The sequence below is a fragment of the Muscardinus avellanarius genome, assembly GCF_963383645.1.
Source record: "Muscardinus avellanarius genome assembly, chromosome: 9".
In the NCBI taxonomy this organism is placed as follows: domain Eukaryota; kingdom Metazoa; phylum Chordata; class Mammalia; order Rodentia; family Gliridae; genus Muscardinus; species Muscardinus avellanarius.
The window spans coordinates 60,130,019-61,283,451 of NC_137795.1; the positions used below are offsets into that span (position 1 = coordinate 60,130,019).

The 1,153,433-nt window shown below is 35.4% G+C and overlaps 2 protein-coding genes across 2 annotated transcripts; one reads left to right on the top strand and one right to left on the bottom strand.

Annotated features, from left to right (window-relative positions):
- Positions 1–64,087: 64,087 nt before the first annotated feature.
- ZNF804B (zinc finger protein 804B) lies at positions 64,088–643,644 on the top strand (the record flags this gene model as incomplete). Its single annotated transcript, XM_080701193.1, has 4 exons — positions 64,088–64,195; positions 523,022–523,165; positions 633,544–633,674; positions 639,981–643,644. The coding sequence occupies 4 exons, from the start codon at positions 64,088–64,090 to the stop codon at positions 643,642–643,644; spliced, it is 4,047 nt and encodes a 1,348-aa protein (XP_080557319.1).
- Positions 105,733–106,494, bottom strand: TEX47 (testis expressed 47; the record flags this gene model as incomplete). Its single annotated transcript, XM_080700831.1, has 1 exon — positions 105,733–106,494. One exon carries the CDS (start codon positions 106,492–106,494, stop codon positions 105,733–105,735), a length of 762 nt encoding a protein of 253 aa, XP_080556957.1.
- Positions 643,645–1,153,433: the final 509,789 nt, after the last annotated feature.

Consider the following 1,153,433-nt stretch of genomic DNA (forward strand, 5'->3'; position numbering starts at 1 on the left):
TGGTTCCTTTTAACCAAGAATAGCATTAGAAACTAAAGTATGGACACTGGATATAAAAAGATGTTTTTTTTAATATGGGAGTTATATATGCATGTTTGGTTGAGTAAGAAAGTTTAAATAGAAGAAAGATAAAAATAATAAAAGAGAATGTTAAGACGGAGTAAGTAAATAGCTTAATAGCACAAATGTTAGGAATGATAAAAAACAGGAAAATCGTTTCTGATATTTGAGATAAAAATGAGATAAAAAAAATAGACACAGTTTGAAATCGAGCTGATGACAATAAAGAAAGCATATGTTAGCTCCCCTTTTAAATAGGAATTGTGATCACCATCCAAAGCCAGTGATGTTGGCTATGGGGTTGGAGGTTCAACTCAAGTGGAAAAAGATTTGAAGTTCATTAAATCCACTTGAGGATCAATCACAGATAAGTAAAATGGTGCTGCCTAGCACAAGGGTCTAAGCAAAGTTAGAAAACACTAGTAATTGGCCACTCCCAAGACTAGGGGTGGATTCATCCACATATTTGTTCCTCAAGAGCAGGTGATGAGGGTGCGGGATAGCTAGCTTGGAAGTACAGGTGTGGTCTCAGGGACCAGACTTGAGCTGGTGCACAGAGTTCCACTAAGAAGGGCCTGTGTGGCTGGCTTAATGTTTTATCATTGCCATCTTGAAACTTCTTTTGAAACATTATTTTATACCTTTTTTTGTGTGTGTGGTATAAGGGATTGAACCTAGGGTCATTTCGCCTCTTAGCTACACCCCATTCGTATTTTATTATTTTCTGTTTTGAAGCAGGGTCTTACTAAGCTGTGGAGGGCATATAATCCTCCTGTCTCAGTCTCCCAAGTACTGGAATTACAGGTGTGTGCTACAGTGCCCTAATAAAACATTATTTTTAATTGGTAAGTAATACTTTTGTTAATGGGGTAAAATATGTTCATATATATTTATATGTATATAAATATAAAATTTCACTTCATTGACAACATATGAAATTCATTTCTTTAGCAATTTTGAACTGTTATACTGATTATAGTCACAGGGTTGTACTATAATAGATTACTAGAATTTATTCTAACTAAAACTTTGTACCATTTGACTAACTTCCCTTTTTCTGTTCATCTCCTTTCAGCTTTTAATAACTGCTCTTTTAATAACTCAACCTTATTTAAAATTTTTATTCTTTTAAAAACATTCATAGATAAAAATCATGCAACTTTATGGGTACATTGTGATATTTTGGCACATTTAAACATGATATAATGATCAAACACCAAGTATATCATCTTAAATATTTTTCCTATCTTTGTAACTACAATATTCAAAGTCTTCTACTTATTTTGAATTACATGATACAGTATTATTGATTATAGTTACCATCCTGTGTAGTAGAATACCAAATGTTATTCTTTGGATCTAGCTGTGGCTTTATACTCCTCAGCCAATCACAATACTCCTCAGCATTCAGTAATTGGTATTCAGATCACTACTTCTATGAGTCCAACTTCTTTTAGATTCTGCATATGAGGAAAATGATGTGGTATTTTATTTGTTTCGGCTATTTCACTTAATTTTATAATCTACAGATCCATCTGTTGCTGTAAATAACCAAATTTTGTTCTTTTTAATGCCTAAATAACATTCCATGTGCATACAAACCCTATTTTCTTAATCCATTAATCTATTGATGGACACTTAGGCTGACTCCATATTTGACTGTTGTGAATAGTGTGACAATAAATATGAGAATGCAGATATATTTTTATATACTGATTTCATGTCTTTTTGATATATACCTATTAGTATAATTAGTGAATTATAAATCTATATTAAATTTTTTGAGGAACTTCTAAACCGTTTTTCAGAGCAGTTATATTAATTTGAATTTCTACCAATGGTATAAAAATGGTTCTTTTTCCCTACATTTTTGCTAGAATTTATCTTTTATATTTTTGATCATAACATTTTGAGTGAAGCTTTATCTCATTGTGATTTTAATTTTCATTTAACTGATAATTACTGATAATGAACAGTGTCTTTCATTTACTTCTTGGCTATTTGTATACCTCCCTTTGAGGGATTTCTATTCTGTTTTTGCCTATTTTTAATCTTTTTTCTTTTCTTTTGCTTTTTTTGCATTGAACATTGAATTTTCTGTATTTTCTGAATATTAACTTTTTTTTTGTGGGTCTGGGGATGGAATCCAGGGGCATTTGACCTCCAAGCTACACCCCCTGCCCTATTATTTATTCTTTATTTTGAAACAGGGTCTCACTAATTTGCAGAGAGCCTCACTCAGTAGCTGAGGCTGTCTGCGAACCGCGATCCTTTGTCTCAGCTTCCTGAATGCTGGGATTACAAGTGTGCGCCACTATGCCCAGCTATTAACTTCTTATACAATAGATACTTTGTAAATATTTCCTCCTATTCTCTAGTTTTTTTCATTTTGTGGATTATTTCCTTTGTGTGCTATTTGATATTAATATCAAATTTGTTTGGTATTTCATCTACTTTTTCTTTTGTTGCCTATACAAGTTCTGTATTTTTATTTTTAATAATATTATCTCTGAATTTGTGATTTGTAAAATAATAATAATGAGACCGTGAAGCACCTATGTGAACAGAGGAAACACATATCATATAGCATGGCCAGTGTTCCTTGCTGCTCCATTCATTAATAGCATTTACTGTGCTCAATATGTAGATTTCCAGCAGAAAAATGAGTGGGACCTTAGAACACAAAGGAAGCACAAGGCAAGCATGTTACATATGTAATTGAGCGAGTGGGTTTCTTATAACCCTGAGAGGCCACACATTCTATTTGGACTGTGGCTTATCTGATATTATGCTAAATTAATATCACCTTTAAATTTTATATTATTGATTGTATTTAATATTTATTTTTAACTTTGGATACCTGGTTGGCTATACTGTATAATTTTTGTATGTGAGTATTATACTAGTAATTGAACCCAGAGTTTAGTGTATACTAGGCAAGTATGAGATTTATTAACCAACTAGATCCTTGAATTTTAGAATTTAAATATTTTTCAACCAAAAACCCAATAGAATATAACTCAAAATATAATTAATGGTTAATAAAAAACTAAGTTATTTGCTTAAATTTATATCTATCATTAGCAATAGTCCTGCAAGTAACACATTAGACAAAAATTCAATGCTGTCTTAGATTTGAATCTCAAGATAAACCTAGTTAGGGTTGATTCGTTTGTTTTCAAGGTTCATGTTTAAGTCCTAACCCCCATACCTCAGAATATGAACTTATTTGGAAATAGGGTATTTGAAAATGTAAGTAATTATGTTTGGATAAGGATATTTTAAGGTTAGGTGGCCTCCTTATCCAACGTGACCATTAATCTTATAAAAACTGGGAGTTGGGATAAAGATAAGCACAGAAGAGAGTGGCATGTGAAGAAGACAGAGAGTAAGAATGTTAAAGATTGCCAGTGACCCCCCAGAAATTCCAAGAAGGATTAACTCTGATATAGCTAAGGATTAACCATAATACTGATCTCAGACATTTACTTCTCAAAATTGTGAAACAGTAATATTTTCCTAAGTGAGCCCATGTTCAATTCGTGGTATTTTGTAATGGTAGCCCTAGAAAATTAATATGACCATTTTAGAAGGCATGTTTTTTTTTCTCAGATAAATATACAAAAAGAAATACAAAATTCTTTGAAGTTCTTAGTGAAAAAACACATTTCCAATTTCTAAAGACTTTTCTAGTGATATCTAATACCTAAAACTGATGGCAAACATAATTCTTTGTAGTTCAGCTTTTCTAAAGATATATTTTATTCTTTAATTCACTGTTTTTCTTTATGCTCGTTTAGCTTTTATTTCTCTACGTTTCAGGTGCCTGGTGAGACAGTATTCTTAATTTTTTTTCTAAAATCTCAATGGGAATCCTTCAAAGCTGGGCATGGTGGCGCACACTTGTAATCCCAGCGTTCAGGAGGCTGAGACAGGAGGATTGCAGTTCACAGACAGCCTCAGCTACTAGTGAGGCCCTTTGCATTTCAGTAAGACCCTGTTTCAAAATAAAGAATAAAAAATAGGGCTGGGGGTGTAGCTCGGAGGTAGAATGCATTTGGGTTACATCCCCAGTACTGGAAAGAAAAAGAAAGAAAGAAAGAAAGAAAGAAAGAAAGAAAGAAAGAAAGAAAGAAAGAAAGAAAGAAAGAAAGAAAGAAAGAAAGAAAGGAAGGAAGGAAGGAAGAGAAAGAAACTCTTCATTTGTTAATATGCTTTGGGAAAGTATATATTACATGGATGTTTAATTGTATTTTCTCTCTCAAAATTCAGGATCATAAATATTTTTAGCACTTTTTGGAAAGGGAAACTTCATTTAAAGAATGTAGATTCATGTTGTGTTGAAGAAGTTAATAAAAGAAGAAAATTTGGCATCAGGATATTCTAAGATTCTAGAATCACATATAGATAATTTGCAACTCTGTAATAAACATTTAGACATTGATAAGGATACAAGAACTGTTGTTCCAGAAGGGTAATGGACATTATATATTTTCTTTATTGTTCTCAGTGTCTGGTTCCATTTGTCTATGAATCTTTTCTTGCATACATGCATTTTAAAAAATATCCCCAACCGATCTTGATTATTACAGTGTTTCCATAATATATAAATTTATTAGATTATATCTTTGAATGAAGAGAAACTCATAATCTAAACTCTAATGGGATACTTAGTTCTTCCTAGTATTGCTAGATGAAAATGCTAACAAGAAATCTTCATATTATTTTTAGATTAAAGTAACCACCTCCATTCTCAGAGACTCATGGCATTTTCTTAGAAATTAAGCTATTTCTAATAGTGCCACATATTTTAAGGTAAATATTATGTAAAAACTAACCCGTAAAAAGTACTTTGCAATTTTTTCACAATGCCTGATTTATAACAGCTAAAACAGCTGGAAAGCAAAGATAAAGAGAAAATACTAAAGGCAGCCAGAGAAAAAGACCCTTTACATAGAGAGGATAAAAGATAAGTATTATGGCAGAGTTCTTGTCAAAAACTGCAATTCAGAAAGGTAATAGAATGACATCTTTGAAGAGCTAAAATTAAAATAGCCAATCTAGGATGTTTTCCACAGTAAAAATCTTTCAAAAATGAATACAAAATAAAAAAATATTTAAGAAAAAATAAGTTAAGTGGATTTATTGCCAGAAAAAAATTGCTAGTGTTACAAAATATGATAAAGATAATTCTTTAGGCAAACAAATTATGAGACCAGATAGAAACTTGGGTCTACCCAAGCACATCTTTAAACTAGGAATCCTGTAAAAATATAAAACACAACCACCAATTAAATAAATAAATAAATAAATAAATAAACAAAAAGACAAAAATAACAGATTCACACTGAGCTTCTGGAAGAAATCAGAAAAGAAAATTTAGCATAACAGTTGAGAAAATTTTCCCCAAATAACTATGAACCAGAAGAAAACTCTAAGACAACAACTGCGAATGAAATTAAATATTCTTAAATAAGTGAGAATATGGAAAAGCAACTGAATCAGAAATTTAAAACTGGCCCATAGAATTCTGTAACCATCAGACCTTTTTGAGGAATCTAATAAAATATAAACTTACTATTCTTTAATAAAACTATTTTAAAACTGCCTGGCACCATTCTTTGGAAATTGTTTCTAATTAGAACTTTGCAACCTTTTTGAAGTACTATAATACTCATTTTATAAGAACTTTATACAGCAATATGTGTGGCTGTACTTGAGGATAATAACACAATAAATTTATTATTTTCTTCTTCTCAAGACTGAAATGGAAGTAAATGCTTTCTGAGAACTTAAGAGGATTTGAAGTCTTAGGAGGGAAATGGACAAAATATCTTGGAAATAAGGTAGAAAAGGGAAGGTTTTTTTTTTTTTTTTTTGGTGGTGGTACTGGGGTTCCTGGAAACCCATCTACCTCCAGGTTACACTCTCAGACCTATTTTTACACTTTTTAAAAATTTGGAAACAGGATCTCTTAAACTAGAAAGGCTGGCTTCGAACCTGCGTGATCCTCCTGTCTCTGCCTCCCTAGCGCAGGGATTAAGAGCGTGCTCCACCACACCCCGCAAAAGGGAAGTTTTGAGTCACAAAATTTCTGTCTTCAACAGTCAGAACTTTAATCAGATGACTAAAAAGTTTTAAGAAATTTCCTTACATAGAAAGTAAGGTCTTGGCCTTGAATAAGTAGTAAGGTCAATGTATATTTAGAAGAGACCTATACATAGTAAACAAAAACCCTTCAATAGTAATGGTGCCTCTAAAAGAAAAAAAACAAAAGACAATATTCAGACCAAACTAGATTTGTTGTTGAAAGATTGAAGTTTGTAAAGAAGATCTGTGCCTGATGTCACCTCGCATTTGCAACCAGGCAGCACCATAAACACTACTGACTCAGTAGCATTAAAACCTTTCCATCGAGTGATGGCAGGATCCCAGACCCTAACGAGTAAAGGCACAAAGAGCCTTGTCCTCATTAATGCTCTTATTAACCCAGGCACACTGGCACGAGGATTTCAATTCTGAATTAGACTTCCTTAAATCTCTAGTATGTTATAGTTCATTCATCTGTTGGTTTTAGTTTTCAGTTTCAGTCAGTGCTATTGTTCCACTAAAGGCAATTTTACTTTCCGGTATGTAATTCATTTTATTCTTTCCCTATTAAAAATTTTGCAGTTTATTGAACATTCGAGCCAATTAAGCTATTGAGTTTTAAAAAAATAGATCTAAAATACAATGCAATTATTGTATTTTGCTCTTTAAGTTAGATTATTGGGGGACACGGGGCATTGAACCCAGGTGCTTTTCTCCAGTCTTTTTTATTTTTTGTTTTGGGACAGGGTTTCACTAAATTGACCAGGCTTGCCTCAAATTTGCAATCCACCTGCCACAGCCTCCCAAGTCTCTGGGATTACAGGTGTGCACCACTGTGTCCTACCACAAACATTTTTTAATTATCCTCTGAAATGGCAATACTTTTTCCATAATTGAATACATTTCTGTGTGTTTACTGAATTAAAAAATCAATTAGATGCTGGTATTTCCCACTCCTATTGCTAATACTTTTTCATTAAGGAGAAATAATTCACCTTTTCCCTACCTTAGCAGCTTGCAATTCCTCAGGGAACCACTTGTGAATATTTTTTTTTCCTGTCTTTCACCTTCTATATTCATGGCTGAAGTTAAAAATCCCAAGTGAACTTATGTCCCAACACACTGCTGACATATCTACTTCAGCCCAACACAGTGACAACTCCTATTGCCCCATGTCTCTGGCTTCACTTTAGACATTTTCATAATCAGGGTATGTGGGAGGCATGGCTTGAAGAAGATAGGGAACAACATTTATTGTCCCTGGGTCAGGCGCTGGGATGGACATTCCTGGCTTCTCAGTTCTTCTCCATCAACCCATTATTTCACAGAAAAGAACACTGCGTCTCAGAAAGGCTAAGTAAGTTTTCTGAGATCAAACTGAAGCGTATTCTATTCAAAGCCAAAAGGTGTAAGGGTTTTGAATGAAGAAAAGCAAGAGAATTCTGAGCATTTATCTGAAGCAATTTTTTAAATTGGTCAATCCAGACTGTCTTATTTTTATGTTTTGACACCAGAGACTTTGAGAGAGTGTAGAGGGTAGCGCTTGTAGCTATGGAATAGTCAGTTCCGTTTGGGGGAATTTTAAAATAACATGATAATTATATAGTGAATACTAATTTTATTCACTAATTGTACTAGTAATATATAATACTAATTACATAGTGATAAAGAAAGAGTCTTTGTGAACACTCATTCCTCTTTCAGAAAAGTCTCCCACCCACTTTTAGTTCTCTCTTCCTACCCAAATCTAGCAACTATTATCTGTACTAAAAGTTTTTTCATTAGCCTAGTTCAGGTATGTATTTGTCTTATCTTACTAGAAAAAGTATCAGTTATTTTTAAGGCAGTAGTCTTGCTATATACATATACAGCCCCCCATATATGCATATATATATAATATATATATATATATTATATATATATATATAATTTACCATGAGTGTATTTTATATATAATCTCTTGAGGTTATTAGGTGTAGGAGTAACTAAATTGAATTGAGTTTTTTTGAGTTAGTAAATTGTCCCAAGTTTCAACCTTTTTTTTGATTTTCATCTGCCTCTACATTGTGTAGTGTGGTCTGCAGCAACATTTTATAGAATTATTCCTTTGCTGAGCTCTTGTTTTCTTGTTTTGCTGTAATGTCCACAGGGATAAGGTGCCACTTTCCTGCAGTTTTTGGAAGGGTGAACACAGCTCAAAAGAAAACATTTTAAAATTAAAATGTTCGGCTTGTTGGTGAAAATTCTTCATGTATGACTTTGATTGCAAACCATGAAGCTTCTGAAATATTATCCCTCTCATTCATGTGTGTCTGTCTGTCTATCATCTATTTGAATATTGCAGAGTCAAGGCAGATCAGGGAAAGAATTCTGTATTAATATTAACAACCCACATGAAGAACATTGTTAGACTTGTAGGTAATCTGGTGAGCTGTCCTGAAAAATTTTCAAGGCAAGTGGTGAGTTTCATCAGTACACAAGAGATGAAAACATAATAATGGCTTTGTCAGCTGTTCCTCTTCCTTTTGAAAGGAGAAAAAAATACCTTTGTTCTTTTGAAATGTGAAATAAAGTATCCTTCATTCTTACTCACTGTTGAAATGTAAATAAGCTTTCCAACAAACAAGTAACTTCTGGTGTCTACAACTTCTATGGTCTAAAGATTTGTCCAAGGCTTGGACTTCATTCTTGTTGAAATATAAATGCCTGATAAGGAGACGGTCTTCTTGGCATCTTTGCTGCTTAACTTATGGGATTAATCTTAAGTGCTGACCATTTGTTCTCAGGAGAGACAAGAGAAGAATTACACTTTTGAATCAGTGTGGTAAGCTAATCAAATCACTACAGACCTACTCTTCACAGAATGTGGATAGGAACGTGTTTGTAGAAGGAGTAATAACAATTATTATCTTTCTGTTGTGTATATTTCCATGTCTCAGGAGGCTGGAGCTTAAATGGAACACTGATAAGTATTAGAAACTTTCACTTCCCCACATGCTGTCACTGTTCTCCAATATTTTCATTCAGACTTTCTCTTCACATAGGACATATTTTGTCAGTGGACTTGGTCCATGTATCCTTTTGAGCTAGTTGGGTATTTATCTTAGAAATTTTCAAACCTGCAGCTTTGTTTATGATATTTCTTTTAGCCGAATACATTTCTCTGCTCCATATTCTATAGATGCTTCAAAACACAACTCGAATTTTTTCCCCCAAAGGAATATTACAGGTCCTTCAGCTGGTCATCTTCTCTAACTACCATCTCATACTCTGGCCATTTTTATGCAATTTAATAATAGTCTATAGTATTGCTATTTAGAGATCAGTCACTTTTTCTTATAGACTCTATATTTGTTTGAAGAAAAGTTTATGATTCAGATTTAAAGTATTACTGAATTCTCTCAGTTAAAGATATTCAGTTTTTTTCAGTTAAAGATGTTTAGTTTACTTACTTATTTTTCTGTACATAGGATTTTGCTCTTAGCATGGCAGGAAACTGCTTTTTTTACTGCAATGAAAAATAAATTCATTTGGGAAGATGTGTAAATTCTTATTTATCAAAGACTAATAGCTAAACTTTATAGAAGTACATACCATCTATATTCATAGAGTGGTGGCATTTACCACTATCACACATGTACTTCTAACTAGATATCTTATGCTAAAAGTCTTTTGAGACCATATTAGAGATATTGATGTCATTGATGTCCCACATATAATTAAATTGATTGATGTGATTATATTAAAACATTTAATATAATCAGTGATATTGAATTGTGGCTCAAAATCATTAAATAAAAATGAAATTTGATAAATACCAATATATCTTTTGAGCCACTTGTAAAAATATCATCAATCATTCAGGGGGAGAACTAAGCATTTTGAGGGTTTCAAATAAGTGTAAGATAATAAGATTAAAGATTTGGAAAAAATTCTGCATTATTTTGATTTTTTGTTTGAGTTTTGCAAAGTTATTTGGCTGATATTAATAGCCAATGTTTAATTTCATAAAAAAAAATGTGGCAAACTTCTACTTGCTGGTGTCTCATCACTACTAGACTTCTCATTTGACCTGACTTATTTATTTATTTATTTATTTGGTGGTACTGGGGTTCCTGGAAACCCTTCTACTTCCGGGCTACACTCCCAGACCATTTTTATTTTTTTTATTTGGAAACAGGGTCTCTTAAGCCAGCACGGCTGGCTTTGAACCTGTGAGATCCTCCTGTCTCTGCCTCCCAAGTGTGGGGATTACAAGCGTGCACCACCACGCCCGGTTTAGCCTGACTTTTGAAGGAGAATTAGGAGTGAGTCCCAGTCTATCTGTTGCTATTGGTATTTGACTCTTTGCTCTAATTTCATTTTGGTCTTACTATTATTTACTCCTAAAGTTTTAACTTATAGACTATTCAGAAAATATGAAATTGGAACTTCTAGGAAGAACACATACCTTTCTTGCTGATACTCTGTCTCTGTTTCTGTGAACACAGTGTTCTATAAAAGAAAGAAGCAATCATAAATTTTAAAAGAGTATGACAAGTGAAAGAGGCAGAAAAAAGGTAGAAGGCTGATTAGAGAGAAGAAAAAAAAAACAATGGCTGTGGCTACAGGCATCAGGGTGGTGGTGGCACTCAAAACCAAATCAAGAAAATTATACACCATGACCAAGTTGGGTTTATCTCAAGGATGCAAGGCTGGTTCAATCCATATAATTCATCACATAGATAGAACCAAAGACAAAAATCACTTGATCATTTCAATAGATGCTGAAAAAGCATTTGACAAAATCCTACATCCATTTATGTTAAAAGCACTACAGAGAATCAGAATAGAAGGAACATACCTCAACATCATAAAGGCAATCTACAATAGGCCCACAGCCAATATCATATTAAATTGGGGAAAAACTGTAAAAATTCCCCCTAAAAACAGGAACAAGACAAGGATGTTCATTATCACCACTTCTTATCAACATACTACTTTAGACTGTAGCTAGAGCAATAGGGCAAGAGAAGGAAATCAAAAGAGTACAAATTGATGCCAGGCTTGGTGGCACATGCTTCTAATCTTTACACTTAGGAGGCAGAGACAGGAGGATCACGCAGGTTTCAAGCCAGCCTTGCTGGCTTAAAAGACCCTGTTTCCAAATAAAATATTAAATAGGTCTGAGAGTATAGCCAGGGTTCCATCCCCAGTACCACCAAAAAAATAATAATAATAAAAATAAGAGTACAAATAGGAAAAAAGAATTAAAACTATAACTATTTACAGATGACAAGATTCTATACTTAAAAGACCCAACAAACTCAACTAAAAGGCTTAGAGAGCTGATCAACAAATTCAGCCAAGTGTCAGGATACAAAATCAATCTTAAAAAATCAGAACCTTCCCTGCTGCCAATCATAAATCCACTGAAAAAGAAATCCAGAAAATATTTTCACTCAGGATATCCCACACAAAAAAATAAAATACTTAGGAATAAACCTAACCAAGGAGGTAAAAGACCTCTACAAAGAAAATTATAAAATAGTGAAAAAAGATATAGAAAAATACCTTAGGAGATGGAAATTTCTTCTATGTTCTTGGATAGACAGAATAAATATTATGAAAATGACCATTCTTAAAAAAGTGATCTACAGATTCAATGTAATATCCATTAAATTATGAAGGTAATTCCTCAAATACATTGAAAACTCAGTCCTTAAATTCATTTGGAATAACAAAAAACCAGAATAGCCAAAGTAGTTCTCAGCAATAAAAACCATGCAAGTGGAATCACAGTACTTGACTTCAAACTATTACTAAAAAGCCATAGTAATAAAATCAGCATGGGACTGACACAAAAACAGATATATAGACCAATGGAGCTAAATAGAAGACTCAAACAAATCTGCACCCTTACAGCCAAATTGATTTTTGACAACGGGGCCAAAGTATGCATTGAAAGAAAAAGCCTCTTCAACAAATGGTATTGGCAAAACTGGTTAACCATATGCAGAAAATGGAAATAAATGCCACTTTTTCACCCTGCACAAGAGTCAATTCAAGATGGATCAAAAATTGCAAAGATTATTGGAAATCAGACTAGACACCTTGCAGTTCCTTGAAGAGGACATAGTTCAACTAAATCTGTAGACACAGGTAAAAGTTTTTTCAACAAGACCCCAAAGGCACAAGAAACTAAAGGCAAATGAATAAGTGGGATTGCATTAAAATGAAGAGCTTTTGTAAAGCAAACTATTAAGAACCTCAAGAGAGAGCCTACAGAATGGGAGAAAACATTCAACTTTTCTGTCAACTATTCCTCAAATATAGTACTAATATCTGGAATATACAGAGAACTCAAGAAACTCAGTACTAAGAAAACAATCAAATATTGAGCAAGTGAACTAAATAGACACTTCACAAGAGAAGAAATTCAAATGGCCAATAAATGTGTGAAAAAATGTTCAACATCATTAGCAGAGAGATGTAGATCAAAACTACCCTGAGATTTCACAAATAACAACAAATGCTTGTGAAAATTTGTAGAAGTGAAAACTTTAATACATTTTTGGTGGGATTGCAAATTAGTGCAACCACTTTGGAAAACTGTATGGAAGACCCTCAGAAAAATGAGAATGAACCTACCATATGATCCACCAATACAACTTCTGGATATCTACCCAGAAGAATGAAAATCAGACTACCAAACTAATGCATGCACATCTATGTTCATAGTTGCATAATTCACAATTGCCAAACTATGGAACTAACCAAGATGTCCATCAACAGATGAATGGATTTCAAAACTATGGGATATATACACAGTGGAATTTTACTCAGCCATAAAGAAGAACAAAATTACATTATTTACAGGAAAATGGATGGAACTGAAGAACACTATGCTAAGCGAGATTAATCAGTCACAAAAAGTAAGAAATCAGATGCTCTCCCTAATATGTGCACAGTATGGAGAAAATGGGTCATAGGAGAAACTCTAGACAAAGAAGAAACCATAGATGAGCAAATTAGATGATCTAACTGAGGAAGATGGGAGGGGGAATAGGGAAATTCCCTAATGAACATGATGAACATTCACAAACATATCAATTAGGGAGGGGGGAAGGAAATGGGTTGGGAATTAGGAAAGCGCTAGTTGGGTGATATATGAATGTGTGCTTCTACCATTGTACCACATTAAGATATATGGCTATAATTCACAATAAAAAATAAAAAAGAAAAACAAAAAAATAAAATATAAAACTATTTCTAATTATGACACAATAAGAAAACACTATTCTTTGGAAAAACTGTGTGTGTTTTCATGAAAGTAACCCTGTGACTGTGTGATTGTAGTTTCTGACTCTTTGGGTCATCACTTTTATACTAAATCTGTAGTATTGGACAAATTATTTTTCTGATAAAACTTTCACACATAAAGCTTCAAGTCCAAACACATGACTATTTTGGAGATTTTTGAAAAGGATTTTGTCCCCCTCTGAGTTATAGTAAAAAAAAAAAAATTGTGCCAATGAAATCAGGTAGAGTTAAAAAATTTGAGCTAGGTATTTTTTTTTTTAGAATTTTTTTAAATTTATAAGTGGAACATATTGAAAATGGTATACATTTAGACTGTGCTTCATGCCCTTTCATCACCCCATTTCCCTCCCCCCTCCCAATAAAGAGTGTCCAGGTTAACCATGTTATATTTATACTATTATACATATTCGTATATAGCTCCTCCATTGAACAACCTCAGCTTTCTTCCTCTCCTATCCTTCCATTCAAGCTTTGCTGAGATTTCCCCTCCATCATCTGGAGTCCCTCTGGTATTACCACTACTCCCTGGCTTTAATTGCATAAAAAAAAACATGATTATGTTTCCTTTGAAATAAATGAGTTTGAATGTTATAGAAGAAACACTGCCTATAAATTTGTTGTGTGATATGCCAAAACCATCAAATGTTTGAAAATATGACTGTACTTGTCTCCTGAATCCTAAATTATTCAAACATATTGATAAGGCTGATTATGGATAAAATACATTTTACAACTTATTTTTATTGTAGATTTCCCAAACTATGAAGTCTAAAAAAATCACATGGCATCATTTGAAAAACGTCAACACCTCCATGTGCTTATGAGAGGTATTCATTAGTTATATAAACAAACTGTGAATTTGCGTTCAGTTCTTTTTATTCCATTGTTGGTTCAGGCATTAGCAATTATACTGATAGAGCAAAAATAAAAATGATATATGTGTTAGAAGAGAAAATCTCTTGTGGTTTTCCATTAGTTGACTATGTTTAATTATATTGTATTTATATTCAGGAGGAGGGAGTATTTGGAAGGGTTCTAATGTGTTGGAGAAACAATCGTATGCAAAACTTACCCTATGACTCTCAAACACTTCCACGTATGCTTTCAGTTTTAGAAATCCTCTTAGAGACAATGTGACTCTTCATTCTCTAGCAAATATTTACCTTAAATTATTATTAAATTTTATTTGTGGAAAAAAAGCAAAAACAGCACCACCTAGGGAACAAACTGAAGACTTAGGCTGATCCAGAAAAGTAACACTTGATAGTAAAACTTTATATGACAAGCCAACTGAACAGGTCTCTCAAGAAACCAAACCTCCCTAACACATTGATCTTGGTCTTGAACCCTCTAAGACTAGGGGGAAATTAATTTCTGTTGTTTAGATTACCTAGTCTGTGACATTTTGTTGTGACAGCCCTAACAAACTAATATAAAAGGCTCATTCATTTTGGGACAGGAAACCCTATTCTGGCTCTACTTCTGAGAATAGAGTATTTCTAATATATATTTATTTATATCAATATAGGTTTATTTATAATAATAAAGATTTATGTTCTCATGAATATGACTTACCATTTGGACCCATAAAGTCTGAACTATTCACAATTTAGCTCTTTCATGAGTACGGATGCCATTTTTATTACTCATACTACTCCTATTTAATGATTCCTTCCATGGCTGTGGAGTAACTGCTGGGTTATATATGATAAAATAGCCTGGTTGTCAATGCTCTATTAGACATATTAGGTAGTGTTTTGTTTTTATTAAATTAAGAGCACTTTATATAAAATAAACCCTCTTAACAACTGTTTAAGTGTATAATACATTATTGTTGATTTTAAGTACAATGTTGTACAATATTTCTCTGGACCTCATTAATCTTGTTTGACCAAAACTTCCTATCTGCTGAGGAGTAACTCCTCATTTTCATTTCTCACAGCCTCTGGTAGCCACCATTTCCTCTTCTAGTCTATGTTTGAGAATTTTAGATAACTCCTATAAGCAGAATCATGCAATGTTTGTTTGTGCTGAATTTTTTTAAACTCATCATAATGTCCTCAAGGGTATGACCTAAATATTTTTTGATAGATGAGTGGATAAAGAAAGTGTAGTATATACATACAGCACAATACTATTTAGCCTGATATAGGAAATTCTGCAATATGTAACAACATGGCATTTTATTTTAACATAACTTTACATTTTCAAATTGAAGAGAGTGAGTAAAAAAGGTTTGTTGATTTGCCTAAGTCACTTGATGGAATTTGCTATTATATTTTAGAATTAGTTTTTAGGATTTAACTATTTTTCTAGCAGCAAGGCATAATGACACTGGTAATATTAGCTAACATTTATTGAACAATAATGAACCAGGCACTAAGCTGACTTTTACATATATTATATCACTTAATCCTCTCAACAGGGTGTGAGGCAGATGCTATTCTCACCCTATTTTAAATATGAGAAAACTGAAGAATAAGGGATTAAGGAACTAGCCCAAACTCACATAATTAGTAACTCTGAAGCCAGGATTGGAACATTGGTGGTCTGACTCCACCTTCTTAGACAAGGCTTCATATTGGAGAAGTAGAGATTAGACAGAAAACTGAAATGATAAAGCATGTCGGGCAGAAGAAAGGGAATGGACGAAAATGAGTTGCATTTCAAGCACTGATCCTCTCGTCCCATGTGCACTAATGTATCCTCAGTATCTGGCATACTACCCGAGTAGGTATGTAATAAATATTTATGGATTTAATGAATGAGAAGCCTAGACTTAGAGTGCACAAAACTGCTAGCAGATTGGCATATGCATAACTGAAAATATGTTTGAAAAAAGAGCAAAAGGTCAGTATATGATATTAAGTGGGTAAAAATTTTTTAGATGAAATAGTGTATGAAGGAAGTTTATTCAATCATTAATTCAGTTACACATTCTTTAAAGATTTATTGACCATCTGCCTTATACAAAATGTTATGGAATCAGAATTATATAAATAAAACTAGAGTCCCTGCCTTGGAGGGATATACTTTAAATATTTTAAACAAGAGTTTTGAAGAAGATAGTTATGGAAATCATTGCTTTTATAACAGTTCTTCTAAAAAATAGAGACTAATAAGCTGATACCTAGATAATAAAAACAAGCAATTATCTCTGTTGACATACTATTAGCATTAAAAATGAAGGCATTTTAATGTCTTTGAAACCCAAAACTCCACCATTATTTATTGTGATATTTTCAGGCCAGAAATCCTTATGTTTTTAACAAGATAGGTAAGCATAGCTCACTATAATTTTGAAAGTAAGTTATATATATGTAAAAATTAATAGAAATGCATTTTTGTCTAGTCTAGTCAGAAATAATATCTTTCCCTGATGAAAGAACTGATGACATTTAAGTGTATGTAAATTATAAAAGAAATCACAGAGCAACAAACCACTGATACTATTTCTGTGTCTGTGTAAGTGCCATTAAATCTCATGTTCAGGGATAGATATTAAGTAGAAAGCAATCATCCTTAGCAAAAATACAAAAATAAAAGTAACAAAAATGGAATAAAATAAAGAGAAACTGATGTCAATGAGCAGTGAAAGCAAATTCTGTTCCCACATGGATTCTGTGTTACTGGTTAATTTGTGAGTTGTGCATTACATCGAATTAACTATCCTTGCCAGTTTTCTAGCACTGAAACTTAAATTCTTCTATGTAATACCCGGAAGAAATGTCTGTTTTAGGGTGGGCTTCCTGAGTTACAGATACTGAGACAACGCTTTGTACATAGGCTTAGTACTGAGTTGCCTTGGGGAGAAATAGGAAGAAAGAAGCTAAGATGCAGGCCCAAAGGCAACAAGAGCTGACCCTGAGGGATGCTCATGAGCTAGAATGACTTCTGAGAGTGGCTGTCCTCTTGTTGGGCTGAGATGGCCAAGTCCAAGTTCAGCAGCAGTCATTAAGTGTGGGCTTCTTGGGGAGGAGCATTACTGAGGCAATCACCAACAGCCAAAGTCAGTCTGTAAACATCACTAGAAGTAGCCGGGGTTGAGAGAGGGGGAATCTGTCACCGAAGGGGCCACAGATTAGTTTCCACCATAGTGACTTGTCACATTGCACATAGAACATTTCTTGAAAGGAACAGTCTCTTTTCCACCCCTCCTTATATAATCATACCTCAGTTACATTAGACCCAGCCCATTTATTCTATGCTTTCTGTTTTGATATATACTAGGGGTTACTTTCAAAGCTTTACATCATATTGTTTTACTTTTTTCTTTATGCTGAGTCAGATTCCATGCTTATTAGCATGGCCTTGAATTAGAGGAATAGGACTTTGCCAAGAAATTAAAATAATAAAATAGTCTAAACAGAGGAGCGAGGATGCATTTGAGCATATTTCCCTCTTCCTCTCTGCGCATCATTGGACCCTTGTCGTCCCAATAGTGCCCAGCACAGAGGAGGTATTTACAAAGCAGGTGTGGACTTCTCTAACAGATGAAGACTTGACTCGCATTTCCTTCTACCCCTCTCAAATATTTATAGCTTAATTACTATTTTAAATTTGGCCACTGGTGTCTTCTGAAGTCCCAGTGCTGTGTTTACAATTCTACTACTTTAACCAAGGTGCTCTTCACACTGTCAGCATCTCTGAGTTCCCCATTAGTGAGACGTAGGCTCACCTGCCCCTACCCTTTCTCTTTTGCCTGATATCTCCTTCCTAAAACTACTTACTTTAGTGTGACTTTTGTATTTTTAACTTTGTTGACATTTATACATTTTTCTGAAATTGCTACCATGCCGTTTATGCCTTCTTTCCCTTGCTTGACTTTCAGGGATCAGACATGATAATAACTACATGCTGCTTCAAATAAAGCTCTGCAAAACCATTGGTTGAAGACCATTAACTGAGTGCTTCTGTCAGCTGAATGTCTTCTACTGAGTTGCTGGCTGGGTCCTGTGGCTGAACTCATCCTGTAGTTCTATTTTATATAGCCTAGGTAATATATTATGCATTTGAGCCAAACATTTAAAAAGTTGCATGATTTCATGTTGACTCTAAAAGTGAGAAGCCACGAACAGCATTTAAATTATGTTAATTGCCAAATGATGTACCAGGAATAGTTTCATTTTTATAGGGACAATGTCTCCATTCCTAGGTTGCTTCTAGAAATGTTTCTGGAATCCTGAGTTTTACACTCTGAGGATCTTGATCCTCCTGCTCCAGACAGAATGCTGTGTGTGCTGCATCTGAGTGTCTTCCTTTTTAATGGAACTACTGTTGTTTGGATACCTATCTCCTGCAGTATCCACTGTCTGCTTCTTTTTGTTCATATATTTCATCCATATATTATTCTCTCTATATTAGGATATTGTATCACTTTTTTATTTTGAAAATATTAATACAAAACTTTAAGATGTTTTCTCATTCTCTTGTTGACATTTTTCTCAAGAGTCAGCTTTTTTTTAAGTCTAGAGAGATTAAACAAATCAGAGAATCATGTTAGAGGTTTTTTTTTTTCTGCATCCAGATTGATTTGTTTTTGTTTCTGATGATAATATGACTATTATTTTCTTTCACATAAAGCTTCTCCTCTTATGCCTAAGGATTTTTGGTTATCTCTAACAATAATTACATGAGTTATTAGGTGAAGGAATAAGTAGTTAGGGTTTTCTTTCTATTAGTAAATAGACCGTTTTCCCCTTAAGGATTCTCTATTTTTTTTTTTTTTTTTTTTTTTTTTTTTGGTGGTACTGAGGGTGGAACCCAGAGGCTTTCTACCTCCGGGCTATGCACCCAGACCTATTTTATATTTTATTTGGAAACAGGGTCTCACTAAGTTGCTGAGAGCCTCACTAAGTAGCTGAGGCTGGCTTCAAACCTGCACGATCCTCCAGTCTCAGCCTCCCAAGGGCTGGGATTACAAGTGTGCGCCACCACGCCCGGCTGAGGATTCTCTATTTTGATTGGTATTCAGACTGGGAGATCTCTATGGGATGAGGAATGGAGTCCCAATATGTTAGGATTTTCCTTGGTGGGGGTGAGTTTGGTGGATGTATAGGCTAGTTGCTTTCAGCATCTGATGCTACTTTCTTTGAAAGTGCCTTATTTGATCATCTATCATCATCATCTTTGTATGTATGTATGTATGTATGTATGTGTTTACTTATTTGTACTGGCTGGAAATATGGAAACTATGTATTTCTTAGAATCTGTAATAGCCACAATTCTGGGAGTAATGTAGTTTCTGCATGTTAGATAAAATTGAATGAAATTGGTAAAGTAGGGCAGTATGCTAAATGAGATTAGTCAGTCACAAAAAGTGAAAGATCAGATGATCTTCCTCATATGCAGAAGCTAGGAAGCAACTGGGACACAAGAGGGACTCCAAACAAAGGAGGAGAAACCTTAGTTGAGTGAAGAAGGTGACCTAACTGAGGAAGATTAGAAGGGGAAAGAGGGAAATGCTTCAATGGTCACAATGCACATACACACACTTATCAAAGCCAATCACTGGTGAGCAAGGGAAGGGTAGGAGGAGGGAATAGAGAAGGAACTGAGGCAGGGCTCAATGAGTACTGTGCAAATATATGCATCTATCATCCTGAAATTCAACAGGATATACAAACACAATGTAATAATAATGATAACAACAACAACAACAACAACAACAACAATAATTTGGTAAAGTAGAAGAGAGCAGAATCATCATCCTGTTGCATTTTGGCACTTTTTTCACAAGCAATAACAGTGTTGAAGATGCATTTCTGAAGGAATGTCCCAGTCTCCAGCCTTTACTTCTCTGGTTGACAGGATGGAGGCAGCAGTCCTTACCCAAGCCCTGTTTCCTTTTTCTGAACCATATGTGTAACATCTTAGCACTTTTTACAGTTTTATTTGTTGCAGATGTAGCACCTTTCTTATGGGTCAGTTCTGGAAGTCACTGCTTTGTATTTTTATTTTTTTTATTTGTTCATAATAGTCTCACATCATAATGTGGATCATGTTGACAATGGCATATATTCACACAGTACTTGGTGCTCTACCCCTACCCCTGCTTCTCCTTTTCCCTCCGTTCCAATACTGAGTGTCCAGGTTAACAATGTTATATTCACATGTATACACATATTCGAATGTAGTTTTTCCATTAATTAACCTCAGCCTTCTCCCTCTCCTACCCTTTCTGGCTTTGCTGAAGTTTCCCCTCTATTTTCTGTAGTTCCTCCGTTATTCGTAATACTTCCTAGCTTGAGCATATTAGAGAAAACATATGTCCCTTCTTTTTTCTGTGCTTGGATGATCTCATTTAACATAATGCTTTCCAGGTCTTTCCATCTTCTTACGAATGACATGATTTTGCTTTTCTTTATTTCTTTTTTTGGTGGTACTGGGGGTCCTGGAAACAGTTCTACCTCCGGGCTACCCAGGATACCCAGGAGTGGTATAGCCAGATCATAGGGTGGATCTATTCCCAGTTTTCTAAAGAATCTCCACATGGATCTCCATAGTGGCTGGACATAGTTTGTACTCTCACCAACAGTGAAAAAGAATTTCTATTTCCCCCCATCCTTACCAGCGTTTGTTGTTATTTGACTTCTTTATGCTTGCCATTCTGATTGGGGTTAGATGAAATATCAGTGTGGTTTTGATTTGCATCTTCCTGATGGCTAATGATGTTGAAAATTTTTTCATACATCTATTGGTCATTTGTATCTCTTCTTTTGTGAAGTGTCTATTCAATTCAGTTTTCCATAACTTTTATTTGGTTGTTTTGCTAGTGTAGAGTCTTTTGAGCTCTTTGTATATTCTGGAATTTAGCACTCTATCAGAGTGGTAGCTGGTAAAGATCTTCTCCATTCTGTAGACTTTCTCTTTTGATTCTTGATGGTTTCCTTTGATGAGCAGAAATGTTTAGTTTGATGCCATCCCATTTATTAATGGGATTATTGATTTAATTTCCTGCACTTTGGCAGTCTTGTTGAGGAAGTTTCCTACCTGTGCCTATATATTGAAGTGTTGAACCTATGCCCTCCTCTAATAGCTTCACAGTCTGTGGTCTGATTTCCAGGTCTTGGACCCATCTCGAGTTGAATCCTGTGCATGTTGAGAGGTAAGAATTTAGTTCCATTTTTCTATAAATGGATAGCCAGTTATCCAGCATCATTTGTTGAAAAGGCTCTCTTTTCTCCAACGTATGAATTTGGCCCCTTTGTCAAAGATCAATTGACTATACATGTGTGGGTTTGGTTCTGTATCTTAATTTTCTTCCATTGGTCTATGTGTCTTTTATTGTCCTAATATCATGCTGTTTTAACTACTATTACTTTGTAGTATAATTTGAAGTCAGGGATTGTGATGCCTCCTGCATGGTTCTTATTGCTGGAGATTGCTTTGGCTATTCTGGGTCTTTTCTTTCTCCATATAAAATTTATGACTGGTTTTTCTAGGTCTATAAAGAATGTCATTGGTATTTTGATAGGAATGCATTGAATCTGTAGTTAACTTTTGGCAGAATGGCCATTTTGATAATACTTATTCTGCCTATCAATAAGCAAGGGAGATCTTTTTATCTTCCAATGTCTTCTTTAATTTCTTTTTTTAATATTTTTATAATTTTCATTATAGAGGTCTGTTCCATCTTTGATTAGGATTAATAATAGATGTTTTATTGGTTTTGAGGTTATTTTGAATAGAATTGTTTTCTGTATTTCTTTTTTTGTGGATTTATGGTTGACATATACAAAGCTACTGATTTATTTAGTTTGATTTTGTATCCCACTACATTAGTTAATCAGCTCCAATAGTCTTTTGGTTGAGTCCTTTGGGTCTTCTAGATATAGGATCATGTCATTTGCAAACAAAGATAATTTTAATTCTTCTTTTTCTCACTGAATTCTTTTGATATCCTTCTCTTGCCTTATTGCTTTGGCAAGAGTAATGATAGCTATATCAAAAAGGAGTAGTGATAGTGCACATCCTTGTCTAGTTCCTGATTTTAGATGCAATTCTTGCAGTTTTCCCCCATTCAATATGATGTTGACTTGGGGTTTATTAGATATTGTCTTAAAGATGTTGAGAAACATTTCTTCTATTCCAATTTTTGCAATGTTTTTTAACATGAATGGATATTGGATTTTGTCAAATGCTTTTTCAGCATTTATTGATATGATCATGTGACTTTTATGGTCACTTGTATTTATGTGGTGAATAACATATATTGATTTATATATGTTTAACCGGCCTTGCTTTCATGGGATGAAACCAACTTGGTCATGGTGTACAATTCTCTTGATATGGTTTTGAATGTGTATAACTAGTATTTTGTTTAAACTTTTTGCATCTATATTCGTCAAAGATATTGGTCTATAATTTTCTTTTCTTGAGGTATCTTTGTTTAGTTTTGTAGAAGGAATTTGAAAGAATTTCATCTCTTTCAATTTCCCCGAACAAATTGTGAAGTACTGGGATTATTTCTTCTCTGAAAATTTTGTAGAATTCATCTGGAAAACCATCTGGTCCTGGGTTTCTCTTTGATGACAAAATTTTTATTGTTGTTTCTATTTCTTTGGTTGCAATTGGTTGGTTTAGGCTATGTCCTCTTGGTTAAATTTAGGTAGGTTAAAAAACTGATGTGCTTAGAAACCATCAATTTCTTCTATGTTTTCCAGTCTATTGGAGTACAAATTTTCAAAATAGTTTCTGATGATCCTTTGAATTTCCCCACTGTCTGTGGTAATGTCTCCTTTTTCATTTCTAATTTTGATGATTTGAGTTTGTTCTATCTTTCTTTTGGTTTGGTTGGCCAGGGGTTTGTCGATTTTATTAATCTTTTCAAAGAACTAGCTTTTTGTTTTATTGATACTTTGTATTTTTATTCTCTATTTATTTTATTTTATTTATTTCTGCTCTGATTTTAATTATTTTCTGCCTTCTGCTTCATTAGGTTGTTTACTTGATGACTTTCTCTTCTTCTTATGTGAGCACTCAATACTATAAACTTTTCTCTTAACACTGCCTTCAAAGTGTCCCATAGATTTTGGCATGTTGTGTCTTCATTAAATTCCAGAAATTTTTATTTCTCCTCTTATTTCTTATCTTACTCACTCCTCATTCAGTAGTGTGTCATTCAATCTCCATGTATTTAGTTTCTTTTGTTCTTTCTGTTGTTTCTACTTTCCATTATGATCTGAAAAGGTGCAGGAAATTATATTACATCTTTTGAATTTGCTGGTGCTTGCTTTGTGGCCCAGCTCTGTGCTTTCTGGGCTTGGTCTCTGAGCTTTCAGCCCTCAGCTTTCCATTTTCCTGTCCTGCGTTCTGCACTTTCTGGCCCTTGGCTCTGCGTCTGCCAGCCCTGGCCTTCACCTCCCTACCTGCACCAGTGAAAGATGTTCAGTGCAATCTGGGAGTGACCTTCTATGACCCTTTGCAGGTGCTGTGCCCTGGGTTCTGTGGGCCTTTCCTATGTCTCTGTAGGTTCTAACCTGACCACCTCAGGGATGGTCCATCAGATCTTAGCCCGCCAGGGTCCTTGCAGCTGCTCTGGATGGTTGTCTGGTGAGAAATGAGGTTACCTTACTGTCCTGGGGCTTGGGTCTCTGCGAGGCACAGTGAGCCACTGTGGGTGCTGGATTCTGTTGAGCCCATGACCTTTTGGATCTTTTTCTTTGTCCCTGAAGCATGGTGTTGGTTGCTTAAGATGTTGGAGCTCTGCCCCCACTTTCTGTACTTCAAGTCCTTGGTTTACTTGCCAGAATTTCTTGGGGTTGTGGAGTTGGCAGTCACAGTCTGGGCCAGTGGTCCGAGATGCTCCAGACACCACACCGGGTTAGTCGCATGCTTGGGCTCTTTGCTGTGGATCTCGCATCTTGAGTTTTGGATTTTCTCCCACCATGGTTCCCGTTTTTGTGTTTTTGTTCAAAAATATTTTCGTTGCTTTGTTTTTCTTATCGAGGAGCTGCCTTCTTGGTAGTTGATTTTTGTTTGTTACAGCTACTGAGATATACTGTATCCCACGGTCGCCATTTTCTTCCTCTGGAAATCACTTCTGAAATACCATCCTTGGACTCAGTTCTGGGGATCCCTGTGTAAATCTGTTGATTCTTCATCTCTGTTGGTTTTATAATCACCTAAATACCTTCACCTAATTTTGTGCTGCTTAAAGGTCCAGAGTGGTTTCTCTTTCAATACTTACACCGAAAAGAATAAGCAACTGAGGAATGGAGGGTCAGGTTGAAGACCCCTAAGTGTCAGAATGGGAAAAATATCTCACTGGGTAACTAAAAGCTATGCTAGCATTCCTAACAATTTCTCTAGAGAGGAGCCTGTTAGGATTGGGATGAAGCTAGGGTCAATGCCTAATGCTTCATATATGGTTGGAAGAAAGAATGGGGGACATCTGACCTGGTTGTTTTGTATGTAGGTCTTCAGGCAATTTCACTGTTTTAAAACACATATCTCACTCCTACCTTCTATAATACCTGGTGCCTTTGGGTACGAATGGATAGATAGATAACTATGTTACTGTGCTTCATATGTGGTATTTTTTCTGTTGTTTTTAATAGAAAGATGCTCCAATTTGCTTTCCATCTCCCAGAAATATGTCAAACTTATTGATCTACTGGAGACATCCCACTTCCATATCATTATTATTATTATTATTATTATTATTATTATTATTATTATGGGGTTTTTTTGTGGTTCTTGTGATCGAACCCAGGGGCATTTTACCTCTGAGATACAACCCTAGACCTGTTTTTATTCTTTATTTTGAAACAGGGTCTCAATAAGTTGCAGAGGGCCTCACCAAGTAGCTAAGGCTGGCTGCGAACCCATGATCCTCCTGTCTCAGCCTCCCAAATACTGGGATTACAAACATATGCCACCACACCTGGCTACCACTCCCATATCTTGATGATTACTTCTTTTATACTTTTATTTCATTAATTCCACGGAGACAAATCCTTATTCTTCTTCTAGGTATTTAATCACAGGCCGGTTTTTTTTTTTCTCTACTGGGGATTGAACCTAGGGGCATTGTACCTCCAAACTATACCTCCAACTCTATTTCTTACACTCTTATTTTTTTGAAACAGGGTATCAGTAACCTGTGGAGGGCCTCACTAAGTAGCTGAGGCTGGCTGTGAACCTGTTATCTTCCCGTCTGGGCTTCTGAAGTAGTGGGATTACAAGCATGTGCCACCACCCCAGCTGGCTCACAGGCAGATCTGAGTTACCTGTTCCACCAGTTTCAGAATCAGTAGCTGAAACAGAAATACTTCCTATCACAGAAGTGATACAGTTGGCTATTTACTCTCATTACTAGCTTCTTTATTTTCATAACTAAATATTTGTTGTGTGATACTAGGGATTGAATTCAGCAGTATTCTACCACTGAATTCCATACCCAATCCTTTTTTAATTCTTATTTTGAAATGGGGTCTTTTGAAGTTACTGTGTCTTGGCTTTGAACTTCAGATCCTCTTGTCTCAACCTCCTAAGTATTGGGATTTTAGACGTGTACCACTATGCCTGGCTAAATTGTAAAAATTTTAAAAGCAATTTTTCAAAGCTTATATTTTCTTTCCTCCTTAGAGGAAAATGTTTTAAATCCTTGAATGTTTTATTCCTGGCAGGAAAGGAAATGTCATCATACTCTATTTAAAACTACTTATCAAAACTGGAAAAACATAAGAATTTGAGTTAGAAGAAACCTTGTATATAAATTTTGGGGTTGCCACATAACTTTTCAAGGTGAAGCAAGTTACTTAACATCTCTTAGCATTGTTTTTAGAAAAATTTAAATGTGGATAACAATACTACACAGTACTCAAGTAAGAATTAGATATCATGAGGTAGCTACCATAGTGTCTAGTACATAATTCTTTCTTTTAAGACTTAAAGGAGTTTATTAAAAAGATAGAAATAAAGAAGATAGTTACAGCCCCATGCTAAAGCATGAGGGGGTGCTTCGAAAGAAATCACCCATAATTCTTATTCAATTAAAAAAGTCTCCTTTAGGTAACAACAAAGCGAATTCTTCAATTTGTCTCATGATCATAAAGTTTTCAGTACAGCATAAAGAACAGTAGGTACATAGAATATTTTGCTCAACAGTAAAGAGATCAGAATTCACCGTTCTACCCCTCCTCTCACAAAGGAATCAGACATCATCATAATATATATAGAAGATAATATGATTGATTTTTGTTTTAATTTTGCAAAGTAATCTGGGTGTGGTAGTGCACTCTTGTAAGATCAGTTCTTGGGAGGCTGAAACAGAGGATTGCAGCATCACGAGCAACCTTTGCCACTTAGTAAGACCCTGTTTAAAAATAATAGAATAAAATAGGGCTGAAGGTATAGTTCAGAGATAGAATGCCCCTGGCTTATTGGATTAAGAATTTTATTTACATTTTCAAACGTCTTCTCTAAAAATATTTAAAGAAAATTATCAGCCAAGCTGATAGAATACATTTAATCTCAAAGAGATGTCTAACTGATTTTTAAATTTATTGCCCTGAGTATTTATCAAATTCTTGTAGCATCTGAAACCTTGTATAAAATCGATAACTTTAGAGGTATAATAGAAGGGTGGTATAAACAAATATCTTAGATAAAAATCTAGTTGATCATTTTAATTTCACTCTATTTCTCTAAAGACCTTTGGAATATTGCTCTTTGGGAAAATGGGGGCAGAGACATTCTGAGCATTTCATCTCTATAATGAATACCTTAGATTTAAATTTTTATTGGTGACCATAACCTGTCCACTTATATATTAGTTTTATTTATATTTTAATATCTTTAAGCATAATGATCTCTTCATACTCAAACAGACCTTCTGAATGGATTTTAGGATAAAGTAAACAAATGGTGATGAAGTTTCTGCCATGGTTACAGTCTAGTGGGAGATGGATAAAACAAATAAGGCCCTGGTTTTATGTTGAAAATTGGTACAAAGACTACCGATAGCCCAAACCAGGGAGTACTGCTTTACTTCTTTGTTTTTTAATGAAATGTTTAAATAATTCATTCATTTGGTGTTTCTTTTTAAGTATGTAAGTAATTTGATAGGGCTGAAATGGGTAATCCATGGGCCACAGAACATGTAACATACTGAAAACTACAAGACTGGATGTCTCTGTGAGGATGAAATTATTAGGATTCCTGATGTTTGGGGATATGTTGAATGAATGTTTACATAACAAGAGTACTATGTACAAGTGCATAAAATTGATGCTTTATAAAATAATATTTTGTGTAAGAAAGGAAAAGTAACGGTCTAGCATGGTGATGCATGCTTTTAACCGCAGCATTTGGGAGACTGATACAGGAGGATCCGGGGTTGCAGCCAGTCTCAGCTACTTAGTGAGGCCCTTTACAACTCAGTGAGACCCTGTTTCAAAATAAAGAATAAAAAATAAGGCTGGGGATATAGATTGGAGGTAGAATGCCCCTGGGTTCCATTGCTAGTACCAAAGGAAAAGAAAGGAAAAGTAAGTATAGTATACTACATGGGTCTGTCCTAAGCATTTTGCTAATAATGTGTGTAATGCTGAACATATTTAATTTTCTATGAAAAATGAAGTTTGCATTGGGAATTATACATTATTTTAAAAATATAAGCATGAATTTTATAGAGAAAGTAATAACAAAACTTTTAAGAGTCTGTTACATATTTCTCCTAAATTATAATTTTGTATATACTTATATACATATGTATATAACTTCTAGCTATTGGAAAATATATTTGAGTGAATATTCATAAATACAAAAATATTATATATGCATATATATATATATATATATTTTTTTTTTTTTTTGGTAGTACTGGAGATGGAACCCTTCTACCTCCAGGCTACACTCCCAGACCTATTTTTATATTTGTTATTTGAAAACAGGGTCTCTTAAGCCAGTGAGGCTGGCTTCGAACCTGTACGATCCTCCTGTCTCTGCCTACCAAGCACGGGGATTACAAGCGTGTACCACCACACCTGGTAAAAATATTATATTTTTATGATGGACATTTATCAAAAATTTTCTTTGAAAAAATCATTGGATTTCTATTTTACCTTAAGAAAATCCATTTGCTATATAATTTTCACCAAGAATCTAGTACCAGGAGGAAGTACTCTAATGAGTTGCTATACTGAATGCAAAATTCAAGGACAATTATACTTATGATTGGTGAATGGAGGCTAATGTGGACATAGTCTCTTTTGTATGCTTATAATGATCTAATCATTCTACTATGATAAAAAAATGTTAGCTAGGAGTGGTGGCACATGCTTGTAATCCAAGCACTTGGGAGGTTGAGACAGGAGGATTGCACAGGTTTGAAGCCAGCCTCAGCTACTTAGTGAGGGTCTCAACAACTTAGTGAGTTTCCAGGTAAAATATAAAATAGGTCTGGGAGTATATCCAGGAGGTAGAAAGCCCCTGGGTTCCATCCCTAGTACCACAAAAAATGTTATTTTTTCTATTTCTTCACCAAATTTCTTTTGAGTGCCATTCTTTAAAATGCAGTAAATTGGATAAATATAAACAAGTGATATTATAGTGTCAGAATATCAGAATTCAGTTCTACATCTAAGTGGTTTGACCATTTTTACTATAGGCAAAATACCATATTGGTTGACTTGCTAAAAAAATTTTTATTTTTGAAATATAAAAGCTATGGGACCAACCTAGGTCTCCATTAACAGATGAATGGATTGAAAAATTATGGGAAATACACACAATGGAATTCTACTCAGCAATAAAGAAGAACAAAATCATGGCATTTGCAAGAAGATGGAAAGACCTGGAGAACATTATATTAAGTGAGATCAGCCAAGCACAGAAAGAGAAGGGATATGTATTTTCTCTAATATGGTCAAGCTAGGGAGTATTAGGGATTCCATAGGGACTCCAGAAAATGGAGAGGAAACTTTAGCAAAGCCAGAAAGGAAGGGTAGGGGAGGAAGAAGGCTGAGGTTTATTAATGAAAAAGCTACATTGCAATATGTGTATACATGTGACTATAACATCAGTACTGGGAGGAAGGGGAAAAGGGAAAGTGGGGGAAGGGGAGGGCATCAAGTACTGTGTGAAAATTTGCATTGTCAACATGATCCACATTATGTTGTGAGACTATAGTGCACCAATAAAAAAGAAAAAAATAAATAAAATGCAGTAAATTGGATCAATATAAACAAAGTGATCTCATTGTGTCAGAGTATCATAATTCAGTTCTGCATCTAAGTGATTTGATCATTTTCATTATAGGCAAAATACCATATTGGTTGACTTACTAAAAAGTAATTTCATTTTTGAAATATAAAAGCTATATAGAGCTTCCTTCAGGCAATATTAAGAAAGCATTTACCGGAGAATGTGCAAAAGCAGTATATTTTTGAGTAATTATATACCCAATGCCACTTGAACTAATGCTCAAAAAATAAAATGTGTGCATTTCCCTTCATTTAAGGACTCATCTATGGTAAAAGTGTGGCTTTTTCAAAACAAAAACAGTGGGAATATGGGAGGAAAGTGCCATGTTTACTGCTGACATACACATTTGCAGTAGTTGTGCTCTTAAGAAAATCCAAAGACTGTAATGCATTTGATGTGTTTTTATTTAACTATCCTACAATAAGAACAAAATGGCAGCTCAGCATGAAGCAACAATTATATACCACATCAGATATATTTCAGATATTTGAAAGCTGTAAAATGTTCTCTTTAGTGGGTTATAGTTTCCACTTTATAACTGCCTAGTTATATGTGAAATTGGACAGGTATTTAAGTCTTCTTCACATTTTTCCTCCAACTTATAAAGAACAATTATAAAATGCTATAGTGTTTTATCTATGCAGATACTGTGCTATTCCACACAAAAAACATACTCCTGCTGATTGTACTTCCTGTAGGTTTGTTTCAAATGCTCAGTTAATGATCTACACTTTAGCCCATGGCTTAGTGTCTTTACTTTTACTAATAGAATCCCTAATTAACATGGTCCTGGCTCTGTTTTCAGATTGCCTGATATTTACACTTAAACATAGCTACATATCTATAATGTGAACTCTTGGTGTTACATATATGAAATTTCTTGTAGGTATGTTAGTTAAATAAAACAATTTTGTGGTCTCTTAAGCTCAAGCAAAAAGTAAATTTTTCTCTTATTGACTGTATTTATTAAGATCCTCTTTAATTTATACCCAGCATGTGAGTGGCATAATATAAAAATCTTTTTGCCAGGCTTGATGGTATATGTTTGTAATCCCAGCATTTAGGAGGCTGAGACAGGAAGATTGCAGTTTGTGGCCAGCCTCAGCAACTATTTAGTGAGGCCCTTTGCAACTCAATGAGACCCTGTTTCAAAATAAAAAATGAAAAATAGGGCTGGGGGTGTAGCTCAAAAAATGCCCCTGGGTTACATCACCATTACTGCAAAAAATAAAACTTTTTGCCTTCCATTAATATCTTTAAGTAATATTTTGTAATTTGGGACCTATATTTGATAGAGAACATCATGATAGCCTATATAAACATTTTAGATGGAAATCCACTGATAGTTTTCAAAGACATTATTTTTTTCTGTACTGAGGATGGAACCTAGGGGCATTCTACATCTGAGCTACACCCTCAGCTTTATTTTCTATTCTTTATTTTTTGAAACAGAGTTTTACTGAATTGCAAAGGGCTTCACTAAGTAGCTGAGACTGGCACAAACTGCAATCCTCTTGTCTCAGCCTCCCAAATGCTGGGATTACAAGCATGTGCCACCACATCCGGCTTCAAAGACAATTTTTAAGTTGCTGACATAGGATAAATCTGCTATGGACCTGAGTGACAGAGCTGTATTATTTTGCTTTAACTAGTCACTTAAATCTATATTTTCTAACCAGCAGGAAACCAGTTATTTATAGTAGTGTGTGTGTGTGTGTGTGTGTGTGTGTGTGTGTGATAAAACCTTTATGGTAAAATTATAATTTCCCCATTTAAAAAGTAATTCATATTCATGAAGACATTGGTATGGGCTTGGGCTTGATTTTGATTTCCTGCAAAGTTATAGAGTCTGAGACATTTCTGAGGCTAATATTATTTTATACCTATATAGCAAATGGCAATATGATCAGCACTTTATAAAATATTGGGGATAAAGTTTGACTTATCAAGAAATCAAAATGTGACAGGTTGATGTATATGTTTTTCTTCGGTTCTTTCAGAGGTTGCCTGTTTGCAATGTAATTATCCTTTTCATAGCAAAATCGAGATTGTCTCATACACTTAAATTTTTAGAAGCATCAGAAAATTTTGGTTCATATGTAAGTCTTAGTGTCTTGTCATTAATGTTACATGTTTATAATTTTACTCAGGTAGGAGGCATCAGGCCTGACTCTAAAATAGGAGCATCATATCATCCTTTAAAAAATTTCGCTTTTGGTAAATGTAAGTTGCCATATGTAGCACCTGCAGAAAGAAAGAAGCATTATAAAAGTGTTTTGTTCTGTCTTTCCCTTTTTCCATTCTAGGTTCTAGGTTTTTAACAAAATCAGATATACAGATATCTATAAGAGGCAGGATTTTCTGTTTTAGGAATTTTCTAAGAGAACAGGAATAGTATTGTGAGTACAAACATTATTTAGGAATAAAACATATCATATATTTTTTTCCTATTCATTGATACTCATGTCAGCATATGAAACAATGAATGGCATAGAGTGCGTTCGGGGATCAGAACTGTTACTTTCCTAATTTACAAATATGATAACTTCAAAGTCGATAACCTACTTTTTCAGGTAGCACTTGTCCTTGTATTATTTTGTCCTTCTCAACCCACTTATATGAATTCCATGTCATACTTATACAACATTTTGATACTGTGTTGGTCATTATTTACATTATTAGCTTTCCCAAATTCTTTTTGCATCAAATAGTAATCAGAGTTGACTCTAATACAATAACAGATAAATAGATAAATATTAGTAATTTGGCTTCCTGTTAATGTGTTCTGCAAAGTGCTGACTGCCCAATATGTGGATTAACCTCAGAACTGGCTTCAGTTTATCTGTCAAACCCTGAAGATTTTTTTTTTTTTTTTCAGTACTAGGGATAGAACCCAGGGGCATTCTACCTCCGAGCAACATCCCCAGCCCTATTTTCTTATTCTTTATGTTGAAACAGAGTCTCACTAAGTTGCATAAGGCCTCATTAAGTAGCTGAGGCAGTCCGTGAACCACCATACTTCTGTGTCTAAACCTCCCAAATGCTGGGATTACAAGTGTGTGCCACCATTCCCAACAACACTGAAGTTTTCAATGAATGTGTGTTTTTATTTTGGTTTCTGGTACACAGATATGACCAGGAAGCTTTTTTTACTTAGAGTTTATTTTTTAGTTGGGATCTTACCTGAGGAATAGATGTAAAAGGCGGTGTTGCTTCCTTAATAATATTATTAGAGACCCAAAGAGATGCAAATCAAAACTATTCTAAAATTTCACCTAACACCAATTAGAATAGCAATAATTAAAAACACCACCAACAACAAGTGTTGGTGAGGATGTGAAGTAGCAACTGTGATACACTACTGATGGGACTGCAAATTAGTGCAATCACTTTGGAAAACAGTATGGAGGATACTCAGACAAATGGGAATAAACTAACCATATGAGCCAGCAACACCACTTCTAGAAATCTATCTAGAAGAATAGAAACAAAACCACCAGACTAATGCATGTGTGTCTGTGTTTATAGCCACACAATTCACAATTGATAAACTATGGAACCACCCAAGATGTCCATCAACAAATGAATGGATTATAGAACTATGGGAATATGTACACAATGGAATTTTACTCAGTCATAAAGAACAACAAAATTACATCATTGGCAGAGAAATGGATGGAACAAGAGAGCATTATAAGTGAAGTGAGTCAGTCACAAAAAGTGAAAAGTCAGGTGTTCTCCCTAATATGCAAATGCTAGGGAGAAAATGGGACATAGGAGGGACTCCAGACAAAGAAGGCAAAACCTGTGAAATAGGTGACCTAACTGAGGGAGATGGGACAGGGGAAGAGAAACACCCTAATGCACATGATGTACATTTTCAGACTTATCAAGATCAATCACTATGCTGAATGCAAAAAGGAGGGAAGATGGAGAAAACCGGGTGGGAATTGGGAAGGATTAAATGAGTGAGGTGTGCACGTGTGCCTCTACCACTCCACCTCATCAAGATGTCTGATTACAATGCACAAGTTAAACTAGAAAGACCTTGTACCTTCACTATTTAGCATGACAGTGTTATGAGGTATTTATTTCTCCTACATTTAGGCACTGGTGAAAATAGAAAAGAATTCTCATTTAAGTTATGTAAAAAATACTTCTTAAGTTTCAGTTGCATATGGACACTAATTTAGATGGTTTACTTTCGTCATATTCCAATCCTCAAAACAAACCTGGGTGATTATGGGTATTGCTATCTCTATGATCAATAAATTACTTCTTAGAGAGATAGCATGAGCTCCCCTCAGTCAATCAGCTGTAAAATGACTGAATTCAGGTGTCCTCACCTTTGCATTGATGGCCCATCATTTTGCAAAATTTGAGACCTGTTGTATGACACAGAATATGATCCATTTCAATGAATATTGCATTTTCACTTGAAAGATTGAGTGTTTTTTGTGTAAGGTGCAGTAATCCATAAATAACAATCAGGTTAAAGTGGTCAATAGTGTTTTTGTCGGACTATCTATAAATTTAGTTTTATTATGCCATCAATTTCTCAGAGAGGGTTGGTAAAATTTTCTGCTATGATTTTGGAATTACAGATGACTTCCTTCAATTTTATTTTATATTTTGGATTCATGTATTTTGAAGCTCTGTTATTTGGCACATATGTATTTATAATTGCTTTGTCTTTTTAGTGCATTGATCATCCTATTGTTATGAAATGTCTCTTTATTTCTAGTAATACTCTTTAGCTCCTAGTCCATTTTTTTCTTGATATTAGCCTAGCTATACCAACTATTTTAGGTTTAATATTTGCATTGTGTCCTTTTTTTCTTTTTATCTTTGTTTCATGTTTATATTAAAATGTGTCTCTTACAGATAGCATATACTTAAGTTTTTCTCTTTCAACTCATTCAAAAATATCTGCCTTTTAATTGTCATGTGCAGCCTATTAGCATTTAATAATTTCTTGCCGATAGAATAGACTTTCACCTTATCTATTACTGCATTATTTGATTTGGTTTATCTAGCTTTTGTTTCACAGGTCTTTATTATTTGCTTTCTCTCTGATTACTTTAATAATTATTGCATATTATTTTAAGCTATGTGCTAATAACTCATATTTATCAAATAATATAACATATAGTAAATTTGTGATTATATTTTATTCTTTGTCTCTTTATTTTTTCTATGGTATGGCTATTATGTTTGCTAAATTTACGTGCATGATAACAACATAAGACTACTACAGTATATGCTTCAAACTGCCTTATGGATTTTAATGACTTGAAATAAAAAACCCATCTGAGAATTTGTTCCAGGACCACTGAGGATACCAAAATCTGAGATACTCAGTCCTCACATAAAATTGTGCAGTGTTTGTGTCATCTTTCCTTATACTTTAAATCCTCTTTTCTGCCAGGTGTGGTGGCGCACGCTTGTAATCCCCGTGCTTGGGAGGCTGAGACAGGAGGATCGCGCAGGTTCGAAGCCAGCTGCGCTGGCTTAAGAGACCCTGTTTACAAATGAAAAAAATATATAAAATAGGTCTGGGAGTGTAGCCCGAAGGTAGAAGGGCTTCCAGGAACCCCAGCACCACACACACAAAAAAAGTCCTCATTTATTCTGAATATTTTAAATCTGAGATTGATTGAGTCAGCAGATATAGAATAAGATATGAAATGTTCACTCTATATAACTTTCTATATTCTTCTGCCTGCTTTTTCTTTTTAACCACTTTCAGGATTTTCATTCATTCCTAAAACTAAGTTTTACGTGGTATCATTTCCCTTGAGCATGGGGGGGGGGTGTTCTTAACATTTTTTTTTTGTGGGGGTGGGTGGTAATGGGGGTGGAACCCAGAGGCTTTCTACTTTCAGGTTATACTCCCAGACCTATTTTATATTTTATTTGGAAACAGGGTCTCAGTAAGTTGCAGAGAGCCTCACCAAGTAGCTGAGGCTGGCTTCAAACCTGCACAATCTTTCTGTCTCAGCCTCCCAAGCGTGGGGATTACAAGCATGTGCCACTACGCCCAGCTTGTGTTAACATTTATGATGGCAATGAATCTTCCTAATACTACTTTATTTAAAAACAAGATACCTTCAAGCCTGATGTGGTGGCGCACGCTTGTAATCACAGCATTTGGGAGGCTGAGACAGGAGGATTGTGGTTGGCAGACAGCCTCAGCTACTTAGTAATGCCCTCCACAACTTAGTGAGACTCTGTTTCAAAATAAAGAATAAAAATTATTTTTATTAATTTGTATTAACTTGAAGGGGGTGTAACTTGAAGGTTAAATGTCCCTGAGTTTCATTCCTAGACCTGCAAAATATATAAAGATACTTTAATTTTTTTGCTTTTATTCTTGAAAGATATTTTCATTGAATATAGAATTTGGGATTAATAGTTTTTTTTTTTCTTTTAGTACTTTAGCAATGATTTTCTACTGATTTTGGCCCCAGCATTTTCTGATGAAGAGTCATTGACGATTCATGGTGTTCTCCTAGCATCTTTCTCTGGATATGTTTTGCTTTTCTAATTCAAAGGATTTAGAGGATTTTTCATCTGTGCTTGGACATGATTATCTTTATATCTATCCTGCTATAAGTTCACTGAGGTTTTTAAATCTCTAAATTTATCTTTTGCCAAATTTAGGGAAAAAAAAAACTTTTACTCATCATTTCTTCTTAATTTTTCTGCTTCATTTTTTCCCACTTTATATAGAAGTGCAATTACAAGTATTTTAGACTTTTTGCTTTTGTCTAAAAGTTTTTTGAGTTACCTTTCAATTTATTTATTTTTTGTTGTGGTAGTGGTGATTGAACCCAGAGACATTCTACCACTGAGCTATAGAGCTACATCCCTGGTTCTTTTACAGTTTCTTAAGTTTTGAAATAGGGTCCTGTATATTATCTTGCATTGGCCTTGAATCTAAAATACTACTGTCTCAGGCTCCCAAGTCCTTGGATTATAGGTGTGTGACACCATGGCCAGCTCTGTTCATCTTATTTTAATAATTTTTCTTTTGTTCTTCATGTTAAAGAATATGTACATATGTACATATGTAAATAATATTTATATGTAAATTAGTAATTCATTAATTTTCCTGTCATTTTCACTCTGTATAAGTAAATTCAGTTACATAAAACCTCAGATACTGTGTATTTTTAGTTTTAGAATTTGCATTTGGTTCTTTTTTATAGCTTTTTATTTATTCTTGAAGATATTCCTTCTTTTCTCATTGTAATAATATTTTAATGAAGGTAGTTAAAGCAGCTGTTTTAAAATTCTTTCCAAATTCCTAGTTCTTTTTGAGATGGCTACCAATTGAATGTCTTTTCTCTTGATCTTGGTTACACATTGCTCATTCTTCTTGTATCAAGTCATTTTGAATTGTTTCATTTGCATTGTGAATATAATGTTATGGAGACTTTGGATTTTGTTATATATCTCTGCAGTATGCTGATGATTTTTCTTACAAGGTGATTTCATTTTGTTGGAGTCAAATTACAAACTTTTCCTTTGGACTGACAACTCAAATTTCAATTCAGGTTTTGCATCTTTACCTGTGCTGCTTTGAGTTGGTCCAGTGCATGTATAATTTCAGAGGCCAACCAAATATATAGATTAGGGCTTAAGAGTTTGGAGATCACGTTTCTGGGTTTCCTATTTCTTGATTTTTCCCTTCTGTAATTCATTGAACTTTTCTCTGATTGGCTAGATAGAGAGGCTATGAGTTTTCTATTGAAATGTTAGCAACTTTAATTTTGTCAACTTCAATCTGATTTTAGGATAAAGGCCATAAAAACTATAAATATATCCCCTTCTAGTCCTTTCTGAATGTGGAGGATCTGAGCCCAACTGGAAGACTTCTTTTGCAATATTTTCTAAAAATGTATGAACTTTACCAACATTATAATATCACAATGCAGAATTTTATAGTATCACATTTTTACTTCTTATTCAAATGTGAAATATTTTATGATTCAAATGCAGAACTTTTTATAATCATTATTAGATTAAATCTAATATTTCCTAAAATCCCTTCAGATATGTGCTAAAATTGAAATTTTCAAAATTATAGTGTGATATTGATGGGTTGATATTACAAGTATCAAAACAATATTTTTCACTGGATATTTAAATTAACCAAGTATATTATGAAAATTTTCTAGAGTACTAAACATTACAAAGCAAAATAAAAGTTTGTAATGTAGGCATTTTGAGATTCAGGTTTCAATGGACATCTGTGTCTTGGTCAAGACATCTGATTTGTGGTCTATGTTGGTGGTGACCTTAGAAGAAATATCAAGGGAATAAATAATTGTGTCAAAATTACCTTTATAGGCAATGTTTTTTTTTTTTATGTCATAGGGCAATCTCTGCTTCCCCTTTTTTATAATTGTCTCAGTTTCTTATTGTTAAAGAATTCCTCAACCTAAGCTACTCTATTATTTCTGGAATTTATAGAAAGGTCAGTGAATCTCAGGAGTTGTGATTACTTTTTCTAGCTGACATTTATTGATCTCATTACCTTCATGCTCATATTTCAAAAACTTTTTTCATTCTGTTACCATTTCAAAGATGACAGAAATGCTGCAGTGCTCACTGTATTAGAACTGTATGTAATTAAAATTTGTACACTGTGTTTCATCACAATTTCACTGTCAGAACCACAGCATGTATTGTTTATAAATTAGATTGTTATAATTAGAACACACATTGTGCATAAAACTGAGCCTGAGTTTATTTTTGAACATATATTTTATATCTTTTCATAAAAGCAAATGTTGTAGAATCTTTGCGCATAAAACATTTTGCTAGCACTGAATGGCTCACTTGATTCTCACCGTTGTAAATGCTTGGTTTCAAATGACTGCTTCTGAAAAGATAACAGTTTTGAAAAATCAGTTGATTCTTATAAAAAGTCTAAAGACAATAAAAAGATGTGAATAAACATGATTAAATAAAATTACACATAAACATCTTTCAAATCTCTTTAGTAAGACTGAATCATAGCTAGACAGGTTTATAAAAATGGATGTATCCATTTCTAAACATCTAACTCCATAGTTATAGCCCAGCTTCACTTGTCTACATTAAAAGAAAAAAGTTTAAAAGGATGGTCAATTTTTTAAAAGATATATATGCATTAAGGAAGATATAAGAGCAGTCTTGTCTTTTATCTGTTTAAGCCAAAATTATTCATAGTAAATCTGTTCTTTCTATTTGCCAAGAGACCATCCAGCCAGAAAGATTTAAAAATTTTCACTATGAGAGTTAAGAATAGACACAAGACATACAACTGTCATGATGAATCAAAAATCTAAACCATAAGCCATTTTCTGGCAGTTATATTTTAGATGGACTGATTTATAGAAGACCCTAATTTATAGAGGTAATAAACTATAGTTGATAGCTATGACCAAAACCATTATTGGATAGGTCGGCCACTCTTTATGCTTATAATATTAGTTTTATGAATTCATTTCTTATGAGTGTTAATTTCTTTCATCTTCTAATGTGAAGGATAAAATCCAGAGAAGCATGATATGCCTCTTACCACCAGTTTGTAAGTTTTAAGGGCCTACTAAAACCCCAGGCCAAAATGTATTTATATTTCTGATAAAATTGAAATCTACTGCTTTGTTCATATTTATTTAAATATTGCTGCCACAAAACATTCGACATCTCAGCCAAATTCTAACTTTATTGCCAAAAAAAATATATGTTGATCATTTTGACTTCTCCAATAGGTAGAAATATTCGCGAGTAAAATACTCCATTAGCCGGGTGTAGTGGCGCACGCTTGTAATCCCTGCGCTTGGGAGGCGGAGACAGGAGGATCGCGCTGGTTCGAAGCCAGCCGCGCGGGCTGGCTTAGGAGACCCTGTTTCCAAATTAAAAAAAAAAAAAAAAAAAAAAAAAAAAAAAAAAAAAACATAAAATAGGTCTGGGAGTGTAGCCCAGAGGTAGAAGGGCTTCCAGGAACCCCAGTACCACTAAAACAAAACAAAACAAAAAAACCCCTCCATTAATCATAATAGAATGTGATATTCCCAGAAAGAAAAGTATATCCACCTATCATTTTATAAGGTCAGCTTGGTACTTCCTGAAGAAAGAAACTTCATATTTTTTTTATAAAATGTGAACTTTATTTTTAATGACATATATCACATGGATAAATATATGAAGTTCAGAAATTTTAAATTTATGTAAGTGGGAAATAAATTGTTTTTTTTAACTAAAAAGCAGTATATATTAATGGCGTCCATATTTTTAGATATTAGTCAGAGACCAGATTTCTCCTTGTCATCTGAAGAAGCATTTTTTGCAAATATTATTATAGATAAAGCTAATTATTTAAAATTGAGTCAACAAATTTACAGAGTGACATTTTATGTTACCCACCCTGCTAGCTCTCAGTAAAAGAAATGAAGAAGGCACTGTTACTAAGTACTGGGTAAGTCAGTTAGAGATGTATTGTTTCCAACAATGTTGAGATATTAGTCCCATTTTATACCTAATGAAATAGGCTTTTGGTTAATAAGTAGTAAGAAAATTATTAGATACCAGGAAATCCAAAATTCAAAGTCACTTGGTCTATGATAATTTCTTCAAGCTTCTTTTTTATTTTTATTGGTGAGTTGTAATCATACATCATGGTGAAGTTCAGTGATAGAAGCATACGTGCACACAGCACTTGGAGAGTGAGCTCTCCCACAGTAGTGGAACTCTCCCATAGTAGTGATTGAAAAAACTGGATACTATTATCCATCACTACTGTGATGAAGAAAAAAAAAAACTGGTATCCATTTTTTTCCATCACTACTTTAGCCATAGATAATAAAATTTTGAACATTTTACATATATTGGCATTTAAAAATTTATCTCCAAATTGCTATCTTTGAAGTGTCTGATTAAATCTTTGATGTTCAACATCATTCATTTTTTATTATTTATTTTTATTCATTTTAACTTAGATATTTATGTCATGGAAGTGAATGGCGGTTGGTTGCAGTTTGTGTCAGTCAAGGTTTGTCAGATCATCAAGAGACTATAAATATAAATTATATGTGTAAAATATAAGTTACATATAAAATGTTGAATCTCTCACTCTCCAAAAGTGAGCACTAAAAGATTTATGACAGAAATTGGTTTACATAATTACAGAAGTCCTACAATATGCTAACTGTATGCAAGAAGACTCAGAAAGTCAGTGGTGCAGGTCAGTCTGAGGAGAATAAGGTAGAGGGTGGTGATAGTATAAGTCCTGAAAACTAGGAGCTCTGAAGTCCAAGATCAGGAGAAAATGGGTGTTTCCACTCAAGTAGAGATATCAGTTTTTCCCCTCCACCATTTTGGATTCAGGTCCTTAGCACCTGGGAGCCTGACATCCCTAGTGAAGCCAAACTCCTTTACTTAGTCTACAAATTAAAATGCTAATCTCTTCTAGAAACACCCTCATAGATATACACCCCAAATAACCTTTTACCAGAGCTATTTGGATATTTCTTACTGCAGGTATTTTGAAATATTGTAGATTAGGACTCTTTATATATTATGTATTGATATATTTGCTTATAAGTCAATATAAACAATCTTCTTGTCTCTATAAATTTTCCCAATCTACTGTTAATGTTGATACTTCTATTTTTTATGTTTGTTTTTCTTTGGCAAACTTATTTATTCACATATTTTTAATATTTCTGTAGCATTTTGTTTTTGATTTATCTCTTTGAGGCAGAATATATTTCTTTAATCATTAAATCAAATCAGACAAATCCATTTCTGTTTCTGAATGAATTTAAATGAATTATACAGATTGATATAATGAGATGGCTGTTGCATGAGTTTTCTATCACAAAATAACAAATTACTACAAGTGCGATGTTTTAAGACAACACCAATTTATGATCTCTCAGTTCTGTGTGTCAAAAATTTAGGTACAGAGTGATTGAATTCTGTGTTCATCTGGTTACCTAGGTTTTTATCTGAGATTTAGGGTGTTTCTCCAAACTGTTTCAATTTGGTGACAGACTCAGTTATTTGATGGGCATCTTCCAGGGTCACTCTCATCTCCTAAAGAGTGATTTCAGATCATCATCACATAGTTCCCTACTTTTTAAAAGCCAGTAATGCAAATCCCTGCAAGTCAAATACCGATTCTCAGATCAGGCATGGGGATACACACTTCTAATCCTAGCACTTGGGAGGCTGAGACAAGAGGATCGTAGGTTTGTGGCCACCCTCAGCTATTTAGTGAGGCTTTCTACAACTAAATGAGACTCTTCCAAAATAAAAAAGAGGGCTCAGATATAGCTTGCAGGTAGAATGTCCATGTTCAGTCTCTAGTACTGCAATAAATAAATCATAAATGAATACTCATTCTCAAGTTTGAACCTTTTCTCATAGAAGAGTCACTTGATTAGGTCAGGACAACTGAGGATAATCTAACTTTCTTAATCACAGTAGTGACAATCTCTTTGTAATCACAGAGTCTGCCGCATGCTCAAGAGGAGTTTATACAGAGAGGTTTGCATAGGAGGAGGTGAAAATTACAAGACCATTTTAGGACCAAGTCTAGTATGTGTCTTTATTTTTATGCCATTTTAAGATTTATTAGGTCCTCATGATATTTTTTTTCTCTAAGGGAATTGTATTTGATGAAATAATCAAGTAAAATTTAACTTCTTATGAAGGCCTTACATTTGTGTGTGTGTGTGTGTGTGTGGTACTGGGGTTTCTGTAAGCCCTTCTACCTCTGGGCTACACTCCCAGACCTATTTTATATATTTTTTTTATTTGGAAAGAGGGTCTCTTAAGCCAGCGAGGCTGGCTCCGAACCAGTGCAATCCTCCTGACTCCACCTCCCAAGCACAGGGATTACAAGCGTGGCTACCACGCCCGGCGGAGGCCTTACCCTTTAAAGATAGTTTAAGCAGTGGTTAAGAAGAGTTCTGGAGACATCATTTAAGAGTCAAAACACAGCTCTTACCACTTATGTGATTTAAAGCAAGTTACTACGCTTTGCCTCAGTGTCTCATCTATAAAATGAGAATAATAATAGCTACTCACTAAAGCTACTAATGACACAGTGAATCGATATATTCCAAGAGACCAGAATTTAGTAAATATTTGATGTTTGTGTTTGTCTTTCACAGTTATTTAGAAGATACTTATTCTGGTTTGGAAACTACTAGAGTTCAATTATACACTGAAGCTATGTTTATCTATCACCCATACATACTAATAATAAACTTAGTGTGCATTTATTTTTATCTCAGTACTCTTCTTTATCATGTTCTATACTATTAATGTTAACATAATTCATTAATATTAATATCAATATTATCTTACATCAGGCCTCAATTGACAAAAAGTTACATAAAGTAGGAGCCTGCGAAGTTGATGTATGTGGAAAGGAGAGGCAAAAGAACCCAAACTCCAGACAGAAGAAAAAGCAGGTATGTTTGCCGGGCGTGGTGGCGCACACTTGTAATCCCATTTGGGAGGCTGAAACAGGAGGATCGTGCAGGTTCAAAGCCAGCCTCAGCTACTTAGTGAGGCTCTCAGCAACTTAGTGAGACCCTGTTTCCAAACAGGTCTGGGAGTATATCCCGGAGGTAGAAAGCCCCTGGGTTCTACCCCTAGTACCACCAAAAACAAAAACAAAAACAAAAACACCAAAAAACCCAGCAGTTATGTTCTAGAAAAGAAGAAAACATGTCAGTGTGAGCAGAAGTGAACAGGGAAGGAGAGAGGAGATGAGATCAGAGAGAAACTTTCTTGGGCTTAATCTTGGTGATAATATTGGTTTTCATTCAGAGGACAATAAAAATCCATTGTAGGTTTAAAAGCAGATTTTTATTAAAGAAACAAAAACTATAGCTACTGAATCTACCTGTATTGAAACAAAGGTAGAAGGAGCAAGTCCATAATAGTTGAAGTGGGTCCCATTAGTGGCTTAGACAGGATGTCAGTTTCAGAGACAATTATAATTAGATTATATACAACTATTGGATTCTAGGGATTGAACCCAGGGACATTCTAACTCTGAGCTATGCCTCCAGATATATATAATTTATATTTATATATTTATATATAAATATATTTATATATAAATGTATTTATATAAATATATTTTTATGTAAATATATTTATATATAATATATCTAAATAATATATAATATATAAATGTATTTATATAAAAAAATATAAATATGTTTATATTTATATAAAAATATATATTTTTGGTGGTACTGGGGATGGAACCCTTCTACCTCTGGGCTACACTCCCAGACCTATTTTATATTTTATTTGGAAACAGGGTCTCTTAAACCAGAGAGGCTGGCTTCGGACCTGCATGATCCTCCTTTTTCAACCTCCCAAGTGCGGGGATTACAAGCATGTGCCACCACGCCTGGCCTCCTGCCCTATTTTTAATTCTTTGTTCTGAAACAAGGTCTCATTATATTGTGGAGGACCCAAGTAGCTGAGGCTGGCCACGAACCTGCGATCCTACTGTCTCAGCCTCCCAAGTACCGGAATTACAAGCATGGACCACCATGCCCAGCTTCTGGATATGTTTAAAGAGAAATCTCTGAGTATTATAGTTAGTTGTATCTAGTTATGAGTTAAAGAGAACATTGAGTTTTGTCCTCAAACATTTTGATCTGAACAACTAGAAAAAGTGAAATTGCCATTTACTGAGCTTTGGACCATGAGAGAAAAAGATAAAGTGTGGGGGGTATAAAATTAAATTTTCAGTATATTAAATTAAAAATGCCCTTCAGTTATCTAGCTAGAGATATTAGGAAGTGATTTGAATGTTTTGCTTTAGAGTTCAGGCATAGGGTGTGGCCTGGAGATGTGAAGTAGGAACTTTTCGTGCAATTGTTAATATTTGATGTCATGAGTTTTAGAAGATCCATTAGAGAGTGGACAGTAGATCCAGTAGAAGCCCAGAGGTTAGGGCATGTTGAAATTGCATACACTGATTCAATAGAGAATGAAAGGATCATCTGCAAGAGTCCTGTCTTTGAGCAGACAATAGTGGAGGGTAAGCCGGGCGTGGTGGCGCACGCTTGTAATCCCAGCATTTTGGGAGGCTGAGACAGGAAGATCTTGGTTTGCTGATGGCCTCGGCTACTACTTAGACCCTTTGCAACTCAGTGAGACTCTGTCTCAAAATAAAAAAATATTAAAACATAAAGCTGGGGGTGTAGCTTGGAGATGTGCCAGGTTCCATCCCCAGTATCTCTCTCTCTCTCTCTCTCTCTCTCTCTCTCTCTCTCTCTCTCTCTCTCTCTCTCACACACACACACACACACACACACACACACACACACACACACACACTCAATAGTGGAGGGTGTCCACTGAATGAGTGGAACACCTGAGTTTAAATAAGAGATGGCGGTTGGTTCATTCCAACAGGGGAGGAGATGGAGTATAATATTTGAGTATAGGAATTTTGTCTGGGTTAGTGTATTATAGCCAGAGAAAATTTTTTTCTACAGTAAAACTTTTTTTCTTTTTTGATGTAGTAGTCAGCATAACAATTACTATTGGGCCTAATTTATTTCAGTGGAATTGAAATGAATAAAGAGCAAAAGACTGTATTTTTGAATGCAAAGGGTTCAGTGGTGGTTAGAGACTAATACACAGGGTCCCAGAGAAAGAAAACAGGGTGAGAGCTGTAAAATTGACATAAAATAGGATGGCTGGGTGCAAATGTCTTTTAAAAATAATACTATAATTTTTTTCATATTTTAAATTTTGTATTTTATTATTTTTATTATGTCAGATTGAAAATATTTTTTAACAATTTTTTTATTGAACATAAATAGTATACATTTAAACTATATTTGGTGCCCTCTACCTCCCGCCCCCATTTTCCCTTCCCCCCTCCCACCAATGGTTGTCCAGGTTAACCATGTCTTATTCATAATTTTACACATGTTCAGATGTAGACCCTCATTAATCAAGATCAGCCTTCCTAAATTTTTAAAAACGCCTAAAGATTTTCTTCATAAAATTAAACATTCCACATGCTGTCCAGATTGTTAGACTGTCATGTATTTGCTCAAGTTTTTCACCTCAGAACAAACATATTCTTCTTATGGAAAAATGTAGTATATATTTAAAGAGTTTGGCAGATATTTAATTGTATAATACTATGTAATAAGTTAGAAATCTATCGATGAATTGAACAAAGGTGTGTATGTGAGAAAAATGTCAGTTTGAAGTAAGATTAGAAACTGTTAACTTTTTTATTAAGTACTATAAGCAATTGTGGAATAACCTATTCCACACTCACTACCAGGTTAAAAAACAGAAATATTGTTTCCAAGGGAAAAAAAAAATCAGCCTTTGGAGAATATCACACTCAAATTACAGTGAAATGGTTGACACTCCCATCAAACAGATGAGCATAGTACATTTTCTTTTTCCATTCATTGACCAATGGCCATTTGTGTTATCTCCTTCTCTTGACTATTGTGATGAATGATACAGTGAGTATGGGGTTCAGGTATCTTCTCAAGATCCTGATTTTACATTAAGATTACAAGTAATATTGAGTGCTGTTAAGGATGTGGGGGGAGAGGAAGAACACTTTTACACTGTTGGTAGGATAGTAAATTAGTATTACCACTATGGCCATCGAATTGGAGGATTATCGAAAGACTCGAAATGGAATCACCATAATTCAACTATGCCACTCACTGGTATGTCTCCCAAGGAATTAATCAGCATATAATGGTGATACATGCATACCCATGTTTATAGCAGCACAATTCACAAGTTATGAAACCAACCTATGTGTCAATTAGCAGGATAAAGAAATGTGACTCATATCATATAAAGAAAATGACTAATATCTAGAATATACAGAGAACTCAAGAAACTCACTGCTAAAAGAAAAATCCAATTTTAAAAATGATCAAGTGAACTAAATAGACTCTTCAGAAAAGAAGAAATTCAAATGTCCAATAAATGTACAAAAATATGATCAACATTATTAGCAATCAGAGAGATGCAAATCAAAACTACCCTGAGATTTCACCTAACTCCAACTAGAATGACAATCATTCAAAACACAAAGCACAACAAATGCTGGTGAGGATGTGAAGTGGGAACTCTAATACATTATTGATGGGATTGCAAATTAGTGTAACCATTTTGGAAAACAGTATGGAGGATCTTCAGAAAAATGGGAACAAACTTATCATATGGTCCAGCAGCACCACTTCTGGGTATATACCCAAAAGAATGGAAGCCAAACTATCAAACTAATGCATGCATATCTATGTTCGTAGCTACACAATTCACAATTTCCAAACTATGAAACCAGCCAATATGTCCATCAACAAATGAATGGATTACAAAACTATGTGAAATGTACACAATGAAATTTTACTCAGGCATAAGGAAGAACAAAATTACATCATTTTCTGGGAAATAGATGAAACTGGAGATCATTATGCTAAGTGAGATTAGCCAGTCACAAAAAGTAAGAAATCGGATGCTCTTTCCTGTGGAAGCTAGGGAGAAAAAGATTCAAAGGAGGAACTGTAGACAAGGAAGAAGAAACCACAGATGAGAAAATAAGGTTACTCGAGGTGATAAGAGGGGGGAAGAGGGAAATTCTCTAATATACATGATGTAAATTTATAAACATCAATCAGTAAACCAAATATGAGAAGGAGGAAGGGGAGGAAACAGGGTAGGAATTGGGGAAGGGCTAAATGAGTGACATGTGCATGTATGCCTGTATTATCTTGTACTCCATTAAGATGTATGACTACAATGAACCAATAAAAAATAAAAAGGAATCTATGGTATATATACACAATGGACTTTTATTCAGCCATAAAGAAGACTGAACTTATGTCATTTGCAGAAAAAGGAATGGGACTGAAGAGCATCATGTGGACCAAAATAAAGTGAGACAAGAGGGGGTAACCTCATGAAAATAAATAAATATAAGTGATGCCAGAAGAGTCGGGGAAGGGCATCAGTGGGAGAGAGGAATAAAGGAGAGATACTGGGGAATCAAATTGAGCAAGTTATATTATATCTATGTATGAATATGTCACATGGAATTCTAATATTATGTATAATCATAGTGCACCAAAAAGATTCTGATTTCAATTTTTGGAGGATTGCTAGATCATATCATATTTTTAAAATAAACCTATATATTGAGTACATTAAAGTGTACATTATTAAAGTGTTTGTTTAACAGAATGAAGGGAGGAAAGTGCCAGAGTAGAAGGGAATAGGAGGTCGTTGTTTGCAGCATGTTCTCAGAGAAGAACAGGTCTCTGAAGTTTTGCCAAACGTTTTCTGAAGCTTGGCCTGGCCATTTCTGATCTGCTTTAACCACAGGGAGACTAGTAGTGTCTTTATTAAATCATGTAAATGACACATTATAAAACTGGTCACTTTTTCCTTTTAAAGTTATTGTCCTACATTGATTAATTTATTTTATAATTAACTACTGAGACAGTAGGCACAAAGTTCTTTTTCTAATCACAGAGGGATAGTAAATTAGACAAAAGCTTAGTCCCCAGAGGATCTTATGTTTTGCATTCGAATGTCTTGTGTCTTCAAATTTCACAGCTATTAAATTAAAACATTTGCTATGGGATTCTGGAATAGATGACAGCCTGAATTACCAACTTTTCATCTCCCAATTATTTTGGGAGGCAACAGCAGGTGTATTTTGTGATTCTCAGAGGGGCATAGCTCTTGCATACCTGGGATTTCCCTTGAGGAAAAATCATGCTTACCTACTTATACAGTGTCTTGGAATAGTTGACTATGTCTTGCTAGACCTTGAGGATATGTGAGAAAGTTTGAAGCTGAAGGAAGACTGCCTTCAGTTTCAGAAGATCTGAACAGTTTCAGAAGATCTGGACAGTTTCAGAAGATCTGGACATACCTGGGTAGCTGACATCTGGTATGTAGTTTTATTTTATAAGCAAGTTAAATATGTTTCAAAATTACATACCCCAGTAAAATATGTATGGAAAAATGGAAAAAGAATGATGACATCAGGAGCAAGATAAATCATTTATAATGCAGTCGTCATACATATGCAAGATACCATCATAAAGAGCACACGTAGAAAAATAAATCAACAGATTCATGGTGTCACTGTAAGAAATTTGGTATAGAATAATCAGGCATATGTACAACTGGAGAAAGAATATTGGAAAAGTAATTGACTCTGAATGTGATTTAGGGAGTGCAATTTAATGAAGAATTGTGTTTAGCTGAACAGAACCTCAAAATGAAAATAATATGGAGTCAAATTAAATTCCATCATGAAAGTTCAGAGCTTTATGCAAGTATCTTAAACCTGGACAAAGTTATACTGTCAGAATTAACCAAAAACACTTCTATTTTGGTTTAAGATATTACCAATACTTTTGCTTCATTCTTAATATTTGATTCAAGTAATGCTTTTCATACTTTTTTATATTACCAAACCAACTAAAAGCACATTTCATGCTTATAAATCACATATCCATATGTATAGTGATAATTCTGCATAGAATCTAAATAAAAATTATATTTCCTTATGCATTCATAAAATAAGAAGTTTTGATCATTGTCTTGGAAATGTCTACCAGATAATAAAACTTCCTCTGGGGATTTTAGAAATAGGACATTCTAATGAAAAAGAAAAGACACATTGAAATGCAGAACATGTTCTTCTTGAAAAGATTGATGTATTAAATATTTATGCAAACACATTAAATTGGCAAGTGTATGAAAACATTATTACATATTCATCACCTTCACATTTCATCTTTTTGTGAAGAACTTCTCTCCTATAAAACTAAAATGGATGACTATAAGTTTTCCAAAGTCACATTTTTCAAATTTCATAACATTGAATAGTTTGTCTTCAGAGTTTATATTAATTCACATAAATAACAAAAATTAATGTTGAAACTGTAAAAGACTAATAATTTATTCAAAACAGAAGCACTAAAATGCTGTTTCATCATAGGCCTTTCTATACAAAACCTAAACTGGAGTCTCTGAATATGAAAGATGCTCCCTAAGCAGGAATGTTCACTTTAGGGAATAAATGAGCTCTTTTAGATCATGAAGGTATTTAGCAAACAATTGATTTTGTAATGAAAGCCAAATGTCATAAGAAAATTAATGCATTTCCAAAAAACCTAACTTCTCCTAAAATATAATAAATCCTGATTGACTCCATAATTTTATGGTCTTTGGAAAGCTTTGCTTGAATTAAAATTTAAATTGACTACATCACTCACTAAAAGCCAGAAAAGTGAAATTATTTTATATATTTTCTAAAAATATTCAGGTTTACTATAAACTGTCTTATGTTGATATGATGTTCTGCATTCATTTTTCTTTCTTCTCCACTTTTTTATATTAAACTCATTTCTTATTCCTTCCAGTTTTTCCATATATCATTTATTTGATTTTTATCACTTTCATCACTGTTTTATTCCCTTATATCCCTTATATGTATCTGGCTTTACCCTCATCCCATTCTTCACAAGCATGTCTTATGTTCCTACTGTATCGTTTTTCTTTTCTCAACCTGTTTGAGGTTTTAAATATTATTGCTTTTAATTGATTTATTTTATTTGAGTCCTCATGGTATCTACTTTAAACTTTGTTCTTAGTATTAATCCCTTGTTAGAAGGAGTAGCAAGTCTTTAGTAGTGACTCTATTTAATTTTTTTATCCTTTGATTGGTGTGTTGTAATTATACATCATAGTGAGGTTAAAAGTGATACAAACATACATGAACACAGCACTTGATATATTTTCCTCCAAATCTCACCCTGCTCCCCATTCTCCCTCTTCCTACAGGTTAGTGAGATTGGTGGTTATACCTGCATATATGGACATAGCATTATTTAATCCATTTCCTTCCTAGATCCTCTTTCTTTCCACTTCTCATCTCTTTATCCCAATCCCCTTCCACTATTCTACTGATCTTTTTCCTCATTTTTCTGAAGTCCCTTTCGTTTTCTGTTTTCTTTCTAGCTTCTCCATGTGTAATAGTTTGAATTTAGAAAGCCCCTATAGCATTCATGGAAACAAGGTACCAATGTTTAAAGAGGAGCTTGGTTGCTAAAGAGGAGTTCTGACAGGTGTGGCCTTGGGGATTACATGGCTCCTCCTCTTTCTGTTCTCTCTGCTTTCAACCTCAGCGATGTGAAAGCAGAGCCCTTTTCCATCTCTCCTCTTCCCACCTCTTTTCTCTGAACACTGCAGACCCAACCTCATATTGACTAAACCTCTGAATTTCTAAAAACTGTGAGCCAAATATTCTGTATTCAGTAATTTATTATGGGGAGCAATTTATTTCATTTTCTATAGCCACTTTGTCTTAGTTTCCCATGGCTACCCTAACAATCTATCTAAACTAGATATCAAAGTCAATCACTAAGCCAAACATGAGAAGGAGGGAGGGGGGAGAGAATAAAGTAGGAAGTAGGGAAGGGCTAAATGAGTGATGTCTGCAGGTATGCCTCTACCATCTTGCACCCAATTAAAAGTATGACTACAATGCACCAATACAATAAAAAGGGCAGAGATTTATTCTTCACAGTTTTGGAGGTCAAAAATCTGAAATTATGGTGTCAACAAGACCACAGTCCTCTCTGAGGCTCTAGGAAATACTCTTTCCTGTGCTTTTGCTCAATTTTTATGGTCCCAGACACTGCTTGAAGTCCTTGGTCTGTGTGTCACTTTGATTTCTGCCTTTGTCTTCATATGACCTCCACTTCTTGTCTTCTCTTCTGTATCTTACAAAGAAATTTATGACATTTGGGGCTCACTCAAGTAATCCAAGAGAACCTCATCTGAAGACCTGCAATTTAATTAAGTTTGTAAAGCCCACTTCCACCAAGTAAGGTAACATTGATAGGATCCAGGAATTAACATTTAGGCAAGTCTTGTGGGGACCAGCATTCAAACCACTGTACAATTTCAGTTGACTCAAGATTTTTCAAGCTTCATAAGGGACAGTGTAATGGGTAGAATGGATTGTCAACTTGATTGTATCATGGAATTCATCAGATTATGCAATTTTGGGTATATTGGTGAAATGAGTGGTTTATGTAATTAAAGATTAAAGGAGAAGTCCTGCCCCAAATGTAGGAAGCACTATCCTGATAGGCACAAGACCTGGATAAAAGAAGGAGAAAGCTGCATGAAGGCATGTGTGATTCTTCCTGAAGAAAGTATATCTGCTCTCATCTGAGATATCAGTCGTCAGTTCTTCAAACTGGACCTTCACCATCATTTCTCTGAAGTTTCCTGGCCTTTATATCTTGGACTGAGACTAAATTAGTGGTCACTATGATTCTGAGACTCCAGCTCTTGAACTACCCGGCCTGCTGCTGGTTGCAATTCAGTAACTTGGAACTACAATGCTTCAGATCATAAGCTGATTTGATAAATTTACTTTTACCATATATATGCCCTGAGAGTTCTGTTACTCTAGAGAACCCTGACCAATACAAATTTTGGTACTGAAAGTGGTTCTGGAGAGACAGAATTTCAAAGATGCATTTCCTTAGTTGGTTTTGGGGTTTCTGGATCTGGCTTTCTATTTTGGTTAGGCTTAAAGTTGGTAAAGACCCTGCTTCTGTTAGAATGGCTAACAGAAGGATTATCATAAGTGCTGGTAATCCATAATGTGAACTGTTTAAATCTATATAAAAAGTGGATCCTTTCAGTGCTCCTAATTTGCCCATTGTGAGAAGCAAGAGGTTTAGTGACTCTTTATAAAATACGTTTGAACATTTCTGGATAACTAAGGAATATAGTGATGTTGGCTAGTTGCTTCTGGAATCACGGGACAAATTAAGGCAGGAGAATGATAAACACGAGAAGCACATAGCTGGCCTAACAGTGTGCTTTGAAGGAGAATTTTGTCTCTTGTAGTTGTAGGACTGAAATTGTCAAAAACCAAACACAGACCCTCATCCTAAGACTGGCTGACTTACAATGTAAGGTCTATTCTCAGCCCCCAAAGGTGTCTGAAAGTAAGGTGAGGTACTGCTGGGAAAATAATGGAATACTAAAAAATGAAATGGTTATGTATGGGGGGATGCTGAAGAGGCTGGAGAAGTTGAATCCCTACATTCTGATCTTTTCATCCTGCCAGAAGACAAGGCCTCCCCACCCTCTATAGAATTGGCTTCTCTGCCTTTCCCTGAGGGAACTAATCCTGTATTGTTTGTGGAAATAGAGAAAGCTAATACTGATACCCCTCAGGACCCACCCTCATGACCCACTTGGCTCTAGGTCTATAACTACAAGCAAGTCTGAGAACTCTCCTAGAGGTGGGATAAAGTATGTACCCTATGAGTAAGTATATTATATTCCAAAGGAACTTCTTGAGTTTTCTAATTCATACAATCAGAGATCTGGGAAATATATGTAGGAATAGATTTTATGTGTGACATAATGGTGGAAATAACATAGTTAGAGCAGGCTGAATTTATTGAGATGGGCCTATTAAGCAGAGATTCTAGATTTAATGCAGCAGTTCACAAAATTAAAAAGCTTATTATAAACTATATATAACTATATGTAAGTATACATATAAGCTATAATAAAAGTTCATTAAATTTTTTTTTTTTTTTTTTGGTTGGCTGAGGTATAGACCAAAAGATGGCTTACTGAGAATGAATTGGAAAAGCCTGTCCTCTCTTGGTTTTCTGTGAATGGGGGATTCAAAGGGTCAGAGATCTTGGAATGCTAGAGTGGACTTTCCATATAAGACCTTCTCCTCTATGGTGGACATGTCCAAAGGACATGCCCTCACCTGTACTTTAAGAAAAAATTGTGAGGGGAGCATTATTATCCTTGAAGGGCTCTGCCATTGCTATTCTTGTCTACCAGAACTTACAATGGGAGACTCAATCACTTGGTAGATTTAAATGTGATGGGTATTATTGGATCCCAGAATAGTAGGAATTAAGTGGCGGCTCAACATCCAGAGGCAAAGTGTTCATACTTAGCATAGTGAGTAGCAGGGGAGAAGGAATGAACAGAATGATTTTACTTGTGAACATCTATGGCATTGGCTGATTAGTTGTGGTAGTCTCAGAAGTAAAGTAGACAGAAAATCCATCCAATTCTTATTTGATTTATATAAGCAGAAAAATTCCAGGATAAGTGTGCCACAGTGTGGCATAAATCATAACAGAAGGGAATCACAGCCAATTGCAACCAGTTCCCAGACATAAGCCAATTTACAGACCAGAACCCTTCGACTAAAAATGAGGCCATATTCCCTTGAGGACTCTAGTATAGAACCCAAAATTCTTACCATTAACCTTTTTCCTATCCTTCTCCAAAGGAACCTATGGACTTTTTACCATGATAACTGTACACTGGGAAAAGGGAAATGATAAGACCTCTGGGTAACTAGTGGTTACCTTTGGGTAACACTGGCTCTGAACTGACATTGATTCCAGGAAATCCTAAAGGTCTATTTTTTGTTGTTGTTGTTCTTTATTTTTTAAACAGGGTCTCACTAAGTTGCAAAAGGCCTAAGTAGTAGCTGAGGCTGTCTGCAAGCTGTGATCCTCCTCTCTCAGCCTCCAGAATGCTGGGATTACAAGTGTGTGCCACCATGACCAGCTTCAATATTTATTTCTTTTAGAATAATTATATAGCCTTTTAGGGCTTATATCACATTTAGATTTAAAAGAACATTTTTCATCTCATTAAAAACCTCACTTTAAAATTACTAGAATAACATAATATTTTAAAATATAGAAATTCATTGATATCAGCAAAAACTTACAACTGTGCATTTATACAAACTGACTTACAGTTTTTGCGCATGTATCTGTATGTATATATGTGTATGTATAAATACATAATTGTAACCATGGCCAATTTACAACTATATATTGTGCTTGATTTTAACATTCTATTATAAGCTTTTTCAGTTTTTAACATGTTTTAATTCATCATTTTTATTCTTTAGTTATTTAGGAGATGATTAGTCATTATAGGAATTATAAATAAAAATAAAATTAATTATCTTAAATTTTTTCACAAAAATAACCAATGTGGGGCCACATAAATTCTTATTTGTTATGCAATTATACTTGTTTGTAACAATTGAAACATCTAGCTTCATCTACAGTTTTTATACTTTTAATTATAATGCTATCTCAAAAGTTGTTTATTAAAGAATAAGCTCCTATTGCTTATAGATCATTATATATTTTGTGATCTTTTAAAAATTATTGCTTTGGGCCTGCAAAGCATCTACTCTACCACTTTATATACAGTCAGCCCTATATTGTAAACTTAGATCTCTCAAAGTCTAAGCTGTTACATTTCTTGATCCTATTCTGTCAGAATAGCCCTGCGGCTTCTTAACCAAGATTATAATGATGCTCAAAGAGTCAAATATTTACTAATAATTTGATTATTTATTAGAAAAAGCCTGACAACACTTTCTAGATATTCTACATTTATTATTCAAGATGAACTTTATAAACATGTTAATTTTCCTAAAACATTTTAAAGGATATTTTATAGGCTGAATAGATGCAAAATTATTAATTTAATTATTATTCTATAACTAAACTTTATATATACTTCATTTATTGTATCGTTACTATGTTATATGTTACTATATGTTTTATATAAATGAATTTCGCTGAAGCTAAATTATTTCCTTACATGAATTTCCTAAATGTGGGTATTCATATAAACGCTACAAATAAATCTACAGTTCTTCATAAAGACTTAGTTTATCTTTTATAAGGGTTAGATGAGACAGTTCCACCAGAATATGAATAACTTGGTTTGATCTCAAATACATTGCATTATTTTGATATCAAATTTTAACATAAAGAAAATAAAATAATACCTCAAGATTAATTACATTCCTCTATCAAAATCAAATTTTATATGAGTTTCTAAATGTGTTTAAAGTTTAAATTCTTTTAGTGTAAATTACTGATATTTGTTCACTTTTAGAAAGACCAGATTTAAGTAAATTGTGATCTATATTTAATTAAAATTCTTATGATGCATTTTGTTTAATTCAGCAATCTGTCAGGAAGTCAGATTGACTTAGGTATAGGACTTCTATATCTAAATTAATTTTTCTACAAATTGCCATTTATTAATATTTGTTAACTTCAGATATCACTTATGTCAAATAAAAATTGTAAAGTTTTGCTCAGGCATTTTCAGTTTATTTTATTCACCATTATTTATTTTTGTGCTAGTGCCATACTGCTTTGATTATAGCTGTTTCAAAACTTGACATGATACCTGGCAAAGTCAGCAGCCCTGGGTCATGGTTTTTGTATTAAAATTATTTTTGATAATCTCCTCTATTATATTTTACAGGTTAAGTAAAGTTTTTTTTTTTTAATTTGCAAGAAAAGTACGGGGGTTATTTGGACATTTCACCAAATCTACAAAACAACTTATATCTAAAGTAACTTTAAAAAAATAATCAATATTTTAATCTTTTATTTTTATTATAGAAAAATCTCCAAGTGTTCAAAGAGTATTTTTTATTTTAAAACTAGTATTTTAAAATGAGAACTAAAATACATAATTATTGCTTAAAATAAAAGTACGGTATGAGGGGCTATTCTTTGTTTTTAAATTCAAATATACTGATATTCTGTAGGAATTTTTCCATATTCTAAATGTCACAAGATGTAAGTCCATCAACTTTGGGTTTGTTATTGTATTGATTTTATTTTCTGCTTTTTGTTTAACATGGAAGTGTAGAAACCTTGAAGACTAGATATAATACCTTACAAAGCTCAACAGTTAATAGGAAATGTTCTATATTGCAAGAAGCCAGGAAATTCAGTTTTGTTTTAGAGGAATGGAACTATATCTGGAAGGTAATTAGATATGCCCTAGATCAACAGAGTCTAGTTCATAAGAAAAATATTTTATTAAACAATTTAAATTTTCATTAGAATTTTTGTGTTTGCATTTGCCTGTACAGTTGATTTGCATGAAGTGTGATTAATGGTAACTAAGGAAGTTGTAGTCTTACCAGATAGGAGATGAAAAAGTATCCTTATAAAGAACATTTCATAGGATAAACATTTCAATATAAAAAAAATTCATTGAGATTTTGTGACATAAAACAACTGTGAGATGAAATAACTTTTTAGATGCCTCTTTATAATCAAAAGTATAAGAAACTTGAATCATGTGATATTAATAACTCACAAGTTTATATTTAGAATACAAAAGATACTACAAGCACTATTAATGCAAAATTTACTGAAATTATGGAACTTATATGTGAAATGGATGAATTGCAGGATCCATTTATTTTAGCTTTGGTTCTTGACACAGGTACAGTGGTTCAATACAGCTTTTATTTTGGTTGAGTGACTATGGATTTTTTATAATTACGGGTAGAGAGCTGTGCAGCATATTCAGCATTTTTGCTTATAATAAGGGCAGGCTTTCATGGTCATGCAACCAATGTGGTTGTGAAGGGACCTGAACTGTGAAGGGACCCACATTTTGGTTAATGTTCTGCTATCATTTTGAGAGGAAGACAGAAAAAGAAGTTTTCTTTATGTTGATCTTAAGAATTTCTGTGTCTTGTATTATCTCCAAAGTAACGACTAAAGATTTTATTATTCTTGAAGTATACTTAGATTCATTATTTCATTTAAAGAACATAGTCAACAGAATTATATTTTTAAAGTGTGGCATCTGGAAATCAGAAATAGCAATTTTGGAATAGACACTTTGGCTTTAAGTGAATGGTCTCTGCCTTTGAATGTGATGTGGTTAAGTGCCAGGAGGAGCAGAAGAGGGTCCAAGCCACAGTGGATTATATTACTATAATGATTTATGTATAACATGTCCCCTGGAGCAGTTCATGGATTGACAATGCAAAATGTTCACAGGTGATGTAATTGAATCCTGAGGGTTCTGATCTCATCAGTGGATAAATCCATTGATGGATTAATGGATTTATTGGCAGAGTGTATCTGGAGAAGGTCGGCCACTAGAGTTGTGGCCTTGGTGACTATATATAAATATATCTATGTCCCTGGTCCCTTTCCTGCTATCTGTTTCCTGCCACCATGCCCTGAGCTTGGCTGACATGACTCAGCCTAACATGGACTAAAACCTCTTCCTGCTTCCTCTAAGTCCCTCATTTCCCTTTCTCCCTCCCTCCCTCCCATCCATCCATCCATCCATCCATCCATCCATCCATCCATCCATCCTTTTGGTCACAACATGAAAATGCTGACTAAAACAATAGCACCCTTCCAGCCTCTGCAGGTCTCCTGTGAGCAGCAAGCCAACAGTGTGGTGGCCACATTCCTTTGTGTGTTACTGGCAGCAAGGCTATCTCCTCTCCCCCCAGTTTTGTCAATCCCAAACCATAATTTTGAAAATGGTGACATGAGACAAAAATACAGTGAAAAACAGAGGCTCTTGTTTTTCTTTCTTTATGATTTTTGTCAGGTGAAGTCTCTCTCCTCTCTTGTGGTTCTGGAACTCATCTTTGATAAGATCAAAGAGTGTGGCATGGAACTGGGTACTCCATGCCTGGAGATTATTTGGTTAGTTTATTATGAAAATTTGTATCTTTCTCTTGATAACTCAGGCAGATTTAGTCAATATCAAATAGTTCCCAAAATTTTATTCTCTTCTTCACCCTTCTCTTCCTCTTTTTCTTCCTGTATTTTATTTATTAAGACATGGCATGGAGAATACTTTTATTAGAATTTATTATTATTATTATTATTATTAATTATTATTATTATTTACTTTTTTGTGGTGCTGGGATGGAACCCTGGGGCATTCTACCTCTGAGCTATGCCTCCAGCCCTATTTTTCATTCTTTATTTTGAAACAGGGTCTCACTAAGTTGCGGCAGGCCTCCTTAATTAGCTGAGGCTGTCCTCGAACCTGCAATTCTCCTGTCTCAGCTTCCCAAGTACTGGGATTACAGGCATGTACCACCATGCCCAGCTCTTGGAGAATACTTTTAAATAAACATATGCAGTCAATTTGATTGCATATTATTTTCTTCTATCATCCTACAAGTTTAGTTGCTGACTTGCTAGTTTCTTTTTGCAAAATTGATTATTAAATCTCTTAGGGAACCTTTTCCTCATATTTTCTTTGACTTTGATGAAATCATCATGCCTGTCTTTGTTTGATCTGCTAGGTGGCAGTATTCAAAATATTACATATTTTTTCTTAGGAACCCCCTTTTAGGCACTCTTATTAGACTTTTTTAAATCTATGGGGTTCACTTCAGGAGAAAATATTAGTATCTTAAGGATTTAAAAAATGTTGCTGGAAGTAGATTACTAATACAAAGTTAAAACTAAGTGAAAAAATAATTATGCTAGTCTTTAAAAATGTTTTGAGTTATAAAACCAGTTAGAATGTTTATATCAGAAAGTATTATATATAAATTGATCAAGCCTATGAAAAATAAACTGATTATTCTGCATATAAAAACAAATGCTGCTAGAACCATAATCTCTTTCTCTTTTCTCCTCTATTATCTCTCTCCCCTCTCTCCCTTTTCCTATTTGTTTTTGGGTTTACCACTCTAAAAATTCCAAAGATCTTATTCTTTTTACCAAGACTTTCTATGCCTCAGCTGGTAAAAATACCTTTATAAAATGGCTTGAAATAGTAGATACCTGTAGTAGAGAGAAAAATTTGACTCACAGGGAAGCCTTGGAAGAAAAGATTGATAAATAGGTCCATGAAGCTGTGCAATTTGAAATGAAACCCACAGTACCTCACAAACTTCTCATTTGAGCCTCCTACCACTTCTTCAGTGAGCACAGCCCTGGCCATAGGCTGGGTAATCTCTGGTAGTTGCAGTTTAAGTTAGAATCGGGTGCTAATTAGGGGCAAACACAAAGAAAACATATTTGGAGATTTAAACTGAACTAGATATTAGACAGTTACAAAACTTTTTTTCTTAAAAATGTAAACCTTGATTATAGTAAAAAGGAACAGATCTATAAAACAGAAACAAAACAAAAGGCCAATGTGAGAAAAGAGATGCAAACAGCTAAACCAATAAGACAATTTAGAATGAAATAAATTAGAAGGGTTTGGGAAATAACTTTATTAAAATAAGTAGATTCTGGATACTTTCTCAGAAAACTTCTTGTTGGAATATATATATACATATATACATATACAAGCACACATGTATATATGAACTCAGGGACATTCTGGTGGATGCTCCCATTGGGAGCTGCAGAGGGGAGCATTTCTACTAGGTGTAAGTGGAACAAAGAATTACAGTGACAACAAACAATGCGCTGAGGAGCACCAGGGGGCAGGGCAGAGAGAAGAAGGCAGGCAGGAATGATCAAGCAAGTGTTTTTTATTTTTTAAATCACTATAATCTGGATTTTATTCTGAATATGATAATAAGTCATTAGATTGTTTAAAGGAATATACTGGGATATAAGCTGTGTTTTTCAAATTATCATTCGGGCTTTTGAACATCGAAAAAATTGTATTTACGAACAATACCAGAATTAGATAAACCTGTGAAGAGGAGCTTTCAGTGGTTCAAGGAAGAGATGATAGCCTGGTGTAATGGTACATACCTGCGATCCCAGTACTTGGAAGGCTGAGATAGGAGGATGGTGATAATTTAGCGAAACCCTGCTTCAAAATAAAAAGGGTTGGGGGTTTAGCTCAGAGATACAATGCCCCTGGCTTCAATCCCCAGTACCACACCACACCCCCCCCACACACACACACACTCACGGTTTTGACTAAGGTGGATATAGAAAATATGGAGATAAGAAGATATGGAGTGTATTGGGATATCTTGATATCGGTAATAGGAGATAGGACTTCTTACTAAGTTAATTATTCTAAGTACATAAAAATGTCAACTTGGTAGCAGAGTGAGGTCCATGGTCTTTGCTGTTTACATCTCTTTCTAGGAAATAAAAACTCATCAAACATTGCTTTAAATAAATAGGCCTTAAAATTGCACCTACATTTTCTTTTTACAATGCTTATTGTAATTAATTTTTTTTTTTGTTGGTGGTGGTACTGGGGTTTCTGGAAACCCTTCTACCTCCGGGCTACACTCCCAGACCTATTTTATATTTTTTATTTGGAAACAGGGTCTCTAAAGCCAGCGAGGCTGGCTTCGAACCAGCACGATCCTCCTGTCTCTGCCTCCCAAGCACGGGGATTACAAGTGTGCGCCACCACGCCCGGCTATTGTAATGAATTTTGACTCACGTTTAGGATTCATAGTACAGGAATATTTTAAAGAGTTTAACTTTCTTTGACAAATTTCAGTTATTGGATTTGAAAAAAAAAAAAAGCTCCTTTAGTAAAATGGGACACTAATACAACTGAGCAACTTAGTGTCTATGTCAACCATGCAAATTAATGTCTCTCTACTCCATATATCTCTCTACTATATATATTTGGCAAACACCATATAATGTATAGGCCAGGAATGATAGGGAGTCATTGAATATGGTGATACCATGTTGATAGATAATTGATCATAATCTGTTGAGGAAAGAAAAGGAAATTTGTTTTTTAAAACTAAACTACTTAACACATTGGCCAAGTGTAACATAAATGTGCCAGTTTTTAGCTCAATATTTTAAGATGAATAATACAAAATTCAAAATCGAAGAAAAGAGCAGCCACACTGACTTAAAATATGGCAAATTAACAAAATTTTTTTATTTTTATATTTATTTATTTATTTATTTATTTATTTATTTATTTTGGTGGTACTGGGGTTCCTGGAAGCCCTTTTACCTCCGGGCTACACTCCCAGACCTATTTTTACATTTTTATTTGGAAACAGGGTCTCCTAAGCCAGCGCGCGCGCAGCTGGCTTCAAACCTGCGCGATCCTCCTGTCTCTGCCTCCCAAGCGCGGGGATTACAAGCGTGCGCCACCACGCCTGGCTCAAATTAACAAAATTTGTCTCAACCATTTCCAAAGGAGAAAGCCCTCTCAAACTTAACAGTTTTTAAGAAATTTAGCAAAATTACCATAGTCTTTGGCACATTGCTTTATAAAGGGAATACTTAGTTTCCTCTAGAAAAAAAAATCACATGTTCGTAGGATAATGTTCTAACAAATGTCAGAAAAGCCTTAGCCTATTTTTGTCATTTTACTCTTTGCAAATATATTGTTTTCTATAAACAGAATATATCTAATGTCTATATACGAGGGATATAGACATTAGACATTTTCAGGGCTAAGTTGAATAAACACTACCGTGTGTGTGTGTGTGTGTGTGTGTGTGTGTGTGTGTATTCTTAAACACCACTGGTGTGATGTTAAACACATTGACAGAAAGGAGATGGATGGATGTGTTGCATCTGTTGTTACTGCGCCATAAATTCATTTTTATTTCAAAAGTTCCTACCAACAAGATAATTAAAAGATAATTCAACACTTTCTACAAGGCTTACTATCTCAGCTTTAGAAAATTTCCACTGGAGGTTTTACAAGAAATTGACATCTCCCTCCCCCTTTACTTATTACCTTATATTCTTAGGAGCTTTCTAGACACTTTTTAAAATATTATCTAAAATCTTTAACATGAGAAGTACATATCTGGGTTTCTTAATAAAATGTTAAAAGTATTAAGCCAGATTAATAATATCAACAAAAATTGAAGCTTTTACTGCCTAGTTACAGAAGTTATAGTCAGATTTTTTTCCTTCACGGTTTTATGAGTTGTCTGAATAGGAAAAATTAAATCACTGCTTTATCTGTTTCTGTCCTGCGTGAGAGGACCTTAGTGCCATCCAGGATGTGAGGGGGGCGAGGTGGACAGGCGAGTAGGAGAAAGCTCTGGGGCGGGCTAGGTAGTGGACAGTAGCAGAAACCTTTCAATTCATTCTGGTGCTGGAGCAAAAGAGGGATCTGAGGGCACCTTCGGCTTCTCCCCAGCCCTGGCTGGCGAGGTGGGGCTGGAATGGAAGCCAGAACTCCCTTAGGCCAGCCTGGAGCGGAGGGACAGACACTATCTCCAGCTCAGGACCTAGTCTCTGCAGAGCACCTTTTTTTCATGGGTCTTTTATTTTCAGTGCAGCTCGCTCCCTGGTGGCTTAATTTACAGTAAACGAGATAACATCTGTTAAAGACCATTTTTTTTTTGAGAGCGTGATAGTTGGCGGTGTGAAGACTGAGAGATCTTATAAGGACCCCAGAATATCTTGCCTCTTTATTTATGGATACAGAAAGGCTTGCCAGTGACTCTTTATACCTCTAGGTGTATGCTTATATTTTTGCACATATATCTATGGACGTCTGATTTCTATACCTGGTGTATTTTTACCGCCGAAAACTTCACTTCCTCTGCTTGCATTAACTACCATAGCGCATCTAATCCGTCTGCCCTGTTTGGAGCTGAATGGCTCCTGCTTACAGCCGGCTGGGGAGCTGTTGCTTCTGCCAATGTCGCCGTCAGCCGGGGCGAGGAAGAAACGCAGAAGGTGAGCAGGCAGCCAAAGAGTAAAGCAAATGCTCTCTTCCTGCCCTTCACCTCCACCGTGTTAGTCACCCAAGGTGCCCACCCCCGAACACCATAGAAAGTTGGCCCAGGGACTGGACAGCGGGCCGGGCTGGGGCTCAGGAGTCCAGGTGTGCATCTCCAGGCTGAGGCTGTCGCGGAGGCTGTCACCTCCTCGCCTCCCCACCCTGAGCACCCGGAGCCTCCAGGGTGACCCCAAGCCCTCAGCTCCCAGCCGACACACTAACTGCCCCGCGCCCAAGTCCCTAACTCCTTGTCCTCACCCCAGACCGCCGGGCACCTCCTGGGTCCTTTCCCCGCCACTGCAGCGGAGCCAGCGAGTTGGAGATTCCAAGGACTCCCACCACTCTCCTCGCACAAGCTGCTGCTGCCGAATCCCGAAGCTGCAGCGCTCGGCCGGAGGATGGGGACCCATGTCCGAGCATCCCTGGGCGTGCGCTAGGATGGGGACCCACGCCCGAGCATCCCTGGGCGTGCACTAGGTGCAAAGGCAGGGGGCGGAGGCAGGGGGCGGGGGTCCTCGTTCCCTGGTGGAGCCAGGAAGTTGTCCTTTAAAAAAAAAAGAAAGAAAAAAGAAAAATCGCCGGCCCGTGGCTGAGCAGCCCCTTCGTCAGAGCAGCATGTGGACTGGCTCGCCGGATCCCCTAAGTGTTCTGTGGCTGCTGCTGCCGCCACCGCCGCCTCAGCGTGAGCAGCTGCTGCCCGCCAGGAGCAGGGACGCGCAGCCCCGGCTGACTGCCGGCCGCTTCTTCTTCTCGGGAGGTGGCAGGCACCGTCGCTGCTGAGAAACCAGCCCACGTTTCTACGCCGGTAGCCTGGAGAGGAGTTGAGACTGAGCCTCCCGCCTGGCCCCACATGGCTTGTTATCTGGTCATCAGTTCGAGACATCTCAGCAATGGGCACTACCGGGGCATTAAAGGAGTCTTCAGAGGGCCCCTCCGCAAGAACGGATCTCCCTCACCGGTAATGTGCGAACACACACACACACACACACACACACACACACACACACACACACATCAAAACCAACATAAACAAAAAGAGATACTGAGATGCTGTCCTGATAAAGAGAATGAATGGGTCATAAGTCTTACCCATAGGTCTTAGTCTGTGTATATAATTTATTGATGATTATGCAGAAGTGGGTGCATGTTTACCTGTGTTTTCAAATCATTAGGATCTATAGTGCTACGGGTGCAAATATTTACTGAATGCAGTTAACTGCAGGGCTGTGAAGGCAGCTCAGGTGTGCTGTCAACTTAGGAATCTGCTGATTTGGGCATTGTAGAAAGTTTGAGTGCCACTTTATAATGTGCTTTTGTGAAGTCATCGGCTGAGATTAGTTTGATAATGCCACTGTTACAAGAGAATATATTCCCTAAAGATTTTGTACCATATCATTGACAGAAGAAAATGGGATGGTTGTCAAAACTTGATTAAATCTAATGCTCAGCTGTGTATGTTCTTTAAAGGGATGCAAATGAGTTCTTTTAAGATAACCATTGAGAGGCTGAGGCAGGATTGCAGGCTCACAGCCAGCTTCAGCTCCTCAGTGAGGCCCTCCACAACTTAGTGAGGTTCTGTTTCAAAATAAAGAATATAAAATAGGTTTGGAGGTGTAGTTCAGCGGTAGAATGTCCCTGGGTTCCATCCCCAGTACTGGAAAAAAAAAAAAAAGAAAAGAAAGAAAGAAAAAGAAAACCAAATTGAACAGTTTGTTGTATTACATACAAATATTTCAGCATGCAATCTGAATGATTTGTATTTAACTTTAGTATTCAGTCTAGTTACCATGTGGTTTATTTACATACTTTTTATAAAATGCTTTTTCTCCAGAATATGACTTAAATATATTGTTAATTTATTCCATGCTACTATAAGCTACTGTTTTAAGGATTCAAATGTGTTTCAAGCATAAAAGTATACATACACACATACACAGATGTTTTGGACTATGAATAAGTGAATATCTAAACTTAATAACAAATGAGCAACTTTTCTAGTCTAATATAAAAAGCAATATTTTAATCTATATAATATAAAAAGTAAAAGCTTAATTTGCCTGATTTTATAAGTATTCGGTATTTCCCATCACAGGTTAGTGCTTCATTAATGTAGATTATTAGAAACTGCACTGTAAAAATCTTTCATCAAGTGGTATATATGAATGTCATGAGAGATCTAAAATCAGAAGATATAAGTACTCAGAGATAGCAATATGATTCCTTATGAAAATCTATACCCTCAGTTTTATATATTGTAAAATGGGAGGTTGGTGTTGTTGCAAACCTCCCACCACCACTAAATGGCACTGAATCAGAAATGTTACCTGGAAAGTAACTGTTTATATTAGAACTTATGATTAAACTTATAGGGTTGGAAATTACTTGGGAAGTTCTTTGAATAAAGCCCACATTCAATCAGTCCTGCTGAGTAGCAGGTCTGAATCTTTCCTACTTGTTACAGATTCCCAGGATTGGAGTTTCCACAGTCTCAGCAAATCACTTTAATGTTTTAACAACCCACAGCATCAGGAGCTTCTTCCTTACAGCAAACTGAAATCCTTAAATTCCTCCTTAAGCTCATTTTGTCTTGTAAACCTAGAATGTTCCAATTTTCTCACGTGTATTATTTTCTAATGCATTGATAATCTCTGTGGCTATCGCCATAACCTGCCCTGAGGTTATGGAAATCTGAATTGGATTCAGTGCATTGCTGTGTATACATGTCCTAATGATTTCCAGACAAAGAGAGAAATACTTCATAATTCCTACACTGTTTAATTCTATTTAAATTCATTAGGATATGGTGTTACTCTTTCAAAACCTCTGGAGTTTGTAGAGGAAATTTCTGTTACTTGATCAAAATGTGCCCTCCTTCCCTTCTTCTGGTCACTCATCTTCCAGAAGCCTGATTGACTTCATTGAAAGGTGAGTGTCAATGTGAGAAGACAGTCATCATCCATGTCTGTATGGCTGTGCTGGATGACCAGGACACCAAGCACCCCATGCCTACGGACACTGTTTTATTTACTATTGGGCTGGTGTCTTCCTAACCTACTAATTGATTTGCTTTATAATAAAGTCTCTACACTTTTACTCCCTGGATGCTTCTCTTCAATATTCACACATCAAAGTGTGCCTAAACTATATGTAAACATTCTAAAGGTGCCTAAATTAGCTTGTATATGCACTTCCCAAATGTAGTTTTATTTTGTCTTCTCTTACTTTTTACTATGGAATGTACACGGCCTTTTCTTTTTTGCAGTAATGGGGATGAAACCCAAGGGCATTATACCTCTAAGCTACACCCCCAGCTCTATTTTCCAGTCTTTTGAAAAAAAAAATTTAAAACAGGATCTCACTGAGTGGCAAAGGGCCTTGCTAAGTAGCTGAGGCTGTCTGCAAACCACAATTCTCCAGTCTCAACCTCCCAAATGCTAGGATTACAAGCGTGCGTAATCCACCACTCCTGTCTTGCATGGCCTTTTCAAGATCTGATCTGGGCCATGTGTGAAAACCTGCTCATTTGTTCTCTGTCATTAAGAGGTTGCTGAAATGAGTTTCCTAACAAGTTGAGAGTCTCTTCCCATTGTGAAACAGCCTTTCTCCCTAAGTTAAAGTGGGTCACTACCTTCTGGACCCTGGGTGCTTACATATTTGGATAGCTTCTTGATCCGGATGAGGATGATTCTATCTTGTTTCTTAATGACTTGTGAAGTATGAAACTTCCAAAAACAAAAACTATGATGGATACTCACAAACATTCAACAATAACCTCCAGTTATATTCAGGTTGACATAAATTTATTGATTTTCTCTTTGGTACATGTCTTAAATTTACAGATCATATAATTAAACTCAGTTTTTTTTTCTTAAAACTCAATAGCTACTCTAACAATATCTTTCCAAATTTAGTGCCAGAATGTTCTAAAATTTGTCTCTACCTCAGTGACTTTATTTCTATTCACTAAGACCTCAGTGACTGTTATTTCTGTTCACTAAGACTTTGTCAATTTAGAACTATAGATTGGGACATCATTAGTTTATTTAACTTACTTGAACTAAGTTTTTTAATACTTCAACTTTGGTCTTTACTCTTTTAATCTGAGTATCTGTCTTTTCTGTTTCATTCCATATATTTCTATTTTGATAAAGCTGTTTAAAAATAGTCTGTGGTTTTAATATTTTATAAAACACAATAATTTAATGAGACTATTTTGTATTCTATTATAGATGAGAAAGGCCTATCATTAGGCCGTTTTGAAGGCCTATGTCAAAAAACTAATTTTTTTCTTTTTTGGTTATACTGGGGTACCTGGAAATCCTTCTACCTCCGGGTTACACTCCAAGACCTATTTTTTATATATATATTTTTTGGAAACAGGGTCTCCTAAGCCAGTGTGGCTGGCTTTGGACCTGCGTGATCCTCCTGTCTCCACCTCCCAAGTTCAGGAATTACAAGCATGAGCCACCACACCCGGATAAAAAACTACCTTTTGACATAATTAGTTAGTTCTTTTGTAGCTATTATATACATACACAGGAGTAATACGAATTTGAAATTTTACAGCCTTATTTGAAGTATTGTATACTTTTCATGTTCAAGTCATATTATCTATATAATCTGAACAAGTGATATTAAACTAATAGTAGAAAACAGAATGAGTACATTTATATATTTTATTCAAATGATTTCATTTAGAAAATATATGAAATCTTTATACAGAGTTCTTATAATAAATACTTAATGGGACACTTCAGAAATAAAGCACTGTACTCCCAAACGACATTAATATATTAGTAAACTGAAAATCCTAGAGCAAAATTCTATCTTTAAAGTAATCATGGAAATATTGCATCTTCTTTTTGGAAACTGTATGAAAATAATATGTTGTATATTCATCTTAATTAGGATGTGAATATTGATATCTTGTTACTCTAAATCCAGGGAAGGAATCAGACAAATGAAAGAGAAATAAGAGTATTCCATTAATGCTTAATGGCAAAAGGATTTTTTTTAAATAAAGGTGCATTCTACTACATTTTAAGATATCTGTCCTCAAAACTTCCTAAACTTAAAATATTATGGCTGAATAATGACTTTAAAATTTAATTACTATGAGATACAAATACATGAATATACATACATGTGATAGACATACATTGTTATCTATGCTCAAGCATGTTTTCTATCTATCTATTTATAGATAGATAGATAGATAGATAGTATTCATTAAAAATGATCTATAAATTCATTCATTTTTGTGAATTTAAAATTCTTTTTGCCTTTTATGAATTCAGTAAAACAAATAATATCTCCTTATATAACATTAAATATATATTAGAATTGATTCTTAGTTGTTTTGTGTAACCTAAAACATCTCAAGTTTGGATTCATTTGAATATGCTTTTTTTATAGTTTACTTAATCTGTTTGTGGTTAATAGTAAGACTAATATTCAAGAGATTTATTGATGAAATGCTTACAATAATCATAGCTGTTTATTTTATCTCTGGTTCACATTTAACTTATCATCATCATTTTTTGTAGATAAGATGAGATGGTATTTCTTAAGAAGTGTTTATTCCTGAGAGCACCATTGTTAGACATCCAGGATATCTCTTCATGAGAATGCTTGTCTTATTTATTTATTTATTTATTGATTGATTGATTGATTGATTGCAATACTGGGGATTGAACTCAGGAACATTCCACCTCCAATATACATGCCCAGAAACAGGGTCTTACAAGGTTGCCAAGGGCCTAAGTAGCTGAGGCTTGCCATGAATCTGTGATCCTCCTGTCTCAGCCTCCCAAGTACTGAGATGAAAGTGTGTACCACCACACTTGGTTGCCATTTTCCCCTAAAAAAATGGATATGTAGGAAATTCTTGGGATTGTCATCAGAGTAATCTTATTAGAGTTTTTGGATTTTTATTTTTTAACATACCTAAGCTATGTATTTGGTTAAATTGCCTAATAGAAGGAGGTAGCATATAAGTAAACATAGTATTTAATATAGACCAAAGACCCTATACCATTACTTTTTTAAAATTACAGATGTTTATCCGTAAATGTAAAAAATTATAGGAAAGATCAATTACCCATCCTGAGAACATCTCAAATCAGGAAATGAGTGCAATTACACCCTTATTTTTCTAGTGCCTATAACATTCAATTGTGTGTATTTTCATTATGCTTAATAAGTACATGTTAAACACATTAAAATGCTCTAAAACTGATGCACTTTTCATGTGCCAGATATAATTATGAAGACATGCCCTCCTGTGGAGAAGTCACCTGCCTCTTCTTCCGGAATTCATGAATACAAAATATTGCCTTTCTTATTGAAACTCTCAGATATTCTCAATAAAGAAATCTCAGTTCAAATTCTAATATATAATTACTTTTTATGTCAAATATCACACTAAACACCCACCTTTCTTTTCATAGCTATTTCAGTCCTTTATTCTCTTCCTCACATAACTGATTTCAGAAACTCTAGTTAGCATCTATGTACCTAGAAAGTGTCAACTTTCTAGGATATAAGGCAAATTTGTGTTTATTTTACTTCGGAAAATTTCTTCAATGAGAATTAAATAAATATTTGAATGTTATACTTATGTTAGATAACATATTTGTCTCATAATTAAATTTGATGTTGATGGATTATATTCCTCCATTTGTTTCTTTTAGACACAAAATTAAGGTAAATTTTAAGTTTCTGCTCTATAATTTAGAAGTAAAATAAACAAAAACATGTTGGCATCATGTGTCACTTAAATGGGCATGGTATTTGACATAAAATTTAACTGTTTGTGGTTTCAAAATTAGTGTTAGTTGAAACTAAGATATTTATTATATAATATATATGCACTATAGAATACTTTCCATATTTTATGTATTAATACAGACTTAAATATCAGTAAGTTTAAGGCTATATTAGGACCAAGGAGCAAGAAGAGTAGAATATAGGTCAAATAGCTCTGTTAAGTGCTTCTAAGTGTGAAGTTGGCTTGATCAGAGCACAATTGGCATAGTAACTTTTTTAGTATAGATGTATATATTTTGAAGAAAATAATTTGAATTAAATAAAAATGGTATTTTATTGAAACTATCTTTTGGCGATAACAAATGCATAACAGATACAGTTTTTTTTTGGGGGGGAAGGGGATTGCATTTTTACCGAACATACACAATTTTTTTTTCTTACCGTTCTTCCCTGAACGACACAGTATAACATTTACATAGTATTTATATCACATTAGGTACTATAAGTCATCTGAAGATTAAAGTATATAAATATGCATTGAATGTAGGCAAGCACTACACCATTTATATACAAATATAAATTTTAATTGAAATTTACCTAATCCTTGTAAAATGACTAATGATATCCTTTTCTGCATACATTTTACAAATCAGGCTTACTTAGTGGATTAGGTCTGGAGAAAGAAATTAAGTACTTGATAAGTTTTATTTTAAAAAGTATAATTATGGTGATAATAGGGATATACCAACCCTCCAAAGCTACAGTCTCTCTTGCATTGGAAGAATTTACTGAACTTTATATGAAATTTTGTAAAGATACATTGCTTCTTATTCTCGATGACATCCTGAGTTGCAACTAAGATATTCTAAGCCTATTGCAAACAAAACATTCAAGAGAATATTATTTAGTATTTAAAATGGAATATACTTTATTACATTCAAATTTGATATATAAAGTCTAAATACATATGTCTAAAGAACTGTTATGTTTTTAAAAGAAAAGAATTCTAAGGTAAACCCTTTTTCTCTTTCTATGACTGACAGAAAGTAGAGACAAATTTGTGGCTTCAAAAAAATAATGATTGCTGTTCCCTTCATAGCCATGTGGTATTCAGGCCTCTGCTTATCTTCAATCCTGGTCTAGCATTATTGTATATCCTGTGGCACTTGTTCTTCTTAAATTTATATTTTGTTGTTTTTTTAAGTTTCTTTCAGGTGACGTAGGTCTGTGGTCAAAGCAAATCAAGTTATAAATAAGTAATGAAATATAGAATGTGTAGCTATGGGGATACCACTCAGGAATTTGTACTGGGCAGCTTTGAGAATGATTCATAGAGAGTATTCATTTTGTTCATTTCTTGCAAGTATAATTAAGGCTGCCAATTTTTGGCTTTGACAATTGGCATATTCCTTTTGGCAAATTTTATTTCACTTCTCTGTGGGTGCAAGAGGCAGGATATAGTTTATTTTGAAACATGAGCTGCCAGTTTGCTTTTTCTAAACAATATTATCTCTCCTTGTTGAACTGATTACCATGAATCCTTTCTTCATTTACATGATCATTGTTTTTTCAATATCTTTTTAAAATTTACATACAACTGTGGGCATAGCACTTTACCTTCAGAGGCAATATCCTTTGAAAATGATGAGAACCACCCTATTCTGGCTGCTCCTCCATTCAACCACACACGTTTCTTCTCTGTTCATCATTCAGACATGACTTTCATCTCTAGCTCGGATTTTATAGCTTCTCCCAATCTCCATTCAGAATCCACCTACCACTGCCCTTCTTCCCACAGCTGTTTCTCGGCACTTCCCTTGTCCTCAGCACCTCCTCAGCACCAGAAAAGCAATCGGTTCCCATCTTCTCCCTCCACACGTGCCCTTTCCAGATTTCCGTTTTGCTATGAATAATTATCTAACATTTTCTACAGCAAGCAAAGGCTATATGCATATTCTTTTTGGTAATGAAATAGATGCCACGTTCTAAACACAAAGTGACCAGGGGGACTCTTTTCTGAATGATGAAGAAAATGGGCTCCTCACTTATATCGGATACCCCTCATGGAGTCTTAGGCGTGAAGAGGCTTAGAGGTCACCATAACACTTGCTTTTACATTGTAAACTCATTCCGAATTTCTGGATGGTATTTAAGGCTCTTCGTGACCCAGTCTCCACCTACATCTTCACTCTTTTTCTACTTATTCTTCCATGTGATTCTCTACTCTAGTTACACTGAACAACTGGGGATCCTTGACTATGACATGTGTTTATACACCTCTCTACCTTTGTACATGTTGTTCCTTACAAAAAAGAATAATCTTCTATATTTCTTTGTTTACACCATATCTTCCATATTCTTACAGTCTTAACTAAGAAGTTCAGTTCTCTTCTGACTCTGTGCTCACTTCCTGTCAGGAGTCTAAAGATTCCCTTACATATTACCATTATATTCATTGCTCTCCTGGATTATCACTGAATTGAGTTTGTTTATAGGTCTCCATTTCACCACAGGATGGGAAATCCTTGGAGTAGGTCTTGTGACACCCTTATATTCTCAAAGTTGAGCAAAGCCTCTGGTTTATTATACTCAAATCAGTATTTGTTGAATAAATGAATGATGTTGGACAATGCAGTATTAGATTTTCTCTTATTTAGGATACTGCTGCTGACACGTTTAACACAATAGTGTAGCTGATATGGGAATTTCTATCTAGTCATGATCATTGGCCTTAGTGTTTATGTTATATATTTAATAGCTATTTGGATGTAATGAGTTACACTGAGTACCTTGTATATAATTTTGCTGCAAAAAAATTTGAAAATTGGGGATAGCTCTTTAGCTTTGCTATATATTTATTTTGAAGTTAGTAAAAATTTAAAAACCTAAGTATGTGTTTAGAGATTAAGAGCATTAGCTTATATGAATATTGATTTTCTTGTTTCTCTTCAATCTTGTTACCACTGTGGGCCATTAATAGAGGAGATTATAAAAGGATCAGAATGAAGGTTCTGGAGTTAATTTCAAAATCTGTTTTGGTTTTAGCTACCAATTTTATAACTTTACTTAGCTTCTACTTCTTCACATTGGGGAAGGATCATTCCTGGTATGGTCTTTTGAACTTAATACCTGATATTCACTGAGTTTTCAGTAAATACCAGCAATTTATATTATGCAGATTATGAATGTTATGTGCACATGCACATCTGATGTTGAAGTGGGTAAAAACTTTGAACAATTCTTACAAAACTGCAATTGAGACAATTTTTCTTGTGATTAATATACTGATGTCAATAGAAAACAAATAGATTTCAGTACAAATTTATTTGGTGTATGTATATTCCCTCTGGTCCTAGTGGTAGCTCTAGGAAAAAAAAAATTCCATAGAACTTTTATCTGATTGGTCAGAATCTTTTAGACTGCAGAAGTTTCTACTGATGGAATAAGTGGTCACTGTTTTCATGGTAAATTTCCTATTTAATATCTGCTAAGATCATTTGGCCGATTGCTTCAAGAATAATTTCATACTTCCATTTAATCCAAAGTGCAGAATGCTTTATTCCATGCAACCATTTCAGAACATCTTTTGCAGAAAGCAAGAGACCAAAGATTGGCTATATATGGACAGATGAAATTCAGACATGAGTTTAGTATGTTTTTTCTTTGTCATGGTTTAATAGCTTTTGAGAAATGAATTGCAAGTTACAAACTTGATCATCCCCTTCTATAGGAATGTGTGAGTGAATAGTGACTATTTAGAGGAAAACTATAGTGATACATATATTTTTTCCTTTTTTCTTTTTCTGATGAAGGAGAGGTGATAATTCCCTGGCCTGTAGTACTATAGCCCTTGAGAAAGTGACATCCACGAGCAGCTACAGGGTGGCTATTGCATAATTGTCAACACTCTCCACTTGCGGCAAAAGAGTCTCATACTTTCCAAAGAGATTTTGGCAGTACTTGTCCTTTCTTGCATCAGTCAAAAAGTGGTCACTGTCCACGAGAGAAGCTTGGACTTTTCCTTATCAATGAATTAAGCCAAGCATTGTGACACGTGCCTGTAATCCCAATGCTTTTGAGGCTGAGACAGGGGAATTGCAGGTTCAAGACCAGCTCTGCGATTTAGGGAGACCCTCAGTAACCTAGTGGCACCCTGTGTCAAAATAAAAAAATAAATAGGGTTGAGGGTGTAGCTCAGAGGTAGAATTCCTGGGTTCAGTACTCAGTGCTACCAAACAAACAAACAATAAATTATATCTAGGATGTACAGTCTTCTAGTTTAAATATGTAGAGAGATAGTAATACCCTCAGAAGTGGAATGGTTCTTACGGTCAGTTTCTGAAAACAAATAAACTTTTATGTTAACATATATCCTATTTATTTGACATATTTATAGAATCTAAATATTAGAAAACAATCTAGAACCAGGCATGGTGGTGCATGCTTGTAATCCCAGCATGTGGGAGGTGGAGACAGGATGATTCCAGTTCAAGGACAGCCTCAGCTACTATTTAGTGAGGCCCTTTGCAACTCAGTGAGACCCTGTTAAAAAAAAAATAGGACCTGGAGTGTATTTTGGAGGTAGAATATCCCTCGGTTCCATCCCCAGTACAGAGAGAGAGAGAGAGAGAGAGAGAGAGAGAGAGAGAGAGAGAGAGAGAGAGAAATAGCAATCTATTAGCCTCACACTATATATATTTAACATGTGAGCATGATACCATGATAGGCACAATATTACACACCCTAAAATGTCCACATTCTAATCTCCAAACCTGTGGATCTTATGCATAAATGGAAAAAAGAACTTTGGAGATGTGAATGTAATTTAGATGTTGAGAAGATTATCATGGATCATGCAGTGGGCCCATTGTTATCACAGGGGTCCTGGAAGGGGTCCTTGTCAGAGTTGGTAAGAGAGTTTCTTAAAGATGCCTTGCTGATAGCTTTGAAGTTAGAGGAATAGGTCATAGGCCAAAGAATACAGGTAACCTATTGAAACTGGAAAAGACAAGTAAATAGATTCTCTCATAGAGCATAAAACAAACAAACAAACAAACATACAAACCAAAAAAAAAAAAAACTACAGCCCTACAAAAATCTTGTTTATAGCACAGTAAGGCTTCTGACTGAAAGGCATCTAAGGCGATCTGTTCCCTTTGTTGTAAGCTAATACATTTGTGGTGATTTGTTAGAGCAGCAATCGGAAGCTAATGCAGCCAGCCTTGATACCGGATAACATTTCCAGTCATAGGGGGCTCTCTGCATATCAGGATGACTTATTGTTTTGTCTTCACCCAAATGTGTCTGCCTCCTTCTTCCTTTCTCTCGCTGGTCCTCCATGAGCCCTTTTGAAGCCAAAGAGTAGGAAAGCAAGACGAGCTCTCTTCAACGAATATATTTTTGAATATTCAGAGATAGCCGGTAATTTTTAGTTATTAATTCATCTAAATGACCAAACACTTCTAAGAACAGAGATCATTCCATGGCAGGTACATCACTTGCATTTTTGTTATTATAAAAATTAAAATTTCTCTCACTCAAAATGCTTTTATGTACTTTTTAATGTAATACAAAATTTGAAATATACCTGAGTCTTATGTTTTTATAAGATGATAAAACTCCGCAAAACATGACAAAACAATTAGAAAAATACCATTCACATTTTCAAGTACTGTTTGCTTTTTTCAGATGTTCTTATAAAAATATTTATATCCCATTATCTAGAGGGTAAACTTAAGAACATAAAAATGAGATCATGTTAAAAGCACACCTGGAGGCTACCTTTTTAGTCTTCAATTTAAACACATGCAAATTCTTTAGGGGAAGAAAACTTAATTTTAAATAAAAGTGATGCTATCAATAAAAAATAATTATAATTGTACAACATCCCCAACTTTGCCCATGCTAGATATAGTGGTATCCTAAATGAAATGCTTTTAACTTTTGTACTGAGGAGTAACATAAGATATAGGTTGCCTCAAATCATAGGTATGCAGATTTTTTAATGTCCCAGATGTTCTAAATCATTTTAGGACCCTGGAAGCTACAGGTGCATTTTGAGGTGGGACCAACATTCATGCAACCACTGTCCTCTCACCATAGGTTATAAACTGCCTTATTAAAATACTAAAGTAAGTTTTAGTAAACAATGCATATGTTCAACTTCACTAAAGGCCAACTATTGAATAAAAGTTTTGAGTTTTGGGTGGGAAGGTAACTGGACAGTGTTTCAGTAGCTTCTGCTTCACTTTGACTGACTGAAGAAAACTTGATAACTATTTGAAACAAAATGAATAAAATAATACTGATCACATAAAACACACAGATCCTATCCAGGGTGACAGCTGTGAAATATTTCATTATCTTTTGCTTCATAGTACATGTTAAAATTCAATGGGCTGACCATCATGAAGGTTTAAAATTTCTTGCAAATGGTTAGGAGTGGCTCTGTTGAGTTTTCATTATTTGAGAAGAGATGTGAATTATGTACTTAGTGGCAAGATAAAAATAGGGATTAAAAGAGAGAAGCCTGTATCTTGGACTTTCATGAAAATCAAATTTATGTGCAAATGATATGTAAACTTTATTAGAAAAGTTGTTATAATTCCGCAAGCATGCATAGGTAAAATATAATTTTTGTTACTATGGAAACAATTATTTCTAAGATTATAAAGACCTAATAATGCTTATATTAATAAATTCTAACTATATATGTACCTATATATTTTTAAGGAACTGTTCATATTTTCTGTAGTTTAAAAGTGGTTTGTCTCTTCAAAAACTAGAGTTGAAGTTTGATTGCCATTATACAGTGTTGGGAGGTGCTTATGTTTCTAATGCCTTTAGCAGGTGATTATGTTGTTAAGAAGGATTAATACCCTTCTCAAGAGAGTGCATTCTTCTTGTTGGACTGGATGAGTTACCTGAAGAATGGGTTGATATAAGCAAGGCCACCCGCTGTGGTTTTCTTCCTCCACATCTGTCTGCTTACCTTTCTGCTTTCTGCCAGGAGTTGAGGTAGCACAGAGTCCTTATCACAAGCCAGTCACACACTGGCAAGATGCTCCTGGAGTTTCTGCCTGTAGAACTGTGAACCAAAAATAAACCTCTCTTCTCTATACATCACCCAATCTCAGCTATTCTGTTATAGGGATAGTAAATTTAATACTCCTCTTTCAACCTCCATAAGCTACATAGTATTTGTTCAAGAATTCTAGATGTTATTGTTGGGGGAATCACTGGTGACAATTGCTGATGATTTGTTTTTTTTTTATCATCACAGAGGGAAGATTTGTGAAATTGTGTTATAAAGGAAAAGTAATAAAAAAAAATAATAGGCTTTACCTATTTGCTCCTTCCAATAGTAGGTCACTTGTCTGTGAATTCGCTTTTTTCAAAAATCACACTGCGCGGGGTGTGGTGGCGCATGCTTGTAATCCCCGCACTTGGGAGGCGGGGATTACAAACCTGCGCCACCACGCTGGGAGGATCGAGCAGGTTCGAAGCCAGCCGCGCTGGCTTATGAGACCCTGTTTCTAAATATAAAATAGATCTGGGAATGTAGCCCGGAGGTAGAAGGGCTTCCAGGAACCCCAGTACCACCAAAAAAAAAAAAAAAAAAAAAAATCACACTCCATTTTATTCTCTGTGATCGTCAAGGTGCACTATGTACCTGAAAGTGATAGAGGAAACCAGCTCTCCATAGGGTGGATGAGTGAAAAAAGCATGGTGAGACAGAGATGGTGATTGGAATAAAGATATTTATAGGGAGTGATCTTGGATGGATTTAGATTGGATAGTTTATAAGTATCACTTAATCTGAAGGTCCTAGACTGAATGCAGAGTAACTGGTGCAACATGTGATTTGACCGTATGACCACAAATTCAATACATGAAGTTTTAAATAATTCATCAAATCCAGAGTATAAAGCTAGCCCAAGGATTCAGCTTCTGATCTTGATGAGTGTTGTTTGATGAGGTGTGACAATCAACTGTCTGACTAGTGTTTTCAGTTTTCTTTTTTTAAATTTATTTTTATTGGTGACTGTAATCATATATCACATTGGAACACAAGACTTGAGAGGATATACAAGCACACATCATCCAATTAGCTCTCATCCACTCCCCATCCCATTCCCTCCCCCTCCCTCGATCTCATGCTTGTTTGGTGATTAACTTTGATACATCTGTTTATGTACCTCCTGCGTTTTAAAGAGGCTCCATCCTCCCCTATTCCATACCCTCTGATTGGTCACCTTAATTGCTTCACTATAGGGCCTTTTCTATAATTCGACCTCTTCCTGTTGCCCCTTTCCTCCTAGTTATTGCTGATTAGGGGAAGCATCTGGTTTTTATTTTCTGCGATATTTCTCTGTGCATGCCGCATTGCAAGTATCGATCCCACTCTTGATGGCCCCAGTTGTGGCCAGGCTACCTGGTGGACTGATCCAGACCTTGCTGGCTAAAGCAGTGGCCTTGCCTCATGGGAGGCCCTTTTAAGCTCTATATCTTTTTTTTTTTTTTAATTCCCAAGCCGAGCATGGCGGCACATGCTTGTAATACCAGTACTTGGGAGGCTGAGACAGGAGGATCACGGTTTGCAGCCAACCTCAGCTACTCAAGGAAGCCCCCCACAACTTAGTGAGACCTTGTTTTAAAATAAAGAATAAAGAACAGGCCTGAGGGTATAGCTCAAAGGTAGAATGCCCCTGGGTTCCATCTCCAGTACTGAAAATAAATAAATTAAATTTAAAAAAAATTTCCTGGGGTCAGGCAAACTAGACATAAGCAGAACAACTCTGTCAAAAGGTGGAAGAAAAGTCTTGAATGGTGAATGGTCCTCCTGTTGCTGTGTTTGTGAGGGACTGTGCATTTGGCATAAGCTCTAGAGGTTCTGATTTGAAGACCACTTAGAATATGAGAAGTAAGCTGTTTCCAAAACATAATTAAAATGCATGCATCTTACCTAGAGTAACTCAATTAGTGATCTGACACACTGCCAGTTAATTCCATCATTGGGCATTGATTATATATTAGTTTCACTCTATGTTTGCAGTTTTTATAGAAATTGTCAAGGTGACTTTCAGAGCTCAGCTGTCAGGAGCACCTGAGAAGTTGAGCTCAAAGAAACATGAGTAATTTCCCCTTGAGATAAGTGTCCAAATTGGGCAGCCACACTTTAAACTGAGTCTAGTGGGAATTAGCGGGACAGTGGGGCAAAAACTGGATATAGAGGGCTGGACAGGAGGAAAACAATCTTTCTAGAACTGAAAACAAAAGAACATTTTAGTTTAGCAAAGTCATTTAGTCAATCATATATTTATATGTTTGCTAAAGGTCTACTAGGTGCCAGTTAATTGCTGGCCTTCTCGCAAAACAGAAAGATAAACCCCATGAGAAGACAATTTCTCATGAACCAAATAATCCCAAGGAGTAATACTACCTACAAACTTCAGTTAAGTGACCAAACTCTTTTGGGTAAAACAAAATGGAACAAAACAAAAAGCAAAAACAAGAAGAGGTGGTGGTAGGCACATAGGAAATGATGCACTGAGGTGGCTATCCTTGGTTTCGTTGTTCATTTGGTCCATGGCATTAAGCACTTAGCTCTGAGTTTAAAATTAATTTAGATATAGATACTTCTAAACTTCTTTTTTTTTTTTTGGTGGTGGTACTGGGGTTTCTGGAAGCCCTTCTACCTCCAGTACACACTCCCACGGGCTACACTCCCAGACCTATTTTTTTAACATTTTTATGTGGAAACAGAGTCTCTTAAGCCAGTGAGGCTGGCTCTGAACCAGCGCGATCCTCCTGTCTCCACCTCCCAAGTGCGGGGATTACAAGCGTGCGCCACCACGCTGGGCAACTTCTAAACTTTTATATGTAGACTTTTCAATGTTGTGATTTTTTTTCCTTATCTGGATGCTTTTAGATTTTTTTCTTACTTCATTTGTTTGCATGAAACTAAAGGGTTGATAACAGTCAAAGGCAGTGTATCCATAATCCTATTGGTCTCTCTGGGGTGCCCCTACAGGCCAGCACCAAAAGTATGCTCTGCTGTAGCCTGAGGATGGCGTAGATGCTGAACCTAGAAAGTATTAGAGAACTTGACTGGGTTTTATGTGGTTTGATGGCCTCCTGTCCCCTTTTCCTTAGGGATTTGTGGGAGGGGAGACAAAAACAGTTTGCCGCCCTCCATAGAGAGAATCTTATCTCTGTTCTGTGGAGAATCTTCCATGTCTGGTGGTCAGTGCCAGATGTTTCATAGAAGGAACTCTAGAGGATGAAGGAGATTCTATAGATGAGCAAATAAGGTGACCTGAGGGGATGGAAGGGGAAGAGGGAAATTCCCTAATTCACATGATGTACTTTAACAAACATATCAAAGTCAATCACTAAGCTAAGCATGAGAAGGAGGGAGGGGGAGGGAACTGGGCAGGAATTGGGTAAGGGCTAATTGGGTGATGTGTGCATGTATGTCTCCACCAGCTTGTATGACTACAATGCACCAATAAAAAATTTTAAAAAATTGAAATATATATATATATATTTCATATATATATGATTTATATATATACATATATACACATATATACATATATATATACACACACACATATATATATATATGTATATATATGATTTGTAGAGCTATACACAGCTGCATTGTAATCTTATGGAGCCATCATACATGTGGTCCATTAACGGAAACATCATTCTTCAGCACGTGACGCTATTTTGCCTTATTTTATGCATTTACCCCCATGCCTGTTCTTCCAGTTTTACAGTGGGAGTATAACACTTTTCCTTTCTCATGGTAAGTACTTAGAAGTGCGTGAGGGCACTGATTTCAGAATTGAGCTAAACTGATTGAGCCTTCCACAGCAGCTCTAACCAGCTGTGTGAAGGCTGCACATTTTTGAGCCTCGGGCTGCACACTTGGGATCTTCCTTGTCTTAAGGGGCCATTGTAAGAACCAAGTGAGTTAATGAGTTTTCAATGCTTGGCACAGTGCCTGGCACAGAGTTATTATACAACGAAAGGTAGCCAGTGGTTACTTCTGTCAGTTGGTAAGTTCTCTTGAAAGCATGTTTCTAGCACCCCTTAAAATGTCCTCCGCACTGACTGAGAACTTGATGCTCTTCTATCAAGTGGTCTAAATCTCTGCTCTTTTGGATGGTCCTACAAAGCTGCTCTTTCCTGTGCTGTGTTTTCTTGGGAGGAGAGGAGCCGACATGGGGGCCAGTTAGCATTCTGTTTAACACACTGTTGTAAATAGCAGCCCAGAGCTTTCACAACTTTCATTATGAAAATGCTCCCTGTGCCCCATTTTTCCGATACAGCTTTAATTCAAGGCAATGATATATTTGAAGTGGCTTTTCTATTTTTCTTGGTGTTTTCAGCAGAGCAGATTGAGTGAAGTAGATGAGTTGTTTTTATGATCTTGCTGCCATGAGAAAGGATTTCCCCCACTCTTTTCAATAGGGATAGATTTTTAATCTAAAAGTACTGTCTCTGTGCTGCTAAGCATCCAGCCTCATTACTGTGTCTAAATGTCTTCCACTGTCTGTGGAAATTCTAATCAACAATCAGTACCCCCTACCACCACCATTCACTTTCTTTCCCCAACTAAAACCTATTTACACAGTAAATTACTTGAAATGAGAAATCCTATATGACTAAGAGCTGTGTATGTTATACATATATATGAGCAAATATTAATTTGATGTGTAGAAATGGTCATATATATATATATATATATATATATATATATATATGTTGTTCTTACCAGATAAGAAGGCATTCAATCAATGTATATCACTTGCCACTGCATGTTGCAAAAACATTTGGATTGGTGTCTACTTAGGATAACAAAACAATTCTCAGGCTTCCAGATTACATAGGTGTCCAAAAACCTGAGGAAAATATAAAGGGAAGGGGCTATTTAACCAGAGATTACTGACCGCTGGGAAGTCACTACAGCCCCATGGCTGAAGGAAGGAAGAGGAACTGGTATCATCTGGACCCACCGAGCATACATATAATAGTGGTGGTGGTGGTGTGATGGTGGTGGTGGTACCCCAGCCCCAGGAACTCCCTTGCTACTGTTCTGCAGGCAGGCAAGAGCTTGCAGTCCATGCGAGAGCTCATGATTCCGCCTGTGCTGCCTGGCTATTGGTGCCTCCAGTTGCCAGCCTCAGCCACATTGCACTGCAACAGCAGAGGCCACTTCCTGCACCCATGAGTTGTAAGTTCCTAAAGCAGATTGGCCAGAAGGAGAAGCAAGGAAATCATAGCTCTTTCCCTTCCTCTCATTTCCATTCCTCTCTAAAAGTTTCTTTTGGCAGGCCTAACCAGAGACCAGCTGGCAAGGGGCTTGGGAGATGCGCTTTATAGGCTCCCTGCGGGAGTTCACAGGCTTTCAGTCCCAGAGGAGAGTGAGAAGGGTGAGGATAGAACTGATTACCAACAGACAAATACTCGGCACTGCATTTATACCATCTACTGTAAGACTGCAGGAACTCAGATTGATGGGATTAAGTAATGGAGGAAATTATTTTATATACTCTGTGTGTGTGTGTGTGTGTGTAATAGTACTAGTAATCGTAGTAGTAGTAGTATATTTATAAATGCCTGTATCTATACTGTATCTATAGAAAGCTAATCTGTGGGAAGAAACATTTTTATTCGATCCAGACCTGATATATTTTTTTCCCTATTTTCTAGGAACAAATCACCACAAATGAGTAACTTAAGTTGAGACATATTAGCTGGGTGTGGTCATTCTAGTACTTGGGAGGCTGAGATGGCAGGATCACAGGTTCACAGTCAGCCTCAGCAACTTACTAAGGCCTCTAAAATAAAAACCTAAAATAGCTCAGAGGTAGAGTGCCCCAGAGTGGCTCAATCCCCAGTAAAAACACACACACACACACACACACACACACACACACACACACACACACACACACGATATATATAGCAGCCCGGAGCTTTCACAACTTTCATATTGAAAAACAAATATCATCTTTCAGTTCTGCAGGCCAGATGTTCTCCAGAGGGTCTCACTGGGCCAAAGCATCAGTAGGTCTGCCTTTCTCTCTGGAGGTTGCTTTGCACATTCTACCTTCTAGAAATTCCTGCATTCCTTGGCTCATGGACACCCATGTCTACCTTCAAAGCCTGCCAGCTCTCCTCATGCCGCCATTTCTGTGACTCTCTGCTGCTGGAAACATTTCTTTGCTTTAAAGGCCTCAGTGATGAGATTGGGCCACCTGAATAATCTGGGATAATGTCCTCATTTTAAGATTCTTAGTTTAACTCATCTGTGTTCTTTTTTTCTTTTTTTATTCTTTGGTAGTAGGTATTTAACTCATGCAAATTCTACCTCTGAGCTAAACCCCCAGGTCTATTTTATTTTTTTATTTTGAAACAGGGTCTCACTGTGTTTTTCATGTGAGTCTCTAACCTGCGATCCTCCTGTCTCAGCCTCCCAAGTACTGATATTACAAGCATGTGCAACTACATCTGGCAGTAAAGTCCCTCTTAATATGGAAGAGAGCATTTATAACTTCTGAGAATTAGACCATGGACATCTATGGATACCATTATTCTGATTAGTTATTTCACAGTTTTTCATTCATAAGCATGTGTAATTATCCACTGGTCATTATTTCTCACAGACATCTCACTTGTGATCTCCAAAAATAAATTATTCTTCCATCAAATATACTTCTTTCTTGGCTGGGCATATCATCTTCATGCAATAACCTAAGATTGAAGCTTAAGAATATTCTGTAACCCCTTGTCAGATTAGTAAATCTGCTAATTTTTATTCTTAAATATGTCCCTAAACTATCCTTGCTCCCCCTCTTACTATTCTTATCTCCAACCAAAGAATGTTGACCTCTTCCTGAAAGGAAGAATCCTTTGATCTTTGACACCACACAGTGCTAGCTGGCAGAGCTAATGATGTGTATGAGGTACCCATGCTTTCTGTTCCCATATGATTTATGTGCTCATTAGACAAACACATACGTGTGGCAAATGTCCATTTCTGATCTTTCAGTCAATCACTGGCATGGCTTTCAAAAAAAAACAACAACAATTGAATCTTAAAACTTTGTGAATATTCTAAACTAGATGGAGTGGTACGTGCTTATAATCCCAGTACTTGGGAGGCTGAGACAGGAGGATCACAGGTTCGAGGCCAGCTTCAGCAACTTAGTCTTTCAGCAACTTGGCAAGATCCTGTTCCGAAATAAAAGTAAAATATGTCTGGAGGTGTAGCTCAGAGGCAGAATGCCTGAGTTCAATCTCCAGCACCACACGTACACACACAGAAAAAATTGAATATTCTAGAGAGAGGAAAATTGGCTGATTTAAGTAAAAAGTGAATAGTTTCTTTGCATGTTACTTTTTTCTAAATCTCATATATGAAGATAGATAATGAGTCTGCTAAATTACATGACAGATATGGCAAATTTTATTAAATTAAGCTAGCCTAGTTTTCAGCACTTTTCCATCTGTTGTTTTTTTTTTTTTTGTCAAATGTGATTACACTGCAGATTTCAGGTCTCTGCACTAGACTTAGTGAGTAGAATGCCTGAGGTGGGGCCTGAGACATACATTTTAAACAAGAAGCAATGAGTTGGTTGTGGACGTTAACACTGTGAAATTACTGAGTGTTAACTCACCAATACTCCCTTGCTTTATGATACTGAGACCAGAATCCGAGGAAGGTTTTGTGACTTGCTCAGTCTCTTTGCTCCTTTCTATCAGGAACTCCTTGGTGACTAAATACCTCCCCAACGCCCAGTTTCCAGCCATATTAACAAGTAGAAAGTGCTGTACTCTGACATACGTATCCTGGAACTAGACATACTGTGCTAAAACTAGCCTTTCACATGCTGTATAGTAGGCCCTCTATAAAACTGTAAATTTGACCATTCATTCATTCATTCATTCACCAATCTTAGCTGCAAATACCCAAGTAAACTAAAACTTGTATACCCACACATTCAACAAAATTAAAAGACAAAAGTTCAGAGAAATATTCATTTGTATAGCAGTTGATATGTTGGTATAATCAACTAATGTTCGGATCTTTTCCTTAGGAAGAAAACAATGATAAAGACCCATATTATTAGCAATTGCACAAAAATATGGACATTCTGAGGATCCAAAGACACTAAAAATCCATAACAATAAAAAATGAAGTAAACACTTTACAGAAATTTTCTCTCACATAAAATACAAATAATGTTATAATTTGAAAAACCCAGATGATCTCTCTTCATAGGAAGGCATTATTTTATACTTTCTGTTTTCCTCCTAATTATATACTTTTTCTTATTTTGTCATATACTAAATATGTGCATAGCCTTGAGTATTAAAAATCAATTTATGTATTTCAGGTGACAAGAAACAGTGGTATTACTACTTCATTCCATTAAGTACATATAATTAAGCAACCAATTTCTTGTTAGAGACATATAATAGGAAAAAAACTATAAAACCAACATAAGTCTATTTTCATCTTCTGAGAATTTGAGTTCTTTGAAATAATAAAATTTCTTCTCAAGTATACTAAACCATTTAATTACAATGGTAGAATAATTTTCTAATATTCACATTATTATTGAAGAATATAAGTAGAGCATTCATAATGCATACTAATAAAGTTAATTAACTGACCAGGGTCCAGTTGTCTGAATTAATATTTAGGTATTTATCAAAGGATAGCTCAGATTCTTCCAGAGGATATTAAGAGCAGCAGAAAAAGCTGGCTTAAGGAGTTACCCTGTGCTTCCTCTTGCTGGGAGATACTCTAGAATGTCTTTGGCCTCCTGTATGGTTACTGTAGAACTATGATGTTTCATAGCTTGGCTAATTGGCTTAACATTCCTGAAGTCTCTCTGGGAGGCTGGTTAATATCTAAACCAATGTTCTAGTCACAAAGCTGATAGTCTTAACTATATCAGAGATATTACAAACCAGCAGACCATACTCCAAATTCAGTTTAACTAAAAAAATATTCAGAGAATGTCTGAAAGTTTTCATTTGTGGTTTATCTCAATTAATATTTGGGTGTTTGTTCAATTTACATGTGACATAAGTGTGGCCTAGGTATTAAACAACTTTCTCAAGGTCACAGTTAATCACCAGAAAATCTGAGATATGAACATGAATTTTCTAATATGAAACATTCTTTCTACTATGTGTGAGAAGATTGCATAGGAAAATATCAGGCTATTTAGTAATTATTTGCCTCAAGAGAACACACACATACACACACACACACACACACACACACACACACACACACACACACACACCACTTACGTGAATAAGAATTGATTGGAAGGATTCAGGGGTAGAAAATGGTACCAGTCCTCAACCAAGGATCGGAAATAGAATCAGGAGCTGAAATGATGATGTTTCTTTGCTGTTTCAAGATAACTCTTCTCTGTTTCTTACTTTAGCTTCATAATTTGTTGTCTTACAAATAGGCTCTCTCCACTCCTGGCAAATAACAACTATTACTGCCTATTACTGAGAATGTGTGTAGCAGTAGTAATAGCCGTAGTGCAGGAGGGGAGAGAAAAGGAGATTGGGGAAGAAATGACAGGTCACACAATTTGTGGCCTGCACAGGGACATATGGAAAGGTACACTCTCAGAAAGGTTCATGGGAAGCTTCTGTCAGAGGGCTTCAGAATAAAAGTGGGGAATATATGATTGATGGAAAAGTGGTCTGCATTACTTATACAAAGGTTTGCTTGTACTTTACTGTTAAACTTTGATAGTTAAATCCCTTGTTCTCCCACTTGGCCAGGAAAAGTTAAATGAATCTTAATTGGTTTCTTTACATTGGATTAAAATTTTTGCATGTGAAACTTAGATGCTGTTTCAAAATTTAAAAAAAAAATTCTAAAAGGGTCTAGAGGTATAACTCAGAGGTAGAATATCCCTGGGTTCAATTCACAGAACCAAAAAAAAAAAAAAGAAAGAAAATATTGTTATATAGACATTAGTACATACACCATATATGTACTTGTATACATATGTACACTAATACTGATATTCATCTATAATTTTATTCTGAATATGCACATGTAATTCTATTTATGCAAACATTTTATTCCTGTTAATCAAGTGGAAGTCTTTGTCATCAAGGAGATATTTTAGTGCCTTTTCTATAATACAAAAGGGAAAACATTGTCATATTGTCTTCTGTAAACTAATTATTTGTGCTTATTCAACTGTCATTTCGTTAATATTAGCAGAAATAACCAGAAATTTCCAGATCTAAGAAAAGATGTCTTTTTTAGTAGACTGCGTCTACCTGTAAGCTGTGGGTTTCCAACTCTTCTGATATAGTAAATCTCTTTAGCAACAGGCATGGTTGAGTGGTCCTCCAAAGAATTATTCAACAAAACAGTGTTTAGGTACAAGAGAACTCTTGGGGAAAACATCACAATCATTTCAAATCAATACTAAGTGAAAGTCCTAAACCTTTTTTAGTTACAGAAACAATTACTACTTGCATGAAAAGGCCCAAAGTGTAAGTGGCAAATTGATAATTACCTCTCCTTTATATTGATAAAAGGAATACAGGAGCTGTAAAAATAATTCTGTAAAAATGGTACTGAGTATATTGGGTGATACATATGTATAATGCTCTGGTAAATAAATTTAAAAGTAAGAACTCCATGTGTGTGTGTGTGCATGTGTGTGTCCATGCGTGTGTGTGTGTGTGTGTGTGTGTGTGTGTGTGTGTGTGTCTTATACCTCATTACTCAGCTTCTCCATCCCTAAAAGCTGAACCCAAAAATTATGTGGTTAATGTGCCAGCTTTTAAAAACTTTAGGGAGCCAGGTGTGGTGGTGCATGCTTGTAATCCGAGTACTTGGGATGCCAGCCTCAGCTACTTAGTGAGGCCCTCTGCAACTTTTAGACCCTGTTTCAAAATAAAGAGCCGGGCATGGTGGTGCACGCTTGTAATCCCCGCGCTTGGGAGGCTGAGACAGGAGGATCACACGGGTTCAAAGCCAGCCTCAGCTACTTAGTGAGGCTCTCAGCAACTTAGTGAGACCCTGTTTCCAAATAAAATATAAAAAAGGTCTGAGAGTATAGCCTGGAGGTAGAAAGCCTCTGGGTTCCACCCCCAGTACCACCAATAAATAAATAAAAAAAATAAAGAATAAGAAATAGGGCTGGGTGTATAAGGTGGGAGGTAGAATCTCCTGAGTTCAATCCCCAGCACAGTAAAATAAATAAATATATATATATATATATCTTTAGGTATCTGCATGTTATTTGTGTTCAGTAAGACTGTAGAAAGTAACTAGTAATAGGCATATTTTTGACAAATTCTGTACTAAGAATAAGGCAGTGAGAGTTCTGATTTCACCAGAGAAAATAAGAAAGAGGTAAGCTGTAGATAACTCTTGCCTTCCTATCAATTATTAGTGATTTTGGAAAAGTCTCTGCCTGTTTTCACTTTTCTCACTGAGTTATTAGGCTGGAATAGCAATATTGAAAGCACCTCTAGTTCTAATATCTGTGTGCTTTGTTAGTATCTTTGAGAGATGATAATTATTTCTTTACCATCAGTAAACCTGAAAACAGATATTGATCATTGTTCAATGTGGGTGATGGATAAATGGGTTCCTTCACTGTACTCTGCTTTTTTAATGAAGATTTTTAGAAAAACAGAAACATGGCTAAAAAGAGACCTTAGAAAAATAAGGAAATGCTCTTAGAAGTGGATGAACCAGTTACTTATATCTTGTTAGTTCATTTTAAGGAGTGAACTCCACATATAAGGTGATATAAACAATCAAATGTAATAGAATGCAGAAATAAAGAAGTTAGAATACTTTCCAAGTCCCCTTGATTTATTTCAGTGAAATGTTATATCATTTTGTTATAAGTGCCATATAAGATGTACTTAAAGTCAAGTTTAATGAATATACATTGCAGAAATAAATGACTCATGGATTCACCATCATTTTGGATTATGCATTATTGCTCTCTGAAGTCATTAGTTTGGAAAATTGAGATTTGATTATAATATGCAATTTACTAGCATGCCATGACTGAGTAAAGAAAGAAGTGACCTGGATAAGGGCCAGATTTCTGGGCAAAATTTCCAAACACAATGTGGTTGATCTATGCATTATATAAAGCACATGACATTGTCTGCAATTGACTATAACTGTTTGACCATGGAAATACCAACGGAATAATCTGAGACATATAGTAAACTTATTATCTGTAGAGTTAGATTTCTTTTAGAGATTGGTGTAATTACTTATCTAAACAAATGCTTATGAGAAGCCACTCACTTCCAGAGCTATAAACATAGTCACTTGAAGATCTTTAAAGAAGACTCTTAGAGAATATCATTTGAAACAGGATAGTATTGGTGGTCTTCTCTTCAGTAGAATATTTAAAATCTTAAAAGGATATCAACATTCCTAAATGGATGCTGCAAATTCACTGCCAAGAACCAAGCTGTTAGAAACACTGTCAACACTTGTCCCATTTTCTCCCTGCACCTTTGCATCTCATCTTACTGCTTCCTGCTCCTAAAACCCTCCGCTAACATTGCATGGCTCAGGTCTTCCCAAGTCACCAATGACCTTGCTGTCCTTAAACATATTTAATTTCATTTTTACTTGACTTTGAGGTAACAGTTGATGCTGTTGAGCTCTCTCTTCTTTAGGAAACCTTCTTTCCCTGTGTCTTTCCTAGATCACCTACCTCTCTGCTTTGCTTCGCAGCTTCTGAGCAGTGTACATTGAATATTGTTTTCCTAGATTTCTTTCAGGGCTCCTCTCTTGCCGTTGGCCTTTCTTGGGGGTTTGAGCTGTTTTGTTTTTTAAATTTTTTTGTCTGCTCATTCTCATTTCCTTTTATGCAGAGTGACAGCTCCACTCCTGAATCCCATTCATCCAATGGATCCCAGTCATCATCCATAAGCTGATTTTCAGATCTTCATTTCTAGGTCAGATCTGTCTCTTCAGCTTCAGGGAAATATATATGGAGCATTCTTTTGAGTAGTTTCACATTGATGATTCCCAGACACCTAAAATTCAGCAAGTTCTCATTATTTTCTGCACAATCTAAACTGCAGCTCTTCTGGACCCTACCTCAGGGAATGCACCTTCACCCACAGGGTGTCATTCTCTTCTTCACACCCTCTGCTTTCAGTCCAGAGCCAAGATATCTGACATCAATTTTGCTCACCTACTTTTTGTTTCTACTGTCATAAGACATTGTAGGATTCTGTCTCAGTACAGACTTCAATAATTTCTTTCACCAATTGCTGTAATACTTTCTTAACTGTGATACCTCTCCAGTCTAATTGCTTATTTCTTCCAATTTCTTCTTCCCAATTCAAAGTGGTCTTTCTATAATGCATATCAAAGCATGACATTCCTCTGATTAAAGCAACTGTGTTTCATTTTTTCAGATAAATTCATGATACATATGTGGCTTTAAATGGCTGTATAATCTGGCCCCATGATATCAAGTCTCATCTTCCTTGATTCCCCTTTCTACTTCAGGTTCTGAATTCTTTTAGTCTCTCCAACACAATATGATTCTTTGTCTTTATATTTTAAAACATCTCTGACTTAGAATATAGGTATATTCTTGTATCTTTCTCCCCTTAGAGGAATACCCTGATTCTTGGAACTCTAATTAGGAAAATATTACAACTTGCATATCCCCTATGACATTTTCTTTGTTTGTTTAATTTCCTTTTATGTATCTGGGGTGGAAGAAAAAGAGACTACATGCTATCTAAGGTAGACATTATGCTTCTTTTTTGTGACTGTATTCTCCCATGCTTGACAAAGTGTCTGACAGTCATACATTTGGAGTAACTGAACAATGACAGAGAATAATAGTAAATGTCATGTTCTACTACTACCCATTGAGAGAAGCAGTGGGCAACCCATTGCAGTACAGTAGCAAAGCCCACTTTTTCAACAACTTTTCCTTACCTCTAGAATAGATGATAGAGAAATGAATCTGGGGAATGAGTTTTTATATGCTTATCTCTTCTATGGTTTTAAACACATGACTATGACTATTCCAGGTAATCAGTAAACAATTCTTGAATTAATGTTTTGATTGACTTTTATTTGACTAAGAGAATAAATCAGACTGAATAAGCACTACTGATTTTATCTGTGGCTCCAATGATGGGGTGATGTGGTAGTAGATATGTTTCATTCAGAATAATCTTTAGGACAACTTTTCATTTAGCTTTATTTTTTCTAACTTACCAAATTGTTTTTTAAAAGGTTTGTGAATTATAGTTATATATCATAGTAAAATTCAGAGCATATCACACTGGGAGTATCATCCCATCTCAAAATGCTACTCATACCTCTCTGTACAAGTTAGTGAAATTTATAGTGATACCTTCATTTATGGACAGAACACTATCTGTAATGTTCTCTTCACCAGCTCTCCTTTCTCTTTTCCCTTCCCAAATACCCTTTCATTATTCTACTGCTGTCTCTCCTCATTTATCAAAAGTCCCTTTTCTTTCTTATTTTGTTCATTATTTTCCACATATGAGAGAAAATGTAAAACTCTTGAGTTCTAAGACTGGACGATTTCACTTAGCATACGCTATTATCTTCTCATTTTCCTGAAAATAGCATAATTTTGTACTTTTTATGGCTGAGTAGAATCCCATTTTATGTATATACCAGCTTTTCTTTATTTATCTGTTGATGGATACATAGGTTGGCTCCATAACTTGCCTATTGTGAATTGTGCTGCTATAAACATGGGTATGCATGTATCAATATAACAATCTGACAGTAATTCTCTTAGAAAGATACTGAGGAATGATATAGCTGGGTCATATGGTGGTTCCATTCCTCCTCTTTTGGAGAAGCCTCATGCTGACTGCCATAATGGTTATACTGATTTAAAATCCCATTTAGCATAATGTTCTCCAGGTCTTTCCATCTTTCAAATGATATGATTTTGTTCTTCTTCATTACCGAGTAGAATTCCATTGTGTGTATTTTCCATAGTTTTGCAATCCATTGATCTGTTGATGGAGACCTACCTTGGTTCCATACTTTGGCTATTACACATTATGCTGCTATGAACATGGGTATGCATATGTTACTGTAGATCTCTGGTTTCAACTCCTTTGGAAAGATACCCAGGAGTGGTATAGCCTGATCATATGGTGGATCCATTCCCAGTTTTCTAAGGAATCTTCACACTGATCTCTATAGCAGTTGAATGAGTTTAAACTCCCACCAACAGTGAAAAAGAGTTTCTATTTCCCTACCTCCTCACCAGATTTGATGTTATTTGACTTCTTTATGCTTACCACTCTGATTGGGGTTAGATGGAATCTCAGTGTAGTTTTTTGTTATTTATTTATTTATTTATTTATTTATTTATTTATTTATTTATTGTGGTACTAAGGATAGAACCCAGGGGCATTCTACCTCAGAGCTCCATCCTCAGCTCTATTTTTTATTCTTTTGAAACAGGGTCTCACTGAGTTGCAAAGGGCTTCACTAAGTAGCTGAGGCTGTCTGCGAACTGTGATCCTTCAGACTCCGTCTTCTAAATGCTGGGATTACAAGCGTGCACCACTGTCCCCGGCTCTCAGAGCAGCTTTGATTTGCATCTCCCTGATGGCTAATGATGTTAGCCAAGCACAGAAAGAGAAGGGACATAATGTTTTCTCTAATATGCTCAAGCTAGGGAGTATTATTAGGGATACCCGAGGACTCCAGATAATGAAGGGGCAACCTCAGCAAAACCAGAAAGAAGGAAAGAGGAGGAAGAAGGCTGAGGTTAATTAATGAAAAAGCTACATTTGAATATGTGTATACATTTGAATATAACATTGCTAACCTGGACACTCAGTCTTGAGAGGGAGGGAAAAGGGGAAGTGAGAAGGGGAGGGCACCAAGTAGTGTGTGAATATATGCCATTGTCAACATGATCCACATTATGATGTGAGACTATAGTGCACCAATAAAATAAAAAAAGAAAAAAGTCTCACTAGTTTACAATCCTATCAGGAGCGTAGGAGATCCTATTTCTTCACATTCTTGCCAGCATTTATTATTGCTTGTATTCTTGATGATTGGCATTCTAATGGGAGTTAGATGAAATCTCAATGTAGATTTGATTTGTATTTCTTGAATGCTAATGTTTTTTAACACTTTTTTATTTTTTGACCATTTGAATTTCTTCTTTTGAGAAGTATCAATTCAGTTCAGTTGTCTTTGTTTTGATTGAGTTATTTTTAAGTGATCATTTTTTAAGTTCTTTATGTAGTATAGATGTTAGTTATCAAATTGTTTTAATTAAGTTTATTTGCTAGGAGTTGATTACTTATATCAGAAATAAATATTAATACCTAGTCATTTCAGCAAAGAATGTTCTCATTTATGTAGGTAATCTATACTTTATCTAAGGGTATGAATAATGAGAATATTATGCTTTAATTAATGACATACTACACATATATGTAGGTATATAGAGATTTCAATGATAGAAATACCAAACAAAAATTATTCCAATAAATTCAGTACTCCTTATGTTTTCTATCTCAGTTTCCTATCTCAAGAATGGTACTATCATGTTGAATGTTAAATAAGATATCTCTCATTTATTCAACAAGTTGTATTTTTACATATGTTGAGATATTTAACATATGTTTATTTACCTCCCAATTATGTCTAAGACTGGTATCATTATATCAACATCCATGGTTATTAGTGTAGTTAAGTATTTTCTGTTAAAAGACTTTTAACAGTTTTTCAAGTAAACTCGCTGTTCCAAGGTCTTCCCTGCCAGTCAGTTTTCCACTTAGTTCCAAAGTAAGTCATATTATTCCCTGAATCTTATCTTCAGTGATCTCCCATTGACCTTAAAAATGCCTCATTTTTCACTATTTCTTTTGACTCCATAATACTCCAAAATTTACTATTTAGGTATCCTAACAATATGTAGAGTTTTGCCATTTCATTTTCCTACCCATATTTGTACTAAAATAGATACAAACAGAATGAATTTTTTATTGTATAAAAAGTGTTGTTATTGCCCACACGCAGTCTCTGATATGGTCAGTTAGTCATTTAATATAGATATTAGGATTTTAACTTTATTTTTGGCCGGCACAGAGAATTGAAATCTGGGGCATTCTACCTCTGAATTACACCCAAGCCTTATTTTTTATTCTTTATTTTTGAAACAGAGTCTCACTAAGCTGTGGAGGCCCTCACTAAGAAGCTAAGGCTGGCTGAGAACCTGTGATCCTCCTGTCTCAGCCTTCCCAGTACTGGGATTACAAGCATGCATCACCACGCGTGGCTTAGGATTCTAAATTTTAGTAGAAATACTTTGGTCCTATCCATCATTGACTTGATTATCTAAACCTACAGAGTGTTTCCTTACAGACTCAGTTCTGGTTTACAGTTCAGTGGCTTCATGGACTTCATTATGATGCCCATTGATTCTCCAATGTAGATAAGCAGAGGCCACAGAAGAAATAAATTATTGTTCAAGGGCACATAATGACTTACAGTATACAGTAAGGTACATTCATCTCACTTAAATTTTTTTATCTTTTACTTTTAATTTTGGCTGAAACAAAGTATGTAGTCAACAAATGTTCCTTGCACAGGATAAAAAGTGAAGAATCAAAAAAGTAAAATATACCAAGATAGTAATTTTTATCATTTTTAAAAGAAACATTATAGTCTCTCTCTTTATATATATGTATGTAATTACATATATATACCAATATATTTATATATAAATTATATATTTATTTATATATTATCTAAAGGTTTAAATGAGAATAATAATAATATTATTATTATTATTATTATTTTCTAATTGGTACTGGGGATGGAACCCTTCTACCTCTGGGCTACAGTCCCAGACCTATTTTATATTTTATTTGGAAATGGTCTCTTAAGCCAGTGAGGCTGGCTACAAACCTGCATGATCCTTCTGTCTCAGCCTCCTAAGTGCGGGGATTACAAACGTGTGCCACCATGCCCAACATAATATCATTATGTAATTAATGATATAGTACACATATATGTAGGCATATATATAGATTTTAATAATAGAATTATCAAATATAAAATAAAATATAAAAATATATATCTGAGATGTCTATATATATGGAGATATATATTTTATATAGAGATTTATATATAGGCCTATTTATATATATAGGCATATATATATGTCTTTCTTCTTTAGGAGGTCATTACACTAGAGTGCATTTTAGTGAAATGCAAATATATTTTAATGCTCAGAAATTTTTTTCTTTCATAAATCAATGTTTTACATTTAGTATAATTTTTAAATAGTGTTCTTTAAAATAAATAAATACTTTAAAATTAATCAGTGATGCAATTTATTTATTTATTTATGGTACTAGGTATTGAACCCAGGGTATTCTATCTCTGAGTTCAATACACAGCTCACTTTTAAAATGTTTTTGTTTGAAAATAGGGTCTTGCTAGGTTTCTGAGAATTTCACTATGTTGCTGAGCCTGTCCTTGAACCTGCAATTCTCCCATCTCTGCCTCCCAAGCACTGGGATTACATGTGTGCCACAATGCCCAATTTGAACTGTATTATTTAAATGACATCATATTTATACTTTTAAAAGATAATAGGAAGATATATTTATCTTATCACATAAACATTAGTCCTATCAAGCACATATCTTAAAAGTAGACAAGCATGATTAGTGAAACCAGGAATTGAAGGATGTAAAGAAGGCATCTTTAAAGACAGGTTGTGTGCTCCTGTGATCCCAGTACTTGGAATACTAAGGCAGGAGGATTGCAGGTTTGAGGGCAGCCTCAGCAATTTAGTGAGACCCTCAGCAACTTAGCAAGATCCTGCTTAAAAAAAAAAAAAAAAAAAAGCTAGGGTGTGGCTTAGAGGTAGAATGTCCCTGGGTTCAATCCTCACTACCAAAATACAAAAAAGAAAAAAAGGCCTTTAATAAGGAATATTTTGTGCCCTACTACTTTCTTCTAGTAGTTTATTCAGATACTCTAAAAGGAAATAATACTTTGACTCAATGAAATTGAAATGAGTTCCTGTCCTTGGCTTTTGGTTCTGTGAATAGTGATATGTTAATATAAAGTTCAACAGAATCTCTTCCACATATATTCTTGCTATTCCTTCAAATGATGTCCATCAACAGATGAATGGATTACAAAACTGTGGGATATGTACACAATGGAATTTTACTCAGCCATCAAAAAAAACTCAATTACATCATTTCCAGGGAAATGGATGGAACTGGAGGACATTTTGCTAAGTGAGATTAGTCAGTCAAAAAAAATAAGAAATCAGATGCTTTCCCTAATATGTGAGAGTTAGGGAGAAAAGAGGAGCAAACAAGATAACCTAAAGGAAGAGAAAGGAGGGGGAAGAGAAAAATCTCTAAAGCACACAATGTACTTAAACATATCGAAGTCAATCACTAAGCCAAGCAAGGAAGGGAGGGACGGGGAGGGAATAGGGTGGTATTTGGGTAGGGGTTAAATCAGCGATGAGTACATGTTTGTACACACAAGTTTTTTACCCCAATAAGTTGTATGAATATAATGCACCAATAAAAAAAAACAAAAAAAAAAAACAGAGTAGAAGTTATGAGGTGGATAAAACTGGAGATTTTAGCTTTTTTTTGTGTGTGTGTGCAGGTCTGGGGATGGAACCCAGAGGCATTTGACCTCTGAGCTACACCCCCTGCCCAATTATATTTTATTCTTTATTTTGAATCAGGGTCTCATTGAGTTGCGGAGGGCCTCACTAAGTAGCTGAGGCTGTCCGCGAACCACGATCCTTTGGTCTCAGCCTCCCAAATGCTGGGATTACAAGCATGCGCCACCACGCCTGGCTGAGATTTTAGATTTTTTTTTTTTTTTTTTTTTTTTTTGTGGTACTGGGGTTCCTGGAAGCCCTTCTACCTACGGGCTACACTCCCAGACCTATTTTATATTTTTATTTGGAAACAGGGTCTCTTAAGCCAGAGAGGCTGGCTTCGAACTTGCGCGATCCTCCTGTCTCACGTCCCAAACGCCAGGATTGCAAGCGTGCGCCACCACGCCCGGCTATATGAGAGATTCCTGTGGCTATGCAGTAGAACTTTCCTTGAGGGTCCTTCATAAAAATGAAAGCACAAGATGGGTCTGCTGTAGTAATGAGGAAAAGACTTAGAATTAAATCCAGACCTTAACTAAATCATAAATCCCTGCATTTTGTATCGCTGACCACCCTCTCCAACCATGTTCTCCTCTTTATTAATCCAGCAAACGCATGTCCTTTTTATTTTCCATAAACATTGTAAGGTTGCTCCTGTCCCAGGGATTTTGCATTTGCTGTCCTCTTTTCTAGAGTGTTCTGATCTTTAACGTACCATCTTGACCTGGATGGCTCTTCTAGTTCAGCTCTCAGTTTCAAAACTTCTTGCTTTCCTTGATCTTCTCTGACCACCAAATGTAACTGGACCCATTGACAATGTTGATACTTGTTTCCCCAAAGCACATAAAACTATATGAAATATTCTTTCTTCCTTTCTTTCTTTTTATCCTTTTTTCCTCTTCCTCCTCTTCCCTCTTTTTCTCTCTTTTCTCTTCTCTCTTTTCTCTCCCCCTCCCTTGATTCTTTCTTTTTTAGTTTCTTCTTGTAGAAGACACACTCATTGGAAACATGAGCCTTGTCTTTTTGACCATGGCATTCAGGGCATAAACAGTGATGAAAGCAAAATAGTTGTAAAATAGACATTTGTTAAACAAATAAATGAAGCTGTAGACATGCATTGAAGTCTTTAGCTCGTAGGTTGGAATTGAGGTAGTGGAATAGAGAAGCATACTACTGTAGTGAGCAGGAATAGGAAAGAATGACTTGAAAACACAATTACTCTCTTTCTTCTCCTTTATGGATGTAAATAAATGATCCTTTTTTTTTACAAATGAAAATTACAAGTGAACTAATTCTGCAAATACTCCCAATTCAGTTAAAAAGGTTTCCTTTATTCCCCTAAATTTGTAGCTACTTGTGATTAAATAAAATGTATTTTGTCTAAATTATAAGAACTTTTATTAAGTCTATAACTGTATAGGAGTATTCTGTGAAGAGTACTTAGAATGAATCTAGACTCCAAACACTGTTACAAAATAAAAATAAAAATATTGATTTTAGTCTTTGAAAAAAAGAGAAAATACAGAGAATAGTGATAAAGGTTAGTTTTTTATCCAGCAACCTGACATTGGACAAGTCTAAATAAATGTTTTCTCGGATATTAATAAATTACAGGATGAAAAACTCTAAAATAATGAGAAAAGTGATATAACAGGAATAATTTTCTTTAAATAGCTTATTATTTATCAAGAAATCAATTTTTGTAAAATTGATATAATGAGCCGGGCGTGGTAGCCCAGGTGTGTAATCCCCGTGCTTGGGAGGCAGAGACAGGAGGATCGCGCAGGTTCGAATCCAGCCGTGCACTGGTTTAGGAGACCCTGTTTCCAAATAAAAATGTAAAAATAGGTCTGGGAGTGTAGCCCGGAGGTAGAAGGGCTTCTAGGAACCCCAGTACCACCAAAAAAAAAAAAAAAAATTTTGATATAATGAAGTGAGACAGGGACTATTGCTATCAACATTTGCTTTTGACAGAACGCTTAAATATCTTTAGGCCTCAGACTCTTTTATCTGTGGGACATGGGAGCAGCTTAGATAGCTAAAGATACTTTATCTGTTCTTTCTGTAATCTTTTAATATCTATGCACTATATTTTTATATAGATGCTATTGGCAGGTAATATGGAAATTTCAGTAATGACCACAAGGGGGAGAACTCTAATTCTACATTAAATCATTTAATACAATATGAAATATAATCTAAAACTATGCTATATAAAGTAGGTGAAATGCTGTCTCAGTCTTATTTCCTCCAATAAGCTGTGAGTAGTCTACTGCTAGAGGTAGGTTTAACTTAATTAAAATGTGGCTTTTTATTGCTAAAAATTATATTAAATGGTTATTATACTCCATATGGATTATATAATAATACTCCATGAAGAAATTCAGATGTTTCTTCTATTAAATGAAGATAGCAGAATTTTAGAATTCACCATTGGTAGTTTTTCTTTTCAAATATTATTTTATTTATTCTTCAAGAAGCCCATCATTTTTCTGAAAGTCATCAGTCAACTCTGAAGCAGGCATAGATTATCAACAGGGCAGTTTAATATAAAGTATACACAAAAACTCAAACGATTAGACTGCTGCTGGCCATACTATGAATGTTATATACTCATAAATTTATATATGAATATATGTTATATGTTTACTGTTATGTGAATATGATATGTTATATGGTTATATGTTAAGTACTTGTATTGTGATTGGGTTAACTTCTGTATTCTTGCCTTACTTAATGTTTTGTTCTAAGAGAAGCACAACTTTATTGAGTTAAAATTACCTTATGAGTTTTTCTAAGGCTTAATAATTCACATTTTGGGGCTTTATCAATCTAAACTATATTTGCAAGGTCTGTATAGAATATTCTGGATTTCATCAAATATACTCGCAATTTACCCAATTAAATGAATCTCCTTTACACATTTTATTAGTAAGCTACACACTTAACTTAATAATTCATATGCTACTGATAACAATCTGTGCTTCACCTTTGAGGCAGTACGTTATGGTGTCAACCTGAAATGTCCCTTAAGGCCTCCAAAGACCAAAGCATTGGCTCCCAAACAGCAATGTTCAGAGGCAGTGCTTGTAGGAAACTATTGGATCAAGAGACTCTCACCTCATCTGCTTATTAATCCACTTGATGGAATAAAATTTAGGATGGGTTATTGGAAGGTGGTAGAAACCACAGGAGGTAGAGCCTCATTGAAGGAAGCAGGCCACCAGACACATATCCTAGAGAGGTGTCCTTTATCCCAGTCCCTTTGTACATTCAGTCTCTCTCTTTCCCTGCAACATGAGTGGAGCATCTGTTTTCCACCACACCTTTTATCTATGATGTTCTGCCTCACCTCAGGCCCAAAGCAATGGAGTCAGCATACCATGGACTGAATTTCTGTGAACATGAGCCAAAATAAATCGTTTCATTTTGGTCACAGCAATGGAAGCTAACAAAGTGTGTGCTATTCTTTTCAATATGTTAGTGACAGTAAATCTTTTGAAAGTAAGCTTTATGTTTAAAAACAATTATTTCTACAAATGAAGATTGAATGTTAATGTTTCTAATCAAGTTGGAGTTTGTATTATTTGATGATCAAAGGTTAGATGTAACTAAAATATTTAAGCTCCTTTTCATTATAATCTTCCTTCATTCAGTTACTTTAAAAGAGTTATAAAATGTTTCACCAAGGGTTTGATTATGGTATAAGAATAAATCTTTCTAAAGTGATCTTAAAATAATTTATTGGTGTATTATAATTATATATCATAATGTGATATAAAGTGATAGGAACATATATGCACATTACACTTGGTCAAGGAAATTTTCACTTGAAAAAATCATTTTATTGTGTATACTAAAACAAGTAAATAACTAAGTAAGTAACTTTGTTTATAGTCACTATGTGTTTATTTTCTAGTTATTTTCAGAGTTGGGACTTCATGAATTCTTTAAAAATTACAGCATGATAAGCAAATCAGCAATCTTATCATTTAGATATATTCCATAGCTTCCTCCGAAATGGTTGATTGGTAATGGTTTTCTTTGGACTAATAAAATATTATTCTATATGTATTTCTAGTAGAAAAATATAGATCAATAAAGGATCTATGCTAGGCAATGCGGTAGGCCAATCACTGTGCTGGTACTGGATTTGCAAAGCAGTAAGTGTTTACTAGTGTATGTCCAATAAATAAATGAATAATAATACATGATGAAAATAGTATACATACATATGTACATAGTACACACACACACACACACACACACACACACACACACACACACACACACATATATATGTACACACACATAATTCTTCCAGGCTGTTGCATAATAATCCACCCAAAACTAAGTAGCTTAAATCAACAGTGGTTACTTCTGTTGTCCACATACCAGTTATTTGAGCAGGACTCAGTGGGAAGAGTTCAGCTCTATTCCACACAGTGTCAGCTGTGCTGACTTGAAATCCAGGGTTACTTGGAAAGCTAGAGTCTGAAATCATCTGAAGTCTTACTTACCTGTCTACTGGGTGATACCAGTTGTTGCCTATGAATGCCATTTGAAAACTGCTTAGGTTGCTCATAGCATAGAGTTTGGGTTCTGGGAGACTGCATTCAAGTGAGCAAAGGGCACGGTATTTTTATGACTCAGCCTTGGAGGTCACATGGAATTGCTCCTGCTATACTCTGTTGGCCAAGGCAATAAATGGTCTACCCAGTGTTCAAGAGTAGGGATTTAGAAGCCTCCACATAAAAAGAAAATGGGAGAAATGTGAAGTTTACATTGTAGAAAGAGCATGTAGGATTGGATATATTGGTGTCACCTGATTGGATATATTGAAGTAGCTATAAAAATAGTATGTATGATTGGACATATTGGAGTAGGCATTTTTGGAAAATAAAATGTACTATGATTTGGTATGTCCTATATAATTTTCATCCATAAACTTCACTTCTATCAAGTAGCTAACTTTAGAAAATGTTTCCAAACAAAATTCACCATTCTTAAGAGATTCTATCTGATTCAATACACATTTAGTCATTTTCTATAAAAAAATGCTTGATAAAAAATAGAGAAAATAACCAATTTGGTTGTCTTATGTGGAATAATTTAGAAATAACTTTTACAGTGGGGAGGAAGTTTTACACTGGGGATATGGCAGGATTCTGAGTATCCTGCCATATCCCCAGTGCTTGGCAATTGTCTGTCATAAAAGGGTGTTCAATAAATAATGTTGCATGAAAGTATATGATACCATCCTGTAAGGTATTTTCTAGTCGTTTCAAAAAGACGTTGTTTTCCTTAGCTTTATAATGGTTCCATTATTCTTGGTTATATAGGCCAGAGTATGTAAGTTTTAGAACTATTTTCAAAGATTAGTCTTTGTTTTTTGAATGCTGGCATGGTACAGTGTTTCCTCTCTCACTTGTTCTCTAAGACTGCTTTCTAGTGAAATCATATTACATTATATCATTCTATTTTTTGTCTTTTTAAAATTTTTATTGGTGCACTGTAGTCATTGGTGCATTCTTAATGGGATATAAGATGGTAGAGACATACATACACACATCACCCAATTACCCCTTACCTAATTCTCACCCCATTTCCTCCCCCTCCCTTCTTCTCATGTTTGGCTTAGAGATTGACTTTGATGTGTTTGTTAAAGTACATCATCTACATTAGAGAGTTTCCCTCTTCCCCCCTCCCATCCCCTCAGGTCACATTATTTGCTTATCTATAGAATCTCCTTCTTCCTCTAGAGTTCCTTCTATGGCCCATTTCTCCCTACCTTTCACATACTAGAGAGAGCACCCGATTTCTTATTTCTGTGACAGACTAAACTCATTTAGCATAATGTCCTTCAGTGCCATCCATTTCCCTGTATATGATTTAATTGTGTTTTTTTATGGCTGAGCAAAATTCCATTGTATACATATCCCACAGTTTTGTAATCCATTTGTCTGTTGATGGACATCTTGGCTGGTTCCATAGTTTGGCAATGCTGAATTGTGCAGCTATGAACATAGATACACATGCATTAGTTTGGTAGCTTGGTTTCCTTTCTTTTGGATAGATATTCAGAAGTGGCATTGATGAGTCATATGGTAAGTTTGTTCCCATTCTTCTGAGGATCCTCCATACTGTTCACAAAAGTGGTTGCACTAATTTGCATATCCACAAACAATGTTTTATCATGCATCATAATGAGTTTTACAAATGCTTGCTTCTAGTGTTAGGTTGGATTGTCTTCATAAGTGTTTCACCCCCAGAACACTATACTTCGGCTACGTTATGAAGGATGCTCACTACGCAGAGGGAATGAGAATCTGAGTTTTTCCTTTTTAATCATTAATTTCTACTAAAAATTTAAATAGTTTCATGAAATTGATGGAACTTATGAACTTATCAAACATAGCCACATTAACATATTTAATTTACTATCAGAAAAAATATAATTTTTATATTTAGCTCAACTTACTCTAGGTAATTTACTCAATAGATGAATTATGAAACAATGGCAAATGCATTCAATGGAGTTTTACTCAACCATACTCAGAAAAACCTTATGTTATTTGCAGAAAATTGGATAGAACTAGAGAATATTAAACTAAGTGATATTAGTCTCAGAAAGTAAAGGGTCATTTGTTTTTTGTCATTTGTGAAGGTCGGAGATAATTTGAGAAACAAAAGGAACTTTTTAACTTTTTTTGTGGTGCTGGAGATTGAACCCAAGGGACATTATACCTTTGATCTACCCCTAGCCCTATTTTCTTAAAATTTGTATTTGCTAAGAGGATCTTGCTAAGTTGCCAACACAACAGCCTCATTAAGTTATTGAGGCTGGCTCTGAACCTGTGATCCTCCTCTCTCAGCCTCCTAGGATTATAGGTATGCACCACCAGGCCCAGCTACAAAAAGGACTTTATATTAGTGAGGAGACATGCCAGTAGAATAATAGAAGGGCACAAAAGCAGACACATAGACCAATGGAGCAAATAGAAAACTCAGAAACAAATCTGCATACTTACAGCCAATTGATTTTTGATAGAGAGGCCAAAGCATACAATGGACAAAAGATAGCCTCTTCAACATATGGTGTTAGCAAAACTGGTTAACCATATGCAGAAAAATGGAAATAAGCCCCGCTTTCTCACCCTGTGCAAGAGTCAATTCAAGATGGATCCAAGACTTGAAAATCAGACCAGAGACCTTGAAGTTCATTGAAGAGGACATAGGTACAACACTTCAACACATAGGCACAGATAAAATCTTTCTCAACAAGATCCTCAAAGCACAAGAAATTAAGAGGAGGAACCATACATGGGATTGCATTAAATTGAAGAGCTTCTGTACAGCAAAAGAAACTATCAAAAACCTCAATAGAGAGCCAACAAAATGGGAAAATTTTTTGCCAAATACTCTTCAGATAGAGGACTAATATATAAACAGAGACCTCAAGAAACTTACTGCTAAGAAAACAAAAAATCCCATCAAAGCATGTATGTCTCCACCATCTTTTATCCCATTAAGATGAATGACTAAAATGTACCCATAAAATTTAAAAAATGGGCAAGTGAACTAAATAGACACTTCACAAAAGAAGAAATTCAAATTGCCAATAAATGTATGAAAAAATGTTCAACATCATTAGCAGAGAGATGCAAATCAAAACTATCCTGAGATTTCACCTAACTCCAACTAGAATGGCAACCATTCAAAACATAAACAACAACAAATGCTGATGAGATTTGGAGAAGTGGGAACTCTAATATATTGTCAGTGGGATTGAAGATTAGTGAAATCACTTTGAAAAACAGTATGGAGCATCCTCAGAAGAATGGGAACAAATCTACTATATGATCCAGCAATACCACTTCTGGGTATCTACCCAAAAGAAAGGAAACCAAACTACCAAACTAATGCATGTGTATCTATGTTCATAGCTGCACAATTCAGCATTGCCAAACTATGGAGCCAGCCAAGATGTCTATCAACAGATGAATGGATTACAAAACTGTGGGATATGTATACAATGGAATTTTGCTCAGCCATAAACAAAAACAAAATTACTTCATTTGTGGGGAAATTGATAGAACTGGAGAACATTATGCTAAGTGAGATTAATCTGTCACAAAAAGTAGAAATTTAAATGTTCTCCCTAATATACAGAAGCTAGGGGGGAAAGTGGTCATAGGAGAAATTCTAGATGAGGAAGGAGAAACCATAGATGAGCAAATGGGGCAACCTAACTGAAGGGGGGAAGAGGGAGAAGAGGGAAATTCTCTAATGTACATGAAATACATTCATAAACATATCAATAATTAGGCCAAACATGAGAAAACAGGGAGGAGGAGGAAATGGAATGGAGGTTGAGGAAGGGCTAATTAAGTGATGTGTGCATGTATGCCTCAACCATCTTGTACCCCATTAAGATGTATGACTATAATGCACCAACAAAAAATATTTTAAAAAAGAAAAAAAAAAGCAAAGCAGCCAAAAAAATAATGAAAGGGGATTTAGGGAGAGAAGTGAGGATGGGAAAAGGAGACTTGAAGAAGAAATAATGTCAAATAATGCTGTGTACACATATGAAGTTATCATTAAAATAATATGTACTGGGAGCAGGATGGGATATGGAGGGAGACATACCAAGTGCTGTGTGCATGTATGTTTCTAAACTCTGAGCCTCATTATGAGGCATAATTACAATGAACCAAAAAATATATTAAAAAGAGATGAGGCATCTAATACCTTCAATTCATGTGAAGGTAAGAAAAAGAAAACATTTATTTTAAATACTATTGATTAGAAGAAAATGCCAGTAAATCCTTACCTATTATATAGAAAAAAATATTCACATGCTATGTGCATATTGTGCTATTGTTTCTTTAAAAACAAGCCAGAAAAAAAGTAAATTTAGAAATAATTTATTTTAGGTAGCACAAATTCCTTAAGAGTCTGACTACCATTTCTTTCAGTTTTAGAAATAGGAAGGAGCAGGCCATACTATTTCAGAATCCAAAGTGATATGGATGGGTTTATTATACATACTTATGAAAGTGTTTGGGTCCATTAATTCTTCAGATTTGACCAAATACTTTATGATTTGTTCTGGGAGGAGTAGGTCAGGTGCAACTTGGTGCAAGTTATCACCTGGTCCTTTAGTGCCTACCTTAACTGTCCTAAAAAAATGGAGTGCCAATTTATGAGTCTGAGTGAGAAAATCAGTGATGACCTCTTTTAGGGATTGTGATTGTGTCACATCATCGAGGTACATAACTGGCACTTTTATTACTGAAACGTGCCATTGCATAAACATCCTCATTGGGATGTTATGAGAAATGACTATAATTTTCAGGTTTTGGATCAAAAATTCCTCGTCATTTCTTTCATGTTCAAGATAGTCTAGAAGAATCTGGAAGAGCGTTCCATTGGAGGACTCAAGGATGTGCAGCATGGAAGTGGGGTAAATGAGCAACAGTCCTGTCACTGCTTCCCCCAGGTGGTGTTTCAAAATGGACTGGAATGTCTGCTCATAATATTCAGCGATTTCTTTTTTCTCTATGTTTGCTTGTATGGTGGCCACTAGAAACATCCTATGAAGAAGGAACTTCTTTAGCTGTATTCTTTGCTTTTCTTCCTGGAGGTATAAAAAGTTGCCACGGGGAACTTGTGGCATTAGAAGAGATTCCAGTGGAAAAGGCTTTTTGTTGCCCTTCTGATGATGGCCACTGATGGACATGATGAGTCTTATTTTGTTTTCTAGATGATTCCAATTTTTGGCATACCACAATAATTACATTATCCGGATACTTCTTTAGCGATGAACTCTTATTTTGAAATTTCTTCTGACAAAAAGAAGAGTAAACAGTTTGCCAAATATTACTGAATATCAAGATCTCTTCCCAGTGATACCAATGAATAATGTCTTAGAAATGAAATTGAATGTCACATACAAATTCCAACTGTAAAAATACTTTTTTTTTTTTTTTGGTGGTACTGGGGTTCCTGGAAACCTCTGGGCTACACTCCCAGAACTATATTATACTTTTATTTGTAAACAGGGTTTCTTAAGCCAGTGAGGCTGGCTTCGAACCTGTGTGATTCTCCTGTCTCTGCCTCCCAAGCATGGGGATTACAAGTGTGCGCCACCACTCCAGGCCTGAGATACTTTTTAAGTTTACAATGAAGCAATTATCATATCCAAGGGAGGAAAAATCTCTCCAAATGTAATGATGATTACAGATTATCCTTTGTTATTTATTTTTTTTTTTGTTTTATTTATTTTGGAGTACTGGGGATTGAACCTGGGCTTTCTAACTCTGAATTATTTCCCATTCCTGGTTTTTATTCTTTATTTTGAAAAAGGGTCTCACTAGGTTGGGAAGGGCTAAGTAAGTTGCAGAGGCTGGACACAAACCTATATCCTCTTGTCTCAGCTTCCCAACTGCTGGGATTGCAAGCCTCTACCACGACACCTGGCAAAAAAATCTTTTAATGGAATTTTTATGATAATTCCTCCAACTTATAAGTTTAGTTGGACTATAGAAAATTTAAAAATCAAAGAGTGCACTGTGTTCTAATTAACTGATTTAACCTATACTTTGGACACTAAAAGTTAATAAAGTTACTTCGATAAAGGTAAACTTTCAAGAAACAAATTTGTTTTTTGAGTTTTTTCCTCTTATAAGTAAAATTTTAAAGGTTTTAGTAAAAATATCCTATGACTATAATTTAATCTTCCTTAAAAGTGCCAATCCACCCTGCTGTTCCCTAAGAAACTATTTCTTTCGTTCTTCAAGTGGTCAGCCACTTACCTGTGTTAAGGCCAGGCTGGTTTGTCCTCCATCTTGCTTCCAACTGCCAGCTCCCCTCCCCTCTCTTCTCTTCTCTCAGCTCCTGGGTTCCAACTTCCACAAGGTGTTAATGAGCCCAGAGGTCAGTGACATTAAAGGGCCAGTATACACAAGCAACTTCCATCTCCTAATTGAACAAAGGTATATCAGTGTATACATCAACACTGCTTTAGAGGAAATGAGGACTTCTTTGCCTGAATGGCTTTTTGTTAGTGAGGTACATTTGTAAGTCAGACAGCTGGTAGATCTGGGTATTTTTTTTTTCATTTTGGTAACTAAAAAAGATCATTGTTGAGCTTAAAGAGTTGCAGTAAAGAGTCTTAAGAACACATAACTGAATTTGTGTAATGATGAATATATTTTAAGAAAGTTCTACAATAGGATTTGGGGTACTTAAGTGAGTTTAAGTTATTTTAGAAAAGAATAAATATCTCTTAACATTTTATTTATTTATTTATATATTTATTTATTTTTGTGGTACTGGGGATTGAACCCAGGAACATTCTACCTCCAAGATACACCCCCAGCCCTAGTTTTGATTCTTTACTTTTTTTTTTTGGTACTGGGGTTCCTGGAAGCCTTGCTACTTCCGGGCTACACTCCCAGACCTATATATTTGTACTTTTTAAATTTGGAAACAGGGTCTCTTAAGCCAGTGTGGCTGTCTTCGAACCTGTGCAATCCTCCTGTCTCTGCCTCCCAAGCACCGGGATTACAAGCGTGCATATGCCACCACGTCCAGAGATTCTTTACTTTTTGAGACAGGGTCTCACTGACTTGCAGGTGGCCTCACTAAGTAGCTAAGGCTGTCTGTGAACTGCGATCCTCCTGTCTCAGCCTCCCAAAAGCTGGGATTACAAGCATGCGCCACCATGCCCGGCTTGAAAATAATTAATTTAAAAAATTAAACTAAAATTATTTTTTTCTCATGAGTTTGCATTATTCAAACTAATGACCTGATTTTAATAATATACAGTGATAAATTATCCTAGAAAGTGGAGGCTGAGAGGTGATTTAATAATTCTTTAATTGTGTGATGAAATTGACTATAATTCCTTACTGTGATTTACTTCATAACTTCCTAAAATATCATGATCCTTCCCTAGGTATTAACCTTGTCATCCGTAGTCTCAGGGTTGTTCTCATTCTTATGCTTAAGGCTTTTCAGAATGAACCCATGTTGACCACAAACCTTATTATGGCATTCTCTCCTCTTCTGGTTCCTATAGTACAGTACTTCACTGAATTGCTTTCCAAGTTCTATTTGTGGCCTAGCCCAATTCCTTTCCACCTTAGGTCTAGGCCATGCTGAGTCTTTGTGCTCATATAGCTCTCCCACTGTACTTTCTTGCCTTGTAGCTCCACACCATTTATATTTCTCTGTTTGAGACCATGTGGGTAGTCCTTGATGCTACTTTGCCTGTAGATTGCATGGTTAACACTGTAGATCAACTACAGAGATTTCCTGGAGAGGCCAGCTGTCTCAAACTAAAGGTTCAAGGCAGGCAAAACTAGTTGGTTGGGGTTGACAAAGATGAAAAAAAAAAAGTGAGCCTATTCCAGAATTTTATCTTCAAAGAAGACTCCTAAGTTCTTATGTCTAGTCACTTATTTACAAGACTTCTTTCCTTAAATGAAACTCCAATTCCATTCTTACTTATTTTATTCACTTTGAAATGAATTTTGAATTCTTGATTTTCAATATTTTCTTCACAGTCCTCACTCTTTACTTGGATCATAATAAAAGTCTTCAACCCTGAATATTGCTCTAGATTTCTCTACCCTCCAAATTCAGCTAAGAGTATGCAACAGTAAGCCTTTGTGATGCATCTGATTCAAAAAGTTGAAAATAATACTGATTTTTTCAACTTCTTGCTTGCTGCTTTCCTTTCATCGTGCACCACCAGGAGAGGGAGTGTCTGCCTTTACCAGATCCAGAGTGATTTCTGGTGCTTATTCCTAATTCCTAGTAATAGATTAGACCAGAGAGAATCTGAAGACATGTGATAAAATGGTTTGCTACTAAATAGTAATATTGACTAAGTATTTAAAAGCATTTGCATGGCATTGCTACCAAGAAACCCTTTCTGAATGCATGAACTTGAGTTAACTTTTTGTCTACAGGTAAGATTCTTCCTTTTCATAAGACCATTGATTACACAGCACAGTGTTCTTCCAAACTCAGCCAGGCACTATCATTCAAGGTAAAATTAACTGCAGAATATATTGTCTTGGCTCAGATTCTTATTAACTATATATGTCTATGTATATTTATATTCTAATTATAATTATATTTCTCCAAAATATAACTGAGAGTGGATAATGTACAATAGAGTTTTGAGCAACATTTTTTTGTGTGGTACTCCAGGGGAACTCTACATCTGACCTATATTCACAGCCCTATTTTTAATTCTTTATTTTGTAACAAGGTCTCACTTAGTTGCAGAGGCTGGCTGCAAACCACCATCCTCCTGCCTAAGACTCCCAAATTCTGGGATTACAAGCATGTGCTACCATGCTGGGCTTTGAACAAGATTTTTAACTAATCTGTCATAGTCCAACTGTTTTCTTGAGTTCCCTAGTCTTGAGATAAATAATCAAAACTATTTAATGGTTCTTTTCTTTTCTCTTACTTTTGCCCTCTCTCCTCAAGTTCTGGCTAACCTGTCTTGCTTCTTCAAATTTGCTTTTTAAGATTTCAATTTCTACTGTCAATGCAGTGTTGCTGCCTTCCTCCTCCTCCTAAATCGTAGCTTCCTTCTGTGATCAATGCATCATCTCCCTGCTGCTTACATGTTTCTTTCTGGATTCTTGCTCCTATTAAAAGGACTTTAAGGCTGACGTTTCTCCATCACATGTGCCTTTTGTTTTTCTTTTCTTTCACACATCTTGTTTCTTTAAATATAAACCTAATATAAGAATGATATCCCAAAACTATAAAAATATTAAAGATACAATGTAAACTAAGCCAATCCTTTTTAAGTTAATAATTTCTTAACAAGCCTAATTGGTGTTAGATTATAAAATACATGGATTGTCATTCCTATAAATTAGTAATGGTCAGATTATAGTAATTTTGTGTGGCTCAACCTAATGCATTCAGAAACAATAGTTCTATCATAATAGTTTTTTTATCAATATCTTTATCCTATTTTCTTGATCTACTTTTGTATTTCTCAGTGGAGTTTTTGTTGTTGGGTTGTTTCCTCCAAATTTTAGTTTCATGACTCTCTGAAAGGTTGAAGGGGCACTTACATTGTATTATTGCCTTTCATTAATCATACTAAGTGTCAAGAGTAAAGTTCTGACCAGTTAGGAATAGAACTAACATGTGGTTTGGACAGTTTTTGATTGATTGGTATATGCAATTACAATTGAACACTATTGTTTCAAAGACACTCAGAATTTGAGTTCCCAGGTGCCACAGTGTTTGTGTTCCATCTATTGAGGTCCATTTATTTACCCTCAGATGGTGACTCAGACAGAAACTTCTGTCTATTGATCTGAATAAAGGGCATTCATATTTCACCCAGAGATATTTGTTAAGAGTAGCTATTCAAGTTTTAAGTTCATGCCACCTATAAGTCACAAACCTGAATAGAGACTTATGATACACATGCTTTTTCAATTGTTCTACCTATCCACACTTGTCATCCAACTTGTTTCACATAAATACAGATCATATACTTGTAACTCATTCCAAACAGTATACCTTATTATTTTCTATCTACTTTACACTCTGATTTTGTTGTCCAGAACCAAATGTATCTGCATAATTAAACTTCCAAAGTCCTTTTGACTTTGTAAGATAGATAGGACAGCTAGAAAGAATTAAAATATTTTAATATAATGAGAATTTACCACATATAATACACAAGATACGTTTACATGCATTTATTTAATCTTTGTAATAACTCTATAAGCTAGACAGATATTTGTTCACAATTTATAGAGTATAAAACTAGGTATGCAGTAGTTAAGTATTTTGTATACTATTCAAATTTTCTCTTATCAGCCTCTCTCTTTTGTCTACCTACAGTAAAAATGGGGTGCAGGATCCTATCTCCCTACCAGTTATTACAGGGCTACTCATCCCTCATTTATGGCATAATCACTTTTCTGGAAATGAGGATACTTATGGTTTGGATAAAGAAAACTTAGGGAAATTTTCTACTTTATATTCGTGATTCAACAAAATTCTATCTTCTGTCATTAACTACTCATTTACCTCAGACTTATTGACACTTTTTTTGTGCCAGGTAATATTATAGACTCCTGAAAATATAAACATATTAATAATGGCCCCTAATTTCAGGAATTGGGAGTTGAATGGGGTTGATGAAATCTTCGTAAATCTGAGATGTTCTTAAAACAGGGAAGAAAAAAATATAAAAACTATGAAAATGATTTCTGGTGCTTCAGAAACATCACGTTTCAGAAACATCACTGAGTTTCGTGTGTGTGTGTGTGTGTGTGTGTGTGTTACTGGGAATTAAACCCAGGAGCATTCTAGCTCAGAATTACATTCCCAGCCCTTTTTTATTTTTTGAAGCAGAGTCTTGCTAGATTGTTGAGAGTCTTGCTAAGTTGCTGAGGCTGTCCTACAAATTGTGATCCTCCTGTCTCAGTCTCCCAAGTACTGGGATTGTAGTCATGTTCTATTGCCTGGCTGGAAACTGGGTTTTTTGGGGAAGCTTGGTGAAGAGTTCTCATTTGAGCATGGCCTTCAAAGGAATGATATTTGGAACTGGATTTCTGAATATTTATTGAATTCATTCCTTTAGAAATAGAGGATTGTGTTACTAAATTATTTTCTATCTATAATATGGCATCCTCTTTAACCTTTTACTTGTGATTTTATACTAGAGAAACAAACTCTCTGAATCACTTCCTTTAATTTTAATTGTATTTCAACATAGTTAAATCATAAGCCTAAGAGAAAATGGCCAATAACTTGGGTAGAATCTTTTCTAGGAAGACATACAATAAACTACTAAAAAGACAAACTATATTTGAGTTAGCAAAGCACACCGAAAAAAATCAGTTACTAAAGGTAAGAGGTAGGGTCTACATGGAGTTTATGGTAATTGCAGACAGGCCATTGAAGGGGATACTGGGGCCCCTGTCTCTCCTTGTCCTGTCTCTTTGTTTACTGGCTGCCATGAGGTAAGCAGCTTGCTCTACCACATACACCTGGAGTGCTGCCTTCTCACAGGCCACAAGCAACTTGGCTGACTCACTATAGATTGAAGCCTCCAAAACTGTGAGACAAAATAACCTTCTCTATTTACAAGTTGTGAAGGCTTCTCCTGGTAATTCTAAGTGTAGTCAGAAGTAGAATTGCTGTCCTAGGTGTTGGATAAGAAGAAGGGAGGAGTGGGAAAGGAGAAGAAATCAAGTTAGGAGCAGTTTGTGGAGGACTCAAATGACATACTCAGAGCTTTGAATTATACTCTCTGGATAGTAGAGAAACACTAGAATTTTTTGAGTGCCTGTAATCAGTATTGTGATTTAGGAAGTTACCTTTGAAGAGCAAGGGGATTGGAAATAAAAAAAAAAAAAGAAGTACCCAGAATCTTTTTAAGAATTTCACTCCTGACAAATGAGTGTTTTTATGTTCTGCTATTTGGAAAGCAAACTGACTCAACTTTTTTGGAAAGTAATTTGACAGTATGAATAGTGAGCTTAACATTTTTCTACTCTTTAACTATGTAACACTTCATCAGGGTACCTATGATAAAGAAATAAAATTACTGAGAAACATTAGAATGTAAAGATGATTATTGTAGGAATTATAGGATTTTTGAAAAATTATTACATAAATTAATTATATTATATTATGATGTTTCCTGAAATTGTTTTTGAAGACTAGTTTAGAAGCATGGACAAAGTTATTACGTAAAACAAATAATGTACAAAATTATATATAGCATGTGATTAAATTTTATTTAACAAGGGCATAGAAACTAGAATAAAAGAAAATCTAGACAAATGCTAATATTATTGTAATTTGAAAATGATATTTGTTTTGTTGTATTTTCTAAAATTTCCAAGTGTATATATTCTACTTAGAAAAAAAATGAGGTTAAACAAGGTATAACTATTGTGTTGGTTTGTTAAAAGTGATCCACGTGTCATTAATTCTATTTGTGTCTGGCATAGTATAGCTTCAGAGCCCCTTAATGGGGAGATTTTGCAAAATGATGGATCATGTACTAGACTGAAAGAGAAAAATAACTCAATGAAATCCAGGTTTACTAACTAAAAAGCAAGACAGGAAGCACTCAGAAATGGGAGGTCCAACACTTACCAGAACACAGTCCAGGGAATCTCATAAGCTTCTGAATACTACTGAGAGAAAGATGAGCCTTTAGAGATTTAGTCCAGTTGTGCAGTTTAAGTCTGAACTAAGACAGTGGCAAGGACTGAAAGAGATATACAGCTATCATGAAGGCATACAAAGTTGATCAACAGGATGTGAGTGGTGAGGTATGCAAGAACTTAGAGATGACTCTGAGGATTTGTTCATCATTAGCAGAACTAAGATTGTTTTTTAAAAAAATGGAGACTATAGGAAAAGGACCAGATTTAGAGAAAAAATAGTTTGTACAAATTATGTTGGAGTTGTCATGGAAACATCCAGGTATAAATGCAACTGAGAATCTGGAGATCTGAAGTCTAGACTTGTGATGCAAATCTAATCGTTGTATTGAAGGAGGAACTGAAACCATGGGAACCAATGTGGTCGTGAGATAGCAAAAGAAAGGATGGGGGTGGAGAAGTGTGTCTTGTGAAACACCTAATTTTAGGAAGCAGGCCAATATGAGGTAGTAAAAAAGATAGCCACGCATTAGGGACAGCCAGGGAATTAAGGAAACAGATTCATGAAGGTCAATACAGAAGAGAGAAGAGAGGTTTCAAAGCGGTTGGTTGTGGTCATATTGTAAAGGAAGGGTCAAAAAGCTGAAGGATTGGGGTGACCTTGCATTAGTGTCAATTTCAAGCTTCTAGGGTAACTTAAAAAAAGGACATTCAAAAAATGGTTATAACTTAAGTGAGTTGATGTAGAAAAAGTGGCCAGGGAGTAGACCACTTTTCCCAAACACTCTGTAGTAAGAAATATAAAAGCATTCTGATAGTAAATTGTAAGAGGAGGAAGATTACAGGTAATTATGCCCCAGTGATCCTAGCTTTTTCTCTATTAAAAACTAGCATGCTTGAGGTTTATCTAAATGATTACTTTGTCTAGCCAGAATGGTGTCAGAAAATAGAATGCTGTATTGTATAGTTTAAAAATACTTCAAGACCATCACTATTATATAGAGATTTTGGAGACTACAAATATCACTACTCTAGACTGTATTACTTTTTTCCTTTCTTACCTTTTTGTTTTTCTGCTTCTGTGGCAGACAGAAGCTCTGTAAAGAGACAAGACTTACTAACATACTCATGCACATTAAATCAGGTGCATAAACACAATAAATCTTAATTTAGATTTTCATGACCTGAAATCTTTGAGTAATAGCAAAGTTAATTTACATATACAAAGGTGATTATGTTGGAGTAATGTCTTTGCAACTTCAATACAAGTATCTACTCTGGTCTAAATAATTTATTCTAAAATGCGTTGATAAATTAATATCTATTTTGGTGCTTCCTTTTGACTTAACATCCATTAATTGTTGTACATAATGGAGGAAATTGAACTACTATTAGTTTAGATTTGGAAGGAAACGTAGCAGCTCCCCCATGCCCCTGCAACGAAACATAACCCCTTGGCAGCTAAGGGAAATGACACAAAGAGACTCAGGGATATCACTGTCCTCAAGTTTCTTAGCTTAGAGCAAAGTTGACAAAAACATATGTAAGTGAAATACCAAAACAGAAATGATAACCTCTCAGAAGAGTACTTTTCAGGATATATGATAGATGTTTTAGTAACTAAAGTGGTACCAGAGCTATTAAAAAATCAGTTAAAGGAATTCGATTGTATAATGCTCAATAGAGAACCATTCAGTGTTTTCAGCAAAAGCAATATATGAGGGGTCTTTGGTTAATGGTGAGTAGGTTAATAACTATATTCAGAACCTTTGGGAAGGCAAAAATCCTACAGTCAGAAATGCCTGCTAAAATACTATTATATTCTGAATGCACAATGAGAATTTGGACTAGAATTTAGAACTATAAAATGTACTTTTTTTTTTCAAAGTAAGAGTGACACCAATCAAAATTTAAGTATCCAGACCAATTTATCCCATTCAGCTAGAGCAGCACACTTATGACAAACATCAGTGAAATCTTTTTTAAAGATTGGCTGTGTCTGCCGGGCGTGATGGCGCACGCTTGTAATCCCTGCGCTTGGGAGGCAGAAACAGGAGGATCGCACAGGTAGGTTCGAAGCCAGCCCCGCGTGCTGGCTTAGGAGACCCTGTTTCCAAATAAAAATGTAAAAATAGGTCTGGGAGTGTAGCCCGGAGGTAGAAGGGCTTCCAGGAACCCCAGTACCACCACCAAAAAAAAAAAAAAAAAAAAAAAAAGATTGGCTGTGTCTTAGACAATGAAAGATTTTTAAAATAATTTATCCAACAAACCTTCATCATTCTATACCTATTCCAGTCTACATAAAATTTAAAGCCCTCTTGCATATTCTAATGCAGCCAATTCCATATTTCTTTAGAAACCATACCTACCAACATTAGTAGTTGTGGACAGGTAAGAGCCTTGTGAGAGACCAAATCTCACTCTTGGAATATTTGTAATGATAAGGTACGCTCTTTTTTGTGTAGTACAAATGAAACCATAAGCTGGTTATATTGTTTATGGTAGTGACTGCTTCATGAGGTAGATGTTTTCCCAGGGGTGTAAGAGACATCACCCTGGAGGAGTGTGGGCATCTGTCCTTTATTCTCATGTTTCAGCGCCGGCTCCTGCCAAGGATGCATGAACATCTACCTGGCCCATGACTCATCTGTCACTCTCGTTCCTTTTCTCAATAACAGGCTCTTCTCATAGAAACCAATGCAATTTTAATACATGTTCTAGGAGAAGGAGAATTCTAGGAAAGATATCTTGGCCTGCTTTGTGTGCTGAAATGTAGATAATCACTTTGTGATTCTTTTAACCATGAGGGGTTTTAAGTGTCATACTTTATAAGACAGTGCCTAAACTAACTAAAAGATCTTAACATCTAACTCAATGATTTAGTTGATAAAATTAATTATAATTTCTAGCCGGGCATGGTGGCGCACGCTTGTAATCCCTGGGCTTGGGAGGCGGAGACAGGAGGATCGCGCAGGTTCGAAGCCAGCCGCGCTGGCTGAAGAGACCCTGTTTCCAAATTTAAAAAGTATTAAAAAAAATAGGTCTGGGAGTGTAGCCCAGAGGTAGATGGGTTTCCAGGAACCCCAGTACCACCACCAAAAAAAATTATGATTTCTATGCAGATATATTTTTGCTGAACTTTTAAATTTTCAATTAGCTATATCACTTTTGCTGTTCAGTTATGGTATGTCTAGAGAAGTATAACTATTAATCATATATGTGAATAAAAACATAACCATTAAATCAAAATACGCAAAATAATGTTTAATGGGTTTCAAAGTCAAATATTAAGATCATCCTGATCACCCATTCCTTAAAATTGTCAACTCATTCAACCAAACAACTTGTGATTTTATGTATTATTATAATTTATATTAAGGCTTCTTTGAGAGAGTTCATACATTTTGGTTATAGTTTGATGGAAGGGCAGAGTAACAGTTCTTATCATAAGCAAAGCTGAAGATAGAAGGTAGCTTTTAGCTGGTGTGGTGGCACCCACTTGTAACCCTAGTACTTAAAAGGCTGAGTGAGGAGTATCATAGGTTCAAAAGCAGTTTCAGCTACTCAGTGAGGTTCTCATCAACTTAGGGAGACCCAGTTTAAAAAAATAGGACTAGAGATGTACCTTGGAGATAAAATGCCCTTGGGTTGAATTCCCAGCATCACACACACACACATACACACACACACACACACACACACACACACACACACACACGTTTTCCTACCTGGGAGTTTTATGGAACCCTTTAAATGGTACAAAAAACAGCCTGGCTTGGAGGGTTAAATCTCTCATCTATTCCTCAAAATATTTTACCCAATATTTAATTTGTGTGTGTGTGTGTGTGTGTGTGTGTGTGTGTGTGTGTGTGATTATACTTGAGATTTTTTAATAGTGAGTCGATACCATAGTAAGAAAACAAACTTTTAAGCTTTGACTCTTGACCAACGTCTATTTTGGATTCCCAGGCTCAGTTGTGAATGGTGATATTTAAGGCCTTTGTAGATATTGAGACCAAAGTTGTATACTGTGCTCAGTGACTCATCCTTAGTTGGTAGAAATTTGCTTCCAGTGATCTATTTTAGAAACAGGTTAATTTTACATGTTTTTAAAATAAGGTCATTCTCTACGTCCTAGGCCTCATAAAAAAAGATAAATTTTTCTTTGTCATGTTATTATATCAGGATGCAAGTGCAAGTCTCTGGCCTAGTGTATATCTTCTCTACTTTCAAAAATCTATTTGTGACTTAAAGAATAGTCAATATTTTGTGACTTAAAAAGCAATCAATATTTTTTTGACTGAAGACAACTTTTAAACTTTACTTTTAAAAAACTAACCATTACAAAAAAGTAGACTTTTCGGGGAAAACTAAAGCATAGTTGTGTTCTACAAATTTTGAAAAAACATATGACTATGATTGTGACTTTCTATTTTGACTTACTGATTTAAGTGGAATAATTTTACTGTCATAGTTTATAGGTAGGCGATTTTCTTCTAATGAAGTATATAAATAAGGAGTAAAAGCAGAAAAAATTGTTATAAAAATAAAATTAAAAAGGAAGAATTTTGTATTGGTAGGGTGATGATAAACTGAAATAAAATTTGAGCAGCCAATACAGAAGAGCTAGATTAAATCTTGACTGCTTTGTGTCACTGGAGTGAAAAGAATAATCCCTTTGAATACTCTATACCCTCCAAATCCAGGGAGTGCTGCTGCAGCAGTATCTGAAAAATCCAATCAGTGTGTTGGAAACAGCATCTGTTTATCTTAAATTAATCATTTTTCTCAGTAGGTAGATGATAATCTTGGTGTTGGATGTCAGTGTCTTTTTATTCATAGCACTGATAAAACAGCAGCTTTGTTATATTGGAGAGAGCTATACAATATGAAGGATCTCGAGGTGCAACTCATTTGTAAGAGTATGGACTGCTTTGCAGATTTTTCAATGTTATTTTGGGATAGAGAGTCAGCAAATAATTGTCTCCAAAGCAAATTCTTGAGCAGTTTAAAACCTATTCTATCTTTCTCTTCAGGAGGGTATAAACAAAATATTTTAAATATAAGGTAGAAGTTTTAACTCTATTGGTCAATAGAGTTCCTACCACTGAGATTCAAAGGCTCCAACAAGCTGCCACTTGCCTGGGCTTCAGGTGCCTGCTGTAGTGTGGCCCAGGGGTGGCAGGCCCACTGCTGCCAGGCACCAACACAGCACCAATCAGGGCCAGGCAGCTGCGCGGGCTCTTAGATGTATGATCTCTTCCTTCCCCTCTCCTGGAAAGTGGATTGAAAAAGTGGTCTGGAAGGAAGGAAAGAAGAGAGAGGGAGGAAGAAAGTGGGGAGAGAAGGAGAAAGGAAGAAGAGAGGAAGGGTAGAACTTATTATCTCTTAAGCTTTATTATTGTTACCAAGTTGGGGTATAGGAGGGGTAGCTAGAAAGTGAGATTTCCTTATCTCCAAACTGAAGGGTTTATTATGGTTTGTTTAACTATCGTCTCTTTCCCATGTTATGTCTAACAAATATACACGTGCACATGATTATTCCTCAGTAGAAGTATTATGGACATTGTTACTATAATCTGTGAAAGATATCTAAAATTCAAGTAGTCCTATCAAAACATACATAGAGAATTGTATATAGAATACTCAGTATATAATATAGAATATGTAGATTACAAAGTATTCAAAATATATTATTATATATAATATATGGAAATATATATTTGTAGTCCTAATGGAAAGAAAAAACGTAAAAGGGGTTAAAATTGAATGAAGCTGCAGCTCAACATACTGGGTTCAATTAAATGCTACAGGAGCTGGCAAGATAAAAATTAGCCTTAGTTAAGTTAGGGCCAGGTGCGGTGGCACATGCCCATACCCTGTACTTGGAAGGCTGAGACAGATCACAGGTTCAAGGACAAGCCTCAGCAACTTAGCAAGAACCTTTAAAAAAAAAAAAAGGCCAGGGTGTAGCTCAGAGGTAGAATGTGCCTGGGTTCAATCCTCAGGATCAAAAACAAAGAAATAAGTAAACTTGGGTAAGGCTATAATAAGTAAAACTGGAATAGGGGCTGTGTGGTTTCTAAGTTATAAACTCAGTCCTTGGTAATTCTTGAAGTTCCTTTTATAGAGGTTGGGCTTGAGGTTGAAACAGACTGCTTTTAAAATTAAAGGCTCCAAATTGTTTTAACTTCTTAACTTCCTCATGCAGAGAATAAAAACTTTCCCCTGCCTTAGCCAGACACACAGGGGCAGGTTTCTTCTTTGTCTAGCACAGTCTGACTAAATCTACATATGTATATTTCCTGCCTTTTGTCCTACTCTGCCTTCTCTTATAAAAGCTTTCCTTGCCCACAAGCCTCCCTAAGATGGAAATTTCAGACAAAAAAGTCTCTTCTATCTTCCTTCAAAGCTGGCTTCCCATAAACCTATTTTTCTGCCAACTGGACTCAGGGATATTTATGGAGCATGACCAGCCATGAAGCCACTTCTCTGAAACAAGGTGACTCTAACTGGCGCTGACAACAACCCAGTCAGCAATCCAGCTGAAATCCTGGCACCTACAGCTTGAGTTGGCTAAGATGGCGACCTTAAAACCTGTAGTGACATCACTCTTTCCTGTTTGGATAAAGGTCTTTTGGCCCCGGAAGATGTGTAATTTGCAAGTAGAATTTTTTTAGAAGAACTATATTTTGGCAGCAGTATTTTTTTTGTATTAAGGAGAGATCTGTGTATATTTGGCATTTTAAGGACTTCTAATGTATGAGAAAACTCTGCCATTTAATTCCATCTTAAAATGTGCAACTCAGTAATTGATTTTGATCTGTTAAATTGAATTATTACAAGTTTTATGGTATTGAAACATTTTGTATTTATGGATAAACATATAATTGGCTATTGTCTATTTCCCTACCTATCGAATCTAGTTGACTTGTCAGGCAATTAGTAAAAAAAAAAGAAAGAAAGAAAAACACACAAAAATAATACCTATGAATTTTTAAAATACGGGCTAATAGTAAACCAAAATCCTTTTCTAAGAAACTATTAAAATAGGTTATTAAAATAGGTTGTGAAGGCACTAAAACCTTAAGGGCAAGTTACATTTTAGAATTTGCAGCTTAAAGAAATTTAATATTAAGCCTTAAAACCAATGTAAACCTTTGTATGAATGGCCTTTTCTATGCATTATGGCTTCTCTGAAGGACACAGAAACACCTTTTTATCGACAGTATTGATTTGCCTTCCCCCTTATCAGAATGTGGGGAGACAGCAGTCAGCGCTGAGTTAGTTTATCATGAATGCCTCCTGCTGCTTGTTCTCTGCCAGTGGAAGGTGGCAATTTTCAAACGCAGTGATCCACAGTGATCATTAGGTCCCTATAAGACCAAGGCTCCACAGCTGTAGCAGTGGACTGCCTAAGAAGTGGCTTCCACATATTCCTGACATCTTTTACTCCTTTATTATTTTCTAAGACATTGGCTATAGAGTTTCTTATGGAAAATCTAGAAAACAAAAATAAACAATCACATTGGCTTCAGTCTCTTAATCCAGATAAATTATTTGCTACTTCTGACTTACAGTTGTGTATGGATATGTGTTGTTTTACATGTAATGAATTCTAGTAAACATATATCACTGATGCTGTTCTACACACAGATATTCTTTTTATCTTTACCTTGTGCTATTATTATTGCTTGTGTTTTGCTTATACCACTTAGTAATATGTTACATGTGCTTTTAGTATTAATAAAATATAAACAAATATTATAAGTACATAAAGTATATTGAAAAGATTGTATAAAGTATATAAAGAGCATAAAAAGTGTTAATAAAGCATAAACCATAAAACAATAACATTACATTTAACAGCTACATAGATTTTAATGTACCAAAGAACCTTAGTTTATTAACCAAACTTTTACTCTTTAGGCATTTTGAATTGCCCATTTTTTTATTAAAATAAGCAGCACTCTATAAAACACTTGGATCTTAATTTGTTAATGCATTTCACAATTTAATTAAGATAATTCCAGATGTGAAAAATCTGGAAAAATGAGCATGTGTTGTATATATTTTTTTACACATATTGTTATTATTCTACAGGAAGATGAAACAGTTTATGACCAGGACTTCCTTTGTAATTAGATTCTAAATTTATGAAGCTCCAAACTAAGTAACAAAAAGAAATTATTAACCCCTGATAGAATAAAGTGAGAAACCTATTCAAATTGGAATGACTCAGAAGGTTTTAAAAATCATTTTCAAGCCGGGCATGGTGGGTGCACCCCTATAACTTTAGTACATGGGAGGCTGAGACAGGGAGAGCGCAGGTTTGAGGTCAGCCTCAGCATCTTAGTGATACCCTGCTTCACAGTAGAAGATTAGAAGGGAGGAGGCTGGGAGTAGAGCTTGGATATAGAATGCCCCTGGGTTCTATCCCCATTACTGAAAAAAATATATATTTCAATTAAGGTCTTTGAAAATAAGTATTCTCCATTATTCTTATCATGTAGAATTTTTAAATGTGTTTATTTCTTCATGTAAAGTGTTACGTATTTTAATAAATTATCTTATTTATTATATTACTTTATCTAGACTAAATAAAATGCCTCAATATAGCGACTTTTATACAAGGTCAATTTCTTTTTTTTTTTAATTGTACTGGGGATTGAATTCAGGGACATTTTATCTCAGAGTTACACCCTTAACCCTATTTTATTTTTATTTTTGAAACAAGGTCTCACTAAATTGTGGAGGACTTGATATGCTGCTGAGGCTAGAGATGAACCTCTGATCCTACTGTTTCATCCTCCCAAATACTAGAACTTCAAGTGTTCATCACCGTACCTGGCTCTCTTCATGTTTTTTGACATAAACATTTCACTTTGCCAGTCTATGCTACCCATCTTTTTCGGCAAAGTTTCAGTATAACAAAATACATGCATTAAATATTATCTGGTATAAATTTTCAAGTGGTATTTTATTTTTAGAATGTTGAAAATATTCTCAAGATCCCCATAAAGTTATGTACTTTTTTCTATGAGATATTTTATTAAGGGTGCTAAATGAGTTATTTAGTTGTAAGTACATATGCTCCAAGACTCAACAAGAATCTTACATGGATAATTATTGGAATTTTTAAAGGCTAAAGAGAAATAGTGAATTTACACTCACAAGGCTTTGTACTGAAATATGACATGCATAGCAAATGTGCTCTCAGGCTAAACAGTATTCAGGAATAAACAAAAAAATGTTTCTGGAAATGTGAAGATTCGGTTTTGAGGGAAAGATAGACAAAACTAGTTCTTATAATACTTGCTACCTGGATATAATATTTTATATAGCCTTCTCTTAGATATTAACTATCATGTTATAAAATGTAACTGAGAAACCTCTTGTCCAATTTGTTGGAATTTTATATTTCTGTTAAAAAATTAAGGTTCGTGTTTTTATATGATTCAACTGCTTTAAATAGGTATAGATAGGGTCAGATTAAATAATACATGAAAGAATATAGACTCCTTGGAATAATGTATTATTTTATTTCTTCTAAAAACAAAAAGGTTTTCTTATATAAAGATATATTTCTAAGTTACAAAGAAAAAAAATCTACTTATATTCTGATATTTGCTGTGTAACCTATTTGCTTATACCAACATGTAAACCTGTCTCTGTCTCTCTTAAATACACACACACACACACACACACACACACACACACACACACACACAAACACACACACACGCTAATGCTGATGGCACTTGCTGAAGGACCATGGCATAGATTTCATGTAAAGACAATTTAAGGTTCAAATCTAACATCTATATTTTAATACAGTTGGATTCCTCTACTATAAATGAAATATCTTAGCCAACTTTCTAATGTTTAAAATAAGAATACATGTCATACCTAGAATTTTTGTATGAAACAAAATGTGTTAATAAATATTAGGTCCTTAGTGCAATGTCTGGCTTTGATAGTAACAGTTAGTTTCTTATTTTTCATTTCCTATTGGGAGAGTTGCATTTTTTACTTTTGTTTTTCCCCTGTCACAAAAGAGACTGTCAGGCTCTTGAATGAAGAAAGATAAGAAAAGGTCTGAATAGAACTTCCTTTTTATTCTGAGCTTTAAGTGAAATGGTTTCTGGTTATCCAGGTGGGAATTAAACTTTCCCTGAAAATTTCTTAGTTAAAAAATAAATATAGAGGCTGGAAGGACTAGCTCAGTGCAAAATGCTTGCCTGACATATAAGAAGCCCTGGGTTCTATACTCAGAGACACAAATGCATATTTAATAGGTATTAATATATTACTTGTTATATTAATGCATATTTAATATATATGTAAACATTAGAATGCTTTAACATTTAAAATGATATTTTACTATTTTATTGCAGTACTTTATCCTATTTATATTATTTTGTGGAAATTCAGTATAACAAAATATAACATGGAAAAAAAATCTAGATGCAGGAAAAAAACCTTCTCTAGTAAATAATAGAAATCCAGTTTTGTTTTTCAAATAAAAATCTTTTTCAGGATATATATTAGAAATATTGCCAGAATATGTTATTGTCTTTAGAGTTTAACACGAATCATTGTAGTTTAGATATACTATCAGGAAATAAACCTAAAGAAAATTCCTCTAGCCCTCTGGTTAATTTCTGGGCACAAGGGCCACTATATCTCGTAACAATAAGCCAAGTTCTTTTCACATTTGAATTCTCCCTAGTTTCCTCACTCACATAATCCAGAATAATCTTTCTTCTTTTTAAGATCAGTTGATAAGTAAACTGAATTACATCTGAAAAGTCTCCTTGCCACATAATACAATATATTCACAAAGATGACCTTAGACACAGGCCATGGTCATTTGAAAGGGCTTTGGTTAGGGGAATGCTCTGCCTCCCTCAAGAGGTACTTTAAAACTATGTAACTGTCTCATTCTTCATCACACTTCACTTTATTCATTTATATCACTAGGGACTCATGGATTACTTTTATTGTCATTACTATTTTATGATTCATAGCTACCCTTTTATTTTGAGACTCAAAATGTACTGTGTTTTTTTTTTTTTTCCACAGAACCCTTTTCAAGCTGTGTCCTGTATTCTTTGACATGGACTCATCCTTCTTTTAATACTTTCCTTCAACTTGGCACAGCAGATATTTCAGTTTAATCTTTTGCTTTCCCTGACCTGGCTCTGTTGTCAGCTATTTCTCCAAAGAGTCCTAGTTTCTTTTAGTTAGAATGATGCTCAGAAGCTAATATCTGGGCACTAGTTGCTGTTTTGATGAGACTCCCTTTTGGTTTCTCAGTTGAGAGTTCACACACATGAACTCATATTGATGTTTTTATATGTACCTTGAAGCCATCATTTGCTCTGATACCTCCAATAAGTGCGTTCTAGTTTTCTCTTTTCATTTTATATGTCCTTTAAATATGAAACAAATGAAGCAAAATGTGTTATTATTCTTCATATATTTTCTTAGTTTGACAGTCCAATATAATAAACCTCAAATTATATCGATCCCTTCTAAGGGGAGCCCTCATAGGTACCTTCCTCTACCTGGTCATGCTCTGACATCTCATGCCGGATAGCCCTTCTTTGCTTATATCTTCCCTTATCTTCTCAGGCACTGATACCTGCTCTGGGCAATTCCACTCTGCCCGATTCCACTCACTGGATGATCCCCTTGTCACCTGCTTAGGTCCCCACATATTGTGTTCATCTTTCTTCTTTTACATATGTGTCCGTTCCCCAGCATCCCAACCCACTGAGGCCAGGCGGCCTCCTCCTGCTGCCTGGTCTCCTTCTTTAAATTGCTCTGCTATTTTAGTCCACCCTAAGACACTGCTGCTTGCAGCCCTCTTTATCCATCTCTGGCTCTGAAATCCCATGTCAGCCGCTACTTCTCAGAGTGTGAATATGCTTTCCACCCTCTTGGGTCTCTGTCATTTCTTCCTTGTCCTCTCACCTGTGAATGCCCTTTCCTCCTGCCCTCTGATGCTTCACACCATGACCTCCTCCCTCTTAGCATGAATGCCCTCTTCTCTCAGTTCCAACAATCCCGCATTAATCTGCTCTTGCATGGATGCTCTCTTGACTTCCCTCCTGGCTCCCACGCCATGCTGCCCCACAGGCAGAGCCCTCCTCGCCCCAGTGCTTGGCATTCTCACTGTGTGGCAGCCTCATTGACATGGTGTCAGTCCCCACCATCCCTTCCTATGCCACTCTCTGCAGAGGCAGAAGTGTGCCACCGATGGCTCTGTGACTGGATCCTCCAGCAAAGGGAAATGAGGAAAAGGTAAAGGAAAGTCATCAGTGGCTTGTTTTTGTTTAACATACTTTTATTATAACTGTGTATTAAAAGTCAACCTTTTATTTTTTATTTTTATTTTTTTGATGGTACTGGGGGTAGAACCCAGGGGCTTTTTACCTCCAGGCTATACTCCCAGACCTATCTGATATTTTTTATTTGGAAACAGGGTCTCACAAAGTTGCTGAGAGCCTCACTAAGAAGCTGAGTCTGGCTTCGAACCTGTGCGATCACCACACCCGGCTTTTATTTTATTTTTTAAACATTTTATTAGTGCATTGTAGTCATACATCTTGATGGAGTACAAGATGGTAGAGGCATACATGCACACATCACTCATTTAGCCCTTCCCCAATTCTCCCCTTATTTTCTTCCCTTCCCTCCTTCTCATGTTTGATTTAGTGATTGACTTTGTGAATTTATATCATGTATGTTAGGGACTTTCCTTCTTCCCCTTCTCAGTTAGGCCTCCTTATTTGCTCATTTATGGTTTCTCCTTCTTTATCTAGAGTTTTTCCTATGACTCATTTTCTCCATAACTTCTACATATTAGGGAGAGCATCCATATTTTTACTTTTTGTGATTAATTTCACTTACCATAGTATTCTCCAGTTCTATCCATTTCCCTGAAAATGATGTAATTTTGTTCTTTCTATGGCTGAGTAAAATTCCATTGTGTACATATCTTATAGATTTGTAATCCATTCATCTGTTAATGGACATCTTGGCTGGTTCCATAATTTGGCAATGGTGAATTGTGCAGCTATGAATATAGATACACATGCATTAGTTTGGCAGTTTTGTTTCTTTTCTTTTGGGTAGTTACCCAGAAGTGGTTTTGTTGGATAACATGGTAGGTTCATTCCCATTCTTCTGAGGATTCTCCATACTGTTTTCCAAAGTGGTTGCACTAATTTGCAATCCCACCAAAATATATATTAGAGTTTCTATTTCTCCACATCCTTGTCAACATTTGTTGTTGTTTGTGTTTTGAATGATTGCCATTCTAATTGGAGTTAGGTTAAATCTCAAGGTGGTTTTGATTTTCATCTTTCTGATTGAAAATGATGTTGAATATTTTTTCATACATCTATTTGCCATTTGAATTTCTTCTTTTGTGAAGTGTCTATTTAGTTCACTTTACCATTCTTTGAATGGATTATTTGTTTTCTGAGCAGTGAGTTTTTTAAATTATCTGTTTATTTTAGGTAAAATATTTTATTTTAGAAGAATAGTATTAGGCTTATAGAAATTTTTAAAGATAGTACAGAGATTTGGTCTACCTGTACCCAGCTTACCTATTTTTCAAATCTTATATTAGCATGGTATATTTGGCATAACAAATGAATGTACATTCATTCATTTTTATCAAAGAAAATTTTATTTGATTGAAGTTTATGTTAACATTTTTAAAGGGAAGAATTTTTCCTGTATTTTTCCAGTTTGTTCTTTATCTTCACTACGATTTCTCCCTCTGGACTCAATTGTTATTCATATTCAGGAACACTAAAATTGCGTGTGTTAGGAATTCCCTAGGAGATCATTTTTATTTATAGGTTTTCTGAAGTTTTGCTATGGTAACCTATTATCTGTAGCCAGCCACACTTTTTTCTTTTGTTTTAACTAGACAGATGATCTTACGAAACAAATTCTGTAAAGTACCTGGCACTGTACTTAGGCCATTGTGTTTTTCAGGCACCAAAGAAGAGGGAAAAAAATTTGAGATCAGGATAGAATCATTCCCTGGGTATAATGAAAAGAAAATGTCAACATTTAGATGAATAAATGTTTTATTAAATGTCTATGAAGCATGACATTCTGCCAACTTCATGAGCTGTTAAATTTAGTATTCACAAAATATCATATTTGAAAACAATCTGTACATTATTTTATTCCTCCTAAAAATACTATGTTGGAACAAAATAGTGGTTGAGAAATCAGAGCTTATTTTAATGAAATGAGTAACATATAACCAACAATTTCAAAAGCAAAGAAATAACAGTAATTATGTTTATTTTCCTTCAGAATATAATTGTCCTAAATTGAGTGAATTTTAATTAAATTTTTAGAAAAAATATAAAATTGGTAAAAAATTTCACACCTAGTATGAGTAGGTGACATTAAGTGTCTTTTCTACTCTTTCTATTTGAACAAATAGTTTTTATCATGTGGAATAATGAATTGCTAGTGTATAAAATATACTTATTAGCAGATTCCAACATTTGATTATTTTAGTTCATTTTCAGAAGCTTCTGCTTTATAGAGTACTATTAGAACCAAACTAGACTTGTAGTCAAAAGTCTTGGGTGACTACTCTGCCACTTAAATGCCCATCTCTTCATCTATGAAATGAGAATAGCAATTATATCTGTGCAAATACATTGAAGTAATGTATGTGGAAGTTCTATCAAAATGTTATATGAAATTGCTGATCATAATTCTCATTACTGGTACCAGTATTCTTTTCTTTAGATAGAGGTCATAGACAATGAAGTTGACATGTTTAGTACATGTTAGGTTCTTCACATAGTTGTTAATGTCAACCTTCACAAAAGTACAAGTTACTTAAGAAAATAGGATCAGGAAATACTGTAATACTTGTCTGTATTCTTTCTACTGCCCATTATGACATCCTATGAAAGTGCATTTTCAATGTCTCCTTGATTTATTGTTGATTTCATTGAAGAGTAGGGCACCTGCGCATTTTAGGGCAGACACTTTCTGTATATAGATACCACCAACTTCTGCCTGTTCTCTTAGAAGATACTCATCTTACAGACTTTCTTATTACTGACTAGTTATCTTTTTCGTCACTGTGACCAAAATACCTGACAAGCACAAGTTAGGGGAAAAATGTGTATATGGCTCACAGTTATAGAGTTTCAGTCCATAGCCTACCAGATCCAAGCCAGAAACTATGTCTGCAAGACAAAGCAGAAGAATGCTACTCAAATCTTGGCTGAAGGAAACAGAGAAAGGGAGAAGAGTGGACCAGGGACAGGTGCAGTCCCCAAGGCTACACTTGCCCTGCTCTAAATCTGGATGCATTATGTAACATATGAGCTCTTCTGGGGGACAACCTATATCTGGACCACAACTCTTATTTTTCCTAGAGATGTTAAAGTGCTAAAGCTACATACTTTCTTCTAAGTTTTAAAAATATACAAAGCCAGGAAAAAAAATCAATGAAAAAAATTTTCCTTCAACAATTATATGAAAATCATGAGTTTCTAGAAAGTTATTATAAAAATCCATAAATAAAAAGCCCCAATAAGCTTAGCAAAACTATCCACGAGATTAGAAGAAATAATGATTTTATTGCCTAATTGAAAATCTGACATTTATTGAAGATTCTTCAAAATAATTGATCCACATCTTTTGGCGAGGACAAGAAACTGATTAAAGTTTTGCTCAGGAAATATAGCTTGTCCTGTAACTCTTTTGAAAGGAGAGTTGTGAATATACTGTAGATATTTTAAATCAATTTGCTGAACTTAGTGTCATTTAGGTTGTAATAAAAACTCTACTTAAATTTTGTCCTGGAAGGACAAATAAATAAATAAATAAATAAATAATATTTTACCACTTTTCCAACAGTATAGAAATATTAAATACAAAATACATGTATTGCTTAAATTGCAGGATATTTTGTTAATTACAAAATGGAGGCTGTACAGATTTATTACTGATGGTATATTTTGCAGGATAGAGGCAGCCTATACTTTATTGTATAACACATTCCCAAAATATGTTTGAAAAATCAAATATCTGATAAAAATAGAATTAATGATTTTTATGGTATAGATCTGATGTCCCATTTTTGGAAATCTTTCAATTAGTACTTTATTGTTAATTATCATTCATACCAGCATTCTCTATATTTCCTACTTAGGGTTCATAATTATCATTCTTACCAGCATTGCTTATATTTTCTACTGAGGGTTCAGGCATTCCAGTAGGTGAGTTCAAGCTTCCACATGTACTAGGAGAGCCAATTGCAGCATAAAATCCTGCCAGTTCTCTCTCGGAAGGACAGAGAATTCAAACCACGAGCCTCCCTTTCTCATAGAAACATTGCCTTTGTCTAATCTATCTCACAGGAACTTTATATAATGTTGGGTGGCTTGCATTCTTAAATTTTCCCCATTAGATCCCTATAATGTTCTGAAGCGTCAATAAAGAGAATGTGGAGTGTGGTAGGTAACCCAGGTTTGTGTATATGACTGCATGATTGAAGAGACTCTCCAGTTGACTTCCACATTTGGCTGTAGGTTGCTTCTCATCATCATTCCCATCTCCAGGATCTGAATGAGGATCGATAACAGAGAAAGAGTTTGAAAAGAAAGAGGAGACTGAGTTGGATAAAGGGGCACTCATTGGGTGGTGATGATGCATGAACTGACAACTTGAGGTGTCTTGAAGTCCTAGGAATCTGCATAGGACCTCTCAACATGAAAGGGAGAGAGTAGAAGAAAAGCATTGTAGATATGCTGTGGTGGGAATGATCAGAACACATTTCATTTTTTACTTGGCTGGTGCTGTTACAAACAATCATCTACAAATGTCACAGCTACACCATGAAGACTGACATCTTTGCCCTTGCCCAAACCTCCATGGGTCTCTCTAAATCACTCTCAATTCTGGCATGAAATTCAGCGCTTGGCCTCTACAAGCTTGATTTTCAGTACATGAAAGTAGCTGTTGTATAAATGTCAAGAATCACCTTTGTAATGTGAGTTTATAAATCAACTATAAAAAAAAAACATAATTCCCTGGTCACAGGCACTCTTGGCCAAATCACCCCCAAATTTAATGTGAGCATGTTAATAAGTGCTCACATTAATTCCCAAAGTGTCCTTTATATTTCTTGAAATCTTAATTTAAATAAAAGAATTACTTAAAGGAATAATTTGGATTTAAAGTGTCTACATGTGACTACACCCAATATTTTCACTTATTTATATTTATTTCTGTCTTTAATAGCCACAAATGGTGTTCATAAGTCTTAAGCATTTCGAACACAGATTTACTTAAAATTTTAAAATGGGCCCCTTGTATGTGCAGCATTATAGAAATGAGGGGTACCTAATATTGAATATAGTAGTGTGTGTGCATGTGTGTGCACGTGCATGCATATGTGTGTGTGTGTATGTGTGTGTGTGGTACTCAGGGCCATTCTCTGAGCTATACACTCAGCCCTTTTTGGTTTTTGTTTTTGAAGTGGGGCCTTGCTATGTTGCTGAGAGTCTCACTATATTGCTGAGGCTGTTGTTGAGCCTTTGGTCCTCTAGTTTTAGCCTCCCAAATACTGGGATTACAGGCCTGATCCCCTATGCCTGGCTTAAACATAGTATTTCTAAATAATACCCTTTAGTCACATGCAAGGTTATTATTAACTTGAAGAGATGGTAGAATTATAGCCTCATAATAATCTCCTTATAGGCACTTCTGAAGAGGAAATACCAAAGTCAACATACTTTCAGGAAAATACTGGTTTCTTTCCAAATTTTACTTCAAGAATGTTTTTATAATGAAAATATGATAAAAACAGTAATTCTTAAGGTAAATATCTATTTGGGCCAGTTGAGGAAATTGAGTTGATATTACTTAATTTAAATAGTGTAATTAATTGTATTATATATGTAGCATTTAGATTACAGTTCTGCCTAATCTGCCACTACTTACAATATTTTTGCTTTATTTTAAACTCTTTTTATATGAAGAGATGCTGAGGTATCATTGGGTTTGGGAAACATGTAGACATTTTGATTATATTCTGCTATGATAATGCAATAATTTAAAGTGGAACTAGACACTGTTCTGTATGATATGTAGCCAGTATGAATCATCATGGATTCATATCCAAATAAAGCTATAATGCATTTTAGGATGATCATGGGAGTATAGGACTAATGGAATTATATTTATCCACTGTCTTTTACAATAATGTTATTCTAATCAGAGTCCTCAAGGCAACACAACTGTACAGAAAAGGTGTTTTTTAGTGCTGTTTGAAGCTTTTGAAAATGCCTCTGTTTGATGAAGAAATTTTTAAGTGAAAGAACAAAAGCAAACCATTTTCCTGAGAACAAAAGGAAAGGATACTGATAACTTATCCATAACTTATCTGGATTTCTTGTTTATCTAGTCATCCTCTATGCTTAAAGTTTATTAGCATTATTCCTAAACCTGTTAATAGTTTTCACTAAATATATAGCCCATGTGTCAGATAGAGCTGAATGAAAAGGCCTTTATACAAAAAGTTTAATTACCTCTTTCAGTTTGGAAAAATGTGGGTGAAAAGATAGTGAGCATTAGCATAAGAACAACTGAACAAAGTTCTATTTAGTCTGATGCTTTCCCTCAATTGTAAAATTGATTCCTTCAATCAATACTCTAGAGAGAAAAAGAGATAATCTTGTAGAGATGTGTGATGGAAAATGATACAATTCAATAGGCCTTGACAGCAACACCAACATTTCCAAGTAACAGATTCAAGAATAGCTCTGCTCATGGCCACTTTTAAATACCAATTAAATAAGCAAATACAACTTCAAAGATTTTCTATTTTGATTTAGTTTTATCATTGATTCTGTCCATTATCTTAAATAATCAGTGTTATCAAGCATTTACTTGGTATAATTGTGCAAGAGATGGCAAGGTACATTGTAAGGATGATCTCTGTGAGTCAGTTTATAAGAATATTCAGTACTGATAGTGCATCTACACCCTGGAGTTGGCATCAGAGTGCAAAATGGTAGAAATCAAAGTTCTGTTTCCATGCAGGTTATTGCACAGTTACAACACCCCTGGCTATTGATCCTTTCTGGGGATGCAAGAATAGGAAGTCTCTCAGCACTTGGAATTCAGATGCATATTGAAGGATGCCTGTCACCTTTATAGGTGGGGCATAGAACTTCCTAAGAGAAAAAGGTTATCGAGAGAAAAGGTTAGAAGTTTAGCAGAGGACACTAGCTTTAGGATCAGGGCTTAAATAGTGTGCAGAAAGAGAGTGCATGTGGGGGCTTCTGGTGGGGATTGACAGTGGTTTCTAGCACAGTGAGCTGGATTACACTTGGCCACCAACCTTCCCTCCCCCCCCCATTGAAACTATCTGGCCAAGGATTATTTCTTTTACTGGGCCCTAGGGATGCATTTGCTGGCAGCTGGAAACTAGAAAAGGAAGGCATTTGCTAACTGGTTTGAGCCAAAGGTGAAAAGAAAAGTTCTGTAGATAAGAAAAACCCTGGTGAAGGCATAAGATCCCCTGAGGCAAGGGAAAGCAAGAGTTCCCACAGTGGCTGCCCTGCAGGAAAGAGTAGCAGTGTTAGTGCCCTGATGGGAAAGGAGAGCAAGACCCCTGCAGCAGGAGACCGCTGCTTTGATTCTGTGGTTTGGTTTAATCTTTTCTTTAAACTCCAGTATTTGAAAAGACAAAGAAAGGTAGAAATGCTGGTATGTGAAGGTTACTTCCTTATTGCCTGACTGCCTGTCCTGCTTTCTTTTTCTTTTCTTTTCTTTTTCCTTTCTTTCTTTCTTTCTTTCTTTCTTTCTTTCTTTCTTTCTTTCTTGTATTGTGGATTGAATCCAGGGACATGTTACCTCCTAGCTATATCCCCATTTCACTTTTTTTTTTTTTATCTTTTTGTGGTACTGGGGATAGAACCCAGGGACATTTTACCTCCAAACTACACCTCCAGTCCTATTTTTTATTCTTTATTTTGAAACAGGGTCTCACTAAGTTGTGGAGGTCCTCACTAAGTAGCTGAGGCTGGTCACGAACCCAGAGTCTCAGACTCTCAAATGCTGGGATTACACATGTGTGCCACCATGCCCTGCTTTATTTTTACTTTTTATTTTGAAACAAGATCTCCCTAAATTGCAGAGGGTCTTGCTAAATTTGTAGAGTCTGGCATTGAACCTGCAATCCTCTTATCTCAGTCTCCCAAGCACTCCCAAGTTCTTTACTATGCCTGGCCTTGGTATATAGAGACTTCTTCCAATTGATATTGCTTAAAATTAGTTCTTGAGCTGGGCATGGTGGTGCACACTTGTAATCCAAGTACTTGGGAGGCTGAGACAGGAGGATCACAGGTTCATAGCCGACCTCAGTTACTTAGGGAGGCCCTCTGCAATTTAGTGAGACCCTACTTCAAAATAAAGAATAGAAAATAAGGCTAAAGGTATAGCTCGGAGGTAGATGCCTCTGGGCTCCATCCCTAGTTCTGAAAAAAAAAAAAAATCACTTCTTATCCTTTTCCTGGTCCCTTGCTTCATCTTTTACCTATTTCTTTGCAATTTCCACAGACTTGATTTAGACTACAGCTCATTCTGCAATATCCATCCTTGACTTTTAGATTGCATCCCAGACATTGTAGAGCCTGGTACCCTACCCCACAACTCAAATTAAGTTTATCTTTATCTCAGACTTTAGAAGAATGGATTAGACAAAGTAACATGAGCCAGAGAATTATAATTAGCAGTAATGATGGAATAGGTCCAAAAGGGAAGTTAAGGGCAAATGGCTAGTAGATTATAATTATAATTCTCAGAGGAAATTGTAATGGTTTATGATAATTTTAGAGAAGATTAATCATGTCCCATTAGTGAGGGAAAATCCAATAGTCCTGGCTTCGACAAGGGCCTTAGAAACTTCCCAGACTGAAAGGCAAGACCATTTTAAGGTTTTTAAAATATTGTTTTATTCTCTTGCAGTATGTCCAAGAAGGGACTGTTTGAAAAGCATAAATGGAAAGACTAGATTGGGAAGTATGGGATGAGCTGAATTGGGATCTTGTGTGAGATGGTCATGTAAAAAGAAGAAATAACTCTAATTTATAGGGTTCAAAGACACTAGCCTCTGAGTATCTGGCATAAGTAGAATGAGAGGTACCAACCGAACATTGTGAGACCTGAGGGGTACCCTGGGATGTCAGTCCAAACGCTCTTTGTCCAGTTACTTTTCCTATGAATTCTCCAAACGTGCTACAACCTGCAAATAACTGTGTCCTCTAGTTTCTAAGAACTTCATTAGGACCCAGGACACGGGGACCCTGGTACTGACTTATACACTGATCAGACAATGCCCAAGTAGGTCACTTTTTCTCTCTAGCCCTCAGTCCTCAGATTTTTTAGAAGAGGTTACATCTAGATGATTTCTCTAATCTCTCCCACACTGTATCTCTGAATATTTGAGCCTTGGGAAATTGTCCTTCATTCATCTCTGTACCTGTATGGTGATTCCTCTCTTTTCTGTGAGGAAGCAAAGTACTTAGGAATGAATGATACAGTATCATCAGAAATACCTCATGCTTAAATCTAACAAGCAGGTCTACTTTCTCTTTATATTTTCTATATTTGATGTGGAAATACTGTGCCACATTTTAAAACCTTTGATTTATACATTTTAAGTATTGATAACAATCCTAATTTTAAAAAGTGCTTCTACTGCAGCCATTTAGCCTCTCTGGACCCTCTTTTTCTCATCTGTAAATTGAAGAGGTTGAAATAGCTAATCTCTAAGGTGTCTTCCAGCCTGGAAATGTTATGATTCGATGTTGCTCCTCATTTATTGCACACACACAGCGAGAAGAACTATTTTAGCAAGCGGGCACAATAGAAAACCTAATGATAATAGCATTAACTGGGGTCTAATTAGGGCTTTTAGATATAACTTCAATTTATGCTAAGTTCTTTCTCGTGGGCCTTGGTTGGATTGTGGCTTTAAGAATATTACCAGGCTTGGGTCAATTCCAAAATAGCTTTACTTTATAGTTTCAGCTTTTTCCGCTTTCCAATAAAGTCATATTAACTTATAACTTCTTAGTGTAGAAGGACTTTGGTAATGAGGACATTTTAAAAAGGGAACATGGTGATTGTATTTTGTATTGTGTCATGTAATTTTACAGGCAGAAAAGATCCTGGAAATTTTATGCAGGCTTATGAATGTAGGAATAATATTAAAACAAGGCATTGTGTGGACCTGATTCACTGACTGGAAGTTATGTATGGAGAATTACCTAGCAAGTGGAAATGTTTGGGGATTAAGTAATAAACATAAATTTATTTCTGAGATTAAAGTGCCATAATTTCTGTCAGATGTCTTATGAATAAATAAGCAATAAAACAGAAAACAATTCTGAAAATTAGGTAGATTAAAACATTTTATATTATGTTTTATGAATATAAAGACCACAAAAACTCATTGCTCACAAATGTGCATTGTGGTAAATTAAATTTAGAAAACAGTTGCTTAACAACAAAGTCAAGTCATATTTTGACCATAAAATTTTTAGGGGTCTTAATGTTCTAGTGTATGATGTTTACTAATAGGATCCATAAAAGGAATATAGCATATTTTGTTTGTTTGCTTTTTGTTTGGTAAATAAACACATTAACTAGGGAACTTTGAAGAATTTTGAAGCAAATTAAAATTCAATCTATTTATTATGAAGAGAGAAAATTATTATAAATTTTAAATTTTGGTCTATGCTATAATAAAAACATTCAGTATAAAATTTATTTATTTTTATTTAATTTTTTTTGTGGTACCGGGGGTGGAACCCAGGGGCTTTCTACCTCTGTGCTATACTCCCAGACCTATTTTATTCTTTTTTTAGAAACAGGTACTCACTAAGTTGCTGAGAGCTTCACTAAGCAGCTGAGGCTGGCTCGAATCTGTGTGATCCTCCTGTCTCAGCCTCCAAGCATGAGGATTACAGGCATGTGCCATCACACCTGGCTTAAAAGTTATGTTTTTAGTGACTTTTGCAACTATATATGTATATTTGTGTATACATACATGTGTGTGCTTACATATTAACTAAACAATTACTTGGGTAAATATTTAGCTGGACTTTTATAATATTGCCTTTATGGTGTCCCAGGCTGCCTCCCAGAGCAATATTTTCAGGTCTGGTCTCTAGGTGTACTTTTTTTTGGGTGGAGGGTCCGGGGATGGAACCCAGGGGCATTCTACCTCCCAGCTACACCCCTGGCCCTATTTTTTATTCTATATTTTGTAACAGGGTCTCACTAAGTTGCTGAGGGCCTCACTAAGGAGTTGAGGCTGTCCGCGAACCATGATCCTCCAGTCTCAGCCTCCCAAATGCTGGGATTACAAGCGTGCACCACCACCACGCCCGGCTTTCTAGGTGTACATTTTAACTGCATACTTCTGAACTTCACTATCTTACTTTACTCTCTCACTATCTAAAAGTGAATCTGATCCAACATAAATTCTTCATCCACTGATCATGTTCCTCCCCCCGTCCCACTCACAAAACTTCCAAGACCTAAGTTGGCTTCTTCTGCCTCTTATGCTGTCTCTAAAAATAGCATAGCAGAGCACTTGTCATTGATGTCAAAACCTGAGGCCATTCTTGAAGACTTGCTTTACACAATGACTGTTGCCAAATAACTACTGTCACTGATTGTACTTTTTAATTATTTATTGAATCCAAAAGTGGTGTTAGGAATATTTAATATCCACATCTAAAAATGTTGTAGCTTTATTTTACAACTTACACAACAATCACTCATTCTTTTTATTTCTATGGCAAGAAGTTTGGATTAAGTTAGTGACCTACTTTTATTGCACAATGTAATAACCTCCTAATTATCTCCAACAAACTTTTCCAGGCTGCTTTTCTTACTATCACATCAGTAAATATTCAAACCAAATGCAATCATACTTTTCAAAATTCTCTCATAGCTTTATTTTAGAGGAAAATGCCCCACCCTTAATATGGTCTATAAGACTTTTAGTGACATTTAGCATTCTAGTCTTTCCCTGTTATACATTCTATCTTCATTTTTAGAACAATTTTATTGAGGTATAATGAATATATAATAAAAATTCAACCATTTTAAATGTACATTTTGCTAAGTTTTGTTTTTTTTTTTTTTTGGTGGTACTGGGGTTCCTGGAGACCCTTCTACCTCCGGGCTACACTACCACGCCCAACATTTTGCTAAGTTTTAACAAATTTGGAGGCTTATATAATCAGAACAGAATATTTGTATTTACCCTGAAGTTCCCTTCCACTTTATCCTAGCTAACCTCAAGTTCTACCGATGCCCTTTTTATTTCCAAGATTTTTTGTTGCTGTTAGTTCAAATAAAACATTCCTAATCTATGTGGAAACAAGATTTATTTCTTTAGGTATTTAGAAGTAAATCCTAGCCACATATAAAGATAATATATGCATTATGTATCAGCAGGGAGATGTTCTGAGAAATGCACCATTAGATTTTATTGTACAAACATTGTAGAGTGTCACACACTGAGATGGTTGTGATGTCACTAGATGATCTAATCTTATGGAACCACTGTTGTATATGTGATCAGTCGCTGACCGAAATATTATAAGGTGGTACAAATTGTACTTGTTATTATTTTCATAAATTATAAATTGATAAGAGTAAGATTTATTCATAAGACAAATCACAGAAATATGGAAGATATTCCTGGCAACTTTAAAGAATGTTTTCTCTGCACCTGTGAAGATGATCATAGGATTTCAAAAGAGAGACATTTTTGACTGCATTGTTCATTCTAATTTTTTTCTGAAACAAGAATAGCTCTTTGCTTTTAATTAGTTTACTGTCAGCCAATGAATTTTTAATGATGCCATCAAAAGGTTTAAAAATAATTAGATCATCTTATATACAAACTATTTTATTCTTCTAGAGTGTTCTAACTCTGTGTTCTTATACTGCCTGATCAAATAAGGCTGTATCTTTAGCCTACTACTAAACTGTTATATGGGTACAGAGAAGAGAAAGAAGTAATTGCATTGCTGGGGCTTATCCATTCTCTTTTATCTATGATCATGTATCTATTATTAAGATGCCTTAAAAATGATCTATGATATCAGTGTGAAAGCAGTGTTGACCAGACAATAGATCTACATCCATTTTGCCAGATTCACAAAGACCTGGGCTTGTTCTCTAATTAAATGCCAATCATTATTTTAGGAACACTTTCTAGGGAGACAGTTCTTCTGATGGTAATGAATCAGAGGCTTAAAGAAGACAGTTGTAATAGCTGCTAAACCAATGTGGTTCTATTAAAAGGAAAGTTAGAAAAGTCATCTTAGCCAGAATTTGAGATTAAACTTTGCAACTGATAAAAAAATAATACTTTTCTTCTTTAAGAAAACCTAAAAAAATCCACAATAAAATTGAATCTGATTTTACAATTTATTCTAAGAGAAAAAAATAAAGAAGTTGAAATTATATTAATGACTTACTTGATTTCTAGTAATGCCTTTATCAAAGACCTTGTGTGCTCTGTAATTAGTTTGCTAAAAGTTTAGAATTAGAGACATTTATTGTTTATATAAAATCCTCTTTGAGATAAAAATTACAAAATACATTATTTTAATCATAAATTGACCTATAATGTTTTATTCTGAGTATATGTTATTGCACTCATGATTATAATGGGATCATCAATTATGTTCTTGGTTATAATTACCTATTTGACCTTGCAACTTTCAAGGACTTAATAAATCAAATACATTTCTAAACCATTTATTTCATTGGCTTGAAGAAAGTTAAACAACTGGTTTAGACTTTTAATTTTATAATGTTTCCATCTTTTAAAGAATCTCTTGTATTTCCATAGGCATTTTGCTCCAATTCCTATCCCTGTAAGTATTTGTTTAATAAATGTACTCAAATCTTGCTCAGAGGGAAGACAAAAATGCTGCAGATATTTCTGGAAAATTTCTTAGCAACCAAATTATACTTGATTATGAAAAAGAATTAGACTGAGGCTTCTTTTGCCAAAGGACATTACGGAACTCAAATTATGTAATTAAGGTGTTTATGCTTATCAAATTAACCAGAGAACAAAGTGATCCATCGTAGAGATGAAAAGTTATTCAAGTTCATTAAAAGTTATTCATATGTTCAAAATAAAAATGTTAGAAGGTAGAAAATACCCTTGACACACAAATCATTTAATAATCTATACTTAAAGACAGTAACACTTTTTATCCTATCCCTTGTATTTTACATGAAGTCTCTGCTATTTATTCAACATATTGGGATCTTAGGTGCATGATATTTTGCAACTTTGCTTTAAAATTAGAAACACACCCTTACATTAAAATAAAAGGAGGGGAAAGCAGGGCATAGTGGCACATGCTTGTAATCCCAGGACTTGAGAGGCTGAGACAGGAGAATCACAGGTTCTTAGCCAGCCTCAGTTACTTAGTGAGACCCTCTGCAATTTAGTGAGACTGTTTCTCCAGTATCATACACACACACACACTTATCATACATGGATGTTGGATTTTATCAAATGCTTTTTCAGTGTCTATTGAAATTATCATGTGATTTTTGGCTTTGGTTCTGTTTATATGATTCATTACATGGATTGATTTTCGTATGTTGAACCAGCCTTGCATCCCCGGGATGAACACTACCTGGTCGTGATGTATGATTTTCTTTACATGTTTTTTAATGCATGTTGCTAGTATTTTGTTTAGCAGTTTTGCATCCAAATTCATCAAAGATATAGGCCTGTAGTTATCTTTCCTTGAACTGTCTTTGTTTCCAAGATGTCCATCAACAGATGAATGGATTACAAAACTGTGGGATATGTACACAATGGAATTTTTACTCAGCCATAAAAAAATTACAATTGCAGTATTTTCAGGGAAATGGATGGATCTTGAGGACATTATGCTAAGTGAGATTAGTCAGTCACAAAAAGTAAGGAATCAGATGCTTTCCCTAATATGTGAAAGCTAGGGTGAATGGGGTCATAGGAGGAACTCCAAGTAAAAAAAGAGATCCTATAGAGGAGCAAATAAGGCACCCTAACTGTGGGGATGGGAGGTGGGGAGAGAGAAACGCTTTAAAGCACATGATGTACTTATTCATATCGAAGTCAACCACTAAACCAAGCATGGGAGGGAGGGATGGGGAAGGAGTGAGGTGGGGACTGGGTGGGGGCTGGCTGGGTGATGTGTGCATTTATGCCTACAAGTTTTTTACCCCATTATGATGTATAAATACAATGCACCAATAAAAAATTAAATAATAAAAATATATACATATTTAACCATATTTGTTGGTATATTATGCTCTAATCTTTAAAAGTAACTATTCATGCACCTATAGATACATATTATATATATTCATTAATGTGTGGTATATATTGGCATGTTTGAATATTAAATGGAAATCTGTGTATCTTCAGTTAACCAAACCTGACATATGCATTCTAAAGAAGACAATGGTGATGACTTTTTGCAGTAATATGAAGTATTTCTGCTTAGAAAGAATTTAAGTGAAAACTGTTGACTTCTCTTTCATCCCATAAATACAGAAATTTATCAAATGCATTTACTTCTGCTTAACATTATTAAAGCATTGAACAACGAATCATTTACTAATTTAGGATATGACACATTAACCATTAATTTAATTTAACTTCATTTACCTTAGTACACACACAAAATTATTTTAAATTTTCATAAAAACAGCCTATCTCTCCAACCAAATTAATTGCAATTTAAAATGGATTTAAATATATAGTTGGAGGGAAAGCGTAACTTGTTCTTAAGATCTTGAGTTCTAGGGAAAAATCAAAGACTGGGTATGCACAATATATTCTTCTGGAGCCAAGAAAACAGCAAGAGCTGGGTTGTATTTGTTTTTTTTCTTTCTATTGGGTCTATAATTAGACTACAAATAGACAATATAATTATGTTTACAAAGAGACCACAAAAATGTCAATTTACATTGTAGTAGAATTATTAATAAAAATAGATTCAACTGTCTGAAGTATTTTCTGAGTTAGAATCAAATCATTTGGCCAAAGTTGTGTTTGATCACATTTTTAAGTGTCACTCACTTTAGTCAATGCTATCGGAAATGTCCCATAGGTTGGCTCTAGCCTAGCTCCTTTCTTTGTACTTTTATCCTGTGGAGAAAGCAAAGCATAACGATAATGGCACAGAAACCAGCCTTTTACCACAGAGTCTTTAGGACCAGACCTGAGAGCTAGACTGACCAGACAATAGCTGTTCTGTTTGGTTCAACCATTTCTTGAGCCATTAACTCAGAAGTTGGACTGACTTTTCAGTTAAGCATGTATCAGCTTATTACTGGAGTGAGGCCAGGGCAATTTGAATGGTCTATTAAATTTTAAACTCTGATTGGTTTTATTAAATACTTTTATTTTTTAACTTGCAAGTTCATGCCAGGGTAATGCGAATTTGCAAATTTTAAACTTATATTTTCTTTTAAGATTTTCTTTCTGACTTTTTGCTTTCCTTTCTTTAAAAATTAGTGAATATAAATAATCTATTTCAAAGATCCTGAGGAAAAATTGTTTGCCTGTTTTTTTTTTTCCTCTGGAGTTCCTGGAAGCCCTTCTACCTCCGGGCTACACTCACAGATCTATTTAAAATTTTTGAAACAGGGTCTCTTATGCCAGCTCGACTGGCTTCGAACCTGCGCTATCCTCCTGTCTCTGCCTCCCAAGCGCGGGGATTACAAACGTGCGCCACCACACCTGGCCAATTGTTTGCCTGTTTACCTCAAGTTATCTACCTTTTCTAACTTTATAATAATTGAGGATGCAATCTTAACTCTTTATTTACTAACTGTAGGATTTTAAAAAATTACTTATCCTTTCTGTTCTTATTTTTCTAATCAATGAAATGAGTTGAAAAAAAATTAAGGTGGGAATGAGGATTAGCTAAAGCACTTCAGATAGGGGCAAAGTTCCTACCATTATAGAGAATATTTGGCAGATTCAGAATTCATCTTTTTCGCTTTTTCTTATAGACTCTGATTACACACACACACACACACACACACACACACACACACACACACACTATGCGAGCTACAAGGAAGATAGGAACCAGAAAAATTTAGGACAATTAAAGGATAAAGAGATTTCTAATTTGGGGTCATGAAAAAGACTGTTTCTAGAAGATTATTTTAGTGTCAATTTCAATTGAATGATGTGTGCATATATGCCACTACAATCTTGTACTCCATTAAGATGTATAAATACAATGCACCAATAAGAAATTAAAAAATAATGTCAATTTCATTATTTATACTGATATAATGGACAAATCAATTTCATTATAGTCAAATTAGAATACTTGTTTCATTATTAACTTAATGGAGAGCTTTAATGCTATTGACCTTGTATGAGAAAACCAAGCTTCTCAAATAGTCTGTGTTATCTATAAAATAATCATACCCAGAAAGTCTAAGAGTCATTGATTCCATGTTCATTTCACCAGAAATCTTCTCAGAAATCTCTGAGAAACAGAAACTTGAGATGACTTTCTTGAGGCTTTAATGACAGGATGGAACTAGATTCAAGATCCTAGATGGTTATGTACAGTAATGCATTTCAACACTTATACTAAAGTTTAGTATAAGTATTTTTCTAGTTTTAGTATTACTACTTTTTAATAAAAAATCAGAATTGTTTTTGTAGAAACCAGACTAACTAGATATTCTAAGAAGGACAATAATTTTTATAAAAATTATAAAGAACTCTAATTCTTAGCATCCATTTTTTAACACACATACCAGTGAACTCTAGCCTGCTGTTATTTGAAGTATGCTTATTTAATAGAAATCTATACTTAGAAAGGATTAAAACTCTAGAAATTAAAGTTATCTTGTACATAGCAGTTCTTTGTGAATAAAAAAGAGTTCTTGTTAAAAAAAGAATGCCCAAAAAGGATCATTGTAGATCACTACTATTTTAACCAAATGCAATTGTAATAACACATAAGTGATATACAAAAATGCAGGCTATATTATGAAGTATTTTTGAATAATGACTATTACAGATATTATAGCTCAAGGATAAAGACCTAGAATTATATATTCAGACTATAAAATGCATATTACTTGGTACTTTAGAATTCCAATATGGTCTATTTGAGGAAGATGAACTAGTTTTTTTCAAATTAGTTAAAAGACAAGGATTTACAACCATCATATGAATACAAGTACATGACAATTCAGTTAAAATGAGAAGTTATTAAACGAACTTATGATCCCCTGTGACACTTATTTTTATAATAGTTGATAGATTCTCTTGATTAGGGTAGTAATTTTATGAGTTTTTATATTTATCATAATTTATTCAACTATACACTAAAAATGTTATTTTTTAAAAAAACCACATATACCCTGTGAAGCTGATTGAACAAAGCAGCAGGTCAAGTTAAAACTTGACACTAGACAGATGCTCTCTTTTCCATCCTGTCTTTCCTCATTCAGTCTCCTGTTCCTTAGTTACTAGAAATGCAGCTCTAGGAAAATAAATAAAAGCAATAAATTCTTAATAATAGAATAATAAAATATTTACTTGAAAAATGTCTATAATAATATGACAGATTTCTAATATTTACGGAAGGTACCAGCTCTCTGTGGAGTTCAGCATTTTGTGAATAATCCACATATTAAAAAATAGCACTGGACATTCAATATACAATTACTCAAGGACAGAATCCACAGTACTCACATTTTAATCAACTGGACTTTATCCTATTTTTATGTTATTTTAAAATTAGAGCTTATACATTTAGAATGGTTGGCAATTTTAATGATAATAAGGTAACATGCTGCAAGAGAAGCAGGATACAGTGGCACACTGCTTTAATTTTGGGAAATAAATATGAACCCATGACCATAAAAAGGGGTAACTTTTATGTCAACTTTTCTGAAAACTTTGCACAATGTCAACCCAAGATGCTCGGTATTCACCCCACAGGTGCTCACATGTCACGCCTGCATGCCTAGATTTTGATTTTTTTATTTCAGTCACTAGGAAGGGAACCAGATCCTCTGAGAATATATCTGACTCTGTTCTTAAAGTGGTGAAAATTCAGAATAGGTATGCAATTATCTATTGTTGCACAAAAGCACGAAGACTTACAAAAAAATTAAGCACCAGCTGTGGTAGTGCATGCCTACAGTCACAGTACTTGAAAGGATCTCGGAATCCAGTCCAGTGTGTAGTAACTTAGTGAGATTCTGTTTCAAAATAGAAAATAAAAACACCCTTGGGGTGTAGAGGGGTATTCCAGTGGTAGAATGCTCCTGAATTCATTTCCCACTACCAGATAAATATGTGTGTGTGAGTGTGTGTGTGTGTGTGTGTGTGTGTGTGTGTGTATCCCCTGTGTGTGTGTGTGTGTGTGTGTGTGTGTATATATATATATATAATGTGTGTATACATATATATATATATCGAGAGATTTGCATCTACATCTATTTGTATCAATATATCAAGCATATTTCTCAATAGACAAAGAACTTAGTTGAAGAAAAATATCACTGCCCAAGAGATGAGACTATAATCTTGAGATGGCAAATAATTGAAATAACAATGTTCTAAAAGGCCATGAGTTCAAAATAAAACTTAAGAACAAAAGTAAAAATAAGATGTCCAGTGAGGTAACAAAAGTAGAAATAAAATGTCTAGTGAGGTAGCTATATTGTCAAAAAATGGTATCCTTAATAGTACTTGTCTGTTTTTAACTGAGAAGAAAATAGAATGCATGTCTACAAAATATATATATATATATATATATATATATACATTTTTTGTTTCAACATTAAAAAATTATTATATGTATAGTTATTTCTGATAAACAAGAAGAAAGCATGTGCCTAACAGCTGTGTGTGTGTGTGTGTGTGTGTGTGTGTGTGTGTTTGTGTGTGTATGTAATCAGCATCTATAAGAAAAAGTGAAGAAGATTAATTCTGTGTCAGCCAAACATTCTCTATAATGATAGGAACTTTTCCCAGGAAAGGACATTGTGATAGATTCTTACTTAGCAAACCATCCTATAACATGATTACCAGGGAAAAAAAGTGATCAATCTACTAATCACCTTTGATGGTAATATATAGTAACTAATTAACATCATGGTTTAGACCATTTACTAATTTAAACTTTCATATTTTAGTAAATAAGATAATTGAAAGACTATACTAATAGTTTAAAGTTACAGAAATTTTTAGTCATGATAAAACACTTGAGAACTATGTGAGGCTTTTTAGTTAAGTCATTTGTGCCATTTTGAAAGTTCTGAAGGCATCTGTTTTGAAAATGATGTAAAAGGACCTTTGTTAAAAGTCAAATTGTGCAACACACCAGATTACCCTGTACTATGCAGTCACCTGGTTAAGTCAGATCCAGCAATGACATCATTTGTTTTGAGGTAGGGTTTTTCTATTTTTAGTCCAGGCAAAATGATTGTCATGCTAGGAAGTTGCTAAAGTAAATATCTACTGAAAACACTCACCCTCAAGTAAGTATAAGACTAGGAATAATAGATGAATGCATACATAAATTATTAATCTATACCCTACTGAATACTTGACTGGGGTCCTTGCATATTTCCTGAGCTTGCTTTCTCTCTGCAGCAGCTTCTTTCCCATAACTCTGCCCTGCGAATCCTTGGTCGTTTGTATTCTCAGCTTCTTAGCTTACAGTCCATTAATCCATTCCTTAATTCATTCTTTGTTCCACACCCTGGCTGCACTTTCCAAGGGGTGTGCTGGAGGTAGCTGCAGGTGTCCCTTCAATTATTATCTGGCTGAGATGATCTCTACTCTTTGTTGGCTGATGTCCAGTGTTTTGAAAATTTTAATTAATAGATTTTGCCTGATTGTTTTAGGTGGGAGGTTAAAGCCAGTTCCAGTTAGTCTTTCTTGTCACAGCAAGAAGGAACATGCCTAGTTGATAGTTTGTGAGATAAAATGGAAACTATGCATAAAGCTTTTCAATATAATAGTTATCCCAAGAAAAAAAGTCACTTAATTGTTTGAATTGATAGCTAACTGACCTCCTTTTATCATGGATCACAATTTTTATTTGAAAGAATTACTGATAAACTATGACTGTTCATATTTGGCAAACATTTACTTTCTTTTTTATTTATTTTTTACATTAACATGGCACTTCACGAGAAAAAGATGGACAGTATTTGTGGCAAATGAGAAAATTGACTTTCAAGTATAAATTAGAACTTTAAAAATGTGTAACATATACTGTGAGTCGAGAGTTTCCCAATACTTTTAGTTTGTTCTGGCAAAAATTGTGGTGAAAATAGCCAATGTATTTTATATTATTTAATGAAAAACTTTAATATTGATGGAAATGAATAACTCAGTGAACCTCATTTTTTTGGTAGTACTGGGGTTCCTGGAAGCCCTCCTACCTCCGGGCTACACTCCCAGACCTATTTTTATATTTTTATTTGGAAACGGGTCTCATAAGCCAGCACAGCTGGCTTCCCACCAGTGCTATCCTCCTGTCTCCGCCTCCCAAGTTACAAGCGTGCGCCACCACGCCCAGTATTGTGAACCTCATTTTTAATGATCACTGTTAATCAAATGGAAGAAAAAGACCAAAGAATAAAAGATGCCATTCAATTCAACAATATAATGCAACAGCCTTTAACGATGGTTTTTGCTTTGATTTGAGATTGTACATTTGCAATGAAACATTAATGAATGACCAGTTGTCGAGTTTTGGTATACTCCCAAGGAATCCACAATTATTTGGAATGTCTACTAAAATATTACTCTTCACTTATAATTACTTCTCTATGTGATGCTTCATTTTCTTTATATACTTATATATACTTATATACTTATATATTTTCTTTATATACTTATATATTCTTTATATACTTATATATATATATTTATATATGATATATAAATCATTCAGCCCTTCCCCAATTCCCTCCCCATTACCTCTCCCCTCTCTCCTTCTCATGTTTGGCTTAGTGATAGACTTTGATATGTCTGTGAATGTACATCATGTACATTAGGGAGTTTCCCTCTTCTCCCTCCCACCACCCTCAGGTCACCTTAATTGCTAATCTTTAATTTTTCCTTCTTTGTCTAGAGTTCTTCATTTGACCCTTTCTCTCCCAAGCTTCCACATATTAGGGAGAGCATTTGAATTTTCACTTTTTGTGACTGAATAATCTCACTTAGCATAATGTTCTCAGTTCTATTCATTTTCCCACAAATGACATAATTTTACTTTCAAACTTTTTCTAAAAAATATTGGCCAATGCAACTTTTAATAAAAGATCTTTGATATTTCAATATATTTTGGAGTTATAAAAGGAATGTGACCAAAATTTTTAAATTAATCACAGTGATATATCTAATAATCAATTAGATTATACCTAATTATTGTAATATTATATACAAGTAGAGCCAACAATTTTGAGTACTTAGTACATGCTTGTCAAAACTCTGTTAATATATTTTCAACTCATTTGTTTCTTGGAATAATAATTGTAATAGCAATAAGACAAATACTCTTAGACATCTAATTCTCTTCTTATAGAGGTGGAAAAATGAAGCATAATTCCTCAAATTACCAGCTAGTAAATAGAAAAAAATCAGAATTTGGACATAGGCAATCCATCCCAATAGTTTGATTACTTAAATGCTATTCTATATTTTTCTGCTAAATGTTTTATTACATCTTATGTCGATTTCAATATTTAAGAGACTTATTAGCTGGACACTGTGGCACATGCCTGTAATACTTGAACTTGGGAAGCAAAGAGAGGAGAATTGCAGGTTTGAGATCAACCTTGGTAACTTAGGGAGATTATCAGAAATCTAGTGAAACCTTGTTTTCAAAACAAAGAAATAAAAAAAAACCTAGGCACATAGCTCAGAAGTAAAATGCCTTTGAGTTCCATCCCCAAGAGTACACACAAGAAATTACTAGAGATATTTTCATCAAACATTTACTATTGTTTTATTTCCTAATCAATTTTTGAATACTGGGTCAAATTTGATTTGTATTATTCACAAGTCTTAATTATTTTTTGTGTACAAAATGCATAAGCATTAAAAATATTGATTTTTTAAATATTTAATGGAATGTTAAAGATTTATGGGAGTTGTAAATTTAATTATGTTGAACATTAAACAAGTAGAGGGACAGAACTTTGACTACATATGATAGTTGAAGTGCTGAGTATGAAGGTCACATGGATGCCACACATAACTGCATAATGATGGTGACTCTCCTAAGTGTCGGGAGCTGAACTTGAATTCAGCAGATACAAACTTTGTAATTTGCATTTCTTCATTTATCTGGGAAAGTTGATATACTGGACCATAATAAGAGAGTGACAGATATTTTCTCAAGGGCACACAAGGGTCACTCTATACTTTTTTAATGTAAGATGTTGAAGCCTTTGGTATCTCTTGATTTAGACTCATGTAGAACTAAAATACCAAGAAATCAGATTAAAAGTATTTTCAGTAAAGCACCAAGTAAATTCTTTATCCTCATGGGATTCATAAGAAAAAAGTTTATATTCCATGATGTCTATGATTTTATTTATTTTTTTGGTGGTACTGGGGTTCCTGGAAGCCCTTCTACCTCCGGGCTACATTCCCAGACCTATTTTTACATTTTTATTTGGAAACAGGGTCTCCTAAGCCAGCGTGTGCAGCTGGCTTTGAACCTGCGCGATCCTCCTGTCTCTGCCTCCCAAGTGTGGGGATTACAAGCGTCCACCACCATGCCTGGTCTTATGATTTGATTTTAAATGGTAGAATAAATCAAACAAAAAACACCATACCATACACCACCACATGCTAAGTACATAATAGAGAATAAAAAATGTATATATGGTTAAATACTACAATTACTGAACCTCTGTGGAGAATGTATAGATGTTTATCATACTATCATCTCAACTTTTCAGTAGCTATGAAATTTTTTTTGTAGATATGAAAGCTTGTAGCTGGGGCAGAAGCCCCTAAGTGAAAAATGAGATTAAACAAAAAAGCAGATGTAGATTTAAAATTTCACCTGTTTTCTAACCGTATTTGAAAATGTACTGTGATGCAAGGGACCTCCTTGTTAGAGTGTTTTTTGCAGCTTTTAAAAATTTATTTGGAAGACAGATGTGTGCATGTATATTACAAGCACTCTATATCTCAGTATGATGTATAATTACAATGCACCGATAAAATAAAAAATCTTTGTCAAGGTCAAATAAATCTATTTGGAATATAAGTAAATACTTATAGAAGCTAGGTGTGGTGATACACATTGTAATTTTAATATTTGGGAGGCTGAGACAGGAGAAACATAGGTTCAAGAAAAGCTTCAGAAACTTAGTGAGACCCTGCTTCAAAAAGAAATAAAATAGGGCTGCAGGAATATCTCAGAGGGAGAATGTCCCTGGATTCAATTTCCAGTACAAAAAAACACGCTCATAGGGATTCATTACTCGTATTAAGTAGCTGTTAACATTCTTGATGTCTTGCACATTTTTTTCAGCCACTCTTAATTTGCAGAGTTGAGACTAATATAAAGTGGGCTCTGAATCCTTTACCTCTCACGTTGTCAACTTAACCTGGGGCAGGTTCTTCAACTCTTGGGCACCTCATACTCACCTCTAGAAACAAAAAATAGACATACTGATACCCACCTTTTAGAAAAGCAGGAGAAATAAATCAAAGAGTCATAATATAAATTAAGTTTCAACATGTAACACCTCACCCCTCATTAAGTGGGACTATTTTTTATTTGGCTTCTGTTAACCATGTTTTAGCAGGAAAAAAAGTCTCAAAACAGCCATTTGATGAAGAAAATAGATCAAGTAAGGCTATGTTCCTCTAGATTTCTGGGAACTGTGGTTCTCATGTTGGCCCCTTCATGGAAGATGGCAAAGCATTTTAGATGATTCCATAGAGAAGTGCAGTGCAAACTGACAACCACGTCAGAGGTACATTTCATAGAAAAGATTCAAGGCCAGGACAAAGCTCTGGCACAGAAGCAAAGAATCCCTGCAGCCCTCCACAGACACTGGCCTCTTTTTCAGCCACGCTCATTGAAAGCTCTGCTCTCGTTCCATATCCGGCAGTCATCAGCTCATCTAAAGTTTTTTCTTTGTAATGACCATTGTCATTAGGGTAATTTGCTTGATTGGCAGCTTACTCTTTCCTATTACTGAAGCGTCGGCTAATGAGTACTTCCCATCTGGACAAGTATATTCTAAATGAAAGTTCTCTTGGAAGAGTAATAATATCCAGTTTTGTTTCTGCAGCAATTATTTATAAAATGGGAATGCCTTTCATTTTATTTATTTCATAGTGGCACCAGATTATCTTGTTTTAAGAATTTTTAGGCCCTTTTTTGTAATTCTTACAGGTGGTGATATTAGTAACCATGTGCTAGGACTGGTCAGAAACAATAGCCAAGATTCCTAAAATATTCAACTCATTTCCATCTGATGGACATTAACTCTTTGCCATCAGATTAAATTCAGTTCTCAGGGATAGTTTTGAATTGAAAAGAGACTGAACTGAATAAATTAACTGAAAAGTACTGGATTACAGAGGGGAGAACTAAGAATTGGCATCATTGTATTTGTGTTTGGGAACACAGGAGAAAGTGGAAAGGGGTATAATGAAATCTTTCTTAATGAATCAGAAAATAGCTCATGGTACACATGGATCTATAAACAAAATTGACTATAAAATAAAATGACTTTAAAATTAAAACTTTAATATGTCTCAAGAATGAAAATTTTAGACTGAAAACTGCATAAATAAAATACTCATTGACTTCTAGGGAATAGAATATTTATTAGTGAATGATTATACTATCTTACTTAAAGTAATCACATGGGTAAAACTAGAGATATTATAGTGAGCTTAACTCATATGTCTTTAACTACACGTGTAGTTGTAAAATAGTTATAACATTCATTGTGTAGTAAAGATTTTGGCCTTTTTAAAATAAAGACCTAGCTTTTGTCCTGAACTTCTAGCGGTTAATTTACATTATACATTGCAGTAATGTCTTTGCTTAAGGTGAGGCTGGCTATACTAGATAATCTTAGAGTAGGGCTATCCATTGTCCTAAAACCAAGAATGTGATTTAGGGGGGGACATTGGGTGACAGGGTATTAATTGACCTGGAGACTGAGTTCAATCACATAGGTAATTAATGAAGCATGCCTTTATAATAAAGCCCCAATAAAACCTCTAGACACAGAAGCCTGGGTGAGCTTCCTTGGTTGGTAGTATTCTATGCATATTGTTATACAACACAACTGTAAAGGTAATGTGTCCTGACTTAATGGGCAGAAGATAGTGAAACATTCATGTTTAGGACCCTCCTAGACTGGCTTATGTATCTCTTTTTTGGCTGATTGTAATTTTTATTCTTTCCGAGTAGTACACAGTAAGCATAAGTACGAAAACTGTCAGGGAGCTCTGTTAATCCCTCTAGCACATGATTCAATATAAAATGGCCTGAGAGTCTCCCCACTGAACTTCTAGTCAGTATTAGGAATGAGGACAGTCTTGGGAACAGTGGTCTGAAAGCTCACAGTTAGACTAAATCTAGGAATTTATACTAAACATTATAAGCATCATTAAATCCTGAATTGCCTTCTGAACTTTCCCAGCCTGAAATATATTCCACAGGATTTTACTGTTATTTTGAGTATGTTCTATTTCTTAGAAAGAGATAATCAAATATTCAAGTAATACATTGTATATTATACATGTCTAAGTGACACATTATTTTATTAGCCTATATCATATAGTATCAATGACTTATACTCTAGTAATGTTTTAATAGAAATATGTCATAATTTCAACTATGCTCTATATTCTAATAAATAGTAATCTCACATAAATATTTTTTTTCATTAAGAGTAATGATACAAATTTGGGTAGAATATACTACTCAAAATCCATCTCAATGCATATATATTTAGTATGGAATCAAATACAAGTATAGAATCTTTTCCTGTCTAGTTATCTATAAGATTGTCTTAATGACCTGTAAGTAGCAAGACTAATTATTTTGTTATGTCCTCATCAATTGGACCAATGGAAACCAGCCCAATAAGTTGGTTTCATTTGATTAGCTCCCACTCACTCAGCTCCAGCTGTTGTCATTTGTAGGGAAGTGAGATTGCAGAAACCAGCTGTCCCATGAAGTAGAACATGGCCAACTCTTTTGGGGGAACACAAATTCTATCACACTAATACCTCAAATCCATTAAGAAAAACCATGCACTGTGGGCTTCAGCCTGCAACAGACACTTATGAGCAGGTCAGAAAATGCAAAGTGTAAATTAAAACACTGGGTCTTTAATTACAGCTGCACAAATAGTAGCACCATCATTACAGGATTGTTAGAAATCAATTAAGAAAGGTTGCCACCTGATCTCCCTGCACATAATCTGTTTAATTAGTTCATCTGTTTCTGAAATCAAATGTTTCTGAAAACTGAAACTTTTAACAGCATTTTGTTTTCCTCAACAGGAATAATCCAGAGATTTCTTACCCTGCTGTGTCACAGAAACATATATAAGAAATAATTATCCTGCTTTGCACAAACTATATAGTAGTCCTTCCTTACACACAGGGATATGTTCTAAAACACTCAGTTGATGCTTATAAGTTTGGATGATACTGAACTCTTTGTGTACTATGTGTTTTCCTATAAAAACCATGCCTATTATACAGTTTAATTTATAAAATTAGGTATAGTAAGAGATTAACAACAATAACTTACAACCTTAACATACAACTGATCATAGCAACCTCAACATACAACTTCTTCTCTCTATTAAGTAAATACTTTCACCTTTTCATTTAAAGCCTTATGGCTTCTTATCAGCAGGTCTGAAATGTCAGCCTCAATACCCTTTGCACCTTGAAGCCATTATTAAGATCAGAGCTAATTTATGTACAAATGATGTGATATTGTGATTGTTTGATAATCAAGATGTTTACTAAGTGACTAAGGGGGAAATTGTGTGTATAATGTGGCTATGATGGACAAGTGGAATGATTCTGTTCTGGGTGAAAATGAAAAGGAAGATATGAGATTTTTTTTAAGAATTGTGTGCAATGTGAAATTTACAAGTTGTTTATTTACAGAATTTTATGTTATAAAATTTATATCCTTTAGTATTTTCAGAGGTTGACCGCAGGTGGGTGAAACCATGGAAAGTAAAATCAGGATAAAGGGAAAGAATGTATCTTTAGCCCAGGCCTACTGTGGAAACAGGCCTGGCTTTTCTACGATGTGAGGCTTTCTTATGTTATCCCTAAAAATTCTTGAGTATTTTATAATTTTTATTTACATGCTCACTAAATAAAATAACATTAATTATCCTGGAATACAGAAAATAAATTCTCATTGAAATGCATCTGTACTCATAATTTTCATAATCTTCAAATTATAGGGAGACTTTAGGATTTTGAATCTATACATTTAAAAAATATACTTTTATTGGTACATTGTAGTCTCCAATCATACTATAGTTCACGGTGATAGTGACATATAGTAATACAGCAGATGGTGAGCTTACCCTATGCCATCTCCTTAAGATATTTTCTTCCCCACACATGATATTGAGATTGGCATTAGTCTTCTCACATATGTATATAATGTGTTTTCTGTATTAATTCTCCCTCCAATGAGTCTATATTTTAAGTAATAGCTGATGTAGCATATGTAACAAAATTATTATGATTCTTCAAACAGGACAACTATTATAAACAAAGGCTGGAAAATTTTAGGAAGCAGAGAGCATCTTTTGGAAAATACTCTAGAATGGGATGTTTTATGACTGTATTACTGGTGTTACTGGCAACACTATAATAGTTCCATCATACACTTATTTATTATTAAATTTTTAAGCACCTTTCTCTTGTTAGCTCATTTATTCATCATGTTATTATGAGGAATTTATTAGTATTTTTAATTTTAGGTAACTAAATTGAAAATCAGATAGTTTTGGTAATCTAAGTAAATATATCTATAGGGCATTCAATTTAAAAATTCAGTGACTCACTGAGAATATCTAGTTTTTCCTTGTGATGGCACTCTAAATAATTTTTGAGCCAGGCGTGGTGGCGTACGCTTATAATCCCCGCTATTGGGAGGCTGAGACAGGAGGATTGTGCAGGTTCGAAGCCAGCCACTGGCTTAAGAGAGAGACCCTGTTTCCAAATAAAAAAATATTAAAAAATAGGTCTGGGAGTGTATCCCAGATGTAGAAGGCCCCTAAGGTTCATCCCCAGTACCACCAAAAAATAAAAATTAAAAATAAATAAATAAATAATTTTTAGAAGAATAAATGAATAGAAATGAAGTCAGTGTCAAATTATTTGTATATAACATCTAAATAAGAATGAAAATTTCAAATTTTTAGCTACTTTATAAACATTTTTTTAAAAAGAAAATCCCTATCAGTGTCATTCATCTATCTAGAAAGAAAAAAATGCAAGAAAAAACTATTTTAAACAACACTTAGTAAACATCACCTAAGTAATCTTATACTTTTAATGGCACTAATCTTTAAAATGTTTCTATTTTTAGGTGAGCATGGTGTCACACTCTTGTAATCCCACAATTTGGGAGTCTGAGAAAGGAGGATCACAGGTTCAAGGCCAGCCTCATCTACTTACTAAGGCTCTCCACAACTTAGTGAGACCCTGTATCAAAATAAAGAATAAAAAGTAGGGCTGGGGATGTAGTTTGGAGGTAGAATGCCCTTGGGTTCAATTCCAAGTACTGCAAAAAAAAAAAAAAACCTCTTATTTTATGGTCATTTTCAAGTACAAGGAAATTACAGATCATAATATGACTCCTATATACCCATTACATAGGTTTAGCAAATTTTAACTTTTAGCCCCATTTACTTTTATGAATTTTCTGCTAAATTATTTTAAATAATGACAGATAGGGTATCTCATATCTAAAGATTTTGGTGTCAACTCTAAAATTTAACATTTTTATCATTGCAATACAAAATAGCATCATTATTGTGCCTCCTAAATCAATAAAATATCCTTGGTACTATCTAATATCCTTTGTATTTCTAAATTTCTCCAGTTTTATCCAGAAATATCTTTTAAAGTTAATATATTTCACTGGGTGTGGTGGCACATGCTTGTAATCCCCGCGCTTGGGAGGTGGAGACAGGAGGATCGCGCAGGTTCGAAGCCAGCCGCGCTGGCTTAAGAGACCCTGTTTCCAAATAAAAAAGTATAAAAATAAGTCTGGGAGTGTAGCCTGGAGGTAGAAGGGTTTCCAGGAACCTCAGTACCACACACACACACACACACACACACACACACACACACACACAAACACACAAAGATTAATAATAATAAAAAAATAAAGTTAATTTATTTGATACATAGATCCATTTAGTAGGGTATAACTCTTAGTTGATCTGCTTATTTGGTCTCTTTAGTCTTTGATCCTCTCCTTTCACCCCTTTTTTTATGACACTGAATTGTTGAAGAGAAGGTCCCACTTGTTTATCTAATCTCTTCATCTGCCTTGTATTATTTTCTTCCTAGACCTCTTTCCTGTATAATTCATTAAATTTAATATCTTGGCTAGATCTAGCCTGATGGTTAAATTTATGTTAAGGATCTTGAAAAGAATCTCTCATAAGTGATATTGTAGACTTGGTGCTTCCCAGAGCAGATGGTGTCCAATTGTCCATTAACAAGAGTGACTAATGGATTCAGGGCCTATGGCCTGATTTCTTCAAGTCAGATTTATACTTTTTGGCTTCCCTACCTGTATGTTGGTGGAAAATGCAACTGGTATCTGCACATATGGGCCACATTCCTATTTTTTATTTATTTATATTTTTGGTGGTACTGGGGTTCCTGGAAGCCCTTCTACCTCCGGGCTACACTCCTAGACCTATTTTATACTTTTTTATTTTTGGAAACTGGGTCTCAAGCCAGCAGGGCTGGCTTTGAACCAGCCCGATCCTCCTGTCTCCACCTCCCAAGCGCGGGGATTACAAACCTGCGTCACCATGCCTGGCACCACATTCCTATTTTAAAAGACCTTAAACAAATGAAAGAAAACAAACAAACAAACAAAAACGCTTGTGATACTCCTGGTTCTGAAAGTTAGAAGTTCCCTTGGTAAAGTAAAACCCTCACTGAAATGTTTTTTGTATTTGTATTTTTTGTTTTTGTACTTTATTGGTGCAATGCAATTATACTTCATAGTGAGATACAAAGTGATACATATATACACACTCAATTTTATTTTTTTAATGACCTTAGTTTCAGGTGTCTTTAATCCCACAGAGCAGGCAGAGCCTGGTTTTCTTCTGGAAAGCTTACATGGGAAGACAGTGCTTCATGAGGCAAATGGTAGCTCAGTGGAAAAGCATCTCACAATAGCTCTTATCTCAGCCAGATCGGCTCTATTTTCACCTATTGCATGTCAGACTTTTGATCCTATGTAAAATTTTGTTTAATAGGTGGAAAGTTATAAACGGAACAATAAAGGCGCCCATGTGGTAACAACACTCTCTTCACCAATGTGCGTCTGCTTGTCCACCTGGGTGTGAGCCCGTGGCATAGGGGCTGAGGGACACTGAATGGCATCACCCTGGGCAACAAAGCTGGTGATCTAACCACCTGTAACCCCTCTCAAGGAGAGGGAAACAGACTTCCCTGTGGTTTGCTGGTGTAATCCACAGGCAGTTTTCTAAAGTGTTTCTATCAGCTTTGACATGGAACTGGCTATATCAAGCCGCTGACTATATAGCTCAGGCTTTTTTCTCTCTCTGTACTTTTCTTGCCTCCCCCTTTTTTTCTAATAGGAAAAAAATCTTAATTATCTTTCAAAGAAAAGAACACAAATCATTTCAATTCTAAAAACCTTCTCTTCTTCCTTCTGATGACAAAACATATCAGTTTGCAATTGATTGCTGGTGTGATTGATTCCCCCTCTGCCTGAGCAGTCCTCAAGGATGAATACCCTGTCTTTTTTTTGTCTCTGTTAGTTCCTAGAATAGTACAAGCAGTAAATATTTGTGTGAGGCATACATCAAAAATCTTGTAAGCTTTCTGAAAAACTGGAAAAGAGGAAAAGTGAGAAATAATAGAAAAGAGAGAAATAATACAGAGGTCTGACAGTTCACACCTCTGACTTTGGAATATCACCAACTATAATAAGGCATTGGTAGACAAAGTTATACTGACAATAACATCATATTTTGCATTTAGTTGAAAGTTTAATTTATCTACTCTTTTTTTTTTATTGAGGACGGTCTGAGGATAGAACCCAGGGACATTCGACCTCCGAGCTATAGCCCCTGCCCTATTTTTTTATTTTAATTCTTTAATTTGAAACAGAGTCTCACAGAGTTGTGGAGGACCTCACTAAATAGCTGAGGTTCTCTGTGAACTGTGATCATCTGGTTGGTCTCAGCCTCTTGAATGCTGTGATTACAAGTGTGCGTCACCACTCCCGGCAATTTACCTACTCTTGAGATTAACTTAGTGTTCATTACTCCTCGTGTGTGTGTGTGTGTGTGTGTGTGTGTGTGTGTGTGTGTGTGTGTTACTGGGGATGGAACCTAGGGCTTTCTACTTCCGGGCTACACTCCCAGACCTATTTTTATATTTTATTTGGAAACAGAGTCTAAGTTCCTGAGAGCCTCACTAATAAACTGAGGCTGGCTTCGAACCTGTGCAATGTTCCTGTCTCAGCCTCCCAAGTACTGGGATTGCAATCAAGCGCCACCACGCTCGGCTGTGTCCATTACCCTTGGTGTTAAAACAAAAACAAAACAAAAAAAACCCTTGTTTTAAATTCTCAGGTGAGCATCCTTTGGCATATGATATGCTGGAGCTGAGTCTAATGCATTTTGTATTTGCAAAACTTCCCACAGAGCCACTAACTAGTAGGTGCCAGATATGCTTATTGAACTGGGCAGAAATAACTGCCAGAAAAGAAAGTTCACAAAAGAATAACCTGAAGGAGAGACCAGAGAGTAGAGAGTATCCCACCTTCTGGAAATTTATGAGGCCAAGGGGAACCAAAAGTAAAAATAACAAGCTCCAAAAGAAAAAAATTTATCTGGTAGCTCTTCATTGTCCCCAGAGAAATGCTAGTCAGTGTCTATAAGGAGACATTTAAACACACTCTTTGTGGATGCCCTGAGGTTTGGCATAGTCGGACAATGACTGGGTCAGGATAACCTGGATTGAAGTTAACTGCATGCAACTCTTCTTTCCCAAGACTCAAGGAGGGAAAAAAAAATGTAGGTTTGTCTTTACACTCCTTTCCACCTTTTAGTGGTTAAAAATAGAGAGTACATGTTTTATTATATATATATATATATATATATATATATATATGTGTGTGTGTGTGTGTGTGTGTGTGTGTGTGTGTGTGTGTGACTATACTAGAAATTGTAATTGTTAAGGAATATTCGGCCAGAAAGTAATTGCCTCAGAAACTAAAAAGAAAATAGAAAATGGCAGAAAAATATTGGAAACACCATTTTTTTGGGCAAAAATTACATACAACAAAAATAGTATTTTTAACCTGACGATCTGGAGTACTTGAAAATGCTTTTAACCTGAAATGAAACTGATTAAATTTAGAAAAATATCCTGTCATTTAGAAGATAAATAAAATAATCTGGATATATAAATAAAGTGAAAAAAAAGGAAAATCACAGAAAACTCGGCAGCAAAATTATCTTTATTCTGATATTACTCAGACTTATTCTTGTCAGCATAACATTTTTTTCTCAGTATGTTACTATAAAATCAAAACATATTTGTTAAACAAAAACTTTATTTCCAAGGCTGTGTTAAGAAATAATGATTAATTCCTCTAATTTTATTTTTAGAAAAGGTAGTTTTTGAAGCTTACTTTAAAATTATTTCTTTAAATTCTGATTTCTCAAAAAATTTTTATATCCTCTATGATGTTAAAATATTAAGTACATGAGGGCTTTAATAAGGTTGGAATAATATGTGCACAGATTGTTTGATTGGGAGAATCCCTGTCATTCGTTATAGTAAGTGCTTTTTCCAAACAGCTATGTAATGCCAAGTGCCAGGCGTAGGGCCATAAGGATGGTTTAGATTCACTTTATTTTCACAATGCTTCCATTCCAATAAATAATATGGGTATTAACAAAACAAGTTATGATGAAGTATGATGCATGCACCAGTGGGAAAATGCACAAGATCCAAATGTTTAATGTCATGGGGATAGGGGGAGTAGATCTGGTCTAGAGGAGCAGTTGTGCTTCCTTGAAAATGGTGACACCTAAACATCGCAGTTATTGTTGCTGTATTTGTTTTTATGATGGTTGTGTTGTTTCTCTTTTGCTTTGTTTTCTCAGTATCAATGTAAGTTAATGTATAATCAGTACATATATGATCAACATATATAAGTTCTTTTAGTTTTCCTATATAGGAAGAATATAAAAGGAAAGGACTATGCTAAGAAAGTCAAAAGTACACAAATCAACATAAGTGTTTGGGGAATTATCACTAATTTGGTATGGCTAAAGCAATATTTTCAAATAAGAAGCCATTTTTGCCCCAAGGGTCAGCTGGCAGTGGCTGCAGGTATTGTTGGGTCTCTGCAGGTAGAGGTGGGGAGGGGCACTACTGTAGGTACTAGGGAGTAAATATTCTATAATACAACAAAGACTTACCTCTTCCCAAATGTCAGTAATGCCAAGGCTGAGAAGCCCAGGGTTATAGCAGAAAGTTCAGATAAAGAAAGGAGTAGAAAGAGAGAAAGTTGCACAGGCTGAGAGTGTCTACACTACTAGGGTGAGTGGAGGGATGAGGGGTACTTCTGAACACCAATTTTAGGAATAAATGAGTAGCATAAATTTTCTCAGTGATGAAGAAGTATAAGGAAGGATTTAGTTCCAAGCACACGAGTCCTCAGAGTCCTCAGTGTGCAAGGCAGGAGACTAGGGAATCTGTTTAATGTAGATTGCAGTGCACACTCAATGGCACTGCTCATTTGTGGGTATAAAATTTGAAAAAGATGTGAAAGATAAACTGGATTTGAGAGAGTTTTTTATTTAAATAATATTTAATATGAAAAATGTTTTAAAACAAGAAAGTGTGTGTAATTTTAGAGATTAATAGCACAATTATCTGAAAGGATTAAGCGGGAAATATAGATGAATTAAATAATAGGGAAAAGTCCTGGGGACAAGAGACGTCAAGAATTGTGTCAGGGGAAGGTCTGTCAGGGAGGAAGGGGTTGATGGAGGACACTGAGCTCTGAGGTAGAGAGGAGTAACATTATCTGGTGAAGGCCTTTGGGTCATAGAGGTTGGAAGTTTAGATTTTGATGCAGTGGGTTAGAAAGTGTCTTTGCAATTTCCAAATAGCAGAGATGAATGAAAATGGCCTTTGTATAATGTTGTTTTTTTCCAGCCATAGGTTAGATAGATCATAGCGTGAAGAAAATGAGGCCTGTGACAGGCGATCAGCAAGGTCACTGTTAAAGTTCTGCCCTCAATTTACAAACAAAATAGGTGCTCATTGCCACCCATGAAATATTCTCTCATATACATGAAACGTGCTATTAGGTTTCTTTTCAATTTTCTTGGGTATGTACACCTAGTCCTTTAGCTTCTTCCCATCAGGCACATTTTCAAACACTTCACAGATTTATTTTGCTCCTCCCTCTCTGCTGGCTCTAATTTTGTTTTTCCACCTCTCATTTCATTTACCATGATTCAAATTGAACTCGGTATTCTACTAAAGTTCAGGTCAAAGGGGAGCAGAGGAGAAAGGCTCTTGTCCATTCAAAAGAGAACACCCAATTTTTAATTTTTAAATTAAATATTAAGGAATATAAGGAGGGTTGGTTTAATTAAAATTTTTTTTATTTTGGTTATCAACATTGAAGGAGTGACAAGATGCGAATAATCGATTTACAGACATGAGAGCCAAGGAAAGTACTACAGTAAATTTATTTCCTACAATATAGGCTTATACTTTTTTTTCTTTGTTCTTGGGATTGACCTCAGGGACATTTTACCTCTGAGCTACACTTCCAGCCCTTTTGAAAAATATTTTATTTTGAAACAAGGTCTTGAAATGTTGGTAAGGCTGGCCTTGAACCTTCAATCCTCCTGTCCTAGTCTCCCAAGTAGGATAACAGGCACATGCAACTGTGTCCAGCTAAAACGTCAGCTTATTTTTAATGTGTATTGAAAGATATTTCAATGCAGACATCACTTTAGAAAAATATTGTAAAATAATAATTGCAGTTAAGTAAGAGTATTTTACCCTCATAGAGATAAATTCTCCTCATACTGATGTTTAGTGAAAAGAATCTAACTTCCTCCTGCCTTTCATAATTAATATAATAAAAATGCACCAGTAAAATACCAGAGTGCAAATCAGTTTTTCTTCCAAGACAAAATTAAATGGTTAAAAACGAAGATATTCCACATCAGGCAATAGATTGATTTTACCTTTCCATATGAAGAAAGTTTAAAAGCAATAGTCAAATACATGATACAATAACTCCCCAAACATATTACGTGAGATAATGAAAACAGAGACCCCCTAAGAGGTAATAAACACATAAAGTGGGCCATATGCCATGTGAATGCTCTAATTTATTAGTGAAAGCACAGGATCAACTAAGCCAGGTAGAATCTGAGTGGTTTACACAGAGAAGATATACTTAGTGTCAGGGAATCCAAGCTGCCTAAAGTTTTCAGGACAGCATATCAGAGAAAGAAAACAGGGAAAATTCTGGAGAGGTGCACAGTTTTCTAAGATCATTCAGTGAGTTCTGATCCAATTATGTATATAATGTGTGGGAATTATCTGAAAGCATAACCAGAAAGGGAATGATCTCCTGTGATCATTCTTGTGTGAGTCCTGGATTGAACATCATCTGCCATGAAAGACCTCAGAGATACAAAGGTCTGTTCTAAATACAGAAATATCTTTTGTTTTCTACTGATAGCTTTTTTGAGTCATTGACATGTGATGTAGGGGGAAGGGAGGGAAGATCAGGGAGTTTGATCATGTCAGATACCATAAAATACTGAGGCCCAAAATAAAAAGAAGATTTGGAAAAACTGTCTTTAAGAGAGAATACAAAAGTCAAAAGACTAAATCAGCATCTGGTTCAGCATTCCCACAGGTCAAAGCTTAGCACTGCTCCCCTCTCTCCCCCAGAGCATGCACAATGATGCAAAATCTGGGGACCAGTAAGACAGTGTTTGATCTCTATCTTTCCAATGACTACAGTATCTTTCTTGCTTTCAGTGTAGAATATATTTTGCACTGTGAGTCATGGTCAAAGAAGTTTGCCATTGCTCTGAGAAGTTATTTTGATTTAATCTACAAAAATAAACTGATAACATGCCTTTGGCAGTATAGCAATTTCAATTTGGTCAACCAAACTCTGTAAAAATAAGAATGTGATTAACTTTTATATTTTTTTAAAAATAATTAATTTATTTCCTGGGTAAGCAGCAAATTCCCAAGGTTTGAAACTTAGGGTTTCAAAGGGAATACAAGAAAAGTATTTCAATCCATCTCTCACCCTTACATTTTATTTTTACTTTCAAAAGGAGCTAATGGACATTTTTTTGTGTATGTATTCTTTCAAAGAGATTTGTACTCATTATCCATGTGGTTACAGACAATTTGAAGAAAACCTTTGCCTAGATCGATGAAGCCCTTAGAAGACAAAATACCTTTATTTTGCTCATATGCCCTAACCCATAAATACTTGACTCACACTGTAGTTTTGCTATCCAAACATTTATAACCTGGCCATACCAAATAAAACTCATGTTAATTATGTCTGACACTATTAGGAAAAAGCACCCATTGGCTGACTCTCTAAGATACATATTTTATTTCTGCTGTCCTTGACGGAATCTAAAGAAAACTTCTGGTCAGAATGAGTAACACTTAAGTAGCACTCAGTTTGTTCTATCCTGATTTTAAGCAGATATATATTATATACTATGATTTTATCCAGACATGATTTTAAAACATGAGAGGCCACAATGGATTATAGTTATATAAAATTAAGATTAATAAAGTGTCCTTTGAAAAGCTTTTAGACACATTGTAATAGAAAAACACACCCATGTTACAATGCATCTGAATGAAACTATATATGTAGTATATATTATATATTAAGCAGATATATAGTAAATCAAATACTATATTATTATTTTATTAAATAAAAAGATAACTGCATTAAATATATTATGCTTTAAGTATATATGCATATATATACATATATATGTTTGTATTTATATGATGTTATAGAGCCTGGCATGGTGGCGCATGCTTATAATCCCAGTAGTTGGGAGGCTGAGACAGTAGGATCACTGTTCTCAGACAGTCCCAGCTACTTAGTGAAGTCCTCTGCAACTTGGTGAGACCAACTCATGACTGTCATCAAACTAGTTTTTCTCTCCTGCAATCCTTTTTTGTACCATAGGAGTAATATATGTACCCTGCTGGAGTGATAATAGGCTATACCCCTGCACTTCTTTCTACTAGACTCTCAGGAGAAATAAAAGACCATGTTAGAGGAGTGTGTGTGCATGCACATTTTAGCCATATTCTGTGACTCCGTGTCTCTGGAAAGACCTAATCATCTGGAGGAATGCTAACTTGCTTTGCTTTCTTGTAAAACTGGTTTTTCATCACATTCTGGGACAAGGTGACACATTGCCCCTTTGTCTGATTTGACTCCCTCAGGTAATGGAAGGGTGAATAAGAAAGACTGAAATTAGAATCAGACCTAATGGTGTTGGCAGATGAGAAATGGGTAAAATTTATTTAGTTTTGTGTTTAAAGTTGTATGACATCAAGTCTCTAACATCTTGAGTAAAACTTTTCTCAGTAAAGTGGATTTATGCTGGGAAATGCAGAGATACCAATTTCAAAGAATTGGTTTCTGAGAAATATCTGGATTACAAAATATTAGTTTTACGTTCTATCTAAATACTTGCTCTGCTAAAAAAGAAAAGTTGATATATAGGGGCCGGGATGTAGCTCAGTGGCAAAGCCCCTGCTTTGCAGGTGTGGCGCTCTAGGTTCAATCCCTGGTTCCAAAAAGACAACAACAACAACAACAACAACAAACCCTTTAAAAAAAGTTGATATCTATACCTAAAATGCTTCATTTAAAATATAAGATTAGTAATATTATATCACATTAAAATGAAATAACCCAGAAAATATGCCATGATAATCCTTTCAAATATTTTATAAAAGGGTATATATATATATATATATATATATATATATATAATCATTGAAATACCAATAATTCAGGTGTTTCCCAATATAATATATAATTCTTAGCAAAAAATGACCAGCAAATACTAATCCTCATAATGATAAATATGCAAAAACCCAAATATATTATGATGGTATGAACACCAAGAAAATATATTGTACTTATTTAATTCTAACAGAGTTTAAATTCACATGAGAACGTAAATGTTTTCATTGATAAAAGTGATAAGATTAAAATATTGTAAAGGCTGTTAAATTAGAGTTAGAAAACACACACACACACACACACACACACACACACACACACACATATATATATATTTATTTTGATGGTACTGGGGATGGAACCCAGGGGGCCTTCTACCTCCAGGCTATACTCCCAGACATATTTCATATTTTATTTGGAAACAGAGTCTCTTAAGCCAGCATGGCTGGCTTCAAACCTGCGCGAGCCTCCTGTCTTCACCTCCCAAGCGCGGGGGGGATTACAAGCGTGCACCACCACGCCCGGCTAGAACATATTTTTAAAAAGCATGAAATTACATGTAAAAATATTTAGGACACTTAACTATACTTTTTGTTTCATTCAATTGTTTATTTTTAAACTAAATGTGTATTTAACTTTTGAGTATATTGGTAAGCTTTGCAAGTCCCAAATGTCAGAGTACTATAACACATGCTATTCTTAATAAGAGCAGCTAAAACTTTAAAAGAAAAAAATCCTAAAATTATACAGACTGATGCTACAATAAATCTATGATTTTCATAATTCATGGAACCTCCAGCCTAAAAATAGCAAGAGCTAACATTTATCTATTTTCTGTAACCCAGGTATTGTGTTAGGCACTTAATGAACATTATCTTACTTAAAACTTAAATAACTATGATAAATTAAATATTTTATCTCTATTTTATATGTGAAAAACAGAGGCTTCATCTTGTCCAGTTTCTCTTAGAAAATAATGGAAGCTAGACAAAAAATTGGAAAATTTGATCTTACAGATGGCTCTTAAGGACTGTATTGATTTATTGATTTCTCCTGACACACATTTTCTCTAATTTATAAGTAGTAAGGAGATATAGATATTTTTTCTTCCCACCTTGGATTAGCCTCTGACTCTTCCCAGATAGGAATAACCCACACAATTTTCCCTCCTCAAGGTTCTTTCTCATGTATACAGCCTTTTCTGGCAGTAGGAATTCAATGTGATAAATTCTCTGTCCTCACTTACAAGAGATAGAAACTAATTTTAGCTTAAAAAAAGAGAAAACACTTACGTAACTTAAAGCCAAAGGTAAAGATGGGATTATGATTCCTACTGTGAAAGTAAAAATGTCTGCTTTTTATGCAGTTGGTAATAGGATGAGGGCACAGAGTATGTTACATGCAACCAAATTTGGTGAATATTTTATATTCGATGAAAATATAGAAAATAGTTAATATATGCTGCCAGAAGTTGTGTTCAAGTATGATCCCTGAAATTCTAAGGCAAAAGGCATGCAGTGAAATAGGTCCAGACATGATTTTAAAACATGAGAGAGGCCACAATGGATTATAGTTATATAAAATTAAGATTAATAAAGTATCCTTTGAAAAGCTTTTACACATTGTAACATAGAAAAACACAGCCATGTTACAATACATAATGAATCTGAATGAGACTACTAACAATTACGCATTTGAGAAAACACAATGATAACAAGGGTGGACTCAATGATTGTGGTATTTTCTGGCTCTTTTATTCTTCTGGTTTTATAGCTGTAAAGTGAACATGTTTTCAATAGTTATTTCAGGAAGTAAAACAGCTTGAGAAAGAGCATTATTAATGAGGAGGCTTATAACCATTTCCTTAATGTCCAGGAGTAATACAATGGATATATAAATGAACAGCATTATGAAGCATTAAATATTAATAAAGTCATTAAGGTGTATATTTTGCTTATCAGTGGGCCTCTTTGTCCAATAAGCAGGTTTTATTGGGTTTATTTTTAGACAACAGAATGTTGAAATGCTTTATTCAGAAGTGATGTGGGAGGCTTGTTGGAGGTTGATTCTAGATGGGTCATATTTTGGAGAAGTGCTTCATCTGTAAATATTTATAAAATAATTTGACTTAATATTTTAGCAAAATCAATGAGTTACCGTGATAATTGTATCAAGGCATTTTTCATTTGTTTAGCATGTTATAGGTCACAATTTAATTAAAAGGTACAATTTTTTCTCTAAATTGTAATTTTATCAGGAATTTTAAAATGATAGCTGTGCAAGTATATTTTCATGTGTTCAGATGTGATCTAGCAAAAAAAAAATTCTTTAAGGCTGTACTGCAGATTGAACCTGAGGCCTCCCACATGCTAAGTACGTGCTCTATCACTGAGCTATGTCTACAAGCTTTATTTCTTCTTTTTTTTACTGGGGATTGACCCAAGGAGTGTTTTACCTCTGAGCTATACCCTCAGTCAGTCCTTTTTATTTTTTATTTTAAAACAAGATCTCGCCCACTGCTCTCAAAAACTGTGATCTTCCTACCTTAGCCTCCCAAATCCTAGGATTATAGGCATTCATTACACTGCCCATTCCCAGCCCTAAGTTTTTATTTTGATGTAAGGTCTTCCTAAGTTGCTCAATCTGTCCTGTAACTTGTGATCCTCCTGTCTGAGCATCCGAAGTAGCTGGAATTACAGGCATGCACCACCATGCCTGGCTGGCTTAATAAAATGTTTCAAAATAAAAAAATCATAATTCTCTTCATGCTAATGCTCTCTCTCTCTCATTAGTTTGAATAGCACCATAGCATGACAATTTACAGAAATATAGTGTATTTTGGTTTAGAGTTGGATATTTGATTTGAAAACTGGTAAAATAAATTGTAAATCATTAGGTCTACCAGAACAGCATTACTTTCCATAGTAACTATGTACAACTAAGATCCCAAGGAAAACTTTGCAAATGCACACACAGGCAAACACAGTTTTATTTAGATATAAACTCATCTAATATGCAAACTAATATCATACTAGTTTATTATTATAGAACTGAGTATATAAATTTATCTCTGAAAAAACAATACCTTGTATAATTATTTTAAAATTATATTAAAATAAAATTGATTTTTAATGTTTTAAATCCAAATTCTCTAAATTATAATGTCCTCTTTGGTCCATATTTTACCACCTATATTCTGATGAAATTATTAATTCTACTAATTATTTAGATAATCAGAGTTAAGCTGACAGAAAATTCTCTTGCTCAGGGACATGTGATTTTATTTTTTAATTATTTGTACATTGCAATTGTACATCAGAGTCAGGTTCAATATGATAAATCATGCATGCACACAGTTCTTTGTGTACTTCTCCCCACACCTCATCCTGCTCCCCTGTCCCTCCACACAAAAGCTAGTGAAAGAAGTAGTAATACTTTCACAGATTGCCATAGTATTATTTAAGCCATTTCCTTCTTCAATCTTTCTTTATATTATTGCAATATAAATTATTGTAGTGGACTATGTTTTTTTGAACAATAAAAAATGAATGCAGGACTGTGCTTACAGTTTGTATATGTGCCATTTAGCAGATTTAATGTTTTAAAATTTTAATTGTTTGCTTAACATTGGGGTATACTTCTACTTATTTTGAAGCATCACAAATAACATATTTATTCTTGCTATAAAATATGAAAAGTGGGATTTATTTCAATATTTTAATGCATACTGTAATGGGTAGCAAAATTATGTTTGAAAATCTCTTGAGTTCAGTAAAAATTTTACTCTTCAAATTCAGAAAAAATTAATGTCTTAATTATTGTCCAAAGCAAGTTGTCCAAGGTTCACAAACTCTTTAGGAGGCTATTATAAGAAACTCAGTTACATATTTATATGCGTATGTCTAAAATATTTGGAATATTTTAGTAAAGATTTGTGTTAGTATAAGTAAAATGAAAATTAGAAAGAAACTTGATGTATATAGTAGATGTATATAGACTATTTACAATAAAAAATTTTAACAAACATGAGGTTAAAAGAAATAGGTGTACTTAATTTCTTTAAAATAATGTGCTTTCAAAATTTTTGATCCTCTAACCTAGTGTCATTTCAGGGTTTTGATCTTCAAATTACAACTTAAAAATAGCACTAAAATATTTGTTAAGTAACATTTTTAAAGATGACATTCTCTTATGCTTTTTGTTTCATGTCCAAAGTAAATTATTCCCAGTAGAAATAAATATTTGGATAAGCCCATCACAAAATACTAGAAGCCTGCTAGGTTTGTGTCCAGGATGCTGACTACCTTCATGTGTGAGTCTTTCATTTACATTTAGTTTTTTCCCCTCAGTAATATATATCAATCTAGTAGCTCATTGTAGATATTATTTTAGGTGCTAGCGTATACCAAGATGGGTGAGATGTGGTCCTTGCTCTCTTGGAGATTCCAGTCTACTGAAGGAGAAATGATACTATAAATTAAAATCAATAAATTGCTAACTTTAATAGCTACCATCTAAGTAGTAGTCATGTAGCAGACACTATGAAATGTTCTTGTCAACTCCCCCAATGTTTCAATGAAATGAAAGAAAATGGGGAGCCAGGAGGCTTCATAAGGAAGAGAAGAGCCTCCAGAGATGAGAGGTCTTTGACAGAAGGCTATTGAGGAAAGACACTTAAGTCAGTTAGTGGAAGAGCATGGAGACTAGAACTAGAAAATTGCTCATAGCAGTTAATGCCTAATTGTAAATTATTTTGTGTCTGTTTGAAGGATTTCAGATTTTTGTCATCAGTATAAATGGGAAGATATTGCATGTTTTCTTTTTATGGGTTTTATTATCTCCTCAAGTTTTCTATTGTGGTTTCTAAAATGTTTGATACCCACAATAGGTTTGATCTCACAGTTTTTTTTAATATATTTTGAGTTTGCATTTCTTCTTTACATTTCAGTGAACTTTCAGACTTTATCACCAGTATAAGTGTGAAGATATTGCATGCTTTCTTTGTCTAGGTTTTATTAATCTTTTAGGTATATCTGCCTATGTTTTCAACTGTGGTTCCTAAAATGTTCAATATCCACAATATGTTTAATACTCACAAATTGATTTTATATTTTGAGTTTGCATTTCTTCTTTACATTTCAGTGAGCTTTTAAATTAAAAAAAAATTATTTTTTCCAGAATCTGAAGTATACAGAATATAATTTGTTTAACCAGTTTTGAAAAGGAATAATAGAAAGGCAGAGTGTTCCAGCAGCCAACATAGTATATCTTGCTTATTTATCAGTAGCACAAGACTAGAGTTACAAGGACACAAAGATATGATGCAAACTGGGATGAGGGCAGGAGAAGTCAGTTAAGTCAGTGAGTTACAATTGCCTTTCATCTGACAACTCTATCAACAACATCACTTCTCTAGAAAACTACTATCTGGCATATTTGGGGAGTTGAATATTTCACCAAATCAAATATTCCGTTTAATAGAACCATTAGATTTAAGTATATGCTTTCAAATAAGTGGGTTAAATAAGTACAATGTAAGATAATGCAGCCCATATTTTAAGCTTTCTTTGATCATTGAAAATTGACTTAAATGTTATTCAGTACCTCTGGACTTGCATAAGTTTGGGAACAATCAAATTTTATAGATTGAAGGCACCATGTCAGAAATTTAAAGATAAAATGCTTTAGGAAGCTTATCACTTGACCAGTGATGCAGTAATTCCACTGATTAGATAGCATCTAATTATCCATGACAAGGTGAATGACAGTTCTAAAAATAATGATGGAGCACAAGAAAGGACAGAAGGAAAAATTAAATCCAATCTACATGGAACACAACTTATGTGCTATAGCTTCCACTATAGAAAAATAGAGACTAAGCCCGGCGTGGTGGCACAGGCTTGTAATTCCAGTATATTAGAGGCTGAGACAGGATCACAGTTTGTGGACAGTCTCAGACACTTAGTAAGGCCCTTTGCAACTCAGTGAGACCCTGTTTCAAAATAAAGAATAAATTAAAAAATAGGGCTTGGGGTATATCTCAGAGGTAGAAGGCCCCTGCGTTCCATACCCAGTACCAAAAAAAAAAAAAAAAAAAAAAAAAAGAAAAGAAAAAGAAAAATAGAGACTGAAAATAATTCAGCTTTCTGGTTAATAATTTTCTTAATGGGCCAAAAATTATTCTTTCATATATAACATAATTTTACTTGTATTATTTTTATGAAATATAGTCAGTCTTCTATACCCATGAATTTTATCTCTGTAAATTTAATCAGCTGTAGATAGAAAAGACTTTTTAAAAATGTTATGTTGTTGCTAATGTGTGTTATATAGTTAGGTCTACTGTGGATGTATCTGTACTGAACCTATATATACAAACATTTTTCTCGTTATTATTCCCCAAATAACACAGTCTATCAGACACACACACACACACACACACACACACACACACACACATATATAATTTATTAGATATTAGGTGTGATCTAAAGGTGAGTTAAAATATACAAGACATTGTGAGTAGGTTATATGCAATTACCATGCAATTTCATGTAAAGGACTTGAACATCCATGGGTTTTGGTATTTGGAAAATGTGAGAGAACCAATCCCATACAGATACGGGACATTATGTGACCACACATCACTTTATATGACATCGACTAGGACAAGATAGCAGTTTTACCGTTAGATATTCTTACTGTTGTATACTGGCCTAACCCACCTCTTTGTACTCAATGTGTGCCAACTATGAACCAGGTTTTGTTGTTCTAATATTTGGACATTTATCATGTCCTCTTTCCAGCCTCTCCTCCTTCACACTGCTAATTGTACCTTCAGCAGCCCCCACACTCTACAGATTAGTGAAAGGTGGCACTCATCGCAGCACCTCTTTGCAGCGATGAATCTGATCTCGCTACACCCCTTGGAACACCTGCCAATGCCTCTCCTCCTAGGATAAGAACTTAGGGCGCGAGTAGAAGGTCCAAGGGCAGCTGGGTCTGTGGGGCTCTCTCCAGCTTCAGCTCTACTTCCTCCCCTTGCGCATGCACCTCCTCTCTCCGGCTTTCAAGTCCTGGACTGCTGCGTCCTGCCTCATGGCCTTTTGTGTGTGAGCTTTCTCCCTCTGGAATGCCCCTTCCCCTCTGCTCTGAAACTCCTGGCTTCCTTAATATTTGAAGCCAGTTTAAAATATTGATTCCTTTTCAAGAGCTCTTTACTTATTTATTTATTTATTTTTTTGGTGGTACTGGGGGTGGAACTCAGAGGCTTTCTACCTCCAGGCTACACTTCCAGACCTATTTTCTATTTTATTTGGAAACAGGGTCTCACTAAGTTGCTGAGAGCCTCACTAAGTAGCTGAGGCTGGCTTCGAACCTGTGCGATCCTCCTGTCTCAGCCTCCCAAGCGCGGGTATTACAAGTGTGTGCCACCACACCCGGCTAGAGCTCTTTACTTATGTTTTAGAAAAAAAAAATAATAAAGCTGGTTGTCACTGTCATTTGTGCCGTAACCATTTTTAGCTTGAGTTTCAATTTGTAGTTTTTATTCTCTTTGAAACACTATAATGCATTAATTCAGAAGCATTTACTCTATACCAGGCACTTTCTTTTTTCACAGAACTTACATTTTAATAGTCAAGTATAGAATATACATCAAATTGTAATTTTAAAAATTTCACAAAGTCATAGTTTTTTTTAATTTATTGGTGCATTGTAGACATACATTTTGATGAGGTACAGGATGGTGAAGGCATACATGCACACATCACTCATTTAGCCCTTCCCCACTTCCTACCCCATTCCGTCCCCCTCCCTCCTTCTTGAATTAAGTACAGTGATTGACTTTGATAAGTTTGTGAATGTACATCACAAAATCATAGTTTATATACATGAAATAAACCAAGGCAAGTTGGTGGAAAGTGACAGGAGGTAGATGAGAGATGAGTGGGTTATTTAGTTAGTTGTTGTAGAAGGCTTCATAAGGACATGACATTTCAGGTGTGATTTTATTGCTAAGAGAAAGCCAATCATATAGGGATCAGGCTGCAAGCTGGATGTAGTAGTGTTCACCTGTAATCTCAGCACGTGTGAGGCTGAGATAGGAGGAACACATGTTGGAGGCCAGTGTATGGTAATTTACCAGCTCTGTTTTAAATTTAAAAAATGAAAAGGATTGGGGTGAATTTTGGTGGTAGAACACTCTTGAGTTCAATCTCCAGTAGTGCTTGCCCATGTACACACACACACACACACACACACACACACACACACACACACACACGAGAATCAGGCTACAAAACTTCCAAAGAGAAGTAAAGGTCAATGTCTGGAAGCAAGGTCAGGCTTACGGGTACAAAGATAAAGACCAACATAGCAGATGTAATTAAAATTGGCTATCATCTGCCTGTCTCTTTTAATAGCCCTAATGTTTCTGGAGAACAGGGCTCTATGGTAGAACAAATAGGCAACAGCTGGAGGTAGCAGGCCAAGTGAGATGTTCTGAGAAAACACATAAGAAATTGTATATTTAGTGTCTCCTGTTTTGCATTTTGCACACTGAACCACGCAGAACTGGAACGCGCGGGGACTCAGAGCCCTGCATGAGCTGTGTTCTTAGGTGGGTCTGCTGTCACTGTGCTGGGAGAAGCTTGTTCTTCTTTCTGTGTGTCTTGTTTCGCATGGCATCTGTGCTGAAAAATCTTTGCTGATCGTTTTCTCCGCTCAGCTGAGTGGTGCGCCTTTCTTCTTAGTTATCCTGTCATCCTGCCTTGCTTAGAATCTTAATACTTACTACATTGACCTAATATCACCTAATATTTAAAATAATATAAGATTTAATTTTCTAACTGCTCCTCATTCATGTATGTATATCATCTATTTAGTTGCCTCAATATCTGGTCCATAATGAATAGTAAATAAATATTGGTTATAAAACTATACTAGTTGGGCAATGGGATAGGAAATAGGGAACAACATAGATCTTTTCATCATTTCTACTTTTAACCAGGGGCATAAACCTAGAAACCTATGTATATAATTTTACTTATAACTAATAAAGTCAATTCTGAATGATTTTTTGTTAAATCTATATTCTAGCCAGGTATGGTGGCACATGCCTATATTCCCAGTACTTGGGATACTGAGACAGGAGAAGTACAGGTTCCAGGCCAGCCTTAGACACTGAGACCCTATTTCAGCATAAAAAAATAGTAATGGTCGGTGGTGTAGCTTGAAGGTAGAATTCCTCTCATTTTAATGCCCAGAACAATTATCATCATCATTTAATTATTTAACCACATATTAAAATAATGGTTATCTGTGATCAGATCTTTGAAGGTGATCATGATTAGTTATCACTCTTCCCATGTCAGTATGTTGCTTTCTCATCAGGAGGTGGTGTCTAGCTTTCTTCTTGTGAAATCAGGCTATACTTATAACTTGTCTTGGTCAAGGAAGTGTGGAGGAAGTGCCTGAAAGGAGATTGAAATCTTTCACTTTCACTTTGGGGCTCCAGCTGCCAATAGGTGGTCTATCTACCAAATACCATATGCATTGTGGATGTACAAGCTAGTCATATGGAGAGAAAGAGGCTTGGGAAAACAGCAAGGTGCCAAACCTGGAGTGAAGACTGTACTTTTTGACCCAGCCCTGCAGGTGGGTGAAATGCACCCAAGTGGGTGATCTTAGCCATTGCCACCTGAAGCGGAGTGGCTGCTGGGCTGTGCTCGCCCAGCCCAAGGACCATGGGAGATAACAAGCCATCGCTTTAATCTGCAAAGGTTTGGAAGGTTTGTTGCATATTAGTAGGCAACTGAAATTCCATATTTAGCTTTTCATTTCCCTACACCAATAAGACTTGCTTCAGATAAGAGGCCCCTAGCATTGATTACACTCAAGCATGGTTATTCAGTTCTCAAGAGTCGGCTGAGTATTTCTGTAAGAAAAATGTTATAGCATGCATCATGAGGTGGGCACCACAGGAGTGTGTGCACTGTCCAATTCTGACTTAGCACAGTAGCCCCTTGTTAGTTGAATAAATACAGAAGACACGTGAGAGGAGCATAGCTGTTTCGAGAAACTGTAAGCAAGAAAGGCAGCCTCAAAATTAAGGATGAACTCACTAACTTACAATCATGCAAGCAAGGACCTAACAATTTGTTTCATATAATGATAATAATGACAATAAGAATAATAAAGCAAGCCGGGCGTGGTGGCGCACGCTTGTAATCCCCGCGCTTGGGAGGCAGAGACAGGAGGATCGCACAGGTTCAAAGCCAGCCGCGCGTGCTGGTTTAGGAGACCCTGTTTCCAAATAAAAATGTAAAAATAGGTCTGGAAGTGTAGCCCGGAGGTAGAAGGGCTTCCAGGAATTCCAGTACCACCAAAAAAAAAAAAAAAAGAATAATAAAGCACAATTTTCCCCAGAGCGGTGGTGCATGCCTGTACTATAATCCCAGTACTTAGGAGGCTGAAATAGAAGGATCTCAGCAAGTAGTGATATTCTTATCAATCTAGAGAGACTGTTTCAAAATAAAAATAAAATAGGGCTGGAGGTGTAGGTCAGAGGTAGCATGCCCCTGAATTTAATCCCTAGTACCACAAACAAAACAAACAAAATGTTATGTGTCCCTGTATGCACCAAGCAAATTACATCTCACTTAATTCAATAGTCTCCCCTTAGCCAGGGTTGGATTTGTTTCCATGATTTTAGTTATCCACAATCTCAGCCCTAAAATATTAAATGGAAAATTCCAGAAATAAGCACATCACAGCTTTCAAATTGTACAGTATTGTGGGTAGCAAGATGAAACCTTGTACTTTTCCCCTTCATCCTGCCCAGTATGTTAACTATCCCTTTGTTCAGCATGTCTGTGTTGTATGAGCTACCTACCCATCATGACTTACTAGCTGCCCTTTAGACTGTCATGCTACATCAGTGGTTTTGTGAGAAAATACATCATATATTTTTATTACACTGTGTTCTTCTAATCCTATTATTACTTATTGTTGATAGCTTCACAAATATGTATAGAATTGTTTGAACTTTCTTTCATCAGGTCTCCCCATTCCCTTTGCTACCCCCCAAAAAAAAACTCCTTTCACTCTTTTGGTGGCATATCTCCTCATTTATTTAGTCTCATTTTATTTTCCAAGTTTCTTTCTAGCTTCCACATGTGAGAGAAATCATATAACCTTTGAGTTTCTGAGACTGGCTGATCACACTTAGCCTAATATTCTCTAGTTCCATTCATTTTTCTGCAAGTGACATAATTTGGTTCTTTTTATGGCAAGTACTATGTTTTTAAATGTTGAAAGTAGCAATTAGCCTTGGTAAATGACATGCCTTTAATGGTAGCTTATTATATCTACATTTTGTCTCTCTCCATTCCTTGTCTGGATATTCTAATTAGAATTACTTTCTCCAGTCCCCTCCCCAGCACTGCTCATTGATAGAGTAAGCATGTAATATTAGGTAGAAAAGATGTTTTAAGTATAGTACTACTAGTTATTTGCTCATGGCTACTACCCCAATTATTAATTTCTATCCCTCAGTGTTCCAAGTAGGAATTATTTTTACTTCCTTTGTAATCATTTTGAAAAGGCATGGGGGATTATAAAGAGAGGTTGTAGACTTGTAGACGTAGGTTTGAAATGCCTGGGCACACGCTCCCTTACACACACATCAAACACCGTTCCACCTGTCAGCTTGATGCTGTTGCCATTTTATTTGACTCACACCATGAGCAACCACTGCCAGTTTCAATTGGCTGGATACCTTTATGGCACTTTTAGACCTAAGACCTTTTTATTCATGTTTTCTATTAATCTCAGATGCTTTATAGCATATCTAAAGACAGGAAAACATGTTGGGTCAAATTTAGAGCTGCCTTTGAACTCAGTGGTTGAATCTGCTAAGCCAAATCTAGATTTCAGGGAGGAAAGTGTCTTTGAAATGCTGGTTTGAAAAAGACTCAAAAGATTTCTTGGGTGTTAGTTCCTTGCAGAAGGAATTTTTTTAAAAAGTTATCTCATTTTGATGATTGTGGTCTAGGTATGTCACGTGTGTAACATAATTTTATTTTTCTTAGCAAAGTTAGAAGAATTACTGATTGAAGATGTTTTCGATGCTTTCAACTAAGATAGATGCCTTAGTCTGTTTTTGTCAAGTTTACCACCATGACATACTATAGAAGCAGAATATTTTTAAAAGCACATGCTTTTATCTCTGTGTTACAGTAGCTCTTAATCAGAATTATAAAAGTCATATGAAGGTGTTCATACCTAGCTTATAAAGATATTAAAAACATTTCACCACGATTCCTTTGAGAATAGGAGTGGTATTAGCCATGACTATAAGACAGACACAACATTTATTTTTAACACTCTTTCACTTTCTTTCATCCACTTTTATTCACCACGAGTCATACATATCCTGGGATCTAGTCCTCTAGCTATACACAATTCTCATCACTTTTTAAATGGAATTTCACCTGAGAAAAATTAATAAGTACTAATAAGTTCTCTTATATTACTTATGACACTTTTCAACATTCTTCAACCCTGATGACTTCCTCTTCCTTTAAGAAAGTGCTAGAAATCCTCTTCTTATTAAAATACTTCTGCCCCATAAGACAAGTAAAACAAAAACCCAATAACACTCATTTACTTTTTCCATTGCTTGATCATAACACAAAACCAATAGCCTTTACTGTTAGTACTAAGTTCTAATTGTGATATAAGGTTCCAGCTTCATTTATTTACACACACATATATACACATACAAAACATACACACATATATATACATGTATATACACATAAATTATACATATGTAATACATATATACATATCTAGTATCAATTTATGTATATGAATTGATGTAAGACCTCTGGAATTTTGTGCTTATCCGAGGACACGTCTGCAGGCATTATTGACTTTAAGACTGGGGAAGTATTATTTTGAAGGGAAAATTTCCCCATGCCCTCCTGAGGAAAACAAGCAGGTGGCAGGCCAGCCAACATTTGTAGTGTTGCCTTGAAGAAGGGAATACATCAGCTAGACTTCACCTATAGATAAATGAAACCAGTGTATACCAATTTTAGGAAGAGATAGAGAATAAAACGGTCACTGCTAGACAAGGTGGAGGGGAGGGAATGAAGAGATATAGATCAAAGGATGTGAAGTAGCAGAGAGGTGAGATGATCCAGTCACAGATCTGATTTACTACATGAGGACTGTGCTTGATAATAGTGTGTCTTATCTGGTATTTTTTGCTAAGTGAGTAGATTGCAACGTGTTTTTGGCATATTCACAAGAAAATCAACTATGCGAGATAATAGGTATGCTAACTGGCTTCACTATTCTGACCATATGTGTCTCATTTATACTATGTTTTTTATCCTAAATAATGTAATAAAGACTTATTAAAAAAGTTGGGCATGGTGGTGCATGCTTGTATTCCCTGCATTCAGGAGGCTGAGACAGGAGGATTGAACAGGTTTGAAGACAGCCTCAGCTACTTAGTGAGGCACTTTGCTACTCAGCGAGACCCTGTTTCAAAATAAAGAATAAAAAAAGAAATAGGGCTGGGGGTGTAGCTCAGAGGTAGAATGCCCCTGGGTTCCGTTCTCAGTACTACACACACACACAAAAAAAAAATTAAAGATAAAAAATAAAATAATGAAGAATTTTTAAAAAATGCTTTAAATATAGGAAAAATGCACAACTATAAAATAATCGGTGTTTTAAAGGACTGAGTTCTGTATTGGCTGCTATTACAAGTGCTATAAAATCTATGATCTTTTTTTTCCATCACGATGTTTGCTAATTAGTTTTAGGAGGAATTGGTTTGTATGTTGACTAATGAAAATAATTTCTCCTCATTATTTCTCTCAAGTCTTTTTTTTTCTTCTTTCTTTGTCTAACAAGACAGACCAGGTTCGCTTTCCATAGCAGCCTCTTTGACTCAAGATCTGCTCACTCTCTTCAAGCTTTGCAGGACTGTCAGGTCAGAGTATTTTTCAGAACATGTCCCTTGAGTGACTCCGAGCACATAAGATTTAAACTGTCTTTCCAAACTCTCTGTTATTTGGATGCATCTAATTTGTTGAATTTATTTCCAATACTCTTCCTCAGTGCACGCCATTACCTCTGATGAGCAAAGGCTTCTTGGATTCAGATGAGTAAGTGATGCCTTTTCCAGGATTTGTGCCTTGATTTACTATTACTCACTGGCCCAAGATGTCTGCCTCTTCACCATTTAGTGTGTTGCCAAATTTTGGAGTCTTGTTTAAATGCTGGGCCAGCTTACTTTCTCTATAGATGAGTTGTCTGATCATCATGTGTAAAATAAGCTGTTGGCTTCTTCACTTTACTCTCATTGCATTTAGCAGTATTCTTTTATATTGCTTAAGTTCATGTGTTTTAATCATCCATCTTGCAAGAAGTTATAGCTTCTAAACTCCTTGAAAATATGAATCATTTTTTCTTCTTAATTATAAGCAATATCTAGCACATAAAACAATTTCAGAAGATGTCAATATGGTATTTTAGTTCATTTATTAATAAAATCATTGAAACAAAATATAAATAATCTATGAATGTTTGTAAAACCAGATCATTTAAAATGTTTTAAATATGCTGTGGGATAGATGTTCATAAAGTGAACTGTTAGAGATATAAACACTGAATTTCATCTTAAAAATATCATCTGTGGTTTTACAGGCAATTATATAAAGGGTACTTTAGAAAATACAATATTTAAACTAAAGTAAAATGATAATGAAATTTTGTATAGATATTGGATACTAAGAACTAGAAAGAAAAGTACTTTCATTTCTCAATTTTTTTCAGCATCAGAACACTGAGGTCAAAGTTAGTTAAGACATGAACGTAGAAGAATATAAAGGGCAATTCAGAATCAACAAATTGTTAAAGAATTTATTTATTTGGATAAAAATAAATAAAATTTGTCTATTAGAATAAGTTTATTGCCAGACGTGGTGGCGGACGCTTGTAATCTCCGCACTTGGGAGGCAGAGACAGGAGGATGGAGCAGGTTTGAAGTCAAGTCAGCCGCGCTGGCTTAAGAGACCCTGTTTCCAAATAAAAAAAAGTATAAAATAGGTCTGGGAGTGTATCCCGGAGGTAGAAGGGCTTCCAGAAACCCCAGTACCACCAAATAAATAAATTAATGAATTAATTAATTTAAATAAAATAAATAAATTTATTTATTTATTACAGGATATTTTATCTTGATTTACAAGCAACAAATTGTTTTTTTGTTATTGGTTTATATATTTTTATTTTTTAAATTTATTTTTATTGGTGCATTGTAATCACATATCACATTGAAATATAAGACTTGAGAGGATATACAAGTGCACATCATCCAATTAGCCCTCATCCAGTCCCCATCCCAATCCCTCCCCCTCCCTCGATCCCATGCTTGTTTGGTGATTAACTTTGATACATATATTTATGTACCTCCTGCTTTTTAAAGAGGCTCCATTCTCCCCTATTCCATACCCTCTGATTGGTCACCTTAATTGCTTCATTATAGGGCCCTTTCTATATCTCGACTACTTCCAGTTGCCCCTTTCCTCCTAGTTATTGCTGATTAGGGGAAGCATCTGGTTTTTATTTTCTGTGATATTTCTCTGTTCATGCCGCGTTGCAAATACCGATCCCACTCTTGACGGCCCCAGTTGTGGCCTGGCTACCCGGTGGACTGATCCAGACCTCGCTGGCTCAAGTTGCGGCCTTGCCTCATGGGAGGCCCCGATTCTGGTCTCACTGGCCCCGACACTGGCCTAACCCCTCAGCTGACTCCGATCCCGGCCTCGGAGGCCCCAGCACCAGCCTTGTCTCACTGCATGCTCCAATGCCGGCCTGGCTAGCTCCAGCACCAGCCTAACCCCTCGGCAGGCTCCGATCCCAGCATCGGAGGCCTCAATAGCGGCTTTGCCTCATGGAAGGCTCCGATGCTGGCTGCTGGCCCCGGCACCGGCCTAACCCCTCAGCAGGCTCTGATCCTGGCCTCGAAGGCCCCAGCACCGGCCTTGCCTCACAGCAGGCTCTGATCCCGGCCATGCTGGCCCTGGCACCAGCCTGACCCCTCGGCAGGCTCTGATCCCGGCCTCGGAGGCCCCAGCACTGGCCTAACCACTTGACAGGCTCCGATCCCAGCCTCGGAGGCCTCAATAATGGCCTTGCCTCATGGAAGGCTCCGATGCCGGCCGCTGGACCCGGCACTGGCCTAACCCCTCAGCAGGCTCTGATCCCGGCCTTAGAGGCCCCAGCACTGGCCTTGCCTCACGGCAGGCTCCGGTCCTGACCATGCTGGCCCTGGCACCGGCCTCACCCCTAGGCAGGCTACAAGCAACAAATTGTTAAAGAATTTATTTAGTTTAAAAAATAAAATCTGTAGTATATATCTATTAGAGAGCATTTTATTTTGAAATACAAGCCTTATTTTAGGGGCTAAACTGACATCAAGAAAATGTGAAATAGTGGTTAAAAGCTCAGTCTTTATGGTTGGATGTATCTGAGGTAAAATTTTGACTCTTTTAATTAGGACATGACCTTAAATGAATTCCGTAGTTTCTCTCTCCTCAGTTTCCTTCTTTATAAAATATTCATTATGATAGTGCCTATTTCATGGTGTGGTTAGAAGATTAAATTACATAGCCAGCTTATAGCAGGGGCAAAGTGCATGGCATTTGAGAATATTAAATAAATATTTAATATTATTATAATAAAATAGTACCTTTTTCATTATTTTATAACAGAGCTAAAATTTTTTATAAATGTTATTACTTTAGTCCAAAACAACAAATTGTGAGATAATTTGCATTTCTTCAATAAATAAGGATGTATGTTTCTTTCTTATGAAAATAGAGCACTTATTATATTCTTAATTATTTGAAAAGTGAAAAGAACAGTATGACAAAAATATTAAAAAATATTATTCTGAGGATGGTGAGATTAAACTAAACAGCCTCTAGACATTATAGCTATAATTTTAGGATTAACTATATTTTAAAATTAGTAAATATGGTACATTTTAGTTATAATAAGTAAGTCATTTAGGTAATAGTTTTAACATTAGATGATTTAAACTTATTTTAATTTAGATTTTTTTTTTTTTTTTTTGGTGGTACTGGGGTTCCTGGAAACTCTTCTACCTCTGGGCTACACTCCCAGACCTATTCTATACTTTTTTAAAATTTGGAAACAGGGTATCTTAAGCCAGTGTGGCTGCTTCGAACCTGTGCGATCCTCCTGTCTCTGCCTCGGGGATTAGGAGTGTGCACCTCCACGCCCGGCTACATTTAGAATTCTTATAGTAAGGGTACTTTGAATTGGGATATAATCTCACCTATATATTTTTTTAAATTTTTTTTATTAATTTATTTTTTAAATTGGTGCATTGTAGTCATATATCAATCACATTGGAGTACAAGACTTGAGAGGATATACAAGCACACATCATCCAATTAGCCCTCCTCCAGCCCCCATCCCATTCCCTCTCCCTCCCTCCATCCCACGCTTCTTTGGTGATTTACTTTGATACATTTGTTTATGTACCTCCTGCGTTTTAAAGAGGCTCCGTCCTCCAGTATTACATACCCTCTGATTGGTCACATTAGTTGCTTCACTATAGGGCCTTTTCTATAGCTCAACCTCTTCCTGTTGCCCTTTTCCTCCTAGTTATTGCTAATTAAGAGAAGCATCTGATTTATATTTTCTGCGATATTTCTCTGTGCATGCTGCGTTGCAAGTACCGATCCCACTCTTGATGGTCCCAGTAGTGGCCTGGCTACTCAGTGGACTGATCCAGACCTCGCTGGCTCAAGCAGCGGCCTTGCCTCATGGGAGGCTCCAGTTCTGGTCTCGCTGGCCCCTGAACCGGTCTAACCCCTAAGCTGGCTTTGGTCCCGTCCTTGGAGGCCGCAGGAGTGAACTTGCCTCACGCCAGGCTCCAATGCTGGCCATTTGCCCCTGCACCGGCCTAACCCCTTGGCAGGATTCCAATCCCGGCCTCGGAGGCCCCAGCACCGGCCTAGCCTCACGGCAGGCTCCAATGCCAGCCTCGTTGGCCCCAGCACCGGCCTAACCCCTCGGCAGGTTCCGTTCCCGGGTTAGGAGGCCCCAGCACTGGCCATGTCTCACGGCAGGCTCCGATGCTGGCCTCGCCTCACGGCAGGCTCCGATGCTGGCCTCGCTGGCACCATCACCGGTCTAACCCCTCGGCAGGCTCTTATCCTGGCCTCGGAGGCCCCAGTACCGGCCTTGCCTCAAGGCAGGCTCCGATGCCGGCCTCACTGGCCCCAGCACCGGCCTAACCCCTCGGCAGGCTCTGATCCCGGCCTTGGAGGCCCCAGCACTGGTCATGCCTCACAGCAGGCTCCGATGCCGGCCTCGCTGGCCCCAGCACCAGCCTAACCCCTCGGCAGGCTCTTATCCTGGCCTAGGAGGCCCCAGTACCGGCATTGCCTCACGGCAGGCTCCGATGCCGGCCTCGCTGGCCCCAGCACCGGCCTAACCGCTCGGCAGGCTTTTATCCTGGCCTCAGAGGCCCCAGTACCGGCCTTGCCTCAAGGCAGTCTCCGATGCCGGCCTCGCTGGCCCCAACCTCGGCCTAACCCCTCGGCAGGCTCCAATCCCGGCCTTGGAGGCCCCAGCACTGGTCATGCCTCATGGCAGGCTCCGATGCTGGCCTCGCTGGCCCCAGCCCCGGCCTAACCCCTCGGCAGGCTCTTATCCTGGCCTCGGAGGCCCCAGTACCGGCCTTGCCTCAGGGTAGGCTCCAATCCCGGCCTCGGAGGCCCCAGCACCGGCCTTGCCTCACAGCAGGCTCCGATGCCGGCCTCGCTGGCCCCAGCACCGGCCTAACCCCTCGGCAGGTTCTTATCCCGGCCTCGGAGGCCCCAGCACCAGCCTTGCCTCACGGCAGGCTCCGATGCCGGCCACACTGGCCCCAGCACCAGCCTAACCCCTGGGCAGGCTCTTATCCTGACCTCGGAGGCCCCAGTACCGGCCTTGCCTCATGGCAGGCTCTGATGCCAGGCTCGCTGGCCCCAGCACCAGCCTAACCCCTCAGCAGGCTCCGGTCCCGTCTTCGGGGGCCCCAGCACTGGCCTTGCCTCACGGCAGGCTCCGATGCCGGCCTCGCTGACCCCAGCACTGGCCTAACCCCTCAGCAAGTTCCAGACCCGACCTCGGAGGCCCTAGCACAAGCCTTGCCTCATGGCAGGCTCCAATGCCGGCCTCTTTGGCCCCAGCATCGGTCTAACCCCTCTGCAGGTTCCAATCCCGGCCACGGAGGCCTCAGTAGTGGCCTTGCCTCACAGCAAGCTCCAATGTCGGCCACTGGCCCCGGTGCCCGCCTAACCCCTCCGCAGGTTCCGATCACTGTCTCTGTGGTTATTATTTCAAAGGTTCCATGTGTAATGTATCAGATCTCTGCCTCTCCTGAGTATTGGCCACTGGCATTGCCACTGCCTCCACCGTTTCAAATCCTTCCCAGGCTCTTTTTCCACTCTGAATGTTGTCCAGTGTTCCTAAGCATGCGTGATGGTAGCATTCGACATTTGGTGTAATTTCTCCAAAAAAATAAAGTTGGTAAGATCCGGTTTCTGCTTCTCCTGAATACAAGTCTCCACCACCATTGCGGAGAACTCTTTCAACACCGCATTTCTCCTTGGTCTCCGCTAAACTCTCTCCTTATATGTGATGTCTGAGATTCTTAACAATATAGAGAAATAGCAGTCCTCTTTCACGGCGAATTTTTCCATAAGTTCCAGTGCATTTAGATAAGTTTTGTCTGCATCTCCAGTGTCCTGGCATCCATAACGGCTTTCTTACCTCCTCTCCGATATTTTTCTTTATCTTTTTCTGTTCTGGGCCCGGTTTCTCCAGGGGTCTGGCGTGTTACTCGCAGTTCGGCCCGGGGCCCAGAGTCCCGCGACCCGGGCCCCAGCTGGCGCGCACCCCCGCCCAGAACCCAGCATCTTACTGGGCCTGGTTTCTCCAGGGGTCTGGCGTGCTATGTGCAGTTCGGCCGGGGGCCCAGAGTCCCGCGACCCGGGCCCCAGCTGGCGTGCCCCACGCGCGACCCCCGCCCAGAACCCAGCATCTTACTGGGCCTGGTTTCTCCAGGGGTCTGGCGTGCTACTCGCAGTTCGGCCTGGGGCCCAGAGTCCCGCAACAAGGGCCCCATCTGGCGTGCCCCGCGCGCGATCCCCCCCCCCCCCCAGAACCCAGTGTCTTACTGGGCCCGGTTTCTCCAGGGGTCTGGCGTGCTACGCGCAGTTCGGCCCGGGGCCCTGGTCACCTATATTATTTATACATCTTGAGGATTTTAGTTTCTTCTGCTAAAATCCAACTGACATTTAAGACCTGTTCTCATTTTCTCAATTATATGTAGCTGGAAATAATTATATTTCCATTTTTTTTATTTATTTATTTATTTATTTATTTATTTATTTTATTTAATTTTATTTTTTTTAGTGGTACTGGGATTCCTGGAAGCCCTTCTACCTCCGGGATACACTCCCAGACCTATTTTATATTTTTGAAACAGGGTCTCTTACGTCAGCGTGGCTGGCATCGAACCTGAGCGATCCTCCTGTCTCTGCCTCTCAAGCGCAAGGATTACAAGCGTGCGCCACCACGCCCGGTGTTATATTTCCATTTTAAATTTATCATTTTATAACACAATTAAAACAGTAACGACCATAAAGTTTAGGCAATTTCATCTTCAAAAAACTCAGTTTTAGGTTTATTAAAGATGGATTACTTCTCTCATGTGTAAAATGGATATAATAAAGGTACCTACCTAATGACAACGTTATAAGAATCAAGAGTCTATACTTATAAAGTGCTTAGAAGAGGAATTGGCATAAAATAAAACTAAATTGCCAAATAATAATTAAAATTTATTTGCGTTTCACTATGTCATATTATTATACTTAAAATGTGTGTCAGACAATAAAAGCAAAATAAGAATATACTATTAAAGAATTTGGTTATGTTAGATAGGTGCTTTTATTTTTGTTGAGATTTTAACCAATATAAATACATATAATGTGAGTAAATTGGTAAAATCTCAGTGAAATGACTAAATCTGTTTGCATTTGTAAAATTGAAATAGATATGTGTACTAACTTAATTTACTGACTAAATTAATGTTATCTATATCATCTTCTAAATATACTATATATATTTTTATTCTTTTTTTTGTGGTACTAGGGGTGGAAACTAGGGGCTTTTCTACCTCCAGGCTATACTCCCAGACCTATTTTTTACCTTATTTGGAAACAGGATCTCAATAAATTGCTGAGAGCCTCACTATAGCTGAGGCTGGCTTCGAACCTGTGGGATCCTCTTGTCTCAGCCTCCCAAGTGCTGGGATTACAAGTGTGAGCCACCACGCCTGGATCTATATTTCTATTCTTGAATCTTATTATAATCACTGGTACATATATACCTTTCCCTTCCTGTCTATTTGTACTAATATATAAATATAAATATATATTCATATATGTAAATATATATAAATATATAAATATATATATATAAAATTCATGTGGGGAGGTGTAGACAAATATACCTACTTAAGGAGATTCAAAGTACAAAGAGAAAATTGAAACCTTGTGCATAGAGATGTTTATGAAGGCCAGTGAATACCAACTTGGGCTTTACATTAAGATTAATAGAGGTTTAAAATCTTCCTAGACCCCATCATATTGAAATACAAATTTTCAAGCTTTCTTACTTAAATCTAAAGCATAGCTAGAGTTAAAAGCTAATCATCAACAGATGAATAGATTTTAAAGCTACAGAATATGTACACAATGAAATTTTACTCAGGCATAAAGAAGAACAAAATTATATCATTTGCAGGAAAATAGACGGAACTGGAGAACATTATGCTAAGTGAGATTGGTCAGTCACAAAAGGTAAAAAATTGGATTTTCTCCCTAATATGCAGAAGATAGAACAAAGGTCATAGGGGGAACTCTAGACAAAGAAGGAGAAACTACAGCTCAACAAATAAGGCGACCTAACTGAAGGGGATGGGCAGGAGAGGGAAATTCCCTAATGTACATGATGTACATGCACAAACATAGCACAGTCGGTTCCTAAGCCAAACATGAGAAGGAGGGAGGGGGAGGGAATGGGGAGGGAATTGGGGAAGGGCTAAGTAAGTGATGTATGCATGTATATGCCTCTACCATCTTGTACCCCATTAGGATGTATGACTACAATGCACCAATTTTAAAAAGCCAATGATAATGATGAGAGGAGTATATAATGAATAAAAGATCTGTTAGCCAGGCGTGGTGGCCTACACTTGTAATCCCAGCACTTGGAAGGCTGAGAGAGGAGGATTGAACAGATTCTAAGCCAGCCTCAGATACTTAGTGAGACTCTCAGCAACTTAGTGAGACCCTGTTTCCGAGCCCCCGGATTCCACCCTCAGTACCACACACGCACACAAAAAGATACGTGACTGTCTTATAAAATTAGTTTTCAAAGGGACTCATATAGAATAATTTGGAACATCAGAGAGTTTGGTGATTAGTAAATCAAGAGAAGGAAAAGTATCATAAAAAGAACCTGAGTTATACAGTTTCTGATAATGCTGATAATTGAAGGATGACATAAGAATGTTTAATGGATATAATAAAGTAGAAGTTCTTAAAATTATTTTTAATAAAGAAATGGGAAGTTGAAAACAAATTAGAATGTGCTGAGGGCGGTTGCACTTAGAAACTGTTGAAAATAAATGTAGACAATGCCTGTGGTTGTAATGTAATAAATTTTAAGAAATTTAAGGTCACTGCCTAGTTTTAAATTGTACCATACAAATGTCTCTTTCCCTCTTCTGTTACATCATCTTGTCCCAGATCTTATCTTGATAGAGCACTAGGATTAAAAATGGCAGAATAGAGGAAGACTGCATTTTTATTGTCTCAAGACTCAGAACTCAATCAGCAGAAAAGCTGCTTCTTGGCAAGAGAAGAAAAGCAGTCAGATCTCAGCAACAACAACAACAACAACAACAACAACAACAACAACAATCTTCCACATGGTGAAATTGGACATATCACAGAGACCAGAAGACTGAAAAGAGCCCCAAGTGTTTCATTTGGTGATGGAGAGCCAAGGCAGGCACTATCTTGGTGCACTTACTTGGCTGGGAGCTGCCAGGACCAAGAGTCTTTCAGAAATCTATTCCAGCAAAGATAAAGCAATCTCATTATAGCAGTGATTACAGAAAACCTTCATAAAAAACAATTGCATTCTTGTCTCCAAGCTCAAATACCTCAAGACTCTTACTCCCCAGAATACCCAGCCAAACTGTCTAGCAGCCTCCTACAGCAACAGCTAAACTCTTCCCATACTGTAGGAGCCAGAGGGGGTGCTTGCCAAGACAATGAGTTTACAAACTGTCCAAACTAGAGCCTTTACAGCTACAGGTACTAGTGTAGCAACAGATCTATGGGGTCTGTGAGTTTGTGCCTGGTGTGTATGCCAGCCAGTACTGACAGGGCTCCATGTGATTAAAACCAGCAGACATGTGGTGGTGTACCTGGGCCATCAAAGCTCAGCCATCTGAGACACAAACTCAGAACATAGTAATTTCTGACCCTATTGAACTTCAGCCCAGTGATTTCCGAGGCCAGAGGTACGTGCTCTGTAAGGTGTCACAGGTTCACAAGTAGCAGAACAGTGTTGGTGTCTGCGGGGCATTAAATCTGAACCAGCAGATCACAATTTCAGAAAGGAACATCGTTGTCTCCGATCCTGCTGAGTTTGGGCCTGGATTGTATGGTGGCCTACAGTCAATCAGAGATTCCTGTTCGCCTTCACTGAAAAAACAATTTTTATCTTATTAAAGAAGTTCTTGGGAATAAACTCAAAAGTCTGTTATATGAGACAGATTTGTTGAGGCAAATATATCCCCAGCATAGGCCTTATTATAAAGGAATAACAAATAGGCATAAGACTCTCATGCAAAGAAGAGGTTGGCAGGACAACAGAAATACAAACCTGAGAACTCTGACAACAGAGAATGAAGACCAATGAAGAAGCAATAAATTTCCACAACACAAGAGGAAGGGAGATCACAAAAGAACAGGTAATATTCAGGGGCAAAAATCCACTCCAAACACTGAAAGAAAACAATTTCCAATCAAGACAGGTATATCTAGCAAAGATATCACTAAAATGATGGAGATATAAAAATCTGCCAAGATAAGAAGAAACTAAAAAAATTCATCACTACAAAGTGAGCACTAGAGTAAACACACACACACACACACACACACACACACACACACACACGAATAGAGGAAGAAATACCAGAAACAGAGAAGGGGACAAATTCTACTAGATAAGTAACTAAACAAAGGAGAAATAGCATTATATTAAATAGAAAATATATCTCAAATGACAAGAACAAAAAATCATTTCTCAATAATGACACTGAATGTCAAAGGTCTAAAGTCCACAATTAAAAGTCATAGCCTGAAAATGTGGATTAAAAACATAATCCAAATATATGCTACTTTCAAAAAAACTCATCTTAATAGCCAAATATAATAGGCTAAAGATAAAATGATGGAAAAAGATGTCATGTAAATAGAGATGAATAAGTGGGTTTGTTTCTGATCATATCCAATAGAGCAGGCATTAAACTAAAACTTATCAGAAAGGACAAAGTGGGTCACTTCTTACTAATAAATGAAACAATCTAATAAGATATAATCATTAAAATATACTCATGCCCCAAATATGGGCATACTCACTTTTATAAAACAAACTCTTCAGGACCTCAGGTCTCAAAAAGACCTAAACACAATAATTTGGATGACTTCAACCCACCACTCATACTACTAGATCAATCTTCCAGGCAAAAGATAAGTAAAGACTACTTCCACTTAAAGAACACTATAAATAAAATGTATATAATAGACATATACAAAATATTACAACCAATAACAGCTGAATATATATTCTTCTCAGCTACTCATGGAACCATCTGCAAAAGAGCATATTCTGGGCCATAAAGCAAATACTAGTAAATTCAAAAAAATGTAATATAATTCCTTGTATCTTTTCAGATCATAATGGAATAATGGTAGATATCAGCAACAGGAAGAATAAGATAAATTACATAAATGCATGGAGACTGAATGATATGCTTTTGAATGAGAAGTGAATCATAGAAGAAATAAGATGAGAAATAAAACTAGAATTAAATGAAATTAGAGACAAAACGTACCAAAATCTGTGGGGCACTTTAAAGCCAGTTGCAAGAGAAAAGTTTATAGTACTGATTATCCACATGAGAAAAACAAAAAGTCACCAAATAAACAACTTAATGACACACCTCAAAACCCTCAAAAAACAGGAATATACTAATCCCAAATCCAATAGAAGGCGGAAGATAATTAAAATCAGAGCATAAATCAATGAAATAGAGAACAAAAAGAACATACAAAAAGATCAACAAAACAAAAATCTGCTTCTTTGAAAAGATTAACAAGATTGATAAAACTTTAGTCAATCTAGCCAAAACAATAAAAGAATCAACTCAAATAATTAGAATCAGAAATTAAAACGGAGACATTGCTGCAAACAATGGGGACATCCAGAGAATCATCTGAAAGTTTTGAAAATCTATATTCTAAACTGGAAAATATAGAATTGACAGATTTCTAGACATAAACAACCTATCTAAATTTAGCTAAGAGGACATAGAGAACCCCAACCAGCAAATACAAGCAAAGAGACAGAAACAGCAATAAAAAATGTCTCTATCAAAAAAAAAAAAAAAAAGTCCAGGTCCAGATGGATTCCCAGCTGAATTCTACAAATCTTTTATAGAAGAATTAAACCCGATACTTCGCCAATTATTCCATGAAATAGAGATGGAAAACTTTTAAACTCCTTTAATGAAGTTAATATCTTAATAATAAAACCAAATAACTATCTCTCAAGAAAAAAATATAGACCAATATCCTTGATAAATATAGATGCAAAGATTCTAAGAAAAAGATGAGATACATGCATTCCAAATCATATCAAGAAATTCATATAATATGATCAAGTTTGTTTCATTCCAAAGATACAAGTCTGGTACAACATATGCAAATCAATACGTATCACTCACCACACAAATAGAACTAAGAACAAAAATCGCATAATCATCTCAAAAGATAACAAAAAAGCATTTGACAAAATCCAATATCCATTCATGTTTAAAAAAATGCTAGAAAATTGGAATAGAAAAAACTTACATAGAAAATTACTCCAAGATTTACATCTTTATTTTCACTACCTTTACATCCTCTGCTCCTAAGACATGTTAATCCCTGTGCTTCCCAACACACTCCTTTTCCAAAGTCCTACATTTTCTGACATTTTGTCTATAGGGCCCATCAGGAAGTCAGTCATTCTCTCTGATTCATTTCTGTGTTTCTGGTCATGTCAGTCTTTCAGTAAATGGGCCAGCCTATGGCATATTACTGAATTATCAAATCTTAGTAATGGTCAACATATTTAAGTAAAGGAAGTTTTTCTTGTGTTTGTTTTTTTAAATTTTTTTACTGGTGCCTTGTAGTCTTTTTTTTTTTTTTTTTTTGGTGGTATTGGAGATGGAACCCTTCTCCGGGCTACACTCCCAGACCTATTTTATATTTTTATTTGGAAACAGGGTCTCTTAAGCCAAAAGAGCTGGCTTCAAATCTGCATGATTCTCCTGTCTCCACCTCCCAAGCATGGGGATTACAAGCGTCCGCCACCACGCCTGGTGGTAGTCATATATCTTAATGGGGTACAAGATGGTAGAGACATACATGCACACATCACTCATTTAGCCCTTCCCCAATTCTCACCACATTTCCTCCCCACTCCCTCCTTTTCATGATTGGCTTAGTGACAGACTTTGATATGTTTGTGAATGTACATCATGTACATTTGGAATTTCCTTCTTCTCCCTTCTCATTCCCCTCAGGCAAGGTCACCCCATTTGCTCATCTATGATTTTTTCTTCTTCATCTAGGAAGAGGGAGAAATCACATTAGGGAGAACATCTGATTTTTTACTTCTTATGACTGACTAATTTCATTTAGCATAATGTTCTTCAGTTCCATCCATTTCTCCATAAATGAAATAATTTTGTTGTTCTTTATGGCTGAGTAAAAATTCCATTGTGTACATATTCCATAGTTTTGTAATCCATTCATCTGTTGATGCACATCTTGGCTGCTTCCAGAGTTTAGCAATTGTGAACTGTGTGGGTAGAATATAGATACTCATGCATAGTTTGCTAGTTTGGTTTCTATTGTTTTGGGTAGAAAACCAGAAGTGGTATTGCTGGATCATATGGTAGGTTCATTCCCATTCTTCTGAGGATCCTCCATACTGTTTTCCAAAGTAGTTGCACTAATTTGCAATCCAACCAAAAAATGTATTTGAGTTCCCACTTTCTGCACATCCTCAACAGCATTTGTTGTTGTTTGTGTTTTGTTATGTGTGTGTGTGTGTGTGTGTGTGTGTGTGTGTGTGTGTGTGTTACTGGGAATGGAACTCAGGGGCATTCTGCCTCCAAGCTACACTCCGAGTCCTAATTTTTATTCTTTTTTTGGAAACAGGATCTCTTAAGCCAGTGAGGCTGGCTGCGAACCTGTGCGATCCTCCGCCTCCCAAGCGCGAGGATTACAAGCTTTTTTTTTTTTTTTTTTTAAACAGGGTTTCACTGAGTTAAAACGGGCCTCACTAAGTAGTAGCTAAAGCTGTCCACTAACTGTGATCCTCCTATCTCAACATCCCAAATGATGCTTGGATTACAAGTGTGTGCCACCATGCCAGCTCTTTGTTATTTGTGTTTTTTAATGATTGCCATTATAGTTGGAATTAGGTAAAATCTCAAAGTAGTTTTGATTTGCATCTGTCTGATTGCTAATGATGTTGAGCATTTTTAATAAATTTATTGGCTATTCAAATTTCTTCTTTGGTGAGGTGTCTACTTAGTTCACTTGCCCATTTTTTGACTGGGTTATTTGGTTTTTAGCCTTGAGTTTTTTTTTAGTTCTCTGTATATTTTTTTTCAGAAATTTCTTTTTTTTAATTTATTTTTTTTATTGGTGCACTGTATTCATACATCATAGTGGGATACAAACTTTTGTAGACATATATGCAAACATCGCCCAGTCAGCCCCCACCCGATCCCCACCCCATTCTCTCCCCATCCCTCCCTCCCATGCTTGGCTTAGTGGTTGACATCTAGTATTATAGCAATTTATCCAAAATTAAAAATGATAATCTCACATAACAGTTTCATTTGTCTGATACCAAGCTTTTGATGACTTAAAGATAACATTTCAATATTTCTTTTTACTTTCTTTCTTACCAGAGAATATTTTTTTCTATTTTTTTAGGTGAAACTATCATATATTTATATACTTATTTATCAGAAAAAAACTATCCTAATATGGAATATGGACTCTAGATACCCAAACGATCTTGAAAAAGAACAAAGCTAGAAGATATATATTTTCTGATTTCAAACCATATAAAGCTATAATGATTGAAACATTGTAATACTATTCTAAAGGCAGATATATAAACCATTGGAGTTAAATAAAAGCCTAGAGCTAAATTCTTCCCTATATTGTCAAGTTATTTTTGACAAGGTTTCCACGAACATTTGGTGGTGGAAAAAATAATTTTTTAACTAAATATTGTTGAAAAATAATAATTACATGGAAAAGAATAAAATTGGACCCTTACCTAATCCCATATACAAATATTAACTCAAAATAGATAAAAGACCTAAATATAAATCTTAAGACTATAGACTTTTAGGAGAAAATCTGGGTCATAAAACCTCACAACACTGAAATTGGCAGTGATTTCTTGGATATGATTTCAATGGCACAGGCAACAGAAGAGTATACAAACTCCCTAAAAAATGAAAAAAAAATTGTATATCCAAAGACAATGTAAACAGAGTTAACAGTTACTAATAGAATGGGATAAAATATTTCCAAATGCTATATCTGAAGGTATATTAATATTCCAACTAGAAATCCTAAAAATTAACAACAATAAAGGCAAACAATACAATTTAGAGATAGGTAAAAGACTAACATAAATAATGAATCTCCACAGATAACCAATCTTAGTTGTCTGTTGGATGGAAAATCTTGTTTCTCTAGTTCTGGAGTGTGTTACCTATTTCTTCTTTGTAGTTAATCTCTTTGAGTATTTTCTCTAGTGCTGGTTTTGAAGACATAAATTCCTTCAGTTTCTGTTTGTCATGGAAGCTTCTTATTTCTCCATCTAATTTGATAGAAGGTTTTGCTGGGTAGGAAATTTTTGGCTGGAAGTTGTTTTCTTTCAGAGTTTGGAATATGTTACTCCAAGCGCTTCTGGCTCTCATGACTTGGTTTGGGAAGTCTGGAGTGATTCTAATCGGTTTGCCTCTGAATGTCACTTGGCCCTTTGTTTTTGTTGTCTTTAAGATTCTCTGCTTGGCTTCCACAGTGGTCATTTTGACAATTATGTGGCGTGGGGATCCTCTTCTCCGATCCTGTCTAAAGGGAGTTCTATAAGTTTCCTGGACCTGCGTATCAACCTCTTGCTCTATGTTTGGAAAATTTTCTGCTATTACTTCCTTGAAGAGATTGTTGATCCCTTTGGTTTCACTTTCTTTTCCCTCCTCTATTCCAATTATTCTTAGGTTAGCTCTCTTAAAATGGGCCCATATTTCTTCAATATCAGATTCCTGCTCTCGGATATTTGTTCCTAGATTAGAAACTATGCGTTCATTTTTGGACTACTCCTTTACTGGGTTATATCACAGAGTCTCCGACCCAGAGAGTCGATAGAGGTTGCTTTATACTGTGGGGGGTGCCAGGTTGCACATTCTCCTATGGTGTGATATCTCTGCCACCGCCCCTCCCCCACTGGGTCAAGTCCCAGGGAGTACAGTACTGGGATTTCTCCTCTGTGGCCCGCAATTTGACTCACTGTTCTTGAGTACGCAGATGTAGCTGTACTGGACTCGGTGAATTCGCTGCTGCTGCCGCCAGTGGCAATATGGCACTGCTGCTACGCCCTCGGCTGTGAGGCTGGCGTATTTCTTCTTGGTTTTGATTTCCACTCTGAATCCCTGCAGCATGTGCTGAGCTCAGCCACTGGGAGCTTTAGATGCTCCCTGCGCCAAGAACTTTCGCCTGGCTGTTCCACAGCGGCTCACCTCTGCTTGCTGTAGCCATCTGGTGAACTCGCCGCTGCCGCCGGCAGTATGGCACTGCTGCGGCGTCCTCGGGCGTGAGGCCGGTGTATCTCCTCTGTGGCTCTGAGCTCTGTTCTCAGTCCGCTTTCTCTCTGGAGCCTGGTGATTTTTTTGTTTCTCTGGTGATGGTGTTTTCTGGCTATGAAAGGCACTGATTTTGTGGTAATGGAGACTGGTTGTTAGCGGGGCTCTTAAGCCCCGCTTTTCTCAGTTGCCATCTTCCCGGAAGTCCTCTCTGTATATTTTTAATACTGGTTTTTATTGGAGGAATAGTTGGCAAAAATTTTCTCCCATTTTGTAAGCTCTCTGTTGAGTTTCTTTTGCTGTACAGAAACTCTTCAGTTAAATACCATGTACTGATCCCTTTTTAATTTATTGTGCCCTTGGGGTCTTGTTGAGAAATTTTTCACCTGTGCCTATGTGTTGAAGTGTTGGACAAATGCCCTCTTCCTCACCCTATACAAGAGTCAATTCAAGATGGATCAAAGACTTGGAAATCATACCAGAGAACTTGCAGCTCATGTTTAAAAGTATACTTTCCTGAACTATTTCCACTTATCACAAAAATCTCTCCACTCATAAGGAGGTAAAATCACATTACATGTTGCTAAAATTTCATGGGACTCATAAGTTTTATCTACTTAAGAGCATGACCTCAACCCTATGTATATCTTAGTGACAGAGTTTTTCCTTTAGGAGGATAAAACAAAGGCATGATAGAAACAACAACAACAACAAATCCTTTCTCACACCCATTTTCAGAAAGTTATTTGAAAAAGTACCCTGGCAGAATAAGTAAAGAAAGAATGAAATACAAGAGAGAGAGAGAGAGAGAGAGAGAGAGAGAGAGAGATTGATTGATTTGAGATTTATAGGACATCCTTACATAAGTCATGGCCTTATAACTAAGCTGTAGCCAATGTAATATGTGTAGAAGGCAATTGTCTTTACTCATAAAGCGCTGACCCACACATTTGCCTGAGCTCTTTCCCCCTCTTAGGCTAGCTTATCTGTAGGTGACCACCATGCTGAACTTGAAACTCAGTAAGAATGTGTAGGAGCGAACATTCTTACTTAAGCAAATAGTTCTTCCCAACTTCAGTGTACCCACACTTCATCTGTGAACATATTAAACCGACAATCTTCCAATCCCATTAACAAGGACATTGATATGTCAGTTCTAGAAGAAGCTCTCAGGACTCTTCATTTTTAAGTATCAGGAGGCCGGACGTGGTGGCGCATGCTTGTAATCCCAGCATTTGGGAGGTTGAGACAGGAGGATTGCGGTTCGAGTACAGCCTCTGCTACTTAGCGAGGCCCTTTGCAACTCAGGGAGATCCTGTTTTAAAATAAAGAATAAAAAATAGGGCTGGGGATGTCACTCAGAGGTAGAATATCCCTGGTTCTATCTCCAGTAGCACACACACACAAAAAGATTATCAGGATATTTTGAATTTTCTTATTTTGAGTCTACATTTTGAGAAATACTGTGTATGTATATGCATATGCATGTTTATATAATAGTCAATGTTCTTAATCCTGATGTTTGCTATCAATTGTGTATTGCCTATCAAATGATCTACATATGTTTATATATGTGTGTGCTTATTTTAGAAGAACATAACATCATACTTTACAGAATAAGAAATTGTGTCTCAACAAATCATCCAATTCATTTTAAATCTTAATGAAGACAAATGTGTAATCTCATTCTTTCTTAGTCACTTTATCAAACTAAATAATACCACTCCTGCTATTCCTTTAGGGTATTGTTTTATTTCTTTAATATCTCGGTAATAATTTCTTATTTTTTTCGGAGACCTCTCCATATTGTTTATCTCCTTTAATAAGTGAAAAAATGCAACATAAAACACCCTGATAAATGTTACTAATGCAGAATACTACAGGAAATCCATTCTTGGCTTTTAAATGAATATCTTTTACTTGTACTATACATATTTTAAACACAGAGAACCTAAGTGAGTATTTCAGAGGGTTCAAATTAAAAAGTGCAAGTACTTAGAACTTTTTTATGCCTGCACTAACCAAATTATTTTGTATGCTTTTAATATAGACACATTTTTAGCTTTTTCCTTTAAAATTAAAAGAGAATCTATGACATTATGTATTTTCCCCATGGTTTTCTAATCACATGTTGAGGAATTATTGTATTTTAAGCAAACAGCTTGGCATTTCATATAACTTTTATATTCAGTAGAGCCATTTTTATTGCACGCCATATGACAGATGGCAAAACAAAGTTCAGATGTAATAATGTGCTTTCCCTGTATCATTTACCTTGTACAATTTAACATTCTGTTGTCTATCAAATTTTAAAGCTTGTGAGAAAATCCTTTTCAATGAATACCCATTTATAGATATTTCTAATTTTGTTATGAAATAAATTTTTGTGAGAATGCTATTGCCACTAAAGAGGAAGTTGCTGTAGTGGCAGTCTACAATTATGTTTATTAGTCTTATTTATTGAATCAATCTGTACACATTTCCATCCTAGAAGGATACTCCTAATAATTTTCTCTTAATGCTTTCCTCTTGGGCTCAAAGTGCTCCTGAATATGTTGCTACACTAAATTTCCCCATCAAGCAATGTAAAAGAAAAAGCATTTCAATGCATATATAATTAGTATCCCACTTGAAATTCAGCACTAGATTTTTAGTCATCCCATATTTGGTAAATCTTATTTTTTATTAAAATCTAGTTTATGTTTATGTGCTAAGAATCTTATCATCAACATGAAAATAGTTGAAAATCGTATTACATTATCTGCTATCTTTCTCTGGGAAGAAATTTTTTATTTTGATGAAAGCTATATTTTGTTTTTCTTCCAGAGGGTATTGAAATGTTCAAGGTTTAGAGTCCAAATCACTAAATGAGATCTCTAGTTTGCATTTGCTATGCTAATTCATCTTTTCTTATAAAACAATACAAGTTTTTCCTCTGTGGCTACTGTCTTTTCAGTGAGGTATTGATATGATTTGGGTTGAACAATACAATAATGATAAAACCTTGTTAAATAGAGAACCAGATCAGATAATTCAGTACAACTGTATGCCATTTCCTATTAGAGAGTTTGTGTTTCTCCTTTGAATAGTCTGTTATTCCTAGTTACAGTATATTAAAAATGAAGATTTTTTTGTTTTGATTTTTTTATTGGTGCTTTATAGTCTCACATCATAATGTAAATTATTTTGACAATAACATACATGCACACAGCTCTTGGTGCCAAAAATGCAGATTTATAAACAACAAATATAGACAATTGTATAACACACATATATGGTTAGTCTATTGAAAAATTAAGTCTACTAGAAATTATCTTCTGTCTGACTCTTACATAGATTTCTACTTTTCATAAACTTTGTTATGATAACTCACCAGAATACCTAAATTAATTTTCATAGTTTAATCTGTAACATGGAAAAGCCATTTAACATGTATCTGTTTACACCTGATGAAACATTATAATTAAATTGGAAATTAATCTCATTATATTGTGTGCAATAAAATGATGCATTATTAATTATATTAGCACACAGGTCACTAAAATGGTCTTTATTGAATTTTGAAGTGAATTTTTTGTTCTGAAATTTATTACTGGGGAAAATATTTATATGGAAAGTGAATTTAATGATCTTACATCTATGCTATCTTTTCAGAAATTTGAGGCACTTTGTTAATTTTAATTATATATATTCTTAAAATATTTTTAAAATATACATATTTTATGAGTATAACATATTTATTTATTTATTTATTTTTATTTTTGGGGGTACTGGGGTTCCTGGAAGCCCTTCTACCTCCGGGGTACCCTCCCACGGGCTACACTCCCACACCTATTTTTTTACTTTTTTATGTGGAAACAGGGTCTCTTAAGCCAGCGAGGCTGGCTTCCAACCTGCACGATCCTCCTGTCTCCGCCTCCCAAGCGCGGGGATTACAAGCGTGCGCCACCACGCCTGGCCAGTGTATAACATATTTAAATAAAATATTAAAAATAATTTAGAGTGTTGGTTAGTCCAAAACAATAGAAAATATACTCATAGGATTGTTAACACAGATATAGGACTAGTTATAACATGAGTTTATTCCAAAAGTCTCTAAAACTTTGTATGCTTTCTGCTGCATGTGGATGGATCAGGTTGATATTTTTCACATGGAGTTTCCCTGCTCTGAGGAAAAGGATGTTTAAGTGTAGATAGGTGTTAATATTAGTTGGAGACACTTCTTACTAACAGACACTGAGTATGCTGGGTCATTTATTAACCTAGGTAGTAGCCATTGTGCTTCCTGTGAAAATCCAGATGTTAATGGAAGTTCTCTTTATTTATATTTGAATAAATTTGAGCTGAAACTACATCCAATGGGGATTCCACATTATTCTTCTAATGTCTCAAAGAAAGGTCTCAAGAATCTTAATTTGTTCTGGTCCTCTGTGACTGGGACTTACCTCCTTGTACCTATCTCACTTACCATGATGGTTAATCTTATGTGCCAATTTTACAACCTAAGGGACAAATACATAGTTGGTGAAACATTATTTCTGGGTGTATCTGTGAGGGTGTTTCTGGAAGAGATTAGCCTTTGAATCAGTATGACTAAATAAAGAAGATCTATCTTCACCAATGTGGGTGGGCACCATCTAATCCATCTATTAAGAGTCCAAATAGAACAAAAAGGCAGAAGAAAGATGTTTCTCTCTCTTTCTTCTTGAGCTGGGACATTCATCTTCTGCTTCTGGTGGATGTCAGAACTCTAGGTTTCTGGGTCTTCAGATTCTGGAACTTAACTAATGGTTCCTGGGTTTTCAGGCCTTTGGACTCAGACTGAATTGCACCACAGCTGTCCTTTTCTCTAGCTCACAAATGGCCTATTGTGAGACTGATCCTCCAGAATCTCATGATTTAATTCCCATGCTAAATCCATATATATATATATATATATATATATATATATATATATATATATAATTTTGGTGGTACTGGGGTTCCTGGAAGCCCTTCTACCTCTGGGCTACACTCCCAGACCTATTTTTATATTTTTATTTAGAAACAGGGTCTCCTAAGCCAGCGTGCACGGCTGGCTTCAAACCTGCGCGATCCTGCTGTCTCCGCCTCCCAAGCGCGGGGATTACAAGCGTGCGCCACCACGCCCGGCTAGATATTTTTATATATCTTAGTGGTTTTGTTCCTCTGGAGAACCTTGACTGATATAATTATCCTTGCCTTTAGTGACTCCTTTAACTTAGTACCTTGTAAATTCAAACAAGGAATATTACTGCTTTATTTAGACTAACTCCATCTACTCACACAAGGAATTGTTTTTGTATGCCAGTCTTAGAAAATATTCTTATTTTCAGAGTTTGCAGCTGCCACAATTTTCTCACTGACATTTTTCTTTAGTGTTAATTATTGGTGCTTTCTCTCCTTCCTTCACAGTCCTTCTTAAATTGACATTCTTACCTACCTGCACTTCCCTAACCTACACAACCGCTGATTGTAATCAGAGTGTTTGGCTTTCACCTTATTGTTTTTTTTCCACACCATTTCCCATGAGTGAGAAGTTTTGATATCAATTTAAAATTGGTTTGCCAAACAAGAGTCACTTGCTGCTCTGGAACAAATCATGGCCTATCTCTTAGAGCAACAAGTCATTTAAATTTGTTGTCTTAACTGACCAGTAGGCAAAGCATTTGGGTGTGACTCTCAGCTATACTTCTGTAAAGTAGGTATTATATCATTATAGCTGCTCTTAGGAATTGGTAGTGCGTGCCAGTTAAGTGAGCATGTACTTAGCCAGCCTAGCACAATCACTGGCATATAAGCATTCCTCAATGAATGTTTCTCCCCCTTCCTTTTTTGTTTATGTGGAGTATTCCTTCTCTGTTTCCTTCTCCTGTCTTCCATCTTTATGAGTCTTGACTCTACTGCTAAGTAAAAGTTCCCATGAGGCCCTCTGCCATATGAAAGTACAGAGGTCTGCGATTTCCTGTCAATACAGAGTCTAGATTTCTTAGGGTAAAATAATCTAAAAATCTCTCATTCCTCAATACCATTTCCTATTTCCCTTCACACAACTTACTGTGCAGCCACCAGGCACCAGCTCTTCCCAGGATACATCTCACTTCAGTCTTCTTGCTGTTGTTTATGCTATTGCTGCCTTTTCTGTCACCTGCTCATCACATACTATAACACCTCCCACCTTAGCTTCCCCTGAAATCCAGGAGTGTATTAAATGCTGCTTTATCTAATTATAGAAAAAACTTTTTATTTATAGAACTTATTATATTGGGTTAATATTTACTCACTGTCTCTTTCTATACTATGTACTTTCTTTGTCATTTATATTAAGCCGGGCGTGGTGGCGCACGCTTGTAATCCCTGCGCTTGGTAGGCTGAGATAGGAGGATTGCAGATGTTTGAAGTCAGCCTCAGCTGGCTTAAGAGACCTTGTTTCCAAATAAAATATAAAATAGGTCTGGGAGTGTAGCGTAGAGGTAGAAGGCTCCTGAGTTCCATCCCCAGTACCACCCCCCCAAAAAAAAATATATATTAAAAGTGTGAAATATATTTTAGTTATCCTTGTAGCTCAACATTGAACCACATAGCATTATATGCTGCTATCATTATTATTTTTATTATTGTAGCCTTGGGATAGATAGTAAACCATGATTTAACAATGTTCCTGACAGGCATTCCCATGTGGTAGTAATGATTCCCTCTGTATCACAGAGGTGAATTATAATCCTATTTCTGGTGATCCTACTTACTTCTGTTATATCTTTCAAATATTAGGCAGTAGTGAAAGCACCCACTCTTCTGAGGACACCAGGGAAACGAAATATCCTTTGTATCCAACACAGTGGGAAGGACTCGAGTATTATGTAATTGCATCCCTTGTAATTCAGTGACCAAACTATCCACAGCACTCTGTAGGTGACTTTAATCACCCTTCAAGCTTATCTCTGTATCTCAAAATTATTTGGTTGGTTTTAAATTATAATGTCACAATATGTAAAGATTACAACACTAGATAAAATAGGTAAACTATGACAATTCTATTTTCTTTTCCACCTGGACATTGAATCAAAGCAAGTGAAAAGGTTAACACCTGCACCAATCAGTCAGACATCCCATTCGGGTAACTTTGCTTCCAGATGAACATGCTCCTCAGCAGCTCCCACCACGCTGAGCTGCTATTCCCTGGAATCCCTGGAGGTTGTTTCTTGCTCACGGCATGCAGCAACACTATTCCATCACTTCTTAAGAAACATGACTACATTCTACGTACCCCATTGTGAACACTGACCATAGTCACATTATATCCACTTTATGCCTTAAAGGGTATTAAACTCTGTGCGAGCTCCCTGTTTAGAAAAACACAGATTTGTATTCACTGCTCACACTTCCTCCCACACCTTCTCCTCACTCCTACAGCACTGTTCAGAGTCCACAAACATATGCGGATATGCCATGGGTGCAAGGTTTGGCACATATATGTACGCATAGTCTTTTAAAAATGCAGTTATACATGTATGTAGGCATGAGATTTGCTATTTTAACCAATAATGCATTATGGGAAATTTCAGTAATACTACATATATTTTGTAACATTTACTTTACTGACTCTAGTCACTTAGACAAATCTGTTTTAATAGTTTTCTATTAATAAACATCATTATATCTAAAGGATATTTGAAATAGTCATGATAACTCATTAATTAATAAAATGATTTAGTATTTTCAATTATTCATGTTAGTAATACTTTTAAACTTTTATGTTGTATATTTATAGAGTGTAACCATAATTTATCTCTGAAAGACAATGTCAGACACTGTGGAACAACTAACACACTTATATTATTTCACATAGAAAAATATAAAATTATTTACCTTTTATACATACCATATGTAAAAACTGACATATTTTTTATTTCTTGGCTATGTGACTTTTTATTTATTTATTTAGTCATAATACACTATTTTACTTAATGTATTATAATGTAAAGAGATTAGGTATGTAGTATAGTATGTAGCATCATAACAAGGTGAACTATTGTTGTCTGGCCCTATTTTAATTTGAGAGAGAAAGAGCTACTGAAAATTTAATGAAAGCTACTTATTGTAACTAACTATTAGAAACTTATAAAGAAGTACAAACATACTAAGTTATTTTTCTAATACATTTTTGGATTAGGACTAATTTTGATAAAGAATATGAAGGCAATAAAAATCTATATATTTATATAAAACTGTTGATAATAGAACTTCCACACAGGTATATAGGTAATCATTACAAAAAATTACTATATTTTTGTTTCAATAATTTTAGTATTATTTTCTAAATTGTGATGCAGAATTTTCAAATTATTGGTCTGTATAATAGTAAATAACAGGTTTAAATGAAATGTTTTAGCAGGAAAGCTACTATAGGTATTTTCCTGCAGGTCTTCTGTAAAAATAAATTTTCAGATTAGGTAAATACCTAGGAACATGATAGCAGGATCTTATTGTGAGACCAGGTTCAAGCTCGTAAGAAATTACCAACTGTTTTACAAAGTGGCTGTACCTCTTGGATTCTCACACCCACGACTGAGAGCTCTTGTTGCTCCACATTCTCACCAGCAATTGTTATTGTCAGATGTTTGGATTTCAGTCATTCATACTGCAGTGTAGTAGATTTATGTGCAGTTTTGCCGCATAGGATGTGCCATTAGTAGTTTATTGTTTAGTTGTTTTTCATCAAGATTTTATAAATGGAAGCATGTTGCTTGGTGACATTTTTTGCTTAAAGCATTTTGTGAAGTCATATTGGTTGATGTATAGAATTATAGACCCTTGATTTCTACTTCTCCATATTATCCCACTGCATAAATCACCTGACATTTTAACTATTCCTTTTATTATAAAGAACATTTAAGTGTGCGCAGATTTCTAAGTATTCACAATTAAAATACAGTGACTCTTTTCTCTTTCTTTCTTTCTTTCTTTCTTTCTTTCTTTCTTTCTTTCTTTCTTTCTTTCTTTCTTTCTTTGTGGTACTGGGGATAAAACCCAGGAGCATTGTACCTCAGAGCTACACTCCCAGCCCTATTTTTTGGTCTTTTTATTTTTGCAAAAGGGTCTCACTGAGTTGCAAAGGCCTCACTAGGTAGCTGAGGCTGTCTGCAAACCACGATCCTCTAGTCTCTTATTGCTAGTAGTAACTTTAAAAAATTTTACCATTTAAGCCAGGCGTGGTGGCACATGCTTGTATTCCCAGTACTTAGGAGGCTGAGACAGGAGGAGCACAGATTGGAGGCTAACCTCACCTACTTAGTGAGGCCCTCTGTTTAGACCCTGTTTCAAAATAAAGAATAAAAAATAGGGCTGTGTTTGTAGCTCAGAAGTAGAAAGCCCTTGGGTTCAGTACTGGAAAAAAATTACCAATTTTTGCCAATTAAGAAACATTTATCTTGTTGTATTTTGTAGCCCCTCAATAGAATATATAGAATGCAATTTTCTTGAAAACAGGGATTGTTCTTTATGTCATTCACTATTATATCCCTAGCACCCAAAATAGTACCTAGCACGTGTGAGATCCTCAATAAATATTGAAGTGAACGTTTATTTTTTTATTATTTATTTATTTATTTATTTATTGGTGGTACTGGGGCTGGAACCCTTCTACCTCTGGGCTACACTCACAGACCTATTTTATATTTTTATTTGGAAACAGGGTCTCTTAAGCCAGCACAGCTGGCTTCCCCTGCGCTATCCTCCTGTCCCCACCTCCCAAGTGCAGGGATTACAAGTGTGTGCCACCACGCCCAGCAGAAGTGAATGTCTATATAGAAAAATAATTGGCTTTTCATGGTATCTCTCTCCATATATAGGATATGTATAGGATATATACATCCTTGATTACTTTTTAAAATTCTCTTCTATTTTTGCTTTAAGTATGCTGAGGCTTTTTTAAAATTAGGGCACATGTATTTGGTAATCTCTCTTTGCAATGAACTGAAATTTTAATCACTATATATCTATTCCTAATAAGGATTTTAATGAAAGTGTATTTTGCCTGGTAATAATAGCTACACTCATTTTATTTTGGTTTGACTATTATATCACTTTCTATCCTTTTATTCAAACTTTACATGTCCTGAAACATTATATGCATATTATCTCACCCAACTTTTAAAAAAAATTTAATCTCATAACTTCTTTTTCCTAAATAATTTATTGGCTTTACCTTTACTGAGATCATAGATTTAGTTGAATGGAATTCTCACATCTTATTTTTTATTTTATCTTTGTCCTGTTTTTAAGTGTTTTTTTATTTAATTTCTGGCTTTCTTTGGGCTAGTTGAGACTTTAATCCCCCTTCTTGTTCCATTTTTTCTATCTACTAGTTATTCAGCCATTTTATGTTTTTAGTGTTTACTTCAGTTATTTTAATATGCAAATTTAAGTATAAACCATGTCTGTCAATTTTTTTATCATCAGAAGATCTTTAGCATGTGCTATCTCCAATTATTCCACTGCTAACTTAAATCACTTTATTGACCAGAAACATATTTATATATTAATTTGATACCACAGTTAAACACTGTTGTTATTGTTTGAAACAGTGAATATTTCTATATATCTACCTAATTTTCTAATTTCTATGTTTTCTAACATCTTCCTTCTAAGATAATCTTCTTTGTTCTTAAATTATATGTTTATGTTGTGTTTTAGGAAATATAAAATTTTTATAATTTATTTATGAACAGTTTGTGCCTGCTTGAAACTGTCATAATTTTTCTCTTGATTATAATAATTTGTGTTCTTGGGAGCATATTCCTAGCTTAATATCAGGTTTTCTTTATTTGCATTCTCTTGTCTTCTGGCTCGCCTGGAAGTCATTGTCACTGAAGTGTTAGTCACTTCAGTGATGTCTTTTCTCTCTGGTCCCTCTAGAAGCTTGCAGTTTTCACTACCATTGTTTAATTATAGGACTTTTGTAAATTAGCCCTCTTGGTGTTCATTTGGCTTCTTTCAAAGGTAAAATCATACCATTTAAGAATTCCAGAGAAGTCCCAGGCATTCATTCAATATTAATTTTTTTCATCCTCCTCTGAAATGTTCTTTCTCTACTTATTTTCTAAACTTCTATACCCTCTACCTCTTTGTCACTTTGTTCCTGGAAACACCTTAGTGTAAATACTAAATTGGGATCAGTTAAGAGGCAATTTCAGATTGTTATTTGAACTATATTGAGTTTATTACTTAGAGCTCCTAATTTGCTTAAGTAGAGGACTCTGAGAAAATTTTTAGAGAAAATTTTACTTACTCATTATCTATCTTATTAATGTAATTTTTAACCTGAATTATTTATGTTGGAGTGTTACCCTTTATGGGTTTATATAGGGTTTTGATGGTGGTTTCAAATTTGACCTATGTGCTGAGGTCCCAGCACATAAGGGACCTCATGTCCCTTAAATACTTTGGTCATTATATTTCAGAATCTAGGTCAACAGCTATCAAAAGATACCTTCAGGGCAAATGCCAGTTCCGGCATTTTTTATCATATAGATTATTATTTAATTATTATTTCTGATCTCTGACAAACATAGTTGTTTTCTCATTACTTAAGCTAAGAATAAAAAGGGTCATTTCAAAAACATATTAGCTATTTGGAATATGTTCATCTGAGCACTTTTTCATATTACTTCATACTATGTGAGTTTTATTTTGACATATAAATTCATTATTTTATAGAAACCTTTTAAAATGAAATGGTTGTAAAAAACAGATGTATTTGTTAAGTGCATCCATCTCTAATTTTCAAATAAAGTATGGATAAAATATTAAAACATATAGTAGGAAGTTGATTATCATATAGAAATTGACACAAAGAATTTAAGTATGTTGAATTTAATACAATCCAACTTAAAAGTGTGGCTGCCACAGAGTAATTGACATAAAGAAACATGACAAGGGAAAATACTCAAACATAAATTCTTTCTGGCATTTAGCCTGAATGCTGTGTGTCACATGGACATTTATATGATGCGACACTTTGAAGACTATAACAAATAATTGCTTTCCATAACCTTATAAAATTCCATAAATAGTAATTGCATGCCTATTGCTAACTTTCCTTCTCAATGTCCATCTTATAATTTGAAATCAACATCCATTGTAGGCATCTTAATATGCAGTTAATGTGGAAAAGGCATGGGACATCCTAATATTTTCTTTAAGGGAACAGAATGGAAAATTAGATAAATTTATTATATTGTGTCTGTGAAATAAGCAGTGCACTCCAATCTGTATGTTCTCCAAATAGACCTTTTACAGTTAATCTTAGGAAAAAAGTTAATCTTAGATTAAGCATTACAGTGATTTGCTCAATTATGAGCTTAAGTAAGTCAAATGGAAAAACTCAACAATCACATATTATTAATGTCATTATTTCAGTTGGAAAAGCATATGAAAAGTATCTTCAGCTGACAATTTTATTCATAAAAAATGGAGGCAACAAATACATCTCTCAATAAGTAAATAGATATACAAACTCTGATAAAGCTATAAAATGGAATATTATTTGGCAAACATGAGAATTGACCTACCAAACTATAAAAGACATGAAGGAAATTTAAATGCTAAGTGAAAGAAGTTAGTCTTAATAAGAAACTATGTACCATATTATTCTAACTACGTGACATTCCAGACAAAGCAAGCTTTAGGGATAGAGAATTGAACAGTGGCCTGTCAAAGATTTAGGTGAAGGGAAAGTTTGAACAGGCTGAGCACAGCAAAACTTTTCGAGGTATTGAGTCTATCTGTATAATAGTGAACTGGTGGATAAATGACATCATAGTTTCCAAAATTTTTAGAGCTTTAGAACACAAAGAGTGAACTTTAGTGTATATAATTAAACTATCAGGAGGTCAAATGTTCAAAGAATTTAACTGTATTAAGATATATAAAATAACCTCACTGTAGCAATATAAAATTTTATTTGTGTGTATGTAAAATTTGAATTAAAATTTTTTTAATCTCTTTATTTTTTTGTGGCACTAGAGGTTAAACCCAGATACATTCTAACTCTGAGCTAAATCCCCAGACTGATTTTTTAAATTTCTTATTTGTAAACAGTGTCTCACTAAGTTGCAGAGGGCTTCAAGTTGTCCAGGCTGGCTTCAAACCTGTAATCCTTCTGTCTCAGCCTCACAAGTACTGGGATTACAAGGATATGCCACCACATCTGGAAAACTTTGCATTTGTAATTTGGGAAATAAATGGACACTGTAAGACTACAGACAAAAGGAATTATACATACTTTCTATACTCTTAATTGGTCCTTTCAAGAATGTGGCTTGTAGTTGGGAGTGATGGTGCATTCCTGTAATCCAAGTACTTGGAGGCTGAGACAGACTCTCAGCAACCTAGTAAGACCCTTTTTTAAAACTGAAAAGAAAAAATAAAAAGGTTGAGGGGTATAGCTCAGATGTAGAATACCCTGCCTTCAATCTTCAGTAACACACACACACACACACACACACACACACACACACACACACTAAATTGTAACTTCTCACACCTTATATGTGGACTACAAGTAGTGAATTAAAGGTTTGAGGATAATTGCTTTATAGAGAAACCTCACAAACTTTCCCTTAGCCAGGTGACTGATGACAAATCATGTTGCTAGCATATATACTCAATATGATATGCTGATAATGGAACTTTTTGTCTCTGGCCTACTAACCAGTTTATCCATGAAAAAATATCAGAAGAAATTCAAATAAAATATGGTATCTAGTTAAACATAATATGTCAAGGTTGATTTGACTCACCAATTGAGTCAAATGTGTCATACTAATATTATATGCTGTAGTTTCATAATGGTGAGGGCTACACAAAGATTCACTGGACTCTGCAGCTGTTCTGCAAATGTAAACTATCCTAAGGTGAAAAACTTATTAAAGCTGCACAGAAAAATGAGGAAAAAATGAAATCACACTTCAGCCAAATGATTATATCCAGCTGGGGGAGGAGAAGAAATGAAGCAATGCAGATTTCAAAACAATTAGTAATATTAAGTGTGTGATGTTTCCCTTTTTATTAATTCTTATTTTCCATTTTTGTATATTTTACATAGCCTGTGTATGCTTCACAAATGTTTAGAAAGTAGTCATTTCCTTCAGAATAAATGACATAGAGGTGGAAAATTTATAAGAGGTAGGTTTATCACAGAGAGTTTTCTAGGAGGTAAGACTTATTTATTTTGCCAATGAAATAATTGGAATGCTATAGCTCTAATTTGATTTGGAATTGAAGACAGAGTATGAAACCGCAATTATGTGTTGTGCCCAGTGTTTCTATAAGAGGAAAGTTAGAAAGGTCATCTTTCAGAAGTGAGAAATTTATTTGGCAGGGCATTTGGAAGGGTACACTCTGAGAATAATGCATATTAATTTCCTCCCTAAAAGATAATAATAATGCTTATAGTGATAATAATAGTAACAATTATTTATGCCTATTCTGAGTCAATCACAAGTTGACTGCTTCCCAAGTCTTCTCAATGGTGGTGCATAGAGAACTGATAATCAAGAGAAATGTTCAATATATCTTCCTTGCTATTGTTATTATTCATATTATCATTGCTCTTACTGTACATTCAGGGCAGTGGGATGAATAATATCGCTTGGAAAAATATCCATGCAGTAATCCCCAAAGGTATAACCATATTACTTTTCTTGGCATAATGAAGTTTGAAGATGCAATAAAGGATATTTAAATGGGCAAACTCTCCTGCATTACCTATGTGTGCACATATAATCAGAAGTTCTACATAAGAGAGTTGCAGGAGAATGAACATTAGCCAAAAGTTTCTCATGTATCCAGAAGTTTAAGGGATGTGTTTTGAAGACAGAGGGGATGACCAGGAACAGAAGTATGCAAGAAAGCTGCCACAAGCTAAAAAAAAAGCATTAGATTCTTTCCCTTAAGCTTTCAGAAGGAACATAGCCTTACAGATGATAACTTGATGTCAGACTTCTAACTCTTAGAAATGTAAAAAAAGAGAGATGCTATTTTACATGTGTAAATGTGTGGCGATTTGAGTGGCAATGGGAAACCTATACATTGTGTCATGGAACCCCACTAAAACTCTTTACTTTGAAACACAGAGTCTTAATTTTATGGATAAAGTACTAGAGTCTAAGTCAGAAGAATATGTTCAGTTTCTCTTGGCTTGAGAGTAGCAGAGCTGAGGTTTGAACACAAGTTTCTTTTCCTCTGAAGTGCACAATTTTTTTTCCAGCTTTATCAACCCCTAGCTTAGAGCAGTGGTCCTGAAGCTAAGCTGCCTCTATTGGAATCCTTCTCTACCACTTGTTGGGCAGAGTTACCTAACAGCATGTGAGAGAAAGAAAACTGCTTTTGCCTCAAATTGCTATCAAAAAATAGGTACAGTAGCAGCACATAGCATACATTGTTGTCATGGGTAGTAAATGAAATAATCTAAACTGTTAGCAAAATATTTTCATATTCCCTGAGGGACTTTGAAATCCAAAATATCCAAAATTGAATTTATTGCCTAGACTGTCAAATCTGTCCTACCTCTTATATTACTCTTGGTTCTTAGTGTTTCATCATCTGCTTCAGAATCTCCACACTTCATTTTCTCTTCCAATCTCCCTCCAGAAACCTTCTTCTTTTGTTTTTTCGTATCATTAATAATCTAGTTTTTATACTTTTCATTGATACATTATAAGTACATATCATAGTGAGACTCAAAGTGATACAAACATACATGCCCATCCTTTGGTGTATTTCCCTTTGGAAATCTAACTGTTCTCATGTAAAATTATTGCCTTGAAATCCTAATATAGTCATCCCATCTCATGTATATGCTCACCTCCCTTCCTCACCAACCCAGAGCCCTCTTTTGCTAATGGTAATATTTTCAATAACTCCCTCTCCTGGGATTACTTTTCCCCTAGAAATTGTTGAGGAATTTCTAAGAATTGACGCACTTTAAGGTAATTCAATTTTGTTTCTCCATTCTACATGTGGCGTCTCTCTGCCCTCCGTGCTGTTTCTGGAGAGGCCTGTATGGCTGTGCACACTGTAGGTATGCCTTTTCTGGTCTAGGTCCAAGCAGGGGTGATGTGGGTGTGGAATCCTGCAACATAGTTATAGTGCCACTGCTTCACATCACCATACTTTGCTGCTATTACTTAGAACTGTGTACATAAAAAACAGTGGTGGTCCCCAATGCCTACAATCTTAACCGTAGTCTTTTCCAGAACCAACCCTTAAGTTACAATACTTAGTTCAAGTCAACAGCTTAGATATACAACTCCACACCTCAAGTTATGATGAGATCCACTTTGGGCCCTTTTCTTCAGATATCAACCTCTTCCACAATGGCGTTGTTTCTAACATTTGAGCAATGTGACATTAATATTTATTCTATTTTTCTGTGGGTCTGGGAATGGAACCCAGGGGGATTCGACCTCCAAGCTACCCCCTGCCCTATATTTTATTCTTTATTTTGAAACAGAGTCTCACTAAGTTATGGAAAACCTTACTAAGTAGCTGAGGCTGTCTGCAAACCACCATCCTCTTGTCTCAGCCTTTGGAATGCTGGGATTACAAGCGTGTACCACCATGCCTGGCTAATATTCATTCTTAAGGTACTAAAAAATTTATTCCCAGAAAATCTGGATTCATTAGATGGTATCTTAAATTTTTCCCTCATATCCCCATGCACACCAAAACATATTAACAAAGAACAGATAAGCCAAGTAAATTGTCCCATTGAAATTTTCTCAGGATAATGGTAACACATTCCCCTTAGACAACCTTTCAAGATAAGAAAAAGCTGCTACAAGATTTTATTTCCATATATGGATAAGAAAGAGTTGACAGGACTTTTAAAGCCATGCTTCACTGGGCAAGCTGTTTTACCTTGTTACTTCATTATGTAGCTCTGATGTCTCTCCCGAAGCTGACTTCCTCTCATCCTCTTCTCTGTTACACTTTTCATTCAGAACTATACCACATTCTGCCTTGACTCAAGTGCCCAGCCAACCTACCTGCCTCAAACTCTCTGTTTTTATTCTGTTTACTACATTGTAGTTCTTGTCAAAACAAACATAATAGATTACTTGCTTTTATGCATAGCTCTTTTTATTTCTGATTACCAATGGGATCAATTTCAACCTGTTTCCTAATTCAGTATGAGGTCCTCTGGAAATGTGTTGTGAAATAACTTAGTAGTCTCAGTTCCCATCTGACATTACCAAATTTATTTCTGGTTGCATAACACACATTTGTCCAAGATATGTAAGTTCTAATAATGATCTGTTTTTTCTAAAAAGGAGAAAAAATGGTAGCTCCCACTTCTGCATTAAGTATTTTATGAGCTATAATTAGCATGTGGCTTTCATGTGTAGATTAAATTTACTCAGGGTAAAACATTGAGTTTAATGTGATGGAGGATATTATAAACTGGCTTTTCTCAAAATCATATTTCATCAATAGCCTAAGAAATAATTAACTTGTATTCAAAGGCTGTATCTAACACTATAGGTCAAAGGTCCAATTTCTTTTTTGAGATCAAACATAGATACAGGTTTATAAAAAGTTAAATTACAGCAACACTTATAATCCTAGTACTTGGGAGAATGAGATAGGAGGATCACAGGTTCACAGATAGCCTCAGCTCCTTATTGAGGCCCTTCACAACTTAGTGAGACCCTGTTTCAAAATAAAGAATAAAAGCTGGGCATGGTGGCACATGCTTGTAAGCCCCACACTTGGGAGGCAGAGACAGGAGGAAGGTTTGAAGCCGGCCTCACTGGCTTAAGAGACCCTGTTTCCAAATAAAAATATAAAAATAGGTGTCTGGGAGTGTAGCCCGGAGGTAGAAGGGTTTCCAGGAACCCCAGTACCACAAAAAAAAAAAAAAGAAAAGAATAAAAAAATCAGGGCTGAGGGTATAGTTCAGAGGTAGAATACCTCTGGATTCAATTCCCAGTGCCCCTCCCGCAAAAAAGAATAGATTTACTAATATGCTTGGTTTACAGATAAAAGTTTGAATTGTTTTCAATATCTATAATACAGCATGAAGATAGTCTGTGAGTGAACAAAGAAGGTAGTTTAGGAAATAAAGCACCTTCCCTGTAGAGCCATTAATTAACCCAAGTAATGATATGGAGATTTAAAAGTAACTGGCTGTTATATATATCACAGTAAAGAAATTAATCCAAATTAATTCATTAAAAATAAGAAAATAAAGAAAACATATCCTCAGAGCAAATGTGCCACTGATTAATCAAGTTTTGTATCTCTTATGAAATATTTATGTCTCATTATAAACTCTAAAAATCTCAGGCAGACAATTTTATTTTCCTATAAAATATAAGCTATTTAAATATTAGTAACTTGAATAGGATTGATAAATTCATGCTAAGATTAGTGAATGTATAGTAAAATTTAAAAATGTATTACATGATTCCATGTCTAGGTGGCTTACTTGGGACCATAAATGTCAAGATACAAATACTGATATTTTCTTTGCCTACAGGAATCAAATAATATATTATACTTTAATGGCAATTTCAGACATGCCAAAACTCTGTTTTAACTTTAACTTCCAGTCATTTCCTCCCCACTGGGAATTTTAACTAAAAAACAAATAAGTAGTAAGTTATATAACTACAAGTAACAAATTATTTAGTTTCGCTGTTTATAATGCTTTGCTTACTTGGTGTTGATTAGTTTTCAAACATTAAAAAAATGACCAAATGACAAAAGCTAGAAGCAACAAAGTTCACCAAGTAAGTTGTATGACTACCCTGAACTCAAATCAGAATGGAATAAAGTAAAACAAAAATATAAATAAAATTGTAAGAAATATGTAGTTTTTAAATTTCATTTCTATTTAAGTAAAATAGCTAGAAAAAAAGTACACTTAACTAAAAATGTTATTTGGTTAGTTCAAATAATTTTCCTTGAAAATAGAACCAGTAGTGTAGACATTGTGGTTCCTGATTTTTTCAGGCTACTGACATGTGTTTTGAGGGAAGTTCTGCCTTTTATCTTCTCTGATCATGTTGGTCTAATCCTACGCATACATTACTGAAATACCAGCCCTCCTTTTCCAATGAAACTTTCTTTGAATTTTTCAAGTGCAGATGTTATCCCATTGTCTGTATTATAACACTTCATATTGCAATTGTGAGCTCTTCTTTTTTCATTTGTATGGTTTGGTCAATTTACCCTTTCAAGAACAACAACATAAAATTGGCCAGGTGTTGTTGACACATGCTTGTAATCCCAGTACTTGAGAGGCTGAGACAAGAGGACTGCAGGTTCACAGCCAGCCTCAGCTACTTAGTGAGGCCCTCCATAACTTAGTGAGACCTTGTTTCAAGATAAAGAATAAAAAGGCTGGGGGTGTAGCTCAGAGGTAGAATGCCTCTGGGTTCCATTCCCAGTACCAGAAAAAAAAAAAAAAAAAAGGAAAAAGAAAAAAGAAAAAATTAAGTACACATTGAAGCAAGGCATGCAAAATTAATATTTCTGTAGTGAAAAATCTGTGCTCTTGATGACACTATAAAATGGACACAAGACAGCATCATAGACATAGGAATGCAATGTTTGACTCTGTATCTTTCATTGTGGATGAGCTGGTTAGTCAGTCTTAGGTAGTAACAGGAAGTAGAGTAACAGACCTATTTTATATGTTTTATTTGAAAACAGGGTCTCTTAAGCCAGGGCAGCTGGCTTTGAACCTGCATGATCCTCCTGTCTCTGCCTCCCAAGCTTGGGGATTACAAACGTTTGCCACCATGCCAGGCTTCTATATGAAATTTATAACTTTTTCTAGGTTTATACAAATGTCATTTTGTTTGAAGTAGTGTTATTTATTCTTGCTTAATAGACCCGCTGACCTAAATCCTCTCTTCTCTGGTTCTTAAATTTGCTTCTTTATTCTTTCTTATGATTTATTTCTTTAAGTATTTTTTCTAGTGTTGGCTTAGTATTCATGAATTTTTTGAGATTCTGCTTATCTTGAAATATTTTATTTCTCCATCAATTTTAGCTAATAACATTGCTAGATATAGAAGTTTTGATTGGAAGTTGTTTTCTTTCATGGCTTGGATTACATTAACCAATCTTTCCTGGCATGTAATGTTTGGTGTGATTTTTATTGTTTTGTCACTGAATGTCATCTGTCTTTTTGTTCTCACTGCTTTTAAGATTCTTTTCTTAGTGTTTATGTTGGTCATTTTGATTATTACATGGCATGAGGAGGTCCTTCTTTGATCTTGTTTGAATAATGTTCTCCATGAATCCTGTACATGGGTGTCCAAGTCTCTTTCCATGTTTGGAAAATCCTCTGAAATTTTTTTCTGAAGAAATTATGGATACCCTTTGTCTGTGCCTTTATCCCTTCTTCAATGCCTTTCATCCATGAATTAGGATGTTTCATATTGTTTCATAGTTGTTGGATGTTCAGGTTCTGTTGTTGTAATGTTTTGTTTATACTGTTTTCTATGCTTTTGGTTTTGAATGAACTGTATTCTAACAGTGATATTCTGTTTTCCATTTTATCAAATCTTTCAGAATTTTTTCTATTGCTGTCCTTATTTTATTGACTGATTCTTTTATATCATTCCACACCTCTTTATGATACTTCTTAATGTTTCAATTTCCTATTTCATTTTCTGTACACTTACTGAGGCCTTTTATCATACTGATGATCAGGATTTAGAATTCTCCTTCTTGCATTTCTTGTAGGTAAGTATTTGTAATTTCCATTATTTCCTCACTGTTCCTTGTTCTCATATCTTCAGAATTCTCAAGTTTGTGTTTCTATCGTCTTTTCATTTTCTTTCTTTTTGTTTGTGAGTCATTGTTGATAGGTCGTATGTCCGATTGCTGTTAGGAGAGTTGCTCTTGGGTTTCTTCTCCTTGTTTCTATGGTGGTGTTGATGGGTTTCAGGTATTTAGATCAGGTATTCTGTGTGCCACAACCTTTATAAAGAGTTAGCTCAGCAGTGTAGGCAGAATAGTTTGTGACCTATGTGTTTTTTAAACCTTAACATGCAGTTTGTTGAGTATTTTCTTTTATCAGCTGAGGTCACTTTATCTTAATTGGCTGATTGTCCTTTCTTGTGGATCACTTCTCTTATCCAATCTTAGCCATTGGTATTTAGAGGTGACAGCAGGTTCAAGCATGGGTATGTAGTGTTGTTTTCAATGGTGAGGGTTAGGTGAGGGGTACGTAGCCAGTGTAATGGGTAGAGGAATAGGGTAAAGTAGAGAATATGATCAAGTTCAGTAAGAGTTTAAGTATAATAAGGTAGTATCTGGTTGAGATGAGAGATACTGAATATATAGTAGATTCTTGTAATCATTGTATTTAGGTAGAGAGACATGAAACAGTTTGAATATAGAGCAAGTAGATACCAAAAAAGAAAAAAAAGTTTTGAGAGAAAAGAAGAGATAGGATAGAAGAGAAGCCTGGTAAAAGGAATGGGGAAGGGGCTAACAAACATGCAGAAGATAACTAAACAAAAAACCCCACCAAATTAACAATAACTATGGCAAACCAATGACAAAAGTCAACAACAACAAAAAAACTAATGACAGTGAAAGAAGAGAAAAAAATAACTTGTGCACATTTACACATTCAGGGCCCACTTGATGTCTGCAGCAATACTTTCAGCTTTTTTATTTCTGTTTACTAGAGTAGGTTCTGGAGCATGTTCCAATATCTCATTTACTCAGTAACCTATTATCAGTTTTTGGAACCACTTTTTTTTATTTTTTTGCCCCTCTCTGGCCTCTCACCACTTTGTGCTTATGTCTCAGGACAAAAGGATTCACTGTAAATGGGTTCTGTGAATGCACAGGTCTCTGCACTCTTGCTCTGACCTCTGCCCTTTTTGGGCCTGGGTTTTGCGCTTCCAAGGTCTGGGCTCTGCACTTTCCAGGTATGGGTTCTGTACTTTCTGGCACTGGGCCTGTTCCTCCCTACCCACACTGGCAGAGGGTGTTTAGAGTAGTACTTTTGGAGCCACCCCCTGTGACCCTGTATGGATTCTGGGTCCCGGGCATTATGCGCCTTTCCTGTGTCTCTGTAGGTTATAACCCGAACTCCTCAAGGGTGGGCTTCCAGATCTTAGCCCACCAGGGTCCCTGGGGCTGCTCTAGGTGATTGTCCTCTGAGAAATGCAGTTAACTTACTGTCCTGCAGGCCCAGATATCTGGATGGTACAGTGTGCTGCTGTGGGTGCCGGCTTTTGGTGAGCACATGGGCTTTTGTATCTTTTTCCCCGTCCCTGAATATAGTGCTGGTCACTTAAGATGTTGGAGTTCTGCCGCCGCTTACTGCACCTCCAGTATTTGGTTTTCGTACTGGGATTCTTTGGGGTTGTGGAGCCAGCAGCAGTTATGATTCAGGCTGGTGGCCCAAGATGGCGCTGGCCACCACACCAGGTCAGTTGCATGCTTGGGCTCTTGGCTATGAGTCTCATGGTCTGACTACTGAATTTCATTCGATCGTGGTTCCTTTTTTGTGTTTTTGTTCATATGTATCTTTGCTGCTTTGTTTTTTTTTTTTTTTTTTTTTTTTGTCGAAGGGTTGCCTTCTTGGTAGTTGATTTTTGTTTGTTACAGCTACTGAGATGTGCTGCGTCCCACAGTTGTCATTTTTTCCCCTCTCAAACACAATAAACTTTCTTGAAATGATGGAGATCATGCTTCAGTTGTTTCCCATGACCTAAGTCTGCTCAGAACATGAATCTACCCAATTTATGCCAGCTCAAGAAGACTAGTATTGTTCTTAAAATGGCCAAGCATTCACCACTGTCCATCAGCCTGTGCTGACTATAGTTTCTCCCTTTTCACACAGAGCAGACCAACAGCTTGAGACCAATTTAAGTAAATTCAATTTATATATATAAAAACAAATGTAATTCAACAGTAATTAAATAACTATTACCTAAATTCTAAAATAAGAGAGATACAATTATTTTGTTTTATCATTAAAGACCTTGATATAAAAAATTCTGAGTCAAGAAAACTAAATTTAATAAGACTATAAAAATTAGCATTCAAGGTGAGACTTGAAAAAAATTAACATTCTTATACTACAACTACAATGTATGAGCTCTCTTTCTGTGCTGTTTGTATAGTCTCTCCAGATGGAAGCAGATTGATCCTTTAAAAATGAGCGTCAAATCATGTCTCTCCTTGATGGTTTCCCATTTTTCTGGGAGTAAACACATATACCATCTTGGCAGCCTAGCTTAGTCTGGCTCTGCTGACATAATTTTCTCTCCCTGCCTTTCTTCCTTCTGCTCTGTCTTGCTGACTATTTTGAAGTTCTTGAAACATTCCAAGTCCAGTCTGCCTCCTACAGTCTCCTCTGCCTGAAATTAACTGTCCTCATGTGTCTCATCTCCTTCCACAACACAGTGAAAAACAGGAAACTCCTTTGCTACATTTGTTTTCCAAAACATTTAGCACTCCCTGATATACTAAGATTCCTTCCTGTCTACCATTACCAGAACATAAATTCTAAGTATACTCTGTTTTATTAATTAGTTTATGTCTGTCATCTTGAATAGGTTTGGCACACAGTGAGAGTTCTACAGATATTTGTTAAAATGGAATAAGTGAAAAAATGAACTTGATATTCGAGATGTCTTATTCTCTACTAATATTCAATCTTTTTAATACATAAGGCCATCCATATCTTATAAATATTTATGTCCATCTAGTCATCATGAGTGTATAAACTTGTAACACACAGAACAATATATGTAAAGCCTGAATATAGGCAAAAGTCTTTTACTGATATTAAATCAATGTGTTTAGTAATAACTCAAAAACATGTGCCAAAATGATCTATTATATAGTGCAAGAGCATTACAGGGGCAGGTAATGACAGCTTTCCTTACCATTAGTTTGTTGCACATTTTTCTTTAGATTGCTTTACTTGATTCTTCAGTTAAAAATTCAGCAGTCGTTACACATGATGAACCATTCAGTGATCTTAAAAACATATTTAGATGGAAATGAATAAAAATATGGATATTGCATCTTTTAGATTGACTCATTTTTAAAGAGGATATAGATAGAATTACATTCAAAGATTTAAGTAAGTTAAAACTTAAGAAATAATGTGAAATTAAAGTCTATTCCAAATGGAAGTTATTTTCCATTTGGTTCTGTTATGCTTTCAATAATAAATTTTGATTAAGTTATTCATTCCTAAAGCATGTATTAAATCTGTGCCAGGCTTGTGTTAAATGTTGGAGAAAAGGAGGAAGAAAACCCCCTTGCTACTGAGGATTATGCATACTCCTATGTGGGTTTAGAGAGACATACAGACCAACATTTATAACATGAACTAATAATTACTATAATTGTATTATTGTATTCATGCAGTGGATTTTTGTATTTTAGATAGTCATCAGATTTTCTTTCATCTTTATTAAATTAATAGTAATAATTTTTATTGCTAAAGAAATTGTGTTATCAGATTGACCAGTAGAAGAAAAACATAGAATTGTGCTACTTTCTATTTATGACCAAAAAAACAGAGGTAAAAATAGAAATTGTTTATAGTCATTCTGCAAGATTGCTCAAAATTATGAGAAGTTTGGTGGTAAGCATTAATACAAATGAGTGATCTCCTATTTTAATGTGTCATTTGTATAATGTTTTTTAATTTGCTTTTTCAAGTTATTTGTGGGTTTTTCAGCCATTATTCAAACTGATCTCTTGGTACCTGAAAGGTATAATTGCATTGAGTTAATGAATTTTTTTCTTCAACAGAGAAATAGGAAATTTTTTTGTGTAAGTTATCTTTTAATATAGTTTATTAGGATTAGAGCTCAACAGTTTTCAAATTTAACATTTCAATCTAAAATAAAAGACAAAAAATGTAGGACTGAGTACATTAATTCCACTTGGTAGTCTGAAATCTAGTTATTTAAACTCAAGTCTTTAAAAGATTATTTTCCATTTAGTATATTAAAAATTCACTTTCTTGTTTAAATAATGACAGACTTCCAAGTTTGTGTGTTTGTGTGTGTGTGTGTATGTGTGTGTGTGTGTGTGTGGTACTGGGAATAAAACCCAGGGGCATTCTACCTCTGAGCTACACCCCCAGCCTTATTTTTTATTCTTTTATTTTGAAACAGTGTCTCACTGAGTTGCCAAGAACCTCACTAAGTAGCTGAGGCTGTCCTCGAACTGTGATCCTGTCGCAGCCTCCTAAATGCTGGGATTACAAGCGTGCGCCACCACGCCCAGACTTCCAGGATTTTTAATAATGCTCCTAAAACACTTACCAAATCATGAGATTAATGTTTGTTTCTTATTCTATAAGATGTCCATCCATTATAAGCCTGAATTACTCCTGCCAATCAGAAATAGCAAAAATAATTATTTGCACTCCATGTTCCTTATTCATTGTTTTAGGCTTAATTCAGAGAAGGTTGCAAAATATTTGGTCTGAAAGTAGTTATATAGACCGCAGAAGGATTAAAAGAAAAGAGAAAAACTCTTCTGGGTTAGATTTGGTCCAAAGACAGATTTTCAGGATAGAAAGTTAGAAGCTGTATACCTTGAGTAAATTAGCCAGCCACTCAGTACCTTTTTTTTAAAGTTAGACGTGGAAAGATCTAAACTTTAAAGTCACATGATCTATCTGATACTTATTTTGGTATTGGAGATTGGAAATAGGGGCATCCCATCTCTGAGTTACACCTCTGTTCTTTTTAAACAGGGCCTTACTAGGTTGCTGATAGTCTTGCTATGTTGCTGAGGCATTCCTCACACCTAAGATGTTCCTGTCACAGCCTCACAAATACTGGGATTACAGGCTTGTGTCACTATGCCCAACTATATATTTTACACTGATAGGTTAAGATTAATGAATTCTTAGAGATGTTTCAATTTGTTAAGGTATTATCATTTATCCCAAATAATGCTGACCTTATAAGATACTAAAGCCTGAAATAATCTACTTTAAGCCTATGTCTTTATTGCAGTTTTTAGAGGTAACCTCTTATAAAACATGAGAGCAGACTCATTTAGCTAATCTGACAAAGCCACCCAAAGTAGAGATTAAAAAAAAGTGCATATCTTAGATGTTATAACTTTAATCATGATTAAATGGATATTTCTACACTTACATTCTTTTGATTTGGGTCTAAGATTTTTTTATTTTTCTAATGGGAATTGAACCTAAGAGCATTCTACTTCTGAGATTTACCCTAGCCTTATTTTTTTTTTTTTGAAACAAGTTCTCATTAGGTTGATGAGAGTTTCACTATTTGCTGAACCTGTCCTTGAAATTTGTGATCCTCCTTCCTCAGCCTCCCAAGTATTGGGATTATATGCATGAGCCACCACACACGGTTCTAAAACCATTTCTACTTCATTTGAGAGGTCCAATAGACTTTTTGTTTAAGTTATATCTCTTATACATCATATACAAGTGTTTTTATTTTGGATTTCTTCAAGAGATAAATAGCTTTGAGAAGTACTCGTAAGACTTAATTCTCAGTATTATTTCCTAATAATAAACATTTTATAGTTGTCTCAGCCCCATCTGTTTTGATAAAAAAAATTTACCAGTTCACATTTGTAGTCTAAATTAGTACCGTGGACCTATAACTCTCTTTTTCAATAAAAAAGATAATGGGTAAATTAGTTGGGAAAACAAAAGCTTCTATCTGTAGATGAGTATCTCCCAGGGGCAGACGTGAGGGGCATTAGTCCATGTAAAATAACATTTTTGTGTTTCCTTAAAAATTAAAAAGAATATTTCTGAGAGTTATTATTTTGTCAAAAGCCTAAATTTTTAAAATCTTTATCAGGGGAATAATAATTTCCTACTTCTTTCCATTTTGAGTATTATCAGTTCTGGGAGTATATGTACTTAGATACTTTTTATATTTGGAGATTAGTTTATTTAAAACAAATTTTTATCAGTAAATTGTAGCCATACATCTTAATAGAATACAAGATGGTAGCAATATACATGTGTACATCACTCATTTCTCTCTTACCCAATTTTCACCCCACTAAATTAAATGCAAACAAGTATACCTATATTCTTTGAAAATATGGCATGTACTTATTTCTGAGTTTCAATCAAAACAAGAAATAGTAAATTCCAAGATGACATTTGCTACTTTTTGGCACAGATAAAACAATGTGAATTTCTGATTCAAATGTGAAATGCCAGTTTGTGATTTTAATACTAATTTATTTTCACTTATTAATAAACTTACATTAGTACTACCTCTCCTAAGAAGAGTAAAAGCAAAAGATGAGTCTGTAGCATTATTATATACCAGTAATTCTCTTACTTCTTAAAATAACTTTACAAGTAAGAAATTATGACTATGCCATTTTACAATTTATGAAAGTGAGGCTCAGACAGATTAATTAACTAGACCAGAATTATAAGGCCTTTAACTTTGTGTTCTCTTTGGCTCCAATGTTCTAAATTACCATCTATACCATTTTAGGTATAAAACATCAAACTTAATACCAAATGCTTGAATTTTAGCTCCATTTCTTGCTTGCCAACTCCTGATATTCACTAAAAATTTAATCACCTAATAAATGCATGCTAACTCACTTAATGTATTCAGTCAGAAAAATCATTGTGCTCAGTCGAAGAGGTAGTTTTTTTTTTTTTTTAGGTGTATTGACCATTTGATTGAATTGGCTGGGGATACATGCAAAAACAGCCTTGTTGTGAATTAGAAACTTGGGAACAGACATTCTTGCTGAGATTCCTGTTAGTCAGTTAATCAATAACATTTACTGAAAGATCTCTGAGGGGTTGGGAAGGTAAAAAGATACACAAGACATTTGGTCTCAGATGCTAAAGTAATTACAATCTAGTCAGACACTTGTATTATTCATCTCCATCTCCAAACATTTGCAATTGATACTTGCTGGGTGATGTTACTCTGAGATCTAAAATACAGTGTGCAGGCTGTATTTAAAGATCTTTTTTCTACTTGAAATGTAATTGGCATTCATGTTATATTTTGGTTATTTTTCATAGTGTCTGGTCCTATTTTATTTATGAATTCATAGTTATTTAAAGAAAAGTAATTGATATTTGTATGTTATAAATTTTAAAATGTACAAGTCACAGATTTTATTTTATAGAAGTCTAAAAACAATATTAAACTTTGGCAAGCACATCTTTTATTATAAATAAATGTTGAGAATATGTTTCAAACTGACCCAAAACACTATTATCTGAAATATTTGTTGAGGTATATACAACTGTAGGTATGGGCAATTCAAAGATTTAAGAAGTTATTATTTGAAACAAATTGAGTGTAGTGGCAAATGCCTGTAAATCCAGTACTTGGAAGTCTCAGACAGTTGGAAAGCAGGTTTGAGGCTAGCAGAATGCAGTAATTTAGTGAGACCCTGCTTTAAAATACAAAAGAAATAAATAGGGCTGGAGTGTAGCTCAGAGAATACACTCAGATTAATCTCAATATCACCTAATACCACACATACATACATGCGTGCGCGCGCGCACACACACACATACACACACACACACACACACACACACACACACACACACACTCATGCATAGTCAGTTGTTGGCTAAGCCTATGTCAGTTACTGGTTGCAAATCAAAGCCAAGCATTCCCAGAACAGAGACCCCCAATCCAGTTTGTTCCCTCTCTGTCTCTTCTTCATTAGCAGTTTTAGCAGTTAGTTTAGGAAGATGTCCACTATTTAACACATGTTCACCGAATGAAAAAGTATTTTCTTCCCCTACATGAGAAGATTAATGAGGATGGAAATAGTGTTTGAGTCTTGTGGGTGATTATATTCAAATTGCTAATGACTTTCAAAGCTTAATGAGGAAAGACCGTGATGGAAGAGCTGGGTTTCCAGAATGTGTTCTATTTTGTTCCAAGAAGCTCTGGAAAAGCAGAAAAAGGCAAGGAAACCCATTAAGTAGGTAATTTTCTTTGCCATCATCTCCCTCCTGAAATTACAAAGCAGACTTTATTTTCTGTCCTAGTGAATATTCCTATGCCAGGGTTAGCTCATGTTATGTTATCAACTTAAGTCATTCACCAATTTGCTTGTTCAACTTTCTCCAATTCAGGAGCTTTTCTGTTGCACAGGCTTGAAGTTTTCTTGATTGCCTTGTTAATGCTCTTATTCCCTAGCAATCAATTTAGTTTGATTGATATTTGTTATGCAGCCTGGTAAGTTCCCCTCACTTGAATTTCATTTACAGGTTTTTTTTTTTTTTTTTTTTTTTTTTTTTTTTTTTTTTTTTTTACTTTCTTTACTTCCACAGCAATCAATTTGACTTGATTGCTATTTACTTCCTGACCAGTTGATATCACAAGACTGCTTAAGTGTGTTAATTACTTTCAAGTCCTCATGCAAATTTTTACCTACTTTTTAATTTTTCTATTATTAAATGTCTTTATATAAATAATTGCCCCTGTAATTCAGTTTTATGTCTTTGCAGTCAAGGTAAAGAATAGTTTAAAGTTATATTTACTGATTTCCAACTTGGGGTGTAAGTAATTAATGAAATTATTATCAAAAGATACATTAAGCTATTATAAAAAAATTCTCACTAGATTAAAAAACAGAGGCAGGAAAAAGAATAAGTTGGTAGAAACAGATAGACTGGGGAGACAGCCTCGGGCTCTCTTAGAACACAGCAGGCTTAACCTGCACATCAGGTTTATCTCTTACCATTGTGAATTTTTAAAAATAAACTAGGTCACTGGAAAATGTTCTCTGTTTCTGAAAGTAATTTCAAACAGCACTGATAAACTGAATAATCTTCTCAGTATTGCAGAGAGTCTGAAGCAAAGGTCTCTCAATTTAAATCGTTTCAAGGTGAAGTAGAAACTTTGTGGAATGCCATATTTCTAATAGTTCTCAGCAATGTGACTGGACGTCTGTCTATTAGATTAGAAAAAAAAATCTTTGCTTAATTCCATGAACAATAAGACTCACTTTAATAGTTATTTGAAGACTGAAAGAACACTGAATGTCTTAAGAACATGGAAAATTAATTCTCTAGAGAACCTATTAAGTGACTCGCAGATAGTAGATGCTCATTCAATGTAGATAAACTATTCTTGTATATATCTTACAATTTAAGAGACTCAAGCTGTGAATATTTGCACTTTCCTTCTCCATATTTGAGGTGAGAATATGCTTCATCTGCTTTTCACCTTAAGCAGACTGTTGGATAAATTCTCCCTTCTGCTCTATTTTTATGAAGACTCGCTCTAATACGAATGTGGTGGAAGAATCATAATGAAAGAGGTTCTACAAAATAAAAGCAGTATCTATATCTGGTAATACTATCAGCAGTTGAGAAAACAGCATTTTCCCAGCAAGCCTATCTGCATACCCGAGTGTACAGGTGGCATTACAGAGTTAACAAGTTATAAATAAAGAACAGTAAGCCAGGCGTAGTGGCGCATGCATGTAATCCCAGCATCGGAGAGGCTGAGACAGGAGGATCGCAGTTCGCAGACAGCCTCACTATTTAGTGAGGGCCTTTGCAACTCAGTGAGACCCTGTTTGAAAAATAAAGAATAAAAAAAAAGGGCTAGGAGTATACCTCAGAGGTAGAATGCCCTTGGTTTCCATCCCTAGCACCACACACACACACACACACACACACACACACATGAATTAAAAAATAGGACTGGGGGTGTAGAGCTTGGAGGTAGAATGCCCCTGGATTTCTGCCCCAGTATCACAAAAATAAATAAATAAATAAATTAATTAATTAATTAATTAATTAATTGTAGGTGTGTGTGTGCATGTGTATGTGTGTGTGTGTGTGTGTGTGTTAACGGTGATTGAATCCCAGGTGCACTCTACTACTGAGCTGCATTTGGAGCCCTTAGTATCTATCATCTATCTATCTATCACCTATATATTATCTATCTGTTTATCTGTCATCTATCTAATTTTGAGACAGAGTCTCAAGATTGAGATAGCCTGGCCTCGAATTTGTGATCCTCCTACCTCAGCTTCCTGTGTAGCTGGTTAATAAAGATGTGTGCCACTGTACCTGGCTTAAAAGATTAAAATCTTGTATCCTTGAAAAAAAAATTTGAAATAGAGGAATAGGTTAGCCTGCATTTGCATTTTGAAATAAGACAGTGGTTAGATGATCATGATAATTTATAGGAGATAATTTATGGTTTTAATGTAGGCCTTGAGGAAATTCGTGGATCCTTTGGTATGAGAGAAAGAAACAGCAAAACAAAGGGAAAATTCTAACTGGAAACAGACTCACATCAGCACAAAGGCCTTAGAGGAATTCAGAAAGGTATAAAAGGACATTATCAAAAAGGTCCCAATCCAGAGCTTAAGTAGAACTTTATCTTTGTAGAAAATGAGAGGATCCTTTGCCTCTCTTTTGACTTGTTAAGTTTCCGAGTATATGAATATTTTTTTTACCTCACTTACTCCTTTGTAGGCCTTTTACCTATATTCTTTTATTCTGTTTTTCTTTAAACCTACTGCAAATATACATTGTAATATATTTATGATATTTTATCTCATTGTATATAATACATTTATATATAATTATACATAATATATTTTACTTTCTTCTGCTTAATATAAGAATATGACACCAACTCATAGTGGTAGCTGTCTTCTGGTTCATTCAGAAAAATAAAAGAAAACATGCTAAATGTTTAGTTTTATGAGTTTTGATGATTATATACACTGGCACACCCACATTTAGACTAAGATGAAAAGTTTTCTATCACCCAAGAATGTTCTTTTGCACCCTTTTCAAGTTAACCCTTGGTTTCCTTTCTGAATTCTATTGTTCTATTTTCTGCTTAAGTTATTTATATGTATGGGATTACTCTGTGTGTATTTTGTGTGTGTATGTGTGCGTCTGGTTTCTTTTGAACAACATAATGATTTTGAGGTTCATTCCTGTTGTGTCTTTTAGTTAGTTCCTTAGTATTCCAAAGATAATTTACTTACCCATTTGCCTGTGACACATTTGTTCTGTTTCCAATTAGAATATAATTGGAAACTTTATAAGATCAATAAAACAGTGCTCCAAAGTGATTACACTCTTTTCCTCTCCCATCAGAAATATGAGAGTTTCTGTTGATCCATATCCTTGCTAACACTTACTGTTGCTGTTCATTTTTAAGCCTTATTCTATTTATTATTGTACTTTCAATTTGCATTTCTCTGATGACTACAGGTTACTTTCACTTGTGCTTTTAAGGTATTGGTATATCTTTTGTGAAGTGTCTGTTCTCAAGTTTTTGGTCTATTTATAATTGGATTGATTATCTCTTCATTGTTGAATTTTGAGTTCTTCATAAATTCTGGATATACTTCTGTGTTATATATATGCATATATTTATTTATGTGTGTATAATATACGTGTATAAATATAATACTTTTTTCCAATCTGCTGCATGCCTATTTATTTTCTTATTTCTTAATGTTTCTTATTGAAAGAAATAATTTTAATGCTATAAAATTTATCAATATTATTCCTTTTAGGCTATCATTTTTATAGGCCATTTTAGGGTCCTTATTGACGACAAAGGCAAAAGTATATTCTCCTATGCACTTTTCTGGAAGTTTTTTTTTTTTTTTTTTTTTTTTTTTTTTGTGTGTGTGTGTGTGTATGGTACTGGTGATTCAACCCAGGAGTGTTATACTTCTAAGATATATTCCCGACCCTATTTTATGTTTTATTTTAAAATAGGGGCTTGCGCACCGGGCGTGGTGGCGCACGTTTGTATTCCCTGCGCTAGGGAGGCGGAGACAGGAGGATCGCGCTGGTTCGAAGCCAGCAGCGCTGGCTTAAGAGACTCTGTTTCTAAATAAAAATATAAAAATAGGTCTGGGAGCATAGCCCAGAGGTAGAAGGGCTTCCAGGAACCCCAGTACCACCAAATAACAAACAAACGAACAAATAAGTAAATAAATAAATTAAATTAAATTAAATAGGGGCTTGCAAAGTTACCATCTTCTGCTGGTCTGAAACCTGTGATCCTTCTGTCTCAGGCCTCCCAAATACATGCTGGTATTACAGGCATAGCCACCACACCTGGCAAATTCTGTAGTTTTGAATTTCACGTTTTGTCTATGTAGGTCTCATAAGAATTCTTGGGTTGGAAGCATGTAAAAGTCAAAGTATGTTTTTCTCAAAGTTTATCACCATTAAACTTTGTGAGTTATTTTTAAAAGAAATTTAGTAATCAGCCTTTTAGTCATTGTGTTATTCAGCTTTCTTTAATTTTTCCCAATAAAGCCTTATTGTTTCAATATGGGTGTAAAGATGTAAGAGTAAGGTTTTTTTATTTTTTTATTTTGTTTTAATCCATGTAAAGGTGTATAGATGTATGTATGTATGTATGTATGTATGTATGTATGTATGTATTTATTGGTGGTACTGGGGTTCCTGGAAACCCCTCTACCTCCGGGATACACTCCCAGACCTATTTTATATTTTTATTTGGAAACAGGGTCTCTTAAGCCAGTGAGGAGCTTCGAACCTGCATGATCCTCCTGTCTCTGCCTCCCAAGTGCAGGGATTACAAGCATACGCCACTATGCCCGGCAAGGTGTATATATTTAAATAGGAGAGTTTTGTCTTTTTAAGGAAAATTGTATTTGCAATGATGATTTCAATATTGTGTTCATTAATTGTGTTCATTAATGTGTAGTATTAATACTGTTGAGCTTAATTAGGCTTAATAGGCTCCATGTAGCTAATTTTGCTTACCTAGATATTTATTAAGTGAATTGTAATTTCTAATAAAGTTATAGATGGAACAAATGGAAATAGCCTCAAAAAAGAAGGAAATTATTTACTAAAAACTTTCTCTTAAAAGGAATCTTTTGGATTAGTCAATCTTGATACTTTCAAAACATTACATAAGTTTTCTTGGAATATCAATGACATAGGTAACCGTGGCTAATAATGACAGCATTACTTTGTCATTTACACACACAAGTAAAGAAGATTCTTAGGCTGGCAAACAGTGGTATCTTGTAGAGTTATTTTAGTATCTTGATTGCAAGTAGTGTTTATTTAACTTTAATTTTGCTGTATGTTTTCTTGGAGCTGAGAGAACTATTGAAAACATTGAAATATCTGAAAGTATACCATATCTCTATGCATATACACACATGCATACACGCATATATACACACACAGATATAATGAATTTATTGTTTCAATTGATCACTTTGGAAGGGACACAAAAAATATCATTTCTATTATTATGGCATTTCTGAACATTTTTAAGCATCACCTGCACTTTTGGTGAGCTGTCCTCTTGTCTACCTGACACAAATGGATTTGCTGATGAAATCATTTAGCTGTCAGAATGGTAATTATTTCTAGCAAAAATAGTAAAAGATAACCTGCTTTCCAAGAAGCCCAACTTTAGTCACTGCCTTAGGGTTGCTAAGAGGCATTTGCATTAAAGTATTGCCAAAGCCTGGGCTCTAAATAGAGCTGGACTAGCAGAGCCACCATGGGACACTTACAGACTTTTCCAAAAAGGAAAACTAAACCAAAGACGCTGATGTGGTCGAGGTCTGTATTTTCAGCAAAAGTCTTCCTTACTCTTGCTGAGTGTGCCGAAAGGGGTACTGTGAGGGAGGTGGGTTTGCAGGTAGATGATCTGCTCATTTATCATTTTACACCTTCCCTTACATTCAGTTCCCTTTACATTCAAGATATCAGGTGACAAATGGAGCTGAAGTTTGAAAACACAAGTGCATTTCCTCTCATGAAAAGATTGTCTTGGATTTGTCTATTCAAAGACATTCTAAAATGACTTAAGGAGATGACTACATAGGATCTTTTTAGTTACTGGAAGGGTCCATGTTTATTATTCTGTCTCCTTTCTCTTCTATTCTTTTCTCTGTCTCACTTATCCTGGATAACATTCTTTCTAGTTATACATAAGGAATGTGGCTTGAGAGCTTTCCTTTTCTGAGGACAAATGGCCATCACTGGGAATGGAACACCAGCCTTTCAACCCTTTTTAAGGGCCTGATTATTCACTCAAATGTTGGTGTCTCCTCTGTGACTGCTGAAACAACAACATAGTAACTAATAGAATCTTTCATGTAAATAATGATCAGAAAATGTGTCTTTTTCATGACTTTATATAATTCACTAATGCAGTATATGTTTTAATTATTATGTTTTGCATTAGAGTTATATAAAAACTTCTGAGAATCATTGATAAGTAAATAAAAAGTAAAAGCCATTCATTTTTTAAGTTAAATATATGAGTTTATTTTTCAGTGGCATTGTTGAAATGTAGGTTACATCTTAAATATTATATTTATTTTATAGTTTTTGGCTTGTTTTTCAAGCAATTTAAGTTGAGGAAGAAACTAAGTCTAGAGATTTAGTAGAATACAATATTATATTGTTATACTAAAATGCTTTGCCACAAGATTTAACTTTATATATATTTTTTGTGAGTCTGGGGATATAATACAGGGGCATTTGACCTCCGTGCTACACCTCTGCCCTATTTTTTTTCTTTATTTTGAAACAGGGTCTCGCTAAGTATGTAGGGCCTCCCTAAAGGGCTGAGGCTGTCCGAGAACTGTGATCTTCCAGTCTCAGGCTCCCAAATGCTGGTATTACAAGTGTGTGCCACCACACCCACAAGATTTAATTTTAAATGTTTCCAATTAGAAATTTCATTTTTGAGTTGTATTTGAGTTCAATTTTTAACCCAATCTATTTTTTAAAAATTGAAGAAGCATGCAGAACATTTTCCCCGCCCTGTTTTATCAAGTAGTTATTATATATTAATCTATGAGTGATAATTTTATTAGAACTAATATACCAAACTAGAAATACTACATGTCTACTTTTAAGTAATGACATCCTTTCAATTATATCAATAAAAAATAAGAGAAAATAGTTTTCTTTAATGGGAGTTTCTTCTCAAGCCAATATATTTTTGGGGGGTAGGTCTGGGGATGGAACCCAGGGACATTTGACCTCCAAGATACACCCCTGCCCTATTTTTGATTCTTTATTTTGAAACAGGGTCTCACTAAGTTGCAGAGGGCTTCAACTAAATAGCCGAGGCTGTCCGTGAACTGTGATCCTCCCGTCTCAGCCTCCCAAATGCTGGATTACACACATCTGGGCAATATTTTTTAACAGTATAATTTCTAGATACACGTACCTATATTAAACACTACTAATAACTTTTGCCTTCTATAATTAGTAGCTATAATTCTAAATTTACAAGATATATACTGTTCAAAACAGAATCAGTGACTTATTAAAACTCTCTGGGGTTTTGAACGGAATGCTGTTGGAAAAATGTTTCCAGTAGATACTGTTCTATCTTAACCAGAAAATTAAATATGAATACACGTTATAAACAAATTACATAGCTGAACTTAATGGATGAGATGGTTGATGCCTATATAAATAAAAGGAAGAGGAATGAGAGAAAATTATAATACATTTCTATGTAGAAATTAATTTTTAGAAACATTTTTTTTTACTTCTTACTTAGCTTTTACATTTCAGACCTTGCCAAAATTGTAACCTAAAGTGTAGGTTAATGGACATTGAATTTTTTTCAATAAATATAACTTTGCAATTTGATTTAGAAAAAATTCTATGAGAATTCAAATATAGTGTTATATTGGACATATAAAGGTATTGAAAGAATAGGATACAGTTATTTTTAAAGATTATTATATAAATATATTTAAAAGCAAGCATATAATGCAGAAATATGTGCCTTATTCTACTCAAATTTTCCCCAATACTTCTTTATTAAGGTTGACCAATTTTTTATTTATGTATTAAAATAAATTTTCATTAATATTGAGAAAAATAATTATTATTCATAGTTAATAAATCATTTTAAAGAAAATATTTATTTTGGGGACACAGAGAGACCCAAGTAAATTTTGCAAATGTTATAGATATTTTCAAATCACACCTAACTTCTTTCCCAAACTGCAACCACTTCTTCAGTTTTTAATGACAGTAAAGATAAAAACCAAACTGCTTAAACATATATGTGTTATATTCTGGGAACTTAGAAATCCCCGGAAGAGCAATAAACTGTGATTATTGAAAAGCTCAGAACACTGGATTAATTGCAAAGTATTTAACAGAAGGCCACAGATGTTCTTTTCCTGTGAGGCGCTGAAAACTACAGGTGTCAAGAATAATGCTCTGATGTGCCATTGCCTAGGGCATGTGCCACACAGAACTCAAGTCCCCACCTCTGGATGAATTAGATTCCTTTTTTCCACAAGTTGTTGGTCTCTGTTATGACCAACCAGTAGACTGGCTCCAAATGGGTACCCCAGAAACAGTGATCTAGCCAAGTTATTAAATTCTCCACAGAAAGCAATCCAACTTTTTTTTTGCCTACTCATCTAGTTTTATGCAAACCAAGAAAAAAACATTGCTTTCAAATTAGCAAACATCTAACCTGAGATGACTTTATGAAATTAAAAAACATCAGTGTCCTACACTGATGATATTAACTTTTTCTAGAGTTTTTGGAGTAGCTTATACTGGTCTGAATAAAAGCTGATATTTTGAATCCTGGGACACATACACAAAACCCCTCAAGTACGGCCTCGGTTTATAAGCCATGGTCAGAAACTTGTCCTCTGCTGGAATTATCATTGCACAAGTGTCAGCGGAGATGAAAGACGTACTTGCAGCTGTGCCATAGGGCCTATTGAACCAAACTTTAGTTTGGCCATTTACTCTAACGAGGGAAGACAGATGCCATTCTCTTTGGTAATGGTGTCAGTGTCCTGTCACGGTACTTTGAGAAGTACAACATCAGAAAGGAGTCCTCCCTGTTCCTTCTTAGCCACACTGAGAGAATGCAGCACAGGTTCAACCTGTTCCACAGAGAAACAGCTAAGGCAGCAGCTGTTTGGCATTCAGAGTGGTCCACAATATCACCGGTGGAGATCATGGCCACTCCCACAATATCACAGCGGAGATCATGGCCACTCCCAGAGCATAGAGCATCCGTGACAGGAAATTCAATCTGGATTTAGAGAGTAAAGACTGTCACTGGCACAGATTTTGGTTTTATTTAGGTCAAGCATCATCTTCCTTGAATGTGGAATAGGAACATTGGATACTAACTTGCTATCAACCATGGCCAGGTCACACTGGCTAGGAGCACTCAGGCCCAAAGCCATAAGCCATGGTGATAGCATGAGCAGAAGTTTTGCCAAAGAAGCCAGCTACAAGGATAGCCTCTCTAGGCACTTTGGCTGTTTTCACTTCCTGAATAACTGTGCTAAACGTGATGTAATCAATAACTCTGTTATACACTGGTCTGACGTAGCAGAGCTGAAAGTGTTGCTCTAAACAAATCATGTGGCATCAGGTCTTCTTGTGAAGTGTGGGGCAGCAGGATGGAATGTAAACACTATCTCCCACCACAGTATTGCTTACATTGGATGGGCTTGGCTAAAGTCTCCTTCTATATTTAGTCTGGACAGCTAGGACAGATCGTAGCCAGGAGCATCAGCATAGGAAACTTACAGGTAGTCTGAAGGCTCTTTTTTTTTTTTTTTTTTTTTTTTTTTTTTTTGCGGGTCTGGGGATGGAACTCAGGGGCATTCAACCTCTGAGCTACACCCCCTGCCCTATTTTTATTTTTTATTTTGAAACAGGGTCTCACTAAGTTGCTGGGTGGGGGCTTACTAAGTAGCTGAGGCTGGCTGTGAACTGTGATCCTCTGGTCTCAGCCTCTCAAATGCTAGAATTATAAGTGTACACCACCACGTCTGGCTGAAGGCTCATTTTGATGATGTTAAGATGATGTCATTCTAAAACTTAGTTTATATTTGCCCAGGCTCTTGTTTCTGGCAAGGTTCCATCCTAGCCTGTAAACTTTGGTGGGATCAAGGGGCTGGTTCTCTATAAAAGGTTTATTTAATAACTAATTTAAAAATAATTCAAATAGTTACTATGGCACACATTTAGAATGAGCACATTTAAAATTATGTATTGCCGGGCATGGTGGCGCACGCTTGTAATCCCCGCGCTTGGGAGGCAGAGACAGGAGGATCGCGCAGGTTCGAAGCCAGCCACACGTGCTGGCTTAGGAGACCCTGTTTCCAAATAAAAATGTAAAAATAGGTCTGGGAGTGTAGCCCAGAGATAGAAGGGCTTCCAGAAACCCCAGTACCAAAAAAAATTATGTATTGTTTTAAACCTTTATTATAAATATAAAACTATTGTTGTAAACTTTAAAAAAATTGTATTGATCATTCACAATGAAAGGTTTTTGTGGAAAGTTCCTGAAATATACTGGCTTCAATTCCCTTTTGACTTTGGGAGAAAGAATATGAAAGGCTATTGAGTTTGTGTGTTCTATTACTTATTTAAAATTAATATGTAGAATTAGGTTCCATGTTTTATGTATAGACCATATCATGCATTGAATCAATATAGAAAGAACTCACAAAAAATATATAAAGTTAAATCATGAAGCAAAGCATTTTAGTATAACAATATAATATTGTATTCTACTAAATCTCTAGACTTAGTTTCTTCCTCAACTTAAATTGCTTGAAAAACAAGCAAAAACTATAAAATAAATATAATATTTAAGATATAACCTACATTTCAACAATGCCACTGAAAAATAAACTCATATATTTAACTTAAAAAATGAATGGCTTTTACTTTTTATTTACTTATCAATGATTCTCAGAAGTTTTTATATAACTCTAATGCAAAACATAATAATTAAAACATATACTGCATTAGTGAATTACATAAAGTCATGAAAAAGACACATTTTCTGATCATTATTTGCATGAAAGATTCTATTAGTTACTATGTTTTACTACAAACAAGCAGGAAATGTGCAGTTCACCGCCACATGCTTTTAGTGGTATTGCTCCTAAAACCCAGTGCCACCGTTTCCAGTTTTTTTTTTTTTTTAGAAGAAAAATGTGAGCAAATTGAAGCCAGCCACACTGGCTTAAGAGACCCTGTTTCCAAGTAAAAATATAAAAATAGGTCTGGGAGTGTAGCCCGAAGGTAGAGGGGCTTCCAGTAACCCCAGTACCACCAAAAAAAAAAGAGTTAAAATTGATGATTGTTCATATTATGCACATAGAGAGATCAGGAAATAAATAATTTAAATTTTGTAAATGAAATATCTGAAAGAGAGGAAAAGACTAAGAAAATAACTTATTTAGATGTATCTAGATATAATAAAAGTAAATTAGGATAAGAAACATGTGGACATTATTATTAACAAAAACTACCTTTGTAATAAAACTTGAGCAATAAAGAAGAATAATCTCTCATGGAAAGATAATAAAATTTCTCATCATTTAGAGCATTTGAAACTCATCAAGATTATCTGCAGAATTGCTAATGAGTTGCAGAAAGGACAGGATAAGCACTTGGTGGATCTTTGTTCAGTTTTTCATAGTTCAAGAAATTTTTTAAAAGAGACATAAGAATCCATTGACATATGCTTTTAAATAAGTATAATATATTTGAATTATTGCTGCTTTTGGAATTATATAAGCTATTTGTAATTTTTGGTTCAGTTATAATTAGGAGATATGTGATCTGTTGTTATCAAGTAAAAATTCAATAACATTACTGGCTGGCTTACTTAAGGGACATCTGTTATATTAGGTTTCATAATTTTTTGCGTGAGTATTGCTCTGTATATTGAACATAGCTGAGAAATAAGAATGTCTTATTTCACTTGAATCTTACTTTAATCTTAAACATTTGCAGAAAAATTGTATATTATAATAAATTTGTAGAGTATGGTTTAAAATTTTATGATTCCATTAAATTGCATATTATCACTCATGTCTCCACATGTTCAAGTTAATATAAATAATGGTGTCATTTCTCAAATGTTGTTGTTTCTAGAATACGACGTAGACATGTTGTGCATATATTGGTAAATCAAGATGAATTATTTCAGTAAAATTCTTCAAGGCCCCCCAAAATTTCTGAATCTAAAATGAAATAATATTTCCAGTGAACTTGGATATATGCACATTGTAGTGAATTTTCTGAATATATTTTTATATGCAAAGTGAAAAGCAATTGAAACACATCAAAGTAATATTTGGGCCTCATCAGCAAAATGCAAATGGAAAGCATGACTCGATACAGGAAAATTAAATTACCCACAGTAGTACTTTATTGGGTGTTTTTCAGCCTTTGAACTCCAATCATATTATTTATAATTTCTGGATATGTTATGTTTAGAGCTAAATATCTAATTAAGGAGACATCATCATGTGCTATATTTCTAGGTTCTTCTTTATGTGCAGGGGTATCTTGGATAAAACTAAAGTGTATTCTTACAAACTATTAATTATTTGAATCATATTTGTTTACCAAAAATTATAGTGAGAATAAAATCTCCTCAAGCAATGGGGATTTAATTATTGGGTAATATGAAACATATAATTTATTAGAATAGAAACATAAAGACATTAAATAAGAGAAAATGAAGGTCAGGTTCAGTTCAATTGTTATCCAGGAGAGGATGTTGTACTCTAAAATAAAGTACTATCTGGATATGCTGGCAACATGCCTATAATCCCACAGGATTGAGATTATAATTGAGAGGCTGAGACAGGAGGATCTCAGGTTCACCACCAGCCTCAATAATTTAGGCTCTTTGCAACTTAGTGAGACCCTGTTTCAAAATGAAAAGTAAAACAGTGACAGGGCCATATCTCAGAAGTAGAATGCCTTTGGATTCAATCTCTGGTAAAGCGCGTGCATGCACGGGGACACACACACACACACACACACACACACACACACACACACGAGTACTTGGTAGCCTATATATTGAGAGAAATAGTCTCCTTAAAGCAAGACATTTTTTTTAACATTCATTGGGGCCCTTCCAAGGAAATAACTCTTCAATAAAACACAATTTAGGGTTACTTTAAATATATACATAGGAAAATAACAAGTTGCTTTATGCATATATCATACTGGCTCACTAGTAGTTTTATTTTTTATTTATGAGATTTCAAATTTATAAACTGATTTTTAGTAACTTTAATCTTTTTTCTGTGGTCACATAGATCTGGCCCTAACTGACTCAGAATCTATGATCCAGATACATATCTACTGTAGCATAAAGTAAATTGCAAAGGTATCAGATTTCCCTAGTGTAATAATTCTGATTAACAGCCTAAGTTCTGAGACAGGCCTGATTCTCAATGTCAGTCATGACCTCCTCTATCCTAATCATTACACAGTTCAGTAGAGAAGAAAAGTAGTTGAATTTTTACTCAGACATGTGTTAAGTACAGAGCCCACCAGAGGTGAAGGTCTATCCTTCAAAGGAGTTCAAAAGAGAAAACACCCAAGAGCTGTAAGCCTGAGTGTTATGAGGAAGACTTGACAGATATGGAAAGAACAACTTTCGATGTATATAATTCAATCATAAGAAAGGTAACATTAATTCTCAGCACTGAAAGGCAACAACCTACATCTTGGAATGTAGGACAGAATGTTAAAAAATCTCTCTAAAATATAAAATTATTTTAAATTTAATCATAAATTGGGATCCATCCTTAATAAGTTCCTGAACATTTCGACTCTATAATCTATAAAACTCTAGTGTTACTAAAAGGAAATTGGCCCCTGATTTATGGTATTATTTTTACAAAACTGGAATCACATTAGAGAGTATGTTAAAATAAGCACTACTAACATTCACTGTAAAATTTTCAAGATACATGCAGTATCTTGCCATCTACAACCTTTTTATCTGCTGGGGAAGGGCAGTGTTCTTGTGTGGCTTAGTAATAAATAAACTAGACTGCAGCTTTTTTTTGACAACTGAACCAAACCTTTATTTTCAGGTATGGTATCCAATAGTCTAGTAATAAATGAGTTATGTGATGATTGCATTTATCTCTCCACTCTTCTAAAATACATTCAAGACAGTTATAAAATATTTCAGCTAACTAAGAAAATGTAAGTACATGAAGAATTATAGGGAGGGTGGAAATGAGTTACTATTAAAATTTAGCAAGGAGTAAAGTTAGCAAAGCAAATGCATGTGGCAAGAGCAGGTACTTTTGCTGGAGATGAGGCTTAAACTTGACTCTCAGTTTTTCTGGAAAAAAATGTGAATAAGCACAGTTCATTTCTCTTACTCCACTCGTTAGATGCGAATAAGACAGTTGTCTTGAAATTGTATTGAAAATGAGAAATATTTCTTTTAGGGGCCTAATAAAAAGGAATGTATAATTTTAATAAAATTTCAGCAATATTCTTACGGGATATATACTCCTTATGTTCCGATATGTTGGAGATTAAATGTCTCCCAGCCCTACAGCAAATTAACTGAAAGGAGAAAGATGTGTAGCCTGAACTGTAGAAAAATTTACTCCTTCCTATCAATATTATAAATATTTATGTTACATTTTTTGCTATAATTTTTTCTCTTCCCACTTCTCTGGCATCCCCCTTGCTTGCTATAAATTTCAAAGCAAATATATTATACAAAGATGGTGTTTTAAAGCTTATTTTCTATTAAACATGAGCATCTTAAGGTATTTAATAATTAAATTTGTTTATACTGGTTTATCTAAAAGATCTTCATGAGTAAAGTATATTTTATAAATACTTATAAAGGAAAATAAGCCCCAATATTAGTGTTTGATTCCCCCAGTAAGTGCTAGAAAATTTTTAAAGTTAGATTTTGGAAAGAGATTACTGAATCTTCTCTATTTTCTTTTGAACCTTATTCATTATTACAATATATTCGAGTGTTATAGAAAAGGAGAATTCCAGGTTTTACCCAAAATCTATCAAATCTAAATCTATTTAGAAGAGGTGAAAGTGGGTGTTCATGCAGTAGAAGTTTGTTGGAAAGAAAAAGTTAGAAAACTGAAATTTAAAAGAATTAATTAGAGATTTAGATGTTTTTAAAATATAGACCACCTCGTAGTATAAAGCTTATTTTATACAGAGATTATTACCTTTTCTATAGCATATCTAACCTCTGTACCCTTAGCCACTCTGACTTTCTGGGTAATTTTAACATAGGACAAGCTACTGCAGTGACAGAGCCACTCCACCTGGAAAATTCTCCCACAAGAGGTTCACATGACTCATTCTTTTCATTCAGGACTTCAGAAACACAGCTGAAATATTATCTCCTCATTCAGCTTTATTTCCATTCATAGAAAGTATTTCTCATTGTGTATTATGTGTCCGCCATATTCTTACTACCTCCTGTTATACAGCCATCTCCATGAGAACAGGGATGTCTGGGTGTTTTGTGTTTTTTTTTTTTTTGACTCCTGTATCTCAGCTTTAAAACTCTCCCTAGTATACCATAAATACTGAATTCGATTTGATAATAAATTTTCTTTTTTGATGTTGACCAAAATTAAAGAAAAAATCTATTAAGTCTGGAATTTAATTTCCATCAAAGTTTCTTACCTAGGATTATATGTGTTCTGAGTATATACATTTGATTAAGGCATGCTCTTTCTCAAGTCCTTGTGTATAATAATAAAGGCACCACTTGTTATTAATTCTTAATGATCTGTCAATGGTTTACTGAGTACTACGCCCATCTCATATTAAGGGTTTTAGTAATAATTAGGTGTTAGAGCTAACATGAGTACTCCAGTCACTGTTCTATTCTTAGACCTTCAGCACTTATATGGGGATTATTCTTGTTCTGGGATCTCTTGCCAGGGATGAGGCAGCTATAGCTTCCTACTTGTTGTGGTCTGAATCATGTTCCTTCAAAATTCATAGCTGAAATCTTTAGTAAGAATGAAACCCTGTTTGGGGATAAGTACTGTAAAGCAATGATCAAGTTAAAATTAAGGCTGGGCATGGTGGCACACACCTTAATCCCAGTTCTTGGAAGGCAGAGACAGGAGGATTGCAGATTTGATATTCTCATCAATTTAGTCAACTTAGTGAGACTTTGTTTCAAAATAAAATTCATGTGCACAGAGGAAATTCCATCTATTATCCATGAAGAAAGGATTTAGGAGAAAATAAACCCACCAACACCTGGGTTTTCAACTTCTGACCTCTAAATTGTAAGAAAACAAATTTCATTTTTTTCAAGCCATTCAATCAGTGTTATTTGTTATGGCAGCCCTCACTGACTCATACACCACTATACTTCTGCTATTTCACTGGAAATAAATCATATCCCTGGAATTATATGTAAGCTCTGTTCTCCATGACTCTGATGTATCTGTGACAACTCCTTTCACTGGCTCTTCACCATTACAGGGCACTGGTAGCACTAGAGGCTAGTATAAGCTCCTAGCAAACATGAATAAAATGCTCAATTTATGGTTGGTTTAGACACTAGTGATGCAGTCAGAATCTTTTTCAATAATACCTTTCTATCTACAGTTTGATTGGCACAGTAGTTAAGTAGTTTGGTAAATTCATGTAACATCATGACTAAAGATTTGTCTCTGAGGTAGAAATACATTCCAAAAGGACCTTTCTAAAAAGAACTTCTATGTGAATCTATGATTACCTCTTTGGACTTCTATTTTATTGTAATTTGGGATGGCTTACATATGGATAGTAGAATCTTAAAGCCAAGAATGATAGCAAAGACAAAAAGTCATTGCCTCTTTTTTAAGCTGAGGAAATCAATTTGGCTGCATTAGCTGGTCCTGCAGGAGTAGCTGTGCCATTAAATGTGCAGAATAAGAAGGATGGGGTTCTTTGGTAAGTACAGTCAGGTGCCAGAGGCAGAGATTCTGAGTCAGTAAGCACGGCGAAGCATGACAGACTAGAAGTCCTTGAAATAAGAAAGTCTAAAATCAGAGTAAATGGCAAGGGTAGATGCTAGGTGGTACTCATAACCACGGCATGACCTCCAGGAGATATAGGGCAGGATGATAGAAGCCTGCCTTAGAGACTGAGGCAGGACACCAGAATTGAATTTTCTAGGAAAAATACTTAAAACTTACATATCATGTTATCAAGGCAGGTGACCAATATGAGACCATTTAGAATTCATTACAGTTTTTCAAAAATTCAACCAAAGAGCCTGGTAAAACCTAATAAAGGTACAGCTTGAGGGAAAAGTGGAGCCATTTGTGATTTCAGTCCTGGAGATCTGGGAACCTGGAGCAGACATGTTTAACTCTATCTTTCCAGAAGGGACTGAAATCAGAATATTACACTAATATATACATATCTATAACAGCATAATTAAGAATAGCCACATTAAGGAACCGACCTAGGTGTTCATCAACAGATGAATAAATTACAAAATTATGGGATATATATGCAATGAAATTCTACTCAGCAAGAAAAAAAAGAACAAAATTATGCAATTTGCAGGAAAATGGATGTACCTGGAGAATATTAACTGAGATTATCCAGGCACAGTAAATAAAGAATTATGTTTTTCTCATATGCAGAAGCTAGAAAGTAGTTGGTATACCAGAGGGACTTTAGATAATAGAGAAAAATTTCCAGTGGAGACAGAAAGGTGGTTTAGGGGAAAAGGAAGGGGGAGAGGGAGAATCAATAAAGGAATTGCTACCACTGACATTAGGTACATATGCGAGATACCAATGTCAGTCTCACTATCATGTATGCAGAAGGCTAGGCTCACCAAGTGCTGTGTGCTTATATGTCCCTATCATTAAGAACTACATCATGTTGTGAGTCTATTATGCACTAATAAAAGTATAAAAATAAAATGAATTTAAATAAACTTTCCACATCATGTGATTTTTCTATAAACCCTCAAACAGAGGTGGGCAGGGAGTAATACCATACCCCCCCTTTTTTTTCAGTACTGGGGATGGAACCTTGGGGCATTTGACCTCCAAGTTACACACCCAGATCTATTTTTTTTTAATTTTTTATTTTGAAAAAGAGTCTCACTAATTTGCGGAGGGCCTCACTAAGTAGCTGAGGCTGTCCGCGAACCGCGATCCTTCTATCTCAGCCACCGTGCCCGGCTCATACCTCACTCTTGTTGGGAAGCATTTCCTAATCCTTATTCTTCCATATGACATTGACATATTTATATGATAGCAGCTTCTGGGTGATTTTGTTAATTCCTGCATCAGATTTACCTATAACATCAATCTAAGCTACCACCAGTTTGCATTTGCATAGATATTTTTTCTAATTTTTTTGTATTTGATCTTCCTTTTAAAAATGATGCTGCTTTATTCTTATGTCTTAAGTTTTACTGAATTAAAGATCACAGCTAGATGTCTACCAGGAAATGAAAGAAAGAAAGAAAGAAAGAAAGAAAGAAAGAAAGAAAGAAAGAGAGAAAGAAAAAAGAAAGGAAGAGAGAGCTACTTTGCAGTTTGTTGCACAAGTACAGGGATATTCCAAAGAATGAGAAAGTGAGTGGCAGCTCATACATTCTGGAGGCTTAGTGAAGAGGAACTGGGTCCTTCAAGATCTCGTCGGAAATGTTCCTGTATTCACAGGTGTGTCTCCTCATGAAAGCAGTGCTAAAATTGATGGATTTGTATTGTTCGAGTTTTTAAAATTTATAATCTGGATATGGCAAGTCATAGAGCAGACTTTCACACTGCCCTACTGAAAACAGTCATTGGAACAACATTTTAGGAGAAAATGCTATTAGCTACTTGATTAAATTAGATACAGAATTGAAAAAAGAATATCAGAAAACTGGACTTATTTCTGAGAAAAACAAACTCAGTGAAAGAACAAATGACTAGCACTTGAAATAGAAAACAATATTGTGTTTTAAACTGAGAGGCATTTCCATTTAGTACTTTCTCCGTTGTAATTCGAGCATGCGCAGAGAGCTATTTGGTTCCTCTGCACTATTTATTTCTCATTTTAAAGGCAGCTAAAATGTGTTTATCCCTGTCCTTGAGACAAGTCCACTCAGAGACCTACATCATGTCCTGTGTAGAATTTCTCTCTCTCTCCGCTTTCTCTGACCTAGTTAATACAGTTTACAATCATTGACTATTTCTAATATTTTCCCCAACTTGTTACCACCGTTCTTCTAGCCACCTGTGTTTCTTGTGAACCTTTGTCTGCTTTTCTATTTTCAGTCATATCCTTGTTACTTAGTCACCTATGGTGATAGACTCTAGACTTCGACCTTGTCTTTAAATTACTATGCATTTGAGAAAGTCTTTGCTATATATAATTAATTATTCTCATAAATAAATTATCTTGTGGACCAGCCTGAATTTTCTATTCTGTGCCTCAGTTTACCCAGATGTCTTACCTCAGTTTACCTCAATACCTTCAACCTAACCTTATCAGTGTGTCAGTCACTTTCTATCTGTACATCCCCAATTTGCTTGGTCCAATTTGGCTGTGAAGGTTTAGTCATCAGAATTATTTTGAAGATTTAGCTAATATAGTCCCATCTGTCTTTTCTTTCTTATAGGATGGCCTTAACTTTTGGTACCTTCTGTTAGATTTGCAGAGTCCCTCGTTCATCCTCAAATAACTGACCCCTGACTTACTGTTTAGCACATGGACTTCTTGCCCCGACCTTTTCCACTCTGAGCCATCTTGTGTCCACCTGAGCTCTAATTATAAAAATGTTTCTGAATAAGTGATGGGAGAACAATCTCTAACTTACAGAATAACATTATACAGTGTAAGTATTTTTAGCTACCAGCTGTGCAAGCAATAAGTAAGAGACTTTGAAGCACTAAAAATATTTGGGATATGTCAAGTGGGAGTTGGCAAATACCCCGGGGTGAGAAAAGCCCTAGATATAATACATCTGGCACACATTTTTAGGATTTTCTATATTTAGTTTATATTCTGATTTATAAAGCAATCCTGGGGTGTTTCCCTTTGAAAGATTATAAAAATGACAGAAGTGCTAAAGGCACTCTCTGAAATTTTCCTTTCTCCCTTCCCTTTGCCCTTCAAATTAAAATTGTCATGATGCCTAGGTTAATTCTTGAATTATAATTTACCTTAAATGCTTTGGAAGAGAAATGTTATGTGATATCCAATTATGAATGAAAATGCACTGTCTGTAACATTAACGTGTTTTGGCCTTTGGTTACAGCTCTGGTCTTTTGATATAAAAGACAAGTGATGATGATGATGATGATGATGATGATGATGATGATGATGATTTGGGGTGTTTGGGATTGAATTCAGAGGCATGCCACCTTTGGTTACAGCTCTGGGTGTTAGCACTGCCCATATTGGTTGCCTAGTGGATATTGCCTGACTTTTAGTCTCAACTTGAATGCAGCATTGAGCTCTTGGATAATGTTCCTTAGTCATATGCACAGTTCATGCTAAATATTTTTTATGTTGCCATCAGCAGAAATTAAACTCCCAAGCCACCTTACAGGTATTGAAAATAGGCTTAGGACTAGGGATGAGTTAGAATGTGCTCATGTACAGAGGAGGGTTAAGAAGGGAGAGAGAGCGAGAGTGAGAGAGAGCAAGAGAGGGAGGCTGTCATGAAATTTTAGTAAATTCCAGTTTTCTACTATATATCTAAGATCCTGAAAAAAAAGAAAATGATTAACTCATGGGTTAAGAAATGTCTAAAACTGACAGACTTACCATAATGGTTTGTTAAATAATAATAGTTTTTTGACTTACCATAATGGTTTGTTAAATAATAATAGTTTTTGATATAAAAGACAAGTGATGATGATGATGATGATGATGATGATGATGATGATGATGATGATGATGATTTTGGGTGCTTGGGATTGAATTCAGAGGCATGCCACCTTTGAGCAATAGCACCATCTCTTTTTAATTGTGTTTTGTTTTTGAAATAGGATCTTAAGTTGCTGAGAGTCTAAATTGATGATGCTGGTCTCGAACCTACAATCCTCCTGTTTTAGCCCTCTAAGTATTAGGATTACAAGTGTGTTCCACTGTGCCTGGATCAGTAGATCTTTGTACAGTTAGTTACCTCCTATGACCTCCAGTTGGGCTATATTAAACCACTGCTTTCTGTTCAGCTGTATTTCTCATCTTTTTTCAGCTATGTAATGACACTTGATGTCTAGTTCTTTCTCAAGAAATCTGCCACTTTCTTCCCATCTACTTGAAATTCTCACTTTGCACTTATGATATTATGGATTGCTGCAAACATGTCCTGATTCTATGTGACAAGAGTATATTTTTTGTGTTTTGTTTGTTTCTAGCACTGGGAATTGAATGGTGGGGCTCGCGCATGCTAGACAAACACCTTAACACTGAGCTACCTTCCCTGCCCCAAAGTGTTCTTTTTGAACAAATGAAGAAAAAAAATCACTATTTTTGGAAATAATCTGAGAGATCCTCTTGTGAGTCTATCATAAATAAGATAATGATTTAAAACATATTTTAAGACATTAAAATTTTAATTTATCTTTTATTTTATTAGTGCATGGCAATTATGCATCATAATGAGGCTCAGAGTGTGTTGTTGTGTGTTCCCCCCGAGGTCCTACCCACTCTTTCCCCTTTCTCATATATATTAACCTTGATATTGAAAAATGCACATATGAAGACAGGATTGTTTGATGGTAGAAGTAGATTTGGAAAGGGAGGTTGAGAGGAACAAGGTGATTTATCTTTCCTTAATCATTTATTAACCAAAAATTTCACCATTCATATATATCTTAAATCCATATTTAACTCCAAAATTATTTCAATTTTTTATAAGACAAGAATTTTTCCCTCTAAAAATTATTTTCCTCCAATTTTCAAAAAGGCATCTCAAAGTTGAAGCATGGTGGCACATGTTTGTAATCCCAGCATTTGGGATGCTGAGATCAGAGGATTGCACTTCGCAGACAGCCTCAGCTACTACTTAGTGAGGCCCTTTGCAACTCAGTGAGACCCTGTTTCAAAATAAAGAATAAAAAATAGGGCTGGGTGTAGCTCAGAGGTAGAATACTCCTGGGTTCCATCCCAAGTACCAAAGCTGTGTGTGTGTGTGTGTGTGTAATATTTAAAGAAATATTAATTAGAAAATGTATATTTATATTATATTCAGTATACATGTAGAATATAAACATGAAAACTTATAGAAATCTTAAATTTATGTATTATTCTCTAAAGTATTTATTGGAGGTTTTATAAAACAAAGGCTAAGATTCAGAAATCTACTGGAAGAAGAATTATAGTTGTAGCAACCTTTAGGATTATATTCTTTAAACTCTGATTTTGATATTGTGTTATAAGTATGTCATCTTAAATCACTTTTAATAATTCAATTTAAATATAAATTTATTGGATTGTTTTCTGAGTTACAGTCTCAACAATTAGACTCCACAATAAATTAAAAATCTTAACAATTTTGACATTTAGGCAGTGACCAGTAGCATGGCAGAAAGAAATGTACATCTTTAAAAATCATCAATATTGTCTAATTAAACATGCATCTGAATGTAAATGTAAATGTAGGCTCATGTTCCAGACAATATCTCAGACTACATCTAAAGCATGTTTCAATCCATGCAACTTTGAATTATTTTAATAATTCATGTGTTAAACTTTCATTACTGTTAAAGAGAATTATCAAATGTGCATGCACAGGTGAATTAAAACACCATGTTTTGTGACAGTTGATAAGAGCTGAGAGATGGTCTAAAATGGTGACCTTTTATGGATTGTTCAAGAGAGCATTCACTAGGAATAGAAAAACTTTTGAGGCTTCAGGCATTAATTATTCATCAAACAAATTAGGGATTATAAAATCTTCTAACCAGAATGATAATTCCAGAATTACAGAAGTGTTTCCTCATTTTATAGCTACCTGAAAGGCAAGTGCTGAGAAAATATATAGTTGCCAAATGTATTTCACTTTTTCTGGAATCTAGCAAGCATTCAAAAAATTGTTGAATAAATTAGTGACTGAATAAAAGGAAAAGTAGTACAATATTTTAAAAACTTCAAAATACATGACCACATGTGATGCATTGAAAGAGTTTAAGAAACAATAGATGGTGATAAAATTTATTTCCAAAATTGGTATCTTCTGCATGTACTCTTTTAAATTATCTGCTACTTGAGAAAAGCATAAAAATAACCAATATAGGTTTTCCATGATATGGAAGATTTTTCTTAAAAAAGGAATAATTAAAGAAATGGTTGAACCTGAGTGTTTTGAATTAGGTTTGATGAAAATTGGAAAAATCATAAAAATGTGATAGTGCAAAAAAGTGAACTAAGAGTAGTAAATTAAGAGAACCTTATTCATGTTTATTCATTCATATTTCTTTCTGTGTCTTTTTATTTCTGGAGAAAAGACCATTGTTTTCCTCCAGGAATGGGAGGGAACCTCTTACTGGAGGGTTCTTATGACCTACTTAAAGGAAAGGCAGAGACCTCGTACATCTCCTATTTCTCAAATTATTTCATATTCAATAGGCTAAGTTGCTATTTAAGAACATTATTTAGGCAACCATATACTTGAGTATTTGGAATATTTGGGGAACTCTGTCATGGGAAATATTAAATTTGTATACAGTCATTATAACTCTTCATTTTTAAAAGGTATAACATTTTGTGACAATTATTTAAAATATGTTCTTTTCATCTGTTTGAAAATTATTTCAATAATATTTGTAAAACTTTAATCATCCTAAGGCTTAGGATGCTTAAACAACCTTCCTTCCCTTTCTTTCTTTCCCGTTTTTCTTTCTTTCTTTCTTTCTCTTTCTCTTTCTTTCTTTCTTTCTTTCTTTCTTTCTTTCTTTCTTTCTTTCTTTCTTCTTTTTTCCTCCCTGCCTGACTCCCTCCCTTTTTTCATTTTTGCATATTTTCTAACATTTCCTGTAGACCTTAAACACTATTACTGAAAAGACCTTGGAAAGCAATCAGCTTGGTTTAAGGATGAAGAAGAGCAACAATATTCCCAGAACTGTGCTATCATTTTAGTGGCAGAATAAACACTTAGAAAATAGCTAATATTTCTAATTTAAAGCTACAGTCATTACATTTAAGTTAGACTGGGAAATAAAACCACAAATTGTTAGTGAAGAAGACAGAAGTAATGAGATGAATACATTTAAGCACACAGGAAGATATATTGGAGGTACTAGGAGAATTCTTGTAAAATAGCATATTAAGTTGATGTAGACAAGGCTTCTTTCCACAAACACATAAAAATCCTGGAAATAGTATAACAACAACAACAAAATAATATTTTGTCTACATAGCTGTATCTGAAATATCAGATTCCCCAGTCAAGAACAGAGTTAAAAGAGGATGAGATTGGGAATCCCAATATGTGATTGTCCACTAGAGTTCTGGCCTTGGATGTAGGCAATAAGGACTGAAAGACTAATGTCCATTTTTATTATCAAATATTAATTGTAGAAACTATTGGATTTGATTGTGAAAATTTTGTACTTGCATTTACTGTGCTTGAGTACATCCACCTCTCTTACACACCTCCTCCCCACTTGTCTCCTTCTTCTTCCCTAATATTCTCCCTTCTATATTCATGTCTGACCTGGCTTTTCCTTTCTTTAGAAGTGCCTCATTTTAAACAGTGGTCTAGAATCCAGGACTACATCAAATAAAGAACCTGAACTGTTAGGGGAAGGGGCTTTGTATTATCACCAGGCAGAGAGCTCCTAGTCAAAGAGCTGCTGTCTGTGACCTTGTTTTGTTTACACCGATTGGCATCCTTGGATTGGCACTTGGTTCAGATTCAAATCTGAGATACATGAAGTAAAAATAAATCCCAGGTGATTCATACTCATGTCATATCCCTGAGTACTGAAAATCCTGGTCAGTCTCTTTTTTACCTTTACCGACACAATCATATATATTTTACACACACACACACACACACACACACATATGTATATATACATATTTATGAGACTATAATATCCATATATAATCTCATCTTCATGGTTATGGCAGCATAATTTACAATAGCAAAATTATAAAAATTAACCTGGATATCAATAAGCAAATAAATGAATAGAGCAAATATAGTGTGTATAAACATCCCCTCCCACACAGTGGGGTTTTACTCAGCAATAAAGAAGGACAAAATCATGTCGTTTTCAGAAAAATGGACAGATCATAATTTTGAGAAAAATTAGACTTGGAGAGAAAATTAATCTATGTTTTCTTACATATGTAGAAGGTAGATGGTTAAACACATAAATAAAAAGAGTGCAATGAAAGTAGAAGGAAAACTGTTAAGGCAGAGAAAAGGGAAGAGAGGATGAGAAGGCAGGAAATATTAAGAGTGAAACCAATTAAATTATGTTTTTATATAAGTACTACTACACCACAATAAAATCCACCATTCTATATAATTAGTATGCACCAAAAATCTTGAGAAAAATAGTAACATTTGTTAACTTTGAGTAGTGTAGATTTCAGAGTTTGACATATGTTCAAAAATTTTAATAAACACAGCATATGTTTGCTCCAGTACATACACATGCCTTCAAATTTATTGTGCAATAGTAGTAGTTAAAGTATTGTTAAAACAAAACCTCACAGCTTCTAAATTTTATTTATAGGTAAATTGTTCACAGTGACAATCATGGAATCAAACTTAATATTTGACTAAATTTTACTTTTTTATCTTTCATCCTGGACTTCTATAGCCCTCTGTGAATTTCTGTATTTTTATGTTAACATTTTGTAATGATCTATGTGTTTCTTCTTCTGTATTAGATTTTACTCATCTTATTTTTCACTGTACCACCACAGGTAACCGTTTGCCTGTTAAACAGTTAGTGCTCAGTGAATCATGACACAAATTGTCCAGCAGTGTTCTAATATTCTTCCTAATAAATAGGAGATCATTGAAGAGTTTCCTTTAAAAGTAGTAACTTGATTTTATTCTGGAATTTGTGGGAATGAAATATAGATTCATGTAGAATGAAGTAAAGTGTGAATAGACTGAAGAGAGATTGTGTTTGACATTGTGTGTACATCTTATTTTGCCATTTTTCTATATTTTCATGAATTATTTTAAGATCTTTGTATTCACTGCTGTATTTTTTCATCAAAGAAATTTCACTGCAGATACTAGGTGTTTGATTGATAATATTGAATGAATGCATGAGTAAAAATAAATTGCATTATCTTTCTTTTAGGCCAGCCTAGTAGTACCATCAAGGGAAAATATAAGGTTTCTTTTTCTAGTCTTGAGTTACTAGTATTATATGTGTTGGTTCTTTTTGGTATTTATTTCTTAAACCTTTTTCCTACTTTTTGCTCTACTTTGTTTTATATATAATTTTATTGGTGCATTGTAAATATGCCGCATAGAGAGATTCAAATGATGTCTTTACATATGCACTCATCACTTGGTTTATTTTCTTCCAGATCCCACCCAGCTTTTCTCTCTTCCCTCCCTGCACATGTTAGTGAGATCGGTAGTGAAGCTGTCACAAATGAACATAACATTATTTTATCTATTTCCTTCCTCAATCCCCTCCCTTTACCTCTCCTCTTCTTCACCCATTCCCTCCCACTATTATATCGGTCTTCTCTTTTATCTGCAGTCCCTTTTCTTTCTTTCTTTTACCTCTAGCATCCATATGAGAGAAAACATAAGTCCTTTGCTGTAAGATTGGCTGATCTTACTTAGCATAATATTCTCAAGATCCATCCATTTTCCCACAACTGACTTAATTTTGTTCTTCTTTATTGCACAGTAAAACTCCATTGTGTGTATGTACCACATTTTTATCCAATAACCTTTTGACTGACACCTAATTTGTTTCCATAATTTGGTTATTGTGATTCTACTTTAAGAGTGCCTATTGCTGGCTTTTTAATATTCACTTCTTAGTATCATATGGCACTGAATATAGCAGAACTCATTTATGAGAATAATATTAACCAACACTGATTTGCAGTCATGTAAGTTGTAAATGTGATGAGGTTAATTAATGGTATTATTTCCCAAAGACCAGAATGACAGTTGCATATGAAAGTGTGCAGGTGTGACTTATCATGCATTTGGATACATTCTACAATTGTTATTTGTTGCCAATTGCAAACAACAGCAGAGTATCTCGGTCATTCAAATAAAGCAAATGTAAAAGAAAGAAAATATGTCCTTTTTTACAAATATTAAATAACCAAAATACATTTTTAGGATTAAATACATTTTGTTTGTTCATAAAAGGTATTTTTCATGTAATTGAGGTTGGAAACTATTTCTCTTGGTGATCATTACCCAGTAGCAGCCCCATCTATCTTTCTCTAGGCTCAGAAAGCAGTGCTACAGGAGTGTGATTATCAGAATAGGTATTAAGAGAACAAGAAATAATGACATTTTCTTCAGAGAACATGTCCCTTTTCCCTGACCCTGGTAAACTCATTTTTTTTCCTAAAGGGCTCTGAGAATGCACAGCCAGATTACACAGCAGCAAACATGTTTTAGAAAAGTGGCAAAGAAAATGCATCATATGCCACAATATATTTTAATACAATTTTATGTCAGTGATTGGTTAGTTTTCATATTTATAGAACTTTTATTCATATGCAAATCAGTCAATATTTACTGTGCTTCACGGTATCATAAGGGACAGGAAAAATAGGACATATTGTTCCTACCACTTTGAATGCTACAAGTTCTTGCTATTAATAATATATGTTCTTGATGATTCTTTATTTATAAGCTACAATCTGACATCTTGAGTACATTTCTTTAAAAGGAAAACTTAAAAGGTCTTAGCATTAGAAGACAGACTTAAAAGACGCATGATTTAGCCACTGTCTAGAACACCACCTTTGCACACCATGGTAGTATCAAAGCCCTTTTGCAGTGTTCCATGGTGCACATATAAAAGGTTCCACAATCATTCAGAAGGAAAATATCTGCTTAATATTTCTTAATCCAAGATTTCTCAATATTTATTTACCATAGGATTTTTAACTTACAGCTATTAAAATATGATTTAAGGAATACACAATGCCATCTTTCCTATGCAATTCACTTCATTTTGACTAATATATTAAGATATTTCTGTATGTAATTTCCAACTATATAAAATCCAAATACGTACTATAACAAATTTAGTTTGTTCTAAAAAGTTTTTAGCTTTAATGTCTCCCACATGGTATCTTCATTTTTATAAGGAATTCAAAGCATAGCTTTTTGTTGGCATGCTTAGTCCAACTTACTGAATTAAAATAAAGTAAAATTCAGCCTTTGTAGGCACATTTCAATGAATTTTTAAAATGTAAATATATAATCACAACCATATTCAAGTTATAAAATATCCCAGTATGGTACATGGCACACACCTGTGATGCCAGTACTTGGGAGGCTGAGACAGGAGGATTGTGGGTTTGAGGCCAGCCTCAGAAACTTAGAAATTATTTAAATTTTTTCTTAAAGAGCAAAGGTGTATTCAAGGTAGAAAGTCTTTGGGTTCTATCCCCAGTACCGAATAAGTAAAAAAAAAAAAAAAAAAAAAAAAAATTTACCTTCCCTACCCTACACCCCGTGCCCTATTTTTTATTCTTTATTTTGAAAGAGGGTCTCGCTGAGTTGCAGAGGGCCTCACTAAGTAGCTGAGGCTGTCTGTGAACCACTATCCTCCTGAATGCTGGGATTGCAAGCACACATCACCATGCTCAGCTCTACTGATTTTAAAAACTCAGATACTTTTGGTTTCATGGATTTTTTTTTGTTCTTATTTTATGGATTCCTACCATTATCCTTATTATTACTTTCCTTCTTATTGACTGGAATTTAATTTGTACTTCCTTTTCTGGAATTTTTTAAGTAGAATCTTGACTATTAAATGTAATAATTTTATATATATATATATATATATATATGTGTGTGTGTGTGTGTGTGTGTGTGTGTGTGTGTTACTGGGGTTCCTGGAAACCCTTCTACCTCTGGGCTACACTCCCAGACCTATTTTATATTTTTATTTGGAAACAGGGTCTCTTAGGCCAGCAAGGCTGGCTTTGAACCTTCGTGATCCTCCTGTCTCCGCCTCCCAAGCGCGGGGATTGCAAGTGTGCCCCACCACGCCCGTTAATAATTTGATATTTTTAAAGGCAAAAATAATGACCCTAAAAACTACTCTAGAAATTTTGAATATGTTTTATTTTAGCTTCTATTCAATTATACATATTTAATTTTATTTTAGACCCATTCATAGCTTGTAGTGTGTTATTGATATCTACCAGTTTATTTTTAATAGGAGAAAAATATTTTGTATTATATATATTATCGTTCTCAATTTTCTCTTGGAATTAAATAAAAATTAGCATTTTGCAAATTGCTAACATCAATCTTATTGTTTGTGCACAAATACTATTCTTTAAGAACTTTGTAAATCTTAAGCACAAGCTGAACTACCCATAAAGAGCTTCTACAAAATTCTAATAATGGAATACATAGATATGGCAAAAACTGTTATTGGATAGGAAGTACCTATCACCACATATAAAAAAGTTGATTTGGATAGGTGATGCTTCCTTTCTGTGCTAGAGCTAAGTCTTTCCTTTTACAGATCTGATCCTTCCCTTACGTCTTCATGAACAGTTTTAATAGAAAGTTAAGGAAAAAAACTGACACGTATACACTCATGTGCACTGTGTTTAAATATTTTACATTAACATGGAATATTTAGTCAATCTCATGCTAATTTGCTTTGAAACAGAAAGTAAATTTTAATCGTACCCATTGCCATTACATTACTCCTCCAAATGGCAATCAATTTTGCATACATTCAACACACATATGCATACACACATGTGTAGATATGTCTTTGTATACATGTGTATGTGCATAAGTATATGTATATATGTATAATGTCTGTTGTTAATCTTTTGTCATTGATCCTCTCATAATAACAATGACTTTAATTTGATCCTTTCTTAAAAATATTTGAAAGTTCTAAGCTGCTTTTCCTTTCTGTGATCAAAATTATTTCTCTACTCCTGAAACACAGCTTATTTTAGATGAAATTTCTATGGAAATATAAAATTAGATATACATGGACACAGGAGATTGGCCTGTGAAGATAAGCACGATGACCATCAGGCACTCATCAAATACATTGAACTCAAGTCTCATTAGTTAATACAAATGTAGGCAAGACCTGTATTCTTTAACATATTTCTGAATAAAATCTAAAAAGGACAATTTTTGAAGAAAACCAAATGATAAATCTTTAAGTTTAAAATACATAAACACTAAAAAATTGATTTCTTATCCATGGGTAAATTTCTCTTTATTTTTATCTGCATCCAGCTGGCAGTAGGTGGTATCTCATTCCTGGAAATTTATGTCTTGAAAAGCAAATGCTTAAGAGAATATTCATTTAGCTACAAAGCAATGATGTTTCCAGCTCTGAAATGTCATTTGTAGGCAGTGGGTAGGAAAGTGGCTGTGCTTGGCAGACTGTTAGGCTCACATCTCAATTGATAGGTCCTGTAAAGTCCTGATGCCTGTGTGGCCCAGGCTCTGCACAGCAGAATGATTTGACCGGACCTGTGCCATATCCACACTGGTAGAAAGATTGTCATTAGTATCAATACATTGCACGCATTTTCTTGTTCTGTGGATCTGTTTGGAGTTTTTGAAGGAGCAGACTACTGACAAGGCTTCAAGCTCATGACCATGTTAATTTATATTTTTTAAATTAAAGAAATAAATTTATTAGTAGCTATGCATGGGACCAAATTGGACAGGTAGGAAATGCTTATTAATATGCTATAGTTCAGAACAAAATCGATTTGGTTATTGTCTGTGAAATTTTGGTTTGTAATATTCTTCGCTCATTTGTTAATGAGCTCTTTCGCTCATTTGTTTTGGTGTTTTGATATAGCTGATTATAATGATATGCTCAGGCTTTTGTGTACTGAATATTAGCCCAGGTTAACAAAGAAGAAGATGGCTCCCTTTTATTGATTTTATTGATTAATTTTAAACAAATTTTAAGATAGTTACCTAAAGAAATCATTGTCATGCCAGAAAACTTGAAAAATACTGGAGCAAGAAACTCCAAACACAAAATATTTATAGTCTATAATTCATACAGATATTTTTGATATTTTACCTGTTTTTTCATTCTGAGCCTAGGGACCAATGTGGCGATATGCTAGGTCTCTAAACTTGAGAACATTAACTCTTTACCTCAGTTGTTGGTCTGAGACCTCACACACTGGGTTCAACTAAAGAGTACCAGATACAATAGAAATAGCATGCATAGTGTTCCTGATTGGGTTACTTGAGTATAGGCAATGGGAGGAATCCTGCTAATCTGTGTAGTTCATCCTGCACAGATATCTCATTCCTGGGTTCAGCTCTTAAATGTGTCCTCTTGTCTGTGCAGATTTCTCATGCATCCAGCAACACTTAAGCACCACTCTTCTAGTCTAAGCACTTTCTAATGCTACAGACTTACTTTAAATTGGTGTCAGGATTAGTTACTTGCCCAGCCCCCCAGACTTAGAACGTTTTTGCTATTTTCTTCTCTATTTTTGTTCTTTTCTTAAACTTTACAGTAAACTACACTGTTCTACATTATTTGACTTTGGACTTCCACTCCAAATTTATATTGTTTCATTGTCCAGTTTGCTTAATCAGGGCCTAACATTCTTTTACTTTTATTTTTCTTTTCTTCTTCCCCCTTCCCATTTGAAAATGTCAAGCCGGTTCTAGACTCTGGGATCTTGAGGTGTATTAACACAATTCTTTAGCACCAAAGTCACCTTAGATAGACTTTTTTTTTTGATGATCCTAAGTAATCTTACAATCACCTCTCTCATTGATCTCATTTTTAAAAAAGAACTTTTTGGTTCTTATGTTCATATTTATTGTCTGTCTTGAATCTCTGCCACTACCCCTCCATCATGGAAGCATTTGCATTTCAGCTATATGTAACAGGGTGCTTATTTGTTTTGTTATTCTGTATCTTCACTGTTCAGATAAGTCTAGCACCAAGAAAGTACCCAATAAATAAATACTGAATAAATGTTGAATAATGAAGCTTGGTTATCCATTGGGATGCTTATTAGAAAAGTTATAGATCATAAAGTTGCAAGAATCCTTCTATACTCCTTGAGACAAAAAGGAAATAACGTATGTAAACAAAAAGGTTGTATCTCTTCTCCAGAAAATAATAGGGGTAATGTTTATTCTTTTTAAATATAACTATATTATACTACCACATTTTTATACTTGTATTGGTATATTCAAATTATGCATTATAGTAAGATTCAAATTGATACAAACATATATGCACCCATTATTTGGAATATTTTATTCTGTGTCCCACCCCATGGCCCCCTCCTCTTTCCCAATATAATGTTAGTGAGATTGGTAGTGATACCTTCATATATGGAAATAATATTATTTGAACTATTTTCTTCTTCAATCCTCCATTTTCCTTTCTCCATCTCCCGCCATTTCTGTATACTATACTCTTTGCTCTCTTCATTTATCTGAAGTGCTTTTATTTTCTATTTTCTCTCTAGCTTCTACATATGAGAGAAAACACATGTCTCTTGACTTTCAAAGACTGGCTTATCCCACAAAGCATAATATTCTCTAGTTCTATCCATTTTCCTGAAAGTGACATTTATTTTGTTCTTTATGGCTGTGGAAGATTCTATGGCCTGTGCATACCATATTTACTTTATCGATTTATTTGTTGACAGATACCTATGTTGTTTCCATAATTTGGCTATTGTGAATTGTGTTGCAATAAACATGGGTGTGAATGTGTCACTGTAGTATTCTAATGTTAATTAGTTTTGAAAGATGAGGCGTGGAGAATATGTGTCATATGGTGGTTCCATAGTCTTTTGATGAACTTTCCTATTTATCTCCATACTGGTTGTACTGATATACAAATCCACCAGTAGTGTAATAAGAGTTCCTATTTCCCTTCTTCATCACCAGAATTTACTATTCTTTGTATTCTCAATGATTACCTTTCTGAGTGGAGTTACATGGAGTCTCAGTGTGGTTTTGATTTGCACATTTCTGATTGCTAATGATATACAACATGATTTTTAATAATAATATTATATTGATAGAACATTTTTATCACTAACCTTTTGTTGCTAATAATTTGTTTTCCCCCAATTGTTTTATATTATTAATGTCATCTCAGGATACTTTCAGAGGACATATCTCGAGTTCATCCTTGATTATTTCCTTAGGCTATCTTCCTTGAAATGAAATAGCTCTATTAAAGCATATGTTCCTTTTAAAATATTTTTATACTATTATTTAAAAGTCTGTCTGCCAAAATTTATGTTTAGGTACTTATGAGAAGACTATTTTCAGTAGAGTTAAGAATACTTGGATCTACTTATTTAAACTTAATTTTAATTTTAACTTATATGCACTATTAAAATAAATAAAGATTGACTTCTTTTTTCAATAGAGTCAGAGAAATGTATTTTATCAGTTTTACTACATAGGCATTTCAGCCAAAATAGAAATGGTGTATTTTTTAAAGTTGTCACTCTGTTTTACCATTTTTAACTGTTCCTCTTAAAATAATTTTGATTCAGCAAAACCTCAGGTTGAAACGCACCAGAAAAGAATTATATTTATATTATTTATAGTTTTGATAAAGTCTCTTAAGCTTAGAGAGATATATATATTTTATTCTAAAAGGTAAATTTTATATTTTCTCTCAAAAGGATTAAAATTATCATGTGATAGAGGAAACATTTTCTAAAAAATGTGAGTTTTCCCCCACCTATTGGCATGAACAAACATACTCAAGGCACCTACTGCCTTTTGAAAATATCAGTTACATTGGCTTAGGGTTGAGGTTCATAGAAAGGTCACTTGGGAAATGACTATTTTGAAATATCTGAATGAAAAGAATGAAGCAAGACTTAAAATGTGTGGTTTTTGAGCTTATCTGACAAGGAAGATAAGCTTTGCTTTCTCAAGAACAATTTTCCTTCACTATAAAGTTTTAACTGTACTATTAGTAAGATTTACTTAGCAAAATGATAGAGTTCAAGACAGGCAAGGTGGTACAGGTGTCTAATCCCAGAACTTGGGAGGATGAGACAGGATTGCAGGTTCGTAGCCAGCCTCAGCAATTTAGGGAGGCTCTGTTTCAAAGTAAAATAAAATAGGAAAAAAAGATGAAATTTAAATTTTCAACAGTAGATAGTTGACATTCCTGTTCTTTGGTTTTTTAACTTACAATTTGGGCATATTTAAGAAAATAATTTTAATTGTTTTGATAGGGTAATTCTCTGAGATTAAAATTGGGATTTCAATTGGAATTATTACATATAATGAGTAAAGTTAAGGAACAAAAGTATTTTGAATATATCTTTGAAAGTAAAATTTTCTTATTTAATATTTTAAGTAATTTTTAATGTTTCTAATTATTGTTTATTGTTTTTAGGATTTTTTTCTGCTCTGTTGCTCAATATTGTCCTGATGCAATATATTGTCATTTAGGTACTTCAAAATTCTGAATCCTCAATAGAAAAGACATTTCTAAATGGCATTACTTATATAAAATAGCAATTGTCTTTTACTGTAAAGAGAGTAGCAAAATTCTTACCTTAAGAAAAAAAGTAGCATATTATACTATCTACAGGAAAGCTTTTAAATCATTTTCTGAGATGAAACATATCTAAAATCCCTCCAATTCACAGAAGAAAAATGAAAAGAAATTTAAGAATTTTATCTAGCAAGCCATTAGCCTAGGGACATCTATAGTTTTACTTTCATATTCATAACTCTTCTGTAACCCAAATTCTAACTTATTAAGTTGTTCACTCTAGCTTTTGAAATTTGCTTTTCCCTTACAATTTTTTGGGGGATTACAAGGATGTGCCACCATACCCAACTCCTTACTAAATTTTAAAGTCCACTCAATTCTAACTAAAAATCTCTCTTTTGAGTATTAATATAGTAACAGTTATAACTGAGTTCAATCTTCTTTATTTGAAATGCTAGAGAATGATTTCTGATTTCAGTCTATCAAGGAAAAAAAACTTGGAAATAATCACTTGTTTCCACAAGAAAAATCTAGACAACCTGGACCTAGGTGGCTTTTCTTAGATCCATTAGGGAACTATGGTCACAAAATAATTTGCTATCCTTAAAGCTAGAGACATATAAATATAGAAAATTATAGCCAAGACCAGCTTACTGGAAGAAGCTGCTGGAGCCAGTAACTATCCCTGTTAACAGAAACATCCTGCCCAGATTTCAACAAAAAATTACATAAAAAGCTTTAAAAAATTCAGAATAAGCACAGGAAGTAACAGAGGCAGACTTAGACATGATGAGATCAAATGGGAAATTGAAAATGCCTCTGATTAAATATACTGAACACTCTAATGAATAAATATGTAAGAACTGAAGCAATGAAAAGAGAGATTGAATGCTAAGAAAGAATCAAAATGAAAGGTGAGAAGTTTATAAACAACAGCACTGTAACAGGAATGAAGAATACCATTAGCCGGGCGTGGTGGCGCACGCTTGTAATCCTCATGAGGTTTGAAGCCAGCTGCGCCCGCGCTGGCTTAGGCAACCCTGTTTCCAAATTTAAAAAAATATATATAAAATAGGTCTGGGAGTGTAGCCCGGAGGTAGAAGGTCTTCCAGGAACCCCAGTACCACCAAAAAAAAAAAAAAAAAAAATACCATTAATGGTCTTATCACTAGAATGAACCTGCCAAGAAATCAGCAATTTTAAAGATCAAAGATCTATGGCTAGAAATTTCGCACTTAGTCATTCCCCTGGAGTCTCTGCTCATTTATCTGATGTTGCCCTTATTTCTGAATATCTCTTTTGTTTCCACATACAGAATCATAAAGAATGCAATAGTTGAAATAATGTGATGAAAATGAATGCATACAAAATTACAATTCCAATCTCAAAGACATATGGGGAAATGATTAGGAAGGGAGTATAGTGGAGAGGGTACCAAGAGTTATGAAAATGTATTTTTCTGACACTCTGTACCCCAATATGATGTAAAACAATGCATCAAGAAATAGAAAAAAAAGCTTTCCACCTGAAATGCAAAAAGAAAAATGAAACAGATTGTTCTAAACTAAGTTGATTTCAAAATATATAATTTATATGTGTGTTTGTGTGTGTGGGGGGTATAGTGGTTATATCAGAAGAAGACAGATTGAGAGTTTACCAAATTTATTGACAGACACCCCAACAATATATATTGAAAAATATCAGAAAATCAAGCTGGATAGACACTTAAATATATACTCCAAAGCATTCCATATTCAGTATGAGGCAAATCAAAATCAAAGAGGAATTTTTGAAAGAAGTGAGGGATATTATAAATGCTTGGCTTATTGAGGAATGGAGACAAGAATTATATAAGGTCCATCTCAAACTGTGGTAGTAAGAAAAAGAGTATTTCATGTTGAAAGAAATAAAAATATGCCAGCCTAAACTTCCATGTCATATAAATTAACCTTAAAGACTAAAAGAGAAAGAAATAATTTTCCAGATCAATGAAAACTGGTGTATTTTGTCTTAACTAGATGATATTACAAAAAATTTTGAAAAAAGTTCTTCAAATAGAAGGTTGTTCAGAGAAGTACTAAATATAAGTAAGTTTTCTCATACTTGATTATGTAATAGCTATTTGTGCAAAATAATAATAAATTGAGTGATTATAGCATATAAATAATTTAAATAACTGACAGTAATGTTATATGGGGAAGATTGGAACTACTGTAATACAAGGCATCTACACTATCCATGAATGTTACTTAGAAGTGGACATAGGATTGCTTATAAATATATATTACATGCATTTATCTAACCGTAAACAACCGTAGAAAATTCAAAAACATAACAACATTCTAAGAGGAGGAAATGGATTTATATAAAAGGTTAAGTTAAAACTATAGAAAGCCAAAATAGAAAATATTAAAGAAAAAGAAATAAAAAACAAATGAGAGCCGGGCATGGTGGCGCACGCTTGTAATTCCCGCGCTTGGGAGGCGGAGACAGGATTGCGCAGGTTCGAAGCCAGCCATGCTGGCTTAAGAGACCCTGTTTCCAAATAAAAAAATATAAAATAGGTCTGGGAGTGTCGCCCGGAGGTAGAAGGGCTTCCAGAAACCCCAGTACCACCCCCCCCCAAAAAAATAATAATAAATAAATAAAAATAAAAAAACAAAAAATAAAAAATAAAAAATGAATGTGTGAACAGAGAGAAGGCACAGTGAATAATCACACATTATAAGCACAGTAGTTATTAATGCAGCTATACCAGTCATAAAAATGGGTCTAAATACAATGATTACAACACAAGAACTGTCAGAGTGGATTAAAAACAGCAACAGAAATAAAACCCAATAAAAATATATGATTTGTTAAAATAACTGAATGGAGAAAGCCATTCCATTTTAATATTACTGAAGATAAATCTGGGGTAATTGTATTGATTTCAGACAATGTAGATATCTGAGCAAGGAAAATTATGGATAAAAAGGAGTATTACATAAAGATATAGAGGTCAATTCTTGAAGAAGACAGAACAATCTTCAAAGTTATATATACCTAAAAACAAATCACCAAACTATGAAAGGCGAACACTAATAGACATTCAATGAGCAATAGATCCACTGTTTTATTTGGATGTTTCAGCACACTGTATTAGTAACTGACAGATACAGATCATAGAAATCAGTAAATATCCAGTTGAAATCAGCATCATCTATTAAGTTGATCTAATTGGCAATTATAGAATACCTTCATGCAGTTCAAATGGGATATGAATTCTTGCCATGCTTATGCAGTACATTCCCCTTAGCAAGCAGATCGATGGAATAGGATAGAGAGCTCAGAAATAGACTTACTTAAGTAGAGTGGTCTCACTACATTTGAAAAGAGTAAAGACCACTTAATGGAGAAAAATAGCCTTGTCAACAAATACTGCTAGAAAATTAGACATCCATATTTAAAAGAAAAATAGAAAACGAAAAGGTTGGAGGAGAAGAAAAGTCTAGCCATAGTATTTGGAGATTTCAAAAATTAAATCAAAATGGATGATAGATATGAACTCTAAGACTCTTGATTATAGCATACGAGAATAATCTTGTGTTTGGGAACAAGTTTTCAGACAAGAAAATAAAAACTTCTGCTCTGAGAAAGGCCATTAACAATTACTAAGAGAATGTATGATAATTCACAGTGTGGAAGAAAATACTGGAAAAACATATATCTGATAAACATGTTTTCAATATATACAAAGACCACATGAAAGTTCACAATAAAAATAAAACAAGTGGATTAAATATGCAAAAAATTAAGAAAAAACATCTCACCAGAAATGATACACAGATGCCAACAAAGTATATGGAAGATGCTCACTCTCATTGGCCATTAGGGAATTTCAAATCAACAAGATACCACTACATGCTTGCTAGAATGGCATAAACCCAAACAATTGACACTACCAATTGCTCAAGAATTGAACCACAGGAATGCTCAGTTCTTGCTATGAGTATGGAAAATGATATAGCCTCTATGGAAGACAGTTTGATAGTTCACTTTGAAGCTAAACACTGTCTTTTTGTACAATACAGCAACCCAACCTTTAATTATTTACCCAGTGGAATCGAGAACATGTCCACATGGAAACCTGCTCAGGAATATTTATATGGGCATTAATAGAAACTGTCAACATTTGGAAGCAATAAAGATATCCTTCAGTATGTGAATAGATAAACTGTAGTAAAATTATATGATAGAATATTACTCACTGATAAAAAGAAATGAGCTACAAAGCTACCAAGAGGCATGAAGAATATATAAATTACTACTTTAAATTACCATACATATTACCAAGTGAAAGAAGTCATTCTTAAAAGCTTCCTACTGAATAACCCCAAATACATTACCTTTCGGAAAAGACACAGGTATAGAGGATATAGTTCTATCTTCAACATGGCAGAGCATGTTGAGGTTACTGAGACCCTTTGTCCTAGGATATTGCATCATCTATATCATTTAAAGAGCTTATTTTAAAGGAAAAAATAGTAGGAACCTTCATAAGTCTATTTTCTAAGTATCTTTCACATAAACTGAATTATGTCATTGGCCTTGTTGTTAGCATCTTGCCCATAAAGCTAAAATAATGTAGCCATAATTGTTTTCATGGTAAAACATTTCCACATTATAAGAACTTGAATTTTCTACTTAAAAGGAGAGAAAAATATATTTTAAATTTTAGAGAAATTTCTATCTATAATCTCTAAATCCAAAGCCAAATATCTCTGAAAGCAGAGAAAATAGACTTCAAATACACTATCTGTAACTTTGCTATAGTATGTTTTTTGGGGGGAGGGTAGAAGAAAATTATTTAGGAAAGAGAAGGACCATATAGAAAAGGACGTGAAGGGAGGGAAAGGTCACATTCCAATGGGAAAAACATCTAGAATGGGCTATTCCAGGGAATAGAAAGTGGTCTGAGGCATAGGTGTTAAGCTCCAAAGAAGGGATCTGAAGTGGTCTGCTTTTAGGCGTGGAAAGTGACCTGGGGCAAGAGTTTATGCTCCAGATGCAGGATCTGGAGCAGTCCGTTTTTTATGAAGTAAAGCAGCATGGTGTGTCCCATGTGTAAAGTTTTTATAGTCCCTCCAGATAAATTCTTTATACTATTACATTTTGGGGCAGTTGATTGCCCTATTCCTATCATACTTTAGTGACCCTGCATTGTCTCTCTGTCCCCTCCCTGTAGTAAGAGAGCAGTCCAAACCCATCTCCCCCTCTTCCCCGTGGAGGAGGTGGTCAAAATGAGCAACGCTCTGGAGGTAAATTTCTGGTCTGTCCCAGTTAAACCCAAGTGCTAATGTCTAGCTAGCTACTTAACATTTCCCCTCCTCAAGAACTTGTCGTCCTGAAATCTTTCAGGGCATAAGTCCATCTTCTGTAGCCTCTTCAAGCTAATTTGGGATGTTGCTAGGTGAGGTCCACTCACTCTAGCCTTTTAATATGGAGCTTGTTGGGACTTCACATGCTTCAGAAGGGCAGGTTGGTCCAGAGGACGCCTTTCTTTTTAATATGCTGACTCTGGAGAGGTGTTGATAATTTGACTTCTTAGTTGATGGCCTGGAGCTGGGAGAAAAACAATTCCCAGCAGCAAGTTTAGGAGACTAGGGCCAAAAGGAAGAGAAGGAGGTCTGTGAGAGAATGGTTAGTTTATCCAAAATTAAAGTGAGATCTAGTTTTGAAGTAGGTGGCCAGAACTAGGAATTTGTGAAAATATTACCTATCTGCTTCCCTTCTAAAAATTTCTCTTAAATGTGGATAGATATCATTCAATTAAAACAGCATAAAACTAGTGCTCCTTTATAAAATGTTAGCTCACACTATGGAAATCTTATAGGTAAGCCTCCCTGTGCCATCCTGTGCTTCTTCCAATTTCTGCCTAAACGCTGGCCACGCTGTGTTTCACTGTCACACATTTTTTTTCCCCATGCTCTGGAGGGTGAATTTTAGATGGAGCAAACTCAGCTGCATTGTCTTAATCATGCTGCATTAATTAGAACAACTCATTTTCTTTCTTAGTAAATGAATGTTGCTTTAAAAAACAAGAGTTCTGAACACCTCTTTCTCATATTGATGAAAAACTTCCTCTGATGCACTTTGACTTACAAATAAATGAAAACCCAGTAATAATTCTTTAAACATGTCACCTTAGCTGTCCTCTTGTGACTAAGCACTAATATTTCTTGCTTATGAAAGGAAGGCTAGTTGAAGTAGGGACTTTCTGGTCCATTCAGTTCCTTATATTTCCTTTGTCTTTAATACGATTAGTGCTTGTTCAGGAGATTATGGTACAATAAAAGCCATATTCAAAACTTTTGTTTACTGGACCATCCTAAACCTTGTTTTCTTTCTAATTTGATAATTAAGAAACCTTGAATTTAAAACCACTACTTTATAATTTTCCATGGGAACAATTGGAATCAATGTGTACTTATTTCTAGGCAGAAGTGGCTAAAATATATTTATGTACATAACGCACTATGCCCTAATACAACATTTTGTGTGCATATTATCCAAAGAATAATGTGTGATGTATGTGTCTTTGGGAAGAAGTTATCAAACATATCAGTTAGGCAGAGAAATATTCAAAATCTATAGAAGTTAGATTAAAAATATTATCTGGAATTCTCACATTGCTTGTGAAAGAATTATGGACATAGTTTTCAAAAATTTTAGACCATTCTTGATATTAATATGAGAAAAATTGGCATTTAGAGAGATAGGACTTTGAGGCAAAAACTTATTTGAACTGCAATTTTTATTAACATGATATAGATGATAAAATTCAAATGTATATTATTATTTTGGGTTATTTAATTGCTTCCTTTCCTTCTCTGGGTCCCTAGATTTTCACCTTGAGATGAATACTTTTGCCAATTTGGTAGCCCATAGTCTTAGGATTCATTCTTCTTTTATTTTTTTTGTGGTGGGTCTAGGGATGGAACCCAGGGACATTCAAACTCTAAGCTACACCCTCTGCCCTTCTCACTAGGTTGCGAAGGGCCTCAGTAAGTAGCTAAGGCTGTCTGTGAACTGTGATCCTCCTGTCTCAGCCTCCCGAATGCTGGGATTACAAATGTGTGCCACCATGCCCAGCTTAGGATTCATTCTTTAAAAAATTCTTTATGAACCTAAGTATGTATGAAAAAAACAATAATTGATAAATTAATTTTAGCCTCTGTATTCATATAATACATACATGAATGTGTGCATATGTATGTATAATATACACACAGAGAGTGACACTTGTATAGTAACAAATTTACTCAGCATAAAATGGAAAAAACAGCTTATAACATTTTCTTATATGCAGATTACATCCAGCAGCAGCGAGTCTGCCATCAGATGACTGCATTCTAGATTTCTGAGTAGCAAAACTCAAATGCAGGGACCATCAGTATTTATCATGGGAGGCAACAGCTAAACAACTAAAACCCATTTGCATCTAGAATTGTCCATAAGAACTCAATTGATAATGGCAATTGGTAATTTGCCCTTATATGTTTTTATTTCTCTTATCTGAATGTTTTATTCTATATATTTAATAGATAACACCACACAAAAGTTGATAAAAATTTTATTATCCTATAATTTTTATAAAAATAGGCATTCCATCACACATATGACAAAAATTCACAATTTAGTGATATTTCAAATGCTCATGTATTTTATTAAAAGACCAAACCGTTGCATCTATCTTATTGTTTACATAACTAGTATGTGACTTCTTTTAAGAGGTAATATCTGGATGTGAAGTACACAGAGCCAGCCAGATGTCACCATGACATATTACTACCTTCATAGCATTTTCTCTACACAGCTCTCTCTAATCATTATAAAGTGTGTATAGCAGTTAACATAGGTGGCCCTCTTGTAGCTTACAATATGTCTGACTGTAATATTGTTGAATTTTAATTGAGGTTAGAGCCAAACAGTATGTCCTTAAATTCACCTCTGGAAACTTTCATTTTTAATGTCACATTTAATAGTCACAGTTGGCATTTCAGATGCTGAATCTCATAACATAGGCTGTTTATCTTATCCACTACCTTTCACTTGCCCAAGACAAATACAAACTTATCCTAGTGCTGGTAGAGATACTATGGCACCCCTTTGAGAATACATCAGTCTGGAGGATGGAGACATGGACATAATCTTTCTTTTGTATTGTCTTCCCACAGAAGCAGTATGATTCAAACTAAATTCCTGAAACTAGAATCTTGGTTCCTAGCTAGAGATTTGATATGCTCTCAGGGTTTACTACATCTCTGATTGAGCAAAGTTCAATCTCTGTTGAGGTGTTTGGCCAACCTGCCTGATATATTCAGCTCCATTGATTGTTTTTTGAGCTCTGTCACTAGAGATTGTATGACTCCTGACTTCTCACTGGCATACCAAAAATCATCCTTCTCAAGTGTTTTTCTTCAATCTGAGTAAGATTTATTGACTTTGTTTTAACCTTGTACCTGGTTTTATATATTATCACAGTGTTACTACAAGTTTACCTTCACATATGATTATTGAAAAGAGGACCAGTAACGCTTGTTTTACAACCTGTAATCTTATTGGTACATTTTATATATCACCTTAACTTTTAGTTTCAGAAATACGTGGGTTTGGATCCTTTGGAGAATGATTTGCTTTGATGTAGTCTTCATGACATTCAACTTGTTTTTTATTCTGGAATCTTTGGTGGCCATGAGGACATTCCAACTTTCTGAATAGAACCTTTTATGCTTTGTATGACATATTAGTGCGGACTTGCTTTCCCAAATCTTCTAGCCTCCTAGAGTTTTTATAGCCAAACAAAATAACTAGAGGTTTCATTCATGTGAGGATATTCTCAGAACCGTCATTATGATTCTCTGAGAGCTGACATTTCAGTTCCTCAACTCTTCCTCTGACATACATTTTCTGCCAGTACCTTCATGCAGTATCCTCTGCAGATGCATTCCTCATAGACTTATCCCACTGTGACACACTTCTGGACTCCTTAGTCACCACGTACTCTCCAGTGACACAAATTATTGATAACTGTATGAAGCCAAAGCTTTACTGAATATGTGCAGTAATAAAGATTGTTTAGAGCAGTCTACAGCATAGACGGCAACTTAAAGTTTAATATTAGTTGTCACCAAAACCAACTCATCTCTTCTATACAAGAATAAACCTCTAACGGTCATTCTTCCTCTCTGGGTCCAATTCAGTGCTATCATCTGAACCTCTTCAGGGTTTTGTTCCTTCTCAACTTCCAAGTTCTGACATTAAAGTTCTTGGTAGCAACTTCTACACAAAACTTAGCTTTCTTACTCTTATCCAGTGAAAACTTTAGACTTTATTTGCTGAAAATAAAACAAACAAAAAAGCATTTTTTCTTAAGTAAAGACCATAAGTCTCTTTTTTAATAAAATGTGTCTTTTGTGCAAAATACTATAAAATTTCTTTTTAATCTTTGTTACACATTATTATTAATATTTGTTCATTTATCAATTATTAAAATACGTACTTGCTAGATGTCCCTGTATAACGATTATGAGCTAGGATCTGTGCTAGGTTTTTATTCAGAAATAAGGCTCGTCGTTTGAGCTTTATTTCTTTCCCTCAAATTGCCCGGTCTTCTGAGGCTGGCAGGTGGTGAGTATAAAACAGATTATGTTGTTATGAGACTTGAGCTACAGCAAAGGTAGTATGGGAACACCAGTGGTGTGTCTTCCCTGAAAAGGAAGTGTGTGTGTGTGTGTGTGTGTGTGTGTGTGTGTGTGTGTGTGCATGCGTGTGTGTGTGTGTGTGCGCATGCGTGTGTGTGTGTGTGTGTGTGTGTGTGTGTGTGTGTGTACGCTCACATAAAGCTTCTGAGAGAAGGAGATATCTGATATATTTGGCCATGAGAGGGAAGGAGAATAAGAGAAAACCACAAGAGAAAAATATAGCACCATGAAGGAGTAAAGAAAAATAAGGCTACATACTCCTGTATATACTCCTGTAGGTGACTTTTAGGTGAGGTCTAGTTCAAAAAATATGCATAGAATATTAGAAGTCATTTTTTTCAGTATTAAGGATAGGACCCAGGGGCATTCCACCTCTGAGCTACATTCCCAGCCCTATCCTTCCTTCCTTCCTTCCTTTCTTTCTCTTTCTTTCTTTCTTTCTTTCTTTCTTTCTTTCTTTCTTTCTTTCTTTCTTTCTTATTTATTTTTTATGGGTCTGGGGATGGAACCCAGGGGCATTCGACCTCCAAGCTACACTCCCTGTCCTATTTTTTTATTCTTTATTTTGAAACAGGGTCTCACTAAGTTACAGAGGGCCTCACTAAGTAGCTGAGGCTGCCCTTGAACTGCTCCTGTCTCAGCCTCCCAAATGCGGGAATTACAAGTGTGTGCCACCAAGCCTGGCTAGAGACCATTTTATTTAACATAATCTTTGTGGTTTTTTAAAAGTTAATAGTCTTTAAAATTTATTCCCATGAGATAAAGTTATCTTTTTTTTTCTGAAATGTGATTCCTAATTCCATGAGTTTTCTGAAAGTATATGAGGTTGAAATATTATCTACATAATTAAATTTGTGTACATAAGTAGAATTTTGTCTTCTTCAGACAAGGTAAATTTGATGGTTAACAAGAATGAATCAACAGTGAGCAAAAGAAAATATTCAGTTAGCTGTGGGCTTTCTGTCTGGACAAAAACAAAAATAAAGTTTAATATTTATTTTTTTCTTCTACCAACGATTTTGTCACAGCCGTGGAGGAATAAGATTTACTCCAGTTTATACCTCTAAATAGCCATTTCAGAGATTTTTAATCTGAAAATTGTATTTTAGACATGATACAATTGAGTCAAAATCCCCTGCTGTGTCACAGGTACACTAAAGCTCACTGAAATAATAAGAAAAGGCATAGATCTGTTCCAGAAAAGCTTTGGGTATGAAAGTGAACATGCCTGCTACAGTGTAAAAGAAAGTTATAAATAAGTAATAATTATATTTAAATATTTTAACAATATATTTAAAGATTAGTATTAGAATGCTTAGTGTCTCATGATTTTAAAAGGGAACCATACATCTTCTCTGGTGATATGGGACCATCCACTGATTTTTAAGGTGAGTGTTTGCTAGTCTTCTACTGAGTTTCACAGATTGTACAATTTATGAATGCTTACATGCTAGATGAAGATTTATCATTGTTCTGAACTTGACTTTGAGGTACCTATAAGGGTAGCATCTTCAAGATTTTTTTCCCTACATGTCTATTCTATTTTTGAAGTTTTCAACAATTTGTAGCCCTGAATGTAGCAGTGACCTCTTTATAGCCTTTAAAATGAAAAAATAATAATTCAAGCACTGGTTTGTAATGTATCTAGCTGAAATGAAATTTTTAGAGATGGGCTTGTGTATTCGGTTTATCCCATATCTCCTCACAGAATTTGCCCTTGTGGGCATGAGGTAAAAAAGTGGATTTCAGTGGTTCATAATTAATGTCAGGAACTATGATCCCAGCATGACACAAACTATATCACCAAAAGCAAAAGATAAAGAAAAATGATGATTGCTCAGCAATTTACAACAGAGGATGAAAAGAAGAAGCATCTTAAATTAATGGCCCCCAAATCTTGATCCTGCCTCGTCACATTTCATCAATCTTTTCTGAGCTGTATCTCCCATGAGAGAGGGACTTCACAGTCACTTAGGGAATACCAAACAGTACCTTTAAAAAAAAAAAATCATCTTTCAGATTCCACTTCCGAAATTTCCTTATAGTACCTAAGAGTTTAGTGTGGTATTTGATTTAAAAAAAAAAACACTCTGCTGCCAAGAAAATCCCCTTGTAAATATCTATCTAGTTTTATTGTCAAACTGGTCTCAACTGCAAAATCTTTAATTGCATTGAAGAAAGTTCTACTTAGGATTCATTGTGCTGAGCTTTTTTCTAGACTTGAATTAATTTTGCACTGAGTTCCTTAAGGGCCAGGAAGTTGCTTTACAGAAGTTCTGTAGAACATTGCGCGTACTGGCAAAGCGTGGTCCTCTCTACTCACTCAGCATCTCTAAGGGCTCTTCTCTCCACTCAATGTACCAACTAAATGCTTCAGTTTATGTGGCAAGTAGACGGCCAGATGAGGATGTGGAGTTATATCCAATAAAAAGCTACTCAGATTCCTAAGAAAGAGTATTAATGTGGGCTGTGGGGGTGATTTGAATGTTCTCCTCATTTAACTCAATTATTTTTCAATTTATTTATTTATTATATTTTCTTTTTTAATATACTATTTGTGGTACTAGGGATGGAACCCAGGGGCATTGTACCTCTGAGCTACACCCTCAGCCCTATTTTTTAGTTTATTTACTTATTTATTTCTTTGTTTGTTTATTTGTTTGTTTATTGGTACTGGAGATGCAACCCAGGGGCATTCTACCTCTGAGCTGCACTCCCAGCCCTATTTTTTATTCTTTATTTTGAAACAAGGTCTCAACTGAATTGCAAAGGGCCTCACTAAGTAGCTGAGGCTGTCCATGAACTGTGATCCTCCTGTCTTAGTCTCCCAAATGCTGGGATTACAAGCCTGGGCCACCACTCCTGGCTTAGTCTTTTCATTTTTTGAAATAGGGTCTCACTGAGTTGTGAAGGGCCTCGCTAAGTAGCTGAGACTGTTTGCGAACCACGATCTTCCTGTCTCCGCCTTCTGAATGTTGGATTAAAAGCATGCACCACCACTCCTGGCTTTTTTAAAATATACTTTTATTGGTATATTGTAATCATACATCATAAGGAGGTTAAGTGTGATAGAAACACAGTGCACATAGCACTTGGTGTGTTTCCTTCCAGATCCCATCTCACCCCCTGCCCTTCTCTGTACACATTATTGAGATTGGTTTTCATAATTTTGTATATGTACATAGGATTGTTTGTCATGAACTGATATTTACAAGGAACCATGCTCTATGTATGCCCTGCTTTAAAGACTTTATTTAAGAATTTAGATTTGATCGTATAAAACGTGCTTTTTTATACCTTTATCCAGTTAGTAAAGTATCTCTGTGGCATTGTATTCTTTTCACAGAAATCTTTTAAATGTTCTTAGAATTATATGTATATATATATAATGTATGCTTATATAGTTTCATGCACAATGTATTTGCACATGTGAATTTGTATGGATAGGTACAAAAACAGAGTTCAGCTTGTATTCATTATGTACCAAATTTTATTTGTATAATATGGCATAGTTTATTGTATATATTAACTTCCCAATATTTTATTTTTTATTTTTTCCATATTTTATTTTATTTATAAGTGGAACATATTGAAAATGTTTCCCAAAATTTTAAGTAGAGAGAAAGCATTCTATATGAACATAACCTTAGTAGTTTTCTTTGGTATCAAGAAATCTATACAATGCTAAATATGGAGGTATTTATTCAACAGTTACTGCTACTTACATGGCAATTTTCATGTCACACACACAAAAAAAAACAAAATCAGAAAATTACCATGTTGAGCTTCAGAAATTACACGAATACAGCTCCAATAAAAAGTTATTGTTTGAGATGGTCTCAGATTCAAGAAGAAAGGAGAACTGCGCCTAATATTGCATGTCTATAATCCCAGTATATGGGAAGCCGAGAAAAGAGGGTCACAGGTTAGAGGCCAGCCTCAGTAAATTAGTGAGGACTTCAAGAACTTAGTGAGACCCTGTATAAAAAAACAATAAGTAAAATTAGGTTGGGGGTATAGGAGTGTAACTTGGAGGTAGAATGTCCCCAGGTTCAGTTCTCAGTCACACATATACACACACGCACATGCACACAAACACACATACACACACATACAAACACACACATGTACACACACACACACACACACACACATGACAAGACATGCCAAATTCATAGAACAGAAGCATTTTTAGGATGTCAGTGGACCCCAAAATATTTTGCAGTTTCAATATAATTCTCATTAAATTCTCATTTATTTTCAGAAATAGAAAAAAAAATCATATGTAATCTGAAAGGGGGCATAACTAGCTAAAACAATCTTAAAAAAGAACAAAATTGGAGGTCTCACTTCCTGATTTCAAAATCTGTTTCAAAGGTACAGTGTTCCAAACAGTGTAATACTGACATAGAGATAGATATAAGTAAATATTTATATTTATTTATAAGTAAATATTTATTTATAAATAAATGATAGAGCTCCAAATAAACTCTCATTGGTATGGTCAAATGATTTTAATAAAAATACTGGGAGTATTCAATGTGTAAAAGTCAGTGTTTTAAATAAATAATTCTGGGGAAAAAAATGACTACCCAGATAAAAATAATGAAGTTAAACTCTTAACTAACATCAGATCCACAAATTAACTCAAAGTTAGTGAAAGACCCAAACATTAGAGTGAAAACTTAAGAGATGTAGAAGAATGTATGAGGTCAGAGCTTTGTAACATTGGATTTGCTAGTGATTTCTTATGGATCATACCAGAAGCATACCAAAGGGAATTTTTAAAAAAGCATATATGCCACCTAAAGTATTGGAAATGGCATTTGAAATTATCTGTAATATATATGACTTGTATGTCATAATCAGAAAATATTTTTAAAACTTCTACAACTTAAACCAAAAAAGAAAAAAAAAAACAACTAAATTTAAAAACTTGTAAAAGACTTTAGTAGATTTCTCTACAAAGCACACAAATAACCAGCAAACATATGCAAGGATAAGCAGTAACTATTAGGAAGACACAATTCAAAACCACTATGAAATACTACCTTACACTTATTAGGATGATTATTAATTTTAAAAAGAGAAAATCTACAGAATGGGAGAAGATCTTTACCAGGCATTCCTGAAAGAGGACTAATATCGAAAATATACAAAGAACTTAAAAGACTTTACACTAGAAAAACAAATAAACCAATCAGGAAATGGGCAACTGAATTGAATAGACATTTCACAAAAGAAGAAATACAAAAGCCAGTGAATAAATGAACAAATATTCACTATCATTAGCAATCAGAGATATGCATATCAAAACTACACTGAGATTCAATCTACCCTAATCAGAATGACAAGCATAAAGAAGCCAAAAAGCAATAAATGTTGGCAAATATGTGGGGAAATAGGAACTCTTCTACATTGTTGGTGGGATTTCAAACGAGTTCAGCCACTATGGAGATCAGTGTGGAGATTCCTTTGAAAACTGGAAATGAATCCACCATATGATCTGCCTATATGGGCTCTGGTTATCTTTCCAAATGGGTTGAAACCAGAGAACTACAGTAATACATGCATGGCCATGTTCATAGTAGCACAATTCACAATAGCAAAACTGTAGAGCCTATCTACGTATCCATCAACAGATCAATGAATTATAAAATTATAGGACATACATACACACAATGGAATTCTATTCAATAAAAAGGACAAAATTATGTCTTTGTAAGAAGACGGAAGGAACTGGAGAACATTACGTTAAATGATATTAGCCAAGCACAGAAAGTTAAGGAGCATATGTTTCCTCTAATATGTAAAAGCTAAGAGGTATTTGGAATAGTGGAAGGACTCCAGATAATGGAGGAGATCCTCAGTGGAGATAAGGAGGACAGATAGGAAAGGAGGAAGATTGAAGTTCATTAATAGAAATACTACCATCGACTATTTGTATCCATGTGAATATATCAATGTCAATCTCAGCACTGTGTGTTGAGATGGAGGAAAATGGGGACCTGACGGGGCACCAAGTACTGTGTGTCTGCATATCATTGTCAACAGGATTTACAGTATGATGTGAGATGATACTGCACCAACAAAAGCACATTAAAAAAAAACTATAAAAAAGTAACAGAAGATAAGTACTGTTGAAAGTGAAAATAAATTGGGTTCCTTGTGCACTCTTGTTGGGAATGTAAAATGGTATCATTGCTGTGGAATAGTGCAAAGAATTGAAAGATAGGAATACCATATTATATACCAATTCCATTTTTCTAGGTTTATACCCAGATGAATTGCATCTGAAACTTGAGCAAATATTTGTATACCAATATTCATAGCCATATGGTTTACAATAGCCAAAGGTGGAAATTATTCAAATGTCCATCAACAGATGAAGGAATAAAAAATTTAGTAGTTATTAAATATATTCATCCATACAGTGGAGTGCTGATTTATATTATAACACAGATGGACCTTGACTACATTTTACTAATTGAAATAAGCCAGACATAGAATGATAAATAATGTATCCTAACTAAAAAGGTAGCTATAATGTCAAATTTAAAAAAAGAGAAAGCAGAATAGTGGGTACCAAGATGTGATCAAGAAGATGGAGAGTCGCCGGGCGTGGTGGCGCACGCTTGTAATCCCCGCGCTTGGGAGGCAGAGACAGGAGGATCGCGCAGGTTCGAAGCCAGCCACGTGCGCTGGCTTAGGAGACCCTGTTTCCAATAAAAATGTAAAAATAGGTCTGGGAATATAGCCCGGAGGTAGAAGGGCTTCTAAGAACCCCAGTGCCACCAAAAAAAAAAAAAAAAAGAAGATGGAGAGTAATAATCAGATAAATATTTGACTTTCAAACATCACTTCCAATTCTAGATTCCACATGTAGCATTTTTGTGTTTTTGGTAGTGTTATTTGAAGTGAAAAATGTTTAGTCTAGAACAATGAAAAACTGGAGATGGATAGTGGTGATGGTTGTAAAAACTTGTGAATGTATTTAATGTTACTAAATTTTATACTTCAAATGGCTAAATGGTAATTTTTATATTGTAGGGAGTTATCAAAAATATAAATAAAAACAAGAAGATTTAGAGACAACTCCTCTGATATTAACTCAACAAGTATTTTGACCTCTGTTTTTGTTTTTCTTGTACTACTGTGTGGTCAATAAAGGCTCTCAGAAGCTTTTTTTTTTTTAATTGAAGTGAGCTGAACTCTATAGACATAAGCAGTTTTGCATATAGAACAGACAGAGGTATAAAGCTTTAAAAAGAATCTATCCTCAAGTTTATTTTTCATTTTTATTGGTGCATTGCAAAGGTACATCATGATGAAGTTCAGAATAACAGGAACAGGAATGCGCACAGCACTTGGTGTGCTTCCCTTTGGCTCCCGTGTCTTTCTCTCCCCTTTCCTGTGCATGATAATGAGATTGGAATTGATAATTTTGAATATATGTTTGGTGTCAATTGAGGTGCTTCCTTCACCAGATCTCCCTCCCCCTCCCACCTCTGTTCCTAGAACCCCTCCGTCACTCTTCTGAGGTTTCTCTTCTTTTGTTGGAGACCGTTTTTATTCTGATTTCTCCGTAGCTTCCACATATGAGGGAAATCACATAACCTTTCATTATTTTGTGACTAGTGGATCTCACTCAGCATAATATTCTCAGGTTCTGTCCATTTTCCTGCAAATGAAATAATTTTGTTCAAGTTTTGCTAAAGTTTAGAGAGAACTCTTGGGGGAGATTTTACTGTTTGAGAAATTAAGTATATAGGATATGAAGATTTATAACATGAAAGATGTCAATAACTAAATAGAATCTTGAGTTTTTGTTTTGGTATAGGGGATTGAACCTCAGGACATTTTATCTCTGATCTATATTCTCCAGGCATTTATTTATTTATTTACTTATTTATTACTGAGTGCCTGACTAAATTATTGCTGAGGATGGTTTCAAAACTGCAATGCTCCTTTTCAACTTCCCAAGCACCGGGATTGCAGTACACACACACACACACACACACACACACACACACACACACACACACTAAAAAGTAGAAACCAAAGACTAAGAGGTGATTTTCCTGATGAGAACATATTTTAATATTCTTCATCAAAGTATAATTACAATTTTTGTCTTGACCTTATTTTAAGTATAACTTTCAAAATATCCTATAATGGACTGAAATCATATGCTCAGAAGACTTGAAGACATTATAGATAAAGGAAACTCTATCGCTTCTCTAACTGCTGTGGAAGTTGGACTCATGGAATTTCTCAATTTTGTTAAGCAAAAATAGGCCTGCATGAATCTTTTCAACTTCACATGTAGAATAGATGCATGGATAGAAGCCATTTTCTGCTCTCAGAAGGCTGAGTCCTCATATGCAAGAAAGTTTAACCTCATAAAGGAGGCAATAAGAGATGGCAGGGCTTGCTATTTTCCCCTTTATGTTTGGCTATCACATATTTGAGCTAAAAAGAGATGAAAAACTTGAAAACAGATGGCCCATCTGTTTCTGCCTATATGAATTGTGGAGCAATGTCAATCATGTAAATTGAAATCTAAGAACACTCTACAGTTCTATAAGTTTTGTTTTTATAAGCCAATTATGACTCACACCCGTATCTATTTTTATTGCAGTAAAGTGATAATATTCGCTACTCATTAGAATTATTTTGTTATCCAATATAGTATGTCATTTATCTCTAGTAATAAAGAAATAGAGGTTGAGATGGGCAATCAATCAGAGTCATTTTACCTTTCTCAATATTCTTTAAAAGTGCATAACCATGAGTGGAGAACAGCTGTGAGGTAGGAGGTCGAAGTGGGCAAGATCAGAAGCTTTGGAGGCATACTTCTGAGTTTAAACAAACAAATAAACTAACTTAGTTTACTATCTGTGCTACCTTCTAACTGATAATTGCAGAATTATTCTTCCATAGCATAATCCTCTTCCACAAAGAAGATAAATAAAAGCTTTCATAATTATTTTGCATGCCATACACTGAACACTGATCACAGCTATGTGTTTCCCCTTCTCTCCACCATGCTTTTGGTGAGAGGTTCCTGTTAATATCATAAAATAGTAGCTAGTCTCATACCTATATTTGTGTGCAGATACTTTATATATACTTATATGTATATAAATGTGTATTTTTGTATATACTTTCTATCATATTAATGCACATGCAGTTAGAATTCTGTTGTTTCTAATGGTGATCAGAGAGAACAAGGAACTCAAAGGATTCTAAAATTTTTATAGTAACCCATAGAAAAAATACATTAAAACTCAAAGTTGTGGACCAAGCACCACTTGAAACTGGTTGGATAGGTTTGGGGTGATGCTAGGCATAATGTTTTTTATTTACTTACTTACTTAATTAATTCTTTAGTGTTGTAAACTAAACCTGAGGCCTTGAAGATGCTAAGCATGCACTCTACTACTAAAGTTTGCTCTCATCCTCCATCTATATTCTTATAATAAATCCTTCTGGAAATTCTCAGTGTACTTTCTAGTTAATATTTATTAGTAAAGATTGATACCTTGGTATTTCTTAATTAGATAATTATAACCTAACATTTCTGTTATTATTGTAGCCTGTAGGTAAAATAAGTGAGACAGAATGGGTTTATTTTTCTTTCTGTAACCTTCTGAATTCATTTTTAAGACTAGCCTCTTAAAAATTAGTCATGGAGTACTCTCCATGACTTTTAGAGTCATCCTCAAATGAGAAAATGCATCTGGTTCCGTACACACTCCCACATCTGGGGAATGTGGAGAAATACAGAGAACATTCTCAGTTAGATTATTACTATTCCAGAACATGTAATTTTGCAAATATCTCTGGGCCTCCTCTATCCCCAGTACAGGTTTAATGATACCACTGTTGCCTGCTGCACACAAGAGAAGCCTTTGTCTAGAAACTCAGCATTCTAGATTTCCCCAGGCATGAGTCAGACTCTGGTCTGCTTTGACCTACACACTCTTGAAGGTACTTTAAGATTTAAGTGGTTTAACTTGCAGTCCCTTCAACTTAGCTGCTATACAACATAAAATATAAAATAAATAAATACTAGCACAATGAATTTTATATTTATTATATAATAAAATATAAAACTTTCAGTTTTAGATGTAAAAGGAAAGAAGACAGCTATAGTAGATTTTGGGGTGGATAACCAAGGAGATGATGGACAAAGAAATCACTCCTTTTACTGGGCCTGGTGGCTCACGCTTGTAATCCCCACGCTTGGGAGGCAGAGCCAGGAGGATCGTGCTGGTTCGAAGCTGGCCTTGCTGGCCTTGCTCCTGTTTCCAAATAAAAATATAAAATAGGTCTGGGAATGTAGCCTGGAGGTAGAAGGGTTTCCAGGAACCCCAGTACCACTAAGAAAAAAAAAAAGACCCCCTTATGTTAACATCTAAGATTGAAGAAATAAGAAATATAATTTAAATGTCAAAGGTAACCAATAGTATTATTAATAGAAGGATAAGAGATCATTGTGCAGATTTAAGAAAGAGAAACTGGTAAGTAATATAAGTCAACAAATTCTTATCTTTGAGGGTAAAGAGTCTTAAATTATCATGAGAATTGATAAATCAAGAAAAATCAAGATAAGACTATTTTTAAGAAAGCTAAAATCAGGAGCTGTAAAATACTTTTCTAGAACTAGAGAAAGGGGTGACATAATACTGCATCCCTCCTTCACTAGAAAGTTTATTAAAGTATATAAAAGCATCTAAAAATAACATTGTGACTCTATGCTAACAATATTTTTTGTGAACTTTTCTAGGGATGCTAAATTTTAATAATAAATGGACTCAACATTAACTTTTTCTTTTTTAAATATATATTTACTGATGCTTTGTAATCTCACATCATATTGAAGTTCAGTGTGATAGCAACATACTTGCACACAGTATTAGTGGGCTTGCTCCTACCCTACTCCCTCCCTTTCCCCAAACATGATATTGATATTAGCATTGATAATTTCATATATTTCCATCAAGTCTACCCCTCTTCTCCTAAATGCCCTCTATCACTATTTTGGGGTTTCTCTTCCTTTATCTGGAATTCCTTTTATATCCTCATTTCTCCCTAACTTTTACCTGTGAGAGAAAATAAATGACCCCTCACTTTCTATGACTGGATATTCTCACTTAGCATAATTTTCCCTATATCCATCTATTTTCCTGCAAATGACATAATTTTGTTCTCTTTTATGGCTGAGTAGAAAGTTCCATTGTGTGTATATCTCATAATTTTGTAATACATTTACATGTCAATGGACATGTAGGCTGCTTCCATGAGTTGGCTATTTTGAATTGTACTGCTAAAAAAAGATATGCTTGTATCAGTATAATATTATTATTTGAATTCATTTGAGCCTGGAGTGGTATAGCTGAATTGTATGGTGATTCCCTTTCCAGTCTTCTGAGGAACCTCCACTCTGATCTCCATAGCAGATGCACTAATTCCCAATCCCACCAAGAGTGTACGAGAGTTCCTATTTCCTCACATCCTTCTCAGAATTTATTATTATTTATATTAACTTTATTTTTCAACTCTAATAACTACAAATAGGGGTACTAAATAAATATCATGAAAATTATATAAAGCAATAATTAAGTTGCTATGGACCTTATATTATGTTAATATTTACAATTACCATTATCATTTTCCAAGCAATACTGTTTGTTAAAGCAGGATGAAATACTGGTTTCAAATTGTGCACTGCTTGTACCTTTTATAATGTAAAAATCCCTGATTGTCTCCTTTTTTGACTATATCATGTTCTTCCTGGTTACTTATTTGTATCTTCTTTTTCTTCCAGTAAATATAAATACTTTCCAACTACTATTCTCAGCTCTTTGTTCTTTTATTATCTGGATGTACCCATATACTTTCACAGGTTTATATACTTTGATTTGTTATTGTTTCTTGTCTACCAACAAGATTGTTTTTAGACAGGTATACTATGTACCTTGAACATGGTGGTCTGAAGCAGTGGGTTTCAGATGGACTCAGTTATAACTGACGAATGAAAAAATAAATACATTTATTAAAGTAATATGTCTACCTTGCTTTAAAATTTAAAGAAAAATTTTCAAATTGGAAACTTTGCTCCAAAACCTAAACCATTGGGTTTGGTCTGGTGAGGACTAAACTTTTCCTTATCAAGGAACATGATTAGAAGAAGCACTAACACCTCAGGTAGTTGACAAGATTTTGTATACCTCAGTTTATATTAGATTTTATTAGATTTTATTTCCAAGTATACACAATTTTTCTTGAGCATTTGTATTTTTAATATACATATTAATTATTAATATTCATCTTATATTTTTTATAATTACATTGTCCTACATTCACTGGCTTTATATTACTTCATTATCAAGTAAAGTATTTACTTTTTCATGGATAATTAAAACTGAGCTGTGTTAAAGCAGTTAATATTTCTCTAATTTTCTTTAGCTAGGTTAAAAAGTGCCTGTCTCTTGGTTTTACAGATTGAAGAACCCATAATACCATCAAAATAAAACCTTTTACTGCTAATTACATTTAGTATATAGTGACATGAAATTCATTTTCCGTGAGGACTCTATTACTGAGGCTTCATTTAGTTACTAGTAATGAAGACTCTGGAAGACTTGGTCATCCTCTACTTATTATAGTAATGTGTAGCTTTTAAAAGTGAATAGCCTGATGTTCAATTTAATTTGATAAAACATCAAGGTGCATTTACTTTGCCCTGTATAAGAAACTGATGAGTATGCAGGATGAGGTTAATGCAATGGGTAAAATAAATCACTTCCATGTTTCCACTAATAGCATTAATAGGGTAGCAAACCACATAAAAGTTTGGTTCTAAATGGGCATTTAGGCTAATTTGACAGCATGCTTGTCATTAGGCAACAATTACTGTCCTTAGAGTGACGTTTTTTCTTCTGTCTCCAGTCAAGTCTGGAAAGGCAAGCAAGAGGAAGAAAGAAGAGTAAACTGTTTACTTCTAACATTGGATTGTGGTTCCTGGGAGTCAAACTCATTGTGCTTATGAGCCAGAGCCACCAATAAATTGTAGCAGACAGGCCATCCCACCTGAAACTTTTATATTTGTTAGTTAATATTATTTACCATATATGTGGCTTCTTAAGGAGGGGAAATTTTATTTTCTAAAGGTTTGTTTTATATTATGGCAGTAGACAGTTTCTTTCAATTCTTGAAACAAGTTAAAACTCTACAAATTGCATAAATATTGAGGTTATACATTTTTTAATGTTGTATTGTAATACAAGATAAAATAGAGCTATTTCAAAACACATGATTTTAGACAGGCAAACACACCTAAATGCAGATATAGATCTGAAGAGGTGACACTTAACTGATCTCATCATTTTCATCTTTCCTCCCTCTACTTTCTTTCCTGTTCTTTCTCTGATTGTTTTTCTCCTTCTATCTTTCTTCCATAAAGCAGTAATAATGCAAAACTCAGGCTATTTTCAGTGAGAAGAGACTTTTAAGTAACATGATTCAGTGCTTATGTTGTATAATTTTATTTATAAATGACATGGGGGAGAATCTATACTGAATATACTTTATAATGAGCAAACTATTCAAAAGTTTAATAAACTTTGTTGGTCTAACCTTAATTTTGCTTTTTTAAAATCAAAGTAAATTTTACTGATAAAATGTAAGTGCTTGAAAATTTCATTTCTTAAATCTTTAAAATACTATACAAATTGAGAAATTATATAAAATAAGAAAATTATAAACCATAGGCTAAATTCTATCCATTGCCTGTTTAACAAAGTTTTATGGGACCATACCTCTATTCCTCCTGCTTCTGGCTGCTTTTATATCACGATATCAGGGTTGTGTAGATGCAAGATGATAGTCTGTCCTAAAAGTTTGAAATATTTACTCTTTAGGTCTTTACAACACAATATTACTATTCTAGCAAAGATTTTACCATGCTACCAAACTAACCCATATTTGCTTGATATTTTATCTATTATTGGTTATACTGTTATTACCTCACCATTTCTGACACCACTTAGTCATTTATTTGTGTATTTAACCTTATTAAATGTTACTCATGCCCTAGGCAATTTTCCAGTTGGTGTGAAGGTAAAATCTGATAAGAAAGCTCTGGATGTTAAAAAAAAAACTTATAGATAAAAAATAACTTGACGAAACTCTGATAAAGATCAAATCATTCTGTCACTGTTACACAGTTCATAAGGTATACTGTGGGAATTAGGCAGGTCGTGTTCTCCACTCTGCTCCCAGTTCTCCAAATAAATTATCTGAAGAATAAAGCAGTAGCCTTTAACTTCTGAAATTATTGCTCTTTAAAATGTTTTAAACTAGGGGGAGGAATGTCATAGCTAATGGGCCACATAGCTATAACCTAAGATGGAAATTGTATTATTCTTTTTTCTGTTATAATTACTCTCATTCTTACTTTCTTCCTTTGCCTGTATTCTACTTACACATGTTTTTAGAATTTATCTCAAGATACATGTTTTTTACCTTACCCTTTTATTATACCTTATACAGAAATTGTATTGTACTCTAGTTTTCTTCTAGTAGCATGTGTGTTGAGAATGTGAGGGCACACTCAGTGTTTATTCATTAAGTAAAGGACTGGCGATGATTAGTGGGATTCTTTTTACTCTCATTTGGTTTATCTTTTACAGTTTCTCAGAGTTGCTTAGAGCTTCAGGTTTTTCTAGAGAAAGGCAAATTGGATAAGAATAGGATGAGGCATCAGTATTTCCTCTACTACTTCCTCTGGAATCATCCAATGATAGCCATTTATTGAAAAAGATTTACATGTTCAGCACTATGCTAAGTGATGAAACTGAGCCTTCAATAAAAATAGAATTTGAACTGGTTATTTTATCTTTATCATTCAATGATTTTCTACTACAAATGTTCTATAATATGCTTGTTCTGCTTCTTTTCTCATCTGCTAAAATGTCTTCTGAATTAAAACTTTTCTCAATTTTGGCAGGCATTGAGAACCAACCTCTGTTTTAAAATAACCTATTATTCATATCTTGATAGTAATATCTAGCTTTTTTTATTATAAATCATGAATTTTCATGTCAGGATTTCTTCCTAAATTGTCAGCTTTCAAAAGTCAGGGAACTGTTTCATTCATTTATTTCTTTTCTACCTTCACTATAGTGTCTGCCTGCCAGCTGCCTAGTGAATATTAGTAAAAAAAAAAATGTGATTGAAAAAATTCTGTTTATGATCAGTTTTTGTATATGCACATATAACTAAAAGTATAACATTCTTTTGAGAAATTGAGGAAGAAATTAGTCTGAGAAGATACTCGTTGATAAAAACTCTAATCATCTTTGAAATGTATTGTTATTTAAAAATATTTGGTTAGGATTTATAATCTCAATAATATTTGAAAGTTGCTGAATATTACGAAAAGAATTTGAGGTCTCATAATTCTTACTATGGTTCATCTGAGTTTAAATTAAAATGAGAAGTTATGTTGGCAAAAAAAAAGAAAGGGCAAATATTTAATTTAGCATATAACTGTGAATGATGATTAGACTTTAAAATTGAATTTGTACAAACTATATTTTTTGGCTCTATTATAGGGTTTTAGACTTTGTTACTCTTTTTATTTTATAATTCATAGAGTTAAGTACTCATATTTTTCCAAACAATTTCTGACACCCAGATATTTTCCCATAAGAGATTATTAATATAAATTATTAATTGAATATTGAAATAACTGTGCCTTTCTTCTCTAGAAAATTCTGCTACTTTTCTTACTGCCATAACACTCCTTTTTGTATGATGTCTATTTTAAGTATTCAGGGTTGTCTATATATATTGTAACCTATCATATTCTTCCAGTGATATAAAGCTATTTTCTCTGGGATGAGTCTTTGTATTCTTGTGAATAAGGTTTAGTGCTTGACAGAAAACAACATCAGATTGCTCCAGAGCTTGCAAGACAGAATAATAAAAACCAAAAGCAACAAGAAATATGTTGGGAAACAGGTCAATCCTGGGTATTTATCTGTAAGTCATCTTTTTTTTAAAGCTTGGAGGATGATGTGTATTTTTATCAAAGATCAACATTAACAATAAAACCTAGAAATCTACTTAATTGTGCTTTTTAATTTCCTAGCAGACAATGTTCTTTCTTAGAGTAGTTTCAAATGGAATTTTTTTAAATACAAATGTTATTGATTCAAAGATACAAAATCCAGATATGCTATTAACAGGAAACTTCAAAGAAAATTATTTACACAGGCTTTTAAGTATTAGTGACCTACTCTCCTGATCTTTGGTGAAAATGCATATTTTGTTGACTATACCTGATACCATGATAGAGTTCATTGTGACTTCCAAGATTCACCTTTTATTTTTAATTAATGATCAGTGGTTTCTTTTTATCATCTAGCATTTTGCTTATTTTAGGGAGAAAAATGAGAAGAAAGTGTATAGAGCATTTTATATAGTGCATAATCTTTACATTGATAGAAGACTCTTCTAACTAGGCTTAAGCCTTTAATCTGACTGCTTTGGAAGATTGAGGCAGGATGATCACAAGTTCAAAGCCAGCTTCAACAATAGTGATGAAACCTTGTTTCAAAATTTTTTTAAAAAAGTACTAGGGATGTACCTCAATAGTAGGACATTCCTGGGTTCAATTCCTAATGCTGAAAAATAAAACAAAAAAGCCTTCTATATCTCCATCATTTAAAAACTGCAATTGTTCATTGCATTTCCATTTTTCTACATAAAAGATAATTTTGAGAATATGTTCATATTTCTAAGAACGAATAGGCATGCAGTATAAGTGGTTTGCCCTGAACTTAACCTTATGTGAAAATGGTTTTAAATTAAGCAAAGAATCCCTATACTTTCATCCAATGTTCTCTTGACTTTTGTGATGAGTATCTAAAGTTTAAGTGTGATATGTCCTGTACTTTATAGTAATTGTTTGTAGGTATATTAACTAATACAGCAACAAATTTCCAGAAGATATTGAAAATTGAATTTTTTAATTACCATGTAAGATGAGTAATCATTTGTGTTTGTTTAACCAAAAAGTCCATTATTTTTGTCATTTATGAAGAAAAATATTGTAAGCATTAAGTATTAGAAGGATAATCTGAGAATAAAACTCAATTTTGAAAATAAAAATTTTTTGTTACGGATTGTGAGAATATGTCGCAGTGTGGGAATGTTATGGTTTTGGGGAAACTGTCCCCAGGAACCCCTGTTAGGTCATGGTCACCTGATTTCTGAGAAACTGATATAGAGGAAGAATCTTAAAATGGATAAGCTTATGCCAACATTTTCCCCTTTTGTGTTTAATGATTGGCCTTTTGGGGTGGGAGGAAGGGCAAAGGACATTTTTATTATAGATGCTTACTGTTAGTAGGGGGTATAGTAGTCTCACAATATGCTGTCTGTTATGGTTTGGAAGAATATGGTTGTGGGGAAACTGTTCCCGGGAACTCCTGGACACAATTTCCCTCAAACCACAACAAAACCCAAAACAACCAAAAACAGAAAAACCAGGGGTTCTTGCCCTGAGCTAAGGATAAGTATACATAGCTCAGATACTTGCTGAAAATTTAAAGAAGTTTATTAAAAAGAGAGAAATACAGAAGTTAGTTACAGCCCCATGCAAATGGCATGGGGGGTGGTTCGAGCCAATTCACCACCCAAAGATACAGCATGTGGACCGGACTTTTTATACCCATGACCTGCATCTTGTTTACCTAATTCCGATGTAGCAAACATCCCTGTAAGGTACCTCCCCCAGCAAGGTGTGGCAAGGTGTCTCCTTTCAAGAAGGGCAAAGGTCAACCCTCTTCTCTGATCCTCCCTAGATGATCATGTAGATCTGTCTTTAGAAAGAGTAAGCCCTAGCTCCCCTGTCCTATTGACTTGCTAATTACATTTACCTAAGTTAATTTACATTGAAATAATTGCCTGCTTCTTTTGGCAGAAACCAAGTCCTTTCTTTCCCCAGGTCTGCCACCATTTTGACACAATTATTTTTAAAATATATCTATTAATAATCAGAGCTTTCTCAAATCTTCCTAGGCCATTCCCAATACTGGTACACTTTTATTTAAAAATTCAAGACACTACCACGATCAATATCATTTTCTCACGGGTTCTGTAGATTAGCAGTTTGTGCACTAGTAGGAGAGAGCTGCAAGTAGGAGGTGCAGGGTCACAGTGTCAAGGGCAGGAAGGGGACCGAGCAAACTCTCCTACTTTCCACATGTTAGCAGGCATCTGTTTGCAACACAGAAGAGAAGCTCTTTCATAGTCAGTTCATGTAAATGAGCTAGGTACCCTTACATCTTGGGCTCTGTAAGACTGCCAGTAAAGGTAAAAGAAGAGGGCACAATACTTCAAGTTCAACAAATATTAGATTTTCCTTCAAAGAAAAGATGTGAGTCAATATTGAAAGGGATGGGAGCTCAGGACATATCACATAAACACAGCAAGACAAAAGAGCAGCAGCCGGGTCCTGTGGTGATACAGGTCTTATACTGCTTCAGGCAGGGAATTATTTTAGGGGTGGGGTTTGACACTTATAGAGCTATATTCTGCTTAGTCATGGTCACCTGATTTCTGAGAAACTGATGTAGGGGAAGAATCTTAAAATGGATAAGCTTATGCCAACATTTTCCCCTTTTGTGTTTAATGATTGGCCTTTTGGGGTGGGAGGAAGGGCAAAGGACATTTTTATTATAGATGCTTACTGTTAGTAGGGGGTATAGTAGTCTCACAATATGCTGTCTGTTATGGTTTGGGAGAATATGGTTGTGGGGAAACTGTTCCCGGGAACTCCTGCTAGGGTCCCGGACATACTTTCCCTCAAACCACAACAGAATCCAAAATGACCAAAAACAGAAGAAAAACGTGCATTCTTGTCCTAAGCTAAGAATAAATATGCATAGTTTGGAGAGTTGCTGAGGATTTAAAGAAGTTTATTTAAAAGATAGAAATACAGGAGATAGTCACAGCCCTGTGACTAGGTGGCAATTGGAATGAATATACCAAAGAACTCCAGTTTACTGAGTATTTTTAGACTGATCAAGTCTGTGGCAGGTCCTAGAGCCCTATCTCTAGCCCAGTTTTCTGCTATCTCCAGATGGATTTGGGGCAGCCCTGTCTCCAAACACAGCCCTCTCCACCTTTGTTCTACCCCCAAGATGTGTTAAATTGCTTCTTGGGGACCTGGGATTTCCTCCAATCCCTTAGGCCATTTGTCTCTCTTTAGAAATGTAAATTACAAGTCCCTCCTTCCTGCCAGTCCTAGCTTCTTTTTAGTACAAACAACATATTTTCAAAATTGGAAATCTTTCCCAATACTGATACATTAATACATTTTAAAACCTCTTCCCAATACTAGTACACTGTCTGGGTCTTGTACAAGGGCAGGCTGCTAGCAGGCTTTCATAGGCTGGGAAGGTGCCATCCATTGCTAGAAGGAGAGAAAGACTCACCAGTGAGGAACCCAGTGGCACACTTACCTGAGTAAATTGGTGGGCTGGTGTTTGGCTGTAGGGAACACTTGGTGAAAGAAAAAGCTTTCTTCTAGTGGCAGTCCTGGGCCTGAGAGCCAGGGTTCTGAAGCATCTCAGATCCCCAGAGGGAGAACAAGGTTGATCAGAGAGCCTGGACCTGATCATAGTACCAATGAAAAGGGTAGGTGCTCAGGACATAATACACATACATACATAATACTGGAAGAAAGATATTATTTTAATGTCAGGCATACCTGACAGGACCTCCAGCAAGACCACAGAGCAGCAGACCAGTCCTTTGGTGATAATGTCTTATAGGGCCCCAGGATGGGAAAGAAACAGCTTTGGGACAATTCATTAGGGGTGGGACTGACATTTACAGAGCTATTTTCTGCTAAGTCATGGTCTCCTGATTTCTGAGAAACTAACATGGGAGAAGAGTCTAAAAAATAGCTGTGTTTATGTCAATAAATATGCCTTATATATTGGATAAGGTCCAAGTATAATAAAAGATGTATATATATATATATTTATTTAAAAAAAATATATATATGTATATATATATATATTTTTTTTTTTGGTGATACTAGGGCTCCTGGAAAACCTTCTACCTCCAGGCTACACTCCCAGACCTATTTTTTTTTTTTTTTAAACAGGGCCTCTTAAGCCAGTGAGGCTGGTTTTGAACCTATGCAATCCTCCTCCGTCTCTGCCTCCCAAGTGCAGGGATTACAACCATGCGCCACCATGCCTGGCTATAGTAAAAGATTTTAACAGGTACCTTAAGAAGATTTTAATGGACATTCAGGGACTTGACCATTTGGAAGGAGGAAAATATTCAATGCCCATCAATGTCCACCATTGGTGATCTACCAACCCTACCTCATTGATAAACTTGTTGTGTACTTGTCAACATTAATAGAATAAAAACAAAAGTAATTCAGATTTAGACAATGTTATGGAACAATATACTTTCTTTCCATAGGGATAAATAAACTTATTATTCCTTCAAAATGATGCATCCTGTGCCTCAAATATATTCACATAACTTAAAATACAAATTTTATTAATTTTTGGTGCTCAAGATTGAACCCAGGGGCATTCTACCGCTGAGCTATATCCCAGCCTTTTTTATAATTTTTTAAAATTCTTATTTAGTTGCTAAGGGTGTAATAAATTACTAAAGCTGGAATCAATCTTACTGTCTCACCCTCCCAAGTATTTGAATTACAAGCATGCAACACCACAACCAGCAATTCAATAAAATTATTTTTTTTTCGATGAACTCTCCATTTTTAAAGTTTTAGCAGGAAATATTCAAGTCCTGGCAAGCATAAAAGCTTTGATGATTATAAAATGCATTAATATAATATTCAAGCAACAGAGCCAAAATAGACAAATTGTCTAAATTCCTTCTGCTTTCCTCTATTTCTTTGCCAACAATAACTATTTCCAACATAATTTATTTCTTCTCATAGTTTCAAGATCTTCAGAGACAGATAGAGCTAGTAATGGTTGTTGATTTGTGGTTCACCTTATTTTTAGTCATTATGGAACTTACTTCCTCCTCCCAGCATAGAATATTCCAGTGTACTTTCTTGCTTTTGCCATGTTTCTTTTTCTATCTAGAAAAGTAAAACCATATCCTCCTAACATGCATCAAATTCACGACCAACACAAATGCCAGACATTGCACCATTCCTAATACACTGATGAACCGTGGATCCAGCAGAAATAAAGTGCAGGGATCCCAACACATGGGAAAGTCCAGCTTGCTCTCACCTTGCCACCCCCACCCTAGCCTCTAGCTGGCTTGCATCTCTGTGGATAGCATCTTGCAATGCTTGCTTTTGTTTTACCCTCACACCTAGATTCCCTTCGACTTGATGGACCTTCGCTGTCACTCAACTTTGACTCACCTGAGAGGCAAATCTGCATTTTCTCTCATCCCCATCTATTTCTGGATTTTTTATATATTTCTCAACTTCTACACCTGAACCTGGTCCTGGGCCTGGGAACGCTACTTCGGGGCCTATTTTACTTTACAAAGGAAAAGTGGGGCTAAAGCTTAAAAAAGTTGAACACTTAAACTTTTTCTTAGTTCAGCTCATTTCCAAGTGACTCAAATTTTGAATTAAGGATGATAATTTCTTCTCTTGAGACAATTTGAGATATTTCTTTCCTTGAAGTCTAATTTTCAAAATCCTCTATTAAAGATCTCCTATTATATAGTCTGTTTTCTTCATGATTTTCTCCTAAGGTTGTGTTTCTGGAGAGTAATTCCTTATATTACCAGGTGATAAGCCCTTCCTAGATTCTTGCTTCTTCCTAGAAAAAAATTTCAAATGGAAAGCACAGATAGGGTGCTATAAAAGGTTTATTTAGGGAAGTAGAGAAACAGTATAAAAGAAGATCATGATAAAGAGGGTTATGTTCCAAAGAAAAAGGATCTGAGGGGGCTGCTTTCTGGAGTGCAAAATAGCTTGGGGCTTTTTACATGGAAAGCCTTATAGTCCCACCTGGGCACCTCCCTCCTCATGAATATTTATTTGGGGGTGGTTGATTATTCTTTTCTAGCTACATCTTAAATGTTTCTGTATCTACCCTGTTTTTGCCATGTTTCCATATTGGAAACTTTCTCATAAGTGTATAGATGAAGCCTGCAGCTTTCTGATTTCCCTGCTGGTTTCTAACCCTGGTTCTCTAACCACATCTAGGTGGGAATTGCCTATTTCCATTTCTGAGGGCCTGATTAACTCTCCCTCAAGTTCCTCAGGTCTGTCCCACGTTTTCCCATTCCTATCAGGCTCCCTAACTGTTGGTTACATACTTGCCCTTCAGCTGCTTGACCTATTTCAGTTGTCTGACATTTTCTTCCTCATTCAGCTCTCTTCCGGCTCCCTTCATCAATCAAGCATACAGTGACCAAACAGGCTTAACCTACTTCAGAGGATATGCTTGAAAGCTTTATTTGTACAAAATTTATAACATTATATTATTCTGAAAAGAATTTTCAAATTTAAGATTAATCTCCTGAACTAGATTCCAAACACTGTAAAGAAATCAAATATGCCCCTTTGTTTTGTGTGACTTAAAAACTGAACACACTTCTTTATCACCTCTGATATAAGAAACATTGACAGGGTGGCTTTGTGAAGAATCATTACTCTCCCTTCTCATACTTAAGTTTTATTATTAGAAAACATCGCTTATGAATGCATCAAAAATTTTGTTTTTGTCTGAAAAGGAAGAACAAACTAAAAAAATCTTACTAGCAATAAAAAAAAAGCTCTCTATCATGAGAGGGTGGATTCAAATACAAACAAACGAGGTGTCAAGTGAAAATAAAATATCACCAGGGATAGATCAAAGCTCTATTATTTTCTTTTGAAAATGTAGAGACTAGATTGTTTAAAGTTATCATCTGGAATTCTTTGTCAACAAGATAGAGATTTGCTGCTCTGTTTTGCATATAATGACACTTGATATGGGAGTAGATAGTTTATACACCATTGTCAAATACACAAAGAGCATTCTGTATTCACTGATGTGTATTCAGCATCAATACTTAATTATAACAACAGTTACAGCAAAGTTTCATAGAATAACAAAAGGAGCACAGTTCAGACAAGGAGACTAGATAGTCCACAACTAATCTTTTAAGAGGAATTGTGTCTAACACAAGGAATTATTTCATTATGACTTCCAGTATTCTGAAAAAAAATAAAAAAAGATGTAGAGATTTAGAGATTGCTTGTTTACCTGCTTGCTTGGTTAAATCTCATTGAAAATGTGAATTGTGAAGCTACAGAAAATAGGAATGGCCTAAGATAAAAGAGTTTATAAGAATAAGGAAAGTTGATTTAAGAGTAAGCCTAAGGACAACTTGGAGAAGACAAAGAAGAAGCTTTTCAAAACCAGTGTATGCCACAAGGATTTACACTGCCTGCTCACTGTACACAAAACTAGACCTCCCACTAAATCCGTGGTTCCTATCCTTCACAACACATGACATTAACCTGAACTTTCTTTTACAAAATACTTAGATCGCACTGTGAGATATTCTGATTCAATAAAAGAGTTTCCCATTTTAATGTGTCCAGGGTCTTCAATCACTGCAATAGTAATTTCAAAAGAAGCCACTTTAGCCGGGCTTGTTGGCACACGCTTGTAATCCCCAGGTTTGGGAGGCGGAGACAGGAGGATCGCGCAGGTTAATAGCCACGCTGGCTTAAGAGACCTTGTTTCTAAATAAAAAAGTATAAAATAGGCCTGAGAGTGTAGCCTGGAGGTAGAAGGGCTTCCAGGAACCCCAGTATCACCAAAAAACAAAACAAAACAAAAAAACAAAATAAACAAACAAAAAAACAAAGGAAGCCACTTTGTTCATGTCAAGCGTGAATAAACCTCAGCCTTCATTCCCAGGAATAAGATATGTAAAAGCTTGGTTCATCTTAGCCTCTTTATGTTAGAGTATGTGTCCATTTGAGACACAGAATAACTAAAAATTCTCCCCCAAATAAATTGCTATTCCTCTCAAAATATAGTTGGAACAACACCTCAGGTTTCTCTAACCAAGGGCCAAAGTATGCTTAGGATTATAGAATCCATACAAAAACTCTTCTGGCCCCTAATAATTTTAGAACATGACCAACAGTCATACTTAGAGGCTTCTAGTGGTCATTTTTCTAGTGATACCTAGTGATATCTAGAGATAACCTAAATTTTGCAATTTTGTGAGGAGAAGACTAAGTAGTATCAACATGAGTTATTGCTGGGGTGAAAACTCTACTAAATTATGTCCTGGAGTCTAGGTAGTATTTTTTTCCATTTTGATATCCATATCATTTTTGATATGTACCAGTCAGTCCTCAATTGTTGAATGCTATTATACCATTCAATTAAGCCATGGCTGATTCTTCTTCATTTCCTAATATTCTTTCTGAGAGATGATGAGTTTATATTCTTTCCTTCCTTTCTTCTTTTTTTTTCCTATTTATCATCAATCTCTACTATCTATAATTCTTAATTTTGAAGAAATAAGTTTATAAGTACAAATTTGGAAAATTGAAAGCCGGGAGTGGTTGCACATGCTTATAATCCCTGCCCTTGGGAGGTGGAGACAGGAGGATAGCACAGGTTGAAAGCCAGCCCTGCTGACTTAAGAGACCCTGTTTCTAAATAAAATTATATTAAAAAATAGGTCTGGGAGTATATCCTGGAGGTAGAAGGGTTTCCAGGAACCGCAGTACCATCAAATTTGGAAAATTGAGAAAATCAAAATATGAATCATCAATAATGGTTCCAGTCAATGATAATAATACTTAGTTGTCCACATTTCTAGCTGGGCTGTTAACTCTACCTTAACTTGAGACAATTTGAGGTGGAAATTTTTAAGACTTGAAGATAGAACTAACATGACGGAAAAGGGGAAATCCATGATGGAACATCATGATAATTCTTAGGTACCTTGGTAAACGATGGTGAAAGATAAGGACTATTAAGAAGTAGAGTGTGGCAGTGTGTGAAAAATACATTTTGGATCACATTGTACTTGAGATACATTCAAGAACTGAATGGAAATTACATGACTCAAATCTACAAGAGATTTTAGAGACTTATAGGGTATTCAGAGTCATTTTCATACAGACTGTGACCAAGTGATTGTATTAAGAAGAGAATTATAATGTGAAGAGAAAGGAGAATCTGGACTATGTCCATATGTGTTGCCACATAAATATGTGTGTGTATTTTCACTATTTTTTTTTGTGGTACTGGGGTTCCTGGAAACCCTTTTATCTCCGGGATATACTCCCAGACCTATTTTATATTTTTATTTGGAAACAGAGTCTCTAAAGCCAGTGAGGCATCCTCCTGTCTCCGCCTCTGAAGCGTGAGGATTACAAGCGTGTGCCACCATGCCTGGTGCCTAGTTTTAAACTGTTTGTACAGATTATTTTACCTAATTCTCACAAATAATTATTTGAGATAAGCATTATTTTAATTGATAGAGAAAATAATTGAGGGCCAGATTAAATGAATTTATAAATATCAGGTTTCTCTGATTCTAAATCCAAAATACTTCCACTAGTGTACCACATTGCTTCCCAGATATTACAATCAAGGCTATTTGATTTTAAAATATTCAGCAGTTTTATACAAACACAGGATAATAAAAGTGAAGAATTTTCTGATTATTCCTATGCACATCATCTAAATTCTACTATTAATATTTTAATACATCAGCCTTATCACATATATATCATTTTTTGTCTTGATATCCATATCATTTTGATGCATATCAGTCAGTTCTCAATTGTTGAATGCTTTTATACCATTCAATTAAGAAATGGCTATAAAATGTATATCTAAAATTATTTTGAATTATTATCACATATCAGTGATTTTGTAACAGTAGAATAAGTAAGAAACACTAGAGTAGGTAATGCGAATATTTGCACTTTCCCAAAAAGCCAATGTGTTAAATGCTTGGGCCTCAGCTGTTGGTGCTATGAATATAGATGGTAGAACCTTTAAGGAGTATAGCTTAGTTGAAAGTTTTACCTTTTTAAAAAATTTTTATTGGTGCATTTTAGTTATACATCTTAATGGGATAACATGTTGGAGACATACATGCACACATCACCAAATTAGCTGTTACCCAATTCTGCCCCATTCCCTTCTCACCCTATCCATGCTTGGCTTAGTGATTGACTTTGTTATGTTTGCTTAAGTACATCATGTGCATTAGAGAATTTACCTCTTCCCCATCTCATCCCCTCAGGTCACCTTATTTGCTCATCTATAGAATCTCCTTCTTTATCTAGAGCTTCTCCTGTTACCCATTTCTCTCTAGCTTTGGAATATTAGAGAAAGCATCTGATTTCTTATTTTTCTGGACTGACTAATGTTACTTAGCATAATGTCCTCCAGTTCTATCCATTTCCCTGTAAATTATGTAATGGTGTTTTTCTTTATGGTTGAGTAAAATTCCATGTGTACATGTCCCACAGTTTTGTAATCCATTCATCTGTTGTTGGCTGGTTTCATAGTTTGGCAATGGTGAATTGTGCAGCTATGAGCATAGAAACATATGCATTAGTTTGGTTGTTTGGTTTCCTTTCTTTTGGGTAGATACCCAGAAGTGGTATTGCTGAATCAAGTGTTAAATTCATTCCCATTCTTTTGAGAATACTCCATAATGTTTTTCAAAGTGGTTGCGCTAATTTGCAATCCCACCAACAATGTTTTAGAGTTCCCACTGCTCCACATCCTCACCAGCATTTGTTGTTGTTTGTATTTTGAATAATTACCATTCTAGTTGGAGTTAGATGAAATCTCATGGTAGTTTTGATTTGCATTTCTCTGATTGCTAATGATGTTGAACAGTTTTTCATGCATTTATTGGCCATTTGAATTTCTTCCTTTGTGAAGTGTCTATTTAATTCACTTGCCCATTTTTTGATTGGGTTATTTGTTTTCTTGGTGCTGATTTTCTTGTGTTCTCTGTATATTTTAGATTTTAGTCCTCTATCAGAGGAATGGTTGGCAAAAATCTCCCATTCTGTCGACTTTCAGTTTAGGTTCTTGATAGTTTTCTTTGCTGAACAGAAGCTCTTCAGTCTCATGCAATCTCACATATTGATTCACCTTTTAGTTTCTTGTGCCTTTGGGGTCTTGTTGAGAAAGTTGTTATCTGTGCCTATTTGTTGCAATGTTGGACCTATGCCCTGTTTAAGGAACCTCAAGGTCTCTGGTATAATTTTTAAGTTTTGGATCCATCTTGAATTGACTCTTGTGCAGGGTGAGAAAGTGGGATTTATTTCCATTTTTCTGCATATGATTAACGAATTTTGCCAACACCATTTGTTGAACAGGCTATTTTCAAGTGTATGTTTTTGGCCCCTTTGTCAAAAATCAATTGGCTGTATGTGTGTGGATTTATTTCTGAGTCTTCTAGTCTGTTCCATTGGTCTATGTGTTTGTTTTTGTACCAGTACCATGCTGTTTTTATTGCTATGGCTTGAATCAAAATGGAACATACCTCAACATCATAAAGACAATCTATAATAAGCCCACAGACAACATCATTTTAAATGGTAAAAACTTTGAGAATTTCCCCCCAAAATAAGAACAAGACAAGGATGCCCATTATCACTACTTCTCTTCAATATAGTACTTGAGACTCTAGCCAGAGCAGTAAAACAAGAAAAGTAAATCAAAGGAGTACAAATAGGAAAAGAAGAACTAAAAATTTCACTATTTGCAGATGACATGCTACTATACTTAGAAGACCCAACAAACTCAACCAAAAGACATATAGAACTGATCGACAAATTCAGCAAAGTGTCCAGATACAAAATAAATCTTAAAAAACCAGAAGCACTTCTGTATACTAACCATAAATTTACTGAAAAAGAAATCCAGAAAATGCTTCCACTAAGGATTTCCCACACAAAAAAAATATAATACTTAGGAATATACTTAACCAAGGAGGTAAAAGACCTCTACAAAAAACCCTATAAAACATTGAAAATAGAAATTGAAGAAGACCTCAGAAGATAGAAAGATCTACCATGTTCATGGATAGGCAGAATAAATATCATCAAAATGCCCAAACTTCCAAAAGTGATCTACAGATTCAACGCTATTGTGTTGACTACATTACCAACATCATTCCTCACAGACATAGAAAAATCAGTCCTTAAATTCATTTGGAACAACAAAAAAACCAAAAAAGCCAAAGTTGTTCTCAGCAACAAAGGAATCGCAATACCTGTTCTCTCTTATCTTGAAGGGGATATTGAGACCTTGGCTTCTCCTTTCCCTCTCCTATTCTGCTTCCTGGCCACCAGGAGATGAGAACCTTTTGTGCCATATGGTCCCACCATGTTGTGCTGCCTTGCCAAAGGCCAACCAGCTATGGACTAAAAGCTCAAAAATCTGAGCCAAAATAAACCTTTCCTCTATATAATTTGACTATCTCAGATATTTGTGACAGTAACAGAAAACTGACTGATATAATTTTTTTTTTAAAAAAATAGGGTTGAGAATTTATTCATTCTACAATTTTGTGATGCAGAAGAAATAACAATTTTAGGATGCTGATTTATCATTGATTTGTTAGAACCCAGAAGTCATAAGGGTAAATCCTGGTTCTTATGATTGTTTGTATGTATTCAGAATTATTTCTTCCTGATTTTTATTTTCATTTGTCATAAAATTGTTACAATGAAAGATCTACCACACTTGTAATCTCAGTACTTGGGAGGCTGGGGCAGGAAGGTCACAGGTCAAAAGCCAGCCTTGGCATCCTGGAAACTTAGCAAGGCCTTTTGCAACTTAATGAGACCCTGTTTCCAAATAGGAAATAAAAACACAGAATGGTTGTATGAAAAACACACCATGAATGTGGTCCCTTGTACAGTATATACTCACTGCAACTATCTTCAAAGATCCTTTAAGTGGCTCCTGGTGCTAACTGAATAGATACTGTAGATACCCCATGGGACTGATTCTGATTCTGTAGAGGGAATCCATCCATGACTTTACAGTTTTGGTTCTTAACCCTGCTCCAGCAGCCCCTCTGGAAAACCTGTTAGCTGTGTTACTGAGCAAGATTCTCAGATTTATTGGCTCATTCCAAGGAGCAAATTATTAGGGCCATTTGCTTCAATATTATATACTGTCAGGCTCACATATGCTATGACCACAACTTATGAAGGCCTTTCATTCACAATCTAAAATATAGAATTGCAAAGAATGCCTTCAGGTGATGTTTCTACAATGAGAAAGATAATTATACTGGTATTTTTCTTTCTCTACTTTTATTTAGTTCCTCCTCTGACATCATTTTCTACCATCCTTAGTTTCTAAAGCCAGGCATGGTGGCACGTGCCTGTAATCCCAGTACTTGGGAGGCTTAAACATTGTAGGTTCAGAGGCAGTCTCAGTAACTTAATGAGGCTGTCAGGAACTTAGCATGACTCTGTTCCCAAATTGAAAAAAATAGGGCTGGGGATGTAGCTCAGAGGTAGAATTCCCCTGGATTCAAAACCCAGCATTTCAAATAATAATAATTAATAATGATGATAACAATAACAGTGCTGTTCTGGCTATTATTTTTTATCCCCTATATAATTCTCTCCACCTTTTCTGACAACAATCTCAGGGTTAAGCTTGAGATAGGACAGTATGAGGTTAAAAATCTCTAACTAGCGATTGATGTTTTTAGTAATGCTGAAAGATGTCAGAACATCCTCAATTTCTTTCTCTTAGGAAAGGTTGGGTTTTAAACTGATTATATTGCTTGAAATTTTTATTTAAATACCTTTATTAAACATTAACTCCTGTTTTCTCTTCACAATAATCTGTAACAGTCCTAATTGTTTCTGTCAAGTCCTCCTACTCATCTCTCCTTATACCAAGGACTAGGGGGAGAATCATGTGTTCCTTTGAGTTTTTATGCAGATTTTTAAAAAAACGGGTACATCTATATTACTTTCCTATAATTACTTGAAAAATGTTCAAGAGTTTATTCACTTAAAACAGTTATTATCTCATAGTACTATAGATCAGATAACAGGATAGACTCAACTGAATTCTCTACTAAGGGTCTCACAGGTGTCAGCCTGGCTGTACTCTTATTTAGAGTGTCTGGGAATGAGTTCCCTTCCAATGAAAGTGTTTTTAAGTGGATTATGTGATTAGATTAAGCCTACCTGAATAATGCCCCTTTTCAATGAGTCAAAGGCAACTGATTACTAATTGTAATTTTATCTTTAAGAAAAATCTTGCCCATAAGGTAACAAAATCAATGTGTTGGCCAGCTTTTTGTCACAATAACAAATACTTTAGATAATAAACTTAACTATTTTGGCCCACAGTTTTTGGGTCCTTGGCAGGTGATCAGCAGGACCTTTTGTACTGGTCCTGTGGTGCTATGCCATGGTGAGAATATATGGGAGAGAAAAAGAATTCACCTCATGGCTAGGACATAAAAAAGAGAGAGAGAGGAAGAAACTAGGATACTACTATCTCCTTCAAGGGCACCCTCCCAACTACCTAAGACCTAGTAGACACCACTTCTCAATGGTTCCATAATCTCTCAAAAATGCCAAGCTGGGGGTCTAATGGATTAAAACCTGGACCTCTTGATGTCATTCTAGATCCAAACTGTAGGAACTAAGATGTATTATCTTATAATATTCACAGACAGACCTAGGGATTAGGACACAGAGTCTTGATGGGATAGCTTTAAAGTTCTTTCTAAAATAACTTCTTCTTTTAAATTAGAAAACTAACCTAAGGGCTTATATCTCTTTTATTTAAAAAATAATAGACAATAATACTTCTCAAAGTTCACAGAAACTTCTCAGGCGATTATTGTAGTGATAACATTAGCTTTTTGACTTCAAAAATCTTTTATTTTGAAAATAAGGTTATATATTTTTGTCAGTGCTATAAAATTAAATTTTGCTATTATAAAAAAGACAGCACAGTATAAGAAAATACCTAAACTATTTATAAAATGATAGTTTATAAATATTTACTGGTTTGGTACTCTTTATATATGTGCTTTTTCCATTATAAAATCTGGCATTTAATTCCTATGCTTTCAAAGTTCACGAATCTTAATTCTTTCCCTTTTTCTTAAATGTTTTTATAACCATTAGAAAAAAGTATGTATGAAGTGAGATTATTTGCATGTATAATTTTTTTTTAATTTGGAAACAGGGTCTCTTAAGCCAGCCCAGCTGACTTCGAACCTGTGAGATCCTCCTGTCTCCACCTCCCAAGCACGGGGATTACAAGTGTGCGCCACCACACCCGGAGTATAAATTTATTTATTGTTCTAAATACCATTTGGATTATCTTTTCCTAAGAATGTTGGAGTTGAATATTTTTAATTAAATTAGTTTTACGTCTTACAGAATCATTAGGAGCAGATTAGCATTTTTTAAAGTGAAGTTGAGACTAGATAGACATTTGATAACAACAACAACAACAACAACAACAGCAAAAAGTTATGGAGGAAAAAAGAATAATAAATTTAGAACCAGAGTAGTCAAATTATATTGAATAGTTACTTAGTCTGAATAATTTACTAAATAAGAAAAAGTTCAGTGATCCAAAGAGTTGCCTCTAATTACACTAAAGATGTGACAGAATTGTAATCTCTCAGTTATTTCTACAAAACTTACTACCCCACTCCCACAAAATGTGCAAACTAATAAAGCAAGCAGAAATAATCATTTTCTTATTCTACATGTGTAAATTATATACATGTCAGAACAGTTATATGTTAACATAAATACAGGGTCCCACTAGAGGGCTTTGAGAAAAGTAATGACATTATTGGAGCAACACTATTAATTTTAAAGACATTTATTTGTTTTTCTCCATACTATGAAATTGATTAGTGTTTATCAATAGAAACAAGTGAAAACATACAAGTTTTCTTCCAAAAGCCTTCACGGCCAATATAATATTGAATGCACTTATACTAGATTGACTTTCTAAAGCATATTTTATAGTTTTGATTACATATATGCTAATTTATCCAATTAAGATTATAACAAATATTTTTCTGTTTTTACAATTTCTTCATAAAATCAGTTTTGCTTCATTGAGTTTTCATCTTACAAGAACCTTATCATAAATAATATTATCTTACACTTAATTTTTTATACAATTGAATTAATGTCTTCATGTCTGAGTGGCTTAATTTTTATCATAAGCTAACTCTTCCTCTATTAATTTTTCTATTTAACCATCTCCTTGATAATGTACTCAGTTCTAGAGGTTTTTAAAATATGGGATGGCACAGGGTATGTGGTAAAATTTAGTGACAATAGTATAATAAAGGTTTCTTCCCATTTCTTTTTTTTTAGTTTTTTTTATGGTGCATTGTAGTCGTACATCTTAATGAGATGCAAGATGGTAGAAGCATACATGCACACAGGACTCATTTATCTCTTCTCCACTTTCATCCTCCTCTCTCCTTCTCTTGCAAGGAATGGATGGAACTAGGGAACCTTATGCTAAGTGAGATTGCTCAGTCACAAAAAGAAAAAAATCATATGCTTCCCTAATATGTGGAAGCAAGGGAAATTGGTCATAGGAGGAATTCTAGATGATGAAGGAGATCCTTAGATGAGTAAAGAAGGTGACCTAACTGAAGGAGATGGAAGGAACAAAAGGGAAAGTCCAAAATGCATAAGATGTACATTCACACACTGATCAAAATTGTCCTCCTATGTTTATAGACACTTTGTCAGAGTCATGCAGAAATGATGGGTAAGCATTTATTTTATATACATTTTACATATTAAAAATAAGTGAAATTGTCATTCAATTATTTCATGACATTTGCAATTAAATTGATGCTAGCGAATTAGCCAAATTTTAGAGAAAATTTGTTATTGATTATTAGAAATAAAAAGTTTAGCTGGGTGTGATGGCGCATGCTTGTAATCCCAGCTCTTTGGAGGCTGAGACAGGAGGATCACACAGGTTTGAAGCCAACCTCAGCTACTTAGTGAGGCTCTCAGCAACTTAGTGAGACACTGTTTCAAAATAAAAATATAGAATAGGTCTGAAAGTATAGCCCGGAGGTAGAAAAGACCCTGGGTTCCACCCCCAGTACCACACACACACACACACACACACACACACACACACACACAAAGTTTAAATAGGTCAAAATGTTCATAGACTTTTTATTTTCCCCCCCAAAATAGTCACTACATACTTATTTTATTGATGTTATATAACATTTCAAATTAGAATATAAATTTAAATTAATTATTTGCAACAGGAGCAAAAATGTAATCATCCTACTATTACATATGGCCTGATACAAGGCTTCAATTCCAAAGATAATATGCCAACAAGAATTCCAAAATCTTTTAAAATAAACTTTATTTTTTTTCCTGAAGTTGTGAAACAGGGCATTCCCCCACATTGTACACAACTACACTTTTCAAAAACACTCACAATTTTGTACCAGTTTTTTCTTTATCTAGGTGGCTATCCAGTGTTCTCTTTCAGTGTAAACATGTTTTCCAGATTTCTCAAATTATCTAGTTAATTTTCTGTTTCTAGAAACATTATTATGCCCCGTCTCATATGATTCAATCTCTTTTTTCCCCATGCTACCTCATTCTCTAAGCTAACTTCTAATCAACTCAAGAAAACCTTAGTTGCAAAAACATGAAAAGAGTTTTTCTCCTTGCAGGCAGAAAATTAAGCATATTTGTCCTTAGGTATATATGTTATGGTCAAATATAGAATTTCCTCTGAAGAGCTCAGGGTTGACATCCTTAAGTCACTAGGGGTGTCACCTCAACAGTAGCTAAATCATTGTAATAACCTAGTCTGTTAGGGTGTAGCTGGAGAAGGTGGGTCCCTGATCCCTGGGGGAGTAACCTTTGGGATTGTGCTTGTGTCTTTGAGTTTCTCTCTCTCTCTCTCTCTCTCTCTCTCTCTCTCTCTCTCTCTCTCTCTCTCTCTCTCTCTCTTTTTCTCTCTGTCTGTGTCTCTGTCTCTCTGTCTCTCTTTCGCTTCCTACTACCATGACCTGAGATCCATAGACCCTAGACCCCAGACTTCACATGGACTGAACTTAGAATCTCCAAGAAACTGTAAGCAAATAAATCTTCCTTCCTCTATGCTGAGTGGTCAGTGGTCAGTTCTTTGAGATTATGGGACTAAGAATGTAGACTGAGACAGTGTAGTAGTAAAGTGAGATCTTTTCATTTTCATAGTGTGTCTCCTTTTACACACACACACACTCTTCGTAGCAAATATAGATGGTATATTGCCTTTTGCTAATAAATACAGAGACATGTTTAATTTTTTGATGAACAGGGATATTTGCTATAAAAATACAACAAAGATTCAAATTTATCCTGACCTATGCTAGAATGAGAACTAAGTCTCATCCCAGATAGTCTTTTGAGAGTAAATTGGGCAAACCTTTATCAGGACCCTAAATTGCTATGTGAAGATCTAAAACTGCACCTGTGCTGATTACTCAGAAAGCAAGTAGGTTTTATATCTCTGATGCCTCTATTTTTGGGGGGATTTGCTTTATAGCTTGATAAATATCAAGGCATCAACACACGAGACATTGAAGAGAACACTAGTTAGATTCAGTTCAGTGGAAGAACAATTTATTTATTCATTCAACAAATATTTATTGAACTCCTATTTTCTAAGTACCCTTTTAAATACCAGAAATGCTACAACAAAAATACAGATGAAACTCCTTATTCCTGAGGAGCATACATTATAGTAGGAAGAGGAAAAAAATAAATATCTTACCTGGTAGTATATTAATCTGAAGAGATGGTTATAAGGTTCAAGGCTTGCCATAATTCCAGCCATAATGGTATAGGAAAATTCTACTACAAATATTTATATATATACAAACTTGTTCAATAATAACTTACCCACATTTATGGTAGGAAAACTGAGATACAGATAGTTTGATTAACTTGCTCAAATTTATTGATGGAAAAAAAGGTAGAGCTAAAGTTGAGATCTGGGAAATCTGTTTTTAGGAAACATCCCTGAAAGCATCTTGATATTGAAAGGCAACATTCTCCAAACTTTACATCTTTACTATTGGTACATTATCTTAACATCATATTGGGTGGGGGCTTATATGCCTTTTTCATCCTAAAGTCATCATTTCTAAAGGTTGTCTATATATCTGTGCTGTTGGATGGAAAAATATGGCAAGATGAACAAATGAAAGACAAGTAAAAATGTTTCTAAAATCTAGATTATAGTAACTCTTTTAAAAGTATTTTTGTTGGCACATTGTAGTCATACATCTTAATGGGGTACATGATAGCATATATGCACACATCACCTGATTGGCCTTTATCCAATTCCTGCCCCATTCCCTCCCTTTCCCTCCTTCTCATGTTTGGCTTAGTAATTGATATGCTTGTTAATGTACATCATTAGCATTAGAGAATTTGCCTCTTGCCCTCTCCCATCCCCTCAGTTAGTTCTCCTTATTTGCTCCTCTATAGTATCTTCTTCATCTAGAGTTCCTCCTATAACCCATTTTTCCCCTAGCTTCCACATATTGGGGAGGGCATCCTATTTCTTATTTTTTGTTACTGACTAATCTCACTTAGCATAATGTTTTCCATTTCAATTCATTTCCCTGTAAATGGATTAATTGTGTTTTTCTTTATAGCTGAGTAAAGTTCCATGTGTATATATCCCATAGTTTTGTAATCCATTCATCTGTTGATGGACATCTTGACTGGTTCCATAGTTTGGCAATGGTGAATTGTGCAGCTATGGACATAGATATGCATTAGTTTGGTAGTTTGGTTTCCTTTCTTTTGGGTAGATACCCAGAAGTGGTATTGCTGGATCAAATGGTAGATTTGTTCCCATTCTTCTGAGGATTCTCCATACTGTTTTCCAAAGTGGTTGCACTACTTTGCAATCTCACCAACAATGTTTCAGAGTTTCCACTTCCCCACATCCTTGCTAGCATTTGTTGTTTTTTGTGTTTTGAATGATTGCTATCCTAGTTAAAGTTAAGTGAAATCTCGGGTAGCTTTGATTTGCATCTCTCTGATTGCTAATGATGTTGAATAATTTTTCATGCATTTATTGGCCATTTGAATTTCTTTTTTTGTGAAGTGTCTATTTCTCTCTTTAAAAATCTGTTAGGAATTATATGTATATTTTTATATACCTACTTTTGAAAAATATGAGTCTTGTGGCCCATGAATTTTCAAATTTTTTTTATTGTGGTTCTAATAATTCACCCCAGGAGAATTCTACCTCCAAGGTACACCTCTAGTTCTCTTTTAATTTTGTTTTGATACAGGGTCTCCGTGGTTGATGAGTGTCTCACTCCTTGCTGAGGCTGTCCTTGAACCTGTGATCTTACTGTCTCAGGCTCCCAATTACTGGGCTTACAAGTGTGTGCCATCATGCTTGGCACAATTTCGATTTTTAACCATAGAAATATTTTTCAGCCAAAATAATAAGCAGAGGCCTGTATGTGAAATTCAATAAAAAAAAACAACAATGAAAGTGCTGCATGTACTGCAGCAAGGACAGCATGTGGAGCTAAGTTGGCCCGTCAGTGTCTGCCCTTCAGTGCACTTGAAACTTCAACAACTTTTATTTTCTTTGGCAGCATCTGAGAGGCTGCTTGTCAACAAAGTATTAGAGTCTTTCGAAGTAGGCAATGCTTTTCTTTCTGTTTAAGTTCATTAGTCTGACATAAGCTTCAACAGGTAAATGTAAGCAATTTATACCTGAAGAGGTAGGCCCCCAGCAATTTCTAACAGTGTAGATTCTTCTTATTGGTCCAGTTTCAGGGTGTTTGGTCATTAGCTTTAGTTGTAGAATTTCTATATTTTCTTTTCCCTTTGCTTTTATCTATATTTAATGTAATTCTTTATACTCCTTACAGAGTTTCCCTACAAAAAATAAAAGATCATTCTGTGAAATAATTAATTTACTCCCTCAAGACAGAAAATAAAATTGTAATTTGGTGGTCAAGATCTTGCATAATCCATTCCCAATACTTAAGTGTTTTTATTTGTTTTAGTATTTCTAGTTTCATTCTCTGCCACTTTATCTCGATCATGTTCCATGCATGGACTTCACTACTTTTCTCATGATTTCCACCCATACCAAAGTCTTGCCGGGATCTAAACCATCATTCATCCTCAGAGTTATATCTAGAATCTCTGTCTTTGTTTTTCTGAAAACTCCCATTTACCCTGTAATAATTATATTCAAGGAAATACTTCTAATTTTCTCAGGACCTTAAGATAGGGAAGGTTCATAATTTTTCCATAGTGCTACTAACACTAAGCACTTTGCATTGCCCCTTATCTGTGTTCACATTTGTCTCTTCCAGCAGACCTTTCACTTGTTTTTCTTATCTATTTAATGTTTCAGTTTCTATTACAGGTTAGGAGCTCATTAAACTTTGAATAAATTAAAGAATTGGTGCATATTTCATAATTGTTTCTATTTGTTTGACTGTATTTATATAGCTTCAAGAGTATTTGAATAAAAAGTTTTGATTTAAAAAGTGGAAAAAATTAACTGACATGGAAATTTCCAAATGATAAACTCAATGTCAAGCTTTTCCCTTGGATATTTTTAGTTTTATCAATGTAGCCTTTGGCTGCATAAGTCACTTGTCATTAGTTAGAATCTTCAGTTAACATAATGATATTACATTTATTCAGACTGTATCTCACACAAATCTGCACTCCATGTGCCTTCCATAAAAGCGTGCTTGTCTTAACATCATCCTTTACGAATAGCGATTAAATTTAGAGATTTTCTCTAATTTGTTTGCTCATTACACATTTTTTGGTATGTTTTTTTTCAAAAGTACATCATATTGTTTTTGCTTTGTTTTAATCACATTCATTTCTAATAATATTCATTAGTTTTATCAGGTCACATTTGCCTTCAAGATTATCATTTATATTAGCAGAAACAACCACATAAAGAAATATAAGGATCACCTATTAAAAATGTTATGTATACATTGTGAAGGTTTGCTTTTAATTTACCATTTGTTCACAGATTGGTTCATTCAGCCATTGATTATTATTTTTTTGCCATGACATATTCCTCTCCCATCACATCTCTCAAACATCGATCTATTTTCAAAATTCAGTATAAATGCATCTGCCATCATTCAGTTGATCCCAAACATTTAGGATGTCTTTCACTTCAGAAGGCAAGTAACTGTTTTTCACTTTTTTAAGATTCTATGTCAGATGCCTTTCAACATTCCAGCCTGTCATCTGTGGCAAGAGCTATCTGCTCTTAATGTTCCTTTCCTGCCCCCAGCCTGGGGCACTGCTGTCTGCTCGAGGTCACTGACCACAACCTTATGCTTCTCTCTGTTTTTGTTTGTCCTACTTATTCCCCTGCTCTGTCCTGTCTTTCTTTTGAGCCACGTTCATTTCTACCCTTCCTACTTTGAGCATCTATTATTTTAAATAGGCTTCCTACCCTCGTAACACTATTTTAGTTCTCTATTCGGTTCTTATTTACAAACCTCATCATTTTGAAAAAGAAAAAATCCTTAAACCTAGAGGATTTGGAACAAAGTAGGGGAAAAGATTTGTCCTAAAGAGAGCAAGAATATGCATACTAGCCCCAAGTGTATATCAGTAGGAAGAAAGAGATTAGATAGAAATGACTGAAAGATTATTCCTGGCATTGGGAGCACAGTGAAGTGGGAAATCACCCTCAAGACACGAGAAAAGCCTAGACGTTATTTCCAAATGTATTTCATCCTAAGAGGTGCCTTCCTGATTGGGTGAAATGTAGATTTCTGTAACCCATCCTAACAGTAAATTATAATTCATGGAGGAAGGTGTCCACATTCTAATTTTAAGAAGCTTCCCAATGATTCTTTATGATATTAAAGTCTACATATTTGATTGTAATGTCACGGCAACAGAAAATATCAAGGGAGCCAGACATGGGGTGAGTGTGGGAGTTAGACAATGTCTTTTCTCGTGTTACAGTGTGGGATAATTGGGCTAAAAGGGTGCAGAGAAGTCCTAATGCATAGAGTGCTTTGGCCTCCTTAATGAGTTGCATTAACTCTGCAGGCTAAAAATGTTTTCCCGCAAAACAGGGGGGAAAGGCTTTCACAATAAGATGACCAAGATTTTGTTAAATGTGTTTGAACATTAAACAAAAATATGGAACAAAAATGTGGGGACCTGAGTTATTTTCTTCTGAAGCAATCATTCCCTATTAGTACTTAGCCATTAACTTACCTTATTAGCTTTTATGTTCTTAGTTTCTTCAACCAAGCACAGAGGACTTGAAAACATTATTGGAATAACATGATATGGAGAAATCACAAGATTTCAGTCCATTTCACAACAAAGCTAAAAGTTATGCTTTAGGGACTGAGAAGTTATTTTTAGAGAATAATATTAGACTGTTTCTTTCTGATGGAAAAATTAGATGCAGCACAATTTAAATAAAAATTCTTATGAAAGCTATACTTCGTACTGTTAATATTAAAATGTTACTTACCAACAATATTAAAGATTATGTCCTTGTTTAAACCAAAATACTAATGTGAATGTTAAAATTTAAGAGAATAACATTTTTTATTCACAACTTTTTCTGTGTGGTACTGGGGCTGAAATCCAGAGGCATTCTACCTCTCATCTACACCCCTAACTCTAGTTTTTATTCTTTATTTTGAAACAGGGTCTCTCTGAGTTGCAGAGGGCCTGAGTAAGTAGCCTAGGCTGTCCGTGATGTGAAATTCTCCTGTCTCAGCCTCCCAAATGCTGGGATTACAAGCATGTGCCACCACTCCCCGCTTTATTCACAAATCGTATTAATTGCTTTCAATTCGATTTATAAACTAGACTATTGAAAAAATGTGCATACAAACAGATTTATGTTTAAAGGAATCTTTTCATAAAGTATTTTGTAATCTTACTGCTTAATTATTTCCTCCAAAGAGAAATTTCTTCATTCAGTGCACACAAAGATAAATTGTAATCAGCATTTTTATTGCCTTATGCCTCATATAGTTTTTTTCTTAAATAAAAATAAATATTTATTTGAAATTATAGATAACATTTTAGGAGAAGAGGGAATGAATAAGTGTAGCAGAATATTGTTCTTTCATATAAAAGGTTATTTAATTTTTAACATTCAATTCAAAAATATATAAAGGGATAAATGAAAGAAAAGTTTGGCTGTGTATATTCTGACAAGTCACTTACTAAATAAAACATCTATTTCCAGATTTTTTGAGGCACATATTAATATTCTACTTAGCCTGGTCCCTTTGAAAATTTGTTAACAAGTAGATTCTTTGTTTCATGTCCCAGTGATATATAACAGTAACATATCTTTTTCAATGAATGCATAAATGAGAAATCCCTTGTTTATTCAATATTCTCATCATCTCCTTGAGTCAGAATGAGAAGTACATTATTTACTAAGAAAGAATCAAAAGTTCCAGAAGGCTCTGCAAATGACATTGACTATTTAATGCAATCTAGTTGTTTCGGGAGGAGACCCACGGGGCATGAGGGTCTGCAGCAAGAGTTCCCAAATACCCCTTCACTGATTTTGTTTTAATTCAAAATATTTTTAGCTATATATGATGGAAAAAGTATATAACCTTTATGGGAAGTGCTTCAAGTTATCTGAACTCAAAACATTCTTTACTTGTCTTCATAAATAGTTTTATACATTACAATACATAGCCACATACAGCATACATATACAGCATAGCCACATGTAATTGTGATTACTTTGCACTTTATCCACAATCACAGTAAATCATTAACCAATGGGTTGTGGAATATAATATGAAAGTATCTTGGCTATTTGCATGGGTCAGATTTACTTGTTTTAATCACTCATCTTTATTGAGAGATAATTGACAAATAAAACTGTATGATCTTAAGGCTGCAAATGGCAAGATTTTCTGCTTTTAAATGGCAGGATAATATACCAATGTGTAGTGTGTGTGTGTGTGTGTGTGTGTGTGTGTGTGTGTGTGTGTATAGTGATCTTGATAATAGTTTCCAATTTTCCCATTGAAGTTCAAAATGAAACAAAACCCTCACAAAAAGAAATCTACCCAAATAACTTTACTGGTCTCCCCTCCCTCGGTGGACAGATATTTTGCCAAAAAATGTTATAGTTCCTTACTTGTCTTAATCAGTTCTCTTTCACAACTCAATCCACCACTGAGCTGAGACAGGTTTTGGAAATAACACAATTTAGCTTCTAATTTGTGAAGCCCAATAGAATCTTGGCTGTCTCATCCTCCGCACCCTGCAGCATTACCACAGTTGACACAGGCTGCTTCTTGAAATGTTCTCTTTCTCTGTGTACACGATATTAGGATTTACCACCGCTCTGTTTTGTCTTCTTGATTCTCTTCTGGTTACAATATCTATATCCAGGCTTTCCTCTCTCCTCTTTTGGTATTTATAAGTATCTTTACAATAATACATGGTCACAGCCTATATACCAGTGGTTCCTAAAACCAGGCTTCAAATCTTCCCCATATTTCAGAAACATCATCTCCACCCAGTTCCTGAATGTTCCCCAGGTATTTCAAAACATGATGATCCAAAACAAATTTAATATTATATAATATATATGCACATTTGTTCTATTTATATATGTGCATATATATGGTTTTTATTTATATATGTATATATGCATAATACACACACACATACACACAAACACACACACACATATATATATGCATGTTCTGTTTCTGAAAATTCCCCATCTCTTTAACAACATGTCTATTCACAAAAGTTCCCAAGGATTTTAGGATGTTCCTTCATGGATTCCCTCTCCTCCCTGCCACCACATTAGCTCAACCCAAGTCCTATCAATTTTCATTCTAAAATATCTTAAGTAAAGGTAGAGTTAAGAGTCTAATTAAGAGTAAAATTTCTGAGCCATTATAATAATGGTAAAAAAGGAAAAGAAGAGAGAGGAGGCACAATTCTCCTGTCCCAGACCATTGTCCTCATTACTTACAAGCGATGCATGTCTTCATCTTTCTTATATGATAAAATTCAGAACTACTAACAAAACACGATGTTATCCTCAGCCCTTTTTCTAATACTCAGTGCTTTTCTATGTCATGTGACTATTAATTCTTGAGTATGTCATCCATGTCTTTATTAATTCCACTTTTGTTCTCTGCCATGTTCTTTTTCTAAAAAAAAAAAAAAAAAGAAAAAGAAAAAAGAAAAACTCTTTTTTAGTTTCTGGAGCCACTATGACAACTCACAGATAAAACTATCATTTTTGTGTTTCTAGAATTTGTAGTTTTTTCATCTCCAGGATCCTCTTCCATACTACACACCATTTGCTTCCAACTGTACATCTACTAGTCTGTGAGCTCCTAAGAAATGGCAACTGTTGAAAACTGATGTTGAAAAAATTTTCTAAGTAAATAAAAATTATTTCTTAAAAAATATACTACTTGGATATTGGATAATTATGGAAGTTAGTTCATTCTCCAAATTCTTTCTTTCTTTCTTTCTTTCTTTCTTTCTTTCTTTCTTTCTTTCTTTCTTTCTTTCTTTCTTTCTTTCTTATGTGATTCTGGGGTGGAACCCAGAGAAATTCTACCACTGAGCTACATCTTCGTTTCTTTTTATTTTGAAACAAGGTTTTGCTAAGTTACCACCTGCTGGCCACAAACCTGTGATCCTCTTGTTTTAGCCTCCCAAGCACTAGGGATAGTGGTATGTACCACTGTGCCTAGCTTCTCAAAATTGCCTTTATATCAATAATGACCACATAACATTATATTATTTTAAACTCACCATTACTGAGCTGGGCATGGTGGCATTCACCTCTAATCCCAATACTTGAGAAGCTGAGATTGGAGAATTGAGGGTTCAAAGCCAACCTTAGCAACTCAGTGAGGCTTTGTTTACAAGTAAAAAAAATATATGCTGGATATGTAGCCCAGAATTAGAATGATCCTGCACTTTATTCCCAGAACCACAATAAATAAATAAATAAAATCATAGTTATCAATTTTTCTACTTGTTATAACATTAAGTATAGCATTTGGTGTCTCATTAGTTTCATACATTAAAACAAATATTAAATGCTTGATAAAAGACACACATAAAGAACAGAAAAACACTTGTGTGGATATGTGGTTGATGTCATAGGAAGAACACAAGTTTCTGTCTAGTATAGGTTAGTAGTTCTATAATACCAGCAGTTCAAAACCACTTGATAAATCTTTAGGCAATCATTTATTGAGGACCTGAAAGAGCTATGGTATGGATCATACAAATGAAGATGGATAAAAATCATATGCTCTGTTACAGACCTTTGCTCATTTTAAGTTGTTATGGACAGGTTTTAATCATCTATTGCTAAATAGGCTGTAGTGGAAAGCAAGACTCTATAGTTCTTTGCTCCTAGAGCATGTTAAGCAACTCTGTTTCATTTCTGTTCTCTTTTGGTCCTCCAAAGATCTTCTCTGTAAACCATCTGCTTAAATCTCACTACTACCCCAAGTAAGGAAGGAGAAATAGGAGAGAAGCACTTTCAGGAAGAACCTCATACATCCTAGAGATACCCAAGGCTGTAAAGAAGGGAGAGAGTTACCAACTTCCCTATTCTGCTTGGTTCTTACTTGGGAGAAAGAGCATCATTAAAACTTCACATTCTGTGAGGATGAATCACTTTCCACTTTTTTTGTAAATATGAAGGAAGCCATAAGAGGCTGATGTAATGAGGGTAGCTTAGTCAATGACCCAGCTGATCTAAATTCTGCTGTAGCTCACAGTGGCTTCTCATCCTGTCTTTATGTAATGGTATAGTACAAATGTCTCCCCAAAGCCTACCATTATTCTAATGAATTTCTTTTTCAGATAGTTTAGGGAAGATTAGTAGTAACCTGAAGCATCAGAAGTCTCTCTCTCCTCTCCTCTCCTCTCCTCTCCTCTCCTCTCCTCTCTTCTTCTCTTCTCTTCTCTTCTCTTCTCTCTCTCTCTCTCTCTCTCTCTTTCTTTTTTTGAGGTACTGGGAATGGAACACAGGGACATTCTAACTTCGAGCTCCCCCCCAGCCCTATTTTTTTATTCTCTATTTTGAAACAGGGTCTCACTGAGTTGCAAAGGGCCTAAGTAGCTGAGGCTGGCCATGAATCATGATCCTCCTGTCTTAGTCTCTGGAATGCTGGGATCACAAGTATGTGCCACCATGCCTGGCTTCATTTTCTATTTTTAGTGATGAAAAGCAAGACAGTAACTTTAATCATTACTGCCATGTTTGGAAGGCAAGGTGAGATACAGCATGCCAGCTCTCTTTCTGGTGCTTATATGAGCTGTAGGTATAACTAAAGAAATAATTGGGGCAGAGGGAGAGAGCTATGAATGATTAAACAGTCTTGGTAAAACATATGATTTTTTATTGGTAAATTGTAATTGTACACCATAGTTAGGTTCAGAGTGACAAATACCTATCTGTATGCACCATTCTTTGTCCATTTTCCTCTAGTTCTCACCCCACTCCTTCACCCCTTCCTATAGTCTTTACATTGATACAAGTAACTTGATTTTGAGTAGACTATTATGGAGTAGTTAACATCATCAGATTTCCCCTCTGTCCTCCACACCCCTCTTAGAGGTAACTTATCTCTGGATCCCCCCTTTCTCATTCCACTAGTGTCTCCCCTCATTTATACGAGGTCTTCTTGTTTCCCAGTTTCTCTCTAGCTTTCACATATGAGTGAAAACATATGGCCTTTCACTTTCTGTCACTGACTAATCTCACTAAACATAATATTCTCAAGTTCCATTCATTTTCCTGAAGATGACATAATTGTGCAACTTTTTAAAGGCTGAGTAGTCCATTATGTGTATATATCACATAATTTTGTAATACATTCGTCTGTTCATGGACACCTAGGATTATTCCATAGTTTGACTTTTGCGAATTGAGCTGATATCAGCATAGAAATGCATGTATTCCTCTGGTAATCTGAATTCAATTCCTTTGGAAAGATCCTCAAAAGTAATATGACCGGATCTTATGGTGGCTCCATTCCAAGACTTTTTCAGGAGATGCTTTTTATACTGACACAAAGAACCAGTACTTGGGAAATAAGCCATTGCATTTGTAGATAAAGGAAACATGAAAAAATATTTTCATTCAAAAGCACTGGTACAAACTGTTGTTCTATGGATAACAAGGTTGTCATATCACCAGGAACAACAGATGACAATTTTTACTTCAAACTAGATTTTAAAAATGTGAATATATACTTTCTGTATATGACCCCAGAAGCACAGGCAACAAAAGCAAACATTGAGTAACAGGATTATATCACAATAAAATCCTTCTGCACGGAAAAGGAAATAGTCAACACAATGACGAAACAACCTACAGAATGGGAGAAAACATTTTTAAACTTTTTATCTGCTAAAAAGTTAATACCCAAAATATGTAAGGAACTAAAATAACTCAATAGTAAGAAAATAAATAACACAATTTAAAGTGGGCAAGGGACATTTTTCCAAAGAAGACACTGGGCTAGGGACATGTTTTAAACGGTAGAGCACTTGCCTAGCATAGGCAAGGCCCTGGGTTTGATCCCTAGCTCAGCCAAAAAGCAAAACAAAACAAGACATGTAAATGGCTAATAGATAAATGAAAAATATGTTCAGCATTAATAATAATCAGGACAATATAAATAAAAACCACAATGAGTTAAACATCAGAACTGTTAGAGAATATTATCAGAAAAATGAAACTTAAGTATTGGTGAGAATGTGGAAAACAGAGAACCCTTGTATACTGTTGTTGTTAATACAAATTAGCACAATCATTATGGAAAAAAGTATGGAGAGTTTAAAACTTAAAAATAGAACTACCATATAATTATGTTTTAATTCCATCACTGGCTATATATTTTTAAAAAAGCAAATTTTATGTGGAAGAGATGTCTGAATGTTTATTGCGATGTTAATAGCAGTAGTCAAGATAGTAAATCAACCTAACTGACCATCAATGGATAAAAAAATTATGTACATGTGCATGTACATATGTGAAATAGAATCTCATGAAATGTTATTCAGCCATCTAGAGAAGAAAATTCTGTCATTTGCCACAATGCAAGTGAAACTTGAGAATATCATGGTGTGTGAAATAAAACAGACACAGAAAGACAAATACCATACTTCATAATGTCATTCCTATGTGAAATCTGAAAACATTGAATATATAGAATTAGAGAAGAGAACAGTAATTACCAGAACTGGGGTGACTGGAATGTTGGGTTTGGTGAGACTTTGGTCAAAGGATACAGAGTTTCAGTTAAATGAAAGGAATATATTGGAGAAAACATATGTTCCTTCTCTTTCTGTGCTTGTCTAATCTCAGTATAATGTTCCCCAGGTCTTTCCGTCTTTTGCAAATGACATGATTTTGTTTTTCATTGCCGAGTAGAATTCCACTGTGTATTTCCCATAATTTTGCAATCCATTCATCTGTTGATGGAGACTAGCTTGGTTTCTTATTTTGGCTATTGCGAATTGTGCTACTAAGAATATGGGTATGAATATGTTACTATAGTACTCTAATTTTAACCCCTTTGGAAAGATACTCAGTAGTGGTATAGCAGTATCACATCGTGGATTTATTCCCAGTTTTCTAAGGAATCTCCATACTGATCTCCATAATGTCTAAACTAGTTTGCACTCCCACCAACAGTGTAATAAAGTTTCTACTTCCCCACATTTGTTATTTGACTTCTTTATGCTTGCCACTCTGATTGGGGTTAAATGGAATCTCAGTGTAGTTTTGATTTGTATCTCCCTGATTGCTATTGACGTTTTCTCTAATATGCTCAAGCTAGGGAGTATTAGGGATACCAAAGAGACTCCAGATAGTGGAGGGGAAACCTCAGCAAATCCAGAAAGGAAGGGTAGGAGATGAAGGAGGCTGAGATTTATTAATGAAAAAGCTACATTTGACTGTGTGTATACATGTGAATGTAAGATTGTTAACCTGGACACTCAGTATTGGGAGGAAGGGAAAGGGAAAGTGGTTGAGGGAGGGCACCAAGTGCGGTGTGAATATATGCCAATGTCAACATGATCTACACTATGATGTGAGACTAGAGTGAACCAATAAAAATAAATTAAAAATAAAAGCAGTAAGTTCAGAGTTCTATTAGGAAACATGGTACCATAGTCATAGTCTTGTAAAATGCTTAGAAAATGGATATAAAGTACCCTTATAAGAAAAGTGGTAGCTCTGAAGTAATGCATATATTAATTATGTAGTTTTAGTAATTCCACACAAAATTGTGTTTTACACAATAAATACATACATTGTTATCTGTCAATTAAAATTAAATTAAAAAACTCCAAGTGATATCTAAATGTTGAAATAATAAAACAAAAGTACCTTTTATACAAATTTAGCTTTTATCCTTTATTATAAAATTTTAGATATATAATTGGCCGGGCGTGGTGGTGCACACTTGTAATCCACGTGCTTGGGAGGCAGAGACAGGAGGATCACGCAGATTCGGAGTCAGCCGCGCTGGCTTAAGAGACCCTGTTTCCAATTATAAAAAAGTATAAAATAGGTCTGAGAGTGTAGCCTGGAGGTAGAAGGGCTTCCAGGAACCCCAGTACCACCACCACCAAAAAAAAAATGACTATTATTACTTCTGTGGTTCTACTATTTAGATAAAACATTATTGTGAACACTAATAGAAAAAATGAAAATGTACAAAATATAATATATTTATTGCTGTAATGTGTTAAGCATTATATGCTAGTAGAATCTAGTTTTGGTTTTGGGTAGAAAGTATTCTTTTAAGTTTCCATTTTGAATGTGTTTGGACTAAACAAACAATAAACTACTGATGTCTGCAAAAAAAATATATATATAATATATTTAAATTAATTTTAGTGTAATTTATACATAGGGCTATAATGTTCCAGTTTTATGTTCAATTAAGATGAAAATAGATTTAGTGTGATTAATTTAGAACAAGATTTATAAGTATTATTACAGAAGTTAATATATAAATGTTAACATTTTATAACATATTTTCCCACAGTAATGTTCTTATGTGTTTTTCTTTTCTGATTATTGAGCACTTACTGTGTCTTCATTTTATTTGAAGCACTTTACATGATTATGCATGATCTCATTTATTTATCACATGAACAAATTGAGTACAGGTAAGTTTTACATAAACTTTTTGTAGACTATAAAGGTGATAGTACAAAGGATAACATCTCTTGTTTGAACTGTTGCTGTTAATTACCTCCAGGTACCATGTTCGTAGCCTCTCTTTGATACTATCTTTTATAGACGTCTAGGCCCTAGTATGTTATTCATCAACCCAAATTAGCTCGGACTTCTTGTCCTGTGTTAAAGGATATCTTTAATTTGGTTCTGTGAACAATAAGTTTTCAATGAGAAAAAAAAGGACCGTGAACCAAATATGTTATTGGAGTCAGCATGATTAAAAGAGATAAAGGTGAATGGATGTAATAACTTAATAAATCAATTGTTGAAACTACTTTCTATACAGGCACAGTTTGGATCTATGTTAATATAAAAGTTAACTCGGTCCTTGAATGTGAATTTTATACAATTTATTATTATTATTGTTATTAGTAGTAGTAGTAGTACACTGATATACCACTAGAAGCATTTGAATTTCATTTGCAGTTTAACAGTTTAACAGTGACTATTTACTGTCTGGAAAAGTTTTCTGGGACTATGATAACATATGTGTAGTTTTGTGTGATTTATTCAGAGTTTCATCAGCTACCTTAGGATGTAACAATATAAGTACCATGGTACTTCAGAGGGAAAAAGAGTCAAAGTAGAATATGGAAATAAGGAACTACTGGAGACTAAGCTCCAATATTTGACTGTGGAAAGCCAAATAGTAACTTTTCCTGTTTTGCTTGACAACATTGTATTTTGTAAGAAGATGATTCTTTTTGCTAGGTTCAGAATACCCAGTGAGAGAGTTTATGATCTGGATCTTTCCCAAAGTATTTAAAACCTGGGGTGAATTGTCAGTGAGGATAAATTGGCAAACCTTTTACATGCAGTTCCTAGAAACTGGAAAGCTATGTGACCAGTGTATAGAATTACTTTCAATCATGATGTTTTAGTATAGAAATTAGGCAGCATCAACCCTTTACATTTATTGATGAAGAAACGAAGGCTCAAAGAAGTTAAGTGACTTTCTGGAAATCAAATAGATTCCCAAATCAGAATAAAATCGAAGTGCTCAGATTCAAAGCCAAGGGCTCTTGGAAAGCCTCATGCTGCCTCTTGCGTTAGATTGCCTGTTACATATAGATTTATAGTTCAATTGCTCCTGTTATAGTTTTCCATTTCCATAGTCAAAATGTCAATCATGTGGGTAAAATCCCATCTCTTTATGAGACCCATTTATTTAGTGAGTTGTGTTTAAACATGGGGTAGAGTTCACCTGACTATCTTGGAGTTCCAGTCTCAGAAAGAGCAATACTGTGAGGCCATTTAAAAAATTATGAATAATATTTTAATGGCACTATAATAAGCAACTAACAAGATAGAAGTTTTATAGTATAATATTAAAATATAATACTAAATAAAAATATATGATGAAATTTTATACTTTTATTGATGCAGTATGCTCTCACATCATGATGCAATTCAGACTTATAATGGCATACATGCACACAGCACTCGGTGGGCTTTTCCTACTCCCTCTCCATTCTTCCCCCTTCCCCATACAAAATATTGAGTTTGGCACTAGTATTCTCAAATTTGTATACGATGTCAGTGAAAGTGTTTTCTTCATTACTTTTCCCTCTTGAGATTTTAAAATGTACCACATTAGAAAAAGTAAATCAGTGAAAATTATATGATTTATAAATAAACTTTTCCCATCATAGTTGAAATAGTCAATATTAGAACTGACTCATTTAGGAAAGGATGAATTTTGTTTCCTTTCTTTTCTATATTCGGCTATATATATTTTCAGAAAAACATAAGCTTTGAAATTCCATGAATAACTTAGTTATTATTTATATGAATTGTTACAAAATTAAAGGGAATATATACAGAAAATGGAATTATCACACAGGGAATGTGAATTTATATTATGAAGCTGTGGGTCTCGTTGATTTAAATAGTTTCTGAATATTTTTGTGTCTTTGTTGCAAGACTGTGTTGTATTCTGTTTGGCTGTAATTGTGCTATTCATAGGCATGAATTGTATAATCATAGTGTGATGATGGCTTGCAGGTAACCATGACTACTACTATTGTTCCATCAATTTTTGCTTCTTTGTACAATGGTGAATATTTTCAGTGGTTATATTATTTGCTCTTTTAAAACTGGAAACCTAAATCACAAGTCATTTCTATTTAAACAAAGTCTTGCATGACTTTACACAGCTTCCTCCTTTTATATGCTTAAATATAAAATACCCAAAAGGAAACTTGGCGTAAAATATCTCCTAACTTAAACAAAAATAACTATCAGTGAGGCCCTGCATTTTTTCATTTCCTAAAATGTAATGTTTACATTATTTAAAATTTTTTTCTACACTTTTTTCTCTGTTATGAGTTCCTTTCTATTCTTTATGCACCAGATTTCTGAAAAGTTCTCCTACACGAGAGTGAACTCTATTATTGTTCAGTCCTTCACCACTCATATCTGAATTATTAAAATAGCCTTCTGCCTGGCCTTCACGCCAACCTTAACATTACCCTTGATTTCACTTCTTACCAACTCTCTTTCTTAATGCCACTGTGAGGTAGTATTCTTTCCAACACACACACACACACACACACACACACACACACACACACACACACACCTGTTTTGAATATATGCATTTTTCCTATCAAAGATTGCAAAACTCAAAGTGAATATCCAACTATTTTTTTGTTAAGCAGGAAGCCTTATTTGCTTCACAGAGACTCCCACTGGTTGGGTACAAAGCTCTGAGTGGGAGACTGCTGGGAGGCTTTGTAGCATATATCCCAGTGTGTTTCACAGTGAACATTAAAGACATTTCTCCATTGATAGTTATGAAGTCGACTAAAAGCAAAATTACATGGCCAAGGTCAAAGGTGATAGTACATTATAAGTACTTGTGGTTATGTGTATTGAAGTACAAATAAGTTCATGCTCTTAACTGAGGCGAGCTGATTCCTTATTCTCAGGTAACACTAGCAATATACTCAAAGCAGTGTAACTCTTTAGTATTACTATTATTATTATTGAGACTTTCTATTGAGGTAAAGTTATCTAGTTACTGCAGACATAAACTACTCCACTCCTTATGTGAAAATTGCTTTGATAAATCTTAGATCCACTGATCCAACCTGAAAGCAGTGCTATAAAATCTAATAGTCAAAAGTTACCAATGACATCCAAGAATTACAAATTATAATAAGTACTTCAAAGTCTCCTCTTGCATGTCTTACATGAAGTGTTTTCAAACACATTAATATAATAATTCTTCCTTCTCCCTACCTTCATTATGCTGCAAACCTGCAGTACTCCTTAGAATCTTCTTCCTCTACCAGCTCTGGGTTTCACTTTGGAGAAATGAGAGTGAACAAGTAGTAATAATTTCTAGTTAATTATTTTTTATGAAAAAAGTGACTATGATCTGGGTATGGTGCATACACCTATAACCAATACTTGAGAGGCTGAGACAGGAGGATTGCAGGTTTGAAGCCAGACTTAGCAATTTAGCAAGAATCTCAGCAATTTAGTGAGACTCTACTTACAAAATTAAAAATAAAAACAGCTGGGATATAGTTCAAAGGTGTCATGCCCTTGGGTTCAATTCCCACTACCAAAATGATTATATTAATAATAATAATAATAATAATAATAATAATAATGCACCTATATCTCTAATTAGATTTTTGAAAAAAGATAAATTTATAAATATATATTTTTATGTATAATATTATGTGTGTGTGTGTGTGTGTGTGTGTGTGTGTGTGTGTGTGTGATACATGAATAACACATTGCATTAGAATCTGGTAACAAAGCTTTTGGTTTTAAAGGGATTTTGAATTAATACCATTTTGTTATAGATAACATAAATGACTTTTTAATACACAGTCTTTTTTTTTTTTTGGTGGTGGTACTGGGAGTAGAACCCAGGGGCCTTCTACCTCTGGGCTACATTTCCAGACCTATTTTATATTTTATTTGGAAAAAGGGTCTCACTGAGAGCCTCACTAAGTAGCTGAGGCTGGCTTCGAATCTGTGCGATCCTCCTGTCTCAGCCACCCAAGCGCGGGGATTACAAGCGTGTGCCACCATGCCTGGCCACAGTCATTTTTTATTAGATTTTAATTAAGCCACATTTTTTTCTTTTTTATATTAGACCAATATTTACCCTCTGTTTAATTGTCTATGCTTGAGATGTACAGGCAATACTATGCCTTTTATCATGAATAGGAGAATCCATCAGTACATTTTTCTGATGCCTCCAATGTCATCTGAGGTGTACACAGGAAGGTGTACAGAGGAAGAAGTAAGGACTTGATACACATTGGGTGTGAATCCTCACACATCTCTTGCACTGTGAAGGGTGGTGTTTACTGTTTTCTTTCTAATCATCTTACCTCCCATGAGATAAGAATGAGAGGAGAGATCACAGAGTTTCAAGTTGCAGTTCTCTGACCAGCAAACACTGTTAATGGAGGTTCCAAAGGGAGGCATCACTTCCTGAGAGGTCTTTCAAAGCTCCTCTGCTTATCTGAGCTCCACAAATGTAGGTTGTTTGACACCTTTTTTTACAGACCATATGTATTATTTGGGGGAAGGGCACTAACAGTGCTACCACAAGCCATGAAGCACTTCTGTATACACTGATGGAAGGCGCCCCTTCTTCATAAGCCCTGCCCCAAGGTTCTTCTGCTTGACTGCATCTAAGTATGGCACAGCCTTCAGTTCTATATGGAGCAGCTGTCTCATCTGTGCATCTTTCTGACTCCATTCCATTCTTTTTAAGATACATTTATATCATTACATTGTAATTATAAAGTATACTGAAGTATAGAGTGATAAGAATATACAGGCACACAACACTTGGTGTCTTTCCCTTCATTTTAGTTTCCAAGCTCCATTGATACATTCTTAACCTGCACTGAAGGGAGAGGTAAAGTTGTCAGTCTTTGGGAAGAAGGAGTTGCTTTAAATGGATGGAGAATGATTTTTGAAATGGATGATTTTATATACAACCTAGAAGAGGCAACTCTTAGCTCATTACCTATGATAAATGATTCTCCATTTCTTACAGTTTACAAAATAGAAAAGGTATTTTACGAAGTGTCTCTTATTGTTAATCTAATTTATTATATTCATTTAAGCTCATAAAATTGGAGTGGGTACAAGATGGGCATCTCTGGTTCCTTTATAAAAGGAAGTCAGTCTTTTTTTAACAATTTTTTTTAATGAACATAAATAGTATACATTTACACTATATTTGGTGCCCTCTCCCCCCGCCCCTGTTTTCCCTTCCCCCCTCCCACCAATGGTTGTCCAGGTTAACCATGTCTTATTCATAATTTTACACATGTTCAGGTGTAGACCCTCATTAATCAAGATCGGCCTTCCTCCTCTCCTATCTTACCATCCAAACTTAGCTAGTATTTCCCCTTCAATATCTGGAGTCCCACTGGTATCCTTTGTGTTTCTAGTTTGGGCATATTAGAGGAAACATATGTATCTTCTCCTTCTGTGCTTGGCTGATCTCACTTAACATAATGTTCTCCAGGACTTTCCATCTTCTTGCAAATGATATAATTTTGTTCTTCTTTATGGCTGAATAGAATTCCATTGTGTGTATTTCCCACAGTTTTGCTATCCATTCATCTGTTGATGGTGATCTGGGTTGGTTCCATATTTCGGCTATTACATATTGTGCTGCTATGAACATAGGTATGCATATGTTGCTGTATTTCTCTGAATTCAACCCCTTTGGAAAGATACCCAGGAGTGGTATAGCTGGATCATATGGTGGATCTATTCCCACCTTTCTTAGGAATCTCCACAAAGATCTCCATAGTAGCTGAACTAGTTTGCACTCCCACCAACAGTGTAAAAGAGTTCCTCTTTCCCCACATCCTCGCCAGCATTTGTTGTTGTTTGATTTCTTTATGCTTGCTACTCTGACTGGGGTTAGATGGAATCTCAGTGTAGTTTTGATTTGCATCTCCCTGATGGCCAGTGATGAAGAACATCTTTTCATGTATCTATTAGCCCTTTGTATCTCTTCTTTTGTGAAGTGTCTATTTAGTTCCCTTGCCCGTTTCAGTCTTGAATAGTTCTTGAAAGCCATCCATGAAAATATACTTCCACATATGAATGTAAAATATAAAATCTCCCTGTAACTTGAAAATATTTTTTAAAAGTAGGTATACCAAAGCAAACTGTACTCACTTTTTTGTTCAAAAGTTGATAGTGCAGGAAAAAGGCAAAATTATGACTCTCGTGAAACTATAAAATAAATATTGTCAAATATCAATTTCCCCCAGCCAGTCAATACCTTTGTTGAAATCATGACATCCAAGATGATGACATTAAGAGGTTGGGCTTTTGAGAGATAATTAGTCTTAAGAATGGAGGCTTTTTGAATGGGATTAGTGTCTTTTAAAAGAGTCCTCATAAAGGTCTCTCTCACGTCCACCATGTGCAGGTAGAGTTAGAAGGCTCTCTCTTTGGACCAGAAAGTGGGCTCTCACCAAACACCAAGAGTACTGGCACCCTAATCTGAAATTTCCCAGCCTCCAGAAATATAAGAAATAAGTTTAAAAGTTTTCACTACTTAAAAGCGGCAATGTTATACTAATTTATGGTACTCTGTTAAGAAGTCTCAAAGGATGATATTAACAAAGCACCGGGCGTGGTGACGCACGCTTGTAATCCCCGCGCTTGGGAAGCAAAGACAGGAGGATCGCGCAGGTTCGAAGCCAGCCACGCTGGCTTAAGAGACTCTGTTTCCAAATAAAACCTATAAAATAGGTCTGGGAGTATAGCCCGGAGGTAGACGGGCTTCCAGGAACCCCAGTACCACCAAACACACACACACACACACACACACACACACACACACACACACACACACAAGAACAAAACAAAAAACAAAAAACAAAGCTTTTCATATCTCATGGGGAAGAGTTTTAAAAAAAAAAAAACATGCCCTGCATACAACTGTTACTGAAATCCATTTCCCAATTATATTGTCAGCTTCAAATCCATTACCAAATTCTTAGGTTATGACAATATCAATTATTTTTCATTTCTGTTGTATGTCTTCATATTTTCCTTTCTGTCTACATTGTAAGGTAACTAAACAAAAGGGATGGATCTCTTATTTTCCTTGGTGTTTGGAGCAACTCGTGATACCCTGTTTCAAAATAAAAAAAAATAAAAACGAGGGCTGGGGGTGTAGCTGGGAGGTAGAATGCCACTGGGTTTCATCCCAGTGCTGCAAAAAAGCTATAAATTTTATATGACCTTTTAACGGTCATAGATTTTGGTTTGAAACACAGTAATTTTTTCTCCGTAATGGCATACTAGAAATGCAGCCCTTAAAAAAAGAGAGCACTATAACATCTAACCCTTTACAGCAAAACTATCTACTTTTACAGTTTGAGGTGAAGAATTAAATACAATAACACTAAGAAAAAAATTTAATATTTTTTAGCAGCATTGAAAAATGACTTATAAATGCCTTTGTGGAAATTCTATCTTCAGTGATCAATTGTTTCCCAGTTAGTATGGAAGCAGAGGGCCTCACTAAGTACCTGAGGCTGGCCAAGAACCAGGATTCTCCTGTCTCAGCCTCCCAAATGCTGAGATTACAAGCATGCACCACCACGCCTGAATACATTTACAGATTTTATTTATTTTTTTTATTTATTTTTTTTTTTTGGTGGTACTGGGGTTCCTGGAAGCCCTTCTACCTCTGGGCTACACTCCCAGACCTATTTTTATATTTTTATTTAGAAACAGGGTCTCCTAAGCCAGCCCGCGTGGCTGGCTTCGAACCTGCGCGATCCTCCTGTCTCCGCCTCCCAAGCGCGGGGATTACAAGCGTGCGCCACCACGCCCGGCGAAATTTACAGATTTTAAAATCTCACTTTGGAGCATGTTTCTTCTATAAAATGCTAGTTTTTGACTGTTCTGCTTCTTCCTTAGGAAAAGTTCGTGATGTTATTTGTTCAGAGATAATTCATGATTGGGTAAAAGTTTTTTTTACATAGTCAAAATATAGCTATTTTAGTATTTTTGTCCTGAAAGTAATACAATTGTATCAGAGAAAGATATTTTAAATTAACTATGATCTTGAGAGCAATTAAGAGAGAACAAACATGGGAATTAGAAAGATGGTAATTACCAAAAATCTAGCTGTTGAGTAGTTAATTTAAAAGGATTTATTGAATGAACAGCATAATTTTCAATGTCCTCATGTTGGTAGACAGCTATTAATCTATATATGATGAGAGCCCTATTTATGTGGAACATGCCTTCCCTTTGGCAATTAAACTATAATATCTGAGATTATCATTTGTCAGGCTATATTTTAGTTTTTATTACTATTGATTTGCTTTGCTTTAGTTAATATTTTTAAGCCAGATATAGTGGCACAAGCCTGTACTCACAGTGCTTTGGAGGGTGAAATAGGATGATTACAGGTTCAAAGCCAGCCTCAGCAGTTTAACAAGGCTCTCAGCAATTTAGCAAAACCTTGTTTCAAAATTTAAAAAAAAAAATGAATCTGGGGGTGCAGTTCAGAAGTACAATGCCCCTGACTTAATCCCTAGGAATAGAAACACACAAATACCTATACTTAAAAAATCTAAGACTTTTATGAAAATCTAATTTAAATATGTGAGCTTTGCTCTGAAAAGTTACTAAAAGATGTATAGGTCTATAGGGCAGAAATTTCTGTAAACTTCTGAAAAGAAGATTCCTTCATCAGCAATCTCTCCAAGAAAGAAAGCTTTTGTAATTCTGAGATAAGGACCAAACAACACAGAGATACCTGGTATTAACATCTACTTTTTGGTTATCAGTGAAAGAGAACATGGGATAGTACAGATGTGTGAAGAAAGACAAAGATAAGTAGAAAAAAAAGATAAGTACCTAACAGTGGTTAGGTAGGTAATGAAACTAGAAGGGAGAATGAAGAAAGGTAACCAGGTATTTTAAATAATAATGCATCTAATCCATGTTGATCCATAATAAAAAGCTCATGTTCTTTCAGAGAAAAAATATTAACTAGACAAACACATATACACTTCAAAAACAATCAACTTCTGCAGGATTTTATGGTTTTACACTTTTGACTCTTTTTTTTTTTTTTTTTTTTTTTTTTTGCGATACTAGGGCTGAAACCCAGGGACATTCTACCTCTGAGCTACACCCCCAGCACATTTTTTTTTTTCATTCTTTATTTCGAAACAGGATCTCACTGAGTTGCAAAGGGCCTCACTAAGTAGCTGAGGCTGTCCTCCAGTGTGATTCTCCCAAATGCTTGGATTACAAGCATGTGCCACCACACTCAGCTCACACTTTTGACCTTTAAATCCATGAATTCCAAATGCTAATCAAAGTGAAATACTTTAATAGAAATAGTTGGTCCTTTCTGTGTGATTGACACAGATGTATCATTTCCCACTTCTGGGGGATATACCTGAAAATCCCTGCTCTATTGATGGGACACAAATAAAATAGGATCATACATGAAAATCTGATAGACTACAGTGACACTTTGGTCTTTATACTGATTAATCTCTATTAATCATTTTTATATATTTGAATATTTTACTTAGATTTTAGTTCTACTAGGTCTGTAGCCTTCTGCAAGTCTCAGTCAGTCTCTCCAAATCACAGGAGAAAAAAAGTTCACTTTTTACATCAAGAAGTTTCAGCATTCTCATTGATTTGTATGCAAAACCCAGGAAATCTAAGGAAAGGTTAGGGTATAATACTTTTGTGTTAACTCTCCCTTCCTTCCTTCCTTCCTTCCTTCCTTCCTTCCTTCCTTCCTTCCTTCCTTTCATCTGCCCTTCCTTCCTTCCTTTCATCTGCCCTTGCTTCCTTCCTTCCATCCTTCCTTCCTCCCTCCCTCCCTCTCCCTCCTTCCTTCTTTCCTTTTGAGCTGGAGTCTCCCTATGTTGCTCAGGTGCCCATGCTGGCCTCAGACTTGGGATCCCATCTCAGTTCATACTTGATTCCTATTTTAGTTTTTCTTTCTTTCCGCACCTGAGCTCTGGTACCTAGGCTTTTCTTGGCTGTAGCACAGCATCACTCTTGCCTCATTTTTCATGTCAGATTTTCTTTCCACCAAATAGGGAGTTTAAAACTGATAATAAATTACAGTTAAAACAAGATGACATAGGATCCTAACTTTGCCAAATTGTGGGCAGCACCCTGCCAGTGGAAGGTGCCTTGAGCTCTGCAGTGACCAGCACCATATGTTCTTTTGTACCCCATGGCTGTAGTTTTCAATGCTCCACATTTTACATTAAAATAGTGAGAACTCCTTTGCTAAGCAGCTGTGAATTTGCAATGCTCTCATGTCTAATAATATCCCATTGACTAGATGAGATGCAACTTAGACCCCATGAAACTGGGCTATGAATAACCACTTATGTGTGGCTCAAAGAAAGCGTGTGTGTTCTTTGCTACTGGTGAAATCTACCCTGTAGTTTCCCTTACAATGTTAGATAGCCACTTATTTTTCAGGCTAATATTTAGAGTGGAGAGAAATGGTTTCATTGCTTAGCTCTTACCAATTTATTATTATACTTTTCCTTTTTCTATTAAATTAACAATTTTAGCTTACTAAATGAATGTTTTTCTCCTTTTTATACACTATAACACACACACACTTGATATCCATTTGGCACATTGGGATAAAAATGTTACTATCTCCAAGGATCTGTTTATCACCAATTCTAGATAATTAGGATCTTAACACACACACTTAGCATTTTTTTGTAACCAGTGATATATCTGTTAAGAGATCCTATGACTATTTTTTTAATGGCAGAGAAAGCTTTTACTTTCTTTATCAAATGTTCCCAGTTTACCCAGAAATAAGAGTATCATTTTTTATTTAAGATTATCATTTTAAAAAATGTACATTGTTAAACTAGGAGAGTGTTTAATCTCTTAAGTTTTAAAGTCCTTACTGATTACTTTTTTATGAATAAAGAGAAATATATTTAGCTCACAGTTTTGGAAGCTAAAACTGGATGGCCCTATCAATTTAGTCTCTAGTGAGGGCCCTTTTCATGCTCACATTTTGGTGGATGATATAATAGTGGGAACTCATGTGAGAGAAAGAGAGAGAGAGAGAAACCACACTGTGAGACAGTGAGGTAAAGAGAGGTATTTAGGGGCCAGGCCAACTCTTTTATAGCAATCTACTTTTCTAGAAATAAGTGAGTTTCTGTGAGAACTACATTAAGCCCTTCTGAGAGCAGCATCCTTCAAACCCAGTCACCTTACCTTATAAAGTTTGTAATACCTCAAAATATCATGTCACTGGGGACCAAACTTTCAACACATGGACATTTAGGGAACAAACCATGTCCAAACCATAGCAACGGTGTTATTGAAGATTCCCACATGTTAATTTTTATGGAGAATAATCCCTAGGACTTCTGTTCTACCTCAATTATAATTGTCCCAGAATAGAAATGAAGCAATGATGACAAACAGTGAATAGGAGAAGGACTGACCCTATAGGATTCTTCTTTTTTCCTTTTTCTTTTTTAAACCAACTATTCTATCAAGTTTATACCAGGAATCAAGAGATATTTTTGCTAGGAGCACCATACTGTCCTTTTGCTAACAGTTTTCAAGGTGACAGCATGGCCAACTGAAGTTAGATAAAACACAGAATGTTTATTCCCAGAAAATGTGACTCTTTCAGCCTCAAATTTCTTCTCAGTTTTTGCTTCCCAAGTATGCAATATTTGGTATTTTCCTAAGAGACAATTAGAAAGAACTATTAGCTCATTGTTAGCATTGCATTCTAGTTATTATCAACCTTAAACACAGAGACAAAAACATACTGTGTTATACCTGAAGTTATTACTGATTTCTCTAATGCAAATTGAAAACTAATCACAAAGAATGTTTGAGGAACTTGGGACTTGCTGATAGGCAGTAATAATCTAATAGTAATTATAGTTATGTAGCCCTAGGCATAATTTTGGAAACACTACATTTGCCTTAATTTTAATCTCCAAATGTCTGCTAATCTCAGGTTTCTTTGGCCTCTGCACTATTTGATCAATTTAGAGTAGTCTTTCCAAGAAAGCTCTAAAGGTTTGATGGTAGAAGAAGTTGGGACAATTTCTGAGTCCTGAGTTGTCTCTTAGTGGGGAGAAAGGGGAGTCAAACCATTCTTTCAAATATTTATACCATATCCAAATATTAATACTCAAAGATTAATGCTAACAGGATAAAAAGTACATATTAACCCTAAAAATTAAGAAGTGCATCCTAGCAGAAGTATCATATGGGCCTCATGTCTAGTCAATAGGAACAAGAGAGTCAAAAGCTAGATATAATCATATCTATCAAAGATGCAGCCACACATAGCTCAGATAAAGGGAATGTGATTTTCTCACTTAATACTGCTGCTCTTCCCAATTTCTTTCAATTTTCTCCTCAATTTTAACTATATAACTTAAAGCAGTGAACTAGTGATTAGTCTTTAGCATTTTCTTGACATTTAAGCCCTTATAAACTGAATTTGAACTAACAGAACTTAGTGGATTTAAGGGGGTGAATATTATACTTGCTAAATAACACAGGCCTTGTTATTTATAATTAGTTAAAATTTAAATATAAAATTAAGCATGTTACAGTTTGAGTCTGTTGCTTGTCATTTGGTATGAAACAATTATCTACCTTGTGCTGACAGTTTACAGAGTAATTATGGCACCTTCTCCATTAACTAAATTAAGCTATTATTTGGACTTTCAAAGTGCCATATTTGGGAGGCCAGAATTAAATATGATTTCTTTTCATTAATTAATGATACATAAAACCAAATTACATTGAGATTATTCATATGTTATTAAGACAAATTGTATAAAACAAAACAAAAAAAGCACGTATTCTTTCTTGGAGTACTTTTGAGCAACTGTTGCAAAGGCAGGCATCATATAGATTGTTCTGTTTTCTCATAGTTGGCCAAAATGAAACTTGTATTTTGTTTTATCTTCCAAAAGCAGTTATACATGTTCACCCAATGGTACATCAAGCAAACATCTTATTTGATATTATATATTTCCCAGGCAAACTTGGTTTTAAAAAGGAATTTATTGTGTTTTATCTGCCCTTGCCCATTTCCCTGATCCTCACTCTTAGCTATTGGCACTGTCAGTACAGGTTCTTTTAAATGTCTGTTTCAGGTTTCCCTTTCTCCCTCTTTCTTAAGATTCAAATATTTCTTAAGTTTTGTATATCCTGTGTTTTCATATCATTTTGATCCTTCTCATTATCTAACTTCTTCTGTTTTTATATTACTTCAGTCCTTTTACTTTCTAAATCATTGTAATTAACTTGGGTTCCAAAATATTTTTCACTCTGCTAAAGGTGTAGCACAGTGAAAAAAAGTAAAAAAGTAAAAGTTAATTATATTCCAAAAAGTAAAGCTAATTATATTACATACTAGCTTAAAGTCATCAATGATTTTGCTTCTGTCTTAGCCCTGGGGCCCCAAGCCACAACTGCCTTTTCTTTATTACATTGCTTACATCTAATTGTACCAGCCATAGAAGCAATTAGATTCATCATAGATGATCAGTATGGATAATTTACTCATGCAAAAAGGTACATTATTTTCCCATTATGTGTGAGGTCTTGTGTTAAGTATTAGAGATTTAATAGCAGTGAAATATATCCTCATGATGTTCTGGATATTCATATAAGAAATAGATAATGTCAATATAACAAATGATATGAAGTACTTGGAAGTAATATTCAGGAATAAGGATAATGAAGAAGATGAGCCAGGCTTGTTCATGTATTGGTACAACTTCTCACACCTTTGTAATGATTTTTACATGAGAAACAGCATAGAATGTGCAAAACCCCAGATTTATGGTTGAGCTGAAGCACAGAGTCATATGGAGGAAGAAGAATATGATGAAGTTGCCTAATATATTAATTCCAATTTTAAATGATTTATTTGGTCCCATAAAGAATGGATTGAAAAAATACCCACATGCAAGAAGATAAGATAGGGTTTATTCTAATATTTTGTTTTAAAGATAATGGTAGCCTGACCTAAGAATGTAACTGAGGATGGAGAGAAGAAAAATTTGACCAGTACTTCAGTGATACAAATGACAGCACTTGATGCCTGGAATAATCTTGGGATGAAGAGTACAATAAATAGGAAGATTATCTCCCAGTTTGTAACTCACCAAGTAGATTTTCTGATGATTATGTGATGAACATGTAGTGAAAGATAGAATTTCCCATTAGGTGTGGTGATTTTAAGATTTGGTAGGACATCCAGTGCGTACAGGGGTCTGGTTATTAGGAAAGAAGTCTAAAGTACTGATTCAAATTGAGGAACCTTTGACATAAATATATCCTATGAAAGTAAATAGGATTATCCAAAAATAAGTTAAATGGTGGGAAGAAAGTACGTATAAAATTGCTGAATAATATCAGTATTTGGAACATCAATAATAAAGAGTTCATTGATTAGATGAAGAAAGGGGGTAGGAAGAAAATGATAAGAAATTAAAAAATCCATGACACAAAGAGATTCAAAGAAGTTAGACTAAATAAAATGTCTATTGTCATTGACTGAAAAATATCTATGGAATTGTATAGAAATCAAAACACGATTTGCTTGCACAATAATGATAGAGTTGAGAATGTTTAAGTGTTGAAGAAAAAAGCCAAAAGAGAGGTGATATCAGAAGATACCAGGAATAGAAAGAAGTATCTTTTGAAGTAGCACTCTGAGAATCTTGGACAGAACATGATTCTGTACAAAAGTAGGACTGACCTTAAAATAGGAGAGGGGTATTTCTTTCCATTGCAACAGAACAAAGAATAAACAAAGGTGCAGTTGAAGTTGTATATTTAGTGCTTAAAGTATACAAAAGAATAACCTTAGATTACTTAGCATTTATTCCACATGAAGTTAATTAAATTTTGTTAATTAAATTTTGTACTTTTGACATCCAATTACTAAATTACTAAAACTATACATCCTTTTATGAGTATATAGTGGCCAAGATAGGAAATATATGTGGCTTTTTTTTGAATGCTCTCTCTTGCTCTCCTTTTCTCTCTCTTTCTCCTCCTCCTCCTCATGGTTTTCTCCCTCTTTTCCTCAATCTCTATGTTAGGTATAGAAAGACAGGGTGCTGTATATGAAGAATGAGATACTATAGATAAGCAAATAAGGCAACCTAACTAAGGTGATGGGAGAGAGAAAGAGGGAAGTTCCCTAATGTTCATGATGTACATTAACAACCATATCAAAGTCAATCACTAAGACAAACATGAGAAGGAGGAGGGTTTGGGAATTTAAAAAATAATAAAAAAAGAAATAGAGGATGCCTCCAAGATGGGTTTTCACTGATGTGTATGGACATTCAATGTGGAAACAGAATGCCAGGGGAAAAACTTTTTAAAAAAAAAAAAAAAAAAGAGAGACCCCTGGAGAAACCAGGCCAAGTAAGACGCTGGGTTCTGGGCTGGGGTCGCGGGCTGGGCACGCCAGATGGGGCCCGGGTCGCGGGACTCTGGGCCCCAGGCAGAACTGCGAGTAGCACGCCAGACCCCTGGAGAAACCAGGCCCAGTAAGACGCTGGGTTCTGGGCAGGGGTCGCGCGCGGCGCACAAAAGCCGGGGCCTGGGTTGCGGGACCCTGGGCCCCGGGCCGAACTGCGCGTAGCACACCAGACCCCTGGAGAAACCAGGCCCAGTAAGACGCTGGGTTCTGGGCGGGGGTCGCGGGCGGGGCACGCCTAATGGGGCCCGGGTCGCGGGACTCTGGGCCCCTGCCGAACTGCGCGTAGCACGCCAGACCCCTGGAGAAACCGGACCCAGTAAGACGCTGGGTTCTGGGCGGGGGTCGCGGGCTGGTCACGCCAGATGGGGCCCGGGTCGTGGGACTCTGGGCCCCTGCCGAACTGCGCGTAGCACGCCAGACCCCTGGAGAAACCAGACCCAGTAAGACGCTGGGTTCTGGGCAGGGGTCGCGGGCTGGGCACGCCAGATGGGGCCCGGGTCGCGGGACTCTGGGCCCCAGGCCGAACTGCGAGTAGCACGCCAGACCCCTGGAGAAACAAGGCCCAGTAAGACGCTGGGTTCTGGGCGGGGGTCGAGCACAGGGCACGCCAGCTGGGGCCCGGATCGCGGGACTCTGGGTCCAGGCCGAACTGTGAGTAGCACGCCAGACCCCTGGAGAAACCGGGCCCAGAACAGAAAAAGATAAAGAAAAATATCGGAGAGGTGGTAAGAAAGCCGTTATGGATGCCAGGACACTGGAGATGCAGACAAAACTTATCTAAATGCACTGGAACTTATGGAAAAATTCGCCGTGAAAGAGGACTGCTATTTCTCTATATTGTTAAGAATCTCAGACATCACATATAAGGAGAGAGTTTAGCAGAGACCAAGGAGAAATGCGGTGTTGAAAGAGTTCTTCGCGATGGTGGTAGAGACTTGTATTCAGGAGAAGCAGAAACCGGATCTTACCAACTTTATTTTTTTGGAGAAATTACACCAAATGTCGAATGCTACCATCACGCATGCTTAGAAACACTGGACAACATTCAGAGTGGAAAAAGAGCCTGGGAAGGATTTGAAACGGTGGAGGCAGTGGCAATGCCAGTGGCCAATATTCGGGGGAGGCAGAGATCTGATACATTACAACTGGAACCTTTGAAATACTAACCACAGAGACAGTGATCGGAACCTGCTGAGGGGTTAGGCGGGCGCCGGGGCCAGTGGCCGACATCGGAGCTTGCTGTGAGGCAGGGCCACTACTGAGGCCTCCGTGGCCGGGATTGGAACCTGCAGAGGGGTTAGACCGATGCTGGGGCCAGCGAGGCCGGCATTGGAGCCTTCCATGATGCAAGGCTTGTGCTAGGGCCTCCGAGGTCGGGTCCGGAAATTGCCGAGGGGTTAGGCCGGTACTGGGGTCAGCGAGGCCGGCATCAGAGCCTGCCATGAGGCAAGGCCGGTACTTGGGCCTCCGAGGCCAGGATAAGAGCCTGCCGAGGGGTTAGGCCGGTGCTGGGGCCTCCGAGGCCAGGATAAGAGCCTGCTGAGGGGTTAGGCCGGTGTTGGGGCCAGCGAGGCCGGCATCGGAGCCTGCCTTGAGGCAAGGCCGGTACTGGGGCCTCCGAGGCCAGGACAAGAGCCTGCCGAGGGGTTAGGCCGGTGCTGGGGCCAGCGAGGCCGGCATCGGAGCCTGCCTTGAGGCATGACCAGTGCTGGGGCCTCCGAGGCCGGGATCGGAGCCTGCCGAGGGGTTAGGCCGCTGCTGGGGCCAGCGAGGCCGGCATCGGAGCCTGCCTTGAGGCAAGGCCGGTACTGGGGCCTCTGAGGCCAGGATCGGAGCCTGCCGAGGGGTTAGGCCGGTGCTGGGGCCAGCGAGGCCGGCATCGGAGCCTGCCTTGAGGCAAGGCCGGTACTGGGGCCTCGAGGCCAGGATAAGAGCCTGCCGAGGGGTTAGGCCGGTGCTGGGGCCAGCGAGGCCGGCATCGGAGCCTGCCGTGAGGCAAGGCCAGTACTGGGGCCTCCGAGGCCAGGATAAGAGCTTGCTGAGGGGTTAGGCCGGTGCTGGGGCCAACGAGGCCGGCAGCGCAGCCTGCCGTGAGGCATGACCAGTGCTGGGGCCTCCGAGGCCGGGATCGGAGCATGCCGAGGGGTTAGGCCGGTGCTGGGGCCAGCGAGGCCGGCATCGGAGCCTGCCGTGAGGCAAGGCCGGTACTGGGGCCTCCGAGGCCAGGATAAGAGCCTGCCAAGGGGCTAGGCCGGTGCTTGGGCCAGCGAGGCCGGCATCGGAGCCTGCCTTGAGGCATGACCAGTGCTGGGGCCTCCGAGGCTGGGATCGGAGCCTGCCGAGGGGTTAGGCCGCTGCTGGGGCCAGCGAGGCCGGCATCGGAGCCTGCCGTGAGGCAAGGCCGGTACTGGGGCCTCCGAGGCCAGGATAAGAGCCTGCCGAGGGGTTAGGCCAGTGCTGGGGCCAGTGAGGCCGGCATCGGAGCCTGCCTTGAGGCAAGGCCGGTACTGGGGCCTCTAGGCCAGGATAAGAGCCTGCTGAGGGGTTAGGCCGGTGCTGGGGCCAGCGAGGCCGGCATCGGAGCCTGCCGTGAGGCAAGGCCGGTACTGGGGCCTCCGAGGCCAGGATAAGGGCTTGCCGAGGGGTTAGGCCGGTGCTGGGGCCAGCGAGGCCGGCAGCGCAGCCTGCCGTGAGGCATGACCAGTGCTGGGGCCTCCGAGGCCGGGATTGGAGCATGCCGAGGGGTTAGGCCGGTGCTGGGGCCAGCGAGGCCGGCATCGGAGCCTGCCGTGAGGCAAGGCCAGTACTGGGGCCTCCGAGGCCAGGATAAGAGCCTGCCAAGGGGTTAGGCCGGTGCTGGGGCCAGCGAGGCCGGCATCGGAGCCTGCCTTGAGGCATGACCAGTGCTGGGGCCTCCGAGGCCGGGATCGGAGCCTGCCGAGGGGTTAGGGCGCTGCTGGGGCCAGCGAGGCCGGCATCGGAGCCTGCCGTGAGGCAAGGCCGGTACTGGGGCCTCTGGGCCAGGACAAAAGCCTGCCGAGGGGTTAGGCCGGTGCTGGGGCCAGCGAGGCCGGCATCGGAGCCTGCCGTGAGGCAAGGCCGGTACTGGGGCCTCCGAGGCCAGGACAAGAGCCTGCTGAGGGGTTAGGCCGGTGCTGGGGCCAGCGAGGCCGGCATCGGAGCCTGCCTTGAGGCATGACCAGTGCTGGGGACTCCGAGGCCGGGATCAGAGCCTGCCGAGGGGTTAGGCCGCTGCTGGGGCCAGCGAGGCAGGCATCGGAGCCTGCCTTGAGGCAAGGCCGGTACTGGGGCCTCTGAGGCCGGGATCGGAGCCTGCCGAGGGGTTAGGCCGCTGCTGGGGCCAGTGAGGCCGGCATCGGAGCCTGCCGTGAGGCAAGGCCGGTACTGGGGCCTCCGAGGCCAGGATAAGAGCCTGCTGAGGGGTTAGGCCGGTGCTGGGGCCAGCGAGGCCGGCATCGGAGCCTGCCGTGAGGCAAGGCCAGTACTGGGGCCTCCGAGGCCAGGATAAGAGCTTGCTGAGGGGTTAGGCCGGTGCTGGGGCCAACGAGGCCGGCAGCGGAGCCTGCCGTGAGGCATGACCAGTGCTGGGGCCTCCGAGGCCGGGATCGGAGCATGCCGAGGGGTTAGGCCGGTGCTGGGGCCAGCGAGGCCGGCATCGGAGCCTGCCGTGAGGCAAGGCCGGTACTGGGGCCTCCGAGGCCAGGATAAGAGCCTGCCAAGGGGCTAGGCCGGTGCTTGGGCCAGCGAGGCCGGCATCGGAGCCTGCCTTGAGGCATGACCAGTGCTGGGGCCTCCGAGGCTGGGATCGGAGCCTGCCGAGGGGTTAGGCCGCTGCTGGGGCCAGCGAGGCCGGCATCGGAGCCTGCCGTGAGGCAAGGCCGGTACTGGGGCCTCCGAGGCCAGGATAAGAGCCTGCCGAGGGGTTAGGCCAGTGCTGGGGCCAGTGAGGCCGGCATCGGAGCCTGCCTTGAGGCAAGGCCGGTACTGGGGCCTCTAGGCCAGGATAAGAGCCTGCTGAGGGGTTAGGCCGGTGCTGGGGCCAGCGAGGCCGGCATCGGAGCCTGCCGTGAGGCAAGGCCGGTACTGGGGCCTCCGAGGCCAGGATAAGAGCTTGCCGAGGGGTTAGGCCGGTGCTGGGGCCAACGAGGCCGGCAGCGCAGCCTGCCGTGAGGCATGACCAGTGCTGGGGCCTCCGAGGCCGGGATCGGAGCATGCCGAGGGGTTAGGCCGGTGCTGGGGCCAGCGAGGCCGGCATCGGAGCCTGCCGTGAGGCAAGGCCAGTACTGGGGCCTCCGAGGCCAGGATAAGAGCCTGCCAAGGGGTTAGGCCGGTGCTGGGGCCAGCAAGGCCGGCATCGGAGCCTGCCTTGAGGCATGACCAGTGCTGGGGCCTCCGAGGCCGGGATCGGAGCCTGCCGAGGGGTTAGGCCGCTGCTGGGGCCAGCGAGGCCGGCATCGGAGCCTGCCGTGAGGCAAGGCCGGACTGGGGCCTCCGAGGCCAGGACAAGAGCCTGCCGAGGGGTTAGGCCGGTGCTGGGGCCAGCGAGGCCGGCATCGGAGCCTGCCGTGAGGCAAGGCCGGTACTGGGGCCTCTAGGCCAGGATAAGAGCCTGCTGAGGGGTTAGGCCGGTGCTGGGGCCAGCGAGGCCGGCATCGGAGCCTGCTGTGAGGCAAGGCCGGTACTGGGGCCTCCGAGGCCAGGATAAGAGCTTGCCGAGGGGTTAGGCCGGTGCTGGGGCCAGCGAGGCCGGCAGCGCAGCCTGCCGTGAGGCATGACCAGTGCTGGGGCCTCCGAGGCCGGGATCGGAGCATGCCGAGGGGTTAGGCCGGTGCTGGGGCCAGCGAGGCCGGCATCGGAGCCTGCCGTGAGGCAAGGCCGGTACTGGGGCCTCCGAGGCCAGGATAAGAGCTTGCCGAGGGGTTAGGCCGGTGCTGGGGCCAGCGAGGCTGGCAGCGCAGCCTGCCGTGAGGCATGACCAGTGCTGGGGCCTCCGAGGCCGGGATCGGAGCATGCCGAGGGGTTAGGCCGGTGCTGGGGCCAGCGAGGCCGGCATCGGAGCCTGCCATGAGGCAAGGCCAGTACTGGGGCCTCTGAGGCCAGGATAAGAGCCTGCCAAGGGGTTAGGCCGGTGCTGGGGCCAGCGAGGCCGGCATCGGAGCCTGCCTTGAGGCATGACCAGTGCTGGGGCCTCCGAGGCCGGGATCGGAGCCTGCCGAGGGTTAGGCCGCTGCTGGGGCCAGCGAGGCCGGCATCGGAGCCTGCCGTGAGGCAAGGCCGGTACTGGGGCCTCCGAGGCCAGGACAAGAGCCTGCCGAGGGGTTAGGCCGGTGCTGGGGCCAGCGAGGCCGGCATCGGAGCCTGCCATGAGGCAAGGCCGGTACTGGGGCCTCCGAGGCCAGGATAAGAGCTTGCTGAGGGGTTAGGCCGGTGCTGGGGCCAACGAGGCCGGCAGCGGAGCCTGCCGTGAGGCATGACCAGTGCTGGGGCCTCCGAGGCCGGGATCGGAGCATGCCGAGGGGTTAGGCCGGTGCTGGGGCCAGCGAGGCCGGCATCGGAGGCTGCCGTGAAGCAAGGCCAGTACTGGGGCTTCCGAGGCCAGGATAAGAGCCTGCCAAGGGGTTAGGCCGGTGCTGGGGCCAGCGAGGCCGGCATCGGAGCCTGCCGTGAGGCAAGGCCGGTACTGGGGCCTCTGAGGCCAGGATAAGAGCCTGTCAAGGGGTTAGGCCGGTGCTGGGGCCAGTGAGGCCGGCATCGGAGCCTACCGTGAGGCATTACCAGTGTTGGGGCCTCCGAGGCCGGGATTGGAATCCTGCCAAGGGGTTAGACCGGTGCAGGGGCCAATGGCCAGCATCGGAGCCTGGCTTGAGGCTAGTTCACTCCTGCGGCCTCCAAGGTCGGGACCAAAGCCAGCTTAGGGGTTTGACCGGTTCAGGGGCCAGCGAGACCAGAACTGGGTCCTCCCATGAGGCAAGGCCGCTGCGTGAGCCAGCGAAGTCTGGATCAGTCCACTGAGTAGCCAGGCCACTACTGGGACCATCAAGAGTGGGATTGGTACTTGCAACGCAGCATGCACAGAGAAATATCGCAGAAAATATAAATCAGACGCTTCTCTTAATCAGCAATAACTAGGAGGAAAAGGGCAACAGGAAGACTTTGAGCTATAGAAAGGGCCCTATAGTGAAGCAACTAATGTGATCAATCAGAGGGTATGTAATACTGGAGGACGGAGCCTCTTTAAAATGCAGGAGGTACATAAACAAATGTATCAAAGTAAATCACCAAAGAAGTGTGGGATGGAGGGAGGGGGAGGGAATGGGACGGGGGCTGGAGGAGGGCTGATTGGATGATGTGTGCTTGTATATCCTCTCAAGTCTTGTACTCCAATGTGATTGATATATGACTACAATGCACCAATATAAAAAATAAATTAATTAAAAAAAAAAAAAAAAAAACTCTGGTACAGCCAGGCGTAGTGGTGCATGCTTGTAATCTCCGTGCTTCGGAGGTGGAGACAGGAGGATCGCGCAGGTTCTAAGTCAGCTGCGCTGGCTTAAGAGACCCTGTTTCCAAATAAAAAAATCTAAAATAGGTCTGGGAATGTAGCCTGAAGGTGGAAGGGTTTCCAGGAACCCCAGTACCACCAAAAAACAAAAACAAACAAAATAAAAACCAACCAAACAAAACAAAACAAAACCCTCCGGTACCTAAAAAAGCCTTTATAGGGAAACTTTTGCTTAAATCTATGAAAGTCATTATCAACTGTTCATCCAATTACAGAGATTATTTATGCCATCTTGAAATGCATTAAAAGGAATAAAGTCATTTATACATTTAAAAAAAAAAAGATACTTTTTGGGTGTCAAGATACCAAAAAAAAAAAAAAAAAGATGTACATTTTGGTCCTATCTCTGGAAGGGTCAGACAACTCTTCAGCCCAGTGGCCCTTGTGTTACTTGGCACAGTGGTGATGCTTGTCAGTGGGTAGACCCACCAGTCCAGCAGCTTCCTCTTTGTCTTGTTTCTGTAGACACAGAGGGTTGCCTGGGAATAATCAATTTGTGACTGCTTTGACCTTTTGCCTCTGGAATTTGTTTGTTCTTGTTTGTCTAACAAATCTCTTTCTTTGCACATTTACTCAATGTACAATTCCCGACCTTATCCTGTTTGGCCAGCAAGTGACCTTTGGAACATTTAGGTGGCACATGATTATACAATAGTTTGTTATGATAGTAATTTTTTTTAAAGAAACCAACATATAACACAAACAGTACAGGTAGGAGGAATACTATAATGTATTTTCAACAATCTTAATCCACATATTGGCAGGAACTTGAGGCAGTTTTAAACAACAGTTTGATTAGCTTCTGTGAAATAGAATGAAAATTTGTGTAGTAAGTGAGAGCAAAGAAATGGTAGATTTGAGGTTTCAGGATGATGAGAAAGTATGAAAATAACATTAAGGGGAAAGCACTAACAAGGGAAACAGGATTTCTGAACACCTTCAAAAGTTTTTTGAGGTTGGGAACCATGAAGATATAGTTTACCTCATCGACTGTGCAATCCTCAAATACCAGTGTTTTTGGTTCATCTGTAGAACTGTCCTTGTGGTGTTGTATGCCTTTTATGGTGTTCTTTGTGCTTCAGGTTCTTTATATGTCAAACATGGATAATAATAATGCCAATGCCATAGGGTTTCCTTTTGGATTGAGTGAGTCCATCCATATACATTACCTAAAGCAGTTCTTACCAAACTCCAAGGGCTCCACTTTCTGTTTTACTCTCATTTGTCTCTTTCTTCTCTCTCTGTATCAGTCCTGTGCTCTATGATTCTAATCTGGAAAATATATCTCATTTGGTACAGCCTCATCAGAATTGCTATTACCAGTACTATTGTTATAATTATTATATTTAATTGTATTCCCATCAACTATTTAATTAAATCAATTCTCTTCTAGCCTGTATATTACTTATGAAGATTATTTTAATAGTTTTTATAAAATATAAGGTTTAATATGGTTTTAAAATAGAAACAGCACACCTACATGTTTCTTGAGCATATCCATAGGTAATATAATAGATGAATCAATTTGAAAAGCTAATATTAACAGAGAAAATTTTTCCTGGGCTAAAATATGGGGTTGAAGAAAAATATATCCAACACATGTATTTGGAATCAGACTGAGCAACTACTTGGGTCATTTGCTTAGTGTATTTAATATCAAGTTGTACTGAGTATCAAGTTGTTCATCTGTAAAATTAATAAAACGAGTACTGGAATCATGGAGTTGCAGTGATGATCAAATATCTCTTGTACTAAAGAAGTAGATATTACTACCACTGGCTTCAGCAAAGGGGCCATTATTATCATTCTCATGATCATCCTTTGATTGTTTTACTTAAAATAATAAAACAAGTCATTCAAGTTACAGTGCATTTTCTGCTTTCTAAATACAATTACTATTTTGATTAATCAGAAATACAAACAATAATAAATGCTGGTGAGGATATGGGGAAATAGTAACTCTTATAAACTGTTGGTGGGAATAAAAATTAGTAGACACACTATAGAGATTAGTATGCAGTTTCCTCAAAAGAAAAGGAATGGAGCTAAACATGGTGGCACATGCTTTTAATTCTAGTATTTTGGAGACTGAAACAGAAAAATCACAGTTTCAAGGACAGCCTCAGCAGATAATGAGACATTCATCAACCTATTAAGACCCTGTTTCAAAAAAAAAAAAAAGAAAAGGATACCAAAAAGAAAAAAATAACAACAACAACAACAAGCTGTCCTCTGACCCAGCTATATGACTCCTTGGTAGTTTTTCCAAAAGAATTAAATTCCAAATACTATAGTGTTACAGAATAATGTAGTGATACTGGCATATTCATTTTTATAGTAGCACAATTCACAATGGCCAAATTATGGAACCAACCTATATGTTCATCAACAGATGAATAGATAATGTAAATGTGGTATATACAAACAATGGAATTGTATTCGGTCATAAAGAAGAATAAAATTATATCATTTGGAGAAAATTGATGGAGGTAGATGATATTATGCTATGTGAGATTAGCCAGTCTCAGAAAGTCAAGGCTCCTATGTTTCCTCCAATATTTGGAAGCAAGAGAGAATGTAGGAAACATAAAGGACTTCAGATGCATAAGGAAAGTGAACAGTAGAATAGTGTAAGTGTAAGAGGACTGTGAGAGGGAAGTAGGGAGAGGGAAAATAGAGGGTTAAAGAAAGAAGCATCCAGATAGTCATTCGTGTATGTTTGAAGGTATCATTACCAATATCACTAAACATGTATGGTGGGGTAGGTGTGGGATCCAGAGGGAAACCATACTGAGTGCTTATGAATGCACATTTTTATCACATTGAATCTCACTATAATACATAATTATGATGCACTAATAAAATAATAAGAGGAACTCTAGACAAAGATGAGCAAATAAGACGACCTAACTGAGGAACATGGGAGGAAGGAAGAGGGGAATTTTCTAATGTACTGATGTACACTTACAATATATCAATGTCAATCACTAAGCCAAACATGAGAAGGAGGGAGGAGGGAAGGAATGGGATGGGAAGTGGGAAGGGACAAATAGGTGATGTGTGTATGTAAGCCTCTACCCTCTTGTACCCTGTTATGATGTATGACTACAATGCAAAAATTTTAAAGAAAGAAAAAAAACTACAAAAAGGTAAAAAAAAATAAATGTGACATCTTAGTGGAAAAAATATTTTCCATCCACTACTGTAACTATTTTGAGTGGTAGAGGTTAGAATGGTACTGTGTTAGTGAATCCTGATTTTTGCCTCTGTAACAGGAGCAGCAAATTCCATACAAAAAGACAAGGTTCTATTTTGATACAAAACTCTGATATAAAAAGAGACTTATTTTAGGAACAGAACAACTAAAATTATCACAGTTGTGCTTAACAGCTGCAAGCATTAGTCATGACTGTGCTATAAAAGAGTTAATGAGTTTCTTTGGGTGAAGGAAGTGCAGAAGTCCAACACAGCCTTCTGATGCGTTGAGTCACTGTGATCATATTAGGAAAAATCAAGAAGGATTAACAAAAGTTTTGGATACTAGATTGGTGCAATTTTGCAAAATCAGTCTCTGTAAAAAGCCACTGAAAAAGAAGTACAAAAATAGTTTAAAATGTTATATGAAGGAAGCCTCATTAATCCAGAAGTAGTTTGAATTTGCCTATTCAATATTTAAGCATATTTTTCAAGGACCAGGTGAAAATAAACTATTGGACTTACGGCATTCTTGGTGATGGAGAGTGGAGGTTGGGTACAGTGAGTAATTTTTCTCTATCCTCAATCACTATGTTAGATCAGAGGGCATAATAATTTATTAATTACATAGCATGTATGTCTGATTATGACAAAGAAAACAGAATAAAAACTAAATCCCATTAAGAATTCTGTTGGCCTCATAGTTTTCTGTTTTGCTATCATTTGTCTCCTGCTTCTTTCCCACATCATCCTTATGTCCTATGATTCTAATTTTCTAAGTATCCTACAACATTTGGTTCAATCTCATATCTCACATTTAAAGAAACAAGTGATTTTTATTCCCCCCTGTACTTGTTTTTGGTTATTTTTTATCATATATGAAAATATTATTCTCAACCCCAAAACAGTTATATCGCTCTTGTGCAGCTTCTTCATCGGCTCCCAGGTTCATTTAGTGTGTAATAAAGGTACGCTTGTGGTCTCGATTTCCTCCAGTCTTCTTGAAGTGTGGTTCCTCGCTGTCTTGTTGCTAGACCTATAGTTGTAGCTGCTAAGTGTAACACTCAGCTTCGTATTGATGCTCAGGTTCTTTTCCCCAGAATGCATTTCCTCTGGCCTTCATTACTGGTCAAATGCTGGTTTTTCTTTCACAACTGTGTTCTGACATTTCTGCTACCATTCGACTTTCCCTGATTCTTATGCACCCTCATCCCTCTCTCACCATACACAATATTCTGCTATTGGAGCTTTTACACTCTCTTAGGGTTTCATGTTTTTATAGCAGCTTTCACCAGTAGACCCTGAGCTATTTACAAGAAGGACACATTTTATTCTCTCTTTAATCCCCAAAAGACTTGTCAAAGGGTAGAAAATGAATAAAATTTTGTCAAACTTAAATTATAAATTATAAAATATGGACAATTAAAATACTACAATAAATAGACTCAATGGTAATGAAAACATACATTATTTTCCTTGCTCTACCAGTAATTTTTAAATTTTTATTTATTTATGTTGTGTAGTACTGGGAATTGAATCCAGAGATATTCTACTTCTGAAACACATTCCCAGCCCTTTTGTTTGATTTTTTTTTAATTATTGAAATAAGGACTCACTAAGCTCCTGAGGGTCTCACTAAGTTGTTGGTTGTGGTCTTGAACCTGAGATTCTCATGTCTCAGGATCCTAAGTACTATGATTACAAGCATATGCCACTTAGCCCAGATAGATTAAAATATATGGTATGTGAATTAAGCAAATATCCTCGAAGTGATTCTGTTTTTCACAAATTTACAATGAAATAATTGATAGATAATAGCCAAGTCTTTTTTGTAAAAAATGTATGGTAAATTTAATTCCATAATAAAACCACTGGATTAAACTGATTGACATACATGACTTTTAAAGATGCAGCATAAGGTCCTATCTTTTATCTAATTATATCATGGCATGCAACTTTATATTCCAGATCTTAGTTAGCTATTCTCTAAGAAGGGCTATTGTAGGTGAATTTGTTTCTTTAAGTGACAGGCAACCTTTTCAAATATCAGTGTTTTTCCAAGGCTCAGGTACATAAAGAGAATGAGATTATCTGGTATAGCTAGATGACATTTTATAGGGGCAAATGCTTATAATATCTCTACAATATCTTTTTCCCCCTGATACAACTTTTCAAAGGCTTGGATGCAAATAATGTGTGGCCTCACTTATTTTCAAGCTTTTTTTTTATTTTTGTAGTATGAATAATATATTAGATAGGTTTAAGGCCAAAATCACACATCCGTTTTATTGTGACTTGAAATAAAACCCAAACTTCTGGATATGATAGAACTGCATCATCTTTTGGAATACTTTCAGGAGGCTGATTTTTTTTTTTTACTCGTTTTATGTCATAGGAATATTCATATTTCAAAGGCTAGTTGTGATTTAAATGTTGAAGTCTTCAGGTATGGGAGATGTATGCTGATAGTTCATAAAATACTTCAGGGACCTGAAGTCCTGAAGTGTGTGTGTGTGTGTGTGTGTGTGTGTGTGTGTGTGTGTGTGTGTGTTCTGCTTGTGCATGTGTGTATGTGTGTGTGTGTGTGTGTGTGTGTGAGAGAGAGAGAGAGAGAGAGAGAGAGAGAGAGAGAGAGAGAGAGAGAGAAAGAGAAAAGCAGGACTCAGACTAAGTAGATAATTAAATATTTCTATTAAAAAAAAACTTACCAGAATTTTTTTTTCAGCACTGGGGATGGAACGCAGGGGCATTGTACCTCTGAGGTACATCCACAGCCTTAAGTTTTAGTCTTTTTACTTTTGATACAGGGTCTCATTGAGTTGCAAAGGGCCTCCCTAATTCTCTAGTCTCAACCTCCTGAATACTGGGATTACAAACTTGCACCACCATTTCTGGCGCTGACCAAATCTTAAAGAATAATTAATCTTTCACTTTCTCATGATGGATAATATAGCTTTGTTTGCTTTCTTTAGCTTAAGAATGTTTTCAAAATCATGAGATCATTTACTTCAGTAAAGACGTTCAATTATGGTCAGAGGAGGGCTTGAGGATGTCACAAAGCAGCCAGTCTTGAGGGTGAACTTAAGTTTTAAAATAGGGAGGATGTTACTGAGTAGAATGCATTTGTAAAGTTGTTGAAATTTCCAAACACAATACAACTAGAAATGTTGAAACTATTGTTATTATTAATATTATTATTATTATTATTATTATTAGTAGTAGTAGTAGTAGTAGTAGTGGTGGTGGTGGTGGTGGTGTAGTAATAGTGGCAGTAGGGATAAAACTTAGGAAGGTTCTCTTTCTGGGCTCTACCCCTAGCCCTATTTCATTTTTATTTTTTAACTTTGAATAGGGTCTCACTGAGTTCCTGTTCACTGCTGTTCCTGTTCATTGATCCTCCTTTCTGAGCTTCCTAAATACTGGGAATAAAAATGTGTGCCACTGTGCCTAGCCAGAATCATTTTTTAAAATTTTCTAATTTTTTTATTTTAATTATAAATTTATAAATTATACTTTTATACATTTATGAGGTACAGAGTAATATTATCATTGCTGAATATAACATGAACTAATTAAATCATTCTAATGAATATATGTATCATCATAAATACAAACCATTTTTCATGGTGAAAAACTTGAAATTTATTTCCTTAGTGAATCTGACATGTACAAGAAATAATTATTTACTCTGTTCTCCATCTGGGCAATATAACTCAAAGAAAAAAGCAAAACATTCTACATGTCTAATTGAGGCTCTGTACCCTTTGACCATTATCTTCCAAGCTCAGATCCTGGTAAGCACCTTTCCTTTTTTTTTTCTGCTACATTCTTTTTTTTATCAGGTACCCTATTTCTGGGAGGCCTAAACACAGGCTTGGTCTAATGGATTCACAGAAACATAAATTCATATATTAGAAGAAAACTAAACAAAAATCTAATGTTAATGAACCATATGACTTACTTTGGCACTAGCAAGGGACCTTTAAAGCCCTGATTAATTTCCTCCTCCTCCTCCTCCTCCTCCTCCTCCTCCTCCTCCTCCTCCTCCTCCTCCTCCTCCTCCTCCTCCTTCTTCTTCTTCTTCTTCTTCTTCTTCTTCTTCTTCTTCTTAATTGGTGCACTGTAGTCATACATCTCAATGGAGTACAAGATGGTTCAGGCATACATGCATGCACCTCTCATTTAGCCCTTCCCCACTTCCTAACCAATTCCCTCACCCTCCCTCCTTCTCATGTCTGGCTTAGTGATAGACTTTGATGTTTGTGAATAAACACTTTCTACTTTTTGTTACTTTGAGTTGTATTGTTTTAGATGTCACTTAACATAATTCTATTTATGTCACAAATGGAAAAATTTCTTTGTCTTTACATCTAAATAGTAATGAATGATATGTATTTTACATATTTTTATTATCTCTTTATCTGTGTATGGACTCAAGTTGATTCCATAACTTGGTTATTGTGATAAGTGTTACAATAAGAATTGGAAAGCCAACATAATTATCATTTTAAGTTTCTGATCTTGGATCTTATGTGCAAACACACAGAAGTAGGATTTTTGGATCATATGGTCTTTTTTTTTTTTTTTTTGGTTTGGGGATCAACATTAGGGCATTGCATATGCTAAGCAAGCACTTTACCACTGAACATTCTTCCTAGCCTCTATTTTCATTTTTTTGAGAAATCGTCATACTATTTTACATAATGGCTTTACTAATTTACATTTCAACCTACGTATACAAGGAGAATTATTTATATTAGTAGAAGACCAATATTATTTTTGACAATTAGTATAAAATTTAAGACAAATTTATGAAAAATATATTTTAATATGTCAATGAAAGAAAAATAAATTTCAGGAAGAATGACATAAAGAAGTGTATATATAGAAAATATGTTCTTAAAAGTAGAATTAAGTTTAATAATCTAAAGATGGAAATAAGAAAATTATTAATAAACAGGTGAGAGATCCTTCTGTCTTGAATCTTTATTATTTCAATATTTTAGTTATGCCATTTATGAAATGAGTAATTTGCAGGTTAAGAAATTAATCATAATCACTCCATCTTTTCTATATTATATATCATTATAATTTATAAATACATGTTTTATTATTTTAAAAAATACATTAAAAACAAGACAAGCATGGTGACACATACTTATAATCCCAGTACTTGGGAAGCTGAGACAGGAGGATTGCGCAGGTTCAAAGTTAGCCTCAGCTACTTAGTAAGGGAGGCTCTCAGCAATGTAATAAGACCCCGTTTACAAATAAAATATAAAATAGGTCTGGAAGTATAGCCCGGAGGTAGAAAGCCAGCCCCTGGGTTCCACTCCCAGTACTACAAAAATAAAAATAAATAAACAAAAATACATTAAAAATAAAAATATTTTTGTGCTTTGGTTGGTATATTTAATCTCACATGATGATGTAAATCATGTTGACAATAACATACATACACACAGTTTTTGGTACCCCTTGCCCACCCACTTTCTTCCCTCCCAATGCAGAGTTCCCAGATGATGTTGGTATATATTCGCGTGTATACACACATAGTCGATTATAGTATTTCCATTAATTAACCTCAGTCTATTTCTCCTCTCCTACCCTTATATCTCTTCCCTGGCTCCACTGAGGTTTATCCTCTATTATCTGGATTCTCTCTTGTATACCAATTATTTTCTGTTCTGCACATATTGAAGAAAATATATGACTCCTCATTCTCTGTGATTGGCTAATATCACTTAATATAATGTTCTCCAGGTCCTCCCATTTTCTTGAAAATGATATAATTTCTTTTATTGCTGAGTAGAACTCTGTTGTTTTTACTTTCCATAGTTTTGTAATTTATTCATCTGTTGATGGACACCTAGAGTGGTTCCATAATTTGGCTATTGTGAACTGTGCTGCTATGAACATGAGTATGTTTATATTGCTATAGTTCTCTGGTTTCTACCTCTTTGGAAATATACCCAGTAGTGTAACATCTTTTAATTTTTTCTTGTATATTCCAGATATTATACCTCTGTCAAAGGGATAGCTGTTAGAGATCTTCTCCCATTCTGTAGCATTTCTCTTTAGAGTCTTGGTGATTTCCTTTGATGAAAAGAAACCTTTTAGTTTGATCCCATCCCATTTATTAATTATTGTTTTAATTTCCTGAGCTTTGTGGATCAGAAAAATTGGTCATAAATTTCTTATGAAGAAACAAAACACCCAGAATAGTTAAAGCAATTCTCAGCAACAAGAACCATACAGGAGGCATCACAATTTCTGACTTCAAGTTATACTATGGAGCTATAATAATTAAAACAGTATGGTACTGACACAAAACAGGCACACAGACCAATGGAACAGAATAGAAGATACAGAAACTAATACACACACCTATAGTCAATTGATCTTTGGGGAGCCAAGTACATATGCTAGAAAAAAGACATCCTTTTCAACAAATGGTGGTGGGAGAACTGACTACCCATTTGTAGAAAAATGGCACTAAATCCTTACCTCTCATCCTGCACAGGAATCAACTTGAGATAGATCAAAGTCCTGGAAGTTAGATCCGAGTCTATGAACTGTTAGAGGAGGGAGTATAGGTCCAACACTCCAATTTTTAGGCACAAGTGAAAATATGTTAAATAAATATTTTTTATTTTAAAACTAATTTTTATTTTACTATTATTTTGAATTTATTTGGTGAAATGTAATTATACATTGTATCTTACTATATCACCTCTTGGTATTTACCCAAAAGAATCAAAGTGAACATATTTTATAAATACATACATAACCACATTTTTCACAATGATAAAAACATGGACTCAATTTAAGTGTCTGTCAACAGATTAATGAATAAAGAAAAATGTGTTTTCTTTATTGTGTGTGTTTTCTTCATACACAATGAAGCTTTCTCAGCTATAAAGAAGAACAAAATTGTGTGCCTGAAGGAAAATGGATAAGACTGGAGAGAATCACGGTAAGTGAAATAAGCCAAACATGCAACCATATTGTTTTCTTTCATATGTAAAACCTGGAGGGATAAAAAGAAAAACAAGAATATCATAAAGCAGAAGAGAAATAATTAGAATGGAAGCAGTGAAACAGAGGAGGAGATGAAAGGAGGAAGTCTTAAATTTTATTTATATCTATAGGGGAGCTCTCTAGGTGAAAATTGATGTAAATATTCTTGCTGTATTAAGCCCTCATCCCTTGGGACAACTTATGGATGGTGTGCTACTGAATCTATGCTGGCATCCCACCCAAAACAACCCTTTCTGTTTACCTATTCTACTGTTTAGAAATGATCACTTTATTTACTTGTAATTATATAAAATATTGAGAAGCTTTGATGCTGACATATGAGACACACATTTATTTTTATATGACATAAAACTTTTTTATTTTTTTAAATTTTTTTAATTTTTTTTATTGAAAGTAAATTTTATACATTTAATCTGTATTTGGTGTCCTCCCACCCCCCTTGTTTTCCCTTCCCCCCTCCCGACAATTAATACCCAGGTTAACCTTGCTATATTCGTACTTTTACACCTATTTGGAAGTAGACCCTCATCAATCAAGTTCAGCTTCCTTGCTCTCTTAGCTTTCCCTTCATACTTTGCTGAGATTTTCCTTCCATTATCTGGAGTCCCTCTGGTATCCCCAATGCTCACTCGTTTGGGCATATTAGAGGAAACATATGTTCCTTCTCTTTCTGTGTTTGGCTGATCTCACTTAACATAATGCTTTCCAGCCCTTTCCATCTTCTTACAAAATGACATGATTTTGTTCTTCTTTATAGCTGAATAGAATTCCATTGTGTGTATTTCGCATAACTTTGCAAACCATTCATCTGTTGATGGGGGCCTAGATTGTCTCCAAATTTTGGCTATCACAAATTGTGCTGCTATGAACATGGGTATGCATATGTTACTGTAGTTCTCTGATGTCAACCTCTTTGGCCAAATACCCAGGAGTAGTATAGCTGGATTATATGGTAGATCTATTCCCAGTTTTCTAAGAAATCTTCACACTATCTCCATAGCGGCTGAACTAGTTTGCACTCCCACCAACAGTGTAAAAGAGTTCCTCTTTCCCCACATCCTCGCCAGCATTTGTTGTTTGATTTTTTTATGCTTGCCAATCTGACTGGGGTTAGATGGAATCTCAGCATAGTTTTGATTTGCATCTCCCTGATGGCTAATGATGAAGAACATATTTTTATGCATCTATTGGCCATTTGTATCTCTTCTTTTGTAAAGTGTCTATTCATTTCAGTTGCCCATTTCTTGATTGGGTTGTTTGTTTTGCTAGTGCAGAGTCTTTTGAGCTCTTTGTATATTCTGGATATTAGCCCCCTATCGGAGTGGTGACTGATAAAGATCTTCTCCCATTCTGTAGGCTTCCTCTTTAGGTTCTTGATGGTTTCCTTTGACGAGAAGAAGTTTTTTAGTTTGATGCTATCCCACTTATTGATTATTGCTTTAATTTCCTGAGCTTTGGAGGTTTTGTTGAGAAAGTTACTGCCTGTGCCTATATGTGGTAGTGATGAGCCTATGTTCTCCTATAATAACTTCACAGTCTCTGGTCTAATTTTTAAGTCTTTGATCCATCTCGAGTTGATTCCTGTGCATGGTGAGATATAGGGGTTTAGTTCCACCTTTCTACAAATGGATAGCCAGTTCTCCCAGCACCATTTGTTGAAGAGGCTGTCTTTTCTCCAGCCTATGAGTTTGGCCCCTTTGTCAAAGATTAATTGACTGTAGGTGTGTGGATTTGTTTCTGTATCTTTTATTCTGTTCCACTGGTCAGTGTACCTGTTATTGTGCCAGTACCATGCTGTTTTTACTACTATTGATCTATAGTATAGTTTGAAGTCTGGGATTGTGATGCCTCCTGCGTGATTCTTATTGCTGAGAATTGCTTTGGCTATTCTGGGTCTTTTCTTTCTCCATATAAAGTTCATGATTGCTTTTTCTAGGTATGTGAAGAATTGAATCTATAGATCAGTTTTGGCAGAATGGCCATTTTGATGATATTTATTTTGCCTATCCATGAGCACGGGAGGTCCTTCCATCTTCCAAGGTCTTCTTCAATTTCTTTCTTTAAGGTTTTATAGTTTTTGTTGTAGAGGTCTTTTATATCTTTGGTTAGGTTTATTCCTAGGTATTTTATTGGTTTTGAGGTTATAGTGAATGGAATTGATTGTTTTATTTCTTTCATTGTGGATTCATTGTTGGTGTAAAGAAAAGCTACTGATTTCTTTAGGTTGATTTTGTATCCTGCGACTTTGCTGAATTTGTCAATCAGCTCTAGAAGTCTTTTGGTTGAGTTCTTAGGGTCTTCTAGGTAAAGGATTATGTCATCTGCAAATAAGGATAATTTTAATTCCTCTCTTCCTATTTAAATTCCTTTGACTTCCTTCTCTTGTCTTATTGCTGTGGCAAGAGTCTCAAGGACTATATTGAAGAGGAGTGGTGATAGTGGACATCCTTGTCTTGCTTCCAATTTTAGGGGAAATTCTTGCTCTTTTTCCCCATTCGGTATAATGTTGGCTTTGGGTTTGTTGTATATTGCCTTAATGATGTTGAGGTATGTTCCTTTTATTCCAATTTTCTGTAGTGTTTTTAACATGAATGGGTATTGGATTTTGTTGAAAGCTTTTTCAGCATCTATTGCTATGATGATGTGGTTTTTATTCTTGATTCTATTTATGTGTTGGATGACATGTATTGATTTGCATACATTGAACCAACCTTGTTTTTCTGGGATGAAACCAACTTGATTGTGGCGTATTATTCTCTTGATATGGTTTTGAATGCGTATGGCTAATATTTTGTTTAGAATTTTTGCATCTATGTTGATTAAAGATTTTGTCTGTAGTTTTCCTTTCTTGAGGTATCTTTATTTGGTTTGGGAATTAATGTGATACTGGCCTCATAGAAGGAATTTGGGAGAGTTCCATCTCTTTCAATTTCCTGGAATGTTATGCAGTATTGGTATTAGTTCTTTACTGAAGGTTTTGTAGAATTCAGCTGAAAACCCATCTGGGCCTGGGCTTTTCTTTGATGGAAGAATTTTTATTGCCATTTCTATTTCATTGTTTGCTATTGGTTGGTTTAGGCTTGCTATGTCCTCTTAGTTCAGTTTAGGAAGGTTAACTGTGTTTAGGAATCTATCAATTTCTCCCATGTTTTCTTGTCTATTGGAGTATAAATTTTTAAAGTAGTTTCTGATAATCCTTTGAATGTCTTCACTATATGTGGTGATATCTCCTTTTACATTTCTGATTTTAGTAATTTGCATTGATTCTCTTTTTCTTTTGGTTAGGTTGGCCAAGGGTTTATCAATTCTATTAACCTTTTCAAAGAACCAGCTTTTTGTTTTGTTGAATTGTTTTTTTGTTCTCTATTTCATTTATTTCTGCTTGAATTTTAATAATTTCCTGTCTTCTGCTGGCTTTGGGATTGGACTGTTGCAGTCTTTCTACATCCTTGAGTTGTGGCAATAGGATCTGAATTTAGTGATTCTGAGTCCTTTTTATGTGGGTACTCAATGCTATAAACTTTCCTCTTAATACTGTTTTCATAGTGTCCCATAGATTTTGTTAAGTTGTGTCTCTGTTTTCATTTATTTCCAAAAATTTCTTTATTTCTTTCCTAATTTCTGATCTTACCCATTCATATTTCAATAGTGTATCATTCAGTCTCCATGTATTTGCATAGTTTCTTTTGAGTTTCCTGTTGTTGATTTGTACTTTAATTCCATTATGGTCTGAAAGGATGCAAGGAATTATATTACATCTTTTGAATTTTCTGGTGCTTTCCTGGTGTACCAGAATGTGATCTATTTTGGAGAAGGTTCCATGGGCTGATGAGAAGAATGTATATTCTGTAGTTTCTGGATGAAATATTCTGTATATGTCTATTAGGTTCATTTAGTTTATAGTTTTCTTTAGTTCTAAAGAGTCTTTACTCATCTTTTGCCTTGAAGATCGATCCAGTGGTGTGAGAGTTGTATTGAAGTCTCCCAGAATTATTGTATTTGGGTCTATTTGAGATCTGATGTCCCAAAGGGTTTGTTTTACAAACGGGGTTCCATTCACATTTAGAGCATAAGCATTTACTATCAATTATATCATCTTGGTGTATTGTTCCTTTTATTAAAATGAAGTGCCCTGACTTGTCTCTTCTGATGTGTCTTAGTTTAAAGTCTGTTTTGTTGGATATCAGGATTGCTACCCCTGCCCATTTTTGTTCTCCAGTAGCATGGTATATCTCTTTCCATCCTTTCACTTTCAGTCTGTGAGTGTCTTTGGCTGTTAGGTGAGTTTCTTGCAAACAGCATATAGTTGGGTTATGTTTTTTGATCCACATTGCCAGTCTATGTCTTTTGATGGGTGAGTTAAGTCCTCTGACGTTGAGTTATTACTGAAATATGATTTTTGTTTTCTGTCCTTTTGTATTCTGTCATCTGTTTGGTAGCTTTTTCTTTCTTCCTTACTTAGAAGCCCCTCTGATCACTATCCTCTCTTCTCTGGTTCTGAAGTCTTTTTTTTTTTTTTTTTCTATATGGTTTATTTCTTTAAGTATTTTCTCTAGTGTTGGCTTTGAATTAATAAATTTTTTGAGATTTTTTTAATCTTGAAACACTTTTATTTTTCCTACAACTTTGAATAGTAGTTTTGCTGGATAGAGCAACTTCGGTTGGAAGTTATTTTCTTCCAAGGTCTGGATCACATCATACCAGTCTCTCCTGGCATTCATGACCTGGTTGTAGAGTCTTCAGTGATTCTTATTGTTTTGCCTCTGTATGTCACCCGACCTTTTGTTCTCACTGATTTTAAGATCTTTTCCTTGGCCTCTATGTTAGTCATTTTGACTATTATGTTGCGTGGGGAGGTCCTTCTTTGAACTTGTCTTAATGGTGTTCTGTATTTCTCCTGAACCTGAAGATCTATCTCTTGTTCCCTGTTTGGGAAATTCTCTGAAATTATTTCTGTGAAGAGATTATGGATGCCCCTGGTCTGTACCTCTATTCCTTCTTCAATGCTTTTTATCTGTAAGTTAGGGCATTTCATGTTTTCCCAAATTTGCTGTATGTTTAGGTTTTGTTGCTGTAATGCCTTCTGTATATTATTGACTGTGTTTTTGGTATTGGATGAACTGTCTTCTAACAGTGATATTTTACTTTCCATTTCCTCTAATCTTCCATATTTTTTTTCTATTGCTGACTTCATTTCATTTATTGACTTTCATTTCATTCCAAGCCTCTTTCTGATTCTTTCTTAGTTTTTCTAACTCATCTTTCATCTCCTCTAAACTTGTTTTAAATCCTTTCATCATATTGTAGATCAAGATTCGGAACTCCCCTTCTTGCATTTCTTGTAGGTCAGTATTCCTGACTTCTGTCATTTCTCCATTATTCCTGGTTCTCATATTTTCAAAGTTCTCAGGATTGCTTTACTGCTGTCTTCCCATCATTAGTGGGTATTGTTTTTAGCCCAGTCTTTGTATTAGGACTTTAGAAAAGTGAGCCGGTAAGCAAAACTTTTTTGAGTGGTGAGGGTTGGGTGATGGTGGAGTAGCTAGGGAGTTGGGTACAGGATTAGGTAAGGTAGAAAATATGATTAGGTTGTGGAAGAATTTACATATAATAAGGTTGTATACAGTTGAGAATGGGAGAAGTTTAGATGGTAAAGTTGTTGTAATTATTGGAATATATAAGTATGGAGATGTGAGAAATTTTTTGTATTAAACACAGAGATACATTTAGGGGACAGATAGAAAGTTTTGATGGGAGATAGTATATAGCCTAAACTTTGTAGCTGGGGTGGGAGAAAGGAGCAAAGTCAAACAAATAAAGAAACAAAATAAGGTACAAAGGCTAACTTTTATACATTGTATATAGACAGCAACTTCGTCAAAGGAAAGATACCACCCAGAGAGAACAGAAAAGATTAAGAGAATAAACAGGATGAGAATAAACTAAAATAAAACAAAACTCTAACCGCCATATATAGAAGTAAAAAAAAGAAGGAGCCAAAAACTTATCCCCCCAGAAAACCAAAAACCAAAACAAACCTAAAGACCCAAAAAGTAAAACAAACAATACCAAACCGCAATAATAAAACATAAAATATTAAAGGATAGAAAAATAATTTAAAAAAATGAAAGAGATAACAGTCCTACTATATCACTGATATATGGTGAATGCGCCACTGTCTTGTATTTGCTTGGAGTGACTCCTTGTGGTCCCGTGCAGGTATCACACCTTAAGTACCCTTCTGTGATACTGGATTTTGAGGTGGCCCATTCTGTGCACACTGGCACTCACAGTTTTCGCACTCACTGTGTGCTCGCCGGGTCTGTGGCTCCTCTAAATTCACACTGGCAGTCCAATCTGTGGCTCTGAAGTTCTGGCAGCTCTTCCATATCCCGCTGACTTTCCACTCACACGGTGAGCAGGTCCACTTCCTGGTCCCTGCAGATCTCTGGGCATGTGTGCGGGGCCACCTTTGGTGGGTGAACAGTGCCGCTCAGTTGCTCCAGGTAGCTCGCCTCTTCAGGTATTGGAGCTCTCTGGACACTTTCAGACTTTAGAGTCTCTTTGGGAATGTTAAGGACTCAAAAGTCCGGTCTCGGCCAGCGGCCCTGTGGCTGCCTGTGCCTGCGTCTGCGCCTGTGCCTGCATCTGCACTCCGCTGGGCACTGTGTCTTCAGCTCACTTTCTGCTTCCTTTGTGTGTTGTGGTGAATCTTGCAGCTCAGTTGTTGGATTTCTTCCGTCATACTCCCCAAGTCTGTTTTGGATTGCACGTTTAATTTATTCTTTATTAAGACGCTTCTGTCTCAGTAGTTTAATTTGCTTCAGCTAGTAAGGAACACTGTGTCTCTCCGTCGCCATCTTGGAAACTCTCTTAAATAAATAATTTAGAGGAATGATTTCTTATTACATACTTACTTGAATCCCAACCAGTCAAATAATTTTAATGCTATTTTATTTTTAATACACTAAATAAAGATTTATTGAATATTGCACACTATTGTGCTTGAGTTGAAGACTGAAGATAACATTATCACAGTCTCTGTTATATAATAAGAAAGAAAAAGGGCTTGGGAAGTAGCTCAGGGGTAGAGTGCTTGCTTAGCATTCATGAAGACCTGAGCTCAATCCCTAGCACCACACACACACCACAAAAATTATAAAATGTCAAGTATGTCAAATACAATCCTCTTAACCTGATGTAGCATACTCAAATATATCTTCTCTTATTTTGCTTTATGTCATTTATTAGAAAAATAAAACTAAAAAGTTCTTCCATAATTTATTGATCATTCACCCATGTGCTTGTCTTCACTATATGTAAATGACTGAAGTAATAGTTTGTTACTTTCTAAAAGTACTAACGTACTAACTTTCTATACCTGTCCATTTGATATTTACTTCTTGACAGAGATAATTACATTTGAGAAGATAAAATTATATGTGCATGGACATTTTTAAAAATATGGTGATGAAAACAATATTTTAGTTGAGAGGATTTTATCAAATTCTCAATAAGTGTTCTAAATCAGATGTCAATTATTTTTTATTACACAATCTATTTGAAAAAGACCCACCTGATAAAAAATAAAGAACAAACAACAAGAGTACTCCTATAATTATCTATTCACAAGGGTTGTTATGTGTGTAGGAGTATCACAGGCAATTCAATAAAAAAAACCCTCTTTTGATAGGTTCTGTCACTAGCAGTGAAAAGACTAATTTCATCATTATAGTTTAAAAGCTTCCTCAGGGTATAATTCTGATTTCTTTTCATGGGAGCCATTGTATCATTAAAATAACAAGATGGTGTATTTTTAAGATGTGCCATTATTCTTTTAATGGAGAAATAGTGTGTGTATGTTTCACACATCATGGGAGAGATGAGCTGAGTGAGACATATATCTTCAGAGTTAAAGCCTGGAAGCAAAGTGTATATTCTGGGCAGGGCTTTAAGTAAAAAGCTTTTGATTAGTGTTTTTTTTTTTTTTTATCCTGAAGTAATTTCTCGATCAATTCACAATGAATTAGACTCACAGACATTGCTTAGCTGGCATGGTCCTATTTTAAAAAATGTATTGAACTACAAGAAGTTTTAAGAGATTCTAGAATCTATGAATATACCAATTTAAGGACACTGAATGTATTCAAACACTGAACTTTTGTTAATGACAGAACCTAACAAAAGTTTGTTTTTTATTATCATATTGAATTGCTTGTGATATTCCTACACATGTAACAACACTTTTGAATAGATAATTTTCAAAAATAATATTGTTTGTTAGTGCACTGAACCAAGCATATGGAAAAAAACAATATATAGGAATTGTTGCAGTCATTCAAAAGATATATGTCTAATTTTTTAATTTCTAATTTGAAGCTCCTTTACTGTTTACATTTTTAATGTGGATTATAGAGCTAGATATAAAAATTTAGCTAAGAGAAAGAAAAAATAACAGTTTGGGGTGCCTACAAAGCTCATTAAAATTGAACACTCAATATTAATTCTCAATTTATAGAAAACTAAATCAAAATGGGCCATATTTGAGGATATATAATTCTTAGACTGCCTGACTTAAATTCTGACTTATCCATTTAATAGCTGTGGAAAAATAATTTATTTTGCCTATTTTTTCTAGACTTCATTCATTAAAAATGAAAAATAATACTACCCACTTCATGAGCTATTATGAAAATTACAGATATTACTATATACAAGACACCAAAAACTGCTGTGCACCTACCAGATACTCAGTATAAGCTTAGTGATATTAGTATGAATAATAATAATATGAATATGATTACAATAAATGAAACCATGATAATTTATATGGAGTCTTTTTTCCCTGTCCCTCCCCCCAAGCAACCAATTTATTTTTTTTTTTGTATTAAAAACTTAAAACTTTATTCATGTTAAAAGAAGTGTCAGATTAAGAGGATATATTTACAAGTGAAAGAGGATAAATATCCATAAGCTATTGAAAGTTCCTTCAAATAAATAATAAAAAGACACAAGCATTCAACTTTGATTGAGTCAAAGTTCAAATAAGAAAGTCACAAAAGAAATATTAGAAATAATCTATAAACTTGTAAAAGCATTCTCAACCCTTTTGTGATCAAATAAGTATTTATCAACATGATCTTTTCCCCATAGGACTGGAAACAGATTAGCAAGGATGTGGTAACACAGTACTTTTCTCATTTATAGTAGAAGTTTAAACAAATACAACCTTTTTGAATGGCAATTAGCTAATATTTATTGAAGAGTATAGTTAGTCCTTACCCTGTGTTCTACTTCTAGGAATATCTCTAGGAAGTGATGTCCATAACATGAATATATACTGCCTAACACTTTCAACTGGGAGTCAAGACCAGGCTTTTCTACATAGCCACTTTCACACCACACGTGTGTCTTCTTTCTTCCACGGTTCTCAAGTCTCATAATATGATAAAATTTGAATTTACCATAATTATTCATTTGCTTTACCACATGTTACATACATAATAATTTCAGACTAATACTCCATCAAAATAGGATGACTAAAAGTCAAAAGGTATTGTGTTTGTATTTGATTATCTTATGCCCACCCTTTTTTTTTTTTCTTTTTAGAGTTGTTCTGTACTGTCATGGTAAAGCACAACTCATAAGAGCATTTCATTGCTTCACAGTAGTACACTGTCAGAGCATTTAGGAATTAATTCACTCTATTCTTGCTCCTTTTTTTTTTGCTGTTAGTTCTGCAAATAATCGTGTATAGCATGCTTACTATGAGTTCTTATGTTCATGTCTTTGTAGTTGTCTGAGTTTTCTGAAGCTCATTTCCAGTATATTCCTCTTCCAAGTCTCAAGCAAAACATTCCCTGAGTTCTTGCCTACAAACAAGTTTGTTCTTTATATACCTGAATATCAGTGTCGCGGAACATAAAATTCTTGGCCAACGCATTCTTTCCTCGAGTACATTAAATATGTCACTCTGTTTTCTCCTGGAATGAAGCCCCACTTTCTAAAGTTCTCTGAGTGATCTAATTCTATTTTCCTTTTAAAATCACTAGCTCTATGGACCTAGAAAACCAAAGGATTTTTTTTTTCTTTATTAGCCAGTTATTTTACTATACTATGTCTTAGAGTTGGTTGTTTGGTGCCAGTGTTTTGGGGTCTAGAGTGTGCCAAGCAACCAATTTAAAAAAAAATATTAATGGCTGAGCAAAACTGAAAGATAATTGGTTAATATACTGTGATCCTGACTTAAATGTGATTTGCAAAACAAACACATGAATTTATTTCATAAAAGTATTCCTCCAATAAAAGTTTCATAAAAGTTTCTCCAATCACCAGGAGTAGAAAACAGCCAATGCTTGGTTGAAGTCACTTCCAAGCTTGAATTCTCTTATGTGAAGGACTGATATTATGGCTGGTGATTATTGTGAGATCCATGTGTTTAAATTATTGGGCACTGGAAGTCAGAAGTGATTCTAATTTGTTTGCCTCTGAATGTCACTTGGCCTTTTGTTTTTGTTGCCTTTAATATTGTCTGCTTGGCTTCTATATTGGTCATTTGACAATTGTGTGGTGCGAGGAACCTTTTCTCTGATCCTGTCTAAAGGGAGTTCTATAAGTTTCCTGGACCTGTGTATCAACCTCTTGCTCTATGTTTGGAAAATTTTCTGCTATTACTTCTTTGAAGAGATTATTGATCCCTTTGGTTTCACCTTCTTTTCCCTCCTCTATTCCAATTATTCTTAGGTTAGCTCTCTTAAAATGGCCCATATTTCTTCAGTGTCAAATTCCTGCTGTCAAATTGTTTTTTCTAAGTTATAAATTATGTGTTTGTTTTTGGAGTGAACCTCTTCTAGGAGCGAGATTGTATTCTGCATGTGGTCTAATCAATTGTTTATAGTTTGAATTGATGCCTTTACTTCAATGATTGCATCCATTATTTCTTTTAGACTCTAAAATCTTTTTGAAGGTCCTGTATTATTTCTACAGTTATATTCCTGATTTGATCTTCTGGAGATCTGTGAATTTCTGTGTTATCAGGTTCTGATATTGTGGGGTTATGGGCATTCATTGCTCTATTGTTTTACCTCTTTCCCATGATTTCAGAAGTTTGTGCCTTCTCTGGGTTCTTCCCCAGGTCACCACGACTTCACTTAGGGTACTCTGGATCTCGAGTTTGTGGTAATCTCAGCCACCACTACTACTTTACTGAGTTATATCACAAAGTCTCAGACACATGGAGTTAATCGAGGTTGTGCAAGACAGTAGGGGTGCTGGGCTGGGCGTTTTCCCATAGGGAGCTGCAATTAGGGTGTGGTGTCTTTGCCACCACTACTCCTTCACTAGGTTGGACAGCAAAATCTCAGACCCAGGGAGATTATCAAAGCTGCGCAAGTCCCTGGTTGTGCAGTGCTGGGAATTTTCCTTTAGGGGCTGCAATTTCACTTACGGTTATTGTGTGTGCTGATCTGGAGCTGTCGTGGGCATGGTGAACTCGCCTCCACTGCTAGCAATATGGTGCCACTGCCATGTCCTCGGCCTTGAGCCTGGCATATTTCTTTTCTGGTTTTGAGCTCTGTTCTGAGTCCCTGGAAGGTGTGATGAGCTTGGCCACTGGGAGTTTTAGACGTTCTTTGCACTGAAAGAACTGCTGAATTACACTCGAATGATCTGCAGCTGCTCACTTCAGCTCCTTTTTACCTTTCCTCTCTGGAGCCTGGTACTGTGAGGCAAATTGGTGCCTGTGTAGCTTTGCTGCTGAGATGTGGGATGGTTTCTTTTCTGCTCTCTGGTTGTTCTTCTAGTCTTCTTTTTCTCTGTTGAGCCAGAGTCTGAAGAGTCAACTTGACTTTAGGGAAGGGCTGGCACTTTAGCTCATGGAAACAGGTGCAGTTCTTAGTCTGTGGGGGCCAGCTGGTGCTAAGACCCAATACAGTGGGCCTGGTACCTGCATTGGTAGTAACTGTCCTGGTGTCTCTATCTGTGGGACAGACATGATGCCTGATGTCTTAGGGGTTGTCCTGATACTGGGACAGGCCTTGAACTTGGGCATATGGGAGATGGCCAGGGGGCTAAGTCTGTGAGAGGAAGCCTTGTCTGAAATTGGGCTTCACTGGGAGAGAGGGTCTTGTGACAAAGTCTCCTACAATGTCAGGTGTTCATTACCATTTCTTTCCACTATGTGGACAATATCTCTCTCCATGCTGTGCTTCCTAGTCTTGAGAGAGAGTTCATATGTAATATGGACTGTGTGTCCTATCCTCTTCAATGCATCTTTTTTTATTTCTGTGCTTCATCAGGTTCTATAATTTGCAACCTGGCTTTCTTAGTTCTTATGAAAGCATTTGTATGCATAGATGTCCAAATTGATGTTTCTTTAAGAAAATAAGGGTTGAAAAGTTTTACTTAGTCATCCTTGTTGATGTAACTACTATTAGAATTTTGAACTTAAGGATTCAAAGTTATTTGTTAAATAAACTGATACCACAGCAAAGTCAAATTTAATAAAAGATCAAGAAAGGATGTGTGATGTGTTACTCTTTGCCAACTCAGCTCAAGTATAAATTGACCAAGTACTGGTAAAGAAAACAAATTTCTGCCTCTGGAATTATACAGAGAAGAAGTTGGAAGTTATAAGGCCCACCTTTAGCATTTACTTGCTGAATACTTTGGACAAGTTGCACAATCTCCATAAACTTCAATATCACATAATATTAATATGGAGAATGATAATATAAGAATGTTCTAGATATGTTCTAGATAACAATGTGATAATATTTAAAGCAATTTTGTTTGAAGTCTAGCTTTTGGATGTGAAAAAAACTTTTTTAAGGTACTTTATTTTTCATAGAGAATCTTGTCATAGAGGATGAATCCCTTGGGATATCATGTGAGACACCCCTATTTGCTATTGGTTCAAATAGTGAGAATGATTTGGCTTAAGATGCTTACCAAATCTGAAACTTTACATTGAAGAAATTGAGTTATATGTAAACATTTTAAATCTTAATTTCTAAAATTTATTTTCTGACATAATGAAGCTATAACATATCTGAATAGATCTTAGAGGAAAAAAGCTTCCAATGTAAAACAATCTTTTTTCAGTACTGGGGATTGAGTCCAGGGGCATTCTAACTCTAAGCTATACCACTAGCCCTATTTTTATTCTTTATTTTGAAACAGAGTCTCACTAAGTTGCAGAGGACCTCACTAAGTAGCTGAGGCTGGCTGTGAACCTGCAGTCTTCCTGTCTCAGGCTCCCAAATATTGCTATTAAAAGTGTACACCACCACATCTGGCTTAGAATAATCTTTAATTTCAGCTATAATGAGTTGGGACCAGAGCAGGGTTGGCCCTGCTCTGAGGGATAGGATAGAAATGAGTTCTGTTCATTGAGTTCTTCATCCCTCCCAGATTCCTACAGTTAATCAATGATAACACTGAATTATAGAGAACTCAAATAAGTTTTATCTTCTCTGTATTTTTAGGTAGAAATAATTTAAAATGTTTTTATTCATAAACCAGAATATAGCATATTTTAATGTAGATTTTAGATGGGAGTAAGTTTTTAAATCAAGTCTACTAATAAGATAATGTGCATATTATATGTACAAGCTAATTGTAACAGGCAATTCTATATTTTATTTTATTTTTGTTTTTTAAATTTCATTTTATTCTTTTTTGCAGTGCTGAGGATGGAACCCAGGGGCATTTTACCTCTGAGCCACACCACTAGCCCTATTTTTTATTTTTTGTTTTGAAACAAGTTCTCACTAAGTTGCAGAGGGCCTCTCTAAGTAGCTGAGGCTATCTGCAAACCTGCAGTCCTCTTGTCTCAGCCTCCCAGGTACTGGGATAGCAAGCATGTACCATCACGCCTGGCAGAAATTCTATATTTTAAAGAAGATGACAGCATATTCATAATATATATATATATATATATATATATATATATATATATATATATTATTTTATAAAATGTGCCCTTTTATTTACTTATATGCATAGGAATTGTATGTGTAGAACTAATATGAAAATCAAGGACAGCTATAAAATAAACTCAATGTTTAAAGAAGAAACTTGAGATGCTCCTTTAAAAATATGAAATGACTTTTAAATCAACTCATGGTTGTCTGACATTTCTCCTGATTAATGCTAGGGTTTTTTGAAGCATACTAATAGGATAAATAAGGAAAAATTGAATTTCTTGACATATGATAAGGGTCAGTTTAAAGAATGCATGTCCTAGCTATATTACTTAATCATGAATGTTTATAGCCTAAAGCAGAAATTCTTCAGTGTAAATTTTCTACAGTTAAGCACAACAGCCTTTATATCACTGCAAACATCAACCTTCATTGCATCAAACACTGCAAAATAAAACCAATTCATAGTTGTAATTACAAACATCCAATTATTGTTAGTTTTAACTAAATAGAATATTTTCCAAGTGGGTTATAGAGTACATTTAAATACAAAAATGGCTAGAACAATGTTATTGAGAAACATAATAAAATGTTAGCTATAAAGTGTCATGGTTGATAAGAAACTCACTGAAAGACATTCAAAGCACTTCAATATTTACTTTTGCAAATTCACATTTTGAATTCATAAATCTTTATGAGAACATATTTTAACAAATATACTGGGGCTTATATTTAAAAGTACCATGCCATTTATAGTTAAAAGCAATTATGATTCACTCTATTTGCTGTGCTGGCTAAAGGAAAGGTATTCACTGAACACAGAAACTACAACATTTAGAAATAATAAGTACTGTGCTTTAAATTCAGAGCCTCAGCCACTAACCAAGCCAGGTCTAGGGCCTCCTGGTAATGAGACCAGCTTCATTTCATACATATATTAAGGTATATCAGAAACTAAATTAAATTAATAAAAAATATCAAAAAAGCATATTCCGTATCCTTCAGGATATTGTCACAGGTTCTTCAGAATTAGAAAATATGCATTATATCACCTTCTTTCCAATCTTCCATATGCTGTTTCTTTCAGAGCTCTTGTCACCCTATAACCAGATACTATGCTAGAGACCTCACATGTACCGCAAGTCCTCAACTGGACCTTTTCTCATATCCAGCCAAACCATACCTTGAATTCCTTGAATTCCTTTTGTAAGTTTTCTTTCACTAACTCTGTCTCTTTTTGGATTCTCTTGTCTTTATCTCTGAATCACTTCAATCTACCCTATACACTAGGGTCAGAGTAAACTTTAGAAACCCAGATTCAAATTAGTCCCCTTATATCAAAGGAATTCAAATAGGAAAAGAAAAATTAAAATTATCTTTGTTTTCAGATGACATGATCCTATATCTAGAAGACCCAAAAAGCTCAATAAAAAGACTACAAGAGCTGATTAATCAATTCAGCAAACTAGCAGAATACAAAGGAACTTAAAGAAATTAGTAGCTTTTCTATTTGTTAACCATGAAACCACAAAGAAATAAATATAGAAAACAATCCCATTCACAATAACCTAAAAACCAGTAAGGTACCTAGGAATAAACTTAACCAAAACAATAAAAGACATCTACAGTAATTTTTTCTTTTTTCTTTTTTTTTTGGTGGTACTGGGGTTTCTGAAAACCCTTCTACCTCCAGGATACACTCCAAGACCTATTTTATATTTTTATTTGGAAAGAGGCTCTCTTAGGCCAGCACGGCTGGCTTCAAACTTGCGCGATCCTCCTGTCTCTGCCTCCCAAGTGCGGGGATTACAAGTGTGCATCACCATGCCTGGCTACAATAAAAATTATAAAATGGTAAAGAAAGAAATTGAAGAAGCCCTTGGAAGATGGAAAGATCTCCCTTGTTCTTGAAAAAGCAGAATAAATATGAACAAAATGGCCATTCTACCAAAGGTGATCTACAAAATCAGTGCAATCCCTATCAAAATACCAATGTCATTCTTCATAGACCTAGAAAAATTATCATAAATTTATATAGAGAAACAAAAGGCCCAGAATAGCAAAAGCAATTCTCAGTAAGAAGAACCATGCAGAATGCATCACAATTCCTGACTTCAAATTATACTTCAGAGTTATAGTAATTAAAACAGCATGGTAATGGCACAAAAACAGGCATCCAGGGAATGGAACAGAATAGAAGATACAAAAACTTTTAACTAAATATTGTTGAAAAATAATGATTACATGGAAAAGAATAAAATTGGACCTTTACCTAATCCCATATACAAGTATTAACTCAAAATAGATAAAAGACCTAAATATAAATCTTAAGACTCTAAACTTTTAGGAGAAAATCTGGGTCATAAAACCTCACAACATTGAAATTGGCAGTGATTTCTCGGATATGATTTCAATGGCACAGGCAACAGAAGAATATACAAACTCCCTAAAAAATAAAAGAAAATATTGTATATCCAAAGACAATTTTAAACAGAGTTAAAAGTTACTAACAGAATTGGATAAAATATTTCCAAATGCTATATCTGAAGGTATATTAATATTCCAACTAGAAATCCTAAAAATTAACAACAATAAAGGCAAACAATACAACTTAGAGATAGGTAAAAGACTAACATAAATAATGAATCTCCACAGATAACCAATCTTAGTTGTCTGTTGGATGGAAACCCTTGTTTCTCTGGTTCTGGTGAGTGTTACCTATTTCTTCTTTGTAGTTAATATTTAGTTAAAAGATTATTATTTCCACCACCAAATGTTCGTGGAAACCTTGTCAAAAATAACTTGACAATATAGGGAAGAATTTAGCTCTAGGCTTGTATTTAACTCCAATGGTCTATATATCTGCCTTTAGAACAGTACTACACTGTTTCAATTATTGTAGCTTTATATGGTTTGAAATCAGAAAATATATATCTGCTAGCTTTGTTCTTTTTCAAGATCGTTTTGGGTATCTAGAATTCATATTCCATATTAGATTTTTTTCTGAAAAATAAATATATAAATATATGATAGTTTCACCTAAAAAAACAGAAAAAAATATGCTCTAGTAAGAAAGAAAGCAAAAAGAAATATTGAAATGCTATCTTTAAATCATCAAACGCTTGGTATCAGACAAATGAAACTGTTATGTGAGATTATCATTTTTAATTTTGGATAAATTGCTATAATACTAGATGTCAACCACTAAGCCAAGCATGGGAAGGAGGGATGGGGAGAGAATGGGGTGGGGATCGGGTGGGGGCTGACTGGGCGATGTGTGCATGTATGTCTACAAAAGTTTGTATCCCACTATGATGTATGAATACAGTGCACCAATAAAATAAAATTTAAAAAAAAAGAAGATATAAAAACTAACCCAGAAACTTATAGTTAATTGATCTTCAAAAAAGTAGCCAAATACATATGCTGGAGAAAAAAAGAAAGCCTTTTTAATAAATGGTTCTGGGAAAACTGGCTATCCATTTTTAGAAAACTGGAACTAAATCCTCACCTTTCACTGTGCACAGAAATCAACCTGAGATGGATTGAAGATCTGAAAGTTAGACCAGAGTCTATGAAGCTATTAGAGGAGGGAATAGGTTCAATATTTCAACATATAGGCACAGGTAGAAACTTCCTGAACAAGACCCCCAAAGCTTAAAAATTAAAACAAAAATTAGTAAGTGTGATGGTATCAAACTGAAAAGTTTCTGTTCATCAAAGGAAATTATTAGGAATCCAAAGAGAAATCCTACAGAGTGGGAGAAGATCTTTACCAGCTATTTCTCTGACAGAGGTCTAATATTTAAAATATACAAAGAACTTAAAAAATTTTACACTAGAAAAAACAAATAACCTAATTAAAATACAGGCATTAGTTTGGTAGTTCACAATTTCCAAACTATGGAACCAGCCAAGATATCCATTAACAGATTAATAAATTACAAAGCTATGGAACATGTACACAATAGAATTTTACTCAGCCATAAGGAAGAACAAAATTATGTCATTTAAAGGAAAATGGATAGAACTGGAGAACATTATGCTAAGTGAGATGAGTCAATCACAAAAAGTAAGAAATCAGATATTCTCCCTAATATGCAGAAACTAGGGAGAAAAACAGTCATAGGAAGAACTCTAGATGAAGGAAGAGAAATCATAGGTGGGCAAATAAGGAGGCCTCACTGAAGGTGATGGGAGGGGTAGGAGGGAAATTCCCTAAGGTCCATGATGTACATCCACAGACATTTCAAAGTCTTTCACAAAGCCAAGCATGATAAGGGGGGAGGTGAGAGTGAATGGGTGAGAACTGGGGAAGGCCTAAATGAGTGATGTGTGCATGTATGCCTCTATCATCTTGTACTCCATTAAGAAGTATGACTACAGCCAGGTGTGGTGATGTGTGCTTGTAATCCCAACACTTGGGAGGCAGAGACTGGAGGATCAGGGTTTGATGACGGCCTCAGCTACTTAGTGAGGCCCTCTGCAACTCAGTGAGACCCTGTTTCAAAATAAAGAATTTAGCCGGGCATGGTGGCTCACGCTTGTAATTCCAGCATTCGGGAGGCTGAGATCGGAGGATGGTGGTTCGCGAGCAGCCTCAGCTACTTAGTGAGGCCCTCTGCAACTCAGTGAGACCCAGTTTCAAAATAAATAATAAAAAATAGGGCATGGGCTGTAGCTCAGAGGTCGAATGCCCCTAGGTTCCATCCCCAGACCCGCAAAAATAAAAATAAATAAATAAATAAATAAATAAATAAATAAATAAAATTTTAAAAATATAGGGCTGGGGATATAGCTCAGAAGTAGAATGCACCTGGATTTCATTCCCAGTACCACAAACACACACACACACACACACACACACACACTCCAAGATGTATGAGACTACAGTGCACCAATAAAAATTTTTAAAAATGAGAAAACTAAATTAAATAGACACTTCACAAAAGAGGAGATATATATGGCCAATAGTGACATAAAAAATGTTCAAAATCAAGAGCAATAAGGAAGATGCAAATCAAAACTACACTGAGAGCCCATCTAGACCCAATCAGAATAGCAATCATAAAGAAGTCAAATAGCAATAAATGTTGGTGAGACATTTACATCTTCTACATTGTTGGTCAGATTTCAAACTAGTCCAGACAGGATGGAAATTAGTGTGGAGATTCCTTAGAAAACTGAGAATGGAACCACCTTATGATCTGGCCAAAGCTCTGCTGGGTATCTTTTCAAATGGATTAAAACCAGAGAACTACAGTAATATATGCATACCCATGTTCATACAAGCACAATTCATAGTAGCCAAACTATGGAACCAAACTAGGTGTCCAACAAAAGATTAATACATTACAAAAATTATGGAAATACACAATGGAAATATACTCTACAATAAATAAAAATAAAATTACATCATTGGAAAGAAAATGGAAGAATCTGGAGAACATTATATTAAGTGAGATTAACCAATCACAGAGATTGAAGAGTCATAAGTGTTCTTCAGTATGTACAGGATAGGGAGGAATTGGGATATAAGAGAAACTTCAGATGATGAGGAGAAACCTCAGGAGAACCAGGAAGGAATTATAATAGTAAGGGTGGAGGAAGACTTAGGTTCATTAATAGAAATACTACCATAAACTATGTGTATAATGTGAATATATACCAGTGTCAATCTGGGTACTCTGTATTGGGAGGGAGAGAAAGGAGGAGGAGGATACACCAAGAGCATGTGCAGGTATGTAATTGTCAACATGATTTAAATTATGATGTGAGACTATAATGCACCAATAAAATCACAAAAAATCAAACAGGCCCTATTTAATGAAAAATAATCTCCTTAAACATTTGATTATTTTTTCATTCCACAGAATTAAGACCAAGTTTCTTAGAACAGTGCTTGACTTCTTTCAGATCTTTACACACACTGAATGACTAACCCAGTTTTGATGCCTCATAAAATATCCATTATTTAAATTATTTCAAAATTGTTCTTCTCAATTACAGTTCCTTAAAAGTTACTTGATTTCTTCTTTGTGTATTTTATAGCTTCTTTTATATGAGAGCTCTGTATCCTTACCCCATGAATTTATCATTTATTGATTGGACTTTTGAATTTCCTATATCCAAACAAAGTATATATCTTACTCAGCTTTGTATTTCAGAGGCTAACTCAGATTTTCCTGGCTTAACCCTTATTTGTTGAGTGAAAAATTAACAGAAAATTAGGAAGACTTGGTTGTTATTCTGAGTTCAAGTTGATCTAAACAGGGCACTAATTTTTTTCAGAGTGTCACAATGAGATGACAAAACTAGATGTTCTCAAAACTTACTAATTCTTCAGTCTTTTTCAAGTTTGCACAAAAAGAGAATGAAGCAAACATTCACAGGTAATGGCACAAATATAGGTTATCAATTAAGTTGGTTTATAAGCACCATAATCTATTTTCTTAAGATATCTAGGTCAATCAAAGACAACTATGAATAATCTTGAGCTATGCTATTTTTAGATAAATAATTAGAAATAATTAAGATATTTATGATATTGCACATATTCGTATATAGCTCCTCCATTGAACAACCTCAGCTTTCTTCCTCTCCTATCTTTCCGTTCAAGCTTTGCTGAGATTTCCCCTCCATCATCTGGAATCCCTCTCGTATTACCACTACTCCCTAGCTTGAACATATTAGAGAAAACATATGTTCCTTCTCTTTCTGTGCTTGACTAATCTCACTTAACATAAGTTCTCTAGTTACTTCCATATTCTTGCAAATGCTATTATTTTATTTTTATTTATAGCTGAATAGAATTCCATTGTGTGTATTTCCCATAATTTTGCAATCCACTCATCTGTTGATGGATATCTAGGTTGGTTCCATATTTTGGCTATTACAAACTGTGCTGCTATGAACATGGGTATGCATATGTTAACATAGTTCTCTGATTTCAACCCCTTTGGAAAGATACCCATGAGTGGTATAGCTGGATCAAATGGTGGATCTATTCTCAGTTTTCTAAGGAATCTCTATACTGATCTCCATAGTGACTGAACTACTTTGCATTCCCACCAACAGTGTAAAAGAGTTCCTTTTTCCCCACATCCTCACCAGCAATTGTTGTTCTTTGATTTCTTTATGTTTGCCACTCTGATTGGGGTTAAATGGAATCTCAGCATAGTTTTGATTTGCATCTCCCTGATGGCTAGTGATGTTGAACATCTTTTCATGTATCTATTGGCCATTTGTATCTCTTCTTTTGTGAAATGTCTATTCATTTCAGTTGCCCATATCTTTATTGGGTTGTTTGTTTTGCTAGTGTAGAGTCTTTTGAGCTCTTTGTATATTCTAGATATTAGCCCCCTATCAGAGTGGTGGCTGGTAAAGATCTTCTCCCATTCTGTAGGCTTCCTCTACTGTGGGGGGAAGGGAAAGGGAGGGGGAAGAGCATGAAGCACAATGTAAATGTACACCACTCTCAATATGTTCCACTTATAAAAAAATAAAAATTAAATTAAAAAAAGAAATAATTAAGATAATTTTTGATAGTGGAAAGAAACTTGGACATCCATGTAGAGGTGACATAAAGAACACTGTTAAGATAATATTAAAAAAGGACTTCCCCACACTATGTAATAATCAAAATGACTAAAATAAAGGCTAAGAAAAGAATCTTAAAAGCAGTGAGGAAAAAAGAATGGGTGACATTCAGGGGCAAAAATAAATAAATAATAAATCACTTCAGACTTTATTTATTCATGTTATGAAAGCCAGGAGAGACTAGTATGATATAATCCAGACCTTGGAAAAAACAACCTCTAACCAAAACTGCTATATCCAGCAAGGTTATTATTCAAAATTATTTCTGTGAAGAGATTACAAATACCGTTAGTCTGTGCCTCTATCCCTTCTTCAATGCCCTTTATCTATGTTAGGACATTTTATATTGTACATTGTTGTTGGATATTTAGGTTCTGTTATTATAATGTCTTCTATATACTGTTGACTGTGCTTTTGGTTTTGAATAAACTGTCTTATAACAGTGATATTCTGTTTTCTATTTCATCTAATCTTCCAGAATTTCTTTCTATTGCTGTCTTCTTTTGGTTTATTGACTTTTTCATTTCATTTCAGGCCTTTCTGATTCTTTCTTAATGTCTCAATTTCCGCTTTCATTTTCTGTATACTTACTGTGAGGCCTTTCATCATATTGAAGATCAGGATTTGGAATTTTCCTTCTTGCATTTCTTGTAGGTCAATATTCATGATTTTTCTTATTTCCTCAGTTTCTTATTTTCATATTTTCATAATTCTTGAGTTTGTGTTTCTATTGCTTTGTTATCTTCTTTCTTCTTGCATATGAGTGTGGATAACATGACTGGTCTAATCTTAGCATTAGGGATTTAGAGGTGTCAGCAGGTTAATGCATGGTTAAGTAGTGTTTTTTCAATGGTGAGGGTTAGGTGAGGGGAGAGGAGCTGGAGTGATGGTTATAGGAGTAGGTTAAAGTAGAGGGTATGATTAAGTTGAATAAGAATTTAAGTATAATAAGGTAGTGTCTGGATGAGAATGAGAGATGGTGATATAATAGGGTTTTTGTAGTTAATATAGAGTATTTATGTATGGATATATGAAATAGCTTGAGTATAAAACAAGGAGATACAGGAAGGGAAAAAAATTTTGAAAGAAGAGAGTAGATAGGATAGAGGGAGGAAGCTTGTTAAAGGAATGGGGAGGGAGCAAACAAGCATGCATAAAACAACAAAACAAGCAACAAAATCTAACAATTTTAAGAGTAAATCAAACACAAAAAACAACTCCCCCAAAATTAGTGACAGTGAGAAAGAAAGAAAAAAAAGCAGTACTGCTAATTTATACATATGGGGCATGTATAATGTCTGTTCGCTATAGTAGATTTTGGAGTATGTTTCAATATCTCTTATTTGCTCTGTAACCTATTTTCAGCATTTGGACTCACTTTGTGAGTGTTTGTGCCCCTCTCACCTCTGACTGCTTCATGCTCAGGTGTCAGGACAGTGTGTGTCATTGTAAATGAGTTCCATCTATGCCCAGGGTTCTGCATTTTCCCGCCCTGGGCTCTGTGCTCTTTGACTCTGGGTTCTGTACTTTCAGGCCCTCAACTCTGTGCATTCCAGTTGTGGGTTCTGTGCTTTCTGGGCCGATTCTGCACTCTCATGCCCTTGGCTCTGCACCTTCTGGCTCTGGGTGCTGTGCCTTCTGGCTCAGGGCCTCCGCCTTCCTACCCTCACTGGTGGAGGGTGTCCAGTGTAATCTCAGAGAGACCATCTGTAACCCCTTGCAGGTACTGTGCCCTGGGCACTATGGGCCTTTCCTGTGTCTCTTTGGTTCTATCCTGACCACCTCAGGGGTGGACTACCAGATCTTTGCCCATGACATCCCTGGGGCTGCTCTGGGTTAGGTGAGGGGGGAGGAGCTGGAGTGATGGGTACAAGAGTAGGGTAAAATAGAGGGTATGATTAAGTTGAGCAAGAATTTAAGTATAATAAGAATGTAATATGTAATTAAATATATATAATATATATACCAATAATATAATATATAAAAATAATATAATAAGAATTTAAGTATAATATAGCATCCCTGGTGATGCACTGGGCAGTGGTTACCTTACTGTCCTGTGGGTCCACATCTTTGGAGGGCACAATGCTCTGCTGCAAATGTTGGTTTCTGGTGAGCGCATGGGCTTTTAGATCTTTTTCTCTATTCCTAATGTATGGTTGCTTAAGATACTGGAGCTCTGCCACCTCTTTCTGCACTCAAGTCCTTGGTTTACTTGCCAGAATTTTGGGGGGCTGCAGACCTGGCAGTTGTGATTCCAGCCAAGTGGCTCAAGATGGCGTCAACTGCCACACCAGTTTGCTCACGTGCTTGGGTTCCTTGCTATGGATCTCACATTTTCAGTATTGCATATTTTTCTGCTGTGGTTACCTTTTTGTGTTTTTATTGTGCTTTGTTTTTCTTATCAAGGAGCTGCCTTGTCAACAGTTGATTTTTGTTTGTTACAGCTACTGAGATGTGCTGTGTCCCATAGTCGCCATTTTCTTCCTCCTTTATGGATTTTTAATTAATTTTGACTTTTGCCCAGAAAAACATGAATATGAAGTAGAAATTCTACTTGAGTAATATGGATAGTTTTTCCAGTGGCAATTCCTAGAAGCTCTGAGGAATTTTCATCAGAGCAGCGGTCTTCCTTTGTCACTATAAAATGTTCAAAAGTGCTATTTGTAAAAAAAAGGACCAAATATATCATTATAAGAATACATACAAATAAAAATTTAAAACTACATGGAAAATTTAAGGTTAGGAACTAAGTGAAGTTAAAAAATATTATAAAATGATGGAAAAATGGGTATAAATCATTGGTTCCTAAGCTTTCTTGGTTCATAGTATACTAGTACTATGCTTTGAATGTGGTTTGAATATCCTGGAAAGGTCTATTATGATGCCATTCCTGTCTCCAGTGTAGCGGAATTGAGGTAAGGTGTAGACAGTTAAGAGGTAGGGCTTAGTGGAAACTTTATCTACTAGTACTCATATTACACCAGCATGGATATAACTCTACAGATATCTATTGAGAGAATGGCTGCTTTGAACTGATAACTTTGTAAGATATTGGGAATATAATAGTGCACAAATTAGATCCAGTCTCTTATATCTTGAGATGCAGTGTTTTGTGAGGCCCAGACATAAATCAAATAACCATATAAGAAAACATAAAATTATACATGCTATTGCCACTTAGAAGGTAAAGGACTTGGCACTGTGGAATTTGAAAGCAGAATGACTTGATGTCTACTGTAAATTAAAATTTTTTCTTCAAGTATTATCAATTCAACTAAAGTAAAGAATGACTGGCAAATAGTTAAGTGAAAACATGAAAAGAACGTCTTCAGAAGGAGGAGATATTTCATGAAAGAGATGTGTATTTGGAGGCAAACAATAAATTTAAGGGCTTTCAAAGAGTCTAGTGAGGTGAAATACATTGAAGAGAGGTGGGGGATTAAACTAAAAAAGCTGATAGAAGCTATACCAGGTAGACTTTTGGGTATCATTTAAAATGTTTTGTATTTATCTTAAAAGTAATGGGAAAATACTAAACATACAGAGATGGTATGATCAAGGTTTTTTGTTTGCTTATTTAAATTTTTTTGCAGTACTGGGCTTAAATCCAGGGGCATTCTACCTCTGAGCTACACCACTAGCATGATTTTTTATTCTATATTTTAAACAGAGTCTTTATAATTTGTGGAGGGCCTCACTAAGTAGCTAAGACTAGCTGCAAACTTGTGATCCTCCTGTCTCAGCCTCCCAAGTACTGGGATTACAAATGTTTGCGATCATGCTTGGCTTCAAAGTTACCTAATTAATTTATTAATTTATTAATTTATTTATGTAATTGTGGTCCTGGGGATGGAACCCAGGGGCATTTTACCTCCAAGCTACACCCCAACCCTATTTTTTTATTCTTTTTTATTTTGAAACAGGATCTCACTAAGTTGCAGAGGGCCTCACTAAGTAGCTAAGGCTCACCTCGAACCTGCCAACCTTCTGTCTCAGCCTCCCAAATACAGAGATTACAAGAATGAGCCACTATGCTCAGCTACAAAGCTACATTTTAAAAAGGCGATGGGTTGGAATTTGTTTGCAAGTCCTGGCTACTATTTTCTCTCTCTCTCTCTCTCTCTCTCTCTCTCTCTCTCTCTCTCTCTTCCTTTCTTTCTTCCTTTTTAGGAACTTTGATAGTTAAAAAAAATATTTGGTAGCTTGGAATTGTCCACATATGAGTACTTACATCACATACGTTGGAAGATGCTTCTGTTCCTCTATTCTCCCTAAATTTTGTTGCTAAACACATTAAAATTTTTGATTTACTTCTACAACTTTAGCACTCAACATAAGTTAATGTTACCTGACCCTAAATTTAATCACTGTAGCATAGACAGACACCAGGAGCCAATTAAGAAAATCTGGCTTCTGCTTAATGTAGCTACTGCTAGAAGCAACTGGAGTCCTGACCCCCTGGGTTTGAATCATATGATTCCACTTATATGCAGATTTTTTTTGGGGGGGAGACTTGTAACAATTTAAAAAAAACTCAAACTAGGTCAGCTAGAAATATGGAAAAGGTTAAGGAAAAGTTAGACATGCCACAAATACATAAATATATGTAGATGCCAGTCTAATTTATCATCCTCTACCATAAAAAATCCACAAATTTATTATAAAAAGCAAAGAACTTTTGTCAAGCCTTACACAATCAATGGTGTCAAACTGCCTCCATTCAAACTCCGGCTCCCAAGTCTCTCAGCTCTTTGGCTTTTGAAAAATGTCTTGGCCTGTCAGTGGTTTATTTTCCTCATTCATTCAATAAAAAGCATATCAAACACCTGCCTCGCCAAGTTAACTTGAGGGTGAAGAGTAGGCTGTACATTCTTCAACTATTTCCCGCCATGACTTTGAGATATTTTATCTTACTGACTTAAAGGGTTTTATTGTTTTTAATATATCTACTTTGCTTTATGGATTATTTTAATTCAGTTAAATATCTTTCCTACTCCTAAATTTTTATTTATTAAAATCTTTCTACATTCAGTTTTGTAATTTTTTTCATATTTTTATAACCTTGCAATGTTTTTCCTAAATTTTAAATAGCTAATAAATTACAGGATAACCAAGGTATATGTGCAATTATTGCTGGTGCTAGAATTATAATGCTGTTATTTAACTGTATATATGAAATATCTCTAAAAGCAGGAGTGAGTAAAATGCTAAATAATTTTTATAATTATAGAATGTGAAATTAACTTGAAAATTAATGTCCTGAACATTACAATATAAAATACAAATCAAAGAAAAATTATTTCGTCTTACTGTGTGCTTATTTTCACTCTCATTCAATTAGCAACCTCTATGGAGCACAAAAGCACTGAGTGACCTAGAGATTCTGATTCTTGATTACACAGGAAGCACAGTCACAAGGGACCTGTCCTGCTGTGGCTTTCGTATCCAGGTATTGTGTCAACAACAACAAAAAAGACATTCAAATGTGGCTCAATTCATGCTTTTCCAGGCATGCAGAATGATGATTTTCAGCTTTTCCAAGAGAACTTAAATTTCCCAAACTCATTATTTGACACAGCACTCTAAAAGAGCATAAGAAGGTTGCCAACTTCTCAGTTATTCATGTTTAAAAGATACATTTGAACTTTCACATTTCTTTTGTAATCTAAGGTTCCTAAGAACCTTCCATGTTACTTTTGTTTAGTTAAAAATCGCTTTACTTAACAATGGTTGGCCTTTTCCATAGCATTAAATCATATTCAAATACTGTTGCCAAAATTCTGTTTTTACAAACCATAACTTTGTACATAACATTTTACTGTCTTTCATTTTCGTAAAATTGAATAGAATATGTGTCTTAGAGAATTCAGTAAAAACATTCTGGTTGCAATTTCTGCAATGCATGCTATCAGAAAACTATCCCATCCAATGAGGTGATAAGGGACATTATTTTAGACTATATTATTCCCTTACTGCATTTATGTCCTCATTGTATTTAGAACATCTAGACATAATTTCTCATTTGACAGACACTTGGAATCTTGTTGTTGAACTGAGCAGTGTTGCTTATTTTTTCTTTACCTTAGATTCTCTCATTTCTGTGTTCTACTACATCATCTAGAAAATCATATGTAATGGGAACTTACCCTGAACAACAAAAAATTGGCTGAATTGGTTGAATTTTTTTGAGACATTCATTTTCAATCTGTTCAAACCATTATTAAGAATAATATTAACATTGAAAGTAAACTAGTTTGCATTTGAACTTTGAAGCAGGGATCAAAGAAGAATTTTGCATAAATTTTTTAACTGCTACTGTATAACTTTTTCTATTTTTTGCCATATTATTATTTTTTTGTCACAGAAATCAGTCTCTTTCTTTCTTGTTTCCCTTTCTCCTTTTCTTCCACTGCTTTTTTTTCTCTTCTCTCTTTCTCTCTCTAGCTGATTATAACAAATTGGTTACTCTTGTTGACTCAGAAAAAAAATCCTAAAACCTGTGAATTGAACCTCTTATATGGAAGATAGTAATATGAGAATTGAAGGTAGAAATTGAAGACCCAACATAATTTGATGTTGGCCAGTGGCTGGGCCACTCTTGATAGCACTGTCATAGACAGAGAGAAGGTAATAGGTTCTGTATATATTGAAGGCTTATTTGCCACTTGCTGTCCAATTTCAGTACTCATATGTGGCCTTAACTGCTTTTTATATTGTACAGTTATATTTTCACCACCATAGCTTTAACACCATTTAAAATGTGATTGTTTGTCCTAAAACTGCTATCTACCCACAGAGTTTCATGCGGATTCCTGAGCCACATCTGCTGGCAGATGAGACTCATTTGCTAGGTAAAGACGTTTTTAGAAAGTAGTCCATATAATCTTGGTCCTCTCCCTTCATAATTCCCCTGGTGTTCCCTTTGTCTTTCAGGAAATTGATTGCTGTCTTATGTATGCTTACAGTGTAAGAATACAATCATGTGGATTCTCTGTGGACAAAAATAATCAGTTTCTAGTATGGTCTCTGACATGTAGAGCATGTTTGATAAATATTTATTGATCAGTGAAGGCACAGATTAGGGCACATTGGCTGTTCCATTTTGAAGATTAGCTTTTCAGAAAGATTCTAAGACTCTAGTACTGCTAGGGGAATGGTTGCAATATAGAAAGGAAATAGAAGAAAGAACTGTGTAGTAGGAAGCAGGATTGTAGCCACAAAGGCCATCTGCTTTGCAGTTTGCTGCCCTGTAGAGAAAGGAAATGGAAACAGGACACCTAGAGGCAGGAGAGCAAAAGGGGTATTGGGTTAGAATCCATCATAAGCGGCCCAAATTATTCTAATGGCTGGGGCAAGAGAATAAAGAGAAGATCCTGCTTGTCCCTTCTTCCTTTCCAATTCTAGGAAGAGCTTCATGCATCCAGAGAATATACCAGCCAGCTGAGCAGGATAGTCCTCATCCCTCATATCCATAAAGTGGCATAGAGATGAGGTTATGGACTCTCATAGGGTGTGAACACTTGGTCCAAAAATTTCTTCTCACTTCAGGCAATGTAAAGCAAAAGTTGAAGAAGATTGTGCCCAGTAAAGATGGAAGCAGGGGCCCTGGTTGCTCTGCTATGAGGGAAATTCTATTGCTGATAACATCAAACATGGAGTTGAATAGAAAGGTATGACCCATGTTTGGAAGTAAAATCAGTGTAATTGAGAGATTGTCTTTGATAAAAATAAATGAGATGTGTCTTATTTGGGATTTATGATATGGCAGTAAAAGTGGATGTAAGATCAAAGGAAACTATGCTAAAATTAACAGCTCCTAATGCAGCAAATAAGAAGTTTTGCTGTTTTGAGCATGGCCAGTCTTTAAGATGACATTGAAATAGAACTATACAAGAAAATCATCCTACCCACCAAATTTCAGAGAAATAGTTAATAAAGTACTTTACCTTAAGTGAAATAGAGTGAAAGTTTTTTAAGAGGTCAAAACATGGTTAAAGCTAACCAGGTATATGTAATTTCTGAAACTAGCAAAAGCTTTAAGACAGCAATGTGGGAAAGACTAAAAAGACAGGCCAGAAACCAGGTTGCACAGACCTAGCCAATAACTGGAGTTCAGAGAAAGGGATAGAGTTTCTTTAAGCACTAGGAAAGCAAGGCAGACTTCTCTTTATTAAAAAAGAGAGAAAAAATTTAATTTATACTTAATTGTACATATTTATGGAGTACAGTGTGGTATGTCATAACAAAAATACAATGTGCAAAGATCAAGTTAAAGTAAAAAGCATATATATCACTATAAACATTTTTTCATTTAAGTTGGAAACATAGTATAGCTGTTTTTAAATATGCAATAAATTATTCCTAATTATAGTCACTTTACTATGCTATAGTAAACTACAGTGACATGCAATGTTTTTTTTAAAAAAGTATTAATTAATGAATCAAAATATTCCATGCCAGGCACACTACTGGACACAGAGAGGTATATATGGAACTTGTCTTCTTTTTGCCGTTATGAACTTTCAGTTTAATAATAGCACATTGAGAGAGGGGGTGGGTATGGAGAACACCAGAGCAGGAAGAGCTAGGAAGGAGAACATGATAAAGAGCCCTTGAAGCAAAGGCTCAGTGCTTGTCTATGGAATGGGGCTGGATTAGAAGCAGGTGTTGATTTTTTTCAAACAAATGAATGAAATACTGATTCTGAGGCTTTATCCTATGCTGTTAAATTATATATCAAAACCTTCTTGATTACCTTCCTAGACTGAGAAGTATATTGCCTCCATTTGAGAGAGAAAATTTTACTTGGAGAATTGGGTCAAGGCATACTAATTTGGGACATAAAGAAGTACAGAGGAAGGTTTAAAAATGTGTCAGTAAAAAGATAAGTTACACACTAGATAGTGACACACAGTAAGAGTACAAATGAAAAGAGCAATTGAGGCATTTATCAACAGACCATTGCTGTCTCTGGATGAAGTCAGTTTTTAGGTTAGTGTTTTAATAACATCAAAACATTAATATAGCATCCCATTACACTGACTTTGATTACCTTCTTCTGGATGTTTCTCTGCCCTTATTGGCTGGTAGTAAGATATTTTCTCTATGTTTATTTGGAAAGCAAACTTTATATTAAAGATCTGCAAATAAAATTGTGTGTTGAAATATGGGGATTTTTTGAAATAGCTTAGATATGGTAGAGGTTAATGATTTCAGTTACACTTTCATAATTACTGTCATCATGTTTCTACCTTCATGGGTTTTTAATTGTTTAAAGATCATAGTACAGAAAATTTAGCACAAGCTTGAGAAAGATCTTTTATGACATAACATAATTCTATAGTGATAACATTATTATAAAAGTTTAGTAAAAAAGAAACCTAATGGAATTTACTTTCCACATCTTTGATTGTTATTTCAGCTGTAATCTACTGTACACTCTGTAGCATCTTGTGATATTTTTGTTAACTGATTTTTTTACTGAAGTCAAGCATTTTAAAGTTTTCATTTTTATGAGGCTTAATTTAATACAAAACAAGAAACAGATCTGGGAGTAAAGCAAGATACAAAGAAAGGTTAAATTTCTCTAGTAGTAAAATTTACCCCCTGGATTTATTGTAGTGGATAGTTCTTTTCATGAAACAATTCTTATCTGGCCAAATTAATTTGCTTCCCTGAGCATAAACTTAGAAAACCGTGTGTGTGTGTGTGTGTGTGTGTGTGTGTGTGTGTGTGTGTGTGTGTGTGTCTGTGTTTCAGTGTGTGTACCTGACCACATGGGCATGCTGGTATCAGGGGAAAAGACATATCAGAGGGTAAGTTTAAGCTTTTCTGAGTTCAATAATTCAGCTGCTAAAGACTCTGTGTCATCCTCCGAGACCCACCTGCATTTCTAGGAGACAGTGCTATTGTAAATAAGAGCAGAAACTTTGGACCAAGATAGTTCTAGCCATGCCACATACCAGGTGTGCAAACTTGTGCAAATTAACATAAGTGACACTGTGTGCTTTGTTCAGTTTCTTTTCATAAAGTTATATAAGAATGGAAACAGTTAATGACATGTTGAGAATGATGCCTGATAATGCCATATAACTGCCATATAACTTGTTTAATAGATCATTAGTAATATCATATCTTACTGCATATGTATACATCTCATATATCATGTTTTACTGCCTCTCTACACACACACACACACACACACACACACACATCCATTAGAATGTCTCAAAAATACTGCATCTCTGTATGTCCACTGGTTAACTCATTATCTCTTCACTCTCTCCCTCCCAACCCTCCAAATTTCCTTTTCTGTATGCTACACATTGACACTGACACAAATCAGTTATTTTGGTTTTCTACCAACATCCACCCCATCCAGTTCCTTGAAGGTCCAGACATAGTACCGCCTATACTTATCAAAGCACCATGCTTGTTTTTGCAGCTGCCTCTGTAAAAGCCAGACTCCTACTGTCCTGGCTGGACCATCTTAGCATACTCCTCCTGGTCTTTGCTTCAGGCTGCACTTTATTGCACTTTACAGATAGTGTATTTCTTACAATTGAAGGCTTGTGGTATCTCTGTGCCAAGCACATCTATTGGTGCCTCTTTTACAACAGCAGGTGCTCGCTTCATGTTTCTGCATGACATTTTGGTAATACAGTATTTCAAACTTTGAAAGTATTAATATATCTGTTATAGCGATGTGTGGTTAGTGTGATCAGTGAACTTCGGTATTACTACAGTAATTATTTTGGACCACCACGGACAGCTCCCACATTAAATAAAACTTAATAGATGAATGTTGAGTGTGTTTTACTTCATCAACTCGCCATTCCTCTGCCTGTCTCCCTATCCTCAGGCCTTCCCACTCCCTGAGATACAATAGCAAAATTATTAATAACCCTTTATTTGCCTTAAGTGTTCAAGTGAAAGAATTTCACATCTCCTGCTTTGATCATTAGTGAGGAAGGCATATGCAAAGCCAAGATAGGCTGCAAACTTGGCCTCTTGTGTCAAATAGTTGCCAAGCTTTGCACAGAAAGGAAAGACTTGGGAAAGAAGTTAGAAGTGATAACCCAGTGACCACATGAAAAAGAAAGCAGCCAGACCAGGCACTGTGGTACATGCCTGCAATCAGGAGTCTAAGGCAAGAAGGTCACAAGTTCAAGACCATCCTGGATAACATAGTAAGACCCTGTTTCAAAACGCCTTGAGGTGTGACTTAGTGGTAGAGCATTTGCCTACCATTAATGAGGTTCTGGGTTCATATTTCAGCACTGCCAAAAAATAGATAAAGTAAATAAAGGAAAATAGAATTAATTCTGATATTAGAGAAAGTTTTTTTTTGTGGTACTGGGGTTCCTAGAAACCCTCCTACCTCCGTGATACACTCTCAGACCAATTTTTTATAATTTTATTTGGAAACAGGGTCTCTTAAGCCAGCAAGGCTGGCTTCAAACCTGTGTGATCCTCCTGTCTCCGCCTTCCAAGCGTGGAGATTACAAGCATGTGCCACCACGCCTGGCTAGAGAAAGTTTTAACTAGCCAAATTAAATATCAAGTCAGTCATAACACTCTCTTAGGGTAAAGCTTTATCTAGATCTAGGCCTTTACTCTGCTTTAAGGAAAGTTTCCATCTCTATAACTTAAAAGTGCAAGGCAAAGCAGCAAGTGCTAATGTAGATGTAGCAGCTAGTTATCCAGAAGATCTGGATAAGATCACTGATAAAGGTGGCTTAGCTAAACAACAGATTTTCAGTTTATGTGAAGAAGATTCCCTCTAGAACTTTCATTGCTAGAAAGAAAAAGACAACCCCTGGCATTGGGGTTTCCAGGATGGGCTGACTCTCAGGTAGGGTGAAATGCAGCTGGTGACTTAGTTAAAGCTAATGCTCCTTGAGCATTCTGAAAATTCTAGGTTCCTTAGGAATTATAATAAATTTCATCTGCCTTTGCTCTATAAATGGAACAATAATGTCTGGCTGACAGCACATCTGTTTACAACATGACTTACTGAATATTTTAAGCCCACTATTGAGACTCAGAAAAATAGATTTATTTCAAAATACTATTGCTTATTGATAATTCACCTGGCTACCCAGGAGCTCTGATGAAGATGTACAATAAGATTAATGTTGTTTTCATGCCTGATACTCTAATATCCATTCTGCAGCTCATAGATCAAGGAGTAATTTTGACTTCTATGTCTTTTTTACATTTTAAAGTTATAATGGCCAGAGACTGTAATTCCTCTGATGAATCTGGGCAAAGTAAATGAAAAGCTTTTTGGAAATGATTAATCATTTTCCATGCTATGAAAAACATTCGGAATTCATGGGAGATCAAAATACCAACATTAATAGGAATTTGGAAAAAGTCGATCCTGACCTTCCCTCCTGGATGACTGTGAAAAGTTGAATACTTCAATGAAGAAAGTAACTCCAAATGTGTTGGAGTGACATGAGAAATTAAATTATAAGTATAATCTAAATATGTTATTAATTGCTATAATCTCATGAAAAATTCAATGGATGTGATGTTGCTTTTTATAGATGAGCAAAGAATATGATATTTTTGTTGTTGTTGGGTTTTTGATACTAGGAATTGAACCCAGAATTACTCTACCTTCAAACTACATCCCCACCTTTTTAACTTTTTTTTTGAAACAGACCCTCACTAGGTAGCTGATAATCCTGTTACTGCTACACTGTTGAGGCTGTCCTTAAATCCGTAATCCTTTTCTATCAGCCTTCAAGTACTAGATTTATAGGCATGTAACAGCACACAAAACAAATGTGGTGTTTTGAGATACAGGCTATTTCTGGTAAAGATGCTATGAACATTGTTGAGGTGACAAAAATGATTTAAAATATTATAAAAACTTAGTTGACAGGCAGTGGCAAGGTTGTTCTCTGTGTGTGGTATGCGTGCGTGCGAACCTGGAGATTGAACCCAGAGATTTTCCACCTTTAAGCTGTAACCCTGGTCCTGTGGTATTTTTTATTTTGTAATAAGATCTTGTTAAGTTTGTGCATCTTGGCCTCAAACTTTTCTCCAACTCCCAAGTACAATGATTATACTTCTATACCATCATACCCAGATGGATTGCTCCAATTTTGAAAGAAGTTCTGCTGTGGGTAAAATGTTGTGTGTTGCAGAGAAATCTTTCAATAAAGGGAAAGTCAATCAATGTGGAAAACTAGGGTTTTCCTATTTAAAGAATTTCTGTACCCACCCCAACCTTAGCAACTAATACCCCAATCAAAGCTGTAAACACCAAGGCAAGACCTTATACCAGCTACAAGAGTAGAATGTACTAGATTTTCTTATCATCATTAACATTTCTTAGCAATACATTATTTTGCTTAAGGTATACAAATTGATTTCTAGACTTACTGCTTTTGTGCACTTAATAAATAGTATGGTATATAAATATATACAATATGTTTACTATAGATGAGCAAATAAGGCAACCTGAGAGAATGGGGAGGGGAAGAGGGAAATTCTCTAATGTATATGATGTACATGATTATATCATGTACATCATGTGCATTAACAAACATATCAAATTCGATCACTAGGATAAACATGAGAAGGAAGCGGGGGAGGGAATGGGGTGGGAATTGGGGAAGGGATAATTAGGTGATGTGTGCATGTATGTCTCTACCATCTTGTACCCCATTACGATGTATGACAAAATGAACCAATAAAAATTAAAAAAATAACTTTTGTACTCACTGGAAAGCCAAACATTCCATGTTATTCACTTTATTGTGACATTTTATTTGATCTGGAACTTAAACAGCAGTACCTCTGAGGTATGACTGCACTACCAAAAAGAAACCTTGAGTTTTTTTGTAAAGAGTTATTTTTACGTATCTCTAAGTGGTGTCTCATGTAAGGCATCTATTGTACTCTAAATAAGAAATAGCTGAGTAAAGTACTAGAAAAGAAAGAAATACTGTCATGGATAATCTCTTCTATATTATCGTAGTATAATAGATCTGTAGAAATCTTAAAAATTTTGATTTACCATTTAGAAATCTGCATAGTGAATGAAAATCACCATAACAAATGCATATAAATTGATAAATTCTAAAGCTATCCAGAATGTATGATTAAGGCTACCAGGTGTAATGGTGTATGTTTGTAATCCCAGCATTTAGGAGGCTGAGACAGGAGGATCACAGTTCTCAGACAGCCTCAGCTACTACTCAGCAAAGGGTGAGGCTCTTTGCAACTCAGTAAGACTTTTTTTTCAAAATAAAAAATAAAAGAAGGGCTGAGGTATAACTCAGAGGTAGAATGCCTCTAGGTTCCATCCCCAGTACCTAAAAAAAATAATAAAAAATAAAAACAAAGAAAAGAAGAGAAAAGAGCCAATGTAGTGACAGACTAGCCTAGAAAATCTGACCATGAAGAACAAAACACCAGAGACACATAGAAAAATGCAGATGTATCTTCTTAAATCTGTTTTGAAAACAGGCTTCAAGTCTGGAGGCTGAGCTCATCTGGTGCCCCAGAGGAAGAAGCCAGTACTCTGAAAAACTAGGGTAAGCTCTGTGCTCAGGAACAGTGCCTGGAATTCATCAGGCATGAATTGTGATTGGACAACTGAGAGGATGGGCAGGTACTTTTTACATCACCAAAAACACAACCCAAAACAGTAACCCTTAGGTAAAAGACAAAAGAGGGCAAGTCTCCAGGATTGGCCTCCTTTATTAATAACATGTCTGTGCTTGTGAAAAGAGAAAAGTCGCAAGGTATGCCTGCCATAACTACTGTGGCCAAATGACAAGAGAAATCCTTTATGCCTTTTTACCTAGGAGGGCTCAGTTAAATAGAATTTGATGAGGTAAAAGGCTTAAAGGTCAAGGCTTCCTCCTGGGAGGAAAACTGATGTATCATTAAAATCTAAATGTCTCAAATGAGACTTTGTATGTGAAATGAAAAATCATACTGTTACAGAAGTATTATGAGCTTATTAAGGATAATTAGGCAATTTTTAAAAAGAGTAAACGATTATCAAGCACAGTACAGACATCCAAACATAATCACTATTTGATTCATTCTCCTCCATGTTTTTAATGCATAATATCTTTTCCACTTTTGTAATTGCATTACATATAACATTTTGTACCTTTAAAACTGTAACATAAAATAAGCATTTTGAGTATCATCCTATGATATTTATGAATATTATTTCAATGGCCAAACAAGGTTCCATTTGGGATGATGTTATATTGGAATCTGTGTGATTTGGTCTATGTTTACATTAGAGAAAATAATCGGTTATATAACTTTTAATAGCTTTTTTTTTTTTTTTTTTTTTGGTGGTACTGGGGTTCCTGGAAGCCCTTCTACCTCTGAGCTATACTCCCAGACCTATTTTATGTTTTATTTGGAAACAGGGTCTCCTAAGCCAGCGTGGCTGGCTTTGAACCTGCGTGATCTTCCTGTCTCCGCCTCCCAAGCTGGGGGGATTACAAGCGAGCGCTACCACGCCCGGCTCTAATAGCATTTTTTAGTATTGAGCACTATGCTTAAAAATGCAGATGCAATAATTGGACCAAAAAAAAAAAAAAAAAAACCTCTGAACCACTTAATATTTGAATTTTTTTCAATATTTACATATCATTATCTTAAAACTAAGATGTTAATTCCACTAATATAATTGGAATGAGAGTTAAATAAGATATACATAAAATAGTTATTAAAATACTTGCCATAACTGCAGTCCTTGATTAAAGTTAACTATTATTATCATTTACTATTATGTTTATTTACCTAGAATAGAAGCAAAATTATGTCTCAAACATGTGCATAGTTTGTGATTCTTGATACCTACTGACAAAATATATTTCTAGACCATGAATAGCAAACAAATGCATAGATAATATTTTTTTAGATTATGTTCTCTTTAAGAAAAAAATGTGGTAAAGTACACTATAAAGTAACCTTACTAGTGAAAAATGGGATTGTGGTGCAGATAGAAGTTATTTTAGGTACCATTCTCTCAGACATTCAGGAAATTTTGTTGTTGCTTAAGAAAAAGATGATCAAGTTAAAGAAACATAAAACTGAGTCATATGGCTAGGATATATTCAAAAGGCGCTTGTAGGGAACCAATCCAGACCTGGCAGGGCTCATATGTCAAGATCAGAGCTTCAAATTTGGTTTCCAGCTCACTGTTTACTTCTGGATATGAGTTAAATGTTAGACTCAGACTGCTGTTTGCTACATGCATCTTTATTACTTCTTAGTTTTGCAAACTGAGGGCAAGTCAGCTAAGTGTTCTAAATTACAGTTTCTTCTTCTGTAAATGGATGATAATAGAATCTACCCACTTAGCTGGTTATGAAAACAAAATGAGATTCAACTTGTGCTAATTTTTTTTACAACTGAGCCTAGCTTATACAAAAAAATTTTAATAAGACTTAGCCTGTATGAATACTTGCAGGTATAACTTTTATAAAGTCAAATAGACCTTGAATTTCCCCCTCAAACTAAAGGTGATTATCCCTCAAAATGGGTATTCAAGTCTCTATTGTAGAGGAAGAGAACTGCTTGCTATCTTAGAATGACATTCTCCATATTCCTAGTTATCAAGATGTCAAAATACTGTGAAGACTAGATTAATCAGGAAAGTTCATTTTATAAAAGATGCTTTGATAAAAGCATTAAGTTATGTCTCTGTCTTGAATTTGTTTTTAATCTTATTTCATGTGATTGAGAGGTAAAAGACTCACACAAAAGCATGATTAACTGAGAAAAATATAAATGAAAGTGGGGTATTGGAAACTAGTACTTTGCACAGAACAATTAGTCACAGTAATAATCAGTAAATGGACAATCAACCATTAGCTTGTAGTGTGTTTTCTGACTCATTAGATCACAGTGGTCTCATTTACACATTCTGTTCCATTTTGATACAGTTCCAATTTAGAATATTTCATATTTTCACAATTTAACAAAAACAAATATGATTCTCTATAAGCAGAAGTATTTTCAATTATTACTTTAAGTAGATATGTCAAATATGTAATAGATATTTGAGTGTCCACATACACACAACAAATAATTTGTCTTCTAAGAACATAACATAGCATCCTACTATGAAATACTTCTTTTTCCAATCCTAATTGTGAATCTTTATTGTTATTGGTGCAATTTTTTTACAAACCCTACTTGTTCTGACAAATTTGTCTGGGTTGAGCCTGTCCCAAGCGGAGTCAAAAGCCATAATTCCTTTGATTATAATGGGTAAAAGGAACTGACCTAAGCTATGTCGGTAGAGGCTGGTCTAGAGAGTTTGGCTTTAGAACAGAGGGAGTGAGTTTTAGGCACTTTCTCTAGGTGGATATGAAATCACCAAGAGTGACTTATGTGATCCAGTCTTTGAAAGAATTCAGTCTGAAATATAAAGAATGAGGTCACTCAGCAAAAGAGCGATGCCCATAGACATGACAGGAAAACACTGGCATCCTTCATGATCTTAATTCCAAGTTTTTTCTAAAATTTTAACCCTGTACTTTACCATGGTTATAATAAATTGATATATGCAATGTGGAATTTTAGGAGCCAAGAATAGTAGAAATTTCTGTTATGTTTTATCATCCTTTTGTAATTTTACTACCCAGAAGATTGTATGACTACTCCAAAAGGGCCTTTGTAACTGTAGAATGCATTCTGAACTACACTTGAAACAAAACATTAGGGTATCAGATATAGACAGAACTTGACTTAACTCATCCAGCATGAGCTTCTCTATGAGAATCTTCAAATCCGGGGCTAGTAGCAGAGAGTATCAGGATAATGATATTAAAATATCAGCATGAATAACTATCTTAAACAAAATGAGAAGGGAACCTCTAAATATGAATGAACTTTAGAAGAATGTAATATGATTCTGAATACAGTTAGGAAGATAATACAGAATAAGCTTTCATAAGAATTCAAGGTAGGGTGTGTGCACACTCACTTGTAATCACAGCATTCGGGAAGCTGAGACCGGAGGATCACGGTTCTCAGACAGCCTCAGCTACTTAGTGAACTCCTTTGCAACTCAGTGAGATTCTGTTTCAAAATAAAAAATAAAAAAATAGGGCTGGAAGTGGGGTAGCTCGGAGGTAGAATACCCCTGGGTTCCATCCCCAATACCTAAAAAAAAAAAAAAAAAAGAGTTCCAGTAGTATTTTTATACCATTTTAAAATTTTTGAATTTCAAATTACTCAGAGAATAAAAACACACAAGGAAGATATAGTACACTGCTTGGCAACTACAAATGCAGGATCTTCAATTTTCATTGTCTCACAATTTATATAATAAGAAAAAACAAAACCTCAGAAATATACTTGGGCTATAATATATTAAGTTCTAGAAATAAACGCAGGTCAGTGTGTTTTAAAAATTGTCTAGTTAGTCTTCAATCAGATATTATAGAGAAACAGTTTAAGTGATGATGATTGACCCATTCTTACAAATTTATAACAAAATTCAGAAGTATTTCAAGTAAGTTTTGTTAATACATATTAAGGAAGGTTTTAAATGATTGGCTGTTAATCCTAAATCAATTAGTGAGCCCTAGAAGTCAGCATGATTATCCAAGAGCCTTTTTTTTTTTTTTTTTGAGTCTGGTAATGGAACCCAGGGGCATTTGACCTCCAATCTACATCCCCTGCCCTATTTTTTTATTCTTTATTTTGAAACCGGATGTCACTGAGCTGCAGAGGGCCTCAGTAAGTAGCTGAGGCTGTCTACGAACCGCAATCCTCCGGTCTCAGCCTCCCAAATGCTGGGATTACAAGCAGGTGCCACCACTGCCAGTTCAAGAGCCCTTTTGATTGAGTTCTTCATTGATTTGTAGAAACTGGCTTTATATTTTGATTATAGCACTTAGTAAGTACAGTTCAGGAAGTAAATATTGGGGTTGGTTCTAGAGGAGGTCTGAATTCATAAGATGATTCATTTTCTAGAGAGAATAAGGATGTTCAAATGTAATAAATGAACAAAAAAAATCTATTTCTATTCCATTGGAAGTTTTTTTGGTTATAAATGGATTAATTATTTTTTATCTAATTGTATTTTTTAAGTTACAGATGTAATTACATAATTATTCCTTTATTTTCTAGCTTTTGTACATCAGGCAATTCTTGTATTTTTTATTTTATGTCCTGTTAGATTCCAAATATTTAAAACTTTTGCTATTTTTAAAATAACATTGGGTTGTTTTGTTTTATATCACCATTTTCATTTTATTATTATAATAAAGTCAATATTTGATAGCATCATAATTATATCTTCGTAGATATTATGTAGAAGTTATTTGCAAAATGCCTTTGCCTATAGATCTATAACTATTTTTTATATATTTATATTTAATTTCCAGTCATTTAACTATTACACTAATTCCACCTGACCTGCAGAGGACTTGTTTCAAGATACCCAGTGGATGTCTGAAGCCATAAGTAGAACCAGAATTTATATATACTATATTTTTATAATAAGTATATGCTGATGATAAATTTTACTTTACTAATTAAGCATAATATATTGATATCAATAGTAGTAATAAAATATAAAACTTAAAAATTAATACAATTTACTGTAATAAAATTGCCAACACCACCAATCTTGCATTCTGAGGTCACTATTGAAAAAATAAGGGTTACCTGAACACAAGTACTGCAATACCAAGGTAGCTAATCTGACAACTGACCAATTTAACTATTTAACGAATGGGCAGGTAGCATCTACAGAATGAATATACTGGAAAAAAGTATGGCTTATGTCCCAACAAGACAATGAAGAATGGTATAGGGTTTTATCATGCTATTCAGAAATAATATGCAATATAAAACTTGTGAATTGTTTACTTCTGGAAAATCCCACTTAACATTTTGAATCATGATTGAACATAAGTAACTAAAATTTACAAAGCAAAATTGCAGATAAGTGTAGACTACTATATTAAAAAATATTTCTTTTATATTTTTAACTTTGTTGACTTTCACATAATAATCATGATGGTGCCAACTTTAGAATTCCCTCCCTCATGTAACAGAGATGGATTCTGAGGTGATCCCATAATCCAAGTCAGAGATTAGACTTTACCCTAAAATTTTGTTAGTATTAAATGGAATATTCAATTTATAGGATGACCAAGGCCCATCACAAGAGAAATGCCAGTTGTATGGGTTAAAAATGAAAAACAATAGTGAAGAAAACATGAGACAGGAGGCTAGAGTATTGATATTAATTATCTGAATACAGCCTTTCCTGAAATGCAATTACTTTTTAGATTGTTGATTTATGTGAACCAATCTGAATTGATATTGAATCATCAAAAGAGTGTGATTAAAACAATGTTCACTTCCTCTCCAAAAGGAAAAAATATAATATATACTAGAGGCAAATGAAATATCAGTTTAAGGAGCCTTCCTTATCTGCACCAAAAAAATACTGTTGAGTAATACAATCAGACCTAAATAACTTGAAAATATGAGTGTGATGTTTAATAAAACTGTTATTGAATTACTTAAGAGAGATTTTTATAAAATAAATTATAATGGCTAAACAGGGTGATGTCATATCCAAACCACTGTTAAAAATGGTAGGGGCTTAAGCATTTTGTAAATTTACAGGGGAATGGAATTGAAAACTAATGTATAAAGGAGAAGAAAAAGAATGGAGTCATAGGCTTCAAAGAATGGGGATGGATTGAAAGTTAATACACTGCTAGAAGGATGAGCCACCAAAAAATTGGAAGAAGAGCACAGAGTGTCCCACATTGATGTGTGTGAGTAGTATTCTGTCAGTGAAAAGGGATCTGCATAATGGTTTCAACTTATCTATAAGATATTAGAGAAGTGAATCAGCGTTGCCAGAGAATATACACAGGGACTGCAGTTGGGATGGAAATAGTGGATACTTGATATATTGACAGCAGAGACCTATCTAATACAGCCAGTGGCTTATGCACCGTTGTTGGTGCTTTCTTAGTCATTGTCAATAGTCAATCCTATTCTGTGAATTTCTTCAAAAGATTAGCTGCTACAGGCAGGTAACTAGTAGGCTCTTGGAATCATCTAGAGATACAGAAGTTCAGATATGGAGGGGAAGAATAAAAGCATAGAGGTAAAGGATTATAGACTTTTTTTAATCAGGAGAGTTATTGATTCAAGTAATGGATTGTGGGATCTTAGCAAATGAGGAGAAAAAATAAAGAAGGTTGGTAATGAAAATGTAGATGTTTCTAAGGTATAAAGTCACTTATACAAATTATACTTTTAACAGCTGTAATTAAGAATTTAAGTTAGAAGAGCTTGTGTTTTTCTTGGGCATTGTTTTGAAAGAAAACATTAATCAAATAGATTATTGCTGAATAAGACTTTTGAAAATAACAGAAAGGAAGCAAGGCAATCTTGTGGTACACCTTCTCCTCATGTTAAAAAAAATAACTTTAAAAACTTATAACTTTGAGCCGGGCATGGTGGCGCACGCTTGTAATCCCAGCATTCGGGAGGCTGAGACCTGGAGGATCGCGGTTCGCGGACAGCCTCAGCTACTTAGTGAGGCCCTCTGCAACTCAGTGAGGCCCTGTTTCAAAATAAAGAATAAAACTTATAACTTTGAAAATGAGATTTCATGCTGCTTATGTATTTTTACAATTATAGTAGAAACATTGCTTTTTTATAACTATATCTTCTAAACAGTAAATGTTATATTGACTTCCTTCAAAGTTTTTCATTTCTTAAGAAAATCAAGAAGAGTCAAGTGAAATAAAATAAATAAATAATGAAAACAAGTTAACTATGCTACTATAAATATTCTTAAGAAAGTCACAGTAGAAACTTTATTTGAACTATTATTATTGAACTTATTTATTATTGAACTATTATTATTCTCATAATTATTCAGGTTAATCAGTTGAACATTCTTTTAGAACTGAATTAAACTGAATCAAAACAGTTTCCATAATAAATGTATAAGGTTAACAAGAGCAGTTTTCAGAAGACATTATTATAATTGAAACTTTCCATGGCTATTGAGAGTCAGGAGGATATGATTTTATCAGCTGCTATTAAGTTTAAAAACATAGTTATAGGAGAATGACTAAGAGTTCCTTCAGTTTCTAAATAATTTCCTATTAGTAAAATGGATCTTACAATTAAGGTAAACTAACTTTTGCAGACTACTTATTGCTTTGATGACTTGAACACTAAGGGGAATCAAGTTTAATCAGTGCATTTTGTACCAGAAAAAAAAGAATTCCAACGTTTATCTTCCTTTAATGTAGCAGGTGAGTACTGGAAATATACAATTAAGAATTTGGGAAATTGTTGGTAATACTTCTAATATGCTGTATTCTCTAAAGATAATTATGACATAGTCTTAGGAATAAATATATTGTTGAGAAAAATTCAGTCTTACTTAATTTTGTCTAGAAAACATACCGTTTTCTTACCATTTGAATTATCCAAACACCCACAGGCTTTCATGACAGTTTTTTAATCAAAGAAGGATATTAGCTGTAACAGAGAAAACTGACAATCTTAATTTCACTACAATCTTATCTAAATATATATATTTATATATATTGCAGTACTAGGATTTGAAATAAGGGGCATTCCACCTCTGAGCTACAACCCCAGCTCTCTCTTTCTTATTCTTTTATTTTTTTAAACAGAGTCTCACTAAGTCATAGAGGGCCTCACTAAGTCATAGAGGGTCTCACTAAGTAGCTGAGGCTGGCCACAAACCTGTGATCCTCTGTTTCAGTTTCCAAAGTCCTGGGGATTACAAGCATGCACCACCACACTGGGCTCTAAATATTTTTCAATTCAATAAATAAAATGGAAGGGGGATAAGACAATATTAAAAATATTTTAATTAGGCTAAAACAGCCAGGTAGGTGGTGCACACCTTTAATCCCAGTATTTTGGAAGCTAAGTAAGGAAGATTGCCAGTTATAGGCCAGCATATGTGGTAATTATGTTGACACTATTTCAAAATAAAAATTGAAATAGGGCTTGGGGTGTGAATCAAAGGTAAAATATTCTTGGTACCAAACATATACTTAACACACACAATGGCTAAAACTGTTTTTCTTTAAGCTTTATCACTTCTCTTACTGTCTTTCTAATTACAACTTTTGGTTGCTTCCAACAGCATCTCCAGTAGTATTTGCCTTAACTCTAGAGGACTAAAATAATAATTGAAGAAGAAAGGATTAGAGAGAGAGAGACAAATTTAATGCTTAGCAACTTCCTTTCTTTTCTACCAATATTTTAAGTTTTAAGAAAACTGCCATTACATTAGCATTATTATTTTACCAAGTAGATCCTTATTTTACCAGATAGATGTTGTTGAGAAAAATAGAATCCTTATATATTTTTATTTACTTAGAAGATAAGTGTACTCATTCAGAAAAGGAGATGGAGTGTGGGGTCAACAGCTTATTATGGTGATTTTCTAGTATTTGCTGTGATTTTTTTTCCTTTTTATTCTTAAATTTGTATTACCTTTATTTTCATTTGTTTTATGCTAATTTTTTCCCCATTCCATACATTTTTGTTTCTTCAATTTTGGGGGAAGTATCTTTTTCTTTTGTGCAACCTCCTCCTCTGGCTTAGGAACAATCTGCTCCTTCTCAGTGAGGATCATTTTAGTGTGGTAGGGGGATCTCATATGTGGTTAATTGGACCATGAGCTCTGTCTATCTGGATATGTTCAATGACCAAAGAATGGACATCTAAACTCTTAAGTTCAGCATTACTTTCTGCATTTTTAAGCATGTGAAACAATTGAGCATACTTCTTCCATTCTTTAGGATCTCTCTTTAGACATGTTATGTTTTACTTTGATGAACAGAGACTTTTTAGTTTAATGCAATTCCAATTATTAGTCTTCGTTTTAATTTCTTATGCCTTGGGCGTCTTATTGTGGTAATGTCTACCTGTCTCTATATGTTGGAGTGTTGGGCCTATGCCCTCCTTTTAGAAACTTAAAATTCTCTGGTCTAATTTCCAGGACTATTATCTAGAATATACAAAGTACTTAAAAGACTTAACACTAAAAAAAAAAAATCAAGAAATAGACAACTGAACTAAATAGATACTTCTCAAAAGAAGAAATACAAATAGTCAATAAATATGCGAGAAAAATATTCAACCTCTTTAGCCATCATGAAAATGCATATCCAAACTACACTGAGATTACATCTAACCCTAATTAGAATGACAATCATCAAAAAGTCAAATAACAAGCTGGGCATGGTGGCTTACACTTGTAATCCCATCATTTGGGAGGCTGAGACCAGATGATTGTGGTTCACGGACAGCCTCAGCTACTTAGTGAGGCACTTCACTAACTTAGTGAGACCCTGTTTCAAATTTTAAAAAGAATAAAAAATAGGGCACGGGGTATAGCTCAAAAGTTGAATGGCCCTGGGTTCCATCCCCAGACCCACAAAGAAAAAAAAACTTTAAAAATGTCAAATAATAAAAAATTATGGCAAATTTGTAGGGAGGTAGGAACTCTTCTACACCATTGATGAGACTGCAAATTATTACAGCCACTATGGAGATCAGTGTGAGTATTTCTCAGAAAATAAGAATGAATTCCCCATATGATTCAGCTATACCACTCATAGGTTTCTTTCCAAGGGGACTGAAATCAAAATATTATAGTAATTCATATATACCCATGTTTATTAATAGTGCAATTCATAATAGCCAAAACATAGAATGAACCTAGGTGTCCACCAATAAATGAATGGACTACAAAAAAGTATGGGTATGCATGAAATGGAATTCTACTCAGCAATCAAGAACAAAATTATGTCATTTGCAAGAAAATGGATGGGCCTGGAGAACATTAAGTGAGATTAGCCAGTTAAGGAAAGTGAAGGGTCATATGTTTCCTGTCTTATGTAGAAGCTAGGGAGTAATTGTGAATCAAGAGGGACTTTAGATAACGGAGGAGAAAATCTAGGGGAGTGAGGTAGTTGATCCAGGGTGAATGAGAGGAAGAATTAATGAGGGAATCACTTCCTGTTACATTAGGTACAAATGTGAGAAAAACCAATGCAGATTTCAATATACAGTATGGGGAAAAGAGGGAGCGAGAAGGGAGCCAGAGGAAGCTCACCAAATGCTGTGTGCGTGTATGTCACAATCAGTGTGAACTACATTATGATGTGAGACTATAATGCACCAATAAATGTATAAAATAAAAAATAACACTTTGTGGGCCACCAACCCTGTGTCCTGCCCCACTGCACACATTGATTATTTTAAAGTGGCATCTTTCAGATACTTGGTGGCTTTTGGGGTATGCATGGCCTTGATGGCCTATGTAGTTTTATGGGTGTTCTTAAAATAAACATGGAGATTTAAACCTCTCCATAGGCATGATTTTGTGAGATTTTCTGGGTCATAAGAGTAGTGAACTATTTTCATAGATCACCTCAGGCTGCTTGCAAGAAAAAGACTATTTTTAATTTTTTTAAAATAAACTCAACTTTCAAATCTTCATTAATGTGTCAAACTATACATATTCATTTCACAAATACACATTTTCTTAGAGGCACAACATATGGAGATACCATGTTGGAATGAGGGATAGGTACAATTTCTGGCAGTGGTTCTAGAATACCACTGTTAGACATTCCAGCTGGAGCTGGAGAACTAAGTCTTGTCTTATCATTTCTCTGCCCAAAGCTGGGATCTAGGGCAAATGTTTTATAGTTGATTGTTCTCTTTGCAGTTCTGTTAAAAAGTGACAAAGAAATTAGCAAAGTAATATACCATAAAATAAAAAATAGTTGATTTGATTACAGTTTCTTTCACTCAGGATTATTATAATCAGTAAATTTCTCAATGTTTCATAGCTTCACTCATGTGTGTGTGTGTGTGGGGGGGTACTGGGTTAGAACCCAGGGGCATTCTACCTCTGAGCTATACCCCAGCCCCATATTTTATTCTTTATTTTAAAACAGGGTTTCACTGAGTTGTGAAGGGTCTTGCTAAGTAGCTGAGGCTGCCCATGAATCACGATCCTCTGGCCTCAGCCTCCCAAATGCTGGAATTACAAGCATGCACCACACGCCCAGCTCGTTTCACTCATTTATTCAACAAATATTAATCAATTCTATCTGCCAAATATCCATATGGTTGCTTTGGATACTGTGGCAAAGGAATCTAATAAATATCCTGCCCTTATAAGACTTATATTCTACTTGGAGCAGAGAGTAAAGGATTTGAGCATGGGCATAGCATAATTTAACTTAATTTTTTTCACTGGCTCACTCTGGCTTCTGGGTCAAGAATCAACTAAAAGTAGTCCAGTACAGAAGCTGGAAAACTGGTTAGGAAGACTTGTAATAATCAAAGAGAAAATGGTGAGAAAGACAGTGCTTTGATCTGGGCAGGGATAGTAGTGAGAAGAACCATCCATATGTATCCAAAGTTTGGATATATTTTGAAAAAGCATCAACCAAATCCTATTGAGATTAAATAAATTAGCAACAACAACAACAACAATAACAACAACAACAACAACACTGTTGTACTTTAAAGAATCGCAAAGATTCCATCTAATTGTCCTGAGATTAGCATGTGAGTTGCTCAATGGCCTTGTAAAATTTTTGTAGAAAATATAGTAAAGTTAAATGGTAGCTATATTATCTGGGCCATTTGTAATAGATATAAATGGACCAATATTGAATATGGTAGATTGCAACATATTTTTAGGAAGTAACAATTCCTGTTTGATTGTAGAAGAAATTATAATAATTTTCTTAAGTCCTAAGAGTATGTGTTCTTCAAACTTGTTAGGATTGTGATTATAAGAATAATGGTCTATAGAGCTCCAAATGATTATTCATAACTAATTTATGTCATTTATCCATCTTCCAGTTGGTTGTGTATCCTGGAGAATATTCCTTTTCCTTAATAAACCCATTCAATTCTACCTCAGTATCTCAATCTAGAAGTTCCCAGAAATGGGAGATGAGATTTCCAATAAAGTGCTATCTTCTCCTAACACAGATTAAGGGCACTTTTTAACAAGTCAAAGAACAATTTTTTATTGTTAATAATAAAAAATTCTTCCACATATTCGATGATTTTGGAGAAAAGAATCTAAATCTTAAACCCATACTACAGTTATCCACAGAAATTGATCAGCAAAATAATGAACCGATAATTTTCTTTACACTTAAATATAAAAAAATTAATGCATCCTACTTGACATGTAAAATGTAATTACTCTATTTATGGTTGCTATAACAAAGCTAGACTTTCAGACACAGGGAACAGTAAACCAGGGATATTAAGAAACAAGAGAGATGAGCTGGGTTTTGCTACTGTGTGTCAAGTAGACCCCAGGGTATAAAAATTTGATACCTTTATTCATTGAGTAATTGTCAGATTAGCATTTCCAAGGTCCAAAGTTCCTTAGAGTTCTTTGTGTTTGCGACCTTTAAATATATGATATATGGTTTTCAACTATAGTCACCCTACTATGCTAAAGAACACTATAACTTAATTCTCTTATCTAGCTATGGAATATTATTCGTTATCCAATCTCTCATTATTCCTTTGCCTTCTTACACATCTAACATCTAGTAACCAGTATTGTTCTCTCTTCTTCTATGAGATCAACTTATTAGGTTTTCATGTGTGAATGAGGACATTCAGTATTTGTCTTTCTGTGCCTGACATTAGCCAGTTTACCTTAGCCAAATGTTCTCAACTTCTATTCATGCAAATGACATAATTTCATGGCTAAAACTATTTCTTTTGTTGTGCAGCCTTTATTTTCTTTACTAAATTATACATCAGTAGACACTTAGATTGGCTCCATATCTTAAGTATTATGAATATGGAAGTACAGACAGGTGTCTCTTCAACATATGAATTTCATGCCTTTGGAAATGAAATAAACCCAGTAGTGGGATTACTTGGTCATATGGTAGTTTTATTTTTAGCCTTTTTTTTTGAGGAACTTCCCTACTGTTTTCCATAAAGCATATATTAATTTACATTCCAGATAACAGTGCATAAGAGTCTTCCTTTCTCCAGTCTCACCAGCATTTTTTTAAATTTTGTCTTTATGATAATAGTCTTGTATCTTGGATGATATGTCAATGTGGTTTTAGTGTGCATTTCCCTGATGACTAATGATATTCAGCATTTTATATACCTGTTGAACTAATGTATATGTTCTATTGATAAATGTCTATTCAGATCTTTGCCCATTTTAATTTTATGATTTGGGGTTTTTTGTTATTTGGTAGAATTCTATATGTCTTATGGATATAAATCATTTATTGAATGAATATTTTGAAAGTTTTATTTTCCCATTCAGTATGTTGTTGTCTCTTCAATTTGTTAACTATTTCTTTGCTATGGAAAAAGATTCTTGGTTTGATATAACTCTATTTGTCTATTTTTTACTTTTATTGCCTGTGCTTCAGGGGTCTTATAAAATATTTGTCAATAAAACATGTTAAAGTATCTTCACTATTTTTTCTTCCAGTAGTTTCACATTTTAAAGGTCTTACATTTAGGTCTGATTCATCTAGAGTGATATGTTGACACATACATATCTATATATGTTGATAGATAGCTATAGATATAGATATAGATAGATATAGATATATGCCAGGCTCTACCTTCGTTCATCTGCATGTACATAACATTTTCCCAACATTATATTTTTTGATATTGGTGATTTAACCCAGAGGAATTCTACTCTGAGCTCCACTCTCAGTCCTATTTTATTTTTTATTTTTTAACAGGTTCTCACTAAGTTGCAGAGGCTGGTATTGAAACTGTGATCTTCCTATCTCCAGCACCATTTTTTTGTTTGTTTGTTTGTTTGTTTTTTTGGGTTTTTTTGGTGGTACTGGGGTTCCTGGAAGCCCTTCTTCCTCCGGGCTACACTCCCAGACCTATTTTATATTTTTGAAACAGGGTCTCCTACGCCAGCGCGGCTGGCTTCCAACCTGCGCGATCCTCCTGTCTCCGCCTCCCAAGCGCGGGGATTAAAAGCGTGCGCCACCACGCCCGGCAAGCACCATATTTTTTAAAGAGACTGTTCTCCAATAAATGTTCCTAGCGAATATACCAAAATCAGTTTGTTTTAATTATTTATACATGGCGTTAATGCTGGGTTTTCTATTCTGGTCCTTTGGTGTTTGCATTTATGTCAGTTCCTTGTTTTATGGTTACTATACCTTCTTTGTATGTTTTGAAGCCAATTGTTGTTTTCTCTTCAGCAGTGCTTGTTTTGTTGTTTCCTTCAGAAATTCTTTTTCTTTCACGGTCTTTTGTAGTTTCATGCAGATTATAGGACTATTGTTTTTTATTTCTGTAAAAAAATGTTCTTAGTATTTTGATAGGGGTTGCATTGAATCTATAGATTGCTTTGGATAATGTGAGTATGTTAATAGTAGTAATTCTTCTGAGCCATGAACTAATGAGAAATGCATTTTCATTCTTTTGCATAGGCTTCATTTTCTTTAATTAGTGTATTCTAATTTTCATTGTGGATATCTTTTACTGTCTTGATTAAATGTATTCCTAGATTTTGGAGAGTGACTTCTTATAAATGTGTTTGCTTTCTTGTATTTTTTTAAGAAAGTTAATTATTGATGTATAAAAAACACTACTATTTTGTGTATTGACTTCCTTTCAACAAATTTCAATTTTTTTGGTAGAGTCCTTAGGTTTTTCTACATGTAAATTTATATCATCTGCAAAAAGGGATAATTTTACTTTTTCCTTTCAACTTTGGATCCCCTTTATTCTTTCTCTTCTCTGTTTATTCTCACTAGGACTTCTAGCAATGTTAAACAAGAGTGGTGAGAGTAGACATCCCTGTTTTGTTCCAAGTTTTCAAGAAAACACCTTGTGCCTTATTCATTCTGTTTGATGTGGGCTATGTGTGTGTCACTTATAAGTTTAATCATGTTTAAGTACATTCCTACCATATCTGATTTATTGAGCATTTTTAACCAGGAAGGAATGGCGAAGGATATAAAATATTCTCTGTATCTACTGAGCTGACAATATGACTTTTATCTTTCATTTAATTAATGTTATGTTTTATACTTATTGATTTTTATATGTTGAACCATCCTTGAATCTTTAAGATAAATTCTACTTTATGGTGTTCTTGAATCTTTTGATATGCTGATGGAGTCAAAGTGCTTATAGTTTTTAAGACATTTTGCATCTAGTCATCACTTATTTAGTTTTTGGTGTGTTGGTGTCTCTGCCTGGTTTTGAAATCAGTAATGCAAGGCTCATAGGATGAGTTTGAAAAAATTCTCTTTTTAATTTATTAAAATAGTTTGAGAATAATTGGCATTAGTTCTTTAAAATTTTGGTAAAATTCAGCAGAAAAGACATCCAGTCCTGGGCTATCCCTTGTTGAAAAATTTTTATTATTGACTCAATGTCATTGCATGTTATTGGTCTGTTGGAGTTTTCTATTTTTTCTTGATTTAATAGAGGAGATTTTGTGTCCAGAAATGTATACCTTCAGTTAAGACTTCCAGTTTGGTGATGTTTAGGGCTGCTTTTTTTCACCATTATGAAGTAACAATAATCACAGCATATTTTATATATATATATATATTTTTTTTTCAATCCATAGTTGAAAGAAGTGTGAAAAATAATCAAAAAATAGGCAACCAAAAGTTAAGCAAGGTGGCTGGATGTGGGGATGCATGTCTGTAATCACCACATCTCAGCCTTGGGTGAATGAGACAGGAAGACTGTTAGCTTGAGGACAGCCTCAGCAACTTAGCAAGGTCCTTAGTTATGTAGTGGAAATTTCTTTCAAAATAAAATGTAAAAATAGGGCTGGGTTTGTAATTCAGAGATTCAACCCCCAGTACCGAAAAGAAGTTAAGCAAGGAAAATAAAGATAATTCAGAGGTATAGCTGGGGACTTATGGGATCTCTCAAATAGTTTTCTTTGGGAAGTGGGTTTTTCTAATATATTTTTACTTTGTTAAAAATATAGCAGCATTATTTTTTCTCACTTTCCAATTTCTGTTGAGCAAATCATTCATCTTTCTCTATTTGTGTGTTGTAGATAATTTTGTTGAACGCCTATATTTCAAGCTAATATACTTTAGCTTCTTTTTTAAAACATCTATTCTTGAAAATATTGCTCTTCAAATTTGAAGAAACATCTTTAATTTTTTTACATTCCATAATTAACTAAATCATCTCTCAGCTTCTTTAAAATTCTATTATACACCAATTCCAAGAAATATTTCTTTTTTATTTTTTTTATTGGTGCATTGTAGTCATACATTTTTTTTTTTTTTTTTTTTTTTGGTGGTACTGGGGTTCCTGGAAGCCCTTCTACCTCCGGGCTACACTCCCAGACCTATTTTTACATTTTTTTTTAATTTGGAAACAGGGTCTTCTAAGCCAGCGCGTGCGGCTGGCTTCGAACCTGCGCGATCCTCCTGTCTCCGCCTCCCAAGCGCGGGGATTACAAGCGTGCGCCACCACGCCCGGCTGTAGTCATACATTTTAATGGGATAAAAAACTTGTGGAGACATACATGCACACATCACTCAATTTGCCTTCACCTGATCCCTACCCCATTCCCTCTCCATCCCTCCTTCCCATGCTTGGCTTAGTGATTGACTTTAATATGTTTGTATAAGTACCTCATGTGCTTTAGATAAAGTAAATTTTAATGTAATTCTCTGCTTGTGAGTTTTACAACCTAAATTAATTTTAAGGTATTTATAGCAATTATCTCTATGAGCAATCAAAATATTACACAAAACACTTGTGGGGTTATATTGATAAATCTACTGTGCAGATTATTAATAAATACTAATTAATAAAAATAGCAAAATTGGTAAAATAAAACAAGTGAAAAAGTCATAGTCATTCTAAATAATTTTAAATTTTGAACATAAATATATGCTCAAATATAAAAAAGACATTTGAAATAATTGAGAACAAGATCAGAGAGCCTCTATATTTTTCTACATGTATTTGTGGATTAAGCTTTCTTGAAGTCAAAATTATAAGGTAGGTACATTGGTCCTAATAATTCTTTACCTCATACATATTTTCATCACTTCTCTTTTTTTCTATGCACTTACCTTCCTAATTTTTTATAGTTTTCATTTTAAATCCAAAGTCCAAAATATAATATTAATGTTTTAAGAATACAATATTTATCATATAATTGGTTTTATGGCCTACATGAAGTAAAATAAAAACAAAACTCATCATTTGAAATGACATTAATCACCAAGTTGCAGAGATGACTGGAGATGGAGGTGGTGGGGGGATTATTCCCAATTCTGAAATTTTACCATTATTTTCCTCTTTAATGAAACTGAATTGTAGGGTCAAATTCAATGGTTATAAGTCATATCTAGGTCTCAGGTGGTAAAAACATATTGCCCAGGGATATCACTTTATTCAATGGAAAATACTTATAGTGACTTCAATATATATGAAATGGAAATTATATGGGGACATAATGGAATTGAACATTCTAAAGATAAATTTCTCTGTTCATCTAAACTAACTGTACATGGCAATTTCCTTAGTATTCAATTTGGAAGTAATTGTATTTATTGACAATGTTAGGACTGATGTCTACTGTTATCAAAAAAGTATTTTAATAATAACCTGTAGTTTGTTCTATGCAATGCTATTTGAATTTAAGAATTTTCAAGGAATTTTATTATGGTAAACTTTTGAAACAAAACTCCTCTTTACAATAAAGAAAAATTTAAAGAGAATTTTAACCTATCACATCATATAATATTCTGCTGATTAGAGTAGCAATGATAGATGTGAAAGTATAGTATAGAGTTTATTGTAAATACATATATACATGAAATAAGTATAATAGAACACATTTTTTTTTGGTGGTACTGGGGTTCCTGGAAACCCTTCTACCTCCGGGTTACACGCCCAGACCTATTTTTATTTGGAAACAGGGTCTCTCAAGCCAGCATGGCTGGCTTTGAACCTGTGCGATCCTCCTGTCTCCTCCTCCCAAGTGTGGGGATTACAAGCGTGTGCCACTACGTCTGGCCACGAGCACATTTTTTCTGAATGAATTAGGCAAATATTTATACTTTCTCAAAGGTAGTGAGCACTATGTGATACTGTGTTTATAGTCAAATATGTTATTAGTTTCAGTTTATTGATGACTTCTGCTTTTCTGAGTGTATTCTCTTGGTTCTAAGTATGCAATTATATGAAAGAAATTCAACATGTTAGCTGCTCAGCAGAAATAAATAAAGAACTGAAGCAACAATGAATGACGTTGTTATCATACACTCCAGACAGACTTATTTTCTACTTCTTTTCAAATGGTTATTGAATTGTATATTCAGAAACCTATGTATTTGAGAATGTGTGTCTAATTTTATATGGCTCTGTAAGACTTACTCATGCTCAGAGAGTATTTAAAGCTTAGAAATATCAATATAATTTTAAAATAATGAAAATAATATAAACACAAAGTCTACTGTAATTTAATCTAAGGATAGTAATAAAAATGATGCATATTGAGACATTTAACCTTTGAAGGCAGTTTTGTTTTCAGTAATTAAAAGCAGCAACCTATGAATCAAGTTCTTACCTAAAAAGGAACTGACTTCTTCAATTTGTCTTTGTGTGAAATCCCAGAAGATGGGATGCTATGACATTTAAATCACTCCAAATGTGCTTCAGACATGAGTAGGTTCTATGATGCTGCCTACCGCCAAGGGAATATATACCACAATTTTAGTCACATTATTAAGTGTTCAGTGGGTTCCATTATAAAGCCTTGTGAGAACATTTAGGATAAATGGCAGAAGATAGGGATAAAAGAAAAGACTTATATAACTTGACAAAGGATAGGCTTGGATGGCTATGGTGAGCTACCCAGCTTTTCAGATCCCAAAGATGCTTGATCTATATGTAGAAAATAACAGAGTAGTCCAACTGTAGCAATGCCCTGACTATGTGAGTAGAAGGTCTGAAGGAGATATGCATAGACAGTGACTATTTTGTTGCCAGTTTCAGGGAGTGTGTGTGTGTGTGTGTGTGTGTGTGTGTGCATGCTAAGCATGATTGGGAATGTGAGAAAGAATGATAGAATTCAAATAAGCTGATTTGATTTTGAGAGAAAGTTTGAATCCCAAGAGGGCCAACTGCAATGAAATTGGTATGAAATAAGGTAGACTGGCTGCTACAATAGAAACCAGTAACAGGTTTAAACAGAAATTTTCATATCAGAATTCTCACCTAGGTACACTGGATATTAGGCTAAGACAGATCTCCTGCATGAAGGCTACTAATATCTCCCATTGTGCCAAGAGCTTAACACTGCTATGCATAAGAAGCTTGTCTCATTGATACCCACAGATAAGCTTAATAGTGGAACTCCCATCATGTATTTTAGTATTTCTGTATCTAAAATATTTTTGTAGTAAAAAGGTTAAGTAAGCAGGATACATTCAGACACTGATTATAAAATGTCTATAATACTTTCACTTCAATGTTTAGATGATAGAAAATTGTGAGATTTAACAAAGTGTTTTCTTTATTTAAATGACTTCTCTGGAATAATACTAATTACTTATTTACTTGATTTTCATTTTACATATTTAGAATATTCTTTTTAGATATGATTTTAATACTTCAATAAAATATTTATTAGTTGTTTCTAATAAATAGAATTATCATGGTGAAAATTTGGAGTGTGGAAATTACTGTAAATAACCATTTATGGCATGATTTTATTGTAATAAAAGACAAATATGGACTTTGAAAGATATATTTTAGCTACTTTCATTTCAAGGAGATGAATTGATTTAGCACACAATTTCATTTTCCTTGAATTCTGCTTAGATTAATCTTCCCAAATCAAGTAACCCTGTTCAGCACTCATTCTGTAAATTTAGAATATGCTTGTCAAAATTAAAGCTCTCTTAAAAAATCAATGCTGCCTTTGTTGGTGAACATTTCTAAATTGAGATGTTTTATGTTTGAAAAGTTCCACGTTTTTCCTTTTCTGTCCACACACTTCAAAATTTATAATAGATTGCTAGAAGAAATTATTGAATTTTTATTTTTATTGACCTCCAAGTAGGAAATTTAATTTGCTGCTCTTCTTGGATACATTTTTAAAGTATCTGAATTGTTTGTGGTAGGATTTTCCTTCATTCTCCCTACCTTAAGTAAAGCCTTTTTAATTGTTAGAAAATGTTCTTGGAGTTAATGAATTGAAATACAATTATTTTTTGACTTTTAGTTACTTTCCCAATCTGCTATGTTCACAGTGCAAAGGTATGAGGTATCCCACTGAAGCATAGATTATTGTGGGTTTTGAACGTTCATTGTGTTTGGATGCTTCTCTTGGAATCAAGACTACTCTAGGTGCCACTCAAATGACCCTGTTCCATATGCCTAGCAAGTGACATGAGGCTGGATCTTTTGTCTTTGTGCAATATAGGCACACAACTGTCAATTGACAAGATAAGTAATCATCTTTTAATTACAGTATTTAAAGGCTGATCCCTGATAGATTTTACTTGTCACTTTTAATTCTTTTTAATCTTTGTCTACATTTCACTAGAATGGCCTTATCATTTGGATTACTCTCCTGTTGGCTATTCTGATAGATCTAATGGGTTTTCCTCAAACTACGGAAATTCCTCAGAAATAGAATAGAGTGAGTTTTAGATTCTTTAGGGACTTCTTAAACATGATTGTTTTTCCAATCCATTTTTCCTCTCTTACACTTTACATTTTTGCAAATCAAGTATTTTGCATTTTCTACATGCCCTGAGCAAGCTTCTGCTTTAATCTTCCATGACTTAATCTACTGACTAAATATGAGATGGCTGGTGAGGCAGTTAGGAAATAGTCTGTTATCATTTCCTGTTCTGCTCACTTGCTGTGATTTGATTTTTCTTTTTAATTTACAGGCAATAGGCTTTCATGGTGCTGTTTCCTAAGAGATAATTCAGGTGCTGACAAAAATATTTGTAAGCCTTTTTAGGGTCTGGTGACAGCCTGAGAGGGAGTTTGTAAAAATGGTTTATTATACATTTCATGATGCAGGGATTTAATTTTTAGCCATCATTTATTCTATAAGAGAGCATTTTAGATCTTATACATGCTCCCCTACATATGTTTATGATAATTTAGTTACAAATGAATACCTTGAGATCATATCTTACTCTTGTATGGTGAGCGCAAGCAACTCTTTTTTAGGGTATGCTACAAATACTGCATTATGTCAATCAAGGTGTCTGATTGGAAGGAATGATTTATTGATGTAATGATAAGTATTAAAATGTGAAAATGCAAAAATTTGTGAGGAAAGAAAAGAGAACGCATAGCCTTTTTATGTTTATAAATCTGCATAAATTTGCCCTACTTTAGTTGCAAATACAATTGAGTCATTTAACAATCATATGTGGCAAAGGTTATATGATGCTGAATCATGTAGCAGATGGTGGAATTACAGGATGCAAAATTTTTATGGGATGCTTTTTCAAAGTTTGCTAAAGTGAGATCTAGTACATGGCTTTTATAACAAGTTAATTCTGCCTGGAAGCTTGCATATAAGCAATTTGGCAATAAAGTTATAATGGAAATTGTTCTTTGTATAAAATCAAATTCATGCCAAATTATTCTTTTTAGTGTTCACAGCATAGATTTTCAAAAATGAAAGGAAGCACAATTTTCAAAGAACTCAGTGCATTTATTGATTTTTAGAATGTATCAGTGAAGTGGTGAGCCAAAATTGATGTATGCTTGAAAATTTAAAAAGATTTCATTTTTGGCAATATAACTAAAAGTTTTAAAGAAGTATGAAAATGGACAAGGCCAACAGTGATCATTTTCAATTCTTGATTTTCCCTTATTTAAATTTCAGTTGCACCAAATGGTATTGTGGCACTAACCTCAGCTATTGTGCGATTTTCTGACAATAAATACATAGGTCCAAATTTTAAGTAGTAATGTAGTAAGTGTGTTATATATGACATTATATATAATATATATGTAATATATATATATATGTAATACATATATGTAAATATATAATATTTTATCTGGATTTTTCTATGACAGAAAATAATGTCTCAAAACTTTCCTAGCCAGCTTTCTCTATAAAGTGGGATTGAGTGGTAATCTAAACAAAATACTTTTAGTTTTTTTTTTTTTAATGCTTCATGAGGAGTAGGGAAACCCTTTTATTTTTTGTACATACATATATCCTAATACACATACACATGCACACACACACATACACACACACACACACACACTCAGCTCAGTCATCACAAAGCAGAAGTTTGACCAAACAAATATCTAAATGTGTTATAATCTAAATATTCAAATGTAATTAAAATGGAATTCAATTCATTCTCAGGTCAATGTTATTTCAATTTAATACTACTTGCAAATGTGCAGGTGGCAAGTGAATACTCAAGATGCAGATGCTTTATTTTATGCTAACTTTATACAGATATTTAATGTACTGATTTTTATAGAAAATTATACTAAATAATTCTTAGCTAGATAATACTGGCTTGTATGATTTAAAATACAAGGCAATAAATCTTTCAGAGATCTATGTATTTGTATTATTTAAAAACAAGTTGGGAAGGCCAAGTTTTTTTCTTAGATTTGAAAAGAAGTTACTAAATTTGAGAAAATAAACAAATGGATTTAGACATTACAACTGTAAAGTGCAATAAAAAGTTACACACAACAGCTATAATTTAAAAAAAATGTATGGGTGCATTGTAGTCATACATCTTAATGGAGTACAAGATGGTAGAGGCATACATGCACATATCACCAAATTAGCCCTTCCCCAATTCCTGCCCCATTCCTTCCCCCTCCCTCCTTCTCATGTTTGGCTTAGTGACTGATTTGTTTGTGAATGTACATCATGTACATTAGAGAATTTCCCTTTTTCTCCCTTCCATCACCCCCAATTAGGCCTCCTTATTTGCTCATCTATGGTTTCTCCTCCTTCCTCTAGAGTTCCTTCTATCACCCCTTTTTTCCTTAGCTTTTATGTATTAGGGAGAGCATCTGACTTCTTATATTTTGTGATGACTAATCTCATTTAGCATAACATTCTCCAGTTCCATTCATTTCCCTGTAAATGACATAATTTTGTTCGTCTTTGTGGCTGAGCAATATTCTATTGTATATATCCCATAGATTTGTAATCCATTCATCTTGATGGACATTTTGGCTGGTTCCAGAGTTTGGCAATTGTGAATTGTGCAGGTATAACCATAAATATGTATGCATTAGTATTGTAGTTTGGTTTCCATTCTTTTGATCGAGTGGTATTGCTGGATCATATGGTAGGATCATTCCCATTCTTCTGAGGATCCTCCATACTGTTTTCCAAAGTGGTTGCACTAAATTGCAACCCCATCATACAACAGCTATTTTTAATTTTATGCATCTAGCAGGCAAATGAATTTTCCCTTCTCATTATCCTTCAGTACTAGATGAGTGATTGCATTTATCCTGCCTGTTCACTTGACTCATTGTGTCTGTGGGTTCAACATCTATACATTTAACCAAATGTGGGTCAAAATATTCATAAAATAGTATTTATACTGAACATGGACAAACTTTGGTTTTCTTATCCATATTCCCTAAATAACACAGTAAAGTCATTATTTACATGGGATTTACATCGTATTAGGTTAACTATTGATGATTTAAAGTACACAGAAAGATGTACATAAATTATATATGAATGATATGCCAATTTACAGAAAGGACTTAAATATATACAGATTTTAATACTTGTTAGGGTCCTGGAACCAGTGTCCTATAAATACCAAATAATGACTATACTGAAATATTCTCATGAAAATTTCTACATTTAGTTTGCAAATTAGTGCAACCACTTTGGAAAACAGTATGGAGGAGCCTTAGAAAAGTCAGAACAAACCTACCATATGATCCAGCAATACCACTTCTGGGTATCTACCCAAAAGAATAAAAACCAAAGTACCAAACTAATGTATGCATACCTATGTTCATTGCCGCACAATTTATAATTACCAAACTCTGGAACCAGCCACAATGTTCATCAACAGATAAATGGATTACAAAACTATGGGCTATGTATACAATGGAATTTTACTCAGCCATAAAGAAGGACAAAATTACATCACTTACAGGTAAATGGATGGAACTGGAGAACAATATGCTAAGTGAGATTAGTCAGTCAAAAAAAAAATAAGAAATTGGATGCTCTTCCTCACACGCGGAAGCTGAGGAGAAAATGGGTCATAGGAGGAACTCTAGACAAAGAAGGAGAAACTATAGATGAGTAAATAAGGCAACCTAACTGAGGGGACGGGAGGGGGGAAGAGGAAAATTCTCTAAGATACATCAAGTATACTCAGAAACATATCAAAGTCAGTCACTAAGCCAAACATGAGAAGGAGGGAGGGAAGAGGTAGTGGGTGGAAACTGGGGAAAGGCTAACTGGGTGATGTGTGTATGTATGCCTCTATCTTGTATTCCATTAAGATACATGACTACAATGTACCAGTAAAATTAAAATAAAATAAAAACAAAATAAAATATAAAGCTGGGCATGGTAGCGTTCACTTGTAATCCCAGCACTGGAGAGGCTGAGACCAGAGGATTGCGGTTCACGGACAGTCTCAGCTACCTAGTGAGGCCTTTTGGAAGTCATTGAGACCCTGTTTTAAAAATAAAAAAGACAAAAAAAAAAAATAGGGCTGGGAGGGTAGCTCAGAGATAGAATGGCCCTGGGTTCCATCCCTAGCACTGCAAAAATAAATAAATAAATAAATAAATAAATAACTTCTACATTTATATAAAAAATGAATCAAAATCTCCATGGAGACCGAATACTTGTTTTGTTCATTGCTGCATCTGTAGTTCATACAGGGGTTCCTGGTACGTGGTACATGTTCAACAAGTATTGTGGCCTTGAATAAACATCAAAATATTTAAATATTAGGAAGAGTGTAGGAAGAGGTGAAAAGCATCAGAGTAGAATGCCATGAAACTGATTTTCAGGTTATGATTAATTTCTTTATATTTAATTTAAAACATTGTTTATATGTATAGTCTTCATTTCTTAACTTTTTTGAATATTTAGTAGCCTCAATGTGATAATTAGAATGCAAAGGTGAGAAAAATATGTAACTCTACATTGGTATCTATTATATAAGTATTTATTATATTTAAAAAGAATTATCTGACTAGTAATTTGAGTGCATTAGGCTCTCTAATATCCAGTAGTATAAATAAACAGTTTTTGAAAGGTTATACTTCTGTTCCCCTTCAAAATATTCAAAGATATTTGTTATCTTTAAGGATTTGGTAATTTTTTGCCAGACTGTCTCTCTCTCTCTCTCTCTCTCTCTCTCTCTCTCTCTCTCTCTCTCTCTCTCTCTCTCTCTCTCTCTTAAAAATCTGTGGCACACACTTGTAATCCCCACACTTGGGAGGCTGAGACAGGAGGATCACAAAGGTTTGAAGCCAGCCTCAGCTGGCTTAAGAGACCCTGTTTCCAATAGGTCTGGGAGTGTATCCCAGAGGTAGAAGGCCCCTGGGTTCCATCCCCAGAAAAAAAGAAAAAAACACTGAAGAAAATAAAAGCAATTAATAAACAAAGACAGAATGATACAGACTTACTCCACAAAATGCAAAGTATTAGTGATCATACATGTAAATCAGAGTAAAAGCAAGATTAGGATTGGGTAGCAAGTCACAGATTTTGCGGGAAGTCTGGACAGTATTCAATATGAGGAAGAGCTGACTATACTGCTTTGTCTACATTTCATTATCCTTTTCATTTTCTTCTTTTTCTTTTGGAATTTAGTTTATTTTTATCTGAACAATTTAATGATAGCTTTTATCAGTGGATAATATAAAACATTGGCTTTAGCAATCTGCAGCATGCCTAGAAATTCGTGAATTTGGGGATGCTAATCACCTCGGGATAATGCTATCTAGAAAACAAAGTAGTTAAAGTCTTTCAAATTAAGTGACTTAGATGTAAATTAGATGTAAATCTCACATCATTTTAAAGAGAGACAATTTCTTCTCATAGATGGTGAGACCTAGTCAAATAGCAAGAGAAACAAATGTGTAATAACAGATGTTTTGTACTGACAAAGAATTTATCATTTATTCCTCTATGAGATTTGCCTCAGTTCCTCAGATTGAGCATTTTCAGAGCTTTGAGTTAATACCAGAATTCAAATGACTTTTCCCACTAGAAACAGAGAGCATATAACTAGCCTCAGACAAACTAAAAGTCTGTACAAAGCAGAATGAAATCTAAAGACAATAACTAAGAATTTGATTCCTGGAGATTCTGAATTTAGTTTTCAGAGATGAAACAAACCTGGCATGGATATGAAGGGTTTATCTCTTCACTTCCTCACTGGCACCTCATTTTCCTTCTCACCATCTGCTGAATTCACTGACGTCCTGTGGGTGGCACTCTTTCCTCTGGGATTACTCTCTAGGGCTCCCTCTAGTAAATGAGAGAAGAGGTGAGTTTCAGGTATTTTCTCTTTTTTGTTATTTTTATTGGTACATTGTAATCATACATCTTAATGGAGTACAAGATGGTAGAGGCATACATACACACATCACTTATTTAGCCCTTCCCCAATTCCTACCCCATTTCTTACCCACCCCCCTTCATGTTTGGCTTAGTGATTGACTTTGATATGTTTGTGAGTGTTCATCATGTACATTAGGAAATTTCCCTCCCCTCCCATATCCCCCAGTTAGTTTACCTTATTTGCACATCTATAGTATCTCTTTCTTTGTCTAGAGTTCCTCCTATGACCCATTTTCTCCCTAGCTTTTGCATATTATGGAGAATATCCAATTTCTTACTTTTTTTGACTGGCTAATCTCACTTAGCACAATGTCCTCCAGCTCCATCCATTTCCCGGTAAATGATGTAATTATGTTTTTCTTTATGGCTGAGTAAAATTTCATTGTGTACATATTCCATAATTTTGTAATGCATTCATCTGTGAATGGGCATTTTTTCCCTTCTTCCCCACTACAAAGTACCTATGCAGAGCCTTATGCTCCACCCCCTTAACAGGCAGTATTTTACATAAATTACGTAGAATTCTTATACACAGGAGATTGATTCTCCTCCTTAATTTATACAATCATTTATTTGCATCTCATAAATACAGATCATGGTTTCACAGTCCATGTGGCCCCTATGCCAAAATGCTAGAAAGTAGGTGGCTTACAAACAACAAATATGTATCTTTCACTCTTCTGGAGTAGGGAAGTCTAAGATTCAAGGTGCCATCAGATTTGGTGTCTGGTGAGGACCTCTTTCCTGGTTCAGAGATGCTGCTGTGCAGCTGTGTCCTAATATCCTGGGATGAGCATGGGATCTTTCTGAGGTTTCTTTTATATAGTCACTAATTCCAATCATGAAGCTCCACTCTCATGACTTAATGACTTCCCAAAATGCCTGCTTCCTAGCCGGACGTGGTGGCACACGCTTGTAATACCGGCATTCAGGAGGCTGAGACAGGAGGATCGTGGTTCACGGCCAGCCTCAGCTACTTAATGAGGCCCTCTGCAACTCAGTGAGACCCTGTTTCAAAAATAAAGAATAAAAAATTGGGCAGGGGTTGTAGCTCAGACCTGAAAAAAAAAAAGCCTGCTTCCTAATACCATCATCCTAGGCTCAGAATTTCAACATATGAATGAGGAAGAGGAGAGAGGGCAGTTTTCAGACCATAGTATCATGGGTATTTATTTTTACTTTGAAGTATACTCTAATATTTATTTATTCCATTGCTCAAACTGTTCTAGCTGGCTATTGGGAGGGCTTTCAGTTGGCCTCTGGATTCCTGTGACATATTTCTATCATTGACATTATTGTTACTATTTGAGAACTTCCTTATTTACTCACAATACAAGATAGTTCTGCTCATCTTGTATATTTTCAAAGAGCCCTGGTTCATTTTCTTGCAGAATTACATTAGAAATTAGTATCTATTGACAATGGCATACATGCACACAGCACTTGATGCTTCCTCCTCCCACCTCCCCATTTTCCTACCTCCCAAAACCAAGTGCCCACATCAACAGTGGTATATTTACATGCATAAACATGCAACAATAAAAGCAAATAAATAAACAAAAATAATAAGTGGCACAGATAAAAAGAAACTAATATCTGGGTAGTCCATATACTCACAGTTACTAAGTTGCCATTGATTCTAGGACATCCCTGAAAGAACAAGGGAATATATATGCATATCCATATGCATATATCTATAAGTCCTTCTATTGTAGCCATCTGTCTCTATATTAAAATACATATAATTTATTTCTATTCATTTAAATCTTTCTCTGTAAGCCATCACCATATGGATTATTTTAGCTGTTTCATCTCAATTATCTGAATTCTCCTACTTCATCTCTCAGAAATTTTGCTATAACCATCTTCCTTCTATCTACTTAAATTTTCAATCCTAGTATGAATAAACACCAGTTTCAAAACTGTTGCTCCTTTGTGGGAAACACCTTCATCAGCTGGAACACAGTGGTATGTGTATGTCTTGTGTCTTTAGTCTTAATGAACCCTGAGTTTTAAAGTTACTTAGATCAGCACCCTTTAATCCCTTCCTTTTGTATGAAGTTGTTTTTTAATTTTTAACACAGAGAGATTTTTTTGTGCTGTAGTTCCATTCTGTGATTTTACCAAGTTTCTTAATGAGTTTTTAAAATTAATATCAAGTTTATTTCTTGTGCCTTATAGTCCTATGGGTATGGACAAATGTACAGTTTCATATTTTGACCACCAGAGTGTCAAACAAACTTGTTCTCCTACCCTCAGATTATCTTGTTTGTATGTTTGTATTAGGGATTAGCGCTTATTAACTTGACTCTCCCTTTGGCAGAGAAAATGGTCCTTCTTGAGGTATAATAGGGGAAATTTAACCTATGAATTTATACACATAGGAGTATGTGTGTCTGAGAAAGCCCTGGGTTGTTTGCTGTTCTCCTGAGCCTTTTGCTCCTCTACTATATCTAGCAAGGTCCACATTGTCCACGGTTGGTCAAGTAGTACTTTATAGGAATTAAAGCATGTTTTAGCCCAGGACTTAGCTATTCTCAGTTTGTCAGAAAATGAGCTAAAGCTTTGAGAAAATGGACAAATAGTTGTTGGATCGTTCTCACTATTGATTGGAAGACTTAGTCATAGGGCTAAGAAATCTACTATGATAGATCTTATTGTTTGGGCTAAGTGTACCCCAAAGCTAGTTTTGAAAGCATGTTCATAATGTAGCAAGGTTCAGAGGATGGACACGGCTGGAGGGGGTCATGCCCTCGGGGGCCAACCTTAGAGACTACATATATCCATGCTGGGGGGCTTCTCTCACTTTCTGCCTCTGGCTGTTGCTATGACTGAGAACAGTGTACCTCTGTTATACCTTGCTACTACAGTTTCTGCCTTGGAACAAGCTGATTATGTACCAAAACCACTGAACTTCTAAAATAATCAATCACATAAACCTTTCCTCTTAGCTGTGTTTGTAGGGTATTTTGGTCACAGCAATGAAAAGGCTGCCTAAAATTATAAGTGACCTAGTTCAGCAAATATCTTTAGATAGTAATTCCATAAATATGTAGGCAGATGTTAATCAAGGACATTATAAGCATTCTGTGACACTATAAAACACATTTGAAAGGACAAAAAATTGAACCAGTATCATCATTCATATAAAAATATTCATTTTCTTATTTTCTTTTGAAACAATACTTTCTTTTGTGACTTTTTCTATTTTCCACTCTTTATTTAACCTATTTTCAAACATATATCTGTCTTTAATCCATGTTACAACCATAAAAGTTCCCAGCTTTGCTACTGCCAGAAGCCAATAAATTCAAGAATTAGAGTGGTAGGGGAGAAAAAAGCTTTGTAAGCAATAATCCAGCAAGTTGGAGAATGAGCACTCTTGTTCTGAAAAAAAGAAAAAAAAGTCATCTTGCTTAGAGGTTGTAGGCTCTGAGTTTATATAAAGATTTGGGTGAGACACATTAGATAGATGGGAGATAGGTTAGTTGTCAGTTTCATAGCGATGTTCTTTCCTGATGTACAGACTGCTCCTCTCTGAAGGTCAGCAGATACAAAGGGTTCTATGAATCCAAAGAAATCTACTGATTAGAAAGTCTTCTGACTCATTTCTTTTCAGGACCTTTTCTCAGGAATAGGTAACCTTTGCTGTTAATCATTAAGATACAGAGCAGGGGCATAAAGCAAAAAAAAAATTGTGCTGGAGAGCAGTTTTAACCCATTAAATAGCTTCAATCTAATGTGTCATTTGCAGCAAAATTAGCAGAAACCTAGTATGTTGCTCAACTACATGTTCTCCAAGATTATTGGTTTTTATGGATATATATTAGTAGGGGGAATAGCACCCGGGAGCATTTTACTTCTGAACTATACTTCCAGCCTAATTTTTATTTTGAAACAGAGTCTCACTAAGATACAGAGTATCATTGGCCTCAAACCTGTGCTCCCCTTACCTCAGCCATCCAAGTGTTGGCATCACAGATAGGTGAGAATATATCAGGCTCAGAAGTAGTGATTTTTAAAATTAACCAAAAGTAAATGAGTCTGCAGGGTTTATTTAGGTTTTTCTTTGGTTGCAATGCTATCCTAATATTTCTTTCCAATAGGCTTTTCAAAGTTTTCTTTTTTTTTTAACTTATTGATGCATTGTAATCTTACATTTTGGTGAGGTTCAAAGTTGTAGAGACATACATGCATCAACACTAATTTAGCCCTTCATCAATTTCAATCCCATTCCCTTTCCCTCCCTCCTTCTTATGCTCAGCAGAGTAATTGATTTGAATATGTTTGTGTATGCACATCAGATCCACTAAGGTGTTTCCCTCTGCCCTCCTCATCTCCCTTAATTAGGTTACCTTCTTCACTCATGTAAGGTTTTTTTTCTTTGTCTGGAATCCCTCCTATGTCCCATTTTCTTTCTAGCTTCCACATATTAGGGAGAACATCTGGCTTTTCACTTTTTGTGACTGGCTAATCTCACTTAGCATAATGTTATCCCATTCCATCCATTTCCCTGCAAATGGAATAATTTTGTTCTTCTTTATGACTAAGTAAATTTCTATTGTGTACATATCACATAATTTTGTAATTCGTTCATCTGTCGATGGACATCTTGGCTGGTTCCATAGTTTGGCAATTGTGAATTGTGCCGCTATAAACATAAATGTGCATACTCTGGTAGTTTGGTTTCCAACAAACTCAACCAAAAGGCTTATAGAACAGATAAACTCAGCAAAGTGTCTGGATAACAAATCAGCCTTAAAAAATTAAAAGCTTTCCTGTATGCCAACCATAAATACACCAAGAAGGAAATCCAGAACACATTTCCACTCATGATATCACACAAAACAATAAAATATTTAAGAATAAACCTAACCAAGGAAGTTAAAGACTTCTACAAAAAAAATATAAAACACTGAAAAAATAATTGAAGAGCTTAAAGATGGAAAGGCCTCCTCCCATGCTCCTGAATAGGAAGAATGAATATCATCAAAATGGCCATTCTTCCGAAAGTGATCTGCAGATTCAGTGCAATACCCATTGAATTGCCAAGATCATTCTTTATAAACACAGAAAAATCAGTTCCTAAATTTATTTGGAACAACAAAAACTCCAGAATAGCAAAAGTAGTTCTCAGCAGTAAGAACCATGCAGGAGACATCCTAACACCTGACTTCAAACTATACTACAAAACCATAGTAAGAAAAACAGCATTGTATTGGCACAAAAACAGACACATAGACCAGTGAAGCAGAATAGAAAACTCAGAAACAATTCTACACATTTACAGCCAATTGATTTTTTTTTACAAGGGGTCAAAAACATACAATGAAAAAAGATAACATCTTCAACAAATTGTGTTAGCAAAACTGGTTAACTATATACAGAAAACTGGAAATAAACCCCACCTCCTCACCCTGCACAAGTCAATTCAAGATGGATCAAAGACCGGGAAATTAAACCAGAGATCTTGCAGTTATTTGAAGAGGTCATAGGTTCAACACTTCAACACATAGGCACAGATACAAACTTTCTCAACAAGATCCTAAAGGCTCAAGAAATTAATATTAGGATCAATACATGCGATTGTATCAAACTGATGAGCTTCTTGTGCAGCAAAGGAAACTATTAAGAACATCAACAGAAGATTTTTGCCAGCTATTCCTCTGAAAGAGGAATAAAATCTAGCATATACAGAGAACTCAAGAAACTCAAATTAAAAAAATATAATCCAGTCAGAATTGGGCAAGTGAACTAAATAGACACTTCACAAAAGAAGTAAAAATGGCCAATAAATCTAAAAAAAATAGCTTAACATAATTGGCCATCATAGAGATGTAAATCAAAACTACCCTGAGATTTTATCTAACCTGAATTAAATAACAATCATTAAAATACAATGTGGTTTATTAAGATATAATGTGGTTCTGACTGATACAAAAACTTATTTATACAATTTAAGTTATGTATTTTCCAATACATAAATGATCAGTACACTCATATTAGTTTAAATATCAGTTAAATCCTTTTTAAAATAATTTCTTGTGCCACTTTAAAACTGTCTTTTCATATGGCAGTACACCTAGACAGAATTGTTGGTCTTGCCATCTAAGAATAGAATTCAATTAAAACAAATTTCAAGGCTCTAAAGGGTAGCAGGCGAAAATATTTATTTCAAAGTTAGATCCCTAGCAATATCTGTTAAAGCATTTATTTCCCTCAAAAAATACAAAAGTTAAAATATAAGAGAATCCTGCAAAATATGAACATGAAAAGTCTTCTAATGTGTTGTTATGATGATACAGTGTGTTTTTCATGTTTGCATCTTTTGGTCACCTAATTCATTTTGAAATTTAAGCGCTAAAGCAAAAATATTGTAAGCTGTGGCCTGTGGAAAGTGATTAAGGGTTGAGGACCTGCTATCGTGAATGATATGAGGCACTGTGTAAGGACGAGGTGGAGGGAGCTCTCCCCTACTGCTTACTCTGCCATGTCCTCCTCTGTGTACATGTGTGTTGGGAGGAGGAGGCAAGGTGACATCTTAGATGCAGAGAGCCACCCTCAACAGACATCAAACGGCCTGCCCCTTGATCTTAGATTTCACAGCTTGCAAAACTATGAGGAATAAGTTTCTTTTGTTCATAAATAACCCAGTCTCTGGTATTCTGTTTTAGCAACACAAACATATTTAAATACTGCTCTATTTTACATAACTATACAAGAGAGAAGACACCAAAATGATACTGTGTTGAAGAGATAGGTCTGAACTTCACATGAGATTCAAATTAATTATTATATAAACATGCACAGGTCTGAAATAAAGCAATAATTACTATAACTCACCAATATTCTTAATGATAAATTAGTGGAAAGCTAAATAGATACAATGGAGAAACAGGAAATTTTTTGTTTCAAGTTTAGCATGAAAATAAATTATCAGAAAATTAGAAGCTAGTGAATGAGAATTACAACATTTTAAAATTTGGCATACAAACAATTTGTACTTACCTTGCTTTTCTCTCAAGTTTTTAAACTTTTTAAAATAGATAAAAATTAGCCGGGCGTGGTCACGCAAGTTTGTAATTCCAGCGCTTGGGAGGCTGAGACAGGAGGATCACACAGGTTCTAAACCAGCCTCAGCTACTGAGTGAGGCTCTCAGCAATTTAGTGAGACCCTGTTTCCAAATAAAAATATAAAATAGGTCTGGGAGTATATCCCAGATGTAGAAAAGCCCTTGGGTTTCACCCACAGTACCGTACACACACGATAAAATTAGCTAGTCATCCCATCATCCAGCATTTGTGAGGCTAAGATAGGAGGATTGCAGGTTTTAGGCCAGCCTTGACAAATTAGCAAAGCCCTTAGCAATTTACTGAGATCCTGTTGCAAAATAAAAACAGTCCTAGGGGGTGTAGCTCAAAGGTTCAACACTGCTGGGTTCAGTCCCCAGTAACACACACACACACACACACACACACACACACACACACACACACACCAGAAATATTTTTTAGTTAAACCTTTGAACCTTCCCTAGAATCTCTATGTAGTATTCATCAATAATTCATCTCTATAGAACCCAGTTTGAAAATTAATACTGCAGCAAATAAAAAATGCATTAATGTAAGATTTGACCAGTCAAATAAGATAAAAACTGAACAGTGGAATGAAGTATGGCAGATCTGGTGATACAAGTAGGAACAGAATGCAAGTGGGGAAATACAGAGTCACAAGAGAAACATGGGAGAGAGGCTGATTGTTAGAGTATCACCATGAAGGTAACGATGGTCCAAGGGTTAAAAGTATAAGGGGAAGAGTTGATCCTGAGGCAGGTGGGACACCACGTGTTCCTTTTTTGCTTCTCTTGCTCTAGAAATATATCTACTTTGTGTTCTAGTTGCTTTTGTGTAATATAATCAATGCTTTAATCATTTGTAGTTTGCGAGGTCATGTATTTGTAGTCACTATGTCCAAAATGTTTCTTGGATGAGTGTTTTTCTTAATTCCTGATTTTGAGATAATTCAGTACAAAGATGTAAGTGTAGAAATTCAGAATAATGAACCTTATTCTCTTCTGTATTATTTAAAACATGAGATTGTCTATCCCTTTGATATATTTTAAACAAAGACTTTCTATTACATTCATTAATAGTAATTTTCATTATAGGTTTGCTTCTTCTAATTTTATTTACTTTTTATTATAAGTGGCGGTTACCTTTTCCTAGGGAACTTCTTCAATATAAAATCAAGTAAAGTTGAAATTATGCAATGAAACTGGCACTTTGGCCAACTCTAGAACTTTCACAGACCATCCTCATGCCTGTAATACTGAATTATTCTCTTAGATTTTATCTCTGGCATTGCTTATATTTAATCCCTGCATGTCATGAAAGTCATTTCAGTTGCAGGACTAATTTCTGAATGCTTCACAGATTGCTTCAGGCTAAATCCTGTATGCAGGTTCATGCTGAGTCCCCAGCTGACATAGATAGGAAATGTACAGTAGCATCTCTAGGCAGATCTCACCTTCCTTTGCATCCAACAGTCCTTCTGTCTTGCCTTTTAATCTCTCTAAAGGCTGCTGTGATAACTTCAGAACAGATCACACTCTGTTTTTGTGACTATCTTGCTGGCTTATTTCACTTGAAGGCTGAATTCTCTTGTTCCTGGGTCACAGATCAATTTTAGCACCATGGATGTGTCTGATATATACAGATGAGTTGTACGAAGGCATTCAAACAAAATTTCTGAGTCTGCAAATTAAGCTGAAAGGGGAAGTAGAGAAAATAATGGAGGGCAAAGAAACCTAATTCAAGAAAAGAAAGGTTGTGTCAGAATGCCAACAAGTACCACATGAGCTTAAATACAAGCATAAATAACTTAAGGTCAAGGAACTAACCTTGAGAGTATCTGTTAAATAGAATCATGTATCTTCAGGGTTTGAAAGTTATTGTGGAAAGATCAAAAATCTATCAACTCAAAATCTAACAAAAAATTAATAGAAGTACAAAAAGGGTTTGTATATGAAAGAGATAGGACAACTACAAAACATTAAAAAATAACAGACATTGCTCAAAAAATATTCTCATTTCTTAAATGTATAAGACACTTTACTGAATTGGAAATACCACAAAGATATAACCTTTGATTTATGATGACTTCTTTCAGGAAAATTCATATTGCTATAAATATACCAATCCCTTTTTAATGTAAACTGCTCATGCTGATATAATTAGTTGCTTTGATAAGTTGTGTTTACTTCATCATATCATTAAGGTATTATTTACTTAGCATTTAAAAGACACATTCAGAAGCTATATGATAATGTAATAAGTTTAATAGTTACAGTGAGCTTCTTTGGACAAAGACCTAAGTACTTTACATATTTTACTTTTCTTTAATCATTTGCAAAAATATTATGAATTTATTTTTTGTATTTCAATATGGTGAGATTACAGAGTTTTTGTCTTTCTGTATGTGGTTTATTTCACTTAGCATCATGGTCTCTAATTTCATCTATGTTGTCACAAATGACAGAGCTCCATTCTTTTTTATGGCTGAATAGTATTTCGTTGTATATCTGTACTACATTTAAAAAAATCTATTCATCAATTGATAGACACTTAAGTTATTTCCATTTCTTGGTTATTATGAACAGTGCTACAATAAGCATGGAAGAACAAATGTCTTTTACACATACTGATTTCAGAAACCATGTTAACCTTAAAAACTCTGTGCAGAGTTAAAATATTATTGTAAATTTTACTAATGGAGAGACAGAAGATAAAGAATAGTTTAAAATAACTGCTAAAGTTATTCAATTATTAAATGACTTTGGATCAAAATTTTAGTCTAACTTTACACTTTTTTACCTTCTTACATGACATATACCCCATGTTATCTAAAAACTCATAATTTTCCCTTTCTGTCCAAACTGGTATGAAGTAAGCAAACAATAAGTCTAAGGTATAAACTGACACAATAAAGAATTTAATATGCAGCCAGGGATGGTGGGGCACGCTTGTGATCCTAGCATTCGGGAGGCTGAGACCGGAGGATCAAGGTTCGCGGACAGCTTCAGCTACTTAGTGAGGCCCTCTGCAACTCAGTGAGACCCGGTTTCAAAAATAAAGAATAAAAGACAGGGCAGGGGGTGTAGCTTGGTGGTCGAATGCCTCTGAATTCCATCCCCAGACCTGAAAAAAAAAGAATTTAATATGCTTTCGTTTATTAGTTCAGATACCAGCCCATACTGGTAAGTTTGTATTTTTAACTTTGTATTTTTATAATGGGTCATAATAAAAATTGAAAAGCCAGTCCCCTCAAAAGCTGTTATCATAAATCTGTAAATTCACTTTTTCTTTGAGTAGAATAGTGGATGCAGCTGACATGCTCACAACTGAGATACCTTAATTACATCAGCATATTCAGGAACATATGTGAAGACGGTGGCTAAGATATTCTTTAATACACATCCTGTGTTGTCATGAAAATCTTTTAAAACTGACTACTTTGTTTATAAATACACTAAGAACCACACAGTAGACTGTGACTCTGATTCTATGAATGAAGACTCCATACTAAATTTAACCTGTGATGGTTTAACAAGCAAACTAAATTGTCACTAAAAAGTAGAGTCCAATAGTTAATTATGAATGAATAAAAAAATATATCCACTTATATATTGAAGATATTATATATGGACCTTTTCATGGTGACATAGGAGATGCTGTTTAAGAAAAATTAAGACGTTTATTTTAAAAAGTTCAATTTGGCTATGATAGCCCATACTTATACTTCTAGGGATACCCCTGGAATATAAGATTATAAATTTATATATAACACTCCTAATCTATTACTATCTCACATTGAAACCTCTAACACTTACTTTGAAAGGCTGATATAAAGATGGCTATCTAATGAATATAGTTAAGGAGGAAAACAAAAGAATACAAAGTAAAATTATTTTCCAAAAATATTCAAATAGAAGACTACATGTCTTAAAGTTTGAAGACAGGGTTTAAAATCGATCCATACAGCCGGGTGTGGTGGCACATGCTTGTAATCCCCGTGCTTGGGAGGCTGAGACAGGAGGATCGCACAGGTTCAAAGCCAGCCTCAGCTACTTAGTGAGGCTCTCAGCAACTTAGTGAGACCCTGTTTCCAAATAAAATAGAAAATAGGTCTGGGAGTGTAGCCCGAAGGTAAAAGGCCTCTGGGTTCCATCCCCAGCACCACACACAAAAATAAAATAAATAAATAAAATAAAATCTATCCACACAGCAGCCACTAGAATATAGACCAGACTATAGAGAAAAGGTCCAGTGGAGTAAAACAAAAGTGGTATCCAACCAGAGGAGCTGGCAGTTCAGGCAGACAAGTGGGATTCATGGTTAGCAAACCCTCAGGATGGAAATGGTGGAACTAATGGATTGGCATGGTGATCAAGAGTTCAAAAGTCATGTCCATGATTTGAGATTGAAATATCTCCATATGTGGAAAATCATTCAGTAAATGCTAGACTGAAGTTTCAAGGTAAAACATTTTTGTCACTCAGATGAACTCTCAAAAATGATGCAAAATCCTAGCTTTAGAAGTATTAGAAAAGCCAGGTGTGGTGGCACATGCTTGTAATTCCAGTACTTGGGAGCCTGAGACTGGAGGATTGTGGTTTGCCGACAGCCTCAGTTACTTAGGCCCTCTGCAACCTAATGAGGCCCTGTTTCAAATTAAAGAATAAAAAAATAGGGCGGGGGTATAGCTCAGAGGTAGAATGCCCCTGGGTTCCATCCCCAACCCGCAAAAAAAAAAAAAAAAAAAAAAAAGTATTAGAATAGTGATAAACAGTCAGGCTCAAACGTATAATGTATCTCAAAGAGCCAGTGAGGGATGGACTATTCTAAGAGTTAATATGCTTAACTTCAGAGTGGTAAAAAAAGGACCTTTATTCACTTTGTTCTGGGAAAGTATTGTATTATATGGCTCATCTGAAAAAAGAGATGAGTCCTTAAGGTTAGATTCCAGGCAAAGTTAAAGTGGATTTAAATAACCTCACATTAATTAAATCAGTGTTTCACACACATTTTTTTTATTAGTAGATCCTCTCTTAGTAAAAATGACAATATAATACCAGAATACCAAGTTAATTTTAAGGCTCTATTCTCTCTCTCTCTCTCTCTCTCTCTATATATATATATATATATATATATATATATATATATATATGGAAAAATCAAATGTGATTTATATAAAACCATCCACAGAAAGAAATATATTTTATTTTAATAATTTTCTTCAAACTAATAGTCATTAATGGAATACAAAAAGCAATGCAATTTCAGAATGAAATCCTTTAATATAGAAGTTTAATGCACACAAAGCAATTCAAAATGTTTTATTTCCTTAGAGTCACTGTAGCACAACTAAATAATCTGTATTCATTATACATAGCACTACTGATCAAGCATTCTTACTTTGAGCTATTTGCATGGTGTGCATATCATCAATTTGGCAAGGTTGGCATTCAAACAGAGTTATCAGAAATGAATTTTTGCTTATTTATCAGCCATATTCATTTATAACAATATTGCTATTTTACAAAACTCTCAAAGTAGTATTTTCTATTTGATAATCATTGTATAATATAGCAAACATAATTACCCACTTCCTTCTAAAATATAAAAGTATATATGTTTATAGTAAATTATTTTTCACTTTTAAAGCTATAAGGAAGTCCAACTCACAATAAGAGTGAGTGAAAAATACAGTTTCCCATTTTATATATAAAATCAGAAGTAATTGATTTTAAGTAACATATGTAAAGGCAAATGAAAATTACTTTTCTTTTCAAGCTTAATTTGTATATAATGTTAGGCAAGTTTAAAACCAATTTTAAGCAAAAATGTAAGTTTCACACAGACAGGAATGGTGCCATTTTTGTTCCCTGTTTTACAACTAGTGCCTAGCATGGAGCCCGGCATGTGGAAGCATTCAAGAAAATCTTGTTAGATATAAAAAATTAAAGTAAATTTCATATATTTATAACATGTAACTTAATGTTATATTTTTGTTTCTTAGTCAACAGATGCTAAAAGCATAGCTTTTAACTGGAGGTGCTCTATGAAACTAGAAGAGTTATTTATACTTGTAAAAAGGGAGCCACTGTTTATACTACAGAATTAGTAGTAACTTAATATTTTAAGTTTTTAATATTTAGGTAGGTCTTCAGGGTCTTACATTGTATAATACAGTGAGATAGACATAATTTATGGACTCTATAGTACTCAATGTGCATTTAGAAATCAGAGAAGTGGTATATAGTCTTTAAAAGTACATAGGAGTATATAAGAAAAGAATGAGAAAAACAAAGAAGATGTATTTAAAACAAGATCAGTAACATAAGCTTAAAGGAGAATGGGGACATGGTCACGGATGATTTTAGAAACTAACCCAAGGCGCATGCTTCGTAGAGAAATTGTGGAGTTAGATTAAAAAAAAAAAATGATCCTCATTGATTTATCAGACATCCAGGTGAGAAATTACAAATTTGATTAAAAATATTTTCAATCCAAGTTATGTCAAATAAAAATTTAAAAAGTAATACTTTAAGTAAGCCTGTTACTTCTACCAAGAGTGACTAGAAGGTAGAAAGACAAGGTAGCAAGTTATTTTAAGAATATTACCCTCAAGTGTCATAAGTCTGGACTAGAATGATATTTAGAGTTACCAGAAAGTGAAAAGACAACTAAGTGATGTGCCTTATAAGATGACCATTAGGACAGCTGAACATAGAAGATGGACTGTGACAAAAAGCATATACCAGGCTTTTAAGTAAAAAAAAAAAAAAAAAAGAAAGAAAAAGAAAAGAAAAAAAAAACAGGTGATTCATTGATTATTATGACGACACTAAGATTTTGGAAGAAGTGCAATGATCAATTTATTTGGGGGACTGTGTGGATTTACAGCTTTGGGACCCATGGAAATGTCCAGGGGAAGTTGTAAATAACTACTGAAACTCAGGTGAAGAACCGATGTGTAGATGAGCCAAACTGTTAAAGGCGTAGTTATGAAAGGGAAAGCACAAAGAAAAGGACACGTTTTTCTAAACTATATTCCAAGGATAAATCACCCTGGTAGTTTTAAATATGTTAACAAGTAAAATATTTTTTATTTATAATCAATGTCACAAGATTTTTCATTCTCTAGTGCAGTGGTTTACAATCCTTTTGCTATTGAGAATGACTTTTTAACACCATGCATTATGCTAGCTTCTCTAGTGTGTGTTGATTTGAGAGTTTTATAATGAACTGTGAATTCAGTGATTCTTTTACATTAATTTATTTTACATTAGACACTGTTGCTGGATACATTTGTAAATAGTTTGCACATGTGTGGGCATCTATGATGGACTGATAATGTGAAATATAAATTGAGTTTTTTTCTAAACTTCCATTTCAGTCATTGAAATTCTTCTTTTAGTATTTCTTTGGAAAATCTCCTGGTCTTTTAGGAACTACCCATAGCCAAGGGTGATAGCTTTACATCTTTATGATTCTATGTTTAAATGGAAAGAGTTATGAATTGAGGAAATATACATGAGTAGGCAAAACTAGTGTTTCTTTCTGTGAGACAAACTATATAACCCTCTGAACTGGAGAGAAGTAATGGGTGGGGGCACATAGTTTGGGAGAAAGGGCTATAGCATGTAAGCATGTGCACTTGATTCCTCAGCCCATGGAATTCAGTGGGCAGAGCATGTTCAAAATCCTGTGGAAGTATGAGGAACAGCAGAATAGAATCTTAGGTCTTATTCATGATCTATACAAACAGGACGGCTGAGAGGGCCGGAGACAGACTGCTGAAGCGCCCACTCTTACCACGTGGCATGAGGAGGACTCTGTATACTTGTCATGGGCTCTATGTGGGTTGGGGATTTAATGTAAGAGAAAGAGTGGGTCCTTTCCCTAAGGTCTCTTGAATACAGTGAGGAGATCAACATCAAAATGTCGTCACTTGGTGAGACTATGCTGTCTCTGAAGACCATGGGTTTTATGTTTTTCCTCATGTGGAAGATAAAGAAAAAATAGGAAATATATAAAATTTGAATAATAATGGAGTCAGACCTTTAGAGTAGTGGGAGGAGTTTGGGGAAGGGAGTGAAGATTAAAGAGGACTGAGGAAGGAAGCAGTTCAAATAATACTGTGGCAAAATGTGAAGGTATTAATGCTAATATCTTTAACATATGCTAACATGTGAGAGAGAGGAATAAAGAGCAAGGTCCAAGAGCTGCATGCATGTAATTTTCATCACTATTTCATCAAACCTTTCTATTATATATAAGTGCAATGCACTAACAAATTATTTTTGAAAAGTTGTTATATGAGTCACAAGCCTGGTGCTAGCGAAGGAAGAAGTAGCTCAAACTCTTAAGACTGCCCCAGCCTGGAAGTCAGTGAAGGGCTGAGCCAGCAGAGGGGAGAGAAGATAATCATGAGATATCAGAACTAATAAAAATAGTTAATAATAATTCAATGAGAAACAGGAAATACACCTGTAAGCAATTTAAGATGAAAGAGTCTAAGATTCTCCTTCCACCTGTCTGTGAGTATTAGTTGGGATGTTGTAAAATTAGGTGTTATTTATTTATTTATTTATTTATTTTTGTGTTTTATTCCAGCTTCTAGAGTACTAGGATGGGTGGTTTGTATCTCAGGCAGAAGGTAGAGAGAAAGCACAGATTAATGATCCTTTATTCAAGGATACTTTATCCTTCAGGGAATTTCTAGTTAGGAGAAGAAGAATAAAAAAGAGTGTTGGAAACAGTTGTTTCCAAAGAAGGACCAGCTGTGACAGATCATTCTCATACATGATAAGGGAAGGGATAATTTTAAGAAAGAAGTATCTTAAGTACTTTAATGCCATAGAATAGTTCTCAGAACCTGGCTCAAAAAGACTTCACTTTTAGAAATATTTTTCTGTTCTAAGTTGGGCGTGGTGGCCCATACTTGTAATCCCAGTACTTGTGTGGCTGAGACAGGAGGATCACAGGTCCCTGGCCAGCCTCAGCAACTTGTGAGGCCCTCCACAACTTAGTGATGCCCTGTTTCAAAATAATGAATAATATAGGGCTGAGGATGTAGCTTGGATGTAGAATGGTCTTGGGTTCAATCCCCAGTAATGAAAAAAAAAAAGAAAGAAAGAAACATTTCCCTGTTCTAAAATAATTTCACTCTCTTTATGCAATCTTACAGTCATGTCTGGAAAGATGTCACAGGCACTTTTGAGGTCTATCTAGAGCCACAGAAGGTAAAGGAGACTGAGTCTGTAGGATGTGGCAAGATTCAAGTCACTGGTGACCTTTTAGAGAAACATTTCTGTAAGAAGAACTGGCAGAAGACAAATTGAAAAAGGCTAAGTAAGAAATAAATGAGAAGAGAAAGGCAGGCATGGCTGAAGATGAAAAAGTATGCCCACAAAAGCAGAGTCAGGAAAAGGGCACAAAAAGTTAGAAAGGTTAACTTATGTAAGATGCAGACTGAAAAGGCAAAACATGTTGCTTGAAAATAATAGAATAAGAGGAGAAATTTAGTTCAGGAATTGCTGTTAAGTTTAAGCTGCAAATGTATTTAGTAAATAAAGGCTTTAATTCAGAGTAGAGTCATTATTGTTGGTGAAAAATGTCCAACTAATAGCTCTAATCTATTCATAAGCATGAAGTAAATCATGTTTGGGTATAATTAGTAAGAGAGCATCAATGAAGGAGAAAAACATTTTAATCTACTAATAGAACTGGAATATATCATGTATTCAGTGTAATTACTAGAAAAATGCTTGGATCACTGCAAATTATTCAGCAACATGTTTCCATTAAATATACCTAGCTATTTTAAATGAAAAAATGATACTCATGAATCATCTTATTATGTATTTATTATGCCAGGATATTGAGATAAAGATGATAATATCATATGAGAGTAAAGAACCACCTGTTCACTTGAGGAGTTGAGAGAATAACCACAATGTCCCAACTTCACATTATTTTTTCTTTCATGATATTACCTTATTTTAAATTAAATTTGTCTCTCTAATGGAAATGAGTTTCTCTGCCAGTGTTTCTGTCTGTTGATAAATGTACCAATGCTAGCAGGCTGTTTATCTTTCATGCAAAATTGGGCCACAACACAATGTCTTGCACCCAATCACCATTGAATTTTGTCAGTCTTTTGTCATTTAATACTATTTTCAGGATCACTTTCCTCCCATAGTTACTTACTGCCACATTTTTTTCTTTGCATTACTGTTGAAGAAATCAGTCTCCTGTCCTGACTTTCTTTTATTCTTTTACTCAAGTGCCTAATTAATCATTGTAAAACACATCTTTAATCATTTTTCTCCCATTTTCAAAATGCATTAGCATCTTTCAACTTCTCCTTTGTTAGCTGTTGGTTTAATTTTTTTTACTTTTATCTTCTAGCAGATGAAATATTGTATTTTACCACTTTGCCTCTAAGGACAAAATTTCTCTCTCCTACCATTTCATAGGTCATTTGTTTAACCTGATACACATTTAACTAATTTATATTTTGAAATTAAATCTATTTTATGATAATTTGTATCAAATTCTTATGCATCCTAATGATACAAAGAGAGATAGGAAACTGGAGAATAAAGACAAAACTCTGACATTTTCCTTTAAGGAACCCATCAGGTTGGTGTGGCAAGCAGATGAGAAAACCAATTATTCCAACATAGAATTCAGAAAAAAATTGAGAAAACAGAAAAAATAAAGTAACATTTTACAAAAATTTAAATGGTATGTTGGGCTGAGTAGAGATAACTAGTCAACCGGTGTTAGGATGGATGGAGTCAAAAGGACACAGTGAAAAGACAGCTTAGTGTTTTTTCTATAAATTAATAGACTTCATATTTTAGAGTAACTTTATGTTTAAAAAATTGAGCAAAGAGTGCAAAGAGATCCATATATACTTTTTCAGCTACCATCTAGTTTTCCTATTATTTACATCTAGATTTAATAGAACACACTTGTTACAGTTGATAAACTAAAATTGATATATACTGACAATAGTTGATATTATGGTTCACTTTGTGTTGTATCATTTTAAGATATGTAGAGCAAAAGGAAAGTAGAGTGTAAATGTACCTATCATTACAGCATCATACAAAGTATTTCCCTTTATCCTAAATATCTACTATGGTTCACTCATTCAGCCCTGTCTTTTTATCTTCCCACAACAAATCCTAGACAACTACTGATCTTTTTACTGATTCTATGGTTTTGCCTTTTCCAGACTGTCATATACTTGGAATCATACAGTATGTAGTTTTGTCAACTTGTCTTCCTTCTCTTTGTAATATGCTTTTGAGATTCCTCCAAATCTTTTCATGACATAATTTCTCACTTTTTTTTTATTGGTATATAGCATTCTGTGGTCTAGATATACCAGTTTGTTTGTTCACCGATTGAGGAATATCTTTGTTGCTTCCAACTTTAGGCAATTATAAATATATCTGCTGGAAACATTTCTGCGGAGGATTTTCTGTGTTGGCATAGTTTTTTTTTTAATCAGTTGGGACAATACCAGGGAACATGATTTGTGATTGATTTGTTAAGCGCACATTTAGCATATAAGAAGTTGTCCGACTGTCTTTCAAAGTGGTGGTATCATCTTCCATTCGCATCATCAGTGCCTGAGAGTTCCTGTTGCTCCACAGCCTGATAACATTTTGTGGAGTCAGTGTTCTGGGTCTCAACTATTCTTATAGGTGTGGAGTATTGTCTCCTTGTTTTAGTGTCTCCTTGTTTTAATGTGAAAATCTCCTGCTGACATATGATGTTAGAAATCTTTGCATATGCTTATTTTCTGTATTATTATCTTCTTTGGGGAGTTTTCTGTTTAGAGTTATGTTCACATTTTATCTGGATTGTTTTCTTCTTGTTGAGTTTTTAGCAGTTAATTTTATATTTTATATACAGATAGTTTCATCAAATAGGTGTTTTGAAATTTTTTCTTCAAGTCTATAGTTTCTTTCATCCTTTCATCAATTTTTTCTGAGTAAAGGTTTTTAATTTTAAGAGAATCATTAATAATTTTTATGAACTGTGCTTATAATATTTTATCTAAAACTCACTGCCAACACAATAATGACTGCAAATAATGACACTAAAGTGTGTATTTAAAACCATTATTATGATTTCATATTGTATACATTTTTCCAGCAGACACAAAAACTCATTACTAAATTAAACACTACCCACCTATATTTTCCTCATGTTATCTTTATAATTTTGCATCTTAAATTTTGGTGTATCATTTATTTCAAAGTGATTTTTGTGAAGGGTATGAAATTAGTGGTTAGTTCTTTTTTTAAACATGCATATCTAATTGTTACAATACTATTTGTAGAAAATGCTATCCTTTCTCCATTAAAATGTCTTTGTTCCTCTAAAAACATCTATTGGCTATATTTGTATGTGCATATAACTGGGTTCAATTGATCTATTTGCTGCATAGCCAACCCAATGCACTGTTCTTCTGATTAATGTAGGAATATAGTAATACTACTCTGTCCTCAAGAAATAGCTCTGTAGTAAATTTTGAAGTTGGGTAGTCTGAATCCTCCAATTTTGATAATTTTTTTTAAATTTTGCTATTATAGGGTTTTACTGGTCCATACAAACTTTATAACAAGTTTGTCAATATACACAATGTAAATTTCTGGGATTTTTATTGAGATTGTTTTAAATCTACATTTCAAGCTAGGAAAAAGTGACATTTTAACAATATTGCATCTATTTAATCCTTTTTTAAGTGAAAGCAAAGTTAGAAATATCAGGGACTATTTCTACAGCTCTGATTAGGACAAACCAATGAGTCTTGTCTCTGAGTTGGGCATAAAGGGAATTATAGCTTTTAAAGAGATGATAGTGAGTATTTAGAATTTGAATTACTACAAGTAAATATCATGCTCAACATGCATAAAATTTAATTACTGGGCATATATAATATTGCCTTGGGAAAACATGGATCTGAAGAGAAAGATGTAGGATCATATTAGAGAATATAAAAATTTAAGGATGAATATAGGAAAAGTTAACTCAGGAAGAAACTATAGTCAAAATGTCAGAAATGAAATGAAATAAAACAATACCTAACAGAAAATATTGTTTTAGAAGCCACAAAAGAAAGCAATTCCAAAAGAAACTTGTCAGTATGCCTGATTGAAATAACATAAAAAGTGAAAGTGCAGCCAGGCAAACGCCTGTAATCCCTGCTCTTGGGAGGCGGAGACAGGAGGGTTGCGCAGGTTCAATGAAGTCAGCCCCTCTGGCTTAAGAGACCCTGTTACCAAATAAAATATATATATAAAAATAAGTCTGGGAGTGTAGCCCGGAGGTAGAAGGGTTTCCCCCAGTACCACCGAAAAAAAAAAAAAAAAAAGTGAATGTGCAATGTGCACCAGATTTCATCAAGACACAAATGTGGTCAACTGCTGTTTAAAAATACTTGAGAGGGAATAATATAATAAAAAAGAAAGGATGAAGAGACTAAAAAGGCCATTTAAAAACCACTGTCATTATGGTTATCACCACTCTCATCACCATTGTATTTTCACCATCATTATTTCATTATTTAGATGAAATATATATATTTGGTGGTACTGGGGCTCCTGGAAACCCTTCTACCTCCGGGCTACACTCACAGACCCATATTTTATATTTTTATTTGGAAACAGGTCTCTTAAGCCAGCAAGGAATGCTGGCTTTAAACCAGCACAATCCTCCTGCCTCCGCCTCCCGAGCGCAGGGATTACAAGCGTGCGCCACCAGGCCAGGCATAGATGGAATATCTTGTAGCATATGTACCTACTGAGAAAAAAGAACTAGTTCAAGGTTATAAAAGGTGATAAAGGAGACACATTTTCCCAAAGTAATGAAAAATAGTTTACTTCCAAGAAGGAGAAACAATGAACTATAAACTAGACAAAAGACAGTTTTCCGTAAGGCAATTTAAAAATAGAGATGTGGCAGAAGAATGACAAGTACACTTGATGTTTGTGTTCTAGTTTAAGAAATGGATATAAATTCTAATATACGATAGGCATTTACTAAATTTAATAAAAGTATGTCTCCTCTATTCCTGAATAAATACTCAAGAAAAAATTAAACTAACTTATCTCCATTATGTCTTACTATTGACCAATAGGTGGTAATGTATGGGAATTTTCAACTTTCTCCATAAAAGCATGGAAAGTATGCAGATGAAATTGAAATATGGCTCATTTAAGCAACTTTGTAGGTTCCTCCTCATTGCAGAAAATAATGGCTATCTAGAGCTGTCAGATATAGCAAGTTAATATTTCCAAGCAAGCTTTTCATATTTTAGATATTTGGATGAGGAAGGCGTTGCATTTGGATGAGAGTTTGTTCTTTGAATGAAATCCTATGTGACCAGTTTCAATATTTTTATTGATGCTCTCCGCTCTACTCTCTATTTTTCAGGATCCAGTCAGGAAATTTAATACAGAGAATTTATTATACAGATGTGAAATGGAGTGAAAATGTAGGAGTCAGAACAGAGAAATAATTCAAACTTTAACTACAAGAATGAGCAATCATCCCTAATATTGGTGAAAGAATAGTATAAAACAGGTTCAATAATGCTCAGAACCATGAAAGGCCTCCTGGAGTCAGGCTGTAGCCAGACAAAGTCATGAAGTATTGGGAACTTTGAGAGAGGATGAGCCTGGTAGTTGTGTCAATAAAGGAGTGTGTGCATTAGTTACAAGAACTGTAAAAAAGTAATTGGACATTTACTTTACCATGACTACAGTGACTAGAAAGAGACTTTTCTGAATTTATTTAATAAACAGAAATTAATTCAAAGCCAGTTGACTAAGGAATTTGGCAGATGTTGTTTACAAGACCCCAAATTCCTTAAAATGCAACCTAGAGCCTTGGATGGGAAGGATGGAGTAGTTAGGATGGAAAAGAGAACCAAGGACAAATACATTTATGATTGGAAAAAATAACACCCCCACTAGGAGCATTCTTTGACAAGATTCCCAGTTGGAAGAGTGCTTTAATTTTATTATTGTTTTATTTAATTTATGATTTAAATTTTTTATTTAAAATAAAAAATTCCATCATTCCTGCCATCCACTCAACACTATTGAGATATTCAAGTATTTTATATGTAGACCAAAGATCTAATTTCTAATGCCAGCTTTATCTTCAACAGGAAGATAATGATAGCACCTACAATAACCTTATGATTTCAGGTAGACTAGTGGAGATTAAATCTTTAAATTTACTGATTGTCTGATGTCCTAGAAGTTTTTGGTGTCCTGGAGGTTTCTTGAAATTCAGGACATGTACTATAGAATATAAGAATGAGGTGAGATTAAATCTACATTGTATATAATTGGAGGGAGGCTAATTTAGAAGAAGAGCAAAATGTCTTGACTCAGATATAATCCTGAACCTCTTAGTAAGTCTTTTTATAATTCTGTAAGTATGCAAGCCAAAATAGAAAAAATAGTAATATTTCTACAACAAGAATTTATTATTTTACTCCAGAGCATTCATACAGTTTTAATTCTACATAGCATGGCAGAAAGCGAGTGGGAAGTAGTTAGATTAGCATGCTGTCATAAATGGCTTTCGAAACAAAGTGAGTAAGGAAGTCAAAATTTATTTTCAAATACAGTGTGAAAGAAAAAAAAGAAAAAGAAGAAACCTTATTTTCTGTAATGGTTTAAACTTGTTTTATACTCTCCTCTGCACAAGTAACATATACTCACATCAGGTCTGGGTCAAGAAATGAAAGGTGTTTTGGTCTTTGGTCAATGTGGTCGCTGCTATAATTCAAAATGACTGACCACACACTTTAGAGGAAGAAAGATTTATTTTCTCACAATGTTTTGAGATCTCAGAGTTTCAGTCATGTCAGGCCAGGTTACAGCTTTGAAGCTCAGCGCATGAAAACATGAAGGAGAGAGAGAGAGAGAGAGAGAGAGAGAGAGAGAGAGAGAGAGAGAAAGAAAATAAAATAAAATAAAATGTCTCTCACATCCTGGAGACCATAAGCAGAAAGAGCGAAGAGGAAAAGAGAAGACATTATATGCTCCCATGGCTAGGCACCCCTCCTTAGCAACCAAGCCCTGCTTTTACTACCTTGCTTCTGTGAGGGACAGGGAGACTCTAAATCCAAACCTTGGTAGTCTTGATCCTAATTTCAATCTTTTGTAATATCACTAATAATGTTTTATTAATAAAAATAAAATAGCCAGGCGTGGTGGCACACGCTTGTAATCCCAGCATTTGGGAGGCTGAGACCAGAGGATAATGGTTCGAGGACAGCCTCAGCTACTTAAGTGAGGCACTCCGTAATTTAGTGAGACTCTGTTTCAAAATAAATAAAAAATAGGGCAGGGGGTGTAGCTTGGAGGTCAAATGTCCCTGGGGTCCATCCCAGACCCACAAAAAAACCAATAAAAATAAAAACTAATTTGAGGCTCAAATATTAATCTCTTTGTGCTAGAGTATAATTGTTCTGTTTTTAAAGTTAATTGCTGCATGCTGAATGAGTGAAAGATACTTACAAAAATAGTATCCCCCAAGACAATTTTTTCTTAATATCTATTTTCTGGGAAAAATGGAAATAAAAATAAATTTTCCTTATACTTTTCCTTTTTTAATAATACCATTCTGCCTTACTTAAGGTCAAATATCCATACAATATATTATATTTGAGAAAATAAATTACACTGTAGATATAATATTGCTCCAAACTGTAATTAAATTTTAATAACTCAGTAAACTTAATCATAAGTAGATCTGAAAAGCATTTTAAGATTATTTTTACATTAGAGAAATTTATTTTAAAAAGTTTATATATTGAAGTGCAACATGCATACTGAAATGTATACAAATCATTATTGTATAAATATTCTTACTATTGATGAAGATTTATCTTATAAGTATGTCTATGTCTAGTTAGAAAATTCTCTGGAAAAGCAACACTAAACTATTTTTAGGGAACCTGATATCCCATCTTCCCACTTGTCCTCTGCCAATGCTGCACAGAACTATAACTGTGTGATTATTCTGGAATATCAGAATAAATTTTCATGTTCAAAGATACTAACATTTTCACCTTCATTTTTAGATGTTTACTCTCAGCAACCATGCCTTCTTATTGTGGTAAAAATTTCTCTCTCCATTTATAGTTAGTCAACTGCTTTAATAAACTCTGTATCCTAGGAAATGAGAGAAAAGGAATTCATGAAACATCTAAGCGAAACTGTTCTGATTTTTTTCAACTCTATAAGACTTGAAAGTACTGATAGGTACTATATTTTGGTACTGGGGATTGAACCCAGGAGTGCTCTACCAGCAGGCTATCTTCCCAGCCATTTTAATTTTATTATTTTATTATACTTTTATTGTAACTACATATCAGAGTGTGGTTCAATGTTATACAAACAACCATGCATAGAGCTCTTGGTATATTTTTTCTACTCCCCTCTCCTGTATTTCTGTTAGTAAGATTGATAGTAATACCCTGAAATATGGACATAGAATTATTATCTTGATCTTCTTATTCCTCCTCCCCACTTGCCGCCCCTAATTCTCTTCCACTACTCTACTGGTCTCACTCCTTTTTTTATGATGATTTCTTTCCCTATTTTTTGAAAACATAGGACCTTTGATTTTCTGAGACTGGCTGATCTCACTTAGCATAGAAGTCTCTTGTTCCATCCATTTTTCTGAAAATGACATAATTTTGTTCTTTATTGCTGAATAAAATCCCATTGTGTGCATATTTCACATTTTCTTCCAGGCTCTGTACCAGGAGGGCATGGGATGATGCAGTGGAAACAATGATCTTGAGACTTTATTACTGATCTCAAAGAAGTGAGAGGGGAGAGGCAAGATAGTCAAGATCCCTGAACAAAGCTCAGCTCTTCTTTATTACAGGTTTATACAATTAAGACTGAGTCATCAAATCATTAATTGTTTCTGCTTAAAGAGTAGAACATTGGATTAGGAATGGTATAAAAGGTAAGTTGTTATCTGGCAGGTTTGCAAGATCAGCAAGGGGTTGCTGTCTTTAGCTCCCTTTGGGGTGGTCTTCCACCTCTAAGCAAAGCACAAAAAAGAGTAGTAAAACAGATAGAAACAGTTTAGATGGCTAAGGGGCACTGAGGTCACCATCGCTATTACTCCCTCGCATCCACATATGAGAGACAACACTTCACTTTCCTAATGCAACTAACACAATAATGTCCAGGTTCATACATTTTCCTGCAAATGATATAATTTCATTCCTTATTTCTGAGTAAAATCCCATTGCGTATATATGACATTTTGTAATCCATTTATATGTTGATAGACACATGGTTTGGTTTCATAATTTGTCTATTGTGAATTGTGCTGCTTCAAGCATGAACATGCATACATGACTACAATATTCTGATTTCAGTCCCTTTGGAAAGATACCTAGGAGTGATATAGTTAGGTCATGGTGGATCAATTCCACACTGATCTTCATAATCCCTGTACTAACTTTCCATCCTATTTTCCCACATCCTTATCAGCATGTATTATTGTTTGACTTCTTGATGATTGTCATTCTTATTGAGGTTAGATGAAATCTCAATGTAGTTGAGTTGGGGGGCTCAATAAAGGAATCACTTCCACTGACATTATGTCACTAGGTGAGAACATCAATGTCAATTTCAATACCTTGTATGAGGATGCAGAGTTTGGGGAGGAGCTGAGGTAAAACTTGGCAAATGCTGTGTACATGTATGTTATTATCACTGTTAATTACATTATGCTGTGAGACTATAATATTCCAATAAAAGTATTAAAAATAAATAATAATTATTCAATGCAAATGTGTATTGAAATATCAGCTTATAGATATGCTTTTTATATTTTTATGATTTTATATACCTGTTAAAAATTAATTTAAAAATGAAAAAGAAAGAAAATAGGTATGTGAAATTATAATAAAAGTAAAGAATTCTTTCATTTAAAAAGAAAACAAAGAGGAGAAGAAGAAAAAAAAAGAAGAGGATGAGGAGGAAGAGGAGGGAGAGGAGGAGGAGGAGAGGAGAAGGAGGAGGAGGAGCTGGGAGAGGCATGGGACAGATTCTTTATTAGATCATCTAGAAGGAATGTGGTCCAGCTGACAATTTGATTTTGGCTCAGTGATCTGATTTTATAGTTCCAGCCCCTAAATGTGTGACAACATGAATCCATGTTGTCTTAAGCCACAAAAATATGTGTAATGGTAATGTTATCAGAGCAATAAGAATCTAATATAGGCAACATGTATAATTTACAGAGAAAAATATAGCACGACAGCAACCAGACCATCTTAGGCCAACAGAATTTTTGTGTTTCTTTCAACTTGATATTACTCAGATAAGAGTATTTTCTGTTTATCTTAAAAATAATTTTGCATTGTTATGCTTGTTTACTCTAATTGAGTAAATAGTTGGTGGTACTTCTTGAAAGAATTTAATCGCAGCTAAGACACATACTACCCAATATGATACTCAGTTAAATAAGTTCAAGTAATTTGCTCAATTGGGTGTAATCTTAAAAGATTTAGATTGTGATAGTTTGCAGCATCTTGATGCTATATTGACTGAATTGTAGGTATATTACACTTGTGATATTTTTGGAACTGAGAAAATTTCTTATTCAGATTCCAATACAAATACCCCATATGACTCTTGAAAAATAAGCCTTGACAGCTTGTAATCATGGTGCTTTCTTTCATAGTTTGAATATAAACATAAGCTCATACTTCAATATTTTGAAACCATTCCAGGAAAATTTTTACAGTTGGATTTTTGTGAACATTTTTCTCAAGGTTGATCAGGAATTCTTTGTCTTCCACTATCATTTAAAAATAATAGAAAAATGTACCATTTTCTTCTGAGGTCTTGATTGTTCTATAGGCTTGATGTACAATAGAAAAAATTCTTTCCTGCCTAGAATGTTTCTGAATTTGAGAACATGAAAGTGTAATCAAGGAATAATTAATCTCATACCAGAAACAAACTGGATGAACCTTCTTTGACATGTACATGAAAACTAACTCAATTGATGGAATTTTTTTAAGATTGACAAATTTTTTGAGTATAACCACCTGCAACACAAACTTAGTTTTTTGTGAAACATTTTTATTTTAAAACTAAAATAAGTATGTCTTCTAGCACTTAAATATCTTCTTAGAATACTAAGTAAGGACTAAGAATTAAGTCATCCTACGGTCTTCTGTTAAATCAGCATTATTTAAATAATAGTCATTTAATAATTTAATATCCTAATTGTAGTATAGTCCAAGACCATTTTAACTTTACTTGCAAATAGAAGGTTTTAAATAACTGTACCTATTGCAAAATCTTCTTTAAAAATTGTAGGGCAACTGTCATTTGGTGAGCAGTGAAACAGGGCCTAGTGATGATTAAATAAAAAAGTTATCACCTGAGTTTTATGATGCAGTATAATGAGTTTATCACAAGAAAAATAAAAGCCATAACATAAAGTGCCCCTGGCTTTCACACTTTTAATGTCATTAAATTAATCTCCTTTGGCCCTTACTCTGAAAATTTCTTCCTAAAGCATACTAATAAGCCCTTTATTATTTCTTTTTTTATTTTTTTTGGTGCATTGTAATCAAAAATCACATTGGAATACAAGACTTGAGAGGATATACAAGCATACATCATCCAGTTAGCCCTCATCCAGCCCCCATCCCATTCCCTCCCCTTCCTTCAATCCCATGCTTGTTTCGTGATTAACTTTGATACATTTGTTTATGTACCTCCTGCATTCTAAAGAGGCTCCATCCTCCCCTATTCCATACCCTCTGATTGGTCATTTTAGTTGCTTCATTATAGGGCCCTTTCTATAGCTCAACCTCATCCTGTTGCCCCTTTCCTCCTAGTTTTTGCTGATTAGGGGAAGCATCTGATTTTTATTTTCTGCGATATTTCTCTGTGCATGCTGCATTGCAAGTAGCGATCCCACTCTTGACAGCCCCAGTAGTGGCCTGGCTACCCGGTGTACTGATCCAGACCTCGCTGGCTCAAGCAGCGGCCTTGCCTCATGGAAGGCCCCGATTCTGGTCTCACTGGCCCCGACACCAACCTAACCCCTCAGCTGGCTCCGATCCTGGCTTCAGAGGCCCCAGTAGCGGCCTTGCCTCACGGCAGGCTCCGATGCTGACCATTGGCCCTGGCATTGGCCTAACCCCTCAGCAGGATCCAATCCTGGGCTCGGAGGCCCCAGCACTGGCCTGGCCTCACGGCAGGCTCATATCCTGGCCTCACTGGCCCCAGCACTGGCCTAACTCCTTGGCAGGCTCCAATCCTGGCCTCGGAGGCCCCAGCACCAGCCTTGCCTCCTGTCAGGCTCCGATCCCAGCCACGCTGGCCCCAGCACTGGCCTTACTTCTCGGCAGGCTCCGATCCTGCCTCAGAGGCCTCAGTAATGGCCTTGCCTCATGGAAGCTCCAATGCCAGCTGCTGGCCCCAGCACCAGCCTAACCCCTCAGCAGGCTCCAATCCTGGCCTCGGAGGCCCCAGTACCCGCCTTGCCTCATGGCAGGTTCTGATGCCGGCCATTGGCCCTGGCACTGGTCTAACCTCTCGGCAGGCTCTGATCCTGGCCTCGAAGGCCCCAGCATTGGCCTTGCCTCATGGCAGGCTCCGATCCCGGCCTCACTGGCCCCAGCCCAGCCTAACCCCTCGGCAGGCTCTGATCCTGGCCTCGAGGCCCCAGCACTGGCCTTGTTTCATGGCAGGCTATGATGCCAGCCACTGGCCTCGGCATCGGCCTAACCCCTTGGAAGGCTCCAATCCTAGCCTTGGAGGCCCCAGTAGTGGCCTTGCCTCACGGGTCATACTATGCCTACTGGGTCATAGTAGCACTATGACCCAGCCTGGTTTTCCCATGGGTCCAGCGTGCTCCGCACTACTCCGCCTGGGGCCCAGAGTCCTGCGACCCGGGCCCTGGCTGTTCCGGGGTCCGACGTACCCTGCACAACCCCTGCCTGGGACCCAGGGTCTTACTGGGCCCGGTTTCTCCAGGGGTCTGGTGTGCTACACGCGGTCCGGCCCGGGGCCCAGAGTCCCATGACCCGGGCCCCAGCTGTGCCTTTTATTATTTCTGATGATTTCTGCTGTTAAATAAAATGTAGGCACACTTCAAATTGTCTTGGGAAAGTTATAGTGCTTCATTTACTCATTAAGATCTGAAAAAGTTGTCTCTTCATGCCCCTGAAGAACATTCTCCACTCTCTGGACCACTCTGTACTGTTCTACTGGGTCGGGTCAGCTATGTTGAATATGATGGTGATGATCATGAGGAAACTAATATTAAAGAAATTTCCACTGGAGAATTTTATGACCCATCTCAGTCATGCCCACATCACAGTCAGAGTTCTTTCACATATGTAGCTTTTTTATTTTATAAGCCAATAATATCAGCTAAGTCATTATTTTAGGCTGGGCTAAATAACAGTAAAATGTTGACTACAACTTTAACATATATAATATTACAATGACACTATATGTTTTCATAAAATTACTCACCCGACCCTGACCAATAACTTTCACCTCTGACTCTGATATACTTTAGTTTGTCTTCTCTGTACTTCATTTTTTGTTTCCTTCCATCAGCCAAAAGCATGGGTCTTAACTGGGAAATTCAATGGAGAAAATTAGAAATTAGAATAGGGAACATGAAACATAGCACCTGGCTGTGCCTAGTTATTTCAACCAAAAACAAACAAATTACTCAGGCAGAGCCAGCCAGCCTTATAGGAAAACCCTAAAATGGGAAATTACTAAAGCATAAAAATCAATTAAAATTACATTATTCTTTAAAAAACTAGAATTTTATTAGTTTTCTCTTCATAGTGTTTGCTTTTTTCTTGGTCAAACATGTTCATATTACTAGCAAATTTTATTCCCAAATGTTTCTGGTTCCTTTAATTTGTTTAGCATCTCTTTCAACCTAACCAGAAAAAAGATAGAACAGATATAGAGTTACCAAGAAAATTTGACTAATGCTCCACCGTAAGGCACAGAAGGTATCTTACAAACAGAAATGCATCCACCTAAAAATGATACTATGCCTAAAAATGATACTAACCTTTAAAAATAAACTTTAAAAGAAAACTCCCACTCCTGACCAAGAGTAAAAATAACAAAACACAAATTCAGAAAGCTACCTTCATTCATCAGCAGCTAAATTCCAATTATTAAATTTTAGGGGAATTAATAATTTCCAATTTGTAGGTGTGACAGATGATAATCATTATAACAAAATTTCATTTTTTTACAAAATAAAATAAGGATTATGATTTACAAAGAGAAAGATATTTGAGCATGTGAATAAGCAACATGTAGAGACAAATATTTTGGGATGCTAAATTGCTTTCTCTTTTCTTTTTCTTTTTTCTTCAGTACTGAGAATGGAACCCAGGGGCATTTTACCTCTGAACGACACCCCCAGCCCTATTTTCTTTTTTTTATTCTTTATTTTGAAACAAGGCATCACTGAGTTGCAAAGGCATCACTAAGTTGCACTAAGTAGCTGACGCTGGTTTCGAACCTGCTCAATCCTCCTCTCTCAGCCTCCCAAATGCTAGGATTACAAGCGTGCTCCACCACACCCAGCTGCTGAATTGCTTTTTCAAAAAATAAATATGATATCAACTCAGGCTTGGTGACAAGTGCCTATAATCCCAATACTTGGGAGTTTTGCAGGTTTGAGGACAGCTTCAGCAAGTAGTGAGACTCTTATCAACCTATGAAGACATGTTTTTAAATAAAAAATAAAATGGGAATGGAGTGAAGCTTAGAGGTAGAATACCCATGTATTTAATCCATAAAACCACAAAAGTTATCCATGTTAATATATATAATACCTTATACACTACATTAATTGCATTTATAAATTATGTTTTGTGGTCATCATTGAAAATAGAAAAATGATTGTCAATTATATATACAATATATATGAGCAAATTATTCTTTTGCTATCATATTTTGAAATTGTGATTAATCCAGTTCAGAATTTCAGATATATAAAAAATTTATTTTGAAAAATATTTCTCTTATCTGAATAATTTAATGTAAATCTCATAACAATTGGTATTGTTTAAATGCTTTATTTATTTGTTTTTTATTTTTAATTAGTGCATTGTAGTCATATGTCTTAGTTCAATATAAGATGGTATAGTAATATATGCATACATCACCCAATTAGCCCTTACCCAATGCAACCCCATTTCCTCCCCTCTCCCTCCTTCTCATGTTTGAGTTAGTGATTGACTTTGATATATTTGTGAATGTACGTCATGAACAGAGAATTTCTCTCTTTCTCCCTCCCATTCTCTCAATTAGGTCATCTTGTTTTCTCATTTATAGCATCTCCTTCTTCATCTATAGTTCCTCCTATGACCCATTTTCTTCCTAGCTTCTGCATATTAGAGAGAGCATTCAATTTCTTATTTTTTGTGACTGACTATTTTCACTTAGCATGGGACTTACCATATGATCCAGCAATACTACTTCTGGGTATCTACCCAAAAGAATGAAGACCAAAATGCATGTGTATCTATGTTCATAGCTGCACAATTCACAACTGCCAAACTCTGGAATCAACCAGGATATCCATCAACAGATGAATGGATTACAAAACTATGGGATATACACACAATAGAATTCTACTCAGCCATAAAGAAAAACACAATTACATAATTTACAGGGAAATAGAGGGAACTGGAGAACATTGTGTGAACAAAATAAATAATGTTTAATGTAATATTTATTTATTTATGTAGTTAAAATACAGCAATAACCACACCAGTTTTTTTAAATTATGCTATCCAATATGACAGCCACTGACCACATGTGGTTACTTATATCAAATTTAAATTTGTTGAAACTAAAGAAACCCAAAATTATAGTTGTCAGTGACATTAAACATGTTTGATATGCTGAACAGCCACATGTGGCTAGTTTCTGCTATATTGGATATTACAGATATAGAACATTTCCATCACTGAAGCAAGTATGCTGGAAAGTATTGATTTTGAACTTAGTCAATGATTTTCTTGATAAGAAATACTTTATTACTATCATTTTTTCTAATTGCCAGTGCAAAGAAATGTTTAAAAGCAGAAAGACTTTTAGTAGGTATTATTACATGGAAGTTCTCTATAGACAGCACATCTTTTTTGCTCTCACCGGTGTCAGCTTTGCTCTAGGTTTACCACTGTTACAGCAAGATGCAAGTGCTTCTGTAACTCATACTTAAATTCTTACACAGACAAGTGGCATCTTGGCCCTTATTTAGACCTTACTTTGTCAGAGTGCAGACTCCATCCTCCTCTATCTTGTGTGCTAATTGCCAGTTCACTGTGAATCTAAGCAAGCTGTGTCTTACCCTTGCAAAAATGTCATTTTCATGTCCTGGCTTTTTTTTAAAATTTCTCTAATGAACTTCTAACTACTTTCACATTCTAGTCCCATGAACCAGTATTTCATGCTCATGTTCATCTCCTGGTCATTCTTCATTCCATGGAACCTGCCTTTGCTCACATGTGCTAAGGTTATGGACAACCCTGTGTCTACAGGAAGTGCTCACTGACCCACCCTGTGTTTCCAAAACATCCGGTGCATCCGACTCACACACCACTTTGCACATGGCATGTGACATAGATTTGCTTGTCTCTTCAGTTCAGAAGAATGTGAATGCCTGGAAAACATAAGTGATGTCATATTCCATTCTGACCCTTCTTCTTTGTAGAAGAAGGGGAAAAAAGTAGGAAGATATATAAAGATGGAGTTTTAAAATTATTTTGAATTAACTTAGTTGTGAATTAGGGTAGGGTACATGAGGACAAGCAACATATCAGCTACATGTTCCAGATCATGGAAAATTCAAGAACATGTATTATTATGGTGAACAAATCACAAGTATCCAGATCTCCTGTAATACTCAGATGTTTGTATTACAGATACAAATATGATGTTTTATAAATTAATATCCTGAAATTGCTCTTAATTCTATTTGATTGAACATAAAATGTATAATAAAGGGCTTGCTTTATGCTAAGTACTGTCCTAGAAACTGAATATACTAAGATAGCCATGACATTTTACCTAATTTTAAGAGATAAACTTACTTGTTAAGGATAAGACGTCAAAGTTAAGAACAGCTTTGAAGATAAAGATTGTTAATAATAGTTGAGTACTCATGATTTTACAGCACTAAGGGGTCCTCATATATTTCCTTGTTAAATTATCATAGCAGCCTTGAGATATATATTAAGATTTTTACCACTTTCGAGGTGAGGAAACTAAGACATAGAATATATATAAGTTATCAGAAGTCAGACACAACAATTTGTGGAGCTGGAATTATATTCAGGTAGTCTAGAAACCTGAGATATTTGTAAAGATTAATAAAATTCTATTGAATATATCCATAGTGGAGTTCATCTTAACAATATATATGGGATGGTAAGAAAAAGAGTACAGGCAAGTTGGGGTGGGGGTGTGTCTGAGACAGAAGCAAATACATACACCCCTCTGGTCCTTATTTACACAGAGATTAGCTTTGCCTCCAGATTGAACCACTAAGAACTGTGTACTAAATCTTAGCTTTGAACTAAAGGTAGAAGCTATCAGAGGGATATTTATGGCCTTCAGGTCACTATTTAAGCCATGCTGTCTAATAGGTTATGCTAGGTGCAGGGCATCAGGAAATAATCTAGTCCTGAGAGTACTATAGTTTTGGACTTTAAACAGTATATCCTAAATCCTATCACTCTTATCTTGGAATAGCTTTAAAGCCAGATATTCAGGCAGCCTCAGAAATAAGGATATGCTTTCTCCATTAAGCTATAAATGAAATCTATACAGAAGAATTGGTCATGGTGATGGGGACACAGGAAGGAAGCTACTGGGAGAAAAAGTTCAGGGGGAAGCATACTGTTGCTTCTTGGATGAAAACATGTGCCAAATAGCAAGAGTGAATGATGTTTCTCTATCACTGTGCATGGGTAAATGTTGCTTTTGAATACCAACTCTAGAATAACATCACTGACAATGAAGTGCTCACTCCAAGCCAGTAATTGTGTTGTTTCACATATACAATCTTTATTCATATAACAACCCTATGAAACCATGGTTATCCTACTTATAGATGAGAAAACTGAAACTTAGTGAGAAAAAATCTCCTAAAACTTAGATGAAAAGAAAATAGTGATAATAGTGATGCTTTATCACCTATCTCAAAAGTAGGTGTTGATTTTATGATCTTACAATGTGGTCTAAAGGTGAAGGTGGAGATAATTGGTGGAGAGAGTTGCAGGTGAGAGTCAACAGAGGGTTGTCGCTTTATTCAAGACCAATGCGCAAAGGGGTCTGATTATGGATCAAATAATTGAATAAACTGCTTTTTTTTTTAATTCCTGGTAACTTCAAAGTTCTTGGGAAAAAATGTTGAATTAGTTTCAGGTCCAAAAGGTTTGCTTTCATTTTACAAACATTCCTCCTTCTTGTCCACCTGATCGGGAAACCCCAGGACTGTATTATGACTTTTATTCCTGCCATGACCACCACTATTTGGTTTCAGTATTGACCTTCACTCTCCTCAGGGAGAGAACGTTAGAGCCAATGTTTATTAGTTCTTTCCAGTTGTACTTAATTTTGGTGTGTCAATATGACAGATGTCAGGGAAACTTCTTAGCTTTTTCCTTAATCTCTTAAATTGAAAAGGTGTCTGACAGCAGACTGGATTCTTGTGATGTACTGGCTGTCATATCTGAGTAGCACCAAATAAAGCTAATATTTTTAGAACTTGAGGGTATTAATTTAATATCCTTTATAAAAAGATATTAATAAAATTATGGAGATATTACTGTATGAGTAGTAAATTTACTATAAACATAAGTAGTCTATTTCCTGAAGTGTTTTTAATATAGTTTGCTATATCATTGTAGATGTATGTATGTGTATATATGCAATATATATATGTATGACTATATATGTGTGTTATATACATATAGTTACTTTATAAAAATAGAAATTATCAAAATAAGTTATGCTTGAACTGACTTAGAAAATTCTTACTTTTGTCATGCTCATAACTCTTACAGCTTAAAAATTCTAGCAAGAAAAATCTCTATATATTCAGTTCTATTTTTAAAAATTCTATTTTAGTTAACCAACACTGATTGCTTTTGAACTTCCATATGCATTCTAGAGAAGAAAGCTAATAATGTGTTTTAATTTTTTAATTTAATAGATAAAACTTGAGCCAGGTGTTATGGAATATACCTGCAATCCCAGAATTTGGGAGAATGACAAGAGATTCTCAGGTTAGAGGCCAACCTCAGCAACTTAGTGAGATCATATTTCTAAATGAAAAAAATAAAAAAGGCTTGGGGTATAGCTCAGAGGTAGAATGTCCCTGGGTTCAATACCTAGTCAAAAAAAATGTAAAAGTTAGTAAAAAATTTTGTTTGATGCTTAGTAGCTAAGTTTTTATTATTCTTAATATAATAGTGATTCATCTTTTCCCCTCAGTGTTTGCCTCTGAGTCTTAATAGGTTTGTTACAGAGTAGACTGAATCAATTGCAGCCAGTAGTCTATGTTTACCTCCTTTGATGCCAAGCGATGACAATGAGCTGCTAATTTTAGAGCACTGTGTTGAAATCCCAAGCATCTAAAATAATTTAAAATGAATAATACATAATATTTATGATAAAGGAAATATATTCTGGAGCCAATATTTTCTTTAATCATGTTTCAGTTTCTGGGCCAAAACTGACTCAACTAATATATTGGTATTCTGCTTCCATAAAATATTAATAGGTATTTTTAAGAAAATAGATTTTATGAGAGGGATTTAGGAAACTCTGAGCAATTCATATTGGAAAGACTTTTATATCCATATTATTCCATAATATGCTGATTATTTTAATGAATACTTAGGAGGGCCATATTATATACTGGGTATTCTAAATATATTTATCCCCAAATCTCTTTAAAACAAAGCATCTGAATAAGACATAATAATAAAATAAACTTTGGTAAATAATGAATTAGATAATATTGAGATTACTAGGAAGTGAAATAAAGCTAATTTGGGATAAAATAAATATGTAGTCAATACATAAATTTGTTTCCACACAGATTATATATTTTTAATGATCTATACTACCTTACAAATCAGAATATCCTTATTTATTTAAAAATAAGTATCATAACTTTATATTTTATTACTAAATATTTTCAGCTTTCTGTATAGTTTAAATTGAGTTTGGTTTTACTTTTGCTGGCACTATGGTATTTGGAATATACAAGAGCCAGGTATTTACACCCTTCTACAGGTTCAGAATTCAGGGATTCTTTGCTTATTAAGATTTTTTACTGTAAATCATAGACTCTGTGTCACTAAATAAAAAGTACTGTTAAAATACTTTTCATTAAAGTACTGTTAGCTTACTGAAACAGCAACATGATAAATAGATCTCATACAAATAGTTTAACTTTTGTAACAGGATTCTGGCAGGAAAATGATACCTATTCTATCTACCTCATAAGGATGTCATAAAATACAAATGAAAACAATGCACTATATGTGAAAAGGATTTCACAAGTTGAAAATAGCCTATAAAGATAAGAAATTTTGATAATGATAATAATCATGATTCCCCCTGTATTTTAGTGTTTCTTGAAAATAGAACAGTGTATGAAAGTTAACCAAAGGCAACTCACTCTCTGACTGAAATACAGATTGTGTCAAAGTCAGTCTGTTTACTTCAAAACATAATTCGTTTTGGGGAAAAACCTAAAAGAGATAAGTAAATATTGATATTGCTTCTTAGGACCTTTATAAAAATTCAGAAATCAGCCTTTCAAAAAAAACTATGAAGGAAAACATTGGGATTGGTGGTTTTTTGGTTTTAGTTTATTTTTCAACTATTCTTCTTCTTAAAACACCAAAAGAACACAAATCCCCCAACAGTTTTTCTTAAAGTTATTATGTTTTTCAAGGTAGAGTTATTTTAAGTGAAAATCTCTGAGGCAGTGAAGAAAATATACTGAAAGTACCTCAATGATCAGACTGTTTCTTTCTTGGGAAAGTTATATAGTACTTTTGAAAGTAGAGGTCAGAATATGTCTGTGCACTCAATTTTGATTTTTATATAAATCCCAGATGTTTCTGCAATACCTGGATCTCTAAGGAAGTAGTTAAGAAAAGGAAAATGTATACCCAGCTCACATACTCACATATAGTTCTTTTTAGTCCCACTGGAAAGCCCTAGCATCATGCTGCTGACTGAAATATCTTCAAAGTCACACAAAAAACATGCACATCTGTTTTAAATATGATTAGTGGATGCCTAATTTTACAAATTAAATATGTAATTATTCTTTCCAATGATAAATTCAGAAAAAATAAAAGAAAAATAATTTCAAATCTACTTCTATCAGAAAATATTCACAATTCACATGATGTAAAAACCTCAGGACATTTTTCCACCAAATGTGAAGTTTTACTTCCGAAAAATGGGATGATACTATGCATATTTTATATAATATTTTCGGCTCTTAATTTTTTTTTGTTATTTTGGTGGATGTAACAATTAGGCAAATAATGTTCAGCATTTGTATTTTACTCTTTTCTAATTAATATTATAATTTTTAATCAACTTCTATTTTGGGTCATTTGAAGTTTTTTATTTTTTCCCTAGTAAGACAACTAATTTAATCAACATTGTTGAAATAACACCGTTGAACTTTACTCAATTATTTTTCTGTCTGAACTCTTAGACATGTGATTGTTAAACTATGTCAAAATTTAGCACAATAAAATTTTATACATATTGCTCTATCTTCTTTTTAAAATGTAGCAATTTTGTCATTTGCAGAAAAATGGAGAACATTATGCTGTGAGATTAGCCAGTCACAGAAAGTGAAAGGTCAAATGTTTTCTCTCATATGTAGAAGCTAGGGAGTAATTGAGGAATATAAGAGGAACTTTGGATATTGGAGGAGAAACTTCAGTGGAATCGGGGAGGAGGGAGGTGTTTTGGGGAGAGTGTGTGTCGGGAAAATTAATGAAGGAAATATTTCCATTGACATTATGTACATATGTGCGAACACCATGCTGATTTTCAAAATGGGGAAGAGCAAGAATAGGGAGGGGAAAGCCAACCAAGTGCTGTGTGCCTGTATCCCAGGACCACTATGAACAACCTTGCAATGTAAGACTATAAAGCAGCAGTAAAGCATATAAAAAATAGAAAGTCCATGTGAACAATGAAGATTCCAATGTAACGAGGAGGAGAGCTAATCACTTATTTCACCAATGTTTAATGCAGGTTTGAAATCCCCCCCAAATTTCCACAATTAAATTAGATAATGTGTGTGAATAATGAGTAGCCACTGGTTAGCACACAGTAGAATTCATAAGTATCTCCTATCAAGAAATAGAATGTCTTATTACTATAGAAACAATAATATATTATGTCATTTCCTGTATTATAGAGGCTGAAGGCCTAATCTTTATGATATTCTTTTATCAGCCCAAGCAAAAACTGGGTTATAACCTACAGTTCTAAAGAGTAATTATATCATCTATTTTAAATCTGACTCGTTTCTGCTTTCTCTTTAGAAGACTGGATATATATTTGGTAAGTTTTCTCTTCTTTGGATATGTGTTTGCCCTCCTTAAAAATATAAATGCAGGCTCACATACCTGTGAATATCCATGATTTGAGAAAACATAAGACTGGAATTGATATTAGGCAGTATTTTAATTGGAATAAAAAAACCCCAATATCCAAGTCTGCTTTGTTCTAATATTAAAAACCAAAACAAGACAAAATAAATTCAATATTGTAAGAGAAGTGATTCTGTAAGCATAGATTTATATTTAGCACAATGTTTTTTTGAAACCCAGAAAGGCTTCAACATTAAATCATTTTATTTTTAGAGGGCAGATATTAGTGAGAAGTAATAAAAAAAAATTGCCAGCTTTTACAGATAGCTCATCATCCCAGTTAAGAATTCACTGAGAAGAAAAGACCCAGTTATGCCCAGTATGAACAAATGTTAATGAAAGCATAGACCTCAAACCTGCTTAACCATGTTTGAAGAACAAGCAAAGGAAATGCTTAGCCCCAAACAAAATGCTGCAATAAGGAGTCATCCAATGAAGAAGAAAAGTTAGAAAATTTTGAGCAAAGCATCAGAGAAAATTTCTTGAAAAGAGTAGTACTCAAGTTGACTGTAAAGGAAAATGTATCCTTTGAAAATTTTTAAGTTCTCAAAATATCTTTAATAAAGAAGGACATCATTAAGCCTTCCAAAGATCAATTTTAGTGTTTTTAGACTTGTTTAAGTACTTATAGAGACACATCCAACTTATTTTCCATTCAAACTTGTTAACAGAAAGGTTAGGCTAAGACCCCATAAAAATCTATTGGGTAATTTTTTATGTGAACAATGAAATGCCAGTTCAAATGAAATGGCATATATAAATGCACAATAAGACAATACATATAGGTAAGGTCATAGATATTAGACATATAAAATTATATGTAGCCATGACTGTATATTCACTGAGAACTTAGTGAAATGAATCTAGTACTGTGTTCTGTATGGAAGGGATAAAAATTGAGCACCTAGTGTTCAAGGTGCTTCAAGGCAACTATGGGAAAGAAAATAACATGTATGAGCACATACATATGTACTAGCACACATACACACAACACACACACTATAATACAATTAGTAAATTAAGTACTCCATTATGTAACACATTTTAATAGAAGTTCAGGAAAAATAGATCATTGGGAACTGGAATACTATAAAAATTGTCTGGAATAAAAATGTAGCATAAAGTGGGATGGGAAAAATATATATAAACTATCTATTTAGTTCACTTGCCCATTTTTTATTGGGTGATTTGTTTTTTGGGTGGGGATTTTCTTGAGTTCTTGGTACATTCTAAATATTAGTCCTCTATCAGAGGCATAGCTGGCAAAGATCTTCTCCCATTTTTTAAGATTTCTCTTCAGGTTTTTGATAGTTTCCTTTGCTGCACAGAAACTCTTCAGTTTAATCCAAACCCACATATTAATCTTTGTTTTAATTTTTTGTGCTTTCGGGTCTTGTTGAGGAAATTTTACACATGTCTATATGTTGGAGTGTTGGTCCCATGCCTTCTTCAAGTAATTACAAAGTCTCTAGTCAAATTTCCAGGTCTTTGATCCATCTTGAATTGACTTTTGTGCAGGATGAGAAAGTGGAACTTATTTTATTTTCTTCTGCATATGGAAAACTAGTTTTGTAAAAAACCATTTATTGGAGAGGCTATCTTTTTTCCAGTGTATGCTTTTGACTGCTTGTCAAAAAATTAATTGGCTCTAAGTGTGTAGATTTGTTTCTGAATCTTCTATTCTGCTCCATTGGTCTATGGGTCTACTTTTGTGCCAGTACCATGGTGTTTTTATTACTATGGCTCTGAAGTATAGTTTGAAGTCAGATATTGTGATGCCTCCTACATGATTCTTATTCCTGAGAAATATTTTGGCTATTTTGGGTTTTATTTTTTTGTTGTTATATATGAATTTAAAGGGTTAGGTTTTTACTGTTTAGATCTGTGAGAAATGATCAAGGTATTTTAAAGGGAATTGCATTAAATCTATAGATCAGTTCTGAAAGGGTGGGAATTTTTATAATATTTGTTCTGCCTATTCAAGAGCATGGTATATATTTTTTAACTTCTAAGATTTTCTTCAATTTCTTTCTTTAATGTTTCATAATTTTAATTATAGAGATTTTTTTTACCTTTTTGGCTACGTTTATTCTTAAAAATTTTATTATATGTTATTCTGAGTAAAAACGTTTTCAGAATTTACTTTTTAGTGAACTAATGGTTGGTATATAGAACAAAGAAATACAAATGCTCAATAATTATATGAAAATTATCAACTCCATTAGCAATCAAAGAGATGCAAGTCAAAACTTCCTTGATATTTTACCTAACTTCAATTAGAATAGTCTCATTAAAAGCACAAACAATTGCTGGGTGTGGTGGTGCATGCTTGTAATCCCTGTGCTTGGGAGGCAGAGACAGGAGGATCATGCAGGTTTGAAGCCAGCCATGCTGGCTTAATAGACCCTGTTTCCAAATAAAAAATTATAAAAAATAGGTCTGGGAGTGTAGCCTGGAGGTAGAAGGGCTTCCAGGAACCCCAGCACCAAAAAAAAAAAAAAAAAACCCACAAACAATAATAAATGCTGCAAAGGATGTGAAGATGTAGGAATTCTGATACATTGTTGGTGGAATTGCAAATCAGTGCATCCACTTTGGGAAAGAGTGTGAAGGAACCTACCATATGATCAAGCAATATCACTTCTGGGTATCTACCCAAAAGAATAAAAAACAAACTACCAGAATAATGCATGCATATCTATGTTCATAGCTGCACAATTCACAACTTCCAAATTATCAAACCAGCTGAGATGTCCAGCAAGAGATGAATAGATTACAAAACTATAGGATACATATACAATGGTAATTGATTCAGCCATAAAGAAGAACAAAATTATGTAATTTGCTGGGAAATGCATGGAACTGGAGAATATTTTGCTAATGAGATTAGTCAGTCACAAAAAGTGAAAGGTCAGATGTTCTCCCTACTGTGCAGAAGCTAGGGAGAAAATGGGAGAAAGAAGGGACTTTAGATAAAGAAGAAGAAACCTTAGTACAGTAAATAAGGGGACTTAACTGAGGGAGGTGTGTGGGGAGAGGAAGACCTCTTCATTGGGGGAAACAGGTCAATGATGTATGTACAAAAACTTATCAAAGCCCATCATTGTGCTGAATGTGGGAAGGTGAAGAGGAAGAGAACGTGTGGTGGGAACTGTGAGATGGCTCAAAGAATGCTGTGTGCATGTATGTCTCTATCACCCTGAAATCTTTTGAGATGTATGATTATAATATGCCAATAAAAGAGAGAAAAATAAAGACAGGAAGGAAGTAAGAAACAAAATGTGTAAGATAAGGATAATCAGAGATTAACAGAGAGGAAAGTCTAAGCAACAGAAATAGCAATCCATATGCCCCAGGAAGGGAAGGACAAAGAAATTGAACTGGGAAACCAGCATAGCGGAGTGGCTGTGAACACAGATTTAGGATCTAGATATGAGCCCCATTCAGGATTTACTAGTGTGACTTTGTATCACACATCTATTGCCAGTAAAATGGGGATAAAGTTTTCTATTCATTTTATGGGAGTGTTTTGAGAATAAATGAGTGAACATATGTAGAGAACTTGTACTAGGATTCAATACTTAAAACACATTCAACAAATGTTAGCTATTATTACTATGATTATCATTATGCAAAAGTAGTAGATCTGATGTTTATGGCTCAAATAAAGCCAAAGTAAGTAGCAACTGTTCCTTGTTACACGCTGAGTGGTAGACACTGTGGCTTGATACATCACCTACACTGTTTCTTTAATTTCCACAAAAATTCCTAAGAGGAAACCATCATTTTTCTTCTTTCAAGATTAGGGCTCTAAGCCTGCCATGAGACATGGCCAGTGCTGGGGCCTCCTAACCCGGGAACAGAACCTGCCGAGGGGTTAGGCAGGTGCTGGGGCCAGCGAGGCCGGCACCAGAGCCTGCCATGAGGCAAGGCTGGTACTGGGGCCTCCAAGCCTGGGATTGGAGCCTGCCGAGGGGTGAGGCCGATGCTGGGGCCAGCAAGGCTGGCATTGGAGCCTGCCGTGAGTCAAGGCCACTCCTGCGGCCTCCAAGGCTGGGACCGAAGCCAGCTTAGGGGTTAGACCGGTGCAGAGGCCAGCGAGACTAGACCTGGGGCCTCCCATGAGGCAAGGCCGCTGCTTGAGCCAGCGAGGTCTGGATCAGTCCACTGAGTAGCCAGGCCACTACTGGGACCATCAAGAGTGGGATCGGTACTTGCAACGCAGCATGCACAGAGAAATATCGCAGAAAATATAAATCAGACGCTTCTCTTAATCAGCAATAACTAGGAGGAAAAGGGCAACAGGAAGAGGTTGAGCTATAGAAAGGGCCCTATAGTGAAGCAACTAATGTGACCAATCAGAGGGTATGTAATACTGGAGGACGGAGCCTCTTTAAAACGCAGGAGGTACATAAATGTATCAAAGTAAATCACCAAAGAAGCGTGTGATGGAGGGAGGGGGAGGGAATGGGATGGGGGCTGGAGGAGGGCTAATTGGATGATGTGTGCTTGTATCCTCTCAAATCTTGTACTCCAATGTGATTGATATATGACTACATGCACCAATTTAAAAAATAAATTAATAAAAAAATAAATAAAATAAAATTAGTACAAAAAAAAAGATTAGGGCTCTAAGACTTTGCAATACTCTCAAAAATTTTATAATTGGCAAAGAACAGTCAGAGATTTCAAGTTAGATTTTTTGGCCTCCACCTCAGGAGGTAAAGGAAGATACTGTGCTACAATGCCTTATCATAAGAATTAGAGAGACCTGAAATTTAGGCAGAGTACTGTATCTCAGACACATGTTTACTGGATGAGTTTGAAACAGGAAAGAATCAAAACTCAGGAAAACAAGCCAGGTGGCAGTTGGAATACTCTGGGAATCTGTAAAGACCAAACCAGGGCACTAGTTTTTTCTTTTGTTGTTTTTTTTTTTTGTTTGTTTGTTTTGTTTGTTTTTTTTAACCAGAAAAGATGGAAAGATGGTACAATGGACAGGCAACACTTTACTCTGGGTTCTGACAATGAGAGTTCAGCAGGTATTACCCAGTGGTGGAGCCCACGTGACTAGGAGAATGCTACCTTCTGGGGGGCCAGCACAGACAAAGGGTGTTAGAGGCTCCTTTCACAAAAAACAAGAGCTAAGAGCGTGGTCTTGCTTGTGTTGTTTTGTATCCCTAGTAGAGTCCATCTACCTTTGCTTCTCTGAGACTGGTAATTGATTTTCCTGGTACTCTGCTGCATTTCACTTGCTTCTTGGGAGCTTTTGCTCCTACTTCCTGAGCTGCTTGTTGTGCAGAAGTAACTTAAAGGACAAAGTAGTCCTGGAAGACAATAGTTGTTTTTAATGCAGTTGAGAATTCTATGTTCTTCAGCTTTAGACCTTTTAAGAGAAAGTAGCAGAAATAAACATCATGGCTAATGCACTTTAGTAATAAAATGGTTTCTACAAAGAAATACTGCTAAGAGAAACTGTTTGTATAAAGCAAAAATAAATCATAATGGAGTGGTAATTTGAGTTTATATTGTGCTTCTCCTTAGGGAACGCCAAGTGCTCTAAAGACACTATATCATTACTATGTTGAGTACCTCTGAGAAATATGTAGAAAGCATCATTTTCTACATTTTTTGCATGAGGACCTAAGTCACAGGGGATTTATGTCATTTGTCAATACCTAGATTTGGATTATTCATGCTCACAGAAAAGGTTGTTATGGTAAATTGGGTGATTATCTCATAACATTAGCTACTCAGTTTAAGGGAAAAAATGACTAAAGTCTCCAACAGAAACAAATAAGAAAACATGAAAACTAACCCTTTAACTTGTTTCAATACATGGTGTGGCAGTACTTTATAGATTTGATTGAACTTTAATTCAGCTAGAGATAAAGTTTATACTCCTAACTTTATTCATTAGAGTAACCCATCATATCATTACTTGAAAGATGACATTTAAAAAAATTAGGAAACATGAGGATTCTAGGCAATCGTGTAAAGCAGAGGAAATGAAGCTGCTCTTTTTCTGGGCTTCAGTTTCTTAGTTATGCCAGCCTTCCTCAATGATGTACGAACCTCCTCAAGAGAATGGTCCTGGCAGCCAGATATAGTGAATGAGGGAAGATAGATCACTCCTTAGAGTTGCTAAGAAAAATAAGCAGAGATCGCCAGCATTTTCAGGCCTGCTCTTTACTAAAGCATCTCCCTTCTAGTGCCTAGTTGTAGAGTTTAATGTAGCTATGTCTTTGCATATCTTTTCTACAGCCCTCCTTACATCTCCCAATTCCTCCCCTTGCCTCAGTTTTGTAGATTCAAGGACCACTTTGATTGGAACATAGTTCTGGTAGATTCTTCTGCTTGCCTCCTGAAAAACATTATTACTAGATTCTTAATTTCTTTGGGTAAGTTCTGTATATCACAGCTAGCTCAATGTGTTAGATATTTACTTTCAGATATAAAATCTATAATTTATTGTTCTTAATTTTAAATGTAGCTAGACACCCAATTCTCTTAAACCACTTTCAGAGAGAACATTTTTGAACTGCTAATATGTCCTATGCTATGGTTTGATTCTGGAGCATCCACTGAAGGAACATCTATAAAAGACTTGGTCCCAAGCAATTGGAACTGCCAAGTGGTTGTGGATACTTTTGGAAGTAAATCCTATTGCAAGGTCTTCTGGTCATTGGAGGCAAGCCATTGAGAGAAACAGAGGGAGCCCAGTCTATTCCTCTTTCCATTTCCTGTTGTGACCACAGGGTGAGCAGTTTTGCCAAATGTTGCTGCCTTGAAAAAAACAGGGTCATCAAATCATAGTCTGCAATCTACAATGTGGTAAGCCAAAGTAAACCTTCATTCTTTGTAAGCTGATTATCTCATGAATTTTTTACAGTAACAGAACACATCCTGCTTCATGAGAATAAATTTCAATTAGGAAAGGTAGCATCCCTATTACTTTGACAATATTCTTTTAGATACATATATCAGTGCTAGGGGAAAGGATATTTTGACTATAAAATCTACATTAATAGTCTGTTAAAACATGCAACATAGCCAGGTGTGGTGACACATACTTGTAATCCCAGAATTTGGGAAGCTGAGACAGGAGGTTCGTGGTTCATGGACAGCATTAGCTGCTTAGTGAGGCCCTTTGCAACTCGGTGATACCCTGTTTCAAAATAAATAATAAAAATATAGGGCTGAGGGTGTAACTCAGAGGTAAAATACCCCTGGTTTCCATCTTCAGTACCGAAAAAAAAAAAAAAAAAACATGCAGCATGAATACTTGTTCCAAGTTATAAAATGATTAGAAACTACTGGATTGTATTGGGTACTTAACAAACTGTTCTAAAGTGATACAAAACCAAATTTAAGTATTCATCACTATTGTCTTTATGTGTGAATTCTAATAGAAATCAACTAATGTTAATCTCACAGAACTTTTTCTGATTCAGAAATCCTAAGGAAGTTGAGCATTTGTTTGTTGATGTCTGCTGTAACATCCATATTTATGTAAGGTGCAGAGCCTTAGTAAAGCCAAGAAAGCAGTTTAAATATTTACTAATCCTACCTGTTGCCCAAGAGTTGCTTATCTGTCCATCCAATGGTCTTTTTTCTGCATGAGATCCATTTACTCCTCTTCGGTACTACTAAAAGTAATTTTTTCTTCTGTATGTGTTAGCATATAACTTTGCCATGTTTTATTTACTTTAAAACCTTATAATTAAACAGCATTTGTTTTACTTCATGTAGCTACTTCCCATCAGAACTTGCATCACAAATGTCTTCTCATTAAGAAATACTTTAACTGTACAAGACATTAGATGTATAGCTATGATTATATCTTTTTGTTTGTTCTATTAAGCAAATTACCTTATCCATAGACACTGTATTAAGTGGAAGGCTTTTTCTTAGTTCATTGTCATTTTTCTTCAATTAAATTTGATTTTAAGTTATTTTAGGCATGGAAATGTATTATATATCTCTTATTTACTTTTTGGCATCACTTAGAGTATTAATTGGATAATAGGAGTGGATCTTTTGCCAGTTTAGACAAAGGAGATTAGTGATTTTTATATGGTCTAAACACATTTGAAATTGGTATAAATTAATAGAATATTAAGCTATGTTTTGGCTCAATCATCTTTGTTGATAGATGAGATTAAAGAAAAAAACAGAAGTAACAAAAACTGTTGAAAATTACTTTTAACCTTTGAAATTATTGCCATATGTATGAGCTTTGATCATATTGTGGCATGCTGTCATCATGTAATTGTGACAGTGGATTATTAATTGCAATCATAAATTCATAAATAACAGTCAATTTAATATGTTCCTGGGTACATTCTATAGACATATATTTATTTCTTACTGAGCACCAAGCCCTGTACTCCATGTTAGTGAGGAGAGATGCTGACTAAAATGTGTTTCCTTCCCTAAGTTACTCAGAGACATTCCTTATAATTGATTCTGGATCAGTGCACTAATCCAGAGAATAAATCCTCTCTTTTCATTTTCAGCTAGTTCTGTAAAGCTTAGGTTAGGGAATTTAAAAAATAAAATCCGTGACTTAACCTTTAAATTTAAGGGCATAAGAGTAGACATATTTTCTATTAGCTTTCTGGATTCTGCGCTGCATTAGCCCCTCTCAGAAAGTTTCTTTCACCATAGCAAAATGAACTGAGACCTTCATCATGCTCTAAATCAATCTTAAAATAAAGAGATAATTCAGCTTCCAAATCTCATTATCCTCCAACAAGGAAGCATTAACCATCATCTCCTAGAAATATTATTACTGTGAACATCTGTAAACATCAGTATGTAGTCAGAGATATTGATGGGATGCACTTGATTGGGTAAGTTTAAACGTACTTAAAGATGATGAAGAAAATAAATGAACATTTATCAGTAATGAGACAGAAAAAGATCTTATTTCTTAAGGCCACTTGGTAGGATTTAATAACATATCCATAAAACTGTAGAATTACTTATATTGTTTTAGGATATGATATAAATCTAAATGGTGGAGTAATGAACACTGCAATAAGAATCACCAATCATAAATTTCTAAAAATACTTGTGTGGAAATTATGACCCATCTTAATGCACTAAATTTAACATCTAACCATGAGTTCAATTGACAAGATGGAGGTAGTTTTCCTGTAAAAATCTCACAAATTTATGGGGAAAAATAACACTAATCAGATATTAACAGAATCAATTTTTCTTTCTAAATTCTCCCATATAAATTCTCAAAATAATCAACATTGATATACTTCAGAAGTTCCTACTCAAGTTGTGAAACTAAGGAAATCAGAACAGTCAGAGAAACTAAGTGGGATAGATGTGTGTCTATACTAAGTTGAAGCGGGACAAAAGAAGCCTATTTAAATTAAACTAAAGGTGTGCATGCATGTTCCTATCACTCTGAGCCTCATTACAAAATATAATTACAATGTACCAACAAAAGTATGTGAAAATAGGGGAAGGGAATAGTGGTAGGAAGGAAGTATTGATGAAAGAAACACATCGACATTATGTACCTATATGAAATGATCAGTGCTGATCTCAGTAACATGTATGGTAAAGAGAAGTAAGCCGGGAGGGAGAAGACTATCTCTGGGTGCCGTGTATGTGTATCTCCTTATCACTGTGAAGTACAAAACGATGTGAGATTACAAAGGACCAATAAAAGATAAAAAATAAAAGCATAAAGATAAGTAGTATAATCAAAAGTGTTTATATATGGACATGTAAAGTATTTAAAAATGAAGTCGCAAAGTGATTCTATGAGCAGTCCTGAAAAGTATGTCATATTATATGCAGGACATGTTTGTGACTCAAAGCATGGATCACTCGTCTAAATCTTTAACCCATGTACTAGGCAACAAAGATCAGATTCGTTCTGATTTTGAAGGGGCAATGAAGGGATGATAAGGATCTATTTCCTCATCTTGAACCTGTGTCCGCTTTCTAGCAACAGGTATTAGCAGATATTATTAAAAGTAATCTAAAATTAAGGATAAGTTTTCCAAGTAATTTTATGTTGAATTTTAGTTTATATTAAAAAATTTTGAAACTAGCAAATTTACACTCTTTTACATACATTTCACAAGAGATAATGTAGAGTAGAGGAATATGTTTAGGAGCCAGGGTGATGTAGCAGGTGATATGACAGTTTTGTCATTTTTTAATGTTATAATCTTAGATGTCAATTAGCCCCTCTACCTTTAAATTCTATCATCTACACAAGGTACATAAAATCTATATTTGAGGATTGTTATACATAATTACATTATTTTTTCTTTATATATGCATATACATTTATTGGTGCATTTTAGTCACATCATAACATATTTCACATGGTCTTAAAAGTTTTGGTAAATAGCAATAATAATAAACTTGTGCCATAATCATATCAATATTTTGTTATATGAACATCAAGTCATATTTGTACATGTAATATAATGGCTAAACAATTTGTATGCAGCACACCACTCATATTGCAATATGTTTTGAGTTTCTTTGTCCCCTGTTAAGTTCACTAAGGTTTCAGTCTGTTCTCAAAAGAGCAGTTATAATGATCCTTTCAAGTCTTAGGGAAAAATGTTACCCTTTGGTTGAGGATTTTTTTTTACAACCCTATTTAAATTTTTCAAACTTTACCCTCAGAAGTCAGGAGAGATGGCACATACCTACAGTCCCAGCAATTAGAAGGCTGAGACAGAAAGATCCAGGTTCAATGTCAGCCTCAGCATCTTAGTGAGAGTTTGTTACAAAAATAAATAAATAAATAAAAAGATCTGGGTTTGTAGCTCCAAAGCAAAATCTCCCCTTTACTAGGATCAGTCTCCAGCACACAAACACAAACAAAAATCTTCCTTTCTTTAGTGATCTCACCTACCCTCTCAAGGATTTTCTCTGGAGCATTTATATTTAGTTAACACACTAACACATTTTAGTGCATTATTTTATACACTAAAATCTTATTTATCAAGCTTTTTGTTACTTCTTCCTAAGAAAACTTAAGTTCTATGAGGAAGGATATTTTTATTTGTGTTTATTGGTGAATCATTAGCACTTAAAATTGTGTCTGTCATCTTGTATTCACTTAATAAAAATATGTTGAATAAATGAACATTTGTATGGGAGCAGCTGGTATTTAAGTTAAAATTGTCCTATGGGTTGCAGATTGTTTCCTAAGCAGTGGTTTTATTTTTTTCAATTCAAAAGTCCCATTAATTATAAAAGTGTGTTTTTCCATAATTTAATTTTATGATTACTTATTATAAAATATACCAGTGTTTCATATTAATAGCTTTCATATAAATATTAATTTATGCCTATTATAAAATTTGTAAAATATTAGAAAGTATGAAGACAAATTTATAGTATGCATAATATACATCATTACTATTATAGTGTATTTTATTTCAATATTATAAAAATACTTTATACAGTTATACCTCCTGTTTTTATACAAGTATTTGTCTTAGGAATGACATTTTTTTATTTATTTATTTATTTATTTAGTGTGTGTGTGTGTGTGTGTGTGTGTGTGTGTGTGTGTGTGTATGTATTTTAGTGGAGATTTAACCCAGAGGCATTTTACCTCTGAGTTTACCCCCAGCCCTATTCAATTAACACAATTAGCAGAGCATTTTACACATAGTACTTTTTCAAAACCAGTTAGCTTTTATTACTGATTATTATTAAATTATATTATAAGTTGCTAGTAAAAGCATTCTTGGTATGTATATTAACTAAGTACATTTTGTTGTTCATATATTTCTAGTATATAAACAGAAAATAACATGAGAATGGTGATGTACACCTCTAATCTCCGCACTGGGAAGGCTGGGACAGAAGAGTCAAAGTTTTGAAGCCAGTCTCAGCAATTAGCTGGGCCCTCAGCAACTTAGCCAGACCCTGTTCAAAATAAAAAGTAAAGTAGGGCTGAAGGTGTAACTCAGATGTGGAATGCTTCAAGGTTCAATCCCCATTAACACACACACACACACACGACAAATAAAAGTATGCAAATAAGTAAGAGAAGAAAAATAGGCAAATTATTCACTCTTCTGGAAAACTTATTTTCTTTCTTTCTTCCTTTTTTCCTTCCTTCCTTCCTTCCTTCCTTTTTTCTTTATTTCTTTCTTGTACTTGAGTTTGAATGCAGAGGCATTTAACCTCTGAGTCACACCTCCATCCCTATTTTATTTTATTTTCTATTTTGATGCAGGATCTTAATAAACTGATGAAATTCTTGCTAAGTTGTACATTTTACTTTTTTTTTCTTTTTTTGCAGTACTGGCGATTGAACCCAGGGACATTTTACCTCTGAGCTACACCCCAGCCCTATTTTTTATTTTTTTTATTTTTGAAACAGGGTCTCACTAGGTTTAAGAGGGCCTCACATAGCTGAGGCTGGCTGTGAACCTGTGATCCTCCTGTCTCAGCCTCCCAAGTACTGGGATTACAAGCATGCATCACCACACCCAGCTGAATTTTACTTTTATCTTTCCACTTTGAACAGAACAGAAAACTGTGGATTATATAATTTTCCAAAATATTCAATTAATATTCAGTTAGAAATATGAGTGGTTAGTTGAATAATAAAAAATAAATTTGAGCCGGGCGTGGTGGCTCATGCTTGTAATCCCCTCGCTTGGGAGGCAGAGACAGGAGGATCGCACAGGTTCGAAGCCAGCTGCGCACACTGGCTTAAGAGACCCTGTTTCCAAATAAAAATGTAAAAATAGGTCTGGGAGTGTAGCCCAGAGGTAGCAGGGCTTCCAGGAACCCCAGTACCACCAATAAAATAAAATAAAATAAAATAAAATAAAAATAAAAATAAATAAATTTGAAAATTTAAATCAATATTTTCTCTAAAAAATAAAAAGGACCTGATTTGTCCAGAAAAAAAAAAATTGCTGTTGAAATGTGGTAATTTAAGAGATTTGTGGCTGGGTGTGGTGGCGCACGCTTGTAATCCCCGCACTTGGGAGGCTGAGACAGGAGGATCACACAGGTTTGAAGCCAGCCTCAGCTACTTAGTGAGGCTCTCAGCAACTTAGTGAGAACCTGTTTCCAAATAAAATATAAAATAGGGCTGGGAGTATAGCCCGGAGGTAGAAAGCCCCTGAGTTCCACCCCCAGTCCCACCAAAAAAAAAAAAAAAAGAGAGAGAGATTTGTGAAGAGCATTTTAATAGTCGCACACTAAAGGCCATCATGTCAGACAGTAACCTTGAAAAAATCTAATAGATTATATTGTAGTGACTACATTTACTGAATAGTCCCTTATGTAATCACTTAAAGTTCCTTTACTTTTGATGCATATCTTTGTTCCAAAGGGAAAAATAATCTCAATTTCACTTCCTTTCTCTCTGCTTCTTGCTTAGAGAAGCTAGCCATCAACAATCAGGATGACAAATGCCCACAAAATTTATGTTGGTCTTTCTGAGTCACTCCGGAAGCTTCTTTGGGAAGCTCTCAGAGTTCTAGCCCTGGAGATTTAGGCTCGTTTTCTGCTTCTGGATCCTTATTCTGTCACTCAATAGAAGAAGGCATCAGAAGGTCACTTCGGAGCTAAAATTGAAGTCAGACCCGCTGATCCTACAGCAAGAAGCTTTCATTTTGTTCTCTGGGATGGGTCACATCTTATTTGTCCATTGTAAATTTTTAGTGTCTCTTCACTGAATTCCCATTCCGAATTTTAAATCAATTTCCCAAGGGCTTCCTAACTTCCTAGGAAAATAAGCCCCAAAGAGCAGAATTTGAGCTGCCAATCATAAAGTTGGTTTTCTAATTAAAATTCTAAATAAAAGTTTAAAATTTTGGTCAAGGATTTTAACTTTTAAAATATATGATGTAACAAATCTGTCACTCTATTAAGATTAATTATAGTTACCTTATGTTAGCTAAATTTATTATATAAAATTGCTGGTAAATTATTAACGAGTTACTTTGCTTCTTTGTTATTAATTACTTAATATTGTGAAAATGTCCAGGTGGTCATTTATATCTTCTCAATTATCCTATTGTAAAATACCAAAGTGCTTTTTGAACCTAAATGTTAAAATAGTCATTATCTAAAAGTTGAGGATTTTCTTTTTTGTTGTTGTTGATTTTTTTGGTGATACTGGGGTTCGTGAAAACCCTTCTACCTCTGGGCTACACTCCCAGACTCATTTTTATATTTTTATTTGAAAACAGAGTCTCTTAAACCAGCATATCTGGCTTTGAACCTGAACAATCCTCCTGTCTCCACCTCCCAAGCATGGGGATTACAAGCATGCACCACCATGCCTGGCTAAAAATTGAGTTTTATTACTTAACATATGATAAAAAAAAACCCTCAATTCTATTTTCATTGTAAATACTTAATCCTTGAGAGTTTTATCCTTCCCATGATTCATGGGTTCTGGCACAAGGAAGCGGAGGATAGATCCCATTCTGTCTTAGGAAACTGGTAGAGAAAAGGTCTGTCAAAACCCTTAGAGGTCTTACCTCTAAGGGTCTTTTATTTCTTAAGTTATATGCACTCATTACTGATGCTTTCCTAGTAAATGCACTTCAGCACATCCATTGTTGATAGTTGGGATCTTTCATGACTAGACGTGATTTCATTCTGATTGTTTCATATTTGTGCCATAATGATTGGTAAATATTTGAATAATGGATATTATTGTTCCCACAACAAAACACTTGAGATAAGCAACTTATAAGGAGGAAAAGTTTATCCTGGTTTATAATTTGTAGGCTTTAGTCAATGAACAGGAGACCCATTACTTATAGGCTTCTGGTGAGTGTATAATACTTCATGGAGGGAGTAAGTACATGCACACATTATGACTGAAACAAATGAATGAAGAAGAAGAGGCTGGGGACTCATTATTTCCTGCAAGAGTACATTCCTAATGACTGGAAGACATCCCACTTGGTCTGACTTCTTAAAGTTTCTCTTATCTCCTAATAGCACCAAACTGAGGATAAGCCTTTAACACATGGGCCTTTGGAGGACACTGTAGATACAAATTATAGCACTTGATATGTTAGTCTAATGAAGGAACAAGAGATTATTAAAAAAGATTTAAATTAGTATATCATTATTAGTGTAACTACTACACAAAATAACAGAGTGGACAATAGGGAAGAAAGTTTAGATATAAGAAATATAGAAATCAGATGATTTAGATATGAAAAATATAGAAATCATTACAAATAATTGTTGTTACAAATAATTATTTAGACCCATTTTTATATTAATTAAATTGAACTGAGGAAGACTCAGTTAAAATAGCTCTATCACCATTTCTGAAATTTGGGATGCTTTGAAAAAATTTGGGAAGCAAAAATGTGACCTTTTTTGCCCTTAGAACTTTTTCATTATTAATAATGTATGAATAGAAACTTAATTGGTTATATTTTACTAGAAATTTCTTGATGTAACTTATTATTTGATTGATTTCCTTAACAATATGATCCAACAGGAACACTACAATTTGTCCATTCCCATATGACTATGAAATACATGGTACAGATCCAGGATTGGTGACACACACTTGTAATCCCAACATTCAGGAGATGGAGACTGGAGGATTGCGGTTCCCAGGCAGCCTCAGCTATACTTAGCGAGGCACTTCACAACTCAGTGAGACCCTGTTTCAAAAATAAAAGGACTAAAATATATGGCTGGGGGTATAGTTTGGAGGTAAAAATGCCCCTGGGTTTGATCCTCAGTACTGCAAAAAATAATTATTGGTATGATCTAGAATTAACATTGGTTAACACTGAGACACCAGTGGTCTCTCTTCTCCACAATAATTTAATTATCATTGTAGAATTGGACTTAAAATAGCTTATTTCTTTGAGAGGAGAGACCACAAGGTGTTTTTAATGCTTATTGTTGAGGTTTGTTTGTTTGTTTGTTTGGTGGTACTGGGGTTCCCGGACACACTTCTACCTCTGTGCTACACTCCCAGACACCTAATTTTTATATTTTTATTTGGAAACAGGGTCTCTTAAGCCAGAGCACGGCTGGTTTCGAACCTGCGTGATTCTCCTGCCTCTGCCTCCCAAGTGTGGGGATTATAAGTGTGCGCCACCACACCCGGCATTATTGTTGAGTTTTATAATTCAATTGTGTTTCTGGCTACAAAATGGTAAATGAATTTACTATCACAGGGAAAACTCTTAAGTGTTTGGGAAAACAGAACAAAATATGGTATAGAATGAACATTTAGTAGAGCTCTCCACATCACCTTCAAATTTTAACTAGTCCTGTCCTGAGAGCTTTTAATTATAGTTATAGATTAATGGCAGTGCCATGGTAGAAAAGATGAAGATGCACAATAATCCACACTCACAAGCTACCATTGGCCTCCAGAGAGGACTGCGACAAAGGATCTCACCACAGGATGACCCTGTGGGTCTGTCATTCGTTTGTTTGCTTACCTGTTTTAGTGTCGTATCCTGTTAAATATTATTGCATCAATTTTGATAATTTGGTGGTGTTGTTTTCTATGCTTTTTGAATAACATATAAATTACACTAGTAAAAGTATCAGTGTTAAACTGCCCTAGTATTTCTGTGACTGACACAACTTAGATAATATGCGATATTATTTATATAAATTATGCTTACTATATTTTGTTTTGAATTTTCCAGTCTATTTTAAGCGATAAAAAGGAGCTAATTTCTTAATCATTCCTAACAAGAAGTGAAATACTGAAGTTCCAATGACAACAATTTTCATTACTACCAATGTGCTTTTCCAAAATTTTCTTTTTTCTTTACAGAGATATTTTAGGAACTCAGATATCTCATTAAAAATCAAACAAAGAAAATTTGTGCAATTTCTTCAGCTATAGTTTTCTTTTCTATTCTTCTGTTAAATTCAAATAATTTAACTTTCATTTAAAAATTTTTAATGGTATATAGTATTCATACATCATAACGGGGTAAAAAAAAACTTGTGTAGACATACATGCACACATCACCCAATTAGTCCCTACCCAATCCCCACCACTTTTTCTCCTCATCCCTCTTTTCCATGCTTGGCTTAGCGGTTGACTTCGATATGTTTAAGTACATCATTGTGTGCTTTAGACAGTTTCCTTCTTCTACCCTCCCATCCCCTCAGGTTGTCTTATTTGCTCCTCTATAGGATTTCCTTTTTCATCTAGAGTTCCTCCTATGACCTATTTCTCCTTAGCTTATGCATATCAGGGAAAGCATCTGATTTCTTATTTTTTTGTGACTGACTAATCTCACTTAGCATAATGTCCTCCAGTTCCATCCATTTCCCTTTCTTAGTAAAAATAAATATGATCCCATTTTTCAACCTACTGAGTATTCTGTGTGTACATGTGCCTAGACATATCTAAAATGAGGTTAGCATATTCTTTCTTTCTTTCTTTCTTTCTTTCTTTCTTTCTTCCTTTCTTTCTTTCTTTCTTTCTTTCTCCCAGACCTATTTTATATTTTATTTGGAAACAGGGTCTCGCTAAGTAGTTGAGGCTGGCTTCGAACCAATGTGATCATCCTGTCTCAGCCTCCCAAGTGCTGGGATTACAAGCATGAATCACCATGCCCAGCTAGCATATTCTTAATAATCTTTATTTCTCATATTTAACTGACTAAAATTATAGTCAATATTTTCTATTTCTTGAAATTTTAATATATGTACATTTTTGAAAATAAGGTATTTTTAAAATAAAAGCACAAGATATAGTTACCTGCTTATATGCTTTGAATATAAACACAATTAAATTCACATCAATATTTTCTGGCTCCACAATTATGTCTAAAATGTTGATATTGCTGATTGATATCTTTGTATGTATCTTACGTGCATTCTGGGCTGGTGTTCAAATGGTGATCATCCTTAGAGCAAGAGTGGAGCCTGTTCCATATTTTTGGCCATCAGCTTAGATCAGCCTTTGACCCATCCTCAGTCCTTAAATATCACAGATATTACCTGTGTATATGTAGATTTTTAATAAGAAAACTGAAAATATAATGTTCTCTTAAGTGAATATTTTTAAACTATCTTAATATCACTATAATCTGAGACTCAAAAGCATGTTATTTTGAAAATACCTTCTTTATTTTATGTCTTCTTTTTGAACCATTAGTGTAGAAGTAATGGATGCTTGAAGAGCATCCATTTGATGGTTTGAAGTCTGGGGAGGACTTTAATGGAACAGTTTACTTCAGTGTTTTTAATAGAATGCAGAACTTGGGAGGGGAAGAAAAGAATAGTTTGAAAAATGTATTTGTTTTTAATTTTTTAATTTGTGCATTGTAGTCATAAATCTTAATGGAATACAATATGGTAGAGGCATACATGCACACATCATTCATTTAGCCCTTCCACAATTTCCACCCGATTCCCTTTTCCCTACTTCCTTGTCATGTCTGGCTATGTGACTGACATTTATGTTTGTGAATTCACATCATGTACATTAAGGAATTTATTCCTCTTCCCTCCCTTCCCCCTCAATTAGGTCACCATATTTGCTCATCTAGTGTTTCTCCTCCTTGGTCTAGAGTTTCTCCTATGACCCTGTTTCTCCCTAGCTTCTGCATGCTTGGGAGAACATCTAATTTCTAACTTTTTGTGATTGACTAATTTCACTTAGCATGATATTCTTCAGTTCCATCCATGTTGATATGGTTTGTGAATGTACATCATGTACATTCGGGAATTCCCCCCCCCCCCCGCCATTCCCTTCAGTTAAGTCACCTTATTTGTTCATCTATGGTTTCTCCTTCCTCATATAATGTTTCTCCTATGACCCTTTTTCTTTCTAGGTTCCACATATTAGGGAAAGAATATATTTTTTACTTTTTAGTAAAAAAATTAGTGACTGACTAATATCACTTAGTATAAAGTTCTCCAGTTCTTTAGATATAGAAGATTTGAAACTAACAGAGATACAGAAAGAAGAAAAGGTGAAGCTCGATCACCAGGGCAAGTTGTTGCTTCTGAGCTGGCTCCAGGATCTGCCTGCCTACCTGTTCTTTTCTTGTGATTCGCAGGGAGCAGTGAATCTGATTTTTTTTTTCTGATGGCAATACCACTACTACTGCTACTATTACTATTAAAAATTTTAATTCTATTTTCTTTTCTCAAATAGTATTTGCTTTTATACTTTACCCAAGAGCAGAAAAAAATTATAAAGCCTGCTTTGTCAGTTGCATAAGATTGTTAACTACTAGAAATAATAGCAAGGAAAGTATGACATTTCAGGGCCCTACAAGGCACTGTCTTGAAGAAATGTAACTGGAGCAGGCACTGGTCCATGGAAGAATAGACTCACCTTCCCCCAAATGAGTTATCTGTTCAGTTCTTTGACTTTTGATTGCTACTTTATCTCTCCTCTCAACTGTTCTATAGAAAATTTCCAATGATGCAAAAATTAAATATGCCTTTCTTCTCTTGACTTTATTTCTTTTACTTCTCTGGGCACTTGAAACAGTGAACTATTCCATTTCCTGTGAAATATTCTTCTCATTACATACTGAGATACTCTCATCTTCTTGCACTGTGACCATGTATTTCCACTCCCCTTTGCTTAAATTATCAAACCTTCCTATTATCTTTTAAAAATCATTCTATATTTTATCCATGTTTTTACTTCATATGTTTTCTTCAAATTATCTTCCTCTACCCTATTGGCTTCAAACATTGGTTTATGAATTATTTCTGATTTCTCTTTTAGAATTTATAACTAGTTATCCAGCTTCAGGTTTGATGTCTCTTAAGTGATCAATCCATGTTACCATACTTTGGTTAAAAATCTATTTGATTGTCCAACCAGAAACGAGGGAGTAAGCCCATATTTCTTCTTTGCTGAGCATTCTGCATTCAAAAAGCCACTAAATTTATAAATTATGGGACTTCACAACCATGATACTTGATCTCTCACTAAACATTTCATGCTGTTCTCTTAGCAGAATAACTCATCATCTCTCCCTTGGGTCATTGTAGGAAATGCCTACCTGATCTCCCAGCCTTCAGCCTGACGCCCTCAGAACAATTCTCCACTCTGCTGTCACTCAACCTTGTAAAATACAAACCTGATTGTTTTGTTCTAAGACAGTGTCTACTGAATCAGGCCTGTATGTAGCATGTGGAGCCTTCATTATCTGCTGCATTTTATCTCACTTTGTCTTACTGTGCTCCAACCTTACAGTTTATATTCAACCTCCTGAATTCCTCCTAGTTTTCTAAAAAAATACACTCTCTCTTTTGTGTGTTTATGTCATTGCTCATTCTACTGTCTGCCTAGATTCCCTCCCTCTGATTATGAGCACCTGTTTTTTTTTACCCACAATATTTTGTTTAAATATTGCCTATGATAAAGTTTTTTGACCTCTGCTTTCTCAGAAAGAACTTATCTTCCCCAAGTGTGTTCTCATGCTGTGCCTCAGCATTACTCCCATTATAGCATTTATATTGTATTTCACCTGTTTGTTCATTTGCTAGATCTTTCTCTAAATTACAGCACCCTGCAAACATTCATTATGCTTTTTATTTTTTGTAAATCTCTATATGTCTGTGTTTCAGAAAAGTAAAAATACATCTTATGTACTAAATAAATGCAAACAAAGAAATGTGAAATGACAGTTCCTTGATAAGATGAAGATGGTATCTTTAGGATCAGAAGCTTTGAAATCTTGGCAAATATTTACCAACAGTATAAACTTGCCATGTGGTAGTCATCTCTGATAAGCAATTCCCAATAAAAAATAGGAATGATATAAAGACTTATGGACATTACTGTAAACATAAAATGAGATGGGCTTGTGAAAATTCCAGGAACATAGTATAGGTGCTTGGAAAAGCATTGACTCTATTTTTCTGTTTATATCTTCGTAGAGTTCTATCTCCTCTGGAAAGATTTGCATTATTGTTAATTTCTTCAATTAAATGATTTTTATATCACTTCTGTTTGACAGATAATTTCCCAATATATTTTGTTTTGAAATTATGTCTATATTGGCAGGATGAGAACTGAGAGTTGTAAATGGTAGTGACTGCATATACAGACTATGCTTGTTAAGGATTAAATAGGCTCAAATAAGTGTTTCTTGCCTTTCTTTTCTACAGATGGCAATTACTGAGCATTTGATTGCTGCACTGAGCACTATTCATAGCCTGATAAACAGTGAAGGAGGGAGTATGGTGGGGAAGAGGTTTCCCCTTCTTCCCTTAAACACCTAGCAATTTATCTACCCTCAGCTACTTGAGACTATAACAGATGCAATAGGAGACACAGACACAAAACTTCTATGTGACAGAATCTCTGCTGGTAATGGTATTATATTTAAGTAAAATCAAGACACAAATAAAATATGATTTGCTGAAAATAGGTGTCTCAAATGGCTTCCTATAAATATCGTATATATTTAAGATGGATGAAATAAGAAATTTATTCATCATTTTAAACCAAGATCCTATTATCTAAAACACAAATTAATTAACACATCCTGTTTAATACAAAGAAAATGTCAATATCTCCTAAGATAATTAGTGATTCATCTTTCTCAACTATCCACTTTTTATCCATGATTAGGAAGAGGGTTTTTGATAGTTGAAGCTGTCATTTTTCTTTTATAAGCTGTAAAACATGTACTAAAACACATCTTTGATGAGCATATTGTCACCTACTAATGTAATGGGACATTAGATTCTTTTTTCAACAAAATGTTAAAGAATAAAGTCTTTTGATAAAATTATTCTTTGATATTATAAAAGTGATCAGGCTTCCAGTCTGGTAACTGCAGTTTTGAAAAGGAGTCATTAATCATTGTGGAGTAATTATCTTCAGCAGTCATCTTTCTCTGAGTTTTGAAGAGCCAGTCTAAAGGTGAACTTTATTACAGAGTAAAGATGAATAGAATATCTATGATGTTCAATGAAGAAAGATTTTTTTAAGTACAAAAAAAGGCTACATTAGAAAGGCAGTATGTAGTGAAATAAGCATAGCTCTCTGATCATGTTCAGAGTACAAAAGTGTAATCCCCAATCCACTACTGGACTGACGTTGACCCTTCAACATGAGAAAGTTACGGGGTGATGCGCAACAGATTCTGTGCAGATGAACATCAAGATTTTCTTGACTTAAGCACACTGTGCTTCACTCAGCTCCCCAGGTGTGCCTCTCTTTGAAAACAGACTTATAAACTAAGGCAAGAAGAGGCACATAAGTCCAAACCTTTCTCTAATATCTGGTTCAAATATTTTTCTCTCTCATGTGTGTGCACTTATATAGAAAAAAAGATAAAAGACAGATCAGGTGTGCTCTTGACTCAGTGCCAGAAAACCTAGTTTGATTTGAAAAAATTCCTTTCAGAAAAAGGTTGAAAATAAGTAATTGAAGATGAGGTGGAAAATAATATACTGAAAGCCAATACTGTGAATTGAATGAATATCTTCTTGCTCAAATATACTTAGCTTAATGATGAGCAGCATAAAATACAATTCAGGGAAATTAGTAGCTTGTATTTCTAGTGCTTTGTAATATATGTGTTAATTTCAGAAAGCTTCATAAGGGTATTTCTTCGAATGGCGACAAACCTACCTTTACCCTAACTTTACCTTGGGCTTGGCAAAGGGCTGCATTTCAACAGACTCACAGCATAATTCTGGCTTGAATCACTCTCTTGGCTCTAGTCTCAAACTCTTTTCTCAACCCCAGACTCCAATTCAAACCTTGTTTAAATGATCTAGAATCCTTCAATTAAAAAAATGATTGCCCAGCCAGGTGTAATGGTGCACACTTGTACTCCCAGTACTTGGGAGGCAGAGACAGGAGGATCACATGTTTGAGGCCAGGCTCAGCTACTTAGTGAGGCCTTCTGCAACTTGTCAAGAACCTGTTTCAAAATAAAGAATAAAAAATAGGGCTGGAGTTGTAGCTCAGAGAAAGAATGTCCTTGGGTCCAATCTCCAGTACAACAAAAGAAAAAGAATGATTGCCACTGAATTTTACATCTCTACAAAGCAAGACATCACACTGTAGTATCTTTTAGTTAATTCTAGTATGTTTTATATCTTTTTCTTAGCTGAAAATCTTATAGTCACCTTTGACTACTCTATCTTTTTAGCCCGCCACACCCAGTCTGTTGCCAAGTCCTGTCAATTTCATCTCTAAAATATCTCAAGGCCCATTTTCTCTTTTAGATACTCAGGATAACTCTGTCTGTTCCTGCTCTTTCTTCTCTGATCTTGATCATCCTAACCACCTTCTAACTGGTCTCTTCTCTCCACTCTTACCCACTCTAGTTCTCCATATAACTTCCACCAACATGGTGGTATAGAATACATGTATTTTCCCTCTTTCATAAAATACCTAGATATTTCCCAGTGGGTTATAGTTTATGCTCCTTCAACTATATCTTTTTTATTATGACCCCATATTATTTTTCTAAATTCATCATCTACACTTATCCAGCCAAACCTATTTTTCTTATATATGTGCATATATATATGTGTACTTTTGTAGATGCATTATAGTCTCACATGATAATGTAGTTTAAAGTGATATGAACATGCATGCACACAGCAATTGGTGATTTTTTCCTGGCTCCCTCCTCAATTCCTTCCCTTACCTTTGCCCAAGCTTTCCCATTTTGAGGCTTAAAATTACATGATTAAAAATAAAACATATAACGTTGGCATTTACTTTAAAATTTCCCTTTTGTTACTATGCAGCACGCCTTTCTCTTCCCAGAAAACAGTCACTTTCCAGGATTCAGTTCAAATGTTTCTTCTCTGTGACACATTTATTAAATGTCTTACTCAAGATTTAACCACTCCCTATTATGAACTTCATTGGCATTTTGACAGAATATTTATCATAACATAGGATACATAGATTACTTCAGAAATTGTTGATTCCATGAATAATTTGAGAAAAATAACTTTAAATGACAGCCCTTTCCTAAATTCTACTATAAATATCTAAATTACTATTCTGAAGTGAGTTCCCAGAGGCTTTCCAGTACCTCAGAGGAATGGTTTTACATAGTCATCACTCTGTCCTCAACCTCTTGGATGGAACCTGGCACAAAAAGAAACATTTGTGAGTGTTGGTCAAATGAAAGATTAATTCTATTAATTGTTTAGTTTTAAATTTAAATCTATAAGCTCACTCTGCTCTAATCTCAACCTAAATCTGGAGCTGGCTTGGATTAATACATACTAAAACTCAAAGAAGATGAAGAACTGAAAATGGAGGCCCACAGTGTCAAAGGGATATTACAGAGTGAACTGAACAAGGGATTTGGAGATAAATGGAAGCAGACTCATGCTTGGCTTCAACTGTTTTCTAGGTCTGTGATCTTGGACAGTTGACCTAATCAGATTGTGCCTCCCATGTGTTACCCCTAAAGTAGTGGTGAGCATAAATGGCACAGAGTATAAGAATCAAAAGATGGCAGTGAAGGTAACACTTAGGGTAAGCAGGTATTAGATGATGACTTTTATAAGACATGGTTAATGATCACTAACTTCATGAGTGAACATCTCATAATACTACGTGAATAAGCACTCTGCTATGTCAAATAGTTAATACATTTAAATATATGCATAGAATTTTGCTCACCAATTTAACATACAAAACTTATGTAGTTCCTGCTTTACCAATTACAAAAAAAAAATCAAGGGTATCTTAAGAATTCTCCATCTATGGTCTACAATCCTGTGTTAACTTAAGAATGGTAAAGCAATAAGAATAAGCCTACTGAATATAAAATAGTTGGGAAATTCTTGAGATATTCATCCTTCCTACAGAGCTTTCTTAGCATCTATAAGAAAAGAAAATCCAATCATACTCTGTGGGTGTAATGATATCTCTATCTACCTGAGTGATGGAGTGTATCTGTGTGTGGCATTCATATCTGCTCAGGGCCTTCTCTTAAGCTTGATGCCTTGAACACTGGTAAATCCAGAGCAGACCTTGTTCTTTAGGATATTGTACAGTTAAGTATATTTCAGAAGAAGTTCTTAATTGATAACTAATCAATATACTTTAATTTGGTCTTAGCAAACCTATCATTTTGGCAACTACATTGAAATATTGCTTTGTGTGATATCTTTGTTCACACTTTATATATGTGTCTGTGGGCAATAAATCAGGCTCAATAGCATTTCTCCTGTCACATTCTATCATGTCACACTAATAAAATTTGACATACTCAGGGATGTGGTGATGAATAACCATATGTAATGACATCTTGGGAAATGCTTAAAAATGATGCTCTGCGGTGGCTTCAAAGACTAATGTGTACATCTAAGACATTGATGCAACCCTTATAAAATTAAAAATTCCAACCATAAAAACATCAGTGCAGTTCTTTAGTACCAATATCACTAAGAGAGATTCAAATGTAAGCTTTTCAGTTATCAGTAAATAACACAAAACTATAAAAAAAACTGCCTAATATTTCCAAAAATGGGATGCCTTATATGAATGTGTAGATCAGAGCTATGAATCAGGAAGAACAAAGACATTCATCAAGATCAAAATAACAATCTAGGTGGTGTTGTTGTTGAGTTTTTGGTTATGTTATCTCTTAAAATAGTAATACATTTTTGTGGCACTGGAGATGGAACCCAGAGGCTTTCTACCTCCGGGCTATACTCTCAGACTTATTTTATATTTTATTTGGAAACAGGGTTTCACTAAGTTACTGAGAGCCTCACTAAGTAGCTGAGGTTGGCTTCAAACCTGCACAATCCTACTGTCTCAGCCTCCCAAGTATTGGGACTACAAGCATGAGCCACCATGTCCAGTCAATAATAATTTTTATATAAACACTAATTCAGTTTCAAAAATCTCCTTTTGATGATAGACAGATTATACCATCTTGTCTACTTCCATTCTGTATCATTATCCTCATTTGTTAAACAAATTGAAGCTAGAGAGGGTAGGAAAATTAACCAGCTCAAAGTCATGTATCTACTAAGTAGCAGGAAAAAAACTAACATTTGGAAATTGTTTGCTAATTTCACTGCAGTTGTGAAATCTTGCCAGTTTCTTGTTCTTAGAACTAAAACATCCTGCCAAGACACCTTATCCTATGACACTCTAACTGCCTTTCCTGGACAGTCTGCTTCCTGGTTAAGATTCTGTTAGCTGGAAAGAAAAGGACTGGTGACTCCTAATTGAAAGCTGAGAACTGATTCCTACCTGGTGCGGAGACTTTTGTGGTCTGTGAAAGCACATTGGGCAATTCAGCTCTGGTTGATAGCACATGATAACTTCTGTAATCAGTTCCTAAAACCCAACAGGATGCATCCAAACAAAGTCCTGTCAACATTCTTCTTGAAGCTATGCACACTAAATTTGATGCTAAGCTTTGAAACCTAAAATCACAGAACACTTCCAAAAATAACATGAACTCAACAGCCCATGATTTTATATTCAAAACAATTGCCTCACTGAAATACGCATGAGATATAATGTCATGTAAAGTATTCAAGATTTTGATTATATTTAAAAAGTAGTGATGCCGGGCATGGTAGCACACGCTTGTAACCCCTGCGCTTGGGAGACTGAGACAGGAGGATCGCGCAGGTTCGAAGCCAGCTCTGCTGGCTTAAGAGACCCTTTTCCAAATAAAAAAATATAAAATAGGTCTGGGAGTGTAGCCCTAAGGTAGAAGGGCTTCCAGGAACCCCAGTACCACCAAAAAATAAAAATAAAAAATACAAAGTAGTGAGAATAGAATTTAAAATTATTGAAGAAATAATTTTTATTAATTTTGCCTAAATGTGCTATTTTCTGGATAGAATATTTTTGGTAAAAGATTTCTTATCTTTTTATGAAAATGTGGCAGAATGTGCCAGTTCTGAGGTAAAAGTTAGCTGCATTATAAGTTCCTGTTTGGAGAGATACTATTAAAACATTCATGTATATGTTTATTACTTTTCAGTACCTTTACTAATTTAGGAGATTCCAAATGATAGTGATTTACACATGGCTAATTTCTATACCAACATGTAATAGTGAATTTTATACACATTTTTATATAATTTCTCAGAAGTAGCATGTTGATAATCGGTGCATAATGTGACAGATAATGGCAATAGATTTAGAATTAATCAAACAATGTATTACTTTTAAAAATGTTGATAATATAATGTTCTCCAGGTCTTTCCATCTTCTTACAAATGACACAATTTTGTTCTTCTTTATTGCTGAGTAGAATTCCATTGTGTGTATTTCCCATAATTTTGCAATCTATTCACCTGTTTATGGAGACCTAGGTTGGTTCCATATTTTGGCTATTATGAATTGTGCTGCTATGAACATGGGTATGCATCTGTTACTATAGTTCTCTGATTTCAATCCCTTTGTGAAGGTACCCAGGAGTGGTGTGGCTGGATCATATTGTCAATACATTCCAAGTTTTCTAAAATATCTCCTCACTAATCTCCATAGTGGCGGAACTACTTTGTACTCCCACCAACAGTGTAAAAGGGTTCCTTTCCCCCACATCCTTGCCAGCATTTGTTGTTACTTGACTTCTTTATGCTTGCCTCTCTGATTGGGGTTAGATGGAATCTCAGTGTAGTTTTGATTTGCATCTCCCTGATGGCTAATGATGTTGAACATCTTTTCATGTATCTATTGGCCATTTATATCTCTTCTTTTGTGAAATTTCTATTCAAGAAGATGGAAAGACCTGGAGAACATTATATTAAGTGAGATCAACCAAACACAGAAGGAGAAGTTACATATGTTTTCTCTAATATGCCCAAACTAGGGAGTACTGGGGATAAAGAGGGACTTCAGATAATGGAGAAGAAATCTCAGCAAAGCTAGAATGGAAGGGTAAGAGAGGAAAAAGGCTGAGGTTGATTAATGGAGGAGTTACATTCGAATATGTGCATAAATATGAATGTAGCATGGTCAACCTGGACACTCACTGTTGGGAGGGGGAAAGGAAAGCGGGGATGGGGGGACAACAAGCACTGGTCAAATGTATGCCAATTTCAATATAATCCATATATATATATGTATGTACATATATATATGTATGTACATATATACATATATGTATGTACACACACATACATACTAATTTTAATTAATTTTAAAAAATAAAAATAAAAATAAAAAATAAAAAAAATTATTTTTAAAAAATAAAAATAAAAAAAATAATCACAAACTTGTATCTAAAAAGTCTAAATCAGTCACAAACATTAATTCTAGTGCACAAACATTAATTCTAAATTTTCTGTGGTGCTGAATGCATAAGCACAGTTATTTATTTTTAGTATGACTGTGTATTATAAAAATAAAACTTCAGCTAGCATTCTGTGCCTTACATTCCTTTGAACTTTGGTAATTGTAAATCTGTACTACCCAGCTCATATGATTACTAACATAAGATATTGAGTCTGACATAATATGTGTAAGTACAATATGTAATGGTGCAGGCATGCACATACAAGTAGATGTATATGTTTATATACATGTCTAAAACCTAGTATCTTGTCAAGAACAAAATGTTTAGAGTATGGATGCTGGGATAGATTGTGTTCATACCACCCAACAGAGGCTGCGAGTCATAGGGAGACATGCTGTGTCTTAGGAATCTGATACATGACCAGCACACAAAGACGCCCATAAAAAATTAGACTTTTCTGTATTTTTTTCCTTAGGTTCTAGCAATAAAACTTGCATTGAATGAAAGAATGGCTGTGTGGCTGGGAGTGGAGCTTAGTAAATCCTTGTTTAAAATTTAAAAAATGCTGATAATATTTATTTTTCAGAAGTCAACTTAGTATCTATATACTTCAGTCTATAGTATGTGGAAAACATCCATTTTTGAAAAAGAGAACTTTTATGAATTATGAATATAACTTGCTATACCTGGTCACTATTTTGAGAAGAAATATACAGCTTTCCTGTTTACTTTCTTCAAACATTCAATTTCTCAATTAGTTCTGAAGCTATGTCAATCTTTTTTTTAAAACAAATTTTTTATTGAACATATATGGTATACATTTAAACTATATTTGGTGCCTCCCCCCCGCCCCCGTTTTTCATTCCCCCCTCCCACCAATGGTTGTCCAGGGTAACCAAGTCATATTCATAATTTTACACATATTCAGATGTAGACCCTCATTAAGCAAGATCAGCCTTCTTCCTCTCCTATCTTCCCATTTAAACTTTGCTGATATTTCTCCTCCATTATCTGGAGTCCCACTGGTATCCTCTGTGTTCCCCAATCTCTTTTTAAGAAACATCTGCAGGACTTGCTGGCTAATGCGTGTAATACTAGTACATGGGAGGCTAACACAAGAAGATTGCAGCCTCAGTAATTTAGCCCCTTAACAATTTAGTGAGACCTTGTTTCTAAATAAAAAAATAAAACAAGGGTAGGGTTGTAGCTCAAAATAGAACATCTCTGGGTTCAGTCCCCAGTAACACAAACATGCACACATGCACATACACACGAAGACTGAAAAGAAATTGGAATGACCATGGAGATGTCATCTAACCTTAATGATTTTCACATAAATTTTAGTTATTTTACCAAAGTCAAACTTTAGCTTTTTAGTAAAAAATAGAATCCAGAAAAATGTAATTCCTGATTCACTGTGCTATATGGAGAAAAATAATTTCTTATTTATTTCATTTCTTAATTACCTTGAATTTTCCCTAAAATAAAACCATAGCTATCAGAATTTTTTTAAGTTTTATTTATTTATTTTTTATTTATTTATTTTTTAATTTTTTGGCATTTTTTTTAATTGGTGCACTGTATTCATGCATCATAGTGGGATACAAACTTTTGTAGACATACATGCACACTTCACCCAGTCAGCCCCCACCCGATCCCCACCCCAACCTCTCCCCATCCCTCCCTCCCATGCTTGGCTTAGTGGTTGACATCTAGTATTATAGCAATTTATACAAAATTAAAAATGATAATCTCACATAACAGTTTCATTTGTCTGATACCAAGCTTTTGATGACTTAAAGATAACATTTCAATATTTCTTTTTGCTTTCTTTCTTACCAGAGAATATTTTTTTCTATTTTTTTAGGTGAAACTATCATATACTTATATATTTATTTTTCAGAAAAAAATCTATCCTAATATGGAATACAGACTCTAGATACCCAAAACGATCTTGAAAAAGAACAAAGCTAGAAGATATATATTTTCTGATTTCAAACCATATAAAGCTACAATAATTGAAACAGTGTATTACTATTCTAAAGGCAGATATATAAACCATTGGAGTTAAATAAAAGCCTGGAGCTAAATTCTTCCCTATATTGTCAAGTTATTTTTGACAAGGTTTCCACAAATATTTGGTGGTGGAAATAATAATCTTTTAACTAAATATTGTTGAAAAATAATAATTACATGGAAAAGAATAAAATTGGACCCTTACCTAATCCCAGATACAAATATTAACTCAAGATAGATAAAAGACCTAAATATAAATCTTAAGACTATAAACTTTTAGGAGAAAATCTGGTCATAAAACCTCACAACATTGAAATTGGCAGTGATTTCTTGGATATGATTTCTATGGCACAGGCAACAGAAGAGTATACAAACTCCCTAAAAAATATAAAAATATTGTATATCCAAAAACAATGTAAACAGAGTTAAAAGTTACTAATAGAATGGAATAAAATATTTCCAAATGCTATACCTGAAGGTATATTAATATTCCAACTAGACATCCTAAAAATTAACAACAATAAAGGCAAACAATACAATTTAGAGATAGGTAAAAGACTAACATAAATAATGAATCTCCACAGATAACCAATCTTAGTTTTCTGTTGGATGGAAAATCTTGTTTCTCTGGTTCTAGTGTGTGTTACCTATTTCTTCTTTGTAGTTAATCTCTTTGAGTATTTTCTCTAGCGCTGGTTTTGAAGACATAAATTCCTTCAGTTTCTGTTTGTCATGGAAGCTTCTTATTTTTCCATCTAATTTGATAGAAAGTTTTGCTGGGTAGGAAATTTTTGGCTGGAAGTTGTTTTCTTTCAGAGTTTGGAATATGTTACTCCAAGCCCTTCTGGCTCTCATGACTTGGTTTGGGAAGTCTGGAGTGATTCTAATTGGTTTGCCTCTGAATGTCACTTGGCCCTTTGTTTTTGTTGCCTTTAAGATTCTCTGCTTGGCTTCCACATTGGTCATTTTGACAATTGTGTGGTGTGGGGATCCTCTTCTCTGATCCTGTCTAAAGGGAGCTCTATAAGTTTCCTGGATCTGTGTATCAACCTCTTGCTCTATGTTTGGAAAATTTTCTGCTATTACTTCCTTGAAGAGATTGTTGATCCCTTTGGTTTTACTTTCTTTTCCCTCCTCTATTCCAATTATTCTTAGGTTAGCTGTCTTAAAATGGGCCCATATTTCTTCGATATCAGATTCCTGCTGTCAGATATTTTTTTCTAGATTAGAAACTATGCGTTCATTTTTGGCTATCAGAAAATTTTGAAGTTTATGACAGAGATAGAAGTTTAGTGTTCTTTAATTTAAAATATTTGTTTATGAAGAACATTTTATTCAATGAAATGTCAGGCACAGAGAGACAAATAGTAGATGTCTCTCTGGAATATAGATGTTAATAAATTCGACTGGAATGTCTGATAGTAATTTTTTACTGAGGCAGAGAAGGTGAGTGAGAATAGATTTTGGAGAGCAGGTACCCAAACAAAATTAGATAGAACTATTGTGTTCTAGCTTTTCACAGAACATCGGAAGAACTATAGGTCACAATGACTTATTATGTACTTTATGAATCACTAAAAGAGAGAAGTTTGAAGGTTCTTAACACATGTTAATAAAAAGAGATAGAAATATTAATTATACGGATTGATCATTACTATATATATATATATATATATATATATATAGCATGTAATGATATGTTTTTAATATCACACTGTACCCCAAAAATAAACATAATTATTATGTTTGAAATAATTTTTTGAGTGTCAGGGGCATTTGACCTCTGAGCTACACCCCCTGTCCTATTTTTTATTCTTTATTTTGAAACTGGGTCTCACTGAGTTGCAAAGGGCCTCACTAAATATCTGAGGCTGTCCGTGAACCATGATCCTCCAGTCTCAGCCTCCCAAATTCTTGGATTACAAGCATGTGCCATTACTCCCGGCTGAATTAATTAATTTTTAAATATCTAAGATGATAAGATGTTAACTACCCTGACTTGATCATTGTACACTATATACATGTATCAAATACCATGAAGTTCCCAATAAATTTGTACAACTAAAATAACAAATGTTTTAAGAACAGATTTGTTCAGTAAATGTAACATTTTAAATTGAGAAACCCACATTTCTCTTTTTTCTTGTTTTTAGGAGATGAGTGTACTTAAGGTATCATTTTCTTATTTCCAAGACACAGAAAGAATTAAAGAACTAGCTAATAATACAGCTTATTATATATTTTTGTAAGACATAGAAAGGTGAATTAACATCAATGTTTCCATTTCACTTAGTGCTAGCCATCTTTCCTTTACTTATTTTATTTATATCATTTCTAACTATCAATAATAAGACTAATATAAAAGCAATCATAACCGAAATAGAGTTGGCCACTAAGGATGAGGATATAATATGTTCAATGTGACTGCCAGTGTTTGTATAGACAATATAGCAGTAGGTTGTACCTATGGCTACTTTATGAAACTTTACCACATAGATCTTTAAGTGAAAAGAAAATAATGTAATTCTAAATATAGATATCATCTTTTAAGTCAATTATATTCACTTTCTTCTATTTCTTCCTTTCATTTTACTTACATTTTCCTTTCATCCTTTCTTGTTTATTTTCCTTTCTATTTTCCTTCCCCGTCTCTTCTTACTACACTTATGAGTAAATGATAACCAATATTTTTACAAGAAGAATAAACAATTTTGCATTTCCTTACTTTGAAAATATTATTTACAACTAAATTTTATCTCGTAAACAATGCTTCCATAGTGGTCTTCAAGGGCCTTGAAATGTATCACTCAAAATACTCATTTTGTAATGAAATGAATTCTTGTAATACTGCATATTACCAGATTGATGAGTCTCATTTGCATAATATTCTTAGAATAACTATAACAAAGAAACCTGAACAAAAGTATGTTTGTGCTTGCCCATTACCATCATGTGGCACTGTTTTCTTGGGAGAACAATTTGGAGAAACACTGGGCTGAACTGATTATAGTGTACATCAAGATGCATATGATCCCACAAGTGTAGTATTTCTTTTTACTTTGAATTGGAAAATATTGTGAGTAAATAAATTTTTATATAGGGAAGCTATTTTGTAAAGTAAACAAAATACTAGAAAATCTTGTTTCACTATTTTGATTAAGAATTTTCTAAAATTTCTAAAATGTTATCCTCTTAACTATAATAATGTAATTTTGATGGATTAAATGCATAGCATAATATTCTATTACTTTATTGAGCAGGAATCTCATATGTGTTTAAGCTCTTACGTGTTCAATATCCTAGGCTTTTGTTTTAATAATGAAATTAAGAATGAATAGTGGCCAGGTATGATGTTACATGCCTGCAGTCCTAGTACTTGGGAGGCTGAGATAGGATTGCAGATTTGAGGGCAACCTCATCAACTTAGAGAGACTGTCATCAACCTAACTTAATGAGAACCTGTTTCAAAATAAAGCAGGCTGGGGTGTATACTGGAGGTAGAGTGACCTCAAATTCAATCCCCAGTACCTTTCCCACCCAAAAAAGAATATGAATGTAAATACTTTTTATTTATCTGGCTATACATGATATATTATATAGACATATTGTGATTTAATGCTTAAAGAAGCTGATGGGACATGTATTTCTACCTTACTTTTAAATATGAGAAAACATTCATTAAGATTACTCACTCATGGATAGGCAGAATAAATATCATCAAAATGGCCATTCTGCTAAAACTGATCTATAGATTCAATGCAATTCCCATTAAAATACCAGCTACATTCTTCAAAGACCTAGAAAAATCAATCATGAACTTCATATGGAGAAAGAAAAGACCCAGAATAGCCAAAGCAATTCTCAGCAATAAGAAACATGCAGGAGGCATCACAATCTGAGACTTTAAACTATACTATAGAGCAATAGTAGTAAAAATAGCATGGTACTGGCACAATAACAGATATACTGACCAGTGGATTAGAATAGAAGATACAGAAACAAACCCACACATCTTTAGTCAATTAATCTTTGACAAAAGGGCCAAACTCATATGCTGGAGAAAAGACAGCCTTTTCAACAAATGGTGCTGGGAGAACTGGCTATCCATTTGTAAAAAGATGAATCTAAACCCCTATATCTCACCATGCACAGGAATCAAGTCAAAATGGATCAAAGACTTAGAAATTAGACCTGAGACTGTGGAGTTAGTAGAGAAAAGCATAGGTTCAACACTACAAAATATTGGCATAGGCAGTAACTTTCTCAACAAAACCCCCAATGCTCAGGAAATTAAAGCAAGAATAAACAAGTGGGATAGCATCAAACTAAAAAGTTTCTTCCCATCAAAGGAAACCATCAATAACTTAAAGAGGAAGCCTACAGAATGGGAAAAGATCTTTACCAGCCACCACTCTGATAGGGGACTAATATCCAAAATATACAAAGAGCTCAAAAGACTCTACACTAGCAAAACAAACAACCCAATCACGAAATGGGCAAATGAACTAAATAGACACTTCACAAAAGAAGAGATACAAAGGGCCAATAGCTACATGAAAAGATGTTCTACATCATTGGCCATCAGGGAGATGCGAATCAAAACTACACTGTGATTCCATCTAACACCCATCAGAGTGGCAAGCATAAAGAAATTAAATAACAACAAATGCTGGTGAGGATGTGGGGAAAGAGAAACTCTTTTACACTGTTGGTGGGAGTGCAAACTATTTCAGCCACTATGGAGATCTGTGTGGAGATTCCTAAGAAAGGTGGGAATAGATCCACCATATGATCCAGCTATACCATTCCTGGGTATTTTTCCAAAAGGGTTGAATTCAGAGAACAATAGCAACATATACATACCTATGTTCATAGCAGCAAAATTCCTAATAGCCAAAATATGAAACCAACCCAGGTCCCCATCAACAGATGAATGGATTGCAAAACTCTGGGAAATACACACAATGGAATTCTACTCAGCCATAAAGAAGAACAAAATCATACCATTTGCAAGAAGATGGAAAGTCCTGGAGAGCATTATGTTAAGTGAGACCAGCCAAGCACAAAAGGGGAAGGTACATATGTTTCCTCTAATATGCCCAAATTAGGGAACCTAGAGAATACCAGTGGTACTCCAGATAATGGAGGGGAAATACCAGCAAAGCTAGAATAGAAAAATAGAGGAGGAGGAAGGCTGAACTTGATTAATGAGGGTCCACATCGGAATATGTGTAAAATTATGAAAATGGCATGGTTACCTGGGACAATCATTGTTGGGAGGGGTGAAGAGAAAACAGGGGCGGGAGGGGGGAGAGGGCATCAAGTATAGTTTAAATGTATACCATTTATGTTCAATAAAATTTTAAAAAAATTCAAGAGTTAGGACAATTAGTATTTAACTATATAATAAAATCTATTCTCTGTACAGTTGGAAAATATAATGTGAAGTCTTAAACTTTTACTCAAATGGTTTATAAAAAAGGATTACTCACTCAATATCTGAAAACTAGTGGCAGAATAATCAGTATTCAAATCCAAGTCTATAAGATTCAAAGCTGCTATTCTAAACCGATTCTTCTGACTTCTTCCACAACTAAAGGCTAACAAAGCAGTTAATTTGAGTATTTTACTTCCCTTTTTCTAGTACAGAAATGTTAAGTATAATTCTGGTACTTCATTTGTCCCTAAATTCTCCCTGGATTTTAGGTATTTTGCTAAAAAATATGAACCATAAAAATAGTGATATGTCTGTGAGATATGAAGGATCTACAGAAAATAGTTAGAAGGACATATATATGCAAACAGCCAAACTGAACTAATGAATAAAATGATAGAACTATATTTTACCAAAAAAATTTAAAAACTATAAGGTAGAATGGGGAAAACAAAAAAGTAAAAAAGTGTTTGGGGGATACATTTGTTAAAAAATGGATATTTTTAATAATTACTTTAAAGATAAAAACCATATGATTTGCAGTTCAGGTATAATTCAAGGTAAGGACTTTAGTATAAAACTTAAGGGAAGATATGTTAGCCTATGTCAAGCTAAAATTAATTTTAAAACAATAGTTATATTATTTTAAATAATTATATTTTAACACAGTCTCTAAAGAACTCTTATACTCCATGTAGAAGATTCTGGTTAAAGATCATAATTGTGAAATATTATGTCTACTTTAGATTCCAGAAAGCTAGATTTAAGAAGAGACTTTAATTTGGCTCACTTTCTTAAGGAACTAGGAAATAAAACAAACTAAACATATAATAATGTTTTTAGATGACTTTAGGAGAAAAATGAGAGTTCCTACATAGAATTACAGCAAGCCAACGTTGGTCCATTTGCATGCTATCCAAATTAATTGTGATAATGTGATCAGGAAGTCTAAGAGCATTTTAATTTGTGAAAATTACATATTACATTTTTGTGTATATAACATATATGATTTTTATTTTATTGGTGGACAGTGTCTGTTAAAGCAATTACTTCAGAATGTCATCAGAGTTTGTATAATTCTGAGAAAAAATATTCTGGACTGGTATTCTGCTGACTTTCATTAATGTAACACTTTCAGGTTATACTGTTTAGTGTGCAATTATCTTATTGAATATTCATTATTGTGCTAGAGGATTCCAATATGAAATAAATTTTTATGCATCAAGGAAATATGAGACTTATTCATCAAGCTGTTTTTTGAACAAAGCCACTCATTCCTGACAAAGGCAGTTAGAAAGTATGTAGAATGTACTTGCTTCCACAATCCTTTTAAAAAATATGAGCAGTTGGGATAAAAGGAACCAAAATTAAAGAATGACTTTTATGAGAATAATAAAAGAAATGTCCTGCTATAAAAACAATTTAAAGTTCATTTAACTCTATGTAGCCCAGCTAAGATAGAACTGCAAATTATGGCATTCATTACTAAACTAAACAGAAAGTGAGACCCCAAATAGTGATAGTTAAATTGTATAACTTGACATAAATTATTTTATTATTTTAAGCAGCCTAATCCTTTGTTATATCTTAAATGCAAACAAAAGAAACCACAAAGACATTTTCTAGTAATAAGAGTAAAGTACAATAATCATTAAATTAAAGAAACAAGAATTTAGTAATAACAACATATATTTAAACAAAAACAGTACATTGTGCTTATTAGTATGAATAATCTGTATTTAAATTTGCTTTTCAATGAAATGATTAGAAAAACTGTCTTTCTAAGAGAAATGGCTTCCTACAACTATCCCATTGTCTTTTTCCAGACAGGCATTTTTTTTCTTTGATTTCTCTCTCTGAAATCTTCATAGTATTTATATACTGGTTACCATAAGCTTTTTCAATAGTAGCCCTAATAAAAAACAAATCAATGATATGTGTGAAGTACACACACACACACACACACACACACACACACACACACACACACACATTTATAGACTTTCTGAAGTTAAATAAAATTTCTGTAGTGTTTATTTTTGGGTATGTATAGCAATTGTTCCTTGTATTATTTTAGCATATCTCAGAGCTAAAATGAAGGATAGAAAAAGTTAGGATTCAGCTGTAGTTGTGCTAATATATATCAGTTATTGCTTATCTGAGGTGTTTATGAGCAAATTTTATATTGTTTTCCTCCGTGCATCAAAAGTCCTAATGGGCAATTGAAATCCTAACTAATCCTATTGGGACTTGTATTTAGTGGCTAATAAAAAGTAGTCATTTAAATCCAGAAATTATGAGACAATACCCACAGAGTTGACAATTTTAACTTAGAATATCTCTGGATCTTTTGTTATAGAGCTGAGCACTTTCCTTTGATCATGGGTTGGCTCATTGGACTCAAATTGCACATTATTTTTTCATGCATAAAACATTCTTATTCATTCTCTATAATTTCTAGTTCAGGTTCTTCAAAGTAAAACAAAAGCAAAGCAAAATTTTGAGACTTGTGAAACAATATAAATGTCATTTAATATTCATTATTATTATGATGAATTGAATTTAGGGGCATTATATCTCTGAGTTAGACTTACTCTTTAGAAACAGAGTCTACGTTGTAGAGGGACTCATTAAGTTGCTGAAGCTGGCTGTGAACCTATGATTTTCCTATCCCAGCCTCACAAGTACTTGTATTACATGTGCATGCCACTATACCCAGCTTTACTTTTTATTTTGAAACAGTCTTACCAAGTTACTGAGGGCCTTCCAAAGTTTCTGAGGCTGGCTCTGTGCTCCTCCTGTCTCAGCCCCCTAAGTAATGGCATAATAAACATGTGACACCACACCTGGCCTAGAAATATGAAGTTAGGTAGCAGGAGGTCAAGTACCTGAGAGCCCAAGGATGGTATGATAGACTAAGCCATCATCTCTTCTTTGTTTCAAACAGTATGATTTACAGGGTGGAAAATAAAGCACTAATAATCTGGTGAGTCCATTCTTTAGAGATCAGGTTAAGAGATAATTTGCTGAAAAATTTCAAAATCCTCCGGATAAAATGACAGACCAACTTTTAGTGCACTCTAAATATACTTCACAGTTCTATTTGTACTCTTAGTACCTATACTGAGCAGATCTGTGAAATTGTTATTCGGATAACATTGTTGTTAGTTGCTTTAAAATGAGCTCCCTAAATATCTTAAGTTTTTCTGTAAAGTGTTTTTAGAATATATTTTATTTATTTTTTTAACAAATAAATTTATTTTAAACTCATACATTAAAGCATGAATATTTTACATATTAAATGTAAAGTATATATATCAAGTTAAACACATCTATCTCCCCAAATATTTACCATTTCTAATTATGAGAAAATTTTCAAATTTTTTTTTTACTTTTGAAATGTACAATACCTTATTGTTATCTATAGTCACCCAAAGACATGTATCAAGTTGAAATGAAGTATGACCAGAAACACAAAATTTTACTCTACATTTCAAAATATATGAAAGTGAGTATTTTGTATGTTTTGGGTCAAAGTGATACTTTGAGTTTGATGTCATAACCCAAACTGATTAACCTAACATTGCCTTAAGTTATGGACATTTAGATGCAGAAACATTATTTTAGTGTTTTTGTCCTCTTTGAAAAAGTGAAAAAAAAATGACAGACTGTGCATACCAGTTGGTCCTTATTATTAAGCCTAGAAAATGAGAAAAATAGAGACCTATCTCTTTTGTTTGTACCTGTGATGGGCTGGAATGGAGAGGCTGAAGGTATTGAGGAAAAAGGAGAAGTGTTAGACTATCATTTTCAGAAGAAGGACCCACGAGTCCCCTTTAAAAGTTTTGTGACTTGATCTTTTAATGAGGCTGAAGTTTTGTGGATTTTATTGATTCATCAGGTAATTGTCTTGTTTAGTGGTAGGTTTGCAATGGAAAAGTTACAGGAGCCGCACTGTGCTGTATAGAGTGTAACAGAACCACCCTGTCTCTCCTATAATGGTCACTCATCCTAGCAGCATCCTGCCCCCTGGGCCTTTTTAGATCAGCCATGATCTACTGCTTCAATGATTTTTCTATTCAAAAGCCTAGCAAATTTATACTCCTCTTTCAAGTCTCACTTCAAAATAAACATACATTGGCCTTCCCTTATTTACCCAGAAAAAAACTAACATGATTAAATCTTGGAATTTACATAGTAGTATTAATGATGTAGGGCAAAATGTGCTTTAAAAAATATTTATATATCTGATGCTATCCTGAATTGAACTGTGGTTCCTGGTAAGTTTATAAGATGTGATTATGCTATCTATTTCTATTCTACAAAGACAAACTTAGGGAATTTTTATCTATAACCCTATAAAAGTAGTATATTAATAGAAATTAATAAAAAATTTATCTATGACCCTATGAAAGTAGAATATTAATAGAAACATATCATTTGAGTTGGAATGACCAGAGCTTTGAAGGTTCATTTCCTTAAATTCCAATAGCTAGCGATGATAATATATAAGTTGAACATAGCTCATTCAGTTTTAAAGTCTGACAATCCTGAAATACATTGGCCTTCCCTTATTTACTCAGAAAAAAAATCCAACATGATTAAATCCTGGAATAATATTAATAACTGAGTTATTTTAGACTTTGAGGAGTTCTAGGATGCAAAATATTAGAATTTTGTGTGTTTGTAGGGGGAATGGGTACCAGGGATTGAATCCAGAAACATTCTACCTCTGATCTACACCCCAACCCTATTTTATTTTTATTTTTGAAAGAGTGTTTCACTAGGCTGATGGGAGTCTCACTACTTGTGGAGACTGTCCTCTATCCTGCAATCCTCCTATTTCAGATATCCACGTACTCGGATTACAAGTGTGTGCTACCATGCCTATCTCAAATAGAATTTTGAAGTCACAGGGGGATTTTTTTTTTAAGGTTGTCCTCTGATGTGTTCAGAAATAGACTTTTGTATGGTTCATCTAAAGCTATAGATAGTTGACAAAAGATATCATTGTCTCATCAAATCCTTTTAATTAATTAATTAATTATTATTATTTTTTGTGGTACTGGGGTTCCTGGAAACCCTTCTACCTCGGGGCTACACTCCCAGACCTATTTTTTATACTTTTGTGTTTGGAAACAGGGTCTCCAAGCCAGCACGCCAGGCTGGCTTCGAACCTGCGCTATCCTCCTGTCTCCTCCTCCCAAGCTCAGGGATTACAAGCGTGCGCCACCACACCCGGCTCATCAAATCCTTTAACTTAAAGAAAACATTGTATTCTCGACATTCTAATTTAAATAATGCCAAAGAGAGAAAATATGAGAAACTGAGAGATGCTATGACACTTAGATACCAAATGAAGAAATAAATGATACTCTAAATATCTAAATGCAGATTTAGAATATGCCATTTGATTTGGCAAATATCATTTTTGATGATCTTCAAAAGAAGAGTTGTAGTATAAGACAAAAATAGGATAAAAGTATAGTAAGTAAAATGACACAAGTATGACACAAGTTAGTATAGTCTGCATTTCCTAATGAATAGCCAGATATTCCAAGTACAATCTTCAATTAAGCAAAACCATGTCTAATGGCGACCGAGAAAAGTGGGGCTTAAGAGCCCTGCTAACAACCAATCTCCATTACCACAAAATCAGCACCTTTCATAGCTAGAAAACACCATCACCAGAGAAACAAAAAAATCACCAGGCTCCAGAGAGAAAGCGGACTGAGAACAGAGCTCAGAGCCACAGAGGAGATACATCGGCCTCACGCCCGAGGACGCGGCAGCAGCGCCATACTGCTGGCGGCAGCGGCGAATTCACCGACAGCTACAGCAAGCCGAGGTGAGCTGCTGCAGAACAGCCAGGCGGGATCTTTTGGCGCAGGGAGCATCTAACGCTACCAGTGGCTGAGCTCAGGACACGCTGCAGGGACTCAGAGTGGAACTCAAAACCAAGAAGAAATACACCAGCCTCACGGCTGAGGGTGTACCAGCAGCGCCATATTGCTACCGGCGGCAGCAGCAGCGAATTCACTGAGTCCAGTACAGCTACATCTGCGAACTCAAGAACAGTGAGTCAAATTGCGGGCCACAGAGGAGAAATCCCAGTACTGTACTCCCTGGGAATTGACCCAGTGGGGGAGTGGCGGTGGCAGAGATATCACACCATAGGAGAACATGCAACCTGGCACCCCCCATAGTCTAAAGCAGCCTCTATCGACTCCTTGGGTCGGAGACTCTGTGATACAACCCAGTAAAGGAGTAGTGGGGTCGGAGATACTACAGACTCGAGATCGAGAGCACCTTAAATGAAGTCATAGTGACCCAAGGGAAGAACCCAGAGAAGGCACAAACTTCTGAAATCATGGAAAGAGGAATAACACTGGAGCAATGAATGCCCACAACCCCACAACATCAGAACCCGATAAAACAGAAAATCAGAGATTTCTAGAAGATCAAATCAGGAAAATAACTGTAGAAATAATAGAGGTTCTTCGAAAAGAATTCAGAGAGAGCCAAAAAGAGATAAAGGATGCAATTAATGAAGTAAAGGCCACAATTCAAAGCACAAACAACCGATTAGACCACATGGAGAACAGAATCTTGCTCTTAGAAGATGATCATTCCAAAAGTGAACGCATAGTTTCTAATCTAGAAAAAAATATCCGACACCAGGAATCTGACATTGAAGAAATATGGGCCCATTTTAAGAGAGCTAACTTAAGAATAATTGGAATAGAGGAGGGAAAAGAAAGTGAAACCAAAGGGATCAACAATCTCTTCAAGGAATTAATAGCAGAAAATTTTCCAAACATAGAGCAAGAGGTTGATACACAGGTCCAGGAAACTTATAGAACTCCCTTTAGACAGGATCGGAGAAGAGGATCCCCACACCACATAATTGTCAAAATGACCAATATGGAAGCCAAACAGAGAATCTTAAAGGCAACAAAAATAAAGGGCCAAGTGACATTCAGAGGCAAACCAATTAGAATCACTCCAGACTTCCCAAACCAAGTCATGAGAGCCAGAAGGGCTTGGAGTAACATATTCCAAACTCTGAAAGAAAACAACTTCCAGCCAAAAATTTCCTACCCAGCAAAACTTTCTATCAAATTAGATGGAAAAATAAGAAGCTTCCATGACAAACAGAAACTGAAGGAATTTATGTCTTCAAAACCAGCGCTAGAGAAAATACTCAAAGAGATTAACTACAAAGAAGAAATAGGTAACACACACCAGAACTAGAGAAACAAGATTTTCCATCCAACAGACAACTAAGATTGGTTATCTGTGGAGATTCATTATTTATGTTAGTCTTTTACCTATCTCTAAATGGTATTGTTTGCCTTTATTGTTGTTAATTTTTAGGATGTCTAGTTGGAATATTAATATACCTTCAGGTATAGCATTTGGAAATATTTTATCCCATTCTATTAATAACTGTTAACTCTGTTTACATTGTTTTTGGATATACAATATTTTTTTATTTTTTAGGGAGTTTGTATACTCTTCTGTTGCCTGTGCCATTGAAATCATATCCAAGAAATCACTGCCAATTTCAATGTTGTGAGGTTTTATGACCCAGATTTTCTCCTAAAAGTTTATAGTCTTAAGATTTATATTTAGGTCTTTTATCTATCTTGAGTTAATATTTGTATATGGGATTAGGTAAGGGTCCAATTTTATTTTTTTCATGTAATTATTATTTTTCAACAATATTTAGTTAAAAGATTATTATTTCCACCACCAAATGTTCGTGGAAACCTTGTCAAGAATAATTTGACGATCTAGGGAAGAATTTAGCTCTAGGCTTTTTTTTAACTCCAATGGTTTATATATCTGCCTTTAGAACAGTACTACACTGTTTCAATTATTGTAGCTTTATATGGTTTGAAATCAGAATATATATATCTTCTAGCTTTGTTCTTTTTCAAGATCGTTTTGGGTATCTAGAGTCCATATTCCATATTAGGATAGATTTTTTTTCTGAAAAATAAATATATAAATATATGATAGTTTCACCAAAAAAAAAGAAAAAAATATTCTCTGGTAAGAAAGAAAGCAAAAAGAAATATTGAAATGTTATCTTTAAGTCATCAAAGCTTGGTACCAGACAAATGAAACTGTTATATGAAATTATCATTTTTAATTTTGGATAAATTGCTATAACACTAGATGTCAACCACTAAGCCAAGCATGGGAAGGAGGGATGGGGAGAAAATGGGGTGGGGATCGGATGGGGGCTGACTGGGCGATGTGTGCATGTATGTCTACAAAAGTTTGTATCCCACTATGATGTATGAATACAGTGCACCAATTATAAAAAAAAAACATGTCTAGAGTCCTTAAGTCTATATCAGTCAATTCAATTTATAAATATAAAGTCCTCTAGAATACTCTTCCTTGCTTTACTTTGCTTCTACATATTTTTCTTTTTTCTTTTCAACTGCTTTAATAACTATAGAGCCACTTTGTTTTATTCCTAAATAGACTAAACTTGAAAATTCCCAGAACACATATTTATATTTTATAAAAATAGAGCAAAATTTATGTGCTTCATTTACACTCATAGAACTTCATATTGAGAATATTTGTATTTATAAATAACAAGTATTTATTATGGATAATCAAAAACTAGGGAATTGTTTCTTATTCATTATTTAAAATTCAGTGTAGGCATCTTTCTTTCTCTGCCTCATTTTAAAATAATAAAACATGAGCTTAGTTTTGGAATTGTCCTTTGATGAGAATACAAGCAAATATTTTAATGTACCAGTTGTGTATATTTTATCCTCATCTTTCCTTAAGATAAAAAAGTTTTGAAAAATCAAGGTAATTCTATCAGAACTTAGAACACTTTGAACAGAAGGTAAGGAATGATTCTAGTGGTGCCACAGAGACTGAGGACTTCTAGAAGTAATAATTCAAGACACTGATTACAATTTGAAGTTGTGGCATGAGCTCTCATGGGGCATCATTAATCTCTTCCTTTCTTTGTCTTCCACATAATTTAACAAAGGACCTAAAATTAATGATAATACTTTTTTACTTAAAAGTTAATCTTAGCTGTAGTAAACATGTGTCTGGCTTTCTTTTCAAATTTGGATTAAACATTATAAAATTTTACTTTATAATTTTCTCAAGTCTACAATGATCTCTCTTCTTTGTACTTATTAATTATGGTAGAGCTTGCTATATTCTTCATATTTACCTAAATTGTAATATTTGACTAATTTAACAAAACCTGAGGTATTGCGGACTGTAAAATATCATGTTAATATGAAAAGAGATATGTTAAATCTACATATCATGTATTTAATGAAGCTGAACCTTTGTATATGCTTGGACTTAGCAATCCATTTCAGAACACATGGTAAATAATAGCCATAACAGCTCTATTCTATAGAACTGGAATCACTCCAAAATTGCTTTCAGAGTATAATAAACAAACAAATGGTGGTATATTCTTATAATAGAATGCCACACAGCAAAAAATTAGTGAAACGTATCATAGACAATAATATGGATGAGTCTCGTAATCATAATTTTGTTAAAAATCAACCATACATAAAAGCATATATTCTGATGTCAGTTTATCTATCTGTCCATTCATCTGTTTACCCACTCACCTCCTTCCTATCATCTATCTGTTCATCTATTCTTTTGCAAGCAAGTTGGGGTACTTGTTACTTATGATGGGAAAGCCAATCAGAGGACTTGATGGATATTATGGAACACTGATAATAAATCTATTTCTTGATCTTCATAAAAGTGTATAAGTATATTTTACTTCTTAAAAATCATTGAGCTTTTATTTTTTATTGTATGTAGCTTACATTTTAATAAAAGAAACTCTTTCAAAAATGTGTTAGGAGTGACTTCCTAAGAGCCTTGCTGTGTGCTACTTTATTTTTTATTACAAACTGAATGAATACAATAGTTTCTTAACATTTCAACCTGTATACTTCCTGAGTGGGTGATTAATTGAAATCGAAAGTACAAAAATACCTTTGAGCAGATGATATTTGATTCAAGCAGAATCAAATAGGAAATTGCCCTGTCTTAAGGATGCTATTGCAAGTTATATGCTACTTAATCTTAGGTAGCAAATCACTAGATTTATTCATTTCGTTTTTAAGAAGCAGAATACTAAAGATAGCATTTAGGAATAGAAAATTGAGATAACATGTAAAAAGAGACTTAGAGGTATTGTTAAAATATATTCTCCAAAACGAGGCTAAGCTAATTTGAACTTGACCTTATCAGCAATATTAAATTATGCAAATACAATACATTATGATGTCCATGAGAATTCGTGTGGCAGTAGGAGAATGTAATTCAATAGACATAAAGATATGATAAAAGAAGAGTAGTATAGTTATAGCTCCTGTCTATGATAAGCATGTACTAGGTAAAAATCCAAGTAATATTTTCTTATTGTTTACTGACAATGTTGGGGAAAATATGCTTTGTAACTAATCAGCAGAAGCATATATTTTAGATGAAATGAAACAAAAATTAAATTCAGTTTTTCTTTGTAGTACAAATAAGCTTGATAATCTTTCCATAGAACTAAGGGAGATAGTTGGAGTCTATGCTGCTATTTATTTTATTAACTAATTTTTTCTGGTTCATTATTATTATACATAATAGTAGCATTCACAGGAATGCATTCACATGTAAACATAGCATAACTTGGTCTGCTTCCTTTCCTGAACTGCCACTTTCTATTCCCTCCTCCCTTCTTTGATCCCCTTCCATTATTTTACTAGTTTCTCTCTTAATTTTTATAAGGTAGCTTTTCTTTCTTTTTCTTTCTCTTTAGCTTCCACATATGAGAGAAAACATACGATGCTTGACTTTGTGAGCCTGGATTATGCCATTTAACTTTTTCTGCTAATTACATAATTTTATTACTTTGTGGCTAAATAAAATTCAATTCTGTCTAAATATCAAATTTTCTTTATCCATTAATCTGTTTAATGTAGATTGAGGTTGGTTCCATAACTTGGTGGTTCTGAATTGTACCGCTATAAATATGGGTATGCATATATCGCTATATTATTCTAACTTTAATTATTTTGGGAAAATGCCAGCCAGTACCACGTGGACTTTGTTAACATAGCTCTGTAGTATAATTTGAGATCAGGTGTTTTTGATGCCTCCAACAATGACCTTTATCTATTCATCTGTTAATGTAGACTGAGGTTGGTTCCATAACTTGGTGGTTGTGAATTACACTGTTATAAACATGAGTATGCATATATCACTATAGTACTCTAACTTTAAGTATTTGGGCAAAATGCCAGGCAGTACCACATGGACTTTGTTAACATATTTCTGTAGTATAATTTGAGACCAGGTATTTTTGATGCCTCCAACAATGACTTTATTGCTCAAAAGTTGGGAGGGCTAGTCTAGGTCTTTTGTTATTCCAGGTAAATTTTAGAATCGATTTTTTCTAGTTCTATAAAAATGTTATTAGTATGTTGGTGGGAATTACACTGACTCTTCATATTGATTTTGTTAAACTGGACATTTTAATAGTATAATTCTGCCTATCCAAAACATGGGGGTTCCTTCCATCTTGTAATGTCTTCTTCAATTTCTTCAGTGTTCTATAATTTTCATTGTAGATATTTTTAATCTCCTAGGATATAGTTATTTGGTCTTTATAATGTATGTACTTTTTGGCATAAACTACTTTTAGAGCCACCCTAATGGTGTCCCAATGATTTTGGTATATTATCTTTATCTATTCACCATTCATAAGTTTATTATTCACTATCCATGTATTTATGTAATTTGCATTGTTTTTCTTAATGTTGATTTTTAATTTGATGACATTATAATCTGATAAGGTATAAAGAATTGTATGTTTTTAATTTGGTAAGACTTGCTTTGTAGAATAAAATATAATTTATTTTGGAAAAAATTTTGTGAGCAGCAGAAAAGAAAATGAATTTGGATGTTGTTGGATAAAACATTATGTAGATGTTTGTTACAGTATTTGATTTATAGTATTGTTAGGTTTGAAGAATCTTTATTGATTTTGTTTTTCTCTGGAAATCTATGCATTTGTTAAAAAGGTGGGTTGAAATCTCTTGCTATTACTGTATTGGAATCTATAAGGATCTTAATATTAAGTAGTATTTGTATTTTGTAAGTAGACACAGTGACATTGGGACAAATATTTACTGTAATTATATCTTCTTGTTGGATTGTTCTCCTTACCAGTATAAAGTTATCTCTCTCTCTTCTGACTAATTTTAGCTTGAACTCTGTTTTTTCAGAAATGAGTGTTCAGTCTCCATTTGCTTGAAATATATTTTTCATTTCTTTCATCTTCAGCCTGTACATGTATTTTTAATAAAGTATTTTCAGCCTGTAGATGTATTTTTCTTTCAAACAACATGTAGTCAGATCTTGATTTTTAATCCACTTTGCCAATCTTTAACTTTTAATTTCAGAGTTGTGATTATTCTATTGTTATTATAGAGGAAATTATTATTATCTGCCATTGTGATTTATTTCTAATGCATAATTTGGTCTTAATTCTCCTTTACTTATCCCATCTTTTAATGAAATTTGTCTTTCTTATGCTCTCAAGGATTTATTTATTCTTTTTATGGTGTTCCTTTACTGTTTTCTGTAGTGCTGGCTAAGTGGTCATGATTTTTTTTCAGTTTATGTTTACCTTGGAGGGGCAAAAAGAATGAAAAGGAGAAAAGAAAGAAAAATGGGGATTCATAATGGTTGTTGGTGTCATAGATATATACCATCCCTTTGTCACCTTCCCTTTTGGTGTGTGCATCTTTATGATGTGCACACCCTTTTTTAGACTCTTTTGCCAGAGGTCATAGACAACCAAGATGTGTGCTGTTCTGTTTTCACCACCCTTTCTGGTAAAGCCATAGCAGGGGAGTAACGCTCAAGGCAGCAGTTCACTCAGGTTCCCTCAATGTAACAGATGCTCAAAGAGGTTACCAGTGTCTGAGGTGCATGATGCCATCCATCTCCCTACTCCTGGATAATATGCCTAATAGAATTGCATTATGATGATGCTGAATCCTGTGCTACTTCCTACAATCTGTACTTTTTAGTGCAGGTGCTCAGCAATGGTAGCAGGCATGCACTCCTTGGAAGTATCACATATACTACTCTCATCCACTTTACTTTTATTTCATTTGTGTAAGGGAGGCTCAGTAACCTTCAGCTTGCAATTTTCCAGTCTACATCTTACTTGGCCAACTTATTTCAAAAGCATTCCCTCTTATATTAACTAGTATCTTGTTACAGCTTAGATTTGGAATGTTCCCAGACCTCACTTAGAAAATATAGCCATGTTAGAAGCAGAATACACAAAGAAGTCATGTTTTAGGTAGGGCTTGGTTGCTGAGGAGGATTTCCTGAGACAGGCCCCCTTCTCAGCTGGTTCTATCTTGCTTCTGGTCTCTGTGGTATGAGAGCAGATTCCCCCCATTCTTTCTTTCTCACTTTGCTTTCTGTGACCATGCAATTATCTTTACAGACTTCACCAAGCCTAACATGGACTGAAAACCCTGAAATCTTCAGAACTGTTAGCGAATAAATAGTTCTTCAGATAAAGTTGTTGCCTTCAGCGTTTGAGATCACAGCAAATAGAATGCTGACAAGCATATCACTAGTTGAAACAAAGTTGTAGAGATTTAATTACTTCTTGAACTATAAGTTTGGATGTAGGTTTTGTAATTTCCAACAAATTGAGAAAAGCAAAGCAGTTCTTGATCAGAAGGTAGCTTATCAACTTCTTTCCCAGCTCAACTTATTATGACTTTTTTTTTCTACCAATGTTTCAGAGGTAAGATTATCCCATTTACTTCTTTCTCTTCCTCCTTTTTATCTCATCCTCAGCTCTGATATGTTTCTTGAGGTATTGGTTCAGGTTTGACCAATTCTTTCTTTATGTTCCAAGTAACCATAATTATTGAAACCCTCCAAGATTCTGACCTTTCAGTATTGTCTGTACATACCCTTTGTCAGTCATCTGTTTTGATCAGCTATTTTCTCACTTCTGTACCTCACCATTTTGGATCCCTCCTATGGCTCCATTTCTTTAACAATTGGTCATACAGAGATGTGCAATTGCTATGGAAAGTTACTATCTTCCATGGGAATTATTAGAATAGAACCAAGTAATTTTCACTTTTGATTTATAATTTTTAATTTGATCACTTGTTAACTGCTTCTGCTCAGGATGATTCTTCAGCTGTATCTGGGATGTCTCTTTCAACTCTGAGAGAAAGATATTTTTCAAAAACATGGTACATTATCTACTTTGCACCAGGAAAGGAGCTAAATCCTGGCAAGATACTGAAATAAATGCATGATATATGTTTTTAAGAAATGTACAACAATGACAAGAAATATATGCAAGGGAGAAGTTGATCAGATTATATAAAACGAATTAAAAACCTGGGTATTCTCCTAGCAAAGATTACTTTTGCAAGAATAACCAAATAAGTCTTTATGAGCTAGACATGGCAAATTAGTTCAATCTTAAATATTGGCTGGAATATAAATTCATGGTGGCATGAGATTGGCATTCCAGGAATAACTTAAGACCAAGTATAAAGGAAGAAAAATAATGTGCATTGATTGTAATAGTGTGCCATACACCTTGACAAGAGAATATATTTTACATAGTAGTACCCTGAAAATCAGACTGGAAAATGCACTGGAGATGATTGTAGAGAAATTAGGCATTTCTTTCTACTTATTAGACAAGTAATCAAAATGGCTTTATGGTAACTATATTTAAGACATTCTTTAGGGTCAAAAAGACCCTTGAGAAACCTAGAAGGGTGGTCCAACTTAATCTGTTCTTCCTTAGAGGAGAAATCTCAGGATAAATACTGATAGAAAAACTCTATAAATGTAATTACATTAAAAAATATATTTCCACTTCCAGTAGAAATGTTGTAGCAGGTTTTTCTTTAATACACTTAGCCATTTTTCCCCTTAGCTCTAAATACTGCATTCCTGAGTGCATGTGCAAGCTCAGGTAAAGCAATCTCAGATGCCAATGAAAAGTGGGATGCTTTTAATTTTTGAATAATGCCTTCCTTGATGGCAAAATGGCTGTGATAAGATTAGCCAGAATCATAGCTCTCATTTTATGAAGAAAAATAAGAGACTGTCACTTTATTTATGCAGCTGTCTGCACATTCATGCCTAAATCCTTCTGGCATTTGAATATACAGCTTCCAAATTCAAGTTCTTGTTGGGAGGCCTGAGTTATTCAGAAGCCAGCAGGAATGACAGCCACTGACAAATCTTTTTGTGAACCCTTAATTTGAATCTTTTATAGTTAGCCTTTTTAAGAACTGCTGTCACTGTGCAACCTAACAAATTCCAATAAAAAGGCAAATGTCTTTTTGCCTCTGCATCATGAAAAGGCTAAGCTGCTCTAATGCTAGGTGTATAGAAGCAGGTTCCAAATAAAATCAGAATCGGAGGATGCGATCATTGATTTTTTTAAGGAGGAACCCTTAAAATTGAACTTGCTGAACACTCACACTGTGCAGAGATGCTGTGGAATATGGTGGACAAGCTTATGGGGTTGCAGGAATTTGAAACTATGTAAACGCCCCCCCACACACACACACATGCTAATCAACTCAGGACCATTTTATCAACATAAAATATAATATTGGATTTCCTTCTCATAATAAACATTGGAATCTATAGACATAGCAATTTATTCAATCCAGTTTAGGGATCTATTTTATGAAAGTTGCATCAGTTTAAAAAAGGATAATGGCTTGTCTAAGATCACAGTTCAATTCCTTACAGCCTTTCATCAGAGAATAAGAAATGATTAATAAATGGTAATCTTTATAAAATATTTAATAGGTATGTTAACTTTAAATGTGAGCTTTTTCTTAAAATCCTATAATTCAATGTTCATGTTATTTCATGCTTTTAGTATTTATAAATAATACTTTTTAGTGATTCTCATGGTATTAAAGGTATTCATAATTTTTGCTTTTACCAAAAATAAATAAATAAATGGATGTGCACATTGAGTTCTACAGCTTCTGTGACTATTATCCTTCTTTATGTAAACTGTACAACCCACACAGTACAATGAACAGAGGATAGGACTCAAGCTGTTTTAAAGAACCATATTTGAAGCGAGGCGTGTTGGCACATGCTTGTAATCCTCGCGCTTGAGAGGCTGAAACAGGAGGATCACACAGGTTCGAAACCAGCCTCAGTTACTTAGTGAGGCTCTCAGCAACTTAGTGAGACCGTGTTTCCAAATAAAATATAAAATAGTTCTGGGAGTATAGCCCAAAGGTAGAAACCCTTTGTGTTCCGCCCCCAGTATCACCAAAAAATAAATAAATAAATAAATAAATAAATAAATAAATAAATAAAAATAAAGAACCATATTTGAGAAAATCCAGAAATACACGGATGTATGTAATTTGTGTATTAAGTTAAATGTCTATTTAATTTCAATATTATGCTTTGTGTATTTGCCAAACCTAAAATTGAAACATTTTTTTAATGTATACATTACCAAAGACAACCAGGCATTCCTGGTTATTCCAGGGTATTCCAGAAAATCAAGAAGAAAATTTTGATATATGTATACACTTTAACACTGTATTGTTTTAGTCAGGATCAGCTGAAAGGAATTAGATTGACAAACATCGATCAATAGTAAATATCCATTATTTACTATTATTGCATTGAACACTCTAAGGTATACAAAATAAGTAGCAGATATAGTCTATGGAAATTTACCAAATAACTAGCAAATTAAGGCATATTTTAAATAAAACAACCAGAGAGTGGTATTCAAAGGAATACCATCAAATATTAATTATGGTTTACAATGTAAGTGAAAGGATCAAATTCAGAAAGTGAGACAGTTGTTGGCTGAGATTTTAAATGATACGTGGCTAAAGTCAGAAAGAAAAATAGAGATAGGATATAGTGCCTAACAGAAGTCTTAATACATAGAACATACAAAACATTTGTTAAAGTAACAAGTATTCATAGAGAATCAGGAAAAGCAATGAATGGCCCTGAGAGGTCTCCCTGTTCCACTAAATACCTCTGTCATGGGCATTTTATACCATTTATGTACATCTGAGACTTTTCCTATTTATATAATAGTGCAACAAATAGTTTAGGTGAGAATAAATGGCCTTTGAGTCTCAAAATATGTTCCTAAATGGCCACAGTGAAAAATCAAGATTTTAAATAGAAAAAGCCAGTGTTTTACAAGACTAATGGCATCCAAAATTGTTCATGTCAGGTAGAAAATATTATTAGATTAATTGTGACAATATACGTATGTTAACATGTATAACTGGCCAGTTGAAGTTTGCACTCATACAGTGAAAAATTAAGTCTTAAAAGGTGTGAAGCCAAGCATGAAGTAACATGTTTGTAATCTCAGTACTTGGGAGGCTGAAACAAGAGGATCATAGGTGCGCAGCCAGCCTCAGCAATTTATAGTTTCTCTGCAACTTAGTGAGACTCTGTTTCAAAAAAAAAGGAGCCTCCAGTTGTGTAGCTCAGAGGTAGAATGATCCTGGGCTCAATCCTTAGTACCACACACACAAAAAGAAAATTTTAAATAAAAAATGCATAGATCAACCTAAACAATAATAAAATAATTTATAAGTTAAATTATAAAAGGCCAATTTTATGCAGACAAAATATGATTTAAGACTTTATATAAGACTTTATGAAACAAATTATTTTCACTATGAAGAGACTCTCTTAAAAATATACATAGATACACTGGGCATGGTGGAGCACACTTGTAATCTCAGGATTCAGGAAGCTGAGACTGGAAGATAGTGAGTGATTCATGAACAGACTCAGCTACTTAGTGAGGCCCTCTGCAACTTAGTGAGACCCTGTTTCAAAAATAAAGAATAACAATAGGGCTGTGGGTGTAGCTTGGAGGTAGAATGCCCCTGGGTTCTATCCCCAATACCACAAAAATATAGATAGATAGATAGATAGATAGATAGATAGATAGATAGATAGATAGAGATATAGGTACACAACACACGCACACAGCTAAACCACTAATTTTTGTTACATTAAAAAATTAAATGGATGCATATTTTAAAGACAAATTTTCTCTGTCCTCAGTCATTGGGTGAATAGGACAATATCTCACACAAATAACAGCTTTTTAGGTTTTATATACAATATTTATTTGATGCAGTAAGATTTACATGACATTATTTTATAAGAACCATCATCAATAGAAAGAGGTTTGTGAGTGAAAACAGAAAGAAAGCAATTTCAGTCATGTAGCCAAATGTATGACCCAAGACCTCAACAGGAACACTCAATTGCATTGTTCCCTGGACTTGAATTCCTTTTAAATATTACATTTTCTAACAACTCTTCTTTGTGCCTAAAAGGGCAAACAACATTGTTCATGTCTGAAGTAATTATTCGTAAACCTTATACTAACCACTTGATTTTTTAAATAAATAACTTTCACACTCTCTCCAATAGCAATATTTTCTTGATTAAAAAAAGATTTAGAAAAAGAAAATGATATATTTGATCAGCTACCTGAGAATGGAGTGCTATGACTTTGTGGTTGTGTTGCATTTGTATATATATTTTGGGGGGAGGTGAGAAATGAGAAAATCACTTTTCTTCTGGTCACTTTGGAAAAACATAAGTGCACTTTTTAATATAATCTTTGAGAAAACAATCATCTCAGGGTCCTCCAGGAACAATTGACTTTCTTCTTCCCAACCTTTCTAATCGAAGTCTCTCAGACAAGATTCAAACTTGATAATGTTTCAGAGTATAATTCCTAAACTACTCTCAGCATTTTACTTGAAAAAGCACACATATTAGAATATCTTGATTATATATATATCTAGAGAAATATAGACCTAAATACAGATAGATATAGGTATAGATATAGATATGTACATTGTCGTAATCCTTTACCCAAAACTTAGAATGCTGCTGGAAGGGGCCCCACCTTTTAAACAGGAATCCATCTCTCCTAGTCACTTCCTTCACCACCAATCTAGTCACTGTCCACCACCAATGGCCCAGGTTTATTATTTATTTATTTATTTATTTATTTATTTATTTATTTATTTATAGTACTGGGAATTGAACCCAAGGGCATTCTACCTCTTAGCTATGCCTCTAGCTCTTTCTGTTTTTTATCTTAAAATAGGGCCTTACTAAATTGTTGAGACTGGCCCCCAACCTGCTGTTTTCTTGTTTCAGTCTCCCAAGTATTGGGGTTTCAGATGTGAATTAACTTTAGACTTTAGTGTTTAGATTTGTTTTTTTCTCTTTTGTTTTTTACATAAGCACTCACACCATCTTACAAATTTTGGTGGGTCACATTTGTCCTTACCAGTCAATTGAAAATGTGAAGAATGTACATCAGTTTAAGCATTACATAGATTTGTTTTACTCATTTATCTTGACAAAGATAAAAAGCTAAGGAAATCATTTATCTTGACAGAGTAGAAACTAAGGAAGTTCTGAACAGATAAAACTAACCAAATGAACGAAACAAAAATTAATTTTTAAAAGTAAAATATAGCTTAAACAAATGACTTTCATATGTTTAAACTGTAAACCAAATAGAAACAAATTTAAAATGTAAAATATAGTATAAATAAGTAGTTTTATACATTTAAACTGTAGTCATATAATCAGAAGTCTTTCATTTTGGTAAAAATAATGAGATTGAAGACATTGTGAAAGGTAACACTTATGGCAATCTCTTCTTATCCCTTGGACTTTGCGTTGGCAGAGGACTGGAAAAACGAGAGCTCATCCCTGTGTTTGGTTGATGAATAAATCACTGAGAAACTAGTGAACCTGAATATTCAAACTCCTCTCTCCAAAATATTTTCCTATTTTGTAAAAATATTCCTTTGGCTACCTCCCTTTCCTCCTCAGAGATAAACTTTGATGTTTAAGAAGCCTATTTTAAAAAGGCAAGAATTAAACACACAGACTTACAAAGAAGCTTGTCAATTAACCAAGCACTCTTAGAGGAAGGAAGAGATGACAGAAGCCATAGACATGTAGTTGGTGGTAGAGCCAAATATAGACCTAAACTCTCCTTTTCTACACATACAACACAGGATTAACATCCCACTTGGTATATTTTCCTTGTATGAACAATATTTTTTTTAAAGTTGATGTCCAATTTAGAAAGAAAAATATTTACTAAACACAGAATTAAAAAAACTATATAGAACCAAGTGTTCAAGAATAGCATACATTAAAATTATATATGTTGAATTTTCATGTGTATCTTATAAAGGTAAGTTTTAGAAATTCTAAAATATATTTTTGTCAAAATTTAATTTTCAATATTCACTATGAATGTGTAAAAATGCCAGCAAGCAATTAATTTTAGCATGATTGTTGATTAGTGTAGCAGCTACTGTCAAGTGACCATAAAGTATGAGAAATTATCTTTTAAAGCACAGAATTGTCACCTGAATGCGGCTAATGCCTCATAAACAGTAATAGAGCACAAGAAATGACCCGATAATTATTGTTTGCTTTCAAGTAACTCCTAAATAACTCATTAGCTGCTAGAGTTCTACCTACAGGGTATACATGAACTATACCATATATAAACCTCTTTCTCTAACTTTAGTATTCAGTAATATCTGAATCTCTTCTTAATGACTTATAAAAATATTGTGTACTATTTTTATTTAGATTTCTTCTTTTTATTTATTTTTATTGGTGAATTGTAATTATGCACATGTACTCAGGTACAATGTGATAGGAATATCCGTACACACAATTCATGAAGCATTTCCTCCAGGCCCCACTCCCCACTCTCCCCTTTTCATTAAATTTCTTTGAGATGGGCACTGGTAGTTTAACATATATACACGGTTTTATTTCAACTATTATCTTCTCTCTTTTTTTGGTACTGGGAATAGAACCCAGAAGCATTCTACCTCCGAGCAACACCCCCAGCCCTATTTTTTTTTATACCTCCACCTCTTTTTATTTATTTTTTTTTTTTAGAGAAAATGTTATTTATCTTTATTTTTTTACTGCTTTTTTATTGAACATAAATAGTATACATTTAAACTATATTTAGTGTCCTCTCCCCCCACCCCCATTTTCCCTTCCCCCCTCCCACCAATGGTTGTCCAGGTTAACCATGTCATATTCATAATTTTACACATATTCGGATGTAGACCCTCATTAATCAAGATCAGTCTTCCTCCTCTCCTATCTTTCCATTCAAACTTTGCTGATATTTCCCCTCCATTATCTGGAGTCCCACTGGTATCCCAGCCCTATTTTTTATTCTTTATTTTGAAACAGGTTCTCACTGATTTGCAAAGGGCCTCACTAAGTAGTAGCTGAAGCTATCCATAGACCGCGATCCTTCCGTCTCAGCCTCCTAAATGTTGGGATTACAAGCATGCGCCACCACGCCTGGGAACTATTAGCTTCTTTATGTTTTTATAACTACACCAAAATATTTGATGCTATTATGTTTGGGATATTATAACCCTGAACTTTTTCAAAATATGAGAGATCAAGGATTCTTGTCTGGAGTATATAAAATAAATGATAAAGACTGGTCATTAATCTTTTAATCACTTATTGGAGATATGATTAATATACAATAAATTGCACATATTTAAATTGTACAGTTTAATCTACTATGACATATGTATATATCCATGAATCCATGCTACAATAAAGACAGTTTCATTTATATATCACTCTCAAAAGTTTCCTAGTTCACTCCTTCTACCCATTCCTCAGCTTAGATTATCACTGGAAAAAAAACTAAATACCCATAAGCAAGGAGATAAATAATTCCATACAATAGAATGTCATTCACAAAGAAAATGACTCAATAATTAACATGTAGACCAGAAATTAAACTAAAAAATTATATTGTCAGACAAATAAGTTATCTAAATTTATTATATAGAATATTATGAAATATAAAGTAATTAATAAGAATAAAAAGTAAAACCCTAATTAGTGGTTTTGAATAGAAGTTTCTTACAAACTTAGTTTTAGATCATTTAGTTCCTAGTACCTGAAAAAAAGCAACATAAAAGGCTCCCAGTGCCTGACTGTAGCAGATTTCAGAATTCCTGTATAGCTAATATAGGTTCCCACAAAAATCTGATAGGGAGAAGATGAAAGAACAGATGCAAAATATAAGAAAGTAATAGTCATCCTACTACCACCTCTCCATTTCTTGATGACTTCTTTTACCAATCTATCTTTTACCAAAGATCATATCCTACTTAATATTTTCTTCATTTTTTACTTTTTTCCATTAGCTATTTAATTACAAAAGTACTTTGCAAATAAGATTTTAAACATTATCTTTTTTGTATCAGATATATTGAAATAAAAGTTGAGAAGTACTTCTGAAAATTTAATTATGAGAAAACAGGAATCTTAGGTCTTAATTTTAAACATGTTGCTTGGTTACTCATTAGAATTCATCTTCAACTTTTAAGAACCTTTTAAGTTTTTGATATTTTCCCTTCAGATTTTAAATCAGTGTATACACAAGTTGGTACAGATTTAATTTAGTTAAATAAAGACAAAAAAGTTTAGAATTTCAGAAATTAGGTTTTAAATACTTAAAATAATGAATTATTCTTCAATTGATTAGAAAATTAAATCCTTAACTGTTATTAAGTTTTTATCAGGGTTTTTGTGTGTATGTGTGAGTGGGGAGGTGTAACTGGGGATTAAGCCCAGAGCTATTTTACATCTGAGCTACACCCCTAACCCTATTTTTTATTTTTACTTTAAAACAGGGACTCACTAGATGGATGAACATCTCACTACTTGCTAAGGTTGTCCTTGAAACCCTCATCCTCCTGTTTTAGCCTCCCAAGTGGTGGAATTGCAAGCATATGCTATCATACCCAACTAAAAGTTCTTAAACAATGACATTTTATTTGTATGTTTCCACATACAGATTTTGTCATTAAAATTTGATGAATAGACAATTGACCTTAGAGACTCCAAGTTTTTATAAAAATGTCAATTAGACTTCAGACTCATAAAACATAATAAATCAACTAAACCTCTGTAGACACATACTTGATTATAATACTAGCTTAGTCAACTAATGAGTTGATTTAAGGTCTACATTTCAAAATGGAAATATTTTATGTGAATGCTGCATAACCCTGTAGAAAAACATGTTTTAATTGCTAAACAGATATAATAATTTTTTACAGCTATTAACAGCCTTTTTAGTTAGACATATGAAAAATTGATTCTTGCCATTTTTCTATTTGTGGTAAAATGCATTAAGATACGGTTAATTTCTAATCACTTTGCAAGATTGTGTTAACTCTGTGTGAAAGAATATATATGGCCAATAATAATAAGCATTTGGAAAAACTACATTTTTTTCTTCCTTTAATAAAATTATTATAGGATCTATTATGTTATATGCTAGCTACAATATAAACTGAAAACTATCATAGGTTTCATACCAAATAAAAATAAAGTTACCTTGAAATAATTTGTCCTGGCACTGAAGGAAATTTTCACTATAAATGTAATAAAAATTAATACATGCCCTTACTAAGTGAGTAAACATTATTTATTGTTATTCTACAGAGTAGGTTTCTATAAATAATGAGTTGCTAAAATTTCAAATTACTGTTTATAAAGTAATAAAATACAACACAAAAAATCTCTAAAGTTTTATTAATAGCAAATCTAGTACTTAACGTAATCGGTCGGTCTTTACTCAGGCCAAGGGTAATAATCTAGGAAGCACAGTAGCAATAGACCAGGTCAGGAAGCCAGCTCACCACCTTTAGCAGAAAACATGTCTTATTTACAGTAAAATAAATGTCTGTTTAATGCAAAGAACATTATTGCTAACAAGTAACTTATCTGGAATATGGTGCCATGGGGAAATTGGAAATAAAAGAGTCAGCATTAAAGTGTACTATTGCCCTCATAGGGCCATGATGAAGTGCCTGATTGAGGTTTGGGCTTATTTTTGCATTGAATATTTTTCCCTTTTTAGTCTGCAACACAAAGGTAGTCTCACAGAAAGGAAACCTTGTCATGCACACAGTACATCACTCAGTTGGGTACAATAACTACCTCCCCACCCTGCAGTAAGAAATCCTTTTTATTGGACCTTGTGGGCCTATTTTTTTTATTTATGTACATTGTTTGGAAGTAAGTTATAGGAGGCTAGGCTTCCCTCTTCTTTACTAGAGCCAGTAGTGTGATCCTTGGACTCTCCCTCAATTCTCTGTTCCCAAACCAGACTCTTCCACTCTACCCTGTCCAGACACACACACACACACACACACACACACACACACACACACTGAAAACCAGCTCACTGTTTTTAGTAGGCAGTCTGTTTACAGTAAAAAAAAAAAAAAATTTAGTCTATTTTGAGTTGACTCTTGTGCAGGATGAGAGGTAGGGATGTAATTCCATTTTTCTGCGAATGGATAACCATTCTCAACACTATTTGCTGAAAAGGCTATATTTTTCTCCCATGTATGTTTTTGGCACCTTTGTCAAAAATTAGTGTGTAGATTTGTTTCTCTATCTTCTGTGCTGTTCCACTGGTCTATGTGTCTGTTTTTGTGGCAATCCCACTGGTTTTATTACTATAGTTCTGTAGTATAATTTGAAGTCAGAAATCATGATGCCTTCTGCATGGTTCTTTTGCTGAGGATTGACAATTCACAAAAGAAGAACAAATGGCACATTTCTGTAAATCCCCATCACGTGATTATATGCACTTTTGTGTTGCCCTTTATAACCTGTGAAGTAATCCTAAGAGTTTCTTAAAATGGGGATTGAATATTATCCTTCGCAGTATACTAGCAGAGTAACTAATCCAAACCTTTGCACAACTAAACTCTACCCTACTATTCACTTTCAAGGGCAGCATAGAATTGGGGAAAAATTAACGATCTTTAATATACGTTCTTTTACATTTTGTTTTATCTTTCCTTTCATCTCAGATGATTCTTCTATATCAGACAAGGGGATAACTTCTGCCCTTTTTTAAGCTGGTTTTTAACACTGGCTAAATTTAATATTCAATTTATTATGATAGTTTATAACTAGCCATTTATGGACTGCAAAACTCAGGCAGTTTTTAAAGCTTACAGGAATAAAGGGAAGAGAGGTTCTCCATTAAAGGTGATTCTCTTTCATTCTCTAAGAAATGATTTTCTGTTCCTGACTATCCAAGGTTAAATTATATAATTTTAAAATATGATATAAATATAAGATTAAATATATTTTAATTAAAATTGTGTCATTTGAGAAAACAGAATACAACTCTGTCTTTATTTGTACATCGATATCTTAAAAACTCCAGTTATTAATTTGTATATCTTGGGTTTCAGAGACCCAAACATTTGGTCTCTTACTGGAATTACAAGCCTGTGCCACTATACCTGGCTGTAATCTTTCTTTTTGAGGATTTTTGAAGTCTAATTTAAGTTTTGCAAAGTTCTCTGAGAAGAACACTTAAAAGACAAAGTGACAAATATTTCTGCCAAATTATATGAAAATGGAGCCAAGCTTTGTATATTGTTTTATGATCTATCTTGAAATGAGCATAATCTAGTTTATGGTATTTCTGTTGGCCCTTGAGAATGTCTTTCTCTCAAAGTGAACTAGCATTTTTAATAGGTTTTCCTACTTTGACATATTTTCTCAGCTTGAAGTTAATATTTCAAGATTTGAAACAAGAGCTTCTATAAAGCATACTTCTTTCACAATTGCTAGTTTTCTCTAAATTTAAAAGTGAATTAGCTTTTAGAATTTCAATTGGTAGAAGCCTGGAATAGCCAGTTTGAAATAATTCAGTACGTTTGTGAGCACATCACATTTTAAACATCTCTGGTTATAGGACAAGTAAGCCAAATATAGCAAGCTTATTATCCGACATGATAGTAGATATTCAGGAGAACAGAGAAAGTGCCCTTGGAATTTTGGCATTTATCTCACTTGCTTATCCTTAAAAGCAAAGCCATTTTTATATACTTTTAAAATACTTACCTAGGAGTTTCCAGGCTTGTTTAAAACTTGTAGAACATAAACACAGCTCTGTACATATTAATGTTATAATTATTTAAGAAGGCTGAAGCATGGAACTTCCTTCATTATCACTGAATTTATTTTAAAAACTTATTTGCAATGTCTAGGTCAGCAACTCATAATAATAATTTCTTCCCTAGATAGCTGTTACAAATTTATAATTTGAAAATCATTTTAAAAAATCATTTGTAACTGAGCAGGTGTCACTAGCAACTTTACAGAAAACTCCGTTACCTGACATTTTTCATTGATTTCTCTTATATTAGAAAATGAAATGTCAGATACTATTAACTGCACTTTTACAATAAGTAGTTACAGGAGGAGTAATGGATAAATGAAAGTACTTCCTGTCTAATGCACAATGGATATATTCATTTGAATGTATTCAATTTAGATGAATGCAATATGTCTATATTCATTATAGTCATATATGTCTGTGGGCTGAATTGATGGGGTGGTAATTACTACCTTTACAGGTGGAACAGTATTATAAGTCTGGATGAAGAAAACCCATTTTCTTATCATATTTTATACACCCACACAATAGACACTTTCCAAAATCGTTCCTTTAAATACATTTTACCCTGGATTTTCCAGTGGACCTAATGATTGTATGTCAGTCGGTTTTGCCTTTCTTCAAGGTTGCTGAGGATAGCTCTCTGTCTTGTGGGAAATGACAGACGGGAGCTCAGAGTCTCAAAATACCACAACCCGGCTCCATTCATATTTGTCATTCTGCAAGCTTTCAGTGCAGCTGCACTACTACATGGCAGAGATTGTTCTTAGATCATGCAGTGTTTTTCTCTGTGTTCAGTGAAGTTAGAACTATTAAAACGAAATTTATGTATACACTTTTTTCTCTAATTAGCAATACTTTCAGAGTCATTCTTTGACTCTGAAAGTATTGCTAATTAACAATAGTAATTAACAATACTTTCAGAGTCATTCTTTGAAAGTGAAGAGAAACACTGGACAGGTAGCACGAGTTTCCAAAGCTCTCTCTAAGCCTTCCCTGTTGTTAACATTTTCTATCATATGCCATCATGTTACAATTAATAATCTATATTGATACATTACGATTAACAAAATTTCTCTTTTATATCAGGATTCACTCTATGTTATAAAGTTATAGTGGTTTTGATACCTCCATACATACTTCGGGATTTATAATTTTTCATCTTTATCACAATTAATAAATAGGAAGAAAGAAAGAAATCAAGTCCATTCTTTCCTTTGTTCACTAATTGATATTTGCTAAACATTAACCTTTTTTTCTCCATCTATGCTTATTGCCTGATTGTACTGGTAAAGTCTGATCTGAATCAGGTCAATAAAAATGTGTGGAAATTATACCCACCCCTTTTTTTCAGTTATGCAGACAAGCATAAGTAAGTGATAAAACAATAGATATTAGCTGGGAGTGGTGTCGCACGCTTGTAATCCCAGCATTCGGGAGGCTGAGACCGGAGGATCGCGGTTTGCAGACAGCCTCAGCTACTTAGTGAGGCCCTTTTCAACTCAGTGAGACCCTGTTTAAAAATAAAGAATAGCCGGGCGTGGTGGCGCATGCTTGTAATCCCTGCGCTTGGGAGGCTGAGACAGGAGGATCACGCAGGTTCGAAGCCAGCCTTAGCTACTTACTGAGGCTCTCAGCAACTTAGTGAGACCCTGCTTCCAAATAAAATAGAAAATAGGTCTGGGCATATAGCCTGGAGGTAGAAAGCCTCTGGGTTCCACCCTTAGTACCACCCCCCCACCAAAAAAAATAAATAGAATAAAAAATTGGACAGGGGGTTTAGCTCAGAGGTCAAATGCCTCTGGGTTCCATCCCCAGAACCGCAAAAATAAAATAAAAAAAAATAAAAATAAACCAATAGATATTATGATTACATTAAAATGGACCTAAGACTTTTTAAATTTCATTCCAAAGCATTTTTTTTCTGATGCAAGAACTATCTACAAATTTGTGCTAGGGAAGATGAAGTTGGTGGTGTTGAGTGCTGAGGAACAGTGATTCCAATAAAAATGCAAGTATTCCTAAAAACTAATCTCGGTTCAAATGCAACTGATTGGAATGCTTCACAGGCATATAGGCAAACTTTACCAATTTATTTTTTGCTTCATGAATACAAATGCAATAAGCACTCTGGCATCTGAGCAGTAAGTAAGAAATTTGTCATTCTTCCTAAGTTGGGAATGATGCTGAGCTGTCTCCAGTACAAGCCATCCAGAGACAACTTCACAGGGTTAGTGTGGTTACATTCAGGATTTTCATATGGACATCTTGAATGAATGATTATTAAGAAGAGAAAAGTTCCTTCCAAAACCAGGCAGTGGCTTAACTCACATCTTCTCTGGAAAATGATGGAGAGGTCCAGGAAGCCTAAAATTGGTTCACAGTGAATTTTAAGAAAAACAACTGGTTGTAGTAAAGTAGGAAGGTCACTGGAAGTCAAGAATATGTAGTTCTATTTGTGAATCTGTTTACAGTTATCACCTTTTATTTCTTTAGCAGAGTTTTTCAGTGAGCTCCTTAGACTTCAAAATCTACATTAAAATTATCCTAACAGTTAAAAAACTCCAACTGTTTGGAATCATACTTACTCTACAATAATTCTCTAAAGTGACTTCTGTTGGTAGGGTAGGCCATGATATCTATGTATGGATTGCAAAACACATGTTCTGAAGTTATTGTTTGTTAATTTTGCTTTTTTATTGAGTTTCTTCAAAGTAATAAGCACAGTGTTAGAATTTATAGTATGCAAAGAACATTAATTCCTTTTACAAAAGAAGTCAGTCACAACTTAGAGGAAATTGAGCCCAGTTTATTAGTATTAGTTAAGCTCTGATGATATTCTGTTGACTGTGTATGTAAGTCACAAATATTCCAGTGTAAAATTGATTATTGTGACATTAAAATATCTCTGAAAATTCTAATTATATAAAGAAAATTTGAATTTTATAGATTTGGTAAAAATTAGTAGAAATAAGATAATAAGGATTTCTCTTACTTGTTCAAATTTCCACCAGAAATTTATTTCATAGGACCAAGTTTAGAATGGTACTTTTAAACGTTATTTTTCCAGCCGGGCATGGTGGTACACCCTTGTAATCCCAGCATTTGGGAGGCTGAAACAGGAGGATCTGGGTTTGCAGACACTCTCATCTCAGCTTCTTAATGAGTCCCTTTGCAACTCAATGAGACCTTGTTTCAAAATAAAGTATAAAAAATAGGGCTAGGGATGTAGTTCAGAGGTAGAATGGCCCTGGGTTCCATCCCCAGTACCTCAAAAACAAAACAAACAAACAAAAAACAACAAAGCTATTGTTCCAGTGTCACATACATTCAATGATGTAAATATAAAGACAGGTATACATTCAAATATACTCACAACAAAACATCCAAACATCAAGTAGCTATGTAGGGGAATAAAATAATTTTCTTCCTAATAAGTTATTACTTGGTACTTAGCGTAACAAAAGAGAAATTAACAAGAGAAAAAGAAACAAGTTTAATAACATGTACATAAGGAGATAAATTAGAGAATTTAATAAACTTTTAGAGTAGATCTCAAGAAATTGTCTTAGACCTCAGGTTTAAATACCACCATTCTCTAGAAACAAAGGAAGAAGTCTGTGGGGAAAAATCTGGTTAAAACCCATAAAAAACACCATGCAAAAGAGATTTGTTCTGTAGAATTAAGGTGTATCTTTTCATTGGTTATGAGTCTCTAGTGATTTGGGGGGCATTCTCATCCCACAGAAAGGGAGAAACCTGTATAAATGAATATTTCCTTTATTGATATAAATTTCTGTTATAAAAGAGTAACTTTTCAGAGCTCTTCCTATAGCTGCAGTTTCTCAAAATGACAAACTCAAAGTTATCCTTATGCCAAAGAGGCATATTTAAGGTAATGTATTCTGCTCTTCTCTAGTCCTATTGTGAGATGGGGTATTTGAACCACATCACCCACATTTGTGGTGCAGTATGCTAAGTGCTTTCACGAAAAGATCTCAATCTCCTTACCACAATCCTGAAAGCTACTTAATTATTATTTTCCTTAATTTGTTCTCAGATAATTGAAACCTATAGTGCTTGAATTGCTTTAAAACAGAGGCTAATATTTCAAGTAACTCAATTTTCTAAGGCTAAATTATCTTCTATTACAAAAAATAAATGAATAAACCTCTCTAAAAGCAAAATTTTCCATTACCCAATCTGTTACGAAGACATAGGAAGACAATGGGGCCAAAAGAGTTTTCTGACTCAGCAAAAGCCACTTGATTGGAGAAGAAAATGCATTGTCTTTGAAAGAAGATTTTATTTGGGGCCAATATAATAGAAGAGTTAGAGGATATTGGAATTCTTAAGGCAATCTCTTACACATAATAGTGAAAGGTCAAATGTGGGCATTCATGCAAAGAATATAAATTCAATCTTCAAAGTTCTGAGCTGGTATTGCCATTGAGGAGATATGAAGAGCAGCAGGCAATTTCTTCTTTTTCTTTTTTTATAATCAGGGCGCATATTCACAAGCAATGGAACTAGACCACTACCTTGTATTTTCCTCATGGCCATCTCGCCATTTGAAGATCATTACAGATTTTTAAAATTGTAATTAGTCATTTCACTCACTCTCATTATTAAGGGTTCTGTGTCATTGTGAATCTACAAATGAGTTAGCAGGACTTATCTGGTATCTGAATAAAGCTAAATAATTGTGGCAAATGTGAGAACTGTGATGAATAGCTCTAAAATCAAGCAGACCTGAGATTGAATTCAGGCTCCTTAACATTGGATGAGTTCACAATACATGTGTGCCTTGATTTCTATATCTTTTTTTTTTTTTTTTTCGGATCCGAGGATGAAACCCAGGGGCATTCGACCCATGAGCTACACCCCCTGCCCTATTTTTTATTCTTTATTTTTAAACAAGGTCTCACTAAGTTGCAGAGGGCCTCACTAAGTAGCTGAGGCTGTCTGAGAATGATGATCCTCCGGTCTCAGCCTCCCGAATGCTGGGATTACAAGCGTGCACCACCACACCCGGCTCTGATTTCTATATCGTTAGGTAGAAACAATAGAATATACTTCATAGGATTACTGTGAAGATTGAGTTAGCAACTGTTTAACATATTTCTGGCTAACAAGGCAAGCTCAATGGGCATTAGTATGTAATAGTCATTATAACAATAAATAATTTGTTAGCAAGCACTCATATTTCTCATTAACTGAATTACTCAGAATGTTTGGCACTTTACATATACATTTATTATGTTCATGAATATAAAATTCCTGGTGTGAAAATGTACATATTCACTTCTCACATTCAAAACATTAATTATGAAATGTAATTAATTATACAGAATTCTTCCTGAATAACACCATAAAATCTCATTGATATTACCTAATATTTTTAGAATGACTCTGGTTAAGATAACTCTCATATTCAATTTGTAGTTTATTTTCAGCCTTTTAATGAATCATTGAGAATGCTTAGCAGAAGGCTTTCTTTTACTTCACAGATGTTTTATCCTATTAAATAAGCTTCCCAAAACATCTTCCACTAGGCAAAATGTGAAAAAGAAAATTTTAACAATAGGAAAATCAATGAAGGAATCATATCTTGCTTGTCATTTTTAATATATATATATATATATATATATATATAATATAATACAGTATATATTTATTTATTTTGGTTGTACTGGTGATTGAACTATACTCCCAGTCTTGTGTTTTATTCCTTACTTTGAAACAGGGTCTCACTAAATTGCATAGGACCTCACTGAATAGCTGAGGCTGTCTGCGAACCTGCAATCCTCCTATCTCAGCATCCCAAGTACTGGGATTACAATAGTGTGCCACCAAGGCTGGCTGATTTTTTTTTTTAATTTACTGATAGTGACAATAAATGGTTATTTTCACTCTTCATATTTTATATATCCCCAAATATTTTCACAGAATCTATAATTATTTCATAGAGTAAATGTCATCTTAATTTATCTTCAGAAGTATTTGATCAATGTACGTACCATGTCATTCAATGAAAAGGCAAGAAATACTGCACTATTTTCAGTACATCTCAACTTATACTTTTGCCTCTTTCTATGTAATGTCATACTAGTTTGTAAACCTCCAAGGGTATGACCCAGTAAGAAACTGACTTTTAGAAGTTTCTTGCTGGGCGTGGTGGTGCACGTTTGTAATCCCTGAGCTTGGGAGGCAGAAACAGGAGGATCGCGCAGGCTCAAAGCCAGCTGAGACCGGAGGATTGTGTTTTCTAGACAGTCTCAGCCTACCAAATGCTGGGATTACAAGCATAAACTACCATGCCAGGCTGCATAAATACGTAATGGTTAGTCAAATAAATGGGATGATGGCATCATGAGTTAGTAAAGAATGTGCTCCCACTTTGCCTTTACCTAGACCTCTGATTTGATACAAATCATGAAATTAGTAAAATTCAGGTACCTCATCTGTTAAAAGGTAAGTGGGATTTATGTGACACTTCTACTACCCTGAAACCTTATCCTCCAGCCTTTTAGTACATACAGCTAGACTCAGTTCCATTTGAGTAGGTAGTACAGTCACACTCTAGTACAGCCTATTTCACAGTGGATAATATGGGTTAGTGGATTATTGTTCTCTTACACAAAGTAGTCTTGATAGCCCCTTCCTTCCTTCCTTCCTTCCTTCCTTCCTTCCTTCCTTCCTTCCCTCCCTCCCTCCCTCCCTCCCTCCTTCTCTCTCTCTCTCTCTCTCTCTCTCTCTCTCTCTCTCTCTCTCTCTCGATATGTTTTACTCATACATCTTGATGATGAGGTTCAGGGGGGTGGTAGAGGCATACACACACACAGCACTCATTGAGCCCTCCCAAGTACCCTTGCCTTCACCTCCTTCCGATGCTCAACATAGTGATTGGCTTTGATAAGTCTGTGTATGTGCATCATATCCATTGAGGTGTTTCCTTATCCCCCTTCCCATCTCCCTCACTCCCATCTCCCCACTCCCATCACTCATCTAACGTTTCTTCTCCTATGTCTGGAGTCTCTCCTATGTCCCATTTTCTCCCTAGCTTCTGCATATTAGGGAAAACATCTGACTTTTCACTTTTTTGTGTGTGTGACTAATCTCAGCATAATGTCCTCTAGCCCTATATATTTCCCTGCAAATGACATAATTTTGTTTGCCTTTATGGCTGAGGAAAATCCCATTGTGTACATATCCCATAGTTTTGTAATCCATTCATCTGTTCATGAACCTCTCAGCTGGTTTCATAGTTGAGCAATTGTGAATTTTGCATCTATAAATATAAATATACATTCATTACTCTGGTAGTTTGGTTTCCATTTTGGGGGGTAGATACCCACGAGTGGTATTGTTGCTCATATGGTAGGTTCATTCCCATTCTTCTGAGGATCCTCCACACTGTTTTCCAAAGTGGTTGTACTAGTTTAAAATGCCACCAACAATTTGAGTAGTTTAAAATGCTACCAACAATTTGAGCTCCTCTGTCTCCACATTCTTGCCAGAATTTCCTTCCTTCCTACTTCCTTTGTTTAATTCTCCTGAACCTTCCTCCTATCATTTATATGTATCTCCCCTTGATTTTTATCTCATATCTCATCCTTTCCATTTCTAATTACACTCAACTCCTGCTGGGTTCATACTCTTTTCCCTTGCTTTTCTGGAAACGCTAGATTGTGAGCTATACTATTATGATTTCCCAATGGCATTTATACCCACCTATTTATATTTTCTCTCTTAATAAGGGAAATGTCTTTGGAGTCTTTAAGGGTAGGGAGATGGGTATTCATACACAATTTCTGGCAAGAAAAATGAAGTAAGAAATACAATGTATAATTTATTCTTGTGACCTTTTAAAATCTGAGCATTCACAGGATATGACATATGACACAAATCTTGATAAGACTCTCTTAAAATTACCAAACAGTTTAATTGGAAGCCATGTAACATTCTCACTAAAGGTTGTTTTAGAAATATGTTCAGATGAAGGTACCATAAACAACTAGAAAAGCCTCACTCCTGGCCATGGAGCTGTATTTGAAATACACTTTTGCTCCAGATCAAAACTGAAGTCTCGATTATTCCTTCCCCTGGGTCATGAGACTTAAGGATTTTTGAGCATAAAGGCAGAATTGACAATATCCAAGGTATATGTTTAGTTTTCAAGGCTGTTGGTCCAATGCCATAATAAAGTAAGGGGAACTATTTTTAAACCAAAGTAATCCCTAATTTTAATCCAGTTTCTAGAATTACACAAAGAAAGAGAGAAAAAAGACTAGATAAGAAGGAATGATTCCATTAATGTTAAGCCTATAAATGAATATATTTAGCCCTCCTTTAGTATAATAATCCTATGTCAGGTCTCAATAGTGGCTACTTCATCAGGTCATTACCTCAATTCTTTGAACAAGTAGATTTTTATCCTAAAGAAGGCATCTACATTTTCATTATTAGGTACATCCTTTGTAGTAACTTTTGTATACCTCATTGTCTTAGAATGTCATAAAATTCTTACTTCTAATTCTCCTAAACCAGGCGTGGTGGTGCACACTTGTAATCCCTGCATTTGGGAGGCTGAGACAGGAGGATTGAGGTTTGAGGGCAGCCTCTCTATTACTTAGTGAGGCCCTTAGCAATTCGGACCTTGTTTCAAAATAAAGAATAAAAAAATAAGGCTAGGGCTATATCTCAAAGGTAGAATGCCCCTGGGTTCCATCTCCAGAAAATAAATAAATAAATAAATAAACCCGACTCACAAGGTATTTTGAGGAATAAATAAGATAATACAAATACCTGGCACAGTGTTTATACTCAGTAAACATATATCACTATCACTTTACAGGCAATGAAATAATTCAAGAGGATTTTAAGAGGGGTAATGTTATAGAAAATATTCTTTGAGATAGAGAATCCTATATTGTAAGGATAATGGTTTTGAGGAACACGGAATAAACCCAATAGCAATGTCTAGCAGAAACTGATGCTTGTGGAAGATGCTTATGCTGGAGTTGGAGAGTATAAGTACACCAGGATCTTACTAGAGGGTAAATAGAGGCAGCCCTGGAGGAATGTATGGAGTAGATTAATTGGTTGGCTAAAGATCAACTTGCATAGAACACAAAAAGCCAGTGAAAGAGCTATAGTAGGAATGGGCAGAGATGTGTTTGTTAAGAGGCAGAATCACAAAATGAAATGGGCGGCAAGAGCAAGGATTAGTAATTGCAACCGTAACCATAGTGCTACCTTTGCAGACTCATATATTGATTGATAAGTCAGGGATGATGCTAAGCTGAAAGTTACTTCCACAGTGCCATGTATTTCCAGCAAATAATGAGCCTCACCATATTCTTTCAGTCAAGGTAAACTAAATATCAATTTGATTAATATGAGATCTGTTTATGCTATCACAGAGAAATATAACCAACATTTTTTGTCTTCTTTTTTAAAGGATTTTTCAGAAAAGGAGAAGTCGACAGCAAAGGCCCTGGAAGATGTAAAGGCAAACTTTTACTGTGAATTATGTGACAAGCAATATCACAAACACCAGGAGTTTGACAATCATATTAATTCTTATGATCATGCTCATAAGCAGGTAAGCCAAAGTGCGAAAAAATCCTTCATATTTCTAGATTTATACCTTCAGAGCAGAACTGTATGAATTTGGCCTTATTTATTGTCATCTAAGACTCTGAGGTGAGATCATTTTATATTTTTTTTCTTGAAAGGTTGTTTTCTGTTTAAATGTTAGGTGAAGGCATTTTTTCCCTAGAAGTACCACAAAACTGGAGGTTAACTTAAAGATGATTTAAGAGTAGGCTGAAGTATTTATTTGGAAATTCCATATTTACCAGAAACCAATAAAAATAGTGTCATATTCAAAATCACTTTACTAGTTAATGGCATAACTAGAACCCAAGACAAGTAATAGGACAGAATTGATTTCAGAATATATTATAATATATAATATATATTATATATAATATAATATATTATAATCTACTTTTTTATTTTTCAAGGATTCTAGGGTATAGAAAATATTGTCTCTTTGAGAAAATAATTTTCAGTGAAGTGTTATCATTTCCTAAGATCATCCTCCTAAGAGTATTGTTACTTAATTAATGAATCATTTTAAATGAACAAACAATTCAAACAGGCAAAGCAAAAGAGTAATGGCAGGTAGAGATGTTTTACTTCATTTTATTAAATGGCCGTATATTTATCTGTGTTATTAATATAGCTGTGCTATACAAGGCTGCCAATATTATTTACTTCTATTGGCCTGTGAAGGAAGAGGCCATATTTATATTCTCTTAGATTTTATTCTTGCTAGTTTAAGTGTGGAGAGTTTAGCAATTTAGGAATTAGGAGAATTAAAACCATTGAGTGTGAAATCCTATGTGGCCAGAGAATTATTACTAAGTTCTATGAGAAGGCACATATTCCTGATGCCAACTGGACCTGCCATGTTGGAATCTGTGGGTGAATAGTATGCACTCTGTATCTAAAATATTTATTTAGAAAAAACAAAAACAATATTTTAAAAATAATTTCTATATTATTTTTCTATATTATTTTTTCTATATATTTCTATATATATTTAGTTTATACTAAATATATAGCCTTTGAATAAATAAGGTTGCTGAATACATAACATTATCCTTAAAGACAAGCTATATCAATTATATGTATAAAGTTGACTGCATTTATTTGACAAAGCAAGATCAGTGGCATTAATTATTTCAGGATTATAATTGCCAAGTTCTAGTGTGCATAATTATCACCTTGGAAGTTACTAATAAAAAAGATTTCTAGAATCTTCTTCAGATATTCTAATTTAATAATTATGAGATGGGGGCCCAGGAACTTCTACTTTAATATAAAATTTCAAACATATAAAAATGAACTATGCTTCTATTATCCAACTTCAACAATATCTTGTTTCATTTTAACCACTACTATTGTACCCTATCTCCATTACTGCTACATTATTTTGAAGGAAATTTAAGACATCATGTTATTTTATCTAAAAATATTTCAAGATATATAATAATACTTTAAAAATATAATCATTATTATAGCTAAAAACTAATTGCAATTTCTAGATGTATTTCTCTATTTGTTTCAAAAAGGATCTGAAATTTTATTTCTTTGAAATCAATATTCCCAAAATAGCCATTTTTGACATGCTGACATGTCTTTAACTTTTATATATATTTTAGTATATAAGATTTTTTACCTATTTTAAAATTTTACTTCTTGCGATCTGTTTTCCACATTTGAAAATTTGCAGAATTCTTCCCAGTGATCTCTTATCATATGTTTCTTGTTCCTATTTTCTTCAAATTGGTTGTTAGAGATAATAATCAGTAAAATTTAAATTTTTATTTTTTAATGGCAGGGATATATTAAAGGATACATTAGTTAAAGTTTCATCACTATGACAAAATACCTGAGAAAATCAACTTAAGGGAGAAGCTGTATTTTCCTCATGGTTTTGTAGGTGTCATTTCGTGATCACTTGACTATGGGCCTCTGGTGAGGCCTCTGGTGGGCCTACCTATCAGGGTAGAAAGGGTGTGATGGAACAGGCCTGTTCACCTAATGGTATCCAGGAAGAATAGAGAGATAGGAAGGGGACAGGGACAAGGCATAACCTTCAAGTCCATGCCCCCAGGAACTTTTTCCTAAGTTTCTACTACCTATCAATAGATCATTAAATTACAAATTTATCAGTAGATATTAGCTTGATGAGGTAGGAGCCTTTAGGATCTGATTATCTCCCAAAGCCCCACCTCTGAACCCTAACACATTGGGAACACAGCCTTCAATGAATGAGCTTTCTAGGGGACATTTTATATCCAAGCCAAACAAAGGGTGTATTGTGTTCTTCCATAAAAGGCAGATGATATCTGGTTATTTAATATTGCCTTAAATTGACTTAGTAATTTCAGGTACTCTCAACTTGATTCAGCCATCAGTAAGTACCCTAACACTTTTTTGTTTGAACTATTTTTGTAGATATCAGTGGTCATTTGCTCAAATAACTTTAATTGGAGCTGTGAAATGAGTATTCTGGTTCTATCGTCCCTTCTTCATTTATTATTGAATAAGCCTATAAACTTCAAATAAGCATTGCCCCCTAGGGGATTTTATGCATGTAATGTTGTATTAGTCAGGGTTTACTAGAGGAACAAAATTCACAAGATGTGTATGGCACAAAGGAATTTATCAGGTCAGCTTATAGCCCAAAGCAGTGTAATACTAAGGGGTTACCTGTACTTGGAGAGCCAAAGGAACCAGCATCTGGTTGAAAAGTCCAAGAGGTCGAATCTTAGACTAGGAACAATGAATAACGCAGTCTCAGTCCAGGAGGGAAAGCCAGAAAAGTCTCACCTGGGTGAACATCCAGTGTGAAGAACAAAAGTGCTGAAGTGCAATATTCCAGGTGAGAGCAGAGGTGCTTTTCTCAGTAAGAACCACACAAGCTTCCAGGTCCTTTCCTTCTTTTTACCATGGCAGGAATATATTAAAGGAATGTATCATTTAATATGTTGAAACAGTACTGTCCAAATTCAGGGAGAGATTTCCCCTTCAATTTACTGTTCCACATGCCAGACATCTCACTAACACTTCCAAAGTCACACAGTCTTTAGTGTTTTAAAATCCAGTCAAGGGAGCCGGGCATGGTGGCGTACGCTTGTAATCCCTGTGCTTGGGAGGTAAAGACAGGAGGATCATGCTGGTTCGAAGCCAGCCTCTCTGGCTTAAGAGACCCTGTTCCAAATTTTAAAAAAGGATAAAAATAGGTCTAGAAGTGTAGCCCGAAGGTAGAAGGGTTTCCAGGAACCCTAGTACCACCAAAAAAAAAAAAAAAAAAAAAAAAAAATCAAAACATTCAAGGTGACAATACCGATGACCATCATAGATGTTTAGGCTGTCTAAGGGAACAGCGATATTTGATCTTGAATTATTCTTTTTTTTTTTTCTGGTGGTACTGGGTTTCCTGGAAGCCCTTATACCTCTGGGCTACACTCCCAGACCTATTTTTACATTTTTATTTGGAAACAGGGTCTCCTAAGCCAGCACACGTGGCTGGCTTCAAACCTGCATGATTCTCCTGTCTCTGCCTCCCAAGCGCGGGGATTACAAGCGTGGGCCACCACGCCCGGCCTTGAATTATTCTTTTACATATGTTTAAGTATGTATCATGTGCCTTGGCAGAACTGTGGAAAGTATTGGGCTATCAAGGGTGAATTCTCCACACCAAGTCTGTGTGACACAGCATCCCTTGCACTCTGTAATTCTGCCTAACCCATTTCTTTTTATCACTCTCTTCAATCTTATTTCCATTGGCTTTCTAACATGATAATAGAACAACTCTTTCAATCCTTACATTTCATCTCTGTGCCCACTTCTGTTTGTCTTTAGACTTACTGACACTCTCACTCTCCTGGGCATGCCCCTTTATCACATAGTGATTGAGTTTTTAATGTGTGCTACAGTGTTTTATTTGTGGGAATGGATGAATTTGGTCTCCACCTCCAGGGATCTAGTAACCTAATTGAAGAGACAGACAAGTCAATAGACCTTGTAATACATTAAGTGTTGTAGAAATTGTATGCTTAGAACACATAAAGGAGAGCACACAAAACTGATTTCAGAAAAAAAGACAAGTCAGCTGAATTTTAAAGTATGAATAAAGTTAACTATGTAGTAGAAAATAGTATGTTCTACATGGTAGAAAACCTACATCAAAGCAAGGATGGTGACAAAGCCTGATCTGTGGGAGTGAAGGGTTCACTGTGACTGCTAAAGCCAACATCTCCCTCTTGGGAAGTGCTTTAGAATCTTTTTAAAACTGTAGCTCACTCCCTTCATTCTTCTTTGGCAATTCATCTTACACTTATACCCCATTTTGTATTTGTTTTTTATCATTCTTATTTCATCTCATTCTTGAATCATTACTATGGTCTTCAAAATGGATTTCAGGATTTTCCCTGTTCCAAACTGATACGTCCAGTTATGGTCATGCTAATCTTCCAAAACTACCACATTTTTACTGTTAGCCCCCTTCTAGGAAAGCTTCATTGGTGGACAACTGACTTTTAAAAGCCTGAACTGTTTAGCTGCCATTCAAAACCTCTTCAATTTGGCTCTTGCCTCCATTTCTAGATTTATCTCCTGGAACTAAAGAATTTCCCTACAGTTTTTCAAAAAATGCCTTATGCTTTCCCACCTGCTCCTCTTGGCTTATAATCTTCCCTCTGCCTAGGATGCCCTTCCATTTCATGGCTGAATTTCAACATGTACTTCTGCATACTTAATGTAGAGATAAACAACTTATATCTGGATGTTAAAAGAACAGAGATTTCATGGCAAGCTGCTTTGATATGACTTATTTCAAATTCCTTTTGCTCAATATCTATTATTATTAGGGAAAACTTTCATACATGCTGCCCACTTTGGGAAACACTAGGGTAATTAAATTTGCTGTAGAGCTTGTTGGATTGCTTTCTTGGATAATGTAGAAATACTTCCATTTAAAGAATCATTTGTGGCCCAAAATATTTTGGAAATTACCTCAATTTGAGCTGAGACTCAGTTTAATGTTTCCCTTTTAAATAAAATTGAAATATATATATATATATATATATATATATATATATATATATATATTCATTAAGATATAGTGTGCAAAACCGTTTTCCCTGAATTTCCAACCTAAATATGTATATTTGGTTCTTGCTTCATTAAGAACTCTCCTTGATAGGAATGGTGATTACAATGATGATGGTGGGGATTTGGCTGAGAAAAATTCTTAGCTAAAGTGATATGAACACATGCCATAATTTTATTTTCCTTGTGAATTCAGATGAACTATATGACCTCTTCTGTTGAATTTTGAAAAAAAAATAGTATTTTTAGTATACTTTGAAGTAAGTCAAAATTCAGAGCAATTATATTCCATTGCTCATTGATATAACAACTTAAAATGAGAAATAAAAGAAAATTTCAGTTATCCTCTTTGCTTTTTCTTCATTCATTCATAATTACTCAGTATCCTGAAGTTTAACAGACTTCTAAAGCTTTCATACTTTACTGTATCTAGAACGCAGTATTATATATTCAATTATTTTATTATAAAGATTACATTATTACTCATATTTATAACTCTAGACAGGTAACTCAATGTATAACTTTTAAAATAAACTAAAGACGGAGATTCAAAATGGTGACTGAGGGACACAGCACTTCTCAGTAGTTGAAATAAATTAAGTTCAACTATCGAAAAAGCAGTGTCTTAAACAACAAAATAAATATATCTCAGAATCAAAAACTGATCCAGGAACCTCGGCGTAAAAAATCCAGGAACCCTGAACTGTGGGGTAAAAAAAAGGTCAAGTATCGGATCTGCTGCAACTACAGCGGGGCCGCCGGCGCCCATGCAGGCTGTCCACCCAAACCTAGTCCTGGGATCTGACTTACAACAACGTGGCAACAAACTCCAAAAGGAAAAGTCTTTCCAGGACCCAGGGTGTCAGCGAGCCGAGTCATGTCCGGGACAGACTGCCCGCCACTGGTAAGCCACCCCGGGGCCCTGAGGCTCAGGTTCCACTCCCCCCAGCGCCCCCTGCGCTGCTACCACCTCTGGCCCCAGCCCAGCTCGAACACCTTCTCAGCAGCTGTAGCCTCAGGCCCCAGCACTGACCCAGCCCAAGCCCAAACCCATGCAGTCCCATCCAGACGATCTGAGGCACAGCCATGAGAAGGCACAGCCCAGCCCAATTTACCTCACAAAACAGACTATGAACTACTGCAGAAAAAATCCAGTAATTTTGACCTGCGAGAGTCTCTGGAACACCCAAAAAAGGTGCCATATCGACCCGCTGACCCAAAAAGGATTTTGGGGAACGGAAACACTGGCAGCCCTGTGAACTGTCTAAGAGTCTGAAAGTGATCATAGAGCTTTAACATCCCAAACTTTGAGATTAGCCGAATCTCTGAGTGGCACTGTTGGTGCAACAGAAGAGGCACCCGCAGAGACCCTGGGAGACCTACAGGGTCCCTGACATGGACCTGCCATCCCCCCGGAGAACCAGATATGAAAGAACTGCCAGCCCATCAGAGCTTCTGATTGGGCTGCCAGGTAACAGCTTGTGCTCAGATGAGCCACGGGAGCCAGTGGGCACACAGTGAGTATCACTAGACACTGTGACAACTGAGGGTGCTCGTGTCTGCACAGGGGAACACCTTCAATCCCACTGACACAGCAAGGGCGCTTAAGGCATGACACTTGCACAGAGTTACACCGTATGTTAATAAAATAGTAGGACTGTTTCCTTCTATCTTTAGTTTTTTTTTATTTTTATTTTTTTATTTTCTTCTTTGTTGTTGCCAATTTTTGTTTTATTGTGTTTTTCTTTCTTTTTTTCTCTTTTTTGGTTTCTGGGGTTTTTTTTCGAATTTTCAGTTTTTTGGGGGGTTATTCCTTTTTTTCCTTTCTTCATTTTTCCTTTTATTTTTTCTTCTCTTTTACTTTTTTTCTTATTTTTTACTTTTATTTGGGTTTCTTGTTTATTTGGATCTTTCACTTCATATCACATGGTTGTTAGGTTGTTTTACTTTGTCTTATGTTTATCCTGTTACTCTCTTAACCCTTGTTCTCTTCTGGTGTTCCATTATTGTCTTGTCGATGCCGCAATTTATATTTGATGTATAATAGTCTTTCTACCTTATTTTGTTACTTTCTCCATCTGTGTGAGAGCCTTTCCCCCCACTCCCTCTATAAAAGTCTACAATTCAGACTATCAACTAGCTTCCTTCAAATCTTTCCCCTTGCCCCCTAACTGTAGCTCTTTCTTTAACACACAAAGTTTCTCACATCTCCATACTTAAATATTCTGATAAATACAAGAGTCCTACTATCTAACTTTCTCCCATTATCAACATGATTCAACCCCATTATACTTAAATTCCTCTACAACCTAATTATATTCTCTACCTTACCTGACTCCTGCACCCATCACCCTAGCTACTCCAACATCATGCAATCCTCACCACTTGAAAAAGTACTGATTACCTGTTGACTCTTCTAAATCCCTACTACTAAGACTGGTCTATACACAATACCCACAATCAGTAGGAAGACAACAGAAGAATAGGCCTGAGAACTTCAAAAATATGAGAACCAGGAATAGTGGAAAAATGACAGAAGCCACAAATACTGACCTACAAGAAATGCAAGAAGGGGAGTTCTGAATCTTGATCTACATTATGATGAAAGGATTTAAAAGAAGTCTAGAGGAGATGAAAGATGAGTTTGAAACACTAAGAAAGAATCAAAGAGGTCTGGAATAAAATGAAAGAGTCAATAAGTGAAATGAAGACAGCAATAGAAAGAAATTCTGGAAGATTAGATGAAATGGAAAACAGAATATCACTGTTAGAAGACAGTACATCCAAAACCAAAAACACAGTCAGTGATATACAGAAATTTTGACAGCAACAAAACCTAAACATCCAGCAAATATGGGATAATATGAAGGGTCCTAACTTATGAATAATAGGCATTGAAGAAGGGATAGAGGTACAGACCAAGGGCATCCATAATCTCTTCACAGAAATAATTTCAGAGAATTTTCCAAACATGGAAAGAGACTTAGATCTTCATGTCCAGGAGGCATATAGAACACCATTGAGACAGGACCAAAGAAGGACCTCCCATCCCACATAATAACCAAAATGACCAACATAGAGGCCAAGGAAGGAATCTTAAAAGCAGTGAGAAGAAAAGGACGGGTGACTTATAGAGGAAAAGAATAAGAATCACCCCAGACTATACAACTCAGATCATGAATGCTAGGAGACTGGTACGACGTGATTCAGCCCCTGGAAGAAAATAACTTCCAACCAAAACTATTTTATCAAGCAAAACTACTATTCAGAATCAATGGGGAAACAAAAGTGTTTCAGGATAAACAGAATCTTAAAAAAAATCATGAATTCAAAGCCAACACTAGAGAAAATGCTTAAAGAAATAAATCATAAAGAAGAAAAAAGAAGCAGACTTCAGAACCAGAGAAGAGAGGAAGTTAATAAGTGGGCCATTTAAGTAAAGAAGAAAGAACAAACCACCCAATAGTGACAGAACACAAAATGGCAGAAAACAAAAATCATATTTCAATAATATTTCTTAATGTCAAAGGACTTAACTCACCAATCAAAAGACATATACTGGCAATGTGGATTAAGAAACATAATCCAAATATATTCTGTCTGCAAGAAACTCACCTTACAGCCAAAGACATTCACAGACTGAAAGTGAAAGGATAGAAAAAGATATACCATGCTATTGGAGACCAAAAAAGAGCAGGAGTAGCAACCCTGATATCCAACAAAGCAGACTTTAAACTAAAACACATCGGAAGAGACAAATCAGGGCACCTCCTTTTTTTATTTTTTTATTTTTTTATTTTTTTTATTTTTTATTTTTAATTAATTTATTTTTTAAATTGGTGCATTGTAGTCATATATCAATCACATTGGAGTACAAGACTTGAGAGGATATACAAGCACACATCATCCAATTAGCCCTCCTCCAGCCCCCATCCCATTCCCTCCCCCTCCCTCCATCCCACACTTCTTTGGTGATTTACTTTGATACATTTGTTTATGTACCTCCTGCGTTTTAAAGAGGCTCCGTCCTCCAGTATTACATACCCTCTGATTGGTCACATTAGTTGCTTCACTATAGGGCCCTTTCTATAGCTCAACCTCTTCCTGTTGCCCTTTTCCTCCTAGTTATTGCTGATTAAGAGAAGCGTCTGATTTATATTTTCTGCGATATTTCTCTGTGCATGCTGCGTTGCAAGTACCAATCCCACTCTTGATGGTCCCAGTAGTGGTCTGGCTACTCAGTGGACTGATCCAGACCTTGCTGGCTCAAGCAGCGGCCTTGCCTCATGGGAGGCCCCAGTTCTGGTCTCGCTGGCCCCTGAACTGGTCTAACCCATAAGCTGGCTTTGGTCCCGGCCTTGGAGGCCGCAGGAGTGAACTTGCCTCACGCCAGGCTCCGATGCTGGCCATTGGCCCCTGCACCGGTCTAACCCCTTGGCAGGATTCCAATCCCGGCCTCGGAGGCCCCAGCACCAGCCTAGCCTCATGGCAGGCTCCAATGCCGGCCTCGTTGGCCCCAGCACCAGCCTAACCCCTCGGCAGGCTCCGATCCCGGCCTCGGAGGCCCCAGCACTGGTCATGCCTCAAGGCATGCTCCGATGCCGGCCTCGCTGGCCCCAGCACCGGCCTAACCCCTCGGCAGGCTCTTATCCTGGCCTCGGAGGCCCCAGTACCGGCCTTGCCTCATGGCAAGCTCCGATGCCGGCCTCGCTGGCCCCAGCACCGGCCTAACCCCTCGGCAAGCTCTTATCCTGGCCTCGAGGCCCCAGTACCAGCCTTGCCTCAAGGCAGGCTCCGATGCCAGCCTCACTGGCCCCAGCACCGGCCTAACCTCTCGGCAGGCTCCGATCCCGGCCTCGGAGGCCCCAGCACTGGTCGTGCCTCAAGGCAGGCTCCGATGCCGGCCTCACCGGCCCCAGCACCGGCCTAACCCCTCGGCAGGTTCCAATCCCGGCCACGGAGGCCTCAGTAGTGGCCTTGCCTCACAGCAAGCTCCGATGTCGGCCACTGGCCCCAGCGCCCGCCTAACCCCTCAGCAGATTCCGATCACTGTCTCTGTGGTTATTATTTCAAAGGTTCCAGTTGTAATGTATCAGATCTCTGCCTCCCCCGAATATTGGCCACTGGCATTGCCACTGCCTCTACCATTTCAAATCCTTCCCAGGCTCTTTTTTCCACTCTGGATGTTGTCCAGTGTTCCTAAGCATGCGTGATGGTAGCATTCGACATTTGGTGTAATTTCTCCAAAAAAATAAAGTTGGTAAGATCCGGTTTCTGCTTCTCCTGAATACAAGTCTCCACCACCATCACGGAGAACTCTTTCAACACCGCATTTCTCCTTGGTCTCCGCTAAACTCTCTCTTTATATGTGATGTCTGAGATTCTTAACAATATAGAGAAATAGCAGTCCTCTTTCACGGCGAATTTTTCCATAAGTTCCAGTGCATTTAGATAAGTTTTGTCTGCATCTCCAGTGTCCTGGCATCCATAACGGCTTTCTTACCTCCTCTCCGATATTTTTCTTTATCTTTTTCTGTTCTGGGCCCGGTTTCTCCAGGGGTCTGGCGTGCTACTCGCAGTTCGGCCCGGGGCCCAGAGTCCCGCGACCCGGGCCCCAGCTGGCGTGCCCCGTGCGCGACCCCTGCCCAGAACCCAGCATCTTACTGGGCCTGGTTTCTCCAGGGGTCTGGCGTGCTATGCGCAGTTCGGCCGCGACCCGGGCCCCAGCTGGTGAGGGCACCTCCTTTTTTTAAAAGGAAAAATACACCAAGAAGATATAATGATAGTAAATATTTATGCCCCAAACATGGGTGCAACCACATTTGCAAAACAAACCCTTCTGGACATCAGATCCCAAATACACCCAAATACAATAATTCTGGGAAACTTTAATATGCCTCTCATACCACTGGATCGATCTTCAAGGAAAAAGATGAGTAAAGACTCTTTAGAACTAAAGAAAACCATAAACCAAATGGACCTTTTAGACATTTACAGAATATTTCAGCCAGGAACTACAGAATACACATTCTTCTCAGCAGCCCATGGAACCTTCTCCAAAATAGATCACATCCTGGGACACAAAGAGAATACCAGCAAATTCAAAAGATGTAATATAATTCCTTGCATCTTTTCAGACCATAATTGAATAAAAGTAGAAATCAACAACAGGAAACTCAAATGAAATTATTCAAATACATGGAGATTGAATGATACACTATTGAATGATGAATGGGTAAGAGCAGAAGTTAGGGAAGAAATAAAGAAATTTATGGAAACAATTGAAAACAGAGACACAACCTACCAAAATCTATAGGACACTAGGAAGGCAGTATTGAGGGGAAAGTTTATTGCATTCAGTGCCCACATAAGAAGGTCAGAAAACCACCAAGTGAAGAACTTAATGACATAACTCAAGGACCTAGAAAGTCTGCAACAGTCTATTCCTAAAGCCAGCAGAAAGCAAGAAATCATTAAAATTAGAGCAGAAATAAATGAAAGAGAGAACAAGAAAACAATTCAAAGAATCAATAAAACAAAAAATTGGTTCTTTGAAAAGATTAATAGAATTGATAAACCCCTGGCCAACCTAACCAAAAGAAAAAGAGAATCAACTCAAATTATCAAAATTAGAAATGAAAAAATAGATATCACCACAGATAGTGAAGAAATTCAAAAGATTATCAGAAACTACTTTAAAAATTTATACTCCAATAGACTTGAAAACATGGAAGAAATTGATAGATTTCTAAGCACAGTTAACCTACCTAAACTCAACCAAGAGAGGACATAGCATGCCTAAACCAACCAATAGCAACCAGAGAAATAGAAATGGCAATAAAAATTCTTCCACCAAATGAAAAGCCCAGGCCCAGATGGGTTTCCAGCTGAATTCTACAAAACCTTCAGTAAACATCTAATATCAATACTTCATAACTTGTTCCAGGAAATTGAAAGAGATAGAACTCTCCCAAATTCCTTCTATAAGGCCAGTATCACATTAATCACCAAACCAAATAAGGATACCTCAAGAAAGGAAAACCACAGACCAATATCCTTATTGAACATAGATGCAAAAATTCTAAACAAAATACTAGACATACACATTCAAAACTGTATCAAGAGAATAATACATCATGACCAAGTTGGTTTCATCCCATAAAAACAAGGCTGGTACAACATATGCAAATCAATACATGTTATTCACCATATAAATAGAACCAAGAACAAAAACCACATCATTATAGCAATAGATGCTGAAAAGCATTTGACAAAATCCAACACCCATTTATGTTAAAAACCCTGCAGAAAATTGGGATAGAAGAAATGTAGTTCAACATCATTAAGACAATATATTGTAAACCCAAATCCAACAATATATTGAATGGGGAAAAACTGCAAGAATTTCCTCTAAAATCGGGAACAAGACAAGGATGCCCACTATCACCACTCCTTTTCAATATAGTCCTTGAGACTCTTGCCGCAGTAATAAAACAAGAGAAGGAAATCAAGGGAATTCACATAGGAAGAGAGGAATTAAAATTATCCTTATTTGCAGATGACAGGATCCTTTATCTGGAAGACCCAAAGAACTCAACCAAAAGACTTCTGGAGCTGATTGACAAATTCAGCAAAGTTGCAGGATACAAAATCAATGTAAGGAAATCAATGGCTTTTATATATGCCAACAATGAATCCACAATGAAAGAAACAAAGAAAACAATTCCATTCACTATAACCTCAAAATCAATAAAATACCTAGGAATAAACCTAACCCAAGATGTAAATGATCTCTACAACAAAAACTATAAAACATTAAATAAAGAAATTGAAGAAGACATTGGAAGGTAGAAAGATCTCCTATGCTCATGGATAGGTGGAATAAATATCATCAAAATGGCCATTCTGCCAAAAGTGATCTATAGATTCAATGCAATTCCCGTTAAAATACCAGCGACATTCTTCAGAGACCTAGAAAAATCAATCATGAACATTATATGGAGAAAGAAAAGACCCAGAATAGCCAAAGTAATTCTCCACAATAAGAAACATGCAGGAGGCATCACAATCCCAGACTTCAAATTATACTATAGAGCAATAGTAGTAAAAACAGCATGGTACTGGCACAATAACAGATATACTGACCAGTGGATTAGAATAGAAGATACAGAAACAAACCCACACATCTTTAGCCAATTAATCTTTGACAAAGGGGCCAAACTCATATGCTGGAGAAAAGACAGCCTTTTCAACAAATGGTGTGGGGAGAACTGGCTATCCATTTTTAGAAAGATGGATCTAAACCCCTATATCTCACCATGCACAGGAATCAACTCAATATGGATCAAAGACTTAGAAATTAGACTTGAGACTGTGAAGTTAATAGAGGAGAGCATAGGCTCAACACTACAACATATTGGCACAGGCAGTAACTTTCTCAACAAAACCTCCAAAGCTCAGGAAATTAAAGCAAGAATTAACAAGTGGGATAGCATCCAACTAAAAAGTTTCTTCTCATCAAAGGAAACTATCAAGAACCTAAAGAGGAAGCCTACAGAATGGGAAAAGATCTTTACCAGCCACCACTCTGATACGGGGCTAATATCCAGAATATACAAAGAGCTCAAAAGACTCTATACTAGCAAAACCAACAACCCAATCAAGAAATGGGGAAATGAACTAAATAGACACTTCACAAAAGAAGAGATACAAAGGGCCAATAGATACATGAAAAGATGTTCTAAATCATTGGTCATCAGGGAGATGCAAATCAAAACTACACTGAGATTCCATCTAACCCCAGTCAGAGTGGCAAGCATAAAGAAATCAAATAACAAAAAATGCTGGTGAGGATATGGGGAAAGAGGAACTCTTTTACACTGTTGGTGGGAGTGCAAACTAGTTCAGCCACTGTGGAGATCTGTGTGGAGATTCCTAAGAAAGCTAGGAATAGATCCACCATACGATCCAGCTCTACCACTCCTGGGTATTTTTTCAAAAGGTTTGAATTCTCAGAACTATAGTAACATATGCATACCTATGTTCATAGCAGCACAATTCATAATAGCCAAAATATGGAACCAACTCAGGTCTCCATCAACAAATGAATGGATTGCAAAACTTTGGGAAATACACACAATGGAATTCTATTCAGCCATAAGAAGAACAAAATCATACCATTTGCAAGAAGATGGAAAGTCCTGGAGAGCATTATGTTAAGTGAGATCATCCAAGCACAGAAGGAGAAGGTACATATGTTTCCTCTAATATTCCCAAACTAGAGAACCTAGAGGATACCAGTGGTACTCCAGATAATGGAGGGGAAATACCAGCAAAGCTTGAATGGAAAGATAGGGGAGGAGGAAGGCTGAACTTGATTAATGAGGGTCTATATCCGAATATGTGTAAAATTATGAATACAGCATGTTTACCCTGGACAATCATTGGGGGGAAGGAGGAAGGGAAATGGGGGCGGGGGGGGAGGGCATCAAGTATAGCTTAAATGTATACCATTTATGTTCAATAAAAAATTAAAAAAATAAAATGAAATAAAGAAGCCTGTGTTTTATAAATTTAAGTAAACTTAATTGAATATTTACTATTTTGTATAATTTGATAAAAATGAGCTGCTTATCTTAATATATTATTCATAGAAAGAAGATAACTCATTAAGAACATAACTGAACAATTTTTGTGTGTTTTCCAGCAAGAAAAAACAATAAATTTCTAGTTTGGACAGCTTCATTCTATATGCAACTCACATTTTTGGAAATAATACAGTTGTTTTAGTTATTACCTTGAGCATCTTATAATTCTGCATAAATATTGAACATATTCCTAAAGCAGTTTGATGAGTATACAAATTACAATCACTTGAATAAAAATATCACTGTAACTATTAATATAGTAACATGTCAATAACAATTCCTTGTGAGACAATTTTCAAGTCATAATCCTTTTCTCAAGGCTATTACTAGCGAATGCTTATTTGTAAATGAGTTGTACCCATCTTCAAATACAGCTGAAGTACCTCCTGTTCTGCAGACACCCTGGTTCATTTCAGTTAAAAGAAAAGTAAGCCAGATCTTTATATAATCAACTCATGAAAATATCTTTAATATTGAAAACAAACCCACTTCCACATTCTCTGCATGTGCCAGTTAATCCTCCTAATCTCCCTTTGCCTCACAAAAGGATTTAGTTTTCCTCAGGAGGATCTGTCACTGGTGAAGCCTAGATCTGAACTCCAACTGATTCCTTATTAAAATACTATTTTGAATTCTCCCCATCTCTGCTTGCTCCAGGTGAAATATCAAGACTGGTTTATCTTTGTCATCTTGACTCAAAGAGGAAAAAGCCCCTTTCCAAAACTGCTAAGATAATTCAATCTATTTGTCTTTGGCTGTGCCCCTACAATTTGATTTGAAGTTTCTCCAAATATTATCCAGAATATCAATAATATATTCCAATACAGAATGTTTAAGTTACTAGTTTTTGTGATGTGACAAGAGAATGTCAAAATTCAGATGGATTGTAGGGTCAGAACGATTGAAGAAATAAAGAACTAAATGTCTGGAATGGTTATACCCAGCACCATAAAATAATGGTTATTTGTGTGTGTGTGTGTGTGTGTGTGTGTGTGTGTGTGTGTGTGTGTGATATATACTTTTATATATAATTTTATTAGCAAAAAATTACAAAACCAAGAGCTGACCTTGACTTTCTGCTCATATTCAACTCTTTCAAATTACTGCTTTCACCTTGGTTAAGAGGCTTTGGGACCTCAAGGTTTTCTACCAACAGAAAAATAAATTAAAAATCTACATTCTGGCTCTTGCTGCCTCACATGTATGCCAAGTTACTTTCTACCTTATGGCACTTTCAATTGCTAATCCCTCTGTTTGGACAATCCTATCTGACATTCAACTTTCTGGTTTCTTTCCATTTGTGTTGTAGCATATCAATGCTTCAGCAAGGCCTTTCCTTTCTACTGAAGTGAACTAACTAGTTGCCTTATCTTTAAATCCTAGGGCCCTGTTGACCCAGACAGTTTTGTTCAGAATCAACTAAATGTCTCTCCAGAGCCAGTTGTTCAATACTTAAGAATTTTGTGAGCTCCCTGTTTAGCCATTTGTAACTTGAAATCAACCACTGTTGATTGAAATCAATCACTGATTATCTACAAACACTACAAATTAGGGCTTGGTTTACCCAGAGAGTGGTATGTAGGCACAAAATTGCTTATCATTCTGTAAAGTGAAAATTCAAATTGTTTTAAGTTTTTTGTCTTCCCACACTCTCCCTGCCACTAACTTCACAAAGGGATGAGTAAGTATTTGTTTTAATAGCCACTGGATCTCTGAAACTTAGAGCAGTATCTGACACATAGTAATGACTCAGCAAATATTTTTATCATAAATGACTAGCCAAATAAATGAGTTTCTAAGTTAGGCCATTTAACTCTGTCCTACATCAATATAAACACCTATTATTAATTCATCACCCTTTCAGTGGATAAAATGAGTACTAGAGTGAACAAGATGTGGTCCTTAAACTTGACTTATTTATAATTATAGCACAAAAGCTGTCATGAATACACATTTTTATAATTTAAGAAAATGCTTGAGCTTCTTATAATACTGATAAGATATGGCACCCTAAAATCTTTAAACTTAACTCTGTGGGAAACTGCTAGTCTTCAAGGGCTTTTAAGCAAGCTAATGATGTGATCAAATATGTGATTTAGAAAAGTAATTCTAAAATCAATTTAAGGGTAGGTATACAAAGAAGACAACTTGGCTCTGTGGTGAGATTACCATTTAAAAGCCCAACAGACATGATGGGAGTCTTTATAGCAGTGACACAAAGGGAAAGAGAAGAGTGAGAAGTTTAAAATTGTCAGCCTCTTACAAAATATGAATACATGTTATGCATCACTGATTATCAAGCAAATATAAATGTGTAGAGAATTATGATATAAGCTGTCAAATATGACCTAGTGACAAAATGGGAAAAAACATTGCTTATAAAATTGTAAAATAGCTGGGCATGGTGGCACAGGCTTGTAATCCCCTCGCTTGGGAGGTGGAGACAGGAGGATCACGCAGGTTCGAAGCCAGCCACGCTGGCTTGAAAGACCCTGTTTCCAAATAAAAAAGTATGAAACTAGGTCTGGGAGTGTAACCCAGAGGTAGAAGGGTTTCCAGGAACCTCAGTACCACCAAGGAAAAAAAGTGTAAAATATTTTAATTTTTTGATGTTCTACTCTTGATTATTTATTAAAGTCTTAAAACATGATTTTTTTCTATCAAAAGTTCCATTTGACATGTATTATTCTAGAGAAATAATCAGATAAATTCCAAAAATGTATGGCAAAAGATAATTAAAATAGGAAAATGCTGGAAATGATCTAAATATACAATGAAAAATGAGTGGCTAACTTAAAGTGTACATAAATTGAAGTATATGTAAAAAGCAAAATTATGTTTAGGTTTATATTTATATAAAATCTTATCCTTAAGAGAGATTATTAGATATTTATATAAAATCAAAGAATATAGACATATAGAATAATAAGCAAAAATGTTAAAATTAATTTGATTCACATCTTTTCAGGTAATTTTCTAAATATTTACTCAAAAACTTACAAACTTTTATATAACAATATAAACATAAGTTATGGTTATTTCATATTTATTATTCAGTCTTTATGTGTTTATACTATATATTGCCAGTTCATAGAAAACTATATTTTGTTGTATTATTAAATGCTTAAAATTCATATTATTGGATCAAGCTTCAAAATGGCAACTGTGGGATACAGCACATCTCAGTAACTGGAACAAATAAAACTCAACTACCAAGAAGGCAGTGTCCTGACAGAAAAAAATAAACATAGAAGCAGAAGATATTCACAAACAAAAACAAGCATGAATCACAGCAGAGGAAAAACCAGTACACTTAATGGGAGATCCACTGCAGAAAGCCCAAGCATATGACTGAACTAGTGTGGTGGCCGTTGCCTACTAGAGCCACTGATCAAAACTGCATTTACCAGCTCTAACACTGCAGTCCCGAGGAATCACAACAAAATATTGCAAGAACTTGAAATGCAGAAAGTGACTGGGGAGCTCCAATATCTTCGGTGACCAGCACCACACTTCAGGGATGCAGAAAAAGTTCCAAAAGCCCATGTGCTCACCAGAGGCAGCACCTACAACAACACACTGTGCCTTCCAGTGACCCAGCCTGCAGGATAGCAAGGTAACTGGGGTCACCTTACCTGGCCCAGAGCACCACCAAAAGCAGCTACAGAACCTCAGTGGGCTGAGACCTGGTGGCCCATCTTGGCAATAGTCCAGTTGGAACCTCCAGAGACACAGGAAGAGCTCATAGGGCTCAAGGTACAGTACCTATGCAGGGTGACAGGGGTAGGGGTGTCACTCCAAAACTAGATTGAACTCCCTCTGCTGGTGCATGAAGGGAGGGACAGGCCAAAGGTGGAAAGGCACAGAGGACAAGGCCTGATATCACAGAGCCAGGGCTGGAGAACTTACATAGAACTCATTAGCAGTGACATTGTTGTCCTGACACCAAAACACAAAGCTGTCAGAGACAAGAGAGGGGCACAAACACTCATAAAGTGGGTCCAAAAGCTGACAATAGGTTACAGAGCAAATGAGAGACAATGGAATATAAGCTGGAATCTATCACAATGAATATACATACAGGTATTACATGGGCTAATGAATATATATATATATTAGCAGGATTGCTGTTTTTTGAGATTTTTTATTGTTTTTTCTCACACTGTCACTAGTTCTTTTTGTTCTTTTTCTTTTTTTATTTTTGTTTTTCCTGTCTTAATTTCTTTTTTATTTTGGTTGTTTTTGTCATTCATTTATAATTGTTAGTTTTTGTAATTTGTTTTGTTACTCTATGCATGTTTGTTTTCCCCTTCCCCCATTCCTTTTATAAACTTTTTCCCTCTAGTTTATCTACTCTGTTCTCTAAAATCTTTGTTTTCCTTACTGTATCTTCCTGATTTATATTCAAATTTCATATCTCCTACCTAAATACTCTACCAATTACAATAATCCTACTATCTAACCTTCTCTTATTCTCAGCCAGACACTATATTATTATACTTAAATTCTTACTTAACTTAATTATATCCTCTTCTTTACCTGACTCCTATACCCATCACTCCAGGTCCTCTCCCCTTACCCAACCCTCACCATTGAAAAGAGCACTGCTTACCCATGCACAAACTTGCTGACACCTCTAAATTTCTACTGCTAAGATTGGATCAGACAGATTACCACAGAGTCACCCACAGTTACCCTGAAAATATGAGAACTAAGAAAGTGAAGATATAAGGGAAATCACAAATACTAACCTACAAGAAATGCAAAAAGGAGAATTCTGAATCCTGATCTTCAGTATGATGAAAGACCTCACGGCAAATGTACAGAAAATTAAAGAGGAAATGGAGGAATTAGGAAAGAATCAGAAAGAGATCTGGAATGAAATGAAAGAGTCAATAGATGAAATGAAGAAAGCAGTAGAAAGAAATTCTGTTAGAAGACAGTTCATTCATAGTCAACAGCATACAGAAGTCATTACAGCAACAAAACCTAAACACAAGCGCAACACTCCAACATATAAGCACAGGTAGTAACTTTTTCAACCATACCTCCAAAGCACAGGAAATTAAAACAATAATTAACAAGTGGGATGACATCAAATAAAAAGTTTCTGCTCATCAAAGGAAACCATTAAGAACCAAAAGAGAAAACTTAAAGAATGAAAGATGATCTTTACCAGCCACTATTCTGATAGAGGGCTAATATTCAGAATATACAAAAACTCAAAAGACTTTATACTAGCAAAACAATCCAATCAAGAAATGGGCAACTGAATTGAATAAACATTTCATAAAAGAAGATATACAAATGGCTAATAAATGCATGAAAAAATGTTCAACATCATTAGCCATCAGGGAGGTGAAAATCAAAACTCCTATGAGATTCCATCTATACCCAATCAGAGTGGCAATCATAAAGAAGTCAAATAACAACAAATGCTGGCAATGATGTGGGGAAAGAAGAACTCTTATACTGTTGTTGGGAGTACAAATTAGTTCAGCCATTATGGAGATCAGTGAGAATGTTTTACAAAACTGAGAATGGATTTACCATATGATCTGGACATACCACTCCTGGGTATTTGTCCAAAGGGGTTGAAATCAGAGAACTGCAGTAATATATGCATATCCATGTTAGCAGCACAATTTGTAATAGCCAAAATATAGAACCAACCTAAGTCTCCATTAACAGATGAATGGATTGCAAAATTATGGGAAATACACACAATGGAATTCTACTTAGCAATAAGGAAGAACAAAATCATGTCATGTGCAAGAAGATGGAAAGCCCTGGAGAAAATTGTGTTAAGTAAGATTAGCCAAACACAGAAAGAGAAGGGACATATGTTTTCTCTAATATGCCCAAACTAGGGAGTATTAGGGATATCAGAGGGACTCCAGATAATGGAGCGGAAACTTCAGCAAAGCCAGGAGTGGTATAGCCGGATCATATGGTGGATCCATTACAATTTTCTAAAAAATCTCACTGATCTCCATAGTGGCTGAACTAATTTGCATAAGTGTGAATGTAGTATGGTCAACCTGTACACTCATTGTTGGAAGGGAGAAAAGGGTTAGCAGGGGTAGGGGAGGACACCAAGCACTGTGTGAATGTATGCCTTTTCCAATATGATCCACATAAAATGTATTATTTGATTTATGATTATTTATTGAGCTGAGCTTTATATGGTATAATTATTTTCTTTTTGTAAGACTATTTTTTCTTAGAATTAGAAATCACTTGGACCTTCTAAGTGCCCAATATTGTATTATTACCTATTATTAATTTATACTTGAATCATCTACCATGTGTAAAGAACAAAATCTCATTACAAAAATATTAAATAAGTCAAATAGGTCATTTCTGCCCCCCACCTCTATTTGTTGATCTCTGGCACTGTCCTCTGTCTTTCTGTTTTAATTTGGACAGCTTGTATTTAGGTGGCTGCACAGCTATTCTTTGGGGGACTTGATTTTGCTATTTTATGAATGTCTTGGCTTTTCTCCTAGATTGTATTCTTTTTTCCTCATCCCACTCTGTATCTTATTTTTTTTCTTCTTCTTTTTTTGGTTGAACCTATCCTCTAGAAGCAAACATACATACACATAACGTTTGAAGGACCTTGTCTATCAGTAAAAGTAAATGTGTGTATTGTGTTCTCATACTTTATTTTTCAACTGGGTTACACATTTCAGTATTGCTATTAAAAAGTTATATTCCATCTTGAATTATAATATTTTCTTCCTGGGACTGTTCAGATTTTTTATAATTTCTTCTAGAGCAACTACTTATTTTGTGCTTACTCTATGCTAGGCCTTCTTTTAATGCTGGAGATGCAGTAAGAAAGAAATAGGTGATCATCTCAATCCTCATCAGCTGACATCACAGTCAGAAATTTATTATAAGAAAAAAATGAGTAATGAAGTAAGAAAAATATACAGAATATTAGAAGGTTTTATATACTATGGAGACAAGAGTGGGTGAGATGTATAGGGAGTACTGTGGAGTCAGTATAGTTTTAATTAGGGGGTTCAGTGAAGATTTAATTAAAAGGCAATTGTGAGAAAAGGCCTAAAAGGCCTGAGAGAACAATCCACATAGTGCTTACTCTGGGGGACAGTGTTCCAGGAGTAGGGAATGCAAAGTTTAGCAAACAGGACTCACAAAATGGAAACATTCTACAGGGCTTGCTTTGATCTGAGTCACTATTCAATTATCATACAGGATATTCCATGAGGTCTTTCAATTTGGACAATCATGCCATTCACTACTTTTTTCATATTATAATAAATTTATTTTCTCAAAAATAAGAAAGCTGAGCTACAGCCACAGAACTTAGAGTTTATTATTTTAATAAAGGCCTGTTAATAGTACAACACAATATTTAATTTTGGTGATGGTTCAGCATAATTCACAACATAATTTTTCCATGAATGATTATTACATATCTATAGTTATTGTTTTCTTTTCCCTTTTTAAATACGTATTTTTTTTAAAAAAAACTTTTCTTTTACCTTTATTCTGTATTTTCTCTTTCCTTTTCTCTGTGTGGATGAGTTTTAAAAACAATAAAATGAAAATATTAAACTCTTCTCACTTCTTGGACTCAGTGGTAATTATATTTTAATGCTTAACTTTTGGTTTTCATTTTACTTTTCCTGAAAATATAGCTACATAAAAAATGAATGCATAAAATAAGGCCATATTTTAAACTTTAATGTTTATATTATACTTCACTTACTTTAATGGAAGTGTGATGGTATTATCTCATTTTTTTGTCATTTAGTCAATTTAGATTTATTTCATATAATTTTATAGTAAAATTTAAGGTATATTAACATAAGTTTATAATGATTCTTTTTCTAGTTGTTGAAAAAATATTAAATATGTGTTTCTTTTAAATGTTTATATAAAAAGTTGGTTCTTTCATAATTTGCTGGGATTAAATTGTTATTTGTCTGTCTTCCACATGATAGAAATATAAGAGTTAGTATGGGTTTTGAAGATTTTTGTAAACCATGCTTATAGCTAGTTCTGAGTATCTAGTTTATTTTATAACACAAGAAATAATTTCAAAACGTGACTCTTATTTTCTACTTGAGTAAGTAAAATTAATAGTTTTTGAAGTTCCATATACTGTATGAAAATATAGAAATTTTATACAGCTGATTTATGATAATAGACAATGATTTTTAATCCCAGGCCTTTTCTTGTTTCTGAAATAAAATATAATATTAAAGACTTTTATGGAAGACTTTTAACTTATTTTTACTTAAAAGCAAATAATCACATCTGAATCATAAAAAATGTATAACTTTCAGAAAATGTAATTTACTATTTTTTATCATGTTTTCTTTCAAAGTTTTTTTTAGTCAGACATTGGACTTCCAGAATTAGGCTATAAATTTTTTATTTTTCTTATAAATATAAGCCTAGTAATTTATATCAAGATTCAGAGAGATTTTCACAATTTTATCTTTCTATTTTCCTACTAAATTTTTTTCAAAGTTAGTGTATTTTTGTGTGTTGTAGACAGAATTCTAGTTTTATCTGTGGTTCACATTGAATCGAAGCTTTCAACAAATATCTTGCACTAATTAGTTTTTTGTTCCTGTGTATAACTAAGAGACCAAAATCCTTTTGGAAATTTTCCTGTGCATGCATGAATTGGGTCTGGCAGATGTAATCTTTAAGAAAAGATGATAGGGTAAAAATTTATATTTTTCTCTGGTGACCTCCAAATTTCCACATAAACGAATCTTTTAAAAGCCATAATAAAACATCTTTAGAGTTTTGCCTGTTGGCAAAATTTCACTTAATCTTATTATTTTAGATGATTTCATAGCTCAGCTCTCAGCTCTACCAAATGTCCTTAAATCTAGATCCTTCCCAGTTCAGTTTCTCCAGAGAGCAGTACCATTCTTCTGACAGAGTAGACTGGAGGACCTACTGGCACAACTGCTCTTTTGCAGACTTTAGCTAATCCTCCTATATCAGATGTCAGTCTTCACTTTTCTAATTGCTCAGTAGGAGTTTGATGGATTAATATCAGATCCTCTTTATCTGAGTCTGTTTCATCTTGCCTTGTCTGTTGCATGTGCATATATTTTTTCTTCCTTCATTTCTTCCTTCTTTCATTCATTGGCCAATAACTTTTTTTTGTTATATATGACCAATGCTACCTTCCTCAGAGAGGTATTGCGATAATTAAATTTTAAAAAATGGATGACATCTTACTAGTCAGTGTCTGACATACAGTAATTGCTCAGTAGAGCTGAGAGGGATATATTTCACCTCCTGCACTTTCAATGGAGGCTCAGGGACCATTTCATAAGAATATTGTATGAAAACTTCTTTCATTAAATGGGAGACTAATATGAAGGGACTTTTAAAGCTACAAAACCATGAATGCATAAAATTTCAAGTAAATAGAGCTTTCTCTCATTTCATTTAATTTTAAGCTTAGAAGAGGGAGTGAGAAAAAAATATCTTACTGAAGGTTTTAGATCTCTAGGGTGATAATCTCTAGTTTATCTATTCTAATTACCTTCTGAATACAATCTATTAACTTTTATTTATGTCAGGAGATATCAAATACTATGAAAAATTATCTTGCAAATTTTGTTCTTTAGCATATGTATGCTTTTTCCATCTACAGACCCATAGCCTTATTTTTACTGACCTATTATAGGTTTTTAACTTAAAAACTAGCTTTTTGACATATTTTATGATGACAGTTTGAGACTGAACAAAACACAAAAAATGTTTAATTTCATTAAATTACAATGTTCAATGATAGCTCCTATTATCCTGTTGCTGAAGATTTACAGATGGCCATGTTATTCTCCTAATCCATTATATATTGTTGAGTGTCCATTGAATATCTGCACTACATGAGATCTTTCCTATAGCACTCTAAATTAAATGCTGTTTTTGCTGGATCATATGGTAAGTTTGTTCCCATTCTTCTGAGGATCCTCTATACTATTTTCCAAAGTGGTTGCACTAATTTACAATCCCACCAACACGTTCCCACTTCTCCACATCCTCGCCAACATTCATTGTTGTTTGTTTTTGAATGATTGCCATTCTAGTTGGAGTTAGGTGAAATCTCAGGGTAGTTTTGATTTATATCTCTCTGATTGCTATTATGTTGAGCATTTTCTATGCATTTATTGGCAATTTGAATTTTTTCCTTTGTAAGTGTCTATTTATTTCACTTGCCCATGTTATGGTTGGGTTATTTGTTCTCTTAGTGCTTATTTTCTTGAGTTCTCTGTATATTCTAGATATTAGTCCTCTATCAGAAGAGTAGTTGGCAAAAATCTTTTCCCAAAAGAAAGGAAACCAAACTACCAACTAATGCATACATATCTATGTTCATAGCTGCACAATTCACCATTGCCAAACTATGGAACCAGCCAAGATGGCTATCAACAGATTAATGGATTACAAAATATGGAATATGTACACAATAGAATTTTACTCATCCATAAAGAAAAACACAATTACGTCATTTACAGGGAAATTGATGGAACTGGAGGACACTATGCTAAGTGAGATTAGTCAGTCACAAAAAATAAGAAATTGGATGCTCTCTGAAGCCTGGGAACAGAAACTGACATGGGTACCAATACTGGTTTCAGAAAATCTAAGTCATAACTGATGGATTTCTGGATGTGCAGTGTAGAGAAGTTTGGGAGTTAAAAACTCCAGGATGGTATTCTTTAGGTGTTTGATTCTTAGGTATTCCCTGGTATTAGTATGTCTTATCTCTAGGAGAGATAAAATCTTTTTCTCATAGAAAAGATGGATTCAAAGAAAAATAAAAGTGTTGTGCTATCAGAGAAAAGGGAGAAGCAATTATTTTATCATATCAGCAGAGCATTCTGGTCTTAAGACCTGCCACCAAAGAAACTGCTTTACAAGTGGCCTAACTGACCTTGAAGAAGAGAAATCTGCAACAGTACCCCTTTATAGCCTCTCTAATGAAGGAAGGGGAAATAACTAACACTAGCACTCTCTATCATTTCTCTCTCACACCATTTTGAGGCTATTGTAGTGGAGAGAAAAAATCCTAAGAAGGAATTTTGGATCTCATAGACTAGGGTATCCTTAAAGAGTAGACCCGATCATAGGACTACAGAATATTTGCACTCTCCCTCCCAACACCTCACTATCACATCAATAAGACTTTTAAATAATGGCAGTGGAGTACAACTAAAATCATTTATCCTATTATTTATAAACTCTTCAGGAAAAGTCAAAGAAGATAGAGAGACTGAAACAAGAAAGCCAGAGGAAATTTAGCTTCAGACAACTGCAGATACAGTCAACACAGTCTAAACCCCAGGTCAGAAAAACATAAAATTCACATTAATGACCTGTTTGCTCCAGTTGCCTTATTTAGCACATCAGTCTGGCTTAAAAAAAAAAAGAAATTTCAAAACAGTTTGAAGATCCAAAAAACAAACATCAGAATAAGACTCAGATATGGCAGAGATGTTAGAATTATCAAACTTAGAAATCTAAAAAAATATGATTAATATGCTAGTGGCTGCATAAAAGAAAAAGTGGACAATATGCTAGTACAGGTGAATAATATTGGCAGATAAATTAAATCTCTAGGAAAAAATCAAGAGAAATGTTAGAAATAATATTTAATAAATCATAATGGAAACACCTTTGATCATCAGTGGACTGGAGACAGTCAATGGAAGAATCAGTGCATTTTAAAAATGTTGATAAAAGCATCCAGAGCTAAGGACCTGAAAGAAAGGGACAAAATAGAAATGACAAAGCACAATATCACAGTATCCAAGGATTATGAGAAATTTATAAAAGGTCTAAAATACATATAATGAGAAAGCTGAAGAAAAAAAGGAAAGAAGAAAGGAAGAGAGAGAGGGAGGGAGGGAGGGTACTTGAAGTAATCATGACTTGGAATTTTCCCAAATAACACATAACAAACCACAGATCCAGGAAGCTCAGAGAACACAAATGAGAATAAATACCAATAAGATGGTCTCTATTCTTATACTGAAACTGAAAAACATCAAAGACAAAAATAGAATCTTAAAGATGCCAGGGAAAGGTAGAGATACCTTATCTATAGAGCAAAAATAAGCATTTCATTGACTTTCTCTGAAAGCATTCAAGTAAGGATAGTAAAATGATATAGTTAAAACATTGACAAAAACCTTATCAATCAAGAATTCTGTATTCAGCAAACTGTGCTTTAGAAATGAAGAAGAAAGAAAGATTAAGGAAATTTGTCATCAGTAGACCTGTCTTGCAAGAAATGCTGAAAGAAATTTTTCAGAAAGAAAAAATATATAGAGATCAGAAACTTAGATCTGGATTAAGAAAAGAAAAACTTTAGAGAATTAATAAATAAAGGTTAAATCTATATTTTTAATTGATCTAAGATAACTGTTAAAATTATAATAGCAACAATGCATTGAGTCATGGTTGATGGATAAGTAAAAAGAATGGTAGTAATTTTATAAGGAACAGGAAGGAGAAATTAGAGATTCTGTCATAAGATACTTGTGCTATTAAGTGACATAGTGAACTATTTGAAAGCAAGCTTGCATTATCTGTAAATGTATATTGCAAAACAAAGACAAAGCACTAAGAGAAGTAAAACAGAACTATAAGTAATGTGCTGAGAAGAGAAAAATGGAGTCATAAAATTACTAAAACCTAAGCAGGCACAGAAAGAATGAAAGACAAAAATAAAAAGGCAAGGATAATTAATAGAAAGTTATAACAAAATGGTAGATATTAACCTAACTATATTAATAATCACTTGAAATATAAATTATCTAAATATACCAAATAAAAGATAGAGATTATCATAGTTCTTCAAAAGGATATAACTCTATGATATTCTTAAGAAAATACTTCTCATATAAATATAAAATAGATTAAAAGGAAATTGATAATCAGGATGTGGTGGTGTACTTCTATAAACATATTATTCAAGAGACTACTACAAAAGAATCCTAAGTTCAAAGTCTGCCTCAATAAACTGAGTAATACCCTGTTTCAAAATAAAATATAAATAGGACAAAGTGTATAGCTCAGAAGTAGAACAACATTTCTCATAGACCTGGAAAAATCAGTTATGGATTTTGTATGGAGGAAGAAAAGACCCAGAATAGCAGGAGGCATCACAATCCCAGACTTCAAATTATACTATAGAGCAATAGTAGTAAAAACAGCATGGTATTGGCACAACAATAGGCAGACTGACCAGTGGAACAGAATAGAAGATACAGAAACAAACCCACACATCTATAGTCAACTGATCTTTGACAAAGGAGCCAAACACATACGCTGGAGAAAAGACAGTGTTTTCAACAAATGGTGCTGGGAGAACTGGCTATTCATTTGTAGAAAGTTGGATCTGAATCCTTACTTCTCACCATGCACAGGAATCAACTCAAGATGGATCAAAGACTTAGAAATTAGACCTGAGACTGTGAAGTTAGTAGAGAAAGGCATAAGATCTACACTCCAACCTATAGGTACAGGGAGTAACTTTCTCAATAAGACTTCCAAAGTGCAGGAAATTAAAGCAAGAATTAATAAGTGGGATCTCTTCAAACTAAAAAGTTTCTTCTCATCAAAGGAAACCATCAAGAACCTTAAGAGAAAGCCTACAGAATGGGAGAAGATCTTTACCAGCCACCACTCTGATAGGGGGCTAATATCCAGAATATGCAAAGAGCTCAAAAGACTCTACACTAACAAAACAGCAACCCAATCAAGAAATGGGCAACGGAAATGAATAGACATTTCATAAAAGAAGAGATACAAATGGCCAATAGATACATGAAAAGATGTTCAACATCACTAGCCATCAGGGAAATGCAAATTAAAACTATGCTGAGATTCCATCTAACCCCAATCAGAGTGGCAAACATAAAGAAATCAAACAACAACAATTGCTGACGAGGATGTGGGGAAAGAGGAACTCTTTTACACTGTTGGTGGGAGTGCAAAGTAGTTCAGCCACTACAGAGATCAGTATGGAGATTCCTTAGAAAACTGGGAATAGATCCACCATTTGATCTGGCTGTACCACTCCTGGGTATCTTTCCAAAGGGGTTGAAATCGGAGAACTACGTTAACATATGCATACCCATGTTCATAGCAGCACAGTTTGTAATAGCCCAAATATAGAACCAACCTAGATCTCCATCAACAGATGAATGGATTGCAAAATTATGGGAAATACACACAATGGAATTCTATTCAGCTATAAAAAATAAAATAATAGCATTTGCAAGAAGATGGAAGGAACTAGAGAACATTATGTTAAGTGAGATTAGTCAAGCACAGAATGAGAAGGGACATATGTTTTCTCTAATATGTTCAAGCTAGGGAGTAGTGGTATTACCAGAGGGATTCCAGATGATGGAGGGAAAATCTCAGCAAAGCTTGAACAGAAGGATAGGAGAGAAAGAAAGCTGAGGTTGTTCAATGGAGGAGCCACATACGAATATGTGTAATAGCATAAATACAACATGATTAACCTGGACACTCTCTGTTGAGGGGGAGGGAAAAGGTGGGGAAAGGGCATGAAGCACAATGTAAATGTACAACACTCTCAATATGTTCCACTTATAAAAAAATAAAAATTAAATTAAAATAAAGAAGTAGAATACCCCTTTCAGTGTTCTGGTTCAATCCATCACACACACATACACACACATACACATACACACACACACACACACACACACGCACACACACACATAAATTGATAAAGAAAAAATATTCTATGATCACTATAAAAGAAAGCTGGAGCAGCCATATCAATTTCAGACAAAACTGATTTGAGACAGAAGGGATATTACAAAATGATAAATAACTCTCAGAAGATATTATAATGTGTCTTTGTGTGCATATGTCTAACAAAAAAATTTTAAATATGTAAAGCAAAATCTGATGGAACTATAAAGGGTGGTTATAACATATATGGTGTTAATATTATTTTACTTTTTAAAACAATTGTCTAATAGAAGCTACAGGCCCTTTATAGTATATATTATTCAAACCATGATAGTGAGTGTGCAGTAATCTCTCCTTGTGGTTTATTTTGATTTCCCTACAAAAGATAATAAACATATTTGTATTTACTTTTCTTATATTTCTCTATTTTATTTGCTGAATTTTATTTATATATCTTGTTAATTTAATTGCATATAATTTTCTAATTGGGACATTTGTCTTATTATTGATTTTTTAAGAGTTCTATATATGTTTTGGACACAAATCCATTATCATATACAGGATTTGTAAGTATTTTCTTTGAGATTGTGATTTGTCTTTCCCTAAAAAGTAATAGATAAAAAATAAATTAAAAATATATGTAATATATATTATATATTATATGTAATATATACAGTATATATATTATATGTAACATATATTATATGTAATATATATACATATATGTATATATGTACTGGGACTTGAACCCAGTACATATATACATATATGTGCTGCAACCCCAAAATTTTTTGTTTATTTTCAAGCAGGGAACCACTAAATTGCTGAGGCTGGCCTCCAACATGTAATCCCTCTGATTTTTCTGTCTCATCCTCCCAAGTACTGGGATTACAGGCATGTGCTACCATGCCCAGCCCTAGCCTTGTTAAGAAAGAAATGAAGCTTAGCAAATCTACCTCAATGTGGCTATGGGCTTCTATTTAAGTGGTAGATGGGGAGAATACTAAAACACACACACACACACACACACACACACACACACACACTCACACACCAAAGTTTTTATTAAGAAGTAGTTTTTTATGTAGTCTAGTACATGGAGTAAAATCCTCAACATTTTATATAACATAATTTGAATCCATTAATTTTAGTAAAAAGTCATCTGTTTATGAAAGTGAACAGAATATTCAACTGGGCCATAAGGTATCTCAGTAAATAATAGTTATAATATTTAACTTGGACAATATAACTTTACTTCTAACTCAAAATAAACTCTAAAATATATACTTAGATAACATAATGAGCTTGCTTTAAAAATGGAATTACTAACTATACATTGGTTCACTGGTGAGTTACATAAATTAAAAAGGATACTCTTTTTCTGTGGAATTATTGTATTGTGGTATTCTCTTTTGTTCTTTTTTATTGTGGTAAATCCCTTTCTTTTGTAATAATCAGCCAAATAGGAGGAAGTATATTGAATTCTTTACTACTCAATGCACAGAATATTTAAGGACTGTTGAAGTCAAGATAGATTCCAATCCTACTAGATCTAACCCTAATCTTAATCTACCTAAATGCTTTGAAAAAAATAATAAATACTTCATAGAGTTTTCGTGAAAATAAATAACATCATAAAATTTCTTAATGCAGTGCTTGATCTACTACATTATTTCCATAATAAAACTTGTTATCATCTGCATGTAATAAAATCCTTCTCTATTCCATATGAGGGTCATACAAAATGACTTGATGATAGTATGTATATAATAAACTTGTGTTATTAGGAAAATAAATAAAATCATTTCACCTTAATTATTTCCATAATGTATTTACATTCAGAGCAAATGTTTAGAAGTAGGTAGTAATAAAAGGAGTGATTGAATGGGTTTAGGAAAGGGAGATAGGGGACAGAGATGTAAAGAAAGTAACAGTTAAAATAATGCTATGTGCATATGTGAAACTATTTATGCCAATTTTAATGGTATGTACAAAGGAGAAGGAGTGTGGCGAGATATGTAGGGAAGCACACCAACACACCAAATGCTGTGTGCATGTATATTCCTATCACTCCATCTGTCATTAACGTATATAATTACATTGTGTCAATAAAAGTAAAAAAAAAATTAAGACTAAAGTATCTTCACATTTAAAAGGAAAAAAGTTTTAAAATATTTTCAATAAAAGTCAACCTTCAAGATCAGTATTTTATAATTGTTTTGTTTTAAAAAATTTACATTTTTGTTAATTCTCAAATACACATGAACTTAAATGTATTGTTAAGTATAATTGCATTTGCCACTAACCTCAGCAGATGAATTCTTATTTTTGTCCAGACTTCAAATTTAATTAATTTAAACTAATGTTTATTTAGCCTCTACCATTTGCAAAGATATACCCAAAGTGACTCAAGAGGAAAATTGAAGGAATACATGTTTGTAGTCCTCAGGAAGCTTACGTATGCTTAGTGACCAGCTACCCTAGTTCCATGTCTGAACCAGTTAAGTCTTGGAAAAACATAATGAATGAAGTCTGGACAAGTGACATGAGAATAGGAGAGTAGGTGTGGCAAACACAGACATAAATCTAACATGGTAAGCCAACTGATAGAGAGTTACAAGTGTTTCTATCTTATTGGAAGAATAGAGAACAAGATCAATATACAATCTCTAATGAACAACAAAATCCCATTTACAAATACAGAAAGAATTGACTCTCCCTCAGGATGATTAAAAGTAGAACTTTTCGATTTATTTGATGCACATATGACTTTTATTTGGTCACTTAGTTTAATTAGCTACAATTTATTATATTCATTTCTTGGCAATATATAAGGCAATATATAAGGATCCTAACCTACAGAGTGAAAATCATATTTATAAAACAAAGTGCATATAACCATAAATAATTTGTTTTATAAAATCTTTTTCTTTAAATTAAAAGTTGGCACTATTATAAAAAGAAATAGTCATGAAAAAACTTAGAACAGCTCTAAAATTATGAGATTTTATGTAAAGATGAATAACAACATTTATAGCTCAATATTTATGTGGAATTTATAATTATCAAAATGTATAAGTACATATTAAGTTTCTTAGGCTGAAACATGATTATACTTGACTCAAGATTGTAAGTCACTAAATATGGATGATTCAGAGTCAGAAAATTTCAATTTGAGCCTTAAATCAATCGTTTCTTAACTTTGTGGTTTCAATCACATCAGTCAAGCATACTAGATCCTCAAATGTGAAGGAATAGACCTGCCCTGTGCACCTGAAAAGGCTGGTGTGATGGTAAGACGCTACATATTAAGATGCTTCATAAACTTTCAAATAAACACAATTTTATTTTTCTCACCTTGATTTTCTAAACAAATTCACTTGTATAGTATCCTAGCTCTAGGAAAGAGGTAAGGGGATAAGAACAGTTTCAAGAAACTTTGGCAGGAGAGTGGGTTCCAAACCTAAGCCATACCTGACAAATCTTAGATTCAGAATTTGATGTGCTCTGCAGAAGCTGGATCATTGGAACCATCTAGAATGAACTTTCCAGCTATTCAGTGTGTGCTGATTGCTGCCAGTAGTACGCTATACTCTAAAGAAATATTCTAGCTCTCAGTGCACATACAATCCAGGCAGAGATGAAAAGCAAACATAAGAAGATAATAATAAAAATAAAGGGTTTAAAACTATTTACCAAGCATCAAAACAAATAAACTACTAATTGAGAAATGATGAACTGAGTTGTCCCTGCCACAAATACTAGAGTCTTGAATATAACCATCTAAAGAGAGGGCCAATTATGTGAGGAAAAGCAGACCAAAAGGCAAGGACTGTTGCAGTTGAGTAGTGAGGATATGGAGCAGGAAGTTTTCAGTAGGCAAAGTGAGATAAGTCAAAGCTCAGGAAAGCAAATGTATAAGGGAAAACAGGAGCATTGATAAACATTTACAGAGGTATCGATTATAAAATGGAAAGAGAAATATAAAAAACACATCATGATTCTAGGAATCATTCAATGAAAATACAATTGTAAATCATGGAACTATAGTAATCTTACAAACTAAGAGTAAACAATCCACCAGTGAGCCATCTTAATACTGAGTCCATGCAATCATTTTTGTGGCTTGAAACTAACATGTTCAAAAATAGAGTTCAACAAGACATGAAATATCGGAGCAGATTGCATTCTGTAAGAGCAATCTTTATTTCATGAAATTGTGTTACAGTTTAATATATCCACATGAGTAGTATGTGTCTGAATATAAAATGCACTTTTTTCTGTGGGATGTGGTTAAAAAACAACTCTCCAAAATCCATTAAACTGGAGAATCTCGATGAATTTAACAAAAATTTTGCCAGTGTCCAAACAGCTTAGACAGAGTTTGCTTGTTTAGATTTGTATTGGGGAGTCAATAAGAGACCTTGCCTTTCTCCAGCTGTTCTCAGAATGCCAAAAACACATATTGAGAAGGAGCTAGTGCTATTGATCAAAGGCTAGGAAGTAGACCAGTCGTATCAAGGTTACTAGAGAAAGGAAGGCGTCTTTCTAGGTGTTCGTTGAGTCTTGTTCTAAGGTGGAAGACCTGAGCTTCCAAATTATGCAAGGTGATCACAACTTTCTTTAAAATTTTTGTTTTATTTTTAATTGACAAAAAATGTGATGTTTTGATAGGTATATATGTTGTGGAGGGATCGATCGGCCCAATTATCATATCTGTCATTACAGATATTCATCATTACTATTTTTAAAGTTTTGGTTGTTAGAAAATAACTTTTCCATTGAGATTCAAATCTACCTTCTTGTGATAACTACTATTCAATCTTCTGGCACCACACCATAAATTTAACTACTAATCTACAATAAAGAGCTTTATGTATTTAAAAATAGCTATCATCATTATGTTTTAAAGGTAAGAACTAAATCAGAGCCTTTAGAGACTCTAAAACCAGAAAGTGCAGGTACATAAAATCAAGTAAAACTGTAAGAAAAGCAAGGAACCAGATTATGAAGGGAAAATGATAGTAAATCTAAAAATTTCCCAAGTGTATGGGATAGGGATGTGGATCAGCAGAGGCCTGAATGTAAACATAAATGTAAATCATGAATGACTGGAAACTACAGCATCATGAATGGAAACCCTCCCACCACTTTGGATTGGAAAATGCCTTGGGAGAGGGCCTGGTCTCCCCAGACACCAGGAGCGGGAATATCTAAATCTTATTCTTCCTTTTTCTTAAATTTTTTTAACATATCATAGTTTTTAGCCCTTGTGGTATCCTTGGAATAGCTCAGCCTTAAACTTTCCTTTTCTAAATTCTGTTCGGTATCCAGCATATTTCAAATGTCTATCACATTGGTTTACGTGCTTGTAGACATGTAAGGTATACTTATTTGAATTTCCAATTAAGCTATTTAAAAGTGGTATGCTGGCTAAGCTATTTTTGAATGACAAGTTCAATGGTTGGTAATAGTGATAGGCCAGTTTATATATAAGGGATCCAATTCACAGATCAATTTATTTATAACTATAAAAACACTAACATGGGGAACAGAAGTTTTTCTTATACTACTATTAAATATTTAATAATGTCTACTTTATCTATTTTGTTACTTTTATTGCTACATATGGAATTTTATAGACTGACATTTTATTCCAGTAGTTTTGAAAATCTTACTAAAATATTAAAAATATTTTGACAGAAATTTCATTACATATGGTCTCTTATTGAACTAAGTATTTGGTATTGTCAAACACACCGTCACATTGGTAAATAGTATTTAAATTTCAAAAGAAAATATCCTTCCATCCTTGTGAATTACTTGGTACTTGTTAAATAAGGATGAAACAATAACTTGTTAATTATAAATATTTTTAAATGTTTTGGTTTCTAGTTACTTGTGTTTTAAAGGAAAGCATAAGTTTCATCACACAAACTAATTTTATAAGGAAGAAATTATGTATATAGGTGTATAATAATTTTCCAAAATCATCTTGCTAGTTAGTGGCAGAGCTTGGCCTATATTTCTAGTTTGGATATGTACTTCAGCTTGCCACAGATGTTGTAAGTTAATTCTGAAATAGTTCCAGAAGAAATGTCTCTCTCAGATTCCTTCATTATTATGTGAGCTTTATCTGTGATTGTCCATATGAAGCCCGTAGTGAGGTGAAAGGGCCTTTCCCTCTCTTTTTTTTTCTTTTGAAAACTGTTTGGTTGCTGGCACAATTCTTATAGCTATTTTTTTAAGAAATCATTATATAGTTGGCACTGTATCTCACCAATCCCTAAATAACCTGTGCTATTTATGATTTAGAATTGAATTCTGTCCTCACTGACTTGATTTATGATTGAAATATTTCATGTGTTCTGATTATACTATACATTCTATATTTGGTGCATCTAAATTTATACATTTATTTTTCTTTACTTTGGACTTCTTATACTTTTATATTCATTCTCCTTTTCTCTCTACTCTTAATTCTTAGGAATAGAATGTAATTTTTTTGCTGAGCACTTATAATTCTACTATTTTATTCTAGTCTAAAATTGCTATATTCACTGGTTTTAAGAAGATAGGTTTTCATTATTCTAAAATGTACTTGGATTATTGTTTTAAAGAGGAGATAGATTCATTTCATTTTAGGTTATTCTGAGTCATGCTTCATTCTGTGTTTTGAATTTAATAGCTATTCTGGACTATGCAGTATCTACAGCAGATGCTGACTCTGCTCCTGCTCGTCCCGGGTCCCTTTGGTGCTTTCTAGCTTTCCTCTACCTGTCAGTATCTCCACCTTTGAACCTGAGTTGCTTGTTTTTATTTTGGTGGTTACTTTTCGTCTTTGGGCCACAGATTTGACTCCTATGCATAAGAGATGAGAGGTTGAATATAACACCACCTTACTTTCCAAATCCCTAAAAATTACTGAGTATTATTGAATTACATCCAATTCCTTTCCCAATAGAGAGAAGAAGTAGCTTCTGTCCCATTTCCTAGAACTTTTTCATGAGGTGAAGCTTTCATTTCTTATTCAGAGTAAGCGCTTTAAGAAACAGTCTCTGTTCCTCTACACCGCTCCCTGCCAGTGTTTCCTCACCCTTTCAACTGTAGTAACTGCTCTCCAATGCAGTATTGGGGATGGAACCCAGGGGCATTCTACCTCCAAGCTACACCACCAGTCCTATTTCTTTTTTTATATTGAAACAGAGTCTTACTGAGTTGCACAGAGCCTCACTAAGTAGCTGAGGCTGTCCGTGAATTGCCATCCTCCTGTCTCAGCCTCCCCAATGCTAGGATTACAAGAGTGCACAACCACATCCGGCTCTGCTTTCCAGTTCTTGTTCCAGAGTCTGCCTATCTAATATTCCTAGAAATTTGTAAATCAGTAAAAACACCTAAGTCAGAGGAGAAATAAATAAATGAACAGATTCCTACTCATGGTAGGTATTTTAACTTAATTATGTTTAGTTAAATAGTATTGCTGCAGAGCAATATTTTTCAGGTATGATTTTGTTCCCTCTCTCTCTCAAGAGGATTAGCTATTTTACTTTGTGTTATTGAAAGAGCATATAATTTTCTCCCCCACACCAGGGAAACAATGTGCTGTGATCTTTCATGCTTTCCACCAGCTTCTCATTTCCTACACATCCTATGAAACTCCATTTACTAGTCTTCTATGAAACTTGCCGTATTCCTCTAAACTTTCTGGTTACCTCATAGCTTCTAATAGTCATTGCTATTAAAGCAGATAACTTACCCAACTAACTTTCATTTATCACATTAGCAAGATCCTAAATTAGAGTAACTCAGGTCTTTATGACTGAAACTCCAGAACCTAAAATAGTGCTTAGCTCATATAGACTCTCAACTATTAGGTTAATTAATCAAATTTATGGATAATGTTGCAAAGAAGCAGATTATTGCTAGATCTCAAAGTGGCTTTAGTTGAATTCATATAGTTATGAAGAATTAATATCCTACAGCCTCAAATGGACAGTTGATTATATGTCTTCTTATTTATCATTCCTATTTTTGTATCATATGTGATTAACCATATTTCTCTGTTCCTAATGTGTGGCCAACATTGAACTTGCTAATGATTAATCTATGAATATTTTAACCCTAAATACAAAGGTCCTATTATGATCTTTGAAAATTAGAGACAAACTACTTAAAATAATATAGTATTTGAATTTTGTTTCATTTTTGCTAAAGTAAAACCAAAGAAAACTAGATGTAAAATTTCATACTATTTCCAAAGAATATACAACATAATATTACACTTAATTATTTTATTTGTTTGGTTTGTAACAATTTAACACTTAAACTGTAAGGTATTGATCTTCCAAATGTTAAAATTCAAAGCTTAATAGTTTTATAAAGTTTAAATAATGTCCTTTACTTACACACTAAGTAACCATGTATTATAGCAGTGCTGCAGGAGAGAAACGCAAATGATCAAATGCCATTGAACACAGGCTGGTGATTGCTTTTGTCATAAAACAACAAATTCAGTTTAAATGTCAACTCAGTCCTTTATTTTCACATTTGGGAAGACTGTTTGGCTTTATTAAAAAATAGTATACTTACCAAATTGGGAAAATTTTTATGACAAGGAAAGCAAGTAAATCAGTAGGTTTCATATGGGAAAATAGTCTGCTTGGAATAAGTGTATTTGAATTATTAGTATCTAAAATTACCAAGCAAACAGAACAGTGATTTCTTTTAGATTTAATGCCTAGATAAGTTTGTCTTAAATACTGAATACAAATAAATTACATTTGCCACTTTATAAAGTGAATGCTAGTCAACATGTAAATGAGCAATTTAGCCTCTTTTAAATTAGAAAAAAGCCTTGAGACAGTTAATTTCATAGTTGTTAGCAGTGGCCAAATCATTGTACAATGATTATTCATATTTCATTATGCAAGAAATTGCAAAACACATCATCAAACTTTTGTATTTAGGACAGAATGAATAACAATTCTGCCGGGTGGAGAATATCATCATTTTGTTTGTGCACTGACGTTTTAATTTTTCTAGAACAGTAAAAACAAAAACATCCAGACTTGAAAACTGTGGGTATATTAGATAGAAGCAAGCAGTAATAGAGGAAAGAATGTTCTAGGAGTATTTTGTATTTCTCTGGTGAGCCACTTAGATTTGGGTGTATCCAGGTATCAGAATTACCCTAAGACTTAAATTTTAGTTTCAAATGCTGTTCTATACCAGAAAGAAAAAGGCAGCCCCGCCCTGTGCCTTGGTCCCTTTGAGTTCTTGTATCTGTAGATATAACTGACAAAGCCTCTTAGGATTCTCATTTTATCAACCAACATACTATTCAAACTAAAAGAAGATGCCAGTGAGATTTACTGATTATGTACTTCTAATATTGTAGACCTCTGGTCTATTCTACAAGTGTCAAATGAGAAAAGCTAACTGATAACTAAAGGAAATCCATTCTAAGTGGCTCAAGTATGAAGAGGCCAGGGATTTCTCCCTTGAATACTAAGTATGCACAGAACATGGCTAAAATTCACCAAGGTAATTGATGGAGAATGGGAGGAACACACACACACACACACACACACACACACACACAAATATATATGTATATATGTATACATGCATACATATGTATGTATAGTTTGTATTTGATAAATATTAACCAAGTTATGATTTTCACTCTAAGATGGTATGCTAATCAGATATACAATTGTCAATATGATCCACATTATGATGTAAGACTATAGTACACCAGTAAAGAAAACAGAAAAAAAAAAGGAGAAAAAGTTTATTCTGGTTCACAATTTCAGTGGTTTCTTTCAGTCCATGGTTTTTAGGCTCCATTGTTTGGGGGGCCTGTGACGAAGAAACACATCATACAAGGGAGCACATTTTGGAACAAAGTTGCTCCCCTCGGGCAGCCAGTAAGAAAGGAAGAAGCTGGGGTCCCAGTTCCTTCGATGGCATCTTTCCAGTGTTGTAGTTTCCTTTCACTAGACTCTACCTCATCACGGTTCTACCACCTCCCAACAGTGCCAGGCTGGTGAACAAGACTTCAAAACCTGGCCACAGGGGGACATTCAAAATCTAAACTATAGCAGGTAATTCAAAGATGCAAGGATTGATCAGGTACCTATGAGTCATTTTAAGTGTATGGGATATGTTAGCAATTAGATACAGAGGTCCAGCTTAAGAGAGGGCTTCCATGTGTAGTTAGGCAGGTCATATATTATAAAATCAAAAGCAGTGTTATTAAATCTATAGGGTTCAATATCTGCACAGAGAAATGTCAAGATTCCTGGAAGTCTGCAGCTTGTGCACATGGTTTAAGCCAATAAACTAGATGGGACCAGCTAGAAGAAACTGTTGAATGAAAAGAAGAGGTAGAACCAAGACCTATGGAAGTGAAAAACTTTAGGTCTAGGTAAAGGAGGGATGGTCCACAAATGTCTATAGAGGGAAGAGCCAAAGTGGATTGAATAACACCATCAATATGTTAGAAAGTTATTACATGCAAAGGGAAAGAGGTGCATTGCTAAATACTTAAGAGAGTTTCAGCTAGGAAATGTAGGTTAGGATTCAAATCCACGTCTATTCACGCAAAACTCTACATGTTCTGTAGAAAACCATACTACCCAATGCTAAATACATGCAAGTATTTGTAGCTTTGAAACAGGCATTCAGGGATATCCTATGATTGGCTAACATATGCTAGAAGCTTTCTAGAAAGACTTTGAAATGGCTTGCTAACTTTTAACAGCATGGTAAAAACTTATTTTGTTTTCAAGTAAAAGCAATGAACAAAATTGGAAGCCAAAAGAGAAAGTCTTGTTATATAAATTAAATAATTTGAAAGGTAATATTGCCATTTTTTCTCAAATACTTTTCTATGTTTAAATGAACTGGTAAGAGAAGCACCATCCCAATTATGATAATAATATATAAAACATTAAAAAATGAATATCCTTAAATAACAGTAGTCATGCTCTGCTTTAGAACAACTCTGAGCCCTCAGAGATATGAGCATCACACTATTCTGTATCCTTAACAGTAAAATAAGGTGATGTGCACCAGATTTCAAAATCTCCTTCTAATTCCAACCTTTAATTTCACACATGGCACTTATATTTTACATTCTACAAATATATATTGCTAATGACTGGCTATAAAACGTCTCCCAGAAAAGTTAATGTGTTGGCAGTGCAACAGTGCTCAGAGATGAAATAATTGGATCATGAAGGTGTTAACCTCATCAGTGATAAAGCCATTTGATAGATCAGTAGTTTGAATAGATTTGTTGGGTGGTAACTATAGGCAATGGGAGTGTGGTCTTGGGGACTTTGTCCTTGCTTCTTCCTCCATCTCTCGTGCTTCTTGGCTACCATGAACTTAGTAGCTGTCCCCTGCCATGCCGTGCTGCCACAATGATAATTCTGCTTTGGAACCAATGGACCACGAACTAAACCGCTGAAAGCATAAGCTCAAATAAACCTTTCTTCTTCTAAGCTGTTCTCATCAGGTATTCTGGTTACAGCAACAAAAAGCTGACTAACACATGTGTAAAATTGAGAACTAAAGCCAAACTAAACTGTGTTTTAACTAATGATTAAACAAATGGTTAACCTGCTTAATTTTATCTTTAAAAGTTTATTATTAATATTTATGCACATACTACACATAAACACATCCATAAATGGTTTGCCAGATTTTAACTAGCAATATTGATGTTATTTTGACATTTAAGTATGATCTCAATTCTGTGAGGAGAAACAGATTACATAATTCAAGGTACTCATGTTTGTAAATGTCATTGTTGCTATAGCATATTACATTTCGTGGATACTGTGGAAAGTTTCCTTTGTCCTTGTCCATTACTGAACTCATTTTGTAGTTGTAAAAAGCATCATAGGTAAAAATCTGCCATATATATTTACATATATGTATGTATTAAAATTATTATGGAACAATCAAAAAATAAAAATTTTATAAATACCAGGAATCTTGGCTATCAAGATGTCATATGATAAAAAGATTCTTCTTTTCTTTAAATGAATGCAAATAAGAATGCTGGAGAATCCTATCTGCTGGTATAGCAAGATTTTCCAAAACACATTTTAGTTAATTTTTTCCCCATTTGGCATTAATCATCTAATGTAAACACCTGGTCTTTTGTAAATTATTTGTTAATTAATTTAAAAACTCCTTTCATTACTCTTGATATTATAAAAATTGACCTCTGTAAATAACCTTAAATGTGTGACTAAAACATAAATTAGGTCAGGCTGTTACAAATGAGAAAATTAATCATTTGGAGCAAGAGAACCACTTAAGAAAACATATGGGGCATAATTTATTGGCATTTTAGAGGAAATGGATTAAAATAATAGGGCTACACTCCAGGTGTACATATTATAAAATTACAGGATGCTGGTAGATCAGTAGGGTTGCTACTTTTAGCAAACCAGAAAAACAGGATACTCAGCTTTATTTGAGTTTCAGAGAAAATATAAATATTTTTAAACAGAGAACATCCAAAATACTGCATGGCACTTAATTATACTCAGGAAATATAATTGTTTATCTGAAATGCATATGTTATGGGGCAGCCTTTATCTGGCTACAATGCATATTAAGAAATATAGTTGTATAAATTCAATAAAACTAATTACTTCAATGATTGGATTATTTCATAATGAAGGATGCATAAAAGTAGAAATATTTTTGAGATATTTTCAGAGAAGCTTGAAATGCAATCCATTTCTATTACATTTAGCTAAAGAGGGAGAAAGTCATAATTTTGTTTCATTTTTCTAAATTTTAATTTCATGTTACTATTGAATATATAGCTTTACCTTGGCATTAATCATTCACATGGTAAAGAAGCACTGCAGCTATATATTAAGTTTTAATACCTCAAGGGTAAATGTATCCTTCGATGAAATGTCAAGGTAAGCTTTTATACTTCCAAAAACAATAAAATACTTAAAAATAAACCTAAGCAAGGAAGTTAAAAAACTCTACAATAAAAAATATAAAACATTAAATAAATAAATTGATGATGATTTTAGAAGGTGATAGGACCTCCCCTACTTTTGGATAGGCAGAGTAAATATCATCAAAATGGCCATTCTTTCAAAAGTGATCTACAGATTTAATAAAATACCCATTAAAATACTATTGTCATTCTTCACAGATCTAGAAAAAATCAGTCCTGAAATTCATATAGAACAATAAAAACCAAGAATAGCTAAAATAGTTCTCAGCAATAAGAACCATGCAGGGGGCATCTCAATACTTGACTTTTAAAAACAGCATGGTATTGGCACAAAAGCAGACACACAGACCAATGGAACAGAGTAGAAGATTCAGAAACAAATCCATACACTGACAGCCAACTGATTTTTGGCAAAGAGGCAAAAACATACACTGGAAAAATACTTCTTCAATAAATGATGTTGGCAAAACTCGCTCTCCAGATGCAGAAAAAATAGAAATAAATCCCACTTTTTGACCCTGCAGGAGTCAATTCAAGATGGATCAAGGACGTGGGTATTAGACCACAAACTTTGCAGTTATTTGAAGAGGGCATAGGTCCAACACTCCAACATATAACATGGGTAAAATCTTCCCCAATAGACCTCAAAGGCATAAGAAATTAACACAAGGATCAATGCATGGAACTGCATTAAACTGAAGAGCTTCTGTGCAACAAAAGAAACTATAAAGAACCCTTTACAGAATGGGAGATCTTTGCCAGCTACTCTTTTGATAGAGGACTAATATCTAGAATATACAAAGAACTCAAGAAACTTACCACCAACAAAAACAATACCCAGTCAAAAAAACAAGCAAGTAAATTAGACACTTCACAAAAAATACAAATGGCTGATAAATATATTTTAAAAATGCTCTCTATAAAATGTAAAATGGAAAGTATTTATCCTTCAATTAGCTTAAATGCAGCTATTTTAGAAGAGACTGCAACTCTTATTTATCTACTCAAAATTTCTTCAATGTTTCTATTGTTCTATAATGTGATTTAAAGAATAAAAGTCAAATTGACAATATAGTCAAATATTTTTAATTATAATACAGTGCTACACGTCTATAATATTCTTAAACATTGTAGAACTTGGGGTATTTGACAGTTGTGAAATTTGGTGTAATGTGTCTGATTTGTCAAAATTTACTGTTGAGTAGAGGATTTATTGGGTACCACATCTCAGTTATGATGACCATATATAGAGAAAATGCTGTAAAACTACATGTGAAATGTTAGCCATGTGATTTGCAAATTATGTTAATATTATACTATATTTGTGTTCAGATGTTAATATTAGAATAATATTTTCAGATGTGTTTTGATTCTTTTTAAATCACACAAAAGCAAAACATATACAATGGCTAAAATAAGAAGAAAACCGTAACTCTGAGTAAAAAAAAAAAAAAAGATATCAGAGTTTGTATTTAATCAAGGAATCTCATGGAATCCTAGGGCTCTTGACCCATTTTAATAGAGCTTCATGGGGAATGGGAACAAAAGATAAAACCTAAAGACTGCCCAAGCATGGAATTAAGGAAAATAAATAGGGGACATAGATTTATATTCTCAATAGTGGATAAGTAAAGGCAGAATCGAAATATAATAAATTACAGACAAAAAATATTGCACAGAAACTTGGCCATATTCCTAAATGATAGGAAGAAATAGAAAAATAAATCAGTCTGAGAATTAAGTTCTTCCCAGTAGAGTTTGAGGTGCATTTCACAATCTTCATGATATGAATCATCTCAAATTGATTTAATTTAGAATTGTGTCACCAAAATTACACTGTTTCTCAATGATTCTCTAGATTTCCTAGTTCACCTGGAGTGACTCCTTTTGTTTTTAACCTATTATTTCCAATGGTCCTATACATAGATCACCTATAAAAACCAAAAAGTTTACAGGAGACATATTATAGATTTTTTATTGGTGTTCTATATACAGGATGAAGAGATATAATGGGTTAAATGCTGAAATATATATATTTAAATTTTGCTTTTAATTGATACATAATGATTATTATGCTATATAATATTGTGATATATGCACATTGCATAATAATCAAATAAGGATATTTGTCACATCCATCACCTCATGCATAAATCAAGTATATAAATAGAAAGCAGGAAGAGAAAAAATGTATGATGTGTTAAAATATGTCCTCTTAAAATAAAATCTATTAATTATAGTAGGTTGAATGGTGACCTTGGAAAAGATTTATCCTGGTAACCTGTGAATGTGATTTTTTTATTTTGTTTTGTTTTTTAAGAATCTTTACAGATGTTATTAAGTTTCCAGATGGGTTATAAATCCAAAGATAAATGTCCTCATAGGAGACACAGGAGAGAGGAAGAGGAGATCATTAAAAGATGAAGGCACACACAGGAGTTCTGTATTCAAAAAACCAAGGAGGACCAAGGCCGCCTTAAATGGAAGAGGCAAGGGAGGTTTCCCCCCTGAGCCTTCAGAGAAAGTAGAACATTGCTAGCATCTTGGCTTTGAACTTCTGTTGCTAGACTGTAAAAAGAATGCATTTCCATTGTTTTAATTCACCAAGTTTGGAGTAATTTCTTTCATAAGCCCAATAAAGTTATCCTTCATTAATACCTACAAGGGCAATTTCTGCAGAAAATATTGCCTCAGAGAATATTCATATCCATAGCCCAAACTCTATTTTCTTCTTGCCACTTATAAACATATTTCTTATCTACACATGTAAATATCTTCTATATCCCTTATTGTTCAAAGCTAACTTTATGTCAGTGACCCTATTCCATTTCTGTCTCTGCTTTACTAAAATATACTTTTATATAACCTGATAAAGAGTTTTTATTCACATATAAACAGGACCTAGCTTATTCCAAATAAAAAATCTTATTATCTGACTTCTGCCCTGCCCTCCAGTTTGTCTTTATTTTATAACCAGTCTGAGTAGACAGCACTCACTGTTTTTTCTATATCATATATCTTAATCTAATGCAATCTGTCTTGAGCCCTATATGCCACTGAAAGCTAACAATGCCAAGGTCTTTCATATTGCCAAAGTCTGCTCATATTTTTTATTCTCATTTCAATTGACCTCACTCTGACTCTGCCATTTGACTGACCACTTCCCAGAGTTTTTGGCTTCCATCTCTTCTTAGCCTTTTGTCCTGTGTCCCAGGATTTACTGCCTCTTCTTGGTCTCACAGATAGTCTTCTTTTCCCCTAATCCAATTTAAATGTCAGGAGAATTACCCACATTTTTACCTTTGTCTATTCCTTCTTTTCATATGCATGATCTCTTAGTGATCTCATCACTTAGAGTATGTGATTTTATATGTATTTGATACTCTGGGGGGCTCCCAAATATTCCCTCTTCACTAGAATTCATTTGAAATCTTCAGTAATGATACTTCAATTGCCACTGTGTATGTCTACCAAGATGTTGCAAATACACTTCAAACTTAGACCTTTATCACATCAGTTCCTCCTCCAAACAAGTTACTCTGTATTACCTGTTTAGTGAACATATTCTTAATTCAAACAACAAAAAACAGTATATGATCAGCATCTGAAAGTCTAGGTGTATGTACTCCCATATTATCTCTTTGTACTTAGATTTATTCAGTACAAATAAATAAATACTTTATTCTGATGAATCTGATGTAAAATTCAATCTAGAATGAGTAATTGTTTTTATTTCAAACACTATGCCCTATTGAATTGTAGAAATGGCTTAGAATAAAGAGTTAAGAGAGACTGTAAAGTCATTTCCAAAGTCAAGAGAAAGACTGCTACAATTGATGATAGATACATGGAATGGCCAAGGCTGGGAGGCTGGGGAGAGCAGTAGCAGCTGCTCTCAATTTATTATATGTGATCCTAAATCATAAGAGTAGAGAAAAAAGAAAGAGAGAGAGAGAGAGAGAGAGAGAGAGAGAGAGAGAGAGAGACTGACTAATAAAAATATACTTTAGGCACTGAGCACAAAGTCAGAGAGAAGTGTAATGGAAATGAGAGGATCCTAAGAAGAATTTTACAACTTAATTTGCATAGAGGAAAGCTTGTACAAATTGGAAGCAACTTAAATTGGACTATGAGTGGTCAAATCCATTCATGTCAAATTTTAAATTTATATTTAAATAATATTAAAAGATAAGAGACTTTTTGCTTTCTGGTATTGTTGGAATTTGTTTTCTTAAAATTTATTTATAACAAGCTAGTTTCAAATAATAAAATAACAACAAATAGTAATTATGCTAGAAAAGACAGTTTGCAAAAATACAGAATATTTTTGTGCTTTAATTAAGAAATGGGAGTTTCAGCAGTAATACATCTTCTGTGTACAGTCTTCCCTACCATCTGTTTGCTTTGTGACCCCTGGCAGTAGTTCTAGGCAAGGATGGAAGCTAGCCCTGGACTGGGCTCAGCCACATCAATTTTCACTGGGCCTCAAAGCAAGTTTCCATCTTTTAGAGAAAGACCTCTGGTCACTCCACTTCATCGTAGACATTTAGGGTAATGGAAGTGGAAGCAGCATATGGATTTTCTACAGTTGTGAGCACAAGTAATTGATGCAACTATTCTATTGTCTTAGCTTTTTTTTTTTTTTCTTGCTTTCTGTCTCAGAGGATTTGTGGTTTGCAAATAGATTCTTGAAGGTGTCATTCAGGGCTTTCTCTGACCTCTAAAACAGGGCTATTCCTTTTCTGAGCAACTTGACTATTTGTCTTTAACAAGCCACTGTAATAGCTGCCCTTACACCCCTGCTGTGCTATTTTTAAAATTACCAGTTTAGCACCAAGGTCAACCTATTTTCTTTCTTGTCCCATTTTTAAACAGCCACATAAAAAGTACCGTTATTCATAATAAAGGTCATATTTACATTTCAGAATTTTGAATGACTGCAGTGTTAGATGTTAATATACATTATAAAGAATAAGAACTCCCAAATTTCTAAGTAGCAGCATCAAATATACCTAAATATATCACAGCAAAAACTATGGGAGAGTGACATATCCATGATTCTTTCCAGTTACAAAGATGTTAATCTAATAAGTAATTACATTTTTCCTCTAAAATATAATTCTACACATAAAATTCAAGTACAGTCCCAGTAATTCCAATGTTGCTCTTGAATGAATTATCCTATCATATTTGTTTTTCTAGCATTGATCTTTCATTTAACTTCAAGATCTGCTCTGTTTCACTCTGTGGAATCATACTTTATATCCTTTCTCATTGTGTTTTCTTCTTTAGTTTTAAAACTATTGGCTTATATTCTATAAGAAATAATATGCATGTATGCAAGTGTGCATTTGTGCGTATGTGTAGTACTGGGTATTAAACTGAAGGGCATCTACTCTGAGATACATTCCCAGTCCTATTTTAACTTTTAATTTTTTAAATTCTTTTTATTTTTTAATTGTCATTGGTGCATTGTAGTCAAACATCTTAAAGCAGTACAAGATGGTGAAGACATACATGCACACATCACCCAATTATCCCTTACCCAATACCTGCCCCATTACTTCCCCCTCCCTTTTTCTCATGTTTGGGTTAATGATTGACATTGATATATTTGTTAAAGTACATCATGTGCATTAGAGAATGTCCCTATTTCCCCCTCCCATCACCTCAATTTTTATTATTTCCTCATCTATAGTATTTCTTTGTCTAGTGTTCTTCCTGTGACCCATTTTCTCCCTAGCTTCAGTATATTAGGGAGAATATCCAATTTCTTATTTTTTGTGACAAACTAATTTCACTTAACCTAATGTCCTCTAGTTCCATCCATTTTCCTGTAAATGATGTAATTGTGTTTTTTTTTAATGGCTGAGTAAAATTCCATTATGTATGTATCCCATAGTTTTGTAGTCCATTCATCTGTTGATGGACATCTTGACTGGTTCTATAGTTTTGCAATGGTGAATTGTACAGCTATGAACATAGATAGCATGCATTAGTTTGATAGTTTGGTTTCCTTTCTTTTGGGTAGATACACAGAAGTGGTATTGGTGGATTATATGATAAGTTTGTACCCATTCTTCTGAGGATCTTCCATACTGTTTTCCAAAATGGTTGCACTAATTTGCAGTCCCACCAGCAATGTGTTAGAGTTCCCATTTTACCACATTCTCACCAGCATTTGTTGTTTATGTTCTGAATGGTTGCCATTCTAGTTGGAGATAGGTGAAATCTCAGGGTAGTTTTGATTTTCATCTCTCTGATTGCTAATGATGGTTAATATTTTTCATGCATTTATTTGCCATTTGAATTTCTTCTTTCATGAAGTATTTATTTAGCTCACTTGCCCATTTATTGATTGAGTTATTTATTTTCTTAATACTGACTTTCTTAAGTTCTCTGTATATTCTAGAAATTAGTAGTCTATCAGAGAAGTAATTGGCAAAAATCTTCTCCCATCTTTTTGGCTCTCTGCCTTTGGGGTCTTGTTGAGAAAGTTTTTATTTGTGTTTAAGTGTTGTAATATTGGGCCTATGCCCTCTTCAAGGAACCTCAAGTTCTCTTATCTAATTTTCAGGAATTTTATACATCTTGAATTGACTCTTGTTCAGGATGAGAAAGTGGAATTTATTTCCATTTTTCTGCATATGGTTAACCAGTTTTGCCAACACCATTTCTTAAAGAGGCTATCTTTTTTCCACTGTTTTTGGCCCCTTTGTCAAAAATCAATTGTCTGTAACTGCATGGATTTGGTTTTGAGTTTTCTATTTTGTTCCATTGGTCTATGTATCTGTTTTTGTGCCAGTACCATGCTCTTTTTATTACTATGGCTTTGTAGTATAGTTTAAAGTTAGGTGTTATGATTCCTCCTGCATGGCTTTGTTTCTGAGAACTACTTTTTCAATGTTTTATAATTATTTTGTAGAGGTATTTTATCTCCTTAGTTAAGTTTATTCCTAAGTATTTTATTTTTTTTTGTGGGTTATCTTGAGTGGAAGTATTTTCTGGATTACTTTTTCAGTATATTTGTGGTTGGTGTACAAAAAGCTTTCAATTTTTTAAGATTGCTTTTGTATCCAGACACTTTGCCAAATTTATTGATCAGTTTTATAAACCTTTTAGTTGAGTTTGTTACATCTTCTAAGTACAGTATCATGTCCTCTGCAAATAGTGAAAGTTGGAGTTTTTCTTTTCCTATTTGTGCTCTTTTTTTTTTTTTTTTGCCTTATTGGTCTGGCTAGAGTCTCAAGTAATATAGTGAAAAGAAGTGGTGATAATGGACATCATTGTTTTGTTCCTATTTTTAGGGGGAATTCTTGCAGTTTTTCCCCACTTAATATGATGTTGGTTGTGGGCCTATTGTCAATTGCCTTTATGATGAGAAGGTATGTTCCTCCTATTTTTATTTTTTTATTTTTTAGTACTGAGGATGGAACCCAGGGGCTTTCTACCTCCACGCTACACTCTCAACTTATTTTATATTTTATTTTAAAACAGGATCTCACTAAGTTGCTGAGAACCTCACTAAGTAGCTAAGGCTGGCTTAAAACCTGCACTATCCTCCTGTCTCAGTCTCCCAAGTACTAAGTTTGCAAGTGTGCACCACTATGCATAGGTGAGATTTTTTTAAAATTTAGATTCTCTGCAGTGCTTTTAGCATAAATGAATGTTGGATTTTCATTGCCTATTGAAATGATCATGAGATTTTTGTCTTTGGTTCTGTTTATGTGATGAATTACATGGATTGATTTTCATGTGTTTAACCAACCTTGCATCCTTGAGATGAACCCTACCTGATCATGACATGTGATTTTCTTGATGTGGTTTTGAATGCATTTTGCTACTATTTTGTTCAGCAGTTTTGTATCCAAGTTCATCAATGATATAGGCTTGTAGTTTTCCTTCCTTGAGCTGTCATTATTTAGTTTTGGTATTAATGTGATGTTGGATTCATAGGATGTATTTGGGAGTTTCACTTTTTTTTCTAATTCATGAAATAGATTGAGGAGTATTAAAAGAGAAAAGTAATAGATTAAGCACTTCTCTAAAGGTTTAGAGGAGAGTAATTGATTTAGAGAGGAATAATAGATTTCTCTTTAGAGAAGAGTAATATATTTAGCTCTCCTCTAAAGGTTTGATAAAATTCATTGGGGAAACCATCTGGTCCTGGGCTTTTCTTTGATGGTAGGCTCTTTATTGCTGTTTCAATTTTTTATTTCGATTGGTTGGCTTAAGTTTTTATATCTTTTTTTTACTCAGTTTAGAAAGGTTGTATTTATCTAGAAAGTTGTCAATTTTTTCTAGATTTTCCATTTTGTTGGAGTATAATTTTTCAAAGTAGTTTCTGATAATCCCCTGGATTTCTACACTGTCAGTGGTAATATCTTCTTTTTCATATCTTTTCTTCTTAGTTTGAGTTAATCTCTTTTTTGAGTTAAGTGGGCTGGTGATTTATCTATCTTGTTAATTTTTTTTGAGAAACCAGCTTTTGGTTTTGTTGATTTATTTGTATTTTTTACTCTCTACTTCATTGATTTCTGCTCTGATTTTAACAATTTTTTGTCTTCTTCTCACTTTGCAGTTAGATTGTTCCTGTTTTTCAAGGGCTTTGAGGTGTGTCATTAGATTATTTGGTGATTTTCTGTTTTTCTCATGTGAGTTCTCAGTGCTATAAATTTTTCTCTTAATATTGCCTTCAAAGTGTCCCAAATGTTTTGATATTTTGCATCTCAATTTTCATTTCTTTCTAGAAATAACTTGATTTCATCTGTTACTTCTTTTATGACTCATTCTTCATTCAGCAGTGTGCTCAGTCTCCACATGTTTATATGGTTTCTCTGGGTCTTCTTATAGTTAATTTCTAGTTTCATTTCATTATGGTCTGAAAAGACACAGGGAAGTATGTCACAAGTTATGAATTTGATAGTGCTCACTTTGTGGCCCAGGATGTGATCTGTTTTGGAGAAGATTAAAGTGAGCAGCTGAGAAAAATATGAACTCTCCTGGAGTTGAGTTGAATATTCTCTATGTGTCTAATAGGTTCATTTAGTTGATCGTTTTCTTTAGGTCTGAGGCATCTTTACAGACTTTTTGTCTAGAAGTTTGGCCTAATGGTGTGAGAGGGGTGTTGAAGTCTCCTAGTATTATTGTATTGGGATTTATGTGTGACTTAATTTCACAAAGAGTTTTTTTTATGAAAGTAGCTGCACCTATGTTTGGGGCATAAATGTTGATTATTGTTATTTCCTCTTGCTGAATTGTTCCTTTTCCAGTAAAAATGACCTGCTTTGTCTCTTCTATAAATTTGGGCCTGAAGTCTAACTTGTATAACATCATAGTTGCAACTCTTGCTTGTTTTCGAGTGTCGTTGGCATGGATTACCTTACTATAGTCTTTTACCTTAAGTTTGATACTATCTTTACTTGTAAGGTGTGTTTCTTATAGGTGGCAAATAGATTCTGGTTTTTAATCCATTTTACCACCTTATGTCTTTCTATTGAGGAGTTGAGGCCATTTATGTCCAGTGTGATTATTGGGAGATGATTTTTAATTCCTAACATACCTAGACTTAACCTCTGAGGTAGTGCTTGTTCTTCTTTGCTTATTCATTTGCTGTATGGAAATTCTTGTTTCTCTAGTTCTGGCATGCATTACTTATTTCTTCTTTGTAGTTAATCTCTTTGAGTATTTTCCTCTAGTGGTTGTTTGAAAGACATAAATTCCTTCACCTTTTGCTTTTTGTGAAAGATTTTTATTTCCCCATTAATCTGAGAGGTAGTTTTGCTGGGTAGAAAATTTGGGGCTGCAAATTGTTTTCTTTCAGATTTTGGAATATGCTACTCCAGGTCTTCCCGGCTTTCATGACTTGGTTTAGAAGGTCTAGAATGATTCTAATTGGTTTGCCTCTGAATGTATCTTGCTCTTTTGTTTTTGTTGCCTTTAAGAATCTCTCTCAGCTGGGCATGGTGGTGCATGCTTGTAATCCCTGCACTTGGGAAGTGGAGACAGGAGGATAGAGCAGATTCAAAACCAGCCACACTGGCTTAAGAGATCCTGTTTCCAAATAAAAATATAAAAATAGGTCTGGGAGTGTAGCCTGTAGGTAGAAGGGTTTTAAGGAACCCCAGTATCACCAAAAAAAAAAAAAAAGAACCTCTCTCTGGCTTCTTCATTGGTCATTTTAACTATTGTGTAGTGTGGTGAAGCTTTTCTCTGCTCTTGTCTTTTCTCTGATCTTTTCTAAAGGGGAACATAATTTTCTTCTACTTGAGTATCAACCTCTTGCTTTATGTTTGATGTTATTTCTTTGAAATGATAGTTGATCCCACTTTCACTTTCTATTCCCTCTTCTATGCCAATTTTTCTTAGCTTATCTCTTTTATTTTTTTAATAAATTTTTATTGGTGCATTGTGGTGATACATCTCAATGGGAAAAATACTTGTGGAGATACACATGCACACATCACCCAATCAACCCCTACCCAGTCTCTAACTCCTTCCTTCCCCCTCCTACCTACCCATGCTTGTCTTCCAGATTGACTTAATATGTTTAAGTACATCATGTGCTTTAAAGAGTTTTCCTTATCCTCCCTCTTATCCCCTCAGATATGTCACCATCATTGCTCCTCTATTGGGTCCCTTCTTAATCTAGAGTTTCTCCTATTACCATTTCTTCCTAATGTTTTACACATTAAGAAAAGCATCTCAGTTTTTTGTGACATTTTATTATAAATGCGATGATTTTGTTCTCCCTTATGGCTGAGCAAAATTCCATTGTCTACATATCCCATAGTTTTTAAATCCACTCATTTGTTGAAGGACATCTTGGATGATTCCAGAGTTTGGCAATGATAAACTGTGCAGCTATGAACATGGTTGTTCATGCATTAGTTTGGTATTTTGGTTTTCATTCTTTTTGGTAGATACCTGGAGATGGTATTGCTGGATCCTATGGTAAGTTTCTTTTCCTTCTTCTGAGGATCTTCTATACTGTTCTCCAAAGTGGTTACACCAAATTGCAATCCCACCAACAATGTATTAGAGCTTCTATTTCTCCACACTTATTCCCACTTACTGCAAACCTGAAAGCCAGAAGGTGAGTAACTTTGACAGGATGACCCACTTAAAATCAATTTTTTTTTTTAAACAGAGGTTACTTGGGTCTGGAAATCTGCTGAGAGATTAGGTGAGGCAGCAGAAGCTTCTATTGCTTCCTGGCCACACAGTTGAAGAAACCCACTGGCCCTTTGCTGTGAAGCAGGCCCTAGTTCCAGGCCTGCCATGCAACAGGCTCCAGGCCCTGCCCACTGGCTCCAGACCTGGCCTTGCCATGGGGCTCTTTTAAAATGAGCACATATTTCTTCAATGTCCAATTCATACTGTCAAACTGTTTTTTCTAAGTTATATACTATGCATTTGTTTTTGGAGTGATCATCTTCTAAGAGTGAGATTCTATTCTCCATATGGTCTAATTGATTGTTTGTAGTTTGAATTGATGCTTTCACTTTAATGATTGCATCCTTTATTTCTTTTAGACTTTCTAAATTCTTTTTGGATGTCCTGTATTATTTCTACAGTTATATTTCTGATTTGACCTTCTGGGAATCTCTGCAATTATGTGTTGTCAAGTTTTGTTATTGTAGTGCTGTGGGAGCTCAATACTTCCTTATTATTCCTCCTTCTCATGATTTCAGAAGTTTATATCTGTTGCTTTTGATAGATTTCTCTCAGTCTCTAGGTGTTAGTTGGTATATCCAAGGACAAGTTTTATTGTGTTCAACAGTGAAGGATGAGTGAGGGTGGAAGTGAAGTTTAAACACAAGAATAAGGTAAAGCCACATATAGAACTGAATAAAAGAGAGTATGAGTTTGGTAAAGTAGTATATAGATTAGAGATAGTGAATATGTCATAGTAGTCTAGTAACCAATGTAGAGCTTCTGGTTTAGTAATATTAAATAGATTTAATACAAGACAAGAAACAGAAAAGAAGAGAGAAAAAAAGAAAAAAGAAAGAAAAGGGATAAAGAGAAGGGAGTAGGTATGTACAATGGAAGAAGCTTGGGAGAGGGGTTAGGAAGAGTGTAAACAAATCTTCCTATACACTCACACACATGCACACACACACAAAAAAGCAAAAACCAAACAACACCAACAACATATTAATGCAACTTTACAAATATATGAATATTCAACAGACTGGGCCTCTGCAGTCTCTTTCTTTGCAGACACTGAGTGCCATCGGTATCTTTCCTGCTACAAGCTTGCTTCTCTAAGTATTTCTCAGTTTATGTAGATGGCCGGATTAAATGGGATTGGATCTAATATTAAGAGTAGGTCATTCTCCATGCTTTCCACAGATATAGAGTCTCCATCTCTTCCTGCCTCCATAGGTGGTACATGCCTCTGAGACCAAACTCAATGTAAAAGTCTGTTCTCCACAGCTAGGGCTGGGCTTGTTTGACTTCTCCTCGTTCACCATGATTGGGTGGTCTGTGGTGATCCCAGAGATCCTACTAGTTGGATATAGTGTTAAGCATAGGTCCCCCCCCACACACACACACACTTTCCACTGATGCAGAGCCTGAGTCTGTTTGAGCCTCTGCTATGTCCAACAGCAGACTCAATAACCACCTACTCTGAGCTGAACTGCAAAGTCTCTGACCCAAGGAGTTTATGTGGCTATGCAATTCCCTGGGGTGCCACACTGGGCATTCTCCTGCTGGGATGATGGCTTCACTTATGGTGTTGTTGAGCACAGCTCTGGACCTCTGGAGGGCATGGTGAGATCAGCTGCCACTGCTGGAAATTGTAGCCAGTGTTTCTGCAGGAGGAACTGATGCTTACAATTTCGATGATCTGAGACTGTTTACTTCAGGTCCTTTGCTGTTTTCCTGTTCATCCCTGGAGTCAGGTGCAGTGAGGCAAGATGGCACCACCACAGCGCCTATGGCAGCTAAAAGGGCAGGTTTCTTTTCTATTCTTGATCAGTTTTATAATTTTTTTCTGCTTTCTTATACTTACTGTGTTGTTTTTCTAGCTATATTTTATGGCTTTTGTAGAATAATGTTTTTAAGGCAATGGAGATCAGGTGTCAGCAGACTTGGTATGTGCTGCTTTTCTCAATCACCATCTTCTCAAAAGTCTTAACTTCTAATTTAAAACGGTCTCACCAAATTGCTAAGGCTCGGCTTAAATCTGTGATCCTCTTGTCTCAGTCTCCCAAGTACCAGATTACAGGCATACACCACCTTACGTAGCTTCATCAGATGTATTATTTTTAATATTTATTTCTCATATTCAGAAAATACAAAAGTAGAAGAATGACTTTAAGAATTTAGTTGTATGTGTGTATGTGTAAATGTGTGTGTTTAAGAGTGTGAACAGTGCAAAAATTTTATTAAACTAAAGTTGCCATACTCATTGAACTGTTTTACTTATATCTTCTAAGTCAAAGTATGTCTATGAATTATAAATGACATATTATTAATTCCAAAAGGGCTCATCCCCCCCACCCCAGAAATGAAGCAATGAGCACTTGCAGTGATGTATCCAATGGGCTATTTTATCATTCTACAGATCTTGATTTAAACCCTATTTTATTAACTTGTACTCTTTACTTTGAATTTGTTTATATTAGTAGTAGTTAGTTTCACCTCTTAAAACACTCAGGCTATGAAATTCACCTGTTCCTTTCAAAGCTTTATTTTCTACTTGCTGATGATCAAATCTTTTCTCTTTGTCTTTGAATTTGCTGTGTCCATTGCAACTTTTATGTTGTATTTTCTGATATTGTATATTCTGCTTTTTATACAGTAGCTATTTGACATCAGCCTATAATATCAGGATTCTGGTGGTTGTAAGTGACAAATGTGTCATAAGCTCATTGACTGACAAGTGTGAAAAGAAACAAAGAAACATCAGTCTTAGGTCTAACTGCATCTATGGGATCAAATGATAACATTTTTTCTTCATCTCTTCAGGCTACTTCCATCTGTGTGCTGGTCAAACTTTTTCCCACCAATTATGACATAGTTCCACATGAGACCTTCGCTCACACTGAGGTATCTGCCATTCTTCCAATGTGTCCAGTGCCTTAATATCTCTGTATCATGATTTGTGCCATTTGTTCTACCAAGAATACCCTTTCCCACTGAAATTACTCAGTATTCTAGGCCATAGGAACTAGAAAATAAATACCTGACATGTAGAACATGCTCAACAAATACATGTTAAATATGTGAACAAACCAAATACTTAAATATTTTCAGTTTCATATTTTTCAAGTTGAAATAATTTATATCTTGTGTACTTCCTTGGCAAAACAAAAACAGGTTTTATCAAAGTTTAAAAAAATTTATTAGCTAAAATTTGTGTCTTAGCCTAATGCAGTTAACTCTTTTCATAAGCACAAGAAAAACAGAGTTGAAATAAAAAGCATAAAACAATCTATACTATAATTATTAGAGATCTATTCTTAATAATTCCAGACAAAGGTAACTGAAGTTGTAAGTAGGCTCAAAACAAAAGATACCTTTTTAGAAAAGGATTTTTTAGTACATCCCTCAAAACAACTAATATATCTGCAGCTTTCTCTTTATATTCCTATCACTTCTGATCATAATTCTTTGACCTTTATTTGTAGCATAGCAACTTTCAGAGCATAGGAGTTGAAAACAAAAACTTTCATCTTCATCTTTCTTTTTTTCATAGATTTAAAGGTAGAAAGTTTTCTTAAAAATGAACAATATATGTACCATCTACTATCAGATCCAGAAAACAAACAAGCATTTAATTAACTCTCTCAAACAGAACATCAGAAAGGCCAACTCCAATTCTATTTACCTACTCCAGCTTAGGGACGAATTCATTTATACTGCCTTTGTGTTTTCTGACAGTGTTTGTAAAGCACCAAAACCCAAACACTATTAAATAGATTTTCAAATGTTTGTACAGATAGCTACTTTAAAAAATATAAAACAGTTCTTTCTTGTTTTTCTAAAAACTGTTCTACTGATTAAAATACTACTTCTCATATGTAATTACAAAGAATAATCAATTTTTATAACACCTAAGGACTGTATCACCATAAAAATTCCCAATCTGACAAAGAGTTTTAAGCAATTTTACTCAAACCAGAGTCTCACTCGACTTGGTGGCACACACTTGCAATCCCAGCATTTGAGAAGCTGACACAGGAAGATCATGATTCGCAGACAGCCTCAGCTACTTAGTGAGGCCCTTTGCAACTCATTGAGACCCTGTTTCAAAATAAAGAATAAAAAGTAGAGCTGGGGGTGTAGCTCAAAGGTATAATGCCCCTGGGTTCCATCTGCAGTACTACAAAAATAAAAGTCTCAAAAAAACTTGAACTTCAAAAGACAGACTGAAGCAGTGAAATAATGCTACTTACTACAAAGAAGAAACATTAGACAATAGACCAAAAAAATGGAGACCACACATTGAAGGAAAAAATTATATTTTTTCTCAAAGGATGCCTTTTAACAAGATTCCTAAAAAGCCGCGCGTGGTGGTGCACGCTTGTAATCCCAGCATTCGGGAGGCTGAGACCTGGAGGATCGCGGTTCGCGGACAGCCTCAGCTACTTAGTGAGGCCCTCTGCAACTTAATGAGACCCGGTTTCAAAATAAAGAATAAAAAACAGGGCAGGGGGTGTAGCTTGGAGGTCAAATGCCCCTGGGTTCCATCCCCAGACCCTCAAAAAAAAAAAAAAAGATTCCTAATAATATCTCCAGGTTTACAAGTGGAAGACAAGTACAAATGTTATATGGGCTGTTGATTTAATGTTTTCTTTTAAAATAAATAATTTCCAAATTAAAGTTATTTAAAATGCTCTCAAGTTCTAATTTTATATTAGCAGTGTATCCAGCTTTAGATACTTTATGAATATTTATTCTGCAAGCTTCACAATGTATTTCATTGGTATTTTCTATTTGCAAAGTTTAAGGTGATTAGTAATCCAGAAATTTAAAAAGGTGCCTAATTTATTATTTCTGGAATAATTTTCCTATTCATGAATCTCCTTTTTCAAATATTGCCTTGAGATATAGCATATAATAAACATTCAAACACTGTTTTGTAGCTGCATAGTGGATGTTTAATTGAAAATTTCCTCAGAATTGCAATTTAATTTTTCCCAGGTCATCAATATTTCTAATAAATAAAACATCAAAGAAAAAAACAAAATAAAATCTGGACATTTCATTAAACAGAATAAAAATAAGTTTATATATTAGAAGAAGTTTTTCTACATTGATAAAGTTACATATTAATGTCCATAAAGGAGTTTATCTTTTTCTAGAGTTAGTAAACATGTTCTGATTCTTCCATTCCCAATAAGGGACTTCCATATCTGCATTTGCTGGTAAAGAACAGCCATGCTCAAATCCCTCTTGTTTGTGCTCTCCCACTATGAAATATGACCTTTCTACATTCTTTCCTCTCTGTTAAAACATCCAACACTAACTCTCCAGTCTTCATTCTCAACTGATGACATATTTTCTATTTATGTGAGAAAATACACATAGTCAAGGAAATTCTCAACACCACATAACCGAAATGCCTACTTTAATGACTTTTTGCCTCTATCCCAGCTCCTATGAGAAAGTCTAAATGTCTATGTTCATTGTTTTCTGTCTCACCTATTATTTTAGTTTTTCTTACAGGACACACTAGTCCCTGAGTTTCCTTCACTCAGTTACCACTCTTCTTTTATTATAATTTGAGAGTTTCTTTTCATCTCCGAGCCTGTCTGGGCTCAAGTCATGGAAGTTAATAGATTGGCTTCTACATCTGGATTCTTAATAGGAATCTGAAAATCAAAATGCCAAAATATCTAAAACTTATACCATATCTTTCAACTCAAAAACCAGACTTTGCTCACATCTTTTTATGTTCAGAAAATAGGAAGTTTAGCCTTCTAGTTTTCCAACCCTAAAACTTTAAATTCTTTCTTGTTAATCCTCAAATCAGAAAAAAACTGCTGCCCTTACTTTAGAAACACGGTAACTTTGCTAGCTAAAACACTGGTCTGTAGCCAGGTGTGGTGGTGCATGATTGTAATCCAAGTACTTGGGAGGATGAGACAGGAGGATCACAGTTCTATGGACAGCCTCAGCTACTTAGTGAGGTCATCTGAAACTTAGTGAGACCCTGTTTCAAAATAAAAAATAAAAAATAGGGCTGGGGATGTAACTCAGAAGTATAATGCTCCTGTGTTCAATACCCAGTAACACAAAACAAAACAATAACCACAACAACAAACACTGCTCTTGTCAATAACTACAGCAGCTCTTGTCTGAATAACTACAGCAGCCTGATCTCCATGCTTCAGCTCTTGCATATCATTCTGTTTAGTCATTTCTCCCAAAAGTAGTCAAATTGTTTCACATTTGGATCCAAACCCTGTAGATATTCTCCATCTCACTCAGTAGAATACAAAGGTGAGAATGATCTGTTCCTCCTGATACCCTCTTCTCAGTGCTCTCCAGGCTCATCAGCTAACTAGGTACTCTATTCTTGGGGCTCTATCTGTAGTTGGCTTTACCTCAAATGTTCTTGCCACAGATATTTACACAGAATATTACCATAACTAGTTTAAGTCTCTTATCTGGTTCTAATTCTCTCAGTAGGATTTTTCCTTTCTATCTAATTGGCAACTTTGTCATTTCACATCTTCTATTTCCTACTTTATTTTTTCCTGATTTTAGAGGAAATATTTTATTTTGATCTTATTAACACTAGAGTTTAGGTCTAGATGTACTTCTTTTTTATTGAAAATAAATGGTTTACATTTAAACTGTGCTTGGTACCCTCTCCCCCACCTCACTTTCCCTTCCCCCTCCCAAAAATGAGTGTCCAGGTTAACCATGCTATATTCATACTTTTACACATATTTGGATGTAGCTCCTCCATTAATCAACCTCAGCCTTCTTCCTCTCCTATCCTTCCATTCTAGCTTTGATGAGATTTTCCTTCCATTATTTGGAGTCCCTCTGGTATCCCTATGCTCCCTAGTTTGGGCATATTAGAGAAAACATGTCCCTTCTCACTTAATATAATGTACTCCAGATCTTTCCATCTTCTTGTGAATGCCATGATTTTGTCCTTTATAGCTGAATAGAATTTCATTGTGTATATTTCCCATAATTTTGCAATCAATTCATCTGTTGATGGAGACCTGGGTTGGTTCCATATTTTGGCTATTATGAATTGTGCTGCTATGAACATAGCTATGCATATGTTACTGTAGTGCTCTGATTTCAACCCCTTTTGAAAAATACCCAAGAGTGGTGGAGCTGGATCATATGGTGGATATATTCCCAGTTTCTAAGGAATCTCCATACCAATCTCCATAGTGGCTGAACTAGTTTGCACTCCCACCAACAGTGTAAAAGAGTTCCTATTTCCCTACATCCATGCCAGCATTTGTTGTTATTTGATTTCTTTTTTTAAAATATTTTATTGGTTCATTATATTCATACATCATATTGGGGTAAAAAACTTGTGTGTACATACATGTACACATCACTGATTTAACCCCTGTGCAATTCCCACCGCATTCCCTCCCCATCCCTCCTTAACTTGCTTGGCTTAGTTGTTGACTTTGATATGTTTTCGTACATTGTGTGTTTTAAAGAATTTCCTTCTTCCCTCTCCCATCACCTCATTTAGGTTGTCTTGTTTGCTGCTCTATAGGATTTCTTTTTTCATCTAGAGTTCCTCCTATGACCCATTTATCCTTAGCTTTCACATATTAGGGAAAGCATCTGGTTTCTTATTTTTTATGACTGACTAATCTCACTTAGCATAATGTCCTCCAGTTCCATCCATTTCCCTGAAAATGATGTAATTGAGTTTTTTTGATGGCTGAGTAAAATTCCATTGTATACATATCCCACAGTTTTGTAATTCAATCATCTGTTGATGGACATCTTGGCTGGTTCCATAGTTTGGCTATGGTGATTTGTGGAGCTATGAACATAGATACACATGCATTTGTTTGGGAGTTTGGCTTCTTTTCTTTTGGGTAGATACCTAGAAGTGCTATTGCTGGATTAAATGGTAGATTTGTTCCCATTCTTCTGAGGATTCTCCATATTGTGATTTCATTATGGTTGCCACTCTGATTGGGGTTAGATGGAATCTCAGCATACTTTTGATTTATATCTCCCTGATGGCTAATGATGTAGAACATCTTTTCATGTATCTATTGGCCCTTTGTATCTCTTCTTTTGTGAAGTGTCTATTCAGTTCAGTTGTCCATTTCTTGATTGGGTTGTTTGTTTTGCTAGTGTAGAGTCTTTTGAGCTCTTTGTATATTCTGGATGTTAGCCATCTATCAGAGTGGTGGCTAGTAAAGACCTTCTCCCAATCTGTAGGCTTCCTCTTTAGTTTCTTGATGGTTTCCTTTGATGAGCAGAAACTTTTTAGACTGATGCCATCCCACTTGTTAATTCTTGCTTTAATTTCCTGTGCCTTGGTGGTCTTGTTGAGAAAGTTACTGCCTTTGACTATATGCTGGAGTGTTGAGCCTATGCTGTCCTCTAATAACTTCACAGGTGCTGGTCTAGTTTCTTTTATCTTTTCTTTTCTTTTTCTTTTTTTTTATGGTACTGGGGTTACTGGAAACCCTTCTACCTTCAGGCCACACTCCCAGACCATATATATATATATATATATATATATATATATATATATATATATATATATATATATATATATATATATAGTTTTTTTTGAAACAGGGTCTCTTAAGCCAGCAAGGCTGGCTCCAAACCTGCAAGATCCTCCTGTCTCCGCCTCCCAATTGCGGGGATTACAAGAATGCACCACCACGCCTGGCCTCTGATCTAAAAGTCTTTGATCTATCTCAAGTTGATTCCTGTACATGGTGAGAGGTAAGAATTTAGTTCTATCTTTCTATGCATGGATAGCCAGTTCTCCCAGCACCCTTTGTTGAAAAGGCTGGCTTTACTCCAGCATATGAGTTTGGCCCCTTTGTCAAAGATTAATTGACTATAGGTGTGTGGGCTTGTTTCTGTATCTTCTATTTTGTTACACTGCTCAGTATGCCTGTTGTTGTGCCAATACCATGCTGTTTTTACTACTATTTATCTATAGTACAATTTGAAGTCTGGGATTATGATGTTTCTTATTGCTGAGAATTACATGTTTCTTATTGCTGTGAATTGTTTTAGCTATTCTGGGTCTTTTCTTTCTCCATATAAAATTCATGATTGATTTTTCCAGGTCTATGAAGAATGTTGTTGGTATTTTGATAGGAATTGCATTGAATCTATAGGTCACTTTTGTCAGAATAGCCATTTTGATTATATTTATTCTGCCTATCCATGAGCACAGAAGATCTTTATATCTTCCAAGGTCTTCTTCAATTTCTTTTTATAATGTTTTATAGTTTTCTTTGTAGAGGACTTTTACATCTGTTGTTAGGCTTATTTCTAGGTATTTTGTTGGTTTTGAGGTTATAGTCATTAAATTGTTTTCTTTATTTCTTTCATTGTGGACTCATTGTTGGCAAAAAGAAAAAAGCCACTGATTTCTTTAGCTTGATTTTTTATCCTGCAACTTTGCTGAATTGTTTAATCAGCTCCAGACTCTTTTGGTTGAGTTCTTTGGGTCTTCTAGAAAAAGAATCATGTCATCTGCAAATAAGGATAATTTTAATTTCTCTCTTCCTATCTAAATTCCTTTCATTTCCTTCTCTTGTCTTATGGCTGTGGCAAGAGTCTCAAGTAGTATATTAAAAAGAAGTGGTGATAGTGGGCATCCTTGTTCCTGGTTTTAGAGGAAATTCTTGCAGTTTTTCCCCATTCAATATGATGTTGAGCTTTGGGTTTGTTGTATATTGAAATATGTTTCTTCTATTCCAATTTTCTGCAGTGATTTTTAACATAAATGGGTGTTGGATTGTATAGAATGCTTTTTCAGCATCTATTGATATGATCATCTGGTTTTTGTTCTTAGCTCTATTTATGTGGAGAATAGCATGTATCGATTTGCATATGTTGAACCATCCTTGCTTTTCTGGGATGAAACCAACTTGGTCATGGTGTACCATTCTCTTGATATGGTTTTGAATGTGTGTAGCTAGTATTTTGTTTAGAATTTTTGCATCTCTGTTCATTAAGAATATTAGTCTGTAATTTTCCTTTCTTGAGGTATCTTTATTTTGTTTGGGGATTAATGTGATACTGGCCTAGTAGAAGGAATTTCAGAGAATTCCATCTCTTTCACATTCCTGCAAAAATTTGTGAAGTATTGGGATTAGTTTTTCACTGAATGTTCTGTAGAATTCAGCTGGAAACCCATCATGGCATTGTCTTTTCTTTGATGGCAGAAATTTTACTGTTGTTTCCATTTATTTGTTTGCTATTGGTTGGTTTATGCTTGCCATGTCCTCTTGGTTCAGTTTAGGTAGGTTACGTGTGCTTAGAAATCTATTGACTTCTTCCATGTTTTCCAGTCTATTGGAGTATAAATTTTCAAAATAATTAATGATAATCCTTTGAATTTCCCCACTGAACGTTGTGATGTCCTTTTTTGTTGTTGCTGTTGGTTCTGGGAATGGAACCCTTCTACCTTCAGGCTACACTCCCAGACCTATTTTATATTTTTTATTAGGAAACAGAGTCCCTTAAACCAGCACAGCTGGCTTTGAACCTGCACAATCCTCTTGTCTCCACCTCCCAAGCATGCGGATTACAAGTGTGCACCACCACACCCGGCTCGGTGATGTCCTTTTTCATTTCTGATTTTGATAATTTGAGTTGATTCTCTCTTTCTTTTGGTTAGGTTGCCCAGGGGTTTATCAATCCTATTAATCTTTTCAAAGAACCAGCTCTTCGTTATTTTAATTCTATGAATTTTTGTTGTTGTTGTTTGTTTGTTCTCTATTTTAGGTCCTTGAGTTGTGTCATTAGGTTGTTTACTTAGCAATTCTCTGTCCTTCTTATGTGGGCAATCAATGCTATAAAGTTTCCTCTTAATACTGCCTTCAAAGTTTCCCATAGATTTTGATAATTTATTTCTCTATTTTCATTTATTTCCATAAATTTCATTATTTTTATTTTTTTTTTACCAATAACAGATTTATTGGATTCAAGACTAGGTAATCTTTTTCACAGCACACATACACGCATACAAGTTTATGAAAATACAGACAAGATGTTTATAAAAGCTTAGAAACTATTTTTGGTTTTACATTTTTAAGGCATCTCAGTTTTACAATATCTTGCAATAGAAGTACTAACTTCCAGCCGAGCATGGCGGCGAACACCTGTAATCAGTAACTGGGCCATGGAAGCGCTGAGATAGTGTGCTCCATGATTCTCTGAGTAGGGCTGGAGTTAAAGGCTTTAAATGATAAGCCAGGCATTGTGATGGTACATACCTGTAATCCCAGTACTTGGGAGACAGAGATAGAAAGATTGTAAGTTCATGGACAGCCTCAGCAACCTTGTGAGCCCCTCCCCTTATTTCCAATCTTACCCATTCATTGTTCAATAGTGTATCATTCAATCTCCTTTTATTTAAATAGTTTCTTTTGAGTTTCCTTTTGTTGATTTCTACTTTCATTCCATTATGGTCTGAAAAGATGCAGGGAATTATATTACATCTTTTGAATTTGCACATCATAGCAGTTTCTCCTGGCATTCATGACATGGGTTGTATAGTTTGTGATGATTTTTATTATTTTGCTCTATATGTCACCCATCCTTTTGTTCTCACTGCTTTTAAGATTATTTCTTGGCCTCCAGTTGGTCATTTTTACTATTACATGGTGTGGGAAGGTCCTTCTTTGATCTTGTATTAATGGTGTTCTGTATGTCTCCTGGATGTAGATCCAAGTCCCTTTCCATGTTTGGAAAAATCTCTGAATTTATTTCTCCGAAGAGGTTATGATTGCCCTTGGTCTGTACCTCTATCCCTTCTTTAATGCTTTTTATCCATAAGTTAGGATGTTTCATATTGTCCCATAGTTATTGGATCTTTAGGTTTTGTTGCTGTAATAACTTCTGTATGCTATTGACCATGTTTTCAGTTTTTAATGAACTGTCCTCTAACAGTGATATTCTACTTTCCATTTCATCTAATCTTCCAGAATTTTGATCTATTGCAGTCTTCATTTCATTTATTGACTCATACATATGAATGTATATTAATTAATTTTGAATTATTTAGTATCAAAATACTTGAAAATACAAACTGTAAACTTTATCATGTATTTATGATTAGAATGATTTTGGATTATTGCAAAATTTGAGTCTTCTTCCTAGCACTTTAATCTGCTGAATGATGTGGACAGCAAATTTTTAAATGACAAAAGTAATGCTCATAAGTTGTTTTTCCTTCTTCCTGAAAAAATATCTCTTATTTTATTATATATGTTTCTCTATTTGGGTCTCTGCAAGTATATTCCCAGTTTCTTTGAACACACACTTAAAATGCATATTTAAATAATTTAAATCAACTTGCTGTCAACAGTAATTGACTTTTATTAGATTGGTGTCATATATATGAAAACAAATACCCCAAGAGCAAATATATTCTTCAAATATAGAATAAATGATGCTCTAATGAAGAATCAAAACATGAGTATATTTAACTTACTATCATTCCTAGTACTATGACCTAGCATCAAAAACATCTAGCAGAAACTTCTTTCAAGGTACTTACACTTTAATATCTGTGACATAAGTCTATTTTTTAAATCACCAATGTTTAAAAGTAAACTTAAAAGATATAATAATCATCTGCATCTTTCACTTCATAATTGATGTTGAAAATTTAGCAGCATAAATGTATACTATGGAGCTAATGATATATCCTGTTGTTCATATCTTTTATACTGTATTTTAAAGAAGTACTTTTTTGGATATATATATATATATATTATTATTATTATTATGACAACTTCAGACATTAGTAGGGATATCTCCCTTCATATTTATTGCTTTATACAACTCTGACAGAATTAACTATCCCAACTAAAAATATTACAAGTATCTAAATATGAACATTAAAAATGTCTTAATTAGCCAGGTGTGGTGGTGCATGCTTGTAATCCCCACACTTGGGAGGCAGAGACAGGAGAATTGCGCAGGTTTAAAGCCAGTCTTGCTGGTTTAAGAGACCCTGTTTCCAAATAAAAATATAAAAATAGGTCTGGGAGTGTAGCCTGGAGGTAGAAGGGCTTCCAGCAACCCCAGTACTACAAAAAAAAGTCTTATTTAACATATTATATCCAATAGCCTCAGAATCCAAATTTTTTCCAAGTGTAAATATAAAAAACAGATTAGATGCTGAATCTTATATTTCTTTCTCTTTAGTGTTCTAATTTCAAGTACTCCAAATTTCATTCAGTATATAAGAGAACTTAATAATAATAGCAACAAATAGCAGCTAATACCAAAGATCACACTTCTTCATAAAATGTAACAGTATGATTTATTTTATAGATAATAGATACTGCATATAAAATTATTAGAACAGCTCTATTCAAATAATAAAACCTCAATACTTTTTTAAAAATTAATACCTTACTTATTTCAAATAATCAGTGTAATGAAGCAAAATATCACAATCTGTGAGCAATGATGATAATTCATACTGGAGTATAAATAGTGACAGTCCTGAGAGTGGTAAGAGGGTGGGTACATTTTCAAGGAAGAACCAGTCTTTTCTGATATACAATACACAAGGTATGCAAACTTAACTAACACCTTTGTCTGAGAAACTAGAAGGTAAATTTTAGTTTATGCTATACTGAAGTTGAAAAGTCTACTAGATATCTGAATGTAGATGGACAAATTTTTTAATATAAAACTAATATCCATGCTATTATACCTTTATATAATGTTTTATTTCTTTATACCACATAAAATCATTTTTAGCACTTTCAGATTTTCTAGTTTTTATTTGAAAATGCACCCTATTATGATTTTTGACTCTTCATTAAAATATATTCCATGTACAGCCGAGCCTGGTGGTGCATGCTTGTAATCCCAGCGCTTGGGAGGCTGAGACAGAAGGAGCCTACAAGTTTGAAGCAAGGCTCAGCTACTTAGTGAGGCTCTCAGCAACTTAGTGAGATCCTGTTTCCAAGTAAAGTCTAAAAATAGGTCTGGAGTATAGCCTGGAGATAGAAAAAGGCCCTGGATTCTACGCCCAGTACTACAAAAAAAAAATATATATATATATATATATATATATCCCATGTAATATTGTTATGAATATTAATGTATAATTGAAATTATTTCTTCACTATCATTTTATGGTTTTAATTAGCTACATTTTGAGTGATTTTTTTTATTTTCTTGAATTGCTTTTTTTGATTTACTTTTTTTCAGACAATTTGGAAGCTGTACATTTATTTTTTCGTTTGCTCTATGGATCACCCATAGTATTTAACCAATGTTTAAATGTGCCATTTTAGTTTATCTAGTTTGAAATAGACATAATTATTATTCATTTTTATAAGTGCATTTTAATTGTACATGCCAGATTCACAGTGACATATATAGTATATAAATGTTATGATATAAATAATATACCATTATTTGATTCGTTTTCTTTCCCATTCTTCCTTCATTCCTTGAGGACCTACCTCTTCTCCAACACTATTCTGGTCTATCTCCAAAATTTCTTTTTATATGTTTTATTGGTACATTATAGTCTCACATCATAATGTAGAACATAGTGATACCACATACTTATACATAGGGCTTGGTAGTGTTTCCCCTATCTCCCTCTTTACTCTGCTTTCTCATGCAGGATACTGAGATTGACATTGGTATTCTCACATATGTACATACACCAAAGGAAGTGATTTTCTCATTAATTATCCCTCTCCAGCACCACCCCATCTTCCCTTAGATCATCTCCCTTGCTTCACTGAAATTTTTCTTTCATTATCTAAAGTTCCTCTGGTATCCATATTACTCCCTAGCTTCCACATATGACCCTTCACTTTTTGTGTCTGAATAACCCAATCAAGTAATAAGCAATCAAATTAGACACTTCACAAAAGAAAAAATAGAAATGGCCAATAAATACATTAAAAATGTTCAAAATTATTAAGTAATCAGGTAGATACAAACTGAAAGTACACTGAGATTACATATAATCCTAATTAGAAGGCAAGCATCAAGAGTTCAACCGGCAACACATGCTGGCAAGAATGTGGGGAAATACAGACGCTTCTGCACTGTTGGTATGACTGCAAATTAGTGAAGCCACTATGGAGAATGGTATGAAGATTCCTCAGAAAACTGGCAGTGGATCCAACATATGATCTAGCCGTACCACTCCTGAGTATTTTTCCAAAGGGTAAAAATCATAATATTATAATAGTACATGCATATCCATATTTATTACAGCACAATTCATGATAGCCAAATTATGGAACCAACCCAGGTGTCCATCAAAAGATGAATAGATTACAAAATTATTTCCTAACTTTTATGAGCTAATTTTTCTTTCCTTTTTTGCTCTATCTTCCAGATAAGCAAAAGAACATGTGCACTTAATTTTCTGTGACTGGCTTATCTTACTTAGCATGATGCTCTCCAGTTACTCCCATTTTTCTGCAAATGACAGTTTTGCTCCCTTTTATGATGGAATAAAACTCCATTGTAGATAATGCATTATTACTAACTATAGATAATTGTTCTCACTATGTAGAAAAGTATTTGAGGTAACTGGTATGTTAATTTGCCTGCTTTGATCATTATATATCATATTTGAGTTCAACATTTGAGATTCCTGGCTCAATGAATTTGGGCTTGGAGAACACAGAAGCCTGAACCCAATCAGACTCCTGTCTTCCTTCAATAAGAATTATATTTAGTTAAAGAAACATTTGAGAACAAACTCAAAAGTTTGACTATATGAGTCAGATTGATAGAGTTAAATTTATACCTGAAGCATAGAATTTACTACAAAAAAAATAAAAATAGACACAGAACTCATACACAAAGAGAAGATACTAAGATAACAGAATCACAAACTTGAGAACTCTAAAAATACAAGAATAAAGAACAGTGAGAAAACAATAAACTCCCACAACTCAACAATCTGCAGAAAAACAAGAATTCCAAATTTTGATTTTCAATATGTTGAAAAGTCTCAAAAAATGTGGACAGAAAATGAAGGAGAAAATTGAGACTCTAAGAAAGGAGCATAAAGAGGTTTTGAGTGAAATTAAAGAATAAAAAAATGAATTAAAACCACAATATAAATAAACTCTGGTAGGGTAGACCACATAGAAAACAAACTGAAAACAGAATCAAGAATATACAGAACACATTACAACAACACAATCTCAAAATCCAAGAAATATGGGACAACATGAAGCATCCTAGCTTATAGATAAAAGATACTGAAGAAGGTCTAAAAGCACAAACCAAGGGATCATAAACCTCTTCAGAGAAATAATTTGAGAGAATTTTCCAAACATGGAAAAGATGTGGATTTAATTTGTAGGAGACATACAGAACATAGTTAAGACAAGAACAGAGAAGGACCTCCCTCTGACATGTAATAATCAAAATGATTGACATAGAGGCCAAGCAAAAAATCTTAAAAGCAGTGAGAACAAAAGAATAGGTGACATTCAGGGGCAAAGCAATAAAAATTTCTCCAGCATTCTCGACCCAAATGATGAATGCCATGAGGGACTAGTATGATGTAATCCTTCCAGCCAAGACTGTTATATACAACAAATATATCATTCAAAATTGATTAAGAAATAAAAAAATGTTTTAAGACAAGCAAAAACCAGACATCCATGTTTGCCAAATACCACTAGGGAAAATACTCAAATAAATAAAATACAATGAAGAAAAAAAAAGCAAATTTTAGAACCAGAGAAGAAGCAAACTCATCCAGATGGGCAGCTAAGGAAAAGAGAAATAACACGACAACAAACAGAAAATAGAACTCAAAATAACAGAAAGCAAAAATCATAACACTGATTGTCAAAGGTCTTAAATCCCCCATTAAAAGATGTAAACTGGCAATGTGAATTAGAGAATATAATCCAGCTATATGTTTCTGGCAAAAAACTAACTCACAGCCAAAAATATTCATATACTAAAGATAAAAAGATATACTTTGCAAGTAGATAACAAAAACAAGAAGGGGTAACAATGCTCATATATAACAAAACAGACTTTTAATCTAAACCACATAAGAGACAAAGCTAGTCACTTCTAATTGATAAAAAAATATATATATATATAACATTTATACCCTAATTTTGGGTACACTCCATTTGTAAAACAAAGTCTGAAACATCAGGTCTCAAATAAACCCAAATAAAATAATACTGGAAAAATACAACACACCATTCATGGCTCTGGATTGATCTTCTTGATAAAAGATAAAAGATGAGCAAAGACTTTTTAGGCCTAAATAACACTATAAACCAAATGGACCTAATAGACATATACAGACTATTTCAACTGAAAACAGCTGAATGCACATTCTTCTTAGCTGCCCATGGAACGTTTCCCAAAATAGAACACATCCTGGGCCACAAAGCAAAAACAAGCAAACTCAAAATAATGTAATATAATTTCATGCATCTTTTCAGATTACAACAGAATAAAAGCAGAAATCAACAATAAAAAGACAAAATAAATTACATAAATACATAGATACTGAATGACGTACTCTAGAATAAGAACTGGACCAGGAAAAATAAAGAGAGAAATAAAAAATAACTATAATTAAATGAAAATAGAGACACTACATAGCAAAATCTTTGGGACACTTTGAAGGCAGTGTTAAAAAATTATAGCACTGAGCATCCACATTAAAAAAAAAACAGAAAATTACCAAATAGACAATTTAATTGCACAACTAAAAGATATAAAGCAAGACAGTTATGGATAGGATAATTAGAATCAGAACAGAAATCAATAAAATAAAGAATAAAAAAATCAACATCTTTTATTCCATCAAGATGTATGACTACAATGCACCAATAAAAATTTGTAAAAAGAATTAAAAATTACAATGGTTCAACAAATCAAAAAGCTAGTTCTTTAAAAGATTAACAAGATTGACAAAATCTTAGCCAACATAACCTAAAGAAAGAGAGGATAAATCCAGATTATTAAAATAATAAATGAAAAGAAGATATTACCACAGACAGTGAAAAAAATTAAAAGATCATCAGAAACTTTTTTAAAATTCATATTCTGGCCAGGTGTGGTGGCACACTCTTGTAATCCCAGAATTCGGGAGGCTGAGACCAGAGGATCATGGTTCATGGAAAGTCTCAGCTACTCTTTAAGGCCTTCCGCAACTCAGTGAGACCCTGTTTCAAAATAAAGAAGATGTTCCTGGGCTCCATCCCCAGACCCACACAAACAAAAAAAATTCATATTCTGTTGATCTATGTATTTTTTTTCTGCCAGTACCATGCTGTTTTCATTACTATGGCTTTGTGGTATAAAGTTAGGTACTGTGATTTCAACCAATGGAGCAGAAGAGAATACTCAGAAACGTATCTGCACACTTCCAGCAAATGGATTTTCTACAAAGAAACCAAAAAAACTCACTGGAAAAAAGATAGTCTCTTCAACAAATGGTGTTGGCAAAACTGGTTAACCATATGCAGAAAATTGGAAATAAACCCCACTTTCTCAGCCTAGAAAAGAGTCAATTCAAGATGAATCAAAGACTTGGAAATTAGACCAGGGACCTTGAAGCTCTTTGAAGAGGGCGTAGGTCCAACACTGCAACACATAGGCACAGGTAAACACTTCTCAACAAGACCCCAAAGGTACAAGAAACTAAAAGTCAGATCAAAACTTTGAATTGTATGAAACTGATGAGCTTCTGTAAAGCAAAGGAAACTATCAAGAACCTCAACAGAGAGCCAACAGAATGGGAACAAAATTTTGCCAACTATTCCTCCAATAGAGTACTAATATCTAGAATATATAAAGAACTGAAGAAACTCACTGATAAAAAATAACCCAATCAAAAGATGGGCAAGTGAACTAAATAGACATTTCACAAAAGAAGAAATTGAAATGGCTAATAAATATATAAAAATGCTCAACATCAAGAGCAATCAGAGACATGCAAATCAAAAGTACCCTGAGATTTTACCAAACACTAACTAGAATGGCAATCATTCAAAACACAAAAACAACAAATGTTGGTGAAGATGTGGAGAATTGGGAACTTGAATACATTGTTGGTGGGATTGCAAATTAGTGCACCCACTTTGGAAAACAGTATGGAGGATCCTCAGAAGAATGGGGACGGACCTACAGTATAATCCAGCAATACCTCTTCTGGGATCTACCCGAAAGAATGGAAACCAAGCTAGCAAACTAATGCATGCTTATATATGTTCATAGCCACACAATTCACAATTGCCAAACTCTGGAACCATCCAAAATATCCATCAACATATAAATGGATTACAATAATATAGGCTATGTGGACAATGGAATTTTAATTAGCTATACAGAAGAACGAAATTACATCATTATGGGAAACGTGATGGAACTAGAGAACATTATGCTAAGTGAGGTTAGTCAATCACAAAAATAAGAAATTGGATGCTATTCCTAACATGCAGAAGCTAGGGAGAAAATGGATCATAGGAGAAACTCTAGATAAAGAAAGAGAAACTATAGATGAGCAAATAAGGTGACCTAACTGAGGGAGATAGGAGGGAAATAGGGAAATTTCCTAATGTACATAATGTACAATCACAAACATATCAAAGTCAATCACTAAGTTAAACAGAAGAAGACGGGAGGAGAGAGAAAATGAGGTGATAAATGGATAAAGGCTAATTGGGTGATGTGTGCATGTATGCCTCTACCATTGTGTGCCCCATTAAAATGTATGATTACAATGCACTAATAAAAATTTTTAAGCAGGAATTTTTATTAAAACTTCAGTGTTAAGCCTCAAAAAATTAAATTAACATTCCAATAAACTGGAAAACAGGGAAGAAATAACAGATTTCTAGAAACATACATCCTAACTAAATTGAACAAAGAGAAGATAGAAAACCTAAAACATAAATATCAAGCAGATAGAAAAAGCAATAAAACCTCTGCCATCAAATAAAAGCCCAGGTTTAGATAGATTTTCAGCTGAATTCTACAAAATTTTTATAGAAGGACTAAACCCAGTACCTCATATGTTACTCTTTGAAATCAAAAGAGATAGAATTCTTTCAAAATCCTTTGATGAGGTCAGTATCACATTAATAACAAAACCAAATAGAAACACCTCAAGAAAAGAAAATTACAGACCAATAATATTAATGATGCAAAAATTCTAAACAAAATACTAACCATGCACATTGAAAACCACATTGAGAAAATTGTACACAAAGATAAGTTGGTTTCACTTCAGAAAAGCAAGATTGGCTCAACACCTGTAAATCAATACATGTTATTCATCACATACATAAAACTAAGGACAAAAACCACAGGATCATCTCAATAGACACTGAAAAAGTATTTGACAAAACCCAACAACCATTCATATTAAAACATTTCAGAAAATCAGAATAAAAGGAACATACCTCAATATCATTAAGGCAATATATAATAAAGACAAAGTCAACATCATATTGATTGGGGGAAAACTGGGAATCTCCTTTGAAATTAAGAATACAGTACCACCACTTCTTTTCCATATATCCTCAAGACTCTTGCCAGAGCAATAAGGAAAGAGAAGAATATCAAAAGAATTCAAATAGAAAAAACAAGAATTAATGTTATTTTTATTTGCAAAGGACACGATCCTATGTTTAGTAGACCCTCCAAAAAAACTCATCTGAAAGATTACTATCGCTGATTAACAAATCTGGCAAAGCAGCAGGATACTAGATCAAACTAAGAAGATAAATCTGCATTAGTTCTTTATGCTAACCATGAATCTACTGAGAAAGAAAATAATTCCATTCACAACCTCAAAACCAATAAACTTTCTAGGAATAAACCTAAACAAGGAGATTAAATACCTCTAAAATTATAAAATACGTCGGGCGTGGTGGCGCACGTTTGTAATCCCAGCATTCGGGAGGCTGAGACCAGAGGATTGCGGTTCGCGGACAGCCTCAGCTACTTAGTGAGACCTCTGCGACTCAGTGAGACCTGGTTTCAAAATAAAGAATAAAAATTAGGGCAGGGGGTTTAGCTCAGAGGTCAAATGCCCCTGGGTTCCATCCCCAGACCTGCAAAACAAAACAACAACAACAACAACAAAAGAAAATGATAAAATGCTGTGTAAAGAATTGGAAGAAGATCTCAGAAGATGGAAAGTTCTCTCTTTAATATGAGAGCCACCATTCCTGTGTTTGTATAGAGAAAGATGGTCTCTTATATACATAAATTGCAAAGCTTTTTAGAAGGTTCATTAATCATTTTTTTCAGAAGTTGTATTTTAGAAAAAAGGTAATATTTAGAGATTTCAATGTCTTAAAACAGCACATATTTGACTTGCTTGAGTCAATTTCTTGCCAAATTATCCATCCCGATGAACAATTAAACAAGAATCCTTAGTGAACATTCTCAACTTGTAGCCTACTGAAATTTTAAAACAAGTCACTCTTATTCTCCCCCAAACATAAGACATCAACTTAACAAGAAGTTCAATAAAACTTAGTTACAACTTTCTCCTTAATGAGCTGTTGGCATGAGCCTCCAAGTTCAATGCCTTAAATGAGGAGAGCATGGTTTTTGCCTCAACTATTTTAATATTTGTCATATATTCACTTTGTTAAAAAGCCGGTTGAGTCAAATATAATTACTTGCAGCTTTTATTGCTTTGTATTAACCAATTATTATGGGCACAGAATTGATTTGAGAGCCAAGCAATATAAGCATACCTCTACAGCTTTTAATACTTTCATGAAAGTTAAATCGTGTAATGCCATCTTAATTAGTGTGGGTAAAAGTGTTCTGCCTGACCAGGTCACAATTTCAAAGAGCATAAAATACAGGTATGTTTTCCCTTTCTCTAACTCATTTTTAATGGCTTCCTACTTAATTCCAGTAATTGTATACATGCTGTACTGGAGTAGTGAACTTGGAAATACTTGTCTTTCTTCATGTTGATGAAATATTTTCTATTTAAGAATAGCCGGGCATGGTGGTGCACGCTTGTAATCCCCGCTCTTGGGAGGCAGAGACAGGAGGATTGCGCAGGTTTGAAGCCAGTGATGCTGGCTTATGAGACCCTGTTTCCAAATAAAAATATAAAAATAGGTCTGGGAGTTTAGCCTGGAGGTGATAATAATAAATTAATAGTTATTTCCAGAGGCAACTGGTCTTGCTCTTAAAAAAAAAAAAAAGAATCACTTACCAGTATATATACTGAGTATCTTCTTTTAAATCTATTCTCTGGAAATAAATAGCTCCCTTCATCCCTCTATCAGTTCTGTGAACCCAGCCAGATGAGCATGCTATCTTGATTACATAGTCCTCAGAAGCCTGTGTGGGTTTCAGTTGTATTATTATAGGCAATATAACTTTTGATAAAGGTTAGGCGCAGATTTACTCTTTTATTTTTAAATTTTTTACTGGTGCATTCTAGTCATGTCTGTTAATGGGATACAAGATGGTAGAGACATACATATACACATCATCCAATTAGCCCTTTCTCAGTTTCCACCCATTCCCTCCCCCTCTCTCCTTCTAATGTTTGGCTTAATGATTGGCATTGATATGTTTGTTAAAGTACATCATGTGCATTAGAAAATTTCCCTCTTCCCCCTCCCATCCCCTCAGTTTAGGTCACCTATTTGCTCATCTATAGTATCTCTTCTTTTGTTTAGAGTTCCTCCTATGACCCATTTCTCCCTAGCTTCTTTACTTTAAATAAGCCATAAAATATTTAAAATTTTTATTGATCCTTGTCACTTTATATTTTGAGTGGAGATACTTTTTATTTTGATGTAATTTCACATTTGCAAGTCAAATAAATCATATATGTATATAGATAGATATAGATTCTCCAATTATTAATATTTTATTACACCCCCTATTGAATTATAGCTCTACTTTTTTCTAACCATTTGAGAGTAATTTGGAGGCTTGGAGCCCCTTTCATCCTTATAACTTCAGTTCATTTCCTGAGAGTAAAGACATTATCTTATACAAAGAAAGATTACAAAGTTGGGAAATTTAAGACTGAATTTACATTACTGTCTAATACCCATAGTTAAATCTTATTTGTTGTATCAATAATGTCCTTTAGAGCAATTATTTATTGGGTCTAGGAGCCAAGCTAAGATTAGACATATTTACTTACATTTTCTCAGTCTCTTTGAAACTATAATACTGCTAACCCTTGCCCTGTTTACTTACATGTCTTTTTGTTTTCTTTAAGTAAAATTTTTATACAGCAAATCAGACATATCTAGTAAGATTTGACAAATTATACCACTGTAATCAGAACCACTATCCAAATATTGAACATCTCATCTCTCCTTATAAGCGTGCCATATACAATGTATTATTTTGTATTTATGTTCTTTTCCCTAGCATGGTGAACTTATAATACATCCGTGTGTTTTCACAATAAGTCATCATACTTTCATTATTTGTATGTAGCAAAATGTATTTATTAATTTCCTTCCTGACAGCTCTTTAGATTGTTATAATAAAACTGCTTCAATTTTTGGTGCAGATTTTACTACATTTTGTGTGTATGGATTCTCATATTATTATTATTATTATTATTATTATTATTATTATTATTATATTCTTATAAATAAGATTGCCATATTATAGGGCAAATACATTCTTACCTTTAAAAAAAACCTGGAAAATTATTTAAAAATGACTGAAGATATATCACTATAAATTTTGTGAAAGTTGCCAATTCTTAAACAAGCAAAGTGAATAGATTTTTTAAAAAGTAAACAGAAATAATTGGTCTCATGGTTGGGATAATTCCAGATCAACTACTTCAGAAAATATGGATTTGTCTCATATACCCTTCTGGCTCATTTTCACAGATAAAACACCTGCACCTTGTTAAGAGTGTTGATTAGACTCCTTAAACTTTATAATAAATATTCAGCCCTTCTTTCTACCACTTTCTGTCTCAAAGCTTATAATCTTCCAATTATATAGATTGCTAACATTTTTAAAATTTAACCATGATCATATGAGTAAATTGTCTGCTTTCCAATTTTTATCACAAGCTCACTGAGAAAATTTAAATTCAGGGGAGAGGGTCTGTTTGACAAACTTTTGATGTATTATTCCAGCAACTCTGTGTCATGTTATATTATCAGGTTAGACAGTCCAAACACCAGTTATCTGAAACATGTTATTTTGTCACTGAATAATTCATTTGGCTAGGTTGCAATTTAAAATAAAGTTATCATTTTTATTTGCTTTTTTCACTGTTGAAACTGAACTGATTCTTATGATGAAAATACTTGTTCCTTTCTCAAATTCTGATTTCTGATTCCAATTTAAGTGTTATTCATGTATTCCAGCTGAAATCAGTTTTAGAAATGATATATCACATTTTTAAACCTTCAAATATATCTGCAAACAAAATTCCCCAAAACAATAATAACAAAATTCAGCTACTTCATGTAGAATGCCTTTCAAAGATCTCCTCACTTTGGGGATATTTAGTTTTCATTTTTTATGAAAGTTACCTGACTTGACTTCCTGTTCCAAAATCCCCAGCTTTGAAATAATGCCTTGTTTCATTTTTAAGGGACTGAGGTTTAACTGCTTCCTCCCATTTGACTTTAAAAAGTAAGATTATCAGTTTTTTACAATATCTGTAAAATACATTTGTCAGGGCCTCCTCACTCTAAGAGTTTAGCTACTTGTTTAATGAAATCACTAAGAGCCTTAACCAAAGAAAAAGCTCTTACTGAAATAAATGATTTTTCTTGGTAATAGAAATAGCAAGAGTACAAATAGATTCCTAATTAATAAATAATTTACCCCCAGATAAATTGTTCAGACTAAGTACCTCCTTGCTAGATTGACACTGCCTCTTATCTTGATTAAGCCACCACCATCTCCTGCTTGATTGGTTTTCTTGCCTCCTGTCTTTCCCCTTTTATCTACATTATTGCCCTTCATCTTTCTGAAGTTCATTTATAGACATTCTCTCCCCCACTTAAAACATTCTGTTGCAAGAAACATTTCTTCTCACAGCACAGCATAGTTCAAAATAAAATTGCACATCCTTATGTTGACTTAAGAAGCCATGTGCAACTCAACTTACTTCTTCTGTTCCACCTCTCACCTTTCCCTAATTCTCATTTCTCAATTTTTAACTATGTTACTGTATTCCAGCCATATAAAGTGCCCTTATCTTATGTATGGATCATTATGCAAGTTCTTCTCTTGAATCAAAACACTCTTCAGCAGTTTTTACTGTTTGCCAGTTAATCACTACCCTTTCCCTGTGATGTACTAAGGACTAAGGGAAGGAGATGAGCTATTTTAATGAGTGGTTAAGACAAATCTCTCTGATGGCATGGCACTGGATTTTGGAGATAACAAAGTATTAGTCATGTAACGAGAACTGAAGATCATCCAGCAAAATCATATACAGGGAGATATAATGGAGGGTAGATATTTAAGTAACAAAGTCTGAATCACTGGTGAGCACTGTAATGAGGTGACCAGAGTAGAGAGTATGACAGAAGATGAAGCTGGGGAAGTGTAGAGTCTCTAAATCATTAGCTTTTAATATAAGATCACCTATCAACCACCAAAACATTTAAATCAAGGAAAAGACATCATGTAAAAGATATTTTGGAGCTGGGCATAGTGGCCCACACTTGTATTCCAAGCACTTGGGAGGCAGAGACAAGAGATCACTAAATAAAGCTAGCCTCAGCAACTTTGTGAGACTTCCAGCAACCTTGCTAGACTGTGTTTTCAAATTCAAAAGAAAACAAGATTGGAGGTGTGGCTTAAAGGAAAATTATCCCTAGGTTTAATGCATAGCACCAAAATTAATTAATTAATTAATTAATTGAAAGATGTTTCAGCTGGATCATCACGCTGTTTCCTTTTAAACAGTGGACAGAAGTAGGGGAGGCTACGCTTACAACTAAAAAATCACCTAGAACTTCACCATAGGAGCATCCAGGAAGGAGATGATGGCCTGGGTTAGGATGGAAAGCCTGAAGGAGGGAAAAAGCCATCCATATAGGATTTCATTACAGTAAGAATATATTAGTATTTGCTGATAAATAGGAAGTTGAGAAAAAAATGCCTTGCTTCTAGGTAGAAAATTTCAAAGACTGTTATATTTATGTTTATTCTTTTAGTGGTTGGTTTATTATAGATAGTAACAATAGTTGACAGAAAACAGCAAGAGACACCTTAAACTTACCACTCACTTCTTTTAACAGCTTTTAATCTTACTATTTAAAGTCTAGCTGATCTCTTGACTCCATAAGTTCATTCATGGATAGTTGAGAGATACTCATTATTCATAGCAACTAAATAAAGTAGATTTGACTTCTCTTCCCCCTACCCCTACCTAAAATGTCCACTTTATATGCACCACGCTCAGTATTTCCTCAGAAACCTTTTCGGTTAAATTCTCCTTCTCTGTGTGTTCTTTATTATAAGCTACCACACTCAGGATTAGAATAGGTCACCCACCACAATCAGGCTTAGTTTGTCTCTTCTACTCATCTTACATAGTTATCTATTGCTCTTTATGTGTTCCTGAATTCTACAATTCTCCTGCTCCTGCCTTCTGTCTCTCAGTCTTCCACAAGACTTCCACATTAAAAAGGTCTTCCACATTAATATCCCATCTCGAAAATTCTACCATCATTAGGGCTTGCAATTCAAATCATGTACAGTGGGTAAGATAATTGGCTTTACAGTTAAAGAAACAGATTAAAATCCTGCATGTGTCACCTACCAAATATGTGACCCTGGCAAGTTATTAACCTAAGGCCTAATTCCCTTTTCTCTGAAATAGGGGAAATAATACTGACTACCTTGTAGCGTTGCTGTGAATATTAGATGAGATCATGCATTTCAAAATGGTGTTTGGCATAAAGAAGCACTGTATAAATTATAGGTATTATCTTTATTAAGACTCACTTTAAATGCCGTAATATGAAAAACTCATGACATCAGTTTGAACTATCAACTTGAATATCATGTTGTATATTTCATTATATATGTATATATATACATATAAAAACAAAAATGTCATACATGTATCATAATGATTTGTCTCTCTTATATAAATATTAGCCCATTCTGCTTTGCAATGAAATTGCACATATAACAAATATATAATAATTTGTTATCTTAACATATTCTCCTTTGTCCTCGAACCAGTTCTTAGATATTTGCTCATGTCCTTTTTTTTTTTTTTCACATTGCTTGCATCTATGGCTATTGCTAACTGAGAATTAAGTCACACTTCTCTCCCACCCTGTCACAAGTAAATGGGACATGATTGACCCTTGGCTCTAGCTGAGTGAGGTACATTCTTCCCTTTGCCTTTGCACTAGACTCAGAGAAGCTAGCTGTCATTTGGGAAGAAAGCAAAGTCAGAGCCTAGAATGGCCTTGTTTAGGTCTAATGCATTCTAAAACAGAGGAAGGTATGCTAGAGAAAGATAGAAAAATAATATTTTGGCCCAGAGGAAAAATAAAAGATAATGTAGCCTCCTATTGACAATTAAAATAATCTCACTTTGTAGAATTTTTATTGTTCTTGTTTTTCTTTGTTCTTTATTTCTGACATTAGAATATTTGCAGTCTAGCTATACTTCTTGCTCCTTATACCACAATCTACCATGTTTATGTTTTACCACTGTTGATAATTCTGATTTTAATACAAAACTATTGAGGTACTTGAACAAATTGATTTAAAAATGAATTTAAGTTAGTTGTCTTTGAAAGAACTGCAAAATCTCAAAAAGTTTAAGATATTTTCTAGGATTCTGGATTATGGCAAGCCTAAATTGGAAATTACTAAATTGAACTGAAATATGTGATGTACATAATTATAGTGATCCACATGAATCCTAAACAAGCAAAGATACTTCTGGATTGAGATCTTAGTCAAGTGGTACCTTATTTGGAGTTAAATTGTATCCCAGAGGTAACATTTGCTACTGAAAGAGACGGCAGAAATTTTCATATTGGTAGCATGAAGACATTCTAAATTTTAGATGATAAATCCAAAATAAACATTTCAAAGTTCTCATAAATGCACATTTTAAAAGCATAATATATGTGGAATTAATATATTTAATTATTGAAATATAATTCAAAGGACCTGATTCTGTAAGGATATCAATGACATGACTCCAAAAAACTGTAATGCCATATTATAAAGTGCACAGAGGTTACCAGCAAGGAATTGGGAGTCAAGCAGCTCTGATTTTAAATGTATTCTATAAAATGAATCACTGGTAGTCATTCAGAGCAAAGTAGCCAACATCTATTAGCATGATTTTCCTCATCTAAAAAGGTAGAGTATAAATCTAAATACTACTTACAGGGTTTAGAAAAAATTAAGACAGACTTTTTAAGTGAAAGGGCTTTGCATGATTTCTGAAATAGAAAGTTCGTATAGCATATCTAAGATATTGACAGTGAGGTATTATTATAGATGTTATTAAAGATATATTTTTGTCTGATACCACTTAAGTCTTAACTGTGATAAAAACAGAATGAAAATGCCATAAAATTGTATATATGACAAAATTATATTTAAAAATAAATTACGCATACATATTGAAAAGGCAAACATCAATATTTTAACAGATATCTTTTTTTTTTTTGGTGGTACTGGGGTTACTGGAAGCCCTTCTACCTCCGGGCTACACTCCCAGGCCTATTTTTACATTTTTATTTGGAAACAGGGTCTCCTAAGCCAGCGCGCGTGGCTGGCTTCGAACCTGCGCGATCCTCCTGTCTCTGCCTCCCAAGCGCGGGGATTACAAGCGTGCGCCATCACGCCTGGCTAACAGATATCTTTTTAATGAATTGGAGAATATTTTTAAAATTTTCAAAAATATCTATTTACCATTATAGCCTTAGTGTTGCCCTTTGCTTGAGAAAAAATCTGTACATATGTAAAAAAAAAATGTTAGCTAAAAAAGTTAGAAAGGAATTGAATTTTAGTGTTCTTAGAGTGTCTCCAAACATGCCTAATAGATTACAATTATAATTCTGTATTATAGCAGAATTATTAACTTCAAATACTAAATTGTGTGGATGCAATGGGTTGTCATGCTCTGAAACATAAGAGTGGATAGTTTTATTTTTTCCTAAAGCATAGATAGACCTCCAGTCTAGGTGCCCCTTGTGTAATGATTTATAGAGTGGCATTTGGAAAAATATATAGTTTTTGCCTTGTTTGTATCTTAATTTCCTATTTCTAAAAGAGAAATAAAATAATGTGCAGAATCAGAAATTAAAAAGTACATAACGTATTTTTCATTTGAAAAGATTTTCTTTCCATTGATATGCAAGATAGACTTTCATTAGGGATCATATTGCATGGATCTTACCTAAGATCATCACTCTGAACGGAGCTGGCTGTCAAGTTCTGCATCTTTATCTGCACATCAGCTTTATGTGGGAATGACTATACTAGCATTTATATCATAGTTTATTGTGAAGATTGAAAAATTGATATACTGCAACACTTACACTTTTAAATATGCCTTATAGTCCTTCATCAGTACCTACAAGGATTGGTTCCAAGACTCCCTGTGGAAAACAAAATCTAAGGATGCTTAAGTCCCTTATATAAAATGAAGTAGTATTTCCATGTAACTTATAAGTTTCCTTCCGTATACTTTAAGTCATGGTTACTTATAATACCCACTACAATGTAAATACTATGTAAATTATAACATATTTGTAAATATAAAATATATAAACAGTTCATATTCTGTATTATTTAGGGAATAATGATCAGTACTATCTGTATGTGTAGTAAAGATTCATTTTTTCCCAAATACCCTAGATTTGCAGTTAGTTGAATTGAAAGATGTAGAACCTGAAGATACAAAGGGCCAACATCATTAATATTTTAATACGTTTTAAGGAAGAACACAGTGGTCACTGAAAAAATTTGATTAGAACACAGAAACAAAGTCTATCATGGATTTCTTTTGGCCAAATTTAATCTTTTATTCATGAGTACAGCAAAATCATTGTCACATGCACAACTGAGATCAAAGAATTGCTACTTCGTACCTGAAAAAAGTGAATAAATAAAAGGTTGTGTTAACCAGGAAGAAGTGGTGGCTGTAATTTGAAGCAAATAGTATGTCTATCATATTTCCATTTCCAAGGCAATTAAGTGTTCTTTCTTAGCATAGTTTTATTACTGGGATGTGTTTATTAAATGTATATATCATAATTCATTTAACCAGTTTCCTATTATTACATTTCTATATTTTCCTACTTTTTCCTTAATATATTAGTATGATAAATATAAATATACATTCCCAGAAAAAATAAAGGGTATAATGATAAAGCTCCACGCTCCAGAACACTACTTTGTATATCTATTTTTATTATATTTTGAGTATTAATTTTTGAAAGGAGATGTTTTCTGCTCCACTTACATTTGTGTGAAGATTCCTATGACATTTGTTCGCCTATGTTTTTATATCTATCTAAATCTGAATAAAGATATGTTTTTATAACATAAATTCTTTTCTCATACTTCATAAAGCAACTAAAGATTAGCTGGCTTTGTTTATAAAAATTGAAGTGTGTGACCTCCAGAAATTAGCACTTCTAATTTAATAATTATTTGTCCCACTTTTGAATTAGATAATTTGTTTAAATATAGACTAAATAAAATAAGAAGATAATAAAGATTATCATTAAATGGCAACTGATAATTGAGCTATCCAAATAGATTCATCTCCAGGCTTAATTTTTCTCCAATCAGTAAACAACTCAGATGTCAAATAAGATAGCTTTTACAGGCATTATATATTTTGGTTAATTGCATACTCATATTAACAAATTACTTTATCCCATTACAGTTGTGTCTTTATGATTTTGCTGTGATATGAAGGTAAAATCAGGTCCAATTCTTCATAAGAAAAGAAATTAAAAGAATTTTATGATATTTTTGCCAAAACCACTTATCCCACCATAACCTTGTTTCTCTGCAATTGTTGCATCCACTCTTGCAATTCTTATTTCTAACTTACTTTAATAGAGTTGTGTTTTAACTGTTATTTAAAACATTTTATAGCGCCGGGCGTGGTGGCGCACGCTTGTAATCCCCGCGCTTGGGAGGCTGAGACCGGAGGATGGCGCAGGTTGGAAGCCAGCCACGCATGCTGGCTTAGGAGACCCTGTTTCCAAATAAAAATGTAAAAATAGGCCTGGGAGTGTAGCCCGGAGATAGAAGGGCTTCCAGTAACCCCAGTACCACCAAAAAAAAAAAAAAAAAAAATTAACTGATGCTCTTTTACTTCTTTTAAAGAAATCAAAGACATGACATGATGTGAGTATGGCCCTGAGAAGGTAAATTGTAGAGGTCACTAATTCTTTAGGCACTAAGTTTTATGAATTCTGTTCAATATCCAAATATTCCTTAAGCTTAAAAAACAGTAAAAGTGATGTGGTAGACTTTCTCATTTTTAAAATGTTTAATTTGGCTAATTTCAATACTGGGAGCAAAGAATAGAATTCTCTATAAAGAAAAAAGACATAGAGTTTATAGAAATTGTTGTAACTTATGAATCATTCCCCAAAATGAAATAATCACAGATAATTTGCACAAGTGGGTGAGAGCAAAAACTGAAGAATTAGACATTTTTATGGTTTTTTCTAATCTTAATTTGATCAAAATCACAAGGGACAGTCTTTGTTCAGATGTGTAATTATATCTGAAAAATGTATTTCTGGATTTAAAAATTGCTGAGTAAGGAGGATGGTACCTATAGAAATATAATTATTGTTGTCAAATTACTCTTTAAAATGATCATATATATGTACATTCCCACCAAGACGTGTTTCTTTCCTAATATACTGAATGATACTAGGTAATACAAAACATCTTAGTTTTTAAAAAGTGTGTTAATTTGATGAAAAATAAATGAGATTTCTCTGATGTGTATTTTATATTTAAGTAACTTTTCTTTAATACTTCTGCACTTTGAATTAAATGTTTTATCTAAAAAATACTTGAAGACACAAAATACACATGAAATCATGTACTCTGAGTTAGACAATTTATGGACATAATGAAAATATTCTTTTTGTAATACATTTAAAAAATTGTATTGGTACATTATATTTTTTGTAATAGTAAAATTTTAATTTATACATTTATATATATGTACATCACACTGCTTGGTCTTTCTTTTTTCTTACACTTCTTCTTACCATTCCCTCCCCCCACCCATGCACTTGCACTATTCAGTTGATCTTTTTTATTTTCAAGAAGTTCATTTTCTTTACTTTTTCTATAAGTTCTTTGACTTCTTGGGTCATATAACTTAACAAAATGTTCTCTAGTTCCATTCATTTTCTCATAAATGACATAATTTCATTCTATCTTAATATACTTTTAGTCATGCATTTTAGTCTCACATCATGATGGAGTTCAGAGTGATAGGGACATACCTGCATACAGTAATTGGAGTAATTGGTGAGCTTCCCTTTGGCTGCCTCTCCAATCCGTACCCTCCCTCATACATAATATCTAGATTAGCATTGGTAATTTCACATGTGTACATAACTTCAGTGTCAATGTTTCTTTCAGTTATTCTAACTCCCACCCCTCTAGCCATCCCCCAGACCCCTTACATTGCTCCACTAGAGTTTCTTCTCCATTATTTAATGTCTTGTATCTCAATTACTTGCTGGTTTTTGCATAAAAGAGAAAACATATGACCCTTCACTTTCTGTGACTAATTTTACTTAATATTCTCCAGGTCCATCCATTTTCCTGAAAATGACATATTTTAGTCCTTCTATATTGGTGAATAAAATTCAATTGCATGCATTTCACATAATTTTATAATCCATTCATCTGGTGATGGACAGCTAAGTTGGTTTATGATGTTGCTATTGTGAATTGAGCTGATAAAAACATGAAAATGCATGTATGTCTAAAACATAATTCCTTAAGTAAAGATGCCTAGGAGTGGTATAGATACATTATACAGTAAATCCATTCCTAGTAATTTGAGATATCTTCATACTGATCTGCATAGGAACTGCACTAATTTGCAATGCTGCCAATATGGTAGAAAAATTCCTATTTTCCCACATCCTCACCAGCATTCTTGATGATTGTCATTCTTACTGAGTTTCCCTAATTATATATGGTGATGTCTCCATTATAATTTCTTATATTAGTATTTTGATTTGATTTTCTCTTTCTTTTGTTGGGTTGGCTAAGGGTTTATCAACATTGTTTATCTTCTTAAGAACCATCGTTTTGTTTTATTGATTTTTTGTATTATTTCTTCTATATTTCATTGATTTCTGCTCTCATTTTTATTATTCCCTGCTTTCTATTGGCTTTGAGTTTAGTCTGTAATGTATTTTGAGGGCCTTGAGGCATATTGTTATGTTGTTTTATTGGTAAATTTCTATTTTTTTAGGTAGAAAATCAGTCCTATAATTTTTTTCTCACAGATTGCCTTCAACATGTTCCTTAGATTTTGGTTTGTTGTATTCATATTTAACCCTAGGAATTTTTTATTTCTCCTATTATTTTATATTATCCAGTCTTCAATCAAAAGTATATCTTTCAATCTACATGTATTTACCTAATTCTTTGATTCTGTTGTTGATTTCTACTTTTATTCTTTTATGAACTGAAAAGATGCAAGAAATTATATTTTTTAAATTGCCTAGTTCTTTCTTTATGGCTAAGTATACAGTCAGTTTTGGAAAAACATCCAAGAGCAGCTGAGAATAATGTGTATTAAATTGTTGTATATATTAGGTTCATTTGATTTATAGTGTTCTTTAGATTGAAAGAGTCTTTACTCATCTTTTGTCTGGAAGATTGATCGACTGTTGTGAAAGATGTGAAGTCACCCAATACTATTGTGTGGGGGTTTCTCTGGGTCTTAATGTGCAGAAGTGGGGTTTTTTTCTTGGTGGTACTGGAGTTCTTGGAAGCCCATCCACCTCCAGGCTACACTCGCAGACCTATTTTATGCTTTTTAATTTTTGGAAACAGGGTCTCTTAAGCCAGGGCGGCTGGCTTTGAACCTGCACAATCCTCCTGTCTCCGCCTCCTATGGGCGGGGATTACAAGCGTGTGCCACCACGCCCAGCTCAAAGTGATTTATTTATTTATTTATTTATTTATTTATTTATTTATTTAGGTGGTACTGGGGTTCCTGGAAACCCTTCTACTTCCAGGCTACACTCCCAGACCTATTTTTATAATTTTTATTTGGAAACAGGGTCTCTTAAACCAGTGTGGCTGGCTTCAAACCTGCGCAATCCTCCTGTCTGCGCCACTCAAGCGCTGGGATTACAAGTGTGCTCCACCATTCCCGACTGAAAGTGTTGGTTTTATAAAAGTTAATTTCTCTACTTTGCAGGCATAACTATTTATAAGGATATTTAAGATATTTTCTTGTTATAAAGATGTTTAATATATCTTCTTGTTGGATTCTTTTTTTTTTTTTTTAGTAATAAATGACCTGCTTTGTCTTTTAGATATTTTTGGCTTAAATTTTGCTTTATTGAATATTGACAGTTGCTATTCCTGCTTGCTTTTGACCTCCAATTATGTGGAATATATGTTTTCTATTCTTTAACATTTAGCCTATAAATAGTTTGCTTGTGGGGTGAGTTTCTTAAAAGCATCATATAGTTGAATTATGGTTTTTAATTCACATTGTTAGCCTATTCCTTTTAATTCAAGAGTTTAGACTGTTGACATTCAATTTTGTTATTGAGAGAAGATTGATATTTTCTATAATTTTGAGTTATATTTCTATTTGAATAATGTTCTCCTTTGCTAATTTGCTCATCTGATAAGTTGTCTCTTCTCTGATTCTGTAGTTTTTTTATTTTTCATTATATTTTGTTACTTTAAGTGTTTTCTCTATTGCTGGATTAGTATTTATGAATTATTTTAATTTCTTTTTGTTTGTTTTATTTTTCCATTAATTTTGAAATATATCTTCACAGAATATAGCAGTTGTTTTGGAAATTGTTTGCTTTTAGGATTTGACTACACATCTCAGCTCTATGCTTACAAAATGAGACACTCAGAGTGCTCTTAATTCCTCTGTTCTTTGTGCTGCTTCCATATCAACTATGTTTAAAATGTCTTTCTTCTTTTGAGTTATAACTGCTTTTCTTCACTTTCCAAAAAGCAGTATTCCTTATGGTTGAGTTTCAAATCTCAGGGCAACTTAAATGTACTTCATTTTTTATTCTGACATTTTTAATCAATTTTTGATGTTAGAGTGAAATATCAGTTGTGCATATATACAATGTTTTATTTATCCATTTATCTGTTGAAAAACACCTAGCTTAGTTCAATAATTTGACTATTGTAAACTGTGTTGCAATAACTATGTGCATGTATATATCACTATAGTATTCTGACTTTATTTTGTGCTTTTATTGGTACATTATAGTATCACATTGTAATGTAAATAAAGTTGACAATGACATATATGCACATGCTCTTGGTGCCCCCCTCTCCATTTGGCTCCCTCCTAATATGAAGCATCCAAATTGACATTGTATATGTTCACATAGTCTATGGCAGTATTTCTATTAATACTTTTATATCTCCTCCCTGGCTCCCCAGAGATTTCTTCTCATCTTCTGGAGTCTCTCTTTTATCCCAATTAGTCCTAATCTTTCACATATTAAAGAAAGCATATGACCGTTTACTCTCTATGATTGGCTAATCTGAAATAATTACCTCCAGGTCCTTCCATTTTCTTGGAAATTATGCACTTTTATTTTCTTTATTGCTGAGTAGAATTACATCGTGTTTATTTCCCATAATTTTGTAATCCATTCATCTGTTGATGGACACCTAGATTGGTTCCATAGTTTGACTATTATAAATTCTACTGCTATGAACATATACCCTGGTTTCATCCCCTTTGAAAAGGTACCCAATAGTTCTATGGTCTGATCCTATGGTGGATCGATTCCAGTTCTCTAAGGAATATCCATACTGGTCTCCATAATGGCTAGATTATTTTGCAATCCCACAAAGAAAGTAAAAAGGGTTCCTATTTCCCCACAGCTTTACTAACATTTATTGTTATTTGACTTTCTTATGATTGACATCTGTTTGGGGTTAGATGGAATCTCAGTACAGTTCTTATTTGTATTTCCCTGATTGGTAATGATGTTGAACACTTTTTCATGCATCTATTGGCCATTTGTATATTCTCTTTTTGGAAATATCTATGCAATTATTGGTTGGGTTATTTTTTTTACTAGTGTAATTTTTTTAAACTTAAAAAATTTTGTATATTTTAGATATTTGACTTTAATTTTTTTGAAAGATAAAGAGTGGTATACTTGGGTCATATGATAGTTCTATTCCTAGTCTTTTGAGAAACCCTCATAGCTATCTTCACAGAGGTACTAATTCACAATCTCAAAAGCATTTGATAAGTGTTCCTAATTCCCCACGTCCTCATCAGCACTTATTATTATTTGTATTTTTAATAATTAATATTCTAAATGAAGTGATATAAAGTCGTTTTATTTTATATCTGATTGCTGAGATTTTTTGACATATTTATTTATTTATTTATTTATTTATTTATTTATTTATTATTTTTGTGTGCTACTGGGGTTCCTGGGAGCCCTTCTACCTCCAAACTACACTCCCAGATCTACTTTTATATTTTTATTTGGAAACAGCATCTCCTAAGCCAGTGAGACTGGCTATAAACCTGCGGGATCCTCCTGTCTCCACCTCCCAAGCGTGGAGATTACAAGCGTGCACCACCACGCCCAGCATTGAAATATTTTATATATTTATTTGTCATTCGTATTTATTATTTTGAGAAATGATTGAGTTCAATTGCCAATTTATTAATTTGGTTTATTATTATATCTTTTTACTTTTTCTGGATAATTATCCTTTGTTTACTAATGTCTTTAAAACAGTAAATTTTATTCAGAAAATTTTAAAGCAATGAAACTGACTAAATTTTGTAAAAATATTATAAATTTTATAAAGATATACCCATTTTTATTTTGCTTTAATGTCACACATTACTGAAAAAGCCAGGTATAGCCAATAATATAACAAGGTAACACTTTCAAAGTTTGGAATTTTAATAGTTTTGAAGTAGGTTGCTACTTTTGATTAAAGTATAAATGTGATATTATCGGCAATATGTTTATTTAGTACACCTTTGCAAAAAATACACTATTGAATGATGAGTGGATGAGATCAGAAATAAGGGGAAAAATAAAGATATTTGTAGAATTAAATGAAAATAAAGACACAACTTACCAATGTCTATGGGACACTTTGAAGGTAGTGTTAAAAGGAAAGTTTATAGCATTGAGTGTGCACCTAAGAAGAACAAAGAGTTGTCAAGTAAACAACCAAATGACACATATCAAGGACCTAGAAAAATGCAACAGTCTAATCCCAAAGCCAGCAGAGTGCAGGAAATAGTTAAAATTAGAGCAGAAATAAATAAAATAGAGAATAGAAAAACAATTCAAATAATCAACAAAACAAAAAGCTGGTTCTTTGAAAAGATTAATAAAACTGACAAATCCCTGGCCAACATAACCAAAAGAAAGAGAGAATCAACTCAAATCATTACAATTGGATATGAAAAAGGAGACATCACCACACATAGTGGGGAAATTTAAAGGGTTATAAGAAACTATTTTGAAAATTTATACTAAAATAGACTGGAAAACATGGAAGAAATTTATACATTTCTAAGGACATGTAACCTACTTAAATTTGAACCACAAGGACATAGCAAATCTAAACCAACCAATAGCAAGCAAAGATAGAAGCAGCAATAAAAATGGTACCATCAAGCCAGGTGTGGGGGCGCACACTTGTAATCCCAGCATTTGGGAGTCTGAGACCAGAGAATCACAGTTCGTGGACAGCCTCATCTATTTAGTGAGGGTCTTTGTAACTGAGTGAGACCCTGTTTTCAAAATAAAGAATAAAAAATAGGGCAGGGGGTGTAGCTGGGAGGTCGAATGCCCCTGGGTTCCATCCATAGACCTGAAGAAAAAAAAAGCTGCCATCAAAGAAAAAACCAGGTTTCCCAGCAGAATTCTACAAAACCTTCAGTGAAGAACTAATCCCAATACTTCACAACTATTTCTAGAAAATGGATAGAGATGGAATCCTCCTAAATTCCTTCTACAAGTCCAGTTCACATTAACACCAAAACCAAATAATTATTCTCCAAGAAAAGTAAATTACACACCAATATCATTGATGAACATAGATACAAAAATTGTGAACACAATACTAAATATACACATTGAAAACCATATCAAGAGAATTGTACACCATGACCATGAAGTTGGTTTCATCCCAGAAAAACAAGGATGGTTCAACATGCAAATTAATACACATTATTCTCCAAATAAATAGAACTGAGAACAAAGATTACATGATTATATCAATAGATGCTGAAAAAACATTTGACAAAATCCAAAATCTAATACCCATTCATGATAAAAACACTCCAGAAATTGTAATAGAAGGAACATATTTTAATATAATTAAGGTAGTATACAATAAACCCAAAGCCAACATCATATTAAATGGAGAGAAGCTGCAAGTATTTGATCTAACATTAGAAACAAGTCAAGGATGCCCACTATCACCACTCCTTGAGATTCTTGCCACAGCAATAAGACAAGAGAAGGATATCAAAGGAATTCAAACAGGAAGAGAGAAATTAAAACTACCCTTGTTTGCATATGACATTATCCTTTATCTAAAATACCCTAAGAACTCAACCAAAAGACTACAGGAGCTGATTAACCAATTTAACAAAGTTGGAAGATACAAAATAAATCTAAAAAAATCAGTTTATTTTCTCTATGCCAACAATAAATTCACAATGAAAGAAATTAAGAAGCGAATTCCATTCACTATAACCTCAAAAACAATAAAATACCTAGGAATAAACCTAACCAAGGATGTAAAAGACCTCTACAATAAAAATATAAACATTAAAAAAAGAAATAGAAGAAGACCTTGGTAGATAGAAAAATCTCCCTTGCTCATGGATAGGCAGAATAAATATCATCAAAATGGCTATTCTGACAAAGTGATCTATAGATTCAATGCAATTTCTATCAAAATACCAATGACATTCTTCCTAGACCTAGAAAAATCAGTCATGAACTTTTTATGGAGAAAGAGAATGCCCAGAATAGCCAAAGGAATTCTCAGCAATAAGATCTATGGAGGAGGCATCACAATACCTGACTTCAAATTATACTACAGAGCAATAGTAGTAAAATCAGCATGGTATTGGCACAACAACATGTATACTGACCAGTAGAACAGAATACAAGATACAGAAACAAAGTTACACATATATAGTCAATTAATCTTTGACAAAGAGGCCAAACTCATTCATTGGAGAAAAGATAGCCTTTTCAACAAAGGTTGCTAGGAGAACTGGCTATCCATTCATAGAAAGATGGGACTAAATACTTACCTCTCACCACAGGAACCAACTCGAGATGAATCAGATTTAGAAATTAGACCAGAGCCTGTGAAGTTATTAGAGGAGGGCAAAGGGTCAACACTCCACCATATAGTCACAGGCAGTAACTTTCTCAACAAGACCACCAAAGCACAAAAAATTAAAGCAAGAATTAACAAGTGGGATGGCATCAAACCAAGAAGTTTCTGCTCATCAAAGGAAACCATTAAGAACCTAAAGAGAAAGCCTATAGAATGGGAGAAGATCTTTACCAGCCACCATTCTGATAGATGGCAAATATCCAAAATATACAAAGAGCACAAAAGACTCTACACTGGCAAAACAAATAACCCAATCAAGAGATGGGCAACTGAATTGAATAGACATTTCACAAATGAAGAAATATAAATGGCCAATAGATACATAAAAAGATCTTCAATGTCATTAGCGATCAGGGAGATGTGAATCAAAACTATGCTGAGATTCCATCTAATCCCAGTCAGAGTGGCAAGCATAAATAAATAACAACAAGTGCTGGTGAGGATGTGGGGAAAGAGGAACTTTTTTTACACTGCTAGTTCAGCTACAGAGATCAGTGTGAGATTCCTTATAAAACTGGGAATGTACTGACAATATGATCCGGCTACATCACTTCTGAGTATCTTTCCAAAGAAGTTGAAAACAGAGAACTACAGTAACATATGCATACCCATGTTCATAGCAGCACAATTTGTTATAGCCAAAATATGAAACCAACCTAGGTCTCCATCAACAGATGAATTGATTGCAAAATTAGAAGAAATGCACTCAATAGAATTCTACTCAGCAATAAAAAAGAATAAAACCACACCATTAGCAAGAAAATGAAAAGATCTGGAGAACATTATGTTAAGTGAGATTAGCCAAGAACAGAAAGAGAAGGGATATATGTTTTCTCTAATATCCCCAAACTAGGAATTATTAAGAATATCAGAGGGAATCCAGAAAATGAAGGAGAAACCTCAGCAAAGATAGAATGAAAGGATAGGAAAGAAAGAAGCCTGAGTTTGAATAATGGAGGAGCTACATTTGAATATGTGTAAAAGTATGAATGTAGCATGGTCAGCCTGAACACTCATTGCTGGGAGAGGGGGAAAGAAGAGGCAGGGGGATGAGGGCACCAAGCACTGTCTGAATGTATGCCATTTTCAATATGATCCACATAAAAATAAAAATAATAAAATCAAAAATAATAAAATAATATTTTTGAGCAGTAAGAGCTATGGTTTTTGGTAGGTTTTGTTCATAATTTTAATTTTATGAATAATAGATTTGCAAAAAATTATTTGCTCATCAAGAATCATTAATTATTGAGAAAATAACTGATGCAAATATGGTAAAATGTGTTTTTATAAAATCTAAAGTGGTAAATATAAAAATATATTTACTATACTCATATTCCAGTTTATTAACAGCAAAGAGAAATGAAAAGTAAATTAAAAAAATGTTTTCATAGCCAAGCCCAATATCTTTTTTCAAGTATATACCCAGGTAAAACATTAGTTTCCTATTTTTACATTTAGCAATGAGATATATGGCATGTGTTTCCCACAGTACGCTAAATAAGTAGGGTGGCATCAAACTAAAAAGTTTCTGCTCATCAAAGAAAATCATCAAAAAATCTAAAAAGAAAGCCAATAGAATGAGAATCTTTACCAGTTATCTCTCTGATAAAGGGTTACTATCCAGAATATACAAAGAGCTCAAAAGACTTTGCACTAGCAAAGCAAATAACCCAATCAAAAAATGGGCAAGAGCTGGGTATGGTGGTGTATGCTTGTAATCCCATCATTTGAGAGACTGAGACAGGAGGATCATGGTTCGCGGACAGCCTCAGCTTCTTAGTGAGGCCCTTTGCAACTCAGTGAGACCCTGTTTCAAAATAAAAAATAAAAAATAGGATTGGGGCTGTAGCTTGAAGATAAAATGCCCCTGGGTTCTATCCGCAGTACAGCAAAAAACAAAAAACAAAAAACAACAAAAAAAAAAAGAAAAAGAAAAAGAAAAGAAATGGGCAATTGAACTGAATAAACAATTCACAAAAGAAGAGACACAAATGGCCAATAGATATATTTAAAAAATATTCATCATTAGCCATCAGGGAGATGCAAGTCAAAACTATGCTGAAATTCCATCTAACCCCAATCAGAATGGAAATCATAAAGAAGTCAAATAACAACAAATGTTGGTGAAGATATGGGGAAATAGGAACTCTTTTACACTGTTGGTGGGATTGCAAACTAGTTCAGCGCTATGGAGATCAGTGTGGAGATTCCTTAGAAAACTGGGAATGTACTGACAATATGATCCAGCTACACCACTACACCACTACTGGTTATCTTTCCAGAGGGGTTGAAATTTGAGAACTACAGTAATAGATGCACACCCACATTCATAGCAGCATGATTCACAATAGCCAAAGTATGGAACTGATACAGGTATGCACCAACAGATGAATGGTTTACAAAATGATGGAAAATATATACGATAGAATTCTACTCAGCAATAAGGAAGAACACAATTATTTCATAATTTTAAGATGAAAAGACCTAGAGAACATTATGTTAAATGAGATTGGCCAAGCACAGAAAGAGAAGGGATATATACTTTCTCTAATATGCTTGAACTAGGGAGTATTTGGGATATCAGAGGGACTCCTGATAATGAAGGAGAAACCTCAGCAAAGCCAGAAAGAAAAGGTAGGAGAGGGAAAAGGCTGAAGTTCGTTAATGGGAATGCTATATGTGTGTGTGTGTGTGTGTGTGTGTGTGTGTGTGTGTGTGTGTGTGTTGTGTGTGTGTGTGTGTTTATGTGTGTATGGCATATATATAATATATATTATAACATATATAATATATATAATAACATATATATACATATATGGCATATATAATATATATAATAACATATATAATATATATAATAACATATATTATTATTAGCCAGAATTCAGTATTGGGAGGGAGGAAATGAGAAGGGGGCACCAAGAACTGTGTGAATATATGCCATTGTCAACATGATCTACATTATGATGTGAGACTCTAATGCACCAATAAAATATATATAAAAACCATGCTCCTTACACTTCAATATCCAGACACTCCTGACTTAGTTAGATTTTATTTTACTTTAATTTTTTCTCAGGAGTACCTTTATGCAAAGATAAGCAATAAACAAGCTATTAGAAACTATCTTGAATTTCACATCTGCCTACAGCTGTTTTACATGGGCATTGCTAGTGAAATGCTTGAAATAGAGATGATTCAATCAATACAGAACAATTAGTTCTGTATTTAATAGCTTTGTGGGGTTTTATCAGTGAGAATATTCAGGGTTTGCTTTGTTAACAAAGTCAATTTCCATTCAGTTAGACTCCTTCAGGAATATGGAAATATTAGCAGAGTCAACTTCCTAACAGAAATTCTAAGTTGTTCCCCAGATACCCTGGTAGTTCTACAAATTTATTACTATGTTATTAGTTAAGCAAAACTGATATTTTCCTCTAAATATCATTACCTCTTTCTTTTACCAGCATCTGTTTTATACCTTTTCATTAGTTTCGCTCTTTTCGTTAGAAAAAATATTCTATGAGGTGTGCACATGTGGAACTAATAACTTCCCTTATCCTTAACTAACAATAACTATCTTGAAAGAGTCAGTAAAGATTTGGGGCTTCAGAGTTCATACATTTAGTTGTAAGAACACCACTTCTTTAATGTAGCCTGAAAGTAGGATTAAGGCCAGGTGTGGTAAAACGACCCAGTACTTGTGAGGCTGAGATAGAAGAACCATAGGTTAAAGGTCAGTCTCAACAATTTAGCAAGACCCTCAGCAACTTAGAGAGACCCTGTTTGAAAGTTAAAAAAATAAATAAAAAGAAGTGGAGTGTAGCTCATAAGTAGAATGCTGTTGAGTTCAATTCCTAGGAGAAAAAGAAGTGGAAGGAAGGAAAAAAGGAAAGAAAGAAAGAGAGAGAGAGAGAGAGAAAGAAAGAAAGAAAGAAAGAAAGAAAGAAAGAAAGAAAGAAAGAAAGAAAGAAAGAAAGGGGAGTAGTTAAGTTTCAATAACTAAATTTACAAACAATAGGTTAATGTACAGATTTGATCACTGCTCCTTAGTTTTCTGTCTTCTACTTGTAACACAAAATGCTTTTTTGAAAAACAATTTCAAAAATGTTTTGAGATCATTTGTAATTTTTAATAAAGGATGTGGATCTGGAAAGGTTTTATATTCTGTTTTATAGCTCAGTGACTTAGATTTGGAGAGGATTTTAGAACTAAAAGAAGCTGTGAATTTGGTCAAACTCTAACTGCAAGCTTTGTTTTTGGTTTTTGCAACATTTATCAACTTTATTAGGGCAGACACTACTGGTACCTTACTCAATTTTCATTTTACCCTCTCTCCTTACTGACTAAACCTGGGTTTATATGGCAAGATGACCATATACCTAGCTAAAAATGTGGATTTATCAAATTATTTGCTTACATGTCAATAATAAGTGACATCTCTCTAGCAAATTATATGAGAATGAAAGTCTTCATTCAACTTTCAGAAAACTCATGTTTTTTTTTTTTTCAGTACTGAGAATGGAACCCAGGGGCATTCCACCTCTAAACTACACCCCAGCCCTATTTTTAATCTTTATTTTGAAACAGGGTCTCACTGAGTTGCAAAAAGCCTCACTAAGTAGCTGAGGCTGTGGGCAAACTACGATCCTCCTGTCTCATCTTCCAAATGCTGGGATTAGAAGCATGTGCCACCATGCCTGGGTGTTTTTAAGATTAAATAATACTAATAGTGAGGAAGCTGGGCATGGTGGTGTACACCTGTAATCCCAGTACTTGGAAGGCTGAGACAAGAGAATCACAAGATCCAGGCCAGCTTCATCAACTTAATGACTCCCTGTTTCAAAATAGAAAATAAAAATATCTGTGAGTGTAATTTAAAGATAGACTGCCTCTGTGATCAAACACTAGTACAAGAAGGAGAAGAAGATGGAGGAGGAGGAGGAGGAGGAGGAGGAGGAGGAGGAGGAGGAGGAGGAGGAGGAGGAGGAGGAGGAGGAGGAGAATAGAAAAAGAAAACGGGTCAAACCAGCATTTTCCCTTAGCCCTTACCTTTCTTCCTGCCTGAAATATGGTTTTGATATCTAATATTTCTCAAATATATTGTGACCTTGAGGATAAAGCAGCATGTTTAAGTTGGAAGAAACTGAAAACTGAAAGACTGTGATATGAACTCCTTAGAGAAGATGCGGTTACTTTGGTGTGCCTGAATAGAGAATAATCATAAAGAGTAAAGCCTTATTTAGTTAAGCCATTAAAGCCAAGTTTCTGATATATATAGCCTAACTTGATCCTAACTTTATCTTTAAAATATCATCTCTAAATTGTTTAAGAGTAATAGGATCCAAAATTTAATTTCACATTGGAATCTCATTTTATTAAGTTCCGGTTTCTATTCCTGTCTCTGTTTTAATACTTTTTATTCCTCAAAGACAGTTATATTTTAGAATACCATTTAGGAAGAATGTGGAGGAAATGTCTTCTTAAAGAGCAGAAGGTTGCCATAGTACGCTTTTGAGGTTTCCCTTCTACATTCTTCTTCTTCTTTTTTTTTTTTTTTTTTTTTTTTGGTGGTATTGGGGCTCCTGGAAACCCTTCTACCTACGGGCTACACTCCCAGACCAATTGTTATACTTTTTTATTTGGAAACAGGGTCTCTTAAGCCAGGGTGGCTGGCTTCCAACCTGCGCGATCCTCTTGTCTCGCCTCCCAAGTGCGGGGATTACAAGTGTGTGTCACCACGCCTGGCCCTTCTAAATTCTTGAAGCCTGGTGCAAAACATTTATTTCCTCAAAACCCTTTCCTTGGACTAAGGATTCCTAGTTTGCAAGTGTGTTCAGATTAAATACTTCTGCCTGCAGTAGTCTCAGCAGGCATTGCTGACCCTAAACTAGGGTTTAAAAGAGTGGGAGGATGAAGTAGAAATTGAAAGAGCTCTTAAAAATCAATATAATATTGAGTTGTATGAGATCCTAAGAATACAAAAAAAAAAAAATTGCCCTTAAAGAAACAGCTGGGAAGCTGGGTCAGAGTGCAGCAGGTCAGGTTCTGTGTATGATTGAACAGGGAGGATGTGTTCCTGAAGGAGTCTCACAGCTGGGAACTAATGCTGCAGAGTAGGTAATAACTTTCCAGATAGAGTGCTTCATGGTAGGGACCACACAATCTTCTTGGAGGGCAGAGGTTTACCACAAGATTATATTACGATTACCTTTCTAAATTCTTAAAGCCTGGTACAAATGCATTTTTTTTCAAAATGTCCCATAAGAAATATGATAAATTCTCCTGATATTTTAAAAATAAATAAATAAATAAATAAATGGTTCCTTCAAGTCCTTGGTCTTGTTGGCACGTAACTAGGAACACCTTCTAACATGAGAAGCCTTTAACAGAGATGCTTTCATTCATCTGTCCTGTGGTTGTAACTGATATCAGAATACATAAAATGTATGTAAAAATATATTAAAAACTGATATCAGGATACATAAAATAATGGCATGCCAAAAAAGCAGGAAGTGTAGAAGTTCCCATTTCTCTCTATAAAAAAAAATGTCTGGGATAATAATAAAAGCTTTTAATATAATTTAATTCTTAAATAAACCTTATTTTCACTGTTGTTCAAATTACAACCCTTTCTGTTATAGATAATGCTAATAATATAGAAATGTCTTATAAATCATTTGGATAAGACCATATCCAATCTATAAAAATATTTTAGTACTGGTTAGATCTTTGATTTTATGAAATAAAACTGTTAAAATGTATAAGATTCTATAGAAATACTTCTATTTTCTTTTTTTGTTCCATGAAGACTGGACATTCTAGTTCTAAGTCACAGTTTTTGGTGGTTTTTTTTTTTCCTCTCATTTGGTGTGGATCAAGTCTTTAACCTTCTCTTTGTTTGATTCTTCATCTCTAAAAATGTGGTTAATAATTTTGATTTTTTGCCTTGGAGTTTTACTCTGCTGTAAAGAAAAACATTACTGCTTGTAAATTATCCTGGGATCTTTGGATAAAAAGTAGAAAGATGAAAGGAGTCATTCCATTTGAAGAAAGGGAAAAAGTAGATACACTTGAGTAGACTCATTTCACACGTGAATTCTGCTTCAGTGCAGTTGAACAAGGAGCAGTTACTGGAGTGGGCAGATGTTCATATGCATGTTCAGACTGGTAGGCAATAATATCAAGAGTATTACTATTCCAAACACATACAGACTTCCTGACCTGATCAATTTTCTTCTTTATTTATTTATTCACAGCTGAATTCCACTTGCCATGCACGAACCAAACCTTCTTGCTGGCAAGTAGGGAAGTAAGATTGCTTAGTTTGTGCTTTTAAAATAAACCCATGAAGAAGATATTAAATTCCAAATATTTCATAAGATTATTTTAGCAAATATGTCTCTATAAGGCTTACTTCACTTGCCACTGAGAATCAAACACATTGAAAAAACTAGAGAAGCTACATGAAAATGAAATTTTCTTTAACTTGACCTCTACAACAGTCCTTTATAGGACTGCTTTTGATCTGAGAAAAGATTATGCCCAGTATTCATTCTCTAGAACTCTGAAGACCATCTGCTTTGTCATTTCTTTTAAGTTTCTTTAAAAAAAAATGCAAGGACATGAACTAGATGTCTAGACAAGTCTTCCACTTCACATCCCTTTACTTCTCTGTAATAAATACTAGGTATCCAATCTTTTAACCTCTTCATTGAATAAGTTCTCAACTGGCCAAGTTATTTAATATTGTTGAGGTGAAATTTAGTCTTTTAAATGACAGCAAACTGAAATAAATTAGTAAGGCTGTGTTGCTTTTCTATGATAGCTTTTATTAACTTGCTCTTTGCAATAGGCTTGTATAGAGAAATGCAGATGAAAAATAAAAGCAAATTATGCCAGAACTAAAAATTCTTCTTCCATACTAAATCAACTCTCATATGCACTAAAACTTATATTCATGTCTCTCAGTATGTAGCCTTTTAATATTTACCATTGATTTCCTTTTGGTAAGAAGAGTTGAGATTTCCAATGGTACATTTTGCTAAATATAACAAAAAAGTTAAATTTTTATTCTTGGAGAAAAAAATATCTACTTTGGATAATATTAACATCTAGTGACAAAATTCAAAAAAAAAATTTTTGGTGGTACTGGGGTTCCTGGAAGCCCTTCTACCTCTGGGCTACACTCCCAGACCTATTTTTATATTTTTATTTAGAAACAGGGTCTCTTAAGCCAGAGCAAGTGGCTGGCTTCGAACCTGCGCGATCCTCCTGTCTCTGCCTCCCAAGCGCGGGGATTACAAGTGTGCACCACCACGCCCAGCAATTCAAATAATATTTATCAAAAAAAGTTTTGAGAACAAAACATTTTTGTTTCTATTTTTGTTAATTTGTCTTTGATGTTTATGTGGATCATATTGAAAATGGCATACATTCAGACGGTGCTTGGTGCTCTCTCCCCAACTACACCTTCAGTGAGTGTCCCAACTAATTATAATACATTCATACTTTTATACATATTAGAATGTAGCTCCTCCATTAATCAACTTCAACCTTCTTCCTTTCCTACCATTCCATTCTAGCTTTGCTAAGGTTTTCCCTCCATTATCTGGAGTTTCTCTGGTATTCCTAATACTCCCTAGTTGGGGCATATTAGAGAAAACATATGTCCCTTCTCCTTCTGTGCTTGGCTGATCTCACTTAACATATTGATCTCCAGGTCTTTCCATCTTCTTGCGAATTACCAGGTTTTGTTTTTCTTTATAGCTGAGTAGAATTCCATTATGTGTATTTTCAATAATTTTGCAATCAACTCATCTGTTGATGGGGACCCAGGTTGTTTCCATATTTTCTCTATTACAAATTGTGCTGCTATGAACATGGGTATGCATATATTACTGTAGTTTTCTGATTTCAACCTCTTTGGAAAGACACCAAGGAGTGGTATAGCTGGATTATATGGGGGATCCATTCTCAGTTTTCTAATGAATCTCCACCCTGATCTCCATAGTGGCTGAACTAGTTTAAACTCCCACCAACAGTGTAAAAAAGTTCCTCTTTCCCCACACCCTCACCAGCATTTGTTGTTATTTGGTTTCCTTATGCTTACCACTCTGACTGGGGTTAGATGGAATCTCAGCATAGTTTTGATTTGCATCTCCCTTAGGGCTAATGATGTTTAACATCCTTTCATGTATTTATTAGCCATTTGTATCTCTTCTTTTGTGAAGTGTCTATTCATTTAAGTTCCCCAACTCTTGATTGGGTTATTTGTTGTGCCAGTGTATAGTCTTTTGAGCTCTTTGTATGGTCTGGATATTTGCCATCTATCAGAGTGGTGGCTGGTAAAGATATTCCCCCATTCTATAGGCCTTTTCTTTAGGTTCTTAATGGTTTCCTTTGACGAGCAGAAACTTCTTGGTTTGATGCCATCCCACTTGTTAATTCTTGCTTTAATTTCCTGTGCTTTGGTGGTCTTGTTGAGAAAGTTACTGCCTGTGACTATATGGTGGAGTGTTGAGCCTTTGCCCTCCTCTAATAACTTCACAGGCTCTGATATTATTTCTAAGTCTTTTTGGAGATTGTAATAATAAACAGGATATACACCAATACATAAAAAAGAAGAAAATTTAAAATGTCAGCTGTGTCTTCAATTTAAAACATAAAAGGTCACAACAAATGTCCTGTACCATCACAAAAACAAGTTTGATACTCTAGATAATCTAAATTTTGACAATTCCATTAGAGAGCTGTGATTTTAATAAAACCTCATGAAATAAAAAACGAATCATGGAACAGTGTGGGAGAAACCCTATCACTACCTACTATCTTCACATGATCTTCAGTGAATACACTTTCCAGAATTTTGAGTAAGCAGAGGATTTGTAAAAGATCCCTATATGATACAGACAGAGGCCTGCCTAAGGATCACACTGAGAAACAAGGGAACCTCTTCCATATTCTGGACACTGGACTCTGCAGGAGTTTAAAGTAATGATCCTTTGATCATTTAAAGAGGGGCCAGGAAAGACTTACTTTATTTGGTTCCACCAGAGAGTATACAGAGAGGTAATCTAAGAACTGATAAATGCTCAAGAATGTTGAGAAAGCCTGACCCCTGAGCCCTGAGCACAGGAGTAGAGAATAAGTCTGAGCCAAGAGGCTCCAAATATGTCTTCTTGTGTGTTACATTTTTCCTGAGAGTGGGTCATTAAACAGTCATTAAACAGTCTAGGACAGAAACTCAGTCTGCATTCCTAATCTTGCATAGAGTAAAAGACAAATGCTTACACTCTGGATTATACATTGGCCATTAAGAAGAAATGTGTTCAGCCAAGGAGTGGTGTGGAAAATATTTCCATGGTATAAAATTTGTGATGAGTAGAAACTAGGAGATGGCGAATTGAGAGTGAATTTCTTTGATATATTGATGTATAAAAGCCTGCCTTCTCTACAACTAAATACAAGGAAAATAAACTAATCAAGAGAAGGTTTTTTCTAATGAGCAGTTAACCAGAACAATCTTTTTGAGAGAAGATATAAAAGTGAGGAGGAGGACTCAGGCAAAGCATCTGGTTAAGTGACTAGAAGGTAGAAAGAACTAGGTGATAAAGAGATAGGATACATTCTACAGAGAATAGATGGCTTGACCAGAGAAAAGAGCTCATAGTTTTAGCTAATTGCTGAGAACTAGCAGAAATCTGAAAAAGTAGAAATCTGCTGAAAAAGTAGAAGCAAAGTTTAAGCAAGATATATATATATATATTTTCTGTGCTGATATCCAACTCCAAAATCTCCCAGCAGACCTTCAGCTACTCTCTTTCAATCAACCAATCCATGCACTCTGTCAATTACCCCCAACATAGCATGCTTGAAAAGGGAAGATGTAAGTCATCTTTTCATTAACATTAACAAAATACTTGACAAAAATTAGTTAGAGGATCCAAAATAAATCTTGTTTCAAGGTTTCAGAGGATTGTAGCATATGTGGTTTGCTTACATTGCTGTGGGTCTGAGGTGAGACAGAATACCATGGCAGAAAGGAAAGGGATCATAAAGAAAAGATAATCAGTCATGGCAGCCAGGAAACAGACAGATATAGAGATGAGATAGATAGATAGGTAGATAAATAAATGATAGATAGATGATAGATAGATAGATAGATAGGGCAGGGAAGAAGATAAGCCCTTCCCAGTCTAGAAATCACTAATTTGCTTTCTCCAGTTAGGTCCTACCTCCCAGCTATACATTTGTCTATCAGTGGCTAAATGTATCAAATAGATTACTCCACTGTAGAGGTCAGTATCCTCATAATCCAATCATTGCCTAAAAGCCCCACCTCTAAAACTTTCTGCATTGTGAATCATACTTTCAACATGAGATTTAGGATTCCAAATTCAGAATTTAACAGGGGATAAATTCAACTCTTAGAATGTGTAAAACTCCTTTAACATAAGTTTCTAAGTTGGAAAATGTTTTCTCCTACTAAGAAAATAATTCATTTAAAGAGAAGACCATTAAAGGAAGCATTCAAGAGCAGATTCAGTAAAATCATAACATATTTTGATCAACAACAATTTGAAATGCCAAGACCTAGATAAAAGATCAACGATACTGTTCATTTATGATAACTAATGGGGTTTGTGATAATTATATGATAATTTTGATAATTATCATAAACCCCATTTATGTTAATTAAAAGAAAAGGGCAGCCCTAATCTACCTTTTGTACATTCAGTCAATTCTACTGACTATTAAATCTTTCTCTTTGAGCCACTTCCATCATTTGGTGAACCTCCCCTTTAACAAAACTGTGATTTGGATTAGATTGTGGTTAAAGTAATTGGTACGGGAAGAAGAGAGGGCAAAAAACAAATATCATGCCAAAAGTGATGGGCAAAATCTTATAGGTGGTGAAGTGTTATTTCTCTTCTTTCTTCTTTAATTATATAAGAGTAATTTCATTTTAAATGCATTAGTATCAGTAATAATACCAGTAAAATACAAAAGGGTGAATGTACGTTTTTTACTTAATAGAGTTTATGGTTACAAGGAGACAAGGTATTTTTATTATCAGTATAAAGAGAATCTTGGCTTATATAACCTCTTGTCTAGCATGAATACTGATGTATAAACTCATTCACTACCAATAATGGCTGTCTTTTATAACGAAGACTGACATTGTCAAACACACACACACCTTTATACTTCAGAGAACAGCAAACCCTTCACACACAGGAAACTTCAGAGTACAAAAAGGTAGGTGTCTACTACTGATGAAGAGATTAGAACATTAAGAAAGTCACTCCTCTCATTTTATGTCTAAGTCATAGGTGCACAGAGCTCAAGTAAGTCTGAAAACAGAACAGACAAATTGACATGAAATACCCCACAGCACATACTATGAGCCCTTATTCCAAGGAGAGAGCAATAATAATAATATACTTCTAGGGTAGAAAAAGAGTGCTGAGTGAAAGCACTGCTGTGATGCAGGCATATAGCTCCTGCAGAAGCATTAGAGAACACAAGTAATTGTAGAGTCCTGGCCATACACAAGTGAGCTGTGTAAAGACTGAAGCATTGAATTTAACACTCCATGCTTAAAGCCAGACAGAAAAAGAGATATACCTATTTGGGGATATAAATATATTTATCTTGTTCTCTACTATTCCATATTGGATTTTAGTAAAAACAAAATTACGTGAAACCCAAATCACAAAAGTGCAACTTATCTCCAAGAGTTATACTAGTCCATGCAACTACATCCAGAAATGGCCAAGAGCTTTTACAAAATGAAGAAAATGTTATAGGACTTAGTAAAAAGTAACAATATCCATGAAAAGATAGATAATTTTAAGAGTAAAACTATAAACCAGCATGACAGAAATTCTAGAGAATAAAAATCTATTAGAGATGAAGAATTCTTCTGATGGCCTTAATTGAACATAAGGTACAATATAGGAAATAAAAGAATATATAAAAACACAAGATTCGAATAGATGACTCTTAATCCATCTCAAGTTGACTTTTTTGTGCAGGGTGAAAATAGAGATTTAATTTTATTTTTCTACAAAATTTTCTATCAGTTTTTCAATGCCATTTTAAGAGAAACTTTATATTAGTAGAATAGGGCATAGGTCCAACACTCTAACATATAGGTACGTAGAAATATTCTCAATAGGACCACCAAAGCTCAGTAAACTAAAATATGAATTAATAAGTGGGACATCATTAAAGTAAAATGTTTTTAATTATCAAAGAAAAATATCAAGAGTCAAAACAGAGAGCCTACAAAATGAGAGATCTTTGCCAGCTATTCCTATGATGGAGGAATAATATTTAAAATATACAAAGTATTTAAAAGATTTCTCATTAAAAATGTAACCCAATCAATAAGTAGGTGATTGAACTAACTAAATAAATATTTCACAAAAGAAGAAATACAAATGTCCAATAAATACATAAAAATATTAAGCATCATTAGTAATCAGGGAGATGCAAAAATGAAAAAAAATACTACAGTGATATTCCATCTAACCAAATCAGAGTGGCAATCATCAAGAAGTCAAACAGCAATAAATTTTGGTGAGGATGTAGTGAAATTGGAACTCTTCTAAAATGTTGGTGGAATTGCAAATTAGTATACTGCTATGGAGATCACTATAGAGATTCCTCAGAAAATTGAGAATGGACCCACCATGTGATCCAGCTATACGACTCCTAAGTATCTTTCCAAAGGTACTGAAATCAGAAAATTATGGTAATACATGCATATCCATGTTTATAGTAGCACAATTAATAATAGCCAGATTATTGAACCAACCTAGGTGTCCATCAACAGATGAGTGGATTATAAACCTTTAAGATACAGACACAATGGAATTCTACTCAGCAATAAAGAACAAAATAATGTCATTTTGCAGGAAAATGGATGTTCTTGGAGAATATTGTGTTAAGTGATATTAGCCAGTTACAGAAACTGAAGGGTCATGTGTTTTCTTTTTTTTATGGAGAAGCTAGGGAGTAATGGGGATGGGAAAAGAGCTTTAGATAATGGATGAGAAATTTCAGTGGAGCAATGGAGGATGTTAAGCAGAAGATGGGGGTGGGGTGAACAGGAAGAATTGATAAGAAAATCACTTCCATTGAATTATCCACATATGAAAAAGATTTCAAAATTCTTTCTTCTAGATTTTTGAAATATACAGTATAATAATGTTATTTATGGTCACTCTGTTGTACAATAGCACACCAGAATTTTCTGCTGGTATATAATTGTACCTTGGTACTCAGTGACCAGCATGTCCTCATCCTTGCCCCTCCCGTACTCTCCTTTGCCTCTGGTAACCCCTATTTATTTTACCTTCCTTCTTTCTTCCCTTGAATGGCATATATTTAATAATTTCCATCTAGATATTGTCCTAATGCCTAAGATATTTTATCATTTTAATAATTGCTATGTTTATAGCATAATTTTATAACATAGTACAGTCTATATTCAATTTTTATTACACAACTTCATGTATAACATAAAAATATTTTGACTGTACTATCCCCTCCAACCAACCCCAGGATTAATGCTGTTTATTCAATGTCTTGAGTGTGCAAGGCAAATACTCTGTTACTGAACTATATCCTCAATCCCGGTTTTTCATACTTTTTTGTAAACATATATTTCTAACTGATATTATTTTTTCCTTTTCTGATGCTATTCATTAACATTTCTTATCATGCAGGTGTACAGGTGATGAATTCTTCTGAGTTTTGCTGTCTTAGAATATCTTTATTTCCTTTTCTTTTTCAAAAAAGATATTTTCACTTAGTGGAGAATTTTGTTTTGACATTTCTTTTTCAGAAATTTAAAGGCATTTCTCCACTATGTTCTCACATTTTTCATATTCCTATAAATATTCTAGAATTTGCTTCTGATATTGAGCTAGGTTATGTGGAATCAGTCTTTCTTTTTCTTTCTTTCTTTCTTTCTTTCTTTCTTTTCTTTCTTCCTTTTTTTTTTTTTTTTTTTGCAGTACTAGGGATTGAACCCAGAGGTGTTCTACTTCTAAGCTACAACTCCAGCCCTATTTTTAATTCTTAATTTGGAAACAGGTTCTCACTAAATTGCAGAGGGCCTCACTAAGTAGCTGAGGCTTGTCATGAACCTGTGATCCTCCTCTTTCAGCCTCCCAAGTACTGGGATTACAAGTGTGTACCACCACATCTGGCTTTATTCTATTATTTCTTACTTTTATAATTTGTTAGGCAAGTACAAAGTAGTGCCCAATAGACTGCTAATTATTCTCTACTGAAGCAGACTTCCCTGAATTCTCTGCTCAATATCCTATAAACTTTATTAGTTGTATTGGTGAGAACAAGCATTATTTGGGCCTTAAATAGATGCTAGAAATTGTTTGTTTTGTTTTGTTTTCACGTGGTTCCTTTGTTGGCCTGAAGTATTTTCTTCACAGACATACATTGATCAGGACTAAAAACTTGTAGCTGTTCTCTGGGGTTTTGTTCTTTGTTACCTTGAACACTAAAGACTGGCGAAGCCAAATTTGGCAAGATGTAAAAGTAAAAGTAAAATCTCCAGGTTTCTCTGTTCCTTAAAAATATTTTAATGTTGCCTACTCTTTCAACACAACAGATCTCTTAATTATTCCTTTATGCTTCTAAAGCATGTTGTATATACTTCTATTAAGAAACAACAGTATCTTGATAAAGTAACTTCTACCTTGCCTGTGTCCCCTGAAGGAGAAATAATTTACTTATACATTGCTCTGCCCCACAATAAGGACAGTAGAGACTAACATACAAGAAATTAGATCCTTTGCCATTTATCACCTCTTGAAAACTACTGACTTCTTTTTTTTTCTGATAACATATGGGGCACAAATTTATTTCTTGAACTTTTCTATCTTTTATAAAGATCTGAAGTATTTATAAAAATATTTGAATTCAGGTTGAATCCTCCATACCCCCTCTGGCTATTTCTAGTTTTGTGACTCTCTTGTTCTTTGTGCTCAGAATATCCTGTCTTTGTAAAGCTGCTCTGCCTGATTCTCCAGATACATAACTTAGATTTAGTTATCTGGTCACCATCTCTCATGAGCATGTTCCCTTCAAGAATGAAGTTAATGATCATTGAAGAGTTTGACCCTTGCTTTACTGGTGCAAAACAGTCTCCTCCAGAATTATTGATACCTTTGTACTTTTTCCATACCCGGAGAACATCCTTTATATTCAATTTGGGAAATTAAATTAAATTAATCAGATACAGTGTTTAGACTGCTTAAAATCACTTTGTGGGGGTTAAAAGGGGCTAATTCTCAAATATATTCCCAATTTAGGATTAAGCTCCAAACTTCAACATTCCCATTGGGTCATGGATCTTTCTCAATTCATTCAATATCATTAGTTTTGCTTAGTGGCAGTTCTAAAGTAGAAATCCAAGCAGGTAATGAGCAGCATCCAATCTGCATGTAACTCATTTGTTTTAGAGGAAAGATTAGGTAAAATAAGCAATAGCTTATTTTGAATGAAGCCAAACCAAGCCTCTATTCTGAGGTTAAGATTCTGTCCTTCTTTTGTCATTCTAGATAAAATATAGAAATTTATACATATCTCCACCTAAAATTATTTTTAAATTACATTTACAGCTTCAAGTTAAATACTTCATAATAACAGAAACAACACATTAAAAAAAAGAGTTAATTCCACTCTATTTAATGAGTCATTTCTTTACAGTTGAGGACTGGGGCAGATAAGTGAAGGAAAGTACATCCTATAATCTCCTTTTCCTTCTTATTTCTTCACACATTGCACATTTATCCCATTTGTGCAGTCACACAGGTGACTGCAGCTGTGTAGCCAAAATAATCCCAGCAAGGACTGGGGTCTAGCTTTGCAGCACATTTCTGCAGTGGTTGTGGCAAGTTTTGAAAAATAATCTAGTTGACAACTATATTTATCTACTAAATTTATCTTGAGCAGAAAATGCCATCGATGGAGAGGCTTTTGTACTCCCTATCCTGAAAGCCACCTCTGGATAGAAAAGAATATATTACTTATTTATGGTTTTTTTAAATGTTTTTTTTTCTACAGAGACTGAAAGAATTAAAGCAACGGGAATTTGCTCGAAATGTAGCTTCCAAGTCGTGGAAAGATGAAAAGAAACAAGAGAAAGCACTTAAGCGACTTCATCAGCTGGCTGAGTTAAGGCAGCAATCTGAATGGTAAGAATCAGGAGGATCTAAGATGGTTCAGAACTTTTTTCAATCTCTGGGAAAATTTCAATGATAAATTTATTCAGCTTGTGCTAAACATTGCAAAGTTATGATTAGTCAACAACTATGTCTGAGGGCAAATATTTGCAATAGTTAAAGGTTTGTAAACTGCTTTTGCCATCTATTCTTTTTCTTCAAGCTATTGTTAATTTCATGTACCCGTTAATGAAATTATCCAAGAGTGATTCTAATATACTAGTGTATATTCTCTTCAGTTAACTTAAATAACACAGTTCCTCCGTAATTTATTTAAGGTTGGATAAAAATTTTTAAAACCGTAAATGTGAATCCATCTTGTGGACTATTTACAAGAATGCATCTCTTGTACTTTCCCCTGTACACAAATGAGTCTAGAATAAATGGCATTATCATTGTCTAGCTGACAAACAAGATGTAATTAATGCAGTTAAATTTACCACACAGTGCCATTTAAATTGATAATTATAACAAGCATTACACTAATAAATTTTTGTAGCTGAAAAATAGCAGCTTTACAAAGGCTTGGAACCACTGAATGTTTCAAAGTTGTTACCTGGAATGTAATTAAATTTGCAGATTGTGGTTTGTGTTCATATGAATCATAATGTATAACAGTAATGTAGCTAATTAATATAGTTACAGCAACCTGGTGAATTGTGAAATTTATAGCTCTGTGCCAGAATTCAAACCCCAGTTGATTAAAAGAAAAGTAACAATAAAAGAAGTGAGTGACTTAATTATAATTCCACAGAATATCAAACTTGAGTGTAATTCTTAGGAAATATTTTTAGGTTCAATTATGAGTAAAAATAATATTAAGCTTATTACATATATTTATATTTAACTCATACAGTAATTTAGTTAGCTTATTAGAACACATGAAAGATAGTCACATTAAAAGTAAATGAGAAATTAAATTTAATTTAAATGAAAAATAAAATACAATTGAAATGTATCCAAAAATGAGATTAATAGAAAATACATGCTCTGGGGACAAATACAATCATAGAGGCATCAAACTCATTTGTTGCTGAGCTTTTCACCAATCAATATAATAAGAAAATTTCAGTATGTTATTTAAGCATGCCAGGAAGATATTAGTAAGTCCTGTGCTTGTTATGGTAGGATGCAGAAAAAAAAAATTCAGGAATATGTTGATGCATGCATAATGAATTTAAGATGAGATAAGTCATATCACAATAAACCATGCAAACATCATCATAGAAATATATCCTGAAGATGGTTGCTCTTAGGACAGGCAAGATTTTTCTGGTTCCTCAGCAAACCTGAGATACCTGAACAAATATAATTTTTGTTGTTTTGTCACATTTCTACTCACACATTTTATAGTTTGCTCTAAGAAAAATAACAAAGGATCAAAGAACCCTTGATGATGTTGGCAGTGATGAAGACAAGACTAGGCATGGGTGATGTTGTTGGTAATGATGATGGTGCTTTTATTTAAATTTCTAAGTTTGCCAGAGCTACCCATTAAGAGTCCTCCAAATTAAAAGATCCACTCTATTAACATTCAAGTGTTTTTCTAGAAACTGAATTTATTAAACAAAAACAAACCTATTCATATCTCTCCTTGTAGAGTAGGCAGGCTCTGTAGGTCACAGGTTATCCATACTCTTAAGCAAAAGACAAATGCTCAACTTTCTAGATACAGAACTTGAAACTAAGAAGATTTATTCTTTTCTATTACTTACCACCTACTTTTTCTGTCTACTCAAATAGTCTTATGACCTGAGGGAAGTCACTTAATAAAATTATTACGTACTTTCATTTGGGCAACTGAATTGATGAAAGTTAAAAATAATTGAAAAAGAAAAATATCATTCACATGATCTCTTTCCCAAACATTTCTTTGTTCTTTTTTCTCATAATGAGTGCTTCTGAGTAGGATGATGAGGATATCAAGATTCTTTTATGATTCTGTGGAGAGGAGAGGCACATTTACTGGTGGTAAAAATATTAGAATCAGACTGATGGGCAAATGATGGCAGAAAACTGGTAATGGGTCTTATGTAGGGCAGTGATTTTGGCCATTTCTTGGATAATTCTATTCAACCAGGACCCTCAGCAAGACGACCTATTACGTGGGGGATATTCACTCTCTGCATGTGTACTACTAGTCTGTGTAAGTCTAATAGCCCCTAATTCTGAGACTGTGAAGTGGCTTTTATAAGACTTGGATAGTGTGAGACATTAGAAAATCTTGTTGTTTTAATATATTTTCTTTCCTGTTTGGAAAGTATACTTTGTAAGTAAGGAAGAATTAAGTTGCATATGTGTTAAGTTGTTTAGTAACAGTATTTTAAGTGAACTGTTAGAATGGACTACCCATCAATAAGAATTAAAGAATTAATTGTATTGTTACTATCTTACTGGCTATTATGAGTAAAATTAATTAGGTAAAAAAACACATAGGAAGAAACTAAAAAAATGTTCTAAAGAGAACGGAATAAAAAGTGAGATAATACCTATAAAAATTAAAGTTTTACAAAGAGTAGAATGGGAATTACCAGGACCTGAAGGGTAATGTAAATGGGCATATATTGGCCAAAGTACACAACTTTCACATATAAGTGCTTGGAGTCTAGTACCCTGGTGAGCATATTTAATAATATCTTGATTGGTTTAAATTTGCTGAGAGTGTATCCTATGTCTTTACTCCCTATACACACAATAGTAATTACACTTGGTGATAGTTAAGTTTGTTGTAATAATTTCACAGTGTATACATATTTTACATCGGGATGTCATACTCTTAGAAAAATTATAATTTTTATTTAGAAATTATATCTCAATAAAGCTGTAATGTTATAATGCATAAACATATTAAACTTCTAATAGAATTTTTTAATAAGGCTAGAAAATTAGAATTTTCCAAAATAATAAAAATAAATTTGATTTCATATGAAGAAATTTCAAGTCTATAAAGCAATGAGATGAAAAGTTTAAAGTAGAAAAATAAAGATATGGAAGATTAACATGGAAGATAAAATATTAAAAATTATGAAAACTGTAATAATAAATGCAGATTGGATTATAAAATGAGGACAAGATTAAGGACCAGAATCTAAGAGCAAAATATAATACAGAAACAATAAAGTAAAAATGGCTTAAAAATAGCTAAAAGAACGTAAAAGAAAGAAACTTGCACATTAGAGAAATAAATAGCAAAATAAAAAGGCAATACAGAAAAAGACACTTAGATTAACATAAATCAAAGCAAGAAAATGCATAAAACAATGCCAAGATAATGAGAAAAATATTAAGGAAAATGATATTTAAAATATAATATATACATAGTAAAGTTATGTTTCATAATGGAATTCGAAAGAGAAAAAACATTAATACCTATATAGTAGATTTCCAAAATAGTTTCTGCTTAGTGTAATACTAATAATATCAGATTGACTTAAATTGCTGGAGAAGATAACTTAATTCAGAAGTATAGTTCCTATATGTTTCAAAGTGTGGCTGCCAACGTGGAAGAGTCTCTTTGGTACCAAGTCCAAGTTCAGGGTTGCAGCTGTTTCTGAACCTCATCCTTCTATTTCTAGTCTGAAGATATTTTAAAAGTCTAATAATACTGTTTTAAACCCTTTTATTTTCTTTATGCAAGAAAAATATTCAGTGACCCATCATTGTCTTAGAATGTTCTAAATTCCCCCCATATTAAAAATGCCTATAATTTTTTTCCTAAATATCATGAAAGAATTTTTCTAAAAAGGAGATTATTGTTGTAAGATGGAAGTTTTCATTATGAAATAGTACTTATAAGGAACAGAATATAGTTGGAGAAAATATCTGAATTTAGTTTTCCACAATACAAGGAAACACAAACTCTAAAGCTAGAGCCATTAATTCATGAGAAGAAACAATCTGAAATCATTGAAAACTAAATGGTGGCTAAAATTATTGTTTTAGTTAAAATCCATATGGGCATAGTAAACAACAGATTGCAATATTGTAAAAAAAAAAAAAGGATTGGAGTCAGTAAAGTAGAAATTAAATACAAAAAAAATTCTCTTTGAAATATAACAAAAGACTAAAGATAGCAAAGTACTGAAATAAATAATAAGACCTAAAGGTTTTATCCAGAATATCTTTAACAAAGTCTAGTAAAAAAAAAGGGACAGGAATGAAGTAATAATAAGAAACACTGCAGAATAAAATGTATTTGAGCTGAAGGAAGCTGAATTGAAAGTATCTAAGTAATCTGAAAAATTAACAAAAAGAAACCAACCTGTAGCAATGTTCTGTGTTTCACTAAATAAAAAAATAAATAACATACAGAAATATATTATATACATTACATATAAAATATATTTATGTAGGTTACAGGAAAATTATGAAATTATACTAATATATAAGCAAATTGATTATAAAAATGAATAAAAGTAGATTAAAAGAAATGCTGTATATTTAGGATATAAAGACAATGAAGCAAAGTATATAACATTTGATTGACAAAATAAACGTGATTACAAAATTCTATGCTGATAACTGGTGAATGAATATGAATGAATTATGAATTGATAACGTTATAATTGAAGCCAACAACAAAGAACTTTTCAAAGACTGAATGCACTTCCCTCCCTTAGAATTCAAGCTACACATTGTGAAGATTTTGTTTTAATACTTTATATTTAAGAAACAAATTTCTTCATATAAATTAAATGATTTTTTTAAATGTGTTTCCAAACATGTGGGGAAAAAAAGAAATCCAGTTTAAAGAAAACAATGATATGATTTGTATTATTTTCCACTCAATGAAGACCTATTTGTTTCATTTAGGGCTTATAGGTAGGGCATTAAAGAGACAAGTAATTTTAATCTAAAAAGTTTTATTTCTTAAATATCTATGGACATTTTTGGTTTTCTGCTTGAATTACTACTGGAGCTCAGTAGAATTCATAATCTTTTTTTTTTTTTTTTTGCAGTACTGAGGATGGAGCCCAGGGGGCATTCTACCTCAGAGCTACACTCCAGTCCTACATTTTATTCTTTTTTTGTTGTTGTTGGTACTGGAGATGGAACCCAGGAGTCTTCTACATCCAGGCTACACTCCTAGACCTGTTTTTTTATATTTTTATTTGGAAACAGGGTCTCTTAAGCCAGCAAAGCTGGCTTTGAACCTGCGTGATCCTCCTGTCTCTGCCTCCCAAGCATGGGGATTACAAGTGTGTGCCACCACTCCTGGCTTATTCTTTATTTTAAAACAGGGTCTCACTGAGTCCCAAGGGGCCTCGTCTGTGAACTGCGATCTTCCTGTCTCAGCCTCCCAAATGCTGGGATTACAAAGGTGCTCCACCACGCCCAGTTCATAATCTCTTAAACCCTTTAAAATAACCAGGTGCAGTGGCCATATTTATAATTCCATTCCTTGGGAGCTTGAGACTAGAGGAGCCCAGGTTCAAGGTCAGTCTCAGCAATTTGATTAGACCTTTAGCAATTTAGCTGGGCCATGTTTAAAAATAAAAAAAAATAAAAAGAACTGGGAGTATAGCTTGAAGGCAGAATTCCCTTGGGTTCACTCCCCAGTACCAAAATAATTAATTAGTTAAGTAATTAAAACTTTTAAAAGGTAAAATATATACATGTACAAATAGTCGGGAAACAGTTTTGATGATTTAGAAGCAAAAAAAAGATTTTAAAATCATAGTAAGTATTGAGACAGCTAGTACATGTTTGCTTCTTTATAAAATATTTATTAAAATTAGTCAAATTACTGACAAATCATAAAGAATTAACTACCTTGTTTCAAAAGGAAAGAGAATTTAAAACCTATAACAAAATTAAGAAATGGAACTTTGCATAAAATCAAATTAAAAAATATTGTTCACTTTGGAATTAAGTTTTAATTCTGTGTAATTTCTTATTTAATATGAATATACTTATTCACTTTCCTATTTAATGGAAACATCTTCTGAAATATGTAAAATCTGTATTCCAGGGAATCAATAGTTTCTGAAGGACATATACTTGCTGTCAATACACCACACTTCATTTTCTTTTGCATCACTCATACAAGATAATTAGCTTTTATACTAATTTCAAAATATTGCCCTTAATGCATTTTAGAAATGGCTACTTTAAAATCATTATACTGACTTATATAAGCATGATAAAATGGTTATATTCCAGAAGATTTTGTTAGTTTACATATAGTAAAGTAACTCATAGAAACACTGTGAAATGTTCACATATAAGTACAATTCCAAATCTAATGTCTTAATTATCTAAATATTTATTGTATTTCAGTGTTTCTGGAAATGGGCCAGCATACAAAGCCCCCAGGATAGCCATAGAAAAGCAACTGCAGCAAGGAATTTTCCCAGTTAAGAATGGCAGAAAGGTCTCCTGCCTGAAGAGTGCTCTTCTCTTGAAAGGAAAGAATCTCCCCAGAGGCACTCCTGATAAACAGCGGTGTGCCGTGTCAACGCGACACCAGTTACAGTCGGACAGGCGTTATTTGTTTGGAAATCGAATACCACAAGCACCTTCAGATCCCAGCAATGCAAATCATAGGACTGGAGTATCATTCTCATTTTCCAAAAAAGTCCATCTAAAATTAGAATCTTCAGCATCAGTTTTCAGTGAGAACACAGAAGAAAGCCATGATTGTAACAAGTTGCCAGCCTACAAAGCAAAACAAACTGTGGAGAAGTGTCAGCGCTGCAGGTTCACAAATGAGGGTGCACACCTCACTAAGCAAAAAGATGTAAACATCTCCCCACACCGTCTGGAGAGTGTCTTACACAACACCTTCTCCAAGAGCTCCAAAATTTTGCAAAAGAAAAATGACTCTACGGATTTGACAGTAGAAGATCCAATTGGCATTCATGCTTCTTTCTCTAAACCTAGCTTTCACCTTTCTGAAGTAGCTCTGTCTCCTTCTAGCAGAGAGAAAGATACTAGAAGTAATTTGAAGGACACCTCAGAAAACTGCATTAATTACCCACGCCAAGCAAATGCTGGATCCAGCCCAGACACTTACCAGCACAGTGATGCCAGAATATTTGAATTTCTGGATGAGTTTCCATCACCACAGCCAAGTGAACAAAAGGCTACAGTGCCTTTGAATCCCAATTCTAGAATGGAGAATGGAGGCACATCTTTGGATGAAGCACAGAGAGGTAGCCAAAACATGCAAAGACTTCTGAAAGAAGGATATTCCCATGATAAAACCTCCAAAGCTTTGCCTTTTCTCCACGTGCAAAGCAAGGATGGCCACACCACGCTCCAATGGCCTATGGAACTTCTGCTCTTCACAAAAACAGAACCTTGTATATCTTATGGCTGCAATCCATTATATTTTGACTTCAAGCTTTCTCGGAACACAAAAGATGGCTGTGATCCCGAAGACTTAAAAAGAGAATTGGGTAAGGAAGCCTTGGAAATGAACACAAAAAGAAAGAGCCAAGTCTCAGGTTTAATCGAAGAACAACAAAAATCGATCCAAGAAGATAACCAATCTCTGAAACCAAAGATGAGGGTAGGTAATTCAGATTGGGAAAATTTCCAGAGAAAATATAATTTGGGCTACAATGATTGTGAGCCAAATAAGAATGATGATGATTTCAGTTCAAGTGATTTGGAATTGAAAAATCCTGAAGTGCCTGCTTACCTTGACATGTCTCTGAAGGACTGTGTAGGGAAGAATAATAATAGTGACAATGAACTTAAGGATCCTTCAAGAGCCCATTGGCAAAGCTACAGAAGAGTAGTTCTTAATGATGGGAATGAGGGCCTATCCTATTCTCCCCGCATCTCTAGGACTAAAAAGCATAAACAGATTCCCTGCCATCCCCATTCAGAATCTGAGGATGAAAATCAGTTCACCTGGAATTCTCGTCCGTGTATAGTAGGAAGTCACAGTGACTGTGGGAAGGACTTCAGTGTGATTTTGAATAGCAACATCAGCATGGCTGGCAGAACTTCTGCATGTGGAAACCAGAGTTACAAGAGATGTTCCCCAGAGGCGTCTGGGAGTGAATGTTCTAGCCCTTTGGACACATCCCTTAGTGGCATGCCTAGTTTGAGAAACACTGGTTCAAGTCAGAGTTCCTGTAGGCGCAGTGGTGGTGATTTACTTTACTTCTGTAAAAGAGAACACAGCTCTGTGGAAAGGCACAGAAGAAAACACAGGAAGCATAATGGCCTCTGCGTGTCTGCTGAGATAACAACAAGCAGCTGCTTGCCGTCTGAAACACAGAGAGACAGGAACTGTAAATTGTGGGAATTGTTTAAGAATAAAAAATATTCTAAGCATAGATATTGTCACTGCCGAGAAAGATATAAACTGGGTAAAAATCAACAACTTTCGGGGCCTAAATCTACTAGATTCATTCACTGTGATTCCAACTCACAGATCTCCTGTACTGGAAACAGTAAAAAACCACCTAATTGCCAGGGATCTCAGCACAATATATTGGGCTCTTACTCAAAAGAGAGAATTTATTACCTAAATAAAAGCAAGAGAAGTCAAGAATCCTTGGACAGACCTCATATCTGTGATCTGAGGGAAGTCAAGCGCAGGCAGTGTGACTCAGGGACTGTCAGCTACCTTCTAAGGAGCTGTTCCAGTGGCCCTCTGAAAACCACAGAGTCAAGCCTTATCGAGGGAGAGAGAAGCCCCCTGACAGCCAAAAGCCTTTCAGAAAGAGTACAAACCAAGAGGTGTCAAGAACAGTCAATTAATCTTGAGGTCTCTTCAAACAGTTGTAAAAATGAATCAAAGGCTCATTCACAAATTCAATGCACAATTCAACTTGGATCACCAGACTGTAACAGACCAACACTGCCTTTGTCTGAAAACAGACAATACACTAGTAAAAGAAGACATGATCCAGGCAATCCAGTTCAAAGGACTAGTGAAAAAGGCAAAATCAAAAGCTCACAGACAAATAATCTTACTGTCTTAGCCACCACCAATTGTGATAACCATCTAGCTAAGGGTGTCATTCATGCAGTAGCAGAGTCTCAGCCTCTGAACAGAAAAAAGAGCCCGATGACAAAGGAGCAATCGAAACCTTTAGTCAGTGAAGTCCAACCTTGTATTGAAAGCTGTGACCCAGTACCAAATGATTTCCCTGGTGCTTTTCCATCCAATAGATACACTGGTGTAGCTGATTCAACAGAGACCAAAGAGGACCAAATAAATCTAGGCGTGCAGGATGTAAGCATGCCTATGAATCATGTAGAGGGGGGCATAAACGCTTACTATGACAGAACTATGCAGAAGCATGACAAAGTGGAAGATGAATTACAAGTGTGTCATAAATCTCTCTCTCCCCCTTTAATTCAACAGCCCATAACATTTTCTCCTGATGAAATAGATAAATACAAGCTTCTACAGCTGCAAGCCCAGCAGCATATGCAGAAACAGCTCCTGTCAAAGCATCTTCGAGTCTTGCCAGCTGCAGGGCCCACTGCCTTCTCTCCACCCCCCACAGTGCAGACGGTTCCGGTCCACCAGCACACGTCTATCACCACCATCCACCACACATTCCTGCAGCATTTTGCTGTTTCTGCTTCCCTGAGCTCCCACAGCAGTCACCTCCCCATAGCACATCTGCATCCTCTTTCCCAGCCACACTTCACTCCCATCTCGTTTTCAACACTGGCGCCAACGCTCATTCCTGCACACCCTACTTTCTTTGCAGGTCAGCCCCTGCATGTAGTCACCGCTGCCCCCTTTCATCCCTCTCACATAGCACTTCGGCCTCTGCCCCCTGCGGCATTCATCCCCACGCTCTTTGGTCCTCACTTAAATCCAGCCACAGCTTCTATCATTCACCTGAATCCTCTAATCCAACCAGTGTTCCAAGGTCAAGATCTTTGCCATCACTCTTGCTCCAGCCAGATGCAGCAGTTAACTGGAGTGAAAGAGGCCTTAAATATGTCAGCGCACTTGAACTCATAGGCATTGATTCTCCTCTTGTGGATTAATAAAATAAGTTGTGACTACCTAAAATGATATAAAGTGATATATATGATTATTATAGGATGTAAAGTATTGGTGCCAATTCTAAATGATATAAGTATTAACATAATTATAAATATTGAAAGGGAGCATTTAAAATTTTTCTTTTAACTGGCAAAACAAGAAGGCAAATTTAAAGTTGTTTTATGGAAGTTAAAGCGGAAATGGTAAAGAATCTTTTTTTTAATTTGTTCTCACATAATGTTGCAGAGTGATAAGAAAACATTCAGGCAGAGAATTAATAATACAAAAAAGCTAAAATATAGTATCCTATATTTTAGGTGTTTGTTGAGTGACTGAGTAACTGAATGAATGTACATTTGGTTTTATTTGTCAGATAATAAAAGGTCAGTGATATGAACCATTTACTGAAAACAATTCTTATGATTAATTATGGGCTAAATGTTTATTCAGTATTTTCATAGGAAAAAAGAAATGATGAAAATTTTCTGATTAATGGGAATTGAAAGCTACTCTTCAGTGAAAGCTATTTTTGCTCCACTTGTATTGTTGAGTTTCTGTGAAATATCAGCTAAATTCATTTCATATAAATATATGTCAAGATTATTTTGTAATTGTAAGAATCAGTAATGTCTAAAATTAAGAATATTTAATGTTATATAAGAAAACATTAAAACTTCCATTCGTATTTCATAATGCAAAATAAAAACTGAAATATACTCAGAATAACATTTTGAATACATTGATCAATCTTTCAAATATTACAGGGAATATAATATTAAGGTTTCTTATTTTTTTTAGAAACCTTAATATATTTAGCTAATATATATATAAATATAGAAGTAAAAGATTTGGAAATGTTAGCATTTTTACATGATTTTTGAGAAAATCTCAAGAAGTAATCAGTGTGCTTTCTTAAATTGTACTAAATATTCATAAAGACAAAGAATGATAGTGAATAAAATCATGATCATGTAATTCTGAAAATTTTAAAAATTCATTCAAAAATTTTCTGGCCCATAAAATTTTAATTTCTTACACCTATATTTGTTAGGAGCTATTCACCTAGGTTTATTACATTGTGTACTTTTATTTTGGTACTGGGGATTGAACCCAGTGGCATTTTATCTTGGAGCTAAAACCCCAGCCCTTTTTTATTTTTTGAAACAGGATCTATCTAAGTTGCTGAAAATCTCATTAAGTTGTGGAGGTTATCTTGAACCTGAGATGCTTCTTAGCCTCACAAGTACTGGAATTATAAGTGTTCTTAACCACACCTGGCTTTAGTTTATGTTCTTAAAATAAAACTATTCTTTATGACGGCGCATTCCCTATGAGCATAGGTTTCAGAGAAAATCAAACTAAGCAGAAAAGGAGGTGATAATTCATCTGCTGTTGTGTATGTGTGGAAGCACATTCTTCCACCACTAGAAAAGAAAGACATCCTTCAGCTTTGGCTTCTAGGGAGAGATAGCTGTACTTATGGAAGATATGACATGGCCCATGTCAAGCTAAGCCCCTGGTCCACATCATCTCACTCTTGATTCGCAAATGTATTTTGAGATTGTTATTACCTTTCCTCCTTACAGATGAAGAAAATAAAGTTGAAAGGCTAAGCACTTGATGAACAGGTGGGAATGATATCTTTGAAGCAGGAGAGACGGATTGGTGGGAGAAAGAATGAAAGGAAATAAAGTGCATTTAAACTTTTCTCATACAGAAAAAGCTGTAGTTTCCAAGATAATGCCAGAAACTTGTAGTAATGAGGCTTTTCACTGGAATATAGCAGTGACAAAGTCTAGGTTATTTAAAAAGGTAAGAAAAAATAAAAGAAGTATATCAAATAGCAAGAAACCTATACTTGTGTGGGAATCCATAAAAGTGAGTGACTATGAAAAGCACTGAAGAACACTGGGTAAGTCCAAAAGGAAGTTAAATAAATGAGATATCTATTATAAAAATTAATAACATTGGCTGGGTGTGGTGACGCACTTTTGTAATCCCCGCTCTTGGGAGGCTGAGACAGGAGGATCATATAGGTTCGAAGCCACTCTCAGCTACTTAGTGAGGCTCTCAACAACTTAATAAGACCCTGATTCCAAATAAAATATAAAATAGGTCTGGGAGTATAACTCGGAGGTAGAAAGCCCCTGGGTTCCACCCCCAGTACCACCAAAAATCAGATAGATGATAGATAGATAGATAGATGAATGGCATTGCCCAGGAGCTAAAAAATAATGCACATTATTATTTCCCAAATTAGATTACAAAAAAGGACACAGATCCAAGGTAGAGTAACAATGGCAATTCTTCAGAAGTCTTAATGATAAAAACGACAGAGAACTTGTCCCTATTGAGCACTTTATTTTGACTAGCAAAGATAGACTGATATGAATGGATAGCCTGGAAATGACCATTGCATCTTGTACTAAAGGATGGAAGTGCATCAGGAAAGGTGCACTTATAAAACTCACTTTCACCAAGTGAGTGTAGATAGGTTCAAAAACTGAATTTTATTTTGTATTTGCCTTAAAATTAAAAAATAATCTAAATGTATATTGACATAAAATTGATTATTTTTGAGCAAATTTCTACTGTGATGAGTTAATATTCAGTATTATTTTCTTTCATTTACAGAATTATTTGAGAGTTTATTTTAGGCATTAAAATTATTTTTTGTCTATTTCCTGGTACCATTGGTACAATTCTCTTTATGGAATGATTCTTTCACACTTACCTTGTAGAGGCAAGATTTGTATCTGTCAAAGCTACAAATGCTCAGAGACAACTTATGTGGAGAAAAGCTGTAAAGTATTTATACACACACACTTATTTCTGTATTTTGAGAGATTAAGAACCAGTCACCATCAGAAAGCCTCACTGTATTCAGGTATGGTTAAACACAATAGATGTTTCATATTAAGAACTGAAAATCTGAGAAAGTTGTCTTCTTAGTTATTCTATCAAACTTCTCAAGAAAAAAAAAGTAGGATGGGGCTATGATATAAAAAGTGTACTTTAATATTCTCTTTCAGTTCATCTTTATAAATATTATAAATAAAACATAGGAAAGATTAGAATATAGAGAATCATTTAGAAAGTTCCTAATTCCTAGATCTTTTCCTTAGGTAGACATTTCACAGAATGATCCCCTGGAATTTGTTTCACTTACAAAAATGGAATCGACTGTTTCTTTCTTCAGTTTCTGAAAGGGCTTAATGGAATCGCTTTGTTATCATAAAGTAGAAATATATTCAAAGATACTAATCCTGTAAAACTTTCTTTTTTCCTCTTTTAAAACAGAAATTTTTAGGTATTTTATTTTTAAAAATTTTTAACATACTGGGTGAACGTTTATTTAAAACACTAACAAAAAATGAAATATTTATCCAGTCAGATTAATCAATATCATATGCTGGAGCTGACTATTTTTAGTACAAAAAGTTATACTTTACTTACATAAATCTAATGATGGCAGTAACACAGTTTTTAAAATTTTATCATAATACTGTGTGTGTGTTTGTGTGTGTGTGTGTGTGTGTGTGTGTGTGTATGTGTGTGTGTGTGTGTGTGTTACCAAGAGATTGAATCCAGGGACATTCCACCTCTGAGCTACACCCTCAGCCCTATTTTAGTCTTTATTTTGAAACAGGGTCTCACTAAGTTGCAGAAAACTCACTGAGTTCCTGAGGCTGGCCAGGAACCTACAATCCTCAGGTCTCAGTTTCCCAAGTACTGGGATTATAAACATGCACCAAGATGTACAGTTTACCATAATACTTTGGGGCTGATTCCAAACCATCATGGATTTGGAGATATAGCAATGGCTCTTCTGATTAGGATACCATGAAATATTCCAGTGTTTCCTGTGTATATGCATGGAAGGTCAAGATGTCCTCTCTAGGAGGTGTGGACAATAGACTCTCTTTACTGGTGAGAGAACATTGCCAGTCATCCAAAACCACAGCATGCTTCAGTCTTCCCTAAAAATTTCCCTATGGATTTTCAAAAAGATTGTTAATAAACATTCTAAATAAATTGTATAAATATCAGATCCATTTTTCTAAAAACCACAATTTAAAGTCCCCAAATCACACACATTAGTGTACATGAGCAATATACTTGGAGGTAAAATAGGCCCACTGCTTATCTCTAGCCCAGCAGAACTTAGAAGTGTTTAATTTTTTTTAAGTTAGATGAACTCCTGAAGAGCAATGCAATCTGATAGGCTAGTAGAAACATTATTAAAAACCAAGTGGGTGACCAGTTTCATTCTACACTCAGAACAACACACGACTGCCCTTTATGTCTCAGACTGCAACTACTTCAATAACTAAAAGTTTCCAGCTAAAATATGAGTTTTCTTGCCAATAAACCTGGGTCTAGAGGATTTTTAAAGGTTATCATTGGAATCCAGCTAAAATATTATCCACTTCTTCTGGCGGATAGGCATTTGAAGCTGATTGTTGTATTTCTTGGGATTAAGCTATATTAAAATGGAAGCAATGGCTGAATGGGTTAGGTTTAGAATAAGCTAAATATTAGAGATAAGCCAAAGGGTATTTTTCATTCAGTGCAGCTCTGTGTAAGATGAAGAGTTCTTAATCCACTTCCTTAATTTCTTTCTCAGTCATTTGCTCCTTCTGTAACCCAAAAGCAAGAGCAGGACTGGCTTGTCAAAAAACAAAAATAAGTCAGAAATGGGAAAATTTAAGTACATATGAGTGTACACATGAGTGTGTGTGTGTGTCTGTGTGTGTTTAACAACTATACTCTTCAGTCTTCAGATATAGACCTGAACAAAGATATAGGTCTTTGTTCAAAATAATGTTTTTCAAAATATATTCATATAACAAAAATCAATCAACTCAAGAAGTTTTCTTATCCACCATGCAAAATTATTTTCCTTCAATATGTGAGAGATTATAAAATAGTTGATAATGTAAATTGCTTGTGTAGCTGTTTACATCAACTTTCCTCCATATTTGGTTCTATTTAAATCATTTAATTTATAATTAAACATAATGATAATCTGGCAATATGATACACAATCCAATCATTTTACTTTATATTCTCCGTTCAAAGCATTTTTATTATACTGTGGCTAAGTAAATTGCACTATTGTACATGCAAAGCAGCTTTTTTTAGTTTACTCAATAAATTACTTGGACTGTAGTTCACTGCAATAATATTTTTTTCAATAAAAGGCTTCATGGTATAGGAATGCTAGTTATGTATTTCTAACAAAAAACATACCAAAATATAAGAATAAAATTAAATACAAAATGATGTGGAAATATTCTGTATTTTAACTGCTGAATTAAAATGCATTTAACATTTTATTTATTATTGTATATATTTATAGTATATATTTAAAGGATGGGGTTTCTTAGACTATTTCTTAAAATTTGAGTGTTATAAAATAAACCTGTTTCCTCAAACTGAAAATAAATATAACTTTAAAAACTCTACACGTGTATTTTTATTTGAAACCTAATAGAGAAATACTATGTGCAGTCTTGTTTCTTTTGTTTTCTTAAAAATGTGGCCTAAGACTTTATAATACTCTAATAAAACTCTACAAGTAGTTCTTAGAATGTATTCGCTGATAATATATGAAATGGTCATCTTCAATACATTTATAATCATTTAATAAAAACTGAAAAATTTAAATTTAAAACCCCAGTGGGCTGTTATTCTCAGAACGAAGCAACAGTCTAGAAAACATTTTAAATTAAGGATGGCCTATGGTGTGGGAAATGGATTGAAATTCCACTTGCTGGGCGTGGTGGCGCACGCTTGTAATCCCCACACTTGGGAGGCTGAGACAGGAGGATCACACAGGTTCGAAGCCAGCCTCAGGTACTTAGTGAGTCTCTCAGTAACTTAGTGAGACCCTGTTTCCAAATAAAATATAAAATAGGTCTGGGAGTATAGCCTAGAGGAAAAAAGCCCCTGGGTTCCACCTCCAGTACCACAAAAATAAAAAAGAAATTCCACTTAACTTTCACTTTTTTCTTTATCATCGTCTCCCTAGCACTCCCCCCCAAAATTTAGAAACCCTCATCTGCTGAATTTTAGTATGATATATGTACAAAATCTCAGATTAAGCTTTCCTAGAAATGACTACCAGATACTCTTGCTCTTGAATCACCTCTTAAGGCTACTTGCTTCTGTGTTTTAATTAGATGCGCTGCCACTACCTGTACATTAATGGAAATAGTACTCTGCCACACACTCTACCCCAGTGGAGGAAGCCAAAACTTCAATGTAAAAATGTTCCAGATGCCAACCATCTGCTTCCCTAGACTTCTACCCTAGGTCCTCTATTATCCTGTTAAACCAGTTCGTGAAGTCTTGCTAAGTAATCAAAGTCATTTTTTCATATAGCACATGCAAACACACACAATTACACGTGCACACATGCATTGGTTATTAGTGGAGTGCCAACAAAACTCTTAGTCAGAACATTGTTACCATTTATTGAATGACTACTAAGGGCTACAGGTTGTTCAGATATGTCCTTCCCATTAGCTATATTTCTAATTTCCCTCTGTGCCGAAAAATAAGAATCTCTTGAAAATTAAAGTGATAATAACGACATCAAGATGAAGAAATAAATGGTGATCTGTAGTCTTTGTATTCAGTGTGTGATTCTCCATAAAGTTTAAGAACTCTGCTTTCTTTTTTTTTTTTTTTTTTTTTTTTGGTGGTACTGAGCTTCCTGGAAGCCCTTCTACTTCAGGGCTTCGAATCTGCTCCATCCTCCTGTCTCCACCTCCCAAGCGCGGGGATTACAAGCATGCACCACCACGCCCGGCTGAACTCTGCCATTTTTTAGCTTTGTTCTCCCTTTACATAATTTTTGGCTAATCAAGGGAATTTGGGGTACGGATATAAATGGTTTCACATACTCTTACAGTTGGGTTCTCCAATTACATCTGGTAGAATTGAGTTAGTCCTCGAAGGGCAATTTAAAAAATGCTTTGAATCCTGAGAAGACACTCTGCAGAACTTTTGTGAGTTGCTTGGCAATAAATAAATGAAAGCCACTTAGGAGACAAGCACCCTCAGAGAACACTTTCTAAAGAAATGTCAGGTGAACTACTTATAAATTAAACATTTTCTTTTAAAACATTCTTATATCTTATCAGAAAAATAGTAGTCCAAATACAAGATATTTCAATTATTTGGCCTGGAGATACCCTGGCACCTTCTCAGGAGGCAGAAAATCCTAACGTCTCTTCCTGGAATGCTTCATTCATTATGAAGACCTTTTAACATACTTTTGTATTTTGCCATATATTATTTATAGAATATAGGCAAATAGATTTTTTCCACATTTTCAAGTCTTTAAGAAAGTAAATATATATATATATTGTTGAAGTAGAATATTAGGAAATAAGTAGAATGTAATTTTTACCTTTTTAAATCACTCATTCCTAAACAGTTGTTTAGGATATTATTTAGCACTAACTAAAAATGAAAGTAAAAATAAATGTATGAATGGAATAAGTAAGAGATGAATCCAGTAAATTCAATTTTTATGTGAACTTTTATCCTTATCTATATACATCAATATTAACTATCAAACACAATTTTGGATGATGGCTTTATCATGTCATGACTAAATTTACTTTAACTAGTTATTTTAATATAAAATACAAATAAATTTTGGGGTTACACAAATTCTATATAGCCTATCAATTTCAATTATGCTGACTCAAAGTAAATTATATTCATAGAACTAAGACTTCTGTATATTAAACAAAGTAAAGTAATATTGAAAGTGCGTCATAACTGAATTCCAGGAAATCAGTTCAGATGCATTGTATATAAAGGACTTAATATACAAGATGAATGCATATATCACATTATAATCAGTTTGGAGCTTCCTGAGAAATGTACTTTTCATGACATCATCATACTCTGTTCTCAAAAGCATGCTTCACTCTTTAAATTTAAAACAATTGCTTCATTTGATTCTAGCGTACCATGTACTTTGATTCTCCTCTAGTCAGACTGGCTTCATCTTTGAAGTCGTTTCCCTTATAAGATATCTTATGCTACCAGTCTCTAAATTTGGAATGACTGAGGATTCACTCTTTAGAGATCTTATCCTTATTATATTGGCTATGTGGTCCTATTCAGCATCAGGCCTTTAAGAGCCATCTATACACTGATGATTCTCAACTTTGTATCTTAGGTGTAACTTACCCTTGATTTCTACATTTTTTTATTCAGTAACTTACTTTAAATGTTTATTGAATGTCTTTCAGTCGTCAGAACTGTACTGTCCAAGTGAGAATTCTTGGTTTGTTTCCACAAGTACATTCTTTCCCCAGGGGTCCACATCTCAATAAAGAGACCTGCAGCTCCACAGTTTCTCAAGTTAAAATCTTGAGCATGTTCTTTCCATTTCTCTCTCTTACCTTCTTTCAGTTTCTCTTTCTTGACTTCCATCCTTATCACCAACTCCCATCATGTCCTGCCAGTTCTGCTTTCCTGATACGTCCTCAAACTGACCTTGTCCTCTCCAAGGCTTTTATGTTAGTCCATTGTGCCATCTTCTCTCACCTGAAACACCTTCACTTTATGTACCTAGAACCTAATCTACAGAGGAAAAATAGGGATATTCTAAAAATAGAGATCTCTGAGGTAGTTTTCTCATTACTTTTAGAATAAAACCCAATATTCTTACAGCAGCTTCTAAAAGGCCATTGCCTTTAGCTTCTGATAACATGTGATTATTTGAATGTCAAGTGATTCCCAAAAGTCTTGGTGACTTTCAGCTACTGGGACATGGTAGAACATTTAAGAAGGAGAGCCAAGTTGAAGGACATTAGGTCATTGGAAGCATGACTTTGAAGGAGATATTAAGACTCTGACAGCTGCTTTTGTCTTTTTGCTTCCTGTCTGCCATGAGGTGGCTAGACCTCCTCCACCATGTGCTTCTGCCATGATTCACCACCTCACTGCATACCCAAACGCAGCAGGGCCAAGTGATCATGAACTGAAACCTCCGAATCTGAGTCAAAAATAAATTATTTTCTCCCTTTATTTCAGGTATTTTGTCACAGTGAGAGAAGGCTTACTAGCATAATATTTACAACTTACTAGCATAATATTTTCAACTGGACACTCATTGTTGGAAGGGGAGGAAGGGGAAGTGGGGGGAGAGGGCACAAGGCACAGTATGAATGTATGCCATTTTCAATATGATCACATAAAAATAAAAATTAAAAAAAAATTCTCACCTTGTTGGTTGGAAGCAGCATTATTTTGCTGAGTACCAGTATACAAAGTTTGATGCAATTTATTACGTAGTGTCTTTTTTGTGAATAAAGCCTATATTTTAATTAAAGTGTAGATGTAAAATATAATTTTGATTAATTGATAAAATATTTGTTGAACTTGTGATATATTTGTTTTTTTTTCAATTCTTAAAATATTCATAGGTCAACTCAGTGAGACATGGTCTCAAAAGAAATAATGAAAAATAATAGGGCAGTGGGTGTATCTTGGAGGTCGAATGCCCCCTGGGTTCCATCCCCAGACCCGCAAAAAAAAAAAAAAAAAAAAAAAAAAAAATATATATATATATATATATATATATATATATATATTCATAGGTCATGGTATATTTTCTTGAAGTTGTAAAATTTACAAACATACCTATACTGTGAATAGGCAAATTTGCATTGATTTGTAATATTATATGTCATATAACCATTATATTTTCAGGTATTATGTTTGATCCTAATAGATGCAATAACCATATCAGGTGTATAGCTCTAATCATCTCCACATAATGTTCCCACCTGTATTTATAATTGGTAGGACAAACTGGAAGTTCCCTAAATATTAATCTTTTTAAATTATTCAACTATCATGTTTGTGTGTGTGTGTATATGTGTGTGTGTGTGTGTGTGTGTGTGTGTGTGTGTGTGTGTGTGTGCATGGAGAGAGAGAGAGCCACTACATGCAAGACACAGATATAGCAGTATATAAATTCTCACAGAATTTACATTTTAATGGGAGGAGAATAAAATAAGCCAAACAAATAAGAAAAATAGATGTAAAATATATAAATGATATTAAGTGTTAAGGAAGTTCATGGTAGATTACTCAAAATAGAGGAGCTTGTGTTTGTACCCAAGATAGTTTTGTTACAAAATCTATGATTGTTCTACTACAAAGAGTATAAGGTAAAATTTTTTGTCTGCTTACTTAAGTATTTTAGTATGATTGCATCCTTCAAAGGATGGTGAAGCGAGGAAAAACAAAGCTTTTTTGAATGGGTTGCAGAAAATCTTTACAACATGTATTTAAGTTAGGCAAATCTTGACTTGGGATTAGAATATTATGATTGCTATTAAATGTATTTTCATTGAATAATTTTAAATGTGATGGATATCCATAGAAGAGACTATAATGACATATTTGCACAGATATGAATTACCATGGTTAGAGTCTCAGCAATTAATGCATGCCCAGAAAGAGAAAAATTTGATTTCAGAGAATGACAGATGAGTTGTCTTCTGAGATCTCTGCTTTAGAAAAGCAGTTATGTCTGAGGAAAATCTCAATTACTTTGCGAAACCTTTAAGAAAATTTCATTTCGTCAAGAGGATAGACTCTCCAGGGTTCACTGCCATGGAGCTTAACTAGTTATTATATTGATTACAGTGTGACTAGTTTATATGTGTTTGATGTGCGTTTTTGTTTTTAGTATAGATCTCATAGCCAATGACCCTTTACTAAGCCTTTTGTTGCCTGTTATCCAAGCTGTTCTCATTTTTTTCTCACTGATTTAAACAATAGCAAGATTCCTATTTTTCTAAATCAAGAAGCATAATGAATTTTTAAAATTTATTGGTACATTTTAATTATACATCATTGTGAGGTACCGAATGTTAGAGGCATACATGCACACATCACACTTAGTCCTTCCCCATCCAAACCCATACCATCCCTCCTTTTTTCTTTTCTAGTTTCACTTAGTGACTAATTTTGACATGTTTGTGAATGTACATCATGCACATTAGGGTGCTTTTCTCTTTCCCCCTCCCTCAGTTATGTTGCCTTCTTTACTCATCTAAGGTTTTTTCTTCTTTGTCTAGAATCATTTCTATGTCCCATTTTCCCCCTAGCTTCCACATATTAGGGAAAACACCTGACTTTTCACTTATGGTAACTGACTAATCTTACTTAGCATAATGTTCTCTCTAGTTCCATCCATTTACCCGCAAATGATATAATTTTATTCTTCTTATGGCTGAGTAAAATTCCATTGTGTGAATATCCCATAGTTTTGTAGTCTATTCATCTATTTATGAACATCCTGGCTGGTTCCATAGTTGATAATAGTGAATTGTGAAGCTATAAACGTAGATACACATGCATTAGTCTGGTAGTTTGGTTTCCATTCTTTTGGGTAGATACACAGAGGTGTTACTGGGTCATATGGTAGGTTCATTTCCATTATTCTAAGGATTTTCCATACTGTCTTCCAAAGTGGTTTTACTAATTTGTAGTCCCAACAGCAATGTATCAGAATTCTACTTCTCCACATCCTCACCATTGGCAAAACTTGATAACCACATGCAGAAAAATAGAACTAAACCCCACTTTCTCACACTGCACGATAATATATTCAAGATGAATCAAAGACCTGAAAATTATACCAGAGAATTTGCAGTTACTTGAAGAGGGCATACATCCATCACTTCAACACATAGGACAGGTAAAATTTTTCTCAACAAGACCCCAAAGGCACAAGAAATTAACAGAAGAATCAATAGGTGGGATTGCATTAAACTGAAGAACTTCTGTGAAGCAAAGAAAACTATCAAGAACTTCAACAGAGAGCAGACAGAATGGGAGAAGATTTTTGCCAGCTACTCCTCAGATAGAGGAATAATATCTAGAATATACAGCGAATTCAAGAAACTCACTGCTAAGCAAACAAATAACTTAATAAAAAATGGACAAATGAACTAAGAAAACAACCTAATCAAAAATAGGCAAGAGAACTAAACACACTGAGGAAACAATAAAAAATTTTAAATAATCTCAAATAAAAATCTGAACTACTTGGTATATGTCACTCCTTGACTTCTGTATGTATGTGTGTACATGTGTGTGTGTGTGTGTGTGTGTGTGTGTGTGTGTGTGTGTTACTAGGGATTAAACCCAAGGGCATTCTCCCTCTGAACTATACTTCCAGGCTTATTTTTTATTTTGAAACAGGGTCTTGTTAGGTTGTTGAGAGTCTCACTAGAATGCTGAGGTTGGCCTTGAACCTGCAATTCTCCTATTTCAGCCTCCCAAGTACTGGGATGACAAGCATGTACCACCATGCAGCTAACTCCTTGATTTCTAACTGAGAAATGATTATCTGCCAATGATAAAAAAAATGAGAGATTAAGTCTGGCTGGTGAATTAGTCTTTTGGTAATGCTATTTCACAGGTGATAGTGTATTTCAGGTTGCTATCTACAATTTCTCCTTATTTTGGGTTTTTTGTTTGTTTGTTTGTTTGTTTGTTTGTTTGAGGGTCTGGGGATAGAATCCAAGGGCATTTGACCTCCGAGCTACACCCCCTGCCCTATTTTTTATTCTTTATTTTGAAATAGGGTCTCACTGAGTTGCAGAGGGCCTCACTAAGTAGCGAGGCTGTCCGTGAACCACGATCCTCTGGTCTCAGCCTCCCGAATGCTGGGATGACAAGCGTGCGCCACCACACCTGGCTATAAAATTATACTTTGCATTGTACTGGATTTTTTTTGTCTCAAATTGAGCTATTCCATTCTTGATGGTGCATGGGCCTGGTTATACCATTATTTATAAACATGATTCTGTGCTTTAGGCTGATTTCTGGCATCTCCTTGAAGCATTGTACTGCCCATCCTGGGCTTGCCTTTTCTCCTTCAGTTCCTTACATGTTCTGCCCTCATCAATTTTTCTCACTTGTCAATCCTGTCAGAGTTGAGGATTCACAATCATTGTGTTAAAAATAAAGAAGCAAGTGGATCCTGAATCCTGACCAATGGGAATTTTATTTTGCCGGGTGAATAAACAACTGTGATATGGAGACGATTTCTCACAAATCTTGAACTCCAATATTTGCTTTTCTTCTTCCTTCTCTCATCCCAAATGCTGTGACATGAAATAAAAAGTAGGGAAATGGTGTTTATTAGTTCCCAGGGGGGAAAATGAGTAAATTGTGGAACGTTAGAGTTTCAAATAGAATCTTGTGCTACTCTGCAATCATGACCCAGCCCTTTATTTTACAGTGGGTCGAAGTCTTCACTTTTAATTACCATGACTTTTCTCTTAATGTATGCTTTTTTTTTTGGGGGGGGGGTCTGGGGATGGAGCCCAGAGCCATTCTACCTCTGAGCTACACCCCTGCCCTATTTTTTATTCCTTACTTTGAAACCAGGTCTCACTGAGTTGCAGAGGGCCTCACTAAGTAGCTGAGGCTGTACCTGAACCGCGGTCCTCCGATCTCAGCCTCCTGAATGCTGGGATTACAAGCGTGCACCACCACACCCGGCTGCATGCTATCTTTTCTTTCCAAAATATTATTTAAGTTTCTTTTCTTTTCTTCAAAAAAAAATAACCTAGCAATACATTGGTGCAGAGAAGAGTCTCTTACCCTAACATGCATTACTGAACTTATATTTTGGCTGTTGGTTCACCAAGGAATAAACTATTTCGTTGTGTAATTTCTCAGTTTGCAGATTCACTTCAAAAGCATATATTTCCAGATGTGGTTATAAATACCTGTAGTCCCCATACTAAGAGACTGAAAGAGGAGGATCATAGAAACCTGTGTCTTCAAGATTTTATGAACCAGTGAGATTCTAAGTGCAAGAGAAAGCTCCAGAGATTAATGAATTATTTTAGCTTTATATACAGTGTGACTAAAATGGCGTGATAGAAGTGATAATTGGAGTACCTTGGGTCCCGGGCAGGGGTTGCACGGGGCACACCAGACCCGTGGAGAAACTGGGCCCAGTACCCTGGGTCTCAGACAGGGGTCGCGCAGGGCACACCAGCCAGGGCCCTGGTCGCGGGACTCTGGGCCCCACGTGGAGTAGTACAGAGCACACTGGACCCATGGGGAAACCAGGCCAGGTCACAGTGCTACTGAGTGCCTGATCTAACTACCTCCTCAAACCACACATACTGTATTCTCTTATTGAGAAAAAGAAAAAGAAAAAGAAAAAAGAAAAATATTGGAGAGGGATTAAGAAGGCCGTTGCAGATGCCAGGATACTGGAGATGCAGACAAAACTTATCCAAATGCACTGGAACTTATAGAAAAATTCCCCATGAAGGAGGGCTGCTGTTTCTCTATATTGTTAAGAATCTTGGACATCACCTGTAAGGAGAGAGTTTAGCGGAGACCAAGAAGAAAGGTGGTATTGAAAGTGGTCTCTGCGATGGCAGTGGAGACTTATATTCAGGAGAAGCAGAAATCGGATCCTACGAACCTTATTTTTTTTTTGGAGAAATTACACCAAATGTCAAATGCTACCATCACGCATGCTTAAGAATACTGGACAATATTCAGAGTGGAAAAAGAGCTTGGGAAAGATTTGAAATGGTGGAGGCAGTGGCAATGGCAGTGGCCAGTACTCAGGGGAGGCAGAGATCTGATGCATTACACCTGGAACCTTTGAAATAATAACCCCAGAGGCAGAATGCTACCACCACGCACCCTCGAGAACGTGGGACAATTTGTTGGGCAAAGAGGGTTCTCAGATTGGAGCATGCCGAGGGGTGAGGCCGGCGATGGACACAGCAAAGCTGGGATTGGAGCCTGCCTTGAGGCAAGGCTGGTGCTGGAGCCTCTGAGGCCAGGACTGGAGCATGCCATGAGGCAAGGCCAGTGCTGGGGCCTTCAAGGCTGGGATTGGAGACTGCTGAGGGGTTAGGCTGGTGTCAGGGCCAGCATGGCTGGGATCGGAGCTCACCATGAGGAAAGGCCGGTGCTGGGGCCTTCAAGGCCTGGAATGGAGCCTGCTGAGGGATTAGGCCAGTGCTGGGGCCAGCGAGGCCAACATCGGAGTCTGCCATGAGGCAAGGCCAGTGCTGGAGCTTCTGAGGCCAGGATAAGAGCCTGCCGAGGGCTTAGGCTGGTGCCGGGGCCAATGGCCGGCACTGAAGCCTGCCGTGAGGCAAGGCCGCTACTGGGGTCTCCGAGGCTGGGATAAGAACGTGCCAAGGGGTTAGGCCGGTGCTGGGGCAAATGGCCAGCATTGGAGCCTTCCATGAGGCAAGGCCAGTGCTGGAGACTCTGAAGCCGGGATCAGAACCTGCCGAGGGGTTAGACCGGTGCTGGGGCCTCTGAGACCAGGATCGGAGCCTACTGAGGGGTTAGGCCGGTGCCAGGGCCAGCGTGGTTGGGATCGGAGCTCACCATGATGCAAGGACGGTGCTGGGGCCTCCAAGGCCGGAATCGGAGCCTGCTGAGGGGTTGGGCCGAAACAGGGGCCAGCGGCTAGCATCGGAGCCTTCCGTGAGGCAGGGCTGCTACTGAGGCCTCCGAGGCCGGGATCGGAGCCTGCCGAGGGGTTAGTCCAGTGCTGTGGCCAGTGAGGCCAGCATTGGATCCTGCTGTGAGGCAAGGCCGGTGCTGGGGCCTCTGAGGCTGGGATAAGAGCCTGCCAAGGGGTTAGGCGGATGCCGGGGCCAGCGGCCAGCATCGGAGCCTGCCGTGAGGCAAGGCTGGTGCTGGGGCCTCCGAGGCCAGGATAAGAGCCTGCTGAGGAGTTAGGCCAATGCCAGGGCCAATGGCCGGCATCGAGCCTGCCATGAGGCAAGGTCGGTGCTGGGGCCTCTGAGGCCGGGATCAGAACCTGCCGAGGGGTTAGACCGGTGCTGGGGCCAGCGAGGCTGGCATCAGAGCATGCCAATGAGGCAAGGCTGGTGCTGGGGCCTCTGAGACCAGGATCGGAGCCTGCCGAGGGGTTAGGCCGGTGCCAGGGCCAGCATGGTTGGGATCGGAGCTCACCATGGTGCAAGGACGGTGCTGGGGCCTCCGAGGCCGGGATCGGAGCCTGCTGAGGGGTTAGGCCGAAGCAGGGGCCAGCAGCTGGCATCGGAGCCTTCTGTGAGGCAGGGCTGCTACTGAGGCCTCCGAGGCCGGGATCGGAGCCTGCCGAGGGATTAGTCCAGTGCTGTGGCCAGTGAGGCCGGCATTGGAGCCTGCTGTGAGGCAGGGCCGGTGCTGGGGCCTCCGAGGCCAGGATAAGAGCCTGCCAAGGGTTTAGGCCGGTGCTGGGGCCAATGGCCGGCATCAAAGCCTGCTGTGAGGCAAGGCCTCTACTGGGGCCTCCAAGGCTGGGATAGGAGCCTGCCAAGGGATTAGGCGGATGCCGGGGCCAGCAGCCAGCATCGGAGCCTGCCATGAGGCAAGGCCAGTGCTGGGGCCTCTGAGGCCGGGATAAGAGCCTGCCAAGGGGTTAGGCTGATGCCAGGGCCAATGGCCGGCATCGAGCCTGCAGTGAGGCAAGGCCAGTGCTGGGGCCTCTGAGGACAGGATTGGAGCCTGCCGAGGTGTTAGGCCAGTGCCGGGACCAGCAGCAGGCATCAGGGCCTTCTGTGAGGCAAGGCAGCTACTGAGGCCTCTGAGGCCAGTTCGGAGCCTGCCAAGAGGTTAGACCAGTGCTGGGGCCAGCGAGGCCATCATCAGAGCCTGCTGTGAGGCAAGGCTGGTGCTGGGGCCTCCGAGGCCGGGATTGAAGCCTGCTGAGGAGGGCCGATGCTGGGGCCAACTGCCGGCATCAGAGCCTGACAGGAGGCAAGGCCACTACTGGGGTCTCCGAGGCTGGGATCAGAGCCTGCTGAGGGGCTAGACCGGTGCTGGGGCCAGCGAGGCTGGGATCAGAGCCTGCTGAGGAGTTAGGCCAGTGCCGGGGCCAATGACCGGCATCAGAGTCTGCTGTGAGGCAAGTCCACTACTGAGGCCTCCGAGGCTGGGATCCGAGCCAGCTAAGGGGTTAGGCTGGTGTCGGGGCCAGCAAGACCAGAATCGGGGCCTCCCATGAGGCAAGGCTGCTGCTTGAGCCAGCGAGGTCTGGATCAGTCCACCGGGTAGCCAGGCCACTACTGTGGCCGTCAAGAGTGGGATCGGTACTTGCAACGCAGCATGCACAGAGAAATATCACAGAAAATAAAAATCAGATGCTTCCCCTAATCAGCAAAATCTAGGAGGAAAGGGGCAACAGGAAGAGGTCGAGCTATAAAAAGGGCCCTATAGTGAAGCAACTAAGGTGACCAATCAGAGGGTATGGATTAGGGGAGGATGGAGCCTCTTTAAAATGCAAGAGGTACATAAACCAATGAATCAAAGTTAATCACCAAACAAGCATGGGATCGAGGGAGGAGTAGGGAATGGGATGGGGGCTGGATGAGGGCTAATTGGATGATGTGTGCTTGTATATCCTCTCAAGATTTGTATTCCAATATGATATATGATTACAATGCATCAATTAAAATAAATAAATAAATAAATAAATATAAATAAACAAATAAATATTAGGTGCTTTGTAGAAGCACTAAAAAAAAAGAAGTGATAATTGATCATCATAGTTTGCTTAGTCTTACAAATGTGTATGCTGCCGGGCGTGGTGTTGCACATCTATAATCCCCACGCTTGGGAGGTGGAGACAGGAGGATTGCACAGGTTCGAAGCCAGCCTTGCTGGCTTAAGAGACCTGTTTCCAAATAAAAAGAATATATAAAAATAGGTCTAGGAGTGTAGTCTGGAAGTAGAAGGGTTTCCAGGAACCCCAGTACCACCAAAAAAAAAAAAAAGTGCATGCTGAAAATTACATCTAAGAAACAGTTAAGGATCATACATTTCAACTAATGCTGCCTAAATTCATATTCTAGCTGTCTTTTACTAGTTATGGAAACTTGGGAAGCCACTCAACTTCTTCATATCTCAATATTTTCATCTGTAAGAGAAAAATAATGATATTTTCCAAATTCTGAGGTTGTAGTCCAAAGCCTTCTAGTAAAAGTATTTAGTATGCATAAATGTTTAGTAAATATTAGTTATTGGCATGATTAGGCAACATACCAACTTAAAAGCCTATTTTATGAACGATATATTTATTTATTTATTATTATTATTTTTTGTAATCATACATCACTTTGGAATACAAGACTTGAGAGGATATACAAGCACATATCATCTAATAAGCCCTCATCCAATCCCCACCCCATTTCCTCCCCCTCCCTCGATCCCATGCTTAATTGGGGATTATCTTTGATGTAATTGTTTACGCACCTCATGAGTTTAAAGAGATTTCATCCTCCCCCAACCCCTCCCCTCTGATTGGTCACCTTAATTGCTTCTCAATAGGGCCATTTCTACCACTCGACCTCCTCCTGTTACCCCTTTCCTCCTAATTCTTGCTAATTAGGGGAAGAATCTGGATTTTTGTCCCGTCCCTAAGGCTCCGACCTGCAGAGCCCCAGGAAAGAAGACACAAACGCCGAGTCTGCTGATGATATTTCTTTTTTAATGCTTTTTTTTAAATGCGTACAGCAAGCAAATATATATCAGCATCATAACCCCTCCCTCTTTACCCTACCAACCCCAAACTTCTCACAGCTTGGGCATGCACATTTCTAACCCTCTCATAGGCAGGCTGGTGGTAGCACGAGGCGTTGTGTCATTGATCATCCTGCAGGCACATAATATGACACACTGCGCATGCTCAAGGAGACGTCAATTTTGTGAGTCTTATGACTTGGCAGCAAGCCTAGGCGCCATCTTGAGTCAACGCTGGCAATAAGCCTAGGTGCCATCTCGGTCCAGCTGAATGGGCCCCAGCATCTCCCCCTTTTTGTTTTATTAAAAATAAGGCTCGGGATTGTGCCTGTCTTAGGTTGTCAACCCTCAAGGATCATTCTTACCCGTCTTCAGGAAAACAATAGCATGATTGTTTCCCTGTCTTAGGTTGATATGATCCCAGGATGATCATACCTGTCATTGACTACCAATCCAGCATATTGAGCCAAACCTGAGGAGATGAGCCTACATCAAGGGCTGCCATAGCTTGCACCAATATGCACTGTTGTTGCATTGTTTGTTGCCGAATCCACCTGATATATCCAATCAGGACACAGCATATTACCACCAGCAAAAAATGCCCAGAATGCCATGCCATCCCAACCTCTTAAGAAACCCAGTGTTCCATGTATTAAGTCCATCCATTGTTGTATTGTGGCAACTTCTACGAGGGTAGAATTAATTGTAATGATGGACGCTCGAAGCTCAACCATGGTGTGCTCAAATTCACTGCTCCAATTCCCTAGAAGCATCCTGCTCAATTGATGAGACAAATTGCCTGCATGGGAGAAATTTTGATATTGCACATACCTTATACATAATCCAGATAATTTATGAATATATGGTATCATGGCCATCTGCCCCAGAATGTCAACCTGTGCTTGTAACAGGTCTACTCTTTAATTTACCATTAATATGTCAGCTTTAAGTTGTCCATTTATTTGAGCTTGCTGAGCCATGGCAGTAGCCGCATGTGAGGATAGGGCATTCATAGTGGCTGCGGTATTTATGGACGTCGCGAAAGTGGCAGCAGCCGTAACTGCCGCGGCCACAGAGGCCACAATTACAGCAATAAGGGCAGAAATTCCAAAATCTCTCTTCTCTCGTTTCAGCAAGACTGGAAGGGAATTCACATCCACTCTTACTGGCCAAGGAACTGCTATAGGCAGTCGCACCACCACTGCCCAAGGATGCATAGAAGCATTCCAGCAGAAACTTAGAAAACGGGTATCAATAAAACAACCTAGACTATCATTAACCAAGGACCTATTAGAAACAAGCCAAAAAAATGGAGTAGTAACACAAACAGGGGTAGGCCCAAATGGGAATTGTGGTTCCATAGAACAGTTTACCTTGACACTATCCTCAAAAGTATCAGAAAAATTTTGAGAATAGCTGCAATTTTTTACTGTTCCCCCTAATATCATAGACATAGTTGTTATATCAGTACAGCCTCCTGCTATCCCACAGAGAAGCCAAACATTAAAGGGGTTGGGCGGCTTATACTGTGTAGGATTTTGATATGTATAATATCCTGCCCAAGTATGATTGCGCATAGTAGATATGCCTGGAGAAAAACTTAAATCATAGCCCGAAGAGGCCCAGATTACCTTGGAGTCTTGGCAATCAGTCCATTTAAACGGCCAGCTACGTGGGCTATAACATTTTGGGGCCCACCGCGGCTGCGAAGGGGCTGTCTTATTTTTGGGATGTCCATATCTAGAAAATGCTAAAGGAGCATATCCTTATAAAACAGTAACATTTCCTATAGGACTGGAATCATTAAATGGCTGAAATTTTCCCATAGTCTGATTATATAGCTGCACACATGGATTGGGATTATCATAGGTATCATTCAAAATTTTATTAGCATAAAAACATAAGACCTAATTTCTTCATCAAAGGGGATCCAGGGCAAATTTAAGGAACTATTGGTCGTAAGGAACCGAGGAAAAATTGTGGCACTGGTGGACACAGGTAAAGAGAGAGGGAAGGCAGAAATAATTCCCCAAAGATCCTTTTTACCCATTCCAATGTGAAACATTACCAACAGAGTTAGCAATATCCACTTGCCGCTTGGCATCTTCCCCTGGCTCCTGTACATGGTGCACCAATCTTTCAGGAACCCAAATCGGCGAGTCTTTGTCCTGTGGGAAAACACACACCGACCCTCGAGCCCATGTTAGCACTGACTTCCAATTAAGATAGGCTCCACCAGACAGTACAGCCCTGCACAAATTCATCCAATCATTTGGAGTCATGGAATATCTTTCAAAGGATTCTATCAGTGACAAGGTAAACGAGGCCTGTATTCCATATGTGGACACAGCTTTTTTTAATCTTTGTACAATCTTCCAATCTAATGGCTCATGATACCTTTGCTGATTCTGGTCAAGAAACACAGGAAATGCCCCTGGGGTGGGTAAAATTTCTGCCCACAGGCTAACCTCGGGTTTCTTTCGCCTAACCGACTTTCCCTTCTCAGTAAGATATGGCAGTGGACTAGGGGAGAGAGGGGGAGGAGCGGAAGGTCCAGGGAGTTCCTTTTTTCTGTTATAAGATACTTGGAATCTGCGCCATGATTCCATCAGGGCTTCCTCCTCCTCGTCTCTCTTTGGTGAGACAGGCCATATCTTTCGTTCCTCCTCAGAGGAGTCGCTTTTGGAGGACTCCTGGGCCCTCTGTGAGTCTATCTGTTGACCTTGCCCTGAAATCTCTTCTTTCACTTCCTCTAAAGCATTAGAGCCTTCAGCCAGTACTTGATGATACCTCCCTGTTTTATCGGTCAGGCATGATTTAATTAAGCTCCAGATAGCCAATGTCCCGGGTGGAAGAGCCCCTTTGGCATCAGCCTTAAGAAGATCCTGACCAAGATGTTTCCACTGAGGAGTGTTAACATATCCTTCCTCTAAAAATCACGGAGCTACAGTTTTAACTGTGTTAAGAAAATTTTCCATAGTGGCTGCTTTTACTTTCACTCCTCCCTTAGACAGAATGTTACAAAGAGCCTCTTTGACTTTCATAGTAGCAACCTTGAACCCCATGATGTTTTGCTTCGTCACTATCTGCGAACCTTATGCTTCATGCTTCGTCGCTATCTGCGAACCTTATGCTTCGTCACTATCTGCGAACCTTATGCTTCGTTGCTTACCTACGAACCTTTTCCCCCGGCGTTCCCCAAATGGGCCACCACTTGTCCCATCCCTAAGGCTCCGACCTGCAGAGCCTCAGGAAAGAAGATACAAACGCCGAGTCTGCTGATGATACTTCTTCTTTAATGCTTCTTCTTTAATGCATACAGCAAGCAAATATATATTAGCATCATAACCCCTCCCTCTTTACCCTACCAACCCCAAACTTCTCACAGCTTGGGCATGCACATTTCTAACCCTCTCATAGGTGGTGGTAGCACGAGGCGCTGCGTCACTGATCATCCGTAGGCACGTAATATGACACACTGCGCATACTCAAGGAGACATCAATCTTGTGAGTCTTATGACTTGGCAGCAAGCCTAGGCACCATCTTGAGTCAACGCTGGCAATAAACCTAGGCGCCATCTTGGTCCAGCCGAGTGGGCCCCGACAGATTTTATTTTCTGTGCTATTTTTCTGTGCATGCCGCATTGCAAGTTTCGATCCCACTCTTGCCGGCCCCAGTAGTGGCCACCCAGAGGACTCTGATCCCAACCTCGCTGGCTCCAGCACCAGCCTTGCCTCATGGGAGGCCTTGATCCTGGCCTCGTTGGCCCCCACACTGAACTAACCCCTCGGCTGGCTCCTCTCCCAGCCTCAGAGGCCCCAGGACCAGATTAGCCTCACAATAGGCTCTGATCCCGGCCTCCCTGACCCTGGCACCGGCCTGACCCCTCAGCAGGCTCCTATCCTGGTCTCACAAGTCCCAGCTCTGTCCTTGCCTCACAGCAGTTTCCAATCCCAGCCTCACTGGCCCCAGCACCAGCCTTACCCCTCAGCAAAGTTCGATCCCGGCCTCGTAGGTCTCAGCACCAGTCTTGCCTCACGGCAGACTCCGATCCCAACCTTGCTTAAAAGCCTATTTTAAAGTGTTCCATTTAAAAACAAAAAAAAGTTTACCAAGGTAATAAGAATGAAAAGGTTTTTTTTGTTTTTTTTTTTTAAATGTATTCTTGTTTTGGATTATAGGAAAAGGCAGTGCTTCCTATTATTCCATTAGAGGGACTTACCTGCTTCATTTGATCTTAGTCCACAGACTGTAGAGTAATGTAAGAATGAAACTTCTGCTTTTTTCAGCTGCCCCAATTGACCAGACCCTAGACAAACCGGCTTCTTCAATCCACATTCTACAATGGCCTGAATATATAAAGAGCATCCTGAAATGCCTTTAAGATTTCAGCCTTTATTATTTTGAGGAAAATTCCTAAGTAGGCAGACTTGCTATCCACATTTTGTTACCTGTAAGAAGCATAGACTTTTATTGTTAAATATTATCTTATTAATCTCTCTTCCCACAAGATTAGAAGTTGAAAATTAAGATGTGTAAGATAATTCTTGGAAAAATGCCTGCAAGGGAAGAGGAGGAAGATGTCAGAAGTGATTGAAAGAATTGTCAAACCAAGATGCAGATCTAATTTCTATGAAGGAGAAGTAGCAAAAGAAGATGAGTGGGAGAAGTGAGCCTGCAGTGCAGTTCTAAGACAGTTTTGGCAAATCCAATGGGGAGTCCTTAAACCAAAGATGTTAATTTCATGAGTCTCATATTTCCCAGACTCTGAATAGCGTGGCTTGGTATCCCTGCTGCAGTGAGTCATTGTCTGTTAGCACCTGGAAAGAAGCATGGCCCCTAAGCAAATACATCAAATAATTTAAGAGCGCATCAATTGGGTCAACAATCACTTATGTTCCCTTCGGAGGGAGATATGAAGTGATAATTCATGGCCACCAAGATGCTTGAGCCTCTTCCTGACACTATGTTCTCTTTGTAATGCTTTAAATCTATCAATACCGCTTCTACTTAGTATTGGTTTAGCTTTGACTGGCTTTATACCTCTTCCTTTTTATCTATTTCAACTGAATTCCAGAGTATCATCTCTCTCATTTTTTGTTAGTACTGCAATTGTCTTAGTCTACTTTCTGTTTCTACAACAAAACACTATAAACTGGATAATTTATAAACACCAGAAGTTCATGCAAATCATAGTTGTAGAGGCTGGAAAGTCCAGCCACTACCAGCATCAGGTGAAGGCCTACTGTTGTGGAGGAGGGGAAAGTAGGCTCACAAAGACACTCCCTTGAAAACTAACCCATTTCAATAAAAAGGCTATTTAAGTCAGTCATGAGAGTAAAGCCTTCAAAACCTAATCACTTCTTAAAGATTCCACCTTTTAACACATCAAAATGGCGATTTAAATCTCAACATAAATTTTTTTGGGGATGAGACAGGGTGAGGGAATTCAAACCATAGAAACTTTAAAGTACAAAGACAATATTGATGTTTAAATAATTTTCTACTTACCATAACTACGAGTCAAACACTAGAGATACAGAATGTAAAGAGCAGTTCCTAGAGTAAGCACATCTCTAGATGTTATTAATCTTTGCTAAGACTGATAAATTATGGTGGAGAACTAATAATATGTGACTTAGGAGACTCAGAAAATAGATCCAAGTAGTAAAACAGGATGTAAACAACTGGCTGCATTAAGGTTGTTATTTGTTCATTGATGTTGCTCATGTCTAAGTGTAAAAATAAATGAACATTCAGATTTGCCAAAGTCTTATCAAGTCATTAAAAATCTTTAGTTTTGAGTTTGTTCTTATCAATGTTTACTAATTTAAACGATGATGACAAATAGTGATCAATGATCATAATTAAGTCAATTTCAAACTGACTTTGCATTAAAAAGCATCCAACATTAGATAGGTAACACTCAATTTATCAATCTTCCAAGTGTATATAGGCTGAACTTTTCTCATTAACATTCACAACATTCAGACCTGAATTTTGAAATAATGATTTATGAAAAGAACAATTTGTAACCCGTCACTGGCTACAAAACAGGAAGAGAAAATTGCAGGCATAATTTTGAAGTGATTCGAAGTTAGAATTATTAATTCCATTTCTCTAAATAAAGTAAAAATCTGCACCTTTTGCCACCCTAGAGTTTTTTAACTTGAGCTGCCATAACTAAATATCTTAGATTGAGTAGCTTTTACAGCAGAAATTTATTTCTCATGGTTCTAGAAGCCTGGAAGTTGAACATCAAGATGCTGGTAAAGTAGGTTTTCCTCCAAGTTTCATCTCTTGGCTTTTGGGCAACCACTGCCATCTCACTGATTGTCCAAACAATATATATATATATATATATATATATATATATATATATATATATATATATATATATTTTTTTTAATTGGTGCATTGTAGTCATACATCACAATGAAATACAAGACTTGAGATGATATACAAGCACACATCATTCAATTAGCCTTTATCCAATCCCCATCCCATTCCCTCCCCCTCCCTCCATTCCATGCTTGATTGGTGATTAACTTTGATAAATTTGTTTATGTACATCATGAGTTTTAAAGAGATTCCATCCTCCCCCATCCCATCCCCTCTAATTGGTCACCTTAATTGCTCCTCTGTAGGGCCCTTTCTTCAACGAGATCTCCTCCTATTACCTATTTCTTCCTAGTTTTTGCATATTAGGGAGTCTGGGTTTTTTTCTTTATTTTATGTGATATTTCTCTGTGTGTGCCACATTGCAAGTTCCGATCCCACTCTTGATGACCCCGAAACTGGCCTAGCCACCCAGCAGACTCTGATCCTGGCCTCGGAGGGCCCAGCACTGGCCTAGCCTCATGGCAGGCTCCGATCCCTGCCTTGCAGGTCACAGCACAGGCCTAACCCCTCGGCAGGATACGATCCAGGACTCAGAGGCCCCAGCTCCTGCCTTGCCTCATGGCAGGCTACGATCCCAGCTTCGCTGGTTCTAGCACCGGCTAAGCTCTCAGCAGGCTCCGATCCTGGCCTTGGAGGACCCTGCACTAGCCTAGCCTCATGGCAGGCTCCGATCCCTGCCTTGCAGGTCACAGCACAGGCCTAACCCCTCGGCAGGATACGATCCAGGACTCAGAGGCCCCAGCTCCTGCCTTGCCTCATGGCAGGCTACGATCCCAGCTTCGCTGGTTCTAGCACCGGCTAAGCTCTCAGCAGGCTCCGATCCTGGCCTTGGAGGCCCCTGCACTAGGTTAACCTCATGGCAGGCTCTGATCCCACCTTGGGGCCAGGGCAAAGGCCTAACCCCTAGACAGACTGTGATCCAGGCCTCAGAGGCCCCAGCCCCTGCCTTGTCTCACATCAGGCTCTGATCCTGGCTTCACTGGTTCCAGCACCGGCCTAACCCCTTGGCAGGCTCCAGCCCCGGCCTCGGAGGCCCCAGCACTGGCCTAGCCTCATGGCAGTCTCCGATCCTGGCATCACTGGCCCTGGCACTGGCCTGACCCGTTGGCAGGCTCTGATCCTGGCCTCGGAGGCCCCAGCACCAGCCTTGCCTCATGGCTGGCTCTGATCCCGGCCTCACTGGTTCAAGCTCTGGCCTAACTGTCCCGTCCCTAAGGCTCCATCCTGCAGAGCCCTGGGAAAGAACACACAAATGCCAAGTCTGTTGATGATGCTTCCTCTTTAATGCTTCCCCTCTTTAATGCTTTTCTCTTTAATGCTTTCCCTCTTTAATGCTTCCCCCTCAATGCACGCAGCAGGCAAACATATATCAGTCTCATAACCCCTCCCTCATCACTCCACCAACCCCAAGCTTCCCACAGGTAGGGCATGCACATTTCTAACCCTCTCATAGGCGGGCTGGTGGTAGCACGAGGCGCTGCATCACTGATCATCTGTAGGTTGCCTGATAGGGCTCACTACGCAGGCTCAGGGCACCGCCAGTCTCGTGAGCCTCGTGACTTGGCAACATGCCTAGGCGCCATCTTGAGCCACCACCCCATCCCGGTCTAGCCGAGTGGGCCCCAACATATCCCCCTTTTTGTTTTATTAAAATTAAGGCTCGGGACCGTGCCTGTCTTAGGTTGTCAAACCTCAAGGATCATTCTTACCCGTCATCAGGAAAGCAATAGCATGATTACTCCCCTGTCTTAGGTTGATATGATCCCAGGGACGATCGTACCTATCTTTGACTAATGATGCAGCATATTGAGCCATACCTGAGGAGATGAGCCAGCTTCAAGGGCAGCCAGAGCTTGCAACAGCATGTGCTGTTGTTGCACAGTTTGTTGTCGAATACGCCTGATATATCCAATCAGGACACAGCATACTACCACCAGCAAAAAATGCTCAGAATGCCACGCCACCCCAATCTCTTAAGAAGCCCACTGTCCCCTGTATCAGGTCCATCCATTGTTGTACTGAGGCAATCTCCACGTGGGTAGATTTGATCGCGACAATGGACGCTCAAGGTTCTGTCATAGTCTGTTCAAAATTATGGCTCCAATTTCCCAGAAGTATTCTGCCTATCTGTCGGGATAGATTGCCTGCACGGGAAAAATTCTGATACTGCACAGAGGTTATGCATAATCCAGACAATTTTTGAATACATGGTACCATGGCCATCTGTCCTAAGATGTTGACCTGTTCTTGTAATAGGTCCACTCTTTGATTTACCATCATTATGCCTCCTTTAAGCTGCCCATTTATTCGAGCTTGTTACGCTATGGCAGTAGCTGTACTTGAGGATATCGTATTTACAGAAGCAGCCATATTAATTGATGTTGCTAAGGCCGCAGCAGCAGTTGCTGCTGCAGCCACAGAGGCCGTAATTATTGCAATAAGAGCACTCAGCCCAAAGTGACTCCTTTCTCGTTTCAAAAGGACCGGGAGGGAATTCTCATCCACCCTAACAGGCCAAGGCACAGCAATAGGCATCCGCAATACTATTGAGATCATGGCATAGATGCTCCCACTGAGGAATGTTAACATATGCTTCCTCTAGAAACCACGGAGCTACAGTTTTAACAGTGTTAAGAAAATTTTTGATGGTGGCTGCTTTTACTTTCACTCCTCCCTTAAAAAGAATCTTACAGAGAGCCTCTTTGACTTTCATAGTAGTAACCTTAGACCCCATGATAAGTCTTGCTTCGTCGCAATCCGCGAGCTTTCTACTTCGTCACTAAATCCTGCGAACCTACACAGCGCTGTACCTGCGAACTTACCCCACGGCTTGCTTCGTCGCAATCCGCAAGCTTTCTACTTCGTTGCTAAATCCTGCAAACCTACACAGCGCTGTCCCTCTGTCGCTTACCTGCGAACTTTTTCTATGGCATTCCCCGGCGTTCCCCAGCGTTCCCCGTCCGGGCCACCACTTGTCCCGTCCCTACGGCGTTCCCGGGTCTCGGCACCACTTGTCCCGTCCCTAAGGCTCCGTCCTGCAGAGCCCTGGGAAAGAACACACAAATGCCGAGTCTGTTGATGATGCTTCCTCTTTAATGCTTCCCCTTCAATGCGCACAGCAGTCTCATAACCCCTCCCTCATCACTCCACCAACCCCAAGCTTCCCACAGCTAGGGCATGCACATTTCTAACCCTCTCATAGGCGGGCTGGTGGTAGCACGAGGTGCTGCGTCACTGATCATCCGTAGGGCGCCTGATAGGGCTCACTGAGCAGGTTCAGGGCACAGCCAGCCTCGTGAGCCTCATGACTTGGCAACATGCCTAGGCGCCATATTGAGCCACCGCCCCATTCCGGTCTAGCCGAGTAGGCCCCGACACCTAACCCCTCGGCAGGCTCTGATCCCAGCCTCAGAGGCCCCAACCCCGGCCTAACCTCACAGCAGGCTCCAATCCCTGCCTCGCCGGCCAGGGCAAAGTCCTAACCCCTAGACAAACTTCAATCCAGGCCTCAGAGGCCCCAGCCCCTGCCTTGCCTCACAGAAGGCTCCAATCTCGGCTTTACTGGTTACAGCACTGGCCTAACTCCTCAGCAGGCCTCCGGTCCCAGCCTTGGAGGCCCCAGCACCAGCCTAGCCTCACAGCAGGCTCCGATCCTGGCCTCACTGGCCCCAGCACTGGCCTGACCACTTGGAAGGCTCCAATCCCGGCCTCAGAGGCCCCAGCACCAGCCTTGCCTCACAGATGGCTCCGATCCCGGTGTTTCTGGTTCCAGTACCAGCCTAATGCCTCAGCAGGCTCCAGTCCTGGCCTCGGAGGCCCCAACAGCAGCCTAGCCACAGAGCAGGCACCAATCCCAGCCTCACTGGCCCCGGCACAAGCCTAACCCCTCGACAGGCTCCAATCCTGGCCTCACTGGTCACGGCTCAGGTCTAACCCCTTGGCAGGCTCTGATCCAAGCCTCAGAGGCCCCAGCCCCAGCATTGCCTCACAGCAGGCTTTGATCCTGGCTTCGCTGGCCCAGTCCTGGCCTGACCCCTTGGCAGGCTCCAATCCTGGCCTAGGAGACCTCAGCACTGGTGCTGCCTCATGGCAGGGTCTAATCCCAGCCTAGCTGGCTCTGGCACTGACCTAACCCCTCAGCAAGCTCTGATCTCGGCCTCAGAGGCCCTAGCCCCAGCATTGCCTCACAGCAGGCTCCGATCCCAGCCTAGGAGGCCTCAGGACCGGCCTAGCCTCATGGCAGGCTCTGATCCAGGCCTCAGAGGCTGCAGCCCCTGTCTTACCTCATGGCAGGCTCTGATCCCAGCTTCGCTGGTTCCAGCACCAGCCTAACCCCTCAGCATGCTCCAGTCCCGGCCTCACAGGCCCCAGCACCGGCCTAATGTTATGGCAGGCTCCAATCCCAGCCTCACTGGCCCCAGCACTAGCCTAACCCCTCAGCAGGCTCCAATCCCAGCATTGGAGGCCCCAGCGCCTCCAATCGGATAGGCTCCGATCCCGGCCTCACTGATCATGGCTCAGGCCTAACCCCTCAGCAGGCTCTGATCCCGGCCTCAGAGGCCCCAGCCCCAACTTTGCCTCACAGCAGGCTTAGATCCTGGCCTCGCTGTCCCTGCCATTGTCCTGACCCCTTGGCAGGCTCCAATCCCAGCCTCGGAGGCCCCAGCACCAATGTTGCCTCATGGCAGGCTCCAATCCTGGCCTCGATGGTCCCGGCACAGGACTAACCCCTTTGTAGACTCTGATCCCGGCCTCAGAGGCCCCAGCACCAGCCTTGCCTCATGGCAGGCTCCGATCCCAGGCTCACTGGTCACGACACAGGCCTAACCCCTCAGCAAGCTCTGATCTAGGCCTCAGAGGCTGCAGCCTCTGCTTTACCTCACAGCAGGCTCTGATCCTGGCTTCCCTGGTTCCAGCACCAGCCTAACCCCTTGGCAGGCTCCAGTTCCGGCCTCGGAGGCCCCAGCACTGGCCTAGCCTCATAGCAGGCACCAGTCCTGCCCTCACTGGCCCCAGCAAAAGCCTAACCCCTTGGCAGACTCGGATCCTGGCCTCGGAAGCCCCAGCACCAGCCTTACCTCATGGCTGGCTCCAATTCCAGCCTCACTGGTTCAAGCTCTGACCTAACTCCTAGGCAGGCGCTGATCCCGGCCTCGGAGGTCTCAGCACCAGCCTAGCCACAGGGCAGGTTCCGATCCTAGCCTCACTGGTCACTGCTCAGGCCTAACCCCTCAGCAGGTCCCGATCCTGGCCTCAGAGGCCCCAGAACCAGCCTTGCCTCACAGAAGGCTCCAATCCTGGCCTCACTGGCCCTTAGCACTAGCCTAACCCCTTGGCAGGTTTTGGTCCTGGCCTCGGAGGCCCCAGCACTGGCCTAGCCTCATAGAAGGCACCAGTCCTGGCCTCGCTGGCCCCGGCACTGGCCTGACCCCTTGGCAGGCTCCAATCCCAGCCTTACTAGTTCTGGCTCTAGCCTAATTCCTCGGTAGGCTCTAATCCCAGCCTCAGAGGCCCCAGCACCAGCCTAGCCACAGGGCAGGCTTCGATCCTGACCTCACTGGTCACTGCACAGGCATAACCCCTCGGCAGGCTCCAATCCTGGCCTTAGAGGCCCAGCTCTGGCCTTGCCTCACAGCAGGCTCCGATCCTGGCCTTGCTGGCTTGCCATTGGCCTGACCCCTTAGCAGGCTTCAATCCCGGCCTCGGAGCCCCCAGCACTGGTGTTGCCTCACAGAAGGCTCCGATCCCAGTCTAGCTGGCCCTGGCACTGGCCTAATTCCTCGGCAGGCTCCGATCACAGCCTCAAAGGACCCAGCCCCGGCCGTGCCTCACAGCAGGCTCAGATACTGGCCTTGGTTGCCCCGGCATCAGCCTGACCCCTTGGCAGGCTCCAATCCCGGCCTCAGTGGCCCCAGCACCAGCCTTGCCTCACAGCGAGCCCCAGTCCCAATCAGGCTGGCCCCAGCACTGGCCTGACCCCTCAGCAGGCTCCAGTCCCAGCCTTGGAGACCCCAGCTCCAGCCTGGCCTCACAGTAGGCCCAGATCCCTGCCTTGCTAGCCCTGGCACCGACCTAACCCCTTGGCAGTCTTCGATCCCAGCCTTAGAGGCCCCTGCACTGGCGTTGCCTCATGGCAGGCTCCTATCCCAGTCTTGCTGTCCCCGGCAATGGCTTCACCCCTCAGCAGTCTTCGATCAGAGCACCCTCTTCACACAGATGTTGATCCATGTTCCCAAGCATGCGCGGTGTTACTTTCTGCCTCTGGGGTGATTTCTTCAAAAGATCCAGGTTTGTTGCTTCAGATCTTTGCCTCTTCTAAGTACTGGCTGCTGCCATTGCCGCTGTCTTCACCATCTCAATTCTTTCCCAAACTCTTTTCCCACACTGCATGTTGTCTAGTATTCCTGAGCATGCGTGACAGTAGCATTCCATCTTTGGGGCAATTTCTTCAGAAGATTAGGGTGGGTTGGATCAGATCTCTGCCTCTCCCAAATCCAAGCCTCCACCACCACTGCAGCCGCTGCCAACACCACCTTCCTCCTAGAACTCCGCTGAACTCTCTCCTTACATATGTTTTCCAGGATTCTTAAGCATATAAGGAAGAAGCATTCCCCCTTCCCAAGGAATTTTTCCAAAAGTTCCAGGTCAGTTGGATATGTTTTGTCTGCATCTCCAGAATTCTGGCTGCTGTTGCGGCCATCTTAACCCCTCTCCAATATTTTTTCTTTTCTTTTTTCTTTTTCCTTTCTTTCCTTTCCTTTTCTTTCTTCTTTTTCTTCTTCTTCTCCTCCTCCTCCTCCTCCTCCTCCTCCTCCTCCTCCTCCTCCTCCTCCTTCTTCTTCTTCTTCTTCTTCTTCTTCTTCTTCTTCTTCTTCTTCTTCTTCTTCTTTTGAATAAGGGAAGATAGTATGTGTGGTTTGAAGAGGTTGTGGGATCAGGTACTCGGTAACAATTAATTTTTTCTCCCTTCCAAGAGCGGAGTCCCACAGCCTCAATGTGAAGAGCAGGATCAGCTGTTCTAAGCGCATAACAGCCAGGAGAAGCACAGCAGCATTGAGTTCCTCGGTACCTGTGGCTGGGCCTCCCGCCCGGCACCTGCCCTTCCCGAGAGCAGACCAGGCATCCCGCCCCCAGCCCATACTGGGCCTTCCCAGAAGCGGACCAGGCCAGCTGACCCCAGCCCGGCTCTGGGCCTTCCAGGGAGCTGGCTAGGCCACCTGCCCCCAACCAGGCACCAAGCCTTCCCAGGAGCGGGAAGGGCCGCCCACCCCCAGCCCAGCTCCAGGCCTTCCAAACAATTTCTTTGTACACATCCCTGTGAAAAGATAGAGGAGAAAAATAACACCTCTCTGGCATCTATTCTCATAAAGGTACTAATTCTTTTAGGAGGGTCTCACACTCATGACTTCAGTTATATCTATCTTCAATGGCTCCATCTCCAAATACCAATATTGGTATTATTTGGGTTTTAAATATTCTTTAAAAGCTCATGTGTGTGTTGAAACTATGTTCCCCAGTGCAGGATGGTTGAGAAGAGGAGGACTGTCCAGAAAATGTGGGTCACTGCGAGTGTGCTCTCAGGGGCTATATATGCCTGGCTGCTTTCTCTCTTGCTCCCTCTGCTTCTGTCTGTCATGATGTGAGGGTGAATTCTCTCCACTAAATGCCTTGCTGCTATGGTTCCAGCCAACCATGGACTGAAACATCTGAAAGCATGAACCCAAATAAGACTTTCTGTCTCTAAGTTTTGCTTGTTAGGTATTTTGGTTAACAGTAACCAGAAAGCTGACAAAAACAAATGTACTAGAGGTTAGATAACTAACAATTCCATAGCAGGTTAACATAAAATATCCAGTCTATACCATAGAGTGATTACCATAGCCCCAAATTTCAATCTGAGCATAAATTCACAGAAAAAATAACAATGCATTCCAGATTAGCGGGTGATACATTCTTTTCCTTTTGTATCCTCTTGCAAATTCTCCCATGGATCCATTTCTTATGAATTCTTTACAAAGATCACTATTTCATATCTTCTTTATAATGAGAAATTGGAATTTCAAGGATGTTCCTTAAAACTAGTTGCTGCAGTAATGACCTGGAGTGCTCATTTTGATTATTTCCAGTGCCAACATGGCCAAATTTTGATCCTATGGTAATGATTAAACCACTACAGCATGAAGCAATGTCCTATATAAAGTACAGCATCAAGTTCCAATGCCATCTTGCTGCCCCCAACCTGGTGATGTGAATGTCTGCCATTTCTCCCAGAACTCTGAGAACAACCCAAGTGTTAAGCTCAGGCAATGACATCTTCCAGCTAAAACCTCAAAAATTGTAATTCTTGAGGGGGGCAAGATGGCGGCAGCTGCGGTCACCACTGTGACCCTGGCCACCTAATAGGACGTGCATTCCTTGGAGAAGACCTGGACACCAAATTTTGGTTTAATATCTGATTGGAACAACTTAAGGAGACATTTCCAGCCATGACTTCCTATCTAGAATACAGAAGAGAGAGTGGATAATGGCGGAATTAGAAGCAAGATGACAAGGAGGCACCCACCACACAAGAAAAGTGATTTTTGGAAGAACATCCAGAAGAGATTAGAGAACAGACCAGTTAAGCTGTACATGCTAGGGAACTCTTAACAACATAACTTGTAAGAAAAATGATCTGGGTGTGTTGGAGGGAGCCCAGCAGTGCCAGGTGGGAAGCCTAGCCACGCTCACCAGGGAACTTAGTGCCCCTGGCTGCTGAACTTCTCTGTGCTGTGCTGGGGGCCATGGTGTGCTCAGAACAGCAGATCCTGCTCTACACAGTGAGGCTATGGGCCTCCGCTCTTGGAGGGGAGATAAAAATCATTGTTGTGAGTGCTCAATCTCACAACCTCTTCAAAACGCACATACCATCTTCTTTTATTAAAAATATTGGAGAGGGATCAAGATGGTGGCAGCAGCAGACAGTATTCAGGAGATGCAGACAAATCCTATCCAATCCACATTGGACTTTTGGAAAAAAATCTCCATGAAGGGGGACTGCTCTTGCCACACATGCTTAGGAATTCTGGACATTATACCATGTAAAGGAAGGTCCTCAGGGGAGAACCAGGAGGACAGTGGTGGTGGAAGGGGCAGTGGCAGTCAGTATTTGGGAGAGGCAGAGATCCGATCCAATCCACCTTGAACCTTTGAAGAAATCACTGAAAGGTAGACTGCTACTTCTGTGCTGCTCAGAAATTCTGGACAATTGCCAGGCGTGGTGGTGCATGCTTGTAATCCCCGTGCTTGGGAGCCTGAGACAGGAGGATCACACAGGTTTGAAGCCAGCCTCAGCTACTTAGTGAGGCTCTCGGGAACTTAGTGAGACCCTGTTTCCAAATAAAATAGAAAGTAGGTCTCGGAGTGTGACCTCTAGGTAGAAAGCCCCTGGGTTCTACCCCCAGTGCCACAAAAAAAAAAAAAAAAAAAAAGAAAGAAAGAAAGAAAGAAAGAAAGAAAGAAAGAAAGAAAGAAAGAAATTCTGGACAATATGCTGTGTAGGAAAGTTGTTTGGGAGAGAACCGAGATGGCAGCAGCGGCCAGTAGTTGGGAGAGACAGAGATCTGATCCAATCCACCTTGAACTTTGGAAGAAATCTCACCAAAGGTAGGCAGCTACTGCCACACATGCTCAAGAATTCTGGACAACATGCTATGTGGGAGAGAATGGAGATGGTGGTAGCAGCAGTGGCGGCAGCGGTGGCAGTGGTGGCAACAGCAACAAAGGCAGCGGAGGCAGTGGTGGCCAGTAATTAGGAGAGGCAGAGATCTGATCCAATCCAAATCCACCTTGATCTTTTGAAGAAATCTCTCCAAAAGTAGACTGCTACCACTGTGCATGCTCAGGAATTCTGGACAATATGCTGTGTGGGAAAGTTGTTTGGGAGAGAACTGAGATGGTAATGGTGGTGTCAACGTAGGTGGCCACCAGTAATTGGGAGACAGAGATCTGATCCAATCCACCTGGATCTTTTGAAGAAATCTCCCCAAAGGTAGAATGCTACCACCGCACATGCTCGGGAATTTGGGACAACATGCTATGTGAAAAAGGTGCTTGGAAGAGAACCAAGATGGCAATGGCAGTGGGAGCAGTGGCCAATACTTGGGAAAGGCAGAGATCCAATCCAGTCTACCTTAAACTTTTGTAGACATCTCCCAAAAGGTAGACTGCTACTCACATGCTCAGAAATTCTGAAAAACATGCTGTGTGGGAAAGGTGTTCAGGAGAGAACCGAGATGGCAGTGGCAGTGGTGGTGGTGGTGGCAGTGACCAGTGTTTGGAGGGACAGATAGATCCAGTCCAATCCACCTTGAACTTTTGAGGAAATATCCCCAAAAGTAAACTGCTCCTGCCCCACATGCTTGGGAATTCTGGACAACATGCTAAGTGGTAAAAGTATTTGGGGCATATCAGAGAGAGCCCGCATAGCTGGGTTTGGCTGCCATGCTGCATGTTCTGGAAGACATCAGGCCCTCATGGCCACTGCTCTCCTCTGCATAGTGCAGGAGGCCAGGGTACACATGGAGCAGCAAAGCCTGCTCTCTATAGTGAAGCTGTGGACCTCTGCCTTCGGAGGGGAGACAAAATTCAATGCCAACAGGTATTCAGGCTTCCAGCTTCTGCAAAAGACATATACTGCTTTCTCATATTTTAAAAAAATGGAAGAAAAGGGAACATCTATAGACAACCTGCTCAAACCAGAGCCTTCTGCACAGCCAGGCTGATGACGAAGACTCTGAGGCCAGGTTATGTGCCTGCCAGGTGGCAGGGCTGGTGCTGGGGCCAGCAAGGCCAGGAGAGAAGACTGCCATGTGGCAAGGCAAGTGCCATGGCCAAGGAGGCTGGGATTGGAGCCTATTGGGAGGCAAGGCTGGTGCAGGGCCTGCAAGACCGGGATCGGAGCCTGCCATGTGGCAAAGCCTGTGCTAGGGCCTTAGAGACCATGATCAGAGCCTACCATGAGGCAAGTTAAGTGTTGGGACTTGAGAGACGAGGATCGAAGCCTGCCGGGTGGTGAGCCTGGTGCTAGGGCCAGCGACGCAGGGATTGGAGCCTGCCATGAGGCAAGGCAGGTGCTGGGGCCTCCAAGGCTGGGATTGGAGCCTGCCATGCAGTGAGGCCGGTGCCAGGGCCAGTGAGGCCAGGATCAAAGCCTCCCATGTAATGAGACCAGTGCCAGGGCCAGTGAGGCCAGGATTGAAGCCTGCCATGAGGTGAGGCAAGTTTCGGGGCCATCAAGGCCTGGATCACAACCTGCCATGAGGCAAGGCCTGTGCTGGGGCCTCCAAGGCCTGGATTGGAGCCTGCCATGGGCAAGGCTGGTGCTGGGGCCTTAAACGCCAGGATCAGAGCCTACCATGAGGCAAAGCTGGTGTTGGGGCTTGCAATCTTGGGATCGGAGCCTGCCAAGCTGTGAGGTTGGTGCCAGGGTCAGCGAGGCCAGGATCAAAGGCTACCATGAGGCAAGGCCAATGCTGGGGCCTCCAAAGCCGGGATCAGAGCCTGGCATGCTGTGAGGCTGATGCTGGGGCCAGTGAGGCCAGGATCAGAGCCTGTCATGAGGCAAGGCCGGTGCTGGGGTCAGCAAGGCTGAGATCAGAGCCTGCCTTGTGGCAAGGCTGGTGCTGGGGCCTGCCAGATTGGGATTGGAGCCTGCCATAAGCAAGGCCAGTCCTGGGGCCTCTGAGGCTGGGATCAGAGTGAGGCTGGTGCTGGGGCCAGCAAGGCCAGGATAGGAGCCTGCAGTAAGGCAAGGCCGGTGTCAGGGCCAGCAAGGCTGGAATTGAAGCCTGCTATGTGGCAAGGCTGATACTGGGGACAAGTAGGCTGGGATCGCAGCCTGCCATGTGGCAAGGCTGGTGCCAGGGCCAGCAAGGCTGGGACCAGAGCCTGTCTTATGGCGAGGCCGGTACCATGGCCAACAAAGCCTGGATCGAACCCTGCCATGCGGCGAGACCAATGCCAGGGCTTGCAAGGCCAGGATCAGAGCCTGCCATGCAATGAGGCCTGTGCCAGGGCCAGCGAGGCCGGGATCAGATCCTGCCATGAGTCAAGTCCAGTGTTGGGGTCTCTGAGGAATGGGATTGGAGTCTGCCATGTGGCAAGGCTGGTACCAGGGCCTGTGAGGCCAGAATAAGAGACTGCTGTAAGGCAAGGCCAGTGCTGGAGTCCCCAAGGGCGGGATCGGAGCCTGCCATGCAGTGAGGCTGGTGCTGGGGCCAGCAAGGCCAGGACCAGAGCCTGCTGGGAGACGAGGCCAGTGCTGGGGCCTTCAAGAGTAGGATCGAAGCCTGCAATGCGGCATCCACAGGGAAATATCACAGAAAATAAAAAATCAGATGCTTTTCCTAATATGCAAAAACTAGGAAGAAATGGGTAACAGGAGGAAATCTAATTGAAGAAAGGACCCTATGGAGGAGCAAATAAGGTGACCTATCAGAGGAGATGGGAGAGGGTAAGATGGAATCTCTTTAAACAATATGATGTACTTAAACAAAATATATCAAAATCAATCACTAAATCAAGCATGGGATCAACGGAGCAGGAAGGAATGGGATGGGGATTGGATAAAGGCTAATTGGGGGATGTGTGCTTGTATATCCTCACAAATCTTGTATTCAATTGAGATGTTTCACTACAATGCACCAATAAAAATATATTAAAAAAAGAATTGTAACTCTTTTTATCTACATTGTCGCATACATGTACATATGCATGAGAATACATATACCTGTGTGCATGTGTACACACACACACACACACACACACACACACACACCTGTTCCCAACAAGATACTTAGAATTATATCAATGAGTATGTACCATCCAGCACCCAAACCACCTCTGTACCAATACTTGGCTGGTATAGAGTATTTATCACAAGTTCAGACTCTTTCCCCCTTATAGTATTTTTGTCTCTGCATGTATCAGACCCCTCTTGTTTAGTCTGATAAGCTTAATTATATTTTAGAGAGAAAGATGATCAAAGTCTATTGACAAAGTTTGTTTGATGTCATGTTTATTTAAAAAATCCTGTTATACCTTCTTCATAATGAAATGAATGTTCACATAATTTCAACATAGCTATGCCATATCAAGTAGATAGATAGATGTTAGATGAAATATAAATAGATGATAGATAATAAACAGTGTTTTACTCTGAAAATGTAATGGTATAATAAAAAACACTGTATCAATATGAACTCAAAATTAACAATTATGGAGCCCTATTTTAACATTCAGTGCTCTGAGAGAAATAACCTTAGCACTCTGACGTCTTTACTTCTAACCCTTCATTTATACTACATTATGAAGTTGAATTACAAATAGAAATCATGATACTTCTACTTTAGTACGTGTTTTCCATCAATTTATTTTGAATCTTTCATTCTCAGGAGGAAATGCTGCAGCTCTCTGAGTCTTAGAATCAATAGGTCTAGCTTATAAAGATAACTTCCCAAGTGAAAGATACCCAGAGGCAGATTATCTGCGCTCCAGAGGAATGTACTTTTCTGGTTCTAATCTTAGTTTGCAATGCTACTCCTCTGCATTTAAAAGAAATTGCCTCCCCTGCTCAGTTCTTGGGCACTACAGTTTTTTTCTGTTGCAAAGTCCAGCATGGAGCTGGGAGGTGTGATATCTGGAGAAAATGGAGGTGAGAGATAGCAGTGTGTTACATAAGCCACTGAGCCTTTGCCTCTTACGCAATAGGGCAGAGTAGTCAGGAAGAGGTGTCTAGGGACAAAACTGTCCTTTAATATTTTTTCATAGGATAAAATGCAGTTATTCCTACCAGTCTGTGGTTATAAAGCCTCATGCTGCATTTGTGTTAGTTTTATTTCTGTTCCACAATCAGCATTTCTTTAACATCGATCAGGAGGTTGCTGTGAACTTTGTAGTCTGAACTCAGTCAATGCTGACTTTATTTTCTAGCTAGTCTAATTTTATCATAAAAATACTCAGTTCTACAAATAAAAACTGATTTGTATCAGGTCTCTTGGGAATCTGAAATTTGTGTGATATTGGCTTCCTCATGTTTTATTTCTTAAGATGAAAAACATTACCTATTTACATCTATAAGCAAGGCTGCAAAGGCTTTCAACACAGGAATTTAACAGTATTGGCAGGAAAAGTGCAGGGGAATTCAAGCATCAAGTCACAGCAGCAGTACTTGTAGCAACAAATTTGTAAATACAATACCATGAAAGTTTAATTACTTATTACTTTCATAATCTTACTCTTACAGTCTTTCTGTCTCTAAAATCTGTGTGTCCTTACAAGAGTGATAGCAGGCTAAGGACAACTTTGTAGCTGATGCATTGGTCTCATTTCCTAAACTCTTAGCTTCTCCAGGAAAGAGGTTGTATCTGTAATTCACAGCTCTGTAACACTTAGCATGGTCCATGGGATAGGGTGCATGCAACACACAGAAATTATTTTTAAATAATTTTAGAAATTATTTACAAAGAGTTTGTCAAACCTGCTTTCAAACTACTTCTCAGAGACAACATAATGTAGAATCACTGGTCCAGATATCAGGCCCATGACTGATATGGCAATGGTGTGTGCCAGGAGTAGAGAAGTTTGTTCCAATAAACTCTTGCACCCCTCAGGGCAACCTCCAACCCAGAATGTTGAGGAGTATAGTATGTGTGTGTCCATGTGTGTGTGTGTGTGTGTGTGTGTGTGTGTGTGTGTGTGTGATACTAGGCACTGAACCCAGTAACAGTCAACCTCTGAGCTACAACTTCAGCCCTTTTTATTTTTTATTTTGAAGCTGTTTGGATATGTCATCTTCTAAATTGTTGAGGCTGTTCTTGCACCTGCAATCCTTCTCTTTTAGCCTCCTAATTGTGGGATTACAGATATATTCCCAATACTCAGCAGGTATTAGAGTTCTGACATGCCAGAGTCCCTTAAATGTAAACTTCATTATTCATAATTTCTAGAAAAACAGAGATGTGAGGATTTTTTTCTTGTACCATGCATGCTATAAACTCCAGTGCACCCCTACTTCCTAAACCTCTACTTAGCTTGTCCTGCTTTGCTCTCACGGGGGTTTTGCATATTCTTTACATTGGAACAATCAAAGAAGAGTCTCCTTCTTCCATAATATTCTATTTGAGGGGTACGAGCAGGGACTCCTTAACATCAAGAAGCAGAATGAAGCCTAAACTTCCCTTAGAAGCATGCTATTTTTTCTTATTGATGCCAAGTTACATTGGGTCCTGAAGACTGAAATGCTTCTCAAGGCAGAAACAGGGATCACAGCACACAAAACATGTGGGAAAATGCTCATAAATCATATCCTGAGGGGAGAAAATACATAGCACATTTAAAGAAAGGAAATGCAGATTACAATTTGGAAGTTGGGTTTTTAGTGAAGATGAAGGCAATAAGAATATGTTTGGATGAGATAGCTTCTCCTGCTCTTCCTTGATTTTAGTGAGGCTCCCCTACAGAATAGTTTTGCTGTTTCTTTCTTTTGGAATGCCATTTATTTATATTATTCCATGAATATTTTCTTCACAACTTTCAGACACAATCCAAATTTTCTCTCTTCAGGGATTCTTCCTTCTCCACCAAACAAAAACATTTTCCACATCATTATACAAGAAAGTCCCACTTGGTATTTTACAGCACTGAGTGATCTTTTCTCCTTCTTAGTTGCTACCCATCTAGATCACACTGTATACACTCTTTGAGGTCACCACTCTTCGCTGCTATATCCACATCTAGAATGATTCCTGGCCAAAAGTCAGGCTGTGTCTATGTGACTGACAGATGGTAGAGGCTTTGGCATGGCACAGCTCTTCTATTATAGTTTCTTAAGCTATTGGAAGACATATATTTAGAATTGTGCCTAAAATAAGTTATGTCTGCCATGGATTTGAGAAGATATATCCTAGAAAAGAGAGATTGGAAAGGACATTTGGATTTTTTTCTTTTTTTCTTTTCTGGCCAGTATGGCTGATATTTCTCAAAATACCATTGTAAAATATGGTAGCTGTGTAAACTAAAAACATGTTTTAAGCTAATGGAAACCTATTCTTTTAAGACCTGTTAAATATCACACAGTATCTATATTCCCCAAAGCATCTATTAGTTCTTTTTTGTCTTCACAATGTCTTTTTGGTGGTAGGGGTTTAAAGCTATCAACACATCTCTATAAAACTGAAGATAACTATTAACCAAAGCACCTAAGCATTTTAACCTGGACAATATAACAGGCCTTAGAATTCAGAATTTGCTGTAATAATTATAGTAGAAAAATGGTTAGAGCTATTTAAAAAACTTCCTGTCTTAAGATGGTATGCCCTTGTATTCCAGGAACTTAATGAGGGATAATAATAATGATTAGGATAATGATAATCACATCAAAATCATGAAAGTATGTTTAAAAAGCTTAAAATGAGTTTCCTGCTGAGATGATAAAAAGGGTTTTCTAAGGCCAAGTTGAGAACTAAATTTCTACATAGTCCAATTAACTTCACAAAGAGGAAAGAAAAAAAAAATGTTATGGCTCCCTGCTTTACTCTCAACCCTGTGCAGCAACCACAACAAATCAATAATATAATTATTGAGCACCTAATGTGTTAGGCACTGATGGTTGTAAACTATTTGCAAACACATACTATTGGCCAAAGTGGGAATTGAATAAGGAAGTAGAGATAAGTCAGTGCAGACCATAACCATTGGCAAATGTCAGGAAAATAAATCAATCAGAGAGAAATAAACTTTTTCCATAATCAAGAACATTGTATCTCTTAATATCTTATAATTTTTCAATCTTATAATAAATCTTAATGAAGAAGACACACATTTTTGTGTTACTGGGGATTAAACCCAGGGTATTTTACCTTTGGGCTATACTCCTATTTATTTTGTTTTGAAATAGGGTCTCACTAGATTGCTGAAAGCCTCAATACATTTCTGAGGATAGTCTCAAACCTGAAATCCTCTTGTCTTACCCTCCCAAATACTGGGATTATAGCCATGTGCCACCATGCTTGGCCTAGAAAAAAATACATTAATGTATCACTACATCTTGTTTTTATTACGTGGTCCTCTGACCTCCCCTTCAATTCCACGTTATGAATGGCATATCTGATTGTGACTCTCCTCTGATTGTAAGCAGTGATATCTCCCAGGAATAAAATAAAAGAGCTGACCTTCTATGCATTGTATTTGTAGTCCTTCCTTCCTGGTGCCTTGCCTAATTCTCCAGCCATGTTTCCCAATATCTTAGTATTTTACACTTAGCAATGTGTTAATATCAAATGGCTCATTATATCTATGAAATTTAACTTTGGTTATGCCACACTTAACTTCTTTATAAGATAACTACTTACATCACTTTACCTGCTTGCACAACCCCTCTTTTCTTACTTCGCTGTAAAGTATACCCATTTCCACTGCTTCTCTCCAATAGCTGTTTCACCAGGCATCCCTTATGCTAAATAAAAACCACCACTTAACTGTTACTGTACTGTTCCACTAGTCACAAATTTAATGCAGTGGAACCATTTGTAATTATTGTTAAATAATTTAATGAATTATAAAATATATACACTAAAAATTTCCACATGTCCTACATGTAAAGCTCAATACAAATTTTAAAGGTCTAACATATCCATGCAAATACTACAGAGATCTAGATATCAACACATAGAATATTTCTAGCATCATATACACCTTGTCTAAGAAAAATAAAGACATGCCATATTTATGAATATAAAATTTTAATATAAAATGCTAATAAACCTCAGATTCATCTATGAATTCAATGCAGTCCCTATCAAAATTTCAGCTTGCTTATTTGCAAAAATTGATGAGATGATCCTAAAATGTAACACCAGGTTCTGCCAAGCAGGTTCTACTTTTCAATAGTGTTCTGCTTTGATTATATTAGCCACCTGCTTTACAAAGCTCTAGAATTTTAAAGTGTCCTGAAGGGGGTAATGCATGTCTAGCATTCAGTTTGTTGCTCATATATATTTTTTTCTTTGGCAACATCTTGGCCCCATTCTTCCAATGAATTGGTGGCTCTGAGCTGCAGTTTCTGTCTCTCTAGTTCCGTGAATGGCTCCTGCTCTTATGCCCTGCTGTCTCTCCTTTCACCTCATCTTGTTCCTCTGGCCAGTTTTTCAAACTGTGAGTCATTCCAAGAATCAGCAAATTGCCTCCAGGGAAGCTAACTGAAGAAAAGTTGTAACTTAGAAAAACTTGTAGCTTTTCCTCTCCACTATTCCAGCTCATATTTTCTAGTGTCCCAGAGTTCTCCGTTGCCTTAAATTACTATTTTTGTCTTTGTTTTGGCTTTTCTAGGTTTCTAAAGTGTTGATTGGGAATTAGTTTCTCCCTCGTAAACTGAAATAGAGTTTTTCACATTATCCTTTGAAAATGCATTTTTGTGGTATGATAATCTTCTTGCTCGTCATCATGCTGTTTTCTTTTATTGTTTCCTTTTTATGTACACAATAGAATTTTATTTTTTTAAATTTTTCAATTTTTATTGGTGCATTGTAGTTATACATCATAATGGAATAAAAGATGGTAGAGACATACATGAACATACATGTACACATCACCCAATTAGCCCTTACCCATTTCCCATTCCCTTTCTTTCCTCTCCCTCCTTCTCATTCTTGGTTTGGCTTAGTGATTGATATGTTTGTTAAAATGCATCATGTGCTTTAGAAAATTTCTCTCTTTACCCCTCCCATCCCCGCAGTTTGGTTGCCTTGTTCATCTATAGCATTTCCTTCATCTAGAGCTCCTCCTATGACCCATTTCTCCTTAGCTTTCTCATATTAAGAAAATATCCGATTTCTTAGTTTTTGTGACTGACTGATCTCACTTAGCATCATGTCCTCCAGTTCTATCCATTTCCCTAGAAATGATGTAATTGTATTTTTCTTTATTGCTGAGTAAAATTCCATTGTGTCCATATCCCGCAGTTTTGTAATCCATTCATCTGTTGATGGACATCTTGGCTGGTTCCAGAGTTTGGCAATGGTAAATTGTGCAGCCATGATCATAGATATGCATGCATTATTTTGGTAGTTTGGTTTCCTTTCTTTTGGTTGATACCCAGAAATGGTATTGCTGGATCAAATGGTAAATTTGTTGCCATTCTTCTGAGGATCCTCCGTACTGTTTTCCAAAGTGGTTGCACTAATTTGCAATCCCACCAACAATGTCTTAGAGTTCCCACTTCTCCACATCCTTGCCAGCATCTATTGTTGTTTGTATTTTGAATGATTGCCATTCTAGTGGAGTTAGGTGAAATCTCAGGATAGTTTTGATTTACATCTCTCTGATTACCAATAAGGTTGAGTATTTTTTCATGCATTTATTAACCATTTGAATTTCTTCCTTCATGAACTGTTTATTAAATTGACTTGCCCATTTTTATTGGGTAATCTATTTTTTTTTAGTGCTGAGTTTCTTGAGTTTTCTGTATATTCTAGATATTAGTACTCTATCGGAGGAGTAGTTGGCAAAAATCTCCCATTCTGTTGACTCTCGGTTGAGGTTCTTGATATTTTTCTTTGCTGTACAAAATCTCTTCAGTTTCATGCAACCTCACAAATTGATTCGCCTTTTAGTTTCTTGTGCCTTTGGAGTATTGCTGAGAAAGTTTTTTTATCTGTGCCTATGTGTTAGAGTGTCGGACCTATGCTCTCTTCAAGGAGCATCAAAGTATCTTGTCTAATTTCCAACTGTTTGATCCATCTTGAATTGACTCTTGTGCAGGATGAGAAAGTGGGATTAATTTCCAAGTTTCTGCATATAGTTAATCAATTTTGCCAACACCATTTGTTGAGCAGGCTATCTTGTGCAAGGTGAGCAGGAGGCCGAGCCGCGCATACCAAGGAACTCAGCACTGCTGTGCTGCGCCAGGGCAGTAGTGCGCTTAGAACAGCAGATCCTGCTCTGCGCGGTAAGGCTGTGGGACTCCACTCATGAAAGAGAGAAAAAATTTATTGCTCTCAAGTGCCTGATCCCACAACCTATTCAAACCACACATACTATCTTCTCTTATTTAAAAAGAAAGAAAGAAAGAAAGAAAGAAAGAAAGAAAGAAAGAAAGAAAAGAAAAGAAAAAATATTGGAGAGGGGTTAAGATGGCTGCAGCAGCAGCCAGGATTCTAGAGATGCAGAGAAAACATATCCAACTGACCTGGAACTTTTGGAAAAATTCCTCGGGAAGGGGAACTGCTTTTTCCTTACATGCTTAAGAATCCTGGACATCATCTATAAGGAGGGAGCTCAGCGGACCTAGGAAGAAGGTGGTCTCAGCAGCGGCAGCTGCAGTGGTGGTGGAGGCTTGTTTGGGGAGAGGCAGAGATCTGATTCAACCCACTCTGATCTTCTGAAGAAATTGCCCAGAGGTGGAATGCTACTGTTGCACATGCTCAGGAATACTGGACAACATGCAGAGTGGGAAAAGAGTTTGGGAAAGAATTGAGATGGTGGAGGCAGCTTCAATGGCAGTGGCCAGTACTCAGGAGAGGCAGAGATCTGATGCAAAATGCCTGGATCTTTTGAAGAAATAACCCAAGGTAGAATGCTACCACCGCACATGCTCAGCAACTTGGGACAACATGCTCTGTGAAGAGGGTGCTTGGAAGAGAACTGAGATGGCTGTGACAGTGGCAGCTGTGGTTAGCATTTGTTATAGGCAGAAATTCAACCCAATTCACATCATAATTTTAAAAGAAATATCCTCAAAGGTATACCACTACTGCCACACATGCTCGGAAAATCTGGAAAACAAACTGTGTGGGAAGGATGTTCAGGAGAGAACCAAGATGGCAGTGGCAGCTGCGGCAGTGGTGGCGACGAGTTTGGAGGGGCACTCAGATACAGTCCAGTCTACCGTGAACTTCTGAGGAAATCTCCCCAAAAGTAGACTGCTCCTCCCACACATGATCGGGATTTCTGGACAACATGCTAAGTGGTAAAAGGGTTTCGGGATGGGTTACCACATTGCAGGTTCTGGGAGTCACCAGCCCCCATGGCCACCACACTCCTCTGTGCAGAGTGGGAGGCCAGGGTGTGTATGGAGCAGCAGAGCCTGTTCTCCGGAGTAAAGCTATGGACCTCTTCCTTTGGAAGGAGGACAAAATTTTATTGTCACTAGGTATCTGGGGTCCCAGCTTTCACAAAATGACATGTACTGTTCCCTCATATTAAAAAAAATAAAAATGAGAAGAAGGCCGGGTGTGGTGGCGCACGTCTGTAATCCCCATGCTTGGGAGGCAGAGACAAAAGGATCGCACAGGCTCAAGGCCAGCCTTGCTGGCTTGAGAGATCCTGTTTCCAAATAAAAAAAAAAATATATATATATATATATATTTAAAAAAAGTGCGTCCTGGGAGTAGAGCCCAGAGGTGGAAGGGTTTCCAGGAACCCCAGTTCTAACCCCAGTTACTACCAAAAAAAAAGGGGGGGGGGAGGGAACATCTGTAGATGACCTGCCCATAGTGGCAGAAAAGAGAACCCGATGTACAGCAAGACAACAAGGCTGAAGGTGGGGCCTCGGAGGCCAGGATAGGAGCCTGCTGGGTGGCTAGGCCAGTGCCAGGGCCAGTTAGGCCGGGATTGGGGCCTGCTGTGAGACAAGGCCAGTGCTGGGGCCTCCGTGGCCAGGATCAGAGCCTTCCGAGGGGTGACAATGGTGCTAGGGCCTCCGAGGCCGGGACCGGAGCCAACTGAGGGGTGAGGCCAGGATCGGAGGCTGCTGTGAGGCACGCCGGTGGGTGCTGGGGTCTCTGAGGCCAGGACAGGAGCCTGCTGAAGGGTGAGGCCAGTGTAGGGACCAGCGAGGCTGGGATCAGAGCCTGCCATGAGGCAAGGCTGGTGCTGGGGCCTCTGAGGTTGGAATCTGAACCTGCTGAGTGGTAAGGTAGATTCCAGGGCCAGCAAGGCCAGGATCGGGGCCTACCATAAGGCAAGGCCGGTGCTGCAGCCTCCAAGGCCGGGATAAAAGCCTACCAAGGGGTGAGCCCGGTGTCAGCGCCAGCAAGGCCGAGATCAGAGCCTGCTCTGAGGCAAGACTGTTGCTGGGGCCTTGGAGGCAGAGATCAGAGCCTGCCAAGGGATGAGGTCGGTTTTGAAGACAGCAAGGCGGGGATCAGAGCCTGCCATGAGGCAGGACCATTGCTGGGTCCTCAGAGGCAGAATTCGGAGCCTGCTGAGGGGTGAGGTTGGTGCTGGGGCCAGTGAGGTTGGGATCGGAGTCTGCTGTGAGGCAAGGCCGGTGTTGGGGCCTCCGACTGGGATTGGAGCCTACATGGGGGAGGCCGGTGCTGGTGACTCAGGGGCCATGATCAGAGCCTGCCATGCGGCGAGGCTGGCACTTGGGTCAGCAAGGTCGGGATCAGTGCCTGCCATTTGGTGAGGCTGTAGCTGGAGCCAGGGAGGCCAAGATAGGAGCTAGTCTAAAGGCAAGGCCAGTGCTGGGGCCCCCGAGCCTGGGATCAGAGCCTGCCAGGAGACAAGGCCAGTAATAGAGCCAGCAAGGTCAGGAGCAGAGTCTACCAGGTGGCCCAGATGGTGTCGGGGCCTTCAAGAGTGGGATGGGAACTTGCAAAGCAGCATACACAGGGAAATATCACAGAAAAAAAGCAGATTCTCTCCCTAATATGCAAAGACTAGGAAGAAATGGATAATAGGAGGGAATCTAATGGAATAAGGGGCCTTATGGAGGAGCAATTAAGGTGACCTATTATAGGGGATGGGATGGGGGAAGATGAAATCTCTTTAAAGCACATAATGGACATAAATAAATATATCAATATTAAACACTAAATCAAGCATGGGATTGAGGGAGGGGGAGGGAGGGGACTGGATAAAGCTTGATTGGATGATGTGTGCTTGGATATCCTAACAAGTCTTGTACTCCACTTCATTGTGATGTTTGACTACAATGAACCATTAAAAATATATTAATAAAAATATGCCTCAGATTAAGCTGAACAAATATCTGGTAATGTTTGTTGGAATGGAGAGGATATTGTAGTCCTATATATTATTACAAAATATGAAATGCAATGTCATTGCATTGTTTCACACTCCTTTCTTTATATTAAGAGGATTTTGGTACTAGAAAACAAGACATATTGATTGTATAGCCACATGATAGGACTCTTTAAGAGTGATAACATTTCATACCAGTAGAAAAAGTAGATGCCATTTAAAGAATTGTTTTGGAGAAACTTCCTCACTCCTTAGAAAAAAATAATATAAGGGCATATGTCTAACACTCTTCTTAAATTAAGTTGTAGATCTTTAAAATAAAACATAGATGAATCTAATTTTAAAAAGGAGACTACATTTCTCACAATAATATAATACCCAAAAGCCAAAAAGTAGAAAAAAAATAAGCTGGTATTAAAGAGTAGATACTCTTATGCACACAGCTAGTGAGTAACGTTTTGTGAAGAACACGTAACACTCTCACAACTTAACATATGTATATATTTTGACCCTGAGGTTCCACTTAAGAAAAATTTTCTCCCCAACATCCTAATATTGATATTAGGATATTAAACTTAATATTAAGTTGAGAAAGTTTGTTATTAGTGGATAAGTTTATTCAGTACAAATAAAATAATGACATATAAATAATGTAGTTATTTAAAGCTGAATCCATGAGATGAAATGTTATGCCGTCATCAAAAGGAAAGAAAAAGAACTACTGGCACAGATAAGAAGAATGTGCAGCAGGAGTTTTCAGTGAATGAAATAAGACAGCTTTCTAAGAGCTTAAAATAAAGATGGTACAGATAACAGTAGACTGCAAAAGTACAACGTATGTTTTTTAATGAGTAGATAAAGTATGTACCCATATTGATAGTAATAGCAGTCTTATGGGAGTTTCGTTCTTTTCTTCTTTTTCAAATCTTCATTGTTTTAAAGATTCATAACTTCATTTTTATACCATACTCTATGTCAATTCAAACTCATGCTTTCAAACATTATCTTTTTGTGCGTATGTAATGAATCTTCTAATTGATTTTATGATTATATTGTGAGAATTCATAAAATCCTGTTGGACCAGCAATGGTGACACACCTGTAATACCAGTACTTGGGAGACTGAGAGAGAAGGATCTCAAGTTTGAGGCCAGACTCAGCAACTTAGCAAGATCTGTTTAAATTATAAATAAATAAGGACTAGAGGTGTAGTGTATATATATATATACTATATATATTATAATATATATATAATATATATAGTATATATATATTATATTATATATATACTATATATAATATATATATATAATGTTCCTGAGTTCTATACCCAGTACCAAAAATAATTATAAAATATACAATTCCTGTTGGGATATTGAAAGTATTGAAAAGTATTAATTTGAATTTACACCGTGATTTATTTATTTATTTATTTATGGAACTGGGGTTCCTGGAAGCCCTTCTACCTCCAGGATAAACTCCCAGACCTATTTTATACTTTTTTATTTTTGGAAACAGGGTCTCCTAAGCCAGCCAGTGCTGCTGCCTTCGAACGTGTGAGATCCTCCTGTCTCCGCCTCCCAAGCACGAGGATTACAAGCGTGCGCCACCACGCCCGGCTACACAGTGATTTAAAAGGAAATAACTGAGCTGGGCGTGGTGGTGCACGCTTATAATTCCCAGCATTCAGGAGGCTGAGACAGGAGGGTCGTGGTTCATGACACAGCCTCAGCTACTTAGTGAGGCCCTTCACGAATCAGTGAGACCCTATTTCAAAATAAAGAATAAAAAATTGGACAGAGAGTGTAGCTTGGAGGTCAAATGCCTCTGGGTTTCATCCCTAGACCCGCAAAAATAATAAATAATAAATAAATAAATAAATTAATTAATTAAATAACCCTTAAGAATTGACACTTTTTTCTTTTTCTTTTTTTTTTAACTCGAAGATACACACACAACCCTTTCTTATTTTTAGTTCTTGAAAAAGGTCTCATAGGATGCTGAGAGTCTTGTCTAAATTGCCTAGGCTGGCCTCAATTTTGGGAACCTCCTGTCTCAGCCTCGTGTTGGGATCACAGGCATAAACCACCATGCCAGGCTAAGAATTGACATTTTCACATTCACAATACTATACTTTTAGGCTTTAAGATTCTTTGTGTTTCTATGAGGTTTTGTGCATTGTCTCTAAAATTTTTGTGCTATTATTTGTGATATTTATAATGCATTATTTTTGTTGCTATTATGACATGTATCAGTTTCAATTGCATGTTTTAATTAGTTATTGCTCTTAAGTGAATTCAACTGAACTGAATTTTTTTTTTTTCGGGTCTGGGGATAGAACCCAGGGGCATTTGACCTCTGAGCTACACCCCCTGCCCTATTTTTTATTCTTTATTTTGAAACCGGGTCTCACTGAGTTGCAGAGGGCCTCACTAAGTAGTTGAGGCTGTCCGCGAACTGTGATCCTACAGGTCTCAGCCTCCTGAATGCTGAGATTACAAGCGTGCGCCACCATGCCTGGCTTGAACTGAATTTTTAATGTTAATCTTCTAGCCAGCAATCTTGGTGAATTACATTAATATTATATATTTTAAATTTATTTATTTACTTCACTTATTTATTATTATTGTTATTGTTATTATTTATTTATTTATTTATTTATTTATTTATTTATTTATTTTTTGCAGGTCTGGGGATGGAACCCAGGGGCATTTGACCTCCGAGCTACACCTCCTGCCCTATTTTTTTTTTTCTTTATTTTGAAACCGGGTCTCACAGTTGTGGAGGGCTTTACTAAGTAGCCGAGGCTGTCTACAAACCTCTATCCTCAGGTCTCAGCCTCCCAAATGCTGGGATTACAAGCGTGTGCCACTTGCTGGGGCGTGGTGGTGCACACTTGTAATCCCTGCGCTTGGGAGGAGGAGACAGGAGGATCGTACAGGTTTGAAGCCAGCCTTGCTGGCTTGAGAGACCCTGTTTCCAAATAAAAATATAAAATAGTTCTGGGAGTATAGCCTAGAGGTAGAAGGCTTCCCAGGAACCCCAGTACCACCAAAATAAAAAATAAAAAATAAAATAAAAAAAGCATGCGCCACCATGCTAAGTTTACTTCACTTACTTTTATAGGAAAAAAGTTATATATTTCTTATTTTCAGTTTGTGTCTATTTATGATGTTTGGGCTATGGCTAAAAGAAGGTCATGTAAAATTAACTGGTTAGATATCCATCTGGCTTTTACTCTAAAACTTTTGCATAAAATATAATTATCTTTATCTTAAAGACTTTGATAATGATATATAAGCATTAGTAATTGAGAGTATCTGTACATATTGGGTAATATGTATATTTTATTGATATTTTAAATTATTTTTATCATTATTTTGGTGCTGGAGATTGAACGCAGGGTATTCTACCTCTGAGCTGCAACCCCAGCACCTTTTATTATTATTTTTTTATACCCGGTCTTTCTATGTTGTTGAGGCAAGAGAACTGCAGCTTCCAGACCAGCATAGGCAACTTCAAATATTTTTTGTTAATTTTGGCACTTAGTCCTAAGCAATTTGTTTACTTTATCTAGGTTTCAATTTACTGCTGTAAATTTGCCAATATTGCTTTCTTATCATTTAATTTTTTTTTATTTTGCTGACAGTTACTGTATTTTTTTCATTTTACTTTTCTCTTTCTTTGATTAAATTCCAAATATTCTAAACTACTGGGTTTTATTACATTGTTTCCTTTAATTTCCCCCATACTTTTCTTCTCTTATAAAAACTGTTATAATTTCTAACATTTTACATCTCTTGATCATGTAAAAATTTCTTTATTTGAGCTTTTGGTTCTTTAATTTATTTTTAAATTCTGTATAATCTGATAATAACTTAATTTTTTTTTTTTTTTTGGTGGTACTGGGGTTTCTGGAAGCCCTTCTACCTCTGGGCTACACTCCCAGACCTATTTTTACATTTTTTATTTGGAAACAGGGTCTCCTAAGCCAGCGCGCGGCTGGCTTTGAACCTGCGAGATCCTCCTGTCTCCGCCTCCCGAGCGCGGGGATTACAAGCGTGCACCACCACGCCAGGCTTCCAAATTCTTTTATTTGCATATCAACAATTAATTTTTTTATTTATTAGATCTCTAATGTCCATTTTTACTCTTAACTGTTTTTATTTTATATCATCCTGTTTTTATGTTAATGCTCCTTTTCTTTTTTCTTTTTTTCTCGTATTGGTGCATTGAAATTATACATCTTGATGAAGCTCAGGGTGGTAGAGCCTCATATGCACACACACAGCACTGACCGAGCATTTTCCCTTGTTTCACCCTATGCTCTCTCCCTTTTCTCCTTCCTGTGCTCAACATAATGAATGATTTTGATAAGTTTGTGCATGTAAATCCTGTCCATTGAGGTGTTTCTCTCTTCCCTCTTTCTTTTTTTTATTAAACAAATTATTGAACACAAATGGTATACATTTAAACTATATTTGGTGACCCCTCCCCACCGCCCCTGTTTTCTATTCCCCCTCCCACCAATGGTTGTCCAGGTTAACCATGTCATATTCATAATTTTACACATATTCAGATGTAGACCCTCATTAATCAAGATCAGCCTTCCTCCTCTTATGTGACCTTCTTCACTCATCTAAGTTTTCTCCTTCTTTGTCTAGAGAACTTCCTATGTCCAAATTTCTCCCTATCTTTTCCATATATTCCAACTTTTTTGTTCATTTTTATAGCTGAGTAAAATTCCATTGTGTACCTATCCCATAGTTTTGTAATCCATTCATCTGTTGATGGACATCTCGGCTGATTCCATAGTTCGGCAATTGTGAATTGTGAAGCTAAAAACATAGATATGCATGCATTAGTTTGTTAATTTTTTAAAATATATTTTTATTGGTGTCTTGTAGTCAAAAATCACAATGGAATACAAGACTTGTGAGGATATCCAAGTACACATCATCCAATTAGCCTTTATCCAATCCCCATCCCACTCCCTCCCCCTCCCTCAATTTCATGCTTGATTTAGTGATTAACTTTGATATATTTGTTTATGTACATCATATGTTTAAAAGAGATTCCGTCTTCCCCCAACCCATTCCCTCTGATTGGTCACCTTGTTCCTCCATAGGGCCCCTTCTTCCACTAGATTTTCTCTTATTATCCATTTCTTCCTAGTTTTTGCCTATTAGGAGAGCATCTGATTTTAATTTTCTTTGATATTCTCTGTGTATGCCACATTGCAAGTTTTGAACTCTTGAAGGCCCCTGCACTGGCCTGGTCACCCGGCTGCCTCTGATCTAGGCCACTCTGGCTCCAGCACTGGGCTTGTATCATGGCAGGCTCCGATCCCAACCTCGGAGTTCCCAGCATCGACCTTGCCTTTAGCCAAACTCCTATCCTGGCCTCACTGTCTCCAGCTACGGTCTCACCACATGGCAGGCACTTATTCCGGCCTTGCTGACCCCAGCACCGGCCTCGCAACATGGCAGGCTTCGATCCTGTGCTCTTTGGCCCCAGCACCAGCTTCTCCCCTCAGCAGGCTCCGATCCTAGCCTCCAGGGCCCCAGCACTGGCCTTGCCTCATGGCAGGCTCCAATCCCAGCCTCACTGGCCCTAATACTGGCCTCACCTCTTGGCGGGCTCTTATCCCAGCCTCGGAGGCCCCCGCACTGGCCTTGCCTCATGGCAGGGTCTGATCACAGCCTTACTGGCCCCAGCAATGGCTTCAGCCCTCAGCAGGCTCCGATCCTGATTTTGGAGGCACCAGCATCGGCCTTGCCTCATGGCAGGCCCTGATCTTGGCCTCGCTGGCCCCGACACTGGCCTCACCCCTCAGCAGGCTCTGTCTCTACCTTGGAGGCTCAAGTGACAGCCTAGCCTCAGGGAAGGCTCAGATCCTAGCCTCACTACCCTTGACACTGGCCTCACCCCTCAGCAGGCTCTGATCCTGCCCTCAGAGGCCCCAGCACCAGCCTTGCCTCATGACAGGCTCCAATCCTGGCCTCATTGGCACTGGCACCGGCCTTGCTGTCTTGCTGTGCATTGGGCTCTGTTCTCTGACAATATAAGCAAGTGTCTACAGATGTTCCCTTTTTCTTCCTTTTTTATTTATTTTTTGGTGGTACTGCAATTTCTGAAAACCCTTCTACCTCTGGGCTCTACTCCCAGAGACCTATAACTCCCAAAGCATGCAGCATGGCAGCCCATCCTGGGTATGTGGGGCTCCCTCTGAAAACCCCCTAACCCTTTTACCACTTAGCATGTTGTCCAGAATTCCTGAGCATGTGTGGCAGGAGCAGTCTAATTTGGGGGAATTTTTCTCAAAAGTTCAAGGTGGACTGGACTAGATTGTCTGCCCCTCCAAATTCTGGTCACCACCACTGCTGCTGCCACCACTGCCATCTCGGTTCTGTCCTGAACACCTTTCTCACAGTTTGTTTGCCAGAATTCCCAAGTATGTGCGGCAGTAGCAGTATACCTTTGAGGACATTTCTTTAAAATTATGAGGTGGATTGGATTTAATCTCTGCCTCTACCAAATACTGACCACTGCTGCCACTGCCACCGCCATCTTGATTCTCTTCTGAGCACCTTATTCACACAGCATATTGTCCCAAATTCCAGAGTGTGTGTGGTGGTAGCATTCTACCTTTGGGGGCGATTTCTTCAAAAGATCAAGTTGGATTGAATCAGATATCTGCCTCTCCTGAATACTGGCCGCTGCCATTGCCACTGCCTCCATAATCTCAATTCTCTCCCAAACACTTTTCCCACACTGCATGTTGTCCAGAATTTCTGAGCATGTGCAGTGGTAGCATTCTACCTTTGGGGCGATTTCTTCAGAAGATCAGGGTGGGTTGGATCAGATCTCGGCCTCTCTCAAATGCTAGCCTCCACCGCCACCGCTGCCACCACTGCCTTCCTCCTAGTTCTTCATTGAGCTCCTTCCTTACATGATATGATGTCCAGAATTCTTAAGCATGTGAGGCAGAAACAATCCCCCTACCTTGGGATTTTTTTCTAAAAGTTCTAGGATAGGATTTGTCTGCATCTCCTGAATCCTGGCTGCCGTCGCTGCCTTCTTGATCCCTCTCAATGGAATACAAGACTTGTGAGTGTATATAAGCACACATCATCCAGTTAGCAGTTATCTGATCCCCATCCCATTCCCTCCCACTCCCTTGATCCCATGCTTGATTTAGTGATTAACTTTGATATATTTGTTTATATACATCATGTGCTTTAAAGAGATTCCATCTTCCCCTATCCCATCCCCTCTGATTTAATCCCCACCTTAATTGCTCCTCCATAGGGCCATTTTTTCAACTTGTTTTCCTCCTATTACCCATTTCCTCCTAGTGTTTGCATATTAGGGAAAGCATCTGATTTTTTATTTTCTGTGATATTTCTCTGTGTATAACAGGTTGTAAGTTCCCATCCCAGTCTTGGAGGCCCAGACACTGGTCTGGCCACCCGGCAGGGTCTGATCTCAGGCTCACTGGCTCCAGCACCAGCCTTGCCTCATGGCAGGCTCCGATCCCAGCCTCACTGGCCCGAGCACCAGCCTCACCCCTCGCAGGCTCCGATCCTGGCCTTGGAAGCCCCAACATGGGCCTTGCCTCACTGTAGGCTATGATCCCAGCCTCACTGGCCCTGGCACTGGCCTCACCCCTCAGCAGGCTCCCAACCCAGCCTTGGAAGCCCTGGCACCAGCCTTGCCTCATGGTAGGCTCCAATCCCAGCCTCGCTGGCTCCAGCAATGGCCTCACTCCTTGGTAGGCTCTGAACCCAGACTCAGAGGCCCCAGTACTGGCCTTACCCCTCAACAGGTTCCAATCCGGGCCTCGGAGGCCAAAGCACTCACAGTAGGCTCAGATCCTGGCCAAGTTGGCCCTGGCACCTGCCGCACCCCTTGGCAGGCTCTGTTCTTAGCCTCAGAGGCCCAAGCACTGGCCTTGCCTCAAGACAGGCTCCGATCGTGGCCTCACTGGCCCCTGCTCCAGCGTTGCCTTAAGGCAGGGTCCTATCCTGGCCTCTCTGGCCCCAGCCCAGGTCTCATCACATGGCAGGCTCCTATCCTTACCTCAAAGGCCCGACACTGGCCTTGCTGTGCATGGGTTCTGGTCTCTGTCACTATGAGCAGGTTGCAGGTTGTGTACAGATGTTCCCTTTTTTCTTCCTTTTTTTTTTTTGGTAGTACTGGGGTTCCTGGAAACCCTTCTACCTCCTGGCTACACTCCCAGCCCTATTTATTTTTATATTTTTGTTTGGAAACAGGGTCTCCTAAAACAGGGAGGCTGGCTTCGAACCTGTGCGATCCTCCTGTATCTGCCTCCAAAGTGCAGGGATTACAAGCATGAGCCACTATGCCCAGCATTCTTCCTTTTTTTTTTTTTTTTTAATATGAGAAAGCAGTATATGTCTTTTGCAAAAGCTGGGACCCCAAATACCTAGGGACAATGAATTTTGTCTTCCCTCCAAAGGCAGAATTCCAGAGCTTCACTTCGGAGAGCAGGCTCTGCTGCTCCATGTGCACCCTGGTCTCCTGCTCTGTGCAGAGGAGCATGCTGGCCATGAGGGCTGATGACTCCCAGAACACACAGGCACATTGATTTTCCCAGTACACATGGCTCAGCTTCAGGCCCGGTTCTGCTTGGCTCCCTCCACCATGACCGGATCATTTTTCTTACAAGGTATGTTGTTAAGAGTTCCCCAGTATGCACAGCTAAAGTGGTCTTTTCTCTAATCTCTTCTGAGGTGTTCTTCCAAAAATCACTTTTCTTCTGTGGCAGGTGCCTCACTGTTATCTTGCTTCTAATTCTGCCATTATCCACTCTCTCTCCTGTATTCTAGTTAGGGAGTCACAGCTGGAAATGTCTCCTTAAGTTGTCCTGCTCAGATATTAAACCAAAATCTGATGTCCAGGGCTTCTCTGAGGAATGCATGTGTTTTTTTTTGTTTGTTTGTTTGTTTGGTTTTTTTTTTTTTTTTGTGTGTGTGTGTGTGTGTGTTTGTGTGTGTGTGTGTGGCCACTGCCATCTTTCTATATTGGCATTGATACTTATTTAAATTTATGTTTTGCAAAATCAAATAATCTACCTTGGTGTGGTGGCACATGCTTGTAATCCCAGCATTCGGGAGGCTGAGACCTGAGGATCGCGGTTCGCGGACAGCCTCAGCTACTTAGTGAGGCCCTCTACAACTTAGTGAGAGCCTGTTTCAAAATAAAGAATAAAAAAAATAGGGCAAGGGGTGTGGCTCTGAGACAAAGTCTGGAATCATCACATGCCCTGTACACAAAAATTTCCTCTAACAGTCATTAATTATCACTTTCACGAGTCACCTAAGCTTTGCCCTGACGATATATATAACTGTTTAGTGCATCATTAACAATTTCCCCCTAATCGTAATTAGACACTATAAACTAAAAATTGGCACTACCAGACAAGGGTATGTGATAGCATTTTTTAATGGGATGACCTAAATGCTACTCAGAAACTCACTCTCACCTGTCAACTTTTTCTCATGATTATATATTGCTTTCTTTTTGCTCCTGAGTTCCACATCAGCCTTTGCCCAAAAGTAATAGAATTTGACCTGAAGATATAAGCTAAAGAAGTTTGCTCTCGAGATGAACTCTGCAGTTAATCTTTTTTTGAAAGTAATCATTTTGTGAAGTATCTAAGCAATTTAGTATAATTATATATTGGGCCTTCTCAATGAAAGGCAGGCATTAATCTGCCACTCAAACATAGAATGCTCTTTCCTCTAGTTGGAACCACAAAGATTATATACTAAGAAAAGTGTTAACCTTCTTCGAGAATCTTGTAGTAGCACTTTATACACCAGTTGAAGTACTTCATATAGCTCTCAAGCATTCTTTATATTTCAGGGATCAGACTTCTCTGAATTCTATGTGTTCACTACAATACTGACAACAACCTTACAGACAATATACCCATAAAATGACTTTAGATAATTCTGTTTCTTTTCAAAGTAAGTTACTTAAATACAGCATAAAGCAGCTTGGAGCAATTGAGTATTACTTGCTTGAAATGGTAAATTAATCTGTCATTTTGATTTCTCTTTGTACCAGTTAAACTACATAAAAGTGATGCTGTTGCAGCTTTGTACTGGATCTCTTTTTCTTTCCTCTGCTTCCCTGGTATACAGGGAAAATGTATTGATTTCTGATGACTTTCTCTATGACTGATTAGTGTGTGTGTGTGTGTGTGTGTGTGTGTGTGTGTGTGTGTGGTTTTATTTAGAAATAACTGAGATCAGTTGGTTGAAATGAAAATAAATGAGCCTCTTGTCTTCTTAATAGATGATAAAGATGAGCTGAGACTGGCCACACAGCTGCAATCCTCCTGTCTCAGCCTCCCAAGTACTGGGATTATAAGTGTGCACCACCACTCCTAGCTTATATTTTCAGTTTTTAAAAAGACATTAAATAAAATTGAAATAGGAAAAGAACTTCTTTAATTTTTAAATGTTTTTATGTTCTGGTTTGTTTTATGGTTACACAATTGCTTGTTGGATTTTTTTATTGAATGTGTATATATGTTTGCACATGTATGTAGTCATACTAAAATCCTATTAAAACTTCCATTAACCTTATATTATCTATTTTATTACCAGAAAAATAGCTCACTAAGTCAAAGGTGATTACTTTTTAAATTATGAATACATTAAAGTATAAATTTTAGATTTTTGTGTCTTAGCATAAGAAATACACGTCTTAGCGGGGTGTGGTGGTGCATGGTTGTAATTCCAGCATTTGGGAGGCTGAGACCCAGAGGATCATGGTTTGGCGACTGCCTCAGCTACTTAGTGAGGCACTCCATAACTTAGTGAGACCCTGTTTCAAAATAAAAAATAAAAAATAGGGCAGCGGATTTGATGGGTCCTGCCCCCATTCCTCCCCAGGGATAATATTTATATCGGGGAGCAGGGAGGCAAGGGTGCAAAGGCCTGTCCATGATGGGGGCAAGGATCCATATGCCATGCTATCGCCAAAAACAGAAACCAACCTGGGAGGGGGACAAAGATTTCTGGAGGAAGATTCAACAGTAATATTTATAGAGCAAAAATTGAACCATCAACGTTGGGTGCACAGTAACAGGTATTATTTATTGATATTTTAAACAGCTGAACAGATAATGGGAAGGACATAGAACAATTGGGGTGATCTAGTTTTGGGAACTCCTCTTGATCGATTAGGGCCAAGGGCCGAGGTGGTCCAGCTCGAAGACAAACCCAACACTTTCTAGCTAATTCCAGGGAGGTTTGATTAAGGAGATTGTATGTTGAATGCAAAATAGATTCTGTTTGGGGATCGAGTGCCAAGTCCCCTCTGCTGTCAGGCAGAGCTATGAGATGATAATTGAAGTCTTTTGAAAAATTTAAAATATTTAGGGTTAATAATGCTTTTCTTAATTGATCATGTGGGGGTAGCAACTCTCCCTTTTGTTTTGTTTTTGTAATTGAACTTTTAGGGTATGATTATATTTTTCTATTAAAGCTTGTCCTTTTGGGTTATATGGAATGCCCGTAGTATGAATAATTTTCCATAATTGTAGGAAGGAGGTGAAATGTTGACTAATAAAACAAGGGCCATTATCAGTTTTGATTTGTTCATGAATACCAAGAATAGCAAAACATTGAAGAAAATGACTTATAGCATGTTTTGTCTTTTCACCTGAATGAGCTGAGGCCCAAACAGCACTGGAATAGGTATCTATGGAAACAAAAATATACTTGAGTTTTCCAAATGGTTGAAAATGAGTTACATCCATTTGCCATAATCCATTGGGGCATAGGCCTCTCAGGTTAACTTGGGGCGATTGAAGGGGAGGTATTTGCAAGAAAAGTTGACATGATTTACAAGTGCGAATAATTCTTTTTAAATCCTTAGTAGGGATTTGAGGATATTTGTGTTTTAATCCCCTCCAATTTACATGGGTTAATCGATAAAAATCCATGGCCTCTTCTACAGATAGGGCTTGAACTTTTGTGGAGGCCAGTTGGTCAGCTATGGCATTGCCATTGGATAGTGACCCAGATAGGTTTTGATGTCCCCTAAGATGCTGAACATATATTGGATATCGATATTGTTTAAACAGACATTGTATTGGTATCATTAAAGGGGTTATAGGATTGGCATCTAATTTAATATAAGCATCTATTAAAGTAGGTAACAAATTTACTACATATAAATTATCTGAGAATAAATTTATAGACTCAAAAACTCCTTTCAGGGCTAGGGCTATGGCAAAAGGTTCTTTGAATTGGGGAGATCCTTTTACAGGCTGGGAGATGGTTTTTTGGGGCTGAGGATCCATTCCTTTTACAAAAGGGGGATAAATAACCACGGAGACCCCTTGGCGCCCTCCATTGGTGAGTACAGTAATAAATTTGGGATCTGGGGTAGGTAAAAATAGCCTTGGGAGTTTCCATTCTAATTGTGTAAAAGAGCTCATCCACTTGTAGGGTCCATAATGGCAGTCCAAGTCTCCTAAAAATCCCTCTAATGCAAATACTATTCTTGAATTATTTCTCTGTAACCATGTAAAATCGGAGAGATGAAAGGGAATGATAATTTTATGCGGGTCTATTCCGAATAACCAATTTGCTATGTCTCTTCCTTTAATAATGTAATCTGCTATTTGATCAATTATGGAATATACCCGGGGTGCTCCTCCTATGGAGGGGTGTATCCAATGAATGTGCTCTCCCATCTGGGCCAAAAGAGCCAAGCATAGGGTGTTTCCCATGAAAACACATAAAATTAAAGGCAGTGTGGGATTAAATCACCTTATGGATGTCTCATTAATTGACTTTTGTATTTTTGCTTTTTGGGTTATCCCAGCAATAGGGGCTTCAGTAGGTCCTTCATCTAATTTTTCTCACGCTGTCAAAGTGGCTGTCTGTACCTGGTCTTGTGCTTCCCAGGGGTACCAGGCTATAGGGCTGTTTCCTCCCAGGTTGACGTTGACGGGAAAGAGGCCCACAGTTCCTCCGGCTCCCCCTTCGCCAGCATATAGTGGCGGAGCGGAGGGTATGGAGAAGGAATTGGTCAGGGAAAGGGACTGCAGGGATCCCTTAGTGTCTGCAAAGGGATCAACGGAGGGATCAGGAGATTTCCTAGGGACTTCGGGACCAGAGGAGGGTGTATGCTCGGTGGCCTTTTTCCGCTGGCTTGGGGCCATGGTCAGCAAGATTTTTCGGCGGTCACGGAGGAAAACAACTTTTAAGCACAGAGATGGTGGGGAGAACCCCCGGGGGGGAATTTCCCCTTGCTCTGTCTGGGCTCACCTAACCAGACCCTCAACTCGATCCCAGGTATCCCAATCATAAAGATTACTTTCGGGGAGCCACGGGGAAAATTTTAAAAGGTACCCCCAGGCCTGAGTGGCTTGGTTATCAGCGAGATTAAGTCCTCGGCTCTTGAGAAAGAGTTGAAGGGATTCTAGGGCAGGGTCAGGTTTAGAACTGGACTTCCCCATAATTTATGAGGGGACACTCACCCATGGACCAATTGGCCTGTCAGAGTTTCACCAAGAAAGAGTTCCTCATATGGGGCACCAGACTGACTGGTCCAGCCCGTCAGCGGTGGGGATGACAGGAAGGTTGAGTGCTGATTGCCCTGAACAACAGCAACACACGGAGCTGGAAGACGTGTCAAGCAGGATCTCATTTATTCTTCTTCAAGATATATCACAAAACCACAAGGGGAATGTCCAATGAGGAAATAGCATAGCCTATTGGGATAAAGGTCACCTCTTCACGGACCCAGCATGTACCTCGCAGCCAATCCCAGGCCAGTACATAAGCCATTCATGTGTGCGGAAGCTTCTTTAAAGGGAAAATGGGAAAAACTGCTCAGTCTCCCCACCCATAATGAATGGGGAAACCACGCCTTCGTAGCTTCCTCCAGGCACCATCTTAGCCCCTTTTCTGCTGAATCATTTTACTGCAGAAGTTCTTAAACTTTACCTAAAGCTTTGCCTGAGCCTGCAGGCCACTCAGGCCGAGGGAGGTTGCATTTCTTTAGGCGCTGTATGCACACACCCCAACACGGGTTTAGCTTGGAGGTTGACCCATCAAAAAAAGAGAGAGAGTAAAGAAATGCATGTCTTTACCCTCAGACATTAATATCCTGTTCCTACTAATATGCACACTATTAAATTATTTCTCTAAAAATAATATACTTTTGGTCATATCACATCCATAATTCTACTTTGAACATAAAATCTGTTATTTCTAAATATCCCACATCAAAAAAGAATATCCAGGTCAAATTGAGATGTGACATAAAAAAATATAGACTATCAAAGAGTGAGTAAAGAAGTAAGAAATATTCCCATGACTTGAAGCCAGAAAGACCTGAGCCTTCACTTTGGTTTTCAAACTGAACAGCTGTGTTTTGTGACAATTAATTTTCTTCATTCTTTGAACCTCAGTATTTTTGTTGTTGTTGCTAATGTTTCACTTTGTGTTTTGATCTATATATTGAGAGACTTGAATGATTTTTATGTGTAATTCCCTTTACTATTAATACTTTTTTGGGGGTGGTACTGGGGTTCCTGGAAGCCCTTCTACCTCCAGGATACACTCCCAGACCTATTTTATACTTTTTATTTGGAAACAGGGTCTCTTAAACCAGCGCGCGGCTAGCTTCGAACCTGTGCAATCCTCCTGTCTCTACCTTCCAAGCATGGAGATTACAAGTGTACACCACCACGCCCGACCTATTAATACGTTTATTAGCAACTAAAGTTGCTTCACTAACTTAGGAAATGAATCAATTGTGACAGAAGCAAAAGAGAATAGATCTTAGAATATATTCTGGTTACCTTGCTACTACCCTGTGGGGCCTCCTGACCATTACCTGAAATGGTCTTTTGCAATGTTTGTATTTGATGTTTGCATTCTCTACATCTCTTAAAATATAAATGTACCAGAGAAGGTCTTTATTGAATATGAATCTCTTAGATTTTTTAAAGAAATACCTTAATAGAATAATAGTAAGGAGATCTGAGTTATGGACACTTAAAGAACATAGGAAAGACAGAAAGATTAGTGCTAACCAGGAAGGCAGGAAAACTTTCTCCTCAAGGGACAGGTGTTAGGGAGTCTTTAAGTGTGCTGATCCTTCAGTCTTTGCTTGCCTCTGGCTGTAAGGCTGCTGACCCTGACCCACAAATGACCTAATTCAAGTCTTTGTTAAGAAAGCAAAGGCAAGGCCGGGTATGTGGTGCACGCTTGTAATCCCAGCACTTGGGAAGCTGAGACAAGAGGATCACACAAGTTTGAAGCCAGCCTCAGCAACTTAGTGAGACCCTCTTTCCAAATAAAATATAAAATAGGTCTGGGAATATATCCTGGAGGTAGAAAAGCCCCTGGGTTCCATCCCCAGTACCACACACACACACACACAAAAAAAAAATAAATAAAAAAAAGAAAGAAAAAGAAAAAGAAAAAGCAAAGGCATGCTCAATAAGCCCTGTCAGAGTCAGAAGAATGGGAGTCACTAACTTTCAAGGAAAATAAGCCTTGCAACTCAGTGGAATTACTGATCTATACCAGGCTATCTGTAAGATGTATTTTCACCTTAGAAAAAATATCAGATCTGTTGACTTTTAGAACTGCCATTCATTAGGTAATTGTAATTCCTTTTGTTCACACAAAATCCCATGTGTGTCATTTGATCCAACCTAAATAATTGTTTATTCTCCCATTGTTCTTTAAAATGAGGACTCCAGTCACCAGATAATACGTTAGTAATGTGATATTCTGTACTCCAAAGAACTCCTTCAATGCAGAACATCTCTACTATAGTATGCAGAGCACACTGAGCCAGCAGACACTTCATATGCTCAACCCTGCTAATGGTAGCACACTAATGGGAGGAAAATGTTAAGTTTTTCATTCTCTTTGAATTCTGGCTAAACAGTTGATGTGCAATGAAAAAGCTAATCAAATGAAAATAGAATAATAAGAGCAATACAAATTTTGGCACGACCCCATTGAGCTTTTTATTTACTTAGAGTTTGTGAGAATGTGATTTAGAAGAAGAAAGCATACTTTCAAAATTGCTTTCTGTAAACTTTTGGAAACTCATTTGTGGCCAGCTGAACTATCTAGAAAAGACAAGAGGTTATATAGAGGCTAGCAATATTACTAAAGTTCATATTTTACCTGAACAGATCAGAGATATATGTAGCATCTTAGCATTCAATTTAAAAGTGAATTAAGGAAGCATTTATATAGCGGCTTACTGGGGTGATTTATCCTTTTAAAGAGCTATTAGAGGTTCCATTTTCTTTTCTTTCTTTCTTTCTTTCTTTCTTTCTTTCTTTCTTTCTTTCTTTCTTTCTTTCTTTCTTTCTTTCTTCTTTCTTTCTTTCTTTCTGCAGTACCAGGGATGAAACTCAGGGACATTCTACCTCCGAGTCACACCCACAGCCCTATTTTTTGTTTTTTTTTCGGCTTTTTAGTTTTGAAACAGGATCTCATTGAGTTGTGAAGGGCCTCACTAAGTGGCTGAGGCTGTTATGAACTGTGACCCTCTGATTTTCACCTCCTGAAAGCTAGGATTACAAGCTTGTACCACCACACCCGGTTTAGAGGCTGTATTTAACATTATAATTATATGGATCAAGTACATTAAGGCTAATATATACCCTAAACCCAAGACTCATTATAAAGAGATAACTACTACCCTTAGGGTCCTCACATAAAGACATTACCCAGAATCTTAAACTTATTTAAAAAATATCTTTGAGATGATCTTGTTAAATGTCTCAATATAGACATCCTATTTGTGACATTCTGCTGGAATACTTTATGTAATGAGAAACTCACCACTTTGCAAGGCAAGCCATTGTATTTTTAGACAGAATGTAGCAATTTGAATTATAATCAGAACCAGGATTTTTACATCAAAATTAAATTGCTGATCATTTTTTCCTTATAATTGGAAAGTTTTGCTACCTGACTCTGCTGAGCTTTAAAAAAAAAAAAAAAAACCTCTGTTCTTTCACTAGTACATAGACTTTTCAGAATTTCAGCTTCTTTCTGTCTTGTTGGCTAAAACAAAAGAAAACTCTTTAAAAAAATAGCCCATATCCAGGCATGGTGGCTCACACTTGTAATCTCAATACATGGGAGGATCACAGGCTCAGATCCAATTTTTGCAAAGCAGGGAGATGCTCAGAAACCTGGTGAGACCCAGTTTCAAAACAGAAATTAAAAAGGGCAAAAATGTAGCTACATTATATATTTATATATAATGTATACATACTTAAATATTATATGTTTATTTTTATGTATTTGAGGCAATATATACCCTCAACCCAGGACACATAGAGATAACTACTAGTATATGTTTTGGGTCCCTTTGCTAAAAATCAATTAGATATAAGTGTGCAGATTTGTTTCTTAGTCTTCTATTCTGTTCCAGTGTTATATGTTTGTTTTTGTGCCAATATCATTTTTTTTATTACTATGCCTTTCTAGTATAATTTGAAATCAGGTATAGTGATGCTTCCTGCATGATTTTTGTTACTGAGAACTACTTTGGCTATTCTGGGATTTTTTTTTAATGAATTTAAAAACTGAATTTTCTATGTCTATGAGAAAAATGACCTTGGTAATTTAATGAGTATTGTCTTGTATTGAATCTATAGATCACTTTGGGAAGAATAGCCATTTTGAAGATATTCATTTGGTCTATCCAAGAAGATAGAAGATCTTTCCATCTTCTAAGGCTTTTTACAATTTCTTTTTTTAATGTTTTATAATTTTTATAGAGGTCTTTTATGTCCTTTGTTAGGTTTACTATTAAGTATTTTATTTGGGGGGAGTATTGTGAGTGGAAGTGTTTTATAGGTTTTATTTTCAGTGCATTTGTGGTTGGCATACAAAATACTTCTGATTTTTTAAGATTGTTTTGTGTCCAGACTTTGCTGAATTAGTGTGTCTCTACAAGTCTTTTATCTCATTAAGATGTATGACTACAATGTACCAATAAAAAATTTTTTAAAATAAAAGATAAAAAATTTTGAAAATTTCAGTCTTTTGCCTATGTGCAATTAATTGAACTACAAGTTATGTCATATGAACTCAATGACAGACAAAGGTTTTATAGTGCACAACAGTAGGCATACTATGTTTTGCAGACAAGTCAGATCTGCACAGAAAAGGGAACAGGAAAATCTCGGAGAATCTGAGAAAGAAATGCTTTCAGATTCAGTAAGAGAAGAACACAGTGCATAGCTGAATCTTGAGTTTATGAAGTCTAACTTGAGACTCCTACATTTTGTAATTAAGTTTGTTTTAATAAGCGTTAGTAAGCCTTGAAGTTAAAATTTCTTCAAAACAACATACTAAATTGCTATTGTAAAGTCTGGTATTATTTTCCAGTACCTATATATTATTAAATAGCTAAAAATGCATGTGTCAAGCATGGTTCAGAAAGTCTTAGTCTCATCTACTTCATCACTTTATATAGCCTCAATAACTTAGTGAGGCTCTCTACAACTTGGTGAGAACTCAAATAAAATAATAAAGTTTTCAAAAAAGAATACTAAGTATAAGGCTGAGGGTGAAGCTCAGAGGTAAAATGCCCCTGGTTTCTATCACCAGTACCTCAATAAATAAATAAATAAATAAATAAATAAATAAATAAATAAAATATTCTCTATTTTGATTTTTTTTCAGTCTAGGATGGAACCCAGAGAGATTCTACCTCTGAGCTACACCCTCAGCCTTATTTTTTTATTCTTTATTTTGAAACAGGGTCTCACTGGGTTGCAAAGGGCCTCACTAAGTAGCTGAGGCTGTCTACAAACTGCAATCCTCATTTCTCATCTACTTTGATTTAATAGAAAAAAATTTTTCCTGCCATCAATTCTACATATTCAACAAAATAAAATACTGGGATTCCCTCAAATTTACAAGGCCTTTTTATATAAAACATAAGTCAGTGAGAATTTGTCTTTCAAAACTATTTTAATGAACTATCAAAACCTTAAACTGGAGTCATCAACTTTTATGAAGTTGGATTTACTCTAAATATTATAATGCAAAATATATTTTTTGTGGTATTGGGAATAGAACATAATTATTTGGAAACAGGGTCTCACTAAGTTGCTGAGAGCATCACTAAGTAGCTGAGGATGGCTTTGAACCTGCGCAACCCTCCTGTCTCAGCCTCCCAATTACTGGGATCAAAAGCGTGCACCACCATGCCCAGCTAATACAAAATATTTTGAGCTTTACATTTACATTTATTTTTCATTTAACTTTTAAAAGATTATACTTAAATATTAAAATAAAAACAGTAGCAAGTAGTGAGCATATGATATTATTTATTTATTATTCACTTTATTTTATTTTTTTGGTGGTACTGGGGTTCCTGGAAACCCTTCTACCTCCAAGCTACACTCCCAGACCCATTTTATATTTTTTATTTGAAAACAGGGTCTTGTAAGCCAGCAAGGCTGGCTTCAAAACAACACGATCTTCCTGTCTCCACCTCACAAACACAGGGATTATAAGCATACGCCACCACGCCCTGCGATCATATGATAATTATAATCCTTTACCCATTCAATAGTACATATAAAATGCCAGCAAGTTAGTGTTTTTCACTGGCCCTCATTAAGAGGTGATATACTGATCCTTCCCTCTGTGATGAGGTTCATTATCTTTTTGTGCTTTTCCATTATAATAGAATCATCTCTCCTGATCTGGATGGAAATCTACCTGTTCAGTTTTGATCCATTTCATCAATCTCTTCTCTTTTACGGTGGGTAAATATTCTTCCAGTAAAGAGAGTTTACCAGAAGAAAGAAAGTTATTCTTAAGAAAGTTTGCCTCAATCTCAACCTTTAGGTAGCTTTCTTCATATGGTCTGCCACAAATTAGCATGCCTTGTGTTTCTAGTCAACATTCTCACTGTCCTGGCCCAAAAAGCCTGACCACAAGTAACTGGGAGGAAGGAAGATTTATTTGCTCATAGTTTTTGGAGATGTTGAAGTTTATTTTAAGTCAGGCTGGTTTAGTGAATCTGAGAGCGTGGTGCCCCCACTCTTACACTGTGGAAATCAGAGCAGAGAATGAGAAAGGGAAGAAGATACCATATGAAATACCTGAGACCACACCCCCAGAACTCCTTAGTAACCAGGCCAACATTGCTGGCCTTATTTCCATGAGGGATAAGGGGCATTCTAAGTCCAAAGCAGTGCAGCTTCACTAACCACACACCTGATATCTCCATGTTTGACATTCTGTCCTGGATTAGCAGTTTATTTGCCAAAAGTGAATATTGGCTTTTGGAAGTCTCACAATACTTTAACCTGCTATAGGAGGTTCTCCATTCACATGAAGACTTCTCACTGAGTAAATCCAGCATGGTCCTTCTGATCTAACACAGGGATAACATCTCCTGGATCCAGTCCCGGTTCTTGGTATCCTTCAACATGAAATGTTTTTGTCTGTCCCTCTTCATGCCTTGTGTCAATATAAACTTCTAGAATCTTTATCTCTAAAATGCTCTTCTTTCCATTGCATCTTTTATACATATCTTCAGGACTTTCCCTTGTCCTGGCACTCCAGATTAAATTCACTGAGCCAATTCAGGCTCTGGCTGGTGAAATCATTTTTGCATCCTACTAACTCAGTATTCTATTACTGGAATAGAACCCAGAGGCTTTCTACCTCCAGGCTATAGTCTCAGACCTCCAGACCTATTTTATGTTTTATTTGGAAACAGTGTCTCACTAAGTTCTTGAGAGCCTTACTAAGTAGCTGAGGCTGGCTTCAAACCTGTGCGATCCTCCTGTCTCAGCCTCCCAAGCACGGGGATAACAAGCATGCGCCACCACTCCCAGCTTTCTTTTTAACCTCTTTTTTATCTCTACATCCTTCCTTCTTCTCCAATGTCATACAAAAGATTCCGGAAGGAAGCCAAAATTGCCACCTGCCCCAGTTTGCTTAATTGATTTATCCTTTTTCATATAATTTTTATTATAGGCATCAAAGAGAATTTTGGAAGCTTGAGAAATCTGTTTAAACATTGGTCCCTCATTTAGATTTGTATCAACATGATATTTCAAGGCCAGTTTTCTGTAAGTTTTTTTCAAATATTCTTGTGTGGCATTAGGTTTAATTGGCAAAATATCACAGTAAGTGGTTTATATCACCATCCTTTCTTTTTACTCTTTCTTTCTTTCTTTCTTTCTTTCTTTCTTTCTTTCTCTCTTTCTTTCTTTCTTTCTTGATGATTTAATGTGGGGCCTTGCACATGCTAGGCAAGTGCTTTGCCACTGAGCTACATCCCCAGCCCATTTTAAATTTTTTGTTCATAGACAAGTCTTTCTAAATTGTCCAGACTGACCCCAAGCTTGCAATCCTCTTGCCTCAGCCTCCCTAGTGGCTAAGATTACAAGTATGCTACCATTATGTCCATCTTCTTTTACTACTTTTCTATAGCCCGTGAGCAGGTTGATGTTTTTCCCATCTCTTGCTCCTAATTTCATGTGATCCTCACTGTTTCTCTGTCATCCCTTAACTCCCATCTTAGCACAGTCTTCTACAAAGCTTTACTAATGGGTTATTTTAATTCTTGTTCATATGATGAGATTTATCAAGATAAGCTGTCACCAGCAGGCATAAATTGATATAAAATTTCTGTTTATTCATATAGAATGCTTTTAATGTTATGAGGCCCTATGAATAACTTCTACTTTATAATATAAATCCCCTGGCATCAAAGATACTTACACCTTTAATTCCAGTTTTCTTACCACATTCTTTTAGCAAATATTTCCAATAATTTGGCATTTTAGTTCTTTAACCTTCTCTAGAGACTTTGCCTTTCAGTTCATGCTTATACTGTTATATTTAATTACCCAAATTATTCTAAATGTTTTTATCTTTAATTATAAAACTTTATACAGATACAGATAGAACCACAGTGGCAGATACAGACATAAACAGAGATCCACAAGGATCTCTTCAATAGAGATCTCATAAGAGAAGTACTTCAATTACTTCTCTTATTTATAATAAAAGAAATTTTTAAAGAAAATTATCATGCTTATTTGGTCTTCTGTAGATGAAATAATTATTTCTCAAACTTACCCATGCAATTTGTATTGTTTCTTTTTTATGACTTTTACTTCCACATGATGGTACTCATGTGATATTATATGTATTTTGAAGATTCAAGTTATTTTGCAGAAGTTTCATATCTGAAAAGTTTTAAGTTTTTGTAGTATCTACTACTTATCCACTTACTATTTCTTGTGTTTGCCATGGATTATGTGTGACTGGAAGAAACAGAATCAGCAATTTGTTTAAAACAACAATTGCATCTGAAAATGTGATCCTGTGAGTTAAATAGAGTTGAAAGGCACAGGATGAAAAGAGATTATTATGGAGAGCACATGATTTTTAAAGTCATATATACCCATGAAGCTCCACCCAACATGGATATAGAAGCCTTTCATTATTTGGAAAGTACTCTAATTCTACTTTCCAGTTAATTACTCAGAAAGAATTTACTCGCTCATTTGTATTATCACATGTTATTCACCTTTGTTTGGATCCCAGAGGAATGATATTTTGTTATTTTATTCAAGAGATATTGAGAGAAAATCCAGTTCTACAAGGGTAAAGAGTTATTGTTTTTAAAATGAACAATAAAGCCAGGCCTGGTCACACACTGCTGGTACTTGTGAAGCTGAGACAGTAGAATCACAGGTTCAAGGCCAGCCTCAGCAGCTTAGCAAAACCCTCAGAAAGACTATTTCAAAGATAAATAAATAAAACAGGGCTGGGAGTTGTAGCTCCAAAGTAGAATGCCCCTGGACCCTGAGCTCAATATCTACTACAATACGTAAATAAATGATCAAACAAGTAATAAAGGATTGTCAATCAATTAGGATTAGTTTTTTAAACAGTAACTTTGTGTATTACAAATGTGTATATAACAGATGGCACTCTCTCTCTCTCTCTCTCTCTCTCTCTCTCACACACACACACACACACACACACACACACACATACACACAATTATAAAGACAATGGAAATAAATAGAGCTTTAATATATAAGAGAAACTGGGTGGGTTATGACTCAAGAGAGTAAGGAGGCTCATCAGAAATCAAGAAATTTTATGGAAACACAGTCATCAATGATTTGTAAAGATGAGGTTTCCAGTATAGAAAGCTTGAGAGGCTAAAAATTTTTAATGAGCATTATAACAGCGCTAATCAACGTGGTGATGGAGTGAAAATGTGCTGGCAAAATACCAACCTCACAGTGTAGTTTCTTGCCTGAGTATTGATTTCACCTTTATTCAAAAGGTTTTCTTAAAAAAAAAAAAAGAAAATATTGAAGTACCCTGCTCTGAAATAATTTGTTTTCTGGATCAGGAAACAAGTGCATACAGTAAAATAGCCTCTAACTAGTCAACGACACCATCTTATTCATCTTTCATTCTAATATTTTTCTCCCCTAAAGCACACCTATTAGAGACAAAAATGTACTAAACACAAATTGCCCTTTATGCTGTGAGTTAATTGTCTTAATATTTTGGCATACCTATGATAGTGCCGATCCCACTGGAATGTGGAATTTTCTAGGGTACATGCAGTTTCTCTTCTAATTATATCAGTTGCCATGCTGAGTCTTGCCTGCAGTCTCTTGACCTTTTTGAAACAAGTGAAGGAAATCATTGTTGCTTATAGAAGCTGAAACCAGCAATTCCAAAAGCTTGCTCATCTTCTTCATAAGAGGGTCCTCTTTTAAATGGAGATCTCAAAATAAAACCTAATGGAACATTTTCCTTCTTCTTGGCTCTGTTTTGCATATTCTTCAAGGTTAGGAAAGTTTTATCAGCAAATACTTGGCAGTGGGTATCAGCAATTCCACATATTCTTTTGTATTTAGAGAACTTTAAACATTTTAATTACAGTGTTACTAACATGAACATGAAAATAAGCTGCTGATCTCTGTATTCCTGAATGAACACAGGAAGATGGGCTCTCAGGAACCTAGAAGACAATATGGGAAAAAATATGTGAAGGAAAATGAGTGATTGGTAGATGTAGCTAATTTTTCTTCTAATCATTTGAGCAAAAAACCTAGGAGTCACTCTTTAATCCTGTTTTCCTTATTACAAATCCAATCCTCTGTAAAGCCTTTAGAACATAACCAGTTTAAATCATATACCACTGTTTCCCTGTCCAAAACCCTAGTGGCAGACATTTCCCAAGAAAGAGCATCGCTTCCTCCCTAACTATGTTGGAGTCTATACTCAAAAGAGCAGCCAGGCTGGGTATGATGGTGCTCAGCTGCAATCCTAGTATTTGAAAGGCAGAGATAAGAGGGTCACAGGTTCAAGAACAGCCTCAGAAAGTAGTGAGACTATCATAAACAAAGTGAGACCCTGTTTCAAAGTGAAATACAATGGGAGCCAGGTGTGGTGGTGCACGCTTGTAATCCCAGCATTTGGGAAGCTGAGACAGAAGGATGGAGGTTCACAGCCAGCCTCAGTTACTTAGTGAGGCCCTTTGCAACTCAGTGAGACCCTGTTTCCAAATAAAGATTAAAAAATAGAGCTGAGGTGTAGCTTTAGGTAGAAATCCCCTGGATTCCATCCCCAGTACCAATAAATAAATAAATAAATAAATAAATAAATAAATAAATAAATAAAAATACAATGGGGTTAGGGATGTAGCTCAGAGGTAGGATGCCTTTGGGTTTAATTCCTGGTAAAACACACATACACCCACAAACACACACACACACACACACACACACAGGCACACGCACACGTACGCACACATGCACACAACACAGAGCAGTTAGCCTGTGCTTGAAAGACATTGCTCAGATCACACTTGTCCTCAGTTCATACTCTCTCAGTGGGTAAAGCCAAGCTCTTTTGTTATTAAATTACTTTGTGTTAATGTTGGTTTATTATTAATATATAAGACATTATTATATATTTTAGATGCTAAGAGTCTTATTTCAAAGTATATTTTAAAATATCTTCTCCAGCGCCGGGCGTGGTAGTGCACGCTTGTAATCCTCGAGCTTGGGAGGCAGAGACAGGAGGATCGGACAGGTTCCAAGCCAGCCGCACTGGCTTAAGAGACCCTGTTTCCAAATGGAAAAAAAAAAAAAAAGTATAAAAATGGGTCTGGAAGCGTAGCCTAGAGGTAGAAGGGTTTCTAGGAACACCACTACGACCAGGCCAGTTTGTGGCTGATAGGATCTTTACATCATTTTAATATAGTCATTTGTAATTTTTTTCTTTCAGAGTTTGATCCATTTTAGGTTTTATTTTTAAAATCCTCCCCAATTCCAATACCCAAATATACATTCCAGTATTTGTTTTCTTATCCTTATGAAGTTCTGTCATTTCCATTTAAGTCTTTAATTCAACTGGATTTTCAAAAGCCTTATAAGAAATAATAAACATATTCTGTCTTTTGTATCCTTAACTAATTTTCTCATAACTATTCATCAGATAGTCATTTCCCCACTACCTTTGTGATACACAAGAGTTCTTTTTGTCATTTATCATTTCTTCTAGCTTTTGACACCAGTGTCACCTTTACAATAAGGACTTTGCTATTTTCTTGATCTAAAATTGTACCCTAGCCAGGTGTGGTGGTGCATACCTATAATTCCAGTGCTTGAGATGCTGAGGCAGAATTGTGGGTTTCAATCCAGCCTCAGTAACTTAGCAAGGCCTTTATCAAATTATTAAGGTTCTATTTTAAAATAAATAATAAAATAAAATAGGACTAGGGGTGTGTAGTTCAGAGGTAGAATGCCCATGGGTTCAATCCCCAATATCAAACAATCAATAAAATTATACCATATTTTTTCTTCACACACACACACACACACACACACACACACACACACACACAATCTTTCTGTCTTGCATAAATTTTCTCCATATCAATGATCACTATCTAATATGTTGTTTTTTTTTTATTTAATCAGCCATGGAATACGCTCCAAAATAACAGGATTTTGTTTGCCCTATGCTGAACCTTAAGACAAAATGAGAATATAGTAGGTGTTGAAAAATATTTAAATAATATTTAATTGATAGCCTAGACGTCTAATGCCATTTTAATATAAACTTTTAAATTATTAATATTTTATTAATCCCTTTACTAAGTGCTCTTCATTAAGAATGCATTAGATTTGGGTCTTTAATGTTCCTTATGTATGTGAGAATTAGCTTTCAGAACCATACAAAATCCTATTAGGAGTGTTGATAGTAAATCAACATACCAATTTGAAATGCACAAAAATCTTTACTAAAATCACCTTCTTCCTTTACAAGTATTAACTTTTTGCTGATTGCTTAACTCTTATATAATTGCTTTCAAAATTTATAATTTTTCACATGCAACTATTTCCTATATTTTGCTGGTGAGCTTCATAAGTTTATTATATACTTGTTGCTATTGTGAATGGCATCGTGGCACACACTTGTAATCACCGCGCTTGGGAGGCTGAGACAGAAAGATCGCACAGGTTCGAAGCCAGTCTCAGCTACCTAGTGAGACCCTGTTTCCAAATAAAGTATAAAATAGGTCTGGGAGTGTATCCCAGAGGTAGAAAGCCCCTGGGTTCCATCCCTAGTACCACAAAATAAATAAATAAACAAACAAAGTAAATCTTTATATAGAATTAAATTGACATGTTCTTTGAAACATACTGGAAAACTGAATTTATTTTTCTTTTCACACCTAGATCTCCTTTGTGAGTTCCTTTATATTATTTTGCCTTATTATGTTGGTGATGAGATGAATGAATGGAAACAATGGTGACTTACGTTTTTCTTCTCCAGATTTTAACAAAAACATTTATCATTTCACCACTGAGGTTATATATGTTGCAGGAGTTTTCTTGTGGGCATTCTTTTTCAGGTTAGGGAATTTCCTTTGAATTATTTTTGTTTCACGTTTAATATCAGATATTATAAAGCTCTATTAATGCATAATTTAGACTGTTATGAGTTACATTCCCATATTCTATAAATATCACAATTGTGGAATAAGACCAAAATTATCATCTTGTAGCATTTTTTAAAAATATTGCTTGCTTTTTAATGATTTTTATATGCATTTTCACAAGTGAGAATACTCTTAATTTTTTTCTTATTTTGCTTTGATTTTGGTATCAATGATATAAAAATTTCATAATATGAACAAAGGAAGGCTTTTTTCTATTATTTGGCATAGCTTATGTATTATTTGACATATATATCTTGCTATTATGTATATAAACTCCTTTTGGGAATCATTTTAGCCTGGAAATTTTCCCCATGGCAAGATTTCAATTATGGTTTCAATAATTTTAGGATTATTCAGATTACCTATTTCTCTTAGTTCAATTTTGGTTAGCATCATGTTTCTAAAGAGTATATACTGTGATTATTTTTTTTAAAAATTAATGTATAATAATCCATTAAAGTCTGCATATTATGTTTTACTTGGAATTTTTGTTTGTATGTAAAATTTACATCCACAAAAGTAGACAAAAAGCTGGGCATGGTGGTACATGCCTGTAATCAGTACTTGGGGGGCTGAGACTGGAGGAGTGCAGGTTTAAAGTCAATCTCAGAAATTTAGCATGGCTCCAACAATTTAAATAAAAATAAAATAAAAATAAAATAAGGCTGTAGAGAGTAGCTTCCAAATAAATAAAATAAAATAAGGTATAAGGCTGTAGGGAGTAGCTTGGAAGTAGAATGTCCTGGAGTTCAATCCCCAGGACCACACACACACACACACACACACACACACACACACACACATAAAATGTTATTACATGCTACTACTATGTACTCATCTATCAGTTCATGTGCATTGGATAAATGAATAATTCTACAAAGTTAAAATAATTATCCCTGCCTATTTGACAAATATGTATAATTATCAAGTAAGTTATGTTAATGGTGTAAATTCTAAGATTTAGGCTATGTATATTATTTAAAGTTTAGATGTAATAATGTCTCCTTAGAATTTTAAGAAAACATCTTGCTATAGACTAGTTTTAATGTTGCTACTCAATTAAGCAACAATTCCACTATCTCCTCTTCCAAAACTTTATTTCATGAGCAATACTTTTAGAAATAATAATCTGGAAACCCAGGGGAAGATGGCAGTGGCTGCAGTTGCACTGGCGATGGCGGCCTCCAAAAAGGACTTGCATTCCTCGGAGAAGCCCTGGACACCAGATTTTAGTTTAATATCTGAGAGGGACTTAAGGAGACATTTCCAGCTGTAACTTCTTATCTAGGTTTAATATCTGAGTGGGATAACTTAAGGAGACATTTCCAGCCATGACTTCCTATGTAGAATACAGGAGAGAGAGTGGACAATGACAGAATTAGGTGCAAGATGATGAGGCTCCCGCCACACAAGAAAAGTGATTTTTGGAAGAACATCCCAGAAGAGATTAGAGAAAAAACCACTTCAGTCGCTCACACTGGGGAACTCTTAACAACATAACTTGTAAGAAAAATGAACCGGTCATGGTAGAGGGAGCCCAGCAGTGCCAGGCAGGAAGCCAAGCCCTGCATCCTGGGGAACTCAGAGCACCTGGCTGTGCCCACTCCTCTATGCTGTGCTGGGGGCCACGATGTGCTCAGAACAGCAGATCCTGCTCAATGGGGTGAGGCTATGGCCTCCACTCATGGAAGGGAGATAAAATTCATTGCTGCTGAGTGCTTGATCTCACAACCTCTTCAAAACACACATACTGTCTTCTGTTATTAAAAAAAATACTGGAGAGGGATCAAGATGGCAGCAGTGGCAGCCAGGATTCAGGAGATACAGGCAAATCCTATCCAATCCACCTTGAACTTCTGGAAAAAAATCTCTGTGAAGGGGGATTGCTCCTGTTACACATGCCTAAGAATTCTGGACATCATACCATTTAAGGAAGGAGTTCAGTGGAGAACTAGGAGGAAGGCCATGGTGGCTGGGGTGGCAGAGGCCAGTATTTGGGAGAGGCAGAGATCTAATCCAGTTCCAATCACCTTGGTCTTTCAAAGAAACTGCCCTACAGGTAGGCTGCTATGGACATGTATGCTTAGGAATTCTGGACAATTGCTGTTTGGGAAAAGTGTTTGGGAAAGAACTGAGATAGATGGTGGTAGTGGCAGCAGTGGTGATGGCGCGGTAGCAGCTAGTATTTGGGCAAGGCAGAGATCTGATCCAATCCACCTTGATCTTTTAATAAAAACTACCCCAAAGATAGAATACTACCACTGGGCATGCTCAGGAATTCTGGACAATATGTTGTGTGGGAAAAGTGTTTGGGAGAGAATTGAGATGGTGAAGGCAGTGGCAATGGTGGTGGCCAGTATTCAGGAAAGGCAGAGATATGATTCAATCCAACTTGATCTTTTGAAAAAATCTCCCCAAAGGTAGAATGTTACTGCCATGCATGCTTGGGAATTTGGGACAACATGCTGTGTAAATAAGGTTCTCGGAAGAGAACCGAGATGGCTATGGCAGCGGCAGCGGTGGTCAGTATTTGGTAGAGGCAGAGATCCAATCCAACCCACCTTAAAATTTTAAAGAAATGTCCTCAAAGGTAGACTGCTATTGCTGCACATGCTCGGGAATTCTGGAAAACATACTGTGTGGGAAAGGTGCTCAGGAGAGAACCGAGATGGTGGTGGTGGCAGCGGCAGTGGTGGTGACTAGTATTTGGAGGGGCAGACAGATCCAGTTCAATCCACCTTGAACTTTTTAAGAAATATCCCCAAAAGTAGACTGCTCCTGCCACACATGATCGGGAATTTTGGACAACAGGCTAAGTGGTAAAAGGTTTTGGATCAGAGCCTGCAGAGGGGTGAGGCTGGTACCGGGGCTAGCGAATCCGGGATCAGAGCCTGCTGTGAGGCAAGGCCCATGCTGGGGCCTCCAAGGCCGAGATAGGAGCCTGCTGATGGTTACAGTCAGTGCCGGGGCCAGCAAGGCCGGGATCAGAGCCGGCTGTGAGGCAAGTCCGGTGCTGGGGCCTCTGAGGCCAGGATTGGAGCCTGCCATGTGGCGAGGCCGGTGCTGGGGTCATCAATGCCAAGATCGGAGCTTGCCATGTGGTGAGGCCATTGCTGGAGCTATTGAGGCCGGGATAGGAACCTGCCTTAAAGCAAGGCCGGTGCTGGGGCCTCTGAGGCTGGGATCAGAGTCTTCTGGGTGGCCAGACTGGTGCCGGGGCTTTCAAGAGTAGAATTGGAACCTGCATACACAGAGAAATATCACAGAAAATAAAAACTCAGATGCTTTCTCTAATATGCAAAAACTAGGAAGAAATGGTAATAGGAGGAAATCTAGTTGAAGAAAGGGCCCTATGGAGGAGCAATTAAGGTGACCTATCAGAGGGGATGGGATAGGGGAAGATGGAATCTCTTTAAAGCACATGATGTACTTAAACAAATATATCAAAGTTTATCTCTAAATCAAGCATGGGATCGAGGGAGGAGGAGGTAATGGGATGGGGAATGGATAAGGGCTAATTGAATGTTGTATGCTTGTATATCCTCACAAGTCTTCTATTCCATTGAGATCTTTGACTACAATACACCAATAAAATATATTAAATTAAAAAGTAAAATATAAAAAGAAATAATAATCTGGTGGGGCAAGGCAGTGCACATCTATAATCCTGGTCACTGAGGAGTCTGAGGCAGAAGGATTCCAAGTTTGAGGTCAGCCCAGGCAACTTGGTGAGAACCTATTTCAAATAAAAAAAATAGAAAGGTCTGATAATGTAGCTCAGTGGTAGAGTCCCCCTGTGTTCTAGAAAGGAAAAGAAAGGGAATAGAAGGTAAGGGAAGGAAAGGAGAGGGAAAGAGGGCACCCTGCCCTAGAGAATCAGAGAAGAGGTAAGCTCATCAATCATGTCCTCCTAGCCAGAGCACAGGAGCTTGTATGCCACTCAAGCACCAAGGTCCTCCTTTCCACATTGCTGGCAGAGAACACCCGGCTCCAGTGTGAGTGCTCACACAGGGAATGAGAAAGTCCAACGTATTTCTGGTATTAAATGAGATAGAAAGAAAGGGTTTAGCTCTCAGAACTTGAACTGAGGTGAAAAAAATAAAGCAAAGCATTGCAAAGAATTTGGGCAGGGCTCTAATTCTGTTGGACTGCTTATGAATGGACAATCTAATATATTTGTCTAACTGTTCATTTTATTAACACTAAATACTGCTTCATGGTTTCCCCCTTTTCTAAGATTTGTTAAAAATGTCATGCTTCAATATTGTTCAGAGAAAAAATATATCATATATTCTATGGCTTGTCATTCATGAATTTATACCCCACCTACTACTTTCTTAAAGCAAACTAGAGTTTTTCACTCAGTTGCCAATTTTTTTTATATAAAGCTTAGAACATACATGCACAGAATGTAAAACAGAATAAAGATGGGATGAGGAAGGAAGGAATTATTAGTATCCTAGAAACCAGTTTTACGTGAACATTTTAGAAGGTGCCACAATGGGAAATAAAAGGGAAACATTAGCTTCACTTTAAGACAGTTTCTTTCAACTCTGCTGCACATTAGGAACAAAACAAACAAAAAACAAACACTGGGACCCATCCAACACTAATTAATTCATAATCTCTGGGGGTAAGACTCAGGTATTTGTGTTTCTTAATTCTTTCCTAAATAATTCTAATAATCAGTAAAGCTTAGAATACACTGTTTTAGGAAAGCAAATCTCAGGAGAAAAACTAAAAAGGTATTAAAAAGAACACAGTTTCAGGTAATACTATTAGATGAGACTTAACATATGACAGACCCAGGCTTTAATTTTATGTAGATATTTGGATATAGACCCTTCACATCCCATGGCTAATCAAAATGTCTAACATTATATTTCAATATTAATTTTTGTGATATAGCTTTAAAATATCATTTTCAGTCTTCAATGATTTTAAACTGATAAAATCATCTTAAAATTGAGGGATATCCAATGAAATTTACAAATATACAATTCCCATGGAAAACAATATTAAATATTCTGAACATAAATGGGGGAAACTTTTAGCTTAATTTTAGTTACTTTATAAGTAGTCAAATTTTAGAACATTTATGAAAATAACCCACAAAAATAAGTTTATAATTCCTGCATCATTTCACCATAAATTAAAAAACAACAAAGATTCAAGAGAAGGAAAGGGAAGAAAACATATGCAGTTTATAGTTTTGAGTATAACATTTAAGCAGCGTCTGTTTCATGTTAAGAAGATGGAAGGTGATGCTTCTTCATTAGAAAATTTATGTGCCGGGCGTGGTGGCGCACGCTTGTAATCCCTGCGCTTGGGAGGCAGAGACAGGAGGATCGCGCAGGTTGGAAGCCAGCCGCGTGCACTGGATTAGGAGACCCTGTTTCCAAATAAAAATGTAAAAATAGGTCTGGGAGTGTAGCCCGGAGGTAGTAGGGCTTCCAGGAACCCCACCCAGTACTACCAAAAGAAAAAAAAAAAAAAGAAAAGAAAATGTATGAAGATTCTTTATGAGTGCTGTATATGACATGTCCACCTCCTCATAGACAATTGAGGGAAAGAAAAGACTGAGTTGCTTATGATTAAAGATGGGAAATGTTTAGTTTCTTGGGAAAACTTGAAAGAATCATGGAAAGAAAAGCCGAAGAGAATTCGAGAATTCAAGAAGCACTCTGAGAAAGAAAGGAAGGAGGCTGACATGTTATCTTGATTTGCTTTGGAAGAAAGAGAAGAGAATGCCTACAGCGAGTGGGAAGAAGACTAAGAAGGAATAAGGATTTTACAAAACTACAGTTTGGATTCTTGGTCCATTTCCTCTCATTTAAATTTTTTTTTTTTTTTTTTTTTTTTTAGGTCTGGGGATGGAACCCAGGAGCATTTGACCTCCAAGCTCCACACTCTGCCCTATTTTTTATTCTTTATTTTGAAACCGGGTCTCACTGTGTTGCAGAGGGCCTCACTAAGTAGCTGAGGCTGTCCGCGAACAGCGATTCTCAGGTCTCAGCCTCCTGAATGCTGAGATTACAAACCTGTGCCACTATGCCCGGCCTCTTTTAAATTTTTTTTAATTAATTTATTTTTTAAATTGGTGCATTGTAGTCATATATCAATCACATTGGAGTACAAGACTTGAGAGGATATACAAGCACACATCATCCAATTAGCCCTCATCCAGCCCCCATCCCATTCCCTCCCTCTCCCTCCATCCCATGCTTCTTTGGTGATTTACTTTGATACATTTGTTTATGTACCTCCTGCGTTTTAAAGAGGCTCCGTCCTCCAGTATTACATACCCTCTGATTGGTCACATTAGTTGCTTCACTATAGGGCCCTTTCTATAGCTCAACCTCTTCCTGTTGCCCTTTTCCTCCTAGTTATTGCTGATTAAGAGAAGCGTCTGATTTATATTTTCTGCGATATTTCTCTGTGCATGCTGTGTTGCAAGTACCAATCCCACTCTTGATGGTCCCAGTAGTGGCCTGGCTACTCAGTGGACTGATCCAGACCTCGCTGGCTCAAGCAGTGGCCTTGCCTCATGGGAGGCCCCAGTTCTGGTCTTGCTGGCCCCTGAACCGGTCTAACCCCTAAGCTGGCTTTGGTCCCGACCTTGGAGGCCGCAGGAGTGAACTTGCCTCACGCCAGGCTCCGATGCTGGCCATTGCCCCTGCACCGGTCTAACCCCTTGGCAGGATTCCAATCCCGGCCTCGGAGGCCCCAGCACCGGCCTAGCCTCATGGCAGGCTCCAATGCCGGCCTCGTTGGCCCCAGCACCAGCCTAACCCCTCGGCAGGCTCCGATCCCGGCTTCAGAGGCCCCAGCACTGGTCATGCCTCAAGGCAGGCTCCGATGCCGGCCTCGCTGGCCCCAGCACCGGCCTAACCCCTCGGCAGGCTCTTATCCTGGCCTCAGAGGCCCCAGTACCAGCCTTGCCTCAAGGCAGGCTCCGATGCCGGCCTCGCTGGCCCCAGCACCGGCCTAACCCCTTGGCAGGCTCCGATCACGGATTTGGAGGCCCCAGTACCGGCCTTGCCTCAAGGCAGGCTCCGATGCCGGCCTCACTGGCCCCAGCACCAGCCTAACCCCTCGGCAGGCTCCGATCCCGGCCTCGGAGGCCCCAACACTGGTCATGCCTCACGGCAGGCTCCGATGCTGGCCTCACTGGCCCCAGCACCGGCCTAACCCCTCGACAGGCTCTTATCCTGGCCTCGGAGGCCCCAGTACCGGCCTTGCCTCAAGGCAGGCTCCGATGCCAGCCTCACTGGCCCCAGCACCGGCCTAACCCCTTGGCAGGCTCCGATCCCGGCCTCGGAGGCCCCAGCACTGGTCATGCCTCAAGGCAGGCTCCAATGCCGGCCTCGCTGGCCCCAGCACCGGCCTAACCCCTCGGCAGGCTCTTATCCTGGCCTCGGAGGCCCCAGTACCGGCCTTGCCTCACGGCAGGCTCCGATGCCGGCCTCACTGGCCCCAGCAGCGGCCTAACCCCTCGGCAGGCTCCGATCCCAGCCTCAGAGGCCCCAGTGCCGGCCTTGCCTCAAGGCAGGCTCCGATGCTGGCCTCGCTGGCCCCAGCACCAGCCTAACCCCTTGGCAGGCTCTGATCCCGGATTTGGAGGCCCCAGCACTGGTCATGCATCAAGGCAGGCTCCGATGCCGGCCTCGCTGGCCCCAGCACTGGCCTAACCCCTCAGCAGGCTCTTATCCTGGCCTCGGAGGCCCCAGTACCGGCCTTGCCTCATGGCAGGCTCCAATGCTGGCCTCGCTGGCCCCAGCACCGGCCTAACCCCTCGGCAGGCTCCGATCCCGTCCTCGGAGGCCCCAGCACTGGTCATGCCTCAAGGCAGGCTCCGATGCCAGCCTCGCTGGCCCCAGCACCGGCCTAACCCCTTGGCAGGCTCTTATCCTGGCCTCGGAGACCCCAGTACTGGCCTTGCCTCAAGGCAGGCTCCGATGCCGGCCTTGCTGGCCCCAGCACCGGCCTAACCCCTCAGCAGGCTCTTATCCTGGCCTCGGAGGCCCCAGTACCGGCCTTGCCTCAAGGCAGGCTTCGATGCCGGCCTCGCTGGCCCCAGCACCGGCCTAACCCCTCAGCAGGCTCTTATTCTGGCCTCGAGGCCCCAGTACTGGCCTTGCCTCAAGGCAGGCTCTGATGCCGGCCTCACTGGCCCCAGAACCGGCCTAACCCCTCGGCAGGCTCTTATCCTGGCCTCAGAGGCCCCAATACCGGCCTTGCCTCAAGGCAGGCTCTGATGCCAGCCTCACTGGCCCCAGCACCGGCCTAACCCCTCGGCAGGCTCCGATCCCAGCCTCGGAGGCCCCAGCACTGGTCATGCCTCAAGGCAGGCTCCGATGATGGCCTCGCTGGCCCCAGCACCGGCCTAACCCCTCAGCAGGCTCTTATCCTGGCCTCGAGGCCCCAGTACCGGCCTTGCCTCAAGGCAGGCTCCGATGCCGGCCTCACTGGCCCAAGCACCAGCCTAACCCCTCGGCAGGCTCCGATCCCGGCCTCGGAGGCCCCAGCACTGGTCATGCCTCACGGCAGGCTCCGATGCCGGCCTCGCTGGCCCCAGCACCGGCCTAACCCCTCGACAGGCTCTTATCCTGGCCTCGGAGGCCCCAGTACCGGCCTTGCCTCAAGGCAGGCTCCGATGCCGGCCTCACTGGCCCCAGCACCGGCCTAAGCCCTCGGCAGGCTCCGATCCCGGCCTCGGAGGCCCCAGCATTGGTCATGACTCAAGGCAGGCTCCGATGCCGGCCTCACTGGCCCCAGCACCGGCCTAACCCCTCGGCAGGCTCTTATCCTGGCCTCGGAGGCCCAAGTGCCAGCCTTGCCTCATGGCAGACTCTGATGCCAGCCTTGCTGGCCCCAGCACCGGCCTAACCCCTCAGCAGGCTCCGATGCCGGCCTCACTGACCCCAGCACCGGCCTAACCCCTCAGCAAGTTCCGGACCCGACCTCGGAGGCTCTAGCACAAGCCTTGCATCATGGCAGGCTCCAATGCCGACCTCGCTGGCCCCAGCATCGGTCTAACCCCTCTGCAGGTTCCAATCCCGGCCACGGAGGCCTCAATAGTGGCCTTGCCTCACAGCAAGTTCCGATGTCGGCCACTGGCCCCGGCGCCCGCCTAACCCCTCAGCAGGTTCCGATCACTGTCTCTGTGGTTATTATTTCAAAGGTTCCAGTTGTAATGTATCAGATCTCTGCCTCCCCCGAATATTGGCCACTGGCATTGCCACTGCCTCCACCGTTTCAAATCCTTCCCAGGCTCTTTTTCCACTCTGAATGTTGTCCAGTGTTCCTAAGCATGCATGATGGTAGCATTCGACATTTGGTGTAATTTCTCCAAAAAAATAAAGTTGGTAAGATCCGGTTTCTGCTTCTCCTGAATACAAGTCTCCACCACCATCGCGGAGAACTCTTTCAACACCGCATTTCTCCTTGGTCTCCGCTAAACTCTCTCCTTATATGTGATATCTGAGATTCTTAACAATATAGAGAAATAGCAGTCCTCTTTCACGGCGAATTTTCCCGTAAGTTCCAGTGCATTTAGATAAGTTTTGTCTGCATCTCCAGTGTCCTGGCATCCATAACGGCTTTCTTACCACCTCTCTGATATTTTTCTTTGTCTTTTTCTGTTCTGGGCCCGGTTTCTCCAGGGGTCTGGTGTGCTACTCGCAGTTCGGCCCGGGGCCCAGAGTCCCGCGACCCGGGCCCTAGCTGGCGTGCCCCGCACGCGACCCCTGCCCAGAACCCAGCATCTTACTGGGCCTGGTTTCTCCAGGGGTCTGGCGTGCTACTCGCAGTTTGGCCTGGGGCCTAGAGTCCCGCGACCCGGGCCCCATCTGGCATGCCCAGCCTGCGACCCCCGCCCAGAACCCAGCGTCTTACTGGGTCCGGTTTCTCCAGGGGTCTGGCGTGCTACTCGCAGTTCGGCAGGGGCCCAGAGTCCCGCGACCGGGCCCCAGCTGGCGTGCCCTGTGCTGGACCCCCGCCCAGAACCCAGCGTCTTACTGGGCCTGGTTTCTCCAGGGGTCTGGCGTGCTACTCGCAGTTTGGCCTGGGGCCCAGAGTCCCGCGACCCGGGCCCCATCTGGCGTGCCCAGCCCGCGACCCCCGCCCAGAACCCAGCGTCTTACTGGGTCCGGTTTCTCCAGGGGTCTGGCGTGCTAAGCGCAGTTGGCCGGGACCCAGAGTCCCGCGACCCGGGCCCCAGCTGGCGTGCCCTGTGCCCAACCCCCGCCCAGAACCCAGCGTCTTCATTTAAATTTTAAAGAGAATATAATCCCATGTGGTTGGAGGGCGTCAGGATTTCTAGGCAATAGCACCTGAATTACACATTCATGACAAGCCAGGCTAGGCAGTCCAGAGATAAACCTCACTGATACTAAAAACCTAATTCCAGGATTCTCAAATCAGAGCACTTAAGAATAAGATTTAGTGTGAGAGGAGACAGAGCAAGAAAAAAGATAATTATGGTGTTACAGCTTGGCCTTCAAATTAGAGTATAAAGACTAGACTGTGAGTTACATTAAAATTTTCTAGGGGCATCACAGACATAAATATTAGGAGAGATATTAAATTCTATTTGTTCATATTTATTCTTTCCTAAAACATACATCTATAGTGTAAGATTCTTGTTGGTTTCCTATTACATTTTATATTTTCAAAATTTATCTTTTCTAACACCATAGAAATTGAAAAAATTTTTTAGCCTTTGAGAATTTTTTCATGTTGCACTATGTTGAAGCACAAAAACTTTCAGGGAACAAAGTAAGAACTCCAATCATTTCTGTTGAGAAACCTCTATTATTAGGCTCTCTAGAGAAACAGAATCCACAGAATATACAAGGGGCTTTATGAAAATGATTTACACAATCTGAAGCTGCAGTCCCAATGCTTTCCAGTTTGAGAACCTAGATGTTCAGAACTCAAAGTATTTATGAAAGATGTAGTCCTAGTCTACGATGAAAGACCTGGAAACTCCCTACAGAAGCAATGGAAAGAGTCCATGTTGGAAGAGTGAAGCTGGTGCAGATATCCTCTGGAAAGAGCAGCAGTAACAGCAGCTATTCTACAGCTTCAGAAGAATCAAGGTTGCTTTTACATTGCTTCCTCCTTCTGCCATTTGCCCCTATCCTATTGGACAGTGTCACCCTCACTCAAGGCAGGACTTTCCCCTCAATATGCCATTTCATATGCCAATCATCTCATCAACATACCCCCAAGTCTCCCAATTATAAGCTCTCTCAGTCCACTCAAATTCACAATCCAGATTAACCATCACACTTCCTTTAGTCAAGACCTCAAAACTTTAGGTCTTTCTGTAATTGTTAATATTTATGTTAAATATTATGTTTGGAATGATGGTAACATGAGAAATAGAATATGTTGAACTAAATTCAAGTATCTTGTAGAACATGGGGATAGGATTCAGATAATTTTACCTTAATGATCTTCCCTCTTCTTTTCAACAACTATTGTCAAAAAGAATGCATTACTCTTAAGAAATAGGTTTTTTTGGGCAAAAATCTTTAAATACCATTAATTCATCTCTCATAAAATATTATTTATACAATTTCTAAATTCTATAAACAAAAACATTTTTAAATTAAAAGTGACAATTAGCAAAAGTGCAAATAAAGCTAGAAGATTCATGTAGCCATGAATATTATCTTGGAAGCCTCATTAAAATTAGCTCTGCTCAATGTGAAATCTAGAAATTATACAAAATCATAGGAAAGAATGTGTATCACACTACTGATAGTTTAAAATGTTAAATGCCAAGTCTATTGTTGTAATTAAATTGATTTACTCTTCACACAGACTATACTTTGCCCAGATCAGATAATAGGAAAGAATATTGCTCAATACATATTCGTAAAAATAGATGTAAATAAAAACTATACTTTAGGTAATGATGATCTAGGAATGTTTCCAACCACTGTCCGTTAGTAATGTATATGTCATGTGTGGTAAGAAAATCTGCATTAATAACTGTGTGGCGTTCAATTCTTACCAAGTAATAATATCCCACTGCAGAGATTTTCAGATCATTAAGCACTGTTATTTGAGTTTATTCTGGCTGAATGGGCAATGATCAGGTACAAGAATAGTTTATTGTTTATCCCTCCACTTTAAAACTTACACTTTTGGGGGTATGTTATTTTAAAAATAATAATGTGTCAGCTGGGAATTTTAGTCAGTACTGAGAAACTATACATTCAAACAAAATCTTAAAATAATAGAGTATGATATGTTAAGAATCTGAATAGATTTGAAAAAATGCATTAATGATGTCCATGAGTACTCATAAGGAACCAGTCAAGAAAATCAGAAATGGTCAGTCTGAAATTGCATAAGGTAGTTTGAAGCTTCCATAAGACATGAGTTTTATATTTAAGAAGAGGGAAACAAGTACAGGAAATAAATATAAATTTTTTTTATTGATTTCTTAGCTGAACATTTTTAATCAAGAGACAAAAGGAAAAAAGTGAATGTGAACAAGTTTAATGTTTAATGTCAAGATTAGAGCACTAAAAATTAAAGATAGAATGAAGAAAGTTGTTCACAGCAATAACAAACAAGTGAGTATCTTCATTCATTGATATATGATAAATTTTCTGATCTATACTCTCTTATCCACAATACCCAAATGCAAAAAAACTAATGAAAATCAAAAGATTTTTATAATTTTTTGGAAAAAAATCTCTGATGTGAACAGAAGTGAGGCTACTTATTGTCATTTTTTACTTTATTATACCTAGTATGATATGTTTTTGTATGTTTCACTGAAGAAATAACAATGAGTTTGAGCGTAGAATGCTGCTCAGCACCCATATGAGAATTTATTTATGGTGCTTGGATTCTATTAATATTATAATGTCTATGAAATGTTTAATATGAAATATATCTATCCCCAAAGAATTCAAAAAATAAATTGTTGACCTGTTCAGAATATTAATGAAAAACAAATTATAAAAATCACTGTCATCTTCCTATACTAAAAACACCTTTGACCTGTGATTTTAACCTTTCTTTCTTCTCTTTCTTTCTTTCTTTCTTTCTTTCTTTCTACCACTGAGCTATACCCTCAGCTCTTTTTTTTTGGTGGTACTGGGGTTCCTGGAAATCTTTCTACCTCCGGGTGACACTCCCACCCAGACCTATTTTTTTTTTAATTTGGAAACAGGGTCTCTTAAGCCAGCGAGGCTGGCTTCAAACCAGCGTGATCCTCCTTTCTCCGCCTCCCAAGCGTGGGGATTACAAGTGTGCACCACCACGCCTGGCATCTCAGCTCTTTTTATTTTGAAAGATAATCTTTCTAAGTTTCTGAGGTCTCATATTTGTGATCCTCCTGTTTCAGCCTCCCAAGTATTGGGATTATAGGCAGGTGCCATACAGCTGATCTGGGTTTTACCAACTAATAAAACAGTCTGCCTGGTAGGTGAAGGACCACATGAGCCATCATAAAAACCAGTTCACTTGAACTCAGCAAGAAGAGAGCAACTCAAAATACATTTGCTAACAGGCACTCAGAAAATAATTGCTTTTTTATTTCCTTATTGGTAGTTTGGATCTCCAAAATATTGAAAAAAGGCTGCTGGATATATCCACATATTTTTGTAAATTAAATTCTCAAAATATTGTGATAGCAAGGTGAAAAAATACATTACCTGGAACATGAATAGTGTTGCTCATTCACTTAGCATCTTAAAGTGTATTTGGTGTCGTGTTAGGTGTGGTGAATGCAGCCATGATGTGGGCATTTGCTTGGATCTTCGGGACCACACTGCTGTTCATAAGAGCTTTCTTATAGTAAGTGGATTTCTTGCGTCAAGATCCATCTTCTCCATTTAGAAGTCTGAAACTTGCCTGTCCAGCTTCTTGATCCAGGGCTCATGATGTAACCTCTCTTTAGATAATCATGTACTCATTCAAAATTTTCATCCTGAAAGAAGCAAATACAGGAAGCAATCACTGAAAGATATATATTTCACAGACAATTCTTTTGTTGAGATGTTGAACTTCTAGGGCATCTTGTGATCAGTATATAAATGGTGATACCTGACTCCTGTGGGGGTAGTAGTGGGTCTTTGTTAGAGTGATCCTATGGTGAAGCTTCAACAACATTCTTGGTGGCTAAGGCTCCAACTTGAGTTTCTTGCCTTTAGAGTGTTTATGAGAAACCTATTAACTTTTAACATAGTTATTACTTTTATGGTAACTATAGAGTGGACACAGATAAATTAATGAACTGTTCTTCATACATGTGAGACCATATATATTTGCAGTATTGGGAATGGAACCCAGGGGCATTCTACCTCTGAGCTACAAACCCATCCCTATTTTTTATTCTTTATTTTAAAACAGGGTCTCACTGAGTTGCAAAGGGCCTCCCTAAGTAGCTGAGGCTGTCCATGAACCATGATCCTCCTGTCTCAGCCTCCCAAATTTTGGGATTACAAGCATCCATCACCATGCCCAGCTGAGGAGAATATATATATATATATGTGTGTGTGTGTGTGTGTGTGTGTGTGTGTGTGTATGTATGTATATGTATATGTATGTGTGTATGTATATGTATATGTATATGTATATGTATATGTATATGTATATGTATGGTACTGGGGTTCCTGGAAGCCCTTCACCTCCGGGCTACACTCCCAGACCTATATATATATATATCTTTATTTTGAAACAGGGTCTCTTAAACCAGCGCGGCTGGCATCTAACCTGCGTGATCCTCCTGTCTCTGCCTCCCAAGCGTGGGGATTATAAGCATGCACCACCACGCTAGGTGCTGAGGCTATATTTTTTAAAGAGCATAGGTAGGGAATGAGGAGATGTTGTTTAGAAAATAGAGCAAAAGCAGTCCTCCCAGAAAAGAAGGAATTTCAGCCTGAGTGACACCTAATCACCATGTTTGCATGGGAAAGAACCATGCAAACATCTGAGTCAAAGCAAAGGTGCTAAGGTAGGAGTTTGCTTTGAGTATGTGAAGAACAGCAAGAACATCAATATAGTCAGACTCAACTCTGAGAAATTTAAAGAAAATAAGGCCTGAGGGATAGCCAGTGACCAGAATTACATAGATCTCTGTAGACAATGGTATACATAAATAGATATGCACAATACACACATAAAATAAAGAGAGAGGTGGAGAGAAAAATATATATGTAGAGAGAGAGAAAGGTAGGTAGATAGATGATAGATAAATAGATAGATAGACAATAGATAGATGATAGGTTATTTGAGTCTTTATTTGGCCTATTTTACAAAGTCTTTAGAACTAATTCACTATTATAATGTCCAGTTGTCAAATAGATTTAAAATAAAACAAGAGATGTTTCATAATAGGATGCAAATTTGCCTTCAGTTTTAAAGTTATAACTGGATCCTCTAAGGCTAATTTAAGTTTGTAGGTATTTATAGTAAGTTTTACAATATCTTATTGGTCCATATTTTCATTAATAATACCCCAAACTAGATGATTTTAGTATGAAACATTTGAGAACTATATTGATAAGCAATGCGCAATCATAAAAGTGAATCAAAATTTAAATTAATGAGTATTTGTGAAAAGTCAGTTGTCTGTTTCAAACAATATGGTTTAGTGAAAGGACCTACACTTTCAAGTCATTTTTTTCTGGGTTAAAATTGTACTTGCCCATTTATTATGCACATGATTATAAAATAAATTCTTTAAATGATCCTTGCTTTAGATGTCTTACCTGTTAGATCAAAAAAAAATAAAACTTAAACAAAGTTGCTGTAGAAGTTAAACTAAGTTAGGCAGTATCCATAAGGCAAAAATTCAGATGTTTCCTGGTAATTACAAAGTAAATATACTTTAAATTTTTATTTTTTGTTATGCAGTTTAACAGTACAGCTCAAGAAGTGGAGGAGAAGTACAAGGAGAAAAATGTACTGAGAGTAGCATTTTATCCTAATAGCAACAAAAACAAAAGAGTTGTTTACAACAAAGCCTTTAAGAGTCTCCCTATCATAATATATCTTGAGGCTTTCATGTCTCTTGATGAAATTCGTTGGTTTTGAGTGCGTGTTCACCTTCTTTATTGCTCTCTATCTCTCCAAAGCACCTGGAGATATAAAAGCGGATAAGAATAAATCATCCTGCGTCCTTCACCTGACAGTGGTGTCAGAATGAACTCAAGATATTGGCTTTTACGATAGCTGGTAGGTAAGTTTATGTAGACACTAACTTTTAGAACACACTGGAAAGGAAAGCACAGAAGCTAGCATGGAGGAAACACAGCTCCTCAGAACAAAGTAGAAAATTTGTACTCAGATATACGCTGGCCACTCTGAACGGAAGCCAACTAGCAAATGAGATAAAAATGCAATAATTGGGAATTAGAATGGATCCACAAAGATATGGTGTAGAAACAAAACGGTTACCATTACAAATCTAAAAACTTAAAATTCTGTGAAAAAAACGATAAATGTGTCAAACATTTCAACACTATTAAAAGCATGTGAGGAACTACAAGTAAAGGGAATTGGGGGTAAAATATTGTGATCAGTAGATTTTTCACCATAAATATGTAGCAAATGGATAATATGACAGCACAAGGAGGACTTATAAGTCATGTACTTTATTGATAGACTAAAAGGGCTTAAATTAGTTTATCAGGAAGACAATACAAGGGAGACATTGGAGTGTATTTAGCTGCATGGATGTTGAGACATCCATGCAATTTGTTTTGTAGTCAGACGACAATACATATTAGTGAGAAATGTAGGTTTTGTGATGTACTGACATCATTATATATACATATACATACTCTGCCTCCACTACTTAAGTACTAGGGTAGCCTGGGGCCAAAGACTCAGTCTTTTCATCTTCAACTGCAATGTGCAAAAGTAATTCCTATCTCAGAGCATATATGAGGCAACAGACATTCCAGTTACTTGGAATAAAATAATAGTGTCTTATTATTATTTTATTATTGCTATTCTCATTAACAGTCATTATTATCTTCTCTTTTCACAAGTCTATGTCAGTCACATTTGTATATCTCTGAACCTCTTTCTAAATCTTTATAATATTTTACGTTATTAGATGATACTGACTTATCCTATTCACTTTTCAGAAATGAGAGGTCCAAGATCAAGATGTCATATAACTATGTCTCTAGCTCTTTTCATGTATAACTAAAACATGAATGCTGCTAATGTTTCTGCATGAAATTATTGGCTTTGTTTATGGGTACAAATGTTCTATCAGCTTAAATTATTTATATTTAAATTTAAACTTATGTATTATTTTTCTTATATAAAAAAAAAAAAATAGAGAGCCAGGCATGGCGGAGCACACTTGTAATCCCAGCATTTGGGAAGCTGAGACAGGAGTATCACTGTTCAAAAACAGCCTCAGCTGCTACTTAGTGAGGCCCTTTGCAACACAGTGAGACCCTGTTTCAAAATAAAGAATAAAAATAGGGCTGGGAGTGTAGCTCATGGGTAGTATGCCCCTGGGTTCCATCCCAGTACCACAAAAAAAAAAAAAATAGATAGATTAGATAGATGGATGATAGATAGATAGATAGATAGATAGATAGATAGATATAGATGATAGATACATGGATAGATAATAGATAGAAGTAGATGTAGATAGATATAGATATCGATAGATATAGATACCACACAATGCCCTAATTCCCCACCAGTGCCAGAAGTTCCAAAAGCTGCTCTAGGCATTGGAAGTCACTCTAAAGTTTAATGGCTTGAGTTTAAGGAATCATTTCAAGGATATCTAGTTCAAAAAGAGGTTTCCGCTGAAGATTCAAAGGATGGCAGGGTAAGATATTCAGCGTCTGTATTGTTTCAAGTCTGTGGCTTTTCCATCAGTCATCTGAGAACACAGTAGGACTTTGTCATTTGATATTTCTATTTCAAACTCTCTTTATAATCGGTATAAATTGCTATTTTTGGTCAATTAACTTTTCCATCCATTTGTACCCAGTACTGAGGATAGTTACTGGAATGACAAATGCCCTTGGCAATTCAAATTTGGTGACAATTTACTCCTTAACAGACAATACAGGTATTAGATCCTGTTCCCACTTTCTGCTCTGGTTAAAAAATTAATCTCTAACTTCTCAGCTTATATAGTACTTTTTTTCCACTTGAATTGACTTGCATTCTGAGGAAAAGCACATGTTGTTTGACTATGTCTTATCTTATATGTTTGCTTTTAAAAAGTTAAGTAATCCTGTTATGAGAGAAAAAATATCTCCAGAAGAGAGTCTGAAAGGTTCCCTGAGAAAGGGAAGCACTCCGCTCAGGACAGGTGGGGTCCTTGAGATATGTGACAAAACATAATTTTATCATATGTCAGTAGAGGCCTAGAGATTTATTTAAAAACAAACAAGAAATACACATTCAAGGGAGAATGCAGAATATCTTCAGAGATAAATAGATAAATATAGAGATAGGAAGCTAAATGATAGATACATTTTAGGGAGTCACAGGTCTTCATTCAGAGGAAATGGGTTAAGGGTGGGTATGGAAAGTATGTAAAATGACCTCCATCCAGTGATCATAAAACTGTTTACAGGGATCTGGTGATCTTTCAGATCCTTGGCATGGACTCCATTGTCTGACCAATAGGCAACAGTGCAAAGTCCCATATTACAGGTTTCTCAATATATCATATCTCTATTGTTTAAACTCTTTATTGTAAGTGGGTTAATTAACTACACATGGTAGTTATCATAGGTGCATGAGTTTTTGTTTAACTTTTAGATTCACAGCATTGCTAGAAAACGAGGAGTGATAGGTTTGGGAAAGACTCTGGCTTACAAAGTGGCAGGCCTAGAAAAGTATGCAGAGTTTCTGTATTAAATTTTTATTTCTTTCTCCTTCCTTTATGTCTTATTTCAACTTATTTCTTTTATTTCTTTTATCCTACCTTTATCTTCCACAACAATTTATCAAATACACAGTAGACTTGGGAGCCTTTGTAAAAACTTTTTAATAGACATACAATTGGTGGTCAGCTTGATACCACTGTCTACCATCCCTTTAAATAAATGAATAAAATTAGTCTTGCTAAGATTTAGGCAACAATAGATACTGTCTAATGCTCTATAAGAAAGTAAAGTTCTGGTATTTGAAAACTTAATGGCATTTAGACATTTATTGAAGACAATTTCACTTCATAATCAACAGAATCTCTCTGTAGAGCTATAGAGAAATGGCCCAAGACTAGAAAATCTTTTGTTCTCAAGGGTTATTGCCCAAAAGTGGAGAAATAACTGTCATTTACAGGATTGATATCATAGTAAAATTCTCTTGATGGGGGAAAAAATCGAGAATAGCCACTGTTGAAGAGAAAGGAAAATCGAGGGCAACATTATTAGGCTTTCATGACCCAGATAGCTCAAAGCAATACTTTTAAATGTGTTTTCTAGATATATTTGGGTAGTCATCTCAATTCATCCATTTTTCAGAATGGATGAATTTTGTAACAAATTGCCATTTGGCTATCACTGTTCACAGGAAGAGCAATCTGGATCTTGAGAAATCATGGAGAAACAAAAATTATTCCCTTGTCTACATTTCTCAGGATGTGTGGCATCACCCCTCTGCATTTTTTTTTCTTTTTTTGGTGGTACTGGGGATGGAACCCAGGGGCTTCCTACCTACAGGCTACACTCCCAGACCTATTTTATATTTTATTTGGAAACAGAGTCTCACTAAGTTGCTGAGAGCCTCACTAAGTAGCTGAGACTGGCTTTGAACCTACGTGATCCTCCAGTCTCAGCCTCCCAAGTACTGGGATTACAAGTGTGTGCCACCACACCTGGCGACCCCTCTGCATTTTTATAGCTATCAGAATAGACAGTAGTCATAGTACATGTTACATGGGTTTTAAATTAGAATACAATATTAAAATCTCCCTCAATGTCATAGGCATGGAGAAACAAGTTTGTCCATGACAGACACAGGAAGAATTTAACTAAGGAATATCAAAAAGTTTGAAGAAAAACCCACAATTTACAAATCACCTAACTGAAAGGAATAGTATAAATAGGAATTCACATGAAAATAAAGAAGCTAATGTGCATAGCATTTTACTATGCTTGGACATTATCAGACTCTATAACTTACTTCTGGAAAAAAATACGGGTTGTAAAACCAGTAGAGGGTACTTGGAACAGCCCAAAACATATTTTCCAAAACTATGTCCTTACATAGGCTACATGTTCAGAAAATCTAAAATTCTTGGCCTTATCATTGGATAATTCTCTTGCCTGATTGATGAGGTAGAATAGAAAAAAGCAACATGTTAGGAAGGAGCCATATTAAGAAGGAAAAAAAATCGTTTTAAAATCTAAAAAAACTTTTCCAGGCATGGTGGCACATGCTTGTAATCCCTTTGTTTGGGAGGCGGAGACAGAAGGATCGAGCAGGTTCAAAGCCAGCCTCGCTGGCATCAGAGACCCTGTCTCCAAATAAAAGTATAAAAAATAGATGTCTGGGAGTGTAGCCTGGAGGTAGAAGGGTTTCCAGGAGCCCTAGTACCACAAAAAAAATCTAAAAAACTTCATAATCTTTAGTTTTATTTTAGAGAGCTCACTTGCTTTTAGACAGAATCCAGACCCACACTTTTAAATCATAATATCCTAGCTCCCTATCTTAAATTGAGGATGTGATGCGATTTCAGAGTTTCACCTTTTGTCAGAGCCTCAATTTCCTGGCACCTGGCTTCATGCATCTGCTCCCTGAAATTCTTATCTCAAAGAATTGTTACCTTTTATCAGCCTGAGGACTCAAAGAAAGGAAACTACCATCCCATGTTACCTCATTACTTACCATGTGCCCCTCACCACCCCCTGGTCTAGGTCTTCTATATAAAAGATTGAAAGGGAACCCCAGGGGGTCACTCTCAAGAAAGCCCACTTTTCCCTTTGAACACATATCTCTACTTTTCTTCATTTAAACCTCTTTGTCTCTGGTGCATGTTGAAATTCTTTACACTGCAGAGGCCAAGAAGCCCCACAGATATTTTTCCATGATAATAGTCAGATACATAGTGTTAAGTTACTTTGATGATCAAGTAATCAGTAGTGCACAGTAAATGTGAGGACCATTTTAGATGTTAGCCATCAACACTGTTCACTCTACCACATTTCCAAAAATTTTGCCTTGTCTCTCTTGAATTTGTCTTCTATTTAAATGACTGCAACAAATGTCCCTACAAAAAATGACTGCTTATCTCAATTTATTCTTATGATGACTGTCTACCAAGATCAGATGAGAGCAATAACTCAGCTTAGCCTCTTGTTTTTTTATATAATATTTTTATCTTTTGGTCAAGAAAATAAATGAAAACAACAAACAACCTTTAATTCTAATCTTGACCTTAGTTATATTTGTAGGCTTAATATAGTTTTATATAAAATAATCAAATTAGAATAGTATCTAAAATTCTTTTCAGCTATAAAATCTCACATTAATTATTTTACTTTAGCCATATGTATGTGCAAAAGAAACAGTAATACCTTGACCTTGGGAAGCTCTATACTTTAAAAATGTTATTAACAATCCTCTAACTCATCTATATGACTTTCATATACATATATCACCTATCTATCTACCTATATCTATGCAGGTAGCTATTTCAAGGTATATCTTTTTCATGATATTTTATCTATTCCAGGATGCACACATTTATCACATTTTTTTAAGGTTCCTCCTAGCTCTGACAGTTTCTTAGACTTTCCTAGTGTTGTTGACCTTGATAGCTTTGCAGAATACTTGTCAGATATTTTGCAGGATACCTTTCTACTGGAATTTGATTGATGTTTTTTCTCATGATTAAACTGGGGCTAGGGGATTAGGTAAGAAAGATAAAAAAAAAAAAACCTTCTGTTGGTAATTGTTTGCTCTTTCTGATTCTTTCCTTGGCTATGTCCTAGCTACTGATCATTTCACCAAAGTCATTCTTATTTTGTTACAATATGTTTGATTTTTTTTTTTTTTGGTGGTGGTATTGGGGTTCCTGGAAACCCTTCTACCTCCTGGCTACACTCCCAGACATCATACAGATATATATATATATATATATATATATATATATATATATATATATATATATATATATATATGTTTGTTTTTAAATTTGGAAACAGAGTCTCTTATGCCAGTGAGGCTGGCTTCAAACCTGCGCGATCCTCCTATCTCTGCCTCCCAAGCATGGGGATTATAAGCGTGTGGCACCAAGCCTGGTTAATATATTTGATTTTTAACATGTCTTTTAAACTCTTTCCAATTAGACTGCTAACTTCACTTTTTTATGTTTGACCTTCAATTGATTGTAAGCCTCACTCTTCCTTATCTCTATCCCACATCTGATCAAGTAAAATGAAAACCTGGGTCTTCCTTCTTCCTCCCTTCTATGGCACTTGCAAGAGATCCAAACCATATGAACCTCTGTCTGTACACAGGATTTCTCACCCTGGTGTCACCCTTATCTTGCCTGCAACCACAATTAAAATCCTCAGCCAATTTACTTTCTTTTCTCTTTCAAGGCTTTGTGTACCTGCATTGGAGGTCTGCCCCATTATCTTCAAAAACCTGAATTTTTATTTGTGTGTCAATGGTACTGGGAATTGAACCCAGGGGCATTCTACTTTTGAGCTCCACTTCCAGCCTTATTTTATTTATTTATTTTTTATTTTGAAAGAAGGTCTCACTAAGTTTCTGAGGCTGGCCTGAAACCTGCAGTTCTCCTGTCTCAGATTCCCAAAAAATGGGGTTATAAACATAATACCATGAGTAGCTAGACCTGAATTATTACATGTTTCCAAAGCCCTGGAGTATATATAGCACCAACAATCTAAACATTTGAAGCAATTTTGGTTGGGAGCAAACTCTGAATCTTCAGAATAACTATAATACTGTCAGAGTTTATATTTCTCTACTCATATTACCTGTTATAGCATGCTGATTACTTTTTTATTAGCGTTCTTAACATGAATCATTGATTATAAATCTCTAATCTGGTAATTCCGACATCTGGGTCATTTCTTAGTCTAGTTCTGGTATGGGTTGGCTCTAGAGTGTTCCCCCAATCCTCAGGTGTTGGTCAAAGGCAAAATAATTGAATCATAAGTTCTCTGATATCAGCAGTGGATAATCCACTGATGTATTACTAATTTTAGTGGCTTTTTTGTATGGCTCCTGTAAGTAATTGGCTGGAAGTAGGTCACTGGGGATGTGGCTTTGGGGACTATATCTCCCCCTGAGTTCTTCTTCTAGTTGCCATGTGTTGAGCAGCCTTCCTTCACTACGCTTTGCTGCCATGATGTTCTTGCCTTGAAACCAGCCCACTATTGACTGAACCTCTGAAACCATGAGCCCAAATAAACTTTTCTTCTTCTAAGTTTTTCTTGTAAGGTATTTTTGTCAAAAATAAATAAATAAAAGCTAACACAAGTTCTGATGTTTTGCTTTAGAAGACTGCATTATTTCTCCTCAGTTTTTGATATGCTTTGTGATTTATTTTTTATTTAAAGCCAGACTTGTGGTAAAAATTAATAGAACTTAAATACATAGGCATTTAATGCAAGAGTTTTATTAATTCAACTAAGAATTGAGTATTTAACATTTACTGTAGCTTTAAGTGTCATAAGCCTCAAATTCCACCTGCATTGTTGTTTGTGTTTTTCCACATGACTTTGGGATTTCTTAAGTAGTCTTTTATTCCATTCACAGTTGAAAATTTGCTTGCTGCAGCAATTTTAGCCATAATCCACTATTAATTAATGCCCTGTTGGTATGATGGTTAGGTGTGGATATGGAAAGCATTTGTTAGTCTTTTACTAAATCATGTTGTTTTACTGGGTTTATGTCTCTAACCTATAATCTTCTAGTATAGTAAGAATATCATTCTCATGCTTAAATAAATCTCTGGTAATTTTTTGAGAGTAGACCTTTGTTAGGAAGAATGCTTTAGACATATTTCAAAAAGATTAATCTTCTTTACCTGCTGGAATTAAAAAGGGGAACTTTTTTCAATTCATCACCATAGAAACAATGTGGGTTTCCTGGAGGTAACATTCCCCAAGACAGAAACCCCAGGAGTTTCCCATTTCCAAGCAGCTCCACATTCAGATTCCAGAAGTTTCTCAGAATAGCATGTTGCTTAGCATTTCTACCAGTGTGTCTTTAGAGGCTCCTGTCCATTAAAATAGTCTCCTCTTGTGGCTCTCTACATTTATCTATTTTTTTCTAGACTTGAAAGGGATGATTTGCTGTGTAACATGAGCTCTATGATGGATCCAAGAAAAGTTATTGATTTTAAGATTTTTTCAATGATTTCTTATTGCTAAGAATGGAAAGACAAATGCTAAGCTCTTAACACACTTGTTCAGAAACTTAAAGTAGAACTCATATTCTGTTTTTATGCCATTTACTTCTGAAAATGCAGTTTTTCTTTCATACTTAGCCAAACTAAAAACAATAACCAGTATTCTGTTACTCTATTTTAGATATTTGGATCAAACTGAAGAGGATTTAATTTCCTTTTTCTATTTTCTCTTTGTACCAGGAGATTAGCAGTCACAGAGCCAAAAGAATATCTAAAGTTAGCATTACAGGTGAACAGCTGACTCAGAGCTTGACTATACCTCTCATTCTCAAACACAGATTTTGTTCCCTCTATAAGAAGTATTATTAATTCTTATGAATAAGAAAAGCTTAACTATAGTCTACAAATCAACTTCACCTAAATGCACCTTAAACCTGAACAATAGAAAAGTGTAATTCTATTAAATAAGACAGGTATAACAGCTGTTTTTTTTTCTTTCCCATCATATTGGTTTCCTTCTTCCTTCTATCCCTCTTCTTCATCTAAGGCTTTTTATATCATCCATGATAGCTCAGAGAAACATAATAGGCGTTATCAAGAGTAAAATTATTTCTACTTTAAATTACAAAGCTGATAAAATAAAATTGATAATATTAATCTCAGTTAACTTAGCTATTTTAATATAGACAGATGGAAAAATAACTATTATTCATCATTTTCATAAGTTGCATAAACCAAATGTTCTAATCAGAAAAAAGTAGTCTCTCAAGCGAAACATTTTCTTATTCCGCCAAAAACTTAGAGTTCTTTATCTATCATACTTTAGCATCCTCATTTTCTTCCATCTGGATTACATAGCTCATTGACATTCAAGCATAATAAAAAATGCTAAAATTTAATGTTGAATAGTAACGTGTGATTCCTGTGACTAGGGAGAGACTTTTCAGACAGTGTTACTTGTGCATATTAACTTTTATATATTAACAGAATGAGAATATTAACACCTAATACTTAGGTCCACTATGTACAGCACTCTCCTCTTATGAATGGGTTCTTTCTCTGCAGTTTCAGTTATTCATAGTCAATCATGGCCTGAAACATTAATATTTGTCATAACATTTTTGAAAGAGAGAGAGGTCACATTCACATAATATTTATTACAGTATATTATTATAACTATTCTATTTTAGTATTATTGTTGTTAATCTCTTACTGTGTGTCTCATTCAACATTCTGTTATAATCCAAAATGACTGACCATACAACTTAGAGGAAGAAAAATTTATTTGCTTGCAGTTTTTTAAAGATTTAGAGGTCCAGTCCATGTCAAACTAGTTCTGCAGAGCTCAGGACATGATGGTGGGAGGCAGAAAGAAAGAACCAGAGCACACAGGGCTCAGATCCTCACATCGCAGAGACTGGAGGCAGAGAAAATTAGGGTCACACCTCCTGAGAGCCCTTCTTAGTAACCAATTTTACTTTTAACATTGCTACCTTATTCTCATGAGGGCTAGGGTGATATTCTAAATCCAAAAAATTGCAATGTGCCTGATTTATAAATTAAGCTTTATTATACATATGAATATATATAAAAAACATAATATATTCAGAGTTTGCTACCATCAATGGTTTCAGGCATCCACTATGGATCTTGGAATGCATCCTCCATGGATAGAGGAGACTTTAATACTTGTATATGTATATATATTTGTGTGTGTGTGTGTGTGTGTGTGTTTGTGTGTATTTTAAGTTATAAAGGACTTTGAATTTCTTGTACCTTAGTTATTGAAACTGCAGTCTCTGCATGTGGGATTTCACTAGTCTATGTGTGAAAGACTAATGAGATGGTAAGAAGACTTCACAGGTTCCCAAGAAAATCATGAAGTAAATTTATGTTCATGATTAGATTCAAGTGGTACCGCAACCTAATTAAAATTATAACAAGAAAATTATAACTTTTCCAAAGCATAAAAGTTTAAAGCAGCTTAAAAATAGCCCTGAATGAAAACATGACAATCAAAAACAAAAGTGAAGGAACTAAATCTTAGTTTCTACCTTATCACTGAAGAATCCTAGGTGGACATCCATTCAGAGGCTCCAGAGAATCTAATATCATCCTCCAAAGTACCTGAAGTTTTAATGTACCCTCTGGAAAAAAAAATCCTTTTATTCCCTTAGAAAACATAATAATAGATCCATATATATATATGCAATCATTTGATGGACACAAGAATGGCTTTCAATTTGCTATGGGTGATTGGGGCTAAAGTTGATGGAATTCCACATCTGAAGGCTGTTGTCTATAGACTCAGTAGCAGGTTCAAATTGAAGACAAAAGAGCATTTCAAAATAAACAATTTAAAAAATTAAATGATACAGTACTACTTGAAAAAATTTTCAAGAGAAATATTTTATTGGCCTTTTAGAAGAGGCAGAAAGAGAAAAAGAAAGTTTTTGGAAAAATATAAAATATATATATTAAAAATATATATATATATATATTTCCTCCTTTTTCTCTTCTTTTCTCTCCATGATATTTATTTTATAAACAAACTTTGTGTGGACATTTATTTGGGGTATATTGTATTTTCGTTTATTTGGGGTATATAGTTTCTCTGGTGCCTTAATTTGTAAGCTTGGTAAACATTTGGAAATTTCACAAACATCTATTTCTATTTATAACTAAGTTTTATTGTTTTCATAGAACATACTTTCATTAAGTTTAGTTTTTAATATTTTGAGGCTTATTTTATCACCCAAAATATGGTCAACATTTTTAAATGTTTTATATGCTCTTGGAATGAGTGCATTCTACTGTTTTAGACAGAATTTTTTATAAATGTCAGTTTAAAGCACTTGGTTGAGATGGTTGTTCAAGCCTTCTATACCCTTAGATACTTTCTATTTCTTTTCATTTTATATAAATTACTGAAAAGAAGAGCGCAATATACATCTGTAGATTTGCTCATTTTACCTTTTAGTTCAATCATTTTAGAGAACTTTGAAACTTTGGAATTAATTTAATACCTATTTGATATTCTTATGTATGCTTAGACTCCTTATAACTATGAAATTACTTTTTATTCATTGTAATAGTCTATTTTGAAGTATATTTTGTCTGATATAATGCACTCTACCAGCTTTCTTTTAATTAATACTTGCATAATATTTTTAAAATTTTTTACTGTTACATTTTCTATACTTTTGTATTAAATTATCTTTTTTATAGGTAACATATTTTTGGTTTTTCTTTTTTAAATTTTAATATAAAATTTTCTGGCATTAATTGTAATATTTAAATGATATACATTTAAAGTAAAGTGATAATGTGTGTTGTAAATAGAATAATGCCACCTTTCCCCCAAGTTAACCAAGTCCTGATCCATAGCACCATGGAAAAGTGTTCACATGACAAATGGGATTAACAAATAGGATTTGTTGATAATGCACCACTTTGTCAAAATGTTACATTGAAGAAAATATAGTAAGCTATTTGTGTGTGTGCAGAGGGGGATAAGTGAGGATTGACCAGGGGAACTATACAACTAAACTCTATCTCCATCCCTTTACTTAACTTTAATTTTATTTTTGTGGTACTGGAAATTGAACCCACAGAGGTTTTATCTCTGAGCTAGACCTCCAGTTCTATTTTATTTTTTATTTTGAAATGAGGACTCAGTAGGTCGCTGAATGCCTCCCTAAATTACTAAGACTGGCCTCTAACATGTAATACTCTTGGACAGCTTATTATTTTTATTTGTCAAACAGGGCCTAACTAAGTTATTGAGCACTGGCCTCAATTCTGCAATCCTCCTGTTCAATCTCCCAAATACTACAATTGTAAGCATGTGCTACCATGCCTAGCTGTATAAAATACTTTTAGATCTATCTGGCTGTCCAAGACATCCCTCAAGTCTCCCAACTCTCCTTCCCTGTTGTCATGACTTTTGTGACCCTGTGCTTCAAGTAGCATAGCTACTGATGAGAAAGGACTGGATTCATAAACCACTTGTCAGAGAAGCATTTGGGAGTACTTCTCAGACTACATTAAGTGCTAACATGAACAAGAAAGAGACCTTATTACAATAGACTTTTTATAATACCTTAGACTTTGATTGTTATATAATTATTGTATGCAATTTTAACTTTATTTTCAAAAAAGAACTACAAATCCTTTTGAATACTGGCTATACTAAAACAATTAAGGAAATAGATGTTGCTGATAATGTCTTGTGCACTAATAAATCACCCTTGGATTGACAACCAGGAAAATGAGATTCTATACTGGAAGACATTGTGACCTCTGACCAATACACTTCTAAATTTTTTTTCCTGAAGATCTGACTGAACAAAAAAGATGTATGTATTTGATGTAATATAGATGAAATGTCACCTCTGGCAAAAGTGATCCTTATGTGCAGGTGGAAAAATCAGTAAGTTGTATTATAAAACAAGAAAATGTTTCTCAGGTGTCATGGTTTTCCTTGCCTTTAATTTCTTGTTACATAATTAATCAAATTTGACACGAAATCATTAAACATTTGTTAAATACAAAAATTATATATTGTTGTTTTTAAACAACAGCTAGAGCCTTTAATTATCTGCATTTGGATAATTCTGTGGACTATAATGTACGACTTTTAACTGGTATTTTTAATACAATTACCTACTTTCTTCTTTTTCTGAGACAATGGATCTCCAAAAAATTTGCAGTTTATTTTTGAAGAACAACCTAAACTTAAACATAAATATTAGACAATGACCAAAGTATAAAGATTAATAAATGAATATTCATTAGAACACAGGTTTTATAATCAGACAAGAATTAATTTCCAAGAAAAAAATAACAATTATATATAGGCTTCATAAAAAGAAAAAAAAATGTCTTTAGATCTTAGAAATTTATAAAATTTTCTAAGCTTCCATTTTTCATTAAACCGAGGTATGTATATAATTCTTAAATCATCGAGAAAATATAATATATAATACATATAAAATATATAACTACAGTAAACACTCAGCAATAAGTGTGTAGTGGTAGTAGATGACATTTTCAGCATTGTATGCATCAAGAGAATCAGAGAAAGTTGCCATAGAAAATAGGTCTTAATCAAGGTTTTAGCCAATATAAAGAAAATTCCAAATAGTGATAATAGGCTAGTGAAAGTAGATAACTTAATGGAAGCATGATGTATGTGGATAAAATAAGTGAGGAAAGGCTGAAGAAGTAGAAGTAGATAATATAAGGTGTATTTACAGTATGGAGAACGTAAAGTTTAGAGCCAGAAAAATAGAATTTAAATTCTACCTGAATGATGTTAGAGAAATTATTCATCCTTTCCAAACTTCAATTCAGTTGTCTATAACATGGAAATAATACCTATGTTATATGTTATAGAAATATATATATTGCAGTACTGGGGATGAATCCCAGGGGCATTGCACCTACAAGCTACACCCAAGTCCTATTTTTTAATCATTTTATGTTCTCAAAACAGTGTCTCACTGAGTTGCAAAAGCCTCACTAAGTAGCTGAAGCATATGCTGGGTTTACAAGTGTAATAGGTGCCACTGTGCCCAGCAGATATTGAGATATTTAGTGTCAAATATATACACATAAGTATGTTGCATGATCTAAATTATAGATTATATGTTATAATATATATGTAAAGCAGAATTATGTGCTACTATATCATATAATTGTATATAATTAATTATTATATAATATGTTTTGTATATAATAAAATGCTTAATACATGTTGAATGTATTTTCTTGGAATGGATTGACACTAATAAATATTCTACATGGTCTTGAATCTGGACACCAAAATTAAATCTTCTAACTTCAGTAGGTAATTCTTATGCACATTGATTGCAATATCACTTTCAGAATCAATCTCACCAGAAGTGACACAAAAGGAAAATTTTTTAGGCAGCTATAGGAGCAAAATATGAGCATTTATAATTGATTAATTAATCCTGAGAGAAACAGCACACACCAGTTTTGCTGACACCTGATCTTCATTGGCTTAAAAACAGCATTTTACCAAAACCAGAAAATACCATAACTAGAAAAATAATTTGATAAATACAAGACTGCAGGGGGGAAAAAAAGGCTAGAAGACCAATCAGAGAGCAGAAAAAACCCATCCGCCTTGAGGCCACGGGCACCACAACAGCGCCATCTTGCCTCACTGCACCTGACTCCAGAGGCAAAGATAAAAACAACCAAGGACTTAAAGTAAGTAGCTGCAGATGATCTGAATTGCAAGCCGTAAGTTCCTCCTGCACAAACACAAGCTACAATTTGCAACAGTGGTGGCTGAGCTCACTACACCCTCCAGAGATCCAGAGCGGTACTCAACAACATCATAAGTGAAGCCACCATCCCTACTGGAGAATGCCCAGCAGAGGGTCTCCAGGGACTTGCGCAGCCACAATAAACTCCCTGTGTCTGAGACTTTGCATTTCAACATGGCAGGGGTGGAGTCTGTTTTTAAACATAGTAGAGGCTCAGACAGACTCAGGCTCTGCATCAGTGGAAACTATGGAGGGAGACCTACACTACACCCTAGATTTAACTAGTAGGATCTCCAGAATCACCACAGCCCACCCAATTGTGCTGAATGAGGAAAAGTCAGACTAGACCAGCCCTAGCTGTGCAGAAAAGAGACTCTTAGATTGAGTTTGGTCCCAGAGGCATCCGCCACCTATGGGGGCAGGGAGAGACTGAGACTCCACATCTGTGGAAAATGTGGGGGTGACCTATACTTAACACTAGATCTAGCCCCATTGATACTGGCCATGTGCATAGACTGAGAAAGTCTCAGAGAACCAGGTTTGCAGCAGGAAAGGTGTTGGTGGCACTCAGTATCTGCACAGAGAGAGACTGCAGAGGCCCAGTGTGCTGAATATTTATATATTTGTAGGGTTGCATTATTTTGCTCTTGTTTTGTGTGTGTGTGTGTGTGTGTGTGTGTGTGTGTGTGTCTGTGTGTCTGTGTGTATACTTGTATGATTGTTCTATTACCAACCCTACTTCCAAGCTTCTTCCTTTGTACATACCTACTCTCTTCATCCTTTTTCTTTTTTTCTTTCTTTACTCTTCTTTGTCTTGTATTAAATTCACTTCATATCACTATACTAGAAAAATTACATTGGTTACTAGACTACTACTACATATTTAGTATCTCTAATCTTTACTATATACTACCTTATCAAACTCATACTCTCATTCTATTTGAACCTATCTGTGGCTTTATCTTATTCTTGCATTTATGACTTGACTTCCTTTTTCACTCAGCCTTCACTGTTGAATACAAAACAAGTTGCTCTTGGATATACCAGCTGACACCTAGAGACTTAGATAAATCTATCAAAAGCAACTGATACAAACTTCTGAAATAATGAGAAGGAGAAATAACAAGGAAAAAATGGGCTCCATAACCCCACAATAATAGAACCTGATAACACAGAATTGCAGAGATCTCCAGAAGATCAAATCCAGAATGTAACTGCAGAAATAATACTGGACTTTCAAAAAGAATTTAGAGAGAGTCTGAAAGAAATAAATGATGCAATTATTTATATAAAGGCATCAATTAAAACTATAAACAACTGATTAGACCACATGTAGAATAGAATCTTGCTCCTAGAAGATAAGCACTCCAAAAACAAATGCATAGTATATAAATTAGAAAAAAAAGGGACTTCCGGGAAGATGGCGACCGAGAAAAGCGGGGCTTAAGAGTCCCGCTAACAACCAATCTCCATTACCACAAAAAGAGCGCCTTTCATAGCCAGAAAACACCATCACCAGAAAAACAAAAAAACCACCAGGCTCCAGAGAGAAAGCGGACTGAGAACAGAGCTCAGGGCCACAGAGGAGACACACGCGCCCGAGGACGCGGCAGCAGCGCCATACTGCCGGCAGCAGCGGCGAACTCAGCGGACGGCTACAGCAAGCCGAGGTGAGCCGATGCGGAACAGCCAGGCGGGATCTTTCGGCGCAGACAGCATTTAAAGCTCCCAGTGGCTGAGCTCAGCACACGCTGCAGGGACTCAGAGTGGAAATCAAAACCAGAGAAGAAAAAATACGCCAGCCTCATGGCCGAGGGCGTGGCAGAGGCGCCATATTGCCACCGGCGGCGGCAGCCGCAGTAAATTCACCGAGTCCAGTACAGCTACATCTACGTACTCAAGAACAGTGAGTCAAATTGCGGGCCACAGAGGAGAAATCCCAGTATTGTGCCTCCTGGGACTTGACCCAGTGAGGGAGTGGTGGTGGCAGAGATATCACACCATAGGAGAGCGTGCAACCTGGCACCCCCCCATAGTTTAAAGCAGCCTCTATCGACTCCCTGGGTCGGAGACTCTGTGATACAACCCAGTAAAGGAGTAGTAGGGTCTGAGATAATACAGACTCGAGATCCAGAGCACCTTAAGTGAAGCCATAGTGACCCAAGGGAAGAACCCAGAGAAGGCACAAACCTCCGAAATCATGGGAAAGAGGAATAACACTGAAGTAATGAATGTGCACAACCCCACAGCATCAGAACCTGATAAAACAGAAAATCAGAGATTTCTAGAAGATCAAATCAGGAAAATAACTGTAGAAATAATAGAGGTGCTTCGAAAAGAACTCAGAGAGAGCCAAAAAGAGATAAAGGATGCAATTAATGAAGTAAAGGCCTCAATTCAAAGCACAAACAACCGATTAGACCACATGGAGAACAGAATCTCGCTCTTAGAAGATGAGCAATCCAAAAATGAACGCATAGTTTCTAATCTAGAAAAAGATATCCAACAGCAGGAATCTGACATTGAAGAAATATGGGCCCATTTTAAGAGAGCTAACCTAAGAATAATTGGAATAGAGGAGGGAAAAGAAAGTGATACCAAAGGGATCAACAATCTCTTCAAGGAAGTAATAGCAGAAAATTTTCCAAATATAGAGCAAGAGGTTGATACACAGATCCAGGAAACTTATAGAACTCCCTTTAGACAGGATCCGAGAAGAGGATCCCCACGCCATATAATTGTCAAAATGACCAATGTGGAAGCCAAGCAGAGAATCTTAAAGGCAACAAAAACAAAGGGCCAAGTGACATTCAGAGGCAAACCAATTAGAATCACTCCAGACTTCCCAAACCAAGTCATGAGAGCCAGAAGGGCTTGGAGTAACATATTCCAAACTCTGAAAGAAAACAACTTCCAGCCAAAAATTTCCTATCCAGCAAAACTTTCTATCAAATTAGATGGAGAAATAAGAAGCTTCCATGACAAACAGAAACTGAAGGAATTTATGTCTTCAAAACCAGCGCTAGAGAAAATACTCAAAGAGATTAACTACAAAGAAGAAATAGGTAACACTCACCAGAACCAGAGAAACAAGAGTTTCCATCCAACAGACAACTAAGATTGGTTATCTGTGGAGATTCATTATTTATGTTAGTCTTTTACCTATCTCTAAATTGTATTGTTTGCTTTTATTGTTGTTAATTTTTAGGATTTCTAGTTGGAATACTAATATACCTTCAGATATAGCATTTGGAAATATTTTATCCAATTCTATTAGTAACTTTTAACTCTGTTTACATTGTCTTTGGATATACAATATTTTCTTTTATTTTTTAGGGAGTTTGTATATTCTTCTGTTGCCTGTGCCATTGAAATCATATCCAAGAAATCATTGCCAATTTCAATGTTGTGAGGTTTTATGACCCAGATTTTCTCCTAAAAGTTTATAGTCTTAAGATTTATATTTAGGTCTTTTATGTAGTTTGAGTTAATACTTGTATGTGGGATTAGGTAAGGGTCCAATTTTATTCTTTTCCATGTAATTATTATTTTTCAACAATATTTAGTTAAAAGATTATTATTTCCACCACCAAATGTTCGTGGAAACCTTGTCAAAAATAACTTGACAATATAGGGAAGAAGTTAGCTCTAGGCTTGTATTTAACTCCAATGGTCTATATATCTGCCTTTAGAACAGTACTACACTGTTTCAATTATTGTAGCTTTATATGGTTTGAAATCAGAAAATATACATCTTCTAGCTTTGTTTTTGCTTCGAGATTGTTTTGGGTATCTAGAGTCCATATTCTATATCAGGATATATTTTTTTCTGAAAAATAAATATATGATGGTTTCACCTAAAAAAAAGAAAAAAATATTCTCTGGTAAGAAAGAAAGCAAAAAGAAATATTGAAATGTTATCTTTAAGTCATCAAAAGCTTGGTATCAGACAAATGAAACTGTTATGTGAGATTATCATTTTTAATTTTGGATAAATTGCTATAATACTAGATGTCAACCACTAAGCCAAGCATGGGAGGGAGGGATGGGGAGAGAATGGGGTGGGGATCGGGTGGGGGCTGACTGGGCGATGTGTGCATGTATGACTACAAAAGTTTGTATCCCACTATGATGTATGAATACAGTGCACCAATAAAATAAAAATTAAAAAAAAAAAAAAAAAAGAAAGAAAAAAAAAAAAAAAAAAAAAAAAAGAAAAAAAAAACACAATTCAACAGCATTAATTGGACATTGAATAAATGTGGGTCCATTTTAACAGAGATAATCTAAGAATAATTGGCATAGAAGATGGAATAGAAGGTGAAACTAAAAATATCAACAGTCTTTTCAAAAAGTAATATCAAAAAATGTTTAAACATGGAAAAAGAGGTTGATAAATAGGTACAGGAAACTTAGAGAAAATCTCCTTTAGACAAGATCAGAGAGAAGGTATACCATGCCACATATTAGTCAAACTGAACATCGTAGAAGCCAATGGGAGAATCTTAAAGGCAACAAAAAGAAAAGACCAAGTGACATTCAGAGGCAAACAAATTAGAATCACTCCAGACTTCCAAAATCAAGTCATGAAAGCCAGATGGGCCTGGAGTAACATATTCCAAACTCTGAAAGAAAATAACGTGCAGTCAAAAATTTTCTACCCAGCAAGATTATCTCTCAAATTAGACAGAAAAAGAAAAATCTTCCACAACAAAGAGAAACTGTAGGAATTTATGTCTTCCAAACCAGCACTAGAGAAAATACTCAGAGATTAACTGCAAAGAAGAAATAAGTAATACATGCCAGAATTAGAGAAACAAGAATTTTCATCAAGAAAACAACTAAGAAAAAAATAACAAACACTACTTCAAACAGAAGTCAAATCTCAATATCTTAAATTAAAATTAATATCTCAATAATCACACTGAACATAAATGGCATCAACTTCTCAATAAAAGAACACAAAGTGAAAAACTAGGTTAAAAACCAGAATCCATCTATTTACTACCGCAAGAAACACACCTTACAAGTAAAGATAGTCACAAACTTTAGGTAAAGGACTAGAGCAAGGTAGTCCATGACAACAGAACTTGAAGACAAGTGGGAATAGCAACTATGTTATCAGACAAGTTAAACTTCAAGACTGAGCTTATTAGAAGAGAAAAACTTGGTCATTTTTTTTAACTGGTAAAAGGAACAATCCAGCAAGAGGAAATAACTATAGTCAAAATTTATGACCCAAACATAGGTGCAGTGACATTCCTAAAACAACTCTTTGTGACATTAAGTCACATATAAGTCCAAATACAGTAACACTGGGAGACTACAACACCTCTCTCACACCATTAGACCAGTCTTCTAGACAAAGAGTCAGTAAAAATGTCTCAGACCTAATAAAAAACATCAACTAAATGAACCTATTAGACACATATAAAATATTCCACCCAACTACAGCTGAGTTCACATTTTTCTCAGCTGCTCACGGAACCTTCTCCAAAATAGATCACACCCTGTGCCACAAAGTGAGTACTGGTAAATTAAAAAAATAATCTGATATACTTCCCTGTGTCTTTTCAGACCATAAAAGAATGAAAGTAAAAATCAACTATAAGAAGACCCAGAGAAATCACAAAAACATGTAGAGATTGAACACCACACTGCTGAATAAAGAATGGGTCCTAGAAGAAATAAGGGGTAAAAATCAAGAATTTTTTAGAAATAAATAAAAAGAGAGATACAACATATAAAAACCTCTGAGACACTTTGAAGGCAGTATTAAGAGGAAAATTCATAGCACTAAGTGTCCACATTTGGAAGAACAGAAAATTACCAAATAAATCACCTAATGACACACCTCCAAGCCCTTGAAAAACAGGAAGAGTCTAACCCCAAAGCCAGTAGAAAAGAGAAAATTATTAAAATCTCAATGAAGTAAAGAATAAAAAATACAGAATATTAACAAAATTAAAAGCTGGTTTCTTGAAAAAATTAACAATATAAATAAACAATATAAATAAATCAAGGTTATAAAACCTTTATAGAAGTGCTAATCCTGATATTCCTTAGTTAATTTTATGAAATAGAAAGAAACAGGACTCTCCCAAATACAGTCTCTGTAGACAACATCACATAAATACCAAAACCAAATAAAGACAGCTCAAGGAAGGAAAACTAAAGGCCTATCATTGATGAACTTGGATGCAAAACTGCTAAACAAAATATTAGCAACATGCATTCAAAACCACATCAAGAAAATCATACACCATGACCAAGTAGAGTTCATCTCAGGTATGCAAGGCTGGTTCAACATACAAAAGTAAATTTGTGTAATTCATCACATAAACAGAACCAAAGACAAAAATCACAGGATCATATAAATAGATACTGAAAATCATTTGACAAAATCTAACATCTATTTATGCTAAAAACACTGCAGAGAATCAGAACAGAAGAAACATACCTCAACATCATAAAGGCAATCTACAATAGCCCCACAGCCAAGATCATATTAAATGAGGAAACACTTTGAGAATTCCCCCTAAAAACAGGAACAAGACAAGGATTTCCATTATCACCACTTCTTTTAAATATAGTATTTGAGACTCTAGCCAGAGCAATAAGGCAAGAAAAGGAAATCAAAGGAGTACAAATAGCTAAAGAAGAACTCATATTTTCACTATTTGCAAATGACATAATACTATACTTAGAATATCCAACAAACTTAACCAAACGGCTTAAAGAACTGATCAAACAATTCAGAAAACTGTCTGGATACAAAATTTATCTTAAATAGTTGAAAGCTTTTTTGTATTTCAACCATAAATCCACTGGGAAAGAAATCCAGAAAACACTTCCACTCAGGATATCCCACAAAAAAATACTTAGGAATAAACTTAACCAGGGAGGTAAAAGACCTCTACAAAGAAAATTATAAAATACTGGAAAAAGAAATCAAAGAAGACCTTAGAAGAAGGAAATATTTTCCATGTTCATGAATAGGCAGAATAAATATCGTACAAATGAGCATACTTCCAAAAGTGATCTAGAGATTCAACACAATAACCATTAAATTACCAAGGTCATTCCTTACAAAAAAATATGTGACTTTAAATTATGCTACAAAGTCATAGTAATAAAAAGAACAGCATGGTACTGGCACAAAACCAGATAAATAGAAAAATGGAGCAGAATAGAAGACTCAGAAAGAAATCTGCACACTTACAGCCAATTTATTTCTGACAAAGGGGCCAAAAACATATACTGGAAAAAGGATAGCTTGTTCAGCAAATGCTTTTGGCAAAATTGGATAACCATATGCAAAAACAAAAGGAAATAAACCCCACTTTCTCATCCTACACAAGTGTCAATTCAAGATGGATCAAAGACTTGAAAGTTAGACTAGAGACCTCGAGGCTCCTTGAAGAGGGCTCCTTGAACACTGCAACACATAGGAACTGGTAAAATCTTTCTCAACAAGACCACAAAGACATAAGAAACTAAAAGTCAGATTAAAACATGAGACTGCATTAAACTCAAGAGCTTCTGTACACCAAAGGAAACTATCAAGAACCTCAACCGAGAGCCAACAGAATGGGAGAAATTTTTTTTTCAACTATACCTCCAATAGAGGACTAACATCTTGAATATACAGAGAACTCAAGAAGCTCAGCACTAAGAAAACAAGTAACACAATAAAAAAAACGAGCAAATGAACTAGACACTTCATAAAAGAAAAAAATCAAATAGCCAATAAATACATGTGCATGTATGCCTCTGCCATCTTTTATTTCATTTAGATGTATAACAACAATGCATCAATAAAAAAAAAAACAATAAAACAGCAAAAAGAAAAACCAAATACAAATTTTGGATGCAGTAAGATGATCTTTAGAATAAAAATATTGTTGTAAAATCATTACCAACAACTCAGAACTTCCAACGAGGCTGAGATAAAGCAATAATTGTTCTCCTCACTTCCTAATAAGGAATATAATTCTGGGGGGAGAGAGAGCCAAACAGTAAGACAGTTAAATCATGCAAAACAAAAAATCCATGAGCGTGATTCTGTGCTTTTTGACTGCCTCTGCTCCGTGGTTGCATGCACCTATCTCTTTCCTGGTTTCAAGAGTTCTAAAGATGTTATATATGAGTAGCAAGGTAATAGAGCCAGAGAATATTTGGGGGAATTAGGTCTATAACACTATCATTTTCAGATTACTTTTTATGTTCATTGGTCCCAACTTGAGGTTCAAAATGCAGATAGCAAGTTCCGCTAATAAAGAACATTATTTTGCTCCTTAATATTTCAAAATAAAGATGTATAATAAATTGAGGATAGTATGCAATTACTTTTTATTTACCATATTTAGCATTAAATGTTCTTAACCAGAGGAAAGTATCTGAAGAAAATTAGAAGATACTTAGTAGACATGTGCTGCCAGATGTGCTGGATCTAAATTTATAAATCACAGGCATAAGCATTCTCCAATATAAATGTTAATAGTTACATACACACACACACACACACATACACACACACACACACACACACACACACACTATCACTTCAATGAAAAGTTTTAAAAGTTTTAGCAGGCTGAAACTAGACAAGAAAAAAAAAAGATACAGAATTCTGCAGTCCCTGCTTTTTCATTAGTAAAAGAAAGAAAAATGACATCTAACCTCATAGAAGACATTTCTGGAAGTTTGTTTACAAAGAACATACCAGCAAAAAAAAAAAAAAAAAAAAAAAACCGACCAAATCCTAGTTATAATGTTAAAATATTAGTGGTTTATATTTTATTAAACTATTATCAATATAAAATAGTGTTCACAGTCAAAAGAAAAATCATCTTTAATTCTTCCATCAGAATTTTTCATAATGTTATTTAAACATATTGCCTCAGGACCTGTTTAAGACTATCTTATAAAGTAGATGTAAAATTCTTACATTTTTTTTTTTTTTGGTGGTACTGGGGTTCCTGGAAACCCTTCTACCTCCAGGCTACACACCCAGACCTATTTTTATACTTTTTTTTATTTGGAAACAGGGTCTCTAAAGCCAGCCCATGCGGCTGGCTTTGAACCTGCACGATCCTCCTGTCTTGCCTTCCAAGCACGAGAATTACAAGCATGCGCCACCACGCCTGGCTCTTATCTTTTTTGAAATATAGTTAAAAGTAATTTAGTTTTTATTTCAATAATATATATTTATGAAAATAAATTCTGAAATCTTGTTTATATACTTGAAAATAATTGGACATCAGAATATTTTTTCACTTTTATCTATTTCACATTATAAGTAAGTTAAATATTTCTAATTACTAGAGGTTTATAAAGGATATACAGTAGACTTTTTTGTAGATATAATATTTGAGTAATGTTTGTGGCTTTGATATTTGAGCAAGTTTGCTATATGTAAAGATATTCTTTAAATCAGGTACTGATGTTTGAATTTAAATATATCTACTTTTTAAAACATATATTTATATCATAATTAAAAACTTAGGCCAGGCATGGTGGCACATACTTGTAATTTCAGTACTTGGGGAGTTGAGAGAGGAGGATCCGGGGTTCAAAGACAGCCTCAGCTACTTAGTGAGGTCCTCTACAATAATTTAATGAGACTCTGTTTCAAAATAATAAATTAAAAAAATAGGGCTGGAGGTGTAGCTCAGAGTTAGGATGCCCCTGGGTTCAATCCCTAGAGAATCTCAGGTTCAGCTAGCCCCAGCAACTTAGGGAAATTCTTAACAACTTAGTGAGACCATATTTTAAAATAAATATAAAAAGTGTTGTGGGAGTAGCTCTGACATGGAATGCCCCTGAGTTTCTTACTACCTCTACCAAAAAATAAAGCCCAATCTTCTCTCTCTCTCACACACACACACACACACACACACACACACACACACACACACTGTCTTAGTCAGCATCCTTATTGCTTGTGGGATCAAGAGAAAGTATAGAGAGGCTATGAGGCCATGACAGCACTCTCCCAACACCATCCCAAATGAGCGTAGAGAGCTATATAAGCATAACTAGGTAATACACAATATACATGTGCACATCATGCTGCCATGACATGCACCATTTTGCCTGGAATACAATATAAGGGATGAATCTGTAAATTAAAACTGCTGTTGTTTTTCTTTTGATTGCAAGTCTGAATCCTTTCTTCTCACTGGGGCTCTCATCACTGAAATATCCCCTGCAACCCTGTTGCCCCCAACTGGTTCCCTGAGAAGTGGCATAGGCAGCAGGAGGAGGTGAGTGGATCCAGAGCTCCTCTGCAGGAGAAGCCCTGAAAGAAACAACCCATGGTGAGGGAAATTTGTTGCCTGGCCACCCTGTGATTCCCAGGAATATCCTGTCTGGTGGTGTAGACCCTGCCAGAGGATTTGGACGATGTATTTAGCAGACAGGAGAAGTTCAGAAGGATCTAAAGGTACTAGAGCTTCATGTTCTAATGTGCATTGGCAGCTCTGCAGGACAGACAGAATGCAGACAGAGGTGGAGCTCCAATCAGTATCTGAGGCAGTGTGATCCTGGCACCTGTGCTGGCAGAGACCTGCACCATGCACCACCTCCTGTCACCTCCTGCTGACTCTCACTGTGTATAACAGTGGACTTTGGGGAGTTAAATAAGGTGATCACTTTATTAAAAAATGCAGCAGCAGTACCGAATATTTCAGAACTGATGGATTATCTGCTACATGAACTGGGACAGTTCCATTACATTGCATACTTGGCAAATGTCTTTTTTTCTCCATTGACATTACTTTGGAAAGCCAAGAGCAATTTTTTTTTAACCTGGGGAGGATACCAATGGTCCTTTTGTCTATTGCCCTAGTGATGTTGCCCAGTCCCACCTTATGTCACAGTTGGGTGGAACAGGATTTAACCTTTTGGCAGAATCCTGAAGCTGTACAGTTGTGCCCATTACATTAATGATGTTATGGTAACCTCTGTTTCTCTAAAACAAGTTAGAAACAGTCTCCAAGCCTCTCTCCAAAATTTGGGGTGGGCTGTCAATAAAGATAAGGTCCAAGGACCTGGGTATTCTGTTAAATTCTTGGGAGTTGTCTGGGTAAGTAAGACAAAGATGATACCCAAAGCAGTATTCTCAACTGTAGTGAGAAATTATAGATATATCTGAATTTGGTAAATGTTTATATCCTACTTAGCTATGTTATACCACCTTGTTCATAAGGTGGCAACTTGGGATTGGGACCCTAAAATGAAAACTGCATTTACTGCCATCAAGAGGGCAGTGACACAGACACAAACTTTGCAGGTATCCTTCCTTTTCTGCTATCAGCCCAAATCTAATATTCAGCTTTTGGATGAGGGGTTATGGCAGAAATAAAGTGCTGGAAATACCCAATTGGATTTTGGTCATAGCTATGGAAAAGGACAGAGGTATGCTACTCTTTCTCTGAGAAAAAGTTAGCAGCTGTATATACTTCTCAGTGATGATACAGACCACTTAGCCTATTGAAGGTTGGCTGAAATTTTGAACTCATACTTCCCAGATGGGGATAGCCCAAATGCCATTTTTGACAAAGTGAGACACATATTTAAAGCAATGATTATGGTTTTCTAGTAGTCCTTTGTCTGAACAGGTACATACTTTCCTGGGGCTAGTACAGTTTTGAGTGACAGACACTCCCCTCAGAACCCACAGAAATGAAAGACACCCAAAGTCCTCATGTAAAAGAGAAAGCTTTGTTGTAGCCAGTGTAGTTCCAAGCAAGAACCCTCTCAGAATGCATGGAAGTGGAAAATACTCCAAGGCCCTATACTCTAATACCCGAAAAGCATGGTATTTGACTCCACGAAAGTGGGAGATGTCCCACGTCCTATTGAAAAAGGGAGAGTTTCTATACCCATGGAAACACGGTAGACTGATGGTTCCTGTCATAGAAAGCTGCACACAGGGTGGCTGTGACCTTATAACCTGCCACAGAAATGTTTTGGTATAAGACTGGTCCTGGATGTTCCAGCCAATGGGCTGAGGTCTTGGAAGTCTGGTTTGTCCTCATGAATGATCTTGGACCCTTGAGATTCTGTAAAGACAGCTGGGTAATCTATCAGGGACAAACCTTTTGGCTGCCCCAATGGGAACAAGATTGGTTTATTTGGTATCATTTAATGTAGAACAAGGATATGTGGGAGGACCTGCAAAATTGGGGCCTCTGGGAAGGAATATCATGTTCTAGTGCATAGGACTTTACAGGCCCCAATAATGATGCTGATAATGATGCTGTTGATGCCTTAGCACAAGTTTGGGTTCTGTCCTAAACACCCCAGAGACCTTGTTGGCAGTAAAATGGTTATATAGAAAGTTAGGACATGTAGGTGCTTGTAACCCAGCAGTGGGGATTGTCTCTGAGCCATGCTCAATCATAAAATGCTTTATGGAAGTGTCTTTGGTGTGCAGAACACCATCCACAGAGATGTAGTGTTCCTACAACCTTAGGACATGTTCTCTTAGCTACTCAACCCTTTCAGGAATGGCAGACTGACTGTATGGGCCCACTGCCAATGGATTAAGGACTTTAATATATTTGATAGCTGTGAATATGGCCACAGGTTTGAGTTTTGCCTACCCTGTAGTGCAGGCCAACCAATGAAATACTGTAGCCATAATTGAACAATTGTCAGTTGCCTATCATTAGCCCTTGGTAGTCGCAAGTAACAGAGGTACTCATTTTACAGGAACACTGTCGGGGCCCACTCGGCTGGACCGAGATGGCACCCAGGCTTGTTGCCAGCGTGGACTCAAGATGGCGCCTAGGCTTGCAGCCAAGTCATGAGGCTCACAAGGCTAGCGGTGCCCTGAGCCTGCGCAGTGAGCCCTATCAGGCACCTTACGGATGATCAGTGACGCAGCGCCTCGTGCTACCACCAGCCCGCCTATGAGAGGGTTAGAAATGCGCATGCCCTAGCTGTGGGAAGCTTGGGATTGGTGGAGTGATGAGGGAGGGGTTATGAGACTGTTATATATTTGCCTGCTGTGCGCATTAGCAGAAGCAGCAGCAGAAGCAGCAGCAGCAGCAGCATTATTATTGAGAAGGAGCATTAAAAGAGGAAGTAGCTTCATCAACAGAGTCGGCGTTCGTTTGTTTCTTCCCTAGGCTCTGCTGGTCAGAGCCTTAGGGATGCGATAGAACACGGGTACAGATATGAGCTAAGGACAATGGCATACAGTGGCAGTTGCATGTTCTCCACCAGCCCCAAGAAGCTGGAATGATTGAGCACTTTAATGGACTCTTAAAGAGAAGCTGAAGGTCTTTATCTTCCTCTCTCATTGAAAGAGATGGCAGGCACAAGTGCCTGTGGCAGCATAAATTTTAAGTGAAAAACCTCGCTGCACTTGACAGGCCCCCTAGATAAGCTAGTAGAAGAAATGTCCTGTATGTCAAAGGTAATAAAAAGCTCTACAGAACCCCAGTTGCAACCAGAATGAGAGAAGGAGCCCTGTTACTCCTTGCACCTAAACCTTTAGCTCTGGGGTGGCAAGATGCCTGGGAGTGGCCCCTGGCATGTTTAGGTGTCTCAGAAGCCATGGGTTGCACTCCTGCAACTATGATGCCTGGGACACAAGACTCAGTTACAGCTGGACTCTTGGATAGCTGCCTGGCCTTGCCCAGTTAGGGTAATAGTTTTCCCATGGAAAGAAGGCACAGTTATGAAAGTCATGCAGGTCATAAGATATTGGCCTACTCCATTGTATACTGTGGAGTATGTTCCTAATAACTTACCTCCTACTTAAAGTGCTTTAGTGTGGTAACATCACCCTGGAGCAGCCACTATTACAGCCATTGTTCTCTTGCAATTGAGCATGTTGCTTGTATCCTCTTGGAATGGAAGGACTTATCTATGATGGTTTCTCTTTCTGCCCTGTCCTACCATTCAAGTTAATGGCAGTAAATAGCCTTGTTTCCTGGGAACAACCCTTTCCAAGACCATACAACACCTCCCATTGCTGGGTCTGCACTGAGCTACCAGTGGAAGCAACCAAAGGTCTCTCATGGTGAACTGTCTCTGCTACTACAAAAAATGTACTCCTTACAAATATGGAATCAAAGCATCCAAGAATGGGATGAGTGGTGCACCCTAATTGAGATTTTATTGCACCAAGACCATAGTAATGCTCCCCTTTAATTGGGATATACTATAGAAAATGGATGGGGCTGGTTAACAGGAGAACATGTTGCGCTTGTAAACTTTTTTGTACAGAACAGGTAAACTGATCTGTGACCAGTTAAACACTGGATGGTTGCCCAAAGATCTATGTCAGAACATTGCTTGTTTACTAGATACCAACAAGTGGTAGAATGGGTGGAAACTAATAAGAATCAACCCCACTGATTTTATCGCAGATGGCTATCTCAATGTTTGTGATTTTGTAGAATAGAATGGTATTAAATATACTCATTGCTACCCAGAGTGGGACATGTACTATTTATGTAGAATTGTGGCTGGCAATACCTCCCTGCCCAGTGGACAAGAAGGCATGGGGAAGGCTATATATATACAGGAATGTATACTTCGAACTCTTCCCCATAAGTCTCATAGGGAATACCTTGTATATAACCACTGACACTGTGTGAACTGGGCTGTGTAGTGGCTTTATCCTTTAGCCTTGTTTAGCCTTGTTCCAGGAGGTGGTACTATAGATGTAGAGTTACAGAGAGAAGCTTTAGCCTTACATGTTGCTGAAGTTTTAGTGCATTCCACTGGGATATTCCCATTTTGATGGATAAAACCACCCAGTTATGAAAAGTGATTTTGTGTAATAGAATGGTATTAAATATACTCACTGCTACCTAGAGTGGCACATGTACTTTTCTTCATGTAGAATGTTGTGTATACATTCCAGACCATCAGGAACAGGTACAGCAAGCCTGGTCTTACAGGAGGATTTATTTACGACCTGGTAAATAATACACATACACATCTGCTGCTCTATTACTGTTGTGATCCTTGGGCACAACATAATGCTCACTGGGTCAAGTGACACACCACCCTATAGTGAGTGGAGTTTTGGGCACAGAAGTACAGGCTGATGGTGAGGACATGACTTCACTCACACCATGCACCCATAGATGATATAGTTACCTAGCATGGCTAGGCAATAAGCAACATGTATGTGCATGCTATACTAGCATGACCTATGCCATTTTGCCTAAAACTCTTTATAAGGGATGGGTATGTAAAATAAAGCTGCTTTTAATATCCAATGGATGGCTACCCCATGTGCTTTCTTTGCCTTGGGGACCTCACCATTGAAATCTCCCCTACAACTATAGTTGGCCCCTGACCAGGGCACAGACCTTGCCATAATCCAAGAAGACTGACCACTCCACTAGAAGAAATAATATCTATTTGCTCAGTTTTTTGGAGATTCAGGATTCAGTCCATGTGGGGCAAGCATCTCTGGCGGCTGGAAATGGAGAGAAAGAGAGCACATGACTCTGCTCTTCACATCACAGAGGCTAGAAGCAGGAGGATTCAAAGACACACACACAAGGCTACCTTCAGTCACAAGCACAAGGAATGCACCTTCTCTAACCACGCTGCATTGGCCTAGGTTACCACCTAGATAAATCATTTGCAATAAATGTATTCATTAATGAGATCAAATTCTCATGAATTAAATTTATCAAACTTGAACATGAATAAATGAGCTCTTTTGGGGACATTCTATATCTAACTCTCTCTCACACACACACACACACACACACACACACACACACAATTCAATTCTTGAAAGTGTGAGTGAGAAAAAAGTCTTTTTTTATGGGAAGAACAATATGAAGAGATATGGGAATGATTTATTGGATATACAATGGTGAAGACCACTGGACTTGGACTCCTGGGGGCAGTACTTGCCCAAGGAAGTGGTGTACAATGGGAAGAAGGAAGCAGCAGCAGTGACTGACAGCCCCAGCCTGTCCCCTCTGAAAAGCCCTGTGTGTCATTTCCCCAGCCCATGCTCACCATTTCTTCACCTTTTCAAAGTTTTCTATAAATAAAGCCCGAGTCACTCCAGAATCGCCAGCCAGACAGCCAATAGCTCCGTCTCTCTCTTGCCAGCCAGGCTCTCTCACCCTCTGCCAGCACCTCTGTCTTTCTCTTGTCAATGCCTCTGTTTCTTTCTTGCCATCTAGTCCCTCTGTCTCTGACCAATTTTTCTGTCAACTTCTGTCTCTATTTTAGATCCATCTCATAAATTGCACTGCAATTTTTTTAATGTGCCCTCTCCTAAATAAAACTATTTGCAGCTCAACTCCTGTCTTGGAAATTCTTTTCCATCCCACCTCTTTCGTAGGACAATCACCTGAGTCCTTACTCTGAATGATTCAGACTTCTACTCCAATGTGTTTAAAGAGCATAACAAATTTAACATACCCCAAATGAGATTCTTAATGTTCATCTAACTTTTTTTCTCTCCAAAACTACTTTTCTCTGATTACCCACCAACTTTTTAGTTCATTATACTTTCATCCAGAAAAAGTTCTGGATTGGACCCCAAATCTAACAGATATCTTTGATTCCTCTCTTTTTCCTGACACCTTTATGGTCCTAGCACCCCTTTCCATCTTATTATTTTCTTTACCTTTCCTATCTTCTTTTTTCCTGAATTACTACATATGTCTACTAAACTAAACTAATTCCCTGTTCTCTCTCTCTCTCTCTCTCTCTCTCTCTCTCTCTCTCTCTCTCTCTCTCTCTCTCTGTGTGTGTGTGTATGTGTGTCTCGTGTGTGTGTGTGTGTGTGTGTGTTTATAGAAAATTGAACTCCAGATTATTCTACCTCTGCACTATACACCCAGCCCTACTTTATATTTTATTTTGAAACAGGGTCTCACTAAGTTGTGGAGTGCCTCGCTAAGTTGCTGAGGCTGGACAAGGGGCAGCCATAGTGACATTTCTGGGATTTATCCATTGTAGCTGCAGTTGATTTCCAGGTCTAATTTGTAACACATTTTGCTGTATTCATTGACTTTCAAGCACCTAATATTTTCTATACCCCATAAAAACAAAGTTTCTTTTTCACTCAAAGATTTGTACATTTTCTCACTGCAGAAATATGCTAAATTTATATTTTCATATAGGTATCAGTTCAAATTTTATTTCTTCTTTAAAGATTTTCCTGTAGCTACCTTTTCCAGTTTTGTCATTGACCTGCATATTCTCACTGTTTCATAGTAATTTCATGTCACTGATTGATTTTTTATATTTAGTTTATTCATTTTGAATCTATCTTTCTCTTCACCACTGTTTATCCAATAGACACTTAGTAGATACTCAAATAAGACGATAAATTTCTGACTGATCTAAGCAGACTTAGATCATAGTAAATAAATAACCAAAAGAAAGTCCAATAATGTTTATTTCAATTGGTACCAAGACAGGTTCTTTATTTAATTGTCTAGGCAATCTTTATACAAATTATTATATTTTAGGGGAGGGAGAGAGAGAGAAAGAGAAGAGCAAGAGAGGGGGAGAGAGAGAGAGAGAGAGAGAGAGAGAGAGAGAGAGAGAGAGAGAGAGAGAGAGAGAAAGAGAAGGAAAGAGAGAAGAAAGAGAAGAGAGAGAGAGAGAAGAGAAGGAAAGAGAGAAGAAAGAGAAGAGAGAGAGAAGAGAAGAGAAAGAAAGAGAGAGAAAGAAGAGAGAGAGAAGAGAGAGGAGAGAGAGAGAGAGAGAGAGAGAGAGAGAGAGAGAGAGAGAGAGAGTTATTACTACAACCTGGAAAGCAGGTTGTGTCAGGATCTCTCAAGTCCAGGCCTATTGTGAGTCTAGTCTGGGTCTTTGGGCCTGATCTTATCCAGTGCTCAACCAAAGCTAAAGCTTAGAAATTGCCCAAAAGCTCTCAGAATAGCTGAATGGGTCAGTGTTCAGCCTCATTATTGGTGGTCAGAGTGAAGAGCTAGGAAGGCTCCATGGCAGAAATTGTGAGTTTTTAGTCTCAGATGCTGATAGTTGTAGTTCTCAGGTTGGTAGGGACTTGATGTGTATTAAGGCATTTTTGGTTTGTTGTGTGCCTGGCCTTGTGCCTGTAAAATCAGGGGATTGTCTATCAAGCCTAGGTTTGTCATCTCATGTTTAGTGCTTGTGTGTTGCCCCTGATACTGTGGGTATGCTGTGCCACATTTGTGAGTACTGAAAGGTTTATGCTTACACACATCATGTGTGAACCACACTCAGCTATGATTTGGTAGTTAAGTCTCTGTTTTACTTTAATGGAGCCTGGCATGGTTAGATATAGAAAGGCCCCTTGAAGAGCTCATCAGTTAGTGTTTAGAGTTGATAAAATTGAGTTTTGAAGGTCATAATACCAGCAGTGGATAAATTCATTCTAATGGATTTACCTGGGTGGTACCCAATAGGCTGGCAGGGTGTGGCTGGGGTGAGTCCCTAGGGGTGCAGCTTTGGGGATTATATTTGGTTCCCTGTTTTCTCTCTTGTTCCAGCCTCCATGATGTGAGCACAGCCCATGTGCTTTCCCTCTCTCTACTTTCTGCCACCATGCCTTGAGATCTGTGGTACCTGGCCTTACACAGACCGAACCTGAAACCATAAGAAAATAAATCTCCTTTACTCTAAGTTACATGGTAAGTTTTTTAGATTATAGCTGCAAAAATGTTGACCAGAAAAGAACCCTTTATAAAATATGTGATCCATACATCAATATTATCCCGTCATATGCAGTCTGTGGTCACAGTACTCAAGTGAGCACTGTCACCTTGATATAGGATGAAATAAATAAAAGAAATAGGATGATAGGAGACATAAATAAAGAATGAAAAAATGTGATTTTAATTTAGAAGCTTTCTCACTCTTAAATCCAGGCCTTATGCTCCCAAGTTTCTAGGAAATTTGCATATCTTTATTAGATATATCTGTTGCTTAGACAACAGAGGTTTTACAAAAGATTAAGAAAAATTGCAAGGATTATCAAAATGGAAAATTTGTTCACTTATGATCATTACCTTAAGCATTGTTAGCCATCCAACCTGTGAATAGTTTAAGCAAAAGAGATACTTATTGGTTAGACAATGAGACTCCATCAGAACCAGGAAGATGACCAAAATACCTTATATTATCTTGTAATACCAGACTGATAGCATATTCACATACCTTCCTATGCTCACCCCACTCATCAGGATTCCCTTAAAGAAAGACCAATGAAACCCATGGTATTTCTCTCTCATTTGGGGGATGGCCCACATTCTGCCTTGAATGTGTGTTTCTTCCTTTTCTAAAGAAATCTCTATCTATGTCTCTGACTGGCTTATTCTGAAATTCATTTCATTTACCTAACCAAGAATCCCATGGGTCCGGAGTTGAGTTCACCTCCATCTAAAACTCGGAATTCCTCTAGATTCTTCATGGAGTTCTCTCTTCTCCTTTGACAACTGTGTTTATTATATGTGGTGAAATTTAACTGTAGAAGTCCATAGGTTATAGGACAAGTTTACTGTTTCCAGCCTTTCTAAAATATTCTAGTGCTATTTGTGTATTTAAAAATTTCATCTTTCAGGGAATGAGCATCTCCTTGTGTAGGCATGATCAAAACCAATATAACATTGTCCTTAATTGATTGTGATGACGCACACCTATAATCCCAGGACTTGGGAGGCTAAGGAAGAAGGATCACAGGTCAAGACCAACCTCAGAAAATTAGCAAAATTCTGTTTAAAAATTTTAAAAAAGTAAATAAAAAATGTCTGAAGATGTAGCTTGGAGGTAGAATGATCCTGGATTTAATCCCCAGCATCAAAGAACAACAACAAAAATCACATTGTCCTTCCTCGTGTTGACTATACTTTATCAGAGTACTTCCTGACTCTTCATAAGATTTTTGGCCTCCTTTTTCTTTCAACATTTAATATAAATAAATAAATAAATAAATAAATAAATATTTCACTGGTAAATTCTTTCTCTGCTTCTTTTTCCAGAGCAATTGTTCCTTTGGCTTTGCAATTCACAAGTAGTAAAATTCAGGGATCTTAAACAGGCACCTAAAAAAGTTCTAATAAGTGTGTGAGTCTTGCAACCAATATCCCTATTTAGGTATAAAATGTTGACATCATCTCAGGTCCCAAGTACTTCTTCCTAGGCAATTTTACCATCATAGAAACAACTGCTGGTTGTATTCTCATAATTATCAACTACTTCAATTTATTCCAAAAATAAATATACATGGGTTTATATAATAAAAATTACTTTGTGTCTTTGTTGTTTTGCTCAATGAAATATTTTCATGCTGTGTTTTACATCAGTAATTCGTGTCTTTTTTAGTAACGACTATCATACCATTGTGTGATTCTGTATATTCATAAAGGTGCTATCTACAGTTTGGAGTTATTATATATGGGACTGATATAGGCCAGATAGGATAGATAAGAGAGAGGTTAGGCAGCAAGATGGGATTGTACTAACTAGACCCCAAAGACACCCCTCTGCTGTTAATATTTTTTTAACACCCCGAACAGAGAATATCAATGTGGTCTATGAGCTCAATAAAGAGGAACCAAAAACCCACATGGGAGATATCCCTGAAAAGTCCCTGCACACCCATGCACATTAAAATCAGATCCTGAGTGCTTGATTACCTTTGCCTTTTAATATCATTAACATAGCAGTTTTGACACCCCAGTGGGCTTTTCCCTATGCACTTTAGATAAGCACAGGTGCATACATGATAAGGTTACCTAACCATATCTTGTCAATTATCCCTTCCACCTTGCTCAGGGACCACCCAGAGATCTCTCTCCACCCACCACTGAAATCACATAAAAGATCTCAGAAAAGCAAACTTCATGGTGGGGTCCTCTCTTGCTTTGACCTGCTTGCAGGTAAAGCCAGCATACTTTCATTTTCAATAAAACTTGTTTGCTGTTTGTTACATGTGTATCATCCAAGTCTTTGTTCAGGGCACCAAGAACCTGGAAAAAGTTCAGGAAAGTAACATGATTGCTATAAATATTTTGGGATATGGATTTTTATTGGTAGACTAACATTTTTATTCTTTTGGATGAATCCTAAGTGTGGAATTATTGGGTCAAGGAAAGTTATGTTTTAACCTTTGAAGGAATGACCTGGGAGTTTTCCATTTTACAGCTCCATCAACAAAAGTACAACTTCTGGCTATTTACATCTTCACCAATGTTTGATATTACCAGGCTTTCTCATGTTGCTCGCGATGGTGGGAATGCTGTAGTATCTCACTAAGGTTTACATTTCCATTCCCTTGATGACTAATGATGGTGAAAACTTTTTATGTGACTTGTTCACCATTTGCATAAGTACTTTGGCAAAATAACTTTTTTAGGATTTCCACCATTTCTTTAGTGTCTTCTTTATAAATAGTTTTAGGAGTTTTCTGGATAAAAACTGCTTCTTTTCATTCACTAACTTATCCATGGGCCTATACCACGCTGCCTTTATGCCTGTGGGTTCATAGTGAAACTTAAATTAAGATAAAATATTCCAACTCAGTTTTTTAATTTCAACAATGTTTGGCTGTCTAATTTAAATTTTCTAATGGTCCAAGTGGTTTCTCTGTATATATCCATCAGCATTTATTATTCTAAGTAAAATTGAAAAACCACAAACCTCATCCTTTCTTTCTTTTCCTTCCTTATTTTCTTCTTTCATACTAGAGATGAAAATCAGGGACCTGGGATATTATACCTCAATCTATATAACCAGCCCTATTTTATTTTTTTTTATTTTGAAACAAGGTCTTACTAAGCTGATGAGGAACTCACTTTCCTAAATTGCTGAGACTAAACTTGAATCTTCAATCCTTCTGCTCAGGTACGCATTGCACCATACTCCTTGTTTTCTTGTTACAGAGATCTATTTGTCATAAATTTATTATGTATTTCACTCATGATTTTCTTTTTTAATTGTAGGCATAAAACAATGAAACTAATATTACTTTTGAAAAATCTATAAAATCAAATCAGAGTATAAATCACTCTACGTATTCAAATTTACTTTTTAAAATTGTCTTCTTGTAAAATAATTTATAAAAATTTATTAAATAGCTTTAATAATCATATATTTTGAAATGTGAATCTAATTGGTTTATTTAGCATCTGCATTATACTAAATTATAGAAAATACTTGTTAATTACAAAAATTTAGATAATTTCCTTTATTTTTTTATTTTTGCATTGGGGGTTGTTCTGATAATCACAAACAGAAACCTAAAATAAACCTCTCTCTATCTCTCTCTTTCCATATATATTGTCAGTTTCTCCAGAAGAACAGATCCAACAGCATTTGTATACACATGGTTACAAAGAAGGACTTAGCGGATTGGCTTACACTATCAGAAGCTAAATAGTCCCACAGTGGCTGTCTTCATGCCAGGAAGTTGGATAATGAGTATCTCCATTATCTGCTCAGCCCAAGAAGCTGGAGACTCAGAAAACGAGGAACCAATAGTGCAAGCCTCTGAACAACAAAAGGCCTGAGTTCTCCTAGAGAATTGTTGATGAGAGTTTATCTTGGAAAATGAAAGCTGGAGTCCAGGGACCTTAAGCAAGAGCAGCAGCATTGACGCACCTGCTTAGGGAGGTTACAGCTGGCTTTCACTCCACTTTCTCCTTCTTTCAACTTTTTTCCACCTGAGTCCCTTCCTATTGGCAATGCTGTCCACATGCAGGGAGGTACTTGCCCCTCATTTAATCTCACATATGACAGTAGTCTCTGGATATACTCTTATCAACACGCCCTGAAGTCTCTTAGTAGTAGGTATCTCTCAATTTAATCAAGTCGACAATCCAGATTAACCATCAGAAATCCATTCCTGTCAACTTAACACTCAAGCATATCACTTTAAATCATACTTAATTGCCAAATAAACGCAATAGAATAATTCTACTTACCACGATGTAGGTATCCTGTGTACAAAAGCAAACAGGCTACATCTAGACACAGGGACTACCATAGGGAGCAAGGAAAGATGCATGCCTGGGCCTTAACTCATAGCTGCTTAACTATCCAAAGCCTGTAATATACTTTCCTGTTCTCCAACTCTGATTCATGTTTTGCTGGATATTATGAACATGGGGCAGGTCTCAGTCTTTTTAGTCTCAGAAGCCAGGTGCATCTTTAAAGCTAGGATACTCTCATCCTGACTCTCTAAAGGACAAGCAGCATAAAGAATAACATGATTGAGGAGTCACAAAAATAGCAAGTTTCTAAGACTTAATGCACCATTTGTGTTTTTCTTCTACTTCCTACCTATGCGTTCCCTTCACAGCAGAAGAGATTTGTCTTTATCACAAGGCAAAGATGATTACACAGGGAAAGATGTAACATTTGGCTCAAGGCTGACCATCTAAAGTTGCCTTCCTCAGAACTTAAGGTGTACTCAAAGGAAAAGAACTACCTTTTGAAATGTACCCACAGCCAATTAACATCCCAAAACTATCGCCTACTTTGCAAGCCATTCTCTCAGGAACAAAGACTTTGGGTTGCTGCTTTCCTCTCTCTTGCTGTGAGCTCTAAGCAGCCTGGGACCAGGGCTGTCTTCATCCCCCCAGCAATCCTTGGTGGATGTCGCCCTGCCTTCCAAGTGCCCTACAGGACCTGTACCTAGACTGCAGCCAAGCATGTTCATGGGGGTTTTAAGAGTCAGAGTTATTGCCTTTTTCTCTTCCAATCTTCATATCTTAACTCCCCCAGCTTTTCTCTCATCCCCACTTCCCCCTTTTCTCACAAATAAGCAAGCCACAGCAATTGCCCAAACAATTTGGAGAGCCAACTGCAGACACCACAAGACCAACTAAGAAAATTTATCCTTTGTGTGTGTGTGTGTGTGTGGGGGGTGTTGGGGATTTAGTCTGGAGGTCAGCTATATCCCCAGCATGATTTTATTTTTAATTTGGAAACAGGGTCTCACTAAGTTGCTGAGAGCCTCACTAAGTTGCTGAGGCTGGCTGTGAACCATAATCCCCCTGTCCAGCTTTCCAAGTACTAGAATTAAAAGTGTGCACCACTACAACCAGCTTTGAAATTCATCCATATATATGAAATTCATCATATATATATATGTGTGTGTGTGTGTGTGTGTGTACACATACACACACACACACACACACACACACACACACACACACACACATATATATATATATATATATATATATATATATATATATATATATACATACATACATACACATAGTACTTGGGATAGAGCTCAAGAGGCATTCTACCACTGAGTTGCAACCCCAGCCCTATATTTTATTCTTTATTTTGAAACAGGGTCTCACTAAGTTGCAGAGGGCCTAACTAAGTGACTGAGGCTATCCTCAAACTGCGATCCTCCTGTCTCAGCCTCTTAAATGCTAGGATTACAAACATGCGCCACCACACCCAGCTCATAATTCATTTTTTATAGAACCATTTTTCAACTGATTTACATGAGGAGAACCTAGAGAATCCCACAGTGACCTTCTGCATGCCAAGAACTGGAGAAACCAGTGGATACTTAGTTCATGAAGCTAGAGTCTCAAAAAACGAGAAACCGATTATGTAGTGCTAGTCCCAAATGGAAAGGACTGGGTGCTTTCTTCTGAATCCCTGGTGAGAGTCTACATGGGAAGAGTCAAGGAGCCGATGTCCTCAAAGGCAGCAGCCACCATACATGCACTCGCTCAAGAAGAACTGAGCTTGCCCGGCCCTTCTTCCCTCAACCTTTTGTCTCACTTGATCCACATTCAGGGTGGGATTCCTGCATCAGTTGTTGTCTCCCACATATTAATCATCTCTAAAAACAACCTCATCAAAAAAAATTCAGAAGTCTCTCATTGGGAATGGTGGCACACTCTTTTCATCCCAGTACTTGGTAGGCTTAGACAGGAGGATGTATTTTGTAGACAGCCTCAACTACTTAGTGAGGCCCTCTACAATTTAGTGAGACCCTGTTTCAAAACAAAGAATAAAAAAAAATAGGGCTGGGGGTATAGCTTGGAGATAGAATGCTTCTGGGTTCAATCCCCAATACCACACACAAAAAAATTAGAAGTCTAAATTCTAGGTGTTTCTTAGTCCAATAAAATTTATAATCTAAATCAACTATCATAATATATAATATGTATTAGAGTTTGTTTAGGGTCTAGGCCAGGAATACACAATGAAAATGGTTTGTGATAATGAAGTTACTCCATGATCTATGCTGTCAAATATACTACCACTAGATACATGTGGCTTCTTGGCACTTGAAACATAACTAGTGATGCTGTGGAACAAAGTTTATAATTTTATTATTTATTTATTTACTTATTTGGTAGTTGGAATTGAATTCAGAGACATTCTATCTCTGAACCACACACCCAGCCCTTTTTTTGTTGTTGTTTTGAAGCAGGGTTTCACTACATTGCTGAAAGTCTTGCTAAATTGCTAAGGCTGCCTTTGAACCGGTGATCCTATAGTCTCAGCCTCCTAAGTATTAGGATTACAGGCATTCACCACCACACCTAGCCTTAAATAAACATAACTTAAAAGATCCTATCAGGATAGATGTGAGAAAGTCATGTTTAGCTCCTCATTTTTCTCCTAGTCTTCAGTTTCTTTTTGACCCAGCCTACATGGTGAGTAGAATAAGAGCTTATTTTATTTTTTTAAGCCAATTTGATTTGAAAGAGGAAAGCAGGAAACATTTCAATTATGATAGTCCTAAATCTAAGGAACCTATGGGGCATAATACGACAATGGTTTATGACTTTGCCACCGGTTCATCACTCACAGACCAAATTTTTATTTTTTACTGTATTTTTATTTTTCGGTGGTACTTGGGTTTCTAGAAACCCTTCTACCTCCGGGCTACACTCCCAGACCTGTTTTATAGTTTTTATTTGGAAACAGAGTCTCTTAAACTAGTGAGGCTGGCTTCAAACCTGCGTGATCCTCCTGTCTCTGCCTCCCAAGCGCGGGGATTACAAGTGTGCACCACCACGCCTGGCGCAGACCAAATTTTTAAACCTCGACTTGCCAGTAGATTTTCAGCCAAATCATTTCACCTGAATAGGATTTGTTTCTCCCATCTCCTCAACACCATATTGTTTGGAGCTATATGACAACTTCACACTCTTTCTCCCATTCATTAAATTTAAAACTTTCCATATTTTTCACTTATTCGTACCTCTATTGAAGTGGAATACGTTTTACTAAGATGATTTATCAATTAGGAACAAGAAAGTAAACTAACTACCTTGTTTATGAGTTAGCTTTCTGGTTGTGACCAAAATATCTGACAAGAAAAATTTAGAGAAGGATAGAATTATTTGGCTCATGGTTTTAGAGGTTTAGTCCAGGGTTGGTTCTTTCCAAGGCAGAAAAATCATGGTGGCAGGGTTTAGTGAAAGAAAGCTGCTGAGGACAGATGAAAGCAAAAGGAGACAGAAAAGCAGGGGAAAATGGAGTCCTCAAGGCCACATCCTCCCTGAACTACCTATTTCAGTCATACTTTACATACTAACTATAGTTATCACCCAATAAATCTATTCAAATTATTAATTCACCTAAGTGCTTAGAGTCCTCATGTTTCATTTACTTTACCTCTAAACACTGTTGCTTTGCCAATACGTGAACTTTTCTGGAGGCTCTACCATTAGCCAACCATAACACCTATGTCAGAGTTTTAATGGATGATGTGTCCTAGATGGAAAGCCCATGTACACACAAGTATGCATATTTCTAACTTACTGATTGGCAAATGATCACACTTAATATGTGTTGCAATTCTCAGGAAAATTCGTGTACCTTATTCCATTTCCTTTGCTGAAACTTTATAGTCTTTTTATCAATCCAGAATGTTTATATGTGTAGTGATAATTTTTTTCTCTTCAGAAAACTTCAGTTCTTCTCACTTGCCTCTCCAATTTCAGTATAAACACATCAGCTAAAAAATCTTATCTAAAGTTCGAGTTGCAGAAGAAAACATTTTCTTTATTCACATAGACTTATTCATGCAAAAACATGAAATGTCAAAAATAGATGCCCCATAAATTTTATGTTTCAAACAAAAAGACTTTACATGACTTAGATTGCTAAAATCATTAAGAGGCAATAAGTTAAAACATATATATATATATATATATATATATATATATATATATATATATATATGGCTGTAGTATGACAGCAATGATTTTGTTTATATTTGTTTTGAAAAGAAATAGAATATAGAGATGCAATAGTTATAGTGGTAATCAGAATGCCCTTGGGAAAGATTTTTTTAAAGATAAAAATAAGACTGTAATCCCACTGATCTAAAAGAGTCTGAGAATAAGAAGGAATTTGAGGCATGAAATTTCCCTTTAGGTTAGTCACAGATAGACTGTGTATTGAGATGGGCTGTTATATAATGTGGATTAGCGTTTAAGTACCCTCAGTCCTAGTTATTTGGAAGAGATTAAATTCTTAGATTTCATTTAACTAAATTTAAGCTATCCTATTCTCTAGGTGTTATTTACCTTAACATTAAGATCTACATACCTCATTCTACTCTCCTTTCTTAAAAAACAGTCTCTCTAGCCACTAGGGGTATTAATATCTACTTCTCAGTGTTTTTGTGGGATGCAAATGAGGGAATGTATCTGTGAAAACATTCCATGCATAAGGGTACCATTCCAATGCAAGAGTTACTATTTTTATTTGTTTTCATATACAATGTAACCAACCTTGACAAAAACCTTCAGATAGGAACATTAATTAATAACATGTGCTTCTAGAATGAAGACTCAAACTTTATTCTGACCTTAGATAATTTTTTGAAAGTCAGCTGCTCACATAGATTTGCCCTTCCCAGAAGTTAAAATTTGTCACAGAAAACAATATAACTATTTCCTAATGAGCTTGGAGCACTTGCTGGATATTAAAGTAAGGAAAATGACTACAACCAAATGTAAAACAAAAACAATTATCTTGCTTGAATTCTAAGACAACATGCCACTTTAATGCTTTCTCTGTGCCTTTGTCCATCCCTATTCTTTCCTCCAGGCTCATTACTCGGCCACTCTACCTCTCTCTTTTTCTTCCCTTACATTGTTGTACAATATATTCCTTTTATGAATTTTTAGGTGATAAGGAGAAAACCTTTTTGTGGAGCTTTACAAGAATTCTTCTCTAAGACTATCAGAACATATTGAAACTGACCTATGGACTCCCTGCTGGCAGGTATTGGCTATGCATGCTTCATAATGTAATCTAATATTAATAAAATTAATTGCTGAGTTTGAGCACGCTCCATGTTTCATCCAAAGCCTCAAGCCTACCATTTGAAGCACAAATTTCCAGGTTTTGTAGTCTATAGTATCTAGATATTAAGTCTTAGGCCCTTATTTTTCAAAGAATCATCAATTTCTCTTGTTTTATGGCTTTTGATTTTTATTTTTCCATGTCTACACTTCACACCTCTCAATATGATTCCTATTTACTGAGTATTAGTATTTATGGCCCAATTTTAAATATTAAAAGCATATATACCCTAGAAAATAAACAATATTTTTTGTTGCAAAAATACAAGCTAGCAATAAAGAAGCTAAAATCATGGCTCTGCTCCCAGTTTAAACCATCTGACTTTAGGGACATAATTATAGGCAGAAACTGTGACTTTGGTCCAATTATGTGCTGGGCTCTAGCTGGGTGCCTCCTGTTTCTTTGAAGATGAGTAGCCAGAATTAGAATTTAAATTGTCGGCTCAAAGAAACACAAGAGTCTATTTGGTTTATGCTAGTTAAAGAGTCATATGGGAGCCCAGAGGGGAAGACTCTTATGTTATTCACTTGTTTCCCTGAGCTTGACTTCAGTTTCTTAGGCTAAAAGGGTGGCCTAGGTTTCTGAGAACTATTAGCTATCTTCTCAATTATTTATCTTTGCACATTATATAATACCTTATAGCCAGAACCTGCTTCTATTCAATATAAATGAATATACCTCTATTCTCTGACATTGTGTGTCATGGGTAGATTATAAAGATGGGAGGGAAATGGAGAGGAAAATTAAAACCTCTTAATATAGCAATTAGTTTTTTCTATTTGAAAGCTCAAAGTTTCATTAAACCACAATGATAACTAGCAGTAAACTTCCACCCATAGGAAAGGAGGGAAATGTCAAATTCCCCTCTAAGACAACATTTTTTAAAACACAGACATAGTCAATTCAGTTTTATTCTAAAGATTGATTTCATACCAGTCAAGATTAATTCAAACCTGTCTCCCAGATGCAATGAGTGTGAAGAACTAGACACACTGTCATCTTATTTTACAATATCTCCCCATCTCTAAATATTGGAACAGGTGGTAGAAAGAGAATATTATCTAAAATCTATGTTAAAGAAAATTTAGCTCAAGAAAACACATGCTGGTGTAATGCGCACGTGTGTGGCTGTGTACACATCTGTGCATGCAAGTTTGGCTACGGTTTTCTTTTTGGGGAATCTTTTTGAGTACGCACACCTCTTTCTTTATTGCATACATGAAACAAAATGAACTTAGGGGAACTTATTTTAACTTTCCTGTATAGTGTCAAATACTATGTGAACCAATCTCAACACTAGAAAAGTGATATATTTGAAAAATTACATAGCTATCCTTTGAAACTACACTAAGGAGTGGATAATTAACTGGTTTTAGAGCTAAATCACAACATGCATGTAGCTATTACATTAGTAAATACTTGTCTCACTCACTGTCTGGCTTCTCCTTATGAACCGACAGAGATCCATTATAAAATATGGAATCAGGGACTCTAATAAATATATACTTACTGATATTTATAGCACCTCTAATTTCATTCAAGGTGAATTTGAATAAAGCAAAAGCCAATATTATTTCTTTTGCAACGAAGGTACCTCTAAATCTGCTACTTGAAACTGGCATAAAATAATATAAAAGTAGGAATCAAAATTATGTAATTATATGTTTCAGATAATATAAATAATAACATTAATAAATGATCGTTAAAAGGTTGGAATGGTTTTATTCTCTTGTCTACCACTCACCTAATAACAGCAGAGCCAAAATGAGTGAGATTTTTACCAGTCTTAAGCATCACACTAAATGAGTACTTGATGGTTAAAGATAATGTAGTGCTTTTAAATGGGTGTAAACTACACTTGTGTTGGGCACCACTAAATCCAATCTGAGAGGCTAGCTCTCACCTCACCTGTAAAAATCCATTAATCTGGGCATGGTGGCCCACACTTATAATCCCAGTACTTGGGAGGCTGAGACAGCCTCATTTTCTTAGACCCTCCACAAATAAAAAGTCCCTGTTTCAAAAACAAACAAACAAAAAGAATAATAGGGCTGGAAGTGTAGCTTGCAGGTAGAATACCACTGGGTTCATTTCCCAGTATCAAACACACAAAAAAAATCCATTGAAATATTGGTTGATTTCATCGTATCCAGTGTGTGTGCGTGCATGTGTATGTGCATGTGTATATGTGTATGAGTGTGTGTGCATGCGTGTGTGTGTTTGTGTGTGTGTGTGTGTGTATTACCGGGGATTAAACTCTGGCATTTGTCTGAGAGCTACACCCTCAGACCTTTTTACTTTCTGTTTTTGAAACATGGTCTTGCTAAGTAGCATAAACTGTCCTGGAACTTGCAATCCTGCTGTCTCATTCTTTCAAGAACTGAGATTACAGGCAAGTGTCATTATGCCTGGCTTCTATTTATATACATATAGCAGTCAACTCTTTCCCCTGCTGTGTCAAAGGTGAAGCATGTTGCAAACTCTGTCTCTCCTTAGAGGGGCTCTTCCATCTTTAGAATCTTTAAACTTGGCACAAGTTTACTGGCTTCAGCTATCTTGTTGCCTCACAGAAACTAGTGATTCTACAGATTATATGGATTTCTCTTCAGCAAGTGGAGAATAGTTTATAGAGTTTTTTACATCCTTCACAGACCTGAAGGTAAACTAATAAGTATTTATCCAAATTTATAATTTTAAACATTATCAATAGATGAGTAATGCTTCATTGCAAACATTTACTATAACTTACTTGATTATTGTACTGTTGCTGACTATTTGGGGGTTTTTCTAATTTTTTATCCCTACAAGAACATTTCAGAAATCAATCCTATGTACATAGCTTATTTTTTATTCATGATTATTTTCTTAGGATATGCCATAAGATCAAAATTACTTGGACAAAAAGTGTGAAGGGTCATACTGCAGGCTGCTCGGTCTGAATCATAGTCTATCACTGACTTGCTTTATGATGTTTGTAGTTGAATAAGCCCTCCAAATATTTTTTGTAAAATATTTTTATTTTTTGAAATGCAAATGTACATGATATACATTCACAAATATGTGAAAGTCAATCACTAAGCCAAATATGAGAATGAGGGAAGGAGGAGGGACTGCTTGGGAATTGAGGAAGGGCTATATGAGTGATGTGTGCATGTGTGCCTCTACCATTTGTACCCCATTAAGATCTATGACTACAATGCACCAAGAAAAAGATAAAATCAATAATAATAATAATAATAATAATAATAATAATAATAGTAGTAACTTTTTTATAAAGTTACTATGAAAAGTGACCTAACACAGATGCAGTACCTAGGAGTGACTCATCAACAGGTAAGCATGCAATTATTGTTAGTTTTTATAATTATTTTTAAATGGATTTTTGTCAAATGGTTTTCCAAAATTACTGTAGCAACTTACTCCACACTAACAGTGAATAACTGTGGAGTCTGGTCTTTTTAAATCTCTAAATAATTTTCTTCCAAAAACATAAGTTTTGCTATGTTTTCCTTGTTTTATAATTTCAAATGCTGTATATTCAAAACATCATGCTGTGTTTTCAAAACATGTTGTGTATTCAAAACATCAGCGCCATGTATAAGGACAGTATACTCAGACTCATACTCTAGTTCAGTATTTACTATCAACATAAACTTGGAAATTTGTTTATAATTTCACTCATTTCCAGATTTCTAATTTTTTATTAATATTGTTGATTATTATCATACACCTTAATAAAATTTAGGGTGATAGAGGCATACATGAACACAGCACTCATTCAGCCATCCCCCAGCTCCCACACCATTCCCTCTCTCTCCCAACTTTCCCATGCTCAACACATTGGTTACCTTTGATAAGTTGCTTATGTACATTATGACCATTGAGGTGTTTTCCTCTTCATGTATTCTTCTAGAATCCCATCTCCTTCACTCAGGTCCCCTCCTTCACTCCATTAAGGTTTCACCTCCTTTGTCTAGATCCTTCTGGTGTACCAATTTCTCCCTAGATTCTGGGATCTTTGACAGTATTTTCCAAAGTGGTTGCACAATTTTGCAATTCCATCAACAGGGTATCAGAGTTCCTACTTCTCCAATCCTCATCAGCATTTATTATTGTTTGTGTTTTTAATAATTGTCATGCTATGGTTGTTTTGATTTGCATCTCTTTGCTAATTATGTTGAACATGTTTTTATATACTTATTGGCCATTTATATTTCTTTTTTGTGAAGTGTCAAATTCATATTCCCATTTTTTGATTGGGTTATTTCATTTTTTGGCTGTGGGTTTCCTGATTTCTTTATATATTTTAAGTATTGGTTCTCTATCAGAAAAGTAGCTGGCAAAGATCTTCTCCCATTCTTTCAGGTCTCTCTTGAGTTCTTGTTATTTTCCTTTGCTGCACAGACGCTCTTCAGTTTAATAGATTCTCACATATTAATCCTCATTTTATTTTCTTGTGCCTTTGGGGTCTTGTTAAGGAAAGTTTTACCCCTATCTATATGATAGAGTGTTGGATCTATGCCCTCTTCAAGTAACTGCATGGTCTCTGATCTAATTTCCAGGTCTTTGATCTACCTTGAATTGACTCTTGTATAGGTTAAGAAAGTGGGGTTTATTTTCATTATTCTGATATAATCAGCTTTGTCAACACCATTAGCTGAAGAAACTATCTTTTTTCCAGTGTGTGTTTTTGCCCCTTTGTTAAAAATTATATTGGCTATAAGTGTGTGGATTTGTTGCTGAATCTTTTATTTTGTTCCATTGGTCTATGTGTCTACTTTTGTGCTAATACCATGCTGTTTTTCATCTTGCATTGTTCTTACTGCTAAGAACTATTTTGGATATTTTGATTTTTTATTGATTTTTCGAATGAACTTAAGGACTGATTTTTCTATATCTGTGAAATAGACCATGGTATTTTAATGAGGATTGGATTGAATTTTAGATCACTTTTGGAAAGATAAGCATTTTGATGCTATTTATTTTGCCTGTTGAAGAGCAGGGGAGATCATTCTACCTTCTAAGATCTTTTTCAATTTCTTTCTTTAATGTTTTATAAATTTCATTGTAGAGGTCTTTTAACTCCTTTGTTAGATTTATTTATAAGATTGATAGTTACTGTCAGTCATTACAGGGATTAAAATTAAAACAGGTATGTTACTTACAACATATGATACTCAGAATAAAGTTCTCAACCTTAAGAACACATTAGAGTTATCTAAGGATATGAAGTCTAGTTTCATCCCAAATCAATTTTGTCATCATCTCTTGGGTTTGTTACCAAATATTCATAAGTTGTTACAGCACCTAAGGGAATGGAGAGGTGGAAATCATTGGGGTATAATAGCCTTATCTATATTATATGGATCAAAAACAAATTAAAAGTATAAATGACTTTATAATTAACAAATAACCTCAATAACATAATTTTATTTGATAACTAAAAGAATTGAAGCATTATCGTATTGATAAATTCTACATTATTGAAAAATTAGGTATATTCTGATTGCTAATTAACATCTGTTAATTAACATCTGTTAATTAGCAATGCTGGCACAAAGTACATTGTTCTCTCTCAGATTTAGTGCATTGCATATATTAGCCCATAAACTTATCACTGAGCCTGTTTACAAATCTCTTGCCACATTTAAATTGTGTATCATCACACCTCAAGCACAAATTCTTTTACTAGTAATGTTATTCATTAAATATGTGAAGACAGTGCTCAGAATTGTCTTTCACTTCCTCTTTGGGGACCTTACATACATGGAATGCCAGAAAATTTCAAATAACACTCTTTTGTCTATGAAACACCCATTCATTTGCTTACGGACACACACACACAAAAAAATAGATCCATAGACACTAAAACCATTGAAAAATTACTGAAGGAGACAAATAAAGTTATAGGATTTCAAAAGACAGACTTTTCTACAGATTTTAAGAAAAAGAAAAGGTCCTGCTCATGAGTGAAGAGGTAGCATTTTTGTTTCTTGCAAAACAAGGCCCATGCTAAAGCAGTGTTCATCATTTGTGGCTCTCCTCTACTCCCTAAAGAGCTAAGTACACTTTTCTTGGCCTCTCCATATATGACTACTTGATTTAGCCTGCTCATATTGTTCTGTAGAACTTTTACAGCTCAGTTCTGAAATAAATTTTATATTATAACTTCTCTTAAAAGCCCTTTTCTGGTATAGTAGAAAGTACACTTTGGGGGCTCTTTGATAAATATATAAAGTGCTAAGTTACTTGTCAGAATGAGAGTATCTATAATAATGATACAATTTGAAAGCAAGACAATGCATCTTTAAATAATTTACCTTTGATAGATAATAACATATCAAAAACACTAGCCAATTTTCACATATATAATCTAAGACCTCTAGCTGCATTTTGCCAACAGGTGTGACTGTATGGGTTCATTCCTATAATTCCAACTCCTACCCCTACGTGTTCTTGAATACTATATTTAAATATAATTTTATGAAACAAACAGGATAAATGCAAAATAAAATTCTGCTGCTGATTGAATTTTCTTGATATTTTAACTTATTAGTGATATGTTAAGGATTAAGACTCTCTTCTCTACAGCACATATTTGAAGGTTATTTTTATAAACCCAAGTGAAATATAATTTAAATGCATTTTTATAGCACCACTATACAACAATCCTATTAAGTTAAGGGACATGTTACAGACAATGTAATCAACTTCTTAACAAACTCTTTCTCATAACCAAAAAAATTTCATTTTTGTGCTAGATGAATTTATTGGCAGTTATTCTTATCCTAAACTAAAAAGCTAAAACTGCTGTATATTAAGACGACACTCTTAATAAATGTGCAATGATTCTCCTCCCTCCCAGAATTATTTCAACCAAAAATTTACTTGAGAAAAAAATCAGACTGATTCATTTATTTCAGTGATTTTTTTTTTACTCAATGTTTATCTGGAATGTAACATGCAAATATAGGATATGGTGTTTCACCCTAACACATTTAGCAAGTTTATTGCTATAGATTTAAGAATAAAAATTCTAACACAGTGACAAGATGGTGCTCCAGGACTTTAAAGAGCATACATTTCCCTGATCAGGAGCAAAGATGCTTATTGTTATTGCTGCTAAATCGTCATTGGTTAAAATAAAATTTAGTCTGCATCTGATACCAACTGCAATTATTGATCATGCTTCCGTTCAACTCAGTTTTTTATTTCTATCATTGTAATTCTAGAGAAAGATTAATAGTCCTTCAGCAGAAGCATGCTTAGTAAGGCAGACAACCTTGACTAAAACAAAATTTGATAAAATATTTAATGCAGTTATATAATTAATAATAACTGTAATAGTAATAACAGGTAAGTGTATAGACTTGTATTTTTTTTTTCAAAAAACAAGATGATTATCACTTGGTGTAATAGGTGGACATGGTGGTGCACACTTGTAATTCCAGCATTTGGGAGGCTGAGACAGGAGGATCTGGATTCACAAACAGCCTCAGCTACTAGTAAGGCCCTCTCCAACTCAGTGAGACCCTGTTTCAAAATAAAGAATAAAAAATAGAGCTGGGGGTATATCACGGAGGTAGAATGGTCCTGGGTTCCATCCCTAGTACTGAAAAAAATCTGATTAGCTATTTTTACCTTGGAAATAAAGTAAGATGAAACTCATTTTATCCTCAAAATAATTTTAATTATGAGTTTCATTTGCTCAAAAGACATCAGAAGTATAATTCTTCATCTATGAATATGCTAATTATAGATGTGTACTAATACAAAATAGAGGCTGCCTTATTTATTAAAAAAGATATGACATGTTACACTTGATAAAGCAGTCTCTAAGAACAATTGGGTCTGCACTTTTATTTTCCTTTATAATAGCTAATAATTTATAATATGGCCTTTTCCCTGGAAGTCTCATTACCTCTAGAACTTCTCTTCCAAGGAACATGGAGAGGGTAACTCATTGTTTATCAGTATAATTCTATGATCTTTTTAGAAAAACAATGTGATGAATGTGTGATTTAGTTGCTGATAATAATACTGTGCTAATTGGTCAATTTATTATTGGAATACTAGCATAGGCTACAGATGGAATATTATTAATCTCAGTGAATTTGTCATACTGAAGGAGTCTCATAATGAATAAAAAGCTAAAGGAAACAAGGTGATGACTGAGATCTCAGTGGTGAGTTTATGAACTCCATAGAATCCACAGGACACTCTCTCGTACCTCCAGAGACTTATAGGTGAAAGTAGAGTATTAATTGTAAAGATATTAGTTTGTCCTAAGTCAAGGTCATGGGTATTTCAGAAAGAAATGCATAAAACAAATGTACTGCATTATTAACATTTTCATGTGCTGAAAACACAGACATAATTTACTTGGCAATAACGGCAAGCTATCACAGACAGAGGAAAAGCACTTTCAAGGAGATTGAATCCATGCTCTGCACAATTAAGCAGTGCTACCCACCCAGTGAGGGTGCTTTATAGTATTTCATATTTTTATAACAACCTGACCATTTGATAAATTTAAATGAAAGTTTTAGTAGGTACAACAGTGAGTGACCTGGCTAATGAGATGTTAAATCAAAGAAATAAAGTAAGAAAAGAGAAGATAGCTTATTTAAACACAAATTACAATTCCAATAAGACATAGCAACTACACAGTATAATAGACTAGTCCAAAGCTATGACTCAATTTATAAAGAGGGGGAAATCTACAAGATACCTACAGTAAATGTGATATGGCTATAATAATGAATACTAAAATGCATGTAGATTTTAACTTTTTCCAAAAAGATGTATAATGTTGCAGTAGCTTTACCATTGCTTCAAACTAAAAATATATAGTACATTTTTTTATTTTAGTATTGCTCCAATAGAATTTATCAAAAAGCAAGTAGGGAAGGGGGAAAGATAAAGGGGTGGGGGCACCAAGTACTGTCTGAATGTATGCCATTGTTAATATGATCCACATTATGATGTGAAACTATTGTGTATCAAGAAAAAAAAATACCAGGTAAATGTGGAGAAAAAAGCAAGTTGAAATATCTGGTAGTCATGTTTAGTATATGTAATATACTCAAATTTTAAAAAATGGTATAATAACTGTATAGCTATGAGTATAATATAATTAAAATCTCTTTCACAAAAAAGTTCTTTAGATTATAAATGCATTTTTCAAATTAAAGGATTGAAGGAAGGGAAGGCAGCATTAATATATTTCAAAATGTATTCTGTATTTGATGTACTAAATTACATAAGTTTTTGCAAAAAACTTTTTTTCTCAAGAGTATTGAAATATTATGAATGGAAGTTCAATTCCTTTAGACATCAAACATAAATACATAAATTTATGGAAAATATTTGGTGCTGTCTCTGACCCAAAGTGAGCTCTTTATCAATTTTATGGTGATAATGTCATTATATTAGAATTCTGCTTTGCATCCAACCACTGTTGTGCTTCTCTCCATATTTCTCCTTAACATCTCTCTTAGCTCTCCTTTGCTATACCTTAAAGCAACCTTCTGTTGTCTCTTGGTTTATCATAACAAAAACTTAACTGATTTTTTTTTTAATCTCTAATTTTGCCCCTTTTCCTCAAGCCAGATTTTTGTTTGGTGGTACTGAGGATGGAACCCTTCTACCTCCGGGCTACACTCCCAGACCTATTTTATATTTTATTTGGAAACAGGGTCTCTTAAGCCAAAAGGCTGGCTTCAAACCTCCTGTCTCCACCTCCCAAGCACAGGGATTACAAGTGTGCTCCACCATGCCCAGCTCCTCAAGCCATTTTTATATTCAATATGATTGTCATTGTGATTTTGCTAAAATAAAATTAATGTTATAGCCAACTGATTAAGATTACGTGATAGTTCCTAACAAAAACATAGTCTTCTAGTTTTTTGAGGAACCTACATACTTATCTCCATAGTGGTTATACTAAGTTAAAATTCCACCAAAAATAGATAAGAGCTATTATTTCTTACTTCCTTGCCAGCATTTATAATTGTTTGTATTTTTGTAATTGCTATTATAACCAGTATTAGATAAAATCTCAGTAGAATTTTGATTAGCATTTCCTTAATTGCTAATAGTATAGAACTTTTTTCCATATTTTTACCATATGTATCAAAAGAAGAAATTCAAATGGCCAATCAATGCATAAAAAAAAGCTCAACAGCATAAGCAATTAGAGAGATGCAAATCAAAACTACCCTGAGATTTCACCTAACTCCAACTTGAATGGCAATTATTCAAAACACAAACAACAAATGCTGGAGAGGATGTGGGGAAGTGAGAACTCTAATACATTTCTGGTAGGATTGCAAATTAGTGCAACCACTTTGAAAAACAGTATAGAAGATCCTCAGAAGAATGGGAATGAATTTACTATATGATCCAGCAATACCACTTCTGGGTATCTACCCAAAAGAATGGAAACCAAACTACCAAACTAATGCATGCATATCTATGTTCATAGTTGCACAATTCACAATTGCCAAACTATGGGACCAGCCAAGATGTCAATCAGCAGATGAATGGATTACATCCATTCATGTATCTGTACACAATAAAATTTTACTCAGCCATAAAGAAAAACACAATTATGTCATTTATAGGGAAATGAATGGAACTGGAGAACATTATGCTAGGTGAGATTAGTCAGTGACAAAAAACAAGAAATTGAATGCTCTCCCTAATATGCAGAAGCTAGGGATAAAAAGGGTCATAGAAAGAACTCTAGATGAAGAAAGAGAAACCATAGATGAGCAAATAAGGAGGCCAAACTGGGATGATGGAAGGGGGAAAGAGGGAAACTCCCTAATGTACATGATGTACATTCACAAATAAATCAATTACTAGGCTAAACATGAGGAGGGGGGGAGGAGGGAATGGGGTGGGAACTGGAGAAGGCCTAAATAAGTGATGTGGGCATTATGCCTCTACCATTTTATACATCATTAAGATGTATAAATACAATGCACCAATTAAAAAATTAAAAATTAAATAAAAAGAAGTATTTAGTTTACTTACCCATATTTTATTGTGTTATTTGATTTTTAGTGTAAATTTTTTTGTATTTTTTATATATTTTAGATATTAATCTTAGAGAAACAGCTACTGGTGCCTGTACATTGGAGAATTTATCTTATGTTTTCTAGTAGTTGTAAAGCATCTGGTTTAATCTTTGGGTCTTTGAGTTAACTCTTGTACAAGGTTAGAGACTGAGATTTTATTTAATTCCTCTATGTATAGATATAGAGTTTTCCCAGTACCACTTGATGAAAAGGCTGTCTTTTCCCCCAGCATATGTTTTTGGATCCTTTGTCAAAAATCAAATGACTAAAAGTGTGAAAGTTTTTCTCTGTATCTTCTATTATATTCCATTGTTTTTTGTGCCAATGCCATACTGATTTTGTTACCATAGCTCTATAGTGCAATTTAAAATCATATAGTGTAATGCCTCCAACATGGCTTTTATTGCTCAGTATTTCTTTGGCTACTATGGGTCTTTTTTTTCTTCTATATAAATTTTAAACCCTTTTTCCAGATCTGTGAAGAATGACATTAATATTTTTATAGGAATTGCACTGAATCTATAGATTGTTTTTGGTAGCCTGGCCATTTTGACAATATTCACTTTATATGAAGTAGAGATCATCATAAATAGAGACATATAATTAGTACTGTGAAACAATCAATATCTAAGCTTGTAAGAAGCTTAAAAAATAATAAAATGGTAAAGAAAAATAAGCTTGGAGACAAGAAGGTTAAAAGTAGATTTGCTTTACTGGATTAAAAAAAACTTTTATCATAAGGCAGAGCTACACAATAAGAGGAGATTTGGAAGCCACTTAATTTATTAAGATGTATTTGGTACTTCCATGACCAGAAATTGTGAATAGGTATTTGTACAACTGAGATGCCAGAACTGATCTGAGTTTTAGCATCTGGGTCACTCCAGAAAGCAAGCAAATTAGATGAGAAATAATGATAGCCAAGACTGGTGAAAATATTGACTCTGAGGTATCTGGGAGAGATGATAAATATTGTTTTAGATTGGGGATTAGAGCATTGTCATCTACAGCTTCAGGTAGATAAAGTTTGTTAAGATCCATGAAGACGTTGAATGTACACTTTCCCTGGTAGCATATGAGACTCTCTTGTTTTTACAGGAGATATAAATAGCTTATAGAGGTTAACCAAAATATCTGGTGAGCACAACTTGTTAGAATGAACAAAATACTTGACAAATACAACTTAGAGAAAGAAAAGCTTGTCAGTTCAGTTTCAATAGTTAGATCCATAGTCATGTAGCTCTAAGCCAGATGGCAAGATGTGGCAGAAAAAAGCCATTTTCACTGAATCTGTAGATCACTTTTGAAAGTATGTCCATTTTGTTGATATTTATTCTGCCTATCCATGAACGTGGAAGATCTTTCCATCTTCTAAGGTCTTCTTTGATTTCCTTTCTCAATGTTTTATGATTTTCTTTGTAGAGGTCTTTCTTTACCTCCTTAGTTAAATTTATTCCTAAGTATTTTATTTTTTATTTTGTGAGATATCTTGAGTGGAAATGTTTTATGGATTTCTTTTTCAGTGGATTTATGTTTGGTATACAGAAAAATTTCCAATTATTTTTTCTTGTGGAAGTAGGGGTTGAACACAGGGGAATTCTATCTCTGAGCTACACACCCAGTCTATCTTTTATTCGTTATTTGAAAATAGGATCTCACTAAGTTATGGAGGACCTCACAAATTGCTAAAGCTGGCCACAAATCTGCCTGTCTTAGCCTTCCAAATACTAGAATTACAAGTATGTGTAACCATGCCAGTTAAAGCTTCAAACTTTTAAGATTGATTTTGTATCCAGATACCATATTGAATTTGTTGATAAGTTCTATAAGCCTTTTGGTTGAATTTGTTAAGTCTTCTAAGTATAGTATCAAGTCATCTACACATAGTGAAAGTTTGAGTTCTTCTTTTTCTATTTGTAGTCCTTTGATTTACTTTTCTTGCCTAATTGCTCTAGCTAGAGTCTCAAGTACTATAATGAAAAGAAGTGGTGATAATGGACATCTTTTCTTGTTCTGTTCTTAGGGGAAATTCACAAAGTTTTTTCCCATTTAATATAATGTTATCTGGGAGCCTATTGTAGATTGCCTTTATGATGTTGAGATATGTTCCTTCTATTCCAATTGTCTGCAGTGCTTTTAGCATAAATTGATGTTAAATTTTCTCAAATACATTTTCAACATCTATTTAAATAATCATGTAATTTTTGTCTTTGGTTCTGTTTATATGATTAATAACATGGATTTATTTTTGTATGTTGAACCACCCTTGTACACCTGGGATGAACCCTACCTGGTCATGGTGTATAATTTTCTTGATGTGGTTTTGAATGTGTGTTGTTAGTATTTTGTTTAGTAGTTTTGCATCCAAGTTCATCAAAGGTATAGGCCTGTAGTTTTCCTTCCTTGAGTGGTCTTTATTTGGTTTTAGTATTAATGTGATGTTGGCTTCATAAAATGTGTTTGGGAGAGTCCTATTTTTTTTCTATTTTACAAAATAAATTGAGGAATATTGGTATTAGCTCTTCAATAAAGGTTTTATAAAATTCACTTGGGAAACCATCTAGCCCTAGGCTTTTCTTTGATGATAGTTTTTTTATTGCTGTTTCAATATCTTGGATTGCTATTGGTTGGTTTAAATTTTATCTATCTTTTTGACTAATTTTAGGCAGGTTGTATTTATCTAGAAAGTTGTCAGTTTCCTCCAGATTTTTCATTTTGTTGGCCCATAGTTTTTCAAAGTTTTCTGTTCTTATGTGAGCACTCATGCTATGAATTTTCCTCTTAATACTGCCTTCAATGTGTCTCAGAGGTTTTGATATGTTGTATCTTTATTTTCATTTGTTTCTAGAAATTTCTTGATTTTACCTCTTACTGACTTTTTGTCTAGAAGATCAGTCTATATGAGAGGAGTGTTGAAGTTTCCCAATATTATTTTATTGGAATTTATGTGTGATTTAATGTCATAAAGAGTTTGTTTTATGAAGGTAGCTGCACCTATGTTTGGTGTATAAATGTTGACTATCATTATTTCCTCCTGTTGGATTGTTCCTTCAATATCCAATGCCCAGTAAAAAATGACCTGCTTTATCTCTTCTAATAAGCTTGAGCTTGAAGTCTAACTTGTCTGATATCAAATTTGCTATTCCTGATTGTCTTCAAGTTCCATTGGAATGGATTATGCTCCAGGCCCTTCTGGCTTTCATGACTTGGTTTGGGAAGTCTGGAGTAATTCTAATTGGTTTGCCTCTGAATGTTACTTGATCTTCTGTTTTTGTTGCCTTTAATATTCTCTCCTTGGCTTCTACTTTGGTCAGTTTGACTATTATGTGTTGTGAGGGACCTTTTCTGTGATCTTGTCTAAAGGGGTTCTATAAGATCCTGACTTGTGTATTGACCTCTTGCACTATGTTTTTTTTTGTTTGTTTTGATTTTATTTTTTTATTTTTTATTTCTTTGATACTGGGGATGGAACCCAGGGGCATTCTATCTCTGAACTACATCCCCAGCCCTATTTTTTATTCTTTATTTTTGAAACCAGGTCTCACTGAGTTGTAAGGGGCCTCACTAAGCTTTTGAGGCTGTCCACAAACCGTGATCCTTTGGTCTCAGCCTCCCAAATACTGAGATTACAAGCATGAAACACCACACCCAGCTTTGCTCTATGATGGAAAATTTTTCTGATATTACTTCTTTAAAATGATTATTGATCCCTTTGGTTTCATCTTCTTTTCCCTCTTCTGTGCCAATTATTCTTAGGTAAGCTCTTTTAAAATGGGCCCATATTCAATGTCCAATTCATGGTGTTGAATATTTTTCTTTTTTAAATTTTTATTGGTGCATTATATTCATACATCATATTGGGGTAAAAAAAAAAAAACTTGTGTATACAGACATGCACACATCACTGATTTAAACCCTACCCAATTCCCACCCTACTCCCTCCCCTTCCCTCCCTCCCTTGCTTGGCTTAGTGGTTGACTGCAATATGTTTAAGTACAATGTGTGTTTTAGAGATTTTCCTCTTTCCCCCTCCTTTCTCCTCCTTTCGGTTGTCTTGTTTGTTCCTCCATAGGATTTTCTTTTTCATCTAGAGTTCCTCCTATGACCCAATTCTCCCTAACTCTCACATATTAGGGAAAGCATCTGATTTCTTTTTTGTGACTGACTAATCTAACTTAGCATAATGCCCTCCAGTTCTATTTTTTTAAATTTATATACTATGTGTTCATTTTTGGAGTGATTATCTTATAGGAGTGAGATTCTATTAGCCATGTGGTCTAATCAATTGTTCATAGCTTAAATTGATACCTTCATTTCAATGATTGTATCCTTTATTTCTTTCAGACTCTCTCTAAATTCTTTTTGGCAGTCCTGTATTTTTTCTACAGTTACATTTCTGCTTTGATCTTCTGCAATTCTGTGTTGTCAGGTTCTGTTATTGTGGTGTTGTGGGAGCCTGTTGCTTCCTTGTTATCCCTCCTTCTTGTGATTTCAGAAGTTTGTATCTTTTGCTTTTAATAGATTTATTTCACTCTCTAGGTGTCAGCTGGTATTTCCAAGGGCAATTTGTATTGTATTCAGCAATTAAGGTTAAGTGAGGACGGAAATTATGTTGTAAATGCAAGACTAGGGTAAAGCCATTGATAGGATCAAATAGAATGAGAGTATGGACTTGGTAAGGTAGTATAGAGTAGAATTTAGAGATAGTGAATATGTAGTGGTATTCTAGTAACAAATGTAGGGTTTTTAGTATAGTGATATGAAATAGATTTTAATACAAAACACAGATGAGAAGAGATGAGAAAAGAAGAATAACAATGGAGAGAATAGAATAGGTATTTACAAGGGAAGAATCTTGGGAGAGGGTAAAAAATCAAGCACACACACACACACACACACACACACACACACACACACGGAACAAAAAACCCAAAACAACACCAACAACAAATCAATGTAACTTTACAAATATATAAATACTCAGCCAACTGGGCCTGTGCAGAAACTGAGTGCCACCAGCACCTTTCCTGCTGCAAAACTAGTTCTTTGAGTCTTTCTCAGTCTATGCAGATGGCCAGTATCATTGGGGCTGGATCTAGTGTTAAGCGCAGGTCACCCTCCATGATTTCTACAGATGTGGAGTCTCAGTCTCTCCCTGCCTTTGTAGGTGGCAGATGACTCTGAGATTAAACTCAATGTAACAGGCTCTACACTTTACAGCTAGGGCTCATCTGGCCTGAATTCTCCCCATTCACCATGATTGGGTCTTCTGTGGTGATCTCTGAGATCCTAGTGGTTGGTTCTAGTGTTAAACATAGGTCTCCCTCCACACTTTCCACTGATGCAGAGCCTGAGTCTGCCTGAGCATTTGTTATGATCAACAGGAGACTTCACCCTCCCTTCTTCAGGTTGAACCTCAGAGTCTCAGACCCAGAGAGTTTATCTTGGCTGCGCAAGTCCCTGTGGGCACCAGGCAAGTGTTCTTCCATGGGGACAATGACTTCACTTAAGGTCTTGCTATACACTGGACTGGATCTCTGGCAGGTGTGGTAAACATGGCTGCCACTGCTGTAAGTTGCAGATTCTACTCCACCTTTGCTGGGTTGAAATGCAAAGTCCCAGACCCAAGGCGTTTATCATGGCTGTGAAAGTCTCTGGGGGCACTGCGCGGGGTGTTCTTCTTCAGGGGCTGCAGCTTCACTTATGGTATTTTTTTGTGCCAGTCTGGATATCTGGAGGGCATGGTGAGCTTGGCTGCCACTGCTGCAAGTTGTAGCTGATGTTTTCACAGGAGGAATAGATGACCCACAATTTTAATAATCCGTAGCTTCTCACATCAGGTCCTGGGTTGCCCTCTTATTCATACCTGGAATTGGGTACAGTGAGATAAAATGGCACTGATGTGGTGCCTGCGACCACAAGGTGGAAGATTTTCCCCTCAAGTACTCTGGATCCCTGGAGGGTGGCAAGCTCAGCCGCCACTGCTGGAAGCTACAGCCAGTGTTTACACAGAAAGAACTGATGGCCCCAAACTCCAATGATTTGCAGCTGCTACCTTCAAGCCCTTGGCTATTTTTCTGTTTGTCTCTGGAATTGGGTACAGTGAGGCAAGATGGCGCCGGTGTGGTACCCACTGCTGCAAGTTGGGTGGTTTCTTTTCTGCTATCTGATCAGTCTTCTAACCTTTCTTTTTCTCCAGCCTTGTACCTATCTTGTTATTCCTCTACTGGTAGTATTTTCTGGCTCTGTAGAACGCTGTTTCAAGGCAATGGAGATGGAGAGTCAGCAGGACTGGTATGTACTGCTCCAAAGGTTGCCATCTTCCTGAAAGTCTCTTGATGTGGTTTTGAATGCATGTTGCTAATATTTTATCAGTTTTGTATCCAACTTTATCAACAATAGAGGCCTGTAGTTTACCTTCCTTGAGCTGACGTTATTTGGTTTTAGGTATTAATGTGATGTTGGCTTCATAGAACATATTTATGAGATTCCAATTTCTTTCTCTTTCACAAAATAAATTGAGGAGTATCAGGATTAGCTCTTCTATAAAGGTTTTATAAAATTTACTTGAGAAACCATCTGGTCCTGAGCTTTTATTTGATGGCAGGCTGTTTATTTCTGTTTCAATCTCTTTTATTGCTATTGGGTGGTTTAAAATTTTTATATTTTCTTGACTCAGTTTAGGAAGCCTGAATTTATCTAGAAAGTTGTCAATTTCTTCTGGATTTTCCATTTTGTTGGAGTATAGTTTTTCAGAGTAGTTTCTGATAATATTCTAGATTTCTACACTGTTGGTGATAATACCTTTTTTATATCTTTATAATTTGAGTTGATTCTCTTTTTTTTGCTTATTTTGGCTAGTGCTTTATCAATTTTTAATTTTGGGGAGCAACCAGCTTTTAGTTTTGTTGATTTTCTGTTTTGTTTTTTATTCTCTACTTCATTGAATTCTTCTCTAATTTTAATAATTTTCTACTGGTTTTGGCATTAGCATAATACCCATTAAATTATCAAAGTTATTCCTCACACACATAGAAAAATCAGACCTTAAATTCACTTGGAATAACAAAAAACCCAGAATAGCCAAAGTTGTTCTCAGCAAAAAAAAAAAAAGAAAGAAAAGAAAAGAAAAGAAATGCAGCAGGAACCACAATACCTGATTCCAAAGGAATACAAAGTAATAGTAATAAAAACAGCATGGTACTGGCACAAAAACAGATACATAGACCAATGGAGAAGAATAGAAGATTCATAAACAAATTTGCACACTTACAGCCAATTGATTTTTGACAAAGGGCCCAAAAACATACACTGGAAAAAAGATAGTATGTTCAACAAATGATGTTGGCAAAACTGGTTAACCATATTCAGAAAATGAAAATAAACCCCACTTTCTCACCCTGCAAAAGAGTCAATTCAAGTAGGATCAAAGACTTGGAAATTAGACCAGACATCTTGAGGCTCCTTGAAGGGGGCATAGGTCCAACACTCTAACACATAGGCAAAGGTAAAAAATTTCCCAACATGACCCCAAAGGCACAAGAAACTAAAAGACAAATCAGTTATTGGGATTTCATTAAACTGATGAGATTCTATAAATAAAGGAAACTATCAAGAACCTCAACAGAGAGCCAAAAGAATGGGAAAATTTTTTGCCACCTACTAATTCAATAAAGGACTAATATCTAAAATATACAGAGAATTCAAGAAACTCACCACTAAGAAAACAAATAACCCAATCAAAAATGGGGAAGAGAACTAAATAGAAACTTCATGAAAGAAAAATTCAAATAGCCAATAAATGCATGAAAAAATGCTCTACATCATTAACAATCAGAGAGATGCAAATCAAAACTACCATTAGATTTCACCTAACTCCAACTAGAATGGCAATCCTGCAAAACACAAACAACAACAAATGCCGATGAGGATGTGGGAAAGTGAGAACTCTAATACATTGTTGGTGGGACTGCAAATTATTGCAACCACTTTGCAAAACAATATGGAGGACCCTCAAAAAATGAGAATGAACTTACCAAATGATCCAGCAATACCACTTCTGGATTTTTACCCAAAAGAATGGAAACCAAACTATCAAACTAATGCATGCATATTTATGTTCATAGTTGCACAATTCACAATTGCAAAACTATGGAACCAGCCGAGATGTCCATCAACAGATGAATGATTATAAAACTGTGGGATATGTACAGAAATGAATTTTACTCAGCCATAAATAAAAACAAAATTACATCATTTACAAGAAAATGAATGGAACTGGAGAACATTATGCAAAGTGAGTTTAGTCAGTTAAAAAAAATAATAAATTGGATGCTCTCCCTAATATGCCAAAGCTAGGGAGAAAATGGGTTGGTCATAGGATAAACTCTAGACAAAGAGATACTATAGCTGTGCAAATATGGTGACCTAACCATAGGGGGATTGGGTGGGAGAAGAGAGAAATTTTCTAATGTACATTATGTACATTAACAAACAGATCAAAGTCACTCACTAAGTCAAACATGAGAAGGAGTGGGGAGAGAAATGGGGTAGAAATTGGGTAAGGGCTAATTGGGTGATGTGTGCATGTATGCCTGTACCATCTTGTACTCTACTAAGTTGTATGACTACAATGCACCAATAAAAATTTTAAAAAGTAAAAAGAAAAAAGAAAAGTCTTTTTTCAGGTAATGATGGCCTAGTAGCAGAGAGAAAAGTTGTGTGTGTGTGTGTGTGTGTGTGTGTGTGTGTGTGTGTGTGTGTAGGGAAGCAGACAGAAGCACATATAGTTCTCAAGGCTATGGTGGTTATATTTCCTCAGCCATGTTCTGAATCTCGAAACCTAGTTGCACTGCTCACACATGAGGTTTGGGGGACATATAATATCCAAACCACAACATTCCATCACTGACTCCCCAAAACTCAAATATATTTCATAACACAAAAAATGTATTCAATCCATCTCCAAGAGTCACCACAGTCTTAAGAGTTTCTAAGTTGCTCAAAAATCCAAACTCTTCTCTGAGACATAAGGCCAATTTTAATGTGTGATCCGCTATGAAAAGAAAAGACAATCAAATTATATGCTTCCAACATACAATGGCATAGACTAAAGATTTGCATTGTGAAAAAGAGTAATAGGAATACAGAAAAAGAGAATGAAACCAAAACAAGACTGAATCCCATCAGTGCAAACATTAATCTATTTAGTGAACTAAATAGAAATAAGTTTATGAAATAGAATGCACAACACGCTATGGTTAATAACAATATATATTATGCTTAAAAATTTATAACAATATGTTTTAAATGTTCTCACTACAATAATACGTGTGTAAAGTAATTCATTTTAAGTAGCTCAAAAATAAGTTCAAGATACCTTGAAATTGTGTCATTTATTCTATCTCATCTAAAAGATCCAGTTATTTGCAAAATAATGTACAGTATATAAAGTTTGTAAAGACAATAGGATATTTTAAAAAATGAACCATGAACTGAAAGTTTATATGCCTCTCTAAATCTCTCAGCCTTGATTCTTTCCTTATAGATATTCAACCAATAAAAATACCTTACTATTATTATCTTCACTTCGTATCCTAATTTTTTTGTCTTAGACTTTTGTAGGATGAAAAATGGGCTTTGGCATGATCTCTTTTGTACACGCCTCATTGAGATGTATAAAGTATGACTTGGCCAGACTCACAGAGCATCTGGACCCCTATAATTCTGACTCAGGTGAATCCCAGCTCATGCAATCTGTTTTTCTCAACTAGAATTCTGGGTAAAATAACCCAGAAGCCTCAGAATGACAACACACTAGTGAACCAAAGACAAAACAAATGAATGTTTTCCTCATCCTGAAGAACTGCTCAAAATGGATTGGCTCACGATGTCTATCTGAGAGATGATTCTTATGGCTTAGAAAATGATTGCATTATGCTTTGATACTGTGGCAAATAAGACAATGAACCGATTCGTGTTTCCCTTTCCTTGCTTGAATTTTCTTTTCTTCTTTACTCCCACAGCCATGATATTATATCCCTAAATAAAACCAATGCTTGCAATTTTTATTGCTGTCTTTGATCTTAAGGAATCAGAGTTAACATAGTTTGCACCAAGAATATCTCACAAATACAGCTCATTAGAATGTGTTTTAAGTATTGGATTGTTCACCTATATCTTGGAGCATAAGATGACAATGGTTTCTGACATATGTAAGTGCCAGAATTACTAATTTTGATGAGATGTGAAATCAAAGTTTATAGGTAGATAAAATGGCTACATTGCTTGATCACTATGAAAATGATGAAGATTGTATTTTGGGATGTCTATTTTAATAACATAGAAGATCCTTCAAAATAAAATGATAATATCAATGCATCTAGCCTAAGTGGTGCTATGAAAGCCAGAGAATCTTTATGATTAAACACAGTCTAATATCCTGCAGTCATACAGAAGACTATGATTAAAGTCAAGACCAAGTTATAATAATAGGATTTCAGAGCCTCAACAGATATGAAATTTGAAGCATCCAAAGGTAGTTGGTGTCAATGTCAGGATTATAATAGAAAAAATTGATTAGAATCCCAAGACTATTATTATTATATCTCCAAGTTGTCCTTTTTTCCCCAGGCTGATAGAAATAATCCTTCATGAAAAATTATGAAAAAGCCTCATCTGAGGTAAATATCTGGTAAAACATTCCAAAATATTTCCTGAAATCTACCACCATACAGTATCTCCACACAAGAATTATCTAGGCTGTAAAGCTATTATCTAAGTATCAGAGAATGCTGGGTGTAGTGGTAGACACATGTAATACCAGTAGTTGAGAGGCTGAGACAGGAGAATCACAGGTTCAAAGCAAGCCTGAGCAATTTAGTGAGGTTCTTAGCAACCTAGTGAAACTCTGTTTCTAAATAAGAAATAAAATTGAGCTGGCTGTAGCTTGGGAGTACAATATTTCTGCATTCAATTGACAGTACCTAGAACATATGAACAAATAGGCACTGAGTGAATATACATAATCCTGAGTCTTAAAGAAGTTACAATAAGAGATACAAAAGGTAAACAAAAATTTTGTTCATGTAAGGATATTCAATCATGACATAAGATTGAAAAGGTTGCCAAAAATATCTGTAGCTGGACTTAGTGATTTTCTTGAACAGCTCTTTAAAGCTTGGGCAAAATTACAATCTATAGCAAATGAAATTGAAATAACTGTGAAATTTTTATGTAGTATTGAAAGAAGATGCAAAAGAATTAAGGAATTGAACAGCCAGGCATGTCTGTGTATGATTGTAATCCCAGTACTTGGGAGGCTGAGACAGAAAAAAGGTTCACATCCAGCCTCAGCTATTTAGGGAGGCCCTCTGCAATGTAGTGAAACCCCTTTTCAAACTAAAGCATAAAAATGTGACATGTAGCCCAGTGGTAGATTGCCTCTGGATTTGACCCCTAGTACTGCAAAAATCAACTAAGAAATTGAGAAAGGTAGATTGGATTTACTATATAATACCTAAGAAAAACCAATCTTCTTATATTTACAAGTATTTATAGAAAACACTTTTTAAAATTAAGGTAATGAAGACCACCTCGAGAAATTTACTGATGACTGATTTCTGTAGTACAGAGGTAGTAGAGATGCTACCATGATGTCAGGGCACCGATAAAAAAGGGATGATAGAATTCTGGGCCCAAGAAGCAGAACTTAGCTGTAAGAAACAAGGGAAGCATACTTAGTATAACAGAAAATAATGTTTTTTCTTATAGGAACTAAGTTGATAACTAATAAATTAAGATGTTTCCAGGAGTTTGACACAAGGACATATGGCAAGCCTATTTCCTCTCTTGTACTATTAAATTGTCAAGGTCTGTCAAGTAGAAAGTTGATATTCCTGCCATGGAAAATCTTTGGCTTCTACTATTTTGACTGCAGAAGTCAGTTTGGAGACCAGTACTGATTGATAGGAAGCCCAGAACCCTTAAGGAAGGACTCTGTGGTGCTCCCTCAAATATTAACACACTAAACATTCCATCTCTCTTCTCCAAAGTTAATGCAGACATTTCCCAGGGTAACTACAGAAAAAAGAATAGCTTACTGAAATTATGAAAAATTGCTAGATACTGCTATGAGCCAATAGAGATAGAAATAAAAAAAAATCAACAAAAAGCCAATCAAACATAAATCTCTCTCAGGATTCTCTTGTTAGAATATAGTTTATGAATGGACAGGTGATAAATGGAATTTTACAAGTTTATCTGGCAGCTGGTCCAGTGGACCCATGAAATACCATAATGTTATTTTTTTGTCCTTAAATGCATAATTGAAATATGTATACTACCATCTAAATTTGATATTTTATAATGGTTACTTGAATTGAGCATGGTAGAAATGGCTAAGTAAAAGAGCCTAAAATTTCTCCACATATTCAATAAGCAATAATCAGATGCAATACTGCATAGTTTAAATAGATATATAAATTATATGACTATTACAAATTAAAGGATACGGGGAGGTTTCTCTAATATCTCTATTTAACTCACCTAATGTGCAGGATATGGTAACTTACCAGAGCAGCACAATACAGATCTTGAACTTAGTATTATTTAAGCATTTTTTCCACGTCTATCTGTATCAATAGGAAGAATGAAACTTATTCATTTTTACCTGGCATACACAGTAGCCTATGTTTCCAATTATCCTCACAATTATATTAATTTTTTACATTGTTAGTCAGGTTTAAAATAAAAATTTGTCTTATATGGATATTTTTATTAATTTTGATTATTATCAACATTAATTTTCAAAAATTACATATAGAGGTACACATTGACACAGTGAGTGCTTTGTAAAAATCATAAATAACTCCATAATTGTTATTTTAAAAATTAGGATATAATGCCAGCCATGGTGGCACACGCTTGTAATCCTGCTTGGGAGGTGGAAACAGGAGGATCACGCAGGTTTGAAGCCAGCCTCTTTGCTTAAGAGACCCTGTTTCCAAATAAAAATACAAAAATGGATCTGGTAGTGTATCCCGGAGGTAGAAGGGTTTCCAGGAACCCCAGTACCACCAAAAAAGAAAAAAAGAAAGAAAAAAGAAAAATGAGAAAAAAATTAGGTTATGAGCCGGGTGTGGTGGTGCACGCTTATAACCCCAGCATTTGGGAGGCTGAGACTGGAGGATCGCAGTTCGCAGAAAGCCTCAGCTACTTAGGCCCTCTGCAACTCAGTGAGACCCTGTTTCAAAATAAAGAATAAAAAATTGGGCAGGGGGTGTAGCTTGGAGGTCAAATGCCTCTGGGTTCCATCCCCAGACCCGTCCCCCCCAAAAAAAAAAAAATTAGGATAAAGTTGGAAATGTTCATCAGTATATCCTATAAGAAAAACAAAAAGGCCTTGCATGATTGCTTGGTTTTTTTTTATATGCTGTCTATATTGTTCTATTTCTAAAAGCAGGACTGTCAGTTGTACACACAAAACTTCCATAAATTCTGCCTAAGTCTATGTTTACTAAAATTTTCTTCCCTGTATGGTTTTGGGTTAAATTTGTTAATCAGAAAAATTCATATTTAATTTGAGAGATCAAAGCGCAAAAGGCCCTTGTCCCTAGACATTCACAAACAGTAGTTCCACAGACATCTCCATGTGCTCCACACTGGCCACAGGGACCAGGACTAGTGCCTTTTTGAGCTTCTTCACCAGCTCTTAATTCCAGATGATCTGTTTCTGTGTCTTATCCTCTAGCACAGGGCGTAGACCTTTGATCTCCCAGCTCCTTCTAATTGATCAATTCCAGTTCCTCCATAGAACAATAATTCTGGTAATATCTACATTTTCTATGGCAAGTGAAAACTGATATAGGGAAGAAAAGCAGACATAAAGAATTGTAATTCTTTTTTTAAATTAATTTTATGATTAATGAAATATTAAAGGAGTATAAAACTCTCAGAATATCTGAAATACTAAAAATGCTATATAGTAATACATTACTAGTGTCATCCTTAAAATAACTCTTTGAAAGGGGAAGAAGCATTATATATAAAAGGCTTATGTTTTATGGACATTAATATGAACTAAAATGTTTCAAAACTTGTTTCTTTTTCTAATGGTTAAGTTTAAAATCTCATTAATTTATTAAAATAGTCAACTAATATAACTTTGAAACTACTTTAAAAATTTTAAGAACAATTGAATTAATTCACATTATTTTTATATAATATACTTAAAACAGCCACACATTCATAGTTTTCTCTCAATTATGAAAACATACAGCCTAACAATCCTATGGCCAGGGTGCTCCTTATTATAAACAGTCCCAAGCTTGTTTACTCAGCACTCAACATAATTCTGCTATTCAAGGAAAAACTAGCACATTTCAATATTAACTTCAACCAACACAAACCACAGAAGTAATTCTACTCCAGGAAAGAAAATGTTCTCCCAAGTAAACTCTAGACCATATAGAGTTTTCCCTGCTGTCCTGGATTATCTGCGTGATCATTCTACTCCATTAGCAAGGAGAACAGAAGATTGACTGAAATCACGTTTTATCCAAAGTCAATATTTTAAATCATATTTCTCAAGGGCCTTTGTAAAGTTATATTTAGAAATTGGCCATCATGTTAATTTTTCACTCAAATGTGAAACTGTTTTGAATAATTAAGTATCTAACCATCCATTGCTGACAAGAACATTGAGTTTGTATGTATGCAAATGAGTAAGAAAATAGACCCATAATGGGGAAATGGCCAGTTGCAGCATAGTTCACTAAATATGTCTTTATCCTCCCTGTTCTAGCTTATATTTATGGAAATATAGATGTTAACATCATAGGGATCCCATCCAAATAGAAATGTTAACCTCTAACCAAGAATGTTGTGTATTAATTTTTTCTCATTATTTCCTTTGTCTTTTCTTGGATAAAATTTATAAAAAAATAACCATTTTAAAATGTTGAAATTAATATCCTAATAGAAAATAGAAATGTGGTATTTACTGGAATAAAAGAAATAACCCATAGACAAATGTGATAAAAATGGATTTAAATATTGACTAGAAAGATGGTATCCACAAAGATGTCTAAAGCTACATCTTATACAATTAAGTATGAAACTGCATTGAAAACTCTATCAATAAGAATTAATGTCTCAGAACTACAATAAACTAAATGATAACAACTGGTTAATACTGTACTAAATTAATTTTGAAAATAGAAGCAAAATCAACAACTTGGGCAGGGAAAGACCTTTGTTACTACCACTGTGCCAATAGAGGAGTTACTTATTTCATGCAGAAATCCTTGCAGTGATTTCATCACTTATTCAGCTGCATCCTGCAAGGGTGTAATAATGAATGTCATGAGCTTCAAATGCCTTTTCCAAGAATTAGGAGCATCCCAAGAAATACAGGTATAGAATCTCACTTCGAACAAGAGGAAAACTAAGTCCATTCAAACAGATTTTCTCAGATATTTGACCTTTCTGCCTTCAGGAAGAAAAGAAACATTTAAAAAGCATTTGTAGTCTGTCCAACTTTAGTGGAAGATATTCACAAACTGAGAGACTACAGAGTTCAGTAAATGGCACATCATTTCTTAAAGAGCCCTGCTCACATAATTTACTAGAAACAGGAAAGCTGGTTTAAAGCATTCACTTGAGATGATATAAAATCAAATCTACTTCATAGTTGCTATGAATTTTATTGATGTTTCTTCAGCTTTTGCATTTTAAATTTTTGGGAAAAAAACCATCTTTGAAATAAAGCAAATTTAAATTCCACCTTAAAGTCAACTTTATCTTCTTTAGTGTCTTTTATAAAAGGTTTGTTTTCTTTGCATGATCTCTGAACATATGTGTGTGTGTGTGTGTGTGAGAGAGAGAGAGAGAGAGAGAGAGAGAGAGAGAGAGAGAGAGAGAGAGAGAGAGAGAAACAGACAGACAGGCAGATAGACAGAGACAGAAAGAGAGGGAGTATGATACTAAAGATTGAACCTAGGGATGTTCTGCCATCAAGAACACACCCAGCTCTTTTTATTTTTTATTTTGAAGCAGAGTATTGCACACTGGCCTTGAACCTGCAATCCTGCTATCTTAGCCTTCCAAGAGCTGGGTTTACAGACATGCATCACAATGTAGCAATAAATTTTAATTTTTATTCTATTACAAAGAACTTGATAATGAATATATTTCCATATGTCAACTTGTATATTTGTATTGTAGTTTTGGGGGTATTTCCTATAATATGCGGTGTAACCTATTACTCAGTAAACTGTTATGAGTGTCCCATACATGTGGGAGTCAGTAATGCTAGCTAACAAATATTTCCAGATTTTTAGTTGAAATGAAGCTTATATTGTCCTATATGTTAATGTGTAGTGACTGTGACTTAATGCCCATTTTCAAAACCTTGATTTGAAGAACGGCATGAAATATGTCACTGAGATTTTGAATGTTTCTGTTGCCACAGCATTGCAAGGCCATCCTAAAGTGGAATAATATCATTTGAGTCTGAGAGTAAAGAAATTGGAAACCTATGTTACATGGCAATAAAATACTTAATAAAATTATTACTAATTTCCATGTCCAATTACACACATAATAAACTTTTAGCTCTATGAGAAGTGTTTGAAAAGTTATACAATATTAAAATGTATTGTTGATATTGGATGTATTTAACCATGTTATAAATGAGACCAGGAGAACATATGCCTTTATTTTTTATTGGTGCATTGTAGTCATACATCTTAATGGGGTATAAGATGGTAGAGGCATACATGCACACATCACTCTGTTTTTTTTCATCATTTAGTAAACGGTTCTATACTATTCTTTCAATCAACTTTGTGCTCTTGAAACCTATCCCCATGCTAATATTTGTCTGGTTAGTTATTTTAAAAACCATTACTATGTGCAAAGGTACATGTTTCTTACAAAGGACCCTGAAACCTACTAACAATAAGCATAATTGACAACTTGGACATTATTAAAATTAAAAACTTGTCAACGAAAATATGCCATTGAAAGAGTGAGGATACAAGCTTGGGAATAGAAGACATTTGCAGTATAAGAATAAGTAACTCAGGCTGAAAATTCATACAAATGTATAGATTTAGAAACATTCTACCCTCCACAAAAAAGGTATCCAAATAGCCTACATATGTATGTATGTATGTATGTATGTATGTATGTATGTATATTTATATGTATATTTGAAAAGATTTTTGAGGGTTTGATTCCATAGGAAAATGCAATTAAAACCATATTATGATATTGCTATATCCACTAAATTGCTAAAATGAAAAATATGGGGGATTCTCTCATACAATTGTACAACCTCTTTGCAAACTCGTTTTGTAGTATCAACTAAAGCTAATAAGATGCATACCTTACGACCTGTCTACCCCCATTACACTAAAAAGATCTTGGAGAAGCCCAGCTTTATCTAAAGAAAAAAAAATTAGGGCAATCATAGGGTTCATCTCATTTGTTTCCAGCCCCATCACCAGGAATAATTGTTCTACACTGTGAGTTGTCCCATATTTTAAAATCATCATCTTAAATATTTAACTTGGTTTTAGTTGGTTAAAGTAAAAATGTAAAACTTTCTGCCTTCCTCATCCCTGTAGGTGGAAAGTGGATGTAAACTTTTTTTTGTTGGCATTGTAAGCTTTTGTTGGCCTACTACTGAGGCCATTTCATCTTCCTGCTGGGTCATAGTGCACTTAGCTGAATTTGCCTGAGTGCAGGCCTGTACTATGTCTTCTGTCTCTATTCTAGGGTATTTTGCCAATAATTTGAAAACAGTGTTAACCCATACAGAATTAGTTTGTTGTTTTTAAATTTTGAGTTTGCCTTTTCTTTTTCTGAGTTAGATAGAAAATTGAATTATTTACTTCTCTATATTGTACTTCTAAAAAAAATCTCTTATAAACATATGTTTACATTTTCCTCAAAAGGAGAAATAAAATTCTAATTGATATTTGGGCTTTAGTTTGGGCATTTGCAATGAGATTGCATATCTGAACTTGCTTTCCTCATTCCAGTTGTTGTTGTTTATATGTTGGTATCAGAAAATTCTTCTCTTGTATATTATTAAATTTTATGATAAAGCTCCTTAAAATGCCTTGGATTTCTCATTAAGATGTTGTAAAACTAAAGATGTTCCTTAACTTAATTTTTTATGAATATGGGTAAGCTAATAAAATATGTGATGGTCCAAATGCAAAACAATTATGCTTTAATTTTTCTCTAAAATTAGCCTTTTGCATCTAATTTTATTCAGCAGAAAAGAAAACTGTATAATTCCTTGGATATTTTGTTGTTTCTGTTCTGGGTGTTGAAGCAATATGTCTGTGTGTGATCAGTGCATCATTCATTTAACAGCTATAGTCATAATAATGGCTTAGATGGACTTAGATGGACACTTACTGAATTTTTTTTTTTGTGGGTCTGGGGGTGGAACCCAGGGGCATTTGACCTCCGAGCTACACCCCCTGCCCTATTTTTTATTCTTTATTTTGAAACCGGGTCTCACTGAGTTGCGGAGGGCCTCACTAAGTAGCTGAGGCTGTCCCCGAACCGCGATCCTCTGGTCTCAGCCTCCCGAATGCTGGGATTACAAGCGTGCGCCACCACGCCCGGCTTAACTTACTGAATTTTTAAATTAATCTTTTTAAATATACTTTTATTGGTGCATTGTAGTCTCACATTATAAGGTAGTTCAGAGTGACATGGCCATACCTGCATATAGCAGTTGATGATCTTCCAGAATCTGAATATTTTTTTAAAAAACGGTATCTCTTTGTTTTCTGACCCTGATTGACACAGTGATGAAGTAGCAGATGTTGATTTTTGATCCACTCTCATGATTCCAACTCTTTTTTCTCTCTGCATCTTCTACTGCTGTGCCTCTTAGGTTTCTCCAGGATTCTAACTGAAGCCATTACTGCCATATGAAATAGCTATGATCATTTTATATTCCTGCTTCTCTTGTTTTAGCAAGTGAATCTAATAAATGGATTGCTTATGGATAGTTGTCATTAATAATTTAATATGGGGTCAGCAGCTTTTTCTCTAAAGGTCCAAAGAGAAAATATTTTGAGTTTTTAGGCCAAATGATCTCTCTCTCTCTCTCTCTCTCTCTCTCTCTCTCTCTCTCTCTCTCTCTCTTTTTGCAAGTCTAGGGATGGAACCCAGGGACAATCAAATTCTCTGTGCTACACCCCCCGCCCTATTTTATATTCCTTATTTTGAAACTGGTTCTCACTGAATTGCAGAGGGCCTCACTAAGTAGCTGAGGCTGTCCTCGAACTGTGATCCTCTGGTCACAGCCTCCCAAATGCTGGGATTACAAGTGTGCGCTACCATGCCCAGTACCAACTCAACTCTTTCTGTGACACAAAAGTAGTCATGGACAAAATGCTAATAGGCATGTCCATGTTCCATCAAGGTTATTTCTCCAGGTTGTATGTGACACTGGGAATTTAACCCAGGAATATTTTGCTTCTAAACTATACCTCTAGCCCTTTTTCTTTTTGTATCATGAAACAGGGTATGACTAAATTACCATGCACTGGCCTCAAATTTGTGACTCCCCTGTCTCAGTCTCCACTACTGAGATTATAGGTATGCACCACTCTGCCTGGATCCATTAAGACTTTTTGTGCAAAAATAACCAATGGGCCATTTCAAGCCCATGGGCCATAATTTGATGAACATTAGTTTAAAAAGTTATCCTTCTCAAAGTGATATACTTTAATTTTAGCACAGAACTCAGATAAATACTCTAGCTCAAATATTATAGGTGTACTTTTTTAGGGACAAATAAAAGTTAATTGGCAGAATGGTAAGTTATATATTTTAAGCTATTCAGTATACAGAAAATTATATTACTAAACAGCTACATTTTCAGATGTGAAGAACACCTCACAAAAGTGTTTTTTTAAATTTATTGTGAGAACGAAATGCAATTCCAAAACCCACTGCAATTAAAGCAATTAAAAAGAGAAAAAAAGAAGAAGATAATTTATATTAACTTTCCGAAGCATTGAGAGCTGGTGATTGTGTAGTTGAGAAATGTTCAAAGACAACAGAAAGTATGTTATGAACGGATAGGGGTGGCTGGTAAATCATTTAGACTCTCGTCTAAAAGAAGCCTCATTGTTTTGCAAAATGATTTTCTATTATGCATGTGTAAAGTCTAAATTTTCTGGCTGAGGAAACTTAAAATATCCACAAGAGCATCAATAGATAAACTATACATCTCAAATAGATAAAGAGACATGAAAGTAACTTTCACTTAACTAACTTTGAGGAATAATTGCAAGTTTGTCCTAAAAATAATTATTTACTGGTTAATGTTTTGAGTATGTCCTATATGTAGACTATAAAAGTATACATATTTTTTTTAGTTCTATCTTAAATAGATTTATTTGTCTTTGGAACTTGTCAAAGACACCATGTTTATTAAGTAGGACTGAAGCTGTTATACTAAAATGTGTGATGGATTTGAACACTAGTATTTAAATGACAGATCCATGGTTTTGTTATAGAGTAACCAGGAGAGAAGACTGCACAGACTTAGTTTAAGCTGAATAGAAAATCCTTATCAGCTGGCCAGAGACTACACTGCAGGGTGTTTAGTCCTGAGTGCAGCCCCAAGCCATTTCTTAGGGCTCCTTTTATATGTCAAAATCATAAGCTCTCAGAAAGTACAGAAACCAGGAACAGCATTGTTCAGCAACCCATGTTGGTCCCTTCTATTGTCCACCTTTTGATTCTTTTAAGGATATAAAGTTCCTATTTGTTTCCCTGCAGGTACAAAGTAAGCAGGAGTTACAGAAGCCTAATAGAAAGTTATGTGCGACTAGCAAGGTACCCAGTGACAAACATTGGTTTTCAGGATGATAAACATTAGTGCCTTGGGGGTCACCTAGGGTAACATCATGGCATTACTGAAGCTAAGCCCTAGGCGCATTTGATCACATTCCCCACTAGTTCTACAGGTATGAGTCAAATTGTTGACTCATTATGGAAGAGTGGATTGAATTGACACCTAAGCCCAGATGCTTGCCAGAATTAATTCTTTGGCATACATATCTCACGAAGCAGTTTGTTAGGTAAGGTTCTGCTGTTAGGGCTAGAAACAGAAGAGTAAGTGGGCCTGCCAGAGCTGTGATTAAAGTAGTTGCCCATGGAGACCAGGAGAACAGAGACTGATACCAATTGGTGGAAGCAAGCCTGGCTTTTTCTCTCTTTTAGATTATTTTTAACCAAGGCTAAACTTTTCTGAATTACTCCCATTTGGTTGGCATAGAAACAACAAGTTTTTTAGAGGGCCATACTAAAGTCCCCTTGCTTTGTGAATCAGAGATCTAGACCTCTTCAGTTCTGGTATACTACCTCTGCTAAGGAATATAGTTGCATTTTTAATCTAGAGAGGGAGTTTTCTAAGTGTTCTGGTCACTGCCCATTTGAGCACTGAGTTCCTGGAAGTTTTTATCTACTATTGTTAGGCTGAAGTTCCAGTAGCTGCAAACTCAGCTATCCCAGCACTAACTAACTAACTAGAATTGGTTGGTACTATAATGGCCCCAGCTCTTTTTTTATGTCTGTCTCAAATTCAGGATGAGAGAGATAGATCCATCCTTCAGTCCCATCTTATACATATACCGGGGAGTGACATATACTAGGATGCAAAGAGTGCCATCTAGCCTTTGTTTCATCATGTCAGAAGTGACTCATTTGGTGAAGCCATTTGTTGTGCAAGCCAACCAGGTTGCTTTTGGAGCTTGGACATAAACTCTTTTAGTTACATACTAATGTTACAGTTACTAGAAATTAGTGTTTTTGTTATCCTCCATCTATCTTATTTTCAAATTTTAGGTTGGAGGGCAGTGGGGAAATCCCTATCCTTCCAGGAAGAGGAGCATCCCAGAGAGGGTAGGGAAAAGGATGAGGGTAACCAGCCCAATCTTTTCTTTAGCAGGTTTAAGATATGGGAGAAAATCCATTGTTTATCATCTTCTTTGGATTCTTGAGTTGTGAGTGATGTATCCAGGAGGTGATGCCAGCTACCTTTACTGGTATTGGGGTGGTGAGGATTACATGTATGGGTCACATGTATGGGTCTTTCCAAGTAGGCGCCAATATCTGGGTGAGAATCCTCTTAATCCACACCAAGTCACCCAGATGATAATGATGAACTGGTTCAGAAGAGCGTGGGGAGGTGTCTAACTTAACCAACCTGTAGATAGCATGCTGAATCTGTTGTAGAGCCTGTAGGGACTTGAAGAAAATGTAACTAGTTATTGCAGCCTGCTGAGTTTCTGAAGCTTAGGAAGGAGCAGGGGAGGTCTCCCAAACATTATTTCATAAGGAGTGAACCCTTTTCAATATGTGGTGCACCTTGCCTAAAGGAGGGCAGCAGGAAGGAGACTGACCCAACTTTTGCAAGATTTAGTGACTAATTTATTCAAGTTTTCTTTCCTATTTATTTACTCTACCCATTCTGAGCTTTACGGCCTGTAAGCACAATGTAATTTTTAATCAATATTTAATGCCTTTGCGAAATTTTGAGAGATGGTATCCTTGAAGGTGGACCATTGTCGTGAGGAGCAGCGAAACCTAGGAATTATCTCTTGAACTACCTTTTTATTAACTATGGCAACAGGCAGTCTCATTTTGAATGGGAAATGTCTCTATCCACCCTGCAAAAGTGTCTACAAGCTCATGGTTGGTCAAATCTCAGTAAAGTACAGTTCCCAGTGTTCATCAGGCACATTTCCCCAGGTACAGACACCAAGTGGGGCCTGATGTCCCCCTCTTTGGTTCACCTGTGCACAAGTGGGGAAATTGGAGACCAGGTCTTTTCCCATCAAGTCCAGTTTAGGGATGTAGTACCTGGGTCTGAGAAGTTCACTGGTTTTTGTTGCCCCATGGTAAGATGTCAGTGGAGGCAGGCTCTCTTCCTAAGGTGGCAGGGAGGACAGGTCTTCAGTAAGGGAGGATTCATCACTCCTCTGTTTCTTGTTGCCCCTTTCTGCTGTCACCATGGTTCCTGAGTCAGCTGCCGAGTTGCCTCTTGTCTCTGAGGTGATGGCTTTTATGATGCACAATTGCTACCTTTTGGGGGAGCCAAACTGCCTCTAACAGAGCCAAATTTCACCTTTGTTTTTATTTTTTCCCCTGGAGATATGAGGAGTCCTCTTTTCTGGCTAGAGCCCCATATATATGGGACATTGAAAAGATATATTGGCCATTGGTGTACATGGTGATAGCCTTTCCCTTTTCCCAGTGGAGGGCCTGGGTCAGTGCTATAAGTTCAGCTTGATGTTCCCTGCCTGAGGGACTGAAACCAGATGGTTTTCTTTTCAGTAACCACAGCTGCTCCCACATACCCAGTTCCATCCTAGACAAAACTGACCCATAAGTATAAAGTACCTCATCTCCATCAACCAAGGGGACATCAGTTATGTCCAATCTGATAGACTGGATTAAATCATTACCTCTTAGCAGTCTTTCCTATGGCCCCCTGTATCTGCATCTGCTGCTGGGTGATGAATCCAAGAGGTTTTTTAAGCAATAAGACAGCTGCATCTGTGTCTATCAGTAAATGAATAGGAATGTCCCCAACATGTGCTTTTATCATGGCTTCTGGTGGCTTAAAGAGGATGTGGCCTAATGTTATCAGTTTTTTTGAAGTTGAAGACAGTGCATTTGTTCTCCTTTTTGCCCATCTGAAGGCATTTATTTATTTACTTACTTTTAATGATATTTTGCTTTCAATAAGTGAATTGATCTTTTTTAAGACTCTCTCTCTCTCTCTCTCTCTCTCTCTCTCTCTCTTTCTCTCTCTCTCTCTCTCTCTCTCTCTCTCTCTCTCTCTCTCTCTCTCTCTCTCTCTCTTTCTCTCTCTCTCTCTCTTCCATTGGTGGCTGGCCAGTGTTTTTCTCTGGTCTTTCTGATGGTGGCTGCCACTGCCCTAACCAACCTCTCGTTTTTTTTTTTTTTTTTTCTGTTGACTTCCTATTATTAAATACCTTTTGGGCTATCCTGAACAACTGAAACCTGTCTATACCTCAAAATCTTCTAACTTTTGTAACTTCTTTCTAATGTCTGGGGCTGACTGACAAAGGCAATATTAGTAGCCCACTGATTTTCTAGAGTATCTGGATCTATTGGAATGAAAACACATTAAGCCTCCCAGATATGCTCCAGGAACCCAGGGGGAGACTCCTTGGGATCTTGTATGACCTCATTGACCTTAGAGAGGTTTGTGAGTCTTCTGGCTGCTGCCATTATGCCTTTGAATAATAACTGAGAATAGTTTTCCAAATTCTCCTTACCTCTGTCCAAGTTGGGGTCTCAGTCAGGCCTCTGGTTTGAGCACACAGGTTTAACTCACACTTCACTGTCTGGCAGAGAGGCATTTCCCACTCCTAGGGCCAGTTTTTTACATTCCAATTTAATTCTATTTTGTTCCTCTGCCATGAAGAGTGTAACCAGGAGCTGTTAGTAATCATCTCAGGTGGGCTGGTGAGTATAGAAAACAGACTTGAGGAGACTAATGAGTCCCCTTGGGGTTTCAGAGAAAGGAGGATTCTAAGTTTTACAAACCCTTGGTGGAGAATGGAACACAGACCGTGAAAGGTCTGTACTCTTCCCTGCTGATCTGTAGTTCAGCTCCCAAGGGGGCTTCACAAAGAGGAAGGACAGGCATCATTTTGGTAGCTGTAAACATTTGTTGTGCCTCCCCATACATGGAGTCACGTTGGGTATGAGGTAGGGATAGGAGACTTGTGGTTGAAGACACGGAGTTCTTGCCCAGGAATGCCCCAACTGTAGTCCTAATTAGAGGACAATGAGGTACATAAGGCAGAGAAATATCAAGGTCCTCCACCAGAAGTGGAAAACGGGTGAATTCTTTTGCTTCCCAGGTTACCATTAGAAGGACTTGGTTCCCAAAGGAGAGGGCATAAGTGTTAAGCCATGGGTGTGTGTGTGCTAGAAGTGAAATAATCAACGATCAATGTGGGAGAACCTGGCTAGGTGTACAGGGTTTCCCATGACCATATTTCTAACTGCTGGCACTGTTTCCAGATCTGGAGTTCCCTCACTCAGCCAGCCTTCAATGAAGACCAATCAAATGAAGGCCAATCAATTTCACAGAATGTTTGGAGGTTTCTGGATAAGAAGTGAATTTCATAATCACTTTTAGTCTGAAAGCTATCTTCCAAATGTCTTGTCATGCAGTTTAGGGGGGTCTTGAGAAAATTGTTTCCTGACCCCATATTTGTGGCCAATTAGCACAGAACTCAGATAAATACTATAAAAATCCAGTTTCCTGTAAGCTTGCTACACAGCCATGTAGTTTATAGTCTCAAATTTCCCCTCAATATTTCAAATTATGGTCCATGGGCTCAAAATGGCCCATTGCTTATTTTTGCACAAGAAGTCTTAATGGATCCAAGCAGAGTGGTGCATACATGTAGTTGGGAAACTGAGACAGAAGAGTCACAAATTCGAGGCCAGTGCATGGTAACTTAGTGACCCCCTGTTTCATGATACAAAAAGAAAAAGGGCTGGAGGTGTAGTTCAGAAGTAAAATGTTCCTGGGTTAAATTCCCAGTGTCACATACAACCTGGAGAAATCATCTTGATGGAACACAGACATGCTTATTAGCATTTTGTCCATGACTACTTTTGTGTCACAGAAAGAGTTGAGTTGGTATAACAGAGATCATTTGGCCTAAAAACTCAAAATATTTCTCTTTGGACCCCATTTTAAGTCATTAATAACACTTCTCAGGATTGTTTTTATACATCAAAATCACAAGCTCAGGAGTAAAGAGTTTAGATTCTTACAGATATGAACAACTCGCATCAGTTTCTTTCAGTGGGTGTGCAAGTCAAGAAAAAGTAGAGAAACCAGGAACAGCATTGTACTGGAGCTCAATGACCCATTTTGGTCCCTCCTATTGTCTATCTTTTGATTGTTTTAAGGATAGAAAGTTCTTAATGGCCTTGTTTCCCTGCAGGTGCAAGCTAAGATGGAGTTACAGAAGCCAAACAGGCAGTTATGCATGACTAGTGAGGTATCTGGTGATGACCATTAGTTCTCAGGCTGACGAACATTAGTACCATGGGGTCACTTAGGGTAACATCATTAATTACTAAAGCTAAGGCATAGGCTCACTTTATCATAATTTCAAGTGATTTTTTGAAAAAAAAAATCAGTCAACCAGAGTTTACTATCTAACTTCACTTGTAGTCTTTCTGTGTATGTATCTCTCCAGTTAAGATATAGTGGGGTACTGTAACATTCGTCATTATTTTTCACTAAATTCAGGTAACATAATAAGTTTCTGAAACTACATAAAATTAAAATTATTATTAAAATACTAGAATATCTTTGAAATAATATTCAAAGATTTCAGTGCTTGCTTCTCAGGAAAATTTCATTTCTTATGTCATTCTGGTTCTATGAGTTTTTACAAAAGCAGGTAGGTCAAGATTCCAAAAATTTATTCACAGTAATTCAATAGCTATATATTTATTACTAAAATTAATAGCAAGTCATAAACCTTGACCTTCAATTTTGCTAAATAATTCATTACTTCATTTACTTAAAAAAAGCATCTTGAACCCATCATGTGCTAAGACTTGAGAAATCAGGAATAAACAAATTAAATTAGATTTAAACTCTCTTTTTAAGCCGGGCGTGGTGGCACACGCTTGTAATCCCCACGCTTGGGAGGCAGAGACAGGAGGATCGCACAGGTTCGAAGCCAGCCGCGCTGGCTTAAGAGACCCTGTTTCCAAATAAAAATATAAAATAGGTCTGGGAGTGTAGCCCAGAGGTAGAAAGGTTTCCAGGAACCCCAGTACTACAAAAAACAAAACAAAACAAGATACTCTGTTTCCAAATAAAAATATTTTAAAAATGGGTGTCTGGGAGTGTAGCTCAGAGGTAGAAGGGTTTCCAGAAAACCCAGTACCACTAAAAGAAAAGACAAAAAAACCTGTTATTATAAATAGTACCACCTAGCTAATGGGGAGATAAAGTATTCTCCACAAAGGAAAAATACAGGACAGGAAGCACTGTGATAAAAATTCTGTTAATTTTCTAAGAAGTTTTTCTATGAAATAGGAATTTCCTAAGAAATTAGGTCTAATTCATGGCAGCAATAATCTGTGGGAGAATTAAAAATTACTTATGCTCCTTTAAGCATATTTCAACTTTGAGAAAACCGTAAGGCCCCTCACTTCAATCCTTCTTTAAATGGGAGAATGAGAAACAGACGGAGAGATAACCCATATCATGTCCTCCTGCATTGAACATCCTGCTTTTGTTAAGATTTACAAATGATAAGTTTTTCTGTCAATCTGACATCTAGAGACAAAGTCTAAGCTATAATTGAATTGTTTCTTTTGTGATGTAAGTTTTGCCTCCAACCATGTCACTCATTTGAAAGAAATTCAGGATTCAGGACTTTCATCTACTTCTGATTTAACTACATTCCATTGGTTTATATGTGGAAAAATGGGGTCCACACTAGAAAGCTTCTTCTTACTATTCCTTTGAATATCTGGAGACCTGAATTACACTTTCAAACCTAATTTATTACTTAAGTTTAATAGCTGGAAGAAGGAATCACTGTGAACAATCCATGCTTCTTCAAAGGCATGGACACAGAATGTTTAAGTATATCAACTAGGATAATTTCTTTCTACAGGTAACAGACAATCTGGTAAACGGTGACTTAAATTACTAATCAGTTTCTTTTCCTTTTTTTTTTAATTGCTTTGTGGTACTGGGGACTGAGCCCAGAAGCATTCTTCATCTATGTTGCACCTCCAGCCCAGTTTATTTTTATTTGAAGAGAGGTTCTCACTCATTTGCCGAGGGCCTCGGGAGGTTGCAGAGTCTGGCCACAAACATATTATTTTCCTATTTCAGCCTCCCAAGTGCTGGGATTACAGATGTGTGACACTATACCCAGCATCAGATTATTTCCTTTTTATAAATGTGAGGTTACCAAGCCATGACTGGTTTCATGAGTCGAGAAAAATCTAGTTTCCTTTAAGCTTGCTACACAGCCATTCTTTGTATGTGGTTTATAGTCTCAAATTTCCCCTCAATATTTCAAAATTTTATTCTGGCATTGAATAAAACACAAGCAATATATATGAATAAAATTTCCTTTCTTTTCTTCTTTTTTCAGAAACATGGACAGAGGCTTATTTAGGAAAGTAGAAAATACACATTCAAGGGAGAAGATGACTTATTGGGAGTACAGGACTCTTCCTCTCTAGGAGATTTTCATGAGCTTTGGGCAGAACGTCTGTGAAGATGACCTCAGTCCTACAGTCAGAAGCTGATTTACGGTGCTTCTGGTCCTGACCTGCACTGCCTTATCATCAGGAATTTTTCTAAACTATTCAAGAACAACCAATGATGTTGAGATTACTCTCTTGAGTACTGTTCAAGAGATCCCTCCATTGGATGATTTATTGTCTGATAAACAAACAGTAACCTAAGGATTGTCATCAATGCTCAAGGTTCCTGTGAATTGCTCAGCAACTGTTTTGGTCTAAAAGGCCTTGTCACAGGCTTACATATTAAAGTTACATTTTTTCTTGTTCTCCCTGTCTATTATTTCTTCTATCCTACATCATATTCCCCTCCCCAGATTTTGATTCCTTAATCCTAAGAATTCCTGAGGAACAACAGCCCATCTTTTAGAGTTGCTTCAGGCTGGCAGGGGCTATTGTCCTTGCCTGGCCAGGGATCAAAAGTCTCATCCTTTCTGATCCAAAGAAGACAGAGAGAAACTGCCACAGTCATCAAGTTGGGCTACTTACAGTCAGAAGCTAAGGCACCGGTGCAGGAACTAAGGCACAGGTCCAGAAACATGAGGATCTGTAGATGTTTTTTAAATATATGTCCAAAGTTACTCTTTTTCTTTTTTGGTAGTACCTATTGTGCCAAGCCTCCCATCAGAGTTTCTAAGTTGACATTTGGGAGTCTCGCTATTTTTTCAACAAATCCATTCATCTGCTTTTTGATGGTTGCAATTGCAGTGGATATATACATGAAAAAATGTGACATGTTAGTAAATTGTACAATAACTTAGATATATTGCTGTAATGATTTTTCCAAATCTTTACCCTAGACCATTCATTAATTAGCATTTTAAACTGGAAACCAAGTATCCAATCTATTTGGTTACAGATAACATTTTGAAAAGTCCTCATGGCATAAGGTATAAAACACTGTGCTCAATTTAGCATATTGACTACTATCTACCTGTATAGTATCATCTAAAAGTCTCTGTCATTTAAAACCTTGTTTACATTTGTTTGCTTTGTCTGGATAAATATTTTATTATTTATAAGAGAGATACAATTGTCTATCAGCTGATTTCTGATTATTACCACTGTTCTGTAAACTTATAAAAGGTCTAGAGCTATTCTTTGATTTTTTTTGTTAATGCTAAGAACATCTGTATAACATGACAGAAATATATCTAGATTATTGTACAATATAATAATGTGTCAATTTTTCATATAGATAGTCACTGAAATTGTCCATTAATACTAATTAATTGCCTACTATAGTCTTACATGTTACGACTATCTTTTTATCTGTTTTACAGACTTGGCAGATTCATCTATAAACCAAGCATCTTTTCCTTAGGTTTAAGGTTGTCATACCCTTTATCCCATTTTATGGGAGATCACACTAACTCTTTTAGTATCTTGAAGATTCCTGGGTTACCCAAGAAATTCCCAAAATCAAAAGGAAAAAGCTCCACAAGTGTGAAAAGAAAAAAAAAGTTTCTTGTATATAGTATATAAGAAAGCTCAGCTAGAACAGTTTTTCTGTTTTAATTTTGACGTCTCATAAACTTTCCAGTACCTTACAGGAATAGGAATTTTTCTTTTATGGTATTTAGTAGTCCTGGACCTGCAAAACCTCAAAAGGAACAGGTTTAATTTTATAGCATGTTGTAAGAACTTATTTAGTACCTTAATCCTATAAAATGAATCTATTGAAACTTCTGCTGCCATCTATGTTTATTATCTTAATGTTATAAAATGGCTAATGAAGTTATTGAAATTCTTGAGATAAGTATGTTTAGTATCATTTAAAAGTTTCTGTCATTTAAGACCTGTTTTTTATTTATTTTATTTTTTCTGGTACTGGGGATTGAACCCAAGAGCATTCAACCTCTGAGCTAATGCCCATCCCTAATTTTTATTCTTTTTATTTTTAAACAGGGTCTCACTAAGTTGCAGAGGGCCTTACTAATTAGCTGAGGCTGGCTGAGAACCTGAAATCCTCCTGTCTCAGCTTCTCAAGTACTGGGATTACAACCTGTGCCACCATTACCAGCTTAAACCCTGGTTTCATTTGTTTGCTTTCCTTGAATAAATGTTTCATTATTTATAGAAGAGATACAATTGTATATCAGATAATAATCCTATTTCTGATCACTAACACTGTTCTCTAAAGTTATAGATATAGAGTTATTCTTTGGGGTTTTTTGTCAATGCTGATAACCTATGTAAAGCTATAATTTTAGTTACCTTATTGAGCTATGGATTCTAAATTTCACTCCAATAGTAAAGTTTAAATTAACATATGTTAACTTCTATGCCACTGTGATATTAATTACTACTGGCTTATTTCTAAGTATATTTCTATTTCCTATGTATATTTTAAAACGCAAAAGTTAAGATAACAGTTTACCATGCTGGTATTCTCTAAATAAAAATAATAGTGATTGACATTTTTGGGTTTATACTGTGTGTTTGTAGTATGAACATCTTTATGCAAAAATAGTTAGAGGTGCTCAAACACTTGGCATTCCAATCCATTCCACTCTGGTTAAAAATTAGTGGTAGGAATAGAGATAAGTTTATCTACTCCCTAGTCTGAGAATCAATAGTAATTTAAAGTCATGCACATTTTAGTTTCTAAGAAATATATTTGCTTAATGTAGACTTTTTATATATTACTTTTTTTCTTAGAAGCCACTTTAATTTAATCCAAACTACTCAGAAATGCCTCAGAAAATTAAAATATTGTTAATTTCAATATGCTTTTTCCAATCAAATTTTAAATAAGATTTAGCAGTTTTAAAAATGTTTTTATTTACTTAGTTTTCTTACCACATAAGTTTAAATATTATTTATTTATGATTAAAGTATAATACAATTCAAATGAATCTTTTTATTTTGGTGTTTTTGAAACTAATGGCAAGTCTTGAAAATGAGCATTAAGAATATCTGGAAAAAATATATATGAAAGAAGGCATTTTTACTATTAAATATATTTAACAAATTATCTCCTCTTTTACTTACAAATTGACTCCCCCCACCCCCACAAACACCAAGAATTTCTTGTCAACAGACGGAGAATAAAAGAGTCAAACTGGTGTTCACTGAAGAAAGTTTATCATCATTCCTTCACCCAGATGCTGAGTTAAGAATGTTTCATCTACAGCCTGGCGTGGTGGCACACACTTGTAATCCCCGTGCAAATGCCCTCTTTCTAACGCCATGCTTAACATTAAAAGAAATTATGAACTTTGCTATTTTTGAAGCACATTTCCCCCTCACATGTAACTATGTCTGAAAAGCAAATGCATTTTACAATTGTGATAGTACAATAATTGTTAGTTTCTGGAATGTGAAATATCGAATCAAAATTTGTAGATTGGGTGTCAGTGTCTCAGGAGAGAATAACAAAGACAATACTCTGGTCCACTTCTGTGTCCAAGGAACCAAAGAACTATGATTGAGGTAGGGCATATGTTAAAGCAAGGGCCTTGAATTTTATTCCCAAAGCAAGAGAGAAAGCAGGCTTTTTCTATTCAGTTACAAAGCCACTACAGAAACCATCTCTAATTACTTTTAGCACTTCTATAAATTATCTTAAGACATTCTGTACAACAAATGCTCTTGAACAAACAGGTTGATATTTTGTGGAAAAACATAGATAGAAAATATATCTCAAAGTTTAAATTCTAAATGTAAAGTTTTTAAAAAAATAAACCTAATTTATTCACTTACATTTTATAAATTCATATAAATAACTTGATAAAAGTCTATGAATACCCTGATAAAATTCCATCAATTTTATAAATATCATCTAAATATCTATATTAGATGATAAATGATAGGTAGACCTTATCTTGTGTTTATGGAGCCCTGAATAATTATTAAGGGGCTTCCCAGATTATACTAGATCTCTTTGTTTATAGTCCTGATTTGTTTTTGATTTTTTTGGTAGGGAATATATAAAATGCAAGAGTCATCATCCCGTTACCACAATAGGGAATTTGAGATTATTGACTTATAAAGAAAATTCATTTTGACTCAGATTTTTGGAGGTTCTAATCCATGATCAAGTATACCCATTGCTGTTAGGTCTCTAGTGGAGATGCTGGACAGGAGAGGGATGATGAAGAGCAAATGGCAGAGCAAGACCACTCACTTAATGGCCAGGAAGCCAAAAAAAAAAAAAAGAAAAAAGACCAAATTACCATTATTTTCTTTAAATCCATGCCCCAAACGGCTCAAGGAACTCTTGGAGTCTCACCTGTTTACTTTTGTGGAAACTTTCAATAGAAAAACTCTGGGGATTGTACTTTTGACATATGGTATTTGGGGGAACATTTATGATACAAACTCATTTATCTCTCTAGAGAAAAGTATATATTATTTATAAGTATATACTATATATGTTATATGTACTAAGTTTAAACTTCTACTATATGTAAGTTTATAAGTATAATTATATAACTTTTTACTATATATATGAACATATAGTATAAATTATGTACTATATAATTATATACTTTTCTAGTTTAGGATCCAGTATTTTAAGTTAGAACTGTAAAATTATTCACTATTTAGAACAATTTTCAAAGGCTTTACTATGTGAATGCATATGAAGAATCTCTAAGATGACATGATAGTACTTGGCATTTTCTGTTCATACTTGAACATGGAATAGCTTTTTTTTTTACACACATTCTTATTGAGATGTCATAGAATCCCTTTTAAATAATATTGCTCTAATTACTTTCTTTTCACAATACTGGGATTATTTTCTTTTTTATACACACCAGTATTTAACATGGTAATATAGATTGTATTCTTTGTTAATAGTAATAGGACCATCTGTCATTGTCCACACACAGTTTTCTTATAAGTTATCACTTAAGTTAGAAAGTTATTTTTGCTATAATTTTTGTTACTCTTGAAGGCTTAACTAGTTAAACCTAGATATATAGTACTTGTTGATCAAATGTCCATTGAATGGTGTCAAAGAAGCATCAGTCCCAAACAGCTAAAAAGAAGCAAACTCACAATGATTGGTCAGGGTAATCAATGTAGTTGCTAAACACACACACAGTACTGTATAACAATTTCCTATATCATCATAGTAAGTCTATGCAAAATCATTCCTTGTATCTAAACTAACCAGAGGAGCAAGAATTTCAATTCTTTCTAGAAGCCCTTTAAATTTATTTGATTCAATTGCCTATTCTATTTAATTTCACAAACTGTTAAAAAAAAACTATTTCCTTTCCAAATGTTGTTGGTTGTCATTATTTTAATTTATATTTTATTTCATGTTGCTAAAATATTCTGAATAATGTAGAACAATTACTTTCTCCTGACATTTTCAGTAAGTTATTGCTTCCTTTTTAAGAAATAATAAGCATGGTTAAGGTGGGCGTGGTGGTGCATGCTTGTAATCCCAGCATTCAGGAGGATCGTGGTTTGCGGACAACCTCAGCTACTTAGTGAGGCCCTCTGCAACTTAGTGAGACCCTGTTTCAAAATAAAGAATAAAAAATAGGGCAGGGGGTGTAGCTTGGAGGTCAAACGCCCTTGGGTTCCATCCCCAGACCCGCAAAAAAAAGAAAGAAAGAAATAATAAGCATGGCTAAAAAAACAATGTGAAATATCATCATCCCCAGATGAATTTCTCTTTGAGTCACATGTCTATTTTCTATAGACCCAAATTTCCAGAAATTGAATCCATAGTTTTTTTCTTAGTAGGCACCATAGACTTGCTTAAAAGTCTGCTATGTGCATGTTAAAGAAAGAAATAACAATCTGACACATTTATCAGTGAATCAGAAGAAAAAGTGTCTAATATCTAGAATATACAGAGAGCTCAATAAAATCAACACCAAAAAAATCAACACCCCAATTAAAAAATGGGCAAGTGAACTTAATAGACACTTCACAAAATAAGAAATTCAAATAGCCAATAAATGCATGAAAAAATATTCAACATCATTGGCAATCAGAGAGATGCAAATCAAAACTACTCTGAGATTCCACCTAACTCCAACTAGAATGGCAATCATTCAAAACACAAACGAGAACACTGGCGAGGATGTGGAGAAGTGGGAACCTAAAACATTGTTGGTGGGATTGCAAATTAGTGCAACTACTTTGGAAAACAGTATGGAGGATCCTCAGAAGAATGGGGACAAATCTACCATTTAACCCAGCAATACCACTTCTCAGTATCTATCCAAAAGAAAGAAAACCAAAGTATCAAACTAATCCATGCGTATGTATGTTCATAGCTGCACAATTCACCATAGCCAAACCATGGAACCAGCCAAGATGTACATCAACGGATGAATAGATTACAAAACTGTGGGATATGTATACAATGGAATTTTACTCAGCCTTTATAAAAATATAAAATTACATCATTTTCAGGGAAATGGATGGAACTGGAGGACATTGTGCTAAGAGAAATTAGTCAGTCACAAAAAGTAAGAAATCAGATGTTTTCACTAATATGTGAAAGCTAAAGTGAAATGGTTATAGGAGGAGCCCAAGGTGAAAAGGAGAACCTATAGAGGATATCACATATGGATATCAATCACTAAGCCAAGCATGGGAAGGAGGGTTAGGGAGGGAACGGGGTGGGGATTGAATGGGGGCTGACTGGGTGATATGTGCATGTATGTCTATACAAGTCTTTTTTTAGTACCCCACTATGATGCATGAATATAATGCACCAATAAAAAACTCACATAAAAAATAAAAAAATTTTAAAAACTTAGTTTGCATGGTTATCAGGTGCTCCCCACCACATAATTAAATTACTGTTCAAAGAATTTTGAAAGCAATTGGACAAGAAATGTTTTCTTACAAGGAAATAATTACCTTTTCTGAATAATTTTTAAATTTAAATTCTTCCTACAAATGTCCAAGGAAACTTATAAATAAATTACAAAATTATTGGTGATTCACTTATATTAGCATGCAAAAGTACATTCAAGCCAGTAATAAAAGTATTGGGTTTCTTTCCCCCTCACATAATAAAAAATTCTCTGTATAAAGTATTTAATTTGTTTACAGTGGCTTGCTAAAGAATTTCAATTATCTAACTTTTTAAGAAAGGGTTAACAATAATTCATTTTAAACAGGGAATGAGTTAGCTTAACTAAGAAGAAAAAATTTACAAGCAATGAAACCCTGAAATTTTTCAGCACTAACCTTTTGCATTTGTTTTTCTCCTCCTCCTCCTCCTCCTCCTCCTCCTCCTCCTCCTCCTCCTCCTCCTCCTCCTCTTCTTCTCCTTCTCCTTCTCCTTTTTCTTCTTTCTTCTTTCTTCTTCCTCTTTCTTCTTCTTCTTTCTCTCTCTCTTTTCTTTCTCTCTCCCCTCTTTGCTCTCCCTGTGCTCATCTATCCCCCACTTTTCATTCATTATCTGCATAATAATAATGAATTCATAATAATAATGAATTCATTCATTCATTATTCTTTTTTAAATGACAAAGGCATTCCAGTCTTATTAAGTGGAAATTTGACCAAGAGCAATGAAAAGGTCACCTGTAATTCAGGCTACCAATGAATATATATATATGATGAGATCAACAGAAACTGAGAGGAAAATTGAAAAAATAGAGATAAAGATTTATAGACATGAGGCTATTCAAAGAAGACCATGTGCTGCCAGTCACTGAAAAATCAAATTGATGACCAGAAAATAAGATCAGATTAAGAAATATGAGGTTGGCAGGGCCTCCTGAGGTACAGTTAGGGGACACTGAAATATATTTTATAGGATTATAAAGAATCTGAGAAAGGATATGTCTAAAATCCTTTTATATTACATCACAATGTGTCATCTTTTCCTTGAGAAACTGAATTACCAAATATCTCAGACAACATGAGTGGCTCTTGTTGGAGGGAGAGAAACTTTGAAATGACATGAAATGCTAAATTGGTTTTCAGAACTTAGAAAAGTACTTTATATAGGCATAAACCTGATCTTCTTCAGCACAGGAAGCTCATTTCTCTAAAGTACTCATTACTTGGGAAAGGAAATTAAGTAGATTAAAAAAATTTAAAGATTGTTCTGAATCTTAAAAGTATCACAGACATACATTTTTATTTGTAAATTATTTAAAATCTCTCCTCATTATATTTCTTAAGCTTTAATTCACCTGGGAGAGGTACTTAAAAACTAATCAAAAGAAAGTAGATTCAGGAAATACATATTTTGAAAAACTACTTGTGAAGAAGTATAGGTAAAATTCTTAAGGGACAAAACAAATAGTATTATTGATATAAGTGTCTTTAAAGTGCATGATGTACTTATTCATATCGAAGTCAACCACTAAACCAAGCATGGGGAGGGAGTGAGGTGGGGACTGGGTGGGGGCTGGCTGGATGACGTGTGCATTTATGTCTACACAAGCTTTTTACCCCTTTATGATGTATAAATACAATGCACAAATAAAACTTTAAAAAATAAAAAAGAAAAGAAAAAGGAAACTATTGTAACAGCAGTAATGTACTTGGAATAAATTAACATACAAAGAAATTAACAGGACATTTCTCCTTCAAAGACAAATGCTTGGTAATAATAGCTGATAATGTTTAAATTAAAAACTTAGTATGGTATAGGAACTATTCTGTCTTTTCTAACTTTGGTATAAGAACTTTTGTTAGTTTCTTAGATATGCAGATAAGAACAAAGAGGATGGCCAGTTTTTCCAAGTTGAGCTGAGGACTGAGTTCAAGCAATGTAGCTTCTGTGCCTTTAACATGTCTATTTTATAGCTTCCTAAATGGATACTTTCTTTTTTTAACTTAGTATAAAGAGACCAAGGATTATTTATTGTATTAAAAATATGAACTAAGGTTTTTCATGCCTTTGCTCTTTTCAAGTCTTATATTAAAGGAACTACCCATGTTACATTGCTCAACTCTGAACTATTCTCAAAACATAGTCACTATTATTTTTTCCTACAGGATGGAACTGAGGTCAGGTAACTTGATTTAGGCTAGTGGGTCTCAATTTTAACATATTTAAGAATCATCTTGAAACGTTACTAAGACAGTTTCCCAGTACAACTCCAGAGTGTCCGATTCAGCAAGCTCAGGGTATGATCTGAGTGTTTGTTACTGTTGTGGTTAAAAGACCACACTTTGAGAAATACTAGCCTGATGATAGGATTAGCACTGAATCTCTAAAGTCTGCATTCTGAGACTCTATCTTAGCTAACATAAGAGCCTCTATATGTTTGGAAATGTTTATTAAGTGAGTATTGATTAATATTGTATCTAATCCTAATCAAACTAAATTACCCATGTTTCATACTGACAGGAGTCCTAAAATAATTTTATTTTTTATATATTTTTATTGGTGCATTGTAGTCATACATCTTAAATTGATAAAAGGTTTGTGTAGACATACATGCACACATCACCCAATAGCCCTTACCCAATCCCCGGCCCATTCTCTCCCCACCCCTCCTTCCCACGTTTGGCTTAGTGATTGACTTTGATATGATTGTTTAAGTACATCAGGTACTTTAGAGAGTTTCCCTCTTCCCCCCCTCCCATCCCCTCAGCTTGCATTTCTCACTTATTTCCAAGGAAAGACAAATTTAACTAGCATAGTTTGGTATGCAGAATTGAATTTCATTTTAAGTTTCTACTGGTTTTTCTAAAAGCACATTGAATCATCAAATAATTTTTATCAAGTATCACTCTAAGGTAAATCAAAGCTATTTGTTTTAAGAAAAAGCAAAATTTTAAAGAGAAAGGGAGAGTCTAAAATATTCCCGAGTTGAGAATGCTAGTTAGTGTTAAAATCCTCTATAACCACTGAACATGGTGGCACTGCCTGTACCCAGTACTTGGAAGGCTGAAACAAGAGGATTGCAGGTTCAAAGTCAGCCTCAGCAATCTAGTGAGGCTCTCAGCAACTTTTTTTTTTTTTTTTTTTTGGGTGGTACTGGGGTTCCTGGAAGCCCTTCTACCTTGGGCTACACTCCCAGACCTATTTGATATTTTTATTTGGAAACAGGGTCTCTTAAGCCAGTGAGGGGCTTCGAACCTGTGCAATCCTCCTGTCTCCGCCTCTCAAGCATGGGGATTATTAGCCACCACGCCACCACGGCCAGCATGAGACTGTTTTCAAATAAAAAATAAAATAAGAGTGAAGTACAGTCTGGAGGTAGAAGGTCCCTGAACCTCACCCTTAGTACACACACACACACACACACACACACACACACACACACACACATCGTGTACAACCTATGTTCAACTTCTATGGATATGTAGTATTTCAGATACTCCTCTCTTTTATTTCTTTTACTTTTTTGGGTTACTACGGATTGAAACCACAGCCTCACTCATGCCAGGCTCTATCATTGAGCTATATCCGTAGACCAGAAACTCCTCTTAATTCTCCAGTATCCTCTACCTTCAAATTTTACTTACATACATAACTATCCAGAATTAATAATGAAATTTAAATTCCCCAGAGTCCTCTGAAACTCGACATGAGATCAAAGCTGAGTTCAGATCAATGGGATGGAAGTAGACACAATGTGCACAAGTTTAAAAATATTCATTTAATAGAGATGATTTTTCTTTCTTTTCCACTTCTGTATTTGGTAGCATCTTCATCTCTTCTGTATTATAGCAACTACAAAGGAACCTCTGCACTATGGTTACAGCCCCCACTGAAGCTCCAGCTTCTTTCTGGCTCCAGTCCACTTCTTTCTTTCTTAGTACCTTTGGCTCTGGGATAAATAATTTTACCAAAATTACTTATCTAGGAGCCTTAGCAGTATTTTGTGTCATAGGCTCTGCATTATTCTAGTTTCAGCCATCCTTTTGCTAGAGTTGCTAATTAAAATAAAACCTGCATTAAGAATTTTCAGTAAGACTTAATAAATTATTATATTAAGTACAGGGAACTGTGCCTAGTTTTTAGTAAACCTTCAATAAATATTAGTAATTTTTCTGTCCAAAATATACAATCAAGAGCCAGGCATGGTGTCGCATGCCTATAATTCCAGTACTTGAAAGGCTGAGGCAGGAGGATCACAGGTTTGAGGCAGCTTTATTTTGTTTCAAAATAAAAATTAAAAAGGGCTGGGAGTGTAGCCCAGAGGCAGAGTGCCCCTGGGTCCAATCTCTGGTATCAATAAAAAAATATATAAGCATTAGTGCATATTTCATAGAGATCATATTCTGTGGACTAAAAATACAACACCTGCAAAGTGTTTTGCAGAAAGTCTCTGACATATACTTGGCACTACATCTATGCTATTACTCTTACTTAAAGGTTTAAATGATCTTCTGAGCTCCAGATTAGTTTATATGAGCATCAGGAACATGATAAATTCAAAATACTAAAGGAGAGAATTTGCATGTGCATTTCACAAAGCAAATATATGTTGGTTCCTGTAGCCAGGATCTAAATGACAATTAAGGTGGCTAAAATATTGCTCTGGGGGTAAGGCAATGCAATTGCCAACTCCACCCAGGAAATGTCAGACTCATTTGCATGAGGGCAGGAATGAGGGATGGCACACAAGCAATCACAAAGCCACTCCCAATCAAAGTTCGGAGAAGAGAGAGATTATTAAACTAGTCCTAAATATCAGGAGGCAATTGCACAGAAGGAATTAAGAGTGTGAAATAGTACTCCGGTGAAGTAAAAGTACGTTTGTTTGGAAGTCTGTCATCCTGTTATACAAAGGAAGTTTCTAGGCCCCAGAGAAGAGAGGTTCTATCAGAAGGGCAGACTGCTAAGGCTCCCTGAGAAAGCATTTGGCCCAAAGGCATGCAGGCAACAGCCTACTTAGACCTGATGATGACGGACTAAATCTCAATGGCAAGAAACAGAGGACTAAGAATAAAAAAAATAAATAAAAAACTGAAGCAAATTGGAAACCAAGGATATAACTCTCAAGGTTAGAGTGAATCACTTTCAAATATATCTCAGAGTAGAAGAGAATTGTGTCTTAGGTTTGGATGTTGAAATAAAATTCTAGGCTCTGGACTTTGATATTTTGAAGTATCAAGAGTTCAGCCCAATTGGGTCCCAAGTTAGAATCTCTCAGATGCTGAATTGTCTCCCTCTCTAAATCCAGATGTGAAACTCCTAGCACCTAGTATCTCAAAATATGATCTTACTCAAGATAGGCCATTATGGAATAAATTTGAGCTAAGATGAAGTTATTAGGGTGTACTTAAACCAGAAAGATTGGTGTTCTTATAAAGAGGTGAAATTTGGAGACTTAAGCACACAAAGAAAATATGCCATGTGAAGATGGAGCGAGAGAGTGGGGTGAGGCTTCTCCAAGCCAAGGAATGCCAAACATGGCTAGCACACCACCAGAATCTAGGCACGAGGCATGGAACAGCACTTAAAAAGAAACAATTTCACAGACACCTTAATTTTTTACTTCTAGTTTTCAGACTGTGAAAAAATAAATTTCTGTTTTTCAAGCCATCTTGCTTGTGGCACTTTGTTTCAGCAGCCATACAAAACTAATACAGGAGCTGATGATAAAATTACCATATTAGTTAAGAATTTTTAAGATACAAATGATTGAAACAAAATAAAACTCTTCAAATATCATGGCCCTAGATAGGAAATCTATAAGGTCAGTAAATGAAAAGTTCAGAACTGGGCAGGTTTGGAGAACATCTTGATTCAGTTGGTGAAGGGATGCAGGGTGAAGGGATTCAGGTGGTGAAGGGATGCTATCAGGAATCAGACCCAAAATCTACTGGCTTGGTGCTATTCCTTCTGTGGTGGCATTTTTCTCTGATGTGTTTTTTTATTTTTATTTTTTTTGTGGTACTGCGGATGAAACCGGAAGCATTCTACTTCTAAGCTACACCTCCAGCCCTCTTTTTTATTCTTTATTTTGAAACAGGGTCTCACTGAGTTGCAAAGGACCACACTAAGTAGCTGAGGGTGTCTGCATGCGCCACCATGCCTGTTTTGAGATCTCTTGGAAAAAAAAAAAAAGATGAGACTTCACCATTCTAGGCTTGAGAAAGCTCCAGCTAATAATCAAAGGAAGTTAACTTTTCCTTTCCAGGATTCATTTCAACATACATTTTATATCTCCTATCATCTAGCATGACATAATTATTGCCTATTACTTTACCTGAAGCAGACACTGGGACAATTGTTTAATCAAAAAGGTAAATGCAAAGCAGGGCATGGTGATGAACGCTTGTAATCCCGGTGCTTGGAGGCGGAGACAGGAGGATCGCGCAGGTTCAAAGCCAGCCGCGCTGGCTTAAGAGACCCTGTTTCAAAAATATAAAATAGGTCTGGAAGTGTAGCCCGGAGGTAGAAGGGCTTCCAGGAACACTAGGACCACCAAAAAAAAAAAAAAAAAAAAGGTAGATGCACAGAAAACTTAATTTCTTCAGTGTGACTTTTTACTACATTACCTCTGTTATGGACACAAGTGTGGATATTTTGTTTTGTTTTGTTTTGCGGGTCTGGGGATGAAACCCAGAGGCATTCAACCTCTGAGCTACACCCCCTGCCCCTATTTTTTATTTTTATTTTTTATTTTTGAAACCGGGTCACTAAATAGCTGAGGCTGTCTGCGCGATCCAACAGTCTCGGCCTCCCGAATGCTGGAATTACAAGCATGCGTCACCACGCCCAGCCAAGTGTGGATATTTTTATTTGAGAATGAGAATTGAGAAATATAAGAAATATGCCAGGTGTGGTAGCACATGCCTGTCATTCTAGCACTTGGGAGATTGAAACAGGATGATTGCAGTTTGAGGCCAGCTTCAGAAACTTAGTGAGACCCTGTTTCAAAATTTAAAAAATAGTGGGGGAGTAGCACAGGGATAGAAAGAATGCTCTTTATTTCAACTCCCACTACAAAAGAAAAAAGAAAAAAACAGGTGGAAAAAGGAGGGAGAATGGAAGGGAAGGAGAAGAGGAAAGGAAAGAAGATGAGGGAAGGAAGGAAGGAAGGAAGGAAGGAAGGAAGGAAGGAAGGAAGGAAGAAAAGGAGAAAAGAAAAGAACTAACAATAGCAGGTAAAGTATAAAATACAATTTTTTTTCATAACTTCATGTAAGGTATAGTGGTATTTCCCAAAATATCACCTCCTGACAAGAGGAGAATTTTACTGGTTAATATCTCTTGTTTGAATTGTAGGAATCCTAGATCCCTGAACCACTGTAAAAACCATTTGATATTTATTAGATCCACTCTACAACTCTTTTTTTTTTTTAAGTTGCATAAACTGATATTAATGTGCTATTATTTCTGTAGTTATAGACCCCTGAGGATAGGATACAAGCATAATTTTTGTAATGTTTAAGTGAGCTTCTGATTTTCAAATAATTTGTTAAAATTTTAAGTAAAAATTTGTTTTTAAAATATTATATTGACGATTAAAGCCTTGGATCCTCATTGCTAAGCATTTTAATGTACAAGTTAAGAAAATTAAAGTCAACATTATTATAATTCAGAGAAAATACTATTAATGTTTTCATAAACTAACCCATTTCTCTAGAACCTAACTATGCAATATAGGAACAAGCCATAATATTGCTTTTTCACTTAACCTTTGTTTTAAACCTTTTTATTGTGGGTCCTTTAAGTTGCAACAGAGACAGGAAATTAATAGTAATAGATAGGAAAATTCATTTGGTAAAAGCATTTTGTAATTTCTTTATCAGAATCAATTTTATGCACAGTCACTTTCCTTTAGAGAGTTGTGTACCTAATACATACTCATAACATACTCTTTTTGTGCATATGTGATATCAGGCATTGAATCTAGGGGCATTCTCCTTCTGAGTTACACCCTGCTTATTTTATTCTGATTTGAATGGGGACTGGCTAAGTTACTGTATGCTGGCCTTGAAGTTGCAATCCTCCTTTCAAAGCCCACCGAGTACTGGAATCACAGATGTGTACTACCATTCCTAGCTTAAAATATTATTTTATTAGCCAGGCGTGGTGTCGCATGCTTGTAATCCCAGCATTTGGGAAGCTGAGACTGAAGGATAGTGGTTTGTGGACAGCCTCAGCTACTTAGTGAGGCCCTTCGCAACTCAGTGAGAACCGGTTTCAAAATAAAGAATAAAAAATAGGGCAAGGGGTGTAGCTCAGAGGTCGAATGCCCCTAGTTTCCATCCCCAGACCTTCAAATATATATATATATATATATATATATATATATATATATATATATATATATATATTATTTTATGTGAACTAAATCATTTATTTCAAGTGGTCTAACAGGTTAAAAAAAGGTAGCATATCTTGTTAGTCATACAAAAAATAGGAAACAAGAAGAGTATACTTACAAAGGAAACATATGCTTTTCAACAAAAGCAACCACCAGAGAAACAGAGTATGTGCATGACAAAGCAGACAAGCAGGTGGACTTGACAGACATTTCAGAGACACCTAACAAAACATATGGCTGCTGCACTGCACAGTAACTGCCCTGCAGCCACTCCTTCTTTCATTAAGTGCACAGAAACAGACCCCCGTGAATGTGACACCTTTATCCACTTATAAAATTAATAGCTCTAGTATAAGTTAGAAAATGATATCTAACTACTTTTTTTGAACTTAAAAGTAGAGGCTAAGTTATATTTCTTTCAAATGCTACTAAAACATGCGTACATACAACTGTAATATCCAGAAATGCTGAAACATAAAAAACAATTAAAACTTAATGTAAGTTAATTGGACAAATTATACAAAGCAATAATAGAGTCCCATTGAAAGTAATTTACATGCAAATATATTCATAGCTGTGGACAATCTATAATAGCTAAAGTGTATTCTGATTACTCTCTAAGATATTAAAGTTTATTTAGATACTCCATTCAGCCTCCTACTGAAATCTGAGCCACACATATAGACATCCAAAAGAAAAATGTTCAATTGCCCCTCATTAATACTAAAATGAAATTAAATTCTGATGACAGAGTAGTATGTCATGGTCAATCTTTTAATCGAAAAGAATACACCTGAATTTTTCATCAACTTATAATCAAAAGCCATAGGAATCTGTATTAGAATATACTAGTGAACTCTTAAGTAAATATATATAGGAATAAAAAACTGGGGAACAGCAGTTTCTAGGATAATATTTACAGGATCTGTGTCAAAGCCTTCAATAAAAGCAATATAAGCACCTTTGAATCTCTAGAGAATAGAAATCGTAAAGGGAGATACTGGCCATTAGGCTTCAATAAGAATGCTGCCCTCAGTATGTAAAAAGGTATTAAGCATTTCATTGTTCACTAAACAACTTGGGGATCATTTTCAGAATCCAGTGTGTTTCTGCAAAGTGGCCCTGAATTTTAAAAATATGTTCCACAGAGAAAGAGAAGACTCAAGTTTTTGTTGTTGTTTTTGTTTTTATTTATTTGTTTACTTACTTATTTACTTATTTTGCAGTACTGGGAATTGAATCCAGGGGCATTCTACTTCTGAGCTACATCCCCAGCCCCTATTTTTTATTCTTTGATTCATTTATTTGAAACAGGATCTCACTGAATTGCAAAGGGTCTCACTAAGAAGACTCAAGTTTTTTGTTTGTTTGTTTGTTTGGTTGGTTTGTTTGTTTTTAGGACATCAAATTATCCCAGCACTGATGAAAAGACTAGATCTCCATTTATATAACTGAACAAATCCATTGCAAACTCATTCAGTACTGCAGATGCAAAAGTAAGAAGGTAATGTAGAAGTTCTAACATTTTTACTTTAATTTTTATACAAAATAAATTTTTTTACTAAAAATAGGACATGGATAATTCACAATATTTTTTAAAAAAATCTTTGTTTTCCCTAATTCAGATAGCTTCTAGTTCATCTCACTGGTGTCAGAAGACCTACCATCTAAGATCAAACTTTTGAAATAAACACATTTGTTTTGGTACTGGGAACCGAATTCAAAGACAGTCTACATTCAAGCAACACCTCCAGTTCTATTTTATTTTTTATTTTGAACTATGGTCTCATTAAGTTATGAAGGACCTTATTAAGTTGCTGAGACTTGCCATGTACCTGTGATCCTCCTGCCTTAGCCTCCCAAGCACTGAGATTACAGGTGTGTGCCACCACAATCAGCTGAAATAAATATTACACTCAAGAATTTTCATAAATAATATAACCATATTAAAGTTTATCTTCATGTACTGTGTAACAGTTGTAATAAAAGCATTTTAACCTAATTATATTACATCCTCACAATGTTGTGAGCTAGTAGATGAGGTACTATCACCATTTTGAAGACAAAGGGAATAAGATAGGAGGCTAAATGAAATTATTGAAGATAAACATTTTTAAAATTATAATAATGTGACCCAACCAAGATTCAGTGTTTTTAATGTTTATGTGTGTCATACATAATTACACAGAGTTTCTTCTTTCTTACTCCCTTTGTTTTGAGTCTTAATTCCCAGAGTGAAATGTCCCTTGTATCTTCCTATATCTTTGGTATAAAAGAATTTAAATTGTGCTGGTAAGAATTTAGATCCCAACTTTGCACTTGATAATGCTATTTAAAACCAAGCCAAACAATGGAGTAGTATAAAAAATATGCTAAAACTTAGTTTTCATTCATAAACTTTACCCAAGAACATGACTGTATATTTCTTTTCCATAGGGCATTTCTGGGGAAGATATAAAGTAGATAGTTTTAGCTATATGTAGGATTTCTCCTCTCATGATTAGAAACATAGTTATTATTTTCCCCTTAGAGAAGAACAAGGTTTAATAATTTTGTAATAACCTAAATGACCTGTAGTTTGGATTTGAAATGTTTACCAAAGAGTCATGAATTAAAGACTTAGTTCCAGCTTGGCACTACTGGGTGGTGATGGAGCCTTTAAAGGGTGGGGTCTACTGAAAGGTCTTAGGTCATTAGAGGCATGCCCTTGATAAGGATTGTGTGATTCAAGTCTCCTCTCTTTTGCATCACATCCATGATGTGAGTGACTAACTTTGCCATAAACACTCCACCACGATGTGCTTACTGTCTTGCCATAAGGCTAAGAGCAACAGGGCCAACCAACTATGGCCCCAAACCTCCAAAACTGTGCCAAATTGAACTCTTCTTTCTATAAACTGATTATCTCAGTATTTGCTACAGTAACAGAAAGCTAGCAAACACATCCTCTTAAAACTGACACAGCGGTTAAGGACAATGGAATGCTGCCTCCTCTTAATAGGAACTAGCGGTAGATAAGGCAATTAAATGGTGAGCACTCTGTCCATAATTCTGATACTTCTTTCTCTTCTGGTACAATAATATTGGAGAAAGGTAACCAAATAGGAATCAGTTTGTTTCTGCAGCACTGAAGAGAAACCTGATTTGCTGGGAGAGTAGGGTTTAGTACACTCTGAAAAGAGGAAGTAAGAAGAATGATTCTGTAAACACAGCTTTCCTTGTTCATTGGTTCAGTAGGATCCATCTCTATATCTTACTTCAAGAGTAAGCCACTTAGTGAAAATCATGTCCAGAACCTGCCAGACTATGGTCCAGAAGGAGTGATTATGAATTTTTCCCTCTAATATATTCATGCTGAAATACAAATTGTCAATCAGGAAGATCCTTTACCTTGGGTTTAAGGATAGATATATAATGTGACATTTAGAACATTTTATTTTTTTATTTCCAACATCCAAAAAATTAACCTTACTTTTATTTTAAACAACATGTGTAAAGAAGTCTTTTTTTAGGAAAGCAAGAAAACTAGAAAAAATGGTGTGTGTGTGTGTGTGTGTGTATGTGTGTGTGTGTGTGTGTACATGTATGCATGTGTGTAAATGGGAATTGGAACCAGATAATATTCTACTTCTGAACTACATACTCAAACCCATTTTATTCTTTATTTTGAAACAGGGTCTCACTAAGCCACCAAGGCTGGCCTCAAACCTACAATATTCCTATTTCAATCTCTCAAGTACTGGGATTACCGGTGTGGGCCACTATACCCAGCTGAATATAAATCTTTAATTTCTCAAGCCAATCAAGAAATCAATTGGCAATTTTCTTTGAGAAAAAAAGCAGTACACAAACAACAACATCTTAAATTAGATTCCTCTTCATTTGAAGTACATGACTAGATCTTTACTGAATAATTTTTCAGAAAATATCTTTTTAATTTTGTCTGACAGAAGAAACATTTATTTTCTAATATCTCCAAGACTTCTTTAGTTTTAATGGATTTTATTTAAATCTTTTTAAAGACATTGGTTTTAGAACCACTAGCTGTTTATAGACTCAGAAACCAGATTGTCTGAACTTTAATTCAGCTCTATCACTTAGAAACATGATCCAGATTACTTGTGTGTCTTGGTTTTCTCACTGAAAAATGGTAAATAATAATCTTAACTTTTGATACTCATGAGAGTGATTGTGTTTATATGCACATAGAATATGGTTTTCTAGTACACTTAACAGTGCCTTTCACAAGAGACTATAATTATTATTATTACCAATAATTATTATTAGCAAAGTTTGAGGTGCATTTATTCTAAGCCAATTCCAGAACTATCACTCTAGACTTTCTTTAGCATCCCTGAAATGGCTGCGCTATTACAGTTTTTTCCTATTTGTTTCTCTTAACATTTTCCTGGAGTACAAGCTCCAGTACATTTCTCAGAAAAGATGATGACTGAGATAATGTTTTTTTGGTCTAAAAAATGACTTTAATACATGCTTTCACTCATCTATGCAGTCTAAAAATGTTGATCTCATCGAAGCTGACAGTAGTAGAACAGTGATTAGAGATGAGGACAGCAGATTGGAAATGGTGAAAGGTCGTGTAGTGGGTAGTGAGCTGCAGTTGGGTAGGAACAAGGAGGCCAGGGGAGCAATTGCACAGTAGGATGAAATAAATAAATCTAATGTACTGTGTATTTCAAAATGTAGAAGAAAGAATTTTTAAAGATTTTGCCATAAATAAATGATAAATATTTAAGGAGATAGATATGTTTAATATTATTTGAATGTTACACATGTATACACATTACATATCAAAACATCACATGGTACCTCATAATATATGTATATGTTTAGAGTTAAAAAATAACTTATAACTGACTTTAATGTGCCTTTAACATGTAATGATAAATAGCTGGAATTGTTGATATATAGTTATTTCCTACTGAAACTCAAATGACATTATCTTCAAATATCATATTCGTTATGAAAATCTAGTGCAAATTATATTCTTGTATATTTATAAATGATATAATTCTCTGGAAATGTTTTTGAAACTGTTTTGGATTTCTCTCCAAAATTTTAAAAGATATTTATCACTATAGTACTGTAATTTATTCTACAGGCCCCTGGAGGATCATACAATTTGAAGATTTTTGTCTTTATTCAGTAAGGAGTAGCTAATTCAAATACTTTTTATAAAATATTCTCTGTATAATTCTGATTTTATTAACTATATTTTATACCTCTAAAATTAATCTACCATGATTATACTTGTTTACATATTTTACATATAATTTCAAAGAGCTCCTTTCTGATTCTCAATATTGCCTATTCATAGCATTCAGCTCTTATTTTGTAAATTTGTCTCTGCATACAAATTACAATATTTAAATCTTCTAATCCTTAAAATAGCTTTGTAATTTGGGGTCATTTCAATAAATTAATCTGTCAGTCTCTTTCTACATTCCTGTTGATTGTCCTCAATCATCTAATTATACTTAATCACTTGTTTATATTTTTATAATTAGAAATGGGGTTAATCTAAATAGCAGGTAAACATTTCCTCCATTGTTGTGTGTGTAAGTCAACTTTTTGAATTAGCTGCTCTCCAAAATGGAAAGTTTCACTGAATGCCCTATGAAAATGGATGGAGCATGATCATTGGCAGGCTGTGCTTCAGTTCTACGTGGTCAGGCTATTAGTTGTCAAGCATCAGAGGCCAAAATCTAAAGTATTTTAAGTCAGGATAACAACAGCCGCATCTAGAGCCTATAAAAGTTCAGGTACTATAGCAAACCAGTGAAAAGAGATAAATAACTAAAATCGTAATATTTAGACTTTTCATGGCAATAATTCAATGTATTCAGTTATTGTTTGATAAAATGGCTTAGCACTCAAAAATTATTTCAAAATATATTCACTTTAACTGTACAGTTTTGTACCCAATAATTACACTCTCAATTACACAAATGAATAGATTTCAGAAAAGTACCAGTGCTTAGGTAAAATATTATCAATTTAATATGTTGATTTTATATTGATTTTGTGTACTTGCATGAAGATTATTAGAGAAAATTCAAGCTAGTGAAACTAACAAAGATGCTAATGTCATTACATTGTTTCAGCATAATGAGTTAAGCCCACAGATATTTGGGAGGGGAGGGGATGGATAGAAAAGGAAAAAACTGAGACCTTGGAGGAAAAAGATAGTAAAAAGATTGAGTAGCTAATGAAAGCACTTGATGGAGAATTTTGGTAGCTGCTGTGAATGGATTCTAAGTGGATAGAATTGTCTGACAGTACATAATTGGGGAGGATGTTGTATGACATAAATCATTAGAGGAGAAGTGAAAGGAGAAGGTGGTAGTGAGCCATGAAAAAAGGGAGTCAATCAGTTTCCTACAAGGTACCTTCATTGCTGGCTGAATAAGAGTTGACAAAGGGCAGTAGAGGTAGCTTTCATAGGTAAGGTAGATTAGACAGAAATTGTTCATGAAATAGTGGCATGAATATTTTCATAAGTATGATAGCCCTCTTTATAAGAGATCATATCAACTGTGGAACATGGTTGAGAGTCATATTGTAGGAAGATTATGAACACTATGACATTTTTATTATTTAAATTATGTCTAAGCCAGGCTTTGTGGTACACCAGTAATCCCAGTAATTAGGTGGTTGAGACAGGAGGATAACAAGTTGCAAACTAGCCTCAGCAACTTGGCAAGATTCTCAGAAACCTACCCAGACCTTGTTTCAAAAGAAAAACATCAGGCATTCTTTCTAATATGTGAACGTTAGGAATAAAATGGTACACAGGAGGAACTCTAGACAAAGAAGGAGATACTGCAGATGAGCAAATAAGGCAACCTGAAGGGACTGGAAAGGGGAAGAGGGGAATTCTCTATGTTCATGATGTACATTAACAAACATATCAAAGTCAATCACTAAGCCAAATATGAGAAGGAGGGAGGGGGAGAGAATAGAGTGGGAATTGGATAAGGGCTAACTGGGTGATGTGTGCATGTATGCCTCTACCATCTTGTACTTCATTAAAATGTATGACTACAATTCACCAATAAAAAGTTAACAAATATTTTCTAAATTAAATAATGAAGATATATCATTGACAAAAGCAAGCTTTCTTTCTTTCTGTCTTTCTTTCTCTTTAAAAAATATACAGAAAGATATGAATTATGTGGGATTGGCTCATGCAGTTTTGGAAGCTGAGAAGGCCTGTGATCTTTCATCTGTAGGTTACAGGCCCAGAGAGCTGGTGTTCTAGTTGAAGCCAGAATATCTGAGAATTGGAACGGCCAAAGGTGTAAATTTATTTGAATCAAATAGTTCAAGAACAAGGAGCACTGATATGCAAGGGCAGGAGAAGATGGACGTCTTAACTCAAGTTGAAAACAAATTTACTCAGCCCAGCGTGGTGGCCTATGCTTGTAATCCCCGCGCTTGGGAGGCGGAGACAGTTCGAAGCCAGCCTCACTGGTTTAAGAGACCCTATCTCCAAATTAAAAGTATAAAAAAATAGGTCTGGGAGTGTAGCCCGGAGGTAGAAGGGCTTCCAGGAACCCCAGTACCACCAAAAAAATAAATAAGTAAATAAAAAATTCACTCTATTTCCACAATTTTGTAGTATATGGAGCCTTGGTGGATTAGGTGATACCCACCTATATTGGTCAAGGTGATCTTTTCTCAGTCAACTGATGGCAGTGATAATCTCTTCCAAAATCAATCTAACATCCACTCAGAAGTAATGTCTTTTTGTAAAAAATACGTTTTTATTGGTGCATTATAGTCTCACATCATAGTGTAAATCATGTTGACAATAACATACATGCACATAGCACTTGGTGGCCCCCATCTCTCCATTTCCCTGATTTCAAAACAGAGTACTAAGATTGATGATTAATGCTGGTATATTCACATATATACACATAGTATTTGGTAGTATTTTCATTAATGTACCTCAGTCTTCCTCCTTTTCTTCTCTTAGACCTCCTCCTTGTCTCCACTGAAGTTTCTTTTCCATTATCTGGAATCCTTCCTGTATTCTGGTTACTCCCTAGTTTGTCCATATTAAAGAAAATTTCTATCATTGGCTAGTCTCACTTAACATGATGTTCTCCAGGTCCTTCCTTTTTTTTTCTTTTTTTTTCTTTTTTTTTTTTTGGTGGTACTGGGGTTCCTGAAAGCCCTTCTAACTTCGTGTGCCACCACGCCCAGCAGGTCCTTCCAATTTTTACAAATGACATAATTTTGTTCTACTTAACTGTTGAGTAGAATTCCATTGTGTGTATTTCCTATAATTTTGTAATCCCTTTATTTGTTGATCAACACCTGGGTTGGTTCCATAATTTGACTATTGTGAATTGTGCTGCTATGAACATGGGTATGCATATGTTACTGTAGTTCTCTGGTTTCAACCTCTTTTGAAAGATACCCAGGATTAATATAGCCAGATCATATGGTTGATACACTCTTACTTTCCTAAGGAATCTCCACACTGATCTCTATAGAGGCTAAATTATTTTGCAATCCCACTCAGAGTGTAGAAGAGTTCCTATTTCTCCACATCCTTGCCAACATTTGTTGCTTTTTTACTTCTTAATGATTGCCATTCTGATTGAGGTTAGACAGAATCCCAGTGTGGTTTTGATTTTCATCTCTCTGATTGCTAATGATGTTGAACATTTTTTCATGGATCTATTGACCATTTGTATCTCTTCTTTTATAATGTATCTATTCAATTCAGTTTCCCATTTCTTCATTGAGTTAAGTGCTTTTTAAATATGATTTTATTCGTGCATTGTAATTGTACAGCATAATGAGGTTCAGAGTGATAGAAACAAACATGCTTTCAACATTTGAAAAGAGCTTTCTTAAAGCAGTATTTAAACAAGGACATGCAAAGTTTATTTTTATGAAATTTACTAGCGACAAGCGTGCAAAAAGCTAAGGTTTTAGTCTTACTTCCCATTTTGTTGAAAAGAGAGATCTTAGTCAATTCATAGCACAGAGAAAACACATGCTGAAGTCAGTGCAGAATGGTAAATAAATACTGAGGGCAGCTTGAAAGAATCTTATTCAGAAGTAAAATCACAAGATACGCTTTCATCGTCAATCAAGACCACAGCCATCACAGTCCAAATAGCCTGGTAATGGGCCCAGCACATGATCATCAGAGAGAAAGCACCAAGGCCCAGCAGCCCTTTCTGAATGGCAATCACAGGGCCCAGATGCCAGCCTTTGAAAGACCTTTCACTAGCAGCAGGATCTGACTCACTGGCAGGCTTTTCAAACACTTTCCCTGGCAGCTTTGAAAGTTGTGCTAAGTCAGTTATGTGATTAGGCTCTTTGGGGAGCCCATGTTTGCTCATCTTCCTCTCTGCCATGTCTTTGGATAATGCATCTTCTCACAAAGACAGGTAGGTAGCTGTGCAGTTCCCATCAGACTAAGCCACTAGTTTTCCAAGAGCAAACTATCTTCTTAAACTAAAACATAATAAGTTTTCCTACATATACTTGCCTAAGCAAAAATACTAGACAAAACAGACTTAATGTTTTTATTTGAATTCCTATCTTCTTTTTAAGTGTTTAAGTTTTTAACGCCTATCTTCCATTTAAGTGTTTCCAAAGATTCTTAATATTTTACTCAAAATACTACTTCCTTCATGATCTTTCTCAAGTTATATTTTTTCTTTCTATAATTAAAAGAAAACAGAAGAGAGGAAGATGAAGATAGTAAAAATGGTCTTTGGAAATGTTTTTTTCCGGATTATGTTATTAAAGGTGTTTTACCAACACATGCACCCTGAAACTATATATTTGTTTGCTTTTAAACAATTTTTAATCGCATAGAGCCAACAAAACCAACAACAAATAAACTTCTATATTCCATATTTTCCTTTGCCCTTATACCTATGTACATAGGAAATAAAAGGCAATCACTTTTAGAAAGACATGGTGTTCTGGATACCAGATATTCTTTCTATTTTTCTGAAATCATAAATTACAGACTTGGAATTTTGTTCTGGTAACATTTCAAGGGAAGTGGCAAAGAAACTTGAAAAAAAATGCAAGGGTTTTCTGAAGAGAGGAGATCATACTGATTCCTAATTAAATATTTGACACCATATGTGGTTTTCTATACTTTTCTTACAGTCTGACTCCTAATCCATTTTATATAATTCATAGTTTTCTTTCATGCTATTATTTAAGTGTATGTATATATATTATATATACATATATATATACATATATGTGTATATATGTATATATATATGTATATATATATGTATATATATATGGGTAAATTCAATTGCAACTTTACTCTAGGTCACAATAAAAACAAATTTATACAACATATATCATGCTCATTGTGTTCAGTGGTAGTGTGTTAGATTTTGAGAACTTAAAAATGATGTCAAGTAATAACATTTTGATATAAGTTACAAGATTCATTTTTCCATCTCTGCAAATTCAAAATAATATACAAAGGTTGCATAAGATAAAACTGCTGATAAATTAAAATTCTCCAATAGTAATATAATTAATCATTGCTTTTATTAGAAAAAATATTATTTTCTATCTCCAAAAAGCCTTTCTACATTTTAATGACAGTACATTTTGATTAATTAAAATATAGGTCACCATAAAGTTAGACATGAAATAATAATACCATGGCATCTTTATTCAATTCTCTAGTATTGTATGGATTTTATTGTGCCATGTATTTTTCTTCTATTCTCATCTGGCAAAGGTCTACCTAGTTTGAGCAGAGGTTGTTCTCACTAGCTTCAAGGGTGGAAGCAGGTGTGTTCAACCTCAGGACCCTTCTTTCTTAGCCAAGGATACTGAGAAAATTATAAATGAGCCATACTTGATCTTCAACTAGGGGAGACAGTACTCATAAATCTTAACCATCAGACCATACCCTGCTAGATTGTTTAGCTGGACCAGTTTGAGAGAAGTTTAAACACTTTTTTTTTCATTTACTATTTTCCCCTTTTTGTTCTTTCTGTTGATATTGCAAGAAAAGTTAGAAATTTAAATTGTAAGTCTTTTTTTCAATACATTTACTTGTAAAGTAAAGCTTTCCTCACTGCCATTGACTGAGTTAACAAAAATAATTTAATGTTAAAATATAAATTAAACCTATTTCTTTAGAAATTTTACTACTACTAATTTTTTGTGATGCTGTAGATCAAACCCATGGTTATACATGCTAGGAAAGTGCCCTACCACTATACTACACACCCAGTCCTAGATATTTTTATATTTTAATATATGGCTAAAAAAAGATTCAGAAGTTATAAGCTATAAAGTATAAGGGTATAGTTACTAACCCAACATTTTTGTTTTGTGTGTGGTATTGGAGGTTTAAACCAGGGGCAGGGGGAATTCTACCTCTGAGCTAACACTACAAATCTTACTTTTATTTACTTATTTGTTTTTCGAAACAATATTTCATTAAATTGCTCAGGGCCTCACTAATTTATTGAGGCTTTTCTTGAAGCTGTAATCCTTCTCTCTCAGACTTCCAAGTCTAGCTTAACCTAACATTTTAATGTACTATATTCTAGAATAACTTTTAAAGACCTAAATATTTAAGGATAAGATAGTAAACAAGCACTATGCAGGAGGTATCACAATACTAGACTTCAAACTATACTACAGAGCCATAGTAATAAAAACAGCATGGTATTGACACAAAAGCAGGCACATAGACCAATGAAGCAAAATTGAGGACTCAGAAACAAATGCATACACTCACAGTCAATTGGTTTTTGACAAAAGGGCCAAAAGCATACACTAGAAGAAAAGATGGCCTCCTCAACAAATGGTGTTGAAAATCTGATTATTCATGTACAGAAAAAATGAAAATAAATCTCACTTTCTCACCCGGAAAAAGATTCAATTCAGAATGAATCAAAAGCCTGGAAATTAGAACAAAGACCTTGAAGCTACATGAAGAGTGCATAGGACCAATACTCAAACACATAGACACAGGTAAAAACTTCCTTAACAAGCCCACTGAGGCACAAGAAAATTAAATGAGGATCAATACATGGAACTGAAGAGCTTATGTGCAGCGAAGGAAACTATCAAGAACTTCAAGAGAGAGCTGACAGAGTTGTACAAGACTTTTTGCAAGCTACTCCTCTGATAGAGGACTAATATGTAGAATATACAGAGAACTCAAGAAACTTACCATTAAAAAACACTCAGTCAAAAAAATGGTCAAGTGAACTAAATAGACACTCCACAAAGAAAAAATACAAATGGACAATAAATGTGTGGGAAAATGTTCAACATCATAAGCAATCAGAGAGATGCAAATCTAAACTACCCTGAGATTTTAAATATCACCAACTAGAATGGAAATCATTAAAAACACAAACAACAACAATGCTTGCAAGAATGTGGAGAAGTAGAGACTAACATATTGTTGGTGTTGCAAATTAGTTCAACCACTTTGGAAAATAGTATGTAGGATTCTCAGAAGAATGGGAACAAAATTAACATATGATCAAGCAATACCACTTCTGGGTGTCTACTAAAAAAAAAAAAGGAATATCAAACTACCAAACTAATGCATGCATATCTATATTCATAGCCACATAGTTTGCAATTGCCAAACTATGGAACAGTGAAGCTGTTCATCAACAGAAGAATGGACTATCAAATTATAAAATATGCACACAATGGGATTTTTTTGTGTGGTACTGGGGTTTCGGGAAGCCCTTCCAAGTCCTATTTTTTATATTTTTATTTGGAAATAGGGTCTCTTAAGCCAGCGCGGCTGGCTTCTAACCTGCGCAATCCTCCTGTCTCCACCTCCTAAGAGCGGGGATTATAAGCATGCGCCACCACACCCGGCCACAATGGGATTTTAACTCAGCCAAAGACAGGAATAAAATTATTTAATTTGCAAGGAAGTGGATGGAACTTGATTGCCATTTGAGATTAGTCAGCTACAAAAAGTGGAAAGTCAAATGTTCTCTCTCATATGTAAAAGCTAGAAAGAAAATGGGGCATAGGAGGGACTTCAGTCAAAGAAGAAGAAACTTTAGATGAATAGAGATGACCTAACTGAGGAAAAAGGAAAGCACCTCAAAGGACATGATGTACATACACAAACTTATTAAAGTCAATCATCCTGCTGAGCATGGGAAGGAGGGGAGAGGGAGGGAACAAGAGTGTGAAGTGTTGGAGGGCTCAATGACTTCTGTGTATGTGTATAATTCTATCACTCTTAAATTCATCATCATGTATGATTACAAGCATGTATGATTAAAAGTGTATTTTTAAAAATTTGACAAAATAGCTGGGCATGGTGGTGCATGCTTATAATACCAGCATTCTGGAGGCTGAGACCAGAGGATCATGGTTCACAGATAGCCTCAGCTACTTAGAGAGGCCTTCTGCAACTTGGTGAGACCCTGTTTCAAAATAAAGAATAAAAAGTAGGACAGGACCTGTACCTTGGAGGCTGAATGCCCTTGGGCTACATCCTCAGACCTGCAAAAAATAATAATATTAAAAATTTAAAAATAAAAATCTGAAAAAATAATTTTTCCAGTAAAAATTGGTGATTAAACCCAAAGACAGTCATCATCTGAGCTACATCCCCAGCTCTATCTTTTATTTTTTATTTGATAACAGGATCTCACTAAGTTGCAGAGGGCCTCACTAGTATCTGAGGCTGGCCACAAACCTGCAATCTCAGCCTCTTAAGTACTGGGATTACAAACATGTGCCATCACACCCAGCTTTTATTTAATTTTTTTTTCTTGGTGGTACTGGGGTTCCTGGAAGCCCTTCTACCTCTGTGCTACCCTCCCAGACCTATTTTTATATATTTTTTAAATTTGAAAATAGGGTCTCTTAAGCCAGTGAGGCTGGCTTCGAACCTGCACGATCCTCCTGTCTTTGCTTCCCAAGCACAGGGATTACAACTCAATCACTGGAAAGATTATTTCTGAAAAACAGCAAAAAAAAAAAAAAAAAAAAAAAAAAAAAAAAAACCTCAACAAAAATAAACTTGAAAAGGGGGCAGAATCAGAACCAAAATAGAGTAGAGACCTGTAAAACACTGCACATGTCTCCCCTGGGGAACAGAGAGAGGAGACTGGAAGAAGTCCCATCTGGTTCAGGTCAAGCCAGAGGAGCAGGCAGCTTCTGGCACTGTGGTTTCCAAAGATCTCCAGAAATAAACTACGGATAGTTGAGAAGCTGACAACTACAGACCATCAGAGTAAGAGGTCAGCTTTTTGTCCCACACTTGGCAGGGACCCAGAAGAACAAATGATCCAACCTGAGACCATGGAAATTGCTGGAACGATCTCTTCTAGCAATGATTTGGAGCAGCAACCATCAACAACATAAGTTAACAAATCATTTTAGCGTAAGAAGCTGGCCATGCTTGGCCATAGGGGTTTATGTGGCAAGAAAATAGAGTCAAGGAGGGGGACTGAGACTTTGGAGGCCTACTGTTAGACAGAGCAGCATTGTGAATTAGTAGATCACGCCTAGAAAAAAAGTCATGAATACTAGGAGGGAGTGGTATGAAGTATTTCATGCCCTGAAAGAAAACAATTTCCAACCAAGACTGCTATATTCAGTAAAAATATCATTCAAACCTGACCCCAAAATACAAATGTTCCAAAATAAGCAGAAACTTAAAATACTCATGACTACAGAGCCAGCACTAAAGCAAATACTTAAAGAAATAAATCATAGAGAAAAAACATGAAGCAAATTCCAAAACCAGTGAAGAGGTGAATTTTACCAGGTGAACAACTAAGCAAAGGAGAAATAATGCTACATTAAACAGAATATAGAACACAAAATTACAGAAAACAAAAATAATATTTCAATAGTAACACTGAACATTAAAGAGCTTAACTCCCTAATTAAAAGACAGACTGGAAATGTGGATTAAAAACCATAATTCAGAGCCAGGTGCTGTGGCGCTAGCTTGTAAATCCAGCATTTGGGAGGCTAAGACTGGAGAATTGCAATTTGAGGACAGCCTCAGCTACTACTTAGTGAGGCTATTTCCAGCTCAGTGAGACCCTGTTTCAAAATAAAGAATAAAAAATAGGGTTGGGAATGTAGCAGGTAGAATGTTCCTGGGTTTCATCCCCAGTACCACAAAACAACAACAACAACAACAAAAAAAAAAACAACAGAAAACAAAATCCAAATATATGCTGCTCACAAGAAACTCACCTTACAGCCAAAGATATCAGTAGGCTAAAAGTGAAAAGATAAAAAAGATATACTATTTAAATGGAGATAAAAAGCAAGCAGGGGTAACAATGATAATATATAATAAAACAGACTCTAAGCTAAAACATATCGGAAGAGACAAAGCAGTACTTGTTATCAATAAAAGAAACAATCCAGCAAGATATGATGATAGTAAACACAAAAGTTTTATAAAACAAACTCTTCAGGACATCAGGTCTCAAATAAATGCAAATAATATAATATTGGGAGACTTTAATATATCACTCATGCAACTAGATCAATCTTCAAGACAAAAGATGAGTAAAGACTTTTCACATCTAAAACACACTATAAACCAAATGGACCTAATAGATATATACAGAATATTTCAACTGTCAACAGCTGAATTCTTCTCAGTGCCCATGAAACTTTCTCTAAAATAGACACATTCTGGACCAAAAAGCAAGCACCAAAAAATGTAATATAAAAATATAATATGATTCCCTGTATTTTTTTAGATCACAATAGAATGAAAGTAGAAATCAACAAAAAATACATAAAAACTTAAAGATTGGTTGATATACTTTTGAACAAGGATTTGATCAGAAGAGAAATTAGGAATAAATTATAAATCTGGAATTAAAATAGAAACATAATTTAACAAATTCTATGGGCTACTTTGAAGGTGTTGTTCAGAGGAAAATTTATAGCACTGAATTTCCACATAAAAAAAGAAAGTTGCCAATTAAACAATCTAATAACACACTTTAAGGACCTAGAAAAAACAGGAACAGTCTAATACCAAAGCCAACAGAAGGCTGGAAATAATTAAAATGACAGAGAGAGAAATAAATGAAATAGGGAATAAAAAATACAAAAGGTCAACAAATGAAAAAGCTGGTTCTTTTAAAAGATTAAAAAGATTGACAAACCCTTAGCCAACCTAACCAAATGAAAAAGAGAATCAACCCTAATTATTAAAATCAGAAATGAAAAATAAGACATCACCACAGACAGTGGGGAAATTCAGAGGATCATCAGAAACCACTTTGAAATTTATACCAATAACCTGGAAATCATGCAAGAAATTGATAGATTTCTAAACACATAAATCCTCCCTAAATAGAACCAAGAGGATATAGAAAAGTAAACTGACCAATAATAAGCAAAAAAAAAAAAAAAATTAGAAGCAGCAATAAAAATTCTACCATCAAAGAAATGCCAAGTTCTAGATGGGTTTCCAGCTGAATTATACAAAACTTTTAGAGAAGAACTAAACTTAATACTTCACAAGTTGTTCCATGAAATCAAGAGCTGTAATTCTTCCAATTTTTCCTGAGGCTTGTGTAATATTAATATACAAACCAAATAAAGAAAACTCAAGAAAAAATTACAGACCAATAATACTGATGAACACACAAAATTACAAACAAGATACTAGCCATGTGTACTCAAAACCATGTAACAAAAATTGTAAGCCAGGCGTGGTGGCACACACTTGTAATCCCCGCACTTGGGAGACTGAGATAGGAGGATTGCACAGGTTCAAAGCCAGCCTCAGCTACTTAGTGAGGCTCTCAGAAACTTAATGAGACCTTGTTTACAAATAAAATATAAAAAATAGGTCTGGGAGTATAGCCCAGAGGTAGAAAGCCTCTGGGTTCCACCACCAGTACCCCCCAAAAAAAAAAAAAATTGTACACCACAACCAAGTTGGTTTCGTCCCAGAAAAGCAACTTTGGTTCAATATATGCAAATCAATGCATGTTATTTACCCACACAAATAGAACTAAGGACAAAAATCACATGATCATCTGAATAATCTGAATAGACACTGTGAAAATATTTGATTAAATTCAAAACCCATTTATGTTAAAAAACATTGAGAAAATTGGAATAGAAGAAACATATCTTAACACTATCAAGGTAATGTACAATAAGCTTCAAGCCAACAATTATATAGAATAGGGAAAAACTGCAGGAATTCCTTCTAAAATCAGAAACAATACAAGGATGTCCACTATCACCACTTTTCATAATGATATCAAAGCAATTAAAATAGGAAAAGAAGAATGAAGATTATTTTTGTATGTAGATGACATAATTCTAAATTTAGTAGGCCAAAAATGTCTCAACTAAAAGACTACTAGAGATGATTAACAAATTCAGCAAAGTAGTGGGATACAAAATCAACCTAAAGAAATCAGTACTTTTTCTATTTGCCAACCATGATTCAATAGAAAAAAAATACAGAAAACAATTTTATTCACAATAACCTCAAACCAATACAATGCTTAGAAATAAACCTAACCAAATTGGTAAAACATCTCTACAATAAAAATTATAACACACTAAAAATTTTTTTTAAACCTTGGAAGATGGAAAGATCTCCCTTGCTTTTAAATAGCCAGAATAAATATAATCAAAATGGCCATTCTACCAAAAATGGCATGCAGAATCAATGCAATCTCTATAAAAATACCAATGCTCTTCATGACCTAGAAAAATCAGTCATAAATTTAATATGGAGATACAAAAGACACAGAATAGCCAAAGCAATTTTTAGCAACAAGAACCATGCAGGGACATCACAATTCCTTACTTCAAATTCTACTACAGAGCCACAATAATTTTAAAAATCATTGCATTGGCATAAAACTTGCACAGAGCCCAATAAAAATAAATAAATATACAGAATTATAGTTAATTGAGCTTAAGAAAGTGGCCAAATACATATATGCTGTAGAAAAGAAATCATTTTCAAAAAATGGTTCTGGGAATACTGGATATACACTTGTAGAAAAATGAAATTAAATCCTTACTTCTCACCCTGCACAGGAATCAACTTGAGATGGATAAAAGTTTTGGGAGTTAGACAGTAGACTGTGAAGCTATTAGAGGAGGGCATATGTTCAGCATTCCAATATGTAAGCACATGTAGAAAATTCCTTAACAAGAACCCTGAAGCTAAGAAAATTAAAACAAGGTTTAATAAATGGGATAGTATCAAACTTAAAAGTTTCTTCTCATCAAATGGAATCATCAAGAGTCTAAAGAGAAATCCTACAGAATGGGAGATCTTTGCCAGCTATCCCTCTGACAGAGGAAAAATATCTAGAATATACAAATAATTTAAAAGACTTTACACTAGTAAAACAACCTGATTAAGAACTGGGCAACTGAATTGAATAGACACTTCACAAAATAAGAGATACAATTGCCAATAGATCCAATATTCAACATTATTAGCAATCAGGGAGATGTAAATAACACTTATACTGATATTCCATCTAACCTCAAACATAATGGCAATCATCAAAAAGTCAAAAATCTATAAATGTTTGTGAGGATGTGGAAAAACAGGAATTCTTCTATACTGGGTATCTTTCCAAAGGGGTTGAAATCAGAGAATTATAGTAATATATCCATACACATGTTTATAGCAGCACAACTTTTCATTATAAAACTTTAAAAAATTTCAGCACAATTATTACTTATAATGATTAATTGCACCCAAACTTTGAAAAATATGTAAAAACACAAATTATATTTGATATTAGTATCAAACATTTATATAATGCTTTTATATCATCTTTTACTAAATACATCAGATCATTTAAACCTCATGGAAACTATGTAGGGTAGTAAAAGGAAAGTATTATTATGGTTCTACAAATGTAGAAATAAAAATTCTGAGAGATTTGGTCACTTTCCCAAGTTGGTAAGTGAAACTGCCAGAATGATTTCTAGACCTAAGTTCCAATATCTCTAACCAGTATGTTCTGATAGTTGATGTGCCAGCTTTTAATCTGCCAGACAGAATGTGTGTTCCAATAATTCTCCAGCTTGTTGCCTTCAGTTATGAGAAACCTAATTCTTTTTACCTATGGGCCATATACATATTGTCATTTTTATATAGACCCCATGATAGAAAATTTTTGAAAATATTGCTACAAGCTATTGGTGTTTCCTAAAAAATTTACCTACATAATTTAAATATTATTCTAAATAAATCTTAAAATTGACTTATCAAATTTTTTCATGTGGGTTTACCTAAAGTGAATTTCTTTCTTCAGACCATATACTAGTTCCTGACTAGATATCTAATTATTTTTCAAGAAGTAAACAGGTAAAAGAATGTATGTACATGTCAGTAAGGGAGGGAGATTAGAGGATAAATAGATGATAGATGGATGATAGATCTATACATACATACATATATACAATCACTTACAGTATGGATTCAGAATTCCCCCAAGACCTCATGTAGACAAGGCTGCCATGATGGAGACAGAGTTTGGAGCAGGGATCCCTGAAGATGTGGCCTTGGGGCTATATATGTTTCCTCCTCCTTTTTCTTGCTCTCTGGCTTCTGGCCTTTTTGATATTAGAGAAGAGCACCCCTTTTTATCTCTCTCCTTTTCTCTGTGCTTTGACCTATACTCCATAGAAATCATCTGGTTTAATATGAACTCAACTCCTGAAATCTCCAGAACTGTGAGCAAATAAATCTTCTAAGTTGTTGCTGTCAGGTATTTGGGCTCACAAGAGTGAGAATACTGACAGAAACACACATACATACATACAAACATGCACATATATAATACATACTACATAGGTAAATAGATGTAAATAGATACTATATTTTATGCTATAAGAACCTTTAGCCATTTCCCTTTTGCATGTAATGTATCTCTGGAATTCATGGCAATAACTAAAGCTCTTCTACACTTAATAAAAGTAGCAAAAGCGTAACTTTTGAACACTGTTTTGCTATTTCCAATTTATGAGGTGTTTTCTGTGTGTTTTTTCTTTTGAATTTTCATTACAATTTTAAAATTTAGCCATTATCCAATGATTATCTCCAAGTTTCAAATAAGAAAATATTTGTGAGACATAATTCCTTTTCCAAAGACTTTAGGTTCATGTATAATCTTAGAACTTCTTAAAAATTCTAAGTCACGATCTTTAATAATTTCATCACTTCTAAAAACCAGTTTTTCTAATAATATTTGTCATTTAGTTTTATTTGTAATGATCTTCAAAATTTATTGTTTTGAAGAATAAAAATGCATTTTTTCTCTGTTTTTGGCTAACACATCATGAGACTAAATGCGTCATCCGTCTCTTCCTGAATAAAGCCTTCGTTGCACTCTTCTCTTCAAGTGCTCAGGATTGTCATGCCAACCTATGATAAATTATCTGAAAGTTGACCTCAGTTTTCAATATACAAGTTTTTTTAATATTGCAGAACAATTAAGAGACATAATTTCTACCACAGGAAAAATAGTCATTTTACCATGTAGTTTTCATAATGTCACTCCAATTGTACTGGAGATGCTAGTGATACTTCATTCAGATCAGCAGGTGATAAGGGCATAGCAGCAGAGCAGGTTCATACAAAAAGATGAACATATAACAATTAAAAATCACATGGCCAGAATAGAGTTAGAATCTCAGATTTCTTTATGCACCACCCAGTTCTGTCTTTCATCAAAAATAGTACCATAATATGCACCACAGCCCTAAAGTCACACTCCATCCCCACGCTCACATAAATATTTCATATTTTAAAAAACCATTCAGAGCCTCAGAGCTCACACAGCTTCCTTCAAAGTGACGGATGACTCTGCCCTACAGAGGCCGATTTCACTGACTGCCTCAGTGTACGTTTTGGACAGAGTGCTCTGTGATGAATTTCAGTAACAACAGTGATTCTACTGCTCACAAGCCTAATAGCCAGGCGGCAGCAAGAAGTCTTGACACCAGATTCCTAGCCTGGGGTTCAGCACTCTGGACAGCAATCTGCCTAAATATGCCATAGACATCTTTCCCACCCTGGTGTTTGATGTGTGGCAGATCATTAACTTCACAATTGTCAGACTGACAAACAAGTTGGGAGAACACCAACTAGGTGTTTCAGATTGGGAATGCCTCTTTTAATGTTAGTCAGTGACTTTCACTAGTGTTTGTCTATCTGACCATTACCTTAAGGTATTAACTACACTGTCCTAAAAACACCAGTAGTCTCAAGTCAATTCTTCACCAAAATGTTTATATCAATGGAGAAAAAAATGCTCCTTGTTGCCTTTACTTTCAGAAATTTTGAACATCCCCATATTCACTTGCATACATATTTCTCCTTGTTTTCCCTGAAGTGATATAAAAGGCAAGTGGTGGGAAAAGGGAAAATGAGTCAGTGTTTACAAAGCATCTGCCTATTTTGTTCATTCATTTATTAATTTATTTAACTATCAGTATATATTGAGCATCTACTATATATCAGTGAATGTTTTAGACACTGGCTATAGAATTATAAGTAAGATGAAGTCAAAATAACAGAAGAAATCTGTAATGAGGTTAGTGGCATCATGGTGAACGTGTGGATATGTTTGTGTCTGTGCATATATAGGCTAGGAAGTAACATTAACAGGTACCCATGGTTCAAATAATGCAGAACATAATAGCCATAGAAGAAAAAGTTTTACACTTTTATACTTTTGTAAGTTTGGTTAGAAACTAGAGAAAGATTTTTAGTGGGAGAATAATGTAATCAGATTTGTTTTGCAGAAATGACCTTGTGACCATACTGTAGAAATGTGAGAAACAATAGGAAAACAAAATTCAGCTGAAATTTCAAGGTTTCAGTGTTTGAGATCATTGAGGTTGTTAAGGATTAGGATGAGAGTTGCAAATGTGATGAGTAGTTGACTTATTTTGGTATTATTCCTGAAAGAAATAAAAATGAGGATTGAGAAAAACAAATGAGAAAGGCTAGTTGGATGGCTGGTGCCATTTTCTGAGATTAGGAGGGAGAAGCAGCAATCTTGAGACCTAAAATCATGAGATGGTCTTTAGACAACTAGTAAAATTATTACCTTGGGAATTGGATATAAAAGTCAGAGAGAAGTTAAAGATGAAGCTACACACTGAACATTCACCCATAGATCATCTGGGTGACATTTAGAACTATGAGATTGAAGAAAAATGCTTATTGGGCAAGAACATAAAGAGAAGAGAGGTATGAGAATTGAACTCTGGAGCACACCATTAGTCAGAAACACAGAAGAGGACGATTCCCCCAAAGAGACTGGGCGTTAAGTGAAGTTAGAGGGAAACCCACAGTGTGTGTCTTGTTCGTATTCATTTTGAGAATCATTTGGGGGAGTAAATAGTTGTGTTATCCATAGGAAGAATATCTATAGGCGATCTAGTTTAAGATGTATTTTCAACATTTACATTTCTGAAATTAGTATGTATCTTATAATTGATGGCATTATAGGACTGTACAACAATTTAATTACCAGAGCTTACTTTTAATGTTGATACACAAAATAATACTGTACCTCATAGTTGATGCTATTTTAGAGCCAATGAAATTTAAAATGATGCCTATACAACACAGCGTGTACACAAAAAGGCTAGTAATCTTTCTTTTTTCTTTCTTTCTTTCTTTTTTTCTTCTATTTTCATTACAATACCATTAATTTAAATTTTTTCCTAAAATTTATTACAGATTCTATGAAGCAACATTTATTTTCCTAGTTGAAAGTGATAAATAAGGAATGTATGAATGAGCTTTTACATGTGATATGTGAGAAGGATATTCTAAATTCTTATAGTATATTATTTGTATGTTTCTTATTACATGTAATAAAATGTAAGGTGTATTACATGTAATAACATGTATGGTATATTACATGTTATAACATGTATGGTATATTATATGTATACTTCTTATTATGTTCTTTTTCTTTATAACTTGAAGATGAATATATTATACTCAGATTATAAATTCATAAAGTGATAATTTTTCTGTCTAGCAAGTAAATATTTTCAAATTATTGTTGTACATTTTGTAAGCCATAAAGCTTGATACAAGAGGGACTTTATACAATGGAGGAAAAACTCCAGTGGAGCAATGAAGGGAGTCTAGGGGTGGTTAATGGTGAAAGGGAGAGAGAATTAATGAAAAAATACTTTCACTGATGTTATGTACATATGAGAAATTACCAATGCCAATATCAATGCCATGTATGAAAAAGGGGAGTAAGCACACCAGGTGCCATGTGCATTTATGTCCACAACATTCTGAATTACATTATGAGATGAAACTACATTACATCAATAAAAATGTGTATGCAAACACAAATAATATATACTTATATATAAACATATATATGATCATCAATTTTTGATTTTTGAATGCTTTCTATTTCTAGAAATAAAAAGCACGGCACATGAGAGAACAGTATAAATTTTTTGTTCATGGTCATTTTGCAAAAATAATTTACCTTCAAATATCCAATAATTGCTTTTATAATAAAATTAATCCTAAAATTTACTTAAACTCTACAATTATCCAGGGGTCTTATAATCATTATATATTGATAAAAAATGGTTTTGCACTGTAGCAATCTGGTACTCTTGTCTAAGTTAAATATTGAAAAATAATCAGCAAATATTAGATATATTAATATGAAGCAAGTAAATGTATATACCACACTCCTGACCCCACTGACTTTTAATGACTAGAAATGAATAGAATATTGTGAGATTGAGGCTATTTTATTATTTTCTTATAGTTTGTTTTAAACAATTTATTAAGTTTTTATTCTGTTTCAAAACTTACCATTTTGTAAACAAGAATTTATGTTAGTGTCACTAAATTGTTCAGCTGTGGTAATGAGTCAAAGATCAATTAAGCATAAGACCTATAATGGATCAAGGCACAGTGATTTTTCCCCCATTCTATTTGAATTCAGAAAGAGACAGCCTGGTTTAATCTGTCTTCTGAAACGCTAGGTCAGCAGACTGGAGGATATCGGCTGCCACTCTTTTTGACATCTCCAATCAATCAGCCTTGATTGGCCATGCAGTTGGACTTTAGAGTTAAGAAAATGATGTTTCTCACCACATCTACTAATGATCGAGATGAGAATAAAATGCATGTTGGTTTCCAATTTTTAAAAAATGATGAAGTAAAATTTTCATGTATTATTGTCTTTTTTCTTTAAAAACCATAAATTTAAAAATTTAAAGTGTATTTCTTTTTTTTTTTTTTTTTTGGTGGTACTGGGGTTCCTGGAAGCCCTTCTACCTCCGGGCTACACTTCCAGACCTATTTTATATTTTTGAAACAGGGTCTCCTAAGCCAGCGCGCGCAGCTGGCTTCGAACCTGCGCGATCCTCCTGTCTCTGCCTCCCTAGGCGCGGGGATTACAAGCGTGCGCCACCACGCCCGGCTAAAGTGTATTTCAATAAATATCTAGACCCCTCTACATTCTCTAAAACTAGAATTACATTTAAAACCTATAACACAATATAGTTTAAAAACATACACATCAAATACATTTTTAAAACCCAAACATGCTATTTATATATAAAGAGAAAATGAAATTTTTCCAATTAAATGAAATAGAGAAATAGTGTTAAGGGCCTGTGTCTTCCAGGATCATGAGAACAGTTTGAATTTCTAGGTTTAGAGTTTACAGTTTTATTGGATTATCTGCAAGTTCAAATGAGCCCCAAACAATCTATCTACAAAGACAATACTAATAAGAGCAATGAGAACAGAAGCATAGAGTACATTTGAGATCACACACATACACTATCCAAAATTGAAAACTGGTCACTATGTTTAAGTGGTGTGGTGTGTGTGTGTGTGTGTGTGTGTGTGTGTGTGTGTGTGTGTCTGTGTGTACATGTGTATGCATATGTGTTATATGTTTCTAACAGGGGTTCTTTGTTTTCTTTGGTGATGTTTTTCTTCCCTGATCAGATTTGTTCTATGTGAAGGTTATGTAATTTAGCTCTGAATATGACTGCATCATCCTTTATTTCATCATTCTCTCCCTAGTTTTCATGATTATGGCCTTACTATTTTATCTTGATCTTGGCCTAGTTCATGTGAACATTACTCTTGAACATATTTTATCTGAGCGAATTTGTCTTCTTTGATTGAGCATCTGGTTATATGCCTCCACTTCCAACTTATATTTGAAAAAAAATTATTTTTAGCAAACTCTCGAGTAGTGCAATGCAATATGGTTTATGTTATTTTAAAGTATACTTTTTGCTTTCATATTACATTTCTGTCAAGAGGCAGGTCTACTACCTATTTACACATGCTGCCTATTTATTTCTACACATAAGTAGAGGAGTTTGTACTTCTAGTTTTGAAAACCCTGCTTGCTGGAGATAGCAGTTGCTATATTCTCTTTATAACTGATTTTAAAATGCAAAGCAATAGTTTGCATGATTCCCAAAGTTTTATCCAGGTATTTCTTCATAGATTCTATATGAAAGACAGAGATTCCTAATTTTTTTCTGTGGATTGGTTTCTAAAGTAATTGTCTGTGAAGTCTTAGGAATGTGCTAGGTAATCCTACAATCCGTGCTTCCTAGGAAGATAAGGAAAAGTACATTCCTCATTCCAATCATCTCACACACTAAAACTTTCCTAAAATAATGAAATGATGACAAGAACCTGAAGAAGCCAGCATCAATCCTGCCATGACCGGGGAAAAAAACATTCTATGTCCATATTTTACAAAATCACTTTCACAGAAAAAACATCACTTCTGGCAAAAATATAAAGAATAGCTTAGCAGTCAGGTATGGTATGTATTAAAAAGATAAATAGAAAATAGTGTATCATTAAGTATCACTATTGGATAAAAAATCTTATGCTGGAGGAAAACATAAAGCAATCAAAAGGTCCAAGTGAGGATGACAAGCCTTTGTAATAAGCATTGGAAGTACAGTTATATCCACTAAGCAAAATTCAGCAAACACAGTTACAGAGGTTGAGGTAAATGGGGAGGAAGATAGGTCAATAGCTGAGACTAAGGGGACTGCAAGTTGAATCTACCTATGTCCTCATGAACTATATGTATAATTATTCAACAAAAAAAATATTGGGTAGTAACAACATTCCCATATGCCAGTCGCTTATTTAAACTAAGTTATTAAATAAATAAAACCTTTTTACTGATTAGCAGGATAAACCATGGGTATGGATATGTATGACTCTATAGTAGAAAATATATAGTTTTACTAAAGTTTATTGCACAAAGGAGCTTCCTTCAAATATGCGTAAAAATATGAATGTAACATGGTCAACCTGAACACTCACTGTTGGGAGGGGGAGGGGGGGCAGGAGGAGGGCACCAAGCACAGTATGAATGTATGCCATTTTCAATATGATCCACATAAAATAAAATAAAATAAATTATTTTAAATATTTTTGAAGCTATTAAAATGGAAAAAAGAAAGTAAATAAATGCTGTAAGACACAATTAAAAAACATTTATTGTAATTACTATATGTTCATAGGAATATACTACAGCAATGGGTAAAGGAGTATGGAAATAAAACATATCGTGCTTGCCAAGAGCTTCTGGTACAGGTTTTGAAGCAGACAAATAAACCAATAAATATGTTTTTAACTGGAGATGTAAGCCAGGGGCTTCTACTTTTGGGCTACAACCCTTAGACCTATTTTTATTTTTATTTGGAAATAGGGTCTTGCTAGGTTGCTGAGAGCCTCACTGAGTTGCAATCTGCAATCCTCTTGGCACAGCCTCTCAAGTATTACAAGTATGTGCCACCACACCTAAACTAATGAATACTGATACTGTTATCATATGATTTCATGTGGTAATCTAGGCTGAGACATATATATGGGGAACACACTGTATGTGGAATAAAATATCATACCAGATAATATCAAAGAAATAATATCTACATAAGATAATGCATGACAAGATATGTCCAATGTCCTGAAAGATGTCTTTGGATATTCATAGGAAGAATAATTCTGACTTCATTAGAGAATCAAGGAAGGTGGTTCATAATGATTAGGCAAAAAATGAGAGAAGCTAAATAAGGTAAAGAGCACAATGTACAAATAGGTAGACAGGCTGAATGACACCAGATGACTTTAGAGAGGATAGCAGTTTGCTTAGTGAGGGGCACTGAATATGTGTTGAGAGAAAGGAAAAGTGGACAGAGGCCAAGTAGTGAAATTTATGATTTATTGTGAACCTTTCAGCCAAGGTGTACAGAAGTTTACATGAGTTACTTAAGTTACCTTGATAGTCACTTTCTCAAGATGGGCACAATCATCGTCAATTCAGAGATGAAGACATTGAGTCTCAGAGAACCTACAACTTGATTTACTTCAAACAGATATTAAGCGTAAAAAAACAAAATTTGAAATCATGCAGAATGAATTCCTTTCACTAAAACATGCTTCCACTGCAGAAAAGTCAGATTCAGTCTGAAACAAAAAACTGTCTCTTTTTGACTATGTGTTAAATGGCTCCTGAGTTGGTGGCAATCCATGCAATAAACTGTCCTTTACAGTAATTTAAAAAGCTCTACTTCGATATTTTCATACTATCCTGTTTTGTTCACCATATGTTCTGGCTTATGATAAGAAAATGTAGGTCAAAAATACTTGTCCTTTTTCTACCAGAATCAGAAGTAAGTGTTGTATGTTTGTTTCAAAGCTTGGAATGAGGTAAAGAGAAATAGTTCTACATTCTATAATGTTTTTTCATATTTAGTGGCAATTATAAGATCCATCATTTCAACCTTGTAGTAATTATTTACAGTCATCTAATTTATATTATACTATTGACAGGAAAATATCAATATTACATTAATTTGATACTTTTACATGTTTACTTATCCTAACTTTTAGAAACATGCCAAATCTATTTTTGTTTTCTGAAAAATTATTTGTAACTCTTAATCATGATGATTAAATAAACAATGTATGAGAAAGCATCTAGCTCAGTGTCTGACATACATAGATTAAAAATCTATACTAACTTATTTATTCATTCATGTATATATTTATTATATTTTATTAATTGAAACAAATTCACTGTGGGGAGCTAGATTAGATACCAAATTTTGTTCATGATGTTCATTGAATGAATTCATCACTTCCCAAGTGTTAATATATTTTCAGACAATATCATATGAAGTGCTAGAAAGCAGAACTTTTTTTTTTAACTTGCCTTGTAAAACCAATGCCAACAGTAACCAAACACTAGATGCTCTTGACAAAGATAAAAACTAAGCTTACTTTTGTCTTTTATTCTCCAAACAAATATAGATAGAAAGATTTGGTTTATGAATACACATATAGTCTTTACTATTTTTGTTTCTCATTCTTCTGAGTATTTTGATTATTAAAGACCACTCTCTAAACCACCGCTGTATTTGAGGACCAACAGGAATATTAAGTCAAAATAGAACCTGTAGCCAGGCGTGGTGGCGCACGCTTGTAATCCCCGTGCTTGGGAGGCTGAGACAGGAGGATCACACAGGTTCAAAGCCAGCCTCAGCTACTTAGTTAGGCTCTTAGCAACTTAGTGAGACCCTGTTTCCAAATAAAATACAAAATAGGTCTGGGAGTATAGCCTGGAGGTAGAAATCCTCTGGGTTCCACCCCCAGTACCACCAAAAAATTTAAAAAGAACCTGTAAAATGGCAAAGTAATTCTTAGATATGGTTTCCATTACAAAGATCATTTTGGCAAAAAAAAAAATTATCTTAAACTGATTTTCCTAAAAACAAAACCAGAATGACTTACTATGTACAAGTGACTTACAAAAGAACAACCTGGTAAAAAGTAAAGGAAGAAATGCTGGTATGGGGGAAATCTCAGTAAAGAAGTCAGCACAATCTAGCCACAGTCAGATCCCATGTGGATCTCTGGGGATGTATGGCATCACATAGTTGTCCTGATTTGAGGTACAGTGGCAGGACTCTTATATCTCATGTTCATTAGTCAAGATGTGGGAGGGTATAATCTTCCAGGAATTCCTAGAGCAGGGGAGACTCCTATCAGTTCAGGGCTCTTGTTCTCAGTGTGTGGTCCCTAGATAAGCAGCACCAGGATCACTAGCAACTTGTTACAAATAGCTCTTTAGGGGGCCTTAGCTAAGCCCTACTGAATCAGACTCTCTGGACCTGGACGTAGGGTTAAGAAATTTGTAGCTTGATAAGCTCTCTGTGTGATTCTGATGCACCTTACAGTTTGAATACCATTGGCTTAAGACAATTCTCCAGAGAAGGATAAAACTGGAACCCCTCTGCAGCCCATCCTCATGGCATTGAAGGCAAGTACAGTAACCCTGTGAAGGGAATAAGGGTGAACCACCAACAGCACCCACAACATATGTTAACTCATTCATTGTATTACATAAATCATCCCTCATCTAATAACCACCTTTGTGGTTTTGAAATCTTGATAGCTTATCATCTGACTTACATATATATACTAGACATTTCTTATTTTGGAAAACACTATAATATGGCCTCCTATAGCCATTATCATTCCTCCACCATTCTCGGGAAGTGTTTTCCTTATGGGAATGCACTTTGCAAATACAAACCCACCAGGTAAAAGTTCACACCCCAAAACATCTTCTCTTGCACTCCAGGCCACCTTACTTTGGCCATTATCACCCCCATGGTCAGGAACCAAGCAACTGAGAATAGCACCTTTGTACCAGAGGCCACAGAAATTATTCAAACAGCCAATTGTCAATCTGCTTACTCTGCCTTCCCTGTTTCTTTCTTCCAAAGATGCAATAAATGTTCTTGTCCCACACTCTGTTCTCTCTCTCTACCTTATGAGGAGCCTCTGGTGCTTTCCAGGGTGGCTGCTCGTACTACAGTATGCCCCTAATCTTGGGAACTGTGAGAAGTAAAGTATCTTTTCAATGGCAATTGTTTTTTGATCTGTTGACTTTACTGTAAGTCAAATTTACTATGAATACACAGAAATTTAAACCTCTGATGTGAGGCTATAATTTACCAATAAAAGTATGTTAAAATAAGAAAAACAAAAAATAAGTGTTAAATGTAATAAAAAAAAATAGGGCTAGGGGTATACCTTGGAGATAGACTATCTCTGAGTTAAATTTCTAGTACCAAAAAAACAAACAAACCTTGAATCATAGGTCAAGATACTGAAAACTTTTTAGTTCTAGGGGTTGCATTACTTTTGCAGCTTTATTGACTGTGTAGATACCTCAAAGTAAAAAAAAAATTATAATAAAGAAGGAAAACTTTAAAAAGAAATCGCACAACCCAGAAAGGTCATACATTACACTAATCACTCATTATAAAAATAAGAGGAATAGATAAGACTCAAAAGGTATAAGATTGATACCACAGTGAAAATAAAACCATTAGACAGATAACTGGCACTAGTTTGGCATCAAATTTCAGTTTCGGGATGAGGAAGGGAATGCATACCATATAAAATTCAACCTCATATAATTTCTTTTAAACAAACATAATCAAAGTTCCCTACAGATTTTGAGCAAGTGTTTGAATATTCTACATAACACCTGTCCTAAAAAATAGAAACCAACTTGTCCTCTGTGCTAGACTTTAAATAAATTTTCCCTTGAAATATCATGCTCACATGCAAAACACAGCTATAGTTCTATTATTAAGACTATAGTATGAATGCTTTTTGTCAGGACAAAATAACAACAATAAATAACTGGTCCTTTGCTTTCACAGTAAAAATGTGTATGCCAAGGCTGACACTAAGAGTGAAAAATAATAATAAACATTAAATAAAAATAACAAATGTAAAAGGGATGGAATTATATAACAAAGTAATTTCCCTGCAATATGTAATGTGATATGCATTCTTTGGCACTGATTTGCATTGGGTATTTCTATGAATTGCTCAGAGTCAGCAGCATTACATTATTATGTGTTGATTCTTGTTCATGAATGCATGTTTCAATTTTGAGTGAAGATATTTTATTTATCAAGGACTTAAATTCAAAAGTGTGAACACAATCCCAGCTCCAGCGACCTTGTCTTTCAGGTGTTCTCTGGTGTGCCAACTGGGAAAATTGCAGGAGATACATTCATCTTCATCATGTGTGTTTGATAGAAGTTATTGAATTTTTAAAATTAAATAGTTTGAAACCTATTTTAGAGTCCAAATTTTTCTGCCAAATTTTCTATCTTTTGAGTGATTTATTTGTAGGTCCAAAGCACCAGAGGCTATAAAGCTGAGACCCAAAAGATTCTTGTTTGTATATAGATTAAAAGGTTTTTATCTCAGTGTGGTTGCAGCTAATACCTTGCACAAATGCCAAAAACCAATGGTATTCAATGTCCGCAATAGGTTATCATTTCTAGTGGTCAAAGCTGGGCTGGATGTTGGTGTCAATCTCTCTTGTGAAATATACCTTAGAAAACAGAGTTTTCATTTTATGAGGATTATGAATCACTACCAGCACAATTCAAAATTTAATTCTACTTTTGATTTTAGCAGAATAATGGGGAGAATAATGTTTGGTGTTTACAGAGTTATCTTTTATCAAAGAGGAATATTTGATGAATTTATCATTACCCAAAAGATTATCCCACACTGTGATGGCACAAAATAAGTCTATATTCTGAGCCATATAGTTTTGTTTATAGGACTTAGTTGATCCTAGGGAAAAGAAAGAATAAAAAATAAAAATCAAACTCCATAGCCCTTCAGATTCATTACTTTCACCCTGCTTGGGAACTCTTTAAGCACAGGAAATTACTTTCTATATGAGGAGCCCTAGATTTGTTATTTTTATCACCCAGACATAATAACAATTTTGGTGAAAATAAAGATAATGGTAATTACAATATTAATAGTACTAGCTGTGACTATATAAATGGTTATAGGTATTAGGCTTGTCCTAAATGCTTTGGATATACACAACCTCATTTCATTTTTTTAAGGTTTGTTTTCTAGATGGAACTTGAGCTGAGCTCCTACTGCTATTTTGGGGAGTCTCTAATTAGTCCCAACCACTGTCCCAAGCACTGTGTTCAAATCTAGATTGCCATTGACAAGTGGTGGCCTCAGACATATTATTTGATCTCTGGTATATACTGTTTTACATGTAAATTGTAGCCACAGACAAATTACTTGATCTCTGGCATATATTGTTTGACACTTTAAATGATACTTAAAGAGAAGGCTGCTTAGAACATGAATGTTATGCCTGATATAGACTTCTAGTTCTACTTCTGAAATGGGTCATGACTGATTTCCTCATAGCCATGTTTAGGGCTGTTTTATGATTCCATATTTTCATCCATTTAACTTAGACAAATCCAGTCCTCTTTCCCTGCAACCAGTGTTGTCCTGAAGAAAGCTGTGTGAGCTCCAGAGAATACACCTGTTAAACATTTGAGAATTCTTAAATCTGGTTATTAAGTCATTGGCAGATTGCAATCAGCCATGATAGGAGTATTTACACCAGGTAAATCTGTAAACCAAGACTTTCTCTTTCCCTTATACTCTGCTGTAAACCCACTTTACCAGCACATCAAACCTTATACTGCTAGCAGAAAAGTATTAAAAGTAAACATATGATCATTTTTTAATATGGTTTCATTACCTTCCAATTCCTAGACTCAAAACTGCTTAGGATTACTTATAATCATTTTCACAACTTAAACAACTTCACTTTCTTTAGACATTCTAATTTCCATTTTTTGCCTCACTCAGTATGTTAACACTATGTTATAGTAACTCAACTTCTTAACATTCTAAAAACATCATAAACTCTATGTCTGCATATTGTCATTAATACATATTTGTTTTTAAATTTTTTTTATTGGTGCATTGTATTCATACATCATAATGGGGTAAAAAACTTGTGTAGACATACATGCACACATCACCCAGTTAGCCCCTACCCAATCCTCACACCATTCCCTTTCCATCTCTCTTTCCCATGCTTGGCTTAGTAGTAGACTTCGATATGTTTAAGTATATCATGTGTTTTAGAGAGTTTCCTTCTTCCACCTCCCATCCCCTCAGTTAGGTTGTCTTGTTTTCTCCTCTATAGGATTTCCTTGCATCCGATTTCTTATTTTTTTGTGACTGACTAATCTCACTTAGTATAATATCCTTCAGTGCCATCCATTTCCCTGAAAATGATATAATTTTTTTATGGCTGAGTAAAATGCCATTGTGTACATATCTCACAATTTTGTAATCTATTCATCTATATTTGATGACCTAGAGTTTCATTGATATGCTGTATACTAAAGATTTATTCTTTTAGTCACAATTCAACTTTGTCTTTTTTTTTTTTTTTGCAGCAATGGGGAGTGAACCCAAGGACATTTTACATCTAAACTACACACTCAGGCCTATTTTATTCTTTATTTTTAAATAGGTTCTCACTAAGTTGCAGAGGGACTCATTAAGGAACCGAGGCTGGCCTTGAACCTGAAATCCTCCTGTCTCAGTCTCCCAAGTACTGGGATTATAAGCATGTGCCACCATGCCCAGCTTCCAATTTTGTCTTCTAACCTGTGCAGATTCTCTAAAGCTATTCTCTCAGTTTCTTTAATAGCATATTTTTTAATGTGAACATTAACCTTACAACACTAATATTTGTTTAGGTATTTGAGAAGACCCAAGGTCTAAGGTGACTGTTTGGTACCAAGATTACAGTAGGTGCTTGTCCAAGAAAATTTTTACAGGTTGGCATTAAATAGGAAAAAATTTTTACAGGAATAGTTCAATAGGAAAGAAAGGCTCAAGACTATTGTGACAGAAAAGATACTTTGAATCCTCTGAAATAAAAGGTAGGAGAGTTTTAAGCATTGAAATGAGCTAGTAGAAAAGTAGTGGAAGACTTTGGAAAGGCAAGGTTGGTCAATGTGATTAGGTCATCTATTTGCTAATTGGATTATCAAAAGTTTCTATCTTCTCACAAAAACAGATATGGGCTCTTGTTCTTGATCACTATATTGCAAAGAGATGGCTATCAGGTCCTTGAGAAAGATATTTCTGTAGAATAAAACAAACAAGGGTCTTTACTTTCCAAGGTGTAGAAATAATAATTATTAATTACAGTTTTTTATAATAAATATTCTATGGAAAGGAAGGTCAGAGAATTATAGTAAAAAAGAAAACTTGTCTAAAGTTTAGTGAAGTCAAGTGGAATATTAAGGCCATCTGTAATGTGTTTAAATGTCTTCAGAATTCTGCTGAGCAACCAGTGATATAAATCCTTTAGTTGAAGCATCCTAAACATATTTTTGACAAAGAACAACTAATACAATGGCCATTCTATGTAGATTTAGTAATCTTAAAAACAGTAAAAATGATTGACAATATTTTGGGGGCATTTTTCTGTACTTTGGGGCATTGTACTGCTTCAATATATGTTTTTGTTCCCCAAAATATGTGTGGGTATAGTCGTATTTCTATGTTGCAAAAATATTTGGCTATTTAAATGACCCTTAAAAAGAAGGCTGAATATATTTTATATAACACTTTAAATTATATACTTATAAAAATACATTTCTATAGTTAAACAGACCTGAGATACCTCTGTTGTTGTGGGGATAGTCACTCCTTGATCTCAGTTCTAGTTATACAGATGTTTCATAATCCATTGAGTTTCTTTACATGTGCACTTTTCTTAATATTTATTATGTTTCAATGTGTGCAGTTTTTTATATAACTTTTATACTTCAACTAAAAAGATATATAAAAACTGAAATGAAATTTGGAGTTATAGGAAAAGTTGCTTATATGGTTTGTGTGGCACTTTCTAAATCTAAAGGAATGTCATTCATCCAACTTACTTGTCTATAGATGTCATGGTTTGAATACAGAATGTCTTCTGAAGAGTGAATGCATTGATGTTAAGAGGTGTTATAATTGAATCATGATAGTAAAGGAGTTATTGGGAAGTAGCGTAGGTGGGTGGTATGTGACTGGAGGAGATAGATCAATGAGAGTATGGTTTAGGAGATGATACATGCATCCATAAAACCCCTTCTCATAAGCTTCTCTGATTCTAGCCCCCAGCATAAAAACCTTATGCTCTTCTCTCTGCTTCCCTTTGCAAAGCTCTGAGCTTCCTCACTTCACCCCACCTAACTTAGATCAAACACTTTGAACCCTCCAGAATTGTGAGAAAGTAAATCTTCTTTCCTCTAAGTTGTGATCATCAGGTATTTTGAGTCATATCAGTTCAAATACTGACTAAAAAAAAGATCAAATGTGATCATGTCTGAAAAGTGAGCTATGTAAAACTTTGGTAAATAAATGTTTTATAAATATATATATAGATTTATAACATAAATATTATACATGAATATTCATAATATATTTTATTTAGAGTTTATTACCTGCTCACATGCCTTGAAGTATAAAATGATTAATACATGGTGTTAATATTTTTATCACTACAACATATACCTGAGTTAAAAACAATATATACTGAGAAAAGCTTTATTCTGGCTCATACTTTGGGAGGTTTTAGCCCATGATCAGTTGACCCTGGATGCTTTTGGGCCAATGGCATGGCAGCATATGATGGTAGCAGTGCCTATCAGGACAAAACTGCTCACCTCATGGTTACTAGAAAAAATAAGAAGAAACCAGGGCTCACAATCCCCTTCAAAAGCATTCTTCTAATTACCTATGGATCTCTCACTAGGCCTAGACTCCTAAAGTTACTATCTCTTCCAAACAGTTTCAAGTTGGGGACCATCTCTTCAGCATATGAATCTTTGGAGCATATTCCAGACCCAAATGATAATCTATACTATACAATTTATTTAGTTAAATTCACTAGTTTTATATTTGTCTCATATAAGATTCTCATTTCCTAAATTTACATAACAATGTAAAATTTAAATAGAGATATTTTTACAATTTTTAAATATTTTTATAAAAACTTTCTAATATAAAACAAAGCCAAAATTTACAGTATAATCTTTGTATCTACCTTCTAGTTTCAATTTTCTTTCTACTTTTTTGTGTATGTAATTTTTTATATACAACAAAATTCACTCATATAAGAATATAGCCTGAAGAGTTTTGACAAATAAATATATTTGCATAACCAATATCATAATAAAAACATATATTTTCATTATTCTTTTTGATTTACCAAAAAGGTTTTCAGGTGCCAAGTTGTGGTTATTCCCTTCCCCTACTACCAGTTTCTGGCAATCACCTATTTAATTTTTGACCCTATAGTTTTTTTTTTTTTAATTAGTCCAGAGGCTTTGCAATTACTAGAGGAGGGCATAACCCTACAACATTACAGACACTAGTAGAAACCTCCTCAATAAGACATCTAAAGTTGAGAAAATTAAAATAAGAAATAATAGGATGGCATTAAACTTTAAAACTTCTGTGCAACAACGAAAAACATCAAGAATCTAAAGAGAGAACCAACAGAATGGGAGAAGACCTTTGATAGTTATATCTCTGATAGAGGAGTAATATAGAGAATATGCAAATAACAAAAACCTCAACACTGAAAGATCAAGAAATAACTGGCATGGTGGCATACACTTTTAATCTCAGCATTTTGGAGGCTGAGACAGGGGGATCAAAGTTCATGGACACCCTCAGCTACTACTTAGTGAGGCCCTTTGCAACTCAGTGAGAGCCTGTTTCAAAATAAAGAATAAAAAAGAAATAGTGCTGGGTGTGTAGCTTCAAGGTAGAATGCCCCTGAGTTCCATCTCCAGTACCAAAAAAAAAAAAAAGATCAAGAAATGGGAAATTGAACTAAATGGATACTCCACAAAAGAAATACAAAAGACTAATAAATAAATGAAAAAATGTTCAATGTCATCAGGAATCAAAAAGATGCAAATCAAAACAAACTGAGATTTAATCTAACCCCAATTATAATGGCAATCATCAAGAATAAAAAGAACAATAATTCTGACAAAAATGTGAGAAAATAGAAACTCTTATAAATCATTAGTGGGATTACAAATTAGTGAAGTCATTATGAAGATCAGTGTGGAGAATCTTCAGAAAACTAGGAAATAATGCAATCTATCTATATTACTTTTGGATATCTTTCCAAAGATATTGAAATTAGAATATAATAGTGATGCATGCATATCCATGTTTATAGCCACAAAAGCCAAATCATTGATTCAGCCTAGAAGTCCATCAAATGGTGAATGGATTATGAAATTGTGGGATATACACACATTGGAATCATATTCAGAAATAAATAAGAACAAAATTATGTCATATGTAGAAAAAAGTCTTTTTTTAAATTTAGAAAACTTGACAATGTTTATGGTGGTATTATTATATATACATGTGTTGTGGAATTTCTAAATTGAGTTAACATACCCACTATTTCACATTATTGTGTTTGTATGGAATGAGATCCGATAGTCTTAGCTTTGCCCTAACATTATATTAGCAGAGTCTTACAGTAGGTAGCTTTCTGAATTTGACTTTTATCATTTATAATATCATTGGGATTCATCAATGTGATCCCCTGCATTTATATTTTCTTTTACTTGATGAATAGTATATCATTATTTATCTTTACCAAATTTATTTATTTGCCAGCTGATGCACATTTGGTTTCTCTTCAGATTTTGTCAATTATGAATAAAGCTTCTACACACACTCACAGCAGGATTTATATGAAAATCTCATTTCATTTTGTTTTTATACTTCTTATTGATGCAAAGCAATTATACATCACAGTGAGATTCAAAGTGACACAAACATACATGCACACATAACTTGGAAATTTCATTTCTCTTAAGAAAAATTTCTCTTGAAAAAACATATTCATAGAAGTAGAATTGTTGAATCATGTCATAATATTTTAGCATATGATATTGAAAAAACATTTACAAATTAGTTGTATAATTGTGTTCTCTCCCTCAGTATCATATGAGGGCTCTCATTATACCTCATCATTGCCAGAACTTGGAATTGTCATTTTTATCTTCATTTCATAGTCATTCCATAACATGTGTACTAATATCCACAGCCATTTTTATTACTTTTGCCATTTTGCATTTTAAAGCCATTCTAGTTTATGTGTAGGAATATCTCATTGTAGTTTCAATTTTAATTTCCATAATGAGTAATTATACTGAATAACTTTTCATATGCTTATTTTCTAAGGTTTCTATTTATATCTTTGTCTGATTTTGACTGTATTTTTATATCCTTCTATGTAAAATTATATGAGTTCTTTATATTTCCACTATATGGTTCTTTGTAAAATATTTCTTTTCAAGTATTTCTCAACTTTTATATTTATATTTGTGCCAATTTTTTTTCTTTTGCTTTCTTTAGGTTTAACTGTCCTTTCTTTTACTAAAGTTTGACAATGTAGGGTTAGATTGACTTAGGGATTTTTGCTCTTTTGCCATGTAAAGATATGTATAAGTTCTCACTAATATACTATATTTTAAAAATTTTATTAAATTAAAAATATTTACCAATATTCCTTGGAACTTTGACTCAACATTGTTTGGAAGTGTATTCTCAATTTCTGAGTATTTGAGAAATTTCCCAGGCATCTTTTCTTATTTTTTATTCTCTTCTTCTCTTGTTTAATTAATTTTGGTTTCTTTTTTGGGGGGGTGGTACTGGGGTTCCTGGAAACCCTTCTCCGGGCTACACTCCCAGACCTATTTTCTTTTTATTTTTGGAAACAGGTTCTCTTAAGCCAGTGAGGCTGGCTACAAACCAGAGTAATCCTCCTGTCTCCGCCTCCCAAGCGGCCACCACGCCAGGCTAATTTTGGTTTCTAATTCTTTAAATTTGTTAGTTTATTTTAAGGTCCAAATTACAATCTAATAATGAATGATTCATATGTACTTGAAAAAAATGTACTTTCTTTTGTTTCACAGATTGCTCAATTAGGTCAAGTTGATTGATGGCACTGGCTTGTAATCCCAGTGCCTGGGAGGTTGAGACAGGAAGATTGCCTCTTTGCAGCCAGCCTCAGCAATTTGTGAAGACCTCCAGAACTTAGTGAGACCCTGTTTCAAAATAAAGAATAAAATAGAGCTTGGGGTGTAGCTTGGAGGTAGAATGCCCTAGGTTCATTCCCGAGTACCACAAAATAAATAAATACATAAATAAATAAATAAATTGACTGAGTCATATAATTTTAATGTTTTACGGTCTTTAAGAAAAAATAAATTCTCAACATATAATTGTAAACTTGTCCTTTTTCTCTAAATTCTATAATTTTATCTTTTATAATTCATATTTTAAATAGAAATGCATTTATGCAGAAGTTTTTTATTTTTTTAAATATATATCTAGTCTAGAATAAAAATCTAGACTTTTTTCTTTTTATTTGATCTTTATTATGACATAATTTTAAATTGTTATTTAGTTTTTTAAAAAACATTTTTGTGATAGTGGAGATTGAACCAAGGGGTATTTTATCTCGGAAATTTTCCTCCAGCCCTATTTTATTTTATTTTTACCACACTAAGTGGTAGATGGCCTCAGTATGTTACAAAGGGCCTCACTAATTTGCTGAGGCTGGCCATGAACCTGCAAGCCTTCATTTGTTTTTCTGCTCATTACTCTTTCTTAAATTTTATTTTGTTCCTTATTTTAAACACAATAACATTGTTTTATGATTTTATATCATTGTTACTAATACTTATTTGGTTAGAATCTTGTGGTTTCATTCTTTTTTTTATTTTTTATTGGTGCATTGTAGTCATACATCTTAATTGGGTACAAGATGTTAGAGGTATACACGCACACATCACTCAATTAGCCCTTTTCCAATTCCCACCCCATTCCCATCTCTTCCTTCCTTCTCATATTTGGCTTATCGATTGACTCTGATATGTTTATTAATGTGCATCATATACATTAGGGAATTTCCCTCTCCCTCCCCCTCTCTCATCCTGCTCAGTTAGGTCACCTTATTTGTTCATCAATGGCTTCTCCTTCTTTGTCTAGAGTTCCTCCTATGACCCTTTTACTCCCTAGCTTCAGCATATTAGGGAGAGCATCTGATTTTTTACTTTTACAGATAGATATTACTGGATTTCATTGCTGATAACAATGATCAATATAGTCACATAATCTTATTACGTAGTTAGATTTCAAGATTAGACATTTAAAAGATATCTAGATATAATAATCAAGTTATTTATAAGGAAAACCAATCAAACTGGATTCAGGCATTATCAACTAACAACATTCAAAGACAAATGAAAAATGTTCATTAAAATTATATACAATCAAAGACATGTAAGTTAATTAATTAATTTATTTATTAATTAATTAATTAATTTATTTATTTATTTTTGTCTGTGTGTGGTACTGGGGATGTAACATTTCTACCTCCAGGCTACCTCCAGCCAGCGAAACTGGCTTCAAACCTGCGCGACTCTCCTGTCTCCGCTTCCCAATCGCGGGTATTACATGCATGCGCCACCACGCCCAGCGGCATGTAAGTTTAATACAATAATTAGGAACTTACAAACGTGAAAGAGTTCAAAGAACATAACATTTAAGAATGAACTTTGGGAGAAACCAATTTGATTAAAGGATTATTGTTTACTTGAACACTAAACTATTAGAATATGTAATAGTATAGTCATAAAAATTGAAAATTACAGAATAATTATTTTAAAATACATATATTTATGTGTTTTAGAAGGTACAACTAAGATTTTTACTAGTTAAATTTTACTTTGGGTATTTATAGATTCTAAAATATATATCACTGGGCATGGTGGCACATGCTTGTAATCCTAGCATTTGGGAGGCTGAGACAGGAGGATTGTGATCGGTGGACAGCCTCAGCTTCTACTTAGTGAAGCTCTTTGCAACTCAGTGAGACCCTGTTTCAAAATAAAGAAAAAAAAAGGGCTGGGGGTGTAGCTCGGAGGTAGAATGTCCCTGGGTTCCATCCCCAGTATTGCAAAAAATAAATAAAATAAAATAAAATATTATGCATAAATTGTACAAGCTAAATACCATTTTTCTTACAGAAAAAATATAAAATTTAATTTACACATTTTTTGTAATGGGGTTTGAACCTAGAGGCATCCTGATGCATTTTTGTCATACATCTTAATAGAGGACAAGATGGGAAACAGGGTCTTTCCAAGTTACTGAGGGTCTTGCTAAGTTGCTGAGATTGGCCTTACATCTGCAATTTTCCTGTCTCTGCCTCCCAAGTACTAAGATTACATGCAAATACAACTGTGCCTGGTTTACACAATTCTAATTCAAGAATATTCTATTAACGTTCTCTTCAGATGACTTTGTTGATTGTTACTTTCTTTGAGATTTGTTTTAATCATTCCTCATAGGAATGGGTGTCAATATTAATAACTGATAAATAATCTTAGTCATTTTATGGGTAAAAATTATATTGCAAATATTTTTTCTCTTATTTTTTTTACCTGAGTTGCTTACTTTTGTTATTCTATGTCTCTTTTTGTCTCATCTGAGAAAATTTACCTGGATACTTCACTGATTTTCTGATTTCCTTCTGTCTTGCTTTGCCAAAGTCTATACATTTTCATCTACCTGCATCCCTATTCAACATTTCATGTGCTTCACCCTAAGAACTAGGTGCTAGTCAACTTACTAATACTCCCTAGGAAACTATTTTGTAGCTTTGAAAAATTGCCCTGGATGAATTACTTTTCTTCTTTGCTTATCCTTGAACCAAAGAAATTATTTCAAGAAGCCTTCATTAGGATTACTGTTGACAAAAGCTGAAAACTGCTTGTGACATAAAAACACAGGAATTTTTCATAAAGCACATGAATATACCTTTTCACAATTCTCTTTTCAAATGTTTACCACTTTGAATGCCCATTTTATATGAGTTTCCAAGGTAAATTTTCAGCAAAGCTCTGTACAACATGATATTTATCCCATAATAACTATTCAAACATCTGACCATTCTTAAAGGCCAGTTATGTACCAGGAACTATTCTGAATGTGTTTCAGTGTGTATTTAGCAAACACATTAACTCAGTTAACTTTTAAAATAATCCTATCTTGCAGGTATTATTATTGCTTTCATTTTGACTTGAAGGAACCAAAGCATTAGAGAGAAAAAGGGAGACAGGAGGAACTCTACACAAAGAAGGAGAAACCATAGATAAGGAAATAAGGTGACCTAACTGAGGGGGATGGGAGAAAGGAAGAGGAAAATTCCCTAATGTGCATTCACATATATATTAAAGTCAATCACTAAGCCAAACATGGGTAGAAAGGAGGGGGGTGAATGGGGTAGGAATTAGGAAAGAGCTAATTGAGTGATGTGTGCATGTATAATACTTCTATCATCTTAAACTCCATTAAGATGTATGACTACAATGAACCAAAAAAAAAAAAAAAAAAAAAAAAACAAGAGATCCATGACTTCTGACGACAAAAGTTCTGCTTCCCCCAAATAAAAAAATAAATATTGTAATTTGCCTAATAGCCTTAAATATGAAATAATCTGGTACACAAGTCTGGTAAAATTTACTTCATGCACATATTAACTCAAATTCCTGAATAGTTTAGACTTGCTTTTATAAATAGGCAATGTTACAGTAGATTTCCATATATTGACAAAATATGTATTTTATTATTGAATTACTATATTCCTTTTTTTTTGGTGGTACTGGGGTTCCTGGAAACCATTCTCCTCTGGGCTATACTCTCAGACCTATTTTATACTTTTTTTATTTGGAAATAGGGTCTCTTAAGCCAGCGCGGCTGGCTTCGAACCTATATGATCCTCTTGTCGCCTCCTGAGCGCGGGATTACAAGCATGCGCCACTACACCCAGCATTAATTACTATATCCCTAAAGCTATATTTTGCCAAAGTATATCAAATCAATTTTTAAGTTAATTTGGATTTTAGAAAATATGAATAGTGTTTAAAGATAATTGATGTTCCCTAACTTTCAAAACAATTAGAAAAAGCTACTAGTAAATAATAGTAGTTTAAGAACAAAATTGTTCATAAATTAATAAGTATAATGGGAATAATAATGGTGCTAAGATCATTAAAAACTAGCAATACCTCTTTAAAAATAACTGAGTCATTATAGTTCATCTACAAACCATTGGTTAATTTATCCCATATCCCTAACTATTAATGTTGATGGAAGAACACTTGCATATGAGATTTATTACATGTCATAACTAAGAGAAAAGTCTTTTCAAAGTATCTTACTACAGGAACATAAGAAGAATAATATTATCATGCAATAGAATGGATAATCATATCTAATATACTTAATTCATTATCTGCTTAGTTCAACATAGATAATAGAACCTATAATGTGGATTATTTTCCTTTAAAACCATGAATCTAAAAGAGATCACCAAGCAAACATGTTTAACAATGACACACTGAATTTTAAGTTATTGTATTCAAATAGTATCTACTATATATTGATAGTGACAGCCACAAAATGCCATGATATTTAATGTCCATGTGTATTTTTTTTTAGTTCAGTTCACCATAAATCATGAAGGTAAATATTGCTGTAGATGTTATTTTCAGGGATGTAAGCATATTGAGAGAAATGAAGCCCTGGGGGAAAGATATCAAACTATTATACTTAAACAACATGAGATGGAGTTTTTAACAATTCTGAAAAATAAGTGAAGTCAAGTACTACCCTTTGCCTCTGAATAGAAACTGTGTAAATCATTTGGTATTTCATTCTTAGGCCATCAAGAATGTCAGGACCAGTCAGGATCATATCTCTCGTCAGTCACTTGTGTCACGCTGGCTCCGACTCTTTCGCTTCCCACATCTCTACTCACACTACCTGAGTTCAAAACCTTGCCTTTATAATTTCAATACTTTCTTAACTGGAAGCCTTCATTCCTTTATTTCATAACACTTCCTCCTCCACAAATCCATTGATTTTCAGTTCTGTCAAAAGAGCTTTCTAAAATTCATGTCTGATAGAATCACTCTTTAAAATCTTGAAACATGGAGCCAGACTGCTTGGATTTAATCCTGAGTTTCTTACATAGTATCCTTGGAAGTTTAAGAAAGCTGATCAAATTTTCAGTGTCTCAGGTTTTTATTCTGGGTATAAAATATGGGTAAGAGTAGGAACAAATGCAATAATATTGTTATAGGAATTAATTTAATATGTATCAGTTGTAAATAGCAGTGTCAGGTGCAGTAAGCACTAATATAGGTACTATTTTATAGAATAATAAAAGAAAATTAACACTACTACTTAAATATAGGAAGCCATTTTGTGTATTATATATGTTGTATATATAAATAAGACATTTAAGTATAGGTATATATCCACATATTAGCTAGTTGAGGTTATAAATTTTTATTAACTTTTTAATGTTTGAAAGCCTTTTTAATGTTTGAAACAGAATCTCTAAGTTTTTGAGGGTCTCACTAAGTTGCTGAGATGGGCTTCAAACTTGTAATCCTTCTTGTTTGACTTCCAAGTGTTTTGGATTATGGATATGCACTACTGCCAGGCCTGACTACTCTTTCCATGACTAAGTACAGCCAACATGATGGCTGACCTGGCATGGACAGGAAAAATCTCATCTAATTTTGATCTCTAGTTTTTGAAATTTTGTTTTGAAGTTTTCTTTTCTTCTTTTTTCTTTTCTTTTTTTCTTTTTGTAGTACTGGGGATGGAACCCAGGAACATTCTACTTCCAAGCTATACCCACAGCCCTATTTTTTAGTCTTAATATTGAAACAGGGTCTTACTGAGTTACAAAGGACCTCATTAAGTAGCTGAGATTGTCCCTGAACCATGATCCTCCTGTCTCAGATTTCCAATTGCTGGAATTACAAGCATGCACCACCAGGCCAGAATGTTTTGAAGTTTTTCCATGTCCTTGGCATCCAGACTTTGCATTAACCAATCTCTAGTTGTTTTTTTTTTTGTTGTTGTTGTTGTTGTTTTTTTTTCAAATAAGCCCAAAAGGCAGCAGATAGGACTCAGTTTTAGGGTGGTGGGCGGGGCCATACATGTATAACAGACTCTGGGACACTACCCAGGTTAACCAGGAAGATTAGGAGATACTTTTCTGTGCTCCTCCATATTATATATACATACTCATTTTAGCAATAAAGGAATTATTGTGCAATGTTTGGTTTATTTGTGAATATCTCTAGTAAACTACTTTTTCATCAGTACAATGACATTTTATTAGTGTATATTTAATTCTAGTTAATATGTTGGTGCCTAGTTTAAAATTAATAATATAGACTAAAAATAATGTAATCGCTGAAAAAAAGATGTCTACAGTATGAAAGTAATCCTGCCAGAGAGAGGGTTGAAACTATTGACAGACAAATGTTGGTAGGGAATCTATCCAAATATCTTTTACAAAATGAGACATTTTCTTGAAATATTCTAACTTTCCATAACTTATTTGCTATGCTTACTAATGTGAACTTTCCATAACAATGTTTCTATCTTCTTTAATCTGAGGACTATAAATGAAGTGAAATGTTAAAAATATGCATCTTAAACATACTATTTTCACTCAAAAATAAATTGTGCGCGTGTGGGTAGAACCCAGGAGCATTCTACTTCTGAGCTAGAAGCCCAACCTCTATTTTTAATTTTGAAACTAGAGCTCACTAAATTGCTGAGGTAGGCCTTGAACTTTTAAACCTCCTTTCTCAGTCTCCTAAGTACTGGGATTAGAGGTGTGCACCACTGTACTCAACTAAAATAATGCTTCACTTAATATACTAATTAAAGAACCATAAAAAATAAACTTTTGATGTCTCAAATGCATCTTTTTTGCAGTACTGGGAATTAAACCCAGGGTAATTCCACCTCCAAACTATACTCTGGACTCTATTTATTATTCTTTATTTTGAAACAGGATCTCACTAAGTTGCGGAGGGCCTCACTAAATGCTGAGGCTGGCTGCGAACCCGGATCCTCCTTTCAGTTTCCCAAGTACTAGAATTACAAGCCTGCACTACCATGCCCAGCTTCAAATGCATCTTACTGTGTCACCATACACAGTTTCCTCCTGTAAATATTACATTCTGGGGCAGAGGGCATTGTGAGGAATGAGAAGAAAATAAATAAAATATTTATGAAAAAGGATTATTTTAGATTTTTAAAAAGTACTATTTAGTTTCCAAGAGGATCTAAATCTGAACAAGAAAATAGGATCTGAGAGTTCAACATAGCAGATTATTTTCAATTAGCCTGAGACATAAAGGACAGGCAGGAGAAGACCAAATGAAGTTTTCAGATGAAGAGCATTGCAGGCAAGAAAAAAAAATGCAAAGAAATGAGGTCAGGGCACTAAGTGAAAGGGATTAATCAGAAACAAATATATATAAAAAAAAAAAGAAGATGGGTAAGAAATTCAGTGGCAGAGATTGGCAAGGGCCAGGTCGTGAAAGACCATGCTAAAGATCTGGATTTTCTAAGTGCCCTGAAAAAGTACAGAAATGATTTTAGCCACGGATAGGTTATTTAATTGCCATTTTCAGAATATTAATTTGGCTGCTATTTACAAGAGCATTTTACCTTGATAAGTCACTTAAGTGGAGAACTGAGTAAAATATCAGTACAGAGGCCAAGTGAGTGATGTTAATGTCTTAGACAAAGGTGATGGTACCAAAGAAAACATCATGCAAATTTGGTATATATATATATATATATATATATATATATATATATATATATATAATCAGAAGTTTATCTGAAATTATTTAACGTGTGTGTGTGTGTGTGTGTGTGTGTGTGTGTGTGTGCATGTGTATGTGTGTTGAGCAGAATGATGGTGAGGGGAAATAGAAAGGTGTGAAGAGTGAATACAGGGTTCTTTTGGTTTAAGCAACTGAGTGAATGATTTTACTTTCTATTGACTTAGAGAAAATTGATGAAAAATCATGTTGTGGGGTAGGAGGCACAAATCTAAAAGTTCTATTTTAGATATGTTTAAATTGTGAAATGCCTATTAGTCATTCTAGTGACATTTAGGTTTATGTGTTTGGAGCTCAGGGGAAAAGTTAGACATGAGGACATATGTTGGGAACTTGTCACCCAATCCATAGCATTTAAGCAATGCAGCTGGGTGATAGTATATAAAAGTATATTTATTAGAGAAATAATAAAACACAGTTTAAAACCAAGAGTTCTAGATTGCTTAAATGTTCAAAGACTGAGAGAAAGAGAAGCATCCAAAAAGTCTAGAAAAAAAGGGCAAGAAAATATGGTATCACAGAATACACATAACAAGATAAGAAATTAGGTTAACAACTGCCAATGTCATTGAATTCTGAGAAATAGAGTGACTATTAATGAATTTAACAAGAGCAGTATCAATGAAGTAGAAAGGACAAAAGCCTGAACATAGAGAATTTATTTATTTATTTTTATTTTTTATTGGTAGATTTTAGCCATATATCTTAAAGGTGTACAAGATGGTGGAGGCACACATGCACACATCACCCAATTAGCCCTTACCCAATTCCTGTCCTATTCCCTCCGCCTCCCTCCTTCTCATGTTTGGCTTGGTGATTGGCTTTGATATTTTTGTGAATGTACATTATGTACATTAGAGAATTTCCCTCTTCCCCCCTCCCATCCCCTCAGTTAGGTTGCCTTATTTGCTCATCTATAGTATCTCCTCCTTTGTCTAGAGTTCCTCCTATGACCCATTTTCTCCCTAGCTTCTGCATATTAGGGAGAGCATCTGATTTCTTATTTACAGGAAAATGGATGGAACTGGAGAACATTATGCTAAGTGAGATTAGTGGTACTGGGGTTCCTGGAAGCCCTTCTACCTCCGGGCTACACTCCCAGACCTATTTTTATATTTTTATTTGGAAACAGGGTCTCAAGCTAGCATGGCTGGCTTGAACCTGTGTGATCATCCTGTCTCCGCCTCCCAAGTGCGGGGATTACAAGGGTGCACCACGGCCAGGCACTATAGGCTACTTTTAAGTTAACTCTCTGAAAGGATGATAAATAGGTAACTACTATAATGTTAGGTAGCACACAAGGTGTGGTTTTTAAATTAAAATGTGATTTTTTTTCTTGTAAGCTTTAAAATAGCATATCAGTGTAATTATTCATTATAGCAGAATAAATTATTGGTGTGAGAGAAAAAGAGAGGATAAAGAACTCTTGAAATACTTAGGAAGGCAAAATGGTATAGAGAGGAAGTCATGAGTGCAGAGCTGACCTTAAGTAGGACCACAGACACTTCTTCATAGTCAGGAGAACTACAGAATGTGAATGCCAAACTGGGAAGTTTATAGATTTGTTTACAGAATGGTTAAATCAGTATTAACCTATTTCCGTCTTAGTAAATAAATACAAGGTGATATCATCATGTGAGTGTTGCTAGGGGATAGGAGAGGTGGGAGGAGAGAAGAAAAATGAAGTAGTTGTCCCTGGGCATGAAATTCTTACTTATTAGCGAAACGTAATAGAAATGTCTAGAGAGTATTGAATGCCCATTTGAGATTTGTGATTTTAAATTGAAAGGCTGTCTGTTTAACCTTATTGTATTTTTCTCTACAGAAAAATTCAGTTTCTTAGGTATAGATATAGTGTGGGAAAATGTTAGGTTTATTAGATTTGCAGTTCAACTAAGTGAATAAGAAGGAGGATGGGAATTGAAGGGCTAAATGAGTAAAGGGCTAAATGGGTAGAAGAAAATGATGGTAAAATGCGTTTGCCTTTTATCACAGGCAGACAGTTATGATATATGTTTTATAAGATTTCCCAAATTTTGTTGCAGGAGAGTATTACTTGCCTTTTGTCAAGGCTCACTCAGTTATGCAGACTTGTGTCTACTTTTCTGCCTGCATTTTCCTCTTCTCATCTTTCAATTAGGCTTCCTGAGATTGCCTTCCCTCAAACACACCTATATTCACAGATATTTTTTCAGGAACACCCAATGAAAGACACTCTGTTAAAACATTTTTAAGTGCACAGGACAGAATTGCATTATTTTAACATTTTAAACTAATAACAAAGATTTTTTTCTGAGTGTATTTATTTATAAAGAAATATAATATCCACCCAAACCTAATTTAAAATACAACAAAGAATGGAGAATAATGAATCTCATTTCTTTCTCATATAAATGAACATGATATATTTGAATATGGATTTTGGAGTCAAATGTAATCGAACTATTGTGTAAACTGAGATGGTCAGCAGTATTTGATATAATTTCAAGTGACTTTAATGACATCTTTGTAGTTCTGTATAAAGAAATTAAATTCAAAAGCAATTTGGTTTTTACAGATGAAAACGCAAATCAGATATTCTTTTGATGAGGATTTTTCTAATTCAACTTCTGTGTGAGTTCTTTCTCTTTAGTTTTCATGGGGGGGCAATCTGACAAAGTTGGAGTAGAATATTCAAGAAAGGCACAAGGAATTGATATAGGGGCTGTTAGATCCATTAATGTATTTACTTTGAAGTATATCTGAAGTCATAGTATGTAGATTTACCTCTATTTTACCTTGGTTGTGAAGAAAATAGATATATGTTACTTTTCTTTCCTTTGCATATTTGTGTTCTCTAATTTTCTAAACTAGAGATGTGCTGAGTGTAACACAATATGTCACTCTTAAACTGGCTGCTACTTCTAGCTGTCACTTTCGATCAGGAAGCAAGCAGGTTTAGGGCATGAAGCTTGCAAGTAAAATTCAGGGAAATAAAAACAATTTCCATTTCCACTTAAAAATTCACACACTGCTATGCCCTTAGCAGCATGTGGTAGTTAAGAAAAAAATGTCTTTCATTTGTCTTGCTTATATAGAAAATACAATTTGGAGAAAAAGAGGATGCTGAAAATGCATCTTTCAGTTTCCAGCACATCTGGGAGTACTATGAAGATATCACTTAATTAGAACAGAGCTATGAAGTTTTGCTCCCTCCTGCTTTGAGCCAAGTGTGGCCAAAAGTCTAGAGGTGACATTTAACACATTGGTGGATAGAAATATTTTGTATTATCTGCCCAAATATTCCAAAATAAAAGATTTTCCTTGAAATTCTATCGGAACTTGACTCTAAACTGTGTTTCTTTTTACAACAGCCATAATAGTATTTGATAAACAGTAGCCAAAATAATACCTAACATAAATAAAAATCAACACCTACATGTCCTGATTAGTGTAATATCAGCATGCTTTATCTGCCTATAGAATCTTGTTTGCCACAATGACTTTGAGCAGTGCTATGCACACGAGCAGTGCTATGTACACATATGAAACTCAACAATATGTACAAGAAGGGAAGGGAAGAGAGATGCTATCCTCTAGATGGAAACAGGCCAAGTGCTGTGTTTATGTATGTTTCTATCACTCTGAACTTCATTATGACACAATTACAATGCATGAATAAAAATGTATTAAAGAAACATTATAGCATTAGTTTTTAGTTCTCTTTCCTTGGGATCATGGGTTTTATTCCTTTTTTGTGATGAAAAAGCAGATTTTAAACTTTTTATGATAATAAAGCCTCATGAAATATAACATATGTTATTGTTTCTAAAATAATCATCTGTACACTGATTCTGGTTTTGGGAAGACAAAAAACATGAATTATGAAAACACATCAATATAGTTTTCATTTTTCTTTCTTTTTTTTTTTTTTTTGGTGGTACTGGGGTTCCTGGAAGCCCTTCTACCTCCGGGCTACACTCCCAGACCTATTTTTATATTTTTATTTGGAAACAGGGTCTCCTAAGCCAGCGCGGGGCTGGCTTCGAACCTGTGTGATCCTCCTGTCTTTGCCTCCCAAGCGCCGGGATTACAAGCGTGCGCCACCACGCCCGGCTAATTTTTCTATTTTTATGTGTTTTTATTGGTGCATTATAGCCTCACATCACATCATAAAGTAAATCATGTTGACCATGTCATAATGTAGTTTTCTTAATGTCATAAGATCACTTTATGTTCTGTTTCAGATGATTTGAGTGTCAAATTTGGTGAACGAAACCCAGAGGACTTACCATTAAAATATTAGAGTGATTTAAAAAATTCTGAACTGACCAAGGGTAGAGATAGGAAAGACACTGAAGAGAGGGAAGTGAAAAAGAAATAAGAATTTAGGACAGAAATACTGATTTTCTGGTAGTACCCTTGATAATCACGGCTTAATCTCTTACACTCTAAGATTCTACTTCTACATCTGTGATATGAGACTAATTATACTTGGAATAGTAGGTTGTTCAAAGAGAATATGAAATGATATATGAATGCATATTTACGTACAAAAAATTTTATGTTTTTTATCATCACTCAGACTAAAATTTTTTTATTGGTACAATGTATTCATACATCATAATGGTATAAAGAAAATACTTTTGTAGACATACATGCACACATCGCCCAGTTAGCCCCTACCCGATCCCCACCCCATTCCCTCCCCATCCCTCCTTCCCATGCTTGGCTTAGTGGTTGACATCTAGTTTTATAGCAATTTATCAAATATTAACGATGATAATCTCACAAAACAGTTTCATTTGTCTGATACCAAGCTTTTGATGACTAAAAGATAACAGTTCAATATTTCTTTTTGCTTTCTTTCTTACCAGAGAATATTTTTTTCTTTTCTTTTTTTTTAGGTGAAGCTATCATACATTTATTTATTTATTTTTCAGAAAAAAAATCTATCCTGATATGGAATATGGACTCTAGATACCCAAAACAATCTCAAAGAAGAACAAAGATAGAAGATGTATATTTTCTGATTTCAAACCATATAAAGCTACAATAATTTAAACAGTGTAGTACTGTTCCAGAGGCAGATATATAAACCATTGGTGTTAAATAAAAGCCTAGAGATAAATTCTTCCATATATTGTCAAGTTATTTTTGACAAGGTTTCCACGTACATTTGGTGGAGGAAATAATAATCTTTTAACTAAATATTTTTGAAAAATAATAATTACATGAAAAAGAATAAAATTGGACCCTTACCTAACATATTTACAAATATTAACTCAAAATAGATGAAAGACCTAAGTATAAATCTTAAGAATATAAACTTTTAGAAGAAAATCTGGGTCATAAAACCTCACAACATTGAAATTGGCAGTGATTTCTTGGATATGATTTCAGTGGTGCAGGCAACAAAAGGGTAAGTAAACTCCCTAAAAAATAAAAAAAAATTGTATATTCAAAGACAATGTAAACAGAGTTAAAAGTTACTGATAGAATGGGATAAAATATTTACAAGTGCTATATCTGAAGGTATATTAATATTCCAACTAAAAATCCTAAAAATTAACAACAATAAAAGCAAACAATACAATTTAGAGATAGGCAAAAGACTAACATAAATAATGAATCTCCACAGATAACCAATCTTAGTTGTCTGTTGGATGGAAAATCTTGTTTCTCTGTTTCTGGTGTGTGTTACCTATTTCTTCTTTGTAGTTAATCTCTTTGAGTATTTTCTCTAGTGCTGGTTTTGAAGACATAAATTTCAGTTTCTGTTTGTCGTGGAAGCTTCTTATTTTTCCATCTAATTTGATAGAAAGTTTTGCTGGGTAGGAAATTTTTGGCTGGAAGTTGTTCTCTTTCAGAGTTTGGAATATGTTACTCCAAGCCCTTCTGGCTCTCATGAATTGGTTTGGGAAGTCCGGAGTGATTCTAATTGGTTTGCCTCTGAATGTCACTTGGCCCTTTGTTTTTGTTGCCTTTAAGATTCTCTGCTTGGCTTCCACATTGGTCATCTTGACAATTATGTGGCGTGGGAATCCTCTTCTCTGATCCTCTCTAACGGGGGTTCTATAAGTTTCCTGGACCTGTGTATCGACCTCTTGCTCTATGTTTGGAAAATTTTCTGTTATTATTTCCTTGAAAAGATTGTTGATCCCTTTAGTTTCACCTTCTTTTCTCTCCTCTATTCCAATTATTCTTAGGTTAGCTCTCTTAAAATGGGCCCATATTTCTTCAATGTCATATTCCTGCTGTCGGATTTTTTTTTCTAAATTAGAAACTATGTGTTCATTTTTTGAATGTTCATCTTCTAGGAGCGAGATTCTATTCTCCATGTGGTCAATCGGTTGTTTGTACTTTGAATTGAGGCCTTTACTTCATTAATTGCATCCTTTATCTCTCTTTGGCTCTCTCTGAATTCTTTTCGAAACACCTATATTATTTCTACAGTTATTTTCCTGATTTGATCTTCCATAAATCTCTGAATTTCTGTTTTATCAGGTTCTGATGTTGTGGGGTTGTGGGCATTCATTGCTCCATTGTTATTCCTCTTTCCCATGATTTCAGAAGTTTGTGCCTTCTCTGGGTTCTTCCCTGGGTCACTACAACTTCACTTAAGGTGCTGTGGATCTCGAGTCTATGGTATCTCAGTTCCCACTATTCATTTACTGAGTTGTATCGCAGAGTCTCAGACCCTGGGAGTCAATCGAGGCTGCTTTAGACCATGGGGGGTGCCAGGTTGGGCATTCTCCTATGGTGTAATATCTCTGCCACCACCACTTCCCCACTGGGTCAAGTCCCTGGGAGCACAGTACTGGGATTTCTCCTCTAGAGGCCGCAATTTGACTCACTGTTGAGTGTGCAGATGGAGCTGTCGTGGACTCCGTGAATTCGCTGCTGCTGCCGCCGGTAACAATATGTCACCGCTGCCGCGCCCTCGGCCATGAGGCTGGCGTATTTCTTTTCTGTTTTTGAACTCCACTCTGGGTCCCTGCAGGGTGTGCTGAGTCCAGCCCCTGGGAGCTTTAGGTGCTCTCTGCGCCAAGAAATCTGCCAAATCCCACCCGGCTGTTCCGCAGCTGCTCACCTCGGCTCGCTGTCCACCGCTCCTCTCTGGAGCTTGGTGGGCTGTTGAGTGTGTTGGTCTGGTGCCTTCTGGTGAACTCGCCGCTGTCACCAGCAGTAAGGCACTGCTGTCGCGTTCTCTGGCGTGAGGCCGGTGTATCTCCTCTCTGGTTTCTGAGCTCCGTTATGAGTTCCCTTCCTCTCTGGAGTCTGGTGCTGCAAGGGAAAATGGCGCCCGCCACTCCATGCTGTGGCTCCAGCTGCAGCACTGCGGTCTGGTTTCTGGTGTCTCATTTTTCCAGCCCTCTTTTTCTCTGTCCCTTAAAATTACATTTTTTGTTTCTCTGCTGATGGTGTTTTCTGGCTATGAAATGTGCCGATTTTGTGGTAATAGAGATTGGTTGTTAGCGGGGCTCGTAAGCCCCGTTTTGCTCCGTCGCCATCTTCCCGGAAGTGACTAAAATTTTTAATGTAAAGTATATCTTCAGATAAATTTTAAAATACTAGTGATGTTTTAAAGATTTATTACATATCCGCATCAGCTGACCTAACACTTAGGAGATAAGTGTTATATCATAACTCCTCTGTTTTTAGAAGGCCGGTCAATGACTTCTTTCTCTATTCTCTATTCATAATTCATCCTGAAATATTTTCTTTATTTGAAACTTTTACTTACTGACATTTTTTTTATTTTTGTAGCAAGTCACAAAAAAGAAAAATAAATATTACTTTTCAACCTGGGCAATTATGCCTTGAAGACATATTTAAAATCATCATTAGAAATAAAATTATTTTGTTTGGATTAAAGACTTAGGACAATAACTAAACATGTTATTCCTCCATACTCTTTCTCTTGGGGATCCTTACTTTAGCTGTATATTATTGTATGGTTCTTCCCTCCTGGCAGTGTGCCAAAACTGTTTCATTTCAGAATATTTTGTATTAAGGAAAGAACCAATTCCCAGCTTGTCTGACCTGAATGTTGTAAGAGAAAATGTCTCCATTTGGTTGGGTTGAGATAAGGAAAACAAGCAGGTCCTGATAAGAGAAATCCTAGCTTTTCATCAAAGATGGCACCCTGGCTGATTTTCATGCACTACAAGCCAGCCATAAATGTTATAAAACTCAATGATCTTCAAATATTATTGAGCATCTATAATATAAAGCACAAAAGTCAGACACAAACTTACTGAAGAAATATTCTGTTATGGATTTCTTTTTTGATGACACTGGCATCAAACTATTTTCCTTAGCAATAAGCAATTATTCTTTTTATCCCAGAGCAAATTATGACAGTACAATAGGGATTCTTTAATTTCAGGTTCAGTAAAAATAAAACATAAAATCTAAATATTTTTTGTGGTACTAGAGATTGAACCAGGGACATTCTACCTCCAAGTTATACTCCTAGCCTAATTTTTTCATTCTTTACTTTGAAATGGGGTCTCACTAAGTTGCAGAGGGCCTCACTAAGTAGCTGAGGTTGACCGTGAACCTGGATCCTCCTGTCTCAGCCTCCCAATTACTGGGATTATAAGAGTGTGCCACCACACATGGCAAATCTGAATATTTATAGTAACCACATTGATGAAATTTATATTTTAAAACATCATTTTGTATAAAAGTAAAATTCTAATATTTCAAGAACAAATTTTACTAAGAAAAAATGGGGGGGAAATTAGAATATGGAATATCCCCCAGAAAAAAATTACACATTAGCAATGTAGAAATATTCAGAATGAAATAATTGAATCAGTATTCTAATATCAATAGCGAATAAATCCATTGATGGATAAATAATTTGCATGGGCTTACTTGGTGGTTAACTGCAGGCAGGTGTGATATAACTGGGGAAGGTAGATCACAGAGGGACTATACCTATTCTGGGTGCCTTCCTCTCTTTCACCCTGCTTCCAGATGCTCAGTAGTTTTCCTCCACCTCCATGATCTTCTACCATGTTTCTGCCTTGGGGCTGGCTGACCATAGACTGAATCTCAGAAACCCTGAGCTAAAATAAATATTTCTTTCTTTTTTTTAAATTTTTTTTATTGGTGCATTATATTCATACAACTTATTAGGGTAAAAAACTTGTGTGTACAAACATGTACTCGTCGCTGATTTAACCCCTACCCAAATCCCACCCCATTCCCTCCCTGTCCCTCCTTCCCTTGCTTGGCTTATTGATTGACTTCGATATGTTTAAGTACATTGCGAGCTTTAGAGATTTTCCTCTTCCCCCCTCATTTCTCCTCCTTTAGGTTGTCTTGTTTGCTCCTCTTTTCTCCCTAACTCTCACATATTAGGGAAAGCATCTGATTTCTTATTTTTTGTGCCTGACTAATCTCACTTAGCATAATGTCCTCCAGTTCCATCCATTTCCCTGAAAATGATGTAATTGAGTTTTTTTTGATGGCTGAGTAAAATTCCATTGTGTACATATCCCACAGTTTTTTAATCCATTCATCTGTTGATGGACATCTTGGCTGGTTCCATAGTTTGGCTATGGTGAATTGAGCAGCTATGAACATAGATACACATGCATTAGTTTGGTAGTTTGGTTTCTTTTCTTTTGGGTAGATACCCAACAGTGGTATTGCTGGATCAAATGGTAGATTTGTTCCCATTCTTCTGAGGATTCTCCATACTGCTTTCCAAAGTGGTTGCACTAATTTGCAATCCCACCAACAATGTCTTAGAGTTCCCACTTCTCCACATCCTCGCCAGCATCTGTTGTTGTTTGTGTTTTGAATGATGGACATTCTAGTTGGAGTTAGGTGAAATCTCAGGGTAATTTTGATTTGCATCTCTCTGATTGCCAGTGATGTTGAGCATTTTTTCATGCATTTATTGGCCATTTGAATTTCTTCTTTTGTGAAGTGTCTATTTAGTTCATTTGCCCATTTTGTTATTGGATGCTTTGTTTTCTTAGTGTTGAGTTTCTTGAGTTCTCTGTATATTCTAGATATTAGTCCTCTATCAGTGGTGTACGTGGCAAAAATCTTCTCCCATTCTGTTGGCTCTCGATTGAGATTCTTGATAGTTTCCTTTGCTGAACAGAAGCTCTTCAGTTTCATGCAATCCCATGTATTGATTCTCCTTTTAATTTGTTGTGCCTTTGGGGTCTTGTTGAGGAAATGTTTGTCTGTGCCTATGTGTTGTAGTGTTGGACCTATGCCCTCTTCAAGGAGCTTCAAAGTCTCTGGTTTAATTTCCAAGTCTTTGATCCATCGTGAGTTGACTTTTGTACAGGGTGAAAAAGTGGGATTAACATCCAATTTTCTGCATATGGTTAACCAGTTTTGCCAACACCATTTGTTGAAGAGGCTATCTTTTTTCCAGTGTATGTTTTTGGCCTCTTTGTCAAAAATCAATTGGCTGAAAGTGTGTGGACTTGTTTCTGGGTCTTCTATTCTGCTCCATTGGTCTATATATCTTTTCTTTTGCCAGTACCGTGCTGTTTTTATTACAATGGCTTTGTAGTATAGTTTAAAGTCAGGTATTGTGATTCCTCCTGCGTGGTTTTTGTTGCTGAGAACTACCTTGGCTATTCTGGGCTTTTTGTTATTCCAGATAAATTTAAGGACTGATTTTTCTATGTCTGTGAGGAATGATCTTGGTAGTTTAATGGGCATTGCATTAAATCTGTAGATCACTTTTGGGAGGATGGCCATTTTAATGATATTTATTCTGCCAATCCATGAACATGGAAGGTCTTTCCATCTTCTAAGATCTTCTTCAATTTCTTTTTTCAGTGTTAAATATTTCTTTCTCTAAGTTGTTCTTGACAGATATTTTGGTCACAACAATAAAAAGCTAACTAAAATATGTATGTTCTGTATTCTGAGACTCTTGATCATGCTGGACAGAAGGGTATATTAACTGCTATGTGGGAAACCTCCAGAATGCACTGTTCATTAAATGGTCCATGTTAGTAACCTCCCTTTTTGTTACAGTGAGTATAGGTGCACAGTGAGTAAAAAATGGGCACCTACTACCAGTCTTTTTCTTTAAGGCTTATTCCACAATCATCAGTATTGCATTTGGCCCTTTTTGCAATTATATTTATTTTCTTGATCTACTTTTGCAGTTGTTCAAAGCTGACTTCAAGAACAGACTTTTCCAAGTGATTTCCATAGCAGCTTTGATCCTCTCAATATGCTCTTCAAAATGTTTCCTGCATGCTGGGCCTTATGAGTTGTCTATTAATTGTCTATTAAATGATGAAATGTTTCATCATTTCATGCCAACATTAAGTTTCCTCTGTGCAGTTTTGTTTCTGCACTGTACAGGGAGTACTTATTTTATTTCCTTAAGCAGAAAACAACTTTACAATTAAATTCATAGCTAAAACTTAATGATACTAATAGATGAATGTTGTTATCTCATTATTAATATTACACACATTTATTGGATATATACTATTTTGCCACATATAGAATATATTATATGTATATAGCAATAATAACATAAATAAAATCTATTCTCTCTTCTCAAATTACTTTAGTCTAATAAAGGAGAAAAATTGCAGCACAGAAAATTAAAATTTGGCTAGTTTCTTGAAAGGACTGAAATTTCACTGGTATTCCTACTCTCTGTGTCCTCAGCCTCAAGGCTATACTTTAGTTATTAGGTGTTATTCTAACATTTAAATAAAATATTGTATTAGTCTGGAGTATGGTGACAAATTCTACTTCTTGGTTGAATTTAAAATTTCCAAAATGGAAAGAATATTCAATTTTGACTTTGAAAGATAAGTAATATACTTGTTGACAAAGAAGATACTAAAGCATTCCTGGCATAGATAATAGTGTGAGCAAAGCCATTAATACAAGTTCTCTGCCTAGAACTACTCCCCAAATAGCAACATGTCTAACCCCTTATTTTATTCATGTCTCATGTTACCCTACTAGTGACCCTACTAGTGACTTCCCCCTACTGACCTTTTCCAAATAGCACTCCTGCAACCACTCTCTTTCCTTTTGCCTATTTTAATTTTTAGTTCTTATAACTAACATATATGTATCTACTTTTTCTGTCCATTTTTAACTATGTGTCTTCTCTGACTTAAATATAAACTTCCTAAAACAGAGGAAATGCTACTTAATTATCCATTGTTAAGTATTTTTCTTATAAATAGTAATATACATGGAGGGAAGTAGATGTAACTGATAAAGAGGCAGGATTATTTAGGATAGCTTTCACTAAGTTGCTTTCTCTCCTGGTTCACTTCAATGGGAAAAAAGTCAACACTTTGTCACCATATCGTCTGCTCAGAAAAGCCCAAGTTACCATCAATCTCCCATAGACTCTCTCTCTCTTTCTCTTTCACTTCTCTCTCTCTCTCTCTCTCTCTCTCTCTCTCTCTCTCTCTCTCTCTCTCTCTCTCTCCCACCCAAAAATAGCCATTTTACTTCTAATAAGTTGTCCAGTCCCTTCACATTAGCAAACTAATTTATATATTTAACAATAAAGAACTAAATGCTTTCTTCTAGGAGCAAAAAAAAATCAAGTATATCCATTTTCAATATATATATTCAGTATTATATTGAAGAACTTAGACTGTACAATAAGAAACATTAATACATAATTTGCAGATTTATTTATTTATTTATTTATCCAAAAACTATATTGAACAAAAATAAACCACAGAAGAGAAACATACTACATGGATCTATTTAGATGGAATTTTAAAAGGAAAAAAAATAATTTAGAGTCTCAAACAAGCAAATTAGGCTTTGCTTTGGTTTCAGGGTATGTGTAAAAGGGTAGAAGAGTGAGATACAATTGTAAAGATCACAAAGTTTTTGGCTATGTTCACATTTTTAATGTAACAATTTCTCAAACTCACTTAAATGTGAATTTAAAGGAGAAGATATTCCATGTAGTGATATAAAGGGGTTGGGGGGGGAGGGAGAATAGAGACACAATGAAGGTAACAGTTTAAGTAATTCTATGTACATATATGAAATTATCAATACAAATCTCAATGATAAATACAGGGAAGTGGGTAAGAGCTGGAGGGAAAAAGAAAACAAGTGTTGTGTGCATGTATATCCCCATCATTCTATACCTCAGTACAATGCACAATTACAGTGCACCAATAAAAGTACAAAAAGATAAAAATATGTAAAAGTAGGTCTATTTCCTTATTTGTAAACTATACCTCAATAAAGTAAATTGAAGCAATAAATATGAATTGGTTACTACGAAGATGGAATGGATGATAAACTGACAAATTCACTAGCAGACACATAGGGAAGAAAGCATAAAGTGTCCACCAAAACAGGAGTGAGTTCCATTTATTTGGTGCAAAAGATAACTGCACAGAAATGGTTGCAGCAAAAATTGGATTATTAAATCATAAAAAGCCATGAGTATCAGAGTAAACAATTCAAACATCATTTGTAAACCAATGAGAGAGTATTTTTTCTTTTATTTGCCTCTCTACTTCCCTCTTCTTCTATCTACTCTTCTCTATTCTAAACACCCTCCTCCCTTTATTTCTTTTCTTCTTTCCTTTTTTAATCTTTGGAGTAACACCCCAGAAAACTGGATAGATAAGCATCCAGCAAACACAAGAAGAATATCATGGCTTCTTTTCAAATGACAGAAACTCTTTGGTCTCTACTTTGAATAATTCCCCAACCCATAAAATCACCATGTTTTTGTGCATATAATGTCAGCCTAATGTAGAATAGAAGAAATAAAAGAGATGTGTAAAATAGAGACATAAAGAAAGCCTTGGGCAAAATTATCCAATACTCTTACTCATCAAGCCAGATGTATCACCCTTCCACCATGCCCAAGCAAGGCCTGTAAGTCCCAAATTTCTGAGAAATTTATAAATCTTTACAAATTATCACAAGTGCTGTTTAGTATTTTCTGTGGGGTATATATTGATCAGGCAACAGAGAATACACAAAGGATCTGGAAAGGTGACCTGGACATCATACTGGAAATTTATTCACTTGCAATCTACCTTGAAATGTTAATTATCCAACCTAGGAATAGTTAAGTAGGAGATATATCTATTGATCAAAAAAAAAATAATGGTCACACAAAATGTCCAGAAAGATGACTACACCACCAAATCATGAAACCCATTGACTTATGATAACTTGCTTGTATGTTATTAGCCACCCTACCTGTGACTACCTCAAGCAAAGAGATATTTATTGATAAGACACTGAAGACCCAATCAGGACCCTGCAGTGAACAAAACATCCTAAATCATCTTGTGACTACTGGACTGATGTCATCATTACATATATACCTCATGAAAGTCTCATATAGAAGATCCCCACATGTGTCCCCCATTCTTGCTCTTCCTTAAATGTGGTGTATTTCTTGCTTTTCTAAATAAATCTCTTTGTCTCTGGATTGTGCTGAAATTTGTTTATTGAATGTAGGCTAAGGACCCCCTAGTCCTGAGTTGCGTTACCCTCTCTTCTCTGCTGGGAAGTCCTCTAGACCTTTCACAAAAACATCTCTTCTCCCACAATAAGCCTTTCTCAAACCTATTATCAATAGAGCTCTTAAAGAAGCAAACCATGTGCATGTTCACACAATCAGAATGGAAACAGTATGGTAAGTTCTAGGCATTGCTTGAAAAAAATGCACAGAGTAAAATTTAAACATTTTCTCAAATACAGTTTAGGCCCTGTTTATTACTTTTGCCATGATTTATAAAACAATTATCTTCACTCTTGGATGGAATTATGAAAGCTTTTATTATTACTTTTTTCTCAACTGAATGAAATTATCCATTTGAGGAAACATAGTATTGGTCAATTATACTGGAATATTACAAAGACTAAAATATGAATATTGTTTATAACTCTATAAAATTATTGCACTGAATATTAGGCAAAACAGTGTTGTTTCATCCAGATGGCTAGTTTGCATGGCTTTAACACTTGACTTTTTATACACACTTTCTTATTCTAAAGACTATTATAAGAAATGTTACTTCAAATTTTGAGGGAAAAATACCCTACAAAAACCTGGTATCTAGGTTTAAGTCTTTCTATTCAAGTTTTTAAAATAAAGAAGAAAAATGTTTAAAAGATTTGGTACTTTAAAAAGGAAGAAGCTGGGCTGGGGACATAGCTCAGTGGTGGAGCACTCACCTAGAATGCAGGAAGCTCACTTCTAAAAAAATAAAGGAAAGAAAGAAAGAAGCTGATTCTGTGGCCTACAAATGAATAGATCTTATCTTGTATTAAAAAGCTATTAAAATTTCAAATAGGAACATTTTAAAATCCTTTTGCTTGAAATGTATATAGTCAAATTTAGGTTAGCATTCTCAGTACTACTGTTATGTTATAGTTAAATTACTAATTGTGATGAAACATTTTTCAAAAATTTATAGGAAATAATAAAATATTTAGATGACATAAAGTTATATAAGCCTATAAATATTTTTCTATAATACAGTAACATATCAATATATCAGTTTAACTATTGTTCTTTATTTTTATTTTTATTTTTTATTTTTTGGCAGTACAGGGGAAGGAATCTAGGGGCACTGTACCTCCAAGCTACACCTGCAGTCCTAATTTTTAGTCTTTTTGTTTTTGAATCAGGGTCTCAGTTGCAAAGAGCCTCGCCAAGTTTTGAGGCTGTCTGGAAACCGTGATCCTCCGGTCTGTGCCTCCCGAATGTTGGGATTACAAGTGTGTTCCACCATGCCCGGCTACTATTGTTCTTTTTAATTTCACATCAAGCAAAATTTCACAATCTTTTTCTTCTATCTATACTCTACAAAAATTATTTCCTATTTTGTGTTGAGGCTGTCCTGATAATTGTCATCTCTATTGTTTAAGCACATTTCCATAATTTCATGATAGCATACTTATAAGTATGAAATCGGACTTTGTAAAATAGCTCAGAATCATTTTCTTGGGTGGGGATGGAGAGATACTTGGAGTTGGTCCTGTCTTTCAATTTCTCTGATGTCCTCAATTCTGTGCACTTGTGCAATCATTCCTAACTTATAACAATTGAGGTCTAGTTTGTTTGTTTGTTTGCTTGCTTGCTTGCTTGATTTTTTTTAATTTAAAAGTCCAGACAGGAACATAATAACATTTGAAAATAATTGAGATTTGAAAACCAAAGGCATTTGGAATTTGTATTCTGTCATATTCAAATTTAATTCAGGAATATTGAAAATTAGATTTTTTTTTTTTATGTGTGTGTGTGGTAGTGGAGAAGAAACCCAGGGGTATTCTACCTCTGAGCTACACCCTCAGCCCTATTGTATGGTACTATATTTATTTATTTATTTATTTTGTTTTTTGACACCAGGACTTCAGTGGCTGAAATTGCCAGCCTTATAAAACATACATTTATTTATTTATTTATTTATTTATTTATTTATTTATTTATGGTACTGGGGATGGAACCCAGGGGCATTCTACCTCCGAGAAACACACTAAGCCCTATTTTTAAATTTTTTATTTTGAGACTGGGTCATACTAAGTGGCAGAAGGTTTCTCTAAGTAGCTAAGGCTGTCCAGGAACAGTGATCCTCCTGTCTCAGGCTCCAAAGTACTGGGATTGGAAGCAAACCACCAGACCATACCTGGCTCTTATAAAATATTTTTATCAACACAGAAAGACCTAGTAAGCTGGCTGGTTGAGGTTTTGTTGTATTTGTACAATATATTCCATTTAATTAATTATTATTATTAGTAATTATTATTATCACTATTATACTTTACTACTAAATGTTTTCCTATATGTTTTAGGTATTTATGTTTCCTCTGTCTTGCTAATGGACACAAATAAATAATGCAGATTTTCTATAATAACTTCTCTTCAGCTCTCGAGTATCATTATATTAAAATATCTTCCTGAGCTGGGAATAGTGGCATATGCTTATAATCCCAATACTTGGAAAGCTGAGACAGGAGGATTGCAGTTTCAAAGCCAGCTTTGATAACTTAGCAAGACTCTCAACAACTTAATGAGATCCTGCTCCCAAATAAAAGATAAAATAGGGCTGGGGTGTAGCTTAAAGATAGAATGCCCCTGGGTTCCATCCCCAGCACACCACACACACACACACACACACACACACACACACACACACACAATCTTCCTAGATTTTATTTGAACAGATAACCTTTTATTTTGTATTCTCTAAGAAAAGACTTCCCTCAAATTGTTTTTGTAATATATATAGTGTTTCATTTTTACTTGGTTATTGATTTAATAAACATTTTAAATATTTACCATAATCATAGATAAGATTTGCAAAGCCTTTAATACACATCAAGTATTATAATAAGCTTTTTATTTTGTCTTAAAATTCTCACAACAAAGCAAAAGATATTATTACTTTCATCTAAAGATAAGGATCTATGATTTAGAGAGCATAGATGATTTGCCCAAAGGAACACAGCTAGTTCTTGTAGTGGGATTCAATGACAGAACTTTTCAAGCTGCCCTCTTCCTGCTGTGACAATTCCTTTTTGGCAGCTGACTTTATACCTTTATCTTGACAGAGTGAAGAAAAAAGAAAAAAGGGGGGAAAAAAAAGCAACTAAGAACTTAATACTAAGAAGACAGGCCAAGGGATGCTCGGCAAGATTGTCCCTACAAAAACAGAAGCGAATACTCATAAATGACTCCACATGTGCCGCATAGAGACTCACAAGAGTAGTGTGTCAGTACACAAACTGAATAGCTCCATCAACTGACCAAAGAGGAATCACTACGTCAATGTGAAGATGGAACAGTGAGTGTTGTGCATAGAAATTACAAAGTCCTGAGCAGAGCCAGAAAAACAACATAACAAAGGAATCTGGGGACACAGACTTGTTTGTATAATTTGCCCTTTCAGGAAGTAGATTGGAAGGGAGAATTAGGGCAACCAAAGTTAAGTCACCACAGAAAGAAGGTCTTCTCTGATGTGGACAAGTTGGAAGCTGAGATTCAGACCACAGTCTGTACTACAGGCAAGGGGTGGAGGAAACTGGTTAAAAGTAAATTTTGGCCTGAGGTACGAACTTAACACTACAAAATCCCAGCCAATATTGTGAAGCATAGAAGAGGCTTCAGCACCTGGGGGATAGGGCTTCATACATCTTTAGAGTTTATTATATGCAAATTAAATGCTTTTAGTTCTATGTAAAGCATCAGCAACAACAGTGATGCTGAGCAAGCTGTTGAATCAAAACATAAAGCAAAGTAAAATCACGCAAAAGGGTGGTCCTCACCGGCCAAGTGGATGGGTGTCTCACACCATGATTACCAGACAACAGATCTTTCACAGTAAAATGTATCCTATACTTAACAGCTGATGGAGTTGGAACTTCTATGTACTCCTCAACTAAGGCAGGGAAACTGCCTAGGCAGGTTCTTTGTGTAAAGGCTGAGTAGGTTTGCAGAAAAGCAAAAGTTGGCATTCATCATGAAATAGAGGTGGTTCTGACCTCTAATTCTGTCATCTCTAACACTTGTCTGATTTACAGATCACTTGTCAGTCACTGATTAACTGCCTTACCTGTCTTTCTTGCATAAGACTTTAAAGACAAATTTGTATTCATCCATATATTTTCCAGTAGGCTTTTCTCCTTCTTTCATAACCATAGGAAATATATTCTAGCTATAAGATCATTCATATCTTGAAGTATATCTACATAGAAGTTTAAAATATTATAATGTCTTCTCAGTGAACCACACATGACTTATGCTACTTTATTTTAATATATAAGCATTCTCCACTTACATTTGATTGATGCTATTCTTGAAGATTTACATACATAATTACATTTAACTTACAACAATATTTTTCTTCTCATTCCTGGATTTTTATATTTGTTTATAGAATACTCTTAATTCTTGAGAATTGTTTCTAGGTGGTCCTAAGAATCAAGGAAAATCACACAAGGATTGTGTTTTGTTTTTGTATACAGTATCAATAAATAGATCTCCAGACTATTAAAATTCAATTCCACAAGTAAGTAATTTGTATACACATGCTAAAGACACAGAAATGGTTATTCTATAATTATTATTAAGACTTTCATGATTTATATTGGGTGAAGGGAGAGAGATATATATACACAAATAACTACAATTCAGGTGCACAATGATAAATGCTGTAAGAAAACTATAAACATTTTCTATGAGAGCATAAAGAAAAAAGTGATTGATTAATTGATATTATAGATATTAAGACAGAAAATTTGCAAATGGTATGACGTTTGAATTATGCCTTAGAGGATAGTTATTCCAAGAAGACAGAAAAAAAAATGAGAGAAGGGTAAGGGAGAAAGGATATTTTTGTCAGAAGAAGGAAAGAATTCAAGACCTAAAATTGCATGTTTTATTCAAGGGTAGGAAATAGCAGCCTGTGTCTGGAGTCCTGAGAAGAAAGGAGAAGAGGAAAGACTGTTGGAGATAGTAGATGTTTTTTATTATGAGAGGTATTAGACACATTATTGGGATTTGATTTAAATACCTAGGACATAGGGACCCATAAAAGCAGAACTTTTGTACTGAAGACACAATTAAGAGAATGTTAATTTAAGATTGTGAATACTAAACTCTCATTGCTAAAACTATGGAAAGTTTGTAAAAAAAAAAAAAAAAAAAGAAGAAGAAGACCGTGTGGAAGTAAAGCTGGTTATCTGACTTTCAAACTAGATTAGGAAATTAATATTTATTATCTTATCAAGGGCACTGGTTTACAACTGAAGCAGAATAAAAACCGAAAAAACTCAGGTTAGGAGAGGACATTTGCAGATAGTACCAGCAAAACTATCTGGTTGTCCTCAAACTCCATGTGACTATGGAAGGCTCTATATTTCATAACTTTAGAGAATAAGTGAAAAGTGACATAATTAAATAAATTGGAACTACAGGAAAAGGAAGAGGTGTCAGGAAACACAACTGAATTAGTTTGACCATTATAGTAGAGGCTTTGATCTGGGACACACAGCGAGCTTACATTGCCCACCTTCTTTTGAAGTTAAGTGAAACATGTACCTGAGTTCTATCCAAGGAAACATAACCACAATGATGTGGACCATTTCTAGGTCTAGCCAAAAAATTACTCCCATGCATATTCCTTGTTTTTTTTCTCCTTTTGCCACTGAATGTAAGTGATCTGCTTCCCTAAAGAGATAGAAGATGCAGAGGATGAGACATGTTGATTTGGTACATTATTTGAGTGATCAATAAACCTTTATTGTTTGTGAGATATGTTATATTGTTTTTAAGACATCAGAGTATATTTGTCTCTGCAGTTTAATTCAATGAATGTACTGAGTTTAACATTCCTATAATACAAAAACTGAAGTACAATTCCCAAAATATAGAGATATCAGAAGTAATGTACCAGGAAAGATAAATCAACAGAGCACAAAAGTGACACCGAGGAAAAATACCTAGTTTACAATGAAAAGGCTGAGAGAGCTTTCCAGAAGTAGGTTTTAAATTAAATTGGGAAGTTTGATGAAATAGGAAAGCATGAATATAGGCAATTTCAGAAGAAAAAATATTAAAAGCCCAAGATTTTATGCATTTTGTCCACTGTCATTTGGATTTTTGGAAATATAAACGTCAACCAGTAGATCTCATATTATTCTTAATTAAGAACTATTAAAAAACTTTCCACTTGCCTGGTATGGTGGCACACACCTATAATCCCAGTACATGAAAGTTTGAGACAGGAAGATTATAGATTCAAGTACAGCCTCTGCAATTTAGTGAGTCCCTCTACAACACAGTGAGATCATGTTTAAAAAAAAAAATAGGCTCAGGTCTTAGCCCAGAGGTAGAATGCCTCTGGGTTCAATCCTTAGTACTCCCTACTGTCCTCCCTGCAGAAAAAACTTTTTACATGAAATTGGAAATGACATGAAGATATCAGCTAGTATACCTTCTATTATACAGTAAGTCTTTAAGAACCAATGGGTTTGTTTTTGTATAAAATGTTGGTAAATAGATTTCAGGATGATCAAAATTTAGTCCCCACAGTATGCAATTTGTATACTCACACTGAAGACACAGAGATGGATAAGATGCTATAATTACTTCCAAGAATTTCAGTTTATCTTGGGTAAAGAAAAAAAAAACACATACATAAGTAACTACAATGCAAATGAACAATGATAAGTGCTATTAAAAAAAACTGTAAACATTCCCTGTGGGAGCAAAAGACAATTAAATTGATTTGAATGCTATAGTAGAAATTTTGATTTGGTACACATATCTGGCCTTCCTTCTTTGACTTTCTTTGAAGTTAAATGAAACTTTTCACTGAAATGGGAAAACACCGTAGATATATAAGTAGATTATAAATCTGAGATATATTAGTTTAATTAATGATTACTTATTTTGCTCAAAATTCAAACTATGAGAATGTTCTTTTATCTGTCCATAGCCTTAAATAATACAGTAAACTTTAGTACAGCAATTCATCCTCCCTAGACCAATTGAGTAGAGACTCTATGGAAAAAAAAAAGAGTTTCTGACCATTTCAATCAAGGAGGAAGGAGACCATTAAAATGTTGTGATGAATCACAAGTCCAAAAAGAAATTGGTTCTTTCCTGATTTTGTCAGAAGAAAAGAAAAATAGCACAGAAAAAAATAAGCTTTCTGTGTTATCTGAAAAATATTTTATATATATGAAATATGTATATGTACACACACACACACACACACACACACACACACACACATTTCATATAAATTTTTCGTGGTACGGGGGTTCCTGGAAACCCTTCTACCTCTGGGCTACGCTCCCAGAACTATTTTATACTTTTATTTGGAAACAGGGTCTCTTAAGCCAGCGCGGCTGGCTTCGAACCTGCGCGATCCTCCTGTCTCCGCTTCCCAAGCACTGGGATTACAAGTGTGCACCACCACGCCCGGCCACATTTCATATAAATTTAAAATTAACTAGTTAACTTAAAGGATGAAAGACTAGTAGAAATTTTATGGGGATTACATGAGGATTATAGATCAATTTGTGAAATATTGATCTTTGTGGTATAAATTTTACAATCAACATACATAATAAATCATTATGTTTATTAGATCTTTAATTTTTAATATTTGTGCTATGTTATTTTTTATGGAGTGATGGTTCCACAACACAGATTTTTATTTAGTGATACTTCTAAATAACCCTACAACAGAGATAGTGCACATTTTTAAAAATTTTTTTATATTTTATTTTATTTTATTTTATTTATATGTGGAACATATTGAAAATGATGTACATTTAGATTGTGCTTCGTGCCCTCTCCTTCCCACTTCCCTTTCCCCCTCCCAATAAAGAGTGTCCTGGTTAACCATGTTATATGTATACTATTACACATATTCATATGTAGCTCCTCCATTGAACAACCTCAGCTTTCTTCCTCTCCTACCCTTACATTCTAGCTTTGCTGAGATTTCCCCTCCATCATCTGGAGTCCCTCTGGTATTACCACTACTCCCTAGCTTGGGCGTATTAGAGGAAACATATGTCCCTTCTCTTTCTGTGCTTGACTAATCTCACTTAACATAATGTTCTTCACTTCCTTCCATCTTCTTCCAAATGCTATTATTTTATTCTTCTTTATAGCTAAATAGAATTCCATTGTGTGTATTTCCCATAATTTTGTAATCCATTTATCTGTTGATGGAGATCTAGGTTGGTTCCATATTTTGGCTATTACAAATTGTGCTGCTATGAACATGGGTATGCATATGTTAATGTTGTTCTCTGATTTCAACCCCTTTGTAAAGATGCCCAGGAGTGGTATAGCCGGATCAAATGGTGGATCTATTTCCAATTTTCTAAGGAATCTCCACACTGATTTCCATAGCGGCTGAACTAGTTTGTAGTGCACAATTTTCTTTCATTTATTTTCTAGGATTTTGCTGGATTTCATAAAATTCTAAATAGTAACATTGTCTATAAACTTTTAATTGAGAATTTTAAAAATATCATTTCAACTATTTGTTGCTGGAATATAAAAAATTCATGTGATGGAGTGATCTTGTGTCCAGTGATACAAAAATAATTTCACTAATTAATTGTAATTATTTTTTACTCTCGGATATTCTCTATTCACACTTAGATCAACTCTATTAATAATGAAGTTAATGTCTTTCTCAATACTTACATTTTAACATGTCTTATAACACTGGTTACAATCAATATAGAATCTAAAAGAAAGTTGATTTTCTAGAAACAGAGTAGAAAGATACTTAGCAAGACTGTTGGGGAAGGAGAAGAAATAGAGAAAGTGTTGATCAAAGGGTATCAAGTTTCAGTAAGACTAGAGGAATACATTTTTGTAATTAATTCATTTCATTGAAAGGTGACCATAGTTAGTTACATGTCATACTTCAAAGCTGTTAAAATTATTTAAAAATTAAATAATATTGCAAAAATTTTAAGTGTATATATTAAGTAATTCTGTAAAACACAATAATTTTTTTATTTTATTTTTTTTTTGGTGGAACTAGGGTTCCTGGAAACCCTTCTACCTCCGGACTACACTCTCAGACCTATTCTTATATTTTTATTTGGAAACAGGGTCTCTTAAGGCCAGAGAAGCTGGCTTTGAACCTGCATGATCTTCCTGTCTCCACCTCCCAAGTACAGGTATTACAAGTGTGCGCCACCACAGCTGGCCCACAATAAAATTTTTGATGAACTATAAGCAGATTGGCTGAAAAGCCACATAATAAGAACATATTCAAAAATCTATTTTTAAAAATGCTTTCTTTATAGGATAAATTTTCCTCTAAACATTTATTTCTTGGCTCATTTTTATACTGTTAGCTTTTATTTTGAGAAAAAATGTTCAATTTCCAGATTTATCATTCAGATTGTGATAATACATTTTTCTGGTAATTTCGTGGGTAAACAAGCATCTTATAAACTGCTAGTAAAAATGTGAATTAATCACTGTTATACATAGCAGTTTATTCAAATCTATAAAATTTATGGTATTTAAATTCTTTTTAATTTTTTTATTGGTACAATGTAGTCACACATCTTAATGGGATAAAAGATGGTGGAGACATACATGCACACATCACCCAATTATCCCTTACCCAATTCCTATCCCAGTCCCTTCCCATCCTTCCTTCCCATGCTTGGATTAGTGACTGACTTTGATATGTTTGTTTAAAAACCTCATATGCTTTAGAGAATTTCCCTTTTCCCCCCTCCGTACCCCCAGTTAGGTCACCTTATTTGTTCTTCTATAGAATCTTTTTTTTTCATCTAGAGCTCTTCCTGTTACCCATTTCTCCCTAGTTTTCACATATTATGGAAAGCATCTGATTTCTTCTTTTTTTTGTGACTAATCTTACTTAGCATAATGTCCTCCAGTTTCATCCATTTCCCTTTGGAAGACTTGTGCTTTTTTATGGATTAGTAAAATTCCATTGTGTACATATTCCATAGTTTTGTAATCCATTCATCTGTTTATGGACACCTTAGCTGTTTCCATAGTTTGGCAATGATGAATTGTGCAGCTATAAACATAGATACACATGTATTAGTTTGGTAGTTTAGTTTCCATTCTTTTGAGTAGATACCCAGAAGTGGTACTGCTGGATCATATGGTAAGTGTGTTCCCATTCTTCTAAGGATCCTCCATACTATTTTCTAAAGTGGTTGCACTAATTTGTAACCACCAACAATCAATTAGAATTCCCACTTCTCCACATCCATGCCAGCACTTGTTGCTATTCGTGTTTTGAATGAATGCCATTCTAGCTGGAGTTAGGTGAAATCTCAGGATAGTTTTGATTGCATCTCTCTGATTGCTAATGATGTTGAGCATGTTTTCATGCATTTATTGGCCATTTGAATTTCTTCTTCTGTGAAGTGTCTATGTAGCTCACTTGCCCATATTTTTATTGGAGTATTTATTTTCTTGGTGCTGAATTTCTTGAGTTCTCTGTATATTCTAAATATTAGTCCTCTATCAGAGGAGTAGGTGACAAAAAACTTCTTCCATTTTGTTGATTCTTGGTTGAGGTTCTTGATAGTTTCCTTTGCTGTACAGAAGCTCTTCAGTTTCATGAAATCCCACATATTGACCTGTCTTTTAGTTTCTTATGCCTTTGTGGTCTTGTTGAGAAATTTTTTATCTGTGCTTATGTGTTGCAGTGTTTGACCTATGCCCACATCAAAGAGCCTCAAGGTCTCTGGTCTAATTTCCAAGTTTTTGATCCATCTTGAATTGCCTCTTGTGCAGGGTAAGAAAGTGGAATTTATTTCCATTTTTTTTTTTTTTTGCATATGGTTAGGTAGTATTGCTAAATACCCTTTGTTGAAGAGGCTTTTTGCCAGTGTATGTTTTTGGCCCCTTTGTCAAAAATCAATCGGCTGTATGTGTGCAGATTTGTTTCTGAATTTTCTATTCTGCTCCATTATTCTATGTATCTGTTTTTGTGCCAGTACCAGGCTGTTTTTATTACTATGGCTTTGTAATATAGTTTACTTCAGGTATTGTGATTCTTCCTGCATGGTTTTTGTTGCTGAGAACTAACTTGGTTATTCTGAGGCTTTTTGTTATTCCAAATTAAGGATGGATTTCTTTTTAGGTCTATAAGAAATGATCTTGGTAATTTAAAGGATATTGTGTTAAACCTGTAGCTCATTTCTGAAAGTATGGCCATTTTGATAATAGGTATTCTGCCAATTCATGAACATGGAACATCTTTCCATCTTCTAGGGTCTTCTGCATTTTCTTTTTTCAATGTTTAATAATTTACTTTGTAGAATCTTTACCTCCTTGGTTAAACTTATTCCTAAGTATTTTACTTTTTGCAGGATATCCTGAGGGGAAGTTTTTTTCTGGATTTCTTTTTTGCTGGATTTATGGTTGGTATACAGAAAAGATTCAGATTTTTTTAAGATTGATTTTTTTATACGGACACTGCTAAATTTTTTTATCATTTCTATAAGCCTTTTGGTTGAGTCTGTTGGGTCTTCTAAGTTTAGTATCATGTCATGTGCAAATAGTAAAAGTTTGAGTTATTCTTTTCCTATTTGTACTCCTTTGATTCCATTTCTGGCCTTATTACTCTGGCTAGAGTCTCAAGTACTTTATTAAAGAGAAGTGGTGATAATGGATATCCTTGTTTTGTTTCTGGTTTTTAGGTAAAATCTCAAAGTTTTTCCCCATATAATATGATGTTGGCTACAGGCCTATTGTAGATTGCATTTATGATGGTGAAGTATGTTCTTTCCCTTCTGATTATCTGCATTGCTTTTATCATAAATGAATGTTGGATTTTATCAAATACTTTGCCTGCATCTACTGAAATGGTCATGTGATTTTTGTCTTTTTTTCTGTTTATATGATGAATTATATGGATGGATTTTTGTATGTTGAACCAGCCTTGCATCCCTGGGGTGAACCCTACCTGATTATGGTGTATTGTTTGCTTAATGTGATTTTGAATTTATGTTGCTAGTACTTTCTTCAGCAGTTTTGCATTCAAGTTTATCAAAGATATAGGCCTGTAGTTTCCCTTCCTTGAGCTGTCTTTATTTGGTTTTAGTATTAATGTGATGTTGGCTTCATAGAATGTATTTGGGTTAGTTCCATATTTTCTATTTAACAAAATAGATTGTGGAGTAATAGGATTGGGTCTTCTATAAAGGTTTTATAAAATTCATCTGGGAAACCATCTGGTCCTGGGTCTTTCTTTGATGGTAGATTCTTTATTGCTATTTCAATCTATTTGATTGCTATTGAGTGGTTTAAATTTTCTATACCTTCTTGACTCAGTTTAGGAAGGTTGTATTTATCTAGACAGTTGTCGATTTTCTACAGATTTTCCATTTTGTTGGAGTATGGTTTTTCAATGTAGTTTCTTATAAGCTTCTGAATTTCTACACTGTCAGTAGTGATATCTCCTTTTTTATCTCTTATATTTGTAATTTGGGATGATTTTCTTTTTTGTTGTTGTTGTTCAGTTGGTTAGTAGTTTATCAATCTTATGAATTTTTTCAAGAAACCAGCTTTTGGTTTTGTTAATTTTCTGTATCATTTTTTAAATTCTCTACTTTGTTGATTTCTATCTTCTACTAGCTTTGGAGTAAGATTGTTCCTTTTTTTCAAGGGCTTTGAGGTATGTCAATAAGTTATCTATTTGATGATTTTCTCTTTTTCTTATATGAGCAATCATTGCTATAAATTTTCCTCTTAATTCTGCTTTCAGAGTGTCCTAGAGGTTTTAATATTTTGTATCTCTTTTTGTTTGTTTCTAAAAATTTATTGATTTTACACCCTTTACTTCTTTTATGACCCATTCATCAGTTAGCAGTGTGGTGTTCAGTTTTCACATGCTTATTTGTTTTTTCTGGGTATCCTTATAGTTGACTTCTTGTTTCATTCCATTATGGTCTGAAAGGACACAGGGAAGTAAGTCACATTTTTTTAAATTTGCTAGTACTCACTTTGTGGTCCAAAATGTGATCTATTTTGGAGAATGTTCTGTGAGCAGCTGAGAAAAGTGTGAACTCTGCTGTCATTGGGTAGAATATTCTATAAGTGTCTAACAGGTCCATTTGATTAATGGTATTCTTTAGGTCTGAGGCATCTTTAATGACTTTTTTTCTAAAAGATCAGTCTAATGGTGTGAAAGGGTATTGAAGTCTCCCAGTATTATTGTATAGTTATTAATGTGTGACTTAATGTCACAAAGACTTTGTTTTAGGAATGTTGCTGCACCTATATGTTTGAGGCATAAATGTTGACTTTATTTCCTCCTATTGGATATTTTTTACCAGTAAAAACAGAAACAATCTCACCCCAAAGCCAGTATAAGACAGAAAATTATTAAAATCAGAGCAGAAATCAATGAAGTAGAGAATAAAAAAACAATACAGAAAATAAACAAAACCAAAATCTGGTTTCTCAAAAAAAAAATTAACAAGATAGATAATCTACTAGTCAAATTAAAAAAATAGAATCAATCCAGATTACAAAGATGACGTTGGAAAGGGATCTATCACTACTGACAGTGTAGAAATACAGAAGATTATCAGAAACTACTTTGAAAAATTATACTTCAACAAAAGGGAAAATCTGTAGAAAATTGATAACTTTCTAGATAAATACAACCTTTCTAAACTGAGCCAAGAAGATATAGAAAATTTAAACCAACCAATAACAATTAAAGAAAATAAAACATCAATAAAGAGCCTACTATCAAAGAAAAGCCCAGGACCAGATGGTTTCCCAAGTGAATTTTATGAAACCATTATAGAAGACCTAATCCTGTTACTCTTCAATCTATATCGTAAAATAGAAATAAATGGGACTCTCCCAAATACATTCTATGTTAACGTCACATTAATACCAAAACTAAATAAAGACACCTCAGGGAAGAGAAAACACAGGCCTATATCTTTAATGAACTTGGATGGAAAACTGTTAAACAAAATATTAGCAACATACATTCAAAACTACATCAAGAAAACCATACACCATGACCAACTAGGGTTCATCCCAGGGATACAAGGCTGGTTCAATATATAAATATCAATTCCTGTAATTCATCATATAAACAGAACCAAGACAAAAATTACCAGGACAGAACCAAGACAAAGATTATTTTAATAGCTGGTGAAAAAGCATTTGAAAAAATCCAACATCCACTTATGCTAAATATACCACAGAGAATTGGAATAGAAGAAATATACCTCAACATCATAAAGGCAATCTACAATAGGCCAACAGCCAACATCATATTAAATGGGGAAAAAACTTCAAGAATTTCCCCTAAAAACAGGAACAAGACAAGGATATCCATTATCACCACTTCTTTTCTATAGTACCTGAGACTCTAGCCAGAACAATAAGGCAAGAAATGAAATCAAAAGAGTACAAATAGGAAAAGAAAGAAAAGCTCAAACTTTCACTATTTTCAGCTGACATGATATTATATTTAGAATACCAAAAAAGTCACCAAAAGGCTTATAGAAATATCAACAAATTAAGCATGGTATCTGGATACAAAATTAATCTTAAAAAATTGAAAGCTATTTTGAATACCAATCGTAAATCCACTGAAAAAGACATCCAGAAAAAATTTTCACTCAGGATATCCCACAAAAAATAAAATACTTAGGAATAAAGTTAACTAAGGAGGTAAAAACCTCTACAAAGAAAATTATAAAACATTTTTTAAAAGAAATTGCAGAAGACCTTAGAATATGGTTCCATGTTAATGGATTGGCAGAATAAATATCACCAAAATGTCCTTACTTCCAAAAGTGATCTACAGATTCAATATAATACCCATTAAATTACCAAGGTCCTTCCTTCAAGACATAGAAAAATCATTTCTTAAATTCATTTGGAACAAAAATAAACCCCCAAAATAGCCAAAGTAGTTCTCAGTAACAAAAAACATGCAGTAGGAAAAACAATACCTAACTTAAACTATAATACAGCCATAGTAATAAAAACAACATGGTACTGGCACAAAAAAAGATAAATAGACCAATGGAGGAGAATAAAAGATTCAGAAACAAATCTGCACACTTACAACCAATTGATTTTTTGACAAAGGGGCCAAAAAATGATACTGGAAAAAAATAGCCTCTTTAACAAATGATGTTGACAATACTGGTTAACTATATACAGAAAAATGGAGATAAACCCCACTTTATCACCCTGCACAAGAGTCAATTCAAGATGGATCAAAGACTTGGAAATTAGAGTAGAGGCCTTGAGGCTCCTTTAAAAGGGCGTAGGTCCAACACTGGAACAAATAGAGATAGGTAAAAATTTTCTCAACAAGACTCCAAAGGCACAAGAAACTAAAAGGCAGATAAATACGTGGGATTGCATTAAACTGAAGAGCCTCTGTATAGCAAAGGAAGCTATCAAAAACCTCAACTGAGAGCCAACAGAATGGAAGATTTTTGCTACCTACTCCTCTGATAGGGGACTAATATTTAGAATATACAGCAAACTCAAGAAAACCAGCACTAATGAAACAAATACCCCAATCATACAATGGGCAAGCAAACTAAATAGACACTTCACAAAAGAAGAAATTCAAATGGGCAAAAAATGCATGAAAAATTGCTCAACATCATTAGCAATTAGAGAAATGCAAATCATAACTACCCTGAGATTTTACCTAACACTAACTAGAATGGCCATCATCAGTAACACAAACAACAATAACAAATTCTTTGAGGATGTGGAAAAGTGGAAACTCTAATACATTGTTGGTGTGTAATTGCAAATTAATGCAACCACTTTGGAAAACAATATGGAGGATCCTCAGAAAAATGGGAACAAACATACCATATGATCCAGCAATACCACTTCTGGGTATCTACTCAAAAGAATGGAAACCAAACTATGAAACTAATGCATGTGCATCTACTTTCATAGCTATGCAATTCACCATTGCCAAACTATGGAACTAGCTAAGATGTCCATCAACAGATGAATGGATCACAAAACTATGGGATATGTACACGATGGAATTTTACTCAGCCATAAAGAAAAACACAAGTCATTCATGAAGAAATGAATGGAACTGAAAAACATTATGCTATGTTAGAATAATCAGTCACAAAAAAATAAAAAATCATATGTGGTAATATGTGGTAGCCAGGGAGAAAATGGGTCATACAAGGAACTCTAGACAAAGAAGGAAAGGGTATAGATGAGCAAATAAGGTGACCTAACTGAGAAGATTGGAGGGGAAAGAGGGAAATTCTCTAATGCACATGATGTACATTAACAAACACAGGAAAGTCAATCACTAAGCCAAACATGAGAAGGAGGGAGGGAGAAGAAATGGTTTGGGAATAGCCTAAGTGCTAACTGGGTGATATGTGGATGTATGCCTCCACTATCTTTTATTCCATTAAGATGTATGAGTACGCCAGGCGTGGTGGCGCACACTTGTAATCCCTGCGCTTGAGAGGCTGAGACAGGCGAATTGCACAGGTTTGAAGCCAGCCTCAGCTACTTAGTGAGGCTCTCAGCAACTTAGTAAGACCCTGTTTCCAAATAAAAATATAAAATAAGTCTGGGAATATAGCCCAGAGGTAGGAAGCCTCTGGGTTCCACCCCCATTACCACCAAAAAAAAAAAAAAAAGATATATGAGTACAATGCACCAATAAAATTTTAAAAATAAAAAGTCAATGTTTTATTTATTATTTATTGTACATCCTGAGTACATTAGTATATAAGTACTGCTCACAAAATTTATTTTCTCACTTGAACCAAATTGATGGAGAATGAAACATCCAAAATATTGTAGTCCTTGGACAGAAAAGAAAATATCAAAGCATGCCCTACTATATAAAGCTTCTGATTATATCAATTTTATTTATATTCATTTTGCAAAATCTAAACATATAGCTAAAATTGTCCCTCATAAGAGGACAAATTATGACATGATTGAATCCTGTTGAACTATATAATTGAATCTATCTCCTTTTGCTTTAAGATTACAAAATACTTAGCTCTCTTCTTTCACAAAAACATTTTCTCAGAAAAAAAGTTTCCAAACCTCCTGCCCATTTATGGCTTTGAAATTAAAACTCTAGGTCTCAGTCATTCTGAAAATTCATCAAGCCCAGCACCATCTGTCAGACCTACCAGGAATACAGTAGTAAAACAAGGATGGCACATTTGCTATGCATATTTCCACTCAGATAGAGAAATATATAGCAATCACTTGTATTTAGGAATGCAAATTAATATCAACCATATAGAGAAGTGAGCTTTTATCCCGGGAGTACATTCCTTGATTGGCCTTCAATTCTTCTTCCAAAGAATAACACTGTTCTCCATAGTTTTCCAATATACCCTCTGGGATGTAATCATTTTTCATTATTCCCTTAGATTATGACTAAAAAGATAATGTGCCAATATAAGTGTTAATCAATGAGACCATTGATTAAAACACAGACCATTTTCTGCCAAGAGAGCATTGAAAGCACAATATTTATTTTAGTTATCAACAATGAGTATCTGTTTTAGTCTGCTCTGGGATTCCTCTTGATAGCATAGCTCAAAGAATTTATTGGCTTCTAACTTACTTTCATTCATTTGGCCTTATGTATAAATACTCACACTCACAAGTCATCTAAAGATGTGTGTGCTTCTCTCTCATATATAAATAGATAAAAATATATAGTAGACACTTTGAGTTCCAGGGTTTTTTTTTAATTAAGAATGTTATGCCCTTAGTCTCTTTTCACTAAATCATCTTTACAACTAAAATAATGTATTACCTGACAACCTGTTCTGATATTTTGGTAATTTTTATAAAGTCCATATGTTTTCTATAATCTTTGTCAGAAGATCAATGTCAAAGATTTTTAATTCTATCTTATCTGTCAGAAATGAAAATATATTTTCTCTCATGAAATGTACACGTAGCTTTTCTTTGTCCTCTCACTGGTGCGCTGTAATACATCAGTGAGACTCAAAGTGATGCAAACATACATGCACACACCCGCATCACTTCGTGTGTTTCCCTCCACATCCCACCAGTCTCCCCTCCTCTCTCACCATACTGGTTGGTGAAATTGGTAGTAATACTTTCACATATGGACATAACATTATTTGAACTATTTCTTTCCCCAATCCTTCTTTATCCCCTCTCTGTTTTCCTCCCCAGACCTCTTTCTACTATTCTTCCAGTCTCTTTGGTTTTCTATTTTCTCTCTGGCTTTCATATATTTGACCCTTGACTTTCTAAAATGAGCTGATCTCACTTAACAAAACATTCTCTATTTCATCCATTTTCCTGTATAACATAATTTTGTTCTTCCTGATGAGTGAGTAAAATATCCTTATGTGCATGTACAATTGCCCATCTTTGATTGGATTATTTGTCCATTTCACATTGTGTTTTTTAGTTCTTTATATATTCTAGATAATAGTCTTCTATCAAAGGAATAGATTTCAAGACTATCACATTTCATCTTCTCTCAATTCAAACTTGGAATTCTTTGCTGGACTTATGAGTAATTCTTTTTCAACTACAGTGAAACACAGACAACTTTCACTCCTAGTAATCTGTTCCAAACCTTTTCATCAAACTATAAAAAAACTATTGGTGCCGGGCGTGGTGGCGCACGCTTGTAATCCCCGTGCTTGGGAGGCGGAGACAGGAGGATCGCGCAGGTTGGAAGCCAGCAGCGCGCGCTGGCTTAGGAGACCCTGTTTCCAAAAATTAAAAAAAAAAAAAAATTGGTCTGGGAGTGTAGCCCGGAGGTAGAAGGGCTTCCAGGAACCCCAGTATCTCACACACACACACACACACACACACACACACAAAAAAAAAAAAAACACTATTGGTATTCAGAGTTACTGCAGATGAAAACTTTAATGATCTTCTTGTTCTCCAGTGCACTATATAAACCTCTACCTTTCTAGCTCCAAAAACCCAAGAATGCCTTTCTTGCCATTCATTGCCCAACCCCAATGCCAATAACACATTGTTTAGTTTCTGCTTTATAACAACAAATTCTAGCATCATTTTAAACAAATTACATTGTAATAGCAATAATCCTTAGTATCTTTTTACTAAATCAATAAATACAATTTATAGATTTGGGGTAATACAAATGTATTTTTTATTCAGAAACTGCCTAGTACAAGGTTTTAACAATTGTACTCTATCTAGGTCCTAGGTTCAAAGAGCAGGAAACATCTGGGATTGTAAAGAAGGATGAGAGTGGGGAAGAATAAAAAGAAAAGGAAAAAAAAAGAACAAGAATATAGAATGCATTCAGTCTCTACTGTAACTGACTTATGACACTGCCACTTGCATTTCAGTATTCAAAACAAAACATGTAGCCAAAATTTTCTTCACTGGGAAAAAACTAATGATCTTCAGGGGTGAGGAATAGATATTAGTAAGCATAAACAAAGCCTGACATAAAGAATTATTAATCAATAGGAAACTGTGTATATATGTGTGTGTGTGTGTGTGTGTGTGTGTGTGTGTGTGCGCGCGCGCGCGTGCTTCATTCAAACAAGTACTTGAAGAAGATATTAATGTATGTATTGGTGTGGCCACATCTCCATGATTTGTAGTATTTAAAACAAATTACAAGCTAGACGTGATGGCACACACTTGTAATCCCCGCGCTTGGGAGGTGGAGACAGGAGGATCGTGCTAGTTCGAAACCAGCCTCTCTGGCTTAAGAGACCCTGTTTCCAAATAAAAATATAAAATAGGTCTGGGAGTGTAGCCCGGAGGTAGAAGGGTTTCCAGGAACCCCAGTACCACACAAAAAAATTAATAAATAAATTAAAGTTTTGAGCACATGTATAATATGGTACTTTTTTGTAAAAGTAACAATAAGATAAACATCTATATCTTAGTTACTTGTATTATCATAAAGAAGTCTGGCCGGGCGTGGTGGCGCACGCTTGTAATCCTCGCGCTTGGGAGGCAGAGACAGGAGGATCGCACAGGTTCGAAGCCAGCCGTGCGCGCTGGCTTAGGAGACCCTGTTTCCAAAATGAAAATGTAAAAATAGATCTGGGAGTGTAGTCCGGAGGTAGAAGGGCTTCAAGGAACCCCAGTACCAGCAAAAAAAAAAAAAAAAAAAAAAAAAAGTCTGGAAGAATATATGGGGAGCTAAGAAGAATAGATGAAAAACTAAAATATGTGATTGAGAATTTGACTACGTGAAGGATAAGAGAATTTTTACTACTTGAGGCATAGTACTTTTGCATTTTGAACCCCATAAATTTGTTTCCTCTCCAAAAGTTCTATTATAAAAGAATAAACTATATTTTGAAGAATAAGACAGTTGCTTTGCTTATATTTAGTTTCTGCTCTATAGAAACAAATTCTAGCATCATTTTAAATGAATTACCTACTGGATCGTTCATATGGCAGCTACATCACCACAGAGGGTGTCAACACACTTAGAATGCCTGGCATTGGTGAAAAGAAACGTTCATCTTACTCTGCCAATCTTTTTTATGTCCTTCACCATGATATTTGGATAACCCCTTTAACGTATTTATTTTGCCACACACTCAGCTAGAATTAGATTAAATACAAAGGTAAGATTTAGTACTGAAAAGAATCTGTGTTTTAAAATAATATATTTTGTTTTGTGTTACGCTATTTATTCTTTTAGTTCCTGGAGATTGAGCCCAAGAGCATTTTATGCTGAGCTGCACGCACAGGCCTGATATTTTTTTTTACGTTGAAACAGGGTCTTGCTAAGTTGGTGCATACTGATTTTGAACCAATGTCCTCTTGTCTTGTTAAATTATCTTTATTCTACATTGTCTCGGGTTGCCTTAACAATTTAAACAGCCTCCCTTTATAGTATTTTGTTTCATCTAATATTACACATTAAAATAAATTATCACCAGGGGAAAGAAGGGAGGGGAAGGAAATAGAGCAGGAACTGGGGGAGGGCTCCATGAGTGTTGTGCGCGTGTATGCCTCTATCACCCTGAACTTCGTCAAGGTGTAGACTATAATGCTGCATTTGAAAAGTTTTCTATAATACTTTTTAATTCTATCTATACAGCTTTCATTTCTATCCCACATTTCATCATAAATACTCAGAACAAAATTTAGTTTTACACTAAGATAAATGTAATTTGAATTAAAATATGTTTTGTAAAATAACATGCTGTAGGCGGTGCACGCTTATAATCCCCATGCTTGGGAGGTGGAGACAGGAGGATCGCGCAGGTTCGAAGCCAGCCCTGCTGGTTTAAGAGACCCTGTTTCCAAATAAAAATAGTATAAAAGTAGGTCTGGAAGTGTAACCCGGAGATAGAAGGGTTTCCAGGAACCCCAGTACCACCAAAATAATAATAATAATAATAATAATAATAATAATAATAATAATAAACGTGCTGTACTATATTCTTATTTGGATTATAATAATACTCAATTGTATCAATCAAAATCTAAATGTTTTTCTTCATGAACCAAAACTAATAATTATAAAATGTAGAAATATATAAAGCTTACTTTTATAGTGTTTTCCTTAAGCATAATGAATAATAAAAATGAGTAATATATAATATAGCTGAAATTTAAAAATTGTATTGCATATATATGCAATAATTTATTTCCCAATATCTTTACAACATACTTTTGTGAAATGAAAATTCATCCTATATTTATATTTATGCAAAGTGACAAATTATTATTTTTAACCTGGATACATCTAGTATATATACAAACATAGTTATTTCATACAAGTGTTTCTTTTCTGCTTCTAGAGGAATGTAACTTTTCCTGGTGCATGTAGTTTGGGATTTGAAAATAAACCTTTAAGAACAAAGTGATTCCTTTACTTGTGTTTTGGGTTTAAAGGGTAAAAGCTCTGTTTTAGCTCACAATGATTGTCTTTTCTTATATGCTTCTTGGGTATATTATTGTAATTTGAAAAAAGATTCTGAAAATAGAGGCAATAAAACTGTTTCTGCTTGCCTGCTGTGAAATTCTCCCCACAAGAGTTTAAATTGAACTTGCTCAACAGGCAGAGAGACGCGCCTTCTTTCCTCAAGACATAAGAGGGCTTGTTCAGTAAGAGGGAAAGGTCTCACAGCGTTCTCTGAAAGGGAGAGTGAGTATGTCTGTGATTGCTGCTCCTATCAGCCCCACACCTATCAGAGAATGCCAGGAAGAAACACATGTGCAAGGGACAGGGAGAGTGAGTATGTCTGTGATTGCTGCTCCTATCAGCCCCACACCTATCAGAGAATGCCAGGAAGAAACACATGTGCAAGGGACAGACTGGTGTAAGTTAAAGCACACACCAACCTAACTGCCTGCAAGAAATATCTTTAATACCTAAGAGCATTTAATTTGTACATTTTGTAATCTAAAAGTCCAAAAGAAACAGTGCTAAGAATATCAATATATTTCTCAATATGTTAGTCATAAAACTAGAAATACATTTTTATTTACATGAAAACAATGTTTAAGAGGAATAAAATTTCTGAATCTATCACCAAGTCGAGGTGGGGAAAGGTAAAAGAAGGGTAGGCAAATATCAGTGTCTATTATTTTAGTTCTCTCTAATAAAAAATATATTCCTTTTATCCCTTGAATAAAGTAATTTTTTTCTTTTCTTTTCATTTTATTTTGTTTGTTTGGTTGGTTGGTTGGTTTTGGTGCTGAGTATTGAAACCAGGAGTGTTCTACATTCCTAGCCCTTTTTATTTTTTATTTTGAAAGTTTTATTAAATTACTGATGCTGGCCTAGAACCTACAATTTTTCTGTTTTAGCCTCTCAAATACTGGAATTATAAGTATGTTACACCATGCCAGGTAGTAAGAGTAATTTGAATAAGAGATATTTCTTTTAAAATTCTATTCAGACTTTTAACACACACACACACACACACACACACACACACATTGTGATGTTTGCCAAACACTCGGCTAGTAAACTGTTTTCAATTGGTGCACTTTTAGGCGTGGTAACTGAAAAAGAAAGATTAACTCAAACTGAGAAATATTCCCACGTATTCATTTAACTCTACAAGAACTACTTGCCTAGGACGCTTTAGTGTGAAGAGGCAGTTTTGAATACGTAAGAGGAGAAAAGTGCACTGAACTTGGTCCAATGCAAAGATTACACAGGACAATCTGAAGTCATGTGAGGCACCTGTAGAAAAGAATGAAGCCGGGCATCAAACAGGGATGTGCTGGCCTTCTTTAATAAATAAAACATAAAACTAATGCCTAGAACAAATGTGTGTGTGTGTGTGTGGGGGGGGTACTGGGGTTCCTGGAAGCCCTTCTACCTCCGGGCTACACTCCCAGACCTTTTTTTTTTTTTTTTTTTTTTTTTTTTAATTTGGAAACAGGGTCTCTTACGCCAGCATGGCTGGCTTGGAACCTGCGCGATCCTCCTGTCTCCGCCTCCCAAGCGTGGGAATTACAAGCGTGCCCACCATGCCCGGCCAGAACAAATATTTTGAGTGAATAAAAGTTCATAAAATATAAGACATTCTTAGATTCCACACAAGAAAAGATTGGTTCGGTCTTCATTAGAGAAAAACTGATAGAATTCTGACGCCTTCACAGGTGATGATGTAAGCCATTCTACCAGATAACCCTGCTTCTGTCTCCATGTCTGCCAGGACTCTCAAGCCATAACAAGCCTGCCTTGTCTCACTTCAGTGCTCACTGCCTCTGCCCACTGATTGCTTCCTACTCTGGAACTTTCCTGTTGCTTCTAAAGAATGAGACTTGCAAGACCGGGTACAGGCAGAAAGCTGATCTCACATCTGCTTACTAGCTGGCTGTGGTTGCTATAATTTTATGAAATCTTGATTCTCCATTGGCAATTTGAAGTGGCCAGGTAGATCACATGAAAATGTTAATGCCCTTAGGAGTCAACTTTAATCAAAAATAGATGGGAAACAAAGAAGCCAGATTTTTTTTTTTTTTTTTGTCTCCCTTTGTAGGTAAATCACCCATGTAGCTAGCTGTGTTTCCTGGCAAAGTTATCTGAATTCTGCCATTCCCCACTTTCTCTGCTTCCCTGCCTTGCTTTCCTTCTATTCTCACTTTAGTTTCTATAACATGACACTCCATACACACTCATATATTCAGTAAAATTAGTATATATGTCTAACCTCATGCCTTATATGAATGTTAACTATTTAAAGAGAGAATTGTTGGGAAAAATAGGAAACAACCATTCCTTTTGAAACTATTTCAACTAGGAACAAAATGAATGTATTTTCAAAATAGGAGGAATGTGCAATCATGCAAACAGAAAAAGGAAATAAAAATAAAAATACTACATTCAAACCGGGTGTGGGTGTGCACACTTGTCATCTCCATACTTGGGAGATCGAGACAGGAGGATTGTGGATTCACAGCCAGTCTCAGCTACTTAGTGTGGTCCTCTACAACTTAGTGAAACCTTGTTTCAAAATAAAGAATAAAAAATAAGGCTTGGGGTGTGGCACAAAAGTAGAATGCCTCTGGATCCCATACCCAGTACCACACACACACAAAAACCCCTACATTCAGCTATAATACTCAGCAGTTACAAAAATAAAACTTTTTTTTTCTTGGTGGTACTGGGGTTCCTGGAAACCCTTCTACCTCCGGGCTACACTCCCAGACCTGTTTTTTATATTTTTATTTGGAAACAAGTCTCTTAAGCCACTGAGGCTGGCTTCAAACCAGTGAGATCCTCTTGTCTCCACCTCCCAAGTGTAGGGATTACAAGCGTGTGCCACCACGCCTGGCATCAAAAATAAAACTATTAGCTAAATTGCTTTACATTGAGTCTGAGCTTAATAGTGTAAGTTAGCAAACTTGAATGAAAATTCACTAAATTTCTTGAAGAAGATGGTCTAGGTTCCTAGGGCTTTTTTTGGTATTATATATGTTTTTAAAATAACTAACTTTCAGGTAGAAAGAATCTAGTGATAACTTTCTATTATATTGTCATGAACACAAAGAAATATTTTTTCCAGTTTGTGCTTTTATTGGTGCATTATAGTCTCACATCATAATGTAAATTATTTTTACAATGACATACATGCTCACACTCTTGGTACCCCCCCTCCCTATTTATCTCCCTCCCAACAGGGGTACCCAGATAGATGTTGGTATATATTCACATGTATACACATAGGCTATGGTACTATTGCTATTAATGAACTAAGTCTTCCTCTGCTCCTACCCTTATACCTCCTCCTTGGCTCCCCTGAGGTTTCTACTCATCATCTTAAGTCTCTTGTAAACAGATGAATGGATTACAAAATTATGAGAAATACACACAATAAAATTCTACTCAGCAGTAAAGAAAAATAAAATTACATCATTGGCAAGAAAATTTAACATTATGTTAAATGATATTAGCCAATCACAGAGAGTGAAGAGTCATATGTTTCTTTAATATGTGAAAGTTAGGGAAAAATTAAGATACAAGAGACATAAACTTTTTTTTTGTAGTACTAGGGATGGAACCCAGGGGTATTCTACATCTGAGCTACACCCCCTGACCTATTCTTTATTCTTTATTTTGAAACAAGGTCTCAATGAGTTGCAAAAGACCTCACTAAGTAGCTGAGGCTGTCTATGAACCAAGATCCTCATGTCTTAGTCTCCATAATGCTGGGATTACAAAAATGCCCCACCATGCCCAGCTAGATATAAACTTTAAAAGAAATCAATTTAATTATTTTAGACAACATTACACAGTGATATAATAACATTGGTAGGATATATATTTATATATATACATGTGTGTATATATATATACATATACATATGCATATATATACCCATTTTATATTTAAAAAAACATTTCTAACAACAAATTTAAAGTAGGCATGATATGTCTGTGATGTGCTTACAATCAAACAAAACTATCTAGGAAGTTATTTTACATATGCAAGTAACCTTCCATGATAAGAATTTTACCTTTCATTTCCTTCTTTATATATTTTGATATAGAGTCTTTGCTAAGAGGCTTGGAACAGTCTCAACTATTTTCTGTGAAATAATATATGATAATTTTGCTTGGAAATGCCTGTTAAAAGAATTAGAAATACTTTCCCAACGTTTGATTGAATTCATACAAATGGAGAATTAGCCAGTTTGCATCAAGCAATCAAAGCCACCAGAGCAAATGGCAAAATGGGAAAGAGCTCTTAATTGGTGCATTGCATTTATACATCATAATGGGGTAAAAAACTTGTTTAGGCATAAATGCACACATCACCCTGACCAGTGGAAAGTGTAAAGGGAAAGAGCTCTTTAAAATCACAAAGCACTTCATGTCAATGCAAGGCCAGCCTTCATGATTGTTTTGCAAATGAAAATAAACCTTTGAGACTTCAACTGGGATTTGTTACAGGCCAACAATAAAGAAATCCACAAAAGAGAAGAAAAAAACAATGTAATTTTGTTTGGTTGGAGACACCAATGCTAGAACTGAGCATACCCAAATAGTCCAGGGAAATAAAAAGTTTTATAATACCTAGAAAGGATCTGATACTTTGTGAAGCTTTGTGGAAATATGAAACAATGATTTAGGCATGGAAACTGCTAATATTAGTAGTGAGTGGTGGCAAATATTATTCACTTCACCCAAACAGATTCTGGGGGAAGAGTTGGAATAAAATATGACAATATATATAATTTTCACACAGAGATGGTCATAGCCTCTTTTTAAACTAACTATTGTCATATATGTATACATATATGTATATATGTGGGAGTCCACAAAGCCTTAGCTTTTTTCAGTGGTGATATAAGAATATAAAAATTGAGAATGATTATTTTTAAACCTGTGTGAAGCCTGCACATAAGAGCACCAGGAGAATAAATAATGCATCTACTATTTCTATAAAACGTGTTCTGTGAGATTATTAACAAGGATTAGGAATGTTAGCCTCAATGCCCTATTATTTGTTAAGCAAATCTTGATTAAGCAATCCTGTCTTTAAAAATACAAGTCCTTCAAAATAATTAAATGTATGATAATCATTAAAATTTCATGAGAGTTTGCTGAATTAAATGCTTTCTCTGGTGTTAACTAAACTTCTGTCCATGATATATGGTGGTTAGAGCTATCTAAGAAGAAAATGTGAAATGCTAGGATACTGGAAGGTAGCTGGTTACATTGGAATAAAAGAAAAATACATTCTTCAAAATGTTACATGTTATAGCTTTCCCTATTTCTTTTTTCCTCCCTCACCTACCCTCCATCAAATTATGATTAAATGAAACAGAAATTGTATGTGTCATCTAAGATCTAACCCAATCAGAAAAGAATTGGTATAAATCAATGACCAGAAACGAACTGTATTCATTCTTTATTCCTCCTCATCATTCACTTTTCTCTTAAATTCTACTTCTTTATCAATTCTACTTGGTACTCAAAGTTTGGCTGAAAAAAACCCCAGCAACATTGGCATCATGTGAGAGCTAACTAGGAATAAAGAATTGATAAAGAATTGTGCATCCCTCCCCAGGCTACTAAAGGAGAGTCTACATTTTAAAAAGATTCTTCACGTGATGCATAGAGTTTGAGAAGTAAACTTACTTGCTTATTTACTTGTTTAATTACACATTTTACTCTTTGCCCCCCCCTATTTACTTTGTTCTTAAATTGCACTATCTCTTCACTTTCTTTTTGTTTTTATTTTTCTAGGATTTTGTTTTTTGGGTTTTTTTGTTTTGTTTTTTGGTGGTACTGGGGAGGAACCCAGGGACTTTTCTACCTCCGGGCTATACTCCAAGACCTATATTATACTTTATTTGGAAACAGGGTCTCACTAAGTTGCTGAGAGCCTCCCTCAATAACTGAGGCTGGCTTTGAACCTGTGGGATCCTCCTGTCTCAGCCTCCCAAGCGCTAGATTACAAGCATGCGCCACCACGCCCGGCCTCTTTACTTTCTTTATGGAGTATTGTTTTCTCTCTTTTCACTATAACTTGCAATATTTCTCAGTTAATATTCTCCAAGAACATCCAATTTGCTCATGACCTTTTCTTCATCAAGGATGGCCAATTGCTATATACTGGTATGTTTGTACCATTTTGAAACTTATTCTGACATAATTTTAATATGAAAATAAAAGTATATATTAAAAAATAATTTCTTTCACCAGTGTTGGATGCATATATGTCTCTATCTCTCTGAACTCCATTATGATATAAGACTAAAATATACCAGTAAAGGTATATTAAAACAAAGAATTTCCTTTTGCCTAATTTTTAAATTCTATAATTTCCAGTTCTAATGCCATTTCAATGAACCCTTCTCAAAGCCTTAAAACACACTCACTTTTGTAACTATTTCATCATAGTTTTCATGGCATTCCTACATTAACTATAATTTCTGTTACTAGATTTTAAATTACTTGAAGAATTTTAATGAAATCCCTAATATTCTGCATGCTTTTGGAAAACCCTATCAAAATCATACTTTATAATAACTTTCAAAGAAGGGCAGAAGAACTCTTTTGTTTTTGAATAAACTGCTGGGCCCCAGCTGGGATACTGCCTAGTGCAGATTTTTAGAGAAAGCTAATAATATCCATAGTCCTCATAATAACACTTTCCCAGCTGTCACATCAAATATCTCACTAATTGCTTCAGAGAAATCCCAAAGAATGCTACAAGGTTTCCCTTTACCTGAAGGACCATAAAACTAATCATATAAGAGCTTATCCCTCATACCTGAAGGAGAAGAAGTATACACCTCAGTCACTACCCAAAGTCCATACATTCCAAAAAGGAGACACAAAATATAACATGTTTCTGTATATTTATTCACCAACAGAATGCACCACATAACTGTTTTCCAGACCACCTTGCAAATCATGTTTGATATTGGCACTATAGTTATCTTCCACCTTTTTTCTAAAAGCTCCTTTTGTCCTAACCAAACCATAGGAATCCTATATGGAAGGCCCTCCCATGATGCCAGTAATGCCTCTCCTCTTGAGATGATGCCAGTGAGACAAACTCATGGAAATAGGCTGCACAGAGGCAGCCACATGCCAGGGGTGCCAGGGACCCAGTGATGAGTGTACCCCTTGACCCATGATGGTGTCCACTCAGCAAGGAAATGACTTGGAGAGATAATTAGGAATAGAGGGGAGATCCCTTTGATCAATTTTATATTACTCATTCTACTTTACCAAGTGATCATGACATTATGCTCTGGGTGTTTTCTAACAGCTTGACAATGAAGACTTGCTCCCCTTTCATCAAAGAGAGAATAGTTTTGTAGAAAGAGAATTGGAAAGAAAAACGTACAGGTTCTATTTCCATTATTAAAGTAAAAATAAAATTGTCAACTCTTTTATGGCTTTCTTTTAATGGAGAAAATGTAGTCTATATTCACCTGACAGCAATAAAAGTGACACCCATCTTCCCAGGCTGCAACAGTGTTAAAGAAAGCTGACTAAAAAGAAAGAATTAAATAAATCAAGAGTCTCAGAATCTTGTAAGAAAGTATGCCAAATGCCCAGGTTTGGGCTTAAAACAATTACTCATCATGTCAAAAACCAAAAAGTTATCAAACAGAATTTAAAGTTAATCAATGGATTGTCTGAAAAGATGGACATCTCAGCACTGAGGTGACAGAGATGTTAGTTACTAATGAAAGTTTTAAAGAAAGCATTTCATGATGCTATAACAAAAAACCATAAAATGCCTGAATCAAATGATAAAATAAAAAGTCTCAAGCAAAACAAATAGAGTCAAAGAAAAATATGCATAAAGAAAAACTAAATAGAAATTTCAGAATTGAAATGAATTTAGCCAAGATGGTTTCCAAGCAAAGTTTGAAAGGTGTGACCTGGTTTCTTCTTATTACTTTCAGTGAAGAGATAAATTGAAGAAAAATTTGTTAAACAAAAATAAACAGAACATTATTATTTTGAAAATCCTTAACCTATGTAGATGACAGAAGACACTAAAATTAAAAGACTTACTGTAGGAAGTAAAATCTGAGTGTAATTTTATAACCTTTGTCTAATAGCTCAGAAAAATCATAATTTCACATCACTGAGTCAAACAAAAAGCTCTCAATTAGGTTAAACTCATTGATCTCCTTTGCCAGGTTAGTAGAAAACAAAAATAGAAGAAATTATCTCAAAAAGATCTGTCAGAAAATCTTTTGTTTGGTGGAGTGAATCCTCATGCCATCCATGCAGCGAACTATAAAGTACTAGAGATTGTTATATAAGCAGAAACACTTCCAGTTAGCCCCAAGTGTCAGAGATAGGACAAAGTGAAATAGGATCTTTCACTTGAAATAATCTACAGTCAAGAAATAAGCTGATAAAACTACTCAACTACAAGCATGTTCCATTTTTTATGAAAAAGGATAGATGACTCAGAAAAAACAGATGCTGGAAAACTCCTTTTTGAAAAACAGTGCTCAGAAAACTGGCTATGTAGAAAAATGAAACTAAACCCCAACCTCTCACTTTGTACAAGAGTCAACTCAAGATGGATAAAAGTTCTAGAAATTAGACCAAAGGCTTTGCAACTACTAGAAAAAGACACAGGACCAACTCACCAGTAGGGACTTTCTCAATATGACCTGAAAGCTCAGGAAATAAAAACAAATACTGGTAAATGAGATAGCAAAAACGAAAAGAAGCTATAAAGGACCTAAGAAAAGAGCCTGTAGAATGAGAGAATATCTTTGCCAGTTACTCTTTGATAGAGGATTAATACTTATAATACATAAAGAACTTAAACAGCTCAATAAAAATCAAAGAACTCAATAAAAATGGGCAGTGGATTGGAATACACTTTTCAAAAGAAGAAACACAAATGGCCATTAAATATATACAAAATGTTCAACATTATTAGTAATCAGGGAAATGCAAATCAAAACAACACTGAGATTCCATCTAATCCCAGTTAGAATGGCAATCATCAAGAATTAAATACTTCATCAAGGAAGAAATTCAAATGGCCAATAAATGCATGAAAAAATGCTCAACATCATTAGCAATCAAAGAGATATAAATCAGTACTGCTCTGAGATTTCACCTAGCTCCAACTAGAATGGCAATCATTCAAAACACAAACAACAACAGATGCTGATGAGAATGTGGAGAAGTAGTAACTCTAAAATAATGTTGGTGGGACTGCAAGTTAGTGCAACCACTTTGGAAAACAGTATGGAGGATCCTCAAAAGAATGGGAATAAATTGACCATTTGATCTAGCAATACCACTTCTGGGTATCTACCCAAAAGAATCAAAACCAAACTTCCAAAGTAATGCATGCATATATATGTTAATAGCTGCACAATTCACCATTGCCAAACTATGACCAGTCAAGATGTTCATCAACAGATGAATGGATTACAAACCTGTGGGATATGTACAGAATGGAATTTTACTCGGCCATAAAGAAAAACACAATTACATAATTTATAGGGAAATGGATGGAACTGGAGAACATTATGCTAAGTGAGATTAGTCACAAAAAATAAGATATCAGATGTTTTCTTTAATATGTGAAAGCTAGTGAGAAATGGGTAACAGGAAGAACTCTAGAGGAAAAAGGAGATTCTATAGATGAGCAAATAAGGCAACCTAACTGAGGGGATGGGAGAGGGGAAGAGGGAAACTCTCTAAAGCATATGATGTACTTAAACAAACATATCGAAGTCAATCACTAAGCCAAAAATGGGAAAGAGGGATGGAGAGGGAATGGGGTGGGAATTGGGTAAGGGCTAATTGCGTGATGTGTATATGTATGTCTCCACCATCTTTTATCCCATTAAGATGTATGACTACAATGCACCAGTAAAAATTATAAAAATAATAAAAACAATAAATCCTGATGATGATGTGGGAAAATAGTAACTCTTATACACTTTGGGTTGGATTGCAAATAGTGAAATTAATTAATTAATTAATTAATGCAACTGATTATGTATTAGTAAGGAAGTTATTTAAAAGACTGAGAGGAAGCCACCATACATCCCAGCCATACCATATTTGGGATCTACCCAAAGGAATTGAAATCAGATTATTATAGAGACACATATATCTCCAGTTTAAAGCAGCTCAATTCATGATAGCTATACTATGAAACCAGTGTAGGTATCCATCAAAAGATAAATGGATTATAAAATTATGGTATAGATATACAATGGACTTCTGTTCAACTATAAAAATAAGGCAATTATGTCATTTGCAGAAATATGTATGGAATTCAAGAATATTATGCTTAGTGGAATTAGCCAGTCACAGAAAGTGAAGGGCCATATTTTTAATTCATTTATGTAAGCTAGAGAAAAACAGGAAAACAAAGAAGACTTCAGATAAGTGAGGAGAGAAATAATAAAATGGGGCAGAGGAATTCATAGTGAGAGGTGAGAAGGGGCCAAGGAGGAAAGGGAGATCTGATGATATTAACTATTCAAATAATGCTCTGTTCTGGCATGTAGTAACTTACATAGACATAAAAACTAAATCTATCTATGAGGAGGGAGGAGGCTAGAGTGGGAACCAGAGAGAACACAATGAATATTGTTTGCATGAATATATTTGTCATTCGCATCTCACTGTGGCTTAAAATTACAATACATCAATAAAAAAAAAAAGCCCAGAGGCATAAATAGGAATACCAAGGGTGGATTACTGAGTGTTTAAAAGTTATTCTAAGACACTCAAACAAATGGAGTTTTCCATTTAGATTTTGAAATTTGGGAAATCAGTGATTCTATTCTTTTTCCATAATTATCTCATTTTTGAGTGAAAACTAACACTTATACCTGTCTCACCATTACGTGTGTGTGTGTGTGTGTGTGTGTAGGTCTGGGGATGAAGCCCAGGGGCATTCAACCTCTGAGCTACATCCCTTGTCCTATTTTGTATTTTCTTTTGAAACAGGGCCTCACTAAGGATCTGAGGCTGGCTGCAAACCACGATCCTACTGTCTCAGCCTCCCAAATGCTGGGATCACAAGCATGTGCCACTACACTCGGCTCATTATTACATTTTTTTAGTAGATAACTTGATTATTGAGTTTCACAGGTACACAAATGAGAAGAAATTATGTTTCAAGATGGGTTGTGCCCAGAACTTTATCATACTGATTTATATTTTTTTTAATGATGAGATTTGAGACTTTGGAGCTTCTAGGATTTAGATGAGATTTTGGATTTGAGTTGATGCAGTAGTAAATAAAGATTTTGGGCAGGTATTTGGGTAAGGTAAAATATTTTGTGTATGATAGGAAACTCTAAGGGTTGTATTTTTTACCATGGTAGTGATAATAATAATATCCTCTCAAGATGTCCATATCCAGAAATTGAATAATTTCTAAAATAATTAATTAAGTTTGATAGAATTTTGTCATTCACCTGACTTTATGATAATGAGATTAGTCTGGCTTATCCAAAGTCTGGTGAAATCTTACTGGGGAAAAAAAAACAATTAAATGACATTGTGTTTTGCCTAAAAGTCCATGGATTCTAGATATAAATGGCCCTCTATTGTTTATTTATTTATTTATTTATTTATTTATTGGTGGCACTGAGGTTCCTGGAAGCCCTTCTATCTCCGCGCTACACTCCAAGATCTATTTTATACTTTTTTTATTTTTGGAAACAGGGTCTCTTAAGCCAGCAGGACTGGCTTTGAACCAGCGCAATCCTCCTGTTTCTACCTCCCAAGTGCGGGGATTACAAGCATGTACCACCATGCCCAGCTTGCCCTATATTTTTTTTAAATATTAAAAGATGAGGCCTGTTGATGCAAATATTAGATCTAGCAAAAGCATTCTATGGATATAAAAAAGAAATAAAAAGAGTTTCAAATGAAAGAACATTCAGAAATTTGTTTCCAGCTGATAGGCCCCAAAAGAACGACTAAAGAAAGTTCTATAAACCCAAGGAAATGATAAAGGAAGGAACTTTAAAATGAAACATTAGAAAGGAAGAAATAACATGGTAAGTAAAATTAAATCCAGTAGGCTCAAGAAATCTCTTTATCATCTAAATTATTTTCTATATTTGAAGACGAATAATAGTCTAAAGTGATTTGAATTGAATGTAAAAGAAAAATCAAAGCTAATTATGAATGAGGAAGAATAAAGTAACTTAAAGAAAATAAATGTTTCTACACTTAAACAGGTAAAATGAAGAATATGGTAAGATAGATAAGTTATATATGCAAAAATATTTTGAACTAACTAAATACAAAAACTACTATTCAGAATTTATAAAACACACTAAAGCAATATTTAGAGATATGATAATAGCATTAAACAAATATATAATACATAAATATGTAGATAAGGAAAGAAAGGCCTAAAATCAAAATAACAAGATTCTACTATGTAAAACTAAGGAAAGAAGACCAATAACCCTGAAGCAAAATAAAAAAATAAAAATTACACCCAAAATAATGGAAAATATCAACTAAAAATGTTTTAGGAGAAGAAAATAATAAAATTATAAATATCTGGCTGAGTAAATAAAGAAAAAAAGAAACAAAAGAGGCAACACTGCTTCTCCTGCTATGGCTTGGATGTGAAGTGTACCTAAACACTCATGTCTCCAATGCATCCGTTTCAGGGTGGGGCTCTGACCTTTTCAGTGAGTTAATCCAGTGATAGTTGAGTGGACTACTGGGAGATGGTGGGAACTGTAGGCTGGCAGGTCATGGTTGAAGGAAGTCGGTCACTGGGGTTGTACCTTTGCTTCCTGGCTGCTATGAGCTGGCATGCCATCCTGCTCTTTATATTCTACCTGGCCTCAGGCCTAAAGCCACGGAGCCTGCTGACCATAAACTGGAACCTCTGAACTGTATTCAAAATAAACCTTTACTCCTTTAAGTTGTTATTGTCAGGTGTTTTAGTTACAGCAACAGAAGGCCATCTAATATAGATCCCATGGATACTGAAAGGGCAACAAAATAAGACTGCATACAACACTATGCTGATGTCTTGGATAAACAGATAAAATGTAGGAGTGCCTGGAAACACCAATTGCCAAAACAGACCCAATGAAAAATGCTAAATATAAATAAAAAGCAATAAATAAATAGCTGGGTGTGGTGATGCATGCTTATAATCCCAGTACTTGGGAGTCTGAGACAGGAGAATTGCAGGTTTGTGACCAGCCTCAACTACTTAGTGAGGCTCCCCAAAACTTAGGGAGACCCTGTTTCAAAAATAAAGAATAAGAAATAGGGCTTGGGGTTGAAGCTTGGAGACAGAATGTCCCTGGGTTCAACCTCAGACATACAAGATTAATTAATTAATTTATTAATTAGACTGATTAGTCCTATACCTGTACAAGGCATTAAATCAATAATAAATAAACTTCACAAAAAGAAAGCAAGCACTGGACTCCAATAGGGTTACTTTTGAAATCTAGCAAATAAAAACAAAACTGTCTTTATTGGCAGTTGGCATGCTTATTTATGTAGAAAATTGTAAAGGATTAATTACCAAACAAGTGGAACTAACAGGTAGATAAGTATACCACGGTAACAGTGTATAAGGCTTATCTGCGAAGCTCAATTGTTTTTCTATATACCATTAATGAACAATTTGAATTTTACGTTTAAATATAACACTATTCGGTGAATGATATGGTGCACACCTATCATTTCTGGATGCTCAGACAGTGGGACTGCAGGTTCAAGATAAACTTCGTGCAACTTAGCAAGACCCTCAGTAACTTAGCAAAATCCTGTTTCAAAAAATAAAAGTTAAAGCTGAGAGTGGTGGCACACACCTGTAATCCCAATACTTAGGAGGCTGACACAGGAGGTAGTAGTTTGGAGCCTCAGGAGCATAATGAGACACTGTCTCAAAATAAAGGAAACGGGCTGGGCATAAAACATCCCTGGTTCAGTCTCCAGTACATATTAATTAATTAACATTAATTAAAAAGGTTGGGGCATAGCTCAGAGTTAGAAAGTCCCTGGGTTCAATCTCCAGTTCCAAAAAACTAACACTGTACAATAATTTCAATACAATTGAATACTTAACATACATCTAATATTATATATATATATATATATATATATAGTATGTTTACAGAAGAGGATAAAACACAAATGAAAGAAGTCACAGATTTAAATTAATGAAGAGATACACTCTGTGGGAAATATTTGTAAAATGCATGGGTAGTGATGGATTGGATTTCTATCCTAAATAAGCAATGAATATGCAAATATCAAAAGTAAGAAACATCTTAAAAAATAGGTAAAAGACATAGCACCTAAGAAGATATTGAAATGATGAATAAGCATGTGAAAAGATTTCAACATCACAAATTAAAAATAATATGATACCATTTATGTATCAGAATGAACCAACTCCCAAAAGCTAGAAATAACAATTACTGGTGAAAGTTAAGAACAACAAAATTGCTCATTCACAGCTGGTAATGCCCAGTGTTATGGCCATTATGGGAGCCTGTATGTGTCTTCTAAAGTTAAACGTCACCTTACCATATGATCCAAAAATCATTCACACAAAAAATCTGTAATATTTAGAACAGATTTATTCATAATTATCAATAAACAGGAAACAACTAAAATGTCCTTCAATTAGGACATCAGTAATTATTCAATAGAATACTCTTCAGTGACAAAAATATTGAGCTGTAAAGCCACATAAAGACATGGGCAAATTTTAATTGTTGAAAAGTAAAATAAGCAAATTTTAAAGGATTATATATTGTATGATTCCATTTACATGAACTTTTGGGAAAAGCACAACTAGAGATAATAAACATATCAGTAGTTCCCAAAGATTCACAAGTAAAATATTCTGGAGGGTTGACTGGGTAATTTTTTTTTTTTAGGGTGGTTGAAATATTTTATACAAGCATTCAATAGTGAACATGTACAATGTGAATTTTAACTATTAAAGCTTTTATAGCATAAAAATTAACCTTAAATATAAAAATTTTAAAGAAATTATTTTAGAATTTGAAAACTCTAAGATAAAATAGAAACTGTGACACAAACATATCCTAACTATAGTAAAAATGTATGAAGTAATCTAACTAAAAGGGGTTCCAGATCTAAATTACCTTTGAAATGTGTGGATTCTATAAGATTAAAGGCAAAGGAAGCCGGGCATGGTGGCGCATGCTTGTAATCCCCGCACTTGGGAGGCTGAAGCAGGAGGATCACACAGGTTCGAAGCCAGCCTCAGCTACTTAGTGAGGCTCTCAGCAACGTAGTGAGACCCTGTTTCCAAATAAAATATTAAAAAATGGGTCTGGGAGTATAGCTCAGAGGTAGAAAGCCTCTGGGTTCCACTCCCAGTACCACCAAAAAAAAAAAAAAAAAAAAAAAAGGCAAAGGAAATGGATATTTTAAACTATCTAGAAGATAAAGTGATTTATCTCAGGGTTAAAAGTCAAAAATTCTGAAACCATTATATATTTGTACTGAGGTTGAATTAAACAAAATAATTATATATAAGAGAAGCCAGGTTTCTCAGTGTTGGAGTTTATAGCAAAGCAATAGAAGAAGGCCAGAATAATTGATTTGATAATGAATTATAACTGGTGACATCAATGTAGACTGTTATTTTCTCTAATATAGAAACAGATGCATACACACATAAATATGTATATACCTTTGTATGTGCACTTTATATTATACACAAATATGTTTCTTTGAGCTGTCAGCTGAGAGAGTTTAAAAACAATGACTATCCCAACATAAAAAACTCATCTAGTATTCAGATATTTACTTTTGAAATCATCCTCTAACAAAAGAAATGAGGTCTTGGAGAAATGGATGCTTTTCAGGCTCAGGTAGTGAACATACAAAGTGAGCATGAAACATCTTGTAAGAAAATAAAGAAGTGTACAGGAAAGAAATCCCACAGTGATGTGGGCATGTCAGAAAATCACTGAAGTCATGCTAAAGCAAAAGTAGAAACAATTTGAGAAACTAAATGAAGCAACATTAGATTAGAATTCTAAGTACAAAATTTATATTTATGAGCTCATACTTTTATAATTAAAGTATTGAATAGATACACAAGTGGGGAAATGGGCAAATATCTACAGCAGAAAATTTCTACATAATTATGTTAGTACTCTGTTAGCAAGGAGTCAGAGATAATTCTCCAGTCCTTAAGGTTATTCTTCACAGAGTGAATTCCTTCTAAAAAGTATAAGGGGGAAAGAGAAACTTTATAGTAGAGAAATCTGACAAATACTACCTCACCCAGATGATAAAGGTCAGTAGTCACAGTCATAAATCATGTTGATGGTACATATCTTTGTTGTGATATAATGAGAATGATACCTTAACCTCTGTGATCTTCTTCCCCAAAAGCCATAACCCAAGTCTAATCATGAGAAAACATCAGACAAACCCAATTGAGAGAGAGTGTACAAAATATCTAACCAGTACCCTTCAAAACTGTCAAAGTCACCAAAAATAGAAAGAGGCCGAGAAACTGCCAAAGCCAAGTGAACACTAAAAAGAAATAATGACTGCATATGATATAATATCCTGGATGGAATCATATGGGAGACTAAGGAAATATGAATGAAGTAGGGATTTCATAATAATAATTCAAGATGTTGATTTATTAATTGGAAAAAATGAACAATACTGATGTAATTTTTTGGTAATGATGGCAACTGGGTATATCTTCCAACTTTTCTGAAAACCCACATTATTCAGAAATAAAAAATTGGTTTTTAAAGCATTGCATGGGCATTGTGAACACATAGTTCTCAAATGTTTGCAATGGTTCTATACTTAACTAAAAAGGTATTCACTTTACACATTAGATTTTACAAAAAACCTAATGTCATGTTCACGATTGCATCCAAGTCCACAGCAAGATATCGGTGGTTTCTGAAGCATACTTCATTGTGTATTAGCCTGTGCGTGTATGAAAGCTTCCCAACCTGGACTGTGTGACATAATCTGAGTGATTTAAAGCACAGTATTTAATTACCACAGAAATTTAGAGGATCATCAGAAACTATTAATAAACTGAAAATCATGGAGAAAATTGACATATTTCTAGACACATACAATCTAAATTGAATCAAGATTATCTAGAAAACCTAAACTGACCAATAGTGAGCAAAGAGATAGAAATAGCAATAAAAATTCTGCCATCAAAGAAAGGCCCAGGTCCCGATAGATTTCCAGCTGAATTCTACAAAACCTTTACAGAATTGCTAAACCCAATATTTCACAAGTTATTCTGTGAAATTGAACGAAATAGAATTCTTCCAAACTCCTTCTATGATGCCAGTATCCCAATAATACCAAAACCAAATAATGATATCTCAAAAAAAAAGAAAATTACAGGCCAATATCATTGATAAAAACAGATGTAAAAATTCTAAACAAAATACTAGTGATGGGCATTCAAAACCACATCAAAAATTGTACACCATGATCAAGTTGGTTTTATCCCAGGAAAGCAAGGCTGGTTTGACATATGCAAAGCAATACACGTTATTCACCACATAAATAGAAATAAAGACAAAAATCTCTTGACCATCTCAACAGACACTGAAAAAGCATTTAAAAAAAAATCCAACACTCATTCATGTTAAAAACACCACAAAAAATCTAAATTGAAGGAATGTACCCTAACATTATAGAGGCAATAAACAATGAACACAAAGCCAATATCATATTGAATGGGGAAAAACTGTAGGAATGTACTTTTAAAAAATTGAAGAAATTCTTAGAAGAAGTAAAGATCTCCCTTGCTCTTGGATAGGCAGAATAAATATCAAACTGGCCATTCAGCCAAAAGTGACCTACAGAGGTAATGTAATCTCTCAAAATACCAATGTCACTCTTCATAGACCTAGAAAAATCGGTCATAAAATTTATATGAAGAAACAAAGACCCAGAATAACCAAAGCAATTCTCAGGAATAAGAACTATGTAGGAAATATCCAATTCCTGACTTCAATTTATACTACAGAGCTATAGTAATAAAAAAAAATCATGGTACTGACACAAAAATAGACACATAGACCAATAGACCAATGGAAAGAAGATACAGAAACAAATCCACACATTATAGCTAATTGATTTTCAACATAGGTGCCAGATACATATGTTAAAGAAAAGACAGCCTTTTCAACAAATAGTTTTGAGAAAACTGATTATCCATTTTTTAAGAAATGGAACTAAATTCTTATCTCCCACCCTGCACAGGAGTGCAATTCAAGATGGATCAAAGATCTGAAAGTTAGAACAGAGAGTGTAAAGCTACTAGTGTTCAACACTCCAACATATAGGCACAGGTATAAACTTCCTCAACAAGAACTTCAAAGCTTAGAAAATTAAAATAGAAATTAATAAGTGGGATGGCATTACACTAAAAAGTTTCTGCACATCAAAGGAAACCATCAAGTGTCTAACGATAAATCTTATAGAATGGGAGCTCTTTCAGAGTTGTCCTTCTGAAAGAGGACTAATATCTAGAATATGCAAAGAACTTAAGACTCAACACTAAAAAAATAGTCCTATAAGAAATGGACAACTGAATTGAATAGACACTCCACAAAAGAGATAGAATGGTCAATAAATATATGAAAAATATTTAATTTCATTAGCAACCAAGGAGATGCAAACCCAAACTACACTGAGATTCCATCTAACCCCAATCAGAAAGGCAATAATCAAGAAGTCAAATAATAAATGTTGGCAAAGATATAGAGAAATGGGAACTCTTCTTCACTGTTGATGATATTGCAAACTAGTTCAGCCACAAGAAGATCAGTGTGGAGATTCCTCAGAAAGCATGAAATGGATCCATAAAATGATCCAGGTATACCACTCCTGGGTGTCTTTCCAAAAAGGTTGAAACCAGAGAACTACAGTAATATATGCATACTTATGTTCACAGCAGCACAATTCACAATACCCAACTCATGGAACCATCTAGGTAGGTGTCAGTCAACAAAATATATTACAAAATGATGGGGAAAACACACAACAGAATTCTACTCAGCAATACAGAATTAAATTATGTCATTTGCAAGAAGATGGAAAAACCTATAGAACATATGTTAAATGAGATTAGCCAGTCACAGAAAGTGAAGGGTCATGTGTTTTCTGTAATATGCACAAGCTAAAGAGTAATTGGGATACCAGAGGGACTCGAGACAAGAAATCTCAGTGTAGCCAGAGAGGTGGTCTAAGGGAAGGGGAAAGAGATGACAATACTACCACCCACTATGTATACATAAGTGATATACCAAGGTCAATTTCAGTACTCTGTATTAGGAAGGAGGGAAATGAGGAGGTGGGGGGAAAGCACTAAGTGCTGTGTGCATGTATGTCACTGTCATCATGAGATTATAATGTACCAATAAAGCATATTATAAAAACAAAACAAAATAAAGCATATTAAAAACAGTCTCTGATATCAAATTTCTGATTGTAAATTCAAACTTAATTACCTAACTCCTTGATTTTGATATGAGTAAGGAAGGGAGATTTCTTTACAGGAATAGCCACAAGGGATGAAAATTCCAGCTCTTTTTAAAAATATTTTTCCTTTGTCTCCATTTTCTTGTCAATTCAAACCACTTCATGATTAGTATCTCTAGAAGCACTTTGTACTTGTTCAAATCCAGAGGCCTGTGAATCACAATTCTTACATTAATAGCTCAGTCTAGTGGTTCTCTTCTTTGTTTTTGTTTTGTTTTGTTTTGTTTCAACAGGCATTGGTGGTGTTCTTGCAAGCCCACTTCTTACCCAACTCCCCACTTAAGAACTCAGCTTAATGTTCCCAATCTTGTCTTCTAAGTGCAAAGTAGAGTATCCTATGATGGGTCCTCACATTCCCTCCCTTGACCCTTTCCCTCTTTGAATGATTCTATACCCTGGGCAGTTTTCAAGGCTTAAGACGGGGAACATGCTATATTGATTGAGAAGGAAGTGCTGTAGAGAGAGCAGTAAATTAGTTTTTTGTGAATTGTTCTGTCAGTAACTGGATGCAAGAGGAAATAAGGTTCTCAGGGCATGAGCTGGCACCAAGGGACCACGCCTGAAACTGAGGATACAGATAGCTATATCCGAAATACACTATCCAAAATTGCCTTAAAATGTATACACTCTGACTATAAGATACTGGAAATAAACCTAAGCCAGCAAAAACAAGAGCAGTCCACTGCCATTCCCTTGCATTATTATCTAATGTTTTATTCAATAAAATGTCACAAAATACAAGCCCTGGCTCTTTTACTCCATTCTTTTGGGAAATGGGAACTGAGAGGCCACCTGCTTCTATTTACTCTGCTCAAGTTTCTTATGCTACCATATATCTGAAAATAATCATTTGTTCACACAACTTTACTGACTCCCAGAAACAATATGAGAACTCATTAGGTTACAGCTGTGAGTCGCATGGAGTATTTATGAAGGTAGTGTCATTTAAATGTAATTTACAGTGTTATTCTCACTGAATAATTTTTGGAGTGACCTGTGTTCTGAAAACTTCTACTTGTCCCGCTTTATAAAGTTGATGATAAAATGTCATTCAAGCTACAATTGGAGAAAGATTTAAGGCAGTTGTTAAACTAAGTAAACTATAATACTCATTTTCTGTAGTGACTGATTGGAAAAAAGGAGCAATGAAAATAATTTTAGCATAAAACAAAATAAGTGATATAACTTTGTAAAAGAAATAATTTTTCAATAGAAATTGTGAAGCAGAAATATGTGTACTTTCACACATAGCTTAGAGATCACATAAATGCCAAAGAAGTGACAGTTGCTAAAATAAATGTGTTTTTTATGAAAAGCAAAGTAGTAAAACAAGCAAAATAGATGCAGAAAATGGGTAAATTTTCAGTGTATTAGTTATTGCTGCCTCTGGGCAGCTGTAAATTATAAACTTGTTTTTTAACTTTTTTGGATATTCATGAATATATTTTGAGTCTGTTCTTCCTTTGACAGCCCTTCTGATTTGACCCTCTGCTGATTTATAATATTCTTTAAAGTTGATAAATCAAAGGATACTAGATATGTGGGTAGAAATTAATCTTATAAAAACAAAATATTATTGGGGATGAAATACCAAATTTTGAGAACACCACTGCTTAAAAAAACACACCAAACCAAATTAAAATTTTATTTAATCCCCTTTTTTTTTTTTTTGGTATCGGTGATTGAACCCAGGGGTATTCTACCTCTGAGCTACACCTCAGTCTTATTTTTTGTTGTTGTTATTTATTTTGAAACAAAGTTTCACTAAGTTGCAGAGGGCATCGCAAGTTTTTGAGGCAGGCTCTGAACCTGGATCCTTCTGTCTCAGCCTCTCAAGTACTGGGATGACAAGCATGTACCACCACACCCGGCTATCTCTAAGATTTTTAAACAAACATAAAACTTTTATTTTTCTCTTTTCTTTAAAAAGTAAACAATTTGGCCGGGCATGGTGGCGCACGCTTGTAATCCCCGCGCTTGGGAGGCAGAGACAGGAGGATCGTGCAGGTTCGAAGCCAGCCACGCGTGCTGGTTTAGGAGACCCTGTTTCCAAATAAAAATGTAAAAATAGGTCTGGGAGTGTAGCCCGGGGATAGAAGGGCTTCCAGGAACCCCAGTACCACCAAAAAAAAAAAAAGAACAATTTTTCATTGAAAAACTATGGAATATTTAGATGACCAAGTCTTGATTAATCTTACTATATCTTTTTCATAGTTCAAGGTGATTAACTCAGCAATAAGCCATTTGTGATACCAAATAGAAACAACAGTTGATTAAAATGCTTCTGAAGTATGACAATGGATATTTCAGCAGAAAAGTAATTGTATTGTGTTTATGTGGAGGTCTAAACATTTCAGCTTAGTCTCTACAGCAACAAAGAATAAAGCAGAGTAAAGAACCTTTGACTGGAGCTGCCCTAGAAGACTGAATCTAAATGTTCTCATGCAGTGGCTGTGCATGCAACTGCATGAAGAAAGTGGAGCAAATATGGTAAGGCATGCATGGAAGCTTAAGTGGAGAATCTAAACCATCAAGTGAACTTTAAATCGGTGCCAAAGTTACAGTTTTTAAGAGAATAGTATGAATTAACTCCACAATTAATACATCATTCTTTATAGGTGTAGGAATCCTATTTCTTGAGGAAGCTACAGCTGGAAATGGACTAGAAAATAGAAAACAGAACAATAAGATGAGAAACAAATTCAGAAATAATAAATATAGCCACTCCAACTAAGAGTTTTAGCAATATCAAGAAAGGAAGTTCAAATACACCCACACCATGGTGTGCTTAAACATCTATTTTTTTATAATTTATTTAATGCATTATGTTTAATAAAATCATTGGCCAAGCTATACATGGTAGCACATACCTGGAATACCAGTACTTGTAAGGCTGATACTTAGTGAGGTCCCCAACAAGTTAGGGAGACTCTGTTTTAAAAAAGGTGTGTGTGTGTGGGGGGGGTGTCTTTATGGCTAGGGTATGGCTTACAGATAGAATAACCATGGGTTCAATCTCTAGTATTACACACAAACTAAAAAATGTGTTAATCTAAAATTTTTCTGTGTACTAGTAATTATGTCTTCACTTCTAAATTCAATAATGGCTATAATCATATGCAGATTTTTTTTCTGCACAAATGACCTATTCTGTAAGGCATCATTCTAATGGCTCTTCTATACTTATTAGATCCATAAGAAATTGGCATAAAACATAGAAATGTATGAATTAATACATGTTGAGCTTCTTAAAATAAATTGATTTTTAAGCTAGTGAACTTATTGCCTCTCCCTCCTACCCACAAGTGCATACAACTCATAGTCATGTAAAAAAAAAAAAAAAGCATTGAAACTTAGGTAAAAATACACCCAAATAGAAATTTTGCAGTTCTTTCTAAGAAATCTATTAAAATTATGCTCTGTTCTGGAGGGGAAAGAACTGAGTCTTATAAGATTCTGACTCACAACACCTCATATAGAACCTATTACAACTAAGAGATAAAAGAAATATTTATTGAGAAGACAAATATAAACAACATATACACACTTTTAAAACCTCAAATTATTTTTCATAAAAATGTTGCATTAGGCAATAATTATTAAAACAGTTTTATTGTGAGATGCAACACATACAGAAAGGTAAATAAAACAAATGCATAGCTTAACAAATCTACAAAGCAAATACTCTCATAACCATAACCCAAGCCAAAACAAACCTTGCATATCAATTCTTTTTATCTCCCCTAAATTTAACTTTCATTATAGTCATTTTTTAATATTTTTATATCCTGAGATAATAACTGTAACATTACTGTTTAGTTTTCATTTCTTTTTTTCACTTGATATAAATAGAATCGCTCAGTATAACTTTGTTTCTTCCTTTATTTAATATTGATTATTGTAAGGTTATCCATGTTGCTTGGTATAAGTAAGCCATAATTTATTTCTGAGTATTGTTCCATTTTCTGAATGCCAAGTGGTATTTTATTTTATTGAATTATTTGTTTTATTGTTGATGAACATTTGTACTGTTTCCAGTATTTGGATTTTATGCATTTTCCATAAGCATATGTAAATGTGTATATATATATATATATATACACACATATATATGTACATTTGTACATATACATTCGTGTGTGTGTACATTTATTATGTATCCAGAAATAGAATATTATTTTGCCTGAAATACATTCTTTACTATTTTTATTAGCACAGCATTGCTGTTGGCAAATTTTCTTAGATTGTCTTCCGAAAAAGAAATATAGAATGCATAGGTTTACTTTAGAAAATACTGTTAAAAGTTATCTAATGATGTAGAAGAAATATCCCTTTTTGCTTTGCATTCTTACCAATTTTGTATATTGTCTTGGTTTTGTCTAATTGACTGACTATAAAGACAACTATTTGAATATACTGGTGTACAGATAGGTTTTCACTTATTATTTTCTGATCAGGAGGGTGAGCACATTTTCAAATGTTTATTGACCATCTGGACACCTTGTTTTGTGAAACCCCTGTTGAAGAACTTACCCATGATTCCACTTCGTCTTCTGACTGACTGATGTGGAGGAGCTCAGTTGAGCCCCTGCTGTGTTCTCTGATTTTCTCTTCACTGTCTTAATAATATTCGAATGAGCCACGTTTTTACTTTTACTATTGGTACATTATCAACCTCCATGCTAAGTGCTTTTCTCTGTAATGTTAAAAACCTTCACCACCTTCCTAAGACATAAGAACTGAACATTTTATGCTTTTCTTTTGATCTCACCTGCAGACATCCTCTTACAGAGTGAAGGGCAGGAATCATGGTTCCTTTATTTCCCCCCTTAAACTGTATTTATTCAACATCATATACCTGGAAGATTATTTTTCTCCTTTCTACTCTGTTGAACAATCTTTGCCATCAATTCACAGTCCAATGGATGCATCTCTATTTCTGGACTCTGTTGTTGGTGTTTTTCTAGGTCTCTGTGCCATATTACAATATCTTGTAAGTTGAATATTTATAATAAATATTTCTATCTGCTATAACATGTTTTCTTGTTTTCTGGATTTACAGCTTCTATTTTACTAAATGTTTTCATGTATCCATTCTATGATTTGTTTGAGAAATATGATCATTTCTTTGTTATTTCTCTCTCAATTACTGGGGAAGTCTTTCATTGTCCTAACATTTCTTCTTCGGTCTACAATAAAGATTCTTAAATTATTAAAATTTAATTTTACTTGGAATTCTCATATTATCTGGGTAATTAAAGGACTTCAAATAATTTTACTTTTATTAACCTACCTTCAAATATATATGCCATTTTTCTCTATAAATGATATTCTATTAGATATTTTAAACTAGAAAATCAAGACAGTAGATGAGCATAATCAGAGTTTGTTTAGATTTTTTTGGTTTTTTAAATATTTTTCTTTGCCTTTCTATTTTCTACATGGTATCTTTTTCTTTTGCCTGAAATACATTCTTTACTATTTTTATTAGCACATCATTGCTGTTGGCAAATTTCCTTAGATTGTCTTCTGAAAATATTTTTATTTTACCTCTAGTCTTGAATATTGAAGCTACTTTTCCTGGGAATAGGATACTAGCTTAATGCTTATTTTTGTGCAACATATCCTTTTCTGCACTTTGTTTCATATATATATATGAATACTTACTTACATATCTATTACTTACTTACATATCTAATGCTGTAATACCCCCATTTCTTTCATATCTCTGCTTAATTCTGGATTTTTTTCTGATCTATTTACAGTTAACAATTCTCTATTCAGATGTTTTTGATCTGATATTAACCCCATAAACTGAGTTATTAACTTGAAATATTCTTGTTTTTCAACACTACAATTTATACCTGACTCTTTTACAAATCAGTGGTGTCCATTTTTGTACTTTTCTCACTATATTTTAATCTTACCCCTTTCCCTTTAAGCATAGGAAACATGTTCATTTTCAAATATTTTTCTAGTAATTCCAATACCTGGAGCCCTAATGGGCCTTTTCCTATTTAATGTGGATTTTTGCATGTTCTCCCTTAGATTTCCTTGTCTTCTCATGTGTCTGGCTGTCTTTGATGGGACATACATTTTGTTACAGTCCTCCAGGGAATTTTTTTTCTTTACTTCTGCTAAATGCTTGGTGAGACCAGTTGGCTGAGACTCTTTTAATACAATTTATATGACAGTGAGTCTTTTCTAAGACTCATATGTAACTCTTAACTCAATTACAATCTGTGTAGAAGGTGATTTACTTCTAATTCTTTCATTCAGTCCTTTGAAGCCCTAGTCCATAGCACCAGTGGTTTTATGGAGCACCTTAAGAAGCTCTGACTACCACATTTGTACCAAGCTCTAAGGTACTTAAAAATATTGGTCAGCCTTTCATCCACTTCTTTGAATTTAGCATAAGACCCTCAAACCTAAACAGCTTTGAAAATGGATGGCCAATTTTCTCATCTGCCAGTATTTCTGACTTCCACTTTAGATCTTGTTCTGCCATTCTTTAATTCTTATCTAGATCTTTACTGCCTTTAATCTAATTTTAGGTTTTTCTACTTTTCTAGTTGTCCCAGTTAGAAAGTTGTTACAGATTAACAAATCTATTATTATTGAAGGCCATACTTTAAAATAACTGTTTTTCTGATTATGTAATATGTGCTTATGCTTGACCACTCAGAAAGTGTTAAAATGCACTAAGGAACAAACAAAATTTATCAAAAAATTTAGAATTACCTGTTGCTAGCATTTTTCATAAGAAGTTCATGTTTTTTTCTACAAATATATATTTGAGTATAATGTTTTTGCAAAATAGATTGTGGAATATATAACAAGTTATATTCAATATTTTTCTAATATTTTGCATGTTACCAAGTAATCTTTTATAATATTTTTGAAAGACAATTTTTTTAATTATACATTATTATAACAAAAATTAAAGTTACAAAAACAGAAGTAAAATCAACTAAGTATTTTCAACACTAGCTAAAAATGACCGTAATAGGTATTTCTAAAGTGATAAATAGATAGATAAACATTAGATCAATGGGCAGAAACAAGCTTTAAAAATGAGGCCCTGCATGTTGTTTAAAGCAACTGTTAAATTTTATGTTAATATTCAAGTAAAATAGAAAATAAAGGACATTCAAAATTATAAACGTTAACTACTTTTAACAAGTATATATACAAATAAACATATATATTAATATATTTGTGGTGGAACAATTATTTGATAGTTGGGATTTTTCACTTAACTTTCCACTTAGGTAGAACTGATATATATATATATATATATATATATATATATATATATATATATATTACACATACATATTTAAGAAGACCAGAGCCTGGTTTAAAAAAAAAAAAGAAAACAAAAACTACATCTTTATTAATGAATGCCATTTTCCCCTAATTTATTGTCTGGTCTTAACAATAGCAAGCTCCAATGAAGTTCTTTATGAAAATGTAGGCTCTTGAAGAAATGCCATGCCTATTTTCTATGCCAGATGAACATATGTTTTTACTGGATATGCTGACTGACCATCTTTCAAAGAAGCACGTTGGATCTCTGAGTATAGAGGTAAGTACCTTTCAACATCACCTAGAATCATGACAGAGCATTTTGTTTCCCCTTGACCTTTGCTTGTCAGAGATTATGCATAAAAGCATCCATTTTCTATGCTGCATTGATGCTGATGAATTCTTTTTACTGATTTTTAGTAGTATTTGTTTATTTTCTTAGTTATAAGATAATGCTTATCAAAGCCACAGTCACTAAACCTGATTATACTGGTCTTCTTCTAACTGATCTACTTGTTTGTAATTTTAACAACTCTATTCTATTTTTCTTATAACAGCCAGAATGCCTCTATCACTCTAAAAATCATCATGATGTAGGATCACAATGCACCAATAAGACAAATATATATATATATATATGCATATGTATATGTATAATATATATAAGATATACATATATATATGTATGTATATAATCTCCGCAGTATTAGAACTAAAAAAAAAAGAAAATACTAACCACATCATCCCTCTTCTACTTAAAATGTTTTATGGTTTTCTTAGCCTACAGAACAGTGGAGAACTTGGTCCTAGTACTTACTACCCACACACATGGTTTTTACTCTCATTACACCTTTATTCAGCCCTTTCTATAAAACTGGCCTTCACACTGTTCTTCAGATGGGCCAATCCCAACACTCACTAGGTGCTTTGCATTCACTTTCTCTGAAATTTTACCATAGCACTTTTCCTTATTATTATTCATAGCTCAGCATTCTCTCAGAACTGAACAGAAACCTTCCCTGCTCACATCACAAAAGCAGTACCTTATTATTCTGTATTATTCTCCCATTTTATCTTTCTCATAACAGCTACCAGCTTAGGTGATCTATTTATTTACTTGCTTATTTACTCACTTATTTTATGTGGGTCAAGGACAGAGGAGGTAGAATATAAGACTTGACCTTACTTGAAATTTAGCAGATGAGCTTGCTGCATCTTCATAGTTGCTCACACAGGAAAAGAGACTCCTGGGTGAAAAGTAAAGCACATTATTACTCACAGTCATAGTCTTTGTGTCAGTTTTCTGGGCCTCGGAAAGGTGCACTAGACACAAGGTATTTTATATTACTGGAGAGAAATTCTGAGCTTAGGAAAGTCAATACTTTTATGTTCAACTTTTAGCAAACCTTTTGGCTCCACAGAAGTACTCCACCCTGAACACTCTATATTCCAAGGTTGTGTGCTTTTACATAATGCCATTTCATTATCCACCAGTATGTGTGTGCTAGTGATTGCCTTTCACCTGTAAATTCTTCTGTTGGAATGTGCTCTAAAATGATAGATGAAATTCCTTTAAGTATCCCTCCTTTAAAATAACTATGATGTTGAGCTTTCTGTAGAGAGTGCTGATGGGGAATAACGTCTTATTGCCCCAGCACAGCATGGGAAGTATTAGCAATATGAGGTGCATTTAGTAAGGTTCTACTCTAGCCGGGACCTAGCATGCAAGAACTTTCATCATCTTTATAGCCTGGGTTTGGAGATAAGCTTGTTGTGGTTTTCTTGACCAAGAAAACTATTGCCCTAAAAACCTCTCACCCACATTTGCACCTGATTCCCTCTGAAGTTCCATGAGCAGCCTACCTATTGCAGGAGGGGTTTCTTTGAGCTTCTGTTCTCACTGCATCCCTCATGAAGCCTTCCTGTGACCTTAGGATTCTCACTGGGCCTTCTATGAGTACTGTCTAGCTGTCAGCAGCCCCAAAGGTGCCCACTTTTCTGCTCACCTCTGCGACTAGTTGCCTCTCTTTTTCTCTTCATTTACCCGACTATCTATATAATGGAGTAACATTTTATTTGGCACTAGGATTGAATCCAGGGGCATTATATCTCTAAACTAGATTCCCAACCTTAATGTATTATTTTATTTTGAAACAGGTTCTCACTAATTTGCTGATACTGGCCTCAAACCTGCAATCTTCCTGTCTCAGCCTCTCAAGTACTAGGATTACAGAAGTGTACCACCACTCCTGATTTGGAGTTACTTTTTATCTAATTAAACTTATATTAAAACTTAATCATTAATTATTCTTATATTAATTTTTTCTTGCGTAATCTAATGTGAGTTTTCCCTGTATAAAACTTACTATGTGTTTTCTACCAACCAATTGGACCCAAATGGATTCAATGCATGCAGCCATTTCATGTTGTGAATATGTATGTTGTTTCTCATCTTCCATTATCACTAAGAACATAACGAAGAGCATCTTTCATCACAAATCTTTGCTTATTACCTTATGATTATTGCCCTAGAGAAAATAACTAAAGAGGAAGCGCTACTTCAAAATGATGTACATTTTAAGACTTTTGATACATTTTGCCAAAATGCCCTCCAGAAAGGCAGTGATTAATTATACTTCTTCTAGAAAACTATGGATTGTCTAATTATCATTCCATTGTAATAAGAATAATTTGTAAAAGGACAAAAAAATGCAACAAGACTGCCCAACAGCATACTCTTACTCTATAAAAGCATCTTCCAAAGGTAATGCAACCGCATTTATCACAGCTTGAGTTGGGCTCTCAGAGGTCATTACTGAGAAAAATATATGTGGTATTGGATGAAAAATTATTTCTAGGTCCCTCCTGACTTATAAACCTTCCACACCCTAAAGCCCTCTCCATTTCTGCTTCCACCAGAAATCAGAACCTCTTCACACTTCATTTCTTTATTCATTAAAAGTCGCAAAGAAACTCAGGAGGCTTACAACTAAGCCAAAGTGGGAGATTAGAAAACTTATCAGTCACCTTAATCACTACTTACTTTTTTCCTGGGGGGAAAAGGCTTTTGAATTTCTAGTATTTGTCAGAAAGTTAAAAATAAAAATAAAAAACATATTTGCTAGTGGAATACTAGACTTCTTTATTTCCATAAGAAGAAATATGATGAAGTTGTAAGATTGAGGGATATTTGGTTAGTCATAGGCACTAAAATTCTGAATTTGTTGACAGTTACTTTGGAAGACATGGGCTATTTGGTAAGGAACAAGTTTAAATGAATATATACATACATACATAATATATACATATATACATGTATACATAATATACATATACAAAATCTTTATATGTATATATATGCAAAATCTTTAAAGTAGGTAATTATAGTCCACAAAATTGGACTATGCATTCATACAGACAATAGATTAAATTATCACAAGCTGTGAGTGAAATGTAGATTAACTTGAAAAAGGCAGTAGGTCAGGATTACTAAGAACTTGGAAATCAATACAAACCTCGCAGTAAGCCTGAGAAATAATTAGAGCCTATGAACCCTTCTTAATCATTAGCTGGTAAGTCCACAAATAACTTCTATTTAACAGTGAATTGATCCAGAGGAAAACACACTAAGTACTTTGTGCATGTATATTTCTATCACCTTGAAAATCACTATGATGTATAGTTATAAAGCACCAATAAAAGTATATTAAAAATAGATAAATGTCTATACCCAAGGTCAGGTCACTCCACTATCCTATATATTTACTATTTACTCAAACACTTGAGTTCAGAACCTTAACTCTCAGTATCAGCTTTCAAATCTTGGCAGACTCCATTTATCCCATATATATTGACTGTTGTGCCCAAGTTGATAGGTTCCCACATATTATGCCACAGATGTGATAATTAGGGGTAAGCCTGTCTGTTGATTTCCTGAAAATATTTTTATATATGACACTAAATCATCACTCATATAAACATAAAAAGAAAAAAAATAGTAACTTTTCAGATGAGTTGATTTAGTGACTCATACAAATGTAACCTTCATTTTTCTAAGTGAGATAATAGTTTTCTTATGTTCTCCTCAATTAAACTGTGAAGGTTAGGGGATTGATGCTTTTAAAAAGCTTTTTGGTATTCTCAAAAATTAAATCCTACTAAGATGGCATGGGGCCATTATGTCTCTATTGTGTTGCTTCATAATTGCACAAATGAGTAGAAAAAGCTAGTAACCTAATTCCAATCTCATTAGTCTCATGAATCTACTAGAAACTCTTGGTAATAGCCCTAGCAATGTTCTATGAAATGATATATAAAAAACCAAAGAGACAGAGAGAACATTCTTTTGATTTCGAACTCCTCATTGACAGGAAATGAAAAGAGGAGTATTTTCTTTGAGAAGTCCCTGCACTCAGCAACCCCAAAGCTGTGGCTGCTTCAAAGAGACTTCCTGCAGAGTGATGGACTCCCTTCTGAGGAAGAAAGGAAGAAGTGCTCCTAGCATCTCAGCATCACAGGGTGTCGCACAGGACAGCATTTCAAAGCCTCTCATATTTCTTTCAGTGGGACAATGTCACATTAGTGACATGCTACTAGGTGGAAAAGTAAAGAGAAATCACACGGCTTTTTGTCTCCCACTCAGCACCTTTAGAGTTTTGCCATACCCCTGCCCCCTTTATTGAGAGAATAAAAATGTTTAATCAAGTATTGGGAGTTCAGAATTCACAATTTGATAATGATATTCGCAGAACTATAATAAGCTGAACAATGCCCCCAAAGATGTCCACTTCCTAATCTCTGAGACCTATGGATATGCTACCTTAAATAGTAAAAAGGATGTTGGAGATGTGATTAAATTAAACAACTTGAAATGGGGAGATAATTCTTACTACCTAGGGTAGGCCAAAGTAACCAAAAGTGATCAAAGTCAGAAAAAAGGAGATGTGTCCCTAGAACCAGAGGTTAAGAGTGACAACTGAATATGGAGGAAAGAGCCCTGAGCTAAGGTGTGCAGGCAACCTCTAGAAATTCAAAGAAACCAAGGGAAAGAGTCTTTCTAGGAACTTCCGGAAAGAATATTGCCTTGCCAATTTCTGATACCAACTTTTGGAAATCAGAACTATAATGATATAACTTGTATTACTTTATGCCACTATGTGTCTGGTAGTTTACTGGCAATGGGAAACTAACAGGAAGCAATTAATGTATATGTAAGCACTTAAGATAATTTTAGTTTTGTGGCTTTGTAGGGATCTTACATGAATTATACTCTAAAAGCTAAATTGCCATAAAAATCTCCATAGACATGAGAAGTTACAAAATTCAGTGACTTCTAGAAACTAAATGGTGATCGAAACCATGATGGAGTAGTCATCCTAAAATCTAAAACATTACTCTCCAAGCCATTAATCTATCCAGTCATGTTACCACTTGAAAAGTCTTTGTCCTAATAAATTACTTTTTAAAACATTGAGTGTGGAATTAATATGTTGATAACTTGTTTTGAGCCCATTCTGGAGCCTATCTCCTCACCAGCACAGTGCATGCCACATGCACCTCTTAAACAAAATAGCATCAGCGCTGGACCCATGAGAATGCCTGACTTACCTGGCATGTCTATTACTCCTTAAGGAGGTCCACAGTAAACATCACCTTCCCTAGAATGTCTTTCTTGACTCTCCAGATTCTTCCACTGTTAGCCTAAACATTTTGCCAAACAAAACTTCCATACTTTCAATAATTCAATATAATATGATGTCTACTATGATATAATTCATCTTTTTGAAATCCTGCCTATCCCAGTTTCATTAGAATTTTATCAAGAACAAGGAAAGACATAACTCACTAATTGTTTAATCCTCAATAGTTAGGTTTTTCCTTTTAACAAAATGAGTAAATGAATGAACAAATAGTGCAAGCTCTGAAAGTACCATATAAACACACAACTGGTTTAATGCATTCAGTTTGTGCATAGGCTGGTAAATTTTATCATGCTTTATGGCAACCAAATTCTTACTTCTGACCATGGCCTATAGGGCTCTGCCGAACCTGGCTCCAGCTTCTTCAGGCTCGCCTCTGGACCATGGCTCTGCTTCTCACTCAGCTCTCATAGCCAGCATTGTTAATCAAAATAAAAATGATTTTTCTTATCTAAGGAATTTTACAAATACCTTTGTCTGTTACACAATCCACATTGACTGAGTCCATTCTCATCTCTCCTCCCACACTTTGCTTTGCTGCCTCCTTCCAACCCTGTAGATATCACATTAAATGTCAAGGTTTTACAAAGAATTTTAGTGACCAATCAATCCAAAGCAAATCCCTCTTATCTTCCTCATGGCTCATATTCTTATCCTATGAGTCACAACTTGTAATGATCTGCCTGCTTATATATTTGTTAAATTTAGGTCTCTCCTTCTGGAATGAAGGTCTGTGAAGAAAGAGTTCATGCTAGTTTTCTTCCCCACTATTGTACTGCAAACAATGGTTAAAGCTCAAGATATAATTGTTGATTGGTTGACCAAATGAATCATGTGTTCATGAAAAGCACATCTATGACTTACTGGCCAACTTTTCAAACTGGAGATGGACATATTGTCACACTCTTTTGTTGTAATCAGTTCAGTGAACACAAATTAGTGACCAGAAACCACTCAGCACCTTTAGAGCTTTGCCATACCCCGCCCCCTTTATTGAGAGAATAAAAATGTTTAATCAAATATTGGAAGTTCAGAAACTCCCAATACTTGTAAAAATTGTCCAGATCAGCCCTTTTCAATCCCAGACCACAGAAACACTAGCCAGATGTCATGGTAAATAAGTACTAATCGAAAGAGAAAAAATAGCTTCATTAGTATGTATGTGTTCCATGCAACATCACAGTTTTGTTCAAGGAAATAAAAGAAGCACATTTAACACTAGCTTACCATTACGTTCCAATAGTTATCTTGTGTCTGATCTTAAAGGGTCCCTTTGGCCATAAATATTCAAAGCAGGATACTGTTGTTTCCCACTTTGCACTTAAATGTGTTTTTAGGGTATAATAAAATTTGTTATTATTTTCTTTTTTATTAAGAAATTTACCTTTTATTAAATCACCATACAGAGTAAACATTGGTTCTCCCCTATAGTTGTATTTTGGTGACATTATTTTTAATTGGTGTATTGTTTTCATCCATACTAATAGGGTATAAGATGATAGAGGCATACATGCACACATAACTCATTTAGCCCTTCCCCAATTCCCACCCCATCCCCTCTCCCCTCTGTCTTCCCTCCTTCTCATGTTTGGCTTACAGATTCACTTGGTTTTGTACATCACGTACATTAGGGAATTTCCCTCATGCCCCTCCTATCTCCCTCAGTTAGGTCAACTTATTTCCTCATCTATCTTTTATTCTTCCTCATCTAGAGTTCCTTCAATGACCTTTTTTCCCCTTTGCTTCTGCATATTAGGGAGAGCATCTGATTTCTTACTTTTTATGACAGTAATCTCACATAACAATGTTCTTCAGCTTCATCCATTTCTCCACAAATGACATAATTTTGTTCTTCTTTATGGCTGAGTAAAATTTCATTGGGTACATATTGCATAGTTTTGTAATCCATTTATCATATGTTGATGGATATCTTGGCTGGTTCCATAGTTTGGCAACTTAGAATGTATGGCTATGAACATAGATACACATGCATTAATTTGGTGGTTTGGTTTCCATTTTTTTAGGTAGATACCCAGAAGTGGTATTGCTGGGATATCTGGTAGGTTCATTCCCATTCTTCTGAGAATCCTCCATACTGTTTTTCAAAATCGTTGCATTAGGCCGGGCGTAGTGGAGCACGCTTGTAATCCCTGTGCTCGGGAGGCAGAGACAGGAGGATCACGCAGGTTCGAAGCCAGCTAAGCTGGGTTAAGAGACCCTGTTTCCAAATAAAAAAGTATAAAATAGTTCTGAGAGTATAGCCCGGAGGAAGAAGGGCTTCCAGGAACCCCAGTACCACACACACACACACACACACACACACACACACACACACACACAAATCATTGGATTAATTTGCAATCTCACAAACAATGTATCAGAGTTCCTACTTCTCCACATCCTTGCCAGGATTTGTTGTTGTTTGTGTTTTTAATGATTGTCATTCTAATTGGAGGTAGGTAAAATTTCAGGGTAGTTTTGATTTGCATCTCTCTGATTGCTAGTGATGTTGAACATTTTTTACACATTTATTAGCCATTTGGATTTCTTCTTTTGTGAATTGTCTATTTAGTTCATTTGCCCATTTTTGATTGGGTGATTTGTTTTCTTAGCTTTGAGTTTCTTGAATTCTCTGTACATTGTAGATATTAGTCCCCTATCAGAGGGAGAGTTGGCAAAATTTTTCTCCCATTCTGTCAACTCTCTGTTGAGGTTCTAGATTGTTTTCTTTGTTGTACAAAAGCTCTTCAGTTTAATGCAATCCCACATATTGATCCTTTTTAAAATTTCTTGTGCCATTGGGATCTTGTTGAAAAACTTTATACTGTGCTGATGTGATGCAATATTGGACTTATGCCCTCCTGAAGGAACTGCAAGGGTTCTTGTCTGATTTCCAAGCCTTTGTTCCATCATGAATTGACTCTTGCGCAGGGTGAGAAAGTAGGGTTTATTTCCAATTTTATGCATATGGTTAACTAGTTTTCCCACCATGATTTATTGGAGAAGCTATATTTTTTCCAGTGTATGTTTTTGACCTCTTTGTCAAAATAAATTGGATGTAAGTGTTCAGAGTCTTCTATTCTTCTATTCCAATTGTTTTATTTTATAAAGACATGACTTCACAATTCTATATCAACCTGTTAAAGAACCTACTTTCTGAAAGCTGTGAATTCCCCAGTCTAGAGAGCAATTGTTCCAGCCATTTCAGTCACCAGGTAAAGTACCATAATTTTATCAGGCACAAGTAATCATTTTAGAAGGTTATTATGTTAATTTTGACTCAATAAAATAACCTCAAATTTTTAAATTAATTGATTAATCTCTTTCTTCAAAATCCTCTGAACTTTTATTCTTTTTCTGGGGCTAAAATAAACAAGATATTAATAACAACTATCATAACATTTTACTTGCTTTTCAATTTTATTTTCAAAGCACATTAGTGCTTAATTGAGCCTCATAAACATAATAATGGTTTTGTTTCTTCTTTGGCTTGTTCCTTTTCACTATAAATGTTTTTATAATAACTTTTTTTTGCAGTACTGGGAATGGAACACAGGGGCATTCTACATCCAAGCTACACTCCCAGCCCTATTTTTTAGTCTTTTTTATTTTATTTCAGTCTTTTTTTTTTTTTTTGAAACCGGGTCTCAGAGTTGCAAAGGATCTCCCTAAGTAGCTGAAGTTGTCTGTGAACTGTGATCCTCTGGCCTCAGCTTCCCAAATGCTAGGATTACAAGCATGTGCCACCATACCAGGCCTTATAATAACATTTGATAATAAAACATTATCAACCTTGTTTGTAGTTATCTGTATACTATGTTTGTTTCCCATACCAATAGATTCCATTTTCTTCATCTTGGTATTACAAACTTCAACTTCTACTTTGTACTGGTGTACAAAAGGCCTTGATAATATTTTTTAATTGAGAAAACTGGAGTTGGGATTGTAGAGATTAACAACTTTTCAGAATTCAGAAACCTAGTTTAACCGCTTTGGAAAAATATCCAGGAGTGGTAGAGCTGTATCATATGGTGAATCTATTCCCAGTTTTCTAAGGAATCTCTGTACTGATTTGCACTCCCACTAACAGTGTAAAAGAGTTCTTCTTTCCCCACATCCTCTCCAACATTTGTTGTTATTTGGTGTCTTAATGCTTGCTACTCTGATTGGGGTTAGATGGAATCTTAGCATAGTTTTGATTTGCATCTCCCTGATGGCTAATGATGTAGAACATCTTTTCATTAATCTATTGGCCATTTTTATCTCTTCTTTTGGGAAGTGTCTATTCAGTTCAGTTGCCCATTTTTGATTGGGTTATTTGTCATAGCAGCATAATTCATAATAGCCAAAGTATGGAACCAATCTAGGTCTCCTTCAACAGATGAATGAATTGCAAAATTATTGGAAATACAATGGAATTCTATTCAATTATAAAGAAGAACAAAATCATGGCATTCGCAAGAAGAGGGAAAGATCTGGAGAACATTATGTTAAGTGAGATCAGCCAAGCACAGAAATAGAAAGGACTTATATTTTCTCTAATTTGCCCAAACTAGGGAGCATTGGAGATACCAGAGGGACTCCAGATAATGAAGGGGAAATCTCGGCAAAGCTCGAATGAAAGGATAGGAGAGGAAGAAGGCTGAGGTTGATTAATGGAGAAGCTACATATGAATATGTGTAAAAGTATGAATGTAGCATGGTCAACCTGGACACTCATTGTTGGAAGGAGGGAAAAGGGAAAGGTGGAGGGGAGAGGGCACCAAGCACAGTCTAAATGTATGCAATTTTCAATATGTTTCACACATAAATAAAATTTAAAAAGGAAACCTAGTTTAAACATGTAATCTATTTACAAGATTTAAAACCTATAGTAAAATCAGTATCAGAAGTTACCTAGCTAGTTTACCATCTCTGAATGTTTTATGACATGCAACCTTTGTTTACTCATTCCTAAGAATTTGAATTATACTTAAGAATTAGAAGACTGCAATTCAAAAAATACACTATATAAGAAATAAAAAACTGATTTTCAATAATACTTGGATTTATGTTAGCATAGTTTGTTGAATTGATGATAGATAGTTGTTTATCATAGGCTACAAAACATTTTAATAATATCAGAGTGAGGACTCAAGTAGCAGATGGTTGAGCTGAAAAATATCTGAAGTTCCTTTCAATAGAAAAAAGTCCATGGCCTTATTTTTAAAAATATTTGTACTTCTCATGAAATAAAATCCCTTTATATTTTATCTACTGATCATTTGTTATAAACTAAAGGTTAATTTGAGAAAAATATCCTATTATCTTAATTCAGAATTTTAGGTCCTAATTCTGACACTGTTTGAATCTGAGGAAATCTATGCCAGCACAGTGAGGTGGTTAAGAGTGTGAGATGTGGAGTTATTTTTGCTGAACTTCTGTCTTGACTTCATTTTTACATCTTAGGCATGAAAGTTAAACTATACAAAATTCAGTTGCCTAGCTGGCCACGGTGGTACATACCAGTTTTTTCACAGGTTTAAGACCAGCCTTGGCAGCTTAGTGAAAACTTGTTTAAAAAACAAAAAGTAAGCCGGGTGTGGTGGCGCACGCTTGTAATCCCGCCTCTTGGGAGGTGGAGACTGGAGGATCATGCAGGTTTGAAGCCAGCCGCGCGCGCGCGCGCGCGCGCGCGCGCGCGCTGGCTTAGGAGACCCCGTTTCCAAATAAAAGTGTAAAAAAATAAGTCTGGGCGTGTAGGCCGGAGGTAGAAGGGCTTTCTGGAACCCCAGTACCACCAAAAAAAGAAAATAAGTAAAATAAAAAGAGCCAGAGTTGTAACTCAGAGATAGAATGCTTCTAGATTCAGTTCTTAGTACAAAAAAGAAGAGGAGGAAGAGGAGGAGGAGGAGGAGGAGGAGGAGGAGGAGGAGGAGGAGGAGGAGGAGGAGGAGGAGGAGGAGGAGGAGGAGGAGGAGGAGAAAGAGGAGGAAGAGGAGGAGGAGGAGGAGGAGGAAGAGGAGGAGGAGGAGAAAGAGGAGGAAGAGGAGGAGGAGGAGGAGGAGGAGGAGGAGGAGGACGACGACGACGACGACGACGACGACGACAAAAACAAAAACCAAACCACCCTTAGGGAGTAAAAATACATTCTATTGCCTTACCTATAAATTGAGGGCAATGCCACATGAAGTTTTTCTTAGGAGTAAATGAAGTAATACCTAGAGCATACTCAGCAAAACATCTAGCCTGGCATATAACATGCTCTCAATAAATGGCAATCAGCTTTCCCACTCTGGTTCCCCAGATACAAAAAAATCAAAATTATACTCGCTTAAAAATATCAAAAGAGATACCAAGGGTATCATGACTTTCACACTTGTGTCATGCATTTCCTAGCAATTACAGGAGAGAATCCTGCGGCACCAGCCTTTTTTTTTTTTTTTCTAAATCCCTTTTATTACAACCCTTCAAATAGCCACTAGTAATTGATCAAATTGACAGAAGAATTAAAACCTGCTGTGCTATCTAGGCAATAGCATTAAGATTACTTTGTAATGTTCTAGAAAAAGGTAGCAAATATATTAAATAAAACAGTCATGTCATTATAGATATACTATCATTTATGTTAAGAATTTTTATTTGAGAATACAGTAGAGACACACACATATACACTACACATGTTCACACATAAATACACACAATATGTTCTGATAGATAAAGTTGAACATATGTTGGGGGAAAAAAAGTGCTTTCTCTTTTCATTGTCTCCATCTTCCCAAATTCCTGGCAGACTTTCTGGGAAGTGTGAGGGGTGGGTGGCATAAAAAAAGAAATCCATAAGCACTTACCACCACCGCCTTCACTAATGCAATGCATTATCAAGTAGCATCAGGCACATGGTGTGGATAGTTACTCTGGATCACCACATACAGCCTGAGAAGTAACCAAGTTTTTTCTTCAGTTAGGTAAGATTAGACTGTATTTGGCATAGCAGATATAAAAAAATATATACTAAAGATAAATTATGTCAGTGTGATATCTCACTTATTTTGTCATCTTTTTTATCATTCTGACTATAAAAATCTATTGGTGAGCATAAACTGAAATAGATTTTTAAAATAAGGTATATAAGCTAAGAACTAATAACAATTCATATGAAAGAGAAAACAGTACTAGTGACTAAAATTAGTAGAAATTATCCAGAAAAATCTGTTATTTTTGCTTCTCTTATTGAAGCTCAGATGTACCTCATGTCCTCCTGAGAGTATGCCTATCAACCATTAGAGTAGTGCACCCCTTCCATACAAATGGCTGTTAATTGCCTGACAAAGTGGGTGTGGGGACTTAGAGAAGCCAAGATTTCAAGTTTAACAGATTGCCAAAATCCATTCTATTATTTTTATTTATGGTTTTAATAAAAGAAACAATAAATAGAAAACATTGTAATTAAAATTATGATATCTCCTCTACTATTTTCCCTATAATGCTACAGAAGTGTTTAGAGGCTATGATGACCATTGAATTATCTGTCTTTAGGTGCAAACTGATAGTATTTTATTAATCTATAGAAGCTTTATAGTCCACATATAAGAAGTATTTTAAGGACATTTGATAAAAGAGTAGTTTTGGCTTAGTTTATATCACATCTTAGAGAATCCTAATATATTTTAGGATTAGTTACAGAACTTAAAGGAATTAGTATTAGTAAAACTTAAAGAAATCATACTTTTCTATAATATAAAAATGCATTTGGATTTATCTTTGCTTAAGTCACTAGATTTATCTACCTGTGTAAAAACTCAGAGTATAAGGAAAGGCATACAACCAAAACCTGAAATGAATGTGCACTTTGTAAGTCTTAATTATTTGATCCTGAAGTATTCAAATTGATGAATATAAAAAGTTATATTAATAAATGGGAATACTGTGGGGAAAACCAAAGAATCTAATACTTCTTCGGAGATTAAAAAATGAAGTTCTCTTGTCTTTCTCTTAATTTCAAATGGCATCCTTGAAAATTTTTTCTAAAATAAATCAACTTATAACTGGATGGTAGTCAGTTATTCATAGTTCATCAGTCGGATGGAGCATAATGTAAACAAAATTCACATACAATCACTGTTCTACAAAATGTATTGTAATTTATGTTGTGACTACACTTACTTAATAATAAACGTTGTCTTCTAAAATATACTAATGTACCCCAAAATAACTTTATAGACAATTGAACCATATGAAATTGTCTTTTTTAAACATTTTACCCTAAGAAATAGAAATTTCACATGTTTTAATCTAATGTTTTAATAGAAAATGTTTAAAATTAAATTATACTATGTTAGATTTGAGCTATCTAAAATATTGTCTAGTTTTCATAGAAATACCCTTGGATTTTCAGAAAATAATTGAATAGGTAGAGTAAATTAGTCTGAAAGTTTGATTGGTCTAGAATTTAGAATATAATAATATTGTGATAAATTACCAGTAGAGCATTTTTATGACTGTAATTTTTAATTAAGAAAAATTAGAGTCAACATAGTCAACATGTGTAAAATATTAACATTTGTACTCATACCTGAAATATCACAATCTTCCAATTATTAATTGATTCATTTTCATTAATTTCTAATATATAGTTTTATATATGGATTAACATAAGGCATTTTTTTTAAGTTTAAAACAATAAGAAAATATCTCTATCTTTTAACATGTTTCAATGAACTGTTTTTTTCAAAACTAATGGGTTTAAATAAAGAGATGATTTGATATATAACTGTGAAAAATAGTTTTTTGACAAACTTCTCTCACAATCCATAATATTCCTTCTAAGGAAAAAAAATTAGATGTAACTGGTATTGCATTCCCACACAATTATTTTTCTTTTCTTTTTTTCTTTTTTACTATTAGAGCTTTCTCTTTGTTCTTAATACAAACATATAACTTTAAATAGCAAACACCAAGAATATCCAAGCATCTTGCATTTTATGAGCAGATCAATTAAGAAAGATCAACAGTTAAAATTAGAATAATAACAATAATAAGACCTATCTTATACTTTTTTTTTTTTTTTTTTTTAATGTGGAAACATGGTCTCCTAAGCCAGCGCTCACGGCTGGCTTCGAACCTGAGCGATCCTCTTGTCTCCACTTCCCAAGCGCGGGGATTACAAGCGTGCGCCACCATGCCTGGCAGAATATTATTTTTTAAAGTGAGAATTTAGTCGGCGTGGTGGCGCCCGCTTGTAATCCCCGCGCTTGGGAGACGGAGACAGGAGGATCGTGCTGGTTCGAAGCCAGCCGCGCGTGCTGGTTTAGGAGACCCTGTTTCCAAATAAAAATGTAAAAATAGGTCTGGGAGTGTAGCCCAGAGGTAGAAGGGCTTCCAGGAACCCCAGTACCACCAAAAAAAAAAAAAAAGTGAGGGTTTAGCAGGGCATTATCACCTTTGGCACCATCAAGAGCGCTTTGCAGGAGTAAATGAAAATTTTCGCTTATTCACAGGATTTAGTACCTGATTGGACTACCTACTTAGGCCACAAATGATCTTATTAGTTGGAAGAGACTGCAAATAACAGCAGGGATTTAACATGACAAAGACTAGAGTCTAAGTACATCAAATAACACACTCTAAGTCTTTGATTCATCTTAAATCTTAGATGAACTTGGATTCAAAACTGCTGAACAAAATACTAGAAACACGCATTCAAAACCTCATCAAGAAAATCATACACCATGGCCAGGTAGGGTTCATCCCAGGGATATAAGGCTGGTTCAACATATGAAAATTAATCTATGTAACTCATCATATAAATAGAACCAAAGACAAATATCACATGATCATTTCAATAGATGCTAAGAAAGCATTTGATATAACCCAACATCCATTTATGATAAAAGCACTGCAGAGAATTGGAAAAGAAGAAACATACCTCATTATAAAGGTAATCTAATATAGCCAAGTGTAGTGGTGCACGCTTTTAATCCCTGCACTTAGGAGGCTGATACAGGAGGATACCACAGGTTCAAAGCCAGCCTCAGCTACTTAGTGAGGCTTTCAGCTACTTAGTGAAATTCTGTTTCCAAATAAAATTTAAAATAGGTCTGGGAGTATAGGTTGGAGGTATAAAGCCTCTGGGTTCCACCCCCAGTACTACACACAAAAAATGTAATCTACAATAAGTCCACAGCCAACATCATAGTAAATGAGAAAAAATTCAAGAATTTCCCCTAAAAACATGAACAGGACAAGGATTTATCATCTTTTTGTATTGGCTTTTATGTCTATTCTTTCCTATTTTCTTATAGATTATTTGAATTTTAAATTTATTTTCTATTAGCCCCGTTTTTATTATAAAAAGCTGAGTATTTGGTTGAGGGCATATACTGCAAATATTTTCTCATGATGCAGTTTGAGTTTTATTTCAGCTGTATTAAGCAATAATTTACATAGACTATATTGGACTTACTTAGAAAATTTTATAAAATATGACATGAATTTTTATTACACTCAAACAGTGTCTTTGGTCCCCTTTCATATTATTTCTTTCTCTTTTACTTCTGAAGTAATCATTAATTTGATTTTATTAGTGTGTATGTGTGTGTATGCACATGTATGTGTTAAAATTTAGTATAAATACATAGTACAGAATCTTTATCTGACTTCTTTTGTTTACTTTAGTATACATTTTGTTTTAGTATACACTTTTGTTCTTTTTAATCCCTAAGTAGTATTATACATGAATATATACAAATTTGTCTGCACATTAATTAATTAATGGAAATTCTCTGCATTTCCAGAAAAGCATCTGTTTGAAAGAGATGTATTAGCCCTTATGTGATTATAACTTTCACTTTTCCTGTATTAGTGTCTAAGAGTGTGACACCTAGCTGTATTTGATGTATGTGTTTAACCACAGAAGAAAGTATCTAACTAATTTCCAAAGAGTTGGAGTATTTTACCTTTCAGTATAACAATATATGAGAATTCCAGTTATTGACAATGTGTCAATTTTTAAATTTTAGCCATTCAAATTGATGTGTAGTGGTATCTCATTATAACTTTAATTTGAAACACCTGATGAATAACGACACTGAATATCTGTTTATGTACTTATTTGCTAGTAACATATTTTATGAAGATTTAATTCAAAATTTTAACCACTTGTTTTTATTGGCTTGCCTTTGCTTTATCAAGCTTTAACAAATATTCACAGAGCTGGGGATGGTGGTACAAATTTATAATCCCAACATTTGGGAGGCTGAGACAGGAGGATTGTGGTTTGAAACAACTTCAGCCCCTACTTAGTGAGGCCCTTTGCAACTCAGTGAGACATTGAATAAAGATCTTTTTATTTTTTTATTCTTAAAGAATAAAAATAGTGCTGGAGGTATAGCTTGGAGGTAAAATTTCCCTGGGCTCCATCCCCAGTACCACAAAAAAGAATTACTTATATATTATGAATGCACACTTTGTATATGTGTATATGTGCATGTATACATTAGCATACATTTATATACTAGACAGACACACACATATACACACCCCCACACACATTTTAAACTGCCTTTCTTGTTATTTTCCAAACACATTTTAATGACTGAGAATTAAGTTTCAGTATTGATGAAATCCGATTAACCAATATTTTTCTTTTTTTTTTTGTTCAATGCTTTTAGAGTCATATTTAAAAGAAAAACTGATAAGAAAACAAAGAAATAGTGCCGCTAAGTTCCTAAAATCATTCTCCTAGGTTATTCTTAGTAATGAACCAACCATATGATTCAGCAGTACCACTTCTGGGTATCTACCCAAAAGAACAGAAACAAAACTACCAAACTAATGCATGCATATCTATGTTCATAGCCACAGAATTCACAACTGCCAAATTATGGAACCAACCAGATGTCCACGAAAAGATGAATGGATTACAAATCTTTGGGATATGCACACAATAGAATTTTCCTCAGCCATAAATAAGAACACAATTATGTTATTTTTAGGGAAATAGATGGAACTGGAGAACATTGTGCTAAGTGAGATTAGTGAGTCATGAAATGTGAAAAGTCAGATGTGGAAACTAGGGAGAAAATGGGACATAGGAGTGACTCTAGAAAAGGAAAAAAAATTGTAAAGAAGGTGAACTAACAGAGGGAGATGGGAGAGGGGAAGAGGAAAGCACCCTAATGCGCATGACGGACATTCACAAACATACCAAAGTCAGTCACTAGGCTGACCTCAAGAAGGAGGGAGGAGCAAGCGGGGTGGGAAGTGAGGAAGGGCTAAATGAGTGATGTGTGCTTTTGTTTCTTTGTCATCTTATATTCAATTAAGATGTATTATTATAAGCCGGGCGTGGTGGTGCACGCCCCGCACTTGGGAGGCAGAGACAGGAGGATCACACAGGTTTGAAGCCAGCCTCAGCTACTTAGTGAGGCTCTCAGTAACTTAGTGAAACCCTGTTTCCAAAAAGAGGTCTGGGAGTATAGCCAGAGGTAGAAAGCCTCTGGGTTCCACCCCAAGTACCATAAAAAAAGTTTAAAAAAATGTATTATTATAATGCACCAATAAAAATAAATAAATAAGTAAATAAATAAAATTCTATAGTTTTAGGTTTTACTTTTAGCACTATAATCTCTTCTTAGATAATATTCATGTCTTAGTGAGTTAGTGAAAAACGTTAGTTTTTGTCCATAAGTTACCTAATTGTCCCAGTGCTATATCTCAAAAACTTTTTCTACTTCAAATTACACTCATGTTTTTATTACATATATGTACATTATTTCTAGACTTTATCAGGTTCAACTAACTTGTACTCATACAAATAGTAAACTGTATTATACAGCACTATAAGAGCCTTGAAATTCAAGAGATTGAGCCTATTGTTTTTCTTTTACAAGATCATTCTGGATAATCTAGTATATTTTAAAAGTATGTATTTTAGGATTAGCCTGTCAGCCTAACAAAGAAAAAAAAAACACTGTAAAGATTTTGGATAAAACTACATCAAGTTTATAGATTAATTTGAGAATAGTAGACATTTAACAATACTGACTTGCCAATATGTAAGCAAGGCATGCTTGTTTACCTACTTAGATCATCTTTAATTTACCTCTTCTGTATTGTTCAGTTTCCCTTAAACAAATCTTGAATATACTTTGCTACATTTTTGTCTAACAGTTTCTTATGTCTTGATGCTAATATAAATAGTATATTTAATTTTTTTAATTTTTCATAGTATATTGAAAAGCACAGAGCAATAGAAATTCTAAAGTAACCTTAGTTATTGTAAGTATTGATGATTTAACTTTGTGGTGCTCATGTATTCTATAAATGTAGTTTATTTCCTTATTTCTAATATATGTGACATTTATTGTTCTTTTATGACACATTTTTATTTTCTTTTATGACACATTGCATTGATTAGAACCACAAATACAATGTTGGAAAGTTGTAACATCTTTGTCTTTCCTTCACTTTTAGAGGATGGCAGTATTCAGTCTTTCAGTCTTTTAATATTAAGAGCATTGTAACTCCATGTTTTTGACAAATGCATTTTATCAATGTGAATAGAACTATGTCCTTCTACTACACTAAGACACTTTAATCATTTATTAAATTTTTGTGTATATGTGAACATATACACACTTCTGCATCTTTTATTAATTTTCATTAACTTAACTTTGTATTTTGTATTAAATTACAAAATTTTAGTTATTTCTGGTTATTTCTAGATTTATTTTATATTTTAATTACCATTTCTGGCTATTTTACTTTTCTTTGTAATATATTAACTTTTTTTTTTAGTACTGAGATTAAACCCAGAGGCATTCTACATCTGAGCTACACTCTCAATCCTATTTTTCATTTTTTTTTAATTTTGAAAGTCTCCATAAGTTGCTAAGGGTCTCATTAAGTTGCTGAGCCTGGCCATGAACCTGTGATCCTCCTATCCTTCTGTCTCAGCCTCCCAAGTACTGGTATTACACATGGACAGCATCATACCTGGCATATTAACTTTTTAGTTAGCTTCTCTAGTTCATCAGAAATACTTTCAACCTTCAAATTCAACAAAACCATTGAGATGTCTCCCTATTTACACATTTTCCTTTGTGCATCAACACTGCTAACACAAAAAAACAGAAGAGTTATGAGTACAGAAGATATAAAACCTACAAGAACGTACTTAGGAAATTTCAAAGGAGGCCACTTCTACACCCAACCCTAAGTTCCTGGTTATGTGACTTATGACCCATCAAGTAACTTTATATTTGCCAATAGATCAAATTTCATAGATATTTTCCATGAGACAGCACCCAATTCCATAGGTTGCAGTCTCCTAGACTCCCTTGTAACTTTAGTTTTAGTGAGATGTTACACATTAAATAAAAGAAATAATTTGTCCAGACAAAAGCATGTGGGATGCTGATGACTTCCAATGAATTCTGTAAAGCTAGTAGTGGTGGTAGTGCTGGAGTACTATATATAGGCTGGATATACCAGTAAAAACACAACTATGGAATAGGTCTATGTTTAACCACGAGAATAAACCTTCAGTGAAATGAGAGGTCCAAAGTGACTAATCTTCCACAGGGAAGGCCCCCACCTCTCTGAACAGTGCTGTATTGCAGGTTTAGTTGTAGATTTTGCTACTGGCAATATGAGTAGCCAGAAGATACAATGCTTTCAGTTAATACTTAGAAAACAAAACTTGGCAGGAGTCAAATCCTATGATATAGAGAAGAACAGAACAAATATAAAAAGTGAATCGGAAGCAACTGTGTCAATGATTAGCACTATAATTTTCTTGTGACTGCCTTCATGTATCTTACTATTTTTTAAAAATTTCTCCACTCCTCAAGAATTTGTTCCCCTCTATCACCACATTTTATTTTGTATTTTTTCTAACATTCCCTCTCTACATTTAAAAATAGTTATATCCTATAGCCTATTTCATCTTATGCTAAATCTTTTGACCTATGGTTGTAAAGGATATTGCAATCCACAGATTCACATTACCACTACCTTTTTATTTGTCACATTTTGTGCCAGTTAGAGTGTGTTGGTGTACTCTTATTTTTAACTTTCATTTTTTTCTTCTGAAATCATAACTGCTTGGTCCTTCAGTTTAATAAATTTCTTTTAATTTTGTTATTATTGTTAAATAGGTTTGATGTTTATCTCATGCCATTTTGCTACTCTTTCCATTAAAGTCTTGCTTGCCTTAATAGCACACTTGTCTCCTTTAAACCCCCAATATTATATTATTTCTCTATAAATTTAGTTACAATTTTCATATAGTTTATGAAAGATTTTTCTGTTAATGTTCTACACTTATTCACTGTGGAAACCTAATTGGGTTTGGGTCTTGTGTGCTGCTTGTTTGCTTTGTTTTGCCAATACATACTTCTTCAGTGGCAAAATTCATTCCCCTTTGAGAATCTCTACCTCATCAAGATGATGCTAGTATGGGTCTCCTTTTTGCTCCTGCCAGTGTGATTTTTCAATAGATCTGAACAGAGTTCTGGGAAAGAAACCATTTAATGCATTTGTCTTTCAGAAAACCAAAAGAAATCCTGATTGGCATTTAATGAAAGAACCACTTAGTCAGCTTTGGTACCATGTTATCAGCTTTGGGGAACTCTACATTGTTGTCTTTTTCTAATATTTATAGCTATAGTGTCTTTATGGACATCTCCAATTTTCTTCTCTGATTTTCTTTCTTTTTTTTTTTTTGGGTGGTACTGGGGTTCCTGGAAACCCTTCCACCTCCAGGGTACACTCCCAGACCTATTATATACTTTTTTTATTTGGAAACAGGGTCTCTTAAGCCAGTGAGGTTGGCTTCGAACCTTCGCCATCCTCCTGCCTCGCCTCTCAAGCGTGGGCATTACAAGCACGCGCCACCATGCCTGGCGTCTTCTCTGACTTTCACTGCATTTAGAGGTTCTTTTTTTCTACTTACAACAAATTTATAAAAGGAAAAAGGCACTTTTACTATGTCCTTAAAATACTGATAATAATATTAATTGATCATATGAAATATAGAAATAATAAAATCAATCTTAATATGATTATTGATAATATCAATGGCAATAATTGATATGCAATAAAATCCATGCCCCTTTTTTGTTTATAAAACTTGCACATATTTCTGCCCACCATCAACTACAACATTAAGTCCTTTTGCCATTTCTTATGGCAAAAATAATGTTTTAATTGAACTTTCTTTATTTATATGCATTTATATAAAACAAAAATACAGAAAAAAGAAAAATTATATTAATCCTATTCTTTCTTAACATAATTACATCTATTTATTACTTACGTGTAAATTTATTTAAGAATTATTTCAAACCCACTAACATACATATCCATAGATGAAAAATATGATTGCTTCCTCTAGAGTAAACAAATACAAAAATAAATAAAGTACAGTGCATGGCAGGGTAAGCATATTTATATACGTAATGAATACAAAGAAAGATGTAAAACAGAGCTTTTATCTGTGTCAACTAGTAGACAGATATAAAAATATAGAATTAAATAGGAAAAATCATTAGTTATTTCAATATTAAAATTTTCTTGTTGATAGTCAAAATTCTTTAATAAAGAAGGAAAAATGTCAGAGACTAAGATAAATTTACCCCAAGAATATTTAATTTACCCCTATCACTCTGTAATATTGAATAAACTATGATATCAGAGATTCAAAGAAAAGGAGGACTGCTTTGATATTTCTGAAAAGTGTTGAATAGAAATGCAGAGATTTAAAATTTGAGTAATTTCTATAAATACTGTCACATTATTCTTTCCAGCTAAGTACTGCTTCCAAATGCCTTGACATTTAAGTAGTGCACACATAATTATTTTCAACCCTTATTCTTTCAGACCTTGAGACACAAAATTTCCTTTACTTTCTCCATTTTCATGTATTTTCCTGCTGATCCTGACTGCTTTCTTTTCAACAAAAAGAACAGCAATTTTTAATGATTTTTATACATATTAAAGCCACAAACTTTAAATGTGAACTATTAATTAATTGAGAAAAATCTTCAAAATTATCACATTCAATCAAAATTTTCTTCCTTGGAATAAACCTGGAAAATGGTCATTTGTAATAAATTACATAATTTTTAAGATTTGTACAAATATAGAATTTCTTAGTTGAACTGGCAGATACATACACACAGGTTTTGTAACCATAACTATAACCATGTGGGCTTTTTTTTCCTGAATTTCCTTGAATTTGAAAATTAGACTATATTAGTATCTGTATACATATCCTAATAGTGCATGGCAAACATAAATAAGACTTTTGTTAATTAAAATTTACAATTATAGCAACAAATCTATTTATATATCACTATTTAAAATTGATTTTGAGGTATTGCCATTGGAAGTATAAGCTTTTTGTGCTGGAGGCTGAAGTAGGATCACAAATTCAAGGCCAGCCTAAACAACTTACTGGGATTTTGTCTCACATTAAAAAAAAAAGAAAATAGGCAAGGGGGTAGCTCAGTGGTAGGGAGGCCACTGGATTTAAAATAAAAAGGGCTAGAGGGTAGCTCAGTAGTGGAAATCTCCAGTACTGCAAATAAATAAATAAATAAATAAATAAACAAACAAACAAACAAACAAACAAACAAATAAAGGTATGAGTTTTTAAAATGGATTATTTTCAAAGCAACTATTTTCCATTGGTCTAACTTTATAAGAGATTTTAGAAAAATACTACTTTTTAAAATATAGTCTATCAACTTCAGACTTCATATCTCCTTTTCTAACCATTTTTAATTTTTTTTATTGGTGCATTGTAGTCATACATCTTAATCGGGTACAAGATGGTAGAGGTATACATGCACACATCATTCATCTAGCCCTTACCCAATTCCCACTCCATTCCCTCCCACCTCCCTTTTCTCATATTTGGCTTAGTGACTGACATTGATATGTTTTTGAATGTATGTCATGTACATCAGGGAATTTTCTTCTTTCCCTCCTCCAGTCTCCCACAGTTAGGTTGCTTTATTTGAGGGGTAGTTTATAGTGATACCCACTTCCTTGTTTCCCATCAACATTTCAACTTATTACAATTTGTCTTTGCCTCCCAAAACAAGTCTCATTAGAGATCTCAAAACTATCATGCAAGAGATACTTCAGTCCTGATTTCAGCTCTGCATTAAATGAGACACTTTTTTTCTTAACCTACTTGTTGAAACTCCCCTATTCTGATTTCAAGGGCATTTTTTCCCCTGATTTAATTTTTTTTCAATGTTTCCATCCTTTGTGTTACTCCTTAAACATTAATGTTTCCAAGAATACTATTATTGTCTTACTTACTGGGTAATGTCCTCCAACCCAGTAATCTAAACACTAACTGTCAGAGGTTGTACTTTTGGTCAGAATGCTCTCTTTTCTCCCTACCCATTTCTTAGTACCTTCTGAGCAGAAAATGCTTACCCGGAACTTGTTTGAACAGTGACAAATGAGCATGATAGTAATTGGTTAGAGACCCCATATTCTTCTGCTTTTCCCCCCTACACCTTAGCCATACACCATGAAAAGAACATCCCTTGGGCAGCAAGGGACACATGAAGCAATACCAGGATCCTGTAGCCTAAAGACAAGGTCAGTCTATCCCAGCACTCCCACACCCAATCCACAGGTCTACCAACAAGAAAGAAGTGCCTTTTGTAAATAACTGAGCTTTGAGATCGTTTTTACAGAGATTTTTTGAAGGAAATATCTGGTACTATACTATTATTAATATTTCTCAAATTATTCTTCTGAGTTTTAAACAAAAGTACCTAACTGAGCCAGGCACGGTGACATAGTCCTATAATCCCAGTACTTGGAAGGCTGATACAGCAGTCATAGGGTTGAGGATAGCAGGTGGGAGCTCATTGAGACACTGCTTCAAAATTTACAAAAAAGTACTAGGGGTTAAACTCAGAGGTAGAACCACCTGGGTTCAATTCCCAGTTTTTAAAAAATCCAATTGTTACCTGAATAGTTATTTATCCCATCCAGATAATTCATAAGCACTTACATTTACATATACAAAAATGAACTTGCTTTCTCTCCTGTAAAGATATTTTCACATATATTATTTGTTTAGTGAAGAATTGTATCTATTTATTTGCCAATCAAAAATATTCTTCCTCTTGTTTTCCTTTTTCCTTAGCCCTATTGCTAATCAATGAATCACCAATTCCCTTAACAAAAAATATAATTTTATGAACTAATATTTTTGCATTGTATTTTATGTTTTCCTATAAGCTGCCTTAAACTTACACAAAACAGGGCTAAATAAAAACAAATAGCCAAATATATTTTTATTCTGTTGATTTTTTCTCGAGTGCTAAATTATTTACCCATTTTTTCATCCACACTGCTACTACATTTGTTTAGAAATCCATCATTTCTTACAAAGAACACTACTTATTTACTAACTTGCTCCAAGTTACTTATCCAATTTATTCTCCATTCTCCTTACAGTTTAACTTTTAACAGAAAAATAAAATTTCTCATTGGCTCCCTACCTACTTTTGTAATAAATATAATAGCAACAAAAATAAAACATATAAACCCAACTTGCTATCCAAACATATCAAAACACTGTAGCCCTAGGAACACAGAAAATACTCTTGCCAAATGGTTGCCTTACCATAAAAATGTCTCTTACTCTTTCCCCATAGTACAAATATTTTACTGATTTCTGCTCATTCTTCTAGATCCAATTCAAGTGTTAGCTGGAAATCCTTTTTTTTTTTATCATTTTATTACACCTCATTCACAATTAGGTTGAGTTAATTCTTTCTTGAAAATCTATGCATACATCTATAAATCTGTAGTGACACATATCACTGTATCTGACACTACTAATATATGTCTTGGTTTTCTGCTTTAAAGATTTCTTAGAAAATAAAAAATATATATTTTCTCGTATATAGCTTTAAGACAATGTCCTATCTGTGATTATATCTCAAGCTGTATATATAAATAGCAAAAATACAACTATCTGGGATATGTACAAGTGAATGTAAGTTTAGGTAAATAATGACAGGCTTAACATAGATAAAATAAAAACTCATAGAAGTTCAAACTATTTTCAATGTAGGGTACAGAAATGAAAGAAAAGGCTTCCTAGGAAGTCTTCCTCCACCTGCCAAGACAAGAGTTGGGCATCCCATACTGATTTAGCACTTTGTTCAAACTTTAATCATCACATTCTATTATTATGATTTGTTTTCAAGTCAGAATTTCCCAGTAGACTGTGAAATCTCTGAGGCCTGAATGCCAATCTCATTAAGCTGTGAAATCCTGAAACTGAGAACAGTCAAATCCCAAAGCTGAGTATTCTTACAGTACATCATAATGATCAATCCTTGTTGAAACAGCACTCTTATTCCTTCAACAAAATTAGAGCCTTATTATCTGACAGACACAAATTCTAGAGCAGGGAATAAGGTAGAGGTATAACAGAATGATCACCTACACATTTTTACTATGAAAACTTGCATGTGGATTTCAAAAGAAGGAAGAATGGTTTACTGTATCTGTTCTACAGTTTTAGGATGTGTGAAAGCTAAATAAGTGTGTGTGTGTGTGTGTGTGTGTGTGTGTGTGTGTGTGTGTAAACACTAGATATAAACCCAGGGACATTCTACCTCCAGGCTATACCATCATCCCTTTTTTCTTTTTAAATTGGTGCATTGTAGTCATACATCTTAATGGAGTACAAGATGGTAGAGGTATACGTGTACACATCACTCATTTAGCCCTTCCCCAATTCTCAAACCATTCCCTCCCCCATCCTCTCTTCTCATGTTTAGCTTAGTGATTGACAATATGTTTGTGAATGTACATTATATACATTAGAAAAGTTTCCTCTTCTCTTCCTTTCCCCCTCAATTAGATCTCCTTATTTGCTCATCTATGGTTTCTCCTTCTTTCTCTAGAGATTCTCCAATGGCCCATTTTCTCCCTAGCTTCTGCATATTAGGGAGAATATCTGATTTTTTTTTACTTTTTGTGAATGACTAATTTCAGTATAATGTTCTCCAGTTCCATCCATTTTCCTGTAAATGATGTAATTCTGTTCTTTTCATGGCCGAGTACATATCTCATAGTTTTGTAATCCATTTATCTGTTGATGACATCATGGCAGGTTCCAGTTTGGCAAATGTAAATTGTGTGGCTATAAACATAGATACACATGCATTAGTTTGGTAGTTTGGTTTCTATTCTTTTGGATACATACCCAGAAGTGGTATTGCTGGATCATATGGTAAGCTTATTCCCATTCTTCTGAGGAACATCTATATTGTTTTCCAAAGTGGTTGCACTAATTTGCAATCCCACCAACAATGTATTAGAGTTCCCACTTCTCCTCATCCTCACAGCATTTGTTATTGTTGTTTGTGTTTTGAATGATTGTCATTCTAGTTGGAGCTAGATGAAATCTCAGAATAGTTTTGATTTGCACCTCTGATTGTTAACGATGTTGAACATTTTTTCATACATTAATTGCCCATTTGAATTTCTTCTTTTGTGAAATGTCTATTTATTCCACTTTCCCTTTTTGTTTTGTTTTGTAGTACTGAGGATTGATCCCAGGGGCATTCTACCTCCGAACTATACCCCTTGTCTTATTTTATTCTTTATTTTGAAACAGAATCTCACTAATTTGCAGAGCACCTCACAAGTTGTTGAGGCTAGCTTCCTGTCTCCGCTTCCCAAATACTGGATTACAAGCATGCACCACCACACCTGGCTCACTTGCCCATTTTTTGATTGGGTTGTTTTTTTACTGCTGAGTTGCCTGAGTCTCTATATAGTCTAAGCATTAGTCCTCCATCAGAGGAATAGTTGACAAAATTTTTCTCCCATTCTATTGGCTCCCTATTGAGTTTTTTAATAATCCTCTTTGCTGTACAGAAGCTCTTCAGTTTAATACAATCACACATATTGATCCTCCTTTTAATTCCTTGTGTCTTTGGGGTCTTTTTCAGAAAGTTTTTACCTGTGCCTATGTGTTGAAATGTTAGATACCTCTTCTAAGAGTTGCATGGTGTCTGGTCTGATTTCCAAGTCTTTGATCCATCTTGAATTGACTCTTGGGCAGGATGAGAAAATGGTGTTTATTTCCATTTTTCTGCATATCGTTAACCAGCTTTGCCAATACCATTTGTTGAAGAGGCTTTTTTTCAAGTTTATGTTTTTGGCCTCTTTGTCAAAAATCAATTGGTTGTAAGCGTGCAAATTTGTTTCCAAAACTTCTATTCTGCTCCATTGGGCTATGTGTCTGTTTTTGTCCCAGTACCATGCTGTTTTTATTATTATGGCTTTGTTGTACAGTTTGAGGTCAGGTATTGTGATATTGTGATGCCTCCAGCATGGCTCTTGTTTCTGAGAACTACTTTGACCATTTTGTGTTTTTTGTTATTCCAAACAATTTAAGAACTGATTTTTCTATGTCTGTGAGGAATGTTTTAAAACAGTGTCTCTTTAGGTTGCTAAGTGTCTCCCAGAGTTACTAAGGATGTCCTAAAACCTGTGATCCTCTTTTCTCAGTCTTCTAAGTACTGGGATTGCATCTTTAACAGTGACATTACGAAAAAGGAAAGAATCAAACTGTCTCTATAGAAGTTCCTGATGGTCTTTGTCATTGAAGTAATGTATAATTGCACCTAAAATTAATATTCATCTCAAATCAATATTATCTATAACATTATATTAGCAACCCTTTCTTTAAAATATTATTACTAATCCACCTGAGTGTTGTTATTAAAATTTGTTGAGTTTAACACAGCTTTTCCTAAGTTCTGCTATTTTCAATAGACATTTATATTCTATATGTTTATGTTCAAGTTTCTCCTATGAAAACTGATACTCTTGGTAAATGGCTTGATTTTAAGAAATGTGTTTTCATTTTTAACATTGTATATTGCTATAATATTAAGTCAGTTTTATGCTTAAAATATCTAACATACTGCTGGGTGACATTCTCATTATATGATTATATCACAAATTATGAGTCTTATATTATTATTTTTGACAAGTACCGAAAAATCAGTAAAGTCTTCACTCAAAAGTTTCATCAAAATTGCTATTCAAGCACAAGTATTATTACAAATATTTAATGTTTCTGCTTTGGTGGTTTAAATAAATAACATTCTTCTATAAATTGATAATATGCTGCAATAATCTAAAATATTTATGTCATGTTTCACTTTCTTCTCCAATTAAACTGACTAAAGAATAATAAATACAACTCAGAGTGAAAGTTGTGACTTGGTCTCTACCAATTTGTGGCATAAAGAAATTTTTGAGTAGTTGCTGGGGGTCTCAATAAAATTAGCTACACATTATATATTCTTCCTATTTCCTTTGTGAATTCAAAATCTCTTAGGAAAGAGAAACATTCTAGCTTTGATTTCATAAATGACATGTCCTTAAGTTATATCTTTCTTTGGAATTGTAGTCTAAAGCACTTTAGTTATTGTGGAAAAAAATGAACTTTAATTAATCATTTGACGATGTTAAAATGAGTGATTCTGAACCAGTCTTTCCCCTGCACTGTCTCTTATAACATAATAGCAAGGCAAACTGCTGTGACTGAGTTGCCCTTTATACTACCGTCTTCTAACCCAAGAGGCATATGTGTTGTCTATACCACACAAACTGAAGGATTATTATCATGTTTAACCATAGGCTCTGCAAAGGCATGTGTCTGAGGTTCACTTAGCACTAGTTAATGAAATTCCTTCTGCTTGGCCATGACCATCTCTTCAATTTATAATCACTTTGTAATTAGATCATATTTTGCAATGTATTCACCATACTTTATTTGAAATAATTTGTAAACTTTATGATCATAGCCTTTATTCTACCTCTTAGTCACTGATAAAAGTCTGTTATATCCAAAACTCAGTTGCTGTATGTAACTAAAGTTGATATTGATCCATTGTTAAATATACTTCTCTGTAAGGGAAGCATTAATGCTCTATAAAATATCAAAATAGATTATGACTATTTTAAAGTCTGTCATTCAAAAGAAATGAAAGGTATTGAAATTTTCTTGTAAAGATACTAGTTGATAACAAATAACCAATTTCACGAGGATTCTGAATACTGTACTAAAATACTATAATTAGGGAGACCCAAAATATATATATTTTTAATATATAAATACTTTTGCTTAAAGTATTTTTTTATTCAGCAGCTTTCATTTTAAATGATTCAGCATTCTTCTCTTGACATAGAATATTACTAATCAGAAAATTGCTAATTAATTGGTCTAACAGTCATGGGTCTAAAATTGGAGATGGTAATTACTTCCCAATTTTTCTTTTCAAGTTAAAATCATGGCAATAATACCAAAACTGTGGGTAAGCATGATAAGTGCTTTCATTTATCCTGGCAAGTCTGGAATGAATTAGAGGGTTACTAATATGCACTTTGTGAATAAGCCTGTTAATATAACTGAAATGTAAAAAAAAAAATGTCCATGACATTCTGGTCTTTGATTCTCATTTACAAAGTTACTTAATCAAACTTTGTTATTATGATTATAAAGTATCCAGAGCAGTTTCACAGAAATCTGATTCATGCTGTTTGTGTGTTTTGTTTTCTCTCTGGTTGCTCAAATGATTCTCTCTTATTCATTAAATTAAGAAAACTCACCAAAATATATCCAAGTGTGAGTCTTTTTCTTTTCTCTTTCCTGCTCCTCAGGGTGCTCTTTTAATTTGAAAATTCTATCAATTCTCTAAGTGGGAATGTTTTCTTTCAAATTTTTTGTTGTCGCCTTTCCTCTTTCCCCTGCCTTGAATATTGTTATTCTTTAACATTGCTGTTACTGTTGTCATTTTTAGAAGATATGTAATGACACCAACTAAAAGATTTCACTCAATTTGAGAGATTTTGCAACCTAAAACAAACAAAAAAACAAAGATTGCCCTGTGGTATAAATTGCAAAGCATGGCCTGCTTTAAGAGTTGCTATTAGTGAATAATTTTGCTTCTGGAAATCAATCAGTATATAAATCCTGATTTTGATTAAAAACTCTATTGTAGTTCTCCCTCATAATTCCAAACTAATCATGATTTTTAATTCTGAAGCCATATTTTAACATTATCTTTTATTTTTTTCAATTGTCAAATAAAATGTGTGTATTCTCATGGTGTACAACATGATGTTATGATACATGCATATATATTGTAAAATGGGTAAATCAAGCTATTTAATGTAAGTATTCGTTCATATATCATTTTTGGTGATCAGAGCAATTAAAATCTATTCTTTTAGCAATTTTCAATTATACAAAATATTACTATTAACTATTACACTATGATGTACAATAAATCTCTTGAAAGTATTCTCCTAACTGAAATTTTATATCCTTTGACCAAAATCTACCCAGCCCCAGTCCTCTACAGAACTTTCTTCTTTTTTTTTTTTTTTGGTGGTACTGGGGTTCCTGGAAGCCCTTCTACCTCCGGGCTACACTCCCAGACCTATTTTATATTTTTGAAACAGGGTCTCTTACGCCAGCGCAGCTGGCTTCGAACCTGCGAGATCCTCCTGTCTCCGCCTCCCAAGCGCGGGGATTACAAGCGTGCGCCACCACGCCCGGCTCTTTTATTTTTTTAATTATAGATTAAATCCAGGAGCATTATACCTCCAAGATACACCCCTTGCCCTTTATATTTTATTTTGAAACAGGGTCTCACTAGGTTTCTGAGGGTTTCACTAAGTTGGTGAGGGTGGTCTTGAACCTGGGATCCTCCTGTCTCAGATTCCCAAGTACTAGGATTTTAGGCATGTGATGCTACATCCAGCTTCCATTTTGGATATATGCCATACTCCCAAAGATTAAGTTTATTGGGGAATAGCATTGTATTGAAAATGTGAGTTATATATATTAGCAAATTATGTGTGCTTTTTCTTTTTTTTTTTTTCCTTTTCTAATTTTTTGTTGCTACATTGCAGTCCTACATCTTAATGGGGTACAAGATGGTGGAGGCATACATGCACACATCACTCAATTAGCCCTTACCCAATTCCTGCCCCATTCCCTTCCTTCCCTCTCTCTATGTTTGTCTTAGTGAAACTTTGATATGTTTGTTAATGTATATCATGTACATTAGAGAATTTCCCTCTTCCCCATCATCCTTTCAGTTAGGTTGCATTATTTGCTCATGACCCAATTTCTCCCTAGCTTCTGCATATTACAGAGAACATCTGTGTTTTTTTTTTATTTTTTGTAACTGACTAATCTCACCTAGCATAATGTCCTTCAGTTCCATTCATTTCCCTGTAAATGACTTGTGTTTTTCTTTATGGCTGAGTAAAATTTCATCATGTACATATCCCATAGTTTTGTAATCCATTCATTTGTTGATGGACATCTTGGCTGTTTCCATAGTTTGGCAATGGTGAATTGTACAGCTATGAACATAGATACACATGCATTAGTTTGGTAGTTTGGTTTCCTTTCTTTTGGTAAATAACCAGAAGTGCTACTGCTGGATCATATGTTAAGTTTGTTCCCATTCTTCTGAGGATCCTCCATTTTGTCTTCCAAAGTGGTTGAACTAATTTGCAGTCCCATTAACAATGTATTTGAGTTCCCACTTTTCCACATCCTCGCCAGAATATGTTGTTGTTGTGTTTTGAATGATTGCCATTCTAGCTGGAGTTAGGTAAAATCTCAGGATAGTTTTGATTTGTATCTCTCTGATTGCTAATGCTGTTAAGCATTTTTTCAGGCATTTATTGGCCATTTGAATTTCTTCTTTCAAGAAGTGACTAGTTCACTAGCCCATTTTTTAAATTGGGTTATTTTGTTTCTTAGTGCTGATAAATCCACTGAAAAAACAATCCAGAAAACACTTCTCAGGATATCCCACACAATAAAATACTTAGGAAAAAACTTAACCCAGGCTGTAAAAGATCTCTACAAAGAAACTTATAGAACATTAAAAAAGAAGTTGAAGAAGACCTTAGAAGATGAAAAGCTCTTCCATGTTCATGGATAAGCAGAATAAATATCATCAAGATGTCCATACTTCCAAAAGTGATCTACAGAGTAAATGAAATACCCATTAAATTACCATGGTCATACCTCACAGACATAGAAAATTCAGTCCTTAAATTCATTTGGATGTCAAAAATCCCAGAATAGTCAAAATAGTTCTCAGTAACAAAACCCATGCAGGAAGAATCAAAATACCTGACTTTAAAGCATACTAAAAAGCCATAGCAATAAAATTAGCATGGTACTACCACAAAAACGGAACATAGACCAATGGAGCAGAATAAAGATTCAGAAACAAGTCCACACACTTACAAACTATTGATTTTTGACAGAGGAGCCAAAAACATACACTGGAAAAAAGCCTGTTCAACAAATTCTATTGGCAATACTGGCTAACCGTATGCAGAAAAATAGAAATAAACCACACTTTCTCACCCTCCCCAAGAATCAATTCAAGATAAATCAAAGTCTTAGAAATTAAACCAGAGATGTTGAGGTTTCCTTACGAGAGCATAGGTCCAATACTGCAACACATAGGCACAGGTAAAAACTTTCTCAACAAGACCCCAAAGGCAAAAGAAACTAAAAGGCAAATCAATATGTGGGACTGTATGAAGCTGAAGAGCTTCTGTACAACAAAGGAAACTATCAAGAACCTCAACCAAGAGCCAACAGAATGGGAGAAATTTTTTGCTACCTATTCCTTTGATAGAGGACTAATATCTAGAATATTTGTGCTTTTTCAAAGAGGTTCAGGTAAGAGAAAGAGTTTTGAAAGCAAAATTAGAAGGATAACATAAAATATTTGAAACAATAATCAATCTTGGCCACAAGGATTAATTACAAGTGTACTACTGAGAGAGAGTCGCTGGGCAGATGTCCTCACAAAAGTACTTCTGTATAAAATTGTGGTGGATGTTTTGTAAGATCATTGCTCTGGCAAGGTCTTGCTAGTCTGAAATCCTTTCTTTATAACCTCCCAACTTTGTTCATTCATTATTTAAATTAAATTTAGTTTATCTGATAACATTAAGTTCAACATCTTTTTTTTTTTTTTCTTGGGGGTACTGGGGTTCTACCTGGAAGCACTTCTACCTCCAGGCTATACTCCCAGACCTATTTTATACTTTTTTTTTTTTTTTTTTGAAAACAGGGTCTCCTAAGTCAGCGCAGCTGGCTTTGAACCTGCAGGATCCTCCTGTCTTTCCTCCCAAGCGTGGGGATTACAAGCATGCACCACCACCCCCCAGCTTAATTAATGGACTATCATGTGATGTTTCTTCTATTGTGAAAATAAATCCTTTCTTCTAGTTTTTTTTTTTTTTTTTTTTTTTTTTTTTTTTTTTTTGTGGTGGTACTGGGGTTCCTGGAAACCCTTCTACGCCCAGACACCTATTTTTTATATATTTTTTATTTGGAAACAGGGTCTCTGAAGCCAGCGAGGCCGACTTTGAACCAGCGCCATCCTCCTGTTTCTGCCTTCCAAGCATGGGGATTACAAGCATGCGCCACCACGCCCAGCTCTTCTAGTTTTTTGAAATATATACTATATGATTGTTATCTACAGTCATCCTATTGACCAAAAGCACACGAAAACTTTTTTATTCTAACACATTGCAACTTAATGCCCATTGATCAATCCTTTTCAACTTCTATTAATCACCATTTAGCTTTTAACTTAATGAGATCAACATTTTTTTAATTCCTCATGAGTCATTCTATGTACTGCCTGCCTTTCTGTGCTTTCATTTCACTTTGTTTGGTCATCCTCATTACACTTACAGGTGTCACAAATGAAAGGATGCCACTCTTTTTATGGCTGGATTGGATTCCACGGTTATCATTTATATGTATCACATTTTCCTTTCTATTCATTTTTTGATGGACACTTAGGTTGCTTCCATTTTTTGTGGATAGTGCTGCAATGAAGATGAAAATACCAGGTCTTCTGAATACACTCACTTGATTCCCTCTGGATATACAACAAAGAATGGGTTTGGTAGATCACACAGAAGTTTTATTTTTAATTTTCTAGGTACCTCCATGCTTTTTTCCCTAAAGATTATATTAATTCACATTCCCACAAACTATGCAAGGGTTTCTTTTCTTTCTATATCCTTCCCAATGCATATTTTCTTTTTGACAATGACCATTCTGATAGAGTGGGGTGATAGCACATTGTGTTTTATATTTTCATTTCCTTAATGACTAGTAATGTTGGCATTTTTTATATACCTGTTAGCTATTTTTATGTCTTCTTTAGAGGGTATCTATTTAGAGTTTTTCCCACTTTTTAAATGTTTTATTTGTTTTCTTATTATTAAATTGCCTGAATATCTTAAACATTTTGGAAATTAGTCTCTTACCAGATAAAGTTTGTAAATATGTCCTCCCATTGAAAAGAATGTCTCTTTATAGTTTCCTTGGTTGGGAAAAAGTACTTTAATTTGTTGTAATATCTCTGGTCTGTTTTTGCTTTTGTTACCTGGGCTTTTCAGATTATATGTATATATGTGTGCATCTATATTTGTGTGTGTGTATTTATGCATATATATAAAATTGTTCAGACAATTATCATGGAGAATTTCTTTTATATTATTTTATAGTTTCACAGTATTAGGTATCCCATTGGAGTTTTCAATCTATTTTAAATCAATTTTAATTACTTAACATAATATTTTTTGTGTATAGTATGAGATGATATTCTAATTTTATTTTTTCACTGTCTTTTATTTTTATTTTATTTATTTATTTATTTATTTATTTATTTATTTATTTATTTTTGCGGGTCTGGGGATGGAACCCAGGGGCATTCGACCTCTGAGCTACAGCCCCTATCCTACTTTTTATTCTTTATTTTGAAACCAGGTCTCACTGAGTTGCACAGGGCCTCACTAAGTAGCTGAGGCTGTCCGCGAACCGTGATCCTCTGGTCTCAGCCTCCCAAATGCTGGGATTACAAGCGTGCGCTGCCACGCCCGGCAGCTCACTGTTTTTTATTTTTAATATTTTGGTAAACAGTTTCCCCAGCATTGTCTATTGAGCACATTATACTTTCTTCATTGTGACTTGTTGGCATCTTCATCAAATACATAATGACTATAAATGTATGGATTTGGGAGGGTCTTTATTATGTCCATTGGTCTATATGTCTATTTTTATGCTAGTAACATGCTATTGGTTTTATTGCTTTTATTGTTTACCACCTGGGAGATTGAACTCAAGTCCTTACATATGCTAGGCAAATGCTCCACCAATGAGCTACATCCCCAGAACCCCTTTTAAAATTTTTGAGACATGATCTTGCTAAGTTGCATGGGCTAGCAATCCTCTTGCTTAGTAGTTGAATCATCACACCCATGGAAGAACACTGCTGTTTGGATTATAAAATCATAGTCTAATCACCAAATTTAATGCAATTGTTAATTTGCTATTAATTTGTTAATTTACTGTTCCATATAAACTGGATTTTATGAAACACCTTTTTAATGTTAATAATCATTTCAATTTTCCAAAACTCTGTTTCACATATTATTTGGAATATGATATTACTTTATGTTCTATAAATATATTTTTATTACTTAATATAATATTTTAAAACATTTCTATTTAAAGTTATTTGATATGAATGCTCAAATGCACACACTGTTGAATGTCTTGGGTAGATTCTGATTCATTGTGAGTCTTTTAATATTGGTAATTACTCTCTCTGTTAGCCATTACAATGACATCTGTGTTTTTAGTCACAAGAAAAGTAGATAAAAATATAATGTGAAAGAAATAAAATTAAGAATATAGACAAGTAGGTTAGTTGGTAGAAATAGTTCAGTTTTTTTATTATTATAGTTTGAAACCTCAAGGTCCAGCATGACCGTCATGGGAGGAACAGGGTTTGAGACATAGCTATAATTTCAGATAAATTTTCTTTTGTGAGTCAGATGCCAATGTTGTAATGCTTCTAAACTATATTTAACAATGTTCTCAGTCTCCTGGAGGAGTAAATGCAAAGTCTATATAACCTTCCTGAGATTCTTTACTTTGAAGGTTCTGACCTTAGCTAAAAGACTGAAATACATATCCCCAAGCCCCTGCCACTGCTCCAAATTCCATCTTTTTATTCACTTTTCACTCTGTATTGGATGCTATTGGAATTCTAGAGAGGTTAGTTTGGGGAGAATTGAGAAATCACTTTATCTTCTTTGCTAGAGCTCCCTTCCACAGTATGTATTTTCTCAACTGTAACATTTATTAACAATAAGCTTAAAAGTGCCATGTATACATGAGCAAAACACCTCTCTATTCGCTAAGTGTTGCAGAATGCCTTTACATTTAGTATATTTACTGATATATTTAGTAGGAAATAAAGATATATATATATATATATATATATATATATATATATATATATATATATATATATATCCATGGCTTCAGGATGTATTTACTAAACTGAAAACACATAATTTTTGGTAAGAAATTCTTCCTTTCCATGAAAAATAAAATAAAACCCTTTTGATTTATGAATTCCTTGACAGCATGGTTTCTATGTTTTCAAAGTCATTTCTCAAATACTAAAAATATTCACTAAAGTACTTTTACCAAACAGTCACATTTCTCTGAACCTACTATTTCTTTTATTGGCACCATAATTTGCTTATTTAGCCTGATATATGTTTACCACTTTGCAGGAACACTCCTGTTTATCTTTCTAGATTCAGTGCAAATATCATCTACTCTATGAAGCCTTTCCTGGTACCCTTTACTAGGAGAGCATTATATTAGAGTCTCATTATGTTTTTCTAATAGAATTACTTGGTAGTTCTCTATGAATATATGTTCATGTGACTCAATTCCCATGTGTAGAAAGTCATAAGCCTATGATATGGGGATCAACAATCCCAATACTTTCTCCATTCTATTTCCTCAATGCCCTATTTTACGGGCTCTCTAGAATCCTAGTGGATTCTATGACTCATGATTATTATAGTCATCAGAGATTGGTTTTTATCATATAAAGTATTTGTAATATTTGTAATACAAATCCTGAAACCTAAAATTCAGATGTGTATATTTAAATAATAATAAATGAAAAGTATAATATTTGAAGGCAGGGCTGATTCAAATTAATATTTTCTCTTGAAATTATTATCAAAACATTTCTTTGACAATATTATTTGACAATGTCTACAGTCTCTTTCTCAGTTCCATATACATTCTTTTTCCAATTTAGTGCAGATCAATTACCCAGAGTTGTTAGTTCACTTTTTGTTATTTTATTATAATTACTTACTCTATCTGTTCAACACTTTCTAAATATTTTACATATGCTAACTCATCCTGAAAATATTCCTAAAATGTCAGTATTATTATTATCCACATTTTAAGAATAAGTAAACAGAGGACAAACAAGAATGTATTTGTTAACTTATAAGTGTTCACAAATTCCCTCAATCAAACTATTAGTTGCTACAATATTATTGTGATAAAATATTGTCTATATTTTATTAGAATAAAATTATAAAATCTGGTATTATGATATCAATATTTATATTTGGCTACTGTTTTATCATCTAGAACATACTTTTACAAACATCCTCTCATTTAATTCTCAGAATGATGAAGTGATGTGAGTAATAGTCTATTCTTTGAAGGATAAATACAGTCAAATGCTATTGTTCAGTTGTGGTTTGTCCCTACAAGGACTCAGGTGTTTAAAGCTTGGTCCCCAGTTCTGTGGTATAGATATGGTGGTATTTGAGAGGTGGATCCTAGTGGAAGGTATGAGGTCGTGGAGCTAGTGTACTTGAAAGGAATCAATGATGGTATCACAGAGCAATTCAGCTCATGAAGACAGTTGCTATAAAGCAAGGTCACTGCAGCATTCAGCCCTTTCTGCATGCTGCTTTTTCTCTTTCCATTCCTCCAGCATATTGTAACACAGTCAAAAAGGCCCTTACTAGATCCAGATAGAGACACCTAACATTGGACTTTCAGATTTCAAATTTGTGCCTTTTTTTTCTTTTTTTAATGGTGCATTATAGCCATACATCTTAATGAGGTACAATATGGTAGAGGCATACATCCACACATCACTCCTTTAGCCCTTTTCCAGTTCCCACTGCTTTCCTCTCTCCTCCCTCCCTCTCATGTTTAGCTTACTGATTGACTTTGATATGTTTGTGGATGTATATTACGTACATTAAGGAATTTCTATCTTCTCCCCTCCCTTATTTTATTGGTGCTTTGCAGTTAGACAACATTGTGTGGTTCAATGTGTTAAACATATACATACACTCAGTTTTTTTTGTGTATTTCCCTTCATATCTCATCTCCTTCCTTCCCCTATCTCCCCACACAAGTCAGTGTGATTGGTAGCAATATTTTTACATACTATCATGGTATTTTTTAAACTGCTTCCTTTTCTACTCTTCCCTCTTCCACTCCCTCTACCCCCTCACCTTCTTCAACTACTCTTACAGATCTTTTTATGAGCTATAAAAACCTTATTTATAAGTTCCCAGGTTCAAGCATTTTGTTATAGCAATGGAAAGTGGGTTAAGATACCTTTTTTAAAAATATTATATTTAGCTGGGCATGGTGGTGCAAACTTATAATCCCCGCACTTGGGAGGCAGAAACAGGAGTATCGCATAGGTTCGAAGCCAACCATGCTGGCTTAAGAGACCCTGTTTCCATATAAAAAAGTATAAAATAGGTCTGGGAGCATAGCCCAGAGGTAGAAGGGCTTCCAGGAACCCCAGTACCACCAATATATACATATGTGTGTGTGTGTGTGTGTGTGTGTGTGTGTGTGTATCCTTTTTCATGCTGAAATCATGTTATGTTTAAATTAGAAATTATAATAGACTAAATGGTAACTCTCAATGATATTATGCCCTAATCAAGAAAAATGCAAATTTTATGTTATTTTCTAAAAGGGGGGTTGATGATTAATTGAAGATTGTGAGATGGGAAGCTCGTCCTGGATTACTCAGTTATTCCCTAAATGCAATTGCATGTAGTACACACAGAAAGATTTTATACTCATAGAGAAGGTGATGAAAAGATGAGGAAGATAAAAAATAAGATAAAATTTTAAAGTACTATCTTTGAGTACTAAATTTATATGCAGCCACAATCCAAAAACCACAACAGCCACCAGTAATTGGAAGAGACACGGAACAGATTCTCCTTTTGAGCCTTATAAGAAGTGTGGCTAGGACAATACTTTTACTTCAGCCCAGTGAAACAAATTGGGAATTCTGCCTTCTAAAACTGGGAAAATGTTGTTTCAGTCCATTAAAGTTATGGTAATTTGTTATAACATCCATAGGAAAGTAATATAGGTGTTCACTGAGATATCTATTATGTCTAGATCAATGGATGTCATAATGCTAATTAAATGACAAGAGTTGTCTCCTAGTTTCCTGCCAAGGGACAAAAAATTAAAGTAAATCTAGTAAATTAGAATTTCAATGAATTTAATATGAAACATTTATCTTTCTCCTGATTTCATAAGAAATCTTGTTAGAACAAGCAACTTGTTACTTTTCCAATTTAATTTCATGATGCATAAGTACTTATCTTTTGAGATATATCAAATGTGTATATAATTCACAAAATTCACACCTCTGAGTGTTGTTGTTGTTTGTTTTTGTTTGTTTGTTTGTTTGTTTGAGTACTGGGAATCAAACCAGGAGGGTCATTCTGCTCTTTAGTTAGATCCTTAGCCCTATTTTATTATTATTTTTTATCTCAAAACAGAGTCTCATTAAGTTGCTGATGGTCTCCTTGTGTTGCTGAGACTGGCCTTGAACCTATGATCCTCTTGTCTCACCTCCCAAATACTGGGATTGCAGACATGAGCCAACACATGTGGCTAAGGAGGCCCTGTTTTTTAAAAATCTCTCTTTCCTTTAGACCAGGGCCCCTTTTGCCATCTTGTTCTGTTAACTTTCTCTCACAGTGACCAAAATACCTGACACAAACAACTTAAAGTTGTTGGTTTCAGAGGTTTAGTCCATGGTCAGCAGCCTCCATTGTTCTGGGTCAGAAGCATAACAACATTGTATGAAGGTGTGGCGTAGAAGAGCCTTTCAGCTCCTGGCAGCCAGGAAGTAGAGGGATGTGAGAGACAGCAAGGAAGGTTCCAGGAACAATATACAGTCTCCAGTGACCTATTTCCTATAACTGTGCATTCCTGCCTGCAGTTTTCACCTCTTTCAAGTAGTCCATTCAAATGATTAATCCATCAAATGGGTTAATTCAATAATGAGACTACAGCCCTCATGATCCAGTCACTCCCCAAATGTCCCACTTCTGTGTGTTTCTGCACTGGGACCGAGTCTTCAACAAATGAGCTTCTGGGGAACACTATGGATCCACATGACAACACCTGTTTCTTTCTCTTTCTGCAGATGATTTATGTGCATCACCCCCCTATTCACTTCTTACATTGCACTGCACTGGGGTCCCCACATCTCCCTAGGCATTTGCCACTTCTTGATTTTCATATCCTGTGATTCCCGTCTTTTCCATTAAAAATATTGTTTTTACTGATTCTTATTCTATATCCTCCATTCTTTTTTTCTTGGAATTCTAACAGTGTCCTAGATTTTTTTTTTAATTACTTCCTTTGCCAAATTTCCCTCATCAGGTCTTAATAGACATTGTTAAGAACTCTCAAATAGCTTATCATTGCAAAATAAAAAATTCCTACATCATGTTTGCAACAGAGTTGTATAGCGTCATTTTTCAAATACGATTTACACTTCTGAAAATGAAAGAAAGCACAATGCTTTTGTGACATCACCGCACTGCTGCTATTAATGCCACATTCTGTGAGTCTGTGCCACCACACTTTTACCTATATTGTGCTGACACTGCTTTGAAGCAACTTTTGAAGGACCTTAATTTCTCAAAACTTTCTTTTACATTCAATTTTCTTTAACTCTCTAAGTTAAAAAACAGAGACATAAGAGTAGAATCTGTATTATATTTTTCATAATGCAATGTATGTGCTGGGCTATAGGGATCTTTTAACAATAGCAAACAGCCAAGTGAATGATTTACTGCTCCAATTCACTTTTGTGTAGGAGAAATAATAGCTAAGCATTAGGAAACAATATTTTATAATTCTCACCCATCTGCAAATTTATCAGTGGTTCCTGTAAACCACCTGCTTAAATTTAATTCCTATATTTGCTTATTCATACCATATTTTCAAAATAAATTAGAGACATTTTATGTAAATGAAACATATAAGACGGTGAGACCTCTCAAAAAAGGAATGTATGTTAGTCATAAAATCAGACACATGTTATAGGTGTGCCAGAAATTCAGCCCTAAGATTTCTAAGCAGGCAGAGAGTAAAAATGATTGTAACTCAGGTCAGTGAGCTTAGCTCTTCTTTATCTGAAAACTAGAACAAAATCTCTCCCAAAGGTCCTAAAGAAAAAGAATCTTGCATAAGAAATGAACGTGTTCTTTACATAAGACAACAAAACTTTTGTAGGGTCATATATAGTGTTTGTACATGTAGGTTCTTAGAATCAAAATAAAGAATTAACCAATAAAATGACATCTCAAGGGAAAGTGTAAATTTAGTTGGTAAAATTTAGCTACATTATAAAGAATATTGTAGCCTAAACAATATTGCTATCTCTTTCCCAACTCCATACTTCTATCTTTGCTGCTCTTTCTGCTCCCTACTGCTATTATTGATTGTATGTTTACCTGTTGGCATCTACACATCCTTTAAAATCTAGTTCAAGTTTGAGCATGCAATATAGTACCTAAGAGTTCTATGGGCTGGATATGGGCTGGAAAGAACTTAGTGGATTCCTTCACATACAACTGTGTGCTCTAAAGTAACTTACCTTCTAGATAGATAGATAGATAGATAGATAGATAGATAGATAGATAGATAGATAGATATAGAAGCCTCAGCTTCTATATCTATAAAATGGGTTTAAGACCTTGTTTTATAAAATTGACACTAATTAGTTTTAAATCTGAGAGTGGAGCATAATAAGCATTCAATAATTATAGCTCTACAAACTGTTTGTATTTTTACAAAATAGGATGCAATACAAAGAACAGAAGATGTCAAACTAGAAGGTTTAGTTCACTTTTTAGAACCTGACACATTTTTATTCATTTTTTAGGTACTGGGGATAGAACCCAGGGGCATTCTACCTCCAAGCTACACCCCCAGCCCTATTTTTTATTCTTTAGTTTGAATCAGGGTCTCACTGAGTTGCAGAGGGCCGCACTAAGTAGCTGAGGCTGTCCACAAACTATGATCCTCCTTCCTCAGCCTCCCAAATGCTGGGATTACAAGCATACATCACCACGCCTGGCTCAACTGAACACATTTGACATGGTGGTAGGCACATGATCTCTAACATCCCTGCCTTATAGTGAATACTTCCTATATAATTTCTTCCCTTTGACCAGAAGAGCAGTTGATGGATATGAGATATTACTCCTGTGAAAAGGTTGCCTTCTAAGCTAGAAGAGATTTTGAAGATGTCATTAAGATTCTTAATTAGTTGACTTTTTGTTAATCAGAAAAGAATTATCCCGGATAGCTCTGACCTAATCAAATAAGTCCTTTAAAAAAGTCAAAATGATTAAAAATGAAAGAAATTCTTTGGCTAGCTATGACGAATTAAACTATCATGTTATTAGAGAGTCACACAACTAGGACATGAGGTTGAACATTGAGAACTGAGACCATTCCTTGGCTCTTAGCCAGCAAGAAAATAAGGACCTCAGTCATACAACCACAGGAACTAAATTCTGACAACAAATGGGGAGCTTGGAAGAGGACCTCAAGTATCAATGAGATTTCAGTCCTAGAAAACAAGTTTTCAGTCTGGTGATAATCTGAGCAGAGGATCCTTCTGGCTAGTACCCAGGTTCCTAACCCATGAACACTGGGAGATAATAAATTTTTTGTTTTCATCTGCGAAATTGGTGGCAATTTTTTACATGGCAATAGAAAACTAATAGCGTCATGATAATATTTATAACCTTAAGTTGTATAACTTTATAATGGAGATAATGACATTTATTATACTAAGGTATTATGAGTAGAAGTTATAATTATCAATGTATTCATATTTATAAAAACATATACTCTATGATCTGATATTGGCTTATTATTCTTACATCTATATGGAACTTAGATATTGCTTTTGTGTTATGGTAATTTCTTCATGTCTCTTATTTTCTCCTCTTATATTATAAGCTTTTGATAGAGAGATCTTTATTATTATCTTTGGAACAGAATATTAAAATTCTTTCAAAATTACTCCTTCATGTAGAACTCAGAATAATGGTTACTCAATGGAGGACAAAAGATATGGATTAGGAAAGGGCACCAACAGAAGTTATGAAGTTTGGAAATACTCTATATCTTAATCTAGATTAAGTGTATGTAAAATCATCAAGCTGTGCACTTAATATTAGTGTGTTTTATAATTTTTGTATTTAAATGACCTTTAAATTTTTCAAACTGTTGTTGAATTAACTAATTAACTAAGGTAACAATGTTATTTTAATAGATTATATGATACTTATTATTTTTCAGCTAAATTCAAGCAAATTTTGTTAATATAAGACTCCTGGAAGAGGAACTCAGGTGACACTTTTCTTATGACTTCTATGACTTCATAGTAGACCTTTCTAAAAATGAGTAAACTGAAATCATAGAAACAGCTCATCTGCAACCATATCCTGCAATCCATATCTTTCTAACTTAAGGCATCCATAGCTCATTAGTAAAATATTGAAGATTTACCAGTATTTTAAGAATGGAAATAATGTGTTTAAATGGCTTTTATAAACTACTTAACTCTGACAAGAAAATTGAAAGGCATGATATCCATGGAATGCTAGAGTATGAATGGTAAAAAAAAAAAAAAAAAAAAAAAGCAAAGGACATGTGCTTATAGGACTTTCTCGAAACAACATTGAACTCTCATTGGCAGTGTCGACAGGTTAATTAAGAAATCTCTTAGGCATGGCACGTGTTCAATCTAGATTGACATTACTTGAGACATGGTTATAACAAATGCTTGTTCATCAATAGTCACCCAACTGATTGACCTGGGTTAAAATTAGAGAAATGCCACTTACCTCAAGGACTAAATGCCTGTAAAATCATTGCATGGAAGACTGAGAGGCAGCCATTTGAGGAAAATCAGAAGATAAATAGCATTTGGTGTCAGACTATTGCCATGGTCTATTCACTTCAATGAACCTATGAGATGTCTTAGAAAGCAGCCCAGTAGATACTTTTTATGACTACAATCTCAGAAAATGAGGAGAGTCCTCCAATTATCCTTAACTTACAGACCTAGTCTCAGAGATTGAAAGGACTTTAGAGCACACCGGACCCAAATTTCTCTATCTGCAGAAAAAAATAGAGCCCAGAGAGATAAAATTGCTGGGAAAAGATAAGATTAAGAATGTATTATCAAGCTGGGTGTGGTGGCGCACGCTTGTAATCCCAACATTCAGGAGGCTGAGACTGGAGGATCACGTTCCTGGACAGCCTCAGCTAATTAGTGAGGCCCTCTGCAACTTAATGAGACCTTGTTTCAAATTAAAGAATCAAAAATTGGGTAGGGGGTGTAGCTTGGAGGTTGAATGCCCCTAGGTTCTATCCTCAGACCCACAAAAAAGAATGTATTTTTATATTAATTATATTTTATTCACATAATGGCTTTATTAAAAGAAGAATATCAGTGCAATAACTAATTTTAAGAATGATAAGGTAGTTTTATTTTATGGAAGACCTTGTAAAATACTTTGAAAGACTATTTTCCATCCTTTGATATAATAAAATATATTCTGATCACAGAAATCTCTGGTGAATAAAACACAAAGAGTAAATGCATTATCATATCACTGTTTGTGGCTAAATGAATGAGAAAAGCAAAGGACACAAATAGAATCTCTGGTTCCCTGATAACAGAGATTCCTCCCTGTGTCAACAAGAAGTAATTCTACACATTTGAAGCTTGTGAAATTGAGACACTGAGAAACTGCAGTTGTGAAGCCCCATTTGAAAAGGTCTAGAGAGAAATGTAAAGGCTGGTGTTGCAGACAAAAAAATAGCTTATGAGAATAAAAAAAGAAAACCTCAAGTGTTGTCTATAAGACACTGATTCTGAATAACCCAGCACTCCTTATGGCTACACATATCCATACTTTTTCCTCCTCTGGCTTGGATACAGTCAATGTCAACATTCTCAATACTCACAAGCCCATCTGGCCTGCATAGTGTCCCCTGGTTATGAGAAGGAAATTTGAAATGGGAGGCTGGTGATTTTAATGAACTGGTAGACTAGCTGGGAATTGGAGCAAGTTGGCCACTTGCTGCTTAGATTGCTCTCTCTAATGCTTGAACATGTCTAAGAATTCCAAGCTTTCCCAGAAGCTAGTTGGCATGCAACCAGGTGTCAACATAACCAACTTGCTGAATCTATAACATAAACATTTCTCTCTTCAGAAGCCTCTCTTTCAATTCACTGTCTAGATATCTATCTAGATATCATTCTCTTTTATTTTTGTCATACTAGTCATTCTCAATTAGAATCTAATTTAACTGAGAATAGCAATTTCCTATTTGGGATGTTACCCCAGGTCTCAGAATCTTCAAGATAAGCTCCTCCTCATTGCTTTTGTCTTATCTGACAAAAGCACTTGTAATCCTAAGTCCTAAATCTTATTTTATTTGAATTTTCAATATTTCTGTGCCCTAGTTCCTATTCCCCTGATGAGGCATGCTCTTTGATAAACAACAGCTAATAAACAATCTCAAGCCATTGCGTTTTCATGCTTTGCCCTATTTAGAACCAAAAAAACCAGGGTAGATGATCTAGGTCAAACATTTTTCATTATATAAATGAGGAAATTTTAACACATAGAATTATACTCTTTATCTACTCTAAAATTAAAGTGGAAAATACAACCCAAGATTCTGGATGACTTAAAAGAATGATTAACAAAACAAATCTACCAGTCTAAACAGGATTTTTTTTTTTTTTTTTTGGTGTGTGTGTGTGTGTGTGTGTGTGTGTGTGTGGTACTGGGGTTCCTGGAAACCCTTCTACCTCTGGGTTACACACCCAGACCTATTTTATATTTTTATTTGAAAACAGGGTCTCTTAAGCCAGCGTGGCTGGCTTTGAACCTGCAAGATGCTCCTGTCTCCGCCTCCCGAGCGCAGGGATTACAAGCATGTGCCACCACGTCCAGCTGAACAGGATTTTTTAAACATAGACAAAGACTTTTAGCAACCTTAAATTTTACACATATTGTTGACAATCGCCATTTTAACTGGAATTAGATGAGGTTTATATTTCCCTAATTGCTCATGATGTTGAGCATTATTTCATGTATCTGTTGGCCATTTATATTTCTTCTTTTGAGAATATTAAGTTCAATTGTGCATTTTTAACTGGGTTATCTGTCCTTTTAGTGTTATGTTTTGTGTTCTTTATATATTCTAGATATTAGTCTTCTATCAGAGGAGTTGCTAGCATTTTTCTCATATTCTGTAGGGTTCTCAATTGTTTCCTTTGCTATGCAGAATTTTTAGTTTGATGCTATCCCACTTACTGTGTGTGGTGAGGGTGGGGGTTGCACCTAGGGATGTTCTACCTCTGAGCTACAATCTCAGCCCTTATTATTATTTTTTTTGAAACAGTATTTTGCTAACTTTCTGACTATTTTCCTAAGTTGCTGAAGCTGACTTCAAATCTGTGAACCTACTGGCTCTGCCTCCCAGGTCTTAGGGTTACAGACATACCACACAATGCCAGGCTTCCATCCCACTTATAAATACTCAGGTTTAAGTGGGCATCTGGAGATGAATGGATAAAGAAAATGTGGTTTGTACATACAATGAAACTATATTCAGCCATAATAAAAACAAAATTATGCCATTTATAAGAAAATAGATGGAACTAAAAATATTTGGCTGAGGTCAACTAACCTCAGAAAATCAAGCATCATGTAGTTTCTCTCATATATGAAAGCTAGATTTAAAAAAAATAGGAAACAAAAGAGACTTCACATGAATGAGAACATAGACCAAGAGAAGGGTGGAAGGGGGAGGGGGAGGAAGATACAAAGGGGGATAAGGAGAGTTGAAGAAGGAAAAAGTTCAAATACTGTTATGTCCATATATAAAGATAACACTACTAATCTCAGTAACATGTATTAAAAAGGGTGGGACACAAAGGAAAATACACTGAATGTTGTGTACACATCTGTTTGTATCACTTTGAACTTCATTATAATATACAATTACAATAAAATAATAATAGTACATAAAAAGCTTATACATAGCTTGATTCTTTTTTTTTGAGGAAAAGTAATACTAGCTCTCATGTTCCATTGAAATGAGGCTCAAAACCAAAAAAGAGCAAGTCATCATTAAAATGAACCTCAAGGTGGTATGAACACCAGAAGTGTTTCCAAGATCCCTTACCACAGTGTGTCTGGTTAAGACTAGGCAATTAGTGTCTTACTGTGATCAGCCACCTTTAAACAGGCAATTTGAAAGAAGCCACCTATAGAGAGATCACTTCCACTTCTTTTTAAACTATAGTAAGTCACTACCAATTATTTTTTTCTCAAATTATCACAGAAGTTAACTCAGCACATTTTTTAAAAACAAATCCACTCTTATATTACAGATTCAAATAATGAGTGATGGTTTTATCATCCAAATCACAGCAGTTCCCACTTCTCACACTAATACAGGCCTTTATATGAAAATCAAAAGGATGTAGTTAATGAATTAACACTCAAATATCATAGGACAAGGAAGAGCTTTGATGGCATCGCCTGACTTAGGTCAACATTACCAGTTTCTAGGTAGCTGAAGATAATAAAAAAAAGTCAGAGCAGAGAAACAACAACAAAAATTTGCCCTGGTGCCACCAGTATCATTAAGTTTGGATGAGGCCCCAATAATACCCACTATTTCATTCCAATAAAATTTAGCTGTAAAGACCTTCTTTAAGAAAACCTATCTATTTTTGTATAGTTAATACCCTTAAGAATTTTGTGAAATTACTTCTAATATTCCAAGAGCCATTCTACTATGTTCATTTCATAAATATCTTAAAGCTCAAAATACATCCTAGAAATTTCTTGGAGGGAGGAATTAGTTTGATTGATAGTATTTTTTTGTGTGTTGTACTTTTGTTTCTTTGGGTTTTTTGTTAATGTAACTCATGGTCTCTGCAAGGATTTAGAACTTCCTTAGGAAAAGAATATCTCCATAGGCATGTAAACAAACAATGATGGTGGACCACAAATTCAATTAAGAACCAAAGGATGTATTGGAAGCATACACTTGTGTTTAGAAACGTGTGTGTCCTGCAGTGTAGGAACAAGGTCTTGTGGAATAGGTAGAATTTTAGCAAGGTCTTAAGCAGATGAACAACTATACAAAAGGAAGTGGAGTCAAGAGGGTCTGATGATTTCAGGAAAAAGTGAAGTCATGCTTGCCTCAGAAAGAAGTTTATTGTGACCAAGTTCACTTAAATTCAGATTGTTCAATTCTCAAGTTCAAATTCCTAAACACATCTTATATGCTTTCAAAATTATTGGAAGAGGTGACAGAGCAACATTGGGAAGATAAAATCTGATTTGATAATTCCATGCAGTACAAATGCTAAAAATATAGCTGAAAGTAAGGAAGTAAAGAAGATTAATAATAAAACCACCAGAAAAAAATTTTTACAATATAACCAGCTTGCCGGTTTCAATGTTGAAACCACTGAAATCTCAGATATATGTAACATTCAGGCCTTATGGGCCATTTCCTTCCCCCAAATATGCCTAAAGGCATTAAATATACATTATTAAATCTAAACTCATACAACCATAAGGAACTTGAATAATAACATGAGTGATTTTAAAATATGATATTATAATAAATTTTACTAAATAAGCTTACTTAACAATATATTCCTCTATTGAGACTGTTATTAGAAGGATAGATTTTAGGAAAAATTGAGTAGATTACCCAGATAGGTTAGATCTTTTAATTAATATGAACTTGGATATTTGTGTCATTTGCTTGACAGCCAAACAATCAATTCAACACAGTTTATTAGGTTTTATTTATTTACTTAAAGGTACATTTGAAAATATATCAATATAAACAGTTTTCAGAAATACGTAGAATGGAGTAGTACAATTCCTTTGTGCTAGTTTGTTCTAATCATTTGTCCTTTTATTAAAAGATATGTGGTGCTACAATTCAATTAGTTGAAAATTGTAAGCACCTAGCTTTGTTATTTCAGAACTATTTCTAGTCATCTGTGGCACCTCTGAGTAAAAAGCAGAAGCTTTTATTCTCTTTCTATTTATAGTTTACTACCTCAAGTTTCAGCATAAGTCCCCTACAGAATTGCTAATAGAAAGATCCACACATAATACCCAATTCCAGCTCAATTTGCTCAGGTAAAGTCTTCTCATCAATAAGAAAAACTAGATTTCATACTGGGCAGCATTTATGGGATGTAATTCAACATCTCAGAAAGAGAGACGTGTAACATTTTTCAAGATAATCAAACTGGTAATAGGTTATAAACGACTGAGAAGCAGCTCTATCAATTTGAATAATTATCTGCATATCTTAGCTGATTTGACAATTATGATTGCTTTTTCTTGCATTATACTTCCCTATGTTTTCATAGTAAATAGCATATGTTCTTAAAGACCAAGAAAAAGTGTTATTTTCCTCCAAAGCTCTTCTATGAACATTAGAGTAGACTTACATAAGTGTCTCACTTAGATTGTAAATTCATTCAATACAGAGATTGTTCATTATTCATTTTGTGATTATGGGTACCTAGGGACATTCTTGTCACAGAAGAGATGCTCAAATAACATGAGATGAGCTGAAATAAACTAGACTGTCAATCTTAGTAAGTGACCCTATCTCTAATCTGACAGGCATGAAAATAATGATTACCTTCCCTCCCAGTGCCCTGTGTCCCTGGCATCACACCTCAATGCCTTCCAAAGCCTTGTTCCACATCCTAACTTATCCCACCGTTTTTCTCCTCCCATAGAGGAATAAGTCTGTCCTCTATGTTAAGGAAAATACCAGTGCTCCTGTGAGCTCATTTTATAAGTAAATAATTTTTACTTCAAGTCATTTCTTTCAAAGCCTTACTCTTTTCTTGACCCTTTACTTTGACCTACAAATGCACTCAGTTTACTCAGCCCACAATCTTCTGGAGAGACCTCATTATAACCTTTACTTATAATTCCTTTTCTTTTTACTCATACATCTTTCCAAATAAATTTCCTACTTGGTAAAGAATCAGGATTCTTTCAACAAATGAGGAACTGATAGAGGATAAGATACTGAGAAGCTGATTTGCAACTATAAAAGAAGCATGTTGGTAGAGAGCAGTAAAATATACCATGTACAAAAAGTCTAGCGTGCAATTCAAACTCTACTTCCTCACCAAACCGTGCCCCATTAATAACTTGAGTTGTTGCAGATCATCGGTCATTATATATGAGAATCTACTCAACATGGTGAAATTCTGATATTTCAGTATGCCTTTTTAATGTTAATAATATTCATTGTAAAGATGAGAGGTATATATAAAATCTCTGAAAATGCTTTATTTACAATTTTAAAGTTTGAAGGCATCAGTTCAATCAATTAGACCACATGAAGAATATAATCTTGCTCCTAGAAGATGATCTCTCCAAAAATGAACACATAGTATATACCTTAGAAAAAAACAATTCAACAACATGAATTGGACATTGAAGAAAAATAGGTCCATTTTAAATGAGCTAACCTAAGAATAATTGGCATATAGGAGGAAAAGGAAGGTTAAACCAAAGATATCAACAATCTTTTCAAAAAGTAATACCAGAAAATTTTCCAAACATACAGCAAGAGGTTGATACACAGGAACAGGAAACTTATAGAACTCTCTTTACACAAGATTAGAGAAGGAGTGAATATTAAAGGCAACAAAAGAAAAGACCAAGTGACATTCAGAGGTAAACCAATTAGAATCAGACTTCCCAAACCAAATCATGAAAGCCAGAAGGACCTTGAGAAGCATATTACAAACTCTGAAAGAAAACAACTTGCAGCCAAAAATTTTCTACCAGCAAAACTATCTCTCAAATTAGACAGAGAAATAAAAATCTTCCATGACAAACAGAAGCTGAAAAAATTTATGTCTTCCAAACCAGCACTAGAAAAAAATACTCAAAGAGATTAACTGCAAAGAAGATATAATAAACACCAGAACCAGAGAAACAAGAATTTCCATCTGTAAACAACTAAGCAAAGAAGAACAAATATTAACTCAAAAAAGTTAAATCTCAATATGTTAGCAACTAAAAATAATTTTTCAATAATTACACTGAATGTAAATGGCCTTAACTCCTCAATAAAAAGACATAAAGTGGCAAATGGATTAAAAACCAGAATCCATCTATCTGCTGCCTGCAAGGAACATATGTTACTGCTAAACAAAATACTAGCAACATGCATTCAAAACCATATTAAGAAAATCATACAAGCCAGGCATGGTAGCACACACTTGTAATCCTAGTGCTTGGGAGGCTGATACAGGAGGATGCCATAGGTTCAAAGCCAGCCTCCGCTACTTAGTGAGGCTCTCATCACCTTAGTGAGACCCTGTTTCCAAATAAAGTATACAATAAGTCTGGGTGTATAGCCTGGAGGTAGAAAAGCCCCTGGGTTCCACCCCCAGTACCAGAAAAAAGGAGAAAAAAAGGAAAAAAAAATAAAATTATATACCATAACCAGGTAGGGTTCATCCCAGGAATGCAAGGCTGGTTCAACATACAAAAATCAATCCATGCAATTCATCATATAAACAAGAAACAAAGACAATAACCACTTGATCATTTCAATAGATGCTGAAAAAGCATTTGACAAAACTCAACATCCATTTATACTAAAAGTACTACAAAATTGGAATAGAAGAATATACCTCAACGTAATAAAGGCAATCTACAATAGCCCCACAGCAAGATCATATTAAGTGAGGGAAAACTTCGAGAAATTCCTCTAAAAACACAAACAAGACAAGGATGTCCATTATCACCACTTCTTTTCAATATAGTACTTGAGACTCTAGCTAGAGCAATAAAGCAAGAAAAAAAAAATCAAAGGAGTACAAATAGGAAATAAAAGCCTATTTTCTAAATTGGGACATAGTGGCAAAAGAGCTACTGCTGAGTTAAATTTCTGCCTTGGCTCTCAGATCATTTTACTAACATTCCTAGTCTCGAAGGCACTCTGTTTATTAATGGTTTCTGACTTTTCATAATCCTGGCACTGATTTGTAAGCCACTAAGAGAGTGGTGGCTTTTCTATCTAAGGTAGCTCTCTAGTAGACTTGAGTCATCTTATACAATTTATCTATATGTCAGGCTACAATTACTAAGTTCATAAAATAAATGTTTATTCAACTATCCTTATCTAAAGAATTATTTGTGGCTGTCAAAGTACACAAAAATGACACAGATCGGCATAGTGGCACATGCCTGTGATTCCAGTACTTAGGAGGCTGAGACAACAGTGGGCCACAGATTCAAAGTCAGTGTTCTGATAACAGAGGAAGATCCTGTTTCAAAATAAAGAATTAGAAGTACTGGTCTAAGTACTAAGTGATGGAATACCCCCTGGGTTCTATTCCTTGTACCACCCACCTAAAAAAAAAAAAAGGATATGGCACAATCTCTGCATTATAAGAGGTTAACAATGTTAAGATATATATAGATATCTTAAGTACATTGGTTTCTCAATGAACACATTAAATATTTCAAACTTTCTAGTCTGGTATATTTGAACCAAGAATATTTTCTTTTTTGGGGGGAGGGGTGGAACCCAAAGGCTTTTTAACTCCAGGCTATATGCCCAGATCTATTTTTTTTATATTTTATTTGGAAACAGGGTCTCACTAAGTTGCTGAGAGCCTCAGTAAGTAGCTGAGGCTGGCTTCAAACCTGTGTGATCCTCCTGTCTCAGCCTCCCAAGCGCGGGGATTACAAGTGTGTGTGTGCCACCACACCCAGCAATATTTTCATCTTAGTAACAGCAAGACTATGTATTCACTATGCTCACTCATGTTAGAGGAAGAGCTAACCCATGACTGAGGATAAATGGAAGGATGCAATTAATGAGATTAGCAAGAAGCCTCAACACAGAGATGGGTCAATACACATTCACATTAAGGTTCACAATGAGTAGCCAAATGAAAAGATTTCAAGGAGAGACGTGTTTCTCATTCAGGAGGAATTTTCCACTTCTGTGAAAAGAAAACATTATGCATGACTTTGCTTTCAGGAAATCAAGGAGAGAGATTTAAATAGGCCAGGACAAGTATTTATTAAAAAGAATGATGAAAATGTAGTGTGACATAAAATGTAAGTCATGAAAGATTTTCTTTGAGAGTCCAAAAGAGGTTATTTGAAGATGTAAAATATTAATTCATTTTTATCTTTGTTATATCTATGGCAGCCAAATTCACGTTAGCTCCTGAATATGGCTTGCCCTCTTAGAATACAAAAGTAAAAGTAAAATGGTATAATGTTGACAAAATTATCTAGATACTCAAAGCCAAAAGCATATCACTGAACAGAAATAAAGACTCAGGAAGAAAATGTATGTAAGTTACTGAATCCTATTTCAGGATAAGTGACTTTTTAAGAGGCTATCCAAAAATTGTGTACCTAATGGAGGCAAAATATGATACAAAACAAGAACTGGCCCAATGAATCAGCAAAGTCATGAGTCACATAGCAGCACTGCAGGTTTCAGATTTCACTGATAGCTGTGCTCAGTGGAAATGGGAACATATTACAAAACCAGATTATTCATTCCATTATAAGAAATATAGACACTTGAAAATCGGCAAGAACTTCTAAGAATCAGTCTGTATGCCAAATGTCATTCATGTACTCACTCAAAATTATTTAAACAGTCCTAATGTTATGGACTTTTTTATCATATTAGCAGGCTACTCTCATTTTTACTATTCTAGTAAGTAGCCTTCTTCCTGATTATTAAGCCAAAATCTTTCTTTTACTAAGTTCTACATGTTGCTACAAGTTTTCTATACATAATGAGTACATGCTCTCTTTCTACTTAAGATCCTTCAAATTTCAAAATAATCAAATCACCTTCTGCCAATTCTCCATCCTATTAGTCAACATACCATCTCATTACACAGCTCTTTATTACTTAATTTTACTTCCTTAAAAGTTTCATTTAAGTTTCACACCCAAGTATAAATAATTACCATGGGCATTGTGTAGAGAGTACCACAGATTATATTCTTGTTCAGAGATCCTCAAAATCTATAGCAAAATACCACTAGGCTTATATTTTCCTCTCTCCTGAGGACCAAAGCCTTTATTTAATAAAATAGAAAAGTTAAAAGATAATACAAAATATAAGCTTCTTACTATTATTAGATTAATCTAACATAAAATAACTCAGACAATTACTTCCTCTCAATTTCTTTCCTCATCTCATCAAACAAACAGTTGTGGGCTGCCACAGATTTGTAGGCACAGTGGGAATGTCCCAAGTAAAAGATTCTCTACTAAAATTTATTTCACTCATGCTTCTTAATATCAAAAGGTAAAAGCTAACATTGAATTTAGTTAGCCAAAATCTGTCAATCAAATTAACCTTAATATCTATTAAGCAAAATTATTCTATCCAAGTCTACACAACTGAATTTATTTTTTGAATATGTTTTTGAAAATATGTTTAGTAATTTTTAGACATTAATATTACTGTAAAGTGTCAGTTTGCTGTTTTCAACCATTGTTATATTCTATTTTATTACTAATGGATTAATTTATTTTATCATTATTAAAATAATATGCTTGCAATATGAATAAAATTAAAGATGCAAAACTATACAGAGAATAAAATTAAAGCCATCTATCATCTCAGTACTCTACACTAACACAATAGAGATCCCTGCCTTTGCAGTCAGAAGACACCTAAACTCAAATCTAGCTTTATAAATTACTATATATGGACCATGAGCAAAGAATTTCTTTGCCTAAGGTTCCGCATTCTAGGAGAAGATAAAAGGCAGTGGTGAGCATTAAATGATATATATAAATTGCTCAGCAAAAAGCAGACCAAATAGCAAGTCTTAGGAAAAATTAAAAGTTTTTACATAGCATTACTAGTTGTTTGTCTCATATGTTGTAAAAAATTGATTTTGCTGCATTAATTTTTATACTCTGTTAAAGGATAGTAGTTCACTGTTAGAGATCTTCAAAGTTATTTTTCTCAAATTTGAGTATTCTTCTCTTATAGAGACAGTTATGTATTTTTTAATAACATAAAAATACACAATAAATATTTTCCAAGTTATTTATATAATGATCTTCCCCACTATGGCCATGTGATTTTAGTAATCAAATTGCCTTCTTCTTATGGCCAAACTGTCATCTTTTATTACCACAGGCCAAAGTTCAACAAATGACAACCACTAGTTTTAGTTTGTTCCATTTTCTATTCTTGTAAATGACATTTTTCCAGAAAAAGTCTCACTCATTTATGTATCTAGTGTTTATGGTATCTTTGGCACTAAAATGTCAGAGCTGAATAGTTATATCAGAAACTCCACAACTTACAAAGTTGAAAGTGCTTAGTCCCTGGCACCTTACAGAAAGTTTACCAATCCTGCCAAGAAACATGAGGACAAAAAAGAAAAAAATTGATGAGCAAGTCATAATTTTATTATGGAAGAAGACAAAAAAGTCATTCTTAATTTGAGATTTAAATGAAAGAAAGTGACAGAAAACATGGTTAAAATGAGAACAAATGACATTGCAAGTGAAACTCAGGAAGTCTTTCCTCACAGCCGTCAGGGTATTTGATGTTCAACTCCAGAATCTCCGTTTGGAAACTGAGTAAAAGTGAGCTGTCCTCTAACATCTTTGCTGCAACCACAGCTCTGCATACCACTTTATTTGCAACATATAAGTTTGAAATAATTTGGAACACAGCAAGAGAAAACCAGATCAGTTGGTGTGTATTTATGTGGAAATGATGAAATGCTCAGATAGAACACTCTGTTAAAGATGTATTATCTCCACTGTCCTCAGTTTTTCATAATCTCAGCATTTTCCTTTGCTGCTGTTCTTTCTTTTATATTGTAAATTAGTGTTAATTTCATTTCATTATTAATAGATTACTGGATGGTACTGCTTGGTATCCACAATGTTAAAAGAAACTACATATTGTAGCCCATGGTTTTCCAATTAGATGTTAAGACATGTATTCATCATGACATATCTTCACTTCATACTCTTATTGCTGAATCAGGCAGATGTATATAATTCTACCAATATTATCTTCTATAATGACATTTGTTCTGTGATGCTTATAAATTTTGCCTTTGAAATAAATTATAATGTACTATTGAGACAAATCACTAGTTGTCAATTTTATAATTGTTTCATAAAATTAATTGATAAATATACAGTTACATTATTCTCTTACTAAGAAAAATGAACATGGTTTTTCCACTAAATGTTAGATAATTAGGGAATTGTTTTGATGTTTAAATAAGCTTAAGTTATAAAATGTTTAATAATATTTACCATGGTTGTCTCCATGCCCACTTTTAAATTGTCCACTTTTAACCTAAAGTCTTCTTAAGAGTAATATTAAAGACTATATGATTCTTGCGTATAAGCAATATTTGTGACATGTCTGCTTGTATCAAGAAGACAGAGACTGTCAATTTCAGCATCTATCAGCCTGATTACCTTCTAAAAAAAATAGCAGGTTAATTTAGCAAGACTTAAACTTACTAAAGATGTTACCTAATGGTTAATGGTTACTATTTTCTTTTCTAATTATACTCAAGCCATTTGCTAAATAATTCATTCTAAAGTGTGAACCTAAATCAATGCCAAGCTCTCTAGTCTCAGCTTCTAAAATCTGAATTACCTTGGTTTGAAAATGCTTTGTGCTTTTTCATTTTTATTCTTACAGCAACTATACAGCCATTGTCTTTTTAAAATTTTTTATTGATGAGAAAGGAGAAAAAATAGCTGAATACAGAAGATGGCCTAACTGAAGGGAATGGGAGAGGAAAAGATGAAAATTACCTAACAGACATCAGTACATACATATACATAAACATATCAAATAAATCAATAAGCCAAACATGAGAAGAAGGGAGGGTGGAGAGAGTGGGGTGGGAATTGGGGAATGGCTAAGTAAGTGATGTGTGCAGCTATTTTCAATAGCAAATACTGTGCTCATTTAACTAAAAATCAAAGCAGCAATAAAGACTAACTTGGATAATTTATGTTGTTTACACACTTTACTGTTAACTTATTTTTATCAAGTACTAACCCACAGAATTCAAAGCTAAGTTTCAGAGGTTTCTTTCTTTTTCTTTTCTGAATATGATCTAGTTCTGAAAATATTAGACATTCATTTTTCCACTTAGTTCTCAACTTCCTGGGGACTCATACCTTCATTGATTCTATTTTTAATAGATTATTCCATTGGGACTTTAATAATAGGTTATTTATTAAAAGATTCTTACATCTACTTGCCACTTGTGTAAAATAATAATCTAATTCTTGATTATACTGATACTAGTGCAACATTTCTCTAGATATTTCTGGCCAAGCTTTGTACAAGGAGAAAAAAATGTGGTAGAAATTTTATTAGTTTTGTTTTTTACTCATCATGTTCTTCAGTTAAATTTTAAAGCAACTAAAAAAATTTAAAAGTGTAAAAATATTTAATTTTTTTAACAATACTAGGGATTAAACCCAGTGGCATTCTACTTTTGAACTGCTCCCTCGGCCATTTCTATATTATGTTTTGATATAGGGAAATAGGAGGGCCTTGTTAGGTTGCTGAGAGTTTTATTAAATTGCTGAGAATGGTGATGAACCTGCACTCCTCCTATCTTAGCCTCCCAAGTACTCGTATTACAGATACATACCATCACACTCAGCTAAACAAATTCTTTAGACTTTCTTTAAGCTTTCAGAAGAAATAATGTAGAAAATGAAAAATGTTAGAATGTTAAATGCAGGCCCTATGACAGCATCCTCATTCCCCACATTCCTCTCTTCTTATCAAAGATGCAGTTGCCTAGAAAAGTATTTGGCACAGAATAGACACTCAAAAATAATGTTTTGTTGAATGAAATGAGTAAATTTCATAAACATTTCTAATATACAAAAACTTTAAGATCTAATTATTTGAGTTGAGCCTTCTAGTATTGCTTGAATATAGTAAATTGGGATGAACTGAAGTTTCTCAATTGAATTCTCATCCATATGGAAACTATATTTTTATACAGTGTCATAATCATGGACCTACTGTCTTACAAAGAAAATGATATAACTATCAACCAGTGATATTTATTTTTTCATTTCATTACTTGGAAATTGACAAATACATGAAAAGGTATTCAATATTCTTTCAAATAAATAACAATCATGTTTCTTTGAATGTTTATCTCAACAATTATTTTTACAACATAGGTTTAAATAAGTTCCATATGAGTCACAAAGTCTTACAAATATCTGTAGAAGAACAAAATTGTTTCCTATTAAAATCATGAAAAAAGTCTATATATCATTTTTTGCCAAAAATTGAGAAAAAAAATTTAAAGTAAGAAATGGCACCAAAAGATATTTAATTGAAAAAACACAATGTAAGGCTATATATATATGTAATGTACAATATATATTATAATATTGTTAATTAATATTATGTTGTTAATATATAATATATTGTTAAGAATTAAATGATTAATATTATAGTAATATTATATAAAAATTATAATAATATATATAAAAAGGTACTTCTATTCATCAAAATATTTAATATAGAATTATATGAGTCAAAAATGACACTTCTGATAAATGTTCAAAAAATTAAAAATTGGTACTTTGTTCAACGTCATTGTTCGCATAGTTATGATTTGCAAATCTTGTATCTCTTTTCAGCCCTCTATAATTCCTTAAGCTCCAGGAGGGTGGGAATCACACCTTTATTCACAATATACTTAACTTAGCACAAAACTAACTATTCAATTAACATTTGTTAAAGTAATAAATAGATGTATCCATGCATTCATGTGAGAATGAAAAACAAAATAGATTGCTTACTTAATCAACTCCATCAGGCACTTTGCATAATCCTTGCCTTCAGGTTTCAGACAGAGGGAGATGATAAGCATATGTCTCATGGAATGTTTGCTTTTATAATAGGAAAAAAGAACAGGATTGAGAAGAGATCTGGCTCCATGTCAAAATAAGAAAGGTAAATCAGAAACACCCTGGCTGGTTTAAAAGTTGCTTCTAGCCGGGCGTGATGGTGCACGCTTGTAATTCCAGCGCTTGGGAGGCTGAGACAGGAGGATGACACACGTTCAAAGCCAGCCTTAGTTACTTAGTGAGGCTGTTTCCAAATAATATATAAAATAGGTCTAGGGGTGTAACCCAGAGGTAGAAAGCCCCTAGATTCCACCCCCAGGACCACACATAAAGTTGTTTCTGAGGGTTGATTCTAGCCCCAGCCAATCCAGTCCTCTCGGCAGAGGCCTAGTACATCCCACCACCTCCAGTGTAATCTGCCTAAATTCCTAACTACCAAATCCATAAGCGTACTAAAGTTGTAGTTTATGTCACTAAGTGTAGGGTGGTTTATGATAGAGCAATAGAGAGCGGGAACACCCTACTATGACATAAAATTAATATACAGCAAAGGCATATATTATCATGGCATCATCTGTAACCAGGGATAGATACAATATTAAGGTTAAATCAGTCAGAAATGATTTATGTTAACAAAATAGACAAACTATGCAGTCACTAAAATAGTATAATATGCATATAGCAATCAAGAAACTGCCCATTTTCTAATGTTGAGCTAAATATAAAAAATAAAAACATCAAATGACATACAAATAAGTATGCATTTTTTTAATGCATGCTTATGGATAATACTAAAAAGATACATGCAGATTGTTTTCTTATTACTTATTGATTTACTTAAATAGTTAAGATGACAGAAGTGGGTCTTTTTGTATTTGTTGTTTTCATTTATTCTTGTGTATCTTTCCCCAAAAAGAGAGGTTAAATTAGAGTACTACCTGAAAAACTAACAATATGACATTTTAGAAGATTTTCTAGGCAAGCATGCTATCAAAATCATTTAGAAAAACAGAAAATTTAATTTCCCCAAATAGAGAGGTTAAATTAGAGTACTACCTGAAAAACTAACAATATGAAATTTTAGAAGAAGATTTTCTAGGCAAGCATGCTATCAAAATCATTTAGAAAAACAGAAAATTTGGTTTATGTTTTAAGTTATATTAAATTTGATATTTTTCTGACTAGGATTCAGGTGGTAATGTTGATAATCTCATCAGTACTCACTAACATATCATTCTTCTTTATGCTCAGATTAGAAAACAACCAGAAAGCAATAAACTACAGATGCCATAGATGTGAACAATTAAATCAGACTGAATTAAAACATACAATAATAATTAAGAAATCTAATTTCCACAGATAAAAGATGCTCTGTGCACAAAATATATTCAAAGTACTGAGCTAAATATGTGACTTTATTTAGAAATATCTATAAGATTATAAATCTATTCTTAACACTTAAGTTTAAAAGTAAATTTTGTATATCAAGGAGATTCACAGTATAACAAACTTACATACAACTTACTTTATATAATTTTTCCTTCTTTTAAAATATGGTTATATCACACAAACACAAAAACATTTGTGGCTCTTTATTTACTATCCTCTTGTGTCTCTATGTATTCCCGATAATAATCAGCACACCTTCTAATAAAGGAAGTCTTTGATCTGCAGAAAAATCTATGATTATGTGATTTAATGAACTTGTCTTCTCTCTACTAGTGTTTATAAAGCCAAAGTGACTGGTTTGTTGTCCCGCTGTGGATAATTGTTTTTTTTTTATATTTCAGCACTTGTTTGCAAGTCCTACTCATATCTGTCAATTGAGACATCTCTGATAATCATTAGTAGAGTTTATACTGCGCTAAATTTAAATGTCAGAGTTAATGACACTGACACTGAACAGTCATTCTTCTCAAAGACTAGAAGCTGCTGGCAACAAGAGAGTTTTACAAGTAAATACTAGCAGTCTGATTCAACCTCACCTTTACCAGGAAAATGCCTTTTGATAGAGATTCCTGTTAGTCTTTTGAATACCATCACCTGACCAGACCTGGAAATATTCTACTGTGAGCCTCACTCACTGGCTGAGGCTGGCTTCGAACCTTTTTAATCCTCCTGTCTCAGCTTCCCAAAAACTGGGATTACAAGCGTGTGCCACCATGCTCAGCACTTAGATTATTTTAATTCCAGAATTTTTGTATAAATATCAGTCGGCAATAAAAAGTAGTGAAATTACTTTTACTCTTATTTTACTATTACTTAAAAGAAATGTTCCTTCTAAAAGAAGAGATACAAATGGCCAATAGAAACATGAAAATATATTCAACATCACTAGCCACCAGGGAGATGTAAATCAAAACTATGCTGAGATTCCATTTAACCCCAATCAGAGTGGCAAGCATAAAGAAATCAAAAAACAACAAATGCTGGCGAGGATGTGTGGAAACAGGAACTCTTTTACACTGTTGGTGGGAATGCAAAGTATTTCAGCCACTATGGAGATTGGTGTGGAGATTCCTTAGAAAACTGGGAATAGCCGGGCATGGTGGCGCACGCTTGTAATCCCCGCGATTACAAGGAGGAGACAGGAGGGACGCACTGGTTCCAAGCCAGCCTCGCTGGCTTAAGAGACCCTATTTCCAAATGAAAAAGTTAAAAAATAGGTCTAGGAGTGTATCCCGGAGGTAGAAGGGCTTCCAGGAACCCCAGTACCACCAAAAAAATAATAAAAAAGAAAACTGGGAATAGATCCACCATTTGATCTGGCTAAAACACTCCTGGGTATCTTTCCAAAGGGGGTGAAATCAGAGAACTACATTAACATATGCATACACATGTTCATAGCAGCACAATTTGTAATAGCCAAAATATGGAACCAACCTAGACATCCATCAATAGATGAATGATTGCAAAATTATGGGAAATATACACAATGGAATTCTATTCAGCTATATAGAAGAATAAAATAATAGCATTTGCAAGAAGATGGAAGGGACTGGAGAACATTGTGTTAAGTGAGATTAGTCAAGCACAGAAAGAGAAGGGACATACATTTTCTCTAATATCCCCAAGCTAGGGAGTAGTGGTAATACCAGAGGGACTCCAGATGATGGAGGGGAAATTTCAGCAAAGCTAGAATGGAAGGATAGGAGAGGAAGAAAGCTGAGGTTGTTCAATGGAGGAGCTACATATGAATATGTGTAATGATATAAATATAACATGGTCAACCTGGACACTCTTTATTGACAGGGGGAAGGGAAATGGGGGGAGGGCATGAAGTAAAATCTAGATGTACACCATTTTCAATATGTTCAACTTATAAATAAAATAAAATATGGAAGAAAAAATAAAAAAACAAAAAACAAAAGAAATGGATTTTCTTATAAATCTATCTTGAATAAGGATATTAAAATATTTACATTGTTTTTATATTATTTTTAATAAAATATTATTAGTTATAAGGCCAAAATATTTGTTAATACAGAAGAATCATACTACTCTAAGCTATTTTTCCATTTGGGTGGCCAAAAGAACAAGGTATGCAAGTATCTCCCATTCCTGGAATTTTGAGACATAATTTTCTCATGTGGAACTTGGGAATACTTCTGGATGAACTGAGTCCTATTATTTCTAGATCGAAAGAAAAAAATGCACTCACTATATGTAAGTGAAAAGTGCAATATAATAATAAAATAACAACTATCCTAATCTTTGTTAACTTCATGTAATTTGTAAAACTCCTTTATTGAATTATTCCATTATCTTCTCACATTCATACCTTTAGCGATAGGTTTGCTAGAGCTCTTTATTTTCTACATTTTTTTAACAGAGGCTCAGCAAAGTTGTTCTCTCACAGTCAAATAGTTTATGACCAATGGACTGAAGAAACAGACTTTCTATTATGCAGCTTCCTACTACATGCAAGCATGGCTACCATGTTGACCCCTGCCTTATACACTGAAACAGAAACACCTAAAAATAAAGTTTTCTAATTCTACATGTGCCATGATAATGCTCATCTTGCTCTAACAGCTGGCACATAAGTTAAGAAGAGTAATGAAGTAGTTATAAGGGTTTAAAATTAGTGACTGGCAAGAAATTTAACATTATAATACAAATTTTAGCAAAGTCAAAAATGCTAAAGCTCAGACTAAGAGTTAATAGGTTTATTTCCACGGATAAAAGAAAATCCATAAGAAATTATGAAAAAATGCTGACTTTTGCCTACTTGCAAAAATCAATACAAACATTTCATTTTCAGGTGTAGGGGATATTTTGATTATATCAGCCTCATTACTTCCACAGATTTAAATGTGCATGACTTTTAAGAAGAAATAACATTTCATTATGACAAAGTTCTTCTCTGCTTTAAGACTATGCTGAAAACCATGATTGATACATAAGCATTGAGTACTGAGGTCACAAACAGTGCCTTTAAAGGGAAAATCTTATTTCCAGGAAGAGAAGATATTCTTATTTAAATATAGGTTTTCCACCCAAGGCTTGTTAGTTCCATTTTAATCTACTCCATTCTGGTTAAAATATTCAGTTTGCTCTTTTTCGTGTGATTTTAGCCAAGGTAATAGCAAGTAGAGATAACACTTGAAAACTCATAGCAATTTTAACCATGTAGGCTTCATGCTTAATAAATCTAAAAGAACAAGAAAGGTATAAAGTACAAAACATAAAAATGAATTTAAAAACTAGTTATCATAACAATTCAAAGGTATTTGACTCTTCATACATATGGACATACAAAAGTAAGCCACTTAAAAAATTAGTAATTATTTGAAGAGGGTAATTTGGACATTTTTAGTCATTTAACACCACATATTCTGATGCAGATCACTACAGCTTGTTCTTCAAAACGCTGATTTAAACACTAATTAGGTATTTGTAATTAGTCCATTAATGATCTTATAAACCTGAGCATTTTCCTTCTATTCATTTAGCATTGATGTTGTAATAGCACAAACATGCAAAAAGAATAAATGAAGGTATTGTTTATGTTGTTAAACAATTAAAATGAAAAGATTTGGATGAATCCTGGCAAGTTGAAAATTTCCCTGGATCAGCAAAAGGAGACAGGTACAAAGTCTGTCACTGAAAAGGCCTGTTCATTTAGCACCTCTTCTCCAATCTGTTTCAACATTGGGAAATAATTATCTACTATACCATTGGTCTGTTCGGGAGCAGCTACTACCTAGGAAGGATTTAATTTTTGTCTTTATTTTTCAATCTGATTCCACCTAGAGTTGACCATTAGAGAAAGTAATCCCTTAGTTTCATAAGCCAAAGTTTGTTTGACAAATTTTCCCGTCTGTAACTAATATTTGTTCCAGGCATATGGTATGAAAATCAACCTTTGGAAATATTTAAATATAATCAATAAAAGAGTCAGGATCAAATTTTCTCAGTGATTGAGGCTTCAGAAAACCTCCATGGGGAGTAACTGTGATAACAGCAAGAGCGAAAGAACTCCTTGAAGTTGCATAGAGTCAGGTTTATCTCCTGCCCCAGCTGGTTTCTATGGCCAGAGGCAGAGATAAGTATTTGATATTTAGGTCCAATCCCTTCCTAATATCTCCATCTCTCAGTAATGCCAGGATAGGCCAGGAGGAAGTTAAACAACTGCATTAATTATTTAAAGGTAGGCCCCAGACAGTCTCAGCTATATTAATGGTACTACTTCAGAGAAGCTCCACAGCTATTATTGGCTTAGCTGGGCTACTCTGAGAGGATGAGATGTCTGAAAGATGCTGAAGATGTGGAAAAATGGTTTAATTTAAAATCAAGTTCACTTTCTATAGTAATTGACAAATAACAGATTCTGAATAGTTATGTGAATTTCCATATAAAATAATCAAGTGATGTGTGGAGAATTCTCTTGTCAAAATAGCTGCTTGTGTCGTCAACTGAGAGCCACCTCAGAGTAAAACTACCTGAATTTTGTCACATACTCATTCAATATTATGTATTTTAATAGGTTTATGCATATCATCTCCAGCAAAATCTCACTAAGTTAGATAATACTAGAGGAGAGAATTTTTAATGTAAAACTGTATTATAAAGCTGGATGTGGTGCTCAAAATGTGTAAATTCAGAATGCTGAGACAGGAGGATTGAGGTCCAAGGCCAGCCTCAACAACTTAGTGAGGCCCCATTTTGAAAATTAAAAATAAAATAGGGCTGGAAGTGTAACTCAGAGGTAGAATGTCCCTGGGTTCAATGCCCAGTACCGTCACCACCCAAAAAATGTATTATGAAAGTTACAGATCCAGACTGAGTCAGGTCTCATAAATCAACGGTAACTTAGGCCATGATGTCAAAAGAATACTCTCATCTCTTATCTCTGCATCTCTACAGGATTGCATCATATTTCTTTCTCATAGAATACCTCTTTTTCTTATTACAAATCCACATGATAGAACACGGCTAACCATATCTCTAGAGTCAACCGTTTCTCTGTTGAAAATACTAGCTACCCATAATAATAATTTAATATCTCAACAAGAAAGTTATGATTAAGTTTACATGGATTAGCTGCCCAGCCCTAGTTATCCAGTAAGATAATTTATATAAGTATAATGGGGGAATGGTTTTCAACATTATAATAACCAACTAAAGAGAAATAATAATAGTGAAAGTACTGAATTTTAGATGACAAATGTTCTGGGCCTTTAAAGAGAAGATAAGGATCATAATTCCTATTCTAATAACAAATTCATCAACTGAGTCACACAGCATAGAGTTTCAGCCACTAACAAAGTTTTTGAATATACATGATATGTGGCTCAGTATTTCTTTTGGAAGTGGTTAACAACCTTATTCTTCAGATCACATTGTTAAAAATAATATATGAAACTCGAAGAGATCAGTGCTTCACTATTCATTTGTTTATTCAAGCATTGATACTAGCTATGTACCATCAAACTACTAATTATTATTACAAAGAATAAGATGGTAAACTGATTTTGTGTGTGTGTGTGTGTGGTACTGGGGTTCCTGGAAACCCTTCTACCTACGGGCTACACTCCCAGACCTAATATCCATATATATATATATATATATTTGGACAGTGTCTCTTAAGCCAGCAAGGCTGGCTTTGAACCTGGAACCTGCGCGATCCTCCTGTCTCTGCCTCCCAAGCGTGGGGGTTACAAGCCTGTACCACCACGCCCGCCCAGCGGTAAACTGATTTTTGAATTGGAGTGTTTAGTGATCAGAAAAGACTTTTTTAAAACAGTGAGGTTCCAGCTAAGATCTGAGAAAGAAAAAAAAATATTAATTAGGACAAGAGAAGAGAAGAGAGAAGGAGAAGGTACATTCAATTGAAAATTCTACAAACAAGAATAACCAGTAGTAAAAACTTTATCATCAAGTCTAAAACAATCAACAAGAGAGCATATTGAAGTATATAACTGATGTAGAAAATATAATATATTACACTCTGCCAAATGGTTGTTTAATTTTTAATTACATTAAATTACCACAAATATTTAATTAGACACAGGTGGTAATATAACATCTTTTTTTTACTGTTGTTCTCTCTTCCAAAATTGTATGTGTGATTTTTATCTTCAGCCTATATGTATATATACATATTCATGGAGTGCTACTGAATGTAGATTTAACAGCCTGAAAGAAAGCTTTCCAAGAATAAAAACATTCTGATATTGATAAACAACTGCCTGGTTCACAGTTTCCAGTCCTCTGTGCAGACCAGCTGTGCTGTTAGTTATAACTTCTGGCATGTGTATAAATCTTAGCTTTATGCCATCCCCAGAGATTCACTACTTGTCCAGACAAGTTCAAAAATACATGTTTTAAATTCTGGGAATATGTCAACGATGGCAGAGTTTTTGAGTCTCCTTGAATCCTCCATAAAAAAAAGAGAAAGAAACTAGAATAGAAAAAGCAAAATCCACAGACAGTATCAACAAGAAAAAGAGGTGAAAATGTATCTGTGACTCCAAACTCCAAATAGGAGCAGATATGGACAAATTGTGTCCTCTGAAAGACCCATGTGGTATTCACAGCTCTGCAGGAGAGAGAAAAGGAAAAGCAAGAGAAGAAGAAGAAAAAAGCAAAAAAACCTGCTAAGGCCACTAGGGACTCAGAGCAGAGAGGCAAGCTGAGAGCCTTGGGTGAAACTACAACTTGAGATTAATTGTAGAGTGAGGTCACCTAAGATCTACTCCTGTCAACTCTATACAGTGCTGGTGGGATTACAAATTAGTGAAGTTGCTATGGAGATTAGTGGGAATATTCCTCAGGAAATCAGAAATAGATACACCATATGATCTGCCTACAAAACTCCTGGGTATCTTTCCAAAGGAACTGAAATCAGAACATTACATAATAAATGAATATCCATGTTTATAGAAGCACAATTCACAATAGACAAATTGTGGGATCAACCAAGGTGTCCATCAACAAATGAATGAATTACAAAATTATGGGATACACACACACACACACACACACACCAAATTCTACTAAGCAATAAAAAAAATTATGTCACTTACAGAAAAAATGGAGGGAACTGGAAAACATCATGTTGAGTGATATTAGCCAGTCACAAAAGAATCATGTGTTTTCTTTCATTTATGGAAGCTAGAGAGTAATTGAGACACAAGATGGACTTTAGATAATGGAGAGGAAAGCCAAGTGGAGTAATAGAAACAGTATGTCTAAGGGAGGATGTTGTGGGGAGAGAGGGAGGATTAGTAAAGGAAACACTCCTACTGAAGTTATGCACATACATGAGAATATTGATGCCAATCTCAATGGCATGCATGGGAAAGGGGAGGGAGTAGAGAGGAAGGGAAGGGGGAGCTCACCAAATGGTATGTGCATGTATGTCTCCATCACTCTCAACCACTGTGTGTATATATATACATATATATGTTCTATATAGAAATACAGATATATGTCCTGTTGATTTTCAAGTATAGAATACAGTATCATTAACTGTAATCATCATATGGTAATTATTTCACAACGGATACACATATAAAACCATCATACGTTATGCCTTAAATATATGTAGTTTTTATTTGTCAAGCCTACCTCTGGAAAATTGGAAAAGGTTCAAAAGATGCAGCCAGGCATGGTGGGGGCACGCTTGTAATCCCCACACTTGGGAGGCAGATAAAGGAGGATCACGCAGGTTCGAAGTCAGCTGCTCTGGCTTAAGAGACCTTGTTTCCAAATTAAAAATATATAAAAATAGGTATGGGAGTGTACCCAAGAGGTAGAAGGGCTTCCAGGAACCCCAGTACCACAAATAAATAAATAAATAAATAAATAAATAAATAAATAAATAAATAAATAATGCAAGAGAGGGAAGTAGAGTCTCAGATCTCAGAAAAAAAGAGCATGTTTCTGAACATCTCACAGATCAGAAACCATACCTTTCCTGCTCACCTTTTTAGTTCCAACAGCATAATTTTCAGCATATATTGAAATTGGTATTAAAACAAAAAGGCTTTATAAAAATGACAAAATGTAATTTTTTTTCTTTAAAGTACTTTGGGTCCCTCAATTTCTGCCCATAAAAGTACTGATGTATCCAAATACTTGAACAACATTTCTAGACTTATTAAATATCTTTTTTATAAAGTTATAAAATATTAAGCTAAATATAATTGAGTATAGTACAGAAAAAGTGCCAAATACATATTATTTAAAACTGAACATGAGCCAGGCCTGGGCAGGCTTGTAATCCCCACGCTTGGGAGGCCGAGACAGGAGGATCCCGCAGGTTTGAAGACAGCCGCACTAGCTTAGGAGACCCTGTTTCCAAATGAAAATATGAAAAAAAAGGTGTCTGGGAGCGTAGCCCGGAGGTAGAAGGGTTTCCAGGAACCTCAGTACCACCAAAAAAGAAAAAAAAAATCATACTAGACATTCAATTCTTGGGAGGCAGAGACAGGAGGATCACGCAGGCTCGAAGCCAGCACGCTGGCTTGAGACCATGTTTCCAAATAAAAATATATATAAATATGCCAGGCGTGGTGGCTCACGCTTGTAATCCCCGCGCTTGGGAGGCGGAGACAGGAGGATCGCGCTGGTTCGAAGCCAGCCTCGCTGGCTTAAGAGACTCTGTTTCCACATAAAAATGTTAAAAAATAGGTCTGGGAGTGTAGCCCGTGGGAGTGTATCCCGGAGGTAGAAGGGCTTCCAGGAACCCCAGTACCACCACCAAAAAAAAAAAAAAAAAAAAAATATATATATATATATATATATATATATGTGTGTGTGTGTGTGTGTGTGTGTGTGTGTGTGTGTGTGTGTGAGTGTAGCCAGAAGTTAGAAGGGTTTTCAGAACCCCAGTACCACACACACACACAAAAAAAAAACCTGAACATGTGTTTGTGGGAAGTTCCCACTAAGAAAGTAATCAACTGAACTAAAACAGAACTATTATTCTAGACACGATACAAAGACACAATCTACAAAAGGTATGCATCTAGTATCTCATGTCCATTTTATTAAACAAAAAGATATTCCAAAGTGAGTATTCAAAAATTACTTCGTACCAAAATTTATATTTTGAAGGTCTTATTTAACTCATTCTAAAAGTAGCCTAGCATCTTCTAGATCCTTTATCAGGCCTGTAACAGTCTCTGATACACGAATTTAATAAGTCCAAGGCTTCAGACACCCTTCTGATACACAATTATTTTATCCTGTGGTTATTACTTAAAGTAGCAGTGGTTGAATTGGGAACAGATAATTTAATTTCTTGAGTAGCTGTGCTTTTATTGGACTAAAGGTAGCAGTGATTGTACTAAATAGATTTTTTTAAAAAGCTCTTTTCTGAGCACCCTTCTCATAGTGACCATGCTATTACCTTCATACCATTTTAGTTCAACACTTGGATTGTAATAGCCTTTGGACACCTTTGTGTTGTAGTACAAGATGTAGTACATTATTATTTGTGACACTCCTCAAATGCCAATTTACTGGACTGCAGATTGCTCTCTGAGTTCAATAAATCTCTCCAAATTCATCTAAGGTGGCTGTGCTACCCTCTTTGCCCCTTCCCCCATCCACTTTGTATAGTAACTTATGTGAAGTGATTATTATATTATGGCTTCTATTAGTCTGAAAGTATTGTTAGTAATGTCAGGATACTTGAAGAAATAATAATACATTATAATAAATACTTTATGATAAATACTATAATAATACTTTATTGTAAAGTACAGATTCATTTACTCTAATAGTGATTATGTCATAATTTTATTATTATAATTATAATCACTCTTTATTTAGGTAGCACTTCACACACTTCATATATACAAGTGAGTTTTTGTATCATTAACTTCTCTTAGGACCTCTGTGAATTAGAGAGAGCAAATGATATTGATATTTCACAAAAGGGAACAGTGGCTGAAATAGCTCACTATTTATCCATAGTTATGTTTATGATAGACAATAAAATCTGAATTTGAATTCACACCTTGCTGCTTCCAAAATCAATGTTCTTTTCACCATGCTCCAATTTTTCAAGAAAAATGAATAAGCCAGATTGATGATTAGAGTGGTATAAATATTTAAATTTTGTAGTAAAAAAGTTTGACTCTATGAAAGGTATAAGAAGAAACACTAATAACAAAGTTACTGAAATAAACCAGAAGATAATGTTGAATTGAATGAGAGTGGTGGTGATAGAAGCATTTCCATAAGTGTTTGAGATCAGCCAAGCACAGAAAGAGAAGGACATATATGTTCTCTAATATGCCCAAACTAGGGAGCATTGAGGATACCAGAGGGACTCCAGATAATGGAGGGGAAATCTCAGCAAAGCTAGAATGGAAGAATGCAGAAGAAGAAGGCTGAGGTTGATTTAATAGATGAGCTACATACGAATATGTGTAAAACTATGAATATAGCATGGTTTACCTGGATACTCATTGTTGGGGGAAGGGGAACCAGGAGGAGGGAGGGCACCAAGCACAGTCTAAATGTATACAATATGTTCCACATATAAATAAAATTTTTAAAAAGTAGAACAAAATTTTTCAATATAAGGAACAAGAAAAACAGATGTCATCATGATTTTTTACCTAAACAACCAGCAGAATGCAGTTTCCACCTATTCAAAAGCTTAGGTTTGAAATCATAAAGTTTTAAATGTCTGTTAGATATTCAATTTATTGAATAAATAAATGGATAGGCAAGTTTGAAGTTTAAGTGAAATTTTGGGATGAGATGTGATTTATTCACAAATATTCAGTTGCCACTTAAAGCCATGAAGTTGGATAAAAATAAGTTTCCTAAAATTAACATAAGAAATATTTCCAAAAGTAGAAGCAATCATTGGTGTTAAAGATTACTCGCATTTTGTAAAATGGAAATCAGGACCTAACCACTGTCTTTTGCAGCAGAGATATTCTTCATGTGTTTCACAAGAGTTACTTTGTTGGAGTGATAAGTAACAGAACTTAAGTAATTTCTAGAGAAAATGAGAAGATAAGTCTATTAAGTGATTACAGAATTTCTTTAAAGATGTTTTGCTACAAGTGAGAGAGTAGGATAAAAATTATGGAATAATAAGGAGTCACGGGCTTTTTTTCTTTTATAAGCCAAAAAAGACAATAACATAGTTTTATGTCAATAGATAATCCAGTGGAGCGGGAAAAAATTGATGCTACAAGACAAAAAGAAGAGAATAATCTCTAACATTTTTATATAGGCAAACAGCAACAAAATCCTAAATAAAGGCAAAGGTTTGATATAACAAAATAACTGCTAAATCTACAATGATAAATGAGGAGACAATTCAGATCAGATGCAGAAAGGTTTGTATATTTAGTAATAAGAGTATATGGAAAAACTTTTCTTGTTGCTCCTATTTTCTCAATAGAATAGAAAGCAAGAATGTTAATTAAGAGTGACAATTCCAAAACCGTACTATACCAAATATAATAGTTTCACAGTACATTTCTTTCCCCATTATTTTTATCATTTCCACAAATTTTCTGTTCTACTTTCTAGCAACAGTTCTTGGCTATTTTTTATACATTACTCTTTTAGATGACCTGTGTTTACAGTTTTTCAAAGAATAGACTGTTGATTACAACAGAAGTTAATTCAATTTTTGCCAATTAGTCACAAATTAGTCATTTTCTGAATTTGAGCAAGTCATTTAACCTGACAATTTTATATCTGTGAATCTAAAAAAGAAGATAAACTCAGTAACCTCTATAATTTTAAAAAAAAGTAAGCAGAAGGATAGTGATATTATTTCCTTTCTCCTGATGAGCCACTTGCATCTCAGAGAGGTTTAATATCTTTCTGCAGATAATATCAGAATAACATAGGTACTTTTAGGGAAATTACAAGTGAGCATTCTAGCAGACAATGCTTACTCTTCTAGCGCTATGAAACAATTTTTAAACATAGGAGCTTAAAACAAGAATTGTAACTATACTGAGATTTCACCTAACGTCAGTTAGAATAGCAGTCATCAAAGATACAAACAATATCAAACATGGACAAGGATGTAGAGATAGAAACACTTAATGGTTTGGAGGCTCCTCAGAATATTTGGTATTGGACACCATATGATCGAGCTATAGCACCCTTGAGTAGCTTTCCAAAGGAATTTAAGTCAGAATATCATAGTAGTACATAAATATCCAATGTTTATTGCAAAAAAATTCACAATAGCCAAATCATTGAACTAGTTTAGGTGTCTGTAAATATATGAATGTGTTATAAAACTGTAGTTTTATACACAATGAAATTTTACTCAGTCATGAAGAACAAAATTATGTCATCTGCAGAAAAATAAGTAGAACTAAAGAATATTATGTTAAGTGAAATTGGCCAGTCTCAGAAAGTGAAGGGTCATGTGTTTTCTCTCATCTGCAGAAGATAGAAAGAAAGTGGAAAACAAAGTGATTTCATATAAATGAGGAGAGAGAGACCAGTAGGAAAGTAGAAATAGACTTGAGGGAAGTAGTGAAGGGAAAGGGGAGATTTCATAAAGGAAATAGTTCAAACAATCCTATCTACACTCCAAAAGCTATCAGTGCCACTTCCAATATTAAGAATGAGGAGGTAGAGGGAGCAGGATGGGACCCAAAGGGAAATACAGGTGAAATTTCCCTGAGATAACTTTTCTTTGCTCCATGATATATTGACTTGACATACACAGATGCAGTCAGTTAGTAGGCCAGCTGGTGGCTGGTTGGTCCCCAGATAACCACAAGCTCAGTTGTCTGGTGCTATCAATCCAAATACCTTAATTTTTCTCCTCTTGATAGTTTTCTGGAAACAGAAAACTATCTTATCTGGAGCATCCTGGGCTTCAAGAAAGAAACCAGAATAACCAAGGACAGGCCTCCACTTCAGTTCACATTTGTTGCTGACTCTTGGCCATGTTAAGTCACATGACTAAGGCTCTAGTGGTTGCTGAAGAAGGGTATGAAAGGAAACATGCATGATTTGGGACTACCTAAATATGATTTAGCAGAATATCACTTTCTACAACTAGTGTATAAAGCTTCAGTAGGTCAAAGATTAGGAAGCATGCAGAGTAAGCCCAATGAGGTTATTTGGTTTTATTTTTTCTGTTCTACTTTAGGTATAATTAGTAACAGCAACAATAAGACTTCACATAGAAAAAAAGGAAAAGGACACAACTTTTGGAGATGACACATATGTTTATTACCAGCACTGTTTATTTGTTTTGGTTTAAAATCCTCCAAAGCTCTAGTATTCCTAATTTTCCCCTATCAATCTGCTAAAGATGTTTGATATTTCAGAATTAGATAATCATTTGTGTTAATAATTTGTTTCTCATAAAACAACTTATGCAGCCAGGTGTGATGGCACACACTTGTAATCCCAGTACTTGGGAGGCTTGAGACAGGGGAATCACAGATTCAAAGCCAGCCTCAGCAACTTAGTGAAGCTCTTAGGAACTTGGTGAGACCCTGTTTCCAAATAAAAAATAAAATAGGGTTAGGGTGTAGCCTGGAGGCAGAAGGCCTCTGGGTTCTATTCCTAATATCACAAAAATGATATGAAATAAAATATGCAACAGATTTAACAAAAAACATATGTGGAATTTTTCCAATGGAACCACTAGCCTGCATACTTACATTTAAAATAAATAAGAGTCTCATGCTCTAAAATTCATGAATTCAAAGCCAACACTAGAGAAAATTCTTAAAGAAATAAATCATAAGGAAGAAAAAAGAAGCAGACTCCAGAATCAGAGAAGAGAGGAAGTTAATAAGTGGGCCATTTAAGTAAAGAAGAAAGATCACAACACCCAAGAGTAGACAGAACACAAAATGGCAGAAAACAAAAAGCATATTTCAATAATATCACTTAATGTCAAAGGACTTAACTCACCAATCAAAAGACATAGACTGGCAATGTGGATTAGGAAACATAATCCAAACATATGCTGTCTGCAAGAAACTCACCTCACAGCCAAAGACATTCACAGGTTGAAGGTGAAAGGATGGAAAAAGATATACCATGCCACCAGTGACCGAAAAAGAGCAGGGGTAGCAACCCTGATATCCAACAAAACAGACTTTAAAATAAAACACATCAAAAGAGACAAATCAGGGCACTTCCTTTTATTAAAAGGAACAATACACCAAGAAGATATAATGATAGTAAATATTTATGCCCCAAATGTGGGTGCAACCACATTCGTAAAACAAACCCTTCTGGACATAAGATCCCAAGTAGACCCAAATACAATAATTCTGGGAGACTTTAATACGCCTCTCACACCACTGGATCGATCTTCGAGGCAAAAGATGAGTAAAGATGCTTTAGAACTAAAGGAAACCATAAACCAAATGGACCTAATAGACGTTTTCAGAGTATTTCAACCAGGAACTACAGAATACACTTTCTTCTCAGCAGCCCATGGAACCTTCTCCAAAATAGATCACATCCTGGGACACAAAGAAAATACCAGCAAATTCAAAAAATGTAATATAATCCCATGCATCTTTTCAGACCACAATGGAATAAAAGTAGAAATCAACAACAGGAAACTCGAAAGAAAGTATTCAAATTCATGGAGAATGAATGATACACTACTAAATGACGAATGGGTAAGAGCAGAAATTAGGGAAGAAATAAAGAAATTTATGGAAACAAACGAAAACAGAGACACAACCCACCAAAACCTATGGGACACCATGAAGGCAGTACTAAGAGGAAAGTTTATCGCATTGAGTGCCCACATAAAAAGGATGGAGAACCACCAAGTAAAGAACCTAATGAAACAACTCAAGGATCTAGAAATTCTGCAACAATCCATTCCCAAAGCCAGCAGAAGACGAGAAATCATCAAAATTAGAGCAGAAATAAATGAAATAGAGAACAAAAAAACAATTCAAAGAATCAATAAAACAAAAAGTTGGTTCTTTGAAAAGATTAATAGAATTGATAAACCCCTGGCCAACCTAACCAAAAGAAAAAGAGAATCAACTCAAATTACCAAAATTAGAAATGAAAAAGGAGATATCACCACTGATAGTGAAGAAATTCAAAACATTATCAGAAACTACTTTAAAAATTTATACTCCAATAGATTTGAAAACCTGGATGAAATTGACAGATTTCTAAACACAGTTAACCTTCCTACACTCAACCAAGAGGACATAGCAAGCCTAAACCAACCAATAACAACCAAAGAAATAGAAACGGCAATAAAAATTCTTCCACCAAAGAAAAGCCCAGGCCCAGATGGGTTCCCAGCTGAATTCTACAAAACCTTCAGTGAACAACTAATACCAATACTTCATAACACGTTCCGGGAAATTGAAAGAGATGGAACTCTTCCAAATTCCTTCTATGAGGCCAGTATCACATTAATCCCCAAACCAAATAAAGATACCTCAAGAAAGGAAAACTACAGACCAATATCCTTAATGAACATAGATGCAAAAATTCTAAACAAAATACTAGCTATACGCATTCAAAACTATATCAAGAGAATAATTCATCACGACCAAGTCGGTTTCATCCCAGAAAAACAAGGCTGGTTCAACATACGCAAATCAATACATGTTATTCACCACATAAATAGAACCAAGAACAAAAACCACATCATCATAGCAATAGATGCTGAAAAAGCATTCGACAAAATCCAACACCCATTTATGTTAAAAACACTGCAAAAAATTGGGATAGAAGGAAAGTACTTCAACATCATCAAGGCAATATACTGCAAACCCAAAGCCAACATTATATTGAATGGGGAAAAACTGCAAGAATTTCCGCTACAGTCAGGAACAAGACAAGGATGCCCACTTTCACCTCTCCTTTTCAATATAGTCCTTGAGACTCTTGCTGCAGCAATCAGACAAGAGAAGGAAATCAAAGGAATCCACATAGGAAGAGAGGAAGTGAAATTATCCTTATTCGCAGATGACATGATCCTTTACCTGGAAGACCCAAAGAACTCAACCAAAAGACTTCTGGAGCTGATCGACAAATTCGGCAAAGTCGCAGGTTACAAAATCAACCTAAAGAAATCAGTGGCCTTTCTTTATGCCAACAACGAATCCACAATGAAGGAAACAAAAACAACAATTCCATTCACTATAACCTCAAAACCAATAAAATACCTAGGAATAAACCTAACCCAAGATGTAAAAGACCTCTACAACAAAAACTATAAAACATTAAAGAAAGAAATAGAAGAAGACCTTGGAAGATGGAAAGATCTCCCGTGCTCATGGATAGGCAGAATAAATATCATCAAAATGGCCATTCTGCCAAAACTGATCTATAGGTTCAATGCAATTCCCATTAAAATACCAGTGACATTCTTCAGAGACCTAGAAAAATCAATCATGAACTTCATATGGAGAAAGAAAAGACCTAGAATAGCCAAAGCAATTCTCAATAACAAGAAACACGCAGGAGGCATTACAATCCCAGACTTCAAACTATACTATAGAGCAATAGTAGTAAAAACAGCATGGTACTGGCACAAAAACAGATATACTGACCAGTGGATTAGAATAGAAGATACAGAAACAAACCCACACATCTTTAGTCAATTAATCTTTGACAAAGGGGCCAAACACATACGCTGGAGAAAAGACAGCCTTTTCAACAAGTGGTGCTGGGAGAACTGGCTAGCCATTTGTAAAAAGATGAATCTAAACCCCTATATCTCACCTAACACAGGAATCAACTCAAGATGGATCAAAGACTTAGAAATTAGACCTGAGACGGTGAAGTTAGTAGAGGAGAACATAGGTTCAACACTACAACATATTGGCACAGGCAGTAACTTTCTCAACAAAACCTCCAAAGCTCAGGAAATTAAAGCAAGAATAAACAAGTGGGATAACATTAAACTAAAAAGTTTCTTCTCATCAAAGGAAACTATCAATAACCTAAAGAGGAAGCCTACAGAATGGGAAAGGATCTTTACCAGCCACCATTCTGATAGGGGGCTAATATCCAGAGTATACAAAGAGCTCAAAAGGCTCTACACCAACAAAACAAACAACCCAATCAAGAAATGGGCAAATGAACTAAATAGACACTTCACAAAAGAAGAGATACAAAGGGCTAATAGATACATGAAAAGATGTTCTTCATCACTGGCCATCAGGGAGATGCAAATCAAAACTACACTGAGATTCCATCTAACCCCAGTGAGAGTAGCAAGCATAAAGAAATCAAACAACAACAAATGCTGGCGAGGATGTGGGGAAAGAGGAACTCTTTTACACTGTTGGTGGGAGTGCAAACTAGTTCAGCCACTATGGAGATCTGTGTGGAGATTCCTAAGAAAGGTGGGAATAGATCCACCATATGATCCAGCTATACCACTCCTGGGTATCTTTCCAAAAGGGTTGAATTCAGAGAAATACAGCAACATATGCATACCTATGTTCATAGCAGCACAATTTGTAATAGCCAAAATATGGATCCAACCCAGATCACCATCAACAGATGAATGGATAGCAAAACTGTGGGAAATACACACAATGGAATTCTATTCAGCCATAAAGAAGAACAAAATTTTATCATTTGCAAGAAGATGGAAAGCCCTGGAAAGCATCATGTTAAGTGAGATCAGCCAAGCACAGAAGGAGAAGATACACATGTTTCCTCTAATATGCCCAAACTAGAAAACACAAAGGATACCAGTAGGACCCCAGATATTAGAGGGGAAATACTAGCTAAGTTTTAATGGAAAGATAGGAGAGGAGAAAGGCCGATCTTGAATAAGGAGCATCTTCACCTGAACATGTGTAAAATTATGAATAAGACATGGTTAACCTGGCCAACCATTGGTGGGGGGGGGGAGAAAACGGGGGCGGGGGGAGAGGGCACCAAATATAGTGTAAATGTATACTATTTATGTTCAATAAAAAAAATTGTTAAAAAAAAATAAAATAAAATAAAATAAAATAAATAAGAATTTTTGCTCTATGTAAGAGAAAAACTTTTAAATACAATTGCTGTTCTGAGGTAGTTCTGGGCTGAAGGTCACTTTACAAGTCCCTGGAAAGACAGTAAAATACAAGAGAAGAGAGCAAACTTGGAAGACTAATGTTTTTTGAGAATTCCAGAGCTGAAATTTGAAATTATACTATCCTTTATCTACCTTACCTTTAACTCATTTATTCCCATATAGAAACACTTGTATTCTATGTGTTTGCCACCTATAATAGCTTAATAAATTTATTTTCAAACAACATGCCATTCCCTGCCTCATTTAGACTTTTAAAACATAGCAGTTTGTAATGGTGAGAAATAAATTCTAAAGAAAAACAACTTATAACACTGATATTCAGATTTGTAAGCTCATAGACTATTTCTATTTTCATTTTTCTCATTTCTAGAAAATAAATAAATAAGTTCTACCCAATGTCATGTGAAAGCATGAGGAAGAAGCTTATGTTATCCTAAAATTGCCCAAAATTAAGGAGAACAATTGAATAGATCATTCCACTTTTAATTATGTATATTCACATGAAATAATACTTCAACAGAAGTAATTAAATGGCAAATTCAAAAATTAAGTTCAGGTTATCCTTTTATATTGAAACTTAACCACTTATTTTTAACAATTAACTTAAGACCTATTATATTTATAAAAGCATTTTAGTCTGTATGATTCGATGGCATTTTGCCATTGTTGATGTAGATATGATCAACTTCCAGAAACAAAACCCATAATCAGTAGGTTAGATCTTATAATTATCCATCAATAAAACAAACTTTAGAAATTAAAGAAGGTATTATTCATTTATTTATATGTAGTCTCCTTTGATGGTCATTAATAAGTGGCTTTTAAGCCAGGCGTGGTGGCTCATGTTTGTAATTCCAGCATTTGGAAGGCTGAGACAGGAGGATAGCCAGTTCATGGACAGCCTCAGCTACTTAGTGAAACCCTTTGCAACTCTGTGAGACCCTGTTTCAAAATAAAGAATGAAAAATAGGGCTGGGGATGTAGCTCTGCAGTAGAATGCCCATGGGATCCATCCCCAGTACTGCAAAAAAAAAAAAAGTGACTTTTAGCTATATTCTATAAGTAAAGATATATAAGAAAACATTTGAAAAGTAGCTAAGCTATTGATAAGAAATGGATTGATTAATAATTTCCTTCCTTCCTTCTTCCTTCCTTCCTTCCTTCCTTCCTTCTTTCCTTCATTTCTCCTTACCTTCCTTTCTTTTTTCAGATTCCACTGCTAACTGGGTAAAGAAAGGTGGTTGAAACTTAATTCGTTGATAACACAAAAGACAGACGAGAAGTCATTTTGATGTCCAGAAAGCAATTAGTGGAAATAGCTGAAACCAAGAGAGCAACTTGTTTGCTCTGATTGATTTGCAAAAGGTGACATAAAAAGGCAAAGATCAATGACCAAAGTAGGAAAAACATGAATAAAGACAAGCATGAGAAAGCACCAAAGAAAGCCAGATGGACTGAGCTATGCCTAATATGCAAACTTCCCAGTTAAGTGTATAAAATGGGGAGACAGCTGGAGTGATACATGGATAGACTAAGACTGGGCAGATAGTGGCAGAGCAGCAATAATCAGGTTTCCTCCCTGAAGGGTTAGCTTTGGTTGTTTCAGTAGGTGTTCCTGAGTCTCCACCCCAGGCTTTCAGATGATCAACACAGCCAGAAAGATACTGAAGGACCACAGACAAACTTTGCATGGCCTATAGTACTGGGACCATCTGAGATAAGTTTTAAAGAGAAAGGGAGTACAGTCAGACTATGCTACTTTCAGTACAACTACAATGATAATTTGAAAGCTATTTTTGTAAATGCCAAAAAGAAAACATCACAACAGCAATTTCTACCTGTAGTAATTGACACAGCCAATTCCCACGAGTGACTTCCCAGAGAGAACTGGCCCAGCACAACCTGTACTTTTTCAAAAACATTTTTGTATGCTACAGATGGACCAAACAAAAACCTTGCAATTGTTCCCAAAGATATTGTTCTTTTAACAAAGTAATTATTCTAAGAACGAATCTTGAGTTCTCAGAGGCCACAGATAAAACTGGGGCAAAAGTCAGAATGAGCCAAGAAACAAAGGCATTCACATAAAGAAAGATGCACACTCCAGTCTCTGAAAAAATCCCAAATCTTATCATATAAAAATGTATTTATAGCACATATTTACATTGTCATGTAATTTTTAGGAGAGCTAAATTAAAAGGCTTGTTTTTATTTCTCAAATCTGGAATCTTTTTAAATGGAGTAGTATTCCCCATATCATCAGGCAAACCCTCACTTTCTAAAGCACAATTTTCTCGGCTTTTCACTTTTGTCTCTCTGAATCATTATTTCTTTAGATGTGTTAATGTCACTAATTAAAATGTCATTCAAGTGCAATCTCCTTGAGGCTTAGCAACATTATGTATTGATTAAATTAATCAAACTTTCAGAGTTTTAGAAGTACCATTATAGCTACATCACATCCTGTTAGATGTCTGATGTGGTGCTCCAGTGAACCCTGGTGATACCTTGCTCTACATCACCCTATCCCAGTTGACTACCCAAGGGAGACATTTTCTGAGACTTTGGATTCATCATGCCTATTTACCTTCATTATCCTCTTCCCTATGCCTAAGGGCTTAAAAAAAGCCTTTTAAAATCAATATTAGAACTATGTCATTAGCTAATAGAGAATAAGTGATTAGTATGTCTCAGTGTCCAACCAAACTACTCAAAATCAAAATCATAATTGTCACCTGCACCTTCCAAATCTCCATGTTGGCCATGTCCTTGCTTTTTTGAATTTTCATACCACTCTCATGACATCAGTCATTTTACCAGGCTTAAATCTCAGGTCATAAATATTTTAAATACTAGTGCAATAAATTATTCTCAAAATGTTAACATGATATACCTAGCCTATAAAAAATGACCATATATCCCCAATATATGTGTTTTATATAATAATAATATATGCATATTATACATGCTATTATATATGATTTACTTTAAAAAATGAGTGATAGACCTTTTAAAATGAGATAATCAAATAATAAGGATGTTCTAACATTTTATTTATACAATAAATCATTTTGAACATCATCCAGGGTGAATGTACGTCAATCTAGAGAGCACTGCCTAAGGGATACGATAGATATTACACTCACTACAACCCTAATCTTAAAAACCAAAAAGAGTTGAAAATGCAACTTGGTAAAAACCATGCTAGGGTAATCAGGAGCACCATCTCATTACTGGTCAGTGGAGTGGAAGTCCAGATTCCACACTTGGCTTCAGCTGCCACTCAAGGGATTATTTCACATTACTGCTCCGAGGAGATCTGGGAGGTCCAGATTTTCATATAAAGTCCACTTATACCACCCTTAGCTAGAAAGGTTAGGAATCTGTTTGCTCCCCACATTGCCTGTTCTGACACAATAGCAGTGAGGAAGAGCCTTGTCTTTTCTGTGTAGTGGTAAAAGTCCTAACTCTCCAATCAGTCTTTTCTTACAACACACCAGGGAAGAGAGGATGGGAGGCCTCAGAGTCAGCCTCCTGACACTAAGGTGGAGGGCAACAAGGAGAGCCTGATTACAGCCGGGAAGGGTTGAAGCCTGGGTTTCTTACATGGCCTTCACTAGCATGGGTGGGATGGGGGACACAGATTTGGGGTTTTGTTTTGTGGTTATTTTGTTTTGCTTTGTTTTACTCTGTGGTGTTAGTAAAGAATTTATTGTCTGTTATTTTTTTCTGTCTTGCTAGGTTGTCCATTTCCTGTTTTTTTCTGGTTTGAGACCAAGGATTTGTTTGGACTTCTTTTGTCTGCTCCTGTTGGCATTTTCTGGTTGCTTTCATCTTCAACTCCACCTCTGAAATATAATAGCCAACAAAATCCTAGAGAATTTGCCACCATGTTGGCTCTTGAGTTCTAAAGTTCACAATGGTCTGCCTTTTCTCACCACCATTCAGAATCTTCCTGCACTGCTTGAGAAATACTGGCCAAGGTTTTTACTTGGACTTATAGGAAAAAGAAGTACCTTAATTCAAATTTCCAGAAGTGGAAGTATGATTTATTCTATGTGAAATATTTAACTTCCTTGAGTCTCAGTTTTTCCATTGACACAATAACAAAATTACATCATTGAAATAATTACAGATAGATTTAGTACTTGGCCTATAATGTTATATACTTTCAAAATTGCATAATATTGTATAAAATGTTTGTAGCAATTGTATAAAATGTTTATAGTAATGTTAATTGCAGGAGCAAATATGTGTTGTGTAAAAAATGGCAAATGGATTGAAGTTATAAAAGAAGGAAAGAAGAAAGGAAAGGAGAAAGAAAAAATTATATTATTATTATTATTATTATTATTATTATTATTATGCCTTTATAAAAGGATCAGTGTGCTCAGTTTTGATACCAATAATAATAAAACTGCAGTGAACTGCAGCTGTTATTATATTTACCACAGACTGAAAAAACGTCTTTGGCAAAACTGGATAATAACTCACAATATAGTTCCTGTGAAGAATTTAAAAAATGCTAGAAGATGGGTATAACTAAAGTTTAGATACAAGAAAGTTACTATGGTTATATTTATTATTGGCCAGAGTTATAATATTGTAAAATATATGTAAGGAATATTAGCTAGGACTTCTTTGTATAATTTTAGAGTCATTTATACCCCAGAATACCTCAGTCTGCTTTATAAAAATAATTAAAAATCAATTAAATCTTTAATATAATTTCAAAGAAATGTTAAAATAGTATCATATGATGAGAAAATAAGACTTAAAAAATCTTTCTTCCTCCCTTCCTTCACATTCCTCAGCTGCCAATGGAGTCTCCTATTTACTACCTCTCTTTGTGTGACTTTAACAAAATATCTAAGGCTGGGTATTTTATAAAGGTTATTTGATCTAAGATTTTGGTGGGTGGCTAGACAGTCCAAAGAATATGACACTGGAGTCCTGACAAGGAGCACCCTGGCTGTATTACCTGACACACAATGAAAAGGGAACTGGTGGCATTAACTGTGGCTAAGGCATGGGTTGGCCCTGTTTTACAACAACCAACTCTGGAGAGAATTAACCCATTCACAAGACAATACTAATCCATTCATGATGATGGGGCCCTCATGACTTAATTACTTTCAGTAGTCCCCACCTCCTAACTCCTAATGTTTGTACCACCTCCACATTGCTACAGTGGGGACCAACTCTTCAGCACATAAATGTTGGTGGACACTATATGAGAGAAATGATACAACTTCCCAAACTTTATGAGATATTTGTCTTGTTTTCCTCCCACAAAGGAAACTGATTTATTTGCCTTCTTCTATAGTTCTTTTCAGGATGGACTCTATAAGGTAAAGAAGAGGCAGTTAATTCACTCATATAAATATCTTAGTTTTCAATGCTGGAGTTATAAACAAGATAAAAACATAAATTTTATCTCCCAACAAAGTAAAAAGTCCCTTTCATTAGAGGAGACTTTAATGAGAAACAAGGCTGATATCCATGTAGTAAACTTCAGATGAGCATAAATTAGGACAAGACAAGCTGAGTTCAAATTCTGGCTTCCTAACATTTAAGGTCTGGGTCTTTGTTAATTTGGGGCTGTCTGCCTCCTCAACCTTTTCTATAAAATGAGGACAATAATAACAGCAAGGATTTGTTAAAAGTTTAAATGAATTAGCACATGTAAATAACTTAATGTATATCATAGAATAAATACAAATACATGTAAAAGTACTTATAGAGTTTATTAAGTAGTTGATTCTTTTAAATTGCACTAATCATACATATATTCTCTTTACATGAACCAAGTAAATCAAACAAACTAAAAATTAATGGTTATGTTTAAGAAACTCATATGGCAAAAATTTATTTTTTACTTGTTAAAACAGAAACCCTGAGTAAAATGAAACATAGCCAAAGGAGAAAATCTCCCAATAGATGAATAGGCAAAATAATTCTGGACCTGGAGTTTCATTGACAATCTCCATGAGACAAAGCCTTGCTCACTAAACCTCTTAGCCTGTAGACTGGGTAAAACATACTTCTATTATCAATGGTCCACAGGCCTATTATTTATTATAATAACATCTGTACACATAGCTCATTGGTATGTTGACTGAAACATAGTTAAGATGTGGACAGGTAACCAGGATCTGGTAGTATTAGGAGGTGTAGCCTTCCAGAGAAAACTGAGACGTGAAAGTGGAGTCCTCATTGAAGGGGAAAAAAACTGTACCAGAGACAACCATACAGCCAAGAGATTTATTCAGGCAGCAGGGTCAGAAGGAGAAGCAGTCAGAGGGAGAAAGAGAATGTGGCCATGGTTGGGGTTAAATACAATCTTAGGTTGAGTTGGCACTTTGCCACTGATGGACCAGACTGGATGCCGTATCCCATTGGAGGGTCATATAGCGTTTAAACTCATTGGTTGACAGAAATGGGGCATGGGAAGTTTGCCTGATTTTCTGGGAAGGGTTTGAGGCCTACTGGGAAACCAGAACTGAGTGTGGGGGCAGGGGATGGAGGGTGAGAGGCTTGGCCAGGGTGGGAGCTCCTCAGAGAACCAATCTGATCATTCGATCACTCATGAATAGGGTTAGTATCTTTATAAAATGGTTCAATAAGAGTGTTCTCATCCTCTTTCCACCAAGTCAGGATACAAGGAGAAGAAGATTGTCTGCAATCCAGAAAAAGGGCAAAGCCCAAACTGGGTTTCCAGTCTCCAGAACTATGAGAAATAAATTTTTGTTGTTTACAAGCCACCTGATCAAAGGCAATTTGTGATAATGGCCCTCAGAGAGTAAAGCACTGATGGTAAAAACACAAATGCTACAGGAAAGCTCTCACAATTATTTGAAGGGTTGTCCAGCTGAAACCAACAGCATGGCATTATAAAATCAACATGCAATTGACAAAAAATGAGTTAATGCATCTAGTAATGAACATTCTGACCTGTCCTGTCATCTTTGTTTTTAAAAAGTAGATTTGAGCCAGGCGTGGTGGCACACACTTGTAATCTTTGCACTTGGGAGGCTGAGATGGGAGGATCACACAGGTTCAAAGCCAGCCTCAGCTACTTAGTGAGGCTCTCAGTAACTTAGTGAGACCCTGTTTCCAATAGGTCTGGGAGTATAGCCCAGACGTAAAAAGCCCCTGGGTTACACCCCCAGTACCACCAAAAAATAGATAAATAAATAAATAAAATAAAAAGTAGATTTGACTTAGGGTTACTGAAATAAATAAATCTCTGTGATACTACATGGTTATAGCTTAAAACAATAAAATATAGTTATTAATGATAATAATGATTATGAAGTTAGCTGTTATAATGACGCCAATAATGACCCAGGAGATATCCTTTATATATTGGAAGTATAACTTCTTAGCAAGCCAAATTAACCTTCCAACTTTTTTTTTTTTTTTGGTGGTACTGGGGTTTCTGGAAGCCCTTCTGCCTCCGGGCTATACTCCCAGACCTACTTTATAGGTTTTATTTGGAAACAGGGTCTCTTAAGCCAGCGCAGCTGGCTTTGAACCTGCACGATCCTCCTATCTCTGCCTCTTAAGCGTGGGATTACAAGCATGGGCCACCACGCCCAGCGCTAACCTTACAACTTTTGAAGGCTTCTCCTACATACATATACCTTGTATTGAATGCGTTATCTTATGTAGTAGATAGCCACTGATCGAAAACATCATAGGACAACTGACCCAGAAGAAGGCGACTGTGAGAAATGGGACCTAAGCTTACCCTGTTATCCCTTCCCCTCTGCTCTGCCACATTGAAACAGTAAACACTGCAATCATATAGACTATGATGATCAAAGTTACCAGAGAAGACTTAAGGACATTTCTGTGAGCAAAAAAATAATTGTATTTTCTTATCAATTTGATTGTGTGAGATAATGATAATTTAATTTCAGTCCAGTTATTTATTAACTGTCTGTAGAGTCAGAAATAACCTCCTTCACAAAAAGCCACCCTCACCAAAGTCAGCAGGCAGAGAGGTTTCTCACAGTTTTTCTCAGCAGTTCTCGGATCGCTCAAGTGAATTACTGGAAACAAAAGATACTGAGAATAAAAGAAAAATGATTGGAAAGAATAGAAGTTGATAGCATTGAAATAAAAACCTTCCAGTGGGACAGGCCTGTGTGAAACTGCATGTCTCTGCATATTTCCCCAAGGAGAGGAGTGAAGAATGGTTTTGTCTGTGAGATGCATTTTAAAACTGTAAAATAAAAGGAGCAGGCATCAAATTAAATTGTGTTGGCTTAGAGACATATTACATCTTTACACAATCTTGTATTTCCTAATTTTTTTATATTTATTCACTTATTTTAACTCTTTCTCCAGTAATATTGATCTCTTTAATAGAAGATAGATAAATAAATGGGTGAATAGATAGGTAGATAATACTGATTTTCACAGTATATGTTGGTGCTGACTCAATAGCCAGAAATCCAAATTCTTGATTACTTAAGAGTCTTAGTGAATCTTAAAAATAACTGTACACATTTTCCTCATCATAATTTCTGAAATGTTCTGTAGTTTACACATGCCACATTATACTAAGACCAGTTATTCATGGTATCAATCGCCCAACTTCCCAGTATTTCTGTATCTTGGTGTGTGTGTGTGTGTGTGTGTGTGTGTGTGTGTGTGTGTGTGTGTGTGTAGTATTGAGGATTGAACCCAGGGGCATTCTACCACCGAGTTACACTTTTATTTTGAAACAGAGTCTCCATACGTGTCTGAAAATCTCACTACTTGCTGAAGCTGTCCTCCAACCTACAATTCTCCTCTTTCAGCCTCTTTCAACCAGGTACTGGGATTACAAGCATGTACTACCATATCTGGCTTTTTATAACCTTACTTATAATGGTCAGGACACAAATTAAATTTATGCAGGAAAAATCTGGTACCTCTGTTCCCAGCACATGGTTACTAGATAGGACTACTTAAAATATTATAATAGCATAGTTACAGATGATACCATTCAATGAGCTCTATTTATGCACAGGTATAGAAGGGAGTAACATAGTGTCAGAGAGATGAACAGAGGCCTAAGGTAGACAATAGTTAATAAGGAAGCCCATGATTTTTAAATATTAAATAAAATCTTTGAATCACAAAAGAATACAAGAATGTTTATATTTGAGAATTCCTTTTGATGAAGACCTCTGTTGTGTCCTGACAAGAAAAGCTCAGACATTTAAAACCTACTATTAAGCCGGGTGTGGTGGCGCATTCTTGTAATCCCAGAGCTTGGGAGGCTGAGACATGAGGATCGCACAGGTTTGAAGCCAGCCTCAGCTCTTAGTGAGGCTCTCAGCAACTTAGTGAGACCCTGTTTCCAAATAAAGGATAAAACTAGGTCTGGAAGGATATCTCAGAGGTAGAAAAACCCTTGGATTCCACCCCCAGTCCCACACACAAAAAAGGAAAAAATAAAACCTATTATTTATCATAGCTAACTGATCTAAGACTCTCCCCAGGTTCCCAAATGAGTTTCAATATTAGAGGCAGGAGTAACTTTCAGCTCCAGTGTCTATATTTCTGTCACTTTCTCAATTATCACAGCATGCTCTGGTTTAGAGGCATTATGAAAAATCAGTCATAAGTATAAAACAGATTCTAATGTTTGCAATTATAAAAATTCTTTCAATAATTAATAGATATTATTTAAATCAGGAATATGACATCTAGCCTTTTGTTTTTCTAGAGTACATTCCATTTTGAGAACTTTAAAAAATTATCTATATGGAATAGGTTCCATGATGGGAATTGTTGAGACTGTTTCATTAAGATAAAATAATTTTGCCAAAGATTTATAAACTCTATATGGACTAAAAGAAAGCACTCTATCCAATTTCTTGCTATGCAACAACTATATAACTTCTGTTTAGAGATTTGAATGAAAATGTCACTCTGGGATCCCAGGATACTTTAGGAATAAAGGGATCTGCTATATATCTACATGCTTTAAAGTGCACTTTCCAAAAGAGACTACAGTCCATGCCAATTGCATCTGAATAGATGTTGGCCAAAGTCTACCTGTGTCTAATGTAATACCTCCCACACTGAGCGCCACCTCAGTTTCTGAATTCCTTCACAACATTGGGATCTAAAAAGACTCAAAGTTGAGGCTGGGTCTGGAGCCAGCGAAGCCGGGCCTGGAGCCTATTGTGCAGCAGGCCTGGAACTGGGGCCTGCTCCACAGCAAAGGGCCAGAGCGTTTCTCCAACTATGTGACCAGGAAGCACTAGAAGCTATAGCTGCCTCACCTAATCTCTCAGCAGATTTCCAGATCCAAGTGACCTCTATTAGAAAAAATTGGTTGTGAGTGGATCATCTTGTCAAAGTTACTCACCTCTGGCTTTCAGGTTTTCAATAAGTGGGAAAAAGCATGAAGAAACAGAAGCTCTAATACATTGTTGGTGGGATTGCAAGTTTGTGTAACCACTTTGGAGAACAGTACAGAATATCCTCAGAAGAAGGAAAATGAACTTACCATATGATCCAGCAATACCACCTATGGGTATCTACCAAAAAGAATGAAAACCAAAATACCAAACTAATGCACGAACCATATTCATAGCTGCCCAGTTCATCATTGCCAAACTGTGGAATCAGCCAAGATGTCCTTCAACAAATGAGTGGATTTCAAAATTGAGAAAGTGACAGAAATATGTACACAATGGAATTTTGCCCAGCCATAAAACAGAACAAAATTATGGCATTTACAGTGAAATGTCACAAAAAATAAGAAATCAGATGGTTTTCTTAATGTGCAAAATATTAGGGAGAAATGGGTAACAGGAGGAACTCTAGATGAAGAAGGGACCCGACAGAGGAGCAATTAAGGTGACATATCTGAGAGAATAAGAAGGAGGATAAGGGAAACTCTTTAAAAGCACATGATGTACTTAAACATATAAAGTTAATCAGGAAGCCAAGTATGGGTAGGAGGGAGGGAGAGGGAAGGGGTTAGAGATTGGGTGGAACTGATTGGGTGATGTGTGCATGTATATCTCCACAAGTTTTTTTTTTTTTATCCCATTGAGATGTATGACTACAATGCACCAATAAAAATTTATTAAAAATATAAAAACATTCAAAGTTCCTCTCTCATTCTCATGTATTTTGCTGCATGATAAACAACAACAAACTTACAGAACACTTATTTTCATAGCAAGCAATGTTCAAATAGTTTTATATTTATAAATTCACTATCCTCATTGTTACGGTTTTAGAATATGTTATGGTTTTGGTGGAAACTGTCCCCAAGGATCCCTGTTAGGGTTCCAGACACAATTTCCCTCAAAACACACACAAAAAAAAAACCACAGAAAAACCTTGGGTTCTTGTCCTGAGCTAAGGATAAATACACATTATCCTGGACTCTTGCTAAAGATTTAAAGAAATTTATTAAAAAGATAGAAATACAGAAGATAGTTAGAGCCTCATGTTGTAACATGAGGGGATGGTTCAAACTAATTCACCAAAGATACAACATGTGGACCAGACTTTTTATACACATGATCTCCATCTTGTTCACGTAATTCTGACGTAATAAATGTCCCTGTAAGGTACCTCCCCTTACTTCCCTGCCAAGGTGTCTTTCACCAAAGGTCAATCCCCTCCTCCTCCCATCCTAGCTAGATTATTATGTAGATCTGTCTTTAGAAAGAGGAAGTCCTAGCTCCCCTCTCCTATGGACTTGCTAATTAATTGCATTTAGCTAAGTCAATCTAAGTTTCAATAGCTGTTTGCTTCCTGACCAAAACCAAGACCAAGTCTGTCACAGGTTTGCCCCTCACCCAATTTTTGAAATAACTTAATAATTAGAGCTTTCTCAAATCTTCCTAGGCCATTCCTAATACTGGTACACTCTTTTAATCTTTGAGTTAGAAACTATTGCTATTCTCATATTACAGTTGAAGAAATTAAGACATAGAGGTATAAGCATTGTTTATATTGTTGAAAGTCACTTAGCCAGGGAGAGAGTATCAATATTTAAGCATAGGTAGTGGATGTTCTTTTTACTTTTTAACGCTACTCCATTGCCCAGGACTGGAGTGGACAGATAAAAGGAAGGACATCTAATTAACCTCAGGCATCATATAAACAACCAGAATTATTTGTTTGTTTTTAGCATATGTATATTACAAATACTATCTGGTACTTATTTATACTAAAACCTACTTTTTTAAAATTTGAGATGAAAAATGTAACTGTGTGCTAGATTGAATTTGCTGAATCTGGCAACCCTTCAGGTTTGCAACTTAGTCTGACTTTTTTGAATAATATCTCTTCACCCTGCATCATCCTTACACTCTTCAGCAATAACTGGGGCTTCCTCCCACCTACTTCCACCTACCGAGGCTTCCTCCTCACCTACTATACTAGGCTTCCATGGCTATATGCTAGATGACCACATGTTAGAGAAAGTTCTCAATATTATAGATCAGTGGTTCCCAAACTTTTCTTGAAAGGGACCAAATAAATGTATTAAGCTTGGTTAATATTAAGCTTTGGTTCATATAGTGTCTGTTACAACTATCCAACTTAGCTAGTAGAGCATGAAAGCCACAAACAAAATATACAACAAACCTGGATTTGCTCCAATAAATCTTTATATACAAAAGCAATCAGAAGACCAAATCTGGACCATGAATGCTGATACACTGATCCCTGGGATAACTCTTTCTAAAGAATTCTGTTTTTGTGTGCAGGTTTAGTGAGAAATTAGAGACTCCAGAGTTCAGGAGAATGTGTCAATTGAAGTCTTTATTAGCTGGTAAGCAGCAGTACCCTCAGTCTAGAAATTTGACTGAAGGAGTGCCCCAACTAGCCAGGGGTATGGGCTTATAAGGGAGAAAATCATAAGTGGGTGATCCATCTATTATGCTAAAATAAGCAAGCAGGCTTACAGAAGCAGAAACTTGCAGTTAGCTTATCTAGTATGCAAGTTCATGCTGTTTTGGTCAGATGCCTGGGCTCAACCAAGGTCAGACCTTTGGGAGGGATCCTTTGTTTACCACAAATCATAGAAATTTCAGGTGGGGGGACAGGCCATCATGATTTTAAAAGTATGGGCCTACTGAGTACTATTGCCTAAGAAGGGACAGGCCAGAAGGGCTATTGTGATGAAAAGTGTGGCCTATTAAGGGCTTTTGTTTAAGAAAGAGCAGACCTTGCAGGTGAAGATAATGAAGTTTATAAATTTTAAAACTATAATTTTCTCCTTTCTTCCCAGTTAGCCTCCTTTTTACTTTTGCTATTACACTGATATGAGTTCTTCATCTTGAAATAATCAACTTAACCAAAAGACACCGCACAAACATAAGATCTCTCTGTAATCTTCTGCTCTTTACTGAAAGATATCTTCAACGAAAAATTATAGTAGCAAAAATCTAATTTATAGATTGAGTGCTACATCAATAGGTATTTGTTTTTTTATTTTATAACTCCCAATGGTATTTTGGTGTATAAAATAAGTATAATAAGTAAATAAGTATAAATAAGGATTTTTGCTAAAGAAAGAGGCAGAGAAATGAACATTACTTAGAAGAGAAAGAAGAGTCAATGATTCTGCAGATGACCTGGAATCAGCAAAGTTTTTCCTTCTTTCTGATTTGTATTTTGAATATACTCTAAAGGAGGCATAGCTTGAAATAAAAGAAAGTTGGCTAAAGCACCCTAAGCCCTGTCAAATCACTCACCCTTAAGAGATATTCTTCAATACTTTATCCTAGTGAATCATTTTATTCCAAGGTACATAGCAGGAAATGGGCTGCTTTGGGGGTCCTTCTGTGAGTGAGACATACATGATTAAGAATACATCTGCAGCTTTTCAAAGCGTTGATGGACTGGCTCACAATAAAATAAGGTTTTTGTTGTCCTGAGCTGCTTACCTGTAAGTAATGAACCCATTTCAGTTTTTTAAAAAAATTGTTCTTTAGTATCATCCAAAACAGGGCCAGACTTTATCTCATCTCTCATAGGGGAAAAGGTAACAAGATGACAAAATAAAAGGCTGGTCCTGGATCTTGAAGCAGGTTTTATCTGTTGCCCCAAGGTGGAAAGATCCATAATTACTCCCTTTCCCTTTTCTATTTTCTCGCATCATTCAAAGAACCCTGTGTTCCTGTGTCTTCCGTTTCTTTTCATCCTCTCTCTACTTTGCTTAATGGTAGACAGCTATAGGTCTTTGAACACGGTTTATTTTTTCCCTATTTCCATTGTGTTTGAATGATTAAAAGCAAAGCGATATCCTTCTATATCCTCAGAATTTAATACTTTACAAATTGTTTACTGACTACTAAACCCAGAGGCTTCCTTCCATCCCTTATCCTACTCTATCATTTGCACACATTAAACTGCTTGCTTCTCAAGTGACTGTCCTTCCTTGATAGCTGCAATTGAGCTCTCCAACTGCTCTCTTCCTACCTCTGCAAATCCATCTTCTTAGTCTCTCTGGAAGATTGTCTGCAATGTTGTTCACCTAGCATTCTATACTTGTATGTATGCGTTATTGCTCATTTCATAAAAAGGAGCCCGTTTTCCCTCTCCTAGAGTTTATGCTGGCCTTGTGTTTTTTGTCACTCAATGAAATAGAGCAGAATTGGCACTGTGTCAGCTCTATGCCCACTGATTCAAAGGCCTTGCAGTTTCCATGACCACTCTCTGAGATCCCTGAGCTACCATGGCTGCTGCTAGAGACATGCTTAGATGTCATGTTGTCCTAAAAAATACATCCTCAATATATCTTTTTATAGTCTGATGGTCTGAAATGTTTTGCCCTGACCCCAAAGTTGCATGTTGAAGTCCTGACCCTGTCAATAAAAAAAAGTCAGAGATTCTCCAAAAATAATGTTTTTACTTGGTAATAGCAGAGAATTGCCATGATAATATGCATGTCATAGTCAACATTTTCAAAGATATTGAGGCAAGGGGAACTTTTTTTTTTTTTATTGGTGGTACTGGAGTTCCTGGAAGCTCTTCTACCTCTGGGATACACTCCCACAGGCTACACTCCCAGACCTATTTTTTAACTTTATGTGGAAACAGGGTCTCTTAAGCCAGCGAGGCTGGCTCCGAACCAGCACGATCCTCCTGTCTCCGCCTTCCAAGTGTGGGGATTACAAGTGTGCGCCACCACGCCCAGCAAGGGGACTTCTGAAAGGCCAAAATCAAGAGGATAACATCTGGTATCTTGAAATAATAATCTTTGGCCACAATGACATTAATGACATTTGTCTCAGGTGGAAGATAGAGTCGTGAGGCAGAAGTCTTCATGAAGTTACTTTTTGTATAAGGTAGTGGTTTCCATAGAAGCTTTTGGTTCTGGAAGTCTTATGTGATAGTTAGGACTGGAAAATTGTGCATAAAAACGCATTCTTCATAACCTGCCAGCTGTATTTATGTTTTCCTGTTAAGGTTGACACAAGTGACTTCATCTTGATTTTGATCCCTTTCCCATTTCTTTCTCAACCTTTAGTACCTCAGAACGTGGCTGTGTTGGAGAGACTGGACCTTTTGGTCTCTAAGCCAGGATGACTGGTGTCCTTGTCAGGAAAGGACATATGAACACACAAAGGGATGCCAGGGGCGTGTGCACACAGAGGGAAGGCTTAGTGAGGACAGAATATGGAAACTAAGGAGAGAAGCTCAAACTAACCAAACCTGCTGGCATTCTGAATAGATGTCCAGCCTCCAAAACTGTGAAAAATTAATTTCTGTTGTTTAAGCCACCTGGTCTGTGGTATTTTGCTACGGCAGCACAAAAGACTAACATATATCCTACACTTTGTTCAAATTACCTTGCAATCTATTTCTCCTCCAACACTGCACTAATAGCACATAGGATAGCAGCCACTTATTTTTCTTCTGTCTATTCTCCATTTTATTCCAGGCACTATAATGTACTTATAACATTTATATATCATTTCTCTATGAATTAGCAAACTAAATGTCAGAAGCTAAACTTTATGCCTTTAGGAGGAAGATAGATGTCACAAATAACAAGTAACACAGGCTATAAACCTTGTCCTAACCCTAATACATATAGTGTTAAAAAAAGAACAAGTTTTCAGTAATGTGGCAAATTTAAATAGATAGACAGACAGACAGACAGATATTCTATGGCCCAGAAATTATACTCTTGGTTTGGTATCAGATTCTCAATTACAAATAAATATTGAATTTTCCTAAGTTGTTTTTAATGTTTTATTTATTTATTTATTTATTTATTTATTTATCTATTTATTTTGCAGTACTCTACCTGCAAGATACACTCCCTGCCCTATTTTTTATTCTTTATTTTGAATCAGGGTCTCACTGAGTTGCAAAAGGCTGTCCACAAACTGCAATCCCCTTGTCTCAGCCTCCCAGATGCTGGGATTAGAAGTGTGCACCATCACGCCCAGCTTATTTTTATTTTTAATACTAGTACTTAAGCCCTATCCCAGAACAATTATCAAATAATTTCAACTTTTAGCTACGGAAAAGAATCACACTGAAAATTAAATTCCACGCAGATGCACAAGAAAACACCTATAAAAATGCTTATTACAATGTGATTTGTAATACCTAACAACAGGAAGCAAACCAAATGTCCTTTGCCCGGAAAATAGATTGATAACTTGTGGTATAGTTATGCAGTGTAATATTAGAGAATAGGTAAAATTAACAGGTAAAGTTGCATAAGTCAACATAAGGAAACCTAAAAGCACTGTTTTAAATAAAATGTCTTCAGAATTATATGCATAATCATAATTACCTCACTGGTGGAACCAGCATAATTTAATTAAAATCTCATTGATACGACTCTATATGTAACCCATACTGTGGCACGGACAGAGGGATAGAACAGGAAAAAGATGGCTACTTATATATCAATACATTTAAGTAAATATTTAGATAATTCTAATATCTGAGTTAACTCTTAAAGGCAGATCTGATTGAGACTCACAAATGAAACAATATGTAGAAGACAGCAATTCATTCTGTGGCAGAAAAAGAAATAATGGAGTGATACTTTAACAAGTTAGATATGAAACGCAACTACAAATAAACTTCAAAAGTAGAATTTTTAAATCCAATCTCACCATTTTCTCTTGTTTTAGAAGACTGCTTCTCTGGGAGCATTGTGCTGCTATTTTATCAATGCTGTTCCAAGCCATTAGTTGTTCTTTTGATTAAAGTGTTGTCCCTGCAAATCCCCAGTGCCTCCATCCAAAGACCAAAAGCCAGGGTGACTTGATATCCCTGAAATATCTAGATTTTGTTAGCACAGAGAGTAAAAAAATAAATAAATAAATAAAAATAAAAATAAATTTAAAAAGAGAAAAAATAGCTTATGCCTCTCTCATCAGATACATCTTAAACGGCATAGTTTTTAAAAGATAATTATTCCAGCTACTAAAGTTTAGCATGTAATTATCATAAACACACAGATGTCTCCTTCTTCACGTTTTAATCCAATGTGAACACAAGAGCCAAGAACACTAAAAACAACATATAAAAATATCCTTTCCACAGCATTCATTCTGTGGTCTAAAAACCATTGGGCTGGACTCAAGGCCTAAATTCAAATCACAGTTCCATCTCCTGTTAATGCCCCTTTTCCTATCTTTAAGTATACATGGAAGTGGTGTGTTTATTATTACTAATATCCTAAGATATCTTGTTATATCTTCATCAAGGTATGTGATACCTCATCATAACATGTTAAAAAGTGATTCCTTATCCATATTTCCTAGTCATGTTACTTATCTATGAATAATCTTCTGTACTTATGTACAGACTTTCTGTCCTGTCTAATCAAAGGCAATGGAAAGTAAGAGTCTCTCAGTGATACTAATCAGAAAGGACCAGACTCAATATTTGGGATAGTAAACATTAAAAATATAATTAGAAATGGGGTGTGTTTTTATTTAGTTCTGGCTGAATCCCATCTCGGTTGAGCTTAAAGAATAGAAACAATAAATAGACCTATCAGTTCTCCAAATCCCTTCGCCTTCTGAAGAATGTTTTGTCCTGAATTACCTTCATTTTTACCAGAAGAGCCTCATCCTCTAGACATATGTCAGATGTTTCCCCAACTCACCCTGCTGAATTAAAACCAACCATCTGCTTACAGTAGGCTCTATATAAATGACATTTAACTCAAAATATTGGATTGTAGTTGAATCAACCACAATCTGTGAATCCTTAGAACAAGGATTATGTCTGCTTCATCTTTCTGTCCACAGCACATTGCTTGATATATAATTGATCCTCAAAAATATCTGTTGGCTGAATAAATAAATACAGTTAATCTATCACGTCACTAAGAACTTTTTTTTTTTACTAATTCACAACTTGCCTGAACTACCTTGTTGCCTGATTATTTGTCTTAGTGACAGAATACTTGGATCTGGGATGCATACTTAGATAGAGATTCAGAAGATCCCAGTTAGTTTCCTGTCCATGCAAGTGAGGGTAACATTTGTGTCTTTCCCATTAAATTTGTATTCCTTACCAGTATTACAAAGTTAGTAATGGGAATATAAAAAGGTTAGATCACTACATTTCCTACAGGTATTATAATAATAGCCCTTATTTTCATGCCTGTAAAACAGTTTCTAATTTCTATTTTACTTTTCTTCCAGATTTCTCAAATATACTATAGGATTTACTTTACTGGGTTTTGGTTTCCTTGTTGAAGACAAAGTGTTTCAGTAGCATAGATGGGATGAAATTTGCCCAGGGACAGACAGCATTAGCCGTCAGGTGCCCTAGTTTTCAATTCAACATTTCTTCTTACTTAAAAAAAAAAAAAAAAAAAAGGCCGGGCGTGGTGGCGCACGCTTGTAATCCCCGCGCTTGGGAGGCAGAAACAGGAGGATCGCACAGGTTCTAAGCCAGCCGCGCGCGCTGGCTTAGGAGACCCTGTTTCCAAATAAAAATGTAAAAATAGGTCTGGGAGTGTAGCCCGGAGGTAGAAGGGCTTCCAGGAACCCCAGTACCACCAAAAAGAAAAAAGAAAAAAAAGAAGTCTTTTTCTGATTTTTCTAGAAACAAAGATGCCTGAAATAAAATAATTGATTTTGTTAAATTTTATTTATATAAACTGTGCTAACTTGAGAGACATATGAGAGCTTCAACTTCTTCAAGTTTCAAATGATTTTGGTCATCTCAGAATTTCTATAGTAGATAATATTAAACATTCAATTTATGTCAACTATCCAAATACTCTTTCTACCTTTTTCTATTATCTATCAATATATTGCATTAACCTTTCTAGGAAAAAAATTCATAATAATCAATTAATGCTAATATTTTAACTGCATAGTTCTGGTTTTTTGTACATATAATTAAAATATTAAATATAAAATTATAGTTACCATGGGAGTTAACTACAAACATATTAAGTCCTGTCAGCAGTGCATACATGACATATAGTAAATAAACTGCTGTTTTGAGACATAATTTTTGTGACATAACCCATGTTTTATAAATTCCCAAATTTATTGCAGAAATTAGTCTAATTTGAGAAAAAGCAAAATAACATTTTTGAAATCATAAATTGGCATATTTGCAGGAACCATGGACTAAAACTGCAATTTATATACTAACAATTTGCTTTATAAATGCTATATTCTCCAAGAAATAGTTTGTGAATATTTGGGGAATATAAAAGCCCTCACACAATGACATTTTAATTGCCATATTCCCATCTCTAAAATATAGCCTATTTCAGCTATGCAGACTGGAAGATGACCCTTTGGCATTCTGCATTATTCTACTCTACTTCTTTTCAGTAAGTTTCTTCAGAAATGCTAGTCATAAACACACATTTCAAAAACACTGTGTGCATGTATGTCCCTACTACTCTGAACTACATTATGATGTAAGACTATAATGTACCGATAAAAGTATATAAAAATAATTAGCATTGACTTTAAAAACAGAAAAAGAGAGTATAGAGCTTTCAGCTATGGAGAACTTCCCATTAAGTGAAGTCTCAGAAACAGGAGCCAAACCATGAAAGAACCACCTGAATCCAGGTAAATCCGGAGTACACAGACACCAGCTCTTACCACTTTTTTTAGCACTGATTGCCTCCTGTCTCCTAAATATGGGACTAATCAAAACTAGTTATGAAATTCTGGATGCACACCAGATTACAGAGAAATTATTTTTCCACCTTGAGCAGTAGTAAGCCAGTAGCCATTATAACACATCAACTCTTAACCTATAAAACTGTTATTACAATGCCCAACACATCCAGCTCTCTCTACAAATAATTATGTGGCCCTGGATTGGTCACATAATTTACCTAAACCTCAGTTTCTAATTTTTTTCAATGTATCAAAATATCTCCCTCTTTATGTACAGCTCAGTGATAACAACTCAAAAGCCAACACATGTAAATTTGATACAGGAATAACAGGTGTTATGAAAATTTAAGTTGGCTGATTTTTATGGAACACTGGCTCCATTTCCACATATACTCCTCAAAAGAAAGCAAGTTATAGAAATTGAGAGTTTTGTCATGACTTTGTTATTTTCTAATTTAACACACTGCCTTCAAAAAAAGGGAACAGAGACCCAGAGAAGTTAAATTCTTTTTACAAAATCAACGAATTATGCAGTGATGCAGTGGTATCACTGGTATTAAATACCATATGATGCTTACATCAACACTTTTTCATTTTCAGAATATTGACATAATTTTATAAAAGTAAACCATCATGACTATATTAAAATCTCATTTGATAGAAGTAGAGTGAACTACATGAGCAAATTTAAAGAAGTAATGAAACTGTATATGACCAATATTTGCAATTTTATTTTCAACTGAAAAATAATAATAAAAATGATGGAGTTTGAACACCAAAGGAAGAGGGAAAGGTAAAAAGAGCAGTTAAAAGTTTGTCAAAATACAAGCACTATTGTGTAATTTTTCTCAGAAACAGAGTGAAAAAAAAAGATAAGCGTTAACTAATGGCTTTTCTGTAAGTTGTAGCCAATAGATGACCTGTAGAACTTTCTTTCACATTCTTGCATCATGACAAAAAAGTATTAATTCAAGTCATAAGAAAGGAGATACCTAAAATAAGTGAGAAAGGTAATCATCCTCTCCTTGATTCTAAGAATGTCTGCCTATATTAACTCTCTACCTCTGTATACCTAGGGGTAAAGGAAGAGGACTAAGTATAGAGAAAGGTTTCAGTTCAGCTATTCTGACAGGTTTCCCCTTATGTCTCTTCCACAATAATCATTAAATGTTAGGATGTCTCTTTATCAACATAAAGATATCTAGAGCATCTCACTAAAAAAGTCTGTCATAAGAGAGACAATTTTTTCCTTTGGTGGCATGAGATCAATCATTTTATAAAAAGTTATTTTCCCTCACCTTCTCAGTTCCCAACATTATGCACTCTAAGTATGAGGTTTTATGTCTTAAAATGTAAAAATTAAACATGTGAGTCCTCAATTAGTATTCATTTGTCACAATAATGATAATAATACCCAGGTCAGAGATATTCAAACAATTTAAACAAAGATAAACATATAAAATAACATATTTTTCAAATTGTTTTATATGGGAGTAAAATGTATAAAAGTCAGTAAATTCCACTGGAAGTTCTGAAGCCAAACTCTTTATTGTCAATATAACCAAGGAACAAGAGTATTCACATCACCTATTAAAATATCACATGAACTTCAGTGAAAGTGGATGTTATACAGTCCAAATTTGTTTGAACAATAAAACCAAAGAATATTTTTTTAGACCTTTAAATCGTTCTTCAATACATTATACAATGAGCCAAACTAAAATAGCCCCTTTTGGCTAGAAATTTAAACAACATTATAACAAATTTAGCACTTGAAAAATGAACAAAGGATCAGGTAAAGGTATTTGTTACTTTATATTAAACATGCAATGTAATCCAAATAAATTGAAAAACATGAATTTTACTATTATAAGCCTTTTTTTCAGATTTTTTCATTTTTAACATCCTTTTCAGTGACATTCGTGTCTCTGCTTTGCTAGTCACCATCATATTCCCCTCAATGGTGAGATCTGGCATGATAGACACTGTGTAGACTATGGGAAAAAATAGACTTGAGATGGATCATGGCCCCATCATTTAGTAATGGTGTTACCTTGGGCATGGTATTTACCTCATTGAGCTTTAGTTTCACATTTTTAAATAGGGATAAACTACCAACTTTGTGGATGTGTTGTGGAAATTAATTGATAGGAAGCACTGACCACACTATCTAATATAACTTAGAAAATAGGTGCTCAATAGTGCAAGCCGTAATTGTTATCTCCTTCACTATGTCATGTCAGAGATGTTAAAGAATGATGCCTCATTCCTTATTACACCAGTTAAACTCATAGCATGCCTCCTCTCTAAATAATGGTTTAATTGAATTCAACTAAGCCTGTCACCTCTATGTGTTCAAGTATACAAGAGCTCACATTGATCATGAGGACAGAAGTTAAAATACAAGATAGAAATGAACACAAATGTGTTTATAAGGAAGAAAACCTCATACCAATAATACTAAAAAATAAAATTACAAAAATTATAAAAATAAAAAATAATAAGATAAACCAGCTTTAATATACATAGAAATTTGTCTAAAATTACAAGTACAGAACAGGTGAAAATATGATCAAAAACATGTACTCACAAAAAGTTATTAGCATTTTGTCATATCTTCTAAAAATAAATTGTGTGTGTGTGTGTGTGTGTGTGTGTGTGTGTGTATGAGTACATATATTTTTTGGCAAATAATTTTATGTATTAACCTAACTGGATTACAGGATGTCATTACAGGATTTATGGTTATGCATTACTTTCTAGTTGAGCCTGTGAGGTGTTTCTGGAAGAGGAGCATCTGAATTAGTAAACAGATTAAAGATGTCTCCCCTGTGGAGATCAATCATCCAGTCCATTGACAGCCTAAATAGAAGAACAAGGTGGGGAATGGGAAAGTTCCCTTGTTCTCTGCCTGACTACTTGAGCTGAGACCTTTATCTGCTACTGTCCATCCTCTGGGTTCTCAGGCCTTCACACTCAGACTGAAATCCATACCATGGCCCTCTGACTCTCAGGTTTACAAACCATATCAGTTGGGTTCCTGCATCTCCAGCTAGCAGATGGCAGACTGTGGGACTTCTCAGCCTCCAAAGCAAATGAACCAGTAAGTTATAATAGGTCACAAATATGTTTATAACTCTATCTTTATTGGTGTGTGTATGTATACATGTGAATCTCCCGTTGGCTTTGAGCAACCCTAACTAATACAAATACTTTCTAAATGTTTGCCTATTATCTAACATTTGGGGTTACTTTCTATGTTTTCCTAACATTTTACATCTAAATTTGGAAATTTTTTATATTCATAGAAAATATCCCTCAGTGCATAAATTATAACACAAAGGTATAAATAAAATATTATAAACAAAAGAAAATGTATAATAATGTTTTCATTATATATATACATAATTGAGTACATATATATGAATATATATATGAGTAATATATTCAAACATAGTTTAACTTTCTCTCCCTCTTTATGCTTCTTTTGTTGCTAGGAATTAAATTCCTGATTAGCCAGTGAGATACACCCCACCCTCCAGGCAATGTTTTAAGAACTAGGATTAAATAGTAGATAAGGCAGAGAAGTCCCTGCTGTTGTAAAGCATAAATTCCTGTAGGGGAAAAATTGAACATGAATAAGCAAAACTATTTATTATAGGACTAATTGCTAATATAACAATTCTAAGAGGATTTGGGGAAGTGGATGTAGGATAGATCAAATGGTCTAGGAAGGTCCTATATGATTTGAAGCATGAAAATGGTATTAACCTAGATTGCTATATCATCTGTAGAATACTGTGTACTCAGAAAACAGTCAGTATTAAAAACAGAGCAGAAAATAGCATAAGCACTTGATTACAACTATAAAAAATTATTCTGTAAAAGAAATGCATTTAAATAGCAAGAGTAATAGACCAATATGATGAAGGTATACAAGGTTTTATTTATTTGTATGTTTTAGTCTAACTATATATTATTTTATGCTAAAAATGAGAAAACGACAGATAGAATTAAAAATGACATAGTTCATGTATTCATCAATATATTTTATATCAGAGTATATTCGTATCATGTGTATTACATGTTTTTTAAGTGTAGCGATTTAAATATATAAATAGAAATAATAAGCAATAGAATTAATAATCAATGTAATCACCAGACATACTGTTAGTCACTTTTAAATCTTTTTAACACATTGTTAGCTGACTCCCCTTCTCTGCTACTCCAAATCTCTCTCCCACAGTCTTTCTACAGGGCACTACCAACAAATCCATCATAATTTTCTCTCTGCACGCTTTAATTTTTCATCAACATCACCTTCTAGGAAGCAGATATCTCGCAAAAAAAAAGCAATAAACTCGCTCTCAAAACGTTCTCTCCCACATATGTGTCATTTCATATCTACTTTCTCTCTTGCCCCTACACCAAAAATATTGGAAAAAATGTAAGATTCTTAAGAACATTCATAAGCATACATGGCATGTCTGTCAGAATATCCTCACTTATAGGTTACAGCCTGTCTAACGTCTGTTCAAAAATGCAATTAGTTTCTGGAGGTCCAAAGTCAAATACATTGTCTTAAAAAGTAGTTTTAGAGCAAGCCACAAAGCTCTCTACTTGGTAATTTAAATGACTGACCGCTCAATTTATGAGCATTCCCAGCAATAAAATTCAGCCTGAACTTAATAATAGCACATTTTATGTGACAACGATGACAATTACAATCTATAGTTACTGCAGTCGCCCTTTGGTCTAGGGAAAAATGACAGTATTAATTATACACACTTGCCATTTATCAGACTTAACTTGGCAGGCGATTGAGCTCAGGACCATCTCCAACTTGACTTCTACATTTACCATTTTCTAACCCACTGAAACGAAGATAATTAGAATAGAGAAAAATGAGTGGCTCCTTTTTTTGCTGCCTTTATCTTGATTTCATTTTACAGTGTAGTTCTAGGATCATATTAAATTTATACCATTTGTTTTGAAAGCCTACTGTTGTTTATTTTCTAAATTCAATAGCAAAGGGAATAATATTTTTACTATAGGTAACTCTAGCATATAAAATTTTGGTCACCTGTTACTTTCACATTTTTATTTTATAGCATATTTTTATGTTTGGACTATTTGAGGATGTTAGGTCCTTATTATTTTGTTTCCCCTGCTATTTCATGTTACTGGTATGCTCAGAACTAAAATAGTTTTAAAATATGAAATACTATCTAAAGGGCTAGCAATCCGTAAAAGGACTCAAAAGTGGCTTTTAAACAATCTTATTTTATTCAACCATTTTATCGCCATTATTAATATGTATCTGTCTTGTTCAAGTCATACTTTTTAATTTAGATACACATCATGCCTTTTAGGATTCACAACAATTAAAAGTCCATGTTTATCTACTTTTGTGTTCAGGGCTCTACATTTTCTCGGAAGACTAGAGAATTCTATTTGTTGAACTCCTATTATGGTTTTACATACTCCCCCATGAATCCATATAAATCTCTAAAAAATATCCTTGTTAAAAATAGAAATATTTCAAACCATAGAATTATTAAGCAACAGTAACATCTGAAATCAGGAATTCTCGCATAGGCCTCCCAAACTAGGTATGACTAAAAATGTCATAAAAGTACATAAACGCATGGAACTTCATCCAATACCAGACTCTTTTGACACCATCGTTGCTAATGCAATACATATGGTAAGAAAATCTCTTGCCAAACAGCCCCAATCCAGGGAATATTAAGTGTGTAGAAATACTACTGAATGGGTAAAATTTACAAGAGATTTCTTTTCCATACAGGCTGAAAAAAATCCACTTTATAAAGATACTCAGGACTATAATCTCACTTACATGTATAATCTAAAAAGATGAACTCATAGAAACAGAGGGTGAAATATGGTGGCTAGCGGCAGAGGAGTAGGAGAAATAAAGAGATATTGGTCAAAGAGTAGTCACTTTCGGTTATAAGATGAATAAAGTTCTAGAGATACATTCTGCAATATGGTGACTATAGTTAATGGTAATAATTTGTTGCTTTTTTTTTTTTGGTGGTACTGGGGTTTCTGGAAGCCCTTCTACCTCCGGGCAACACTCCCAAACCTATTTTTTATATTTTTATTTGGAAACAGGTTCTTTTAAGCCAGCACGGCTGGCTTCAAACCTGCGCGATCGATCCTCCTGTCTCTGCCTCCCAAGCACAGAGATTACAAGCGTGCGCCACCATGTCTGGATTTTATTGCATTCTTGAAATTTGCTAAGAGACTTTATTCTCTCTCTTTCTCTCTCTCTCTCTCTCTCTCTCTCTCTCTCTCTCTCTCTCTCTCTCTCACACACACACACACACACACACACTTGGAGTATATGAGGTGATATGTTCACTAACATGATTGTGATAATTATTTTGCAATTGTAAATTATCATATTGTATAACTTAAATATACATAATTTTTCTCAATTATACTTTGATAAAGCTAGAAAACTGGGACTAGTTACTTCTTACAAGATCTTTGGCAAATTGCTTAACTTCCTTGTATCTCAATTTTTCATCTGTAATAATGGTGGGATTGAATTCTACATCCTATAAAATCTCTTCATCTCTAGAACTTTCTGTGATTATAAATTCCTTGAGTAGAGACTACAGAAAGGGTATGCACCCTAGAAAACTTAAGTTTTATTTGTAAGAGATCACTATTGCTCTGTTAAACCACTTTAAGCAAAGTTTTACTACTGCAAAAGGTGATCTCCAGACCTGATCATAAGTTTTTAATAGTAGGAAAACTGTCATGATATAGAGGAGTGTTTCTAAACCATTCATATATTCTAGAGGTAGGATGAATCTGGCTGGGGGACTGGTCCTGCCTATTTTTCGGAAAGGGAGAAATTATTTGAACATTGATGGTTATTCCTGTGTAATAAAGTCATTACTAAATTTTTAGAGTAATTGAAAAATCAAGTAGCCAACTACAGATTCTTCAGACTAAGGTTTAAGATATATTCTGTGTAGTAATGCAAACTGTGTACATGGAGCTAGTAGGCTTTTCATGACTGTGACTTTAAATAGGATTGTCCTTGAAAATGTTGTTTGCTCCTGGGAATATGTACACAAAAGGAACAGACCTTTTGTGAACATACTGGCTCTCAAGCAGCTGAGAGGCCAGAGCCAGAAAGGACTTCAAGGCATCTCTTCCTCTTCACCTCACATCAAAAGGAGTAAAAAAAGGTCAGGTTAATGTACAATATTGGGTAGGTTTTTGATGAAGAGCAGAAGTTTCTGGAAAGCCTATTGATTTTGCTCAGAAACTAGGGAGCAGAGTCTAATATCTCTAAAATTCCTTCAAAAGAAAGAATGCCTTTTTCAAAGATGTCTACTTCATAATTTTTGAAGCCTGTGAATATTTTATTGTCAAAAGGGACTTTGCAGATATAATTAACGATATTGGATAGGGTTAAATATCTTGGCTTTGTGCCCAAAGATGGATAATAGGACTTAGGTACTGAAGTAAGAAACTTCAAAATTAAGGGTTCTTTATCCCAGAAAAATCCTTGGCATCAAGCCAGGGTATAAGTCCATATTTATTTTTTTTAGAACCTCTAAAAATTGTAGTCTTTTGGAAACACCAAGAAAGAATGAAGAAGCAAAAAATCTCCATAAATACACTGCAAGGTAGTTTAGTAGAGGTTTCTGGTTACCTCTAAAAAAAATTGGCCCTTTTTCTCCCTAGTCTCTGCATATTAGAGAGCATCCGATTTTTTACTTTTTATGATTGATTAATCTTACTTAGCATAATGTTCTGCAGTTCCATCCATTTTTCTGCAAATGATGTAATTTTGTTTTTCTTTTTCACTGAGTAAAAGTCCATTATGGGAGGGGAGAAGAGGGAAATTCCCTAATGTACATGATGTACATTCACAAGCATATCAAAGCCACTCACTGAGCCAAACATGAGAAGGAGGGAGTACAGGAGGGAATGGGGTGAGAACTGATTAAGGGCTAAATGAGTGGTGCGTACTTGTATGACTCTACCATCTTGTACTCCATTAAGGTATATGACTACAATGCAACAATAAAAAAGTTTAAAAAGCAATAAAAAAGCAACAATAAAAAAGTTACAAAAAGAAATTGGTTTGCTACATACAAGTTTGAGAATTTCCCCAGACTATTTTCTAAAAACTGGAAACCCAAGACAATTGGTTCAGTCTGAGTCCAGATACCTGAGAAGAGAAGAAACTGATAGTTTGAATATGAATTTAGGGGCAGGAAAATACCAATATCTCAGATCAAGTACTCAGAACTCCTTTCCTCTTTCTTATTATTCTATTCTTATGGACTGGACAGTACCCACTCAGATTGGGGAAAATTGGATGTAATAATTGTATCTTCTCATGGAAACTTTGAACTAAGACCTTCAGGAAAACAAAGCACATGGGAACAGAAAGCAAACACTTTATTGATGGGCTACTCATTATAACAATGAGTGGTGTTACTTACATTGTCCTCTCTTGGTAACCTCCTTAGAACCTTCCCCAAACCCTGCAAGATAATTGTCACTCATCTCTGAGTTTTCAAAGGGTCATCCTACTCTTCTATCAAGCAAGCTGCTTCAGGATGATGGGAACATGTTAATACCAGAGGGTCTCATGAGAATATGCCCATGGTCATACTTTGTGTGATGAAGTGAGTTCCTTGGCTAGAAAAAATACTGGGTGTAATATATTATTATGACAATGAATAAGGTGTTCTATACATACACAGATGGTAGTTCTAATAGAAACAGTATGTGAAAGGAAGATAAATCATGTCCAGATTAAGTTGTATTTCAATTAAAAACAAATGCCCCTTTCATGATATAAGCCATCAATACAATCTGTCCTTTAGGAAATAGCTGGCTGATCACCTTTGGGAATGATGCCAAACTGGGATTCAATGTTAGATTCTGTTATTAACAGACTCAGGACTCAGCTGGGACCATAGGCAGAGCTACCTTGGTGAGCTGAAGTCCCTGTTGCTAAGCTACTTATGACACCTATCCCTGCCACTTTGTTCATGAGCCCATTGGCCAATGAAGATACAACTTGGGAAACAAAGCCAGATCAAATATCTGACAAAATAGTTCAACATTCCATAGATAAAAAGTGAGAAAAAATATATTTTTCTTTTCATAAAAGTAGGAGACCAGGCATGGTGGTACAAACCTGTAATCCCAGTACTTCAGATCTAAGACAGGAGAATCAAAGGTTTGAAGCCAGTCTCAGCAACTCATTGAGAGTAGCACCAACTGAGTAATACCCTGCTTTAAAATAAAAAATAAAATAATCCTGGGAATGTAGTATAGAGGTAGAATATCCACAGTACCCAAAAAAACGGAGGGGATGACTATTCCTTTTTCCTCCAGAATAGGCTTACTCAGAAATATAATAAGCCTGAGTCCATACTAGTCTTTTGATGGCTAAATAAAATCTCTCCAGGAGCAATATAATTCCAGTGTCTCTGCTTTTGTGAACTAAAAATATCACCAAGATCTGAGGGTTCATTCTTTCTCAAATGTCAATACCTATGGAGAGAGATATCCAGTTTCCCTAGTCCTCTGCTCCTTAACCTAAAGACAATCTAGACTATAACCACTTAGCATTAAAAGGTTTATTACCTTTTGGAATCTGAGAAATCAATTAGTCAAATGGCTGTAAATATAATTCCTATGTTATAATAACAGTGCAATGTTTTGACAGAATTAAATGAAAACACTCTATTTACCTTGATACATATATATACACATATATAGTATATATAATACATATATACACACTAATATATATATACACACTAATATATATATATATATATATATATATATATATATATTCCATGTTTCTTGTAGCTAGCATTTTTTTGTTAGTTGGTTGATTGTTGTAGAAGCACTAAGAAATCCATGCAAATTTTATTTTCTGTTTCTAAATTAATCTAAAGTGCCTAAAAGGTTTGTTAAGATTTTAATTGCTGTCATCCACCTCTTCCCCACATGTACATACATGAGTGTTTGATTCAGTAATTCAGAAGAGCCAGATAATTTGATTTGCTTTTTATTTCAGTGTGTGTGTGTGTGTGTGTGTGTGTGTGTGTGTGTGTGTGTGTTGCAGGGAGGCATTGGGGATTGAACCCACGGATGTTCTACCTCCAAGCTATACCTCCAGCCCTGTTCTATTTTTATTTGAAACAGGATTTCACTAAGTTGCCTAGGGCCTCATTAAGTTGCAGAGACTGACCTCAAAACAGCAATCTGCCTATCTCAGCATCTCAAGTACTGAATTACAGGTTCCCCCCCATCAGGCCTACCTGAGAATTTTCATTTCTAACAAGGTCCCAGGTCATGCCAATGCCCTTGGTCAAGGACTATACTTTAAAAAGTACTGATTTATACTCGTCACAGGTGAGTTTATATTTTATGGGGTCTAAAATGTATAAAAATTAAGGGCTCTATTTTTATAAATGCAAGATTAGGTATAGAGACTAAAATGGGCCTTTGCAAATGGGGATCATAAAACTCCATTATCTCATAGTAAGTCTTTTCAGTGATCAAGTATTAGGAAGTTAATGACTCTAATTTATATCAACTGCATAAATATACCTGATATTCACTTTGGCATCATGAATAGAAAATAACAACTGGAGAATTTTATAAATATAAGTAATGAGAACCATCTTGTTCTACAGTAACAAACGACAAACAGATCTCTGTATTTGGTTAGTAAAACTTACCTGGTCATGCAGTGTCTAAAAATAGTTATACACCATTGACTGGAAAATTGTTACTCTAGCATAGAAGAAATATCAGCTAGTAGCTCAACTGAGGGCACTTGAATCACCTTCCTCAATATATTGACCTTTTTGAAGCCACATTTCTTTTCACTAAAACTAAGTTCAAATCCTAGTTTAGAATAAGAGCATTAATCAAAGTTTTGAGTTCGCAATTTACCGGAGTAACCTTCTAGCATACACCTATTTACTAAAGTTGAAAGATGAAGGAAAGTTGTATATTAACATTTATCTGCAAAATGATCTTTCTTGTGTAAGAAGAAAATATAAGTAGTCTTTAATAATTCATATATTTAATTCTAAAGATAGATTGCAAAGAAAACATACTTTAAGTATTTGTTTAAAAAAATTAGAGCATAATTAACATGTTATATTTTCTAATAAATACTAATCTTTCTTTAAAGGTCTTTGAAATGTCTTTCTTTATGCCTGTAAAAATCTCACCTAAAGAACTGCTTTTCTTTTGCCTGAGTCTAAAAATAATGTCTTGCAAACAACAAGCTAACCTCACTTCTTCATGTATTTCTTGTCAACCCCATTGATTTCACTGAGGGCTCCTGGGTTTTGACAATAAAAAACAACCCAGATGGTTTTGAAAAGTAGATCTGAGATTTGACTTTTAAGTATCTAAATTAGATGGACCAGACACATCCTACTCTGTAACCTGAACAAAGAGAAAATCAACACAACCATTTTATGAAACTTCAAAAGCCTGCCGCTTTTACTCAAAGTACAGGCTTTCCCTCTACAGAGCGGAAGCTGCCTGTATTCAGTTATGGCAGAGTACTAGAACGAGAAATAGAAGGGACAGAAAAATCAATTTATTGAACACCCTGACCTAACTTTGATGTGCAATGCAGCACAAGCATCTTAGTACAAACCCATAATAAATGTCTCTGATCAACCTACAAACTGTCTTTGGCTATTATACAGAGTAAAGAGTGAAGGGATCGGGAATTAGTGATTATCTGACTCGTATGATCTATACAGATGCCCCAGATTTTAATCCAAATCAGAGGTAAGCTGTTTGTGTGGCTCTTTTTTTTTTTAATCTGAAAAATTCCTCCTATGAAAACTAAACTATGTATACTGTGGTGATCATTTTTAACACTGCTCACTAAGATTATGTGGTTTCTAAAATCCTTTTAAAATAGTAGTTGAATTGACTGTCCCTGTAAACACACCAGGACTGTGAGCTTCCTCACCAGACTTGAACTTCTGAGGTTGAGACTATGTTTCATATAACTATTTAAAGGGCCTACTACTACTACTTGACATAGGAAAGGTAGACAGTAATTTCTTAAAGCATGAATGAGTACACACATAAAATGCTAAATAAATTAGGATAAGAAGAGTAATCTATGTATATAATATTAAAACATTCTAGGGATAGAATTTTACAATTTGGTTTAAAATATAGTTTTAGAACACTGGATTATTTCAAGATAAATTCTCTAGTGTCTGATTTTTATTACTCTGGTAATCAATCTAAGGCTACTTCAATTACAATTAGAGGCTTGGAAGAAGGAAAAGGGGATAAATAGTTTATATGCAATCAGATGTAACAAAACAAACTCTTTTGTTCTAACTTCCTTCTTTTTTCTCTCTTTGGAAGCATTCTTTAATCCCATCAAGGTCATTTTAAGAATATTTGTTGGATTGAAAATACTGGGGTAAAAAATGTATAGCAAGCTCACTTTAAGATGATTCTCCAAAATGCCTTCATGGGATTGCCAAATTTATTTTTCTTTCAGAAGGTATTATATTTCTTCTTTTTCTTTTTTAATTTTTTATGTGGATCATATTGAAAATGGAATACATTCAGATGGTGCTTGGTGCCCTCTCTCTCCCTCACTTCCCCTCCCCTCCCCACTAATGAGTGTCTAGGTTAACCATGCTACACTCATACTTTTATACATGTTCGTATGTAGCTCTTCCATTAATCAACCTCAGCCTTCTTTATCTCCTACCCTTGCATTTCAGCTTTGCTGAGGTTTCCCCTCCATTATCTGGAGTCCCTCTGGTATTCCTAATAGTCCCTAGTTTGGGCATATTAGAGAAAACATATGTCCCTTCTCTTTCTGTGCTTGGCTGATTTCACTTAACATGATGTTCTCCAGGTCTTTCTATCTTCTTGTGAGTTAACAGATTTTGTTCTTCTTTATAGCTGAGTAGAATTCCATTGTGTGTATTTCTCATAATTTTGCAATCCATTCATCTGTTGATGGAGACCTAGGTTGGTCCCATATTTTGGCTATTATGATTTGTGCTGCTATGAACATGGATATGCATATGTTAGAAGGTATTATATTTCTATGTGCATGAATACATGCATATTAGTCCTTAATCAATGAACACTGGAGACAAAATGGAAAAGAAACCAATAAATGAATTGAATCACAAGAGAATTTTCAACAGACTAATGGAAGGAAAGTTTTCATAATTGTGTTTTAGGTTAATGATAATAATATCATTATTTTTCTCTAATACTTATAATATAATAGATTTAAAAATAAAACTGAGGCTGTATGGTTGGATCCCTATTATGAAACTTATAAATATTACCACCAGCATTATCACTAGTACATTACTAAAAATAATTCTAGACTTTTCTTTCTATAATCATTATGAAGTAATCAAAAACAATATCAAAAATTCTAGCGGTTTCTTCCAATTGGTTTTATTAATTGGTACTTCTGAGAAGTATGTATGTATGTATGTATGTATATATATATATATATATATATATATATATATATATATATATATATTTTGCCACCTGAATGAATATATTCAAGAATTTATGGAGATAAGCCTTTGGATTTGTTTTGCATTTTTAAATTTTTAGTTAACTATAGATGTATCTCTTAATGGATGGATATAGCAACTTCTGCAGAGCTCAAGGTTAATATTGTTAATCTCATCAGTACTTTAAAATGGATTTATCTTGGTGGTAATGGATGCTGGTGAGGTGTGGCTAGAGTAGTGTATCTAGAAGGTGAATTCCTGGGGGTGTGGCACTAGGGATTGTGTTTGTATCTTGATATCCTTTTGCTTGCCTGTCTCTCTTCCCATGATATGAAGAGTCAAGCCTATGTTCTCCCTTTCTCCACTTCCTGCTACCATTCTCTGAGATCTGAAATCCCTGGCCTTACATAGACTAAGCTCCAAAATCTCCAAGGAAGACTAAGCAAATAAATATTCCTTCCTATTAATTATGTGGTCAGTCTTTTAGATTATGGCTATAAGAATGCTAAGACAAACTCCATATTGATGTATTAGGACAATAGTTATCATAAATAAAAGGAATCATCTGGGCATAGCGGCACATGCTTGTAATCCCAGTACTTGGGAGACTGAGACAGGACCACAGGTTTGTGGCCAGCCTCAGCTACTTAGTGAGGCCCTCCACAACTTAGTGAGACTTTGTTTCAAAATAAAGAATAAAAAATAGAGTTGGGGGTATAGCTTATATGTAGAATGTCCCTGAGTTCAATCCCTAGTTTTGGGGAAAAAAAGAAAAAAAGAAAAGTGATCTAAAGTAACTAAGGATATACTATTTACCCAGTCAGATGTGGTCTCAATATACATCTTAGTCTATGTTGATTTGGGAATAATCTAATCCCTTGAATAGCAGAAAAGTGCTGGAGACCACACAGTCTATATATTAGTTTTCTACAACTGATTAACCTAAAAATATCTAAGTATGACTTATGAACCTCTAAATATTTTTAAGTAGTTATAATGTATATACTGTAGTTTAGTGGAATTTTAAAAGGTTTAGTTTCAGCTTTTTATTTCTCTTAATTTGCATCACAAATTATGCATGCTCCAAAACAATCACAATTAAAAGTTTAAAGCATGATCATGATAAATATTTTTCTGGCACAAGAAGAATTCTCAACAAAAATAAGAAAAAGAACATGAATATGCAGTAAGTAAAATCTACCTTGTTTTTCTAAACCATTGTGGCTTTCTAAGAAGAGTAGCTCATAGTTAACTGAATAGCTATTTTCTTGTTGAGCATGAGGTTGGATGAGAACATTTGAAGATAAGAGAAAGAAGTTAAATTTTTCTTTATATTCAGAGAGAGCAATTTTCAAGGCCAAGGAAAATATAGGAGGCAAAAAAATATTAAAGCCAGAACATTCTCTTTTGTGGCCTGTTGACCACAATTAATAAATATGCCTTGTATATTTCCAAATGTCAAAACAAACATTTCCAACTAAAAATCTCATACATAAGAAATAGAAAATCTGAAGGGACCAATAATAAATATGGGATTAGATACATAATTTAAAATCTCCCCTCACGCCGGGCGTGGTGGCACACGCTTGTAATCCCCGCGCTTGGGAGGCGGAGACAGGAGGATCACGCAGGTTCGAAGCCAGCCGCGCTGGCATAAGAGACCCTGTTTCAAAAATATAAAATAGGTCTGGGAGTGTAGCCCGGAGGTAGAAGGGCTTCCAGGAACCCCAGTACCACCAAAAAATAAAAAAATAAAAAAAATAAAATAAAATCTCCCCTCAAATAAAGGCCCAGGAATGATGGATTCTCCGATAAATTTACCAAACATTTTACCAAAGAACTAACATCAATCCTATTCTAACTTTTTCAAAAAACTGAAGAAAAGAAAGTACTTTTTCTTGTGATACTGGGGGGTTAAACCCAGCGGCTTTTCTACCTACAGGTTATACTCCCAGACCTATTTCATACTTTATTTGAAAACAGGGTCTCAATAAGTTGCTGAGAGCCTCACTAAGTAGCTGAGGCTGGCTTCAAACCTGTGCAATCCTCCTGTCTCACCCTCCCAAACTCTGAGATTACAATCATGCACGCCTGGCTGAGAAAAAAGTACCTTAAAACTCATTTTATGAGGCCAGAATTACCCTCATATCAAAGTCAGACAAAGGCACTACAAAAAAGAAAAAAAGAAAAACCTTTCAGGTCCATCCATATACCCAACAAACATAGATGCACAAATCTTCTACAAAATATTAGCAAACCACATTCAACAGTATTATAAGGATCACTATTCATGATAAGGTATGGATTTATTCCAGGAATGCAAAGATGTCTCAAAATACATAAATCAATGAATGTGATACAATGTATTAACAAATGAAGGGTAAAACCCAATGATAATCTCAATAGAAAACAATGTCAGTTACAATAGCATAAAAACAACACATTTAGAAGTAAATTTAACCTAGGGTATTAGAGATTTGTACATTTCAATGTATAAAACACTAAAGCAAGAAACTGAAGGCACAGTAAATGGAAAGACATACCATGTGAATAGTTTGAAGAATTAGTATTGTATAAATGTCAAACTGAAAAGCAATCTACAGATTTCATGAAATTCTTATCCTAATTCAAATGTAATTTTCACAAAAATATAAAAAAGACTATTCTAAAATGTATATGGGATCAGAATTTTTAAAAACTGAATAAGAAAACCAAGCTTGAGAGCTGGATGTGGTGGTACATGCTTGTAATTCAAGGACTTGGGAGGCTGAGACAAGAGTATCACGGGGTTGTGGCCGTCCTCAGCTACTTAGTGAGGCTCGCAGAAACTTAGTGAAATTCTGTTTCAAGATAAAGAACATAAGATAGGGCTGTGGGTTAAGCTCAGAGGTAGAATGTCCCTGGACTCAATCCCCAGTGCCAGAAAACAAAAAGAAAAGGAAAACTGTTATATATACACAGCAAGATGGTATGTGTATTCTAGAAGGAAAAAAAAAATAGAGTTTTTCATGATAACATTGATAAACCTGGAGTGAAATATGCTAAGTGAAATAAGACAGACACAAAAGACAAACACTGTATGATCTTACTTATATATACAATTTAAAAAATCCCCTCACAGAAACAAAGAAGAAAGGTGGTTACCAGAGGCTGGGGAGAAAGGGGTGTCATGGGAGAAAAAAACAATGTTGACCAAAGGCTTCCATGTTTCAGTTAGACTAGGAATAAGTTAGAAATCTACTGGACTGCCTGGAGACCACAATTAATAAATATGCCTTGTATATTTCCAAATGTCAATAAATTTTTATTTTTAACATTCTTGCAACACACAAAAACGTTAAATTTGTCATGCAATAAATACACTAGTTAACTTGACTGAATCTGCAATGTATAATGGGTCAAACCATCACATTGCACTCCATATATTAACACAATTATTATTTGTCAATTAGAAATGAATAAGTACATAAATAAGCAGAGGGCAAAATCATTTAAACAATTAACATTTAAACTATTCTTTATAGACAAAACTGTTAAAATTTAAAGAAAGAAAATTAACATTTAATTCAAAGAGCTACTCCTGGATCAACTCACCTTACTAAAAATGACTATTATAATTATAAAATATAATTATTTTAGTATCTCTCTAGCTCAACATATATAATTTTCATCAAATTAAATATTTTCTGTTCCTTAGAACAAAAGATATTTAACATAAAATAAGATATTTGAACAGCAGAATTTCTTACCTGATGTAAATATGGAATCCAGCCTTGACCAGTCAACATAGAATAATCCATCAGCAGCAGGGATTAATTAAGAATTGGGCATATGACATAAAGCTTTATGGAATTCTCTCGTAGACTTTACGGCCAATCTATCAATAAGTCTCCATCCCTTGATTACCTATCTCTCTCTAACTGCAGCCTAAAAGGGCATGGAACAGACAATAACCATCCTTTCCAGAAAACTGAGAGAAAAACTTTCCTTTTTTCTCTTCAAGTTGATAAAAGCAGAGATATGGTGTCAAGATATAGAATAGGAGAGAAAGGATGATATCACCTGAAATGTTAGATTCAGCCACATGTGAAGTTAAAAGTTAATTTCTGAGGTTTTCAGGTATATAAACTAAAATATATATGGAGAAAGAAAAGACCCAGAATAGCCAAAGCAATTCTCAGCAATAAGAATTACGCAGGAGACATCACAATTGCAGACTTCAAATTATACTATAGAGCAATAGTAGTAAAAACAGCATGGTACTGGCACAATAATAGGTATACTGACCAGTGGAACAGAATAGAAGATACAGAAACAAACCCACACACCTATAGTCAATTAATCTTTGACAAAGGGGCCAAACTCATATGCAGGAGAAAAGACAGCTTTTCACCAAATGGTGCTGGGAGAACTGGCTATCCATTTGTAGAAAGATGGAACTAAATCCTTACCTCTCACAATGCACAGGAATCAACTCAAGATGGATCAAAGATTTAGAAATTAGACAAGAGACTGTGAAGTTATTAGAGGAGGGCATAGGCTCAACACTACAACATATAGGCACAGGCAGTAACTTTCTCAACAAAACCTCCAAAACTCAGAAAATTAAATCAAGAATTAACAAGTGGGATGGCATCAAACTAAGAAGTTTCTTCTCATCAAAAGAAACCATCAGTAACCTAAAGAGGAAGCCTACAGAATGGGAGAAAATCTTTACCAGCCACCACTCTGATACAGGGCTAATATCCAGGATATACAAAGAACTTAAAAGACGCTACACTAGCAAAACAAACAGCCCAATCAAGAAATGGGCAACTGAACTGAATAGACACTTCACAAAAGAAGAGATACAAATGGCCAATAGATACATGAAAAGATGTTCTATGTCATTAGCCATCAGGGAGATGCAAACCAAAACTACGCTGAGATTTCCTCTAACCCCAGTCAGAGTGGCAAGCATAAAGAAGTCAAATAACAACAAATGCTGACGAGGATGTAGGGAAAGAAGAACTCTTTTACACTGTTGGTGGGAGTGCAAACTAGTTCAGCCACTATGGAGATTTGTGTGGAGATTCCTTAGAAAACTTGGAATAGATCCACCATACGATCTAGCTTTACCACTCCTAGGTATTTTTCCAAAGGGGTTAAAATCAGAGAACTACAGCAACATATGCATACCTATGTTCATAGCAGCACAATTTGTAATAGCCAAAATATGGAGCCAACCCATTCATCAACAGATGAATGGACTGCAAAATTATGGGAAATACACATAATGGAATTCTATTAACTATAAAGAAGAACAAAATAATGTCATTTGCAAGAAGATGGAAAGTCCTCGAGAGCATTATGTTAAGTGAGATCAGCCAAGCATAGAAAGAGAAGGGACATATGTTTTCTCTAATAAGTGCAAACTAGGGAGCATTGGAGATACCAGAGGGACTCCAGATAATGGAAGGGAAATCTCAGCAAAGTCTGAATGGAAGGATAGGAGAGGAAGAAGGCTGAACTTGATTAATGAGTGGCTACATCCAAATATGTGTAAAAGTATGAATATAGCATGGTTACCCTGGACATTCATTGTTGGGAGGGGGGAGAGAAAATAGGGGTTGGGGGGAGAGATCACCAAGTACAGTTTAAATGTATACCACTTATTCTCAATAAAAAAGACCTAAAAACAAAAATAGAAAAAAAAATAAATAAATAAACCAACAACTCATATCTTCATGGTTTAATTTTCTTTCTGTAGTACACAGCTAATATTTTGTCTATTCCATATGCCCATTTGAATAATCCTAACATTTTCAACAATTGAATTAATAAAGAAATGATTGCCACAGGAAATTCTCCAGGATACCTTAGATAGAAATAGAATCAATGTGTACCTCAAAGGCATAATAGCTCTCTAATGTATCTTGTCTCCAAATTTCTTCTCTTGATTCAAAATAATAGCAAGAAAAGTCCTTTGGAGATAGCTCTCCTCCTTTGTCTCACAGTCTCCACGCCACTGGGCTGTGAGAAAGGTCACCTCTCAGCTCTCAGAGTCCCCAGATTTGGAGTTCTGCAATATTACCTACTGCTGCTTCTACGCTTAGGATGAGGCTCCTTCGCAGTAAGATCCTCATTCTGGTTGGCAGCTGAGCCTCAGGAACACATAGCCTGTGAAGAGCTGATGTGCTTGGAGGCTGGGAAGATGAGTGTGTTTCAGGACACATTCCTAGGCTCTTCTCAACAAGTGCTCCCGGGTTACCCTGTTCTCACCGTCACAGGCTCATTCCATCCACTTTCACTTAGGAAATGTATCGACTCTCTTTCCTGCTCTCCTGACAGTCATTTAAGGCTTTATATGTGTTCTTTTCCTTGCTTGATTATCTAAGAATAGCTGAATGAAAACCAAACCTTGGCCATAATCTACAAGTTGGATAAAATTTCTTTTTCTCTTCAGTTATTTCTCTACTGATCCTGTTCAAGTGAAGAAAAATTGGTTCCCTCCATTTTCCTTAGGAGGCGTCTATTCATTTTAGAGTCCCCCTGTTAGATTATTGGGCTTCATGAGCATTCAGTGCCAGCATGACATCAATCTATGTTCTTTTAGAGTTTTTATTTGTTACTATAGACTTTAAATATATATATATATATATATATATATATATATATATATATACATATATATATGCATATATATAATATTTATCATTGAGGAATAGGTAGAAAATTAAAATATATAACTTCCCTCAAAAGTTTTAATTTAACTGTTTTTTTTAAAAAAGGATGCACTGACCTTGATTGAGAAGGAAGTGGGTATTTCCTCCTAGTCTATCAAAATGCTTTTTTGTTTGGTAACAGATCTTATGTTGTGGCAAATTGAAATCCCTAGAGAGAAGCAGATAGTAAAAGCTACCTCTCCTTCTAAGCTTACCAGAACAAGGAGAGGAAATAGTTCTATATGAATCCAGGAGAACTGAACCACAGTTAAGAGCTCCCAACTAGAAAGTCAGAAGAATATAGCCACAGACAAAAGCATAATACCAAAGAAAAAGAAAAAAAGGAGAACACTTTTTTTCTCTCTCTCCCTGTCTTCCTACTTGCTGTTGCTTCCATTAGCCAAACCAGAAGGCAGCTTCTGTGGAACCTGAGAAGATTAAAAAAAAAAAAAATGTGCTAAAGAGTTTAGCCATCATGGTTGCCTTTTGAGGTCTATCATTTCTGGAAACTGAAGAAAAGATTCTGGCTGTTAAAATGCCCTCACCTGCCGGGCGTGGTGGCGCATGCTTGTAATCCCAGCATTCGGGAGGCTGAGACCAGAGGATCGTGGTTCGCGGACAGCCTCAGCTACTTAGTGAGGCTCTCTGCAACTCAGTGAGACCCGGTTTCAAAATAAAGAATAAAAAATAGGGCAGGGGGTGTAGCTCGGAGGTCAAATGCCCCTAGGTTCCATCCCCAGAAACGAAAAAAAAAAAAAAAAAAAAAAAATTGCCCTCAACCTGAATTCTGTCCTTTAGTCCCAGGGAAATTAATCCTACTCACTGAGAACTTCAGGCTAAAGATTTCACTTTTCTATTTTACAGGGCAAATCCAATCTCTCCTTTAAGGACCTGTATCTATAGGAGCCTTATGTATTTAATGGCTTCTAAAAAAAAGAGAGAGGTTAATGCCCAATGGCACAAGGAATCCCAGGACAGAAATACATGTTCTTGTTTCTTAGTGAGCACATAAATTTGAGTGTATTGGGATTCAGATTGAGATAGGAATTAAACATTTTAATAACTTTTCCACAGAAGTGAGAACAAAACAAATTAATCTGTCTCAATGTGTTAAAATTGCCCTACAGAGAAAGGTTTGCTGAAAGTCCTATTTGCATAAGGTAAATGGTTGACTTTTGACAAGAGGTTAGATGCTTATATGGTAAAATCTAAAGAAACATGATGGGAATTCCTACAAAGTACACATTCTCCATGTACCTCCTAGAGTTGTTAAAATACAAAATCCTGTTTCACAACACTCTTATGCAAATGACCTATATTTAGAGTGTTGTTTTTTTTTCTTGACTCTTTTAAAGCCCTTAGACTTTTCTGTAAAGTTGGTAACAACCTATCATTTTATGTGTTTTACCTTTTGATCAATTGTTTTTTGCTAGTATTTTGAAAAGTATTTGTCTCCCATCCAAAGAATTGTAAGGCTTTTTTTTCCTCCTCCTTTTCTTTTGCTTTATACATACAGAGATGGGATAGGGTGGTTTAAGTGTAATTGACATTTAAAACTGAAGTACTGAATTCCAAATAAAAAATTAGTACACAAGAAAAAAATAATGTTTTCAAGAACTGTCACCAGTATCAGGATGGACTTCCTCAGAATTTTAAGAATTAATGCCTTAGCCGGGTATGGTAGCTCAAGCTTGTAATCCCAGCATTCAGGAGGCTGAAACCAGAGGGTCTCAGTTAGCAGACAGCCTCAGCTACTTAGTGAGGCCATCTGCAACTTAGTGAGACTTGTTTCAAAATAAAGAATAAAAAATACAGCAGGGGGTGTAGCTCAGATGTTGAATGTCCCTGAGTTTCATCCCCAGACCCACAAAACAACAACAACAACAACAACTAGTGCCTTTAATAGCAAGAATCTTACTTTCAAATAGATATTTAAAACCTAAAATTATAGATAATGTTTTCCTGAATGAAAGATCAACCTTTTGTGATTTATTCAACCAAACTATAGTTCTATAATTTTCCAATAATAGTTTTTTATTCCATCAGTAAAAAGCTTTTGCTACACACACACACACACACACACACACACATATATATAATATATATAAAGCTTTTGCTACATATATATATATATATATATATATATGATTTTGCAAATTATTAGCATAAACAATTATCTTTTGTTATATCCAAAGGCAATATATCAATTGAGGGTGAAATTCACTACATATATACATCAGTGACTTTAAATCTAAATATAAGATAAAATTTCTTATTAATTTTAACTAGAGAGTAGCAACATGTCAAACCTTAAAAAATAGCTATTTATTCATTTCTTAAGACGCTGGCCAAAAGCTCCTGCTACAAATAAATTTGTGAGTTTGCCTGTCTTAATATTTTGTCACTTATGTTTCTTGCATTACAATTTTCATCTCATCCTTTTTTATATAAAAATATTTTAAGCTATTAGTCCTTATCTATAAGGACTAATTTACCTAAAGTGATATCAAAAGTATTATATAGAAAACTGCTTAATTAGACATGAATAAGCTGGAATCTATAACCTAATGCTCACTAACTAAACATGGGTATTATGAAAATCATCAATTTTTGAGCATATAGACCAAGAAGAAAAGGCAGTTTCAGCTCATATTTCATATATTAACATATTATTATTATATTTATTATTATTATTATTATTATTATTATTATTACAGGTCTGGGGATGGAACCCAGGGGCATTCAACCTACGAGCTACACCCCCTGCCCTATTTTTTATTCTTTATTTTGATACCAGGACTCACTGAGTTGCTGAGGGCCTCACTAAGTAGCTGAGGCTGTCCATGAACCATGATCCTCTGGTCTCAGCCTCCCGAATGCTGGGATTACAAGCGTGTGCCACCACACCTGGTTAACATATTATTTTTGAACATGTATATAGTTAGTCCTACTTATTTGCAGTAATTATATACTATAAACCAAGAACACTAAATTTGCAAATACTGAATTATTGCTCCTAGGAGAAATACAGAGTAAGATTCCCACAAGCCTGTGGTTACATTTACATCAATCAATTAAAAAATCATTGAAAGTTATGTATTACAATAATTTCTTCTTGCTCTTAGGAATCCTAGATGATATTTCATTTGGGAGTCACTTTAAATAGTATAATTTCAATTAAAATAAATTTTATTCATAATATAAAATAGTTGAACTCATAGAGGTAAAAACAAATTGGAAGTTTCTAAAGGGTAAAGGAGGACGATCGACTGGAAAAAGGGGAAAACTGGTCAAAGAATACAAAAATTCAATTAGAAGGAATAAGTTTTAGTGATCTATTGTACAAGCATTTCAACTTTAATAGTAATAGTATTAATAATAATGTGTATATATTTCAAAATTACTGAAAAAGTAGATTTTTTTAAGTACTGGAGATGGAACTCAGGGGCATTCTACCTCCAAGGTACACCCTCAGCCCTATTTTTTATTCTTTGAAATAAGATCTCACTAGATAGCAGAAGACTTCACTAAGTAGCTGAGGCTATCCACGAATCCATTATCCTCCTGTCTCAGCCTCCCAAGTACTGGGATTATAAACATGTGCTACCACGCCTGTCTTGAAAGAGTAGATTTTAAATGTTCTTAGCTGAAGGAAATATAAGCTTTATTTAATAATTACCCAATATTTTCATATATCATAATATCACATTATACCTCCTAAATATATATATGAAATTATTTGTCAATTAAAATAAATGTTTAAGACGGTATGGTGGTGCACGCTTATAATCCTAGCATTTGGGAGGCTGAGACTGGAGGTTCATGGTTCGCAGCTAGCCTCAGCTACTTGGTGAGACCCTCTGCAACTCAGTGAGACTCGGTTTCAAAATGAAGAATAAAAATAGGGAAGGGGGTGTAACTCATAGGTCGAATGGCCCTGGGTTCCATCCTCAGAGTCAAAATATATATATATATATATATATATATATATATATATATATATATATATATATATATGTTTAATGTTTAACATCATTATCAGTAAAGGAGATGCAAATCAAAACTACACTGAAATTTCATCCAACCCCAATTAAGAATGGCAATAATCAGAAGACAAACAACATAAAGTGCTGGCAAGGATGTGGAGAAATAGGAACTCTTACACACTTAGTGAGATTGCAAATAAGTGAAGCTGCTATGGAGATCAGAGTGGAAATTCATCAGAAAACTGGGAATGGATTCACCATATGATCCAGTTATACTATTTCTGGGTATCTTTCCAAGGAAACTAAAATAAGAATAATATAGTAAAAGATGTATATCCATGTTTATAGCAGTTAATTCACAATAGCAAAATCATGGAAACAACCTATATATCTATCAACAAATAAATGGATTACAAAATTATGGGTTATATACATAATAAAATCTACTTAGCAATAAACAAAAACAAAATTATGACATTTGTAGAAAAATGGATAGACCTGGAGAATATTATATTAAGTGAAATTAGCCAGTCACAGAAAGTAAAGAGTAATATTTTTTCTCATATGTGGATGCTAAGGAATAATCTGGATCCAAGAGCACTTTAGGGAATGGAGGGAAACCCCCAATGGAGAGAAGGAGGTGGTCCAGGGAAGGGTGGGCTGAAGATGAGGAAGAATTAATGAAGGAATACTTCTACTGAAGTTATGTACGTAAGTGAGAATACCAATGCCAATCTCAATATCCCATCTGGGAAAGGGAAAGAAGGGGGGAGGGTGCTGGGGGTAGACCACCAAGTGCTGGGTGCATGTATGTCACTATCACGATGAACTACATTATGATGTGATACTATAATGCACAAATAAAATTATTTAAAAATAAAATAAATTTTAAAGTTGGATGCCATGGCACAGCCAGCTTGGCAGAATAAAAGAAACATTGAAGGTTTGAGGTCAGTCTCAGTAACAGTGATACCCTATTTTTTTTAAATAATAAAAATAAAAAGTTCTGGAGGTACAGCTCAGAGGTCAAACATGCCTGAATTTAATATTTTGTACTACAAAAAAGGATATAATTCCAGCATTAACAGATATAGGGATATAAGAAGCCACATATGATTTTGTTGGGCAAATAGATTTCTATGGTTATTTTAGAAGTAATCAGAAAGTGATATATTAAATACATATACTTTGAAGCTGTCCTACCTTTGTGAAACTATCCTACCAATGAAAAACTCAATATGTAAGGTTGCATGTTTAAATGTGTTTGTTGAAGGACAGTGACTCCCAACTGAATGGCCATCATTAGCATAAATTATAAAATATCCCCATAGGAACATAGAGAAATATGTGGAAGCTACATCCTAGGCTGTCGACATTAATTACCTCAACTGTAGTGGAATTAGGAGAAAGGGAAAAAGAGCATGAAATTGTGGGACTAAATAGACCACACACAAAAAAAACCCCACAAAGTATGAGAGCTGAAACAAGAAGCACAGCACAGCCTTATTTGACCTCAGCTGGCAATGTGTACATCTGGCAACTCAAATTTTTTGCCACTCTGCACATGCATGCAAATGAGTGTAAAAGCACTGCAAGTGTGTATTTTGAGGATATAAATAAATTTTACCTACTTGGCAAATTCTCAAATATAGAATGTAATTATACTTCACTTTTAAATCTCTGCAGTATTCTATTAATGTCCAACCAGTGTATTTCAACAAACTATATACAAAGAAGATACAGCCTCCTTCGTCCTCTACCCTTCATAGAGAATATGTTTATCCACATTGTGGTGCCTAACAATATGTGTTATGTCACTTGTGAAGGAAGAAGAAATTTCAACTGTATATAAAAAGACAGAGTGGAGAGAGGTTTATTAAATTATATAAGCTTGGATTTAGATAGGGACTATGCTTGACTTTCCATGTTTATAAGAGAAGAATTTGGGGGAGTCATAAAAGTAGTATTTCCTGGAAAACACTGTACAAGTTTATGCTGGACAAAGAATGATGGCAAGAAGCAGAGAGAAGCTTTTCAGAGAGTTTCTTTTGTCCAGATTCAGGTTATAGAAATAACACTGGAGGGGAAGCTGTACCTGTTCTATTCATTCCTGTTAAAACTCAGCAATAATTTTGCACTTTGAGGATGGAAACTTGCGAATATCTGGAATTGGTATGTTGGAATGAACACTGGCTTTGTGTAGGCATACAGAGAGAGCAGGGATGCTCCAGTAAGGCTTTGCTTAGACTGGTGGAAGATAAAACAAAGTGAAAAATAAGAGCCAATGTGATAAATTCTTGTTTTCTGTATTCATTGTTAGTCAGATAATCCTCTGGAGATACCCTTGATCAATTGGGAACACTTTGAAGTCGATCATTTTTTTCTGACAGAAAGGGCAGTGGAGTTTTGTGCTGTCATAATTTGGTACTCTAAGGAAATAAAGTTTGGTGCATTGTTCTGTTGTGTGATACAGTTGGCCCAAGACAGAGGACAGGCCCTGTCCAAGAGAACCTGCCTAGTTAAATATTGACAAATTCTTTTTGATGGATGTTAGGTAAGGCATTAAAAAGTCAGATGGCTAAAAAAAGCAATGAAGCTTGCAATTATGTAATCTCAAGAAATGTTCAAAGCCAGGAAAGATATCTATTGGCAGAAAAAAAATTCACTCAGAAAATAAATTTAACAAATCAAACTTTGGAGGTTTAACATGTCTCTGGGTGACAAACGGCAGGTTGTTGATTTAAAAAAGGAGAGAGGTTAAAATTGTCAAAAAAATAAAGAAAAAAATTATTTATGGAGAAATGATATGAAACCTGAATATTAGACAAAGGTAGAAATCACTGAGGCAAGGAGAAGAGAAAGAGAAAGTAAAAGGAAATGGAAAGTAGCTTACAGTGGTGAATCCAGGGTGTACTCGAAAAGAAGGACAATGGTGTTTCAGGGAGTAAGAACTCCAGGTTTAATGAAAAAAATGAGTTGAAAAAAAAAAAAAAAGACAGGGGCCAGACAAGGCCTTATAAACTCTGTTAAGGAGTGTGGACATCATTCAACATGTCATGAGTAGCTCTCAATGAGTTTCAAATAGGGAATTCACACAGTCAGATTTGGGGTTTAGAAAGGTCACCACCTGCAGTTTCATCAGCACAGTTCTCTACTTAGAGACCTCTGTCATATCAGTCATTTATGCAAAGGCTTAGCATGTCAAAAGCACATTCTGGCTCAATATGTATTTTGTTTAGTAATTCTCCATCAGCAATGCCCTAAGAGGCATTAATGAATAAAAAAGCCAGAGAGATGCTAGTGATTAACAAAAGAGTCAATTAAATTCCCAAGGTTAGAGCTGGGCGTGGTGGCGCATGCTTGTAATCCCTGCGTTTGGGAGGCTGAGACAGGAGGATCGCACAGGTTCGAAGCCAGCCTCAGCTACTTAGTGAGGCTCTCAGCAACTTAGTGAGACCCTGTTTCCAAATAAAATATAAAATGGGTCTGGAAGTATAGCCTGGAAGTAGAAAGCCTCTGGGTTCCACCCCTGGTGCCACCAAAAAAATATATTTATAAATAAATAAATAAATTCCCAAGGTTAGGGCTTCCAGGAAGATGGTGATCAAGAAAAGCAACACATCTCAGTCTTGCTGACACTTGATATCTATCACCATGAAAACAGCATCTTGACAAGAGAAAGAAGCCAGCATAAAACTGAACAGAACAATGAAGACTGAAAGGCAGCAGAAACAAAGTTAAAATGCAGAACAAGGAACAGAAAAGTACCCCACCTGCCCCCAGTGACTGTAGCCTTGGGGAGTGCAGCAGCACTATCTTGCCTAACCATGTCTGGATGGCTGGCAATGTGGCCTCCAGAGACTTTGAGCAAAAAATCCAATGACTTAAAGTGAAGTAAGCAGCTGTAGCTCATCAGAATTGTAAGCAGTCAGTTCCTTTTCCCACACTCCAGAGAGATCCTACTTTCCAGACCCTACCTTACAAGCTGTGGCAATGGCAGCCAAGCTCACTGTGTCCTCCAGATAGCCAAATTGGTGCTTAAAAACAAAATAAGTGAACCAACCATTCCCATGGGAAACCACCAGATATGGCCAGAGGGACACACCCAAGTGATAGACTCGCTGGGTGTGAGACTTTGCAGTTCACCCTGGTGAAAGTGAGGGTAGTGTCTGCTGCCAGACATAGCAGAAGTGCAAATTATCAGATAGCCCCCAGGGCCATTTAGGAAAAGAGGAATACATTCCACAGGGCTCAGAGTCCCAGTAGGACCTCCGGAGATCACCAGAGATCACCCAATCATGGTGACTGGGGAGAAGACAGGCCAACCCAACCCTATCTATGCAGCATTTTCTGCCTATGCAGGTAGAGAAAGATGCAGGCTCAGAGTCTGTGAAAAGTATGGAGACTTGTGCTTAACAATAGATCTAGCTCCAGTGACAATGACTACCTGTGGATACTGAGTGTATACTGAAAGTGTCTCAAAGGCAGGCCATTTTTGAGAGCTCAGAAACCCAGGCTTGCAACAGGAAAGGTGCTGGTGGCACTCGGAACCAATAAAAACAGAGACACCAGGCCAAGTCCCAATTATTTAAGCAGACCAAAAAAGCGAGGCTATAAACTGAAATCATTGATATAGTTATAGAGCAAATGAGAGTGCTTATAACATACTCAAGAACCTAGCACTTTATATATCATACTGAAAACCTATCATTTGTAGTCATTACATGGCTGAAAGAATCCATGCAAACCCAGAAATACCGTAAAGACCAAGTCTACTCAGTATTTATATATTTGTGGGGTTGTTTTACTTTGCTGTTGTTTTGTTGTGTTTCTTGTTATTTGTGTGTGTATGTGTGTGTGCTTATTTGCTTTTTTACCTTCCCCTTGTAAAAGCTTCTTCTCTCATATCTACTCTCTTCTCTCTTTTCCTTTTCTGTTTTCTTCTCTTTTCTTTTGTAGTAAATCCATATCTCTCTACTATATATTACCTTAATAAACTCATACTCTCATTTATTCAATCCTATCTGCTACTTTTTCCTATTTCTTGCATTTACTACTTTATCACCTTCCTCCTCAACTCAAACTTTATCATACAATACATTACAACTTGCCCTTGTGTATACCAGCTGAAACCTACAGAGTTAGAGAAAACTATCAAAATCAACAAAGATAGAAACTTCAGAAACCTGAAATCATAAGAAAAAGGAAGAGTGATGAAGCAAAGAGCTCTGACATCCCCACAATAACAACACCTGACAATACAGAATTGCAGAGATTGCCAGAAAGACAAACCATAGCATTAATAGTAGAAATGATACAAGAATCCCCAAAAGAATTTAGAGAGAGCCTGAAAGAAATAAAGTAACAAATAAACAAAGATTCTGATTACCTGAACAATAATCAGAAAGAAGCCCTAAGGAAGTGAAGGATTCAATTATTGAAATCAAAGCATCAATACAAACTATAAATAAGAGATTATACGACACCAAAAACAGAAGCTCACTCTGAGAAGATGATCGCTCCCAAATTAACATCTAATATATAATTAGAAAAAAAAACAATTCTATAGCATGAATTGGATATTGAATAGATATGGGCCAATCTTAAAAGAGCTAACCTAAGAATAATAGGCATAGAAGAGGAATTGAAGGTGAAACCAAAGGGATCAACAATATTTTCAAAGAAGTAAAATTAGAAAATTAAACAAAAAAAGAAGTCAATGCACAAGTACAGGAAACTTATAGAATCCCCTTTAGACAAGATCAGAGAAAAAGTTCACCATGGCACATAATAGTCAAAGTGACTAATATAAAGGCCAAGAAAAGAATCAAAAGGCAACAAAGAGCAAAGATCAAGTGACAGTTAAAGGAAAACCAATTATAATCACTCCAGATTTCCCAAAACGAGTATCTATGTTGATACCTGCACAATACCCAATTGCCAAACTACACAACCAGCCAAGATATCCATCAACAGATGAATGGATTACTAAACAATGGGATATGTACTCAATGGAATTTTACTCAGGCATGAAGAAGAAGAAAATTATTTTATTTCCTCAGGAAATGGATGGAACTGGAGAACATTATACTGAGATTAGTCAATCACAAAATTTTTTTAAAAAATTGGATGCTTTCCATAATAGGCAGATGCTGTAGGGAAAAGGGATAAGAGGAGCAACTTTAGATGAGCAAGGAAAAACCATAGATAAGAAAATAAGGTGACCTAACTAAGGGAGATCAGAGGGGAGAATAAGAAAATTTTCTAATGTATATTGTGTACATTCACAAACATTATCAAAGTCAATCACTAAGCCAAACATGAGAAGAAAGGGGGAAGGGAATGGGGAGGGAATGAGTAAGGGTTAAGTGAGTGATGTGTGCATGTATGCCTCTACCATATTGTACCACATTAAGATGTATGACTACAATGCATCAATAAAAACTTAAAAATTTAAAAATAAATAAATAAAATAAAATTATAATGGACCTGAAAAAAGAGAGAAGAAGGAAGGAAGGAAGGAAGGAAAGAAGGGAAATTTCCCACACACTATGAAAGTGTCAAATGTGAATAAATTTCTCTGATAGATTACTACAGTAGAACAGTCTTATTTTTATATTCTCAAAGCAGAATGATGCCAAGATATGCAAATTTATATATGATCCTTATCTCAAAGTTAGGGCCTTGATAGTGAAACAATGCAGAAAAGGCAAATTTTTAAAAATTTTTTATTGGTGCATTGTAGTCATACATCTTAATGGGGTACAAGATGGTGAAGACATACATGCACACATAACCCAATTAGCTCTTACCCAGTTCCTGCCCTATTCCCTCCTCCTCCCTCCTTCTCATGTTTGGCTTAGTGACTGACTTTGATATATTTGTTAAAGTAAGTAAAATTTTACAATATATCAGCCTTAAATAAGTTTTGGGAAGAAAAATATAATGTCCTTTCTGTGTGGATATCTTTGGGAAATTTTATAATCCTGGGGCACTGGTGGCAATTATCAGACATAGTTCCCTGTTGTCTTAGCAATGTAGTCCTCCAAATTCTTCTAATTTTTTATACTAATTATTTGATATGTGGAAATTTGTATGGGGAACTCAGATACTTTCACAAAGTGAAACTACTTACTGGAATTTTTTATTCAAACTTATTTAGCACTACAATCACCCTGCAGAATTTTGCTCATAAAAAATCTTATTTGAGGAACTATGTATGGATAGTGTGAATTTAACAATACTTGTCATCTATATTTAAATTGAAGTTCTGTTCCTTGCACACTCTGTCTGCCCCTTCCTCTACTTTTCATGATCACAAACAACAAACTGTTTCTAGAGAGAACATCACAAGAGTTTGAAATCAAAGTATTTCTTTTTTATCATATTCTAATTAAAATTGGCTGGCTGAGACAGAGGAAAGGAATGAAACTATCCTTCAATCTTTGAACTATAAATATTTCTTCTACTTCCATACTGAAGATTAGTGAGAGTCAGAGAAATATGTGTAGCCAATTAAAGTTTGGATGGAAAATGTGATGACTGAGCAACTTCCTTAAGCTGTGTTCTGTGAGTGCATGTGCATATATATGTTCTGTGTGTATATAGCTACTTTTTCTAATCTCCTGACATTCAACATAATGTTTCATGTGTTCTTGTTGTTGTTGTTGTTGTTGTTGCTGTTGTTGTTGTTAAATAAATTTTTATTGGTGCATTGTAGTCATACATCTTAATGGGATAAAAAACTTGTGGAGATATACACGCACACATCACCCAATCAGCCCCTACCCAATCCCTAACCCTTCCCTCCCCCTTCCTCCTTCCCATGCTTGGTTTTCTGATTAACTTTGATATGTTTGTTTTCTTTTTCTTCCATATATGGTCAAGTTATTTTTTACAAGGTTTCCAAGAACATTTAGTGAAGGAAATAATAATCTTTTCACTAAATATTATTGAAAAAACTACATGGAAAAGAATAAAATTGGGTCCTTACCTAACACCATATACAAATATTAACTCAAAATAGATAAAAGACCTAAATGTAAATCTTAAGACTATAAACTTTTAGAAGAAAATCAGGGTCATAAAACTTCACAACATTGAAATTGGCAGTGATTTCTTGGATATGATTCCAAAGGGACAGGCAACAAAAGAATAAACAAACTTCATAAAAAAATAGAAAAATATTGTACATCCAAAGACAATGTAAACAGAATTAAAAGTTACTGATAGAATGGGATAAAATATTTCCAAATGCTATATCTGAAGATATATTAATATTCCAAATAGAAATCCTAAAAATTAGCAACAATAAAAGCAAACAATACAATTTAGAAATAGGTAAAAGACTAAAATAGACAAGGAATCTCCATATTAATCCTCAAACCTGATTTTGGTATTATTCATCTTATGAATATATATGCTTTTGCTTTAGGACCGGAAACTTTTAGTTATAGTATTATCCAAAGAGAAATTAACCTAATTGCACTTCAACTTTAATAACCATTTTATTTCCCCAAGTAGATATAAGTAGCATTTTTAAAGGGTCCCTTTTGTCTTAAAGAAGTAGATAAAAGACTGGTAACTATGTAATAAAATTTAAATAATCTCTATGGAGGCACTATTTTGCTACATACCAATTTATATTTTAATTAAAGAAAACAGCTGACGAACAAAATTGTCAAAAACATCAATGGTACTATTGCTCTTTCATGAAATTTTCAGGTGTGTGTGTGTGTGTGTGTGTGTGTGTGTGTGTGTGTGTATGTGTGTGTAACCTACAATGTTCTTATCTATCCCCTTCACTTCTATAAAAAAGTCAGATTGGAATAATAATAAGTATGACAGGCTTAAAGTTAACCATATGTTAATGGTTAATATTAAAATACTAACAATGAAATTTTTGTAACAATCCAAAAGATTGATACAAGGATATATCTCACTCCCTCACTTCAGGGCACCTTCTCAAGCTCTAAACATTCAGTTTCCTTGATCAAGTACACCTATGTCCAAAAAAGCTGAAGGCAAAAGAGGAAGGGTGAAAGGCTATTTCTAATCTCTTAGATCTCAAAAGGATGATTAGTGCAATTATAGCATCTGCTGAATGGGAACCTAATTATTATGCCAAGACGCTATGTTGTTGGTTTTTAATTTAAAGCATTTAAAAAGTTAGTATTTATGTTATTTATTTGTGTCTTTATTTATTTCTTTTTTAGCCAGATCGTAAGCTCCAATGTGTTTCATAGTGCCAGCTTTCTGAGGCACATAGAAGATACCAAATCATGTTTGTTAAATGCAATGTAAAGGACACTGACTGGTCTGGGCACCTTTCACATAGGACCATTTCTGCAGATGAGAAAAATGAGGCACAAAGTACATTGTATGAATTATATTAGGGTAGTTTATAGGCAGCATGGCTGATCTGGGGAGACCACAGATCATTTTCCCTAAGGCCTTTGCTCCTCTGATTCCATGAAATAACCACCAAGCAGGAAAGCTTTATTATGACAGCCAGGGCAAAGATAGTTTGGCAGAAATATTCTGCAGTTGGATTTTTAAACGCTCTTACCTTGCCAATCAATATTTTGTGCTAGGAATTTTTATTACCATATCAGTGTGGACCCTGATCTATATTCAGCCACAGAAAGAAAAGAGCTTTTGAACATTTGTTTACCCAGAGTTTTGAGCTGGGCAATTCATGACCCTTGCTGCCTTTCCCTGGCTATTTTGCTCTCTTCTAAGGTAGAAGTCTCTCTGAGGCTAACTAGACTTTTGGTCTGAGTGAAATCAGGGAATAGGAAGCAGATGGACAGGCAGCACATCCATTCTGTCTGCTATATTTTGATATCCCCTGGTATAAGCAATCTTGTAGTTTATTTACCAGTTTCCAAAGTGTGTTTATTCAAAGAACTATTTTATCTTCTTTCTTGACTTTGCCTCTCTTCCTTCCCTCATACTTAATGCACGGACCATGAGCATCATCAAAAGCAAATACAGCCCTATTATTGCAACGTGACAGGGTCAGGATTCAGATTGACTCACTAGTAATACTTAATTCTACAGATTAAGAACATAATGAATGATATTTGACAAATATATGTTGAATTATTCTAAGCTTATCTATGTCAAAGAAAAACAGGAATGAATAGTAATTAAGAATTTTATTAAAGAATTATTATAATATGGGGGAGATCGACTTCAGTGCAAAACTGATATTAATTCCAAATAAAGGAAAAACTGGGGAAGTATAGGTAAGAAGCAGGGTGAAAATTAGTGGAGAGAAAATTAGTAAGAGGAAACAATCACAGTTTAGGGGTTCTGGTTAATCCAATTTGGCAGAATTCTTGCTAAAGGCAGGCCAGAGTATTAGATATAGAGGGGTGAATATGAAGATTTAAGCTGATACAAAGAATGGGGATCCCACTAATCTGCCCAGAAGTAGTTTAGCAAAAATGGAGTGGTGCAGAGATAAAATGGAAGACCAAAGTCAAAGCCTAGTTGTGAAAATGATTCAGAGGATACTGACCAAAGTTAGGTCAGAGAGAGAAAGAGAGAGAGAGAGACAGACAGACAGACAGACAGACTTGATCATCTACTAATACACTTTGCTCTAATAGGAGAATTTTCATAGTTTCTAGTAGTCTTGATTTTATAATTTGATATTATGAGTTTATATAAATGAGATAAAATATTTATTATAGTACACATATTTGGGCATTATAATAGTTGCTTTAGACATTGGTAAACATAGCTTAATGGCCATTTATAATTTGTTTAAAGATATTCATTGCTAAAATCCAAATACTTTTTAATAACAAATACTTTTTAATAACAAATGAAAAATTATATGCATAAGCAACAATTGAAATAAGGCCTTCTAGTGAACTCATATGATCCCAGATTGCCAGTAAAGAAATTTTTAAAATAAATTCCATTTCAGGAAATTCATTGTTAGTCTATGCCCCTGGACCCTTGTTAAGAACACTGAATGCACTAGATACAACTTTCTAGATACAAATACTATGAAAAATGACATTTGGCACCAAAGCTACTTTATTTGGGTTCCCCCTCCCAGAGTTCAAAAAACAAAAAGCTGAAGAACTCTTACAAAACCCCACAAGATAAAACATCCAATTCTTCATATCCCATTATTGAATATTCTACTCAACTAAAATTTGCACAATTAATAAATACACAATAGAGGCTTCCACAGGACAAAAATATTCAGCTCTAAGGTGAAAATGGAAATTCTTTTTAAAATTAGTTTTATATTTTATATACAATTCTTTTGTTTAATTTATAGGTAAGGCTTAAAGAAGCCCTATGATAATTTCCTTATGTTGGAAAAATAGTCATCTTAAATGGAACTACCGACTTCTAAGTTTTATGTTCAGTAGAAGCTGAAAATCTTTTTGAAAATTATAAGACAAGATATACTAATAGCCCTCTAAAAAAAAAACAACCTAGCACAAAACTTATCAACTATATAAAGTGACTCTATAAAGTTACCTCCTACCATTAATAAAATCCCTCTCATAAAGAATTTGGACCTTGCTGTATAGGTCAATACCTAAGTCTTCCAGATACAGCACCAACTGGAGTGTGACAGATCCTTTTTTGAATTTTTAATCAATGCCCGCTCTAATACCACACAATTACAAATAGGTTCATAATATATAATGACTAAAAGTTTGTAAATGGCCCAAACTTCTAATTGTTACCTTAAAAAATGATGAAAAGAAAAAAGTGAACTTTTGTTGAGTGTAATGATGCATTTTAAATGAAGTTCTTCCAATATCTAATGCTCACAGTATGATGAAAAAAGTTATTCCTATCAATTTTATAGCATCTAGATATAATATTTAATTTTCCATACTTTAAAAAGGTAGTAAGAAAAAACTAGACAAAGAGTTCTACTAAAATCTTTTCATATTCCTTTTATTAGGAAGAGGAGCAAGTACTTAAACTAAGAAATAAAATACTATAGAGTATTTGACATTTACAGACTATTACCTCAGAGTTATCTTACCTGGAAAGAGAAGTTAACTTTAGGTGGATATCCAAAATATCTCAACATGTTTGTAGTGCATGCTATTGTGACAGAGGAAAAACATACTTAGTGTTTCTCCGAGTTTAAAAGTTGGAAATTAGATTTCAGAAATATAAAAAGTCACTACATGAAATTTGTTTCTGGACTACCCAGTCTTTCTGAATGGCATTAAATTCTGTGCAGAGAAGCTTTTTTAAACCTTATATCCCAAGTCTGTACTTTTTTAAAGGAAAGAAGATTTGAAAATAAAACGCAGAGCCAGGTGTGGTGGCTCATACTTGTAATCCCAGCATTTGGGAGGCTGAGACAGGAGGATGGTGGTTTGCAGCCAGCTTCAGCTACTTGGTGAGGTGCTTTGTAACTCAGTGAGACCCTGTTTCAAAATAAAGAATAAAAAAAAGGTATAGGGGTATAGTTCAGGGGTAGAATGCCCCTAGGTTACACTTCCAGTACTGAAAAAAAAAAGAGCCCAATAAAGGCCAATGGTGAAGAGGTAGGTAGTCAAATCCCCTCATTTGTAGCACAGCCTACTACAACTACATGATGAAGTAGTCAAACCCAGGGTCAAAGCCCCATTAACCAGTGATCTTCTAGACTGCAATCTCATGTCTCAGGGTATTCTCCCCCCAAGATGCTAATTTAAGTACTACAGATATTGGATATCTAAAGACAGTAATTACATAGTGCAATATATGTGAAACTTTTTTATCATTACATTAATCCATATGACCTTTATAACAACTCCATGAGATAAGGTAAACCTATTTTATAGGTGAGTAGAGTAATGAGTGGTTGAGCAACATGTTCGAAAATGTAAACAGCTAATAGCATGAGAAGGGTTTTAACCTAGGCCACCTGGCTCCAAGACCAATGATGCTCTTAAGCAATATATCAGTACAAGGCATCTCTCCTGATCTTGCTTTCTAATCGTTGTCTCCTACATCTGTGCCCATAGGAATCTTCTGGCACCATATCCTTATCCTGAATTAAGCTTTTAATTTGACTTAATTTCACTTGAAATGTTCTCTGTTCACAATCTGTTATGACTAGAATATACATATATTCTGGTTAGTTCAAGATATTCAAGAATTCTGCCAGCTGTACTATATGACAACTAATAGCACATATCCCTCACCATTGCCCTATTAAATTTCAGTATATGATGATCAATTATATGGCCATTTTAGTCATAGCAGACTTATAAACTCCACTAAAGTGCTTTGGTTATAAACTTCTGTCAGGATGAGTGCTAGACAATTTAAGACACAAACTGACATCTATTGCAAGGACTTTTAAATATTGCCAGCAGTGCCCCCTGAGAATGGGCACACAATTGGTGATTACTTTTAATGTCCGTAAAAATGAGATAATAAATAAGAAGAGGAAAGTGTGTGCTACTGTGTGTTATAATATATTTTAATGTAACTCATGACTAAAATGAGAAACTAGATTAAATATATTGAATCCATACAATATATGCACAAGGCTGAAGAATATAAAAAAGTTAAGATAATACTATTATAGCATTCACAGCCTTAGACTCCCACAAAACATATTTCAATTATAAAATAATTCAGAAAGGCTAAAGAACACAAGGTCAATACACAAAAGTCAGTAGTATTTTGATAAACTAACAATGAAAAATCTAAACATCATGCCAAGAAATAATTATATTCACAATAGTATCCAGTAAAATAAAATACTTAGGAATAAAGTAACCAAGGAAGTAGAATACAGCAAATTAAATCCAATAAATAACAAAATTTAGTGTTCAGAGATTGAAAGACTTAATACTGTTAAGATAGTAATTCTCCCCAAGTTAATCTACAGATGCAATGCAATCCCTATCAAAATCACATTTGCCTTTTTACAGAAATTGGATCTAATCCTCCAATCCTCCACAAAATGTATATGGAGTTTGAAGAGAACCAGAATATGCAAAACATTTGAAAACAAAACAAAATTGGAGGAATCACACTTAATTGTACAATTTACTACAAAATTATTATAATAAACAATATTGAACTAGCACAGATATACAGGTGGAATTAAATGGAATAAAATTCAGAGTAAGAAATAAATCCTATTGCTATGATTAATTAATTGACATGGGTTTCAGTTTTGCAAACTGAGTAAGCTCTAGAGATCTGGGTACAACACGATGCCTATAATTAATAACACTGGTTTTTTTCATGTTACTGTAGATGGAACCCAGGGGCATTCTACCTTTGAGCTACCCCACGCATCTATAGAATAAAAAGAATGAAGTACTAATACATACCAAAATAGAGGTTAACCTTTAAAGCATTTAGCTAAGTGGAGAAAAAACATAGAAGACCCAATATTATGTTATTTTGCTTATAACAAATTCTACAATTGTAGAGTTTATAGTTACAAAAAGTAGACTAGTGGTTGCTGGGAGTGAGGGTCAGGAATGATGGGGAGTGGCAACAGATGGGCATGGTATTTCTTTTTAGGTTGATAAAATTGTTCAGTAATTATAGAGTAGTGGTGGTTGTATAATTCTGTGTCTGTATTAACTGTCACTAAACTGTAAACATCAAAAAGTAAGATATATTTAATAAACTGAAACATATATAAATAAAATACTCTTTAACCTCAACAGCAAAATGTCAGTTAAGATCTAAGAAGATCTAAGAAATCAGAAGAACTGGTGACACAGTTTTGGGTTTTTTATGCACTATTGTGGGTCTCACAAAATCTCTAGATCATTTTCCTGAAAAGACTGGCAAGGACAATATTTTGTAAAAAAAAAAAAAAAAAAAATGTATTCCATCAGCCACAGAGGCCACTGTCCTCCAAAGGGAGTTGATATTTGAACTGGAAACCTTCTCCTCTGCTTTACGTGTGAGATGACAGTGGACCACTCTCCTATGGAACATAATTTTTACCTTTTCAGTTAAAAATTCTGCTCATTCAGGAGAACATTCTTTTATTGCCTTAAGAGAACAATTTTTCTTAAAATCGAACATATTATTGACTCATTGAATTCTGTGGTATCCTGACTATGAAAGAGAAATAAATGGCATTCTTTAGCACAAAATAGTGAAAGTCATTTAATTACATTTTTGCCTATTGAAACATTTTAGTTCTTTAAAAAAAAACTCTTTGGCATAATATAGTTATGGTGGGTTAGTCACAACCAAATTATTCATCCATTACTAATTATTTTTAGTCTCTCTCTTTCTCTCTGTCACACACAAACACAGTTACTTAAATTTTTAGACCTTTCTCATAAAAGATACAAAAGAAGATTAGTGGGAAAAAATCTCTCCCCAGCTCTTGTTCTGCAGCCACTCAGTTTCCAGCACTAAACACACACACACACACACACACACACACACACACACACACACTCACTCACTCATCTAAAATAATTTAAAATAATTTATTGGGAGCAAAATAATTTTTCAACCTTAGTTTAGTCTAGAATTTGGAAATCTAAATAGGCAGTTGTTCCTTATCATCCATGAACAATAGATTTCAGGATTTCTCATGGAAACAAACAAACAAAAAAGAGGATACTCAAGTCTCTTTATAAAATGATACAGTATTTCTTTACTATCTAGTGTATCCTTCTATTTACTTCAAATCATCTACATATTTCTCATAGTACCTAGTAATATTATATTATACTTTATTCTTAAGGGAATAACAGTAAAAGATCTGTACATGTTTAAAGCAGATGTGATTTTTCTTTTTAAATATTTTCAATCTGGTTGGATCTTCAGTTGTAAAATCTGTGGATACAGAAGGCTGACTCTTGAAAATCTGTTAAAGAAGTTGCTTAAAGAGATTACTGATAGAAAAAGAGTGGGGTGTTTTTGTGTTTTTCTTTTTTCTTTACCTTCAATATATATGATTTACCCAGCTAGAAGAGTGATTAAGAAGCTGTTAACATTTCCTTAGGTAGCCGAGTGGCTTGTAGTGATGGCAAAAGAGCTCAGACCCTATAATTTTGAAAATAATGTTGCTTTTGAGTGTGAAGCTAAATGCATCAAGATATACTGCTTTATCTTTAGGACTGTTTACTTTTAAAAAAAGCTTTATTAAATTTCAAAATCTTTCCTTTGCTAGTGTTATAAATCAATAAAAAAGTTTTTTCACGTCCAGGTTAGCTAACTATAAACATGGAAGATGTTCTGAACCATAGTTATACTTTGTCCTAAGTTACACTTTGAAATTGAGCAGAAGATTCAAACATTTATTAACATCCTCCTTGAAATCGCTTACAGTGACTGGTGAAAAATATCAGGTCTTGGGCCTGCAGCAAAATTAAAATACATATGACTCTCTAAACCCTAGAAGAATTCTCTATTTAAAATATATTTAGTGTCATAGTTTGAAAGCTTTTAAAAGAATTATCTCATTCAGAATTTTTAGAATCTGAGCTTTCTCAATTTTACATTAAAAGATTCTCATATGAGCAGATGTAATGTACAAGTTTCCATCCTATTGTAAAGAAGAAAGTCATTTCCAGTTGTGCCATGGCATATGCAAGTTAACTTAGAATTATATTGCTTAAGTGTTACTCTATGGCACCTAATTCGACAGTAATATAATCACTATATTTCTCTAGACGATTAAGAAATTACACATGTCCTTCAGTGATGCCCTTCATACCAGGGTGAGCATCAATGAAATCAGAAAACTGAACACACCTAAGAAACAAAAGCTAATCATTCCTAGAGAGACTATAATGTTACTTAAATGATTAGGATTTGTGTTAGAGAAATATGTCAAATCGAAAACCAGTAGTCTAGAACAGAAGCCCAAACAATCTTTAGTGCAAGCCCATCAAGGGACCTGAGCAAACATTTTATTTTCTATATAAGGAATTTAAGACCAGTGATTGACTCACAGTTAGTAAACTACTGTGCGACTAAACTAGATTATTTAAATACATACATACATACATACATACATACATACATACACTGAATATAAAAATAATAATGCTATAAACCTCAGGTTTTGGTGGTGTAGTATATTTACATTAATAGCTATGATTATGTTGATTCTACTTTGTCAATTTTTTTTCTTTTTCCATTCTTAGTGAAAATTTATATACTTTAAAAACACACTTCAGGCCGGTTGGGCGTGGTGGCGCAGGCTTGTAATCCCCACGCTTGGGAGGTGGAGACAGGAGGATAGCGCAGGTTCAAAGCCAGCTTCATTAGTTTAAGAGACCCTGTTTCCAAAAATAAAAAAGTATAAAAGCCGGGCGTGGTGGCGCACGCTTGTAATCCCCGCGCTTAGGAGGCAGAGACAGGAGGATCGCGCAGGTTCGAAGCCAGCCGCGCTGCGTTGGCTTAGGAGACCCTGTTTCCAAATATAAAAATGTAAAAATAGGTCTGGGAGTGTAGCCCGGAGGTAGAAGGGCTTCCAGGAACCCCAGTACCACCAAAAAAAAAAAAAAAGTATAAAATAGGTCTGGGAGTGTATCCTGGAGGTAGAAGGGGTTCCAGGAACCCCCAGTACCACCAAAAACAAAAAACAAAAAATAAAACAAAAAAACCCACTTCAGTACAATAAAAGTTACATTCAATATCAGTGAAAAATTATTCCATTCCCCTTTTAAGCTTTACTCAGCTTGTCATCATGCCTGATACACAGTGAATATAATAAAAATTTACTGAATAAAGAAATGCAATATTTTAAAAATCAAATCTTTCTGATTCTGATTATAAGCTGTTTCCCATAGTTTGAATGGAATGGGAGAAATTCAATTTCACATAATTATTTTATGTTAGTTTAATATGAGAAGATTGCCACAACAGAATAAATCTCTATTTTCAGCCTTTTTTAAAACCGCAATTTCATATGAATGCAGTATTAAAAGACCACACGATTTGAGGCCCAATAGAAATTTGCCACAAGAGACCAGCAATGGGGAAGGAAAGCATTTTTCAGATCTGCTTAGATTATAACCAATTTATAAAGTTTGCACTCACAAAGTACATAATGGCCCAAAGTTACATTTTATCTGCATTTCCACAGAAGCCATTCTGTAGAAAGTAGAATTTAATATTTGAATTTAGCTTTTTACCTCTATTCTCTTAGATTATAGCATATAACAGAGAAATATAAAGAAAATGATATTTTTTTAAGTAGCAATACATTTCTTTCCTGAAATTTCATTATTTTTGCTAAATTATACAATAAATACAAAAAGCAGTTTGAACACAAAAATGTTATTTAGCAAAACGTAATATACCTTTTGTACTAAAATCTAACTTAATATAGTGATTTTCAAACCTCAAAATTTCTTGCTGTCCACAGAAGTAAAAAGGAAAAAATAATATTGGAGAGACTTAAAGCATCTTCACTGAGACCTGTCAAATTACAAAAAAAAAAAAAACCTGTATTCTTTAGTTTTTTTTTTTTTTTTTTACAAGAATACTATGTTTCACAGGCATGCTAGATCATGGAATGTCTGTCACTGAAAAACTAGCAGTGACATAAATTCCATAGACATTGCCATCTTGAAACATTAGACTCATCAAACAAGTCTCAGAGAACAAGCTCGTCTTCCTTCCCTGGGAACAAGCTCCTCAGAGGATTCTCTGAAAGGCCAAGTATCTCACTGTACTCGATGCTGGCAGCAAGTCCCTGAAGACATCAAACAAACATTGCAAGTACTAATTTGATGGCTGCTGTCTGTCAACCAGTTTTCAAATGTTACAAACCTCCTTTCCATGAGCAGTAGAATATTGACATTAAGAAGTACTGAGGAAGAAATTGGATGCTCTCCCTAATGCAGAGGCTAGGGAGAAAAAGGACCATAGGAGAAACTCTAGACAATGGAGGAGAAACCATAGATGAGCAAATAAGGAGGCCTAAATGAGAGTGATGGAAGGGGGAAGAGTACAACTCCCTAATGTACATGATGTACATTCACAAACATTTCAAAGTCAATCAGTAAGGCAAACATGAGAGGGAGGGAAGGAGGAGGGAATGGGGTGGAATTAGGGAAGGCCTAAAGTCATTTGTGCATATATGCCTCTAACATCTTGTACTCCATTAAGATGTAGGAACACAATGCACCAAAAAAAATAAAGTACTTATTTTTTGTGAGGAAACTTATCAGCCAAAAAAAATCACTTTAGATCTCAAGAAGTGAAACATTTAGGATTTTTTTTTCATGTAATTGGTTCTAATATAAAACCTCAAGATTAAGATCAATTCTCTCATTATCTGGGTTATTATGAATTGTATTTCAGTTTCCTTTATTTTAAAATCACATCTAACTTACTCAATAATTTATGCATGTATATTCTTAATATTGGAAAAATATCACCTAATTATTTTATTTTTAAAGATATTAAATTTTCTTAATTTTTTGAAAGTCATTTTACAATTAAGAAATAAGAAAATGTGTTGACTAGTAATGCTCAATTTGTAAATGTGATACAGTTGTATGTATGGTTTTAAATTTTTTCAGAGCAAAATAATACTTTAAATTAAAATATTCTTAGAGTATGATTTACAGTATTTAAAAAATTACCTAGAATATGTCAGGAGATGTAATGAAGACATATTAGACACATAAACTTTATACTAAGTCTGTCTTCCTAATTACACAAATTCTCCAATGTTTCCATCTAATCCAGAACAGAAGTAGAAAATGACAAGCCAGTTCATAATTTACTAACTTTATATTACTTTTCAGATTGTGTTAAATATTGCAAGGAGGAACAATTTTAATGTGCTTTCACCCAGCAATTATCTTATTTCTTTTTAAGGACATAATGCAAAATTCATTAGAAACTAAATTTGTAAGATCTACTAATAGAGCAAGGCTTCCATGAACATAAGTTTGAAATGACCAAAGACAAGGGTAAGGGGCTTTCCATGGAAACTTCAACAAAATGGAAAAGAAGGGTATGGAAGGTGATTAGAGTGTATTTTTTGTTGTTTTAATCTGTTTTCTTCTAAAAATTTTCAAAACTGCAAGTTCAAAGAATAGGATAATGAACACTCATATACGATCCCTTTTTTTTTTTTTTCTTGGTGGCACTGGGGTGGAAGCCAGAGGCTTTCTACCTCCAGACTATACTCCCAGACCTATTTTATACTTTATTTGGAAACAGGGTCTCACTAAGTTGCTGAGAGCCTCACTAAGTAGCTGAGGCTGGCTTCGAACCTGTGCCATCCTCCTGCCTCAGCCTCCCAAGCGTGGGGATTACAAGCGTGCACCACCACGCCCGGCTACTCGTATACTATTCTTGACCAAGTGTTAACACCTCTGGACTCTCCCATGTCACATCTGTCTGTCTCTTTCTTTCTCCATATAGATTGCATGTATTCAAAAATACATATGTGTATGTGTACATATACACATAAATACCTAAACTCACACATGCCTCCCTTTCACACACACACACACACACACACACACACACACACACACACACACACTTCATGGATAGATTTGTTTTTACTGTAGATCTGAGAAACCTCAGCATATGATATTTTTTCTTCATTAAGTATAGATGTTTCAACTTTTCAGTTAAAGGAAGCACTTTAGAGCTTTTCTTTGACATTTTTAGATTGCCAGCATCACTACTCTTGTGCATATTTAGACATGTTAGATATTTGCATAGTTACAATCATAAATTTACCATTTTGCAACTATTAGCAATATAAGAAAGTACCAAGTAATAAGGTCAGCATTTTATTTAAAGTATAAAAATGCCTCGTCCTAAGTGTATTTTATCAATATTTTAAATTGTTGCCAATCCAACTGTAGAAAAATGTTTTAAGTATAACTTTAGTTTTTATAAATTAAAATTATCAGTATACAAACTTTGGTAAAAAATGTTTGGAGTAGATTATTTTGGGTATAAAATTTTTGGAGTATATTTTTTGCGAAAGGACTTCTTTGTATTAGTTTATGTATATTTAAATATTTTCATTGATTTTTGAAAAAGTTTAGATTTTTTATACTTTTAGGACATATTTATAAATGAAAATTTAAATTTTTATAATCAAGTTTCTCTTCTAACTTTTCACAATAATTTTTACATTTATTTCCATGACTTCTAATTTTTTTATTTTGGTATTTTTATTTTATAATAGTTACAGATTTATGGAAAGTTCATGAAGATGATGGTTTCCAAATACCCTTCATCCAGTTTTATTATATTAGTGGTACATTAGCATGTTATTTTGTGACAATAACTGAGGCAGTATGATATTATTATTAAATAAAGTTCATGCTTCATTCAAATTCCCAATTTTGTTTTTACCCAGTATTCATTTTCTATTTCAGGGTCCCATCAGAGTATACACTTAGCCATCATGTTCTCATACATACCTGCTGACTATTTTCAGTTTATTTCTTAGACTTTTTCTCATTTTTTGATGACCTTGACAATTTTTCAGAGCACTAGTCAGATTTTCCTTTGATTAAGATTAGCTGGATTGGGGTTATGGTTTTAGAGAGGAAGACCATAGAAGTAAATGCCATTTTCATACAACATGATATACACAGTACATTATCAATTAGACTGATCACTCTTACTATCAACCCTGAACACAGTGCTGAAATAGTATTTACCAGCTATCTCCACAGCTAAACCACTCTACCTTCCTTTTCTTATCATTCTTATTGGGAAAAAAGCTATTTATTTATTTATTTATTTATTTATTTATTTTGTGTGTGTGTGTGTGTGTGTGTGTGTGTGTGTGTGTGTTGATGGGTATTGAACCCAGGAGCATTCTACCTCTGAGCTACACTGCCAGCCTGATTTTTTTAAATTTTTATTGGTGCATTGTATTTATACATCATGATGAAGCAAAAAACTTGTGTAAACATAAATGAGCACATCACCCAGCCAGCCCCCACCCAGTCCCCACCCCACTCCCTCCCCATCCCTCCCTCTCATGCTTGGCTTAGTGGTTGACTATGATATGAATTAGTATATCCTGTGCTTTAAAGAGCTTCCTCCCCCCCACCCCCACCCCCACTCCCATCCCCACAGTTAGGTTGCCTTACTTGCTCCTCTATAGGATCTCTTTTTTCACCTGGAGTTCCTCCTATGACTCCTTTCACTTTAGCTTTCACATATTAGGGAAAGCATGGATTCCTTACTTTTTGTGACTGGCTAATCTCGCTTAGCATAATGTCCTCAAGATCCATCCATTTCCCTGCAAATGCTGCAATTGTGTTTTTTATGTAAATACTGTAATTGTGTGGTTTTGTGTTTTTAATGGCTTTTATTCTTTATTTGAAACAGGGTTTCACTAAGTTGAGGAGGTCCTCACGCAGTAGCTGAAGCTGGCTGAGACCCTTGATCCTTCTGCCTCAGCCTCCCAAGTACTGGGGTTACAGGTGTGAGCCAGCACACCCAGCTATGTGTATGTAGAAGTGCGAAGTTATGCTTCATATTCTTGAGGGCAAAGTAGCTACATTAATTGGCTCCTATGTGTTTTACACTTCAGTTCATAATCTGATGCCACTTTATTAATCCTGTCGCTCCAGTTGTTGTCCTCTTGTCCACTGGGAGCTCTTTCATTTGGTTCCTGTTTCTTTAACAAACACTCATAAGAGACGTTATGTTGTCTTAACACTTTCTTGCTTTCTGGAACTACAAGATACCCCAGGCTCATCATGCATACTCCCAGCTCCAACTCTAGAATTGGCCATTTCTCCAAGGATCTCTGGCCCCTTTTTATTAAAAATTAAATTAAAAATCAATATCTTGGAGCTAAGCGTGTCCAATGCTACTACAGTGTTGTTCTATTCTAGGTCCTCTCATTTGGAAGGGTAATAATGAAAACTTGGGAACATAATTATTCTCTTAAGACAGTTTCAGATATTAAAGGCAATCCTTCACCAGGTTAGCTAATAACAGAGATAATAGCATTTAAATACTCAAACCAAAGATTCATATGGGTGGGGAAAAAGAGATATTTTAAACTTCAAAATGAATGTGATTTACCCTGGAAGTCACAGCTATTGCAAAGCACTTTAAATTATTGCAGACAGTTAGTCTATCAGATCACGAGGATAGCTAAACATTCTTCACCCTATAATTTGGGGAAAAGTGGGTACTGCAAGATAGAGAAGTCACAGTGCTTAGCTTTTAGCTTCAGATGAAGAGTTACATTGTTCCCTTTATAAATTTTTTTTTTCTATGTGCTTAAAGCATATCTTACAGGATGCTAGCCAAGTTACTTTGGCAGAGATACATGCAGCTAAAATTGCTTCTCTTCTCTCTAATACTATATAATCAGCATTTTCCTGATAGGCATACTTTTGGATGAAGCCCTCAGATATACACTGAATTACTTTGTGAATAAAATATTTAGTCTCCTTAGAGCTCTCAAACACAGCCTTGACTTACGACTCCAAAGCTGCTGACTCTCTGCAGTTCAAGCCAATAGGCTTCCCATATGGCTTTACTCTTAATGATAAGTAAAGCACTCAGCTACCCCTAGAAGATGATTACAAACTGCTACAAAATGTACAAAATATTTGTGAAGGAGTATAAGTAGAAATGTTGCGAACCCCACTGCAGAAGTGTACGCAGACAATCAAATTCCATTGTTAGGCTATCAGCAAAGGCGTAGAAGGCTTACAAAATAAAACTTCATAAGCCCCATGTGAAGATCAGTGTATTTAAAAACTGTATCAAAGCTACCAAATTCATAAGACAGTAAGAATTAAAATAATATTGAGTGGTATTCATAGGCCATCTATCCCCAAAACTGTTATATTTAATTAAAAATGTTATATTTAAAACATTTTTAAATATAACAAAACTCTATAAAACCAAAAATGGTGTGTAGTGTTACTAAGAGCTTAGGTTTTTAAAGGAAGGTGGTCATGAAAAATTGATTAATGGCTCAAATGAACTACTGTCTGGAGCAGCCAAGCATTGTTTTTATATACTGGTACCAAGTGATATGGCAAAGGTAACTCAGTAAGTGTATAAATCAAGGAATAAATGTAGTACACTTATTTTTCATAAAAAACCCTGCTCGCTCATTACCATTAAAAGACAAGAAAAATGTTAATTAGAAGAGTTAATATTTTAGCAAATATTTAGCTAATCCTTTTTCTACATATTCTTAGTTTTCTTCGGATTAAGAAAGACCACCAGAGAGTTACCCAGAGAAATGCTGCTTCTGAACAGGGCTTTGCCTCCTGTCAGTTTACTAACAATGCAGTTTGCTGCAGACACTATGTCCATTACACAAAAAATTTTGGTGATATATAATAGTCAGTCCCCGACTTCACATGGACTAAACTCCAAAACCACGAGCTAATAAATGTCCCTGCCTCTAAGTTACATGGTCAGGTCTTTGAATTTTAGCCATGAAGATGCTGGATAATATAGAAATTGGTACCAGGACAGTGGAATCATGACTATATCTATGTCCAATCATATGTTTTGTGAGTCTTTGCAACTGTTTTGTGAAAAGAAATTGGAAAAGCCAAAACATGTCTAGAAGGTGGATAATAGAGACTGTGCTCAGGGGATTTGGGAGGGCAAAGAGAATCTACAGGAAAATGAAAGAGACTCTACAGGAAAATGAAGTAGAAGCCATGTGTGTTACACTTAGGCAAAGAACTGCTTATCAGCATTTTTTTTCTTGTCCTGAAAGTTTGTGTAAGGCTGAATTTAAAGTTGATGGGCCGCTTAAACTGGCAAAGAAAATCTTAAAACAGCAAAGTATACAAACTGCATTCATGAAACTGATGTCCACATTTGGTGAATTGTACACTGAATTTTAGGAACAGAAAATAAAGCAGGGAGATGTTACAGATTTGCAGTTTGGCCAGAAAGGCATGTGTAAATCAGGGGCCCAGAGTAATAATGCCATGGAAGGAAGGAAGGAAGGAAGGAAGGAAGGAAGGAAGGAAGGAAGGAAGGAAGGAAGGAAGGAGAAAGGAAGGAGAAAGGAAGGAAGAAGTGGTGGCCCTGATGGAGGCGGCAGGTGAGGTTGAGGCCAGAGGTAGCCCAGATGAAGTTGGGACCAGAAAAGTCCCAGATGGATGTGAGCCCAGTGGTGGTGACTGCAAATGCCCCAGCTGCAATGATTAAGGAGAGCATGTCTATCTTTTCTGTTGGTGATTTATCCTGGTGCTCAAGTAATGTTGACTTTGCTGAGAAAAAAAAAAAAAAAAAAAAAAAAGGAGACCATGAAGGCTTCTCTCCAGATTTCAGAGGAAGGTCTAGGAAACCAGGCAATGTGTGGCAGGGTCAAAATCCCTACAAGCAGCCCTAATTGGGCAATTTGTGATGTTCTGAGGGTGAAGCCAAGCCTACAAGAAAAATCTCCAGGATTTAGAAATACAAAAAACATGGAATGACCATGAGGAAAGGTTGCTAGCTTCCAGGATGGGAGTCAGACTGGAAGAGGCATTCAACCGCCCACTGCAATCAGCCAGGCTATAGAGGCAGGTTTGACAAGGCCTCTTGGATATCATTTCTTATTGCCATGTGCCCTGAATGCCAGAAATTGAACCCCCAAATTAAACATTTGTTCTGCCATATTTTTATATTGTTTTGGTACCACTCCTTCTTTCTATGGGAAATTTCTATTGGGAATGCAAATATTTGCTCTTTGCCATTGTACATTGGATGAATGTAAGTTGCTTTTTTATTATGACCTTCATTTTCTTTTACTGGGATTCAGAAGTGTTTACTTTGGTTCTCAGAGGAGACTTTGGACTTTGGGACTTTTCAGTGAGGACTAAATGCATTCTGCTTTCTGAGCAGGGCATGAGCCTTCAGGGGAAGGGACTGATTGTTATAGTTAGATAGAGGCCCTTTAAAGAGCTAAAAATTTGGTGTATGGCACTTATATAATTTTGTTGAGAGTTATAATTCCAGCAGTGTATAAATTCATTGTAATTGATTTAACTGGGTAATGGTCTAGGCTGGTAGGGTGAGTCTGGAGAAGGAGGGTTCTGCCTTGGGAGTTACATAAGGTTATTCCTCACCCTGATCTCTTTCTTGCTTCTGACCTCCATGATGTGAGAAAAAGACTTACACACCCCTTTTTTCTACTTCCTATCATCATACCCTGAGAGTCACAGTCCCAGCCTATAAGGAACCGAAACACAAAATCATGAACTAGTGAATCTTCCTTACTCCAAACTACATGGTCAGGTCTTTGTATTATAGCATGAAAATGCTAACTAATATAAGCATTAACCTATATGTGTCTAGGAATAAAAGGTAGAAGTTATAGGAGTTGTTTATAATGCAGAATCTCATTTATTCAACTTGTGTCACCAAAGTAATACTTGCAGTAAACAGGATTACTAGTATTGGTTTTACTAGTCAGCCCAATATCTCCTGCCTCTTGGAAAGGAAATTCAATCCTCAGGATGCCTCACCACCATCTTGATTGCACAGTACAGTTGTGGTATAAAGAGATTCAGGATTTCCTCATCACCTTCTGCCCATTGCCTAGAGAGTGTATATCTATTAGTACGTCTCATATACTGAGAGCCATGTTTACTTTTTTCACTTTATTTCATATTTTTGCATAATCTCACTATTTTAGTCCCCCATTCATTTATTCAGAATTTCATATTGCCAGTAGTTACTGAAGATGAATTCTTTTTAATTTTTATTCTTCTTGCTAATTATATAAAATTATCTGAGAATAGAAAGGGAAATATTTTAGTGTTTAAAATCAGAAACTTCAAATTTTATTATAATTAAATCCATTAATTTTTTTCTTTTTAATTTCTGTTATTTTTGTCATCCTTAAAAATATATTTCATATACTCAAGGTAATATAGACTTTTCTGTATTTTATTTGTATTATTATATCATTTGTGTTTTTATTTCTTTCCTAATCCAGGATACAATAAAAACATTACCTTCATCCTAAAAAGTAAATCAATTATTTCCCATCATTCCCTCACTAAAGTGAAATGTCAATTTTATCTTATAAAAATAAAAATGTTTATACCGGGCATGGTGGTGCACGCTTATAATCCCTGGGTTTGGAAGGCGGAGACAGGAGGATCGCACAGTTTCAAAGCCAGCCGTGCTGGCTTAAGAGATCCTGATTCCAAATATAAAAAAAAGTATAAAATAGATCTGGAAGTGTAGCCCGGAGGTAGAAGGACTTCCAGGAACCCCAGTACCACAAATAAATAAATAAATAAATAAATAAATAAATAAACAAACAAACAAACAAATAAATAAAAGTTTAATATGTTTATGACATTTCTACTTTTTATTATGGTACTGGGGATTGCATCCAGGGATATTCTACCTCCAAGCTATACTCCCAGCCCTTTTTTTATAATTTATTTTGAAACAGGGTCTCACTGAGTTGCAAAGGGCCTAAGTAGCTGAGGCTGTCCTCGAACCCTGATCCTCCTGCATCAGGCTCCCAAATGTTTGAATTATAAGTAACATTTCTACTTTTCTATTGATGAAAATGTTGATTTTAAGAGTTGGTACTTTTTTAATTGCTAAAAGTATTTTATGTTTATATTGGATACTTTTCATCATTTTTTTTTTTTTTTTTTTGCAGTACTAGGGATAGAACCCAAGGGCATTCTACCTCTGAGCTATAACCCCATCCCTATGTTTTATTCTTTACTTGGAAACAGGGTCTCAGTTGCAGAAGGCCTCACTAAATAGCTGAGGCTGGCTGCAAACCAAGATCCTCCTATCTCAGCCTCCCAAATGCTGGGATTACAAGTGTTGCACCACCACACCTGGCTTATTTTATCTTTTGTTCTATAGGCATTTGCAAGTATTTACCACAGATAAATTCTAAAAATAAGCTTTTTAACATAATAATATATCTTGAAAATTTGGTTTAGACTTTCAGGAAATATTTGAATACATATAAGGATAATGAGTCATCTCATATAATATTGAGTATCTATGTGTTTACTTATCTATTATCTGTCTGTTCATCACCCACCATTATCACTAGAATGTAAATTCTTTGAGAGCCATGAGTAAATGGCCAGAATAATCACTTCATATTCTAAACATTAAATAAATATATTTTCAGTGGATAAATCAATTAGTGTTCCAAACTTGGTTATGAAAATATCACATAGTTATAATATTTAGACCAGAAAGACAATAGAGTTGATAATGCTGTTGAAGTAATCTAAACAAGAGAAGATAATTTAAGATATTTTGATATCAAAGCAGTAGGGGCCAAAGTTAATATTTTTAGGAAAAATACAGAAAACAAAATAAATAAAATTTAGAAATTGAAGTTTTCTTTTATAACCTTTACAATAAGCAGAATTCAGGAACTAAACTTCCCTTCTTTCTTTCCAACCATATAAACAAAGGGTAACAGGTATTTTAACCACAAGTCTGAAATTACAAGGCTCATTTAAAAAAAATAAAAACAAAATGAACTAAGACTAGGTTATCCTGATCCTTGGTAGATGTCATTTGGGAGTTTCTCAGGTGAATTACTGGCTCCTTTTATTCATCTACAAGATAAAGCTGCCAATTGACATGATAACCCATTGTTGACCCAGAATAATTAAGAAATGTTCTTTTTTATAGAATATGAAAAACTACATATCACCACAAATATATGAAGAAAAACACCATGAAAAAGAAAGAAATGACCAATACATAGAAAATTTAACAACTCACACTAGAGTAAGCCAGAATAAGTCAAACAACAGAGAATGACTTTAAAATTAAAGCCTAAAAGTATACTTGGTTATTGGGGAATATAATTTGAGCCAGATGGCAAAATTGCAGACATTTCCCAAATCATAGAGCAAAAGGAGAGAAAACCAGAAAGAATAAAAATAAAACACATAGATAATCCAGAAGATCTAACTAAAAGGTGTCATATAAGAAGGAAGGGGAAAAAGAAGAATAATTATCAAGAGAATAAAAGACTTCTCAGAAGCAAAGAGTAACAGAAATCTTTTGATTAAAAACTACCCCCTAGTACTAGATAGAATGCATTAAAAATAAAAAACCCAACAAGATGTTTTGTGAGAATATTCAAGAAGACAGTAAAAGATTCTTGAGAAAAGGATAGAGAGATGATGTCAAAAGATAAAAAATGAGAGAAGAGAATCAACTTTCTTTTTAACTTTATTGGATACTATGTAAGACTGTAGGACAGTATCTTTAGAATTTGGAGAAAATATTTAATCATGTAATTAGATATTCTATACCTGACTAAACTAAGAATTATGAATGAAGATAAAATGAAGATGCTTCACACATGAAAAAAACTAAGCAACCCAATTTTTCTTAGCATATTACTCAAAGAAGTCTTTTAAGAAAATATCAGACATAAAAAGACACAGTATACCAGAAACAATAACACAAATATAGAAGAATGTATCAGGATTTCAGTTGTTCAGAATGCCTAGGGAATAACTATTAACAAAAGTCCTAAAATGCACTAAACAATATTTCTACATACACCTCATTGACAAGAATTAAGTTATATGTTCATATCTATACTAACAGAGCCTGGGAAATGTAAATTAGTCTAAACTGTTAGGTAACTACTAAAATATGATATTCTATTACATTGGAATAAAAGAAAAATATATATTGTGGCACAAACTAGAATTCTCATCAAAGAGATTTGGGCTACATTTCTAACCCTTGGTTTTGTTTTAAAAAATGTGTACTATGAGATTTTCAAAAAAGTAGAAATAGAACAATAAATTTAAAGAATGAATCCCATAAGCAGTAACATTTAAGCCAGTCAAGAATATCCAATGCTTGCAGATAACTGTTCATGTAGTAAAGCTTTACATTTTTAAAAATAATTAGAATAATCTATAAGCTTGTAAATTATAATAAACCATATTAGGATAAAGTTGGTACAAAAAATTTATAAATTAGTACCTCTCCTGACCCTATGACAGACAGTTGAACTTAACAGAACTGATTCTTTATAAGAACTAAATGTAGAGAGTAAGAATAAAGGTGACATGATTGAGATGAGTAATGTTGAGTTCAGAAAATAACTGCCCACCTTTCCCAAGAGAGTAAGGAAGGAGGGGGGGACCCTTGCCATGCAGGACTGAGGCAGGAAAGGATAGGCAGAGGAGAAAACAAAGTTGGAGATAATTTTGCAGCCACCACCATACTTTTGCACTGCTTCTCTCTGCATTGTAACCCAGTTTAAAAATACACTAGGAATTTGAGAAGACAGGACATAATTCGTAGATATGATTCTTTCAGAAGACAGACAATTCTGTAAGAATACTAGCAAAGCAATTACGTTGCCAGCATGGAGTGGCGGGAGCCATTTTGTAAATCCATTTTCACCCACCTTGCTCTCCTCAGGGACACACAGAGGGCAGAAATAATTTCTTTCTCTCTTATTTTCAAGGTTGTCTATATGATGATGAGAAAGGGCTGTGCTATCCCCAGCTTACTTATCATCCCATTATACAATTGGAAAAAATGTGGACAGCAGGAATACTAAAAATCCTATCTGCATTTACAATCTAATTTCCTATGAATAATCTTCCAGATTTGGCTGAAAAGTCGAGCACAACGAACATCACATCTGTTGGACGCAGTACATCAAGTTACCACCCCCCTCGGAACGCAGGCTTTACTGCCAAATGCCAGAGCCTCCTGCAGCAGAGGCAATGGAGAAAACCACATTCTATTGTTTGATAAACTCATTGTGCAGAAAAATGACAATTATGCTGGTTTTATCCTCATCATCTCTGATGGCACAGGGCAGGTGATGCAAAGATAATGGCACCTTTGAAATGGATTTGATGGTTAGGCAAAAATTATAAATTTTAATAGAAAATTACATGATGCTACCAGGACAAATTTTTTCCTCCTGGATAATGGCATTTTTCATCTCTTCTTTTCTAATTGGGAAGTCAATGCAGTGTAAATAACTGTACAGCCTTTACTTATTATTATCATCAGGTCCACAGAGGCAAAGATAATTAGAGACGATTTAGTCATTTTTGAGTTAATGCAGTACAAGGGCATTTAGTGTCTGGTAAGTGTCAAAGAAACAAACAAAAAGCCACCAATGCAAACATGTCTGTTTTGAACTTGCTTTTTTTTGTATTCTATCAAAGTTTATTGAGGTCATATCTCATATAGTTTATGTAGCTATAGAAGATAAGTAATCTGGCTTAGTAATAATATTTGTGTTCTGCCTTCCCCCTCCCTCTCCTTTCACTACAGGATTTCTTTTTATTCTTTATTTTGTGATAATTTCAGATTTACCAAAAAAGTTGTAAAAATAGCACAATGGAATTTATTTTAATACTTAATTCTATTTTCATGTCTCAGTAGGTTGCATTAATATAAATAAGAACTATCCAAATATTATATACAAATACTATTTTCAGGGATTATTTAAAGGGGCATTAATATCCAGAAAAGTTTGCACTGATCTCATGGGGCTAGTTAAGAATGCACTAAATGCAATGGCCCGAAACCTCTTTTGCTGCAATTGTTTAGGGCAATTTTTAAGGCTATTAAGAAATTCTTATTATCCCAGAGACAACTGTAAATATTACTTAACCATGAGAGTGATAGAACATAAATTTTGTGTGGATTTTTCTGATAGAAGAAACACTGTTTTATAATTATTTTGTTAGTTTGGGGCTACAAGAGCTAATCGCTGCATTTAGTTACTTTTATTTGATGATTATTTTTATTGGACTAGCCAAGATTTTTATATTATATTTTTTATATTAAAGATACTAAAAAGTTAAAAAAAAACACTGTATGCTACAACCACAATTAAGTTTTTATTGAACACAAATACCAAACAAATGAAACATTGTCACCTACCTTATCTACTCATTAAGGCTTTAAGAGAGAAAATCCAGTGCTGTTCAACATGAGTTTGGGGTCTATGATATGAGACTGTATAACTTTCAATGGAAAAGATTAAATATTCAAGCAACTGAACTACTGAAAAAATCAGTGCTCTATTCAGTACTATTATTCCTCAGAACTCTATTAAAAGACAATATTCTAATTGGTGCAGACTGGTATCTAAAGGCATAAGTTAAGAAAGAAATTATTTTGAGATTTATTCACTGGTATGAAAGAGGATACTTGCTAACTCTGTAGAAGTGCATTTTGCCCTCTGAGATCTGTGTTTAAATCCTGGCCCAAGTAGAAAGTGCAAATAAGTTTGATATTGACTTTTATTTCCCATAACGATCTCCTGACAGACTCTCACACTGCTTGGATAAAGCTCAAGACAGGGTTTTTCAAAAGCCCAACACATAAAATATTTACAACAGTTAGATAGGAGAAAAAAGTTCTAGTGTTATATTGCACAGTAGAGTGATTATAGGTAACAGTAATTTATTGTGTGTTGCTAAGTAGCTACAAGATTTCAAATGTTCCCAACACAAAATAATGATAAATTTTTTATGTGATAAATATGCCAGTCACCTTAATTTGATCATTATACATTGTATACATGTATCAAAATATCATACTCTATCCCATAAGTATGTACAATTATTACATATTGGTTATTTTTTAATTACAGAAGATATAAATCTTCATATTAATATTAGCAACAATATAGATCATAATAATAAAGTACAGGGAACATAATAATAAAGTACAGAAGGTAAATATTTTCTTCTCCCTTTTTAGAATCAATTTTATTACATTTCATTAAACAATTATTAATCACCTTCTCTGTGTGACCATTTTTGTGAAGACCTCAGAGATAGAAGAAGAATATAAAATTGATCCTAAGAAAAGAGCCATGCTATTGGTGTATGAAGATCTGTTTGAAGGTTTCTCAGAAGCTTAGGTATGGAACTACTATATGACCCAGATATACCACTCCTGGGTATCTTTCCAAAGGAACTGAAGTCATAACACTACAATGATATACACATATCCATGTTTATAGCAGCACAATTCACCTTAGCCAAACTGTAGAACCAGCCTAGATATCCACCAATGGATGAATGGGTTATGAAACTGTGGCATATAACAATAATGGAATTTTACTCATCCATAAAGAACAAAATTATTTCATTTGCATGAAAATGGATGGACCTGGAGAACATTATGTTAAGTGACATTAGCCAGTCTCAGAAAGTAAAAGGTCACATGTTTCTCTCATATGTAGAAATTAGAGAAAACCTGGGAAACGAACAAAACAACAACAAAATACTTAAGATAAATGAGGAGAGATATCAACAAAATAGTGGAAAAAGATTTGGGAAGGAAGGTAGAGAGGGGAAAGGGAAGGCTTGATGAAGGAAACAATTCAAATAATCCTATGAATATTTGTAAAACTATCAATACAAATTTTAATATTATTAACAGGAAGAGGGTGGAAGCAGAGTGGGATCTAAAGGGAAATGCACAAGGTGCTTTGTGCATATGCTTCTATCACACTGAGCCTAAATATGATATATGGTTACAATGCAACAATAAAAGTATATTATACCTAATATGTGGATGCCAGGGAGAAAATGGGTCATAGGAGGAACTCTACACACAGAAGGAGAAGCTATAGATGACAAATAAGGAGGCCTAACTGAGGGGGATGGGGGGAGGAGGGAAATTCCCTAATGTGCATAATGTACATTTACCAACATATCAAGTCAATCACTAAGACAAACATGAGAAGGATGGAGGGGGGAGGAAATGGGGCCAGAATTGGGTTAGGGCTAAATGAGTGATGTGTGCATGTATGCCTCCACCATCTTGAACCACATTAAGATGTATGACTACAATGCACCAATTTAAAAAAAAGAAAAAATGGTAAAAAAAAAATTTAAAAAAATTTAAAAAAGGGCCACAGTTGAAGAGGGCTATACTGGGATGTGCTATATTTTGTATGTCAGGAGGATGATGCAACCTCGGGTATAGTAGCATTTACAAAACTCCAAGAGGTGGATAGGGCTTTTAATTTGCAAAACAAGAGAAATGTAGCCAGGGTGGAGCAGAAGGTACTAGAAGATATTTCAATACACAAGAATCCTCTCAGATATGTAAAAGAAACCCATCTAAAACTAGATATAAAATCAATAGTTCACAAACATGGCTATACTAAACCACAAAGTAAAGTAGGGGACTGTTTAAAAACAAAAATGCTAAGCCAGGCGTGGTGGCACACATTTGTAATTCCAGCATTTCGGAGGCTGAAACAGAAGGATTGTGGTTTGAGGATAGCCTCGGCTACGTAGGCCCTTTGCAACTGAGTGAGACCCTGATTTAAAATAAAAAATAGGGCTGGGGTGTAGCTCAGAGGTAGAATGCCCCTGGGTTCCAACCCCAGTACTGAGAGAAAAAAAAATGCCCAAGCACTTCCTCAGTTTTATTAGAATCAGGATTTTTGTTGTTTGGTTGGTTGGTTGGTTTTTGTTTGTTTTGTTCTTTGTTTCATTATGAGTCCCATAGAACATATACTACACAAAAGAAACCACTTCACTAGCTACCTGTGGGTCCTGTCACATTCTCAGGCATTTTACCCTAGGAAAGAAGAGGGCAGTTGATTTACCTATCTCAGACATGAGAGTGGAGAGAAGTCAAAAACAACTATACCATCTCTGAGAACAGCGTTCATTGTTTAGTTAGATAATATCCTACCACACTCTATCACCTTATTAACTAATAGACATTGGCATTGACCCCACTGTCACTAATGAAAATACTGCTTCTTGTACATTCCTAAAAAGTAGACATTTTGAGGATTATTTGTTGATTTTATGCACCACATCCTGTCTAATGCCCCACATGTTGCCAGAGTTAAAGCAAATGTCACAGTAAAGAACCTTCAGTAAGCTGAGTATGCCCCGCTAAGTAAGGCCCTCACAGAGAAGACCACGGAACATTAAATTTTGTTCAATTAAAGAGGCCATGCTCTGCTCACTTGCATTCACTGAGGGTAAATGAACAAACACCTCACTTTAGGACTTGGGATCAGTGAGAAATATCACAAGCTTAGGGCTGGTTAGTTTACCCCATTTTTCAAGGAAAGAGACTTGTAACAAAGGTATCCTTATCCCAACACTTTAAAAAAAAAATAGGCAGGTATTAGGCAGGGCAGGATGCTTGGGGTCTTTCAAGTGGTAGATACTGAAGCACCTGTAGCTCTGGAACACTGGCAAAAGGCAAAACAGCTACACTTTGTCCTTAACTGTTTCATTTGCTGTACATGGACAGTGGCTCCGAGCTGATCTAGACCTTGATAGCTGCATTGGTGCTGCGGTCAGGATGCCACCCACAGCCTGGGACCGCTGCACTTCATAAACCATGCACTTGGGTGAAGTCAAAGAATGTACATCTCTCACGATTTCAGGTGATACAAAATGGAAAGATACCAAAGATACTGGTTGACTTTCAAAATTCAACAGGGTCATAATAGCTTGGTATGTTGAGACAAGTACATCAAAATAAATGTTAACAGAGTTACATAGAAAGGACCTGTGTCAACAGCAAACAAACATCAGCACGATACGTGGATGAGTCGGGACACCTAAATGATAAGAAGAGCCATCCTCAAAAATGTATCCCATCTCAAGTCCATGTCAAAGAGTTAAACTTTATTGGGAGATCATATAGGCTGTCTACTCATTTAATGTTATCATAGCTTTCCTAGGCCTTTTCCAATATAGCTTTCTCCTGTTATCTCCCCCCCCCCCCCGCCCACGGTGCTGAGGATGGAACCCAGGGGCATTCTACCTCTACCCCAACCCATATTTTTTATTCTTTATTTTGAAACAGGGTCTCACTGAGTTGCAAAGGGCCTCACTAAGTAGTAGCTGAGGCTGTCTGCGAACTATGATCCTCCTGTCTTAGCCTCCCAAATGCTGGGATTACAAGTGTGCACCACCATTAATGGTGGCTTCCTTAATAACACATATTCTGTAACAAACAGAATGGCCATTTCTCAGAGCAAAGGAGAATGAAATATAAGCTTTATAGTGTAACCTTCTCACCCAGTGTGGAGGCATATGTTCCGCGTATTTTGTGTCTACTTTAAGGATCCATGGTAAGTACTGGTAAATCAGGAATACAATCAAAATGTTAAAATTATTATTTTAAAAGGTTCCATCAGAATGAAAATAAACCTGATCTCTGCACATGAGAGTTACATTTAAGAGCCACAGAAGCCTGGCATGGTATCACACACCTGTAATACTAGTATTTAGGAGGCTGAGACAGGAGAATTGCAGGTTCAAGGCCAGCCTCAGCAATTTAGTGAGACCCTGTTTCAAAAAATTTAAATAAATAAGCCTAAGGTTTAGCTCAGAGGTAAACTTCTTTGGGTTCAATCCGTAGTAACACACACACACACACACACACACACACACACATACACACACACACTAAGCAGCCATGAAATATTCTGATTTCAGAAGAGCTAAACATCTATGAAAAAAAAGTCCTACAGAGCATAAATCTTACAAGAAAAGAAATCTCTGATAAAAAGAAAATTCTAGTGATAAAGAAAACAGAGCATCCAAGGCATGGAAAAGACAGTTAACCACACTACTGTAGTTTCATAAATATTTCACACTCTCTTGCCTACACGCCACCAAACATGCTGATTGCTTTTTTTTTTTTTTAACTAATTCCTGTTTATAAATGCGGAGTCAGCTTAGTCATAACTTCCCAAGGAACAGCATCTATGACTGCCATCCAGGCACTTTCAACACTGCCAGGCAGGCCGTGCTGAATGCAGGTTTTATGTGGACCAAGGACCCTCCTGGCCTAGCATTTATTCCTCTGCATCAATTGTCTGCTCACATATCTCCATCTTCCTCCAATCTATAGGTTATCTGAAGGTAGGGAATGTGTCTGTCCTGCTAGTAATTACTTCCCAGCACCTGATGCATAGCTGGAGCTGAGGAAATAATGCACGAACAAATCAGATAATTGATTTTCTCACACTCTAGATTGAAGATACCACCTTTATCGAAAAAGGAAACTCCAAAATCGCACATTTCTCTTTATATAATTCATGAGGGGTACTTAGAAAAGAAATTATAAAATGATCTATAATTTTCTTATCACATATTCATTTTTAGTGCATGCTTATTTCTCCATAATTTATTATGATGAGAAGCTAGCCGTTGCCTTTGAACAGATTTACTGACTGTACATGCATGTCATTAACCCCACCTCTCTTATTTGCCTGAAAAGAAATAGCAAATTTATTTGTGGCAAAAATTTTAAAGCAAATAATTACTTACTTATTGGCAGTTAGCAGTCACAGTTGTCAGATCAATGTTCACAGAAAAATAACAACAAAATAGTCGCTTCAACACTTAGATCAAATTGCTAATGCATTTGTATTTTTTATATTCATTATACAGCTCTTCTAAAATTGACTTGCCCTTCTTTACTGGAAAATTCAGGGTAAAAAAGGGAAGACATTAACATTTAAGTTATGAGGAAAAGAAGATTCTTTACTCTAATTATCACTTTTCTGCTCAGAAGCAGCCCTCAGTAATACATTCATTATGAACCAGCAGCACTAAGTCTCTTTTAGTCAGTTTATAACACTGACAGAATTATTAGTTAAAATTAGACTTCTCGTTTCCATATCAGGGGAGACATCACATTAGTTTCTATATTAAACATAAAAGTTATTCATACATTCTGGAACGGTAGAAAGGTTTTTAAGTGGATTTAAAGTGATGGATGCAGGATTGTCTGAACATTTGTTTAATAGAAATTATGGTTATCGACCAAATTATACTTTGGGAAGGCAAGTCATTTCATCACTGCAATGCAGAAATACGGCTTCTAGTCTTCAAAAAAAATACTATGTAGGAAAAAGTATTTTACAGTACTTTTTATAGTTCTACAGAGTATCACATTACTGCTTGTCAACCGGCAATTGCATCATAATTCAACCTGCTGCAGCTATAAAACCATGTTTTGACTTCATTAAACAAAGATACTACAAGCATATGTACTGTACACATTGTGTGTGCATACAGCAACACTTGGGATGAAAATAATAACTTAAAATGTTTACATCAAAATATACAAAAAGAAGAAAACAATGCATCTAATGGGAAAGCAAATAGATTCTGCCTTTAATTTTCTGTTTTATTTGGTATAGGATATTCTAAAGAATATGTCTACAGACAAATCAGTAAATTTATAGCAGAGTGATTTTATTTTAATAATCTTATACAGCAAAGAGTTGAAGTAAAAATGAATGCTATCCTAAAAAAAGCTTCCCTCTCTAAGATTGTGATGCTTATAGAAAATGTTAGATACATCTGCTCTACTTCTCTGGAGCCACAGAAACCTATGGCCATCTCAAGTCCCACTGGTCACCCCACCCATGTTTGAGGGGTTACTATCTTGCTACATGTATAACTTCATTCATGGCATATTAATTAGAAAACTTTAGTTTAGGAAATTATTGGATGCAAAAGTGAAAGAGAAATTGTAACAAAAATTACAGATAGAAGGACTTCTCCAGATTCAAGTTACAAAAGATATTTTAGAAGACCAACGTAACAGTAGAAACAAATCTGAATTTCCAGAAGGCAAGGAAAGCTTAATAGTTCAAAGGGAGGGTTTGGTCAAATGCTTTAGTTCAAAACATAATTCCAACACTTCTTACTCATATAAATATGAGGTAGTTACTTAATTACTCTGGGCATAAGTAATAGCTCTTACCTCAGCAGATTGCTGTACGTGTTAGATATCTTAATATACCCTAATATATCATATACCCTTAGAGGGAGCATTCAGTTAGTATTAGCACTTGATTATAAGATAGATGAATACATTGAGATTAATATTTATGCTAAACAATCCACAAGTATAGAAAAATTACAAGAAAATTAAAATAAAGTGTATTATCCTGAGCCATTTGAGAATAATTTAATATCCTGATGTTCTATTATCCTGTATACTAAATATATTCCTTAATATATGTTAAGTACTTAGTTTTAACTGTTTTAAAATTACTTTTTAAAAAATTTTAAAAATACTTACTTGAAAGTATTTTCTATATTTTCTTGAAAATAATTATGTTAATATAATATAATTAGAAAATTAGCAATGATATGTTGCTACCATCTGAATCTTCCACTATGTTCAAACATCTACATTTGACCACGTAATATCTTTCTCAGTAAAAGAATCCAGTTTAGAATTATGTTGTACTTATTCATTGTCTTTTAATTTGAAAATAAGTTTCTTTTTTCTGTCTTTCATGACCTTGACACATTTGTACATTATAGTCCAATTATTTTATAAAATGTCCTTCAATTTAAATTCATGTGACTTATTTTCACAATTAGATTCAGGTTTGAGTATTCATCAAGAATATCACAGAAGTGATGCCATGTTCTCATTTCATCCTGTGATTCACGTTTTGATTTTTCTTACTGGTGGTATGGTACCTGATTATTTTTGTTAGGTGGTGTCTTCTAAGCCTCTCCAGTAAAAAGTTACTTTTTTTCTCTTTTTAGTTAATTAATATTTGTGGGGACATTACTATGAACTAGTATAAATATCCTATTTATAATCAAACTTTCAATACATCCATTTATTTAATTGGTATGGACTTCTGGATTTAAATTTTGTTCAATATGTTATAACATATAACTACCACTATTTATTCTGATACTTTACAGGCTGTGTAACACAAGGCAATCGTTCTTTGTACCCTTCCTAGCTTTCTGGCACAGGATGTTCCAGGCTTATTTTAAACGTTTTCAGCCTTGATTCAGGAATTAGCTATTTCCCTAAGATGAAAATTTTCATTGTAAAACAGAATAATATCTAAAATCCAAGACATAAGCACTAAGTATACTCATTGGTATGAGGGTGTCACTACTCTCAGACTCTCTCCATGGACAAAGAAAAGGAACATAATTACATTCATGTACACAAAAACACACAGGCATAATAATTTACATTGAAACTATAAGTTACACAGTACCTTCATTTCCAATCCAACACATTAAGATTTATTTTTGTCTTTCCTTTTGCTATATTTGAATGTTCTTCTCTAACAGTGAGAAAAATAACACTATGGTGTCATACGCTAGAATGTAGAGGAAAATACATTAAACAAATATGAGCACATATTCAGAAATATCTATGTTATTCTGTTATTACAAAGTTGAGGAATATAAATAAGGGAAATAAATAGCATAGATTTCCCTAGAACTAATAAAAGAGTATTTGAGTTTTAAAAATAGAGGGGTAATTCTTTGAGTTAATAAAGATTAAGATTATCTACTAGAAACAGAGAATACAACAAAATGTCTAAAACATTCTCCAAAATGTTTAAAAACAGACTAGGACATTACAACTGTTCTGCTAGATCAAATCAATATAATACATAATAGATATAAAATTTGAATAAGAAAGATATGCAGAAGATAAGGAAGACTATTTGAGTGCTGTCAAAGGTATAGGGAAATTAGGACCCTGTGTACAGCTGAGCAGGTTCGGTGGGAGACTGAAAAAGAAAGTGCCTAATGGCTATGAAACTAAAAAGGTCATATTTTATGACTCATAAAAGTCCATAAGCCTAGATTATAACATTTAATAAAATATATTATCCTATCTTGATAAATAGACCTTTATCAAATATCAAAATGAGAAACATATATAAAGCTACTTATGTGTTTCAATAAAAGTCAAGAAATTCAGCAGGTGACTGATTTAATTTTATTGCTAGTATCTAAATAGTCTCTTAATTGCCTAACAAAATTGAAATCAATTATAAAATAAAGATGTTAATTTGTAAATTTTTATATGCATATTTATTCCATAAGATTATTTTCTTGCTTTCAGTAAAATTGTTAACTATGCTATAATAAAGATTTTCACACATTTTTATTATTTGAAATTAATATCAAGTTACTAACTTTTTGAAGTCACTATAGTTTATATATATATATATATGTATATATATATATATATATGTATATATATTTCATTCATGGCATTTTATAGTCATTTCTCACTGCCAGATAAGTGCAAAGTGCAAACCATCAATGGAATGGATAATATCTACAGTGGAAATATATAACAAAATTTACATACAGTATTCAAATTCCATACTGACCTACATAATAGAATATTACAAAAATGTTTTAGTTTGATCATATAGGTCACTATCACAGCATGATTTTCTCTTTTTCCTTTTCTTTTATTTGTTTATATTTTTTCTAAGGATTGTATCAAGGGCCCCACACATGATAAGCATGTACTCTACTAATGAGCTACACTACAAGATTCCAGCATGCTTTTCAACATAATTTTAATAAATATTAAAAATAAATTTAAGTTCTTTCTTCAAGATTTTCAAGGTTGGGTTCAGGTTTAGTGACACATGCCTATAATATGAGATACTCAGAAGGCTGAGGTATTGTAAATTTGAGACCAGCCTGGGAAGTTGAGTGAAGTCCTGCCACAAAATAAAGAAAAAAAGATGTGGAGATGTAGCTCAGAGTAAAAGTACCCCTAAGTTCAATCACCAGTGTCAAGAAAAAAAATGATTAATACTGAATCACTGTAAATAAACTAAAAAAGGTTAGTATACTTCACAGTTTGTCGAAATCATTCTTTGAAAATATGTTGTAATCTAGAACAACCAAAAGTGATCGCAGTGGAAATTAATTTTAGGTTTGTTTGATCATAAATCTTTTTAGTCATATACTGTGATTTTTCATTATATTTTTCAAATGTTACCTTTGGGCTGGGCGTGGTGGCACACGCTTGTAATCCCCGCCCTTGGGAGGCAGAGACTGGAGGATCGCACAGGTTTGAAGCCAGCCACGCTGGCTTAAGAGACCCTGTTTCCAAAAATTTTTTTAAAAATAGGTCTGGGAGTGTAGCCCAGAGGTATAAGGGCTTCCAGGATCCCCAGTACCACCACTACAAAAAAAAAAAAAAAAAAAAGAAAATGTTACCTTTGTTGCATATCTTACATAAGCTTTCTACCAAATATTTCACTTATATTTTCTTTTTATTTATTTTGTGTGTGTGTGTGTGTGTGTGGTGCTGGGGATTGAACTATATTTTCTTTCATTATAAAAGTAGTTGGGATAAACTAATAGTTATACTAAATACTTTTTTGCATTTTAATTTTATTTAATTCTTACAATGCTGTAAAAATTGTTATTATTTTTAAAAATGAGGAGCCCAAGGGTCAAGGAGGTTTATTATACATAAAATATATCAGCAAAAGTACTCATAGTGAGACAGTGTAAAGCTAGAACGGCCAGAAACTAATCAAAGCTAATAAATTTCAGGTCGATTTAAAAAATTAGGTAAATGCACAGCTGCGTGGAACATACTGGTGTTGGATCTTATTTGTTTGAGGAGAAAATCATCAAAAGAGGAAAATATTATTCACAATGTTTAAGTTTAGTTGAACTGGATTCACTCTTGAGAAATAGCTGAAAAAACATATATTTTAGGCTCTAACTTAATTATAGTGCTTTCCAAGTTTAACAGAAAATAGTCCCAGATAAAGATGTTAGCTTAGAAGTATAATTTTAAGGAAAGAAGAATTTGATGATGGAAGGAAAATGAGAAACACTGGTTATATCAGCTCTCACACCTTCTGAAGAGCCAGACAAGACAGGATTTTTGTTGTAAAAACAGTGAGCCTGGAATGCAGACCTGCCTAAGCCTCTCTGGACTAAGGCAGCTTGAGACCCCCTATGCCAAGCTGCCAGCAGCTCACAGTGAAGCCATTGCCAAGACTCAGCATTGTTTCTTAAGTTCCAGAAAAGCCTCATTGGAATTTTAAATAATTTTCACACAAGATAAAATCTAAAACTAGTATTTAAGTAAGTTGAAAATTTATAGAACACCTCCTATATTTCAACATGTTTCCATTTATCTAATTCTTTTTCAAGGGAGTACTTTTGCTTATTTTTCTTCCTAGAGAAACGTTTGCCCTTTCATTATGATTTTAGTTCAGCAGCATGTGTGTATGTATATATTTCCATACACACTAGGTAATAAATGCTACCTTCCATTCCCATTTCAAAGTCTCTGATTTACAAGGATTCCCCACCATCTCTTGTTAGCAATGTAAATTACAGAAAAAAAAATTTTGAACACAGTGAGAAAATAAGAGACCTCAAAGAGATGGGTATAGAAGAAGGTCTGCATTCCTTCTAAAAGAAAAAAACAAACTGCCAGACACCATACTGCCATGTCACCAAATTTCAGAGGGAGCTCAAGAAATATAAATGAGTTATCCCTAAGTCGTCCCAGGGTACATATCATCCTGCTAATATCTTCACATTTTAAGTGATGCTTTCCTTCCAACACATGCTAAACTGAATACCAACAGAAGCCTGGACTGCAACTGGGGGCTACACCTGCTGATGCACAGCTTGGGCAAAGAGCACCATGAGCAGGCACTGGGTGGCATCTTTGAAAGTAAACAAAACATTTTTTTCAGAATATACAGATTCTAATTGACCAGAAATTCGAGAGAATAAAAATTATCTTTGGAAAATGTTTCATAAATTAGTTTGGATCCAACATTGGCACATCAAAGAGCTAGGGTCAAAAAATGATTGCAACTTTCATTATTATTTACATTAAAATTTTTTAGAAAAAAGACTCAATATGTCATACAAATAATTATACCACTTTGGAACATGTCTTTACTTTTGTGTCATTTATCATTTTAAAATGTTAATGTCTGTTTGACAAATCTATTGTTAACATCTTGACACAGTCCACATTTAGCTCTCCTGTACCACCCCTCATTCCAGAAATTTAGCCAAAAATGATAAACTCTTCATAAGCGTATGACAACACAACATCACAAAAGAACAATGTATGCCTTGTGGAGTGTGGATTTCTCATTAATTTTTGAAGCTTTGGCTTACAAGCAAATCCTTCTTAAAATTGTATTAACCGCGGCCATTGGTATTATCTGTATAAAATCAAACTTTTATTTGTACCATCAATTAAAATCATAGGAAAACTTCATTAGCATCATCCCTAGAATGAAAAAAACATTTATACACCTAATTGTGCATGAAGCTCTCAATACTGAGAAAATCAATTACAAACCTTTCAGTCCCTGACCAATAATGATTTTACAACCTGCAACATGAAACAGAAGAAACTAATGTCCATGTAGGTCGTATAGTGAACAAAAAAGTAACACTAATCTTCAAGGAGTCTGGATGTTCATATGCCATGGTTTTAGGGGAGATAATATTTAGGCTAGGCATCTGAAAGTGTGAGTTATTCTCCTTTTTTTCTTGTTCAAGGATGAAACAACTCAAACCACATCAAGAGAAATTTCTCTTTTCAACATAATCATGTGATAGATACATAATACAACTATCACCAAGAGAAGGCAACCAGGCCTTCTTCAGTATAGATGTTTCTCTGTGGTAGATATAGCATCTTAAGCAATGATGTAAAGTATTACATAGATTTACCACCTCAACAGCCCCATGCTCAGCATGCAGAGTAAATATTACGTCCTCATGAAATTTATGACTCTTGCAGCTAATTCATGGCATACTTGCTTCATTGCATAGTAAATGCCTGTTTATCCCTGTTGGGCCACAAATTCCCTAATCCCCATTACTATGTGCAAAGTCTAGAACATGGTATCTGCTCTGTAAATGTTTCTTTAATGAAAAAGGAGAGGAAGGGTGGGAAGGAAAGAAGACAACTCTGGCCATAAAATGATAGGCATAATTAACAGGAAAGCCTTTACAACACATTTAACTCTGACAGTCACACAGAGGCATTTTGAAGCTCCGTATGCCATCAATCATTGCAAACCATAACCATTAAACCTTTTTCATTTCCAAAGAAAGAATGTAAGATTTAGGACTTTTAATTTTTTTGTAGTACTGGGGGTGGAACCCAGGGACTTTTCTACATCTGGGCAATACTCCCAGACCTATTTTATATTTTATTTGGAAACAAGGTCTCACTAAGTTGCTGAGAGCCTAAGTAGCTGAGGCTGGCTTCAAACCTTACGATCCTCCTGTCTCATCCTCCCAAGTGCTGGAATTATAAGCATACGCCACCATGCCCAGTGATTTAGGTCTTATTATCCTGCTTGAATCCTTGAAAAGTCCCAGCCCTTCATTTTTTCTCTACCATTTCAAATCATCATTGGTGCTGATTCAACTGTCTGATTACAGGGCTGTGACCTCCTCACTGCCTACTTTCTCAAAAGACCTGGGTAAGATAAACTGGTTGATATATAAATTAATCTCCCCTATAATAACAAAGGCCAACATCTTAGTAGTTGCCATTTTGTTTTTTAACTCACTGGAAAAACTTTATTTCCTAGACAAAGCTGCATTTATCCTACTAGGGATGTGATTTGTTTCTGCTCCTCAGGGTCCTGGTGTTCCTTATGCCAGCCCTGCTTAATATGTGATCCCTGGGCCACATCAGCATCCTCCGAGTACTAAGTAGCAATCTAATTCTTTGAGAAACAAAGACCTACACATCTCTGTAATACTGGCCTATGGCATAGATATCTACCCTTCATTCTTTCTTAGGGGCAGTTTGCTTTTGGAAATATAAATTTGCTAACCAAGACCTCCCTGAACCATCTCCCCTTATACTGCCTACTTACCAGCCTCTCCACTGAAGTAGTTACAAAGAGCATGCACCTTCAATTGCCAGCATTTGACTCCCAGCTCCACCATTTAGTAGACATGTTTATTTAAGTCATTTACTTCACCCTTCTGTACCTCCGGTTCCTCATCTATAAAACTGGAGTAATAAAAGTGCTATTTCAGATAGTGTTAAGGATTGGGTGAGTTAATGTTTATTCAAGAGCTTAGAAACTTCTGTGGTATACATCAATCGCTATATTTGTTTATTATTATTTAAGGCAGACTCTTTTATTTGTCCAGAGACTGTCATTATTTCATCTCATCTTTCTTTAAAAAAAAAAATCCCTACTATCAGACGCAAGCTAAATTCTGATTACCAGGATGAAGACAAGGATTAGAATCTTCAGTAGTAATTTTCTAGTCTGAAGTGTGATCTAACAATACAGTGGAAAATTATATTGATATATCTTCTTTAATGTCTAAATACATTTCTCACAAAATAAATGACAAGCACTTCATATCTTTTATGAAATACTAGTACACAAGGACAGTACTGTTTTTGCAAGTGTGTAAGACAGTTAAATTGGCAAATGGCTTCCAAAGGTGAATGAAGGAAACCTCTACCTATCTATTACTAAGGTTGATTTGTATTCTCAATAAAAGTATGAGTAAGATCCCATTATAATGAACTCCACTGGACCTATAATTTGCCTTTGCATTAATTAAACATTATTATTAAGAATATATTGCTAGAAAACATCCCTGATCAGTAGAAGCTCAATCTTAAACACAGTTGATAAATAGTCACTCTGGAATGAATTACTAAGGAAAAAGAAGATGTTGAACCCAGCTGGGAAAGAGAAAGGTGTAACAAGCTTGGGCCCCTGTACTCTTTTCTGTTCCAGTTATTCAGTTAGTCCTGGACTCTTTATTGGATTATGCTTCAAAGTGTGTGTGTGTGTGTGTGTGTGTGTGTGTGTGTGTGTGTGTGTGTTTCTGTGATGTTTGGTTTGGTTCTTCTTTTTCTTTTTTATTTCTTTTTCTGAATAGTAAAGAGATCAAAATTTTGAGAAAGAGAACTGAATATTAATTGTTATATAATTTTTCAACACAAAATAATTAGAAACATTCAGGTATTTATTTATTTATTTATTTATTTATTTATTTATTTATTTATTTTTGGTGGTACTGAGGGTGGAACCCAGGGGCTTTCTACCTCCAGGCTATACTCCCAGACCTATTTTATATTTTATTTGGAAACAGTGTCTCACTAAGTTGCTGAGAGCCTCACTAAGTTGCTGAGAGCCTCACTCAGTAGCTGAGGCTGGCTTCGAACCTGTGTGATCCTCCTGTCTCCGCCTCCCAAGCACAGGGATTACAAACATGTGCCACCACGCCCGGCGAAACATTCAGGTTTTTATTTCATAACCCATAACACCTTTTAGGCAATACAAACTCATTTATGGGCATGGGTAGTGAAAGTGGAAAGGCATAAAATTATTGAACAGAGCTGGGCATGGTGGTACACACGTGTAATCCCAGTACTTGGGAGACTGAGATAGGAGGATCCTGGATCATTAACAACCTCAGCTACTTAGTGAGGCCCTCTGTAACCTAGTAAGACTCTATTTCAAAATAAAGAATAAAAATAGGGCTAGGAATGTGGTTCAGAAGTAGAATGCCTCTGGGTTCCATCCTCAGTACTTAAAAAAAATTACTGAGCAGAATCACTTGTTGTAGAGAAATATTTACAAGAACAAAAAATTGCCAGTTAGCCACATACCATCACATGGAAAACTTATTTCCTGAAATATTTATTTATGGTAAAATGTTTATGTGAGAAAGATTGATTGGTTCTATGATTTCCAAGTTTTTATCTCCAATTCCCTATATGGGCTTTTTATTTCATTTATTCAAAATTCAATATTAAGCTACAAAGTCAACACTGAGTATTAACCAAAAATTATAGTTTTGTAAATAAAACAGATTTTTTGGTGTGTATATGTATTACTTTGCCTTATGACGGTGGGTTACTTAAGTTTTAAATATTTTGTGCTCATTCCATTTAATCCAGAAATTTAATTTCAAGCAATAAAGCCTTATAAAATAACATAATAGAGAAAACAATATATAATGAGTACCTCATATCAATATTATTTAAGTAAAAATATAAAGTGAATGAATAACAATACGAGAATGACTTAGGTTAAAGATGGACAACACAAAATGAAGCATTTGCAGTAATTAAAATTATATTTATAAGTACTACAAACCAGTATACTAGGCAAATTATTCTATAAACATAAAAACTAGGTTATTAAACTGTTCATTTAGTGAAAATAAAAATGCAAGTATGAAAAAGATAGAGATAAGGCAAAATTAACAATGGTAAAATAATATTTATTTATGTAATTTGCAATATGTTTAGCTTTTGGACCAAACAATAGTTTTTATTTTAGAATAACCCAAAGATAAAGGCATTTTGTTGCTTAACTTGGAGTCTTACTAACCTAAATATTATTTGAAATGAGTGAATTAACATGGCTTAACTATTTAACAGAATTTTTATTATATTAAGCAAAAATTTGTGGTAAGAAAATTTGCCTTAAAACTTTCTAAGTGATAAGCATAGGTTTGTGATATATTATTTCAAGTAGAATATAAAAGTAGACATTATAAACTTTTATTATAGATATTTATTTATTCAATAAATATGTATTAATAAATAATAGAAATCCCTGTGGCATACACTAATAGCTATATTTGTTTATTATTATTTAAGACAGAATCTTTTATTTGTCCAGAGACTGTCATTATTTCATTTTATCTTTCTTCAAGAAGACAAATCTTATGATTGATTAAATTAAAATTATTTTATATTTAACATTATATATTTGGATTGTTTCCTTCAATAGTATTTAAAATTTTTCCCTCATCCTTTTGATTTGTTGAACATGTATATTTTATCTATTTTTAGTCTTATAAATAGTTCTGAAATAAGATATCTCATAGCAGAAAGTTCTGTTTCTTTTGAATTTTACAGAAGTTACTACATCCTAGATTATGAATGCTTTTAGACTCTGAGAACCTAAAACTGTTTGTTAGAAGTTTTGTACTAATTGATATCCAGCAGTACATCAGACCACCTGCTATCCCATATACTCACATGTAAAGTTACATTTTTTAACTAAAGGGCTAAGAGTTTTCCTCCAAACATCTCATCCACTTTATTTTTATTTTTTTATATTTTTATTGGTGCATTGTAGTCAAACATCACAATGGAATACACAATAAAGCAAAAGTTTTAGATGCTCTGCTGCCAGGTCCTTGACCATGAAGACAGTCACAGTATAATGTATTACTATTTCCTTTCAATTTCTTCTGCTCTCTCATCTAAAAAGTCTCTGCTCATGTCTTTTTCATATGGCACAGCAAAACCTTTTCTCAAAAGGAGAAAGAAAAAAGAGGGGTGGTATAAATGTCTGGAAATAGAAGACCTCCGTCAGAAATGATACCATATTTAACCAGTCAGCCACCAGTTCTTTTTTTTTTTTTTTTGACTCTAAGGATACCTTGTTTTGATGCCTTTTAATGTGAATTCTGGTATTTCCCCCCATAAGTGGCATTTCAAAGATGACAGCTCCAGCTGTCCACCCATCCTCTCTCAATGACTCATGCCCAGCAGATGGTACAAATAGCTTGGCATTGATTCCCAGGATCAATGTTGGGGGAAAGCCTTGCCAGACTGCCGATTGTTTCTTTGAAGTTGTTCATTCTGGCTACAATGGATAGTAATAGCACAGCCTTAGCCAAATAAAAAAAATATGAAGCAAAAATTCAAAAGAAAGAATCTGGAATATAGGACTTTGTATCTCTCACAATGCTTGCAATTATTTTTTACTACTAGTATTTTTTATTACTAATATGATGTTAAAGCTCTGTCATTTTTTTTTTTTTTTTTTTTTGCAGTACTGGTATGGAACCCTGGGGCATTCTATCTCCAACATATACCTTCAAGTTTTACTTTTTATTGTGAAACAAGGTATCACTAAATTGCAAAAGGGCTCACTAAGTAGCTGAGGCTGTCTGCAAACAGCAATCCTCCTGTCTCAGCCCCCCAAGTATTAGAATTACAAGCCTGCACCACCACACCCAGCTTAAAGCTGTGCCATTCTCACATGAGATGCCTAATGCCTGGAATTAAATAAGGCCATTAACACTGCTCAGAGATGCTCTGCTGCCAGGTCCTTGACTATGAAGACAGTCACAGTATAATGTATTACTATTTCCTTTCAATTTCTTCTGCTCTCTCATCTAAAAAGTCTCTGCTCATGTCTTTTTCATATGGCACAGCAAAACCTTTTCTCAAAAGGAGAAAGAAAAAAGAGGGGTGGTATAAATGTCTGGAAATAGAAGACCTCCGTCAGAAATGACACCATATTTCCCTGTAAATGACATAATTTTGTTCTTTCAATAAGTGTATGAAAAAAGGCTCAACATCATTGGCAATGAGGGAGATGCAAATCAAAACTACCTTGAGATTTCACCTAACTCCAACTAGAATGGCAATCATTCAAAACACAAACAACAACAAATGCTGGCCAGCATGTGAAGTGAGAACTCTAATACCTTGCAGGTGGGATTGCAAATTAGTGTAATCACTTTGGAAAACAGAATGGAGGATCTATGCTGGAGGTCAGTGTACCTAGATTCTAATCTCAGTTCCGCCAAGAAACTTACTGAGTGATCTTAAACAAGAAATTGGTGTGTTTTATTTATTTTTTTGTGTGTGGTGGTACTGGGGTTCCTGGAAGCCCTTCTACCTCTGGGCTACACTCCTAGACCTATTTTAAGACTTTTTCTTATTTGGAAACAGGGTCTCAAGCCAGGGCGGCTGGATTCAAACCTGCACCACCATCCTGGCTCCACCTCCCAAGCACGAGGATTATAAGCGTGTGCCATGCGCCACCACGCCTGGCCTAAATTGGTGTGTTTTAACCTTTATATATTGCAACTTTAAAATAAGAATAACAATATATTTTTGCCTGTCAAAAGATGATTTTGAGAGACATAAAATAATGAATTTACTGATATAATATAAATAAGTGTTACAAAGTTATAACTGTTATTAAGAACTCCACACTGACCCTCTCCCAGTAGGCAAGAACTAGTAAAGAGAAAGGGTTTATACAGACATGCACCCTAAACATCTGAATAGCTGTGTGAGACCTGGGCCAAGACTGGAAGACAGCGAGTATCATGAACCAAGCTCTCATCAGCTCATATTTACCAACCTTGCAACATACCTTAGAAACATATTAATTTCATGTTTCTATAAACTTTGTCATTTTTGGTTTAAAAACCTTGCATAATGTAAACAATCTTAGAAAATTAGATGGTAGTTTTAAAAAATGCTCACATTTGAGTTACCGTCAAACTAGTCATTACCATAAAACAATAGGTCCTAAACGTGCTTTATTAAATATTATACTGGAACCTATAATTAAAGTTAGTGAACATAATTAAAGCTACCAGGAGATTGCATCTTCCAGGGCTAAACAGTTAGATCAGCTCATCTGTGTATCCTCAACTATGGTGGAATTCAGCCTAAAATGTCATAACTCTTGGCTATAGATATCCAATTCAGAAGTAAGGTCCATATGGGTTTTCCTGTATCAAACAATTACTAATTTTACCTGACAGTCTGAGAAAGAGAATTACTGAAAACATTTGTTTCATTTAAAATACTATGAGTCTATATTTCTCAGAAACATATAAAAAAGCTTTTTAGAGTAAGTATTCATAATCAACAGGATCCAAAACTATGTTCAAATATTTATCTTTTTAAAAAGAAAAAGGCCTGAGTAGAATTCCATTATGTACATATCCCATAGTTTTGTAATTCATTCATCTGTTGATGGGCATCTTGGCTGGTTCCATAGTTTGGCAATTGTGAATTGTGCAGCTATGAATATAGATACACATGCATTACTTTGGTAGTTTGATATCTATTCTTTTCGGTGGATATCCAGAAGTGGTATTGCTGGATCATATGGTAAGTTCATTCCCATTCTTCTGAGGATCCTCCATTCTGTTTTCCAAAGTGATTACACTAATTTGCAATCCCACCTGCAAGGTATTAGAGTTCTCACTTCACATGCTGGCCAGCATTTGTTGTTGTTTGTGTTTTGAATGATTGCCATTCTAGTTGGAGTTAGGTGAAATCTCAAGGTAGTTTTGATTTGCATCTCCCTCATTGCCAATGATGTTGAGCCTTTTTTCATACACTTATTGAAAGAACAAAATTATGTCATTTACAGGGAAATGGATGAAACTAGAGACTATTATGCTAAGTGAGATTAGTCAGTCACAAAAAGAAAGAAATAGGATGCTCTCCATAATATACAGAAGATAGGGAGAAAAAAAATCATAGGAGTAATTCTAGACAAAGGAAGAGAAACCACAGATGAGTAAACAAGAGGGCCTAACTGAAGGGGATAAGAGGGAGGTAGAGGGAAATTCCCTAATGTCCATGATGTACATTCAAAAACATATCAAAGTTAATCACAAATCAAAACATGAGGAGGGTCGGGGTAGAAAATGGGGTGGGAACTGGAAAAGGGCTAAATAAGTGATGTGTGGATGTATGCCTCTAGCATCTTGTACTCCATTAAGATATATGACCAAAATGCATCAATTAAAAAATTTTAAAAAGAGGCCTGAATCTTTTTTCTTTCTGTTGACCATGATAAGTTTCTCAAACTAATATTAAAGGTTATTTTTTCCTTTTCACTAAGAATAAGTTGTCAGAAAGTTAGAGGACATTGAAGTCAAATGACTTATTAACCTTAAACTAATTTTGTTCAATAATTTAAGTGATACATGATTTTTCTTCGTTATTACCATATATAAGATACTCCTATAAAACAGTAAGTTCAAAACTAAATCTGATTATTTGTTAGCTTTCCTTTACATTTTGAATTAATATGAGCAGCCAGCCATACCAGATTGGTGTTTAGTTTACTGGTGGAATTTTCCACCAGTAATATCTTCTGCTTGCATCATCACATGGGGGATTCTGTGGAAGACACCCCTGAATTGAAAGAAAATCCCATTTCTATTCTCTTCCCATAACCATGTCCCTGACTTTTCAGGGACATGGCACAATGTAGCCGGAATCATGCAGGCAATGAATTCTCACGAACTGTGGTCTCTAAGCTGCACAAAAAGAATGCAAAACTCATGAAGTGATACATTTTCCTGACTCTTCACCTCATCTCTCTTAAACTCAAACCAAAGGAGCCAAATCAAAGAGCACAGACTCTACTAAATTTGATGTGTACCATCTTCTTGGTCACTGAAAAGCCTTATAAGAACTATTCCAAGAAAGAAAACTTGTGTAATAATTAGTAAATATTAACAATTTTTCCCACACTAAGAACAGCAGTACAGTTCCTTTCCAGGCTAATGAGGGGCCTTCATCAGGATATGAGGCATTAGCTGTCATTGAAAGTATTGAACGCATATTTCCTACCAGGGACTTTATAAGAAACTCTCAACTAATTTCTTAAGCCCTCACGTTTTCATGCTGTACTTGTGTATCACTCTATTCAATAGCTTGAAAACAAATTGGATTCAGAGTAGTTAGGAAGAAATTGCCCAAGTCAGATAAAGTCAGATAGTGCACTAGTGGCAGACATACTCTAGTTACATCTGATTCCTAAGCTTTTGTCATTCCTGCTACAAAGCGAGTATAGACCGGTAGCATATTTGAGAATGAAATAATCTATATAAAAGTGCAAAACAAATTCAAAGAGTTGAACAAGAAATTACTACTGGATGATCATAATCACTGGATTGTTTTGTTATCACAAACCATATTATTCTATAAAAACTGACATTTAAATAGTCAAAATCATACTAATATCACAAAATACATAGCCTAAAAACTTAGAAAACTTGATTTCTGCTACAAATATGCCAAATAAATTTATATTTAGACTTGATTTAACTGTTGCTTTTATCACCAAAGACAACTTGGGATGTATCTCTTTTAAACTCTACCTCCCTTGCCAGTTAACAGGAACCTGCTGGATTGAGACACAAAAATTTAAATTTGAGTTAGATTGCTCTCAGTGATTTAAATTAACCAGTATCAGTTGGTTTCTTCTAGATCTAACCATCAAGAAAAAATATGTTAAAGCACCTTAGCAAAGACTGTCTATTCGTGAGAACATAATGACTTAATCATTTTTACCCTCAGATTACTAAAGTAATCTCGGGTGTTATAAAGAATATTTTAATTCTCTCTGACATTTTCATCATAAATTTCTTGTGTCAGAACTCTTTTGCAGTAATGCACAGATAATAAACCAAAATGGAATATCTAGTGTCTTTAGGATTCTCTTTACTGAGAGAAATGCTGAATATATATACATAAAAATTTTAAAGACAGACAGCTCCATTCCCAAATAGGGGATTAATCAAATCTTTAATAAAAAAATGAAATTTACAATTTGTTTTCATAATATTAAAAACAGATAAAATAAAATTGGAGAAGAAATTTATCAAGATGAGAAACACTAATAATATTTTTTAGGCTCCCTAAGTATTGCTAGACATGAAACATGTTTATAAAATATTCTCAAATTGAATACTCTGTGGCCTACAACTGAATTAATTTAAGAGCCTTGAATTCACAGAAATACTTCTGTTTACTTGAAATTTTATGTACATAAATATCATGCACCAATTCCTAGATTAGCTTGTTACAGCGTGAGGCAACAAGGCTGAACCAGGGAAAGGGGCTTTAATTAATAAGGGTGCCTTTTTTGAATGATCAAAGTATATAATGAACAACAACATATGCTAAAGTCTAAATAACTACATTTGAAGTATTAAGTTGTGGGATTTATACATTGGAATTGAATGGTGTCTCTATCTCTGATCTCAATGAAGAATACCAGAATGAAGTTATTTTAGATTTTGCTATTTAATTAGTTCATATAGTAGAGTTTTTCAAATAGATTTTTGTTTGAAAATGCAATGGTATTAACTTAGAAGTAATTTAGTCATACTTTCATTTAAATCTAACAGAGCAACCTTATTTTCTACATTCCATGAAACATATGCTCCAGGGACTTTAGCATCATCTGTGGGATCTATAGGCCAGTAAGTAATACTCTTTTCTAGGCCCAGAGATGATTAGAGATAAAGCACAGAAAACAGAGATTTAAGCAACAGCTTTATTACTGCTAAATCAGATTAGAGAATGTGGTATTAAATCTGTATCCAAAGGCTTTCCACCACTCCTTCCCTGAAGGAGACTGATGCATGTTCAGTGGCCTGAGGGATTATAGCTTTTCCCCTCTTCCCGAGTTCCTCTGAATGCATGAAAGAAAAGCAAAAAGTGGAAGAGAGTTAGGCTGGCTTCCCCTCAACCAGTAATCAGTGAGGAGGAGAGAGTGACAAGTCAGGGAAAAAGACAATAGCTCTAAGCTAGCAGAGTTCCCTCTGCATGGAAAAATGAGAATTAATACAGAGTCCTTCACCCCAAAATTTATAATGAAACAAAGAATGAATGAGGTTATTTGGCTTCCAGTTGTCAAATTCTTACAAAAATACTTATTTTTCTCATTTTAGTGTTTTTTAGACCACAGTAGAGGCAAATACTACTATCTTCTTTATGAAGTATCTGAAGTAACTTAACCTCATACTAGGAATGAATAGGTTGTGTGTGTGTGTGTGTGTGTGTGTGTGTGTGTGTGTGTGTGTGTGTGTGAGAGAGAGAGAGAGAGAGAGAGAGAGAGAGAGAGAGAGAGAGATGTCCCAGAAAGTACTGTATTTGCTCTAATTTCCTTCTGCATTTTTAAATAACATAAAAGGGTAAAAGGGTTACATTCCATATAATAGACACTAGAATTATAATGGCTATTTGCCATCTTTAAATTGCTTAATGCATCACAACATACAGCCATGGATAGAGACTGTGGTTTTCTACACCCATTAGTAACTGCTATTTCCTCCTGTTTCATCTGTTTGTACATTTTGATTGTGTCATCACTGTAAATAATTAGGCTCACATGATGCTGATAGCACAGGAAATTTAGATTTTTTCATTTGTAAAGATCTAAAATAGTCATGATTAAATATTTGTAAGAAACTAAAATTAATTTTAAATAATCATTATTGTGATGGGGAATGGGGTTCTCTGTTACCAGTTTTAGGAAATGGAAAATGGATTATATAATTAATCTATTTAATTATGTAGAATATTTTAAGATATGCAAAATTAAATTTAAATGATTACTCAGAAACATCAAATATTCATTATAAAATCACTATTTAATCATTGTTCATTGTTGCTTAACCTATTGCAATTCAAATTGATGTTTATAAAATGGTCTAGGCTAGTAGGTTAGCTTATCAGTTTCTTCAGGGGCCCCAGATCATACTTTGGTCCAAAAATGTGGTCAGAGGGAATAAAATTGACAGCTTTGAGGCTGATTCTCCATTTAATTGGCAAATATAGGAGGAACTTTAGAATTTAGCAATAAGTTACATTTTGGGACTGAACACGAGACTTGTCACAATTAAAAAGAGTAAATTGAGTTATAACCTATATATAGATTCATTTTTTTTATCATTGGCTTTTCCTAAACTCCTTAGAGAATGGTGAGAAAATGATAAATGATAAAACTGGTCCCCAAACTGCTACAAGTGCCTTACAAGATCTTTATCCTCTTTGGAAGGCAGCAGTGATAATTTAATGTTCTGTAAATAATTACACACAACAAACAATGGCTGTTTGAACAACTCAACAAGAAATCTAGTTTTGAACTATACTATTCACCATTCTCATTGTTAAAGGTCAATACTGTGTTTTGTGCCTTGATTGTCCTAAATTAATAAAACTATAATCTTGTTGGAGTAAAGATAAAAACAGCAATGTGTCAAGGAAAATATTTCTCTTTCATCAAAATGATTTTACTTGATCCAAATAGAGAAAGAATTGCTCTTACCTCCACCTTCTTTGCTAGTACTAAAAAAATTCTACAATAACCAGTCTCAAGCCACCTAAATAAGGGTGCCCCAAAGAAACCCTACAATGGATATTATCCAGAACTACATACATGTAGTTTCCAGAACTACATTGTCTTCAATAATTATGGCATAAAACAGACCTCACACTACAGATACAACTCGCAAAGTATAAGTTAAGATTTACGATTGAAGGTTTAAAAGGTCTAAAACATTTCTGCCTCAACAATCCTATTTTCTCTAATATCTTTCTTATAAATAACTCTATCCATATGTTCTTTTCGGGGGTAAGGAGAACATGGAAGAGCATCATGTGTTTCTGTTCAGAACAGCTTGATAATACTAACAATTATTTACTTCAAGGAAAAAGGACAAAAGCACATACCTTTAATAAAATTAATTGGGAAATTTTCTTCAGAAATAAGTGCAAAGCCTGATGGGGACCTCAACAATGCTCATTTCACATCCAATTTAAAATTTTGCTAGTGAGTTGACTAACAATAATGCCTCTACAGTAAAAATGCAACAAAATAACAACACATCTTTCAAATGAGAAGTATTGAAGCCTATTGAAACTTCATGGGTGAACGAATTTGAAAGAATAGGAACCAAAACACTTTAGAAGCATCAGTAAAAAGATGACCTTAAAAACAAACAAAATTATCTATTTAGGAGATTCCTGGACACAGACACTGCAGACAGCAAAGACAGGATGGCATAGGTACCACATGAATGAGAAGAGATGAAGCAGTGGGGAGATGATACATAATGCACAGCAACATCCCTTCCAAGAAAGCAATTTGGACACAAACCAAACCAGTGATAGAAAATCATTATCACTGGATGGGTGATTCTTTAGCTGTGTCTGATTATGGTTGTGAGAAAGGTGTTTCAGGCCAGGACTTGGTAGCTAATGTTTTCATCCCATTAGATGCTACTTGGTTAATCCAGAACTGCCAGGACACACATAGTTTCTTTTCACTTCAATTACCTAGATTGATGGTTAGAAAACAAAACAGAATCCAATCATCTGGTGCATTTGAAATAAAAAAGATAATATCTAAAGAAAAAAATTAGCATGATATGCATTAGAATTCAAATTTTGACTAGATAATAAAAAATTATTAATATTTAAGTGCATGTTTAAGCAAAAGGAAAAGCTCTAATTCAAACTGCATATAAACTGTGAGTTGACTCTCTATGAAAAGAGTTCATCAAGAAAGATAGATTAAGTAATCATTCACATCCTCTCCACTGTCAGAGAACACTAATCACTATTCCCAGCTCTATTTAGGCTAATGCAGAAACGTGGTATGTTTATGACATTCTCAGTTAAATCCCTCATAATATTTTTTTTAATTTTTTTATTGGTGCATTATATTCATACAACTTATTGGGGTAAAAATCTTGTGTGTAATATATTCTTTAAAAAGATAAACATCTCACATCAGCCAGGAAGTTTTCTCCCAAAACTTAATACTTTTCATATGCTAGGGAGATAACAATCTAAAACAAGGGAATTTTACTTAAAGGAGTTAATAAAGTAGAGCATGAAATTATTGCAGAGTATCTTAAAACAACTTTTTTAGAATACAAGGGTCCCATTAAAAAACAATCTTATGAAAATACACTGAACTTGACTTCCTATTTCAGCTGTTCTTCTCAACATTTTACAGGCAGAAATCTCAATGTAATATGTAAACTTTGTCATTTCTAAATCTCCTCTCTTAGCTGTCTGACTCCTGAAACTATTTAAAAGGAAATCATAGCTTGTTTTTTAAAATTGTAAAATTTTTGAAAATATACAAAATCAACAAAGAAACTTTGTTTTGACAAACAAGCAATCACTCAGGAACACAGTTCTTCCAAATTAGCCTTTTTTTTTTTTTTTTTTTTTTTGGTGGTACTGGGGATGGAATCCTTCTACCTCTGGGCTACACTCCCAAACCTACTTTATATTTTATTTGGAAACAGGGTCTCATAAGCCAGAGAGGATGGCTTTGAACCAGTGTGAGCCTCCTGTCTTCACCTCCCAAGTGCAGGGATTACAGTCGTACGCCACCACACCTGGCAAGATATTAGCCTCTTTTCTAAAATCATTTGCAATGAAAGATTCTCCTACCCAAAGGCAATGCATAAAACACTTCAACCCTGGCACAGTGTGTGGAAGATACTACAGAAGTGGTACAATTTATATGTCATAATGATTTTTTAACTACTGATTGTAAAGTCAAACATGAGTCAGGGTTCCAGCTTCACCAAATAGTTTACATAACATTGATCCTCAATGTTTTCCTGGTAATTGGGATAAAAAATAATATCTTATATGTTGCTGCAAGGCTTATATTAAATAACAGTCAACAAATATTAGCTATTATAATTGTAACTGATATTATTAAATTTTTTTCTGTTTTTTAGGGGGAGTATGTTGTTGTCTTTCTATTGTTTTGCTAAAGAATTTTCTCAATAACAACTTTTCTGGGCATATTTTCTCTAGTGAAGTATCATGCTTTTGTTTTTTTTATTTTATTGGTGCATTATCGTCTCACATCATAATGTAAATCATGTTGACAGTGACATACATGCACATAGTACTTGTTGCTCACCCCCAGCCTTCCCATTTTCCTCCCTCCCAATACCAAGACTGACAATGGTATATTCATATGTATACACATAGTCAATGAATTTTCATGAATGAATCTCAGTCTTCCTCCTCCCCTCCCCTACCTCCCCGGCTCCACTAAGGTTCTCCTCCATTATCAGGAGGAAGATTGTTCTTTTTAGTTATAAGAAGTGCTCTGTCTCTTCTGATGTGTTTTAGCTTAAAGTCTGTTTAATTAGATATTAGTCTTGCTACCCCTGCTCATTTTCAGTCCCTATTTTCATGGTATATCTTTATCCATCTTTCCATATTTAGTCTTTTGCTGCAAGGTAAGTGACGTGTAAGCAGCATACAGTTAAATTATGTTTTTTAACCCACATTGCCAGTCTATGTCTTTTAATTGGGGGACTACGCCCATTAGAGTTCAGTGTTATTATTAAAATATGATTTTTTCCTGTCTTTTTGTGTCCTATATTCTGTGTTATGTAATGTTATTTCTCCTTTGCTTAGTCACCCACCTGATGGAATTTGCCTCCTCTCTGGTTTTGAAATTTGCTTCTTTTTTTTCTTTATGATTTATTTCTTTAAGTATTTTCTCTAGTGCTAGCTTGGTAGTTATACTTTTTTTAAGATTCTGCTTATCTTGGGATGTTTTTATTTCTCCGCCCATTTTGAATGATATCCTTGCTGGATACAGCAGTCTTCGTTGGAAGTTGCTTTCTTCCAACGTCTGAAGTACTTCATCTAGTCGCTCCTGGCATTCATGACTTAGGTTGTAAAGTCTGGAGTAATTTTTATTGTTCTGCCCCTGAATGTCACCTGTTCTTTTGTTCTCACAGCTTTTAAGTCTCTTTCCTTGGCCTCTATGTTGGTCATTTTGATTAGTACATGGTATGGAGAGGTCCTTCTTTGATCTTGTCTTAATGAATGTTTTCCTGTATGTGAATGTCCAAGTCTTTTTTCATGGCCAAAAAATTCTCTGAAATTATTTCTCTGAAGAGATTACAGAAACCCATGGCCTGTGCCTTTATCCCTTTTTCAGTGTCTTTTATCTGTAAGTTAAGACATTGTGTGTTATCCCACATTGTTGGCTGTTTAGGTTCTGTTGTTGTAATGTCTTCTGTATACTTTGCCTGTGTTTTTAGTTTTGAATGAACTGTCTTCTAAAAGTGATGTTTTGTTTTTCATTTCATCTAATCTTCTAGAATTTCTTTCTATTGCTGTCTTCAATTCATTTATTGGCTCCTTTATTTTATCCAAAGCCTCTTTTTTATTCTTTGAGTCTCACTTTCCTCTTTATTTTCTATATACTTACTCTGAGACCTTTTATCAGAATTCTTTTTGATGCACCTCTTATAGATCAGTGTTTGGTATCTCCCTTGTTGTTGAATTGTGTGGATTTAGTGTTTCCTCATTTCCTCATTCTCATATTTTCAGAGTTTTCATGTTCATGTTTCTGCTGTCTTGATATTTTCTTCCTCTTTGTTTTTGTTTTTGTTTTTGCTTTTGCTTTGCAGTACTGGGGATGAAACCAGGTACATTCTACCTCTGAGCTACACCCCTAGCCCTATTTTTTATTTCTTATTTTGGAACAGGATCTCACTGAGTTGCAAAGGGCCTCACTAAGTATCTAAGGCTATCCTCGAACCAGGAGACTCCTGTCTCAGCCTCTCAAATGCTGGGATTATAAGTATGTGCCACCACGTCCAGCTCTTCTTCCTCTTTGTGTGTGAATTGTTGTTGATAGGTGCTTCTCCAGATCACTGCTAGAAGAGATAGGTCCAGCTACTGCTCACACTTTTATATGAACCTTGAAGACTGTGTCAACTATCACCCCACTGTTGTTCTACTTGTAGATTGTCAATATTGAGTTTCTCTGAGATTCCTTCTGCATGCTGCTATGGTGGCATTGATGGGTTTGAGGTGTTAAGGTCAGGTATTCTGTCTGTCACCACATTTATAGAGAGTTGGCTCAAGGGTGTGAGCAGAACAATTTGCGACCTATGCATTTTTAAACCTTAATTGTAGGCTGTTGAGCATTTCAGTTTATCCTTGGTGTCTGACAGTCCTTTCCTGTGGATCACCTTTTTGATCTAATCTTAGCAATAGAAATTTAGAGGTGTCAGCAAGTATATACAAGGGGAATCTGTGTTGTATTCAATGGTGAAGGCTGAGCAAGGGTGAAGAAGTTAGAGTGATAAGTGGAAAAATAGTGTAATGTGTATGGTCAAGTTGAGTAAGAGTCTAAGTATAGTAAAGTAATATATAGTACAGATGAGAGATAGTGAATATATAGGAGGATTCCAGTAATCACCTTAGAGTATTTAGGCACAGTGATACGAAATAAATTGAATATAAGACAAATAAAAGAGTTTAGCAGGAAAAGAGTAGACAAGAAAGAGAGGGAAAGCTTGTATAAGGAATGGGGAGGAAAAGAAAAAAATGGAGAAGAAAAAAAAAAAAAAACAACAACAAATAAAAGTCCTGCAAATATACAGGTACAAAGCTGACTTGGCCTCGGCAGTCCTCCTGGGTCTCTGTGGCTACTTTCAGCCATTTAATATAGTAGGTTCTTGAGCAAGTTCCAAGTGCTCTCATTTGCATATAATAGTGATGTTAGTTTGCAGCCCTGCTTTTTGGGTCTCCTGCAATGATAGGGACCCTTAGCTAGTGTCTCCCTGTCAGAGCCAGTGTCGAGGTGCCCAAGCCCCACCAGCACTTCTCACCACTGCATGTTTGGGTCTCCAAGCTCTCCACAGGGCCCATTTATATGCAGGCAGCAAGTGTAGCTCAGAATGAACCCCGTGCAAGCATGGGCTCCACGCTTTCTGCAGGCCCTGGGCATGCACCCCTCTCCCTCTCTCTACTCACTCTAATTGTGGGTATCCAGTATAACCTCAGGGCAATCTCTAGAGATCTGTGTGAGTACTGTGCCTTAGCCACTATGGGCCTTTCCCATGCCTCTCCTGTGTTTGGTAGCCACTTCTGACATGACTTCCTCGGGGGTAGACTACCAAATTTCAGACCACTGGGTTTCTGCAGCCACTCTGGGTGGTCTCACACTGAGAAGCACAATTATGGTCAAGGGCAGCTCTGGGTCTCTGGAGGGAAAAGTGACGGCTACAGGCACAGGTTTTGGCCAAGTATGCAGAACTATTGGGTCTCTGTCATACCTGAAGTGAGGTGCTGATCACTTAAAATGCTGAAGATTTGTAGCTGCTTACTTCACATCAAGTCTTTGGCTTCTTTGTCAAGGATCTCTTGGGGCCAAAGTGCTGGCAGATCCAGCTCTAGTGGATGGAACAAGATGGCGCAGTCCAGCAGCAGCCACAGTCAGGCACACACATAGGCACTTTGCTATCCCCTGTTCTGTCTACTGGATTCTTTTCCATTGTGGTTCAATTTTTCATGTTCTTGTTCATCTCTGTACTCTTTTGTTTCTCTTGTCAAGGAACTACCTTCACAGTAGCTGAATTTCATTTGTTACTGTGACTAAGATGTGCTACATCCCACAGTCAGCATCTTGCCTCCTCTTTATGTTTTGTTCCTAAAGTATGCTTGACTAGATATTCTAAGTCATTGTCTCAATTGGATCAACTGAGATTTTTGAGAAAATATGATATTTTATTTTAAATATATTATTTAACTTACAGGAATATTGGGAATCTAAAAATCCCCCAAACAAAATTAAAGCATGCCTGTTCATGCTGAGATATAAGAAATAATAATCTTCACATTCAATACTTTCATACTTCAGGTATGACATTCGCCCAAGAGTTTCTGCTGAATCCAGAAGACTTTGATATTCAATTGACAGAAGACAAAGTTCCGTACTTTTACTGTATGAGGATTTAAGATGAGCCTCTCCAAATAATTGGCAACTGCTTACAGGAGCTTTGTTCTTTCTTTTATTTTTGTTAAATGCCGAACCATGCTCCCTATAAAAGACTTTTAAGACCTAAAAATATTAATTTAGAGTAATTTGGTTTGATACTAGTCTCAGGAAAATTGCAAAAGCAAACAAAACTTTTCTGGAGAAAATCTCTTGTGATGCAAACCTCAAATAATTTCTACAGATAGTGTTCCAAATATCAATAACACACAATCAAAAATCACTAAGCTTAAAAGGATACAGGCATTTTAAATAAAAATCTGCAAAAATAATAGCAGAAACAAGCTGAAAACATCAAGAAAAATAATTACCAGAAACAAAGTGATAATTGCATGTTTAGAAAAATAAAAGTTTTACAATTTGAACATCAAGTAAGAGACTATAAAATAAATGTGTATATTTGAAAGATAACTAAATAACATTTTAAGAAATAAATAATATGCTAACTAAAACCTAAAAACCAATAAGTGAAGGGCTGGGTATGTAGCTCAATGACAGAATGCTTGCCTAGTCTACATCCAGTCTCCAGAACCAAAATATAAAAATTCAATAAATTAATTAAATTTAGTTAAAATTATGAATTATAAACCAGAAAATACATTCTCCAAAAGAATTTTAGAGAGAAAAATAGACTGAAATAACAAAAAATAAAGATTAAAGGGCATAAACAGAAAAGGCTACTATATCTAATTGTTGATTCAGAAAGAAATGCTAGTTAAAATGAGACAAACATAGAAAAAGATAATAGTTGAGAATTTTCTAGAATGTTAAAAACACTAATTTTCAGGGGTTTTTTTTAATATTGATATGCTAAACAAATAAATTCTTAATATAATACCTCTAAGAAAATTGTAAATCAGGGAAAATAAAAGTCTTTCAAGGAGTCAAGTAGAAAAGACAATTTGCCTACATAGGGAAGGCAATTATATTGGTAACTGACTTTGCAACGGCAACAAGAAAAAAATGAATGTCTTAAGTAATATCTTTAGTGTGCTGAGAAAAAATAAACTATCAACTTAAAATTTTATACTCATCAAAAATATCATCCAAGAATGAAGGTGGACAGGAGATTTTCAATACAAGAGAGTTATTATAGAAGTTAAATTGAAAAAGTTCTACTTCAGGAAGAAAATAATGATCCTAAATAGAGATTATTAGGTAAAAGAAAAGAATAATGGACAAAGACACTGGTAAATTTGTGAGTAAATCTAAACACACAGTGTATAAAATAGGAAGGTTGAATGTTTAGTGGATAATAAGAGGCTCAAAATAAATGATATGTTCATAGAGTTAGGAGGGGAATGATGGAGATTAAAGCACTCTTATGCTCATAAATTTAACATTGATAGATTTAGCAAGGAAATACAATTTTTAAATTTATCATCTAAAATCAAAACTTAACTGGGATACCTATATTTTATCAGGCAGCCTTATATTAATTGTTCTGGGATAAAAAAATATACCTTTGATTCTTAAGTATGCAATATTAGTATAGTATTATAAAAGTTTATTAATGTAATTTACCTCATTACAGATTGAGAAAAAAAATGATATGACATTGTTCTGGGCTGCTTTTTAGTCTCTATGACCAAAAACCTGACATAAAACCATGCAGAGGAGAAAAGGTTTATTTGGTTCATGGTTTTAGAAGTACAGTCCATAGTCAGCTAACTCTAAGGAAGACATCATAGTGGCATGGCATTGCAGAGGAAAGGTGAGCTCAATGAGATGGCAATCAGAAACAGATAAAAACAGAAAATGACCAGGTATAGACACAGCCCCAAGGCCACAATCCTAGTGAACTACTTCCTCCAGCTATGCCCCAACTACTTAAAGTTACCACCTACTAAATATATTCATATTGTTAATCAGTCAGTGAGCTTCCCCCCTGATGAAAGCAGAGCTATGATTCAATTGTTTCACCTCTAAATATCATTGCTTTTGTTATATGTATTCAACACATCATCTTTTGGGGGACATTCCAATCCCAGCCCATAAAGGACACTTTAATAAACGCACAAAAGAACCAGTTCTACTAAAAAATCATTAAGAGTAACATAATACATTGGTTTTAGACTGATCATTTTGAAATTAGAGATAAAATATGAAACAGGTGACTTAAATGAGGAGAGAGACCAGTAGAATAATGGAAGGGGTATGGGGTAGGGTTGCAGGGAGGGAGAAAAAGAGTATTGAAGAAGAAACCGTTCAAAAAATGTCATGCCCATATATCGCTACCAATCTCACTAACATGTATGAAGAGACAAGAGAGGGGAGCAAGGTGGGATGTAAAGGAAGACACTCTAAATGATGCATGCATATTTGATTGTATCCCTTTGAACCTCACTATGATATATAATCTTAATACACCAATAAAAGTATCTAAGAGTATGAAAATTCTTAGTAAATCTCTTACTCATGTTGACATAATAAAATATTTTTAGAATAAAAATGACACAAGAATGTTTGCTATTGCCACTTCTAACCATCATTACATTAGAAGTTATGGCCATGCTGGGTGAGGTGATGTGATTATGCTTGTAATCCCACCATTTGGGAGGCTGATACAGGAGAATCACGCTCACAGGCAAGCTCAATACTACTTAGTAAGGCCCTTTGCAACTCACTGAGACTGTTTCAAAATAAAGAATAAAATATAGAGGTGGGGGGTGTATCTCAGAAGTAGAATGCCCCTGGCTTCCATCTCCAGTACAGCAAAAAAAAAAAGAAAAAAAAAGAATTTTGACCATAAAATGAGAAAACAAAATTAAAAGTTATCACAACTGAAAGAATGAGAACATGTCATTATGCTCAATTATGAAATTGTCAACCTAAAACACAAAATAACCTACAAGCGATTTTAGTGTTGATAACAGTATCACAATGCTTTGAGAAATCAATATAAATATTTTATATAAATATAAAATGGTACTGTATTTCCAAATATCTATATATAGTTAGAAAGTGTTATTTTAAATCATCTCATTTTTTTAACAAAAAATACCAGTACCTAAAAAGAAATCTAATAAAACTGAATAAGCTTTGTGAATAACATCATTAATTTTTGAAAGGCAATAAATGATAAAGAGAAATTTACAACAGTGATTCATAAAAACATCTGTGTGTACACATATACATAATATTTTCTATATTGATAATAGAAGTAAAGTTCTTAATGAGTGGAGAGAAGAGGATTTTTCAATACATAGTACTAAGACAACTAGTTACCATATATAAAGAAAATAAAAGTAGATTTTGACCTTTTTTATTTTTTTTTATTTTTTGACCAGAAAAATAAAGTATACCTACAAATGAAAGCAAAATCTAAGAAACTATTAGCATGTCACAAAAACTAAATTTATACTGCTGAAAAAACATTCAACAAAATCCAACACTCTTTTATGCTAAGAGAACTATAAAGAATCTGAATAGAAGGAATATACTGGAATGTTAAAAAGGCAATACACAATAGGCCCAGAGACAACATTGTATGAAATGGGAAAAAACACTGCAAGAATCCCCCCTAAAAACAGGAACAAGACAATGATGTTTATTCTCACCAATTATTTTCAATACAGTATAGGAGACTTTAGCCAGAGAAATGAGGCAAGAAAAGGAAATCAAAGAAGTACAAATAGGAAAAAATACCCCTAAAACTATCAGTATTTGCAGATGACATGATACTATACTTAGAAGATCCAATAATCTCAACCAAAAAGCTTAGAAAATTGATCAACAAATTAAGCAAAGTGTCTGGATACAAAATGAATATTTAAAAATCAAAAACTTTTCTGTATGCTAACCATAAATCCACTGAAAAAGAAGTCCTGCAAACAATTGCATTCAGGATATTCCACAAAAAATTAAAATACTAAGGAATAAACCTAAACAAGAAGGTAAAAGACCTCTAGCAAAAAAAATTATAAAACACTTAAAAAGGAAATCGAGAAGACCTTAGGAGACAGAAATATTTTTAGGAGATAGAACATGAAAATAATTTTTTATGTTCTTGCATAGGCAGAATAAATATCATCAAAATGGACATTCTTTCAAAAGTAATCTACAGATTCAATGCAATGCCCATTAAATTATCAAGGTCATTTCTCACAGACAAAAAAAAAAAAATTAGGACTTAAATTCATTTGGAACAACAACAAAAAAAACTAGAATAGCTAAAGTAGTTATCAACCACAAAAACCATGCAGGAAGCACCACAATGCCTGACTTCAAATTATAATACAAAGTCACAGTATTAAAAACAGCATGGTATTGACACAAAAAAGAGACACATAGACCAATGGAGCAGAATAGAAGACTCAAAAATAAATATTCACACTTAACAGCCAATTGATTTTTGACAAAGGGGCCAAAAACATACACTGGAAGAAAGATAGCCTCTTCAATCAAATAGTGTTGGCAAAACTGGTAAACCATATGCAAAAATATAGAAATAAATCCCACTTTCTCACCCTGCACAAGAGTCAATTCAAGATGGATCAAAGACTTTGAAATTAGACCAGAGACCTTGAGGCTCCTTAAAGAGGGCATAGGTCTAACACTTCAACACATAGGCACAGGTAAAAACTTTCTCAATAAGACCACAAAGGCACAAGAAACAAAAGGTGGGTCAATATGTGGGATTGCATTAAACTGAAGAGCTTCTATACAGCAAAGGAAACTATCAAGAACCTCAACAGAGAGCTGACAGAATGGGAGAAAATTTTTTCCAACTATTCCTCTAATAGAGGACTAATATCTAGAATATACAGAGAACTCAAGAAACTCAGCACTAAGAAAACAAATAACCCAATCAAAAAATGGTCAAGTGAAATAGATAATTCACAAAAGAAGAAATTCAAATGGCCAATAAATGTATGAAAAGTGTTCAACATCATTAGCAATCAGAGAGATGCAAATCAAAACAACACTGAGATTTCCCCTAACTCCAACTAAAATGGCAACCATTCAAAACACAAACAAGGCCGGGAGTGGTGGTGTAGGCTTGTAATCCCAGTACTTGGGAGGCCGAGATAGGAGGATCATGCAGATTTGAAGCCAGCCTCAGCTACTTAGTGAGGCTCTCAGCATCTTAGTGAGACCCTGTTTTCAAATAAAATATAAAAAATAGGTCTGGGAGTATAGCCCAGAGGTAGAAAGCTTCTGGGATCCACCCACGCCTCACCACCCCCCCAAACACACACACAGAACACAAACAACAAATGCTGGCAAGGATGCGGAGAAGTGGGGACTCTAATATATTGTTGGTGGGACTGCAAATTAGTGCAACCACTTTGGAAAACAGTATGGAGGATCCTTAGAAGAATGGGAATGAACCAACCATGTGATTCACCAATACCACTTTTGGGTATCTATCCACAAGAATGGAAACTAAACTACCAACTAATGCATGCATATCTATGTTCATAGCCTCACGATTCACAATTGCTAAACTGTAGAATCAGTCAAGATGTCCACTAACAGATAAATGGATTACAAAATTATGGGATATGTACACAATGGAATTTTACTCAGCCATTAAAAAAAACACAACACAATTACATCATTTACAGGGAAATATGTGGAATTGAAGAACATTATGCAAGTGAGGTTAGTCAGTCACAAAAAAAATAAGAATAGGATATTCTCCCTAATAGGAGAAAGCTAGGGAAAAAAGGCTCATAGGAGAAACTCAGATGAAGGAGGAGAAACCATAGATGAGTAAATAAGGAAGCCTAATTGCGGTTGATGGGAGGAGGAAAGAGGGAAATTCCTTAAGGTATATGATGTACATTCACAAACATATCAATCACTAAGACAAACATGAGAAGGAGGGAGAGGGGAATGGGGTAGAAAATGAGGAAGGGCTAAATGAGTGATATGTGCATGTATGCCACTACCATCTTGTATTTCATTAAGATGTATAACTACAATGTACCAATGAAAATTTAAAAAATAAATTCATAAGATACTAAAAGTATATTTCATAAAGTTATGCTTGATTGCAGTAAATTTGGTTCTGTTCATGAAAATTAAAAGGGAAAGCCCTAAACTAGAATATATAAGCAACACATATAAGCAAAAAAAGCATACTATCCAAAAAAGATTTAAACCTATGAATTAATAGAAAAAATGGTTTAAAATACTTTCCACATAGAAGAAAACATGTGAAAATGTTCCACTCTAATAACTAAAAAATTAAAAATAAAATTAATAATCACAAACTTCCATTTACCAACAAATGTATAAAATTGGAAAAGTCAGATGATACCAAGTCTTGGTAAAATTGTGCTTTAAAGGAAACTGAGAATAACTCCAAAGAGGGAAGGATCCCTTAAGAAAGTTCAGCTTTGTCTAGTGTAGTGGAGTTTGTGGTAACTAAAAAAACTGAAAGAAAGAGAAACTCTTGCACCTATATTTCAGAAGCACTGAAAGAATCAAGTAACGGAGCTCTGGCACTTAAGATCCTGGACTATGGAGTCAGGCCCTCATGCTAAAATCTTTTTCTTCTATATTTTGGCTGTATCTTATTTAATTCTTCAGTATGTTTAAGCTTTGGTCTCAACTCTAGGTTGATAATAATAATGGTACCTACCCATATGATTATATTGGTATATAAACAGTTTATATGTATACATATAGCACTATATAGGCAGTAACATAGTTTTGTGTGTGTGTGTGTGTGTGTGTGTGTGTGTGTGTGTGTGTATGATTACTTGAAACAGTGCCTGGCACATAGTAAGTATTCTACCTTTAGCAATTCATAATCATTATTCACAGAATTATTATTTGTAACAAAAATAATATGCATGTATATAAATAGGTACATGTATGTATATTTGCATGTGTATACATTTAAGCACAATGGAATCCTATACACAAGCAAAAATAAATGGGCTATCTCATTAACAGCAACAAACAACATAAGAAATTCACAAAAGAATATATATAGAATGATTACATTTGCATCATTTTTAAAAAGCAAAATAGTGCATCTTTTAAGGAGATAAATGATTTCATAAAGTCTTGGAAAAATAAAGAAATGACTAACACAAATTGAGACTATTTGGATGGTGGTGCCCTTTTGAAAGCAAAAAGGGAATTAAAGTTTATAAAGTCAATGGGCAAGGGTCTAGGTTGCTATTAATATACTATTTCTTTATCTATGGAAAATGAGGGTTTATTTAGTCTTCAAATGCAATATATATGCTTCTTGTACACATTTTTTGTTTATATTATCCCTACACTTTTATTGCCTAAAATACTAAACAATTTGGGGTATAAATATGATTCCTTTGCTTTCACATTTAAACCAGTTGCATTACATATTACTTACCTAATTAACAAGAAAATCCATTCTTTTCTCAAACACTACCACCCTTACAAATTGTCTCAAACATAGGATTTTTCCCCCACACTTAGTAATTAATATAAGAATTCCAGAAATTCTATCTTCTATTTTCACTGTTTTTCACCTTGGATAGCAACATTAGAAGCAGATCTTAAACAACAGAAGATGATCGTGACTGATGTGACATGACCCAGAAAGACAATTCACAGATCACACATTTCTTCTTACCAACCACAGTTTCTGAGGGAAAGCTGGGACAGAAGTAGAAATAGAAAATAAAGAGATGAAAATGAAGACTGAAATTGTGAGCAGTAAAAGAGACTAGCCCTTCAATTAAAAATTAAGGATAACAAAACTCTATACCACTCTCAGACATATCTTATATGTGCTTAGTAATAACAACCTTTACATCCATACTACCATCAGGCATAATGGATCTCTTGTGTAATTCCAGTTCTTGGGAGGCTGAGATAAAAAAAAAAAATTCACAGGTTCACAGCCAGCCTCAGCAACTCATGAGGCCCTCTACAACTTAGTGAGATCTTATTTCAAAATAAAACAATAAAATAGGACAGGAGGTATATAACTCAGAAGTAGAATACCCCTGAGTTCCATTCCCAGTATCACAAAAAATTAAAAAAAATAAATAAAACCATACTTCATATACTGGAGAACAATCCCTGGCAACATAAAGGTTGGAGTATATATTTTTAATTTCCTATTTCTTCATGCTGAATAATGTGTTGCATCGGAGGATGACCTGCCTGCATGGCGCTGCTCAGTATCTGTGCATAATACACAGAGGGAGTTCTTGGATTGGAAGTTTCTAACAGAGAAAGTCAGAATAAAAATGAGAAAAAAATACAAAAATGGCATTTTTGAAATGCTTATTAGATATGACATAAAAATGTATTTCAAGGCTTGCTCTGTGAAGATTTTATTCATAGTTCCAGGATAAAAAATGTTAAGCATGACTACACAAAAATGATAAGGTGCTGATTTATGTATAGACTAGAGAAGACAACAATTTTTTGGTTATAGTGTTCTATCATGCATTATAAAAAGGCTTTTTCTTTTTACTGTTTGGTTCGATAAATCTTCTTGTCTACTAATCTGTAAATTGCTGGCTCAAGCTACAGAGCATGATTTCCTCATTGAAATAGTCTATGGGAGAGTCCCCTGGCACAAAGCAAAATCCTATATCAAGCACACAATTTTTCTGTCCCCTGCAGACCCTCTGCAAGTAGATTTTACTGTTTGCTTACCACAATACACTACAGACACTTTCATTAATGTTTAAATGTTATAACTTCCATAAGGACCAAATGCTTTCAAAACCTTTAAGATATTTTGAATGTCCCAAACTAGTCACCAACATAATCAAAACAAATATTAGAAAGGATGACCAAACATAATGTTAAAAATAAAAAATCTAGAAAAAAAATTATCATCACCATCATCATCATTATCATCATTATTGAGTCTAACTTATGGAGTTTAAAAACAAAACCATAAATAGTGTTTAACCACAGGATATAAACCATGAAGAAAAAATTAGAACTAAAGTGTTTTAATATCCTAAAATTCTATACCCAAGTCTACCAAAGCATCACTACATAACTATAATCTCAATACTCAAGAGACTAAGACAGTTACGGGGATATTAACATTTTAGAAGCAAAGAAAGCCTGAGTTATCTGCTCTAAATACCAAACCCTTAAGAAGCACAAAATATGGTAGAGTTGAACAGCAAAATATCCAAAAATAAAAATCATACATAACCATGCATAAGCTCACAAAGATTGCCGTACTGATAAGAATGTGAGCTATTCTGAGTCAAATACCTCCAAAACAAGAAATAATAAGTTATTAATAAATTAATACTGGTGAGAGTTGATTTGACAATTTTCAGTCTCTCCATGCAGAAGAACCAAATATAAATTTAAATATATGAAACATTTAAAGAACCAAACTGGACATGGCAAAATGATCATAAATCAAGAAACTATCAGAGATGAATAGAAAAATTGAAAAATAGACATTCTTGAAGTAAATAATCCATGTTTAAAACAGCAGAAAAGATACAGTGGAATAAGGACTCAGTGAGCTAGAAGATACATGTTAGTAACTTATTTAGAACAGAATGAAAATAAATGAAAACTATAAAAGACGTTGAGAGACATGGATATATTGTTCCTATTGTTTGGGCTATGGAGTTGTTTACTTCATGGAGTTGTCACTTGATCCATTGTTTAATCATAAGATGTTATTAATTTATTAATAAATGTACAAGGAAATCTTCAAGGAAACCCACTTAAAGAACAGAGCACCTACATCCTAAACATATATAGTGCAGGAATAGAATAAGAGGGGAAAATATGTTAAAAAGTTAGTCTAAAAAACAGAGGAATTAAATCTAGAAAAGTAGAAGTGACAGAACCAAGAAGTAAATAAAAGCAAGTCCTAGTATATCAATAACCATGATGAAGCTCAATAGATAGGTGTTGCATTGAAAGAGTTTATGAGGAAAGATAGTCTGCAGCCATGGTGGCATACCCTTGTAATCCCAGTCCTTGGGAGGTTGAGACAGGAGGATCACAGGTTCACTGTCATCCTCAGCTACTTAGTGAGGCCCTTTGCAACTTAGTGAGCTCTTGTTTCAAAATAAAGAATAAAAATAATTCTGGGGGTGTAGCTCAGAGGCAGAATGCCCCTAGGTTCAATTCCCAGTACTGCAAAAGAAGAAGAAGAAGAAGAAGAAGAAGAAGAAGAAGGAGGAGGAGGAGGAGGAGGAGGAGGAGGAGGAGGAGGAGGAGGAGGAGGAGGAGGAGGAGGAAAGATACAGTCCAAGCATACTTCTTTTATACCAATTAATTGCAGTTAGTTTTAGTTTTTGCATTGATAATTCACAATCCTACTATTTTCAACTAGTGAGAACCTCTTCAAGTTTGGTTCTTAGCTTTTGATCCTACCATAGAAGCCTATGATAGCTTTTTTTCTCTGTATTCAATTCTTCCATTTCTCCCTAATTGTTTGGTTCCAAAAAGGACAGAGAATGATACTTAAAGACTATAATCTGAGTACTAGTAAGTATTTTTGCTAGAGTATTTTTAGTTTTAGGCTTTTTCAGTAGGTAAAAAAAGAAAAACACTTCCTCTCCCCCCACCAATAAGGTATTTGGGATTGAACTCTGTGGTACTGTACCACTGAGTTAGATCTCCAGCACTTTTTATTTCAAAATAGAATCTCCCTGAATTGCCTAAACTAGCCTCAAATTTCCATCCTCTTACCTAAGACTCCTGAGCAACTGAGATTATAAGAAGGGGCCCTCATGCATGCCTAAAATTTGCATTTCTTAAGAGAGAAAAATGTAGCATAAAGCATGACTTAATAGCAACAATTCCTATTTAAATTTAAATTATTTTTATTTCTTTTTTGTTCCTCTGAAAATTTTTGTCTTCTAACGACATTTACATATTCCTTAGTTCTTTCATAAGAGAATAGCAATAACAATATTATAACAAATAGTATAATTACCAAAACATTGTTTAAAATTTCAAGTATATAATTTTGCCATTAGAGTACAACTCACTAGTAATTTATGATAAATGTGCTAGAATTTAAATTAACTCTGTGTGTGTGTGTGTGTGTGTGTGTGTGTGTGTGTGTGTCACTGGGTATCAAACACAGGGGAATTCTACCTCTAAGCTATACCTTAGCTCTTTGTATTTTATGTTTTTGAAACACGATCTCACTAGGTTGTTTTGAGTATTGCTATGTTGCTGAGGCTATCTTCAAACCTATGATATTTCTGTAGCCTCCCAAATACTAGAATTAGAATTAGAGGTATATACCACCATGACCAGATTGGCTCTCTATGTAGTTTATATGTGCATATTGAATCACAGATTCTTTTTTTCTCCATTATATTGTCTTTTCTTCTCTTTCAAAGATCTGTGTTTATTTATTTATTTTTATTACTGACGCATTGTAATCATACATCTTGCTGACATGTAGGGTGATAGAGGCATTTATGCAAACAGTACTCATTGAGCCCTCCCCCCAGTTCCTGCCACTCTTCCTCTCTCCTGCACCATAAGTATTTGTATGTACATCATATCCATTGAGGTGTTTTCCTCTTCAGGTCTTCCTCTCCCCTCCCATCTCCCTCAGTTAAGTCTCATTTACTCAAATAAGGTTTCTTCTCCTTTGTCTAGTCTCTCCTATGTCCCATTTTCTCCCTAGCTCCTGCAAATGAGGGTGAAGAGCTCATCTTTCAATTTTTGTGACTGATTAATTTCATTAGCTAAATATTCTCCAGTTCCATCCATTTTTCTGCAAGTGACATAATTTTGTTCTTCTTTATGGCTGAGTAGATTTCCATTGTGTATATATCCTATAGTTTTGTAATCCATTCTTCTGTTGATGGACATCTTAGCTGATTACATAGTTTGGAAGTTGTAAATTACGCAGCTATCAACATAGATATGCATGCATTACTATGGTAGATTGGTTTCAGTTCTTTTGGATAGATAATCAGAAGTGGTATAACTGGGTATAAGGTAATTTTCATTCTTCTATGGATCCTCTATGCTGTTCCAAAGTGGTTGCACTAATTTGCAATCCCATCAAAAGTGTATCATAGTTTCTGCTTCTCTGCATCCTCGCCAGCATTTGTTATTGTTTATGTTTTTAATGATTGCTAATCTTGGAGTAGTTTTGATTTACATCTCTCTGATTGCTACTGATATTGAACATTTTTAATGCATTTATTTACCGTTTGTATTTATTCTTTTGTAAAGTCTATTTACTTCATATGCCCATTTATTTATTGAGTTGTTTTCCTTGGTGGTGAGTTTCTTGAGTTCGCTGTATATTCTAGATATTAGTACTCTGTTAAGGGAGTAACTGACAAAGATCTCCCATTCTGTCAGCTCTCTCTTGTTCTTAATAGTTTCTTTCTCTGCCAGAAGCTCTTTATTTTAATTCAATTCCATATATTAATCCTCAATTTAATTTCTTGTGCCTTTGGAAATTTTTTTCTTCTTTTTTGTGGGTCTGGGGATGGAACCCAGGGGCATTTGACCTCCGAGCTACAGCCCCTGCCCTATTTTTTATTCTTTGTTTTGAAACCAGGTCTCACTGAGTTGCAGAGGACCTCACTAAGTAGTTTAGGCTGTCCGTGAACCACAATCCTCAGGTCTCAGCCTCCCAGATGCTGGGATCACAAGCGTGCGCCACCATGCCCAGCAACCTTTGGAATTTTAATGGGAAAGTTTTTATCCATACCTATATGTTGAAGTGTTGGTCTTATACTCTTCAAATAACTGCAATGTTTCTGATCTAATTTCCAGATCTCTTCTCTGTCTTGAATTGACTCTTGTACAAGGTGACAAAATGTTTGTTTTTTAATTTTTCTGCATATGGATAACCAGTTTTTCCAAGACCACTTATTGAAGAGACTAGTCTATTTCCAATATATTTTGGGGGCCCCTTTGGCAAAAATCAATTGACTCTAAGTATGTGGATTTTTTCTGAACTTTTTTTCTGCTCCACTGGTCTATGTGTTTGATTTTATGTCAATACTATGCTGGTTTTTTTTTTTATTAATATGGTTCTGTAGTATAGTTTGACATCAAATATTGTGATGCTTCCTGAATGGTTCTTATTGGTGAGAACTATTTTGCCCATTCTGAATTTTTTCTTGTTCCAAATGAATTTAAAACCTGACTTTTCCATATTTGTGAAGAAAAATAGGATATTTTAATTGGAATTGCATTGAATCTGTAGATCACAAATGGAAGAATAGCCATTTTGATGATAATTATTTTGCCTATCCAAGAGCATAGTCATTTCTTCTACCTTCTAAGAATCTCTTTAATTTCTTTTTTATTGTTTTATAATTTTCATTGTAGAGGTCTTTTACCTCCAAGATTAGGTTTATTCCTAAGTATTTTAATGTTTTGGGGGTTATTATGAGTACAAATGTTTTCTGAATTTTTTTCAGTAGATTTATGGTTGGAAAATAGAAAATCTTAGGAACTGACTTTCTGCTTGTTCTATCAATTTTCAAAGATTATGTAAAATATACATTTATATTACTTCAAAATCAACTTCTTAAAATATGAAATAGCCTGAGACGTTTAGCCTCTATTATGTGGCTTCCACATATTGTTCACTTTTCTAAAAATGTTCTGATGCATATTTTATGTAATTACACATTCTAAAAATGTTCAATACATATTTTATGTAATTAACACATCTATAATTACATAAATGCAATAATATGCTATATACATTATATCTTATTATTTTACTCCATGGCAATAAATAGAGAATTACTTTTTATAATGGAATTAAACTTTACTTTGTGTATATAATAGTTTACATAATCCCCAATCCAAACACAAATCAAAAGAGACCGGATAAATAGATAGTCCTGCAATAAATAGTCTCATGTGACCATTTTTGTGTATTTTTGATGGAATTTTTTTTGTGTGTGTGTGGGTCTGGGGATGGAACCCATGGGCATTCGACCTCCAAACTACACCCCCTGCCCTATTTTTTATTCTTTATTTTGAAACCGGGTCTCACTGATTTGCAACAGACCTCACTAAGTAGTTGAAACTGTCTGCGAATGGTTATCCTCCAGTCTCAGCCTCCCAAATGCTGGGATTAAAAGTGTGCACCACCATGCCCGGCTTCATGGAATATTTTGAGACATATTCCTATCAGAGAAATCTCTGGGTCAAAGAAAACACAGGCATAATTTTGCTAGAAATTTTAAAGCCTCTCTTCATTACAGTTATATCACTTTGTATTCTCATGAGCAACATATGAGAGCACCTGTTTCCACTTAGGCTTGACCAAAGAGTGTTGTGAAATTAGAATTTTTGCCAATATAATAGAAATGAAAACGGATGTCAATTTGCATTTTATGTATTGGGAATAAAATTGAGCAACTTTTCATATATTTGATGGTCATCTGACTGTCATTTTCTATGAATTGCTCATTTTTCCTTAAAGTTGTCATTTTTACCTATTTTTAGAACTACTTTATCATCTCAACTATTTCTGAAATGTACTGCAAATATTTTTCTGATTTTCATTTATGTTTGCCTTAGTATATGGTTGTCTCATCATTCAAGTTATTAAGTGGTCATGTATGCAGTCTTTCCTTTACTGCCTCCTTATTTTAATCATAGTTAAGAAAGCTTTTCACTCCACCTAGGTTACTCAGTAACAGAATTGGGTTTCTTTCTAGTACTTTTCTTTCTTTCTTTCTTGTGTTTTTTTTTTTTTTTTTTTTTTTTTTTGCAGGTCTGGGGATGGAACCCAGGGGCATTCGACCTCCGAGCTACACCCCCTGCCCTATTTTTTATTCTTTATTTTGAAATAGGGTCTCACTAAGTTACAGAGGACCTCACTAAGTAGTAGCTGAGGCTGTCTGTGAACTGCGATCCTCCAGTCTCAGCCTCCGGAATACTGGGATTACAAGTGTGCACTACCACACCCGGCCTAATACTTTTCTTTTTATAATTTACATTTCCAATTCATTTGTAATTTATCTTAAAGTATAGTGTATTTTTTCTATATATCTCTCCACTTATCCAAACATCTCTTATTTTTCAACTATTTTATTGAAGTCCAAGTGACATGTAAAAAGTCATACACATCAGTCATTTATAGAAGTGTACAACCCTGAAACCATCACATGATCAAGATACATAAACATATTTTTCACCTCACAAAATTTTCTATCTCCTTTGTTATTATATCATGTTTGTGCTTGGTAAGAAGAATTAACATAGGATCTATTCTCAGCAAGTTTGAAGTATACAATACAGTATTGTTAGCTATAGGCATTATGATGTATGGAGCATCTCCCAAAGTGATTATATTACACAATTTGTATGCTTTGCCAATAACACTTAATAAAAAGTCTGCTTATACATATTTTCCTCAGTAGTTTTATATGCTAAATTTATAATATTTTAGAGATTCACAAAAATTTGGATTTATTTCTAGATTTTTCTTCTCTTTGAATATCTACTTAGCTTCCAAAAACATACTATTTTAATTGTTAACTATTTTAATCAGGTAGAGCTAGATTACCCCATAAACCACTACTCTTTTTATAAGCATATTCATGAATATTCTTGCTTATTTCTTTTTTTAAGTGAAATGGTTAATCCATATACTTATTCCTAGGGAAGGAAAAAATGAAAATTCCATTGAAACTGCATTATACTTATTTGATAATTTAGAAAATATTAATATCTCTACATGTTAAATATTCTTATGAAATACTATGGTATAGAAACAACACAAGAACCAACTATCAGATATAATTAAAGTAAATATGTCTTATTATGCTAAAATAAATATTTATATGCAACCCTAGTAATATTCCAAATTTATTCAAAGAGAGCTGTAAAATGCTGAAAGACACAAAAGCAGCTAAAAGATAAGATATACCATATTTGTGCATACCTGATTTAATACCATATAGATGTTAATCATTGCCTGCATATATAGGAACTCATTTCTGGTCCTTGTGACATGACTAAATAATTTCAACTCTTCAATAATTTGGTTACTAAATAATTCTGGCATTATTTGAGGAAAGAGTATGCATCCTGATTATTGTCTGAAATTCTTCCGTTGACACTTTCTGGAAATAACATGAAAAGGTCAATGTCAAAACATAAGAAATGAGTATCACAGCTTGGAAAAACAATTCAGAATCTTTATTATTGCATCCTTTAAAGAAATGCTGCACCATTAACACTGTTGACAGTGCCGAGTAGGATGCTACATGGAAAAACACAGACATCAAAAACTCTAAAAGAATTGGACTCTATTTTCAAAGAAGTTTGGACATACTTCAGTGCAGAAGTACTCTGGGGTCTTTGAGGCCTTGTGGAGATTTGCAAGGTCAAAACTGTTCTATCATTTTCAATGTGTAATTTGCATTCTTTTACTTCCTCAACATTTACACTAAAGACTGAAGTGCAATTGTGAATAATATTGCTGGCACATTCGCATGAATCAAGTGGTACCACATTGTATCATATTATAATAATACTTTACAACCAAATGGAGTACAGAAAAATAAAGGTAAAAAAATGAATTTCACTTTAAAAATTCTTGATAAAATTTTATTTCTAGAAAGTGCCAACAGAAAAATTTCAGCAGAAATTATTAATAATATTAAATTCTAGTCTTTTGAACACACTCTTTTAAGGAGTCCTTGTGATAAAGAAGCAATTATACAAAAGTACTTTACTAAGCACTGAAGCAGAATGGCTGCCTTTAGGAAAAACATTTATGCAATTGTTTGACTTGTGAACTGAACTACCTAACTCTTCCCACAAACTATTTTTACTTGAAAAAATGACAGACAAGCAAACGATGGTTATTCAGATTTGTGTATTGGTAGAAAATGCCTTAACAATGAAAAAATAAGCCTGCCACTTCAAAGAACAGAACTGACTAGATTTGTTGCCACTGTTAAGATTGGAATTTCCAAGTGTAAGTTATAATTTTGGAACACTTTTATCTGTCACTATGCATTTCTTCAATCTTTGGAGGCTGTTCTGATAAATTTTAGATAGGTATTAGTAGATATTTTTGTCATCATATAATAAAATATGTCCATATTTGAAAGATGTTTGTAACATGACCAGTCTGGATTTTCTGAATAATGACTGTATGATGTTATAAAATTATGCATGGAAAAAAACATTCAGAGTACAAGATTTTAATGCAATATAGTAGGACCAGGTCATTGATCTGAATAGTAAGATGAATGGTGGCCCTCAAAAGCATATGTCAAAGCTAACCTTAAATGGTTAAAAAATTTTGGTACAAGAGATGTGATTGAGAGAAGACATGTATCTTAGTACCCATTGGGCCCTAAATTCAATGACAAGCATCCTGTAAGAGCAAGACAGAGACAGGCTGTATAGACAGAAGTAGAAGGGGAAGCAATGTGTCCACAAGGGTAGAGGTTGGAGTATGAAGTCATAAACAAGAAATGTCGTCAGCCACCAGAAGATGAAGAAGCAGAAGAGAATCCCTCTCTAGAGTTTCCAGAAGCAGTAGAGGAGCAACTTCATTTCAGTCTTTATCCTCAAGTCTCCAAAACTATGGGAGAATAAATTTTCATTATAAGCCATCCAGTTTATAGCCATTTGTTTGGGCAGTAGTAAGAGATTACTACAATATAGTTTCAGAATCCCCCTTACAACTAACTTTGAGAATTTTATTTTAAGAAATATATTTAAATTATAAACTTAGTGCTTTATGAATTAATATATAAATGCTTTTAAATTTTTTCCATTTAATTTTTAATACAGTAAATATTGATAGATATTACCCATATAAACAAAATTTCCTTGGCTCTTTCATAATTTTATGAGTATACAGGGGCCCTAAAAAGAGAATTACTATATTCACCAATTTATTGAAATGATAACTTCTTATTTTATGCATTCATAAAAGTGATTTCTTATTAAAAATTGTGTTTATATAAATTTTAAAGACTTCCTACATTAAGAAGGAAGTATTAGAAAAGGAATTAAAAGGTCTGTGTGAGAAATATCTTCAGAAAGAAACTAAATTTTAATTTCTAAATTATGTTTATTAAAGGCCTGGACTTTTGTACTAAAAAGATAAAACCATTTTACTTGTCAACATTAGACAGAAACAGAGAGAATGAGATGGAAAAGGGAAAAATGAATTTAGAAAGAAAATTAAAAGCTAAGAAAAACATGGTCATAAATTTCACATCTTTATCCTCTTTAAAGAATTATATAAACAGCATTTTCTTCAGATTTCTAAGGAATGTCCCATATAATTGTCTCACACAATATCTTTTCTCCTTTTCAAAATCCTCCCAAATTCCCTTCCCAAACTAATCCAATCATTTAGCTTTAGATTGCACATCACAAAAAACCCAAAACCTCCTCTGTCAAGACACTTATCCTTAGGGTCTGAAAAAGAAACTCAGTGGACAAAGTCAAAACTAACTTTTAAAGATAAAATAGAGATGAGAAAGAGACTCTCAAATTATTGATATTGGCCCTATTACATAAATTAACATTTTCTTCTCTCTGCATCAAATATCATTATTTAACTTAATTATTTTAAGTGGTGTTAATTGTTCTTCACTTGTTTGAATCAACTATATTGAAAAAACATAAAACAATCATAACAATAGGAAATGATGTAATTTTACATATAATTTCATAATTCACTTTGTATATAAAAATGTAAAATATAGTGGTATATAGAAAACTCAATGGGAAGTAGATTCAAGACAAACAATTATGTGAAACTTTTAAACTTTTAGAAAAAGAAGCAGAGAGGAAAGGATCTTTGACACTGGTTTTGGCAACAATTGTTTGGATATCACAGCAAACAATTGGCAACAAAAGCAAATGGAAATATATTAAATTGACAAGATTCTGCACAGTGAAGGAAATAATAAACAAAACAAAAAAGACTAAGGGATGGGAGAAAATATTTGCAAGCCACAGATCTGAAAAGGTCTTAACACTCAAAATATGTAAGGAACTCAAACAACAACAATTCAACCCAGTTAAAGGACAAAGGACCTAAATAAATATTTTTCCAATGACAAACGAATATAGAAAACGGTGCCTAGCATCATTAATTACTAAGTTTCAGGGAAATGCAAACCAAAACTACAACTGGATATCACTCCATACATTGCAGAATGGCTATTATCAAAAAGATAAGACGTAACAAGTATTTGCAAGTATGTGGAGAGAAGAGAATCTTATATACTATTGGTGAGAATGTAAATTGGTACAGTCATTATTAAAAACAGTAAGAAGCTCTCCCCCAAAATTAAAAATCAAACGAATGTACGACTGGAAAATCCTTCTTGTGAGCATATAATCAAAAGAAAAGAAATCAATACTTTGTGGAGTTATCTGCTCCCTCTGCTATTCCTTGTTCAGTGTGGCATTATTCACATTATACAAGACGCAGAAGTAATATGTGTCCATCATCTGATGAATGGTTAAGAAAATGTGATAAACACACACACACAAAATACACACACATACACACACACACGCACATAAATGGAATATCATTTATCCATAACAAAGAGAAAATCCTGCCATTTGAAATATCATAGATAGACCTAAAGGATATTATTCTAAGGGAAACAAGTCAAACACAGCTATATAGAGTCTAAAAATGTCAAATATATATAAACAAAATATAGGATAGTGTTTATCAGAAACAGAATTTAGAGGAGAAGAGAAAATGTTGCTCAAACTGTACAAAAGTATAATTAAATAGCATAAATAAATCTATAGATCAAATGTATACCTTGATGACTATTGCTAATACTAATGTATAATGAAAATTTGTCAAGAAAAATTTCAGTTGTTCTTACCATCAAAATATTAGCAAGTAACTATGTGAAAAATGGATAGTTCATGCATTTGCTTGACAATAGGAATCATTTCACTGTGCCTATGGAAATCAAATCATCATGGTGTACACATTAAATATATACCATAAAAATTGTTCAGTTGGCAAGGAAGGCTTCATTCATGGTCTTGTAGTAGGAAACAGGGATTGAGCTCAACTCTGCTGTAAGGAAAGGTGGGGGTGGGGTTCAGTGTCGGAATACATGAGCAGGAGGGATCAGCGTACTGTGTGTGGAGCCATCCAGTTATTCCTATGTCCCCAAAGTTTTTCTCTGGGATTTGACCAAATGGGTTTGCTAACTGGTATCCTTGAAAGGTAGACTGGTTATACAAACTGCAAAGACTGGAGATGCAGATGCTATTTTGATAACAAATCTTCAAAGATATGGTTCCAGACGGACCATAACAAAGATAGTTCCTCAGATGCAAAATTGGCAAGAGGCCTGAAGAAGATTTATATACATTTCAAAGTGACATAGAGGAAATGTAAGATTTTAAGCATTCTAAAGCAAGTGTGCCAAGAAAAGGAGGACCCAGGGCCTGTATTAAGGAAGCCATCTGTCTAAAGTTTAGACAAACTGAGAGGACTTGTTAAAGTCGTCTTGGTCACCAGTAGCAATATTTCAGTGCTACTTGTGAACAGGTCAGAATGCTGATATATGCTTATGCTTTTTACCCCTTCCCAAAGAACATTCTTTTAAGAAGAAACTTTTTCAGGAACTCAGATGCACACTGATCATGGGAGGCATTCAGGCCACGCATGTACTCCAGCTCTCTGTATTTTCTCTGACAATCAACCTTGCCTATGGCAATGTACAGAAAGAGTCTTCTAACTGACCTTTGCAGGCCTCTGGTGTCTCCAGATGGAAACCTACAAATGGATTCTGATCTAACAGTGAGTAATGCAATAATTAAGTTAATTATTCTCTCCCTGAAAATACATATGAAACAGCTCACAGCAGAATCTTAAAACACATATATAATCAAAATTAATTTATATACTAAATTCATACAGTTGCATTTCAACTGCATTCCAGCTTTTATTACTCCAGTGTCTAAGCCAACCTTTTCAAACACAGTCATGAGAACAAAAGTTCATTTAATTTTGAGGTAACAAACAGAACCTCCAAAGCCCAAGTACATAGATCCCTGATGTCATAGTATAGATGGGTTAAAAAATAAATGAATGGTTCCTGTATAAAAATTCAGAAAACTAAAACTACTTGCTTCATTACAAAGTATTACATATGCTTTCAATGAATCATTTAGGAGATGCCTAATCCTTGTGAGGCATGAGGTTAATATTTTCACTGTTTATATTTAAAAGTGTGCCATCACAGAAAATGTCTTATTATGAGTAAACAGATAATCCACTAGTCTATTTAGGTAAGACTATAAATGCATAGGGTTATATGCACATAGAAGATTTAGTAAATTGGACTTATCTCAGGCACTCCCATTTTCTTCTCAGTTTGGAATGGAGTCTGCATCTATTTTGGACTTCACATCACTCTCAGAAAATAGGCCACTTCTGCTTCTTGAAAATAATCTCTCCAGCTGTATTTTGGTACCCCTAATTTTTCAGCTATTCAACACTTACTCTTGCAATTCTGAGTCTTGTTGTCATCTTGAATCCCTCTAAGATCTTGAAAACACATTAGGGTTTCCATAAGCTAAAATTAAAAAAAAGACATAAAAGATAAGCATACACAAAAGAAAAAATAATGAAGAAATCTGTGTTAATTATCTAATATCACATAACAAATTAGTCTAGAATTTAGAGGCTTAAAATAATAAATGTAGCTGGGTGCTTGGGAAGCTAAGACACAAGGCTCACAGGTTCAAAGCTAGCCTTGGCAACTTAGGAGAGTCTCAGCAACTTAACAAGAACTTGTTTTCAGATACAAAGTAAAACAGGGATGGGGGTGTAGCTTAAAGGCAGAATGTCCTTGAATTCAATTTCCAGCACCACAAAAATAATAATAAACAAATATTTTTTTAGTCTTTTATTTATTTATTTTTATTTATTTTTTATTGGTGCAATGTATTCATACATCATAATGGTATAAAGAAAATACATTTGTAGACATACATGCATACATGCACACATCTCCCAGTTAGCCCCTACTCGATCCCTCCCCATCCCTCCTTCCCATGCTTGGCTTAGTGGTTGACATCTAGTTTTATAGCAATTTATCCAATTTATCTCATAGTTTCTAAGGTTCTGTTGAGGCATAGCAGAGTGGTTCTGGCTCAGAGTTTCTTGGGTTACTATCAGGATGGCAGTCATTTTTACAGATCCTGAAGACTTGTTTGGGCCTGAAAACCTGCTTTATGATAGCTTAGTAACCTAATGGTTGCTGTTGGAAGGATGTCTCAGTTTCTCTTCATGAGTGCCCGAGTATAACCATGACATGGTAGCTGGCTCCCCCAGCATGAGCAGTCTATGTGACACAGCAGAAGCCACAGCACTTTGTACAACCTAGCCTCAGAAATCACAAAGCATCATTTTATCTGCATACTACTCCCTGCACAAGCCAACATTATTTCATATGGGAGGGAACTAAAGATAAAAGGATTTGTATTTAGGAGGCAGAGATCAGTGGCACCATTTGGAGGCTTGCTATTACACCCTTCATTTCTTCTTGTCCATTTGTTCTATTGACTAACCTATATCTCTGTTTTGCTCCCAAGCTCTTTAAATATGTGTTTGTATTCCTTCTTATCACCTTTACCATTTAAGTATTTTCTGAAGGTTAATAGTGTGTTTTTTTTCCTGCTAAACTTATGGCCTAGGCCTTTCCTCAGAATTGCATGAGTATCTAAGTTCATAGCCACATGATTCACAATTGCCAAACTATGGAACTAGCAAAGATGTCCATTAACAGATGAATGGATTTAAAAACTATGGGATATGTACACAATAAAATTTTACTCAGCCATAAAGAGTAACAAAGTTATGTCATTTGTGGGGAAATGAACGGAACTGAAGAACATTATGCTAAGTGAGATTACTCAGTCATGAAAAGTAAGAAATTGGATGTTCTACCTAATATGCAGGAGAAAAGGGGTCATAGGCAAAATTCTAGACAAGGAAGAAGAAACCATAGATGAGCAAATAAGGAGCTTACCTGGGAGCGATGGGGGAGGGGAAAAGAGAAAAATTCCTAATGTACATGATGTACATTCATAAACATGTCAAAGTCAATCACTAAGCCAAAAATGAGGAGGAAGCAGGGAGGGTGTGGGGTGGAAATTGAGGAAGGGCTAAATGAGTGATGTGAGCTTGTATGCCTCTACTATATTGTACCCCATTAAGATGTATGACTACAATGCACCAGTAAGAAATTTTAAAAGAGAGTTATTCAACATATTTAGTGTTTGCTAAACACTTTTTTTAGTTCCTTTTATTTTCAGTTCCCTCGTCACATTTTCTCATCTTTTGGATTCTTCAGCACTAAAAGACTTTTCCTCCTATTCCTCTGATACCATTTATAGCCTCCTTACCTCTTGTAGAATCCTAACTAAGGGGTATTCTCTAAGCTAACCCCTCTGCTTGTTCTTAATACAGCATGACTGGGCTGATATGCATTCAGTGTTTAGCTATGGCCTGTTTTCTTTCCACTAATGAATCTTTCTTCATTAATCATAGTATGTCCTGTCCAGTTCCCTACAGAGATTTCCATCCTCCAATCTCCAAGCAAGTCCCATTGTCTCCTTCTTCAGTGCCTCTTAGAAAAATGAACTTTAATATATCCATCCAACTACCACTTCCCTACTCCAAGTCTTTCCTATCTCACAGACAAACTGGCACAGCAGTATTTCAGCTTAAATACTTAACTCCAACACTGACCCTACTTCCTCTATAATCCAACTTTCATATATTTTCAGACTAAATATTCTTCTAAAAATTATTTTATTTTTTAATTTTTCAGAACAAAAGATTCATTACCATCTACTGCTTTCAAATCTAAACTTTTTAATCCTGCTCAGAGCATTTAGTGGCTTCCTATTTACCTACTATACCTAATTTCTTACTGTTTTATTTCATATTATTTTTCTTTTCCATTCAGTGAAGTTCTCTATTCACTATTCTCTAAACACACACAAACACACACATGAATACACACACACGCACACACATATTTCCCTCTTTAAATTCTATTTCACCCACCAAAATATTATTTTATTAAATATATTTTATTGGCATATTGTAATTATACATCATAGTGAGGTTCAAAGTGATATGAACATACATGCACATAGCA